Raw genomic sequence first — 1,064,029 nt, 5'->3', positions numbered from 1 at the left:
TGGAGGGCCAAGGTTGAGGAAGCCTGCTCTACCTCTTACGTCAACCCCAGCCAAAGAGCCCTGATTTGGGCTCTTTGGCTGGGATTCCTGCAAGTGATGCCCTCGCTCCAAAGGGTTTGTCTGCCTCAAGCAACAGCCTCTCCAACCTCTTGAATATGGAGAGCTTCCAATTGCTGTTTGTGATATGGCTAAGAGTCTGCTGCAAACACTACCTGATGTTATGTTCTAAGGCGAGATTCTGCTATGGAGCTCCGAAACACGTTGTTGAGCCACAATCCAACATTGCGCTAAGCGTAGTTCAAGCCCATTGAAATCAGTGGGGCTGAAGCATGTTTCACTCTGTGTTGGAATTGTGACCTTGGAAGTTTGTATTTAATGTAATCGTCACTCTTGACATGGAGCAACCTGAATTTTACGTTGGGTATGCTTAACCAAAACAGTTCCCCAGAAAAGGTTTAACTGAAGTGCATAATGCTTCCACTCTGAACGGACACAATGTACCAGGAGGTTTCAACAAAATAAAATAAATACTTACAGTGTGGGTATTATTACAGAGGGTAATATGATGTGAAGTTTATTATCATTTAGCAGAATCTCTGGCATCATCTGTGAGCAAGTTTGATTATTCACTTAGATGAAGTCCAGTGATTCAATTATTTACACACACAAATGCTTGTAGTTTTTTTCCTATGCTGACTTGATTTTTCCCCTCTGCTTTTATTTTCCTGTCTTGACATTCTGATACTTATTTATTTTTAAAATGACAGTAATGGGAGTCCCTTAGAAAGAGAAGAGGTGCAGGTTGTCATTTCCAGCATTTGTTTAACACTCTTATCTGCCTGTTGTGTCTGATAACTTGCTCTGTGACAGAAACCACTGAACCAAATTCAAAACAGTCTGCGAGAAGTGGAATCTAAGCTTCTTTTGATTAGTAGCTTGTTCCAGAGAGAGTCTGTCCCACATGAGAAAGCATTTGGAGGGAAGTAATTATAACTACCTTTTCAAGCCGATGCTATAATAACTTTGATATATAACTGAACTTTGATGAGGCTTATTATTTACAATCAGCAAAAGAATTAACTATCACAACAGCCTTGCAAGTAATTCTTTTCTGCTAACCCGCAAACACTGTTCGTTTTCACTTAACTGTGTGCCCAGACATTATCTATGTTACAGTCTTAGCTCCACAGTAATGCTGAAATTTTGGCCATTCTCCATCAATTAAAGTGAAAAGGAGATTGCATTTTACAATTCTCAAAGGGCAGAGAACATTACAGTGAAATCCCAGCGAGTACAGTGCAGGTTATTTGTTGCATTTAACTTTCCTTTCACGGGGTGTTTGTGAGTGCCTCTTTCTTTTTCTTTGCTACTATAAACCATCTCTCTAATGATCTGCCCTCTGCAGCCTCCTCAGGTGGTTCTGCTTCAATTAAAGCCCAGGAGATGATGCCACAAGGCAGTGGCTCCCAAGCTTTACTCCCCATGGACCACTTGAAAACCACTGTCGGTCTGGGTGGACCACCTAAATGATTGTTCTTCTGCCCCTCGTGGCCATTGTAATGTGCTGTGTTAGATGCCATATGGGGTTTTTTAACCATATCTTTCTTGCTTCTTATATATTGCATTTTATTGTATTGCAATCTGAACTCTATAGAATTAACATCAGAATACAGATGTGGTGTTTGCCCGTTCTTTTGAAAATGTCTGTACAGGAGGAGAGAAAGAGTTAATAGGTAGACCAAGAGAAAAGCCAGAGGTGGAGTCTACCTGTTTATAAAAGGGCTTAGCCCGAGGTTTGGACTGTTGGTTGGTTGGGAAGAAGCAGTTGGGAAAGCAGTTGGCAGACAGATGGAAAGAGAAAGACAGTTAGTACAGTTGGTTCTTTTGTGAGGGGAGGTAGAAGAGTTAAAAAGGTAAAAGTAAAGGGATCCCTGACCATTAGGTCCAGTCATGACCAACTGTGGGGTTGTGGCGCTCATTTCGCTTTATTGGTCGAGGGAGCCGGCGTACAGCTTCTGGGTCATGTGGCCAGCATGACTAAGCCACTTCTGGCGAGCCAGAGCAGCACACTGAAACGCAGTTTGCCTTCCCGCTGGAGCAGTACCTATTTATCTACTTGCATTTGAGGTACTTTCGAACTGCTAGGTTGGCAGGAGCAGGGACCAAGCAATGGGAGCTCACCCCGTCACGGGGATTTGAACCGCTGACCTTCTGATTGGCAAGTCCTAGGCTCTGTGATTTAACCCACAGCGCCACCCGTGTCCCTATGGTAGAAGAGTTAGAGACAGAATAAAATAAGACTAAGAGGGTAAAGGGTAACAGTGTTTCGAATGCATTTAAAGTTTATTTGTGTTTGCAATAAACTACAATCTTCATTGTTAACTTGAGAAGCTGACTGAAACTAAGTGATTTACCAGGGAGAACCTGGTTGGTGGCAGCGGATTAGTGGTGTACAGGTCAATAGTCCGTGAGACGACCAGGGGCTCCGTACAAACGCCACAAAAGGCAACTCCCGTTTTGTGCATTTTGATGCATACGTGGGGGGAGGTGCAATGGGGGGGTGGGACAGGCTCATGCATGCTCTGCCAATGCTCACGATGACCTGGAATGTAACTCCCACCTAAACTCCCCTGTAAAAAAATACAACACAAGAAATAGAAGAAGCATTAAAGATACAATTACAAATAGATGTGACTAATGCAGTGTTTCCCAACCTTGGGCCCCCAGATGTTTTTGGCCTACAACTCCCATCATCCCTAGCTAGCAAGACCAGTGGTCAGGGATGATGGGAATTGTAGTTCAAAAACAGCTGGAGGCCCAAGGTTGGGAAACACTGGACTAATGAATGGATGTGCTGTCTCCTGTCCTCAGTGGCAAATCCACAAGCCTGCTACAGATGAATGAAGTTTGTGGGGCACTGGTTGTCCACAGTTTGGGACCCAGGGGTGTCAATTTGAATAAAATATTGAGGGGCAGGTAAGTCTCACCCCACATAACTGATCACAAGATGTGGTGCACGCACACCATTTGAATGGCAATGCCAATCAACTCTGGGGGCCCTGGCCCCAGCAAATATTTTATTGTGGAGGGCCAAAGGGACCTTGGCCCCTAGGAGTTGGTTCCTATGTTGGGAGCCCCTGTCACCAGATAACTCTACACATGAAGCTTGTGGGCAGCTGGAGGGTTCATAATGAATGCTGGAGAAATTGAAGGGGGGGAGGAGAGAAAGAGTCTTGACTACCCTTGACCATCTTACAATAATAAGCTCAAAACCACACAAACATCCAAATTCTCAAGCGGCTCTGTGGACAAGGATAAAAATCTGAAACTTTATTATTATTATTATTATTATTATTATTATTATTATTATTATTATTATCAGGGAAAGAAAACTTATGAGAAATTGGAGGACCAGACTCAGCGCTAATGCTGACAGCCTGATACCGGATGAAGAAACACAGTCTTCCAGTTTGCAGAAGCTTCCCCACCTGGGCAGCTGGTAGAGGTTCTTTCCTATTACAAGTAACCCAGAGACTAGCATGTCATAAACTGTGTGTTGAAACACTTGTTTCCTGGAGGTTTTCAGCTCGTTTGAGGCAGATACAGGACTCATTGTCAACCTGAGCACCATTGCTAGCCAAGGGTAATGGACACTGTAGAAGTGTTCTGGGCTTCATTTGTGATTTCTTATGAAGGGAGATGATTCTGTAGTTGGGGGATTTGGCTTGAAGCAAATCTGACTGGCTGGTTGTTAATTTGGTTTGGCTTTGTAGGTGGATGGGGCATGGGGAAAAGGGAGCTTGAGGAATTGTACCTCAAAGGCTGGTGGAGCTCTAAGGAGTCACCAGAGAAAACGCTGGAAGCAGGTGTGCATAAAAAAGTACCTGGCCTTTCTCTAAGCTACTGTTGGCATTTGACCGAAGGAAGTGAAATGTTAGTGCTATGGGATGCGGTCCAGAGGCATTTTCCTACTGATGGAACTACTCTGAGTGCTTGAAACACCATGTTCCATCAGAAGAAACTTTTATATTGGACATCAGTGGGTAACAGGTGATCATTGCCTTGTTTCTTGGGGTGTGAACCCCTCCATCATAGGCTCTGGTTGTATATATGATATATGGTTTATAAACACATTCTCTGCTGTGCCTCACTTCCAAAGGAAACACAAACTTCAGGAAAGTGACTGGAAACTCTGGAATCTTACACCACTTGGAGATTGTTTTGGTGTGTGCAATATACCCTGTGATTGGAATTAAAGCTTACTTGCATACTGTATTATGTATATATACAGCTATATAAACAGCTTTTTACCTTAACTCTGTTTTTTGCATAAAAAAACCTGACAATACATGAGACTCAAAAAGAAGAGTTGGATCCAGTCTAAGTAAATTAGTTTTGATTCCTAAGTCATTAAAGTTTCCTCTAAGATTGCAGGAGATGATAGTTCATTGGCTTATGTTATTTTCTTGACTCAAGAAAAAAGGGTTTGATGCTAATTTAATTTTACTCTGGAGACAGGAGACATACTGGAAGAGAAAAATAAGGCAAGAGAGGAATCTCTATTTGCCAAGAGACACATTGTCTGAATACCAGTCCTTTGGCTTTCTCTTGGTGTGAACTGAATATCATTTCTGTTTACAACTTTTGCTTTTGTATTCACCAGATCATCTCTTTTATATCTCATGCAGACATCAAGCTAGGCATTTTCTCTTCCCACTCCCTGACATCAGGCTGGGAAATATTCACATTTTATTACCATCTTCATTATAAGTTTAGATTCCACTGGACTGAGATTTGCCTTGCGCTTCAGTGACACCATCTTTTCTGGGCTGCTGATCCCAAATCATTTCTAAAATAACCAAATTGTGCAACTAAAACATGAATTGCCTGCTCAATGGAAGTAAACAGAAGAAGCACAGGCACCGCCAATAAGTCATGCAAATGTGAATTTGTCAGAGGCTGATCACCTGGAGGAGAAAATAGCTAGCTGGTGACCAGATCAGCTGAATCAAATTAAGCCTCCCCCCCCCCTGTTTTTTTTAAAGGGGCACATTTGATAATCGTATATAGGTTGATAACCGTAGAAACGTTACCTCATCTTTGTGTGTGTGTGTGTGTGTTCCTGAAATAATTCAGGGCACAGACCTAAATAAATACAAGAACTCCTATTTCCTTGCCTCTAGCCAAATTTGAGTTCATATATTTTACATGCTTTTGGTTATGAAGGGTATCCATTCATATTAAAATGAAAATTCAGCCCTTCTCTTGTTGGCTTAGCAAAAACTGTTGTTTGCCAGCTTGATACCCTGTTCATGTGACATCCCAAAAAGCTGTTATTTGTCTAGTGGTGAAGAAAACTTATAAATCAGTAACCCTGACAGTACACAGACTGAAACTCTTTTCCTTAATATGTCCTGAACAGTGGTTCATGGTATGGTGTATATTTTTCCTTCTCTCTTTTTCTTCTGCAGCAAGTGTATTCAAGAATAGCTCATATACCAACTCAGTCATCTGCAGCTGTAGGATCCGTAGGATATTGTGCAGAACTTTTCTGCTCTCCAGACAGACTAATACATTTATACTTGAAAGCAAGCAACAAGGCGTTGGAACTTATGAATAGCCTTAGAGCGCGCTCCTGCTTCTCAACAACCAATTTCATTTTTCTGTAATTCAAGCCACTGGACAATGAACGTAGTAATTGCTAGGAAATTGGGCTGGTAAATTTGCACAGAAGGGTTTGTAATAATTCCTGCTTGCACAAAGGTTAAAGCATTTTGAGCACAGCTTATGACTGGAACATTAATGTGCTTTTGAGTCTGTAACAGCAAAGGGGGCCTGTAGGTATTTGAAATGTAGGCATCAACTAAAGCTTAACCATCCTGCTTATACTGGGATATAATATGATTTCCTGAAGCAGGGTTGCTTTGTCGTGATTTCTGCACCATGGTGGGAAAATTACTTCACTCGAGTCCGTATATCATCATTACCTGCCTGATTCCTAGAGGCTGGTAAATGGAAGCACCAAAGAGCAAGGAATGAAAATGAAGGGGGGGGGGTTCTCTCTGTGTGTGCCTCCTCATAAATAAATCATGTTCATTTCCTTGGAGAACTTCATTCCTCCTACTCTCAGTCTCGTAGCATACACAAACTGGATGATGTCTGTTTAACGGGGAATCTCAAGTCTGAGGCCCAAATACATACCTTCCAATATTTCTCCCATGAAAATGGGGATGTACTATTCAATGGTGACTATGATAATTTTATTATTCATACCCCACCCACCTGACTGGGTTGCCCCAGCCACTCTGGGTGACTTCCGACATATATCAGAACATAATAAAACATTAAAAACTTCCCTATTTACGGTTGCCTTCAGATGGTTGTATAGTGACTTATCTCTTTGGCTTGGTGTCCTTTAGTCCCTCAGTAACTTCATAGGCAAGAATCACAAGCAGTTTGTCTTTGATAGCCCTTTCCATTCAGTCATCTGGTTGCAAAGCAAGAATCTATATCTCACCACAAAGAGAGGCGTTGGCTACTCTGAACCCTTCCACTTCCGTCCCCAGCAACATCCTAGGTGCCAACAGGACGTTCCAGCCCTCTGCATTCTCTGTTCTTTAATATGGCTGGACCTGTGAGTCTGAGGGGAGAGGGGATTGCCCAGGCTCTCTTGGGAGGAATCTGCTGGCTGTTCCTTCCCTTCCCCCTCTTCTCCAGTATCTCATAGCTACGTAACTCCTGCGGAAGCTGTGCAGCATTCTCCTCTCTCTCTCTCTCTCTCTCTCTCTCTCCCTCCCTCCCCTACTGAAACTGCTTGGGAGAGGGTGGGGCAAATTGTTCACCTCCTCCTCCTCTTCAGAGAGAAGCTGATCTGGCTGAGGATACACTTCCTAACCCTCCTGTTCAGACCATTCCCTGACAGTGAGGGATCATATAACCCTCCAACATTTCTCTGATGAAGGTAAAGGGACCCCTAACCATTAAGTCCAGTCACAGACGACTCCGGGGTTGTGGCGCTCATCTCGCTTTATTGGTTGAGGGAGCCAGCGTACTGCTTCCGGGTCATGAGACCAGCATGACTAAGCTGCTTCTGGTGAACCAGAGCAGCGCACGGAAACACCGTTTACCTTCCCACAGTACCTATTTATCTACTTGCACTTTGAGGTGCTTTTGAACTGCTAGGTTGGCAGGAGCAGGGACCGAGCAACAGGAGCTCACCCCGTCGTGGGGATTCAAACTGCCAACCTTCTGATCGGCAAGCCCTAGGCTCTGTGGTTTAACCCACAGTGCCACCTGCGTCCCACTGATGAAGATAGAGACACCCTAAAGAAAAGCGTGGTATTCCAGGATCAAATCAGAAATTGAAACAGCTTCTGTAAATCCAGGACTAACCCTGGAAAACAGGAACACTTTCAGACTTGGAAAGTCTGCAAATACAGCCCTCTAGGACTCTCTATCCAGCCCTTGGGATTCTGTCAGGACACATAAACCACTCCAGCCTTCACTGACTGACCCCTCCTCTATGTCTTCTTCAAATGCTGTTGCCTGGCTGGAGTGTGTCCACTTGAACTGTGATATTGCCCCTGGCTTGCTTGGATGGAGAATGTTGAGAGGGATTAAGTATGGCTGAATGTAGCCTTCTGAGGTCGAGCTCCTGGTCTCGCACCCTGGAGCAGCAGCATTCTTACTCACCCTCCATATCCCTTCCCCACCTCTGCTCTCTCGGCACTGGGAGTCAAGGAGGTTCCACATTCCCTTCACAAGCAAGGCTTTGGTTGTGACTACCTGGTTGATGAGCCAATAGCAAAGGCTTGTCTCAAAGATTAAGCCATGTAAGTCTAAGTACACATGGGTGTTACAGTTATATTACAGCAGTTACAGTTCCTTTAGTTGTTCCAACCATTACTTGGATAAGTGACCATTGTGCTGCTACTTAATTTACATGGGGAAACCTGTCCATCTTTGCTTTTATTCACAGCTTCACAAGTTAAAAACCCTCACTAGCAGGAAATAAAATTGGTTTCTGAGTAAGCAAACCACTTCCCTACTTTGAAAAGGGTTTTTTGTTTTTGTTTTTGAAAAACACCCCATGTTCCTCTGCACTAGAATTATTTTTATCATTTAATAGGAGAAATCAAATAAGGAGCCAACTCCTTATGCGTTTGTTTGCTTATTTGCATCTTCCTTTGATGCAAGCATTTCAAAGCATTCAAGTAGGAGCTTAGTTTATCCCCTTCCTTTGTTAATGGCTCTAGTTGCCTCTCTTTTCCTTTCAGAACAAACAGGTACAGTTTTATTATTCTTTTGCTAAATTTCTGTCAGCTGATGGGAGATTTATAGTAAATGTAAAACCAGATGTTCACTTGGGCCTTGGTTTCAGGCAAGGTTTGTATTCTTTTAACAAATGGGTGATATGCAGAAATTTAACACTGAAGCTTTCCCAGTAATGGATTAATGCGCCAATGGTGAAAGCTTGGCAGTGTAACTGTTATTCATTTATTTAAAGTTTTATATCCACAGTGTGGTTTATGATAGAACTGTGATGCAATACTGTTTGTTCAACTTGTGCTTTAATGAGTATTGTGCAATGTATTCTGCCATTTGTATTGTAGTGTGCACTGCAATGTAACTGATGGGGGAAGTCTTCCATCTGGTCAGGTGAAAGTTGAAAACTGTCACTGGAGAACTTTAACTGACACAGATGAGGAGGGGTTGGAGATAGAACTCTCAGTATGCAAATGAAGGATAGAATATGTGCATATTCTGATTGGTGGGTACAGGTTTAGAATTTTCAGTTATGCCATTTGATTGGCTGGGGCTGGACTAGAAGGGTCAGGAGAAGTGTATATATAGCTGAGTACTAGTCAATTTGGGTTAGTCTGTAGTGGCCAGAAGGAGGCAGCAGAGGAAGAAGGAAGAAAACCTGGAAGGAAGCCAGAGTTGCTTTGTTGTTTGAAGACTTGCCGGGGTAGCTGAATCACTTGGCTTAGGATGAAGAGATGAGGGGAAGAATCACAGAGAGAGAAATTGAGAGGCAGTTTGGAATACCAAGCTCTGGTGTCTGGTAGGAGATCCAAAGGAAGATTACACAACAGGGCAGCAAAATCAGAGCTGTGCTTCAGAAGGTGAGTAGAGGCAAAACAGAGGCCTCAGAAAAAGCCAGGCGTAACTGGGGTGCAGTAGCTACTACACCAATATGGCAAAAAAGTTTTAATAATGTATCTAAGTGCTTCTTCAAAGTTGTCTTGGTGTACTGAAATAAGCTTTCGGTATTTAAAGCGACAGTAACAAGTTAACAAAGTGCACACCCATTTCCAGAGTCTCCTATTTCAAGTACTCCCATAAACTTGTACAATACATAATCACAAAATAAATCCATGTAAAAAAATTGTTGCTTATATCTGATCTTTTAGCATGATTTTAGTTTACAGTTACCAGGGGTTGGGGTTAGTTAAGGGTGCAAAGTGTATAAATGATATTAAATGGTGGCAGTGGTGTGGATTTAGGAAAATCACTGGAGAAGAGGTTGGGGGAAATATCCCCTTCCTTCCACAATCCAGGCACTCTTTGAGGAAACTGATTTTCTAGATCCACTTCAATCTGAGTTTAGGGTCAGTTTTGACAAAGAAACTGCTTTGTTCTCCCTGTATGACGAGGTCTGTCAGGAGAGAGAGACAGGTGAAATGTGTTGATGTTATTTCTCCACAACCTCTCAATGACTTTCAATACCATCAACCCTGGTATCCTTCTGGAGTGGTTGTCTCAGCTGGAGGTGGGTGGCACTGCTTTGTGGTGGTTCCAGTCCTACTTGAATGGTTGTTCCATCCAACCTTGCCTGGCTCTGCCAGGCAGAAGAGACCTACTGAAGAGTGTCCTTATGTGGCTGGAAGCTACCACTGACAGCATCCAGCAGTAGCCAGTGTAACTCTTCCCCCACCCCCCAAAAAAACCCAAACCCAAGATGTTTCAGGAGCAGGGATGGTGTGTGGTTGAGTCAGCACTGCATCCACTCCTGAGCTAGCACTGTTCCATCACTTGTTGGGTAATGGCATCTTTGCTGAACCAGCCAGGGAGCTGGCATTGTGAAAGAGATTTTTTTCTTTGCTGGCATGATTGGTGGAGATGTAGATTTGGTTCCAGCTACACCATTTCATCAAGCCCTGCTGCTGTCAGCGAGGAGCTAGGATTGCAGGATAAAACATCAATCCTGAAGGCAGTGGTGGGGAGAACTGAATATGGTTGAACTCATCTCATCTAACACATGCTAGTTAAGGTAAATCGGCACTCTTGCACTCCTCTGCCCTTTTCTGTTTATTTTCCTCCCCTCTTTTCCATTTTACATTTTCCCTCTGCGATAAACTTCGGAGGTAGCATGACCAGCTCTGGGTGATTTAAACCTTGTCACTGCCTGTCAGAAACAACTGTGAATTCAGGGATTTTATGTAAATGGTTAATTATATTCAGAAGCAAGGGCACTTTCTATTGTAGTGGGATTCATGTGGCCACTTATTCCTTGAAAAAGGAATAAATTAAAGATGAGGCATGATGGAAACAAAACTGGAATTTTATTAACAAGCACTCTTTGAGGGATAAAGCTTAATAGTTACACTAGAAAAGGCAGAATACTTATTTTTAGTCAAAACACTATTACAGATTCAGCTAAGAACTCTACTTAAAACTTTCCTCTAGAAGACTGTTTTTATTAAATCCTATTTCTCCTAGAATGGCTATCAAGTGTACCCTGACAGTAAAACGTCTCTAGCCCCTTTCTGGGATTTCTTCATTTCCCTATGGAAATTAAACCAGTTTGTCCTTCCTAACAATCCCTTAATCATCCAGCTACTTCCCTAGCCAGGCCCTATTTGTCAATTAAATGGTCAGATTCTACCTTTTCACGCTCCACTCCCTCCTGATTGGTGGTTGTTATGCCATCTTGATTCCTCCATCCTGCCAGGATTGGCTAGTGGGTCTCCAGGAGGATGACCAAAGGTCTGTCCATCACACCCTTGCCATTAGCATATTATTCTCCCATGTTTGAAAGGCTCTGCTTTCCTTGCATCCATGACCTCCCCACTCCAGCCATGGCAGAATCCCTTTGGAGTTCCGCTGACACCAGAAATCCAACTTTGGTAGGGCAAGGGCTGCAGATGTTTTCAAGGATAGGGAGTGGATGTCCAACATCCCTCTCTAAGGGTAGATCTCTCTTCCTGCCCTTGGAGACAGAGATTTGATGCTGCCAATGACCCTCCCAAGGATCATAGCATTGGAACACAAATAAGATAGCAGCATAAAAGCATCCCAATCCAGACTGACAGTAATAATAAAACAGAGAGTAACAGCCATTTTAAAACTCCAGACCAGCTTCTGCAATGAAAAGAAAATTCCAACACAAAGGAATTTAAGGCCCATTTAAAAGCATCAGAATGGTTGGTGGGGAGGGAAGTAGACCCTTTGGGAGGGACGGTGCTTTTTTTCTGGGGGGATGCATACCCCTAAATATTTTGTGATTCTAATAGGAGAAGAAACTAATTTTTTTTTATAAATTAGTTTCTTCTCTAGCACGGTGAATTGTCAGTTCCATTGCTACCCCCGCTGGCAGCCTCATTTCCTGTCACAGTGTTTCCTGAGTCTCAGACGGAAGCGAGCGTTTAATATGTGAAGTAGGAGTTGGAATCTAGCATGGTGATTGGTCACTTTCCTTGTTACCACCTCCAATGGTGGCTTCCTTTCCTTTCCCAGTGTAATGCATGTTCTTTGTACTTTTGTCCATTTACTGTATTTATTTTCCCTGCTTTGAACTATAAAACGGTGATTTTCTTGAGTCAAAATGAGAGTACCCCTACACATTTTATTTTTTTTGTAGAAAAAAATCACTGGGAAGGGGGATTTCACAGCATCGGAATACATGGGAAATGCCAGGACCTCAGTTTTCACTACATTGAAAAACACATCACTCTTTTTCTTGTTACTCATGGAGACCTAGCCTTGTTTTCTCCAGCAGGATTGCAGGTTTAGAAAATAAAAGAACTGAGCAAATCTATCTTTTTTTCATCTGATGGTGCGGACAAAAGTGCTTTGGGGTACATTGAAGCAGTATTGCAGCAAAAGAAGAATTTGTAGGAACTTCCATCCTGGCAGGGCCTCTTCCACTGTCTAAGTTCCACCTGCCTCTTGTTTTCTCTGCATCAGTGGCCTGATATCACTTATCCCAACACAGCCCATCAAAGTGACAGAAACTCTGCAAGACATATGATAACAACCTGGTGGAAAAGTGTCAGGAAATGACTTTCACCCTCCACCTCTCCTTATGCCGTGTGGGAGTGATGAGAACTGGAACGGATAAAAGGGCCATTTTCTTGCAGAACAAAAAGGGCTCACGTTTGTCATCTTGTCCAGACACATGCAAGCAACACACAGAGCTTCCTTTGACGTCACAGTCATTTGTGCTTGGGATAAGATGACCCAGAAGCCCAATAGCACACACCTATTGAAAGGATAGGAAGGAAGCCGGTTCTCTTTTGCAGCTGGTCAGTCAGTGCTGCAAACTGGGAGAAGGGATGAGTTTGGGTGCTGGATGTAAGCTACATGTAAGAGATTCAATGTTCCCTATCTCCTAACCATGGTTAAAGGAGAGGCTCCTGTAGCTTCACACAGGCTTGGCATGACAATTTAGTATCCTCAGGCAGCTACCTACCTACTGGATGCTCACCAATGATGTCTGCTACAGCTTAGCATAATAATAATTGTTATTTTATTAAAGCTTTTTCATAATACAATAAGATAAAAGAAATTAATATAAATAAAAAGAAAAACAGATAAAGAAAAAGAAAAAAGAAAACACAGAAAATAAAGGGGCGGAGAAGAAAAAATTTAAAGGACTTCCAATTTTCTGTCTGCCATTTACATAAAAGAAATTATTCTGCTTTCTGTTAAGCAATAATTCCACAATCTTCAGACCCAAATGTCTCCAATACAATTTGCTTTTCACGCAAGAAGTCCAAATGAACAGATGATTAATGGGAAGGTACACCGCTCAGGATGAATACACAATGTCACATAACAGCCCTTCAAACACATCAGAATAAATGCTCAATAAAGACCATAGTCTAACCTCTGCATAAGCTTTGTGTGAGCAACTCAGGATAGGTGCTCCATAAAAAGTCATCTGGAGAAGCCCTTTATGTCTTTTCGTGGGCCAATTTACACCATATATTTAAAACAAATTCGTTGTCCAATTAAAGCAGACTGCTTCTCCCAAAGAATCCTGGGAACTGCAGCTTGTTAAGGATGCTGTGAATTGCAGCTGTGGTGGGAAACTACAGTTTCCAGCATTCTTTAGGGGGAAGCCATGAACTTTAAATGTCCATTGAATGTCCTTTAAATGTATGATGCACATCTGTGCTCACCTCTATCTTTATACATATACACCCATATAGACAGACCCATATCTGTAAATGTATATTTTTTCCATAGATGTATGCTGATAGAGTTGTCTATACACAGAGATGATCCATTTTCACAAAGTCACAGGTGAAGCAGACAAGCGAGTCAAACTAATAATCTAATCTGCTGTGAGTGCCTCATCCTGGCAGCCAAATGTTTCTTGGACAAAACGATGGCGCCACAGCTGTTGTTTTCCAGGCCAATTATTGCACAGTTTAGCACATTTAAAGAAATATCTTCTGAATGTTTCACATATTGATTGTCGGGACAGGCGAGGCGGCATGCCTCCCTGTTGGCAATGAAGTGACAAGCGGAGAGAAATTCTCAGCTCTCCGGAGTTTTATCAGACTTTCAGCTAAACATTTGATTGGGATATTTACACAGTAGGTAACGATTTAAGCAGTTCACACTGTGCATAAATACACAGCCCCAGTGACACCTCGGAGACAAGGGCAATGCCAGCGGGGGGACTTCACTGGCACTGATCTCAATCATTTAAAGGTACTTTTTTTGCCATGAAGGGCTGAGTCAATTCCTAATAGGATTTCAAGGCTCCTTGCATCTCCTAAGAAACTTCAGTGGCTCAAAAGTTCAAAGTCTTCTGCGTCACGGAGATTTGCTAGCAATTTTCAGTTGACTTTCGAAAAGCCCGCAGTTCCATAGGGTGCCATGATTAACCTTTAACTAACCTTGAACATGCCTGGTTTATGTTATTTGCTCTCTCCTTTTGTTATACCGATGGCATGGATTCAGGGCCAAAGAAGGTAATTTGTCACGCAACGCATAAGTTGTGGAATGCGCTCCACAAGTCATGATGGCCACCAAGCTGGATGGCGTCAAAAGAGGATAAGAGAATTCATAGAGGTTATCAATAGCTATTAGCTAATTGGTGTCCTGCTCTACCTGGCAGCAAGTCAGGAAGTCAAGTCCCAAGTTCAACAGGTAAGAAACACGGTCAGAGGTAAGTCCAAAGTCCTGTAGCTTCCCAGCCCAAGGTCCATCAAGATGAGCAGTTGAGCAGGCACAGAACCTCAGCTCTGCTGCCCTTTTGTACTTTTACTTTTATTATTTATTAATTGAATTTATATACTGCCCTATACCCAGAGGTCTCATACTTTGCATGCTGATTGCAGCATCTGGGCTTGCTGAGTCATGTGCCCCTCACCAGTTCCCAGCCTTCTCCAGCTGAGGAATCACACCCCTCCTCTCAGAGCTAGAGAGCTGTGGACCCATGGCTGTCTCAGCCTCCTGGAGCGCCCCTTCCGCTGCTCACTATACCTCAGAGCCCATAGACAGAGGCCCCTCTGACTCTGGTGATGAGTCCTGCTGCTCTGGTTTCTTGGCACTGATCCCCTTGCCATCGTCCATCACCCTTTGAGTACTTCCGTCCCCATCCCTAGCTTGCCCCGGTGTGCCCCATTCATGGCTGGGCTGCACCAATTGCCAGGACTCCTTCCTGTCGCCCTGCCAGTTCATGACAATTGGCTGTGTTCTGCCTCTGAATGACAGTTGCTGGAAGCATCTTCCCATTTGTATCCAGTTGCTGTGCCATGAGTTATTGCCAACAGATTTACATGCATGTGCATGCAGAGGCTTCAGTCCAAATACACAGTACCAGACCCAGGAAAGCATCCCTGCCAGTAGGTCTACAATGTCTGTACAGTCATGTTTCCATTGAAGCCTGATCACACCACTGGACTCTCCTAAGGTCCTGGATAATGTCAAATAGCTCTTTATTAGCATTTTAAAATTAAATACACCATGCCACAGTTTGCAAAGCAATAATAGAAATGGAAAGAGGCAAAATGCTAAAAAAGGAGGCTGAATAGAGATTGTCAGCCTTTGCAAAATCACACTATGATTACTCACGATATTAGAAGACTTGTCATTTCAAAGATCCCTGTGAAAGAAGGTCTACTCTAAATGACTGGCTGCAATGATGAGACAACTAAAATGTGACAAAATATTGAGACTGTCTGTATTCCACAGCTGCTAACTGTACGTTCCCAGCTGCTGGAACTAGGATGTGAGTGTGTGTAATTACTGTATTTACTCAAATCTAATGCTCACCGTTTTTGGCCAAATTATGTTGCGAAAATTAAGGTGTGCATTAGATTCGATGGAACATTAGACTCAAGTGAATATGGTAGGTACTGCTGTCATTACAAGAAAGCCAAAAGCAGCAATGATTTAAAACAACCATGAGAGTAATAGCCTTCTCTATTGGTGAAGAAATGATGGGAGATGGGAGAAAGGGCAGAGAGAGGTCAATTCTACTGCAGGGACTCCTGGCTCCCTGTTGCTCCCTGCCAGCAGAACCCAGGCTGCTTTCTGTAGGGTCTGCAGCTACTTTTCCCATGAAAAGTCAATGACAGTGAAATGACCTCAAATAAAAGGAAATTCATCTGGGGACAGAACAGGCAGCAAACATGGCCCCTGATCCTAAAGTAAGGATAATGGGGTGAGGAAGCTTTGTCTGTAGCTGAATGGAGGACAGTGAATGGCTACCATGTACTTGAATGACAAAGTGCACAGCAAGGATCTTAACCATACCAACCACAAGGAAGCAGAACCTGTCCCTTGTCTATGATGTCTAGGCTTTGGTCCCAGCTCAGGGATGTCCCTGAGAGTCACAGTTTGCATTCTGACACAGAAATCAATTGGCCCCATTTACTTCTTTTCTTTCCCCACCTGTATTATCTACCCATCTGTTCTGGTGCTAGCGACACAGGCTAGTTACAGCTCACCTGGTCTACTACAGTACCCTCTGCATGGGGCTGGCCATATTGACTTGGGATCAGATGGTCTGGAAAACTGTTTTCTTCCACATGAAGGCTTAAGAGCTCCAGGGGAAGTACTGTTGCTGTCCTGCAGGCATATGATGTGTTTTTGGCAGGTAAAGCACAATCTGTACATGGTACCCAGAGCTGAAGTGGTGATTCCCCCAAAGTGCCTCTTGGCACCTCTTTGACTCGGACACCAAAAAAGTGCCATGGACAAGTGTCTACTAGAAGTGAAACTGATCTCCCTCTCTCTGACCTTGCCATGGAAGGAAAATATCAGGGTGGGGGATCAGGGGGAAGGTAGAGGGAACACCAGCTTGAGGAGAGTGCAAGCTTGTAATCAGAGGGAATGATTGTGCTAGAACACTGCAATCCCAGTGCTTCAGAGCACAAAAGGAAATACCGTATTTTTTGCTCTATAAGACTCACTTTTTCCCTCCTAAAAAGTAAGGGGAAATGTGTGTGCACCTTATGGAGTGAATGCAGGCTGGCAGCTATCCCAGAAGCCAGAACAGCAAGAGGGATTGCTGCTTCCACTGCACAGCGATCCCTCTTGCTGTTCTGGCTTCTGAGATTCAGAATATTTTTTTTTCTTGTTTTCCTCCTCCAAAAACTAGGCACATCTTGTGGTCTGGTGCATCTTATAGAGCAAAAAACATGGTACCTTTTAGTTCTCCCTAACTCCAAATCAACATGGTAGGAATGGTGAGCTTTGCTGAGGAATGCCGGCTGCCACCTCTGCCCATCCCAGAGGTATGCTTTGCAAGCATGAGAAGTAGGTGGCCTCAAACTGCTAAATGGGAAGGCCAAGCTCTGGAATGGTCATGCACATAAAGTGTGCAGGGTAACGCTGAAAGCATTAACCAGAAAGCATTGTCACAAATGTGAGATGCTCAGTAGTTTGCCACTAGGACAATGGGTAAAAAAGAGAGGCTGCCATGAGGGCTCCCTCATCACAGGGAAATAGCTGAGTCATAGGAATAGAAGCACTTCACTGGCGCCCTTGCCTCATGTTTAATATTCAGCCACAGAAGTGTGCAAAATAACTTAGAATTCCTCCATTATCTGAATATGAAGCCTGTATCCAGAATAGCCAAGTGATCTAGCAATGAGTTTCCTTGGGTCATTAAAGTAAGCAGTCAAACCCCAGAGTCCAATTGAGAATTCACACAGGTTGCACTGCAAATAAATAAAAGCAAAACACTTTAAATAATCTTCTCCTACATAAACTTATAGGGAAGCAATGGTAGAATGTGTTTCTTGCAAAACGCCAACTTGCAAACTTATTGCACAATGTGATTGTTAATGACATCAGGTGCACTTTTGGGTAGGAAGAAAGACCCCCAGACAGAAGTAACAGTAAATACAGAAGCACCAGACGGAGGAGAAGCCAGCCGGCATAATATCCCAAAGAGCATTTAAACCTGATTTTTTTTAAGCATCTCTATGAGCTTCAGCTGAAAAGTAATTAGAAAAATCAAATCAAATGCATTGAGCTACTCCATTAGACCAAAAGTTATCAAAAACACCACAAATAGTTGACAGAAAACAGAGCAGAGTGAATGCTTGCAGGGAAAGTACTGTGTTAGCATGAACATTAACTCAGCAGAGAGTGACCTACTTGGATATCCTAGACACCATCTGTTCCCACAGATTTTCTGTTCTCTTAGGATAAAAGTTGGGGGATTGTTCACAATCGTACACCACCTGGTCCGATAAGAGTTGGAGAGACCACTTTTGTGGTTGCTTTCATTTGCTTTCAGAAGCCTCCGGCAAACTGAATGTGAAGCAGCAGTTAACATCTTAAAGGGGAAATCTTATGACTCAGGATGACCAGAGAAAGAGAGAGTCACTGGCCACTTGGGCGAGAAGCATCATTCAGAGCAGATCTGTGCAGACTGGCTGTGGTTACCTAGCAGTCAGGTTGCTTACACTCAGAGCATGATGTGACAACATGAAGGATCCTCTGATTTATTCTAAGCAAAGGAGGAGGAGGTTGCATGTATGACCTTAAGCAAACTACTTGAATGGTGGTTAGGAGCTGCCAGCAAAACATTAGAAACTAAACAAAAAGAGAAAATAAATTGCAGTGTAATAAGAGAAGGGGGGAGGGTCCACCTCTCCCGGAATCTGAATAGCCTGCTTTGTCTCCTAGTCCTTGACACACGCAGGGACACACACAACCCTCCTGACAGCATTTTGGAGCTGTTGCAACTGACTGCATGTAGCTGATCTGGCTTGAGCTCAGCTGTGGCTTGGTTTTGCCTGATGTTTGAGCACGAGGCAGCACAGGCTCATTGAAAAAAGAGAGGCCACTACAGCAGGATCAAAAGGTCATGACCTCATCCTGATAGCATTTTGTGAATGGGGTGGCCACCATTGCACACATGCCTCTTTCCACCTGCACAGTGCCCTGGCCTCTCCACTTTCTCTTTCCTGCCATGACCTGGTCACTCTGCTATCCCCTCCCCCAGGTTGCTCCCCTCCCCTCCCTCCTCCCCTCCCAGCAGCTCAACAGGCAGGATGAGGTCCATCTTATCTTTCACCCCCCCCTTTTTTTTACAAGGCAAAGTGATGCCCTGGCTGGGGCGCTACCCACCCTCTTCACCCACAGCCCAGAGGCATTCTGGGAAAAAGCATGGCTAATGGAATGGTCTGGGAGATGCTTTAGTCCAGCAACATCTGGGCAGTCACAAGTTTCCCATCTCAGATCACTTGAAATAAGGGATTTTTTCCCAGTCTAACCAGATGGAAAACCTTTTTATTATTATTATTTTCTAGAATCTGTTATGACTGCAGGTGTCAGTATAACATTGTGAATGTACTTTGGGGTAGCCCTCATGACAACTGCAGGTGGTGCTATGGGACATTGAGAAAAAGAGGAATCCCACAGTGGGAAGTGACATGGAAAATCTCCAGTGGATTGGCTCTGAAAATCCGCAACTGGGTTGATGTCTTTTCAGGTTCTGACAAGTGTTAGAGATGTTTTTGGAGCTGTGAAGGTGTAAGAAGAATGGAGCAACAGGAATAGCTTATTCCAGTGGATGTGTGCCCACAAGGGGTCTCTTTCAATGTAAATTCAAACCGTATGTTCTTGTTTATCATGCAACCATTAAGCACCCGAGAGCTCCTCTTCTTCTCAGTCCTCTTAGCATGTCACTGTCATTAATGAGGAATCACATATCCGATCAGCTGCTTATCATTTTTAAAGCTGTGTTGGCCTTGTGGTTTTCATTCTGGGAGTTCTAGATGATCTGATTGAACAACATTGCCTCTGGTTCTCAGCATCTTGTCAGCATTGCAACCATCTGAATCCCAAAGATTTAAGAACTCCAATCTATTCTATAGCTGCTGTGCTGCCACAGATGGTCCCCCCCCCCTGCAAGCACTGTGTCTCAATGTGATGCACTTAATAGCAGATAGATAGATAGAACAGAAGGCAATGCTGATACTGAAGGCAAGTGTGCATATGCTACCCATTCACATTTTGTCACATGGATTTGCACACTCTTTGTTAAAAAGGTAACATAAGTTGTACATAGCTCATGAAGTTTTATTTTGTGTGTGTTCTCCACCCTTCTATCTGCTAACATCTTCATTAAGTTGCTTGCTTTGGGGTTTACATGACCAAATAAAATCAGCCATGCAGAGATAACAGCGCACAAGCAATGCTGCAGTATCAGGTGAACACAACAAGGGCGAAGCAATGACTAATGAGCACTGATAGTTAGCCAGGGTTGAGAGCAAGGAGTTGAGGCAGTAATAGCCTTAGGACTTCTTGTGCATCAAGAGAAATGAGAGTTGAGGGTTTTCCTCATGAGAATCAAGATTGTGTTAGTGAACAAGATGTTACTAGCCAATTGTAAAATGCCCCTCGCACTGCCAAGTTATTTAATAATCTTTTTGAAGCATGTTGTTTTGGTACAAAGGTAGTGAGAGGGCTGTAGCTCGTGCCTAAAAGAAGATCCCAGGTTCATTCCCTGGTACACAATGTTTTTTCAGTACTGGCACCTCTTTTTTTCATTAAAAAGTGTGGCACTTAGTATAACTTCATGGTGAGTACCAGCACCTATTTTTCTAGGGGGGAAAGCACTGCTGGAACCTTCTGGTAGGGCTGAGTCTCCCTGTGAGAAACTCTGGAGAGCTACTTCCAGTCATTGCAGGCAATACTAATGGACCAATGGTGTGACTCAGGAGGGGCAGCTTCCTATGTTATATCAATAGCATATGATAAAATGATGGATTATAGCCCAGTTCTGACTTCCAACATTTGCCCTTACTTGGGGAGAACAGATAATGGGACACAGGGCCAGATTCTGCTGACTGTGACAATCCACTCTGCCATTTCTTAGCCTGCATGCAACAGGTGGTGGTGGAAGACAGAACAGAAAAGGACCCACTAGGATTCTTTTATCCCATCTACTACTGTTCTTTCCTTGCAGGGGGACACCGGCTAAGGAGGACTGTGCTTCCATCCACTTGAAAATCTGAGAACTGGATGAAGTTTTCCTTCTTCTCCAGTAATGTCCTCTCCCACAGGTAGGCATTTCCCCATGTCTTTCTGAAAGCGACACATAGTTTTTCTCACATCAACCTGAGTGGCTGAGTGCCAACAGGATTGGAGCCAAGAGAGAGCCACTAAGAAACAAGAGTGAGGTACCACACACTTTGGTGACCTTTTCAATCTCACTGGTAAGCAACTGGACCAGACTGCATTTTTTTACTGGAACAATGGCACTGCAGAAGGACATATTTAATCTTTCCCTTGCACTCCTATAGCACTCTTCTGGAAATGCTCTCTTTGGGCACTGCTACTCCAATCAAGTGGGACGCGGGTGGCGCTGTGGGTTAAAGCCTCAGCGCCTAGGGCTTGCCGATCGAAAGGTCGGTGGTTCGAATCCCCGCGGCGGGGTGCGCTCCTGTTGCTCGGTCCCAGCGCCTGCCAACCTAGCAGTTCGAAAGCACCCCCAGGTGCAAGTAGATAAATAGGGACCGCTTACTGGAGGGAAGGTAAACGGTGTTTCCGTGTGCTGTGCTGGCTCACCAGATGCAGCTTTGTCACGCTGGCCATGTGACCTGGAAGTGTCTCCGGACAGCGCTGGCCCCTGGCCTCTTAAGTGAGATGGGCGCACAACCCCAGAGTCTGTCAAGACTGGCCCGTACGGGCAGGGGTACCTTTACCTTTACCTTTACTCCTATCAAAGTCTGTGACTGCTTTAAAATGGGGAGGGGAGAGTTAGGTGACCCAATTACAGATGCCCTAAATTACATCTATTTTACTATTGGTAAATGTCTAGTGCTCTGTAAGACATGATTAGTCTTTAAGTGGCTTTTAAGCTGTAGTCTAGAGACTTTCCAGGAGTTCCATGGATCATCATAATAATGAAGGAAAGTGCTGAAGAATCAGAGCTTTCATTGACATTTCCATCACATGCTGAAGAGGCAGCACCATTTCCAGTTTAATGTCAAATGAAGAGCATCTTGTCTCTTCAGTAGTACACTTGCTTGGACCACAAATGTTAAAGAAACCCTGCTGGGACAATGATCCAATCTGTACTTATTCAAAATTATTGCAAATTTATTTCCTGTCACACAGGGAAAAAATGTCTTTTATGGGCCAAGGGCTGCATTGATAGTCAGGCAGCTCTTCAGCTGTCACATACCAATGAAGGGCATGGCCAACATATGTGCACAGACACACAAGATATTCTCACTATAGATGCACATTCATCACACATATCTGTACCCAGACATATGCAGCACACCCACCTACTTCACAAGTAGTCTCATAATACTGCTAAACACTCATACACTGTCATACCCAGACACACAAAACCAGCATTCCCAGCTCTCTCCACCCCATTACATGGGTCGGGTTAGCTGGAAACATCGCTCTTGTATTTTCCACAGGATTTGTGCAAAGTTAAAAATGTGGTTTCCACTCGATCCACCCCACTTCAGTGCTGATGTGAGATGGGGGGGGGAGAGAGAGAATGCTGCCATATACTCTTAAAGCCCACCCCTGCTCTTTATCTCTCTTATCTCAGTGCTGTGATGCTTAGTGCTAAGACCAGACATAAAATATCCTTCTAGCTGTCTTTCAGACAGCAGCCAGAGGGATCTTTTATCTCAGCACTGAGTACCACAGCGCTGAGATAACTCCCATCAGGACATAAAAGACCCATTTAGCTGCTCTTTAGAAAGGATGTCTGAAGAATAGTCAGAAAGATCTCTCATGTCCATTCTCACTGCTAAGCACCACAGTGCTGAGACCAGAGATAAGCCCTTTGCCTGTTCTTTTTTAAAAAAACAACCATTCATTCATTGGAGGGAAGGTGAGAGAAGATGCTGCTTTTTATCTCCATCTCAGTGCTGTGGTGTATGGAGAGCAGATCCTCTCTAAAAAAAGAAGACTTGTGTGTTTTACTTGATCCCTCTGGCTGCCCTTTAGAGACCACACTCTATGGAACACAGAGCTTTATCACTATATCAGATCAGGAGATAGTGCTGTGGGTGTTCACAGGCCACAACCAGCCGTCTGTCAGGCTGGATTTGGCCTGCAGGATACCACCCTGGCTGTGAAGCAAAACCATGCGGTGAACTGCAAAGAGCAAAGAAGAAGAGGAGTTTGGATTTGATATCCCGCTTTATCACTACCCAAAGGAGTCTCAAAGCGGCTAGCATTCTCCTTCCCTTCCTCCCCCACAACAAACACTCGGTGAGGTGAGTGGGGCTGAGAGACTTTAAAGAAGTGCGACTAGCCCAAGGTCACCCAGCAGCTGCATGTGGAGGAGCGGAGACGCGAACCCGGTTCACCAGATTACAAGTCTACAGCTCTTAACTACTCTTAACCACTCTTAACTGCTCTTAACCACTACACCACACTGGCTCTCAAACACAATACAAACAAATGGAAGGAGCACTTCTTGAAGTCTTTGCTGAAGCTGTGCTAAAATGCAAAGCACAGCCCCGCCTCCTTCAACACTGTACATTTTATTAATGGGTCTTGACTGCAAATGCATGGAAAGTAAGAACATTTTTCTTAAGAAACTGTGCAAGCTTTTCATCTTCCTCTTCAGTACACAGCACGGGTAGCATGAAGATATGAATGACTGAAGCTGCCTTATGATAAATGGGACTATTGATCCACCCCTAAATTAGACTCTTGTTCATTCTAACTGGCCTCAGCTTTCCAAGATCCCAGGCAGGATCTTTCCCCAGCATTTCTATTGAAAATCCTTTCCCTTGCGGGTAGTAGGGTTTGATCTACAAAGCATGTGGCTCCAGATGTTCACTTCAGATATCTTAGTTTAATTTCATGTCTTCTTTGTTCCATATTTGTGTGCATAGTGGTTCGTGGTCGAGAGCTATCACAAGTTCTTGGTGGGTTCCCACAGAGGGTGAAAATTGGCACCTGGGGAGGAATAATTCAAAGAGAGAGAAATTTTCAAGGGGGAACACCTCCTGGTAGGAAATGGCTGACAAGCGGCACAGAGATTGTCAAGGGTTGTGGCTGACATATGTCTATTTTGTTATGTTTCCATCAGACAGGAAGCCACAGTTGGGTGCATGGGAGACACTCACAAAGAAAGTACAGTGGTACCTCGGGTTATATACGCTTCAGGTTATATACGGTTCAGGTTATAGACTCCGCTAACGCTAACCCAGAAATAGTACTTCGGGTTAAGAACTTTGCTTCAGGATGAAAACAGAAATCGTGCTCCGACGGTGCGGCAGCAGCAGGAGGCCCCATTAGCTAAAGTGGTGCTTCAGGTTAAGAACAGTTTCAGGTTAAGAACGGACCTCCGGAACGAATTAAGTACTTAACCCAAGGTACCACTGTAGTGGTGGGCTGAATGTGATCTTTGGGCTGAAAACCCCCCCCCCCATTCCTGCCATAAAAGATGCCATCCTTTTTAATGACCCTTATAATTTCCTTGTCCCTGTTACCCAGCAGCCAATCCCTTATTTATGGATGATAGCCCCTGAGTTCCCTACAGAAATTCATTAGGTTACTTTTCTGGAACATCCAGCATGAGAAAGATTTCTGTGAAACTCAAAATCCCCTGTGACATCTTTCAGACTGACCAAAACCAGCTACAGTGGTACCTCGGGTTAAGAACTTAATTTGTTCTGGAGGTCCATTCTTAACCTGAAACTGTTCTTAACCTGAGGTACCACTTGAGCTAATGGGGCTTCCCTCTGCCACCACATGATTTCTGTTCTCATTCTGAAGCAAAGTGCTTAACCCGAGGTACTATTTCTGGGTTAGCGGAGTCTGTAACCTGAAGCGTCTGTACCCTGAAGCGTCTGTAACCCGAGGTACCACTGTATATTGTTTTGCTCATGGAATCACAGATTTGGAAAGGACCTTAAGGATCATCTAGTCCAGCCCCCTACAATGCAGGAATATGCAGTTGTCCCATAAGGGGCTTGAACCTTCAACCTTGGTGTTAACCACACTCTAACCATCTTATTCCTATTTGAAGCACCCTTTAAAGCAGCTGTAGTGTGACTCTTCATGCTCTTCCTGAGGTTCTGCTGGAGAAATGCTTAGATGAGAGATACATGCTTGCTCTTTTGCCATCATAAGGACTAGATACTTTCTTTTTTTAAAAAAACAAACCAGAAAGCTGTGTTTCTCGAGAATATCACAATTTTGAGGAAGCTTTCTGGTGAAACCACTTAGATAAATCAATCCAGAAGAATAGGTATTTGAAATCAAGCCTGAATCGATGTGGCACTTAGGAAAGCTGCTAGGTTCTTTCTCTGTTTTAATTTTCCAAAGGTTGGTTTAAAATAGCTTTGTTTTCTCCCAGTGCTAGACTGTCTGAGGATGGGTAATTCCGTCTCAGTGCAGTGATATACTTAGAAGCCCTTCAGTTTCCTTCTCATCATGCACTCCTATGACTATGTGATGAATACAAATAATGGAAAACTTTCCTTCTAGCATAGGGCACATGTTAGAGCACTGGCTGCTATTTTTAGCATAGCTGCTTCTTCTTCTTTTTTGAACGAGTGGTGTGCCAACACTATGGCAAATAGAATGCTACTGCATCTTCTTAGATCCTGCTTATTTTAATGCCAATCACTCCCAACATTTTTTTTTATTGTTATTCAGCTTGTTAAGCAGCTCTCTGGTTCATAATTATCTGATTCCCCTTCTTTATTCTTCCTTTACTGTTCATAATAGGTTTCAAAATGCCATTGTAATAACAAAACGGTAAGGATCACATTGTTCAGCCCAGAAGATTTTGTGCCATTTAAGAGATGGCAAGGGTGTCCTTAATTGGCTAAAATGTTGCTATTTAAAACAGTGCTCTGTTAAACACTGTATGCCGTGCTCTGTATAAGACTTTCCTCTTCGTTTTCTCAAACAGACTTGAAACAGGAGAGAAAAGAGAATTGACTCCTTGCTTATTGGCTATCAGTTGTTAGGGCTGTATGAATAACGTGAGGAGGGGGAGAATATGAATTACTGCAGTATTTAACAACACACACCTCTGGCAAACACAGCTGGCATTCTCCTTGAGTAGGGGGAAAACCCGTATTTCCACGACGTATTAATGTCAACCAGTCTTTTTTATAATTCCCACTTAGCAATATACGAAGTGCGCCCATCTTTTCTACTATGTAAGAACCCCTATTTTACATTACACCCCCCACCCGCTCTGTCCCGTTGCTATTCTGGGTGGTGGTCAGAAAGCGGGAGGGGTAGCCTCTTTTCTAAGTTTCAGCAATGGAATCCTATTTTCCTTCGGAAATCTGGGGGGAACTGATATTAGAGAGGAAATGCCCCCAATATTATCTCCGACTTTGGGAAGTAGATGAGGTTGCTTTCCAAAAGGAGGAGAGAGAAAAAGTCCGCCTTTCTCATATATTGTCGAGTCCAAAGGGGAGGGGGAGATGTAGAACGAGGCAGTCTTTTCTTGTCCTCCCCCTGCTGTTTTCCTCCTCCCCTCCCTCCCCTCCTCTGTGAGGCGAATGCACGTGCTGCTCTGGGGGATTCGGGTCCCGAGGTACCTCCTTCCCACCCCCCATGCTGAGCAAATAACTGTACGAGGAGCTTTTAATAGCACAGCCTGATCAGAACTGACTGCCGCTCTCCTCGCTTCCAGACAGCCCGTGCTTCCTTCTGTAAAGCTTCCACCGTCGAGATCCCATCCGGAAAGTGTTTAATTAAAGTGATATTTATCCAAAGTATTATTATTTTTAAAAAGCAAAAAAAAAGCAGCCAGGCAAACTTCTTCCTTCCTTCGTCTTCTTGACGCCACCCCTCCCAGTCCCGTGCACAAAAAGTCGTTTAAAATGCTATAAAGCACCGTCACATCTTCAGGTGGCAACGGTCCCTCAGCGACCTGCAGCCTCCAATCCGTGAATGAACCTGGCTGGCTTTCTGAATGAGCGAAAGAATGAATGAGTGGACGCGCGAATGCATGAATGAATGGGGAAAGCGGGGAAAGAATGAATGGGGCTGCGCTGGAGGCGCGCGCGCGCTCACCCTCCCTCCTCCCCAACGTTCCAGCTTTACAACTCTGCCATGAATGGAGGCGCCAGTTCCGGCGAGCGCCTGGTGGAGGAGCTGTGGCTACGTCGCCCGCTTCGGCGGCAGCTGGAATCCCCTCGCAGCGCACGTGTCCGGGGAGGGGGAGGCCAGGCGCCAACGCTAGATGTCACCTGGAGGCAACAGTGGTGGCGGCGCGGGGGGGGGGGCTGCCGCTGTTTGGGGAGGGGGGCTGGCTATGTGGATGGCGGCTGCAGCTGCAGCAGCGGCGACGGGGCGGGCGATCCGCGCGGAGAGTAAAGGAGGAGGAGGTGGTGGAGGAGGAGGAAGCGGGGGATGCTATAAAAGTAACTCGCCGTGGCACATGCACACTTGGGCGAAACTTCCCCGTCCGGGCAAAGAGGCGATGGCAGGAGCTCGGGAGAGGAGAGGATCGACGGCAGCAGCGGCGGGCTGGCCGCTTGGCATCGCGGCGGAGCCCGAGGGGGGGAAGGAGGCGCTTTAGCATCCTGCTGCCTCCCCTGTGCCCCCCCTCCAAGCAGCCCCTCTCTCATGCCGGCTAGGGCACAGCCAAGGTGACGCTCCCTGCCAGCTGGCGGCGGGCGCCCCGTCCTGCCCCGCACCACACCTTCCCTCCCCAAACTTCGCAGCCCCCGGGACGTGCGCGGCTCTCTCCAGGCAGCATGCGAGGCAATGGGAGCGCGCTGAACGGCTCTTCCCCGCCGCGGGACGGGCTCACCTTGGACAGGCCCCCCTGGGTGGCTTCCACCTTGGCCGCCATCCTCATCTTCACCATCGTGGTAGATATCCTGGGCAACTTGCTGGTGATCCTGTCCGTGTACAGGAACAAGAAGCTGAGGAACGCGGGTGAGAATCGGGAGGCGAAGGCGGGGTGGCCAGGAGGACAGAAGCCAGGAAAAAAGAGGGAAGGAAGACCAGGAGAATCGCCTCGGACGTGCCTACGAGCAGCAGTTGGGGAGGGGGCTGTGCTGGAGCGGAAAGGGGAGGGGGCAAAGCGGGCAAGAATGGCAAATCCCTCCTTTCTTGGTGTATGTTTGGGGGGGCGTTGATGCACGACCCCCCCTTCCTTCGTTTGCTGTGATTGGAACGGCGAGTTTCTCCGGCGCGCCAGGAGGAGCCGTGCGTGCGCTTTGCTCGCCAGGCTCAATCGAATAGTGCGGGGCAGGCGGCGAGGGGCATTCTGGGAAAGCAGCGCTGTCGGGCAAAGGCAGAGAGCGAGCGAGAGCGCGAAGCTATCCTTGCCGGGAGATTATATCAGAATGGGCGCGCGAATGTTGTGTGGGGGGGGGGGGGACGATATTGCCTTTCCTCTTTTGCCCATCCTCCCGGCTCCTCCTTTCCTCGGCGATGCGCCTTAGAACTTTGACGCGGCTTTGCATTCCTTAAAGAGTGACCCCCGCTGCTCCCCGGTTCACTGCAAGGCAACGATTCCAGCTTGTGACAGATGCCGAAAGCGGTGCATGTGATGGTTTCACCTCAGATCAGTGATCAAGAGGCAGCGTGTATTTTTAGTGACAGCCACACAAAAAATAACACACCACAACCCCAGCTGCTATTTAAAGTTCCGGCTCAATATATGATCTAGCATAGAGCAAGACAAGAATTGTTTTTCCCCCAACGATGCCAGAGGTGGGGTGGGGGGAATACTTATGTTGTCCGGAGTGGTGGAGTCTACGTTATTGTTTTTCTTTGGTAGATGCTTTTTAATAGATCTGTATTGAACGTATTTGTGCAGAATGAAGGCGTGATGGTTGTGAGATAACTCTGCAAACTCGAGGAACGTAAAGCTGGTGCTGAGGTAAACTCAGTGGCGATAAGCTCATTTTGCCCTCTATCCACTTGTTATTTACTCCTTTTAACGACTGAAACCATCTGATAACCACAGATTTTAGGCGGGGGGTGGGCAGGAGAAGATCAGTGATGGTCTCTTGAACAAATCTGCCTTAGTTTATGGATTATTGGTTAGACAGACAGGGAAATTCTCCTTCAGAGTCATTCTGCTTTATCATGTCAGACCAGCTGGTGTGCACATATACTAAATCTATGCACTCAAGCCCGCTTTTAAACTTTCATTGAGGGAGGGGGGAAACAACCCACAGAGAGGCGAAACACGTGCAAGGATTTGCGTCAGCAGACCGGGCAGAAAATTTGCTTCCACATTTCTCCACCCACCTTTCCGATATTGCAAAGCACTGGTTTGTAGTCTTTAATGGAATGGCAGGATTTTGTTGGACGGTAGCACCCGGAGACCTTCGTTTGGGAGTGTTTGTGCTGTTTTTGAAATCTGGTAAGACAAGATAATTAGATCCTGAGGACAACTTTGCAAAGCTCTCCTATTCGCCTGAAGTTTTTGTGATGGCCATAGGGCTAATTTCAGGACTCTCTGGTCTTCTAGAATAATTCTAACTTCAATGGTTACTGAATGAGTTTGTGGGCACTTTTTGCTGTGAAAATAATAAAGGGTTTTATTTATAATTCCCCCTGCACATATATGTTCTTTAATTATGACATAGCCAGAATTTTGTTGGTTGAATAAAGGAGAATATATAATGTTGGATTCAGACATGATCATGCTTAGATTTCTGTGAGTCTATTCTAATCATAACTAAGTTTGGATATAGTAACCCATAGCATTAAAAGTGTTGTCCTTTTGAGATCTGCTGGAGCTGTTCATTCAAGTTAGAGGGATTTCTGCACTTGGAAGTTGATGTACATGAAGGATGATAAACAATGTATTGTATTATATATATGAAATAAGAACAACAAAAGTGTTTGCTTTTCTCAGCGTTTGAACATTAATTTTAGATTTCATTGGGGTTGCTGCATACATTACATTATTTTCTACATGGAAAACACTTCCATGTTGCAAATAACACATGAACCATGTATGGATTCTTATGTGGGACAATGCAGTCTGTGCATTCCACACTAAGTGTGTATATGCATATCGAGAAACCATGGTTGGCTGCAGCTTCTCAGGGCATGCAAACCATATGTGAATGTGGGAAACATTAAACCTATGGGATCATTATGCATGGCAATTTATGTATATCTTGCAAATTACTTCCTAAATGAATGTTCTTTTATTCTAAGGCAGATGACATATGAAATACTGTTGTAAGAAATCGATAGGCACATACACAAATGGATCACAGGTTTGAATCATTTGCTGCTTCTAATGTCTTGTTGAGTTTTTCTCTAGAACCCACCAAATCAAGCTTTCCCTAAGTGGGAGGGCCATAAATGAGTTGTAGTCAAATTATCTGAGGGATGACCTCCCCTGATTGTGATTCAATAGACGATCATAGCTCAGTTGGACCAATGGCATGGCTCAGTTTATAGAATAGTATTTAGGTATCGGGACACAGGTGGCGCTGTGGGTTAAAGCCTCAGCGCCTAGGACTGCCGATCGCATGGTCGGCGGTTCGAATCCCCCGGCGGGGTGCACTCCCGCTGCTCGGTCCCAGCGCCTGCCAACCTAGCAGTTCGAAAGCACCTCCGGGTGCAAGTAGATAAATAGGGACCGCTTACCAGCGGGAAGGTAAACGGCGTTTCCGTGTGCGGCTCTGGCTCGCCAGAGCAGCGATGTCACGCTGGCCACGTGACCCGGAAGTGTCTTCGGACAGCGCTGGCCCCTGGCCTCTTAAGTGAGATGGGCGCACAACCCCAGAGTCTGGCAAGACTGGCCCGTACGGGCAGGGGTACCTTTACCTTTACCTTTACCTTATTTAGGTATCATGGTTCCTTGGGTGTTCTTTCCTAGAACTGAAATAGTCTTGATTATGTTGTGGCAACATAATCCTGGACACAGGGTGGTTTGACCCAAGAGGTTAATTCCTGCTGCTTCCTGTAATGCAATTGCAAAAGTTGCAAGGGCTAGAATGTGCAATAGTATTCTCTCCCTCATTTACATGTCAGGGCCACTTCACACATTATGCTTTTCAAATTAAGATGATTTATATCTACATCTAACACAGGCATGTGTACTCTTTGGGAAACTCTTGTCTGGGAAATGTGATGGACTACTGTTCTGTTAACTGCTTTTAGCCAGCAGATCGTATCAATCTTTTGCCTTTGACCCAGTGGGCAAGGCCACTCTGCCTAAGGTGTGAACTGGCATCCTTGTGTGACACAGAGATTACAAGGGAAACTTGAGTGCTCTCGAGTAAATATATATACCCATATATATTTCTTCTAATTAAATGCTGGAACCTGTGGGGTCAGGAGTGGGGTGTCATGGATGGGAGATGGTCAATTGGACTTCAGGGTTTCCTAGAAAAAAGCTACCACTGTTCAAGGAACAGCTCCCCCATTTTAAGAGACATGTTGCTCTCACCAATGACAATCACACACCTGTCTACTTGCTCGATAGCATCGTGTTTCTTTTTTCTTTTCTTTTGCAATATTGCAAACTACTAAAAGTGTAATAGTACACAACTGTGAGATACAAAGTTCTTGGGATCTTCAACCACAATTTAGTAGGTCTTGGGAAAGTGACAACCATAATTAACTTAATAAGCAGAACAGGTCTGTCTTCCTCTCCTCTAATATAGCAATTTTAACTTTTTATGTAAGTTCCAGTAAAATGACATTTAAAAGACTTTCAATTAATTAAGCTTTCTGAAAGAATAAAGATGTTCCCTTTTATTAAGACACTTTTGGTTTGTAGATTATTGAAAAGAGGGAAGTATTTAAAAGCAAATATCCACCAAACGGCTTAGAGCTTTTGTTACAATCAAGTGGTATATACATTTTGTTAAATAAATAAGCTATTCTTATCATGTGGGAGATTTGCTGTCACATTCTGAAATATAGTATTAGGCTGTAACTGTTATAAATTCTGTGATTTTGAAGTCTTCAGTCACACATGCATATCTGTGCAACTTTACACACTATTAAAAGATAATACACACTATTAACAGCAAAGCAAGTTAGGATTACCAATGTTAGTGAAATTGCACACCAGCTGAAGAGTATATTATCATTTTGTGGGTGTATGAGCAAGGATTTTCATTTGGTTCTGTTGGTGCTACTTAATGCTTTGAATAATCATAATTTTATTATATACAACATACATCTATCCTTTTATTTTTATTTGCTAACAACAAAGAAAATGCAACTATTTGCAGAGTCAAAATGGAGCTTTGTATATTAACCTGGCATTACCGTTGTGAAAAACTGGACATTGGCTGGACTGGCCCACATGGATCAGGTGAGGGAGGAACAGAAGATGCCTCTTGAAGAAAATGTAACTCAGTGAAGATTGCATTTGCTCCTCTGCCAAGGAAACACAGATTAAGACAACTTGGAGATGGTAGTGGTCAGTGGGGGATCCTTTTGTGTCTCTGTTGTTTCTATCTCATTGCCAAATGGTTGAAGAAAACGTCACAGTGGATATCTGGACTTCTTTTATTGACTTTGGATTAACAAAACAGAGAGACAGACAGGACTATGCACAGTAGAAAGGCCGTAAAAACACCTTGACAAGAATTGGTCTCTCCTGCCCGGCAGTCAGAACATTAGTAAGAGCCAAAATGTGCTCAAAACAGAGGAGTCAGTATTCCTAAGAAGTTATGTCCCAGCAAGCGAGGCGCCTCTTGATACAAAGAGCTCCTTCATAGTCACAGGCATGGCTTCAGTAGATGCTCTTCTAGACAAAGGAGCTGATGATGCTACTGGTAGGATCCTCTTTTATTTAATGTACTTGACTGTCAATAAGTTTCATCTGATCTCTTTTTGGATTTAACAGAACCCAGGAGAAAAGTCCAGTCCCTTTTGCTTGCAAGTGCTCTCCACGCTGTAGTTGCTTACACCAGAAGCCTGTTATTGATGTGTTCAATGAGGTCTTGCATGTATGGGTTGCACCCCTTCATTTCAAATGGGGACAAGCAGATTTGCATGCGCACACACAAGATCTGCTGCCTCTGTTTACATGTATGGGATAGGAAGGGTTTTGTGGGTACATGGGCTTCCAATTTGATCTGATTTACCAGGTTGAAGAACTCATTTCCCCCCTCCATGTCTGTTGGATTGTAACTTTTCTACAACTTGCAGCGGATACATAGAAGGCATAAGGATTTTGATGTGTGAACAAAACTGAGCCTAGAGGTCTTCAATTGATTTTCCATTATTGATCCATGGGTATCTGTGGTTAGGTGTCTCTTTATCGGGCATATTTGCAAAATGGCATAACCCCATAGAACACAACACTTTCCTGTTATGCCAGAATGGAACATTTCTTTTGAATTCAATGGCTAGTTTTTGTTTCACAATTACTGTTAATCATTTGGGCAATGCTGGTTGAAGGAAAGGAGGGAAGGGCAAAACCATATTAGTGTTCTTGAACGTGTCTTTCAATTTTTTCTCTACTCCTTAGCCCAACACCAGAGAGAGAACCTGCAGTTACTTCATACCCCAAACCAGGGTTGGCTATCTCATGAAACAATCTGAGGCCTGGCCAGACATGTGAAATTATAATCAGTAATAAGAAAGTGAAAAATTTATTGTTTTTCAAGTGTGTGTGTGTGTGTGTGTGTGTGTGAGAGAGAGAGAGAGAGAGAGAGAGAGAGAGAGAGAGAGAGAGAGAGAGAGAGAGAAATTCCACTCTTGTAGTTCCATGTATAGAGTTCTGGGTGTATCCTGACACATGTACTGTGTGAAGTTCTCACAGTTAGTTGATGCGCAGTCTTTTTATTATACAGCTTACTGCCCAGGAAAGGGATTGGTTGCACTGAAGAATGTACTATGTCCTACATGGGCCACCATCTTCAGATTGGAGTGATCTGCGAGTATTGGACCACCATATTGGCCTTTCTGCAGCTCCATGAGCTTTTCCTTAGAATCAGGACAGACGTGACACCCAGACATGGCTGCTTCCTCCCAGAATGCATCTGGGAACTGTTTGCTTGGGCAGATCCAGGTCACGGGAGTAGTTAAAGAACAATAGGGTGGTCTGTGTAGCTCAGTAGAGACTCTGCTTTGCTTGCAGAATGTCTCTTGTTCAATCCCTAGTAACTCTATTATGGGGAAAATATGCCCTGCCTGAAACCTTGGAGAGCTATTGCAAGTCAGTGTAGATCCAGTATCTTTAAGCCTTTCTGACCTGGGACCCACCTTTAACTCAAATATGCAGTTGGGGACCCAAATTCTCCATTTTTACCATACATTTCTATGGTGGCTGAAGACCAGTGGTGCAGGCAATACTGAGTGAGATGGACCAGTGATATTAGGCAACTTCCAATGTTTCTAATTAGCAGTGACGTAATCCTGTGCATGTGATAGTCCCTCCTTTCTTCCCTGCCAAAAAAGGGGACAATGGGAATGACTTTCAGATTGTCTGCCAGTCGGAGGGAAGAAACCACAATTCAGCACATGCTAGCTTCATCTTTGCTTCTTTTGATTTGGCATTCACTCTATTATGGAGATTCACTACTATGCAGATATCAGGCTGACAGGTTAAAATTAGATCCCTGGAGTTGAGAAAAAGAAAAGAGCAAATGAAAAAGAGCTAGGACAAGTGTGCACAACTTGTGGCACATCAACCTTAACAGCTGGCCCAACAATGTGTGGTGGCCTGAATCATAGAATTGTAGGGTTGGAAAGGACCACAAGGATCATCTAAGTCAGGCTTCCTCAAACTCGGTCCTCCAGATGTTTTTGGCCTACAACTCCCATGATCCCTAGCTAGCAGGACCTGTGGTCAGGGATGATGGGAACTGTAGTCTCAAAACAACTGGACAACCAAGTCTGAGGAAACCTGATCTAAGTCCATACGCCCAGCCCCAGCAATGCAGGAATATTTAGCCCAACATGGGGCTCAAACCCACAACCCTGAGATTAAGTGTCTCATGCTCTACTGACTGAGCTATCTCAGTTGAGGGCTAAGAAGTCTTTCCCAACAGCTTGGAATTGCAGAATTGAGGGAGGAGTCTCACTTTCAGGCTGTGGAGGGAAAGTGGGCTCTAGTATGGCCTGTGAAGATGTGTTCACCCTGGCGGGTTTTGTGTTATACGCCCATTAAGGAGTATTATCCCATGTATCTGAATGTTAGATGTCTGTCAGTACACTCCTATGCAGGCATACTTGGAAGTAAGTATCACTGCGTTCTGCGACTTTTGCTCCCAGGTAAGTCTGTATAGGACTGCAGGTTCCAGAAAGCAGGAATGATGTCAGATATGCTTAAACACTGTTCATATTCTCCTCTGAATATTAATATCCTTATGCCTTCATTGTTATTCATGCAAAGTAAGCAAAACCTCAAGAACAAAGGAATGGAGCAAATGTACACCACATTCTATAGAATGATTATTCAATTATTATCATTATTTTTAAAAAACATATTTGAACTATTAGTGACTAGACCTGCACACCTTGCACACCCAAAATACCCTCGTTTGGGTGAACAGGGTTCAGTCATTTGGCATTTTATTACAGTGAATGGACTTGCTGCTTTCAGTCATAATGTCCCCTTTTGCAATATCTTGTGTCTTTTTCCTGTTGCTCCCATTTGGCACAGGCTGGGGGTGGGTGGCACTGGGCTGCTGTAATCTGCTGTTGCTAAATACAAAAACAAACACTCATCCACAGTACACACAAGATTGGGGAAATCCCTCTTTTTATATAATATCCAGATTAATTTTTGTCACACTAGAATCCTTCCATAAAGAGAATGCATGCTTTAAACCCATTCACAGAAAAGCTTTGACATACAGCAAAAAGGTTTATTCCAGGCTCAATCAGAAAAAAAGAAAATATATTTATTTGAAATATGTTAATTTAATGTAGGGTTGCTGGGGATTTTTTCTCCCCAGTTTGGAGGGACTAAGCTCATTCTTTTCGCACACTCTTGATATGAAGCACAAAGCAACCCAAAATAGGTTTGTCCCATTCTCAGTTCCCAGTTCCCTTGCACCTTTTGATTGATACACAGCAGCCCAGTTACACAACGTTGATTGCTTTAAACCTTCTCCTTAACTATTGTCATTTGGAATGTCAATTGGACCAACTTTGTAGCCTATGACTCCATGTTCTTTTGAATGGGCATCACTTTAAGGTTCCCTTGTAAGTATATGGCAGATTAACCTCTCTGTGCAAGTCCCCCCCCCCCATCTTCACTTCCCTCAACCACCTTAACCTTGGTTTAGCATTGTATCTGCACCATTACTAACCATGGGTAATTCAAATCAAGGTTCCTTCCTTCTTCTTTTGAGGATTGGCTATGATTTCTTGGCCGTGATTTCTAAGGGCAGCATTAAATGCAGTGCTAAATGTAGTTAAGGCTGACAGAGGAATGGGAGAAATTCATGCCAGAAAGTGGAAGAAATTCTCAAGGCCTACCCTCAGTTTGCATGGCTTGCCTTTGGGCCTTTGTTTACAACAGAAACAGGCAAAGTGTACCCAAACTATAAGATCAGCAGGATCATGTAATACAGCAGGGCTGGGGACTCTGGGAACTTCCAAATATATCCAAATATATTGAAGCTCTCACCTTCAATGGCCATTGGCCATGCTGGTTGGGGCTGATGCAAGTTGGGAGTCCAAGGAGGACCACAGATTCTTCATCCCTGCAAAGCAACTTTGCTGGATGGGACATTTTTCAGGAAGGAGATTGCATAATTGAATGTTCTCCTATCTAATATACTTCTATCTCCTTTTTCGTTAACATGGAAGGGCATTTGAGTCTCCAACCTTCCATCTCCAACAGAAGGATAGTCTTAAGAGCTGCACTATGTGATTCTGTTGATTGTGGAGCTTGGCTTTCAGTTTATTCTAATGAACTGTTTAAAGATGTAATAAGATGCCCATGATGGATAGCTCAGGCGATAGAGCATGAGATCCTTAATTTCAGGGTCATGGGTCTGAGTCTCACATTGGGCAAAAGATTTCTGCATTGCAGGGGGTTGAACCAGATGACCTCTGTGGTTCCTTCCAACTCTATGATTCTAAGTACATGCAATATCCTGATTTTAAAATTAAAGACAAGCCTCTTGATTTTCTGGGCTTGTAGAATTGGACCTGGGTTTCTCTCTCTCTCTCTTTCTAAAATAGGTGTGATATTTTGAATACCAGCATAATTAACTATTCCTCTGCATAGGTATTTGTTGAAAGACCAATGCCAGGCACAGAGTTGAAATGCTATTGAAAGGAAAAACCACAAGCTGCCACTTTCAACCACATTATTTCTTGATGGTCTATGAGTACAAATTGAATTCTGTTTCTAGTCTTATATATAATATGTCTTATTTTTCATAAGAAACAGATTTATTTATTTATTTTGCTATTGTTGTCTTGCATTTTGGAGTAAGTACATCCTTGTCATTACAGGTGCCTTTTGAACTGCTTCTGGAGATCCTCAACAAATATGGAGGATTCAAGAAACACCTGGATCATCAGAAACACCATTTTACTTATAGAGCACCAACTCCTAACATACGGACTCAGGATCTGAAGAGAAGCAAATGAACAGTGGATGGCAATGAGCATTTGTGTTTCAAACTTGCCTACCACCCAGTAGCATAAATGGTAAGAACATTGTGTATGTTTCCAAGGGGGTGGGTTGACGCTCTGAGAGGTTGAATTTTGTCTGCGGGTAGACAAAACCAAGAATAATAATTTTTTATTTATTTTTACAAGTTTCTATTCTACATGTTTTTCCAAGAAAGACTCAAGGTGGCTAACAAATAGTAATAAAAACAGAACAATTGTAATCCCACTAACCTATGCATATGCTTTGAAATTTAATAAGTTATCAAACCTGTTTGACAAGCTTCAGTAGCACAAAAATGACAGAGTCAAGGAATTCCAACAACCACCAGAAGCGTTAGAATTATGAGGCCTGATGGACTTTTCTTGGCAAGGGTGGCCTGAGACATTTTTGCACCTGATATGAAATGCCCTTGATGGGGGCAGCATGAGGCACCACAAGGACTTCCTCTCAAGGCAAAACCCTTGTAAAGCCTCACTGCTGGGTGGGTGGGTGGACAAAGCTGGGTGGTGGAACACCACCTCTCTTGCTGACTCTGCAAGAGGGGAGACATTCTGCAGAGCTTTGTTGCCAGCCTCTCTCCACCCCTAGGGATGGCAGGAGAGCAGCGGCAAAGCATAGCTTCTCCACTGGTGGTGGAAATGTTGGATGCCACCTCTTGCGCTTCTGCTGCCTGAGGTACCTGCTTCACACCTCCATATTTGTGGGTCGGTTGCGCTACTTGGTATGGCATCCCACAACAGAAAAGGCTGTACCCTTTGACAAGATTGGCAGATTTTCAGCATGGCCCCAGATGATGACTGGAACGTGCAGGGAGGTGCATACATAAAAAGGCAGATATAATTTATAAAGTGTGCCTGCTATTCAATTCTGAAACTCAAAGTCTTGTACTCTATAAAAAGCTCCCAACGCACAAGCGGTTAAATGTAGCATAAGATGTGCGTGAAATTAGGCTGCACTTCCTTACGTCTAACAGTTTCTTTGTTTCTGAACTGAAGGTTAGATGAAATTGTTGACATCAAAGGGAGCCAACCATTCTTCCTTCCTTCCCCAGCTGTCACTTCATGATCTCTTTCTTTGATGCTCAACACTTCCGAAATCCTTTAGCTCTTTACTATTATCCATTTCTCTTTCCATTGGACAATATTAACCATGGCATTTTGTTTATTTATTTGAAATATTCCATTCCCGCCTTTCTCCCAAGCTGGGATTCAAGGGGGCTGACAACATTTGAAAACAACATTATGAAATGCACAGTAATAAAAACAAATATACCAGAACACCTTTAAGACCAGTAATTTTCCCTGACTGCAGCCATGTGATTAGCATCCCCTGAACCTAAATTTTTGAAGACCTGTCTGAATAAGAAGGTCTTAGCCAGCCAGTGGAAGGATGACAGCAATACACATATGTTTGTTGGGCAGTACTTTGGCTTTTATTAGATTTTGTTTGATGCAAGCATCATTTCTTTTAGTACCAATTCAAATCTTCATGTTCTTACACCTGTTCAGCCAGAACTGTGCCAACCACACAGAGGAGGATGGTTAATCCCATGGTATGCTCAAAACTAATAAAAAATCCACAGTGGCAAAAAAACAAGCCATAAGTGGAAGAAGCCCCCAAAGTGAATTAAATTGCTTAGTAGCATGGAATGTTGAGAGACTGGGGACAGGGGGGCAGGTAGTTACTGTTCAGGTAAAATCCAAGGTAGATGGACTTCATTGTCCCTCAATTGCAGGATGGAGGGAAATGCTCTTGGAAAATAGTGGCTTTTGACAGCCCTACAGTGGCACACTAAGTCAGGGGTGGGGAGCCTGTGGTCTTTCTGATGTTTTTGGATTACAGCTCCCATCATCCCTCATCTTTGGCCATGCTGGCTGGACTGGAGCTAAGGGGAGTTGGGAGTCCACCAACCATCTGCAGAACCTCAAGTTTCTCCATTACTGCTAAAGGCATTTTACAAACCTGCAGTGATTCCTAGAGGTATTATAGATTTGGGGTGCAAGTGAAAGCTGAGAGGCTACCAACAATGCTGCCATGTTATCCATTGTTCTCATCTGCTACATTTCAGGTTGGGCTAAAAGAGGACAGCTTATAGTAGTCCTCACAATGTAGTCAACTGTGAATATTTCAAACAAGAGGACTACTTAAACTTTTCTTGCAGACATTTTCTGAGGCCCAATCACTGAAACTAGTTCAGATGAGTTTTACTCTTTTAAAATATTCAAAAACATTTTTGGAAGGGTGGAGTATAAATTTGATTGATTAATTAATTGAATAAACTTTAAAAAAAATATATTGCAAGACTCAAGTTGGAGCAGGGAATCCAGTGTCCCTCTCTCTTCCCAACTGTCCTTGCTGTCAGCTGCAGGCCCAAATAATGTGCACACACACCAGGGATATAGTGCAGTGTCTTGTTGCAATGCCCCAACTTTACATTGTGTATTGCTAAAATGCAATTTTCCACTTGTAAAAACCCCAATAATTTTTGTTTTTGGCAGGGTTGCTCAGCCTCCCCCTTAATGGTTTCAATTCAGTGTTGGTACTGACTGACGTATCAAATTTAATCTTTTACTCCCAAGTGCTTTAAACTAAATCCTCAGTGTTATTTCACACACACAAGCTAGTGATATATTTTTCTGATCTTTTAAAAAAGCAGCTTCTTGTTCCTATGTATGTATTTGTCATTAACATTCTGTCCTTCTGTTTGCAGTCTGTAAAAGTAAGTGTGTATATGATTGCAATCTTTGGGTGGTTTTCAACTAAGTACACCCATTGAAATGAATGAACATGACCCACTGGCCTCAAACCTATGCTCACTTAGCTGGGAAAAAACCCTATTGAACTCATTGGGACTTCCTTCTGAGTAGATATAATTAGGCTTGTGTTTTTGGTCACTTGAGCCACATGGAAATGAAGACCTTCCTCTTTAAAGTTTCTGGAGACCTTTCAAAGTCTCCTGGAGGAGGATGTTAGCAAAACAGTTTTGGGGAATGTATCACTGGTGGGCTCAACACATGCTATCTGATATATTAATTCTCCAAGTACAACAGAGGCCTCCCTCTGAGTGTCTCTGCCTTATAGAGTAGCTATAGATGCATCAGCAGAAAGAGAAGAAATGTATCTCCACAAAAGTGGATGAAAAAAGACAGAATTGCATAAAATGTGCATACGCTAAAATAATAATATACATCGGAATGCAATAAATTTCACAATCATGGGCTGCAATCGTATAACCTATGTGCTTGCTGCTCAGAGGACTGATGGTCAGATTCAAGGTTATTCATCTTTAAACTAGACAGTAGAGGACTCTCTGAAGGTAGTAAAGTGTCCTTATGTCCCAAATAGAGAATAGTTCTATATTTGAAGAGCCAATAGAAGATGGTCCTTTATTTGAAGAGCTATCAAAGGACTGTTGTCTGTAAAGTAGGACACATGGCCACCCTAACCGCCTTCAGGGTGGCTTCCAGAGACAGGGTCTTTTTCCTGGTGGCACCAGCTATAGAGCTTCCTCCCTGGGCAGGTGTTTCCTTTGGTGCTGTCTTTGAGGCCCCAGACAAAATCAGTCCTGTTACATTCTATCTTTGTAAATACATTTAAACAGTATGGGGTGCCCTTTTCATGAGCTTTCTGCTGTTCAACTGTCATTTAATTGGGATCTATATGTGCTGATTCTATCATTTTTATTAGATGCCTTCTATCCTATGGTTTTTATCTTTGTATTTTTGTTAGGGTTTGTTTAAGCTTCATTGTAAGTCACATCGAGGCCATTTGGCAATAAAGTGAGACATGCATTTGGATTTGTGGAGTGACATTTTAATGCCTACATTGTGATGCTTCCCTCTATGAATGTAAACATTTGTAAACATGTTTATTTTTTAATGTTAACGTGTTTTTTGATGTTAACGTGTTAACCTTTTTAAAAAAACTTTTGAGAGTTACACTTTGCACAAGTGAGTACAATCTTCAAAGTCTAGTTGTCATTTGAGTCTGTTGCAATCAATAGACCTTAGCAGGAATGATGTTTCACTCCCTTGCTTTCAATAGCAGTTAGTCACAATTAGCCTGAAGTGAATCATGCCCTTGATCTCTTTCCTACTTTTTATCCGCATTTATGTTACCCTTTCTGCTTTTCTTTTCCGTGTTTTGTTGTTTAGGGAAGTTTTTAATGTTTGATGTTTTCACGTGTTTTTAATATTCTGTTGGAAGCCGCCCAGAGTGGCTGGGGAGACCCAGCCAGATGGGCAGGGTATAAGTAATAAATTATTTTATTCATTCATTCATTCATTCATTCATTCATACATTCATTCATTTTATCAGTCCCTGTTTTTGTAACCCCACTATGCCATATGCTAGTAAGTGGTCTTTAAGCCTTGTAGAAGAACAGCAATCTCTTTGTTTACTATTTCCTAACCTACTAAACGACTCAGGGGGCAAGGGTGAGACACATTTTATTTTCAATAAATTTTCAAGGTGGGAACTTGCTCAGAGTAGCTTGTGGCTGCCTCTGTTCTGCTAGCAATAGTTCAAACAGAGTGCTCACCACCAGTGGGTGACATGGTGGGGTGACAATACTTACCTGACCTTCTGGCAGATGAGTGATGGCCATTTATCAAGAGGGTGATGACAAGGTGGCGGGGAGATCAGTGCAGTGCAATCATATTGGCAGGAGTGCCAGCTTGACTCCACCAGTGTGTTTGCACCATACCAGCCTCCTTGATGCCTCTCCCCTCGCACTATGTAGCAGTGATTCAGCTGTCGGGAGGTCAGGTATGCCCTGCCACCCTATCCTACCATCTGGTACTGGTGCTCACCTAGTTGAGTAACACACTTTTTGAATTCTTCACCCTTCAGTTCAAAATATTTGTATCCCTCACACCATTGTAAACTTTTATTTTTAAAAAATGTTGCAGTTCATACGACCTTCTCATTAAAGAAATGTTGTGTATATTTCCAGGCCCTGAATGGCATTAGAATCAATAAGGGGTTTCAAAATTTGATTAGCATAGCAAAGTTCCTTTAACTCTCTTATCTCTCAGTTGGTGGCGGTGGTTTTTCCCATTCCAAACACTTAACTTGTTTTCAAATGCTTAAAATCATTTTTAACAACTCAGAGTCCAAAAGGTTATCTTGGGCATAAAAATTTGTTTGAAGCGCTTCTGTATATGTATGAAATGTATTACAGATGCAACTGATGCAACATCAGACATTAAAGACAATCTTTTCAAAGGTAGAAATCATTGTGACATGACTCTTTCTCTTTGACCCGTCCTCGTTTAACTAGAAGCAAAGTTACTTGGAAATGGATTTTCCCGTTCTAGCTGTGTTCATAGTGTCTTGAATTGTGTGTCTCTCGTGAGGTAATTGCTCTGCATGTGCAGTTTGTTATGATAAATCTCTAAGTCAAGAAGACACTTAATGATGAGCTCATAAACGTTGGCCAAAGGGCCTGTGATGAGCCCAGATTGGGGCAGCTTGTTCTTTTGTAGTCTTCTGTCAAAGGACAAGGGGATTTCACCACACATCAGGTGCAGCTATGTGCTAAAATGTACATCTGTATCCGTCTCCGCAGTCAGTGCGGCCCATTTTACATAATGTATTTGTGGTGTAGGTTTACCTTGGTAAACAGATTGTGTGAGAACTTTCCATGTTGTTATCAGTGGTCCTGATGGCATTGGCACGAGAGTGCGTATGTGATGAAGGAAATCCATGGATATAGTTCCACATTATGGAAAAGATATGTGTAGATGTAGTTTATTAATGCTTGGGCCATCGGCTATTCACATATAAGACAAATAAGTAAAGTACAAAACCCAACAGGATAAAATACTGCAAAAAAAAAAAAAATTGCTGGGAGTGGCCACAGTTGTTTTTTGTGGCAACGAAGGATACGTAAACTTTCATCCCAAGACCATGCTCGGTCCTGTCAAAAGTTGAAGATAAAGGAATAAAGAAGGGCAATCTAAGTTTACCACATTCTTTAAGGCTTGGAGATTGCAAAAGTTTATGAAGGACAGTTGTGGTCCGCATTGTTCAAAATGGCAGCCAAACCAACCAACTCAAAAGATCATGCCGGTGACACGGGTGCTCAGTCATATTGCAATGACTGGAAAAGGAAGCAGCGTGGGAATGTACAATAAAGGGGATGGGGAATTTGAGGCAAGTGCTCCCGTCTTCCCTATCTGCCTTTGGGGCTTGCTTGAGGTAGATTGATCTATGCACTTTGAGAGCTACAGTGGTACCTCGAGTTACAAACACCTCAGGTTACAAACGCTTCAGGTTACAATCTCCACTAACCTGGAAAAGTTACCTCAAGTTGAGAACTTTGCCCCAGGATGAGCATGGAAATCATGTGCTGGTGGCGCAGCAGCAGCAAGAGGCCCCATTAGCAAAAGCACGTCTCTAGTTAAGAACAGTTTCAGGTTAAGAATGGACCTCTGGAATGAATTAAGTTCGTTACTAGAGGTACCATTGTATTCTGTCTGGAGTACATGGTTATATGGTAAGCCATGCTTTAATTCTGATTTTTTTGGGTACAGTATTATAGTTAATTTACTCATACACTCTTAGAATGAGGAGATGCATTTAATAAGTTAATGAGCTGTTAGAAACTTTTGGATAAATCCTATTGCTCCTATGCTGTATGAAAAATGAAGGGTGTGATTGAAGCTTCAGAATTTATCATTATCACTGCACAATGGAATTTGGGAACACAAAATTCATCTAATTCTTACAAATGGCAAATCATTGTCTGTATGTCTTCTCTGCTTTTGCTGCTACTACTAAATAATAGTAGTAATAATAATAATAATAATAATAATAATAATAATAATAATCCTGTACTATGTGCTTTAGTATGTGAAGCATGCTGAACATTCATTAGATTGGCATAATCCTTACAGCAGCCCAATGTGTCAGTATAATTTTCACTATATTATAAATGAGAAGCAGAATAGTTTAAGGCCCCCTCGTGGGTTTACAGCAGAGTTGAAATATGAATGGAGGGTTCCCCAAATCATAGCTGAGTCTCTTAACTAAGGAACCATGTACCACTGAAAAATAACAGAAAGGTTTCTATGAATAAGATAATAAAAGGGAGTCTGTGGGTTGGATCTGAAGGTTTTCTTCCTCTATTAGAAGAGGTTTTCTTCAATGGAAAGAGTCTTCCATTGAGAGAAGGAGTCATCATGCTAAGAGAATGAGACCTTTTATCAGAGGGAAGACTCCTTCCACTTGAGGAATGGAAGGATGTATGCTATGAAGAGGGGTAGGAATGGTTGTTTGGGATCTCCTCTGTTTCTTGCAGACTTAGTAGTTATTTTAATTTCTGAATGAATAACTGCCAAATAAATCAGCCATCCTCAGGACTTGGCACAGTTTTTTTTCCTTCTTGCTCACTGATGTTCAGTTTAGCTGATCAATACCATCCTTTTTGTTAGCAAGACATGTCAGCTGCATTCGAATTTTAGCTCTATTAGAGTAGGTATGGGAAATTTTTAGGTCCCCAGATCTTGCTGAACCAGAACTCCCATTTTCCCTGGCCATTGTCTGCGTTTGTGGAGGGACAAAGTTTCCTCACACCTGGGTTAGAGTGTCACGATACGAAATTCTGTGAAATGAGCAGGTATCTATCAATCAATCAATCCAATCAATCAATTAAATATCTTTATTGGCATCACAGTTTCAAGTAACTGGAATATTAAAAAGACAAGGGTGAAGCTATCAAGGGTTATATGGTCACAAATGAGCAGGTATTTATTTGTACAGTTAGTATAGGATCGCATGCCTGCGGGTTTTCCTCAGCACTGTGTTGCTGTTTTAATGATGCAATGATGAAATTGTCTGACTGAATATTCCCAGTTCTTGAAATCAGTGGAAGTCACTGATTCCTCATTATCATTGCCAATGGCAAGATTTCACTAGTTTATTGGTCCTTTTATTTTTATGGGCATTTTTGCAGGTAAAGTTGACTGTGACTGATATCAAGCATGTATCCAACCTGTTTCCTGGCTGAATAACCAACCAAGAGGCATCTTGTCACAGGAGTAGCAGGCACTAGGCTCAGTTATTCGCTAGCTCTGAATTGGACCACTGCAAATGAATAAGGTAGTCAATTCCTTGAGTCCGCTAGCCATTTCCAGGTAGATTTAATCCTGTGCTTCACAAATCCATTATAATTCTTTTAAGGAGAGGTAACAGAAGCTTGTAGGATGTGGGTAGCTCTGTGGGTTAAACCACAGAGCCTAGGACTTGCCGATCAGAAGGTTGGCGGTGCAGTCCCCGCGACGGGGTGAGCTCCAATTGCTTGGTCCCTGCTCCTGCCAACCTAGCAGTTCAAAAGGACGTCAAAGTGCAAGTAGATAAATAGGTACCACTCCGGCGGGAAGGCAAACGGCATTTCCATGCGCTGCTCTGCTTCGCCAGAAGCGGCTTAGTCATGCTGGCCACATGACCCGGAAGCTGTATGCCGGCTCCCTCGGCCAATAAAGCAAGATGAGCACCGCAACCCCAGAGTTGGCCACGACTGGACCTAATGGTCAGGGGTCCCTTTACCTTTACCTTTAACAGAAGTTTGGCGAGTGAGTTGGACACAATCTGTGTTCAGTGCTCCAGGATCTTCTCACAGCTTCAGCTAAGGTATATTTATTAAGGCTTGTGCCAGAAAGATATGGAAATGAGACCTTGATTTTAAAAGGGGGGGGGAACACAAAATTACTTGTTTAACAGAAAGCCTAAAGTAGCTGTTTCACCTTATACAGCAGGGCATTTTTGCAGGCTGAGCCTGGATTCCATGAGTGGGAGAGGACAGAGTCCCTTTGGGACAACAAAGGTGGATACAAGACATTTCCCGAATCATGTTCTGTGCCAGGAGGGAAGGGTTGGTGGGACAGTGGCTGGATTCAAGAGATGTTAAACCATGTTTGGGATAACACTTGCATAGGGCAGGGATGGGGAACTTTTGGCCCTCCAGATGCTGCTGAACTAGAACTCCCATCATTCCTGGCTATGGGACATGCCCTCCGGGGTTGTAATTCAGTAACATTTGGAGGGACAAGGTTCCTCACACCTGACACAGGGAACCAGCTATTAGCTCCTGCAAATTTTACTAATCCAGGCAAAACAAAAGGAAAGAATCAGAGTATCTATTTCTGGGCTTCTTGCTAGTCAAGAGAAATATCTCTGTATATTTGAAAGAGACACACACACATTGTCTGTGTGTCTGCTCGCTTGAGAAATTATGGCTGAGGGTGTTTCTACCAGTTTTGGTTAAGAAAAGCTGGTTTGTTCTCCCCATACTGCATGAAAAAAATGGCAAAGCCATCAACATCTCTTACAGGTTTACCTGAATAGATCAGGCCCTGAATGAATAAACCAAAGGCAGATGTAAAGTATGAGTCTTAAAATCCCTTAATGCTGAGTATTTAACTAATAACATCTTTAAGGACTCTGTTGTACTCATAGAAGGATTAAAGAGTTAAGAAGGAAATAATGCATAATTATGGGTGAAATGAGTCTGTGTTTGATGATTGAGTGGGAAAATAGAGGCAGTTATTCTGGATTAAGTAACGTGCACAAATATGTACAGTTATGATAGAATCCTGTGAGTGGAATTTTTCTCACAGTATGTTTATTTGAGTGATGGAGTTGTGACACACATCATTAAACAATGCTGTTCAAGATGAGAAAGAGATTTCTTAAGAAAGAAGTCACATCATCAAACACATAGCTTTCAGCAGCTCCAGCCTGGCCAGCTAGTTTTCTTCTCACCAGCTCTATAAATAACCCAATTGGAAATCAAATGTGCCATCAGAAACAAGACTTCCACAAAGCTTGGTCTTTGTGTTAAAAGGTTGTATCTGATTGAGTCCTTTGTGGTAGAGGTCGCCCCCAGGAGAGTGCCTGCACCACTGCTGCTGTGCTGCCATGCCAGCAAGGACTGTTGAAAGTAACTTTAAATATTGCAGATCACTTCATAATGCTTAAGTATTTGCTTCACTGAGATTGCAGCAAAGCATTGAGATCACCAATGTTGCTCCTGAGAAAGAAAGCCAGGGGCCAAGGATGCAATACGGTGGCCTCCTGTCAGGGACAGTTTGGAAGCAGGGTCAGAAAGAGAAGAGTGAGAAGACTGGAAAGAGGAGGTGTTGGAAGCTGAATAGATAACAGGGCTTATTGTGCTGGGAGAGTTGGTGGGAGGCCAAGAGGCAGAGATGAGACTTGCTGGTGAAGAGTCACAATGTCTCCCCCTCCTGCTGCAACAGGCTCCCCTTCCCCGCTGTCTCCCAGAACCAGAGGAGGTCCAGAGACTTTCCTTTCCTTGCTTGACTCCATTGACTGAGACAGATAGACTCCAACTATAGATTCAGTCTATGCTCCCCACAGGGATGTCAGATACCAACTTTGCTGTCATTTCAGTGCCAAGTGACTATGTACTTGTTCACTTAGATACTTCAGATTTTCTGATGAGTGACTAGTTTTAGCTTCCCTTTGTTTCTTGATACGTTTAGAACAGGCATAAGCAAACTCCGGCCCTCCAGATGTTTAGAGACTACAATTCCCATCATCCCACCCTGACCACTGGTCCTGTTAGCTAGGGATGATGGGAACTGTAGTTCCAAAACATCTGGAGGGCCGGAGTTTGCCTATGCCTGTTGTAAAAACTTGCTTTTTGTTTCATTAATGGTTATTATTACTGTTTCCATTCCACTGGTATCAGTATTGAGCAGTGTGGCCTCTTGTTTATGTTTTAAAGAAATTAAATAGATGTTAATTGCAAAGATCAAATAGCTTAATTCAGTCAGGAAATCCATTTTTTGTTTCAAGGTTGTGTTATGTATGTCTCCTTTCAAAGTTTAATATATATTTTTATTTCTGTAACTGTATATTCCATTGTGCATTCTGAATCACTTGACATCTTTATAGAGAAAACGTCTCCGGAGTATTTTCATTGGAATTATATCTGTTACACTCTTGGAATCCTACAATTCTATTAATCTGATACAGCAAAGTTGATCATTTTAGGAATGTAATGGTTAACAATAAGGCGTTTCAGATAATTGCTGCAAGCTACCCACTCATAATGTGATTACATTTCCAAATTGTTGGTGCTGATGAATACAAATACCACACGGGTAGTGATTTTGTAGCAGCACACCTCCAAGGATTTTTGTGTGTGCCAATTCTAACTATGTCATCCTTTCTGTTATTGGCACCTAAACATATTTCTGCACAAAAATAATTAAATAAAATGTTTTAATAGTATTCTGTTTTCGAGTATGAGATTTTCATTAATCTGCTTCTTTAAAAATGAATGGCTCTGGCTGACTTTTAAGATTATCAAATCTGAATACTTTGACTGCAAGCGAAATTAGTCTTATAAGAGCTTTGCTTGAATCATAATAAATTAAGTCTACTAGGGTGGGAGTGGAAGTTCTTTAATATGCTTTCCTTAGCACATGTTTAGATTCTTCTCTCAATCCTGTTTTATCCTTTTCCCTTCTCCCACACCTACTGCCCTCACTTCAAGAATTTGTATACCCCAGTTACTTTGCTAAGTAGTACTGTGTTTTTACAATGCAGACATAATGTTTGTTAAGATGTTAAAAGAAGGCCACAGGCTCTATCTTCTCTTCTCTTCTCTTCTCTTCTCTTCTCTTCTCTTCTCTTCTCTTCTCTTCTCTTCTCTTCTCTCTGAACAAACATCCTTCTCGTTGGTTTAAACCATAGTTTAGCATTGCCTCTTCACTAGTATTTACCTAAAAAATATTGACGTAAGAGATCTTTCCTTAACCAGTGTTGGGACAACTTTTGACCATTTTGTGATATGCCATGCTTGCTCGGCAGCCATTTTGTGACTGGTGCTCAGGGCACTTTTTTAAAATTCCCAGATGTACCCATTCACCCAAAAAGGTTGGTGATCCCTGTTCTAAATTATGATTCAAGTATGCCACGAAAGGAAAAAAGATTTTGAATCAGAAGAGATGGAGCCAGTGAATCTGAACCCCCACCAATCTCTTAACGATGGTGAGAGATTACTAGCATTCCATTGGAACCTGACGTGCCCCCTCCCGTCTCAAGCAATTTAGACATTGTGACTTGATGTCAGTGCTTGTGGGGGCTGGGCAGTAACAAATCATTGGCATTTCTCTCCTTTACATTCTTGAGGCAATTATTTCTCTGCAAAGGACACAGAATTACACATTATTAACTGTGACTGGAGTCGGGAGGGGGTTGTCTTTCAAAATTGCATCTGTAAGCTTCACATATATTTCCCCCAAATGGCTTATGTGTCAAATTGCTATATCAAATTGTGTAGGTCAAAACATAATCCCTAGCAATGATTAACTGTTTCCCTCAGTCTCTTCAGTGGTAATATTTCTAATAAGTGTTACCCTTAAGAATTAAACAAATGACTGTAAAAGAAATAAAGCAGGGGTAGTATTTTGCCTGAACAAAATGTTGTCAGAGAAAAAGTGTTTCTGGCCATAAACATAGAAACAAATTCAATTTACCTGCAATATAGTGTTATTATGACAGGACCTTAATAAAAGTGCTTATTGCTTTCTTTCAGTGAGAGGGAAAATCTGCTATAGCTAAGCTCTTTGGATATAGTAAATAAATAAATCTCATTGTGTTTAATGTGATTTACTGCATTTCCCTGAGAGTAAGTACCATTGAATTAAATGAGGACTTTATTCTGAGTAGGCAAGTATAGGGTTGTTCTGTTAATTTTGCTTTAAGACTTCCCTTGTCACTGGAAAAGGGTCAGAGTGTGAAGGTGAAATATTTATTTAAAAATAACCAGTTCAGCTGACAGTGAAATATAGTACCAGCCTTGGTGCTGTGCCAATTCCTTTTTATTTAATAGTGACAGAGTGATGGCAATATGCATAATGATATTCCATGATCTGACGTGTTGGGATTTTTCCTATACCAAAGCTTGACAGAAAGCCATGTGTGGGCATGAAACTATTATCTGTCAAAATGTCACTGGTATTTTATCAGAAAGAAGAAAAACAGGTAGCTCCCATTACTTTTATATTTCTTTTCTGTGCTCCAGACTTTTGATCTGTAGTTCTATTATTTTGTAGTTGCTGTTTTTTAATTATGGTATGTTGCAGCAACCTGCCTTCAACATTATTTTTAAAAATGGAAAAGCACTTTCCATAAACACTTTTAATGACTAATACAGTTTTAAAAGGCCAAAAAAGAAGAAAAGTTGTCAGCTAGATAGAGGACCATCAGTTGTGATAGTGGGGCTGCTGGACAACTAGAAAGGTCCAACCTACCAACTGGTTCCTCTCCTCCCATCTTCCACTTCTGCTAGCAGGGCTAAATGGTATCATAAAGGCAAATATAATTTGCCCTAGAGCCTTGACACAAGTGCTGTTAATGTATAGGAGAGATCAGGACTGTGGAAGGTATTTAAGCTGGTTTGCTGACAATTTGTAATCATCTCCCGACTCTCCATAGTGCTTTCATTCCTGACGTGTTACTGAAGAGTTTTCAGCTGCTTTTAGGATTTGTGACCCCAGCGGAATGTTCTTTCATTGCTCATATTGGCAGGGAATTTCAGAATTCTCTTCACTACAGCGGTACCTTGGTTCTCAAACAGCTTGGTACTCAAACAACTTGGAACCCAAACACTGCAAACTTGGAAGTAAGTGTTCCAGTCTGCGAACTTTTTTTGGAAGCTGAACATGCTCCATTTTGAGTGTTATGCTTCTGATTTGAGCAGCTGGGGCGACCCGGTCAGATAGGTGGGGTATGATGATGATGATGATGATGGAATAGGACATCCCTATTTTCATCAGAGAAATGTTGGAAGTATGAAGTCTACAAATATTCATCACTAGTCTGCTATATATAGGATGCATTTAGCACAATAGTAAGAGATATAGTGGCATAATGAAAAATACTTCCAAACATGCTGTGTCTGTTATATTTCCGCAGTCTGTAAGGAATATTTATACTGTCTCTTGAGATAGATGAAGCCTGAAAGGATTCAAGAGCCCAGATGGAGTGCTTCAGACTGAAATATTAAATGCAGCAGAACTCTAAATCTATCAGTCAATCAGAGTGATGTTTTATTTACATGAACTCAGGTCCTTTCTAGATCATCATTTTATGATGCAATGAATACATAGTTGTGAGTCAGTTGTTGTGAGAGATAATGCCTTTCCCTTGACTAATGCATTTGTTGGAGGGAAATCACATTTTCCCCAGCACTCAAGCTGCAATGAACTGTAATATTTGGGGAAAGGAAAAAATAGAGCATAGATCATCTATTTAGCCCTCTTCCTTGGCCAATTTATTGCAAGAAGTTGGGATATTATAAATTCCTACTAGGTCCAAGTGAACACTGCTTTAGCACTCAGTAAAATCTCTATCTGTGTGGCTAAAGGGGCAAAGCAGATATGACTCCCCCCCCAATCCCTTTTTATTTCTTAGCTGTTGTGAATTCTTAATCACTGGTTTCACATCTAGAACAATAGCTTTTGATAGCACCACTGTCTTCAGCTGACAATTATGGAGCTTCTCCAAGCACAAATAAAAAATGTTCCTTTGTGCATCAAAGAGATGATGGGGGAAGAGGAGGAATACAAAGAAAATGAAATCTAGGGAATGTGGAAAAGACATCTTTCAGAACCTTCTACTAGTCATCAACATGATTATAATTCTGTGTGATTACATTGAAGTTGAAGAAAAGGAAGTTGACATGCTCCTTTTTATACTTGGTGTAGTATAGCTTTGAAAAATGAACAAGTTTTGAGCTGTAATCGGTTCGAATCCCCAAGATGGGGTGAGCTCCAGTTGCTCTGTCCCAGCTTCTGCCAACCTAGCAGTGCGAAAGCACATCAAAGTGCAAGTACATTAATAGGTACCACTCCGGCGGGAAGGTAAACAGCATTTCTGTGTGCTGCTCTGGTTCACCAGAAGCAGCTTAATCATGCTGGCCACATGACCCAGAAGCTGTACACCGGCTCCCTCGGCCAATAAAGCAAGATGAGCGCCGCAACCCCAGAGTCGGTCACGACTGGACCTAATGGTCAGGGGTCGCTTTACCCTTTACCTTTAAGGTTGCCATTTTATTTCTGACTATAGGGCTTTTTAAAAAAACCATTTCCTAAGCTGTAGTGTTTATATATTTTAATTTTAGTTAAAAAATATTACACTAAAACTACAAATGTATAAACCAACATGTACATGCAGATCCTGCTGTCAGAACCTTTGGAGGTTAAGTTGTCATCCACTTTTCCATAGAAATGCTGTTATCTCCATTCACACAGCTATGAGGAGATGGGTGATTAGTGATTTACAGAGAATACATATATTTGTCCTGCCCCCAATGAGAGATAATATAGCCAGATCCAGTTAAACTTTGAAATGTAAAATATCAAAAATTACTCTGAAGGCCTCATCCCCAAACTTATGAATATTAAGCTTTAATGCATTGCCCTGTTAACAAGAACTCAGAATGCGGCTTTCCCCACTGTCATGGGAAATAATACTTGTCACTGGAAAAGGAAATGTGAATTGAACGAGGTCATTGACACATTAGTAGAAATAAGGAAAACGTTTTAGTATTGTTCATTTACAAAAGAAGGCCTGAGTTCGTCTTGGATATCTTTTGGGTCACAGCCTGCTCCAGCCTGAATTTGACACAAGTAGAAAGGATCTATTTCTCTGTTGTCATAAGAATTTTCTGCCCATAAGCAAGTTTGTCAAACTACCCTCAATAGTCATTAACTGGGTCTTTTAAGATAGATGTTATCTCTCTTAAAGCCAGTTATCTCTACATCTTCAGTTGAATGTCTGTTGTGTAAAGGTCCAGTGGCTTAAAAAGTAAAGTATTTCTTCCGTACCTCTCTGCGCAATATGTGTTTATGGCTTCTTCTTTTTTAAATGAACATTGTTTAAAAAAACATGGTGAGGTCACTATGGGAATAGTACAGTTCCAGCTGACAGTCATGCACTGCCCTCAGTCTGGTATGTGAAAATCTTGCTCATGGCAAGCAAACTATGCCAGGGATTCAGGGAATGCTCTGATTCTGCCATGTAAGATAATGCCGCTCTAATTCTCATTCTACTTACACATTCCAAGCATAATCGAACCACCCAAAAAGAAACATGATTATTTCGTGTGTGTGTGTGTGTGTGTTATACCCCACTTTTCCATGAGAAAGCCTATTCCACTCCAGCCTATAGGCTGAGCTCTGAGAAAATTAACACAACCCAGTTCTGCAAATTTCAGCTTGTTTCTGATGGATCAGCCTGTGTGATACCACCAAGAAACCTCCTTCTCTGTTCTTGCATTTCCTTTAAAAAAAAAAGCAAGTTTCCTTTAATAAAAGGCAACCCAACAACAAGCAGGCAAAAAGAATGAACGAAAATTCACATGCCACTTTTAAGACTGGAAAAGGAAGGCAGTCCTCCTGAAGAATAGTGGGCACAAGCAGGTGGCTGTGTCAGCACTTTGATTCACCGCTTTGTGTGTCTGTTATTACCATTGTGATTTGAAGCTTGAGCTTTTGATGCGAACTCTGTTTCTCTCTTGTATGTCTTCATTCTTTGTCGATTTAAACCCAAGGGGAGTCTCTTATGTTGTTCAAGGTGGGGTTACCTTGACAACATCATGGTACAGTTCAGCGTTGCACTCCAAGTTTCTAAAGGCTGATTTGGTCAAAGCTGCAGTTAACTTTTATTTTCTTGTATCTTTCTTCATAAAGACTCATTTCCCCCACTTATGTACATACTAATTTGCATTAATATGGTGTGTGCTATATTTGCACATCAGTAGCACCAGGAAAAAAAAACAAACCTTCATCATTTTCCACTGGTTTAAATGATTTGCATACCCTTCAGCTAAATTTAATTCCAAAGTTGTACAAAAAGAAAACAACAAGGTTTGTTTTATGTTTGATAAACAAGAGGCTTGCAGGGCTGAAAAGTGCTAGCCAAATCTGCAAACCCTTTCTAAAGAGACTGGAGGTATTCCATCACAACAAATGTTAGCAATGTTGACTTTGTCCCTCAACCCAGAAAACACATTTTCACATTTATATGTTTCTAAACAGTGCGTGCACACACAAAAATAGAGTTGAAATGCTCTTTCTCCTAATCCAGGGGTTGCCAGTGTGGTGACTGTGGGTATAATTTTGTGGTTTTATGTTGTGGTTTTATGTTGTGAACCGCCCTGAGACCTGTGGGTATAGGGCAGCATTAATAAATAATGTTTTTATCAAGGCTCAGACTGATTCTACACTATCAGACTTTTTATGCAGATCCCTTTGAAAAGCTAAGTGTCTCTGTGTGTTCATATGTGTTCTGTGTTTGTGGGTGGGAAAAAATAATCCAGGGGAGTGTGGAATGAAGTTACCAGAATAAATGGCACCCACAGCACTCATTCAAAAATCCAAATGTTCCCATGGGTCAAAAGAGCCACTAATCTGTAGTTGCCATGAGCCAGTTTGATCAGAAATGGACATAAGCGTATCAATGTCACATGTGCAAGAAACTGGGCTACCGTATTTTTCGCTCTATAGGACACACCAGACCAGAGGACGCACTGGACCATAGGAGGGGGAGAACAGGGGGGGGGAATCTCCCCCTCTCTGTTCAGCACCCCTTCAGCGAAGCGGCAGGAGAAACGGAGCCCCTTACATTTCTCCTCCCGCTTCCCTGAAGGGGCACTGTGCAGCTCTTCCTCTCTGCTAAAGCCAGGAGAGTCTTGCTCTCCCAGCTTCGGCAAAAGGAACCCAAAGCCTTCGGAGTGTAGCGCGAGTTCCCGCTGTGTTCCAAAGGCTTCAGGCAGCTATCCCTGAAGCCTGGAGAGTGAGAGGGGTCAGTGCTCACCGACCCCTCTCGCTCTCCAGGCGAAAGCAACGCGAAGCCTCCAGAGCACGGAGAGAGCACTCCCTCTGCGCTTCAGAGGCTTTGCGTTGCTATCGCTGAAGCCAAGGAGCCTGCATTCGCTCCATAGGACGCGCACACATTTCCCCTTAATTTTTGGAGGGGGAAAAGTGCGTCCTATAGAGCGAAAAATATGATACATTTTACATGAAAAGAAAGCTGATCTTTGCGATAGTCTACTACTGTATTTCAGGCTTGTATTTACAAATCTGTAGGTCTTAGCTATACTGTGTTTCAGTTATGGTTGGAAGATGGCAGAGCTGCATGGCAGGAGGTTTTCAGAAAAGTGTTTATCGTTATTGAAGCAAACCTTCCCAAAATAGACATGTGATATTTAATTAACACATGCACACTTTAATTATGGATTTTTCCACTGAACACATTCACAATATGTGCAGTCCTGCTGGTATATTTATCTTCAGACAGGATTTTGAAGGGATCCCCACCAAGCGCCTCAATCTGTTCTTCCTCTTTGGTGCCTTTTTCTTTTTCCTAAAAAAAAAGAATCTATATGATTGAAATTAACAACAGCCTGCCAAAACTCTCCTTGAGTCTTTTCAATTTTTCTTCATTTAAATGATAGATTTGTCTCATTTAACTGTGTAATAATGGGTATTCAAAAAATAATGGTGCAGTGCGTTGGAGGTGAGCTCTTCTGTTGAATGTTTCGTCATAGTCTCTATTCAGATCTGGCTTTAGATTGGGGTTTGTGTGTTTAGAAGTGTTGTGGCCCTATTTATTGGTGAGGATTCACGCATAATAATAATAATAATAATAATAATAATAATAATAATAATAATTTATTATTTGTAACCCGCCCATCTGGCTGGGTTTCCCCAGCCACTCTGGGCGGCTTCCACAAAGACCAAAAATACACTAAGATGTCACACATTAAAAACTTCCCTGAGCAGGGCTACCTTAAGATGTCTTCTGAATGTCAGGTAGTTGTTTATCTCTTTGACATCTGATCTCTCTTTGTAAAGGGAGAGACCCATGTGGATATAAAATTGGGCAGTGTTGCTGCTGACCTTTGGTTTTAAAAATATTGAGACTTCCTGGGTTGGGCTAGAGGCAGAGTCTAGGCAAGCTATCAAATGTAGTCAGGTCAATGAAGGGATGGATATGGCAAGTCATGAAACCTACTGGCCACAGTTCCATCATAGAGCACACATTTTTCAGGCAAAACATCCTAGGTTTAATCCCCAGCATCTCCAGGTAGGACTGGGGAAGACCCAAGGAAGTTTCCATCAGTCAGTGCAGATCAGCCCTGCTCAAGCATTTGCTTTTTAGATGTTGATGGCTTACATTTCCCATCGTCCCTGACCATTAGCAATGCTGACAGGGCTGACGGGAATCACAGTAGAATAGAATTTTAGAGTTGGAAGGGACTGAAGTGCCATCTAGTCCCATCCCCAGCAATGCAGAAATCTCAGCTAAAGCATCCATGACAGGTGACTATCCAACCTCTACTTTAAAAACCCCAGTGAAGATACCTCACACTTCCCGAGGGAGTCCGTTTCACTGCCAAATAACTCTTAATATCAGAAAGTTCTTCCTAATGTTTCGTCGGAATGTCCTTTCATGTAACTTAAGTCCATTGGTTCAAGTCCTACTCTTTGGAGCAGGAGAAAACAAGCTCGCTTCCTATTCCATGTGACAGCCATTTAGATATTTCAAGATGACTATCCTATCTCCTCTCAATCTTCTCTTTTCCAGTCTAAACATACCCAGCTCCCTCAACTGTTTCTCATATGGTTTGGTTTCCAGACCCTTGAACAACCCAGTTGTCCTCCTGCACACTTTCTAGCTTGTCAATATCCTTCTTAAATTGTGATGACCAGCACTAGACACAGCACTCCAAGTGTGGTCTGACTGAGGCAGAATAGAGTGGGCTATTACTTCCCTTGATCTGGATACCACCGTATTTTTCGCTCTATAAGTCGCACCAGACCATAAGACGCACCTAGTTTTTGGAGGAGGAAAACAAGAAAAAAAAAATCTGAATTTCAGAAGCCAGAGCAACAAGAGGGATCACTGTGCAGCGAAAGCAGCAATCCCTCTTGCTGTTCTGGCTTCTGGGATAGCTGCGCAACCTGCATTCGCTCCATAAGACACACACATATTTCCCCTTACTTTTTAGGAGGGGAAATGTGAGTCTTATAGAGCAAAGAATACAGTATATTTCTGTTGATGCAGCCTAGAATAGCATTAGCTTTTTCTTTTTCTTTCTTTTTTGCTGTTGTATCACATTGTTGTAGTCTAAATCATTTGGAGGGCACAACACTGAGGGAGTCTGGTGTAGTTGCACCATTGGTCAAATATGATATACAGTGATACCTCGGGTTACAAACTTAATTCGTTCTGGAGGTCCGTTCTTAACCCGAAACCGTTCTTAACCTGAGGCATGTTTTCGCTAATGGGGTCTGCTGCTGCCGCTGCACTGCTGGCACGCAATTTCCATTCTCATCCTGGGGCAACGTACTGAGGTACTACTTCCAGGTTAGTGGGGTTTGTAACCTGAAGTGTTTGTAACCGGAAGCATTTGTAACCCGAGGTACCACTGTAAAGGGAATCACCTGTGTCCAGAATGTGGATTTTACTGGGTTTCAGAAAACTGTAGCAGGGTGTGTGGTTTGCTAACCTAGTGGGCAGGCTACAAGCAACTGTAGGTACCTGGCTAAAGACCGAAGGATTAGGGAGACCCTGGCTCTGTAAGCAGAGTGCACTCTGGATATAATGGTTAGTTTTTATCTTCTTATTTTATTTTCTGATTGAGTTCCGTAAGCCCAGCAACTGAGGCCTTGTCCTGTACTTGCAGTTCTCTGAACTGGCATGCCCATATAGAAGCACATTTCTTTACATTGCAAAAAATAAAATAATAAAATAAAAGCCACTTGATACAGCTTCTGTTTTACAGTCACTGGACAGCTGAGGCCATTATTTTTGCACCATTCAACCTGTCAGATTTCATTAGCTTACTGTCTACAGAGAACTCCCTCTACAACCAATTGCTTGTTAATTCATCTACAGCAAACTCTAAGGGAGTTCCCTAAAAAGCAATTTTAGGCAAAGTATTTGATTTATACATCCTTTGGCAGCACTTAGCCAAAGTTCAGCAAGCGCCAGATGTTTGCACTTGCTCACAAGAGCATTGTGAGATTATTTTCAAAATCTTAAACTGGGGTGTGGGGGAATCTGTTTATGGTCATTTGGAGTGGAGGATACCATGTTAGAATCTGTGCTTGCTTATGGTATTGTGCAAGATACTCCACAGAAATCCTCTTTGTCCTCCTAGAGTACTCATCTTCTGAAAATTGTTCTTGATGTAATGCGACACAGTTAACTTTTTGTTTGAAAATTGTATGTCAGACCCAGAAGTGATTCATACAGAGTGTATTATTTTGGATTGTTACAGAGAATCCAAATACATTTCTATTAAATAGGGCATTGTTTGGGGTTTTTTAAAGCTTTATTATATCCGTCACAGCTGTCTTCTACAAAGTATACTGAATATAATGATAACAGATAGCAATTGGATTCTGTAATGGAAAGTTGAATACCAGAAATTGTTTGTGGCACAGAATCTATTAGTTTCATATTGTTCCTCAGAGTTCTGACTAGTTCCCAGGTTCTTGTTGTTTTTAAATTGAAATCCCACCAATCAGCTGCTGGGCAGGGAAACAGAAGTGGGGAGTGAATGATGTCCAGCCCTTCTGCAATCCCTACCAAACAGCTGATTGTAGTTTGCTTCTTTTAAAGTGATAGATGACCAGGAGGTTTCTTGGACTTGGCTGAACTCTGTGCACACAGCATCCAGGATGTGATGAGCCCTCATCCTGCTAGGGATATATGTGTGGACACAAATTTGTAGTGAATGTACAAATGCTAAGATATATGTATGGATGTATATTTAGATATAACAACTATAATTTAAATAGAAATAATACAATACAATAATACCTCTTGCCTTAGCAAAGAAGACTGTAACCAGCTGATCTGTGTACTGTATCTGCTTAGTCGGCTGTCCACCCCCTGGCTACTGAAGGGCCAGTTGAAAGCCCCTGCTGTTTTCTCCTCTGATTTTTTTAACTGAATTTGGATTGGACAACTCTTCAAACAGAGTATGCTTCCAGGCAGATGACCCTAATAAAGTTGAATACACAATCACCACAAGCTAAATAGGATTGCAACCTAATTCTGCCACTGAAATAAATAGCACTCCAGTTCATGTGGATTGTGCATTTATATTTTGCTTTTTAATAGTTCAACAAGTGCTTAAAGGTAAAGGTAAAGGGACCCCTGACCATTAGGTCCAGTCGTGGCCGACTCTGGGGTTGCGGCACTCATCTCGCTTTATTGGCCGAGGGAGCCGGCATACAGCTTCATGGTCATGTGGCCAGCATGACTAAGCCACTTCTGGCGAACCAGAGTAGCGCACGGAAACGCTTACTTGACACTAAATACTTATCAATATCTTTGTATTTTCAATAGAAACTTTACAAAAGGGTATGTGCATCTGTCTGCTATAAAATGAAATGAAATACTGTACACAGAATTAAGCCTTTCCAAGAACATTAATATTAACAGGAATATAACTGGAACAGTTCTAAATAATAATTTTAGGACAATTATCTCTCACTGATGTTCCCAGATTCCTGTTGAAAAAAATGCAAGTCTTCACTGGCAGAAAGGGTGACCTAAAAAGATAGTTCACTATATAGTACTTATTTAGACACATCACATGTTTGATATTGTTCATTGATCTACGGCTGTAGGGATCATTGAAAGAATTAAAACTCTGGAAATAATTTGTAAATGCTTGAGAAAATTCGACAAATAACTATAGGATTGTCATATATTAGGCTCTGATCCAGTAAATGTTTTCTACATTTTGCTTTTCTTGTTGTTTGATGGGTTTTGAAGATTAATGAGTGAGATATGACGGAACTGAATTCCCAGTATTATAATGATCAACACAACACTTTAGCTTTCAAACAGTTTCAGGGTAGCAGGTGAGGGTCAACAAGAATAGCATGGATCTGAAGTTGTTGAAAAGCATCCGGCTAATTATTGTTTGTATTCTTCGAGTGCTGGTATATTAATGGTTTACTTTCCACCTGAGTGGATGTTGTTGCCTCAATCACCTCAGAACATTAGAGGCTTATCTGAACTTTGCAATGATGTGTTGTTTAATTAGGTATTTCCATGTATATTATGCCCTCATCTGAACATCCAAGGGGGGAAAGGATCAAAACATACACAAACATTCACTTACAAAAAGCCTGGAGGGAATACACACTTTATTAATCTTAGAAACATAGTGTGTGAGAAAAATGACATAGACTCTCTGAAACAGCAAACAGGTAATCTGACCCATTTGTCAGGCTGCAATAGCAAACAGATGTTTAGGTTCATATAGGCTTTTTGAGACCCCCACGCTCTCCATAACCATCCAGGGGTTCTTTACCCATAGCAACCCCACCTTCCTCATAGCAGCTGTTTTCTGACCGGTACCCCCAGCAGTCTCTCAAAATCTGAAATGTGCTCACTGGTCCAAAAGGTTTGGCGACCCCTGCTTTAAGCCACAATAGATATTTTTAAAATCTTGGTTTCTTTGAGGCCAGTGGCTGCACATTTGGGGCCCTCAGGAAGAAGATAGTTGGGGCTTAGCTTGTAGTTAAATCTGCCTTCTGACCTTTTCACAAAATTTCAGTCTTTAGAAAATCATTAAAATAATTGCTTAGAAATGCATTCAAGCAGCTGTAATTTACAGTATCAGTCACTAGAGGGGAAAATGGTCCACAGTTTTGGAATGAAGAACAATGCCAATACAGTGCTTTCCACCTTCCCCACTATTTCTATGAATAGCAAACTAGGTATTTTAAATAGGACTTTCAAATGTTTTGAGACAAGGATGTCAAGCGATTGTTTAAATGCTTCATAACGTCATAATAACGATGCAAACCTTCGACCGCTGAATATGAAGCCGTGTTGGTGCAGTGAGATTTTGTGTAGTTAAGCAATGGGAAGTGTGCTGTGGGGGTTCTTGTGGTCTTTCCCTGTTCCACTACAAATCCCCCACTTCTCCTATTGGCTTTACTATAGTATTATGTCTGCCCCAGTGCTGACCATGGTTAACACTAAGCAGATACACTCTTAAGTATAGTTTGCCAGCTTGCTTCACACCCTAGTTTGGAATTCTGCCAGGTCAGAGGTATGTGCCACAGCTTAGGCACTGGCAGATAATCCTTGGCGACCTCCCCACTGCTACACTGCTGATAAGCAGCCGAGGTCTCGGCGATTCTTCTCAGATGTGTGAGAGGAACACACCGTTCTTCCTCTCTCCCCTTTGGTGTCCCCCAGGGAGGGGAAAGAAGCAGACAGAAATCTATTTACATCTTTATTTCTGTCTTTCATATCAGTACAGAGAAAACATGTCTGCACTCCATAGCAGTTAGAATAAACTCCACCCATGTACTTCCAGTACGGGTCATATGACACACACACTGAGCTAACATCCGGTGCTCAGTACAGATTGGACTGCCCCTTTGTTCCCATGGCAACAGTCACAAACATCCTGTCTGGCTTTCCAGCCACAAGCAGCTGCCTTAGCTACTAGAGCCTTTGCTTGCAGCAGCTTTGGTGCTTTAGAATAACAGTTTGCCAGCTTGCTTCACACCCTAGTTTCAAACTTTTTAAAAAAACAGCAACAACATGGGAACCATGGTGAACTTTATTATTGCTCACACCAGTGCAGACATGAAACCATAGCAAAACCCAACAAAGGAAAGGAGAGAGGAATGCATACCAGAGAGAGGAGGAGCAGGCAGTGAGGCCATTCATGAATGCAAAATGAACTGTCATTTCAGCCTCTTTGTATATGCTGTGAATGAGCGCTCATCAATTTCTGCCTCAAAGCTTGCATAGCCTAAGTTTGAACAAACGGAATTTGGTTCAGTAAAAGGTGTGGTGTGAAATGGAACAGTATCAAAAGGACATCACCCTCCAAAACCTCCCAACGTTCCAGTTTTGTGTGTCCAATGCATTTCAGTGTTTTGACTTCTGTGTGGGTAAGATCATATTCCATTATCTTGGCCTAGCAGCTTCCAGAGGATATGTTCTTTCAAAAACTAAATGTTGATGAAAGACAACAGGAGTAGCTGGGCACAAGATATGGGCTGACTCTTACTCGGTGCTATCAGATGGGTTTTCCCATACCCACCAACTGTCCTGGAAAAAACAGGACATCCCATTTTTTTCTCATGAGAGGATGGTGGCAAAAATGGCCGCTGTGATCTCACACAATTTTGGGCCTGACTCTTGCCCCCCAAGAAAATGCTGCAGGGGGGGGGGGCAGCGATCTCATGTGGGTCATGTGACCCATGCTGGTGTGTGGCCCTGGAAGATGGCATCCCAGTTTGTGGACACTTTGTATTGGATGGTATGGTTTGCTCTATTTCATGGCTGATTTGCCCCCATATGAAGCAATGAATCACTCAGGTCCATGTACTACATGGTTTAAAAAGATGGTATGCATCAAGGTTGTTTTCTCAATAGATAGGAAAGATTTCTTTTTACACCAAATTCCATTATAATGGTTGGAATGATCCCCTTTACCGGTCCTTCCTTTTTCTGTTTGATCTCACTTTTTGAGGTGTCTTGTGCCAATAGGATCACTGTCCAGTGCTAGATATCACCCTTATGTGGCCAATATTGCCATGTGGGCATTATCAGCCGTTAGTTACTGACGTATTTTTTGCTTCTTTGCAAAAGGGCCACTTTTCTTATGAAAAATCTTAGCTATCTTTATGGTATAATGCTAGAGCAATGCGTGGTACAGTTTCTGTATTGTTGCTGGTTGTGGTGTGCACTTAGTTTATTGTTAAGCATAGAAATAGTGGTGTTCAAAAATGGGTTCATCCCACTCAAAGACTTCCTGTAGCAGTTAGTGGTTTTTGTTCAGCGCACACATTAGGAGATTTTGATAAGGAGCTCTATTCTATTCCAGCAAATTATGTCCATGTAATCTGTAAGAAACTGGGAACATACATTTTGTTAATCTAGTAATAAAGATTAAGGGCAATTTAAAATGGATTAACCCGCATCCCACAAAATTGAACTCTTCAGCATGCGGTGTTGAGCTAGCAGCTTTATAGCACTGAAAGTAATCCTCAATCAGCAAAAATGTCATTAAAAGAACTAGAGAATCTGCTTTTATAGAAAAAATGAATATAACATTATTTGCAAAAATCTGCACTTTAATTCTAATTTTCCTTAATTCACAAATTAATACTCAGCCTTCCCCCTTTTTGGGTGATATGAGCTGCTAGATCTTGAACAGAAATCTTCAATTAATTGCCCAGACCAAAATAGACTGTGACCTCAATGAAAGCTACGGGGTTTTTTATAACATACACACCAATTCAGGACACAATGATGATTGAAAACACCATTGGGGATCCCCAGTATCCATGGCTGAGATTCTCACCTGCTCACCCATGGCAGAGACCCTCAATTGCAGCTTGAGAACATGGAGGAGAGCAAACAGGCAGTTTCCCATTCAATGTGATTGTGTATGAATTGGGAGCATGGTTTGTAGGTGCAAATGCTGGTGTAGAAAGGAAGTAAGGAAAAAGCTTTGGTGTAGGTCACCGGGAGCCAATGTGGTACCCTATGTGATACCCATCATCCTCTACCATTAGCCATGATGGCTGGAACTGAAACGTGTTGTACTGCAAAACATCTGCAGAGCACCATGTTGACAATCCCTGACCAAAGCTTCTTCCTTCCTTCCTTCCTTCCTTCCTTCCTTCCTTCCTTCCTTCTTTTCTACTCTAGCATTTAGACCTGCCAACTATTGGTATGACTTTCATTATATAGATAGGGAAAGTGCAGTGCAACCCTACCTATGTTTACTCAGAAGTAAGTCTTGTTGGGTTCAATGGGATTTACTTCCAGGTCAGTGTGCACAGAATCGTAGTCTCAATAATCACCAATATATCCTAGATTCATATACGGTAGGTAGCCGTGTTGGTCTGACACAGTTGAAATATATATATAAATAAATAAATTGTCCAGTAGCACCTTAGAGACCAACTAAGTTTGTTCTTGGTATAAGCTTTTGTGTGCATGCACACTACTTCAGATACCAATACATACCTATATATGCTGTGAACCTGGGCCCAACTCAGCACACCTGTCCAACAGTGGGAGGGGGGCTGTTGTGTGTGCATAACATCACATGCACAATGCCCGACCCTCCATCAGGCCACATCTGCCGGGACGTGCTGGTGCCTGCCAGGATACTCTGGCGATCGCAGCGGGGGGTACAGAGGGTTAAAATTGCCCTCCAAGCCTCCCTCCTGGTGGGCTGGCACTCTGGTGATTGCAGCAGGGGAAGAAAATCACTCTCCGAGCCTCCCACCCGGCGTGGTGGCACTCACCCGGGGGGCGAGATGGCAACCCCCTCAATATTGGGGGGGGGGCTTAGACCCCTGCCTCAAAATATTGAGAGGGCTGAAGCCACTAAGAACCAATGTCTGGCTATGCTTATGTAGGATTGCACTGTGATGCAACTTCATGGGCCTTAGTTCTGAATACACGTGCATAGGATGATGCTATAACAATGCAATCCTATGTACACTTAACCATGGATTAGTCTTATTTGACTTAAAGGGACTTGCTTCTGATGAAAGATTGGACTGCAGCTATCTGTAGTTCTAAATGTCCTCTAGTTTCTAAGATTTCAGCAAAGCCCTATTACGTGAAGGCCATTTATCTGAAAATATTATATGTTCCCCCCTGCCGCTGCCCTTTTTGAGTGTTCCACACACTGCCTATTGCACATGCTCACTAGTTTAATGTTTTTCCATATCATTTTTGGATAACAACATTAGTTAATTAAGATGATCAATTATATAAGCAGCACCTACCAAAAATACATCAGAAACGTTATACTGTTCCAGCAGACTCACTCTCTCTCTCTCTCTCTCTCTCTCTCTCTCTCTCTCTCTCTTCACACACACACAAACACACACACACAGCTGAGAAATAGCCTTTGTACAAAATTGCTGAGGCCACATCACAGATTGAAAACCCATTTTAACAGCACCCAGAAGTAGCTTCCAAATCCAATTAGCCCACTATGACCTAGCTAATCCAACACAGTTCTTTAAAAAGGAGTTGTGTACTTTTCATTATAACTTCTTATTTCTTCTATAATAATATATCACATTTCTGCAAGTCTGCCTGGTTTCTACTCCTGAACTGCTTTGCTGGTGTAGCTGGACGAATGCAGATTACAGCAGGAGGTGGATGCAAAGCTGATAGACTCCGTTCAGGGAACCTGTATCTTTTTGCCTGCAAAAACAAAACTCCCATTAGATCCTTTGATGTTATGCTAAGAACTACCTAGAGGAATATCACAGCCCTCCCCTACTATAAGGAGCCAGTAGGACTTTGACCTAAGTAGCCGTTATATTCACCCCAAATTCATCCCAGACTTCAGATTTATTCTAAAGACAAGTATCAAATTATCAAGCATCAAATCTATAGTGTCTAACAGGCAAGGAAATAAATGGTCTAGAATGAATGTGGATATATGAAGGCAATGGAAAAAAATATGTAGTTTCCTATCCATTCAGCTACTGTCTATCTTTGTATCTGCCAACATCTCAAGAACACTTGCAGTACGATATTCTGCTCCTCACTTAATCCAAAAATACCGCCTGAGCTTTTTGACAAACAGCCGAGTATCTGTGAGATTCTTTGTGCTTTTCAATTTCTGTAGCCTTTCAAGAGATGGTAGTTGCTTTCAGCTATGGAAGATTTTTTAAAATAAATAAATAAATCACAGTTTAATATGTTGTTTACCAATTAGTCTCAAATTCAGTCTGAAAACCGCAAGCATCTTTGATTTAAATCAGGAGTAGGGAACCTCTTTTAGCCTGGCAAATCTTCCAAGGTCACATTCTGATGATGGGTGGGGCCAGAGACAAGAGGCAAGGCAAAAGTAGGTGGGATAATTTTTCGTATTCTAAGGTATTTTATGTAATTTTATGTATTTTCCATACATTTTATGTGTTTTATATTGACTGCTCCCTTAGTCTTAATGAGAATTGTCTGTAAAATATGTTAAATGCCCATAAAATACATAAAAGCCTAAGGAAGTGTGGAAAGTGTTGGAATGATAAAAATGATCAGTTGTGATTGGTGGATGGGTGGAATTTGCTAGAAATAGCCTTATGGACTGCTTGAAGGAATCTGGCAGGTCCATGAACTGGAGTTCCCCAACACTGATTTAAATAACAACAAAAGCCTGTCTGGGATCATATAATTTCAGCTTGTATAGTCAATGAGGATCAATAAGATGGATATGTTAAAATCTTGTCAACTGTTATCTTGACCCTGGTTTTTCTTACCTTACGGCATGCACAACTTGCTTCTGGCTCTCTATTTACCACCTCCAGTTTTGACATACATTGGTACCTCGGGTTAAGAACTTATTTTGTTCTGGAGGTCTGTTCTTAACCTGAAACTATTCTTAACCTGAAGCACCACTTTAGCTACTGGGGCCTCTCACTGCCGCCACTGCACAATTTCTGTTCTCATCCTGAAGCAAGGTTCTTAACCTGAGGTACTATTTCTGGGTTAGCGGAGTCTGTAACCTGAAGCATCTGTAACCTGAAGCGTCTGTAACCTGAAGCGTCTGTAACCCAAGATCCCACTGTATGAGCAAGGGAGTGTGGGGTGGCTACACCCACTCTTGACTGGCCAAGGGTAAATGCAGTCCTCAGGCCAAAAATATTGACTTGAGTTATAACTATTTCCAGTTTCTGATGAATTTTAAGAACATAATTATGACATCTCAAAGCATTCAGTGTGGTGGAAAGCCTATAATCTGTATCTGGCTTACTACAGATCTCAACGTTTTGTCCTAATGCTAATTCAATCTGTCCTCACATCACCTCCTCAATCTTCCTGCTCAGAATTTTTCTCCACAATGTCCAATTAAGACTCATTCCTTGTATATTATTAGAAAACTATCCTGTGGCATTAGTGTCAAAGCTCGTAGAATGCCAACAAATTCCTTTGGTCATTGCATGTAGAGGCAGGACAGCTATTGAGCTCTATCCTGAACAGTTGCTAGTGCATTGATTCATATAATCTTAGAGTTGGAAGAGTCCTTGGAGTCACCTGGTTCAGCCTCCTGCTCAGAGCAGGACTTACAGTGCCAGATACAACTACAGTAAATCTGGCAGATGATCATCTGACCACTGCTTAACTTCTGCAAAGGTGAGACCACCATCTTCGGAGACAGTCTGTTCCACTATTGAACAGCTGATACATTCAAAGGATTATCTTGCCAGAGAGAAGGAATAAACATATCATACAAACCTTGTCCTATCAAAACTTGTTGCATAGCATGGTAATGCAATCCTGTGACTCTCCTACCTGATGTTGATTCTTCCTGTACTGAGTTTCTCCAAGGCTCACTAGCCATCATTGAGAGAATGTGTTGGTCCAGATGAACTGGGTACCAGTTGTCCACCTGAGCCCATCTTAATTATTTGTTTTGGTTCTTTTTCATTAGCACTTTTTGTTATAGCTTCTGCCTGTGGGGAATAAGACAGAGAAGAACATTTTGCCACTTCTGGGTTCTGTTTTATTTTCTCAACAGAGAAAAGGTAGACCGGTCTATTACTCTCATTTCATTCCTTGTGTTAGTGGGACATATTCCTTTCTGTCCCACTAACACCAGGTTTACATCATTAAAGAGAATACTTGTAACCATTCAACTAATAGTTTTATAGCCTACCCATCTTTCCTCCCCCCCTTCCTTCCCCTTTTGGTCATGAACCCTTGCTATTAAAGGAGTAGGTTATTGCTTATTTGGAAGAAGGATCGTAGACGTAACCTTGAATGGCTTTGAAGCTCTGTGTTATATATCTATATCTTTATACCTTGTCTTTTGCCAGTTGACTATAATTATTGCTAATAACAATAAAAAATAAATAAAAAGAATGCAGCTGACAAGTGAGGATGAATTAAAGTAGCCAACAACTTAACTGAAACAACCTTCAAGTTCAACCCAATAATTTTCTTTGAAAGCCATAATTAAAGAGACTTTAATACCACAATTGAGAAAATCCTCTCATGTACCTCTGCCCACCATACTTCAGATGACCATTGCAGAGTGGTGTGTGGAGAGTGATTTATGCCATGCTGAGCTTCTTGGGTGAAAGCATGAGATATCAATGCCACACTTCAGATCATTACCATGGCAACTGGTAAGCCCTGATGTGGCTAAATCTAAGACAGCCTAAGATATTGTAAACTGACCTGTGATCTTTGTATGAAGGGTGGTATAAAATTTAATGCATAATTGTAATAATAATTGAACTCCAAAGAACACTTGGAAAAAGATAAGCAAAGCCACTTAGACTGCAATTTTAAATAGACTTGCTTGGAACTGAACTCAATGGGGCTTAAGAGTAAATCTGGATAGGTCTGGGTAAAAATGGATAATCTGATTTAAGTTATATTGTTGCTTTCAAATAGCAGTTTACCAAACTTTGGGCTGACTAGAAGAACATCTCTATCTCTTCCAAATTTTGGCACCTGTCCCTTGACTTCGTACCTGTGGAACATATCCAGCAACCTAATTTAGCAACATTATTGCTTGTAGCAATTAAAAACTGCAGTTAGCCAAATTATTATATATACTTTTTCATGCACCAGTCAGCATGGCAGTGCTAGCTTTGAAATGACTGTGTTTAAACTCCTTCCCTACTGTGCAGACTTTAATTTGTTCCTATGGCTAAGATGATTATGTTTTATTTGTATTGCTACAACTGGAAATGTGTTCCTGTAATTAGGTGGTTGATATATTCATCAGTTTCACTGGAAGTTAATTTATTCAAAGCAGTCTCATTTTTTATTGCCCAGAAAAATCTATGTACCATATATTCAAATCCACACCCAATGTAAAGACCTATTTCTTTGTGGGCAGCTTGTGCACTAGAAAAATGAGCCAAAAGTGACTTTTCAGAAGTCAGTCACAGCCAGAGCCCCCCACATCCCTGGACCACTTCCAATATTATTTTGGAGGGTTCCTCCAATCCCCTGGAGCATCTTGTCCTTCTTCTTTCAGTTGGTAGAGTAAAGGTAAAGGGACCCTTGACCATTAGGTCCAGACACAGACGACTCTGGGGTTGCAGCGCTCATCTGGCTTTACTGGCCGAGGGAGCCAGCGTATAGCTGGTCATGTGGCCAGCATGACTAAGCCACTTTTGGCGAACCAGAGCAGCACACGGAAACACTATTTACCTTCCCGCCAGAGCAGTACCTATTTATCTACTTGCACTTTGACATGCTTTCGTACTGGTAGGTTGGTAGGAGCTGGGACTGAGCAACAGGAGCTCACCCTGTCGCGGAGATTTGAACCACCGACCTTCTGATCGGCAAGTCCTAGGCTCTGTGGTTTAACCCACAGTGCCACCCGTGTCCCTAGTTGGTAGAGTATGAGACTCTTAATCTCAGACTCATGGGTTTGAGCCCCACGTTGGGTGAAAGATTCCTGCATTTCAGGCTGTTGGATCCTCCGTACTGAGGAAGTTTAGTTTTCATTGGATACAAAAAATCCCACCTCTGCTTATGAATAGTGTATGTGTGACATTATTAACCCCCCACCCATCTGCAGCCCTGTGCCCTAAACATTGTCTCCGGGGAATCAGGATACTGTCTAGTCTCTAGAGAAGCTTTCTTTCATTTTTGCAGTGTGTGTGTGTGTGTTAAGGGCAGCAGGAGCAGAAAATACTTCTGCTTCCACAACATAATGTTCTGGTCCAAGGCCAAGCCACTGAGAAAGCAAAGCAAAGAAATTTTTAGTGTATGAGTGGCTCTGACTGCTTCTCAGTGATTTCCCATAGTTTATTGACACCACCTTTGTATTTATCTGAGGCTTTGAGTGGCTTCTTTGTCAATGATACCACACAGAAGGTGAATTCAATAAAAGCATATAACAAGAGGTTAGCACAGCTGAAAAATGTTCAGGTCAGTTGGTGAAACAGGCTATTGTTGCCATGCATAGAGTGAGTGTTATTAAATGGATGAACCTGTTGAGCTATGCTTTAGAACAAAGGTTATACTGAAATCTAAATACAAAGCTATTTTCCATTCGGGAGGGGGTTGTTTAAAAAGTGTGTCAGTACTGCTTTAAATTTTGAGAGCATGCCAGCTATTAGTCTCACTTCAAATGCATGTCTTGGCAGGTACGTAAATATTGCGTGTAATTTATTGCATGAAGAAATAAGTGCCTGGAAGAACAGTCTGCCTTGGCTTTTAACTCCTGGCTCAAAGCTGTTTAGGATTTTGTAAAAAAATATATTACAGATGTAAATTAAAACTTCATGAAGCAGTCAGAATCTGTTTCGGAGAAAGTTATTCATTGAATTAATGACTGGTGAAGTAACTGTATCTATTCCTAGCAGTAGTCACTGTATCTATTCCTAACAGTAGCAGTGGTTGGTTGTGGGAAGAACCTTTTCCAAACCAATTCGGAGTTTCACACATTTCCCATGCAAATTCTACCTTCAGATGTGCAAATTAATTTCTCCAAATGTGACTTCAACATTTTAACTCACTGCTGCAGAATAGAATCTGATTGTTTTAAACTATTTGGTCATCAAAACAAACCAACCCAGTACCAAACAGCATTTGTAATGATCATTAAAATTACATTCTCCCACACAACTGGTGGGATTTTTTTTTTTTTTGACCCAGTGCACTGCAGATGGATTCAGCCCTCCAGTGCGCTTATGAAAGAGGAAACAAATTTGCTGGTGCTTTGTAGCTAAAAAAAATTGCAGGTAGGATGGAGGGTCCAAAAATAAATCAGTGGTCCCACATAAATAATAAGATGTCCGACAGACAGAATGCCAACTGGTTAAGCTTTCAACATAATAGTATTTACATACTAGGCAAGCTTGATGTTCAATTTCTGCCTGTCACAAAGCTGTTAGTCACAAGACCCCTGCTTTCCCCAAAGCCAGTCCTAAACCATGCAAAGAACTTGCAGCTGTAAACCAGATATGTTACCGTAGGTCTTTCATCAACCAATTTTAGTTCTTGATGCAAAACCAGATGTGGTATTTCAGATGGTTGTGTGTGTACTTTTCACAGCTTAACTGCATCCCTCCCTCCCCCCCCCCAAATGCACACGCACCACCACACCAAGAGGCTGGATAACAACAGTGGATTATATTGTGGGGTTTTCATACACTGCAGCATGATCAATGTCATGCATTATGGGTGCTGTAGTCCAACATCTGGAGGCTACCACACTGGCTACTTGTAGCATAGACAATTCTGAACCGGTTGGAGCAAAAGTCCAACTCAGTGTAAAGTTGCACCCTATGTTCCTTTTGGGCTGAGTAGACATGTATAGGATTGCATTTGTCCAGCATACCAAAAAGGAAAGGAAGTCAATGATTTTGAATTACAGTACTAATCAGCCCTAAGAACAAGTTATTCTAGGTTGTATCACCATCTCTGTATTCAGTTGTCCAAAAGCTCTTATATTCAAGTGATTACTTTCCTTCTCTGCTGCATTTGCAACTACTTCAGAGTGAGATCTTTGTAGAACTGGGTCATCCACAGGGGTTTAACACATGAAAGACCCCACTGCTAGTTACCTACTGTACTATAGCCACCACATGGGGATCTTTAGAGCACTTTTATCTGTGTTAGCTTGCAGACAGGAGGGAAAAGTATCTGTTTTCATCCACTGAGTGTCATGAATAGAATGGTTAGCTGCCTGGGAGACACATGGTGTCTTAAAGCTTACTGTGTGGTCCTTATGTGGAGGAACGTGCCTCTGGCCTTTTGCCTCAGGATTAAGCCCTGTTTTTCCACCCACCCCTTTACAGCAATGTGGCTGCCAGTTGTCTGACTCTATCCTGCATAGATTCCAACTCCTAGGGGCCAAGGCAGTTCCAGCCTCCCCCAATGTATTTTTTGAGAGTTTTGGGCCCTCTCAGTTTTCAGAGGCTGTTCAGCTCTGCCCCTGGTTCCTTGCGGCATCATGCGCATGACACTAGGACTTTGCACTATGTCGCATTGTGCTTCCTCAATCCTCTGGAGAAGCTGGCGCCTCTGCTATCCTGAGTGGTTGTTACCCTGTGTTGGAATTCACATCTTCTGCAAGTTGGATCTTTGTGGGAAATGAATTAATATAAATAGTTGGAAGCACACTAATGGTTTGTGGTATTATGAGACCGTACTTATAGCTGCTAGCTCAAGATTTGTATTATCTTCATAACAAACTGACCTAAAAGTATCAAACCAAATCTGAATTTTAAGCAAGAGTTTTAAGGAGCAAAGCACATGAAAATAAACTGATAAGTTCTCACTTTTGTTGGGATATCTAGAACAAATAACATTTATGGGTGGAAGTAGATGTTATAAGAAAAATAGCAATCTTGTCAAATTCTCCCATTCTTTCACTCTTTCTCCTGCATTATATTCTGCAACTTACCCTGTATCTTAATATTGTTGGAATGTGCTCTACTATAGCCCTGTTCAGTTTTATACCTGTGAGCATCAAATGCAAGAAAGTGTCATCAAGAATATACGAGATAGGCCTTTCTCCTATATGTGCAGACCAGCCATGCCCTTCAAACAATCTGTGATTGGCATCAGCCTGAAGGCGAATATAGAAATATATGTAGGGCTCTCTCAACAGAGACAATCATATTGATTGATCAGGATTTATGTTGACATGTAAGGAGACCTACATCTGTGCTCATGCCCCCTCAGATTGCTGCCAATTACACATTGACTGGGCCCGGGTCTGGCATGTCCAGTCTACATTTCAGAGTCTGGGAGGGTCACATGATCTGGATAGTCCTTTCACATATCTGGAAACTATGGGTGTCACTTACATATAGGACATCTATATACAGAGCACATGTACGACAGCATGTATGAGGAGTGCACTTGTATCTGTTTTGCCATGCATATGAGTGCTAGGAATCGGAGACATGCTACATACTGTCTGATGCAGACATGTGCATAAGTGTGACAGTGGACATGCACTTTGTCACAAATTTTTAAATATGAGTAACATCCTTGAAGGTGATTGTAAAGTATGATACAATCTGTATTCTGCTTTTCCCCAGGGAATTCTCAGCTCTCATAGGCTGTTCCATCATTTTGTTTCGCATGGGATTGATGACCAACTGTCCTGTGTGTTAGCTCCACAGACATCCCACTCCAGTTGTTAGTATTAATCTTTCCTCTGAGCATCTTGTGTCAGTTTTCATAATAGAAGCTGGACATGACGATTCTGGTAAACGTAATAGCCAGGGAGATGCCATGTAAAAGCAACAATAACTAGCTTCTGATTTCCATGATATGCTTTGCCTATACACATTTGTAAAAGTCCCCACCTCATATCCATTTGTGTTAATACTCTGCATCTTCTATCTTCATCAGAAGAACATAATGGCTTCTGTTGACCATTACTGTGTAGTGGCCGGCGGAGTTCTAGTCATCAGCTGACTAGCCCACACAAGGAAGTTGACTTATTACACCTTTTCTCCTCCCATATTTTTCGCACAGGAAGATATATCCTATGCTAGTAGACTACTCCCTGACTTCCTCCAAGGCCCAACAAAGGAACCAGACAGGGGCAAGGGTGCCGACTTGCCCCACACATTGTTGGGGCACATCACGTGATGCATCACGTTACGTGTCATGTGACACATCCCGCCCCCACCTAGTGCAACATCATTAGGGAGGCAAAGTGGGGCTGCCGGGGTCCACGCGCTGCCTCCTCCTCCCCACGTGACATTGGCAGGGAGGAGGTAAAAATGGGGTGGGGGCTGAAGACCCCTCAGCCCCCACCACTTGGCACACCTGCGCAGGGGCTGTTCACAGACACCCATGCTGCCTGCCCCACTGGTTTCATTCCTGATATCCATGAGGATTCTATGTGCCTAGACAAACCTATAGAATGGGCATATCACTGGTTTCTATAATTATTTATTCATCTTATTGGTAGCTGTACCATTTATTGCAGCTCTGCAACTATGCCACTTTAAAATGATAACAGTTCAAGCTTCGTTCCAAATGAACTAAAAGGGATATAGTTTTCTCTGTATTTTGAGTTTTAAAAGTTGGCGAGGAGAAAATAACCCAGAGCTACTGTCCATAAATACATTTCAAATAGCCCTCAAGAAGATGAATGATATACTGGAACAAAATGGTATCATTTTAATTCAGTTTGCTTCCAGACATTCTGTTTTAATGAGAGGATCAGAGTTCAGCCTGACTGCTTTGGTATTGAAAAGGAACAGATTAAAAAGGGAATCAGGAAAATATACAAAATTGCAAGTTTTCTCATCCCCTGCCAGAGCTAAGAAATTCACAATTTGATTATGTGTGAGAAGAAAAAGGAAGAATAAATGTTTTAAAAGTGATATAAGCTTCACAACAGCCTGCATTTCTATTCCTCTTGGTACTATTTTGTGATTATAGATGCAACACACTGTACATTACTTCTACAGTAATAGCAGGACTATTAAAAACATGCATACTGCAGTATGCAGTAGGAGTCTGCCTTTGTGTCCTTTAATTCTGTCTTATAACCCTGAAGGGCATTGTTCCTTTTAAAGAAGCTTCTTGCACCGCGCCCCGTTTTCTGTTGCAAGGGTACAGTGCCAAATCAAAGCTGCCTATTCCCATTGCCAATGGAGCAATTGCAATTATGCTGATAAGGAGCAAAAGCCCAAGTGCAAGAACTGTCAAACATAATTTAGTGTAACCAGTATGTGGCTGGAAGCAAACCAGGGACAGAAAAGCAAAGTGTCTGACATTATTTTTTCTCTGCAGAAGACATTGGAAGAAGCACTAGCAACAAATGTCGGAGGGATAATACTGGGAAGGCAATGGAGAGCACAGAAAGTCTCAGCTGAGGCATCAGCTACTTCTTGCAAACTTTGAAAATCTGTTTTACTCCATCAACTTTTTTGTTGCACCCATATCATCCCACTTGCCTAATCTCTGACAACATTTCCCAAAGAAATGACATTGCCTCTTTGAGCTTTCAGAATGCGTGACAGCTGCAGGACTTAAACCCTTGGTACGTGTGTGCACTTAATATTCCAAGTATTGTGCTGAGCTTAAAGAGATGAGATTCTTGCTCCTGGTTCACCTTTCCTTCATGATGGGATAACTAGTCAGTGCATCATCTTTACCCATATTGACAGAATGTGTAGTTCTGTAAAGAATCACAGTAACCTATGAATGACCCATAGTGCCTCAAACATTCCCAACTGGTTGTTGTTGTTGTTGTGACATGGATTGATATCCCAGAATAGCAATCTAAATCATATAGATCTTATCACATGCATAAATAAATCTTTAAAATTACACATGCAAACTTAAACACATATAACTCATATATGTGTTTCATTAGTAATGAAGTCTATAATTCATTAGGAATGAAGTCTGAGTTGGTTTTCTAGTATCAGAGAAACACAAAACAACTTAAATAAAATTTATTGCATGCTTAAACACCTTAAACAAAACATATTCTAGTAACATACTCAATACAACTCCACCTTAAGTACAAATAAGAGCAGCAATATTAATAAGAAAGGAAGGCTGAGTAATCAAGGTCCATCCACCAGAGGAAACAAAAGGAGAGAGTTGGCAGATCTTTCTCTAAAGCATAATATTCCAGCAAGTGTCAAGTATGCATAGTATTTGGCAGTTTTCAGAAAGCAGGAGTTCCATGTCCCATTTCCCACCACAGGGAAAACTGTCTGCTGGTGAGGTACAGTCAATAAAGTCACTTGAGTGTTGTTGTTCTATCTACCATTTGGATTAGATGTCAAAAGTGGGAAGAAAAACAAAAAAATCCTCTGAAGAAGAACCTTTGAGATAAACATGCTCAGGACTTATAACAGCACAGCCTCACTTTCTCATATATATGCACCACACTGTAATGTTGTTGAGGCCATCGGTGCTATTTATTGTATATTGATATTTTGGATTAGCTGGAAGGTTTCCTCCCCGTAGAGGTGAGATATTTGCTTTCGTAGATTTTCACGGGTACAGGAATGCAGGGATTATATTTTGGATACTAAATACTAATATTTAGTACAATACAAAATACTAATATTTTGGATTAGTATATATGTATAGTTTCTTAAATTATTACTTATTACATCACATCATATTTTATAAACATTTTTGCCTTCTTTGTTCATGTGGTTTGGTTCGTGGTTAATTAAGATGTGTTTTTTTATTTTCTGGAAAAACAGAGTGCAAAATGTTTCTTGGTGTAATACTACTCTCTACACCCACACACATACTTGCAATTTGGAAGATGACTGCAATTAGCCAGTTTGTTCTAACAAGCAATGCAAAAGGAAGTGGATTGTATGAGAGCCTCTGTCCCATTCAGTTAAAGAATATTTTTGTCACTTCAGTATGCCTTAACAGCTGCTTATGCCTTAATGTTATATTGGAACGAATCTCTGCAATCTATTGTTTAGCCTGTTTTAAAAAAGAAACCTGGCATATTGTTTTGAGAAGTTGAGATAGTGATTCATGCAATGGTTTCATGTCCAGAGCGGAAAAAGCCAACAAATCACTATGGTATTCCCTCCTCAATATACACCTGGGCAGGAGGTAGCCTATACCATGTGAAGTTTGTTATTTCTCTCACACACCATCATTAATTCTGATTCTTAAGATCCTGTGTGGTGTAGTGGTTAAGAGTGATAGACTCGTAATCTGGTGAACCGGGTTTGCGTCCCCGCTCCTCCACATGCAGCTAGACTTTGGGCTAGTCACACTTCTTTAAAGTCTCTGAGCCCCACTCACCTCACAGAGTGTTTGTTGTGGGGGAGGAAGGGAAAGGAGATTGTTAGCTGCTTTGAAATGCCCTAGGGTAGTGATAAAGTGGGATATCAAATCCAAACTCCTCCTCCTCTTCCTCCTCCTCCTCCTCCTCTTCCGGATGCTCATTTGCATTCTGTTCCCACCCAAAATGTGAACGGTTTTATTTCTCATATTACAGCTCAAATATCTCTGATGCACAGTGTACGATGATCTTCTCAGTGCTAACCTTAGCCAGGTCCATAGAGCAAACTCCCTAAAAGGACTCACTTATATAGAAACATTGGATGATGCCTAATATCAAAGCAGCCCGTTGGTTCATCTAGCTCAGCATTGTTGACAGTGACTTGCGGCAGCGTGCTAAGATTTCAGACCAGAGTCTTTTCCCAGACCTATGTGGAGATGTCAGGGACTGAACCTGACATCTACCACCGAGCAACATCCCTTCCTTCTTCACCCATATGAGCCTCCTTGTAAAGATCTTCAGCTTTAATGTTTCACTTCCATCAGAGATGTGGACAGTGACACAGGACAGCACTTTCTTGGCAGTAGCATCTAGGTTGTGGAACCTCCTTTCTTTGTGAACTCCATGCTATGGGCCTTCTAATGCTCTTAAAGACCTTTGGTTTTGAATGATTTGTTGCTGCTCTGCCTTATTGTTGTATTTGTTGTTGGAGGCTGATTTCCTGATTCTTTGCTATATTTTACACCTATTTTGCTTTGTTCAGACTTCATCTGTTTTTATCTTGCAATTCACTTTGAAGGTCTCCAGGTGGAGAATCAGCCTAAAATGTATATAAGCAAACAAATACCTGCAACATGAGTATTCACCAGTGTTTTTTTTCCTTAAGTGTTTTCAGTCTAAGCTAGGCTTGTCACCTAAGTATGACAAAAAAAAAAGAAAGAAAAAGGAGGACGATATGGAAGCTGAGGGCTAGCTCAGTCGGTAAAGCAAGAGACCTTTAATCTCAGCCACATGTTGGGTGAAAGATTAGGTGAACCTCGTGGTCCCTTCCAACTCTACAATTCTATGAGTCTATGAAAGTGTGTATCTAAATCAAATTGGCATAATTCTATGTTGGAAGCCGTGGAAGCCCTGTTGGACGTTCAGCTTCCAAAGCAACGTTCGAAAACAGGAACAGTCACTTCCAGGTTTCGATCGTTCAGGAACCAAAATGTTCGATAACTAGGGTGTTTGAAAACCAAGGTACGACTGTACCTTGTTCACCCTTCTTAAGGTTTTCATCTTCAAACTGACCTTGATAGCTCCTCAAAAGGAGGACTGAAGACTGACAACCCTTCTCATAGTGAACTATCCTCTGTAAAGTAGGACACTTGGGCATCCCAGATGAAGCTTTGAGATCCATGTGATTTGTCCCTTCCAGAGACCAGTACTTGCAATTATCCAACTCTACACATTCAAGTGCTGTTTCTATCCTCTGCTTAACCTGTTTAGGTTCTCTATAGCCTAATCTTTTGTGAAGAAAAAGCTGGTAATTTTGAGCCCTTATTCTGAATCAGCTAGCTGAATTTAATATTTGAATCCAACTTTTCCAACAACAAATATTGAGCTCAATAGCATTAAAAAACCCAAACAAAACATTGCAATCACTATAACCCAAACCTGTTGCAGTTCTTGGCAGCACAGCCTGCAAAAGCAGCAACTTTATATCTTTTAGGTTTTATTTTTTATGTCACAGTCATAGAACCAGTCCAGTTCCTGCTCCTAAGACTTATTGAATGGACTGGCCTTCATGCATCGTTCCTGGAAATGCTGCCAACTACTATGTGGAAACTGTTTTAGATTTGCATATCCTTAGGGATTGCTCTTTGAAATAAGTATTAAATCTTCACTGGTAACAAACATATTTACCAACAATGCAAACAAAGGAGAACCAGCATAAAAAGAGCATTGAAAGTTCCCGCCTCAGACAAATTGCTTTTGTCTTCCAAATGGAAATAGATGACTAGAATAAGCTACTGCAACATTCTCCATGTTCTTTAAAAGCAACAAACTATCAAATAGCAAAGACATGGTGAATTATCATTAAAATAATTTTAAAAAGCAGAGAACCATTGCATATTATGGCAACTGTGCCGAATCTACATTAAAGTGCTCCACAACTATTATCACGTGATGATGAGACTCCATTGTGGTGGCTCAATATGCAGTTGAGGCAATTTCCTCTATGCCACCACATAATTTTTAAGACTCTATGTGGTACATGGCGTGTATAGCCTTAAAAATTTGGTGGCAGCACACTAAGTGTCCGTATGATGGCCTAACATGTATACTGTTAAGAAGCTGGTGTTTTACACAAAGAGATATATGGAAAAAAACATTGTCCACTTACATCAGGGCTGGGAAATGCATGGCCCTTCTTGTTTCATCCACCCAAGTCAACATGGCCAAGGACCAGAGATGATGGGAGTTGTTCCCCAGCAACATATAAAGTGCCACAGATTCCACAACCCTGATTTACATGGAGGAGACTGTCTTCCTAACCTAGAAGGCCACTCAAGCTGCTGCTGGAGAAATGTCTGATATAATTCTGGATGGTTTCCTTTTCCTGAATCTTTCTCGAGGAAGAATCTCATTGCCCCTCTGCTGTTATAAAGATGTTTAAAGATAAAATATTCTTGCAGCCCTGAGGCAATTACTGTGGAGGAGTCAAAGAGTGTTTGTTGAACTGAAGAAAAATAAAAGTACCTAGGAGACTAGCTGTCCATAAATCTTCTCCCCATAACCATCATATCAGATAGATGCCGACAAGAAATGCATTTATCAAATAATATTTGATGCCACATTGTTGTTATTATGTGCCCTTGGGTTACCTCCAGCACATTTAAAGTGGCTAAATGTCAGAATAATGCACTCACTGAGGTGAAACTCGCAGGGAGAATTATCTTATCCAGTTGTTTTCCATTTGATATCTTATGACTGTGTTGTTTGAAGAGAAAATTGAGAGCACTAGGGCTCCAAAAGAGAAAACCCTCAGCAACGGATTCTGTGCTGAAGGAAATTGGAGGGTGTATATGTATGTTTGTGGAGTCCAGTGGCCTTGATGGATGCCACAAAAAGGGCCTGGAGAAAAAACAACCACATCCTGTGTCTTTGAAATTAGCTATAAATGCAGTGGTATATTTTAAAATGTTCCTGTTTGTCATGACAACCTCCATAACCATGTGCCAGAGAGCAGGCCAGCAGTGAATCACACCATTCAAATTTGGAGTTAACTCTTTTATTAGCACACTTGACTGTCAGGTCTAATGAGCACAGCAGCTCATCCATGGTAGGCCTTTTCCCATGAATGAGTTGCTGATGTTAAAAGTCCTCACCTCCCCACAGCCATCTAAGTCGCCTCCTCTCCAGGGCTTTTCCCAAGCAATTGGAGACTACACCTGGTGAAGCCTGTCGCTGCTCCACATATTTCAGCCCTCTTCTGGTTCTGGGAGATGGGGGGAAGGGGAGCATGTCACAACAGGAGGAGGAGACACCCATGACTCTTTACTTACTCATCTCTGTCTCTTGGCCCCCTCCTCCCACTCTCCTGCTTCAGCTTCTGCCTCTAATTCTGGAGCTTTTTTCTGCCTCAGACTCTCCCAGAAAAAACTCACAGCTCTGGCCTAGCTACTTTGCCCACCTCAGCAGCTGCCACTTGAGGCAACTGCCTCACTCTGCCTCATGATAGGGCTGGAACTGGATCCTCGTGCTCACTCTTATAGACCTGTTGCCTCAGCAGAGACAATTGGATCATTAGCCTACATTTAAAAAAAATCCAATTCCATAATTGAACATTGATTCCAACACTTATATAAATCATAGTTAAAACTTCACAGTGAAACTCTAGGCATGTCTACTCAGAAGTAAGTTCCATTGAGTTTAACAGGGCTTCCTCCTAGGTATGTGTGATTACAGCCTCAGGAAAATTAAAAATGAGATTGTAAGTGACATGTTGCGGATATAATGTCTCTGAGATGTATTTTACTTGCTTCCTTGTTTATGAACCTCTCTGACATTTTGCTATCCCACTTTAAAATGTTCTTCTGTCAGTGATCTGTTCTTGCTTGATTGTAGGCACATCACCCCATAGAACACCAGCCAGTTCACTGATTCATATCCATTATCAGGTGTCTTGTATGTGCAAATGAGCTATTAAACAAAGCAAGCCATAATGGGGAGTTGGTTCAATAGAGCTAAGCTGACAGCAATACTGTAAATCTCACAGAAACACACCAGACATTAAGGGATGGATACAAGAACTCCTATAATTGGCAGCTCACTAACAGGCCCTATTTAACACACCGCAAAGGGAAAATAAATTTCAGAAAATCTAGAAAAGAACTGTTTGAGGAATCATACCCACTGCTCAATTCATCACCCTGAGTGTGGTATCATTATTTTCTCGGTGACTGTTTCTTTGTTGTATTTTCATACTCTGTATGTGCATTGCTATTTTTTATTCTATTTTGGTTTATTTAATTATTTGTTATTAAAGGGAGGCAGCATCTTTGGTTGGTGGAGGCAAGAAGGGAAACTTTTGGAAGTTAAAATAACGTGTGAAAATTTGGAATATAACTAATGATGAATGAAAAAAACAGAAGCAAACAGCATAGACACAAGTTGTGTTATCACCTCTCATACCAAACCTTTCAACTGAGTCAGTTCACATGTTTAGCTTGTGAGGAATCTACTGGTGCACATGCAAAGCACCCGCATCTCGACTAGCACAGCAACAGCATGGAAGTTCACACAACCTCTTCCATGCATAGAAGGGACCTGTGGAGAGGGCCATGTGGCTGTGTGGACATGTGTTCAGCCCAGTCCTTGGCTGTGTTCTGATGCTATGCTTTCATAAGTTCTGCACATTTAATGTACACGAGGAGTTATATGTGCATATAGAGTTCCTCCACTTGACCCTGGCCCAGTCAGGGTCTGTTGTCACAGAGAGGAGCTGTATGCTCATACATTTGGTATGCACAATTCTTCTCAGTGTGTATCCAACTCGTGCACATTGAGGGAGCATTGCTGCAGTTGTGACAGTGGCAGAGAGGGAGGCCTGTGACTGTCTCTTTCTCTGTGTAGAGAGAGGTTGTGAAGCACTTTAGAATATCTATTGTGCAGTTGTTGTTTTTAATAGAGAAGCAGCTCCTACGTTTATAACTAATTTCAAACAGCTTGGAAGATATGAATGCAGCCTTTAGGAAGCAAGTTGTACCTGGCCACACTGCCCTTGGGCTTAGATGGTGTGATGAGTTATGTTCAAATGATGTGTATTTCAAACAAAACATAACAAAATGCATTGCCAGTCGATAGTAGCAAGTGGAACTTTGGAACTATTGTCCCACATGTCACAATTACTTACAGATTTCAATTACATAAAAAGTTCAGACCTAGATTGTCTTCAATTTATACACAGAGTTAATTATCCCATATTTTTTTCCTGTTGGTGCGTTCTTTCTATTTTTAGCTCCTTAAGTGGAGAATTTCCTTGTTGTTTTTCTGCTTTGTTAGATCTTCTTAAATAATAAAGCAGGTCTGGAGACTCTACATGTGTATCTAAAAAAAGGATGGTGAACTTAAAGCGAAGGTTCAGAGGGAGAACAACTGTGTTCTTACTGAATATTTAAAATGAAACTATCTTTAGCTGTCTATATATAGCCCTTTGGTTTATGTTCAAAGGCATTCTCCCCCTTGCATTTTTCTACTTGTATTTATTTTGAGAGACAAACTGGCTGATCCTGCTTTGCTTATTGAAGCAGGGGCAATAAAATTCATGGTTTGCTGCACACAGCCTTAACTAAAGGTGCACAGTGTATTTTGTGGCCACCACCAGCTCAGAGTTGGGTTGACTTCTATAGTCATTAACTCCATTGCCGTACTGCACTTACCATCAATAGGTTTCTCCTAAAGTTTAGCCAGAATTCACCCCCATGTAACTTTAACCCTTTAGATTTAATCTTGCTTTTCATGGTTGCAGAGAATAAATCTTTGCCCTCTTGGATGTGACAGCCCTTGCACATGTCCCTTCAGTTAACTCGTATCCAGGCTATGCATATCCAGTTCCATCAACCTTTTTCTGGTAAGACAAATTTTCCATAACACTGACCACCGTATATAGAAAGCATTTTCAGAGCACTATGGACAGCAGTTTCTAATACAAGAAACTAGAGAGGTGTACAGATCATGCTAGCAACTATTGTTGTTATTAATAACAATCACAAGAACAATTAATATAGGCATTCGCACAGGCACGGTTGACTACTATCATGCATAATGATAGTAGTACTCTACTTCACAAAATCCACATGAAAATGTGTCAGGATAGAATTAGTCAAATTCTGATGCAGAACTGTGATTGACTGGGAATGGGTCTGTCTATTCCTGGTAGGGGGCTGGAAAGAGGGGTGCTTGGCAAGCAAAACTCTCCTTGCTGAGCAATAGTAAAGGTAAAGGGACCCCTGACCATTAGGTCCAGTCGTGACCGACTGTGGGGTTGCAGCACTCATCTCATTTTATTGGCCGAGGGAGCTGGTGTACAGCTTTCGGGTCATGTGGCCAGCATGACTAAGCCGCTTCTGGCGAACCAGAGCAGTGCATGGAAACTCCATTTACCTTCCCGCTGGAGCAGTACCTGTTTATCTACTTGCACTTTGACGTGCTTTCGAACTGCTAGGTTGGCAGGAGAAGGGACCGAGCAACGGGAGCTCACCCCGTCGCAGGGATTCGAACCGCCTACCTTCTGATCGGCAAGTCCTAGGCTCTGTGGTTTAACCCACAGCTCCACCTGCAATGCAGGCTATTTTTCTCCAAGTTACTGAGTTACTCCATCACTGAGGCAAAACCAATGCCATGATTTAGCTGATGGAAACCATTTTTTCATGGCTAGGAATGGTGGTAGTGGTTTTTGTCTGGGCAGTTCCAATGCTTACACAAGGGGATTGTTCAAGGGGAATGCTTACCTGATCTCTCAAGTCTTTCCTCTCCACTGTATAGAGAATTGCCTTGTTATATTGTGTGTGGATTATGGCTTTGTTTGAGTTGTGTTTAATAGGAATGATGATACAGTTAGCAGAATCACTTAATTAAAGCAAATGGACCCCAGAGAGGAATTCTGGCAACATTTCACAGAGCAAACTAAACAAAACAGTATTTGACTTGAAGAGAAAGAAACAGAAGGGTTTAGTCTTTTAGGGGCAGGCCTTGTTGAGAACTGGGTTAGAATCAACTAAATATTCAGAGTAAAGCTCCCAGACACATACACAAGCACTCACAGCTACCTCACTAAGAATCATGCTACCTCCCTGGTTGCTAAGAAACACCTCCACCCCACCTCCTTTTGACCAGTTTGCTCACTGACAACCAGATTAACCCTTAAGCTGCAAACTGAATGATCCCTGAAGTTCCACTTCCAACAGATACATCAGTTATAAGATTTTTTGATATTTCTGCAGTATCATCAAATGTACAGAATGCATTATTCAGTTATGCAAACAAGCACTGGCCTTACCCCTTGAGGGGTTACAAACTAAAACTGTCACTGAGCAAGAGAGCGAGGGAGGAATGCTGAAGATAATAATGTGAATGTGAGGAAACGCACCTTGTGCGCCTTGACTTAGAACAATATGTTCACCTTGACTTCGAATAATATCAGATTTGTCTAATGGGAAATGGAAATATACTGCTCTTGAGTACTGGAACAATTGTACACTGAAACAGCAACCTTTTGAGAGTTCTTTAGGCTTTCCTATAAAGAAGTATTCACAAAGTAGGAGAAGTTTCTATGGAATAAAGGAAGGCTCTCAGCTTTTTCCAGTTCCCAAGCTGGGCATGGAGAACCTCTGTGCATACATTTAGTAGTGCACAAGATTTATTCACAAGCACTGTTGAATGCATGTAGGCGAGAAGAGAATTGCAAGTGCATACTCTTCCAGGGATTCCAAAGCATGCCATGTTTTGTAAACTTGTCTATTGCAGAATATCTACTATCTATCTTTATCTTTTGCTGTGAGTGGGGAAACACCTGAAGGAGTATTTTTGTTGGACAAATGGCAGAAAAATAAAGCTATAATGTACTCTTCTTACTCAGCCTAACTGTGATCTTAAAGTATATGGTGTGTATTATCTACCACATATTTTAGTAAGTTGTCTGTTTGCCTTGCATTTGGGTACCTTAAGATATCATAACCACATTTTTCATGGTGGATCTTGAGAACAAGGAGCAAGTTGTCCTCTATGGTTGGATGTAAGAAGGCAGACTGAACCTTTCACAACTTCACTGATTTAAGCTGCTTATTTCAAAACTGCACTGATTTCTTTGGTTTTTAGAATTCCTGAGCAATATAGGTATGAGGATGGTGTGTGTATGTGTGTGTGAACATCACATGTTTTAAGCCGTACTGAGAACAAACACAATGTTGACTTCTTAGCATTGGATGCTCCATATTGGTGACAAAAATGAAAATCTACACGGCTGTGAAATTCTCAGCACACTTCCAAAATGATTAGCTGAGATAAACTGAGAAAGACAAGAAACTATTCATCTTAAATATCATAACAGATTAAAGTTTACACAGCACACAGTACTTCAAATACCTACCAGAATGCAATTACATTGTGCTGTTCGTCAGTGATTATTGAAGATATTGAAATGAGTGGTAATATATTGCCAGCAGTTCCTGGCATCTGAAGCCTTCACAAGGCACCAGAGAATTCAAAATGCATTTTAGCCCATAGTTTCTTCCCAACCTAACATTCTGGACCTTATTCAACTTAAGATGCAATATATTTTTCCCTAGGAAGAATGGTGGTCAACACTTTGCAAAATTACAAGAGTCTTTGTAGGAAAACGATCAGACGTGTGGCTTTGATTTAACTCATGTTTATAAAGTTTTCCCATAATTAGACTTGCATAATCAACTTCCTTTCCAACCCTAATATTTACTCCCAACAGCACACTAAATAAATCCTCAGCAAAGTCTCTAAAACCCAACACCTGCATGATTGTGCAGCATCTAATCCCTTTTTACTCAAGGGGACTCAAGGGGATCATGCTTTGCTCAAGACTGGCACTCCCTGTAATCTGTTCACAATCCCAGTCTAACGTTTCAAAAAGAGAAGGAAGGGAATATCTTCAATGTGTACCAGTATATAAGGGTGGGCTGGGTTGGGATGTGTGGGGAGGACTCTTAGGATTCTAGGGATCTTGAATATTGGGGTATCTCATGAGCAGCTCTTCTGGCCTCATTTTTAGCTTGATGGTCAGGCTTTAGCAGCTAGTCAAGTCTTGTTAGAAGGCTTTTGTCTGGAGCAGTCTGCCCTCAAGGCTATCTGGGTGCCTTCCTACATGACTGGCAAGTTCCACTTGTACCTTCTGCCAAGCAGTCACTCTGCTGCCCACTAACGTGACTGCTGTATAACTCTCCCAGCTGAGCAACAAAAATAGAGCCTTGTGAAAATTGCTAAATAATGTAACATGTAAGACCTATTTTTAGATGGGGAGATATGTTGGAAGACACGTGCTTGAATGCTTGAGTTTGAAGCCATTCACATTCTCTTGCAAGGCCACCTGCAGCGCCAGATTTAATTTGTTAATCAGAAGTCAATCCCACAGGCCCCTGTCCCATAATTAAAATTTAATGTGCACATGGAATTTTTGATACAAGTCAGGTTTATATATAGAACCTGGATTCTAAAATAGGCATTCCACATCTGAGGGAGAGGTTATCAACTGTAAAATGAATAAAACTTCCCTAGAGTAGGTGTGGAGTTCATACAGTGTTTCCTTATCTCTTCATGGCTGGAGTGGCATTTCAGAGGGTGAGCTTGAAGGCTGGTGCCCTGACCAAGCTCCAGTCATGCAGAGCTGTGTGCAACCAGCTGAGCCAGAGGCTGGCTGGCAATGTGGATACTGGGGGCCTTGCAATTGCTGACATCTCTCTGCATTGCATTGCTTTTCATTGGATGCACACCTGAGAGAGCAGTCCTTTGCATGCTTGCTCAGAAGTAAAGCCCATTATGTTCAGTGGAGCTTACTCCCGGGTTTAGATTGCATTCTGATATAACTAGCTATGCACAGCTATGCACAACTAGTTAGGAATAGCTACTTGCAGCTAGAGATGAATTTTGGTGTGTGATAGAGACTGGCTGGTTGATGAAGAGTGGTGGGAGTTGCCTGTACAAGAGACCCCCCCCCCTCACTTCCCTGTGATTTTTCTTCCTCATCCTACTACTGTGGATTTAGACACCAGCATAGAAAACACATCCTGTGAGGAAAGGTCAAAGGTATTGGATATGTTTAGCCTGGAGGAGTAAGGAAGACATGATAGCACCCTTCACATACCTGAAGGGCTGTCAATAGAAGAGGACAAGAACTTGTTTCCTACCGCATCAAAGTGCAGGGCTAGATCTAATGAGCTTAAATAAGGTTGAAGAGTCTTGTTGGTTGTCAGCATAGTTCAGTAATGGGACTAGTTACCTAGAGGGATGGTGTGGGTTCTCCCTTGCTTGGGTGTTTTCAAGCTGAAGTTGGTGCAGAAGCTCTATAACTGGATTCCTTGCATTGAGCAGTGGGGTTGGCTAGATGGCCTACAAGACCGCTTCTAGCAATATGATTCTCTGGTTCTATGAACTTCTTCTATTCTTAGAAATTGAACATCTCAGGCTGGATCTACACATATATCAGAACAGGGTGGTACAAATATTTTATGACTTCAGACCTGTAGTTGTTGGCAGGGCAGAGCAGACAGTGTGCCATAGCTAACCTGACATTGGTTGCCAGTTACCAAGAGGGAGGGGGCAAAGTGGTGGGGAACGTGGTATGGGCATGGTGGCTTCAGACTGCAGCAAAGGTGGTGGTGAGGATTTTTTAAATGCACTTCTTTGTAAAAACAACCACATCCAAAAAAGTAAAAGGAAGAAACACCAAATTCCTTGCAAATAGCAAACTAGCACAGCAAGGAGTGAACTATTCCCCCTGCCCCGCAGTGAGTTTATAATATATGTGAACATTCAGAATGATACCCCACCCTCTCACCTGCAGTCCAAAGTGGAACAGCCCACTGTATCCCTTTCAGATTTTAACCCCTGACTTATTTATGTATGTAGGCAATGTGTTACTTCTGTCGTGTACAAAAGCTGTTAGATAGATGTATGAAGTTGGGAGGTCAACTGGAATGTGCTTCGGTTAAAACAAACCCTACTGTTGTTAATTTATCAATTTCTGTATGCTTCATTTTCAGGCAATGTCTTCGTTGTCAGCCTAGCCATCGCTGACCTGGTTGTGGCAATCTACCCATACCCTCTGGTCCTGACATCTATCTTTCACAACGGATGGAACCTGGGATACATCCACTGCCAGATCAGTGGGTTTCTTATGGGCCTGAGTGTTATTGGATCCATATTCAACATTACTGGAATTGCAATTAACCGATATTGCTACATCTGCCACAGCCTCAAGTATGACAAGCTGTACAGTGACAAGAACTCTTTGTGCTATGTCATCCTTATTTGGGTCCTGACATTTGTTGCCATTGTGCCCAATCTTTTTGTTGGGTCGCTTCAGTATGATGCCAGGATCTTCTCATGCACCTTCTCCCAGTCGGTGAGCTCAGCATACACAATAGCTGTTGTGTTTTTCCATTTCATGCTCCCAATAGCCATAGTTACATTTTGCTACTTGAGGATATGGATCCTGGTCATTCAGGTACGGAGGAGAGTTAAACCCGACAACAAACCCAAACTAAAGCCACATGACTTTAGGAACTTTGTCACCATGTTTGTGGTGTTTGTACTCTTTGCTGTCTGCTGGGCTCCTTTGAATTTTATAGGCCTTGCAGTGGCTGTCAACCCTGAAACAATAATTCCCCGAATTCCAGAGTGGTTGTTTGTTTCCAGTTACTACATGGCATACTTCAACAGCTGCCTTAATGCTATCATCTATGGACTTTTGAACCAGAATTTTAGACGAGAATACAAACGAATTATTGTGACAATTTGTACAGCAAGAGTTTTCTTCCAGGACAGCTCAAATGATGCAGTCGACAGGATGAAAAGCAAGCCCTCGCCACTGATCACAAACAACAATTTAGTCAAGGTTGACTCGGTGTGAAAAGAGAAACCTTGTTAACTGACAATTTATAGACACTCTGATGTACTCAAATGTCAAATCTATTAGCCTCATGGTTCAAGCTCTGCAATGAGACACTGGTCCTCTAATGTACAATTGCACTCAGATGAGATTATATATATAGTATTTTTGAGCCAAAGTAACAGTTTTTAAGGTAAATTTCCTCCTATTGCACTACATGCTATGTTTCAATACAGTGGACATGATCCAGCCAAAGTTAAGCACCTCAGACCCATCAATGCCAGAGGGATAGTTAAGCATGCAATTAATATCTGAAATTATTCTTTTCTTTCGGTTGAGTAATTCCTAGTGATTCGCTGATACACAACTGTAGGCTATTATGGAATTAAAGAGCAAATCATTGTAAATCTTTTGTTTAATTTAAGTAAGCACTAGCGATGGATTGGAACTAACAAAGAAATGTTACTTGGATTTTTAAAAAAACAAACAAACCAAGCACCACCCCAATCTTTGTAAACTATAATCTAATGCTGCAAAGCATAAGCCTAAGTACATGTAACTAGAAATAATAATTTTTAAAAAGATACAAGGAACTGCTGGTAAATTATCAGAGTATATACATCGCTGAACTATAGGATGAAAAGTTGTCGAAAAGAGTTCTGTATGACAGGGAAACTTAATTTGATGGAGGAACAAAGCCTCCAGAATCACTCAGGTGTGTGTATGTGTGTATAATCTGGACAATGAGTACCAAGGATGAAAGGCCTTTCAGGCGGGTCACTGAGTCTCACTTCAAAGAAGAAACCGAGGAGCATCTTCTCGGTCATAATATGGCTGTTGCCTGTTCAAATGATCTTTTGAAATATTGAGATTAGAGAGATGCATACTAAACTGAATTCCCATGCTATAAAACCTAGAGGACAGTCAAAAAACTAAATGAGCGTACGTGGATGAAAAACTAATATTTTCAATTTCGCATCTTGCAATATTTCCAAACCTAAACATACTCCTAACAGAAGGGGTAGAATATGAAAGAGAGTGCTGTTGCCCTTGCATCCTGGTTGCAGGTGTCACAGAGGAATCTGGTTGGCCACTGTGAGTACAGGATGCTAAATGGGTCTTTGGTTCAGATCCAGCAGGGCTTTTCTTTTGTTCTTAGGACTTGGCTCTTCCTTTCATCAATGAACCTCTCTTTTATCAAAGTGCCAAAAACTGGCAATGATCTGTTAGCGTACCTCGATGTTCCATATAGCACCTGTCGTTATCAGCCTAGAGGGAAACAGACATTTCTGGGAAAGGATAAACCTGTGATCATCATCAGCATTTGTAATTTGCATGGCAAAATAACCAAACAAAAATGACCCCTAAGAAACTAGTGGGAGCTTCTCTTGCAGTGCAAACTGCAGGCAGAAGGACCTTGATCCAGATACAGACAGCAGTGGGCGAGAAAGGGTTAAATCGCATGCTATGGTCTGGATCGGGGCCTCCATGCTGACAAGTGGTGTATTTGTTTGGGGGAGCTGCATTCAGGGCAGAACTGTGCAGTTCAGGTTACATGAAGTTTGTCCCTTCGTCACCCACTAACCTGTATCTTCAAGCATGGTCCATGATGCTGCATATAAGTTCAAACAACCTCTTAAGTCAAGAGGGGTGGGGGAATAGTTTGATTTTTTTTAATTGTAAGTTATAATTGTAAAGTATAGCTAAACGGATTTATCAAATCACTTCTATATAATATATTCTCAATTATTTTGTTTCCATCACTAGATACAATGCCTTTTCAAGCACTAAATATTCATCGTACTCTATAGAGCTCTGTAAGATCTAGGCATACGATAAAAAAAAAAATCTATTTCCTGAGGCATAATATTACTGCGCAATTTAATGTAGCTCATGCGGCAAATGAATATACGTTCGTACATACTTGAAACTGCCACGTGCAACAAAATAGGTGTTTTTATCTTAAAAACAAGAGCCTTGTGTGTTGTTCTTAGCTCACTTTAAGTCTGCAACAAGAATTAACAACAACTTTTCTAGGTAAGAACAAGCTGGTCAATGCATTTCTCAAGGCACTTGACTCACCATTGTTTACACTCAAACCATTCTTGCCAATCAAACCACTGTGTAAATAGTCAGTGCTCTCCTATTGTGATATCATGTGGTATGATTGACCAAGTAAATTCTAGATCACAGCTTCCTCCAGTGTGATTCCATCCTTAGAGGATGTTTTGTTGTGTATTGACATTGCTTTGTATGTAGTGATATCAGAACAATAAGGTGGCCAGACCATCTGATTTTAATCATATAAGAGAAATACACTATTTAAATTCTTTCAAAACTCTTGCCTTACTTAAACAATATTATGATTAATAATATAGTAATGTTTTATGATGCATCTGACAAAGTAGCATAAATGTAGTTTCAGTAGCCTGATTAGTATTTAGAATCTTTTCTGAAGAGCTGGTTTCTTTTTCATTTCCCCTGTAGAAACTGGTAGATCAAATTGAAAATGAAAATGTAAATGCCCTAAAATAATTGCTAGGAGTAATCAGTGTAGAATATTGGAGGAATTAACAGTTTTGTTTTGTCCCTTTATATTTTGTCGGAAGCCGCAAAGAGTGGTTGAGGTAATCCAGTCAGATGGGCGAGGTATAAGAAACAAATTATTATTAATGTCTACGCAGAAGTAAGTCCCATGGAGTTCAATGGAACTTGCTCCCAGATAAAGAAGTATAGGATGGCAGCCTAAAATATGTATTTATTATAATTCTGAAAATATTGTTTGCTATGCCAAAGGACTATATTTTGGGGAAAAGGTCAGTTATTAAAATGGTTAGCATTTTCAGATTCTAAAATATTTGTATTAAATATGAATTCACAGAAAATATGCATGTTGGTGATGTTAACAACCTGCTAAATATAGCAATAATTTTAAAGATGTATTCTGTTTTCTTTGCTTGGTTGTGTGTTAAAAAATGCCTCCAATTTAATGCATATGACCTGCTGAATGGAATCTTTAAAAATGTTTTTCCTGGCTTCTTTTAAACTACTTTCCCATTTGAAGGTTTATTTTTTTCATTTTTAAAAAAGCAATACATTAACGAAAACTTCATTAACCATTCATTTCACCACAATTTTCCTCATAATTATTAATTTTATTGAGTGACCAGAGATGAAACTTTTGAAAGTGTTGTACACAATATATTACAAATTATGTGTTGGCTTTCTGAACATGTTTTAAACTTGGCTTATGTTTTTTGTGAGTGTCATTGTAAACACCGGAAGGAATCTACCATCCTTTAACACAGTGTTTCCCAACCTTGGGCCTCCAGCTGTTTTTGGACTACAATTCCCATCATCCCTTGCCACTGGTCTTGCTAGTCAGGGATGATGGGAGTTGTAGTTCAAAAACAGCTGGAGGCCCAAGGTTGGGAAACACTGCTTTAACACATCCCCTTCCCGAGTTCAACATATACTTGAAATGGGAAACCTAGAACTCACCCTTAAATCTGAGTACAAACGAACTCTAAATGGCACAAATCATTTGGCTACACTGTCTGGCAGCAGTTCTCTGGGGTTTCAGACAGGGAGTATATTCCCTATTGTGCCTGGAGTTGTCAGGGATTGAATCTGGTATCGTCTGCATGAAAGGATGTGTTCTGCCCCTTCCCCTGAAGGTCTACGATGTCCTTTGGTGCACTTGAAACTTCTCTTTCTCCAAGTAACCCAACAAATCCACAAATGGGTTCAAGAGAATTGTATATTCATTATTGAACTTTGTAACAAACAATGCAATCCTAACCATGTCTACTCAAAAGTAGGTGCCACTGAATTAAATGGGCCTACTCCCAGGTAGGTGGTGTTATGACTGGAGGCTCAAGCTGCTGGGTCTAAGTCCCATTGAACTTAATGAATAGACTTGTATAGGATTAAACTCAAGATCTACCCCAATATCTGATTACTTTCGAGCATGGCCACTACTGATGTAAACACGTTCCTCTCTCACCACAACTCTTCTAACATTTAGTAGAATGTTAATGTAGTAGAATGTTAATATACTGTAATGTGTTTCTTTCATGGCATTATACCCTTGTGTGATCACTGACAGTGAAACAAGAGGGGATTACTTCCAAACCTTTGCTCATATCTCCTGATTTCCTGCCCCCCTATCATTCCTCATCATGGTTCTTTATCCCAGCTATTTGTACAAAGAATAGACAGCAACTTTGGAATAATATAAAACTTTTGAAACACACACAGCTCCTGCAGACCAATGCAATAACTCCCTTTTCAGTGGTAAGACATGAAAAGAAATGTTAATTAATTCCTACCCTCTTGAATTCAAATGCCCGTATCAGATTGCATTTTACAAACCGTACCAAAAACTAGCACCCAAAGCCAACTTATTTGGCAATAAGCCATACACATTTATGGCATTTTCTCTGGGACACTGTTTTAAATTCTGTAGGATCAAAAGTTATCCTAACCATAGGTGACCTTTCTTAATAACATGGAAACAAGGATGGAGGTGGTTGATGGCTAACTTTGCCATCAAGAGAGTCTGAAAAGATGAGCTCATGTCTTGTAGTTAACCTTGGATTGGTGAAGTATTCTGAGCCTGTTTAGGACAATTAGAAACACAAGTGTTATGAAGCTCCAACAAACCAGCTAAATAGTGTCTCTTTCTCCTCCTTGCAAGGTGTGTCCATATTCTTCCTGTTCTGCACAATTGCATTTGACCATAAATACAGCACATGCCACTGGGAAAGGAAGGCGTTTCGGGGTGGGGGGAGAACTCATCCCTGACATCAGCACACACTGTTCAAGAAAAGCACATGGTACAGTTTCCCTAGGACTTGCCCTCTTCTAGCTGCAAGGGTTGACTGCATATTGGAACACTCCATGCTGTGTTCTTAAAGCACCCAACCTCTTGTATCAGCATTGCACTTGCAGGGAGTATCTGAGTTGGGCAAGCATGAAAACATTGCATGGCTCACCTGCTACCTGAACCGATACACTCCTCCTAGGATGGTGTTTCTCCTATATGTATTAATTGGTTCTGAGTGACTGAAGTTAACATGTCTTAGGGGGTTTCCAAGATCTAGGGCTTTTATTAAGAGCCAGGACAGCTGAATGCCTACACCTGACATGTGTGAACCCCAAGGGGTCTTGCGCTAGTCCAAGTATTCACTGCTGGTAGTTCAAACACATATTTGAGATGCTATGAATATCTAGCTTCAGTACACAGCTTTGCTGATGTGTTTGTGTGTGTGTGTGTGTGTCTGTGTATGTGAAATGTGACTACTTTTGCATGGATGGCACACTGTACCAAAGTTACACCCACATGAAATGAACTCCTTCAGATCAGAAAAGCTTCCAAAGAGCATTGGAGCATTCTGAATGACTCCAAATGCATTCCACTCCCATTTCCTCTGTTTGCACTCAGTATGCTCTTACCAGATTTCCTCGCTCATTAGCTGAGCACAGCAGGCATTGAGCCGGCGCTATTATAATGGGTCAGGGCGTTCAGGAAAACACCTTTGACTTTGTCATGATATTCAGCATGATGAAGTCATAGCTTGCTGATTCAAGATGTCCTGACAACAGGAGGTAATTGTGAGGGTTGCTGCTTTTCATTTTGGCATGTGAGATGTTCCGTGATGGCTCCTTTTAAGGGAGTGCATATTTTAATATAAAAAGAACAAATAGCAACAAGGCTTCATCACAACAACACTCAAATGCTGCCCGGAACTTCTGTAACATGTTTGAAAGTAGCCTCATCTATTTCATTGATTATGTATTATTACTATTATTGATTGCCCACACTTCACCCCAAGGGTGGGTTGCAACAATTAAAACATAGCATTAAAAGCAGTTTAAAGCACATTACAAGCACAACAGAAGGAGGGTCCTGAAACTGTACACCACAAGTGTCAAAAGCCAAGGTACATAGATGTGTCTTCAGCATTCACCGGAAACTGTATAATGAAGGAGCCGGGCACGACTCTGTAAAGTTTTGCCCAAGTTTTTAAATGTTTTCCCTCCCAGTGTTTCTAAGGAGAGGAAAGGAGATGGAAAGGTTTAGCCACACTCCTGAATGTCTCTAAATATTCCTTGCCTGCCCTGTCCCTTATCTGCCCTGAAACAACCTCTTTTTCACCATACCAGTACTGGAGCTTTGGCAGCAGTGGAGTAGGAGAGTGCAATATCGGATCTCCCTCTCCAACATCAGAGTGGAACAGAAGAGCTATCCTATAGCCTCTGAGATGCCCTCTGAGGAAGCATACTACTGCAGCATTAATGAATTTTATCCCCAAGTATCAATCGTGAGTGCCTTTTAGTTCATACTTTGAGCCAAGAAGCAGATCATGAGATTCAGAGAACTGAGACATTTGAAGGATAATTTCTTTCTGAGCCACATATTTGTCTGGGAGATAAGGATCAATGGCATTTGCATTGGAATTTACAGAAGTTGAATTTCTCAAGCATCTCTGTTAGGAACTTGGCGCTGAGGATTTATTTTCAGCCTAGAGTTCAGCAAAATTTATGAACTAGTGAGACGCTCCCCTTTCTAAGCCAAAAGAGTCACATGAGGGTAATTAGTCATCTGAGGAGTGTAATGAGTCTGAATTACACCATTAGTTTATTGTGAGAGCTTACCATTTAGCTACTCAGCACCACCATGAAACTAGAAATTCAGTTACGAGATAAATACTGGCAAGTCAGAAGAGGCGATAAATCTGAAGACAACAAGGAGAGCAATATGAGCCAAGAATATGAAGCAGGAAGATTTGCGTCTCCACCCAGACACTCTCAGGATGCAAAAAAAAGAAGTCTAACTTCAAAACATTCAACTATGGAGTGTTCATCAATCATCTCTCTGTTTAGCACAGCATCTGTTACTCCTTCCTTTTTTTACTTAGCATTTTCAAACAATTTATTGTGGGCCCCAGCAGAGTGAACAAATCAGAAATTTGTCAGACAAATCAGTTGCCTGCTGTGTAAATCGCACTGAGTTATGAGAGCGCAAGGGCTAAATAGGATCTCTATAAAAATGAATATAGCACATTGCGAAAAACTGTTCTTGCAGATTTACACCCATGAAACACAGTGCTACGCTTCTTTTAGATGCCTTGCTTAGATTCAGGACATATAATTCTTAAAGATTCAAAACAGTGCTGGAATGTAATAGCAGTGTGTTAATGGACAATTTTGTCATTTGCTATTTGCCCCTCCCTCTCTATATCTGACCTGTATACTGATGGGTTCCAATCCTATACCCACTTACATTGAAGAAATCCACTGTGATAGATAAATGATGCTCTCTTAATACTCCGAAATCTTGCTTTCAGGGAAGAGAAAATGCTGGCATTGTCAGTTTGACAACTAATGGCTTCTATTTGCCTCAGGATTTCAGAGACCCAAGATTAATATGGCCCCATGAGCTCTTCCTTTAAGGAAACAAAACTTCAGATTGGATTTTGTGGAATGTGTTCTCTCACTCTAATTCTGAGATGATGCAAACAACACACAATCAGTGACATTACATTTATTGGACGGTTTTGCAATGCAGTCCATTTACACCTGCTGGAGAAGTGTGCGATATTGATTTACAGTGGATCATGTGCATGTCTGCTCATGAAGTTAGGTCCTCCTTCATGAGTTAACTTGCACAAAGGGGAAGAGAATGTACAAAGGGCTCCTGGAGCTGCATATCTGGCCCCACCTCTGGTGTCCCATGACTCCACCCAGCCTTGGACATCTAATGCTAAGAAGCCTTTGCACGTTGACCTCTATGCACATAGATTCTTTTGGCTGGTGACTGACCTGTTTGTTCTGTGTAAAATGCAGATGGGTACAGTATTTTCTGGCAGACAATGGCGTATATCCCACTCCAGAAATGTGATACTATATCCAATTGGGGGAAATGGCAAATATTAATTAGCTTTTCCATGCCAGGATGTTTTTTTGTTACCATCCACAGTGCTTGGGGTCTGATCACTGTAATTATCATTCATACACCAAAGCTGGGATGCAATTTTCACGGTCTTAGATGTGTGCGCACGCTCACATTTCATTTCCTCTGAACTCACTGCTTCCACCCTGACGCCGTCCTCTGCAAACTCACACATGTGTGTTAACATACCCCTGCCAACTTAGGATATCATTTAAAGCTTCCAGTGAAGGATACTGTAGTCCTCAAAAGCTTGTGCTATAATAAACGTGTGACAGAGCGATCCAAACCCCAACTCACTGCACAGGGGGGATTTTAGAAGAGGTGAAGGTGCTTCTCTGCTTAGCTCTCCTTGGCTATATTGGGCTCTCCAGTGGGAAGGCTCTGCTAGAATGGAGGGCCTGATGCTGTGGAAATCCACATTCTGCCCAATGGAATCCCTAATGGGCAAAGCTGGTGGTGGTGTTAGGTAGCCTAAAGCCTTGAAGTGGGGCATTTGGGAGACAGGAAGGGATGGAGCTGTGGTGGTGAAAGATACTGGATTAGCCCAGTATGCTGAAAGTTAGGGAAGGGGAACCCAATCTAGGTTCCTTTGACCTGGAGGGGGGATGACAAGTGGTGGTGCTGTGGGTGTGGCAATAGCTGTGCAGTTTCACTAAGCTTCTCTGCTTTCCAGGTTAGGATTGTATCTTTAGTCCTTTGAGGTACCACATGCCTTATTGTTTTGCAGAAGCAGACTAAGAAACCCTTCAGACATCCTTTTCATCTTGCACTCATGATAATCTATGCTTGTGGTGGTATTGGGGCAGTTTTAATATTGTTGGAGATTGCAAAAATTTCAGGGCAGATGCATCCTTTCATTTCGAACGAGTGCACATTCCTTAACTTCCTGCTGAAGTGTGGTAACCTTTCATACCACAAACGTTCTGAGCAGTTGCTGTTTTAATCCCACTTCTGTTGCATTATAGTGCAAGAGTGCCCTGTCCCACAGAAATAATGTTGATCAACACTGGGGAAACATTGCAGAACAACTAATAAACTGGAATGATGTGTGGGCAGTCCAGTGTCAATCCACCACTAATGCACTATTATTATGGCAATGACACGTTGCAGTTAACACACACAAATAAGCCCATCAGTCTGCTGGGCTTCTAAGAGGGCTGTCTAAATAATAATAATAATAATAATAATAATAATAATAATAATAATAATAATTTTATATCCTGCTCATCTGGCTAGGTTGTCCCAGCCACTCTAGGTAACACATATAAAACATAATAAAAGTTTCCAGATACAGGTTGCCTTCAGATGTCTTCTAAAAGTTGTGTAGTTGTTTAGCTCCTTGGCATCTGATGGGAAGGCATTCCACAGGGAGGGCATCAATGCTAAAAAAGCCCTCTGCCTGGTTCCCTGTAACTTAACTTCTCACAGTAAAGGAACCATCAGAAGGCCCTCAGAGCTGGACAATTCTTAATGTAGTGTCACCCCATGTTCTGAGAGAGGCATAAATGGCACGGGGAACATCAACATCAGAGCTTCCTCCCAGGTAACCTTGAGGTTTCCATATTACTCGACCATCATAGAGTACGATCAGATACAGTCTTACCTCGGGTTACAGATGCTTCAGGTTGCGTTTTTTCGGGTTGCAGACCACCAAAACCCGGAAGTACCAGAATGGGTTACATCCGGGTTTCGGCAATCATGCGCTTTGCACATGCGCAGAAGTGCCGGATTGCAACCCGCACGTGTGCAGATGCGCCGCTGCCGGTTGCTAATGCTGCAGGTTGTGAACGTGCATCCCACACGGATCACGTTCGCAACCCGAGTGTCCACTGTATAGTCCTTAAAACATATTTGATCTGAGGGACACATCAGGACAGGTGATGTGAAAGTCACGAGATTAGTCATATTTCCTCATTTAGATTGGATGTTTACTTCAGCCAGCTTTAAAAGCTTCCTGAATGACTTACACTTACTCCATGACATGACAAAACAAAAAACAAAAAACAAAACCCAGCACCCTTTAGTGTTTACAAATTAGTACGGTAATTCTGCCTCTCATAGGGAGAATTAATGAATCGCCCAGCTTCCTGGAAGTCATTGCTATAGCAACGGAAAGAATATATTGAGCACGTCACCCAGTCAAAATGATTCCAGGCATGTGACTCCACTCTCACATTCTCTCCTTTGCCTTAGTTTTTAGCCACAACAACCAATGGAACTCATTGTCTCGGCTGAGGGTACTTACAATTCTCATTCAGAAAAACGGAAATTACATCCCACAGGGAAATAATTGGCTAGTGTATTCAAAGTGATATTTAAAATTTCTTACTTTGTTTATTTCGTTGCCAGCTTTGTCCCTCTTGGTTTAGCACCACCACCAGCCATCTCTTGGCAACATCTCTTGGCAACGTCAAGCATATTTTTATATCCAGACCCACCATTTCACACACTCCCTTCTAACCTTATGCATTGATATCAGTGGCCTCAGTTCCCTGTCTCCCTTGCCATTGCCCTAAAAAAAAAATCTCTATCACCTTCACTTCATCCCAGTTCCTCTAGCCCAGCTAAATGCCAAATCCAGTCATGGGAAACCTGTAACTTCCCTGGTGCTATCAGAATTATGGGCTTCCCAATGGGGCATCTGGTTGGCTTCTGTGAGAACAGGATGCTGGACTAGATGGATCCCACTGGTCTTATGCTGTATGCTCTTCTTATGTTCTTGTGACTCCAACAACCATCAGCCTGAGCTAGCACAGCCAACAGTTATGAGAATTTTCATCCTGCTACATCTGAAGAACCACAGGTTCATCACCCCCTGGTCTACTCTATGCTATTCCTCCACCAAACCTTGCCTGTAGGTCCCCTGCCCATGTAAGGGTCACCAGTGGTTAGTTCCTTCCCTCTGTCTCCATCCACATTGCCTGCTGGTGTTCTCCCTTCTGTGGGCTTTCAGAGACAGGCAGAGGAGTGGGTGGATGAAGTCGGAGGGCCAGAGGCTGATCTAGGAAAAAGGGGTAACCATTTATGGGGTTTCGTTCCTCCCAAGAAGCTGGAGTCAGAGTTGGAGGATGGTGAGGGGTCTGAACACTCGGATACAGGGGAGGAGGGGCAGGATATGGGAAGGAGCCAGAGCTAGAGGAAGAACAGGACATGCCTGGGGTGGAGGGTGAGATTGTGCCTGAAGGGAGGATGGTGGCATCAGGGCTCTGATGAGTGTGTGGCAGAGCCAAGGGGCCAGGAAATTGGTCCAGGAGAGGGGACCAGCAATTTGGGGGGTTTGGTGCCACCTACAAGACAGGGCAGAGGGAGGTTCAGAGCAGTTTGAGTTGGAGGGAGCCTTGCTGGTTGTGTGGGAGGCAGAGGAAGAGACTGTTCAGGTGAGGGATGAGCCAGTTGAATCCCTGCCATTCCCCCCCCTCCGATTGTCTCCTAGAACCTGGAGGGGTTGAAGGGGGAAGAGCAACAGCTGCTTTCATGTAGGAGATGCTTCAGGTTGTGTGCATGTGCCTCGTCAGACGAGGGTACATAAACCGGTGAGGGGGTCATGGTCTCACTGTTGCTGCAACTGCTCTGCAGGGCAAAGACCTGGGAACAGCTGACTAAAGGCTAGAATTGTTTGTGTGTTTGGGTATCCGGAGCACCATGGAAGTTGCTTTATTTTCTCCATAAGGATTAACTATCAGACATATACCTTCATTGGCTGGTGTTGCTCAAGACAGTGGGCAGCATCCCACCATCCTCACTCTCTTCCAGCACCAGGTTGGGTTGGCAAGCACAGCAGCAACTTTCATGTAGGAGAAGTTGCAAGGTGCTTGTGCTCATGCCATCAGACTAAGGTACTTAAGTTTGTAGCATGGCCACACTGTTGCTCCAACAGTCCAGCTCAGAGCACAAGCCTGGGGAGGGGTGCCAGTTGCCTAGCCACTATGTGGCCAGCTTAGCGCACTTCAGCACTGTAAGTTCATGCTTTGTCAATAAACAAACTGATGGATGCTTGTCCTCATGGATCTGGGTGTGCTTAGGACATGGGCTCCCTACTCAGACGTGGACTTAAGGAAGTACAGCCAGTTTGCGGTGTTGCAGGTCTTGGTGATGGTGCCAAGGTATGTCATGAGGTCCACATCATTGCATTGATCATAGAAATCTGTTTTGAACTTGTCAGTGCTCAGCATAGGCAGGCAATGGCAGAGAGCATAGGCCTCGCACAAGATCTCGTGGCTGAAGGGCACCACCCCTGCTTCCGAAGCTTTAACATACTCCAAGATGAGCTTGACAAGGCTGTGAAGCATCTTTATGGCACTGTGTTGGGCAATGAGATGCTCAGCCATTGTGGAGTTCTCGCCACTGCCCGTCGCTGTCATCCGTGCCACATGATCAACCCCAATGTGCTCGGCCTCCTCTGTGGCCAGAGTGTACATCAGTTCAGCAAACAGCATTGTAGCCTCTCCATTGATGATGAGACACTGATAGGCAGATCCGTGTGTTTCGTCATGGGGTTCAGCTTGAGGAAGAGGGGGCTTTCAATAATCTCACACATCTGCACAGCGGTGGAATGGAATAATAACATCAGGCACCATGACTATGATGTGGAATGAAAGGCAATTGCTGGGGGGCACCTAATTTTGGCATCTCACAAGGCACTGCTGAAATTTGAGACCCCATGTTCCACCACTGCTCTGCTCCTCCCTCCCTTTTTATGTATAATCCATGCCATCATGCTAACAGTATGCAGTAGCTCCCCTCCATACGTTCACTGAATGCACATAAGAAGGAACAGAACAGTGACCCCAATCCTACCTCCATCTCGTTACAACCATTGGATCAACCCCCAACCTACAAGGGTTTGGCAGAAGATCTGATAGGACAACTAGCCCATGTCACATCCAGATTCTATGCATGTGCATAAATGCACGAGACCGTTCCTTATATTTTCCTGAAGACATGGAAGTTGGTGCACTTTCCCCCATGCTGTGAACATTTGTGGGAATAATGTCTAAACAGGGCTACTGTGTCAGCCAGTCAGTTTCACTGCCATCCTTTCCATAGCTTCAATACAATAGAGATCTTCTTTTTAATTAAACACCTTCTGTTAGAGGGCTGTCTTTCAGAATTCCCATGCTGTAAAAAAACAAAAACAAAAAAACCCAACACAAAACACACACCAAACCCATCCACACCACAACACTCAAGCCATTACCAATAAACACACAGTATATGTTTGGAATAAGGCTCCTTGTTCCGTTTGACATGCACTTCAGTTACAAGCTTGTGTTATGAATGATAGGAAATGCGTAAGATGCCACCATCACTAATTTACACCTACAACTTAGTGTAAAGCAAATGTGTTCTCATTTAGATTCCTGCCATCTTCTCAGGCTCTAAACTATTTCAGGGAATACAAAATGCAGGATCATAAGTGGAGAGCTTTCCAACAACTGACGAAATAATATGTTCTTCAGTTGCTATGGTTACTATCCATAGCTATGGTAACTACTGTATTCCAGGAAAAGTTGACATTTGGTAGATCTCGTCTGAAGTGCAGAGTTTACAGAAAGCCATTGCCTTCCAAATGTGATCCCTTACCAGTGGATCTGACTTGCTGGAGATCTTGTTGTGGGCATTCCTCTCCAGAGCTCAGATACTTAACAGGTTTCAGGTAGCCCTCAGTGGTGGGAAGCCTTAGGCGTGCAGGGCCAAAGGCTAGCTAGAAATGCTCTTGGATTGCAAGAATCCCCTTTTCTTGATAGGATGGAGGGTGTGTCTGTGTGTGTGTGTGTGTGTGTGTGTGTGTGTGTGTAGGATGGAAGGATGGAAGGTAGTCTACTGTACAAAGGTCAGAGTCTCATCCATCACTTGACCCACCTGTTACTGTGCCCATTTTGGGCTTCTGACCACACCCAACACTGGTGTGTGGCCCCAGGGAGGCTGCACACAGAGGAATGTGGCCCTCAATGTAAAAAGGAGTCTCCACTCCTGCTCTTAACAGGAGCTCTGGTTAAATATGCCTGCCTTCCAGGTGCAACATATCCTAATTCATTAAGAGGAGGGAAGGAAAACTAGCAGCCTCTCCCTCTATGGGCTTCAGACCACATGGGTGCCTCTATTTCTGTCCAATTCACTTATTCTGCCCTCTGTGTGACTATTTTTATAAACAATTTAAAGATGCAATCCTATGTCTGTGTGAGTAGAGATGGGGGAGAAATTTGATTCAGGTCTTGTTTAAAGCTGAATTTATCAAGTCAGCCCTTTCTGAAACAATATGTGAATAAAATCAAAGGTAGCCTTTGAAATTCGCACTTCTCTGAATTTTGTGATGCACTTCGCCACCCAAGCCATTTTTTTAAAAAAAATGCATATATTAGGGGAAAGTTTGCATAAATATAGGAGAAAATGAACTCAGAATGAGTCTGAAGCCCCACATAGGTCTGAAGGTGACATTTTATTGCAGAAAGGATCTACAAAGTGGTCAAATCTCAGCATTGGAACGGCAGCGGCGAAACAATCTGAGATGCCCTGCTGAGGCAAACAAATCAAGGAAAAAGTACCTCAAACACTGTCATTTTCAAAATGATTCTGTGGAATTAAATTAAAATCTACTTTAAGTTGCACAGTCAAAACTGAAGAGAGTTGTTTGTTTTGCTTAGCAAAATACTAAGGAAAAAAGTAAAGAAAAAGGTCAGGGACTCTGGAATGTTTACTTTGTCTTGATTTTGGTGGTGAAATTAGGGAGGTGACAAATTAATTGTATTATATAGTGGCCGAATCTTTGTGTCTAGCTGACTATGAAATGATTGTTTCAGATGAACCAGATAACTAACTGTTTGTGAAGAAGCCCCCAAGGAATTTGACAGCTGGGGGAACGAACACATAGTGAGAAACCTATGACTGATGGAGGTACCACCAGATTGGGACCAGTTTGGTGCCAATGTGTCAATACTGCTGAGCGAGACACTCCAGGTGTGAAAAGGGGGCAAATCATTACATAACATGCTGTCACCATGTTGTTGTTGTTCCTTTATTACAGCGTCTCAGATTTTTACAGGTATTAAGTTTGGTGTGCTGAAATGTGCTGGGCTTTCTATTCCATATTTGTTCCTGACAAACCCACATTATTGTTGCTTTTAAAAAAATAATCTTATTATATAATAGATTTTTGTATACAAAACTGAACAGATGTGTGTTCATCAAGAAGAAGTAAGGTATAAAAAGCCCAGCACACTTCAGAGTAGCAAACATGTAACGATAAACTTCTGAGACACTTTAATAAAGGAACAGTGACTTACAGTTTTTTTAAAAAGAATACCTTTGTTCTACTTTGCTTTTTCTTGACTTGCTCCCACATTTTTCTGGAATATGTACGGCTTCCTTCTGTTCCCCTTCATTATATGTATGAACCTTCTGTATGATTTTGACACTTTTTATGTTTGATGGTACACTTAAATTTCTCTTTAATCTGTTTTGGAAACAGGAGTTCTTTCCACACATTTATTTTTAACACACTATTTACCCAATCCACTTCTGTAGGCGTTTCTATAGATTTCCATTTCTAATCTGTGCATCTATCTCATAATGCACACTTTCTTTCTCATCACAACAGGGATCCCCCACTCTCAATATTTTTTGTATCTTTAAAAAAAAAAAAAACCCCAATAACATAAGGAATGTGCACATTAAGGACAGCCGAATGTTAAATTGACAAAACTGTGCAGTGTCTTTCTTTTATATCCATTGTCTTTCAACTATATCCCAGCTCTGTGATTTCATGGAGTCAACCTTCTGCCAACAGACCTTCTCTAGAGTTGCAGCTGAGTGAGGCGTATGCACAGATTGAAACAAGACTGCCGGTCCTTTTTTAAAATGAAAGTTTTCTGAATCAAGAAGAGCTTAGCATGATAAATGTGCAAAAGCGTGTCCGGATTACAGCTGTTTGAGGGTGGCTAAGCCTATTTCCCCACACCCGAGGTTTAAAATAGCTACCTAGCATTCCCTCTCAAGTTTCTAGCTGAACGCTGCCTGTCAAAAGTTTGGGGGGTGGGGAAGGGTTAGTCATCCTTATAGGAAACCAGAGAAAGTAATTAAATCTGTAACATTCAGCATGAAATCTTTAATTGCAATTAAATAGGATTTCCGCCCCCTTCCCCCAACACTACTCAAAGAAAGGGCCTAAAAGCTGATGAGGGAAGAACAGAAATTATGCACATTTGCTAATGCAGAATATGTTGCACCCAGTCCTACAAAGCAGGGGATTAACTTCTAAATCGTCTCCTTTCGCACAATAAACAACTTCCATGGAACCAAGCAAAAGCAGCTAATGTCCCATCTTGCAGGAAACATTTCGCATTCGCCACTCCTGCTTCATTTGAAAGTCAAGATTTCACAAGATTCATATCCCTCAAGTGGAAGAGCATTAACGCAAGGCTCCTTCACCTCTCAGAAGATAAGTGCTCCTCAACAGCTGCGAAAGTGTACAGAAGTATCTGATATCAACAGAGGCTTGTTGGAAGGACTTGTTTCTTATTTTGTGTGTGGAGTTCAATGTGTACTAGCAAATTCAAGTTGCACAAGTAAAGCGGATTTGGTGCTCTTCAACAACAAACCCACTAACATTGCCCTCAAATTGGACTTTTTGTAGTATGAAAAGTGATGGGGAAATGCAACGGAAAGTGGAGGATGATAATTGATTTTGTAGCACCTCCTCATGACCAAATCACAATGAATGCTCAGTAAACAGTTGGCGGTATATAACTTCCTTACAACACTGTAGATACAGCTCAGTACGAATTCTATATAAACATGTTGTCTGGGATCTACATTCTACTGCTTCTCCAAAGCTAGGCATGTTTAGGTAGGATCATGATAGGGAATTCCAGGTGAAACAGGAGGCCAAAAAAACAAAAAACAAGATTAGGTAGGCAAGTGGGATCTGCAACAAAATGTTGCAACACAGTGTGGCCATGCTCAGGGTTCTAGCCAGTCAACCAGCCATGCCTTTTTCAGGATGTTTCTTTCCAGTTCCCAGGATTTAAATTTTTTGGTGGTGGGGAGGCCATAACTGTTAAATGGTATAAGAGTGCTTTAAATGTATGGTGTGCATGGGACCTTAGCTTTTCCCCTCTAAATGTTTTTATGTGTATGCAAAATTTAGGTTTCGCCCATTTGTGCTGATACACACATTTTCACTGCATTGTTAACATTAGTCAGCACCAGAATTCATAATTAATATATGATACCTGGGGAGAGATGGTAAGAGAAAGGGCAGGGTAAGTTACCCTGAGTTCAAAGATGCAGGTAATATTTTTTAACTTCTGAGTTTGACAGGAGTTGTGAAAAACATCTCGGTAAAGTTTTCGCTAGCCTTCCAAGTTTTGAAATGAGCTTGCTTTGCGACAGCAAATCAATATCCCCTGCTAAGGATGTTCATGTTTTTGAGCTCCATCTTTCAAGCAGGGTCAATTGAGTCGGGCTGCCAAAGCCCTGCTGTTAGTATGAGTCCTGGCCCACTTCAAGACAGACAAATACCACCTGCCAACAATTGAGCTTACACATTTTCAACATGTCTCTTCCCCCACCCCTCAGATTTGAACTTTGAAATAGTCAAGGGGAACTGCCTGGATCTACCTGAACATTCAGATTCTTCCAAGAAAGGGGAAAAAATAGTTTCTCTTTTCTACTGCCAAAATGTTGTTTCAAAAGTTGGAAGCCACCCACACTCCGCTGAGCGGTAGCAAGATGACAGGGGGCTCCGAGCGCTCACCCAGGGGTTGTGCTCCTTTGGAGAATTTAAGACATGGCAGACTGTCATAGCTTTAAGAAATATGGTTTATTCACCTTCAGTCTGCATGGAGGGAGTCCAGATCTTATGGTGTGGTCATTTCAGGAATTGCTTTTCCCCACAGCACTGCAGCACTGGAGGCAAAGGCATCTCTCCCAGCCAGCCTTCAGCCAACCTGCCCAAGATGCAGCTCTCTCTTGGTTCTCCTCCTCTTCTTCCCAGCACACCTTGCTAAAGACATTCTTGGCAACCTCTGTCTGCACAGGCTCAATATTCCTCTTAGACCAACCATCAACACCTTTTGTCATGTTAATGCTTCTATCCTAGGTGAGGCCATGGTTTGGAAAAGAAGCTTTGCCTGTATTTTTCCATTGGGCTGCAATCTTCCCTTCAATACTTCAAACAATCAAAATTATACCACTTACCAACTTCTAGGGTTTACCCCCCCCCCGCAAAAAAAATACCTATAACAATATTTCTATAGTATGATGGGTTTGACCAAGGGGTTTTACAGGGGAAAATATACTTCAAATATTTTCTAAAGAAGCGTGTGTTTGTGAGGCAGGGGACTTCAGTGCTGGTCAGTGTGTGAAGTGTTTGCTGTGGGATGGGATGTGTACAATGCTGCATTTTTAAATCTGCTTTCACCCAAACTGGAAATAAATATATAGAATGAGATTTTTTTAAATTAATTGGAAAAAAGAGATTAAAGTGTTGATTTCCAGCACTTTTTAACTTGCTGTATTTGTGGAATTTTTTATTGGATTTGTTTGAAACTTGGCACTTCCATAGACCACATCACATAGATCATGCGCACCACATTTTAGATTATTAGTCCAACAGATACCTTTTTTAAAAAACACACAAGCAATTGTGTTTATAAATTAAGGAACCTTGGTTTTGCTATTTACCTTAACTCTAGCTGCAGTCCTTTAATTTCTAATTAGCCACAAAGACCACTGACATCAGAGGTGCTGTGTATCTCATGAATGGGCCAAGCAATCATTTGACTGAGCTGAGGAGCCAGTTTCTGTTGGCCTCAGATTCCCATAAAAATGCAATGCTTCACTCTCAGTCTTTGTCTGTTGGAGCCATCTGGCCAGAGGACCAAATATGTGCTCTCTCAGAACCTCTTTTCTGTAAGGAACTCCGTACATGATCTAAAACCCAAGACTCAAGCAGGCAACATGTAACAAGCTTTTTGCGTTTTTTATTTCACTGTTCACCTGTGTGTGATTCTTCTGTTCCCCTTCCCTCTTCTTTTTTCTTAAATAAACATATCCTTTTTTTTAACGTGCACATTTGATTTTCTTAATTTAAAAATGGTTTTCTCATGCTAAATTTCACAGTTGTTAAGCTATCATTCTCCCCCTGCCCAGCCCATTATTATTTTTTACAATAGTTCACAAGATTTTGTGACCACTGGGTTTTGAGGGAAGAAAACAGAAGCTCTCTCTATTTCCCCCCAGAGTCAAGCTGAGCTGGAGCTGAGTCAGGCTCAGAAACTTTTCAAGCAATCTGTACAGCCAGGAGAATCTCAATATGTTCATCTTGACTGGTAGTAGTCTATCATAGTTTTATTGTGTGGTGTAGAATACTTGCCAGGTGTGTGAGGGGATGGAAATAAGGAAAAATCTTTCCTTCTAGAGCTGCCACAGGTTGTTAATGTTCTGACCAGTTGCCGTACATACCAGATGGGCTTAATTCTACCTGATGGGCCAGAAGTTGTACAGGCGTGACTGAGCTTACCTGTACATAGTTTTGCCGCTTGTTTGTTATCTGGGCCATAGCCAAAATGTTTAATGTAGTGTATGTGTAGGGTGAGTAACTAATTGTAAATTAATTGTAAAGAGCAGGACTACTCACCTTCGGTTTCTAATGCCAGCTATTTTCCCCCCTAAGGAGCTATGTGAGATATATTGTGAAAGTGACATGGTACCCAAATCATTCTTCATCTCCCTTCTTCTTCTGTGCCCCAATGCAGAAACTCAAGAGAAAGCTCAAAGACAGCATGCCAACTGTCCCTTCCCCACCAATAGCTTTTGCTCTCATAATGGTCACTGCCCTTTGATGTTGCTCAAAGGCTCAAGCCTAGATCTGTTTCCTCTGAATATCTGCTGACCTAGTGTCTGCTCGAGCATGAAACAGCAGAACATGATGATCTGGCTCCAGTACCCGTCTGCCCTGTTCTAAGCTGTTTATCAGTCAGTAGCTGAGCCAAAAGAAGATCGAATTCCTTATTGCATGGGTTGGCAAACTAAGGGGCCCACTTGCCTCCTGGATCTGGCCTGTGGACAGTCTGGGAATCGCTGCGTGGATCGCCAGCACACATTCTTTCCCTCTCCCTCACATGGCGGTGGCGCCACCTCCCTCCCTCCTCCTGGCTTCTCCCTGCCCTTCCTAGAAGAGGAAGGGGGCTGGGCTTTGTTGGTATCAGCAGCAGCAGCGCTTGAGCAGCCGCCATTTTAAGCAGCCCCTCTCCGGAGCCCTTTCGTGCACTGCTCATCATCTCTCCTCTGCCGCCAGCCCCTGCCACTGGCAAGACACAGCTAAGCAGCCACTGGGGTTCATCTGGTGTTGTGGAGAAGGGAGGGGAGTCATGGGGGGGTGGCTTATAGTCTGGCCCCCCACAAGTTCTGAGGGACAATGGATTTGGCCCCTGCTGAAAAAGTTTGCTGACCACGGCCTTATTGCCTCTTCCAGCATTTCAATAGGAACAGTCTGATCAACAAATTCATCCACCTGCTCCTCTGATCTCTCCTTAGTACATTTCCATTTCTCCGCCTAGGTTCAGAAAACCTCTCTCTCAGCTTTCTCACCTATCTGGCAACCCCCGAGAATTCTTACACAATATCTATTGACCTTGCCAGTGTGCTTCTTTGTAATTTATGCTGGCATACTGACACTCGATTCAGTTTTTCTCTTTTCCATTGTTCATTAGCTATTAACTTTCTGGCTACATTCATGTTAATGAACCAGAAAATGAAAAGGGAAATAGCTTGCTTTAACTTTATTGCTCTACCTATGATCCCTGAAGAGGTTTATGTTGTTATTGTTTAATAACATCAGTTGCTTTCCTGAAGGATTTATGAATTATTTCCTTTGACACATACTTAAACTGCAATGAAAATATGACATTTAATTCTATCCTTTTGTTGAATCTTAGGTATGGCATGGCATGGAGAGAGGAGCCCCACATTCATGCTGAATGATTAAGGTGGACACTGCCATTTCCCATGCAGGAAAACAAAAGATATGTGGCCATTAGACACACTCACTACTACCACTACCACTTATCCATCCATCCATCCATCCATCCATCCATCCATCCATCCATCTCTCTTTCCAACCTTCTGTTCTGTTCTAATTTGTTACTTTCCCCCTTCCCCACCCCAAAATCCCAAGGTATGCAGTGAAAATATAGCATAAAAACACATAGGCAGCACATGATATGCTTAAAAATAGAGCAACCAAAATCTCTGGATATTTGCTAAAGCTGAAGATTATTTTAATAATAATAATAATAAATTTTATTTATATCCCGCCCTCCCCAGCCGGAGCTGGGCTCAGGGCGGCTAACAATCAAATAATCCGACATTCTAAAAACATTCATTATAAAAATTAAGTAAATCAAATTAAAAACAAATTAATGGCAACCATCCAGCAAATTCTGTGTAGATTGCCGATTGCCAGAGGAGGGGGGTCAGGCTGCGCCCTGACCGAAGGCCTGATGGAACAGCTCTGTCTTGCAGGCCCTGCGGAAAGATGTCAGGTCCCGCAGGGCCCTAGTCTCTTGTGACAGAGCGTTCCACCAGATTGGAGCCGCGGCCGAGAAGGCCCTGGCTCTGGTTGAGGCCAGCCTAACCTCTCTGTGGCCTGGGATCTTTAGGATGTTTTTATTTGCGGACCGTAAATTTCTCTGTGGGACATACCAGGAGGGGCGGTCCCGTAGGTACGAGGGTCCTAGGCCGTATAGGGCTTTAAAGGTGAGAACCAGCACCTTAAACCTGATCCTGTACTCCACCGGGAGCCAGTGCAGCTGGTATAATACTGGATGGATATGATCTCGCAGCGAAGACCCCGTAAGGAGTCTCGCCGCGGCATTCTGCACCCGCTGGAGTTTCTGGGTCAGTCTCAAGGGCAGCCCCACGTAGAGCGAGTTACAATAATCCAGTCTGGAGGTGACCGTCGCGTGGATCACAGTGGCTAGGTCAGGGCGAGAGAGATAAGGAGCCAACTGCTTAGCTTGGCGGAGATGGAAAAATGCCACCTTTGTTATAGCTGTAATCTGCGCCTCCATAGAGAGGGAGTTATCGAAGATTATACCCAAACTCTTAACGGACGATGTTGGCACTAATTGCACCCCCGCAAGAGATGGGAGTTGCCCCCTCAGTCCCATATCGCTCCGTCCCAGCCAGAGGACCTCTGTCTTAGAAGGATTTAACTTCAACCGGCTCCCACGTAACCATCCAGCCACAGCTTCCAGACATCTGGTCAGTGTATCTGGGGCCGAGTCAGGATGGCCGTCCATCAACAGATAGAGTTGGGTGTCATCGGCATACTGATGGCAACCCAGCCCAAAACTCCGGACAAGCTGGGCGAGGGGGCGCATAAAGATGTTAAAAAGCATCGGGGAGAGAACCGCACCCTGAGGCACTCCACACACCAAGGAGTGGCGCGATGACAATTCCCCCCCAAGTGCCACCCTCTGTCCCCGACCAGAGAGAAACGAGCGCAGCCATTGAAGGACTGTGCCCTGGATTCCCACGTCGGCAAGGCGGTGGTCCAGGAGTTCATGATCGACCATGTCGAAGGCTGCTGACAGGTCCAGAAGAATCAGCAGCCCCGACCCGCCTCGATCCAGCTGCCTGCGGAGATCGTCTGTTAGGGCGACCAGAGCCGTCTCGGTCCCATGACCAGCACGGAAGCCGGACTGGAATGGATCGAGAGCCGATGTTTCATCCAGAAACCTACCAAGCTGTTCAGCAACCGCTCTCTCAATCACCTTACCCAGGAATGGGAGATTCGAAACCGGGCGGTAATTGGATAGATCTAAAGGGTCTAATGATGTTTTCTTTAAGAGCGGACGCACCACTGCCTCCTTCAGTTCCCCTGGGAATATCCCAGTGCCAAGGGACAAATTGATGATATCCCCCAGGGGGGCCCGCACCTCGTCTGGACACGCTCTAATCAGCCAAGACGGGCACGGGTCAAGGGGACAGGTGGTGGGCTTTCCAGCTTGGAGGAGTCTGTCCACATCGGCTGGGGATATCCGGTCAAAGTGGTCCAATACTGGACCCGAGGACAGTCGAGGGGCCTCCAGTTCCTTTATTGTATCCAAATTGGCAGGGAGGTCATGGCGGAGCAACAGGACCTTCTCCGCAAAAAAGCTCGCAAATGCCTCACAGCTGTGTGCCGAATTGTTATTTAAATTTGGCTGTCCTTCAAGGGACGTTAAAGACCTAATTATACTAAATAATTGCGCCGGGCGAGAGCTAGCGGAGGCAATGGAGGCCGAGAAGTAGGACTTCTTAGCGGCCTTCACTGCCATCTCGTAGGTTTTCATAAAAACCCTATAAGATGTTCTTGAGGCTCCGTCACGGGCACCCCGCCATACTCGCTCTAGCCGTCTGAGGTCCCGCTTCATTTTCCGAAGCTCCTCGGTAAACCAGGGAGCCCGGTTTCTGCGGGGTCGCAGAGGGCGCCTAGGTGCGATCTCATCGATGGCTGCTAGGAGTTGGATATTCCAGCTCTCAACCAGCTCAGTCAATGAGTCGCCAGGGGGAGCAAGGTCCCGCAAGGCCTGACGGAATCTATCAGGGTCCATCAGCCTCTGCGGGCGAGCCCAGATTGGCTCACCACCTAAGCAGGGTGGGGGTGGAAAATCAATCCTGGCTTTCAGTGCGTAGTGATCAGACCATGGCACCTTCATTGGAGGAGACATGATCACATCTATACCGGCGCCAAAGATCAAATCCAGCGTGTGGCCTGCTTGATGTGTGGGGCCCGACACAAACTGGGAGAGCCCTAGTGTCGCCATGGAAGACACCAGGTCCAGTGCCTGTGAGGAGGGAATGGCATCAGCATGGGTGTTGAAGTCCCCCAATACCAATAGGTTAGGGAACTCCAAGGCCCAGCCGGCCACCGCCTCCAGCAGGCCTGACAGGGTGGCTGCTGGTGCGCTAGGTGGCCGGTACACCAGCCAGACAGCCAAGCTCTCCTCGGAGCCCCACACTAGGCCAACACATTCAATGCCGGGGATCGATGGCGACGGTAGAGCCCTGAAAGAACAATCTCCTCGGATTAATAATGCCACCCCTCCCCCCCGGCCCACAGTCCGCGACTGGTGGAGGACAGAGAAACTTGGGGGTGCCATCTCTCGTAATGGAACAGTTTCCCCTTCGCGCACCCAGGTCTCCGTCACACAAGCCAGGTCAACCCCGTGCGAGGTGAAGAAGTCTCGCAGGGTGGCGGTTTTGTTGCCTATAGACCTGGCATTGCACAACACCAGTGTCGGAGGTGAGTAATCCTTGTTCACCCTACCTTCGTCCCTCGGGATGGGGCGCAGATTGGAAGGGGTACGAGCATATCCGTATCTCAATCCCCTTCGCCTATGACATCTGCCCCCACCGCCATACCTCCCTCGCCCCACTACGGTAGCAATCCCAAGCCTCAAACCAACCTCCATTTACAAAATAAAAATGAAACAGACCAAAAACAATTATACCAACAAAACAAATCCCCACCCCACTCAATATCCCACCCCAAACCAAAATACAACGGAACAAATAAAAATACATCAATAAAAACCACCGTTCACGGTGGTACAACAAAGTAAAAAAGTAAAATCCCCTATAAAACATTTTAAAATATATAAAACATTTTAAACATCTGCTGTGACCACACCGGTGTCCTTAAAAGAGGAGCGGTGGCGAGTATGGGCCCCGCCCTCTAAGCCTGGTGGGGTGGGCCAACAGGAGGGAGCGGCCTTCCTCAACCCCCACGGTGCAGCAGCAGCAGTGGTGGTGTCCCAGTGCCTCATGAGGCCTCTTAAGCTGTTGCGATGGTGAGTGAGTCTGGGCCCCGCCCCCTGGGCCAGGTGGAAACAGCCTAAGGAGGGAGCGGCCTTCCCAACTCACAGTGCAGCAGCAGCAGTGGTGTCCCGGTGCCTCTTGCGGCCTCTTAAGCTGTTGCGATGGTGAGTGAGTCTGGGCCCCGCCCCCTGGGCCAGGTGGAAACAGCCTAAGGAGGGAGCGGCCTTCCCAACTCACAGTGCAGCAGCAGCAGTGGTGTCCCGGTGCCTCTTGCGGCCTCTTAAGCTGTTGCGATGGTGAGTGAGTCTGGGCCCCGCCCCCTGGGCCAGGTGGAAACAGCCTAAGGAGGGAGCGGCCTTCCCAACTCACAGTGCAGCAGCAGCAGCGGTGTCCCGGTGCCTCTTGCGGCCTCTTAAGCTGTTGCGATGGTGAGTGAGTCTGGGCCCCGCCCCCTGGGCCAGGTGGAAACAGCCTAAGGAGGGAGCGGCCTTCCCAACTCACAGTGTAATCAATAAAGTGTACCAGTCAGTTGTAAATGAGTCTTTGTATCTCTGTCCTTTAGCTAGTCATATTTTGGTCGATTTCTCTATTAGGGCCAAATACCAAACTCTTATTTGAATTAAAGCAATTCAATAAGAATGCCCCTTTCAGGTCATTCCCAAAACCCAGCTATAACAAGCCTAACTACTAACAATAAATAACCAACAAGAGACTTAAATGAAATATCTACATTATGAACCTGAAATATATTTAATAAAGCTACTGCAGGGGCTGAATGGCTTGTTGACCAGTCATATTGTGTATCTCTAGAAACTCTGTCTGTTAAGCCCAACACCTTAACACAACGCTACCACTTCTGCTGTCAACATCCTCACCACATCTTCGCCAACAGAGCGAGCAAGATAAAGAGATGGGAGGTGCCATTTTTGCAATCTTTTCAAGGAGAGTTCCTTTGTAGACACTGGTGTAGATTTGAACAGAAATTTATCCTATATTGCTGCCCAGCTGTCCTCATCAATATGTATATTCTAGTCCATCATTCCATTGCAGAACTGACTCTTATAACATTAATTCCTGCTTCAGTACCCCTTTGGAGAAATGGGTTACTCTAAAAGTATTATGGCTGCAAGCCTTCGGCCAATGATATGCTCCAACTTCTGCACTTAGAACCAATCAAAAGCAAGCCGGAGTATCCAGGCCAAGTGAAGGCGGGCAACTTAATTTCCATGACTCACACCACACTTCCATGCAAACTAACTCAGAGGCACATATGCTTTCCTTTTAAACCCAATTCATGCAAGCCATTGTTCACTCACATCTCTAAATATAAAAACATTGGTTGCAAATATAAAAAGACTGGCTGCGGTCCAAACACAGCTTGCACCCATCACTACTCCATTTTAAAAATAAAAATAAAAAGAGGTTTGGAAGGATAGCAAGCTTTTCCAAACTTCTCTTAGGCAAATGTGAAGTGACTCTTCTCTAAATATCTGATTCAAAGAGCAAGGAGAAGGAGAAAAATTGAGCAGTGATGAGCTATGTAAGAAATTGATAAACTCCATTCCCTAATCTGCCTTAATTTTAGCTGGATCTTGCTCTACCACAAACGTCTATAAACATCAGTTCAGTGGACCCTATATAAAGGTAAGAATGCTAGGGTTCTCTCATATCTTTTTAATTTGAGCACTGGGACTGACTGCACCTGCCTTTCTGAATCTGAAATAATTAAAAGATTAAATTAAAAGGTCTGTTAAGGTGAATGGGGCACTGCCCTAGCAACATCAGTCTGCTCTCAGCCAGCTGCTACCCCCTGCCTTCTCACAACAAATCCAAGAGACAGCTCTGGCTATTAGCTTCCCTTTCCACAGTCTCAGTGTTATCATTGTCGAATTCAGTAGGGAAGAGCAGAAGGGCAAAATCAGGATTAGTTGGTTCTGTTTACCGTTAGCTTTAAAATTATAGCACTAGCAACATTGCATTTCCCCCCCTATCAGTAACTACATGTCATGTACAGCTGTGCAAGAAGAAAGCCCAGTGGCGTAGCGTGGGTTGTCAGCACCCGGGGCAAGGCAAGTAATTTGCGCCCCCTAACCCCCAGATGTTGTGCCCGGTGCGGCCGGCCCCCCCTGCACCCCCCACGCTACGCCACTGAGAAAGCCCATTGTGTGGATTCCTGCTCTTGAGCAATAGCTCTGTGGGGTCACAACACCCAAAGAACCACGGGTCCTATTCATGCGGTGCTCCAGCTCATGTGCAGGAAACCTGTCAGGTTTTCTTCGGGCATAACATGCTGTTACTGAAAGCAAAGTGTGAGTTCAGCTCTCTAACCATGTGCCAATGCAATGTGTGAATTGGGCTTATGTGTGTTAGAAACTGGGGTTGTATCCAGCAAAGTTATACTCAGAATAGACCCACTGAAATGAATGGACCCAAGTCATGTCTGTTATTTTTAATGGGTGTATTCTGAGTAGGACTTAGATTAGATACAGCCCATGGCACCTTTGAATGGGATTCCCACTTAGGGTTTGATTGATATATTGGAAGCCCAGGATCAAGGTGAGTCTACTCATATCTATGTTATTCTCTCCTATTCGCAGAAGGCAATAATCTCATGATGAACAGCAGGCCAAAGTATTAGCTTGCAAAGCTCCAACAATTGGAGAGGGGAACCACATACAGGATCTGTTGGGGCACACAGTTTCTCAACCACCTGGAGATAATCATGCAGAATCTTCCTTCCGTACAGTCTGTGCTCCCCAGCTGGATTGGGTTGATAATATAAAGTGAGAAACCTCTCTTCTGCCACATCCTTCTGTGCCATTTGAAGATCTATTGCTGTGATATAATTATGCTATCAATACAAGGCCACAGATGACTGCAGCCAACTTGTTCATTACTGCAGAAATGGGCAATAATAGGGGGATTATGCAGATATAGATGAGGTACTGTACCATTTTTTAAATTATTATTGCATGCAAAGTTTGTGCAGTAGACTGTGATGGATGTGTTATATGCAGGAATGGAAGATAAATAGATGGTTGTTTTTTTAATCTGGGTTTTGATGAACATCATCTGTTTTAGATAATAATCATGTTTTCACTGGGGTTTATATTCATCTTTTCCCTTTTCCATATCTAATTTCTCTGTAATTGCTCTTTATCATTTTTTTTGGGGGGGGGCACTGAAATGTTTTCCAGTAGTAAATCAAACAAAAATATTTGCTTTGTTAAATATCCAGCGTGGAAGAAAATAATGCCTTTTCCCCCAAGTCATGTATATGATCATTCTGTATATTAACCGAAATGCATTTGTTACAAAAGTCTTCTCCATCTCTCTTACAAGCCTCCTACTTTTCATGCTTTTTGGAATTGTGTGCCTTTGTGTCTTCTGCATTTCACCTTTAAGCACCTCCCATTCATTTTGAACTACCTTCTGTTTGGGGATTTCTGACCTTGAGATCTCACCCGGTTGATGAGGACCACGTCCAATATAAATGATCTCCTTGTTGCTTCTTCTGAAATTTGTCAGCAAGGCAATTGCCAACAGGAATCTGTTGGACTTTACATTCTTGGCAGTTTGAGTTACAGCAGATATTAGGGCAGTTGAAGTCTCCCATGGCTACAATATTTGTCCTTTTTGAATGTTTGGTAATCTGCTGTAGGAAGGCATTATCCAAGTCTTCAGTCTGGCTTGAAGGTCTCTAGCAGACACCCATAGTAAGGTCGCTGTTGTTTCCCTCTCCTACAATTTTTACGCATATACTCTCAATCTGCCTTCCATGTTCCACGCCATGAATCTCTTCACAAATGTACATATTCTTTACCTATAATGCTGCTACTCCTCCTTTCCTGTTTGGTCTATTCCTTTTGAATAGGTTACACCCCTCAATTTCTATATTCGTGTCATAAATCTCATCCTACCAGGTTTCAGTAATGCCTGTTAGATCATATTTGCCATCCTGTATTAAGAGTTCAAATTTGTCTTGTTTGTTTCCCATACTCTGCGCATTGGTATAGAGATAACTGAAACCACGAGTCATTCCTTCCAGTTGCTTCCTTCTTGCAGCTTCCTGCCTTTTAACATTGCTGCCTCCTGTGCAGCAATGAAGCTATTACCCCCAGGACCAGGTGTTTCCCTGTCTTCTGTAATACTGTCTCTCTCACCCTCATGATTTAGTATAAAACTCTCCTGAACAGGTTCACAAGACTCTTAGCAAACATACTCTTGCCAACCACTGTGAGGTGCAATCCATCTCTTGCCATAAGTCTTTCCTCAAGGAAGTGGGAACCATGATCCAAGAAGCCAAACCTTTCCTGCACAGCCAGTGTATATTCCTTTCTTCTTGGGCCACGACATTTAACAGGAAGGAATGATGAAAAAAAGCAAAGTCAACAATGCTTGAAGCTTCAAAAGGCCAACAAACAGTGGGCTGCTTTAATGCCTAGAGTTCCATACATTCATACAGCAAAAATGCCCCCTAGTTTCCCCCTACCAGCCTCAATCAACCTCTCTTATTAGTGAATTCTGGAAATGGTAGTTCTGCATCAGGGGAATAAGGATCACGAACCTATTCTCAGCACCCTTAACAATATACAGTTCCCAGGATTCTTTTGGGGAAGCCATGACTGTTAAAGTGACATTAAATGTAAGGATGGGATCTGGCCAGAGTGCTGGAGATTTATGTTCACTGTGACTCAGCCAAAGCTACATCACAGGTTGTTGTGAGGATATAATGGGAGTATGGAGAGCAGCATATGTTGCCTTGAGATTCTTAGAGAAAAGGCCAGATAAATAAATGCAATAAATAAATATATCACTGTATGCAATAAATGCAATAAATAAATAAATATATCACTGTATGGTAAACTGGGTAAACTGGCTAAGCTGGTGACCCTACAGTTGTTGCTGAATTACAACTTCCACCAGCCCCAGCCAGCAGAACCAGTGGGCAGTGATGGTGGGAGGTGTAGTCCTGCAACATCTAGAGGGCCACAAAATTTCCACCTGTGTGTTACACTTTGGCTATTGCACTTGTTCCCATGATACCACCATGCATTGCTGTGTTGGGTTGGGCCAGAATGAATATAACACTCTTTAAACTAGGGAGAAAGGAAAACTGCATTTCTTGTCTCTTGCTGTGAACCAAGATCAGCTCTACGAAATATCTGAAACACAATCCCAATCTTAACTAGGTCAAAGGCCTCTCAGGATCAAAGCTTAGTAGGCATGACTCCCACACTGAATTTCCAGAGCACAATGTATAATGCTTAATATTAGCACCAGCATTATGAAGTAGGCCTGTTTGATCTGAACGGACATGATAAGGGGAAAGCTATTGTGAAACCTTTTAGCCATATTTTATTAAAGGTAAATGTAAAGGTACCCCTGCCCGTACGGGCCAGTCTTGCCAGACTCTGGGGTTGTGCACCCATCTCACTCAAGAGGCCAGGGGCCAGCGCTGTCCGAAGACACTTCCGGGTCACGTGGCCAGCGTGACATCGCTGCTCTGGCGAGCCAGAGCTGCACACGGAAACGCCGTTTACCTTCCCGCTGGTAAGCGGTCCCTATTTATCTACTTGCCCCGGAGGTGCTTTCGAACTGCTAGGTTGGCAGGTGCTGGGACCGAGCAGCGGGAGCGCACCCCACCGCAGGGATTCGAACCGCCGACCTTTCGATCGGCAAGTCCTAGGCACTGAGGCTTTAACCCACAGCAGTGCTTAATAAAAGAAGAGGTTGATAAGAAGTCTAGACTCCAATTTTTACACTTTCAAAGGGGAGGCACCATTGAGGGTACGTGAAAGAGGTCTTTCAGAGCAGACAACTCTGATAAATTAGGGCATTGGGATATAGTTAACAGTTTCTCAGGGGTGAAGAAATGTACCTAACCAAATAAGGACTAATAACAGGATGCACATATATTTTCAGGTGCCTTGGCTCTTGTTTAGATAGAATGGTGTAACATAAATCTCCATAATGAATATATATCCTAAACACTTTGGGATGGTAATATTCTCAGCTTGTAATGTTAAGACCTTCCAAAGAATATAATTTTAGATTTATGCCTATTTTAATTTCAGTGAACTGCATCATGCTGAACTTTAATATTTTACTCATTATTTTCATTTTAAAAAATATTCTCCCAATACTTGTTCTTATGCCAGTTCAATTATACACAAATAATCAAGGTTCATTTAAATGTAATTGGTCAGTTAATTAGATAAAAAGAAAGAAACTCATCAGCTACATTAAAAAAATTCAAATTCTTATGTGTGCAACACCACACATATTGTGCTCATATTCCCGTGAGAATCCTAGCTGCTGTGTTTTGAACCAATCAAATCTTTCCCCAAAGCAAATAAATAAAGCTTTGATAGCAGCTCCCATGTACAGCATATTTCAGTAGTCCAGTCTCAATGCAAACTAAAGCATGCCGCACTGTGGCTAGCTCCAACATCTCTAGAAAAGGTGCAATATTTGGTATGCCAGTCTAAACCGGGCGTCGGATTTAATAACAACAAGGGGAGGGGAAATATCCATTGCTGAAAACAAAGGATGGTCTGCAAATGTTAGATAATCATAATAATAATTAATAATAATTTCTTATTTATACCCTGCCCATCTGGCTGGGTTTCCCCAGCCACTCTGGGCGGCTCCCAACAAAATTAATGATAATAATAATAATAAAGTGATAAATATAAGACATTAAAAACTTCCCTAAACAGGGCTACCTTCAGATGTCTTCTAAAGGTCAGATAGTTATTTATTTCCTTGACATCGGATGGGTGGGCGTTCCACAGGGCGGGCGCCACTACCAAGAAGGCCCTCTGCCTGGTTCCCTGTAACCTCACTTCTTGCAGTGAGGGAACTGCCAGAAGGCCCTTGGAACTGGATCTCTGTGTCCAGGCTGAACTATGGGGTGAAGACGCTTCTTCAGGTATACTGGGCCAAGGCTGTTAGAGCTTTAAAGGTCAGCACCAACACTTTGAATTGTGCTCGGAAACATACTGGGCGTTTATAACTACCGTTCCATGAAGCGGAGATCCATACTGCTGACTTCTTTCTTAATTTTTGCAGAGAACTAATGAAGCCCATTAATACCAGATGGAAGGAACTTTGCCTGGGGAAGGAAATTCTGGCATAACATTTTTTGGGGGGTTAGTGAGAAAGGGAAGTTAAAGTGTTGATCATGTATTCCAGGTCTTCGAAGTGTGCTTTAATGTAAGAACAGGTGCAGAGAGGGCACACCCTGGGAGAAGAGGGTGATGGTAGATGAAAAGTAAAAGAACCAGCCAAACCCCAGGGTGTGACTGCTCGAAACTGACAAAAAAATTTGGATCAACAGCTTTGATGCACAGTGCCTGGATTTGACTTTCCTTTGTGCTGTCTGCTTCTTCGACCATTCATGTGCAGAGAAGTGTGCACCTACCTCTCTCCCAACTGTTCAAACCCCACAGGCCTCAACGAGCCTTCCAATACTCTTTGCAACATCCCTGAACTGGCCAGGGAGCCTGCTTATGAAAAAAGGAAGGGCTGGCATGGAACATTCACTATCTCTCCTGAAATCTGAGCACTGATTCAAAGTTCTTATTTGACCCTGGGTTGTTATTTAACCAGAAGTTAACCTTGAAACTATCGTTTAGCTTTTGGTGTGAAACCAATTGCTCAAATAATAGGGGCAATTGATGAAGACTGAACCACATTGCTATCCAATAGCAAAATGCTGCCAGCTTGCATGCTCTATATCAGAAAAACAATGCACAGGCAATACAAATGCATCAGGTAATGTGGGGATTATTCTGTGCACTTCACATGAAAATTTGTGGATTTGATGGACTTTCGTATGTAGAACCCTGGTTCCCAATGGAGGCACTACCACACCCGAGGGTGGGGGTAGGATTACCTAGGGGTGCTAAGAGGCAATGAGGCAGCAGTGGGGGCACTGGGGGTGTAAATGACTATCTGAAAATTGAACTAAACGGTTTTAACAGGATTGTGAATAAATGTGCAATTGATTGGTACTGTTTTGAATTTTATTGTGTCGTTATCTTCCATCATGGCTTGTGCAAATTGCTATTCTGAATAATGCTTTTATAGGGTGAGGGACACTGGGGGTGAGCTCATGGAACCAAGAATGTGGTGGGCCCAGAAACTTTGGGAACCACTGGGGGAGGCGATTTGCCCCTCACGCTGAGGGGGTACGCTCACCTGATGCATCACATGATGTGTCAAATGATGCTGCCTGGGTCGGGATGTGTGGAGGGTGATCTCCATGCCTGCTCGTCCCAGTCGCAGCTCAGCAACCTGGCAGCCCAGGAGCTGGGCTTCAGCTGGGACGAGCGCAGGTGATCGTTGCTTGTCCTAGCTGCTGCCTGGGTCCTGGGCTGCCGGTAGAGGGTGCCCAGCAGCAGGAGGGGGTGGCAGTCCCCTCAATATTAGGGTGGCCATTGCCCTTGTCCAAAAATATTGGAAGAGCTGAAGCCCCCTTTGTCCCATATACCTGGCACCACTGGGAACCACAGATCTAGAATTATCAAGATAGCAACAGAACATGAATCAGGACTTCCAATGTCCACTTTACATTAACAGCCTGGAGATACTCTGGAAGAGAGATGGGGAACCTTTTTGAAGGCTCTAGTCCCTTTCTGGGCAACCTTCCAGGCACTCATGCCAATGGAGGGTGGGACTTGAGGTGAAAGTGGGTGGAGCAATGAATGCAGATTTTACCTTTGCACTGTAGGTTAGCTTTTTTCACACACCCTTTTCTGTCCTTCAACCAGACAAGCAAGAGGCGTGATCAAAGTCCAGGGATACATCCCAGCCAAGGGAAAGAACCTGGGGTATGAATGAGGACCAGTGATGGGTGTGGTCCAGGAAGAGTTTTGAGGGTTAGACAGAAAGACCTGGAAGTCCACATTCAAAGCTTGCACCTGACGTTATCCAGCCCTGATGTAGAACTCATTGTGAGATCCCACCCTATGATGACATTTAGGATTCCTAAAAGATTCCCTTGCTTTGCTGATTCCAGGCCCTGGTTCAGCACTAAAACCTCAAAGAAAGAGTGAGGTCATGTTTATCAAGCTGGAAGCATTAAAGGAAGGCTCTGATATATTTTAATGCTGATTTCTCTCCCTCAGGCAGAAAATATTCACTTAAGCCATTGATTGTGTTCCTTAGCATTGTGGCATTCTCATTAATATCAGCTACTGTACTGTGCTCGTATTGATATATTATGAGGAACCATTTAAACCTAATAAGTTTAATCAAATATGCCATTTTAAAAATAAAAGAAAATAATGTTTGTTTGGAAATCTAATGCTTTTGGCAATGGAAGGGGGAAAATGAGGCCATACCTCATCTTAAATTCAAAAATGTATATAGCAGTGATTTCAAAGCCCTCAGCAATAACTGTGGAAATGAAAATGTTCAAAATGCAGTGAGCTCGACATTATGCAAAACTAGAGAGGCAAACAAAGAATGCTGCTTGGAAATATATTTATTTGTGCAGTGTTTTAAACTGACACTTGTAGGTCTGTCACAGGTAATTGAGTTATCTGCCATGAGACGGCAATTGCTTTAGGGACATGAAAGAACAGCAACAAAATACAGTATAAGGTTCACCAGTCTAAGGGCCTTCTTTCAGGTGGGCTGCAGGTCTGGTGTGGGGAATCTCTGACTCAGAAGCAGGAATGGAGGAGAGTGTCAGTGATTCCACCTCTGTAAGCAAATTTGCACCTCTCAGACAAATAGATGGACTGGAACATAATTATCGTTCAGATTTTGTATTTCTCCAAATTTTACTCTACTGTACTCAGCTCAGAAAATATACCAAGGTGACCTGCAAATTCATGGAATGTTCCATATTTTAAAGAAAGAAGGAAAGAAAAATGTACCAAAATACCTGTGAACTTCTAGCTCATGTGTCTTAAAGCGATTTCATCAATTCACTGAATAATGAATGGAAAAACCTGGTGTAAATAGACAGGTGAAGTTAAGCTTTCCTTGATGTGTTTACGTATTTCAAAACACATCTGATTGAACATATATTCACTGCCTTTTATGTACTGATTTTACACAACAGCACAACTTCTGAGCGCCTTTGATTAGGTGACAATTAACTAGTACCAGCAAACTCACACTTGCAGCCTTTCTACTCCCCAAGAAAGAAATATCTCCTTGTATAACCATTAGCGTTTGATGTGGATGTCATGCAATGCAGACTTCTCAGTACAATTAAGCACCCACTTTTCAAAGTTCAAATGGTGGCAAAAGCTCTACAAACTCAAATTGGGTTAGAAATAATCTAATAATCTTTATATCCTTCTATCCACCCACTTCCACAGAAAGTGACTTTTGCTTCTACCAGTTCAGAAACGGTGTCCCTATTTGTTGCTCAGCACAATGCAGCTGTCACCTTTGGTTTCTACATATGCCAAAGGATGCAGATGCCAGCAGTAGCAATGTATCAAAGGGCATGACATGGCACTGGGTAAGAAAAGAATTCTGGGCCACATCTGACAGTCAAAAGAAACCAGCTGCATGAGAATGAATGCTTGCAGCTGCAATGAGTAGGCTTCATAGCCAACAGATATGGAAGGGAGCTGACGGGAAGGCGATTCTTATAAAGATGGTGGCCTGGCTTCATTATTGTAGCTAGGAACAAAGACTTCGGCAGTGGGCAAAATAAGTGACTTACCTTTCTGTGTATTTTTGCTGCAATCAACAACAACAAAAAAGAAATTTGTTTTTTCTCCCTTTTATCTGGCTTGTGGAAATATTAAAACATGGTAACTGAGAGATTAATATATATATAGTGTCTGAAATTCAGACTTCTAATCTAATCACAAAATTATGTATATATTTACTAATAAATTTTAATGATCGGTTTTTGGAGAAGCACATTGTTGCAAAATTGTGCAAGTTTTTGGTTCTCACATTTTTCCTATATAAAATGTAAATCCAATATATGTATTAATTGATCCTTAATTTGACAGTATGCAAGAAATATGCCTTTGCATATTGCATCTCTTATAGGAGCCAGATTCCGTGGCAGATTCTGTTTTGCTTCTGTGCTGTCTGTGAAATATAGGCCTTGTGCAAATTTAATGTGCCTTATAGTAGTGCCTAGGCTGCATATTTCTTTCCAGCACAAAGGTTTTCCATATATGGAAGCAAGTATCCTAGACAATTTACTAGCTGTGGACCAGCATGCTCCACAGCTATACCAATAATAAAGACATTATATTAATTAAATGCAAATGCAAATATTAAGGCAAGCTGCTGCCCTCCAGCATATGATAATTTTTCCATCTTCGTTATTCAGGAATTAAAAGGAAACCTTCAGAATGCAAACTGAAACTGGTGTAATTTTGTTCTTTTTAAAAATGAGTTGATTAGCTCAGACTCAGTGGGGAACCCTGCTATTTTCCCTGCTGTCAGACTTCTTACATTTAGGGAAGAAGGCATCTCCCCAGAGTTTAAGAAAATACAGTCTGCTCATGCTCAAAATTTTATTTTTGTTCAAACTGTTCCTTGTACTGAAACAAATTTCTGGACTTGCACATAGGGACCCTGAAATCAACCAGCAGTGGAATCATGTTTATTTGTAAGTAAGTCCCATTGCATTTGATGAATTTACTCCCAGGGGAGCTGTTACGTTGTGGGTGAACATATCAGACGACACAGTGATTCTTCAAACAGCTCTTGTTTATTCACAGGCCAGAGCAGAACAGAACTGAGGGGTTCAGCCAGCCTGCTTATATAGAGCTCCACTAGAACACAACAGTAACCATTTTCTGTAACTATCCAATCACTGAACGTCACTTTCGATCCCTTATTTGCATATGTGAACCTGAACTATCTACAGTATCCCCCTGCTGGCCCACTTCAGTACATAATAGGAGTGTGCCTAGGAAAGATTGCAGTCTCATCTCAATATGCTGAAAGTATTTTTTGTCAACAGGCAGGTTGCAATTTAATCTGAAGTGGGCTGCAGCACAACTAGTGTTGTTCCTTTAAGAAACAAGAAGCCTCTCCTTTTAGAAAAAAATTAAAACCTCTCCTGGATGTTGACATTCTGACTGCATTCTCTGTGACCACACTGATGGTGGTGGGAAGCGTATTTTAGATCCCAGCAGCAATGAATGTGCACTCAGCCAGAGAGGTGTGTCTCCACTGGGGTCACAGGTAGTCCTGGCATATATGGACAACTGGGGTCCCTGATGCAGTCAAAGTTGTGGAAGTTGAAATGCGTCTTAGTATTATATCTAGCTGACCCATTTTCTAGACTGTCCTTCAACTGATCTTCACAGAGTGGTGTGCAGATTTTGTTAATACACAGAATAAAATCTCAGTGATAAAACTGCAAAACCACAATAATGTGGAAATGCTCACAAGCAGCCCAACACTCAACTATCAGCAACCATTTAGTCCTATTATAAGCCGCCAAAGACAAGGAAGAACAAATAAAATCTCCAGTTGGTAATGGAAATATATCAATGAGGAAGACATGCAAATCTCCACTGAGAAGGAATTCCACAACCATGACACCAGAACTGTGTCACACTCGTGGTGCAGGGCTACATCTTTATTACTTGTGCTATTATAAACATTAATCCCTCATCCTTCATTTGCCATAACAATATGCAAGGCCAGTGCTATTTTTCTAGGAAAAGAGGTGCTGGAACTCACCATGAACACCTCCCTCGTTTCTTTTAGAATGGCAGTGGTGCCACCTGAGAAGTGCTGGAACTACGTTTTGGGGAGTTCCAGCTGAAAAAAAAGAGTCCTGTGCAGGGCATCTCTCTCTCTCTCTCTCTCTCTCTCTCTCTCTCTCTCTCTCACACACACACACACACACACACACACACACATACACACACACAACAACAACAACCTAAAGTGCCTAGTTGGGTCTGCAACAGGTAAAAAAGCACGTTGAATGCCTGCCAGAATAATAATGACTTAACGGTGTGCCAAAAAGCCCACAGAGAAATGGCCCACCTCTGGCAGGAGGTTCCATAGCCTGGGTAAAGCCATGTAGAAAGCCTCCTCCTCCTCCTTTTTTGGGTTTACACAATGGAACCCATGGTGGAAGCAGCACACTCCAGGAGCCTCTGCAGCAACACAGGGGATGCTGGAGATTATGACTGGGACCAGAAGCTGGGAAAGAGGAGCACGTACCAGCATTCTGATATTGCCCATTCTTTGACTAAGAAGTCCTGTAGATACAGGGGAGGAGGAACATTCATTTGAAGGCATCATTAAATACTCTTTCTGAGCTGGGTTATGCTAGAAAAAAAACTATTTTTGATTCTTTTGCCCTCACCTGCAGAAATTACACTAATCTTAAGGGCCCCATTACAGTTGTAGTTAGAGTTAGTGTATTTTTGGTCTTTGTGGAAGCCACCCAGAGTGGCTGGGGAATCCCAGCCAGATGGGTGGGGTACAAATAAATTATTATTATTATTATTATTATTATTATTATTATTATTATTAGTTTCACCAAGATGGATTTAACCAATAATCCAATCAAGATTATAATAATGTGGCTGGACAATATGAATATATTTGTTACTTAGAAGAGAATTCCTCAGTTTGGAACAATCCTAGACTTAAAACTACAGATAGATCTTGCTTGAACTTCTATCCCCCTCCCCACCATAAAATAACCAAGATGTTCTTGCCATCCTTTCCCCTTCTATAATATTTAGATCACTTCCATGGGGATGTGGAAAAACGTATTTTGGATCTGAAGTTCAAACTTTCACTTTTCCCAAAATAATATGTGAACCAAAACACAGCTTTTCTTCAAAATCCACACTGCTCTGAATTTTTTGATGCAACTCTCCAAACAAATAGTGTTTAACAGTATGCATATATTATGGCATTGTGTGCATATAAATGCAGCTATTAGTGAAGCAAGGATCGCAAGTGGGTACTTGTTTGGTGTCAAAATAAGGATCAGGCAGACTCAGCAATGGAGAATAAGAAGGTGAAGTTTATTGCCAGGCAATAAGGACCCAGTTTGGAATCTCTTCCAAAAGGAACTGGGACCCCGATTGACAGAAATCCAGAGGTCTTATACCTGAGCAGATCACAGCAAATCATAGATCATGAGACAATCATGAGGGACTCACAATATTGTCAGCGAGAATCAGCCAATCAGCAAGCTCTTGTCACGCCACCCGACCCTGGTCAAGCACTGGCCAAGCACAGGGTTCTAGCTCTGCTTTCCAATGCTTCCAGTGACGCTCTGTCTAACCTTTCCCCTAGTTATGACAGGACAGGGAGCTTGGACATTTTGCGGTTTTGCTCTTCCTGTTCTGTGGATTAATTTAGCCTGTATCTGAGGGGATTTTGTACCAGAATCTCTGATTCATGTCTTCCCCTTGTCCAGGGTACACAGATGTTTGTGGGGGAAAGGTCGGCTCCTAACTTGCTGTTTCAAGCAGTTTGCAATTAGCTAAGGCACAGCTTCCCTTTGATTCAAAATGGATTATAAAATACTGTAAGCCCTGATTATGTGCAAACATATATGGATATATATTGAATATATTGATTGCTGATAACTGATTATATGGATAGCATAGGGGTAGCCCTTCTTCCTTGCCTCATTAGTGAAATGCATTATATTCGGAGGAATTGCTTGCAAAATGTGTACACTGTATTAGGAAAAACAGCATACAATAATGTGTCTATTAGGAGAAATTTGCGCTAAAATGCTAGTGAATTTTCAAGAGGACTTTAAAGAATTAATAAATCCCAAACTGATGTAGAAACGTGAAGAATTTAAGAACTGAAACTGAGAGAAATCTAAATTGACAGATTTGTCCATCTTTGCTGCTCAATCACACATTTAGCTGGAGACTTAAGCTACTCCTATAACCTCACAATAGCTGCATCACACTGTAAATGCATTTAGTTAGTATGGAATATTGGCTTCAGTATATTGCAAGTTATTGTGAGAAAATTCCTAACCCCCACTTGATTCTCTCAGGCTAAGCAGTATTCTCGAGGCACAAATTACCATCCAGACTAAATAATGGCAGAAAATTCTGGCCTCTGTTCAAACATCCAATATTGGCTGCAAGCTAAAATTAATTCAAATTAATCTGCTCCACAGAATTTATTGGGCCTCTCCACATCACCTAATGTATTAGATTGCCAAACACATACTCTCTGGCAATGCAATTTCCCGTTGGGGAGAAGAGGATGCAAGATATGTAATCTTGTCCTAAGGTCTAATTATACCTTAGCTAAAACAGGTGCATGTGTGTTTTTGTGTGGGATATGATGAAGGTTTTCATCAACGGAAATGTGAACTTCTGCTTCCATACTAATGTGGATAATGGATAAAGGAGGAAAAATATTTGGTGGGGGTGGGCATGCAGCAACTATCATTCTACACTCCAGAAAGTAGCACCTCTTTACTATAAATGCCTCCCCACCACCGCCAAGATGAGAGATCCTGAATAAAGGCCACGTAGCAATGGAAAGGCATAATGCATGCCTAGTGATCCTTGAAAAGCTTTCGGAGCTGTAGCTGCTTCTTACTGTCCCCTTTTGCTAGTGGCAATGTAGAACTGCAAGATTATTTTTAATACGTCTCCTTTCAAGAGCAGCTGAGTTTAGGCTGCATGTTTCTTTTTGTATTCTCTCTGAACGCAATGGCAACAGCAATACAGTCAGGGCTGCAGTACTCTTCTGAGCAGACTCTGCAAGTCCTGAAAAGTACTGCTAACCATGCAACAAACCAAAGAATTGCCAAGCATGCAGACATTAGAAAGCAAGCATACTACAGCACTGAGCAGGCTTCAAAAGTGTAGATGAATACAGACATTATGCTGTGTTTGCCTTTGCCTCACAACATGCTATTGAACCTCATCCATTCTTGGACTACCTCACAGGGCTATACCCCAGTTTCTCCTAAAGACCCTACATAGCTAGATCGTTTTGATACCTGACTTCTACCACACCAGCCTAGACCTTGCCAGGTGGCACTGTGGTCTAAACCACCAAACCTATTGGGCTTGTAGACCATAAGATTGGTGGTTTGAATCCACGTGAAGGGGTGAGCTCCCGTTGATTTTCCCCAACTCCTGCCAACCTAGCAGTTCAAAAGTATACGAGTGTAAATAGATAAATAGGTACTGCTGTGATGGGAAGGTAAATGGTGTTTCCGCACACTCTGGCTTCCATCACAGTGTTCCATTGTGCCAGAAGCGGGTTAGTCCTGCTGGCCACATGACCTGCCAAGCTGTCTGTGGACAAACATCAGCTCCCTCGGCCTGAAAGCGGAGATGAGCGCCACACCCCATAGTTGAATTTGACTGGACTTAACCGTCCAGGGGCCCCTTACCAACCTTTTACCTTTATATACATAAAAATGTATATAAATTGTGCAGCCCCTATTGGGGAATTAGTAGCGCACATCACAATCCTGGATTTGCATCATCAGAGTGCAGCCCCAGTTTGAGGATTGGAGTTGATTTAATATTTGTACTCTTCTTTTCCAATGACAAATGTTGACCTCAGAGTGGCTCACAGTAATCGCAACAGCATTTAAAAAACAACAAACATTGCAATCACTATACTATCAACCACATTAGCATATAAAGCAAATGGCAACATTAATCAAAACAATTAATACAATTCAATCAAGTCATAGTGCCTTATGGCAATCCTGGATGTGCATGAAGTCAGGATGAGGGAGGGGATCAAGAGAGAAGGCAGGTTGCACAACAGCAGAGGAAAGGTGGGGTTGGGAAGGTGAAAAATGAATTTAGTGGTTGTATGGGATGGGGAGAAAAAGCTGTAGAGGGTTAATTTGCGGGTGGCAGGGGAGTTGGCTAGTGGAGCGAGCAGGGGTGCAGCCGTACGTATGTATGTTTTGGTGTGTGTGTGCATTTATAGTGAAAACCCACCTTATGAAAGAGCTGGGCTTCAAATGTAGTGAAGGACTCACTGTTCTGTGCTTCCCCCTCGCCCCATGCTTTCATAAATATTTTCATATAATTGAAAACTCAAATCTATTTCATTTCCCGATTTTAGTGAAATATAATTTACAACCAAAGATTGCATTTCTCGTGAAGTTCCTATCGATCCAGCGCTGCTGGTCTATTGGTGACTCACTTCACATTTATAAGAAGATACTATTCTTATATTACTCATATCCTCAACTGAGGTGTGAGCTCATAACAAATAACAACAAGGAACCTAGCCAGCTTTTCCAGGGAGGCTAGCATACTTCAGTCCTGACCAGCCTACATAAGGTTTCAGTTAGCTCTAGCTGCTCACAGAGACAAGATAACTTGTGGCTGCCTTAGCATAACCCTTTGGAGCTGTCCAAGGTCCTGTATTCTCTCTGCTTGACTCAGACTGGGGACTGGACAGTGCTTGTTTTCCCCATGAGTCTCAAGTGCCCACAGAACTGGTAACTCTTAGAATCACAGAATCATAAATTGTAAAATTGGGAGGGACCACCAGGGTCATATAGTTTAACCCCCTGCAATGCAGACCACCATCTTTGTGGCTTGAGAGCACACAGCATGTATGTTGCAGTCCTACATGATTTTGGGCCAGTTCTGGATAACAGTCCACCTTCTTTTTTATTTTAAAAATAATTTTATTTATAATTTTTCAACTAATAAACAGTTCAACAACATTTCAAATTTAGCAAGCAATCATTCCTCCTACAACTTCTCCTCCCTCCCCTCCATGGTTCCCTCAAATTTTCAATTTATGTTGCATATTATAGTTACTCTATTCTATACCTTTGCCTTATCTCACAATAAATACAAAAAATCACCCACACTGCTGCTCTTACTCAAATCCTATTTCAGCAGCCATTCTTCTTGGGTAGGTACCACCTCAACACACCATTTTTGTGTGTATAATATTTGTGCTGCCATGGTTGTGTAAAGAAATAGATTCATCTCTGGGGGGGGGGGGATTTCTGCTTCAGTTATCCCTAGAAAAAAAGCTTCTGGTCCTTTTGGGAAAGTTGCCTTAAATAGCTTTTTCAACTCATTATAAATCATCTCCCCAAAGTCCTTAGCTACTTTGTTACTCATTTGTAACATGAGTCTTCTTTACATTTCCAACAAAGATTTGACGTTGATTTATACAGTTTGGATAATTTACTTGGTGTTAGATACCATCTGTATATCATTTTCATAAAATTCTCCCTCAAGGTATGACATACGGTGAATTTCAACCCAAATTTCCCCAACTTTTCCCATGATTCTAATTCTATGTTGTGCCCCACATGCCTAGCCCAATGGACCACAGTAGATTTAACCTTTTCATCTTTGATTTGCCATTCTAACAATAACTTATACATCCTCGATATCACTATTACTCTATTTTTAATTAGTTTGCATTCAAATTGGAACTTTGCAACACATCAAAGCAACACTTTTTATAGCATTTGAACATTTCATTCAGGTGGTTGTAATGCAACAAGCTCATTACCCAATTTCTAATATCATCAAACTTTTTCAGTTTTACATATTTTTCTGTAAAATCTAATAGATCTCTGTATGTTTTTGCATGTTCAATTTCTTCTGGGAAATTGCTTCTATGGGTGAAAGCCACATCTTTACTGCTGAGATTCTACCCAATAGTGATAATTTCACCCTTCCCCATATTTTCAAGTTCTTTCTAACCTTTTTCCATACTATGACATAATTATCTTGGAATATATTGGGGTTCTTAGCAATCAGCCATACACCAAAGTATTTAATTTTTTTCTCAATCTTTATTCCACTTAACACTCCTAGTTCCACTTTTAACTGTGGTTCTTAACTGCACCACAGTTAAGAACTCCACCTTCTTTTGAAGAAATATTGCTGATACTCTCACCTCTCAAACATCTCCCTAATTTCAACCTGTGCTTTATGGCAACAAGGGTGTAAACTGAAGCTTGATTTTGTTAAGACAAATAAAAGACATAGCTATTTGCAGCCTAAAGACATCTAAAACCACATCTGTTCAAACACAAGTTTCTTGTTCTGCAGTGGGTCTCTTGAATAAAAAGAGAGAGATGTCTTACATTTATTGCAAGCAATGGCTTTATATTGTGTGTCCTTGAAAGCTCTTGGAGTTAAATACCAGTTAGGATCGCAAGATGGCTGCAATTGGTATTGCTGCTTGAGTTCACTACTTTTGCATGTCTCTGTGTGTAACAAAGCAACAAACACTACACCTATTCTTAGCTCACTGAGGGTGCAATCTCATCCATGTCTCTTGAGATGTAGGCCATATTCAGTTCAATGGGAAATACTGCTACGAAAGTGTGTACGGGATTGTAGCCTGAAGCACTTGTTCCAGTTCTCCCTATTAGTAGCACAGAATTCTTATAACACTGTTATCCCACAGCACACATTGCACTTCAGCGCTGAAACAAGCCTTCAAAAATTAATTTAAACCCTTTTCTATGGTGGCACCTGATCTCTGGAATGTTTTCCCCCATCCCAAATTTGAGAGGCTCTATCTATAGTGCGATTAAAATACTGGAAACGTACCTTTTTGTATAGGCATTTCCTGGTTGTTGATTGCTGGGTTGCACAGCTGGACTGAACTACTGTACTATTCTTAGTATTTTTGGTGCTTTTATCTGCTGGTTATTTGTTATATATAGCTTGCACCCTGCAGGGGTCACTTCAGTGCTGCTAACACAGCATTTTGACTTCCTCCCAGAGGCACACTCCATTGTCTCTCAAGACAGATGAATGCCAACAACAGCAACAGGAAGCAGTCCGTAAGTTGACTAAATAAATAATAATAATCACAGTTACTTACATACACCCTTATTGGTTTCCCCATAGCACTGTTATATCTATCAAAAGAGTCATCTATCTATTCATTTAATCAAGAACATCATGCGTTTGCTTTTAAAAAAATTCCCATGGTGGGTAGCCATCATTTCTCTAGAACAAATTCTAACCCTAAACCCTAAAATACTTGCAACAAGAACAGCCATATTACCAATAATGTTAAACAATGAAAACACAAAATTCCTTTCTCTCCATTAATTTCATCCCTGATCTTATGACGGTGCTCCAGTTCTTCATTCTATTTAGTTCTATTCTCAGTTGGCCATAAGCACAAGTAAAACATTTGGCCTACAGTCTTTAACTTTCCAGTGAGGTCAATCCTATTTATAGAGTGTTTTTGTGACAGACAAATGGAAATGTTTTAGGAATCCATTGTTGCTATTGTAAAAAGTTCACAGGAACCGCTCTTCCAATTAGACTAGTAGTTCACCTAATCCAATATCCTGACTGTGACAACTGACCACGCCAGGTGCTCCAAAGGTACATTGAAGGCCATTCTTCACACGAGGCCATTCTTCACATACAGCAAACAGTCTTGTGTGGCAGCCACACAAGTTTGCAGCAACACTGAAAGTCTGGATTTCCAAATCCATATACTAGGGAGTGGGATTTCTTACCCGAGTAAAACTGTTTGAGATTGCACTGCACAGGACTTCAGTGGCTGCGCTTAGAAAACCATGATCTGAAATACCACACAGACATGGCTATCTGTCCTTTCCGATGAAGGGAGCTTGTACATGTTCAGGCGTCCGTATCTCAGGGGTTTCTCATTGTATGTGGCACAAAGTACTTTCTTGATCCTTGAGGCCAACAGCAGGTGCTTAATGGATTGCTCCCATCTTTCTCATTTTTGCTTTTGTGCTGACTAACCAAATTATTTAGTGGATGTTTCCCTTGAAAAAGAACCAGGGAGAAGGAAATCCATGCATTCCTCACACCATATGGCAAAAAAAATAAACTCAAGCAAGGCTCAGTTGTAATCTAGGGAAAGGAAGTCAGTGAATGACACATACATCAACAATAATGAGAATGCTCAGCTAAATGAATCATGAGTATATGGTGTCATATATAATCACTGACAAGGCAGAGCAGCAGGGAGAACAATATTTTATCGGATGCAAAGAGTTTTGCAGAGTATTTAATCATAAAAGCACCAAACAAAGGGGTTTCCCTGTGATCAACAGATCCTTTCATCATTAAGTGACATGTTATTCATAGGTTAAACAGCCAAAGGTAAAATGCTTCCAGATAACTCTCTTTTTTGGGGTCTCAGTGGGCTAGATTCAACTCCATAGTTTTGCTAGCAGGACCCTCTCCTCTCCCCATCCGCCTCCACTGGTCAACTCCCTTGGCAATGCCCCCCCCCCCCAGCTAGGACTGGCTAATTGACGAGGCTAGGTGGGAACCTCCAGGTATCCAGCTTGGGGGGGGGGCAGCGAAGCCAGCTACCTTGCCGGAGGTCTAGTAGTCTCCAAGGGGTTGCTGCGCACAACCATGCAAAAGCCGCCATCCAGTTAATACGGGGAGCGGTCATTCTGTCAGACAAGTGGAGAGAATGTTTGTTTTAGCACTACATTGGAATACAATATTTCAATGTGGTTTTTTTAAATAATTGGTGAATAGCATCTTTCATGCTGGTTTATCTTCTGAAATGACCTGTCCTGATCATTTCAGAAGACACCCCTTTCAATATGACTCATTTGGCTTATGGGTTTGGATGTTCAAGCCCAAACCTCTGTGTGTGTGTGTGTGTGTGTGTGTGTGTGTGTGTGTGTGCTCACAATGAAGAATAATAAAGCTGTAAGATGAAATTTAGGATGAATCTTCTACAGCAGGGACAGATGTAGCCCGTCAGAGGTTATTGGAATCCACTCCTAATAGCACTAGCCACCAGATCCAGTTGTTAGGGATGATGGGAGTTGTGGTCCAACAACATCCAAAGGGTTATATGTTCTTCATCCCTGTTCTTTTGAGTTTATTGAAAATGAAAATCATTTGAGTTTATTGAAAATGAAGTTCTCCCCTCCATTTGCCCAAGTCTACCTACTGTGATTGACAACTGAGTAGGGAGGCGGGAAGATGTGAATCTGAATTTCCCTCACAAATAATCACTATACTTAAACATGGTAGCATATCAGATAACCTGGTTACAGTGGATTATTTTAAGTAGATGTTTACAGAATTATAGCAAGCGTTATATCCATATGGATTAAGGTTTCATGTATTCCAGGGTTTGTGAAGCGTTTGGATTTTTAGTGGGAACCGCCTCAGGGTTCATGTTAGGCCATGGACTGTTTACATTGCAAGAAAGCCTTGAAGATTTTGGTCAGAGTGGAATGATATTACAGTGGTTTTGTGGGTTCTTTGTGTGATGCCTGGAACTTGCTGAACAACAACAGGATTTCAGATTAACAACACATGAACCAGATGGTTGGGCTAATATGCAATCTTAAACATAATGAGAGAGATCTGTTTTATTTGTGATACAGTAATTAGAATGAGGATTTAATGAGTAACTAGGAGTTTTTCTTCTTGTGATTACTTATTATTTTCAAGGAACAAAATAATTTTATGTTGTATTGAGAAAGTACTTAGTTTTGGAGCAGAAATGGTCTGGTCTGAGTATAATTATGTTTTTTATTTTATTTTAAAAAGACATGCAACAAAGAGTTTTCTAATCGCTGCCTCAGTATCTGAAGACAGACATGCCCAACCTGCAGCCCTCCAGATGTTTTCACCTACAACTGCCATGATCCCTAGCTAACAGGACCAATAGTCAGGGATGATGGGAATTGTAGTCTAAAACATCGGGAGGGCCGAAGGTTTGGGGTGCCTGATTTAGGATGAGAAAACATAGGTTCAGTCCTTAAAATGCCAGGCTGATAACTTTCTGCTCACTGGTGACAAACTTCCTTATCCATTTACAGTTCAATCATTTTCAAGTCTACTCGGAAGTAAGCCCCATCCAGTTCAATAGAAGTTAAACTTGAATAGGTGTGTTATAGCCTATACACAGTTATGTAGGAGTGGGGATGGAGAATAAATATAATTCAGTTTGCAAACCGATCTAATTCAAAAATAAATAAATCACACTTTCTGAAACAATACATGAGCTGAAACATAGACATTCTTCAAAATTTGCAATTCTCTGAATTTTGCAGTGGAATTCTCAACAAAGTAATGTGAACGAAAATGCATGTGGTAGGTTAAAGTGTCCATATTTTTTACATACATTTGACAAATACCATAAAAGTGCATTATTTAAGGGGAAAATAATCTGCAAGAATGTGTATATCAGGAGAAATTCACTCTAACATGCTGATGAATTGTCAAGAGGGCTTTAAAACCAAATCACAAACTGATGTGGAAATGTGGAGAAATGAACTTAAGATTGGAAAAGTGAGAAACCAAGCATGACACAGTCACCCATCTCTACCTCAGAGTAAGTCCCATTGAACTCAGTGGGCTTACTTCTGAATAGTCAGGAAGCCTCGTAAGTTCCCAATCCACATTGAAATATGACCTGAATGTCCCATCTTCTCTCTCCAAATACCATTGTGGATTATAGCAATATAAAACTAATAATGTCATGCAATGGGTCTCTGCTTTTCCTATCCCTTACAATCATGGCTTGGATTTAGGAACCCTTTATAGAATTTAGCCACCTGTTCACTGTTCCAAATCCCTAGCAAACAATGGTGCTGGTGCTTCCATACAACACATATGCGAAGCTTAAAGAGTTTACTTGTTGCACAGAAGTTTAGGTGGCAATTTTTGCTTTTTGAATAAACTTCTCTATTTGTGTAAGCAGCTCCTCTCTTTTTCGTAACCAGCATGATAGCACTATTTTCTTTTTGAAACTTGACATGGATCCTATGATATTGTATTTTGAGTGCTATCATTGGCATCTCATTAAAAGGATAGAAACAGCTTTCTCATGTAGCAAAGCAATAATTGATTGATCATCTCAAGTAGAGCATCTGTGGAGGTGTTGTTAGTCTTAATGTTGAACCCCCCCAGCATCCCCAAATCTATCTTGTTAACATGCCCCTGCTGTGGGATCTTTTCTAATAAGTGGTCCTTCACTTTTAGTTTTGAATTGGCTCTGAGCCCTGCTGCACCACAGGTAACAAGTCATTCTCAGATTGCCTCAGCCAGTGCTAAGACAGCCATGATATTATGCTTCATTACAAAAGCACAGCAGGCCTATAAATGAAGGCAAACAGGGCATAAGGGTAAGTTTACAAATGCATGTTTATTCCTTGATGTCTCCAACCTCAAGTGACAATCTTGTCGTGTGCAACAGTTGGTGCAGAAAAGGTTTTCATGTTGTCTCACCTCATTGCTCAAAGCCAGGATTGGAGAGGCAGCTCACAGATTCAGTTGCCAGTCTTCAAGTGATACTCCTATGCATGCATTTCTCCTATACAGTGGTACCTCGAGTTACAAACGCCTCAGGTTACAAACGCTTCAGGTTATAACCTGGAAGAGTTACCTCGAGTTGAGAACTTTGCCCCAGGATGAGAACAGAAATAGTGTGCCTCAGGTTAAAAACAGTTTCAGGTTAAGGATGGACCTACGGAACCAATTAAGTTCATAACTAGAGGTACCACTGTACAAGGGGAATGGCCAAGTGTGCCAACTTGAATAAAATATTGGGGGGCAGATAAGCCCCCTACATAATCAATAACATGGCATGGTGTACACACACCATTTGATTGGCAATGCCCATCAACTTAGGGGGCAGCCCTCTCAAATATTTTATGGGGGGGGGGACAAAGAACCCTCAGCTCCTAAACATTGGCACCTATGAGAATGGCATGGGAATAGAGTGGGGTTATGCTTTTATCCTCATCCCTGACATCACATGTGCTTCTTGGAACAGCAGTATGTTGCATGCAGTTGTTTGTAAGGAAAACTCAGCATTTGAGCGCCTGGTTCTGTGCAGGAACTTAGCACAATCGGGACAACCAGTGTCACAGCTGCAGGAAGGCCCTATCACATGAGCAGGAGGGTGAAGGTTTCCTTACAGACAACAGGCAGTAAGGAAGCATGTATGATTTGGGGTGGGGCTGAAAGCCTACAGCCACTTCCCCAACAACTTGCCATTGCTCTGCATGCAAATAATGCATTCATAGGGCTGGTCCCTGCCCCCATCTCTCTCTCTCTCTCTCTCTCTCACACACACACACACACACACACATTCAGTTAGGTTTTCAGGACAAAAGACACAGGCTGTCTTGATCTGTGTTGCTTTAGCAGGTCTGGCACACACTGCAGATATGTCCCATGGCAGCCAGAGTGAATCACTGGGATAAAACTGCCTTACATAAACTCATCTAGAGGTTTTTCAGAGAAAGCCTGCCAGATATTTGGCCTTTACAGTCAGCCACTGAAAATAAAAAGAGAAGACAAAATTGTCAGGCAGATGGATCTCATTCATTTTTACTCAGAAAATAGTCCCATTGTATTTCTTGGGGATTTCTCATACACACACACACACACACACACACACACACACACACACACAAATATATATAGGGGAAAGGATTCCAGCCTTAATCAGTTCATGTTTTCCTCCCAGAATATTTCATAAATGTCTATTCTAATCCCCCCACTCACATTTTTACATTTTCTCAAAGAAAAGAAAAAGGTGAGCCTAAACCCAACTAAGAATTAACTTAAGTTTTAATTCTAAGGTTTTAAAAGTCACTTTTACATGAGGAAACAAGAAAGGACAGCTGTGCAGTTTTGCCCCATGGTACAGGTAGAATAAGTTAGCATTTATACAGCAATCTAAAGCATGGGTGGGGAACAATGGCCAAATGTCCCTCTATGTCTCTCTAGCTGGCCCTTGGACCTCCCCCAGTCATCCCTACTCTCCTCAGATTGCCAATCCTCAGTAGCCCTGCCTTGTACTTCCCTTGAATGCTTCTGCCCAGCAGAAATGTGTTCTTGAACTCTGTTTGCCTAGATGGAGGGTAGAGAGAGGGGTCTATGCAGAAAGCAGCCTGCTATACAAAGATAAGAGTCTCTCACCCATGATATTACACCAGCTGTCAATAAACTATTCTCTCAGTTCAGACCGTTTTTGGCAGCTCTTTCGTTATTCTGATAAACACTGAAGTTTCATTCAAAACCTCCGCCGAGTTTCGAAGTGTCATGCCACATTTTCTAGAACATTTAACAGCTGCTTATGAAAGCACTTCCTAATGATCACAGCTCATCATTCCTGGTGGTAGCAGCCTCTTCCTCCTCTAAAAACAAAACAAAAACCCAGAAGTGCAAAATTCGTAATACAAGTTCAGCATTTACAAGTCTCTTTGTTATTGTAAGCAAAAAGCAGTATACAACTCTTCTAATTAAAAGAAACAAAGACATAAAGAAACAGATGTACTTAAAGATTCAAGTAGGGCAGCAACCTTCCCCAAACTGATACTCTCCATATTTTTTTAACTACAAATCCTATAATCTCTGACCATTGAATATTCTGTTTTGGGCTCATGGGAATTGTAGTCCAAAACATCAAGCTAGTATCAAGATTATTAACATATTGAGATGTTTTAAAAGTAGAGCAATCTGATATTAAGGCGGATTAAAGAAATACAATAAACATGGGACTTTTCTTACTTGAAGGGCACAAAAACAGAGGCAACTGTTACCCCATACTTTTTCTCTGAAGATTTAAGATCATCTTGGCTTTGAGAAAGTTCTACCTACTCCTTAGATTTCATAGAAGTCAATAGTCAAGCCAACACTGGGAAACAAGGGGCAGATCAAAAAAGTTCAGTGTGCATATGTGTTTGTAAGAATGCACTGATGTCCTTTTCACCCAGTATTCTTCATATGCAACACTGTTCCCATTCTGCTGCAGCCTGCCTTCTGCACCAAACTATGTAACTTGCTTTACTGTCCAGTATTGTAAAATTCCATAATCTACATATTTTACGTTGCCATTATATTATTCTACCACAATAAAATGGGGTGGGAGGAGAGACATAATCAACTACATATCATTTGCAGACTAAATGCAGCAACAATAGCAAAAACTGATCGTATTTATTGGATTGATTTCCATTCCAGACACAGGACAAATAAGCAAAGATCAACAATTTCTGTTTCCATTAGGATTCACCAGCATTCCTAACTTGTGTATGTATGTGTGCATGCTATGTAATATGCCATCGCATTTAGTGTGAGCACAAATTGGGGTACACTCTTTGAGAAATCACTATCCTTATTTATCCAGCTGAATATCTATGGCAACTTTTTATGTTCCTTGCATGATAGTCTCACTGCAAAGTCCTTGCTCCGGATCTCAGCTCGACTATGAGTGCACTGAATAGTCAAAGCTAATATTTCTGATCCCAAGCTCCATATTGATAATGCAAGGCTAATATCGGTCTCTCATACAGGGCTACTGTATGAATCACTTTGAACACCAAGAAACAGGAACTATTATGACAACAATGACTACAACGATGACTCTTACTACTACTTAATAATGATTAATGACCCCTTCTTGTCCTTTAACTACACTCATAAGCAAGTTTATTTTGAATACATGTTTATGGATGAAATGGAGAATCTTATCCATTATAGGGATTGTGAATGCAAAACTAGTATGGGGAAATTCTTCTGAATCCATCAGTTTGCATCTTGTAATAATGCACATGGTGCCTGTGCCATTTAGGAGTTATCTTGTTGGATATCCTAATCCAGTCTAAGCACAGCCTATGGCCTTCTTTAATTTCAGACATAGATCTCTTTCTGCAGCCACCACCTTTCACCTATGATTGCTATTCCTTTGGCTGTTTGTTGATGCTTCTGGGCCTCAATAACCGACAGACTGGAAAAGGAGCAGTTCACAAATAATGGCATATGAATAATTCAGCGCTAGACCATAGTACATGAAAATGCAGCAGAAGCAATTGAGTTGTTTGGGTGCATATAAATTGTCAGCCCTGTGAGGCAAGTAAGCTTAAACTCTGGACATTTTTTCCCCTTGCACTGCCCATAGGTAGAGCTAAATGACTGAAGCATTGAAAGACAAATACACATTTTGAAGTGGAAATGTTGCTGGAGAGTGAAAGGGTTAAACAGCACTCCACATATTTATTTATTTTTGCCAATTAAATTTTATTGATTTTCAAAAATAATAATTCAGAATATTGTTTTCTCATTCCAAAGCAACCTCTTTCTTAAGAACTCCACACACCCCTTTACAAAACCAGCTATCTCAATTTTGTCACCTGCAGTTGTGTGTCACATTTCGTTCTGACTTTCAGTGTGGCATGCCAAAATGCCAAAAGGCTGCATTTGACATACAACTTGTGCCCCTTTGGAAACTGGAATGATTTGATGCAGTATGGTTCCATGTGAATGTTAGAATTCCTGCTCCGTGATTGCAGTCATAGGATTGTTGTCTATCACATGACGGTGTATGTTTTGACTCCACAGAGTGGAAAGTGACGGAGACAGGATGTTCGTGCTACTGTGTTCTGTGAAGTGGGACTATTGTCTTTTGTCCTTTTTCTTTTTGCTGCCTGATGCTAGAGAGAGAGAGGGAGCCATGTTGCAGTGCTCCGTGTGTGTTTATATGTAAATAAAGTAGATTAGCCAAAATGCCGAGTTGCTGAGGTCTGTTACGCAAGCTGCGAAGACTCTGCGGATCCCTAAGTGTGCCGATGTCTGTTGGCATCGGTCGCTGTGATGTTTGGGCTGAAGAAAGCTTTTGAAGCTTCCGAACGATCGACCAGGAGGGAGAGAACATGCCTAACCTTCTCCACTCCTCCACATGCAGCTGCTAACCTTCTCCACTCCTCCACATGAAGCTGCTGGGTGACCTTGGGCTAGTCACACTTCTCTGAAGTCCCTCAGCCCCACTCACCTCACAGAGTGTTTGTTGTGGGGGAGGAAGGGAAAGGAGAAGGTTAGCCGCTTTGAGACTCCTTCAGGTAGTGATAAAGCAGGATATCAAATCCAAACTCCTCCTCCTCCTCTCCTCCTCCTCCTCCTCCTCCTCCTCCATAATTTTCTTTTAAGGCCATCCAAGTTGGTGGCAAATACTGCATCTTCTGGTGGTGAGTTCCATAAGAAGGACTTTATTTTATCTGTCCTCAGTCCTCCAACACTCAGCTACATTGGATGTCCAGAGGTTCTAATGTAATGAGAGAGGGAGGAGAAACTGTTCTCCATCCCCATTCTTCACCCCATGCATAATTTTATAAACTTCTATTGTGTCACCTCTTACTTGTCTTCCCTCTAAACTAAGACGTCCCAAATACTGCAACCTTTCTTTTCATAAGGGCGTCACTCCACCCCCTTGATAATTTCGCTTGCCCTTTTCTGAGACCTTTCCAAACTTCAATATCCATTTTGAGGTGAGGTCACTGCAGTTCAGTTGTGCATCAAGGTAGATCAAGAATAAATGAGCCTCCTGACTCCAAGGGACTTGTGCATCTCCGGCTTAAGATCCCAGTTTCAAAATGCAGGAACCAGCAGAAGCATGTTAGTTAAAGGATACCACAGTCATCATATGTCACTACACCAACACTGTGTTTATTCTCTCATGGCTTTACATAAATATCTTGGGGAGTGGAGGACACAGATGCAAGCTGTAGATGCCCGTGGGGAGAAAAACCTGTCAGCTGTGAATGTGTCACTGCAAAATAGAAAAATACGCCTCCACCCTTCTTTACATATACTCTTCCCCAACCTAAAGTGTTGCATCGTATATGCATATTTTCATCACCAAATGGGAGTAACTTGGATTTTCTTGGCTCACCTTTCTTCAGTCAAAGACATGTTCGCTAGAAGATGGTTCTCTCTCTCTCTCTCTCTCTCTCTCTCTCTCTCTCTCTCTCTCTCTCTCTGAAATCATTTTTATTTGATTTTACAAATATAAATTTATAACCACACCAAATGCGCAGCCATATAAAGAGATTACTCTGAATCTTGATATTTCCCCACCATCCCCTCCATGGGTCCTATTGTCAACAGTTTCAACTGCATATTATTTTGTAATCTATATTTTATATCTGTCCGTAGTATTTGTTACATTACAAGTGAGATTAAAATCCTGCTAATGTTTTCATCGGCATACAGTGGTCTCCTAAATAAATTGTACAGTTTTCCCAATCTTTCTTGAATTTCTTGTCTTCTTGGTCCCTGAGCTTTCCAGTCTGTTTTGCCATTTCAGCATAGTCCAACAGCTTAGTCCACAACTCCACACACACACTTCCTTTATGCTGCTAGGGTCCTCTGACAAAGGAACAGTCATAATGCATATGACTTCACATCTGCTTGATATAGGGAATTTAGCAGCCTATCCATGAGTCCAGAAATCTCATTTCACTCAGTTCTTCTCCACAGTACTTTCCTGTCCCAATTCTCATTTCTGCCCTTCAAATATGATGTCACTTCTCACCCATAAAAATATGGTACTGCTGAACCCGTGGTTATATAGAGTAGGGGTAGGCAACCTTTTAGTACCCATGTTCTCTTCAGGGCAACCTTGTGGGCTCCAAGTATATGGCCCCCATTAGCACCAGGAAGCATATGTTCATGTGATGTTCATGCTTGATTACATTCATTCATGTATGCAGCTGAAATACAAGCCCAAGGTCATGCAAATACAGGTGCCTTTAGCATGTACAGATTTCATAACAACCTTTAATTCCATTCCCAACCTATAATAAGTTTACCATATACATTGTTTCGACCTTTATTTGCACACCCTCCCCTCTCCCGCTCTTTCTCTTTGTCAGTCTGCTTTTTCTTTGCTCAGCTTTCTCTTTCCCTCTTTCTGCTTTTTTCATCTCCGCTTAATAAAAGATATCTGTGATGACTGAAAGGCAGATCAGAACTCAAGTGCAGGTTGCAAAACCATTGTGTGAAGACTACTGATCTGGAAAATCCATGAGCTCGCTTGGAATTGAACATGGAATTCCTAAAGCCAACACCCTTTCCATGAGACTATATGGATTTAATGCTGCATTATAAGGAATTAAGACAACAAATATAAGAACCCGAAATTTTAATCAGGTGCACTACAGTTCACATCATGCTGACTAAGGCTTATGGAAGTTGTAGTCCACAACTGAGGGGGACCATGTTAACTATCCTTGCTCTAAGTTCTAGGAGAGGCTTTAGGATCTTTACAATTACTTCCTACATTCTACTTTTGTTTTTGACATCTTAAAAGTTTAGCATTTTCCTTATCTTCTATTATTTCACACATTTTCCCAGCACATCAGAAGAAAATACTGGATTTCTAAAATATACTGCTTATAGGTTTGCCAAACTAAGATGATCATTGATTAGGTTAAGAGAGAGGTTTATCATCAATTTCATAATTAAATTAAATAGTTGCATTGGGACATTTTATTTGGTTCTGCACAGACTTTTTATATATTAAAGAAAAAGAGGGAGGGACAAATGAACCCAAGACAGATTAGGTTTCTTATCTCTGACACTCAGATGGAAGCAAAGCAGGGAAGATTTTATACGATACAGGAATCCTTTGACAGCCCACCTTGAATGCTCAAGTGAACAAAACAAATCTCCATTATATTATAATATAAAACTCAGATGAGAAATAGTTTATCCCTTACTACAATTTATCCCATTTCCCCTTCTTAGTAGTGTTAGGATGCTAGTCATAATGAACACCTATTTTCCTACCTCTGACATTCTTACAAAAATGTTTGGTCCAGCACATTACTAGCCAGCTTTTTCTTAGGTGTATGTGGGTGCACTGGGTCCATGGAGTGAGCCTATCAATCCTGAAAGAAACAGTACAATATTTCAGACTTTGAAATAATCAGATTGTTTTCCTTCTAAAGCACTCCTTTGGAGGGAGTGTAACCTCATCAAGAGCAAATCACCTCCCTTCCATGCAGTCTAGGGGACCACCAACTAATAGTGCCCCAGTCTTACCTGGATTGAGCTTTAGTTTGTTGGCTCTCATCCAGTCCAATATTGAGACAGTACATCCACTTGCACACCTGCAGATATCAAGGAGAAGTATAGCTATGTGTCAGCAGCATATTGATGACAACATACTCTAAAACTCTGGATAACCCCACACAGAAGTTTCATGTAGATGTTAAACAGCATAGGGCATAAAACGGAATCCTGTGGAACCCCACACTGAAGGCTCCATGAGGCCGAAGAGCACTCCCCAAGCATTACCCTCTGGAAGCAACCTTCCAAGTAGGGAGGAGTGGCAAAGCCCTAACTGAGATAGCTGCTCTAGAAGGATACCCTGGTTGATGGTACCCAAAGCTCCTGAGAAGTTGAGGAGAATCAACAAGGACACATTTCCCCTATCTCTCCCAACAGAGGTCATCATACAGGGTGGCCAGAGTAGTTTCTGTGCCAAAACTGGGCCTAAATCCTGACTGAAGTGAATCTAGAAAATCAGTTTCTTCCAAGAGCTTCTGCATCTGGTTTACAACTACCCACTCAAGAGAGGAAATTAGCAGGTAATTACTTAGATATTCTGAATAATACAGGGGGAGTTTTTTGAGGAGTGGTTTTACCACTGTCTCCTCCAAGCAGGCAGGTGCCACCCCCTCTCACACAGAGACATTAATCACCTCCCTGGCCCAGCCAGCTATTCCCTCCCTGCTCATTTTTATCAGCCAAGAGCAGGGGTCAGCAAACTTACCGCACCTTGGGCCGGTGTCTCCAGCGTCGATTGTGTGGCGGGCTGGAGGGCAGGGGAGTACATGCCCATGCGCACACACTATTTCTGGTGCTCTTCCAGGTCAGAGGAGCACCGTAAATAGCTTGTGCACATGTGCATGGACCTCCTCTGACCCAGATGTGCACCGGAAATAACACTTGCAAATGCGCAAATAACGCTAGCACATGCGCACAAGCTATTTCTGGTGCTCCTCCAACGTGGAAATGGGCAGCTGTGCAGCACAGCACTGGTAAGAGCGGGCGGTGGCAGTGGGCGGTGGGGGTTGCCGCAGGCCAGATAAACGAGCCCCTCGGGCCTTATCTGGCCCACGGGCCTTAGTTTGGGGACCCCTGGCCTAGAGGGAAAGGGTTCAGAGCACAAGTGATTGCCCTGACCAATCATCATCATAATCCCCCATGAAGCCATGTTGGCAACTTTTTTTTGTTTTTGAGAATATCACTAACTTGAACTCAAAAAACTTCTAAAATAATATGAAAAACTATCAAACTCCACAGTGGAGCAGTGAGCATTCTTTTTGCAATTAATTAACTAATTTAAGCACATCTTAGAAACAGTACCATGCTTAGCAGCTGGTGAGAGATTATTATTTTTGAGGTGGAATTGGCTGATTCTACAGTGTTTATAACCATTGATCTTCTCGCTCCCTTCTCTGCCTGTTGGAAGGAGACAAGCGGCCAAGACAGACGGTCTGAGAGACGGTTTTGGAATCTGACATCAGTCACTTCTGACTATCTCTGCTTGGGCTTGGATTAGCTAGCAACTGTCTCCACTTAGGAGCTCAGCCTCTGAACATGAATTGTTTCCCCCACTTCATCCAATTCAGAAACCCTACGGAAATTAAACAACCCCACTGACCACTGTATTTCTTACTGACCACCAGACAGGAAATTACCTCACTGTTGGTCATGAAGATTTAGTGGGAAAAGCACAAGAGCTGGCAAAAACAAAGTCATTTATGCTTGTTGTAGTCAGGGATTCAAATGAGCATCTCGCTTGTGGACCTCTCAGAATTTCAAAAGGATTTTCAAATGTCAAATGCAGAAAACGTGTCTTTAAAAAGCGCCTTTATTATTTTCTCCCTACAATACCACAGCCATAGATGTTTCTTTAATGTCAAGGAGGTATTAAGGCTCTGCACTGTAGAAAATTGCTCACTGGTCGTCTTCCACCCCCATGTACTTCTTTCTGAATTATTGTACCAGAACACAAAGCAGACATTGTATTGGACCACATTTGGTGCCTTTATGACATGTCTGACTTGTTTATTAATAATGGAGATTAAATTAATCCTCCTTGCAATCAGTGGTTTTACTTGAAAGGCTAAAAAAAATGAAACAAATGAAAATGAAATGCCAGCAATGCATTTCACAGTGTCAGCTCGACCTCTGATTCAAATAATTAGGCAAAGCTAACTCTACGTTAATGTCCCTTACTTTAGAAAGCAGAGATGCCACAGTTGCCCGATTGCCTGGCAAGGCTATGGTGACTTTGGGGAGATAATGCCTGTTGTGGTGTAAAGCTCTGTTTTAAAAACAACAACACTTAAATGCACAAAATTGTGACAGGGAAGGTGCTCCGGAAGTAGCAGAGGCTATCACCACACTAGATCAACTCCTCAACAGCTATTAAGTGAGAGGCTCTGTTCCTGTGAAGTGCTGTGTACCATCCAACCTTTTAAAAGGGGTTTTCATAGTTCAGAACCCCCAAAATAGCCCCTTAGTGTCACCTCCAAATTGTTTTGGGGACAGATCTGGGATGCAATGGCCCCTGGGCAGCACAGGGTGGCTCACCCTGAACCAAGGTTCACAAGGTGGATTGGAAGGTCCATTCACAGCCCTAGTAAATACCAAATTATTCTCACGTCTGTTTCCAAGGTGACTGGACATTACAGCTTGCTTACAGAAAAGGCAAAATTGTTGCTTGGGGTATGGCATTTACAGGAGAAAGGACTTTAAACACTTAAAAGGAAAAGCTGAATCAGATAGCATTTTATTCTCATCCTGCTAGCAGGTGTTGTGAAACATAATGTAATATGGAAGAAAAACTATTAACTTTAAAGACTTCTTTTGCAGAATAAATCTGGTTGGTTTTTCATATCACTAAAATGATGTGCACTAAGAGATTACTGTTAGTGATGTATCAGTTTCTTTCTACTGAAGGAAGGGAAAATAATATCATTATTCTTACATTATATACCTACATTTTCAGCCATTGAGCTTCCTCCATTTTTGTTCTTCAGAGGGTAATAAACTCTTTCAGGGAAATAAATGCAAATGTGGTGAAGAAGGCTCCTAAGATTTGGAATAAGGGAATTGTGCTCCCAGTTGCATACATTGTTGAGCCTTGGTAATTCTGGGCGCTTTCAGTATTTGTAGGTTCTAAATGTTCTATCACTCTTCTACTTCTCATGCCAGGAGGACCTTGGCATGTCAAATTTCAGTGGTACCCTGTGCAATACCAAAATTCAGCATGCACACACCCAGTTCTCATGCTCCATTCGAAATCATAGTTGTGGAATCCCCTGTGGCGCTCCCAAGGCTTGGCACCCAGTGCAACTGAACCTGGTCGTGCTTCTCTAAATCTGCTTCTGGGTAGCTCCTGGATATCATTGGGCTCTGGGATGGCTCCAGGCTTCTTGGAGCCCTTGGGCACTGTTGGGATACTGCCAGGGAGACAAAGGCCATCACTGCCTCCACGTCGTCTCCGGACGATCTGTTGATGTCCCGTAGTCACGCAGTATCAGCAATTAGCGGCACCAAGCCTCAGAAACAGATTGCCACATTCCTGGGCTGATGCACACTCTATCAGCAGAATTCACACAGCAAAAGTTGCACTCAGGAGAGTATCATTTAGAATGTTTATTCAGCGTTGGTCAGAACAAAGAAAAACATGACCGACTGCTAGCGTGTTCTGGCGCAGAGAGAGAAAACGAAAGCAATAGCAAACTTAAGCATCCTGAGAAACAGGAAATACGCAGACTCTGTGACTCACAAGCCTGCTCTCTCTTAAGGTGGAACAGAAATATCCTAACAGGGACAAGGTACAAGAGGGCTCCCTGTCCTGTCCCTTTCATCCTCAGACCGAACTGTTTATTCACTCTTGGCTCTACCCTATGCCTTTTCATCTCTGCTTCTTTTCAGTCTCAAAGATTTACTCCAAAAGAAAAATAGGAAGCCTAAGGCTGTGGCTCTTTGGGCTGTAACTGTGGGCTCATGCAACTGAATGATTCATACCATAAAATAAAATAAATCCCTGCATGCAGAAAACTAGAATGAAGGCAAAGCTAGATGAGCTTGCTTCTCCCTGACATTTAGCTTTCTTTATCAAGGGGATTTTATTCTGTGAGGTAGCATTCTGTTATAAGACTCCCCACTGGCAAACTGATGTGATATTACCCAGATACACTTCAAAGGTGAATCTAGGGGAGAATGACCAGTTCAGTCACACTGGGCATGGAGATTCTGGGGTGTCACAGCAGGCGCTGCAACGGAAGGTGAAAGGTGGGGTGTGCATGTCGGATTTTGCCATCACACAGGACGCCACTGTAGTTTGAGATGCCAAGGTCCACTCCTTTACAGCTTTGTCAGCCATGTTCTAATGGGAGCTGCATTTCTGTGGACTATATTTTAGCATGGAACCAAAAGTTATACAGTGGTACCTCGGGTTACAGATGCTTCAGGTTACAGACTCCACTAACCCAGAAATAGTACTTTGGGTTAAGAACTTTGCTTCAGGATGAGAACAGAAATTGAGCAGCGGCAGCAGGAGGCCCCATTAGCTAAAGTGGTACCTCAGGTTAAGAACAGTTTCAGGTTAAGAACGGACCTCCAGAACGAATTAAGTTCTTAACCTGAGGTACCACTGTAATTATATTAAATATCCCCTTATTGCCATGTTTTGATAACATAGGAGCCAACTCCTAGGGGCTGAGAACCCTTTGCCCACCCCAATAAAATATTTGAGGGGTCCGGGCCCCACCAAAGGTGATAAGAATTGTCATTCGAATGCTGTGTGTGCACTGTGTCATGTGATCAATTATGGGGGCGGAGCTTACCTGCCCCCCCATATTTATTCAAGTTTGCCCCCCTCTTTGATAAGGCATATTTCTTTTCTGTTGTAATCTTTAACCCCATCTCCTTTGTGAATGACGATCAAGCATTGCTTCCTTTTCAACAGGTTTTTAAGATTCAGTAGCCAATCAGCACATTCTTCCCCCAACAGATGCAGCGGGGGGGGGGGGGGGCTCCTTGTACTTCACACATGATCCACCAAGTTAGAAGACAACTTCCAAGTGTCACAGTATGTACAAGCCTATCTTCAAGGATGACGTGAGTTGGTTCATAACGCTGGCTGGTGCTGGAGAAAGTTTTAAATCTCTAAATGCCTGGGGAGTAAGTGAAGTCTGAGCTGCACGTTCATGTGAGGGGTCATATTTTATGCATCAATTATGCAGTACAAAGAAACCTAATGGATGCAAAATCACTATGAAAATAAATTGCAAGCTGGTTTAAAAAAAGTGAGTAGGGGAACGTTATCTTCAAGTCACAGTTTTGTATGCAAGAAGAATGCAAATTGGACACTTGTTAGGGAAATTAAGCACTGCTACTACTTATAACTATGTACTTAACAAGAGTTGATTTCCTCTCATTGACTCCACCTCAACTTTTTGGATGGAGACACCCTAATTTTGCAGGACCTCTCTAGGGATACTTGCCTGGTGCCAATATTTTTTTTCTTTCAGTTGCTAGACAAAAGTGTTTTCTCAGGTGTTTAAGGATTCCAAAAGTTTAGCAGATGGTTTTGTTTTATCTGCTGGCTTGTTTTATCACATGTTTATTGTTGTCAAAAACCATCTTGTTAACCAGATTTACCATTTCCATGGAAAAATCTGGGAGATGAGAAATGCACAGAAATGGTAAATCCAGATTCAATGATGCCAGTAATTTGATGAGGACAATATCAAGTATGGACACAGCACAAAACTTGCATACATGATCAGCACCGAGTTTACAGTAAGCTGCCACATGGAAGCACCATTAGCTGAGTGCTTCCACCATTCTAGGAAAACACAGGGGGTAGCTGATGCATTTTTATTTGCCAAAGAGGAACAGGCATCAGGGAAGCCATTGAGGTGAGTTCCAACAGTCAATAGATTACACAGGCTTATATAGACTCATTTCCTTGCCTTTGTTTTACACATGCATAGAAGTTGAGTCATGTATACAGCTACAGCAGAAGAAAGGGGTGCCTGTCTTATCAGGGCTGGATGCCTGGCTCAGTCAGGCTGGGCCTTATTTCTCACTAATATTCCACATACTTGACCCTCTGTTGGCTGTGAGGAAAATGTGTCAGCCTTAGACCAGTTAATATTTATGTGGATAGCTTTAGAAGGAACACAAAAAATGACCCTTGAGTCTGTTTCTCTATTTATTTATGTTGACAGTCCTGGAGCTCATAACCGTAACTTGAATCCCATGCACGAATAAAATCATTTAGGGATTATTATTATTCATTTATTTTGGCGTTTTTAAGCTTTTTTATTGTGTAAAATACTATCATTTTATTCTTTTTGTAAGTAGGTTTGAAGTTTTCTACAACCAAGCAGTACATACATTTTATGAAATAAGATAAATAATAAATAAATCTTGCAGTGGCCCCATTAGGAATGGGCAAATTTCAATGTTTCTTTCTTTTTCTTTCAGTCTTAAGTTCTTGGCTCCACAGCCCCCATGAATCTTCATCAATGAATTTCCCATAATACACAAATTTCTGCAGAGCCATTTCCCCTAATACAATGCATTTTTGTATGCCCCCCCCACCTCACTAACATAAACATTTTTGCACAGACTACAGTATATGCCTTTCTGTAGATGTTACTTGGCTGCAAAATTTGGAAAGATGGTTGCGTTTTGTTTTGTATATTGTTTCAGGAAGTGCAATTAAGGTAGGTTCACCTTTAAGTGCAAAACTGAATTGAATTCTGTCCCCATCCCTAGCATAGCCCATATGGCCAGATTTGCTTTCAGTGAAAACAAGTGATGGAAAAATCACTGATCTATATTTTCTCCTCTCTTTTTTTAGTTTCTAAATAACAAAGAAAGATGTTAATTGCCTTGCTTAATGGCTGCTGCAGCAGCTGCAAGCTACGTACAAACAAGAAGGGGAAAAAGAATAATTAAGACTGCTTCACTGATCAATAAAGGTTGAAGACACAGATGCCTTTAAGGAAATCAGGTTCCTACAGAGGTGTACTAATTACTGTATTCCCGTACATAGGGGAGACTTCAGGCTGAGCTGAAGACAGCTTATTAGATATTCAGTCTTGGGTTGGATCATTACTGCTTTGTACGATTCAGTGTGCTCCAGGCAAATTAAGCCAACCTCTTTTTTTATTAATGGAAGAAAGAAAAGAACACTTGTGTGTGTATGTGTGTGTTTCAAAGCCACTTCAAAGCAAGGAGGAAACAAAAGCAGATCAAAATGGAAATATTGCAAAAATAAACCTCCCACAAATGTGGCCTTAATTCTTAGGAACAGATGTAGGCAAGTGAAGATGTGGGTTTGTGGAGTTCAAAACAGGCAAAGTTAGTTTATGGCCTAAACAGTTGGCCAAGCAATTCCCAAACTGTGTGCTAAGGCACAGTAAGACCACTGTGCTCCAAAAAAGGAACTAATTCAATCATCAAAATATATTATCAATACCCATCCACAGGTAAGGCAGACCACTGTGTCTACCTGATAGATTGCTCCTTGCAATTGACTGCTCCTTCCCTCTATTGGGTGCCATCAGAGCATTTAAACACTCCTTGATACAGATAGTGGTGACAGCAGCACTCCACATCTTTGGGCAGCTGTTAGGAACCCCAAACCTCAATACGGCCATTCCAGTATTGACCCTTCTGGCCCACCCATGTTCTTTGGCCTGATCTTGCCAAACAGCAACAGGAGGAGACTTAAAAATGATCATTTTGATCTTCCCACAAAGTGAGAAAGCTTTCAGAGTGAGAAAGCTGTGGATATATCCAGTGGGGCAGATCGTTATCTCCCACCGCCACCACAAGCCATGTTTGACAAAGACACAACCCACAGAGCTCTGATGATCAGCTGATCATTAGCGCTGGTGAATCCAAGAGTGCAATGGTTTGGTGGTGCTAACTGCAAACAGATGCTTTATCTAGATGGAGATGCTGGACTTCCTTCTTCCAATCAAAAGCCCTGCCTAACAGTGCATCTCATGCAAAAACCACAGTAGCTGATCCCCTCTGAAGGGAGATGGTTCTTACAAAGCAAGCATCTTTGGCTAAAGGTGGAGCAGCCCTCCTCTTTTAGTTCAGAAAAATGTGCTTTAACTTTTAGATATTTTGGAAATACTGAAGCAACCAAAGGAAGGAAAGAGACAAAACTCAACAGGAACTTCTTCTGCTCAAGGTTTGAGGGAATGAATAGCAGCTGAGCATGAATAAAACCGATACTTCAATGGAGCTCACTCAAGAGAATATATTCACATGGGGTGGCAAAGCTACCAAAGTTCATATTTGCTTAGCTTGTCCCCCATATACATTACAAAATAAGCAGCCACTAATCTCTACAGCAGAGCTTTCCAAACTGTGTGTCATGACACATTAGTGTGTCAGCTGCAGTGTGTAGGTGTGTCATGCAAGCGCTGGAAAGGGGTTAGTTTAACCTCCAATTTGCTAGTAAAACTGAATTACTGTGTCGCGAAATAATGCATGTCTAAAAAGTGTGTTGCCAACATGAAAAGTTTGGAAAGCTCTGCTCTAAAGTATTCTCTACTTCTTACTGAATTCCAGATGGAATGCCTGTACCTGTCTCCATCCTGCCTGTAGAACTCTTGCAATCTATCTAATCCATATCCCTTCTGGGCCTGAGCCCTACCCCTTCCCACCAGCTTGTGGAAATCTTACTGGAGCCTTGGTGTAAGACTCCTCCATCATAAGGATAGTGGCATCCCGGGAAAATTAGGTTTCCCAGGGTCCCCACTACCCGTGTTGCTTCTGATGTAGCATTCCAGAAGAAAGGGGTGGAAGTTTCACACAGCAGCCTCCCATGACACCTCCCTGCTGCCTTCAAAGTGGGAGGAGACTTGGGGTGGAGTAAGGAATGTTAAAATTCTGGAGATGGGCTTCGAATTCATATTGGGAACAGCAAGCTGTCTTCTGATTTTTTAAAAAAGGAGGCACTGCTTTATTGTACTAGGGGAAGACAGGACCATAGGGAGCTGCGTTATAACAGGTCCAACTATGTCTCCATACAGAACAGTATTATCTACTCAAGGGTGCCAACAGAGAGGTATTTCCCATCACCTGTTGCCTGACCTATTTAACAGGAGATGCCTAGGACTGGCCATGAGACCTTCAGAATGCAAAGCGTAAGCTCTGCCATTGACTTGCGGACCAGGAGGGCACAAGTCCAGATGTGAATATGGAGCCCAAGCCAAATGCCTCCGTAGCTAGTCATCTCTCCGCTGCTGCAGATCATTCTCCCTCTAGTGGGTGGGAAGCTGTCTCCCCCACCACCCAAACTTTATTGCTGGGGTTGTGCATACTGTGTGCATGTGCTGTAACTGTAGTTTGTAGAGGGGTGGCCACACACCCTTCCCTCTTCCACATGCCCACTCTTGATGAAGGCTTCTTGCTCCTGCTGTAAGCCTTGATGCAATCAGAGTGAGAAAGCCTGGCAGCAAACTTCAGCAGACACTTTCAAATTAACTTTTTTCTCGCGGCCTGGTTTCTTATGCACTTGCTTTCTCTGCTGGGGAAACCCTGCTTTTTGCCTCGTGCTGGCAACGAGTTCAGCGATGATTTGATATGCACGCCGTCTTCCCCCGCATTCTATTTTTGAAACCTCTCTCTTTCTCCTTCTCCTCTCTGCTGATGAGAAGCTTTGATCCCCTACTTACTATATTCTGGGAGTGCTTAGCAGTTTTTGCCCGTCAAAGAGGCGCTGAGCCGGCTGAAGCAGCCAAGAGTCACCAGGGTATCGTGAGCCTTTGGGCCTTGTTAGAGGGCGCTGGAAGAATCTCCTCGCCTTATTTACTACCTGCTGCAGTAAGCACTCTTCTGCAGACCAAATATTGATCAAAACCTTTTTAGAAGAGCACTATTTTACACCAGGATTTTGATAATATTTATCCTCCGGTAATTAATTCCTTGGAAGGAAGGAGGAAGCAAATCATGGTATTCAGTCACAATCCTATGCCGTGTATAGTATACCTGTTTAGACTGATGTAAGTCCCATTGGGAGAAGTTTACTACCCAGGTAAATGGGTATGGGATTGCACCTAAAACAGATTAAATAATAAACTGCAGATTAAGCAATGCTACTTTTCTAGAAAAAGAGGCGCCGGAACTCATCACAAACACCTCCCTTTTTCTCTTAGAACAGCAATGACATCCACCTGAGAGATGCCGAAATTGAGTTCCGGTGAGTTCCGGCTTTAAAAAAAGCTCTGAGGTTAAGTACAGTGGCACCTCTGGTTATGAACGTAATTCGTTCTGGAGGTCTGTTCTTAACCTGAAACCATTCTTAACTTGAGGTACCACTTTAGCAAATGGGGCCTCCTGCTGCCGCCAGTGCACAATTTCTGTTCTCACCCTGAGGTAAAGTTCTTAACCCGAGGTACTACTAGCAGAGTCTGTAACTCGAGGTGTTTGTAACCTGAGGTACCACTGTATTTGAAAGAAGGGGTGAGGTTTTGCTAGTGTGCATCGCTTAACAGTTGCCGCCAAAGAGTAGAAGCTACCACTGATGGCATCTCTGCTGACAGTAAAGGGCTGGACCTACACTGACTTGTTTCCTGTTATTAGAACGATATTAGATATATCGTTCTAAAACATCACAGGGCATACATGTACAGTGGTACCTTGGGTTAAGTACTTAATTCGTTTTGGAGGTCCATTCTTAACCTGAAACTGTTCTTAACCTGAAGCATCACTTTAGCTAATGGGGTTTGCTGCTGCTGCCGCGCTGCCAGAACACAATTTCTGTTCTCATCCTGAAGCAAAGTTCTTAACCCAAGGTACTGTTTCAGGGTTAGCGGAGTCTGTAACCTGAAGCATATGTAACCTGAAGCATATGTAAACCGAGGTACCACTGTAAAATGAACCATTTCTTACCTTGCTAAAATGCTGTTTCGCTACTGCCAGTTGCTGGTTATTCTGCAGCACCTTTGTAGCACCCTGCTTGTGGTTAACGCTTAGCTGGAATGAAATATTCAACGCAGCAACAGAGAAATTAAAATAATAATTTATTTGTCAGACAAATAAATGAGAGGCTCAGTGGTATATGGTTACCAAGCTCTGGCCTGCCTCCTGCCATTATGGCCAGCACTTATATTCCCTTAATCCAGCCCCCTTTGCTCCTCCTGGGGCTGCCTCTGTTCAATCAGCCTGGTTGGATTTCCTATTGGCTGATTGCTATAACTAATCACAAAAAGATACACCCATATCCTCCTATCCTTATAAGGGAGACAAAGAGCTATATATTTGACATATAAGTAATAATATATCTTACATGGAATCTTAATTACCAGCTCACCTCTTGCCCTATTGCCTTCTAAAACAAATGTTTAATCTTACATTTTTATGTTCAACAGATGTCAAGGATCTTGAGTTCACATCAACATTGAAAGATTTCCTTCATTTAAGGTTTCTAAACAAATGCCTGACAACTATATATCAGAAGTGTTCGATGGCGTCTCCTGTCTGGCAAGGGGGGCTAGGCTCATTTGCCCCTCTGGTCTCCTATTGCAATATGACTCTATGAATCTAGCATTTCTTAAATCCTTTGCATAATTACATTTAAGCCAATATATTTAAGCTATTATATTTCATACATTATCATAGGTAGCCTTTTAAAAGAATAAAGCTTCTCAAAGTAAAAAGGAAGGAACTCAGTAAAAAACAGCTTTTAAAAAGAAACCTCTTCTGTGTACACCCCTCCTTTCACCCCCCTTTCCAGCCTAAAAATAAAGTAAAAAGAAGCTTCTTCTCCAGCCAAGTCAGTTGTCTTTTTCACTGCTCTTGGCCTTTCAACCTTAGGAAGAAGATATGGCTCATTTTACTGGGAGGCACATTGGTATTATTTTACTATTTACCCATTCTTAATTGTGTTTTTTCAGCCTTGGGGCAGCATATGTAATTTCCCATCAATGGGGCCCTCTTGTCTTAGGAGAAAACCTCTTGCCAAGGTTTTTTCTGCCTGGCATGAAACCTTTGAAAATCTAAGCCCATTTAATTTAGGAACCTGATCAAGATATAAGCCAATATAAGTCTTGATTAAAAATGCAGTCTATATTCAGATGCCACATTCCCCCCTTTCAAGCTCAAGGACCTTGCTTACCAAGCGTCCTTGATAGCTTGATCTTCATCATATTCCTGAGGTAAAGCTCTGTATAGGGCCATGATATGAGGTAGAGTTTCATTCGAAATCATCTTGCTAATTGTACTTCTAAAACATGAGATGATACATGGCACCATACATAAAACCATTATTACTACCGTCAAGAAAAACAAGCAAGACAATAATATCCCTTTGAGTCCCGCAACATTAGGTAACCAATTGGTGAGCCATCCCATATCCCATCCTTCCCATGTTTATACTTGGACATGTGCTATATTCTCCATCTTTGTAGCCAACACACGGATTGCCTCACCATTATCAGAAATGTTAAAGCAACAGGCATTCCCTGTCAAGTTCAAGACTCCACATAGGCCTCCCTGCCTGGCAAGTACATAATCCATTCCCATTTTCAGCTGCATAATGGCGGCTCTACTTTCATCCAACTGTTGTGCAATAAGTCTCAAACTCTGGGCCGTTGCATTGGTTACAAGTTCCACTACTGCTTGCAATCGAATTATTCTGTTTAGATTATAAATAGGATCCCGTGCCCCTTGTATGAGCTCACCAGGATTCCAGGAGGCAGGATCATAATAGGCTATAATGCGCTCTGGTGGCCAATCATCAGTACCGCTCCAACTTTGGGTACTTCCTCCTGCTATACGAGAAATATCAGCATTCCTTCGTGTTCGCTTAGCTGAACTAGTGGGCATAATCCACATTGGTGGTAATACCCATCCCAGGAAACAAGTCCCACTCCATTTGGAAGGGAGTTTCTTGTATGCCCATTCTCCACATATCCACCACAACCATCGGGTCTGAGGTTTTTGGTACGTGGAGTACAGAAGGCGAAAATATCAAAAGAGGTAGAGAGTTCACAGTGCAGTATGTTAGATTGCCTTTTTCTGTCACAGTTATGTTCCACACCACTTTCCATGCATAAATAAAAGGAGGTGCACAGGGCAAGGTATTCCGAGTTCGATACGTAGTACCGTTTGCCCAGGTTTGACTATTCTTAATATAATCCCAAGTATAGTGGCAATGAGAAGAGCCTATCATGGTAGGGTCAGCTGCATCTGATGATTTATGCACACAGATTTCCCCTTGCACAGGTATAACTCGTATTGGTTTAGTTGAGTTCCAACCGGGGAAATTCTGTACTTCTGTTTGGTGTGGCATTTCGCTTACCATACCAATGGCACTTAATGGTATTGGTAATAAGGGCATACCTCCCTCTGAATCATCTGGCCCAAGAGAGCAAACAAGGCAATTAGTCCTATTTGCAACATTGGCTATCATCTCAGCTAAGCCTACCCACATATTGTGGTCATGGCGGAATCCATATTTAGCAAATTTGGTCAGATTCATGGACCCTTCCCCTTCCCAAGGGATCAGGATTAATAATAAAATCATGTTGATGTCTAGCATATGCATTCCTTCCACAAAAGATTACCTTATTGTGATAGCAAATAATTATTAGTCCCAATATAATTCCCCCAGTGACAGAAATGGGGAACCACCAAGACCAAAACATATATCCCAAGGATCCCCAATGTGTAATATCACTTATAATTGTTCCACAAGGGGGCAGTCAATCAATTGTATAAGAGAATCTTCCCGTTCACAATTGCTGGTTTAGACGCTCCTCAAGCTTCAGGCGTGCGCAGGTCAGCCAGCTTCCAGGTTGTGGCTGCAGCAGGCCGGTCGTCAAATGTTGCCCGTGACCTAACCCGCTCCCGGTAGGGCTAGATACAGGGGTTTTTGGAGAGAGTCAGTTTTAAAGGATTAGAGGGGTCACCTTTGCATGTCCAACTGCCTTCAGACTTCTTTAAACGAGAGTGATGAATCCAGGGGGTCACCTCAGCTACCTTCACCGCTGTTAGAATAGAGAGCAGGACGGTGTAAGGTCCACGCCACTTAGGTGCAAGTGGATCACGTTTCCACTCTTTCACCCATATGCTATGCCAGCCTGGAGCTGATGAATCGGCTTGGCAATGCTGCACGGCGTGTGCTTGAGGGCCCACCTGTTAAGATAAAAAAAACAAACAAACACGGGAGAGAGACAAAAACACGGGAGAGATTGCACTTGTCCCTGTGTCACATGGTCTCCTATTTGTTTGAGGTCAGTTGGAATATCCTGAACAAAGGAGGGCGGCCTCCCATACAGGAGCTCAAAAGGTGACAACTTAAGTCTTTTTGTGGGTGCGCACCGAACACGAAACAGTGTTATGGGTCAGCAAGCACATGGGGATATTAAAGCAGCCTGTGCTTTTCCTTTGCAGGCTTGGCACAGCCCGGCCTGGTCCCTGGGGTGCAGGGCCGTAAGAGATGGAGGCAGGCTGGGCCCTCTCCCTCCTGGGTGAAGCACCTGCCGGAAGCCTCGTGGCAATCATCCCCCCCCCCGGGGGCACACGCAACAGACACTGGGGCCAACGGAGCGTGGTGGGTTAGGGTGGCAAATGCCTCTCTGAGCTCCGCAGAAAAGCTGAACTTGCACCAGAGCCGCCTCTGACCCACATAATGGGCTATTGCCAGCTTGTATTTTAGGGAGCTGGTTTCTTGTTTTCAGCCTTGCAGCAGCAGTACCCGACTGCACACACTTAATGTGATCTCACAACAATCCTAGGAGGTAGGCCATGGTTATTCCCATTGTAGAAGAGAGGAGAAACGGAGTGATATAATGCCAGCAGTAGTATAAATATGTCCCCATACATGCACCATACAAATAAAGAGTGGACACATAGTCCTACAGATACAACCGGCCCTTTGAGGGTGACCAAACTGTTGATGCGGCCCCCGATGAATTTGAGTTTGACACCCCTGCTTTAGACATATTAGTGGGCTTCTGGCATGCCCTGCAGATGCCTTGCACAAGTGTCTGGCGGTAGGTAGTAAGCCTGGCCAGGTGAATTGCATTGTTTGGATCCCAATTAGGATCTTCCAAGGGAAAGTTGTCCTGGAGATGATGGTCAATATTATAAATATTTCCCACTCTGGCCTGCTCACGCAAATATATCTGTGCCTTTTCAATTATGTCTCTCCTTTCCTCAGTGGTGAAAAGAGTATTCAGGAGCTGGCGACAATCTGTCCAAATAGGACTATTACTATTGAGGTCACCAAGTCCATCATAGCCTGAGGTTTTTCTGCGAAAGATGGGGTGTTTTCCAATTCATCAGATCTGTAGTTGTGAATGGAATACATTGCAGGGTCGAAGTTCGAGGTGGCCGTGGTCCAGGTTGCCCATTAACCAGCACAGGCTCCTCAAGTGCATCAAATACTCTTCTAAGAGGGGCTACTACGTGACCTTTTTCTTCACTTTGCTCTAGGGGCCTCAAATCATAGGGGATGGTATTTGTCCCAAGGCGTTCTTTTAGCAGCTTTATACGCCTGGCTGTATTGCTTGCTGACCGATTAAGGTCTCCCTGTAACTTCTGTAATAATTCTCTAGGACTTGGATGTACAGGGGTTTGGGGTAGGCAATCAGTTGTTCCACTAAAAGAGACTGTAGATGGAGTTCTACTGGGACTCACAGGTGGAATAACCACTTCTGCTTGGGCTTCATTATAGGACTCCAATGCCTCCTGAAGATATTTATCATAATCTATCAAGGAATCAAGCTCTGTGACTCCACCCCCATTATTCATTCCAGTTTCTTGCCTTGGGGTTACAACTGGTGGAGTGTTTGGATTAGGCTCCCTTCGTTGTGGAGCATAGGGTGGAGGTGGAAGCACCTCTTCCTCTGGTCCCTCAAAATGGGTTTGAGTTTATTTGGCAAGATTCCTTTCCTAGCTTCGGCTTTTACAGCCAATAATTTGCATCGTTGGACTTTGCATTCCCTTATCCATGGAGGATTTTTTTTTTTTTTTTAATGTGCTCAGCCAGGAATCTATATATGAAAATTGTTCTGGGCACCCTCCAGTTTCTTTGGTGATGTTAGACCAAAGTTTGCTTACTAAATTTATATCAAAGGTTCCCTGGGATGGCCATCCAGTACTTTGTTTTGGCTACCCTAATTCACATAACGTTCTCAAGCGCTCTGGCGTCATTTTGACTCCATATGCCCCTGAGAAGGCTTTCTTAAAATTATTTAACATACATTCAAGAGGTGTATTTCCCCCTTTGAACCCCCAACTCCCATTGTATGGCCCTGTGAAGTATCCACTCAGTCACTCACACACACGCCTTACTGGGAAACGAAGTAGTACTCACTCCACACTTAGGTCAGCTACACATTGTACTTTCTCACACATGCAATGCGCTAGATACTTCAACCACACTCTACCTCCCAATCTTCCCTTTGCCCTACACCAGATCACCATCTGATGTACCCAGCCACCTAGCGTACTCAGTTCCCCTTTACTGAGACGCAGAAGTTTGATCAGGACTTCTCTTCCTCCCAATTAATTGGAGGGCCAAAACCCCTTAGTGCACTTACCCTTAGCTGGTTGCCTGTTTATTTCTCTGGTCCCCCCCGGTCCGTCGCCGTCAGTGGGCAGGGTATCAGACAGACGAGACTTCTGCGTTCCCCCTGGAAAAATTTACCAGTGCGCGCTGGGAAGCAGTTTAGAGATCCTCTCTCTTGTACCCTGTCCAATAGGGCGAAGGGGCTGCGTTCCAGCAGACCACTTATCCGAGTCGCAGGCACCATAAAATGTAGCACCCTGCTTGTGGTTAACGCTTAGCTGGAATGAAATATTCAACGCAGCAACAGAGAAATTAAAATAATAATTTATTTGTCAGACAAATAAATGAGAGGCTCAGTGGTATATGGTTACCAAGCTCTGGCCTGCCTCCTGCCATTATGGCCAGCACTTATATTCCCTTAATCCAGCCCCCTTTGCTCCTCCTGGGGCTGCCTCTGTTCAATCAGCCTGGTTGGATTTCCTATTGGCTGATTGCTATAACTAATCACAAAAAGATACACCCATATCCTCCTATCCTTATAAGGGAGACAAAGAGCTATATATTTGACATATAAGTAATAATATATCTTACATGGAATCTTAATTACCAGCTCACCTCTTGCCCTATTGCCTTCTAAAACAAATGTTTAATCTTACATTTTTATGTTCAACAGATGTCAAGGATCTTGAGTTCACATCAACATTGAAAGATTTCCTTCATTTAAGGTTTCTAAACAAATGCCTGACAACTATATATCAGAAGTGTTCGATGGCGTCTCCTGTCTGGCAAGGGGGGCTAGGCTCATTTGCCCCTCTGGTCTCCTATTGCAATATGACTCTATGAATCTAGCATTTCTTAAATCCTTTGCATAATTACATTTAAGCCAATATATTTAAGCTATTATATTTCATACATTATCATAGGTAGCCTTTTAAAAGAATAAAGCTTCTCAAAGTAAAAAGGAAGGAACTCAGTAAAAAACAGCTTTTAAAAAGAAACCTCTTCTGTGTACACCCCTCCTTTCACCCCCCTTTCCAGCCTAAAAATAAAGTAAAAAGAAGCTTCTTCTCCAGCCAAGTCAGTTGTCTTTTTCACTGCTCTTGGCCTTTCAACCTTAGGAAGAAGATATGGCTCATTTTACTGGAAGGCACATTGGTATTATTTTACTATTTACCCATTCTTAATTGTGTTTTTTCAGCCTTGGGGCAGCATATGTAATTTCCCATCAATGGGGCCCTCTTGTCTTAGGAGAAAACCTCTTGCCAAGGTTTTTTCTGCCTGGCATGAAACCTTTGAAAATCTAAGCCCATTTAATTTAGGAACCTGATCAAGATATAAGCCAATATAAGTCTTGATTAAAAATGCAGTCTATATTCAGATGCCACACCTTCTGGTGTCACATTTTAATAACGCACTATGAATGTGTAAAGTTGGACATCATGTGTTCATGTGGTTATCAAAACTCTTCCTTAACGTTAAAAACCATTAATGTAGATCACTCCCCCAGGGCAGAGATCAGCTAGCAAAGGGTTTTCAGTAGGCCTCCTCTGGGTCTCTATAATAATGGGTGCTGACTACTGAGCTACATTTTGTACAGAATGACTGAAAACTGAATTACAAATTGAAGTGGACAGAACAGAGATTGACACAGAAACAGATTGTATTTAAAACAAAAAACCACAGATACAAAGCAAAACTAGAGGCCCATACACATCTGTAGCATATGGTGGTTAAAAAAGGAAGACATTTTCCTCAAATCTTTAGGGCTTGGGAGATTACCCATTTAATTTTGCTACCTTTAGGCATGGAAGCAGAGAGCAGTCAATGGTAGACATTCTCACAAATTGTACATTCTTGCAAACTTAGTATGGGTCAGTGAAGTGTGAACATCTCTTTTAAAAATATGTATTCATTTAAACCATGTATATAGTACCCTTCATCCTATTTATGACTGTAGAACACAACCAGCTTCCAGTTTCAGTGAATCAGGCTAGAGCAAAACTAAAAACAAAATCATAGGTCTCCACTCAGGGAAAACACCTGAGAAATTCTGAGGGAAGCAAAACTCTCTTCAATCAGCCTAGAGGAATTATTCATAGACATTCCAGCCATCCCTAACTGCAGCTGTGGTTTTCAGCCTTTGAAAGGAAACTAGGCTGGGGGGAATCTACTCAGAAAAAAATAGTGACAGCGGTAGAAAAATGTTCACAGAAAAAGGAACTCTCAGAACCAAGAACTCCAGCAACATTTTCCCTGTGCTGTAATACCAATTGCTTCCATGAAAAAATAATCAGTTCTCTTCTTCATAATGAAAAAGTCTCACACACCAAGAATCGTTCATTTCTTTGAGCATATTCTACTCATACCTTTTATAGCTGACTTCTTAAAACCCAGAGTCTTGCAGGCTTCCTACTGAAATGAAGCATGAAACTTGAATAAAGATGGCAGAATCCCAAGACTCTATTAGCTGGACCACAATCACCCTCCCTTTGTGCAACAGACACAGAGAACAAAGTTGTGTGTGTTTTGGTGATGGGCTAAGATTACATCAATTGTGGTGCATTGTGGGAGGGGTGTCCTGTAATGTAGTTCCTAGCTGTTGACCAACAAAAATAAAATAGATCTCATCTAGTGAGGAAGACTCCGGCTGCTCACACACCATGTTCCCCTCCCCCAAGGAATCCTGAGAATTGCATTTTGTTAAGAGTGCTGCGAATTTACTCTTTGAGGAGTAAATGTATTTTTTGCACCATAACACTCACTTTTTTCCTCCCAGAAAGTAAGGGGAAATGTCTGCGTGTGTTAGGGAGCGAATGCCTGCGGGTGGCGGGGGGGATCAGCTGCAGTCGTGAGCAGAGGATCCATGGTTCCCCTTCCTTCCATCCTCCGTGGTTACAAAGCATGGATCCACATGGATCCTCGGGATTTTTGCATTGGGCTACTCCAAACTCAATGTCAGATCACATGTCTGTGGCCACAGCATGAACCACAAAAATCATATATCCACTATTTCATTTAGAATTTTTTTCTCTTGTTTTCCTCCTCTAAAAACTATGTGCGTGTTATGGTCTGGTGCGTGTTATAGAGCGAAAAATACGGTAGTTCTCAGGATTTGTTGAGTGGGTTTAAATGTATGGTGATCTGTGTGCTTGCCCAGCCTGTTGTCCAGGAGCTATTGGTTAATGGGCAACTTCAACACTGCTACTCACACTTCTCATGGCTGCTGATCTTTATGTCAAAGCTGAATTCAACAGTCCTTCAGGTAGAGGACTCCTTCAAACAGACGACTGGACACACACCACTCTTTTTTTAAAAAAATTTATTTGTACTTTTTGAATTTATACATTTCATTAATTTTACAATCATTTTAACATTTCAAAGTCTGACTTCCTTCCTCCTCTTTCTGCGGATCCTTACATTTATTTTTTAATATCTTCTGCTTATCCAAATTCATTTAATTTGCTCATTTAATTATCTACTTTAAATATAAACTCTTTTGAAACTGCAGGTTATTACAATAATCCTGCCAGTGTTTTTATCTCTTTGCAATTTATCTGTAAATATTCAATAAACCATTTCCATTATTTTATAAAAAGTTTGTTATCTTGATTTCTTATTCTTCCAGTGGGTTTTGCCATTTCTGCATATTCCATAAGTTTTTGTATCCAGTCTTCCTTTGCTGGGACTTCTGCTTCTTTCCATTTTGGGGCGAGCAGCATTCTTGCTGCTGTAGTAGCATACACAAATAAATTTCTATACAATTTAGGTAGTTCTGTCCCTATAATTCCCAAAACACATGCCACTCTTTATCAGGGAGAAGCTTGGACTGCCTTGGCTGAAATAACAACAACAACAACAACAACAACAACAACAACAACAACTCTAAATAATCTCACTTTATATGTATAGTTTGTAGGGGATTTGGGGGGGAAACCACACTGCAGTATTTTGTCTGAAACAAAACTGATATACGAAGCATTTTGCTTGAAATAGTGCAAAGAAGCAACCAGGAAGATATATAAAAGCCTCAATAAGACACATAAAGTTCTATTTATTGAAAAACTGGGGTAAAATATTAGTGCTGAGAGCAGGTCAAGAAGGACTGAGATAATGCACAGCAGAAATTGCTCTGTGTTCAGGGAACTAAAAGAAGGCTTAATACAAAATATTGCATGCATTCTAAATATAAGCTTCTGGAACTGTGAGCCATGGGGTAGCTTGCATGTGGGCAAATGATAATGAAAATGAGAAAGCTGGGGTGTATGGCATGATTCTGCCCTAAAATTAACTTCCCTCTGAACCGCTGGAAATGTTTCATCCGTCAGACAATGTTCCCCACTGCCAAAGTTGGATGTCAAGTTCCATCCCTAGGAACTAGCTTTAAAAGAGCAGGGGGGGGGGAACAGATCCAGAAATAGTAAAGAGAATTTGATAATGATTTAGGGCATGAGAGGGAGAAGCAAGGAGGGCATTGCGATTAAAGGGGGGTGGATAATGCAGGGCCCTGGTAAGAGCTGTAGCTGGGTGTCCAGCAGCATGTGTTGAAATTCCCTGGTGCAGAAAAGCAGAGAGCCGTCTTCCTTTCTGGGTCACATTCCATAGGGCGTACTGAGAAGAATACTGGGTAGTCGGGGTCACTGTGGAACTGGATGCAAGGTTATGTAAGTTATGAGGCCAACAAACAAGCACCCTGTTCAGAAAACGGCTTCAGCACTGGTCTAGAGCCAACGGAGAGCTTAAAAGCAGGGATAGTGAACCAGATGTTGGACTCCAACCCCCCATCAGCCCCTAACAACATGGTGGCCGATGGTAAAGACAATGCGAGTTGGATTTAAACAACGTCTTGAGGGCCATACCGGTTTTCTCCCCTGACTTAAAGCATCCTGCAGGGTGGAGTACATTCGAAGCCTCATCTCTTCAGGGAAAATCTGCTCAGGAATAGAACCACGCTCTATTCTGCAGGTGGCTGCTCTGCTGCCTTTAGTCATGGAGCATGACCCGAAAGGTGCTCTTAAGTTGTAGGTGTGTTGGCCATGTCTTCTAGGGCCGATGGAAGTTGAAACAGGTGGGAGAAGCCATGTCTGTCTCCCACTGCATCAGGATATTTTATAAGAAAGCATCTGGTGTCTACATTGTGATGTGGAACCAAAACTGGATGTAGAAAATCAGCTTTTAAGTTACTTGTAATCTATTCTTGCCCAAAGGTATATTTAGGTTTTTTTTAAAAAAAAAAAAACAACAACACAACACCCTACTTTCATGATGATGGGATGCTCTTTTAAATTGTTTTAAGGGCTTGCAGTGGGGAGGGAGGGTGTAACTATTAAAAATAAAAAGTTCCCAAGTGATATGAGTGTATGACACTACTGGTTTTGGCCCCACTGTGGTCTCCTTGGTAAAAATTCTGTACTGTTTCAAAAGCCAGCAAAGCCATGATCAGAGATCATAGCAGGCAAGAAACCCTTCACATAATTTACTCTCACTACTTCCACTAGTTTAGAACCTTTGTTTTTAATGATCCCTTCCCGCATGGTTCTGAAGCATATTTAATACTAACAGTCCATCTCACCATCATAAAAAGAATATGGGTGATGCCCAGCATAGGGTGAATGGGCTCAGCTTGTACAGTGGGGCTCCTTGCCACTGCAGCACAATGTGCAACCCGAAATCTGCTCTAGAGGGTTCAGGGGCGCCCTTGAGCAGATTGGGGGGCACACTGAGAGCAGGAGGGGAAGAACAGAAACCAGAAGTCCCATTGCCTGAATTGATTTCCATAGTGGACACCTTGGATATGCTGCTTTTTAAAAACAACCCCCCCAAATAGTCCCAACAGCAAAAAGACCACAGCATTTGTTCTTGAACCAATTAGAATAATTTTTTGTTTAATGCTAGCACACTGAGCAACAGCAGGCTAGCTCACAAACATCCAGTAGCAAGAAAATAGCCCATATTTTACAGCAGAAATCAAAACACTATAATAAAATGCACCTACGGAATTGATGCCTCATGATCAGAGCTAGAGAAGGGGGCGGGGGCAGGAGAAAGACATGGCTTCACGCCAACATTTGTCCAAATGTTTATCTTATGACAGTGTTCTGTTCTTTTGACATTATCTCTGAAGTACTGCAGTCTCTCCACTATGGTAATCTGTATAAGATTCCTGGTGCACATTTACAGTCTTCATTTTCTGGCCAGGTTTGTGATGTCCAGTAACTCTATGCAGATACAGAAAACCACTCTTCTCACCATAACGCTTTCTTGTATTTCACCGTGACAGCTAACTATGCTTTCTGTTAGGCTGCATATAGCAATGAGGTCCACCTACCGCATGCTTTTTGGACGATAGCTCCCAATCATCGCATAGGTTGCACATGCTCTCAATTTCAAAGCTTGTTGGGATTTGTAGTTCCTAGTGGCCTAGGGTTTCTGTGTTGACCTACAAGATGGCAGAGTTCTTTCTTGGAGTATGTAGAAATTATAAGCGGAATATTCAAAATATTTTCTATTAAGGGTGGGGACAGCTCTGCTGGTGAAGGCCAATGCCTCATCTAGTCCAACATCCTCTTCTCACAGTGGTCAACCATATGCCCAAGATAACCCTTCTGTCCCCTCTTCCTTAAACAAGAAGTTTAGGACTGACATTCTTTTGAGGGAAACCAATGGGGTTTTTGCAGTTCTTTGTTCTTCCTGGAAACACCACTTAAATTACAAGTTTTGAACCAGTCAAATGTAGAAGTTAGGTGGCAGCCATATCTGAAATGTTGAACTACTACGGGTTTGCATTGAATTGTATTAATTGCTTGATGAATTTGTTTGTTTTTAAAGCCTTATTCAAATGCTACTGTGTTTTTGATACTATTACAGTCATTGTAAGTTTGCTAATTTTCAATGCTGCTATTATTGTGAGCTACCTTGAGCTCCACATAGCGGTTGGCACAGTGGGATACAAATAATAAATCAAATCATAGCAAATGGCAGAAATCTGTTTAACCAAACTATGGCAGCAGATTTCACAAAAATAGGGCTTGCTTCTCCTTCAGCAACCTTTCTTTATTCACAGAACTCTGGTCTCTGCAAAGTGCTACGTGCTCTGCTACATGTTCAGAGCATTTCCCAGCCTGCACTTATTCACCCAGAAAGCTCTATTTTCTCATACGTGTCAAAGGCATGAATCTAAGCGAAACCGAATGCAAGTAATACATCAGAACACAAGAAGACCTCCTGAATCAAGGCAGTTTCCCATTTAGTTCTGCTCTCTCTTCTCACACTGGCCAACAAGAAGCCTGTGGGAAGCCTGAAAGCAGGACCTGAGAGCAACCCAAATTTCCCATTCTGTGGTTTCCAGCAACTGGCATTCAGAGGCATAAGGACTCTAGCCATGAAGGCAGAGCAAGCCATTATGGCCAATAGTTACTGATTGCATGGTTTATTGAATATTTGCAAATAAACTGTAAACAGAGAAGAACATTGGCAGGATTATTGTATTAACCTGCAGCTTTATAAGAGCATATATTTAAAGTAGATGAATAAATGAGTAAATCAGATGTTTTTAGATGTTCTGAATTGTTTAAAATATGTTTTTATTTCACTTTAATTGCATTATTCTTTGTTGTTTGCCATGCTGAACTTCTTTGGGGGGAAGGCAGGATAGAAATTTAATAAATAAACCAGTAAATAGAATAAGTCGCCCTTCCACCATTTCCTGCATGCTGAATCCAAGCCATTTATTTCAAGGACCCCACCTTCTCCTCTTGGATAGTGAAACTGATAAGGTACAGTGAAAGCCGTGTCAGGTTCACTCGTTCCCACCACAATCACACCAGGTTCTTTAATTAAAGTATGATGTGTTCAAGGAAAATGTAGAATTTGCATATATCAGGACAAGTGACAGCAATGTATTCTTTTTCTATCCCTGCATACAAGGTAGGATGAGTAAAGGAAAAAAGGACAAGGCATGTACTTTGCATTGCAATGAATTTTCATTAAACGTCTAAGGCCCTTTCAATGTGCTTCTATTCTGAAACATGTCCTCTGTTTCTTTCCATGTGACTGAATTCAAAAGCCCACATTCTTGTGTAGTCCTTGCACTCTCTCTTTAACTAGGTCAAAATGCACATGTAACATTATACATTTTTTATCAACCTAGCTTTCTGACCTAAATGGCTTATAGTTGTTCTTGGCTTTGAGGCAATCAGCTGGGGTGTGCAAAAGAATCCTTCTTATAATTCACTAAGTTGCTGTTATTGAATGATGTCACAAGCATATGGCAAGGCTTCAATGAATGCCTGTGCTCCATGGTGACAAAACAAAAGCGTAGCAAATACCCAAAAGGAATGTCAATAAATGTGTATATTGCAATATATAAGGAACACTATCCAGATATGCATTTCCACCTACCTAAAAAGAAAAAGAAAAATTAGCATAGGAATAGACAGAATTACATTCAATAGCTTTTATGGATTATTGGAGCACTAACCCAGTGCAGATAACCACCATTCTACAACCGTTGCCATAGGCTATGGTTGCCATACGTACAGCATTTCCCAGACATTGCTGGGATGCAGCCATCGGAAACAATGTCCAGGCAGAAATCTCTGGAATGTCTGGGAAAATCTGGATGTCTGGCAACCCATGTCATAGCCTAAAAACTCCTCAACGAAACTAAAAAAAAACCTAAAGAAAACTCAATAACCTTGGCAAAAACGAAAGCTCAGTAACTTTGCCCAAAAAAGCTCAACAACCTTTGTGTCTGGATTTTCACTTTTCAAAATATCGCAACCCTACCATGGCCTAAAGCCCAAAGGAGGTGTCAATAATTTGCCCATGATAACATACAGTGGTACCTCGGGTTACATATGCTTCAGGTTACAGGCTCCGCTAACCCAGAAATATTAACTCAGGTTAAGAACTTTGCTTCAGGCTGAGAACAGAAATCATGTTCTGGCAGCACGGCAGCAGGCCCCATTAGCTAAAGTGGTCTTCAGGTTAAGAACAGTTTCAGGTTAAGAACAAACCTCCAGAACGAATTAAGTATTTAACCCGAGGTACCACTGTACTTTAGCTAGGGGATCCTCGCAAGATCACCTAATTAGAGACGTGAGGCTGTAACAGGAGTCCTTCCTGCAAGCAGAGCTGAGGCCTGGCTCAAAGCATGGAAGACACACAAAACATTGATCCTTTTCAAGGACTGAGCCCCGCTTCAGGGTGACAGAAAGGAAGGAATCCCTAAATCAAATTCTAACATTGATCAAATCAGGCTGCAGAGTTAAAAAGAGATAAAACACAGGGGAATAAAAATCCTGCTAAGCCAGCGTGTTACTAGAGCTGCAGATACTGAGAATCAAGTCATACTGCTTGTCAGTTGGAGAGACCATGCATTCTCAAGTAACAAATGCCAGGCAGAGCAGAAATGCAGAATCCACTGAGCTCTGCAGGAAAGTGCAGTACTTGCTCTGGAGCAACAGGTTTCTCAGGTGTGTAGCCCAGATAACAACATAGTTCCAGGTGCCTAGCTTCAGAATCGCTGCATATTTGCTGCTCCGGAGCAGAAAGTTCTGGCAAGGTTGAACAGATTCTTTCTCGCTCTCTTCAATTTCCTTTAGAGACAGTGTGATATTTATCCCAGCTATTGCACAGAAGCAATCCGATGACTGGTGGCATTTTCGTTTGGTTGTTTAGATGGCTAACCTTTTTGCATTAGCCCTGGATCATAAGAATCAAATGAGTCGGGGGGCCAGTAGGGATGTCAGAGAATTACAATCAAAACACAAACAGGTGGGAATTGTTGGTGTTCTCTCATCTGTCCCGTATCTGGAATGGAAATCATGTCTGGATGTGTGATTGGGATTTGCTGTTGCTTTTTTAAACAGTGGTGAGTTTCTCCCCATTTAAATTGCGTTTTCTGTGTGTTGAACTGAATGAATGGTGTGGAAATAATGACTTCATAAATTACATTAAATTTGCCACTTACGCAGCTAATTATATAAATTTAATTAAATGGTAGACGGTGAGACAAATAACATAGTGTTTGCTGGAAACTGAACTGCAGTGGGATGGAAACAGCGCTGACTGTGGCAAAGAAAGGCTGGAATAAAAACCACAGCCTTCTTGCATCCCTACTAGTAGCTTCTAAAAGTACCCCTTGATATCCATTTGTTTTGTGTATTCCATATCTTCCCAGCCCAGATACTTTTACCATTACTACTTGCACTTGCTAGCATACCCAAGCAGCTCCCGAATGCAACCATCTAAGCCCCTTGGCAAATTTTTACCTTTCAGAAACCTCTCATGTTATAAAAGCTGCCAGACCAAACATTTCCATTACCCAGTGTTGTGCCTTTGGACACATGCTAACAGAAGCAAATGCTGTGGGCACCAGCCACAAAATGGCTCTGTGGAGACATGACATAATGTTTGCCACATCTTAAAAAAAAAAACCCACAACCCAATAAAAACAGAAAAAGAGGCAGGGCCACAAAATGGTGCAGGTATCCCCACCCATCAACCACCCTATCAAAGGGTGAAATGGTATCTATGTCTGCCACCACACGATCACTTAAAGAGGGAAGGACTTTGCACCTTTCGTTTGTAAAGAACCAAGGGAAGGGTAGGCATTGATTAAATGTGAACAGGTTTAAGGGGGCATGTTCAATTTAGGAGAGGCCGAACCATTGCCAATAGGAACTGGGCAGGAAGAGCAAACAGTCTTTCATGTATAGCGGATTTTTAAAGAAGATATTTACTGAGATTTTTCATGGTCGCCATAGAAGTTCCTGGCAGACACACTGGTGCCCATTGGTACAATGTTGGCAACCCCTAAGACCAAAGACTGATGCCACCACTATGACCTATCCCGTATGCTTCCCTGTTGGTTGTAACTGAAGTGTCATTTGCATTAACTAGCAGTGGCTTTCAAGCATTTCACATAGAGCCTTCAGCCTGGAAAAGCATGTGCACTAGCCCTAAGCTATGTTCTCATCCCATCCAACCCCTGGAATAGAATTGTAAACATTCAGCTTGAGACTTTCTGCATTTAAAACATGTGCTGCTGCTGTTCCCACTTAGAGATGGAATAAAAATGCTGAAATAATCGGTTAGCTGTGTTTTTGCAGGGACCACCAGTGGCAGTTCCTTTGCCACCAACTACTGATGTGAGTCTGCGGCATGTGAGGTCTTGTGTCCTGAAAGCATCTGTGCAGCAAATAAAAGAGCAAAATAAAACCAGATGGACTAAATAGTGATGACACTTTTCTCTTGGGGTTCACTTATTCACCTCCCAGGAGTGTTGAAGGGTGTTAATTAATCAGCAAATGTTTATTCAGCACTTTCGATGTAGACATTCTAAATATTTTTATTTCTGCCTAATCTCGGCAACCTACATAATGACTCATCATGGAAGCCCCCAATGATAGAATGAAGAATTGAATATTTACTATGTCTGCAGGAATGGAAGAATCTCTTCGGTTTCATTCCTACATGCAAGTAAAGTATCTTCTGTTAGGATACTTTAGCTTGGTCATTGCTAATCTAACAAGCCCAATCCTTTGTGACTCTGCTTAAAATTTGTTTTCTAGATCGCAGAGTAATTTAACTTCCATCCTAATATTATAAATGTATCCAAATGGTTTGTGCTTTGAAATGGAAGATTATTTTATTAAAAACATAGCAGAAATTTGTAATGAGGTACAAATATAGGTTTTTGAAAAGGTAGATTTACAATGACAGTGCTGGTGATGGGGCTTCCTTGCTGCTTTGGGAGCCATTTTGTCCTTCCCTTGTGGGGTGTGACAGCTGCCCATCAAAAAGCATGAAGAAATGCTGGCCATCAGTGTACCTGACCCCCTTTAAATAAAACTAAAAGGAAGAATTTGTCCTTCAGCAATCTAACAAGAGAAACCCTTCAGGGACCAGGTTGGGGGGAAAATAGATAAATACATACACAATTTTGTATATATGTGCGTGTGTGAAAAATTGGAAGTAAAGTGTGAATAGTTTCAGCTCAGCCCTAAAATAATCAGTGGTACATTTGAAGAGAGGTCATGGTTTTCGCAGCATGGCTCCGTAAACTTTAACAGTTTCTGGACAAAAACTACATCTTCTTTGTGTGTGCTGTGCTATAGACAGGCTCTCTGCTGTAGAAAGCCACTGTAGTACATATATTCATACAACTTGATTTCCTCTCCCTTTTGCAGAACAGAAGGGCCACTGCTTTTTTTGGAGAAATAGTGCAAACAGCTCTGACACCAGTCCTTTCCCCTATTAAATGAGTTCTACTCAATGACTATTTGTTATCCAAAAGAACAGTTATTTTAATTAGACCCAACATGAGAGCAACCTGTGCCACTATTGAACAGTGTAATTTAGACATGAGGCAGAGCTACTGGCTTCTGAAAAGTGCAAATTAACAATTACACATAATAGTACACACTTCAACACACAAGATTTAAGGAACAGAGTATAATTATATGTGCCTAACATACTTAGGAACCAATATATCATTTGTTCCACTTCTGGTATTCAGGAGGCCTGAGCTATTGCTTATGAAGCCAAAATGACGCCACACAAAGGCAGGTTTCAGCAGACTTTAGAAAACCCTAAATGGAAAAGAACCCTCAAAATAATGTAATGAGAACTGAGCTTCTAAAGTGACTATGACTGCTGATTATCTACATGGATGGCAAGGCAGGGGGGAGGACAGGAACTGTGTAGGAAGAGGAATCGAATGGAGTGTCATAGAGAAGGGAACAGCTGACTGACAGGAACAGTGACCAGGTCACTCTGGACTGCAACGTTTTGTTGCAGGCCCTGCTAGTGTTCTTCTCAGGTTGGCCAAGCCCAGAGCATTCAACCATAGTCCAAAATTGCCAAGGGGGTATAATTTTAGACATTTCCTAGAGTTTTCCAGAGGAGCAGGAACTTGGTTATCGGGTTGATGCAAACAGGTAAGATTAATGGAACAGTGAATTATGAAGGTGAGCAAAAATACTCCTACCATTGAGCAATGGGTCCAAGGGACCTGAAAAAAGGAAATTTGAGATATTGCAACAAACAGAAAAAAATGTGCTCAACCTGTATTTGGTCTACCGCTTCAGACTACTAGTATGGATTTGCATGAATGAATTCTCCTCTGTTTAAAATAATTCCTTGCATGCAGGAAGCTAGCTGGTCAGGGGAAAAGCTAGAGCTCAAGGGAAATCTACAAGTTAAAAAAAATTAGAAGGAGTTTGTTTTTCGTTTGTACAGAGGAATCGTGCAAATCCTCACTGGCAGTCTGATGTGGAACTGTCCAGGAACAGTCTTGCCTCTTCAGAAGCTCTTTCTTAGAACTAGCTCTCAAATAAGACTAGGAATTGAAAGTGCAAGAACTTCAACCTCTTTGCTTTCTGTTGCTGTTGTTTGTTTATATTAAATTTGTGTAGCGAGTAATGTGCTGAGATTAAGGATTTCTCAGTTCCTTCCTCACATTTGCAGTCAACAGTTTCAGTGAGGAAATCATGTGGATATATCCTTGCAGTGTGGAATGAAGCACTTCAGTGATGTGAATAATTATATATTGTCTCCCTGTATTCCAGTTTATAAGGCTGGATGCAAGGGAGCACAATCATACGAGTGGAACCTTGCTTGTGAACATAGATAATAAAGAGGGATTGTTAAAAATGTTTAGCATCAGGGATGCTTTGTTTGTTTTAGAATTAAAATGCTCCCCTTTACACATAGAGGCGCATGATCCTCTCTCTTTTTTTGCATGCATAATGAAATAATATTTATCGGAGTAATATAACAACAACAACAATAAGCTCAGCTATAAAGTAACAGCCTAATGCTAGAGAAAGCATTGTGAATGCACGTGTTTCATCGACTTGTATGACTATTATTTAGATTTTAGATAAATGATTTTATGGGATGCATGTGTGTATATGTGTGTGCATATTGTTAACTGCATATTTTAATAATTACGTATTTTAAAATTTGTTGCAATTTATATTTGAAAACAAATGCATGGAACATCCCTTTCTACCCAATTAAAATATATATTTTGCATACCTGTTTAAAAGGCTTACTTGCCATTTTTTATCATACCAGATAAAGAATATTTCCACGTAATACTTTTAAAGTGATGGATATCAATATAGTGGTACCTCGGGTTACAGACACTTCAGGTTACATAAGTTTCAGGTTACAGACTCCGCTAACTCATAAATAGTACCTCAGGTTAAGAACTTTGCTTCAGGATGAGAACAGAAATCGTGCTCAGGTGGCGCGGTGGTAGTGGGAGGCCCCATTAGCTAATGGGAGGCCCCATTAGCTAAAGACTCCGCTAACTCATAAATAGTACCTCAGGTTAAGAACAGTTTCAGGTTAAGAACAGACCTCCAGAATGAATTAAGTTCTTAACCCGAGGTACCACTGTATATTCAAGGCCAGATTCAACACCCAGTGACTTTTGCTGTAAAAGACAGTATCAACCTGTAAATTGTCAGAGAGAACAATAGAGAATGCTTTCGCACACTCAGGCTGCTGTTGCTGGTGGCTGACTCGCAAAAAGGTCTGGGTCATTCATGGCCAAAAGGAGTGAGTGAGATGATGAGCTCAGAAAGAGCATGGTGTGAGCCTGAGCTTGCTGGCTTTGCGCTGTTTATAAATGAGGATATGAGAAGAACTTTAGGTGATAAAGCGACTTGCCTTATTAAGAATGTATAGCCCACAGGTATTTAACATGAAGCTAGTTCCTTGGCAGCTGCAATACTAGGCAGATTAAAAGAACTATGAGGAAATGAATTGATCCGACGAAATCCAAGTGGAACCAACTTTGCAAGTAAGAAAGTAATAAATTTCCGCATGTATGCCTCTCTTGCCTAAAGGTGATGAGAGGTACATGAGCAGCTGATGATAATATGACATTAATAAGGCAAAAAGCTTTCATGAGGGATGATTGGACTCTACTTATAAACAGCATATCAGCAACCCTGAATAAATGCTTACACCCTGAGCAGGAAAAGGCAGACCAAAAAATACCAGTGGGGCAAAAGAGCCTAGTTCTAATAGGCACATTAAAGAAGGTCACTGCAAATTAAATGCAGCTCTACAGCTATGCAGTACCTCAGTTGCTGATGATGTTGATCCTATCATGTTCCATCTCCAAAGGTACTGGGGAAAAGTGAATGGAAACTCTCTCTTTTCTCAACTAGATGATTATGTAGAGACAATAGCAGCAGCATCTAAGCCAAGCCAATTCCAGACATATTTCCAGAAACTTTGTTGTCGGAACAGAAATACATTAGCTATGTTAGTCACATATCCAATCCATGGGATCTGTTGGTGGTGGTAGCAGCTGATGTTGTGGAGTGGAGCCATGAAGCTGCCTTCCAGACACTGGTATGATTGCTGTTGACCTGGAGGGGCCTGAGAGTGGGGCAATGATCAGGCTGCACACATACACTGGTGGGACCAATTTGACATTCCTTCTGGGGCACCCATGCCGCCCCAACTTTGCCATTGCCCTGCTCCAGCACCAGTCCTGTCCAGGTAAGCTACAATGATGTTAGCGGTGGGAGAGAAGCTACTGTCTGTCACACCACAGAATTGCTTAATTTCACAGCAACCACTTTGGGTATGCATCAGGCTAGATGTCTTTAAACCTTCTTTTCCCCACCAATAATCTATTGTGTTGAGTCTATTTATAAAAATTAGCCTGCCTTTTTTCGAGTTTCCAATTTGCTGGATATACCTTTGTTGATATTTTGGGATGGGACTTTCACTCCATGATGTGCTCTACTGGCAAAATTGTTTACATATTAATTTACCGGTACCCACATAAGGAAAACACAAAGGCTATGAGAGCTTCTAAAATGGCCTCAGTTTGGGGTTTGAATTTCTAGCTTTTGTCAAGCCTTGGTGGTACCTGATCATCTTGCATCCTCCCTCTTTTGAGATTACTGATGAATTCACCTTGAAATCTGATTTTCTGCATGTGATTCTCACATTGAATAAGTCTGGCTTATATTTTTTTTAAGAAACCTTTTGCACGCAGCTAGATAACATTCCTTTATCTCACCTTTCTCATTCTTTCAAGGTTTTCTTTAATCATTTTATTAGCATACCTATCACGTGAATGCTCAAAAACAGATAAGCTTTTGCGACACTGCATTCTACATATTTTGAAGAGTGATACATTTTAATTTTTATTCTGAAAACACACCTCCAAACATTACAAAGCTGATTAAAATGCACACACAACCCTACTCAGGAATGGCAGCTTCAATAAAATATTGGGGGAGGGAACCAGACACCATTTGAATGGCAATGTTTATTAACTTTGGTGGGGCCCAGCCCCCTCAAATATTTTAGGGGGGGCAAAGGGACCTAAGCCCCTAGGAATTGACTCCTATGACCCCACCACCACCACCACCATTTGATAATACAGTAAGAACAAATAAATTATCATTTTATATTGATGGTGAACACACACATACACAAACACACAAAGCTATATTGCTTGGAGTCCTCTTGGAAAAGTTTATATTGCCAGTTCTGTTTCCTTAACAAGCTTGATATCAACTGTATGTATCTGACCTCCCAGGGGTGCCAACTTGAATAAAATATTGGGGGGGGGGGAGCTCAGGTAAGTCCTGCCCCACTTACATGACAAGGTGCATGCACACCATTTGAATGGCAATGCCCATTAACTTTTGGGGAGGGGTAGTCCCCTCCAATATTTTATATTGAAGCCCCTTCAGCCCCAAGGAGTTGGCTTCTATGTGGCCTACTTAGGGTGAAGTTGGCTATTTTAAAACAAAACAAAAAACAGATTCTTACCCTGCTTCTGTTTCCAGCTGTACCAAAAAGCATGTGCGCTCACAGTTAATTCCTCTTCTGCTCAATTCCTGAGATACTCATAACATTTAGTTTAATCAGCCGATTAGTGGCCAGTGAAATCTCACTCCTTTCAGCAGCATGCTAGGCCCTGAGATAAATTTAATTAAAGATGCTCATAAGTGTTCAAAGGTTCAGGACCTTAACGGGATATTTACTGAACAGTTACTATTTATTTTCAGAGTGTAATTTCAAAGCAGTTGCTTGTGGTTTTTCCTTTTTATTTCTCTTCTAATCCCTGAATCGACAAGTTCAGTACAGCAGAGTTGGACGTTTCACTACTCCCAGATGTGTAAGTCCCAAGTGTAAATAGAGTTTGAATCCTCTGGTACCAAATCTGGCCAGATATTTTCTACCACATTCTACAGATGCACAGTATGTGGACATGATTCTCCCACCAGTTGCCTCAGAAGCACTCTACAACTGCAGAAGGGAGCTAATGAAAAAGATATTTGATAATAATCTTTATCTCCCTTTATCTAAATTATAGTAAAAATATTCCAAAAAAAAGCATCAGAAACTAGGAGGGTGATTTGATTTCTATCTGTATCCACAGCTTTGGGAAACCTACAAAGGTTTCAGGGACATCCTGTGTCCTTCCACTTCAGCTTGTTATTTGAGAGTGAATTAGATCTGTTACAAACTAAATTCTATTTTTCCTGCATTCAGTATAATGTGGAATCTAAAAAAAACATTGTAACTTTTTTGAATAGAAGTGGATAAAATTTTCAGGAATATCAACCATTCCAGCCTGCCAAATGCAGATTCTTTTGTGCAAGGCACCTTAAAAAAAAACTTCTAATGGAAACGTCTATAACATTCTCATTTTATACCCAAATTGGATGTAATTTGCAGTCGTAGTCATCCCTTCTGAGGGCTTGAAGCCTGTCAAATTTCTGAATGGTATCCACAATGATTCTTCGGCATGGGTGGGTGAGTATAATGGGAATATAGGGTGGGGGGAAATAGCAAGGATTTTAAGAAAATACAGGGTGGGTAAAATGTTGCTCCCAGAAAGGACCCTTTTACCACAAGGATTGGTGGTAGTTTTTTCTCCTCTATGGATTGTTGGGGCTAGATTCTTTTCTCCTTGGGGAGAGAAATAGCTTTCCTTTGACTTGCTCAGGAACTCTGAGAACTGTAGCTATGTGAGGGAAATAAGTGTCTCCAACAACACTAAGCACCAGGGCTTTTTTCCTCGGCTGGAACGTTCCAGAACAGCATTCTGGCACCTTTCAGGTGGTCCCCAGAAGTGCGGGGGGGGGGGGAGAGATCTGAGCAGCCTCAGCAAAGCTGAGAACTTTATATAGAAAAGAAGAAGCAATGTGCATATGGAGGGCATTTTCTAGTTTTGCAATGCACTTACTTAGCTAGTCACAGTCACACCATATATTTAAAGTGCATGGTTCCTGTAATGAATGGACCTTGGGTCACTCCCCTGGAGTCCCTGCAGCCAATCAGGGCTGGGTGGAGTGCCAATCATTCAGGAGGGAGTGCAAAGTTGAAAGATACAGTTTACAGTTAGATGAGGCTTGGAAACCATTTAGATGGGACTGGAAAGGGCTTGGCTAAGGGGTTAGCTGGGTAGTCAGGGGTTTAAAAGGCAGGGCAAACTAGATTGTTTCCTTCAAGGTAAGGAAAAGATCCTAGAAGAGGGCTTTACTTGGTTAGCAGAAAAAATAGCCATTCCAAGAGGAATCAGATTATTTAGAAACAAGTTTAAAGTGAAAGTCTTAAACAGTTTTTAAAAAACTAAAAATAAAATCATGACATATGTAAAAGTGATTCTGACTGAAACAAAGTGCTGTCCCTAATCAGAACAACCATTAAGCTTTCACTTTCATTGTGTGTGCATAAATAAATATCCAGTTTTGTTTCCAAATTGCCTCAGTTTTATTATCAGTTTAAGGGATAAGTGGTCACAGGCTTACCTTTTACATCAATTAAAGTCTTTGTTGTGGAATATTAGTCAATGCTACTACATGCAGAGAATCCCAGACCTCTCACATCTCACTGGAAGGCACTGCCTAATTTTAAAACACCACAAACCTGGTACTGTTACTATACTCCGAACTTTATTGAAGAGGTTTGCCATATTCTCCCAGAATCCTAAGAACTGTAGTTTAACCCTCATAGAGCAACTACTCCCAACACCCTTAAGAAACTTCCTGATCCCGTGTCCATTTTCTTGACAGCAAGCCTCACTTGCTGCTTCTCTGCAAAGTGTGCAAAAGTTTGTCGTTTTAGCCTGCTTTGTAGATCTCTCTTGTCCTTCCAAAATGCCCTTCAGCCTAAAGAAAACTTGATGTGCTGTCCCTGCTTTGGGGATTATGCTAGGGGTTGCCATTTCTCTGCCAGACTATTAGGCGGTGAAGAGAATGCCCTCAGGTCCAATTCAGGAACCTTTCTCTCTCTCTCTTTCTCTCTCTCCCCCCCCCCCCACCTTACCTCAGCAGCTGAGGAACCTTGAAGGAAGGCTCATTTAATGCAAGACTGCTTTTGCATGCTAATACAAATTCTGCAAGACAGTCCGAATTCTTCTCTGAATCTCAAAACTTCACTACTTCAGCTGTGGCCGTGCAAACAGAAACTGCATGAGGCATAGCAAAGGTCGCATCCTATGGACTAGAGCCATGTACAGTGGTACCTCAGGTTAAGTACTTAATTCGTTCTGGAGGTCCGCTCTTAACCTGAAACTGTTCTTAACCTGAAGCACCACTTTAGCTAGTGGGGCCTCCTGCTGCTGCCACACCGCCGGAGCACAATTTCTGTTCCTATCCTGAAGCAAAGTTCTTAAACTGAAGCACTATTTCTGGGTTAGCGGAGTCTGTAACCTGAAGCGTATGTAACCTGAAGCGTATGTAACCCGCAGTAAAGGTAAAAGTACCCCTGCCCGTACAGGCCAGTCGGGTCCGACTCTAGGGTTGTGCGCTCATCTCACTTAAGAGGCCGGGAACCAGCGCTGTCCAAAGACACTTCCGGGTCACGTGGCCAGCGTGACGAAGCTGCTCTGGCGAGCCAGCACCAGTGCAGCACACGGAAACGCCGTTTACCTTCCTGCTATAAAGCGGTACTTATTTATCTACTTGCACTTAGGGGTGCTTTCAAACTGCTAGGTGGGCAGGAGCTGGGACCGAAAGACGGGAGCTCACCCCGCCGTGGGGATTCGAACCGCCCGACCATACAATTGGCAAGTCCTAGGCACTGAGGTTTTACCCACAGCGCCACCCGCGTCCTTGTAACCCGCAGTACCACTGTACTAATCTATTGCTTGATACTGCACACACCTAACTGCACCCCTGTCCTATTACAGGGATTTGTTGGGGTGGCCTTATGGAGGCATTAGAGCATGGCTGGGCTTCTTATAAGCCAAGGGTCTTTCGCATGCAGATGAAGTGGGGAAACAAGAGGGAAGCGTAATTGAAGGAGGTTTGTGTGGTGGACAATACCAAAAGACTCACTTGCTGGTCAGGAATTTGTGTTCAAACCCCATGCTGGGGGTGGAAAGCCTCTCAGAGTAGCTGGGGTAACCCAGTCAGATGGGCGGGATAGAAATAGTAAAATGATGGTGATGGTGGAATGAAATGTTAGACAGTATGACAACCTGACATTGGAAATTAAGATAATGATGATAAACGATTATGTCTACAAGAATGGCTAAGTTTGATCTCTGACTTAACCCGCAACAGATTTCCAGATGCACATGGCCCTTTCAGGTTTGTCCATGAGTTGCAAATAACTCATTTAACGTGTCACTAGAAAGGTCTCAGGGAACCAGGGAATGATTAGGATGGATGAAATGCAGTAAACAACTAGCTTGCCAAGTCAATCATACAATAGAAGGGGCATCAATTCCCCATTAAGGTGTGGAAGTTATTCCACCTCTTAAAAGAAAGGAAGAACCTTCGCTGAATTGTAACTGGGTCACCAGTCCTTTCATGTGACTTGCGCCACAATAGCTTCTTATAATTCTAAATAAAAGCAGTGACAGTTGTAAAATGTTAGCACTTACACATTTAAATTTGTTTGTTCCCTCTCACTCCCACATACAGTTCTTTTTATTTAAAGATTAAAAAAAAACCTAGGCCCAAATATGCTTGAGATATTTAACCTTTAAAATGCTGTTGCTCTACTTTTTGAGTTCTGCATGGTTTTTATTTCATGCTGCTCCCCTTTTTAAGGTGGGAAATACTTTCATTTTGCCTTCTAGTCCTTTCCCAAGATTCCTACTGTGCTTGTGCAGTTGAAAGCTCTTGCGCTGAGCAGGAGACAGCAGGGCTCTTAAAAGCAAACTTGGGTGGTGACTGCCGACAGAAGTGAAGCCAAAATGGGGCCATTGAGAAACGAGATTGTTGAGTGTCACTTGGAAGAGATAATCAGAAAACTGATTATGTGGATCCATGTTGAAAAGCTTTCCTAGTGTTTACAGGGAGGGATGTTGTGGTATAAATAGCATTGCTCTTGGCTTCTTTCTGTTCTTTGCTAATTCTGTCTTTTAAGCACAGTGAACATGAAACAGCGATTGCCCCGAATGAAGGTAGAGGCTCTGCATGCCCAGAAAAGCAGCAAAGCATGGCCTGGGTTCACTCTGAGTTGCGTGTGGAGGTCCCCAAGCCACCCCTCAAAATAATTCACAAATCACACATAATTTTTGTTTAAGGTTTTTGGCATAATTTTGGCCACAACTTTATTAAATACATAATCTGTGAGTGGTTGCTTAGGCATTGGTTATGACTATCTGTCCCCCCGCCTGGGACAGAACTGACTTTCCGAACTCCCTCGAAAGCCAGTGAAGGGAAAACAATATTGGGGATCAGTTGAGCTGAGTTACAGCCCCTCACCGCTCACCCAAACTGCTCCCCAAGGCTTGCCGGCCCTGGTCCCATTTCAGGGATTGGACGAAATCGTGGCAAATTCCAGGATTCCTTTAATGGAATTCCCTTCCACACCACCATTGGAGGGGCAGGTCCAGCCTATCCTTACCCCTCCTCCACCAATTTTTTTAACCAATGCCTAACCGCAACCTTACAAGTTGTGACAAATTGCTAAGTAGTAGGCAAAAAACAAATGGCACCAGCCAATCAGCCAAATGGACAAAATTCCTACTAGGCCCCTGCCCCAACGGCAGACGACCCCATGACAGGCATAGCAAGGTCAACCAGAACTCAGGGCGGGGGGCAGGTGATCCGATGCACTCAGCGAAAGAGAAAGCAAAAGCTGAGTGCCCCAATATTCAAGGCCTTTGGTCCCACCCCCCAAATTGCTACATGCAATTTGCCCCAGCAACCCGGCCAGCCCAGGCCCTCACAATTTAACCTGCCTGGCAACAGAGGGTTGGCCTGGCAGACCCCACCACAACACGTGCTCTCATTTCAGGGAGAACACGCTTTGGCTGAGGATCACATATATGCAACGTGTCTACATTGCAGGAAACAGCTGGACAAGGGGGATGGTTCCAGGGCAGTATACCACCAGCAGTTTTCTAATGCACTTAAAAAGGCAGCCCCAGTCCCTCTTGCCCAAGGAGGAGCCAGAGTCAGAAAAGTCAAGCAAGAGGAGAACAGGGCAGAGCAAGAATCAGAAGTTCCCATCTTACTCTCAAGATACACACACACTCACATACATGCAGTGGCAGAAGAAGAGGGTGCGGAGGGTGCAGTCATCACTGGCAGGGGTGACAAAATCAGTTTTAAAATAAAAATTAAAAATTGGGCTCATGAAACTTTTTAGGAGTGATGTGGTGACTTAGGCACCTGCAGGTTCTGCACTGCCTGAAATGGCAGCATGGGACTTGTGTCTGCCTATTGCCTCTCCCCCAGCCACCCTACAGCTGAGGGGGAGGCAGTGGAGAGGCTCCAAGCATCAGAGAGGCTTGCCCCACCTCCATGGGAAGATCGCCCCACCCTCATGGGCACAGGTCACCCTGCCACCATGGGTGGATCGCCCTGCCCCCAGCTGCAGGACATGCCCCGCACCAGGCACCTGAGCGAATAGCTTCACCGCTGCGTACACAAAGCAGCTTCGGCATTACACTATGTGGGATTTGGGATGGGGGAAAATATGGGTCCACAAATGGGACATTTCCAGTCCCAACTCATCAATAGCACTGGGAAGTGTACTATCTTATGACAAAGTGCCTCTAGGAAGGCTGTTTCTGTGGGGGGGGGGGAATATTCCTTGCCCAGTCCAGCCTCAAGTTGCTTCATCGGTGTGCAGTACCATGCCTAGAGGCCCTGCTATTGAATCAGTGCCTGCAAACTTCCGGGGGGGGGATCACTTTTAGTTCCTCCCCCAAATCAGCTTTAAACGAGCCATTGAACTAAACCTTTGGGGACAATTTGAAAAATGGTAGCTTTCTTACCAAAAGGCATCTTCCTCCGCTCTGTTATTTTCAGACCAATTTCCTTCAAAACTCTAGAGATTAAGTGAATCTTCTTTTGACCCCCAAACCTGTAAATGTTGCCCTTACAGCCTATAGGAAACCCTCTGAAGTGATCTTTCTGAAATTTGGCAGGATTCAGCCTTTCAGGAGGCACTAATATGCCTACTCATTCCATCCAATTCTGCCAAAGATCACAAAGTGATAAATGCTCCCCACCCAGTCTTACGGTTTTTAAACATTGACTATCAATCCCAGCTTCCAGAATGACTAATAATGAATGTTTCTAATCATGAAAGTTTGTTTCATGACTTTCAGTTTTTAATGACAGTTCAAGAAGACAAAGCACTTGTTTTGCATTCATAACGTCCCTCGTTCAATGCTTGACATCTCTAAATCTGGCTGAGGAAGACCTGTCATACTGGACTACATCAACCAGGGATCAGATCTGGTACTATGTAGAATAGGATGTTCCAGTAAGTTGCCAGATGAAATGCTGGAAAGTTGTTCATAGAGGAGGAGTGCTGGAAGTTAATACAGTGGTACCTCGGGTTACAGACGCTTCAGGTTATAGACACTTCAGGTTACAGACTCCACTAACCCAGACATAGTACCTCGGGTTAAGAACTTTGCTTCAGGATGAGAACAGAAATTGTGCGGCAGCAGCAGCAGGAGGCCCCATTAGCTAAAGTGGTACCTCAGGTTAAGAACAGTTTCAGGTTAAGAACAGACCTCCAGAAAGAATTAAGTTCTTAATCCAAGGTACTACTGTACACAAAAGTGGGAGCCTATAGTTTAAAGGTAAAGGGACCCCTGACCATTAGGTCCAGTCGTGGCCGACTCTGGGGTTGCGGCGCTCATCTCTCTTTATTGGCTGAGGGAGCTGACATACAGCTTCCAGGTCATGTAGCCAGCATGACTAAGCCACTTCTGGCGAATGAGAGCAACGCACAGAAATGCTGTTTACCTTCCCACTGGAATGGTACCTATTTATCTACTTGCACTTTGACCTGCTTTCAAACTGCTAGGTTGGCAGGAGCAGGGACCGAGCAACAGGAGCTCACCCCGTCGCAGGGATTCGAACCACCGACCTTCTGATCAGCAAGTCCTAGGCTCTGTGGTTTAACCCACAGCGCCACCCGCGTCCTCAGCCTATAGTTTAAGACCCCTCATTTTGGCAAATGCTTCCTGCTGCTTCTGGAGCTCTCACAAACTATCTATGGCACTTGTCAGTCAGCAGAAAACTGTGGTCTTTGATCAATAAAAACTGAGAAAACAGAGAGAACTAAACATTTTTGAATTTGTCTCTGATAAGTATAGTTTGCTAACAGGAAAGCCGCCAAACTGAAACACCAGGTGTGAGCTCTGTAGCAGTTTTTAACAGGACCCTAGCAGCAATCTAAAATAAATGCAGAGTCACCTAGAATGCCTCAGGGAAGTGTCAAAAGGGGAGTTGTGACTGTCTTGTTCTTCTCCCCACATTTTCTAGGTTTGTCAAGCAGAAAGATATACATTTCCCTGTGGCTACAGAACGGACTCATCCCATTTTTGCAAACACTGTGAGGTTTCTTTGCTTTTTAAAAAAATAATAATAATCAAACGGTATATAAATTTTATGATTTTTTTTTTTAAAAAAAACAACACTTTGGGTAAGATCCAGAAAAGTAAAAAATGTCTTGGACAGCACTTTAAAAACTATGAAAAAGTGACTCTATAATGAAAAATATTAGGAAGAAAGGTTTGGAAAACTAAAAATGGCTAAGTCTATATACATTTTAGGACATGGTAATTTATGAAAGGTGGCGCCACATTCAAACTAACCATGCTCCAACTATTTGGTTGCCCTTTGTGGCAGCTTCCCAATGTCATCTCTAGAGTAGTAAAAACTAGAAAGTATTCTTAATGCGATTTATAGTCTGCAGTTCTATTTTTACATTCCTAAATGTATTTATAGCCAATAATCTCTGCAAATGCTGTTAGTATTCTATCCACAACATTAGAACTGCTTTTCCCCTTGGTCTATGCCCTGTTGTAACTTCTGGTATATAGTTCAGATAGTTCTTAAAGTGAAAAATCTAATTTAATCACAGGTTCAGGGCAGATTTGGACATTATGTTGTTAGGAAACTGCAAACTTGGGTGAAAATCAGTTGCATTTCAACTCTTAGGGTAACTTACAGATAACCAGTAAAAGAGTTTTCTTGTCTCTAACCTACTAACCATAAAGCTGGCATCATAAATGCTCTTACTTGAGAGTAAGCCTAACTGAAGTCAGAAGGATTCACGTCCAAATATGTGCATACTTAAGATCAGATGCATCCTCAAAACTTGGAAGATTTCCTTATGTGCCAACTGGAAGGGAATTTTGATGGAATTTTAATAAAACGGCACATTTTCCTGCTTTTTCTGTAGACCGCTAAAAGTGACTGCTTATTTTCTTGGATGAAAACCTAGACTGACCACACATACTTGTGTGTTTGCTATTGTGACATGTACCTTTTTAAAACTACATGCAGATGCAAACAGGAGGTAATTTCGATCAGCACCACAATACATAGGGAGGTGAGAGATTAAATCATCCCTTGCAAGCTGTTATCTAAGTCTAAAATCCCCAACCCCACCTCAATGCAGCAGTTACATACCCCCAACATGGGACATCCTATTCCATTATTATTATTATTATTATTATTATTATTATTATTATTAAATTAATTTATTATTATTATTATTATTTTATCTCCTTGGCTTGGGGGCTGGCTTAAGGGGGCTGCAAATAGATTTTTTTCTGGAATCAAACAAAATGGAAACAAGGGCTAAACATCAACTATACAGTGGTACCTCAGTTCTCGAACGAAATCCGTTCCGGAAGCCTGTTCCTCTTCTGAAATGTTTGAAAACTGAGACGCGGCTTCTCATTGGTTGCAAGAGCGTCTTGCACTCAGTGGAAGCCGCGTCACATGTTCTGCAAAATATTCAAAAAAGGAAGCATTTACTACCAGGTCTTTGGCGTTCAAGAACCAAAACGTATGACAACGGAGGCATTCGGGAACCGAGGTTCCACTGTATTCCATTAGCTTTCTGGAACTGGCTTTAACTCGATGCAAAAGCTCAAATATAATGTGGAAATTAACCATTAGGGCAGTGGAATAAACTGCCATGTGAATGCAGCCTACGCCTAAGCTGTGGCGGTTTAGGCAACAGGATGATGGGGTCTGGAATGAGATTGCCTCTTTATCGGCTCCCATATAGCTGAAGTTGTCTTTTTGTTGTCTTTTAGCACCACAATTTCACTCTCAACATGGGGGAGAAATGAAAACAGCAAAGTGTACTCAGCGGGGAATACTGTGTGTCATCTTCCTAGTGCAGAGATTAAATAGAGTGAAGTGAGAGAGACTGCAGAATCAGCATAGCTTTCTGATTGTCACCACTTCAAGTCACCTGGGATATGGTATTATGTGTGGGACCTGCTTGAAAACAACCGTTTGTGCTAGAACACTTCAGAAAGAAGGTGTTAGACGGATTTATTGTAGCACACAGTGAAAATGAGTACTTAGCTCTTGGGATGCTAGATTTCAAAGCAATTTATTGCAGCATTATTTTCCTTTCAATTGATATTAGGGACATTTAGTATTGACATACACAACACTTAAAGGTGACATCAAGTCACATAAAAGCCAGTAACATTATCACAGAAAAAGACATCCCTCTCCCCAACTCATCATTCTCAATTTCCATCTTTTATACAGTCATTCTAAAAGTTGCTGTTTTCATACAACCCTTTCTTTAGTAAGTGCTGGCAATTTACATAGACAACACTGATTGCAGAAAATACTTCCCAGAAAAATCAACTGCACCTGTTTGTAGCATGTGTTTTCTTTTGTTTTCTTTCCAATTCAGTTTCCAGGGTTGGAATAAGCAGAGCGGCAGCTCACATATCATGAGCAAATTCTTCCTGCCTCTACTGATCTGTCCCATCAGGACTATGGGGAGAGCCCACCATTTAGTAGAAGGGTGTGTGATTTGTGGGTACAAGGTTCCATTTTGACTCGCATGCATTTCCAGTCAAAGGAGATCAGGTTGCAAGGTGGCAAAAAGTCTCTCTCTACTTTGGAGAGCTGATTTGTATATCGCCCTATACTCATAGGTCTCAGGGTTGATCACAAAAGAAAACCACAATACAAAAACATAAAATACATAATAAAAACAACCCAATAACCCCCCCTCCCCAACACATTTTTAAAGGGCATAACATTGCATATGCTAATTTGATTTCTTGAACCAAGTTTATAAGCAGCAATTACTATAATTTGAATAGAAATCCTTCCCATATTGGGAATACTGGACCTATGAGTGTTGGGTTGAAATAACGACAGACGAGTGGTGAGCGTCATATGGGAGGCATCTCTCGAGCATGTCTCGGGGAGTCCCTTTTATTTAATATTACAGCATTGCCACGTATGTGCTTATTGCTGATTGGTCAACACAAGTACAAAGCAAAGGTTGCATATAGGCATTAATAACCAATAGATTGAAGGCTGGGAAAGGGAACACAGAATTGGACAGGCGTGAAAACCTCATTATTAAACTTTTACTAGTGATTGATATAGTATTCATCCGTAGATGTGGTCAACTATGCATTAGGAGCAGGTCAGGTACGAACTCAATGTGAACTGAACATTCTAGGAATGTTTCAGCTTAGAACGGTTTGCACAGCATCATATGCAGAAGTGAAGCTTTCCTTCATATGAGCCTGCTCAGTCTGCTACTGAGATGATAAATTGACAAGCTACTCTGTGAAGCACCTCTCAGTAAATGTGGCTGCAGCAGGGTTTAATAGGGGAGAGAGGTGCTTCACACAGTGGTTTAGCAAGCTGCTCTGCGAAGCACTTTAAAGCACCATTGCTTTAAAGGCTGTGAGGTGCGGGGCATGGGGTGAGCTGTGAGGGAGAGATGCAGGAGAAGCAAAGGGAGGGGGTCAAGTGGGAGGGGAAAGCAGTTGGTAAAGGGGTTGGCAGGCAGGTGGGGTTGGCAAGCAGAGTGAACAGGGGCAGCAGCCCCCAGTTTTCCCATTTAAATGTAACATGTTTGAAAAAGCTTATAACGGGGGGGGGGCATTTTACAGGGACCCAATCTACTCCTGTTTTGCATATAAGAAGATGTACAGGTCAGCTTCAATGATTGGAGGGATGCCTTCTTTTCACACAGGTCATTAGTGATGTGTGAGCGACTGATAGCTTCTGTTTTCCAACTTAAAAATGTGTGATGCTTTCCGTTTGGACACATTCCAGGCCAAATGTGAAAGCGTCGGGACATTGTGTCCATGACAACATTAGGCTGACAATGAATAATGCCTCTGTACTTTCCTTTTCTTGCTTTCTTTCCCTCTGAGGTACCCCTTCTTGATTATATTTCAGCAATAGATTAATGAATGACAAAATACATTCACGAGAAAAGAAAAATTCGTAGCTGAAGGAAAGGGTGTCATAAAAGTGAACGAGAAATGGGCGCGCCTCCTCAGGAGATGAAAGCATTACCAGAATACCTGAACAGTTTGGATATGGAGAACTCAACCCCATAGGCACCATAAAGTGACACAACATGGGGGGGAAATATACAGTGGTACCTCTAGTTACGAACTTAATTTGTTCCGGAGGTCTGTCCTTAACCTGAAACTGTTCTTGACCTGAGGCGTGCTTTTCGCCTCTGCGCTGCCGGCACACAATTTCCATTCTCATCCTGGGGCAAAGTTCTCAACTCGAGGTAACTCTTCCAGGTTAGCAGTTTGTAACCTGAAGCATTTGTAATGTGAGGCGTTTGTAATTTGAGGTACCACTGTATGAATACTGAGAAGCAGAGTGCTTCATTAGAATTGCAAAGGAAATGAAAATATTATATTTTACTCATTTCACTTGTGGAAATGAAGACTTGCCATAAATAGCAGGTGAGCAGTAGCAGCCGGCGATGTAGTGTGGATAGGGCTGCTTTGCTCTTCTGGTTTTCTGTCACCGCGGGTCACTACCAGTTACCAACAAGAGAAGGAGCAAAACAGCAGGGAGATCAGCCTGGGCACAGCATTGGGTGTGTCAGATTGGCTTAGCCCCTCACCCTGTGGCCTCACTCCATCCCCTCCCAGGAACCATCGGACATGCGGGGCATTAGGAAGCCAGGAGATCAAGACAGCCCCATCCACAGTCTCCTGCCAGCCGCTACTGTGCAATAACTGTCCCGAGAGCTAGAGAAGTGACAGGTGGGGGTTGACACAAGAAAGAGAAATGGCAATTGTGAGGAAAAGGTCAGTGTAGGAGAGTTTGTGTGGCATTTACGAGTGTTGGATTGGGACCTGGGAGACTTGGGCCAGTCATTTTCTCAGCCTAACCGACGTCACAGGTTTGTTGTGACGATATAATAGAGAGGGTGAGAACCATACAGTCATACCTTGGCTCCCGAACGCCGCAAACCCAGGAGTGAGTTTTCCGGTTTGCAAACATTCTTTTGGAGCTTCCTGCAGCCAATCAGAAGTGACAAATTGGTTTTCGAATGTTTTGGAAGTCGAAAGGACTTCCAGAACTGGTTCCATTTGACTTCCAAGGTATGGCTGTATATGCTTGAACTCAGAGGAAAGGTCGGGTATAACTGTAATAATATTAGCATCCAACGGTCTTGGGAGACACTGGAAGTGTGTGCCTTCACTGAGAGCCAGTGTGGTGTAGTGGTTAAGAGTGGTAGATTCGTAATCTGGGGAACCGAGTTCGTGTCCCCGCTCCTCCACATGCAGCTGCTGGGTGACCTTGGGCCAGTCACACTTCTCTGAAGTCTCTCAGCCCCACTCACCTCACAGAGTGTTTGTTGTGGGGGAGGAAGGGAAAAGAGAATGTTAGCCGCTTTGAGACTCCTTCGGGTAGTGATAAAGCGGGATATCAAATCCAAACTCTTCTTCTCTTCTTCAAGGGTAAAGCCAAACCATTGGAGAGCTACAGCGCCTGCTGTGGCTGTAGAGACTGATATGGCAGAGACATATTTTATTGCAGGTGGGGCAGGTGAAGACATCCAGTTTTGCTGCTACAGGTGCATCAGGGTGAGTCTTCTTTCTGCTCTCCTCCCAGCGGTCATTTCTCCTATAGTCACATAACCTGACTGTGTGTCTCCAGACACTCCAATCGTCTGCAAGGGATTCCCACACCACAGGATTAATGTTTCCAGCCTTAGTGTCACATTAGCAGACATCTTTGTAATGCAGAGTTGGTCTGCCAATGGCCTAGTTAGAATTGAGGGAATGGGGAGGTGGGGAAGTGTGAGAGATTACCTCATTCCATCGGTGAGGTAGCCAAGGGGTTGGGAAGCGTTGTGTGTGCTAGACTTTACCAGCCAAAATGTGGCTACAGGCTTCTAGGAAAGATAAACAGTAACTAACAACTGGAAGCATTCAAAGTTCTTTACATATTAATAGGGTATTTCCTTCATTGCTTGAGAAGGCCACAAGGCTTTACCGGCTATTCTCCCTTAGGAAATACAAGACATTAATCCTCAAAGCACATATTGGCTCTTACTTGCTGCCAGGCACAACCTACAGAATGCATTTAGCATAATAACAGAAATGGTTGCCATAGTTACATGCAATCTGCACTGTGTACAGTATTATTTTTTTTACTGCGTTTTGATAAACATTGCCAATTTTTAGGCCATCCTTCTGCACTCACTGCGTTTTCAGCTGCAGACATGTAAGCATGCATATAATTTCCCCTTCACCAAGGACTACATCAGAAAATACATGTACAACACTTGATTTCTCTGCAGAACAAAGAGCAGCACGAAACACTGGACCCACACACTTCGCCCTCCTTCTGCCAGTTATCTACCTTGCCACCCACAGCCTCATTCATTTTTAGTGACAGAGGTGACCCCACTTGACCAAATAGTGAAGAAAGAACATTGCTTCATCAGTGGTAGTCAACCCCCATTTCTTAGGACAGGGGTGCAGAACCATTTACCAGCTTGAGGGCTACATCTTAGTCCATAGCTGTCAACATTTCCCTTTTTTTTAAGGGAAATTACCTTATTCCAAATAGGATTCCTCACAAGAAAAGGGAAAAGTTGACAGCTATGTCTTAATCTGAACAACCCTCCAGGAGCCACCTGGGGCCAAAGCCACACATTGGTGGAACAACAAATGTACATCTTTCCCTTGTACAGTAGGCCACACCCTACATGCACACCCTATCATTGAAATTCTACTCAATATTGATCCAGAGTAGATTCCAATGTATAGTTAGCAGAGTAAAAACTTAAAACATGTTGCAGGATTCCCAGAAAATAGACCAGAGGCAACCGTATTTTATCCAGCTGAGCTTTTCTGCTATTGAAGGCAAATGAGCATAATGGTCACAAATCCAATACATTCAGGATTGGCACTGACCATAAGAAATCCCGTTGCAGCAGACTTACCTTAAACTTACAATAACTTGTAATAAGTCTAAACCTTAACACTAAGCATACTATGTACAGAACACCACACCTGAAGGAAAAGAGATAGAAAGAGAAAGTGAAACCCAGCCTCCTTCTGGCCTTACTTTTATAGTCAGCATGACCTTGACAGAAGAGAGATAAGAGAACCTGTTTAAATCAGCTATACTCAGCTTCTCTGAAGATATAACCCAAACATCATTAAGCTTTTGCTTGTTTCTCTCACACAGAGAACCCTCTTAAATTATTCAGAATAGGCAAGATCTCTACACATCAGATCAATACTTTCTGTACTGAGAAATGCAAACTGACACACACCCCTCTCCATCTACCATCCAGAGTTCAAGAATACTTCTAGCCAAACATAAATGCCTGGGATGCACAGCAAGGCCAGAGAAGGGTTGTGTCCTGTGGAGAGCTGTAAAAGCCTGACCAAAAGTCCTGAAGGGCTGTATTCAGTCCCTGGGTCTGAGGTGCCTCTCTCCTGCCTGTGGCTCAGTGGAGAGAGCAGATATAGTGCATTCAGAATGTAATTGCAAAACTAAGGCTCTTAGGCTGGGTGTGAGCATCACGTAAGGACATGGTGTGGAACCTCCAGCCCTCAGACTTAATTCAGCCCATCAGCTCCCCTCCCAATTCGGACTGTGAGGCCATTTTGACCAAGCCGCACTCACTTGCCCTCCATCCAGCAACCCATGTCACATCATGTGTGGGGCAGGAAAAGATGTGGCTGGGTCAAAAGGGGATTTGCAAAGCCTCTGGAATTTGTCCGGCCCTGTGCATGACTTGCCAACCACTTTCCAAGCCTGGCCATCTGCTGATCACTGGTTGGATCCAGTTCCCCACCCCTGATGCAAGTGATTGGAGAGCATCCATCAGTCAGGGTATGAATACTTGCCTAAGCAGACCAAGGTCACATCTGCACTGCACACTTAAAAGCACATATCACACATTTAAAGCACATGGTTTATCCCAAGGAATGCTGGGAGCTGTAGTTTGCGATGCGCAGAGTCGCAATAAACCAGCACCCTTAACAAACTTAATTCCAAGATTCTTTTGGTGAAGGCGTGTTATTCAGAGGTGTATTGAGTGTCCCTTAAACGTGGCTCAGCACTGTCTCAGTGTAAGGCAGCTTTATTTGAATAACGCCGGCACTGAACACTGTTAAGTACTTTTAACTCCTACCCATTTCAGTGGAAGAATTATACAGATCGTTAGCTTCTGCACTGTAATCAAAGGCAGGCTGAAATAATGGGGTTTCCTAATATAAAAATGCCACTGGGATTATTCCCACCTACTTAAGATCAAGCAAGAGCAGCCACATTTCTTTGTATCTCTGGAGAGATGTGTTCAGCATGCATAATTTTCTCCAATTGACTACAGTTTCGAAATGAGAGCAGCGCATTGCATTCTTCTCCGTGGAAGATGGACAATGAAATGTCTGAAAATCCTGATGCAGCAAGGACGACTATTCTGTCAAGTACCTGGCTTGTCCGTTATAGATTGGAAAACTGCTCAGCAATCTTGTCAGGCTGCTTGTACAAACATATTGATTGCTGTAAGTGGTGTTGAAGGTCCATGAGAATTATTTGCTTTGGCGGTCTTGGGTCAGCTTTGCTTGCTGTACGCATTATGCCCAACCATGACAGCTGAATATTTTCAGTCTCTGCTGTCAGAGATCTTTCTGAAAGATAATTCTCAGAAAGGAACGATATTGGTCTTCAGCAGAAAGAAAGTAATGGCATTGAGCAACAAACTGATATATTGTGGCATGAGCCTTCTTGCATCTGCTTGCATGATTAATATGTGCTAATTAGATGCTGCTGTTTAATTAAAGGAGCAGGCGCACAGTTTGGGATACTTCTGGATCCACCATTGTCATTGGAGGCACAAGTGGCCTTACTGGCACTCAGGGCTTTTTTTTCAGCCAGAGTTCACGGGAGCTCAGCTCCGCCACCTTTCAGGTGGGCGCCATTGGCATTCTAAGAGAACAAGGGAGAAGTTCATCGTGCGATCTGGCACTTCCTTTTCTAGAAAAAAATAGCACTGGTGGCACTGAGTACCTTCCATCAGCTTTGGCTGGTGGCCCAGTTCAACTTGATTGGACAAAGAACCTAGCTTGTCTACAGAGGGCCTTCTCGGTAGTGATGCCCACCCCATGGAACGCCCTCCCATCAGATGTCAAGGAAATAAACAACTATCTGACTTTTAGAAGACATCTGAAGGCAGCCGTGTTTAGGGAAGTTTTTAATGTCTGTCTAACTATATATGAACCTGACTTCATTGCAAAACATTACCTCAAAAGTGCATATATTGTCCATCTACCTAGTGCATATATTGCCCTCCAAGTTTTTCTACCTAGTGATGAGTGAGTTTCACCAACTAGATTAGTAATGGGCCTTTCTAAACCAAACTTGAGTATCTGCAACACTGTGGACTGGAATTAACAAGAAAATTCGGGAGCAGGGAGCCTGTTCTACAAGAAGCTATGCAGAAAGAAACTCCTGAAAAAGCAATACATATATTTACTGGCAAAGTATCTATTCACATGGAGTGGGATTCAGGGAACACATCAGGTAGAGATAGTTGTAAGAGAATGATGTACCAGGTAGGTACGACTTACATTATACAGCTTCCCATGCAAAGACCAAGGTCTGATCTGGAAGCATTTGTAGCTAGGCTAGGTCTAGAAAAAGCAAAGGTTTATCTGCAGATGTGGCCACATTGGGCCCTTAAGAGGATAGTTGTGAGCAGCTCTGCAAGGGGCTGAACTCATGCAGATCTTGAGAACAAATGCTTGGTTTTCAGGTCATTCGGCTTATTATGTATCTAGCTTCTGTTAAAAATGAAAAATAAAAGTCACAGAAGGATATTTCATTACCTTCCAGTGCAACTGTGCTATAAGCCTGAGAGATGAAGGCCTGAGTAGGAGAAAGGAGAATGAATCAGACTTTAATGTAATTTAAACAATTTCAAAGTCATTATGAGTGATGGGGATATGATGGAGAAAATCCATACAGTACGAAAATGTCAGCTCTAGCTGTAACTGTAAAATATCAGGCTGAAAATTAAAACGAAGATGTTTGTGTTTTTGTCAACTGTCCATTATTGAACAGCTCTATTTAAAACAAAACAAAACTGGCCCATAAAAATTAAATAAATGTTTTTTGAGTTTTGACTAATTTTTGCCTTTGGGAAGAAATTTACTATAGCTAGATTTTTGCAGAAACAGCGAGTGTGTTACATTTGAAGATGTCATTTAACATTTAATAATGAATAAAGTGCTGGGAGCTAACTTACAAGGTCAATTATATCCTTTGGGATAAATATTGCTTAAAACAATAACCTTTAAAAGTTTTTTAGGGTTTAGAATGGGAGTCGGACACAACTAAACGACTAAACAACAACAACAACTGAAGTCTGTCTTTTGCAAAAAAAAAAAAATCTCTGTGAGAGAAAGGTTTGCATTTGAATTTAGTACTGAAGAATGGAGATTTATCTGAATTAGATACCTTACGTAATTGAATTTTAATTGTATTAAATGTGCTATTGATATATGTTGATTTGATTGTAAACCACTTTGAGAGTCAGTGGCAAAAATAAATAGCAAAAAATAAAAAATAAATAGATAATAAACTCCATTCCAGTGGTTCTCAAACTTTTTTCTCTGGTCCTGAATAAAAATTTGCTCACTCCACACCATTATTTTTTTTTAATTGATAAGAAATACTTTGGAAAACAAAAAGAAACAACTTCTAGCAGTGCTTGATTTATAACATAAAACTTTATAACATAGAACAAGTACTTTATAATATGATCATGAGAAATCCAGAAAGTATAAAACAATGCAGCTACATAAGATATATAATGCTGATTGTCCTTGAATTTCCCCCCCACATTTACCATCCTAACTTGCCACATGACACCAGTGTGGCATACCACACCCTTTCAGAACCACTGATTTATACCAGAGCAGTTTTGCAGGACATTCTTATCAATATGAATTTATCCAGTTTTGATGCGTTACAAATTGAGGACCGTTCCTCTGAAGCTCCTTCCCGGCTTCAAGCAAGATTCTGCATTTATACTATCAGGATTGTCATGAAATTCTACTCAATATTGATCCAGAGTAGATTCCAATATATAGTTAACAGAGTAAAAACTTAAACACGTTGCAGCATTCCCCCCAAAAATAGACCAAAGGCAACTGTATTTCATCCAGCAGAGTTTTACTGCTACTGAAGGCAAATGAAGATAATGGTCACAAATCCAATACATTCAGGATTGGCACTGCAGATTTAACTTAAACTTACAATAACTTGTAATAAGTCTAAACCTTAACACTATATACAGAACACCACACCAGAAGGAAAAGATATAGAAAGAGAAGTGAAACCCAGGTTCCTTCTAGCTTTTCTTTTATAGTCAGCATGACCGTGACAGAAAAGATAAGAGAACCCGTTTAAGCCAGCTGTACTCAGCTTCTCTGAAGGAATAACCCAAACATCATGAACCTTCTGCTTGTTTCTTTCACACAAAGATTCCAGAACCCTCTTGAATTAATTAGAATAGGAAAGATCTTTACACATCAATACTTTCTGTACTAAGAAATGCAAACTGACAAGGAATCTGCTTCAAAGGCCATTTTTTGCAGGTTCCAGGAGATGATGGAGTCCCTGAGCTATGACACCAGACCACACCTCATTGAAACTCTTGAGCCCTGGGAGTTTCATACTAGGCCCCCAATGAATAAACAGGGCAGGGCCATAGCTCAGTGGCAGAGCATCTGCTTTGCATGGAAAAGGTTGCTGGTTCAATCCCCCGCATCTCCAAGGAGGGCTGAGAATGTATCCATTCTGGAGTAGTGGAGAGCCTGTGCCAATCAGTGTAAGCAATATTGAGCTAAATGAGCTAACAGTCTGACTCAGAATAAGGCAACTTTCCTCTGTTCACAGGCTCCTTTACTTTCTGTAAGCCATTTCCTTAAGGCCATGTGACTGATGGCAAGAGCTTTGCCCTAACCCCAAAGCTAGGAGTGTCTGAATGGATCCTGTGTGTATCCGCAACTCACCGAGCCCCCCATACAACCACCTCCTAGAGAAGAACTAAATCTTTTTTCTTCTGTAAAGGCAATGCACACTGTTCTAAATGTGCACAAGTGAAGTGTGACCCCAAATGACACGTCCAAACCAAGATTTGGAAAAGGGAACTTTCATCTATTGCAACTAAGTAAAAAAAGCAGATCAATCATGGTGCAGTTACAGTGGTACCTTGGTTCTCAAACTTAATCCGTTCCAGAACCAAAGCGTTCCAAAACCAAGATACACTTTCACATAGAAAATAATACAAAATGGATTAATCCATTCCAGACTTCTAAAAACAACCTCGAAAACAGCAATTTAACATGAATTCTACTATCTAACGAGACCATTGATCCATAAAATGAAAGCAATAATCAATGTAGTATAAAAAAATAAGACAGTATTATTATTTTCTTATCTGCACTGATGATAGTCATTGTTTGGATGGGGGGCTTTTATCTATTTCTGCAGTCACAAAATCAATCAATCAGTAGTTGAAATGGGTTCCACACAGTCACAAAAACAAATTAACAAAAAAATGCAAAATAAATAGCCATACGTAGCTTAATCATATACAGTGGTACCTTGGTTCAGGACTTGGTTCCTGAAGTCCGTTTGACTTCCGAAATGTTCGAAAACCAAGGTGCAGCTTCTGATTGGTGCAGGTGCCCTGGAAACGATAGCCAACAGCCGCATCAGATGTCCGGCTTCCAAAAAATGTTTGAAAACTGGAACACTTACTTCTGGGTTTTTGGCGTTTGAGAACCAAGGTGTTTGAGAACTAAGGCATTTGAGAACCAAGGTACAGTCATACCTCCAGTTGCGAACGTGATCTGTGTGGGAGGCACTTTCACAACCCACAGCATTCTCAGCCTGAAGTGCCGCATCTGTTCGTGCACGTGACGCAATTCGGCACTTCTGCGCATGCGCATGATGTCATTTTGTACTTCTGCACATGCGGGAGCTCCGAAACCCAGGAGTAACCCATTCCGGTACTTCTGGGTTTGGAGCGGTCTATAACCCGAAAACACACAACCCACAGCATTCATAACCCAGGGTATGACTGTACCACTGTATATGATTAATCTACGTATGGCAGCAGAGGCATATATAACATTACAGGTGCATTTCATTGTAGTACTAACACATTCATAACTCCACACTAAAGAATTTGAGATTCCCTATAGTAAACAAAGGGAAAGGAGTACAACAGGCTGTCCTACAAATTCCCAAAGATAGAAATAGATTGTTAAATAATACATTTTTCTGGCTCAGATTGAGGAACTCCTTGTCCCTGGAGGGATGCAAATGTGTGCAAGAGCTCTTAACCAGAAGCAGCCAGATCTTTTTGCCTCCAAGGTTTTCTCCCCCCCCACACACACTTTTTCAGCTCCAGCTCAAACATGCTGGAACCGCTCTAGAAAGCTTCATGACCTAAAATCTAACAAAAGCTTTCCTCACATGAGTGTAGAGTGAAAAAGATGCAGTGGAGCTCAAAAAATGGCAACCATTTCAAAAGCTAACTTCAGAAGTACAACATTGCATTTTACATTCAGGTATGTTACTGCTATGGGACGCCGGTGGCACTGTGGGTTAAACCACTGTGGCACTTGGGCTTGCTGATCGAAAGGTCGGCAGTTCGAATCCCCATGATGGGTTGTTCTGTCCCAGCTCCAGCCAACCTAGCAGTTTGAAAGCACACAGTGCAAGTAGATAAATAGGTACCTCTCCGGTGGGAAGGTAAACGGCGTTTCCATGCGCTGCTGGTTCGCCAGAAACGGCTTAGTCATGCTGGCCACATGACCTGGAAAAACTGTCTGTGGAAGCGGACAAATGCCGGCTCCCTCGGCCAGTAAAGGGAGATGAGTGCCACAACCCCAGAGTCGTTCACGACTGGACTTAATTGTCAGGGGTCCCTTTACCTTTACCTTTACATTTACCTTTACCTTTACCTTTACATTTACCTTTACCTTTATGTTACCGCTATTAAAGTTTAAATAGCATTTATTTATTTTTACCACTGTAGCAAACCAGCAGTAAACCAAGCACTCTTTGGGGGCAACCTCGCCCACAATGCCCTACTCTCAAAGGACCGTATGTTTTGTATGTTCCTTCATCAGAGCAAACCATTGCTGGGTATGAGGCCTACAAAGACTCAGTATGCCTATGCTGTTGCAGCAGGACAAAGAAAGGAAAAGGAGCAGGAGGGAGGAGGCAGTGGCTCAGCCTCAGGCAGAAGAACATCTTGTGTTAAGCTTGATTTTTTTCTTTTCTTTTTTGCTTTTGGAGAACAAAACGGAAATGTGTGCTTCTCCTGCTCCCTTCATTTCCATCTCCATGGCATTGCTTATGCATAGAGAGTTATTTGTATCTTGCAACGTTCCTGCAGCTGCTACCTACCCATTACCTTTCGCTGCATCATTACTATCCTTTTGCCAAAGGAATAATGAGAAATTCACTAAAATCTTTGCTAAGTATGTAAGTCGAACATTTATCTATCAAAAAGTATTTTTTTTAATCCCAGTAGGGATGGAAGGAATTTTTTAGATTTCTACTGTCCCATCTGCTCTGCATGTAAATTGTAGAAAACAGGTGCAACACTAGCTAAACAAATAAATAACCTTACAGTGTAGTAGTAATGAAGCACATTAACTCTTGATTTAGGGTAACAAGTAAAAGGTAAAGGTACCCCTGCCTGTACGGGCCAGTCGTGTCTGACTCTAGGGTTGTGCGCCCATTTCACTTAAGAGGCCGGGGGCCAGTGCTGTCCGGAGACACTTCCGGGTCACGTGGCCAGCGTGACGAAGCTGCTCTGGAAAGCCAGCGCAGCACACGGAAACGCTGTTTACCTTCCCGCTATAAAGCGGTACCTATTTATCTACTTGCACTTAAGGGTGCTTTCGAACTGCTAGGTGGGCAGGAGCTGGGACCGAAAGACGGGAGCTCACCCCGCCACGGGGATTCGAACAGCCGACCATGCGATCGGCAAGCCCTATGCACTGAGGTTTTACCCACAGCGCCACCCGCGTCCCCCAAGGGTAACAAGAGTCCTCTATAAATGGTTACACTTAGACTGAAATCCTGTATTTGCCTACCCAGAAGTAAGTTTAGAGATGGGGAGGTTTTCAATATGGGGCGGAGGATACAATCAAAATACCTGAGGGAACAGAAGGATTTTAACCTGGCAAGTAAAAGACAGGTGCCATAGGAGGCTCTCTGGAGAAGGCATTCCATAGATGGGGCACCACCACTGAAAAGGCTGTCTTCCTGGTAGTGACCCATATTAACCCACTGGGCAGATGAATATCTTAAGGCCCAGGCAGAAATATGTCAGAGAAAGGTTCCAAATCACATGTATGACTTTGCATATGCAGCTGAACACACAAAGGCCTCCTTGCTGCAGATATTCACCCTATACATGTGGACATCAATGGGCAGAGCAGATCAGCATGTGGGACGTCAGAGGCAGGGCCAATCGGTGCGGCGTGGCTCATACATCGATTCAGTGTGTGAGCCTTTTGTGTGAATATGGCTTGCGTTAGGCAACTAGTGCTAAGGAGCAAGCGACTGAACAAAGTGAGACACCGTAGCATGAGGTCCTGTTGGTACGCATTGGGTTCTTTTGCACGTTTGATCATGAAGAAAAGCTCGTCCTCGTAATAATCTTGAGGAGTTCCGCTGAGCGCCACCAAGATGTTGGCTCCTTCCGTGTAATGAATTTGACACAATTGTTAGGCACAGCATGTGCCTGGCACACCCTCGTAGTTGCTGATAACCTGTCTAGACACCTTTTCAGCATGATTGATGGAGGGAAGCATGAACTGCCGACGAAATTACCGTATTTTTCGCTCTATAAGATGCACCAGACCACAAGACGCACCTAGTTTTTGGAGGAGGAAAACAAGAAAAAAAATATTCTGAATCTCAAAAGCCAGAACAGCAAGAGGGATCGCTGCACAGTGGAAGTTATAAGAATTTTCTATAATGACATCAGATATTGATTTTAGTGTAGTGCCTAAAATTTTTAATTGTAATCTTAAACTTTTCTTATGAATGGCTAATATCTGTCCATGTAAGTTGTGAACTGTGTTATACTACTTGTGGTTTGTACGAGTCCGCAGTTTTATTTGATTTGTTTTGTTGTGTTGTGTTTCATGATGGGCGTAAAGCCGAATAAACATTTTGATTTGAAGCAGCAATCCCTTTTGCTGTTCTGGCTTCTGGGATAGCTGTGCAGCCTGCATTTGCTCCATAAGACGCACACACATTTCCCCTTACTTTTTAGGAGGGAAAAAAGTGAGTCTTATAGAGCAAAAAATACGGTAAATCTTAAAGAACTCTGAAAACCTTTTGATGTTCAGCTCATTGTTACAATAAATCAGGTGGTTCCCAAGATTCTGGAACAATTTCTGTGGCATTGACTGGGCTTAACCATTCAAGCTAGGCAGTGCTATGTGAAACCAAGTTACAACTAGTTAACCACAAGGCTGTTATCCCAGTTAGATGTTCTCTTTTCACTACCTGAAAACAGTCGGCCCTTATTTCAAGCATACTATGGATGTGACATCTATCAAGCTGCCTGTCAAGTGGGCAGCCAAGAAGCAGATAACAAGAAGGGTTCTTACTAAGTTGCCTGGCCAGGACGCAGGCCAGGACGGTCTTTCTGTTATATGCTTTACGAGGCACCTGACCCTCACCTGAGGCCTACTGAGGCATCACATACCTATTTCCCAAGCTACCAAGCCCCACCTGGGCTATTTCACTTTTCAGGTCAACTTTACAGGGTTTCATTTCTGTTCCTCTCACCAAACCTTTCTTTTATGGCAAGTCTATAATCCTGATTCTGGAGGAAAGCACACAACACCCCCCCCCCATCCATTATTTTCAAAATTTTGTCCATACAAAACACCATGCAATTTGTTGTGATTCAAACTGACCTAAAATCTCTGAGCTTTCTGTTCTACTACTCTCAATGCACTCCAGGTCCTAGGAGAAGGGGGGCCAGGAATGCTTTCTAATGATAACGTGTTTCAAGCTTCTCACAGGCATCTGGTTGGCCACAATGAGAACAGGATGCTGAGGCTAGGTGGGCCACTAACCTGGTCCAACAGACTCTCCTCCTCTGAAGCTGGGGTTTTCAAAATAAGGGGTGGGTGGGAGTTGGCACTGGATAAGCTTAGACCAGAGTTTCCCAAACTTGGGTCTCCAGCTGTTGTTGGACTACAACTCCCACCATCCCTAGCTAGCAGGACCGGTGTTTAGGGATGATGGAAAATGTATTCCAAAAAACAGTTGGAGAACCAAGTTTGAGAAACCCTGGCTCAAACAATGATATTTTCACTTGGAAAATAGAAAGCAGAGAATATTCGGTCTACCTCTGTAGTGGTTTAATCCGCCTTGACATTTGATTTCAAAAGTGTAATGCTGATAATATATTTGGAGAGTAGCTCTTATCCTTTCATCACTTTAGTCTTGAGACCAGTCACATTCCCTTCTTATTAGAAGTACTTTTCCATGCCTATTAATAGGAATATGAGCATGGATGAGAATCACTAATTATATAGTTACCTTTTTTAGCATATAATGAAAAAGAGTGGCACAATTTTAAGCTTGTTATGAGTTTGTAGGTGCCAGACCCATTCTAACCTCTGAACCCAGCAAGTGTTAAAATGTAAGCCAGGCCTAGCTTCCTGTGTTTAGGTAAATTGCCTGGGTGATGGGCCATTTTAAATGTGTTTTTGGGAGAGAGTGAGAGGAGGAGTTATTGTTTTGTTTTCTTGTTCTTTTTTCATTATGTATTTTGTGGTTTTATTTTCAAGCTGTGAACCATGCTAAGATATACAGATGAAGGATGTTGTTGTTGTTGTTACAAAGGAATGGTGCTGGGCCATTAATAGAAAACAAAGGAAAGGTAATGGATCATTACATAAGGAAAGGAAAGGTGGCTCTGTGTGAGACAGCAAATGAGGGAGGCTGGTGGGGCCCCTCCTTCAACTCCCTCCCGCAGATAGTGAGAAGGACAAAAGCCAGATCTTATAGTTGAAAGTTAGTAATGTGACCTAGAAGTAAAGCTGCAGACTGGAAGACCAGAGAGGCAGAGCACAATATTTGATTTCTGATTGAATCCAAGAATGCAGCTGTGTCCTGTTGCACCAGAAGTGGTTTAGTCATGCTGACCACATGCAGTGGCATCTTCCTGATGAAACGCAGTGCGCACTAGTGACACATATCAAAAGACATGTGCACGCTCAATCAGCAGAGTATAGCAGAAACAATCGTGGAGCATGAGTGTGTGCATTCTAAGTATTTCTTAAGCAACATATGCAGGACAAAGCAATCATGGCATCCTCTCACTTCTCCTCCAAGAGAAAGTGGGAAAGAAAAGTACAAAAGTACAGTACAGCGGAAAAGATAAGACTGGCTTCTGTTCTCACACTTTCCAAGCCTAGAAAGTAAACACTGACATGTGATGTAACATTCACACATCCAGCAACAGAGGAGTGAAATGTTGACAGAAGGGGGGTGCGGTAGGGGTGGTCTGCCCCAGGTGTCATCCCTGAGGGGGTGACATTTGGCGCACCGCCAGACCATGCACGGGCAGTGTGCTGTTGCCCCGCGCTCCCGGCTGGAGGAGGCAGGCAGGCAGAGGAGAGGACAGGAAGGAGGCAGGCGAGCAAACAATGGAGGAGGTCGGGAAGGGGAGAGGAAGGAATCAGGATTGGTGGGTGCACCTTTCATTTTGCCTGGAAGACGAGTGCCTACAGCTCCGTACGCAGGCTCTGTGCTGCCCAAATGGTTCGCCCACCACCTCCCCCTCAGCTTTAGGGCAGCTGAGTGGGAGGAGACAGGCAGACTCCTTGGATGCCCCACAGAGCATCCTGCTCCAGTTTGCCCCTCCCCCGCGGGTGTCTGGCCCTGCCCCTGGGAGCAGGGCACGTGTGCAGCCCTAGGTGCCTGATCGACTTGCTCCACCGCTGGCCACATGACCTGGAAAGCTGTCTGCATACAGACGCCGGCTCCCTTGGCCTGAAAGTGGAGGTGAGTGCTGCACCCCACAGTCAGATTTGACTGGGCTTAACCATCCAGGGGGTCCTACCCTCCCTTGTAGGCTCAGGTTGTATATATGTGTAAGCAAACCATGTATCATAAAGACACCACAGTCTCTGCTTTGCCTCATTTTCAAAAGGAAACACGAACCCAGGGAAAGTGCCTGGAATGCCTGGAACTTCACAGCACTTAGAGATTGGGGTGGCATGCAACAAGCTGTTACAATGGCATCATCCACTGGGTTAGGTATCTAGGAAAGGATTTCCGCAGGGTTAATCTACCAAGCTTTTAAGCCTTCCTTTGTCTTGTTAACTCACTCCGTATGCCACCGAGCTGATATATGCAATGACACATTTTGATAGATCTTCTGTGCCAGCTGCTGATTTTCTCTTAACGCAAGAACTAGCATCGCAATTGGGAACAGTCAGTCAAGTTTGAGTTTATTAAACACTGCCCCCCTGTGCCTTACTGAGGAATATGTTCTGTTTTAATTTAAATGTTTAACTTGTTAATGAACTTAAGTCAATACATTTGCAGTCGATAATGCACTAGTCCAGCACACGTGACTACTTCCATTGACCTAATCATCATTAAGCTGGTTAAGGGACGCCTACTGCATATCTGTGTAACCCCCAAGGATGGATGTTCTTTGTAATGCAAAATAAGAAAAGTCTACACTGTTGCAGTTAGATCCTGCTGTTAGCCTGCCCAACTGGCATCTGATTGGCCACTGTGATGCTGGCCTAGATGGGCCATTGGCCTGCTGCAGGAGTGTGTGTTTGTGTGTGTGTGTGGTGTGTTTAGACTAAGAAAAATACAATATCACTTTGGAAGGGGAAGTATTTCCACAAGACAGCTTTTTGGTGGATTCTCTAGTGGTGAAGATATCCCCTGAATTCCATCTCCAGGTGATGAAATAGATTTTTAATCACATCCTAGAATATGTTTCATTTTTCCATGGAACAGTCAGATATTGATGTCATGCAGTGGGTACATATTTCTTTTTTAAAAAATAAAAATCCTCATGAGTAAATGATGGAGAAGATTCTTAATATTTCTCTATGAAGCATTACCATGTAACTTCACCCTAAATGCCAGTATATGAAGCCCATATTGTTTCTATCTGAAATGCCCAAGGTTATGGCAGCTGGGAAACAGCAACTCACAACACCGACAGAACAGTAGAGCAAAGGGACAGAAACCAGAAGTAGGAATAGTAGAGTCAAAGTTCTTGAACTCAAGTTATGCTATGTCCATATTAGCACTTCTGCTGTCTCATCTTCAGATCAGCCATTGGCTGAAGTGTAACAAGAGCATGAGATTTGCAATGCAGCCCCACACTGGTTTCTCTTTGGGGGGGGGGTACATTACTTTAGCACTGGCTTGTCACTCACCAGGCTGTGTTTGGTATTAGAGACAGAAAGTGTTCATTATTTCCTGTTGAATCAGATGGAGTGGTACTGGAATTGTTTGACGCAGAGAACTTGTCTGTGAACTTGACAATTAAGAATTAATATTCTGGCTTCATAGAAGTAAAGTCAGAATGCAAGAGCAGTTATTGTAAGAAGTGTCACTATTCTGAATTCTCAAATCTGCAGTACTGAATTAGTTCCTTATGAATGCAAGTAATTCACTGCATTTCTAATTCCCTCGTTACTTCAGCATTATGGGAGACAGGCAGAGCAGGAGGCAATGAAGTTCTTGACTAAAGTTGAAATTTCTCGTAATAATTCAAGGGGACTTCAAAAAATATATTTTGCGGCCTCCACAAAATATCTTTCAGCCATACCCAAAATTACACTTCCTAGCAGTAATCAGCCATGAAGCATTAATTGAAGTGCAAATAATTGTTATTGATATTTGGGGGGCCTTTCTGCACTTATCATTTATAGTGGTGCAATTGCTGGGGGTTGGGGAGGTATTCTGCCATGTGGCATCATTACAGTGGTACCTCAGGTTAAGTACTTAATTTGTTCTGGAGATACGTTCTTAACCTGAAATTGTTCTTAACCTGAGGTACCACTTTAGCTAATGGGGCCTCCCACTGCTGCCACAACGCCGGAGCACGATTTCTGTTCTCACCCTGAAGCAAAGTTGTTAACCCGAGGTACTATTTCTGGGTTAGCGGAGTCTGTAACCTGAAGCGTCTGTAACCCTAGGTACCACTGTATTCAGCTTGTATTTCAGAATAATGTACTCAAAAAACTTTTTTCCCCTACCTCAAAAAAGCTGACTTTTATGAAAGATCCAGAAGGGATTCTTGATATTTTCATTTGTGTGGCATGTGTACAAGCATTGTCTTGGTTGCTGTGTGGAGGGGCTTGGTGTTAGTGGGCATGGTTTGGGAGATGGTCTGTTTCGGGCCACTTGCATCTGACTGGTGCGAGCTGTCAGTCTGAGAGCATAGTTCAGAGGAGAGATGTGCCATTAAGGGATGATGGTATTGGGTTAAATTACTGCCCAGTCTCTATCTGCAGACAAACTCTCATCATAATAACCAAGTTTGCCATTTCTCAGTCAGACATATAGTTTCTCTTCTAAACTCTCATACTCCCACAAAATTAGAATTTTGTAATACTAGGCATTAAGAGCCACAAAAAGTCTTATAACTCCAAAACTTACTGGCTGGAGGAATGTGAGGGTACGTAAGGAGTGTGACTACAGCCACACACTCATCCTCTAATGACAATGACATGTGACTGAAAGTGGAGACAATCAGCTACAAATTGTATCAAACAACAAGTATAAATGGAAGGTGTGGAAAGGCTCTAATACTGATGTGTTGATGCTAACATGTATTGGAGCAAACTCCAGATTCTTCAGGCAAATGTTGACAACCAAAGAATTCCAGAATCCCATAAAACTGTTGGTTTCTGCTTCCCTCACTGAGCAGCAGAAGTGCTTGTCACGAGACAGGTTGTTTACATTCCACAGAGTCTGTACTGTTGGGTTCCCACGGGAATGGGAGACTGGATGTGACGTACACTGGTTTCCTGTTTTTCACTGTTCTTTGCAGTTTCAGTTTGTGATTCTCTCCGTGCTTTAGAGGAGAGATGACGCTTTCTCTGCTCCGGCAGAGGGAAAATGTTTTTCTGTAACTTACCAGCTTTGAACTGTAAATAAAGTAGTATAGAGCATGTTGGCTCATACTTCTCATCATTCCGCTGTGCACTGGACACTGCTTATCAACAACATTTGGTTATGGGCCCAGAAAAATGCAGTGTTTTGAGATTGGTCTTCAGAAGTCGTGCTCCTGGCAAAGGAATAGAGGAGCTAGAGACGAAGTGCCGGCAAAGAGGATCGGAACAGCGGCAGAGGCACGGATCGCAAGGTATCTGCTCTGCGCGTCAAAATGATTGATGAAGGTATGTGCTACTGCTCCGGGCAGCCTGCCAGCTTCTAATTAATGGCTTTATGGCTGGACTTTGAACTTTTAAAGCCGTTTTCCACGGCACAAGCGTAGTGGCTTGGATGGCTGGGAAAGTGAAAGTAACTTTTACAAATGCTGTTGAAGTACAGCAGCTGCAGATGTGACGCAGCAAGAATTAAAGGGCAGTAGAGAAAGCACTTGGGGACTTTCACTTTTGAGCTTGCTTGTAGAATGTAGTTTGAAACAGCTGCAGATAAGCAACGCAGCATACAGAAAGGCGCAGGCTCAAAGGCAGAGGCTGTTTTGAAATTGCTTTTGGATTGAAGCAGCTGTACACAGAAGCAGCATGTATACAGCAGCTTGATTTAAAGCAGCAGTGATGATGCAGGAGGCAATTGCCACAGTAATGATGGCTAGCTGCAGAAGGCTGGATGTAGCAAGTGGGGAATTTGATACCACTGATCAGCCAAATGCTCAACTCACAGTAGCTTGTGATACTGCCATGCTTCAGAATGAAGCAGATCGCCGAGGTGCTGGCTGCATGGGAAAGGGGGAGTCTTCACAGACGTCATCCCGTAGTGCAGTGGAACCACCAGATGGCGCCAAAGCTTTGAAGGCAGTGAAATGCTACTCGTGTGGACGTCTAGGCCATATGAAGAGGGAATGCAAATATCCCAGGGCCAAGACAGAGCAGCGCAGCGAAAGCTCATCGCGTGGAAAAGGTCAGAGCAAAGGCAAAGGTCCGGTGTCCAGGACAACGCAGCACAAGGCAATGGTCTCACGCTACGCTCCAAAGGTTACAGAGGTTGCAGAGGTCCAGAAGACGTCTAGATCTTTCTTCGTTGTTGATTCAGCTGCAACGCATCACATGTGCAACGATAAGCGACTGTTCGTGTCTTTTACACCGCAGGAAGGTGCAATTCACCAGGCGGATGACCACACAATCCCCAGTAAAGGCTACGGAACTGTTGTTCTTCACAGTTTGGACTTATCGATACAGGACGTGCTTTATGTGCCGGACGCGAAACATAATCTGCTCAGCGTTGGACAGCTGATTGAGAAGAAAATTGACGTTTCCTTTAAAAACAATAGATGCATCATCACAAAGAAAAATGATTATCAATTGTATGCTGAATTTGTTGATCGTTTGTTTCTTTTGTATTATGATGATGTTGTGCAGGATGACACTTGTTGCATTGCAGGTTCTAACAAAAGTTTGCATGCAGAATGTATTCACGATTTTCACAGGAAATTTGGACATTTGCATTTTGAGGCAGTATCTAAAATGCCTGCCTTGGTTGAAGGTATGACTATTAAACCCTGCAGGTACCACATGAAGTGCAAGGCATGCGCAGCAAACAAGGTGAAAATGGCTGTGAAAGGTAAGGTGTCTAGTAGGCAAGCTACAGAACCATACCAGGTTGTTCATGCTGATTTGGTTGGACCACTAGCGCCCTCTTTGGGTGGGAATAGGTACTTCATGGTTCTTATTGATGCATTTTCCAGATATATTTTTGTGTACAATCTCAAGCAGAAATCAGAGGCTTTTCCTAGGTTCAAGGAATTCTGTGCTTGGTTGGAAAATGTGCATGGTAAGAAGATAATGACTCTTTTCACTGACCGGGGGGGAGAATTCACTTCTCAGCAGTTTGAAGCTTTTCTGGCTGAGAAAGGAATTCAACACGATTTGTCTAGTCCTTGCTCGCCATGGCAGAATGGACTTGCGGAACGGGCAAATCAGACTTTGCTTCAAGGGTTAAAAACCTTGCTGCATGATGCAAATCTTCCAGAGAGTTATTGGGCCGAAGCTCTCTCATGTTTCACTTACAGTTATAATCGCAGGTTATCTTCAGCGATTGGTTGTACCCCCTATGAGAAGATGTTTGGCAAGAAGCCATACATCAAACACATGAAAATTTTTGGTTCTGACATGTGGGTTCACTCACCACAAAACTCCAAGTTAGACAAGCGTGGATTGCATGGTATCTTTCTAGGTTATCAGAAAGGGTCTTACAGAATAATGATGACTGACTCTAAGGAAATTAAGCTCACAAGAAGTGTTGAGTACAATGCCAAGTGGGGGGAGAATGTGGGAATTTTCCAATGTTATCCTGATGACAGTGATGAGACTGAGGATAGTCAAAAGCAACCACAACAACCCACACCCACTGATGAAGGTTCTGATTCTGAGTCTGAAACTGAATCGGATGATTCAGAGGATTTCAAGAGTGCGAAAGCCTCTATGCGACCCTCTGAAAGCTCTGATCAAGAATTGGAGGAACCATTGTTCACAATAGGTCGTTTTTCTCCTAAGAAGGAAGAGGAGAGTGTTGAAGACTTAAGGCTAATTCGTAGGTCACAGAGAGCCACAAAAGGCAGACCTCCAAAGAGATTTGCTGATGAGTTTGCTAAGATAGCAGTAACAGCTGTTAAAAGCTCCAAGAAGGTATTTGAACCTTCAAGTTTCCAAGAAATCCAGGATTTGGATTCAAAGGAAGCTGAGCCATGGTTAAATGCCATGAAGGCTGAGCTTGATTCCTTGGAAAGGAACAAAACATGGGAGCTAGTTCCAGTAGTTCCAGGAATGAAATTGCTTGGAAGCAAATGGGTCTTCAAAGCGAAGACTGATCAAAATGGCAAGATAGTCAGACACAAAGCCAGATTGGTAGCCAGAGGATTTGCACAGGTACCAGGTGAAGACTATCACGAGACCTACTCACCCACAGTGAGGTATGAGAGCATTAGGCTTATGCTCAAGCTAGCTGCAGAGGAAAATCTACACATTAGTCACCATGATGTGAATACAGCTTTTCTGTACGGATCTCTAAATGAATCACTTTATATGCTTCCACCTGATGGCATACAGGTAAAACAGGGATATGTTTGTGCTCTGAAAAAGTCCCTTTATGGTCTCAAACAAAGTGCACGGTGTTGGCACACAAAACTCACTGAAGTATTGTTTTCTCTAGGTTTTAAGCAAGGGAAAGCTGATCCATGTGTATTTGTCAAAGAGGAGGGGCAAAAGAAACTGTATTGTTTGTTTTATGTTGATGATCTTTTATTCTTTTGGAAAGATGTCACAATGTACAATAACACCCTAGCTCAACTGAAAGAGCACTTTGACATGAAAGATCTTGGTGAGGTAAACAACTACCTATCTCTGGAAATAGAGAGAGATCAAGATGGTAACATTCTAGTACACCAGTCACGGAAAATTGCTGATGTGTTAAGCAAACTAAACCTGATGGATGCTAACCCTGTAGACACACCGATGATAACAGGTTATCAGGTAGATGACACTGAAGAAGCATTTTCTGACACTACACTGTACAGAAGTGTGCTAGGCAAGCTAAACTTCATTGCCAGATGTTCAAGACCAGACATTGCTGTTAGCTGTAATTTGCTAAGCAGACAAGTCAACAATCCTACTGTTAAGGATTGGAAAGCTCTGAAACGTATAGCGCGGTATTTGAAAGGCACTATGCATTACAGACTGAGATTTAACAATCAGAAGTCTGGTGGTCTTGAGATATTTGCAGATGCAAGTTTTGGAAGTGACACTACAGACAGGAAAAGTACGTCTGGAGTTTGCTATAAGTACAATCAGGGTCTATTTGATTGGTCATGCAAGAAGCAAACAACAGTTAGCTTAAGTACTTGTGAAGCTGAACTGAATGCACTGTCTTATTCACTTAAAGATTGTGAATGGTTGTTACAATTGTGCAAAGACATGAAAATTCCTGTCAAATGTCCAATCCAGGTTTACCAGGACAACAAAGCATGTTTGGCTTTGATGAATTCTGAAGGTTGTAAGCAAAGCACGAAGCACTTGCAATTGAAGGTGCAACATGCTAGGGAACGTATTCAGAAGGGACTCGTAACGGTGTCCTATATGCCAGGTAATGAAATTCCTGCTGATGTATTGTCCAAGATTGTATCAAGGGATCAACACTGTACCTATGTGCAGAAGTTGGGTTTGTACTGATATTGTACGAACACGCTGCCCAGTGATGTTCACAGAAAGGGGGAGGATGTTGGTTTCTGCTTCCCTCACTGAGCAGCAGAAGTGCTTGTCACGAGACAGGTTGTTTACATTCCACAGAGTCTGTACTGTTGGGTTCCCACGGGAATGGGAGACTGGATGTGACGTACACTGGTTTCCTGTTTTTCACTGTTCTTTGCAGTTTCAGTTTGTGATTCTCTCCGTGCTTTAGAGGAGAGATGACGCTTTCTCTGCTCCGGCAGAGGGAAAATGTTTTTCTGTAACTTACCAGCTTTGAACTGTAAATAAAGTAGTATAGAGCATGTTGGCTCATACTTCTCATCATTCCGCTGTGCACTGGACACTGCTTATCACTGCTCCGGGCAGTAACATCCTCTGCTACCAGCGAGTACCTGCTGGAGCTTCCGCTGCGCTGCTCTGCTCAGCAGGTACTCGCTGGTAGCAGAGGGTGGTTCCGATTAAAACTACCCAACATTTCAAATCAGCATCATATTACTATGAAAGGATATAAAACATCCTGGCATCCTAGTTAGTCATAAAGTTCCTAAGTCAGATTAAAGTCCAGCCACGTAGATTCTGGTTGTGACTCCAGGTTTGTCTCAGAACAACACAGAGAGATATGACTGTTTCATTTGTGGATATGGTTAAACTGTAGTTCTAGAGATGAAAATAGACCAATTTCTAGCAGCTTCTTCCTTCTGCTATCAATCTGCGCCATATATGTAGATAAACGGGGCTGGAGGAAGCAACTTCATATCATAATGTTTCTGTTCCTCTGTCCATCTGTTTTACAGTTCACAATCACGGGAGTTGGGGGAGTTTCCTCGAAAGGAAACACAGTATATAAAACAGCATGGATAATGAAGACTTCTAGTTTCCCTTGACTTAATATTATCTGTTGTCTTTTGCTATACACCAACCTAAGGTCTATGACATCGATTATCATCTATATTTAAAACCATATCGCAAAAAAGATAATCCCAAAGTCATCACCCAGATGGCTGTCACTGTTCTGTCACATCTGTCTCTGAGAGAAATGTGTCCTGAAATAACACTTTCCAAAGTATTTGAGATGTGATGGAAACAAAACCCCCAAAATGAAAAGCTATCTGCAGTTATGTTACTAATAATTGTGATCCTTTGACTGTTTTGCTAGTGGTTCTGTTGAAGTTGTAAGAGTGGCAGCGGAACAATGCACAAAGCCTATGTAGCAGTATAGAAAATAACACCATTGCAAAGACAGAAGCACATTTTAAGATCAAGAAACTAGGCCTCAAGCAATGGGAATCTGGCACTTAAAAAAAAAATGAAATGGGAAAGCAGAACCTTTACCCACAATTCTGACTTCTTTAACCAAACTCTTGTGAGGTTATCATGGTAATGCATATCTACCAGGGCTCTGAATTATGAAGGGAGTCAGGTTGATTTGGAGATGTTTGTAATATTTCCTAGTCACAGCATGCTGTTAACAAAGTTTCTTGAGGCGTATCGGGACCTCTCTAAGCTCCTGAGCAGGGGTCAGGAAGGGTCGACTTCGCCTGGGTCGGTTCACTGCAGCAGAGATCCCTCCGTGGGTTGGATTGCGATTTCTGGTGCTGCGGAAGTGAGTTCCCGCACCACGCTGTGCTGGTTTAGCGCAGTGCGCAGGGACTTGCCGAGTGGGCGGCTCGGTTCAGGGGTGGCTCATGGGCTGGTTAAATGACCCCCATGGGTCGCTTGTGGTTCATGGGCCTTAGGTTGTCGACCCCTCCTTCTGAGGCTTTCTGTATCTTTGGGTTTTAAAAAATGCACCATTGTCCGCCACCACCCCACTTCCTGAGAAATAAGACCAAGACAACCAGGGAAATGCTCAGCTCTTGAAAGGAGAGGACATGAAGAGGGGAGAAACGAATAAGGATAAGGAAGGAGGTCAATTGCATGAGAAACAGCAAAGGTGTGAACAAAAAGGCACCAGTCAAACACCACTGAAATGACATGAAAGTTCAGGGTGGGGAGTGACTATTTTAAAGTATTTTTTCAGATGCTTTGAATGTGTTACCTTTGAGCAGAGTATCGTAAGAGTTTTCTGCTCAGCCCAATAATTTTCTTTTCTACTATTTTTAATACATTTGTCACTCCATAATACACTCCATGGCTTACCTCTATGTAGCAGCTCCCCGCCTCCAAATGTTTAACAAATATATATAACTATATATAAGGGTCGGGTGACTTCTGTTTCAGTGTATCTGAAGAAGTGTGCATGCACATGGAAGCTTATGCCCAGAATAAACTTAGTTGGTCTCTAAGGTGCTACTGGACAATTTTATTATTATTATTATTTTGATTGTGTCAGACAAACATGGCTACCTACCTGAATCTAAATATATTTATGAACACACAAATGGTGATGACCCAAAGGAAATGATATAATCACAAAGTCAATGCGGTTGGTTAAAGACCATTCAGCATATTCATGCTGCTCTTTAACTGAGTAACTTGATGGGTAGCAAAGCCACCATTATATAAGATCTAATTCAGAAGCCATCCCAGCAATAATTTCTCTTTTGTCTGGCTGAAAGGAGACCTCAGCTTTAATTCTACTATCAGCCTCCAGGAGCAAAGTGCAAATTGCACAATTTTGCTGCATTTCTCCCCCAAATCAACAGTAATGATACTTATTAGGAAAATTACAAGCTGGTAGCAGGATATCAGTTGAGCCTTCTAGAAGTAGAGCGGCAAACCTTCTGAGTCAACATCCATAGGATAGGGCTGCCTGACTGAGAAAGGATCCGCTTGGGATAAGGCGGACAATATGTCCAATTTATTGAATGAAATTTAACCCAGAATAACATTATTTGCATGACACAGAGATGAAAATGGCAAGAGTTTGGACAAAGAAGAACAATTGAGGAGTATGTGAGATTGCCTGTAAAACAAATAAGAGAAACCCAAAGCTCATTCTGAAAGGCAAGGAGGGCGAATTTCACCCACAGCTTCACCCTCTGCAAAAATGTGTCCCGCTTTTCTGCTGGTTTTCAAGGGGAAGAGGGAACATTCTCCCATTGCAATGTAGCCGGATCAAAACATCCTAGTCATACTAGTTCACTGGCTGGGGCCAAATATGGAGACGAATTCATATTTTAGGCTTCAGTTCTGTACACACTGATGCAAGGAACTCAGAAGTTGATATGTAAGTTGTGCTGTGTTTTCAATATGCATCCCACTATAAGTAATAATGTGATGGTATATGCCATCGGTGAGCAAACTAAGGCCCGGGGGCCAGATACAGCCCAATTGTCTTCTGGATCCAGCCCGCCAACGGTCCGAGAATCGCCATGTGGATTGGCATGGATCTGATTCTGATCGTTTGGGCTACGCCATTCCCCCACACACACACACACCGCGGTGGTGCCTCCTCCCTGGCCGTGTGGTGTAGTGGTTAAGAGCAGTGGACTCGTAATCTGGGGAACTGAGTTCGCGTCTCCGCTCCTCCACATGCAGCTGCTGGGTGACCTTGGGCTAGTCACACTTCTCTGAAGTCTCTCAGCCTCACTCACCTCCCAGAGTGTTTGTTGTGGAGGAGGAAGGGAAAGGGGAATGTTAGCCGCTTTAAGACTCCTTCGGGTAGTGATAAAGCGGGATATCAAATCCAAACTCCTCCTCCTCCCTCTTCTTCTTCTTCTTCTTCTTCTTCTTCTTCTTCTTCCTCTTCCTCTTCCTCTTCCTCTTCCTCTTCCTCTTCCTCTTCTTCTTCCCTCCTCCAGGCTTCTCCCTGCCAGCAGCAGCAGTGTGGTCGCTCAAGCGGCCACCATTTAAAGCAGCCCCTCTCCGGAGCCCTCTGCTCCCACCACTGCCATCTGCTCCCCGCCCACAAGGTCTGAGGGACAGTGGAACCAGCCCCCTGCTGAAACATTTTGCTGACCCCTGGTATATGCCATCTCTCTTTGGATGTGAATCCAGGCAGAAACAGATTTAGGGGCGCACAACCAGTTCAGTTGCACTGGGCACAAATCCTTGGGGGTGTTAAGTATTGTTGATTTAATTCACACTGAAATGGGAATTGTCTGTGTTTTGGTGAAAAGGTTTAACATGGGGATTTTCCATGGGGCTATATTAAAGCAAGAAGAGCTCTCTCTGAATTTCTTTTACAGGTTGATAATTAACTGATTGTTGTTCTCTAGCATCTAACACTTGACAAAGGTATTGAATCACCATTTTGAAGGGAGTTGCCTGTTTAGTCTTTATCTGAGCACCACAGAGAACAGAAGGAGGTGACAATGGCTCTTTCACTCCAAGAAGCTGCATAGCCTTAGGCAGGCTAAGGCAGAATGGGATGGAGGAAGAGAGTCACTGTTTTGATTTTTGGAGGTATCATATATTTCTAAGATGCTGAGCCTGTGTGGGACAGCACAAGACATTGTATGGATGTTTGGGATGTATCAATGTGTTTTGTTATGTTGTTGAAGAAATTTCTGCAAGTAAACTTTGAATAATATTTTTATGGGTCTAGATAATGATTTATTCCAAAACGAGCCAGTTCTTATGCTTTTAAACATTCATTTTAACTGTTTTTAATTGAGAATTGCAATGTTTCACGTTGTATTTTTGTAAACTGCTTAGAGATTTTCTCACAGTGAAGCAGTATGTAGATTTTGTTAAATGAAATAAAGGAAAATAAAGGAAATAGGCTCCATTCCTAACCATGCACATCAAAGATGGGAAACCACCACACACACACCCCAGGAACTGGAAGCAGAAGTAAGAAAAACTTGCTATAAAGTGTTTTTATGATCCGTATTCTGTTCTCTACTCTATTGCTGCAACACTGCTCAGGTATTCTCCAAAATATAGAATAGTTTATTCATTCTGAAATAAATGAATAAATGTTTACACAGAAGCAAGTCCCACTTCATTCAAAGGAACAAGCTTCCATTTAAGCATGCACAAGATTGCAGCCTCTTAAAACAAATATACAGTGGTACCTAGGGTTACATACTCTTCAGGTTACATACGCTTCAGGTTACAGACTCTGCTAACCCAGAAATAGTACCTCGGGTTAAGAACTTTGCTCCAGGATGAGAACAGAAATTGTGCCCTGGTGGCGCAGCAGCAGCAGGAGGCCCCATTAGCTAAAGTGGTGCTTCAGGTTAAGAACAGTTTCAGGTTAAGAACGGACCTCCGGGAGGAATTAAGTACTTAACCTGAGGTACCACTGTACTCTGATTTTTTTTTGTGTGTGTCTAAGAATCTGCCCCCCCCCAAAAAAAAACGGTTTGTAAAATGTCATTGAATAAAGTAATCCATCAGTTAAGGAGCTCTTGGGTAAAGTGAATCTAAATTGTGTGAGACAAATTGCTATATTCCTTCTGCAGATGGAATGTGGTGGTATTTGAAGGAGCCTCGAGGATTTCAGCATATTGCTCTCATAGGAATGCTGGATATGTAGGGAAAAGGATGTGGGAAAACAATTGCTTAAATCTGAAAGCCAAGGTGTGATAGTTTGCATTTGGGGCCCTTTCACATTAGCTCCCTGGAAACGTTCATTGTTTGCCTAGTATGAATACACTATGAGAAGCAAATGGGATATTTAATTTACTCATATCCTATATTCATCTGGAAATGTCAGGTGCGCTGTGTTTCTCAGGTACACACTTTAGAGGAAAACAATGTCTCATTTATTGAACTAAACTGTTTACCTGTTTACAAAAGAGCCACAAATCAGCCCAGACGATATGCTGAAAAGCTGATTAATAATAATAATAAGCAATGTAACACTGGTATGTGTTCATTAGGCTATTTATTGCATTTATATCCCATTCATTTCTCCAAGGAGCTCAAGGTGGCATATATGGTTCTCCATGTCCTCATTTAATCCTCACAACAACCCTGTGAGGTGGGTTAAGCTGAGATGCAGTGTCTGGCCCAAGGTCACCCAGTGAGCTTCATGGCCAGGTGGTGGATTATGAACCCTGGTTTCCCATCATTGTTGTCCAACTCTCTACTGCACTGGATGTTAGGCAGTGATAACAGAACCCATCTTCAATAGCTTCTTAATGGCTATGCTGATGAAAGCACAGAGTAAATGAGCCTCCTCAGCTGTTCATTTTATGTTTGTCATGCAGGGATGGGTGAATCTGTCCATTTAGGTTTCTCTCTGTTTTTCATTTGTCCAGTTTTAGGTTCATTTCTCCCCATTTCCACAACTGTTTGTGGTTTAAAAACAATAGCAGTCCTCATCAGGGTGTTAGTGCGAATTTCTCCTAATATACACATTGCTGTATGTGATGCTCTGTTTTCCCTAATGTGGTGTGTTTTTTGTATATTTGCAAATATATGCAATTTTATGCTTACTTTATCTTAGCGCATGCATGTTTGTACACATTACTTGGCAGGAGAACTGCATTGCAAGGTTCACAGAAGTGTGGATTTCAAAGTGTTACATTGTGTATTATTATTATCTCCATTCTACTGTTCACACACTCTTCTGTGTGGAAGGTAGCCTCATGTTTTTCCAAGCAAATAATATTCATCCCCCCCCCCCATATTACTCAGTCCTATACTTCGTTGACATTTGATGATAAGTATTATTTGAAATATATCACAAAACAGGACTGTACTAGCAAGCTTTCCAGCCTATACAGCTCTCCCACCCTGGCCTCAGTCCCTTTCCAGTCACCTCTTCCTGCCATTCTCTTTGGGCACACCAAGTACATGCCCATTATTTATGTATTTATTTCCTTGAATTATATCCCAGCTTGCCCCAAAGGAGCTCAAGGTGACAGACATGGTTCCTCCCCTCCTTATTTTACCATCACAACAACGCTGTGAGGTACGTCAGTCCAAAAAACCATGACTGGCCCAAGGCCACCCAATGAGCTTCATGGATTTGAACTCTGTTCTCCCAGTTTTGAGTCCAACACTCTAAACCAGTGCGCTCGTTAATATCAGCATCAACATAATATTGATATACTGTAATATTTTTAATCAAACCATTAATATTAATACATACCAATTTTCATTAATGTTCTGGAGATGAAGCCTAGGTGTACCATAGAAACCTGCCTTGTTTCTTTTCTTTTTTAATAATTTTTTATTAATTTTCCAGCAGTTATACATTTGAACCCGAATACAACAAATTATGTCTGTTTTGGACTTCCTTCAGCGTCTTTGCAAGTCATCCATTTTTCTATCTTTATTACGCATTCCCTTTTTTTATATTGTCATTGTTACTCCTTAGTCCCCTTATTTTCCATAAACAATACTTGTTTGGCTTTTTACAGTGCCTCTTGAAAACCCACTAACGTTGTGTTCATATCACAATTATTCTTCAGATAAGAAACCTGTCTTGTTTCAGTAAGCCTTTGAACTCTGTAACCTGAAGTGTCTGTAACCTGAAGGGTAGGTAAGCTGAAGCGTATGTAACCCGAGGTACCACTGTAATCACAGAGAGAGAACAAAGAACACAGAGCAAGAGGTAATTTGAGGCTGATTATGGGGAGTAAATTAGTCTCCCTCGTCTCTCCAGGGAATGGAAAGACGCAGTTTTCACCCGCGGATGCCATAAATCACCCCTGAGTTCGGAAGAAGGAGGGAGTGCAAGGCACTGGGTGCACAACCCTCGGCGGGTCTCGGCACTCCTCCGAAGCTGCTTCCAGGAGCGAAACTAGTTGCGTTTCTTAAAAGGAAAAATTTGGAGAAAGCTAACGCACATGCTTCGAGAGAGGCAGGAGGTTTTATCTGCTAATAATTTGGCCACTGAAAGGAAGAAGATTGAGACGGAAGATTACATCAAAGTACTACAGACATGCTGGTATGTGTAAGGAAACGGAACGGAAAGGGGGGGATGACTTTTTATTTCTTGTTTCATGTGATTACCTAATAACCCTCCCCCTCAGAAGATCCGTCACAATAACTAATTGGCAAATGGGGTTAAAAATGAGCTGTGTGGGGATAAGTAATATGAATTTAAAGGTTTTATTCTGTGAAGGACTTGGAAAAACAAAGGCTCCCTTTGTGACGCAGCAAGAATTGAGATTTGATACAGAAGGACAGACATCTGTTGTAGGGAGTTTGGTCTTAGGGAGGGCGAGCCGAAGATTTGTTATTTGGATGGAAATGTGAACTAGAAGGGGCAGCCCTCCTGGAAAAGACTAATTTACGATGCGACAGGTCTGGAAAGTTAACGAACGGACTTTTAGACTGTATTTCACTGGAACGGCAAGATGGCGATTGCCCGCTCAAGTGGAAACACCTGGACTATTGGATGAGAGTGATTCACGAGAGAGCAATACAGAATCCACACAGGAAAATAAATAACTGTTTTTTAAACCCACTTGCGGAGATAACTCAGAGGTGAATGAAAAGGAAAATGAGTAATGACAAGGACTGAGAAGAGGGACTAAAAATATCATTGTAAATATGAAAGCAGCAGAAATATTCGAGGATTGGACTCCTGCCGATCAAGAAGCATGGGTACCCCCCCACAAAAAATTTACAATTGGGAAATAATTGGATTATATGATGTGTATTGTTATAATTTGGATTAATTGGTTTGATATGTTTAATTTGGTAAATGGAAACTTAATTTAAAAAAAAAATTAAAAAGAGAGAGAACAAAGAACACATCTCCTATAATGGTGGTACTCCCAATTAAGGCTCCCACCCCCTTCTGTCCCTATTAATCTATGCCACTTCTACGTTTTGTAATCTGAGCTCTCTACTTTCTGTTCTGCCACTTTCTGAGCTCTCCATGACTTTGGAGGGGGGGTGAAATAGTACCTCAGGTTAAGAACTTTGCTTCAGGATGAGAACAGAAATCGTGCTCCAGCAGCGCGGCAGCAGCAGGAGGCTGCATTAGCTAAAGTGGTCCTTCAGGTTAAAAACAGTTTCAGGTCAAGAACGGACCTCCCGAACGAATTAAGTACTTAACCCAAGGTATCACTGTATTGAAGTTTCTAACTGGTAAGAAGACTCCTTTTCCGTTGTTCTGCTTATCTACTGCCACGGAGGAGGAAGCCGATTTCCTGAAGCCTGACAGTTGCCAGCCCATAATTGTGTCCACCTGAGAGGTGCCAGAACTGTGCTCTGGCTGAAGAAAAGCACTAGTCTGAGCGCAACAGTACTCCTCCCACCTGTGATTCCCAACAACTAATATTCAAATACATACTGCACCCAACAACTTTACAGCTATATCCCATAGTAACGTTACACAAAGTGGTCATGTTTTTCAAATGTTTAGTGTTAGAGATTTTTTTTTAAGCACTCTGGACATGCTCAGAACAAGACAGACCTAGAACTTTCCAAAACAAAATATAGCCATTTTTATTTTCCCTTCTCTTATAAGATAATAGTTGGCCTTTCACCCTTTCCCCCAGTTTTCTTTCTGATGCTGAGGGGGTTGCTAGTCTCTCCTCTCCATTACTCTAGTTAGAATTTACTCTTTAAAAATGGCAGCACCTCTCGAGTACCAAGTGCTATCATGTTCAGGGACACATCTATTTTCCAGGGGAATTTTGGATGTGAGTGTTTCTGCTGCTTTCTGACAAAGCAAGACATCCCAAAGTGTAACTCCGAGAAGCTGGAGAAATGGGTGACAGTTTTATATTCTAAAGTTAGCCAATTTTGCCTGCAGGCACTTCTACTGCAGCTTTGTTTTTGCTGTGTGAAATTCACGGATACACATTTTCCTATCTGAGTAAGTCATTTTGGCACAGCGGTAGCAACATTAAACAGCACATTTCTGTACAGTGGCTCGGAGGCGCTAGTTTGGGGGGAGGTTTTTCTTTTAACAGCTTAACAAAACAAGCATAGAAGTGTAAAGGTTTCGGAAGAAGGCAAAAGTCTCAATGAGTTGAAAATATGGCTGCACTGAAATGTATTTCAGAGCCCAGTGATATCTATTTAGCTGTGGAGAAGATAGTAAATCCTTTAGGTCTACTCAACATACAATTAACATTAAAACCCAATAGAAATTACTCAGTTAGGATTTTATTACAGCATAGATAAATTTCAGTGAATAATACTTCATGATACATTTTAAACAGAAGAAATCATATCTACACAGACCCAAGAAAGCTGGTATATTTAGGGTCAGATTTTTTTTCCCCCTGTGGAAATGCCAAAACATCCCTGAGAACCATTTGTTGGTTTTCAGCTGGGATTTTCAGCAAAGGCATAAAAGTATCTGGAGGGCAGTGGAATAGGATTTTATGTTGGTGTCTTCAGAAATTATTGAGATAACACTGTCAGTTTTATAATTAGAAGGAAAAAAACCTGCGTATTGCTGCTTGCCAGATAGGCAGAAGAAAAATACCACGGTCACCCTCAGGAGAGAGTGAGGGAATCAATGTACCACTTAATTCAAGTTCTTGGGCTATTGTGTGCCAAGAACACTTAATGTAAGAGCTGATTATTTCCATAGAAAGCATTTTTTTTCCCAGGCATCAAGCTGCAGCCTTCTCTTTATCAGGAGAAAAACACACATCAGCATTCATCACCCATTTGTGTGTACAGAAAATGCCATGTTGTCTGAGGCCGCATTACACCATATGTTAAAGAGCTACCATCCCACATGAAATAAGAATGGCTTCTCCAAGTTTCTGGGAGCTGTGGTTTGTTATAAGGTTGCTAAGAGTTGTTTGGAGGTCCCTCTTCCCCTCACAGAGCTACAATTCCCAGAGCTCCCTTGGAAGGGGGATTGATTGTTAAACCAGCTCTTTAATCTTAGTGGGTCGCTTTGGAATTTGTTCAAAGGATGTTATAATTCTGATCTCATTACAGTGGTACCTCGGGTTAAGTACTTAATTCATTCTGGAGGTCTGTTCTTAACCTGAAACTGTTCTTAACCTGAAGTACCACTTTAGCTAATGGGGCCTCCTGCTGCTGCTGTGCCGCCGGAGCATGATTTCTTTTCTCATCCTGAAGCAAAGTTCTTAACCTGAGTTACTATTTCTGGGTTAGCGGAGTCTGTAACCTGAAGCGTATGTAACCTGAAGCGTATGTAACCCGAGGTACCACTGTATTGTTACAAAGAAATGCACCTGTTATTCATGGACCTTATTATGAAACACGGAGTAGTTCTCCAGAATTTATTGTTATTTCATGAAACAAAATCACCTTAACCTAGTCAAGCCATTTTTATTCCAAGAAGAGCCATGGTTTAATTTCCTTATTAAATTACAGTACTCAAAATGAGGTACACCAAACACATTTCCTTCCTTACATTTATCCCACTCTTTCATTATATCTTAAATACTTGTTATTATTTTTTTTAAAAAAGTGACTGTTGGGGGCAGAGAAGTACTGATTGACTTTTTGGGGTTGCTCCAATGTGTTGCTGAGAAATGAATGGATGATAAGGTAATCAGTGGCTAGATGGTTGTTTTCTTCCTCCCCTGTCAGAGGCAGTATCCTTATGGAGACCAGTTGCTTGGAATCACAAAGGTCTTGCTTGTGGGCTGCCCATGGGCTTCTGGTTGGTCACTGTGAGAATAGGATGCTGAACTAGATGAAACAGACTCCATGTGAATTTTGTCCAATACAGTCATATCTCATGTTATGTTTGCTTCAGGTTGTGCGTTTTCAGGTTGCGTCCCGCGGTGACCTGGAAGTACCGGAAAGGGTTACTTCTGGGTTTCGCTGCTCACACATGCACAGACACGCAAGATGACATCATGCACATGCGCAGATGTGCAGATGCGTTCTTTTCAGGTTGTGAACGGGCCTCCAGAACGGATCCCGTTCGCAATCAGAGGTACCACTGTATTGTTAAAATAAGGCTTTCTCACAGTTATAAACCAACTGACTGAGATAATGTACCTTTAAATGTGTCTGAAGTGACCTCTTTACATCACAAGTGAAGGTGGGTGAAGGAAACTGGCTGAAGTTAAATGAGGGAAAATTCCAGTGCAGATTTCAAAAGGTTATTGGTTGTTTACTTGATTCGTGCATATTTGGGCTCTTATCTGCGTGTCATGCCATTTGCTCAATATAGAAAAAATAATGACTCACTTCCTTTCATATCTGGAGGGCCAATGTGGGAGGGGGAAAAAACCCACACTGAGCAAACAAAAGGCTGAGCTATTACAGTGCAAGGTGATGTGAGAAGAAAGGGAAATCAGCCTTTGGGATCAGTGCATCTCATCAACCACTGAAATAATCCTTTCTGCAATTTGTGGCTCATTGGAAAGACCAGCGCAAACCAGTGCTTTGGTACAAAATAGGAGAGTAAGGTTTGGTCATCTCAACTACCATTTCGTTACTCAGTTTCCAAGATATGCTTCTCGACTAACAGCGTTTCTCGATGAATTTCTGAATGAGTCTTGATGCTAAAATGGTAGGGGGGAAATATTATTTCTCTCTGTTGGCTGTCTATGCTTTTTTAAAAAAAAACAAAAAACAAAAAAACCAGAAGCCATTTGACCATATTAGGCTAATTTTGCTTGACAGATTCAGTTCATGCTTCAGCTGCCTGAGCAACTGCTGCCTTCATACAGTTAGCACATTCCTCTGACATTCCTTTGAGCAACTGAAATATCACAGATTCAAGGTAGCCTACATAATCGGAGTGCTTTATTTTTTGAATGAATTTTAATGTGGAATTATCATATAAATAAACATCTGTACTGGGAACTGTTTTGCTTGTTCTGGGAGACACCTGTGACTAAAGTCAAATCAAATGACAAAACCCAAATAAATGTTAAAGGAAATCAGTATCAGATCGTCTGACATGTTGTATCTTGTTCATATTTGATATTTCTTCACAGCATCACTGAACTAATTTTCCAGGGTTCAGGCAAATGAAACCAATGAATAGAGGGAAGGAGGGGACAGGAGGGAGGAATACACACCACGTAAAGAACAAAATCAGAAATGTTCCATTTTGCTTGTGCACCAAATTTAAAATAGGATTTCTCTCACTGAGCTACTTTTTAGTGGTGGTGTTGTTTATCAAATTTATTAGTCACTATTAATGCCATGGCAACTCAAAGTGACTTACAATAAGCACATATGAACACATACATACATTAAAACCAGCATTAGAACAACCGAAAGGACAATTCAGGTTTTTCTAAATATAAAAAACGAATATCCCACCCATGAAAAAAGCCAAAGGCCTGATAAAAGGCTTAGAGTTTTAAATGAATACATTGTTCTTTTCTAAGCCGGGGAAGCCAATGTGATAGTTCACACTTGCTGTTGGACTCTGGCTTTCATCAACCACAGCCTCAGTGGCTAATGGTGAGGAATAACGGGAACTGTAGTCCAACAACATCTGGAAGGAACTACAGTGGTACCTCGGGTTAAGAACTTAATTCGTTCTGGAGGTCTGTTCTTAACCTGAAACTGTTCTTAACCTGAGGTACCACTTTAGCTAATGGGTCTTCTTGCTGCCGCCGCACAATTTCTGTTCTCATCCTGAAGCAAAGTTCTTAACCTGAGGTACTATTTCTGGGTTAGCGGAGTCTGTAACCTGAAGTGTCTGTAATCTGAAGCGTCTGTAACCCGAGGTACCACTGTACATTGATTACCCATATATTTCTGGGCTCCCCAACATGGTGCCTGGAGGCATCCATGTGCCTGCAGACACACACACTCCATTAGTACTTCCCAGTTTTGTTATATGAAGGGTTTTTTTTTATTAATTTGGTTTTAGCAGCCTGCTGTGCAAATGTAAAATTTACACCCACTGCTCTGCCCACATTTGCCTCTGGCCTTTGCAAAGTTGCCCGGAAGAAAGTACAGCTCCCCAGTCTCCATTGAGATCTCATACAGTATAATCCTTATTTTAAAACAGCTGTGTGGGTTGGTAGTTCATTTCTGGACACAGCTCAATGTTGGTGTTTAAAGCTGTAAATAGCTTAGGCCCCAAATATCTAAAAGACCACCTCCTTCCCTACACACACTCTTGGGTGTTGAGATCAGCAGTGGGTGGCCTTCTCAATAGTCTGACCGCCCTTAGAAGCTTGGGGGCATGTATTTGTTTGCTGGATGGGGAAGACACGCCTCTTTAGCTTGACCTTTGATACTTGCATAATCATCTATGGCCCCAGAAAAACTGGGACATCCCCTCCTCCCCCCATGAGAGCACAGTGGCTATTGGGGGCGCCTTTGTTGTTGTTTAGTCGTTTAGTCGTGTCTGATTCTTTGTGACCCCATGGACCAGAGCACGCCAGGCACTCCTGTCTTCCACTGCCTCCCGCAGTGGTCAAACTCATGCTGGTAGCTTCGAGAACACTGTCCAACCATCTTGTCCTCTGTCGTCCCCTTCTCCTTGTGCCCTCCATCTTTCCCAGCATCAGCGTCTTTTCCAGTGAGTATTCTCTTCTCATGAGGTAGCCAAAGTATTGGAGTCTCAGCTTCAGGATCTGTCCTTTCAGTGAGCTGAGGGCGCCTTGCTCTCATGCAGTTGCAAGTTGAGATCTCGCTGTTGCTAGTGTTGAATGGTACAAGGCACGTGAGGAACAGAAGTTGGAGTAATGTGATGATGTGGTTAACAACCTCATCTATGAAAGAAGAAGATTTACTTTCATAGATCTATATATGAAAATGGCAGATAAAAGTTGGTATATATCTCAAGGGGGGAGTTGCCTTTGTGTCTGCCCTTTCACTAGTTCTTTTAATGAATTCTAGGTTCCCTATAGGTGTGTTACTTGCACGCTGTGTGTGAATATGTAATAAAGTGAATCTGAACTTAGCCATGCTGTTCACGCCTTTAACTACAGACCAGAACAGAGGGAGGAAATTGAATCAAATAGCTTTTTAGGGTTTATTTTTAGCATTTTAAGAAGACTTTCTATATGTGCTGGAGCACCATGGATTTTCTTCCAAAGGACATTTTGTTAATTTCATGTACTCTGAAATGAATATCAGCAGAGACACATCTGTACCAAATAACCTTGCTTCACTCAAAATTTAACTTTTAATTCGCTGCTCTCTACAGCAGGGACTTTATTTTTTCTCCTTCAAGAAATCTGTCTCAAAGAGCTTTTCCTCCAGGAAGAGAAAAAAAATAGATGAAGGTGAATATGTTCAATTTGATATATTTCACTCCTGCCCTTGAACTAGGAGATGGTGCTTCAATTTGTAGCACAGGATAAAGTATATTTGGGAAGGCAGGAGTAGAAATCCAGCTGGGTTCTACTTCCCATCTGACCTCTTTTTCTTTTTCTTCTTCTTCTTTTCTTTGTGCCATTGTATTAGAACTTTCTAACACAAATTCCTCTGAGCCCTGAATTCTCGATGCTCAGAGGACCCTCAGATCAGAAGGGGAGAAATTGATTATTTTGTAAAAACTCTGCAATATTTATTTATTTATTTATTATACAAATAGAGGAAACCATGTTTAAAACCAGGCTTGCAAGCACAATTGCTTAAAAATAAACTCCACTGAAATCTGTGGGAAGAAGGTTTCCAGGTTGCAACTGGGGAAGAGTTTGTATACCTTAGATCCCCTGATCAAACAGAAACAAGGGACATTCATTGACTGTTCCACCTGTTCCCTCCCAGTGTCGTATCCTGCTTCCTTCCCCACATGCTCTGATAGGGTAGACAGCCTCAGGCCCAGGGGCTGGATGTGGCCCTCCGGATCTCTCTACCTTGCCCTCAAAACTCTCCCTGGGCCACTGGCCTGCTCCTCAGGCCACACCCTTGCCTGGTTGGAAGGTGTCCTTGAACTTCAATAATGCCTCTTGCTTGTCTGGATACAGGATGCAGAGGGGCACATGAGCAAGCATAGAAACTAGGGGGAAATTTGCATGCATTGCTGTGCCCATTGTTTCTCTGGCTCTGCCCACAACTGGCATGAAAGCTGGCCAGAAGGTTGGCCAGAAAGAAAGGTGGTCCTCAGACTGAACACTGTTTTCCCAACCCAATGCTATGGTGAGCCAGACTCTAGGTAGGAACAGACACAAAAGTCAGCACCCAAGAGGGCACGCACAGGAAAAGTCACAGCTGCCTTGGCTCCCACAACATTGGAAGATTTACATTTTTTTGAAAATCGCCTATATATCAGCCTACTGGCTGGGCACAGAAGAGCAGGAAGGTGGATCATTGTGGCTGTGAACATCCATGGAAGAAGGGAACAAAGGAACATTCATGAAGGGATTTCAGCAGAGCATTTAACATCCCGTCAACCATCCTTTTAGCCCCTATTTTTATGTATGGAAGAGCCACCTTGGCCCAGTCAACTTCAAGGTTGCATGAACTGATCTGCTTTTAGAATGCAGGTTAAAACATTCTAGTCTCAATGACATACCAAACCTTGAACATTGGGCATTCAGGAACAAGTTCAAATGTTTCCTGAGCAACACTTTCATGAAAGTCAATCCTAAATGGTCTGCAACCATTAGTGAAAAGAAAAAAGAAAAGGCACACTACACAATACAGTAGTATATTTGCTTAAAGTCACCCTCAGTTTAAAAATACGTGTAACCCTTTTCTCCATTCTTCTTCTTGGGACACTAGTGTTATTCCTTGTTCCTCAAAGATACTGATCTCTAACTTCCTCTTGAATTATCAGTGGAGAGGAGTAGAGAGGATGAACTACCGGTATTTTAAAAAGCAGAGAGGTGCATTCAACAGCACACTCTTCCCAGACAGATTACTAGTGTCAGTATGCACATGGATCCATAATCGTGGAATGGAACTGGCACCAAAAACCTTGTGGCCCAAAGGCAAGACTCCTACTAACTTAACAATACTGACATATGACGTCAATGCACATGCTATTATGCAACATTGCATGCCATTCAGCTTGGCTGTACATTTATCTAGGAACAGCTCTCAGAATGAAATTCACCAGAAAAGGAACGTTTAAAAATCACAGCTAGACATCTGTATTGGACATGAGCCAGAGAGTTCAGTGCATGTGAAATATCTAATCAGCTTATTCGTTTCTTAAAAATGAAATTGAGGGTTTAGGAGCATGTTTCTCTTTGAAATACAGCATGCTCCATATATAATATGCAAGCTTATGGGCAGCTACCCACACTGATTACTCTACAATAACTCTCTTATGGTAATTTTATTTTTTGCTTTGTGCCCAAGTAAAAAAAATAAAGGGCATATGGATTTATTGTTCATCACATGTGAAAAATTAGATTCAGACCCCATTGTGTCTTATAAAGAGGAACACAAAAGAAAAATTAATGCATGTGCCCTCCACACTTCTGTGAATTTTAAAGCCAGGTATGCATGCCTGGACACAAGTTTATACCCCAAGATAAGCAACTGCTTCCTAGAGTCGAGACCTGCTGGAGATGAGTTGCTGTTCTCATTAGGCCTGATTCTCCTGTTCAGATCCTGTTTTTGCTGGCTCGCTCCTGTCACACACTTGTCAGAGCCCTGCCTGTCCTTGACACACTCAGTCCCAATGGGGCACCAGCCTCCATTGAGTAGGATCTAAGCATCTGTAATAAATATATAGAAACACTCTGAAGTGTCATAATATACAGTAAATTGGGCACTTGGACCATTTCCAATCTCCATCAGCTGGAAAGAAGAAGAGGGAAATACCTGCAGGTCATTTGCCAAAGCTACAGGTGCAATTGCCACATGTGCTGAGCGTGTGAATCAGGCTGCTCAAACTAGAATGAGCCACAGCACTCCTATAAACTCCTATCTGTGCCCCATTTCGGTCAATAGTGTTCGTGAAGGATGAATTCAAATTGGAACAAAAGCAGGGGGCAAAACTCAACAAAATTGTGTTGACAGTAGCTTATTATGGGTTGCTGTGTTCTCTGCAATGTGTTCACTATTTAAATAGTCCCTTAAATAGCTGGTAGGGGGTTGCTCATTGCATAAGGGAACGTGTAAGGAAGCTGAGCAGCCAAACTTCAGCCAAACTTCTTCATTCTGTGAAATGTTATGCAGCAAGCAAAGCTAAGCCTGTCCATTTGAAGACAAAATCAGTGGGAGGTCAGCAAAGCACTGTATCCTAATTGCCTTATATTTGTGACAGAATTATTAAACAGAATGAAAGGTCTCTCAAGTCCAGATTGCCAAGTGGGTACAAAGTAGCAAGGAAACTTTCTTGCTGAGCAGCTGGAGGAATGAGGGTGAATACCAATAGCAAAAAGAATGAAGTGAGATGAAAGCAGATTCCAGATACACATTTGAGCTCTGCAGAAGGAAATGTCACTGGTAGTGAGGAGCCAACTTAGAGCAAGAAAATGTCAGGCAGAGGGTTAAATGCCCCTTCCCAGCCCCCAATTTCCCCACCCCAGAAAAGAGCCATTAAGCTGAAATTGCACATGTTTCCATGTAATCTGTAGTCTGGCCCTTATAAAGACAGAAATATTATTCTTATTCTTATTTATCAAATTTGTATAGTGCCTAACTCTGTCTTCCACAAACACTTTTAAAAGGGCATAGAATGTTAATCAGACAAAGGCCTGGTAGAAGAGGAATGTTTTTGCCTGGTGCCTAAAGATGCTTATTGACAGTTCCAGGCAAGTCTCCCTAGGGAGAGCATTCCCAAAATGGAGGGTCACTGCAGAAAAGGGCCATTCCCATGTTGTCACCCTCTGGATCTCTCGTGGAGGAGGCACACAAATATATCTCAATAATTTAAAAAAACAAAACAATAAAATTTCCACATTCAGCCCTGCTGCTCACGATAATAATAAATGTCAACGGTTTACACAGTATAAAAAAGAAACATCTTGAAACTTTATGTCTTAAATGCAGTACATGCATAAGGCAAATGAAAACCAAATATCAAAATATATCAATAGCAGCAGCCATATGCAATATAATCACAGAATATATCTTAAAATCTCTGTAATATTAAAAGGTCTCAGCATGTAATAATACAATCAGATGTAATGTCAAAAAACAACAAATAACTTGTTCTTTCCACTCCATCTCTCACCTAAAAGTAAATGACCCCTGGATTGTTAAGTCCAGGTTATGTGAATACAACTGTCCTCATCTCTGACCAAGGGGCATTAAGTCCTTCCCCATCACCAGGCTATCATTTCATGGGAGTTGGGCACTGCCACCAACTCATCTGGCTGCTACTCCACCTTCCTATGTGGGAGGGCTCAGACTTAATGTTGATTTTCCACCATGATGTCATCATTGGAGGGATGCTAAAGCTACAAGGGATGGGGGGAAAGGCTGATATCAAACTACAAGCAATTCTGATGAAGGTTATCCTAAAAAGCTTTTGAAGTTGTTATAGGTATGGGAAGGGGCTGATTGACTTAAGGGGAATTTGGATCAGCCCCTGTATGAGTCAATGAATCACGATGTTTTTCCAAATCAATGTGTCACAAAAGACTTCTAATAAAGGCTCGGGGGGGGGGGTAATCTCTTTCTTCTTCCCATGAGAAGGCACTGCATAGTTTGTTATTTGGTGGAGGGGTTAAAAGTGATGGAGATTTTTTCACTGTCCACTTCCTCATAATACATTACATTTTTAAAAAAACAAAAACATTGTCCTTGTTATATACTGCATTGTAAAAATGCATTGTATTGTGAATCCCCCATCTAAAGGACACCATTCAGGATGCAATATTCAGAGTGTGAATTTGAAACAGAATTTGGAAATGATGGACGAACTTCCTGAAAGCAGCTTAGCCAGTTTAGTTCTATCTTCCAGTCTGCTTTCAGCAAGGTTTGCCCAGGGTGGCAAACATGGAGAGAGAGAAAACCCAACCATTTAAGGTATCTAAAAACTTTTTAAAAAGAAGAAATTGAATGCAGATGCAGAGTTGTAGTCAAGCAACACCTGGAAAGCCACAGGTCTTCCTGGCATATGATACATTTTGATTACCACCCTCATATCATTCTAAGGATAGCCATGTATGTGCATAAATAACTCCAACAGGCTGCAGCAGGAAAAGAGGAGTCAGAATGAGGCCCTCACCACTGGATTATCTGAGAGTCTAGGTTTCACTTGGCTTATCTCCTTGTTCATCCATCACCTCTTATTCTATGAGAAGGAGAGGTGGAACATCAGGGATCATTCCACTGCCTCAGGAACACTGAGAGGCCAGCTGTCATTTGGCTCCTCCCCTGTCTGAACTGTTTCCTTTGAAGCTAGTCTTTATAGAAACATCTATAAAACTGGTATAACATCTGAAGAAGTGTGCATGCATATGAAAGCTTGTACCAAGAACAAAATTAGTTGGTCTCTAAGGTGCTACTGGACAATTTTTATGTTAATAAACAAATAATAATGCAATGCAACATAAGAATACTGAAGCTGCATACAAAGCTTTAAAATGTATCTCTGCAGCCACAATATGGTTGCTGAAATGAGCATAGTCAGAAGAAATGCTGCATTATTTTGACTTTTCCATTATCCCCTCTGGGCTGGCATGCTGTTCCTGACTGCTCTGTTTGCTCAGCTCATTCAGTCGGACGACATGAGCCCTTGTCCGCATTACATGAGTCCAACAGTGCAAGCTGAAAGCACAGTACAAGCCTTGCAGAAATCAAGAGCAGCTTCTCCATAGGCATAACTGGCTCAATTCAGCTACGATGTAAATAGATGCAAGGCCATGGGAGGTAACTTCATACAGCAGGCCAAAATTAGAATCATTACACAGTTTTGGTGTGAACAGTGAAAGCACAACCAGTCCAACCAAGTCTTTGAACTTTTCAGAGATGTCCAAGGAAGTCGATAAAAATGTTCTTCTGCTATTAGCCCAAAGCCAGATAAGACATGACAGCTTGCAATGATCTATGTATTATGAGAAGCCTTTTAGCTAGCTAGGTCATACAAGACTTTCATAAAATGAAATGCAACATTACTATTTGAAAATGGATTAGTAAGGATTGATGTTGTTGATATATTTTTCAGTTCACACACACACAAACACACAGAGAGATTCTTATATATGCTAATACATATATGATTGTTAATAACCTACTATATTCTGTATAGACACATTCCAAATATCAATATATTTACCCAAACAAAGTCTCTGCACCTATAAGCAAGCCATTCCTATGTTGCGAGTGCCGTCATGTCTTCGACCCATTGATTAAAGGGGACCATATATTAGTTCTTCCAGTTCATTAGTACCAGTCTTTGGGCCATAGTTAGGGCACATAGAATCCATTTTTTGTTGTCCAGGTGTCAACTTCCATATAATAGATATATAATTCAAAATAATGTTTTCCTCGGAGAATTTTAAGTCTTTCTGTACAGTCATATTTATACAGTCCAACACCTTCTTCCAAAACTTATTGAGAATAGGACACTGTAAAAACATATGTTTCAAAGAGGCGTTATCCTTATTATATCTCCAGCAAAAGGCTGCATTAGACAGTACTTTTCTATACAAAGGTAATGGAGTCCAATAAATTCTAAATATTATTTTCTGTTATTTAAATCTTAGTTTAAGATCCACCGATACCTTTGCTACAGAAGCTAATACATGGTCCCACTGTCTAGCTGGTATAGGCACATCCAGTTCTTTATTTCAATAATTTCTTAAAGTCTGCATATCAAACTTATTAACAACATTTATGGAGCATATCCCTCTATTTGAAAAGCAGCTGGTGGAGTCCTCTATGTGAGTGTAGCACTGAATCCTTTGATAGGCAGCACAAACATTCTGGAATGGCCAGTTTGGGTATAAATACCAAAAACCTGATCTGTACTTGCCTTGCCAACAGTACTGTACAGTGGTACCTCGGGTTAAGTACTTAATTCATTCCGCAGGTCCGTACTTAACCTGAAACTGTTCTTAACCTGAAGCACCACTTTAGCTAATAGGGCCTCCAACCTGCCGGAGCACAATTTCTATTCTTATCCTGAAGCAAAGTTCTTAACCTGAAGCACTTTTTCTAGGTTAGCGGAGTGTGTAACCTGAAGCGTATGTAATCTGAAGCGTATGTAACCCGAGGTACCACTGTATTATCAGCAGTGTACTATTATCTGTTGACCAACAGTGATCCATAGTATAATATCTAGTACAGAGTTCTTCAACATTAGGTCCCCAGATTTTCTAGCACCACACCTTCCTTCATTCCCGAGCACCTTAGAGGAGAGAGGAGTGAATAATAGAATAATAGAATTGTTGAGTTGGAAGGGACCCTGAGGATCATCTAGTCCATCCCTCTGCAATGCAGGAATATGCAGCTGTCTCATATGGGGATCGAACCTTCAGCCTTGGTGTTATCAGCACCATGTTCTAACCAATTGAGCTATCCAAAAGGGTAGTGGCATGGTGTTAGAGCTTGCCCATAAATCTTGATCACAATGAGTCCAAAGTTTGCCTTTTTTCAAAACAATCTTTCTGATCTTGTAAAAAGATTATGTAGTTTTCCTGGATGTGGGGGGTGGGGGCATATGCTGTACAATATGAGACATATGCATGAACTTCAAAGTTCTGTTCCCCCGCCCCTTAAACCGTACCCATGTGACAGTGCACAAACCTGAATATAACCTTCTAGTCACTGTTTTCACATACAGCCATTCTGTGGCATCGTTATGAGAAATCAGATCTTTTGCTAAAACTATGTTGAAGAAAATAATTTGTTTAAGATGTTTAAGATTTTTATTTGTTATTGTCAGGGAACTGCCATTGGAGCCAGAGGGAGAGGGAGGGCTCCAGAGGGATTCCGGAGAGTGTTCTGGGAGGGAGAGAAGCAGCACATCTTCTGGGGAAGGAAATCGGAGTAGCACCAGTGGAGAAGGGGGGCAGATGGGGGAATCGGCAAGGTGGCTCCATGACTCCTTGCCAGGGACCAGCGGGGAGAGCATGGGTCCTCCGCTGCCCACACCCTCCCTGCGCAGAAGGCTTCTGCGCAGGGAGAGTAGGCGGAGACTAGGCGTCAAAGAGCTTCTTTGCTGGAAGAAGTTCAAGAAACGCCCACTGACGGATTCTGCCAAAGATTGAGACAGCCACGGGCGAGTGGCTGTCCGGACAGAAAGGGTTCACTCAGGCAACCCAGCCAGGTGTGGCGCCGATTTACGCACGAGCAACCCCTAGAACCATTACAGTTATATATACTGTAGCTTTTTAATTTGGAAAAGAATACTTGTATGTATTTGACATTGAGGCACTTTAAGCCATTTTGACCCTGGTTTTTCTGTTTCCAGACAGCATACTTTACTTTAGCAAGCTTTTTAAATTGTAACTCAGTCTCATAACTGTTTTTTCTCTAAATGAGGATGCTTTTAAAATGATGTTGCAACTTGATAAGCTTTCATTATTTCTCCTCCTCTTTTTAACTTTCATATAAATTCTTCCCTCACCTCATCAAGCCAGAGAAATCTAGCATATTTTAATGTCTGGTTAAGGAGCTCCTCCACAGAGGCTGTTTTTGTGTTAAGCTGTTTCTAAATATGTAAAATGAATGAATGAATGAAAAAGCTTCCCCATTATTGCCAAGAGGTACAGGAACTCAACATGTGGATCCCCTATAATATTCCCAACCCCCCTCCATTTAAATGAATGAAAAAACTATTTGGTGGACTGGAGAGTTTTATGTCTGCCCAGAAGCCCTTACGTGATGCAAAATCATTAAAAAAAACAACCACCAGTTTGCATGATAAGTATTACCTTCCTTGCCCATTTCATGTAGAGATTCAAAACTGGAAGAAATGATGCAGTAAATTAGCTCAGTTTTGTGTGGGTGGGAGTGGGTGTGTGAATACTAAGACAATTTATATGGCAAATATTTTGGGCCCATGAAGTATAAGCATATCAAAGGCAAGAAAGGGATGGGCTAGGGTGAATGTATCTGAGCTGTAATGATCTCAGGGAGGCAAGCAAGACTTGATAAGAATTAATGACCCTTTGGCAGTTTTATGGTACATTTATTTACAAATTACATCCAGAGCATGGCTCCCAGCTTGCTGCCATTGCCATGAGTTGGTCACTCTGAGTCTCCTTCACAGCAGGAAGGACGCCAAAGTCCAGCCCTCCCCGCCTGCACTTCTGTTGCATTCTGACTTTCTCAGCTCTCCAAGAACTGCCCACTGTCTCTCTGCTGGTTGCCTAGCAACCCTCCCACTGCCGTCTATCTCTCCCTCTTCTTGCAAGCTGCCTGTGTCACTCTGAGTCAGGGAACTCTTGGTAAAGGGGGGTCAAGCCCATTTCCTCCTGCTCTGTCTGCAATCTTTTGTCTCCAGAGCCAGACTTTCTCTCTCTTTGTACTGGCAATCTTTCATCTCCTGAGTCTGATTCTTTGCTGGCACTCGATTTAGCCATGTCCCTGACATGAATCCTGCTTGAAAGGGTATGTTCACTAGCTCAAGTAGTTAGTGGAATTGGAGCAAGAACCAGGCTGCCAGGCAGCCAAGCAGGAGTATGGGATCTTTACACCAAAGGCTGAAGCCAATGGCAGAGACTGGTGTTGCCAGTGCTGGCTGGTGCTCATTGGGACTAGCGGGATGGAAGGTAGGAAACCAACAGTAGGTGGAGCATCACTTGCTCTCTTGATGCACATAGAATTGCCAGCCTCTTGTCCTGAAAAGGGCCTCAGCTTGTAAGCTATTAGTGAAAGATGCCACACATTTAGCATTTGGTTCTGATGTGCAGACAAAACATTTTCACAACAGCAGCAAGAAGTTATTTTGCCACTGGCTTTCTGCACTTATGATCATCACCATCTGTACCTCCTGATAATTTCACAAAAAAGTCTCTCTCCCCCCCAACCATGTCTTAAAATTAGAACAGGTTAGAACTGTTGTTGTTTTCTATAAAGATAGATACAACCCACACAAATTTATCTCTGCTACTCATATCCCTCCACAATAACAGCACTACACTGGCAAAAGAAAGCCATAGTGTGGCTCTAGAAGAGTGTTTAAATTGCACCCACCACAGCACATAGTAGATCTGTATATATGCACCTTAAAACTAAGGATTTTCCTACCAGTCATACCTGGATTCTGAAACGTTAATCACTGCATCGAAAATGGAAATAATATATTCAGCAGGTTTGGCTGCTGTGCTAAAATCACACCATTGTCCATTTTTGTGTTACTAAAGAGCTGCTGGAAAGGTAGGAGGGGAGAAGGACTGGAAAGGGGAAATTTAATTCAGTTTGTATTTAAAGGTGAACTTACTAAATTCACATTTTCTGAATAAATGTCCCTACTGAAACACATCTATCCTTTGAAATCCATAGTTCTCTGGATTTTGCAATGCAGTTCTTCAGCTATTGAATGTGTACAGTGGTACCTCAGTTTTTGAATGTCCCGGAACCCGAACATTTCGGAACCCAAACGTCAGAACCCCGGAAGTAAATGCTTCTGTTTTCAAATGCACCTCAGAAGTCTAATGGCTTCTGCAGCATGTACATGCTATTTTTCCTCCAGTTTTCTGCAGACCTCCCTTTGCACCTCAGTTTTAAAATGTTTTGGAAGTCAAATGGTCTTCTGGAACAGATTATGTTAGAAAACCAAGGTACCACTGTACAAAAATGCATATACTAGGGCACAATGTGCTTATAGATGCATATATGAGTGAAAATAACATACCAAAATATCTACGAAAAATTGCATTTGTAAAAAAAAATGTGTATATTAGCAAAACCTATCACTAAAATGCTGAATTTTCATGGAGATTTAACAAACAAACAAAAATCACAAATTCTGAGATCTGTCAGAGTGATAGATCAGTGACAGCTAGACTGGGTATCAACAGTGAAGATTGATCTCTATGACAGCAGGTGATGGAAAGGTTTTACCTCTGGGGAAATGTTTTTAAATTATTTTCAGGTTGAGTTGCTGACTCATAACCCACCAAAATTTCAGCCAGTTGATGCCCTTTACTCAGTTACATATGTTTTGAAACCACAGTGCTTCCATACAAGGCAGTATAGCTTTTTCTCTCCATGTAAACATGATCTTTCTCTCTGTAGGAAGAAAAAAAGTGATGTAGTGCTCACAGATTCATTACCTGGGTGGCTTTTAGTCAAGAATATTTCCTGAGTAAGGTCACAGATAAGTGAGCAGAATATTAATGGAGCCAACACTGTTTGTCTAGAATATTATATGCACTAATTAAGGGTCACGTTGATGTCTGATGCAATGGTTGCATAGCTTGTAGCAATTTAGAACAGTGGCATTAGGGTAATGGATACTTACTGTACCAACTTTGCCTTTATTAGCAATTAGGCTACTTGGGGAGGAGGAAACCATTAATTCAAACTTTTACAGTGTGCCTATTATCTGCTAGCCCAACACTCTGAAATGTTATTTAAAATGCTCTAACTGGCATAGAAAAGCATTGGGCTTTTGACACTAGGCCTGAAAGTCCCAATTCTGAAGGTCATTCTGTCTATCTCTCTCTTCACATCATATCAATCCCTACCTCATGTATATGTATATCCATAGGGCTGCCATACATCTGGAATTTTCTGGACATATCCAGGATTCGTCTGTTGAAAATAGCACCTGGGTGAAATTTTAGGGGAAATGTCCTGGAAAATGTGAGTGTATGGATTTTCACTTATTGAAATATGGCATTTCTTCCATTATATTATTCAAGGTGGCAGTTTCTACCCAGGCACTGACCAGAATCAGACATTTTCAGCAAGGCAGCTGCATCATGTGCCCCTGCGACAATTTTTCTATCTTCATAGAGAATTCATCTCAGGCTTCTGTGCAACACTAAATTGAACAAAATGTTCATAAGTTGGAAATGGACATATATTTGCCACAGATATTTGGCCTGATACAGCTCAACTCTTTTACTCTGTTATGTGATCTTCTGAAGGGTTTTGTTGTTGTTGTTTTTAGTGAAGAGTGACATAGAAATGTGATAGATAGATTAGATAGATAGATAGATAGATAGATAGATAGATATAGACAGACAGACAACATAATGACTTGCACCCTGATTCACTGATCAATGGACCAATGTGTGGCAAAAGTTTCACACTAATTTCCTTTGACATTTCATTTCCATTTAATGTTGGGTGTCACACAGTTGATGTCTGTTCTTATTATGTTCCAAACAATTTACCCAAACCCAAGTGTAAAACTTACCTCTTTGTATCAAATATAATTGGCTCATTCGCACTGACAAATGACGGTCGTATCTTGTGTGCTAAGCACACAAGAAATAACGCGTACACATAGGCCATAGGGAACCAAAGAGAACACTTCAGAGTTGGAAGTTGTAGATAATGAGTGTGCAAAAAGAGAAAAAGAAAAACTAAGAAAAACAAATCCTAATGGTATTCCACAAATCTAACTCATCTCTGTGAAATATTCTCTCTACCTGTGTTTCAAAGCTATAATCTGAGATTTGAAGCTATTAGGAAAGAAAGGTGTTGACATTGACTGCACTGCAGAGGATTTTTGTGTACAAAAGCCCATTGGAACAAGTACCAGGATGATAGGCAAAGGAATACAACAGTTTAAGAAATCCCATTGATTTCATTGAGAAGTAACCTTAGCAGAAAATGTAAATCTGACCTCTGTAGGGGGAAAGTGAGCGATCCAACTGCTCTTGATATCAGGAGCTGAAAATAAGCTTACATAAAAGGAAGTGATTGCATTCCAAGCTAGAGAAGATTCCTTGGGGAATGACACATCATTTGCAATATAACTGAGTATTAGGAGTGGGAGAAGTTTGTATTTCAAGCTGGGTAATTGTGGATTTCAGCAACATCTCTGCATAAAATGCCAGTGTGGTATAATGGGCAGCGTATTATACTAGGTGTACTGTGATAAAATCCCCACTCAACCATGCTTCATGGAGTGCGCAGTTTTGTAATTGCCTCTTCCATTGCTACCCCCAGCATGAAAGATCAGGGTAGGAATGTCTCTTCACTCCTGCTTGCTATGCTGTGGCTGCTGTGGGATTCACCTGCTGAGTAACCACACTGGACATCCATGATTCCAAGATGGAATTCCTGGCATTTCAATCAACCAATCAGGGAAGAGCTGCCGTGTTCAAAGCTTAGCATGACAGGCTCGTTACAGCACCTGCTTGCTTGCTTTCCTTGGGCATGCAAACTGTAACCTCAGTACTGCTATAGAAAAAACCATTCATTTGATTTATGACCACATTAGACACTGATAAAGCTGGCTAATGAGTAGCATGTCCATTTAAATCTGGGTGAGAGCTCCTTGCAGTGAGAATAAGCCTCTATAGACTGGTTGGTATCACAGCAGCATCAGCACATATTACTTCATCCCATAGAAATGATAAGAGCATGTTTCGAGCAGTCCTTGTCACCCACATATTGTAAAGTACACCGGTGATAATAAGATCTGTGGTATTAGCTTGTAAGGCTTTTGTTTTCTGTTCTCTCGGCATCAAAAGCAATGTCAATACAAATCTGGGGAATCAATTGGTATACAAGCAAAGGCTGTGTTCAGGCTACCAGTTCTTGTAGAGATCATTATGGCTCAATAATAGCCAAGTGTCATCTGGATGTCTAAAAAAAGGGCAGAAAGAGAGAAAATGAATATAAAACTGCATATAATTACAAGCAGTAATATGTAGCTTGTAAAAGCTTTTTTTCTGAGTTCAGTGTTTATATCACAAGAAATTAACAGAATGACTACAATAGTGAATGCCGCAAGATGGATTGCCTTAAATATATCCCTAGGATATTTTGCTGTTCTCAAAAAGAGTCTCTGCAAATACAGGGCAGAACAGATACGTTCCATTCTTAAACTTTCTAACACATACTTGGTCTGTTCCTGTTTAGGAAGAAATCATGTTTCTTCCCAACAAGAGATTTAAAAAACCAAACTCCTGCAACAATAAATACACATATTATATTTCCAATGTCCTGGTTGTATCTCCAGAAAACTCAGCACTAAAGTATTTAATTATAGTACTATGTGGGCTTTCTGTTTGTGTTGTGTGAAAAACGAATTCAAAGAACAGAATCCATTATCTCTAACAGCGAGGAAATATTTACCACTTCAAATCTTCCATTTTTGCCCAGTTTAGACATACTCTTTTATCCCTGAAAATAACCAGGGGAGAAAAAACTCTTGAGCAGAGTGAGTTTGTCATGTCTAAGGCTCACTGGAAGGTTTTATGTATTTATCTTTTAAAACCATAATTGACTTTTTTTTATTTAGTATATTGTGTGAACTGGGGACTCAGGTGGCACTGTGATCTAAACCACTGAGCCACTTGGGCTTACCAATTGGAAAGTTGGTGGTTCAAATCTCCACAACGGGGTGAGCTCCCATTGCTTTGTCCCAGCTCCTGTCAACCTAGCAGTTCGAAAGCACAACAGTTCAAGTAGATAAGTAGGTACCACTGTGGCAGGAAGGTAAATGGCGTTTCCATGCAGTCTGGTTTCTATATGTGCCAGAAAATACACATATCATGTGACTATATAAGAAACATATATATAGAACCAGTTTGGCGTAGTGGTTAGCATGGACTAGCACCAAGGGGACCAGGGGTCAAATTCCCACTCAGCCATGAAACTTTGGGCCAGTCACTGTCACTCAGCCTAACCCACCTTGCAGGGTTGCGGTGAGGATAAAATGGAGAAAGGGAGAAGCATTCTTGAGGTCTTGGAGCAAAGGTGGAATAGTAGTAGTAGTAGTAATACAAAACAATACACTGTATAATAAAAAAAGCAAAATCAGAACAAATTGGACAACAGAAAACAGACAACCCAAAACGATGGGAAATTAAACAAAGAGAGCTGCAATGTACACTTCTCTACATGTATGAAGGAAATTGCAAGGCAACCCCTCACTTGGGTTTTACTTCCTTTCAGGTCTTGAAATGTTTATTCAGTCCAAAAAGTTGGAAGGGAAGGAATCATAATGTCACTGTATAAAATAATCCCCCACAAGTCTCCTCTCATAAATTCCAGGCAAAGTCTGACCTGAAGATGCTACTGTACATTAATCTCTCTTTTGGCCCATTTCCAGCTAGCAAATGACCCTGGCAAAATGCACCAGCTAGGATTGATTTTGTAATTCAATTAATTTCCGAAACACATTCATTCTGTTTGGGATTTACATTCAAGTGGACTATAATCCACAGCACTAAATCAAGTAATTTCCCTCAGGTCTTAGAGAGTTAATGCCCCAAACAATTTGGGCATGTCAATGAATGCAGAAGGCTAGGAATGAACCATCACTTAATGAGCTGTCTCTTGGCTATCTGGCTGTCTCTCAGGTTTTTTCATCAAGTGGTCTGCTTCCTGGACACTGTCACTTACAACTATTGTTATTATACAGTACCAAAGCATGGCTAAAGCAAGAGGCTTTTACATGAATCTAAGGCTTCATAGGCACCATACATCTCAAGCACATCCTCCCGACACTCAGGAATCCAGGGAGCTGTCCTTTCCCCCAGTCCCAGCACCATTTTAGAAATATATATATTTCAGACATTCAAAAACAACAACAAAATATATGAATGCAGGAAACACATTGACATAACACGAATGACAAAAATACAGGAAAATAAAAATCATAAAGAAAACTACTCAACTGCTATATACAGCTCACCTCTGTTGGGTCGTACACTTAAAGACAAGCTAATCTCACGTATGCAGTTCATGAAAAATACTGAACTATCTATTGCTTGGACCCTGTTAAGATTATTTAAAATTAAATAAAATCCATCTGGCTTCAAAGCGCTTCCAACAGCAAATCTGGATTTGCATTTTCCTGTACAGTGGTACCTCAGGTTAAGTACTTAATTCATTCCGGAGGTCCGTTCTTAACCTGAAATTGTTCTTAACCTGAAGCACCACTTTAGCTAATGCAGCCTCCTGCTGCCGCCGCGCCACCAGAGCATGATTTCTGTCCTCATCCTGAAGCAAAGTTCTTAACCCGAGGTACTATTTCTAGGTTAGCGGAGTCTGTAACCTGAAGCATATGTAACCTGAAACATATGTAACCTGAGGTACCACTGTACTTTATTTGCCTAGGAAACAATATAGGTATCCATTTTTCAACAAAATGGTCCTAGTCCCTTCAGCCGTGTCTCACCCATATCATATGTAGGCTACATCCCATGCCTTATTTAGTCAGTTATCTAATGTTGAAGACCGGGAGTTCTCCAAATTGTAACCAATTGCCATAAAAACTGTGTTCAACAAATGTAGAACCTGTTGTCTGTTAAAATTGAGTCCTAACCCATAATTCCAAGAATGCTTAACAAACTACAGCTCTCAAGATTCTTGGTGGGGGGTGCCATGCATTTAGACGAGGGGATATGACCCTGATGTTGGGCAGTCTATAATGCACACCCCTTCACAGGCTTCCTGCCACACACTTCTGATGTAACTGTAGGCATTTCTTTAGCTTGCATATAAATGCCATGGCACACTCATTCTCTGTTCCAGTGAGCTTCTTATAATAACATAACCACCATCAAAGTGTCTTGCGCTTTCACACTGACAGAGGGGAAAATCTTCAAATACAGAAGGTAGCAGCGAGCTGGACTTCTGCAAAATCCTTTTAGACAGTGAATAATATTGTATACACACAAATAGGGAAAGAGAAGAAAAGCTCAGTGTTATGCATACAAACTTTGACTTTGATCTCTTTGCTACCAAAGCACCTGGAGACTTTAAGTAGGTTTTTTATTTTTGTATTTAAAAAAAAAATCTAAAAAGAAAAGAAAAAAGTATTACACTGCCAGGCAGACTTCGAAACATTCTGTCTCCCAAGCGAGAATCTTGTGGGTTACCACAGAGGCTAAAGGGACTGATTATAGAATGAAGTACAAATGTACCTAAAAATAGATAGGTTGCGGGGATTTAAAAACAAAACAAAACACAAAACACCCAACAGCTCTTTTTGAGTATATTTAAAGCTTGTAGCTTGTGCTTCATTGACAAGCTTTGAGATCAAAACCTATTTAAGAGCCAAATGAGATGAGTCTGTTGAGACAAGTGTCTCTTTCCATGTGTTTGCTCTGTTTGCATGTAAAAGGATCAGTGCAGGGAGCATTGATGAACACATGGCAGAGGGATGGTGAACCTGCCCTTCTAAACCATCTCTTCCCTCATGCTAAAAAGTGTTTAGACCAGGAGTCAGCAACCTTTTTCAGCCATGGGCCAGTCCACCGTCCCTCAGACCATGTGGTGGGCCGGACTATTTTTTTTTGGGGGGGGGAATGAACCAATTCCTATGCCCCACAAATAACCCAGAGATGTATTTAAAATAAAAGCACATGTTCTACTCATGTAAAAACATGCTGATTCCCGGACCGTCCATGGGCCGGATTGAGAAGGCGATTGGGCCGCATTCGGCCCACGGGCCTTAGGTTGCCTACCCCTGGTTTAGACAGATTCATGGAGGAGATGGCTATCAATCAGTAGCAGAATCTGTAGTGGGGCTGAGATGGTTACCTGACCTCCCAGCAGGTGAGTCATTGCTGCATAGCAGGAGGGGCGAGGTGGCGGGCGGGGGTCACAGTGCGGGCACCAGGAGAAGTGCCAGATTGGATCAGCCAGTGGTATTTGCATTACTCCAAATTCACTGGCACTTTGCACACCCCCAAAGCACCAGCAACTAACCTGCCAGGAGCTCATGTAAGCATCTCCATCCCACTAAACCATCTGAGCCACAGTGAGTCTTTTTTCACTGCTTACCTACATGTCTAGAAAAGATTTGGCTGCTTAATGCCTGTGTCAAAAACACAAGAGCAAAGACAGGGGAAAGGTGGCAACCCTCCTATCAAGGAAAAAGGTTATGCCCAAGCATATGACATTCTAATGGTGGCGTGTGACATATGCTAATTTATCTGTCAAAATTCAACTTGCTAGCGAGTTTTCAGGAAGGACTTCACTCTGAGTTATAGAGACTTTTAGAAATCATGACCTTACGTTCTTCCTTTTTATCTATTGTCTTTTGTGCCATTTGAGCCACAGCAACAGTTGAGGGTTCTTCACAAGTAAACATTTAAAATATCAAGCCTGATCTGATAAATTCAACCATTTATCTACACTTCAGCCATCTCACTGGCTGTCAGTTCTTCCGTTCTCTCTTGGGTAATCCACAGGTATAATACAAAGCAGCCTTCAGTAACTGACTGACAGATTAAAATATTAACAGTCATACTTCATACAGTATGTCGATACCTTACAATTTAGCCTTTAATATATGCATGCTTCCTGTAATTCTTTCTCATGTATTTTTATACAATAGTTTCATTGCCTACATTGACCTTTGATGCTGAAGGTCATTTGTTTTTAGAGTCAAATGCAGAAATGGAGCCAGCTCAGCATGAAACCATATGTGATGTTTATCATAGAAATTGGCATCTTTTGTCTCCCAGAATGGTTCTGATCCAGATTGTGGGCCACTTGCCCCTCAACTTTCATTGGAGTTCACAGAAGCTCTAGTTGAGAAACTTGTTGCCCAGTACAAACTGAAGGCATGCTCATGACTGCAATTAAAGTCCCCTCCCTTCACAACAGGGTCTCAATCTGGATCAGGCCCCATTCCTCACAACTGGAAGGGAAAAGCTTGCATGCATGCATAAGCTATGCGAACAATTTCATATGTGGTTTGATCCTCAGTTAATAAATCAATTGAGGCAATGACTTCATCTTAATGTACAAGTCCCTCACTCTTCTGCAACATGCCATAATGATTTTAGTGGCTTTAGCATCCATCCAACAAGCAGGTGTAAAATCAGTGCTGGGCAAACACAGACATGCTGAGCTTGAAATGCTTTTGTGCTCCTTGAATGTTGGAGTCGCATCCTCTGTTGTGTGCAGATCCCAATGGCCTAACCTCAATGTTCAGTGACTGCAGTGCTAGGTTTCGTCTTCCTACATCCCTCATGTTCATCACCTGAGGTCCTTCTGGTGCTTCCTCTGAGGGAGGGGTGAAGGGTAGCAAAGAGAAGACAGGAGAAATTCAATTCAGTTAACATTTAAAGGTGAGTCGACTTAATCTGCACTTTTCTAAGCTATATGAGAAATGGAACACAGCCATCTTTGGACATTCACACTTCTCCCTATTTTGCAATGCAGTTCTCCAGACAAGTAATGTGTACAAAAATGCACATACTTGAAGTAATGTGCACATAAATGAATATATGATTGAAAACAACATGCAAAAATTCATTATAGTAGGGGCAACACTTTGCAAAAATGTGCATATTAGGCAAATTACATGCATACACTTGTCAAATAGGTGAAAATTGCAGATAAATTTTCATGAGGACCTTTAAAAAAAAACAACCCAATGCAAACTGGATTCCACATTTCCCCAATGTGGAAATGTAAAGAACTGAATTAAAGATTAGGAAAATGGGAAAAGGAGAGAAACTGAAATTGACAATTTCACCCATCCCTAGTAAGAAACCAGTGCTGGGGGTGGGGGGAGATGACACAGTCCTTCATCCTGTTCCTCAGCTGAACTCCTAACAATGGCTTGAATCCAACACTGCCATTTCACTGGCACAATAGAACTTCCCCATCTCCCCTCTCCTGCAGCCTTTTGTGGAACTTCAAGATCTGCTCCAGAGAGTTAGTGGGCATCAAGATTGGGATAAGGCATAGGGAAAAGATCAATATGCCATTTATGAAGAATGCATACTAACCACTGTGTTGGAATTCTGTGCTGTACTAGTAATTCTATTGTCGTGATAATCCATTAATTAATCTATCAATCCACCCATTAAGTGTTTATTATGGTTGACTAAACAAAAAGTGAAATGTGAAATATAAAATATAAATCAAAGCCTAAGAAGAAACAATTATTAACCACAGTAGCAAGTCTAAGAGATATAACAAAAGTTATATATTCTGCCATCTGTTCAGTAATAGACTTATTAGCCACCTTAAGGAAGATACTCAAAAGCCTTTCTGAGGACCAACTGGAAAAACTCCTGAATAAGAGGATAAACATTCTACACCCCCTTGTTAAAATGTAGAACAGGAGAGTGTTTCAATCTTTGACAGCATATATCCTTCAATGAAACTTTGACACATTTACCAACTAGGGTCTTAGAGGGTAAACCATTAAAATGTGCCAATGAAATGTCACTTCTGTACTTAAGTTCACAGGTCCCTGTCTACCTTACCAAGAAGTGATTACAAGTCATGTTAACAGCAAAAAGCTCAAATGTTATAATGATGCAGCATGCAGCAACAGACCCAGAAGGACTGGATTATACTGATACTTATTAATATGCCAAATGAGAAATAGGGGGAATATTCAATATCCTTGAATATCTCATAACCATAAATACATTATTCATTAATGGAGATATTCTTTGTTGTGTTTCATATTGAGCAGACATTTCTCAATGCTATTCCCCCACCCCCACCTTCCTCTCTTAAGGTGCAAAAGCTAAGAACTTTGCCAAAATCTCAACATCTTTGAAAAGCAGAACATCTTCAACTGCACAGGGCAGATGAGTTGGTGACAGAAGCTCCCATTCCTCTATTAGCAGTGCCGGATTTACGTATAAGCTAAACAAGCTAAACAAGCACTCTCTTGGGGGGGCCCAAAAATGTGAAGAAAAAATGTACATTTCCAAAATATAAGATAAAAAAAAACCTACATACAGCAACAGTGTTTTGTGTTGTGTAGGCTCCTATGATTACTATATAGCATATATTCAACACAAAAAAACAGAGAAAACTTGTTATTGACAAAGGACAGCTGGACATATAAAGGGCCCCATTACCTTCAGTAGCTTAGGGCCTCATCAAACCTAAATCCAGCCCTGTCTATTAGCAGCTACATGAGTATTCCTGGCTGGATGTAAAGGGTTGCTGTACATGTGATTCATCCATTTGATCCAGCAAGCCCAGTCAAATTCCCTGAACAGCATACAGTAGATGGCTTTTCAGGATGGGAAGAAAGGGGTTGTATTTCAAACCATTAATACATTCTATGCAGAAGAGCTGGTCACTGCTTTTCAAATTATCTAATTTCAAGCTGAACCAAAGCAGAGGGGCTTCTTTCCTTGAAACATTTTGCCTTTTGCAGGGTGGGAGAAGCGCCCTTCCCCATTTTGGAAAAGTTTTGAGGTCACACAAAGAGGAGCCAAAATATTTGTCTCCTTTAAAGTGGCACTTGCAACGTGTGCTGTGATCTTCACCCCCTTCTGGCAAGTGAGAGCGGGGTGGCTGAACACCACTCAACACTGTAGGTGGCATTCTCTGAAATGGCTCTTGCCACTATTTTCAGTCTGGAAAGAGAGGGGAAGAATTGCACTGTGTGTTGCACCTTGCTTGGCGGAGCTGACTCACAGATGAGACAGGGTGGTAACGCAACCGGCAGCACTCCATCTATCCCACCACCACCTGAAAATCCCTCTCTCACTAAGTTTTGGCAAGAGGGGGGCATTCCACTGGTGGCAGGGCAGGTGGGGCATGTTGTTGGGTGACAGGACTTGGCAACCGCGGGGCAAAAGGTGGCACATTCCTGTTTTGCATCAGGTGGCAAAATGGGATAGGCCACCCCTGATGGTTGGCTTCCTTTGGCAGCCAACTGTTGATTTCTAGAAGTGAACATTTTCTTCTGCAATGAGCCCAGCTTCATCCAAAGGAAACACAATAGGAGGTGATGTGAGGTTCGAAATGCAGCTCCTATAATTCTTATACCTTATTACTAGGTTTGTCTGCTTTTGACTCTGGCTTCACTTAGCTATGCTTCTGGCCCCTATTTGGTTCTTTGCCACCCCTCCAGGGGATCAATGGCCCTTTAGAGAAAAAGGTTTTCTTTTTCTTATATTGAATTTTTATTAAATTTCGGAATTTTTAACAAATTAAATTCAACTTTAATACATATTTCCATCAATAGTTTGCCTTCCCACCTTTGCCTCCATGATGTTTTTATTCTCACTCTTTTTTCCTGCTGCATTATGTAACACATTTATGTCTCATAATTATTTCCTCTGTTACAATTGCCATCCTTTCCCTTCCGCTGCTTAAATTTTAAATCCTGCTCACAGCTTCATTTGACTAGAATACTTCCTAAAATAGTCCAAAAGGAGTCTCCACAACGAAAAAGTTCATCATTTTGCTCTCTGATTCTTGCTGTCAATTTTGCCATTTCCAAATAGTCCATTACTTTTAAGATCCATTCTCCCTTGGTTGGAACTTCTCCTTCCTTCCATTTCTGTGCATATAGGATTCTGGCTGGAGAAAAGAAGTTTTCTGACCCCACTACATTGGATACTTGGACAGAAGTAGGCTGCTGGATCATATTCTGTGTGAAATAGCTAGCCATGCTGCAGTTTGCCTCACAGAGCATCAACACACTCAGCCAAGGGGCAGTGATGGAAGGACAGTTCTTAGTGGCCCACTCATTGGAATACCATTTGTGCCTGCAGAACTATGTGGTTGAAAAGCCATGTGTCACTATTCCCATTTAAAAGAGAGTCATTTCTATCTCAAGGAGCTGTCTTAAATTTACCACCAGCAGTCAGTGAAAGTCCATTGTATTTCTACATTTTAATCTCTCTGTTAAACAAAAATAGATTGTTTCAACAAAGAAATAATAGAGCGCATGCCTATTTTAGAAGGACAATGTTTCCCCACATCAAAGAAATTGTGATATAAAAATGATTAATGCAGATATAGCTTCATCTGCTTATTATAGTTTAGAAAGGTTAACTTTTTAGATCTCAGTTTTGTTGCTTCCCAGTACCTTTTGCAATGCTTTACCACACTTTTCCCCATAGTGATTGATATGAGAAAGTAGCCATTTATAGCAACTGCTATTATTGCAACCTGCATCAGGCCCAGTGCCATCACATGGTGACAGTAGGGCCAGCTCAGGGTCCTGGGTTGATCCTAGGCTGGCTCAGCCCCCGACCCCCGACTCCACATCTTATTTGGGGGCATGCTGCTGGCAGGAAATCAGTGGCACATCTTCAAGTCCATCTTCAAGAAGGTGGAAAGAGCAGCTCTGTACCAGCAAAGTGATGCTGATGTTCTCCACCTAGTGTAGTGGTTAAGAGCGGTAGACTCATAATCTGGTGAACCGGGTTCGTGTCTCCACTTCTCCACATGCAGCTGCTGGGTGACCTTGGGCTAGTCACACTTCTTTGAAGTCTCTCAGCCACACTCCCCTCACAGAATGTTTGTTGTGGGGGAGGAAGGGAAAGGAGAATGTTAGTTGCTTTGAGACTCCTTAGGGTAGTGATACAGTGGGATATCAAATCCGAACTCTTATTCTTCTTCTTCTCCACCTAATGCAAGCCTCCTCTTCAGCCCCAAAGGAATTGCTCTGTTAGTCCTCTGGCTGATAAATGGGGCAACATTCAGAACATCTGAATGGTTCAGATCATTGACCAAATGAGCACCCCCTCCCACTTCATGTCCCAGAGCTCAAGGCAATTAAACAAGCTAGGAGATGGTTTGAACACAAGTGGAGGACAACTCCAGATGAATGCCACTGAACACTGATGAGAGCTCATTATCAGACCTACTTAGTGGGTGTGAAGACAACAAAGAAGGCATACCTTGGTATCCTTCTGAGTTGTGAGTTGGTGTCATTGCTTTCTCTTGGTTCCAGTCCTACTTGGATGGTCATTTCCAGAGGGTGGTACTTTATTTTGAGGAAATGTGACTAGTCAGTAGGTTTCTGCAGCAAGCAAAAATTATTTTCCTTTAACCCAGGCAGAGTTCTGATGAGTTAAAGCAGTGATTCATGTAATTTCAGCAAGCCAATTTAAAAGAGGATTTCAAAATACTGTCTATAACTGCCTCTTTAACATTTTATCAATCAGTCAAGCACATTATTGCAGGGCTCTGTAATAATACTTCAGCTTTATTAAGCAAAGGAGAATGGGATAGAAACTTTGCTCCAAAAATGCATTTGACACCCTGGGAATAAAGCAAAGTTGTCTTAAGTGAAATGTACCATAGTATAATGATAAGTGTGAAATTCCCAAACCCTTCCAAACAGGGTTGATAGTAGTTTTTCATTGCCATTCCTGGCTTTTTCTTCTGGAACACAAACATGTTTATAATTTTTTACCAATTTCTAATTACCCAGATGAAGGGAGATTAGGAGTACCTGAAAAAGACTCAAGAACTTGGGGAATACCATCATCTGTGTTGTTGCAATCCTTCCTAACGTGGAAAAATGAAGTTTATTCCACTTACATAAATCATATTTAACATCTTTAAGCAATGGGATGTAATTTAATGAGTACAAGTTAAAATGAGTTAATTAAGTTGAACTTCCAAATATCTGAACTCTGTATTAGAGATTGTGATATTAACAACATTCTTTAACTTCAGTTGACTTCTATTTTAAAATTGATATATTGAAAATGGGAGCATTGTCTAAATTAGTTTGAAATCCTACTTCTACTTTTGAGACGGGGAGTTGAGAAGCAATGAGAGATTTTTAAAAGCAAGTATGGTTCCAAGGGAGAGTAGAGCAATTTGAAAATGTGGATTTGCTTGATCGGTGAAGTGCAGAGAGAGAAAGCAGTGGAGGAACTGACTGTTTTGTTTGGTGGTGACAATGGCAGTGGCATCAGGGCTGTGGCTGGCTGCAGGTAGCAGAGAAAAACATGGAGAGAGGGGGAAATGTAGAGAGGGAAATAGGGTGGCAGAGAAAGAAAGAGCAAGATATTAAGACGATGAGAGAGAGGCAGATGGTGGCTTGAACCATTCTGGATTCTGGCTCCACCCAGCACTAAAGGTCATGCCATGCGTGTGAAGGTCCCCCATCCCTGGTTTAGGGAGTGAGATATTAATAGATTGTGTGCATTCATACTACTGTATGTTTTACAGGAGGCATATGACTTTTCATACTCCCTTCATAGTGTTGCTACCAAGTATTAAAGTATGTAGCTGATGGAGTTACACTGTACTGTGTGTTTTACATTAAATTGTGTTTAAATGAAATACTGTTTTATTGCATATGAATGTTGTTCTTCACTCTGGGATTGTGTGAGCAAAGAAGAATGGATGATAAGTAATGTTTATGAAGTAAGGAATCAGATTTAAAATTCCAAAGGAACTGTATACAGATGCATGCAAATTACTATTTGCATCAAATGTCCAGGGAGATTGATGGAATTTCAAGTGCTAAAAACTGATGTTGATATTGTTATTTAATTGGTTGCATGTAAAATATAGCCTGAATTCACTCTCTCTCTGTTGCTACCATTGCCTCTTCACTTTTCAGATTCTGTTTAAAAATAATCCCATTATATCAACATTTATTTGTAAAAAAAAAAAGTAATTATCTTGATATTTTCAGGTTGGTAAAGATATCCCAAATCAAAACAGAATTTAAAGTAGTTCGATATATTTATATAGGAAGGATGTGTAACCTCATCTCTTAGGAAATTGATTGCTCTGACAAACATTTAAAGAAAAATAAATTATAATTTGTGTGAGATGATGACACACAATGAACCGTCCAGTTAGAAAAGATGGTAAATAATTTTTAATCTGCCCGGAATTTTGACTGTCATCCATTGCTGCTCATTAATACTGCCATCCTTTGCTATACAAAAATACTGCAATTTTTCTACTCTCTCTATGTTGCAGTGGTGACTAAGACTCAAAGACAGGTACAATGCCATGATCTCCAGGAGGGCATCCCAAGGACCATGAGATATTGTATGCATGCACAGAAGACGTTTTGCAGGCAGAGGACATCCACCCCCACAGACCTCTTCACTTTGGTTGTGGAGACTTCTGTAGCTCTCCCTCCTCTGTCATCTGGGTTCCAATGCCAATAAGAAGGAGGAAAGAGCATGTAAGAGAGATTAAGAGAATGCTTCCCCACCCCCAAAAATGGAGTGGATGCATGCCAGCCCTAGAGCTGACACATGTGTTATTTCCCCCTCCATCTGCCCTCTCTAAGAGTTGGTGCTGAGCTTTAAAGCCCTAAATGGCCTCAGCCTAGTATACCTGAAGGAGCGGCTCCACCCCCATTGTTCAGCCTGGACAACGAGGTCCAGCTCCAAGGGCCTCTTGCCAGTTCCCTCATTGCGAGAAGTGAGGTTACAGGGAACCAGGCAGAGTGCCTTCTCAGTAATGGCACCCGTCCTATGGAACACCCTCACATCAGATGTCAAGGAAATAAACAACTATCTGCCTTTTAGAAGACATCTGAAGGCAGCCCTCTTTAGGGAAGTTTTTAATGTTTGATGTTTTATAGTGTTTATAATGTTCTGTTGGGAGCCACCCAAAGTGGCTGAGGAAAAAATAAATTATTATTATTATTATTATTATTATTATTATTATTATTATTATACCTACATGCTTCTGCTTCTGACCTGGCAGGCATAAAACCATTGATAACATTTTTAGCAAAAGGCAGTCTTAGGCTACAGCCCTATCCACATTCATCTCAGAACAGTAAGTCGCAGTGAAAAATGGAGAACTAAAGGGATGAGAATATAACAGCTGTCTGAAACCCTCAACAGAATTGCACCTGTTTGAAAGTGAAGATATGGGGACTTCCGGGATAGCGCGATCCGGTAATGGCGGATTCCCTCCGAGCTCCGGAGGGAATCGGCTCCGCTGAGGACGGGTCTTGCCGTGCCGGCGACACGGGGACCCTTAAAAACCGCAGGCGCTGAAGCCTGCGGACTTGGTGACTCGGTGGGCACCTTAAACGCCCTCCCCGACCCGCGAAGAGCCTTTTTAAAGGCTGCGGAGTGGACTGGGGTGCGGCGCGGTGCTGAGAGTCCATCGCTACCTCGGCGGAGCGAAGCCGCGAGCCATGGCCGGAGAGCGCTGTCTTCCTTCCTGAAATTCGGACTGAAATAAAGAACCCGTGAGTAAAATGGAAATTTGATATTAAAATTTTACCTTGGATTGGAGTACGACCGGGGGATGTGCTAAAAGGAAGTCCACACTCCCCCCCCCCCACAAAAAGATTTAAGCAAGGAGAAGAGCACTGAGGTGGAAAGACTTTTGTGCTTAGAAAGACAACCTGCACGAATTGGATTAAAAGGCTATTGTGCTGGAGAGGAGAGAGGAACTTTAGAAGTTTTTGTGTAATTCCCCCCCCCCATTCTGGACCCGGGAGGGTCCTGTGTGTGAGCCCGAGGAAAAGGAGAAAGAAAGTTTGACAGCTGTCAAAAGAGCTGTCAAACGGGCAACTAAAGGCTGGAATTGAGAGACTTAGAAAATTTCTTTTGGATTAAAGGGGACATATTGTATCTGAACTGATTGGAAACAAAGTATTTGTGAATAACAAAGTAACGAACTGTTGGAAAGGAACGATTGGACTGGCAATCCCCCTGGAGGGAACAAAAGATACTGCAATGGCTGCAGAAGGAAAATTACTGGCAGAGATTGAAAGGATGTTTTTTCTCTTGGGAATTCTACAAGAACAGACCGCAGATATGAGCAAACAACTTGTGACCTTGAATCTGAAATTGTGTAACTCTGCTGATGACAAAAAGCTGGAAAATAACCCGGCAGCCGGAACAGAAGAGATAGTTTTGGAAATAGGGGGAAAGGAAGAAGAAGAAGGAGAGGACGTTCAGATGGAAAGTATCAACCAAAAGCCTGCAGCTTCAGAAAATAAAGGACTTGATGAACAGGACCAGTGTACCGTAAATTTGCAAAAGGAGAGAAGGACAAAGGAAGAAGCCCCTGGAACATCTGAAATACTGGAATATAAAAGAATAAACAAGCATGATTGGGACTTCTTCCTCAAATTTGAGTATGGGAGACTGGCAGACCCTTGGCAGCAATTGCTATGGACTGATTCGGTGGAAGGAAAGAACAAGTATGACTGGGACCCTTTCTTTAAGTTTGAGCATGGGAGATTGGCAGATCCTTGGCAGCAATTGCTATCGACTTTGGCGGAAGGAAAGAAGAGGGAGCTTGGGATGCAACTCCTTCGAGAATTGAAGGCCAACAAGCAACAAAATAGACGGAGAGAGACTAACTGGGGCTTGAGGGCCTCGGATGTGAGAAATCCGGGCTGAAACTGATTTTCAGAATAGAAATGTGGAAAGGGACAGAAACTGGGCCAGGGAGGGAGGGGGAGAGTAGAATAGTAAGAATTTTTGAGTTATGATTTTTTAATTTGGAAATGTTTTGTTGAAAATGGGAGGATTCGTGTGAGAGAAGATAGGTCGACCTTAGAGAAAGGAGTTAATGTGTAAAAACTTATAAGTAAATTTGAGTCTAACAAGAGATGTTAAATATTAAGAACAGAGGATAACAATATAATAGAGAGAAGAGGAAATAACTTGCTGAATTAACTACTGAAATTGGAATGTGGGAAGGAGAGATGTGGGGAAGTCAAGGAAAGAGGGTAATGGAAATTATATATGTATTGTTTTGTGTTTGGTGTTTGTGTGTGTGTGTTTGTTTATAAAAAATTTGAAAACTCAATAAAAATTTATTAAAAAAAAATGAAAGTGAAGATATGTGGCAACAATTTGTTGCAGATCCCACTTGGGCTTCAGAACACCACATGCTGGGGACAGTCAACAAGCAATGGTCATTGTCACCATGTTAGATGACCCTGGGTTTCTTCCAGCAAAGCAACTTTTCTGTTCTAATGCTAGATGCAGACTCATAAAGTCTGACTCATAAAGTGACCTTTTCAAGGTATTTTCTCATATCATTTCAAGAGTTTGTGACTGAAGAATTACATTTCTCTTAGGTGATACTTGGAAATCAAAGTAACTGAATTTGACTAACGAACTGTAGAAATGTTTGGCTATCAAGAGCCCTCCAGTATAATAATAATAAATATATGTCAACACATCATACACATAAAATTATCAGGGCTTCACCTCAATAGTCAATGAACATATCAATGTGTGTTGGGGGGTTTTATTACAAAAAGAAAAGAAATGTAAGTGCAATAAGCTTTGAAGGTTAACCTCAATGGAAGGAAAAGGCAAAGTGTTAAGCTTCCCTCCCCTTTTCTTTAACATTTGTTATGCTGTAAACAGCTTTTCCTGTATGATCATCCAGACCCATGGGGGTTTCTTGCCTGATCTAGGAGATCAAAATGTACTGCAGAGAAAGTATGCTGAAGGCAGCTAGTTTGGCTATTCAAATATAATTATTATGATTTTAAATTGCACATAGCTATGTGTAAAAATATATCCTCAGATCATGCCCTTGGCTGATGATACTAAACAGTCCAACAAAAGCAGTCATATATTTGGGAGCAATCCCCCCTCCCATCCTTGTTTAACATATTTTGCTTGGTATTTTACTGTTTTTGTAATCACACCCACCCACACACTATTCCCAGACCACCCACTCTCACTGTCACTTTGTCAGATGTTGTTCTCTACCATGTGTGCTGCCATGTGCCTGGCAGCCTTTCTTATCAGAGATGTCCTGTTTCTTGATTCATTGCCCTTGAGAGCAGCATTGGAGAGATTTTCTGGTGGGGCATTTCTGCCTTTGTCTAGGACCTCAAATACATAGCAACACATCTGCAGGTGCTGCTTACTGGCTTAACAGATGCAGCAAAGACTGATTTTTTTTCCTAGCCAGAACTCACCTGAACTCATTTCTAGCATTTCCTAGGTGGGCGCCTGTCAGAGCCACCCGTCTGGTCCCAGCTCACAAGAGACCCAATTCCAATCCGGTTTATTTACAGAAAGTCTTTATTGAAGATCATGGTTGCGTTTACATTCCATCTTTGTGACTCTACGTCTGTACCGTTAGATCGCTGAAGTACCCTCTGAATCTGTCCCGCCTCGGCACCAATTTAAGAGGCTTGTGCTGGACCACCTCTTCCTCTCCTTCCTTTTCCGCAGGGTCTTTCTGCCCCCCTGGGTTCCCCCTCGCCGGGACTCGCCCGAGGCTGAATCCTCTGACGCCTCCGCCCCCCTCCTTCTCGCTTTGGGGCCGGGCTCCTCCCCAGGGCTCTCCTCACTTCCGCGCGCCTCTACATTTGAACTTGGCGCGCGTACGTTGCTTCTGACCTTTCTCTCGACCGCTACACTGCTCCTGGTGCTACTCTCCACCCCTTCTGGCTGAGCGTCCTGCTCCGATTTTCTCCCCCTGTCTCCTTCACGCTCTGCTCCCTCTGACACCCTGGTAACTCCACCCCCTTCACTCCGTTCCGGCTGAGAAGCTGGCTCCTGTGTCCTACTCCTACTGAGGCTTCTCCCTTCGCTCCCCTGTTCCTCCCTGCTTCCCCCTTGGTCCCCCTTTGGTCTGACCAGGGGGGCTCCCTTCTGGGAGTCTTCTGACTCACTGGACAAACTCATGGACGACCTTTGGTCATCGTCATCCTCCTCCTCATCTCTCTGGGATTCTTCCCCCTCGCTCTCTGTCTCCTCCCCCATCTGCTCTTCTCTCCCTGAAACCCTGACATCCATCCCCCCCTCGAAGCCCCCCCTTCCCCCCTCCCGCTCGTCGGGTGCAGGTCGTGGGAGCTGCGGCTCTTCTGGTGTAGATTCGGGATACAGGTCGTCTACTTCAATGTCCTCTGCTGGCAGTTCTGTGTATGTGTATTCGAACCCGGGTTCTTCACCCAACGCGGTCTCAGTCTCTTCACCCTTTGCTACTTCGTCTGGTGCTGCCCGCCAAGGACCCATCATCCACCTCTTACGCCATTCCTCCTCTGGTTGCTCCTCCCACCAATAAGGGGTTTCCGTGTCCACCCCCGAGCACGATCCCCTGGGCGGGCTTGAATCTGGTGTTCCCTCCTCGGCGGAAGAAAAGCCCCTGAACGTGGCATCTGACAATGTGGGCGTGAAAAGCCAGTCATCAAAGTACTCAGCTGGCATGGGTCTATGTGGGAAAAGTGCATGGAACTCATCTTTCAAAAGGGGTTCGTCTAACGCGTAGCCTGGCACCCAACTATTGGCAGTGGCTGGGGTGCCCTCTCTGGCGAGAAAGTATTCAACTCCCTCTTCCCCCCATCTCGAGTCCAGTATCTCTGTGACCTCGTTGAGTGGTTCGGCCCTAGGCGACCCCCCCCTCTTGGGCGACTCTTTGCGCGGGTCTGGTACTGTTCCTGACTCTTGAAACCTGTGTGGGGCTTTGTAGGGAGTGAGCACCGACCTATGAAAGACCGGGTGCACTCTGGAGCCTTCTGGAAGGGCCAGGCGAAATGCTACAGGATTGATCCTAGCCTCAACCTGGTAGGGTCCTAGCTGCCTGTGTTCTAGCTTCTTCTTGGCTAACGATCTGGCTGGCATCGCTTGGGCCGCTAACCATACCCAATCCCCCACCTGGATGTCCTCTCCCTCCCTTCTGTGCTTGTCCGCCTGCACCTTATAGGCCTGTTTGGCCAGCTCCAAATGTCTCCGCAGCTCCTCGTGCACCTCTTGCAACTCTGCTGCGAACTGGTCGGCCTCTTGAGGCACCTCCCCTCCCGGTGCCATAAGTCTCGGAAAGGTTCTGGGATGACGGCCATTGTTCGCGAAGAACGGTGTCACCCCGGTCGATGCGTGCTTCGTGTTGTTGTAGGCAAACTCAGCCATCGGCAGGTAGTCCACCCACGCTGCGGGTCGCTGATTGGCGTAACACCTCAGGTACTGCTGCATGATCGCGTTGACCCTCTCTGCTTGGCCGTTGGTCTGCGGATGTCTCGCCGACGCTAGGTTGATCTTGACATGCAGGATACCCAGAAGCTTCTGCCAGAAGTTGGAAACAAATTGGCGCCCCCTGTCGGACAGGACGGACTGCGGTAGTCCATGCACTCTGAACACGTGGTCGATGAAGAGTTTGGCGGTCTGTTCTGCCGTCGCCACCTTGGCACAAGGAATGAAGTGCGCCATCTTGGTGAACAAGTCCACAACCACCAGTACCGCCGTCTTGCCCCTGGAGCTGGGTAGGTCAGTAACAAAGTCCAGTGCTACCCTCTCCCACGGCTGCTGTGGCGTTTCCAGCGGTTCCAACAATCCCGCCGGCTTCTGGTGTACTGGTTTGGACCTCTGACAGGTGTCACACCTGGCGACGTAATCCGCCACCTCTCCCCGCATCTGGGGCCACCAAAAGTCCCTGGCCACTAATTCTAGTGTCTTCTCCTTGCCGAAGTGGCCCGCACTGGGAGCGTCGTGCAATTGCTGCAGAACCTTTGCGCGCAGTTCGTCGTTAGGCACATAAAGGGCACCCTTGCGAGTTAAGAGTCCGTCCCGCAACTGGAACTCATCGCCGCTTTGCGACCCCCTGCGCAGCTCCTCCATCTTGGATTGTGCAAATTGATCCGCTTGCAACGCGCGTCGCACTGCGTCCAGGTCGACTGTGATGGCAGCGCACGCCCACGCCTGCGGTGCGAAAATGTGCTTCACTGCAATTGGTGTCGTCTCCTCCAGGTATTGCGGTTTCCTGGATAGTGCGTCTGCTATAACATTTGAGTCCCCCGGGATGTATTCTATTTTAAAGTCGAAATCCGCAAAGAATTCTGCCCAGCGCATGTGTCTTTGGGTCTGCAGCTTTGCCGTTCGCCAATACTCTAAGTTCTTGTGATCCGTGCGGACCTGCACTGTGTGCTTGGCTCCTATGAGGAAGTGCCGCCACGCTTTGAAAGCTGCATGAATGGCCAACAGCTCCCTGTCCCATATGGTGTAGTTCCGCTCCGTCTTGCTGAGCTTCCGGGAGTAGAAGGCGCCCGGCCTCCAATTGCCTTGCGGATCCTCCTGCAGAAGGACGGCTCCCACCGCTCTGTCTGACGCGTCGGTTTCCACCCTCATGGGCCTGCCGGGATTCACGTGTAGTAGCTGCTCCTCGGAGGCGAAGAGGCTTTTAAGCTTCCGAAATGAGCGCTCTGCCTGTTCCATCCAAGCGAACTTCTTCTTCTTGGAACTGAGGGTGTCCGTGATTGCTGCCGTCTCCTTTGCAAAACCTCTGATGAATTTGCGATAAAAATTGGCAAATCCGATGAATCTCTGGACCTCCTTCCGATTGCGTGGGCTTTTCCAGTCCAACACCGCTTGGACCTTGACTCTGTCCATAGCCAGCCCTTCGTCGGACAGCTTGTAGCCAAGGAAGTCCACCTCCGTCACATCAAACTGGCATTTCTCCAACTTGGCGTACAGCCTGTGCTCTTTCAACCTCTGTAGGACTTCCTTTACATCCTTCTCGTGAGCTTCCGGCGATTCCGAGAAGATCAGGATGTCGTCGAGAAAACATACACACTTCTTGTAGAGGAGTCCTGCCAACACGTGATGCATAAATGCTTGGAAAACGTGGCTGCCATTTTGGAGACCGAACGGCATAACTCTGTATTCATACGTGCCTAGAGGCGTGAACATGGCAGTCTTCCACTCATCGCCCTTCCGGATGCGGATGAGATTGTACGCTCCACGCAAATCCAACTTGGTGAAGATCTTACCCTTTCTAACGGTCGCTAGGAGGTCGTCAATCCTGGGCATGGGGAAGGCCTTGGGCTTAGTCAGCCTGTTGATGAACCGGTAGTCCACAACCAGTCTTTTTTGGGGCGTGTCCTTCTTCTTCACAAAGAAAACAGGACTGCCTCCCACTGCTTTGGATTCCCGGATGAACCCACGCTGCAGATTATGCTCTATGAAGTCCCTGAGCTCTTGCATCTCGTCCTCAGACATGGAATACAGCTTTGCAGTTGGCAGCTGCGCCCCCGGCACCAGGTCGATCGCACAGTCGTAAGGCCTGTGAGGCGGCAACTGGTCAGCTTCTTTCTCGCAGAAAACCTCCAAGAATCCTTTGTACTTGTGAGGCACTGCCTGCACCATGCCCAGTTGCAGCTGCTGCTCGGCCCCCTCCTCCTGATTGGTTTGGATGCAATGCTAAGCACAATACGATGAGCAGAAGGTGATTTGCCGCTGGTACCACGCTACAGCGGGACTATGCCTCTCCAGCCAACTCATGCCCAACACAATGGGCGTGTCTGACAGGTGGGTGACATTGAAGCTAATGACTTCTCGATGATTTCCAATTTGCATCACCATGGGAGGCGTCTGCTGCACAACTTGCCCTCCCAGCAATTTTCTGCCGTCCACTGTGACCACATTCAGAGGCGTCGTTGCAGGCAGGAGTGCTATGCTATGCTGCTTGACAAATTGTATTCCCACAAAATCCGCATTGCTTCCCGAATCGATCGTGATGGGAACCTCCAGGGATTGTCCATTTGGCAGCTGAAGGGTTGCAGTGAGTTGCACTGCTGGCTTGGGTGGTAAAGGGTCTGTGCGTTGCAAGGATGCTGGGGACTGTTCTACAGATCCGCCTGGCTGAGCCCCAGTAGCTCCGCTTCCAGCCAGGCACTGTCGTTTCCCTGAGGCTGCTCTCTGTGCACCACTTCCGCTGCCACTGTTGCTAGAGCTGCAGTGTGCTTTTGGAGCCTCTGGGGGCACTCTTTGGCCATATGCTGTGCACTGTCACAGATGTAACATTTCCTGGTCCCTCTAGGAGGCTTCGCCTTCACTGCACCGGAAACAGGGGCTCTGGATGGTGTCTGAGCCCTAGCACCACCAATTTCCATCGGCTCTTCTCCTTGCCTCCCCAAGGGCGAAGGGTGCGTCCGGCTGAAGTCCCTGGGGACAAAAGGGGGGGTTCTCGCTGGTGCACGCGCCTGGGGTCCCTCCCCCTCGTGCCACGGACGCCCCTCATGTCGTATTCCACTAGCCAAAGCCCGTTGCACTAGGTCTTCTAGGGTTTGGGGTCTATCTCCCCTGGCGATCTCATCCTTGACGGGGGGGCTAAGACCTTCCCAGAAAAGATCTCTGGCGGGTTTACTATCCTTCTCCCAGCCCAATGCAGTCAGTAATGCAAAGAATTTAGAATGATATTGACGTACAGTGGCTTTGCCTTGCCGCAGTCCGTGCATCTGCTTGCGAGCAATATCCACATCCACAGAGGACTGGAAACAAGCATCCATCGCTTTAATAAACTCATCAGAATCGCGGCGGGCAGGGCCATCTTCGCGCCACAAATTGCGCAGCCAAGTCCTGGCCTCCCCATGCAGATGCGAAATTATGAACCCCACTCTCTCCTCCTCATCTTTAAAATCATGACGGAGCAAATGCAGTGCATACACGATGTCTGCCCTGAAGTTAGGGTAGTCTTCTAGGTTGCCATTAAAGTGCGTAACTAGGGCGCCCCCCCGCCGTCCAAGTGCAACGCCCTCCGATCTGGACCCCGGAACCCCTGCCCTGCTTGCCTGCTCCCACCTTGTTCGCAGGTCCTGGCAAGTCTTGTCCAGTTCGTCATTCTTCTTCTGCGATGCAATGACTGCAGCTGTGAGTTCGGTAACCTGATTCCTCAGCGTAAGCAGCTGTTCCTCCGCGCTCATGGCTGCTCCCGTTGGTGAGCTTTGCAAAAAAAAAATTTTGCGTTCTGTGGAGGGTACTTACTGTCAGAGCCACCCGTCTGGTCCCAGCTCACAAGAGACCCAATTCCAATCCGGTTTATTTACAGAAAGTCTTTATTGAAGATCATGGTTGCGTTTACATTCCATCTTTGTGACTCTACGTCTGTACCGTTAGATCGCTGAAGTACCCTCTGAATCTGTCCCGCCTCGGCACCAATTTAAGAGGCTTGTGCTGGACCACCTCTTCCTCTCCTTCCTTTTCCGCAGGGTCTTTCTGCCCCCCTGGGTTCCCCCTCGCCGGGACTCGCCCGAGGCTGAATCCTCTGACGCCTCCGCCCCCCTCCTTCTCGCTTTGGGGCCAGGCTCCTCCCCAGGGCTCTCCTCACTTCCGCGCGCCTCTACATTTGAACTTGGCGCGCGTACGTTGCTTCTGACCTTTCTCTCGACCGCTACACTGCTCCCGGTGCTACTCTCCACCCCTTCCGGCTGAGCGTCCTGCTCCGATTTTCTCCCCGTCTCCTTCACGCTCTGCTCCCTCTGACACCCTGGTAACTCCACCCCCTTCACTCCGTTCCGGCTGAGAAGCTGGCTCCTGTGTCCTACTCCTACTGAGGCTTCTCCCTTCGCTCCCCTGTTCCTCCCTGCTTCCCCCTTGGTCCCCCTTTGGTCTGACCAGGGGGGCTCCCTTCTGGGAGTCTTCTGACTCACTGGACAAACTCATGGACGACCTTTGGTCATCGTCATCCTCCTCCTCATCTCTCTGGGATTCTTCCCCCTCGCTCTCTGTCTCCTCCCCCATCTGCTCTTCTCTCCCTGAAACCCTGACAGCGCCATTGCCATGCTAAGAGAAAAAGGGAAGTGTTCAAGGTGAGTTCCAGCACCTCTTTTTCTAGAAAAAGAGAACTGCAAAGACCTATTCAACAAGTTGGGGGGTAGAGTTTGGTTTACACCGCTCACACAATTTAGGGTTGTGATCTGGCAAACCAATTTTGCCTACTATGACTGTCATGTTAATCACTGTATACTGGATATTGTTTGGTTTAGTTCTATGTTGATAACTGCCCTGGGAACCCTTTGAGGAGGATGAATATAAATGTCACCAGTAATACATGAATAGAAACTAGTGACATTCCATCATGACATCCAGCCAATTCCAGAATTTAATTCACATTAAAATTGTTGCCTCCCCCGCAATCTTGTAACCATTAACACTCCTTGACTTCAATAGCACTTCTGCTGTACGATCACAAAATAACTGAAACATTTTGTATGTTTTCAGGGACACATTTTAACAGCCAAGTTCTGTCTCGGTAATCTTTATATTTGCTTATCTTTTCCCCAGCCACTTCCACCTTTGACTCCTCCACTACTCTGAGGTTTTGCCAGTTTAATTCCACTGCTTGACATAACAGCATAGCTCTACTCAATGTCAAGTCAGTCAAGAAACATCTTCACCATCCAAAATTATTTCTACCCATGTCAATCCGATCTCTTATTTACAATTTCGTCAGCTCTCCAAAATACCAAATTTTTAAATCTGAGAGAAACATTCTCAAAGTTTCTCTATCTTGCCAATACAGTCAAACCTCAGTTGTCGAATGTAATCCGTACCAGAAGCCCGTTCGGGAACAAAATCACTGCTTCCGATTGGTTGCAGGAGCTTCCTGCACTCAAGCAAAAGCCACATTGGACATTTGGCTTCTGGAAAGCATTCGAAAACCAGAGCATTTCCTTCCGGGTTTTCGGCATTTGGGAGCCGAATCGTTCAAAAACGGAGCTGTTCAAGAGCCGAGGTTTCACTGTACCTTGATTTAAATGTATATATTTTCATTGTTACATTACTTTTAAGAAGACAGTACTTCTCAAACTTTTCCTTATAATTATTTCTCTCTTCAGCAGACAAGTCAAAGGAGTTACAAAAGGAGCACTATTTTAATAAAAATAGCAATTTTCTGCACATGTGGCTCATCATCTAACTGCATTGTCAATAAGGAACTTTGAAACTGTCATTGTTGTTCTGGATGTCTAACTAGCACCAGCCAGGTGGGTCCTACAAAGAAACAGAATCCACCAGAAGGAGCATCGACAAAAAGTGCAATTTATATCAGTGCATGATTCGGACAAGCTTAGGAATTCCTAGATAATAATAATAAAATATTTGGTTCCTATTGTTATTTATTTAATAACATATAAATATTATTGTTTGTTTGTTTGTTTGATTGATTGATTTATATACCACCCTTCATCCAAAGATCTCAGGGTGGTTCACAGAATAAAGTACAAGATAAAACACAAGCCAAAACAAGAACACCTCCTTTCCACAGACACACCTAGTTATTCATTGGCACCTCCTCCCACCACCACTCTTAACTGTGTAATTTATGATACTTTCAGTAAGCAGGGAAATTATATCCTATCCTGAAGACAGTCAAGGTGAGTAACAAGCAGGGAAGTTGTTAGTTATTAGCTTCGCAGAGCTCTCTTATTAATATATGGCATTACTTAGACTTGTCCTTCAGAGGACACCCTTACTTTTTTATTCTGCCATGTTTTCTTTTCCTGCAGATTGTATTAGGGTGATCCCTAATGGACTTCAAGTAAAGCAATCGGAGAAGAGGAGCAGAGCAAATATCACAGTAACCTTAATAATCAAAGTACACATCAGGAGGGAACTTTGCTGAGTCATACTGTGATGAAAAGCAAGAGGTCACACAAAAGCCAGCATTTTTTGTTAAGAAAAAAAAAGGTCATAAGTAAATAAAAGATTTCAACAAAGCTTTTTTCTTACTGTGCTCGTAATTGCGCCGTAGCCCCCATCACACCCCTGGCTTATGGCATCCTAAGTCAGACTACGCAAGAAAGTGGGTTCCAATTATGTCTTCCTCTTCTTCATGAGCTCAGTCACCATATCTCAGCCACTGTGAGTTCTTAGATGAGTCATCCGCCTCAGTGGTACTGCTTCACCAGTGGTGCTATTTTCCTGTCTCCTTAACCAAGGTAACAGTCCTTAGATTCTCAGTCCTTATGCAAACAATCCAATGAGGAAGTGAACCAACCCTACAAAACTGCTCACATACCCTATTCTGCTGTCCGGGTGATTGTGTGCAGAGCTAAAGCAGGGATGGGAATATATGCAAGCCCCACTCCTGATAGCCCTGCAAGTCCTGACTGTCATTAGCAGGAGGTGGGAGAAAACCAAAGGGGGAGATGACTGGTGGGAACTAGACCCAGAGGAAGGGGCTCTCCCCAGTGTGCCTCAACTTCAGCTACTTCAGAACAGGCAATAGGATTGCTGTCTCCTCCCCCTGGCCTCCTGGCAGAGAAGAGAGTGTTAGTGTATGCTGGGGAAAACTTTGAACAGCCAAGGGTGCATTGAAGAAGGAGGAGGAGGAGGAAGAGGAGGAGGAGGAGGCATCTGGAGCCTGAATAGGAAGGTGCAGTATTTTCACCCACCCCATAGGGGTGCTCATTTACAAACCTGACATTCTCACAGAGCAAATGAGTCATGCAAATGAGTGCATCAGGCCTCATCTTTGAAGGTGGAGCATGGAAACTGGACTGTTTTCAAGGGCAGTCCCTTGTAAAGCACATTGCAATGGTCTAACCATGAGGTTACTAGAGCATGAAATTCTGTGGCCAGGCTAGTCCTATCCTGCAACAGCCATAACTAGCAAACCTGGCAGAGCTAGAACTAGGCATGTGGTGTCATTAAAACCATTTGGATTTCCAGTGACAAGGCAAAGTCTAGGGATATTTGAAATCTAGAAGCACAGCCCTAGCCAAAGCAGGCCACAGAACCAATTCCCGGATCTCAAACCTACACTCTACCTATTTAGAGTTAGGTGCAAGTTCAGGTTCTGGGCAAATCACCCTTGATCAAATAGTACCCTTTATTTGTATTATAATGTATTGGTATCTCCCATGAATTAAGCAAATCAATACAAATAACACAAAACAAACCATGCCTTGGGGATTTTTTTGGGGGGAGGGGGTTAAAGGTTTTGTAACTCTAGGAAGGCAGATTTATCTTTGACAGACCCTTCCCCCCTTCTGTTTCCCTCTCCTTCAATTATACATTTCCTATCACAGCCGTGATGTTAACTACAAATAAACTAGGCTGTCAGATATCATAAAATCAGTGCATCTTAAAATACCAAATCTGACTATTAGTGGGACAATGGCCACCTTAGGCTACTTGCAAGAAAACACTTGCGCTGAGTCACAATCAGGCTAACACTCGCTTGGCTAATTTGGTATAGTTATGAAAAATCAAGTCTATGAAACGATGAAGGATGTCTTAATTTATAACCTTGACAAGTTATTGTGGGGAAACAAGTCAATTTATACTATATATTATTCCCTTCTTTTAAGAGCAGCAGCCTAAGAAAAGAAAGGAAAAAGAGAAAGGAAGCAAGCTAACTAGCTAGCTAGCTATAAACATATATTTTCTCTTTCGTTTTTTGAAACATATATTTGGATCTTGGGGTCAAGTCAGCATTCTGACCTTCTGATAGAAATTATTTCATGACTGAAATAGCTGTAGGTCATATACATTATGCATCAAGTTGCCTAGGAATATATCCAATGCCTGTGCAGAAAATCCATGATGGCTCCTTCATGCTACAGAGAAAGAAAATATCAATATCCACTGGTGTGGTGTAATGGAGTACAGGATTGACCATGAATTTCTCCATATCTGGGAAGGGAGTATAGTGAATTTACCCAGTTCCTCAACAATGAGATTCAGTGCTAATTGCAAGTAATTGCCTGAGGGCCCCCTTGCCCTCAGAGAAGGGAAGAACAAAGATGCTTATGAAACTGTCACCATCCAGGTCCCAATGTGACTTCTCCGTCTCCCAACTGTCACCACAAAGATGTCTGAAGGACCCTCTTGCCCCGAGGGAAGGGGAGAAGAAGAAGAAGCAACAGCTTTTTCTAAACCAACCACTTGTCTTTTTCCATTCTTTTGGAACTGTTAAAACAATTTCATGCTTATTCTTGTAATAATATTATTATGCGAACCATTTTCTGAAGTCTGCCCAGAAACATGGTATATAAATACTACAAATGAACAAAACATGAGTGTTCCAACACACTTCTTATAGTTTGCCTAGTAGTCTTATATAACAGATATGTAAGGTGGGACAATATTATTATTTCCGTTGTGCAGCATTGACCATACCCTTAGGTTATTGGACTTATTCACTACTCACAATGGGAGGCATCTTGGCTTTCTTATGCTCAGATTTAGTGACCTCTCTCTTTTCTGGGGCAGATGTGCCAATTCTTTGTGTGCAGGATAGCCTAGTCTGCTTGTGAGCCTTTGAGGAGTCCCAAATATCACAAGGGGAGAACATCAACATTGTTAGTAATGGTGTCATGAGCTGCATTGTGTCAGCAAACTTATATGTGCCTAAGGGTCTGGGAATGTTAAAGGGCACACTCAAAGCCTATGGCAATCCCCATGTGAGGAGTAGGATCATATAAAAAAGAATTTCTGCACAGGAAAGTAACTCTGAAGCTTAATTTCTCAATAGGTTTGCAGCAAAAGAGGAGTGTTAAGTTTATTTTCTTTGGAGAGTGGGAAGTCTTCTAGCTGTGTGATGTGTTAATTTGCTGGTGTGAAATAAGATTCCAAAGTTCATTCAACAAATCCATCCCTACCTATTGTTTACTGTGGCCCTGTGTGACATGACACACAGAAAATAGATTTGCTTCTGTCTGCTCATTAAAAATGAGGAAGATCTGCTGTGGGCAGTAACCATGATTAGAGGCTAAAGGAGAAGAGTAATACTGAATGTGTTAAATATGTTTCATTTGGATACAAAAGGGCACATATCACCCACAATACATGAATACATGAACGGAAGAAGGGAAAGCGTTGGAATTAAACCAAGGAAGAAAAATGCAAGGAGTGGCTTCAATGTATTGCACTTTGGAGAAACTACAATTGAGGAAAGTGGGCACAAGTGTATCAGGAAATTTTTAATGCCTGATGTTTTCCCATTTTTATATGCACTGTAAGCCACCCAGAATGGCTGGGGAAACCCAACCAGATTGACAGGGGGTGGTGGTGGTGGTGGCAGGAACACTGGATTAGCTCCACTGGTGAGTGCTGGCCTCACCTCCCAGTGAGTAGTAGAAACTCAATTGCCAGGAGGTCAGATAAGCATCTCTGTCCCACCAAGCCTTCCACTACTGGTGGTGGGTGTCTTTATTTTTATCAAGTGATGAGGGAAGGTGCAGAGCTGACTCTACATCATGTAATGAAGGAAACAAGCTACATTGCTAATAGAATAAAAACTGGAGTGTTAAAGGGTTTACAGGTTGTGACACACAGAGACAGATTCCTTATCACAAGAAAATGTCCCCTCTTCCAAACAATATTGGCTGAGCTGCTGTGATATCACAAATGCTCAAGACGTTTTTGCTGCTGATGGGGGAAAGGATTGATTCACATATGCAGTCACCCACCTTATAAGAGAACCATGTTTGGGCTGCTCATTGCTGTTATTAAAAGCAGCTTCCAACTTGGTTTCAGTGAATCGATGCCCATTCTCTCTCTCTCTCTCTCTCTCTCTCTCTCTCTCTCTCTCTCTCTGTGTGTGTGTGTGTGTGTCATAGTTGGAATCTCCTAATCGAAATGAGGAGCCACACAAACAATCAACTTGCCAGATGGAGTGCCTCCTTCACCCCCAGAACCCCTGTGATTCCTTGTGTGGCAGATGATGCATGTACGCTCATGCTTTGTGATGAGATGTTTCAGGTTTTTCTGTTTTGGTTTTAATAGATTTCATAAGGCTAGTTGCCTGGGGAAAACAGGGGATAAGCAAAAACATAATTAGTTGTGGGGTGAGACAGTTCTGGGCAGTCTTGGCAACTGTTACCAAGGGAAAGCAAAAGGGTCTGGCAGCCTGCAACACTAAGGAACAGCATGAGAGCATCACCTCCCAGGAAAACCCAGGCAACACCACGGCAACATAAAGGACTCAACCACAGTGTTGGAATGTTGGTTTATTGTACAAGAAAAGGTACATACTTCTAATATGATGAAGAAAAGTTATTCCTACCCTCCTTTGTAATCAAAGTTGCTTCAACTAAGGGATTTGTATAGGCTTCCAACTTTCCTTCCTGAAGTATGACCTTGGAGCACTTGTCACAAAGGTTAAGTGACAAACCACTGAGATGGCAATAACGTGTGTGTATTATGAATTAGCCAATACATGAACCATCATGGGTAATGCATACTTCCTATCTGGTCAAAGCAGCAAGGTGGCGGCACAGCTCCACTCCTCCTAATTTGGTTGTTGCTGCTGCTGCTGTTACTACTGCTACTACTACTACTTCTACTACAATGACTCTTTAGGGAGCACAGTCAGCTGGTCTGGGGAGGCAGGGCCTGCAGCAGAACAGACCTTGTCATTCTTTTGCTGATACAACAGTGATGGCCAAACTTGGCCATCCACCTGTTTTGGGACTACAACTCCCATCATCCCTAGCTAACAGGACCAGTGGTCAGGGATGAAGGGAATTGTAGTCCCAAAACAGCTGGAGGGCCAAGTTTGGCCATCACTGCGATACAATATCCTTCATTTGCTTGTAATAGGACTGGGAACTCTCCATGGTCCTGAAACCCACTACAGTGGTACCTCTGGTTACGTACTTCATTATGGTAGTTCCGGAGGTCCGTTCTTAACCTGAAACTGTTCTTAACCTGAAGCACCACTTTAGCTAATGGGGCCTCCTGCTGCTGCCATGCCGCCAGAGCACAATTTATGTTCTTATCCTGAAGCAAAGTTCTTAACCCTAGGTACTATTTCTGGGTTAGCGGAGTCTGTAACCTGAAGCGTATGTAACCCAAGGTACCACTGTATAAGGTGACCTTAAGAGGTTGGATAAATTTCATGCATCCCTTCTGAGGTCATTATTAGGACTTGCAAACTCTGTAAAATATGAATCAATATGTTGTGAGCTGGGAATACATTGGTACCTCGGGTTACATATGCTTCAGGTTACAGACTACAGGTTACAGATTATTTATGCAAATTGATTTCCTCTGGAGTTAAAGATCTGACTGGGACAAACCTTGTTATGCTGAGCTCATATTTTGCACAATTTGTATATGGTGTCTGTTTGATAATGTGTGGTTTGTTATGCCTAATAAAGGATATTTGTTTGAGAAACCCACTATATTATGACCTGCTCAAGATACATTTTTGGGAACCTCTCTTCATGTCACACCTGTTAAGGCCTTCTTTACTAAGACTTTACCTAGGTTGCATTCACACTAATTTCCCACCACAGGGAACCAGCAGAGGGCCTTCTCGGTTGTGGCGCCCGCCCTGTGGAGTGCCCTCCCATCAGATGTCAAAGAGATAAACAACTACCTGACATTCAGAAGACATCTGAAGGCAGCCCTGTTCAGGGAAGTTTTTAATGTGTGATATTTTAAAGTATTTTTAATCTTTGTTGGAAGCCGCCCAGAGTGGCTGGGGAAACCCAGCCAGATGGGCGGGGTACAAATAAATTGTTGTTGTTGTTGTTGTTTCCCTCATTGCTAATGTCCACATTATATCAGAGCTTTCACATGACGTAAAAGCTGTTTCCAGAAATCCAGTGAAATAAAGTGCAAGTTTAGTGCCCATTTCCAAAGTATTTGCTTCCAGAAAAATATATATGTTTCTTAAGGCTGAAAACCCATAGTAACTTGCAAGTTCTCCATTATAGCTTTCCCTGGTGCCTGCTCTGAAGCAGCCCTTCTGTAGAAGGTCTTTCTTGACACCTTTTCCCCACTCCCTAGTTGGGGCAAGCTTTACCTTTGCTTTGTAGACTGCTGCTGCCAGAGGCCATGACCACGATGAAAGTGAGAGGGGAAAGGCAGGTCAAGCAGAAAAGGCGTTCTTTCCTCCCCCCCCCCCAATTTAAGAGTTGGAGGCAAGTAACAAACTGTGGTAACTAGGAAGGAGTGGGGGGGAGACCTAGATGGCAGGAAAATGAGGAGGGGAAGCATTTGGGGGCAGAGTCCAAGGAGAAAATGAAAGGGGATGAGGAGGGACCATCAATCTGTACCAGCAGAGCAAAAGAAGGAAACAGGGCAGCTAGAAGGCAAATGCTGAAAGAAGGGGGGTGGGACTAATTGAGGTAAAACTTGAAGGGAGGACAGAAAAACAGGAGCTCAGAAGCACCATGACTGTGAGTGACATTTAGCACAACATGGTGCTCTAGTGGTTAAAAAACGCAGTGTGAAAGGGACATCATAAATCAGAACAGAAGCCCTTCATTATAATCAGTGGAACTAATTCAATAAACCCCATGGGCGAACACACCCTTAATGTGACCTTACCAAACTACTGTAATTATACTACCAATTCCTCTGCGGTTTTAAAACCCCAGAAGAATACCGTCCTGGGAAACAAAAGGAGTCTGGTAAAGAAACTCTAAAGGGACAAGAAGAGAACAAGATGAGGCACATTAAAAACCTACACCTGAAGCAAATTAGGCTGGCCACTAGCAACAATTAGTCAGGCCCAAGTAACCTAGACTCTGGTGCTAACCATCTGCTGATCCCGCCCTTCCCTGGCAAGGATTAACTTTTAACTTCAAATAACAAAAGGCTACAGCGAGGGGGGAAATCAAACTAATTTGCTATGCTGCCTGTGACAGTTTTGCTGCTTTATTATAAATATATAGTTATAAACCATTCCGCTGTTGGAACACAGACCAATGCGTCCAGTGAACAATAGGAACAATGGAAAGCTAATCCATTGCAAATAGTGAATACTAACGCAATGTTTAATGTTCCAAAAGCAGAGAAAATGTGCATCTTCAAACATAAAATGCTGAATACTCGTGTGTGTGTTCTGCCCGCTTTTATCAATTTAGAAGAAATAGCTTATTTTTGGCAGGCAGCCAGCCATGATTACTACACAGCAGCGCTCTGGGTCCCAACTGAGATCCTGGTAATGACAATCCTTGTACAGAAGTGCTTACAGTTTGCCTGAATAATACACAGAGAGGATGTAAACATTGCCGCCAATTTTATCTCAGGTGATGCAAGCCGTCCAAAATTATTGCAGAAGCGCATGCCAGAATGGAGCACAGTGTCACAGAAGGGTTAGAGGACACACCGGACAGGAATCTGGACAAGAACATCTCTCTCTCTCCCTGCTGTAGAGAATGTGGAACACTCAGGTTTATTGTGTCCCCTGAGATCCTCCCCCATTGTTTTTTTAAGCTGACTATTCCTTTGGTTCCCTAGTGTGGTGCTAGGATATAACTCTATGTGGCCCCTGAGCCCACTCCCCACTGCACATCTTTAATTTAAAAATAATAAAAATTTCAGTAAACAAACAAAACAAATCTGTCTGCTTCTGCAGATCCCTTGCTCTGATGTTGTGATGCCAAATGCTTTTTTGTGATTCCCCCAACACCTCTCAATTTGTCTTTTTAAATTTAAATTGTTCAAAACTGATCTTCAGAAGATCAGAAATGATAAAAATTATGTAAGTAGTGCATTTGGCAAGTGCTACATGCACATTCTTCTCAGGAATGTCATGGGCCTGGGCAGAATCTCATAGCTTGGGGAAAATAATTAGCGTCACACGTCATGTGCATGGAAGTTGCCAAACCAATTAACCAACTAGAAGGATTACTGTTAATAGCACCAGTTTTCCTACATCTTGATATTGCTGGATAGTTTTGATGAACTGCAAAAGCATTTTTAGTTTGTTTTCTGTTGCCACCCTGGAACTTTTCTTTATTAGTGCCACTTTGTTTTTTACGATTCCTTGCAAATGAAGGAAAGCAACTTTTCTGCTTGTATATGTTGATAATATAATTTTGGTTACTGAGGACAAACAAGATTGTACAACAACAAGACTGGGTGCAGGCCTGGCCAGGACATACATGTCCTGACTGTGACAAACGTGGCCTGCTTGCTTGATTGATTGATTAACAGCTGTTGGGAACTTCAAGGTCCCTGCTCTCCCTTCTTATGGTCTTTGTACTGGACCTGGAGACTCCAATAGAGAGCATTCCATTTCAAGAAGGAGGGCAAGTGGGCACGCTATCAAATGACAGGGCAGGAATTACATGGAGCAGGGCCTTTTCACTGGTGGTGCCCATTGTATGCCTTGCTCTTCCCAGACCTGCTCTCTTTTGGCCTGTATTTCAGAGCTTTATAATTTAGGAAGACTTTGGAAGAACTGGTTGACAAGTCTTTTCAGTTGCTGATGTATGAGCAGATTTTATTTGCTGCTATTCTGGGCTTCTGGTGCACCAGGGTTTACACCAGTGTAATAGAGTTGGCCAGGATGCCAGAAGGGATACAATTTACAAGCTTCCTCCATTTTCTGCACAGCAGAGGGTGTTCAGTCAACAGTGCAAAGGCTGAGCTGAAGCATTCCCTGCTGGTTACCTGCTTTCAGCAATAGGCATCACTGTTTGGTAGTACCCAATTAGTTAGCTGTCAGATTCTAGAGCTCCCTATTGGTGGCTCTTAGGTAAGTCACAAAATACAGAGTCCATTCATAAAACACAGTGTTCATTCATAAAGCAGTAACATAAATCTCCATTGCTACATATTGGGTGTATATTTTAGCAGTTGAACATACGAGTTTATGGCCATGTTGTAGTGTAGTGCTTATGCGACTGTGAATAAAAGGTGGTTGGGCTCATTGTCTCGGGGTTTGGGGGGGAAGAGGTGACAAAACTGATTTCCAATAAGTGCCCCGCCCTTATTTCCTTAACAAGCCCTTGAGTCTGTACTCTGAATGGTGACACCACAGACCTAGAAGGTGCAGGGCTTGTCAGTCCAACCCTTGCACAGTCTCATCAGGGCTGACCTTAAGACAATTGGAGGAATTGTGGTCAAATTGGGCCCCGTGGGCCGCTCCTAAGGGAACCCCTGCACCAGGTCAATCTAGATGGATTTTATTTATATCTATAAGATTTTGCAGGCTTTGGCTGTGAACTGGGGCCCTACCAAAAAAAAAAAAAAAAACAAGTTGCGCCCCACTGCTTCAAATTGGGCCCCACTGGCTAGCACTGAGTCTAACAGTTGCTGGGCCTGAATTACCCTGCCCTTGCATGAAGTCTTGGGTTTGCAACTTTGGGAGAGGGGAGACTGTGGCACTGGGGAGAGGATGGGCTGGTGAGGTTCCCTAGATTTAGTGTCCTGAGTTGCCCTGCCTTTGCATGAAGTCTTGGGTTTGCAATTTTGGGAAAGGGGAGACTATGGCACTGGGGAGAGGGTGGGCTGGTGAGGCCCCCTAGATTTAGAGGCCGTAGGCATCAGCCTACTTAGCCTATACATAAATCTGGCACTGGTCATAAATTTCTTTTAAGGAGTCCACTTTCAGGACCATCAGAATATGATTTGGATTGCTTTATTTTTCCTTGTACTGGAGTCTTACATGTCTTTTCACCATTAACCTTAATATAAACTTTCCATCTTTCTCCTGGTTCAAAATGTAGGCATTGTCACACTGAATTGCACTGACTATAGAACCACTAATGGTTTTTTTTAGGTTGGTAATCTGAAGAGGCATTTTTTCCATGTCAAGCTTACTTTGGAATGAGATTCGTCTCTAAAGTAGGAATGGATGATTTGGTTTATGTTCCCATTAGCAACTCTGCTGGACTGTATCCAGTAGCAATCAGCAGCATTGACTTGTAGCTCAAAATACCAATTTATGGGTCATTGTGTCTCAAGATTTCCTTTATTATAGTCACAATATTCATCATCTACATTTTTTATGTTATTTTATGTTATATATATATATATATATATATATATATATATATATATATATATCTTAGTGAAAATAACATAAAAATGGAAATGGCTTATTAAAAATATTGGAAACTACTTGTAAAAACATATATATTAGGCAAAATTGTGTTCAAAACTTGTATTAGGAGAAATGCACATAAAATCAGGTACAATTTTTTGTGAACCTTTTTAAAAACATAAATCTAGAACTGAAGTTAAGTATACTAGAATGAGAAATGGAGAGAAACCAAGATTGAGAGACCCATCCATTCCTAAACCATTGCTAGTGAACCATATCATCATGGTTTACAACAAAACACACAAATCCATTAAAAATACTCATAAATAAAATACTGGGAAACCAGCAACTGATGAAACAGGCAGCCCATCCAAAATTACTTAAATTATATTTAAACCCAACAGCAAAAGCAGAACATTTTTTTTAACCCTTCAAGTGAAAGCCAATGGAAAGAAAGTTACAGTAATTCTAAAGATCTTTACAAGAAGCCTGTTTGCTTTTCAATTTGAGCAGATGAATAGCTATGTAATATGCTATAGAGTTCTCTGTCCTTCTGTGAACTCCAAATGTGCACACTCAAGATTTCCACCAGCCTAATGAAATGTACAATGATCAGTAAAATATGGTACTCATGCAGTATAAGCTGCATGCCATAACTCTGAGGAAGAGAGTTCTTAACAATCGTTGCCTCCTAAAATCTCAGCAAGCATTTTGTTACATTGAATACGGCTCCTTGTGCCCATATTCCTCACAATTAAAGATGTTCCTACCTAGGCCCTTGTGAAATATCTAAGGCTGAGGCAGCTAACCTGTGGCCCTCCCTATGTTGCTGGGCGAAACTCTCGTATCAGGTCAGGGATCATGAGAGCTTCAGCCCAGCAATAGCAAGAGTGCCACAGGTTTCCCACCCTCCCCACCATGTTCTGTGACCTGCAAGAAGCCAGTTTTCCATAATTTGTTGAGCTCAACATCTCATCTGTCACAGCTCACTTACCTTCTTCGCAAGTTAGCATTCCACCCCTGCCTTTATTAAAATTAAAGTATTTTAAATCACCAAAGCCTATCAAATTAAATCAGCTCCTCTACCTTTTGAGCACAGTTCTAGCCAATGGCCATGATAAACTTGCAGCAATAGTATTGATAAAATAATACACAACATACATCCATAATATAAGTCTTCTCAATTGGTTACTGACTGAAAGAAATAAACACAATATCCATGACGTAAGATCCATTGATTTCAGATTAAACCTCTGAAACATCAAAACAACTTACAGCTATTGTCTCTAACTCCCTTTTTCTGATCCTTTTTTTCCCCCAGCCAATACACAGAGGGCTACTCCTAAACTTATGTTAGATTCAACCCATTAATGGCTTGGGACTGGTTTACTTGCTGTGTTTTCATGATGATGATTTCATGTATATCTGGGAGTGTGTGTGTGTGTGTTATCTACCATTGATTAAGCAGTTTATTCATCTTCCCTATAAGGGGCCAATTGGTAAAAGATAAATATGCATTTGTGGGGAGCCACCTAGAGGCTCACTTTGTAGCAAGGAAATTGTGACCAAGGAAAAAGTTACACGTTCCTTCCTCCCTGTCCACCACTTCTCTGCTCCAGCCTGACCCTTCCTATAGAGGGTCCCCTCTTTTAAAAGAGTCGTCACAATGCATGTGCACAGAATGTGTAGTTTGGCCCTTAACTCAGTCAACTAACTCCCAAAGAATATGATTAGAAATTGGAATAACAATAATAAAAATGAAGATAAACAGAATCTATGAGGAATTCTTTGCAATTAATAATTGCAAGCTGTTTCCTAGAATATATTATTAAAATCAGGTTGCCAGAAATGTGTTGCTTAGAACAGACTTTTACAGAAAGGCTGTCAAAAAATGTCTGAAATTTTCTTTATTGGTATAGTTGGTGGCAGAGAAACACAACAAAAACCATACTTTTAAATATTTAGCTGCATGCATGCAGATTCTTGCAACCCACAACAATATTTGCACTTATTTTAAAATCACTTGCAGCTTTATAAGAATGATTTAAGCACATCCCCATCTGCCCAACACCTTCCTTACTTTACAAAGAAACACCAGTCCTTGGAAGGTTGCTCAGCCTCATTGTAATCCTCTCCCTGTCCATCGCCACAATCTTGCCCAACATAAAGATATGTTAAATATGTGTATTTTAACCTCTTTAGCCTTTAAAAGCTCGTGTGCACAATGCTGCTTTTTTCTGTTTTGCATCTTTAGAAAAACTGCTTTGCAGATGGCTGGGGGAGGAGGAGGCAGCTTGGAAAAGGGATGGAAAAACACCCCTTTCTCTCAAGCCATAAGACAATGATGCAAAAATAAAACCATCAGCTTTCTTCAACACGGGTGCATTTGGGGGCAAACTTTTTTTTTGTACTAGTCAGCCTTCTCTCCACCCCAGTCCCACATTTTGCTTTGAAGTCAGAGCCTGATGCCTACTTAGGTAGGTGCTTAATGTATCTGTTAGAGTAAATGTAGAGCTGTGGGCAAGGGACCCTGGGTACAAAAAGGTGACCAATTGTGCTTTACTATTATTTGTTCTGGATATAACTTGGGCGTATCTGGGGGTAATTTGTTGCTGCAAACCAAGAAAGGGGTTCAGACAAAACCCCTTGGAAGAGGCCCGACTTCCCACTCACTGGAAAGTTCAACCAGTGGAGAAAGGGAGAGGCAGCAGTGATGCTCTGCTGCCTCCATTAAGCAATGCGGCACTTATCATCGTCTCAAATGGGAGAAGACTTAAAGGGTGGAACCATATGAGGGTGAGCCCAAACTGAGCAGCTAATGTTGTTTTTTTAAAAAAAGGCTGGATGGCTTCCTTTCCAGGCAGAAGCAACCATGAAGAGAGATGCTGCCTATTAATTAGCATCTGACTCTCCTGGAGAAGATGAGTAGCAAAACCTCAAGGCATCAGCAGCTCCCACCTCCTCCTTTTCTTTTGCATGTTGGGCAATGTTGGTGATTCCTGATGTTTGGAAACAACCTGCCACCGGAGTCTTCTTTTGCTTCTCCTTACCCAGCCGATCAGAAGGTCAGTGGTTCAAATCCCCACGACAGGGTAAGCTCCTGTCACTCGGTCCCAGCTCCTGCCAACCTAGCAGTTCGAAAGCACGTCAAAGTGCAAGCAGATAAATAGGTACCGCTCCGGCGGGAAGGTAAATAGCGATTCTGTGCACTGCTCTGGTTTGCCAGAAGCAGCTTAGTCATGCTGGCCACATGACCCAGAAGCTGTACGCCGGCTCCCTCAGCCAATAAAGCTCCCTCAGCCAATAAAGCGAGATGAGCGCCACAATCCCAGAGTCGTCCATGACTGGACCTAACAGTCGGGGGTACCTTTACCTTTTTACCCAACAAAAGCAGGGATCTGGGTCTAAAGGAGTTCAGGCAAGACCTAATTAAGCTTTGTTCCAGTGAAGGAACTGGAGAAGGCTCTATTTTTTTCCTTTAGTTAACCCAGTATTGCATGTGTCACTTATATCTAGGTTACTTCTCCTGTGCTATATATACCTGCTCCTTATATAATACTGGGTCTGTGTTAATTACATCTGCTGTTTACATAAAGTTTCATTTGGGGCATATACTTTAAGTCAGCATTACAGGAAAGCAGAGGGAAGCTTCTGCAAAGTCCATCTCTTTCAGAATGTGTGTTTCTTAAAAAAGCTTGATGTGCCCATAAGGTGACATGGGCTAGCCCTTCACCCACTACTGAAGCTTCTGTCAGCCATGGGCTTGGTAACAATAAGAAGGAGACCTACATGCATTCCAATGTATGTGTGGAGTGTTCCTCCATGTCCCAGGATGCCCCATCATTTGGTCAGTACCCATGGAAACAGAGGACCACAGTCTCTACCAATCCTACCTAGAGATGCTGCAGTTTGAACCTGGGAGCTTCTGCGTGCAAAGCAGATGTTCTACCACTGAGCTATATAGTCCTTCCCCTAAGCTCCAGTCCTTACCTTTCTCAAAATAACAAAAATAAATGGTTTGGATGGTGTGGATGGCCAGTGGGCCCTCTGGTCAATGTGTCCTCTGGTAATAGGGAGTTAGAGCCAGTCCACACAACCCTGTGACCCCTTCACACATACTTTTGACATGTCAGGGCTTTCATCTGAATCTCCCAAAGGTGTTGAATGGGAAGAGAACAGGGTTCAATTTTTTGTTCTCCTACCAGCAGAAGCTGGTGTGCTCTTTCACCAAGGAAGCTTGGGTTGAGCTTGTCAGCTAGGATAGCCAGGCCCAGCCAATGTCCAGTATACAAAATGAGATCTCCATGGGCTCTTACATGAACTGTGAGCTCTGTTCTGTTGTGATAAACACATTGAGGACCAGAATCAAAGAATCATAGAATTGGAAGGGATCCCAAGGGTCTTCTAGTCCAAATCTCTGCAATGTAGGAATCTCAGCTAAAGCACACAAGACAGCATACTTGATGCAGGCAAGTTACTGACATGGTTAAAGAACTACATTTTCTATGTACGTAAAAGGCCAAAATGCTGGCCAATTGAATTTCATTTTGAGACAAAGGAATCCATTGATGTTAAAGATCCACAATGGCCCCTCACCACTGCAGTTGCTGCCCCTTGCTCTCTGCCTTCATCCCTGGCAGTAAGAGCATGCTTGCTTGCCTGCCATTGGTCGGGAATGTCCCCACAGTCAGTGGGATTGAGGGGTGGACTTCTTGCCAATCAGAGGCACCTCTCAGAGGGCAGAGCCTCGCTGACTGATGGGGCAAACCATTAATGTTAAAGAGCCATAATATGCATTTATCATTTTTAAGTGAAATACTGAGCTCATACATTTTTATCACAGCAGTAAAAACGATGAATAATGTAGTCATTTAATTTAGTCCTTTTTGCGTTTGTGGGATGCTTTCTAGCAGATCATTTTTTAATTTTTTTATTAAAAAAAAACCAGTTACTTGATTGAGTTGTTGCTGTTTTTTAACCCAGGGTTTTGATGGATTTTTACCATTCTGATACTATTCACACTGATAACAGCTTACTTATCACAATGAAATATTAAATAATCAGGTCATCTGGGTGAATATAGTTTGAACGACACAGAGTGGTTTGGAATGAATGTGAATCTTCTTTTTTTTATGCAGACCTCCAGGCTGCCACATTAAACTAAAGTGACTCTACAAAGAAACTTCGGAAGCTGCCTTATACAGTGGTACCTCGGGTTACAGACGCTTCAGGTTACAGACTCCGCTAACCCAGAAATAGTACCTTGGGCTAAGAACTTTGCTTCAGGATAAGAACAGAAATTGCACGACAGCGGCATGGCAGCAGCAGAAGGCCCCATTAGCTAAAGTGGTACCTCACGTTAAGAACAGTTTCAGGATAAGAACGGACCTCCGGAATGAATTAAGTTCTTAACCTGAGGTACCACTGTACAGAATAAGACAATTGTTCCATCTCTAACTCAGCATGGTCTGTACTGAATGGCAGAGGCTCTTCAGGATTCCAGGCAGAAAATTCTCCCTGCCCTACCTGGAGATGCTATGGACTGAGCCTGGGGACATTTATATTCAAGGAAGAAGCTCAGTCACTGAGCTGTAACCCTTCCTCTAGAGAAGGAATAGACCCTAGGGCAAAATGTGGCCCAAGGGTTACATACGGCTATCAGCCTAATATCAGGCTTCAGAAAGGAGCAAAGTACCCTTCTCCTGACAACCTGCTGGGCATGAAGGGTGGGGAAAGGTTTCATAAAGAGAAAGAAGAGAAGGAAGTGGAATGAGTAAGGGGAAAGTGATAGCTCCACCCACTATGGACTCTGTCCCCCCCCCCATCAGCAGGCAACTCCTGAAGGAATCCAGCCCTTGAGAGACGAAAGGTTGTCCATCTATTCCATAGGAAAAGAAAGCTTGTGTTCTGCTCTACTTCCCATCTCTTGTGGCATGATTTCTGATCTGTTAAAAAGGTAAAGGCCCAAATCTGAAATAGTCAAGGGCAGGGATGCCAACTTGAATAAAATATGACCAGGGGCGGGGCTTAGGTAAGTCCCGCCCCTGCATAATCGATCACAAAATGCAGCGCATGCACGCCATTTGAATGGCAATGCCCATCAGCTGGGTGGGGGGAGCTGACCCTCTCAAATATTTTATTGTGAGGGTGAAGGGACCTCAGACCCTAGGAGTTGGCTCATACGGTCAAAGGCAATAATTAGTTTTGTGCCGCACAAGTAGCCCAAGAGAGTGAGTGGGGATGCTCATTCACATCTCCACTGCAATGTACAGTTGTACCTGGGGTTAAGTACTTAATTCGTTCCGGAGATCTGTTCTTAACCTGAAACTGTTCTTAACCTGAAGCACCACTTTAGCTAATGGGGCCTCCTGCTGCCGCCACACCACCAGGGCCCAATTTCTGTTCTCATCCTGAAGCAAAGTTCTTAGCCTGAAGCACTCTTTCTGGGTTAGGGGAGTGTGTAACCTGAAGCGTATGTAACCTGAAGCGTACGTAACCTGAGGTACCACTGTAGTTGGCAACAAGAGCCCTGTAATGCAGATGGAGATTACAGAGGCTGAGTCACAGCCAGACGTGCACTTCAGTATGGAGACATACTCAAACTGTGTCTGTGGGTCACTCCCAGTCTGGTAAGAGAATCCGCATGCTGCTTCCCTCACCATGATGCTTCCCTCACTGGATCAGGACTTCAGGGGTCCTTTGCAAAGACACTCCCGGCTTTAATAACTGCAGTGAAGCCATCAGTGTGACAGTAAGGGGCCTACTATGATTGTTCTCTCTTCCCTACAACCATAACAATCTACATTAGTTATGACTTTCCTTTTTTGGTCTAACCATTCGTGGTTGTCTGTCAGATTTTTTGTGATGATAGGTAAAGATTGCCGGTGTGGAAAGCTAAGGATCCTGGCTACTATATGACTCCGCGTTGATGAACCTGGATTTGCTTGTGAAAGCAAAAATGCCATTGTGCTTCTGGTTGCCTGGAAACAATGCAGGTGAGCCAAGGCAGGTAACTTCTGATAGACGGATGCACCGTGAGAGCAGCACATTTAAATGGCCATCCTTGGAATCATCGTATCAGGTTGTCATGCAGCTCAGCTGGAATCTGATCATAATGGTTTCGAGGGAGATATTTGAAAGGACACTTTTTGCAGAGTTATACAAATTTTGGAACTGAATGATAAGATGTTTGTTGGTGAGGTGGAATCATACTCCCCCTGAGATCAGTTTTTCCACACATGCACAAATCCATCAGAGTTTTATCTGACCATTTTTCACTGAACTAATTTTGTTTTATTTAAATCTACAGCGCTATTGCCACATCAAGGTCAGGACACCCTTCTCCAACACTTCCTCCTCCTCTCCCATCTAATACGATGAACACAAAGGCCAGCAAACAAAGATGAGTCATTTTTGGCATTGTTCTGTTTTCGTGAAACAAGGAGATATCTTTGCTGAGGGTATGTGTACTTGTGCATGAGAGAAAGAGGGATGACCCCAGAAAAAAAAGGAGGAGGAAGATGAAAAAAAGCCATTTCGCAATGGAATAATGACAATAGCTACTCACAAGACCCCTCTCCACCTTCAAATGTGGATTGCAATCTATCGGTCATTTTCTTTCAAGCATCATCTCCCATTATATAGCAGCACATGCCACAGAAATTAGCTGGAAAGCAGAACCATTGAAACAATTCTTTCATACTATTCCCTGCTTTATGGTAAATTCTAAATAAACTATGAATCATTATTAAATAAATGCAAACTCTGCTGTGGAACATGAGGGCTGTGTGAAAAGCGGCCCGCATTTCTTCTTCATTCTTGTGGAAATTGCTAGTTGATGGGGGGGGAATGTGTTTTCTTAAGACTTCTAATGCTCTGACATGACACATAGCCATTGTAGAAGATACATTAAGCCATAGCTATCTACACATTGTTATCTAAAAGGAATGTTTCGTGTACTATGAATTTGAGCAGATAGGAAAAACTTGGTGTTTTCCCAAATGGCAAATTGTGTGAGCTTAGCTTTGAGGAACTGACACAGCTTCAGAACTCACATGGCCAACCTATTCCATTCCACAAATTCAACCTCTTCATTTGTAAATAAACAGATATTGCAAGATACCAAAAATCTTCAGTATTCCTCAGAAGGAAATATCCTGGAACTGCCTACTGCTTCTCAAAAGTGGGGAATGTGAAGGCTGAAACAGCAGAAGATATCAAATAGCTATAAAAGGATTGGTGAGCAGGGTACTAACTCTTGAATGACAGTGTGTGGATAATGTCATTATATAGTTCAGTCATTAGGTGGAGTCAGGCATTTCCTGTACTGAGAGATTCAGTAAAGCAGTTGTCTAACTTTCTGACAAGGATGCCCTCTACATCTTCCATAACAAAGAGAAGTGAGTAGAGGTTTTATCAGTATTTTTATATGATCTTTAAAACTCTGAACAGTTTGGGTCCCAAGTACCACTGGGATTGTTTCCTCCCTTTATGAGCCTCCTCCATAGCTTAGACTTTCTGGCGGGGTACTTCCACTCGTCATCATGAAATTAGATTGATATCTATAAACAGCAGGGCATCTACAGTGGTGGCACACAAGTGTGGAACTTTCCCCCTACTAGGTCTGTGTCACTAGCTTCCTTCTGGTTTTTGAGACTAGTTTAAGAGCTTCTTATTCACTCAGGCTTCTGGGGAATAAAATTTTGTACTTCTACAGTTTTGATACAAAATAAGAAAAATGATTCTTCTATCAAGTCTGTGCTGGATTGCTTTATGAATTCTATGGTGATTAACTGCCTTGTAGATACCATTAAAAGAAAATAAGGTACAAGTATGTCAAGCAAACCAAGTGGTTAAATTGGAATGTTCTGGGCCCTTCTAAAAGAGATATTTTTTCCTTTTCTTTCAAAGGCGAAATTGTATGTACTATATTCTCAAAACTTTCCCTGACCTTTGAATAAGTCATGTCAGAAAACTAGCTAAAAATCAGAGCCGACAGGTTGCATTTGACAAAGTCATACTAACAGCAGATGCACTGAAATCAATCAACTTGATTAAGTTAGTCCATGGATGTATCTACTCGGAGTATGGTTGGATAGATATAATCAAACATTTTCACATTAAATGCAATGAAACAACTATAAAAGTTTTCACACTCATTCATGTGGATATATCTCAGCTAATTTAATTTATAAATCTACTTAAGACACAGAAGAATAAATAGTTAATATATGGGAGGTTTTTTTAAAAAAAAAGAAAAAGAAAAATACATGTACCCTAGGACAAAGTGCTTCAGAATTGCAACAAAATCCTATTGATTATTGCACACAGTCATGTGGCAAATATTTACAGGTTCCTCAAGATAGGAGTATATGAAAAGTGTTTCCTAATCCTAAAAACACTGCTATGGGTGTTATTTCTGGGCCTATGTATTGATATGTAGTCATTTTATGTGGACAAGTCAACCTATGCCATAGCCCTGCAAATGAAACTTCAGCTGTTAGAACCAGTAGCTTTTAGCACTTTTTCATGCAAGATGTTAACATTTGTACATAGATGTAGGAGGCGACATCTGAAATGTGAAAGACAAAGGCAGTGATGAATTTGGAGTTTTAGAACTGCGGTTGGTATATATACACATCAATACGTTTTGTATGCAATGACAGTGCAGTCACTTATTTGAAACCTTGAAAATCCAAAATGGGATTTCCCTTTTGATTCCCTTTTAATTTTTTTATATAAATATTTTTATTTCAGAATTTCCAAGACTGTCTGTACAGAAATGGCTTATCAGTTGGGGCAGAGCTGCTATGCTGGCTTCCTGGCAGGTGAGTCTCTTGCCTACTAGGAGAAAGGAAGGAAGAGGCGAGGTGGCAAGGAGGTCAGCGTGGTGCAAACACACTAGCAATGCTGCTGAATTGGTTCCTGCTGGAGCATTCACACCTTGACCACCTCCCTACCCCCTTGTCCCCTCTTTCCCAGTAAACAATAGTGACCTACCTGCCAGGAAGTTGGAGGAATGGCTCCAATCCACATGTATTGCTTTTTAGGATCTTTTTTTTATTTTAAGATTGATTTCTACACAATACAGTACAAAGCCCAAAGAAATAAATCCCAAGAGAAAAGTCTAGCAGGAATAACTTGGCAATGTTAATATTCTTTCTTATTTTTATAGCCCACTTTTCCTCCAAGGAGCTCAAGGTAGCATCCATGGCTCTCCTCCTCACCACGTTATCATCACAATGACCCTGCAAAGCAGGTTAGGCTGAGAAATAGTGACTGGCCCAAGGTCACCCAGGTGACTGGCTGCATGGGGATTTGAACCCTGGTTTCCCAGGTCCTAGTCCAATATCCTAACCACTGCACTACACTGGCTCTAAATTAATATCCACCATCAGTATGCTGATGACCCTCAGCTCTAGTTGTCCATGGAAGGCCAAAGGTATTTGTGACAAACAGATGCAATAGTATTTGGACCGGCATCACCACCAGTTGGTAGGAATAGTTACAAGAAATATTCATGATGGTGAATGGATTTCTGGAAGAGGAAAGTTTTACCTACTGGATGGCATCTGCCAAGCTGGAGTTCAGAACTGCAGGGAAACCAGGCATTCTTTTAGCTACAGGATACATTCGACATTCATTATTTTTGGCATTCCCCTCAGTTCTTGTCCTTTTCAAAGTACTCAGAAGAATTTGTATTAGTAATGATCGCCTGCACAGTCCCACAATATGAGGAAATAAGGACACAGATGAAGCCAGAATGATATCATGCTTTCCACGAACCAGAATTTTGCACTACATCTTTTTATAATTCAGCACAACGTCTTAACTTCTTGAAATCAACACAACCCAAAGAAAATCTCTTTAACCCTGAAGTGGGTTAAAATTAAGTACTGGCATTTTCAGTTTCAATAGCTCTGAAATATGACATCCTTTGGTTAAAACTGCAAAATGTTCCAATAAATATGTTCAGCTAGGATAGAATATAAATTAGATGAACATGCCTGACATATAAAAAAGTTTATACATTTTCTTTTAAAAAACTTCAATCCCTTTATTTATTTTTTCCTCAGAAAGAAACCCAAATTAGTTTACAACCAGAACCAGCTAGAACCCAATTGCTCCACCCCAAATTTATTGCAAAACTGATCCATCTCTAAGGGCATAACTGCAGCAGGTCATTTGCATATGATCTGTTGCTTGTCATAGCATCTCAGCAATTTATTGAGGGGTGGAGGGAGGCTATCATAGAGCCTTACAACCCCCAAGCTGTTTCATAATACATGGAGACATCTCAAGGTTACCCTCCATTAACTGATCAGGCCATCAGTGTTATTGGTTTCTAAAACTGATTGGTTTATAAAGGGGACATTTCTGGGAAGGTAGGTACCACTACTAATGAATCCTGAAGGAAGTTCCATGAACATATATTGAGCCAAGATGAGCAGGCTGGAGTTACTGGGTGTAATGAAACCTGGTAGGAGGGGAAGAACTAGTGGGACACTTATCTCCAGATGCAAACTCTATGGGAAGGAAAAAGAAGGGTCATAGAATCATAGAATTGTAGAGTTGGAAGGGAGTCTGAGGAGCATCTAGTCCAGCCTTTCTCAAACTGTGGGTCCCCAGATGTTGTTGGACTACAACTCCCATAATCCCTAGCTAGCAAGGCCAGAGCTCAGGAATGATGGGAGTTGTAGCCCAACAATATCTGGAGACCCACAGGTTGAGAACCGCTGATCTAGTCCAACGCAATGCAGGAATATGCAGCTGTCCCAAACAGGGATCGAACTTGCAACTTGGGCATTATCAGCACCAGCTGAGCTATTCAGGGTGTATGAGAGGTGGTGTTACTCTGTACGAAAGAGTCCAACGAGCTATAAATACCAAAAGGTTCAGCCTCCTCCACAGAAGTGATGTAGATAATGAGACAGCAGACACAAAGAGTAATTTAGTACTGGAGAAAAACAGTTGTTCCCTTGGCCAAAGTACCCAGGGTGACCTTGAAATGGAGAATGAAATCAAGGAGGTATCTATGAGAAAGAAGTAAACAATTCTAGATACTCTAAATGATTATGCCCTAGAACTGACCAAAGGAATGGCAGCTCTGGATTTAAGTGGTGTCCAAGATCTGGTTTAAGATGCAAGCTTCGTTGAACCAACTGGGAACAGTGATTAGAGTGCTATCAAATTCAACATATATGTAAGCAGACAATTGCCAAGGAACTCCAACTCAGTCACATTTGACTTCAAAGAGGGTACTTTTAAAAAAAACGAGTGAATTGGTTTTTTTAAAAAAACAGCTGAAAGGGAAAACCAGCTTCTCAAGATGATTGAGGGGGGCCGATGTGATGTTGTGAGGAGCCTCTGAACATTGAGGGGGCCCGGCACCCCTCAAAAATACATCTCAAAACCACATGTATCTCAAAACCATGATAGTAGAAGCCCATATAGAATGTATCCTGCAGACCAGGGCCATGAAGACTCCAGCGTGGTTAATGGGCAGAGTCAAGGAAGATATTAGAAGCAAGAAGGTTTCTGTCAGAAAACAGAATTCATGTCCAAAAGAGGAGAACAAAAGAGGATACAAATCTTGGCATAAAAGATGCAAGCATTGGGTGCACACGCACACACACACACACACACACACACACACACGAATACAAGGAGCAGATTGCTTAAATCCATAAAAGGCTAGCCTTCAAATACATTAGTAGTAGGAGACCAGCTAGGGAAGGAGGTTGGGCCTTTGGGTGACAAGGGAGGGTGTGCTAAAGAAGGAAAAGGAGTGTTATTTTAATCAAACTGCAGTCCAACTTGGGATCACATGGTGAAGGGTAGGCTAAAAATTTCCTATATAAATAAATGCCAGGGTATAATTGCATCCTCCGAAATTACTCTTAAATGGATTGAAATGTGTATATAATGTATTGGCTTTTATTATTATGTTTAAGCATCACTCGTCCTGGAATCTTAAGGGACAAATAAATAAATAATATAGAAACCAACTTTAATTAATCTCCAGCCAAAAAAAAAAAAAACGAGCCCAAGAAATAATGCCTTGCTTCTGAAGGCTTACAATGAGGAAAGAATATTGTTGCAAAATATTTATTTAGTTCCACAAATCACATTTGGCAACCGCTGGTTAATAATAAATAAGGCCACTGACCTTCACATTGGACTTAGACCTCAGGACATCTTTTCAGTATGTTTGCTTTGTATGCATCAGCCCCAACCACCGCGAACGAGCAACTCGCTCACCACGGAAGGATCAGAGTCAGTACAAAACAGACTACATTATTATCAGCTGCATGGAAATGTAGAAATACTCCGTATTAACATTTCACAAAAAATACATCATGCAGAGGGGAAAAGACTAAGAGTGCAATTTGAGGCATGTCTACTCAGAAGTAACTTCTACTGAATTCAGTGGAACTCACTCCAAAATAAGCATGTATAGGATTATTGACCAAGGAAGTAAGTGCTGGATCAGGAAGGGAGGAAGAAAGAGGTGGTTTTGTTCTAATTCCAAATCATTCTACCCATTCTGTAGTATGCAGTGCTGCAGGTATTAGAATTTGGGGCTGTACCACTTCAGGTTGAAGGTGTGGAAGGTGTCATGGTCATATTCAACCACATAAAAAGCTCTTGATAAGTAGCAATAGGGATAACTCAAAACAGTATTAGGGCAAAATGAAAACAAAAATGTGCACACTAATGAAAATCTCATACAAAAATGCATTACATTCTCGGAAAAATTCTTGCAAAAATGCACAATAAAGAAAATTGCATCGAATAACGTGTGTATTGGGAGACATGCATCTACATGTTCTAAAAAATTGCAGACTGATAGAGAAATTACTGAACTTCAGACTGGGGAAAAAACGATAAACGGAGAGAAACTGAAATTGACAGCTTTCCTCCAGTGTATTCTCCTATAATATTTTTGGCACAGAAGTTGATTTTTCATAGACAAGCAATGGAAGTTTATTACACAGATGATGAGGCTCAAAGCACATTTTACAATGTGCAAAGCTAAAAGAATTTTTGTTTGTTGTTGCAGTGTTCTCACCTCAGTGTCTATTATGCTGCCTCTGCTAAAGAAAGCAGAACGAGATTAGTAAAAACATTTTTCTTATTTAGTTGTACTTTAACTCTTCCTCCTTTAAAAAGAAAGAAAGAAAAATAGCTTTCATCTTTCTACAGAGTTCTTTGTAAACTGCTGTAATAGCAGACAGGCTGTATTCCCCCCCCAAATATAATAAAAATGTACTAAACATGAACAATGTCTTAAAAGACCCAAGTACACCCCCCTCAGCAACTCTGACTCACCTAAGAAGTGTTCCTTGGGGATAGCAAAGTCTGTGGATTTCACTTCCCCCCCCCCCCATATATTTATACTGCCACTCATTCTTGATGCTACAGGGAGTAGGGATTATAAGAAATTAGAACAATAGCCAAAATAGCAATCAAAAGACCAATAAACAACATCTGAAACAAATCCAGGAGACCAAATCTACAGAGTAGGCTTCTGGAGAACTGGAACCTAAAATACTGCTTTGACAGAGTGAAGCCCTTGGTCCATCTCTGTCGGAAATGGGGAGCTGGTGGCCTCCCAGGTAATGTGAGAGTCTAACTTCCATCGGTCCCCAGACAGTACCCTCAACCATCATGGGTGTTGCAGTTCAACAACGTCTGTGGGATCACCAGCTCCATGCTTTGTGGAAACTGCCCTGGGAAACTTGATTGATGGGTGGTACGTAAATACTTTTAATAAACAGAGCCATGGTTTTCAGTCTCAACTGAACATGCCCACACTCTGATCACCACCTAAATCACCTCTGACAGTAAAGAGACCCCAGGAAGACAGCAATAGCAGATGCCTGCAGTGTACAGGCAAGCCAATATGGCAGCATGTCTTTCTTGAAGCATATATTATATCCCCTGCAAGCAGAAGCCAATGTAGTGGGGCAGTGGAAAAGGTCACAATGCAGTGGCGTTGTGTCATGTATTTTGTACTCCTTGACATTACTGGAGAAGAGATAAGAAGGCTCAGAGCTGCTGCTTGCTACTGAAAAGGGGGAATCACACCAGGGAGTTGAACTTAATAGATTTGATAAATGTGCTATGGATTTTTTCCCCCTTGCAGCTTAGTGGGGTTTTCTTTCTGCTGAGTAGGACTGATCTGCTGCTCTTTTTTTGAGAATTTAGGTTTCTTTCTTTTTTTATTGTCGCATTATGCTTTCAAGTTTGCTGGTTGCCTAAAAGTGTCTTGAGTAGATTCTAAACAATGCTTCCCAACCTCCTGGGGTCACATTTGAAAATTCGAGAAATAGTCCAAGAGCACTACCAAAAGGATCATTTTGTAAAAGGAAAGCTGGTGGTGCTCAGACCTCTCCCTCCCCCCCCCCAAAAAAAATAAAATAAACCCACACAGGCAAAACATCTGCACACACCCCAAAATAAGTAAAACACTGACCAAAAGTAGGCAACACTCCTCAAACAACAAAATTCAAAGAACCACAAATTTCTTTAAACAGTAAAAGGATGGAAGGGCAGAGATCTTGGGTGTCACCAAGGGGATGTCTGAGGATACTGCAGAATGTTATGGACCAGATACAAAATATTTTCATAACTCAAACCCAAATAAGTCATACTGAATAAATAACACTAACCCATATTTTATCATTGCTGTCTTGCATCAGTAAGAGACTTATTAGCCAATACCATGGCTTGCCCAGATTCAGCTAGCCATATTTGCTACAGAAATGTGAGTCATGCTGTCCAGAATACTCTGGCTTATCCCTTATCTCAGTGAACACACTGTCTTGTGGGAAATCCTCTTTCGAATGAGCCAGCAGCAGTATGCAACTCATAAGAAGATATACACCTTGAACAAACCCTTTTTGGAAGCAACTAGGATATATTTATTCTCTCTCTCTCTCAATGTGTGTGTATTATGAGAAATAAAACACTTCTGAGTTCCAATAAAAGGGTTATATAAATTAGGAAGTGTCTTGCCCTGTTGTGTTCCCTTTACAAGGCTGAAATTTGGGCATACGCATTCCAAATATGTTTCTGATTTGAACTGAAACGCTCTTTAAGCAAGAGATTATGCCAATGGTGCAGTATCTTAATGCACAGAAAATGTGCCAGCGGCATTATGCAAGTCATAAGAAGATATACACCTTGAACAAGTCATTTTGGAAAGTGACCAATATGGGTGGGGGGAGAGAGAGCATTACTCTTGCACATCTGTCTAACTCAGTGTTCAATGGAGCCCTTTCACACATTCAGCCACAATAAGAGCCAACTCCAAGAGGCTGTGGGGGCTTCGACCCCCACAATAAAATATTTGAGGGGGCCAGGCTCGCACAAAATTGATGGCTATTCCCATTCAAATGGTATGTGTGCACTGCGTCATATGATCGATTATGCAGGGTGAGGCTTACCTGGGCACCCACAATATTTTATTCAAGTTGGCACCCCTGTCAGCCACTATTATTAACTGCAGAGAAATTGAATGTGACAAAATTATTTGGGAAGGCTAAGCAGAAGAAGCTGGTTGCCCTTCAAGGAAGACGCTCAGATTACTTGGAAAGCAAAAGAAAAAGGGGGGGGGAGCGAACCTTGTTTGAGTTTCTTAGCTATTTAGGTGAAAGTCCAACATAAAATATATTAAACCCCATGGAAATCAATAATCTTAGAAATGCAATCCGATCATCCGTAAATTCTCAGAAGTAATTTCAATTTGTTTCAATCAGGCATACTCGTGAGTAATTGGGGTATAGGATTTCAGCCTGTGGGCTTTGGTTTTGGCTGTCTGAGGTGAAGGACAAGATGCTGCCCCATTGAATTCCATGTCTTGGACTGGCAGCTGAATTGTCCTTCAACACTGATGAAAGGATAGCATCCTCAACCACACCTGAAGCAGAAGACCAGATGAGGGAACCCAGGAGAGGCCATGTGGCAACAGAGAGGAGTGTCTGGGGGCTCAGAAGATATAGCCAGGAACTGCTACTGCCACCCCCTGGACATCAGCCTCCTGATGTGATTATCTGACTCTGTCAAATGATAGAACTGCTCCCGATGTATCAACAATTTTAAAGCAAACAAGCAAAAGCACCACAAAAGACCTGATGCTTAATCCCACGTACATGAACCATTGTATACCAATTACAATTCTCTTTTTCATGATGGGTCACGAGTTATATTGGAAAGAATTATTTCTGCTTTTGATACCCCCCAACCCCTGCCCTCACAGATACAGAAACAATGTGCCCCAGTGAGATGGTGTTTTTACAATAAATAGCCTACAGACTTTGTCAGTGGTTTTTAATCTTTCTTAATGTTACCCTTCTGCCTGTTGCTAAACCTTTTCAACCTTTTCTTCCTCGTTCTGAAGTTTGCTCTTTTAAAGTTCAGTGCCATTGAGAGGCTCCTCAGAGATTCATTCATTGTTATCTTATTTAATCTAATTGTGCGCAGAACGTTATTGGCCTCATATTACCTCTTGTTTATATTGTTGCACGCCATCCCAGTCTCCGAGCAGCGCGATATTCCAGTGGATTCCAGGTGCTAATGCAGGGTTTGTGTTTCCTTTGGAATGAGGTACAGCGGAAACTGTGGTGGCTTAATGATATATGGTTTATTTGCACATACCTACAACCTGAGTCTGCAATGGAGGGATTCACAGCATTAACCACTCATCCTCCCAATTACCCCATGGGATAGGTTGGGCCAAGAGGTGGTGATTAACTCAATGTCACTCAAGGAAATTTATGCCAGAAAAATATATATATGAATATGAGTCTTTCTATTACAATTCCAAGTTCACTACATTACGTGGGTTCTCATACACTGAGTAGAACAAAACAACAACAACAACAACCATTTATTATTTATACCCCACCCATCTGGCTGAGTTTCCCCAGCCACTCTGGGCGGCTTCCAATCAAGTGTTAAAAACAATACAGCATTAAGTATTAAAAACTTCCCTAAACAGTGCTGCCTTAAGATGTATTTTAAAAAGAATATCTGCTTATATCCTTATATCCTTCACATCTGAAGGGAGGGCATTCCACAGGGTGGGCACCACTACTGAGAAGGCCCTCTGCCTGGTTCCCTGTAGCTTTGCTTCTCGCAATGAGGAAACCTCCAGAAGGCCCTCGGTGCTGGATCTCAGTGTCCGGGCTGAACGATGGGGGTGAAGACGCTCCTTCAGGTATACAGGACCGAGGCCGTTTAGGGCTTTAAAGGTTAGCACCAACACCAAGAAGACAAATACAAGGATTCTAACCCCTGTGTTGGCTTCATAACATCATATGAAGTATTTGCATTTACAAGAGACAATAAGAGTATGGGGTTGGGACTGGATAATAGACTAACTCTTTGCTCCCACTGATTTTCCCCTGCAAATAACTCGCAGACTGTTATTAGCCAGTTTCCTCCCAAAAACCAAAAGCAAACCAAGTTGGGAGAAAAACTTGAGATATTCTTAAGGGAACCTCAAGCACATGGAAAAGATTAAGAACATACTCCTCTAATCCTCTACTTTCCGCATACTAATGCCCTCCAGCCCCCCAATTCTCTGACTTCAGGGAACATGCTCTGCAAAGGCATTGTGTAGCTTAACCCTGTGTTCAACATGGATGATACTATACCAGCCTTGCACATACCAGCCTTTGTCATGCTAAGCCAATTGCAGCCATTCATTCATTCATGTATGGTGGCCCACTAGGGACTCCTCTTGTTTTGGTCATCATCCTTAACTGCAAGCACTTGGCACTCCACACTAAGCTTGATGGGCTGGACTATTCAGATTGGTGGGTAACAACCAGTCATGCAAGCTTTCCCTGTACATTGCAACATAACTGCAGTGCTATGCTTGGACTCATTCTTGTTGAACCATACCAGCCAGCTAGCCAAGAATGCTTTGAAAACCAAGCACAAAATCCGTAAGGAGGAAGGAGTGAAACTGTTACACATCACAGTCTGCATGCTATGCCTAACATCTAACAGTGGTTCACACATTCAGCTGTGACTCATCAAGTGCTTAAGTCATCGACTGACAATATATAAAGCTATGAGCATGTTTGCGTGTATCAGCAAAAAACAAAAAGACTTCATCAGAATCTGTTTGCATATTCGCAAGCTGGAAGAAGTAGCATAGAAGCTTCCTTTACAGCAGCCAAACCTCACAACACATTAAACATCTCTGACTCTGCTTCTGAGAAACAAAACAATCACCAAGTTCAAAATATAAAGGATGGATCAACTGCACCCCACAATTCTGGTGGGAATAAGAATACTCCTGGCTCTTGTCCAAATGGGAAGGCCAGGTTGTAACATACATTCAGGTTATTTTGAACACTTGTTTATCTGAAACCACAATATGGACCTGTCTGTCTCTGTATTTTATAAATAATAAAATAATAAATAATAAATAATAAATATTTATAAATAATAAATAATAAAATACACTGAAAAATTATACTTTATAGCCACAGCAATGTTTGTGTAGCAATACTAATATACAAAAATCAGAACTGCAAAATCAGAATGTCAACAGTTATGATCGCATCCTATTTCATACCAGAATGTATCCCGCCCCCCCCCCAAAAAAAAGAAACCTCTTAGTTTTGTGCTTACCTTGTTGCTTAAATGGCAGTTTGAGGTCCTCTTAAAACCTCGGTCTACCTTTAAACCCCTCCAGTAAAGCAATGACTCATAAGCATGAGTCAGATAAGGAATTCAGTTTTATTTCCAGTAAATTTCAGCTTGCATCTTCTTCATGGCAGTCACCTATGGCTGACAGCATTTATTCTTTCTGTCGCATGTTACATGACTTTTGGACTCATCTGAAATGTCAGTTCACTCAACAGTGCTTCAGATGCACTTGTAAAATTTATCCTCTTTCAAAAACAAGCCAAAAGGCTATATTGTACATTGCAACCAAAGAACATTAGAAAGGAATGTATTTTGGACCCATTGGAAGTGTATCCTGAGGGAGTTCCAGTTCACCTTCAGGAGCACATGATTTTTCACTTGCTCAGTAGTGCCTACATGCTGTGTGTCTTTGTGTACCTGTCAACTTGTCTGCCGCATGCATTTTTCTTCCAGAGCAGGGGTGGGGAACAACTTGTGGCGCACCAAATGTTTTTGGAGTCTGACTCCTTGCACCCTTACCATTGGCCATGCAGACTGGAACTGAGGTGGGTTGAAGCCCAACATTTCCTAACACCTGGAATAAAGAAATGCTGTGTGAGTTTTTCCATCTTGACCAGCCAGGTCCTGCTCCCTGCCTTGTAGGCCTTTTCCACCTGGCCTGGGAGGGCAGGGACCTGACCACCTCTAGCTACAGAAAGCTGAGGCTATTGGGCTGGGGTATTGTTTAGCAAGAGTTGTTGTTGTTAGTTTTCTGCATCTTTATTTTAGATCTTCTTGTTATTTGTGGGGAAATTATTTAGTTTGGTTGTGTATTTTTTATGTTTTACTTATTGTTCATGACTCCTTTTGATATGCCGTAGTTAAGTATTTTTTTCATGTTGTAAGCTGCCTTGAGCATGGTTCGAACTGTGGAAAGGAGGCATGCAAATACAATTATGTATTTATCGATAGACTGTTTGGGAAATTAGTCTCCTCCACCCAGAACTGGTCAGCAGAAATGCAAGAGGCTGTGCTCCACCACCTGCTTCACCAGCTCTGCCTCTGCTGGTGAGAGGAAGGCGTTCCAGTGTATGGCATTGCCCCCAGGCAGAGAAGCCGAGTAGCCAAGCTTTACAAAATGCCCTGGTTCCTGTCATAGGCACCAACTCCTAGGGGCCAAGGCAGTTTTGGCCCTCTCCCATTGTATTTTTTGAGGGGACTGAGCCCCCTCAATTTTCAGAGGCCATTGGGCTCCACCCGCTGTCTCCTCACGACATCAGACACGCAAAATCAGGATGTCACACAATGTCACCTCAGACCCCATCAATGCTCTGGAGAAGCTGGTACAGTAGACTTACTATGGATTTTTAGCTTCTTAAAGGGGTTGCTTGTGAATGGTCCTGCTAGTTCCATGTTCTCTCTGTTGGATTAGAGTGCATACATTTGATTTTGGAGTACAGCACAACAGGACAGAAATATTCCTTTTTACCACACTAGAGATGTCAATTCTAGCAAGTTTTAATTTACAATTATTTATTGAAAGTTCCAAGTTCCAATTATTACAGGGAGGGGAGTTCATAAGGACAACAGAATGGAAATTATGTTCTGACACAATAATACTTTTTATTGCTTGCTTTCCCAATCAAAGAAATGTACTGTTGTTCTATTAGCCTTAACTAATGGCACCCATGAATAATATAAAGTACACTGAAAAACAAATGAGCCATTTTGGATAGATTATTTTGCTTGGGCTTATTGATTAATGGCAGGCATCCAAGCAGGCAGTCTGGTGAAGTATTGCTAATTATTTTTTGGAGTTCAACTCTTTATTGATTTGATCCTATTAAGTGATATTAATTTTGTTAAACCTTTGTAAAAACTGCATTGTTGCAGAAGATATTAGGAAATGAAAACATTATGCAGGGCTTAAAGTTGGATCGCACAAAGTAGAGTACAAAGACATGAAATTTTCTTTTTAAATATTGTGGAGAGGAATTGGTATGTATTGATGTGAATAGCAACGCTGCATAGCTGGATTAAACCAGTAGGTTCCCTGGTCTCATCCTATGTAATTACACAGGATCCTTTCTGTCCAAATAACCTAACAGAGTAATTCATAAAAGAGAGGTAATCAGCCTCAGACATGCTCTGTATACAACAATGTGCATACTCTGTATGCAACAATGTTAGCATAAGAAATACCTTACAGACAACATATATACATGAACAGAGACCTGGTGCCAGCTTCATTGTAGAACTTAATCCATTCCAGGAGTCCTTTCCACTTCTGAAACAGTTCAAAAACCAAGACGTGGTTTCTGATTGGCTGCAGGAGCTTCCTGCATTCAATTGGAAGCCATGGAAGTCATGTCGGAAGTTTGGCATCTGAGAAACGATACTGCTCGCCAGTTAAACTGGCCAAAATGTATAAAACATGCAATAAGTGTTGGAAATGTAAAGAAAAAGAAGGTACTTTCTATCATATGTGGTGGGAGTGTAAAAGGGTGAAAGACTTCTGGGAAATGATATACAATGAATTGAAAAAGATGTTGAAATATACGTTCGTTAAAAAACCAGAGGCCTTTCTATTAGGAATGGTAGGAAACGAAATTAATAAGAGAGACTGTAAACTGTTTCAATATGCAGTGACTGCCGCAAGGATACTTCTGGCCCAAAGATGGAAACAGGAAGAAATTCCAACAGTGGAAGAATGAAGAAGGAAATTGACTGAATATACAGAATTGGACAAATTGACTGGGAAGATTCGATATCAGAAAGACCAAAAGTTTATCGAGGACTGGGGAAAATTTACAGAATATCTGAAAAATATATGTGATGTACAGACAACACTTGTTGGTTTTGAAGAGACTCTGTAAGAAATACTGCAAAAAAGAGAGTAAGAGGAAAAGGAGTTGGGAAAGGCAATATCATGTTTAGAAATGCGTCAACAAATAGAAATTTTACGAAAGATTGACAGAGAAACTGAGGGAAGTCAAAAATTGAATAATGAGTGCAAAATAATTTGTTGACTGTATAAAATTTGTTTGGAAAATGAATAAAAATTATTTAAAAAGAAAAAAGAAAAAAAAGAGAGAAATGATACTGCTCAGCTGGATGGCTGCAGTTGTCTTGGGAGACAGCCTATCCAGCTCTGCATGCCTTAGCCCACTGGAGACACCAGGTTATTCATGCTGGCTCTGCTATTAGTGTTCATGTACCATGCGTGGACAGTATCAGTGTAATTAACACGGTGGTGTCACCATGTAGAGGTGTGCAGGGTCATATTGCCCAGCAGGGCTGGGTGGTACAATCTGGCAGTGATGCTGAGCTCCTAGCCAGCTCCACCATGTTAATTATACCAGTACAACCTCTGACAAATGTACATTGGGGAATGCCAGTAAGTGTCAGGAGCTCGTCCTACTCTCAAGTAGGACCCTGGCAGAGACACATGCCTGACTGGCATGTTCCCTCCCTCCTGGTCAATTGTTCGGGAGCTTCAAAAGCCTTCTTCATCCCGAACATCACAGCGACCGATGCCAACCAACATCAGCACACTTCCACAGAGTTTGTGCAGCTTGCGTAACAGACCTCAGAAACTCAGCATTTTGGCTAATCTGCTTTATTTATATATAAACACACACGGAGCACTGCAATATGGCTCCCTCTCTCTTTAGCATCAGACAGCAAAGAGAAAAAGAAACAAAGAACAATAGTCCCACTTCACAGAACACAGTAGCACAAGCATCCTGTCTCCATCACTTCCCACTTTGTGGAGTCAAAACATACACCATCATGTGATAGACAAAAATCCCATGACTGCAATCACAGAGTAGGAATTCTAACAGTAAGTATAGGTGGAACATGGGTGTCTGGAATACAGGTACAACATGATCACTGCTACCACTGATGGGTAGTCAGGTAGTCAACAACAAAAAAATTTCAGGAGCAATTGCCACTAAGGAGGGCATGGTTCTGCCAGGCTAACCTCCTGAGGGCAGCTTGCTCAATGTCCCCCATAACCTGTAGCCAGACGTCCATGTGTGGTGAGCATTAGTATAACTGAGAAACATTCCCAATCTAATCCTCCATCCACTGTTCCACACTCACTCTTTATGACATCTGACAGCAGTTAGCCCTTGATAAGCATTATTTATTGTTCATTTACTGTTTCAAATTTATAACCCGTCCTTCGGAGGAAGTGCAGGGCAGCTCCTAATAACATAATTATATACAAATGATTTTTAGGCAAGCCTATAACATATTGCAGGAAACAGTTAAAACCAGCAATATAAAAATGTCGTAAAACTATTGGATGTGCACAGCTGGGGATGTCGCTCCAGGAAAGTCAGTGAAATAAGTTTTTCATGCTGCATCGATTTGGGCAACATTTACAATCGGCAATATCCTTAGTTCTCAGTAGTCCTGAAAATTTGGAGCAGGGCAAAAAGCATTGCCTCTCCACAATTGTCACCTGCCAATGTCAGGTGAGAAGGCTTACTCCTTCCCATCTGCTGTCTAGTGGAACTGAGTTATGGATACTATGTGACTTGACTGGTCTACCCATTCCTTTTACTGTTTTGATGCAGTTGAAATGTCATTCCTCATGACATTTCCAGCGCCCACACATTTTCCACATATTAGTCTGCAAAATGTGACAGTAAACAAACATCCAACATAAACATGGCACTCTCCTTGAGTGGGAAGGTTGGCTGAGAAGGGTAAGAATGATGCATACTGAACATATGCTTTGCCATCTACATGCGCCAAGCAGCAACTTCAGAGTTTTGTCATTGATAACAAAGGCAGTGAGAAAGACATCAGGAGACTAACATGAATGTGGCCCTTCCTTCGCTGTGCCTCCTGATGTCTTTCTTCATTTTTGGTCTCCCTCACATCTGTAAAACTGTAGCTTGCGGTACACATATCGCAAGGGCTACCAACCTTTTGGAGCTCACAGACACCTCTGGAAACAGGGAAACAGTTGTGGACACATCGCAGGCTTTGCAACCAAACACGTACTGGGACTTATTCTACTGACTATAATAAAATGCTTAACTCAAGCCTAATTTTAGTTGGTGCCAGGGAAAACCTGTGAGGCAGCATGTCCCATGGGTGCTGCAATGCACACACTTGCATACAGCATCTTTGTGGCTGCCTCCATCATCATGCCATGTCACCACATTGTCAATCAATTAAAAATATAAGAACACCTCCTCATCTCTCTCTCTCTCACACACACACACACTTAATATTTATCTGGTTTTGTTGACCTTTTCAGTTCAGGTTTTCAGTCATGAAGTCAATGAGTGGATAAGATGGCAAGCCTACCAATATAAGGAATCCCAAAACTTTCTTCAAAAAAGGCAAAAGACCCAAATCTTCCATTGGAAATGCCTAAGGTCTTAGGCTTTCCTAAAATAGGATCTGTTGCACATTCTGGTCATGCGAAGCACTGTAACTTCTAATGCTCGCTAGCTGACCTGATTATTATCTGGTTTATTTCATGCCTCTTCCTTTCTTCTCTTCTTCATGCAGAATGAGTATGAGTTCTTAATACAGATTCATTTGCAGATCACACCAGATGCTGGGCTTTTCCTTATTAAATGTAAAACACTGAAAAGCCCAATGACGCAGAGTGGCAGCTTTCACTGGTATCTATCATGATTAGGAGGTAAGTTTGATAGCCATAATAATAAGCTCATTAGCAGAAGAGTTCGTGATAGGTTGCCATTTATGACTGCTTGACCTGCCAGTCAAAAATCTGATTAGCAGTAAAATAAATCCTACTATTTTCCCTCCCACCCAAAGTCGTGTTGGACAAGGGAGATTTATATTGACCTTAAAACAGATGTGAACTTATCTTAGGTTAATCATTGTACAGGGCCATTTATCAAGATGCAAGTATAACCCATGAAAATTCATGGAGCGGAACTGATGTTTTCTCTAACTGTACCTTGACTTTTTAGAGGACATGTTCTAAAATGCTTCAGTTGGGCTGGAAACAAACTAAGCAACAGTTCTTTCATTCGGATTCACACAGGCATGTACATGAGGTGATGACAGGTGCAAATGTGTTAGACCATCGCAAACATCACAACACTGATGAAACTTTATTCTCATTAACTTTAATGCCTTTCAGTGGGATCAGTTCACATATTCAGCTGACCATCATCAAATCTACAGCACACAAGTGTAGGAAAGCCATATATGTACACCTGTAACCTAGCCCTTTGCCCAGTGCTATTTTTCTAGAAAAAGAGGTGCCAGAACCACCATTAATGTCTCCCTTGTTCTCTGATAATGGCAATGGTGTCTACCTGAGAGGTGCCAGAACTGAGTTCCAGGGAGTTCTGGCTGCAAAAAAGCCCTGCCTTTGCCAAATTTAAGAGAAGGAAAAATAGTCTTAAGTCCCCTCCCAAAGGCTTTGAATCCACTGGTTCCTTTGCCCCAGGATACATTTCTATAGCGAAGGGATGAGGGATCTGCAGCACTTTAGAGCTTTGTTGGACTCCCAAATCCAATCAACCACAGCCAGTATGGCCAACAATTAGGGATGATGGAAGCTGTCATCCAACAGCATCTGGAGGGCAACAGATTCCCCATGCCAGCTATAGCAAATCCAGCACTTGACCATACAACAAGTTTAACAGGATTTGAAGTCCAATCCTCTTCCTGTCTTCTCAGAAGTAAGGCTTCCTAAGATCTCCAAGATTCAGTGTGTCAAAGTAGCATTCATGCCTTGTGAAACTTGGGACTTAAGTTTAGCAACATTTTTGGGGCGGAACTTATTGTAGACTCTGGTAACCCATTGGCACCTGTGTGCATTGTTGTTGGGGTTTTGGATACCTACCTGTTACTATTTTAAAACATAAATAATTAGAAGCCAAGTGCTTTAAGATTGCCATCAGAAAAACCTTGCTTTTATGCCATGTGTTTTGTTTTCATTCCTATTGCCAAGTGTTCTTGTATGATTAGATGTACAGATCTGAGAGAAGAAAGGTATGTGATTTTGATAACTGGTGTGTGAAAACAAGAAGATTGTTTCTGCAGGTGTTGCCTGAAGCATGCTCCTTGTCATTCAGTGGCACTAAAGGTACTTCAGTACAATCAATTGTCCCTAGAAGAACTCAGCTGATCTGTATTTCTTCCTGCACAGCTTGTTGAATGGTAGGGTCAAGTCATTTGGCATCACTTCTAGTTCAAAATGCTGGCAGTTTTAAAGAGCTAAAATATTGATGGGAACACTTCAGCACATAAAGTTGTTCCAGAAAATGCTGGTGTGGCAAGACTTCTGTAAACCTCATTTTTTTCCCTCAATGTTTGGGAAGAGTTGTGTTTCCAAGAGCAGACTGCATACAGTCCTGCAAACAGTACAGAGGCCCAGTCTGGGTAATTATCACCATTTGAAATTAAGGAGCTCACACTATGCACAAAGTCCCTACTCTAATGTGACATCCAAGGTGAAAAAGTGAAAACCTCACCCTCCATCCATGTGGGGACATTTACAGTCTCCCCTGAGTAGAGTTTGATTCATGCTCACACCCGCTGAAATAAGTGCACTCAGGGGGTACCCTAGTGAAAGCTCAGTACATTTATATTTTGCCTTTCATCAAATGATGCCAGGGTAGGTAAACAATGTTAATTAAAACACCCATTAAAATTCAATGAAACAACGCATCAATAATAAAACAGGTAAAATAGCAGTAAAGCCAAACATATCTAATGCATTAAAAGGTAAAGGGACCCCTGACCATTAGGTCCAGTCGTGACCGACTCTGGGGTTGCGGCCCTCACCTCGCTTTATTGGCCGAGGGAGCCGGCGTACAGCTTCCGGGTCATGTGGCCAGCATGACTAAGCCACTTCTGGCGAACCAGAGCAGCGCACGGAATCACCGTTTACCTTCCCCGCCAGAGCAGTACCTATTTATCTACTTGCACTTTGGCGTGCTTTCGAACTGCTAGGTTGGCAGGAGCAGGGTCCAAGCAATGGGAGCTCACCCCTTCGCGGGGATTCGAACCACCAACATTCTGATCAGCAAGTCCCAGGCTCTGTGGTTTAACCCACAGCGCCACCCGTGTCCCGTATCTAATGCATTAGGGATTAGCTATTCATGGAAGCCCAGGCAAAGAGATAGGATTTTACCTGGTACTGAAAAGCGAGTAAAATGGTGTCTGAGGGGGGGATAAAAGGAATACAGTTGACTTAGGAAATCTTGGGATGGTTGCTAGATATGTAAAATAACCACCAACGAAACTCATTGGGTGCTTCCAAAACCAGTTTGCTAGCATCAGCTTTGATTATGTGGTCACATGCTGATTAGCTGAGTGTGATAAAACTTCAGTAGCCAACTGAAACGGCCAGCAATCTGTTATTTGCAGCACATTTGGGAATCAAACAGCAACAAAAATGGTGTGAAAAGGGAAATGAACAACTCAGGAGGCAACTCTTTTGGTGTCTGGGCTCATTTCAGCTTTTACCAAATGGAGGAGAAACTGATAACGTTTAAGAATGGCGAAGTATACCATGAAAACACAATAATTTATTTTATGGGGAAATGCTTCCCCCTCAGCTCTGTACTGATAGCAGTCAAAGTCACACATGAAAAGACAGTCACAATTTTTCCAAGGCTTGTAATGAGAAAATCAATAAGGTTAAATCTTATAGTGGTCCCAGTTGATGCACTTATCTGCCCTCAAAACATTAATTAATCAGGCTGTATGTCACTATGGTACTAGTTCACAATAATTAAGCCAATGCATCAAGTGCCACTTTGTGACATTGTAAACTTCACAATGTAGCAGCACCTGAGAGATGATTTTACCAAATCTATTTCAGTCAATGAATGCCAGTCTTCACCTTTCTTTTTCTCCCTTTTGGTTGCAGAATAATGTGCATATGCATGGAAATACTCCAGATGAAGATATTGTAGGATTTAGGTCATCTCTCCAGCTGTCCCTGCTTCACAGGGTAAGTTCTTTTATTTTTGTACATGTCACTAAAATATCTCTGGTCCTACTTGGTCTTTATTTTCATTAAATGTACACATACATCTTGGGGTTCCTTGCTAACATCATCCCAGAGTTTCAGACAGGCGTCTTTCCTATTCCTACCTGCTGATGCCAGGGCCTGATCCTTTTGTATGCTCTACCCAATGAGCAACAGTCTACTTCTGTCACATTCAATCCACCAGACAAGGGGCCATTTCCTGCAAATGAACCGCTCCCATTTATTCCACTACAATGTAGAACAAGACACAGGGAGCAGTCTAATGGTTCAGGGAAGGCTTTGTGGAGCTTTGAAGGACTATTGTGGCTCAGGAACAAAGTGTGGGGGGATATTGGCATGGAAGTAATATCTGTAAAACATAGTATAGATGTGAGGTTAAAAGAAAGGGGAAAGGAAGATAAGCAATAAATGATCTTATGAGCTGTGGAGAAAGTAGGATGTGATTAAAGAGAGATAAGCTAGAAGCTGAGGGCTTCAAATGCCAAAACTTACTTGGGATGCAATAATTTGAACTCTCCACAAAAGCTGCCCTAGTGTGGTGCTAACCAGGAAAAGACACCGAAAGCCATAACAAAGGATCATCTCATGTTTAGTACAGTATCTTTGATGCAGGGGTATGAGGAATTTTATTTGTAAACTGTAGTAAAGATAAGATCAGGTAGTTAAGTGTGGACCCCAAACATAAAAATACATTTTTATCATTTCAAGTATGCACATAGAAGCATATAATTACAGTGGTACCTCAGGTTAAGTACTTAATTCGTTCCGGAGGTCCATGCTTAACCTGAAACTGTTCTTAACCTGAAGCACCACTTTAGCTAATGGGGCCTCCTGCTGCTGCCACGCTGCCGGAGCACCATTTCTGTTCTAAACCTGAAGCAAAGTTCTTAACCTGAAGCACTATTTCTGGGTTAGCAGAGTATGTAACCTGAAGCATATGTAACCTGAAGCGTATGTAATCTGAGGTACCACTGTATACAGTTGGAAGGGACCCAGAGTGTCATTTCAAGCATGCACATAGGTAAAGGTAAAGGTACCCCTGCCCGTACGGGCCAGTCTTGACAGACTCTGGGGTTGTGCGCCCATCTCACTCAAGAGGCCAGGGGCCAGCGCTGTCCGGAGACACTTCCGGGTCACGTGGCCAGCGTGACATCGCTGCTCTGGCGAGCCAGAGCCGCACACGGAAACGCCGTTTACCTTCCCGCTGGTAAGCGGTCCCTATTTATCTACTTGCACCCGGAGGTGCTTTCGAACTGCTAGGTTGGCAGGCGCTGGGACCGAGCAGCGGGAGCGCACCCCACCGCAGGGATTCGAACCGCCGACCTTTCGATCGGCAAGTCCTAGGCGCTGAGGCTTTAACCCACAGCGCCAGCATGCACATAGAAGCATATAATTACAGTGGTACCTCGGGTTAAGTACTTAATTCCTTCCAGAGGTCCGTGCTTAACCTGAAACTGTTCTTAACCTGAAGCACCACTTTAGCTAATGGGGCCTCCTGCTGCTGCCACGCTGCCGGAGCACCATTTCTGTTCTCAACCTGAAGCAAAGTTCTTAACCTGAAGCACTATTTATGGGTTAGCGGAGTATGTAACCTGAAGCATATGTAACCTGAAGCGTATGTAACCTGAGGTACCACTGTATACAGTTGGAAGGGACCCACAGTGTCATCTAGTCCAATCCCCTGCAATACAGGAATGTCAACATGAGAACCCATGCTCACAAAACCAGCTGTGCTTGCTCTTTCTACTATAAGAAAAGTTTGATTTTCTCAATAAGGGTGGGGGACCTGTGGTCCCCTCCTGATATTGCTAGGAAACCACTCCCTTCATCGCTAACCATTGGGTATTTTGGCTGGGACAGATGGGAGTTGAACATTTTCAGGGCCACAAATTGTCCTGCTCTATTAACATAAGGAAAATCTCTCTCTTTTATGGCTGAAACTTCTAGACTTGTGTTAGACTGATGTGCATTGCTAGGAGTGGAGAAAGATGCTTTACACTGAGTTGCATTAAAAGTTAATCATCATTTAACCTTTCAATTATACAAATCTAATGAACCATAACATTTTGATTAAAAGGCTTCCATTTAGCAGCCCCATTTGCAATATGTTCATGATCCCAAAGCAAACTAGTTGAATAAGCATTTGCTTGAGTTGCTCTTCATCATGAAAATCAAATTTAGAACATTCTCCATCAATTAAACCATTTGTTTTGCAGGGGTTCTGCAATACACCAGCAATTAGCTATGACATGAACTGATGTACTAGTTATGAAGATAGTCGATACATGTTATAAATGTCATACTAAGGATCAAGAAGATAAAATGATCAAACAGGAAAACTGGAACATTGTACTCAGGACAAAGTAACATATAGAGTATTTTTAATTATTTATCCGAGCCCTGTAGAGAAAATAGTCTTTTTTAAAGTATTATTTACTGAGGTAAAAATAGTTTATTTGAATTGCATGGGAGTTTCAGTGTGTACAATGCAATATAAAGAGTTTACTTTGAAACACTAGTAAACACAGCTGGTGGCTGTCTGACTGGTTGTTGACAGGTACAGAACACCTGGCGAAAGCTATAAGAAAGGAGGGCCTGGATGTTTACACTGTGTCAGAGGACTGAAATTCAGTACTTTTGATTAGTCAATTCAGTAAATGTTCTGCCTCACCTTCATTGGATGTTAGGGCAGAGATGGAAATGGTGGAACGCCACTGGTTTGGTTACACTGGGTGCAGAGCCTCAGGAGCTCCACAGAGGGTGCCACAACTATGATATAGAATGGAAGGCAAAAGGCAGGGAGCACCAAATTTTGGGGTCACACAGGGTGCCACCGAAATTTCAGACTCCAAGATCCTCCGCTGGTTAGAATAATAGAATCACAGAAATGGTATGATAGGGGGCAAATACTAGTCCTCTTTAAACTGATTGGCTGGAGGGAGAGAAAAACTGGAGCATAAATAGCTGCTCTCTGTGTGAAGAGAGCTTGGTGTTGCTGGTCAGTTAGTCGGGGGGGGGGACTGAAGAAAAGCCAGTAGAAGCTTCAGCAAGGTGAGAGATAGCAGGCATTTGAAGAAGCCCAAAGAAATGTCTTGAAGTACTGGAATCACTGGCTTAGAATGAAAAGGAGCTAAGGGAATAGGGAGATTTACTGAAGAAAGTCTTCAAAGGAACAGGAGGGCAGGAGGCCAGCAATGAATGTTGAGTTCCTGGAGCAGCTGAACTAGGGAAGTCCTGAAGGGAAAGGCTGTGCCTCTAGTAGCAACAGGTCACCCTGAAGACATCCAGCAAAGCCCTCAAACCTTTGCTATGGTGAAATTAATTGGGGAGGAGTGGCTCAGGGTTAATGGCAGTTTGGTTTTGGTGAGGGACTGAACGTCTCAAAGTCATCTTTGTAAAACTGCAGTAGTGTGATGCCACAGTAATTTCAAGCAACAGCTACCTCAGCAAACATCAGTATCTGAAGGAACAGCAACTTATTTAAGCGCTCATCCACATTTCCATAGCTGTCAACTGTACGGCTTTGAATGGGACGTTCTGGAATTACAGAAGCCATCCTGGCTTCTGATTGGACCCTGGGATGTCCTGGTTTGGCTCCAGTGAGAGTGTGGCCCCCAAAGACACACTTTTGGTGGGCATGCTCTTACATGAGTCATGTGACTCGCTCAGGAGCATGGCTCATGTAAGAACATGTCCTGCTTTTCCTCTGCGGCCTGTTGGAGGGTATGCCCATCTACTTGTTCTGTGCTTGAAAAGCATGGGTCCAAGCAGTTTTCCACTTTCCTGTGTTTTCTAGGCATGGGTCCAAGGGATTTTGCCTTGGCCTGTTCTGGGAGGGTTCACGCTCCCCTTCAAGGAACAGGGTCATAGTTTGGGTGTACTCCTGGATTCCAACCTGTCACCGGAGTCCCAAGTAGCTTCTGTAGCTAAGAGTGCTTTGCTTAGCTACTGCACTGAGGAAAAAGAATTGAGAAGGAGCAAAGCAGCTAGCATTATGTGAGACCATGGCCAGCAAGGAAGTTGGCTCATCTAGGAATCAAGAGGTTGATGGGGCAGGTACTGAGTGGTCTTATAATACCGTGAAGGTGTGTGGGGGGGACATTTGCTCACCTTTATCCAGAAGTTGCACCAACCTTAATTTGGTCCAGAAAACTTTGTACAAAACTAAGCTAAACTGGGATTGATCTTATTTCTTTCCTTTTTAAGGTAGTTATTATGTAAATAAACTATCCATCAGGAGGTCATTTATGTCTGTCTTTGTGAATTCATAAATATCACAAGTAGCAGACCTTAAATGTAAGGATTGACCTGAAAAGGTTTTAAAGTATGATTTTAGTTCTCACGGGAAAATCACTTCTTCAGAAGCTTAGCTTAAAACTCATCTGTACAAAATAATGGTAGCTCCTAATGCATTTTTCTTTTCCAGAAGTTGTTACTTTGTGCATTAACCTTTTGCTCCCCCATGTTCCTTGATCATGATGTGAGAATATATTTCCGTAATAAAATAGGATTACAAATTATTATTACATGTTATCAGTTCCCACAAACCCTGCAGCATGAGTAACCGAGAAAGGAATAAAGTCAAAAATTAATAGCAAAATCATTGAAATATTTAAAAAGCTCTTGCCCTAAATTCTATCACAATTACAGTAATGTTAAGGATAATTGTTTAATTGTACATTGAAATGAAAAATAACTCTGTAATGTCTCTATATGTGTACTGTGAAACATGGCATGGAAATCTCCATTGAAGCTAAAGGAGAGCTGAGAAGAGAACCTAACAGGTAATCATTAAATGGGACTGTATCTTTGTGGCTAAGTCACAAGGGTGTTTAAATCAAAGATATGGTTTTACAAGTCTATGCATATGCTAATCTGTAGGTCTCCATTTTGGGTGTGTAAGTCTTTGTTTCTCAAGCTACTGGAGTTAATGGATGTGCTAATTTCTCCAATCTAGGAAATCTAGTTGAGAGACTTGGGTATGTTTAGACTGGAAAAGAGGAGAGTGAGAGGAAATTGATAGCCATCTTCAAATCTCTTAAGGGCTGTCACATGGAAGATGGAGCAAGCTTGTTTTTTTCCTACTCCAGAGGCTAGGACCCAAACAATTCCAGCTTAACACCAGAAAGAACTTTCTGGCAGTTAGAGCCATTGGACAGTGAAACAGATTCCCACAAGAGGTGGGGGGAGTCTCCTTCCTCAGAGGTTTTTAAGCAGAGCTTGGACAGTCACCTGTCATGTATAATGTAGTTGAGACTCCTGCATTGCAGGGATTTGTAATTCATGACCCTCCAGGTCCCTTCCAACTCTACAGTTTTATGATTCTATGCATTTTAGCCTCATTGCTAGAAATCCTGAAATCAACGAGGGACAACAGTGCAATAACAGATATTGTTTTCAATATATCATGTCACTTACGGTGATGTGAAGAATTAGGCTACAGGGAAATCATTTTTAGAAACTGCTTATGCCTCATCATGAAGGACTTCAGCAATCAATATTCTTCTCTATAACCCAAAATCCATGCATCCTCTGCTCACACAACCTCAGGTTACAGCAGAGGCAGAAATCAATATTCACTAAGCTTGGTTGAGGAATGCTCTTGATGAATGGCTGCAAGACAAGAGAGAGCTGTGTCGCTGAATAATCATGAAGAATAATAATTAGCATTTGTGTAGCAATCTCAAGGGTTCAAAGAATTTCGTAAGAATTATATCTCAATCCTTACAACAGCCATGTCTGGGAAGTCAATATGTTATCCTCCATATTAAAGATATGGAGAATCACTTAAAGCACATTGATGCTACTTTAACAGTAATGGATCTCCACAGCAAGGATCTCGGGAACTGTAGTTTAAGGGTGTTGGGAATTATAGCTATAGGGAGAAAACTATAGTTTTCATGGTTCTTTTAGGGAAGCCATGACTGCTAAAATACCATAAATGTGCTTTAAATGAATGGTTTGGATGAATGGATCATGCTTTGCCCTCTAGCAATGTTCAACAGGTTCTAGGTAGGTATACTAGCATACTAGGCAAGTAGCTATGAACAGCCTGGAGTCCTGGGAAATTTAGTGAGTGGGTTCACCTGAGGACCTGAGGTGCTCATTCAATTGGTCTGCATTTTTGAGGTCAGAACTGGGGGTCTATCAATAGGTCGTCATCTGCCAAAAAGCCCGTCCTTCAAAGTGAGCTACTCCATCTTCTGTAATGTACACTATCTCCCTGGTCTTTGTGGCTGTGTCACAACCCAAAGTTGGTATCATGTCCCTCCCAAACTGCCATGCTCAGAAATGCTAAAATATGGCCCTGCCACTGTGTGGTATTCATTCCTCGCCAGCCCCACATTAATAGGAAGTGGGCTGTGTTTAAAACAGTTCTGTAATGTAGTTTGATCTTCTGACGGAACAGTGTGTCCTTGCCTTTTTGCTCATCCTTCTAGCAAAATCTGCTCTGTGACATGTGACCCAGAAAAGCTCAGCGCACATCAAATCGACACAGTAAGAAGAGAAGATGCAAGCTGTGAAGGTTTAAAGATAAAACCTCAAGTGCATCTGCATGCATCCCTTCTCCTTTGTGCAACCTGATCAATGTGGCTTTGTGGTCTTAGTGGTCAAAAAGAGAAAGGAAGGACTTCACTCAGATCCAAGCAATCCCAATGTATGTCCATAATGAAGCAATGACCCTCTTCAGTGGAGTCTTAATTAGCTTCTAAGATGTGGGAAAATAAAGACCTCCCGCCTCTTTCTCTCACCTCCAGCATGAATTTGAGCTTGAAAGGTTGGTACCCAACATCTGTTTAGAAATTAGAAAGGTGTTTTCTGACATATGATTAGCACACTTGTGTACCCTCAAGTCACCCTTTGTGCTTTTAGCTTTTCAAGAGGAAGATTGGATGGGGGAGGTAATACAGAAGTAAACAGAGGAAAATGTGGTGATGGGCAAAGTAGCCTTGTGTTGTGCAGAAACCCGTCTTCCAATTTCTTTTTTCCTCCCCAACTTCAAACAATGTTTTGACTTGAAAGGGGGAGGGAATAGATCCAAATTTAAGTAGAACATCATCAGAATTAGAATAACAAAATATCTGTCAAATGCAATGCAATTATCTTTCAAAATGAATTAACAATAAAAGAGGGTAAGAAGGAGCAATAATCTATATCATAACCTTTCTCAATCGATAAAAACAATAATTTAACCATTCTTGCCAAGCCCGGCTTCAAAGCAGTATAAAACCACAATCTATTACTGTTTGATCTTTACTCTATTTAATAAATGGCTGCAAATTTGTTTCAGGGTTTTCTTTGCATTTCTTCTGTCCAGGGCATTAACGGAAACATAGAGAGATGTCTGCTTTTTGCCAGATGCAAAGCTGGTCATGGGATTCACCTGGAATTCACCTGGAAATCTAAAGGGGAAGCAAGATCTGTTGTGTTAATGCTGTGAGTCCCTCCCCCGCAATCCTATGCTCAGGTTGTGTGTATGTATATGTGTGTGTGTGTGTGTGTGTACGCGCGCGCGTGTGTGTGTGTGTGTCATGGACTGGCTGGACACAGAGGAATGGTGGGAGGCACCAGCTGGGAAATCCCCAAGGGAAGAAAGTTCAAATGTTGGAAATTGGTGGTGGGACATTGATGAGTGGTTAGAGGGAGAAGATTGGGAGGAAGAAGAGGAATCAGAAGCTGAAGAGGTAACAGGGTTTAGTGAGAAGGGAGAGTCCATGACAGGGAGAAGAGCAGAAGCAGATGTGGAAGCATGAGAGCATGGATGCCAAGCAGCAGAGATCAGTCAGGCTGGTAAAGAAGTAAGGGCATTTCCCCCTCTGGTCTCTCAGGACCAAGAGAGGTATGAAGTGGGAGGAGGAAAGGCAGGCATGCCGGCATAGTCTCAGATTGCTTGCGAAAGACCCCGGAGATAAGGAGACTTAGGCAGCTGTGGTATGAGGATGACCTTCGGTCACCACAACTGCCTCATAGGGGCAAGGTCTACAAAAGAAGAGTTACTGTGCTCCCTAGGCCTGTTTCTTCTAATAAAGAGTTAACTTAACTGACCTTCAATACAAGGAAACCAAATCCTGGGGAAGTGCTTGGAATCCCTGGAGCCTATTGCTGCTCCAAGATTGGCATAGCATTCCAATTTTCCTTTTTGCTTTCCTTTAAAAATATTTACAAAGATGTTAATGAAAAGCACTAAACCAAAAAGAAGAAGGCAGATTTGCACCCCACTGAAAGTGCTTTCATTTTTTTTATGACATTCAAATGAATAGCACCTACATAAATATGCACTGAGGGCAAGGATAAAATTTAAGACTGCTTGGCTGAATATTGGCTAACGGAGCTGGACTTTTCGTGATAAGGGATGCAATCCCCCAATCACTTTCGAAGAGACCAGTTGGTAAGGTAAGTCAGTTAATAAGGATTGCAGGTGTTAGCTATATGAAAGATGAGAAAACCATTCAGAAACACCCCAAGTAGGATTTGAAGAAGAAAATGAAGAAGGTGCGAACAGGTGAAAAATGCAGATACCATTCTGATATTTGCAGACTACCTGCTTTTATGCAAATAATGAGCCGCTGGGAGGACAGTTGGTGACACACACACAACAATAACAGTCTTCTGTTTTGTTTCGGGGGAGAGAGCTCATAGGTGGTGCCGTACAGATCCTGTTTGCCATCTTGCTTAAGCCTCCAGTGAAATATGACATTGTTAAAAAGTGCCACTGGCTTGTATAGGCCATTGTCTCTGTGTTCAGTTGTCCCTTCCATTTCAATGCACAGGCAACTGACAATGGCCCAAGTCTCCTGCTTTAATTACTGTGCTATTTTAATGGGATTGTTTGATGGCATACTTTAATTATGGATATTTATATTTTAATGTTTAACTGGTTTCTATACTTTACAAAATGCCTAGAAGCCTGTTTTAGCATTAATCAGTACAGTGGTACCTCGGGTTACATACGCTTCAGGGTACATACGCTTCAGGTTTCAGACTCCGCTAACCCAGAAATAGTACCTCGGGTTAAGAACTTTGCTTCAGGATGAGAACAGAAATCATGCTCTGGTGGTGCGGCGGCAGCAGGAGGCTCCATTAGCTAAAGTGGTGCTTCAGGTTAAGAACAGTTTCAGGTTAAGAACGAACCCCCAGAATGAATTAAGTACTTAACCCGAGGTATATAAATCAAATACTAATAATCACAGTGAAGCCCCCACCCCACCGAAGGAAAGTCCTCTTGTTATTAAGGCATTGACAGCCCAAGAAAGTCAACGTGATTTAGAACTAGAGTGGTACCACAGTAGTCGAACAGAATCCATTCAAGAAGTCCATTCGACTTCTAAAATGTTCAGAAACCAAGGCACAGCTTCCAACTGGCTGCAGGAGCTTCCTGCAGCCAATCAGAAACTGTGGAAGCCCTATCAGACATTTGGGTTCCAAAGAACGTTCACATACCGGAAAACTCACTTCCAGGTTTGCAGTGTTTGGGAGCCAAAATGTTCGACTCACAAGGCGTTCAAGATCCAAGGTACGACTGTATATATTTCTTATTTATAGAAGTATTTGCATGCCATTATCTCATTAAATATCAGGGAAGCAGAACAATAAAATATAAAACACCATTTTAAAAATACAAATGATCAGTAAAGAGATTGGCTTAATAATATTGATTTTAATTCACAGACTGTAAATCACTTACAAAAGACTGTCATCTGATGTACCACACACCTCTTCAGGAACTCCCAACTAAAAGTACATAGGAGGTTTATTTGCATGAGTACTGTGTTGATGGATAATGACAGAATTAAATGCTGTCTCCAGTTATTATGGGCTGGAACTAAAACTCCACCCTTTACCTTGTTCTTGTGATTAATTCCATTTTCCTATCAAGTTCATCTTGTTCTGGGCCTACAAAATGACTAGCCATGTCTGGCAGCATTGGTAAGGGATGATCATTCTGGTCACACTGTGGATGGAAGGATCTCACAACTGAAAATGTTGATGCTTCCATAGTTTTTCAGTAACGTATTTTCATCTTCCGTCAGCCAGGACAAAGGAATTTAGAGGCTGACTAGATTCCTATATTCCAGTGTGGTTGATGCCTACCACTTCTCTTCCCTTCACTCAGGAGTGCCAACTTGCCCCCAAAATTGAGGGGGCCTGGTGTTGCGTGATGCGCCCCCTCCTCATCTGGCACCTGGTGGCAGGAACTGGGATGCAGAGAGGGTGATCTTTGCCTTCCACACATCCCACCTGGTGCACAAGAGCTTGTCTGGCAGTGATGGGGGATAGCCGCCCCCTCAATATTTTTGCACTCCCTGCCCAAAAATATTGAGGAGGCCAAAGCCCCCTTTCGCCCCCTATAGTTGGCACCCCTGCTTCCCCTTGAGAAAGAGGTTCTTGTACATCCTTGAGTTCCACCACATTTTGCACCGGATATGGAAAAAGACAACAATGCCTTTTAAATTGATATCATCTAACACTGCATAAACCACAGCCAGTGTCAAAGCACTATGGGGTGGGGCTTAACAGCAAGACTGGTTACTTCCAAGCAGAAGCAACTGTAATCTCACACTTTTATTTATTTATTCATCTCAAATATTTTATATGTGAACTCTATGACTGTAAATCACACCAAAGATGTCGGCACTTAGTATGCATGAGAGACCATGTTCCGCATATCTGTAGCAGCAGGGAGGATGGGGGTAGGTCCCAATACTCCTCATGGACCCCTGAACTCTGATCTCCATTTTCCCATGTTATAATCATTCCTGGAGTCAGTAATGGATAAACTGAAACTCAATGTAAATAAACCAAAATGCAATATAAGTAATTGCTTGTTTTTGAGGGGCGGAGGAACAAGGAACCAATCGAATGGTGGATCTACCAGTCTGCAGGAAGTTACACTCAACTTGAAAGAAAAGCTTTGCCAGGCTAGAACATCCCTCAGTCCATTGTTGCTCCTGAACTGTCAAGTGTTAGGCATAGCCTTGATTTTGTTGCTGTCTATTTCACCTTTTTGTTCAGTTATTCAGTCATTGTTTTATTTATTGAATAATGTGTTGTTCAGTTCTTTAAAATTTCTAAGAAACACCTTTATACTGAGTCAGGAGGCTGATCAATCTAGCTCAGAATTGTCTACACTGATTGGTAGGTTTTTTAGACAGGATTCTTTCCCAGATCTTTCTAGAGATGTCAGAGATTGAAAGAGGGACCCATTGCAGGCAAAATACATGCTCTACCAACCATTAGGCTTCAGTCTTTCTGACACTTGATGAATAGTTTCCTTCCATCAACAGAACATAGTGATCCTCTTACAAATGCTGTGATTCCGCCCCCCCCCCCCAGCTACTACTTTTAGGGGAGAATGAATCCTAGCATTAAATACAAGGTAGACCTTTTTAGGATATATTTTCATACTGAAATATATATATTAAATTTTAAAATATGCCACATTAACACAGCTCTACTTAAAATAAGAAATATCCATATTTTTCCGCCTTAGTGGTGGGTTTTTTTTGGTTGGTCATGCTGACAAGCATTTACTTAAGCAAGAAATTGATTCTCCGTAATGGAACTAGGTCACAGTCAAGCATATTTTTAGCAGTTTTAATTTTCTGTCTCTAATAGGCATGCAGCCTTTTAAAAAAAAGTATGCATAGTATGCACATATAAATGTTTAAGCACTCATTTGATTTATGGCTAATGTTCAATGCTTCAAGCATGAAGATAGCAAACCCAAAACAAGAAGTCCCTTCTAAAATGAATTGCTAATTCAGAGAGTGAAAAGGAAAATCAAGTTCCAAGCACAATCCAGTTTGTAGTTGGTCAGAGAACGAGTAGCTGATGGGATCTTGCAACTTCTCCCACCAAATGAGAACTCTTTTGTACTGTTATGAGTTTGGGGGATCAGTCTAGGGGATGCCCTGAGTCTCAGTTCTTCTTCAAGCATACTACAGGCGCCTGTAGGTGTTATTGTTGAGGCAGGATTTAAATGGGGAAATAGTATAAGGGAAAAGATTGTTCTTAAAAAACAGGTGATCCTAATCACATCTCGTTTGGCCTTAGGCATGTGGCTTCCACCATATATAAAAACATAATAAAAGATTAAACATTAAGAAACTTCCCTATACAGGGGTGCTTTCATGTGTCTTCTAAAAGTTGTAAAGTTACTTATTTCCTTGGCTCAGGGGTCGCATAACTCCCTACCCTCCAACATTTCTCCAATGAAAATAGGGACTTCCTAAGAAAAAGTGAGACATTCTGGGATCATTTATAGAGAGAGAATGACAAAACTAAAAAATGTTAATGCTAGGAATTGATCCATGTTTCCATTGCATGCAACAGTAATTATGTCCTCCAAAACTTCCTTGTCTGTATCTGTATTCTTGGCTGCATTTGGATCTAAGGCACTGTATGTTTATCTTTTTAGATTCCAATCCTATACACATTTACCCAGGTGCAAGTCTCGTTGAACTCAGTACAACTCCATGGGCTCACACTTCATATCCTTAATGTCAGAGGCTATGGCTTCCCTACAGCACAGTTCTCTATGTGTTTATTCAGAAGTGTTCAATGGAGGATACTCAAAGGTAAGTGTGCAGAAGATTGCAGCCTTAATTGCTTTTCTTTGTAAAAATATTTTGTATTTGATGTGCAACAAATCATTGCCCCCATATCTATCTATCTATCTATCTATCTAGTACATATGTTCCATGTCCAAAGAAATCATATTTCTCCCAGGCAGAAGAGGAGCTTCTGACTGCTGGTTGCCATGGGAGAAATGGTGAAATCACAAAGTAAATAACAAATGATAATCCTGTGCAAGGATTGCTCCCCTGTGTGTGATTGTCCTTTGCCATTTTCTTTTTGTTTTCTTCTCCTTATATCCCCTTCCATTGTTTGTTGGTATTCCTATTACTTTGCCTGCCTGTCCAAATCAGACTAAAAGGTTGCTTGGGCTGTAGATCTCACATCTTATCATTTTTAATTGTAAAGTACCAGAAAGAGCTTCTTAATCATGGTAGCGATCTCTCCCTCTCTTACACCTTCCATCTCTTTCTCATAGTCAGAAAGTGTAATCATGCATACATAGGACTACCAGATTTTTAACTGGTCAAGACACAGGTTTTTACTGGTCAACGGTCAACTGGCAATCCTGATACTATATACCAAAGCCTAACACAAGAATGGGTGCATCTGTCAATTTCAGGTTCCATCAGAGCCTCATATTTCCATACTCGATGTTTCCACATGACTTTGAATTTTTTTTGAAAAATAAAAAAGTCTTCATGAAAATGCTTCAGCGGTTTATTGAGAATTTCTCCTTATAATTTCTCCTACACATTTAAGTATGCATTTTTGCTCAATTTACATATTTTTGTACATATTTCTTGGCTGGAAGAGTGCATGGCAGAATTTAAGGAATCGTGACCAACTCTGCTGAATAATGTGGCAATATTATTAAGAGCAATAATTGGTCTAGTTATTGGATTTCTTACCCATCCTTCACCATAAGGTCCCCAGGCAGGCTACAGGAAGGAAAAAAATACAATATTGAAATTTCCTAAAATAATCAGAAGAATAGAGTGGATCCTAAAAATTTGTCCCTCAGGTGTCAAAGGGCAGGGTAAAGAGGTGCCTCTCAAGCATACAATGAAAGTCATATGTTTAAAGTGCCACAGGCATGTTAGTGGAAAGGGAATGCCACAGCTTAGCGGCTGCCACAGTGGGTATTTTTATCCCACTGCTAGACCTCAACAAGAGTCAGACTCTGGGATGTATGACGTCCATTTGGACCATCTGCGCATGTGCGAGCAGCGAAACCCGGGTGTAACGTGCTCCATTTCTTCCGGGTCACCTCAGCACGCAACCCAAAAATACTCATCCCAAAGCTACTTCAACCCGAGGTATGACTGTATAGATTTAGAACAGTGGTTTGCAGAAGGGCATAGTTCAGGGGCTGTAGAGCAGAGAAGCTGGGAAATATTGGAAGAGGAACAGCAAGAAGAAGAAGCAGCAGGGGAGAGACAGCTGACAGACTCAGGGTCTTTGGAAAGCATTCCTGACCCCCCCTCCCAGGACCAGGTGTGCATTGGGGGTAGTAGAACAGAGAGCTCAAAGGCAGAAAGCCAATGCAGGGGTGATGTAGAATAGGAGAGATGTAGGGGGGCAGGACTTTACTTTGAGCAACACCATTATTTAGGGAAGACTGCAATCCTTCGTCTATCTTTGTGAATAGTAATAAATAAAGTGTTGAGAATTTTGACTGTTTCTCTGCTTCTTGGCTGCTATCATGGGAAGAATCAGATTCCATGAAGCCTGACACATACACTCTCTTCACTGAGCTATGGTCCTTCTGGGTGAGTCTCATGAGAAAGGGTCTCATGTAGCTTGTCCAGAACTGTGACGGAATCCATTGGCCAGATTAGCAGCCTGCTTCCAAATGCTGTAGCCTTGGTCTGTACAATTCCGTAAGACTCCATTCTCTTTCCTGCCTTCTCTTTTAGTACGGTAATGGAACCATACCTGGCTTTCAAGGTGAACAACAATGATGCAGTGTACTAGCTAGTGAAACAACAAGCTCGGAAGAAATTCAGCTTGGTACCAAAAATAGACCATGGCTGTCTTTCTACATTTCAATATCATTCAGGGCTGGGCATCATTCCTATGTGGCCAACATCCAATCTTGCATCTGTTTGCACAGCGCCTGCAAATCTCCCTTGCTAGAGAAGAGCCAATGGAAGCAACTTTGTTTTAAAATCGTGTTCAGTTTGACAAAGGGAGGAAGAAGAGATTGACAATAAGTAAATCAAGTCCATCAGTGCTTTAAAAAAAAAAATAAACGAGAGAAGCTAAAGATACAGTGAAAAGCTTCAGAAAGCAATCTGAACTGTATATGGAAGTCACGGGAGCTAAAAATAGCAGGATTTTCAATGTTGGCTACAATACACCAAGGCACAATGTGAATCCTACCGAAAAAGAAGGATGCTCTGAATGCAAAGGTTATGGGAGCTTTTCTGCAGCAGAATTAAGTGTTTAAAATATGCAGCCCATGCAGAAAAATGTGTGAGTTAAAAATAGGCAACACACATGATTCCTCGAGTGAAATGAAAAGGCCTCTTTATAGAGCAATAATGAAAAAGCTACAGACCAAAAGAATTGTTCACATAAATTTGCATTAATAGCCTTTTTGTGATATGAAATAGATACAGCGAGACAAGAACAGAGAATGTACCAAGGGAGCTGTGGCTGTCAAAGGTTTGAAATGTTAGACTGGAAATGGCAAGAAGAGGCAGAGAAATCCCAACCTGAGCTCATTATGAACTCTCTTAGGGGTAAGTAACCTGGGGTCTCCATATGATTTTGCACTCCAACTGCTATCAACCCCAGCCAGTGTGGCCAATTGCCAAGGATTATGGGAAACGTAGCCCAACGTCATTCAGGGCTGGGCAGCATTCCTAAGAGGCTGGCCACCCTAGCAATCTTGCATCTGATTGTAGAGGGTCTGAAAATCTCCCCTGCCAGCGAAGAGCCAGTGGAAGTAACTTTGTTAGAATGGCCAGCTCACAACCTGGAAATGTTGCATAAATCTAATTCTTTTAGCTCATCTTTCCATCCACACAGAGGCGGATTTAGAACAGTGCAACTGGTTTCAACACACTGGGTGCTGAGCCTAGGGTGTCACAACTATGACCTAGTAAATTGAGCAGATCGGAAGGCAAGAGGTGCAGGGTACCAAATTTTGGCTTTGCACAGGGTGCCATTGAAATTTGAAAGACCAAAGTCTGCCCCTAATCCAGAGGAACCTCAAGGTCATTGAATGGTAAAACACAGTGCAACAGCATAAAGTTAAAGGTAAAGGTGCCCCTGACCATTAGGTCCAGTCATGGACGACTCTGGGGTTGCGGCGCTCATCTCGCTTTACTGGCCGAGGGAACCGGCGTACAGCTTCTGGGTCATGTGGCCAGCATGACTAAGCCGCTTCTGGCAAACCAAAGCAGCACACGGAAATGCCATTTACCTTCCCTCCAGAGCTGTACCTGTTTATCTCCTTGCACTTTGACGTGCTTTTGAACTGCTAGGTTGGCAGAAGCTGGGACCGAACAACAGGAACTCCCCCCATCGCGGGGATTCGAACCACCAACCTTCTGATCGGCAAGCCCTAGGCTCTGTGGTTTAGCACAGCGCCACCCACGCCACCTGCGCCCAGAGGAACCTCAAGGTCATTGAATGGTAAAACACAGTGCAACAGAATATCAACCATTTTAAATAAACAGCAGAATCATCAGCAATACATGGAGACCAATATGATGCTCTAATGCAAACACTTGGCAAAATGTGGCACAAAAAACCCAACCTCATAGCATCGGCAACATACAAGTCCTGTTGACTTTCACAAGACAACAGAGGGTAGCTGCCACTGCAGAAAAGGCCCTGCTCCTGGTAGATATCAGCTCGACTTAAGATGTGCAAAGTGTCTGAATCTAGAACCAGCTGAAGATGGAATATGGTGCTCACTGAAGCATCCTGGTGAACAGTGGCCCTCGTGGTACGAAATCTGTCTGGGCATTGTTTAGAGATGTTGCAAGTATTCCGCCCGAGACATCTGTGTAAATGAGCAGAGTGAAGGAGCAGGACCCAAAACGCTTCCCCATATCTAATAGCACTTCTCAGAACTGCAGAATTTGTTTGTTCCCCCCGCCCAAGGCATGTGAATGAAAAGGGCTTTGCAGGATTGCGAATCCTATTCCTTATCTATTGTCGCTGTAATAATCTTCAAGCTGAACTATTAGAGCTGAGAGAGGAAGCAGAATTGTAGCAGCAAAAACTGTGGGGCTTAATAAAAAACCAACAAAGCTCTCCTTCAATTGACTAACATCTTAATATCGCAACTCTGCGAAAAAAGGCTAAAGCAATTCATGTGCAGAAAAAAGTGATCATTCCTTATCTTTTCAAAGCTAGCTTGCACATGCAGGCACATCATTTGATTTCTTACTGCTTGCTTACTCATAACTAATAACGTAAGCTCTTCTCAGCTCAAACTTGAAGGGGCTTGTTAACTATGAGCATTTTTCTTATTATTATTACTATGTATTTGTTAAATTTCAATACCGCCTTTCATCCGAAGATCACGGGATGGTTTTGAGCATTCAGAAAAAAAGTTCATCTGTTTGTGAAATTTCCACCGAGGCTCACAGTGTCAATAATGACACACAGATGTTGCCAAATCAAATTTACCTGTTCATGTTGTCCCTGGGAACTGGAATTCCCAGTAGCAACCATGGGGGTGGAAATTCATCTGCCCTCATCATCACCACCAAAATAAAGCTTGATTTGTAAAACAACTGAGCATTAAGAGCTGGACACATTCATATTCCAAATTATGAACTTCTATGTTGAAATATACTCGGAGTCGAGAGTGGATTTCATGCTCTTTATTCAGCTCATAGTGGTGAGGAGGAATGGAAGTTCCCCCAGAATGTCTGCTTTATAAACATTATTTACACAATGGGCCCCACGTGATTGGCTAATTCCAGGATTCACCTGATCAAAGATACCAAAATAACTGGAGTAAATTTATTGAATATTTAAAGAAGAATTGTGGAGAGGTGAAGACACTAGCAGGATTGACATAATACCTCCAATGTATAATAGTACTAATATGAGAATGATGTGCGTGATGGAAAGGAGTCAAATATACTGGTTGTGGGGAGGGAGGGGGGTCGCGACTCAGCAGAGTCAAAGGGAATGTATGGTGTTATTACAATTTGTTGGAAAAGAATATGTAAGGAAAACAATAAAAATTCACTTGGGGGGAAAAATTCCGGGATTCACCTGCAAGCCAATCAGGTTGCGGATTCACTTCCACCTGGAGCTGGATTGGGTGGCTCCTGTGGACCAATCAGACTGCTGCATTCTGGACCCTATTGTTCTAGGACCAATCTGACTGCTGCAATCTGAATCCTGTTGTTCTAGGACCAATCAGACTGCTGCCTTTTGGATCCTATTCAACTGAGTACATAACATATGTGATCTCTCCTCAGAACACCTGACCACCTACAGCTGAAAATTTGAATAAAGCATTTGGAGAAAGTGTTGTGTTTGAAGTTGTACACAAAATAACTGCTTGTAGAAAATAGCTTATTAATGCACGCAATCCATCACCTGATGCAGATATAAACTGGTCCACTTCTGCCACTAGATGTTTCTACCTTTTTCTGGGGACTGGAGAGCACACTTATCAGGGATGGTGCCAAAACTGGTCTCCCCATGGTTGCTAGTCACCTTCCCCATACTCGCCACATATATTCAAACATCATGTTTTAAATCACCTTAATTTTCCTGGCAGCTTCTTGGGCATGGCAACTCACAATGTGTCATTCTATGTGGCGAGTGCATCTATATAGGAATCTTTCTGCAACCAAAGGCCATTTTAAGCAGCATCTCCATGGGAAAAGGCCTTAAATGTATCTACTTATTGTATTTTTTGTTGCTGTTGCCATTTCCTAAGTGAAATGTGATTCTCAAATTTTAAGCAAAGGGCAGGAATTAGCAATGCAGATCTAAGATTCTCTGGAAACAATCCAGCTAGTTCTAGACTGAGGAATGAATGGAAATAATTATGGACTCTATTCTTCCTGTACCTTTAATGCATGCTCTCCTCCTTTTTATTATTCTAAATTTGGTTTAAAGCTTGTAGAAATTAATAATGAGCTCATTTACATTCCAATAGGCTCATTATCGTTTGGGCTACTGCTAATTTGTAATCCACTGCAAATAAAGGACTCCTTAGAAGCAAGGCCCTCTTTTCCCTGTCTGTGTAGCCCATAATATTCATTTTAAAACTCTATTTTCATTATTCACTCGTTTATTTTTGCTGTCACATTGCATTTGCACTCAAAATATCCCATTTGGCTCCCAAGCTATATAATAAAAAAGAGCCTTGCATTATTATTATTATTATTATTATTATTATTATTATTATTATTATTTGAGACATGCTTTGTGTCCAGCTGCTAGCTTAAATGCCAGTGTGCCTTAAACACCCCACTATCAGTTTAAATAATCTAGGATATCCTGTGGATACAGCAGGTGGGGACCATCAGCTATTCAATGGAAGGAGGAAGGGCTTTGATGTTCTACAATGTGTGTGAACTATAGGGACAATGAAATCAATAGTAATACTTTTCAGTCCCATTCATTTTGATGGGTCTTCTCTAAGCAAGACAAAATCTGGATCTAAATTTTCAGTACAGTGCAACTCTATATTGGGAAATGCCACATGACATTTCCTCCTGATCTCTGCCCAGTGTGGCCTAGGGAAAATAAAGGGGGGGGAGAGTTGATAATACCACATTAAAATATCCAAAATTTGAGTCAGATTGTTTTCCCCTAGAGCAGAGGTGGGGAACCTCTGTCCCATAGGCCTGTTTAGGCCCAGCAGTTTCCATGTGGTCCATGAAGCCAATTCAGCCAAGCTACAGAGCATATCCAAAAATAGAATAAAAACATCAAAAAGCTCCCGATACAGGGCTGCCTTCATATGTCTTCCAGATGTGATATATGATGTCAGGTGTGGGTCACTTAAAGACGGGGCTTAGACAAAAGTGGTGTTGCAGGAACCACTGATCCCCCTTGTGTTGCTCTTCTCAAATGCCAACTATCAGCTGATTGTCGGCATTTGGGTAGCTCTGTGTGCATGGCTTCGCCAGTGGCAACAATCAGCTGACTCTTGTTGCTTGGGGAGTGCTGCACACACTGCTTTGCCTGTCATTGTTGTTATGATGTCACTGTGCCATGATGTCCTTGTGATGTCAGCTGATTGACCACCCACCTGTCGAACTTGGCCCCTGCAGGTTTGCAAAAATGGTGCCAGTGGGCCAGATCCCATTTCCCGCCCATGCCCTGGTCTAAGAGAAAGAAAGAGGAATAAGCAAAAGCTTGCTACCACCTTCTATAAACTTGAAATGATAGGTTGGGTCCAGCCAGATTCTGTGCCTTGTCCCTGAGTTACGGCATAAGACAAACAGGGTGACTAAATATATAAAAATTCAAACTACTTCAACACTTATTCTTGTCTTAATGTTTTTACAAGATAATAAGCAAAAATCCAATAAAAGAAAGGTTACTGGGCAGGTTGATTAGACAGTAAGAATTAACCAATGGTCCTTTTTAACTAAGTAAAATTATGCTTTCAGCACTAATGCAGAAACTTCTAGCATCACCCTCAGTCTAGTTTTGTCCTAATTTCCAGGGCTGTGGGTTTAAAATATTGGCCACTACAGGAAGGCAGTTTCAAAAAAGACAAAGTGTGCTATTGTTATAGAGGGTCGTGAACCCAGCAACAATTGTTTTGGATTTATGTCTCTGTCTAGGTTGTTCTTACACTCACTAGCAAATTGTAGGTAATTTTTAAATGCTGGAATTAGAAGAAGCTGGGTACTTCATTAAAATGAACAAAGTCAAGCAATTATTCTACAACCATTTGGAACATCTGCATTAGATTTTGCCTCTCTCCTTGTGGATTTGCAGCCCAAGCTCGAGAGCCCTTCAACTGCATCTTCAAATATTTGAAGGGCAGCCACAGATGATGGAGCGCTGGAGCAAATTTGTTTGCTGTCACTTCAAGCATAGGTTAAAGGAACTTATACCAAGTCAGACCATTGGTCTATCTCCCTCAGGACTGCCTGAGAGTTGCTCTCCAGAGTTTTCAGACATGGTTTGTCTTCCAACTCTACCTAGAAATGCCAGAAATTGAACCTGGACGCTTTTGGTTGAAATTACCAAAACAAAAACTCAGGGCAGGAATAGGTCACCAGTGCTGTTTCTATTCACAGACACATATAGGAGATTGGAGACAGGGATGACAAAGAGAAGAAATGGGCAGGAAATTGGTGCAGGTACAAGAAGGTAATGGTACTAGGAACAATCCTGTGCAGAGCAGGAACCACAAGAGAAGATTCATAGTTCAGTGACAGAGCACACATTTTGCATGTATAATATACATAGGGATGAAACATTAACTGGTCTTATTTCTTGGTTTCACTGTATATTTTTTTCCATCTGCCAACCACCTTGGAACCAGTCCCCAAAATACAGGCCTAGAGCATGTTCAGTTCCAACTTTTCTACTTTTGCCGCTGGGGCATAAGGTGGCAGCCCCATAAACGTACCTTAGGGGTCCCAGGTTGAATCCCTGCCATTTCTCTAGGGTCCAGAGGAAGGTGATGAGGAAGACGTCTGCCCTAGAGGGTCTTGCCAGGGCTGGGCTTAATGGACAAATAACCTGCCCTGTTAAAAGGCAGAAAGCTAACATGAAATCTGCTTCCATTATCTGGGGCTCCTTTAAATTTCCCATTTCCCTCTGGATTTCATCAGACTGTGTACACATCTGGATGATACAACCTGATCTCTGTCCAAAAGAATAGAACCTAGCACTGTAAACACTAGGTCAGCTGCCATCAATATCCTTCAGTAAATTAGGTAGCAGAAGTGATACTTCATTCAAATGATTTTCTTCACTGTCTGTTAACCAGATGATATGTCATTTCATGGTATTTGACTCTGGGAAGCATTCCCACATCATGGCTGTCTACCTCCACCTAGTGCTAGAAAATATGTATAAGCCTTAGGAAAGTGTCAAAATTGATGACTCAATCAGCCCTTTAAATTAAACTCTGTCGGGCCCTTTGCACAGATATACTTCTCCACCAATTGCAGTACGATGCTCCAGCCAAGTAATCCATATGAAAATGCACAAACTAGGGCAACACATGCATCAAAATGAACAAAAATAACATTCATGGCAGCACTGTAGTATGGAACACTGCTTTGCAAAAATGTGTATCTTAGGCAAAATTATATATGAAACATTGTGTCTATGGGGAGAAATTTTCACTAAACTGCTGAAGAATTTCCATGAGGACTTTATAAAAAAATTAAGGATCATAAACAAATGTGGAAATGTGAAGAACTGAATTTAAGATTGGGAAAATGAGAAACCAAAATGGACAGATTGCCCTTCTCTCATCATCTCCAATGTATTTCCCCCATGTAGTTCAGGTACTAGCTGCTACAGCATCTCCAAGCATTGTTATGAGTTTGAGGGAGAGGGTTTAGGCTGTATCCCTGAGCTGTCTTCTAATTCCTGGACCCACACAGATTTGATTCCTGGAATAGCCAGGCTAGCTTCCTGAGGGTAAGGGCCTTCAAAGTATGGGCCGCTAAGGCAACAAAGGAAGTGGTTCTGTGCTCAATGTCTCCTTTCCCCCTCACTCTCTCAACTCGCTGGTAGTTAGAAGGACAAAGGCCAGGGTTGGGAAGCTGGAAGAAAGAAGCAGGCTGGGAAGCCAGGGAGTCAGAGCCATGCCTGATTTCTGCTTGAATCCAAGGCAGCAGCTATGGGAGAAGAAAGACCATGTTGGGGTGGTACAGTTGCAAACCCCTCCATTGCAGGCTTAGGTTGTACATATGGGTAAATAAACCACCTATCATACAGACAGTTTCTGCTGTCTCTCATTTTGAAGGAAACTGAACCCTGGGTAAGCACCTGGAACCCCTGAAATCTCACACCGCTCAGAAATTGAGGTGGTGTGCCACAGTATGACAGGTTGCGAGGGGCCTTGTCTCACTAGCTCTCTAGGCTAGATGCTTCGAAAGGCCTCATCATTTGCTGCTGACCATCTGTGCTGGAAGGCATTACTGGAACGAGTGCAAAACTCTTTTCTCCTTTCAGTACATTCTCCCAGTGCCTTTGAAATACAAAGCAGGAAAGGCAGGAAGAGAGTGCTTTGACAACCACTAATGCAATGGAAGCAGTCCTAATAATTGCACAGGCATCGCCCATCCCAGCAATTGAATGACTGCTGATGTTTCCAGTAGCATCCATTTCTTTTCCATTTAGTTCCTCAATTGCCTCCGCATTCATCTGGGGGGGGGGGGGAGAGAGAGAATAACAATGGTCAACTCTTTTGCGTTCTGTTTTTAAGGGGCCATCTTCAGGCACATGTTGCCACACATGCTGTAACTTGAGCTTAGCAGAAACCGCACATGCCTTTCAAATCCTGTTCTGTTCTTTCACTGAGTGATGAGAGAGAAGGAACATAGTGAGCTCCTTAAAGAGAAATGTTGGTTGCAAAAAAATAAAATAAAAAATCTAACACGAGCAGAGGGAACTCAGTATTATCTGCACTGACTGGAGATGCTAAAGATGTTTAAAACTGGGGCTCAACCACTGAGCTATGGGCCATCGCTTAATGTTATGTGGACATCAGGAGGTCCTTTTCTGTGTGTATCTATCATCTATCATCTATCATGGGGACATGGGTGGTGCTGTGGGTTAAACCACTCAGCCTAGGACTTGCCGATCAGAAGGTCGGTGGTTCGAATCCCTGCGACGGAGTGAGCTCCCGTTGCTTGATCCCTGCTCCTGCCAACCTAGCAGGTTTAAAAGCACGTCAAAGTGCAAGTAGATAAATAGGTACCACTCTGGCGGGAAGGTAAACGGCATTTTCATTTTTTTTTATAAATTTTTATTAAGTTTTCAAATTTTTATAAACAGACGCACACAAACACCAAACACAAAAGCAATACATATATAATTTTCATTACCCTCTTTCCTTGACTTCCCCACATCTCTCCTTCCCACATTCCAATTTTAATAGTTAATTCAGCAAGTTATTTCCTCTTCTCTCTATTATATTGTTATCCTCTGTTCTTAATATTTAACATCTCTTATTAGACTCAAATTTTACTTATAAGTTTTTACACATTAACTCCTTTCTCTGAGGTCGAACTTTCTTCTCTCACACGAATCCTCCCATTTTAAACAAAACATTTCCAAATTAAAAAATATAACTCAAAAATTCTTACTATTCTACTCTCCCCCTCCCTCCCTGGCCCAGTTTCTGTCCCTTTCCACATTTCTATTCTGTAAATCTGTTTCAGCCCGGATTTCTCACATCCGAGGCCCTCAAGCCCCAGTTAGTCCCTCTCCGTCTATTTTGTTGCTTGTTGGCCTTCAATTCTCGAAGGAGTTGTATCCCAAACTCCGTCTTTTTTCCTTCCACCAAAGTCAATAGCAGTTGCTGCCAAGGATCTGCCAATCTCCCATGTTCAAACTCAAAGAAAAGGTCCCAGTCATACTTGTTCTTTCCTTCCACCGAGTCAGTCCATAGCAATTGCTGCCAAGGATCTGCCAGTCTCCCATACTCAAACTTGAGGAAGAAGTCCCAATCATGCTTGTTTATTCTTTTATATTCCAGTATTTCAGATATTCCAGGGGCTTCTTCCTTTGTCCTTCTCTCCTTTTGCAAATTTACGGTACACTGGTCCTGTTCATCAAATCCTTTATTTTCTGAAGCTGCAGGCTTTTGGTTGGTACTTTCCATCTGAACGTCCTCTCCTTCTTCTTCTTCCTTTCCCCCTATTTCCAAAACTATCTCTTCTGTTCCGGCTGCCGGGTTATTTTCCAGCTTGTTGTCGTCAGCAGAGTTACACAGTTTCTGATTCAAGGTCACAAGTTGTTTACTCATATCTGCAGTCTTTTCTTGTAGAATTCCCACGAGAAAAAACATCCTTTCAATCTCTGCCAGTAATTTTCCTTCTGCAGCCATTGCAATATCTTTTGTTCCCTCTAGGGGGATTACCAGTCCGATCATTCCTTTCCAACAGTTCGTTATTTTGTTATTCACAAATACTTTGTTTCCAATCAGTTCAGATACAATATGTCCCCTTTAATCCAAAAAAGCTTTTCTAAGTCTCTCAATTCCAGCCTTTAGTTACCCGTTTGACAGCTCTTTTGACAGCTGTCAAACTTTCTTTCTCCTTTTCCTCGGGCTCACACACAGGACCCTCCCGGGTCCAGAATGGGGGGGGGGGGGAAATTACACAAAAAAAAACTTCTAAAGTTCCTCTCTCCTCTCCAGCACAATAGCTTTTTAATCCAATTCGTGCAAGTTGTTTTTCTAAGCACAAAAGTCTTTCCACCTCAGTGCTCTTCTCCTTGCTTAATCCTTTTTGTGGGGGGGGGGAGTGTGGACTTCCTTTTAGCACATCCCCCGGTCGTACTCCAATCCAAGGTAAAATTTTGATATCAAATTTCCATTCTACTCACGGGTTCTTTGTTTCAGTCCGAATTTCAGGAAGGAAGACAGCGCTCTCCGGCCATGGCTCGCGGCTTCGCTCCGCCGAGGTAGCGATGGACTCTCAGCACCGCGCCGCACCCCAGTCCACTCCGCAGCCTTTAAAAAGGCTCTTCGCGGGTCGGGGAGGGCGTTTAAGGTGCCCACCGAGTCACCAGGTCCGCAGGCTTCAGCGCCTGCGGTTTTTAAGGGTCCCCGTGTCGCCGGCACGGCAAGACCCGTCCTCAGCGGGGCCGATTCCCTCCGGAGCTCGGAGGGAATCCGCCATTACCGGATCGCGCTATCCCGGAAGTCCCCGGTAAACGGCATTTTCATGTGCTGGCCTGGTTTGCCAGAAGTGGCTTAGTCATGCTGACCACATGACCCGGAAGTTGTACGCTGGCTCCCTCGGCCAATAAAGTGAGATGAGCGCTGCAACCCCAAAGTCGGCCATGACTGGACCTAATGGGCCCTTTACCTTTACCTTTACCTTTATCATCTATCTATCTAGGCGGGCAGAAAATCAGCCTTTCCACACCACATTTCCTTCAGGGGACAAAATCTGGGACACCAACTTCCCAGACACCATCTCCCCCCCTTTTTTTTTAATCATGAGAGCACGGTGGCTATTTTGGTTGCTGTGATCATGCATGATTTCTTGCTGCTGTCCCCCTACCCCCCCAAAAAGCAGTTAGGGACATGGAGCCCAAAAGCATAGCTTTGGGAGCACCACGTGACATCACAACCTCCCCAAAGCATTTTTTCAGGGGGGAATCACACAGTAGAATTGTGCAAGATCACGGCAACCAAAATGACCACTATTTTCTCATGGTAAGAAACAGAATGTCCCTGTCGGATATGCTGTACCTTTCATTAACATAGCATTTGGGGTGGCAAATTAATGAAAAAATTGTGAGAGATTTCAACCTGGTACTGAAATTCCAAGCCATGTTTTTCAAAGGTGTTGCATATGTGTTTCATTTTTAAGACAAGGCCCTTTAAACTGTTCATTCCAGTGACATTGCCCATATTACCCTTATCTGACATTTACATAATTCCAATTTTAAAATCTGAATCCCATATCTGTAGATTTGATTTTTACCAGCTTGATTAATAGCAATCTCAAGAGTGACATTAGTTGCTGCCTGCTTAGGTTCTTAATATTTAAGGAGTATTTCCCCAACATTCACTCATACGTCTGCTGTTTGTGAAAAACTTGACAGCTAGTATTATACTGTAATTATATGTCTGATTTGGGAGTCTATGAACATTTTCCTTTCCTTGACTGCTGCTGTTCTGATTCATAGCTTTGTTTGCTTTTGGAGGGATCAACACAGAGAAGGAATTAGACATTTACTAATCAATGAAGGAGCTTCTGGTGGAGTTAGAATGATGAGTGTCAACACTTCCAGCCACACAGAGTTCAAAAATACTACCATGCCTTGAATGCTAGCTGTATAGGAATAAAATTAGAGCTGCAGAATAACTGCTCTCCATGGGGAGAATTATAATGGCATCCAAACATGTCTTTGGCATATTGGGCACCCTTCCAGTTTCATTTACACCTTGTATTTGTGCAAAGATTAGGTTAATTTCTTACACACCTTCCAAGAAATAATGGTATTCCTTTGGTCAATGCTAGTTTGACAAGTTCAGCAAACTAACCTCTCAGCTGTCATAAAAATAACTAACAATTTAATTAAATGCCATTTTAATAGACTGCTGTATTATGTAGTCCTCTGTATTGACATGTCTGAGTTTGGCATCGTCTAGAGAGGGAGGTATTTTCTTACCTACGCTATTAACACACCCCAACTTGCACTCTAATAATAGTTTTCCTGCACCACTGCCAGCACATCATATCACTTACACCCTTAGCTTGCCAATAGCCCTGGTAATGGGGGGAAGAGCCAAGAAATGAGCAAAAACGTTACCCATGGCTAGGAGCCAAAAAAGACTGTAAATGTAGCCCATGAAACAAGCCTTTGAAAAGAGAGCAAAAATGTGACCCACAGGTCAGGAGCCCCAAAATCAATGAAAACGTGACAGGCAGGAAAAGTGACCCAAATCATAACCCATGAGTCAGGACTCCAAAAAATGACTGAGAAACATATCATAAAGGTCAGGATTCAGAAAAATGAGTGGAATTATGACCCAAAGTTCAGGAAACAAAAAAAATATATATATGAGTGAACCAATTGACCTGAAGGTCAAGAGAACAAAAAAATGAGTGAAAAGGTAACCCTCTATTATAGAGCTGAAAATTAAGCAAAGAGCTGACTCAAGGGTCAGGATGGGGGGAAATGAGTAAAAATGCAACCCCATAGGTCAGCAACCCGAAATGTGACCTTGGGTCAGTAGTCAAAAAATGGGCAAAACCTTCATGTGCAGTTAGGGAGTGAAAATGACACCCCAAAGTGCCTGGCGGGTCAGTAGCCCCAAAATTAGAGATAATGTGAACTGTAGGTAAGGACTCCAAAAAAGGGTGAAAATGGGGCTTGTGGCCTGGGTCTTGAAAAATGTGTGAAGATGTCAGAACTATAAAAAAAATGAGCAAAGAAGTGGCGTTTAGTCACGATTCAAAAAACGAGCATGACATTAATGTGCAGTAAAGGAGCTGAAAAATTAGAAGGAACCAAAGGTCAGCAGAAGTTTACGCTCATTTTTCAGAGTCCTGATTTGCAGGTCACCATTGTACTCACCTTTTGGAGACCTGGCCCACAGGTCACATTTTTCCTTATTTTTCAGAGTCCTGATGCACAGGTCATGTTTTTGCTCCCCTTTTGGACTACTGGCTCTGGCCAGCTGCACAAGGAAGTGCTACATCCTTTTCTAAGTGAACACTCAGAGTCCAACAGAGGTTCTCCTTTTCAGAAGCCCTATCTATATTTTACAAACATGTGAAGGCATTCTCAAGGGTCATCAGGACAGCCTTGCTCCTAGATACAAATGTGCACGCTAGCTATGCTCCTGGGCAATGTGTGCCTGGTATCAGTTTGAAGCAGGCCTGCATATGTATGTAAGGACAGGAAGCGTTGTCAATCAGTCAGGGGCCCAGGACCCTTTCAGGTTGGGGGAGCCCTACACACACATAGGCACTCTGCAAACTGATGCCAATCGTACCCCAGCAGGAGTGGAACGGTACTTGCTCACTCGCCGTTGAGAGCCTCTTCACACATCTGTAATGAGTGCCTCCACTGGCGCTTAATTCTCAAATATGTAAAGACTTCTCATACTTGATGAGGAAAAAGTGGAGGGTGTTGCCTTGGTAGTAGCAGGAGTGGAAATTGTAGAAAAAGAAGAGTATAGTACTACAGTGTTAAAGGTATAACAATAGTTTAATGTTGTGAATTAAGCCGAATCTCTAAACTTCGTGTTTTAAAGATCACATTTGCCATACAAAATGTTTTAGATTTTCAAATTATAGAGTTCTCTCCATAATTAATTTGTCCTTTCCAAGCAGTGGAAGTGGAAGAGAAAGGAAAAACACTTATTAGCAACCTCTTAAGTGGATGAATCTATGGTGACAAAATGCTCTAGCAGTGTTTCCCCCCTCACAAATGCACAATGAGAGGCATCACCTCATCTGCCAGCTGTGGGGAAAATGAGATGCAATTAAGAACATTAATCACAGCTCTGGAAAAGGGACTCTCTTCATAATGCACACTGCTCTTGCAGATGTGCATCTGCTGGTTACAATATTTCCCCACAAGACGCTGCATATTAAGCTTGCGAAGTGTTTACACCCCACTGACATCACAAAGGCATATAAAGGAGGGTGGGTGTTTTCTCTATTGCCTCTCTATAATAAAAATGTAAAGATGACGTTGCACAGCAATGGAGGATTTGCATTGCCTCATCATAATCCTGGATTTGCACGAAGTCGGGGGGGCGTAGAGGAGCAAAAGAGAAGGCAGGTTTCACAATAGCAATGACCGTGGCATGGGAGCAAGAAGGGAGGAACACAGAGAGGGGAAAGTGGTGGTTGAGGAGTGTATTATGAGTCTGTGGCCAGGTCTATAGCTTTTAAAAGTCGAAATAGTTTCTAAAATACCCTATCATTATTTTCTGAAATCTCCCACATTTCATAATGCCTGTGGCTGCACACACACCTTTCAGAAGCCTTCAAAGCATATGGCTTTCCCCAAAGAATGCTGGGAAGTACAGATTACCCCTCACAGAGCTACAGTTCCCAGCACCCTCAACAAACTACATCATTGGTGGAAGTCCTTTGTTTTAAAGATGCTTTAAATGTATAGTGTGTGTGCTGTCTCTGTCTCAAAAACAGAGGAATGCGAGGCTTAAACTTATGAATGCATTAAAATTTTGAGAAAGGCTGTTACTACCCATACTGTTTAATTGCACTCTTTCCACATGAAGAAAAGGGTTCATGCAGCTGTTTCAGCAATTTTTGTGCCAAAAGAAAATTGCTCAAAAGGCATTTTAATGACTTTTAAGATTTGATCTCTCTTAAAGAAAAGATCTTTTGATGGCAAGGAAAGGTAAGCTTCTTTATTGGGAGAGAAACAATTTTGCTAGATTGGAAGAGACAAGCTAATTTAAAAGCCAAAATACTTTGAACAAAGGTTTGTTTTAGGCATGGATAGATTGTGGGGGGGGGGGGATGTGAAATGTAAAACAGTATTTTAGCACTCTCCATGGTACAGGTGTCAGACAAAATGTGCCTTTAAAGTCTAGTCAGTATCCTGTTATAAATCTGATTTCCTACACCACAATAATATATTCTCACTTGCCAGTATTAGAATATTTGGTTTTATTTTTTGAAGTCTTTCTAGACTTTTAGGTTTGGTCCAAAGAACTGCACAAGTATGTCTGCACTCCAAAGTGAGCGTTGGACTTCCTTTCTTGAATGGCAGCCTACCTTAATGGGTGGTATTTGATATGCGGGAAAGGGGCAAAAGCAGTTTCCAAAATGGCAAGGTGGTCTTTCATTCAGAGCTCACCCCAACTAGAAAGTGTGAGTCTGAGCAGTTTTCCCCTTGCCCTACTCCTTTCCAAGGAAATCCCGCTCTTCAGCAATAGATTGGAACAAATGACAATCCAGGGGAAACCCGAATTGCTGTTTGCTCCAACTGAGCACTAGATAGAAGTTTTCCCCAGGAGAAAGCAGCAGCAGAATACAAAGTGTGGATAAGCCCTCAGAGGAAAAAGTCATCAATTCTGCTTGGCATGCCCAAGCACTTGGGGGCTCCTGAAGTCAATTTTGTGTACCTAAAAATAGCTCTTTGCATCTCAGATAGAAAACAAGATTACAAATGCAAAATAATTAAAACAGTGACAGCCATTTAAGGCTGCAATCCTATGGCCCCTGGGAAAGTATCCTATGGACCAAGGGATACGTTGGAGCTCCCACACTGATGTAGAAGATGGAGATTCACTGTCAGATCTCTCCATCCTGCAGCTGTGGAAACATTTGATGCCCTAAAGCTCTACCCTATAACAGGTATAAAACACATTTTCTTTACTAATGTACCTGAGTCCCAAGTTTCGTCATGTGTTTAGATTTTCTGGATGACTTTGTTGGTCGTAGTACTGGCTGGCAATGAACTATATCTCTCATCTGCTGCCTCCATTATGAAATACTTTTGAAGAATAGAGACAAAAAAATAGGCTTCTTCTCAGAACAGTGATCAAGCAAAGGTCCACACAAGGCAACAGGCTGCATACAAGCAAAACTGCAGGGGATGTGTCTGAAAGCGACAGACAGCTCAATCAGCTTTCGAGTTATAGTATCACCAGAAGCAAGCGACCTCACATCTCATCACAAAATGTGCCAGATAAATCCCCATAATGGGGAAACGAGGGCATTGTTAGTCCGTATCTGTAGTCTGCTACTAGCAGACTTGTTCAGAATACAGGTTTCTTTCATATAAAGGTAAAGGGACCCCTGACCATTAGGTCCAGTCGTGGCCAACTCTGGGGTTGCAACACTCATCTCGCTTTACTGGCCAAGGGAGCCAGCGTACAGCTTCCGGGTCATGTGGCCAGCATGACTAAGCCGCTTCTGGCGAACTAGAGCAGCACACAGAAATGCCGTTTACCTTCCCACCTGTTTATCTACTTGCACTTTGACGTGCTTTCAAACTGGTAGGTTGGCAGGAGCAGGGACCAAGTCGTGGCTCACCCCGTCGTGGGGATTCGAACCGCTGACCTTCTGATCGGCAAGCCCTAGGCTCTGTGGTTTAGACCACAGCACCACCCACATCCCTTTCATATACTCAACACCAATTCCTTGTGCCTTTCTACATGATCATTCCCCCCCCCCCTTATTTATACTATTTATTTTTTGAATGGGATCTGAACAACTTTCCTCAAGATCAGGTGGGATGCAATACTTTTCCAATACCACCATATTTTATAACTGGAAAAATAGAATTTTTCACCTGCCAGTTTTTCCATTTCTGCAGCGTAGAAGTACTTCAGTAAGTATTGTTCACACCCCAGTCATCCACCAATAAAACCACCCTCCTCTCATCACAGGCTCAGTTTAGATTTTTCCCTCTTTAAATTTATTTGTAGGATTTCTCACCTGCTAGTCAAAGCTGGTTATTATTATTTATTTTCATTTGATTTCTTACCTGCCTTCACCATAAGGTTTGAGAGCAGGTTACAGCAATGTAAAAATACAATTCTAAAAGCAACGAAAACAATTTACAATCAAAAGAATAGCATGAGCCCTAAAAACATATATCTCAGGTGTCAAAGGCCTGGGTAAAAAGTTGTGTCTTCAGCGTAGGACAAGAACTATGCAATGGAGAGGGAATTTCATAACTTAGGGGCTGCCACAGAGATTGCCCTTTTCTGGGACACCAACACCACCCCTAAACATATGAGGGTGTGGAACTACCCAAAGTGGTCTTTTACATACTAATGAAAAGCAACAGCTTCAGGAAGGAAGAAAGAGGAGACCTATTGCTTGGCATACATTTCCCCCCTCCCATGAAAGTTCTGAACAAAACAAAGCTCAGTCTCATGCAAAATCTGATGGCCCACCTTTTGGTTAGTTATTTATTATAGAAATCATTGCTTGACTGTTGTCCCCCCCCCCCCCCCTGTAACTGCAGTTAACAAGAGACAGTTTAGCTTGGAAAGGTAATTTAACGGTATCAAGAAAAATGAGTGGTTGCAGTGGATAATTTTTTAGGAATCTAGTGCAGTCCAGAGGAAATGAAATGCACCTATGGAACAGCTTCCCCAATGAAACTCACAGAGCACCTTTTGTGTGTGTTCCTTATTGGCACCAGGCAAATAACTTTTAATTCAACCAGGCTTTTAAATTGTGCCTTAAATCCAGGCTGTAGGTTGTTTTATGCTGCCTCGATGTAAGAACTTTTCTGTATTTTGTCACTGATTTGATTCTCATCCTATATTGTGTGTTTAGGATTTTGTTGCAAACCACGCAGGAGCAATGAGGCGGCGATATAGATCCACATGAGCAGTCAACATCAGCATCATGGTGAAATCCATGAATCTTAAATATTGCATTTATGGCTGAAAACGTACTCTACTTTGTAGAGTTATGCTTGCCAAAACTCACTGAAATTTTTCATGCTTAGGTGTGGACAATATCCACGTAGGATATGACCCATTAGAACAGTGGGACATGCATTTGTCAAGCAGTGATTGGCTCAAGTACATTCATTCCCCTTTGTAATTTGAATACGCATCAGTCAGTTTCAATATGAGCACCAGGGTGAAAGGCGTTTGCCACTTTGGGGTTATTATTTTTATTGCATGCAACAGGTCAAATGAGTTCAGTCTTTGTTTCAACCCTGCTAACTAGCCTTTTCAAAAACCACAAGGTCACCGAACCTCTCAGAGATTTCTCAGAGAATTGCAGAGCTTCTTGTCTGACATCATCTTCTGTCATCTTCCTTACGTTTAGGTCACTGGACATTTTTTGTTGAGGTTTTTTCATGAATCCAGTCTACAAACCCAGTCACATTAGTGTAAACTCCCGGTTGACCTGGACGAGCGCATCCCTCACCCCAGCTGGTAATACCAACCAAATACCAGGTTCTCTGATGTAAACATGAGAGAGGACCACCTGAATCTCCCTAGAGAGAGAGAGATAAGAAACACATATATTGTCAGTACTTTGGCCATGTGAGAGTCCTGGTCTTGAATGGGACATCCAAATTAACAACTGCAATAGCATCTCTTTTCCTGAGTAGAAACAAACCGCAACAGGGGCAGAAACATATTCTTCATTAGAGTAGCGTCACCAGAACTCAAAAATAATCCATTCAAAATCTGTTTAAATGTAAAATGGTGGTAAATCTCAAATGCATTACAAGCGCTGATCTCAATCCTATAAACTTTAATATCTTTGCAATTCAAACCAAGGGTAAATAAGAGTTAATTTATGTGTGGTCTGCAGAACTGGCATTAACTAAGCACCCAAACCAATGTCATTTCTTCACATGTTCATTGTTTGATGCTACCTTTAATTTTTCAAAGGAAATTTAAATGGCCTTCTTGCCAGGCAAAGGCACATGGAATGATTTTACTTTAACCCTTTAGTCAGTGCCAGCAAGTCTGCTCACTGTGCCATATGTGTAATGGAACCTTTTTGTCTCGGCCCATCTACAGAGAACAATATAAAGCAGGACACACCATATTTGATCGTTACACTGATTTCCTGAAAAGTGGGACAGAAATGGCCGGTTCCACTTACACTGCTACAAGCCAAAGCAGATGTTAAAAATTAGATTTCTCAAGTCATAAGTTAGCTTGAAAAGTAAATGGAGAGAGAATACATGGTGCAGATTGTCCCATGCTTATTTCTTTAACTATTCCCAGGGAACCATGGGAGAAGAAGAAGAGAAGAAGAAGAGAAGAGTTTGGATTTGATATCCCGCTTTATCACTACCCGAAGGAGTCTCAAAGCAGCTAACAATCTCCTTTCCCTTCCTCCCCCACAACAAACACTCTGTGAGGTGAGTGGGGCTGAGAGACTTCACAGAAGTGTGACTAGCCCAAGGTCACCCAGCAGCTGTGTGTGGAGGAGCAGGGAATCGAACCCGGTTCACCAGATTACGATTCCACCGCTCTTAACCACTACACCATGCTGGGAGCTGTAGTAGGAGAAACAGCAAGGGATTTCTAGCAGGATTCTCATCACCTTCATTCACCAAACTACAATTCCCAGGATACTTTGGCAATTAAACTGGTCAACATTTGTAAATTACGTAAATCCTAGGTAACACGAAGGAGGCTGTTACCTTACAGGCGTCCCTGCCACCTTCTCTGTAGCCAGCGCACATCATCTTGTCAGTTATCCTGTGTTCTTGGTATCGTGACTGGCATTCTAAATTGGATATTAGGGGGATGCGGACTTTTTGCAGGGTATCTTGTATCTCACCTACAGTGTTACAAATGATGGAAACAGGACACGAAGCAGGAAGGGGAGAGAGATGTCAACAATGTTGCCAATTCCTCCTAGCTCAGTAATTTCCAGACTGTGTGTCGGGACTCACTAAATTGTCACAAGAAACTAGAAGCTCCCAGGAGTCTGAAATATCCACCCACCCATTATGTAGGCTGTCTGCTTTATCTGTGCACATGCAGAGAATGACCGTAGATCAAGGATGCTGCATTGGCAAATGGTTGCCTTAGATGACCTTTGAGGTCCCTTCCATATCTATGGTTCTATGCACTGCTCTCACATGTTTCTTTTCATGCAACTTCCACTGGTTACAGAACTGCCCAGCCTGCACATCACTGGTGTGACTCCTTTGGGGAAATCAATTTGAAAACACTAAGCGCATCATTTCTAATATCAAATTAAGGCCCCACGTATATTACACATTTAAAAGATTTATATATTTGTAGGCAGTGCAAAATTGAAAGCATTCTAGATTGTGTATCAGTGCAATTGCTACGCTATTGGTCACAGGAAACCCTCCCCTCCAGAGCATGTGAGCTTTTCCCTGGCATGACTTCATCTTTTCTGGATTCAGCATGATCAATTCCATAAGTATTTCACATTTCTTAGTTTTATTTTTTCAATACCTCTCTCTTTTGTGTAACCCCATCCAGTCACCCAGCAGTTGGTGAATTCTGTATTCATTCTATCTTCAGATGGTAAGCATATAGGTTGCTGTAAAGCTGAATTTCCATTTAAAGGAAAAGTAGATAGTTAAATGTGGAGGAAAGAGAATTCATTTAAAACTACATCACATTCCTGTAAGAATGCCAATCGTAATTTTTACTTGGTTGGAACAATAGCTGGTTAAAAGCTACAGCAGTCAAGTTACTTTAGCTTTAGTGGTAGCAATGCTGAGTTCCTTAAGATAACATTTAGGATTTTGCAGTAAACTTAAAGGTTTCACGTACCACTGAAGTTCATCGGCCTGTCCAGTTTCATTAAAGCGATGTCATATCCTGTCTCTGAATACTCATACTTAGGGTGGACAATAATCTCTTGAACTCTGAAGAAGGGGGTATCTTCCTTTATTTCTGACTGCTTCCAAATGCCCGCATAAACACGCCAAACATCTGTTACCAGAAGGCTAAGCAGAGAAACAATTTTAGAAGATCAGGCTTATTTAAAGCTTTGAATATGAGGCTGTTTTCCATTAATTTAGAGAGGCTAACCTAAGATCCATGCCACACAGAAATCCAGCTATTTCTTTGTGTTTTAAAGCACTGTATTGTATTGCATTCTTTTCATTTCTATTCTTGTAGCAGCTAATTCTCCCCCAATACTCTTGCTTTTTTTTTTTTTTTGGTGCCTCATAACATCTGGAAGCCATTTATAACATGCCCATGCCTTTCTTGAAGCCTTAGTAGTCTTTCCCTTCTTCTCATAACACATAAGAGCATGGCAGCACATAGCTCTGCTGGATCAGCCCAAGGATCCATCTAATCTAATCTTTATAGTGGGGTAGCAGAGCTGAAAATACCGTATTATTTGCTCTATAAGACTCACTTTTTTCCTCCTAAAAAGTAAGGGGAAATGTGTGTGCGTCTTATGGAGGAAATGCAGGCTGCGCAGCTATCCCAGAAGCCAGAACAGCAAGAGGGATTGCTGCTTTCACTACGCAGTGATCCCTCTTGCTGTTCTGGCTTCTGAGATTCAGAATATATATATTTTTTCTTGTTTTCCTCCTCCAAAAACTAGGTGCGTATTGTGGTCTGGTGCGTCTTATACAGTGAAAAATACGGTAATGCCTATATCACATCTGGTAACCAATGCACTTATGGAAGTGCATACTCAATGCTGACCAAACTAAGCCTCCTAGAGCACAATATACACCAGGTAGGATAGTTTGGTCAGAATTAAGTATACACTTCGAGAGTTAACACTAAATACCAAGGGTTAGCAAACTTATTCAGCAGGGGGCTGGTCCACTGTCTCTCAGACCTTGTGGGCAGCCGGACTACTTTTTTGGAGGGGGAACGAATTCCAATGCCCCACAACTAACCCAGAGATGCATTTTAAAATAAAAGAACACATTCTACTCAAGTAAAAACACACTGATTCCGGGACCGTCTGTGGGCCAGATTTAGAAGGCATTGGGCCGGATCCGGTCCCTGGGCCTTAGTTTGCCTACCCATGCTAATTAGATTACTTCTGGTAAATGAGACAACCATAGCTGCTAGAGGACCATGTGTCCCAGATTTTTTAGACTTGTCTACCCATGTACTATCTGAAACCAAAGGGGTGCATCGGTTGCCAGGAGTGATCCCCCCCCCCAGCCCTCCTACCCTACTATTAAGTTTCCCCACTAGCAGTCCAGTAATTTCATGTACAGTCATCTCTCTAGTGAGATACACAGTTTTCACCAATACTCCTGGGCAGGGATGGTCCAAGATATTTTGCCATGTGAGGCAAACTATAGAATGATGCTCCACTGTCATGTTTTACTCCTATAAAAAGAGGGTTTTATCTCACATGCATTCAAGCTCATGGGAAGAAAAGCCAGGCCTACTGTGCATGCACTTACGTGGCTTGTTCATTTGCAGTTTAGGAGAAGGTGCCACCAGCTCCACACATCCATAGCCAAAAATACCCTCACAGTTTACTAACCTAAGTGCAACACCCCACACAATGGTGAGAGAGGGAAAGCAAGCAAGCAAGCACAAGAGCAAGGCTAACACACACAAAGGGAAACAGTTCACCTCACTCCTTGCATCCTGGATCAATGGGGAGGCACTCACTCAAACTACATGAGAGCAAGACTAACGGCAGAAAGTGAGGGAAGCCACTCATTCCCACTTTTTCTGGAACAAGCAGCCAGAGAGCGGTGGGAGTGCAGGGCAGCAACTCCATGCCATTCAGCGGGTGAGGAAGGAGGAGGAAGGAGGCTGGAGGCAAAGGTAAAGGCTCAGACAAAAGCGCCACCTCAGCTGGGTTGGAGGAAGCCAGGTGGGGGTGGGGCAGGGAAGGAGGGCAGGCAGCATCGCTAGGGGTTCGTGAGGCGTTGCTAGGGGTGCGCAATGGACACTCTATGGCCTCAGCTGTTTCTAGACTTGCTGCTGCTGTTGCTACCACCCATTCCTGGGTCTCTTCACATGGTTTTCCCCAGGCATCAGATGCCTGCAGAATTTAGCACAGAGCCGCTATTTGTGGGAAATGTGCTTTGTTGCTAGGCCACCGGTGCTACTGAGAAACATCAAACATAGCATGAGGGGGCATCCATTAGCATAATGGGACTTCTCCATCTTCCCCTCACAAACATGCATGCAGCAAACCTACTCCAGGGGGTTGGGGAACCTTCCGGAACAGATGGAGGGGTGGAAGGAAGAAACCAGAAGTCCCACTGGACTAGAGAAGTTCCTCTTGCATTGGACATAACTGGATCTCACCCACTGTTTTCAAGGCTCATCCCTTGCAACTTAGAAACATTTAAACAATTCGGTTTTGCTTACTTCACAGAGGTTCTACTCACTCTTCTGTACAGTGGGCTGCAGTCACTATCCATTGGTCACTGATGATTGCACCACCACACAGATGACTCTGAAGAGATAACTTTGCGTGCAAACTGACTTGCCAGGGCCATTCTCCAGAAGACGAATTTGTTCCTCCAACAATCCGTCCCTTTGTCACAGATTGCTTCACACATTCTAAGAAAATACTTAAATCTCAACAATGTTTTTCTAGCACAAATAGTTTTTACCTCATAGTTTTTGTTTATTGCAACAGCTCACATAGGTTGATTAAAATGATAAAACTTTGAAGTTTTTTAAAATAAATTTAATGATTTTTTTAAAAAATAAAAACTTTCTTTTATGCCCTCTCTCAAGGACTATATGTGGGATTTTACCACAACAGGCATGCAAGTTCAGTTACACTGAGGCAAATGAATTGACCCAAACCTCCCAATGGTCTTCTAGAATTTTGTCACCACTATATTTCATCACTGATACTCTGAATTAAGATTATCCAAACTCCTAACGATTCTAGTTCTCCTTGTATCCACTAGGTGCAATCTTGTGTATTTCTCAGGCCTTTGTGGGATACATTATTAAGACAAAAGGACTCTGTGGCCTGTAACTTACAGGCAGAAGACCAATTCAATCCACCATGGAGTCCTTTCCCTTGTTTTCAAAGTCAAACTGGATGTGACTTTAGGAAATCAAATGCTAACCAGACATGACTTGGGACAGCCGGTCACTGACATCCTGATGCTTTCATTTTAACCAAGCAGCAGGTGTGGGACTGCCCCTTCCCACAAGGATCGGAGCAGTAGTGCAAAAGCAGAGGAGTTTTAGTTCTTTCCCTGTTTTGTTTTTCCCCAATCCAAACTTAAACAAAGCTGCTGTCAACTCCAGTAAGGAAAGTGATACATTTTCGAAGGTGGCATGGAACTCATGATATCTAACCATTCTCAGTCTCCCTCACCAAACAGTAAGCTTCCCTATCAGAGCTAAGAGTTAAATGAAGAAACTGGAAAGGGTGAAATTTCTACTCCAGTGCAGGTATTCTCAATCAAGTTCACATATATTAGTGAAAATAAGTTATGAACGTGCATTGTGTTAGGAAAACTGCTTGCAAAAAAAATGTGCATTTGAATCAAAACTGAATGCAAAATTCATATATTAGGAGAAATCTCACCTAAATGTTGATGAATTTCTATGAGGGGTTATAAATAAATAAGTGGCAAAACTGCTTTGGAAATGTGAAGAACTAAATTTCAAAACAGAAAAATAAGAAACTAAGAGAAATGGAAATTGAAAGATTTGTCCAAGCACAAATTAAGCTCTAAGAGGCCTTTTCTATGCAATCCCTTTTAAGAAGAAGAGTAAACACAAACTAGCAAACAGAAGCTGATGGGCACTTGATAGCTAGACAGAACTACCCCAGAAATGTTTGTACAGAAATGTTTGTGCAGAATGACCACAGAAGGTTCAGGGACATGAGCAGCATTTTGAACAGACAGACTCTGGTACATTAAACAAAGGAAGTATGCTTTACAAAGTTAGAAGAGATATCAGGGTATCTATCAAAAGTTGTTAATTCTGGATTATAGGCAGCTTTTGTTCCTGAACTGGGCCACACAGTCTGTTTATATAGCCTTAGGTTATTCTATATTGCTGTATATAAACTTACAGCAGAGCCTTGCAGATTAGAGACCTCAGAGGAGACAATATTGGGCAGATAAACAAAAATTCGTAGTGTTGTAGACTTGGTTGTCTCACTGGTTACTTCAGTTGGCACCAAATAGGGATTATTATGTTATGATTACCTGTCAAATTTGCTCATATGATAAACCATTGTATGTCAACCATCTGTTATAATGAAATGCTAAGCACTACTCCATGAAAGCCCTTATCAAATACTATGGAGAATTGCGAATATACGATAACGGAGAAGATAATTTTACGGCGGCATTTTGAAAGCAAATTTGTTTTGCCTCTGGTGCGCACCCAATAACTATGCAATGTGCCTAGACTAAAATTTAATTAATTAACTGGGAACTTTAATGGCTCTTATATAGGACAAAACCTTCAACAAAGCACATAAGAGGCCTGGTGGAAAATACCAAAGATATCCTAAGAGAAGTGGCTGGCAGGGTGGAATAGTGCTGCACTGCTATCATCCCAACAGCAGTGCTGCCAAAATTTAGCTGGATGGTGTGGGGGATAGGGCAGGGTGGCAGCAAGGCTGGGTGTGCATGGGCACACTGGCAGATGTGCTTGGTTGGTTCCACCAGAGCACCCACACAGGTCTGCCTCAGCACCACCCTCAGCACCATTCTGCTAAGCAGCAGCCATGCCACTGCAACACTTTGCCACCAGACCGCCTGCCCCGCTAACCTGTCTAGCATCTGGACACCCGTCTAGCTTCCACAGCCAGCCAGCCAGATGCTTTAAGAAACATACAGAAACGTTAACCACATACTTCCAACTGTGACTCACCAAGTCTGTCTTTAACCTGACACAATCTTAAAGAATAGCCAGAAACCTTTCCCGTCTCAGTCACAATTTTATTCGGTGCCCCATCGGCAGTCATTCTTAGGTAGCATTTACATTTGCTATCAAGAAAAGAAACGAAGGCGGATTCAATTTTCGAATATTGCTCAGCAAGGAAAAGTTTATGGGTAACTCTTAATATTGTGGGATGTTTGTTTGTTGATTTATTTCAGAAACTTACCCTTCTCGGTTGCACAATGTTGGGTCTGAATCGTAGGTAAAAAACTGGCAGCGGACCGTGTCTGTACAAAGCTGTTGGCATTCCTTGATTCCTTTGACATAGTCTGCCTTCACTTGCTCCCCCAGAAAGTTTAAATTGTTGTGAGCCATAACATGACAGGCTGCCATTTTGTTCATAACCATTGTAAACAAAATAAAAAATAAAAACAGTGCGTTATCATGATAAGGGCAAGGAATTCATCAATCATGAAATTGTTTTGTGGACAGCATACTGGTAATTTATGCATTACCTGGTGTAGCTGTCCGGCAGCTTAGGAGACTGAAACCTGACTTAACTCGTCTTTCTACAAAACTCTCCGGTGTGCCATTTCTCGATTTCATCATTTGGCAAGTAAATCTAAAGCACAAACACAAACACAAACTCATCAGTGATAGTATTGACCACATACTGAAAGTGCTTCTAGGCCTCTTCAGCTGCATTCTGAATATCCTCTGATTCTGTAAACCAGAGTTTCCCAAACATGGGTTTCCAGCTGTTTTTGTACTACAATTCCCATCATCCCCAGCTAACACAGTCAGAGGTCAGGAATGATGGGAGTTGTAGTGCTCAACAATCAGGTGAGTGGAGAAACAGGAGGCAGGCTGCCACATGCACACACTCCATATATTCATTGGCTCATCCACAAGGGCTAAGGATATTATTTCAAAGAGATTGTTACAATTTTAAACATGTTATTAGGAAACATGATGTCTTCAGACTACTTGATAGTAATACTCACTTTGGGTGTTTTACATCTCCATCACTATCATAAAACGTAAAGAATAAGCAGACTGGGTTGTAAGTGCAAATTGTTCTGCATACAAAGGCATCAGGTGTCAGAACTCTTGAAACCGTAACACCAGAAAATTCCTCCTGAAAAATTTCCATCCGACAGTCTGCACAGAAAATGAATGTGTATAGTCAAACTCATCCATGAAATCAAGAAATACACATACATATAATATCACTTTGGTCTGAGAGTTGTGGAATCAAATTCTCCAGAATTTGTGTATTATGACACTGTTTGACCCTTCATTCCCTGAATCCATATTCTCAACTCAGCAACAAAGCTCATTCAATGGCTTGTGCAAGTCATTATCTCTTAGCATAACTACTTCACAAGATTGTTGTGAGAATAAATTAGCAAAACAGGATAAGATATGACTATATTATAACTCAAATATGTTATTGGCACAATGGATAATAACCTTTACTATAACCATTCTCTTTCATAGTCACATCCACGTCATCATCTTGTGCGTGTCAGAGCCCTGCAATATTTGGGGCTCAAACTGGTGCCCTCCCAATATTTTTGGACTACAACTCCCATCATCTATGACCATTGGCCATGTTGGTTGAGGCTGATGAAAGCTTGAGCCCAGCAACATCTAGAGGTCACCAGGTTGAAAATGGCTACTGTATGGAATATATATTAATTTACACCTATGACATTGTATCAAAACACCCTACAATTTACTCTCCCTACTGTTTTCTTTTAATATATACATATTTATTTACCTGTATCGGCACCTTGACATGCCTTTAATGAGAATCCTGACATAACGCCACTTAGATACCTTATACTGGTTGGTGTTCCCTTGGCACTATACTTCAAGTAGCATTTATTGCTGAATGAGAAAGGAGATTTAAACTGTTAGCATGAAATAGGAACCCAGTCAAAGGAAAGGAAATAATTATCTAGCCTCAGATTGATTGTTTTCCAAATTTGTTGCCTTCCTCTATGTCAGGCATAGGGACCCTTTTTCAGCCTGAGGGCCATGTCCCCTCAAGAACAAACTTTAGGAGTCTGTATGCCAATGGTGGGTGGGACCAGAGAAAAAGGCATTCAGCGCAATTGATGTGACTCTTACCTTTGTACAATCAGCTACATACCAACCAAACAAAAGATGAGATTTTTCTACACAGAGAGACACAGACACATCTCTCAGTCCTCAATCCAGACAAACAAAAGGCATAGTTCAGGGATATAGTCTAGTCAGGGGGAAACAGACCAGGAAGCTATAGAATGAAGCCAAGAGGGGCATGGTCAAGGGAGAGGGGCAAGCCCTGAGGAGAGCGCCAGATAGAGAGGCCTGCATTAGAGAAGCAAAACCCAGATAGTTGTATATTTTGTTTGGTTAAATGCTTTACCAAAGGAAATGATTCAGAACCTGATCCATCTCCTGAAGTGTGGAAAATAGAGGGCAACTTTAAAAAAGACCAAAGCAGGTACTAATTTTGATTGTGTGCTTCTGGATTTTAATTCTTATTAGAATAGCAATCCACAAGCATCATCCAATTAATCACAGTGACAGTGCTCTGAAGGTAGATAGGTATCAGAATAATGCTGCTATAAAATATTTCAGCATGTGAAGTCACTAATAATGCTATACTCATATGCATTCTGCTTGAAAAATGATTGCAATAGAATGTTGATATATGTGCATCAAATTATACCAGCATAAAGGTAAAGGTAAAGGTATCCCTGCCCGTACGGGCCAGTCATGTCCGACTCTAGGGTTGCGTGCTCATCTCGCTCAAGAGGCCGTGAGCCGGCGCCGTCCGAAGACACTTCCGGGTCACGTGGCCAGCGTGACGAAGCTGCAGCTGGCAATTCAGCACCAGCGCAGCACACGGAAACGCCGTTTACCTTCCCGCTATAAAGCGGTACCTATTTATCTACTTGCACTTAAGGGTGCTTTCGAACTGCTAGGTGGGCAGGAGCTGGGACCAAACGACAGGAGCTCACCCCGCCGCAGGGATTCGAACCGCCGACCATGCGATCAGCAAGTCCTAGGCACTGAGGTTTTACCCACAGTGCCACCCGCGTTCCTATACCAGCATACTGCTTGTCATTTTTAAGGAAATAAAAGAAATAGAAATAAATAAATGTACAAAATAAATGTATGAAGGTTCATTGTTAAGTTTTGAACGAGGAGGAGAAAAAGCACAAGGACTTGCCATTCTCTGTAAGGTAACTTGCAAACCGATTTGAGCAAGATTTTTTTTCATTTCATTAAGATTAGTGAGTAATGCAATTCCACTGCAAACAATCTGTATTTGACTCCCAAAGTGCTGGGTCATTAGCACATTTAAATCCACAGCAGAGAATACTGAAACTGACTGTTCTGAAATAGATTAATTCAGCTTGTGCTATTGCAGACAATTTAATACCATTTTATGACTACAGAAAGTACTGTTAGCTACTGCAAGAAGGATGGATTTAGGCAGCAAACACTACTGCTAATGCAATCCTATGCATGTCTACCCAGTAGTAAGTCCAAATGAGGTCAAAGGGGCTTGTTCCCAGGTATATGGGTAGAGGATTGCAGCCTTAGGGTCTATACACCATGAGCCAAAGACCATAACTAATTTATATAATCTCAACATGGCCAGCACAATTTTATAAAAACTGACAAAAATACATGATCTGTACAGGAGAGCTTGAGGGATTTTGAGCAGATATCTAAACTCTGAGTGCAGAAATGTGAGAATTGTCTTTAAATACTTCCTTTTATTGAAGCATGGAAATTTTCTGGTTCGTTGTGTTTTATCTGGATTGAATAGTATGCCATTCTCTGGTGTGATGGTTGGCAAGCCAACAACAGGTAGGCCATTGATCATAGCTTGTTAAGGAGCAACAAACCCACAATCCCTGGTTCCATTGGAACCTGAGAACTAATTCAAGTCATAGCAGTTTCAGAACCAACTTTAACTAGATGGGGGCAGAGGGCATGAATATTACAGCCTAATGACCACATTTATTACCCCAGAAGTAACATAAGAAACAGTATTTATACCCTCACACTAGTACAGGGACCTGAATCCAGGCCAAGGGCTGGCATAGCAGAAGGCTTTGATGCCATTATGTGGGGTGGGAAAATTTATGCAGCCTAAAAGCCACATTGCATGGTGGCCAAATGCCAGGGGTGGGTAAGTGACAATTTGTTACCTTTAATTCTATGGGCAGATGATTGATCCTGGAGCAAACAGCCTGTGGTCCCTGTTTTCCTGCCTGGCAAAGGCATCAGAGTCATTGTAGTCCACTTGCCATATACAGAAAAATGAACTATCTGATCCATAGTACTGAGAAGTCCATTGGGTCCAATTAAAAAGCATATTGGCATTATTTACCGGAATTGTGCATCGTGAAATGAAGCTGTGGTGTATGTGAAAAAATGACAGTGATTCTCATTGGTGCATCTTTTTTGGCAGTGGTCATAGCTTTCTTCAGTGGTTATATTGTAGTTTTCTCCTCGCATATCCAACCCTTCATGGACTTCCTTGCTGCAAGCTGGAGAGGGGCAGAAGGACAACAGCAATCTGCAAATGCAGATGAACACCAATATCAAGGCATCTAGAGGCATCTCTCTCTCCCAGCAACCAGGCTTCAGTGCCGTACCCCAAGGCCTACACTGCTCTGTTTCAACAGTAAGCTTGAGAGGCAGAGGTCCAGACTTCAAGGGCAACTCCTAGATGCCAGTACTAGTCCCAAGGGCCAATCCCAATGGATCACACCTTCTAAAGCCCAGGACCCAGATCCAACTTCTTAGTTACGTGGGCTTCCATTGAGCTGACAGCCTCTTCCCCCTAGATCTCAGAACTTGACCGCCTGGGAAGCAGATCCTACTCAGGCAGGGCAGCAATTCACATGTATAGCAGTAGTAGTAGTATTTCACAGTGGGATTTCCTTCTGAGTAAAGATGCATAGGAGCAGATCCTTATTTCCCCCACCCCTCCAGGGACCAAGGTTGAGAAGTAGGTGGTCCTAGCTATTTGTCAATCACCTGATGTCTCATTGATGTCAAGATTTTGCTTGCATGGTTTGAAATCATACCATGAAAGCAAAGGCACGGTGCTTTGCAAGCCCATTCGTCTGGTCATTGGCACTTGCATGGGCCAGTGCATAGTGCTTTGCAAGCCCAGGGATCAAATGATTGTTGACACTTACAGACCCCAGTGCACAGGACTTTGCAGGCACCACTGATTAGCTGACTGCCACTGCCTGAAAAACCCCTTTCAGCCAAGCCATATCCCTACCTGCCCCATGTCTGACATCAGATATAGGGTACCAGGTGTAGGGCAGATGGGGAGGCCTGGAGGGGAGAACTGGGTCTTCAAGCTGGAGGTTCCCCACCACTGATGTAGACAACACTGAGCTTGATGGCTCAATAGTCTGACTTGGTATAAGGCTGCTTCCTATGTCCCTTTGGCTGCTTTGTAGGGTCTCCGAACCAGCAGACCTTACCAGTGACTCCAGGGCATTGTTTCCGGGAATGTCCAGAGATCACCCCTTTGGTGGGTATCATTGGCAACGCTTGAGTATCAGTCTCTTTCAGGAAGCATGCAAACCTGACATTAAGGAAAGGAGAAGAGAAATAGATTATAGAATCATAGAATCAAAGAATTGGAAAGGACCCCTTCATTTATAGCATGCATTTATTTTTCTTCCCCTTTATCTAGCTATTTATTTATAGTGTGGATTTCTGAACTATGCAAAAAGAAAAAAAGAAACCCCCTCCCTGTGTAAAAACAAACAAAATGAACCACCAACCGTCCCCTCCTAAAACTGTCCCCTGCCGTTGAAATTCAATTACACCCAGCTTGGGATAGGAGGTACCTGTCTTGTTCGAGTATATTATTTCATTTTATAATGTGTACAAATCAGAAAGAGCAATTATAAAAGCAGACAAAGGTTAATGTCACTTGTATATAGATGCCACTAAATGAATGAACAAATAAACAAACAAATCAGAGATGTAATGTGAATGTTACCTTCCAATATCTTTCACCCAGTCTCCTGGAAAGTAGGAAAATAATAGACACTTTGGGTGATACGTGCACACCATCTGGCAGTAGTCTGCATTGGGAGCATAAACCTTAGAGATATCTCCTCCTTGAAAATATGTGTTTTCGTAGATTTCAGACACGCATTCTGAGGCACAAAAATGCAAAGTGTTAGCCTATGTTCATGGTACATAGTTGTTGCTGTTTTCCAAAGCAGGGGTAGATAGGCAGAAGATGGCTGATGTTAGGCTTCTAGTTGCTATTAAAAGCTTTTGCCATAGTCCTTTTTGCAATATTTTGCTTATTTCTGGTTGCATTTTATGTGTGTGTTTTTTAAAAACGAGTGAGGGTATTTTGCACATTTTGTGCATTTTCTGAGCTCATTTTCAAATTGCAAGGTTTGGAGAATGGCAAAATCCAGAAGACTGTTTTGTTACGTTTCTGTACAGTGGGTCAGGGAATGCAAACCGGTTTTGTCAGCATCAAAGTGTGGAACAAATGAAATCCGCAAGCATCCCTACTTCAGCCACCCAGCCACTTTCAACCCCTGCACTTCAAGTTCTTTCCGTCCCATCGACCCTTTTCATTTATAAACCAGCTTTATGTTCATGAGATCCTATGAAGAATACAGGAAGTTAAAAACCATAGTCCCACTTAGCAAACAGAAACCCTTGCACCAATGGGATGCATCACACTGTGCTATTTTTAACACAACCCTATTTGTTAACCTCTACAAAACTACAGTTCCTGTTGCTCCTTTCTGAGTTTTTATATCAGGAAAAGTAGCCATGCCTTTATAGGTGGCCAGAGCAGGTGTAAGTAGACCATTATGTTATGGCTGGAGTAGATGGAAGCTCATTGCTCCACCTCATTATTTATGAGTTGTAACAAATCCCCACCCCCAATCAGCTCCAAGGCTAGCCCAAGACATTTTGCTGCCTGATACAAAAATAATATTTTTTTAAAAATGGCACCCTCCTCTATTTCATGCACAAAGACCTACTGAACTGGCAGTTAAATTTTATTTCAATGCTGGCAACAGAACAGCATCTGCCCCCACAGTTGACAAGTTAACTTACTGGTGCGTACCCTCCAAGTGTCCAGACTTTCCTGGGGCATTCCTACAATTGCCAAAACCATTCCAGCTTCTGATTTGATCCTGGAATGTCCCATTTCCCCCTCCAGCACTGTCACTGTTGGAAACTTTCCTAATCACAAAAGGCCTGCTTCTTTTTTTTCTTTTTTAAGTAGAGGGCAATTGAGTGTTTTAATCTACTGTAATTGCTCAAACCTAAATTCTCCAGTACAGTGGTACCTCGGGTTACATATGCTTCAGATTACAGACTCCGCTAACCCAGAAATAGTACCTCAGGTTAAGGACTTTGCTTCAGGATGAGAACAGAAATCATGCTCTGGCTGTGCGGCAGCAGCGGGAAGCTCCATTAGCTAAAGTGGTGCTTCAGGTTAAGAACAGTTTCAGGTTAAGAACAAACCTCCGGAACGAATTAAGTACCTAACCCAAGGTACCACTGTATAAATTTAACACTGTCCAGCAAAATTGTGAGAGAGGCACCATTAGTCACCACTGAAACCCCCAGCTTCCTCTGGAAAAAAGCATTGGAGGATGCAAAATATTTTGAAATTTGGCTACCCTAGAATTAATAATTCAGAGTATTTGGATTTCCTCCAGTATTATTTGTTAGATAAACTATTACCGTTCCACATTTTATTTTCTGAGCTTGGTCCAATGAAGTCATTTAGGTATATCTTTACAAATATTCACATACAAGAAGCAATCTAGAGGTACTTACCGCTAGAGACTGAAGAAATTAACAGAATGAAAGAACATGTTTGTGAAATCCATGCCATCCTAAAAAATAAATGCAATAAAATATTCAATGCCCATTTTAAAAGTGTGCTATAAGGAGGGATTTCTCAAAAGCTCACATTTCCAAGGTCTCAGAAGGAGTTTAACCAAATGGGCATCAAAAGTTGTCATTAACATTGCTCAGTAATTTCAAAAAGTATAGTGCTTTTATTATATAAAGATGAATAATTTTTGTTCCCATCTGTTTAAACTATCAGCTGAGATTTATTATAATGAGCTACTGCAGTTAGTGCTGTACTTTTATATCAGCCCATTGGTTGATTAAATACCGCAGCTTTAGTTAATTTTTTTTAAGCATGCTTCTAACATTAACAAAGCCTGATTTCTGACAATTTTTTAAAACAATTTTTAATATATGTTGTAAGCTATCGAGACTGCCTAGGGAAACCCAGCCAGAGGTATGGGGTTTGTTTTTATTATTATTATTACTACTATTACTACTACTACTACTACTTTTGATTTACTCCCAGCTATCTAATATAAGCCCTGCAGTAGATGTATATTTTAATTGAAAGCAATAAAGGAAATTCATTACCTGGAGATAGTTGCTGCACTTGTAACTTTTCTTTCTGAACAAATGCAATTTGCAGTACCCAAAAATGGGGTGGAGAGGGGGAAATGTACACATTCCACTTGTGATAAGTCGTGCTGCCTCTGCCAATGTTTATCTGCCTGTGATATTTACTTTTGAGGAAAGCTCACACAGTAAATACTGCTTCTGCCTTCTTGAAAGTGATTCTCAGCTGACGTAAGCTGACCGGTGACACCGGAGGGTTTTTTTTTCTTTTCTGAAAAATGTCATTTTCTCTCATTTATATGAGCTAAGCCATCTGGTGTTTACTATGGGTACTACATTGCATTGGAGCAGGAACCGGCAAGCCACTCTAGTATCCCTGCCAAGAAAACTCCATGGACAAAGACAACAGGCATATGAGTGCCTGGCGTGCTCTGGTCCATGGGGTCACGAAGAGTCGGACACGACTAAACGATTAAACAACAACTACGTTGCATAGAAAAGGAATGTATCAAAATCTACAACATGGCTAGGCAAACTAAGGCCGGATCCGGCCCAATCACCTTCTAAATCCGGCCCGTGGATGGTCCAGGAATCAGTGTGTTTTTACATGAGTAGAATGTGTCCTTTTATTTAAAATGCATCTCTGGGTTATTTGTGGGGCATAGGAATTCATTCATTTATTTTTTCCAAAATATAGTCCGGCCCCAACAAGGTCTGAGGGACAGTGGACCAGCCCCCCTGTTGAAAAAGTTTGCTGACCTACAAGAACATTCAATATACATTCCTCACATATCCTCCTAATGGCACCTGCCTCAGGCCTGCCAGTTTTGGCTCTCATGAAAGGGCAGCACAATTTCAGTTATTTAATTTATTGTTGGGGGTGGTTTTGCCAGGAGAGGCACTTGTGGGATTTTCTGCCTAAAGTGCCGAAACAAGTAGGTCCACCTTCCGTTCTAGGTACCTTGACTTTTCTGTCAGGAAGCAGCAGGTCCTGATCCAGTCCACTGGCGGAAGAAGAGTGTGGGAGTCATAAAGCCATGGCAGAGGTTTGTAAATACTGCAGGGTACCTCCGGACCTCGTGACCAGCACTCTGAGCTTTACAATGTATTGGAATGTAATGACCCTATATGGCGATGGGTGCAATAAAAGCTTGACCGGATGAGGTAACATGAGATTGGCAAACGGCCATGCGGCTGGACAGAACAAAGGAGAATAAATCGGAGAAGGGCAGACAGAGGGGCTGCTCTCTCCATCATGAAAATATAGCTGGCTTTCTGTGTCATTTTTCTATGCTAATCACCATCTCATGACGGCTGGATTTCCATCAGAAGAGGAGTGCAGGGGGAGCCGACCACCCCCAGCAGCGTGATCCTGGTGTGGTGCCATCGTGGCTGCCCCCCCCCACCTGTGTTGTCCCCCCCCCCGCTCCCGGGAAGCATGCCACACGCCTGCGGGCGGTGCATCACGCCTCCAGGACTCGTGTCATGCCCCTGCGGGCGACGCACCACGCCCCCGGGACGGGCGCCAGCCCTGCCCCCACCTGCTCTCCGCCCCCAGGTGCCAGAACATGAAGCTCCAGTCCACAAGCACACACACGTGAGCATGTGCCCACACAGGAACATGTCCTGTTCTCTCCAGATTGATCAATACATTGGCACCTCTGGTTGTGAACGGGATCCGTTCCGGAGGCCCGTTCGCAACATGAAAAGAGCGCAACCCGCAGTGGCATGTCTGCACATATGCAGGTTGCGATTCGCTGCTTCTGCACATGTGCGTGATGTCATTTTGCGCTTCTGTGAATGCACAAGTACTTCTGGGTCGCCGCGAGACATAACCTGAAAGAACGTAACATGAAGCGGACATAGCATGAGGTATGACTGTATTTATCTGTATTCTGTTTAAGTTCCATAGGTCTGCATTTTCCAATAATAATAATAATTTAATATTCATACCCCACCCATCTGGTTGCACTTTCCCAGCCACTCTGGGCAGCTTCCAACAAAATATTAAAATACAGTAATTCATCAAACATTAAAAGCTTCCCTAAACAGGGCTGCCTTCAGATGTCTTCTAAAAGTCAGATAGTTGTTTATTTCCTTGACATCTGATGAGAGGGCGTTCCACAGGGTGGGTGCCGCTACCAAGAAGGCCCTCTGCCTGGTTCCCTGTGACTTGGCTTCTCGCAATGAGGGAACCGCCAGAAGGCCCTCAGTGCTGGACCTCAGTGTCCAGGTAGAATGATGGAGGTGGAGATGCTCCTTCAGCTGTCCTCATGTTTTTCATGGGCAGATTTATGATTGATTAAATTTTTGCTCAGTTATTTGAAGAATCACCTCCCTCCACATCAGCCTGCTTATGCACCAAGGCTTTTTTTCAGCTGAAATTTAGTTCTGGCACCTTTGAGGTGGGAGCCTTTTGAGAAACAGAAATAGAGGCTATGAGCAGAGATGCCAAGGAGGAAGAAACTGAGTGACTCTTCTCCATTGGTATTTTTTTAAAAAAAATGCATAAATGTGTCGCTCATCTATTTCAGGGATGGCCAGCTTCTTTATCCTCAGGGACCACTTTTATCTCCAGACATAGGAGTCTGAACAACACAACCCCTGTCACAGAATAGTCTTGTAAAGCTAGCCATCTTCTACAACAAAGATGGAGAGACTGTGGCCCTCCAAATGCTGCTCCCATCATCCATGACCAGCAGTGATGGTATCTAGGACAGATGGGAGTTAGGAGTCCAATGGCATCCATGTGGTCCAGAGTTCCTCAACCCATTCTAGAAGAAAAGTCTTGGAAGTAGGGATGTAAGAAGGCATCACTTTCCATTCAACCGTCTTTGTCAAATGCAAGACCGTTTCCATTCTACTGCAGTTTGCCTTCTGCCAAAACCTGTTATTCACTGTGCTATCTGCTGTGGCAAAATTATCTAACAAGCATAATTTATGTGACTATGTAATGTACATAAATTACGCTGTCATGATGTTATTCCATCCCCTTCATTGCAGTGCAAATGACACAATGCAAATGGGTGTGTGTGTGTGTAATGAATTCTGTATTGTTTGCAGACTGAAAGCAACAAGAACAACAAAACCGATCATATTCACTAGATGATTTCCATAATTTAACACTGGCAATTTCCACTGTTTCCATCAGAATTTATTTATTTTTTAGTGTCATGTTCAGTTGAAATGTTCAGGGGGTAGGCAGCAAAGCAGTTGAATTTACACAGGTAACAAACAGCAATAAAACGAGTAATGGGTAAGAAATGGAAGCAGACACACAATGTAAACTTGTAAACAACTGTTAACTAGAGCTGGGTAATAGCTGTATAATGCAGCATGTATATGTGTATACATTTATGAACACTTTAGCCTACTGGCCATTTCTACCTTAGTTCCCTTAGCATTAAAGGTTCAGTCTCTTTTCTGGAACACTCCATGTTTCTGACATTCTTGGTCAGGTCACTTGCACTAAAATAAAAGTGTTTCTGTGTGTGTGTGTGTGTGTGTGTGTGAGAGAGAGAGAGAGAGAGAGAGAGAGAGAGAGAGAGAGAGAGAGAGAGAGAGAGAGAGAGAGTGGACAACAGACCACCATGTATAACGATGCATGTCTGTAAAATCCATTAACATTCACTTGGAAACATTGCTCAAGTAAAGTCTTGTGTGCTTTTTGAACAATTTACTTAGATACCATCCTCAGGCAAAATCACCATAGGATATAACACTTGATCTAGACTGTAAGGGACCTTATAACGTAATTGGGCAGGGGCAAACCAGAGGCTAAGCAGGAGCAAATCCTCCATCCTGTCTGTATGCTTACAAAACATAGGTCTAATTTTTCTCATATATTCAAGGTCTTTAAATATTGAAATGAATGAGTTTTTTTTAAAAAAAATAAGCATACAGTGGTACCTCAGGTTAAGTACTTAATTCGTTCTGGAGGTCTGTTCTTAACCTGAAACTGAGCTTAACCTGAAGCACCACTTTAGCTAATGGGCCCTCCTGCTGCTGCCACGCCACCGGAGCCCAATTTCTGTTCTCATCCTGAAGCAAAGTTCTTAACCCTAGGTACTATTTCTGGCTTAGCGGAGTCTTTAACCTGAAGTGTATGTAACCTGAAGCGTATATAACACGAGGTAGCACTGTACTGCTAATCTTCTTTAGGATTAAGGAAAGTCAGCTAGTGGCAACCTAGGCTGAAGCCTACAAATTGCAAAGACAATTGGAATAACCCATCATTGGAATAATCATCTGCTTCTAAAATGCAGCTGTTGGCCTGTAATAAGCAACAACACAATCTTGGTTAAAAAAATGAAGTCCAGGAAGGGTTAGGCAGTCTGAAACAGTTCTAATGCAAGGGGGTAAGGAATTTCCCTGAGGGTTCTTATTTTAACTTATTTTAACTTATTTTCTCTTTTTCAACTGAATCCAGATGCCTTTATCAGGACGAAGAATCAGTTCTCCTACAAGGTCAAGTTGATCACGTCGCTGTGCACTTTCAACAGAGAAGCGCCGTAGGATGGTGGCTAAAATAGTCTTTTCTTCCATCTGTGCAAAGCGCTGACCTGCAGAGGAATTGGAAAGCAATGACAATATACAATTAACTAGAGCAATAATACATATTTATTATTATTCAACATGAGTCATGTGATGTTGAGGTCAGGTTCTCAGATTCATTTTTAAATCCTTAAACACTTTTCTGTAATTATACAAAACCACCAAACAAACACAGAGAGGGTGAGGCAGCGGAATTGCAGTAAGTGAAAAACTGGAAGGGAAGGACTGACAATATTGATGTAGAAATAACTTTAGACTGAGGTGCATTCACACTATACATTTAAAGCACTATGATACTGTTAACAAGTCATGGCACACAGCCCCCCCCCCAAAGAATCCTGGGAACTGTAGTTTGTTAAGGATGCTGAGAGTTATTGGGAGATGTTGATTCCCCTCACAGAACTACAATTCCCAGAATTCTCTAAACAACTCGTAGCACCCTTAAACTACAGCTCCTAGGATGCTTTGGAGGAAGCCAGACTGTTTAAATGGATATGACACTGCTTTAAATGCCTAATGCCAATGTCTAAATAATCTTCCCCTTTAAACACTCCCTGCCACTGACTGATTGCCCTTTTTTTTCCTTTCCAGATACAGATTTTTGACTCTCATATGTACCAATACAGTTCCTAGGCCCAGCGGAGAAAGGCACGTATGCATATGGGTGCCGTCCAGCCGCGTTCTCAGGGAAAAACCTCTCGGGTCTGAATTCCTCAGGCTCTGGGAAGACATCAGGGTCTCTGTGCAGCGCAAAAGGCAGAATTAGGGCATCTACCCCCTTTGGTACCCTGAATCCTCCTGCGAAAAAAGAGCAGATATTGATTAAATTAGCCTTGAGCTTATGGCTATAGCTCATCAAGCCAGAAACCCACTTGGACTACTTACTAATATAACATTCTTCACTCAGTTTGCGAGCAAAAAGTGGAACAGAAGGGAAAAGGCGAAGAGCTTCTTTAATAACACAATCCAGATACCGTAGTTGCTTCATGTCGTCCATTGTGACATGACGATCAGAGTTCCCTTATAAAACCAGTGGCAGCGAGACAAACATGTGTTATTTATAACCAGCAAAACATGCATCCTAACACTGAAGTTCTTACAGCTATTTTACATGGTGATGGACCAGGGGGCAAGTTTAGGTCTAGATCAGTTACTTCTATAATTCATTTCTGTGCTTATTCTCAGGAAGTTAGCCTGGATAGTTTTAAGTCAGCACACGTTCCTAAGCCATGAGTTATGATAAAACAATACACTGACTCATCAAGACTTCCTTTTTGCTAACAGACACTGAAGCTGTGAAGACCACAGCACATCTTATATAGGAATCATAGAATTAAAAGGGACCCTGAGGATCATCTAGTTCAAACCCCTGCATTGCAGGAATATGCAGCTGTCCCATACAGGGATCAAACCTGCAATCTTGGCATTACCAGTGTCATGCTAAACAACTGAGCTAACCAAGGCTGGGCTAACTGAGCTGCCCAAGGAGATCTGGTTAAGAGAGCTACACCAATGGATGGTCATTACTGGGTGAATAGACAGGATCATATGCATCATGGATTCTATCTGCAGAATGATGAGTAAGCCGAGTCAGTGTAGGCCCCACCAGAGAGGTTTCTTGTTTAAAGCTGTCCTCTGAGAGCTGGAATGAGGAGACTGTGGCCCTCCAGAAGAAGTTAGTGGAGTATATATCCCACCTTTCCTAAGCACTGGCCATTCTGGCTAAGGCTAAAGCAAGTTGGGGTTCCAGGAATGTCTGCAGGACCATAGGTTCCCCACCTGATTTAGAGCAGTGGTGGGGAACAGGAACTGACCAGGGGACCAGACCCTTACTCTTCTCAGTACAGATCAATTTTGAAAGTTGGTGGGGCTGCCCACCATTCAAAGTTCACTGGATCTTGCTGTAACCCCCAACCAACCAATTGGCAATTACAGAAATCTCCTTTGATGCCTGTTTGCAGACGCTGCATAGTTTCAAAAACTACATCTGCAAGCAGACATTTCCCCCCTGTAGACAGCATTGCTCTCTAGGAACTTCTTGGGGCAACCAATCCCAGCAGTCATTCTCACTTTAAGCTCCCTCTGTAACCACAGCCTTACCTATTCCAGACTCTAAGTCACATATTTTTTTTTATTTTTTTTAATATTTTTTATTAAGGATTTTCTTGTTTTACAGAAGTGTAGTGCCTCGTATTTTTTTTTCTTCTTCTTCCACGTAGCGTTTTTACAAATCTGTTTCATTTGTTGAGGCATTAGGGGGAGAAGAAAAAAGAAAGAAAAAAGAAAGGGGGTGGAGAGAGGGAAGCTGGATGGGGGTGGGGTCGGGTGGCGGTGTTTCTATTATGTTTAATGTATGTAGAGTTTGGTGTCAGCGTTGCTTGTGTTGTTCACTTGTGTTCCTTTGGTGGTGAGAGAGGTTGGGGTTGGCCTAGGGTGTGATTGTTTGCTTGTGATTGGCTGTGGTGATCTTTGTTTTCGTGTGTGAGTGAGGTGGGTGGGTGTTTTGGATCAGGTTAGCCATATTGATTTGTATGCTGTTGGTGGATTATTGTCATTGTCCTGTTGGGCTGTGTATGTGATAAAGGGGAGCCATACCGGGGTGAAGGCGTCTTCTTCTGTTTGTCCCCGTGTCAGTTTCAGTTTATTAGTTAATTTTTCTAGTAGGGCTGTTTCCCATACTATTTGGAACCATTGGTCCATGCTTACTCCTGACAGGTCTCTCCAGTGTCTGGTTATGATGTTTCTGGCTGCTGAGAGCAGGTGGGTTATGAGTTCTTTGTGGTGTAAATGGGCATTGTTGTCTTGGAAGATGTTTAGTAGGGCCAATTCTGGGGTGATGTCTATTACTTGCTTAGTTATTTTACATATTTCTTGTATGGCTGTTGTCCAGAATAGTTGGATTTTGGGACACTCCCACCACATGTGGAGGTATGTGCCTGTGGAGGTGCACCCTCTCCAGCATTTTGGTGAGGTTCCTGGGTGCATTAGCGCTAGTTTCCTTGGTGTTAGGTACCACCTGTAGGTGAGTTTCAGTGTGAGTTCTTTTCTTTTCGTTGATATGGATTTAAAGGGGGGTTTAGACCACATTCTGGTCCATTGAGTGGGGTTAATCTCATAGCCTATGTCATTCTCCCATTGTTTTTTGATTGCATCTAGGGCATTTGCGGGATTTTGGAGTAGTATTTTGTATATTGCGGATACCGTCCCTTTACCGTTTCCCTTTGTTGTTAGGAGGAGGTTTTCGAAGGTTGTCAGGGGCCTAGTTGCTGCTGATTTTACTGTTGGGTTGTTTAAGAGGGCATGTAGTTGGTGTTGTGTTAACCAGGTCATTTGGGTGTCTTTTAGTTTGTCTTGTATTTCTTGTGTTGACAAGGGTTTGTTATTTTTATAAAAGTCTATTAGGCGATATAAGCCTTTGGTTCACCAGGTTTTTGTCTGGAGGTTTTGTGCTGCATGGTAGAATAATGGGTGGTGCGCCAGGGGAATTAGTGGGGATGGGCTTGGGGATAGTTTGCCTATTTGTGTTTTCCATGCTTTGAGCATGGTCTGTGTGTACCTGTTAAGCGTTGTGGGAATTTTCTTTAGTTTGTTTGGGAGGAGTGGGTATGTTGTGGTGCAGGTGTTTTCAATTGTGTCCCTCTCTAGGTGTACCCATTGTTTTGTCTCATCTTCTAGTATATATGGGATTATATGGCGTATTTGGTTGCCATTGTAATATGCTTCTATGTTGGGGATTCCCCATCCTCCTTCTGAGGTGGGGAGGTGCAGGTATTTGGAGCTTATTCTTGGTTTTTTATGTGAGAAGATGAAAGAGTGTAGTTTTCTCTGCCAACTGCGAAGTTGGGTTGAGGGGATCCAGATTGGGAGGGTTTGGAATAGGTAGGTTAGTTTTGGGAGTGTGATCATTTTGATCATGGCTATTTTGTCTGAGAGAGTGAAATTCATGTTATTCCATCTCTTTAGGTCTTTGTTAATTTGTCGCCACAGGCGCTTGTAGTTGTGGAGGTACAATTTACTGAGGTTTCTGGTTATTTGTACCCCTAGGTATCTGAACTTGGTGTGGCAAAATTTTATTTTGGTGACCTTCGTGAGTTCTTTTTGGGTGTGAGGAGGGGTGTTAAAGCACATAGCTTCTGACTTTGTAAAATTTACCTGTAGGCCCGACACCATTGCAAATGTGTTGAGTTCTCTGATTAGGGAGGTTGCTGTGCTTATGGGGTCTGGTGTTGTGACCATTAGGTCATCTGCAAAGAGCCCTAATTTATAGGTTCTGCCTTTTATTTCCACTCCCTTGATGTCTGTGGCTGCTCGGATGCGGATTGCTAAGGGCTCTAAGTCACATATGACATCAAGTGTGCAGCAGGTGGGTGTGGTTTGAGGAAAAACAGCCTCCTGGGCCTAACTGGGGTCTGTGCTGGGCCAAATTAGGCCCACAGGCCAGAGAGTCCCCATCTCTGCATTAGAGGAGTCAGGTGATACTCATGAGCACTTACCTAGAAGTAGCCCTGCATTCTAAACTTACCCAGGCTTATACCCACAGGAAAGAAAGACTCACCAAAAATTTCATCTAATTCATGGTGAACTTTTCTTTGGGCTTCTGGATGACGAGCAAGCAAGTAAATACACCAGTTCATGGCAGCAGTGGTAGTATCATGACCCTTGGAAGAAAGAATTTAAGAGGTCTAACATGTTCTCACAAAAAACAGAATTCTTAACCATTATAATGGTGGTCCAGTCTAGGGCCCAAACAAGCTAGTTCAAATCCAAAATTGAAAGACACCAGTCCCATACACAATAGTAAGTCTTTCAAAATTTAGAGTATATTGGGAATACCAGCTGCCAGGGAATCTGCCAGGCCTGTTCACTTCCCAAGTGCCAAAGGCAAAATGACACTCCTGAGTCACTCCCGTAATCTGAAAAGATCTTGTTTGAACAGCTAATAATCCTATCTAGCAATAAGACAGACATATAAACTGAAGCTTTGCTTCTAAGGTGCTACTTCATTCTATTTATATCCTGCCTTTCCGGCTCTCACACAATTCCAGAAAATGTCATAAAAATTAACAATAGAAAATTTCATACAAAAACAATTTGTTGTATAAAAGCATGCTTCCTTTGTTGCTGATTACTCCATTGTAACTCACCCCAACAACAAATCCCTTCGGAGCTGCCTCCCACAAGACAACAGGCAGATCCCTCTTGTCTTGTGGGTGCCCAGTGAAGACCTTCCTTTCTCAACAAGCATTTTAAGTGGGGATCATTGATCCTGGTCTACATATGGATTTGTAACTGTTTTATATGTGATGTTTTTAAATTGCTTGCATTGTTAAACAGTTCCAAGATATTTTAAAGGAAGGACTTCATAAATGGAATTGAATAATTAGTAAATAAGCAAGCATGCTTCAGTGCCTTTATAACCACCAGAGGGCAAATACACAACAATACTGCTAATTTTTTACCAGTGGATAAAGTCACAGTTTAATTATATTCAATGAACTACCATTAACAATCTGTCTGGCAACTGTGTGAGAGTTGCAACCAAACCAGCCACGCTCCCCTAAATCTGCCTCTGCGTTGGCAGACCAACTCTGCACAACAAAGACGTCTGCAAACATGGCATGAAGGCTGGCAATATCTGCTCTTGCAGATGACTGCAGTGCCTGGAGACATAATAATAATAATAATAATAATAATAATAATTTATTATTTGTACCCCGCCCATCTGGCTGGGTTTCCCCAGCCACTCTGGGCGGCTTCCATAGAAACCAAAAATACACTAAAATATCACACATTAAAAATTTCCCTGAACAAGGCTGCCTTAAGATGTCTTCTGAATGTCAGGTAGTTGTTTATCGCTTTGACATCTGATGGGAGGGCGTACCACAGGGCGGGCACCACTACCGAGAAGGTCCTCTGCCTGGTTCCTTGTAGCTTTGCTTCTCGCAATGAGGGAACCGCCAGAAGGCCCTCGGCGCTGGACCTCAGCGTCCGGGCAGAACGATGGGGGTGGAGACGCTCCTTCAGGTATACTGGGCTGAGGCCGTTTAGGGCTTTAAAGGTCAACACCAGCACTTTGAATTGTGCTTGGAAACGTACTGGGAGCCAATGTAGGTCTTTCAAGACCGGTGTTATGTGGTCTCGGCGGCCGCCCCCAGTCACCAGTCTAGCTGCCACATTCTGGATTAGTTGTAGTTTCCGAGTCACCTTCAAAGGTAGCCCCACGTAGAGCGCATTGCAGTAGTCCAAGCAGGAGATGGAGCATGCACCACTCTGGCGAGACAGTCCGCGGGCAGTAGGGTCTCAGCCTGCATACCAGGTGGAGTTGGTAGACAGCTGCCCTGGATACAGAATTGACCTGCACCTCCATGGACAGCTGTGAGTCCAAAATGACTCCCAGGCTGCGCACCTGGTCCTTCAGGGGCACAGTTACCCTATTCAGGACCAGGGAGTCCCCCACACCAGCCTTCCACCTGTCCCCCAAAAACAGTACTTCTGTCTTGTCAGGATTCAACTTTAATCCATTAGCCTCCATCCATCCTCCAACCGCCTCCAGGCACTCACACAGGACCTTCATCACCTTCACTGGTTCTGATTTGAAAGAGAGGTAGAGCTAGGTATCATCTGCATATTGATGGACACCCAGTCCAAACCCCCTGATTATCTCTCCCAGCGGCTTCATATAGATGTTAAAAAGCATGGGGGAGAGGACATAACCCTGAGGCACCCCACAAGTGAGGGCCCAGGGGTCTGAACACTCATCCCCCACCACCACTTTCTGAACACGGCCCAGGAGGAAGGAGCGAAACCACTGTATAACAGTGCCCCCAGCTCCCAGCCCCTCTAGACGGTCCAGAAGGATGTTATGGTCAATTGTATCAAAGGCCACTGAGAGATCCAGTAGAACTAGGAAACAACTCTCACCTTTGTCCCTAGCTCGCCGGAGATCATCAACCAGCACGACCAAGGCAGTTTCAGTCCCATGATGAGGCCTGAATCCTGATTGGAAGGGATCCAAATGGTCCGCATCCTCCAGGCGTGCCTGGAGTTGTTCAGCAACCACGCGCTCAATCACCTTGCCCAAGAATGGAAGATTTGAGACTGGGCGATAGTTGGCCATACTGGCCGGGTCTAAAGATGGTTTTTTAAGAAGCAGTTTAATGACCGCCTCTTTCAGCGGATCTGGGAATGTTCCCTCACAGAGGGAAGCATTCACCACCCTGCAGAGCCCATCGCCCAGCCCTTCCCGGCTTGCTTTTATTAGCCAGGATGGGCAAGGATCAAGGAGACAGGTGGTTGGTTTCACGCGTCCAAGACAGACAGGTTGTGCAACCACAGCAGTGACCAGAGGAGGAATGACCACTGGGAGAAGCATAGAGAGAAGAAACACCATGGTGCATCTGCAGCAGTGCAACCAGATGCTTTCATGTGCCCCAGCTGCAACAAAACATGTCTCTCCCGTATCAGTCTCTACAGCCACCACAGGCTCTGCAACCTTCCAACAGTTTGACTTCACCCCCAAAGGGACACACCTCCAATGTCTCCCAAGACAGATGGATGACCACCAAACTACCAAGTCATCTGATAGAAAGACCCTTAACGTCTTGTCTTTGTTCAAAGACCTTCACATACATTAGTTTGTTGTGATCCTTTAAATAGGGGAGAACAACCACCACTCTTATACAGGGCATTCTGTACCTCAAACATGAATGTATCCACTTCCTCTCGAATGTCCAGGTAGTTCATCTTATTCCCATCATCATCAGTGGCATTCAGAAGCATATCGAGAAAAGCTCTCCTGACTTTGCGCCTGCTTTGCTCACCAGTGCTGACAGCATCGCTTCTATGCTTCTCCTGGTTTTTTAGTTCTTGAGCTTTTTCTGCAATAACCTTAGACAGTCAAAACAAAAGAAAACTCATTCATTTCTCAGGTTGCATAATCCAATGTGTGTACTCCCTGCAGTGTCATATAAAGTGATAAGCTATCTCTGTTGCACCCTGGACCTAGCGAAGTGCACTGCGCTGACAAGGAAAAAGAGGAATATATCCAATTGCACCCAACTTGTCTAAAGCGCCCTATGGACACTGCCATGGGCAAAAACCTACTTCTGGGTAATAAAATCAGGATACAAGGCATTTCAAATATCTCTGTAAAACCTGTCTGGATGTAAATGCACTGCATGAAAATGGATGCCTGACTGAGTAAATCTAATGAAGGTCATCTAATCCCTTGTATCAAAAGAATTCTAAGTGACAACTCCTCACAGAGACAGTGATTTTAAGCTGAAATCTTACCTGCATTCTGAATTGGGGAAAAAACCCACTAGGGAGAAATTGGTTTCTTAGCAGAGCCTACCTTACAGGCATGTGGTGAAGATAAAATGGGAGGCCTCACATACACCCTGTGAACAGGCCCTGAACAGGACTCTTGAGCTGGGAGAGCCACAATTGTGAATATTAGCAGAAATCACTTTGATATTGGTGTCTATAAAACATCATGCATGAAGAGAAAATGCAACAGCTTACATTATCAGTAAAGTTATGAAGTATCTTCAGGGTCCTGTGATGTTCTCTTCCTTGTGGGAACATGAGGTACAAAAGGTCAGACCAGAACCAAGGAGATCTCTGCCTTTTATGAATCAGATCAGTCATCCTAGGGTAACAAGCAACAATACTTTCTAGAAAAGTGCTGCAAAGTACAGCAAAGAGCCCAGATTTCTTGCAACTAGGCTGTCATGTAAAGAGGCAGAGAAAAATAGTTTAAATGTGAAACAGATATGCCATGGCATACAGCTATTGCGCCTATCACCTGCAGGGCTAATGTGGCTTCTACATCAGCATTCAACCCACAGAGAGGCCCAGTTTCTGCTACCCAGATCCAGAAAAGAGGTGCAGAGAGGAAGCTCATACAAAGCAGACAACAACAACAACAACAACAACAACAACAACAACAACAACAATAATAATAATAATTTATTTATATCCCGCCCTCCCCAGCCGAAGCCAAGCTCAGAGCGGCTAACAACAGTAAAAAAATAATACAACATTCTAAAATCATTTCCTTTGAAGGCTTATCATGCAGACAGTCAAGTTAAAGCTGAAGGTTGTCTGCACCATGGAAGGGAAAGAGACTTTTTCTCCTAGTATTTGCCTCCATTGAAGGAGGGCAGGACCTGCAGCCCTCGAAATGTGGCTAGAGTCCAACTACCATCTCTATTTCCTGCTGCTGGAATAGATCATCACATTGACACCTACCTGTAGACAGCTTGGACATACTCGGAATCCTTATTGTGTTGTGCTCCTATGTTCTTGCCCATAGCTGTTTCTAGGAGCAGGAGAGAAAGAAATCAATTAGAGAATCATTTGCCTACAAACCAAAGAGTGAGACATAAAATGAACACAGGGAGCAACCCTATATCAAGTCATACTGACTTCCAATGGTTTTCCAAGTTTCAGAGCCAGGATGTTTCCCAGCCAGGATTTGAACCCAAGACCTGCTGCACTCTACCACTGGTCAGTTCATAGTCAACTGTGTCTTGTACTAACACAGCACCACTACTACAGTAACTGTATCCAGAACTTCTCATTTCCTCCCATAGTATTGTGTGTTTGTGTCCCAATCATGACCTGTATTCAGGCTGATGGCAAATCAACAATTATTCAAACTGATCACAGTCTGTTATTTTATTTTCCAACTCCATCAGTGTATATTTTAAATCCCTGTTCTCTACTGGATTATTCAATCAGCATTTAAATGGATAACAAGCTATTTGTATTATGTAAATGTGCCCAATTTAGGAAGCGAAATGTAAGTAATATTACTGCAAGGTGAACAACTCTTCTGGTCAGATCTCACAAAAATGTCCATTCGCCCAACAAATGAGCAAGCATCGTTAAACCTCATTCACTGCAAAACTTTGACAGCAGCAACTGCATTTACCACAGATTACATCAAGGGCACACAATGTGATGTATAAAAAACAATCAAATGGCTCCTTGTCCACATGCTTTTCAAGTTTCTGAACAAGGATATTGGCTTGTTCATTCATCACTTCAAGAAAATCATCTAAGATGGTGAAATGGAAAGTGGGCGTTAACATTTTCCTTCGGGACCGCCATTTGCTTCCAGTGCTGCAAAACAAAGACTTAAATATTATTTTTCTCTACACAAACAAATTTCAAAACAAAATGCATGTAATGTCTTCAAGCAAAATCAGCCATACAATATTGCAGTGCTCTTGTTCAGGTTTCCAGTCACTTCATTCTGCCTTGCCTCCAACTGGTCATTTCTTTCTCTAACATTCAGCCAACATTCCACAGTCACTGAGCATGCTCAGTCCTCAATGAGCTGTTTTCCCTTGGTTTTTTTCTCTGTTCCATCCAACACAAAAAGATTTGCTCTTGCGAACCCTGGGGTTCCCCTGAACCTGCTGAGACCACCCTTGTTTGGGCTACATAAAGGTGTCATTTTGACCACATAAGGACCAGTGCTCGGTGAAATGAGATCACTAGTATGATATATGATGATGTTCATGCACTAAAACACTTTTTCAAACCCCCAAGTCATGGCTCTAAAATGCCAATTCTGGTTTTATCAGTTAAGAAGAGTCCCCTCTTAAGGCTTTTTCCTCCCACACTCTTATCTCTTTCCCGTTCCAGATACCAGGCAGAACTTCCAGTTCACTACCTCAGTGCCATGGAAGACTTACATTTCCAGACTTAATACAGTCCTGAACTTTACTGTTTTGGAAATTCCTTCCTGTCAAAACATCTATTTCCAACTTGCAACATTGCCTATTTCTCAGCAATTGGTATTTTAGACAGATAAAATTACCTCAAACCATCTACTGCTTCAGGAAGCATGTGCAGATTCCCTCAACCAGTTTTATGCTCCTTAACACAGGGGTGAGGTTCCAGTTTTGCCCATGAGGCCATTTCTCAAAAACCAGGCTCACTTTCCCCTCACATGATGTTGGACAGCTAGAGACATGGCTGTAAATGAACCATCAGCAGCCTAAAAGTCAGTATTAATCAGCTGCTTGGTCCTGTCTTCAAGCCCACTATAATAAGCTACACTACTGTGTTCTCAGTGAGGAACTCCACAGGGCAGGTGACCTCTGCCAAAAGCAGGTCTTGAAGTCAGCACCAATTGGCTCTTCAATACTTCTTTTCATGATTAAAAATTAGTTAGCACAGGTACTGAAAAGGAGGGAAATGGAGCAGGACTGCACCTGAAGCCCCATCTCCAAAGTCCACACAATCAGCAAAGCATCTGAAAGGGGCCTCCCATCTGCAATAAACACCTCTGTGCACAAGAAGAGATCCTTTTCACACAATCAGTGGGATGTTGGTGGTATGGTCTATGATCTCAGTCTGGCTTCCACCTTCATACATTCATTAAATGTGTGGGGCAGGCCTTGAGAACAGGACTAATAGCTCAACCAGTGCCACACACTCCACCTACACAAGGCGTGACAAAAGGGTACACTGCCTCACCCATGTTCTGGGTTGTTTTTGATTTACCTTGTTAGAAGTCCTGTGCCCAGCCAAGGATGCAAAAACTTGTAGGGATCAGATTTTGTAATATGCTTAGAGCTACTCAATACAACCTGCCAACAGAAGAGAAGGGCATAAATTACAGTACTGACTTTGCCCTTCTATGCTATCTGTTCAATTTGTCCTTCAAAGTAAGTCAACTATCTGAAACAGATTCTATTTGAGTTCAAAGTCACTTAGTGATTTAGTGGGCTTGACTAAAGTGGTTTGCAAGGCAGGTTTGTTTTATCTTTATATTCCAATGTTGATTATGCCCCAAGGTATGACAAATCCTGAAATCAGAAACTATATTCTCTAATCTGCATGCAAGTTAGGTTCGTTAGAGACTAATGGAGCTTTCTCCCAGATAAGTGTGCATAGATTTGCAAAACACACACTAGCAATAAAGCCCCATGAGACTCAATGGAACCTATTTCTAAGGAAATTTTCACAGGATTGCATTGATAGTACCAGGCTGAAAATGAACTTTACTTGGATACACTGAGCAATGTGTACAGCTCCATCTATCACCATTTTGATGTCTGCTCAGATTATACCAGGTCACCAGATGAATGTCAACATTCTTTCCCTATTTTCTCTCTCTCCGTGCAATAATCCAAGGCATGCATATGACAGATTTAGGATTTTTCTCACAAAAGTCTTTCATGACATAATAATGCCAAGGGTCAACCTAGAAAACCACTACACAACTTGCAGTCCACTAAGGTAAGGTAGCAAGGTGATGGATGATGTGTGTGAGGAAATGTGAGGGTGGGTGTTTCTACAGTTTTAGCAGGCACTCTGGCCCTATTCACCACCCATTCCAGCAGAGGAAGGGGGTGCGGTGGGTGTAGTCTGCCCCGAGTGTCACCACTGAGGGGGTAACAAAATGCCAGGCGGCACTCACCGTGGGGCCTGCAGTTCACCCGAGCCACACGTCTCTCCTGGGAGAGACACGGTGGCTTGGCGCGTGCAGGCTCCACACTGCCCAAACAGTCCGCCCGCTGCCTCCCCCTCGCCCCCCCAGCTGTAGGGCAGCTGAGTGGGATAAGACAGGCAGACTCCAGATCCCCCATGGTGCTCCTCACCCCTATGGATGGCTTGTCCTGCCCCTGGGTGCGCCTCCCCAGGAGCCCGAGCACAGTGGCGGAGCTACATGCTGCAGCCCCCAGAGTGGAGAACGGGTGGGGGCATGGCTGGTGCGTGTCCCAGGGGCGTGGTGCACTGCCTGAGGGGCGTGGCGCATGTCCCGGGGGCATGGCGCACCACCCACGGGGGCATGGCACACAGCACAGGGGTGTGGCACACCGCCCGCGGAGGTACAGCATGCGTCCCGGGGTTGCACGGCATGCGGTGTGCATCCAGGGAGGGTGTGGTGCGCATCCTGGGGAGCGGCCCCGATGGCACCCCTTCCCTTAATGGCACCTGGTTGGACCACTCCCCCACCCCCACCTTCATCCACCAGCGCCTGAGCGGCTTCCTCCACCACTGGCCCCACCCACTGCTGACATGTACCCATTGACAGTTTAATCCCCACGAATGCAACCCTGGGTGGAGGGGAGCGGGAGAGATTTCTCCTGCCCTGCTATGAAGAGTAACAATGGGAGACTCACCTCTACAGTATCTGGATGATATAATATTAGAAAGGGCAATGGCCCTACCCAAAGGAGTAACAGTGGGATATTCCGCAACATTTCAGTGGAACGTATCACCTGAGAAAAGGCACCTGGAAAAAACATGCATGCAGTTTGAAAATGAGAAAGTGAATGATCCCACATCCATGCTACTTGTTCTCATGAGAACAGCAACCACTCTAAGCTAAGATTAATAGTTACATAGCAGGAGACCCTTCTACCCAAATTAAGATTGCAAGAGATGAGGGGCAGATTCCAGCCTCCCACCTCCTGATGTTCAAAGAGAACAATTATGTGAAAGTCTAAGACTATAGTTTACATTTGCTTAGAATTCATTTTGACCATATAAATGATCCCCATTTATGAGTGGTTCCATACAAAGGGATGATTCCACATGATTAATGGGTAGTGGGCCCCATTCTAACATTGCACCGGGTTGCTTGGCTCTGTCCTCCAACCTTGTAACATATTGGGAGAACATTTGAGGGGAGAGCCCAAAGGCTTCCAGTTACATTGCAAAGCCAACTTTGCTCTTGATACAAGGCAAGGTGTTGCAGTCTTGGGAGCAGGCAGAGCAGCACAAACGTGTTTCCCTTGACTTAACCCTTGACTTAGCATTGTTGATAAAAAGCTTCCTGACAATGACACCTTGTGTTGGAAATACCTGAAGATCCTGTTCAAATGTTCTTCTTAACTAATTCATTCCTGTTTGTTTGGTTTTTTTAAAAAATAAAAAGTAATCATGTGTAGAAAATCTAAGTAGGACAGGAAACTGCTGTCGTTTCTTGCTGCAATTATGTTTACTGTCCCTTTTGCGGAGTTTTAATTATGCCATTGTGTTTTGTCATAGTTTCATATTGTGACTGCCCTGGGGATATACAGTTTCATGAAGGGCATGCAAATGACATAAACCTATGGCATGCAAATGCCATAAACTGATTGTTCAAGAGATATCTAAAAGTTTTGCAGTTCAACTCCTATGGGTCATGCCACACTATCTTGCAGCTTGCCTGTAGCTCGGCCCAAACGTGCAGCTGTGAATACAAATGAACAGGGAGGGCAGAGGTTGTCAATGTGGTGCCTGTGGGTGGCCATGTACCCACAAAGCCCTTCCTGGTACCACAAGGTCCCCTTCTCTCTCCCCCCCCCCCCGAAATTTGAAAGGATTCTGCTGTAGCCGATAAAATAGGGGTTGGCACGGAGGTGGTGCCCACAATAACCTCTCCATTCGGCAAATGGGTCCATGGGTCCAAAAAGGTTGGCAACCACTGACATAGTGGCATGAAAATGCAGTACCCCCACCCCACTCACAGTTCATTATCTACACAGGGCTTGTGTTCAGTACTGTAATGGAGAAGGGGCAACCTTTTGAGATATTTCCAACATGCCTTAAACAGGTTTCAGGCAGCCTATTAGATTTGGTTGGGATGTGGAGGATAATTACTTCCAATATCACCAGAGCTGATTATACATGCTACAAAATATGGACTTCATACTACAAAAGATAATTGGCTCCAGTATGATTTGCCTTCATATAATGGAGTTCTGAGTACTTCCTCATTACCATGTTTGCTTTAGGCTTCAGGATTTCTTTAAATCTAACATTTTAGCTCTTTGGGGAACCACCAAGGATCCTAAACAGAGCATTCAGAAAAACTTGCAAACTCATTTTATGCCACCCACAACACTTCCTGATGCTGCCTCATTCTTCAATCACATGAGAGTTTCATCCTTCTCTTTTATTTCCTCCTTATTTTTTGAGATTTTTTTTCCTTGGGTGTGACCTGTCCCCTCTCCCCCCCCCCCCCCGCTTTTCTGTATAGTTTCATCTGGAACAACTGAAGATACAGTATCGATTTATTCGATAATCAATTAATTGACAGTTGTGCTTTGAAAAAATAAAAATCAACCTGCTTGCTTGCCTTTTTTAATTCGCGTAATACACTCACACAACTGCGGTAAACAGACATTGCACAAAAGAAAATGACTGAAGTACGTGTCGGTCGGAAATCCTTATTGAAATAAAGAGCAGAAGAAAAGGCAGAAGTGGGAGATGAAGTGTAGCGCGGCGCGGGTTTGCTGGTTCACAGAGCTGCCTTTCTGCGCTGCTTGCGCGCATCAGCTGCCCGGAGGAGAGGGAGGAAGAGGGCGCCTTTACCTTTCCGATCGCGGTCAAGGAGCAGCGCATTGCCCAGCAGCGGGTACCAGGGACGGATCCCCGGGATGTGCTTCAGCTCCCTGTATTTCCAGTACTGGTCGAGCACCAAGCGGGCGAGCAAGACAGCCAGCAGCGTGGCGAGCGCGGCGAGCAGAGCGAGAGCCCAGGAGAAGAGCCGCGCGCCCTCCGGAGCCATCGCCCAAAAGCCCATTGTCGCCCAGCGCGGACGGCGTCGCTCTGCTCCGGGAAGCGGAACGTTTTGCTGAGAAAAGAAGCCCCGGGGCGAGAGGAGGAGGCGGAGCCGGCGAGGGGCAGGACTGCAAGAGGGGAGAAGGTCACGGGAGGGAGAAGCGGGCAGGGCAGAGAAGGACGGGGTGCGCTCTTTCTCCGTCGAAACAGGATAGTGGCATGGAGGTGATAGGCGAGGATAAAAGGAGCGGGCATTTCTCAGTACAGTGGTACCTCGGGTTACATATGCTTCAGGTTACATACACTTCAGGTTACATACTCCGCTAACCCAGAAATAGTACCTCGGGTTAAGAACTTTGTTTCAGGATGAGAACAGAAATCGTGCTCCAGCGGCGCAGCAGCAGCAGGAGGCCCCATTAGCTAAAGTGATGCTTTAGGTTAAGAACAGTTTCAGGTTAAGAACAGACCTCTGGAACAAATTAAGTTCTTAACCCAAGGTACCACTGTACAGTTCTGGAGGTGAGGTCCGTTCTTAACCTGAAACTGTTCTTAACCTGAGGCACCACTTTAGCTAATGGGGCCCCTCGCTGCCGCTGCACCATTTCTGTTTTCATTCTGAAGCAAAGTTCTTAACCTGAGGTACTATTTCTGGGTTAGCAGAGTCTGTAACCTGAAGTGTATGTAACCTTAAGCGTCTGTAACCCGAGGTGTTGGAAGTTCTTGTGGCCTCTTGCGAACCAAGATCTCAACACTGATAAAGGTGATTCCTTCACATATGAGTGTCATCTGTTGGTCTTTGTTTTCTCTTTACATTTGATAATGCCTAAACAGTTGAATAAATTAAAACTGGACAAGTCTTGGCATACATGAGTACCATAATAGCCATGGGCGTTGCCAGGATTTATGTTGGGGGGGCAGCTGCCATGGGCGTAGCCAAGATTATTATTTTTTGGAGGGGCAGGACTTTTGTTGGAGGGCAGAACCGATGTGAATAGTCAGTTAAGTATTTCTGTTGTTTTCCTTGATGGGGAGCTGCCCACCTCCCGCTATGCCCATGATAGTAGCTTAAAACTCTGCACTGTCTTGGGTCTGCCAAATAGCACAGACGTCTGGTCCATCTGGCTCCATATCATCTAAACAGACTGGCTGCAATTACCCAAGGTTTGGGGCAGGAACCTTTTCCAGACCTATCTGGAGATGCCAGGATTGAACCTGGGACTCTCCCATTGAGCTACAGCCCTTCCTCAAGTTCCACATAGCTGATAGCCGGGTATTGCCCTCATTTTGCAGAAGTCCTAATCCCTTTACTACCTCACATAGATGCTGAGGCAGAAGATCTGTGGAGCAGTATGACCACATCCACTTCTACACCTTCTCCTTGCACTTACACACCCATATACACAAGTCCAGTGTGTCAGAGCACTTTTATTCACAATTTAATGCAAAAAAACCTAAATTTCTGGTGTGCACTTGAACCCCTCTCATCATATATAGTAACTGTCTGGGAGCAGCCTTTATCTTCATCCTAGAAAAAGAAAATGTTTCAGATGGAGCTTTTGCTCATATAAAGGTCAAGAGATGGGGAAGGCGCCGTCTGTTAAATTTCCACCTGTCAGGCTGTTACTATGCAGAGAATCAGGCATAAAAGAAAAAAGAAAACATAGCAATGCTATTATTGCCATAGTTTTCTCACCTCATCTGTCGAAAAGACAGCTGTGTAACTTTAAAAATCTCTACTTACGCAAGCAGTTGGGACAGATTGTAATCTTCACCCTAGATCCAAAAAGCCAGCAGAGTATTTACCCAGTGCCAGGAAATCTTGGATACATCCATGCTTCGGAACCTATTTAATCCTTATCTCTCCCCCTCTCTCCATGTATTAAAAGTTACATAGGGTAGCCATAAGATGGTATTATCCCCATTTTCAGCTGCTATGTGTCATTGGTGGTGTGGCACCAACTAGGACAGCACAGGAGTGGCATGTGTGGTCAGAAAAGGACAACAACTCCAAGGTGGGGAGCAGAGGCAGACTGGGCAGTGACTCAGATGAGCAACCCATCCCAGCAATCCGAAGCATCCCAGAAGGGAAGGGAGAACCAGCAGTGCCCATTGCCACATCACCTCCAGAGCAAAATATTTCTATGGTAGTTGAGGAGCTGACCAGCCAATCAGTGGAGCTAGCTGGGTCAAAGGTGGGGAGATAGTTTGGGGGTTGGATTAGAGTCCTGCCCAGTGTCAGGAATGCTTGGACACAAACATCATGCTCTGGAATCAATTTAATGGATGATTCGTGATTTCTACCTTAATCTCTTAACTTTAAAAAGTAAACTAAAAATATTGGCATACCTGCATTTAAGTGAGAGGGTTGATTATAGTCTGCAAACTTCTTCTTGATTGGATACTGCCACTCCTTTATCCAAAGCAATGAATCATAGAGCAGACAAAAGGTGGCTTCTCAACACCACATAGTGTTGGATGATACTGAGGTCTTCTTTAATAAGCATTCATCCTGATTTGTTTGCAGAGAGAATTCTGGCGAGACATTGAGAATTCATCCTGATTTGTTTTAAGGGACATAACACAACATTGGGTGAAGCAAGTGTTATTCCAGGCTTTCCAGTGTGCTTTCACCTTCCTTGTTGTAAAAAAAAAACCTGATCTTTTGAGGACGCAGGGCTGTTTTACAAGAGCTCCAAATCAGCTTTAATTGTTCAACCTGAATTTGCTGGTATGAGATTGAATTCCAATTCAAAATGCAGACAGTCTGGCAGCACCCTGATGATTTAGATCCATTCCAAATTTCTCTCCATCAGGACAGAGGGGTTCCCAAATTAATTTTTTTAGTCTGTAAAGACAGATTTCCACTACATGCTAAGAACAGGATTCCCAGAAACAAAAGCAGCCCTCTCTCACTCCTGAAGTCTTGAAGTCTCCCTCTTGAGAAGGGAAAGGCAAACCTGGATTGCAGCTGTTTGCTTTTTAAAAGAAACACCACCACCTTGGTTAATAATAATAATAACTTTATTATTTGTACCCTGCCCATCTGACTGGGTTGCCCCAGCCACCCTGGGCAGTTTAAAAAATAAGTCATAGTCGCATCAGGTACTCTGAAAAGTCCTGCTATGAAAATTGAAAGTTTTTACTGAAGTAGTCCTAATGCAGTGTGGTAAGGAATTTCCCTGAGGTTTCTTATTTTAAGAGCAGGAAGTTGATCTCCTTTTCAACTTAATCCAGATGCCCTTATTTGGACGAAGAATCAGTTCTCCTACAGGGCAGAGTTGATCACGTCGCTGTGTACTTTCAATAAAGAAGTGCCTCAGGATGGTAGCTAGAATTGCCATTTCTTCCATCTTTGCAAAGCGCTGACCTGCAGAGCAGTTAAAAAGCAATTACAAGATGCAATTAACCATAGCAGTAATGCATATTTATTGTTATTCAACACATCACACTGTGGTCAGGGTCCCAAAACTCAATTTTAAATTCTTAAACAATTAAACGTTTTTCGATACAGATGTATAATCAAATCCACACAAACAAACAGTGTGTGGGGAGGGGCAAGCCAATGGAAGGAATGAAAACGTGGGGAAAGTAGAAGGCAGGGGCTCATAGTATTGGTGCAGAAATGACCTTTAGACTTAGGTGTGTTTGCACTGTCCATTATAAAACTAACCGCCATGGCTTTCCTAAAGAATTCTGGGGACTATGATTTGTTAAGGATGCTGAGAATTGTTTTGAAAGATCAGTGATAGAAGCATACTGTGCTCTGGAGTTCTGACTTTTGACTCTCACACATACCGATACAGTTCCTTGGCCCAGCGGAGAAAGGCACATATGCATACGGGTGCCGTCCAGCTGCGTTCTCAGGGGAAAATCGCTCAGGTCTGAATTCCTCAGGCTCCGGGAAGACAACATGGTCTCTGTGCAGCATGAAAGACCCAATTATGACATCCGTTCCTTTGGGTATCCTGAATCCTCCTGCCAAAGAACAATGGATAGTCGTGAAAACTTCTCCTTGTAAAACCAGCCATGATAGCACTAAGCTTATAGCCACAGTATATCAAGGCATCAAGTTGCGATGGTTCCATATTTGTGGAATGCTCTCCCCAAGGAGATTCAGCTGGCGCCTTCATTATACATCTTTAGGCACCAGGCAAAAATGTTCCTCTTTAACCAGCCCTTTGGCTGATTGACATCAGATGCCCCTTTAAATGTGTTGTGGAAGGAGGGGCGGATTATTGGGTTGCTTTCATTTTTATTATGTATTTTTTATTTTTTTTATATTGTAGTTTTATGCTGTGAATCTTCCCTGAGATCTACAGGGTATAGGGCGGTATACAGATTTAATAAATAAAGTAAATAAATAAATAAACCCACTTGAAATACTTACTAATATAACATTCCTCACTCATTGTACGGCCAAAAAATGGAACAGAAGGGAAAAGGCGAAGAGCTTCTTTAACAGCACAATCCAGATACCGTAGTTGCTTCAAATCGTCCATTGTGATGTTACGATCCGAGTCCCCTGATAAGATAACAAGAGGCGGTTAGAGAAACATGTGTTATTGATTACCAGCAGACATGCATCCTAACTTTGAAGTTCGGGCACCTATTTTTAAAGGATGGTGGAACAGGGAACATTTGAGGGACTAGTTCAGTCACTGTCATAATACATTTCTGGGCTTAGGATGCAAGTCAGCATGCCTTCCTAAGCCAGAGGTTGAGATAAAGCATAAAAAGCATTAGGCCAGCTACCTGACTCCAGAACGGTGTTTTGTCAGCAGGAGTTGCCAGTTGCTGAGGCTACTAAAGGACAGAGCTTCCAAGCACTCATAGCTCCACTCTGCCAGCAAAATAACTAACTAAATAACTAACTTCTATCTCTTTTGTTTTAGGTATGAGACTAGCTGCAATCCTTTTATAGGTGGTCCCTCTTAAGAGAGCTAAACCAGCGGAGCATCATTGCCTGGCGAAGGGAAAGGATGCTATGCATCATTGATTGTATCTGCAGAATGTTATCTGGGAGCCTTTGAGAAATATGCCAAGCCAGAGTAGACCCCACCTACAGAGTTTATTATTTAAATGTTTCCTGTTAGACATGGAGGGCCAAGTGGGTATGATTTGGTGAAAACAGCTTCATGAGCCAAACTGGGACTCATGCTGGGCCAAAGATACTGGACTTATATGAGTGTTTCAAAGTTTTACTGCAAGGTGTCTTTAAACCTGTTACAATATACATTGTAAATACAAATCAACACATCACTCTTAAGCAACAGGCGATTTGCTACAATTCTCTGCAAACGGAAATCTCCACAAAATATTTTATGCCATTAAGCCTCAATATTTTACAAGAGCTTCTCCGTCTCTGCATTAGAAGAATCAACAAATACTGTATTCATGAGTACCCAGAAGTATTCCTGCATACCATACTGTTAAGTTTCCAAGGGGTTGCTCGTGCGCAAGCAGGCAAATCTCTCCCTGGCTGGCTGCTAATGTAAACTTTATCTGTCCGGAGAGCCACTCACCCGTGGCTGACTCAATCGCTGGCGGAATCCGTGAGTGGGCGTTTCTTAAACGTCTTCCAGCAAAGAAGCTCCTTGACACCCAGTCTCCGCCTTCCCTCTCTGCGCAAAAGCCTTCTGCGCAGAGAGGGCGTGGGCAGCAGAGGACCCCTTCCTTCCCCGCTTGTCCCAGGCAAGGAGTCGTGGGACTGCCTCCCCACTTCCGACTCCTGCAACCCCTCTCCACTGGAGCTGCGTTTATTCTCTTCCCCAGAAGAGGAGCTGCTTCTCCCGATCCCTGGAGGCTCTCTATAATGTGGGAGTCATAAAGCCATGGCAGAGGTTTGTAAATACTGCAGGGTACCTCCGGACCTCGTGACCAGCACTCTGAGCTTTACAATGTATTGGAATGTAATGATGGGGGCAATAAAAGCTTGACCGGATGAGGTAACATGAGATTGGCAAACGGCCATGCGGCTGGACAGAACAAAGAACAATAAAAAGTGATCGGAGAGGAGAAGAAGTCTGAATGAGCTGCTCTCTCTTACTATGGAAATATTGCTGGCTTCTGTGTCTTTATTTTATGCTAAACAACTGCCACTTGTGACGGCTGGCTCCAACACTATAATCCCTCTGGCTTTTGCTCTCTCCCTCCGGCACTGATGGCAGTTCCCTGACACATACTTACCCAGGTGTATACCCACAGAAAAGAAAAAGGAACTTACCAAAAACCTCATCAAGTTCATGGTGAACTTTTCTTTGGGCTTCTGGATGACTTGCAAGCAAGTAAATACACCACTTTATGGCAGAAGCAGAAGTATCATGACCCTTGAAGGAAAAAATGAAAGAGGCCTGATGTTTATCAGGAAAATAGGATCCTCAGCCATTACAATGATGTCCTAATCCAAGGCCAAAAGTATTTCACACCCTCTGAAACTCACAGCAGTTTTTCTTAGCACAAATCCAAAATTTGAAGGCACCAGCCACATACACAAGAGTAAGTCTTGTAAGTGTTTGGGGGGAAATTAAGGAAGACCAGGTGCTAGGGTTTCTTCCAGGCCTGGTCACTTTCCATGTGCTAAAGACAAACTGACATTCCTGAGTCACTCTCATATCTGAAAAGATCTTGGTAGGATGGTGAACACACCTATCTAAATATGAAACAAACATATACACTGAAGCTTGGCTTTTAGGTACCTTCATTTTATTTTATATGATATATGACATGTGACATGTGACATTTTTATCCCACCTTTCCTGCTTTCACACAATCCCAAATGTGTCATGTATAAAACAATTGCACATTTCATAGAAAAACAATCTCTTGTATAAAAACATGCTTTCCTTTGTTTTTGCTCATTGCATTGTAACTGACCCCCACTTCCCATGTCTCAGTCAATTGAAAACAAGCGTTCCTTTGGAACTGCCTCCACTAGAGAGCAGGCAGATAGATCCCTCTTGCCTCTTTGGAGCCCACCGAAGACCTTCCTTTCTCAACAAGCATTTAAGTGGGGATTTTTTTTTATCCCCATCTATATCTGGATTGGGATGCGGGTGGTGCTGTGGGTTAAACCACAGAGCCTAGGACTTGCTGATCGAAAGGTCGGCGGTTCGAATCCCCACGCCGGGGTGAGCTCCCATTGCTCGGTCCCAGCTCCTGCCCACCTAGCAGTTCAAAAGCACCTCAAAGTGCGAGTAGATAAATAGGGACTGCTCTCCAGCGGGAAGGTAAACAGCGTTTCTGTGTGCTGCGCTGGGGCTGGCTTGCCAGCCACGGCTTAGTCACGCTGGCCACGTGACCCGGAAGCTGTCTTCGGACAAGCGCCAGCTCCCTGCCTCTTGAGCGAGATGAGCACGCAACCCCAGAGTCGGTCACGACTGGACCTGTTGGTCAGGGGTACCTTTACCTTTATATCTGGATTTCTTTGTATTGTTAAAGCACTTCTGAGATATTTAAAAAGGAAGGAATTCATAAATGGAATTAAATGATTAATAAATAAAAAACCATGCCTCAGTACCGCTATAACCACCAGAGGGCAAACACATACAACAAAGTTATTGGTGAATCAAGTCAGGTTTTAATTATACTTACTGAACTACCATTAAGCAATCTGTCTGGCAGCTGTTTGTGTGCAAGTAGTTCTTTGTTTTCTTTATTAAAGCAAATTAATATCAGGCAATGATTTATTCCATGCCCATGTATTGTTAATGAAATAAGATGCATCACTGAGAATTTATTTAGGCTCCGCTGGAAGAGAATACCAGACTAATCGGGTATGGCAAATGCAAGCTTACCATCTAGCTAAGGGCAGCTTCAGATACATATTTTCTACAGCAAAGTTTTACATGTGTTAAATTAGCAAACACATATCTGAAACAATTATTTTCAATTATTTTCTCTTAACAAGCTCAAACCAAGCCTAGGTACTTTTTTTCAGCACTAAGCTGAAGTATGCTATGGCAGGTCTCATGTGTAGACATTTGCCTATAGCCAGAGATTTCTTGACTTGTAGAATAGCCTCTTAACACTTACACCTCTCTATTTGCAAGTAAACACTATTGAGTTCAATGGGGCTTACTCCCAGATATATGGGTACAGGATAGCATCCTTAACCACCATGCTATGCCAGCACTCTTGTGCTCGAGTAGGGACCACTCCCACTACTGAAACTTATAGTAGCCAGAGTTCTTGGTGTGCTTTTTTCTTAGCACTCTTGTACTGGGCATTCTATACCTCAAACATGAAAGTATCCACTTCCTCTCGAATGTCCAGGTAGCTCAACTTCTTCCCATCATCATCTGTGGCATTCAGAAGCATATCAAGAAAAGCTCTCCTGACTTTGTGCCCACTTTGTTCACCGTTGCTGACAGCATTGCTTCTATGCTGCTCCTGGTTTTTTAGTTCTTGAGCTTTTTCTGCAATGACCTTAGATAATAAAAAGAAAAAAAGCCATTCATTTCTCAGATTGCAGGATCCAGTGTGTGCACTCACTGCAGTACCAAATAACACGACTAGCTGTTGTCCCCTGAACCTGTGCTAGGTCTGTATACCCAGTTATGAAGATGCATTTGTTGTCTTGGCAATAACAAACTGTTGCTGGTGAGGCACAGTGGATAGTGTTGAACTGAAGCTTGAGTTTGAATCTCAACTCAGCCATTAACTCCAATAGGTAGCCTGAAGGTTGAGTCATTCTCTCATAGCACAGCCTGCCTTGCAGGCATGTGGTGAAGATAAAATGGGAATTACCACATGCACACTGTTACCACAGGGAAAAATATAACTATGATGGATGGATGGATGGATGGAATGAATCACATAAACTCCAGAAAATAGTGCTCTTCATGGCATGTCATCCTGGACATTCAGGAGCCAAGGGGTATAGAAGAAAATGGGTGTCACTTTGGTCCTGCCCCTCAATGTCTCTAAGCTAACCTTCGTTCATTGAATGCAAACATGTGAAGGGAGCTTGGGAGCACAATTGCCTGAATACACAACACTCTTTGCAATCTGGAACACTGATAATGTGGGGATCCAGATTTCAGAAGCCTTGTAAGCAAGTTCAGGGAAAAACACCCTCAAGCCGTCATTAGATGTTTCCCCTAAACACACAAAGGCTGGGAGTGGAGAGAGCAAACTTTTGCCCACACATGCCCAGCCTGACATACTCTGAGCAGGGCTCCAAAGTCTGGGAGGGTCACAATTGTGAATACCTTTTGGTATCTGTGCCTATGAAATAGCAAATGCAGCGGCTTACATTATCAGTAAAGCTGTGAAGTATCTTCAGACTTCTGTAATGTTCTCTTCCATCTTGAAACATGAGGTACAGAAGGTCAAGCCAGAGCCAGGGAGACTTCTGTCTTTGTTGAATCAGAACACTCATCCTAGGGAAACAAGCAACAAAGCTGGGTATATCCCTAAGAAAATGACGAGAAGTACAGGAAAGAGCCCAGATGTATTGCTACTAATCTGAGCAAATTAGTGTCAGAGAAATATGGTGTACATGTGAAACAGATACACAGAGCCCCAGCTCAGGACATACAGCTTGGGCCATTTTCAGCCCCTCCACTGCGCAGGTCACCTCCAGTGTTAATGGGGCTTCTACATAATCATTCAACCCGGTTCGCACAATCCACCTCCAAAAGGAAGGGTAGGAGGAAGATTGTACAAAGTAGGCCTTTGCAAGTTTTTCATGCAGACAGTCAAGTTCAGGTTAAAGACTGAAGGAGCATTTCCACCCCCATCATTCAGCCCGGACACTGAAGTCCAGCTCCGAGGTTACAGGGAACCAGGTAGAGGGCCTTCTCAGTAGTGGTGCCCACCCTGTGCAACGCTCTCCCATCAGCTGTCAAGGAAATAAACAACTATCTGACTTTCAGAAGACATCTGAAGGCAGCCCTGTTTAGGGAAGTTTTTAATGTTTGATCTTTTATCGCTTATTATTATTATTATTATTATTATTATTATTATTATTATTCTGTTGGGAGCCACCCAGAGTGGCTGGGGAAACCCAGCCAGATGGGCAGGGTATAAATAAATTGTTGTTGTTGTTACAGTGGTACCTCAGGTTAAGAACTTAATTGGTTCCAGAGGTCCGTTCTTAACCTGAAACGGTTCTTAACCTGAGGCGTGCTTTCACTAATGGGGCCTCCTGCTGCTGCTGTGCCGCTGGCCTATGATTTCCATTCTTATCCTGGGGCAAAGTTCTTAACCTAGAGCAACCACTTCCTGGTTAGCGGAGTTTGTAACCCAAAGCGTCTGTAACCCGAGGTACCACCATATTAATATTAATATTATATCTGCATGGTAGAAGGGAAAGGGGCCTTTTTCCCATGTAACCCCCCAATAAAACACTGCAGATCAAGGCTCTGCTTCAAAGATGGAAACCTGTGGCCCTCCAGATGCTATTGAGACCCCAACTATCAGCATCCCTGACCATTGACAGGCCACAGGTTCCAAATCCTTGCTGCTGGAATGCGTCATCCCACTAAAAACTACCTGTAGACAGCTTGGACATATTCGGAATCCTTATTATGTTGTGCTCCTATGTTCTTGCCCATAGCTGTTTCTAGGAACCGAAGAGAGAGAGAAATCAAACAAAGAATCATTCTCCTAGAAACCAAGAATGGGACATAATCGGAGCAGAGGGCCCATCGATGTTGACAGAATTTAAATGAACAACAAGCCATTTACGTTATTTTTTAAATGGCATGTGTCTAATTTAGATAAATTGTTACAAGAAGAACAACTCTTCTGGTCAGATCTCACAAAAATGTCCATTCGTCCAACAAATGAGCAGGGATGTTTAAACCTCATTTACTGCAACACTTTGACAGCAGCAACTGCACTTACCACAAATTACATCAAGGGCACACAGAGTAATGTATAAAGTGCAATCGAACGGCTCCTTGTCCACATGCTTTTCAAGTTTCTGAACAAGGACATTGGCTTGTTCATTCATCACTTCGAGGAAATCTTCTAAGATGGTAAAATGGAAGGTGGGTGTTAACATTTTCCTTCGGGACCGCCATTTGCCTCCAGTGCTGCAAAACAAAGACTGAAACATGAATGCCTTCAAGCAGGACCCGGAACAAAACATTGCAGTGTGCAGTGCTCCTGTTCAGGTTTCCAGACACTCTCTTCTTCCTCACCTCCAAGTGACCATTTTTTTCTCTAACATTCAACAGCCCATAGTCACTGATCATGCTCAGTCTCCAATGTGTTTTTTACTGGTTCTTTCCACATTGTCTCCCCATCCCTGCAATAAAGATTTGGCACTGGAAAATTTGGGGTTTCCCTGAACCTGCCGGTGCCCCCTTCCCTAGGCTACATAAAAGGATGATTGAGCACATAAAGAACCGGAACCTAGCAGACTGAGGTCATTAGTATGGTGATGTTCAAGCAATACACCACTTTTCAAATCTCATGGATCTCAATGCCAATTCTGGATTGGCAATGAGTGGTCACCTCCTAAGGCTTTTTCTTCATAAACTATTATCTCTTTCCTGCTCCAGCCAGCAGCTGAAAACTTCCAGCTCACTGCAGATTCTCCCAACTAGTTTTATGTTAATACAGGGGTGAGGTTTCAGTTTTGCCCATTAGGCCATTTCATTTTTGCCCTCACATCAAATCATAGAATTGTAGAGCTGGAAGAGACCCTGAGTATCATCTAGTCCAGCTCCCTGCAATGCAGGAATATGCGGCTGCCCCATATAGGGATCAAACCTGAGACCTTGGTGTTATCAGCACTGTGCTCTAACCAACTGAGCTATGCAAGGATACATGATGCCATCTGTGTGTGACAGATAGAGATGTGGCTGCAAATAAACCATCAGGAGCCTTAAAGTCAGTATCAATCAGCTGCTTGACGCTGCCTTCAAAGCCCAACCAGTGGAGAACTCCATAGAGAGCAGCTGACCTCTGCTAAAAGCAGGTCCTGAAGTCAGCACCAATCAGCTCTTCAGTACTTTTCTTGAGAATTGAGCAAGGCTACACCCACCAGCCCACCTCCAATGTCCACACACTCAATAGGACATGTGCAGGTGTTGTGTGGCCAGTGGGCTATCATGGGTGTGGCCTGTAACCCCAGTCCCACTTCCTCCTTCACACATTCATTATACAGTGGTACCTCAGGTTACATACGCTTCAGGTTACAGACGCTTCAGGTTACAGACTCTGCTAACCCAGAAATAGTACCTCGGGTTAAGAACTTTGCTTCAGGATGAGAACATAAATCGTGCTCAGGCAGCGCAGCAGCAGCAGGAGGCCCCATTAGCTAAAGTGGTGCTTCAGGCTAAGAACAGTTTCAGGTTAAGAACGAACCTCCGGAACGAATTAAGCACTTAACCCGAGGTACCACTGTACATGTATGGCAGGACTGATAACCCAACCTGCTCTGAACACACCAGCTACATGTATTCCAAAGGGTAGGACAAAAGGGTACAATTCCCACTTATGTTCTGGGTCCGTTTACCTCGTTAGGAGTCCTGTGCCCAGCCAAGGATGCAAAAACGTGTAGATAAAGGGTTTTGCAAGATGCTTAGAGCTTCTCAACACTACCTGACAACAGAAGCAAGGAAAAATGTAACTTCTTGACTTTGCCTTTCTATGAATCTAACTTGAATCCCACACTCTTTCTCCTGATTGCCTGATGGACTCACTAGCTCCCACTGGTTGCTGGGTCACCAGGAGGCAGACCCAGAGCCTGTCCGCCATAGGGCTCCCTTCTACAACTTGCGCTTTCATTCTTTTACTTTTTAGACTACAGAGTAAGGATGTGAGGACCCGTGAGTGCACAGCTCACGCACACATCTGTTCTGAAAGCTCAATCAATGTGTGGAGGTCAAAAGGACATCCCAGGTCACCTGAACTTGGCTCAGCTCATTCCCCATCTAGTGTATACCGGGAATTACTCATGTACTTTCAAATGTTCTTTGATATTTGCAAAAGCAGTTGAGGTTCTCAGAAAGGTGCATGTTGCACTGAAAACCACCTTTGGCATCTGTTCTTGGCTCCTGCTGCATGACAGGCAGCCAGGGGCATCGTGTCATTTTCCAAGTGGAAGGCCTGCCTCCATAGGGAGCTGCAGACAGCAACACAATCTGTCTCCAACATGATTGTCAGATGCTTCTTTCCCTGTGTCAACTCTGTTTCCCTATCACCATGTCCACCTTTATTTGTAAGACTAGTTTTAGCAGGTTAATGACTGTGCTATTAAGCAAAAGGGGCCTGATTCCAGCCTGCCTGGGGGCCCTTCCTTCTGCCAGGAGAACCTAGTCTGTAAGTAGGTTGGCTAGTTGCAAAATATGGCAGAACTCCAGCACTTTTAATAGCTGTGTTGAAGAAGGAACTTCAACAGGTGTCCTGCTGGAATTTTCTCTTCTGTCTCACTCTTGCAAGTGCTGGAGATCTGCCCGCCCACCCATGAGGGCTGCTGTGAACCCATCTTCAAGGAACGGCTCTCAACACACGTACCCCCTCTTTATTATTTCTTCATGTATTCCAGAATGTGGATTATAGGGCTAAAGCCTAGAATTCCAAGGAACACAGCAGCCATATTTCTTGCTCCCACCCATTCAGCCCATCTGCTTCAATCTACCTCCTTTGTTTGCTGTGGCTGGTAGGGTGTCAGCTGTGCTTCAGAGAAAATGAGGTGGGGGGGGGGACAGATGATGGGACTGGGAGAGCAAATGTGGTTGCTCTTGCTTTTGCTGCACTGCATCATTTAAATCGGGAGTGGAGAGAACCTGTAGCCTTCTGGACTTTGTTGACCCCAACTCCCATCAGCCCCATTCAACATGGCCTATAGTCAGGAATGGAGGGAGGAGGATCCAAAAACATCTGGAGGACCATCTGCTTTAAAGCTCTTTGTCCAGCATAAGTGGCAGCAACCCTAGACCTGTTCCATGCGACTGGCAGTTGCAAGTGATTTAAGATCCTGCCAAAGGAAGGGGGGAGGGACTTCGCCCAGTTTTAAAATAAATAAATAAATAGATAGATAGATAAATAAATCAGAGCAGATATTATGGCATTTGCTTTTGAAAAACACCACCTCCACACTGTTGATGAATAGCACTCAGCTAAGATCTTCAGACAGAATATCTGCATTAAGCATAATCCTCATGCTCATCCTACAAAATGAAGTGCAAGGTTTTCTTGAGTGCATGCACTGGAAAAACTATTTCTCTCTCTCTCATGTTCTTGGATTACAGTAATATTTTTCAGAAGGATCGCAAATCTGATCTGGCACCTTTCTTTATATTTCTTAGAAATTAAGCCCTAGCGGCTTCCACAGGACTTATTCCCAGGAGTCTTTAGACTGCAATCCCCTCTGAGTCTATACAGAAATAAGTTCCAATGAATCTAATGGAGCTTGCTCCTGGTCCTATTCATCATCCTCTCCAGGCATGCACTGTTTGGCAGATTATACTCGGGGGGGGGGGGTGGTAGTGCTGCAGGGGAGCTCCCCAGCCATGCAGTAAAGTCTAAGAATGACAACCTCACCTCTACAGTTTCTGGACGATATAAGAGCACAACGGGATGTGGTCCTATCCAAAGTTGCATCAGTGGGACATTCCGGAAGGGTTCCATGGAAATTATCATTTGCTGAAAGAAAGCTGGGAAAACATGCATCCAGTTTGAAATTGAGGAATTCAATGACACCACCTCTACACTACTTGTTCTCATTTCACGTACTCTAAGCTAAGATCAACAGCCACACAGTAAGAGAACCCTCTTCCCAAATTCAGATTGCGAGAGACAAGGAGCTGATTCCAACCTCCCACTTTCACATAAAGTTCTAATTTATATAGCATGCTCAGCCATTCCCATCAAAGGGCATATTCAGATTTGCTTAGAAATCAATTTGACCATATAAAATGAGGCTCTTTTATGGGTGATTCCATACAAAGGGGCACTGTGTGATTGATGGGTAGTGTGCCCCACTATGACATTGCATACAAAATAATCCATATTTGATTATTGTGACCATATAAATGGAGAAAGGGAGCCAGAAGTAACTGTAAAGCAGATGGATCAAGAAGCAATAGGTATGTCCTGAACAGACAGCCTCGGTCCTAAGTGATTTAAGTACAGAAGGTGAGGCACAAAGAAGTCCTGCTATATATACTTCTAATGAAAGTCTATCTAACTGGTCAGTCAATGTAGCCATGATAGAAGAAACATCTTCACCTAAGCAAATACATTCCTATCATAAAACTTTGCATTTCATGAATTCCTGGAAAACCCTGGCTTAGCTAAGTAAGATTCTAGAAAGGAATTGCAGCTAATTAAGAATTCTAAATTTTCTCTTTTCTAAAACAAGCATTTTAGAGCCAGTTATTTAACCAAAGCCTGTTACCCTACTAAAAGCTTTTATTCAAGTGATGCCAACTGCAATAGGTGCTATAACAGGGGTAGGCAACCTAAGGCCCATGGGCCACAAGCGGCCCACAGGGGTCATTTAACTGGCCCACAAGCCACCCCCAAACTGAGCTGCCGACTCGGCAAGTTCCCACGTGCTGCACTAAACCGGTGTAGCGTGGTATGAAGACTCGCTTCTGTGGCACTGGAAATCACCTTGGCGCATGCGCAGATGCCAGAAATCATATCTGCACACATGCAGACACTGGAAATAGCAGGCGCACACGCTCACACACACACATGATCCAGCCCACGGAGGGATTTCCGCTGGAGTGAACCAGCCCAGGCGAGGTAAACCTTGCCAACCCCTGTGCTATAACAAGGTCTATTATGAAGGCAGATTCTGTATCTGTGGCCACTATTAGGTGTAATTGTTAACCTGCCCTTTATATACTGATTCAAGAGAGATTTCTGAATATAACATATGGAAGTAGGAACACTGAGGGCCCATTGTGTAAATAATGTATATAAAGCAGACATTCTGGGGGGACTTCAATTCCTCCTCACCACTGTGAGCTGAATAAAGAGCATGAAATCCACTCTCGACTCCGAGTACAGTATATGTCAGTTGGTGGCTTCCTTTCTCGAGGACAAAGCGGCGCAGCGAAACAGAGGCTGCAAACGCGGTGGGGAGGCAAGGAGGAGGAACCCCGAGAGGTTCCTGGGGAGACACTTTCTGACGAGCAGCTCAACCCAGGCAGAGCTTAACGTGGAGGCCTCATTTTCTGAGCCGGGCGAGGGATGGTGAAGGCGAGCTGCTGGAGGAAAGCTGACGTGTTGGCTCGAGGGAGGAGAGCAAGAAAGCCGGGCAGGGAGGGCGTCTGAGGCGGAGCTTGAGAGAGTGCTAGTGGGCTCACACTGGAAACCTAAATGGGTCTACTCCGAAGTAAGCCCTACCGATTTGCCGTGTTGAGGGCGTTTGTTTTATTATTCATTAAATTCCTGCGGCAGAAGAGCGTGTGCAAGCTCACTGTTGCAAGCCAAGCTATGTCTACAGGCATTTTGGCACCTGAAACAAAACCCATAAATAAATTGATTCCCTTCCTTTAATGTTTTGAAATCTTTTCTACAAATATTACAGTATCCCTTTTAAAAAACTGCTAAGTCTTTAATCATGTATCACGGGACTTTTTTCATTTTTGTTTTCTGCTATAGCATAACACTGCTACCCTATGGGATAATAAACGGATAATAATGATGATGATAATTATAAGGGTAGGTGCGCTGGATTTTAGCAATACAGTGGTACCTCAGGTTACATACGCTTCAGGTTACATACGCTTCAGGTTACATACGCTTCAGGTTACAGACTTCGCTAACCCAGAAATAGTGCTTCAGGTTAAGAACTTTGCTTCAGGATGAGAAGAGAAATCGTGCTCCGGCAGCGCAGCAGCAGCAGCGGGAGGCCCCATTAACTAAAGTGGTGCTTCAGGTTAAGAACAGTTTCAGGTTAAGTACGGACCTCCGGAACGAATTAAGTACTTAGCCTGAGGTGCCACTGTAAATTGCACGCTACAGTAAATCTATAAATCATACCTGTGATTCTTACATTAAAGGAGTGTTGGACTAGGTGGCCCTTGGGTCGCTTCCAAATCTACAATTCTGTGAAGAGGAGGAAATAAAATGTGCATTTCCCAGTGGGGAAAACTTGCTACTTTCTGTTATCCAACTCTGGACATCTAGCATCTGGATGATGATGATGATGATGATGCTTCTAGATAAGCAGGGTATATACAGAAATTACCTACGACCCTATTTATGAATTTCCATTTTTTCCCAAATTATGCTGCACACACAAGATCACACCCTGGAATCAATATTCTCAACTGATCTGGAGTCCGGACTTTCTGGCACTGGCGGGATGAGGAAAAAGCTCTTTCAAAAGTGCAATGTGGAATATAAGAGTACGTAGTTCAGAGAATATTAAAGGAAAAATTACTCACACATCTGCAGTAAAAAAAAAAAAGAGGGATCGCTACATCAAAATCATCCCGATATTGCATACATGGAAATGGTTAAGGTGCGTTTCCGAGCAGAGACGGGGCATCTCACCTTACTGAAATTAAGGTACATGGAAAGGCAGAATTTCAGCCACCTCCAGGGAGAAGATGCGTTTGGAGGAGGCGCAGGGAGGCTATTTCGCAATGCCTCCTATCTGTACCTTTCCAGAATGTGTCACAGTGGACAGGTGAAGATTGCCAAAACCTAGTAGCCTATTCGATTTCTTTCGCCCCAGCTGCCTGGGAAAACTCCGTGCGCGCTTTCTCTGCCTGCCTGCCTTTTACCTTCCGCATCGCGTTCAAAGAGCAGCGCGTTGCCCAGCAGCGGGTACCAAGGACTGATCCCCGGGATGGGCTTCAGCTGCACGTATTTCCAACACTGGTCCAGCAGGAAGCGGGCGACCCAGACGGCCAGGAGCAGGGCGAGCGCCGCAGCCGCCCAGGAAAAGAGTCGTTCGCCCTCCGGAGCCATCCTTGGCGAGAGCAGCCGAGCAGGGATGGCCTCCCTCGGCTCCAGGGAAGCGAGTTGCTTGGAGAAGAGGCTCCAAGGTAAGGCGAGGCGGAGTCCGGGGAGGGGAAGGACTGGGAGAGCGAAGGCATCGCCTCCATCTCTCTTAAACAGTGAAGACTTGGGGGAGGTGGAGCCAAATTGTCAAGGGGATGAAGCAACCCCTCTTTGGGAAAAATGGTGTCTGCCCTGGGGGCTTGTTAGCTTAAGAGAAAAGGCGAGCAACAGGAGAAAAGGGTATGAAATCAGGCCAGGGCCAGACCTGGCGGAAAGTGGACCTAGAGAAAACGTTTTTCTTCTTCTTATGCAGCACTAGAGCACATCAAGGGAAGCTGAATGATGCAGGATTTTGGAGGAAAGAAAGAAAGTACTTCATACAGCACACAATTTATAAACTATGGCCATTGCTCCACCAGGAGCCAAGGCTGACCACCAACCTAGGCGGCTCTGCTCAGCAGATAATCAGGTTGCGAACCACCCTGAGATGTATGGGTGTATGGCGGTATACAAATATTAACAACAACAACCACCACCACCAGGGACAGTGCCAGATTTACATACAGGCTGAGCAGCATAATTGCCGGGGGGGGGGGGGCTGGGCCTTGTGCCAACATTTTTGAAAAGAAAAAATATTCGAGGTTATAAATTTATAAATACTTTCTGTATCAATGCCAAAATTTCAGCAATGTTCTACTTTCATTGAGTAGAAAAAGGAGAGAGATGTTTTGTTTCTCATGATCAGATGCTATTAAGTTTGGGCCTCCCCAGGTCCCCTATTCCAGGGACTCCAGCTGCTTTAATCCAGGGTGCTGGGCTCCTGTTCGCCTGCCTCCCCCACCCGCCACACCGCACCATGTCTTCTTTAAATGTACTGTACAGTCATACCTCAGGTTACAGATGCTTCAGGTTGCGTTTTTTCAGGTTACGGACCTCCGAAACCCGGAAGTACCAGAATGGGTTACTCCCAGGTTTCGGCAGTCTCGCATGCACAGAAGGGCTCAATCACACTTTGGGCATGCGCAGAAGCTCCGAATCACAACCCACCCGTGCGCAGACACGCAGACACGGGTTGCGAACGTTCATCCTGCATGGATTGCCAGCCGACCGTCCACTGTATTGTCCTTTACTGCTGCCACCAAAAGCAGAAAAAATTGGGAGTGGGAGCTGTATCAGGTCCCTGCACTAGGGAGGCAGACACTCTAATATAAGATAATAAAGCCGGAAAGGATTTTGGAGGAATCGGTGGGTGGATTAAATAAATTGGCATTTCTTTATTCTGGGAATTACCCGGTATTGTGGCCGCTTGTGAATGAAGAATATAAGATACAATAAGGTAATGCCTTGGCATATGAGTGTCATCTGTTGGTCTTTAGCTTACTACTATACTACATTTCGCAGTGCCTCAACAGTTAACAAAATACAGTGGTACCTCGGGTTACATATGCTTCAGGTTACATACGCTTCAGGTTACATACGCTTCAGGTTACAGACTCCGCTAACCCAGAAATAGTGCTTCAGGTTAAGAACTTTGCTTCAGGATGAGAACAGAAATGGTGCTCCGGCGGCATGGCAGCAGCAGGAGGCCCCATTAGCTAAAGTGGTGCTTCAGGTTAAGAACAGTTTCAGGTTAAGTACAGACCTCCAGAACGAATTTAGTACTTAACCTGAGGTACCACTGTATAGAACTGGACAAGTCTTGACCTGCATGGTTTCCATAGTAGCTTTTAACTCTGCATTGTGGCCTGGGACAGCCAAGGAACAAAGAAATCCACAGGCAGCCTCACTTAATGTGCACCATGTCCAAAGGTTCTGAAATGTATGAATAAAACAGTGAAAAGTATACATCTGCTCATCCACTTCCCTACAGATTTCTCTTGGTGAATGCTTTAGCTGAGATTCCTCCATTGCAGGGAGTTGCACTTGATGACCCTTGGAGTCCCTTTCAGCTCCACGATTCTATGAATGGACTTGAGTTTCAGAAAGAATTCTTGCTTTATCTTCATGTTTTCATCACAACATGTCAAAAAAAACTACCTTGCACCAAGTCAGGGTACTGTTCCATCTAGGTCAATATTGTCTACACTGACTGCCAGCAACTCACCGGAGTTTCAGGCAGGAATATTTCCCAGGCATATCTGGGGATGATGGACATTGAACCTGGGGTGTCATGCATGCAACGCGGATGCTCTCCCACTAAGGTACAGCTCTTCCTCATTATTCACATGGCTGATAGCCAGGTGACCTCTTCATCTTGCAGAAGCCCTTGAATCCCTTCATTACCCTACATTGGTGCTCAGGCAGAAGATTTGCGATATAGCGCAACCACATGCACTTGTATTGCTTCTCCTTGCACGCCCACGCCCACATGCACACAGATATTTTAGTCCACTGCGACAAGAGCTCCTTAATTCACGTAACTGCACAAACCTGAATTTCTGGTACACACTTGAATCCTTTCCATAAAATAGCAACAGTCTGGAGGTAGCCTTTATCTTCATACCGAAAAATAAATCACTACAGGTGACGCTTTGGCTCACACAAAGATCAAGAGATAGGGAAAGCTTCATCTATTGAATTTCCACGTTCCGGGCTACTGCTACGCACAGAATCAGGCCCAGTGAAAGAAAACACAGCCATGCTATTGTGATCTTATTTAGGAAAACTTATCTGTCCAAAGGTTTCATAGGAATGCATAATTTAGGAATGTCTACTTACATGAACAGTTGGGACAAGTTGTAATATTCACCCTAGCTCCAAGAAGCAAGCGGAGTGTGCTCAGTGCTGGGAACTCTTGGATACACACACCATGTTTTAGAATCCATTTAATGGATGATTTGCAATCTCTACCTCACTTTCTCAACATTTAAAATTAAACCTAAAATATTGACTTACCTCAGTTAAAGTGAGAGGATTAAAAAAATATAATCTGCAGAACTTTCTCTTGATTGCATACTGCCACTCCTTTATCCAAAGCAAACAAGCACAGAGCAGACAAAAGGTGGCTTCTCAAATCCCCGTAGACATATTGTTGGATGACAGAGGACCTCTTTAGTGAGCATTCATCCTGATTTGTTTGCAGAGAGATTAGATGAGATAGTCAGAATTCATCTTGAATTTGTCCACAAAGAGATTCAGAGACAAAATGAGAATGCATCCTGATTTGTTGTGGGGAGATACAACAATTGTATCAAGCAAGTGGTAGTGGAAGACAGGAGTGCCTGGCATGCTCTGGTCCATGGGGTCACGAAGAGTCGGACATGACTAAACGGCTAAACAACAACAAGCAAGCAAGAGTTAACCCAGACTTCCTAGTGCATTTTCCTGTCATTTTCTTATTGCAAAAAGGCTGATCTCTGGGGGTTTTCTTTTGCAATAGCTCCAAAACAGCGATAATTGTACCACCTGAATTTGATGGGATTGTATTCTGCCCCAAAATAGGAAGCACTCTATTTAGATCCATTCCAAATTTCTCCCCCAAATTGCAATGTGGTATTATTCACGATTATTTCTCTGGTTTCCCAAACCAGATCAAGCAAACACAGTGATCAAGTCCATCAAATCATTATCAGCGGCCTGTGATGACACATAGGAATTTGCATATGATGCCTATAAAAGTCAGAAGTAAAATGGCACATGCAGCCCTTCACACAGAAAAGCGCAATGAGAGCTCTGTGATGCGGGTGACTTGTTAAATGTTCCTGTGAAGCAACTATAGTTCCTGTCTTCATGCACTAGGTGGTGCTAATTTGCCCTGGGTCCAGGACAGGCGGCCCTGAGATTGCTGAGGTGCTCATGTCTAATCTCTACTTCCAAGGTCTTTTATTATATTCATACATCATTAAAATATATTATATATATTATCAATATTTTTTATGTGCATACATTTCAAAATACAGGAGTTTTTAAAATTAAAACACACTGTTTTTTTTTTTTTTTAGGATTAAGAAAAGTCATATAGTGGCAACCTAGATTGAAGCCTACAAATCCCATAGCCATTTGCAATATCCCATCAATTGAACAAGCATCAGATTTTGGATTGCAGCTGCTGGCTTTTAAAAAGCAAAAACACAGGTTTGGTTAAGAAAGAAGTCCTAGTAGCATTGGGCAGTCTGAAATGTCCTGCACTGAAAACCAACAGTTTTTACCCAATAAAAAAAAGTCCTAATGTGGTGTGGTAAGGAATTTCCCTGAAGTTTCTTGTTTTAAGAGCCAGAAGACGATCTGTTTTTCAACTGAATCCAGATGCCTTTATTTGGACGAAGAATCAGTTCTCCTACAGTGCCGAGTTGATCGCGTTGCTGCGTACTTTCAACACGAAAGCGCCGTAGAATGGTGGCTAAAATGGCCTTTTCTTCCATCTGTGCAAAGCGCTGGCCTGCAGAGGGGTTGGAAAGCAATGACAAGATACAATTAACCAGAGCGATAATACATATTTATTATTATTCAGTATGAGCCATGTGACACAGAGGTCAGGTTCTCAGGTTCATTTTTAAATTCTTAAACACTTTTATAGATATACAGATAGTGGTGGACTTACAGCCACTGGTAGGATTGAGTGAAAAACTGGAAGGGATGGATAAATGGTGTACAAATAACATTTAGTTCTAGGTACATCTGCACTATACATTTAAAACACTATAATATTGCTAACAGTCATGGCTTCCTCAAAGAATCCTGTGAACTGTGGTTCGTTAAGGGTGCCGAGAGTTGATGTTTTTACTCTTTTTAATCCTTTTTTTGCTCTCTTTTTTATTCTTTATTTATTCTTGTACGTACCAATACAGTTCCTAGGCCCAGCAGAAAAAGGCACATATGCATATGGGTGTCTCCCAGCTGTGTTCTCAGGGAAAAATCGCTCAGGTCTGAATTCCTCAGGCTCTGGGAAGACATCAGGGTCTCTGTGCAGTACATAGGGCACAATGATGGCCTCAACCCCTTTTGGTATCCGAAATCCTCCTGCCAAAGAACAGATAGCCATGAAAGTTTCTTCTTGTAGAGCCACCCAACACTGAGCTGACAGCCACAGCGGATCAGGCCATCAAGCCACTTGGGCTACTTACTAATATAACATTCCTCAAGCAGTGTACGGGCAAAAAATGGAACAGAAGGGAAAAGGCGAAGAGCTTCTTTAATAGCACAATCCAGATACCGTAGTTGCTTCAAATCGTCCATTGTGATGTTACGATCCGAGTCCCCTGATAAGATAACAAGAGGCGGTTAGAGAAACACAACTTATTTATAAATAGCAAAATATGCATCCTTAACCTTGATGGTCTAACAACTATTTTATATGTTGATGGAGCTGGGAACTGTTTGGGTCCACTAATTCATTTCTGTGCTTTAGGCTTAGGGTGTAAGTCAGCAAGTCTTCCTTTCTGCTAGCACATGGTCTGAACACATTGGAGCTGCAAAGATCCAAACTGGGATCTGTATTTGTGGACCTGAGGTTCCCCAACTCAGTGTTAGAAAGGCTATGTGATATTTATGAGCACTTACCTAGAAATAAACCTGCATCCCACACTTGTCCAAGTTTAGACCCATGGGAAAGGGAAACTCACCAAAAACACCATCCAGTTCATGGTGAACTTTTCTTTGGGCTTCTGGATGACGAGCAAGCAAGTAAATACACCAGTTCATTGCAGCAGCAGTGGTATCATGACCCTTGGAAGAAAGAATTAAAGAGACATAATGTTTTCTCAACAACAACAAATTCTGGGCCATTATATTAATGACCCATTCAAGGGCCTGAAAAAAAGTAGTTCCAATCCTCTGGCACCTGCAACTGTTTTTCATAGCTGAATTCCAAAATTCAAAGGCACCAGCCTCATACACAAGAATGAATACTTCAAAATTTTAAGTGCATTGGCACGACTAGGTGCCCGGGTCACTTCCTCTATGCCAAATGCAAACTGACACTCCTGAGTCACTCCCATATCTGAAAAGGTCTTAGTAGAATGGTTCTCATCAAAACATTATATACTGACACATCAATACAAGTAAAGGTGGATCTGGCTGGCCATCTCACCACTAGAATTAAGACCATTACTGGAGTCAAACAGGGATGCATTTTGGCACCTTTCCTGTTTAATTTTTATATTAATGACATGGTTAAAGAACTGGAGGGCCTACAGTTTGCCCCTGTCACAATTCCCAACCAAAATCTCTCAGTTTTAATGTATGCTGATGACCTAGTACTTGTATCTAGAACCCAGGTGGGCCTGAGACGGCTGCTTGCAAAATTAAGTTCATATTGCATGAGGAATGCTTTATCTATAAACTATGATAAGACGCAGGTCATTGTATTTGGGAAGCGTTCTAAAAAGCATGTTTGGCACCTGGATGAACACATCATAAACCAAGTAAATACGCTTAAACATCTGGGATTGATTTATTCAGAAACGGCATCTTGGAATACATAGCTATCCAATATTAAATTGCAAGCCTTTAAATCAGCAAAAGCTATTCTGAAATTCGCTGCCTGTAAAGGTGGAAATTTGGTCAACCCAGCTCTATCTGTCTATAAAGCAAAAACAATGGCCCAGATTTTATATGGTGCAGAGGTTTAGGGTACCTCAAAGGTCTCAGGTTTGGAACCCCCACAGAATTATTTTTTAAAAGAGTTCTTTTAGGTTTACCCAAAGACGTGCAATCTGCTATGGTCAGGTTGGAAACTCGCATGTTGAGCATAGAGAGCCAAATAGATAAAAGAATTCTCTGTTACTGGTTTAGAGTTCAACAGATGGACAACACTAGGCTACCAAAAAAAGCCTGATTGAGCTCTTGAATGGATTACCCCTTAAAAACTGGGTACATCACGCTGCCCAACTGATGGGCAAATATGACCTCTCAGTGACTGAGATTAAAGAACTTCCCTTATATTCCCAGAAAAATATCTTAAAACGAACCATAAGGGCAGTGGCAACTAAAAACAATCTAAACTCTGTGTGCACTTCTACATGCGCCCCATTGTATTTTAAACTTAGAGAGGCCAATGAACACATATCTTATTTTAATGAACTGACTTTTGCACAACTTCGAAAAGCTTTTACAGAGCTACGACTAAATACAATAAGCTCTGCTTATAGAGATGGGAGACACAGAGGCATACCAAAAAATGAACATGTTTGCATTAGGGGATGTTCTGAAGTAGAGGACCTTATGCAATATATCTTGCACTGTCCTTTATATAATGGTGCAAGGAAAAGATTTTTAGTACCTATACTGACAGGGTCCCCTGGCCAGAACCCCTTTGACATGATTTTATATCTCCTCCCAGACACAGATAAGTATGTGACCTGGCGTGTAGCACTTTTTGCAACTGCTGTTAGGAAAATTAGAGCAAATTATATAGCCAAGGTAGCCATTAACTGTAAAGGAGATGAATTAATTTGATCCTATCTATCTACCTCAGACTATGCTCTATCTTTGTCACCAAACTCTGAGTATAAATTGCACACTGTATTAATTGATATTGTTTTTAACATTAGTGATCATGTGATGATTTTAGCTTATGAATTTCATTGTTTAATGTTTTTATTTGTACATTGGGGCACTTTTATAGCTCTGTTTAGCGTACGTAATGTTTTAATAATATAAATGTTTTAAGTCTTTTTTATCAATTCAGTATATTTTCTTTTAATTGTCAAATAATTCTGTGTACATTGCGGCAGCCTTTGGCTATGTCCAATAAAACTGACTGAGACTGAGACTAGTAGAATGGTTAGCACACCTATCTAGCTATGAGACAGATTTTCCCTAGCTTTGCTTCCAGGATACCACTTTAATTTATTTTGTAACCTACCACTGCTTCCCATTACTTAGCTGATGAAAAGCAAGAGTCTTTTTGGAAGTGCCTCCCTCTAGGCAACAGGAAGTCTTGCCTTTGAGGCACCCATTGTAGACCTTCCTTACTCTTACAATGGGATCCTTCTAACGTGTCTACTTGGAAATAAGGCTCATTCAGTTCAATGGGATTGCATCTTTAACCACCACTCTCCTCCAGCACTATTGTCTACCTCAAACATGAATGTATCCACTTCTTCTCGGATGTCCAGGTAGCTCAACTTCTTCCCATCATCATCAGTGGCATTCAGAAGCATATCGAGAAAAGCTCTCCTGACTTTGCGCCTGCTTTGCTCACCATTGCTGACAGCATCGCTTCTATGCTGCTCCTGGTTTTTTAGTTCTTGAGCTTTTTCTGCAATGACCTTAGATAATAAAAACAAAAAAAGCCTTTCATTTCTCAGGTTGCATAATCCAATGTGTGCAGTCCCTGCAGTGCCAAATAAAACAATCAGCTATCTTTGTTGGACTTAGCTATGTCCCTGGCTATGAAGACACACTTGATGTACCAGCAATAACAAAATGGTGACAGTGAGGCATTGTAGTTAGTGTTGGACTCAGGCTTGAGTTTGAATCCTGACTCAGCCATGAGATCCATTAGGTAGCCTGAATGTGGGATTCCAAATTCCAGGAGTCTTGAAAGTGAGTTTGGGAAAATACACCTGCAAGCCTTCATTAGATCTTGGCTCTAAATACACGAAGGTTGGGAATGGAGGGGGTACTGTCAGCAATGTTGGGGGCTGGCCCAACGTGTCCCTTTGCAAACTTTTGCCCACACATGCCCAGGCTAACAAGCCCTGAACAGGGCTCTGGAGTCCGGGGCAGGGGGCACCATTGTGAATCTTAGCAGAACACACTTTAGTATCTGTGTCTACGAAATATAATGCAAAAAGAGAAAACTCAGCAGCTTACATTATCAGTAAAGCTGTGGAGTATCTTCAGGTTCCTGTAATGTTCTCTTCCATCTCTGGACATATGATACAGAAAGTCAGGCCAGAGCCAAGGAGACTTCTGTCTTTCTTGAATCAGAACACTCATCCTAGGGTAACAAGCAACAAGGCTGGGTATATCTCCAGGAAAGCGATGAGAAGTACAGCAAAGAGCCCAGATTTCTTGCTACTAGGCTGAGCAAAGTTGAGTGCCGTGTAGAAAGGCAGAGAAATATGGATGACACGTGAAACAGATAATCAGACTTCCAGTTCATGACATAGAGCTGGGGCAGTGCTCAGCTCCTCCACTGAGCAGGGCAGCTACATAAGCCCATATAGAGGTCCGATTGTGCAATCTGCTTCCAAAAAGGTGGGTGGGGATGAAGATCATGCAAAGCAGGCCTTTGCAAATTTATCATGCAGACAGTCAAGTTCAAGCTAAAGGCTATCTGCATTGTGGAGGGAAAGAGTCTTTTTCTCCATCCAGCCCCCTGCAAAAGTATTTGCGGATCAAGGCTCTGCTGCAGAGATGGGGAACCTGTGGCTCTCCTAATGCTGTTTGACTCCGGCCACCAGCATCTCTGACCTATGGCAGGCTACAGGTTCCCCGTCCCTGGTGCTAGAATAATCACATTGACACCTACCTGTAGACAGCTCTGACATACTCCGAATCCTTATTGTGTTGTGCTCCTATCCTCTTGCCCATAGTTGTTTCTAGGAACGAAGGAAATAAAAATCAGTTAAAGAATCCTGCTCCTGCAATCCATGAAAGGTTGTGGACTTCGTTGGAGGTTGGGTGACCATCTGTCAATGATTCTTTAGCTGTGATTCCTGCATTGCAGGGGATTGGACTAGATGACAGTTGGGGTATCTTCCAACTCTCCAATTCTATCAATTTATGATTTTTAAAAAAATAAAAAATGGAATGTGCTCAATATAGATGACAAACAACTCTTCTCTTCAGGCCTCACAAAAAAGTAAATTATTCCAGAAATTGAGAGGGATGTTTAAACCTCATTTATTGCAACACTTTAACAGCAACCGCAGCACTTACCACAGATTACATCAAGGGCACACAATGTGATGTAGAAAAAGCAATTAAACGGCTCCTTGTCCACATGCTTTTCAAGTTTCTGAACAAGGATATTGGCTTGTTCATTCATCACCTCGAGGAAATCTTCTAAAATGGTGAAATGGAAGGTGGGCGTTAACATTTTCCTTCGGGACCGCCATTTGCCCCCAGTGCTGCGGAAGAAAAACTTAAACATTATCTTTCTCTACACAAACAAATCTCAAAGCAAAAAATGCAATGCCTTAAGGCAGGACCTGGAACAAAACATTGCAGTGTGCAGTGTTCCTGTTCAGCTTTCCAGACACTCCATCCTATCCCCACCCCCACTTGCCCCCAGGTGGCCATTTTATGAGGTTGCAGAGGTACTGAACAGGAGGAAAATAGAGCAGGACTGCACCCAAAGTCCACACACACGGCTGAGTATCTGAAAGGGGCCACCCATCTACAATAGACACCTCTGTACACAAGGAATGGTTCTTTTCAATAGCACACATGCAGGTAGAGAGTGGGCAGTGGGATGGATTTCAGGTGTGCCTGACTTGGGACGCGGGTGGCGCTGTAGCTTAAACCACAGAGCCTAGGATTTGCCAATCAGAAGGTCGGTGGTTCGAATCCCCATGACGGGGTGAGCTGCCATTGCTCGGTCCCTGCTCCTGCCAACCTAGCAGTTCGAAAGCACGTCAAAGTGCAAGTAGATAAATACTTCCAGCGGGAAGGTAAACAGTGTTTCTGTGCGCTGCTCTGGTTCGCCAGAAGCGGCTTAGTCATGCTGGCCACATGACCTGGAAGCTGTATGCCGGCTCCCTTGGCCAATAAAGCAAGATGAGCGCCGCAACCCCAGAGTCAGCCATGACTGGACCTAATGGTCAGGGGTCCCTTTACCTATGACTTCATCTCCACTTCCTCCTTCACTCATTCATTATACATACATGGTGAGACTTGTGAACAAGATTCATTGTTCATCCAGTACTGGACATGCCACCTATGCTGTGTTCCAAAAGGGTACACTGCCCAACCACATTCCAGGGGTGCTTTTTCCTTTACCTCGTTAAAAGTCCTTTGCCTAGCCAAGGATGCAGAAACTTGTAAGGACGGGATTTAGTAATATGCTTAGAGCTACTCAAAATAACCTGCCAAAGAGAGAGAATATTTAAAATATATTTGAGTTCAAAGTGATGGCTAGTGTTTTAGCAGACTTGACCACAAATCCCCCTAAGCTGTTTGCAATGTAAGTAGCAGCTCATTTGCTTTCTGATTAGTTTCCCCGAGTTTGATTATGCCCCAAGTTATGCCAGATCCTGACATCAAAATGGTAAGGACCTCTACAGGGCCCTGACCATGGGAAATCATATTGACCAAAGCACTGTGCACCACACACACAAAATAGCAGGAAGGGGAATGACTCCCACTGTGACCCCACCTCTTGATCGCCACACATTGATTCAAAACTACGACCCATATTTTTCGTTGGCTCTGCTCCTCCTACATTTTTGACTTACACTTTACCCCTGTCCGCCACCTGCTACAGCACCACCCACTAGGCATTCTAAACCCAGGAGAACGGGGCCTTTGGTGGTGGTGGTGAGTTCTCCAGCCCTGCAGAGAAAACTAAGCATGAGAGACTCACCTCTATAGTGTCTGGATGATATAAGATGACATAGGGCAGTGGTCCTACCCAAAGCTGTAGCAGTGGGACATTCCGGAAGTCTTCAAAGTAATTCATCATCTGCCGAAAGAAGGCTGAGAAGACATGCATCTGGTTTGAACAGGATAAATTCAGTGATCCCACCTCTAGGCTACTTGTTCTAATAAATTTATTGCATAGTCTAAACTAAGATCAAAAGCCACACCACAATAGACCCCTCTTCCAAAATTCAGTCAAGGAGCTGGTTTCAGCCTCCCACTTTCAAGTAAAGTTTTAATTTATGCAGCATGCTCAACCATTCCCATCTAAGAGTATATTTAGATTTGCTTAGAACTCAGTCTGACCATATAAATGAGCCCCTTTAATGGGTGATTCCATACAAAGGGGCTTCACATGACTGATGGGTAGTGAGAGATTGATTATTAGATTAACCTTTTATTGGGGGCACAGGTCCCGCTACACCTCTGAAAAAGTGGCCAGTTTTGTCTTTAGAGAGGTAGTTTTAGTTTGCCGGGGTGGTAAGTTAAATTCTTCAGGGGAGCAAACTCTTATCTGACAAAATGTCTGTTTCTGACCATCATTTTAACTATGAATATATTTTTGTTAAAAAATGTATTGTACTTATCTTATCTTCTGCAACGTCTCTCGCTAAACAAATAAATAATGTTTGTATTGTACAGTGCTGAAATGAGGCGATAAAACGAAGAGCAAAGTCCCAAAACAACCACCGCAAGCGAGAAGATCCGTCTGGGAGGCGGAGGGCGGCTGCTTCACAACGCCTCCTATTTGTGCCTGTCCCAGATGTGTCGCGTTGGGCAGGTGACGTCTGCCAAATCTCAAGAGAAGGGAACTGGTTGCCCCCCCCCCTCTCTCTCTCGCCACCCGCCTGGGAAAACTGCGCGCGCGCTCTGCGCGCTTGCCTTTGGCAGCAGGAGGGAGAGGGCGCCTGGCCACCTGGCACCAGCCTTTTACCTTCCCCATCGCGTTCAAAGAGCAGCGCGTTGCCCAGCACCGGGTACCAGGGACTGAATCCCGGGATGGATTTCAGCTCCATGTATTTCCAGTACTGGTCGAGCAGCAAGCGGGCGACCAAGACGGCCAGCAGCGTGGCGAGCAGGGCGAACAGGGCGAGCGCCCACGAGAAGAGCCGCGCGCCCTCCGGAGCCATTGCCCAAAGGACCATCGTCGCCCAGCGCGGACGGCGTCGCTCTGATCCGGGAAGCGCTTTGCTCAGAGCAGAAACCTCAAGGCGAGAGGAGGCGGATCCCGGGAGGGGCAGGAGCGCGAGAAGGGAAAAGGAGGTCACGGCAAAGGAGAAACCGGCGGGATGGGTTCATTTTCCATTCACACAGGGCGGAGTGCGCTCTGAAGAAAGGTGGCTGCCTTGGGGGCTTGTTAGCTTAGCGAAAAGGCCACGTGAAGTATAGACTCGTGCGAGGCCTGACACAGAGAAAAGTTTTTCTTCCCCTCTCATATAACAGGAGAACTCGTGAATTTTGGACTGGCAAAAGAAAGGATTTCACACAGCGCGCAATTTAAACTGTGGAATTGGCTCCAACAGGAGCCATGGCTGACCACCAACCTGGATGGCTTTAAAGGAGGACTGTGGGTTAAAACACAGAGCCTAGGGCTTGCTGCTCAGAAGGTCGGCGGTTCGAATTCCTGCGATGGGCTGAGCTCCCGTTGCTCGGTCCCTGCTCCTGCCAACCTAGCAGTTCAAAAGCACATCAAAGTGCAAGTAGATAAATAGGTACCACTCCAGCAGGAAGGTAAACGGCGTTTCCATGTGCTGCTCTGGTTCGGCTTAGTCATGCTGGCCATATGCAGCTTAGTCATGCTGGCCACATGACCCAGAAGCTGTATGCCGGCTCCCTCGGCCAATAAAGCAAGATGAGCGCCGCAACCCCAGAGTCGGCCACGACTGGACCTAATGGTCAGGGGTCCCTTTACCTTAGACAAATTCAAGGTTATCAGTGGCTACTAGCCATGATGGAGGCTTTTGAATATTGTCTGGAGCAGCATGTGCTTTTGGGTCCTGCTTGCAGGTTTCCCACAGCCATCTGGCTGCCCACTGTGACCAGAGGCAGAAGCATAGGCGTAGGCAGGGGGACAGGAGGGCAGTTGCCCCCCAAATAAAGTAAATAAATAAAAACACAGCCAGCTGACCAATTGCATTTCAGATAACTCTCCTCTGCTTCCCTAACATAAAGCCTGCCCCCCCCCAATAAATCCTGGCTATGCCCATGGGCAGGATGTACAGCGGATGCAATCAACCCTGCTTCCTCTCTCTCCCACTGAGGCAGCCTGGTGAAATGGCTGCTTCCCAGGTGATAGTTGGGGGGAGAGGAGGCCTGAAGAAGCTGGCCTGTCGCAGCAGAGCAGATGGAGTGAGCCCTTGTTCCTCTCATTTTCATAAGAACATGTAGAATATTCAGAGTCAGACCACTGGTTCATTCCGCTCAGTGTCTACACTACTGGCAGCAACTCACCAGAGTTTCAGGCAGGAATCTTTATACTATCTGGAGATGACAGGCATTGAAGCTGGGATGTTGCACATGCAATGCAGATTGGAATTGAGCTACAGCCCTTTCTTGTATTTCACATGGCTAACAGCCAGGAGACCTCTTCATCTTGCAGAAGCTCTGAACCCTACCTCAATGCTTAAGCAGATCTGTGGAGCAACCACATCCACTTTTCTTGCTTCTCCTTGCACCCCCACAAACACTCTCCATTGTGACAGAGCTCCTTACTTCATTTACCATAACTGCACAAACCTGAATTTGTGGTATGCAGTTGAATGCCTCCCACAAAGCAGCTACAGTCTGGAGGTAGCCTTTATCTTCATGCTAGGGGAAAAAGTAAACATTGCAGATGAAGCTTTTGCTCACATAAAGATCAAGAGATGGGGAAGGCTATTCAATTTCTACATCCGAGGCAGCGGCCGCACACAGAATCAGGTCCAGTGAAAGAAAACATGCTCATAGTTCAGAAATCTCATCTGTCCAAAGGTTTCATAGGGCTTAAAAGACTGTCGTGTGACTTAGAAATATCTACTTATGTAAACATTTGGGATAGACAGTAACCTTTACCCTAGCTCCAAAAAGCTAGCAGAGTATGCCCAGTGCCAGGAACTATTGGATACACCCATCATGCACCAGAATCCATTTAATCTCCCATGTCTCTACAGATATTAAAAATTACTTAGGTTAGGTATGAAGATGGTATTATCTCCAGTTTCGGCTGCCATGTGTCATGGGTGCTACTGCACTAACTAGGGCAGGGCAGGAGTGGCAGTGGATCATCTCCGACCAAGGAACTCTTGTTCATTGCTCAGCTCTGGAAGGCACTCATACAGCAGTGAGATGTGGAGCTGTGTATGATGAATCATTCCATCTTTGTGCATACAAAAGTCTCACCGCTGTGGTCATGTGTTGAAATAACGTTCCATAGTCCTTTTCTAATTGTATATCCATTCTTCTTAGCAGGAAAAGTTCCGGTTTCAGTTGAATGTTAACTTTTAAAATCTTCTGTATCAATGTATGTATTTGCATCCAATATTTCTTAGGGTGTTTTTTTTTTACACTTCCACCAGGCATGATAAAATGTCCCTTCATATTCTTCCCACAAATAATTGCAACACCTTTGTACATTCTAAATAAATTCACCTGAGTTAGAAAGCGTCAATACATCTATCTATCTATATCTATATCTATGTCTATATCATCTATCTCTATCTCCATCTCTATCATCTCTATATCTATATCATCTATATACCATAGCACAATGTAAATCTTAGCCCTTTCATCCAACTTTGATCTCTCTGCTAGTTGTGAATGAGATAACCACTGGAATCTATAACCTTCCATTGTTAACCATTCCCTTGTTTTAATTTTACAGTCTTATTGACTCCACTCTAATAGCTCTTGATAAGTCAACCCCAAGGGTCAGCAAACTTTTCCAGCAGGGGGCTGGTCCACTGTCCCTCAGACCTTATGGGGGGCCAGACTATATTTTGGGGGGGGGCGAATATGAACTGATTCCTGTGCTCCACAAATACCCCAGAGATGCTTTTTTAACAAAAGCACACATTCATGTAAAAACACGCTGATTCCCGGACCATCTGCTGGCCGGATTTAGAAGGCGATTGGGCCGGATCCAGCCCCTGGGCCTTAGTTTGCCTACCCATGGTCAACCCTTTCCCTATCTCCTCTTTTCTATATTGGCTCTCGATCCATTCCAGTCCGGCTTCCGCTCTGGTCATGGGACCGAGACGGCCCTGGTCGCCCTAAGAGATGATCTCCGCAGGTAGCTGGATCAAGGTGGGTCGGGGCTGCTGATTCTTTTAGTCCTGTCAGCAGCCTTCAACATGGTCGATCACAAACTCCTGGACCACTGTCTTGCTGACATGGAGATCCAGGGCACAGTCCTTTAATGGCTGCACTCATTTCTCTCTGGTCAGGGTCAGAGGTTGGAGCTTGGGGGGAAACTGTCATCGCGCCACTCCTTGGTGTGTGGAGTGCCGCAGGGTGCAATACTCCCCCCGAGGCTTTTCAACATCTTTATGCGCCCCCTCGCCCAGTTTGTCCAGAGTTTTGGTTTGGGTTGCCATCAGTATGCTGATGACACCCAACTCTGTCTGTTGATGGATGACCATCCTGACTCGGCCCCAGACACACTGATCAGATTTTTTGAAGCTGTGACTAGATGGTTATGTGGGAGCCGGTTTAAGTTAAATCCTTTGAAGACAGAGGTCCTTTGGCTGGGTTGGGACAATATGGGATTGGGGGGCAACTCCCATCTCTTGCGGGGGCGCAATTAGTGCCAGCACAATCCGTTAAGAGTTTGGGTGTAATCTTCGACACCTCCCTTTCCATGGAGGTGCAGATTGCAGCTATAACAAAGGCGGCATTTTTCATCTCCGCCAAGCTAAGCAGTTGGCTCTTTACCTCTCTTGCCCTGACCTAGTCAATGTGATCCAAGTGACGGTCACCTCCAGACTTGATTATTGTAATTCACTCTATGTGGGGCTGCCCTTGAGACCCAGAAACTCCAACGGGTGCAGAATGCCGCGGCGAGACTCCTTATGGGGTCCTCGCTGTGGGATCACATTCACCTGGGGCTCTACCAGCTGCACTGGCTCCCGGTGGAGTACAGGATCAGGTTTAAGGTGCTGGTTTTAACCTTCAAAGCCATATACGGCCTAGGACCCTCGTACCTATGGGACTGCGTCTCCTGGTATGTCCCACGGAGGACCTTGCGGTCTTCAAACAAAAATATCTTGGAGGTCCCAGGCCACAGGGAGGTTAGGCTGGCCTCAACCAGAGCCAGGGCTTTTTTGGCTGTGGCCCCGATCTGGTGGAACGCTCTGTCACAAGAGACTAGGGCCCTGCAGGACTTGATATCTTTCTGCAGGGCCTGCAAGACAGAGCTGTTCCACCAGGGCTTTGGCCAAGGCACAGTCTGACCCCCTCCTTTGGTAATCCTCATAGAACTCTAGCCCAAGGGTTGCCATTAATTTGATTCTGAATTGATTTTAGAATGAATTGATTTTAGAATGTATTGCAATTAACAGATTGTGATTTTATGTAAACTGTGTTACTTTTACTGTTGTTAGCCACTCTGAGCCCGGCTTCGGCTGAGGAGGGCAGGATATAAATAAAATTATTATTATTATTATTATTATTATTATTATTATTATTATTATTATTATTATTAGCTTATTGTGGTGAAATACATGAAGGTGTCTTTGTACATAACCTAGGTTCATATCTATTCCAGATTCTTAATACGGCACATTTAATGAAGTGATTTTTGAGCTCCACATTAAGTTTATCATACCAAAAATACCCATGCCAGTCAAACATTAAATCATGTCTTCCCAGTTCCATGTGTGTCTTATTTTTCAGTGTCACCCAATCCTTTATCCACACTAAGCAACAAGCGGCAAAGCACAAATTCAAGTCAGGTATGCCTAATCCTTCCCTTTCCTTTGCATCTTGCAATACAGTCCTACCCTGGTTGAACAACACTTTGCGACTCGAATGTTTTGGCTCCCAAACTTTCTGCACCCAATCGGAAGCTGCGCCGTGGTTTCCAAAGGTTTTGGAAGTCGAACGGACTTCTGAAACAGATTCTGTTCGACTTCCAAGGTACCACTGTACTTTAACATGTAGTTTCTTCCTCTGCCATAAAAACAGATAAAAACTTTTTGCCATTGTTTAAATGATAAATAATTAGTCAAAAAATTTGAAATAAAAACCTCATTCTAGGCAAAACATTCATCTTTATCACTGAGATTCTACTCAATGACAATTTTATCAGCTCCCATCTTGACCTGTCTTTTTTTATTTCAGTCCATGTCTTAACATAATTATTTTGAAACAATGTACAATTCATATTTGTCATAGTAATACCCAAATATTTTACTCCACCCCAATTTGTTTTTTTTTTAAAAATAATTTTTATTCACTTTTTAAACACATAATAAAAACACACAAACAAAACAAAAAAGAAACAAATACATACAAAACATTTAAATCATAATGTTGTTTTCATACACCTTCTTTCCTCCGACTTCCCCATACCTCCCTTTCGCTGCATCCTTGTTTTACAGTTCTTTAGCAACCCATTAGTCAGTTTATCTACTAGTTCCCTTCCATTAATTTTCCCTAAACTTATTAGTTACAGCTGTAATTCTCTAGTTCTTACCCCTTGACATCTTAACACTCCTCAATTTTACAACAATTTTTAAGATATATTTTAAATTTCTTCCAGTCCTCTTCCACTGTCTCTTTCCCCTGGTCGCGGATTCTGCCGGTCATCTCTGCCAATCCCATAAAGTCTGTCACCTTTGTCTGCCATTCTTCCAGAGTAGGTAGTTCTTGCATCTTCCAATACTTTGCCAGAAGAATTCTTGCTGCTGTAGTAGCATACATAAAAAATGTCCTATCCTTCTTTGACACCGTTTGGCCAACCATGCCCAGAAGAAAAGCCTCCGGTTTCTTAGGAAACGTCCACTTAAGGACTTTCTTAATTTCATTATAGATCATTTCCTACTCCACCCCCAATTTGAAACCCTTTCTTCTTCATCAAAACCTTCTGATCTTCTGTTGACATGTTCCTTGTCAATATTTTCATTTTCTGGTGAGTAACCTAAAAGCCTGCTAACATACCAAATTCATTTAGCTCAACCATAAGAATTTCCATTCCCTGTCGCAGATTTTCCAAAACTAACATGACATCTGAAGACATCTGAAGGCAGCCTTGTTTAGGGAAGTTTTTATTGTTTTATTGTGCTTTTAATTCTGTTGGGAGCCACAGAATATTATTAATATTATTACATGAAGTCATCATTATAAGTTTCTTTTCTTATCTTTACTCCCATAATTCTCTCATCTTATCTAATGTCTCTAAGCAAGACTTCCAAGACCAGGATGAAAAGTAGCAAGGGAAATGGACACTCTTGCCTTGTCCCCTTCTGTGTCTCAAAGGGTTTTTATCAGGTCTCTATTAACATTTATCTAGACTATCTGGAAGTATAAATCGATTTTACCCATTTAATAAAGTTATCTCCAAAGTTCATATCTTGCAATAGTCTAAACAAAACAAAAATACCCATTTCAAAGGCTTTCTCTGCATCCAAAAATACCAAAACAGCTTGCCTCTCATTATGAAAATTCAGATATTCCAAAATATCAAACACATTTCTGGCATTATCTTTTAGGCAGAAATCCACATTGATTATGATGATTGAGAACCTGTAAAATCGTTCTTAATATTTTGGACAAAATTAATAACTTATAATCACTGTTCAATAAATAAATAAGTTGATAGTTTTTCACTAATGTCAAAGCTTGAGCTTCTTTAGTTAAATGTTTCTGTGAAGCCTTTGAGTACTAAGACGTCCTAATCACATCTTGGTCCATGATAGCCAATAAGAAAAGATTGCTCTGGAGCTCAGGTGTAATTTCATTCATACTTTTTATTATTATAGTCATACATCCTTAAAATACTTCAGTATCTATATTTCCCTACTTATGTGCATAAATAATGAATAAAGGAGTTTTAAAGAATAAAACAAATTCCTCATTTTCTTTAGGATAAGAAAAATCAGCTAGTGCAACCTAGGGCAAAGCCTAAGAATTACAAAGTCATTTGGAATATCCCATCAACTGAACAAGCATCAGCTTCTGGATTGCAGCTGCTAACTTTTTAAAGGCAACAGCACAATTTTGGTTAACAAAAAGAAGTCCTAGTAGGGTTGGGCAGTCTGAAATGTCCTACTGTGAAAATCAAGTGTTTCTTCTTAAGTAGTCCAAATGAAGTGTTTCTTATTTTAAGAGCTAGAAGACGATCTCCTTTTCAACTGAATCCAGATGCCTTTATTTGGACGAAGAATCAGTTCTCCTACAGGGCCGAGTTGATCGCGTTGCTGCATACTTTTAACACAAAAGCGCCGTAGAATGGTGGCTAAAATAGCCTTTTCTTCCATCTGTGCAAAGCGCTGACCTGCAGAGGGGTTGGAAAGCAATGACAAGATACAATTAACCAGAGCAATACATTGGTACCTCAGGTTACAGCCACTTCAGGTTACAGACTCCGCTAACCCAGAAATAGTACCTCAGGTTAAGAACTTTGCTTCAGGATGAGAAGAGAAATTGCACAGCAGCAGCACAGTGGCAGCAGGAGGCCCCATTAGCTAAAGTGGTGTCTCAGAAGAGTTTCAGGTTAAGAACGGACCTCCAGAACGAATTAAGTTCTTAACCCGAGGTACCACTGTAATACTGTACATATTTATTATTATTCAGTATGAGCCATGTGACACTGAGGTCAGATTCTCAGGTTCATAAAAAAATAATTGAACACTTTTCTATACTTATACAGATGGTGAGGGATTTACAGCCACTGGCGGGAACGAGTGAAAAACTGGAAGGGATGGATTAATAGTGTAGAAATAACTTTTAGATCCAGGTACAACTGCGCTATACATTGGAAAGTGAAGACAAGATAGAGTTAACTAGAGCAATAATATGTATTTTATTATGATGTTTTAGCACATTTTTAATATTCTATTGGAAGCCGCCCAGTGTGGGCCAGGTATAAATAAAATTATTATTATTATTATTATTATTATTATTATTATTATTATTATTATTGCCACATGACACTGAGGTCAGGCTGTCAAATTCATTTAAGAATTATTAAACACTATTCTATTATTATTCAGATGTCTACTCAAAATTACCAAGAAGGTAGTATGGGGGGAGGGGCGATGTATATAAAACCACTGGAAGGAGTGTGTGAAATGCTTGAAGAGGTTTAGCATCATAAAATAATAGAATTGTAGAGTTGGAAGGGACCCTGACGGTCATCGAGTCCAACCCCCGGCAATGCAGGGATGTCAACTAAAGCATCCATGACAGAAGGCCATCCAATCTCTGCTAAAAAACAAAACTCCAAGGAAGAAGATTCCACTCCCTCTTGTGAGGAGTCTATTCCACTGCCAAACAGCTCTTACTGGTCTTCCTTATGGATAGACATAATCTCCATTCATATAACTTAAACTCAGGTGCATTCACTTCTGTCACTTACTGTTCTCAAGAGTGGTTTGACAATCTGTCGTTCTGCCTAGGGAACTTGGAACTATAGCTCTCTGATGGAAATAGAGGTTTCATAACAACTCTTAGACCCCTTAACAAAGTAAAGCTCCCAGGATTCTTCGGGAGAACCCATCACCATTTAAGATGGTGTAATATTGCTTTAGGTGTGCAGTGTTGCTGGGGCTTTAGTAGATTGCATAATCTTCCAGCTTTGCTGTTGGATAATCATCCCCTTTAGACAACTTCTGCTACTGACTCGTTGTTGTTGTTTAGTCATTTAGTCATGTCCGACTCTTTGTGACCCCAAGGACCAGAGCATGCCAGGCACTCCTGTCTTCCACTGCCTCCCGCAGTTTGGTCAAATTCATGCCCCCTTTTCCTTTCTAGAGCAATGGAGAAGGTGGAAGGCCTCACTGGGCAATAGCAGGACCACAGCTGGTCAAAGGGCACCGATTTGCCATCCTCTAGCACTGTCTGCCTGAGGCAATTACCTCAGCTTGCCTAAAACTAGGGCCAGTCCTGACAACAACAATACATTTGTAGGCCTTGCTCTAAGTACAGTGGTATATCAGGTTAAGAACTTAATTCATTCTGGAGGTCCGTTCTTAACCTGAAACTGTTCTTAACCCGAGGTACCACTTCCGGGTTAGCGGAATCTGTAACCTGAAGCATCTGTAACCTGAAGCATCTGTAACCTGAGGTACCACTGTACTATGACAAAAATCTCCCTTTGAAAGATCAGTAATGGAAGCATACTGTGGTCTGGGGTTCTGAAGAGATAGAGATTTTCTTTATCCTCATACATACCAATACAATTCCTGGGCCCAGCAGAGAAAGGTACATATGCATATGGGTGCCTCCCAGCTGTGTTCTCAGGGAAAAATCGCTCAGGTCTGAATTCCTCAGGGTCTGGGAAGACATCAGGGTCTCTATGCAGTGCATAGGGCACAATTATGACATCGACCCCTTTTGGTACCTTGAACCCTCCTGCCAAAGGAGAAGAGATATTTGTTAGTCTCTTCTTCCAGAACCACCCCCAATAGTACTAAGCTTATAGTCACAGTGCATCAAAGCATTAACCAACCTGAATTACTTACTTATATAACATTCCTCACTCAGTGTACGGGCAAAAAATGGAACAGAAGGAAAGAGGCGAAGAGCTTCTTTAATAACACAATCCAGATACCGTAGTTGCTTCAAATCGTCCATGGTAACATAACGATCGGAGTCCCCTGAGAATAAACGTGTGTTATTCAGACACCTATTTTAAATCAGGGTGGAGCAGGAGGCAGTGTGGGGTCTAACCCACTAAACCGCCATAAATCATTTCTGTGCTTATGCTTAGAACCAGCTCATCAGGGCTTCCTTTTCGCTGGCATAAGGTCTGACCACACTAGAGCTGCAAAGACCACAGCACAAAAAAGCATGAGGTCTGGCTCCTGACTCCAGAATAGCATTTTTGTCAGCAGAAGGCATTGCTAGGAAAGCCAGTGTGATGTAGTGGTTAAGAGCGGTAGCCTCGTAATCTGGGGAACCGGGTTCACGTCTCCGCTCCTCCACATGCAGCTGCTGGGTGACCTTGGGCCAGTCACACTTCTTTGAAGTCTCTCAGCCCCACTCACCTCACAGAGTGTTTGTTGTGGGGGAGGAAGGGGAAGGAGATTGTTAGCTGCTTTGAGACTCCTGAAGGGGAGTGAAAGGTGGGATATCAAATCCAAACTCTTCTTCTTCCCATCTGAGAGGTGGCAGAACCAAGTTTCAGCTGAAAAAAAGCCTTGGTGCAAACTCTTCTTCTTCTTCTTCTGCTACCCTCTGAGGCCACTAGGGGACAGCACTTCCAAGCATTCGTAATTCACCTTAGCCAGCAAAATAAAAACCATATTTTTGTTTTAAGCTGCAATTCTTTCCTAGGTGGTCCCTTTTAAGAGAGTTAAAGCAGTGCAGCATCATTGTCTAGTGAAGTGACAGGATGCAATGCATCAAAGATTGAACCTGCAGAATGTTATCTGGGAGCCTTTGATGTGCAGGCCAAGCCACTGCCGCCAATACCTAAAAGGTGTAATGTTTGGAGTTGGAGGGGAGATTGGCCTTCTGGCTGAGGTTAAAGGGAACTGGGAAGGGTTAAAGGTTCTAGGAAAGTCTGCAGGACCATAGTTTCCCGACCTGATTTAGAACAGGGATGGGGAACTGGATCCGACCAGGGGGCCAGACCCTTAATCTTCTCACCATGGGTCAATTTGGGTGGGGCTGCTCACCTTTCAGAAATCACAAGGACTTGCTGTAACCTGCAATCAACTGCAATGGCAGTTGCAGGAATCCCCTTTGAGGTCTACTTGCAAATGTGCTTTGGATCCAAATCACCTTTGCAACCAGACTTTCTTCCTCAGCAGACGTTGTTCAGCTGATGGCCACCGATGGAGAAACCCCTTGCATGCTTTGGAATGCCTTAGGACAGTTAATCCCAGTGGTCGTTCACCCTTTAAGATGCCAATTGTCCTCTTGTAACCACATCCACCTCTGCTCCAGTCTCAAAGTCACAAAGGACATCAGGTGTGGGGCAGGTGGGTGTAGTTTGGTGAAAACAGCCTCATGGGCCAAACTGGGATCTGTACTTGTGGCCCAGAGGTTCCCCATCTCTGTGTTAGAGGAATTTTGCGACATTTATGAGCATTTACTTAGATAAACACCTGTTTACCACATTTGCCCAGGCTCACACCCGGAGGAAAGGAAAACTCACCAAAAATTTCATCCAGTTCACGGTGAACTTTTCTTTGGACTTCTGGATCACACCCAAGCAAGTAAATGCACCAATTCATGGCAGCAGCGGTAGTATCATGACCCTTGGAAGAAAGAATTAAATGTCTAAAGTTTTATCACACACAAAAAAGATATCTCAGCTGCTGGCCCTTTCCAGGACCTGAACAAAATATTTCAAATCCTCTAGCACCCACAACCTTTGGTTTTGCACAAATCTAAACTTCTAAGGCACCAGCCACATACACAAGAATGAATATTTCAAAAATTTAAGTGTATAGGCAACAGCAGATGCCAGGGATTCTTCCAGCTCTGGTCACTACCCATGTGTCAAAGGCAGACTGACACTCCTAAGTCATTCCCATATCTGAAAAGGTCTTCTCAGAATGGTTGATATTCCTATCTAGCTATGTTTTATTGTGTTTTTAATATTTTGTTGGGAGCCGCCTAGAATGGCTGGGGCAACCCAGTCAGATTGGCTAATACAACAACAACAACACATACACTGCAACTTCTAGGGTGTCACCTAATTTTATTTATATCCTGTCCTTCCACTTAAAAAATTAGTCCTCAACATAGCTAGCACTCAAAAAAACAATCAGAACACATAAAATAATTACAAGCCAGAAAACAAAACAAAGCCCAGAAGCAGCATAGCAGAGCCTCCTCTGTCATGGCCCCAAAACTCTCTCTCTGCAGAGGTGCATCAGATGTTTCCATGTGAGGTAGCCACTGAAGATGCACCTCTTGCCTTGGACATTCAACTGATGAGCTATTATCTTTAGGACCCCCCCCCTACATTCCAACTGGAAGGGACGCGGGTGGTGCTGTGGGTTAAACCACAGAGCCTAGGACTTGCCGATCAGAAGGTCGGTGGTTCGAATCCCCGTGACGGGGTAAGCTCCCATTGCTCAGTCCCTGCTCCTGCCAACCTAGCAGTTCGAAAGCACGTCAAAGTGCAAGTAGATAAATAGGTACCGCTGCGGCAGAAAGGTAAACAGCGTTTTTGTGTGCTGCTCTGGTTCACCAGAAGCGGCTTAGTCATGCTGGCCACATGACCCGGAAGCATGGCTCCCTCGGCCAATAAAGTGAGATGAGCGCCGCAACCCGAGAGTCAGTCACGACTGGACCTAATGGTCAGGGGTCCCTTTACCTTTACCTTTACATTCCAACTGGTATACATATAAACTGGTTTGTTTATATGTATCTATTGTGTTGCATGGGATGGGGTTGGCTTATTTGCTGTAATGTGTTGTATTGTCCCTTTTTAGATATAAACTGCCCTGGGACTTTACAGTGAAGGGTGGGTGTAGGAGGAGATGAAGAAGTCAACCAGCCATACCCAAATCAACAGGAAGTCCTCTGTACAAAATTGTCTTCCCCAGGTTGGTGAAAGATGAATAGTCGAAGAGGCATGAACAAATACTCCTAGTGGATAGAGTTCCACAAGTGGGAGAGGGAGCTAAAAAAATTGCTCTTGCAAGCCCCAACTACACTGGCAGCCACAAAAATACTGCAAGAGGGTGCAAAACAGGACTGGTGAGGGGCATTGTTTGGAGAGTGTCATGAACCCCTGACAGAGGGGTCTGCATGGACAAGGTTTGGCCCACAGGCTTGAAGGTCCTCATTTCTGTTTGAAATGACCACCTGTGGTCAGAATTATTATCCCCATACTGTAGTTACTGGCCTAAATGAGACTGAGTTGCCAGCATCCAGCTAGGAAAGAGATTCAAACCGGAGATTTCCTGAGTTCTGGAAGTCACTTACAATGCAAGCCTCATACAAGGTTCATTGAGCTCTATGGGGTTTACTCTTGGGTAAATGAGTAGAGTTCTGCAACCTAAACCAGCACTGGGCATTCTATACCTCAAACATGAATGTATCCACTTCCTCTCGAATGTCCAGGTAGCTCAACTTCTTCCCATCGTCATCGGTGGCATTCAGAAGCATATCGAGAAAAGCTCTCCTGACTTTGCGCTTGCTTTGATCACCGTTGCTGACAGCATTGCTTTTATGCCGCTCCTGGTTTTTTAATTCACGAGCTTTTTCTGCAATAACCTTAGATAGCAAAACAAAAAAGGTGTTTATTTTTCAGGTTGCATAATCCAATGTGTGCACTCCCTGCAATGCCAAATAATGCGACGGTTGTCCCCTGAAATAAGTGATGCGCTGGGTCAGTGCACTGTTAAACTGTGATAGATGGATTAATGAATGAAGGGAATCAAACAAACTACAGGCAATAGTAAGGAAAAACATAGCAGCTTACATTATCAGTAAAGGTGTGAAGTATCTTTAGGCTACTGTAATGTTCTCTCCCTTCTTGGAACATGAGGTACAGAAGGTTAGGCCAGAGCCAGGGGGACTTCTGTCTGCGGTGAATCAGATCGCTCATCCTAGGGTAACAAGCAACAATGCTGGATATATTTCTAGGAAAGTACCATAAAGTGCATGAAAGAGCCCAATTTTTTTGCTAGTAGGCTGAGCAAATCAGAGTGACATGTAGAGATGCAGAGAAAAGTAATTCACATGTAAAACAGAGTCCAGTTTGGGACATACAGCCACAGCAGTGCCCTGCTTCTCCACTGCAAAGATGCAGTGTGAATGCAGCTTCTATATGAGCATTCAACCCACATAGAGGTCCTGAATTGTGCAATTCAGCTCCAATAAGTGGCAGGGAGGAAGGTCACACAAAGCAGGCCTTTGGAAATTTATCATGCAGACAGTCAAGTTCAAGCTAAAGGCTATCTGCATTGCGGAAGGGAAACATCTCCATCTAGCCCCCTGTAAAAGTATTTGTGGATCAAGGCTCTGCTGCAGAGATGGGGAACCTGTGGCTTTCCTGATGCTGTTCGACTCCAGCTACCAGCATCTCTGATTTTTGACAGGCCACTGGTTCACCATCCCTGCTTCTAGAAAGGAGATCACATTGACACCTACCTGTAGACAGCTCGGACATACTCAGAATCCTTATTGTGTTGTGCTCCTATGTTCTTGCCCATGGCTGTTTCTAGGAACAGTAGAGAAAGAACTCAATCAAAGAATCATGTTCCTACAAACCAAGAACAGGACATAAAAGGAAGACCTTACTTCAAGTCACACCACTGAGCTCAATGCTGTCTACACTGACTTCCAATGACTTTCCAGGTTTCAGAGAGAAGTATTTCCTAGACTCATCTGGGGATGCCAAGATATGAACCCAGTGTGCCCGGCATGCAAAGGACTGAGCCATATGGTCAAATTGTAGTAATACTGCACTAATACTACACCTGTGGTCATTGTCTCCTGGGATTCCCTTTTGGTCCCATAGTATGTGTTCTTGTGTCCCAGTCCTGACCTGCATTCAGACTGACTACAAATCAACAGTGATTCAATTTAATTACAATTTGACAATGAATTATTTCCCTTCTCTATCAGTGTGGATCAGAGCTTTCCAACCTTTTTAAGCCCATGGCTCCCTTGGCCAACTACATTCCTTCTGTGGCACCCCTGTGGGGTTCAGGAGCCCAGTTATGTGACCCCTTGCTTGCAGAGCTGACAGCCTCTCACGCTTTTTCAAACCCCCAGCCTTCTCTCTCCTCTCCTGCAGCTGCCGCCCCTGGCCTCTGAGCTGCCCCCCACCCCACTCCAAAGAGAGGTGCCTTCTCACACTGCCCCACAGGGGCCTGGGAAGCATCCCTGGGCAGCCCCAGAGGCACCATTTGCCTGGGGAACTTGTAGCCAGGGCTGCTGTAACCAACAGCCACACAAGCCTTTGGGAGACAGAGACGTGAGAGGGCATCAGAGGCGAAGAAAAGATGGACGGAGGCCAGTGTTGCCTGAAGTACCCCTGACCATCATTCAAGGCACCCCGGGGTGCCATGGCACACAGGTTCAAAACCACTGATGTTCTCCACCATGGATCACTGAATCCGCATTTAAATGAATAACAAGCTATTAACACTGGAAAACAACACTTCTGCTCAATTCTTCCAGAAAATGAGCAGGGATGTTTAAACCTCATTTATTGCAACACTTTGACAGCAACCACAGCACTTACCACAGATTACATCAAGGGCACACAATGTGATGTAGAAAAAGCAATCAAATGGCTCCTTGTCCACATGCTTTTCAAGTTTCTGAACAAGGATATTGGCTTGTTCATTCATCACTTCAAGGAAATCTTCTAAAATGGTGAAATGGAAGGTGGGTGTTAACATTTTCCTTCGGGACCGCCATTTGCCCCCAGTGCTGCAAAACAGAAACTTAAATGTTATTTTTCTCTACACAAACAAGTCTCAAAATGCATTGATGCCTTCAAGCAGGACCCAGAACAAAACATTGCAGCACGCAGTGCTCCAGTTCACTCTATTCCTCCTTGCCCCCAGCTGGCCATTCCCCCCCACTAAAAAACCATTTTGTTAAAATGAGTTAGTACAGGTACGAAACAGGAGGAAAATGGAGCAGGACTGCAGCCGAAGCCCCATCTCCAAAGTCCATTTTCAGCACAGCGTCTGAAAGGGGCCTTCCATCTGCAATGAATACCTCTGTGCACGAGGAGGGGCCCTTTTGACATATTCAATAGGGCATGAGGAACTAGAATGTTGGGGGTGTGACCTATGACCCCAGTCCCATTTCTTCCTTCACACATTCCTTATATATGTGTTGAGGACGACTAACAGCTCAACCAGTATTGGACACACCAGCTACACTGTGTTCCAAGGGTTGCAACAAAGGGGTACACTGTGCACCCATGTTCCAGGGGTGCATTTTCCTTACCTCGTTAGAAGCCCTGTGCCCAGCCAAGGATGCAGAAACTTGTAAGGATCGGATTTTGTAATATGCTTAGAGCTACTCAATACAACCTGCCAACAGAAGAGATTAAAAAAGTAAATTCTTGACTTTGCCCTCCAATGCTGCCTTCACTATCTAAAATATATTCTAGTTGAGTTCAAAGTGACAGCTGTTGATTTAGCAGTCTTAGCAGCTCCTTTGCTTTCTCTTTAGATTCCAGATCTTGATTATGCCCTGAGGGTATGGTAGGTCCTGACATCAGATTGGTAATGACGTATTTAAGATCCTTCTTAACTTCACACTTTAAACCTGTCGCTAGACAGATAAAATCCTTCTAGGATGGGCTGTTGTCTTACACCACCCATAAAACACTCTTAGCCGCTTCTAGAATTCTAAATTTTCCTCTCAGGAAATCAAAACCAGGCTGCCCTGCCTAGTTTAATCCCACTCTAATAGTCCAGCCGTATCTGCCCACAGACAATCCTTTTGTCCAGCATAAGTGGTAGAAACCTTACACCCAGTCATTCCTTGAATCTGGCAGGTGGAATTCTTTTTAATCCCTTTAGCAGCTGCCATTGTCAAAATCCTGCCAAGGAAAAAAGCCTCCACCTGCTTTAAAAAAATACATCCAAACAGATATATTGGAAAATGCATATCACTATAATAGAATTTACTTAAAACAACAACAACTGAACAAAGATAACAGCACTCTGCTGATGTTTTCAGACTAGTGGATCATTAACAGAATATCAACATTAAAAACAATCCTCGCGCTGACAGTGCAAAATGAAGTTCAAGGCTTTGTACAGCTCAAGCTTTACATAAGCAATTTATCTCACTCCTGTTCTTGGGTTGCAGAAGTACTTCCAATTTAGCAGGATCCAAGATTGGATCCAGCTTCACTGATTATATTTATTAAGAATTAAGTCCTAGCAGCTTCCGCAGGACTTACTCCCAGGTAAGAATGCAGAGGACTGGTGCCTTTAATATGCAATTGCATCTGAGTCTTTTCAGAAGTTCCAAAGGGTCTATTGAAGCTTTCTCCCAGGTAAGTGTGCATAGGATAGCAGACGAACCTAAACAGATACCCACTACTGAGCAAGCTCCATTAGAAACAATGGAACTTATTTCTGAGTAAAAGAGGAAGAGGTATATAAAGCACCTGGTAGAATGGGAACGCTATGGCTGTTGGGTTACGTTTATCTTCTTGGGTACATGCTAAGAAAACCCGCCTTGGAAGACAAACAGAGTTTTTAGGTTATCTTCTCCAATTAAAGACAGCTGACTGAGTTCTCATTCAGACTGCTTTATGGAGGGGGTGGTTTATTTAAAAGGTGCAGCAGGATTTCTTTTTTTTACAGGAGGTATTCAAGGGTAAGAGGGACACGGGTGGTGCTGTGGGTTAAACCACAGAGCCTAGGTCTTGCTGATCAGAAGGTTGGCAGTTTGAATCCCCGTGATTCCCATTGCTCGGTCCCTGCTCCTGCCAACCTAGCAGTTCGAAAGCACTTCAAAGTGCAAGTAGATAAATAGGTACCGCTCTGGCGGGAAGGTAAATGGCATTTTCATGAGCTGCTCTGGTTCGCCAGAAGCAGCTTAGTCATACTGGCCACATGACCCGGAAGCAGTATGCCGGCTCCCTTGGCCAATAAAGCGAGATGAGCGCTGCAACCCCAGAGTCAGCCACGACTGGACCTAATGGTCAAGGGTCCCTTTACCTTTATTCAAGGGTAACCAGCACTGCCACCTCTTTGTCATTGCTGTTAAAAAGTATGGCACTTATTGTAACAACTTCATGGTGAGTACCGGCACCTATTTTATTCTAGAATAAAAGCACCATGCAGCAGGATCACATACTGTGATCCACATCCTGTCCCAATGATGGAATTAGGCCTGGGAGGGCTAGCTCCCATCCATACCAAACAATTTTTTCTAAGCCTGATTGCAGTGTGGAAGGCAATTTTCAGAGAGGTACAGCAGCTGTGGCGGAAAGAGTTAATGCTCCCCATGCATCCTTCCCCTACCCTTTTTTTTGGGGGGGGTGAAATTACACACATACACCCTAGGAAAACAAACCTGGGGGGGGGGAGGGAATTGGGGACTAAGGGAAACTTGTTTTCCTAAGTCCAATTGCCCCATGGGGAGAAGAGAGAAAATGGGAAGGGGGTGTGTGTCAGAGAGAGAGAGAGAGAGAGAGAGAGAGAGAGAGAGAGAGAGAGAATGCAAATTAACAAGAGAGTAGAAGGATGGAGTGAGAAGCGTATGCGAGAATAGACCAAGGTACATGCTTGTGCAATGCGTGTGAATGGATGGTAAAGGAGAGAATGAGGTGGCTCTGCTCCCACTTTGGCCCTATTCACCATCTGCTTCAGCTCCACCCACCACAGGCATGCATGCACCCCTTGGCAGATTATTCCCAAGGGAATGTGCCCTTTGGTGGGTAGGAGTTCTCCAGACCTGTAGTAAAGAGTAAGATTGAGAGACTCACCTCTACGGTTTCTGGATGATATAAGATAATAAAGGGCAGTGGTCCTACCCAGAGCTGTAGTAGTGGGGTATTCCATAACAACGCAGTGTAATCCATCAACTGTCTAAAGAAAGCTGGGTTGGGAGGAAGGAAATGCATCAGGTATGAAAATAATAAATTCAATATCCCACCTCTATGCTACTTGTTCTCATGAGAATAGCACCTACTCTAAGCAAAGATCAACAGCCACATAGCAGGAGGCCCCTCTTCCTAAATTCAGATTGCAAAAGACAAGGGACTCCTTCCAACCTCCCATCAAGTTTAAATTCATGTAGCACGCTCAATCAGTTCTGGTAAACATCAGAAAGTATAAGAGCACATTTACATTTGCTTACAACTCATCTTAACCATATAAATAACCCCTCTTCATGGGTGATTCCATATAAAGAGGCTCCCCATTGTTAGTGGGTAGTGGGCCCCACTCTGGCACAGCATATAAAATAACCCATATTTGATCATTGTGACCATGTAATTGAAGAAAGGGACCCAGAAGCAACAGCAAAGCAGGTGGCTCAAGAAGTAATAGATCTGAACAGAACAGACACCCTTAGTCCTTTAAAATGACGTGAGTGCAATAGATGAGGCAGGAGATGTTGTAGCCCAGGAAAGAGGTCCTGTCATATATTCTTCTAATGAAAGTCTATATAACTGGCCGGCTAATCCAGACATGATAGGAGAAGATACATCTGCACCTCTGCAAATACAGTCCCCATCTTATAATGGAGTATTAACCATGCTTGTAAACGATTTTGCTAAAGCTGATTCAGTTGAAACAGAGACTAAAACCCCTTCATTGTGTGGTGTTTTACATTATCAATGTTTTTTGTTTATGCAAACAGCAGATAATTTATTTCACAGAATGTGGGTGTTGCAAAACTAGGTTTCAGGCCCAAGAGCAACAGCTGGCACTCTGGTTGGGTAAGTGGAGAGGGGGATTTTGATTGGCACTTCACAGTCAGGCTAGCCCTTATTAAAGAAACTGGAGAAAGCGAAAATGATGGATTGGCGGACAATCAAGACTGGGCTCAGTGAGTTCTCTTCAGATTCAGCAACCAAACAATTAAATGACATTTTCCAAGGCTGGAAAAAGAATTCATACATTGTGGCAAATGTGACAAAAGAATGCCACATTTTTTATACAAAGAAGAACAGCAGCAGCTCACATTACTAAGTTTGGTAGTTGTCAAAAAAAATATGTCTACTATGGTAGGCAGAATATTCAGCATTGCAGAATTGCTCAGGAGGCAAAGAATGTATAAAAGAACACCTTTTTTGAGAGTTGGATAATAATACTTCTAAAAACTTCTAACCATACCAATTTACTTGATTCCCAAGATAGATACTTAAAGTATCTGATTTCCTGCTCTTAATGTAACATGCTCTTAACACACTTTGTTTGGAAACACTTTGATTCACCTAGGAGATTTCATGTAACTATTTTGGAAACTGCAGTGCTTACTTTTAAGTAAAACAGCATTCAGTTGAACTTGCTCCTAAGCCCTTTGCAGGTTCTATGTTTGAAGAAGGAATCTCAACATGAATAGGGGGCTTGAAGCTCCCTTTCCCAATGCCCCTTTCTATGCACCAGCCTTGTCCACAACATCCCTGACCTCCTCAAAAAAAAAAAAAAAAGCTTCAGGCATGCAGGTTCCTAACCATAGGGAATATTTTTAATGCATTCAACTCACTGTACTGAGAACAAAAAAAATTCCTTCCAGTAGCACCTTAAAGACCAACTAAGTTAGTTCTTGGTATGAGCTTTCATGTGCATGCACACTTCTTCAGATACCAGTGCTACTGGAAGGAATTTTTTTTTTTTTTGACTATGGCAGACCAACACGGCTACCTATCTGTAACTGTACTGAGAACGTCCTTTAAGACATATCCACTCAATTTAGGAAAACCAAGGTGCAAGAATGTTGAGGTGCAGTAAATGAGACCAAAATATAAGAGGGGAAGTCAAACACAGCAGCCCCATTTTCATTGGGGCCAGTACACTGGCGGATGTTGATGATACTTTCTCTCTCTCCTGGCATCTGTCTGTCTTGGGAGACAATGGAACTGTGCGCCTTTGGGGGTAAAGTCAAACCGTTGGAGAATTACAGCACCTGCTGTGGTTGTAGAGACCAGTACAGGAGGGACATGTTTTATTGCAGGCAAGATAGATGAAGGCATCTGGTTTTGCTGCTACAGGTGCACCGTGGCATTTCTCCTCTCTGCGCTCCTCCCAGCAACCATTCCTCCTCTGGTCACTGACTGTCGGTCTCCAGACATTGAAATCATCTACAAGAGATTCCCACACAATGGGGTTGATGCTGCCAGTCTTCATGTCACGTTTGTAGACATCTTTGTAACACAGAGTTGGTCTGCCAATGGGCTGGGTGCCTGTAGAGCACATTCTTGGGGTTCCTGCCATCTTCCATTCTGTGGACATGACCAAGTCAACAGAGACAGGAGTGCAAACATGCTGGGAACGTCGGCTTGGGAAAGCACATCTTTGTTTGTCCTGCCATGTGACTCCCAAAATATTCCTGATGCAGCGCATGTGGAAGGCATTGAGGCATCACTCCTGGCAGCTGTAAGCTGCCTACGACTCCCTTCCACAAAGCAGTGTGCTCAACATGCAAGCCTGGTAGACCTTCATATTGGTCTTAGACATTAGCATCACATTCTCCTGGAACCTTTGGGAGAGGTGTGCCGTTGCCATAGCTGCCTTGCCAATATCCTTGTCCAGCTCAGTGTCAATGGAGAGGTTGCTTGTTATGGTGGAACCCAGGCAAACAAAATCACCTACCACTTCAAGCATGCGGTCTGGAGTGCTGGTGATGTTCTGATCCAGGATGGTGAGGCCAAACTCCATGCACTTTCTTCTCCTGTTGGAATTCTCTGTTCAAGAACAATGCCTGAGAGGCCTCTAAGAAAGCTGCGTTCCAATACACAGTTAGGAGACAGTCAGTGCACTAGGTTAGTTCTCACTAGGGCTGGTGGGGCAGAAGGCGGGGAGCCCAACTGTAGTTGGTAAAGGTAAAGGTAAAGAGACCCCTGACCATTAGGTCCGTCCAGTTGTGACCAACTCTGGGGTTGCGGTGTTCATCTTGCTTTATTGGCCAAGGGCGCGGCGTACAGCTTCTGGGTCATGTGGCCAGCATGACTAAGCCGCTTCTGGCAAACCAGAGCAGCGCACAGAAACACCGTTTACCTTCCTGCCAGAGCAGTACCTATTTATCTACTTGCACTTTGACGTGCTTGCGAACTGCTAGGTTGGCAGGAGCAGGGACTGAACAACAGGAGCTCACCCCGTCGCGGGGATTCGAACCGCTGATCTTCTGATCGGCAAGTCCTAGGCTCTGTGGTTTAACCCACAACACCACCCGCGTCCCTAACTGTATTTGGAGTCAGAGCCAATGACAGGCAGAGGAAACTCCCTCTACTTTTCCCCTTATCCTCATCCTCCCTACCTAGTTTTGGAAGAGCAGCCCGGAGACTTATGAGGATACCCCCAATAAATTATTAGAGGGTAAAGGTTGCCATTCGAATGATGTGTGCACGCCTTATCTTTTGATCAATTATGTGAGTCCGGGCTTACCTGGGCCCTCCCAATATTTTATTCAAGGTGGCCCCCCTGTTCACAAGTGCAATGCAGAATACAAGAGAAAAGTTTAAAGAATATTAAAGTAAAAACCAGCCTTTTCCGGTAAAGCATAAACTCACACATTCGCAGTAAAAAGATGGATGGCTGCATCTCAGCCACACCTCAAACAAGAACAAGACTGTGGGGCATCTCACCATAATGAAATTAAGAGATAGAAGGACAGATACAGTGCCTACTTTCCTGTGCCTATCCTAGGAAGCGCCGCTCCCTTGTGTATTGTTCGCCGCTTTTAGTATACAAGTCACGATCGACAGACGCTTATTTCCAAACCTTGAGAAACGAGGCTACTTTCGTTTCCCCCCTCGGAAAACTCTTGCCAAGCTTTGCAGCCGCTTCCCGCCTCCCCGCCGGCCTTTTACCTTCCCCGCCGCGTTCAAAGAGCAGCGCGTTGCCCAGCACCGGGTACCAGGGACTGATCCCCGGGATGGGCTTCAGCTCCTTGTATTTCCAGTACTGGTCGAGCACCAAGCGGGCGAGCAAGACAGCCAGCAGCGTGGCGAGCGCGGCGAGCAGAGCGAGAGCCCAGGAGAAGAGCCGCGCGCCCTCCGGAGCCATCGCCCAAAAGCCCATCGTCGCCCAGCGCGGACAGCGTCGCTCTGCTCCGGGAAGCGGAACGTTTTGCTGAGAAAAGAAGCCCCGGGGCGAGAGGAGGAGGCGGAGCCGGCGAGGGGCAGGACTGCGAGAGGGAAGAAGGAGGTCACGGGAGGGAGAAGCAGAGCGGGGTGACCTCCGCCTCTAGTCAAAGAGTGCAGGCGGGGGCGGGGAGGAAGAGAGTCACGGGGGTGGAGAAGGGTGGCAGCCTTGGTGCTCAGTAGCCAAGCGAAAACGCGAGCAAGAGGCGACCTGGGGGAGCTCTGAAGTCACGCCAGGCCTGAGGAAATGGATCGAGAGAGAAGTTTTCCTTCCTCTTTCATATAACACTAGAACTCGTGGACACCCAACGAAGCTGCATGTTGGGAGGATTTAGGACCAGCGAAGGAAAACATTTCCCCACCCATGCAGAATTGGCTCCCGCAGCAACCATGGCTGACCACCAACCTGGATGGCAGACACGACTAAACAACTAGACAATAATAAAAAACCACCACAAAAAGGAAATTAGGCAGCCTCTCATTAATTATTTCTGGCATTCTCTGACTTCCTAAGTGAAGGGGTTGCTAACCTTGCTTTTGCCAATGGGCACATTCACACTTGGCCCCAGCCTTCAAGGGCTGCATGCCACCCACAGAGAGAGTGGGGACAGAAACAGAAGTAAGCAGCTTTCTCTTCTGTGGACAGCACCAGGGGAGGGGGGGATCATTCCTCTGCTCATCACATGATTGATCTGATGACCAGGGAGGAGGTGATCTGTATTCCCATCAGGGTGCTGGAGTGTGCATCATCACCAAAGTATTATCCTTTTGCTGCTGCTACAAAAAGCAGTGGGAGTCCAGAAAATTTGCTTAAGGGGGGCTATATCAGGTCTCTGAACTGGAGGGGTTACACACCCCTCCAGGATAATAAAGCTTGACAATATTTAGGAGGATTTGCAGTGGCAGGATTGGGTGGGAGGGAATGAAGAGTGTGCATCTCTTTATACAGTGGTACCTTGCGTTACAGACGCTTAAGGTTACAGACACTTTAGGTTACAGACTCCACTAACCCAGAAATAGTACCTCAGGTTAAGAACTTTGCTTCAGGATGAAAACAGAAATTGTGTGGCGGCAGCGAGGGGCCCCATTAACTAAAGTGGTATCTCAGGTTAAGAACAGTTTCAGGCTAAGAACGGTCCTCACCTCCAGAACGAATTAAGTTCTTAACCCAAGGTACCACTTTACTGGAAATTCTTGAGGCCTCAAGAGTGATTAAAATAATTCATTAGCATATGAGTGCTGTCTGCTAGTCTGCTGTCTCTTATGACATTTCACAGTGCCTTGGTATTCAACAAAACATATAACTGGTCAGAACTTGACCTTTGTGAAAGAAAACATGGCAATGTTGTTATGATCATAGTTAAGAAATCTCATCTGTCCAAAGGTTTCATGGGGCTTAAAACACTGCTGTGTAAACAGCTGGGACAGATTGTAACCTTCACCCTAGATCCAAAAAGCCAGCAGAGTGTGCCCAGTGCCAGGAACTCTTGGATACATCCATGCTTCTGAACCCATTGAATCCTTCTCTCTCCCTCTCCATGTATTAAAAGTTACATTGGGTAGCCATAAGATGGTATTAGCCTCATTTTCAGCTGCTATGTGTCATGGGTGCTGTGGCGCTAACTAGGACAGCGCAGGAGTGGCATGCGTGGTCAGAAGAGGACAACAACTCCAAGGTGGGGAGTAGAGGCAGACTGGGCAGTGACTCAGATGAGGAACCCATCCCAGCACTCCCACGCATCCCAGAGGGGAAGAGAGAACCAGCAGTGCCCATTGCCACATCACCTCCAGAGCCTACCATTCCTATGGTAGTTGAGGAGCTGACCAGCCAATGGGTGGAGCTAGCTGGGTCAAAAGTGGCGAGAGAGTCTGGGGATTGGAGTAGAGTCCTGCCCAGTGCCAGGAAATCTTGGTTACACACATCATGCTGTGGAATCCATTTAATGGATTGTTTATGATCTTTATCTCAGTTTCTCAACAATTAAGATTGAAGTAAAAATATTGACCAACCAGCATTACAGTGAAAGGATTAGTATTAATTATACTCAGCACAATGTCTTGTTGATTGGATACTGCCACACCTTTATCCAAAGCAGGGGTGGGCCTTAGGTGGAGAAACAGGAATTACGGTATGACTTCCTGCTCCTTACCAACTTCCACTGTTGCCATGCCACCACACTGCCACCATCACTGGAATGCCCTGGCTCTTGCCAAATTGCATGCAGTTCTTCTTGTCTTGCCCGCCCATGGGAAGATGAATAGAAACACTGTGTGCAAGAATGCCCCAGATCTCACCGATCTTGGCAAGAGCCAGGGTATTCCTTAAGGTGTCCCTACTCATCTTCTCTGTCCACCCTTGGTGAGAGGGTAGAATACTCTGCAAGGCAGCAGAAGCGGGGGGACGGACCACATCTTGTGCTTCTGCTACTTGAGACAGATGCTTCACCCCACCCCATTGGCGGACCGGTTCTTCCCTGGACACCCAAACTTTGGCAATCCCTGTGTTAGAAGTGGATGCACTGGAAACACCCAGGGAAGAAACCTGAGCAAGCAAGCAAAGTTTGTCAAATCACTATCAGTGACCTGTAAAAGCCAGTGCGTTACATAGTAAATATTGAGATTATGCAGCCCAACAGCTGGAGATGTCAGGTTGTAGGTCAGTTTGCTTTATCTGCATGAGAAAGAGCAGACAGAGAGAGAAACCTACAAGCTTCCTGGATGGCCCTTCTTCTGCTGACTTCTGCTGAATGCAACCTGTTGAGGTTTCATCAACTTTTCATTAGTTAAATGCTTCCTTCCAGCTTAAATGTTTTAGATCCAGCATTCCAGTCCTTTCCTTGACCCACTAAGGTGTGTTTTTGTACACTGCATATATGTAGGAGGGTCTTGAGAAATTCCACTAGGACTTGACTGCTTGCACCTAGATCAGTCTAAGTGTCTGGTTCACTTTCTGGATACTACTGTGCAACCACACAATGACCTCTTAATCACCATCTTATACTGGAAAACAGTGTGCACAACTCCACAGCTCCAGTGACCACCCATAACACAAAACAGAATGGCTAAGTCCTATGATGCAGTTGCATTTGCCCTTATTCTTTGGACAGGAGCCTAAACTATTTGTTGTATGCGTTCTTCAAACCAGCCAGTGAAGTAATGAAAGAGATCAACAAAGCCAAACTGATAGGTGCAGCTGACTACAGACTGATACCCACACACAGCCTAGCACAGCCTCCCCCAACCTGGCTGTTTTGAACCACAACTCCCATTAACCCCACCCAACGTGCCCAACATTGGGTCAGAAATGATGGGAGTTGGAATCCAAAATATTTGGAGGTCACAAGGTTATATATCGTTAATCCTAGACAAGTATACACCCTGGCATGGGACTCAGGTGATAAATTTGTCCTCACACACAGTCCACTAATTTAAAACAGCTGCACATCCAGATTGTTGAGATTTCAATATAAACCTGGTGATTAATTCCTGCACCAGGAATCAGATGCTAGCTCCGTCATGCAAGCACACAAATGAAGCCACACTTTCAGGAATTGTTTCACCTGCTCATCCTCAAAAACAACATCTGCCAAGCAAACATCAGTCTCTATGCAAAAATAATAAATGCACAGAAAACATGTCAAAAATGGTAGCATTCAGAAACCAGTGTTTGAATGTTCCTGTTTTTCAGTACACTCTGTTTCCTACATGAAAGCCACATTCTACAAAAAGATAACTCCCAGGAAAAAATCTGTGGTGTGAACTTGCTGAACAACAATGTATCAGTAAGTTCGAACTACAGTGGTACCTCGGGTTAAGTACTTAATTTGTTCCGGAGGCGGAGGTCCGTCCTTAACCTGAAACTGTTCTTAACCTGAAGCACCACTTTAGCTAATGGGGCCTCCCGCTGCCGGAGCACGATTTCTGTTCTCATCCTGAAGCAAAGTTCTTAACCTGAAGCACTATTTCTGGGTTAGCGGAGTGTGCAACCTGAAGCGTATGTAACCTGAGGTACCAGTATATATGTTTAGGCCTCAATCAAGGGCAAGTTTCTCTCTGCCTGTGTGTGTGTTAAAATTAACATAGCTATAAAGATTGTATCACCCCCAGTTTCTGCTGCCGTGTGGCATGCGTGCTGTGACACCATCTAGGGCAGGGCCGGAGCTGTCATTGCAGAGGCTGGATTAGATGATTCTCGGCTGTAGAAAAAGAGGTGCTGGAGCTCACAATTAATGCCTCCCTTGTTCTCTTATAAAGGCAATGGCACCAACCTGAGAGGTGCTGGAACTCAGTTCTGGCATGTTCCATCCTTAAAAAAAAAAAAGCCCTGATCCTCTGTGTTTCCTCCAGCTCTACAATTCTATGAACAATGGACCCTGCTCTGCACCCGTAAAAGTAGAGCAGGCAAGGCATATCAAATTTGGGGACACGTTATGCCTGTCTATGTATTCTAGTCTCTGCCAATGTACCAGTTGAACTTTGTAACCTGTACCTTGAACTGATGAAATAATCACATTCTGAATTATAAAATAAACTTGGGGAATTTCCCAAGCCGAGAACTCGGGTCTTTGGTCCAAGAGTGGGAGGCAGGAGACCAAAAAATGTTCAATCTACTTACCCTGTTAAACATTTGAAGATACCAAATATTTTTGAAATGCCACAAAATGTTTATGCAGTCATGTTTTTGATAATAGTAAACAAATTACTGGTTATGAAATTCCTAAAATAATCAGTTAAATCTTCTTTTAAAGTAATTGGAAGGAAATGTAGATAATAAAATAGTCCCTTCTACATCTGTATTAACTGCAGCTAGAATGTGCATCTCAACCTATGGGAGGAACCCCTCCACCCTTGTCTGAATATCTTTTGGGGGTGAGATGTAGCTACAATGTATAAGCTTACGAGAAAATAAGTATTGTTTCAAATCAAATGTATAGAAAAATGGACATTTTTTAATTTCCTTAGAAGGAGATAGTACAGAAGCTACGCAAACTATGCAAACCTTTCTTTCTTTATTGTGTCCCAACAATTTCTAATACTCCAGAAGTAAAATAGAAGGAGATTAAGGACAACTCTCCAAATAACTATTTAGAAATGCTTCAGTTATGCAACTCCAAACTAAACAGAAAAACTAATTGAAGAGGCATGCTCAACATCGTAATACATTTCTAACATACCTGGTTTGGCCTTAATTTGCCATAATCCAAGATAAATACTCAATATTTGTATTAGCTAAGTAGCAGCCTAGATCCTTTTCTAATTAAAAAGTTAGCTATTACTCACAGGATCTTCTTTTTCAAAAGCAGCGTAAGCATACCTTAAACATTTTAATATTTCATTTAAAACCCAGTCTCTTATCCATATTGCAAATCATTTGGCTTTACATTTTTATTTGTTTGTTTTTTAAGTATGTCATGGTCTATTTTAGCAGCAGCACGCTCATTCCAACTAGTTGCAATTGGTATCTCTTTATCTGTGCTTGACGATCACCAGCATATCATGTTCCATCGGTTGCTTTCTGCTCCCCTTGAGTGCACTTTTTCTGCTGCTGCTCTCTTATTTTCTAAAATTATTTTAGTAAATAATTATTTCCTTATTATTTCTGTAGTTTGTCCTTCCTTCCTTTCTGGCAACCAGAATGAATTGTTCTTGTGGTTGGTTCATCTGAGATGACATAGAAGTTGCCGTATTTTTCACTCTATAGGACGCACCTGACCATAGGACGCACCTTGTTTTAGAGGGGGAGAACAAGAAAAAAAATTCTCTCCCTCTCTGCGCAGAACCCCTTTAGCAAGCGACAGGAGAAACGGAGCCGCTTTGCTGAAGGGGTGCTGTGCAGAGAGGGAAAGCTGTGCAGCGCCTCTCCAGTGAAGCGAAGCCAGGAGGGCAAGAGGGATCGGTGCACACTGATCCCTCTGGCTCTCCTGGCTTCAGCAAAAGCAACGCGAAGCCTCCAGAGCGTGGAGGGAGTGCTCCCGCTGCACTTTAGAGGCTTCATGTTGCTTTCGCTGAAGCCATGGAGCCTGCATACGCTCCATTAGACGCACACACATTCCCCCTTAATTTTTGGAGGGGAAAAAGTGCGTATTATAGAGCAAAAAATACGGTATTTTCTGCAATAACCTTTGCAAGCACTATTACACAGCAAGTGCCAGAATGACAAATGTGAAATGTGTTGAAGGGAAATTCTGTTCCTGCACATAACTGCGGCATTATGGGAAGTCTTGCTTCTTGCTTCTTTTCTCTGGCATTCTGGGAAGTCTCACTCATAAGCTTTTCTCTGCTTCTGCACACACTGTACGATCCTGTTCCAAACACCAAGACATTCCCTCCTCGCTCAGCTCATTTTAAGTTCATGATGTCCTGTTCTCAATGCATAGCTGACCACATCTATGGAACTCGATTGTTATATTCTTTCATGTTATGATCAATCATTAGTAATTGTTTTAGTCATGCTATATCAATCTTTAGTTATAATTTAATTAGGAGGTTTCATTCCTGTCTAAGTTCCAGGCCCGTTTCCCAACCTTTAATCTATTGGTGATTAATGTTCATATGTAATTCCCGCCTTGTACTTATGTTAACCAATCAGCAACAAGTTGCTTTGTGTTTGTATCAACAGTTGCTTGGTGTTTGTATCAACCAATCAGCCACAAGCACACCTGTGGCAATGTTTGTAATAATCAATAAAAGAGAGTTCCCGGGGCTTGCCCCGGACAGACGCCTCTCACATGACACCTACTACTCGTCTCCCGTGATTTTCATTCCTACAATGTGTAAAGTGCAAAGGCTTAGGTACGTCTCCTGTTGTGCAGCAGCCGATGTTCATGCACTCATTAAGAATTCACCATATAGTTATCCTACAGAACTGTGGTATACATGTCTACTTCAGAAGTCTCTTTGTGTTTAATGGGGTTTATTCTCAGCTAAGTGGGTACAGGCTAGCAGCCTAGGCTTCAGTTGAGAATTGACATTGGGGAAAACAGAGTTCTTGTGCTTTAAACAGCTGGCTCTCCAAGATCAGAAACAGCAACTTATAGCTGACTTGCCACGGTAAACCTGAGGTTTTTGGTTGGGTCGGTCAGAGAACTAGTAATAACTGTACTATCTCACCTTTTGTGTTATGCCATGCAACCCATGGCAGCCATTTTCTGACTGTCTTCCCCCAGCTATCAGAGCATTTGAAATCCCACTTGTCAAAAAAAAAAAAAAGGTTGGTAAGCTCTGGCAGTTTAGCTTGTCCAATTTCCACATAAAGCACACAGAACACTTGTGCCGTCCAAACTCTGGTCTCTCCTATATGAAAGGTATACAGACATAAAATGTATGATGTGCTCAGTGCATGAAGAGTCATTGCTTCACCAAAAAAAAAAAAAAAAAAAGCCTGATATGCTCCATTGACTGAACAAGGTGGGATAAATTATTCTGTCCCACTCCTTCTTCCCCAATAACACTGGTACTTGGGATCAGCTGGTGAAATTAATTAGTAGTGGGTTCAGGACAAACAAACAAAACTCCAAAAATGACCAAGTTAAACTATGGAATTAAATTTCACAAACTCATAATGGACACCAGCACATATGACATTGGATATTAACAGATAATTAGTCCTGTAACAATGGGGACAAATCTGAATTTTTCTGTGGTTTATTGTTGTAGATCATGGCATTAGTGCAGTTGGCAGAACTTTTCATCTTCAGTTGTGACAGTCTTTATCAATGGGGGTGGGGAGAGAGAAGAAAGACCGATGATTCATGACAGCCAAGACATCCTATCAACAATAAGATGACTCCTGATTTTTCCCAGCTGAACTTCAAGGTGAATGAGGTGCTTTTCTTCCATACTTCTGCTGACTAGGGCTTCTTCTGAAAACCCAGGAAAAGATGCAAGCAACCAAGCAGAACTATCAAGGGCAGTGAATGCCTTGCATACATTTCTCTGCATACAGATGGGAAACTGTGAGCCCTTTTAAGTGTTCACACGATGGGAGGGAGAAAAGCAGCTATAGATCTTGTAAGTATAACCAGGATGGGTATCCCACATGGTTGGCCTCTAGATCCTGTAGGACTACAACTTACATCATCCCTAGCCAGCATGGCCAATGTTTAGTCCAAATAACATTTGGAAGGCTGCCCCTGGTGTAACTTTATTCCAGGGATTATCAAGACAGCTTGCCTTGCATTTTAGGAGACAGAAAATTAAAAAAAAGGAGTAGAGTTGGAGTGGCTCTTGTGCACAGTAGCAGCAGAACCCCTCTAATACACTGCCTTGGTCATCTCACTGTTTTGTGCATTTGATATTTCCCTCATTTTTCAAGAGCCTCCCAAAAAAGGCAAAGTATGGGACATATGGGACACGGGTGGCGCTGTGGGTTAAACCACAGAGCCTAGGACTTGCCGATCAGAAGGTTGGTGGTTCAAATCCCCATGACGGGTGGAGCTCCCATTGCTCGGTCCCTTCTCCTGTCAACCTAGCAGCTCGAAAGCACGTCAAAGTGCAAGTAGATAAATAGGTACAGCTCTGGCAGGAAAGTAAACGGCGTTTCCGTGTGCTGCTCTGGTTCTCCAGAAGTGGCTTAGTCATGCTGGCCACATGACCCGGAAGCTGTACACTGACTCCCTCAGCCAATAAAGCGAGATGAGCGCCGCAACCCCAGAGTCAGCCACGGCTGGACCTAATGGTCAGGGGTCCCTTTACCCTTTTATGACTAACATGCAAGTCACAGGCTATTGCTGCTGCAACCAGACTGCTCCCTGAATTTAGAGATAAAGCTGCCTTATCAGCATTTCTAGTTTCTTTCTCAGTTAAGAAAACAGTCTGCAGATAGGCAAACTTTGCCTTCTCCAGTTTTACAGCCACAAATACGTTTTGAATACCCGCCCCGCATCCTGCAAATACATTTCTCATCCATTTCCTTGCCTTTCTATCTCTGACATAGTTTAATGGAGTTGTTATTTTTTCTTCAAATACAGTGGTGCCTTGGGTTAAGTACTTAATTCATTCTGGATATCAGTTCTTAACCTGAAACTGTTCTTAACCTGAAGCACCACTTAAGCTAATGGGGCCTCCTGCTGCTGCTGTGCCACCAGAGCACGATTTCTGTTCTCATCCTGAAGCAAAGTTCTTAACCCGAGGTACTATTTCTGGGTAACCTGAAGCGTATGTAACCTGAAGCGTATGTAACCCGAGGTGCCACTGTACAGCATTTGAAAAAAGCATGCGCTGCAGGTGGAACAGAATGGAAGTTACTTCAGCCCCCTTCAAAATTTCCAGTAAGGATATCAATACCTAAAGTTCCTCCCAGTTTCTGGCTGTTCCCATAGCCAGCCAAGGAGAGTTCATAAAGCACACTTGGCAAGACACTCAATGGAGCACTGAATTACAAGACTCTTCAGAGCTAATGAATTATTGCCCAGTACAGTCCTCTCAGACCAAAAGAAATGGAAGCAATTCACAGAGCTGCTGTTATGTCCTGCCAATTTAAAAATTAAATCACTTCTTATTGGAGGAGCTGGATAAAAGTATTTGACCAAAGTGGCTCTTGTTTTCAAGAACATTTTTAAAATAAATGTGCTGGAGAACAAGACTGATATGCTTAGTTAAACATTTATTTTAAACCAGCATCTGCTACAGGGACAAGTTCTAACTCATACCTTGGAGAGAGTAGCAGGAAAGGACAAAACCACTGCTCAAAAATCTTTCCTTCAATCATGTGACTCAAGCTGTTATAAAAAGCTTTCTTGACCACTAACACAGTTTGAATGCAATCTGGATTTTAATCCTGGGCTCAAAAACGAAGCATTCTGATCTAGTCACATGCATTTCATATACGTAAGACTTTGCGTGGGTGAGTTGGCCAGTCATTTTTAACAAACAATGTTTCTTCCCATGCGTGGGCCTAGTCTTTTGGCTAAATGGCAAGAGTTATCACTACTGTAAGGAAAATAGCAAGCCCTCAAAAAGGGTTCTGTACATTTCCACAGATTCATTGGCTCATGAAGCAAATTTTTAATAGGGTTGCTGAAGTACTAAATAAATCAATTCATTTTACATTAGCAGGTGACATCAAAGAAGTTCAGGAAGGAAAAACTCAATAAACAGAATATCAGTTGCAGCCCAGCAAGTGGGCTAAGTCCATGAGGGTCTATGATATACCGTATTTTTTGCACCATAACACTCACTTTTTTCCTCCTAGAAAGTAAGGGGAAATGTCTGTGCGTGTTATGGAGGGAATGCCTACGGGTGGCATGCCTACAGATTTTCCTCCTCTAAAAACTATGTGTGTGTTATGGTCGGGTGTGTGTTATAGAGCGAAAAATACGGTAATTTTGCTGCTAATTCTTTCTGAGAACAAATCCATCTGAGCTATTTTACAGTGCTTGATGTATTAATTACTGGTAATAAGTGATTATCCTTCTAATTATCTCTAATTATGCCTTCACAGGGTGACCTGCCAAATTAATAACAAAGAGAAGGTAGGAAGATGCAACAATGGTAATCAACAACAAATAACGTATGATTAAAGTAAAGATATAAAGATACATTACATAAAAATAACTTTGCAATTCTTCCATTTTGATTTCCACAGTTAGTTTACACCTCAATAAATGTACTTTACCAATTTTCATATTTTTTATTATTTTACATATTAACTATGTGAATTAGGGTATAAAAAAAGGTAAAGGTACCCCAACCATTAGGTCCAGTCGTGACCAACTCTGGGGTTGCGGCGCTCATCTCGCTCTATGGGCCGAGGGAGCCACCGTTTGTCCGCAGACAACTTCCGGGTCATGTGGCCAGCATGACTAAGCCGCTTCTGGTGAACCAGAGCAGCGCACGGAAATGCCATTTACCTTCCCGCCAGAGCGGTACCTATTTATCTACTAGCACTTTGATGTGCTTTTAAACTGCTAGGTTGGCAGGAGCAGGGACCGAGCAACGGGAGCTCACCCCGTCGCGGGGATTTGAACCACCAACCTTCTGATCAGCAAGTCCTGGGCTCTGTGGGAACTTATTAAAATGATGCAAGACGAAATCAAGGTACCTTTATGCAATGTGATATAGGCTGCATGCACACTAACCCATTTGTTTTTCTCAATCTAGAAGCATTCATGTTTGCCCCCAACATGCTGCTTTCTATCTAGATCAGGCATCCCCAACCTTCGGCCCTCCAGATGTTTTGGACTACAATTCCCATCATCCCTGACCACTGGTCCTGTTAGCTAGGGATCATGGGAGTTGTAGGCCAAAACATCTGGAGGGCCGCAGGTTGGGGATGCCTGATCAATATTAATTCCATATCCTACTGTCCACCAGGGTGGGAGTGGCTACTTGATACACATTTGAAAACCCTCCTCTTGGTTAGGTTATCCATACATTTTCATCCCTTTACATGCCCCCGGTGAATGGAGAAGGAAGAAGTTATTGCTCTCTTGGTATATATGCCCTACCATGTCAATGGACAGGTGTGGGTACATCTGGCTTCAAATGGACACACTGTGGAGTAATGCGCAAGAAATATACAATGACTTCTATTTTCAGAATGAAACTAAGTTTCTCAAAAAGTGCTTTTGTGTGGGGGGGCAAAAATATGCAAACAAGTACTCAAGTCTCCATTGATTTTAGAATAATATATTGTGTCTATGCAACAGTAATATATCACCAAAGGTTCTTGATGCAATTTGCACAAAAAGGATCTTGATGGGATTGCATCAAAATTTATTTTTTCATGGTGTTCAATCAATGTGCATTAGCTAAATTTGTGCATGAAGAAAATAATATTTGAACCCAAACTGCAGCAACTTATGCCTACCTCACTTACAAAATTAATTTTAGAGATTGCCCAAGCTAAACCAGAGAGAAGGGATAGATTTTTCTTATGGAACCATAACAAAAAGAGTCCAGGAATTAAATCTTATTATCATAATATTCAAGGGTTTATAGACTGCATTACTACAGCTGAGCTAAAACCAACTCCAACTGTTTTGGTGTCACTTTCATTCCTGTGGAAACAATTCCTGGTTTTTGCAGTGTTTGCTTCCTCAAAATTTCATTAGAAGGAAATGTGTGAAAGCCCTGCTAAGGTTTGTTTTAATGGCTCTAAGTTGTTTTAATGCCTGTGCAAACCGCCCCCACTCCCCCACCAAACTTATCTGACCAAAAGAACCGAAGCAAAGTCTAGCTCAAATTCCTTAGCATGCTTCTCTGTGAATAGAGTACCCTTCCTCCCAAGGCTTCATAGTTCTGTAGGCTGGCTCAGATAATTAAAGACCAGCCTCTGGGGGCTTTTACACAGTTCTCCCTGAGCCCCAGAACCTTGATGAAAAACAGGGAAACTATTTAAATTTTGTGCAATTTGTTTAGATGCTTTATGAAAGCTTCCCTTGTTCGCAACAGAAAAAGAAAAGGAAAGCTAATGACAATTTGGCTCAGCTCTACTTGTACCTGGTCCACAAACAAACAAACAAACAAACAAACAAAAACAGAACAGAACCAGGAAGGCACTTTCTTTTAAACTTGACTTATGCCTTTAGAAAAAAATTGGCACCAATTCATATTCTGTTTTCCAGATATATGCCACTGTCTTGCTAATGAGTTTTTGGTGAAACAATTTTCAAGCAGGCTGTATGCAGAGACACAGAACACTAAGGCACAAAACTACAATACTGGAACACCATCCCTTCTCATAATAGTTGGGAGTATTGCAGAGTTCCATAAAGTACAGATCAGGTTGGTTGGTTGTTGTTTTTGCCTTCTGCTATATGTTATGAAGCAACTTGAAATCTTCTTCTAGCTACAGGTGGATTTCTCTGGAATGATTTGGCATGGAACTGTGAACCTGCAAGCAAAAACATTAGTAGGTAATATTGTGGGTCAAGTGGATACAGCGCATTTGAAACAAAAGGGTTCATGCTCAAATTCTTTTGATGAATGATCTCTCCTAGCCTTGTTTTCCTATCAGTAAAATGGGGATACAGTGGTACCTCGGGTTACAGACGCTTCAGGTTACAGACTCCGTTAACCCAGAAATAGTACCTCGGGTTAAGAACTTTGCTTCAGAATGAGAACAGAAATCATGCAGCGGTGGCACAGAGGCAGCAGGAGGCCCCATTATCTAAAGTGATGCTTCAGGTTAAGAACAGTTTCAGGTTAAGAATGGACCTCCGGAACGAATTAAGTACTTAACCCGAGCTACCACTGTAGTAGTATCTTACGTCACAGGAAGCTGATCGGAAAATACACAAGTTGAAGCCAATATTATGTTAAGTACAGATCAACTACTTGAGACAGAGCAGGGATATGCTTTTGGTTTTGAACTGACACCCAGTCCTGTGCAAATTAGGGGCAAGAGCATAGGAGGGGTAGGAAGGGACTGCAACCTTATATAAGGCTTGTGAGCAGAGAAGCCAAACTTGCTATTAGGGACCATTGGGATAACGAGTCCTTGATTGAGGTGCGCGAGTTTTCATTTCCCGTCATCTGTTTCTGGGGGTGCATCCTTTCTTTCCCTGCGCATGGTAGTAGTGTAGTGATCAGGTGGGGTTGCTATGAGGAATTATAACAAATATAGAGTAAGCCATCTGTGTCAGCAATGAAAGCATTGCGTTGACTGGGTTTAAACTATTTTGATATGATTCTTGATCAATCCACACCTCTGCATCCCTGTTCCATTTCTCTTTCTTCATGTCATGTACACTGCCAGTTGCTTAGCCAGGCAGGCATCCTGGGCCATAAAGATAGTGGGCAAGTTTCTTTGAAGTAGCCTTTCCAATATGTTAACCTCAGGATGTTGATCTTAGGGCCTGGAAAAAGTTTCACAGAAGGTGATAAAGATGCCTATCTCCTTGCCATCCTTTCATCCTCTCCTGTTTACTCCTGTTTGTGATCTCCAGAGTTTCTCTAGTCCTCTTTTATTTACTCTCAGATTATGTATGCATGCCCAGAGTAGTAGTCTTTGTAGTTAAAAGAATTTCCTTGGATCTAACTTTGTCCCCACGTGGGGTCTGTTGAAATGCTCAGAAGAAATCTGATTGGTTCTTATGAACACTCTGTAAAAAGTTCTTTGGTGAATAAAACGACCTGGGCCGAGGGTAAAAAGACACAGAGAGAGAACACTATACGTACCCTTCCCAGAGTCTTGCTGGCTCAAGCCTCTGTGTGTATTCTTATTAATCAGAGTTCAATCCTTCCTTTACTTTGTGAATGCCTCAGGTAGTAGCAAGAGCAATCTCTCTATTAACCCTCATTGGGGATAAGTCCAGTGTTGCAAAGGGGAGAAAGAAGAGCTTGCCAGCCTGACAAGTAATACCCTAGGTGAGTTCATCAGTCAGGTTGACTTCAATCACCTTGACGAATTCCAGTTTCCTAATGATATCTACCTGATCCACACCCTTCCTGATCCTTGCCAGAGGGATTTCCCTAGTGTTGGCACTGCCCTTCTTCCTAAGCCACTTGTTTTCTCGATTCCACATCTCCTGCAATCCCCAGTCCTTCAAGTTTCTGCCTCATTCACATCATTGCATTTCAGTCTACTGTCAAATTGGTGCTGGATCTTTCAGCCAGGCCAACTCTCTCCTCTTCCCCCTTAGCTTTCTAACCCTAGGGGCCAAACTTCACAATGCATCACGAGAAAGCACACCAGAGGTTGTTTTTTTAAATTGCAGGCATGGGCAATCCTGATTTTCACCAGGACAACATACACAGAGGGGGACTATTCAGGTTTATTTCTTCAGCCCCATGCTGATATGACCCAACGCCCCCCCCATGCTGCTTTTAATTTTAGAGGAAAAGCCCCCATTAGCACAAATGCTGGGAAGGGGAGCAACTGCAAATGGAAGGATTAAATCATGTCTTCCTGAGTGCTGTGGATCCCATTAAAACCATGCTCGTTATTATTTTTTAACACTAAAACCCTTTTTCTAATTTAGCATCACCTGCAGCTCAACTCAGTCTGCCTGCCTAGCCAGAGCACTGTTTCTGCTTCTTGCCAACATGCAGCTACTTCCACTTGCAGTCTCAAGTCCCCCACTTCACCAGACTCCCCCCCCCCATTGCCCTTTCTCACAGGCTTCTGCTGTACCTTAATTCAGGTTCTAGTGAGCCTGCTGCCTATGTCTACCCACTTTCTGTCTCTTAGCATCTTACCCAGTGTCCTTTCTGGTTCTCAGAATTTCTGCCTGTGCACTGAGTTCCCTCTGTCCCTAGACCTTGCTTGAGAGGTTTTATCAAAACTCACTACCCTACAAGGATAATCATGGGCAGCAGGAAGTAGAATACCTCTGGGGATATTTTGTTATTAAAAGTAGTCTGCACAAGTGGGAAAAAAAAACATTAGTTTACATTTAATAGATAGGTAGACAACATGAACTGATGGCGAACTTCAATACAGCAAAAAAAAGTGTGTGTTTTTCTGCAAGCATTGTCACCTTTCACTACATCATCAAAGTTAAAGGATTGTTTTTCAGTTAATTTACTTTTTACACTGAAGAAGAGTCTCCATTTCTTGTGTATTTCACAAACAGAACAGTTCTGGAGAATATGCTTGGGCTAGGAGGTATTGTAACCTGGTATGAACAGTCATGCTACACGTACACATGATGAGTTTATGGGATCTTAAAATAGAAACAACCAATTTCTGTGGCAGGAGAAAGGGGCTGCTTATCATTGGTGCTTTCCAGTGGAAAGGTAGCCCTCTGCTGGCTCTCTGCTAATACTACAGCTGAACCAGTGACTTAGTCTTAGATGAATTAAGTATAGCTACAAACTCTTGAAAAGAGCCACCCTAAACATCTTCACTTGGGGCTCCAACTGAATAATGGAGTTTACTCAGGCTGCAGTAGTGAACACTAAGTGAATAGCTGCTTTGCAAAAACTGACCAATTTATTGAAAGTCTATGGCCAATTTATCAAAAATCCTGGATTATACCAAGGAATAGAAATTAGTATAAATCCAGTAAAGAAGGGACTGGGTCCTTCCAAATGCTATTAGAGTCTAACAACATCTGGAGGGACCACATGTTCCCTGTCCTTTCTTTACTGGATTTATACTAACTCCTATTCCTTGGAATCTCATTCACCCCCAGCCAGCATAGCCAATGGATGAGGATTGTGGGAGTTGTAGTCCAACAATGCCCCTTCCGATCGTCAGGAGGGGGGGGGGTTGCGGGATCACGACCCCGCCCACACCCGCTCCCGCGAGGCTGGCGTCAGCCTCACAGGGGGCAAGGATTCCCCTCAATTAGCATCCCCTGTGGCGCCAGCCAATCGGCTGGCGGCAGGGGCGAGCCTTTGATAGGCCACTTAAGGTCGGGGCAGCCCTTGGGTTGCCCCTTTTCCCTTCGGAGACGTCATGCAGAAGAGGTTGGGGGGGAGGAACGCCATCACCTCCCCCAATGCTTGAAGGGTAGTTTGTTAAAGGACTCCGAGGGGCGACGCCTCGTCCGAAACCTACGGAGGCTAGGGCCTAAAGCGCGCCCCCGAGCGGTAACCCCTCGGGGAGCGCCTAGGGATACGCATCTCGGGTGGCTCCCCCGGTTGGTGTTTAACCCTTCCCGGTTAGACCGGATAGTCGGTTAGGGGCCAATGCCTAAAGCCAATACCTTTCTTTCCTGTAATCAATAAAGTTGTGGCCATATTCGCCCATTAACCAAAAACTCTGTGTCGGCTGTCTTCATTTATTCCACCTGTGGGGGGGAGGGAATAGCCACGCAATGCCCCTTCCGATCGTCAGGAGGAGGGGGGGTTGCGGGATCACGACCCCGCCCACACCCGCTCCCGCGAGGCTGGCGTCAACCTCGCAGGGGACAAGGATTCCCCTCAATTAGCATCCCCTGTGGCGCCAGCCAATTGGCTGGCGGCAGGGGCGGGCCTTTGTAAGGCCACTTAAGGTCGGGGCAGCCCTTGGCTTGCCCCTTTTCCCTTCGGAGACGACGCGGTTTCCCACCCACCCGCCCTTTAGGTTTGCCCCTGACCTTGCTACGGGCTTCGGCTGGTCGCCGCAAGGGGCCTGGTAGGAGTTTTTCCATTTGGCTAATTGGCTGGTTTAGTGAGCCACTTGGTTTTTTCGCCTACCTCGTAGCAAATCGTCACAACTCCTTCGGTTTTTGGCAGTAGGCATTGGCCGGGGTACTGTCATGCAGAAGAGGTTGGGGGGGAGGAACGCCATCACCTCCCCCAATGCTTGAAGGGTAGTTTGTTAAAGGACTCCGAGGGGCGACGCCTCGTCCGAAACCTACGGAGGCTAGGGCCTAAAGCGCGCCCCCGAGCGGTAACCCCTCGGGGAGCGCCTAGGGATACGCATCTTGGGTGGCTCCCCCGGTTGGTGTTTAACCCTTCCCGGTTAGACCGGATAGTCGGTTAGGGGCCAATGCCTAAAGCCAATACCTTTCTTTCCTGTAATCAATAAAGTTGTGGCCATATTCGCCCATTAACCAAAAACTCTGTGTCGGCTGTCTTCATTTATTCCACCTGTGGGGGGGAGGGAATAGCCACGCAACATCCACAGGTTCTCCATCCTTGCTGCTCCTCTAAATTTTGCCTGCTGCTGCACCTCTTTCATACCGAGGCAAACTAGTATAAAATGGTTTACAGCATTTGTTTTTTGGGCTCAACTTGTGATGTAGAATACAATGCTTATTGCTCAATTTACCCCATTCTCCCACAAATGCTAATATGATGAAACTGAGAATTACAGTTCTGAGGGGATTGGCATCTTGTGCTACAATCTTCTTTTCTTTAATAAAACAGAGGTCTTACCTATCAATACCCCATGACCTGTCCACATCTGATTAGCAAAATCCATAGGAGTCAATGATATTTTATGAGGTGTATCTGACTGAAAGAGAAAAACAGATTTTTACCCTTTATAGCATTCGGCCACCCCACCGCCCGCCACAAGTCAAGGGCAAACAGTGACTATGTCTGCATACACGCTTTATTAGAGCTCATTTGGAGTACATTCTTTCCCTCAAAGAATTATGAGCCCTGTTGTATACCGGCACCGAGAAACAATTCCCAACAACCCTTAGCAAACCAGAGAGCCCAGAATTATTTGAGGGGAAATGTGCTTCCAATGTCTGTTAAAGATATAGCATGCATATAGCCCATGACATGAAAAAGAGCTATGAAGATGTAACTATTCCACAAGGAGCATTGAAAAATGTCCAATACTAATTCCACTTTCCTGTTCAGCACTAAAGGCAATAATGTGGTTAAACAGTGAGCAAACATTCAAATCTTTGCAAATGGGATATTCTGGCTTTGGATCATTCTCCCACCCACAACACCACAAAACAGGGTGTTCATTCCACACACATGCACACCACAGCTTCTCAACATCTGGTGTCATTTCTTATGAGGCTGGGGGGGGGGTGTTTTTTTGGGGGGGTGTCCTTTCTTTTTTTCTAAAAAAAAATTAAGCACCTGTAAAACAGGGTTGTCCCAAAGTGTAGAGTAACCGCGAGTCAGCTAAAAACTCTGTTATGCATGGTTAGCATGGTTTGGGCTACAAAGCATGAGAATATGAAGACTTCTAAGGAATGCTATCTGGAAGGCAGGAAATAATTTCTCCCAGAATTGCAAGACTGCATACAACTAAGCACATAGGAATAATCTAATACAGTTTAACAGGGAATAAAAGAGTGGTATTCCCACCCCTACCCCCATTTCAATTCCAGTTTCTTATGAAGAGTCTCAAAAGCTTTCAAATACCTACCCGAAATGTGTGAGTAGTATTGGGTCTTGAAAACTGATCTATTATGACAGTTCGCTCTCTAAGTGGCCGTCGTTCTGCACCATCAGGTACTGCGCTGGAAATTCTGCTATGAGGATACCTTCCTTTATGCTGGAAAATGTTTGGGGTAGGGTTGAGAAAAAGAAGCAAGTCCATCACTGGGAAAAAGTGTAAATTATTATTAGCAGAAGTATGCTTTTGCTTTTCAACTGATTATTTCTTGTCTTCCCAAAAGCTAATTTTCCATTAGTCACAAAACACTGAGAAAAGAGCTTCTAAAACTATTTACTCAGGCTTTTTCAATTGGGTTTCAAATGGATTAGAAGAGACAGATACAAGCAGAATTAAAAAGGCTAGGAAGGATCTGCAGCTCCTGTCTGCATCTATCTCTGGAAGCAGAAGTGGGGTGACTGGCCCCAGAGAAGGTAGCAAGGGTCTTCTCCTTCCCGCAGTTTTTGTTATTTTTTCAATCGGTGGTGAGGTTGAAAAGTAAACCATTCCATCTTTTTTCTGGCCTTAGTTTACCATTCCCAAGGTTGGAACAGCTGTTTGCTTGACTTATGCTAAGGCTGCTATGACTTACTTTGACAATTCATATCCATAGTGCTTAAACCACATTGTAATATTTGGCAATGTAGTTCCAATTCAGGGAATGCAAGCTAGATATTTCCCAGCAGGAAAATGGGTAGCTGTTTAAATAACACTGTTAACTAAGTTGCCAACAAAGAACAAGCATATGGTGCAAAAGTGAAGCAGTTAAAACACAAAACAAACTATCATGCAGTAACTATGTGCAACAAATGAAGCAATATGGATAAGTGTCAGTGGAGCAACAAATTGAATAAAGATCCTTGAAAAGTTACAGAAAAATACATTTTGCTGAAACTATTAAAAGTTATTACGTCATGCTGATTTCATGTAGAAGTTGTAAGTTAGGATGAGAGAGCATGATTTTTACAAGGCCACTCAGCAACCTTCATAGATGGAAGGAGAATGGAACCTAATTTTATCATTTGCAAGCCCAGCAACTAACAATTGTACTTGCTTGATTTTCTCTAGGATTTAAAGTCCTCCAATGACAATACTATTAAATTCTCAACTGAATTGCTAATGGTATAAAACAAAGAATGGCACACACACACACTCTCTTACAAAGCCTAGCTGCGATCCAGGAACGGAAAGATATTGCTCAACGGCATCTGATGTAATCGGTGGCAGCTTGTTCCGGGCTGTAGGCAGAAGTGGAGAGGACAAGCGATCTAAGGCAGTACATCTGTGGGCCAACAATAAGGATACATGAGATTATACGTATTTCACTTCCTTCCGTCACTGCAGGAACTATTCTTAATTATCAAGGGTGATCAAGGGTCTGGAGACCAAGCCTTACGAAGAGAGCTTGAAGGAGCTGGGTATGTTTAGCTTGGAAAAGAGGAGACTGAGAAGAGATATGATAGCCATCTTCAAATATCTTAAGGGCTGTCACATGGAAGAGGGAGCATGCTTGTTTTCTCCTGATCTGGAGGGTAGGACTTGAACCAATGGCTTCAAGTTACTAGAAAGGAGATTCTGACTCAACATATAAAAAAACTTTCTGACAGTAAGAGCTGTTTGACAGTGGAACAGTCTCCCTCAGGGGGTTGTGGACTCTCCTTCCTTGGAGGTTTTTAAGCAGAGGTTGGATGGCCATCTGTCATGGATGCTTTAGCTGAGATTCCTGCGTTGCAGGGGATTGGACTAGAAGACCATTGGGTTCCTTTCCAACTCTACAATTCCAACAACAACAACAGAATTCCTGTTAATTGGAGAGATATAGTATTATGTTCTTTGTGAGAGAGAACACATCCCTTTAAAATATGATGTTCTCCAAAAATGTGTTGATGCCAAAGTCATACCACTGCTCACGTTTCCCATTGACTGTACATGCTATTTCCCCCTTAATTGTCAAATGGAACCATTTCAAAGATCTGGCCATTAGTTTTTAGTGCACACGCAACTGGGCTGCAAGCTTAAAAATAAATTAAAACCTACATCAAGTCAAATTCAAATTCAGTGCCAAGAATGGCTGAATTATGCAACCTGAATGCTGCCTCTCAGACAGACCTGAATCTAGTTTCTGTGGAAATAAAAAAAATATATTGTCCAGTAGCACCTTAGAGACCAACTAAGTTTGTTCTAGGTATAAGCTTTCGTGTGCATGCACACTTCTTCAAAAGTTGGTCTCTAAGGTGCTACTGGGCATTTTTTTTTTTTTTTGTCTGCATCAGACCAACACAGCTATCTACCTGAATCTAGTTTCTGTGGTTTCACCAGCCACTGTTGACAGCTACCCTCAAAATGTGTAGGAGGGAACAGAAATAAAAGAGGGTTGGTCTCAGTGCTTGTTTCTGAGATGCAACCACAGGGTGGTGAAACACACCCTGACTAACGCCCATGCTTGAGCTTAATATGTCACTAAGGTCATGAAAGTGAAGAATACAAATGAAGCCTCACAGTTTTGTCCCCCTAAGGACTTCATCGCTGTAAACATTGGGGGTCTTTGAGCGCAGAGGATCTGTAGCTATTGATGGTAGCCTACGGTGGCCTGCTGCTTTTCTAGAGGATCCAAGCAAAACTCGGGAACATGAGAGAACACTACTGTCAGGAATTCGCCCCAGCCGATTTCGTGCTGAGTTAACACTGGAACCCACTTGCGGCTTGTCTTCCTGCTCATTCCTGAAAAAGAGCAATTTCAGCAAATGTAGTTGCCACTTATATAAGATTCAACCCGTCTGCAGGCTGCCCCAAAAGCCCTTTCGCCCGTGGAAGAGAATATGCACTTTAATTATACTTTATATTTGAAATAAAATAATTTCACCAAGGCCCAAAATTAAAACACATAACATAAAATTGAATGTTGACTTCAGAAAGGCTTCATAGAACCGTATGTTGAGGTATAGATTGAAAAATAAATATAGCATGCACTGCGAGAGTGAAATGTGATCTCATCAGTCTTTGCAACACATACTGTATCTTTTCTGTTAGCCCAGAGTGCCTCTGTTGCAGTGGCTTGGCTTGGATTGTCATGACACCATTTAAATCGCTGTGTAAATTGCTGGGAAACCGGTGGATCTAAAGAAAGCAACAGAAGCAAATCACTTAATGTTTCCAAGGTAATTTATCAATATGTCTGAAGGCCTAAAACATGTGCAACATTGTGGGTGAAGATGTGCAAAGTTACCTAATGCAGATGCTGAAGAACATTTCATCCGATGCAAAAAGCATGTATGAAAACATGAAGAAATGGATGTCAATTCTATACTTATCCCCCTCTCTTTTTACACAGTAACACAGAATTACCCTTCAGGACAGGTCTTATTAGTGTAATTTTGTTGAGACATATCTACAGTAATACCTCTGGTTACGAACCGTCCTCCTTATGCACGCTTCAGGTTACAAGTGCCATTAACCCGGAAGCAGATGCTCCTGGTTGTAACCTTTGCCCCGAGATGTGAGCGGAAGTCACACTCCAGAGGTGAACACACAGCAGGAGGCCCATTGGTGAAAGTGCGCCTCAGGATAAGAACAGTTTCAAGTTGAGAATGGACCTCCAGAACGAATTAAGTTCGTAACCAGAGGTACCACTGTACAGGCCACAAGTAACGCATGAGTTATCTTGCACATGTTGCAATCAATAATACGAATAATGATTAGTAGAAAGAGAGATGTGCACAGGAGTGGGTGTTTAATTAAATATCAACCTGTATAGCAACTGCTGCAAAAAAATTCTTGCATCAGGTTTACATGCTTGCATCGATTACATGAGTACTTTCTGTGCCAGCATCAGTGGCCCTAAATGGAAATATGGGAACTAGCCACGAGCAACAGATGCAATAGGCCTCTTTCATACATGGTCTTGAGAGTTGGCCACAGGCTATGTACAGGCTACGTGGAGAATGTGAAAACTGGAGCCTTCAGCATTACTAAATACATATGATAGGAATTCACTTTTTTTTTTTTTTAGCTCTGTGGCTCAAGGACTGCAATGCATTGTGTCAAGGAAGAGTGCTAAGCAGAACCAGAGGTTTGTCTTGATTGTGTTTACGTATACACACAAAATAAACACATGCACATACACATCTAAAAAGCAGCTGCTGCCTATCAGGAAGCCTAAAGGCTAAAAACAAAAGGCCAGTTGTGGAATGCTGAAAATCAGTACAGTGGTACCTCAGGTTAAGTACTTAATTCGTTCTGGAGGTCCGTTCTTAACCTGAAACTGTTCTTAACCTGAAGCACCACTTTAGCTAATGGGGCCTCCTGCTGCCGCCGTGCCACCGGAGCACAATTTCTGTTCTCATCCTGAAGCAAAGTTCTTAACCTGAAGCACTATTTCTGGGTTAGCGGAGTCTGTAACCTCAAGCGTATGTAACCTCAAGCGTATGTAACCCGAGGTACCACTGTATATGTCATACAACCAGTGCTTTTCTTCTGGGTACACAGTACCAGCACCTTCCCTCCCCCCTGCCCCAAATGTTTAAAGTGTGGTACTTAGTTGTTACTTACTGTAACAACTTCATGGTGAGCGGTGGCACCTTTTTCCTTAAAAAAAAAAAAAAGCAGCACTGCATACAACATCTTAAGGACAGCAGAGAGGTGTGTTGAAGTGTGGCTGGCGTGCTAGAGACCTTGGCTGGGCATGATCACTGGCCACCGGGATAGAAGGAATGGAGAGGAAAACCTCACACAGGGCCTGGGGACTGGAGAAGTTGTGTGCTGCTGATAAAAAAGAAAATAGGATTTCATATGCTGACTAATGACAGCTAGTAGGAAGATAGTTTACCTGTGGTGGGACAAAATGCAAACCAACAGATGTGCCTCGAGCCTCTGACCCTCTTGATGGGGGTACACTTGATGTATCCATTGCAACACGGGAAATGGATAGATGTGGTAACTTGTTTCCAGTAGCTTTCAATTTCTCCATCTGTTTGTCATTCTCTAGTTCATCATTAAAAAAAAAGCACCCAAATTTCAATCAGACATAAATGTAAACGTTTGCTTTAGCATAGTAAACTGGTGAATATGTAACAACTTTATGCACAGATAATGCTGACTGCCTCCAAACCATAGTTTGGAAATCACAGCAAGCCTTGGGAATACATGTTCCTCTTACCATTTTACTCTCATCTCAGGAGTCAGTGCTAACCATAGGCCCATATCACACATGTGCACAAACCATAGTTAACACACTTCATGGCCCCAAGTATTGTATGTGAACTGGGCCATGAAGACCAATACAGAAATATGATACCATACATATGGATATGTTAGCATAGACCATCTCTACTGCTGCAAATCACCCCCAGCCTCTGTGTTTCATTCTCAAAAGAAACAAGAATCCAGGGTAAGCACCTGAGCAGTGTGAGATTCCAGGACTTCCAGGTGCTTACCCTGGATTCTTGTTTCTCTTGAGAATGAGACACAGAGGAGACTGCTATGTGGTTTATTTACAAATACAGTGGTACCTTGGTTTATGAACTTAATCCGTTCCGGAAGTCTGTTCTTAAACCAAAGCGTTCTGAAACCAAGGTGTGCTTTCCCATAGCAGTGGGGGACTCAATTTACAAATGGAACACACTCAACAGGAAGCGGAACACGTTCTGCTTCCAAGGCAAAGTTCACAAACCAAAACACCTACTTCCGGGTTTGCAATCCAAGTTGTTCATAAACTAAGATGTTTTTAAACCAAGGTACCACTGTATATACAACCTGAGTCTACAATGGAGGGTTCACAGCATTAACATCCCCAAGAAGCCTCGCTTCCCCCATATCCACAGCTTCGGATTCAAACGCTTCCTTTCTTCACTTAATGGCCCATCACCCAGGGTATCACTTCAACAAGAAGCTAGCCTGGTTTACATTTTACCACTTTCTGCATCCAGGGGTTATGAGGGTCTCGGCATACAGTCAACTCCCCCAGTCCCTCCCACCACCACAATTCATAACAATACATTTCTAAATCATATTTAGAATGTGTTCGAAGTCCTGGAACCACAGAGATCATATAAAGCATCCATTTTTAAGAATGTTTTCGCAAATGGCTTTTCAGTTACCTATGATAGATGATTCCCAGTGTTTCCTTATTAATTCTTCCAGTACTTGAATTACATTCTTCCAGACGTGATCGAAAACTTCCGCAAGCACAGCATCTTTGATACAGGCATTGGGGGAAATAGGAGGAATGCCATGTTTAACCCTCTTTTGGGCAAGTTGATATATCTTTTGCTCCAACTTTTCATCATCACTAATGATTGAAGCAAATTGAATCTTTATTACCAAGCACTACTAACTATGAATAAAAAACAGTCTACTTCTATTTACACAATCCTGTTATATAAAAAAAGGCGGCACAGTGCTACTTCAAATCTGCCAAACAATGAGCATTAATTATGTAATATTGAAATTCTACAGGGTTTAGGGATGCTTACTACGTTGTATAAAAAATGTCTACGACATGTCTACGACATGTATGTAAAAAAGCATGAATCTATGCACATGTCAAATGTGTTTCTAGCCACTGGGTCATACAGATTAGCCCCAACCCCCCTATCATTTGATCATAAACTACTCATACATTCATAGAATTGTAGAGTTGGAAGAGACTCCCATGGGTCATCTATTCTAGTCAAACCCACTGCGACAGAAGGCACATGTGTGCTTAATGTTTAGGGAGGTTTTTAATTATTGAAGTTTTATTCTGTTTTTAGTGTTCTGTTGGAAGCCGCTCAGAGTGGCTGTGGAAACCCCGCCACATGGGAAGGGAATAAATAATAGAATTATTATTATTATTATTATTATTATTATTATTATTATTAATGTGACTGTTTTTATTTGGAGAAAAAGCAGATTTGGAATGTGCTTCTGATCCAGACTGGGGGCTCCACATGGGTTTTCTCCTGATAATTGCTCTTTCCTGGCTTTTTTTTTTTTTTTTTTTTTTTGCATCTGAAAGTTGTTCATTGCAAACAGCAACTTTGTATTCAACAGCAGCCTGGTAGGGACCATTTACAGCTGCAAATTGGTGCAATGGTACAATCTGGATTGGAAGTCCACAGCAGATTGGAGACCTAGGGATTTCTCTTTTGTAACCAAAATAAACAGCAGGCAGGTTAAGTACACTTGTTTAAACACAGTCTGACATGATAGTATTTGCCATTCTATAATAAATGAAACAGTTCCTAGAGGTAAATCTGGTTCTTTTTAAAGTGCATTATAATCCATTAAAAATCAAACATTTACAGTTCCTTGTTGTCGAATGCAAGATACTCTTCAATTTTTCCTTCTGCATCATAGATTTCTTCTTCCAAGAATGAATATACAGGTGATTTCGCTAAAGAAATTTCTGGTAATTCAGAGCTGAATGCCTTCTGCACTGGAAAAGCTGCAGGAATCAGTTTAGAGCCTGAGATGCATAACCTAAAGACAGAAATTTAAACACAGAAGGGGAAAAAGGTGCAAAAATAAAATGTACAGTAATCTTTTTATAGGAAAGTAAAAGTAAGCAATTAAAGCATTTTTTAAAATGTCACGAAGCAAAAAAATACAGGCTAGAAATACAGCAACTATCTCAGATTTTTCAGAGATGTCTTCCAGTGGCTTTAACCCAGTCAAGAAATCAGAATTTTTCCAGATAGAAGAAAAACAGGAGGATGTTGTAACTGTGAGAAGCCATGGGATTCTTTTGCTAATCACCGACAACAGGCGCCTGAGCACTGCTTTGCAGACCTATATCCAGGACAAATGTCTCATGTTGCCAATAGTTGTCCAATGTATTATTTAACCAAGAAAATGGCATAATACACAGTATGAGATTTGCATTAAAGATCAAAGCTTAAGAAATAATGGCTGTTCATTTTGCTAAGGCAGTTGCATTCATATTCTGGGAATATGTAAAATGTGTACTAGAGCATTTTAATAGAAAATAATGTCAACCAAACAGAAATAGGAATATGTCTGCATTAAAATAAAAACTTACTCTTTCATACTGCTGGTGATTTCACTCAGGGTAGGTAAGGACCTGGAGTAAACAGAGCTGGCAGTTCTGCCCTGGTAATGCTGAAAGCCCTCATCTTTTGGGAAAATAAGCTGTTTTCCCAAAATCCTGAATAAAATAACAAATACAGGGTTGGCTAATGAAGTGAAAAGAAAATGCAGATACAGGCAACACAACTGAACCAATATTCTTTTTTCGAAAAGCACTCTGTAGTATAGGAAGCCAGAACTTTAAATAGTGTAAGTTAATGCCAATCTAATTCCCCCCACCTTTGGGAATAGTAAAGTGTCAATTCTGCTCTATGCCAATGATGGAGTTTTATTATCTCAGAATAAAATCGGACTTAGGAGGATGCTGGTTAAATTTGGACAGCTGTGTAAAAAAAAAAATTACTGGTAACTATGATAAAAACCAAGGTCACTGTATTTGGCAAGAGGACTACCAAGTCCAGGTGGACTCTAGATGGTCACACCCTTGATCAAGTATTCAGATTTAAATATCTAGGATTACTTATCGATGAGAAGTAATCATGGAAACACCATCTGGAAGCAATTAAGCTAATATCTGGCCATTCTACTGGGCAGCTATATAGGTTCTTCCATTCAAAGGGTGGGCAGTTAATCAACTCACAAGATGCTCACTACTCAAGCCAACACATAAGAAGCAAATAAAGTGCATATTTGGGTGAAAATGCTTCTAGAAAGAAATTATTTAATCCACCTGCATAGACTTGCCTTAGGTGAAGTGATCTGTTAGTCCAATCCTTGCATTCTGCCTTTAGGCTCTCCGTTTGGGAACTCACTTTGCCTTCAAACAACATTTCATCCACATCCCAAAACAGCTGATGAACTCTTTGTGTATTAGCTTTATCAAATTCCTGGGGAATTTTAAGTTAATATTTTCAAATAATTTTTCTATACATGTTTGAAGCTGAATAAAATTACATATTTGTCACTATAGTTATTTAGGAAAAGTCGCACATCTTTTAAATAGTGTGTTTTATTCAGAGACTGGAACTCCACCAAAACAGGTGAGGCTATCCTCCTTTGGTCTGGGGTTGGCCAACTTTCCGAGAGCTACGTTTCACCAAACATGTTACCTGCATCACTCTCTCACACACACTGCCCCGTATACAGCAACATACTACACATACATACATACACACACTCACTCACTCACTCACTACAAATGCAAGTGCACAGCACACCCTCTCACACGCACCATACTCATATGGACATCACATGCACATCACACACTCAGGCACACTCACCTCCCCCAATCCCAGCACTGTGATAAGAAGAAAGATGAGGAAGGGTGAACTATTCTTCTTTATCCCCAGCACACTGCTGTGCTGAGGAAGAAATGACTCTGGTTGGTATTCAACTAGGTTTTACTCAGAGAAGACCCAATGAAATGAATGGACCTAATTTAGTCCCGTTCATTCATTTCAGCAGCTCTGCACTGATTAAAATTTAGTTGAATGCCCCACACATCACGGAGCTGGGCTTGCCAGAGAGGTTTGAACCTCTACTCTCTGCCTGGCCCTATGATGTGGTATAAACCACTTCTCCTAGTTCACTGCTGTGATGGGAAGGAAGATGAGGGCTGGCAGGTTAATAACGCAAATGGCCTCACAGGCCTATGAGCCCGCAAGTATGTTACTCCTTCACTATCAAAGAAAATGGGCTCCAAATAGCATGATCTTATGGTCAGAACCTGCATTCTTTATTTGCAAAGGGAGGAAGAATCACCTGGCACTGCCCCGGGCTGTTAAATTCTTCCTGTCAGTGTTGAAAAGGACTAGTTTGCATGGGCAAAACAGCTTCTACAAAAATGCTTTTGACCATATGAGGAGACGCGTGGTGTGGGGGGCAGGTAGCAGCATGGGGAAAGGAAACATCAACTGTTCAGGTAGGTTTGGGGCAGCAACATCTGCTTCAGGATAGAGGTGCTCAGATTTGGAATTTGAAGCTGTGGTCTTAAATTTGCATAGTAGCAAGTTCCTCGAAATGCCCTGAGCAAGGTTTACAAGAACGTTTCAAAGAGAAGGTAAAGGAGAATGTGAGAAACAAAACAGATTCATAGCAAAAAAATAAACAGCAAAGAGGGTGAGGTTAAAGTTGATATAAATGATGTATACTACAGTAAAATATTTTAATTTAGAATATAGAAGAGTACTGAGCAGGGCTTTTTTATGCTGGAATTCAGTTCCGGCACCTCTCAGGTGGGCACCATTGACACTATAAGATAACAAGGGAGGCGTTCACGGTGATTTCCGGCACCTCTTTTTCTAGACAAGTAGTACTGGGACTGAGCATTAAAAAATATTGGTTTAGATCACAGGCCGCTGATCCATGGTATTCAAGACTACAGCTCTCATCTTTTAAGACCACTGACCATGCTGGCTTTGGTTGTCCAACAACATCTGGAGGGTCAGAGATTAGCTACCCCTGATCTAAATCAACCATATTTGCACCTAGCTAATCAAGATGACAGCGCTGAAAGCAGCATGCAAGGCAGAAACAGTGTTCAGTAAGGAAGGTAAACAATAGTTTAGCAAGCCTGGATTATTCCATGCAAAACAACGTTAAGTCTCAGTATAGTCAAGGAAGTCATCAAGCGGAAAACTAGTTTCTAACGTAGCTGAGTATAAAAATTGACCTTGATTTCCAGCTAAGTGCAGTGGAGGACAGGACATAATATAGGCAAATAAAGATTTTTTTTCAGGAGAGGATACACAAAACCTGTTAATAAATGCTAACATACATCATCTCTCCAGGAGTAAACAGAGCTTCTTTCAGTAGATGGGCCAGTGGTGCAACTCTGAATCCCAGACCAAGAATTATTCAAGTCTGTTGGTGTTGTCCGTCTGCTTGATGAAAGTGATGAAACAGAGACACTGTGGATGAAAAGAAATTTCAAAAGTAAGTCACGGCATCATGGCTTATTAAGAAAGAAAGCAATTGTGTTTCATTAAGGACTTTGTGGCACCACAAAGACTAACTCCCCACTCCACCCCAGAAAGCCCTAAAGAGCAGCAATAGTAGCTAGCAAATATAAAATGCCATTGATTGACACATGTAGGCAAAAGGTCACTATCTCATTCAAATATACTGGCAAAATTTAAATATGCAATTCCCCGTATAAAATGAAGCTCTGTTTAGCATTAGGGCATGAATGGAAAAACTGTGGCCCTGCAGACCAGCTTCCAATTTCCATCAGCCTTAGCCAGAATGGCTAATGATTAGGGATGATAAGAACTGCATTCCAACAATCACAAGACTCTTTATGATTCTGTTCGACTTCCGAAACGTTCAACAACTGAAGATCAAAGGTTGGTCAGCAAAGTCAATGAAGAAGAAAACTCCCCGGTTCAGCTTCCTTCATTAAAAACCGGAGCAGTTACTTCTGGGTTTTCAGCATTTGGGAGCCAAAACGTTTCAAAATGGAGGCATTTGGGAACCAAGGTTTGACTGCACTTAGTTTCCTAGGTGGTGGTGGTGGGGGGTTGTTGCAAAACCTTGCTAACAAAATGAACACTTTCATGTGTAGAAGATTTGCACTACTCTCCTTTTAGACCATTGTTCTGGCCCATTCTTCTTCCTTAAAGTAACCTTGAGCATTCTTTCCCCACCACAAAATCTTAAAGAAGAATGATTTCAGCAGAAAATGCAAATCACAATACCAAAAACTAACTAGGATTCAAACATCTACTTGGGCTCATAAAAGGAAATTGCGCTATCCCTAAAGAACTTACAACCTTCCCCCCCCCCCCCTCCACTGAAAGCTGAATGCCACACTACAAAATACTTTTGAAATCCCCCAGTTTCAAATTGCCATGCTATAATGTATATAGGACAGGTGCTGCCCCAGAAATGCTACAATGCTGTGATCTCCAAAATCAATTTCATTCATTCATTCTCATATATATATATATATATACACACACACACACACACACAAAATTTTATATTATTCTTTTAACACGTACTTATGTTGTTATTCAAATAATGTCAGACAAACACATACAATGTATATTTATCAATGGCTTCTTGCACGCTTTTGGTAAAAGGTGCTGGAAGGCCATCCTCACTCTTTCCTTGGAAACAGCGGTCTGCGTCTCCTTTAGATAGTCCTTTTCTGGAAGAAAAGAAGGGGGGGAAAGAGAAGCCAAATTAATTCAATTTTCTCGTATGTAGTTAAGATTTCAGCTCTTGTCCCCTTCTGCCAACACACATTCTTCCTAATGTCAACTTCACTGTGCAGGAGTCAGATCTCAAAATACATTAAAATTTATAGTCGTAGGTGTCTACAAGTTCCACCTTAAATCCACACAGGCGTGTGTCTCACTGGGTACTTACTTACCTATGGCAGTAATAGGAGACTGGGGTTCACATTTGAATTGGACCTTATATATAAGCATTTAGCATACCATGTATTCATGGCTACAGAGTGTTCTGCTAATACTGCCTCTTTGGAAGCTGACCATGTGAAAAGCCATGTATTATAGCCTGCCCTGAATCACTTATAACATAGGACTTGTATTAGGCAGGAATGTCCCTAGTCAGCAAGAGGGTTTTTTTCTGGTGGGCCACTTTGAGAAGTGAGCAAGAGGCTGAGAGACAACACCTTAACCCCCATCTCTACTCCCTAAACAGGCCTACCAGGATGAAAGGTATTCAGTCTGTCAAGGAAATTTTCAGAACACCTTAAACTTTGTGTTTACTGTTAATATGTTACTGCCCTTAGTAGAACTCTGGCAAAAAGAGAGGAAAGAGGCAGGCTTCAGGGAAGCTGTCCTGCGATTGCTAGATTCTGTTTATGCCTCTTTTGAACTGCAGGAGTTGTTCTGCATTGACAAAGGTTTAATTTCTTTACATCACCTCTGACTGGGGAAAAGACACCAGCCAACTCCTGTAGCCAGAGCCACTTTTCTGAAAACCTCTTTTTGTATTTATATTTATTACTAGGGGTCATCAGTGCTATTTTTCTAGAAAAATAGGTGCCGGAACTCACCATGAACACCTTCCTGGTTCTCTTAGAATGCCAATGGCATCCACCTGAGAGGTGACGGAACTGAGTTCCTGGTATCTCCTCCTGAAAAAAAGCCCTGGGGATAGTTATGGCCAGTGAGTTCTGGCTGAAAAAAGCCCTGATTTTACCAAATGAAATGGGCTTGGGAAAGGAAATAGTGTTGTGGGAGAGGGTAGAGGAGAGGGGGTATTATTTGGTTATTTTTTGTTCTTGTTTTTATTATGTATTTTGGTTTTTGTCTTGTATTTTTATGTTGCGAACTTCCCTGAGATCTACGGATGAAGAACAGTACACAAATTTAATAAACTCAATTAATAAATAGTTGAAAATTATAAGTTCTCCTCCCCTCTCCTGCTACGAAGTCACTTCACATATTATAAGAAACAAATCCATGGGTTGGTTTTTTTAAAAGAAAAAAAATCCATGCAATAGGGGAGACAATCACCAGTTTCTTAAGCCATGTAGATATGCCCCTTCCAGTGAATCACTATTTTTTAGCATGCGCACTTCTGAAAAATAAAATCTTGTGACAGTTTAAAAAGAAGTCTCTTTTCTTAAAATACAATAACGTCCAATGTAATACATAATGAGTTTTCACAATGTCACTATTTAGATGAAAATCTAGGCTGTTTTCTTCCGTGAAGTACAAGTTTGACTATTCATTCACTCATAATACAGTTAATGATCGACAAATTCTTCCAATGAACATCTGAAAGGAAAATCTGGGGCCTGCCACTTCCTTATAAAAGGCACATACTGTTGGAGATGGGATAATGATCCTGAAATCATATCCCTGTAATAATATACTTTGTGATAGTAGTACTATATAGGGAGCCCAACAATTTTAAAGTACAGAAAAAGGTATGGAAATACAGCACCAGGAAGCATGCTAAGCTCTTTCATTCAAAATTACTCCTGCGGATAGGCAAGCACATTGCACTTGTTACGCTGAGGTCGTACAGGGTTTTAAATCAGTACTTGGTTGGGATGGCTCACCCTGTAAACATTTCCCCAAACGTAGCATAGCCCCACCTTAGATTCAATTTGAAATAATACTAAAAACAGAGCATTAAGAATACTGTACAAATGCAATGGAGGGAAGATTATTTTTCTATTGCACCATTAAAATATCATATTTACATTTTAGTATTTTCAGTGTGATCATTTTCTTCTGCACTGTATTAGGGCATTTACAACCCTATCTGGAAATGCAGCATTTACAAGGCACTACAACAGAAACATAGGAGGGGCCACACAATGCTTTCCCCCCCTTCCCTTCCCTAATTCTGCATAAGGCTAGTGCATGTTAAGGCCCAGTTTACTGCTCTGCATATGAGTAGGTGGATGAGCAAATGGCCAGAGACCCATGAGCTGAGAATATGGATATACATTTATAGCCATCTTAAGCCTCATCCCTTCTGACTTACCCTATAATAACCAGCTCTGGCTCCGGTTGTTGCTCACGTTGCTGAGGTTTGGAAGCCGCAGACAAATGGCAGGGGCAACGTACCCCGCTAACAAAGCGCATGAAAAAGCACAGTCGGAGAAGGCTCTCTGTCCCTCCCTCCTCAACAAGCTTTGCTCGCTCCCTTTCACAAACACACAGTGTCGTTTCATTTCAGCACATTGTCCTCCATCTCCCTCTAGGAGAGGTGTGTGTGTGTGTGTGTGTGTGTAAGAGGGGAGGAGAAAGAAGGGAGGTCTTGCAGTACTAAGCTGCTCCCAGAGGCTGTTCCAGCTTTGCTTCTGCCTCACGCTCTGTTCCTAGTGCTTTTCAAAGGGCTGCACTTCCCAGATATAAACACATCTTGTGGAGAACAGCGTTCCAAAACAGCTGCATTGAAGGGGAAGGTGGAGTGCAATTATGTACAGATAAGCAAAATCTACCAGTTACGTTTTTTGCTACAGTGTCTGCAATCTGAAAAGGTGTGTCTGACTTGCACAATAATGTACTTCTGTCACAGTGTTAATTCACAATGCATTTGTCTGATGCTGAGAGGACATGGATATCATCTACTACTGTCTAGCTGGAATCATATCCTGCATCTGTCAGCAGGCAGCTTGAGTAAACAAAGGCAGCAAAACATTATTTAGCATTATACCATTATTTAGCATTATGCAATTTCTCCTGGTGTTCATTCCTTTCTGCTCATCCAAAATATTGTGACAGCATCTGGACCATGACACACATGGGAGAGAGAGAGAAGGGGAAGGGGGGTTGGAGATTCATGATGCATCTTCCTGCAGCCCTTTCATTGGAACAGAGGGGAAGGGTTTATAAAGTCCTGTGTCTGAAATGCCAGATTTCCATCTGAACAGTCATACACATCAGAAAATACAGAAGTGGGGAGATTTGGTTCTTTTCAAAATTGTGCAGTTCATACATATTTCCATTCCTTGCAGGTAGGAGAGAGGTAGGGCAGGTAGATGTTACAGTTTAGATGTTAATGATACAGCTTAGATGCACATCACTGGGGCCTAAAATGGGCATTTGCCTGAGATCAAAACATGTATAATTAGTGCATTCATGTACAGTATTCCCTAACCATAGTCTAAAAATGTTAATGTACATACATACCCTATTTTGAACATACAGTGGTACCTCTGGTTATGTACTTAATTCGTTCCAGAGGTCCGTTCTTAATCTGAAACTGTTCTTAACCTGAAGCACCACTTTAGCTAATGTGGCCTCCCACTGCTGCCACACGATTTCTGTTCTCATCCTGAAGCAAAGTTCTTAATCCGAGGTACTATTTCTGGGTTAGCAGAATCTGTAACCTGAAACGTATGTAACCTGAAGCATATGTAACCCGAAGCACCACTGTATTATCACAAATCCACAGAAATGTTGTGGACAACCTGAATGAAATTTAGGCCACAATTTAGGAACCTCTACACTAGGGCAACAGCTATTTGATGCACTTTAAATGCACAGTCCTCAAGTTCTGTTATGCTCTTGAATCCCTCCCACAACATACTGACAGTCTGGAGGCACCATATGCAGAGTTTGCTTGCAACTGACGGAATTATATACCGGTACTATTTTGACAAATGTGGAAGATCACAGTGGGAAACTGGGGAACCTTATTCTAGGCTACTCTAAGGGCAGATGATAGCATTATCGAAAAGAGAGTTCTAGATGTGTAAAAGAATGCTACCTCTGCAGGGGCCCATGTACGGTAGTTGGTGATGTGTGGGGCATGTGAATATACTCAAAACTTTTCCTCTGACTTTTATTTGCCACATGAAAGGAAAAACACATCTACATTTTTGATTGGCAAAATGGCACAGTGGAGAAAAGATTAAATACTTCACCCCTCTGCTGCTACACCAAAGAAACACGCAGTCTTACCACCACCACCACCCGCCACTGCATTTACCGGTAAATTTATTCATTTTTGAAAGGAGCTATAATCCGTGCACTGCTCTGGTTTCACCAGAAGCGGCTTAGTCATGCTGGCCACATGATCCAGAAAAACAGTCTGTGGACAAACGTCGGCTGCCTCGGCCAGTAAAGCGAGATGAGCGCCGCAACCCCAGTCGTTTGTGACTGGACTGTCAGGGGTCCTTTACCTTTTAAAATCACAGTACTTCAACATCATGCATTGTTTACCCCATTCCATTAGTTTCACAATAGAACAAATGTTAGCAGCACATCCAAGTGGTACTATCACCCCTGAAGAATTAGGTCCAATCTTAACTCTTTTATTAGAATGAAATAGAGAATGTTACTAGATGCCCCAAAGCTAGAAACAATTTTTTTTAAAAAAAATAACTAAAACTTTTACTTGTCTTGCCTGGTGGTGCTTAAGCCCATTTCATGAGGAGTGATGCTGGTATATTTTCTATTTCTTCTGCAGAGGACAGTTTAACTCTACTGCAAAGTTTGTTCAGCCTACTTGCGTCCATGTGTTGCATCCTTGTGCCATTCCTTCCCCCCAGCCCTGCAATCCAGGAGGTATTCCATTAACCACTGTTTCCCAGTACATCTGAACCAAGAAATGGAATGTTACCAAGTCTGTAACAAGCCATGAACAAACTTCAGACTGGTTTAAGATCTTGGCTTGCTCCAAGCAAAGTATGCAGGTTGAGCTACAAAAGGGAAACTACAGTTAAACTATACTTAAACTATAAATGCCTGACATATGCACATCCAAACCATGCCATCATGCCTTGAAAATACGTTTGTTTTTTTTCGGCAGTCATGATGAGTTTACACGTCACCACTAGATGTCGCCATTAATTAGATTGTTTATACTATAGTAATTCTAGTTTTCTTCCCTTGTCCTGTCTAATTGAAATGAGCATACATTGTCCCTTATTTGTTAGCCTTTCATATATTATGGGCAATTTAGACATTCAAGCAATCTGTCGGATAAGAAACCTATAGAGAGGGTTCCTGTCACATTTCTTTCTTGTCTCTCTTCCTAGGGTAATATCTCTTTCCACTCCCACCCCCACCCCCCCGTATGCAGTCATGCAATTACACCTTTATATTACACAGTTCCAGATGCCTTTGTACTTAAACAAAACCAACCAACACATACTATATACAAATTCTTAATTCATTCTATAGATTTTAATCCAGTTACGCTACTACAATCAAATTCAAGTTCATCAGATAAATATCATGCATTTAAAAAAATTAATCATAAGCCACTAAATCAAATCCAGAATTCATAAAGAATATAAATATTCATTAATTATGTAGATAGATTCCTTCAGGTCAAAACAAGTCATTCAAGTATTTGTGGCATTGATGTTTTAATTTTTACTTCCAACATGTTGCTTCAATCAGTTCTATGACTAGGGTCATCTAACTCATTACTCATGCAAATAAATCAGTCATTAAAATATATTTTTAAGTTCTTGTAGCTACTTCCCCAATTAAAATAAAACCCAGCAGTAGAATCAAGTTCTCAAGCATCCAAATTCATCTATCTCAAACTTTTATTAATTAGCACATCCATCAGAACTTGTGTGCAATCCAACCCCTCGTCACTGACTTAATGGAGTAGAAGGACCAGCATACCATTCTAGGTGGTGGTGGGAAGCCTTCTTCCCATTTACTCCATATCTTCTGTTGCTGCCTTCAGAGTTCCTCAGCATTTGTTGTTGTTGTTTAGTCATTTAGTCGTGTCTGACTCTTCATGACCCCAAGGACCAGAGCACGCCAGGCACTCCTGTCTTCCACTGCCTCCCGCAGTGGAAGTTTGGTGAAACTCATGTTAGTAGCTTCGAGAACACTGTCAAACCATCTTGTCCTGTCGTCCCCTTCTTCTTGTGCCCTCAATCTTTCCCAACATCAGCAAAGCAGAAGCTTGTGTGTTACTCACATCTGTTCCCCATTCCCCCCTCAGCTGAGATGCTAAATTATGCTACTGCAATGTGGATGGGTTCAAAGCATTACCCCAAGATAATCATAGTTCTCCCAAAGCCACCACTTTGGATTCCAACAGAAATCAAACATACACTTTCTCTGTCTTTCCAGCTTGCAGTTCTTCCAGCTTTTGGCTCACATAACAGGCCTTGTCCTCCATCTGAGTTTATGGAGGGGCAGCCTCACCCAGATCCACTTCCTTTGTTCCTCCCTAATGGCCCATCACTCAGGTGATCACCTCAACAGGAAGCTAGCCTGGCTTATATTTTAACACTTGCAGGTTCCAAGGGTTAGCAAGGTCTCTACATACATCCCGCACCTCAAACTCATAACAAAAGTTAATTATGATTAGCTATACTTCAGTTCTGACAGCAGCATATGTATTAAGAAAGAACAGTGTCAATGGGGAAAAATGACTGCAATGTATTTTGTATATAAATAATTTATAAGTCAAGAAAAATGCAATCAGCTTAATTAACTGTCACAAAAAGGAGACTAATTAGTGTCTTGGTAGAGGTGTTTTATTTCTTTGGGATCAGATAGGAAGCATTTACTATAACAAGATCAAGTGTCCCTGAAACAGAAGGGATGGAAGGTTGAATAAAAATCTTGGAAATGGTCCATGTGCCTCTAAGAATGGTAAGATGGTAAGAATACAATCTTATAACAAGGCACAAGCTGCAGATAGCAATAATCTCTCCATCATATTACTGGTTATATTATATAAGACCTGGTAAACATCGGTCCCTCCATTATGTGAAGTAAGATAGGCTGGAATTAGAAGCAGGATCCTTTTGCTATAGTGCCATTTGAATAAAATCTAACTGATGCAAAAATGTACCACCCTCACTTTTTCTTCATTATTTTAAAATTGCATTTGAGAGTTCTATTTCCTTGATGTGATATTGTCTTCTCCCCAAACATGACTTTTTAGCTATGTGATTCAAAGCAATGCCCTCTTAAGCACTTGTAAATTTTGGTCAGAGTAACAAGTTTTATACGCTTGGCTTGGCTACTGAAAATATTTATCATGGTCTTATTTTATGAAATATGTGCTTTCCCTTGGAAGAAGTTTATTAGAAATGTGTTAGTAAGGATGTCGTTTGCTGATGATCTTTCTAAAACTGTTTATTTATGGTCCAACTATGTCACTTTACATCTAATGTAGAGATGTAGGGATTCTGGAGCTACTTTAAGAGAAAAGGCAAGGAGGAAGTTATTGCCAGCAGTCCTAAAGAGCATCTACCATACTGCTAATCCATACTGGAATGCTGACACTGCTGTTATGTTTTATTTTATTTTATTTTATTAATGCCAGATATCAGGTCAGAAAAAAGACAGAAAAATTGCTGGGATACAGTGAGTTGGCATCAATATCATCTGGATGCTCTGTGAAACCTGAATGAACAAATTTTGTCTATTCCCGGCTAATTGCCTAATATAGAAGCATCTGATATGGTGCTCATCCCCATAAGAACCTTGAAGTACAATTAAAGTGGTTGCTAGACACGAGACTTCAACAGAGGAGTCTGATGCATCTGCTGCTCACTCTTGTAATAATGCAGATATAATGAAAGGCCTTGCTGAGTTTTCTCAAGTGGATTTATTATTCAGTTTCCAATGAATTCCAAGCTGCCCTTGCAAAATAGCACAAGTACATCTCACCACCACTTCCTCCTCCTCTATAATCATTAATAAAAGAAGAATACATTTTAAATCTTCTTGCTGCTGTCAAGAGGATGTGGTTTTTGCCTATATTTTGGAAGCAATATTTTGGAATATTGTGCTGTTTTTGTTTCTGAACAAAAGGTTTCATTCAGTGCTAGCCCCCCTCAGAGTAGAAATAATAGTAGAAATAAATAAATAATAATAATAATAATAATAATAATAATAATAATAATAATAATAGTAATAAATTTATACCCTGCCCATCTAGATGTATTGATGTTAATGGACATGCATAACATAGGTTTCAATATACTCTGAATATAACTTAGTTGAATTACAACCCAGTGCTCATTACTAAGCTATGCTTGAGTCTTAGCGACCAGACTCCAGAAATGCATCAGTGAGTTGCCCTTTCCTCTCTCTGGCAACTACCCTTGGCCTTGACCAGCACAAAGATTCTGAGTTCTTTGTGGCCTTGGGATGTAGGAGAGATGTTTGCCATGTCGTCTTCAACAGCCAGGGGAAGAAGGGAATTACCCCTCCTCCCTCTTATCTGTAATTCACAGAGAACTTGGGGAAAGGTGTTTTTCTGTTATCACTGGGTCTTTTTGGAAGACAGAATCTTACCTCGCTGACATCTGCAAAAGCTCAGCATAAGGAGAGAAATCACACACCCTTCAGGAGGACTGGGTCGATGGCAACCACAAACAAGGGCTGGCAATGAATAAACCATGCCAAAATCTGTGAATCCCTGTTAGCAACCAAATCAACAAGGCAGAGCTGTTTTGTTCATTACCAGGGAGCATTTACAATTGAAAGCAGAAAAGCTGTGCAAAACATGTCTGTTGAATAGAGGAACGAAACCTCAGGAGTAACATTACCGGAAAAAATGCATGCACACAAGCACATTGTAATCACATCAGCTTATTCCCATGATGCTCACAACATTTGCTTGCAACTGACTTTCACTCATCAAAACCAAACTTGCTGCATGTCTAGTGGTCTTTGTTTTGTTTTGTTTTGTTTTGACTTTATATTCCACTTTCCTATAAACACCTAATACTGAAAACAGTACAGTGGTACCTCGCAAGACGAAATTAATTCGTTCTGCGAGTTTTTTCATCTTGCAAATTTTTTGTCTTGCGAAGCACGGATTCCCACGTGGTATTAACGGTTTTAAGAAAAAGGAAACAAACTTGCAAGACGTTTTTGTCTTGCGAAGCAAGCCCATGGGGAAATTCGTCTTGCGAAGCAACTCAAAAAACGAAAAACTCTTTCGTCTTGCGAGTTTTTCGTCTTACGAGGCATTCGTCTTGCGAGGTACCACTGTACTCCATAACTTTTGTCAGCAGTGTTTCCCGTGCTTTTTTACAAGGCCTTCCATGCATATGACGAAACTGTGAATTTGTTCACCAATAGGGTCATCCATATTGGAAACTTGTACATATTGGATAGCAGCAGTCTGTGATCAACCTATAAATCTGGCTAACATGAAGTTATATCTTCCCTTGCATCAGGCACCTGCATCTAATGGCCTACTTCACAAGTGCATGCAGATCCCTTGATGATGGCTGACTGTCTGAACTGGCTCCACTCTGAAACACTAAATCTGAGGTGACACAAGATGGAAATTTTACCTATGGCATTTGACCTGTGTAGGGTCATTTATACATACAAGTCATTACTTGATGCTTTGAGATTTCAGATTATGCATGTGCAAGCATGAACTGGCCCAATGCCTCCAATAGCTATTTAGAATTAATTCACATAATGGCTTTTGTACATATTTTCAAACTAGGTTAACTACTTCTGCATCTTGAACTAACCTACGGTGAGTGGGCAAGCAAATGGGTTCATGCGCCAAGATCACCTGCATACATTAACATCAGCAATTAGAATTTTGCATTTGTCCAATGACACACCAAGAATCAATCTGGGCATATGGCAAACACATTTCCACAAGTAATTGAAAAAAATCGAATTCAAATGAAACTAACTGGCAATATACTTTCAAAACTTTCATGTGAATTTATGGTTAATTACAATATATCTTAAATTTAACTGAAGTGCCTGTTGACAAGCTACATTATTTTTTTCAGCTTCAGTAAATTGCAAAAGGCCTTTCCAGTTGTTTTCTTAACCAGAAAACCCAAACCCTGCATGCGGACTTCTCATCGGCAACTCTTGGCTGCGGTAAGGCCTGGGTGCTGACCAGATGGACATTTGACCTGATCCAACCATGCGTCTCTTATATTCTCATGAGGCAATGCATTCCACACATGGCTGAATAACAATTGAAATAAATAGCATATTCTGGAGTCTAGGTAAACTTGAATTGGAACTCAGGGTAAGGAGGCTGCAATGATCAATATTTTATTAGGGTGTTTCTTCTAAAAGCTTAAGTGGAAATGTCTAATTAAAAAAATGCTAATGTGAAGGTATAGCCTTTCCTCTTCTAAGAGGCATATCTTATTCCCTCTTATGTATCTTTTTCTTTTCTAAAAGGCAGACAATGCAGGTTCACCACATACCTTCCTAATATGAATAAAATATTTGGTTTGCTATTAAACATATGCAAAGAAACTCAGCATCAAGAGAAGCATGTCTGGAGATGTTAAATACACCTTAGCAAACGTCTGGTAAAACATGTATAGTTGTCATCAGGAGACCCAACTTTTAATGTTAATTAGTGTTGTAGCTGTTAACACTTGCTAGATATATTTATAGATTATATAAATCTGCAAAGATATATTTCCAGGGCTCCGAGTGGAGGGCATTTGCCGTACGACATGGTTGAGGCTCATCTGGAGAGCCCATCGTACTCCTGCATGGCCAGGGGATGGGATAGCTATCTGACACCCCCTCTCTGGCCACAATGGACCTTTCAGGTATGAGCAGGCAGCACCCACAATGCCAATTGGGAGCAAGGGCATGAGAGCTGTGCTCAGCCTGCCCCTGGCCTATTTAAGGGAGCGGCCAAGTGCAGGCTGCCATCTTGGTTAACTGTTGAAGGATTTTCTTATTCATCCATCCACCCACCCAGTCTGTTAGGAGCCCGCCCAGTGGAGGAGTGGGTGAGTTGCATATGGACCTTGCTATGGTTTACTCAGATGTCTTATTTGCAGCCAGGGAGAAATTCTCTCCTGCAAGCAAATTAGCTGGCTTGCAGGTTTTCACCTATCTCATAGCAACTGTCACAACTTTAAAGGATAAATAGCCTGTTAGAGGGGTCCTGGAGGGGTGGCTGTCTGGGAATCCGCAGGGAGACCAATGGGCCAATACCCCCCTCCCAATGGTGGCCTATGCAGGTTTGTGACACCTAATCCATGTTGGGGGTGACTCCTCATGGGGCTCCTAAGCTGCCTGATGCTGGATACATGCCCAATGCCTTAGCCAAACCTACTATTTCCCATAATCAATAAAGTTGTGGCCTAATTGAACCCAATATCAGTCTCCTGTGTCCATACATTTAAGCCTCCTTTGCACCAGCCACTAGGGCTGGGTGATATCTGGTTTTCAGCATCGTGATGTATATCAACAGCTAAACATAGTGATATACTGATATATCACAAGGTCTGAAATAAGGATAGAGCTATGTAGCAGCATTGGCTGGCTTCACAGTTTCCCCTGCATTGTGATTTTTACTGGTGCCTGCTCTTGTGATTCATTGCCCATTGCAGGAGGCAGGGGAGAGCTGAGCCGGCAGAGTTAACAGGGGCTGCAGGAATCAAGAGAAGCACTGGCTGGCTTCACGATTTTTCCCACATTGTGATTTTTGCATAGCACACACACAAACATATCATAATTTGTGATATATCTCCAGGTCAAAAAAACTGAAACCAATATCATGATATGGACTTCAAATCTTTTTTGGACTATATATCGATATATTGCCCAGCCCTATTAGCCACAGTCATCATGCACCTTTGGTGACAATGGGTGCCTCCAAATTCATATGAGGAACATAATACCGCAATAACCATCTTGTTAGATCAGAGCAAAGGGCCCACCTAGACACACCTTCTGTTTCTGACACTGGCCTGTCATAGGCTCCTATGAAGCTCTGTAGTGGAACATGAAGGCAACAAGTTTCTCCCATTTGCTCCATGACATGTCAATCAGAAGTCACAGTGCCTCGGGAGAGTGATAGCTCTATGGAGATTGGTCCTGAAACCCAAACACGAGGGTACGCAGGCACAACCTCTAGAGCAATTTCACAAGCAATGTTTTAAAGTATCTAGTGTATCACTTTTGAAGCTATTGATGCAACAATACAAAATGGAAGCAGGTCATTCTTTAATTTACGAAAAGGTCCATTGACTGGCTTTTTTAATCTGTTGAAAATTGACAATAGTAACTGTGGGCATTTTCAGATATGAAATTAAAAGTACTTTTGAGCTTCACTGCCTTTATCTATATACATGTGTTAATGCTAATAACAGTAGAAAGAAAGTGGATGAGAACTCTTTATTCTGAATTTATAGCCTAGCCAATAACTTTTGAAATGTTTTTACATGCGCAGTTAGCACTCATATGTTGGTCAACAGCACACAGAATTTCTCTCCCACATTAAAAGCTTTCATACAGGACACAGGGCAGGAGAGACTGAAAATTGTTTTATATCATATTGCTTCACAGTATGTTGTAGAGCACCTTCAGAGCTATGACTGGCAGGTAGGGTCTATATTTATGTGTAAATGGAAGAAGCTTAAATGCACTGAACATATATAAAAGGAATTCAAAACTCCAAACCAGGAACATACAAAGCACATTTTTTTACAGCTCTATCAATTGCACGTTTACTTGGAAGTAAGCCCCATTGAGTTAAATAGGCCTTACTCCCAAGTAAGTGAACATAGAATGGTATCCATGGGAACTGTGTAGGAAAATATCCTGCAAGTTGGGAACTAGAGTATGAGGTTTATTCAAGATGAACTGGACCACCAGAAAAAATGAGATCTTGCATTTGCAATCTTAGAAATAACTTAAAACCTTTCTCCAATTAACAAAGCTAGCAAATCCCTCACCACCCCAGAAATACAAAGCTGTCTCTCTCAAAATAAAAAGGTCTACACAGTCTCATATACACAGAAAAGCATTTTGCAAAGTGCGCCCGCCCGCCCGCCCCCTTGTAACCTGTGATATTAATATTAATACCATTAACCAATTTTATTATGATTATTAATTCACGACGTGGCATATACAGTGCTGTATTCTCTTCCCAAACGATGAAGAAGTTACCACCGTCTGTACCTGATCAGAAACGCAGGGAAGCGGAGTTAGCGTCTCCTCGCCCCTTAAGGAGAAAATGTATCCCTTGGGAAGGCAACCAGTTGGCCAAGTAGCTACATCCACCCGGAGATTATGTTACCGAGGGTAAAAGGGTCTGCATTTCCCACCTCGCGGGGTCCCCACGACTCCCACTTGCCTGGGCTCCGCTGCCTCTTCTGGGGGGTCGGCGTCGGGCGCGCCCTCCTCGCCGATGTCGGGCAGAGTGACGAAGAGCAGCTGCTTGCCCGCGGGCGCTGCCCAAGCCCCGGGCTCCCTCGGCAGGGACGGCGCCGCCGCCGCCGAGCGCGGAGAGCTGTTGCCTCCGGGGGACTTCGCCGCCGCCGCCCCGCCGGGAGCGCTTCGACTGGCTGCCGCTATGCTAGACGAGCCCCCTGCGGGTTGCAAGGCGGCGGGGCGAGCGGGCAGAGACCCCAGCGGAGGCGGAGGAAGGGGCAGCAGCGCCTTGGGCGGAGGCGCGCTGCTGGAAGGGGCGGCGGAGGCGGCGGTTGGCGAGTAAGGCGGAGACGAAGAGGAAGAGGGCTTGAAGAGTTTGGCAAACACGGTGCCCAAGTCGAGCACCGCCACCTTCATGGTGCCGCCTCCGCCCGGCCCGAGGAGCTTCTCAGCGTCTCCGCGGCAAGAGCAGCGCCGCCGCCGCTTCCCTCAGGGACTCGGGGAGCGAAGGAGCGCCTTCTTTCACTCAGCCGCACGCTCGAGCGACGAGGCGCGAGACTCCGCCGTCGGAAGGCGGGAGAGTCTCCTAGTCTTGCGGCTGCCTGGGGCCTGCCTCGCTCGCTGGTGCCGCCGACGGAGGGCGGGAGCGCCCGTTGCTAAGCTAAACAAAAAAGCGAGCGAGGCGCCGGCAATTGGGCACTTAGGAGTAGCAGCAGCTGCTTCTGCAGCCGCGCGCGCCCTGGCAGAGCTCGAGGCGTCGGGAAGGGGGCGAGCAGGGAAGGGGCGTGCGCACGTCGGCGCCACAGCTCTGCCCAAACAGAAACCTGCAGGCTTGGGCGGGAAGCCCTGTGGTCCCGCTCTTCATTGTTTCTTTGGAGGTACTACTTCCCATATATTTTAAAGTATATTCCACATAGTTTCGGCCCGGTGCTGTGTAGACATTTCCTTATTAGTATGTAAAGCTTGGTAAAAGGCCTAAGTCTCACAAGAAGCAAGTGACGAGGGTCAACTGTTTCTCCCTTCGGACTGCAGGTGAAGGGCTGGGATGTCTGAATATGTTCTTCCCCTTTACAACAAATAACTCCCTGCCTCTAGAAAGCCATATGCCTCTGCAAAGGATCCCAGCCAAGTCTTCTCATTCATTAGCAGACTTGTAAGGAATGTGCTTGGAGAAATATTGTAAGAATGTGAGGCCTCATCCTGAGGCGGTACAGTGGAGTCTGCCTGTTTACAGTGGTACCTCGGGTTACATACGCTTCAGGTTACATACGCTTCAGGTTACAGACTCCGCTAACCCAGAAATAGTGCTTCAGGTTAAGAACTTTGCTTCAGGATGAGAACAGAAATGGGGCTCCGGCGGCGCGGCAGCAGCAGGAGGCCCCATTAGCTAAAGTGGTGCTTCAGGTTAAGAACAGTTTTAGGTTAAGTACGGACCTCTGGAACAAATTAAGTACTTAAGCCGAGCTACCACTGTAGCTTAAATCTGCTTAAATCCACTGCTTAAATCTGTGAGATGTTCCCATTCTAAGTGTGCCACGAGCTTCCAACCCTTCAAATATATTTTATCGGATGAATTTGGCAAGAGTAGGTTTGAAAGTCTGTCGTTTCGGGATTGGGTGTGAGTTTTCAGGAAGCCCACTTTTTTTTGCTTCAGCTTCCTTCCCTGGGTACATGGATCTGTAGCAAACTTTGTTGACCCATCATGTGTGAAGAAGCCACGGGAGTTGTTTACACGTTAAAAAATAATATTCTTATTCAATATCTATGAAGAAAAAAAATCTTTTATGTAAGTTGCATATTATTTAGTATATCAGTGAATAATTGTGTATGATGTGAAACCAACGACCTAGATTAAAACACATCCGGCTGTATTTAAGTGCCATAGGAATAGAAAACTGCTAAGCATTTCGCTCAGAAGTAAATCTGAGTTCAGCAGAATTCATTTCCCTAAGAAATGTGTTTAATAGCACAGTTCTGTGCATTTTTACTCAGAAGTACGGCCCACTGTATTTAAAGGTAAGACAGTGGTTTAAGAGTGGACCAGTGGGCAATTTCTGTTAGACCACATAATACCAACTGGTTGCCTGGATTATTGAAAAGGATGCTGAACAAGTTAGACTTTGGTCTGATTCAGGTGGTGCTTACATTCTTAAATTATAATTTACAATAATACTCAATAATAATACAATACAATAATACAATACAATACAATAATACAATAATACAATACAATACAATAATACAATAATACAATAATACAATAATACAATAATAATACAACACCTTAATTCTGAATAGAACCAGATCATGTATTTTTGGTTTATAAACTTAAAACACGTACCGGTAATTGGATTTTGGTTTTTAAAAAGAGTAAAATACGCAAGAATGATCAGCAGAGTATTGTTAAGAACTGCATAATGCATTTATAGCACGTCTTGACAACTAAACTGTGACACAAAAAATGTGATTACCATTATCTAACAAGCTTTATTTTTCAAGAAAACTATTTCTTGTGCTGTGAAGAGAGCAAAGCAAACTCAAATTCCCAGAAAAGCTTTCTCTTTCTTTTTTAATAGCAGGAGTCTGGTCTTAGAAAAAAACCGCCTTAGAGAAACATATTAGGGAAACAAGATTTGACTGATCTGTATAATCAGTTTATTGTGCAATAAAGATTCAGTGGGCCCAGGGCAAAGTTAGATGTGACATTTGTGCTATTACCAATTAACATGCAAGATTTGTTTCTTTGTAAATTGCCACTAGGAGATGGGGATAGACAACTAGAGACACAAATACCTCCCATTCTGGCATCTAGTGGTACTGATCTCTGTAAATGTGAGAGAGCATCCCATTTCTGGCTTTCAGTATTAAAGCTGCATAGGAGTGTACCTAGGGGTTGGTTAGGTTCGCCCCTGCCAAGGGCATAGTCCCAGAGGAATGCAAAAACCACATGTCTCTGCTGTGGCTCGGAGTCTGCCCACCTGCTCTCTGGGCCACTCCTCCATTGCTGTGGCTGCCTCAACAGAGCAGTGCAAGGGACATACAGCTCCTTGCCAGAGAATGGCGGAAGGGAGCCTAGGTATGCCACTGAATGTGCAAATAGTGAACTGATAGTGTGAATTACAGTGCACTTCTAAGTATGTTTCCTAAGAAATAAGTCCCACAGTATTCAGTGGACATACTTCAAAGTATACACACCCAGGACTGCAGCATTGGCCATCATACATGCGTACAGTATGTTTGCAATGTGGCATGTGAAAACTCCACACAGTTGATCACAAATACGCTGCGAATTTGTGGTTGATATAGCCCACCGTTTCTGTCTTTCCTTCCCACAGTCTCAAGATATTGTTGCCTTTAGTAGCCACGGCCATTAGCTGTGTGCCTCTGTGCAACCAAATGCAGATATTGTCTGTGCTGCAGCTGGCTGCGCATTCAGATGCTATCTTTCTTCCTACTGCTGATTTTGATGGAAGGTGTATTTCATTCATTGTGGCATTCTGAAATCCCTAGCTGGCTGGCAGCATTTACTTTTACTCTCCAAGCAGTTTTCACAATAATTCACACATCCATAAGGAATGTTTGGGAGTGTAGTTGTAGGAAATTTACCATGGTATCAATATTTAAAACTAACTGCCTGAAACAAAAATAAGCCAGTTAGCCCTTCTACATGACAGCGTCCAGGTTTTTGACACATTTCTTTAAAGTTCAAAAACCCAGGAACCGTATAAATACAATACTCTATTTATCAGGCTAAACTAGCCAAATGTTTATGAAAACATTTTTCACTGCATTAGTTCAGTGTGTTCAGAATTCATGGATACATTTACTTTTGTTTTCTAACTAATAGAACTATTTTATTGCAATTTATACTCAATGTGCAAGTTCAACCTTACTGGCCAGCTGGAATTTTAAAAAAATGCACCCCAACCATAGGAAATATTGGAAACAGTTACTTTTGACCTTGGGGTGCCCAGCAGATTCTCCCTGCTCAGTGGATCTCTATGTTTTAACACATATTGCTCATAAAGCTCCTCTAAGTTTCCCAAAACAGCTTTGTTAAGTGGCATCAGAGAGGCCTCTTTTCAAGTACTTCACTTGGGTGCCTAAAACTGGTGACATGATTCTCTTGAGTACATGCTGTTTGTTTTATTCTACCAGAGGAATTTAGATCTTTATGAGCTCCTCTTTAAATAGGAGAAAGTATAATCTACCTGGAAAGAAACCAGGCATTACCACCTTGAAGCCTCCTCAGCTTTCATGGCTTAAACTAGACAAGAGAACTTGTCACTTCAAGTGAAAAGAGGATCAGAAAGATGAGATGAGCGCATCACAATGGCGATAATCCAATTACTGTAATTAAGGAATCGTCACATACCAGTTCATCTGTAAACAGGATCCTTTATTTTCAACTTTAGATCTTCTGAAAGCGTCCCTTCAGACACAATTTTTATATATACAAAAACTATTATTGTTTCTTTAAAATTTACCCTTTCCCCTAAATTTCATAACAATTTAATTACCAAAACTGCATATTTTTAAAAATCAAGTTTATTCAAATAGAATATTTACAACCTGTCACTATGTACCAAAGCTGGGGGAGTTTATTCAAGTAAGTATAAAACATTATATATTTTTAATATATGTGCATGTAGTTACTGTATGGTTTGAAATATGTGTCTTCTTAATCAGGTCATACACATGTCTTCTTGATTAGCATATATTTAACACTGAATCTGAACAGAAAGGAGAAAAATATAGTGAAAATATATAGACTTGACGCTGTCCTAATGAGAGTCCATAGATGCTCCCAAAATTGTGGCTTCTAATACTGAAAGAAATATACAAAATATATTGAAATGAATATACAAAAATGAGTTTCTTTAGTAACAAAATAAGAGACCCTGTGTGGTAGTGCCTGTTTCCCCCAAAAAATTTTACACTGCATTTACTAAGGGACCATAGTGATAAAGTAATTGAACTTATCTCTTTCTTTTTGGTTGCCCTATTTTGTATGTGCCAAAGCCAAAGAGATTGAGAAGGAATCCCCTTAGTCCTACACACACACGGACACTTTGATAACCTGTACAGTCATAAATCCCTCCTCTGTTGAGTGAGCTGATCACTCACACCTTTTGTCTATTCCAGGTGCTTTACTAGATGAAGCATGAATCAAAATGTAGAGTAGGTACTCATGCCTATTTCCCAGAGAATATAAGCAGTAAACAACTAAGTTTCACACAGAGTAGACCCACTGAAACCAATGAACGTGAGGTTGGATCCATTAATTTCAGCTCTATTCTGAGTAAAATAGGGAGGGGAAGGGATGAGAAGAAATGAGGTGAGTCAGCACTGAAAACTCAGAATGAAAAACTACATAACATTTTTTTAAACAAACTTTTTTTTCAACAATACAGAAACATTATTATAAACCTGTTAACTCTATATGCCTATTAACTATCACAAGAGACAGCCAATCCACCATATATTATTTAACTGTCATACCATTATCTACCCTAGGCATCAAGCCTTATCTACATTTTCTGCCTCCAAGCCCTGTATTTTCCAGCAAGAGGTATCAAGACTGCCTGCTGTAGAACAACTTTCCTCCTGTGGGAAGAAGACACAGCAGAGGGCGTTAAACAGAGCTCTCATCTGGCTGGGTAAATGATTTTCCCTGTCAAGTCTCTGTCTCCTCCTATGGGGTGTTGAGGAGGAATGTTGAGGCTACTATCTCTATCCTCTAGAACAGTGTTTCCCAACCTTGTGCCTCCAGATGTTTTTGGCCTACAACTCCCATCATCCCTAGCTAGCAAGACCAGTGGTCAGGGATGATGGGAATTGTAGTTCAAAAACAGCTGGAGGCCCAAGGTTGGGAAACACTGCTCTAGAACACTTTGGAAAGTTCTACATTCATTAGGTAACAATTTATATTTTTTCCTGCATTCGTATTATATATTTTGGGTAGCATTTTGACTGCTAATTCAAGCATACAAAATAATTTACTGTAATCCTTTTAAAAATGTCATAGTACCCTGCTACTAGTTTTAAGTGCCAATTTTAACTGCTGGTAAAATGCACCATGACGGTCTTTCTGTACTGGCCACTCCAAGATGCAGCGAGATTTGAACATCGCTCTTCGTAAGCAGAGTGCGTTTTTCAATTTGTAATCAGGAATGTCATGCCGAAAAACTAGAATGATGGAATCCCGACTCTGTTCAATGGCTTGCTGTATGGCATGATACACTTTGAACCTGGACAGAAGACAAAGGGGATGAGAGCTAATTTGGGACATGACAATATTTCACTTACAAATGTATGCAATTGTTCATTTTCTCTTACGATGTAGTGACTCTGAGTCAATGGCAAAATGCTAACAAAAACAATCAATGTTCACAGAATAGGGCATGGGTAGGCAAACTAAGGCCCCGGGGCCGGACCTGGCCCAATCGGCTTCTAAATCCAGCCCGCGGACGGTCCTGGAATCAGCATGTTTTTACATGAGTAGAATGTGCCCTTTTATTTAAAATGCATCTCTGGGTTATTTGTGGGGCATAGGAATCCGTTCATTCCCCCCCCCTCTAAAATATAGTCCAGCCCTCCACAAGGTCTGAGGGGCAGTGGACTGGCCCCCTGCTGAAAACGTTTGCTGACCCCTGGAATAGGGTATTCAGGTGGTCTTGTTTTTAGCTGAGGGTGTGATTATAATTGCACTCTACTTATGGTGCCCATGGTTCTACCCCATTGCAGCCCTGTGAGGTAGAGGTTAGGCTGAGAGGCAGTGATCATTTTTTCCATAAAAACTGTTTCCAGAAGTGTTGAGATTCTGCCATGAACCGCATGCAAGCAATTATGAAAGAGAAGTCAAGGACAGCTTGGGAACAACCTGCAACTGCTTTGAAGCCACATTTGTTTTAAGCCACAGCTTCTTCATGCCACAGCCAGTCAAGGAAGGATCTTGCAACAATCATGCAAATGTTATGATGCCCTGTAGCTAATACGTTTTGGCTATGTGACAAGATCAAATAATTTGGACTGAACGCCAGAAGCATTGCCCTTACTCTAAATGCACGAACACTGCCACCTCTGTTTGCAACCTTCCCTAAATATATGAGAGTGGTCCCACCCCCAGCTTGTGACCTCTCAAACCCTAGTTGCAAGAGCAAATAGTTATTATCATCTATTCCTGCTCACAAAAGGAAGAATGGATTTAAGGCATTTGAGACACCAAGAAAATACATCAATTCAAATCATTATTTGAATCGTCGTGCTTCCAGTTTTGAGTTTGCAACAATTTAACCATTTATTTCCAATTTTATAATTCACTTTTTCCTGTACAAGTGTGCATGCAAAAGTACAGCCCAGAAGGGGTCAAGCCTTTGTGAGTGTCCTAATAAAATTTCCCAAAAGCTCAAAGACCTTGTAAGATTTGCACCACCTTATAAGACTTCCACCACTATCTTCTCCTTTCCCAGCCTCTTAGGGCCCTTACAGAACATCTTTTCCACCTGGGGACTGGGACAGAAGCTACAAGTCCCAGAAACTGTGGCAGGAAACTGACACTGCATTCCTCGTTTCCCCCAAAGAGACAGCCCCAAAGATTCTTTGACTGAGAATCACACCAATTTAAAGGTTGGAAGTTAGTTTAAGATGGTAGTGAAGACATGCTCTAAAAACAACAACAAACAAATGGAATGTCAGTTATTAAAATAATTTTAGCTTACCTTTTGCACCATGGATCTTTTAAGAGATGTTCAGTTACAACAAATATAATTTTCCTGCTCCTTTTTATACTGTCGATGATTGCTTCGAATTCAGATATCCCAGCTTCAAAATCTCGTTCTTCCAAGCAAAACCTAATTTCTGGTCGACTGTTTTCTTCAAGAGGAATAAAGTTTTTGGATACCCAGTTCCTGTCTTTTTTGGCATGAATGATATAGGCATCATAATCAAACTGTAGCAGTGGCCTGTTTAATTCTCTGTGTCCAAAGACTCTGTTTACAGTCACACTCCAGAGAAATTTGATTCTCCACCCTTCAAAGTGGACGAGTAGGACTACAAAGATGAGGAGCAGTACCAAAGAAGTGCTCACAATGTAGACCAATTTAAAGGGTGCACTATCACATGGTGAGGTATCAAACTGTGTAATCCTGTTAGCATGATATTTAGAAGGGGTGTTGCAGATATAATTATTTAATCCTTGGAAATATGTTATGCTTCCATTGAGCCAATTAACAAACCAAGCTATACTGTCACAAGTGCAGTCGAAAGGATTGCCCTCCATATTTATTTCCTTCAGATTTGTGAAAATTCGCCCAAACACTTTTTCGTCAACAGCCGTGATAAGGTTCTTCTCTAGGAAGAGTGAGCTCAGAGATGCCAGTTCATCGAAGACAAACTTTGGAAACAAATTAAAGTTATTTTTTCCGAAATTCAAGCTTCTTAATTGAGATAAGCCACTGAAAGCCTTTCCTGGAATCTCATCAAAGCCATTGGATTCTAAATCAAGTAAACGCAGGTTTCTAAGACCTTTTAAGAACAGAACAGGGCCATCTGGGTTGGCATGCTTCCACAGTCGATCCAGATTATTATGCTGCAAATCCAGAATTTCAAGCTGGTGGAGTCCATCAAATATCTCCTCTCTCATATTAGCTATGTTGTTGTTACCAAGATCTAGGATAGTCAAATTGCTTAACTTATGGAATGGTGAGGGAGAGATGGCAAGATTACTGCAACCAACCTTTCTGAGTCTCAGCTTTCTAAGGGTTGGAGTGAAAGTGAATGATTCACTTGTCAAATTCAGATGACTATTGTAAGAAAGATAGAGAGTCTCAATATTACTGAGACCTTGAAATTCATGGCCAGTGAGGTCCTGCTTAATATTATTTAAACCTAGATCCAGAGATGTTAATTGTCCCAACCAAGAAAAGGCCCCAGCCTTCATATAAGTGATTCCACATTTTGTTAGGTTGAGAAACTGCAATGAAGAATTAGCAAGAGATGAAAAGGTTTTCTCTGTTACTACAGTCAGATTGCACTCGCTTAAACTCAAGTTTTTCAAATTTTCTAAACCTTTAAATGTATTAGGGGTAATTTCCAGAAGTTTGTTGCCATCCATAATAAGGCACTGTAAATGTTTTAACCACTGGAAAGCAGAATCATTAATTTTTTTAATATTAGAGTTTTTCAAATTCAGATAATTTACATTGTGCAACCCATAGAGGGAATGAGAATATATATATCTAATATTATTATTCATTAGATTCAAACTCTCTAAATTTTCAAAATAGACAAAAGAACCATTTTCAATGTGAGACAAATCATTTTTAGATAGGTCTAAAATTGTGAGGTTTGTTTCTTTCATTCCACTGAAAGTTGAGTTGGAAATCTGTGAAAGCTGCACATGGCTCAGTGAAAGATTCTGAATTCTTGTTCCTGATAATTCGGAACTAAGATTCTTTGTGCGATCAGGTCCCAATGGAACATTGTCAAGGAGAAGACCATAGAGATTACCAATAGCACGGAAACATCCTGGATGAAACTAGAAAGATACAAAACAATGGGGTTACAAAAACAGTGGCTGCATGAAATTAGCCCTGGACTGAAATATTCAGCTTATTCTTTTTCAGGATGTGTGTGACTGGTTAATGGCAGAATTTTGTTGGGGAAAAACAGTATTTGTCATAATGTAGCATTGTTCCCATTGGGCCTTTCTGCAAGGGTGCACAGTTTACAGGCACCATGCCACCTTGGGGGCCCCATTCTTTCTTCCCATATCACATCCAGCCTGCAGGAACCCAGCCCTCAGATGAAGAGAGACAAGCAGGTTTGCAGGCACATGCACAAGACCACAACCACAGGTGTTCTTCTGGAAAGATGTTCTAGCCATTGTGGCCTGTGGTTGGGCCTCTGAGCTAACTGTCTTCCAGTCTTCTCTCTTGCTCTTGCAGTAGCAACAGCTGAATCACTGTGGGCTGGATGAAAACAGTCCAGCCACCATGGCCACAAGGAAAATGAAAGAGAAAACTGGGAGGCAGGGCTCTTTACAGACATTGTCCAAAAATTCATAGTAATTCTAATTCATTGCTTATCTTCAACCTGTTCATACAGTGGTACCTCGGGTTACATACGCTTCAGGTTACATATGCTTCAGGTTACAGACTCCGCTAACCCAGAAATAGTACCTTGGGTTAAGAACTTTGCTTCAGGATGAGAACAGAAATCGCGTTCCAGCGGCAACAGGAGGCCCTATTAGCTAAAGTGGTTCTTCAGGTTAAGAACAGTTTCAGGTTAAGAACAGACCTCCAGAACGAATTAAGTACTTAACCCGAGGTACCACTGTATTTAGTTTCAACTCTATGTAAGCTGTGTTCCCTCTTATGCAACAGGACATGCTAATCAAAATTATTTAAGCTGCCAATCATATAAAGAAAACAGCAAATATATTAGTATTTTTACCTATAAGGTATTTAAACTACTCATTTATCAAATTCATTTTTAAATAACACAAACCAGTATTATAGCCTGCTAAGGTTATCCTAACTGAATACAACTAACATCTGTACAACTAACATCAATAAAACAAGCCCAGTTGTATGACATTTACCTGCATTGGGGGGTTTGATGACAAGTCCAGTTTTTTTAATGAAGAGTTTCTAAGAAAGTCTAGGTCTTCTTTCCTCAAATCAGCAATTTTATTCTGAGACATCACAAGTTCCTGAAGACTCTCCAGCTGTTGCTGGGAGCCTAGTCTGGGAGTACTTAAATGATTGTGAGAGACATCGAGCAAACTCAATTTCTGAGGAAGACAAAGGAGGAAAAAGTTATGTCTTTTCCCTCATCTCACAACTGACTGCATAGCTTTTAAACTCAGTTTTACACTGTCTGCTTAGAACATGTCAAACGATGACTACAGCATGTTTGAAACGCTGTTTCAGATTGCATCAAGTTTTATCAGTCAATGCTATCACTCGGCCATCATCCAAGTTCATGTGCAAAATCACAGGTGAAAGTTGCTTCTTACCTTCAGATTGATGAAAGGCTCATTTTTTATTTCCAGTATATTGAATCCCAAATTAAGTTCTTTCAGATTGCCACAGTGAATAAAAACATCGTCAGGAAATTTATGCAGCTGATTATGTCCCAGCTTCAAAACTTTTAACAAAGGCAAATTCAAACACAGTTCTTGGTGCAGTTTAGAGATGGTGTTGAATCCTACATCTAAGTAAACAAGCTGTCCATACTTTGTAAGGTTTGCAGGTGGAAGTGTTTTTAGCTGGTTATGGGAAAGATCCAAAACTGTTATGTTGGTTGGGAGATCAGAGGGAATCTGAGTCAACTTTAAATGACTACAGTCTGCTGTACTATCTGTAATTTTGCAAACGCTCCCAGCTGATTCACAGTGAACCCCGATGGTCAAGAAGGTGAAAGACAAGCATATCCAATAAATAATAGGCTTCCTCATTTTCCTGAAAAAGAAGGTGCACATTTAACATTAATGTTTGCTTTTCAATAGATAAAATAAAATACAGGCTGAAGAAATGCAAGTAAGGCTCAATAATTTATATTTCTGAGATACAGTGGTACCTCAGGTTAAGTACTTAATTCATTCCGGAGGTCCGTACTTAACCTGAAACTGTTCTTAACCTGAAGCACCACTTTAGCTAATGGGGCCTCCTGCTGCTGCCGTGCTGCCGGAGCCCGATTTCTGTTCTCATCCTGAAGCAAAGTTCTTAACCTGAAGCACTATTTCTGGGTTAGCGGAGTCTGTAACCTGAAGCGTATGTAACCCGAGGTACCACTGTACATCATCTAACCTACAGCTGACAACCCTAACACTACCATCCTTTGTATCTTAAATGATCACATATGGAGAAAGTTGAATACTGGATATATAAATGAGAGGTAAGGAATGTTTCCTCTCCCTCATCCATCTCCATGGTATGCTCAAATCTGTCTCTTCCCAAGCATTTCCTCCAGGTGAGATGACAGGTAGGAAAGCTGAGTAAGGTCAGGCCATACCAAGGAAATGTGTTCTCTCCCTTGAGCAGTTTGCCTTCTAGAGGAGGTCAGTAGGAAACACTGGCTAGATGTGTACCAAAGAACAGAAACGTAAGTGGTGACTTAGGTTTAGCTTTTAGGAAAGCATGTATGGAAAATAGAGAGAAATTGTGAAGAAGCAAAGGAAGGGCCTCCCCCCCCCTACTTCTTTGGTATCTCTTCTTACCCCTCAGGTAGCACAAATTAAATAAGATTGGCTAGGTAGAAAGTGGCCAATGTTTTTGGCAGGGCCCACAGTTGTGTGTACAAAGCCTTGGTTCACCTGCAGTGCTGAACAAAAGGAAAGGAAGTATCTTAGGACATTTAAGCAAATCAATTGCTGACTTTGATTTTCTCTCTCACACACCAGATCCCACTGGTGCCTTGCTGGGTATTTTGACTAGCAGGCTTAAGCACTGGCACTGGCATAGCCAGTGTGGCTTACAGGGGTTGAGTGTGTTGAATATGTGTGCCTGATACTGAAAGAAGGGGGGGGGGATTCTATACAAAAGTGCCTTTAACAGTTTGACATCTGCTTTTAAGTTCCTCTCCTTGTTTCATGGCCACAAGTTTCAAAGTTCTGTTTATTAAAAAAAAATCCTAGTGTTAACCTTGATGCAATATTCTTATACCCCAAATGCTTATCATGCTGTTTTCTGCGTACACTTTATACCTTTGAAGCACATTCAAAGCAATTTCCCTGCTCAAAGCACTGTAGTTTGTTAAGCGTTGCTGGGAATTCCAGCTCTGTGAGAGGTAAACCACAGTGCCCAGAATTATTTGAGGGGGGAAATGTATTTTAATAGCTTGGAGCCTAAATGGCTTCCTTTGCATTGGGTATGATCATGGAGTTCTGCTTACCTGAATTAGAATTTATGTCATTCTAAAAGACCATCAGCACCTTACTGGAAAACAGGCTTGCAAGCTACCAAGCATGTTCACTCATCATTTCGTCATGGAAAGCCAGGACCATGTCCCCAGGGCCACTTCTGTACACAATGGAGGAAGCAACAGGTCCTGGTTTTGCACTAATCTTTTGTCATTCACATCATGGACCAGTCTGGGGGAGAGGGGTTAGGAAGTGCAGAATACAGGACCCCAAAAGGGTAGAGTAGCTGTCATGAATCCAGTAAGATGCAGCAAGCTAATGAGTGCAAAGAGGATCTAAGTATAGCAGGAGCTTAGGCTAAAAGGCTGTTCAGTATGGTTTAGAACAGTGGCTCTCAAACACTTTTTCTCATGAAGCACTTGAAAATTGCTGTGGGTCTTGGGTTTTCTGCCATAGAATTCAAACTGTGATCTAATTGTGGCTGGGATAACCCAGCCAGATGGGCAGGGTTTTAATAATAATAATAATATTCAATATACAATATACAATATAAAAATAAAATATGCAATAAAATACCATTAAAAATCAACATGGACATTTAACATGACGGGTGTGCTATCTCCTGTCTTCAGCCACAAATCCACAGATATAATGCAAACCACCTGAGTGAAGCTCATGGATCACAATTTTGGAAACCCTAGTATAAAAATCTGAGAAATGAAGTAGGGGGCTAATTGAAACAAATCCTATGTAAACTGGAAGGGTAGGGTGGGACCTACCACTACTTTTCATTGGTACCTTATCAGTCTGTAAGGCACACTTCCTGCTTTCTGGTGCTTGTCTTTGGTAAATCACAGTTCCTAATTTGCCTTTAAAAAACAACCACAACCCAGGACTACCCTTCCACTATGTTAGTAAGCTGACCATAAAAAGGAAACTGTTGGGACTAGCAATCCTGCTTCAGAAGCCAGTGGCTTTTGCAACCTAAAGGCTGATCCAGAGCACCTTGCTTATTCAGCATTCACCCTGATTTGCTTGCTCAAAGCTGGGGAGACTATGACCAGTCTACACTGAACCCTCACCTTGATTTGCTTATTGGAGCAGTTATATAACAATGCACATTTGTACAGATTTGCTTGAGGGGTGTTGACATGTCTCTGCTAATCATTCACTCAACCCACACTTTTCAGTGCAATTCCCCCATCACTTTCCTAACAACAAGTCCATTAAATAAAAAAGTGGGTTTGTGGCACTGGGCCAAACATAGGACTTTAGTTGTGCAAACCTAAATTTCCAATGTCTTCCTCAAAATAGTGTGCAATTCCCCTTGAACAATTCCTCTTAACAAGAGGGGCCACCAGTTTTTCAAGCCTCCAGCAAGCACTTGGGACCGTTTAACCACAATTGTGATCTGCAGGAAGCCACAACTGAAGCACAGTAGCAAAGGATTGGTTAGTAAGCTGGCAACACTCCACCAGCAGGCAGAAATGTGCTTTCAGCAGTTTGTTACACTGAAAATAGAAGGAAGGATGGCCATGGAGTCTCTGCTGTATACCACTTGTCACCTGCAAAATACTGAAGGATCTAACAAGTGAACAAACCTGGATTGAACTTCTCCAGCTGCAGCTATGAACCCTGAAATTTGGAACCTCCTCAGCTGAAGTCTTTGCATGTTTTTATTCAGCAGTAAACATCCCAGAAGCAAACACTGATTTTAAGAGGAGTTATGCACTACACTAGATTTCACTACCACAGATCATGGGAACAAGACCCTTGAAACAGGTTAATATAAATATTGCAGATTACAATGTGGCTAGGATTTTCATGTTACACCTTCGGGGGAACTCTCCTCTTCTTTAACGATCTACTTCTTGGGACCTGGGAAGGGGCTGCCTCTTCTTGATTTTAAGCTCTTTTTCTTGTTTTTAATCAAAAGACCTTGATTTCTGGCAAGGGTGGGCTCAAACTGTATATCCACACCGCTGCCCAAACTGGAGAAAGTTTGAGCAACACCAGACTATACAGAATATACCTTCCTAAACTCTCAAAACAAATACTTGTTTCTTTTCTGTGGAGATACTGCAGAGAAAAAGTGTATTGCTTCCTCTTCTATTTTTATTCCAGCTTAGTTTCATTTGAGGTCTGCCAAAATTGCTACAACGTTCTAAACATCCCTCTTTGAATGCCGGTTTTTTTGTTTGTTTTGTTTGTTTTTCCACTCCAACTAGAATGCAATGCTTTTTTAAAAAATTGCAAGACTGAAACTGAGTTCAGGCATGAATGAAGGGCCTGCGGGAGGCTGGAAGGAATGAAGGAATTCTGTTCTGAAAGCTGGCCCACAAAAAATAACTACAATGATAATTATACTTACTTTATATTTCTTTGCAGCCTGATTGTTCTCCACTCTGTTCAAGCAACTTCAGAAGCTGATCAACACATTCCTGGCACTGCAGTTCTTTGCTAACTATCTCCAAAACTTTCTCTTAAATATACCAGGAACTCAAAGAAGCCTGCACAATCTGACTCATCTGGAACAAAGGAAAGAAGGCAGGACACTGCAGTGGCAAGAAAAGCAGGAAGAAAGGAGCAAGCCTCCTACTTTCGTTTTCCCACCTCCTGCACTGCAAACTTCAAGCACAGCCCATCTGTTTGGCTCACTTCCTTGTTCTCCTCTGCACTTTAGAACTTTCAGATAGCACATGTTAAGTGACCCACAACAAAAATTTCACCCTTGAAGATTTGCTTTTCTTGGTAAAACACACTTGCACACACAAATGGAGCATGTTTTTAAAGCATGCTGAGGATTCTTATTATTATTTAGATTTCTTACCTGCCCTTCACTACAAGATTCCACGCTGGGCTCTGGCCATTTAAAATTCATTATTAAAAACAGTTTGAAACAAATTACAACCACAGGAATAAGATACATATATCTGTTGTCAAAGGCCAGGGTAAACAGGATTGAAAATACCCTTACTTTAGCACTTAGGGAGTTTGAGAGCAGTTTCCTTTATGCTGCATGCAGCCAAAGAAAACAAATCTTTAATCATGCTTTATTCAGCCCATTGAATTGACCTGATCTATATAACAGGGAATGGACACGGGTGGCACTGTGGGTTAAACCACAGAGCCTAGGACTTGCCGATCAGAAGGTCAGCGGTTCGAATCCCCACGACGGGGTGAGCTCCCGTCGCTCGGTCCCTCCTCCTGTCAACCTAGCAGTTCGAAAGCACATCAAAATGCAAGTAGATAAATAGGTACCGCTCCAGCGGAAAGGTAAACGGTGTTTCCATGCGCTGCTCTGGTTCACCAGAAGCGGCTTAGTCATGCTGGCCACATGACCTGGAAGCTGTACGCCGGCTCCCTCGGCCAATAAAGCGAGATGAGCGCCTCAACCCCAGAGTCAGTCACGACTGGACCTAGTGGTCAGGGGTCCCTTTACCTTTTATATAACAGGGAGGAACCTCTCCCTCTACCATATGCATTCCTTGCTTAGGGTAGAGCACCACTCAGGCTATGAAGAATGCCACAGAAGAATGTTCTCTACTGCCCTATAATTGGCAATGGACTTGTTGCTGCTCATGCATGCATTTATTTATTTTTAATTTTGCTGCTCATGCATGCATTCTCCTCAAAATGCCATCCAATCCCCACCCCAAAGTAACCTGGATTTAATGGGAAGATATATGGAATTAGGACTGGTTTTTAAAAAAACCTTCTTCACAGGGCTGCTGATGCTAATCATGATGTCCTCACTGTGGAACTCCAGAGTAAAAATATATATAAAAAAATTAAAACCAGAAAATAATACCAAACTATATAAATATATCTGCACTTACCCCAGCAGGCAAAACATCAAGGGAAACCAAGGGAAAGGCAACCATCCCATCAAGACAGTAAGAGCTGTTCAACAGTGGGACGGTCTCCCTTCTTTGGAGGTTTTTAAGCAGAGGTTGGATGGCCATCTGCCATGGATGCTTTAGCTGAGATCCTTGCATTGCACGGGGTTGGACTAGATGACCCTTGGAGTCCTTTCCAGCTCTACAAGTCTTTGGTTCTATGGCATAGGCATTACAACCTTTGTACTATACCTATCAATTTTAGGGGACCCCGGGTCCCTCAAATATTTTATTGAAGTGGCCCCTAGGAGTTGCCAAGTACCACATGAACAGGGCTATCATTTAACCTGGTGGCCTCACCTGTGTGCGCTGCAGAAGCCCACCAAGGAATCCATAGTGCAGTTGAGAATACACAATATCAGGCTTAAGATTCCATTTGTAGGAGTGTCCTGTTTAAATAAGGAATCGGCAGGTGCAGCGCCACACGGTTCCATTCTTCCTTATTTCCCAGGATCATGTTTAAATGAGACTAGAGCCAATGTGGTGTAGTGGTTAAGAGCTGTAGACTTGTAATCTGGTGAACCGGGTTCGTGTCCCCGCTCCTCCACATGCAGCTGCTGGGTGACCTTGGGCTAGTCACACTTCTTTGAAGTCTCTGAGCCTCACTCACCTCACAGAGTGTTTGTTGTGGGGGAGGAAGGCAAAGGAGAATGTTAGCTGCTTTGAGACTCCAGGTAGTGATAAAGCGGGATATCAAATCCAAACTCCTCCTCCTCCTTTTTCTACGACTTTGCAGGGCCATTGCAGCAAAGTGAGGTTTGTCGGATGGACTCAGAATCCATATTAATCCACACAATGGCTTGATAGGAATAAGAAAAGCAAGTTGTTGACTGGATACCTTGATTCCACACCAGTTTAGGAAAACCTAGGAGGCACGGTATGCAATTGTATTTGTACCATGAATTCCCCATTAGAATGTGTGCCACATAACTGTGGCCTTCACCCCACACTGTTCTGCAGCCCTAAACTGAATCACTTCACCCAAGGTGGGGGTTGTTTGTTTGTTTGTTTGTTTATTACAAAAAATGAGAAAATACAGGAGATCACAGCTCTCTGTTCTCTTGGCCAGCCTGACTCAATTTTGCTGGCTAATTGGAGGGGGAAGAGAGATTTTACTCCGATACTAAAGCTGTAACTGATTAATCTACCACACATACCTGTAATGGATAGAGATGATTAGGCCATGATTATTCCTTAAGAGACAACATACTACGGCTATTTTGATTGGGACTAAAATTGTAACAGGGGTGAGTATATTATGTACTTTTTTGTGATTTTATATTGTGATTTTATGTTGTGAACCACCCTGAGACCTGTGGGCATAGGGTGGTATACTACTATTACTATTGCTACTAATAATAATTCATTCCAAAATATGAATGTTTAATATACAGTAGAAGGTAAAAGCTGTAGTTATTTTAAGCTATTAATAATAATAATAATAATAAAGTGGAATAAGTTCTTTCGTTTCCTTGCCTTGCCACTCGAGGCAGAAAATGAAAGAAGTGGCATTTCATGTGTAAGGAAGTATCTTTTTGTATGCATGATACTGTCTGAATGTTGTCCTACACACTCATAAAGAGCTTCCCACTTTTGTCTGGTTTACCAGTTTGCGGTGGGCTTTTTTAAAAAGCATTAAACAACAGTATCAGGATCACTTCCCATTTGAGGCTGCATGTACACCAATGGTTTGTATTCATGCACTGGGATCCACATGAAGTGCTACATAATCGGTTCCAACATTTAACTGTCATTTTTCTGAGTGTATTCATCTCATGCTTGGGGGAAATGTGGCTATCCCAGCAAGTGACCTCATGGTGGGGGAAAGCAGGGGCAATTATTCGGCATATATGGCACTTGTCATCTAATTGAGATTTCAAGGCTGCATATCCCTGCATTGCAAGCGGTTGGACGAGATGATCTTCAGGGTCCCTTCCAACTCTATGATTCTATGAGATGCCTTTGAGACAGCACTGTGCCTAAGAAGGCTCTCAAATTATACAGCCCTCTAGTTTTTCCTTTCATGTCGAGAAGTTGTCTTCAACTGCTGAAGGGTCCTCCATGGCCATGTTTCTTGAGGTTGCAATGATATTATTAGAAGGGATATGGTATCAGCAGTGCCCACTAGACCTGGCTGAGGTCATGAGGGCATTGCCAATGGGGCCACTGAGCGTGGCCAAGGTGTACTAGTTTTCTCCCTGTCTTGCAAAGATACTGTGAAAATTTAAGAACTGCATTGTTACAAATACTTAGTACCTTACTAAACTATGTGTCAGGAGTGTGTGCGGGAGCCAGGCCCTGTGACCAGTAGGACTTTGCAGGACTGGGGCCTTCCTAAGTTTGTTCTGAAGAGGCAAGGCACGGCCGCACAGGTGAGGCTGATTGGTAACTCACAGCACCTGGTGGCAAGAGCCAGGAAGGAATATAAGGTCAGCATTTCCCTTCAGCTCTTTACCACAGCAATGTGTTCCCTGCCTTGTGTTTGGCTCCTTGCTTCTTGATCCTCAGACCCCTGGCTTCATGACTCCTTGCTTCCTGACTCCTGGCTTCTGGACTCCTGTTCCTGCTCCCACCCCGCCATATTGTCCCCAGTCCTGACGTCCCCAGCCAGGACTTTGATCGCCCGTGAACCGGACCATGACACTATATGCTATATTGGTAAGCTGTGAGATGCCCCCCCCCCCAAGTCTGCACACACTTTGGTATTCAAATGAATTTTGCTCAGAGTAGACCCGCTTTTAATAACCATGACTGAGTTAGAACTATTAATTTCAATAGGCCACCTATAGTGTGTTGTGATCAGAATACTAATGATAATGAGATAACAAAAGCATCCAGCAGCGCACACAGGCTGCAGTCCTAACCCCAGTACTGCTATAATGATGCCAGTGATAACATTGGTTAAAAACATCTCCTCCAAAGTAAATGGAAAACTTAGGAACACACACACACACACACACACACACACTCTTAGGATGCAATTCTAACTTCACTACTATGGTGATGCCAATGTGATATTGCTAAAAAACATCTCTTTCGAAGGAAATGGGATATTGTGCAAAGAGTACAGGAGAACAACGGAAACATTGAGCCATACACACACTGATTTCAACAGAAGCCTCCGGAATTATCTCTTCCCTTCCACCATACCAGTTTTTCCTCACCCCACACATGTATTCTGACATAAGAGTATGATATGCAATCCTACTCATAGCAGACCCATTGAAGTAAATAGACATGATTGATTTAGGTTCATTAATTTCAAAAGGTTTTCTCTGAGAAGAACATAGTTGAGTACTGCAATGAATGCTCCAAACACAAATGCAACGCTCCAAACGTACGTGCAAAGAAAGTTGTACAGGATTACTTTCAAATTCAAGAGAAATCTCCAGAATTCTTTCTCCTCATTCCCATTCCCCTACTTGGGGGCGGGGGGCAGAGATAGGTTTTCTATGCAAGCAAGTGCCCACCTTTTCTCAGAACCATCTTGGCATAGGAGGAAAGATGTGCTATTGCATAAATGGATTAGCCACTATTTCTGCCTCCTTAAGTTTTACAATAAAAGCAATGGGCTTTACAGTAATCCCTGCATAAATGAGAAATCCCCTGTGCTATGTGTAGAAAAGTCTGTTCATTGTGTGTTCTGATACCTTTTCTTCTAGAGAGAAAAAAAGCCCTGTTTGCCAATATGTCTGATTCTAATGTGGTGTCAGTGTCATTCTCTTGATTGTGGTGAGAAAAGTGTACAAAAGAAAACAAATTATTAAAAGGTGACTCCCAAATCTGCTGAAAATGGGGGGGGGGGAGAGAGAGAGAGAACAGAAAAGAGATTTGCAGGAATGAGTACCAGAAAATGGGGTAGATAGAATGTACCGTAGGTAAATATACATAGGTAGTTGCTTCTGGATGTTGTCTGAAATCCTGTGCAATACCTCCATCTAGTGGTTTGCAAACAGTGCTATGTGTCAACATAATGTTTACATGGGTGGAAATAACAGCAACCAATTACTGTGCAAGTACAAACTTGTTTATGTCTGCTTAAGAGCTTAACTGAAATTTCTCAGAAGAGGTTTTCCTGAGCAGTTTTGTTTTGTCCCTGCCCCTCAAAAAAGGCAGTTCTGCACAATGATATTCTCTAAATATCTGCCACCTTTTTTGTGGAAGGAACTATTTCCTCCCTCCTACTTGTTCCTCCCTCCATACCCTGGAATGATAGTAGGGCAACATTAACCTCTCCGTATGGGAAGCCCCTGCAGACAGACAGTTGAGTTGTGTATCCACAGCAGCGACCAGAGGAGGAATGTGCAGAAAGAAGAAACACACAACTGGACACCTTCCTCTGCCTCAGCTGTAACAAAATATGTCTCTCCCGTATCAGTCTCTACAGCCACAGCAGATGCTGTAACTCTACAACAGTTTGACTTCACCCCTGAAGATACACTTTTTCGTTATATCTTGGGATAGATGGATGATAACAATAGTAGGTCAGGGGCATTGTGGTAAATGCAAAGTGGAGGCCAGACTACCAGCACAGCTACCAACAACACACACACACCCAAGAAAAACTTAGGAAAAAACAAAAATGTACTGTTGTTGATGGTATTGCATAGAATCAAACTGACAACCATTGTATCTACTCTAATGAGCTTCTGTGCTGTCAGTGAGAAAACATACCACAAATAGATTTCTAGGAATTCAGTATAAGCACAGGGCCTTCAGATGTGCACCTAATTTCTCACTGACCATGCAGCCCAGCCTTTGCCTCACAGAGGAAGAAAGAGAAATGGTAACAGGAAAATTAATGGCACTTTCACAACATGCTTAAAGAGGCTCCTGCTTCAATCAGTCTTGAAAGGAGAATGTAAACATCTATATTGGCCTAAAGGCTCATTGACAGTACAAGTGCCCCAACTCTACTTGTGCATTACTATGCTCAAGGATTTATTTCTGCCCATATTTTTAAGCAAAGTGACCTGATTTGCACTTCCCGTACACATTTCACAATTCTCCCATGTATTGCGATACAGTGTTTGTCTCAAAATAACAAAAAATGTGTGCAAGAGTGTGTGCTTTAGATTAAAATGCATATAAAATGCCCATTTTAGGATAAAATGCATAGAAACATGTTTATTTGGGGCTAAATTGTGCAGATCCTCTGGAGCAGATATAAAAAGCTCCATGCACAGAAGCAGCCTTGAGAGCATGGTTTGTGCTCCAAACAAATGTTGAAGCTCAGGAATAAAGAAGCCTGTATTGACAGGGAAAACAAACTCAATCTGTATTCAGTCTGGAACCCACTAACTCTGGGTCTGCAGAGGTAAGCACCTTTGCTGCGCTGTATTTCATTTCATCTCATCTCCTTGTTGTCCCTTGAGCTCTTGGTACAAAAGAATTTGCAACCCACTGTTCTAATCTAGAACCACTAGATGGCAACCTTAACTTTGCACAGAATTTAAGCATGCTAGCACGCACACACACACACACACACACCCAAACAAACCTGAGGATTTTGTGAATACAGTCGTACCTTGGATCTCGAACACCTTTGCTCCGGAACGATTGAAACCCAGAAGTGAGCGTTCCGGTTTATCAAACAATTTTCAGAAGCCAAACATCCAGCACGGCTTCTGCGGCTTCCAATTTGCTGCAGGAGCTTTCTGCAGCCGATCAGAAGCCGTGCTTTGGTTTCCAAATGTTTTGGAAGTTGAATGGACTTCCAGAACAGATTTCGTTCGACTTCTAAGGTACGATTTTACAAGCAGTAATTCTTCAGGCCAAATAAATTCCATGTTCAGAGTCATACTGAATGGAAGTTTGGCATTAATTTCACCAGAAGAAGAGCTAATACTTAAGAACTGTAGCAACACAAATATAATCCACAGATGAAGTTTGTTGAGAGCGATTTCTTGACCTCAACCTTCTCCTACCAGGTGCAATCTTTTTCTTCCTTCCTTCCTTCCTTCCTTCCTTCCTTCCTTTCTTTCTTTCTTTCTTTCTTTCTTTCTGACTAAAACCACCATCATCCCCAGAAAATGTGGTCCCAATGGCTGGGAGAAACTGATAAAATACCCCTTCTGCCCCAGAATCTGATGTGGTCAGTTTGCATAAGCCTTTGCACGGTGCCCTTTTCAGAAACAAGATAGGATATTTCAGACAGCCAGGAGCTTAAAAACAGTAGTCTCTCAACAAGGGACCAAATGTTCAATCTTTCTGTGTCTTTTACATACACACACACACACACACACACACACACACACACCTATACTGCAGCACTTTAGCTCTAAAAAGCCCGCTGTATTGTATGTTGTTAATTTGAAAACAAAATGGTGGCTGGGCAAAGAGACTGGGAGGCAAAGGTGGCCAGGTCCAAAGCTAGAAGGTGCCAGCACTCAGGAGTAAAAATAAGTTAATGGCCTTAGAATAAAGTCTTAACTCCTTTAATTTGATGCTACTCAAGGTATCCTTGAGAGCCAGTGTGCTGCAATGGTTTAGATGAGTGTTCCCCTAGGATCTTGGAGACCAGAATTTCAATCCCTTCTCAGCCATGAAGCTCACTGGGCCAGTCACTGCCTCTTAGCCTAACCTATCTTACATGGTTGCTGTGACAGCAAAATGGAGAGAGGGGAGAACAGTGTATGCCACCTTGATCTCTCTGGAGGAAAATTGGGGTGGAAATGCAATAATTTTAAAAATCCAAGGAACATCTACATAACGGTATAACATGAACTACTACATTCAAGCCACATGAAGAGCATCACAAAAAGCAACAGATGTTATACAGCCACTAACTGCTTCAAGTGTACTATACAAATGAGTGGCAGCTATCTAAGCTCTTAAAATGTTTCCTTTAAAAAATAAATAAATTTTATTAAGGGTTCTAGAAAAAATATATACAAAACTTGATATATTTTCCCATTTTTTAACCAAACCAAGACTTTTCGATATATACAATAAAAACACAGTAGGTGGGGAGAATAAAGAAGGGGGGGGGGAGAAAGAAATATAAAGAACAGAAAAGAGGTTAAAGAGAAAGATAGAAAATAAGAGTCAGAAAGTAAAGAACTTCTAATTCTTCATCTGTCCACTATATTAAAAAAGTAAATAAATCACTTCATCCAATCCATTATAACACCCCACAAGCTCTTAAAATGTTTCCAATAGGAGCATGGAGGGAGAGCATTTTGTCTAATTCTGATAAAGTCTCAATGCTTTATATTTATCTATTTATAGAAATTTGTTTTATTTAGCAGTAAAAAACCAGAAACCTTCCCAAAGTGTTTTGCAAAAAGATGCATACAAAATATAACAGTATATTAAAACCACTAAAACAACAATACTTCTGTTAATTTAAACATTGCTGAAACCAGCACAAAGCCCACAATAAACTGCTATCAACAGACCACACCAAAACCACAAAACAGTACAATTTCTAATGGTGAATTATTTTGTGTATTATTAACAACAGAAAGAGCCACACTTCTGAATAAGTTCAGTGTCAGTCTTGACATCTAGGGGGACCCAATCCTTGTCTATAAATTCATTTAAAACACTAGACTATTTCGTCTAAGATGCCATCAGAACTGCACACATAAGTAGATCATTCTTATCTATGAATACAGCAGTGAAGTGAAATGTTGCCTCTGTGTATGTGTGGTTGCACTGTGCATGCTGTCAAATGGAATAGCTGTCAGAGCAAAGTCATTTGAGAGCTTCAAGCCTCGAAAGCCTCCATTTACAACACAATGCATCCCATTTTTGCTGACACTCTTATGGTTGTCATTCCGCCCCACCCTTCCCCATTACTGCTAATACAACCCTATTTTCCCCTGTCTAAATTAAACTGTAGCAAACTGATTGCCAAGAGAACAGGCCAAGGTCAATGCCCAGAATATTAAAACAGGAGGAAACTAATCTCAGCCCTCACTCTAAAATAAAATGTTATAAGAAGCCTGTGGGTGTTTATTCAAAGCTAAATTCCACTATGCTCAGTACACCTTCCCTCAAGAACATTTTGATAGGGTTGCAGCCTTGCAGTGCAATCACATGCATGTCCATCAGAGGTAAGCCTCAATGGGCTCTATGTGGCTTACTTCCAAGTTAGGGGTTGAAGCATTGCAGCCATTGTTTCTAGACTGCCATACTAGAGTTAGAAACACAATTTCTACCTGAATCTTCCCAGCTCCTATTCTGTGAAGAACTTTGGTTTACTACAAAACCACAACAAATGTGTCTTTGTAAATGGGCATGGCACCATGCACTTAAATCGGCAGGTTTTTTTCTTGCTACATCCACTCCAGCATGGTTATAAACTGAGTATTGGTACCACATTTTTCTACATGTGTCCATGGTAACCCCAGTAATGCTATCCCGCCTCACAACATATGAGCAAACCCAAATATTAGTCACAGAAAGCAGGGGACAGACAACGCCCCCTCCATCCCATATCACTTATGTTTCTACTTAATGATAGTTGCTATAAGGCTTATAACAATAATCTATTAAATTGAGTTAGGTGTTGAACACAAAAGCATTTATCCCCTGTAAAAGCAGCAAATATTTGTCATGTGCTTACAATAATGCAAGAGTTGCAGTTGTACCTTGGAAGTTGAACAGAATCCGTTCTGAAAGTCCATTCAACTTCCAAAAAGTTTGGAAACCAAAGCATGGCTTCTGATTGGCTGCAGGAAGCTCCTGCAACCAATCAGAAGCTACGGAAGCCCCATAAGACATTCGGCTTCCAAAAATAGTTTGCAAACCGGAACAGTCACTGCAGCGTTTGGGAGCCAAACCAAGAACTAAGCTGTTCGAAAACCAAGGTACAACTGTATTAGGAAGTATAAAGAGTAGTCATAGCAAATGCTTATAAAACACACTGCATTGTTATTTATTTGTTTATTATTATTATTATTATTGTTGTTGTTGTTGTTGTTGTTAATTTGTTTATTATTATTATCTACAGTCAAATCCTGTTTTGAAGTAAATCCCACTTAAAAGCCAATGGGACTAATTCCCAAATGAGTGCATTATGGGCCAGGCCTGCTACTCAGAAGTAAACCCAATTAAATTCAGTTTAAACGCACATAGGCTTGCACTCTTGGAGTTTATCTGAGAATGGGTCACTTTGCCCCTCCTGGCAATCTGAAATGGCACCTCTGACAGAAAAGGAATCCTCCTTTTGCACATTAGCCTTGCCATCTCTTGCTTGCTAGAGAAATACTGAAGTGAAATGTCTCTGTGTGAATCAATAACCCCCATGGTATGGTCAAGGTCAGCAAGACCAACACTGGAGTGGATTTGCTGAGCTAGCGCTGGGTGTGCAATTTTCAGTTGCATGGCTAAACAGTTTTCCTGACATCCCCAGTTTTCTTCTTCTGAGTTGTCAACACTTTCGGGGTTGGAGAAAATGCATAGAATATGCTTCTTTGAACCAGCCCTGCTTTTTCCACTTCATTTTCTGACACCCATAAATGTGTGCACCTCAACAGATTGATGAATTATGCACCAGGGAAAAATAATACTAAAGGAAGTGAAGTCTTCTTCATTTGCATCATTCCAGTAAGTTACACAGTGCTGTACTTTATCATTCGGGTCACATAAAAATGAGAATTTCAATGTCACAAGTAAAGACCACCAGTATAGTAGCTGATGGGACTATCAAGAATGTCTGAGCATCAAGATTTTCTGAAATGACTGAGAATGACAGTACTGTGACTTTTTATAAATAGGTTTCCATGATAATTCTATATAAGACCAGGAAAGGATTCTTTCTCTAACTCCCCCCCCCCTGTGGAGTTGGTGTCTTCTTGCCTTTCTCTGCAAGATGTGGCTTGGATCTCCTGCTTAAATCACCTTAAGCTATTTAATAGTAGTTCAGTTTCCTGCTTGTGACAACCTTAATCTGAACTGCAGTTGCACAGGTTGCCCTGCTGGGCAGCTATTGTATTGGGTGAGCCTGCCTTTGGGCAGAGGTTGGACCAGATGTCCCCTGCTAAACTCTCAGATCCTGGGTAGCGTGTCACCATACCCCAGCTAGAGTTAAGATATTTTTAAGAGTGTTCTGGAATACTTCCAGAAAAAAAATATATCCATGGCATCTCAAGTCAAACTGACCCAGCCTCCAGCTGAACACCGGTTACTGTGAAAACTGTCTGTAGATTTGAAATCACTTTGAAGTGCTCTTAGAAACATGTTCAGTCTTAGAATATTAGACTTTTAATCATTCTGAACTACACCATTATACTGTTGAAATGCTGGCATGATATCATGCTGTGTGATGTCATAATGAAATATGTATCAGTGAGCAAGCTCCTATGTGCTTCTCAAAAACTTCTAGGTGTCAGGGACTGGTTGGATGCAGATGAATGGGAGAGGAACCAACTGGGGAGCCCCCAAGGGAAGAAGGCTCAGAGCCTGGGTTGGTGGTGGTGCGAAAACGATGAGTGGTCATAGGGAGAAGACTGGGAGGAGGAGGTGGTGTTGGAAGCTCAAGAAGTAACAGGACTTAGTGAGCTGGGAGAGTCTGTGTCAGAGAGAAGTTCAGAATTAGAGGCAGAGGCAGAAGCTGAAGCAGGAGAGTGGGAAGAGGGAGGCCAAGAGAGAGAGAGAGATGAGTCAGGCTGGTGCAGAGTCACAAGTGTCTCTCCCTCCTGTTGTGACAAGTTCCCCTCCCCACCCCTTGTCTCCTGGAACCAGAAGAGGCATGAACAGAGCAGAGGAGAGGAGAGGTTGGGTTCACACAGGCACAGTTTCTGATTGCTTGGAAACAACCCTGAAGACGAGGGAACTTAGACAGATCCAGTCTCAGCAACTGATCCATGGGGCAAGACCTACTAGGAATGAGCTGCTGTGCTCATTAGGCCCGACACTCCACCAAGTCTGTGCAGATCGTGTTCTTGCTAATAAAAAGTTAAATCTAACTTTGAACAGTGTGATTTAGTGCCGACTCTCCTGACAGAAGGTTAAATGTAGCACATTGATACCAAAACATGTTGACGCTGATGGAAATGCTTTAGATCAGGTTTGAGGAAGCTTTTTTTCAGCCTGAGGGTCACACTCCCTTCTGGACAACCTTATGATGATCACACACAAGTAGTGGGTGGAGCCAGAGGCAAAAATGGGTGGAGCAACATATGTAAATTTTACCTTTGTATACAGTAGGCCAGTTTCTACACACAGCCCTCTATTCTCCATCCAGACCCACATGAAGCATTGTCAGAGCCCAAGGACACTTATCAGCCAGGCAGATACATTTGAGTTACTGTGTGTGGCCAGTGATGGTGGTGGTCAAGGAGTGTGGCCTGGGAAGAATTCCAAGGGCCAGAAAGAGAAGCCTAGAAGATGTCGTCCTCTGCAGTGTAAGGCGAAATTCAGCCAGGATGTAGGGCAGGGCAAGGCAGTGTTGCTGCTGTGAAACACAGAGCTCTACATTTGCTTCAGCAAAGAACAAGCTGAAACCGAACACTTACATAGTGATAGAGTCAGTTACAGCCTGATTATTAGCACCACCTGTACTGCAAGTTTGGCTTAAAAGGACCCAGCCTTCTCTAGTAACCTCTTGCAATGGAGCAGGGGAAGCTTAGGTCTCCGAGGGTCTTGTACAGTGTAGTCCACAGTCAGTGGATCACAGTGCCACCTCCTTGGGACATGGATGTTCTTCCCTTTAAGGTTCAGAGCCCTCTTCTATACCACCCAACCATGAAGGATCCAACTCCTGGTCATTGACAGTGGGTCATATCTGGCCTCTGGTCCTAAGGATTCCTACTCCTGCTTTACACATTCTATAAATATTAGTGCATGAACAAGAATATTAGGCAAAAGAAAAGCAATTTGAATACAGTTAAATTAGGGAGAAAACAAGAGACTTAAAACACAACATTCCTGTTGGCTGGAGAACTGACAGAACTCAAGAGGTTGCAGCTAGCACAGAATGCAGCTGCTGGATTGGTGAGATGGGACCATGCCATCACCAGTCTTGGAAGTTTTGTACTGGCTGCCGGTGAGCTACCAAGTACAATTTGAGGTGTTAATACTAGCCTACAAAGCTGTGAATGGCTTGGGGCCCAAGTACCTCAAAGGGCAACTCTGCCAATATCAGCCAGCTTCACAGCTCTCCCACTGAGTCAGTCTTCAGGCCCCATGCAGCTGCTTTCAAAGTAAACAAATTTTACAAGTTGGTCTGGCTTCACTCCTGGGAGCCACAGCAACAACCAGGTTACTCCAGCATACTTGAGGGTACGTGCTAACATAGGGAAATACTTCAGGAGGTAGCAGCAGGCTAGTAAATCAAAAACTAAATGACTTTCTTTCTCTTTCTTTTTTCTTTCTTTCTTTCTTCAGATGTCTCACAGTAAGTCAAGTCAAATTCCACAGAATTTCCAAATAAAGGTGCTTAGAATCACTGAGCTGGCATTAAACTGTAAGTAAAAGTCTGAAGGACAAGAGTTTAAAAGTTATAACATCTATTGGTTAAATGAAACCCAGCACTTGTGAATAACATACCTAAAACTGGAAAACAAATCTCACCTGGTCATCTTTTTTCATCAAAATTAGCTCTGTATGGTATGGCCTCCTACACTTGCTTTGCAGTAACTGAAGGCTCAGACTCACAGTGGAAGGCTTGTGACCTGCCCTTGAGCCATGCAATCAAAATTCCTTCCTTTTGTAACAGGCTGGAACACAAAACTACCGTTGCATAATTAAGCCATTGAGCTAAGATTCATGTCAAAAGGATGGAATTTGGATACTGTTCCCAAAGTGTCTGGCTTTGAGGTGTTTTGCATAGCCCTTTACATGGCATAGCAACTATGCTCCAGTAACTTAGAGACAACATTTTCCAGGCCTCCCCCGCCCCTGCCCGCCTCCACAGATGCACCTGCATAGAGGACTCTGGAAGTAAGAAAGTAAGACTGCCAAACAGCTGCACTGCAATATCTCCTTGATTTATGAACAAAATGTTTGCTGATGTGTGCCTCACATTCACACCAACACCATCCTGTACAATCTTAATACCTATGTTGTCAGTGTTGCAGCAGCTTTAAATTGTTCCTTGACACCAAGGCTTTTGGCGCAGATCCCTGTTCCTAGGCCCTTCTGCAACTGAGCTTATAACTTAGCATGTGTACTAGAAAGAATTGCTTCCCTGTTTAGCCCTGCCTCCATTTCCTTCCTCCTTTTCTGCTTTCCCTCTGTGGAATTTAAAATGTAATCTCCTTGGGACAGAGACTTGTTCTCTTATAAGCTGTAAAGCAGGGGTGGGGAACCTCAAGCCCAGGGGCAAATGCAGCCTTCCGGGACTCTCTGTTCCACTCTTAGGACTTTCCTTTGTTGTGCCCACTTCCCAGGCCACACCTCTTAGCAGCCCTGCTCTGTGCCCTCCTCAGATGCTATCTCCAACTGGAATGACAATGTCTTTTGCTTTCTTTGATAGAAAATGAAATGATGGGGGCGGGGGTGAGTGAAAATGTCTCAGGCTTTTGGGTAGCTGGGATGTAGGGACATCCATTGTGCTGACCACTCTTGACTTTGACCCTGTCTACCCCTGGAATTAGGGACGCAGGTGGCGCTGTGGGTTAAACCACAGAGCCTAGGACTTGCCGATCAGAAAGTCAGCGGTTCGAATCCCCGCAACGGGGTGAGCTCCTGTTGCTCAGTCCTAGCTCCTGCCCACCTAGCAGTTCGAAAGCACGTCAAAGTGCAAGTAGATAAATAGGTACTGCTCTGGTGGGAAGGTAAACAGCGTTTCCGTGCACTGCTCTGGTTCGCCAGAAGTGGCATAGTCATGCTGGCCACATGACCCAGGAGCTGTACGCCGGCTCCCTCAGCCAATAAAGCGAGATGAGCGCCGCAACCCCAGAGTCAGTCACGATTGGACCTAATGGTCAGGGGTCCCTTTACCTTTACTTTACCCCTGGAATTGGGCCCCCGGAAGGTTCTCCATGAAGAAATACAACCCTTGGGTTGGAAAAGGCTCCCCCCCCCCCCCCCCCCGTGAAGCACAATGGAAGAAGAGGTGCTAATGAGCTGGTGATGGGGGAAGAACCAAAAAGCCTCCTCTGTGTTTATCAAGTTTTTTCTCTCCTGTGTGTTGCCAAACCCTGCTTTCCTGCTTTTACAGTGTACAAGAGGGCAAGTCTTTGCCCCAAGGAGCTCACGCTATAAAATTCCACAGAGGGAAAACAGAAAAGGACAAAGGAAATGGAGGCAGGGCTAAAGAGGCTCAGTCTTCAGCAATTACAGTTTGGAAAAGTCATATCCCTCTGTACATTGTGGGAGAGCCACTGCAGCTTCCCGCACTACACACAACTGGTTCCCATGTGCAAGTTAATGATTTGATAACTGCAAGCAGTGACATGGCTGAGAGAGTGACCAATGACAAATAAAAAGCAGGCACTGTGTTTTTCCATGGAGACTGCTCTCCTATTCAGCTATGAGTCATCCAGTGTTGAATAACCCGGTGAATAGAATCCTTGTGATGCAGATGCAGATGCGTACCTGCTTTTACTCTTTGCTTTGGATAATTACTTACTACTATAAGCCAGTGATTAGGTTTGGGCAGTCTCACAGAATACGCAGGAGAACCTGTGCCCTGCCAGACATTGTTGGGCTCCAGTTCCAATCAGGCCCAGCGCCCACGTCCAATGGTAAGAGATGATGGGAGTTAGAACCCAACAATATTTCTAAAGCTGCAGGTTCCCCATCGTCCCTGGCAAAGCAGAACAGTGCAAGTGAGAGGACTGCAATTCACTTAACATGTGGTTGCACACAACATTCCCATAATACAAAAGCTGCTTGTGCACAGAAGGTGCTAGGCTAAGGTCAACAGACTCATGTTGTCCCACCACAAGGCCTTACCTCATGTGCAACTATTTTTCATTGTTAGGGAACATCACAAATGCATCTTTATGAGAAAAGAGCATGAGAGAAAATAGGCAGTACAAATAAGGTTTGGAAATGGGCAGCAGGCAAAAAGAAGCATGCCAAAACTTAAGACTGCAAATGGAAATGTACACTAACATTCTGACAGGCAGCTACACGAAAAGAAAATGGAAATAAAAACACTGCCATGTTCAGGAGAGTTCCCAGGGAAAGAGATTAATTTTGGAATAACAAAATGTTGCTTCTTGGTCTTTTGAAGGAATGACATCTTGATTTATATTATGCTGGCATCTGTGTATGAAGCACAGGGAGGGGGGGTGAGAGAGAAATTAATGGGGGAAAGGTATCTTAAGAAATTCCTGAATAATGCAGTACTGCTTGGTAAAAGCTTTCTTTTTCTTTGCGATGCATAAATATTGATTTAGTATTATGCACAATTATTCTAGTTATTCTAAGCTCAGTTTTCTTAAAATTAGTGCCATGAATATGACTTACATAGATCAGCCAAGACATCCATATTCAAAAAGTGTACAGACTTCAAGTAGCTATTTAGCCTTCAAAAACAATTGCAGGTTGGCCCGTTAGAAAGGAAATGGAAAAGTAACAAATCCCAATAAAATTATTACTATGATACTTTTTTAAAAAAATAAACAAAATTAAACCTGTCAAATATTGTCAAGTGGCAAACAAGGCTGTCAAATATCCTGTTTAGATGTTATCCCGATGCCCTGACATCTTGGTGGAATCTACACGCACATAAAAAACGCTGTGAAAATGCTTTTTTAAAAAGTGTTTTGAAAAATACATTGAATTTTCCATAGTTCACTTTCGCTATCTAGTGTCACATTTGTATATTACACTTTACAACACATTTTAAATGTTTTATTTACAGCTATATAGCTGAGTCCCTTATAATAACAATAATATATTATTTAGACCCCACCCATTTGGCTGGGTTTCCCAAGCTACTCTAGGCGGCTCCCGATAGATTAAAAACAAAATAAAACATTAGACATTAAAAACTTCCCTAAACAGGACTGCCTTCAGATGTCTTCTAAAAGTCAGATAGTTGTTTATTTCCTTGACGTCTGATGGGAGGGTGTTCCACAGGGCGAGCACCACCACCGAGAAAGCCCTCTGCCTGGTTCCCTGTAACCTCACATCTCGCAGTGAGGGAACCGTCAGAAGGCCCTTAGTGCTGGACCTCAGTGTCCGGGTAGAATGATGGGGGTGGAAACATTCCTTTAGAGATACTGGGCTGAGGTCGTTTAAAGGTCAGCACCAACAAGAGCAGTAGGAAATATTTTGAAAGCTATCTAATCACAGTGGGCGAGACCCACTATCAGTCATACTCAGAGAAGGCCTACTGAAACTATGAGTATGATTTCCAATTAGATAACTCTAGATTGTTGAGGTATTGTGGGGGAGCCCTAGGTGACTTAAATATCTAGGCAGAGGCTGTCACTGGGCTGCCTCAAAACTCCATGGCTACCACAAATGGGTTTCTCTTGAATAGTCATCAGTCCAACACACTGGACAGGGTACACCCTTTGTAGCATTTACCCCAAGTGATATGAGGGATAGACCAAAGGTGGTGTTGGTGGTATGCATTCATTGGACCTGTTGAACCTTGCACTGGAAGCAGCAATTCCCGGTGGGCCCATTGGAATGGCCTGCCTTTGGAAACTGATGGAAAATGAGGTGTTCTTGACTGCTCTGGGGGATTTTCCATTGGCGAAAGCTGAGGATTCTGTTGAAACCCAGGTCTTGCTATTGAATGGCAAAATGAGACAGGCTGCTAACTTGGTCACTCCCAAGAGTCCTCTCCAGAGTTGGGGAGCCTGAGTGGCTTCTTGGTATTCTGGCAACCATCTGAAGCAAGCTGAAAATGAGCAAAAATGGTGTAAGTCTCACATTGAAGTTGGCCAAATATTGGTTATTGCTCATAATCAAGCAAAGCATGTGGCGGCAGCAGGAGCTACAAGGAAGTCCCATTTTGCAGCTTGCGTTGCATTCTCTTGTGATGAGCTGGCGAAATTATTCTGGACACTCTGGAGCAGTCATAGGCAAACTCAGTCCTCCAGATGTTTGGGGACTACAACTCCCATCATCCCTGACCACTGGTCCTGTTAGCTAGGGATGATAGGAGTTGTAGTCCTAAAACATCTGGAGGGCCGAGTCTGCCTATGCCTGCTCTGGAGGTTACCCATTCCTACCAGTGCCATCCTACCCCTGAAGCAAAGTAAGGTGACCACGTCAGACAGCAGGATCTACAGAGGCAGCAAAACCCAATACATATATTTACTCCCCCCTAGTTCCTGATGTAGATCTTCACTCACCCCTTCCCTGGTGGGGAGGGTGGGGTGCCATTTTGTGGTTTGCCTCAAGCGCCAAAATGTCTTGAACTGGCCCTGCTCCCACTGTGGGGGAGGGCCCTCTGGAGCATCTGAGGGCCCATTGTGATCAACTGGCTTTGAAGATAAAGGCACTCAGCTTCGGACTGATCTTGATTCTGCAGTGGCTGCAGCTTGGACTGAAGTAGCTAGTGCCAGAATCAATGATGCGTTATGGGATCAGTTCCAGCTTATACATTCAGCTGACATTAACAAGGTGGTGGTGCTGGTGGCAACAGATCTATCCACATGCCCTCTTGACACCTGTCCCTCCTGACTTATTAACTCTAGCAGAGGACTTAGACTGCTGGGTCCAGAATGTATGTGTATATGTGTAAAATCATTCGTGTGATCTCCATAGTTAGGCCCAGCAGGACTTAGCCAATTTCCCATGGTAAACATAAGGAGGTTTGTGAACCCACAGCACTCTCTCAAAATTTGAAATATACCACTGGGCCAAAAAGGATGACGACCCCCTCTGTATGTTATCCACTATATTAACATATAGTACTCTGTATTGGAGATATGGTCCATCCCTGATTCATGCACATGTATGATCCCTGCATGTCCAACTGTACACATGGAGAGTTCTCCTCCATGCTTTCAAGAACTCTGGAAAAGCAGGGTTCTCTAACACACAAACAGTTCCCCCACCTGTATAATTGAACATAGAAACAATAGTGAGGAGGTCTTTTTATAAAGTCCAGTGCTCATGCATAAGTTTAGGGGGCAGAGCCCCCTAATGGGGTGTACAATCAAAACAGTTACCACTATATTGTCAGCACATAAATAATGGGAAAGGATTGTGGTTGATTAACTTTTGGGGCATAGCAATTCTCACAGAAATGTCTGCTGCAACAGCAATAGAGTTTATAAGCTTTTTAGTACAACTACAATTCTAAAGAGTCCCAGTAAAAACAAGATGGCCTAGTCCCAAGTCAAGGTATCTAAGATTGCCAGTCTGTTACACTCTCTCTCTCTCTCTCTCTCTCTCTCTCTCTCTCTCTCTCTCTCTCTCTCTCTCTCTCTCTCTGTGTGTGTGTGTATATATTAAACAACCATATATTAAACAACCATATTATATATTAAACAACCATATACTAAACAACCATAGAAAGATTAGACCAGCAAAACTGTTGCCCAGTGAGATTTGATCAGAGAGGTAGCTTAGCGAGAGAGCTCTTAACTGTGGCATGAAAAGGTCAGTCTGAAAGTGATACAGGTCTATTTCAGGACACTCTTTCTTTTTAGCCAGGATCACTAGAGCACTTGTATTATGCAACACATGATAAACCTGTAAAAACACAAAGGGCACAATCCACCAGGGACTTCTCCTGTGCAAGCTTCACTAAAATGAATGGCTACGGTGCACCATCCCTACCATGAACTGCAGCCCCCATGCTCTTTCTGTACATTGTCAGTGGAAATTACTGCAGACACAGAATGCTACCCACAAATGATAATTGATAGAGAAATTTCCCGTCCTCCCCACTTCCCAGTATCATCTTCTTTTTACTCTTGACAATGTAAAGGAAAGCACTGGGTGGAAACCGGATCAGATTGATTTCAGTGACTAAAATATGTCTATTTGCCAGTAGTGTTCTAGCGGGTTAGCCATGCAGCTAAAAAAACAGTCTCATGGCAGGTGAAAAACTAACAATGCAGTCCTGTATACCCAGGTATCAGCCCTGTTGACTTTGATGGGACTCATTCCCAGGGAAGTATGCATAGGATTCCAGCCTAAAGCAATATATTGTAGCATAAGCTTTCCTGGTCATGGAGCCTATCTGTCAAAGTAGTCTCTGGTCCACAAAAGCATACTCTGCAATCCATCTGTTAGCTTGTTAGACAGTACAAACATGGAATGCTTTGGTTTAGCCTGCCACTCACACTTTATTACTTTCCTTGCCTTCTCACCCCATTCCCAGCCCTGCCACACTCGAGCATTTGCAACATCTGCACTAAAACAGCAGAAATAGAGTTGTCAAAATTCACCCCAAGGAATGATCAGAAAGTTGCTGGACGTTAATATCCCGGGTTTAAAAGATAAGCAGCGATGATTCATTTTTTGAATCTCTGCTGCTGAACGGTGATTAACACGTCGTTAATGAGCAAGAGGCTCTGACAGGGACAGCTCTCTAAGGATGAAGCTGGGGTATCTCCTTTCACTCAGCTGTACACTTTGCTCTGTGGTTCCGTGGAGTCTTACACTTTGAGTCCCATCTTCATGCCAGTGACAGGCTCCCTCTATGGACTTGGCCATATAAGGCCCACCTTCTCTGCACCTGTCTCACTCAAGCCCTTGTGGTTTGGAACATAAAGGAGACAGGCTGCCTTGGGCTTTTAGCCTGTGGACTTGCGAGGTTGGCTGGGAGCTGGGGAGAAGCAGTTCATCCCACCCAGGAGATCCAGTCATATTTGCACCACCCCAACATAGCCTGTCTAACCAGTATCCCCACACTGGAACATTACATAGGCAACTAATGGAGGGCTGCATGAAACAGCAGAGAATCTATTATTAGGTAAAAGGGTTTAGCAAATTCATTCCATAAATCAGCTGAAACCACCAAGGCATTGAAGTCAAATTCTGAAACAAGTTCTAAAAACAGTGTATATGAGAAATAGACTAAAATAAACACATCTGTCCCCAGTCTCTGACTATGCAGCCAAATAAAAATATCTTACATAATTTCAGGGGTAAGCAGGCACCCGGAATGCCTTTTGAGTGCCCAGTCCGTCTGCCACACTCAGGATAATATTCAGAAGCTGCTCTTGGCTATAGTACACAGAGTTCAGAGTAGGATACGGGGAGAGTCATTAAGGTATATGGGGACCAAACCCAACTTCCACATCCCTGAAAATATGTTTATTTTAATTTAACACATCACTCTCTCATTCTGCCCTATGCCAAGTCTTTGCGATCTAGCAAAAATAATATAACATAAAATCCATACCAATCCAGTTAACACATGGAATCTTTTGAAATGAACAGCTGTGCAGTAAGCAGTCAAGCACATCAACATCACTCACCAAGGAAAGGTTAGAGTTAAAAAAAGAGTCATCATTCTTTCTATGAGGGTTTTTATTTCTTTTTGCCACAATCCCCTATGAAACTGCATTATATGCACCTGAAATCATTGCATAATCCTCCATTTTCCTCCCATACTCTGTTGTTTCCCTTGGGTTGTGTCTAATGGTAATGCTCAGCTATTTTCAGCGATTTCCCCCCTCTTCACTGCAGCCTCACACACTCCCATTAAATTTGCTCCAGGGGGTTAGGGAACCATCCAGCATAGATTTGGGAGACAAGTGGTGGACCTAAACATGGGGGGGGGGGGATGCTATAAATAAGTCAGAAATTAGATCGTTATAACAAAAGAAAAAAATCTGTATGGAAAATCATGTTTTAAAAATCCCTGCTCTCTGGCGCCATCTGGTGTTGCATGTTTATAGCACGTTCAAAACGCTGTTTCTTTACCAATGTAGCTGAGTCCATGGAGTGCTGTAGGGTGAAGGAGGAATCACCAAAAGCAGCTTCCCTGTTTGGCTGATGGATGCAGCTTGATCCCGCCATGGTTCTTGATGCTGATCTTCACTCACCCCTTCTTTCCTGGTGAAGGTGTCATTTTGTAGCGCACCTCAGGTGCTGAAATGTGTTTGGCTAGCCCTACTTCTGAAGTGAGCCCTTCATGTCCTTCGGCTTTGAAGTCTTCTGCTTCATCTCCTGAAGAGGATTCTGGTTCCTGACTCAAGGAACTTCCTATACGCAGAACTTTAGCTCTGTGTGTCTTTTGTACCTGGCTCTGGTTGGAGATCTTGAGGTTCTAGTAAAACACAAGTATTTAATGTTTTGTATATTCTGGAAGCCACCCGGAGTGGCTGGGGCAATCCAACCAGATGGGTGGCGTACAAATAAATTATTATTATTATTATTATTATTATTATTATTATTATTATTATTATTATTATTATACAAATCTAAAGTCTGCCCACCCATAACTTTGCTTAAGTTATTGTACATGTGCATCGTGGTTAAGATGAGAACTGAGACTCCAAAGACCTATGGGATAAACGGAACAGGAGTGTACACTGTGGAGATGGGAGGCAAGAAGAAAAAGCAGATGTTTGATGGATCTAGTGCAGAGCTACACATTTTTCCCTGCCAGAATGCACAGCAGCATCCCAAAGCAGTTTGAGTCAATATGTGTATATGCATAAAACACAGTGCAAAGGTTTACAGATACATAAAAGCATCTATGTACTACCATGCGAAATGTTTTGCTTTACAGTCATCAGAATGCCTATCAAAGGATAAACACGAGAAACAGTTTCCCTTCAAAATTATAAAATGCAGAGCAGATTCAACTGAATAACAGCTTCATGACTCATTGCCCAAGTGGGTAAAGACAACAAGGAAAAAGTACACGATTTGCCTATTTAATATTGAGGACCAGTTACCAGAAGCATGCAAAAGAAAACAATAGCAGCGATTTGCTGGCTTGTGATCAGTCAAGAGTGTTTGCTCAGAAGTGGGCAAATTTGTGGAGAATTTAACACATGCAATTGCTGGAGAGCATTCCACGTTGTTTTTAAAGCATGTGTATATTCAAAATGTTTAGCGGTAATATATAATAATAATAATAATTTATTATTTATACCCCGCCCATCTGGCTGAGTTTCCCCAGCCACTCTGGGTGGCTCCCAATCAAGTATTAAAAACAATACAGTGTTAAATATTAAAAACTTCCTTGAACAGGGCTGCCTTCAGATGTCTTTTAAAGATAGGATAGCTACTTATTTCCTTCACATCTGAAGGGAGGGTGTTCCACAGGGTGGGTGCCACTACCTAGAAGTCTGGTTCCCTGTAACCTTACTTCTCGCATTGAGGGAACCGTCAGAAGGCCCTCAGCGCTGGATCTCAGTGTCCGGGCTGAACGATGGGGGTGGATTAAAAATTAATAGTTAATTTTTAGAAGTGAGATCTTGAAAGCCCTTCCTACAGTCCCAGATGTATGGAAGACGGTTACTCAGCAATGCCAATGAGGAAATGCAGTATCCTCATATACACATCAAAGGTGCTTTCTCATTATTATTTCACCTGTTCCAGAACAAAGAATTGGCACTAAAATTAGGTTGCGGACCTCTTGAAGCTGGATATATCACTCCTTGCAAGTGGATATACTGTGTGTGTGTGCTGGGTGCAAAAGGAAGCAGAATGAAAGAGACAGCAGTGAGTTCCAGTGTGGCATAATGGGGGGAAACGGGTACAGCAAGTGAAAACTGAACACAGCCTGCAAGTGTGAGGGCAAACACAAGAGTAATTGTGAATAAATCTACTGAAGTGAATGGCTTAGCTGTACATATTTCTGGACTGCATATGCCCAAACATGCATACAAAGAAAAATGATGATAGGAAATGTCAGAGAAAGATTAGGCCTTTGGGACTATGTATGGCAACTGAAATTGAAAAAAATGCAACTAATAATTTACAACCACCAGAGACACAATGACAGAAAAGACAGAGTATGAAAGAAAGACCAGCGTTGGGCACCGAGAAGGAAAAAAGATGAAAGTATGTTACAGTGGAAAATCGATAGGGAATGGGGGGGGGGAGGATGTACGAAGAAGAGATGGAGAAAAACAGAAGAGAAATAAATACAGGCAGAAAAAATGAACACAGAATTTTTTTTGACATAGAAAAAGTTATGTAAACACAGCTACTTCGTCCAGTAAGGATACAGTAGCTCGGTGAATATAGTACCCATGTCAGGATGTGAGGTAACAACATCAACAATAATATACAACATCAATAATATCTAAGGTGTGACCACACTTGGAATATTGTGCACAGCTGTAGACCACATTCACAGCACACATTTAAAGCATCATAATACCACTTCAAACATCCCCCAGAGAATTCTGGTAAATGTGGTTTGTTCAGGGCCCCTTTTCCCCTCACAAAGCTGCTGTTTTCAGAGTGATTCTCTTCACAGGGAACTCTGGAAATTGTAGTTCTGAAAGGGCGAAAGGGGCCTCCAAACTACTTTCAAACAAAATATTATTCCCATAATTCTTTGGGGGAAGCCATGACTGTTTAAAGTGGCATCAGTGTGCTCTAAATGTATGCTGTGAATGTGGCCCTCATCATCCTACCACAAAAAAGATACTGCAAAGGTGGGAAATGTTGAGAAAAGGACAACCAATTATCAAAGCAATTCTCTTGTGAGGAAAATGGCAACATCTGGAGATTTTTTGTTTACAGAAAAGGTGAGCAAGAAGGGATGTTATAATGGTGTATAAAATTATGTGGTGAAAGCAGACAGAAAAGTTTGTCTCTCTCCACACAAAGCAAAACTCAGTGATATCCAGTGACTCATAATGTTGGAAGATTTAGGGCAGACAATAAGGGATTTCCCCAGACAGTGTATAGCAAACTACAAAATTTGCTCCCACAAGGTAGTCACAATCACTCAAAACTACCTCATAAGTATATGCATAACAATTTTCTAATGGTTTAAAAAGTAATAATTGATGGCTATGATCATTCTCTTTTTTATAATTTTATTTATAGTTTTCATTTATATTCATTTTAATAGTTTAACAATAGTGCTAACATTTCAAACCTCAAATTCCTTCCTCCCCTTTCTATGGTTCCTTAAATTTTATCGTTTCCTGTGTAAATTAACTTATTTGTTTATTCATCTATTTTGATTATATATTCTTTTGAAACTGCAGGTTATTACAGTAATCCTGCCAATGTCTTTATCTGTTTAAAATTTGTTTGTAAATATTCAATAAACCATTTCCACTTTTTTTAAATAAAAAGTTTTTTATCTTGATTTCTTATTCTTCTGGTAACTTTTGCCATTTCTGCATAATCCATAAGTTTATGTATCTGTTCATCTCTTGTCGGGACTTCCTTTTCTTTCCATTTTTGGGCAAATAACATTCTTGCAGCTGTAGTTGCATACATAAATAAATTTCTATACTGTTTGGGTATAATTCCCAGGAGAAAAGCTTCTTTCTAAAAAAAGTTAGTCCATAATCATTCTCAGTCACTTTTTAAAGTGGTACCTCGGGTTACGAACTTAATTCGTTCTGGAGGTCCGTTCTTAACCTGAGGTACCACTTTAGCTAATGGGGGCCCCACTGCTGCCGGTGCACGATTTCTGTTCTCATCCTGAGGTAAAGTTCTTTTTTTAAAAAAGAGATATGTATTCAAAAGATTATATAAAATAGAAAAAAAAACAGAAAAAGCAATAAGACATACATACAAAACACATACAATAACAAATATAATTTCAATCCCTTATATTCATAAAACTTACTTTTCCGACCTCCTCATACCTCCCCTTTCTGTATTCCAAGCTCTAATTAAATCAATTCAGCAAATCCTTCCCCTAATTTCTATTTAATTTTTAATCTTTCTTTTCTTAATTACATAATCATTACAGCTAGAAACCCCTTAATTTCTAAATCAACATCGTTCTAACATTCAATAATCTTACAATATTTCTTAAGCCAGTCCTTAAATTCCTTCCAATCTTCTTCCGCCGTCTCTTTTCCCTGGTCTCGGATTCTGCCGGTCATTTCTGCCAGTCCCATATAGTCTATAACCTTCATCTGCCATTCTTCCACGGTGGGTAAATCTTCTGTCTTCCAATACTTTGCGATGAGTATTCTTGCTGCTGTTGTAGCATACATAAAAAAAGTTCTATCCTTCTTTAACACCAATTGGCCAACCATACCGAGGAGAAAGGCCTCTGGTTTCTTCAAAAAGGTATATTTAAGTACCTTTTTCATTTCGTTATAAATCATTTCCCAGAAAGCCTTAATCTTTGGGCATGTCCACCAAAGGTGAAAGAATGTACCTTCATTCTCTTTACATTTCCAGCACTTATTATCAGACAAGTGGTAAATTTTTGCAAGCTTGACTGGAGTCATGTACCACCTATAAATCATTTTCATAATATTTTCTTTTAGGGCATTACATGCCGTAAATTTAATACCGGTGGTCCACAACCGTTCCCAGTCCTCAACCATAATGTTATGACCAATATCTTGTGCCCACTTGATCATAGCTGATTTAACTATTTCATCCTGTGTATTCCATTCCAACAGCAAGTTATACATTTTTGACAAATTCTTAGTTTTGGGTTCTAACAGTTCTGTTTCCAATTTTGATTTTTCCACCTGGAAACCAATTTTCCTGTCTAACTTATAAATCTCCATTATTTGATAATAATGAAGCCAGTCTCGCACTTTATCTTTCAATTTCTCATAACTCTGCAATTTCAATTTATCCCCTTCTTGTTCCAAAATCTCCCAGTATTTCGGCCATTTAGATTCCATATTAAGTTTTTTTACAGCCTTTGCCTCCATTGGGGACAACCACCTTGGAGTTTTGTTTTCCAGCAAATCTTTATACTTGACCCAGACATTGTACAATGCTTTCCTGACAATATGGTTTTTAAAAGCTTTATGAGCTTTAACCTTGTCGTACCACAGATATGCATGCCACCCAAAAGTATTATTAAAACCTTCTAGGTCCAAAATGTCTGTATTCTCCAGAAGTAGCCAGTCTTTCAACCAGCAGAAAGCTGCTGATTCATAATATAATTTAAGGTCTGGCAGGGCAAATCCACCCCTTTCCTTTGCGTCAGTTAATATCTTAAATTTTATTCTGGGCTTCTTGCCCTGCCAGACAAATCTAGAAATATCTTTCTGCCACTTCTTGAAACAGTCCATCTTATCAACTATTTGCAATGTTTGGAATAAGAATAGCATTCTAGGCAATACATTCATCTTTATAACTGCAATTCGCCCCAACAAGGAAAGCTTCAAATTTGACCAAATTTCCAAATCTTTTTTCACTTCTGTCCAACATTTCTCGTAATTGTCTTTAAACAAATTCACATTTTTAGCTGTCATATTAATCCCCAAATATTAAAGTTCTTAACCCAAGATACTACTTCCAGGTTAACGGAGGCTGTAACCCAAAGTGTTTGTAACCCAAGGTACCACTGTACTTTACAAGGCTTCTGGGCTTTTCATATTCCATCCCTTCTCACCCTGCCAGCTTTTTAAACCTGGATTTCCACAGATTAAGGCAATTCAAATATAATGGACTAGATCACCACAGTACAAAAGGTATCGCTATCAAGTGTGGAATAGAAAGCATTGCACAGGGCAAGATTAAGCTCTCAGTGAATATTTTGAACAGATCATATCATTGTAATCAATCAAGGGAATTGCTGAAAGTGAAGGCTGCCACCTCCTTGTGACAAACCAGGCACTTCAACTGGTGTTAACCTCGATTTCTTATCTGTAAAGAGAACAGCAATTATTTGGTTTAGCCAACCTTCACCTAAGAGGAGAGGAAGAAGAAAGAAGAAAGGTACATAGGCCTGCTAATTCAGGACTAGTTCTCAACTTAGTTTTAAGGTGGAGTTTTCTTATAAGACCCAGGACTTATGTTACCACAACAACATTGGTTGTTGACAACTGTTTCTTTTTATGTTGATGGCATAATATAAAATTTTTAAAAATAATGAGAAAGAAAAAGAGAGAGAGAGAGAGATAATGGGGTTATAATTATTAATAAAAACACTCCTAGGCCAGAAGGATAAGCAGCTATCTTATCTTTAAAAGACATCTGAAGTTTTAAATATTTAATGCTGTACTGTATGGTTTTTAACACTCGATTGGGAGCCACCCAGAGTGGCTGGGGAAACTCAGCCAGATGGGTGGGGTATAAATAACAATAAATTGTTGTTGTTGTTTGTTTGTTTGTTTGTTTGTTTCTGACAGATAAATGTCCACCCAGAACACACTGGTAAATGACCATAATAAAAAGACTTGACTTGACTTATAAGACTCTAGTTAGATGCCTGATGCTTTTTGAGCAACTTATGTTCTCCAATAGCAAATGCAATCCGCCCCCACAAAACCCCCATTAAATCAATACAATTTAACCTTTAGAAAAAAAATACCCTATTTTAACTCTAAAAACATGGTAGAAAAAAATTGGAAATAAATTATCACTATGATTTTAAAATGTGTACAGTATTAAAATAATTTTCATATATTTATCTATTCAGGTTCAATCCTGGAAAACAGCATTGCAAAAACCAGAGAAGTGAATGTTTTCGTTTGTGCACTGCTTCAGAAAATGTGAATGAGGTAGGTTCACCTTTGAATGCAATCTGACTCTAACTTCTCCCCAAATTTATCCATACCTCAGAGTAACTCCTATTGAACCCAATGGGGTTCTTACTTTCTTTGGCATGGATGGTATTCTGATTTTCTAGTCACATGTTTGTAAGACTGAATCCGTTCAATTGTTGCTAGGTGGCAGCACACTCATGGAATAGGATATAAACCAATGGGTATTTCTACACTTCCACAGGCATATACACCTGTGCACTTCTGCTTTTTTTGTGTGTGTGGAAACTGGGAGTCTGGTAACTTCAGCAGAGAGACATTGATCGACTGTGGGAGATCTTAAAACAGTCACCTTAGAGAAATGCTAAGGTGTACCAAAGCCATATTATGACGATTTCATTTTAAATGGATTGTGTGCAAACACAAAAGTATAGGGAAAACCTATTGAGGCAGACAAATGTGGACCATTTACCAGCATAAACCAAGGTTACACAATTTTTGCACAAACAAATATGTGAAAATGAGTATACAGGCACCAGATGACGAGGAAAGAGAAGCCCTTGGAAGGATGAGCGTGTGAGTCACTAAAGGGCCTGGAGCCTATTTAATTCTGATCTGGCTTTCCAAGTGCAAGGCAGCTCAGATTCTATGCAGGACGAAGAATAAAATCACCAGCTATTGCTCATTTGCATATGTCCTTGTTTAAGTGCATCTGCCACAGCTAAGGCTGCCAGGTCACAACCTAGAAATCCTGCCTGTCTCATTAACAGCTCAGCAGCTGCAGAAGAATATGTAACCACAGCTTCTCCTGTCCTGCTCCTCCAATATCCAGGTATCATTGCTGACCCTGCTTGTCTATCTGCTCTGGGATTAAGAAGATAGCGGGAGGGAACTCCAGCTTGCACCTTATTATTGCATATTTATACTGCCCTTCATCACAAAAAAGGAGGCGCACCTGGGTGAGGTGGTGGTGAAAAGAGGGGACAAATAAGGACAGAGGATACCTTGCTCAATCATGGTTTGCAATTTGCAATATTCATGCAATGAGGTTATTTAAATCAGGAAAATAACTTTTGAAGCAGAAAAGCTACACCTCTGAATAATACTACAGTGGTAGCTCGGGTTAAGAACTTAATTCGTTCTGGAAGTCTGTTCTTAACCTGAAACGGTTCTTAACCTGAGGTACCACTTTAGCTAATGGGGCCTCCCACTGTCGCCACGCCGCTGCTGTGCGATTTCTGTTCTCATCCTGAAGCAAAGTTCTTAACCCGAGGTACTATTTCTGGGTTAGCGGAGTCTGTAACCTGAAGCGTCTGTAACCTGAGGTACCACTGTAGTAGCTGGAGAAAGGGCTATTGCTTAAACATTGCGTGGACCCTTGGTCTGATCCAGCAGAACTCTTTGTTCAGCTGCTGGGACATGGTGCAGAGTAGGAGAAAAACAGCCGTGGGAGAAGAAGCAGGACTTGAGTGTGTGTGTGCAGGTACTGGAGAGACAGGAGATGAGCAGGACCTGGGCCTGCTGAACCAAACTCTCAAGACCGGTTGTTCAGACTCTGGGTCAGAGAAGAAGAATGCTGATCCAGAATTAGGGATAGGTGAATCTGTCGTTTTTGGCTTTCTTTCAGTTTTGGTTCTCTCCATTTCTCATTTCCCCATCCTCAAGTTCAGTTCTCCACCTCCGTTCACAAAAACTCAGCAGCAGTTTAGTGCAAATTTCTTCTAGTATTCCTGCCTTCATATGCAATTTTGCAAATTTACACATTTTCACAAAGCAGTTTTCCCACATATGTCTTTTGTATGCTGTTTTCAAATGCGTTTATGAGCACTCTGTCTTAGCACATGCATTTTTGCACGCATTCCTTGGCTGCAGAAGTGCCTTGCAAATTTAGAGAAGTGCAAATTCCAAAGAATGGCTAAGCATATTGGTTGACATATTTGGTTGCCATATTGTTATAGAAAATGTGAATGTGGCAGGACTGCCTTTAAATGTGAACTGAATCAAATCCTCCCCACCCCCATTCCTAACCCCTATTTCCACCCACCACAGGGTGGGTTAGGTAGATTTCACCAATAAATGCAGTCTTTGTCTCCCCCATCCCTGTATATAATGTAATGCATTAATTTGCTCTGTGACACGTGATATTCAAGAATCCAAATGAGAGTATTAATTACACAAGTCTGTTACCAATTCACATAAATAGATTCATGTAGAAAAGGAATGACTTTGACCCTCAGCTGCAGAATAGTTATATAAAGTAATTTCTTATTAAGAGCTTAATCTGTAAGAATTTATGAGGAGTCCTGCTAGGTTCACCTAATCTAGACTCCCTTTTCTAAGACTGGCCAGTCTGGTGTCATGCCCACAAGGAAGACAAGCCTTTACTTAATGCTTGCTCCCACCACCTGGAACTTAGAGGTTTACTCTGAACATGGAGACTTCACTAGACTCATGTAATGTGCTTTATATGGGGCTGCCTTGGAAGATGTCTCAGGCACTCCATTTAGTTTAAAGCAGATTACTAATTGGGACTGTCATTAACTCTGACCATATCATACCAGTACTTTGACAGCTGCACTGTCTCCTGGTTTATTTCCAGGGTCAGTTCAAAGAGCTAGTTTTGACCTTTAAATCTCTTTCACAGCTTGTAACCATGATAGCCATGTGAGTGACTATACATTAAGTTTTCCTCCTCCTAGTCCCTTTGCTATTGGAGGTGTGTCCAATAGGTGACTATTGGAGAGAGGCTCTTTTCAGCGGTAGTTCCCCAACTTTGGAATGCTCTCTCCAAAGAGGCTTGCCTGATGCCTATCTTTGGCATGAGGTGAATATCCTTTTCCCCTCTCCCTCCCCCGCCCCCCCGACACTCACTTAAATGGCACCTTTTTGGTTTGTGGTCTATGCTTCCTGTTTTAGAACTACTGCTTTTAGCTTGTGGACACAACAATTGAAATTCATCTTTGATCTCAAATCTTGAAGGGTGGGATAGAGATGTTCATAAGAAGCTGTCAGGACTGGTCGTTGTCCTCTTCAGATCTCCACACAAACGCTTCTTGTTCTTTTATAACTTTTTATTGCGTATTAACAAAACAATCTTATAAACGGCTCTTAACTATTATTCCTCAGAATCACTTACTTCAGATACCTTCTGAGCTCTGCTTCTCCATGACCAGCCACTCTCAAAATGTCAAACACGCCCTTCCTTTCGCTTTACCGCTCTTTTTTCTAACCTCCTGGCTAGAGCTGGCTTGTATCTCCCCTCCTCCGAATCTGAGCTAGAACTGAACCCTTGCCTTTCCTGGGAACATCCTGTCCCTCCCTGTTGTTCTTGTTGCTCTCTTCTATTAGATTCACTGCTCTCCTCCCCCCCTTGGGGAATGCTTTCTCCCTCTGAGAAACTAGAAACTTCTAACTCTTCCCTGACAGGAAGCATAGCTCTCATGGCTCATAGTAGCTGTTGAGAGGTATCTGTGGACGTGTTGAATTCTTTCATAAAAGCATCAGCACTCTAGATCATTGCATCTTGGAAAAATGCACAAATTCTATGCTCTGTGAGGCACTGCAAAGTGGCTGCAGTCCCCAACCATATATGGGATCCAAAGACTGCTAGTTCTGGCTACAGTTGGGAGGCGCTAGATTTCTAAAAACCATCCTTTTACCAGCAGCATCTCTGGATGTAGGCCTCTTGTGGGTGGGTGTTTTAAAGTTTTATCAGCTAACTGTATAAAAGGATTGAAATTCTACTGACAAACCTGGAAGATTTCTAAGTACAGTAGTCTGAACTTACTCCTCCACAGTACCAAGAAAACTACTGAATTTAAACCTAGTTTCTAAGGAAACTCCCATATCCTGCTTCTCTAACATTTCACAAGATGATCAAATATTCCACCTTTAACTCTGGAGGCAGCAGAAGTCAGGTAGAGTAGAATTTGTGCACCCAGAAAGAGCTGACGCTTTAGATTACTGGCCTAACATTTTCCCAAGGCTTTCCTAAAGGAGCAAAAGCCAAATGTATGGTGTATTTCAAGCATATTGACTTTATCAGGCAGGCAATCTGTTTTGCTGCTACTGTCTGTCTGCCAGGGCTAAGCCAGCAGATCTGCAAATACATATTAGTGTTGGCTGGTGTTTCAATCTGACGGCAAACATCACAACTCAGTTCCTCTTCATTTAGGCCAGTTCTAAGTATGTGAGCAGATTGGAAAGGGCTAGATATGCAGCTGCTAAGATCCATGCCGTTTCCTTTCCTTACCTCCAGTCATTTTCTATCACCCAGACTCAAATTGCACTGCCTCCAACTTCATAGTCCTCCACTGACCTTCTCTCACTGTCCCTCTGCATCCTGGCTCTCTATATTTCTTTGGACACAATGCAATTCAACCATTCTCCTACAATAGCATCTGACTCATTCAACTCTTTCCTCTATACTATATAGTATACCACTTCCTTATAAACGTTATAATACTATACTATATGTATGAATTGCTAAACAATACTATACTACAGTGGTACTTCGGGTTAGGTACTTAATTCGTTCCGGAGGTCCGTTCTTAACCTGAAACTGTTCTTAACCTGAAGCACCACTTTAGCTAATGGGGCCTCCTGCTGCTGCCACGCCACCGGAGCACGATTTCTGTTCTCATCCTGAAGCAAAGTTCTTAACCTGAAGCACTATTTCTGGGCTAACGGAGTCTATAACCTGAAGCATATGTAACCTGAAGCATATGTAACCCGAGGTACTACTGTATACATTATACTAATGTCAGTAATGACTTTTTTTATGCAGTACCACAAAACATTACCTTGTGTGATACTGCAACAAATATCCTGGTAAGAACCAATTCAGACACATGTAAATTGTGATTCATCTAACCAACCACAGCCTATCAACCATATATTGTGGCCCACTAGGTGTTCAGTAAATCTTGACTTTTTACAGTCTGCCTAGCTAGGACTGCAAAAATGGGGGATTGTTAGCCACCAGGGAGGTGACCTGTGTTTTGCTTGATGAGTCTGAAGTTGCACAAATCTGTTCCAAACAGATCAGCTCATTTGCACTTGCCCAGAAAAGAATTTGTCTCTCAGATGATGACATAAAAAATAGGTTAGTCCGGTGTGATCTGTCTTGGACAGACCTGCATAATTTGTGATCTATTAAGTCAGCTACAGCCCAACAGTCACGTATTGTGCTGTGGTGAGTGGTTAAGTTCTCTGTTTTCATAGTTCCAAACAGACAACAAAAATAGGAGATTTACGCAGGCACTGGTAGGCCATCATATACAGCAAGCTACATTTGGCTTGGGAAAAATCACAGCGCAGGCCTGTTCTAGATGTTTTTCTTCAACTGGTATTCAGAAGCTTTACATACTAGTAAAGCAAACCAACACACTCAGGGTGGCCAGGATAGCTTCAATGTGTTTATTGTGCAACATAAGCTATTATCTATTATTATCAAAGGTTTAACACCATAGTATTTTCCAGATGAGATATCAGAACTTAGAGCACAAGTCAAATAAGATCCAAAACACAGAACACTGAAAAATATACTAGGAGTTTATAGAACCAGACACTGGCATGACAAGAAACAGTTAATATTTTTTCTGTAGCTCAGATACACTAATACAGTAGAAAGTCTTGCCCCTGACCAACAACCAGAAGATAGCAATCTTAATCAAATTGGAAATAGGGCATATTCAGTGCAGTTCTCTTGCTGCATTGAAAGCATTTGAGGTTGCAGTAACATAACAATCGATTCAATGTGTATTTACTCAAATACCACTCTTTTTAGTGGGGCTTGCTCCCAAGTTGCTGTGCATAAAATTGCACCCTTAGTGAAATCTTAGTGTATTTTAAACTTATGTCAACCACTTTTGTGTGTTCACATATACTAGTATGTATTAACATTTCAGAAAGCTAGTGACAAAATAAATGAAATGCTGACTTTTTGGGGCATTCTAACGTTATCTTACACTTTTGCTTTGCCTAATTAATAAATTTTGACTTATCTCATGGGATATTGGAATATATTATTTACCAATCAGGCCATGTGACATACATTGCTGACATTTACTGGTAAGTCTCAAGGCCTGCCAGATAACATTACCTTTAGCCAATGCCTGAATTTGCCTTCCAGTGAATGTGGTTCCTAGGTAAGCTCCGGCTGTTCTAAAAGCTTCTTACTAAAGGAATGGGCAAGCTCTTTTGTAACATTTTAATAAAAAGGCACTACTGTTGGGAATTAAGAAACAGATGTTTGATAATTAAAATTATGCCAGCTAAGATAATTTGGAAGTAAACACATGTTAGGTTGATGAAGCCATCTAGGAAGGGGAACGCGTGTTTGCTAACATATGTTGAAATCTTTCCTTTTTTTCTTGAGGCTCATCTAGCATGAATAAGAAGGAAAAATTAAAGAGACATGCAGCTGCCAGTATTATCATTCCCCCACTGTTTTTAAACTTTAAAGCCATTTTCTTACCTCTTTAGTCATCTTCATTTGTAAAATGTGAGGTGCTGTTTATTAAATTTTCTGGACAAACTAGGGACTTGATGTGGGCCTCTGGTTGATCCAATCAGCTGCAGCATGTGCATATTTAAAATGTTGAGATTTCATTAGATACAGAGCAAGTGAAGATGGGTAGCAAACAGAGAGTTTTACATGCAATTTTATTGGGGAAGTATTGCCAGGGATCCAGGAAGGTAACAGAAACATCTACTGTACAAGCAAGCAACCAACAGGTCTACTGAGAGACTGGTGACCTGCAAGATCAGTGCTATGTTTGTTTTTCCGCCTGGGGACATATAGAAGTAAACCTGCAGCAAGTACAAGCTGACATCCCAGCTGGAAGAGAATATACAAGGGCTTAACACACACCTATCTATCAGCAGAGATGCAGAATTTCTAGATATAGCACAGTGTTTTTAGAAGGACATGGGGAATCTTGAAGGAAAAGGAAGAAAGCACAGGGAAGAGCACCCCACACAGGAGCAAAATAACCAGATTCTGTGTGGCTGATTGCAGGGCCTTCCAATAGACAATGTTTTTGCACCACTGGATCAATAACAGTTACTGTAGACTGCACAGAGCACCAAGGAGAACTCAGAGGACTCTGAATAGAAGGAACCATGCAGTTGCTCCAAAGAGGAGATGTGTGGTGGCAACTGGTGACTCCCAAGTGCCCTATCTAAAAAAACTCAGTTGGATGAATAAAGACTTCTCTGCTGAGCTCAGATTTAAAAGGGATGCTTAAAGAAAATGGAACGAGGAGCAAACCAGCAAGGACAAATATATAGCCAGAGCTTGTATAGAAAATGTCAACAGAAGGGCTAAGCTCAGAAAGGTCTTAGGCTTGTAAGAGACATTGAAAACAACAAAAAGGGGGGGTTGTATTTTGAGCAGTAAGAGGAAAAAGGCACACTTATTTATATTAATTCAAGTTGCTTGGCTTTTTTCTTTTTGGTTTTCAATAGTTTTATTATGTAATTCAATATCATGAACAATAAACTCAACGGCATGTAAATATGATAAAATTCAGTGCAACCTTCAGCTTATCGAAACAAAGAAGTAGATAGGCAAGTGGGTGTGTTGTAGGGTACGACTGCATATTTTAGGTAATGAACAGCAAAGAATAAAGGTCTTATTGCTCCGTATTGCCAGGGACCAACAGTATGCTTTCATTTGTTAGGTTACAAAAGGGCAGACAGAAAGCTTATAGATTCCAAAAAGGGGGCAGTCCAGTCTGGCCCTTGTGCATCTACATCATCATTATCGAAATAAACGAAGTCTTGCCAAGTGTTCTGAAAGGAGTCTGTGGCTTTGTGATTTCTTAAGGTCGTTAGATGGTTTTTAGTTGTCCTGTAACAGCTAGGTTCCAGGGCTTTCCATTCAAATGTTGGATGGTAACTCCGACTGCATCTTCCCAGTGTTGGGTGATAGTGAGATGTTCTGCCACCAACATGCATGTCTTTCGAGAGATCCTCTCAACCCCACCCTCCAAGAAAGCAGCAAAAAGACAAAGATGTGGATCTTTTAAGTCATTTTGATTCTTGCAACAGGAAACAAGAAGGTAAATATGAAAGATAGCCTTTCTAACAATGTGTGGCAGCTTGGGTTTGTTAATTGATATACCCTCTCACATTACAAATTTTATATAAACCACTTACAGGATTTTGCTGATTAAACAGTATATAAATCTTGTCAAATAAATAAATAGATTCAAAAGTCATATCCTGAGGTTTAATAGTATTTATTTCTCAGATAAACAAAACAAGCATATTTTATTTAAACTACAATTAATATATCTGTTAGAAGGAAGTGGATTGATCCAGTAAAGTTTTCTTAACTAGTTGGCAGATAGCATTTTTTTCATGTTATTTTTCCGATTGTTTTTATTTTTATCATGCTTCCCAATTTTTAGTAAATAAACTAAAAAAAAATCATTTTCTTTCATGATGGCTTGTTCATTTAAAAACAACAACAATGCCTCAAACCAATACAGTAATAGGCAAGGCTATTTTTGCTTAAGCAATGCTCTGTACAACACCTGCTGAAATGGATTAGCTCCCCTTATTTAACAGTTTCCACTAGTGTTTTTAAAATAGCCTTCTTAATATAGTCTGTTCTCTGTTTTTCATTTAAGGGTGATTATACTAACTCTCCTTAAAACGGATCACTTCAGCAGTGTGGCTAATCCTGTTCAGTCGAGTTATTTTCCAGAATGCAAATACAAAGCTTTCTATTGTGAAGTTATCAATACTGTTGGTTTGTCACCGTTCCGTTTCCCCACAACCTTGGAAAATTAAATATTAGTCTTGTCCGCTGAAGTCTGTTTCGGAGAGTGGGGGGGATGGGAGGAAACGGTATTTTTAACCATCTCCTCCTAACCTGCCAACGTTCCCTTAGCTGCTAATTCTCTCTGACACAGACAGACAGATATCCCTCGGGAAGCATGTTGAACACACTGAAGGTTAAGGCCAGAGAAGTACAATGAGCTCGGGGGGCAGCCAATCACATTCGAGGAAGCTCTAAAGATCTGATGCCTCTGGACAAATAGTACAGCATGGAACTGACTGCGCATGAATAGAACATACATGTTGCTGCAAGTGCCTTGACTACTGGCAGAGGCTACAGGTGGATCAGATAGACGAGAAGGGGCAGTACAACCTCTGTATACAAGCAGGTGGCACATTAACTTGTTTCATGCCAGCCAGCATCGAGTGAGCTGTCTGACTGCAACGTTTCTCAGCAGCTGGAATGCTGACATTTCAAGGTACTGGCACCTTTTTATTTGTTAAACCAAAACCTTGTTCTCATTCAAGGGCTGATTTGATATATATATATATATGAGACTGCATGAAGCTGAAAGGGGAAATCACACACTCCCTCCCCAAGCATGCTTTTTCTCCTGTGCTAACTGCTAAGTTGTAACAGGTTTGTTTTCCATCTGTGGCTACAGCCAGGGTAGGATTGTCCAACAAGAGAAACACACACACACACAAACAAACTATTCTGTTTCTGTTGATTAGCAGAAAGACTTCTTTTCAGCCATATCAGATACAGAATAGGTTGCATACGTCAGCTTGGTTTATTGTTCCTGTTGCTTCTGTTATAACTTGGTTTTATTTGCTGCACCGAAATGGGTATTTGTTACTGTTAGATGAGCAACAAAAAGGAGAGAACTAAAAGCTAATCTTCCAGCCGTGTGTCTAAATTCTTTTCATGAGAAGAAGGGAATGACGGCTGTGCTGGGGACTCTCTTCCAACAATGAAGCTTAAAGTTGTGGCATGGTACTAACCCAGCCCCCCACCCCACGCCCCCCACGCCTTCCAGATGCTTTGGACTACAACTCCCACCAGTCCTATCCAGCACAGCCATAGTGCTACTAAACAGTTCTGTTTATCAGTACAGCGCTGCTCCTCCAGGACATTAATGTTTTATCCAATCATGTGACCAGCTGGTGTAAAACATGAAACAATGTCCTTCAGTTTTCCCGAAGGATAGTAAAAGATGGCATAGTGATTAGGTTGATAAAATGAAAACTCTTTCCCTGCTTTTTTCAAAAAAGAAAGGCTCCGTGGATGTGAACCGTAGAAAGTGCTTATTCTTTTGCTCCCTGTTTTCCTCCTGTTGTCCATCAAGAGCAATTAACAGTGCAGCAAGTTAGAATTTATCCAGTGCCCTCAGGGGCTATTGTTGGCTGCTCTAGAGTTTTGAGCCTAATGAATCCAGATGCAATTCGGCTATTAATGTAATGAGTTCTCAATAGTATGTTGTCTCATAAATTAAAATGCCATTGGGTTCTCAATAAATAATTACAGCCACTGTGTTGAAGGGCACATTTGCATGACAGCGGTCTGCACTCTGGGTTCAGGCCCTTTTAACACACCATCTGAAACAAGGACACGTAAAAGGTAAAGGTAAAGGTACCCCTGCCCGTACGGGCCAGTCTTGACAGACTCTGGGGTTGTGCGCCCATCTCACTTAAGAGGCCAGGGGCCAGCGCTGTCCGGAGACACTTCCGGGTCACGTGGCCAGCGTGACATTGCTGCTCTGGTGAGCCAGAGCCGCACACGGAAACGCCGTTTACCTTCCCGCTGGTAAGCGGTCCCTATTTATCTACTTGCACCCGGAGGTGCTTTCGAACTGCTAGGTTGGCAGGCGCTGGGACCGAGCAGCGGGAGCGCACCCTGCCGCAGGGATTCGAACCGCCGACCTTTCGATCGGCAAGTCCTAGGCACTGAGGCTTTAACCCACAGCGCCACCTGCGTCCCTACAAGGACACGTACCTAGGAGGAAAAACCTGAGTAGTTTCTCCATTCTGGGCACCTTTCTTAATATATATGGGAAACCAGCCTTGCATACTGCATAGCCAGAGTTTTATTCCTATCAACCTTGGATGGTGGGTTAAGCATTAGCATGTATATATATTAACAATGAGTGCAACAAGCCCTGAAATAAGCAATGCAGGAGGTAACATGTTAGTCCTCCTGAAACCAACTATCACTACAGCAGCTTAAGGCTGCAATCCTGGGCTCACTTTCCTGTGTGTAAGTCCTACTCAGTCAAATGGGATGTACTTCTGAGTCGAGTTACATAGGACTTCAGGGTATGTGGTGTGTTTAACACTCCCAGATTTGTCTAGGATCCACACATCACTTAAGCTACTATTTCTTGCTTCTCATACAGAAGGAGTTTTCAGGCCATAGCTAAAAGGTACAGTTTACAAAGATCCTTTTTTCCTATGTGCAGATATATATTTGTAACAATAGCTGGCAACAGGTTTTCAAGGACTCAGATAAGGATCTCTCCAAATCCAGTACCTGAGATCGTGTTGAGTAGAGATCTGGTGAATTGAATGTGAACGTTTCCATGTGCAAAACACTACTGAAAAACAGTTCCAATGCCAGGGGGATGAAAATAAATATGCATAGGACCAGGGTGTAAATTACCTTATATGCATTTGCAAGGATTAATTGAAAGCCCACCATTTTACAGTACAGTTTATAAACTTCCTAAGGCTGCAGTCCTAAACAGGCTTAACAAGGCTTCTTTAAGCACCATGGGGTTTACTTCCTTCAGGCATGTGATTCTTAAACAGTGTGTTTTGCCTTCACATATACAGAGCATCTGAGAGATGCCAGAACTGAGTTCCAGTGAGTTCTGGCTGAAAAAAGCCCTGCAAGTAACTGGTATGTTATATTACAACTATACAAAGCCATTGGTAAAAGGAGAGAAAGTGATAACTATCTCCCTCAGTGGCCATTTCACCTGGATACAAAAGAGGGACAGGTGAGACTAGTTGGCCAAACGGCCTCCTCTATTGGCTCTGTTGGAACCAATCACCATCAGCAACAATTCCACCTGACTGCAAAAGTGGAAGTGGTCATATAGTGAGGCCTCCTCCATTAGATCAGCTGGGACCAGATCACATTTCTCCCCTTCCAACCCAGAACTGTCTCATGTAGCAGCCATGGAAGCAAGGTATGCTTATTTTTTTCTCCCATCCTTGTTCCTTTCCCTTGTTGTATGGCACTATTGAATTCTAAGCTGCTGCTATAAACTTTGGGTGCATTGGCATAAAATTGATACATAAGTGTTTATCATACACAAGAAACAAACTACTGAAGGAGGTTGCAAGAAAGAAAGAAAAGATGGAAAATTAAGGTATTTGTGACATAAACATAATGCAGTGACATGGACCCTGCAACACACTCAATTATATTAGTTATATATCGTTAGATTGACAATTATATATAAGATTAGCATCTATATTATCCAGGGGAATGGATATTCATAGTTGCATGGAGATATATATACATAGTGTGGGAGAGAAGTAGATCGAGACATTGTTGGAAAGGTTCTGTGGATCACAGACCTTGAATGGTGTAGGCACCAACCTATGGATCTACTCCTAGAGTCCTGATATGACAGATCTTCCTGCTCACATGTAAGTTTCCTCCAAGCAGACATCTGTGCTGGTGTCCATGAGGCAGAGCCAGTGGTACATCCTAATGCAGGGGTGTGGCCCCACTCCTTGATCAACTCATGAGGAACACTTCATATGCATAATGTATGAAGGCGGCAGATGTCTCAAAGTAGGTATATATTTGGCCCTGAATCTCTGGTCTTCTGGTCTTACTTCTAGAATAAGCTATATTTTACAGTCTGTAGTCTATTTATTCTATGAGATTGTTGCTGTAGAATATAGGTAACCAATGTGGTGCCTTCCTGGTGTTGTGGGACCCCAGCTCCTGTCAACACCAGTAAGCATGGCTAATGGTCAGGGATGGTGGGAGTTGAGTCCAGTAACATTTGGAGAGTACCACATTAGCTACACCTGTTATAGAAAGATTTTAGCATTGCACAGGGCACCACTGAAATTTGGGAGCCTAAAGTCCACTACTGCCACATGGAATAGGCAAAGGGGTGGATACGGTGTCAAAGGAGTGGGGTGGGTCAGGTGTGGGCAAGTTGGCAAAGGGTTAGGTGGGGTTGGCAAGCAAATTGTACAAGCCCATAGTAGCAGCCCATAGTGTGTGTGATGGTTTGTTAGTGTGCGCACCTTATAAGGAAACGAATATTTTATATGTGTTAATGATTTGATTGCTAGATTTCATGGATTTGTATTGTCAATAGTGGAAAACTGCTCTGGGGTGCATTTTGCGACACACACACCCCAAAGTAAACTGGTTGTCTGTTTGTTTATATAACACATAAATGAAAGAACGTGGGCACAGAATCCCAGCTTTGACATTTCTGTGGAACAAGTGGTCTAGCTCAGAGGTGAAGAAGAATTTCAGCTTGCTTTTGATTCGTTGTCTCTCCCTCCCCCCCCCCCAAGTTTCATTTCCTAATAAAGAAAGTATTCCCTGGCGAAGTTGTACAAGTCGGTAAATGTCCGCTCTAAATCGACAGTGCTGCATTTGTGGTTCGCTTGCTTACATAAATCCCTATCTCTCCCCATCCCCGTTTTCAGTAGTGTAAAACCGAAACCATGGTAACAATTCTCACCTAGCTTGGGAACAGATATCTATCTATCTACACACATATATACATAGACTAACAAAAGTGGTAGCTATATACCCCACTGTGTTCAGTGGAACTTTTTTCTGCTTCTATCCTCCCTTTAGTGGACGCTTAGCTTGTAAGCCTTTGACATGTAGTGTTTTCCCCATCAACGCATGACAGCTAGTATTGCCACATTTTTTGTTGATGCTCCTCAGTTTAAAAGACAAATGAGAAGCAGATATCTGGAGGTTACTACCCTCCCCACATTCAGCCCTGCAGCTATTCAAGATTTTAGGGCAGGGAGCAGTTATCACTAATAATAGAGGGTTCCTAGCCCCTATTTTCCTCAGACATATCCACCATAACAATAACCGCACTTTTATTTATTTCACAAGATACATATACTGCTGGAGTGTAAGCTCAAAGCAGTTTATAAAAATAACACAATAAAAATATCAGTAAAAAGAGTTAAAAAAAACCACACAATTTGAAAGGATTAAAAAAACAACCAGTAAGCAAATAAAAATCATTTTAAAACACATGTCCACATTCTACATGTCCGTGTTTGCTTACACAAAATGTGGGGGGGGGGGGTTCAGTCCTGTCAACGGTGGACTTTGAACTTTCAGATTTCAGCAGTGCCCCTTGAGAAGCCAAAATTCAGTGCCACCTGCCTATCACCTCCCATTCTAAGTCATTGTTGGAGCACCCTCTCGACTTGGCACCCAGTGTGGGCGAACTGGTCGTGCTTCCCTAAATCCACCTCTGTTCCTATTGCATGAGCAGAGCAGACCTCTTTCTGTGCACGCAACAGCTTAGTTCAATCCAGCCCTATATGCTGTGTTGCTCTGAGTGAAAAACTTCCTGCCTGTAGAAGTTTAGCAAGCCAGGGAGAAAGTATCAGCCTAGACCTCCCTGACATGCCATTTTGGTATGTTCAGGGTGGTTTTTCACACAAAACCATTCAAATATGCAGGCCCCCTACCTGGAGTGGTACAGGCCAGCTAATCGTTTGATTCTGCTGGGTCTACAGCCCCTTTCAGGCATAAAAACACAGAACTGTGGTGACTTCTTCTGTGTGTTTGGAGCTCTGGTTTTCCCAGGTTCCAAAACATAGGGATCCCCTCCATATATACAAGGCTCCCCACTGCAAAGAGTTGCTTTCCAAAAAATGGACATGGGGGGGTGAGCTAGCACATGGGGAGAGCTTATGTAAACTGGTCTTTATGTGGTAAGCTGGAAAAAGAGTAGTGTGTGATTCTCAGGATAGACTACAGACTATTACTTTCAGAGCAAAATAATTTTCAGCCGCAAAGTAAGGAATTTGGAGGGGATTTGTGATGAAATGGCCTGTGTTAGCAGACACAGAGAAAAAGAAGATATGGAACTGTTGCACAGCACAGTACAGTGGTACCTCGGGTTACAGACGCTTCAGGTTACAGACTCCGCTAACCCGGAATTAGTACCTCGGGTTAAGAACTTTGCTTCAGGATGAGAACATAAATTGTGTGGCGGTGGCAGCGGGAGGCCTCATTAGCTAAAGTGGTACCTCAGGCTATGAACCATTTCAGGTTAAGAATGGACCTCCAGAACGAATTAAGTTCTTAACCCGCGGTACCACTGTATTTAGTAGTTGAGGTAACCCTGCATTATTTCTGGAGACAAATGGCAGTGACCCACTGGGTACCAGCTGCCTCTGATTTCCTTGAAACTATGCTACATTTTCAAATAATCACTCTCGTGTTTCCCCAGGGGACTGCTGAAGTTTATTCATTGCCTGCTTAGGACACTCTAATTGCTTATCACAGTTTCTCCCATTCTGCCAGTTTCTGCTGGACACTCTTGCTACAGCACAACCATCAATAAATCCCTCTATTAAAAGTCTGCTTATCCCTTTGTGGGGGGGAAATTGTAACCATGGCAACGTTCTAATACCTCTGTAACAGTCAGAGGCTCCTCACAGCAGTTGTCATCGTGTCCTTGAATTTATTTTATTTTTTTCCTCCCATTGCTATAACTTCATCTCTCCCCCCCCCTTCCCCCCTTTCTTTTTGCCAGCTCTGTTTCTAAGTTCTGCCTGGACTTATTCCAACCACCAAGACATTGCCATGGGGGGGGGGGTCAGCTATGCCCTTTTGTTTTCTCCATTCTGTATGCCAGCAGGCACATCAAGTGATATACGTAGAAGGGCAGGGAGGAATTGCACTGTGAGAGATGCACATTCCAAGGCAGGGAGAGGAGTCTGAAATGGCAGGTGTAAGCCCAGCCCCTACCATTAGGCCAAGTAAGGTGGCTGGCACAGGTGATGGGAATCTATGAGAGGAAACAATTGTGTGGTTTTGGAGGACAGAGCTGTATGTACCATAATGACTTGCCTTGCACTTTGCAAGCTAGTCTGCCGTCCTCAGGTGCAGCAAAGGACACAGTCCTATTGCCAGTGTTGCTGCTCTGGTATGTGGAAGAAAGCCTATATTACATACACACACACACACACACACACACACACACACAGCCACAATCTGCATGGTAGTTTGTGTTTGTGGTGGGGTCTAAAATCAATGTATCCAGTCAAAATGTCTGCTTAGGGCTTAGGGCAATATTATCCACATCATACAATCATGACCGCTCAATCCCTACAGGAAAACCACATTTTCTTGAAAGGCTCTAGATCAATTGCCTATTGGAGGAGGAAACTCATGTTTCTAACACAAGACATGCCACTGAGCCTGAGGGTAGCTGCTCATGCCAGCCAAACTCTAGCAGCTTTTCTTACAAAGACTGATGACCCAAACACTATGAAATTGTGCACTTTATGCCAGTGTAAAGTTCCTCCCACAGCATGAAGGGGGACCTCACCACCATCTGGCGCTAGCGCTAGAACCTATCACTAATCCATTGCAAGAGCTTCCTTCAGGACTGCTGCCCTGGTTCTCTGCTCCAGCATCTGTATGGCCCAGCCTTGCCGGGTATGGACTATTATGCTGCTTTTCTGGAAATCAGGAAGGAAAGGGGTCCATGTTGTGCTATCCCACCAGATAACAGCTTTTGCAGCTCCTGCAAGCCATGTGTGAGCTGGTTCTTTAATATTCCTAGTAATTAGCAGAAGCTTTCATGGAGCTGCTTCGACACATACATATTTATTAGTTGTTTATTCATAAGGATGGAATTCCCCATCTCAGATCAAACACCAGAGATGGAATTTCCATATCATCCTACACTAGCTGAACCATGATAATTTCAAGCAGAATCAGTTCACACACATTCCTTGTTGAGTTACTGTATTGAGTAATGAATGGAGTATGTGCATTTATAAACTAGCCTGTAGATGTTCTGAGGAGGTGTTTCACGGTACCTGTTTGCTGCTTAAAATATATCTGTAGTGTGGCTCATTTCATAGAACCGTAGTCCTGTAGGGCCTTGTGTACCTCCTACTCAGACAATCTATTACTATATATCATGGAAAGACTAAGGAAGTCTTCAGAGTACACAAGCCAATAAAACAAAAGGGAGGAAGATGTGCAATTGCCTTACTAATGAGAATTACAAAAGGCAGCTGATATTGCTGAAGAGTAGAAGCACCATGCAGCTGTCCCTTAAAAAGGTCAAGGATGTAGTTTGTAGCTAGGCTATGACTTCTTAAAGCACCTTCCAATATAAAGGCTAGGGACATATATCTACTTGTGCAAGTTGACTCGCAATCTGATGGCTCAGACATGTAGATACACAACTGCTACAGGCTTACAGAACATATTTATGAGGACTATACATCTGAAGGTTTTCTGCAGCTATTGACATCAGTTCTTCATTGGCATACAGATGGCTTATTGCATAATAGGCCTTATTCATTTCTAAGCAATATATTATGGTGACCTTCCCCAACACCTGCAGAAGAAAGAGTAATTATCTTGTTTCTGCATAAGCCAGTAGTTGTTGAGCAACTGTACAATGAACCTCACAGCAGTTTAACAAAGTATCTGACTTGCATTGGGGTGGTGTACTAATTATTTACAATGTAGATCCATGATATGACTCAAGGAGCCAAGACAAAAAGTGGGAGAAAAGCTTTGGTACACAATCACAGGATCTTGTCATGGGTTTAGGTTAAGTGCATAGCAGGCCACATACTTCACAGGCAGAAGATATGCTAAAAGGAGTCTTCCCTTTGAGGGCAGAGGTCATCTGAACACATTCTCCTGTGGCCAAACCAATCTACAGCAAATATTGTACAGTATGCTGGACAGAGCTCAGGCAAAGCTTGTCTTGAATGACTATGGGGAATTGAAGCCCGAACTCAGGCTGAGCCTGAGCCTGAGCCTTGTGAGCTGTCCACAATGGGAACATTTAGAGTCACTTCCATGTGAATGTACTTGATATCACTATGTAAGTCATGCACTAGAATTTCTCTTGTGGTGGGAAGTGCAACTCCAAGTGACATTTTTTAAAATCAATGCTTAGATTTCTTACAGCAAAAATGAGCAGTTCGTGGCACATTAATGATACAGGAATGCTTAAAACCCTGATTTTTTAAATTATAGATTTTAAAAATCAATTCTGGATGACACAAGAATAGAAGTCTTAAGGGCCCATTTAAACAGCAAAATGCCAGATCAATAATGTTATTTTTAAATGAGGCATTCAAAAACTAGAGGATAAACACCAGTTTTACATTTATTAGATTCCTGCAAGCAATGCCACCAGACTCCTTCCATCAGTACAGTGGCATCAAGCTTGCTGCTGTGCCTCTTGTTTCCATAGGTAAAAGGAAATAAGGCCTCTCATAACAGAATTCTCCTCTTCCAGGGTTTGGCTTATCATTGGCTGCTTGGTTAGAAGGGTAGCACATAAACTATTTGACCATTTTGGGGTACATATTAGTGGGGGTTAGATCATTAGGTTGGTTGAAAGGGAATTCAGTAGCCATGGAATCAGACTTTGGTTTAGGCATATGGATAAATAATGACAAAAATGTAGGAATTGAATTGAATGGGGTGGGGGATTTATGTTGGAAGGCCTGTGGGGTGTAGTGAAGGCATAGATAAAAGGACATGGGTGGGCTGTGATTTCGGAATTTTAATCAATTATAAAATGTATATCCTAAGGCTCAAGGAGAATCAGAAGATATGGGAGAAGGTAGTCACAGAGAGGAGAAATTAATTTTTGCACAGGTGTCTTTTCCTCAAATATCAGCATCTTTTGGTCTCTGTCCTTTCTGTGTAAGGTAGCATATAGCTCTGTATTCAGCCACTTATCATAGCAAAAAAGAGTAAGTTATTGTAGCAACTTGAGCATTAATTTCTACACCACTATTAATTTGTTTTATTCCACACTCTAAGCTAATTTCTTTTTTGAAAATTCCCATCTTGCCTTTAGTACGTTTTAGTGCACAATTTATAGGTTACCCAAATAACAAGGTTCTTTCCAGAAGGGTTACAGTCTAAGGCAGGGACAACAAAGATGGGAAGAGACAATATGGCCAGATGGAAGTATTACACAAATTGGATGTGCAAGGATTAAGTGCTAACAAATTGCAGAGAAAGTAAATCTAAAGTGAGTGGGTCAATAAAAGGTTTAAGAGGAAGTTGACTATGATAATGGGTTGGCAGGCAGAGAGGAAAGTGGACAGAGGAGGGGAGGCTATGTAGAAATGAGAAGTGGAATGCTAGAAGACTGGAGAAGAAATGGTGAAGGGAATGGCAGATTCAACTGAAGGGGATAGAGGAAAATAAATTATTGTTGGGAAGCAGAAAGTGAGGAAGAAATTTACATAGTCAGAAGGTAAACTGGAGATCCTTAAGTGGAATTAGAGGAGCGTTGAAACTGATGTGGAAAATGACAGGGATAGAGTATTTTTAAATAACTGGGTACTTGAACTAGGACCTCTGTTGTCCAAAGAGCCTACACTACTCAAGGAACAGACCCCTTTGCACCAGGGTTGAAATCCCCATTTCAACCCATCAGCCTAGGCAATAAGACTGCAGGGAATTGTCAAGTCAGGAGGAGGAGTGCTAACATCCAAGGCAGAGACTTGCCCCTTTAAGGTCTTCCGCTGCTCAAGGATGAAATGGCTAATCAGGCTGCAGATGTATAAAAGGCTTCATTTCACCCTTAGACTTTCTTTTTGGAGCAAGTTGTTCACCCGGAGCTTTCCATGGTGCTGAAGCTAGTGGGCTGCCTTGCCCAACGATCCACTGTAGGTTTCTTGTTAAGGTCAGGCCAGCAAGATGGTATTGGGAAAATTATGAAATACAAATTAATTTTTTATCCCCTTCACTATGTTGTTGGCTCATAGATGAATACACTTTTATAGAATACATCGGTTAGAAATTAATTCAGAGTTTGTTACCAGCTGCCTGTTTAGTGATAGTTTTCCATTTTTATGCTATTGAAACACCTGCCAAAGATGACTTGGTTTAACATGTTCTGAGCTTATTAATAATGAAAGTGGATGCTGCAAATTCAGACTTAATGAAGGAGGCAGATATTAGATCACTTTATGGAAGTCTTGTGGCCAGTAATCACATCAAGCCCATGTGAGCTGGAGGAAGTGCAAAAATATAGGTATGTTGTATTAACTGCCTTCAAAATGTAATGCTGCCTGTATCTATGCTAAGTGAGCTGAAATAAAAGTGAGTAGGTAGTGGTAGAAATAATTGTAATTAATTTTATTTTATTTTATTTTTTTCATAAAGGATGGGTTTGTATCTAAGTTGCTGGCTCTGTCTTTGGCAAGTGGTTCATTTTTACTTAAGGACTCCAGCTTGTTTGGCAGTCATTGACTCCAACAGAGTGGGGTCCACTATGGGTCCACTACGGCTTCTGAGTTAGAGGAGGGCAACGTGACAACTTCAGACCAGAGCAGTAGTGGCATAATGGAATTCTCTTGCACATGTGCTTCTGGTTGATTAAGTACATCTGGTGCTGGCCCTGAGGGCAATTCTCTTTCCCACTCTGAATGCCCAGCCCTCATGCTCAGATACCCCCTCTTCAGATCCCGGAGTTATGAAACGATGGGAATTTTAGGCCAGCAACATTTGGAGAGCTACAGATCCCCATCACTGCAATAAATGAAACTTGTGAATGTTTCTATGGTACATGTGCACACATGTGCGTGCAGACACCAAAACAGTGAACCTGTCTCATATGGGAGTCTGGTCAAGAGAAAAACATATGGACAGGACCTAGGACAGCTCCAAGGGGTCATGCTAAGGCAGATATAGCAGATGTTCTCTGTGCAGGGAGCTAGAGTCAATGGAAGCCTTATGGAGGCTGACCAAGCCTAAAATATGGTATGCTCCATCTGGCTGGCTGCTTAAGGCACTTGCCTTATTTGGTAGCCTTTGATTTCTGTGAAGCTGGGGAGACAGAGATTTTTGCAGAAGAATCATCCTCCAAGTCTGGATGGTGAAAAAGCTGTGTCCTTTAGCTGGGAAGGCACTGAATAAGGTACTGGTGGTTATTCCCCCTTGGAAGTAGTATGAACCTCCTCCTCTTCGGTCCTTCACCACAATCTGCAAGGTCGACAGGTATGGTCATGACAGCCAGTGGCAAGACCAATAGAAAGAAGATGTATCAATTGACTTAAGTATGTAGTCTTCTGCCAACCCCCCTCTGTAGCAGAGGAACTCCCTGCACGTCTGCCATTTCAATTACGTCTTTATTTGCTCAAAGCTGATAGGGCCATTGCATCCCTAGTTATAGTTTTTCTCTGTGAATTAAACATCCAAGTGTAACTGACTGTAGCAACATTTTCATGACATTTAAAAAATGTCAAGGGGGAGCTGTTCACTTGATGGGAATGGTATTCATTTGCATTGTTTTTCCTTAATTACTGTTGTACTCCGACAAGGAAATGTGAAAAATAATGAGCAGAGACTCTCTATAAAATAAATGATATACTATTATATAAACTGCCTAATCTGTTATTATCATCATCTATTTAAATAAAAAGAAATTGGTGAGAAGGCAAAATTTTAATTTTCAGTAAAATGTGGATACTTCTACATGGATGAAATCAATCCAAAAATGGGACTGAGCTTTTTACTTGTGAGCACTGGTCAACTTCTGGTGGTAGAGACACTGAATAAACAAAGAGAGAGAAACTGGCTTCAGGCTACTGCTAGTTATAGCTGTGTACCAAACCTGGTCAGATCCTGAACTGAATCTAGCTGATTTGGGTTGACCTGGTATTTAGTCAGATAGGATTGTGGCAACCCTGGATTACCCCAAGTTGGATGGGGTCCACCCAAAGCAATCTGTGGGTGTCAAAAGCAGAAGGGGAGGTGATATAACAGAGAAGATGGGGGAGATGCACAGACATCTCCTTCCTTTCTCCTAACTGCATTTTAATTAGGGTTTAAAATCCAATTAAACATGAGGTTGGGAGGGGGAAGAATGAGATGTACACAACAGTCTCTGTGTGCCTCCTCTCCCCCCTCCCTGGACTACATCTTTAATTAAGGTTTTGAACCCTAATTAAACACCGTGGAAGGCCCCTGAATCTGCTCAGAGCACAGATCTGGGTTGAATCAGCTCAGGTTAGATCAGAGCCACTCTGAAGCACTGGATCTGCTCTGATATAGGATTGGATGGTTGTGCACAGCCCTAGAATTTTTGCATGACTATTGTGATTTTGGATAGACCACTGAATTCTTGCTACTTGCTAGGATTGCTGAGACGAACGCTAAACAATGTAGATTTTGATCAGATCTAGCCAGGAACTTAATCCAATCCTTAAGCAAAATGGCATACTCTGGATCCCTTAAAATTTATTAGTTGTGCCCTGAGGACATCCTGAATAAGCACCATTATTTTATAAATGTAAAAGACATCAGTGGACTACTACTGTATTCAGTGAACTTTTTACAAGGTTAGTGCTAGTGCAAGGATTCTTTGCAAGGATTAGTGCCCCTACACTATCCCCAGACCTGTTCCATAGGGTTGGGGAGGAAATCCTGAACAAGTTTAAGGAGCACAGATGGGGAGGTAGGGAGAATGTTCTATCCTGCAGGGCAGGAAATCATTGCATTGACAGAAGGTTTACCTTAGCATTATGTTGGAAATAATATTGGGATTCTAATTTTCTGTTGTAGAGCACACAAGATGCTGGTCTTCAGAAACCCTAGCCTAGGAAACCACAGTGAAAGTGAGCAGAATTATAAGAGAACCCCTTCTTCAAACTGGGAAAGTGTAAAATTCTGGCTTAGCTAACTTTGACCCCTTGATTTGCAGCCCTGTTCAGAGGCGATGAAAGGGGATCCCTTTTGACAGCTTGGGTGGACAAATGAGAAGAATCTGGAGAACAATGAGACAAGAAAGAAGTTTTGGGTAGGGAAGTACCTGCACTGTCTGTTCCTTATGATAGTGTGGGCAGCTTATCCCTTTCCTCCACAAAATGTATTCAAGACCAGATGTGCTCCCCCAACCCAGCTAGAAAGCCATGTTCTCACTCTGTATTGGCTTTCTTTATCCTCCACTATGGCATTTTCCATTATGTCGTCAGGATGCCAAGCCTGATTGGCTACATGGCCATCTGAAATCTTTACATTCAGAGTATGATCCCCAATTGGCTGTGATTGTGTTGTGAGGAAGGAGATCCCCAGTGATAGGAAGAAGTGACTGGTGCAAGCAACAGCCAACTGGCATACACAAGATAAGCATTTGGCAGTCTTTGGAGAAAATGTATACGTAACTTCCCCCAAAAAAACCTCCTTTGCATACTGAAAGAGTTTCCTGAGGACTTTCAGTGCAGCTGTACTTGAAATTAGCTGTGTCTCATCGAAAGAAGATGAGCTGAAAGGTCTGGGAGTTCAGTGAATCAATGCAAAACAGTAGATGACACACAGTGATCCCTGAACAGGGTGCACTTCTGATGGCAAAGAACTCTCTGTGATCCGCAAAAGCACTCAGGCTGTGAGAGCCTCTTTGACCCTAACTATTGTGTAACTGTTTTACTGAGTGTATCCTTTCAGAACACATGCTGCTTCACGTTTGCTTCCTTGCCATGGAATACCTGGGATACTTTACAAAGGTAGAAATGGCAATATTTTGAATGGAGGTGTGTGTGGTTTTTCGTTTCTTTTTTTAAAAAAGCCCATTGAACAACGTTGGATCAGTTACAAAGCTCATTGACTGAATAGTACACTCCTTTCACAGCAATTGTGCACCATTTGACTCCAATTACATCCCAAAGAGGTGTGTAAGGTATGGCAAAAGTTTTTGTCCTGGGGAAGTTACCCAGGGTTCAGGGATAGTAGTGCCTCTGTGCTGCAGTAAATTGATCTTCCTTTGCTTCCATTAACTCCACCAATGAACAGGATTTGATTCTCCTCACAAATGGTGGGAACTGGCTTGACTTCAGATTTTTATCTGACCCGCTTTGTATTTTTAAAATATGCTGATGGGGGGGGGGGGACCACTGAGAGAGATAGGAGGGACTCTTTTTTTCAAAATCCTGTCTCGAATGCAGAATCATTTGTATTTAACTGGGATAGAAAATGACTGGTTACCCAGTCTCCAGGTGGGCAGCATTTGTGGCCCATCATAGCAGGCCTCCGGCTCCATGGATAAAAGTCCTCACCATTGGAGCCTGACTGTTGAGGAATTTTCTCTGCCCCCCTCTGCAAGGGAGGATGAGATGGCCCACTATCCTCAATATTTAAATTGGCCAATTAGGTGGCCAGAGGGGGGGGGGTGCTTCGGTGATGGACCAGAGTGCAGTAGTCTTCACTCTGATCCACTACCCACCTATATAGGCCTGCTGCGCTCAAGTTCAGGATTGCAGTGGACCGAAGGACAAAAAGGAAGCAAGTTTTTTGAAGATCCAAAGAACAAAGAAGCAAGTTTTTGAAGTTTTTGAAGATCGAGCCACAAGAATGTCAAGGTAGAAGGCATAGTCTCGTAGTGGAGGTGCGGCGTCCACATGACCAGGAAGAAGCAGAGAACCTTGTGGGGCAGAAAAGAAAAATTCCACTTTAACGTGGATAGAAAATAAGTAAAGGGCTGAAGACATCCTGCCCACTTCACGTAGTAAACCATTGCCAGTAGTTTACTATGAATGTGGAGATTGCTCCCACTTGATTCTTGCCCTAGTAGAAGTGAGAGCCAGAAATTAGGATCCCTGGCTCAGCATTGCAGCTGAACCAGAGTTTGTGGTTTGTTTTGTTTCACAAGAATAAACACTGGCTTAACATCATGGTTTGTTTGCATAGGCAGTTTGCATGGAGCAGACATTTTCCAAGTTGGGGTGTCATTCTGCTAGATAATTGGTTAGTCAACACATCCACCATATCACTACCTTTACTTCTCCCAGGAAATGGGCCATCACCCCAACCCCATTCCGGCCTTTGCTTTGGAAACATTAATTGTGGGGGAGTGGAAATGGACCAATTTACTATTTTGCTCAAATGTCATCTTCGTATTCATTCCCTGATGACATTCCAGCCTATTATGTTTAGCACTACCTCCTTTCTTCTACCTTCTGAATAAGGGTGAAAGACTCCTCAAAAAAAGAGGACTTTTTATCTAGGACCCCTTCAAATATGACTTACTTACCATTTGTGTGCTAAGCTAGTTTACTTCATTTCCTTCCAGAATAACCATCCTGCTATCTCAGTCTGCGAAGCAGTTGAGACCTGGACTGGACTGGGGTGAAAAGGGGACATTTGCTTGAGAAGCTAAAATAAGTCATGGCAGGTGGGGAGGATGCTGACTGTGTGGAGTTTCAGCCTGCCTGCTGGGTTGCCAGAGTAACCAGAGATGTTGCTGCTGCAGAAGCAGTAGGTAAACCAACTGATATCAAGGCCTCGGAGGCAGGGATGGCAAAGAAAAGGAGGTAGATAGATGGAGGAGAGGAAGCATAGCAGATGGGAGATGGCACTAGATACATCCGGGCTGGGAGAAACCAACTGTAACTCAATGAGGGATAGCCAAATCTGTCAATTTTGGTTTCATTCCATATCTCATTTTTCCAGCCTTAAGTTGAGTTCTCCCTATTTCCACACCAGTGTGTGATTTCCCTCCACCCCTATGAAAATCCATCAGCATTTTAGTGTACATTTTAAAATGCAGTGTTGCCAAATATACACATCCTTGCAAAAGAATTTTGCCAAATACAATACGTGTATATTTTCACTGCTATGTGCATTTTCATGCACACAATCCCTGGTATATGCATTTTGTATACACATCACTTGGCTGGAGAATTGCCCTGCAAAATTGAGAGAAAACTGAGTTCTGGCGAGTTCCAGCTGAAGAAAAAAAGCCATGACCATCCTTAATATGCTTCCCAATGCCATGACTCAGGTCAGAGAGGGAAAGGGAGCAATTACTGAAAAATATGACAGTTAAAAAATGCCTTCTCTTTGTCTGTGAAAGGCAATTGCTGCTGTGTATTTTATTAAAGAATTGATTGAAGGTGGAGCCGTTTTCCACTAGGACTGTGATACTTGTGGCAAGGTTAGCCCTTTCCTCCTCTCGCCATGGTACCACCAAAAATCATCCCATTGCTGCTGTCATCCTCAGAAGTGAAACTTCCATTTGCACCAATGGAAGGTTCCCTCCTGGCATTGCTCAGAGTCAGACTCTCGTATTCAGGAGATGAAGCACTGCAGTCCAAGGAGAACAATTTCCTTCAGCACTGATGAACCCACTCCTTTATGCAAGGGGTGGGATCCTGGTCCAGTCATCATCATCATTTATTCAATTTATACACCTCCCTATACCTGGAGGTCTCAGGGTGGTTCACAAACAAGAGCACAACATATAAAATCAAACTAAAAACAATAACCCCCAAAACACACACACACAAAAGAACCACATTCTAATAGGGTGTTGGATGTCAATAAGATCAACCAAAGGATGTCAATAAGATCATCATCATCATCTATTATTTATACCCCACCCATGACTAACTATACTTGGAAAAGGGCTGTTGTTCTACTGCTAGGCACATAGAGTCCAAAACATGCAGAATAGGGTTGATCATGGTTGTTGGGTGTATTAGTAGTGGCAAGTGGTTAGCTCATGCAACCTACCTCACATATTCTTTGAACATGTGGAGGGCTGTGAGGCTCCCCTGTGGTGTGGCAAGAAAGATAGTCTGTTGCTAATATATTCACTACAAAAGAAGAAATCCACCTCAACTGCTGCTTTGGATTTCAATAGCTGTGATTCACTTACAAACAATAACTGTTTTCCTCTGCAAAATCCTCTTTCTCATTAAAGAGGTACAAGCTTTTGTTTGATTAGCCTAAAGTCTTGTGATGTCCCTCACCATGTCTAATTCCCCTTTTCATTAACAATGGGAGCATTTTGCTACCCCAGTCCATTTTTGTTACATGCATCTGCCCTGCTTTCCTTAAGGACCTTGTTGATTTCATTTGTTCATAAAGTTATAGATGGCAGAAACTAAATCTGGATGTTTTGTTGTTCTGTCTCAGGACTCCTGCAGGATCAAAATGGATTTAAGTTACCCTGTAGATACAGTTGTGCAAATTCAGCATAGTGAGAGAGGATGAGAATACATGAAAGCCAACAGTTCGGGGGGGGGGGTATTTGAATGGGAAACACACATCTTTGTTCTTAGACAGTGTTAGATAAAACTAAGATGAAATGCTGCTATAATTGAACATGGTTTTGGGGTGAAAGCACATTCTAAGGGAAATGTACTGGCACATGTTGGTTAATACAACAGTACTGTAGCTTTGGACTTTATTAAAACATGACTAATTCCAGCTCAGCTGGGCTGTTCTCAGTCTTCTCTGTGTTTTGGCAATCAAAGCCCCCATATTTTCCCTAGATGAGTCTGAACTGAAATGCATTCATCATAAAGGCTTAGCTTCTGTTGTTTGCAAATGAACACTTCAAATAATAGTTGTGGGCAGAATCCTTCCTTGTATTTGAAAATAAATTACTTACTATTGAGTTGAGCAGTTTGTGATATCATTTTCACAATATCTCTGTTTTTCTAACTGATCAAAACACAGCGTTGACTAATCTTTTAACTTCTGAGTCCTTCCTCATTTAGCACCAGGACCCACCCTCAGGTTTGAGTAAATTATAATTAGAGCATAGTTGGAAAACAGAGGGTGGTATTCAACTAAGATTTACTCAGAGAAGACCCACTGAAATTAATGAACTGGGATAGCACAGTCGATAGAGCATGAGACTCAATCTCAGGGTTCTGGGTTTGAGCCCCACATTGGGCAAAAGATTGCAGGGGGTTGGACTAGATGACCCTTATGGTCCCTTCCAACTCTATAATTCTATGATTCATTACATGACTAAGTTCGTACCATTAATTTCAATTGGTCTACTCTGACTAAAACAATACCACCTAGAGAGTTTAACTGTCCATGATGTTTCTGAGTTATGGCATTTCATTTAGTGGCATATATAGGACACAAGCAGGTATACAGCTATAGTTAATAATCTTTGAATGCATGAAACAGATCAGGTCTGGAAGCAAACTAACAGACCAGCAATTCAAGAGCAACTTTGACTGAGCAGAGACCAGAGTAAGCATCCTCATAAGACTAGGTAACACTTGCTTGTGTCGCATGATTCCTTCTCATCTAGTAGTGTTCCACCAACCTCTGGTGAATGACTGGTTACCCAACCTTATGGCGTAGGGATATTTTAAATAAATGACGGGTGAATTCTGAAGCCTATGTTCCACCATAACATGTTCTGCTGTACTCTTCCACGTGGACCATCAATGTGCTTGAGACTCGTACATTTTGTAGTTTTGCTTTCAGTCCAGATGTATGTATGTATTGCAAGGCATTGGTGTTGAACCCTAACATTTCTGTATAGCCAACATCCATCTCCTATAATATAGCTTTTATTCCCTGAGACTAGATAGTTGTCTGACAGAAAGATGGAGGTTTTTAAAGCAAAAAACCAACCAATCAGCCTGTCATCTATTTGCCTTTGAGCTCAGAAAATTAGCTCATTGTTAACTGGCATTACCCATTCCAGCATTCTGTTCTCACAGTGGCCAACTAGATGCCTATGGAAGTTGTGAAATGTCATACAGCTTTCTCCTTTGTTCAAAAGGATTGCATCTACTTTCACTCCATTTAGCACCTTGTCTGTAGCAATTCTGAGTCAAAGTGTTCAGGTTTTGCGTGGACAGTTACAGTGGTACCTCGGGTTAAGAACTTAATTCATCCCAGAGCTCCATTCTTAACCTGAAACAGTTCTTAACCTGAAGCGTGCTTTCACTAATGGGGCCTCCTGCTGTCGCTGCGCCGCTGGCACACGATTTCCAATCTTATCCTAACCACTTCCTGGTTAGCAAAGTTTGTAACCCGAAGCGTCTGTAACCCAAGGTACCACTGTACTGATGAATACTATTTGGCATTAATAAAACCAGTGGGTTAGCCACATTGTCCCACAGTTATTACTCTGCCGTTGTGGTTATTTACATGTAGATGCCACCATGTGCACCTGAGTTCCCATCTGATTATGTTGGTATCCTGTGGAAGGCGAATCAAAGAGCCTTCTGCCAGGTTCAGCGCAAGTGTAAATGGAGGGAAAGACTCTCGGGGATCGGCTGACTTACTTAACTCTCTCAGCCAGTAAGGAGGAGGAGCAGAAACTGCTCTTTCTTGCACAGATTACCCAATTGTCATTCTGTTCTGGCTGACAGCCATAGCACCTGGCTCTTTGGAAATCATGCAACACAGTATTGCTCAGTCTTGGAACAGCTGCTTTTGCCTCCTAGGACAAAGGTAATCTGGAAACTCTTTTAATTATACCAAAACATCAGTAGGTAGACTATTGAATGCTGTACTGCATCCCTGGTCCTTTCCAGTCCAATGAAAATAATAAGATTGCAAGACTAGCCCTTATCTTTAACACCACTCTAACCTGGAGGGTAACATTTGCATAGGATTGCCCACTATTATGGATAATTTATAGCTTGCTTCCTGTCATCACTATAAAATATGGGCTTTTTAATGCTGATCAAATGTCTCTTTTCATCAAGAGAAGGATGTATTTTGAGTTATAAATTGATTCATGTTGTAAATATATCATGATATCAGCACTGTAGGCCTGCATTTACATATTTTTATGTAAGAAAAATATGTGATCTTAAATCTTCTATGGAAGGCCACAAATGTAGATGTCAGAAAGTTGGCAAAATCTTGTGAAGGTCAGTTTGGATGGGAGAAAATAAATTTTTAAGGAAACTTGGTTCTCTTGGCAGGAAAGGAGTAGACAGGCTAAGGACTGCTGCTGGCTGGGAGACTAAGAGTCAAGGGTAGAAGCAAGGCAAGAAGAACTGCAATGAGATATGTAAATTGTTAGTCTGAATTAACTTGACAAGCCTTTGTCCACATCTTTCTGGTGATGCTCAGTGTATGATGGCTCTGTGTCTTTCCTGCTGAGCTGTCACACTAAATCATATATGGGGAATATATTGCTGGCCCGGATGTTGTAGAACTCCCATTCCCATCTGCCCCAGCTAGCTTGTTCAATCATCAGGGATGATGTGAGTTATAGTCCTACAACATCTGAAAAGGTACAGGTTCTCTATACCTATTGTAAAAGCAAGTACCGTACTTTTCCATGTATAAGACTAGGGTTTGTTTTTTTACTGAAAAAGAAGGTTTAAAAACTGGGGGTGTCTTATACACGGGTAGTGGGTATGGTAGACGGGTGATTGGTTGCAGCTGTGAACTGCAGACTGTCATTGGTGATTTGTAGTGTGATTGGCGGCTGTGGGAAATGGGTGTGTGATTGTTTGCTGTATCAAGTGCTGCTGAGGATTGGCTGCTGCTGCGGCAATTGTGCTTGCTATTTACTTCTGCTGTAGGCGATTGGGCAGACACTTGTAGCAGATGTGAGCAATTGTTAGCAAGCGGGGCGAGCAATTGCAACCATCGGGTTAGTGATTTAATGCATTTCCCCCCCCAAAAAAAGCTCACCCCGCCATTTTATGAAATTGGAGTCCTCCAAAATAGGGGGTGTGTTATACATGGAAAAGTACAGTAGATAAAATGATCTCAGTGGAAAATGAAAGACTCCTCAATGAAGCCACAGTCTATAAACTCTTCTCATTCTTGTGAGCTACACAAAATCCTCTGCGCCAAAGCTCCACTAAGTTGCACCTTTCCCCTTTAACACATTTGTAGAAGGCATGGATTACAGATCTGCCTTTAAAAACTATGCTATTAAAAGACAATGCTTTCAAGAACTAATTTTTACTGTGAGTTTCAAATAGTACAAGTTTCTGTTCAATGAAATCTGTAGAATTTGCATGCATTTACTATTACAGTAGTTAATTTATTAAAACTTTAGTTAAACCACTCAGAAACCAAGCACTATTACAAAAGTGTGTGTATATTTTGAAAATTCTTCTGTGATGTTCAGATATTTTATGAAAAGTATAAGCATAAGATCCACATGCTTAGTAAGAGATATGAATCAGTTCCGATCATTAGACAGAATACATAATTGTTGGAAGTCTGTCATACTTCCAACAGATGGTGCAGTTGTGCACATGGACAGTATAAGAATGAGATTAGAAATTAATCCAATTCAAGAAATAAGTGTGCCTAGTGGCATATGAACAACAAAACTGCTTCTAACATTTTGCAAACAGGAGAAAGGCTTCAACATCGGAGATGAAGAATGTTTGGAATACAAAGACAAATTCAGTTTATTTTTTTAAAAAACAGTCCAATTAACAGCTGAATTTGCAATTATTCATCTAAAAGGGAGACGGTTCTAATGGTGATGGTTGAAGGAAAGCACAATAGGAAAGGATTAGACATTTGTCTAAACATGAGCAAAGCAAGAATGGAAAAGTTATTACCTCTTGAATGTGGATGAGAAGAAATAGAGGCAAATGGTGAGAGGCACAGACTTAGCACTCTCCTGAATCTTATTTTCAGTGATGGGTTTTATGAAAATAAGGTGGTGCAGACAACCTAACCATGGCACATCAGTGCATTTGCACTTTATTCTGAAAGTGTGCCAAATGCATTTACAGTAAAAAGCATGGTGTAAACACCACCATAAAACTCTTTGATTAATATAGGATTTCATAAACTATGCTCCTCAGGTAAGGCCCTGGTGGACTGTAATTCAGCACCTGCCAAAGTGATTTATTCATCCCCGGTCTTGTTTAAGTCCTTTGTTTTCCACTGTGTAAAAATCAACAGCACTCGGTTATTGTTGTATGTCCATACTCCCTTCCCAATGAAATGCCTGCCCCATTTTTCTTAGTGCTGAGATGAGTTCTTAAGGACATATGGACTTAACAGTAAACAAGAAGGTCAGGGTGCATCCCCTGGTTTCTGCTTCAGTAACAGAAGCTCCAGGGCAAAAAGCTGACAATATAGGTTTCTTCTCTGCTGCTTTGTTCTTGGAATATGTCTGCAGTTCTGCACTGTTTTCCATATGGAGCTGGTGATGGCACTGGAGTTCAATGGAGAAGGCTGCAATTTGCTTTCATATGCTGGATATAAAGCAAGAGGATAGCTGCTCATCTGTGGTAGTTGCTTATTGATTCACCATCATCTGACCTTGTCACGGAGAGGGATCTAGTGAGAGAAAACTGCCTTTGGGGAACTGTCATCTTGAAAGTATACTCCTTGTTTGATGCAAAATGCTCTAGATTTGTTGACCTTCATGGCACACTGTTAATCTTTATTTGGGGACTTTTATGGCAATGGGACATAAACAGTGTTTTTTTGCGAAGAGAGTTATTGTGTTTTTATTATGTTTTAACTGGCATGGTTATGTCACAGGGAGAAATTAAATGTAACTAGGCAAACATGGTGTTCCCTGCCCTGAACTGAATCCAGAAAGAGTGGACCCACTGAAATTAATTGGATTTAAGTTAGTCCTAACTTGAATCCCAGTGACTTCATCTGGCTTACTCTAAACATGACAAAGGGGACAAAAACCTACCTATCCAAGAGTAGGTCCCATTGAATTCAATAGGGCTTATTTATCATTATTTCTTATTTCTCTGCTGGCTCAGCTCTCCCCTGCCTCCTGCAAAAAGCAAGGGATAGTATGCAGATGACCAAAAATAGCTTTAGCATATGTAATGAGACAAGAATCCAATATCTTAGTTTTAGTTCCAAAAAGGTTTGCTGTAGATCTGCCAGCAGTGCCCTTCAGCTCTCTGTACTGGACAAACAGGCCAAACCCTACGCCAAAGGATAAATGGACCTAAATCTGACATCAGGAATCACAAGACAGAGAAGCCAGTAGGGGAAAACTTCAATCTCCCAGGATATTCAATACAGGATCTCAAAGCAGCTGTCTTATTACAAAAAAACAAATAAATCAGAAATAGACTTGAAAGAGGAGTTGCTGAATTACAACTTATTACTAAACTGAAAAGTATGGAGAGACCTGGTCTGAACAGAGATATTGGATTCTTGTCTCATTACATATGCTAAAGCTATTTTTGGTCATCTGCATACTATCCCTTGCTTTTTCCTGTAGGACTATTTGCAATCATTGACAGTCGCCAGTTTACCATACCCGTTGAGCCAATCACCCATCTCCCACTACTCTTCTGAGAAAAACCCCACCCTCCCACTATATATAAGGGTCTGGTGACTTCTGTTTCAGTGTATCTGAAGAAGTGTGCATGCACACAAAAGCTTATACCGAGAACAAATTTAGTCGGTCTCTAAGGTGCTACTGGATAATTTTTTTATTTTCTCATGTAAAGGTAAAGGGACCCCTGAGCATTAGGTCCAGTTGTGGCCGACTCTTGGGTTGCGGCGCTCATCTCATTTTATTGGCCGAGGAAGGCAGCGTACAGCTTCTGGGTCATGTGGCCAGCATGACTAAGCCGCTTCTGGCGAACCAGAGCAGTGCATGGAAACGCCGTTTACCTTCCTGCCGGAAGCAGTACCTATTTATCTACTTGCACTTTGATGTGCTTTCGAGCTGCTAGGTTGGCAGGAGCAGGGACCGAGCAACAGGAGCTCACCCTGTTGCGGGGATTCGAACCACCAACCTTCAGATCGGCAAGCCCAAGAGACTGAGTGGTCTAGACCACAGCACCACCCGCGTCCCTCCTAATTTTCTCATGTAGAGAGTTACTATGATACCATAAATACACTGTCAGATAAGGCCTACCTATTTTCTCCTGATTCTGCATTTGCATTACCTTGGCAAAGTCAGGCTGGGGAAGCAATGAGTTCAGAATAGTTGTCCTCTTTTCATAACACACAAAGAAGCCTCATGCAAATGTTCATTCAGGATGATTCACTTTCAACAAATCCTGGTGGCAGCTTTTATGCAGAAGTCTAACCGGTTACTTGCCAATTACTTGGGTATGTCCATCAAAAAACTACAGGGGAATGCACAAATTATCTGTTGGGGATCAAATTCCCCCGCCCAAAAAAAAGCTAGGAGTTCTATGGAAAACTAGGAATGCAGAAGCTATAACAAAAGAATGAAAATGAGCGCTCTCTGAGGCATAGTGACAGCTTTTGTTTTCTTCACTTGTAGTATGGAGATGCTATATAGATTTATGAACAAAAGCCGCACTGGACCTTACCCATTAGGCACAGGGCTAAACAAAAACAACATACTGGATTGGACTGATTTCAAATGTTTTGTGCCTAAGGCATGTTTATGAGCAATATTGTATTTGGCAGAAAAGCAATTAGGCTAGGGAGGCACGGTCTCTATGTGTAAGTTGGTGAATTGGACCTTTCTGTTATTTAAGCTTACTGCCCCCCCCCATCCAGGTATAGCCATGGTGCATTTAGATAGTAAGCTATAAGGCTTCTCTTAACTATACCAAATGCCCATCTAGTCTTCAGTATAATGTTCCCATAGTGGCCATCTAGATGCTTATGGGAAGCCTCCAAGAAGGGCATGAGTGGAATAGCAACCCCGCCCTTCCTAGCAATTCCTATTCAAAGGCATACTGGTTTTGATATGGGAGATTTTAGCCACCATGACTAGTAACTGTTGATAACCATATCCTCCATTATTTTTTTCGAGCAGTGTGATAACAGTGTTGGAAATGAGCCTTGCCATACAGGTGGGAACGTGTGCATCCTTGTCAGCAATGTTTATTTTATTATTTTAATTTTTACATCCTGCCTTCTCCATATGCTCAAGATGACTCAATTTTGAAGAAGAAAAATGTATACCAGAAAATAATATGCAAAAACTGGTATCTGACTCAGCAGCAGGAAATAGCAACTTTAGCTAGTGTTCCTTCTTTGAACAGATGCATTTTGCAGTGTGTGTGTGTGTGTGTGTGTGTGTGTGTGTGTGTGTGTGTTTGAAGGAAGAAAGTCTACAACTGAATCTCCATCAGGAGGTAGGTTAATAGTGTTAGGCCTTTGAGCCTGACAGAAATAGTCAGATAGGCCAGATGGATTGGCTGGAGGTCGATAGTGGGTAACACATGACACAGTGGATGGTGCTGTTGCTGAAGCAATGAGGTAGCCAGAAGACTGAGAAGCCGACTTGGGAGGATAGTTTCTTTAGATGCTGGTGTGTCTTCATTAGCTTGTGAAGTCAGCTGACCATTTCCAGGTGAGTCAGCTGACCAAACTCAGATCGGTTTAGCGGCCTAGAGGGTTTCCTTCAATCACAGAGCTTAGACGGCCAGTCTGACTGAGTGCAGAGTGAGAGTGTAGAGGCTATATCTCTAGTCTTATTCAAAGAAATAGAATTCCTTGGTCAGAGCAGAGGGAATGACTGTTAAATGAGTTTAAGATTCTAAAGTAAATACATCTGCAATGTGACTCCAAAAAGTAAAGTGTGGTTGGTTGGCTTGTTTACTGTTTGGGAAAGCCTCCAGAGAAGAAGCCAGGATAAATGTTGAAAGGGGGAAAGCTTTCGACAAACCATCAGTTTAAAACCAATTGTTTGAGAAACCACAAAACAGAGGCCTTGTTTTAAAGATTTCTATTTTTAAAACTTCCACTCCTCAAAGTGTTTCATCACATAATTTCAATGAGGCTCACCCTGCAGAATTATTTGAGACCAGCCGACTTTGTTTATGCCATTCCAGGCTATGATGTGCTTAGAAGCCGAGTTTGCAAAAAGCTGTAAATCAAGCATGTTAGCTGTTCTTTTTCCCCCAACTCACTTTTCCTGTACAGTACCCACATTCGAGACAAGACTCCCTTTGTAGCAGTTTAAACCTCCATTTGGTAAATATTTGATGCCATGAACATAGGTTTTAGAGGGAGCAGTTAGTCAAAAGAGGTTTTTAAAGAGTGTAAAGCATGTATTTCCTTTCTTGTTCTTTTCTGGGGCTTTTAAAACCTCAGGCCTAGTTTCATTCTCCAGCTCTGTCAAAACAGCAGGATTTTAAAAAGGGAGCTGTTTTCAGCCATTAAACTTAATATACCAAGTTAATCTGACACTCAATGGAGTTGAATTAATGTTGAATAATTTCCTAAAGAAACAGCAGCCTTCTCATTGAAACTGTCCTGCAATGAACTTGGACTACATGATCTAAAGTGATTTTTCCAGCCAGTTCCACCTATGCAATTGGTTGTGAAGGGGAGGGGATAGATGTGCAGGATTGTACAAATGCAGCCCTCTTTCAAGTTGATTTAGGGCCCATCACACCCTCCCTCCATTTCCACTATGCCTCTTCTACAACCGTGGAATGGTGGTTGTGGGAACAGAGGTTCCTCAACTTGATGGACCACAAAACTGAACAGTTGGTTTCGTGGTCCTCTGAATGAAAAGATAGGGCATAGCCATTATATGTAGACATGTTGTTGACACCACTAAAATGCTAGGACTAGGGCTACTTCATAGAGTACAACACACAGTTCAAAGCAGCAATGCATCTGAATACCAGTTGTTGGAAACCACAGGAGCGAAGAGTTATCTTGTGTTTGAATCCTGCTTGTCAGTTTCCCACAGGCATCTGGTTGGCTTCTGTGAGAACAGGATGCTGGACTAGATAGGCCCTGATCCATCAGATTTTTCTTATGTTCTTATGTGAGCATTCCTAGCTATTATCAGGAATGTTCTTATGTGCATATGGGGTGTTAGGGGAGGGGTAGTACTTCTGGTGGAGGACACATTGTGCTCCTCCTGGGGTAGTTTGTCCACCTTTGGTCCCCACCCTGCACTCAACTCTCACCTGTGGCTCCTAGATGCTGTCAGCATATGACAGTGACCACACCCTAGGAACGGCTTTGACTGGATGACTGAACCAGGTGAGGCTGGCTGAGAGGTCTCAAACCTTCAGTGAGTTAGGGACTTCCCCTGCATGTGAAGACAGGCTCTAGTGCATGGAGCAGAGGAGACCAATAGTGGGTTCAAAGGTCAAGAAGGCAGTTTCTGTGTGTGCTGTTTAGGAAAGTGAGGGGCAGATGGGGCTTGTCAACCTGGGAAGGTAGCCCATCTAGGAGAAGGAAAACTCTGAACCTGAACCTAAACCTCTGCTGCCTTGTGGGACACCTTTGGGAGACGGAAAGGCTAAGGAATAAATCCTACACATATCCGGAGTGAAGTCCCTAAGAGGGTTGCATGGAGCCTTGTATGCCTCCTTCCTTCAGCCAAGCTGGTGTCAAACATAGTGTTCTGCTTTCCTTTAGACTACATCTGTGAGACCAGTAGTGGGGTCTTGTCATCTAGGTGGCCCAGGACCTCCATACACACTGTCTCTTGAGACAGATGGATGTCAACAACTTGCGTGCAAAGTGATGCACACACGAATATACCAAGATTGTAGTGACTGGGTGTGAAACTGCTACTTTGATCATGGACATTAATTACTACTCACTATATTAGTCATCAGCCAGTTCACAAGTTACATTTTGCAACATGAAAATGTACCCAGACTGCTGGCATGTACAGAAACAGACTGTTATTATAAGCAGCCCTTAGAACACTTTACTTTAGCATTTTCTCAAAGTTAGTAACAGAAATGCTGACTGTATATGAATTTTTCCATTAGAGTCCTACTTTTGTGAGAAGACAAAACATAGCAATCATTTAAACACAGAGAAATGCTGAAAAATAAAACGAGTGTATAAGCAATTAGGCATAGGAGCATAATCATACCTATGTGCTGGAGCAATTCAGAGGTGGTAAATTAGTTCTGTGTACATCAATCATAAAAGTTGTCTCCTTAATTATACATGGACTCATTCATACTTAATTATTCCCAAGGATGCTTAATTAAGTGCATCATCATATTAAAAGTTTGAGGCATTTAGCTCTTTGAGTTTATACTTGCTGATCAGACTGTGGCTTTATTTACTGATGTTAATGGGCAAAGAATCATAACACACCAGTTCCCCAAACTTGTAGAGTAGCAAGCATTCAAAAACAAATTTGGTAAGTATTTGAAAAAATACTACAAAATCCAAACATTATGCAAGAGAGGAAATGTGCTACAAATATTTAAACACAGAGTATGAAAGAAATAATTATAAAGTGGGTGAGTACATAAAACAGTCCATACATAGGAGAGTACCATTGCAGAAGTCAATACAAAATTCATGCTCTCTAGGATTTAATAAAAAATAATCAGTCCTCACAATGAATCCTCTATCTGGTCCACTGTCTGGCACTGGCCCTTTTTGAAAAGCTCATTCATGAGCCTGTGATATGAGATGAAGAATTCTCTTTCAGGTTGCATTCACATGGCAGTTTATTCCAGCTTCCCAACATTTCCCTACCTGTTAATTTCCACATTTTGTTCGATCTTTCACACAGTGTAAAAGCTACTACTGGCAGTGGCGTAACGTGAGTTGCTGGCACCCGGGACAAGCAAGCTGCTGCCGCCACCGGAGCTAGGCGGAGCTGCGCTGCACAACTTTCTATGTTGCTTGCTAGCAGAAAAAAATCCTCTGACACTGTAAATTGTGGCAGACATTGGGCACTGCATTTTAAAAATCAAGATGGTGGCCACTCAGGGCCAGTTGGAGCCAATCAGCCAATTGGCACCCCTCCAAAAAGGCCGCCACAGCCTGACCTCCACAGTTGACAGGGGTTGGGTTTAATGATTGGGGGTTTCAAGGAGACAAGGCATCAGACCTCGTGGACTCAGCCAGGACATATGGGTCCCAGCAGAAACCCAGGTTTGCTGGGTGCTGACATAAGGGCTGGCTACCATTTTAACTGGAGATGCTCTGCCACTGTGTGATAGTCTCTGCTGGCTCCTATCATGGGAGAACTCACACCCCTATAGATACTAGCTGGGGTAATTATAATTGCTAAAGCACAGTCACTGGTTAACGGTCAATTAAACAGGTTTTTCATTATCCTAATGTGTAAAGAGGAGGAAAATGCTGAAGAATTTCTTCATATATTTTACATTTTTATAGATGAGAGAGGCCAAAGTCATCCTATTTCTAAAGTCCAATGAGGAACACTTTCTTTATTCCAAGCCCCTTGATACAGTTTTGCTCATGCATTTGGTCTCATTCATCACAGGAAGTCTGGCACAACTGCAAAAGCTACAAAAGGGATATTCTTTCCCCCAGAGCACTCTACAAATATAAAATATTGAGCTTACTTGTCTTTATGAGATAGCATGTGGATCAGTTAGTTTTCCTTTCCTTCATGCAATCCTGTAACAATAGTCGTCAAGCCATTTAGCAAGCCAAAATGCTTTAATCCATAGCAAATTTGTACAGCTGTTGTTTCAAAACATGCTAAAAGAAAAAAAAGCAGGCAGAGGGTTAGAGAAATTTGCCTGCATCTTTATGAGGAGTAAATCAAAGGGGTTTTGCACATATTTTTAAACTGCCAGACATGAGTCTTTGCTTAGAACTGTTAGCAACTCTCCCTCTTTTCGAAACAAAATTATACTTTTAAATGATTTACACACACTCTTAAGTGAAAATCGCACCTTGATCTGATAACAGTGCACAAAAATGATTTACATTCATTTAACACATGCTTCCTCAGAAAAATTTAATTGAGGCATCTGTTTATGGATAGGCTACAGAGATAGATAGATAGATAGATGATAGATAGATAGAGATAGATAGATAGATAGATAGATAGATAGATAGATAGATAGATAGATAGATAGATGATAGATAGATAGATAGATAGATAGATATAATTTAAGTAGTTGCTATACTTTAAAAAAAAACAAACCACCATAAAATTATAGTTGGAAGGGCCATCTAGTCCAAACCTCTGCAATGTATACAAAGTACAGTAATGCAAAACATCATCATTATTAGGTATTTATATATATACTGAACCACTTAATGCCAGAATAGACTTGTGAGTGGTTTACAAGGCATTATGAATATGAATCCATATTCAGGCTTTATATCAGTATTGCAAGTGAAGGCAATTGTGTTATTTATATAATCCCTCTTCATACACTTGCCTGAATTCATGAGGGTCTTGGGAGGGTAGAGGGGCAGATACATAGGCACAAGCCCCATACCCAGTGTCCACACAGGCTCCTCTTAGACCATTGTACAAAGATCTGAAATGGTCTTGTATCTGTGTTCAGGCTTCCATGTTTATCAAGGTTATCAAGCCTTATTGAGGTTCCCAATTGCATGGTGATATATAAATACCTAAAGAAGGCTGATCGCCGAAGAATTGATGCTTTTGAATTATGGTGCTGGAGGAGACTCTTGAGAGTCCCATGGACTTCAAGAAGATCAAACCTATCCATTCTGAAGGAAACCAGCCCTGAGTGCTCACAGGAAGGACAGATCCTGAAGCTGAGACTCCAATACTTTGGCCACCTCATGAGAAGAGAAGACTCCCTGGAAAAGACCCTGATGTTGGGAAAGATTGAGGGCACAAGGAGAAGGGGACGACAGAGGATGAGATGGTTGGACAGTGTTCTTGAAGCTATGAACATGAGTTTGACTAAACCGCGGGAGGCAATGGAAGACAGGAGTGCCTGGAGTGCTCTGGTCCATGGGGTCACGAAGAGTCGGACACGACTAAACAACAACAACAACATATAAATACCTTCAGCAGAACACACATAAATGCTTGAAGGTCTGAGAGGCAGAATGCCTGAGGCCAGCGAGGTGGGGCTTTGGGACATGCTTCTACAGCAGCACTAGATTTAGGGCAGTGCAGGCAATTCCCCTACACAGGGTGCCACTTGAGAGCATGCACAGAACAGAAAACAGGGGAGGGACGCCAAATTTTGTCCTCAGTCTGCCCCTGCCTACAGCTAGTTAAACCTTTTCATGTTCCAGGTGACTGTCTGGAGATGGCTACTGTAGACTCTCTTCCACTACAGACATCCTACAATGCAATTCTAGAGTTATATCAATCAGACTTAGGATTCTTACTGTAAATTGCAATTACTGTATATTTCTCGAATGTCAATAACATTGTGGTATGTCCCATTCATAAATCAGTATCCTGATCTTCCCATCCCCTTCTACCAAATGAAACCACTTTTTTCCTAGGGAGTATTGTTACAATGTTAAATGTCCTGTTCTCCCTCTGCAACACACTATTTCCTTTCTGGTATGTTGTTAGGTAAAAGACAACACTTTTACCTTAATAGGCTAGTTTACAGTAATTAGACCAAATCTCTTGAGTAGCTGAGTCACCAGTGTGGTTTAGCTGCCATCCTTAAGCATGCTCGAGAAGGGAGGAGGTTCTCCTGGAGAGCCAGCTACGATACAGATTTACTATTAATCGTAATCCCTTGGGAGCAATTGCTGGCATCCTAGCAGCTGTTGGTTGCTTGTAAACATACTGCAGAAGCACGAGGAGGGAGGGAGGAAATAAAAATGGAATAGCTAGACTACATTAGTCCAGCAGATTGCATTCTTCCACTGGAGAGTCATGCAAGTTAGATTTGGAATAGGGCTATGTCAGATCAACTTCCACGATTCCCTCCCTCCCTCTCTGCACTGCAATTACAGACAAGTGCAATGCTTGCACGAGTATGATATTCCTGGTTTCTGCCTGCTGTAATGAATATGATGCAATTGCTGAACCGCTGAACTTGTTCCGAGGATGTCTCTAAGGGATTTTTTCCCAAGTGACCCTCTGCATACCTTTTGACTGGAGTGTGCCACTTGTAGATATTATCTATGTGGCCTAGAAGTGTATGAATCCCACTTATACTGAGTAAGACTATTGGTTTGCCTATTCAATCTGCTCTCGTTTGCAGGGATTTCCAAAGGTCGGTCTGAGATCCTTTTCAAAAGAAATGCCAGGGGTTAAATTGAGACTGTCTGCAGTACATAAACAAAACTGTATTAATTTGGAAATAATTGGTATTAATTGGGTTAAAATGGGAAAATCAATAAAAAATAATTGGCAAAGAGACTGTCTGCTGTACCACTGAGCTAAGGCTTCTCCCAAAGTCAATTTCAACTGAATCAACCTCCAGGTCAAAGTAGGGCTTCAATTTTATCTACGGAGGTAGGAAATGCTTGTGAAGATGGCATGATGTGTACATAAACCTGTTGACTACAGTTTGCTGGTAAACTCTCTGCATTGCTAATACTTGTTGACAGCAAGTCTTGATTGCCTTACAGACCCGGCTCAGATTCTAGTAAACAGGGTGCTATTTTCCTTTACTAGCAAAATCTGTCCCGTCAGGGTGAAATGATAATGCAATGCTATGCTTGTTTCCTCAGAAGGAAGTCTCTCCACTGAAATGTGAGGGACCACAGCTTTCAAAAGAAGCAGGGAAAGCAGGCATGCAAGTAGGATGAACATATGAAATGTATTCAGTTTTACAGAGGAAAGGAAATTTGGAGGGATGTGGCCAGAGTCCAAGTCCAGTTTAAAGAGAGAGCACAACGAGAAGGGATAAATAGTATTTCCATTAAAATAATAGTAATTAAGTTTGAATCACAATATTCAAACCAGCACATGCTAATTTATGTAAATCTATATATATATTTAATGTTCTCTTTTTTTGTGGATGTAACTACAAAGGACACAGAGCTATTTCTCCCCTACGCTTCCAGGTCTTGTCTGGAGCAAGGAGATGTGTATCACTCCCTTGGAGAAAACAGATGTAAAACTGAACAATGTGTTCAGTGAATTTGTAGTCCAAATATGTCGCAAATCCCACCAGGTTCTTCCTCAAGGGAAATATAAAATACTAGTAAGCTGGAAATGGCTGCATTTTCACCTTGCACTCTTTTGGGGAAAGATTGACTGCTGCAAGCAAGTATAAAGGGAAGGAAGCAGTTTCCAGCTTACTGGGTTTGTCAGATTTCCCCTGAGAAAGAACCTGGTGTGATTCAAATTTGTTGGGACTACCGTGTTACATAATAAGTTCATTCACATCTGTTGGCTTTACCTCCAACCTCTTTTGTTAACAGCAATGCAAAGGTGTAAAGATATAAATGTCAGCAGGCATGGCAATGTTCTAACACAAGTTCTGCTTCTTTTAGAATAATGCAAGAACAGCCCTGCTGGACTGGACTGGACTGGACTTGGATTGGACTAAAGGCCCATCTAGTCCAGCATTTTCTTCTGAGTTTTGTGAAAGGATATGTACAAAATGCATGCACCTGGGTAAAGTGTGCATATACTAAATGCATATATTAGTGAAGATAATATACAAAAATGCATTATATTTGGGGAAATTGGTTTGCAAGAATATATACTGTATATTTGCATGTATATATTAGGAGAGATTCACACTGAAATCCTGTAGAAGTTTCTTGAGGACTTTTTTTATATACAATGTAGAAATATAGAGAAATGTAGAAATGCAGAGAAATATAGAGAAGTCAACTTCAGACCAGAAAAGTGAGAAACTGGAAAAACCCAAAAGGAACAGTTTCACACATCCCTAGTTAGAACCTTGATTATGCAGGAATCCAAATAGTATGGAGAGCTTCCATGAGTGCAGGAGACTTGCAACTTCGGATCTTTATCCTCTAATGCATGAAGGGTTGTAAAGAAGGCAAAGCGATGCACTGACAGAGGCATGGCCTGGCAGTGTGCCACCTCTCTCCTTTGTGTGGTTTTCATCACGTGTTGTAAACTGAGTGCCTATCTAGTGTTAAAGATTTTTGAAATCTGCTCCCATTCCCTTACTCTTTCACCTGCTCAATCTCCTCAGTCCCTTTCCCAGATGCACACACACACACCATTTTGTTGTGGGGCCCCACTTAAATACTTGTAAAGATACACAGAAATAGATATAGAGGCATCTTCCTAGTCCCTCATTCTCTCACCTGCACAATCTGGGAAGGTGCCTGCTTGAGAAGGGAGTGTTTTAAAGACCTTCCTTCCCAGAAACACACCCTACGTTGTCATTTTCCGCAGAGCCTCACTTGTCACTTGAATTTCTGAAATGCATTAACATACGAAGACATATCATGGGCAACGAGCTACTGAAAGCAATATCATTTAGCAGCAGTCATGCCTGCATTTTAATTATTGTAAGGCTTGGTCATATAAATGATGTCCAATAAATTAAATGCTGGCAGTGGGCCGCTTCATGCTATTAGGAGCAGATCTTGTCAATGCAGGGTGATGTATTTAATGAAACTGGGAGCTCGGGCATATTAGCAATAGCAATAAAAGTCCTATGAAGTGACAATACATTTAACCATGCTTTATAAGGTAGGCTTTAAATACTTGCTCTTGGAGGCTGCCAATTAACAAAAGCAATATTTTCTGTCCCTTTATTTAAAATATGTATATCCCACCTTTCAAAGTGATAGATTAATAGCTAGCTAGGTTTTTGCAGCATTTTGTGCAACTTCTCATTTTCATATAAAAAAGCCCGAAACGATCCTGGATGGGTCATAAATTAGATTGCCCTGGCCTCGAAACTGATGGTCATAATCCTGCATACCTGACTATCCAGGTTGAAAGGTATGTGGAAAGTCTTGCCCTGTGAAGGCAACATCATCATCTTTTCAGAAAAGACCGATCAGCTAATGAATAAGTTCACATGTCATACTTATGCTTAGCTTTTGTACCTTTAAAAATGCTTAGTAGAGAGCATGATTTGAAACTAGGTATGGGTGAATTGGTCAATTCTGGGTTTTCTCAGTTTCTAATTTTTCCAAACTTACTTCAGTTCTCCACATTTCCACATCAGTTTGCTATTTTTCTTATGTCCTCATGAAAATTCAGCAGCTTTTTGGTGTTAATTTCTACTAATACTGTACATATGTCATTTTACCCAATACATTACTGCAAAACAATTTCCCCTAATAATTCAATTTTGTTTGGTGTATTCCTTAATGCATGTGTTTCTTATGCACTTTACTATAGTATATGGATTTTGCACACATTACTTGGCTGGAGAACTGCATTGGAAAATTTGAGAAGTGCACATTTTTAAGGATGGATGTGCTTTCTTCACTGCCTGAGTCAGCAAACCCATGCTGTGAAATATGGCTTGGTTCTTAACTTGTTCTTTTCTTATTATGGCTGCTTCTGAACCTATCCACCAGTGCAATTGGTTTGGCCCCCTAAGTTGTGAACAGTCTCTGAAATTCTGTCAGGAATTACCACAGAGTAAAACACCTTCAGATTGTGGTCTTTTAAAACAATGTTGGTATGGGGAGACCTGGAGATGCCAGCAGATGACTGCATGTAAATAATATCCTAGCACCATTTCTCTCTCTCTCTCTCTCTCTCTCTCTCTCTCTCTCTCTCTGTGTGTGTGTGTGTGTGTGAGAGAGAGAGAGAGAGAGAGAGAGAATATACATATTTGTATATACACACACAGTTTCTTAGCATCACTGTACCTTCAGTCATAAGTTCTTCCTATATCTACAGACATCCCTGATGGAGTAACATCCTTAAGCAAATTTCTTCCATAGCCCCAACTCTGTTTAAAGATGCAAAGTTTAGCCTGCACCTATTCTTCAGCAAGGTAGGTTCATTAGTAATGCAATCCGTCATTCCTGCCCCTCCCCTTCTGCTTTATGGTGACCTTTTCAGTGTTTGAAGCCTTCCTCTGTCGTGCATTAACATTTGGGTAGGCGAACAGGCATGTCTGAATCAATTTAGAAAATCAAGAATGGTGGGAATCTTCCCTTTGCTGCTGCCTATACTTGACACACCCTGCATTTATCAAAAGAAAAATAGTTTCAGTGAATATGAAAATCACAGAATGGTGGAGGTGGAAGGGACTTTGGAGGTCACCTCACCCAACCCAGTAGCAAGATTTCTGACAACATATTTATCTAGTCTCTGCTTAAATACCTCCAGTGAAGAAGAGCTCAAGTGTCAGTTCCGAGCCGTGGCCAAATAGTGTGCCCAGGCAAACAAACACAGGTATTCATCCATTGGAGAAGGAAATAGTGATGACGCACATAATTATTTGTAGAAGGTTGCAGGTTAAAGACTTAGTATCTTCACTTAAAGGATCTCATGTGGTGCAGGTGGGAAGGACCTTGACTTGATATCTTAGGAAGTTGCCTTATACTGAAGCAAACAATTGGTCCATCTCACTCTGTACTGTCTACAGAGAGACAAGCCAACCTCACCACCCCCACATGACTGAGGAACATGTGGCCTTCTAGATGTTCTTGGGCTCCAGTTCCCATAATCTTTGACCATTGCACATGATGGCTGGTGCTGATGGGAACTAGAATTAGACTCCAACAATATCTGGAGGAACACAGATTCCTTACCTGTGGTCTATATATTTGACAATGATTCTCCAGAATTTCAGACAAGGGGCTTTTCAAGCTTCACCTGGAGATGCCAGATACCCCACCTCAATCTGCATGCAAAGCTTGTACTGTACCACTGAGCTACCATGGAGAACAACTGCTTGCTGGAGTAAATTGGACATATGGCCAAATTAAGTATAATGCAACTCATATGTACAGAGAGTATTAAGAGCAAGGCCTATAAGAATATAGCTAGGGAAACATCAGTAATTTGCCTGTTACCCGTCTGGCCAGGCAGTAAAAAGGGACAGAATGGAAGAAGAAGAGTCATAGTGAGTAATGACCCTCATGCAGATTTATGGAAACAGTAACAGTCTGTCCCAAATCATGTTGTCTACTGTGTGTGTGGACACTCTTTCCTGTGCCAAAGTGACTTCATTTCTTCTATATACTCCTCCGCATGACAGAAAAATTCTTCAGTAAGGGAGAAGACATGACTAACAACAGCATGCTGGATTTCTTCAACTGGATTCTTAATATTTGAAGAGCCTCTACTTCTAATCTGCCTGCCTGTACAGTGATAACGTCATTCCTGGGTTTTTCAAGCTTGCGTCAGTTTCCAGCTATGCCTTCCCTTTTTATAGCTGTACTAGTACAAATGATATCAAGCCGCCTTGCTTCATGATAACAATGGAATACTTTTTGCAGCAGTGTATTGATAGGGAGGTTAAAATTAACTGTCACACTAGAGGTTGTCACCCAGCTTATCTTGTAGAACCAAATAAATGGAATAGAATGGAAACTCTGCAAGGTTTTGTTATTGCATAAGGTCATCTGTCTGAACTGACATTGTAAGTTTCAGGTAGCTGATCTGCATTGCCTTGCAGTAGGGTCACTACAGTGAGCTTCCAAGTATGGCAATTTCTTAGCTGTGCATGCAAGCCTTTAGTATCAAGACTTGGGCTCCAAACCATTGGTCTGAAGGATGTCAGGCCAGAGAATTTTCAACAAGCTCTGTAAGGAAAGAAAACTGTACATTAGCCATGGAAGCTTTCTTCCACCAAAGCTTTCTTCTTGCACCAAAAGGCAAGAGGAGGTCAAGTGATGCCTCCCAATCGAAGGGAGAAAAGACCCAGTGTCAGCAACTGTGAAAGATGTGAAATTCATGCACGGGATCATTAGGAAATGGATAGAAAAGAATACTGTTAAGTTTGTTGTTAAATTTCATTGGGCACATACAAACATATGGCCTGCTCCACTAAGGTATAGAAAATACTAGGCTCTTTTCACTTTGCTTCCAGTAGGCATACAGGCTGTCAAACAATTACATTGGCTTGTGCCTTCAGGCTCACACTATCAAATGCAATGCCACAGAACAATAGAAGCCAATTTCTTTATATGATTCTATTTAACACTCCCCGAGCTAGTTCACTTGTGCTGTTATTAAAATCAGTTCAGAAGCAAACTTAGAGAGAGCCCATGGCACACAATCTCACCAAAGGGAGGGACGTTAAGATCCCACTAATGTCAACAGAAGAGACATAAGGTTGTGCTTCGGTATCACCTATTAAAATCAACAGGACATTAAAAGTGTTTAACCATGGCCTCATGGTTCGCAGTGGGCTATGGCCTGATCCACACCTCAGCCTGTGCAGTTATCTAAGAGGCTCAGGTTTATTGCTGTAACCTCCTTTGGAACAGCTCTCTTTGGGGCAATATAACTATGTTACATAAGCCAATAGTTGATGAAGTTTTCCTTTGAAGTCTCTCTATACTAAATAGGCTTTCTTAAATAGGTTCACCCACATTGCACTCTTCTTCCCAATCCCAAACTTCTGTGGTTAAATGAAAGACCCAGTGATTTTCCCAAAACTTGCTTTCAAATACCATGTCAGTATTTTTCACAAAAAAGTGACCCAGAGTCACTTGCAAAGTGAAACAAAGATTAAAACCAAGTATAAAACCAATAGATAAAATAAATAAAAAGTACATCTATAATATATATAAAAGGGGAGATCTAACCCCCAACCCACTAAACAGATGAGCAGAAAAGAGGTCACAAATATATCTAATATCCCATAGATTAAGAACCAAAAACTTGGGTCAATAGAAACTTTTTTGCCTGGTGTCTAAAAACTAATACTTTTATTTTAAGAACTCCTTATGAAATTTGAGAATACAGGAATAAGCAGTGCATTCTGAAGCAAAATGTTTCTATATCCAGTTAAATAATCACAATTCTCCAGGATTATTCATTGCACTCATAATGACTATACTGTTTGAGTAGAAAAAACACATGTTCCAGAATTGTTAAGGGGAGAAAGTTAATAGGAGAACTTAAAGGTAAAAGTAAAATTAGATCATTGATTGGTACTGTTCATCCAGTGCTGAGAGAGAGAAATTATATATGAGGTTAATGGAGCTCCACCAATTAGGTAGAGTTCTCTGTTAAATAAGACACAATAAGAGCTGGTAAATGCAATTAACAGTGGAAACAGAAGGGATCTGTGGCTCTTAGGCCTCCCAAGTTGATGCAATCAAATTAAAAATGGCAGTCATTTTAATTTTCAGTCTGAAATTCTACCCCCTGCTAAAATACTTTGCTTCAAATTCTGGTTTTCTCCTTAGATAAGGTAACTGTATTTGCCAATTTTGGAAGACTGAAAATGAGGCATTTCTTCCACTTTAAGGCTGCAGTCCTATACATGCTTATCTAGGAGTAAATCTTACTGTATTCAATGGGGCTTACATATAAGTAGACACGTCTAGGATTCTGATGCTGGTTTCTGTTTAGTTGTATATTTTCATTCATTGGCCTCCCCACTCCTCTCCAGTGTGGGCAAAAACATGTATGACTCCTTTGACAATGAGCTGATGGTGCTCAACAAATTATATCAATGCCAAACCCTTTACAGTTATTTAATCTTATTTGCTCAAGATATGAAAACTGTGTGCTATGGATGTTAAAAATGGTTCTGGTTCACACAATGTCATCAAAGGGATGATGGTGGTGTGATGACCTTGCCAAATTGTTGTTGTAATTGGCTAGCAAATACTAGTGATTTTTTTATTTAGTTGACAATTTAGACAGTAGTGGGGGAAAGTATTTGTACACTTGCCAAGTTTCTCCTTCAGTCAGGAAAGTGGTGGCAATATTATTTGTAGGTGTTGCTTTTTCTTACCTTCTCCTTGTCATTTTTGGTGTACAAAAGTGATGTGTTGTAGATCTATGTCTTCCTACCTGTGTTGTTGCTCTTCAGTAGAGTTGCTCAGATAGCTACCATTTGCGCACACAGCGTAATAATCACTGCCATCTTCACACAAGGACAAATGATGATGTTCCCTGAATATACTCGCCCTGGGATCTGCGTCCTAATTCTGAATTGCAATGAGAGAGCTATAACATTTAGAAGCTGCTGTGACGAGTTGGGACTATCACATTGAGAGTGTTTCCCCCCCTATCCACCAATCATGGCAAATTTTATGAGCAGGCTGACTCATACTGTGAGTTGCTCTGAGCCATGTGGCCAGGATGTGTGCTGTCTCCATGGCAAGGATAAAATCTAGACAAGCTCAGACTCTGAGCCACTAAAGTTGATGGGCAATTATGTAAAGTGAATGCTGGTTATGGATCTTCATCAAGAAGGATTAATAGACTGCCTCTCCTGGAGAGAAAGATGTGCAGGTGAACAAGTGTATTACCATTCCTCAAATTCCTGTGCACAACTGAAGCTTTGAAAGTGAATACTGATAAGTGACTCAATAACAAAAGTTAGTCTTAACTGTCTGTGCTTTCGTATTCAAAGAGCTGCTTCCCAGGACTTGAATGTTCCCATATCACCTTCCCTAATACAAAATCCTGTTAATACCTAGCACTGGGAGGGATCAGATGAGCTGCTGAGAATGAGTGCTTTGCACAGCAAATGGCACTCAGTGAATTACTGGAGGCTAATATTTATACAGAATCCATTGCACCACAAAAAACCATAAAAAATATGCTGCTTGCTTCTCCTCTAACTGCCATTCCACCCCTAGACTGTGCAACTTTTGAAAACTGGTTATTATACTAATCTGCTTGTAGTATATCAGAATACATTGGGCTGAACCATTCACCTTATTCATGTACTGGTAGTGTCCTGAAAGTTACATTTTCTCCATCAATTAATGAGGAAAGAAACTGAACATAAAGGTTATCAGAGGGGAGGGAAATGAGTGGGGTACAGAGCTCTTGTGCTCAGTATGCTTTCAAGGAGGCCAAATGGTTTTTTGTGACTACCCTTTCTTTCGTTCTGCAAATCACCTCTTTTCTGATCTGTACTCTGAAGCCTTCCTGAAAATCCCATGATGCCATTGGCCAGGCTCTCCTCTAAGTGCAGAGGGCAGGTGTGATCTCTACTCTGTGGCTGGCTGCTGTTCATTATTATTATTTTAAGTGATAAAGAAAATCACCTTTCTGCACTAATTCCCTTATTTTAAAAAGGAAAAACCTCCCTTAAAAACAAGCATAGCCAGTGTGCTGGTTTCAGGTTCTCAATATCAACTCTCCCCAACTATCTATCATCTATCTTTCTTTATTTATTTAAATGTATATACTACTTGATTGTGAAACACACACACACACACACACGTTTACAAAAAGAAAGAGAGAGAGTTTACAAAAAGATATGGAAATCAAGGGGGGAACCCACAACTATACTTTAAAACATACAAAAGTTTGAAATACTAAAAATTACAAAAGTTAAAATACTTCCCACACTTCATTTAAAATCCAGGGGAAGGTGTTATAAAGAAACTCCTCCCCTGGGGCTTTCTGAGATCAGCAACCACAGGCAGTGGGGAAGCTGCAGAGTGCAGGGCAAATGTTTAATGGGAAGAAAAACACACATACCCTCCATGACCACCTTGTAATATTACCCCAGCCTTGCACCCACTGAAAGCATAAAGGAGTTCTAACGTGCCCTGCAAAAGAGGCAGAAAGGTGGAAACTTCTTTTGCAGCTGAAGAAAACTTTCAAGAAATTGGAGAACAGTTTTTAACACAGCACTAGTTGTAATTATTCAAGACACAAGAGCATGCTCATGTGCTTTCCTCAGAGGGCAATTAGGAGCTTGCAGGGGTGATTTTAATTGGGTTAAACCACACACACCCCACCAGCACCACAGCCCTCAATGGATTAGTCCCCTCCCACAGATCTCCTAACATCCCATTTGCTTTGACCTGATACAGGAGCACCCCACTGTTGCCAAAATAACATCTAATGAGAGAAGCAGCCTTATATCTGCTATCCAAGATGAAAACATAGTGAAATAAAACCTAGGCAACAAATATGGATTAAAACATTGAAACATCTAGAAAAGTTCTTGGTTTTCATCTATATACATTGGTTGAGGCTGTAGTCTGCAGGACCTAGTGTTAGGATCTTAATATGTACCCAGGGAAAAATTGCACCCTTGCATATGCATATGTCTAACTCAAACTGATGTCTCAGAGTTGTTAGAGATGTAACTTTTCAGTACTGCTTGCAGGTTTCCTGCATGCATTTGGCTGGCCACTGAGAACAGGATGCTGGACTAGATGGGCCATTGGCCTGATCCAGTAGGCTGTTCTTAGGTAAGTGCTGCCTCCATGTGCCCTATGTAGATTAACATAAGTACTTTTGTGTAGGATCACTCCAACCCCAACACCATGTTTTATGGCTGGACTTGCATTGGACAGAAACTGGGAGAAACTAGAAAGGTCTAAGAGTGGAATCTTGCTCCAAGCTATAATACTAATACAGTGGTACCTCGGGTTAAGAACTTAATTCATTCCGGAGGTCCGTTCTTAACCTGAAACTGTTCTTAACCTGAAGCACCACTTTAGCTAATGGGGCCTCCCTCTGCCGTGCGATTTCTGTTCTCATCCTGAAGCAAAGTTCTTAACCCGAGGTAATATTTCTGGGTTAGCGGAGTCTGTAACCTGAAGTGTATGTAACCTGAAGCGTATGTAACCTGAGGTACTACTGTATATAACCCAATAATGTCCAGACTACTATGCATTCTTTTAGAGAAACCTCAGTCTGTGTTCCTACTCTGGCCAAGAGTACTTATCCTTAGGACAATCCTAAGAGTAGAGATGATTAAGAGTCCACTTATTGTTTTAGAGTGCCCTGGAGTTCCTATTATAAACTTTCAGTCTTTTTTCCCTTGCAGTACATAACTGTTTTGTAAACTCTCCAGCATTATTCTGCATTGCTTTCAATATATTTTTATTACCTTCCATCCATCTTCTCAAGCTGAGCAAGCAATGTTTCTTGACACTTGGATGGTGACTTTTGAAAAGCTCAACTTATCCCCAGAACCCTGACACCATGAATAGAATGAGATTGAACTAACATGAAATAAATTTTGAGACATTATATCAAAAGGAAATGGATGTTTTGTCTCTTGAAGTGATAGGAGGACAATTTAGAGTGAAAAGAGTTGAAGAATGCAATCTGATAAATTGGATAGGAGAAGGAGGCAGAAGGAAAGAGCAAGAGGTGAAAGGAAAGTTCCAAGGAAGGGGATTCTTCATTGCATCATTATTTCATTTATAGACCTTTCCTACCACTGGTACACAAGTACACAGGAAGTCTTTTCAGTTACAGTACGCAGTATGGCAGGAGTGGAGAATCTTAGACCAGGGACTAAATCTGTCTCCTGCACCACACCCCAGGCCTCTCTCTCTAGGTCAAATCCCTCACTGGGCCGTGTTTGCATCCAAATTATTTTTGCCTGGCTGGAGTGTCTCCTGGAAATCTGACAATGTATTTTGCTTGTCTAGATACAAGCTAGGCAGGGTTGGTGTGTGTATAGCAAGGAGCTTAGTGAACAGTGGTAAAATTTACATTTGTTGCTTTGCCTCTGGCACTGCCCACCATGTAACCTCCAGAAGGTTGCCTCAGGCTGAAACATTTTCCACATTCCTGCAGTATGTCACAGAGGCAACCAAGAAAGAGCCTCAGATGTATACTCATGTATCCTTTGTGGTGTTCTCTACACAACCAGCACTTAACTGGCAAGATATGCTTGGTGCAGCATAACCCCGACCAGAGGAAATCTTAGAAAGAGTTATTTCTCCTGCGGAATGAAAAACTAAATACTCATATGCCAATGCTCATATAACCAATGGGGGGGCACCGTAGCATAGCTACGTCTACCATTAGGCATCATGAACCACCTTGTTCATAGTGGCAGACCTCAGGTTGCCATTAGCGGGCATTATTGTTTGTTTGTTTGTTTGTTTGTTTGTTTAAGATTTTATCACCCTGGGGGTGCCATTGGAATTTTCTTCCAATGGCACCCCCAAATGCCTTGGGCTATTTCTGCAACTGAATGCAGTGTTCTTATTTATGATAGATAGATAGATGATAGATAGATTAGATAGATAGATAGATAGATAGATAGATAGATAGATAGATAGATCCCACTTTTCACCACTGAGTTCTCAAAGCAGCTTGCAACAAGAAAAATATCCAAAATAACAAAATTTAAAATATAAATTAAACTTCAGATATTTAAAATCTCAGAAATTTTAGAAAGAGCATTGGGAAACTGCTAACACATCAGAGAAGCATTCATTATCCAAGGCCCTCCTGAAATGAAACTCTTTTAACAAGGCATCTGAAGCTCTGCAAAGATTATGCCTATTTGACAGGAGGAAGTTCCATAGAGTTGCACCCACAACACTGAAGGCATGACTTCATGTTGGCATGAGTCATGCTTTTAAGTCCATGGGGGACCACTAATAGTGCTTCCCCCAGACAATCTCAGCAATTGACTTGGGCCATACAGAGTAAGGTGGTCCTTAAGGTATTCTAGACCTAAGTTATTCAGGGCTTTGTGCATTGGTCTAATAATCTCGAACCTAGTGCAGTAGTAAATGGGAAGCCAGTGCAGGGCTTTTTTTTTTCTTTCTCTTAACACATGTCATATCTCATGTTGGTGGTCTGTTCTCATTACCAGTCTAGCCACAGCATTCTGCACCAGCTGCAACTCCCAGACCTTAAAAGCAGCATGCAGCCTTTATGTGTCCAATGGATCTGTCCAATACAGCACTTTGAGAGGTTTCCTAAATGAATCAATTTTAGTTTCCTTTCTTTTTCTGAAAGAATCTGTAATGTATCCGTGTGGTTTTTAAGAATCCGAAATCCTCAACTATCAGGCAAATAACAAAGATGCTGCACTTACATTAGATGCTGATGAAGGATGGAAAATAAATTACTTTCTGACACCTACAGAAACATACTTCTTAGAAATGCCTCAGACTGCCCACACATTGTATCTGATGCACCTACAGCTGCTTGTTATGTAACTAACTGTCCCCTTTCTTTGGATGTGATAATCTATCAGTTTAAACTTTCAGATCAGAACATAGAATCCTTACCTCCCCCACACAGCTTTGAAAGGACGGAAATTCAGTTATTATCAAACATTTTGAAAATTAGCTCTCTGGATTGTGAGTCATGCTGTTCATCTCTTATTACCGTTTGGTGATGTGACTATTCCAGTTTCTTTCATATATGCCTTCACATTTACTACAAAGGTACACAACTCCCTCTCCTCCCCACACCCAAATACCTCCACTTTCTTCTGTAATTGAGTTTAGATTAAAAGCAATGCTCTGTCTCGGTTGCTTGTTGTGGGTAAATGTATTACAGTAGGAAGGCGTAGCTGAAGGCCAAGTACAAATAGCTGTAACTTTGATTGTTAAGAGAGGAAAACAACTTACTGCAGACTTCAGTATACCAATTTAGGCCATGGAACCCACATACTTGGAAGCAAGTTTCATTGAACTCAGTGGGATTTTAACCAGAGCAGCCATATCCATCCAGAACATTCACTTCTGCCTCTGTTTACAGAGGTTGCTACTATGGAAGATGGGTTGGGTTCCTCAAAAGCTCAGGTAAAACCCTACTGAAGTAAACCAAAGGACTTTTTGCAGATGCTCTAACTACTGAGTTGTAGTTCTCATGCTTAATAGCTCTTAGCAGACAAATTAATGGAAGCTACCTGTACGTTGGTGGCCATCATTGCAACAACATCCTGTGGCCATCAGCAGCAGACAGCATAGTGCTGCTGCACTGCTCATTTGACCTCCCTCTGGCTGTATCACTGCTGGTCACTGGGATGGACAGAGGAGGAGGTAGAGGAAAGATCAGTGCAGTGCAAACATGCCAGCAGGAGCAGCAGAATGGCTCTTCCAGGGCTTTTGCACCATGCTGACTTCCCCTTGTCCCCTCTCTATCCCTATATTCAGCAGCAATGTGGCCGGAGGGAGATCAGGTGCATGGTGCAATTCTATCACATGGTCCACTGCTGGGAGCAAAGAATTCTACAGGTTAATTATGAGTTTTGTAAAGGACAGCCCCTTCTGTCCTGTAACTTTGTTCTTTAATTTCCTCACTATTTTTAATATATTTTTTTAAAAAAACTCTTAACATTTTGAAATGCTCATTTAGGAGTGCTGATACCCCTATGAGCACTTGGCATGCCTTACTTCACCACATCCAAAATTGAATCAGGCCATGTTACCAGCAGCACTTGGGGGCCACTGCAATCCTGTTCATCTATTATGTGCCTTTACCTTGGATGCATCCAATATGTAACAACTGGCATGTGCATGAAAAAACTACAATGCCTATGCCACTTGGCTTACATGTATTTGGGCTTGTTGACAGAATAGTTACAAGATGGCACAGAGCAGGAGGAATGTGGGAGTATTTTGGAGGAAGAAGATTAATAGCTAAATATTTTTACTAGAAATTGCTTCGGGGTTTATGCTTATGCCACCAGCTCTGCATTTGTGAAGAATCTGTTGAAATACTTGCTGCAGGGAGGGAAACTAGTATTGCATTGCAACCTTACCTATACCCCATTTCATCTTCTCCACCAAAAACAGAAACACACACTGTTATTTGCTTGAGTTGCAAAAGTTTTCATGTGCTTGTTGTTGTTGTTTAGTCGTTTAGTCGTGTCCGACTCTTCGTGACCCCATGGACCAGCGCACGCCAGGCACTTCTGTCTTCATGTGCTAAATGGTGCTTAATATGGGACCTGAGATTGAAAAGCGAAAAAGGTCTGCAGTGCAACCCCCCCACCCTTCTTTGTATGCTCCTGTTTCTTGTTCTACAAGTCCTGCAATTTGGGTGGTTTGGTTTTCTCAAGTGTTTGATCAATATGATCTTTGAGTGGATTTTTGAGATTCAAGGTTAAGCAGGAAAAGGAACTGTAATCTAATTCAATTCAGATTAATACCAAATCATAGTGATCTCACAGACCCATGTACTCCCCAACTTCATCCCTCCACACCTGTTGCACGTTTCTCCCTCCATTTCTGGTTTTTACTAACCATACTTTATCATGCCATTTAAACTTGGAAACTTTGGTTAGAATCTTGCCTTGAAACTATGGTTTGAAGTGTATTTGTGGAGTCACCACTTACAGCTTGGAAAGCTAGTTAAAACCATTGGCTAGCAAAGCAGCTGCCATACTTGGAGGGGAGGAGTGGCCTTCTCATAAGATGTCAGTGGGTATTTCATCTCATGGGACCTTTGAAGGGGGCTGGCCACCATCCCACCTAGCCTTCTTCCTCCCTCCTTGTATGGAGTGGCAAATCCAGTAGGCTGAGCAACATAGTAATACCAGTAAGCCAGACCTGTTGTCACCAAGGCTGTGTATACCCTGTACTTTTAAAGCACATTCATAGCACATTCCCCACCCTCTCAAATAATTATGGGCACTATGGTTTGGTAAAGGTTCCTTGGAATTGTAACTCTGTGAGGGGTAAACTACAGTGCCTAGAATTCTTTGAGGGAAATAATGTGTTTGAATGTGCCTTATAGTGTGTAGAAACAGCATAAAATTGAGGTTCTTAGGCTGCTTCCTAATTATCTGTTTCTTGAACATTCATTCTAATTTGTTTACGCAAAGTTTAAGGGGAGGTTTGATGACGCCACCTAATTATTGAGGAATCATTCTGTGTTGTTTGCAGGAAGGTTATATGAGAATGAAGCCATTCTCGTCCCACACTTTTCCAGTGTGCTTTCCTTATTCAGGAAATGTGGGGAAGATGCAAATTTATGGTGCAAGAACACCAAAACATCTTCCATCATGGAATCTGAATTTGATGGATGTGACGGAATCCCAACTAAAATAGAGACAGCCTTATAAATATCAAGCTATTCCACATGAGTTACTTGCCCTATTAGTGGTTCGGAGAACATTTGCATTTGCATCATGGTGAAATAGCCAAAAACCTTGCTTGACACTCACAAGGGAGTGGAAAAAAAGACCTTTTGCAAACTTGATTTCTGGTGGGGAAAGGACATACATACACTACTGCTGTTTTATAGCAAATTGATTCCAGGATGGGAGTGAGGATCAAGCTGCTTTCAGATCTTTGCACAGATTAATAAAAAAAGATAGGGATCTACTTCCCATTAGGCAGTTTACCATTTTATTTTTTTGTCAAAGCTGTTTCCAAGAAATACAGCTTTGTGAAATGGAGATACTAAGCAGCTCTTCAAAACCCAGGATATAACATCACCCCGAATGTTCTGTAGTGAAAAGAAATCAGCAATATTGATGAAATGCTGTCAGACTGAAACTGTTGCTTAAATAGTCCATTCGATGGTGTAGTATTCATAGACCACATTTTGCCTGCATGCTGTTAGAACAGATTTTTAAGATATTCGTTTTCATTATACAGTAGATTTCTTCACTATAGGTGCTTTATATAAAGAATGTAAGAGGAACTGCCTCCAGGTATGTTCTCACACATAATGCAACACACTGGCAAGGGGAAGAAGACAAGTTGTCCTGGAGACAGCTTCCCATAGTGCCTTGCTGAAAAAATATTCCACTCTTTTTTCTTCTTCTTTCAAATATTCCCCATCAATTTATTATCAAAAGGGAGAGAAATACTCATGAAAAGAATGCACTGACCTTTCTTTAGCAGTGGCCAATAGATTTTGTTGGGTATCCTTTCTTTCATTCTATAAGTCATCTCTCCAAGTAATCTGCATTCTGCAGCCTCCCAGCTGCCCACCCAGCTTCAGGGCTGCTGCTAAACTTCAGGGAGGACATAGTCATGTCCTGATCAATGGCCTCACCATGACCCCCCCACACACACACTTTCTGCCACCCTTACTTTTGTTTTAAAATATTCTTTGCTGCTGTGATAGCCGCCTTGAGTCTCGTCGGGGGGAAAGGTGGGGTATAGCTATATAATAAAGTGGTTCCTCAGGTTACATATGCTTCAGGTTACATACGCTTCAGGTTACAGACTCCGCTAACCCAGAAATAGTGCTTCAGGTTAAGAACTTTGCTTCAGGATGAGATCAGAAATCGTGCTCTAGCGGTGCAGCGGCAGCAGGAGGCCCCATTAGCTAAAGTGGTGCTTCAGGTTAAGAACAGTTTCAGGTTAAGAACAGACCTCCGGAACGAATTAAGTACTTAATCCAAGGTACCACTGTAATAGTAATCGCACCTACACTGGAGGCTTCTCTGCCACCTCCCTTGGCACCTGGACTTTGAGAAAGGGCATCTTCAGAGACAAGGAGGCCAGAAGAATGCCTGTGCTGCTATTGCAGTTTGTCACAGCAGCTAGAAAGACATATATAGCTCTCCAAGTCTTTCTAGTTGCTGTGGCACACTGCAGAGGTGGCACAGCCAATGCCTCTTCACCTTGCTCAGAATGCCAGGGGATATGAAGGACCCCCATGGTCCTTTCTCAAAGCCCGGACAAGGCAGGGCAGTGGAGGGAGGCAGCCAGCTAGTATAGCTGAGAGCTGGGCCCAGTAGGGAGTGAATGGACAGCAGACTGAGCTGGTAAGAGGCCCTTCTGAGTGCTGAGTCCATCAGCCAGTGCTCAAGGTGTATAAAAAAGAAAAAGTGAAATGATTTTACATTTAGTGGGGTCTTTTAAAAAAGGGGGGAGGGAAGGAAGAAAGAAATTCCCTTAAACAACACCAGTGAGCACTCTCAGATGCTCAATAACCAGCCTTGCCATTTAGTTAAATCCTAGGGGAACATGCCTCCTGTAGAGTAGATGTTGTTTCCATATACTAATGTGATCCCACATCTGACCAGGCTTGGTAGAATGCTTATTAAACAAAACAGACACGTCTGCCCTCTATTGCTTCTTGTAATGCGGAAAAAAACCCCAACTTGCACTCCAGATTTACGCATCCTTCCAGAGAAGATCCACAAATGTCTGCTTTGTATGTGGAACTATATGATAGAAGAGGAGCCATGGCCCCCTGTGTCACTGAGGGTGGGATTCTATGCTTGTCCACTCATACATATGCCCCATTTAGACCGATGGGACTTACTTTAAGCTTTGTGTGCATAGTCAAGTTGTTTTTGATATGTGCCTCTATGTAGAGAACCTGGCCGCCGCCTCCTCATATTTCATTAAGCCCCAGCTGCAACACTTAACCACTCACTTGATAACATCTGGGTTGGGAGCCCTCAATTCCTCCCAGGTTGAGCCATGAGAGTTGTCAATTAAGCATTGTCTGGAAATAGATGGGGTGGGAAGAGTCCAACATGCACCAGTTTTCAGCTGTCACTGGTGAATTCAGGCCTCTGTCTCTCCTTTTAACCAGACTCATATATGACGATGACAATTGCACTTCTCATTTTACAATGCAAAGCACAATTTTCAAGTAATATTGTTGAGTAGTTTAGGAGATACAATGTCTCATGTTCTGTAGTTAAGGTTTTGCAGATTTGTTTAAGGGCAGGCATGCAAAAATCTCCAAGAGGCCACAGCAGAACAAGAACATAACTTATTACAAAACGCCTCTTCATAATACTCCCTCCATCCCCCAAATAGCTAGTGTTTGTAGAGATGGGGCAGATTTAGCCACTGAAGAGCCAAGAAAGATGAGAAAGCAATAGGGTGGCTGATTTTCTCTTCTGTATACAGTGGTACCTCAGGTTGCATACGCTTCAGGTTACAGACTCCGCTAACCCAGAAATAGTGCTTCAGGTTAAGAACTTTGCTTCAGGATGAGATCAGAAATTGTGCTCCGGCGGCACAGCAGCAGCAGGAGGCCCCATTAGCTAAAGTGGTGCTTCAGGTTAAGAACGGACCTCCAGAACGAATTAAGTACTTAACCCGAGGTACCACTGTATTTGAAACTAGGTTCTCATTGGTTTGTAGTCTATATAGCAGAGCAGAACAGAACCCATGCTGTTAATTTCAGCTTGTATTAATTAAAGCCAGAATTGTCTAGCTTTAATCTGCAATAGGTCCAGGTGTTTCTCTAAAGTTAGCTTTGTCTCTGTTTCTCAAACTCTGGTGCAGGGGAAAAAAATCTGTCTTCAAAATGCCATCATTGTACTGTGGGACAGGGAAACAGACAGACAGGCATATAAAGAGCCTCTCTAGCAATGCTACTCCATCCCATTCTGTAGCTGTGGTCAGATGGACCTTATACCTGTGTGCTGTGCAGTGCTGCTTCAAAAATCACAAAGTGCCACAAAAGCACAAGGTACCAAAAAAGAAAAAAGAGCAAGGTCAGTGGTTCTATAAATATTTTGATTAAGACATTTTTGGAATGATTGTGAATTGTTGCACTTCAGGGACCTAAAAGAACACCGACCTCTTTGTGAAAAGAATGTTACCGATAAGCTGATCTGCTCCTTATCAAGTTGGCTGTTAGAGCCGTGTTGTCAACCAGACATTTTAACATTACTCAAGCATGATGTCCAATAGTATTTATACCTTACCAAGAATGACTGAAGTTAAACACTGCCTCTTCTCAAAACTGACCATTATATTCTAACGCCCACAAACAAAGTTTCCATGTTTTAGAATGTCTGAACCATGAAATAAGGTTTGATGTCAGGATTAGACTTGAAAGCTCTCATAATCATGTTACTTTTCTACTTTAAGAGAAAGATACGTAATGAATATGTTTTATATACCTTTTAAATATTTCTCTCTCCATTCCTCCTCCTCCTCTGCTTACATTCATTTTGGGCAAGCTAATGATTAATAGTGAGATCCATCCAAGTTGATACTATTTTCACAGTGCTTTTGAACTTTGGTATGAAGCGTTGGTTAATATTTTCCAAAAATGCTACCTTGGAAGTCTGAACAAAACTTGTTCTCACTGCTAGGTAAAACTGCGGTGGGCCAATCTTTTAAGTTGTAAATAATTAAAGTGCCCTCAAATTCACTCACAAATGGCTGAAAGAGGGTGGTGGAAGTAACCCAGAAAGACACCTGCTGTTTCATTAGGAAATCCAGGTTTACAAGCCAATGAAAGTGTGGAGACAGTGAAATACACTCCATAATGTGTTAATGCACTCTTTTCTCTGGTTTTCCTGGCTCATGAGTTTGAAGAAAATAGAAAAAAGTAAGCATGATGCTCTATTATAATTATTATTATTATTATTATTATTATTATTATTATTATTATTTTATTATTTTATGTATACGCCACCCATCTGGCCAGGTTTCCCCAGCCACTATGGGTGGCTCCCAAAAGAACACTAAAAACAGAATAAAACATCAAACATTAAAAGCTTCCATAAACAGGGCTGCCTTCAGATGTCTTCTAAAAGTCAGATAGCTGTTTACATGCTTGATATCTGGTGGGAGGGCGTTCCACAGGACGGGCACCACTACCAAGAAGGCCCTCTGCCTGGTTCCCTGTAACCTCACTTCTCGCAGTGAAGGAACTGCCAGAAGGCCCTTGGAGCTGGACCTCAGTGTCCGGGCTGAACGATGGGGTTGGAGACGTTCCTTCAGCTTTGCTCTTTGTTGATTCTCCACATCTCCCTCTGAATTTACATGAGTGAAATAGGAAGATAGGCAAGAATACAACTATGAACATAGTGTTACAGGTTTTTTTGCCAGAAGGAAATAATCCACTAAGCTCCTGATTGCTATATCCCCTCCAGAATTCCTTTATTTAGTAAAACATCAGACTGAATCAAAGTATCAAACACTGTTGGATTCAACTTATGCTAACAAGCCAGCCCAGCCTGGCATAACTAGCTGGGTGTGACTCATAAGAGGGACAAACTCAGGGCCAACTTTACCCGGGGTTGCAAGGGGTGTGGGACATATGCTAACGACAGCCCTGGACACACTCATAGGAATGTGGCTCATAGGGGGCCCAGCTCCTTCACTGAAAATTTCAAAGGGAGGGTCCATCCTCCACAGCCCCACAGAGATGGCGCCCCTGTATGGAGCCTACATACTTGGAGCATGTCTGAGAGCAGGCTTGAAAATGCAATTTGTTTTCAGTGGGGTTTACCTCTGGGCGTACAATATTTATCCTGAATGCTGAACAGTGTGGCATTAAAGAAATCTGGTGATGAATAAAACATATAAAGGTATGTGTGTGTCTTCAGAAGTAAATAACACTTTCCTCATTCTTTGTGGATCCGTCTTTTTACATCACGGTCCCAAGGTTACAACCTTTCCGCCGCAACAAAAGCCTGCCAATACCCATCCTACCCAGGCCTTTAGGAAACTTGGATGGATTTGCTAAGATACTGGGCTTTCTCCTTTGCGGTATTTAATTGCTTAAATTATTTTACGCATGATTGTATTGATTAAATTGCTCTTAGCTGTGCGGGCATTATTGAGCAAAACACCACAACCAAACTGGTATATAAATATTTGAGAAAGAATAGCATGCTTAATAAATTGTTGCACAGACTTCAGTTGACACATGGACACAATCCTCTGGGAAGCTATGTTGTGAAAGCCCTGGCACTGAAATGCTTAGGAACCACTCAAGAGGACTGTCTATTACTGAAGCAAGCTATGCAGGCCTAACCCTGTCAGCTTGAATGAAGGTCCCCTTGGAGGCCATATTTAAGCCACTGTGAAATCACTGGAGGGAAATGCAGGGTACCTCTTAAATAATAAGCTCTTACCATTCATTTAACTGGAACTTGCACAGCACAGCTTCCCGGAGAGCTTTACCCATGATCCTTCTTCACAGGACTTTTCAAAAGTATAATGTCTGTGAGCTAGAAGTAACGTATTACATACAATAGTTCTCACTTTCACAGAGGACATTGGGGAAACTTAAGAGTGGGTCATCTTTCCTGAGCGACCCATATCTTCTTGGGCATATTATATATGCCGGACTCTAGGAATTAACAAAGCTATCAAATATTTCTGTGCCTGGCACTGATTTTCATTGCTGAAACAACATATGAAATTCTGTAGCAATGCACAGCTGCGGCACTGCAGCAAATGAACTGAATATGCTATACAGTGGTAACTAGGTCTACGAACAGTCCTGTTAACCAACTATTCAGTGAACAAATTCTGCAAAACCAGAAGTAGGTGTTCTGGTTAGCAAACTTTGCCCCGGAAAACGAATGGAAGCCGAATGGTAGAAGGGCACTGGTGGCGGGAGGCCTCAGTAGGGAAAGCGTACCTCAGTTTAAAAAATCTTTGGTTTAATAATGGACTTCTGGAACAAATGAAGTTCGTAAACCGAGGTATCACTGTATTTGAAATGCAAATATGGACAGAATCTTAAATAGGTGAAGACAGCTCATCTACCTGTTTTAACCCTAATCTGGACAATGGGATCCAGTTTGTGTGTGTGTGTTTTAAGGGGAAAAAATCTTTGTGCCTCTCTTTCCCCTTTTTAAAATCTCTCTACCTCGCACAAATCATTAAATCAGTGACATACTGGCTTGACAGACTTTCCTTATGCCAAAGGAACCTTGGGATTTGTGCACCGTACATACTAATACACTTGCATGGAGCAGATTAAGAGATCTCTTACAGCTTTATTAGCATTTGTACTAAACTATTATCTTTTGTGGGGAAACAATGACAGCTTAATTAGCATAGATAGAACTGGCAGATGTAGTAAGCGACTGGATTTTAATGCAAACTTACCTTTCCAAAACATGGTGCCAAATTTGCACTTCTCCAGATTTTGAAATGCAGTTCTCCCCACCCCCACCCCTGCTGCCCAAGTAATGTGTACCAAAATAGCCGTGTACAGTAGGGGAATATATGCATAAAAAATGCTTGTGTTGGTGAAAATAACATTAAAACGCATTATATTGAGGGGAAATACATTTGCAAAGTTGTGTATATTAGGCAATATTGCATACAGAAATACGTTAACTTAAAATGCACGTGAATTTTCATGAGGGCTTTTTTAATTAAAAAAAATCAGACCAATGGAAAAGCGTGGAGAACTGATCTCTGTGAAATATGAAAAACGGAGAGAAACAAAAAATGACAGATTTGCCCACCCCTTTTTGTAGCATAGATGTACTTTGCCCCTCTTCTTCCTTCTCCCCTACAATGCCTTTCCCCTTTTTCATTTTTTAATGGAAATGTTGTAGTGCCATTGTTGCAATCCAGTTTAAGGGCTCATCTACACTTACCTTTTTGCCCCAAGCTTTCTAGGCACAGGTCTGTATTTTAAAGCTATATACATGCTCCACCACCCCCAAAAGCACTTTCCCCATGAAAACTTGCTCTTTAACATTGAATTGGAACAAATGGCAATTTGGGGTTTCTGCAAATTGCTGTTAGCTCCAATTCAGCAGTAAATAGTGGGTTTTCATGGGCAAAGTGCTGGGGGGGGGGACCTGCATAGAGCTTTAAACTGCAGACCTGTGCTTAGAAACACAGCACAAAAGGAAGTCTGGCTGAGCCCTAATTTAGACCGCTTTAGACTCACCCACTGAGAACCAATGGCTTATGGTTATATTATACAGAGGCTCATGACCCACTGGTTAGGCTGGCAATACAATCACCTTATATGGCCAAACTATTTCTCCTCAGATAACTAAATGTGCCAGGAACTCTATTACCAGTTGACACACAGAGAACAGGGCTTCCTCTGTAAAGCCGCACACATGCAAAGGAGGCATACTGGAGAAAGGTGCCATTATATGAAGGGGAGTAAATTTCCCTCTCGTGCATATTACCATAGTTTTCATGTAGAGATGTGTTTATTTTAGGTACTACCATATCAAAACAGTGGTTCGCGTCAAAACTTACCACCTCAGAGAGATGGCTAGCTTCCTTTGAAATTACACAACACCTCAAAGGGCTTCAATATGTAACTAAAACCACGAGCCATATTTAGAATAGGAGAAACAAGCTATAAGGATGCATATTATCATTAAAGGAGTTCCAGTGATGTGTAGTTCACTGTCACTTTCTGACATTTGATTCCTTTCTCTGACTTGTATATAACTAATGACTTGTCATTTCTGTCACACTCAAAATTCTAGTAAAATGTGGAGGGGGGAGAGATTCTTATCCAGTTAGTAACCGTAGTTTATCCTACAGGTACATACACAACACCAAATTCTTAATTCACAATTTTCACCTTTTGCTATCAAATTACACAAGAACTTGATTACAGCGTCAGAAAAAAGCTCATAAAAATACCTTCTAGAACAGAGGTTCCCAAACTGTGGTCCATGAGCTTCAGGCTGGTAGCCAACGACCTAAGCCTGGGCTTTAAGAAATATATTGTTTCAGTCACGTTTAGTGAAGCAATCAGCATTTCCCTTGTCTCTTTCATCATCTTTTACCCAGCCTTAGCTGCAGTAGCCACAGAAGGCAGGTAGCTGGCATACACATCAGGATTTATGTCTATTCCCGCACTTTCTCTCATTTGGTGTTGGTTGGTTGTGTGCCAAGGGCCCTGATTTGAAAGTGGCTGATCTCTAGGCGCTTTTGCCTCTGCAGGTCAGAACAGACACAGTACAGAGTATCTGCTAGATGAGGTCCTAGCCTCATAGCCTGATGTTCCAAGGAGGACCAAGGTTCCTGACACTATGTGTAAACAAGATTTTCCTTCAGTGGGGAATCAGGACTCACCAACAGCTCTTTCCCAGCTCCTCTCTGAACATTCTGTTTTACAGCATGTTGAATGCTTTTCCCTAGCCCAACTGAATTTGTCCCAACTATTTATGCATATAAATCCACAGATTAAAAATTTTTAAAATGCCCAAGGTGAGTTCACTTGCCATGATAACATGTCCATCCCTTCGTATTTGTTCATGGGTCTCTTTGAAAAGCTATCCTAGAAATCTTAAAATGGAACACTAACCTAGTACTCAACTCTCATTGGCGAGGTATGCATGGAATATAATAAAACATGAGACACTTGGTTAGGATTATTGACTTCACTGCAGCGATGACAAGACAGATCAGCTCCCCTAGTAAATCCCTAGTTTGTAAACAAGATTCACAACCAGTGAAGGATCCCTTTCCTCTAAAATCATTTTGACATGTTAGTTTTTGCAATCTGCTTTTTAAAAAATTAAAATGTGGGTTTATGTTAAGTAGTTTGAGGTATTATGCATGATGGGCATTAATAAAAAAAGACTAATTTATAGCCATCTATAGCCATCATTTTACACCTTGTATTTTACTAATTGCAACTCTATGTTGTCTATGTGATAACGTATTCAAAACTAAATATTGATCAGCCATTAGCCCTCTTAAATTGAGAATAACAGCATAAATCCAAGATTCATATTCAAAATCTAGAAGCTCCATTCACAATACATTTTCTGGATTTTTTTGTAAAATTGCATTAGAAAGAATGGCCAGGAAGTAGAATTGCAGAGAATAGTTCAACAGTAGTCATGTGATACTAAGAGCCAGTATAGTTTCACCAGGCTCCATAAAACTACTGAGTCTGTCCTGAACAACACTGTCTGCCACCCAGGCTAGCAGCAAAGCTGCTGTGCACTTGCCTTCTCAGTACAGTTCTCCAAAATGGGAGCCATTTTGTATGTGTCAGGTAAAGCATCATTAAGTTGTCTTAAATGACTACGATTTATTCTTTTAGAATCAGGCAGGACCTTAATGTAGCAGAGGAAAGACTTATGCCAGGCTTCCTCAAACTTGGTCCTCCAGATGTTTTGAGACTATAATTCCCATCATCCCTGACCACTGGTCCTGCTAGCTAGGGATCATGGGAGTTGTAGGCCAAAAAATATGGAGGGCCAAGTCTAAGGAAGCCTGACTTATGCCAAGGAGGCATAAGATTGTACAGGGGTACCTCGGGTTAAGTACTTAATTCGTTCTGGAGGTCCATACTTATCCTGAAACTGTTCTTAACTTGAAGCACCACTTTAGCTAATGGGGCCTCCTGCTGCTGTCGCGCCACCGGAGCCCCATTTCTGTTCTCATCCTGAAGCAAAGTTCTTAACCTGAAGCACTATTTCTGGGTTAGCGGAGTCTGTAACCTGAAGCGTATGTAACCTGAAGTGTATGTAACCCGAGGTACCACTGTAATTCAGGCTCAGCTTTAGCCTCTGCTTTTGTGTGAGTGAGGTTAAGGACCACAACCCTTAGAATTTAACTGATATCAGTGCTGTCCTCCCAATTGTCAACATCCTCATGGATGCATGAGTGAGAAGTCATCCACAGTACATTATTCTTGGCTCTGCTTATCTTCAAGACCTCCTCTTACAGTACTTCCCCCTACTTGCATTCTTAAAATGTTTGTGAAGATTCAGTCTGGTCTTTGCAGCAGGTAAAAAGACACACAAGACTGAGACATGCCATCTCAAGTTGTTTGTGGCTGTTTGCACATTACCACATACATCTTTCTCTAGTTTCAGGTTAAGCAGCAGAGCCTTTTATCAGGGAAATGGCATGGAAACATGAGAGGAACTTAATTTTTAAAGCCATTGATTGATACTTGCTTGACAACCGTAAACCACTGTTACAAAGATGTTGAAAACACAATCTCTTTGAAATTGCTACAAAAACCTAGAATACAAATATGCATTCATGAATGGCCCATTTGGAATTCAGATAAATAAATGAAAGTACAGTATGGGGAACCACCATAAACTAAGCTCAGACTGCATTATCTGAACCACATTTTTTTCATGGACCTGGTTTTTAGTTTGGATTAGGATGGCAAAAATTCTGTAACTCAGTGAATGTTGTTCAGGCATGGTCAAACACTAAGGGGCTGAGCCAGTTGCCTGCTGCATCCTCCCCACCCTTTTCTGCCAGTGGGAGGTCCCCCTCCCCTTTGGCAGCTCTCCCATGAACAGATTAGCTGTGCTTGCCGCATAGCACACACCAGGAACCAACTGGATCAGCCTTTAACTTTCTTCCCAGTTTGGATATTCAATTACCCTCAAGAATAATTATAGCAATCCTATATCTAGAAGGGTAATTTTATTTCCTGTAATTGCTACTTCACTAGGAGGATTTGCTCTTCTGGCATTTGTTGTGTAGCGATGCCAGTTGCATGCAAGGGCAGATAGTCATATCAAAAAGCAATGCGATTTGCAGTGCTTCCATATATATATATAATATTCATAGAAGCTGTTCTAATTTTTCTATTAATTTCACATGCCCCAATTTCCCCAGGGTAGGAGAATAATAGCACAAGAATGTGTTTTGAAAAGTGCACCCGCCTGTAACCCTTCTGCGGGTATTGAAAGGTACTGCCAATTTTACTGAAGTGGAATTTGGACGCTTCTTGCATGGGGCAAATAGCAACTGGAAGCAATAACATGTAATCATGCACGATGTGAGGATAAAAGCATCTGTCTGGACTGGAGACAAGCTGTGTGGAATGTCTGCCACTCTTGTCCTCAAAGTGAGGAGTGATAGACATGATTGTCATTATGAGTAAAGCTCCAAGCAGAGAGACCGACAGCATTAGTTCATGGAACAAGCTAACATCCATGCCTCTCTGTTTAAATGTAGACTAGCAAGTATGGCAAATGGTGATTTTAAACATAGCTGACTATAACTGAAGCCTGGATTGTGAACACATGCCAGATCTTGAAACTCTGCAACTTGTGGGGTGAACATGCAGCAATAATGTTTGGGTTACGCAGGCCAAACCAATATAACATAGTCTCTGGGTGGGAATGTCACTGCCAATTCCTATGGCTATTCAGGGCTAATATGGAGAGAAAAAGAAATCACGTGGTTCCTTAGAAATTTCCTCAAGCTTTCTTATCTACCATTTTTTAGTTATGCAGAAACAGAAGTCTGTGGTGGTTGCCATCCTCTTTACTTCATTTAATACATTCACTCCTGCAAGAAAATACATGTCCATTATGGGTCTTAGCTTCCACAGAGTGGAAATAGTGCAAATAGAAGGTAATGAAATTATTTTGTCTTGCTTAGCCCTGGCTAACTTTGAGAAGGGGTTTGTATGTGTACATGTGTGAAATGCTGTGTACCAAATCAGGCCCAGAACATATTCAGGCATGAGGTTTACTAGGCAGCCTTTCTGTGTGTGGTTTGCTTTCCTTGTCTCTCTACAGCATGGTCTCCTTTTTATGACACTGTGGGTTTCTGAATAGGCCATCATGAGCAGAACCTACAATTCTGTGTAGCTCACAACCCAAATTGATAAGATTGGCAAAGTGTGAAAAATTATAGTTACTGTGCATTGTAAATGCAGAGGTGATTCCAAAAAATGGTGGAGGAAATAAAGCAGAAGTTAGAGTAATGCCCTGCCCTGCATATTTTGCAAACTACTCAGGATTTTGATAGTATAATGGCTAACAAGCACCTCCAATGATGCAGAATCACAGCCTCCCTAAATAGGAAGACATCTGTATTGCTGCAATGTGTTTTATGTGGGGCTGCCTCTGAAGATGGTTCAGAAACTTCAGCAGGTGCAAAAGATGATAATGCCTTGTCTTGCCTCAGTAATGGGACTGGATGGGAGCCAATAAACTGAAGCTCAAGTTAGTGGGTGGTTCCCTAGACTAGGTGGATGGGAGGTTGCCTGCTCTTGATGGAGTTACACTCCCACTGAAGGAGTGTGCACACAGCTTCTGGATCCATTGCTATTCACTGAGGCTCAGGTGGCCTCGGAGGCATGGAGTGCCTTCCATCAGCTTCAGCTAGCGGCCCAACTGTGTCCCTTTTTGGACAGGGATAGCCTAACAAGATATTGAGTGTATGGTGGCTCCATAACTTTGTACAATTCTGCTTAAGGTTAGTACAAACCACTGAGAGGTGAATAGGGATTTGCAGTACCATCTCTCTATTTGCTGTACACTTTACAGTCGAGGAGTTCCTAAACTAATTGCAGCGAAGTGGTATTTGTAAGTGATGCAAAGTAATTACATGTCAGTAATAAATTGTAGAAATTGCTATGTGCGCATCTGCCAGCAGCTTTTGAGTCAGCAGCAAAATCAGCAAATTGGTACTAAAAAAGCGACCATACTGGTCAGTGCCCATGGGCCATGGTTCAGGAAAGAGAATTTGAGTCATAGTAGCTGGCAGTGTTCTCTGTCTGGAGCTCCTGAGGCTCTTAAAATCAGCTAGCTCTCCCCTCCCAAAATACTTGATTATTTGCTGCTAATAATAATTATCCCACATTAGAAAATCAAGCAATTGGAGTAAGGCCCAAGAAAAGCAAAACACCAAGACTTGCATCCTAAGATATTGCTACATGCAACCCCAGTCTCTGAACAGCAAGAGACTCCGGGGGTTCCTGCACTTTCCCAGGGTTCACTTTCCTAGGAATGAGGGTCAATGGAGACCATGGTGTTCTTAGGATATATGGTTTTAACTACACATATACAAGCTGAGCACAGGGTGAAGAAGCTCACACCCCAACAGATCTTGCTTCCCTATTAGGTTCCAGCCGAGCCCCAAGTCCCGAACAGAACAGACAAGCTCATAACAACAACATGCATAGGAATCTGATGCATATTTACTCAGAAGTAAGCCTTATTGTGTTCAGTGAGACTTGCTGCCAAGTACCTGTACATATATCATTGACCTTAAGGAAGTTCATGGATGGAAAGAGTCCCTTCCCCAACAAAGACCCTGTGAAAATCTTTCTGGAGGGTTGGGAGACCTCCTGGACAATGTGGGGTGCTGCATGTTAACTTCCATGAACTTCTTCACTCCTTCAAGCCTGATTTGGGGGTTCCCACAGCAGTTTCTAAGCCTAGCTCCTCATTGTTCAGGAAGGCCTTCGACCCTCCAGAGGGGCTTTTCAGAGGAGCACAGGGATACAGGGAAGGCCAGTCCACCTATGCAGTCAGATGGAGAAACTGCCTCAGGTGACGGGATCCACTGTGGCAAGACATCCCAATGTTGATCTCCCCCCTGCCACACCTTGTTCCTGATAAACATCTTCCCACATCTCTTCTTCCCTCAAAGGGAGGGGTGCAGCATTTTGTGGTCCGCCTCAGGTGCCAAAATACGTTGGGCTGGCCCTGGCTTGTTTGCTGGTTATTGTAATTCTGCAAGTGGTAAACTGCAGCACCCACAATAATTTGAGACAAAGAATGTGCTTTATAGGTATTGTGTGTACACAGCCTTAGTCATAGGAGCCAACTCCTAGGGGCCGAGGTCCCTTCAACCACCACCCCCCCATAAGATATATGAAGGGGCTCACTCCCAAGTTGATGTATTACCATTCAAATGGTGTGTGTGTGTGTGTGTGTGTGTGTGTGTGTGTTGCCTCATGTGATCCATTATGCAGGGTGGGGCTTTCCTGGTCCCTCCAATATTTTATTCAAGTTGACAATCTGACCTTAGCAGAGGGGTATGGGAAGCCACCTCTTGGAACCCTTGTCATTTGGGCTATTTTGGTTGCAGTCCTGTGCATGCTTCTTTGAGAATGCATCCCAGTGGAACTTCCAAGTAACCATGCATGGGTATGAACTGCTTGTATTGAGAAAAATCTACAAATGCTTAACACAACTATAAAAATATGTCTACTCAGCACCTCTTTCTATGCTGCCTATGGCAGCCACTTCTTGATAAAAATGCATTTTTATCAATATATGAGCACTGACACCTCCGTTTTACCAAAACGAAAAAAGAGAAGGAAAGCACTATGTGTCTACCATTTTTAAAACGAAAATGTTGTGGTGTCGTAATGTAGCATTGCTGCAACCATACAAAGTGAAAGTGTCCACAGCTCTTCAGACTGCTACAAGTCAGAAGGAACATCTAACTGGGAGATAAAGTACGTACAACTGCAGAATAAGGCACTATATGGCAGGATGTAAGCTCTGAGAAGAGATGTGCAATAGCCACTAGGCATGTCAATAAGTTTTATGCAAACTCACATAATATCCTTCAGTATCCCCACAGATCTCTCAGCTGTGCAGAACTCACCAAATATTTGAGAAATACTTATGTGAGCTAACACAGAAATTCTAAAGGTTCCATTTCCATCTCTGCATCTCTGTCCCAAGATAAAAAAGCTTCATTTGTTGAATGCATTGGAGACCAGCCATTAAAGGCCTTGCTGGAAAAACAGTGGTGGAACTCTGAAATAACAGTGCTTGTAACATTCTGTCTACATTCCACATTGAAGGCAACAAATGTTAAGATCTCTAGATTTACACTTTTAGGATGAATACTGGATACTATTGATTCCCTCCCCCTTGCCCCACCACCCCACATTTATGGAAGACCATTCAAAGAGTGGTCACAGCGAAGTTGCTCTGGAAAGAGTATTATTGTTGATAATATTTAGATAGGCATTTCAATCAGCAAGGGGATTCCAACAGATAAAGAGGGCGCTTCAGAATAAGCAGGTGATCGCCTTATAAACATTTTACAAGCCTCAGACCAATTTTCTACACTTGCCACTTCATACAATAATGAAAGAGAAAGAGGGAGGAGAGGAGGGAGGAAGAAGAGAAAGGGACGAGGAAGACAAAAAGAGAAAGAGAGAAAGCTAGTTTCGGAGTGTGTGTTAACACTGGCATTTATTATTTTATGCTGCCCATAGGATAGGGCTCTAACATTGCCCAACTCCACCTAGGTTTGGAGCAAACGACCCAAAATCTCCGTCGCGTCTAATTAATGGGAGATTGGCAATATATGCGTGAACACCCACCCCCTTTCCCGGTACTTATAAGACAAACAGCAATTAACCTCCTGTGTTGGGGGGGGGGGAGAGAGGATGAGATCCGCACATGATCAACCATGCTTGGTGGATAAGTCTGTTGGTTGTTGCCATGGCTACAGAAAGCTAGTGGAACCCAATGAGCTGTCTGCAGCAGTGCTGAAAGGACCAGCCATTTTGCGGGCGGGGGGGGGGGAGGGGAGTAAAGAGTGTGTTAGCATATTATGCTGGGCTTTAGCGTGGAGTACACAAAGCGCGGGGGGGGGCGTAATTTATTGCGAGGAAACTGAAGAAACGAGCCCATTATGGGTCTAATTAATAGAGCCGGGAATGCCTCCCAGCTGCCATTTTGACAAGCTGCCTATCGCCGCTGCTCTCCTCCCCCCCCCCCCCTCACCACCCCCAGCTGAGAAAAGGTGGAATGCAGCGTGATAAAGGGTACATATCTCAGTCTCGCGCGCGGGCAGGGGCTGCTTTTTGTGTGTGTGTGTGTGCGTGCGCGCGCGTGTGCGCGTCTTGTTGGGGTGGGGGCTGGGTGGGAAGCGAGGCTCTTCTGCAGTTATCTCCACAGCTCGCCGGCTGGGCTCTCAGAGCGCGAGCTGGTGACCCAAAAGAAGGGTGTTGCCCTCTCCTCACAACATTGATCCTGCACGCTGCCTGCCTGCCTGCCTGCTGCTGCTGCTGCTGCCGTCGCTTCATGCAAAACACACACCCCTAGCTGAGAGCAAGCAAGCAGGTGTGCAGCTCAAGACGAGCTCTGTCTTGTGGTGTGTGTGTGTGTGTGTGTGTGTGTGTGTGTGTAAGTGTAAAAAAAAAAGCCCTTTCAGGTTTGTATGCACTTCCTATTAACAGATTGCTGTCTTGGGAGCATCTGGCTGTGGATTTAGTCGGGGAAGGAGGTTGCTGCTGCTGCTGCTTGCGCGCGCCTGAGCTGCTCGGCGAGAAAGGTAAGCTTTTGTTCGCCTGCTTCCAGTTCGTAGCCCTGAAGACCCTAGTGGTATATGTCTCTGTGTTATATTTCGCTTGCATTAAGTTGCTTCAAAAAAGAAAAAAAAAAGCCGTCCATGTTGATTTTACATTCAGTTGCCCGGGCAATTATTTACTTTGATGTGTAACGTGGAGAGAGCCTTTCTTTCAATAAAACAGATAATCGAACTGTCAGTCTTGGGTTGCTGCTGCAAGCGAGCAGTTGCTGTTGGGATCTGTGTTAACTCCCCCCTCTCTCACTTCGTTTCCACATTCAGAGATGATGATGTGCATTGGGGGGGGGGGTTCTTCTTTTGTACCACCACTGTCCCAACTCTAGGAAATCATCAGTATGCCCCAGGACTTGGGGAGAGTTTTTAAAAGTATAACCATCTGAAGCCCTTGAAACCCCTCCATATTGCGGTGTTGACATTCTGCCCGGCGTGAATGTTGCTATATAACTAGATTGGAAGAGCACCGGCCACCCCTTGCCCTCTCCACCACGGCTCTTGCATTGCATTGCATTGTTGTAGTATGTAGGTCATAAGGGAAAAGAGGCGTTTGCACTCGTCTTGTGGGCTGCACGCCCCGTTGCTGTGTTTGATTAGTTTCTCATGGCTGTGCTGTTAAGAGGCAAGTAAGGTAGGAGAGAAACAGTTCACACCTCCTTTTCAAAGAGCTCCCACAGACCCACACTCAGGCACACACACGGAGCACAACACACCCATTGTGCGCCTGAGTTGGGGGCTGGCTTGATAGAAAGGAAGCCAGTTCTCCACATGGACCACAAATGCAGCTATACTGGGGTGGAGAGCAAAACTCCTTTGAAACACAACCTCGGTGGCAAGCTGCATGTTAAGAGCAATATTGGGGACAAAGGAAATGAAAGATACACACATGGAATGTCTATAGACCTTACTGAAGCAGAGTGGTTCTGGCATATGTCTAGGTGCTAAACGTATAGGCTTTTGGTTTCTTGAAATAACTCGTAAAACTGATCAATAAAACCGCAATCTGTTGACATAGCGTAAGGCAGATAATGTTTAAATTATGGTAAAGGAGAGAATTGTACTCACTCCAGGTTACTAGTAATAGGTGGCTGTTGTTTTGCCAGAATGCCATCATTTTTGGCTGCTTAGAACGTTGTTGAAAACCTAGAGTGCCTTTCATGTTTTTATAAAATTCCATGCTTTCTCAAAGCACTACTGGATAATCTTTAGAATATACTTAACATAATAGAATCGCTGCTAGATTAAACATTGCAGACGGCTGCGCCGAAGTCAATAGGTAAATTAGTAACAAAGGTAAGTATTATGTGCTGGTGAAGCAATAAAGATGCCAAAGTCCAATACATTTTCAGATGTCTTTTCCGTATATATATATATATATATATATATATATATATATGAGCATTTATTAAATGCGATTGGGAAATGCTGTACTCAGGTGTGCACAGAATTACACATGCACATTTAGAGTCGCTTGTCTACCAAGTCCTTTGCAAAGCATCTTCTTTGTTTTGTGTTGTTTTTTAGTTTCATCTCCAAGCACTTAAGTTACTTGAACTGGCCTGTTTTATATTTCTTGTCTTTTGTTACACTTCAAGATCTTTCAGATATAGGACCTGACTGCCCCCCCCATCCCTTTCGCTATGATGTGTCATTCATTCATAGTATCACACAGATTCAATTTAACAGGTATTTATTGATTCTGCTCTGTGTCAAGTCCATTGTTAAACACTGAGTGCAGCTTCACACAATCCTTTTTTTATTTTTAAGGATGGCATTTTTAACAGGGACTAATGTAAGTATTCTGTGCAGATCATAATGAATGAAGTTTGTACACACAAGTTGCTCTGTGTGTGTACACAGTGTACACGTGCTGGGGTGTGTTGACATTTAATTTTGTCATAGAATTCCCTTTTCCTTGCAACTTCATAATGTATGGAGTGCCTTGTGTTAAAGAGTTTTCCCACAGGATTCCAGAAATGGTATTTGAATGGAGCTGTGCTCATTGAAACATACCTTCAATTTAAACATGGATTTCTTCTTGCTTTTAATAGCACGTTGACCTCGGTCATAAGTAATACACTGGAGCCTTAAGAGCTGTCTGCACATTCAGAAAAATCTAGTCACATAATCCTGGAGGACCCTAACAACTCCAGAGACAAATGTGGTTTAATGAGGGAAAGATATGCCAGGAGAGATGGGGGAGAGACTCCCCTCTGCTAAATTCTCAAACATGTACAGAGGGCTTCAGAAAGAGTAATGTCATTTCTTCACTTCGCACTGGATTTACAGACACTTGGAAGTAATGGAGAATATCATTCTTGCTCATTTTTTTTGAGTGCCTTCAAAAGCATGGCACAAAAGGAACCAAGTAATTAATTGCATAGTGGGGAGAGCAGAACTGTGCCCAGAGGCTGCACCCACTCTGTGTTGCTTCATCTTATGAATTGGAAAGGGAGATGTCTGCAGAAGGTAGCTTGCTATATGCACCTAGGCTTCCCCTGCTCATAGTGTGGAATTAGGGTTCTGTGTTGTGGAGTGGAGCCTAGGCACAAACGGGCGACTTACCTTGTACAAACATTTCTTTTGCCCAACTCATGGATTTCAAGGGCTGGTGGGTGCGGCAGGCAGGCAGAGCTCCACTCATCCCTTCACACAATTGTTAATCTTGTGGCGGGAACACCCAAATAGGGCTCTAGCCGCTCAAAATAGAGCTCTAGCCTCTGTTCATCAAATAACTTGGGGCAGTGGCACAGGTGACCAAAAGCAATGTGGTTAGGCCCTTAGTCTAGCTCAGCTGTAGTATCCAAGCTGGACTGGAGTAAAATAGCCACAGGTTTATGGGGCACAAGCGCAACAAGGCAGAGCAGGGAGGCAGTGATTTCATTCCATTCCCTTGTTTGCTCTGTTTCATGTAGAAAAACAGATGGTGCTACCTGCTTTTCTGTGCCAGTGCACCAACCTTTAAATAAATATATGCCTCATCACATCTAGTTCTTTTCTTAAGGCAGTTGGATTGAAAGGCAGACTTGTTTTTGGGAGGCCAGATGTTGGCAAGCTGATCAAGACTTATTCTGGAGATGACAAAAAAATGGTGGTCAGTACACCTTATTGTTACTTTTATATTTTGTCTTCCTTCGAAGGAGCTCAAGGCAGTATGGAAGGTCCTTCACACATCTGGGGGAAATAGTTTCTCTGGGCACTCAGGAGTGTACTTCAGGAGTGGGGGAACCTGTGGTTCTCCAGATGTTGCCTGGTTGGTAGTCAGGAATGATAGGGGTTTCAGTCCTAATAGTATCTGGAGGGCCACATGTTCACCATCCCTATGGTACTTAGTTTTTGTGATTGTACCTAGAAATCTAAGTTGTGCTAGGTGCACTCTTTGCTCTTGGCTACTCTTTGTGTCAGCCTTCACCATAGCTCTGACTTTACAGTGGTACCTCGGGTTATGTACTTAATTCGTTCCAGAGGTTCATTCTTAACCTGAATGTTCTTAACCTGAATGTTCTTAACCTGAAGCACCACTTTAGCTAATGGGGCCTCCTGCTGCTGCCGCACCGCCAGAGCCCAATTTCTGTTCTTATCCTGAAGCAAAGTTCTTAACCTGAAGCACTATTTCTAGGTTAGCAGAGTCTGTAACCTGAAGCGTATGTAACCTGAAGCGTACGTAACCCAAGGTACCACTGTATTTATGACACTATAGGCAATCCACAGGGGTTACTTTCTGGACCCCCATGCATTTTGGTGGGGTCCACGTAAAGTGTTTTGCCCACCCCCATTCTGCCCCTTCCCTCCCTGCCCCCGTTCTATCCCCATTCTGCTATTTTAGTGATGTTTTGGGGTTACTTGGTTTGGCGCCGGGCGTATGTGTGCGATCGCACATCCATCGGTCGTTGCTTGTATTTGTAGGCCACCCAATCACCAAGTTCTCTGGAAGCATTTAAAATAACAATAAACACATTTTAATACAACCATAAAGCACTGAAACAAAAGATATTTAATGCAGTGTTAGCAAGATGATACAGGTGACCAGTTTATCACGCAGCTGCATGGAGAGCTTGGTAAACTGCCTCTTGGTAAATAGTCATATGCATTAATTAATTCACTTGATGTTCCCTATTGTCCAGCACTTGTTGTGAGAGGGCATTAAACTGACATTTAATGGAATGCCATTCATGTCCAGCTTTCGTATACCTGTAAGTTACAGAAAGGCAGAACCTACAGGAGCTGTTCTTTACTGACAAGTATATGGATCTTATAATCTATATTTGTTTGTCAATATGCTCATTTTAATGGACAGTAATTTACAGGCATTTGTCTAAGGCCTATTTTTCACTGAGATTGTAAATCTGTCTTGGCTGTAAGCTATCAGAATGCAGGTGGGATCTTCACATGCACCTCCCTAACAACAGCAAAAAAATTAAAAAGAGCCCACATGCAAAGGCTGAGAAGGCTATGCTAGAACTCTACATCTCCCTGACATGCCAGTTCTCAAGGTGGAGGAAATTTATGTGCATTGGAGGAGCATTCAATCATGTTGAGCCCCCCTTCCACCCCTGCAATCTTGAAGTAGTAACACAGGTTTACCACCTGCAGTGAAAACTGGATGTGTGTCTCTAGCAGCTGAATATACAGAGCTCTGAAAGCAAAAATAAGACAAATGATCACGTGAAAAATCCCAGCTTTGGCAGTATGGCGCTGTTTTGTAGCAAGTTCAAGTCACACAATGTGCAGGAAAGAAAGTATTTGGATCTCAGGATATGGTGTAAGATCCAGTGTTAGTCATACTAACATTGATCCATTGAAAGAAAGGGATTTGACTGATGTTCATTGATTTCACTCTTGAGTATGACTTGGTTGGGTATCACCTATGGTCTGGAGGCTCATGAGGTCATCATCTGGTTGGTGACTGAATGATTGGCTGCCTAGGAACCACTTTATATGCCAGTCTTTCCAATTGCTCTTTTGTGTGAGGATGGCTGTTGTGTTTTGTAATACTTTGTTCTGCCGCTTGGTGCTCCTGCTTTGCTAGGGTTTATGAGCAAGACAAGCTGTGCTCTAAGTTAAGGCAGTAAATGGAATGAAATAAAAACATAAACATATTCCCGTTCAAAAAGTACACAGATTTAAAGCTAACATGTTTAGTGTTTTGCTACCAGGCCACAGAAAGAGAACACTGTCTCTATTTATGATTACAAATTTACTTTTGGCTTCTGTACTTAGAACCAAACTGCACATGACATTAAATGTGTGAAAGCATTTACTTTGCATGTTCTGTATTCACTAAATATTGGCTGCGTGGTGAGAAGAAAGAGCAGAAGTGGGGGACACAGCTTGACTTGTCATTCCATCAGGTCTCAAATGCAAATGAAGAAGTTGGCTTATGTTATCACTGTTGTGGTTTCTTTTCTGTCTCTGTTGACTTTCCTGCTCATCTAAGTGGATTTGCCATTTGCGCAGACTCTCATACAACTGATTATGGGAATGCATACAATAAGTCAAGGATGGGGAATCTGTGACCCACCACATACTGTTGGGGCATAATTCCTGCCATCTCTGTCCATTTGCCATGCTGGCTGGGATTAATGAGAGTTGGGAGTCAATCAACACCTGAAGGGTCACAGGTTCCCCATCCCTGTGATATGGGCATGCAAGATGTCCCACTCATTGCCATGCTCAAATTCTGACTCTGTTGACAGACAGGTGTCAAAGCCATATCTTTGGATCATGTGGATCATACTAAGTCTGCCTGTATTTTTACAGTAATCACAAAAGTGTGTTGAGAAATCAAGTAAACAGCACTGGAAAATATGTTTAAACACTACTATATTATCTCTGTAAACATGAGCATTTTAAATTTATGTTGGAGACATTCCCATAATTCACTCGAGGGTATGATTCAGGGTTTTTGTCATCAACCAATGTCTCCTAATAGTGCAAAATCTTACTGTAATTATGTATACTAATAGCAAACTCCTTTGAATGTGGATTCTTAGGTAGCAAAAATTGCACATATTTCCAATCCACAAATGAGATATCAGCAGGCTGGGGGAAATGGGGGAATTCCAAAGCTTGCAGAAATACAAATACATAAACAAAACAAAACCCAATATCTTGGAGGGGAGACAAAATATTTGATGGAGTACATTTTCCAGTATGTCCCAACATGGCCTTTGAGAACAGCGTGGGAGGCCTCTTGGTGGTGATGCCAATAAGCCTTACCTGTTTGGTGGTAACACCTGGAAGTCCCCTAATTATGGAACTCCCTCCCATGGAGATATGATTGACAGTTGGAGAATCTGCCTTCTCGTAGAACTGCTACTGCTTATTGAATTGCTTGTGCCCTGACAGGTAATATGTCACATTCAACAAAGCTACAAATCAAGAAAACCCAAAACAAATATGTTTTTTCCTGTTCATGCTGAACTTCTTACTGTTGAATTTTTTCTTTCATTTGAAAAACAACTTGTTTCTGAACAGTGTTCTTATGTACACCTTTTAACAAGAAAGAAGCACTGATTTGGGTGCAACTGTGGATTTGATGTTTTCAAGTCAAATGTTAGACGTTTCATCTGATAGGAAAAGAAATTCTATTTGAAAAAGCTGGAGCATATTCTTTTTATTTCAGTATTGCTTTGCTGAAAGATCTTCCCCAAGACTTTATGCAAAATTATGAACACAAATTATTTTTGTATGTGTACAGTTGTCGTTTACCTTTCAGGTTTAAAAGAAAAGCATTGTGTTAATATGACACTTCAATGGCCAAGTTGTCAAAGATGTGGGATATACTGCATTCACCCTATTATTGCAATAAAAACCCTGTGATTGTTAATCTGCTATCAAGATTCCTTTAAATCACAACTGCTTAAAATTTATTTTGTATCCCTATAAATGAGTTCTTAAGACCAAAATGCTTGAGTGAAGGAGGACAGCAAAAAAAGAGTGTGTTGTAGAGAATAAACAGAATCAATATCAGCAGTGCTCATACTAGAGTGGGGGAAATGGAACAAAGCCCTGCAGGCATATAAAAGCAGTAAAAGCAATCGATGGCCTGTTAATTTATAGAAGCTATAGCTTGCTATGAGAAAATAACAGCTATGACTGAAGGTCAGAATAGATGATTGAGTCCTTGGAGTTTAAAACGGGATCAGTTTTAAATATTTCGAGGAATGAAAATCCAAAACAATTCTAAATTCTTGCTAAACAGAGGAAGGGTGTGTTTACAGAGTCTGAAAGAAATACTATATATTGAGGTGGAAGCATCAGCATATGACTACGTTGATCATTATCTGGTTTTAATATTCCAGGAATATGGTCTTATGTGGAGAATCATTCAAGTGGGATATGTGTAAGAATAGGTAAGGATAGAAACACTGTGGTTAGATTTGGGTTTTAGGGTTATCACAGAACAAATACTGGGAGGCCCAGTATACATATAGGATGGGAAAGTGAACCCTTTAGGAGAGAGGAATAATTCCCAGTATGAAGCCATGTAGTCTACAGACTGGTTCTCCGCCTTCATCATTTGAAAGGGTTGCTGAAGTCTTGGCAAAAGTTGTGATAGTGTGTATATTTCTCCTTTTGTAAGCCTTTGCGGGGGTCTTACATCTGGGACTTTAGGGCCCAGTGTGCCACAGTCCCTGCACCACTTGGGCTAATTGCATGCAAAAGGAATAGTGAACCAAATCTTTTGCTCTACAGTTCAACTTCTGCAAATGGCTGGGCGGTGTGCTTCAGCTTTCAAGCCCAACAGGGTTAGGTGTCCTGATGAGCCAATAATGGCCCACCTGGCTTGGCCTTCACTCCTTGGTCTTGAGACTGAGCTGCTGTATTCTGTTTTGGAGCCCTACATCCTCGCTGCCCTGACATGCCTTTAGGAAAGCTAATTGTCTCCATCCTCCTCAAAAGAGTGAAAAATATTGTACAGTGGTACCTCGGGTTACATACGCTTCAGGTTACATACGCTTCAGGTTACAGACTCCGCTAACCCAGAAATATTACCTTGGGTTAAGAACTTTGCTTCAGGATGAGAACAGAAATCGTGCTCCGGTGGCGTGGCGGCAGCAGGAGGCCCATTAGCTAAAGTGGTGCTTCAGGTTAAGAACGGACCTCCGGAACGAATTAAGTACTTAACTCAAGGTACCACTGTATAGGCTGCACCTTTCATTTCTCCACTGATAGCAGAAACTATTCCCCCTCATCAGCTGTATGATTACATTTTATTGTCAATCCATGGTATAACAGTTTTAAAAGAGTGTAATGATAACTGTGTGAATTCATGGGGCATAGTGGGAGGAAAGCACCCAAAAGAAGTGTGCCTCTGTTGACCTACAAAATGAATGAATGACAATTTGAGCATAAATAAGTCAGTCTTCTAAGACCATAGCTTTGACATACTTTGGCGCACACAGTTCTTTGGAAGAGCTGTTTTCTTTAGGAGTCAGTTTACAGATAGGGTATCATGTAACTTGACCTGCAATGGAGATTTCTATCCCATCTTTAAACAAGCACAAGAGAGAGTTTTAATTCCCGTTTTGCATAGCTGTACGGTTGCACGTGTTTCGAACCGACACAACATCTGATTCACAGAGACGTCTGGTAGCTGATTTATGGTTTTGCTTACACACAATTCCAAGATTCAAGACACATACAGTATTCTCAGGACTACTAGCCCTAGGAGAAATTTCTGTTGAAGTCTGCACCTGTTCAAGCAGCACATGTCAGCATGAAATACAGTCTAGTTGTATGGTGAAGCATAGGGGGGGAGCATAGTAAGTTAACTGCTGTAAAATACAATATTGCATTCTTATGACAGTAAGACTTGGATGTCTAGAGAGCTTAAAATTAACTCCTGATTTAAATGAAGCAGATGCTGCTTTGAAGCCATTTAAATATATTTTAGAAAGTTTCCTAAAAAGTGAGTGCATTGATATACCTCATCTAAAGACTGGTGTGTGTGTTTACAAAATCAGCTAGTTGGCTTTAACAGTTGCCTCCATCAGGAATTATTTCTTAAATCGATGTGCAGGTCAAATTCAGTGGTAATAGGACACTGTAGTTAAATATTTCACTTTTTTAACATATATACTTCTTGCATTTGGTTTTCTTCACAGTATGATCTTTTTCCTTTTTTAAAAATACGCCCCAGCCCTTGGTGGCATTTGCTCAATTGATGTGGCTTTCAATAAAACCAGCACTTTTCCCCCCAGGGGGTACTCAAGAATATGCAGTACCAGCACCTTGTTGTTGTTGTTGTTGAAAAGTGTTGCACTCACTGTAACAACTTCATGGTGAGTACTGGCACCTATTTTTCTAGATAAAAAAGCAGTGAATAAAACAATCAAATAAAATACATAAAGCAGCAACATATGGTGGATGCAAGTTCAGCAGCAAAAAATATTCTAAAATGAGGGTCTACCAAATTTGTAAAAAGCTTCTGTCCTGCAGACAAATGCCTGCTGAAAGTTTTAACTGGGTGGTAAACAATTAGAAGGCTGAAGGGGCTCTAGCTACTATTCAATAATCTGGATGAAACCACAGAAATAGCCTCTTGCCCCCAACCAATGGTGCCTCAGCCATGAGCAGGAGGGGGATTGCAGTCAATTACAGTGGTACCTCGGGTTAAGTACTTAATTTGTTCCGCAGCTCCGTTCTTAACCAGAAACTGTTCTTCACCTGAAGTACCACTTTAGCTAATGGGGCCTCCTGCTGCTGCCGCACCACCAGAGCACAATTTCTGTTCTCATCCTGAAGCAAAGTTCTTAACTCGAGGTACTATTCTGGGTTAGTGGAGTCTGTAACCTGAAGCGTATGTAACCTGAAGCGTATGTAACCCAAGGTACCACTGTATTCCAAATCTAAGGCATTAAAGGCTTAAAAAGTAATCACCCATTCTGAATTGTGCCCCCAACAGTGCAACTGTTGTGGAACAGGTATGCATGCAGGTCTCACTAGCTGAGCTCAAAGCCTTATCCAGAAAATCACTTGTTAGGCAAGCATTCGCATTATGAGTCAAAAATTTCCATTGATACCTCTGGGGAAATTTCCCAGCTAAAGAATTTTTGTCCCCAAAGTGATGAAAATACCCATGAAAACCCTTTGAAACATTGCAAAAAGGCCAACAAAGAAAGAACAAATGCCTGCCTTATCCTCTGCCCCTTTGCAATGGGAGATAGAGAGAGAAAATTGGCCATAGTGAATATGGAGACCCAGCCATTGAGTGCAGTGGCTGGAACTTATTTCAGCTATTTAAAATGGTCACTTGAGGATTTGGAAATGATTCAATGCCATTTAAACTAGTTTTGAATCTCTGAGCAAAAGTGCAGGTTTCCATTTATTGTTTGTTAGTGGGTGGGGCACGCTTGTCATTGCAGGTTAAAATTTTGAGGGGGTAAATAAACATGTCATGAAAGTCATCCTTGAACATCTTCAAGTTGTGCTATTTCAGAACTTTGCTACGTAGGATAAACTCTTCCTTAAATGAAGAGATCTGCAGGCTGTGTTGCTCTTTGGTAGGTAAAATTCTCAGTTAATTATAAGTCTGAACCCAGGTTAAAAAAGCACATCTAAACAAAAACACAACAGATTTTAACCTATTTACCATTTCATGTGTTTTGGGCAAGCATTTGCTGTGTGGTCATTTCATATGAATTCTCCCATGGCAACTGCAGCAGAGCCACATATCAGTTTCTTCTTATATGTGCACCTGCAAAATGCAACACTGAGTTGTGATAGTGACATGACAAAATGCAGACTTTTTTCTTAAAGTGTACGAAGTGGGAGTGAGCGGAAGAAACCTCAGCCTTGTCCCCTTACAGTTAGATAAACTGAAATTAACAGAAATCTCTCTTCCTCAGGCTCTCAAAAAAGCAAATGAAAACCTTCCCCTTGTGGAGAGGAGTGTGGAGATAACAAACGAGACTGAAAAAATGGGAAGAGAGTTTCAGTTCACTGTTAAATTTCATACCAGTTGTGAGGGGGTGTGGATGCATTGAAAGGACACAAGTCACAGTGCTTTTTTCAGGAGGTACTCAAAGGTATGCAGTACCCAGACCTCTTTTTTGTTGTTAAAAAGTGTGGCATTTACTGTTACAATTTCATGGTGAGTAGAGCACCTATTTTGCTAGGGGGGAAAGCAGTGACAGGTCACATTCCCAGAAGGAATACAAAAAAAGATGGTTGGAAGTGATAATCTCCACTAAACTCAGGTGAAATGTTTTAAATCCAAGGGATTGTTTTCTTTCCCTGTCTGATGATGCTCTGTAACTCTGTCCTGCTGATCTATGCTGCCAATTTACCATTCTTCTCCCTAGCCATAACAGAGACTTCCGCTGCGCTAACACTAAACCAAAAATTCTATCTTAATAAGCCAGAACATGCTCTAACAGCATCTGCCCACTGGTGGCCCATTTCCTAATGTTTTGTTCCTTTACACGTTGTTGTTGTTGTTGTTGTTGTTGTTGTTGTTGTTGTTGTTGCTGCTGTTGCTGCTGCTGCTGCTGCTGCTGCTGCTGCTGCTGCTGCTGCTGCTGCTGTTAATTCAATTCATTTCACACCTTTCAACATCCCGTCCCAGGGCAGGTTACAACAATTTAAAATTCAATATTGAAACTATTGAAACAAATGGTGTGGGTGACTGAAATAGTAGATCAGAAACATTTGAACAGGAAAACACTTTCCCTTTAGTTAAGGTGAGAATTGTCTTCTCTGGTTGTACAACTAAGTACCATTGTTAAATGGTGCTGTAACAAAGACAAGCACCGTATGCCATAAAACGGTTTTTTTTTTAACGGGCAAAAAAATTATGTGCTTGTAATAATGGGTGAACCTCCCCCCTCCAGGCTGAATTTGGAATGGGCTGGCCTAATTAGTCTTATTTATGGGAAATAATTCATTTCATTTTTTAACACAATACAGACTCTGCCATGACCCACACAATGTAGTGTAGTGCAGCAGGGCCAAAACACCAAATCCCATTCTGCTGAGCTGTTCTCTGCCACCCTTCTCCAAAGCCACCCAGGCAGCACTGATAGGGTTGTTTTGCAAGAGGACTTTTGGTGAAACCTCCATTTCTACCTGCTACCTTGAGCACCAAAACAATAGTGTTGAAAGGCACCAAGGACCATGGGCAATGTAGTTTCCCATCAGTGCACCTGAGCTCCTCATGCCCATTGTAAATATTTAGAGGTTCTGGCAAGTTACATTTCCCAGGGCTCCAGATACCTGGGAAGCTGATGTTTCAGTGTTCAATATTCTAGGGAGGAATGGAGGCTTTCTGCAAAGGCTCCCCGTTATTGTGCAAGGTAGGCTTTGCATAAGGGAAGGGGCTGGCTGAGTGCTGGTTTTCATGAACTCATATAGCAAATTGTGCTGGTCTAATGGTGTTGTTCCCGACAACCTAGCGGTTCAAAAGCACGTCAAAGTGCAAGTAGATAAATAGGTACTGCTCCAGCGGGGAGGTAAACAGCGTTTCCATGCGCTGCTCTGGTTTCACCAGAAGCGGCTTAGTCATGCTGGCCACATGACCCGGAAAAACTGTCTGCGGACAAACGTCGGCTCCCTTGGCCAGTAAAGCGAGATGAGCACCGCAACCCCAGTGGTTCACAACTGGACTTAACTGTCAGGGGTCCTTTACCTTTTTAAAAAATGGTGTTGTGGGGTGGAGGCGCTTATCTTCCTAGCAACTGAGTTGTTGCTTGATACCAAGAAGCGGGCAAGGCAGCAGAGAGGCCACCAGTTTAGCCTTCCTGCTGCTGCATTTACACTATGCTGACTTGCCTTCCAGGAGATCAGAAAAGCACCTCTGCCCCATCATGCTATCCACTTCTGGTGTTATGCTTACAATTTGCCATTCAGCATCTTCACAAGTCATCAAAAAAGGTTCCTCTCTTTTATTGAATCACACCAAGTATCTAACTAAGTAATTTTGTTACGCTTTCTAAGGGTGGAACTAGACACTTGTATTTTCACTGCTTAAATGCTTATATTTAGTAAGAACAAATCATCTTCTACTGCCTATGTAGCAGAATTCCAGCTATATAGAGAACAGGTTATTTGTAAGTTCTGGCCATGCAGTGAGTCTAGCATAGTTTACCTGCACTCTTTCAGAAATGTGTGGAAATGTAGGGTGCTAGCTGATGCTGCCTTTAGCAGAAAGGGAGCCATGGCAGTATGTCTCCTCCTAATGAATTGCGATAATGTTGGAAGTCCAGTTCAGTAGGTGTTCATTGTTGATTTGGCCATCATTGCTCTAGTGTCCCAAGAATATCTGTTCTGATATGGGAAGGAATTTAATAATGGACACCTCCCCACAGGATTACAGGCTTCCAGTGTACCAAATGGTGCAGGCAAAAACTGCCAGTTGCACTCCCAATTACTCAGAAAAGAGCTCCAATGTCCTGTCCAGATTATTCACATTAGACTTTTCTAAGCACTGACCGTGCAGGCAGTCATCACCTCCTTCCACCCAATGTTGGCTCCCCAGAGTTTCCGAAAAGTAATTTGGTCTTGCAAATCAGTGGACAGAGTGTGATTTATTAGCAGTACAAGCATAGAATCGCTAATCTCCTCTTGTGGTCTCAACATCCACTTATCTTTCCTCAGCCACAAAAAAAGCACAATATACTTCCCACAAATGCTTGAAACTAACACAACCTGCACTCCCATTAGTGGTACTCTGAGGAGAACTTCAGTGGCAAACAATATCCATCTCCTCTCTTTCTATTTTGCCTGCAAAAAGCTGAAGTAGCACATGATAACATACCAAATATTAAATATGTTTATTTGCCAACAAAAAGCGACCTCAGCATTTGAATTATTGTATTGTTTCTTTACACCTCTCCCATGTTATTTGTTAAGTTAAAGGGCTACATGTGAGTACAGGTGCATATGGATGAGTCTCTCTCATATATACTATACCTCAGTGCCAGATGAGAGAATCTAGGTTCAAACAAAGAGTGAAATTACACAACCTTATTCTTGTCAAGTGGGGGGGGGGTCGTGTCCCACACAACAGTTTTCAGCTTTCTTAATTATGTAGCTGCATAATTTGCTTTCACCATACCATGTGCTGTTTTCTAAATCTGGATTAAACACTCAAAATACAATCCTCCCCCTCCCCCTCTTGCAGTATTTGATTGGACTTCAAGTCAAGGTACCTTTCATTGAAATTCTTGCTCAGTTTAGAGTAAATTTTTCTGTGTCACATACACATATATACATACTGTGCATATTTATACATGTGTATTATATACTTGCAATTTGCATATGTGTGTGTCTTTCTATATCATATTTATTGTATAGGATTTATTACATCATTGTTATACCCTATCCTTCCTCCAAATGGCAGCTAATATCTTAAAAATTTACGTAACAATACTATTAAAAACATAAAATAACAACAAAACCAAAAAAGGATTCATCAACCAGCTTCATCTAAATCCGTAAAACCTGGGCAAAAGTTTTTATAATTCGACTGAATATTCCTAATATGAGGGCATCAACCAAAGCTCACCTGGCAGGGATTTTCATATGTGACACGTGTGTCTGTCTGGTTGGCAGTCCTCAAAGCTGGCATCCAAAGCTGTGGTGAAACAGATAATTTAATTCCAGGTAAGAGATTACAATTATCATCGATTAATTATGCTCCTATTTTAAATATTCAGCGTTTTGGGGACTTGTTTTTTAAAATAACAACAACTTATGCTCTTGGCTCTTGGGCAGTCAGTTAGCTCGGGAACATCCTGTACCGTCTGTATTTGGCTAAGGCAAGGGATAAGTCTTTACTCCCCCTCAGTCCAGATAAGCTCCATTAGTTCAGTTGCAGAGTCAGGTTTACCACTTGACTGAAGAAGGCACTGACTTTTCTTTTTATGGTGCATCTGTCTTCATCCCAAGTGCAGCTTCTTAAATATATGTAATGGCTTGTCCTTTCTGAGTTCCCAAAGCCCAAAATAATTTGGAGTTGAGTTTTGGTAGAAGTAGGGTTGTACTCCCATAAACTCTGACCACCACAGGAGGGCCACAGGTTCTCTAAATCTGGGCTAGAGCTGTGCTGAAATGTTAGCCATACAATCACCTTCCTGAAGCCAAAAAACAAGAAGAGAAGACTGGCAGGCAGCCCTCAGACCAAATCATATACAAATACAGGAAATACAGGGATGTGTATTTAACCCCACTGTTAAAATTGGGTTTACATTCTGGGGGGCCCTGTGCATAAGCAAAAACCACATATTTGGAGAGCACCCTCTAAATGCTTATTTTTCCCCTTGCTCTCCAGTGTTCTCTCCCATTCTCTCTCTAGTTCAGAGCAAAATAACTAGAGTTGAAACTCTGGGGTCTGCTGGAGGTCGGAAGATGCTCCTCATGCATCAGCTGATAGGTGGGAAAGCTGAGCAGCCTTAAAAAAAGCCCTGCTGTGCCTCCTGTCTTTGGGGCTTCTTCCTCCCTCACTGACATATCCAGAGAGGTCTCCTTGTGAGCCACGAGGACACTCTAGCTCTCTCCTGCCATTTCTCGGTGTGGTTCTATTTATTTCCCAGCGCCATGCGTATATGTGGTTGTGTGCAAATGTTGGGATACCTGTATGGGATGGGAATAGGAAAAAGGATAAATTGCCGATTCCAGAGTGTGCTCCTGCCCCAACCCCAACATTAACCTGGAGTGGTCAGATGTGTCCACTTCGTAGAATCATAGAATTGTCGAGTTGGAAGGGTCCTCAAACCCCTTACAATGCAGGGATCTTTTTGCCCAACGTGGGGCTCAAAACCTTGACCCTAAGCTTAAGAGACTCATGTGTTTACCACTTGAGCTAAGATCACGCCTCACTGAATTCCTCCTGCATTCCCATGTTGTGCATGATCCTGCAGGTCCTGAGGAAGTGTGGAGGGTGGGAAACAGTGCAAGGGTGTTTTCTTCAGCTTTCCACTGGCTATGCTTGCTGATGAGAGGTCTCGTTAGGGCTCATTGAGACCTAGTAAGGAAAGTGGTAACTTCCCACCCACCGAAAAGTTTTAAAGAGCAGCAAAAAATTCAGGGGGGAATGTTTTTTCGAGAACTGTAGGGTGGGACAGGAACAGCCTCAGGTTTGGCACTGATACATTTTCTGCCGTTTCAACACCCTAAACTGTCACTTGGAATATATCAGTGATACTGTGATACTGTTATCGCTTGCTCTTCTTACTGTGATGTGTGTTATGATTCCTTTTGCTGCTTCATAAGTTCCTCAAGACTGGAGCATCTTTATGTTGTACCATCTGCAAGGCTTCACATTGTCCATGTGTAATAACAAAGCATAATTCATTACTTTGGATCTTCACAACAGCCCTCATAATAGTCAGCAAATGCATTCTGTAGCAATTGCCTTCTTTTGACAACTGTGTCATCCCTTAGTGAAGATTGGTATATAGAGTTAATTCACTGCTGTTTCCTAATCCACTAATTAGAATAGATGTGACAGGTTCTCCTGCCTCGGTACTTTAAGGAATCCCTACAGCCTGATCTCTTCCAATCTGATTTTGCTTAAGCTCATTTTCCAGGTTGCCAGTTCAATTTCTAACAGACTGGCAGTGTGTGATATTTCTAGTTAAAAGAATGCTGTTTCTCTCCTGGTCTTAATTGTAAAGGCTTCCATTTTGTGTTTAATTCTCTGGATGATGCATTGAGACTTTCCCCCTGATTCATTATCTCTGATACTTGCAAACTGATACTTCCCACTTTTTTTTTTAAACTTCCCTTTTTTAAAAGGTTTAACTTGGCTGGACCACATTCATCCATTAGAAATGCGCAAGTAACACTGAACTTTCCTTAGCAGAATTGTTGGGCTATTTGTAGAAAAAGGAGCAGTTTTACTAGTGGCCTTTATTGGTTTCTAAAGAATAAATCCAGCAGAGCCATTTAGTTAACAGCAAAATTATGTTTATGAGAGACTATAAGCAGTGCCTTTCTGGATGAGACAGAGGTCTAACTCAGCCAGTATTCTGATTTCTTAGCAGCCATCCAGATGCTTCAAGATGCTCTTGAGTCAGCCATGAAGCAAAGTAATTCCTGGCTGTCTAGTTCTGAGGCCTGTAAGTTAAGAATGCATTCTTATAATGACCCAAGGCCAAAGAGAGGGTTTGCCTATTGCAGTGATCTCATAGCAGAACTGTAGCAGGGGCAGAGAACCTCTGGCCCTCTAGATGTTGTTTGACTACAACTCCCATCAGTCTGCATGGCCCCAATGGTCAGGGGTGATGGGTGCTGAAAAATATCTGGAGGGTCACAGGTTCCCTGTGCCTGCTTTTGCAATTGCTTTCCCTGGAGTTTCTGAGGCTAATTTGTTCCCATTAAGATGGACTGGTATCTCCCAGTATAGCATTTCACCATAACTATGAATGGCAGCCTTTAGGTTATATGTGAGAATGTTAGAATCAGGGCATAATCTAAGGATAAAGTTGCTCCTTGAATACAGAACACATTATCTTAGCATACTACAAAATTAATTGTTGACTGTGGGTTAACTGAGGAAACCAGAAGCATATATGTGGAGCTATGCTCAAATGAAGACATTTGATGGGATCTGTGCATGTTCCTGTCCAGAATTAATCAGTTGCAGCTAGATTGGTGTTAGCTGTAATTGTTTTGGAATTAATCAAAATGGTGTATTAATGATTAACCAGTGCCATTGAGGTAGGACCAAAATATTTCACCCCTTTCTGTTGACTACCTATTGCAGATAGAAGTTTATACATATGGAAGTGTGATGGGACGATGAGCTGCTTGTGCGTAAAATGCAAGTCCCTCAGAGTTTGATCAGGCTTTCAAACCTCTGCCTGTGACGGAGCCCCTCCAGCATGGCTGCGTCAATCACTAGTAGTATCCGAAAGTGGCTGCTTTCGGAAACGTTTCCAACATAAAAGCTCCTTAACGGAAACACGTCGTCTGGCCTCTCGGCGTGACAGTTTCCGTCGAGGTGTGGGTGTCCCTATAGGAGGTCCTGAGACCTCCCCACTGGTTTCGCTTGAAGCGTCTCTGAGCCATCCCTCCGACTCACTTTCCCTTGGAGTTCTTGCTCGCCCTCTACTGGTTCCCTCTTCCGCTGCTACTGCTCTCTCACCCTCAGTGAGCCTTTGCGCCTCCGGCGCTTTAGATGTCAGTTCCCTGACATCCACCTCCCCTCCAGGGCCCCCTTCACCCCCTCCCGTCTCCTCTCCTACTGGCGGTGAGGAGGTAAAACCCTTGAAAGAACCTCCCTCATCTTCCGACGTCGCGAACACTTCCTTCCACTTGTTGCTGTTCCTACTCTCTAGGTACTCTTCGTCATCAGAGTCCACTCCCTCTTCCAACTCCGACTCCGCGAACCCTTCCATTTCCTCTTCCTCATCGGTGGTGCCGAAATACTCCCTCCTAAACCTTGCTATCGGCTGAGGTTTCCTCGGGAACCTTTGATGGAACGTTTCTGTTAAAACCTCGTCATTGACTTCCTGCGCACTTACCCAGGTGTTTTCTGACTCCGGTTCCCCTTCCCACGCCACTAAATACTCCACCTGATTTCCCTTCCACCTGGAATCGAGGATTTCCGCTACATGGTTGCGGCGTTCCCTCTCTTCCAAGGCTGGTCCCCTGACGTGCTCCCCTTCACCTCCTCCCCTGTATGGTGACAGTAACGACCTGTGGAACACTGGGTGCAATTTCATGTGATTGGGTAATCGGAGTTTGAAAGCTACCGGGTTGACCTGCTGAATCACCTCAAAGGGTCCCAATCTTCTGGGCCTCAGTTTCTTACAACCCCCTTTGAACGGCAACCCTTGGGTTGACAACCACACTTGATCCCCCACCCTTATGGTTTCACCTTCCCTTCTGTTCTTGTCTGCCTGCTTCTTATATTGTGCCTTAGCCCTTTCTAAGTTGAGCTGGAGCTGCTGATGGATGGCTTCCATCTCTTCTACAAAATGTTCAGCCGCTGGGACGCTCCATCTCTCCCCTCCTTCCCCTGGAAATGCCCTGGGGTGACACCCGTAATTAGCCAAAAAGGGACTCATCCCTGTGGACACATTCTCCGCATTATTGTAGGCAAATTCTGCCAACGCCAACTTTTCGACCCAATCGTTCTCTCTGTCATTGACATAACACCTAAGATATTGTTGAAGAATGCCATTTGCCCTTTCCGCCTGCCCGTTGGTTTCAGGGTGCCAGGCAGTTGAAAAATTGACTTCCACGTGTAACAAGCTCATGAGCTTCCTCCAGAACCTGGAAGTAAATTGTTTGCCTCGATCTGAGATCACCCTCGAGGGAGCCCCGTGCAACCTAAAGATATGTTCCACAAACAACTTCGCCGTTTCTTCCGCTGTGACTGCATGTGAGCATGCTACAAAGTGGCACATCTTAGTTAACAGGTCTACTACTACCATGATGGCTGTTTTCCCCTTGGACCTTGGCAGATCCGTCATAAAATCTATTGATATCGCTTCCCAAGGCCGTTCTGGTGTGGGTAAAGGTTCTAATAACCCTGCCGGCGCCCTTCTTTCCCCTTTGGCTCGCTGACATTGGTCACACCCTCTTACATACTCCCTTACATCTTCCCTCACCTTAGGCCACCAAAATTCCCTGGTAACCAACCACATGGTCTTGTGTTGCCCAAAATGTCCCGCCGTGGGGCTATCATGCAACTGCTTGAGTACTCTCCCCCTCAATTCACCTTCGGGTATATACAGTGCCCCTTTGTAATACAATGCCCCATTTCTTTCCTCAAAACCTCCGGGGCTCTCGCCCTCCCCCCTGAGACCTCTGAGCTTATCCTGGGCATATTCATCATTTTCCGTTTCCTCCACCAGTTCTCGTTGCCCCGCCATCGCCGCCCCACACACCCAGCGGTCCTCCGGGATGACATGTCTCTCTTCGATCACCCCCTCCCCTTCCCAATATTCTGGTTTGCGTGAGAGCGCGTCCGCCCTGACGTTTTCTGGGCCTGGCACATAATAAATCTCAAAGTTAAATTTGGAGAATTCCTGTGCCCATCTCACTTGTCGTTGGTTGAGCACTCGAGCTGTTCTCCAATACTCTAAATTTTTGTGGTCGGTGCACACTTGCACCTTGTGTTGTGCCCCAATTAATAAATGTCTCCACCTCCGGAATGCTTCGTGAATGGCAAGTAGTTCCCTGTCATACACCGTGTAATTCCTCTCGGACTTATTCAGCTTCCGCGAGAAGAAGGCACACGGTCTCCACTCCGACGCACTCCTCCCCGGTTGAAGAAGGACCGCCCCTACCGCCCGGTCGGATGCATCTGTTTCCACTCTCATGGGTTTTCGTAAATCCACATGCAGAAGTTGTTCTTCCGAGGCGAAAGCCCTTTTCAGTTCTTCAAAGGCTCGATCCGCCTCTGCCGTCCAAACAAATTTCTTCTTGCTGCTGAGACAGTCGGTGATGGGCGCCGTCAAGTGGGCAAAGTTCTTGATGAACTTCCGATAAAAGTTCCCAAATCCCAAGAATCTTTGCACGTCCTTCTTGGTCTTCGGTGTCTTCCATTCCAGTACCGCTTGGACCTTGCCTGGATCCATGGCCAATCCCTTGTCTGACAAGCGGTACCCCAGGAATTCCACCTCCTTGGTATGAAACTGGCACTTCTCCAGTTTCACCCACAGCTGGTTGGCTTGCAGCCTGCCCAACACTTCTCGAACGTCCCTCACATGCTGTTCCTCATTTTCCGAATACACCAACACGTCGTCTAAAAAGGCCACACAATTCTTGTAGAGCAAAGGTCCCAGAACGTGGTTTATAAAAGCTTGAAAACACGCGGAGCCCCCTTGTAGACCGAAGGGCATAACGAGGTATTCAAAGGCTCCCAACGGGGTAAACATGGTGGTTTTCCATTCATCTCCCTTCCTTATGCGTATCAGATTGTACGCCCCCCGCAGGTCCAGTTTTGTAAAAATCTTTCCCTTCCTTACTCTGGTCAAAATGTCATCAATTCGGGGCATAGGGAAAGCCAGGGGCTCCGACACTGCATTGAGGGCCCTGAAGTCACACACCAGTCTCGGTTTGTCTGTGTTCTTTTTGTCCACAAAGAACACTGGGCTGCCCCCCACCGCTCGGGACTCTCTGATGAAACCTCGCTTCAAGTTTTTGTCAATGAACTCCCTCAGCTCCTGCATCTCCCTGTCTGACATGGCGTACAGCTTGCCTACTGGGAGTTGGGCCCCTGGGAGTAGGTTGATTTGACAGTCAAAGGGTCTATGCGGTGGCAGTTTGTCTGCTTCCCTTTCGCTGAATACGTTGCTCAGATCTGCGTATTGCGGGGGCACCTTCCCTTTGTCCATCACTTCCATCCCCGCTAGGGTGACTCTGTCTCCTCCCGAAACCTTCCCCTCCTTGCAGTGTTCTAGGCAATGCGCTGACCCAAAGGAGACCACCCTCTGATGCCAGCCCACTAGCGGATCGTGTAGCGCCAGCCAGCTCATCCCCAAAATGATGGGCGCTCCTCCCAGGATGGCCACATTAAACGCTATCTGTTCGGTGTGCCTTGCCACTCTCATTATCATCGGGACAGTCTGTTGGCTAACTTCTCCCCCCAACAGCTCTCTGCCGTCAATCGTAGTCACCTGCAAGGGGTTACTTAAAGGGATAGTCTGTATCTGGTGCTCAGCTGCAAACTCCTTACTCATGAAATTACAGGAGCTGCCTGAATCCAAAAGCGCCTTGACCTTTAGTGGGTGTCCGTTTGGCAGTTCTAGTAACACCTCTATCACTAAAGCGGGTCTGGGGGGTTCTGGCATGGGCACTTTCATTGCTCTTTGGCCTGGCTGCTGTGCCCCAACGGTGGCAGCCAGGCGTTGGCTTTTACTTGCTCCTTGCCTTCCTCTTCCTTTCCCCCAACAGCTCCTGCCGTCCCTTGCCATTCCTTTCTTTGTGGGCAAACTCTGGCAAAGTGCCCTGGCTGTTGGCAGAGATAACATCTCTTGGCGCTCTTTCCCTCCTTTTTCCGCCCTTCACTGGGATTTGAAACTGCGCGCGCCCGCGCTGTTCCAACTTCCATCGGCTCTGCCGGCGGGAAAGGTGGCTCTGGAATGTCTGGAATGCGGAACTCCCTCCAACGGTCTCCTTTCCCTTCCCGCTTTTCCATAGCCCTCGCCTCCTGGCGCGCTCCTATGGCCAGCGCAGATTTGGTTAACTGGTCCATAGACTCCGCCCTGGGGCCCCGGGAAAGCTCATCTTTGACGGTTGAAGAAAGCCCCTCTTCGAAAAGCATTTGGATGGGCTCCGCCGATAGGTCCCACCCCAATTTGTGAATCAACATGGTAAATTCAGTCCAGTACTCACGGACAGATCTGCTTCCTTGCTGGCAAGCCATTAACTGCCTTCGCACCACCCCCTGCTCAATATCGCTGGAAAACATCAGGTCCATGGCACGAAAAAACTTCCTCGTGTCCTTTAAGATCTCATTATTCGCTGCCATCAGGGGTCTAACCCAATCTTTCGCCCCGGATTCGAGATGGCCAATCACATACGCCACTCGCGATTCCTCATCGGGGAAGTCATCAAACTGCAAGTTTAGAGCGTATTGCATCTCTGTTCTAAAGGCATGATAGTTCCTGGGATCCCCCCCGAATTTCTGCACCAATCCTGGCACCTTTCTGGCGAGCGGGGTGGTTTTCTCCTTTCCCTTTTCTGCATCCTGAGCCCTCCTCTCCTCAAGCCTCGCCGTTTGCAGCGCCAACTGGATCTCCAACGCCCTGTACCTTTCTTCCAGGCTTGGACCTCCTCCAGCTGCTCCTGCTTCCCCGGTTCCGGCTGGATTGCTCATGATGCTTCTCCCTGCACAAGCTGGCTTTCGGTGACTTTCGGATTGCTGTGATGGGACGATGAGCTGCTTGTGCGTAAAATGCAAGTCCCTCAGAGTTTGATCAGGCTTTCAAACCTCTGCCTGTGACGGAGCCCCTCCAGCATGGCTGCGTCAATCACTAGTAGTATCCGAAAGTGGCTGCTTTCGGAAACGTTTCCAACATAAAAGCTCCTTAACGGAAACACGTCGTCTGGCCTTTCGGCGTGACAGTTTCCGTCGAGGTGTGGGTGTCCCTATAGGAGGTCCTGAGACCTCCCCACTGGTTTCGCTTGAAGCGTCTCTGAGCCATCCCTCCGACTCACTTTCCCTTGGAGTTCTTGCTCGCCCTCTACTGGTTCCCTCTTCCGCTGCTACTGCTCTCTCACCCTCAGTGAGCCTTTGCGCCTCCGGCGCTTTAGATGTCAGTTCCCTGACAGGAAGTTTGCAAAGCACAAACAACATAGACCAGGCAGTGCAGGTAAGATTAACTACTTTCAAGGGTCTACTAAAATATATCCTATGAAAATAATGACCTAAGTAATGGGATCTTGTCTAGCCTATACAGCAAAGATTCCTTAGAAAGATATGTGTGAAGAATGCCCCAAGTTTGATAGGCCTTTCAACATAAAGATACAACTGTATAGATATACTCATCAGTAGTCCCACTGACTTCATTGAGCTTTAAATGTTCCTTATGGACTGTTTTCAGATGACTTGCATGCTTCCACATGCATGAAAATTCCACCTGCTATATTCAGCACCTAGCCAGAAGAGAAATTGTTTTGAACTAAGGTTCTGCATTATGATAGTTCCTTATACATATTATAAGCCCACTGATAACAACGGTCCTGCCTGGCTTTGGACTGGAGACATTACAGCCTCAGGTTAGCTGACAGTAAAACTGCATAAAATTGCATATCTGTGGATACATACCAATTAAAAATATATATAAAGCTTTGGGCTTTTAAAGGCTAGAGAACACAGAAAGTTTGTTGACTTTCCCCCAGTAGAACTCCAGATCTTCCTAGTGTTCCTATTTTCCAGGGCTATCCCTGATTTAGCGAAGCCATCCCAGTTTCTGATTTGATCCCATTTTTCCTTAGGATGTCCCTATTTTAATTGGAGAAATGTTGGAGGGTATGGAGTTATCCGACCCCTGAGCCATTGGAAGCCAATCTTGTATAGGGAAGTGTTTTTTTAATGCTTAATGTTTTATTATGTTTTTATATATGTTGGAAGCTGCCCAGAGTGGCTGGAGCAGCTCAGTAGGATGTGTGGAGTGTAAATAGTAAAATTATCATTATGGAATGGGACATCCCTATTTTAATAGAGAACTATTGGAGGGTATGGAATTTTCTTAATTTTGCAGTGGTGTGGTCACTGACTTAACAGCTGAATATACATTAAGAAGAGATAACACATCTTTCCTTTATCAGGAAAGAGTATTGCTTCTGAGTGATGAGTTTCTCCAGTTTAGATGATAACTTACAACACTTTACGTTAACACGAAGAAAGCATTCATTTGAATTTCATTCCATCTAATTTACAAGAAGAAAAGTCCCATCGCCACATTGTTTGTCTGTGCTCTGGAAGTCCAATTTTTGTTTTGGCCCATTTCTCCCCGAAAGCAGTAACTCTGCTCATGAAGAATGCCTCCATATATATCAGTGGCATTGTTAACCGAATGGTAGCATGTAGAACTTAACGATAAAAATGTACTGCTGCTTCCTGTGAGAGGGAGGCGTTCCAGATACGCTTGAAGCATTTGTTGTTGGAAGCACTGATAGGGTTGTTTTGCAAGAGGACTTTTGGTGAAACCTCCATTTCTACCTGCTACCTTGAGCACCAAAACAATAGTGTTGAAAGGCACCAAGGACCATGGGCAATGTAGTTTCCCATCAGTGCAACTGAGCTCCTCATGCCCATTGTAAATATTTAGAGGTTCTGGCAAGTTACATTTCCCAGGGCTCCAGATACCTGGGAAGCTGATGTGTTCAATATTCTAGGGAGGAATGGAGGCTTTCTGCAAAGGCTCCCCGTTATTGTGCAAGGTAGGCTTTGCATAAGGGAAGGGGCTGGCTGAGTGCTGGTTTTCATGAACTCATATAGCAAATTGTGCTGGTCTAATGGTGTTGTTCCCGACAACCTAGCGGTTCAAAAGCATGTCAAAGTGCAAGTAGATAAATAGGTACTGCTCCGGCGGGGAGATAAACAGCGTTTCCATGCGCTGCTCTGGTTTCACCAGAAGCGGCTTTTGTCATGCTGACCACATGACCCGGAAAAACAGTCTGCGGACAAACGTCGGCTCCCTTGGCCAGTAAAGCGAGATGAGCACCGCAACCCCAGTCGTCACGACTGGACTTAACTGTCAGGGGTCCTTTACCTTTTTAAAAAATGGTGTTGTGCCTCCATATATATCAGTGGCATTGTTAACCGAATGGTAGCATGTAGAACTTGACGATAAAAATGTACTGCTGCTTCCTGTGAGAGGGAGGCGTTCCAGATACGCTTGAAGCATTTGTTGTTGAGATGAAGTCCTTGCAGGGCTGTCAGTGGGATATTTGGCCTCAGCATTCAAAATGTCTCAGGCCACCTTGGGGCTGTTTGACTTACAGGAAACTGTTGGTGGGGACTACCTGGACTGCAAGCATGATTTTAAGCATGATCTCCTCTGCTCAGTGTGAATAATGTAATGTGCAGTTTGGCCCTAAGCGGGTTGTGGCTAGGGCACATGTGCACACATAAACAACATAAAGCCGCCCCTCAATTGTAAAATAGCCGCAGTGATTTAGAAGGGATGGGTATCAGAAAAATGAGGACAGCGTGGATGTATGAGTTTGTAGCCCAGCAGAGCTTGATTTCTAAAATTCACCCTGAACACACTTGGATGTCTACCCTTCTGAAATTTGACAGCCTAGGTGATTTCTTTTCATTGGCAGCACACACTGCAGCACACAGAACATTTTGTAGTTCTGAATGGCTCGTATATAATCCTTGTCACCTCGCACCTATCTTTTCTTCTCTCCTTTGTCCTTTTTGGGTCACTAGCAGCACTAGCCAGTCATCTCTTACTTTGATCCATCTTTCTGAATTGCCTCTAAGGCAGACCTGGGATCCACCAGGGGACTAAATGATACATGGCATTGTTAGCCTGGCGCTGCCTTCAGGGTTTATAATAAAGGCTCATTTTTAGGTGTCCCATGCCACGTTTATAGCCTGAACACGGTTGCTTGCAGTTAGATGACTTTTCTAGACTTCCTGATTTCACATTTAAGATCCAAATGTGCAAATACTGACTTAAGACAATATTACCAGGCATTCTACACAGCCCTGATCCTCTAGCCGGACTTTGACATTCCTTTTCAGAGGGAACAATGGATTCTTTTCTGCAGGATGGCAAAATGATCTCCCTTTTACTCCGAGGCCTAGTTCTCACAAATAGTAGACAATGCAACTGACCTGTTTTCTGAACTGTTCTACTTAGATGGGGGAATTTATTTATTGATTGGTATGTTTTCCCTGCACATAGAAAACTGGTATGTCAAGACAGATGGCTTCACTAGAATCCTCCCTGGTATCTACTTTTCTGTGTGCAAGGATTTTATATATAGAGAGGAGCATTTGATCTTGTGAGCTATCATTTGCAGTCTGAAGTAATGCATTTGAGAATCAGGTTGGCCACCTTATTGTTCATTGTGCCTTAGGTATGGTAACAAAGGTCCAGATTCCTTGAATATGTCCTTTGAAACAAATCGCCCTTCCCATTGCTAAGTAAAATAAGCTTTTGTGATTTCCCGACATCTGCTCCTTTTCTTATCACCCACAGCTTTGAGTGTGAAGCCAAATAAGTGGTTGCAGAAGGTACTTAATAGAGCATTCAGCATTCCCTCCTAATAGGGAAAACCTCTGTTGTGCTTGTCTGGATGAGAGACAGAGGACAGGAGAAAGGGAGCCAGAGTGCTAAACTATAGGTGGGGTACCTGTGGTGCCTCTACTATGTGCTATCCTCTACTATGACAGCATAATCAGTTGGGCAGCCTTCTGTCTAAGGAAGGATGCCTTTGAAAGTGGGGATCAGTCCACCTGTCAGCAACCTAATCTGCAACTTCAAAGCTTCCCACAGCTTAGCACCTTCCCATCTGAGAAGAGAAATGAAAGTGTTCATTGGGCCAGCTGCCAGCTAACCTGATCTCAGCTATCAAAGCTGTCCCTACAGAAAACATCTATTGGGTCCCCTGATTGTTACCCCACCCTCAGACATGTATTCAAGGAAATTACAGGAGTGAAAACATGCTATAGATGACTGCTTTGGTAAACGGTTCCCATGGCATCTGTGGATACCCACCAATATTTTTTTTTCTCAGGGGGAAATAGTTATTATTGGTCAAATTCTTTAATTCAGTGCTTCCATGCAATTTAATATATCATGCAAGGGGGAGAAGGTGTTGGGGAAAATATATTAAGAAATGAAGGTTGTCATGGAAGGCTCAGAGGACACCAGTCTGAAAGCTAGAAAATAACATTATTATTTTTCTTAAACAAGAATGTATCAGGATGTTACGGAAGTTGGGTCCCAGCCCAACTCTCTGCCAAGTGGTAGCAAGACTCCAGGGGGCTCCTGGCACTCACCCAAAGCAATCTGTGTTTCTTTGGAGAATGGAGAAACGGCAGAGACTATCATAGCTTTAAGAAATATGATTTATTAATATATTTACACCTTCAGTCTGCATGGAGGGAGTCTGAATCTTACAGCAAGAGGGGCTTCTTCCTCACAGCAGTGCAGCACTGGAGTTAAAGGTATCTCTCCCAGCCTTCAGCCAGCCTGCTCAAGATGGATCCCAGTCTTTTTTTCCATCTCTCTTCTCAGCACACCTTGCTCTAAAGACTCTTTTTTCCTGTCACTTGAAATACACACCCCACCACCATGACAACCTCTATCTGCCCAGGCCCAAGATTCTTCCTAGATGGGCCATCAAACCTTTTGTCATGTTAATGCCTCTATCCCACGTGAGGCACTGGCTTAGAAAGGAATCTTAGCCTGTATTTTTTTCCACTGGCCTGCAATCTTCCCTTCAGTATTGCAAATAATCAAAATCTTACCATATATTAATTTGTAGAGTTTAGCCCCCCACCCCCAATAGATAACAAGGAAACTCCTTGACACCATCCAGATATAGCTAAGTCCATTGCCACCAGGTGACTAAGCTATATGATGGATGCTATCCATACAGGTGATTTAGGAATAGTCAAGTACATCCAGAAGTTCTGTGGTTGCCTTAAAAAGGTCTGTGTTTCTTTCTTACTGCTCTGGAACACTACCTTCAGGTAGTTAAACTTTACAGTCATAGCCTACCAGTGTCATTCATATAACCAAGGGCTTTGAACTTGTTCCTAACAAAATTATATTTCTATTCATGATTACATCATATGATAGGGATGGGGAGCCTGTGACCCTCCAGATGATGAGGCACTTACATCATAAATAACCATTGGCCTTGCTGGTTGAGATTGATGGGAGTTTCAGTTCAAGAACATCTGAAGGGTCACCGCTTCCCCGTTCCTGGTACGTTGTTTTCTCAGTAGCGCTACGGAAATGGTGGTTGCAGAGAAAAGCAGGTGTGTCTAAGCCCCACTGACAATTCACAGCACTTACAATCCAATCCTAAAAGTGTGCAACTTCAAGAGGATTTCTTTGTTTTATCGCAGACTTAAACACAAAATTAAAACCTGTGTTCTATTGATTAAGCAGGCCTCATAATTTGTAGACCACACCCAATAACACAGCCTTCACAAACCTGATTCCATCCAAATGTTTCAAGTTGCAGCTTCCATCAGCCCCAGCCACCAGAGCTGAGGCTGATGAGAATTGTAGTCCAAAACTTGAAGGACACTATGTTGGCAAACACTGCAATGATGGATGGGATCCGGAGATGACTTCTATGGGTGTAAAGGCCTTTCCATGTGTGCAAGACAACCTCACTGATTTCCACTAATTTCCCCATTCCACTGCAGTCTCTTTAGTCCCTCTGGAGTGGCTTTTTGGGTGCTATGGGGAGCTGGGGGTGGGGGGAGGAAAGCCTTCTTCAGCAAGCAGAATTCTACTTGTGTGGCTGCAGATCAAAAACCATATTATTTACCATTTGCTTTGAAGCAGAGCTGTGAAGATCCCAAATGCCTGATTATTCAGAAAACTAAACAATTTGATTGCTGACTCTTAAGCATTTCAATTCACTCCTAGGATTTTCAAATGTGTTTCTGCTTATGACAGTATGCAAGGAGTTGCTTGTTTTAGCTGTTGTCTGCAGTAGGCAGTCATGAAGTAGGTCAGTTTTACTGGACTTAAGGACTAGAATTTGGCATTCAAATGTCTCCAATTTTATTTTCCATTTGCTTTTAACTGTTAATGGGAATAGTTATAACACCCTTTCAGTAAGTGGTCTGTTGCCCAGAACAGTCCAGCCAACCCTTCTTTATTTACTAGAGAATATTTACCACCACCCCTCTGATGTATACACCATTCAAGATGACTTAGATGAGTTAAAAGCTGCAATTTGATAGTAAAACCATAACATAATTAAAATACAATAGAGATCAGACATGACAGATTAAAGTAGTCTCCCAAGCATTGCAGAAGCTTGCTGGAATACAAAAAAAGTTCACTAGTTGTTGGAGAACAGCAAAAGTGGGGACCACTGAAACTCATGATGTGACGTGTTACACAGCTTCCACAAGGAAGTCTTCTCTGATCACCGCAGCCACCCTCCCACCATATGTGTAACACAGGGAAGGACATCTCCACCAGATCTTGGGCAGGGGACATGTTGAAAACACCTTTCTTACCTTCTTGCAGGAGAGGCCCATATTCCACTCATAGTCATACGTGCTTTCACAGAAAGAGAAACAAGTGCAAAGGACCAGCAGTTGGTCTGTGGTGTGGCAAGCTCAGGAAGTGGCCTTTCCAAAGGTCTAATTTTAGTATAAAACTGACAAGGGAGTGCAAATATGTGGGAGGATCTAGAACAGTGTTTCCCATACTTGGGACTCCAGCTGTTTTTAGACTACAACTCCCATCATCCCTAGCTAGCAGGGCCCAGCGGTCAAGGAAGATGGGAACTGTAGTCCAAATACAGCTTGAGACCCAGTTTTTGGTAACCCTGCTCTAGGTTCAGAAGCAGCAGGGGCACCAATCTGAATAAAATGTTGGGGAACCCAGGTAAGCCCTGCCCTGCATAATCGATCACAAGATGCGGTGCACACACATGATCTAGAAGCTAATGGAAAAATGATTGCCCATAAGTGGCCAGCCTGATGTATCTCGGTGTTCTCAAGCAGACTGTGGAGGTGATAGCTTCTCCCTGTTTCTCCCCAGCATCTGGCATTGCAAGGTATGTTGTCTGTGAATATGGTTCTATTTTGCTATTATGGCTAACAGCTGATGGGCAAATGCATGTACGGCTGACTTAATACTTTCCCAAAAGCTTTCATATCTTTGCTAAAATATTAGTATTATCAAAAATGGCAAGCAACATCAATAACATTGCCTAAAACAGGAGTGGAGAACCTTTGGTCTTAAACGTTGTTGGACTACAAATCCAGCTAGCCCTGACTAGTGACCATGCTGGCTGGGGTTTATGGGAGTTGTTAAGCAGCAACATCTAGGGGGCCAAAGGTTCCCCATCCCCATTTTAAAATGTAGGGTGTAGCAAAATATTTGGCAAGCAGTTGTCTAGATTTAAGGGTGATGTTTCTGGACTTCTTTTTTGGCATGGCTGTTTTCAGAGTTATGGAAATCTGTCATGTCCTGGAGACAGACAGGCTGGCTGCAAAAATTTTACTAATATTTGCGACCTATAAAACATTTCTTGAAATCGAGCAAAAACGAAGAATTATTGTGGGCAGTTGCTGCAAATGATTAACTCACCCCAAAAGTGGTGCTACTTAACAAGCTTAGTAAATGCTATCAAAGTGACAGGTAAGATAGATTTACAGCAAAACAATTAAGTTGCAAGATTGAATTTTGTGCGGCTGGTAAATGAGGGGATCTGAAGGTGGATGGAAGCTGTCTGCTTGAGGAGACTGTTTCAGGAAAAGGAAAGAAATACAGCTCTGCAGAGCATCATACATTTGTTTTTTCTTGCATCTTGCTGGCTGGGACAAGTGTAGCTGTATCTCCTTAGTGTGGAAAAACCCCAAAACAGCAGTGTTGAAGGAGAAGTGGAGCAAGCAGCCCAGTGTAGTATTTAGGGCTGGAATGAACAGGAGTAGTTCTTTGAAAAGCAGCTAGAACTGGAACTTATTCCTTGGTGAAAGATAGAACAGGGAATTGCTGTCTTGTCCAGGCAAGAACCAGGTGCCAGTGGTATCTCGGGCTACAAACACCTTGGGTTACAAACACTTCAGGTTACAGACTCTGCTAACCCAGAAGTAGTACCTTGGGTTAAGAACTTTACCTCAGGATGAGAACAGAAATCGCGCTGCCGCAGCAGCGGGAGGCCCCATTATCTAAAGTGATACCTCAGGTTAAGAACAGTTTCAGGTTAAGAATGGACCTCCGGAACAAATTAAGTTCTTAATCAGATGTACCACTGTATTTAATCCAGGACTCATTCAGTCCTGAGCTCTTTTACTGGATATCTTTTATGAATGTTGATTTTACAACTCCTGTAACAAGCACATATATTTGAATGATCCTTTGCTCAACTGAGGTTCTCCTATAGTGTCCTGTATTTTTATTTTATGTACAGTATTTATTTTTACATTTATATCCCACCTTTCCCTTTTTAGAGTTCAAGGAGACACATCGTTTTCTCATTTTCCCCATTTTATCCTCACAGCAACCCAGTGAGGTATGTTAAGCTGAGAGTAAATGGTTGGCCCAGAGTCACCCAGTGAGTTTCAAGATTGAGTAGGGATCTGAATCCTGGTCTCCTAGATCTTGGTCTGACACACTAACCAATACTGGCTCCTGAGGCATTTCCTAGAACAGATGTAGCCAAAATGGTGCCCTCCCAGAAGTTACAGACTGCAAGTCCCATCATCCCTCACTATTGGCCATGCTGGTTGGCACTGATGAGAACTGTAGCCCAAAACATCTGTAGGGCACTATGTTGGTTACCCCTGTTCTATAAGGTTTGCCTGTACTTTTAAGAGAAGTTGTCAGTCACATGCAGCAAGTGAGGACAGGAAGTTGCAAGATTATTGCATGGGTTGTTTAATAAAGCGCTGTTTGTGTTTGCTTTTGAAACAAAGCTTTTGAGCACCACTTTGCAAACAACAATAATGTTGCAGAACCACTCCAAAATAGGCAACATTCGATTTTCATTTGTGGTCTTGGTGATATTGATCCTTCTGTTGCCATTCTGAGTGTATTAGATGAGGAATATCTGAACCAGGGGAAAAATCTCATCACCCAGTTTTTTATTTTTCCAGTCTTAAGTTTTGTATGTCCCACATATGTTAGTTAATTTTCATTTGCATTCTTGTGCACACTTCTCCAAATACACACATTTTTGTAAGCTATTTCCCCTAATACAATCAGTGCTTTGCACATTATTTTCAGCAATATCTGCATTTTTTGCATGCATTTTCCTCTAATATACACATTTTGTATGCGCTCTTTGGTTGGAGAGCTGCATCACAAATGTTGGAGAAGTGTGAATTTTGAAGGGTTCATTCATTGGTTCATAAAGTGCAAATTTGATGGGTTTGCATTAAAATGTGGACCGAGTAAATTTCTCCCCATCCCTTGATACGAGGATCAATGAACTAATTTTCCAATCTAGTGGAAATAAAAGTGCTGTGAAGGGCACTGCAAGATAAACTGTTAGAGATGAGGGTTGTTTCTTGGTGATGAAGGGTTTCCCAGTTAGGAAAGATGCTTGTAGAGGACATCCAGAAAAGTTCTCTGGCACAATGGCATATAAGAAGGCAGCAATTTCTGTTCCAACCTGTATTTGCCCCACAACCATTGCTGTTTCTGTTCCACAGCAGTTTGAGTGAAGGTAAAGGGACCCCTGACCGTTAAGTCCAGTCGCAGATGACTCTGGGGTTGTGGCGCTCATCTTGCTTTATTGGCCGAGGGAGCTGGCATTTGTCCGCAGACAGCTTCCGGGTCATATGGCCTCCATGACTAAGCCGCTTCTGGCGAACCAGAGCAGCGCACAGAAACGCCTTTTACCTTCCCGCTGGAGCGGTTCCTATTTATCTACTTGTACTTGATGTGCTTTTGAACTGCTAGATTGGCAGGAGCAGGGACTGAGCAACGGGAGCTCACCCCGTCGCAGGAATTCGAACTGCCGACCTTCTGATCGGCAAGCCCTACGCTCTGTGGTTTAGACCACAGCGCCACCCGTGTCCCTTGCTGTTTGATTAATACTACGTTATTCATCTTGTTATCTTCTACTTAATGTAAGTTGCAAAGTATTTACCTAACTTACATATATTTTGATGCAAGGGACATGTCAAACCATTTTTTTTCATTAATTACATGTCATTTGTGGACATTAAAAAAACAACCACAATGGTAATTTAAAAAAAATATTGATTGCATTCGCCTGACTCATTTCCATTCCTGGCCATGCAAACGGCAGCAATTTCTTCTTCCTTTTCCGTTTTAAATCTCCCACATCTATAATGATGCAAGATTTGGGGGGGGGGGGCTAATTAATAAGTTAGTGTTCTTTATTCCCCAGTGTGAAAATGGTGTCTGGACTGATCCTCTGGAATCAGGAAGTTGAGGGTTTGAATCTCATCTTTTCCATAAACTTACATAAGCTGCCCCCCACCTCAGCTTCAGTCACCCCATTTACAAAATAAGTAATATTGATTTTTTTTACAGGGTTCTTTCAGGATAATGTACACTAACCATTTTGAACAGTTGAAAGTGATATATATAGACGCAGATATTAAAGTTGTTCTTGTTGTAATGTACCTGATGAGCAGTCCTTTGAAATGCTTACCATAGTATCCCAACATGAAGAAACCTTCGGCAGTTGTTCCTTCTCTGCAGTAGTGAATAGGTGGGCAATTGCAATACCAACTGGCTCCTCATTTCCCTTGTCACATAAACGCTATAGAGTCAACAATCATTCTTAGGTCACTAAGCATTCAAAAATAGAAGGGTTGCAGATTCCAAACATTTTGTTGCAAACAGGAAATAAACTTCTGGTTTCCCTTTTAGGAAGCCAAGTGAGCCAGTGAGATCTAAAAGCCTTGGAAGCAAAATAAAGCATATAAGAGAAAGCTCCTCATTCAAAGAATCTAGGTTGATGCTATTAAAAGGAGGCACAATATTTACAGTATTTTCCAGGCTGGTCACCCGATCCAAGAAAAATGAAGTCAATCAGGGTTTATTTCTTGTGCAGCATGCTGCTTTAAATTGTCTGAAAACTGATTTTGCTCAGCATTGCAAGTTTGGATGTGGAATCTGAACAGTGAACAAAGTTGTTGTGAGTTTCCTGCCTGTGTACTTTTCTGGTTTCTCTTATTGCAGACAAACCCGTCCGGTGCTGAAAATAGCTCAAATGCTCCTAGAACAGTAGCTGCAGCCAGCAGCTGAAATTCTTTCATGCTCTTATCGCCCTCTCTTTTCCTCTCTATTGCAGATTCTTGTTCTTCAGTTAAACTTAGACCTTTACAGAAGCTAAACATTAAGAAAGGACTGAGTTAACAAGATCTTGATGTACAAGAACAAAAATATTAAAATCTCCTACATCTGAAAAACAAGAAGACTCGTCTGACCGGTAATTTTCTCTTTGTGTGTGTGCTTGTGTGTGTGTGTTAGGGATTTACAATTTCATTCTGCATTCATAGCTGGCATTCCTTGGTCATTAATTAACATACTGTAAGAACCTGCCATAGAGAGTTGGTATTTCTTAGAGAGAGAGAGTCTCTTTGAAATCTCAGCAAACTAAGGGTGTGCAGAGGCATGTGAGATTTATGCTGTGTATTGCTAAATAAATAGTAATTCAGGAAATTTAATGAAATGCTAATTTTGTTTTTAAGAAAAGAATTTAGTTTTCCTATTAATTTCTTTGGTCTGGTAATTGCCTTTGAAAAGGTCTGAAGCAAACTAGTCAGTGACTTTCTTTTTAAATTGTTTGCTGGCTTTCAAGTACTTGAAACTCGGAATACTATAATTTGCTGCCATACTCCATTTCTCCTGGAAAAAAGGGAGGGAAATAAGGGAATGTAATTGTATATTTCTGAGTTGATCTGTATTTCCTTAGTCCTTGGTATTCTGATACAGTAAATGTTCAGAATTCATTTCAGTATCTGCAGTGACAGCCATCGCCAGCCTTCCAATGACAGCCTGAAGTGGGTACAGGAAAAGCTTTATCTCTTCATTTTGCTGAAAATATACTTGCTATGGGTTGCCGCCGCCTTCTTCTGCCTTCAGTTTATTAATCTCTTCTCAACTTTGCCTTGCAACTTGCTTCTTGAATAGCAAAAGTATATAAGTAGGTCCACTTGCCTTCCTGAAATACTTCGGTTGTGACCTGTCCCTTTTTTTCTGTCAGATTCCTTGGTCTGACCACTGTCCAGCAATGAGGTGCAATAATGAAGGGTTAAAGCTTCCTTATGCAAATGTTCTGTTGGCTTTGAAAAAGGCACCCACCTTAGCTGAAAGGTTGGTGGGTAGACTGCCAATTCCCAGGAAAATGTGGATGAAGGGAAGGAAATTGTTGCTAGTTATTTATATCCTGCTTTTCAAACTAGTTTTCTAAAAGAGCTTCACAATAAGAGCATAACAATAAAGCACAGTATGAAGATAAAAGCATAACAGCATTTAAAAACCAGAACACAGAAATAAAAACAGCAGAAATCAATCATAAAGCCCTTTATGGAATTAAAATGTTTTACGAATTCATCTAAGAATAGGAAGGGTGGGCTTATTAACCTCCACCCCTTAGAGAGGGAACATCATATCAACAATGACATCACCACTCATCCCTGCAATCTTTGACTCATCTTGTTGCTAATGATAAGCCAGAGGGTGAATCTAATGTTGATTTTAATTAAGGCTTTGGTCATTTTATATGATAAGGGGCATAACGTGCAAATCCAGAAGGGGTGTGATCTCTAGTGAAACCATTCAAAAGAAGATGACTGTTTTTCAGAAGAAGGTACCATTGAGAAAGAGCTGAAAAGGCTTAAAGATACCTTGTGTCCACCCTACAAATAGTAGTAGTCTTGTAGGTACTTCCTCTTGTTTTTGTTACTTTCACAGTTGGACAGACCTATGGCAGGGGGAGGAGAAACTGGTAAGTGCTTTGCACACCCTACTGCAGAAATATGATTATTACTTACAGGGGCAGAGCAAGGTGAGGGCAGGCCGCCCCAGGTGACATCACCAAGGGGGGTGATATTCAGTGTGCCACCCGCCCGTGACTCCCACCTACCTGGAGCCGTCAGGGGAAGGGGGTAGTTGCACCGCTTTGTGCTGCTTCGTTTTGACAGCCCTGCGCTCCCGGGCTGCTGGAGGAGGCAGGCAGAGGATGGGAAGGAGGCAGGCAAACAAAGAAGAGGAGGGTGGAGGGAAGGAGAGAAGCAGAAGCTCTCTCAACTCAGGGCCCAAACCCTGCAGCCCCCAAAAAAGCTTAACAATTTTGGTCAATCCTTCCCTTAAAAACCTCAACAACTTCTGGCAATGATGATGGGTATATCACAGCCAGTCTTTTTATACTGTGAGTAGATCACAGTCTCTTGGGAGTCCAACTAGATTTCAATGGGGGGGGGGTGGAGAGAGAGAGACAAGAAATTTTCCACACCGGGTACCACCTTGCTACGCCACTGATTACTCATTCAATTTCCTACCTGCTTTCCACCATAAACTCCTTGTTACAGCAATTTAAAAATACGATATTAAAATCAGTTTAAAAGAAATTGCAGTCAAGTGAATAGGGTGGGTCCTACAAACATATATCTCAGGTGTCAAAGACCAAAGTGAAAAAGTGGCAGGAAGCACATAATGAAGGTGCCAGATGAACCTCTGTGGAGAGGGAATTCCACAACTTTAGGTGCTACCACAAAGAATGCCCTATCCAAGCCCCTGAACTTATGAAGGTGGTGGAACTGCTAAGTGGGCCTCTGCTGCTGATCTTAATATCCAAAGGGTGGGGGTGGGGGGCTTTAAACACTAATGTGAGCACCTGGTTGCTGCATTTTGGAGCAAACTGAAATTTTTAGGTCATCATCATGGGCAGCCCATGTAAAGTACATAACAATAATCCAGTCTGGAAGTTACCAAAGCATGGAGTATTAGTTTTCTTGAAAATAAAATTTGAATTAAAGGATTTATGTGCCGAACAATGTCTTCTACATTATTATTTTCTGTTTAATATTTAAGTGACCTCACTTAGTTCACAAAAGCCAAATTACATACACTTAAAATTCTTCTCCAATTGGAACCAAGCAATGCCAAATTGAAGTCTAAGGTTGCATTTTTTAAATATATCAAACTAATATTGCTCCTGCAAACAGGGGTCTGTAGCTGAAATGTTGATGTAACCTGGAATCCAAACACTATGAACACAGCACTGTAGTTCTTCTGAATGAAGGAGAAATCTCTGGAGAGGAATGGAATGTCTTTCTTTTAGTAAATATACCTCTGCATTCATAGAAAACAAGTGGTAACATTCTGTGCAGGTTTCGTCTTTGACAGTGTGTTCTTTGTTCACTCTCCAATGGTGGTGTCAAGTATGTTAGTGAAAAAGTAATACGAAATTTCCCCATTTGCATTTTTTGTTTAACTTACCTGTTTCACTCCCAGGGAACACTGTAAGCCTTCAAAAGCTCAGTGCTATGAGTAAAAGGAGTACTTGGCATAATTGACTTTGACCCATTTTGGACAATTATTCTCTGCTTCATAAACCACGGTTTATTAAGCCAGGAATGAGTGTTGAGTTGAGCACTCCTGGCTTATTTTTCTGGTTTGTTAACCAACTTTAAGACAGATTTCCCTGATTCAACCATAGCAAGGAACTCTGACTCAATACAAGCTGGATCTTTTCACTGGCATCTGATGTGAAGGGTGGGAAGAGGCAATTCCTGGCTTAATAAACTAAGGCTTTATGAAGCTGGTAATAATTGTCCATACTGGGCCATTAGCTGAATAAGACTACAATGCTATGTACTTAACCTGAACACAGAATGTACTTTTGAGTAACCGTGCAGAGGATTGTAAAATGAACTGCCTCCTGTGTTTTTATAAATATTCAAATGAGAAAATGCACACATGTGTGTTTTATTAGGCTATTGACAATGAAAATGCCACCTCATCTTGGAATGTTTCTGAATTTAGTTTCCAGTATAAAATTAATACAGCACGTTGTAGAAATATTGCTTTCAAAAATGTACTGCTTCTTGAAAATCCCACCCCACTGATCTGTCCAAACCATCTAACATACGTATGGAGCTCTCTTCAATAGAAAATGCAGGTTCATATTAGGTACATATTAGGTACAAGCAGATTTGCTTCTTTCATTGACATGAATGGAGTTGCTTGTGGCTACTAGAGCCTTGTGTGCACAGTGGAGTCTGCCCTGGTCTCTGGATTTGGGTGCATGGATGGAATCCAGTTTCATAGGACTATGTCAGCATTTCCCAAACTTTGGTCTCCAGCTGCTATTTGACTACAACTCCCATCATCCCTAGCTAACAGGACCAGTGGTCAGGGATGATGGGAATTGTAGCCCATCAGCTACAGCTAGAGACCCAGGTTTAGGAAACCCTGGACTACATGATTGATAAGATAGTTTGGATGGACATGGGAAGGATAGATAAAGGTCCAATGAAACCTAACAGTAGCTAGGACTCACAAGGCTTAGGGATTTGCCACACCTTTTGCCCCACTCTTTCCAGACATGGGTCCGTGAATTGCCATTTGCTCTGATTCAGCTTTAAAGAGTAGAGTTTGTGGGGGAGGGAGCTAAAAAAAATGTATTTAGGCAAGGAGCTTAAAGCACTAGCTATGCCTAGAAAGCATGGAGGACAGGTAAGTGTGGATAAGCCCTTAGTTATGAAATATAAGTGTTAAGGGGATTAATACTGGAGCATGTGCATGAATAATGAAGGATAAAATGTCTTTGAATTCAAGCATAGTGCATTTTCCTTAGTTTAAGAAAGCACAACCAGCTTCTTTCACATAATTTGGGGAAAAGAGCTCCCATGTAAGTGGCTGCAACATTGAGGAAGCTTGAAACTTAGGGGGGGGGGAATTAACACAAATAAAGCATTGAGGTCAAATCAATAGTTGGAAATTTACTGCTCATTCCTTTGTATAAGTTAATAGTTAATAGAAGAGAAAATAAATGTCAGAGAGAGGAGTAGCATTTGCTTACATTGAGGAATACATTGTAGGGTTCAAAATTGTGTAGAAAGAAGGGAAATCTCTTGGTTTTAAGGGGTAAGCTATATGTTACAGATCAAATGTGTGTTATGAATTCACTGGAGTGACTTTCTTAAAATGCATACAAGGAAAGCACATTCCCCAGCTGGGTTGGAGTTGAAAACAAATATTATTTCTGTTTTTATTTATTGTAAACTGCTCTGGGTGTTTTTTATATAGAATGGATTAAATTAATAAACTAAACGAATGGCACTAAACTTGGAAATGGAGAAGCTGGGAATTAATAAACAAAGCTAATGAAACATGTTTGGAGTGCCATAAGGGAAAAGCAATTGTGTGTTTTGGAGCTGTGGGATTTGGAGCCGGTAAGCAGTGAGGGAATAGTTTACACAACTCCATCTCTTTGCTGGTGCTTCATTTAAAATAGTCACTCACTTTGCTTCTTGCTTGCTTGCTTATCTATCTACCTATCTATCTGAAACACCTCTTGGGGCTTCACACCTGTGCGTTTTATAAATCACAAAGTAGGGATGGGGGAGATGTTTGATTCATTTTGTCTTTAAAGATTAAGCTAGCCAAATCTGCACTATCTAAAACAATACATGAACCAAAACAGAAGCAGCCTAGAAAACTGCACACCTCCAAATTTTGCAAGGCACTTTTCTAGCCAAATGACATGTACAAAAATGCATATACTTGGATAAAATGTATATATTGGTGAAGATAACGTACATTCATACATTGTATTGGGGAAAATTCTTGGCAAAATAAATGTATATTTGGCAAAATTGTATACAAAATGTGTCTATTAGGAGAAATTTGCACTCAACTGTTGTTAATTTTTTGTGAGATATGGAAATTTGGAAAACAGAACTCAAGAATGGAAAAGTGAGAAACCGAGAGAAGCCAAAATTGACATATTCACTTACTTAGAGCTTGAAGTTTTTAGTAATTTGGAGTAAGTGCTTGCATAGGACTGACTTCTGATTACACTTGTTTAGGATCAAGGTATGAGTGCGTTTCAGTTTTGTAGGCATCCTACAGCCTCAGCTGGTTTTTCTTTTAGTCTGACAAGTTCCTTATTATTAATGAATTTATTTAGTGAATTTGTGTGTTGTTTTATTGAGCCCTGGATATCTCTTCCTTAAAAAAATATATATATTCTATCCTCCTCTTTGGTTCAATGGGGCTAAAGACAAAGAAATGACTGCTTGAGCCCTCATGCTACCTTTAAAACCTTTAGGCAGCTTATCCACCTTCAAGAATCGGGGTGAGTGGGTAATGCCCTCTGTCGCCAGGACAGGTTTAGAAATTCCTAGGTCCATGCTCTATGGAGCAGGAGACCACTCCCCCTCCACCAGTTTATGTACCTTCCCCCAACAGGCTGTTTATAACTGGAAACTACACCTACATGAAAGCTTCCCCTGCTTATCCCTTTTAAATCCCCTCCTGGTTCTTGGAACCAGTGGTTCAAGAGAAGGTGAGGAAGCACCTGGTCTTTCACTTGCCTGACTTGCCTCTTCGTCCTCCTCTTCTTCTCACCCATTCTTTGTTCCACGCTCAAGCTCTGAAACTTCCTACCCTCTGACTCTTGTCTCCTGGCCAGTCCAGTTCCTCACAAATCACTGACTCCCTCTCCCAAGTCACACTCCAGCCTCCCTCCCCCTAGTGCACACTCATCATCCTGCCACTCCCTGACAGCTGGTATGGAAGAGAGAATGAGAATGAGAATGAATGAATATGAATTGGTATTGTGACAGGCGTATTGTAAGAGAGTATTGTTTTTCTCTTCATCTAGGGTTATTGAGGAATTGCTTTTCAGCTCATTAGTTAGGCACTTTCTTGTACATTTGTCAACACGCACACCCTCCTCATTTCTTAATTCTTTCTGCGGCATATCTAGAAATAACACAGAGAGAAAGAATGCAGAGGGATGGTGTTCAGCTGAATCACTCTCTGGGTTTTCAGTGATGGAAATAATGTCTAGACCACACCCTATTTGTCTGGGCTTCTGACTTCTTGTTTCTGGGTAGTCGGTTGCTGTACATATCCTACTTTTGGCCCCACTTTTTGAGACTTAGCCTCGCCACCTACCCAGGTTCAGAAGAAGACATGAGCATAATCCCAGTTCCCCTCTGCACAGAGCAGAACCGCCTCTTGTCTACATTGATTCTAGCATAGCAGGTCTGAAATATTTTTATTTGCATATCCTCATTAGTAGATACTCAAGTGTATGATTCACACTACGCTGAATCAGTAGCAGAGCTACAGTTCGTTTTGAAACCAGAGTGCGCCCACAGTTTATTCCTACTCATTCACCTCCTATGCAAAGTCTTTTAAACAGCAGTGAAAATTACATAGTTGTGAGAGCTAGGCTGTATATTTGTAGTAAATGAGGAGCAAAATAGATTGAGTTACAAAAGTAAAAAGGGGGGGGGATCTTCTTAAGAAAACAGTTTCCAGTCCACAGATGTTCAGATGAAGCCTTCTGTTGGAGCTCTGTTTTTTCTCTTAATGTTGTTTTCAGGAAGCCATGTGTGTTTAACTAAGGGTGTGTTCAGGCTTTTGCCTCAGCATATGAATGCTATATCTGTGGATGGGGCATAGGTGCTGCCCCCAACATCCCCTTGCTTCTTGTCCCACACCCTCAGTCCTGGACTTTCCCTACATTGAGTGGGGAAGGTCTGCAAATAGTGGGTAGAACACCTTACATTATCAGGGATCTTACTTTACCAGGGTCCCTGATCACATAGATGGTTCTACTTGCACTCAGGCAGGAACTGAGAGGGAAGCAGTACACACATTGATGTGGGCAGCAGCTTTGCATGCATTCTCCTGTCCACCCTTTGAACATTCATGTGAACACCTGAAGACATCTTTAAGGCTTCAGGCCTATACCTACTACTCTGGGAGTACCTTTACCTTTAGTAGAGAGATGTGGCTGGTGCTGTGATCTAAACCACTGAGCCTCTTGGGCTTGCCGATCGGAAGGTCGGCGGTTCGAATCCCCATGGTGGAGTGAGCTCCCGTTGCTCTGCCCCAGCTCCTGCCAACCTAGCAGTTTGAAAGCATACCAGTTCAAGTAGGTAAATAGGTACTGCTGTGGCAGGAAGGTAAACGGCGTTTCCTTATGCTCTGGTTTCCGTCCCGGTGTTCCGTTGCACCAGAAGCGTTTTGGTCATGCTGGCCACATGACCTGGAAAGCTGTCTCTGGACGAACACCGACTCCCTCGGCCTGAAAAGCGAGATGAGTGCCACACCCCATAGTCGCCTTTGACTAGACATAACCATCAGGGGTCCTTTATCTTTACCTTACTCTGGGAGTAAGCCCGTTGCATTCACTGGGGTTTACTATTGAGTAGGCATGTAAAGGATTGCACTGTAAAACTCATTTTAAAGGTTAACATACAGTAGTTCTCTGTGGATGCTGTTGTGCTGTTTCACAGCAAGTGCTAAGCTTGTTCATGCCTCACTGTGCAAAGGTTATATCCAGCACTTCTAAAAATCACTCCCTGAAAGCACAGTGCTAATTGTCTCTCCAAGGTTTGTAGGTCTTCAAATGTTAGCCTCTCATTAAATCATTAAATTATCATTCATATTTGTCTAAACGAAGTAGCTGAGCATTAAAAATACATTTGTTCTGGTAGAACCATTTCAATTTCCCATAGACTGGCCAATGGACTTAACTTTAAATTTGGTGCATACAATTGTTCTTGCAAAATGATGGTGAACACATAGCAATGCATTAATATAATAACATATATTTGGAAATATTTTATATAATTTCTTTTTTTTAAGTGCTGAATTGTGGAAACAGGAGTGCTCATTTGTTTAATGAACAAAATTGCCTGGCAGACAAATCATGTTGCTAAATACGGTCAAAATGATATTTGTTTCTCCTTTAAACAGAGCGAGAGATCTCTCACACCAGCATAAGTCTTACGCCGTAAGAGTCTCTTCCCAGAAACTTCCTTCTATGCCATTTCCATGCTGGTTTGGAAGCCAGAACCACTAGTGTGTGTGGCCAGTCACACAGTCCTTCCCATCTAGTCACTGCCCTCTCTTACAAAAGAGTCTTACACAACTGGAACACACCCACACCCTATGTGAGTCTGAGCTTCCAAATGTTAAAAAGGTGGGGGAAAGAGCTGTGGAGATATGATTCCTGCACTGCTTCAATATTGTAAAAAAGGGCCTTAGATTACCTACAAATGTGAGTTGTACACATTGCCTTATGTCAATATCGTCGACCACTGGGCCACGCTGGGCATGTTATCCTCCATGAAACATCACTGTGGTTATTGGTGCATTAACGCCAGGGACGCGGACTTATAAAAAATATTGGGGGGGCCCGGGAAAGCTCATGAATAATAAATAAGCTCATGAATATGCAAATAAAGTGGCGCCGCCTCCTCGTGAGCGAATAGGGGAGAGCGTGCTGCGCCTATTAATCAGCTCCAAAGGAAATTGGGTGGAGCTTTTGCTCGGGAGGGAGGGCAGGAGGCATGCAGCCCGCCCCTCCCTGTGCATTTTGGGCTGGGGGAGGGGCGGCGATGGCGCTCTGCTGGAGGGGCGCCGGAGATTATTGGGGGGGCGGAGCCCCCCCAAACGAATTTTTGAGGGGGCTCGGGCCCCCTCAAGCCCCATGGAGTCGGCGCCTATGATTAACGCAGCTGTCTGAATGGCCCTGTTTTCCCTTAAATATTTCCTTATTCATGAAACAGCTGCCATTTCGCCTTAAACAGTGAATAACCCCATAAATAATTTTGAACCCTCTAAGGTTAATACAAAATTGGGAAAACCCCGCTTTCTGGGGATCATAAAATAGGTAAAAGCACACCTGTTAAAACAGAACCTTGTGCTTTGAACCTCCTTATACTGCCTACCACCTGATTCCACAAAGAGTCAATTGATTTAGCTGACATTAAGAATGACAGAACTGGGTTCATTTAAAAAAAACAACACACCACCTAGATACTCTCTGAAAGTATCCTGTTTCCACACGTATAAATACAAGGTCTCACCCAACAGTAGTTCTTAAGCAGTTTTTTTATTATTAATAATCTTGTCAGAATATCTGTCTCCAAAGTGTGCTGTGGTTTGTAGATAGTTTTACAGGATTTTTAAATTTTTTATTTTTAATTCTCATACATGTGAAAGATTTGTACAGCAAACCCTTAATAAACACACACACACACACACACACACCATAGACGTCTCACAAGAAACAATGGAATGTCAGGGAAGGCTGGTAAATCTCTGAGCCATTATTCATGGCGTTGCATTATGGTATGTGTGCATCAGCATGGGCAAAGCTTGTTGAAAATGATCCATACTGCATCTAAATCACCCTGTTCAATACTGTGTGTGCTTTCGGCAACACTGGCACTACTTTTAGCAGCACCTACATAGTACAATGTTAGTGCTGCTGTCTGGTCAGCACTGGATAGTTTCTTTCTAAGATACGGATAGGACTTAGCTGAGTTGTTTGCACCACTTAACAGTGGGAGCCACAAAATTCAAAATATGAAACCCACTTGTCATCTAAAGGATCTTCAGCTTCCCACACCTTATCGTAGCTGCCTTCAGGCATTCAGGGTGAATGCAAGAGGGGACCTCGTATGTAAAAGCAACCAAGCCCCGTCCCACAGACACCTGTGTGCACATTGGCTATGCCCCCCACCAGCCAAAGGGGAAATTTGTGTCTGACTGTGTGGATGTATGAGGGCAATGCCCCTTACACAGGGCCATGAATGCTGATCAGCGTGGGTTTCTTTCCTCATGGAGTGAGCCCTGCTTACATCTGCATGCACATAGACCCTCCTAAGACTGACTGTGACAGCATGTCGGTCAGGGGGTGTGACTGGTGTAGTTGTCTAGAGGGTAGGTAAGGGTGTAGACTAAGAGTTAAAGCTCTCACCAAGCCCTGATCCAACTTCAGTTCCTGCTGCTATTATTATTTTTAAATAATTAAATGGAGTATTAAGTGGGATATGCACAGGTGAAATGAGGTCTACTTGCACAATGGAGTTTTCCCCATCCTCCCCCCCCCCATACACACACCATGCCCCCAAACCTGGGTTTTCCCCCAACCCTCCTGTCAGGGAACTGCCATCGGAGCCAGAGGCGGAGGGAAGGCTCCAGAGGGATGCCGGAGAGGGTCCCAGTAGGGAGAGAGGCAGCCCATCTGCTGGGGAAGGAAATCAGCGTAGCACCAGTGGAGAAGGGGGGCAGATGGGGGAATCGGCGAGGGGGCTCCAGGACTCCTCACCAGAGACCAGTGGGGAGAGCACTGGTCCTCCGCTGCCCACACCCTCCCTGCGCAGAAGACTTCCGCGCAGGGAGAGTAGGAGGAGACTCGGCGTCAAATAACTTCTTTGCTGGAAGAAGTTCAAGAAACGCCCACTGACGGATTCTGCCAGCGATTGAGACAGCCACGGATGGGTGGCTGTCCAGACAGAAAGGGTTCACCCAGGTAACCCAGCCAGGTGTGGTGACAACATACGCACAAGCAACCCCTAGAACCATTACACCTCCATAGCAGGCTTAGAGGGCACAAGGAGAGGAGAGAGGGGAATCTCATTGCACAAGTGGCCCTTGTTCCACTTGTACAACAACTTAGTTGAATCCAGCCTAATGGCTCATCCATGAACTTTCATTCTTAATTGCCACCCTGCGCACACACAAACACACAGATACAGTATTGAGATAAACTTATTAATCTATCTCACAGATGTATTGTAAGAATTACTGATATGTGTATGTGTGAATGTTGAAAAGCACTATGTAAGCCCTGTGCATGATTTGCTGTCAAATACCTAAAGATCTGAAACGGTTGTACCTGCTGCATCAATGCAGTGTAAACTTTTAAGGAATTGACTTAATGCAGTTGTATATATAAAAAGCCTCATCTGTTCCTGATATTTAATAAACATTCAGTCTGTTAGGAAAGTAAGCCTCTTCTTGTGACAGCCATAGGTTTCTGTTAGCCTTAAAGTAGAAGAATGTGTACTTAACAATTATACAACTCAGTACTTTCAGATCTGACAAAGTGTGGCAGTTTCTTCTCATTTAGCTAAAATGCATGCTGTGCTGTAGAGAGCTCTTCCCAGTGATAAGCCTCACAGCTTGGTGACTGAAACTGACAAGAGGGAGTGAAAGTAGAATATTCAAGCAGTATTTTTAGTACCTTATGCTGGGTTTGTATTATATTGGTACGTGACCCCATGCGCATCCAGTCATTGCATTTCATTTACCTAAGGGCAAACAGATGTTCCGAAAGTCTGTTGGCAGCTAAGCCACTTCTTGTCTATCGACATAACATTGTAAATGATAGCAGGTTGTGCAATTTATGGCCTGGCAAATCTCTGTCTGTAGCCATGAACAACCATATTGTTTAACTTCAACCATAGGCACCCCTTGGTCCATGGCAGCTGGTGATCATGGACCTACAAATGCAGAAGCAACACTGGCTTGTCAAAATAGGCATAACTTGAAAGTGGGAGGCCCACAACAGAAAGAACAATGCAGAGACATCCAGCATAAAAATATGAAATAATTATATGGAGATCTTATACTGAAAGGGAGTGCAGCACTAGGTTGAAGGGCATCAAGTTGAGGAAGGCTGATGTGTACAATTAATTGAGACACTACAAGAGCACTACTATTCTCTGAGAAGCACGTGGTTTTAATTTTGTGAGTTTGAAGCTGGCTTTATGAAGCTTGATCACTGGTTCATCAAGTTGAGAACTGTTTACTTCAACTGTCAGGCTCTCCATAGCAACCTTTCCCAGTTTAGTGCCCTCCACATCTTTTGGACTATGGACGAATCTACACTGATTGGTTATAATGTTAAAATGTGTTATTAAAATGTGACACCAGAGGGCACTGTACACCAGAGGGCACTGTACAGCAGCAATCTGTCAGCAACGGAAGACTGCATTGAGTGCTATATTACATTTTTACAGCGTTTTTACAGATCAGTGTAGATCCAGCTTATAAATCCCATCATCCCTGACCATTGCCAATGCTGGTAGGCATCGATGGGAGTTTTAGTTTTAAACATTTGAAGGGCACCAGGTTGAGGGGACCTGCTTTAGGGTATTAGGCATTGCTGATTCTGAGCTCTGTTTCCCAACATCCTTTACCTTGAGATTCAGGGAACATGGGACCTTTTCCGTGCAAAGACATGCGTTTTTTCAATTCTGAGCTATAGCTCTGAGTTTTAGGTCATCAGATGTAATAGTGATAATTTTATATGGTATTACTAAGTTTATTTCACTTATAGAATGTAGGAGGCCCACAAATTCCTCAAATCAAATGCTGTAAATTTTAAATTTGACTGGTGTAGATTTCAAGTTGCACAGTAAAGATCATGGAAAAAATTGGATGTTGAAAGGGCATGCCTTCATGTTCCTTTGATATTAAGTAAATATACTCTCCTTGGGAAAAAAGTGCATTACTTCTATAAAACCATCTTTCCTACTTTATATTACTAAAGTCACCAGTGGATAAAGTTCAAAGTAATAGCACTATCCTCACTACAAGATGCTGTTTCAAGCAGCAGTATTCATCAATATTTTATAGTGCTGACTAAGCCAAGCTAGAAGCAAATTGCTCGTGTTCTCTTTGCCTGATGGGTTTCCTTGTCTTATCTAGTAATCTTTTTGTTTCTGATGAAAATTAATCAATCTTCACAAGGCCACAGCTAACTCTTGCTTTTCAAATCATGCAAGTGTTACTTCTCCTCCTCTTTTCCTAAATGCTTCTTTCTGGCACATTGCAAAACAGTGGTTTTTCCTTCTGTGCAGATATGTGAGGCCAAGAGCCAAAATGGATGTAATGCAGGATTTGTTAATAGGATGTTCCATATTGTTGTTGCTGCTACAGTGTGTGATACTTACATCAGGACTGAAGTGCTGGTGGAAGTGAATTTTAACCTCTTTGCCTGTGCTGTATTTCTGGTTAAATTCTCATGCCACCCAAAAGAACTTCTATTTGTCATGTTGTCAAAAATATTCAAGTATTATGTGGGTATTTGAATTATCAAAAGATTAGCTGGTAACTAACTTCTTCTTACTAATTGATTTCCACCAGAACATAAGATGAGCTTTGCTGTAGCAGACCAAGCATCATCTAGTCTGATATCTTTTTCAGCCCCATAATAACCAGCCAGATGTTTCTCAGAAGCCAGTGGGGTGTTTTTTTTTAGCAATATACTTTTTAAAGGAATAATTCTTGCTATTGTTATTTTATACCACTTACACACAAAAATTACAGTCCACTTTTCCCCTCCAAAAATGAGTTACTCAAAGAAGCTTACAAAACACATTAACAGCAATAACATTCCTTCCTTGACTTCGCTCATTTACCATTCTGGCATCTTCTTGTACTTGGTGTGTAACTTTCCTGATCTGCGGTACACGATTTATCTGAACTTCTTTCAAAATGATTTTACGTAACTTCCAAATGTCCTAAAGGAGCTTGGCCCTTATAACTTTCCTGCTTAACTCATTTCTTCATTTTTGAGGTTCTCTCTTCTTCTTCTTTCAAGTAATTGTGAGCGTGTCAGACTTTCTTCTTACTTACATGTTGAATTTCACTGCAGTCTGGTCACTGTTCCTGACCCATTCAACAATGCTTACACCCCACATCAGGTCCTCAGGATTAACTCAAAGGTTGCCTCTGCAAAATCACAGGCGGAGAGAAACAAACATGATCATTAGGTCTAATTAGGATCAAATATTTAGTAAGCTCTGGTAGCTGAACCTCATGTACTCACGGAGGCTGAGAAATTGTTTGGGGGTAATGTGCTGTAGAAGTAACAACTGAAGTATGCATGGTTGAATAAACCTCTTCAGAGATTTTTCACCCCTTGCGGAATGTCTTTTAGCTAACTAGAATTTTTTCAGACTCAATATATTACTTTCCCACCGTTCTTGACTATCTACATCAAAATGCATTTGCAATATAAATACATACAGAAGAAAGTGTGGATTCTGTTGTCGTTTGTAAGTATAAGTATATAGCCACCCCAAATGTCAGAAAACAGGAAAATTAAATAATTACTACTTACATTTTTCCTTTAAAATGTTCATTTTCATCAAGCTGCATAAAAGTGGTAAAGAATTTAAAATAATTACTCACACATGCAAAAATTAGTATCTCCCTGCTTATATGTAATTTATGTGACATGGGACAAGAGCTGGGCTGATACACAAAACAGCCAAGTGCTAAACTAATTTGGGCTCATCTGGAATTGCAAAAATCTCTGGAACTTTAAATTAGTTTTGTGAAAGCATGGTCTTGGGTCCAACAAATGTACTTGAAATTAATGCCTCTTTGGGACAATGCATAGGGTTTTGTTGTTGTTGTTGTTGTTAAACTGCAGTACCTTCACTGCCCCTCTTCCCGTATGTAAAGTGAACTACAAAAAAGCAGTTTATTTTGTTTAAAGAGTTGATGCAGGTAATGATGTACCAAAACTACAAATAATTTATTTGAATGAGACTCAAACAGTAATAGTTTCTACATATTAGTCCTTCAAACACTGCATTGTTATAAGGTCATAATTGATTGATGGTACCCAGGTGGCGCTGTGGTGTAACCACTGAGCCTCTTGGGCTTGCTGATCAGAAGGTTAGCAGTTCAAGTCGCTGTGAAGGAGTGATCTTCCCATTGCTCTGACCCAGCTTCTACCGACCTAGCAGTTCGAAAGCATGCCAGTGCAAGTAGATAAATAGGTACTGCTGCAGTGGTAAATGGCATTTCCATGCTATCTGGCTTGCCTCATGGTGTCCCGTTATGCCCGAAGTGGTTTAGTCATGCTGGTCACATAACCCAGAAAGCTGTCTGCAGACAAATGCTGGTTCCTTCGGCCTGAAAGCGAGATGAATGCCGCACCCCAGAGTCACCTTTGACTGGACTTAACCATCCAGGGGTCCTTTACCTTTACCTTTTTACCTATAATTGATTGCTTTGTGGGCTATTAGTCTGGTCTGTATGTTTTGGCAGCCTATTGTGTTTTCTTATTATATGTCTGCCACATAGGGGCTGGGGTGTTAAGAAAGAGAGGATGGAATTTTGTGTTCCTTCTCTCATCAGCATAACCCATGTTTAAGTGTTGTCTCAGCAGTTATCCCAGCCAATGCTAAATAACTAAGCCAGGGATTGGTAGAGAGGGTCCTCCAGGTATTTTGGACTAGATTTCTCAGCAGCCCTAGCCATGATGTTAAATAGTTAGGTGCAATGAGATTTCTAGTCCAGAAATCTGGAGGGCATCACCATGTTGGTTATCCCTAGTTAAGAGTTCCATTGCTATGTCTGCATCAGCACTGGGAGAACTGTGAAAGATTTCGACATCAATTCACTCAGATTAAGTTCTACTGAACACAAGAGCACCTGGAAAAGTAAAGTGTTGCTACTCCTGTCCAACAATTGGATGTTTCTTGAAACACTGCGATGAGATAGCTGCATATCCCTGTATTCCACCTCTACAATTCTGTGATTCTGATTCATTGTCAGCCACATAATAAGAGAATATGGTGATTAACAGAGAACAAGCAAAGAAACACGGTGTTCTGCAGTACAGCAAAGTTTAGCAATCAGTGTTCTAGTTTTCCCTGAACTCAGCTGACACTGTTCATACCTTCAAAGAAACTGTGAAAGGAGGAATGGCTTTTGGTATCTCACAAGAAGTAGAATTCATGGGTTTCCTTCAGGACTACTAGAAGCCACTGATGTTCTCTACAGGGGAATGCCATGAGTTCAACTTGTCACAAGTAGTAGGGGAGGGAGAAGAATATTAAACTTATCAAGTTTCTTCTTTTACGGAAGTATGAATCAGTTCTTAGATTCTGATATTGATTCTTCTAGACTTTGTTGTGTGGTGTTCTGACTCGCTTATGTATATTCAATATAAGCAGCTGGCAGCTGGAACTGAATGTTAAATATATAATCAGCAGTCCAGACAAAGCAGAATACTAAAAGGGACAAAAAAATAAAAAAGGAAACCAAATCTATTTGACACTCTTCCAGATATAATAAAGAATATTGGCCCAGGCTGCCTCTGTAAGCCTCTCAGCTACTGGGTTTTTAAGATCAATGTCACTGAGCAAGCAAACCTCTCAGGGTGAAAGGGGGAGAGAGAGAGAGAGAGAGAGAGAGAGAGAGAGAGAGAGAGAGAGAGAAGCGCACAAAGTTTGAGAATCGGGGATCTACATCTTCCCCAAATTGCATCTAAAATTGGGCTCAAAGGGAGTCGACTTCCATGACATGATCAAATCCCCAAACCACAAAAGAAATTATCTTTGCAACCTAATGATGATAAAATTTAGCAGCTGAGCCAGCGGCATCCACTTGAGATGCTTGAATGTAAATTATATGGGGTGGAAGTAGGTCAGCGATTTTCTCTAACTATCCTTTAAACTAAAACGGGGGGGGGGAGTCTGGAGGTAATTCATACAGCTTGGAGAACCGTGAGCACTCTCAGAGCTGTTTTGGATGATGAGTGGGGTAAAGGCGCTTTAAATAAGTACATGGCAGAAATTGAGCCACAGAAACAGAACAAGGGGACCCTATAACCAGCGACAGAGCAAACTGATCAGGCGCCTGGGGCTACATGCATGTCCTGCGCCCAGGGGCGGGGCCAGCCACCTGCAGGGGTGGAGTCAGCCAGGGCAGGACACTCCACGGGACTTCCGAGGAGTCTGCTTGCCTCGTCCCTCTCAGCCGCCTTACAGCTGAGGGGGAGGCAGCGGGCAGACCGTTTGGGGCAGCAAGGAGCCTATGGGCGCCCAAGCCACCGCGTCACTCCCAGGAGAGATGCGTGGCTCGGGTGTGCTGCAGGCCCCACAGTGGGTGCCACCTGGCATTTTGTCACCCCCCTCAGAGGTGACACCCGGGGCAGACCGCCCCCACCGCCCCGCTTCCTCCGCCCCTGCCCATAATGTGTGCTGTATCACTAAGTGCTTCTGTTCCGATCAGTCAGCTGTAAAGCTCAGCTGGTAGAACATGAGACTCTTAATCTCATGGTCATGGCTTTTAGCCCCATGTTGGGCAAAAAGATTCCTGCACTGCAGAAGGTTTGATTAAATGGCCCTTGTGGTCCCTTCCAATTCTGCAGTTCTATGATTCTCCACAGTACTTGTCTAATCCATCTAGCCTGGTCTCTCCCCCCTCCCAAACTAAAAGAATCAAGCAGCATTTCATGGGGCCACCAAGTATGCTCTGTCCTCCTTGCAAAGTTTTGAGGGTTCTCTTCTCCTTCCTTAGTGTTTTCTTCTTCTTAACCTGAAGTCACAAAGATATCTCCCTCTTGTGCATTGGTGATGAAGGCAGAATTTGGTTTGCTTGGTATTTTAAGGTGAGGCTAGCTCACCTTGCACTTCCCAAAGCAATGTGCAAACCAAAACACAGCTGTCCTTTAAAATCCACACTTCTCTGAAGTGTGTGTGAAAATGTACATATTGGTGAAAGTAATACACAAAGATGAATTATATTAAGGCAGGGGTTGGGGACTTTCAGCTTTTCAGATGTTGCTGACACTACAACCCAGCCTGTGTGGCTGATAGTCAAGGCAAATGGGAGTTGTAGTTCAGCAACATCTGGGGGGGGAGGTTCCCCACTCCTATATTAGGTGGAATTGCTTGCAAAAATGAGTATATTGGAGGGAGTTGCAAAAAAAAAAAGTATGTTAGGAGAAATGCACGCTTAGATCCTGGTGAACATTTCTGAAGACTTGTGTGGCAAACTGAGGATAAGGTTTGCAAAAATGAGACCTTGTGCATGAGTGATGCCATTTTGACTACATAAGTAACAACACTCATGCCTGAACACTGGGAAAAGGGGGAAATACTATGAGAATTGAACACATACTGTTAGATGTGGATTGAGAGAATGTTAATGGACTGGGTCTTTTGCTCAATGCTGCTCAACATTGCACTGCTAATTGTCATTAAAGAGGCAATGAGGAGTAACATAAATCACTTATCATCGATGTGATGAGGTGGAACAAGATGAAGGGGGCAGTATGAAGAACATAAAGCAGATGCCTATCTTGTATTAAGCTAATAGCTAGCATTGCAGTTAATTAATGCTAATGCAAGCAAAGCCATTGTTCGCTAGTGCCTCTCAGATGGGTGTGTGTGTAAAGAGAGCATCCAGTCCTTATAAAACAAACTGATGATGTTCAGAAACAGAATTCAGAATAGGAAAATATGGATAGGTGCATGCTTGAATCTCAGTGATTTGTGTCACTGGAGAACAGGCGTAGCCTTCACCAACCAGTTTCTATCTTATTTCCAGAGATGGATGAATCACTCTGTTCACATCATTTCTACATGTGTTCATCCTTAAGCCCATTCCACTCTGCTTCTGCACTACTTTACAAAAGAATGTTATTAATTGATCCTTGAAAGCAAAATAAGAGCATGGCATTAATGACCATACTTGGTTTCATGTTGTTGTTGTTTATATTCATACTAAATTTATTTTTTGCAAAAGAAATGGTTACCCATAATATTCAATGATTGGATCAATAAATGCAAATGCTTTCCCCAAATCACATTTAAATAGATACTTAAATTAATCATTCTAAAGCATTTTGCCTCCAGCTATGCATTTCAAAGTGCATTCTCTCCTAAAAGGCACATGCTAAAGAAAATTATTTATACTTTTTGGAACCACGAATTGTGAAAGTAAATTGGAAAGTATGAAAGCCAGTAAATACCAAATCCTAACCATGGCCACTGCCTGCAGCGGCTAATGGAGCAGTGGGCCCACTGCTGCAACTGCAGTCCTGCAGTCCACACAGATCAGGGGGGAAGGTGGCATGCAGGCAAACTGCTGTAGCAGCCTGGAACTGGTGCAGCAATCAAGCCCAAATCTGGGCTGATGCCATCACATGGTAGCAGTGCCTGGACCAGGATCCAATGACTTAGCACTTCACCACCCCCAAAGTCCTCATCTTGGAGCTTTGCACCAATTGTTCTGTGAGAGCCAGTGTGGTGTAGTGGTTAAGAGCAGTGGACTCGTAATCTAGTGAACTGGGTTCACGTCTCCACTCCTCTACATGCAGCTGCTGGGTGACCTTGGGCTAGTCACACTTCTTTGAAGTCTCTCAGCCTCACTCACCTCACAGAGTGTTTGTTGTGGAGGAGGAAGGGAAAGGAGAATGTTAGCCACTTTGAGACTCCTTCAGGTAGTGATAAAGTGGGATATCAAATCCAAACTCTTCTTCTTCTTCTGTAGATATCTGGGCAGAAGCACTTTCAGTTGCCCGCATGTTCGGCGGGTAGAATACGGCAGAGCTCTGTACTGACAGAAAATTATTCTAGTGTCACTCAGTTATAGGGTATAGCAGGTCTCAGCAGAGAAACACCTCTGCCGAATTGACAGTCCCCCCTCCCCAGCCCGATACAAAGTGGGGTTGTTAGTTCTGGTCCAATCAGAATTTGCAAATATTGCATTTCTTAAGGGATCCCTATCTATTTGCTGTTGAAAGCTAATCTAGGAGCTGTTTTCATCTTGTGAAAGTTTCAGTGATCCAAAATGTTACCCAAGGTAGACATGCAAGAGCTGCTTGGAAGGCGGTAAGAAAGAGTGGGTGGACCAAGGCTAGAGAGAAGATTGCAGTAGTCAAGGCAAGAGGTGATGGAGGAATTCTTATTCTTATTATTTTTTGCCAAGGGGACTGGCAGGGAGGCTGGAAAGTTGTAAAACTGGTTTGGTGACAGACTGGGTGGCAAGGGAATGAGAGAGTGAAATCAAGGAGAAAGCCAAGCTTCTATACTGCTACAGTTGTACCTTGGATCCTGAACACCTTGCAAGTTGAACGTTTTGGCTCCCGAATGCCGCAGACCTGAAAGTGAGTGTTCCAGTTTGCGAACATTCTTTGGAATCTGAATGTCTGACATGGCTTCTGATTGGCTGCAGGAGCTTCCTGAAGCCAGGCAGAAGCCATGACTTGGTTTCCGAATGCTTTGGAAGTCAAGCAGACTTCCAGAATGGATTCCATTCAACTTCCGAGGTATCACTGTGTTGCAATATATATAAGGATACAGAAGGATTTAATGCAGTGAAGCCTAGGACCAAGTTGAAACTGTTCAAACTCCCTTGTTATTTTTGTTGCTGTCAAGAGGTACAAAGTTGCTAAACTTATTTGGAAATGTTGCCTTTAGTATACTGTTAGCTATACGCTGCTGTTTATTACTGCTATTACTATGAAATTATTCCTACACGTGTAAATTGCTTTTTGGGCATATTTTTGTGTGGAAAGGCAGCATGCAAATAGAGAAATGATAGATTTTAAAGGTCTTTATGTGTGTTAGAGTGGGACCCATAGAGAGGGAGAGAGAATAAAATATTATATGTATTGGGCATGGATATGACTGTTTATATGCATTTAATGCTATGTTTGTTGAGGAATCTGGAAGCATGACAGGCAGATCCAGGATTTGAATGCACAAAGTTTTCCAAGTGTATGAATAGGCCACAATATATAATCGCATACAGCTTTCCAAAGAATCATTGGCATCATAGTGTTACTTTATAGTGCCTGCCTACTAACAGCTGTAGAAAATTCTCAGCCATGTATTCCTTAATATGTATTCTGCAGGCTTCTTTCTCGCTCATAACCGTATCTAACAAGAGTAATGTTCCTCTTTGGGCAACTAAAGGTGATGGATCTAATAAATATTAACACTTGCCTAGCTATAAAAACAGCATGTTAGAATCAATCGGCACTTTACGCTACCCTTCTGTTAAAAGATTATATCACAAGAAATGTAGTTAGTTTGAGGGGGGGGGGGACCAAGATTTTTGTACGGTGCTCAGCTTCTACTGGCTGTAAACAACATATCAGTTACATTTCTCAATTGTAATAAATTCCACACAGTGAAATAACTCAACCTGATATCCTGCCAGCACATAGGGAACCTTATAGCTGAATGTGGTGTTATACATGAAATCTAGAAAATAGATTTCCATGTAATAATAATAATAATAATAATAATAATAATTTATTTATTTATACCCCACCCATCTCGCTGGGTTTCCCCAGCTACTCTGGGCAGCAACGGAGGAAGCTGCTCAGGCGCCTGGGGCAGGGCACCAGGGGCAGGGCAAGCCACCCATAGGGGTGGGGTGAGGGCGGAGCAAACCATCTATAGGGATTTGCCTGTCTCCTCACACACAGCCACCCTACAGCTGGATGTCGAGGCAGCGGGCGGACCGTTTGGGCAGCGTCAAGCCTGCGGACGCCCCAGCCACCACGTCTTTCCCAGGAGAGATGTGTGGCTCAGGCACGCTGCAGGCCCCGCAATGAGTGCCACCCAGCGTTTTGTCACACACACCCCGGTGGTGACACATGGGGCGGACCACAGCCACCGCACCCCCTTCCTCCGCCCCTGGCTCTGGGCAGCTCCCAACAGAATATTAATAATAAAAAGCGACAACATCAAACATTAAAAACTTCCCTAAACAATATCATTATTATTGGATTATTGGCTGTGTAGCAGGAAGATGGTCCCTTGCATCAGTGATTAAAAAATGGTTCTTAGGTAGACCCAAGACCTTTGCTTGTTGCCTTAGAGAGCCACTGCCAGTGGAAGTGAACCAGTTGGGGGTGGCTCTGTGCTACATAAAATTCCTGACCAGGCACATCTAACCATCCATTTGTTCTATTTTTCAGTTGCCTTTGTAGTCAATTTCAAGATTTTGATTCTTTATTTGCCTGCATGATTCCTCTCTCTCTCTCATGGGTGTATGCGGATGGATGGATATGTTCATGATAATGACCACAGTCATGATTCAGTGTTATAAATTGTCCTGCTGTAAAAAGTAAAACAAAACCTGGACCAGTAGATTGTCCAGTAACCCTCAAGCCTGACACCCCAGATTGGGTCATCTGCACCAAATTTGGCCCTGTAACCCATTTATTCCCAAACTGTTGGCCAGGACAGACCAGTGTGTAGTGAGAGGAGCTGAAATGTGTCATGAAAACTAATTCACCACTTGTGGATGCATGTACTCTATATTCGCTTTGGAGCAATAAAAGAAAAGCCCCATGTAGTGCTAGTTGTTTTTCCTCTATGTCAGTAATAGTCTCCTGCTAGCCCTATGAATAGAGAAGGCAGTAGCACTTTGAGCTGTACATGATCAGGGAAGGTTTTGCTGTTTTCAAAAAGGTTCTAGGTGTCTTCTTCCTCTCACAGTGAACAGGCCTAGCTGGGAAGAATTGACTCTCTAGCCACTTTCTTCACACCAGGCATAACTTTATAATTTTCTGTCACATCATCCCTCTAGCCATCTTCTTTCTTAACACCCCCCCCCAAAAAAAAACCCACAACATTTTTGCCTTTCCTCTCAGGGAAGGTGCTCCATTACCAAGAATTGTTTTGAACAGAAATTGAAAAATCTCTCCATTTTTCAGCTTTTCGCAGTTCATCAACTTTCCCCCCAATTTTAAGTTCAGTTCTCTACAATTGCATATCGGTTTGTGGTTTGATTATTTGTTTACTTTGAAAATGAAAACCCACCAGTACTTTAGTGTGAATTTATCCTAATGTACACATTTTTATGTGCAATTACATACAAGGATGTATAAGGAGAAATGTGCCGTTTGATGTAGGAAGGCGGAGAACTAAATTTAAGCCTGGAAAGACGAGGAACTGATACAAACCAAAATGGACACATTTGCCTGTCTCTATAGCAGGAGGGGAAAATTGGCCTTGGCAGGAACGCACCAGAGATTTTGAGACATATTAATGTTTTCTCGGTTGCAAGCACTGTTGACTCTTGGGGCCAATGTCACATTTCTAATAGTTTCACCCGCTCCCTAACCAGATGGTATGATGAAGAGCTTCATTAGGTTCACTAGAAGGAGGGAATTAATCCTTACATGCATGCACATTCACACTCACATACACAACCCTTTCTCGACATTAAGTACTTTTGACTGTAAAACTCATAGCAACTTTGGGCAGTGGTGGGGCTTGATTGTAGAATGGAACCTCAAAATGGTTTTTGGAAAACCTTCCAGGGAGAAAGGTTTCCCTCTTTTTCCACATCAGTAGCCTGGTGAAGGGATGCAGGTGGCGCTGTAGGTTAAACCACAGAGCCTAGGACTTGCTGATCAGAAGGTCGGCGGTTCGAATCCCCGCAATGGGGTGAGCTCCGGTTACTCGGTCCCTGCTCCTGCCAACCTAGCAGTTCAAAAGCACATCAAAGTGCAAGTAGATAAATAGGTACCACTCCGGCAGGAAAGTAAACGGCATTTCCGTGTGCTGCTCTGGTTCACCAGAAGCGGCTTAGTCATGCTGGCCACATGACCCGGAAGCTGTACACCGGCTCCCTCGGCCAATAAAGCGAGATGAGCACCGCAACCCCAGAGTCAGCCATGACTGGATCTAATCTTACCTTTACCTAGCCTGGTGAAAATTGGGGTGCTCATGCCCGCACCCCTAAAAAGCGCCAGCTTTTTAGGTAAGAATGAAAACACTGGGAGATTGATCCTGGATCTCCAACTCCTCTTTGGTTTTGTCACTAAATTAAACGTTTTGTTTTCCATTTCATCTATTTGATGGTTTGTTTGTTTTTTTGCAAGGGCTAACTTTTGCTCCCCCCCCCCTTCCCTCTGCCCCCCCACCCCCACATCATCATGGCCTTCATGCTTATCAGTCTTACGTTAGAAAATGGATTCTACTAAAAAAACAAAAAAACTACTTTTGATTACATCCAACATGCAGAAAATATTTGCACACCATGTGCTCACAGATGGGGCTTTAAAATTGCTTGATGTGCATAATTACTAGAAATCTGAAAAAAGTTTATTATCACTGATATTGCTGATGCTAAGAGTGGTGGGTGTTTTTGTGGGGGTTTTTGGTAGCTGCTTGGAAACGTTTAACATTTTGTTTGTGAAACGAATTATGTTCTGCACATGTCAGCTCTTTCTCAGGAGGTCTAGCAAGTCACTTCATCTACATATGCAGGACGTTTCTAATTACCATAAGTTTGTTCTCTTTATGTTCCGTGCAGTGAGGAAAGAAGATTAGATTCCCCCCCCCCCACACATTTTTTTACATATATATCCTGCCTTTCCTCCCAGGAGCTCAAAATGGCATGTGTGGTTCTCCCTATCCTTATTTTATCCTTGCAACAACCTTGAGAAGGTAGTGAGCTTTATGGCTGAGTGTTGATTTTAACCCTTGTCCCACACTCTAACCTCAATACTACATGGCCCAAGTAGAAGAATGATTGTGCATCGTTATGGAAGCCTTTCAGCCCCACTAATATATGAAACACTATGTGCTGGTATTTGTCAAGAATTGACAGGCATTTCCCTCTTCCAATTACCATGGCAGGCTAACATTGATTCCAGCCCACTTCTTCTAAGAGGAAGCGAGGCGGAAGATTTACTCACTGCAGGAACTGCCCAGGATGGAGAGGCTCTGTCTCCTCCAGCAACAGTGGAAGCTCTCTGCATCTGACAGTGTGCAGGACTTTGTTTTGTGCCCTGACGGTCATATCACAAAGGCCTGGTCCAAGTAGACAGCAGAATGAACTGCCACAGTCCAAGGGTGTGTGCTCCTTCAGGATTGTTCTGGTTGGGGAAATAATCTTCTGGATTTATGGCCAAGTCAAGCTTCAGAATTGTTATTGTCTCTTAATAACAGGAGGCTTCTTGCTTCTTCTCACAGGCCCTAGTAGAGGTAGCTTGATCGGAGCCTGCCTTAGAATGAATGAAACAGCTCCTTTCCTCCCAGGTGAACCCTGACAGAACTACATCTATGTCAAAAACAAAAGGACAAATAGGAACCTACAATTACAGTGGTACCTCGGGTTAAGAACTTAATTTGTTCTGGAGGTCCGTTCTTAACTGAAACTGTTCTTAACCTGAGGTACCGCTTTAGCTAATGGGGCCTTCCGTTGCTGCCGCACGATTTCTGTTCTCATCCTGAAGCAAAGTTCTTAACCTGAGGTACTATTTCTGGGTTAGCAGAGTCTGTAACCTGAAGCGTCTGTAACCCAAGGTACCACTGTAATAAAAAAAAGACACTGAATACAGTGGGACTTCCTTATGAGTAAATGTGCATAGGATTGTGCTGTAAATAAGTCTATCACTATAAGCTGGTCCCTTTCTATAACACCGACTTGAGCAATTGCTTTGGATGCTTTTACTATATAAAGATATGTTCAGTTCATGTTGGGTGACTGACATTTTGGTAAGCCGAATAATTTGTTTTAGTTTAGGATGGGGCGGGGGAGAACACCAGAATAACGTTAGGCATGGGAAAAATATCTGGAATGGGCATCTTAGAGAGGCTTTAGGAAAAATAAAACAGTAACAGTCTGGCAAAACATAAAGAAGTAAAAATATCTACAAATGTGCCCAGTTGCAAATTGCTGGGATTGAAGTGTCCTTTACACTTTGTGGAACAGTTAGTGAAATTGTGCGGAGTCAAGCCTTGTCAGATGAACTGTAACTCTGTATCATATTTTGTGGTCAAGAAAGAAGAAAAAGTCAAGTTGCATCTGAAATGCACTTCTGTAGTGTGGCAGAATATCACTTGTGTTTTATCAGTGGTAACATATACTGTAGCTTTCAATGTCACCACTAATGTAGTCAAACTAGGCATTGAGATATTTGTCTTTAATCTACTAATAATATAGTAGGAGTTTGCCATGAGTGAGATGTCTTCATATGGTTCTGAAATAAGAAGCATAGCGTGCGTGTGTTTGTGCAACATGAAAGGCTGAATTTCCTAAACTTCTTTTTGAAATGCTTCACATATGTTCTGTATGGCACATGGAGAGGGTAACCAAACAGCTCTGTTTGCTTTAGTTGTGCACATGTAAAAATGAATGGTCCTCATTGGGAAAGTGCAGTACCATTTATATCAATGGCCATCTCACCAGCTTCATGGGTTTTGGATGAAGATATGGTACAGATGAAACATCTGGATACATATCTGCATCGACTGCACACAGAGGAGCCTATTGTCATCTGTATGTTGGTCTGGGGCAATGGAAACTAAAAACCTATTGTAATTCTACTCTGTTGAAATAATTCAGATAAATGTATCTATTAACTGGATGCAATGTGTTGCCTCCAGTGCTGCTACCAGCAGAGAGTGTGACTCATATGAATTAAAAACAATTGGATAAATATAGGCTTGCAGGTTCCACTTAGAGTCAATTGACGATATACATTTCTAACCCATTAACTAAGTGTCCAAATTCTTTGCCAAATTAGTTCTAATATTTTAGGAAGTCAAAGTGTGTATTTATCATAACTGGTAGCCTGTTTAATCCTGCAGGAAAAATACTTAAGCCTATCAAACAGGGATCAAACCCCAGCTCATTATGAACTCCAAACAACCTTGAGTAAGTTGCTATCTTTTTGTGCTTGCAAAAAGGTGGCAATCCCACTCAGGTGTGTAGGTCTGTCTATCAGTCTGATGAGAGGTTCCCCTATTCTGCCCAGCAATTTTCCCTTGGGCTGATTGCAACCCTGGGCTTGAAAAAGGGTTCCCCTTCTCTACAAAGAGCATGCTGAAGCACAGGTTGAAAAAAGCCTTTTTGTGCTGACGTGATTTAAGAGTTTGGTGTATTGGAGAATCAAGGAAAATCTGAAAGACACCAAACAAAAACCAGCCCATAATAAATGTTAAGCTCAGAATTACTTTAAAGGGCTCAGCATTCGTACACACACACACACACACACACACACACACACTTCTAGTATCTTGTGAAGTTGTATGTCTGCCAACCTGATACCATTATTAATGTAGGTGTATGGAATGTCATGAAATTTATTCTTAAACGTTTGCAGGAAGGAATATTTATTTATTTATTTATTTATTTATTTATTTATTTATTTATTTATTTATTTATTTATTTATTTATATGCTCAGTTGTAAAAAACAACAACTCAGAGTGGTTTATAAAAAGATGAAACAAGAAAACCAAGGGGAAATTCACAATTAAGCTTTAAAAACATACTTTTTGTGGGGGGAAAGAAATGAATGATTCTGAGAAACTTTGACCTAAAAGAAAAACTCTTCAACAGAAAGTGGGAAAGATGGATGTTATCATGGACTGAATATCTTAAATAATCTCCCCTAGCTCTGCCCCCCCTTTTAAAATGTAGCCAGCAGATGGAAAATTGGAGATTTTTCTCTGTTTCTTTTCCTTTTGTCTTTCATTTTCTGTTGCTTCTTTCTCTCTCTTAATCTCTCTCTTTCTCTCTCTCTCTCTCTCTCTCTCTCTCTCTCTCTCTCTTGTCCTTGTTTCTTTTGTCACTTCTTCTTCTTCTTCTTTTGGAATCCTATGTTTGGGGCCTGGGTTAAGATCCAGGGATTGCGTAGGCCCTGGATCAGAGACAGGGTAAGGCCAGTCTCCCCAGAGTGAGCGGCTGGAAGGAGAAAGGAAGGATTTCAGCTGAGAGCTGGGACGGGCTGCTGCTACCTTCTGAGGGTGCCAGGGGCTGAGAATTGCTTTTAGGAGAGGTTTCCGTACTCTGTATTTTTTCAGTTGTTATCTTACTCTGTTGTGAAGAACTTTAATAAAAATCTCATAACGAAACAAAACATACAAAAGTTGAAATACTGAAACAGATTAAAATTAACCCCCCCCCCCATTTACAGTTGCATTTCTTCCCTCAGAATTTGCTTCCCCAAGTTGCTATAAGGATCAGCAGGTACAGCAGACAGAATGGATGCCTGTTTCCGGGTATTCTCTCCATATGAAATGCAACCACAGTGTACCACTGTGGTGATGAGAAGAGTAGTGTGTGTGTAATTAAATAGGGAAATGAATGTGCACATAAACCTCAGCAGTTTTATTACAGCTTGTCTTGCCAGCTGGCTGCTTTTGCCCTTTCTTGCTCAGTAGTTTGACTCATCTATTCTTATATATATATAAATGTTACAGGTTTTTTTGTTGGGGGGGAGGGCCATAGCTCAGTGATAGAGCATCTGCTTTGCATGGAAAAGGTTTCAATCTCCTGCATCTTTAGGTAAACTCTAGGAATGTACCCTTTCCTGAAACCCTGGAGAGTTGCTGCCAGTCCGTGTAGGTAGTACACACCGGGATGAACCAACAGCCTGACTCAGTATAAGGCAGCTTCCCATCCTCCTAAAAGTGGAACTTCAAAAACAAAACCTTGGCTGGTCTCTCTTAAAACATATTTAGAACATACTCAAATGTAGAATTCTTGCACTGTTTAACTTGTCTTTTCCTTATAATGTATAAAAGCTATCGGTCAGGGATGGAGAACCTTCCAGTTATTGGACTCCACCTTCCTTAGTTCCAGGCAGCATGGCCAACAGTCATGGTTTTCTTTATTAAATTTCTTTCTTTATTAAATTTATACACCACCCTTCATCATAAAATATCAAGGCAGTTCGTAGAATAATGAGAGCTATAGCACTGGGAAATCTTCAGGTGTCTTATCCCTGATATATGAGTTATAAGTGACCCAATAAATGTGCTTTAAGAAACAAAGGTTGCCTCCAAGGCTGTCAGTATTTTGTGGGAGGGATTCGAGTGTATACCAGAACTTTAGGTTTATAAAGTGTTCTGTTGCTTGCCCCCCCCCCAAAAAAAAACACTTAAAAAAAAACATGCTCAGAATTTTGTGGTTAGGAAGTGACAGAGAAATAAGTGGAAAGACATGTAAGCACAACACAAGGGAATTAGGATAAATTTAGGACAAATGTTCATTGTCATATAACCTCCCCATGAACAAATCAGAATAAATGCTCATTAAAGACAGGATATAGTCTAGCATCTGCGTACGTTTTGTGCAAGCAAAGCAGGATGAGTATTGGAAGAAACAAGTCTGAATGGGCCCTTAAGTTTTCTGTCTGTAAAAATATAGTTGGATATCTCATCAATTAAGGGATTTTTTCTTTTAGTTAATAGAGTTTAATCTTACAGCAACATAGTTTTTGTAATTTTGGATGGTAGTCCTGAGACATTAATTTTCATAGATCTGTAAAGCAGTTTGAGAACCTTATTGATTTTTTTCATTCATTCATTCATAAATAAATAGTTACAGTGATACCCCAGGTTACATACGCTTCAGGTTACATACGCTTCAGGTTACAGACTCAGCTAACCCTGAAATAGTACCTCGGGTTAAGAACTTTGCTTCAGGATGAGAACAAAAATCGCGCAGCCATGCGGCAGCAACAAGAGACCCCATTAGCTTAAGTGATACTTCAGGTTAAGAACAGTTTCAGGTTAAGAACAGACCTCCAGAATGAATTAAGTACTTAACCAGAGGTACCACTGTACATAAAAACTTTTGTAAAGAAGCAGATTAGAAAAGTTTATAAATGGGGCCAGACCATCTAAATAGGCATGTGACATTGAGATAGCAGTAGTGATTATTGCAAAACCAGGAAAAGGGATAACAGGTTTAAAAGGCTGTGCAATTATTTTGGATTGTTTTCGGGTTTTGAAATGCATAGTAAAGCCTTTTCTCAAAGCCTTTCCTAAAACTGCTTTTGGAGAGAGTTTTAAAAAAGGGGAAAGTGCAGTTCAAAGAAAGTAAAATACTTTTCAGAACTAACAGCTTAAATTGGAGAGTTATAAATATATTCTTAATCTGTCCCTTTGAGACCGATGGTGCTTGAAAGTGTTTTGGCTTTGGCTGATCATACCTCAAGCTTTCTTCCCTGAACACGAAGGCCCATTCCAGATTCTTGGATGGAAAAACACATACATTTAATCACTGTGTGTTCTGTGCTAGCCCCGATGCAGTGCCACCATTTAAATATCTTATTGCCTTAATGATTTAGGGGGGAACTTGTTTGGAAGGGGGGAGTAAGCCTTGCTATGGGGCATGAAGCAAAGTATGAGTTGGTGGTGTGAGAACTCCAACCCTGCCTTTGCACAGGAGAAACAGCCAGGTAGGGAAATTTAAAAACAACACCCAAACAACTCTAAGTTCAAATCCCCAAAATGCCATAGTAATGTATGAGAGAGTGGTAGTGTCTGCTTTTCATACTTCTCAAAGCCTAGATTAAAACCTAGTTTTGAATTAGGCTTGGCAATATCTCAGAAAATGCCTCCACAACCAAGGACCACATAGCAACTATTATAGCAATGGACATTCTAGTTTAATGAATCACTGAATCTCCCAGATGTAGGCTATTGTGCATCCAGTGCTTGAAGTGCAACCAGAAGCACAATTGTGTGTAGAGGATATCTGGACTCTGGTAACAGTTCAGTATTTTCCGTATGAATTTATATGTGAGCTGCCTTATCGGTTCTGGGACCAAAAGGTGAGGAAGTGAATAAATAAAATGTTGATTTCACAATAATAAATGATACCACTCTGTACTGCTTTGGTCAGACCTCACCTGCAGAACTGGGTCCAGTTCTGGGTGCCAGAGTTTAAAAAGGATATTCACAAACTGGGACCATCCAAAGGAATGATGATGATGAAGGGCCTGGATAACTAATCTCATGAAGGAAAGATGGAAGAAGCAAGTGTGTATTTATCCTGGAAGAGAGAAGATTGTTAAGAGGCAATGTACTAGCAATTCTCAAATATGTGAAGTGCTATTACATAGATGATGGGACAAAGTTGTTTTCTGATGCTGCAGAGGGTGGTATCTGAACCAACATGTTCAAATTACAAAGAGGGTGATTTTGACTAAACATTGGGAAGAACTTTCTGGTGGCACACCTTGTGCCATAATGGAACAGACTGCCTTCTTTGGATAATGCTTAACTCTCCATCACAAGGGGTTTCTAAGCAGCAGTTGGATGGTAACCTATCAGGGATACTGTAGCAGTAGGTTTTCTGCATCAGCAGGGTTCTGATGATTTTTTAGGTCCATCTGTATGAGTCCATGAATCAATTTCAGTATGTGTGTGTACACATGCATGAAGGAGAGGAGAATTGGTTTTGAAATATTATCAGATAATGGAAAACAAGATTTGGATAAAGCCTATCTATGCGAGAGAGTACAGTCAGAAATATTCCATAGATTACAGGTCTCTGTGTGATGAATGGGAATGGTTGAGAGAGAAAGAGAGGTTTTAAGCATGCCTGGTAATGAGAGGCCTCTTGAAGCAGTATAGCTTCAAAGAAAATGAGTGCCTTGTGGTGTTCAGTATTCTGAGATGAAATTACAGGCGAATAGGCTGGAAGCATGGAACTTTGACAGATATTGCAGGCGTGGGGAGAGCTTAACTGGAATGCTTAATAATAGATATTTAATAGGTTCAGCGGTATCTATTTTCCCTCTGTGTCTACTAGCTGCTTGAGTGTTCTGATGTCATACCCGCTGCTACTACTGCTTAAAGCTGAGTTCTGCCTGCTTTTATACACCCTTCAAGTGCAGTATTCTATCAGACCTCATAGAATGGTCTTGTTCATAACTTGCTTACTTCCATGTTATAAAGACTTTGCTAGTGGCAGCTTCGCACAGTATAAATTTCACTCCTAGGGCTGTTCATGCTAGGAATTCCACAATAAATAACTAAGTTAAATTTCTGACATAGATATTGCTGTCCTGCTTGTACAAACAATTACCCCTCACCTTCTTTACATCTGATGCACTCTAATTTGCTTTCTACTACATGCACAGAGAGGGGAATGCTGGCTGATGTACAAACTGTTGGCAAACTGCACAGGGAACTAGGATGAGAGAGAAAGTGAAAATGTATCAGAATGCACATCCAATGTCTGTCAGTACTGCCTTATTCTCACTGATGTGCCTTTGTTTCAATGGCGCTCTTAATGCATAACTATGCATGGCCAAAGCTGTATTAGGGTGTACATTGGCAGAGCCTAAAGTGCTATCTAAACAAAAGAATGTTGAACACTTTCCAGATTAAATTTGGCTCCACTTACCTTCTCAAGTTGTGTTAGGGCATCAAGGCAGGGCAGCAAAAATGAATGAAAACTATAGTGTGACAAGCAATATCATGCATACATTTGAGCATGTCAAATGTCAACACATACTAGTCTGCCACTGTCTCAGAATGTAACCTAAAGGCACAGGAGGTCACCATCTTCTGAAGCTAAGGAGGTCTGGGTCTGGTCAGTTCGTGGATGAGTGACCACCTGGTAACCACATGTGTATTTCCTTAGGTTCCATGACAGAAAAGGGCAGGATACAAATATCAGAAGACTGCTGGGGTCTGCCCTGCCAACACTGCTAGCATCATCATGACCTTTACTTGTGGGGACACCACTGAAACTGAAGGCTTGGGTGATAAGTGGTGCCAGGCACTGTACCCTTCTGAGAACGCACCAAGATGTCATCAAGAGGCTATACCCAACTGAAGAGAGAGTGTGTGCTGTGTGGCTGTCTCCTAGTGTGGTGTAGTGGTTAAGAGCGGTAGTCTCGTAATCTGGTGAGCCGGGTTCGCGTCTCCGCTCCTCCAGATGCAGCTGCTGGGTGACCTTGGGCTAGTCACACTTCTCTGAAGTCTCTCAGCCCCACTCACCTCACAGTGTTTGTTGTGGGGGAGGAAGGGAAAGGAGAATGTTAGCCGCTTTGAGACTCCTTCGGGTAGTGATAAAGTAGGATATCAAATCCAAACTCTTCTTCTTCCCACATCAGCTCAACAAGCTGGAGATCTACACACCACAGTCTCCCTTTCCAGTTGCCCCACATGTTGGGAGGAAATGTAGCTGTTCATAAACCCCAGCAAGGCAAGATGTAGCAGGTAGAAAGCTTAGGAGACATTGAGAGTTGGATACATGGACATGATAATGGAGAAGAGGTCCTGGGAGAAAGGCAGGAAGATAGAACACAAATAGAAGGGAAAGAGAGGTAGATTTCTGAGAAATTACAGAGAGAGGTCAGAGTCTCAGGGGTAGAGGTAGCACCCCACCCCTTACCATTCCAAGCACATACAGGATCTTTGAAGTTGAAGATGGACCTGTCTTAACTGAGGATTCAACAGGCAGCTCTTCCTGTTGGAATTCTGCCTGGGTCAGAGGAATGTGCCACAACGTAGGCACTGGCAGATATTCCTTGTCGACCTCCCCGCTGCTACTCCCGGCAGATAAGCAGGCGAGGTCTAGGGGATTGTTCCCAGATGTGTGAGAAGAACACACCATTTCTTCTCTCTCCCCTTTGGTATCCCCAGGGAGGGGAAAGAAGCAGACAGAAATCTATTTACATCCTTTATTTCTGTCTCTTACATCAGTACAGAGAAACATTACTGCACTCAACAGCAGTAAGAATAAACTCCACCCATGTACTTCCAGTACGGGTCACATGACATACACACACTGAGCTAACATCCGGTGCTCAGTACAGAATGGACTACCCCTATGTTCCCATGGCAACAGTCACAAACATCCTGTTTGGCTTTCCAGCCACAAGCAGCTGACGAAGCTGCTAGAGCCTTTGCTTGCTGCTGCATTGGTGCTTTATGGTAACACTTCCCCCCCCCCCCATGAAGGGACATTTCCTTAATATTAACCAGCAATAAATAATACTGCTTTGTCTGATTCCTTTGTTCATTATATCTTGAAACCAATGGACCAAGGGGTGTTTGGTACATCCCTCCCTGATATACCCCTCAACAAAAACAAAAGGCACATCAGCTTGAGTTTTACAAAAGCAACACCAAGAGACTAAAGAAAAGGAAGTTGAAAGGCAGCACTGCCACCCCCTGGACTGGTTGCAAGTAAGAAGGCAGGCAAGGCAAGGGATGGCTGAGGGCAAATGGATGGACCCATGGAGGCCATGCTCTTTCTCCCTGGCTGGGGGTGATTACCAGTTGCTGCAAACCGCAGGAAGGGAGTGTGATCTGGTCCTGCTTGTGGGCTTCTCACAGGCATCTGGTTGTCCACTGAGAGTATAGAAAACTGGACTAGATGGGCCATTTGTCTGACCCAGCAGGCTGTTCTTACATTCTCGTGGTTGATGGGGCAGTCCTCCATAATGGGCCAGCCTGCACTGTGTGTGTGTGTGTGTGTGTGTGTGTGTGTGTGTGTGTAAGTAAGTAAGTAAGTAAGTAAGTATGCTTTTGGATTCTCTGTATATGGTTCTGATTAGGTACTAAGCTTGAAAGCTTTTCCTTAGGGATGGGAGAAAGAATATCTTAATATAAAGGACACCCCTCTGGGCTGTTCTCTATCCACTCTACTTTTACTTCCTTGCAGTTGTTCTGAGCTGCTCTCTCTGTGACCTTCAGCATGTTTATATGAAGCCTTCCCAGGTTACAATTTTAGTCATTTTAATGACTTGTAATAGTAATCCTCTGGCTAAGAATTAATTGTAACTTGGAGAGCAGCCTTCAGTATAAAAGCTAGGTATATTTACCTTTGTCAAGTACTGGAAGATCTAGGAGAATGTTAAGGAATTGGAGCTCCTGCTTTTATCTATGCCTGCATGTTTACAAAGCACAGGATAAAGGAAGGTATAATTATTCACATGAGGCCTTGGCTATGGCCCAATGTGTTTCTTTAAAAAAGAAACAAAAAAACCTTTCAAATCAATGTTAAACAATCAATTTTTTTTTCATTAGTGCGCTGTATACCATTGTTGTGATGATATGTGCCAAAAGAGCATCCAATTGCTCTAGCTTGTTACATCAATATCAGAATGTGTTCCCTGACCTGCATGCTCACACATACCCTTGGAGAAGCTCTAAAAGACAACCCAATAGCTGCTTTCAAAGTATGACAACAGAATAACACCAGAAAAGTGTCAAGTTAATTATCTCTAGCCAAAGGACTGAATCAAAATAAAACCTATTGTACAATCTTTCTTTTGATTTTTCAACATGACCTGAAAGGGGCAACTTCATGAGTGTTCACTGTTCAGGGTTTTTTTTCTCATCAGCTTAGCATTCAAAAGGTTTTGGCTGTGATTTTTTTAATGTTAGTGATACTGTAGTAAAAGGAGCTGTTGTTCTCTAATGAAAATGGGAAGCAGGCTTCCAGTACAGTAGAGGTTTTTCAAAGGCTAAAGTATGATCCTATTAGGGTCAGAACTCTTCTTTTCCTTGGCTGAACTGCATCCATGTTGTTTGACTCCAGCTAACAGCTGGGAAAAATGCCTTCAACTTTGCTTTTTTCCTTTAAGCATAGCACATTTGAGACTAAGCATATTTAAGGGATGCTAACTTTTTCTTATACAGTGGTACCTCGGGTTACATACGCTTCAGGTTACAGACTCTGCTAGCCCAGAAATAGTACCTCGGGTTAAGAACTTTGCTTCAGGATGAGAACAGAAATCGTGCTCTGGCGGCTCAGCAGCAGCAGGAGGCCCCCTTAGCTAAAGTGGTGCTTCAGGTTAAGAACAGTTTCAGGTTAAGTACGGACCTCTGGAACGAATTAAGTACTTAATCCGAGGTACCACTGTATTATCCAGTAATAAAATCTACCTCTCTGTTGGCTGGATATGCTTTTACCTCACAATCTTCATCAGTAGGTTGTGCATATACATCTGCATTGGGTTATCTGCTCTCATACAGTAATTCTAGTATAAACACCTGAGAGCATCAATGCACCGATAATTTGTGAAGACACCGCAGACGTGACTGTGTGATTTAAACAGCAGCCAATCAAGTGAACAGCCTGAATTCCAGGCTTAACAGCTGCTCAGATAGGATCACACTTCAAACTGAATGCTGGAGCAACTCCTGGTGAATGATGGCCCTTTAAGGACTTTAAGGCCACATACATAACTCTTCTACTAGTAGATGGGTATGAGCTTTGGCTGAGGTCCTCAAACCACTGACTTCAGAGTAGTGCACTGGCAGTCACCTGCTACTTCTTCTTTTTTTGCAGTCCTTTTAGCCATAATTAGAGGCCCTAAGGAGGTCTGGTTGGATTCAAAGAAGCTTCTGTTTAGGGATCTTGGTTCGTTTTGCCCACAGCAGACTGGGAGTTCCTGCCAAAATCTGCTTGTTTACATTAAAATTACCTTGTGATGTAAAAAAGAAAAAGAAAAAGATCATCTGCAGCACACGTTTTTCACAGACTGGAAGGTGCTGTGATAGGGAGCTATCATTGCTTGTGGTACATCTATTCAATTCCCTTCCCGCTTCACCCAGGGTGCTCCTGGACTGTTGCTGTTTTCAGGATTCAGTTGCATACTGGCAAATTCAGGCAGCACAATTATAGTTTATTGGGAGATCTGGCGGAACAAACCTGTTTCCTCAAAAGATCTGACTTTTTGCTAAAAAGGAAAGTGACTGGAAAGTATGGAGTTGCTTTGACACAACATCATGTAACCGCCCTGCAAACACATCAGAATGAATGCTAAATAGCCAGATTGTCTGCAGGCACCCACAGTCCCTGGTCAAACAGATTCTGCAGATTTTACAAAATTATAAAACCTTTTTGATGAGATAGACTGGTGTGGAATAAAAGCATGAATTCTGTGAGATTTTGTGAGTACTTCATTTGAGCACTCGCTCATTTAGCTCCCCCTTCACTGTTTCCTGCTCCAGTCCCTTTCTTTTGGAGTAAGGGAAGGCAGTAGTGGCAAGTGGTATGGAAGCTTCAGTAGACTTTGGTTTTGTGCCAGGTATGGGACTGAGATTGTCACTTCCATAATTCCTATTGGGGGAACTATTTACATCAAAGAGGAAGCTCTTCTACCTTGTAGAAATGATGCCAGTAGTGTTAGTTTCCCAATGTGGATTCCCTGGTGGGATGAGCACAAGCACTGTTGTGGCCCCTGATTGCTTGCTGCCACCTTCCCCTAGCCTAGGTTGAACAACTGGGTCCTTGATTGATTGATTGGTTTATTACGGCCATTGGCCCATATCTAAAAACAATACATCAAAATTTATCCATAAACAATACAATTTAAACAGTTCCAAGTTAAAACACCCCTATAAAACCAATTTTACTTCAATTAAGTAAACTATACACAATAAGCTCCCTCTATGTCGACCGCAATTCAAATCCCTCAGATTTTGGGGGATATGCGTCTTAGTTCTGACACTTATTGATGGTTCTTAAGTTTGGCTAAGCTGTCAGAGTCATACAGTGATCCATTTCTCCTCTTATGAAATAAGACATTAATCAGGTATCTAGCGACTGCAAGGGATCTACTTGAGTCTTCGTCGTTTAATAAGTATATTATTTGGGCTTCCTGAGGTCTGTCAGCTATTCTCGATAAATATGGGGCCAGAAACTTGGACCGTGAAGCCGAATGTATAGGACAACAGAAGATTATATGATATAACGATTCTGTAGATCCACTTTTACAGTCACAGAGGAGTGAGATCTGTCCGTTGGAGAGTCTGTTACCCAACACATTTGATGGGAAAACATTGAATCTAGCCTTTATAAAGGCGTACCTGTGCATCACCACAGATAAGGTAGTTAAATAAGATGGAAGCTTCGTTGGTGGTGTTAAGCCAAGGTTTATCGGCGAACAGGTGCCACCACCTGTCGCAATATTAAATTGTAAATCAATCTCCTCTAATTTGTGAGTTATAATTCTCTTGGCAGAAATTAAATCCAATTTTAGTAGTTCAGATGGAGATAGCCCTAAGGACACAAGTTTCCCATGTATTATTTTTGCCCAAGGGCTAGGGAAGTCGTCTCTCCAGAGACACTGTATCAAGTGGAGATTTGGAAGTTTGTGCCATAATGCCAACCAGTAACAGAGGATGCATTTCCATAATGAGGTTTCTAGAGATGTAACATTTAGTTCGAGGCGTATAGCAGTATTGCCTACACACCTGGGTAATTTTAGCAACCTTCTTAGCAGCTGGTTTTGGATTACCTCCAATTGGGTTAGATTAACAAAGGACCCCCATATTGGGATTGCATATGCTATTGTTGCAATCACCTTTGCCTTGAAAACTTTTAACACTGATGGAATATGGAAAGCCCCATCTGAAAAGAAAAAACGCAGTAGCGCAAAGGAAAGGGCTTTAGCTCTATTTACTACATATGCCAGATGGACCTTCCAGCCCATGTTGTGTTGGAGAAGGACTCCCAAGTATTGAAATTTAAAGACTTGGTCGATGGCTTTTCCGTCTATTCTCCAATTATAGGTTTTTCGACTCTTGGTGAAAATTAAAACTTTGGACTTGGCATGATTAATTGTAAGAAAATTTGATTTGCAGTAAGCATCAAAAATTTTCAGTGCCCTCCTAAGGCCTACTCTTGAGAAAGATAGGATCACTGCGTCGTCTGCGTAGAGTAGAAGGGGGCAACGATATTGGGCAAGGCGAGGGGCATGGATCGTTTCTTGAGAATCTATCAGAGGCGCCCTCATATCACTTATAAATAAATTAAAAAGGGTCGGAGCAAGGATACATCCTTGACGGACACCTCTATTGATGGTTACTGAATTTGAGAGGTCACCGGCCGGAGTGATTCTCACCCTTGCGGCTGATCCGTCATGCAATTTAGTTATTAGCCACAAAAGTCTTTTGTCTATTCCCCATCGTGCTAATTTTCCCCAAAGTAATCCCCTGGGGATGCTGTCAAAAGCGGCCTTTAAATCAATAAAGGCTGCACAAAGTTGGCCTCTATTTGGGGCGGAATATTTCCGGGCAAGGTGGTATAAAACTAAGACATGCTCAACCGCTGACTGATTGGGTCTAAAACCAGCCTGTTCAGGCCCAATCAGGTTGTTCTCTTCGGCCCACTTAGTAAGCTTAGTTAACAAGAACCGTGCATATATTTTCCCAATTATTGACAATAAGCTGATATTCCTGTAATTTCCCGGGTCATCTGTTGAGCCCTTTTTATGGATTGGAATAATAATCGCATCCTTCCATATTCTTGGAACCTTCCCACTGTTGTTTACGGCATCAAAAGTAACGGCCAGGATTTTCGCCCACCAGTGTGCATGAAGTTTTATAGCTTCCGCCGGGACTAGGTCAGGACCGGGGGCTTTTCCAACTTTGAGATTGGAAATGAGTCCGTGGATTTCTTCCGGGTCAGTGGGTGGCCAAAGAGGGAGCTGCTCATAGAATCCATCGATTGTATTAATATTAAGGTCTGGTAAGGCAAAATAGTTCCTTAGAAATGATTCCCAAACTGGGGCAGGGATAACGGTTGAACTGGGTCCTTGGTATAGAGGAATGTGATTGTTCTCATCTTGAAGACTTATAAAGCCCTTTTGCCTCAAATTTGCTTTATTGAATCCTTGCGGCACCCCTAGTAATGATCGTTCTATCACAGTTCTTCACAACTTGTGACCTGCGAAACTGAACTCAGCCCTCCATCCTTTGTATTTCTAACCTGGAATACCCTTGGTTTCAGTGTCTCTGGCCAGCACCAAAAAACAGGAGATTTCTCAAGCTCTATTGTGGACTACGTTAGGGTTGCCATATTTCAAGCAGTGAAAATCCGAACAGAAAGGTTGTTGCACTTCTTTTGCCTGAAGTTGATGAGCTTTTTTCGGAGCAAGACCACACCGGGCACTGCTGATGAATGCGGTATTCCAAATATGTCCAGAAGTATGGTAATCCTAGACTACGATAAAGGATTTGGCTTAGTGGACCAGTCATAAGTGGTGCTAGAAGTTGTGGGGAAGAACAAGACAATGAAGAGGGTGTGATACAATGACTACTGCAATTGACACAAGATTGTGTTGCAATTGTTTAAAACCTTTTTTGGAAAGAAACTACTTTTGCCATTTTTATGGACATTTATTGTTTATTTACAGATAGTTGCCTTGGTGATATTGTGATGATTGCAAAAGCTCTAGGGGCAGCCATTGTACCAAATGCACTGTTTTGAGAATCATAGAATTGTAGAGCTGGAAGGGACCATGAGGGTCATCAGGATTCTGGCAAGACTGTCACCAGTTCCCTTTGTGCCATCTATATTCTCTAGTAGTTCAGTACAGTAGTAGACTTCTGTCACCATCCATCTTAATGACATAAAACTGGCAAACTGGTGATTTTCTGAGCTAGCAGATTTGAACAAGACTTTTGCAAGGCTGACTACATATTTCCATTAGCATTCCAAAACAGCTAAATTTGCAAAGTTTGTGTGCCATTTTAGATTTCTGTTGCCACAGCTGTCAAATGAGGTTTCATGTCAAATGTATCCCTGATTGTTCCCTATTTTCTTGCACCTTAGGGTTTTTTTTAGAAGTCTTGATTCAACTCATAAACATCTATCTGTATCATCAGCAAACCTACATCAGCAACAAAGGGTCATTTGGAAGCTCATAGCATCCAGGTACCAATGTATCAGTTTAACAAATGTCGTTCAGTTAACTCGCCAATTAAGTTGTCCCCAAACCTAACACTCAGCTCCCCCTCCACAAACTGACTATCCATTTTATGTAAACAGCTATTTAAGCTTTGCCACATGGTCTGCATGGGGCTACAATGTCAGGCGAGACCAGCAGTTTGTTGGTTCACAAGATATGAGGTTTTTAGGTGTCAATTTAGCTGGGAAAACATCTCTTAAGATCCCTGACAGAAAAAAATATAGTGGCTGAAGACTGGAAATAAGTATTTAACTTGTGTTTGGTCCACAGAAAACAGATATTTGGAAAATTAACTTTAAAATTATATGTTAATTTTTCTTTTCATCAAAAGATTTACGCACACTATTAACCATATTATGGCTCCAGAAAGCCCCTTCCTTTTTTGGCATATGTTTGGTTGTCCTGGGTGCTTAAAGCTGAATGATGGTCACAATTTGACATAATGTGCTTAGTGTCTCATATGATCTGTGGAGACCTACCTTCTTCCTGGATTAAAATTCCACCCTTGAGACAGGATTACTGGAAACCTTGAAGCTTAAAGTTCACAGGGAAGCAGGCAGAGACCAGCTTACAGCACCTTGAACAGCTACAAGAGAAGTTGTATTGGCAGGGAGTGAGAGCTACCTGAAGTCTTATGTAGGATGCCCAGGCTTGAAGCATGGTAGGCTCCACAATATAACATGTTAAAGGACTCTTATTTTGATTAGTGATGATGACTGAACTGTTTGGAGGACCTTGAATGAAGCCCCAACAGTTCTCCCCTTACCACCACCAAGGAAGTGTCCTGAAACTTAGCCTCATTCAAGGCTTCCGCCAAGCATTGGGATCATTGCACAGTGTAAATAGTTAGAACATAGTTAGAATAGTTAGAGAGCCAGTGTGGTGTAGTGGTTAAGAACGGTAGACTCGTAATTTGGTGAACCGAGTTCGCGTCTCAGCTCCTCCACATGCAGCTGCTGGGTGACCTTGGGCTAGTCACACTTCTCTGAAGTCTCTCAGCCCCACTCACCTCACAGAGTGTTTGTTGTGGGGGAGGAAGGGAAAGGAGAATGTTAGCCGCTTTGAGACTCCTTCGGGTAGTGATAAAGTGGGATATCAAATCCAAACTCTAAATGAAGGGCTGGTGAAACAGGGGGAATGAGTTTCCAATGCTGGGTAGAAGGCCCGAGAAAAAAATTATACAGAAACTAGGGGCAGTAGTGATTTATGCTGCGGGCAACATTGTTTAGCATAGAAAAATAGGTGGCATGCTGGAAGGCCAAGTGAGAACAGATCCAATAATTCAGGTGGCCAAAGGAAGCAGGACAGAATTGACGTTGGGCTGAAAAGTAGGAAATGGATGAGGAAAGAGATTGAGGAAGCAAGAGAGAGTGGCTAGGAAGAGAGTATCAAAATCCCATAAAGACAGGATGGGGAGTGTGTGCTTGTCAGTGTGTAGGCAGGCAAGGGGAGCCCTTAAGGGCTTTTAGCCAGAGAGGCCAAACAGGCAATGGAGATTGCAGATGAATTTCATATATTGATTGAACTTGCTAAGCAAATGTTTGCTGCAGATCTCTAGGAATGCATTATTTCAGCAGGGTGAGGGACAAAATCTTTATTGTTCAAGGTCAGCTGGAACCAAATCCTTTGTCTGTTGAGGAATAAGCTGATTTTGCTAGCTATTGGTGCTTGACCCAAATAGATGTTTTTCCCCAGAACAGAGGCTGTTCTGGAAGAGATGTTTTTCCCCAGAACAGTTATGACCAAAATGAAGGCTTACCAAGCTACTTTAATAAACTCCTGTTAGGAAATTGGAAGATGGCCAAAACTACACCCTAGAATAATCAGAACATTCATCTTGAGCTGAAGCTTAACATGATCTGCTAAGGTCTTTTTTAAAGGAAGTTATTTAAATGTATGGATATGATGAATTCTGAAGGAATTACGGTACTTTAAAATCAAAAGTGAGTTTAGCAGTTTTCCTGTACCCTAACCACTCTTTCCAAAATAAATATTCTTGCTAAAGCTGGCTATCCTCTGGTTTAATAACACGCGCTATTATTTATTCATTAAACAAGGAAAATGCAGTCAGAGCTGCTATGCAAAAACACAGAAATAAGATGGTTCCTTGTTCTGAGGAATGCAGAATCTAAGAGAGTTTAGACTACATACTGTGGCCACGTGCCATTTGCTCTTCTGCAAAATAGCCAGCATACACAATTTAGACTATTTAGACATTATGCTAATAAACTGAAAAAGCTATCCCCTGCCTTTAAGCCTGAGTAGTCTCAGTAATAAATTGGGAACCATAGCAATTCACATGATACATTTCATGGCTGTATGTTTGTGCTACGAGGAAAATTGGTGAATATGATTGTGTGATTGCAAGAATATTTGCACTCAGTTTTAGTTGTTGCCCCACAAAATAATGTAATGGATGTCTTGCCCCTGTAGGAGGCAAGAAAGATAAAGAAGGAATGATTTCTTGATTAAGTTTCAGTGAGGCAGAAAAGCAGTAAGTTCTGGACATAAGTTCTGCACGCACACCATTTGAATGGCAATGCCCATGAACTTTGGGGGACGGTCCCCTCAAATATTTTATTGGGGGGGTGAAGATCCCTTGGCTCCTATGAATTGGCTCCTATGCTCAGCAGCTGGTATGCAGATTCACACTGCCTCTGGCACTAGTAAGCAATGAATAGTAGGTATCAATAGCCCTGCCCTCTCCAAATTTTCCTAATTCCCTTTTTAGGCTATACGAGTGGTAATGAGTTCCGTAGTATGAGCACATGAAGCATAGAACATTTATTCTTGCTTTTTCAATCTGCACCATTGAGTGGATGATTCAGTGGAACTTTGGCTAATGAATGGTTGTTGGTGTGTGTGTGTGTGGAACTGGAGCAATAAAATCTCTTGACCATGTTCTCCTGTACTGTAACCTGTACAGTGAGTACAGAAAACAGTTGATTATCTTTCTAAGAATTCTCTTGGGAAGATCACCTGACGATTCTGAATGGCACTGCTTCACAAATGCTTCCTTCGACATTAGTTGAGGGGGTTGCAGAAAAAACAAAAACTGACTTCAGTGCAGATCAGGATAAAATTTCTATAGGCTTGAGGGACAGAGAGAGAGAGAGAGAGAGAGAGAGAGAGAGAGAGAGAGAGAGAGAGAGAAAGAGAGAGAGAAGGACGAAATGTGTGTTTATATCTATCTGATTTTAATTGCTTTAATGACCTGTATGCTTTATTTCTGTACCTGCTTTCATTCATAGTAGGAGCACAGGACTGTCAGGTTTGGAATGGGTGCAAGGCAGCAGTGGCGTAGCGTGGGTTGTCAGCACCCGGGGCAAGGCAAGTAATTTGCGCCCCCTAACCCGTGGATTTGCGCCCCCTAACCCTAACCCCCAGATGTTGCGCCCGGTGCGGCCGGCCCCCCCCTGCACCCCCCACGCTACGCCACTGCAAGGCAGCAGGGCCAGTCAAAGAGCTGATAGCCTTATTTTTTTCAAAATGTGACAAGGGTGGAATGGGTACTTTTAGTTTCTTTCCTGCAAGTACCCAGCACACAAAGGTAATTATGGATTACAGTTTGATAGTCAATTAGAGTTCAAAGGTGCAGCAAGGGTTGTTAGCCAAAACTCTCAGGGCAACAACATTTCCAACCCCCCAAAGACAATTCCATAGTTTTGGCAACATTCCATTGTTACTTTTGGAAAATGCTTTTTGACATTCATTCTTAGCATGTAGCAAACCATTTTCACCTTATTTCATAGCCACATATCTCTGCATTTATATCTCTGGGAATGAGATGAAGGATGGTGGCACTTAACCTGTTCAAAAATCCTGCATCCTGTGGAAGCTGGAAACAATGGAAAGCTTCTTGCTACACCCAGGGTGGTTTCCTGTAGTCACACTTGAGACACAAAACGTAAAATCTCCCCTTGCAAAGAGGCTAGCAGCCAGACATCTGAAAGCATCACAAGTTGAAATATTAAAGGGAGATGCATCTTGTGTGTGAGTCATCCAAACAAAACAGTGTGAAACCAAATAGTTACTAAACATACTGAGCCAAGAGGCAACTGACTGCTGCTGTGGATCAATATAGTTCAGTTTGTGTTGCCTCTACTGCTACATTCGTCAAAGTGAAAGCAAACGCTTCCGTGGAGTTTTTCAGTACTTTGATTCTGGAACATAGACGGAAAATGATGTGGTGCCGTCTTTGCAAGAGTTTGGCAGTGATGATTTATATGGACACGGTGGCTTTTCTATGATAACCTGTGCACCTAGATTGTTATGGGTGAGTACTGCATAGCGATGCAGCCGTGACTTGTTTATGTTTTGTGCTTCCTTCGTTTTACTACTCTTTCCCCCATACCTGCCTTTTTAAAAAGGGTCTGTTCAGGTTTATAATTTTCTTTCTCTGTTTCATATGAAGATCTGTAATGTTGATTACTTGAGTAGCATAGTCAAATATATGCAGATGTAAATCCACAATTATTTAGAACTATAGTTCATATTCCTCAATCTTCATTTAGATGTGATTAAAGGAGATTCATGTTTATTTTTGAATACAGTACTGCAAAATAGGGCAGGCAAAGATTCTGGTAGGAACACCACCATAGGATTTTTGCAGTTCTGAAGGCTGGTGATGGAATTATCAAAATATAATGGTCAGTCTGTTTTTTCAGGTGGCTATATGTATCGCCACATTGAGTGCCTGGAATATAATAAAACACAGTTGTCCTGAAATGGAGAGTGCAGTCCCCCTCCCCGCAAAAAGCAGGATTTATTGCATCTTTATGAATGCAGTCTTTGCTGTACAGTTGTATTTTAAAGCTGTGTGGACTGAAGTCTTTAGTTTCTCACAATTAGAACACATTAAAGATATGCAGTTCAAAATTCACTATGTATCACTGGCTTGCTTTTTACCAAAATAATTTGTTGTGGCATAACTGGGAAAAGGCCATAGCAGTGGGTATTCAGCTGAATCCAAATCCTATGCATAAGTAGCAAGCCCCACTGATTCCAATGAAGTTTACTCCAAAGTAAGTGTGCATAGGATTGCAGCTTCAATGGCTTATCCAAATGATAATTCCAAATTTATACAACAGACTTCCACCACCCTGTAAGCTACAGCATCATAATATTAAGCAGTTCTTGGGAAATGCTGCCATTTTCACCAGTGCTACAGAAAGTAGCATATATCACTCTGACATACTTAAGGAAATACTGGTCTTTGACAGTTGTTGTTGGTTGATATGTTTGAGAGCGCCAGACATACACTTCATAAACAGAGCATTCTGATCACCCCATAAATCATTAAATCTGCTCCCCAGAAAAGGAATGAAGAAGCATGCCAGTCTTTCATTAACTGCCCCTGCTGCACAAATCAAAATGGTACATTTATTGGGCTGACGAGATCAAAGAATTGCTTCTGAGCCAATGAATAGCAAGTCCTCCATATCTTAGTACTTAACTTGATTAATCAAGCAAAGTTCTCGTATTCCACCAGCCTTCAGACTGTAATACAAATGTCCTGCCTCAGCCTTCTCTGGGTACAAAGATATAACTTCTACACAATCACAGCTGTTCTGTCGCCTCCCGTCTGCCACCCTGTAATGTAATAGTATAATCTCCTCACCCCCTTCATTTTAATGCTGACAGGCCATTACAGTTCGTGATTTACCCAAGCATATTAACCATAACCATGTTATGCTGTGGGTGCCTGCATATGATTTATTATCAGATAGTAGTCATTTCTATTTACATAGTCACTTAAGTTTTTTGAATTACTACCTGCGGAGAACCGGGCCCTCTTCCCTTTATACCCACCTTTCTGAGCTATAAGGAAAAAAGATCTCTACTGTTTAGAGGGGGAAATGCTTATATCACAGGAAGGGATATTTGATCACTTGCAAAAAATGTCCTGATGACCTACAGATCCTTGAAGAATATCAAAGGAAGGCTGTGTCTTTCATGGCATTTAGCCATGTACAGAGGTAAGGAAGTATACTTAAGTTCTACTGATTTCAGTGGGGTTTTAAGCATATTAACTGTATTCTGGTTTGTATCCATTGAGCAAAATCCAAAGCTCTGTCAGCTTAGTTGCTCTCACAGAGCATTGCATCCTTATTTCCCAATTCTTGTAAACAACTTTCGCATATTTTGCCCTAGCAGTGCCTTTTTCACGGGATTGTTTTCATGTAATCTAAACAAAGGCTATATCACGCATCTGGGAAAATCCAGAATGCATCAATAGGTTTTGTAATTTCAGAATGGATTGAGGTTGTGCAGGTGTCACTGACATTTTAAGGGTATTAGATCCATGGCTCTGTCAGTGCGTGGTGTAACACTTTACAGGGCAAGAAGTGCAAGTAGGTAGATACGTCTTTTGTAATGTGACATTATTTTGTGACCTGGTTTCTGACAGAGATCAATAAACACAACACAGACACAAAACTCCAATACATATACATTAGTTCTATATTGTACTCACAAATATGAGCATATACTATTATTAAAACAGGAAAAAACTCCAACACCAAACGCTTTCCTCAAGAAATTAAAAACTACCTGCATATGAACTTGAAAAAGATATCGTATTGACATGGTTGATTACTGATATTCCAGTGTTAATGACTATTTTATGGTTTACTGTAATAAACACATAAGTTGTATTTTTCAGGATAAGTCTGCATGCACACACACACACACAGAGAGAGAGAGAGAGAGAGAGAGGGAGGGAGGGAGGGAAACCTTTAGCAGGGAAAGTCCCGATTGGTGACTTCATAGTGCTAACTGGTTCCTGCTTTCCCCATAATTAGTTTAGAAGAAGAAGAAATGCTATGTATTTCACATCTAGTTTGACTGTCAGATGCTCAGTATGGTTTTGCCTGTGACTGCATACAAAGTAATGTCTTTCTTCTTCTCTGGCAATCACTTGTAGCCTAGTAAGATTGTCTTCCATAAACACGGTTTTAGCAATGAGTCCGTGACTGTGGAGGCCAATTCTGGATCCACACATCCTTCCACAGTGGGGAGGAACGTTGGTTTCTGGGCAGGAGTTGATCATGGTGTGGATTTGCCAAGTGTGCCTTCCTCTTAGCATGTTTCTCCCATGCGTCCTGAGTTCGAGTGTCTTAAAAGTCCATGACACCTTTGGTAAAGGCTGTTCTCCAACTGGAGCGCTCGCAGGCCAGTGTTTCCCAGTTGTCAGTGTTTATACTACATTTTTTTAGATTTGCCTTGAGACAGTCTTTAAACCTCTTTTATTGACCACCAGCATTACGCTTTCCTTTTTTAAGTTCGGAATAGAGTAGTTGCTTTGGAAGACGATCATCAGGCATCCGCACAACATGACCAGTCCAATGAAGTTGATGTTGAAGAATCATAGCTTCAACACTGGTGATCTTTGTATGTGTAGCACAAAAAATGTAGGGTTGTGTTTTTTCTCAGTCCAGAATCATTCACACTCATCCTCAACATGCTGATTCCAGATCCTGCCATGCCAAAGGGTAGCTATGGTTACTTGCTGCACATTTGAAAACCCACCACTTGGATGAAGAAGGAAGTGGTGATTGCAATATTGGTAAATGCTTACCCACAACTTCGTTGGGCAGGTGTGGAGACCCACAGACAGACCATTACTGTGACTGCCCATTGCCAGGGCTCTGTCTGCTCCCAGCCATACCTGTGCTCCTTGTTTTTGGCTTGCCCCTCCCTGTGTTTCCAGCTGCTGGCTGGCCCCATCAGCAACTTGCCTTCCAACCCATCTTACCACACCAGGCTTGACTGTGTAGCCGCCTCCTGCCCAAGCCAGCCCCTCTTCCATACAGGTGCAGCCCAAGTGTCAACTCTGTTTGTTACTATGTCATTAGATGCAGGGTAAAAAAGAATCAATCTGCAATGCAACAAGCTTTTGTTTTGGGAATGAACCACTTTCTCCAGAAGTGCTTTTTGGGTGCAATAAAATATGCAGCAGAACTAGATTATATGTGGACTGTGTAGAAAAAACAAACACTCAGTCTCAATTGTTTCTAGAATAAAACACTGTGTGTACACAGCCTAAGAGACGGGGATTAAATACAACAGTTTTCTTAATTAGTGAAGATGCTTTCCTGAATGGACTATTTATCTGCAGGATGGAGTCTGAGACTGGTGCTTTTTAAGGGTGTATATGAGAAAACAGCCTTTTCCCGGCTGATGAAGGAAACATGCAGTTTTTGAGATGATTAGACAGAGAAGAGAGAGAGCTGTACATTGGTCCAAGCTGAAGGCTCTTTTGGATACAGTTGCTGTTTGGGGATCTAGTGTAGGACTTGTGGCTGTGCTGTGTGATGAGGGACTTTGTATACCTCAGCTATGGTCCTCCTGTATATATTTGTGAATAAAACATAACAAAAGTAATAAAAGACACTGTAAGTCTCTATTGCATGTGTTCTCTTATCCTTTGGTGGCTGAATGCCGTAGCACTGCCCACAGACTTCCCCTTATTGAGGAAGTAGAGAGCATTAAGAATAGACAAGCGTTTCCTCTTGCGTGTCTGACTGCATTCTTTCCCTGTTCTGATTCAGCCAAATATTTCATCTATACTGCTTAACTCTGCATTTCTATAGGGACCCCAACTTCTTGTGGGCATTTTCAGTTTCAGATTGCTCTCTGTTCTTTTAAATAACATGCCATTGAATAAGCAGTTATCAAAATCTCTGGAGGTTGTGGTTCAGTTCTTCTTGCTGATTGGATTGCTGTTTTCATCTTGGACAGCTCCTTCTTGTCCTTTCCCCTTATTTTCCCTCAGAAGATTCCCCCTCTCTGTGTTTTTTCCTTTAATGCTAATGGTGCTTTGAGCTTCTTCTGCCACAGTAGCACCAACATAGAAAGTGGAACAGGGAGTATATAAAAATGGGCCTTCCTAAATGGCTTTTGCCCTGTATACCTGAAAGAGAGTCTCCACCCCCATCATTCAGCCTGGACACTGAGATCTAGCTCTGAGGGCCTTCTGGCAGTTCCCTCATCACAAGAAGTGAGGTTACAGGGAACCAAGGTCTTCTTGGTAGTGGTGCCCTCCCTCTGGAACACCCTTCTGTCAAGAAAATAAACAACTACCTGACTTTTAGAAGACATCTGAAGAAAGCCCTGTATAGGGTCGTTTTACTGTGTTTGATGTTTTAATTTGCTGTAAGCCACCCAGAGTGGCTGGGGCAGCTCAGTGAGATGGGTAGCATATAAATTATATTATGATGATGATGTGGGAGTTTGGAAAATGTGCATAAGAGGCAACGTGAGAGAAGTGTATAACGTTATGCATTTTGTGGAGAAAGTGGTTAGAGAAATCTTTTTCTTCCTCTCTTATAACCTTAGAACTTGTGGGCGTCCAGTGATGCTGAATGTTGGCAGATTCAAGGCTGACCAAAGAAAATGCTTGTTCACACAGCGCATAGTTAAACTCTGGAATTTGCTTCCAGAAGAGGCCGTGATGGCTACCAACTTGGATAGCTTTAAAAAGACGAATAGACAAATTCATAGAGGATGTGCATGCACACGAAAGCTCATACCAAGAACTAACTTAGTTGGTCTTTAAGGTGCTACTGGAAGGAATTTTTTTTGTTTTGACTATGGCAGACCAACACGGCTACCTATCTGTACCTGATGGCTATGTTCTACCTCCCCAGTAGGAGGTGATAATACTTCTAAATACTAGTTGCTGGAAGCCTCAGGTGGGGAGAGTGTTGTTGTGCTGAGGTCTTGCTCGCAGGCTTCCCATTTGCATCTGGTTGGCCACTGTGAGAAAAGGATACTGCACTAGATGGGTCACTGGCCTGGTCCAGAAGGCTGTTCTTAGGTTCTTACTACACTTGTTGGTGTGATACTACGCTCATGTTCTGTGATTTTCCAAAGTGCAGTAACCAGCGTGGGGATCGGCACAGTCACCACTGTAGGTCTTTCAGGTATCGACTCAACGCTCAATGCTCAATGCTCAACGCTCACCAAGGCCTTCATCTGGAAGTGTCCTTAGATTATGAGTGTCCACCATGCTTTATGAATATCTGCCCCACTTTTATTGACCGCTGCTTTTAATGAGGTGTTAGCTATGATGTCACATTTTTCTGCCTTGTGATAAATTCTGAAGCAATGTTGCCACTTGCAGGATCTATTAGGTGCCTCGGTTCTCTGCTTTTAGTATTCTTTTTTGTCTCTCAGCAGTTTTCCAGTGCATTAATTCACAGTTAGGCTCCACTGGTTTACAGGATTCTGTTTGGAGATTGGGCTGTCACACTCTGCAGAGAATCAATTTATTTTTCAAATCCATGTACTTAAGACGCAGATTAAGCTATTAAGAAGCATGAGAAGATCATTTAGCAAAATACCTTTTCTTGACAATATTGCCTCAAACAGAAGAAACCCTCACTCTAATTATGCTAAGGATCACAAATAGCATGGTCCTTGAAATGGAAGAGCATTTCTATTTTGGCTAATCATTCAATGCCAATATATGTACTGCTTTTGAAAGAGTGCAGCTAGAGGAGCATAGATGGAGAGATGAGCCCACTGCAGATCTACATCCATACTTTTGGGGCCACACACCTGTTGGAAGTGCAACAGCAGTGATCATTCAGTTTGTCACTTAAGAGTTAATTCTGTCCATGTTAAAGGCAGCTAACCAAGAGGGTGTGGTAGTGCTGCTGGGGCTGGCTGGGGCTGCCAACTTGGCCCCACAACCATGGGTGCCCAGGACTGTGGGTGCTATGCAGTGTGCATGGCCCTGGCACTGAAATTTGTGGGTGCCCGACCCCTTCATGGGGAATTTTGTGGGTGCTCGGGCACCCAGGGCCCCAGGAAGTTGGCACCTATGGTGCTGGCAGTGCTTACCAGCCAGGCAGACTGCTGTGATGTTTACTTGTTGTGCTGTTCTGAGGGAGTTTTTGCTCTGTCTGTTTGGTTGAATGTCTCTGCTGAAGTAAGGAAGACAAAGGCTCTGTGTTCCTTTCCCCTCAAATTATACACTCCTTTTGTTCAATAATGTCATCAAAAAGCAGCACTCAAGAATAGGGATGGCAGAGAAACAAAATAAAAAACTAATCCATCATTAGTTTCTACACTGCCCAAATTAGGTGGTCAATCTTTTTACGAACATTCATGGTTTTCTTCCACACCAAATAATTTGTGAAAATAATTGTCAAAAACAACTTACATGGTTTTCGAAACTTAGTCCTACTTAATTTTCATTTGTCACACCTTACCATAACCTTTCACCGTTGTTGTTTTTCTTTCTTTCATTGCATCTGATTTGACGTGCTGAAATGTATATTCCTTCCTTGTCACTGAGGTGCTGATGGGAACCATTATCCAACCCATTCAACCACTGTTATGTTTCTTAAGCTGTCACCGCTTGATATCCCTCTCATTTTATCTCTGTAGCTCTACTGCATGCAGTGGGCAGGGGTGAGAGAGGCTGCCCAATGAGCTTTTCCATCCTCCTGCGCTATAAGACTTTGGTAGCAGGGCTAGGCCAAGTTTTCTTTGACCTCAGAAGACTTTTGGTTTCCTGCCCATCACCTCCAGGGTGGGGATCGGGTGGGGGAATGGGCAGTGAGATTCACTGCAATCCTTTCAATGAAATGGGTCACTCATTGGCTTCACTCTCAATGTTGTCTAGAGGTCCATTGCTTCAGGCAGTGCAATGCTGAGGTTAAGAACAGCACCACTAAACAAACAAACAAACCCCACTGTGCTGTGGTGACAGAAGAAAAGGGAAAGAGGAGAGATTCAAGAATAGCCATGTAGCACAATGTGGGCTTTCTTGGTTGGCCAAATAGCTGAGCTATAGCAGTGTACAGAGAGTGTACAGTGGTACCCCGGGTTAAGAACTTAATTCATTCTGGAGGTCTGTTCTTAACCTGAAACTGTTCTTAATCTGAAGCACCACTTTAGCTAACGGGGCCTCCTGCTGCCGCTGCACCGCCAGAGCACGATTTCTGTTCTCATCCTGAAGCAAAGTTCTTAACCCGAGGTACTATTTCTGGGTTAGTGGAGTCTGTAACCTGAAGCATATGTAACCTGAAGCGTATGTAACCTGAGGTACCACTGTATATGTGAGTGGCAAGATACACATACATACTCTCCAACATTTATCCGATGAAAATAGGGACATTCCATTGCATAACAATAATTTTACTATTTATACCCCACCCATCTAACTGGCTTGCCCCAGCCATTCTGGGCAGCTTCCAACATATATAAAAACACAATAAAACATTAAACATTAAAAAAAATCCCTACATAGGATTGGCTTCTGATGGCTCAGGGATAGGATAACTCCATACCCTCCAACCTTTCTCTAATGAAAATAGGGACATCCCAAGGAAAAGTGGGACATTCCAGGATCAAATTAGAAACCAGGATGGCTTCTCTAAATCATGGACGTCCTTGGAAAATAGAGACACTTGGAGGGTCTGCACATATGAGGGAAGAAAAAATGGTCAGGGCAGAAGTATTTACAGACTTCAGAGACCATGGAAATTGTCTGTAAGCCCAGCAGAAGGCTGTTCTGTAGCCACTTTTGGCAAGCCCACAGCAAGCGTGTGACAAGATTCAGTGGAGCAAACATGTCCAAGTGCCTATTCTGGGATGTAATGATTAAGTACTCTTATATTGAGCCAACCCTACCCCATGAAAATACCTTTAGAGACAAATACAGTGGTACCTCAGGTTAAGTACTTAATTCGTTCCGGAGGTCCGTTCTTTACCTGAAACTGTTCCTAACCTGAAGCACTACTTTAGCTAATGGGGCTCCTGCTGCCACCGCACCGCTAGAGCCCGATTTCTGTTCTCATCCTGAAGCAAAGTTCTTAACCTGAAGCACTATTTCTGGGTTAGTGGAGTCTGTAACCTGAAGCGTATGTAAACCGAGGTACCACTGTACAGGTGGGACTTAGAAACAGCTTTATTCAATGAGGCCCTACGTTTCATGTGTTCAAAATCATGTAACAGAACACTGATTTTTAAAATGAAAAAGTAGAGCACTGATTTGCTAGCTTCCCCCAAAGTACCAGCATGGCCTTGGAGAAGAATTAACAAACTCTTGGGCAAGTGATCACTTAGAGGGCATAAAAAAGTGCAGAAAGCAGGATGTACATCTTTGTTGCTAGAATTCATGTTCTAAAGGTGTCAAGATGTCTTCATTTGCAAATTGATGTAGCGCACTGTAGTTCATATAATATTAATCTCACTGTATGCAATATTTAACAGAGAAATGCTTAAAGGCCCCTTCAAAAGTTGGCTATTCTAGCATACTTGAATTTAATCCGATTTAGTTTTCTCAAGGCTAATTGGAATATTGATTGGGCATTGCATCTTGCCTTTAAGTAACTGAGAACCTTTAAAACAATCTATTTTGGTATATGTAATTGTTTTCTATGATTTACTATAATTTATATATTCCAAAAGTGGTGAACCTTTATATTCTCTGAAGAACTAAACTGGAGTTTTCAGTGTGTGAATGCAGTTTCTTTGTGAGGAAGGCGTTCTATTTTCAGTTTATTGGGTGCGTACAAATGTCATGGTAGACCATGGCTTATTGTGATGGGGCTGAACTTAACCTCACATGCTGCCCACCCCTTCAGGCTTTTTCTTCCAGTTTTCTATTACTCCTGGCTAGCGGTGTCACCCAAACTTCACAAGCCATAGTTTATGAAACTGGCTTGTTTTTGTTAACCGTAGTTAAAATTTACAACAGTTTAGGGTTCAGACAACATGCTGAACTGCAATTAATCTAAAACAGAAGCAGAGGCTTCAGGTATCCTCCTTTGAGCTGCAGCAAAGGAGAAAAGAGAGAACAACTTCAAAGGCGACTGATTCCCTATACTTCATTGTAGGGAGAAAAACATGAAAACCTCTTGGAGGTTTACTACAAAGGAGAATGAGATCGTTTTTGTGAACTGTATGCTGATCCAGAAAGGTACTGAAGAGACATTTCAGGAAGCTGAAATAAACTCTTCATGAGTGGGTAGCAAGGACAAAACAAAAAGTGGGGGGAAGGCAGAAAAGTAGCAGGAGTTGTGTGGGGCTGGACAATAATTACTGAACAGTCAGAAGAAAGACATAGGACATTTACCAATCAGTAGGTTTCAGTTTTCATTTTAATGACTATATTGAAAATGGTTCTGAATTGCCTTCTGTTTCAAAACCAATAGGGAGAACATGTCACCTGCTTGATTAGTTGCTTGAGGCTGATCTTTATATAAAAGAGAGAACATTTTTTGAAGGCCAGTCAGAGGTAATTATAAACTGGTAGCTTGGTCTTGCCACCACAATAGGCTGCCAGTGTCAAAGTGACATGGTTGCAAATTTTGTTCAGTTACTACAGAAATGAGTAAAAGCAAGCTGGCTCACTTAATACCTTTGATGGCATGCCTATCAGCTTAGCTGTGTAAGTACATGTCCATTATGATACATGCTAACCATCCAACACACTATCCTCCAGAATGGTTTTTAGGGGGACAATACCATAAAATTGCACATGTGGTTCATGTAAATGCTTTAAAACATTTTTTTAAAGGGTAAATCAAAATTTAAATTTCCAGGTGTTCATTCAGGAATGCCAACAATCTAGGGTCTGGTTTCTTTTTAGAAGAGATAGTTTTGCTTCTTTTAGTATATAAGCATAGAAAATGTATGTTTTCATTCTTTTGTGGTAGGAAACTGAATCAAATGGAAAAGCTTCAGGGTTGTTTTAACTGCATATAAATAATTCCACATACCTCTTGCGTAGAGCCTTCCCATAGAATTTTTAGTATGGCAGTTGTGCAATTGTTACATGTACAAGGTCCAGGTGTTTTTCCTGATTGCTAGATTTGTCTTGCAGATAACCCATTTCCCCAGCACTCGAAAGCACAACATTGTCTCACTGGGCAAATATAATTTGCTGATCATTGGTTCCTGCAAAGCGGATTTTCAGAGCCTGCAAAGCATGGGCGCAAAGGAAAATGGCTCACCTGATATCATTGTGTCCTGCCCACCTGCCAAAGAGTTTCAAATACCTGCAGTGCTGCCCAATTCCCCCCCCCCAGTTTTATGGACATTTTGTTTTCTAGTTCAATGTAGGCTGTATGAGACATCTCTCTAATTATGGAGCTCACATCTACCCCTTAGACAAACTACACTGTGATTATTCCATCATAAGAAGACAGTCTCCATTCTTGCTTCTGTTCTGGGGCAGAATTACAGTACATGCACCTAAGACAGAATCCTCCATGGCCCAAGTATGTTGCTATCAAATGGAGGGGGAATAGTTTGTTTTTATGGTTTAGAAACTAAGCCCCTTCAATGCACAGCAATTTCAAAAAGAGGCTATGAAGTACATGGATATGCTGAATATTAGTATTCATTCTGAAAATGCTGCTTAACATTTTATCAAGAGAGATGATTTCATATTGATGTGGAATTTATTTATGATTTGGTATAATCCAACAATAAGTTGCCGCAGAAATATTTTTTGAAGCAGCAATTTAGGAAGAACACATGTATTTGTAAGCAGGTTGTAACAATGTTCAAATTCCGTGGAACAGCACATATAACGCAGCTAGGCATTTGTGGGATTGTATCATTGGCTTGAATTTTTGGATGGACCCAATTGGGAAGACTGCTGGGGGGTGGGATACTTCCCCAACTTCTTAGTCCCCAGAGCCTGTGGAGCAAGGGTCCATAACAGTGTTTTTTTCCTAATTGCAACTCCCCTTTCAAATGAGTAAAGAGATTTGGGCAGCAGCAGCAAAGATGCCTACCAGTCCCAGCATACCAGCAGGAATTTGTATTATTTCTGGCAAGGAGAGGGTACTCCAGTTGTTCCAAGCACCTGTATTCAAATGTGAGCATTGCTGCAATATATCCCCATAGAATAAAATTTGCCATGACTTTCAGATGAAAAATGAACTTTCAGAATTGCAGCTTTCTCTCTCTATCTTTTTGTAACAGAGCTGGAAGCAAAGCCTGAGTTCCAGATCTACCCAACACTAATTTAAACACAGACATTGCAATAAGTAGACAACTTTGGATGAAAGATGGTCTTACAGCTATGGCGATGATATGGGGTTCTATTTCTGTTTTGCCATGGCCCTCCTGTGTGACCTTGGCAAGCCACTCCAGGTTTAGAAAAAAACAACTCTGCTACGCAAGATTGGCACCTAAATAATTGGCCTGAGATTCAGAAGTGCTAAGCATTTAACAGCCTCCATTGATTCTCTGTGGCCTTGAGTCTATTAGGAGCCATAAATAGTCAGCATCTCTTTCAAGGTAGCTGCTTGCTCATTTCAGAATCCAAAAGCAGAAGAAAGGGTGCCAGTTCCTCAAGGTTCTCTCACACCTGCAGTGGTCCATTCATGGGGAACTGGCCTTTGAAAAGGATGCTCTTCATCCATCTGTGTTCTGTTGCTCATTTCTATAAAGCAAGCTTGGCTAACCTGTGGGCCTCCAAATGTTGCTGGACTCCAACTCCCATAACCCCTTGCTGGTGGGAGCTGATGGGAGTTGTAGTCCAATAACTTCTGGATGGCCATAGTTTAGGCACTCTTGCCATTAATATATATATAAATAATGTTCAACTCTTGAAATGAAATTCTTTGTAGGTTTTTTCTGGTTTGGGTTTTTAAGAAATACATTAATACCATTAGGTCCAGTCATGACCAACTCTGGGGTTGCTGCGCTCATCTCGCTTTATTGGCCGAGGGAGCCGGTGTACAGCTTCTGGGTCATGTGGCCAGCATGACTAAGCCGCTTCTGGCAAACCAGAGCAGCACACGGAAACGCCGTTTACCTTCCCGCCGGAGCGGTACCTATTTATCTACTTGCACTTTGACATGCTTTCAAATTGCTAGGTTGGCAGGAGCAGGGACTGAGCAACGGGAGCTCACCCCGTCGCGGGGATTCGTACCGCCGACCTTCTGATCTGCAAGCCCTAGGCTCTGTGGTTTAACCCACAGCGCCACCCGCGTCCCTAAAATAGCTTTTACCTCATGGCAAATACAAGTGCTACCTTATTGCTTTGCTATGTTTAGCAGCTCTTTCCTAGATAGATTTTTCCCCCTTGAAAAACAGCAGGGCCATGAACAACTCTTAGGTCTTTTGTGCTCTCTTGCTCTGTGTGTGTTTGTGTGACTGCAATCGTATCTTTTTTTAAAAAAAGAGACCTCCCTGATGCAAACCAGTGGATTTGGTGGAAACCTTGCTATAGATTCTAGTAGACTTGCAAATGGTTCTGGGCTGGTTTTCATATCACTGAGACAGCAAAGCTATCCTAATATTAATTCCTTTCCTGCTTTATCAGAGTGCCCTCCTGCTAAAATGGGCAGAATGGGAACAAGAAAGAGTGGGCCTTCTTGGCAGTGGCCCCCTACCCTTGGAATGCTCACCCCAAGAGATGTACACCTTCTAGCCATTTGCAATCCTTCTTTCCCCCTTGCAAGACTCCCCCACCCTTTTAGTATTTTGATAGTTTAAGCTACAGTAGCGAGTATTTGGTGTTTTGAAGTACCATCTTTCTCAGCCGTTGGCTTTAATATTCCAAACAGGGATTTTGTGTTTGTTTAGTTTTCTGTTTAAGTTGGAATTTTGTCAGTGAAGTTGATTACATGTATTTTGAAAATTAGTAGCTTGTAGGGTTGTATGCTCTGTTTTAACTGTTAGTCGCCTAGAGGCATTTTGCAGTAGGTTAACATATATATTTAATTAACAGTAACAGTAATGAGCTATCATCTTTGTTATGAAGATTTTCAAATGAGTGAAGTGACAGCAGTATAAACTGTAAAAAACAAACAAACACCAAAATGTATTTTCTTTCCTGCTTATATCCAGCACCAGACAGTCACTTTGAGCATATGTTTGTTTATTTTTTCCCCACAAAGGAATAGACTGATAAATAATATCTAGATATTTAGAAGGACGCGGGTGGCGCTGTGGGTTAAAGCCTCAGCGCCTAGGGCTTGCCGATCGAAAGGTCGGTGGTTCGAATCCCCGCGGCGGGATGCGCTCCCGTTGCTCAGTCCCAGCGCCTGCCAACCTAGCAGTTCGAAAGCACCCCCAGGTGCAAGTAGATAAATAGGGACCGCTTACTGGCAGGAAGGTAAACGGCGTTTCCGTGTGCTGCGCTGGCTCACCAGATGCAGCTTTGTCACGCTGGCCACGTGACCCGGAAGTGTCCGCGGACAGCGCTGGCTCCCGGCCTATAGAGTGAGATGAGTGCACAACCCTAGAGTCTGTCAAGACTGGCCCGTACGGGCAGGGGTACCTTTACCTTTACCTAGATATTTAGAATTAGACTTAAATAAGAAAAATTACAAACATTATCCAACTATTGTTTTATAAAGGCAAGTTAGCTCATTCAAATTAAATTGAGGCTCTAATAAACATCCCAATTTAACAAAATGACATAAGAACAATTTATTAACAGGTAAATTTGAGCCAAAATTATTTTAACTAAATATATTTTACACATATAAATGTTTTTAATATTTCAAAATAATGCCCATGTGACATTAATAAAACTATTACTTACAGTTTATGACAATTTTACGAATTCCATGTGGATAATTTTGAGCCATGCAGTCTGCGCTGGAGCAATCAGTTCTAACCTCTTCACACAGTGAGTTACTCAGGTACCTAGTTCCTTCCAAGGTGAGAGGAACTGGACATACTAAACCTGACAGGACAGCTTGCTCTATAGTATTAACCCCTTCGTGCATTAATTAGACTTAAGCATGTTGGTTATATGAGACTGATTATCCTGCATCTTGCACATAGTTTGGGACATTCCTCACACCACTCTAGTTATGCAACTATTTGCTGAACCCTTCCTTGTTTGTATTTTTGAGTTAGCCACATTAGGCTAAATCACAACTGTTGTAAAGTTCATCACACATTTGAAAGTGCTGTAATATAAGCTGATAATGAGGATTGGTGGGTTTTTAACTTTCAGACAGTAGCTCTAGTTCTTCCATATAGTCATGTTGCTAAGTAGAAAGTGGGAAATAAGAGTCTGTGATTGTTTGTCATCGATTCTGACAGCCAGCTCCAGAATCTGTCTATACTGGATGCTACAAAAGGGAAATGAAGAGGTTTTCCAGATTGGTCCAGTACCAAAATATATATGACTTTTAATAATCATCAGGTATTAGAAATAGATGCAGACTGAATGTCCTTGTTTTTAGATAGCAGAACAGAGAAATACAACTGAAGCAGGTTGAGCAGGGACAGCAATTTAAAGCTCAGAATTAGAATTAATCTCTTGTTTCATGCCCATAATGATTATAGATATAGATATTGCTGCCCTACCCGTTTCATAACCTGCTGTTAAAATGCATGTTTAGAGGGAGGCATCCACTAAATGGTGTCATAAAATTGTGTTAGAGATGTAGTTTTACTTACCTAACAAAACTATTAAGTCCAGAGAAAAAAATGAAAGTGGATTTCTTAAAATGCATGCCACTGTGCACAAATGTACGCAATAGAAAAGAACGACATAATCATATAAAAAGGCAATTTATATTTCTTGTTCATTTTTGCTTCCCTTAGTAGGCAGCCATGTCATTTAGTTTGTACCAGATTAAACGAGATATAAAGGAGATACTGATCAGCACTAGAAGGAAGTATGCCTTTAAAAAACGTATCATTTTTTATACCTGTAACACACTAAGGGCTTTTACAGTGGTTTTGTTAAAGCCTCTCGCAATAACTGGCTGAGCTGTCCGAATGTCAAAGAAGGCTGGGGTATGGAAAGGTATCTGGCTGTCAGGGCCAAGCCAAGGCTGTGGGTAGCCATATCCAAATATAGGCTTGGAGGCCCTTGAGTTCAGTGACCGCCTTGAATTGGAAAGTGGCAAATATAGAGCCTGAAGTTCAGCGAACAGAACACATTGCCTTGTTGACTAGGCAGTGGCAAAAGGCCAGGATTCTGGTATGTTTATCAGGCCTGGTCAACCAAAACACAGCCATCCTTCAAGATTCACACTTCTCCAGCCAAGAAAAGTGTACAAAAAAGCATATACTATGGTGAAGTGTGTTTGCGTGTTTGTGTGTGTGTGTGTTCATGCATATATTACTCAAAATAATATACAAGAATGCATTCTATTAGGAGAGATTGCTTTGCAAAAGTATTAAAGAAGGTTTGCACAAAAATGCTAGTGGACTTTAAAAAATTCAGGAGGACTTTAAAAACAAACAAACCGCAAACTGATATGGAAATGCAGAAAACTGAACTGGGATGCTCACATTTTCTCTCTCCACATCAGGCTATGGGCCTTCATCCATCTTATCTCCACCCTACCTGCCTGAAACATGCATTTGGTTTGCCCACCTGAAAAATGGTCTGCTCTCAGGCCTGAGCATCTGCTCGTGTGAGCCTTATTTGCAAAGCCATGCATGCAAAAGTCAAATGAAAAGTGTGCTTGGAAAATTGGCAGCTTTTCCACCATTGTGGAACTCTTAATTCCCTGCAGGAACTTTCATATCTTCAAAAAGAGAGAGAGAAAGTTGCAATATCATCCTATTCAAGCTGGTTTCTGGGGACTAGGATGAAGCTGGTACTGGATGCTGTGGAGAGGATTGCACTCTCCTTTTCAACAGTTTTAACTGCTGGTGTTTTGGGCATGTATTATTATATTAATGCATGCTATTATTGTTGGGCTTTGTTTCAAATGCATAATGCCCTATGCAGAGTCTTCTAGGCAGGACAAGACAATAATCTAAACAAATTAAAGATAGAAGCAGCCTTGCATATGAATGCAATAGAGGTCAGTCAGTAGTTAGCATACACACTGTGGTAATAGCTTCTATCATCTGGGATAAAAGGCATTAATAAATGTAATAGCGCAGACAGAATTTCTCCAGAGTCATATTAATGGGAAACATTATTAATTGCCTTCAACCTCCAACTCCCATTCTGCTTCTCTCTCTTTTTTTTCTACTAACTTCTCCAGATAAATTTCCATTCTCCTGAAGACCTCTTTCAGAATGATGCCTTCTTTAATTTTTCACACATGGCTTCTAGCTCCAGACCTAATTCGGCTGGTAAATCACATTTTATTGAAGGCTTTCTATCTCAACAGATCTCTATGAATTAGTGTTCTTAACAGTATTAGCAGATTTCCTTTGTTTTAATTCATTCTGCTTTTTCAGCAACTAAATGCTGATGCAACTTATTCCTGGTCACTAATTAAGATGTTAACTGGAATAAAATCTTTACAACATTCCTGATCATTAATTAATTAGAAGAAAATTGAAAGGGTAGCTATGGATAAATGTTGAATCTGAACAATGGTAGAAGAAACAAGTAGATAACTGGTTCAGTTCAGGCTCGAAATGAAGTAAATCTCCAAGGTTTTTAGGCTTAACTGCTAGCAATTGTTAAAGCCAAGCAGTTATTTTAACTGTTCACAATCATGTGAGTTTTTCAGCCCTGCCAAGTTTAATTTTCGTGGTCATGTTTACTTTGGCTATTTATAGGGGGGCAGAATAGCAGATATTTTGCTTTTAATAGTGACAAGACTTGCAGGACTATATTAGGTATAAAACAGGAGGCAGCATTGTATGTACAAGTTGAGTTAACAGTAGAAGTAAGGTCTGTAAGTTTTGGGGGTCTTCATGTAGCTGAAAATTGCAAGTGCTGTCAAAATTGCCATTGGATTGATATGGTCAGTGCTGCAAGTGTGTGAGGGCACTGCAGTCATACTTGGGAGGACAGACTGCCCTGACATCTTGTGTGATTCTAATAATAATGCATGCAGCTTTTAGTTTTTGATAGCATAAATAGGCCTAGCTCCATCTTGAGGGTCACACGCACACACTGTGTCCACAACATAGACAGTATTGTGTTACTGCTTCTAAATTCTTGAGGGTTTTTTTCAGGCAGCACTTAAGGTGACCTCACATAAGTTGAGTGCCACTGCCACAATCATTTTGCTAAACCACTAGATTCTTCAAAGTCGGGACAACAAACTTGGTTTGAGAGCCTCACTAGGGCAAAGCAACATTTTGTGGAATTGCTTGTGTCTAATTCAGAGACTGAAAGAGGCTGGCATGCTTGAATTACTCTTTAAACAGCTGATTATACAATCTGCTTTCTTTTTGTTTCAAGCACAGCAGGGTAAAGGAGCTAACTTTTCTAAACCAGGGTGGGGAACCAGAAGATGCTGTCTAGCATCATCCTGACCACCAGCTGTGCTGAGTATGCTGGCGGGAGTAGGAGCCCAACAACATCTGAATGGCCAAGAGGTCACCACCCCATTCTAAAAGTGAACTTGACCATTCTTACTTGGCAAGCGTTCTAAGTTGGATCTTAAAAATTTCATCACTTAAATATTCAGAGTGAGATGTAGACTTTCCTAAGGGAAAGTGCTGGGGAGGGGAGGGAATTGTTCCTCTTGGACACATCCACAAAATAGATCAACAAGTGGAGAACCAGAGTCAGTCCCACTTCCCAACTATAGGAAATGACTGGCTATGTTTTCCCCATCTCTGCCGGTTGACAGTATTGAGAGCAAAGAGTCAATCCTTGATTTCCACGAGCTTTCTCTTAATAACTCATTGGCTTTGCATGGTTCATTTCTTCCTTGCAGAAGACACCAGCTGCCTTTACACTCCAGTGAGTAGAAAATGAGCACCTGGTCTCCTGCTCCAAACCTTCTGGCAATCACCAGAGTAGCAGGACCAAGCCATGTTAGTGCACCAATTCATCTTCCTGAGTTGGCTTTCAAATCTGGCATGATGGTACAGATTACAAGCTGTTATGGCTGTTATTAAATTCATTTTTGCTGCAGGAGCATCTGTGGATTGGACTTTAAGCTAACTATTTGTAATGTCTAGGGAAGGCAGTGTCTAATGTCTGAGAAGCAGCTACTTGATTCTTTGATATTTTGATGGGGGAGAAAGAAGAAAAATGTCTAAATAAACGCATGAAACCAGAAAGGACTCTCAGTCTGTTCCCCATGTTTTAGAGAGCTTGTGCCTGGCCACTTTTTAATTGACAGTGCACATCTATATGTGCCAGAACCTTTTGACATAATGTAGACAAAAAAAAGAAGAAGCAATGCCCAAGGATTACCACTGTCCAATTAATTTTGGGTAATGAAAGAATGCATGGGAGCATGAAGAAGCCAGATAATATAAAGCAAATTTCAGGCTGTGAATGTGAAGTAGGTGTTTATTCAAAAGTTGTTTTCTTCCTGTTTAATTTTGAAGCCAAAAAAATTGCATGCACCATCTGAATGGCTAAATAAACCCTAATTTGTTGGAGATACTTAGAATCTAAAAAGAACTCTTTATTATTTGCTTCACTGTAAAGACCTATTTTTGCAGCTATAAAAACCACCCATGAAATGTGCATATTGTGCTGTCAATTTGTGTCACTTCCTTGACATTTTTGGTCTGACACACATGGTTTGGTTTTCAGAAAAACGGCTTAAATATCTTGGGCATGAGTGGTGGGGAATCCATATAAAGAGACAGGACTTAGCACATTTCAGCACTAAAGGTCAAGGATCAAATTGCCACCTTTCAGCACACAGCTTGTCAAATGCCTTTATGCTCTGTTGCTTTGTTTTCACTTAAAAGGGATAGTGTAATGGCGCAAAGTCTGCCCAGCATTGCTACTCAGTCCAGTGGCTTGAGGCATACTCAGTGAACACAAACACATCCTTTAAGTACAACAGTCTGTCTTACCTTGAATTCTTTCCATCAGATCACCTGGTGTCACTCGATGGTGGTATGGGTGGCAGACTTGTTTCTTCATTCAGTGCGCAAAATTCTGGATGTTTATGTAGAGTAATAAATATAACGGTATGTCTCAGATGCAGGGCACATCTGATATTTCGTGATGTCCCATCTCCTCCAGTGCCCATATAGAGACCGTGTGTCATGTCTGAAATGCTTGTAAGCTGCTTAGAACTGTTTTTCTAAACTGTGAGGCAGTATATAAATTACCACAGTTAATAGATTCCCCCCTTAGTTTATATTTGCCTGTTGTTGTTGTTGTTTGTTGTTGTTGTTGTTGTTGTTGTTGTTTCCAAACTGCCCTTTGTCTGAAGAACACAGGGCGCCTTAGAATATTAAAAAAACAAAAATGCATACCATAATAACTTTTTCTTTCTTTCTTTTTATTTTTTAAATTATTTATAACCCACCCATCTGGCTGGGTTTCCCCAGCCACTCTGGGCAGCTCCCAGCTGAATATTAAAACACAATACAGCATTAAACATTATATAAAGAACGAATAACAATAATGAACAAAAAGAAGGCTCTGCCTACACACAGTTTAAAAGGACAGGCTCGGGAGTTGCGGCCGGCCAGCCGTTGCCCAGTTTTTTTAAAAAAAACTCTGTGCATTTATGTTTCACAGGGTGCGAAAGAAGGGCTTTGCACCTTTATACAATATGCATGATACTTGGGCCCAGGGTCTTTTGCCTCACCATCCCCACTACTGACTCCCTGTTGCTACTCAGCTTCAAAAAAAAAAAAAGTGCCCCCGGATTCATTGCAAAAAATCTGGTAACCATAAGTTATATTCTGAAACCATCATGCCCTGATGAGCCACCTGGCCGCTGAATTCTGCACCAGCTGAACTTTCTGAATCATATTCAGAAGCAGTCAGACCTATATTGAGGTGCAGAAATCTAACTTAGAGGTTACCAGAGCATGTTAGGCTATCTCTGTTCAGATAGGTGCACAGCTAGGCTACCAGCCAAAGCTGATGGAAGGCACTCTGTGCCACCAAGGCCACCTGAGCCTCAAGCCACAGCAATAGATCCAGAATTACCCCCAAGCTGTGTAGCTGCTCCTTCAGAGGAAATGTAAGCTCATCAAGAGCAGGCAACCTCCCATCCATCCAGTTTTATCTGGATTCAGCTTCCGTTTGTTGGCTCTCATCCAGTCGATTACTGAGGCAAGACAAGACAGCATCATCTTCACCACAGAACACAACATGTCCACTATACATTTTTGCACTATAATAATGCTAAATAGCGAAAATGTATATAACTTCAGCTGAGCTAAATACAGTTTATGTAAACGAATCAAAGCTCTCAGTAAAAATCATGTTGACATCCTCCTGTACAAAGAGTTCTGTACTCAGTGTGTCTTTGCTGAAGCTTGGTGTGTAGCATTGCATTTTATAGCCTGTTTTCATGGTGCTACTGTTTGTTCAGTTCCCAGCTAACAGGACATTTTAAAATGCTGTCTCCCCAGCAGCGAGGAAACACTCCAGGAATCTGATGCTTTCAGGAATAATTTGTGGCTGTTAAGGAAACCAGCATTGCAATCAAAGACTGTTGATTGAAATAGAACAAAACAGGCTGGACTCTCATTTTAATCTTTGAATAATTGGAGAGAATTTGATGGGCTAACTTGAGTCTCGTTTCTCTCCAAATTGAATGACAAGAAATTTTATTAGACATTCCATGAATTCCTGCAATTGTCCTTTTCTTTATTATTCACCTCGGTCTGCGCTAAAGCTTTTATATAGATGGCAGCTATTTTACTCTAAATATGATGAAGGAGATTATGCTTTTTGTCTTGTTGTGGACAATATTTTTCATGGCCATTGAGAAATGATTTGAATTGTCAGATTTCCCTATTTGTTAGACAAATTGATTTATTTTATTTTAAATATATTCAGCATTTCTTACATGAGTGTTACTGTAGAAAAACCAAGTGATTGGCAGTTCAGTGGAAGTTGTGGAGTTTCCACCATCTAAAAAACTGAGCACTGGACACAGTCCTTTAAAAGTGCAGTCCTAATACATGTCTTCCAGAAGCAAATGAGTATGGGGCTGCAGCCCAGATCTCCTGAACCTCAGAGAAAGAGACATGTCTGCTGCTGCTCTTCCCAACCATTCTCTTCCCAGACTTGCCATCTACCTCACCTCATCTGCTGTTGTTTTTACTTCTTCAGTAAAGAACAGTTGGTGTGGAAGGAGGCGGGCAGCAGGACCATGGCAAGATGATGCAACCCTGCCTTTTTGCCTGCATTAGGGAGAGATTCAAAGGGCTGCATCCAGTGTGCATTTTGCAGGCTGACAACCCAAGGAGTTTACTACCAGAATCCCTGTTCATGTCAGCTGGCATTCTGCAGAGTCGTAGGTTTCTAGAATGGAGTGCTTCTTTCCTGTTATTCATTTTTATTTACTTAATCAAATTTATAAACTGCTTAATCATCAAAGCCTCAAAGTGGCTTGCATAAAACATACATTAAAATTACTGTGAAAATCAGATATTAAAAAGAAGTTAACCTTCTTTGTTTTTTGAAAATGGAAATGAAATCAGTTTTTAAAACACACATTCAAAATAAATAACATAGAATTGCATGTCAGATCTACATGGCTAGATAGGCCTGAACCAATTCCCTCTTTTTTGTAATAGGCATTGAAAACAGAACAATGAAGAGGCCCTGCCTAATATCAATCAACAGGTTCAAAATGAACACTAGGGACTCAGCTACATTTGTAAAGATAAAACACTTTATATGTGTTATAACACTGTGACACCAGATGGCACTGTGGAGTCCAGTCTTTTGCCAACGGGATTCCCCTGTATAATGTTTACAACACATTTAACTGAATCACTTCTTGGATGTGTCTAGATCCAGCCTAGGTAGCATCTATAAAAGTTCCAGTTGCACAGATAGAAACGGTCCAGTGGTCATGTATAATAGTTCAGTGGAGGCCAGTCCATTCGAAGCACTGCACCCAACCACCTCAATCTTAGCCACCATAAGTCCTTTGCTGGCTTCTTACCTACAAGTTCAGAGGGTGGTACTGACTGTCAGCCTCCTCCTCCTCAAGGGCAACTCAGTGTTGCCCTTGTAGAACTCATCAAAGGGAGAAATGGGAACAAAACTACAATTAGTTGGTTCCAGCCATCACTGGTCCTGGCTCCACCTGTCCCTAAGTGCCTGGATGCTAATAGGCTGTGGTAACCCAAAAGCAACATGTTTCTTACAAATCCCAAAATTCTATTCAAGGGGATGGGGGAGAATCTTTGATGGATGTAACATCACCGGTAGCACCTACCTGTGTTCCTGACACAGTTTTGCTTACTTCAGCACTATATGCAATAAACAGAGTCACAACATCACCCGTAGTTAAAAGCAATTTTATCAGCCTTTAGATAACATTGCTCTGGCTCCTTTTTAGTTGCTATTTTATGTCTTGTTTCCTGTTTGTTTGTGTATTCGTTTGTGTTTTGAATGCCATGGAGCATCAAGTCCCCAAACGGAATACCACAGCTGCTGAAACCCTTCCAACTTCTTGGATTAATGTATTTATAATTTGCTTTCAGTGCATGTTAAGTATCTGGCAGGCTCGGTTAGGACCTGATTCAGCATTCCTTGCACTCAGTGATTTTTACTGTGTTGAATCAATGTCTTCAGAAGCAGTAATTCATACACAGCCAATAGAAAGAACTGCCTCAGACTAACCACATTCAAAATGCAACATTAGCGCTTGAAACGCAATGTACACCTTGTAAAAACCAACATATGACCTCATGGTCCTTTTTACAAAAGTACAAAACAGAGCCTTGGTCTCTGCTGTTTCTCCCCTCAATACAGTCACCTGATTGAGGGCTGCAGTGAGCAACAAAGACCCTGCTGATTGTCCCACCCGCAGCAGAAGCTAGGAGGGTGGTAACTTGAGAGAGGGCCTTACTGGTGGGGCACCCTAGTTATGGAACTTTCTCCTGGTGGGGGGCACCACATCTTCCCTTACAGTTGACATTTTTAAGTGTAAGTGAAGACTTTCCTATTCGTCCAGGCATTTGGATCATGAAAGCTGTACTGTTTTGTTGGAGTGACTACGGGGGTTGGTGTTGCTGTTGTTCATTTTATCAAAATTCTTTGGGTTTTAGTTGATACTTACATGTTGCAATGGTGGTTTTGGTCTTTTATGTTATGCCACCCAGGCTGAAGCATTGCATATATTAAAAATTAAGTAAAAACTGTTCTAATAAATAAATATCTTTAAGTTACGGACAATTTTGGAAGTGTGAATTTAGACAACATGCAGTGCCGTTCTAGGAATGTTTCCTCATAAATGCCACGCTATGTTCTAGGGAATATTCTCCTTTTGGGATTGCAGCCCAAATAGGGTATCCTTTCCAGTTCCGGACAAAGTTTGTAATCAATTAATACGCATGTGATTAGAACCCAACAGAGGATGAAACATCACAATTACATTTGTATAGAAGCATATTGGGGGCCTACCACCACACAATGAAAGCCAAATACAGCAATCATTGACAAGATGTAGACTTACCAGTAACTCTCCTTTATCACCTCCACCACCACCTCAAAAACATTTTATGCCCTTGTGATAAATTAATAGATTGCTTTTGTGTTTGACAGGAAAACTGAAGAATTCAACAGCAAATCATCCAGAGTCAAAATGAATACAGGTATGCAATTCCTATAGTGGGGCAGGGGATATTAAGTTTAAACTCTTTCATTAAGCATATTGTTCAAATGCAAGTAGAACTATCCTAATTTGCTTCAAATAATAACTGTAAAAAATATAGATGACTTATCTATGTGTATCTACTTATATGTCCTGCTATGTATAAATATATGGATTTATACATGCATATGCATGTGTGTTCCATTTCAATATATTTTCTGGTATTTAGTAAAATATATTGGGGCACAATGCACATGTACATAGTTCAACACAGTGGCATAAATCAAGACACTTGTGTTTATGGTGTGCTGTTTAATTCTAAAATGATTGCGCTGTGACTTACTTACAGTGCAATCCCAGACATCAGAAGTAAGCTCCATTGAATTAAATGGGACTTACTCTCAGGCAAGTTTGTATAGGATCACAGTCATACTTTGCTGAAAATTCGTGTTTTTATTGGTGCATTTCTAAACACCTATTCATATTCCTAAAATTCAGTTTAGGATACATTGCATACTTGCCTTTTGAGACCACTATGTTTAACGTTAATCATGGGTCAGAAAATGTGGTAGTTAGCGATGGTCATGAATCCTGTTTGGATTACCATATGTATTTAGAAAAAATATACTGTGTTGCTCCCCCCCCCCCCCACTGGGTGGGAACTCAAATCAACTAACAATAGGGTGATAGAAATAATCAAGACACTATCAAAGGACATGATAAAATAAAATTATGATAGAATCATCCTAGATAACAGGTTACCAGTTAAGCTTCTTGGGGGGGGGGCTTTTTATAGAGCCAAATTTTCAGCAGATTCCGGAAGCCATTGATGGAGTATTTCAGTGTTGATGGAGTATTTCAGAGCATTGGCACCTTAACCAAAAAGCTTGTGTTCCTTCTACCCTTCCTCTGAACTTAAGTCAGCAGTGAACTGGAAACAAGGCCTCAAATATTGAACAGCATGTTTTCTTCTTTCTACATCAGCCTTACTCAACCTTGGGTCTCCACATGTTTGTTGGAGTACAACTTCCACTATCCCTAACTAACAGGACCAGTGGTCAGGGATGATGGGAGTTGTAGCCCAACAACAAACACCTGAGGAACCAAGGTTGAGAAAGCCTGTCCTACATCACACACACACACACACACACACAATGGTGCAGTTTCTGCAATCCTACATCACGTGGGGAGTGGCAACCATGTTGTAGCTGTAACATAAGAACTGGCCCAAATCCTATTAATTTCAATGACAGAATCTAAGTATATCCTTAACACTGACGAATTGCTTCTATTAGTGGTGCTGCTATCTCCAGTGTGACTAACAGCACAATTCTAACCATGTCTATTTAGAGGTAAGTCCCATTGAATCCAATGTGCCTTACTCAATGGGGCTTACTCCCAGGTAAGTGGGGTTAGTGTTGCACCCAAAATTGGCTAAAATCCAAGCATTTAAACTTAAAGTGGGTTGTTGTCCAAGCTGTGCGTAAATCCTGGTGGCTTCTAAGCAGACAAAATTTCAAAGAATTTATATAGTGGTAGGACTGTTCACCACAAAATGTCTGGGCAATCTGCAGACTCACTGCCTTTTCCCCCCACAGATGGATAATGAATGGGTCAAACTTAATTTGCTAAACTATATCTTTAGTGTCCTCCAATAAATATTTTAGGCAGGAATGTACGAGGATAATATGTGTGATAAATGCATCTAATTTAAAAATGATTAAAGAAGCCAACTGTTATATAATAAATGAAAGACATAAATACAAACCACAGCAAACTCACACAGCCCTCAGAGATTGCAAAAATCTGTGAGGCTTAACTTTGTTACTGTTAAACTATGATGATGCAAACTTCTTGCAATTTATCCAATATGTTTCTGTAACGCAGCAGCAGGCAAAGGAAGACCACCCACAGTTTTGAAGAGCATTTTCTAAACTTAAAAATAGCATGCACTCTAGAGGCTTCCTTCTGCCACCATCACTGCTCCATATTCCAGCTACTTTCGATAGGAAGCCCACTCTTCAATGCACTGAATAATCATATTAATGAATTTGCATGGATTCTTTCCCCTTTAAAGTTACCTGCTGAAGAAACTTTGATGCTGAAGAAACGTTGGCTTGCAGCTGCTGAGAATTTGTGATCGAATGAAACTGAGTTTCCCTTTAGCTTTAGCAGACATGCTCTGTGTAGACAGGTTCCTTGTCCTCGCATAGGATTAGGATTGATCACCACAACTCTTAAACTTCGTATAATTATGCAGTGAGAGATTGTGCCATGTAGTATGTGGGATGTATAGTAGCCATGTGTTTAAGACACCCAATATGATCTTCCTGTTAGTGGCAGCTTTATTCTAAATTTGGGCTCACAATAGATGCTCTCCTTCAGCTGACTACAAAGAGCATACATTCCCCGAGCTGGCAATTTTAAACGTGGCCCAACATCATGATGCTGACTTGGCTGTTCCCTTGCAAAGAACGGGCCACATAAATTACACCTGATTGAGCAGCTAGAAATTGCTGAGATGGGATTTTGATTGGATCCAATGCACCCAAAGGATGGTTGAGTTTTCTGCCATCCCTTCAGCTATATTCTGCTTTGCAAGGACCATCCAACCTTAGGAGCAAACTTACCCAGGATTGCCTGTTTCAGCAATGTGCATATACCTTGGGGGAAGAGAGCATGCAGGCAACTTTGCAGCTCATGATGCCCCCAGTATTTCAGAGAACAAAATGAATTCAAGATCTTTGTATTCATCATTGTCCATCCAGGGTATAGCCACAGATATAAATGGGAAGATACAAAGAACTGCCAGACATTAAAAATGCGGCATTCTAGAGGATTGGAGTCTTCTCCCCATTCTGTACTACCTTTAAATGAACTATAAATGTTCTCCTTTATCTATCTAGCTTATCTGGAAGGCACTTAGAAGGAGAGGGTCCTGTAACAACATAATTTAGTTTCTTCCTAGATATCTCCTGTTACACATAGGGGGAAGACACCCATTTTAGCAATCTGTATCAAAGTATTCCATGAATGAACATACCAAATCACACAACAAATCCTACTTTATGACTCAGATCTTTTTTAGGGCCACACAGTGTGTTCTTTATTGAAATAGTAATGTTGTGTCAATTTTAATCTTCCGTTTTAGTCTTTTTGTGGTGAGTTAGGTACACACAACAAGTGGTCTTTCCAGTACTGGAAAGCACATGATAAATCTATCTTGGCTTGGGTATTCTTTGGAATGGCAGTAATAATTAACTACAGCTTCCCCAGCCCTTCGGTATGTATGTACAAAACCCAGAAGATCAACAGCAATTTCTAACCGCATGAGTTCTATGTCCACATTTACATAGTTCACTTAACTCCACTTGATCTGTGTTGCATGTGCTTGCTCTCTCTATGTTGTGGGCCTGTGTCATTTTGTGCTTTCAGATAGTGGTGGGTGTGCTCGCAAACGTGCTGCCATGTCTGTCAAATTAACAGCCGTGAAGAGAGTTCAGAGTTCTCCAAACCTATTGACAGCAGGTATTAAATATTAACCATGGAATGTCCCACTTGGGTGCCATTGTGGCATGGTTTCTGTACAGTGTTGGAGCTGAATATCATGGTTGATAATGAATGTGGCTGCAGCTGCTGCTCACAACCGTTATTACGAAATGTTTCTGTCCTGCTGATGTAATCTTAAGCTATGTCCTTGTGGGAACTTCTCAGGCATTCTGGGCTGTGTCCACTGAGAACTAGACCAGCAGTGCACATGCCTTAATTTGAACGAGAGCTTATCTGGCCTCAGCCCCAGAACTTATTTTCCACACCAGAGCTCATATGAAATAATAGCTTTTGAGTAGTGTGCAACCAAGTCAGAGTAGACCCATTGGAATCAATGGGCTTCCCTCCCCCACTCCCATTTGAGGGAGAGTGATCATGTGAGCTGGAGCCATAATCAAGCAGAGGTGTTCTTTAAAGAACAGAGGGGAGATATGGGGTATCCATCCACACTTCTATGCACTGATGTCTCTGGCAGTGGACGACCAATGGCACATAATTTTTTAAGTGGGACTAAGTTAGTAGTACTAATTCATTTTTTCCCTATTTTATCTCTGTGGTTGCTTAGCTAGAAACTGATTGAAATCCCTTGGGGATGGAAGAAGGAAAGTACCATAATATTCTCTATAAAATGACAGCGCAAGTGTCCTGTAACGCCAGTCAGTATATATTACAAGATATATGAATGCCAGGCCAAATTTTTATAGGAAGACGTTTTCATGCATCATCGCCAAATTGGAAGCAATGTAGCATTTACAATATTCTCAGTACTCTTCAGAATACTGGGTTGAAATCCTTCCCTTTGGCTGTTAGAAACCATAAACCAGGTTTCAGAAATTAATGTGAGTTTGGCCATTGAATTTTACCCTTGGATAAGTTTTGCTAAATCAGTGCAGCTTACAGTTTTTAAAGGTTTCCAATGCCAAAGTAATAGAAACCATGTTGGACTTAAAGGTTTGTGGCCATTTTGCTATAAACATTTAAGAGCAGCTTTTTAAAGATTTGCATTTGGCAGTAGCCCAAGAAAATGAAGAATGTTAAAGTGACAACTCTAGCTTCATTGTCCTGGCCTTTCATCGTAAACAGATTAATTATGCAATATAATGTAACATACCTAGACGAATATTCATCAACAGAAACAGATCTCAGTAAAATTTCCAGCTACAAATCATTAGTGTTGTTAATAGTCACTTTAATTGTAAAGTTGAGAAAAGTCTTCTTACAATTTTATATTAATTACAATAGCTCTGGAAAGCAACTAGAGAATGACATGGACTGAAAAAGAAGAATAGTATCATTTAATTTCTATCTAATAAAACAGCAATAAAACTAATACAAAATAAAGCAGAACCACAGTAGCCCTGAAGTGTAGCCTTCAGAAAGTGTGAATTAATGGAGCCATAAGCACTGATTTATTTACCTGTGTTCCACTCGCCCAAGTTGTGCATAGGTTCAGAAGAGAAGTGGAATTTCAGTTAATCAATGCATGTTTTGTAGATCCTTACTAAGCTGACATAAGGAAATTTGCAAAGGGTAAATTGGACATGAAGAACATGCCCTTTTCAGCCTACAACTATTGTCATATAGCTGTTTTAAAGAGATTGATTCCATAGAGCAGGCATAGGCAACCTCAGCCCTCCAGATGTTTCTGGACTACAATTCCTATCATCCCTGACCACTGGTCCTGTTAGCTAGGGATCATGGGAGTTGTAGCCCCAAAACATCTAGAGAGCCAAGGTTGTCTATGCCTGCCATAGAGCAAATCCTCTGCAATTGTCTATAAAATTTTCTCTAATGCATCTTAAAGCACCCTCACATAATTAATCAAAGACTAACAATGGAGCAGGGATTTCAATCAGTTTCTATGAAGAAGGGCACCATGGCAGAGGTTCATACATTGTCTATCACAGACAATGTTGCTGACAATAGTAACGTTAGAATGCCCTGCCTTAGTTTAGTTTCCCCCTATCTTGTCCCAAAATGCTTTTAGCTACCTTGAGATTTGAATGGTTTTTCTATTGCTGGCATCTCTTAAAACAAATTGACCTGGCAAGGTCAAATGGGTCCAATTCCCCTGGCCTGCACATAGGTTTATGATATTGGATTGTTAATAATAGCATAATAGGTTATGCTAGGTTAAGGAGGCACTGTGCTCATTATATGCTTCTGAACATAGAGGAGAAAGGAGTATATGTGTTTGATGCTCACTTGTGTAGTGCTAAACTATGGTTTAATGTCTCATCCAAACTGAACCAGTGTGAAATTGAAGCAAAAGTGCTGTTGTGTTATGCTTGTTCACTCTTGTTTTGGGCCACATAACTTTAATGAAGGTTAGAGGGCTCTTTGACCAAGCAAAAATGGCATAATGAGCCATTCAGTCTGATGCTGTGCATATTTACTTGGCAAAATTTACTTCAGAGCTCAGCAGTGCTTATGCCCAACTTAAATATGCTTAAGATTGTGGTCTTTAGAAAAAAAAGATCCTTGGCTACATATGCCGGTATAGTAAGAGTCATTAAAGTATGTGTGCCAATAATTTTCGGTAAGTGAATTACCCCTTGTCTACCACAGTGGTATCAAAGCATAAAGTAGGAATGCTAACTGTACTTTCCACATATTAACTTTGACGTTCTCTTTCTTTAGGACTTGATTCTCAGTCACCAGATTCAGGTAAATGGGTTGCTGTTATTTTAAGCTGAATATAACAACACTGTGAGTGGAATAAATAAGGCATGCATTTAAACCACCTCCCCACTGTTTCTCTAGCCAAACTGTACTAATTTTGAGATTCTAAATCTTGAACTAAAGACTTTTGATACGTGTGAAAGGCTTTCTTTTACATTTGCTGGCCTTTATATAACGGATGATAACCTAATTTTTTGCTTTCTTAATGGCTTTTTTAAATGCAGACCACTCATCCAAAAAGACCCTACATTACATACCAACATTTCTATGTAATTTAGAGCAGAAAGCACTCATTATCTTCAATTACGAAGTGGTAGCGAAACAGAAGAAATCTGTTCTTGCAGGTGTATAACTGGATGTTTTTAAGGTGCCAGTGGGCATAGAATGGGTAATTCTGTAACCTTACACCAGAAAGACTGTACTGCTGCATGAGATATAATTTGGAACAGCTTTCAGTTAATAAGGGCTTTACTGGTCCTTTTAGCCAACAATAAAGCTGCTAGCTGCAGCGATCAATCTAATCCTACAGCATCTCTTTTGGGTAGCTTATAGTTCTGAATTTTTCCATCTTCCTAAACGAAGCCTTCTACTGCGTATACGCTTTGCATTTCTTCACCTCTCCAAGTCAGTGTTTGCCAAGCATCTGAGTCAAAGGCAAACTATACCCTTACACCCAAATCACTGTTTGGAGGTAGAACACAGGCTCTGCATGCAAAAGGTCCTAAATTCAAACTTAAAGCACTACAAATATGACTGGGGAAGATTCCTGTCTGACACCCTGGATTGCTGCTGCCAGTTGGTATGCCCACTGCTGAGCTGGGTGGACTAATGCTTTGATTCAGCAGAAAGCACCTTCCTATGACAAAAATTAAATTTAGAAATAAAAGCTTTGCTCCAGCTTATACCTGTTGTTCAAGGACAGGACTGAGCGTCATGAATGCCATGAAAAATACCAGCCCCATGACTTTTACCTAGGAATGTTCAACATATGACATATCATTATGCTGCAAGTTTTCCTCAACCCCTCCATGCCACTGACTGCTGCTTCTGCAACACAAGGAATCCATAGATCTCTTGAGTATCATTTAGTGGCAAAACAAGTTCATGGTGGCAGCCATTTTTGCTGGAAGCTACATCTAGGAGGCTTGTACAAATGGAGTGCCCATGCATTCTCCTGAAGTGACTGAGGGCAGATGCATGTAAAAACCAGACCAAGTGTGGCAAATAAGTAAACGACATAAGCAAAAGCTGAAGGATTGGAGCATCTGGGAATGCTGTTCTGATTTGAGCTTTCATTTGTTTTTTAGTGTTATCTGAATAATCAAGAACTAGCCTTTCCTCTCCCAACAGTTATAATCCATGTCTGGGATTTATCTCATTTTATCCACATAGCTACTTTAAGGCATAGATTTGGCTGAAGGGTACTGATTTGCCCAGGTCCCCCTAGTTAAGCTTCATAATCCAGAGGCAATTGCAACCTAGACTCCTCACCTGCCAGGCATATACAGCTACACTATATTTACGGTGCAATCCCATACATAGATCCTCATTTCAAGTCCCCTTGAATTCAGTAGGTAAATTGGGTAAAAGACTTTGGGGTTAAGAGACTGATATAAAGAAAAACAATAGAAAGCAACACCATCATGAAATCCTGACCTAGTCAGGAGCTCAGCAGAACTGCTTCTGGCTTCCCATGATGTTGTCATGTCTAGTATTTTCTAGGCATTTTATACATATTCATTATAAAAACAACATAGCCTGTGCCTGTAGGCCTATAGTCCTATTAGGGGTTTTTCCCCCCAGCCATAATGCACCAGAACTCAGTTCCAGCACCTCACAGGTGGGTGCCATTGCAATTAAAAATGAACAAGGGAGGGGAGTTCTGGGACCTCTTTTTCTAGAAAAATAGCACAGGGCATCATTTAAAGCAGGACAGGATAGAGAGGGAACAGCAAAACAAGCAAAAACAGGCACTTTCCCCCCATAAAGTCACATTAATGACCATACTGCCTAACCACTTAGGAAGATAGTTATAGGAGAGGAAGATCCAAATGGCAATTGGTTCCAACTGAGCCAATGGAATGGACCAGCACTTGTCTGCCATCTTCCTCTACTGTAATCTGGCAGACTGGCTGCAAATAGTAAGAATGTACCCTTTGTTATTGACGTATTTGCATTATATCCCTTAGATTTATTTCACGTTTGTGCCACATCATCTATATTATGTTGATTCCAGTCATTGTAGAGCTCATTTCAGTTACTTGACATAATCAAAGCAAATCTTTTGTCAGAAATAAATTTGCTTGGATTTCTTTTCATATAAAAGCTTGGAGATCATTTAACAGTGGGAGTAGAGAAACACTGAATGGCGACACTAGCAGCTCCTCTCTTGCAGCAAAAGGCTTTCGAAGTGTCCGGCCAAACCTACAAGAAAAGAGATCGCCAGTTCAGGTAAAATGGCAGATATGCAGTCTCACACTCTGAGATTATGTGAAATTCTAAAGTTTAATACTGTGATTTCATGAAGTAAGGAGAGGCAGTTTCCATTTGATTATTGCTTTTGGGGTGCTCTCCTGACATTATTGCATTGGTTTGTACTATGATCTCTGTTTTGGCTGTGCATACAAATACTGGTTTGGATGCACAGCTGCTGCTTCACTCATGCACTGAATTCCTTTCAAGGAGTAAAGCACAGCTATGCAGTGTTCATCAGGTTGAAACATATGCCTGGTGTTGGAACAACAGCACAGTTATTTTTTTGTAGCCCAAAGTATAGAGTTTGACATAAATTTGAAACATTCACCCATTCTACAAATTACTTAAGATACTCCCCCCCCCACTCACCCACACATGCACGCATGCGCGCGCGCACACACACACACACACTGTTTCTATTACTGTAGACCAGAAAATTTAAGGGGCTATACATCAATTTCCATCAGAACAGTCTGTTGGTTCCAGTGATCTATCTTGTTAATTTTCATCTCTTATAATTTAAAGGTGATAACTAGCAATATTGATCCCAAGAGGGGGATGCTTCATATTAATGGGTCAGTATTGACATCACAATGAATTTGCAATTAATATATGCATCCTGGCTTTCCAAACATCAAAATAAAATGTTTACAATCTGGAATGATGAAGAATGTGGAGGCCTGATTCAAAACCATTGGCTGGATTTGTGTCGGTATCTCTGTTTAAGAAGTGACACGTTTTATCTCTGTTTACTTTCCTGCTAATGTTTTGCTTTCTCTCTTTCTCCTGTAATATTTATTTTGTTGCGTGGATGCTTTTGGCACACAAGGCCCCTCCACTTCCTCCTAGGAAAGAAAGTTTGAGTAGATCTGGAATAACTAGCCACAAGAAGAGCAAAATTAACTCCTGGTCCGTAACAACCAAACAAACTAAGAAATCTCCTGATGCTGACCACTGTACTAACAAGGAGTTTATACGGAGGGCAGTTTATTCTAAAAAATCTAACAGCAGTGTGTCCTACACACACAAAACCACTAAGCCACTGGCCTCTGTTTACAGCACAAAAACAATAGCTGGAATTAGAACAAGTTTCCGCCAAGGCCACAAACAACCAGGTCAAAAACGTAGAGTTTCTGCCCTGAAATTAACTAGGGCACGAAATGCATCTAGTAGTATTCCTTCTTGTGTACAGCAGCAGCCTGTGCCTGTTGAAGCACCAGCAACTCCACGGAGGCCTGTCTCACCTGCTTGTAACCCAGTACCTGAGATACACAAAGCATCTCTTTCCATTCAGATAGCTCCCATCCCTGATAATAAAGCGGCGCCTGAAAGCCAACAACATCCACCTAGGCTTTCTCCAGACACTTCAGAGACGCCTCCAAACAATATGCAACAAATGTCTACAGTTCCTTCCGCACAGTCCACAGAATGCAATGTGGTATATTATGTTTCTCTCTTGTTTATTTTAGATCTTTCCTGTGTCACCTAACCTTTTTCTCTTTAGTCTACTCACCTGGCTCTGAGTAGTGGTTTACACTTCCTGGGTAAAACTACCTGAGACACCGTATTGAAAACAGTGTTGCTGTTTGTTTATTTTTTATTGGTTTTGAAAGATGTTTATGGGCTGCCTTAGTACACGGAGAGAGGGAAGGAACAAGTGATGTTTAGGTACCTGCTAAGTGCGCACCTTATTGCCTGTATCCTAGGTATTGCAAAATTCAGTTCTGTAGGGAAGGCAGTCTGAGTGACACCTGAATGACACTGCTTGGAGGTATTGAAATCCTAAAAGGAAGTGTCTGGGATCCAGAGGGGCATGTTTTCTCTTCTATGCGTGCATGGCTTTTCTCCCCACTTACCCCCGCCTTCCTCCTACAGACCCACACATCCTTAAAAAAAACAAAAAACCTGTCTCCAAAGGTTAGGAAACACACCAGCATAGCATTCCATTAAGTACAAGGGGCTGAACAAAAAAATAAATAAATCAGGAAACCCTTCAACCCTGCCCACCTCTGTGCACACAAAAGTCCTTTGCACATCTACCTGGATTCCAGCTGTTGTGCTTGTTTTGCCATGGTGAGAATTCTGTGGTCGTTCTTCACAGATGAAATTCTTCTTTAATTACACCAAAAGCGCATAAAGTGGCTGTACAAGATGCATCTAAATCCAGCCCTTAGTGCTGCACAGATTACAAGGCTTCCACAACAAAGGCAGAAGACTGAGCTGTTAATTTATGTAGGTGCTTGAATTGCTAGGGATATTGGCATTAATTACATTGTGAGTGAGTGTGTTCACACTTCACACAAGGCTGCTCTGATGGCCATGCTCCTTAGAGGCTCTGCTGTTTAAAGCACATGTTTGAAAAAAGCACCCCTATGTTAATCAGAGGGGTTATCTCTGCCCCTGCACACACACCCCAGTCACCCATAAGATACGCCTCACTAGAAACAGGATCATTGAACAAGGCCAACCGTTCTGATGTCTTCAGCAATTATTATTATTTTTGAGAGCACTCTTTGGTATACTAAATGCAAGCAACGGAACGGTATAGCTAACAGAAAAGTATTTCATAAAGAGTCCAGTTCCAAAAGGATAAAATACTCTGACATCAGAGGAGGAGGAGTAACAGTGTGGTGTTGTTGTTTCTTTCTGGTCTAATGACTTGCCATATGGCAGTGCTCGATTGTGATGATATGGAGAGGGTGCTATTTAATGTTTGAGCCAGGAAATGCAACTGCCTCAGAGCCGATATGAGGATTCATAATATAATTGCATTAGGATCTGCAAATGCTGGAATCTGATCTTATCAAGGTTGCTATAGAACTGTTTTATTTATATATTTTAAAAATGAGTTACCATAAATCATTATACAGACAGAGCTATGGGAAAGCTAAACCATTGTTACAACTGTATTAATATTAGTACAGATGTTGCTTTTATTAATCAGAATAAAAGCGGATAGTTTGGTTGTCATGATGTTCGTGTCCTGAATCCCTAGAATCAAAATGTGAAAGCCCAGGATCCAAAATGGTCCCAACTAATTTTGTGTGCCATGGTGCGGGGAGCATAAAACTGGCATTTGCCCAAGGAGGGGGGGAGACCTGGCTCAACATGGGAAACAACTTTTGAAGCTGACCAGTTTCAAAAATAAACTCCAAATCCCATAGGACAGTTTGGACCCCAGCCAAGATGGAAGATGGAGGCAAGCAAAACATATGTGCCAATCTGAAGAGGGGCTTTTAAACGAGCAAGAGGGTGATTAGTTTGGGCAGCAGACAGAGCTGAGCATTCTTTGCCATTCTGCCTCTGCTCTGAGAAACTGGAATGAGTAAAAATGGCACATTGGGGGGCCCACACAATTGAAAAAGCAAGCGGGGATGTTATTACTTGAATCGCCTGGAGACTTGCATTCCAGTAAGGAGCTACTTTTAGTAGCCTCCAAATGTTACCAGCTTTTGTAAAAACATTTCTTTTGGCAATCTCTTGGTAAAACATAAACCAAGGCCCAGCTTACGTTTCTCCAGGAAACCGGGAAAGAAGCACTTGTGACTGGGGAAGGGGGGCTTTTTTGCTTTCCTGCTTTTATTATGTGGTGGATGGCCTGTGGATTTCACTGCGGGCTCTCTTTATGGAAGCGGTATGAGCCACTCACATTTATTTCTTCCATTTTTAGTATGAATCCGCCTTTTTGGTAGAAAGCTGGGTTGGGATTTTCAACACTGAGCCAAAGCGTTCAGGAAATGCATATCATATATATATCACGTCTTCATGAAATAAAGGCACCTTGCAATTTCTGATAAAAAATATGGTTTTAGTAGTACATTAAGGGCAAAATCCACTAAGGAATTCTTAGTAAAGCTCTCACTTATTTTGGTGGGGAGCTCATAGGAGAAATTACTAGTGAATTCCATATCAGTAAAATAAAATGAGTCTGTCAGGTTCATCCGTCCAATCATTTACTTTGCCACAATTAAACCTTAGGTATCCCATTTAAAGCTCTCATTGGCATGCAGATCATAATATCTACCAGGTATCTGGAATTTTTACATATTGGTTTGGGTCAAAGTTATTGTAATGGCAGTCAGGGCCAGTCCTACTGTTAGGAAGAGTGAAACATCTGCCCAAGGCAACTGGTTTGGGGTGTCATGAAAGGGAAGCAATTTGTTATTTTCATTTATTATTGTATTGTTACTGAAAACGTAAGGTACTGTGGCAATTCCTGTCTCTATGATCTGACTAGTCTTGAATATAGTGCACCCTGACTGAGAGTGGGTTGCCATTTTCTGTACTGCCTCAGGCACAGAAATGTTCACAGGTGTTATGAGTAGGTATGCAATAATTGGATAGGGAAATGTGGATTTATTTCAGCAACGAGGTTAGACACTTTACAGAAAGTTTGAAGTGTTCAGTAGAAGAAAAATATGGAATTGAATTAATTAGTTTCCTTATAGGGAAAGGGCGGATATAAGACCTGTTGTATACGTCTCAGTAAAAAGCAAAATGTATTTCAAACTTCCAGTTTTGAAGTTTTGAGAGAAGTTATAGGACATGTAAACTGAATCCTAATGACAAGTATGTTCATGGTTCTAGGTGAGTGCCCAGACAAAGGTGAGAGAGCATGTGGAAAGGGCCCTGTGTAGTCATTCCTGCACTAAGAATGTGTGCTTACTGCTGCACTAAGAAGTGTGTGAACAGCATGAAGATTCCTGGTGAATATGCATATGTTAGAGTGCCATTGTAACTATCCACAAGAATTTAAGGTGTGCTTATGTTTAAGGGAAACCACTAGTGCAGATGCTGCAGTATACTTGCATGTAGAGGTGTGCAGTTGAGACAAGTGTTGTTTCTTTTAGATTATAAAACATGTATTGTTGTTTTGACGCAAGATGCCTGGATTTGTATTTATGTATTTTGGAAACTAGATCCCTTTCTCATCTGTGGGAGGGTGGAAAATACACATAATCTTCACAGTGCGTAGGAAGAGCTCACCATAGCCACCAATATTGTAGTGCAATGTATTGGAAAGATGAGCCAAGTAGGTTCGTATTAGCATTAAGATGTAAACATTCCATAGTTAAAGATTATTGTGAAATTCTGTGTTACCAATTACTAGATCATGGATGATTGCCCTACATGTCCAAAAGAGGATGTGCTTGGGAAAGCGCAGAAGATTGAATATTTTTTAAAAAGAAAAGGGGGGCTTGGTTTTTCAAAACACAGCATATTTTCATGCAGCTGTTGGTGCTGTTCTTTTGTATTATCAGAAGTTTACAGACATAAACAAGGGACCCAAAGGAATACAGGTGTTCATAAAACTAGACTAGTTCTGTGAATTGAAGACTGAAAATTGGAAAAAACTTTTACACCTAACTTTAAGCAATCAAATTTTAAAATATTGAGCATGACCCTCTTAACAATTAAAGCAAGAGGTATTTTTACCCAAGTGTGTGTGTTTGTGTGTGTGTGTGTTAAAATCTGAGTTTTGTGTGCTATCCTTTCTTATGTGTTAATTAACAACAATCAGTTCACTTTTTCATCTTAGAATCTTAATCGTGTCTTGTTCCTTTGAAGCAAGGCCAGCAATTTGGTGTCATTATCATGCACCCATTCACAAACCTCTTATTAAAATCTGAAATTGTCCACAGTGCTTATAATATACCTGTATCTACATACTTAATGTTAATTGCCTATATAAGCAATCTGGGAAAATATCTCGGTGCAGAGATTTGTAATAAGCATACTGTGCTTATCCAAGGCCACTGTCCAAAAGACTAAGGGTAGCCAAGTCACAACATGTTTGGATTCAAGTTTTTTGGGGGGAATTTCCATTTCACAAATAGTGGCCTCATGAACATGTTTTTTGACATGGAAAAATCACAGCAAAGTGACTTTTATCTTCCATACTTACATGGTGATAATTCCTTATGAATATGCCCCTCGTTCCCTATATCCTAGAAAACGTTAAAGAGGTGTAGGGTATCAGTTTTCACCATGTTATGAGGAATTGAGAATGAATTTTTACAACAGATAAATTCTTGTGGTGCTTTACAACTACTTTTCTAAAAAAATGTAGCATGTGAGGGAACACTTCTTATCAGACTAATATTTTTTATTGGAGAATGATTACAAATCAATACACAGTGTATATATACTTCCTGTGGAATTCAGGTGCATGCAGAAGACGTTTAAACAAGTGATGGTAGGAAACAGCCTATAATAAGGCATGAAAGACCTTTCTGGGAAGGATCAGCAGCAGGTCAAGGTCAGGTCAAAGTCTGAGCAATGAATATCTAGAAAGGAAGATTGGGGCAAAATCAGTCTTGCCTTGCATGGGGCCAGTGTGTTGGACCAGTTGTCTTCCACCAATTGCAGCCTCCAGTCATGGGTCCTTGGCCATGGGAGTGCAATGATATGGTTTTAATCATATTCTTTTATCACTTATATGTTTGCCAGCCTGCCTATAGTACATTAAAAGAAAAGGAAGTATGAAGAAACCTAAGCTTATGTGTTGTATCCAATACTACTGTTCCACAAGCAGAACTGTTCCCCCCTCTCATCCCCCCTACTGTCCCTGCAAACCCTCAATATTTGTCAACTTCACATTTACCTGTTTCCATTGTAAGATATTTCTAATTTGAGAGTGTGCTATCTGGAATTCCATGACTTCCATATACATTGCTCTCAGTTCCCGGGCCTCATACTCACAAGTGAATGTGCTGTTGTTTTCTAAACTCTGCATATTCAGTGGACAATTTCTCAGCTTGAAAAATAAATTTCACTTCATAGAGGAACCATGGCTTTAGGTCATGCTCACTGTTCATTCATTCACTCACTCATTTTATTTCTATGCTGCTTTTTCACACACACACACACACACACACACACACACACACAAGCCATGCTCAAAGTGGCTTGCAACAAAGTAAACAGGGATGTATTTCAAACACTACAAAAACTGTTTCGTAATAGCACAGCGAAACAATAGCAACTATTATAACATACCCCCCCAAATTCAGAGCTATAAATATAACAAGATTACTTAAACAACATGCAGCATCCAAAATAAAAAATAAATAACAGTTTCACCTTAATCCAAGAAACACCATTCCCATGATGTTCTTCAGCCCCTTCCCTGCAGAAGCTTCTTATAGTGGGGAAGCTGGAAACACCCCTCCCATTATGTTCCTGTTGACACTGTTACAGATTTTATAAATTAGACCTGGAAGTTACATACATATATACATACATACATACATATTTATTTATTTATAAAATATTTTGCTATATTAACTGCTTAGGAACATCAAGTTTCCTCTTAATTGTCTACCCTGCTGCCTTCAAGGTTGTATATTAACTTTCTGTGTACCTTTTGAGTAGCAATGGTGATTACATCAGTCTTGGGTTTTTACCTAGTGAGCATTTTCCATGGTAGCTTCACTTCCCAACCCCACTCACTCTTTTTGTTTTCTAGGACTATCTGTGCTATTTAAGAACCATTATTTTGCCTTCATTCTTAAAAAGAAGTTTCCTCATTTTTAGTCAACCAGTTCAGGGTCAGTCTACTGACTTGTGAATTTTAGACTTTACATTTAAAAAAAAAAAGTTCAACCTGCAGCACAGACATTTGCAAATTTGAAGTTTTGATTTCTTTTAATTGTAAAATTTTTTTACAAAAACTTACTTTGTACAAGAGAACTTTCTGTTAAAGTGTACTGAGGTCCAGGTTTTAGGTCAATTCAGATGATTGGTTTATTGAGTGCTACTGAGTGATGATCCCAATTTGTTTATAGGGAAAACAAAGAATGCTGCCTATCTATGCTTTCTAATTTGTTTTTTTTTGGGGGGGGAGGGCTACATATTGTTGCCTTAAGCAAACGTTACCCCACACTTTCAAGTGCATTTCTCTATCACTTCCCTTATTGGAAAAAGTCAGACTTTGACGTAAAATGGGTTTGTTGCACGTGGTGCATGGATATTTGAGCAGGTGGGCAGGGATACTTATGAAATGGGGCATAACCAGGATTCAGTCCTGCTTTAGCTTCATTGTGTAGAGCCCCCTTCTTATGCATAGTGTGTGAAAGCGGCTATTATTGTGATACATTTTACCATTGGCTGAGAAGGTCAGCTGCCTAGTCCTAAAATGAGACACTTTGGTTACTACTATGGAATTAGTGATATGGCTGAGAATCAAGCTTACTATTGGTCCAAAGGGAAATTCCAATTTTGTATATGGGAAGAAAAACCTTTTAAGGTTTGTGGCAGATAAACAGGCGGAACACTATTTGAATTAAACGTCAAACAATTAAAATCTTGGAAATGAACATCAGGCTTACTCCAACACACTGTAGTTTCTGGCATTGCTTCCCATTAATACTTGACAAATTCACTTACTGTGTTTTCTTTTGTAATACAGAGTTTGTTTATTTCCTAATCTATTTGACTGTGTACTTCCTAAGACTGCTAGAAAACACATGGTGTGTGGGGTTTTTTGATTTCTGAGAACTCTTGTACACAACAAAAGGGTAAGGAAAAGAGTAAAAAATAAATAAATTTAGTAATATGTTTATTTGTTCTTTTGTTTCTCAAAACTCAGCTTGGAAACCAGAAAGTAACTGCCAATGTGATGGAGGTAAATGCTTCACAGACACACAGACAAACTTCAGCAGAAGCTTCGCCACTGCCTCCTTCACCACCTCCTTCATTGGTATCGATTAACAGACCCTCTCTCTCACCCGACAGTGGCACCCACCCCGTAACATCATATATTTTGCCAACACGGGATGATTTTTGGCCGTCACGCTTGTATAGAACCCTGGCCCTTTCACGTTTTTCATACGCATACCCTTTCCTAGCTCCTGACAGTACTATCCACAGGACTGAAACGGCCTCTGTTATGACCGACTCAGCCATGAGTGAGTACTCCTCTCGCCCGGTGAGCGAGTCCTCCACTGCCATTCTAGATGATCTCCAGAGCTGTAACTATGATACTACTGACTGTTCTGAAACACCTTCCCCAACCTTGAGCCAGATGTCTGCTGTGTCAGATGCCACCACCTTAACCACCACTGCTGCCAGAGCTCATGTAATTATCCTTCCTCTTTCCTCCTCCCATTTTGTTCAACCAGGCTGTCAAAGTGGAAAAGAGATAATCCTTGTTCTTGTCCCTTTTACTCGATGAGCATGCTAGAAATGGCCTACTCAGGTTCTATAACGTTCCTTAATGGGAACCCAATCTAAATTTGCTGGTCAATAATCCCAATACTCTGGAGGAGTGATGCTTCCTGTGATAGATGTGATGGTAGCTTCCTTGGATAATTAGTCAGAAGCCTGAAGTGCTCCCGAATCACTCGCTACATATAAAGTAGTATTTGGAATACTCTTCCCCAGGGACGTATCAGCTCTTAGATAAATATTTATTATCCTCATTTTCCCAGGCCTTAAAAAAGCTGAACTTTATTTTATCTGCTGCACTGCTTTTTAATTATATTGTGTTTAATAATTATAGTTTTATTCTGGATTTTTAAAAATACATGACAGTATTATTTTATTTTTTAAAATTTGTAACAGTACAGATAATTAAAGTATTCATAGTTAAGGTTGAGGTATAATAGTATTTTTTACGATACCTGTTTTAATTTTAACCTTCTATCTAGAAGTTCTGATCCATCAATTTAGAGGCATGTTGTGGAGACAGGTAGGTTTGTGCGTGGTGGTGTGGTGAACAAGAAGCACAAGTCACCTGTGTTCCTTGTTTCTCCACAACATCCTCTCACCCCATTTGGATCTTTCCTACCTAAGAAATGCACATGCAGTCTATCGGGGAGCATGGATCCCACTGAAGTGTGAGAATTGTAGAAGTTGTCTTTTGGTTGTAATGGTGGTGCAATGAAACAAGAAGCACAAGACACACACAGTTCATGTTGGAACAGTGCCACAGTCAAAGCAGCTCATAGTAGCGAGGGGAAAGTACTTTGCACATTCTTGGAGATGCTGTCTCATTTATCTCTGCTCCTTATGTTCCAGTGCCAAGCATTGGCAGTGCAACAGACTCTTCTCTTTGGGGATTTGCTCTGGAAAACTCTTGCTCAAATTAAGCCCTGAACAAATCTTGTAATGGTTATTCTTCAGTCTCACTGTGCTAAAAAGGAAGTGACATTTGGAATATAGGCAGAACTATCTTAAGATGTTAGATAAATGCACATGCAGATAGAATGCTCAAACAGAATGTTAGTATGACTACAAACCTGTCAGAAACTACTGAGCGACCAATATGATGTATGATGTATGCCTCAAAAATGGATTTTAAGGTGTTTGATTAGTACAGCACTTAACCCAACCTTATCTTCCATTAGCAGTGATCACTGACTGCATGAGTTTGCTTCTGATTTTCGCTTTTTCTCCAACTAACATTTCCCCTCTTAAGCATTCTTGTCTTCCAGGAATAAAACTATGGATATTCTGACATTCACTTGCTACAAAATGTATTGTTTCTTTTCTTTTCCAGGAATGCATTTTCTTTATTCTTAAGTCACTTCCCTCCAACTGTTTAAATACACATGTCCTTATGTATAACTCAAAAGTCTAATACATGTGATATATACATACATCAGTTAAAATCAGCAACTTGCTTAGTTAATTTCAAATGAAGCATCCTATAGATACAGGTCACACTCTTAAAACAAGCTGGAACATGCCTAATATTTTATAGGTCACTGTATTGCAAGATAATAAAACAGTAGATTCTAAAAGACTTTTCTGAATGAAAAGCCGTTATAATCTAGTATCATGCCGTAAGGGTTAACTTGACAAATGTAAATGGAATCTTTGGTATACTTAACCAGAATGCTTGAACTCAGTGGGATTTTAATCCAAGAAAATGGGTACAAGGTTAGAAAGCTTGCATGACTTCAGGCATGTGACCTCCTTGCTATACGTAAGGTTACAAGTCAACCAGAAGTGCTAAGGAAAAGAAAGTTGATGCATCACACAAAGTAAGGTTTCTTCATCTATAGCCATTGGTTTCTAAAGCTGCAATCCCCTACACACTTACACATGAGTCAAACCCCATTGATTTCTGAGTAGACATGCACTGAAAAAAAGCTTCAGTGCTACTCATTATTCTGATTATATAAAGCAGCATGTTAAGTGGTTTAAAATACAGCACCTGTGTGATCTTAATAAATCAAAGCATGCCTCAATATTGGCAGTGACTTATCCCCCCCCCCAAAAAAAAGGCAAGATGTGTGACAAAATTCATTGCCTAGAATGTTAACCACATAACAATGGATAACTTTGGCCATGTATTATATTTTTAGAACATGCTGTGGGTTAAACTTGACCATCACATCTAGTTTGCATCCAGATTCTGGCCACAATATTTGAAGGAGATTTCAGCTCTTCTTGCTGGCATCTTTTTTCTTTGTCTTCAAGTGAATGGCAATAAGATTTAAGCACTTGGAAATGGAAGAGAAAATTGCCTTCAAGAGAAAATTGGAAGTGCAAGTTTTACTGTCTCTTTCATTTTGTACTGCTTTGACCTAGGACTTTCTTGATGCCTTCCCATAATTCCAGCATGCTGTTTTTTGTAGGGGGAATAGAACAGGGTTGCATAGGGAACATAATCCTGAACACAGACTGTTATAGCTAAGAATCTGACAGCTGTATCTTTGCTAGAGGGATAGCAATTCATTCTTCACCTTTTGTACATGGATGGTAGGATTTGGACAGTTCTACGAATAGTTTACTGGGATCTGATTTTTGCTTTGTTTCTTTTCTACCTCTCAGGCTCAGATAACAGTGAATGGGAACTCTAGTTCAGCAACCAGTCCCATGAGCCACTTTCAAAGGCCTTTTTCCCCTTCAGGATATTCCCCACCAGTCTCGCTCAATTCAAGCCTGGTTCTCCTGCAACAGAGCAGAACAATGGGTGAGTTCCCACATAAACAAACAACATGCATTTATTTTAAAAAATTAAATGGTGTACACTGAATAATGAAATGTCCCTCTGAATGACACTGCTCCCTTTGTAAGCCATGAATCTGGAGGATATTGCTCTGATTTCTGCAGGGGATAAAGTGTGCAACATAAAAACATTTTCTTAAGCTATGGTGGCAGGGGTGTGTGTGTGTATGTGTCACTTTTATATTGCTGGCAGCAGCAGTAGAAGCATCATAGCTTTGCTGGCAGCAGAGGTGCTGATTTGGGTCCCAGCCCGTGGGTACTTAGCACTGTGTGCCGCAACGTGAAGCTGTCACATTGCTCTGTGTGCCACAGCTGCCTTCTGGTGCCGCTTCTGTGCTTCCGCAGTGGCGGCAGAGCGTGTGCATGTCCACGCCCACAGCAGGCCCCGACAGAAGCCCTGCAACAGAGGGCGAGACCCTGGCCCTGTCAGTGCCGCAGGCCAGGCACCCACAGTGAAAAGTTTGCAGGTGTCCAGGCACCCAGGGCCCCCTGGAGTTGGTGCCAGTGGCTGTCAGTGACCCAGCCACCATTTTCTTAACCCCTAAATTACCCAGAATCATTGTCATCCCAGGGCATTTTATGGGGGCATGTGAGGGACACTGCAAAAATATAGGTGCTGCCTCTTGTTATCATCTGAACAATAAGTTCCCAATAATTGAACTCATAATATAGCAGAAATAAATGTTTGCCCCTTTTAAAATAGCAGGGGAAAGGAAAGGGTGGAATGAGGTTGGTCAAAAAGTAATTTGTTTCTAAAGATTCTAAAAAAATAACTAGGCACTACACAGCTGGAACCTTCTAGAAAGAAATAGAGTGTGTGGTGTGCTACAGAGTTTGAGTCCCCCTGAGCACAGAGGCCCAACTCCAATTCATCCAATATCTAGTATCATGAAACATCTTCCTAATCCTGTGTCAGTTTGCCACATTTAAAGTGCCTAGTCTGATAATGGAGGTGAAGCATGTTAATTAAATGGTTATACAGCGCTGTGTTAACATTATCTTTGTAGAATCCGCAGAGACATACTCACAGCATGCTCATTCTGTTGGCGGCAGCAGTACCACCAGCACAATACCAATCTGCAGAACTTCGGAGGAAGAGAAGAAAGTCACAGTCATTAAAGCACCACATTATGCAGGGATTGGCCCAGTCGATGAATCAGGAATCCCAACTGCAATTAGAACGGTAGGAAATGTTGAGTGAGTGTGGCTCTGTGTGTGTGAGTGCATGAACACGTCGTACAATGAATTGATTGTTGGTAATGGCTTTTTCACATTCTTCTAGGCTTATATAATGTGTAATAGAATGTGCATAATCAGGGGACTCGTGATTATAATTCTGTGAGTAGTGGGGAAAGGGGGAGGCTGGTGGTGTATAATTGGAGAGCCTTGACTTTTTTTTTACTTTTCATTGTAAAGTTGTCAGAAGATCTGCCGCTTTCTCTGTGTTTTGTTTTCCTTTCCTTTGCTCCACCTTTCCTTCTTTTGTTTATTTTGCCTTTGAAAAGTTTCCTAAAGTTTGGTGCATTTTGTAACTTTTATCAAGATGTCCATGCATGCCTAATCCTTCCTTGAATTCATGAGTTAACAGTTATAAGATGAATGAATTAATGTACACGTACACACACACACACACACACACACACACACACATCATTTATTTAACCATTATCACCAGGAAGCCTAGTGCAGAACTAGCTCTCCTTTACTGAGCGGGTGGAAAAAGCTCTTGGGTCAGCTTTGACAGCTTGCCACTAGTTAGTGCTTGAGTGCTTTCAGGATGCCACACTGAAGTGTTTTGTTTTTAGCTATGCTGAAGCATTCTTTCCACGCTGCTGCCCCGGCATCCCCTTCTGGCCGGTCCAGGCGGCAGCAGTAGCAGCTGCAGCTCTTGTAGGGAAGGAACTGTTTGCCGGTCTGAAGGAGTTCTTGCTGCTGCTGCTGCTCTGGCTGAATGAAACGACTAGGAGCCAGGATGAAGGCAGCAGAGCCCTTGCAGGTGAACTCTTTGGGAGGTGCAAGGATATAGCAGCTGTGGGTATACTTTGCCAGCCAAGACCAACATACGGGGATGTGGTGTTGCCAGGAACAGATTCAGTGGAGAGGGGAACAGGGTGGGGTGAGAGAGAGAAATGGAATTGATGGAGAAAAAGTGATAGGGAAAGATTTTGCTCTGACTAAGTGGTAAGACTGTGGCTTTTTTTTAAAAAAAAGGGAGGGGAGAAGCTCAATCAGTTCTTGCTTCCTTTTACTATGGTTGAGATCTAGCTAAGTCATGTAAAGTTTTTTTTTTTTTAATGACTAACTCTCACTATAACAATTCTGAAGATATTTCCATCCCATTTCACAGAGGCAGATCCCTCTGTGTGTGTCTTTTTAAAAGAATCACAGACTAATCAAATAAGATGGCTATTAGTTATATAAGAGCATGAATTAAAATCCTCCCAACTGTACTTAATGGGCCTGGCCCATTGCCAGCTATATATTTAAGCCTCCAGATTCTCTTGATCTCTTTAAGATTGGCTATGAAATTCCTCCCATTTTTGGATAGCTGTTTCTATATAAAAACATGTTTTTAGCTTGTAGAACTATTATTGCATAAAATGTTATAAGCTGATGTGATTTAAGACATGCACAATGCCGTCCTAGGTATGCTCATTCAGAAGTAAGTCCTACTGACCTCAATAGGACCTATTCCCAATTAGGCATGTATAGAATAGCAGCAACATAGTTTGCTCAGAATGTCATATAAACAAAGAGGCATGTGTTAAGTGACCACAGGAACACAAACTAGATAAGGTGGAGTGCTTAATGCTCTGCAGCATCAGACTGTTTAGAGTTACTTTTTTAATTTTTCTGATTGCATATTCATCTTAAGATCCATGCAAAACAGCACAAGTGTTTCAGATGCAATTGTATTGGATCATATATCACTGTACTTGTCCATACATCTTGCTGAGTTCAACAGGGCTTGGTACTGTTGTTGTTGCTGTGTTCTGTAATTTAGTACAGAGAAAAGTGTGCATTATCATGCACATCTTTTTAGGAGGGATGGTAAATAATCAAGTGTACACCACATTTCTGCCTGAGTTACCAATCCAGCCAGAGTTAGTCTGCAATTCTAGGTACACTTACCAAGGAGTAAGTACTGCTGATCTCAATTGAAGCTTACTTCTTTGTAGCTGTGCATAAGATCACACTGCCAGTCACTGTCTCGCTTTCATTGAAGCCAGCAGAGCATATTAGTTATTGTGATTAACTTAAATTTCATATTTTGCTTGTCAATTAGAATGGAAATTAGGGGATTTGATTTTTAAAGGAAATTTGGCTAATCAATTTGGCTCATCTATTCAGTGTAAATATGCCCTAAATCAGGCACCAGTTGTCTAGTTGATATACTTTCTCCTTTTCAAGTGGTTTGCTGAGCTTGCACCTTCGCTGGGAAATTGGTATGCTTGTTAACATTCCAGCAATGTGTCTGAATGAATCATAGAATACCAATGTGCACAGATGTCAGATGTGCCTTTACAAAGTAGCATTGAAAGCCACCCATAATTGACAATGGTGGATCAGTTTTCTAGCTGTTCAAGTGGATATAATCGCTTCTGTCTTATCTGGATTCATCTGCAGTTCTCCTTCATCCAGCCCGTAACATTTGCACAAGCACCTAACTTCAGCTCCCAGATCCAGTTTGAAAGAAAAATAAAGCTGAGAGTGCTCAGCATATTGTTGACACTGCACTCCATATTGTCTAATGATCCCTCCCAGCAGCTGTATATGCGTATTATAAAAAAAGTATTGTAGATAAGGTAACATTTAAGTAGTGGACACTTAACAATTGGAGGATCAAATGCATTGCCCACTAGAAATAATTTGGTTGCAATCCATTAACTACTTTCAGATTCTGTAGACATTCTTTTTTAAAAAAATGATTTACAACAGGAACACACATATGCACACAATATGTTGGAAGGGATGCAGAGATCTTCCCAGCGGATTGTGTGCCTATTTGGCAGAACTCGGTACTCCAACCACAGCGGAAGATTGCTTTGAACACCATCAAGCTGTTCCTTTATTGACATTAAGATTGCCATTTGTAAAACTGTTTTGCAACAGCCTCAGATTCCTACTGGAGAGTGTCCATGGCATCACTGATGGGGGGAAATGACTTTCCCAATTTTTTATTCTGCCTTTTAATTTTGCATTGGCAGTGTATTCATTGGTCTCTGTTCATTCATTCTAAGCTGAGTACAGATTGGCATAGACCAAGAAGCCGAGCTGTTGGGTAGTGTAGATTGCAGCAAGGAAGCAATTCCTACTCAGTGGCATCCAGGAGTGTCAACTTGAATATAATATTGGGGGGGGGCAGGGAAGCCCCACTCCGCGTAATTGATCACAAGTCATGGAGCGCACACAGATACCATTTGAATGGTAAAGCCCATCAACTTTGCAGGGGGGCCCCAAATGGACCTCAGCCCCTAAGAGTTGGCTCCTATGGTGGCACCATGGAAGGCATCTTGGCCAAGGGAAACCTATAAACTGGAGATGGGTCTTCCTTCCATATATTTTAAAGGTGGCAGCTGCAGAAGATGCACTTGTGCACACTTCAGATGCAAAATGCCAACTACCAAAAATTGTTTAAAGGTATCCTTAGGAAAACCAGAATGTGGAATTTGCTCTTTATTGGGAAGGACAGTGTCTATTCAGATATTAAGCTTTTCCTTAGATTTCATTCTGTCCATTTGTAGGAACATAAATATTGTAAGCTTGCTTGTCTCTGTAGTAAAGTGTGAAGTGAGAAATCTAGCTTCTTTGTAAAGCAAAGCTCAGCTGCAGTAAAGGGAGGTTTCGGCAGTATAGTAAAGATGTCTACTGTATACTGAGCCAGTTTTTGAACAAAGATATCTTTCAGCCAAGAGTTTGGAAATGCATATTTTTGCAGCATGTAATGCCTGCCCATTTAAGAACCCTGGTCACTTTCCAAGAGCTTACAGCAATTAAGCTCACTGTCAGCCTCTGACATAGAAAACCAAATTTTCAACCTTGAGTAACTAGTTCTTCAAGGTAAATCTACAAGGTGCAGCTTAGACAGCTATCGGTGCCCTATAGTGCATTACATCATTGTCGTTTTTATTCTCTGTGTTAACTGTTGGTCATTTTACAATACTCCAAAGAGCTGGAGTGCTAAGTAAATTGAAAATTAAGATAAAGATATCTACATTCATGTTATACACCCAGTTTCAGATACTGAGTCATCTTAGAAAGACTCCAGAATTTTGGCTATGTAAATTTTTATGTTTCGTTTCTTTAAAAAAATCCATATCATATATGAGAATGTGTATTATGTCATTTCTTTAGTTTTTGGCCAACGACTCATTAAAATGTATTCCAAGTATAGTTACAGATACTCAATTATTTTAATGTAATACATGATAGTTTTCTGCATATTGAGCAAGATAGACAAGCAAACTTTGCAGCGTTCAGTTAGCTGCAATGTACTAAAATAATGGGAACCAAAAATTTATGCAAGTCAATCATTTCGGATTTAGAAGCAGCTTTTGTATGTAGAGGTCTTTGGAAAGTATAGAACACTGAATGTGAAATATTAGGATATGATGTGCGGATAATAGAGGGATACATGACTTCAGATCAAAATAGAACTGTGTTGTCTGACATTTTATCAAGATCATAGGATTATGCATTACAGGGAAGGAATGAGTGTACAAATTTGTAATCTTTGCAGCTTGCATGCGTCACTGTTTAAGGTGGTTTTGCAACTGGCTTTTGGTGTGCACTGTTTCATTTTTTTACTGGCACTACTCTGTATTTTTAGAAGTTGTGATCCTTTAGGATGCCATGAATGACCATGCAAAAAGCGTCCTTGTGCAGCAGAAATGCAACCTGAGTTTCTAATCCACTTGTTCCCCAAAATGGGCAGTTTTGTAGCTAGCTTGCACTGTATGATTTCTTAAAGCTGTGTCTGTAGGTGGCAGACTTCAAGATTAACTGTTTTTCTTGTAAATAGGTCTTATTTTGCTTCGTCCATGCTACTTGTACAGACAGATGATGAATTTTCAGGAATAGAAAAGGCTTACTGTCAGTTGAACATAGTGGACATAAAAAAAATATGAATGCTACTGTTAACATAATTGATGTCATTTCTTGTTGTCTTATGATTTTCCCCCACTGACCCATTGAATATTTAAATGCTGTCACCCAATTTATGAGCAACCCAATTTCTCTTTCCAAAATAAACTTAACTTTTGCCAGGGCTTGGTATGAGTGTTTGCAAAAGGTGCTTGTTAAACACTTACTTGTAGGACTGCAGAGCTCAGGTCAGCTAGAACCCCAGATATAAGGGCTCATTCAAACCTTATCAAAATAGAGAGGTTAATGCCCTCATCCCACACAGGTCTTCCTGCAGTTTCCCCCATGGAAACTTCCACAGAAAAGCCATTAATATTTGAAGTTCGTCAAAGTTACCAACATGTCCCTTAGACGCATTGACAGTGAAGGAATTCTGGCAAGTGATAAATAACACCCCACCTCTTCAGCAGCCAGTAACGTGGTGCTAAGATGGGGAGAAGCACAATGTGATGCTAAGCACTATGGAAAGATAAAGAATTGAATGCAGTATTGCCACACATGCACATATACTGATGGCAAACTAGAATCCACTATTGTGTCCAGCTTCAACATTGGTTCTAAGCATTGCCTGTTTCCCTACGTTTTAAGCTGATGGATTTAAGATTATTTTCTTCCATATTGTTTTCAGTGGAACAAAATAAGCTTACATCCATGCACAGCTTAGTTGTCTGCCTAGCATTTACAAGATTCCCAGGATATGGTAATAAGAATTTTTTTAATACCCTACACTGTATCCAATTATAATGCTTTTTTTTTTTAAAAAAAAAAAAAGAGTAAATGGTGAGTATATTGGCTGCGCCTACAAAGAGAATAAAAGATGCTTGCTGTCAATGGATTTGACTACCACTACAAAGGATCTTATCTAGAAAAGAATCGAGCTGCAAGAAGTTTTGTGTAGCTACTGGATTGTGTGTGTTTTACTTTTAACCAACAATCCATTATAATTGCTTCACGGTCAACCTTCTGATTATTTGTACGACAAAGAGGCCTTTCATTTATGTGTGAATAACTAAATCCGGTCCATCCGGATTTGTTTGACTTAAGCAGTGTTGGAATACTGTAGCTAGCTTTTCTGTTTTTTAAGTGGGCTTTTGCCCAGAGAAAATTAGAAGCCTGTTTGCACAAAGCATTGCTTGATTATGGATTGTTACAAAGGCTAAACAGAATGTAGGGCAAAGAGGAGACTCTCCACTGAGAAGAATAAATGCCTCCGTTAGCTGTGCATTTCCTCATTGATCATCACTCCACGGCATTTATTTCTTCAAGCCTCTCAAACAATACTTGCATCTCTACCTTTTTTTACATCGTTGCTACAGTCTGATTTTATAATTGTGGTGCTTAATTCTTTTACATCAAAGGAATATGTCCAGCAATTGAATACATTTCAGTGCAACTGAAACTGCATGCATTGGTGGATAACGCTAACGCCTAATTTAATTACTTGCCTTTGTAGTAATGATGAATCTTCATGTAGAGCATTCTCACCATCCCTCCTTTATTTAGCCCCAATAAAAGGTGGCTATTCCTCCATGTGCTTAGTCTGTGTGTGGAGGGATGGCAGGACTATTCCTGTTGACCATTGGAGCACCCCACTGACCCTTCCCTCAGAACATGCATGTTCACAGCTGATGCATCCCCAGATGATCAGGGATCCCTGTAGCACCAGGCTGATAATCACATAAGCACCAATTTTGACTTGATATATGTTGAGGTAGGAGCAGTCATCCAGTCCTGCGCTTCCCCCTACCCTTCTCTATGTAATCACATGAAATAGCACCTACAATGACCTGTTGTGCTAGATCATTTGTACTATATTTAGCCCTTCTTGCTGAAAACAAAGGAAAGGACTAATGCTTCACAAAGACAGTTATCTATAAAGATGGGTTATCCCCCCCCTCCAGCTGATCCTGAAAGCACTTGAGGAACTTACTCGTTTTCCAGTTGGAACACTTGGTAAGGCTTGGTTTGGCCATTACTGTTCCCCATTCTCCCAAGACAAGAAACCTTTCCTTGGAATAAAGCAGGGGTGAGCCGAGTTGCTTTCTCAACAACCCATGGAGTAGATTACTGTTCAGAACCTGAAACATGGATATTTGGATCCTTTCCAACCTTGTTTACACTTCTGCCAAAGGGGAAATGTAACTCTACTAGTCCTCCTGGACCTCTTGGCAGTCATCGTCCTCATCAACCATAGTCTCCTTCTCAGGTCATCTGGCCAGAGTGAGACCTGAGGATGCAGTGCTATGGTAGAGCCAGTCCTTTCCAAAGGGATGAGGACAAAAAGCAGAACTGGGGGACTTCACTCTATGGTCTTTGGCCTGCGAGGTGCCACAGGATTCCATTCAGTCCCACACTGACATGAAGCCCTGGGGAGAAATCATATGGAGGTTAGAGTTAAGTAGTCGTTGGTATGCTGATGACCTCTCATTGTAGAGAGTCTGTAGAAATCCTGAACAGAGGTTTGGAGTCAGTTTGGGGGTGAATGAAGGCAAATGAGTTGAACATAAAGGTCCTGTAAGTCCTGTAAATCTGCTGATCTGGATAGAGTTATATGGCTAATGCTGGATAGGATTGTACTCCCACCCACCCACCCACCCCCTACACAACCAGGTGCACAGTTTAGAGGTTATCCTGGACTCAGCTCAAGGTTGGCTATGTTATGCTCCCAGTCATTTGAGTATTCAAGCAACCCAGCTTCAAATGCTCATTCAATCCCTAGTTTTCTAGTCCATTATTTTCCACAGAATTATTTCTTTGGAGCAGTTCTGAAGGTTATCCAATCCAGTGCCTTGAAGTACTGAGATACCAATCATATCCAAACATTCCTAATGAAGGAGACATTAAACAGTACTGTAAAAGACAGAGCTATATCATCTATGACCCATTAAGCCAAACACAATCTGAGAGTTGGTCTTGCTCCCTATATGCTGATAAAGTCGTTGCAGTCACCAGGAGAACCATGTCTTATGGAGTCATGTCCCCAGGGTGGTGACATGGGCCTGGACTTTTAGTATGGAACTCCCTTCGGGAGGCTAACAGACAAGTACTTTTGAAATTTTGGTGCCTATTGGAGAGGTTTTTATTCTAGAAGGCATGCAGAGAAGGTCATTATCAACTCTGGAGCAGTTTAATGATGATTTAATAGGTTTACATACTGAATTGAGATTTTATTATTGTTTGTTCCTTGCTTTTGAGGTTCTTTTCTACAAATAAGGTGATTTTAAAAATCACTTTATTATTTTTGTATTATTAATACACCTATCAGCTAAGTATGAGGACCCATCAAAGGAGTAAACGACCCTCCTAGTTACCTCTATTGTACATTAATTCAACCTATTGTGTAACCAATTTAACCAATTTGTGTAACCAATTTAATCTTTGTTGTTGTTTTCTTGCTAATTGTTTAAACTTTGTCATTTTTAGACAGTTGACAGGCCGAAGGATTGGTATAAGACGATGTTCAAGCAAATACACATGGTTCACAAGCCTGGTATGTCCAACTTCCTCTCCTTGCTGTATTTTCATACATCTTGCTGTTTTGCTGTCAGATAATAATATGTGCCATTCAATAATAAAATACCAAGGTCCAGTGGGCACTTTAAGCCAAATAACTATATTCAATACAGCTGGTGCATTTTTCAGTGGGGAAAACTTAAGGAATTCTCTAACAGAAATTAACATTTTAAAGAAGTACAGAAAAATAAGAGAGGTTACAATGAGTGTGTTAGGGAAACGAAGTAGCTCGGGGTTTTGTGTTCATCCCTTAGAATTAGCTTGGGAAGATTTTCATTGCTGTAATCCTGCCAAGGCAACAAATCAAATAAAGAGCTCTTCCTTTTTTTCTTTCTTTTATAAATTCGACAAAGTTAATGACAAAATGATCCTAGCCTAGGTATGGAATCATTTGGTTCTCCTCTTGGTTTAGTTATTGTAAAAGGAGTCGCTTTGCGTAGTAAGTACTAAGAATAACATTTAATCCAAGAATAAAAGACAGTGACTGGTCCAGGGTTATGAAGTGAGTTTCATGGCTGAGCAGGGAACTGATCAAATAACTGATCAAATAACTGATCAAATAAATTTATTGATTAACCGAGCAATCCTGGAGGAGCAAAGGGGAGAGAGAGCTAAATGATGGACATGGCAGCCAAAATGGAAGCTGAGGGGAGCACTTTTGCTGGGCTTTTCAGCGCAGTGGATCACTATATTTTGTATCTATGCCCTCCCCACCATCACCAAAAGCACTGGAGAAATTAGCTTCATCTGCTCCAGGTTAGCATAGATGAAGAGCCTAAATTCAGTCCCTCACAGGGAAACAAAACATCCTTGGATCCAGCAGATCCATAGTTGATTCTGTTCCATTCTCATAATGCTCCACACACTGTGGCCATAGGTTTGCTATCACAAGCAAGAACACCAAATGGGGGTAGCTTTCTATCCACCAAGCTTTCTGAGGGTATAGTAGGGAGCCTCCACAGTCTCAGTCTATCCATCTCCACTAGCAAAGGACAGATACCTAGGCCTTTTCCTAATTACACCCCCTCTGCAAACAGGCAATACCAGGAGGTCAGGATTGCCCTCTTAATCTACATATATATTACAATGGAACCATCTTCAAAAAAGCCTTTCCGGATGTGTTTGAAAGGTGATGCTGCCACCTGTTGCATTTGTAAATTCCTGTTTTAAAATAATTAACATAAAATCCCCACTGCCAATAAATCAGGGCCGTATTTAAGTTGATTAAATATTTGTTGTAGATTAACTAACGAATCAGCTAAATATTCCATACCTAACTGGAAGGGCCATAGCTCAGTGATAGAGCATATTGCTGTATTTCCCTCTCAAGTGACAGAACAGCTGTATGCAATCCAGGATTGGTAGCATTTGAGATAGACTCCTGAAGTATAAAGCTGGCTACAATTTGCTGCTTGTTTTACAGTATTTGGGATAGTAGAGCTGCCTTGCTGTTCTAAGCGGACCAGTGTTGCACCACTATAACATTTATCTTTCTTTTTGTAGATGATGACACAGACATGTATAATACTGCCTATGCATATAATACTGGTAGGAATTATTCCTTCCCTTCATGAGTCTGTTCTCGTTAATTTTGGCAATTACCTAACCTTGTAGCCCATCCTTCTTGTGCTTGTGTAACTGCAGTTTTTATTGTTGTGTTGTGGGATCTCAGTGTATTGTTGTCATTTCGATATTTTCCTGACACCTGAATGATTGCGTGTGAATTCTTTTTCCAGCCAAATAACCCAAAATGTATTTTCAATGGTGACCTTCCAGTGCTTTGATTTTGTACTAATTTGGACAGATTCTGGCTTTGTGAACAGTTTCAAAGCAGAGCTTGATTACTAGCATAACCTCCATCAACATGCATTGGGGATGATAAAGGTAGTAGCTGAGTAGAATACTGCATTGTATGCATAAAACATGGGAACAATCCAAAGTCATATATTTTTGTGTCTCATTAATTTTAATATGAGAGAGTTAACACTGAAATAAATAAATTCTGCTCAGGGCTAAACTATACATTATGCTAAAGGAGCAGGTGGGCAATTGTTATTTGGGCAATTGTTATATAACAACACACTGTCACATTTGGGACAAAAATTGCCTGCTTTCTGGCCATGTAGCTGGGAAGCATAGGAAAAGCCCCCTGCACCTGTAATTAATTAAAATAAATCCAGAGCTGTATCTGCATGCTCTTCATTAAGTGTAATGTGTAGTTTGGCTCTCTGTTTCGTTTAATTTTCACTAGATCATCCCCTTTACCATGGGACAAAACATGAATCCAAAACTCAAGCTTCCACACTGTGCATTCCATTAAAGCTGTCAGCACGTTGCTTTTGCAACTGCTGGAAATTAAAATGAAATTGTCAATATAACATAGAAAGTGACAGAACAGCGGTCGAAGGCTGCAAATTTCTGTAAAAATGTACATCAAGCCAAATAATTGTGAAAATATATCAGATGTACTTATTGATTAGAAAAGCCCTTTAAAAATGTGTTATACATATTTGCAAAAATATGCAAAATGGTAATGCACCATAGGAAAAAATGCATTTTTAAAAATGCAACTTCCAATTTAAGTTCACATCACAATCTGCATAGATTCAATCTTCACTTGCAAAAAAACTACATTTATGTGATCTGCTTGGGTGACTGTCCAGAACTAATGCTGATAAATATTATATTGCTAACCAGAAAGGCATTGTTACAAAATTAACAAAGGCTTGCTTAAATTCAAGCATGTGTGTATTTCTTTTTCAGTTTTCTGCTAGCAAACAACCACCAAGATAACAATGGCAGCCAGCAGTAAATTATCCCAACTGTGGCTATGCCTCAAGGCACTTCCAGATTTTAGAGAAATGGGAACAGAACCCTTTATCCATGTATCAAGTCCACCTAAGGCATGATAAACCACTTGCTTTGGACTGCAGAAATAGGGGTCCTGTCAAGCCATTGATATGGCCCTATACCCAGGTGGTGTGCTGCATTTCACTTGATGGTTTACAAGTTGTGCAAGCCATGCTTACCATGAATCAATATGGGACTTCTGGTACCAAAAACACTTCTTTTGATTGAACAATTGCCCAGAGGCACCCTTTTTCTTAAATTTTAGGAGTATGTTGTTTGCCTCAACTTGATCTACTCTTTTGAACCTGGCTCCAGTTGATAGAGCTCAGGGTTCTAGTAAAAATCAAAGTAGATCCGTCAAGCCTGAAGTCTGCCCACTCCAGTCAAGACCAGTCATTGCAAGTTCCATTGAATTTAGTGGGATCTACTTCCAATAAATGTGTTTAGGGACTGAAATGTGTATCGTTACATACCCTTCTCAAAGATAGGTCCACAAGTATCCTCTGTGTTGGGGATATGATGTGGAATCCAAGGTGACAGCGTACAAGTGGATGACTCTTTTGTTCTCATCCTGGGAGCCATGGTCTTTGGAAATCTGCCCTTCTTGCTGCAGCCTTCCACACCACATGCTAGTCTGTTCTAGAGGAGGCCCTAGTCTCTAGGAGCCGATGTTTAGGGGCACAGGCTGCTGCCGAGGAAAAGAAGAAGCAGGAAAATTCCATTCTGTAAACTCTATGCCATTCATGGAACTGAGGATATAAGCCAAGAAGAACTACCATTAAATTCACATTAATTTTTTAAAACCCATAATTGAATGTGGCATGTATGTATTGTATCAAGTGATGTTAATAGTTATATTATGGCTTTTTTCTGTTTTGTCATTTTATTAGGTAACTTTAGCCCATCCTTTTCTGCTCAAGCACACCCTGCTGCAAGAACACAGACATACAGACCGCTGACGAAAAGTACTTCTGACAATGGCACGGAGGCCTTTAAGGTCTCGTCCCCTGTACCTCCACCACCCCCAGCACCACCAATTCGCCCACGGCAACGATCTGCACCAGAGAAGTAAGCCTTGCAACCGTTTTGTAGCAGTCAATCTAGAAGCAGCAAATTCCATGAGGCATAATTTGAGAGGCATTATTTCAGGCTCTTTTAATGTTTAAAGCACATAAGAAGTATTTTTATACTCGCTGCAAGTGCTTTTACATAGAGTGTGCCTTGCTTCACCATAAATAACTTAACAATCTAAACTGCTCCACTCACACCACAAAGAGCTCATAACCCACCTACTCTCAGTAGCCAGAAACATCATAGCTAGACACTGGTGAGCCCTGTCAGGAGTAAGCATGGACCAAGGGTATCAAATAGTATGGGAAGCAGCCTTATTGGAAAAACTAACCAATAAACTTAAACTCACACAGGGACAAATAGAAGACGCCGCCTTCACCTCGGTATGGCTCCTTTATCACATACACAGCCCAACAAGACAACAACAAGAATCCCCCGACAGCATACAAATCAATCTGGCTAGCATGATTCAAAAATACACACTCACCCCTGGCTCACACATAAAAACAATTCTCACTACAGCCAACCAAAGACAACCAACTACACCCTACGCCACACCCAACCTCTCTTACCACCAAGGAAATACAAGTGAATAGTAAGAGAATCCATGCAAGTAATGCTGACACAACCCCTCACACACACTAAGTAGAATAATGGAAGCATAACCACCCCACCCCACTCGTCACTCCCCTCTCCCTTTCTTCTTCTTCCTAATTGTTTAAACCAATTCATAAACCAAGAATTTATACAATGACCACTAATAATGAAACATATGCTGTAGATATTTTTCCACATTTATTACGCTATTTTTGTGATACACAAACAACATGAGGAAACTTGGTATACTTGTTTGTATAACATTTTTCATGTTTATAAAAGCCAGTTTAAAAAAAATATCTAAACTGCTGCATTGCCTCTTGACTTTCAAATACCATAATGTCACTAATTATGCTATTGCGAAGCATGGTTTTCCTTTCTATGAAATCTCTGCTTTTAGTGTCAGTTTTATTGTGATTTTACAAATGGCACATGGAGAAAGTAGGCTTGCAGTACCCACAAGACATTTTTTATATATGAATAGAGCTTGGTGGGAAAGATGATTTAATTCAGTTGTCAATTTTATTTTATCTTAGAAATGAGTGGGACCCTCCGGATAGAAAAGTAGACACACGCAAATTCCGTTCAGAACCAAGGAGTATTTTTGAATACGAGCCAGGGAAGTCTTCTATCCTCGAACACGAGAGACCGGTAAGTGAAGTCGGTTTGTATTTAAACATGACAAATAGTTTAATGAGTTCATTTCTAGTCATAAAAGCTGACATAGTTTTAACGGATATCATTAGATGCTTTGAAAAGAAATGAAAAGTACTGAACTCTTCTTAAAGAGATTTGTTGTGGTGGTTGAAGGGTTCACGTTTTTTGGCTGAAATGTCGCAATTTTGGTTTGCTTGCCACATTTGACTACTTTGGATTTTTTTAAATGTTGGACTCAATCTGAAAAATGTTCTCGTTTAACTTGTCACATAGGTAAGCAGTGGGGAGTTAGTCACCTTTGTAGCAATTTTACCAGCACATGTATAACACGAAAGTTGTTACACATTGGGGGGGGGGGATCCTTGTTCCTAGGCACTCCAGAAAAATTGAATCCACAAATGTGTTTTCATTATTTATGCTTAATGAGGTCTTCACAAATGATGGCTCAATGCACACTAACTTGTGGCTAAATGTCTCTGTTGCATTTTTTAAGCTAGGGTTCATATAAAATTATTTTTAAAAGCATGTTTAATAAGGCTGATACTTGCAAAATTACCACTAATGTTCCTAGTAACTCTGCTCATTGACTTTTATTACATATGCGTAGTCTTGGGGGAAGTGTGCTTTGCTCAAACGTACTAAAACACAATACTGTCCTTGCAAAAGTAACATCTTTTATACCTTTAGTGGACACAAAAGCAGTATCTTTCTTCATTACCCAGAAGGTGGTCTAGCTGAGCTGGCTTTAACCAGACCAGTACAATTTATGTTGCCTAACTTGGATACAGCCATTGTCTTTAAATACTCAGCATTTTTAGGGTTGATCTTTAGCATTCTAATATATCATTTTAGAAGCTGTAAATGATTTTATATTTCCACTGTTCAGGAATTAAAATACTGATTGATGTAGGCACCCAAATGCTGAATTTTACTTATGACATGTTACTTTGTGGCCATTGCTTTTGAAGCCAAATTTTACCATAGCAGTTATATAGTATATAAACTGCAGTGAATGGGTATGTCAATATTTCCCTGTCTTATCGGTTAAACCAGTTAGGGGGTAGTTTCCAGTTTTTATTTCTCAAGTATGATTAATAATGAAGGTTTCAGTGGGAATGTAGATTATTTGTCACAAATGCGATAACTTGTATCAGCATATCATGCATGATGAAATTTTATCTACATGCGGGATAAGTGTAACTTAATATTTGGGAATAATTAAAGTTAACATTGGCCAATTCCGACCAGCCAATGTTCACAATAATAGTGTGCCATTCTTTTTTTTTTTAAGTGATGAATTAACTGTAATCATCACATCTATGGAAACTTCTGAAGGCCAAGCATAAAAACCTGACCCTATATTGATTTAAGAAAATGTCTGTGCTTTGCCTCCTATCAAGGACAGGCACATTGTGCAATCTGAAGGAAGTTGGGGTGAAAATATATGTTATGAGAAATACAAGATCGCTGCTGAAAATTACCATACTTCTGCTCTCTACAGTAACATGGAGAAATCAGTCAATTTCTAGTCTGTGTCAGTATTACATGTGCGCATTCATAAGTTCCATTTCTGCATTAATCCCTGCACCCCAAACAGCCCATTTGGGGAGTTTCTGCTGGTAATGGCAGAGCTCCCCCACTGGCAGAGCTGAGTGAAGGGAGCCTTCTGCCCTATCCAAATCCTCTCTAGGACAGCAGATTGGGGGTTTGGATTCCTCTCCTCTGCACCACTTCAGAAACATTTATAATTAAAACATTCTCAAATTACTATCCTCGTCTGGTATTCAACTTCTGCAATAGAAATATTGCAGAAGGAAGCTGCTGCAGCCAACCAGAAGCCGTGCCTTGGTCCCTGAACTGTTTTGGGAATCGAACAGACTCCCAGAACAGATTAAGTTCGGGAACCAAGGTTTCACTGTAATGCCTAGCAAATCCTAAATTAATTCACTTTATTTTTTACCAGATTTCCCCCTTGGAATAAAGCTTTAGTTATGTGAGATTCATCATTGATGTAATCTAAATATAACCATCTCCCCAAACCCTGCTTGCACTTGTAGCTGGCACTGATTGCCGAGGACTCCATTTCACATTGTGACAAATTGAGTAAGTTTGTTTCTAAATGTTCAAAGGGAGCTGTAAAACGCTAAATGTTTCAAAGAACTTTGGAGGTCTGGATCTTAAACGGTAGCTGTGGTGTTCTGACAATCGCTTCCTTTTGAACAGACTCTAAATCAATTAGCACAGAGCCAAGTTGTTAATGTAACATTAATTTTGAAGTCTTCACTGTACAACTGATGTTAATTGTAAAACAGTTCATTTGCATAAAGTAATAGGCAATGCCTTTTTGTGTCAGAGCTGCAAAATTTGTGGACAAAAGAAATGCAATCTACAGAGTGCACTATAATTGGGACTTTGCCTTTTTATAGCATGTTCATGAAGTGGGAAATTAATTCCCATTACCTGAGGCTGTAACGCGAATTGAAATCTAATATGGAGAGAATGGGCATAAATATATATATGTGTATGTGTGTGTGTGTGTGTGTGTATACAGAGAGAGAGAGAGAGAGAGAGAGAGAGAGAGAGAGAGACAGACAGACAGACAGACAGACAGACAGACACTATTTTCTGGCCTAGAAAGCAAAAGAATGTGGTTTTGCACTTTAGGGATATCACTTGTGTTTGCATCATGAATTCACCCACATTGCTTTCACAACTGGATCTTAGAATCATAGCGTTAAAGGTTCCAGATTTGATTCCTTGGTGTATGGTAGGCACCTCTTTCTCTAGAAAGCCTCCTGTGCTTTTAACTGCTTATGACAGGAAGACATTTAGCTGGTGCAACTTCTAGCATAGCAGAAGTTTTGTGTGTTGAATTCTTTTGGTCACACAGCTGTTAAAGTTGCCCGAACCTTGCTAGAAAAGAAAATGGGAGCATACCCTGCTTTTTGGTGGTAATAATAATAAGTACTAATAATGTTGACTAGAGGAAAAAAATGCAGTTGTTCTTAGCTATGATTAGTAACAACAAGCCAACTTCAAGCAATCATTTGTGAAGATGGCTTGTTTTCACTAACCATAGTCAAATTTAAGCATGTTTAGGATTCAGACAACATGCTAAACTGTGGTTAAGTGGGGGAGGGAGGAGGAGGAGGAGAGCACAAGCCAGAGGGAGGCCACATTCATTCTCATAAGGGCCGATTTTCACCAGTTTCACCATTTTGCTACATCAAATATCAGTGCTTTCTGCAAAACACATGGCCCCTGTAGGCACAGGTTATAGAGGTTTTGCTTCAAGGGCCTGTTGAATGCTAGCTATTTGGAAACCACATAACTGCCCATGATGCCAATGTAACATTAGCAGCCCTGGATACTTAAATGCATCACAGACTTGCTTTTTCAATTGCTGAGTTCCTCCAAAAAGATAACAGAAGAGGGAAAGAAAGGCACCAAACACAGGATCAAAAGGGGAGGAGACTTCAAAAGCATACAGAAAATAGTGCGGTGCTCAATGCATTTATTCCTCTCTTTCAGAAAGGGACCAAAACTGCATTTTGAAGTATCTCAAAAAGCAGGGGAAGGCATGGTGTGGAATAGTTTGAAATCAGGGTTGACCCTGAGAAAGAATAGTTATACTAAAAATGTGTTGGGTAATAAATTATCTTCTGCACAGCTTTTGAGAGCTCCTGCCTTATCATTCCTCTAGCAAGCTAAACCCCAATTCCTCCACTTTCCAAGAGCTCTGCTGCTTTCCTCTGTTTATGGAGAAAAATGTAAAGAAGTTAGCAGTCAAAGCCAGGAGGTACACAGAATTCCTTGTGCTCATATGTTTTTACTCTTCAGAATGTATATTATTTTTAGCAGTAGCTTTAGAAATCTGTACTTAGAAATAATACCAAAAAATATGTATTTGATCCTAAAAGGCGCTTTGTATCAAACAGGTGTGCTATTTCAAACGTCTCAAAACAGAAGTTGAACGTTCTACATTTTAGTATGCCATGTGTCAAAATCTATAGGTATTTATTTTGCAAAATTTATACATTGCCTGTTTGTAAAACCAACAGTGACCTCAAAGCAGTTTACCAAATAACATCAAATAAAAAATACAATACTTTAAAACATATAAAAAGTAAAATACCAAAACAGGTTTAAAACTCACACCAACATATTTAAGGCTTGCCTAGACAAGAATGCTTTTACCAGGCAGCATAGGTATGATGATGCTTATCCTTCATCTTGAGTTAGAAGCTCTTAAGCCAACTCAGAGTTTGACTATTATAGAAAGCCCCTCCCCTCCAAAACAAACAAACCCTGCAGCCATCCGTGCTGGGGTTGTGGCACAGGAAGAAGAGGCAACACCAACTGCCTTCCTCTCTACTTCCTAGCTACTGTCAACAGCAGTGCATGATGCCTGGGAAACTGGAACACCACAACAAGATGGGAAGTCATGGGAGAGCCACTTTGAGAGTAGAGAGGCACAGAATCTCTTTACTCGGGATCCCCTGTATCTTGTGAGATTTGGAGGCGAAAATACAGGGAGGCCTATATAAGGCCTTATCACATGTGGCTTGGCCTCAGTTGACCAGAGATTCCAGGCAAGCAGTCTGCAAACATAGATAGGTGCACTGCTCACCAGAACAAGCTGAAGCTGCTATTTACCACATAACCATATTGATGGTACTCCCCAATGCTTGCTTTTAACTTTAAATAATATGTGGGAGATCCAGTTGAGGACCTCTCTCAGTGCCCAGTCTAGTTTGGCCCCAAGTCCAGGGTAAAAAAGAGGAGCAAATACATTTTTAAAGATGTCATATTGATACCTTGACAAAGTGCTATTCCTCAATTAGCATTACAGCTTTGCTTTATTCAGTATGTCAGAAAGCAGCATGGATATCTGTCATTTCATCAAAGGAAGGCTATCAAATGTTGCTTGTTACAAGGAACTGCCCACCCAAGAGGCCCATATTGCACAGGGTTGGGTGTGCAATTCATAATTGACAGACATTTTTCTATGTTGGGTTTGTCACATCATTGATTGAAAAGTATCAATTACTTGGAGGGGAAATAGAGCTGTTTTGGGGGGCACCCCTTGTTTTGTTGAGCCCTTTCAGTTATTTCTGAGTCTGTTTTTGGCTCTCAAGGTGATTATATTCCATGTTCTCTGTCAAAATAACTCTCAGTAAGGCTTACAACTAGTGCAGTTTTATGAAATTCTGCAAGAAAAAATAAAATCTAAAATGAGACATCACTGAAACAGCTGAGCAACATGAGTGCTGCATCAAAAACAACTCTAAATTTCAGTAATGAATGTTAGCTCATACATGTCCATCCCTGAAATATATTTAGAACACTTTTTCCTTTAAAACAAATTATGATTTTTCCCAACATCTGTTTGTATGCATGTTGCATGCATGAGTACAGTTGCGCAAATTCTGTGTTTTTAAAGAAGAAACCCCCATACCTTCAGCTGACAGTTTGTAGTCCTCCCCCAAAAGCATATAAAGAGAGGAGGCATGTGTAAATTAGTACCAGGACAAAAAGTGGAGATATGTATCCAGGGTTCTATTTTTGATTGAGACCTCAGTTGCCTCTTTATTTATGCACACACAACCTATTACATTTTGACAGTGCAGATCAAGTAACACAATTTTTTACTGTCCTGCTTACACACATAGCTGTATGGAGTTGCTGTATTACTTTTTGGGGGGACAGCTTTTAAAATATGTATCGTGTATAGCAGGGGTGGGCAACCTAAGGTCCGTGGGCCGGATGCGGCCCAATCGCCTTCTAAATCCGGCCTGCGTACAGTCCGGGAATCAGCATGTTTTTACATGAATAGAATATGTCCTTTTATTTAAAATGCATCTCTGGGTTATTTGGGGGGCATAGGAATTTGTTCATTTTTTTTTTTTCAAAATATAGTCCGGCCCACCACATGGTCAGAGGGAAGGTGGACCAGCCCACAGCTGAAAAAGGTTGCTGACCCCTAGTGTATGGGCTTACCTTATTACAAAAATCAGAAAGGCAACATTGGCTCACCAGCCTGTTATCAGGCTCTGGTGGGTTACCAGGATTCTGCACAGATGTTGTGCCAGTTGGCAAGTTAACAAACTAGTTGAACGAACCTGTTTCACAGAATCAGAATTATAGAGTTGGAAGGGATCCCAATGGCATCTAGTTCAACCCCCTGCAGTGCATCAACAGCAGCTAAGGAATCCCTGACAGATGACCATCCAACCTCTATTTAAAAACCTCCAATGGAGAGTCCCCCACCTTTTGAAGTAGTCCATTCCCCTGTCAAACAGCTCTTACTGTCAAAGTTATTCCTTAATGTTTAGTCAGAATCTCCATTCTTCTAATTTGAATTCAGTGATCCAGATTCTATGCTCTGGAGCAGCAGAAACAAGCTTGCTCCATCATCCATATGATGGCCATTCAGATATATTTGAAGATGGCTATCATATCACATCGCAGTCATCTCTTCTTCAGTCCCTTTGGGTTCCATCAGTCAACCAGCTGCAGTTGTACACAATGTTAAGGTAAAGGTAAAGGTACCCCTGCCTGTACGGGCCAGTCTTGACAGACTCTGGGGTTGTGCGCCCATCTCACTTAAGAGGCCAGGGGCCAGCGCTGTCCGGAGACACTTCTGGGTCACGTGGCCAGCGTGACATCGCTGCTCTGGCGAGCCAGAGCTGCACACGGAAACGCCGTTTACCTTCCCGCTGGTAAGCGGTCCCTATTTATCTACTTGCACCCGGAGGTGCTTTCGAACTGCTAGGTTGGCAGGCGCTGGGACCGAGCAGCGGGAGCGCACCCCGCCGCAGGGATTCGAACTGCCGACCTTTCGATCGGCAAGTCCTAGGCGCTGAGGCTTTAACCCACAGCGCCACCTGCGTCCCTGTACACAATGTTAGATTGTGTCAAAAGCTTATATACATGTAAGTCTAGACATAGGACATTCTCCACAAATTTCTGTAGCAGTTCCTTTTAGTCATAATAACTAAATGGAGTCTCCATATTCAGAGACACCTTTGAGCTAGATGCCTTCCTACATCCATGCCCTCTCCCCCCCCCCAAAAAAAATACATTTGACTCAATTCAGATGGAATGATCTCAATCTGATAAATTATGGTTTGTTGAACTAAAAATGAGGGTTATACCACAGTGCTTCCTTCCTACCTTAGTGCAAGACTTCCAGAGTTTCCTGTTATATCCAGTTTCCTATATGCATATAAACAGTGCTTTATACACAGGCTGCAGTCCTCTTGTTTGTGAACTGGTGCAATCTGTGGTTAGCAATTTTTGCTAGCCTTAACCACAGTTCTCTGATTTTTATGTAAGGAGTTCTGGAAACCTTGCATCAAATCATTCAGGAGAGAGAGAGAGAGAGAGAGAGAGAGAGAGAGAGAGAGAGAGAGAGAGAGAGAGAGAGAGGGAGGGAGGGAGGGAGGGAGGGAGGGAGGGAGGGAGGGAGGGAGGGAGGAAGGAAGGGAGGAAGGAAGGAAGGAAGGAAGGAAGGAAGGAAGGAAGGACACTTCTCTTTCTCAGACTGATAAACCACATTTTATCTGACCAAGAATATTGTACTTGAACCAAGCTTTTCAATTAATCATGGAACAAAAATTGGAGACAGAAAGTAATAAGCTTTGTGCATGGTTGTTATCCATCATCTTTATGAGTAAACACAGAAAAAATAAACACAGAAAAGTGCTACAAAGCCAGAAATGTTAGCATTTGACTACTGAAGTGGATGGTATGGTATGGTGAATGAAAGAGGGGAATCATGGGGATGCTTACTCTAACACTAATGCATTTACTGTTGCACAGTTAACACAAATTGTGATGTTCAGCTGGTGGAAACTGATAGCATCTGAGCTTACAAGCTGGCACTCTGAGCAGTATGTAAGTTCAGGGCATTTGTTCTGTGGATCTGAAAAATACCTAAAGCAATGTCAGGAATGGCAATTTCTGAATTTGTGTGTAAGAAATTTATTTTAAATATTTTATCTCATCTTTGATTCCATACTGTCTCATGGTGACTAATTTAAAAATGTAACTCATAAAGAAATTATAACTAACAAAAAACAGCAGCTACCAAAGTAGAAGATAAAAAGAATTGTGCCATGGCAAAAAGGAAGATGCTCAGCAGTGGTGTCAAATGGAAAATCACTTGTTCTTCTAGTGTTCACCTAATTCCACTTGGAATATGGGATGTAAGATGTTATTTGAGACTCCTGCCGCTTCTGATGAGAATAATTTTGCTAGAAACTTGTCCTGAAAGGTGAAGCTGGGGGTGTACAATTGCAAAAAGCTCTGAGCAGAAATTCTTGTTTGTTGCTGCCCTCTACAGCACAATAAGTGAATCAAAAGGATGTGTCCCATGATGACTGTGGGGAAAGGGCTGCTTTATTTGACTATGTATTGATGATGCTCTAAAAAGTTGTTCATCACTTTAAAGAGTTGCACACTAAAGACAGACCCTCAGTGGAAGCACCCAATCAGCTGTAGCTGCCTTCTTCACAAACCATCACCACTGGGGGTAAATCAGTGTGCTGAATGAATATCAAATTGCCAGAAAAATAAATATGAGTAACATATATTTTATTATTTCATTCATGTACTGCCCTTCCTCCAAGGAGCTAGAGCAGTCCATCCTTCCTTTAATTTTTTTATTCTCAAAACAACAACATAGGAAATTAGTTGAAAGGAAGTGATTGAAGGTCACTCGGTGAACTTTATGGGTTAAAGGGGGTTTGAACTAGGTCATCTCACTCCAAATTCAACACTCTCTAACTACTTCATCATGATTATTCAGACACCTGATTATTTATTGAAAGGGGACATGGGAATGGGTGGCTACATTTATTCTTCCATCCCTGAAAAGTCATACATGCTGTCCAAAATTGACAGCACTAGCTGCCTGTCTGGCCAAGTACCATGAACTCACCCTAGATGCTGTATATGGCTCCCATCTCTCCAAATAACATTTTTCTTCAAGTGTCAGGTAGTGATGCAGAACTTTTCACACAGAGAGATGCACCTGTCAGTACTATATGAGTAGCTTATTTTATAATGGCTGAAGGAGGTGGTTGGGCTGTCATCATCCTGCATACTACTTCAGAATGCTTGACTTCAAAATGCAAAATTAACATGCTTTCCTTGGGTGGTCCAAATTCTGCCCCAAATCGTGCATTTACCTATCATTGAGAGTTACATAGATCCTGAAAAAGAAAGCATATATACTGCATCCCCGAATGCAACCAAACATGCTTCTATTTGTTGTATAATAGTGCTTTTTAAAAAAAGAAACAGCAGCACAAAGTAATCTGATGTAATCTTCTTAAAAACCCATCATATTTTCTGTATTGTGTGTACACAACAATCCTTTGGAGGACAAGCTGAAAAGGAGGAGTTCAAACAACCACAGTGTGACAACTCTCAAATCAAATCTCACTTCACCATGAAGTCCCCTCCATCCCTTTGTTTTTGTTTCACTCTTTCTTTCCTATTATTTGTGTTAATGTCTGTGTGTCATCAGTGTGCCATGTCATTTCCAACACTTTGATCAGTATGTGCCTTTTCCTCCCCTTTCCCCTTCACAATTCTTCCAGACGGGTCGCATAAACCCAGATGACATAGATTTAGAAAATGAACCCTGGTATAAATTCTTTTCTGAGCTGGAGTTTGGACGCCCGGTAAGTGAGGCTAGAATATTAATAGATAAACTTTAGGAAATAAGATGCAGTTTATACTTTTCTAGATCAAATTGCCTAGATTCCAGACATGCTTCAGTGACTTAAAAAAGGAATAATTGATGCACACCGTCAAAGGTCTCGTGTGTTAGATATTGTGGTTGTGGTATATACATTTGGAATGTTTGAAGAAAATCCACTAAAGCTCAGAGAATGTTTCATAATAATGGCTCACCAAACTGAACTTCCTTTAATAGTTTTTCCTGAGCCCTTTACTATTGAAAACAGAGATGATCACTAATTTGGAGTACTGATTCCTGAGACTAATATCTAGATGACAAGAAAAACATAGTATGTTACACTTTTTATTAAAGTTTTACTATGCTTGTTTAGATTTAATAATGAAATTGATCATTACTCTAATTAGACCCTAAGAGATCTTCTGTCATAGTTGCAGAAACACAAAATCAGTGATAATGAAATAAGTAGAGAAAGAGACCACCATCTTCCACACTGCACCACAATGTTAACAGAAATGCCAAATACAGAGGATGAGTATGTCTGGGTCTGTACCTTAGTCTGGTAGGTGATGATCAGTGTAGTTTGTATCAGAATTCAAAGAGCAAATTACCGAAGCATCCCTAGCTGTTCATTCAAGTCCAACAAAATGAATGAAGGTGGAAGGGAGAGAAGCAGAACTTTGCACTCCAGAACACTTTTTCCTCACCCTAAAAATCAGCAGAGATCTAAATAGGAGCTGGTGATATATTTGAATGGTTTTTCTTGACATTTGTTTGTCTTGTAAGAATTAAGGCGGCTGATTTTAAACTAGGCAAGGGTTTAATAAGATGGTTGTATACTTTCTGTTGCACATTCTCCACATTCACTATTCCCCACATTTTTGTTATGTTTGTGCCACTCTTGTAATCTGTCCACACTCAGTTTCTAACTATGTTCACCTTCTCCACATGTTCCATTCCTTGCTGCCATTGATTCTCCTCCATTTCATCTCGCAATTCTGCTAAAATGATGCAGCCTCCTAAAAAGCTTTTGGATTATGTTCAAGACAATCCTCAAGGTCTTTCCAATGAGGTAAATTAAGCATGTTTCTTCTTTCAATGATTAAAACTCGGGAACGGCATACATCATGAGTTCTCTTTCGCTTGGTTTCTATGTAGTGCTCACAGACACAACACCCTATAAACAGCCCTTCTAATTAAGTACAATTATAACTCGGTTTCTTTCTAGCATCAGTGGAGGGTCCCTCATACGGGCAATGGGGCAGCACACTGCACTCTCTTGTCCTGACTTGTGCATACAAGACATACTTGCTTCTCCACAAAGGTCCATTCTGACTGCTGCACATGCTCATTGCTCTTCTTCTGACCTGTTCTGTGTCTTGCCGCCGCCTCTGTGCCTTCCCCTCTTTCTCTCAAGGGAAAGAACTAGGTGGTGTTGTTCTTCAGTGTGAAATTGCCTTAAGCAGGATGTCCAAGTCCAGTGCTCTGCTTATTTACCCTGGAATTTCTGGGATTTGCACAGTGGACACAAATCAGGACACAGGGGTTGGAGTTTTGGTGGAATGTTGTTGCTGGTGGCTGCTCCCAGCAAGTCATGTTGCCTAAGAGTACAGCTAGGCAGCAGCAAGAGAGGGAGAGGTTGGTAGCTGGCATCTCTCAGCAGACCAGTGGCACATGTGAGAGGAATGGATTGGAGGAATCAAGACAAGGAAAAGCAGAGACTAGGCAACTTGGCAGTGGCCCCTCTCTCTAATCCAGCAGCATAGAAAGTAGAAGGCAGTTCTTGTCATCTAGAGTAGACAATATGCACATCCTCCAATTTGAGAGCCTTGGTATCCTTCGTGTATCAGAATGTAACAGAGTGTAGCAGTATGAATATTTTAGAGTTTAGCAGGACCAGAAAACGAGCCTTCAAAATGAAACAAACAGGACTGTTTTGGTAATATTCAAATACCTCGATGATGTTCTCCAGGTACCGTTAACTTGCACTATTGTATATCTCCTTTTCACTTTTAAAAATAAAATTTGGTGATGATTTGGTGATGCATTTTGCAGCTGCAAATGACAGCTGCAAATCAGTTAGTACCTGCCCCCGAACAGGCAATTTATGAGTAAATTAGTTTGCTCAATGTCACAAAGATTGTGAAAACAGTTTTCCCTTGAGACATTAAATTCAGCAGGAAATGTATTTCCACCTTGCTTAAAGGAAAACGAGGCCTATTTATTTTAGAAAATGCAAAGTTAAACAGTTCTGACGTTTTCTCTCTCTTTTGTTGTCAGTTTAAAACAAGGCAGTGGTTTAAGATTTCCATGAGACAGCAAGAAAAGATAGGGACAGCATCGAGGGGGTGGAATGGGAAGCAATTTGAAGAAACATTTAAAATGCTGAATCATTTCCTGAAGTGATTCTAAATAGAGTAGCCACCATATTTTGCCCCTATCAAAATACAAGACAGATATGGAGGTTTCTGTATGTCTGAGGAAATATTGAGGGAAACTTAGTACCCTGCATTGCAGAAAGTTGGACTAGATGACCCTCGAGCTCTGCAATTCTATGATTAGCCAAATTTCTTGGAGATGTGTGGTTTACATATCTCTTCATTGTTCATGAAATGCAGTATAAGCATCATTTGAAATTATTTGGGCGGTCGTATGTAGGCAATTCAGGCAAGAATCTTGGCTTAAGGAAATGTTTTGTGCATGAGATGGATGCAGGCTGGCCCTACCTTTAGGCAGAGTGAGGCATAGGGAATAGCCACAAGGTTCTAAAGAATAGAGCAGTGCATACCATACAGCTTGCCATTTCCCCCAGGTGGGGTAGACCATACTGTCCTACTGCAAGTGTTAACGTAAGATTCAGCTGCCTGTCAAATGAGCTTCAGGAGATAGAATCTTAGCCTTCACTCCCAGCAGTAAAATGGAATTGGTCAGCCCTGGCTGCATGCTGATGCACAAGCAGTTAAACAAAACAGGAAAGGTATCACTTAATATTCATTTAAACCCAGAAGGATGGTTTATTTCTCTTAACAAATCAACCTTAAATCAAGGTTTGTTCTTGGTTTATGAATCCTGGCTTGTTAGGGAGAAACAAACCACTATTCTATATTGTTAAGTAAGCTATCACCTTCATTATTTGTTTATTCATTTCCATGAAGCAATGAAATTGGTGACTAAACTCAAATAAGTTTTTCACATCTCCAATTCTAAAGCTTTTTTCCCTGCAAACTCCACTGGAATAATTCTCATTTCATCATATGCTGAAGACACATTTCTTTACCTTGGTCTTTGATACCTGAGAGATGTTTTAGGACTTACCCTATTCTTTTTTGATAGACATTTGCTTAAACTGATTTTAATATTATGTTTTTATATTTTTTAAAACTTGCCCTGGGACCATATGGTGGAGGGTGGGTAAGAAATCTAAATACCATATTTACTAGAGTCTAATGTGCCATCGAATCAAATGCACACCTCAATTTTCAGAACCTTGAAACCAAAAAAAGTATTTGCTGACAAATGTAAATGTGCTATTGAATCCAATGCAAACCTTAATTTTTGCAACATAATTTGGCAGAAAAAGGTGATCATTAGATTTGAGTAAATACGCTAATAATAAATAATAATAATAATACACATAGTGTCTCGTCTCATCAGCATCTATTTCCTGCTCAAATTGCTGTGTGTGAACTTTCTTAAAATGTTACACTTTTAAAGTGCATACTAAATTAATGTTGATCATTTTCTAGGTTTCAACTGCATTTCTATTATGTTCAAAGATACTACTTCTCTGCCTTTAAAATATGATCTTGGATACTTGTTGATAACGACTTCTGCATAACTTGGTTTCCAAGGGAAAAATTTTGAGATGTTGAAAATGTGTATGCTGCTTTGGTATTTTAGCTCCCACAGGAGGCAGTGATGGCCACCAACTTGGATGGCTTTAAAAGAGGGTTATAATAATAATAATTTTATTATTTATACCCCGCCTATCTGGCTGGGTTTCCCCAGTCACTCTGGGCGGCTACCAAGAGAACACTAAAAACAGAATAAGACTTCAAACATTAAAAACTTCCCTAAACAGGGAAATTCGTGGAGGAAATGGCTATTGATGGCTACTAGTCACAGTGACTATGGTCTACCTCCACAGTTGGAGGCAGTAGGTCTCTGAATACCAGTTTCTGAGATCTGAAGGAGAGGAGGTACACTTAGGTCTTGCTTGTGGGCTTCCCACAGACCTCTGTGAAAAATGGATGCTGGACTAGATGGGTCACTGGCCTGATCCAGCAGTCTCTTCTTATGTACTTAAATATCTCTGATAGATCTTGTTCTCGGGTAACAGATTACTTTTATGTCTTGTTACTGAGGAGGGGCTGTAGCTCAGTAGTGGAGCTCATGCTCCACATTCAGAAGGTGCCAGGTTTAATTCCTAGCTTCTCCAGGTAGCAGGTGATGGGAAAGGCCTGATACCCTGGAGGTCCATTGTCTGTCAGAATGGACAAAACTGGGTTAGGTGGCAGCTAGCACATAACAACTTCCTTTGTTTCTGTGTTCTACTATACAATGCATTTGTAATGAATGACAGTTGTGGTAAAAGACCTTGATGTCGGTAGTCAGCATGTTTAGGGATCTGGCAAGTGCCTGCAGATTGGCAGAGGCTCACTGCTGACTGGATCCCCCAGAATAGCTACTAACACTATAAGAGGCAGAGCAGATTCAGCAGTCCACTGGCCTTGTGTCCTGCTGGGCTCCCAGTCCCCACTGTTAGGGTGGTGCACAGCAACAAGGAGGAGGACGGAACACAGGAATAGTCTGGTGCTCAGGCTCAATAAATTCTGGAGTTCATTCTGGGTGGGTGGTGATGCAAAATCTCTTTTGCCGTCTCTCTCGGCACAGCAAAAAAAGAAATTACCGAAGTGATATATAAGAAAATTAAAACGTAAATACGAATACAAGCTCTGCTGTCATTCGCCGAAAGTAAATGAGTTCACCCAGATGCAATGCAATAGCAGATTGCTTCCTATAATACATTTTGTGTGTGATTTCAGCCTGACCTCCTGCTTTTCCACAAAGAACAGTAGCACACAGTGTGAAAATTCTATTTTCAGTTCCTTGGGTCATCTCTGAAATTACATAGCCTGAATGTAAAATATGCTTAATATGTGAATGCATAGTTTTGTGCCCATGAAAAGATGTCCCTGGGATAACATGATTCTTTTTCTAGCTCCCACAAACTGTAGTACGATGTGTGTCTAATTCCAGCGCAAGCTTTCACACCAGTTAAGTGACTAGATTAAAAATAGTGTGTCACTAAGGACTGAACATATATTGACAAGTTTTAAGTATTTGCATTCCCAAAGGTCATTCGGCTGTCACTTCTTAAGCAACGGAAAAAGTCTTTAGGTTGGTGGGACCAACTCTGCTCTTAACATGAAGTTAAGAAGGTCACCAAGTGGCCGTGCAAGTTATAGATGTGTAAGCTATGTATACAGAGAATTTCAAGCTTTCTTTGACATTAATACTTTGGTAAGTAATTATAGGATATCTCAAGTCTCTCATTTACTGATTGATTGATTGATTGATTGATGTATTTATCTGAGGTTTTATAGCTTCCACCTTTTAGCCAATGTAAATCATAGCACCTATCATTTTGGGAACAAGCTTAAAAAGGAACAGTTTGCTGCTTGACCTTTCAAGTATTAAATGAGGGACATAAAATTAACTTTGAAAGCTGCCTCACTTCTAATTTTTCAAGCTTCTCTTGGTGTGATAAATTATGGTGTTCCTATAGTCATTGCATAGTGATTTCTTATGAATTATACCAGTGAAACCCCATATAAAAGGCTAACTGTCTTGCTTGTTTGTGCCTCCAGACTTCCTTATATTACAGTCCAACAGATAGAGGCTTGGGCAGACCTTCTAGGTAAGAATAACTTTGATCAATGAAAGTAGGGGGGGGCTGTACAGAGACTTCAAGCTCATCTATAGAGCAGCTTGCATTTGAAAGTAACTGGACTTGGTCTTCCTCCTACAGGAAGACATTTCCATATAGCCTTTTGGGGTAAAGCACAGACTCCACCCCTCCCTATTTTTGCTATGCCCAGACTGATATGCATGTTTCTGGCTGGGACTCCTTACCTCAGTACAAATCTAATAATCTGTTCTTGTCCCTTTCTGTTTGAATATGAAGCATAATTTGTCCTGATGCTCCACACACCATCAAATTTTCCTCCTCTCTGTTTTCAGCATCTCCATTGTTTGCATTCTCATTTTGTGTTGTTTTTCAAGTGCCAAACCCATGAAGTGAAAGGATGTATGTTGCTGCTAGCCATGTTTATCGTGCTTTCAGATTAAGAATAATGTAATCACCAGCTCTCCATTAGGCTTATGTCTGTAAATTATATAGCAGCAGTAGAAGCCTTCCTTCTTCCCTGGAAACCATGGTTTTGGAAAATGCTTTGAATTTATTAAGGTACCCCCTAATTGGAAGTGAAAAACAGTCAGGTTACACTGTCACTATCACTGGACTTGTTGCTGTTAGTGTCATGCAGTGCTTCAGGAAGCATTCTGTTCTTCAACAAAATCATAGTTTGGTCATTATGTTTCACATTTTCCATTCAGTTGCTAAACTGCAAAAGAGATGCTGTAGGGAACTGGAACTTGTGTTGTATTGTTTTGTGTTCTGTCAAAAAGAAGAGTCAAGGCCACAGAGTTGTCAACCAACAGACCCCAGCTCTGATTCTTGCCAACTTAAAAGAGCTTGAGACATGTAAACAAATAAATCGGGATCAAAATGAGATTGTTGTCACACTATTTGGGCTAATCATCTTGTTGTTTGGTTTTTATTAGTAGTACGTAATTAAGTCAGCACTGGCTGATGAGTACATCACTTAAGTTTTTTTAACACGTCCTGTGCAGTGACACTCATACTGCTTATTTCCTTAGTTCAACAAGTACGGCAAGTGACTACAGGAAAAGAAGGAAGTCTGAGCCAGCAGTACCTCATCAGAAGGCACAGAGTGATCAAAATGCAAATCGGGCTAGTGTGGGCCATACAAATACGCAGAGCACATATTCTACACTTAGGAAGCCTGTTACAACCTCTTCTCCATCGTCTCCATCAAAAGCAAAAGGTAAGAAATTAGCACAGTTGTAAACAGGCTACGATGTAATTATACAAACATTCCTTATAAACTGCAAAATATTGTTGAGCTGTTGATGGATGCTGAATGCTATTAGATGGTTAAGCATTCACTGATCTCTCAAATGTCTACAAGCAAGAAGTCAAAATTCTGTGCTTATATTTATATTCATCCTCTGGGATTTGGGTATTTTAAAAAGTTCTCTATATGAAGATTATTGTGTTTTTTGTTTTTTTAAAATGCAGTCAGCATTTGTGACTGTAATGTATGACATGCCATTTAATTGCATTTCTTCTGTTGTCTGGACAGAAAAGAATGTTCTATTTTTGAAGATATAAAGAATGTTATACCTTCTGTCATACACAAGAGTTTGAATGAGGATATGGATCTCAAAAATAAATGGGGGCACACATTCCCCCCCTACATACAATAGAAACCTCCTAGTAGGCTATGGCTGTGGCTACTAGAGCATTATAACAACCAACTCTCATTTGTTAACTGTTAAACTGAATCCATCATAAATCTTACCAAGGGTGCAGCCTCTTAAGGAAAGGGAAAGATAGTTTAGATGTGTCTAGGTTAGAAGTCGTCTCTACATTTCTTGCTATGCCTTGCTATCAGTTTCTGAACAGGATGTGTGGTTCGACTTGTCTGCTTTGATTGCCCTAAAGAGGTGACATGATCACTGCGTATAAACCCATGGATTTCCATACGGTCAGAAATGAGACAGTCATGGTAGACATGCTGGAAACAGGTGCTCTGTCCTCCCACCGCAACCTATAAAAATATTTAACTGTTATTAGAAGCATGAGATTCTATTTGCTGAACCTTTAGATTTTAACAGTGCAATCCTATACCTGTCTACTCAATCAAAAGTAAGTACCATTGATTTCAATGAGGCTTACACCCAGTAAGTGTGTAAAGGATTGCAGCCCAGGGTCTAATAAATGCTTAGATCTGTTTTTCATCCCCTATGCTTTGGTAATGTGTATCTTACATTAGTGCTTAATGCTAGGTTAGGAAGACTAACTGCCTTCTCTCTGTTCTTTCTGGCATGTGCTGATTGTCTTATTTCCTATCTGCTTTTGAATCTGTTAATTTCTGGCAATGTCTCTTTTTCACCATGCTGCTCTGTGGATTATAAAGGTGGGGATATTAGCAAAGTGTGTTCACCCCTTTCCAGTTACTCAGTGCCCAACTACAGCAGCTCAAATGAATTAGATTACTGTAGAACCTATGGACAACGCTTGGCTGTGCCAAGTGACTCAAGAAGGGCAATCAGCTACAAGAATGGCTGGCAAATGTCCCGTCAGAATGCAGAAATCTGGAGCAGCACGGAAGAGACTTCCTCTCCCAAGCGGAAATCTCGCAGTTGTGATGACCTGCTAGCAGATGATCGTTGTAGCTTTCCTGACCCACAGAATAAATCGGAAAGCATGGTGTCTCTGTTATGTGAGGAAGATTTGAAAGGTGGCTCCACACTTACCTGGGCTTCCCCATACGCTTCTGAAAGCCGTGGCTCCAGTCACTCACGGGCACGTCATAGATCAGCACATGATGCTCCTGGCTTCCTGAAAATGTATAAGAGGATGCACCGTATCAATCGGAAAGACTTGCTGAATTCTGAGGTAATCTGTTCTGTAAAGTCCAGGGTATTGCAGTATGAAAAGGAACAGCATAAAGACCTGCTGCAGGGCTGGAAAGACTCCTCTGCTGAGGAAGTGCCCAGAGACATGGTGCCCAATAGAATATCTGAATTTGAAAAGCTGATTCAGAAGTCAAAATCAATGCCAAACTTAGCTGAAGAAGCACTGTCAGCAGTAACCCTCCTCGAACCCCCTAAAAATGGCTTCTGTACAAAGAGACGGTTTTCCATCGAGTCCTTGCTGGAGGAGGAAAACCAAGGCAGACATGCTACTCAGGTACAACGGAATTACAAATCTAAAACTCTGGTGCCAATTCACATTGAAGTGACTAGTGAGGAACCGCAAAGATCTAATCTGGACTTTTCAGACAGTGACCAAGATGGGGTGGTCTCTGACCTCAGTGACTTTATACAGATAGAAGGCTCTTCCTTTTGTAGTGAAAGTGATTTTGACCACTTTTCCTTTACGTCGTCGGAAAGCTTTTATGGATCGGGCCACCACCACCACCACCATCACAAGCATCTCATCAGCTCCTGCAAAGGGAGGTGCCCAGCATCGTACACCCGCTTCACCACCATGCGAAAGCATGAAAGGGCTAAACAGGAAACTACCCCAGAAGACCCTAGAAGACAAGACTCGGACTCTGGCCTCTCTAAGATAGCATTCCTAGTCAGCCCAGTGCCTTTCCGGAGGAAAAAAACGGCAGCCCCCAAAAAGCAGGCTGAAAAGACTAAATGCAAATCAGCTGTCTTTGACGCTCTGGACTCTGCGCTTAAAGATATCTGTGACCAAATCAAAGCAGAAAGAAGAAGGGGAAGCTTGCCTGACAACAGCATCTTGCACAGACTTATTTCTGAGCTGCTTCCAGACATTCCCGAGAGGAATTCCTCCCTTAAAGCTCTTAGGAAGAGTCCCATGCTCCAGCCTTTTCATCCACTGCCTCAAGATGGTGCTATTCATTGCCCTTTGTACCAGAACGAATGTGGAAGATTACCACTTAGTGCCTCTTACCAAGACATGGAAACAACCAACAGCAGCAGCCAAGAAAATGATAGTGCACTATGTTTCCAAGGTTGATTATCTCCTTTTCTTTATGCTTGTGATTGAGTCATCCACCCCCTATCCTTTCACTTCCAGCCCATTGTCATTGCGTTTATATTGTGTTTTTAGAAACAAATTGATTGTTGTGCAAAAAGTCGTAGGAGTGAAAGGCTCATTGCTGAGTGTAAAATTAAAGCTACCTGTGCATAGAGATGCAATTATCAGATCTTCATAAGCTTCTAAAATAGTAAAGTTGTGGTTTATAATGGAAATGAAGGTCACACCCTTGAAAATCTGCTCCCAAGGAAGTGATGTAATTTCCTCACCCAGAGTTTTTAAAGGTAGGAAGATGCCTATGATCAGGACAAAAATATCCCAATAAAATGCATAAGCAGTAGACCATGGGAAGCTATTAGAGAAGCTACCGTATTTTTCGCACCATAGGGCGCACCGGACCATAGGGCGCACCCATTTTTGGGGGGGGAAATAAAGGGAAAAAAATTATTTTCCCCCCCCAGGCGTGGGGCTGGGGCGGGGGAAGCTCGAGCTTCCCCCGACCCCAGCCCGCAAACAGGCAGCTCTCTGCAAGCCGTGGGAGCACTCCCGCTGCTTGTGGAGAGGTCCGCGAAGCCTGGGCGCGCTGAGCTCAGCGCGCGCAGGCTTCGGCATGCTGGCAACTCCCCGCAAGGAGCCGGAGCGCTCCGGCTCCTTGCGGAGAGGTCCGCGAAGCCTGGGCGCGCTGAGCTCAGCGCGCGCAGGCTTCGGCATGCTGGCAACTCCCCGCAAGGAGCCGGAGCGCTCCGGCTCCTTGCGGAGAGGTCCGCGAAGCCTGGGCGCGCTGAGCTCAGCACGCGCATGCTGGCAACTCTCCGCAAGGAGCCGGAGCGCTCCCGCTCCTTGCGAAGAGGTCCGCGAAGCCTGGAGAGCGTGAGGGGTCGGTGCGCACCGACCCCTCTCACTCTCCAGGCTTCAGCGAAAGCCTGCATTTGCACCATAGGACGCACACACATTTCCCCTTCATTTTTGGAGGGGAAAAAGTGCGTCCTATGGTGCGAAAAATACGGTATGTTGTGCAATAATAGCATTAAACAATGCAAGAAAAGCTGCTTTTTTAATTGGTTCTAACTAGGCTCACAAAGAGTATGCACAGTTATAGCTGAAACGTATTTTTACGTTGCTCAGTTAACCCTCCCTTTTTAGGTAAATAGAATGTTAGACCCTTTAAGAGAAGTGTCCATTGTACAACTATTCATTTCTGAGGGTGGCAAAACTAGATCTCTTTAACTATTTTAAATGCCTCCATTCAGATTTGAGAGGCACAAAGGCCAGAAGACAAGGAGTATTGATAGCCATTTCTAACAGTTCCATCTTGCATAACTTAGCTTAACTTCCCATTTTAACAACAACAAAAAGATGTTGGTATATATTAATTGAGGGACGCGGGTGGCACTGTGGGTAAAACCTCAGCGCCTAGGACTTGCCGATCGTCAGGTCAGCGGTTCAAATCCCCGCGGCGGGGTGCGTTCCCGTTGCTCAGTCCCAGCGCCTGCCAACCTAGCAGTTCGAAAGCACCCCTGGGTGCAAGTAGATAAATAGGGACCGCTTACTAGCAGGAAGGTAAACGGCATTTCCGTGTGCTGCGCTGGCTCGCCAGATGCAGCTTGTCACGCTGGCCACGTGACCCGGAAGTGTCTTCGGACAGCGCTGGCCCCCGGCCTCTTAAGCGAGATGGGCGTGCAACCCCAGAGTCGGACACGACTGGCCCGTACAGGCAGGGGTACTTTTACCTTTACCTTTATATATTAATTACACAGAATACTATTCTGAGACATTCAACTCTGCAATGGCCTGTTTTACACATAACACTAATCTATAATTTAACACTATGTGCACAAGCAGCAGCAAGCCTCAGGCTTGTGCACTCGCCCTCCCTTTCTCCAAGGAAGAATTTGGAAACATCCATTTTTAACTAACTAGTTTTCTCTTGGATCCACACTCAGTGTGTGCTCTGGTTAGTTTAAACTACGGGTTGCTGAAACAACTGTAAGCTGTTAGGTGAGGAGGCTGAGCAGCCTCAACAGAGCTCCACTGCCCCTCCAGATCACAAGAAGACCCTCCCTGGAGCCCAAAGAGCACACCCTCTTTAGGCTGTGGGCAGGGTCTCCTCACAAGCCACTAGGACTTTCCGAGTGCTCTCCACTTATGTGCATATTCATTCCGTAAGCATCTATCCTGGGGGTTTTCTTTCTAGAAATAAAAGTAAGGGTAGGGATGATCTGAGTTTTAATTGTGCAGTTCAGGGAGGACTTTTACTCCTCCTCATAGGGACGTGGGTGGCGCTTTGGTCTAAACCACTGAGCCTCTTGGGCTTGCTGATCAGAAGGTTGGCAGCTTGAATCCACACGATTGGGTGAGCTCCCTTTGCTCTGTCCTAGCTTCTGCCAACCTAGCAGTTTGAAAGCATACCAGTGCAAGTAGATAAATAGGTACCGCTGCGGTGGGAAGGTAAATGGCATTTCCGTGCGCTCTGGTTTCCGTCCCGGTGTTTCCGTTGTGCCAGAAGCGGTTTAGTCATGCTGGCCAAATGACCCGGAAAGCTGTCTGTGGACAAACACCGGCTCCCTTGGCCTGAAAGCAAGATGAGTTCCACACCCCACAGTCGCCTTTGACTGGACTTAACCATCCAGAGGCCTTTACCTTTTACCCTACCTTTTACTCTTCCTCATCTGTTCTACCACTGTAAATTGCCCCCAAATATGCTCTTTTGGGAAATGGCACCTTCCTCGGGGAACAGGAGCTGTGGGAGTGATTTTCAGTGAGAAAGTTGCTCAGAGATAGATGTTGCAGTTGCGATCCTAGTTGTCTAGTTCTGGACTTATATAAAAGAGGAATGCATACTTATTGATAATCTGAAAAATGTCATGTAGTTCACCTTTCTGTGATTGTGGCATGTATCCGATACATTCCCTTGCATGTGGTTCCATATTTAAAATCTTATGATTCATTGCTATGCTTTTCTTACCCTTCGCATCCTTAATATCTCATACTTCTGTTCCTTTAGTTGCTCAAATCGCTGTTGTACAAGTTAGAATTAGGGTGCTCTGGTTCTGCTTTTGCTCTTTAATTGCTCAAGTTCAGTTTTAAAGCATAAAGTATTAGTGGAAGAATTTCCCACAGTTCAGTTTTTAGCTTCTGTTTGTCCTTGTCATTTGTTGGTTTCTATTTTTTTAGCCCCAACTTGCATTTTGCATATAATTTAGATGTAGTGCCCCTTCAAATAGAGCCCAACGGCTTTATTTTTAATTAAACTGAATTTCACAAAGTGGCATCTTATTTTCAGTAGACCAGGAGTCTCCTGGGAACTATTCTGCTTTCACGGATGTGGGTCGATGTGCTCCAAAGGAAAGAAGAGGAACTCCAGAGAGAGAGGTATTTAAAAGAAAATGAATAATTTAAAAGAGTTTGAAGCCAAAAAAGGCATTCTCTGTAGTTGTCACTGACATTTATAAAAGTCCACTGTTTATCAATGGTACCTTTTCTTGCCCAGGTGCTACAAAACAGGTACCATATATACTCATGTATAAGCCGACCCGAATAAGCCTGCTTTCAGGCTGCTCGTTCCGCTGATGACAACAGCGACAAAGGCGGAGGAGGAGGAAGGAGCAGCCCAAAAGGACCCTCACTCGAGTATAAGCCAAGGGGGGCTTTTTCCGCATAAAAAATGTGCTAAAAAAGTTGGCTTATACTCGAGTGTACATGGTAATTTATTTGCCAACACAATGGAACTAGGATGGAAAAAGGAAAGCTAGAAGATAGCGAGATTCTGGTCCCCAGCAGTCTTGATGTTGTCTCTGAAGGCCTAACAACCTATAATGAATTGTGTCTCCATTGAGGGGGCTCCATTGATATATACATATATGTGAGATTGATGATTATTTGTCAATCTCAACAGTGGCTGGCATGGCACGCTAGCATTTATGGAGTAAGGCTCACCCTCAGGTTCCCATTGCACATTTGATACTCACAGGTACCAAATTAAATAGGTGCCATACCATGTTGCCAAACATCCCAATTTGAGCAGGGCAGTTCAAATTGGGAAGCTTTGGAAGGGAGGTGGGCAAGGGCAGGCAGGTGTGAAAGGAGAGGCAGACAATGGAGAATGGATTGGTGGGGCGAGAAAGACTAAAAAGGATTGACACGTGGTCCAGAGATTGACAATTGGGGGGATCTTCTAATCTGGCGTATATATAGGCCACAATCATCGGACTCAGGCCTATCTGTGACTCCTGATTCCTTAACACTCTTTAATCATCCTGTTAAAAAAAAGTTCATCCTGATTTTCATCCCCCAGATGTTGGAAAGTATGCCATGCAGTTAAAAAGCAATATAAAAGTCGCTTAAATAAGTTAACTGAATAATAGACAGATCATTTATAGCATAAATGCTAATAAGAGACATTGGAGACACTATTATTTTAAAATGTTAGGCCTTTTACTTAAGGGTTTACATAAAAAAGATTTTTAAATGGTTTCCTTCTTTGCAAAGTTTTCGACATAACATTTAAATATTTATATTAATGTAGACTCAATTCTTTCCCTCCATTTCAGAGACTGCCAGCGAGAGCAGTATATGATTTTAAGGCTCAAACCCCTAAGTAAGTATTAGTGACTGCTGTTTTTCCTTTAAAAAATATTATGTATGTTGGAGCTGTTTGCAGAGAAAACAAGAGCTATATGTAGGACTTTTAATTGCTCTAGATGAGTCTGTATATTAGATGTAGTTAAACTATTGTGGGCTAATTGTGGGATATTTAAGCATTCTACAATATGCAAATGTTCAGTCATTTAACTTGAATGAGTCTCTGCAGAGTTTAACTGCAAAATAATGCATGGAATCATTCTCATGAAGTATTCAGCTATATCAAAGGCATAATAAATTTTAGGAAACATAAAATGTTACTGGTTTTTAAAGCTGAAGGGTGATATATATTGTTAGTAACTTAAAAGTCATTAATTTCAATGGAAAACTCTTAGTTGGATAGCAACTGATAACTCTCCGTCACAATACAGGAAACAGTTTTAAAGTGAACTATGAATGGATGCTGCTAATGCAAATACAGTGGTACCTCGTTCTACGAACAGTCCTTTTAACAAACTATTCACACAATGAACTCCGCAAAACCGGAAGCAGGTGTTGCGATTAACGAACTTTGCCCTGGAAGACGAACGGTGGAAGGGCACCGGCGGTGGGAGGGAAAGCGTGCCTTGGTTTAAGAACACTTTGGTTTAAGAATGGACTTCCAGAACGAATTAAGTTAGTAGACCGAGGTACCACTGTATGGTGTGTTTTCCTGCTTGCTTGTACATTGTAACCAATATTGTTCTTTTACATTCCTGTTCAGCAAGAGAAATACAAAAATTGAGGAGGGAACCAGAACTAAAGAATGACTTGCCTTTTCATAATAGAAGGGTATTTCTGTTGCATAAGAAAATTTGTGGTTTTTGTTTGTTTTTTAAAGGCTGACGTTTTCAATAGCACAGTACCAGGATTCAAAGCAAAAAGTTTCCTGCTGAATATTTGTACAAAACGTTTTGAATTTAGGCTCTGTTAATTATTCAAAACATGACTTGAGTTAACCATAGTTAGATGTTGTATATACACCATGCAAACCATAGTTAAAGCTGTTTCTATATCTCCTTCCTTGCAAGGGTTGAGCATGTCTTGCTGGTTATTCGCTAAACATGCCTTGCAAACTAAACCATGTTTGAGAACTTAAAGCAAGTTCTCACAGAAAAAAGCATCATAATTGTTTTTATGTTTGCACTAGGCCAATAACATCAAGTAGGGTTTATGTGCTCATGACTCTCCTTCCACAGACATGGAGGAGGAGGAGTAATAATAATAATAATAATAATAATAATAAACATTCAAATTAGATCTCAATATAAAGATCATTTGAAGTACAACAAATCCAAACAGCTAGCTTAACATTACTGTTTATAAATATCTGTTACAGGGAGTTATCCTTTAAGAAAGGCGATACTGTCTATATCCTCAGGAAAGTGGATCAAAACTGGTATGAGGGCGAACACTATGGAAGAGTTGGGATTTTTCCAATTTCTTACGTTGAGGTTTGTGTGTATTGCCATCTTTCCCCCCCCTTCTGTGTTAGCTTTACAGAGTGCTTGCACAAACTGAATAGACTGATTTAAAGCAACCACCATTCTCTTTCCAGAAACTTCTTCCCCCCGAAAAAGCACAGCCAGCAAGGCCACCACCCCCAGCACACATTGCAGAGATTGGAGAAGCTGTTGCAAAATACAATTTCAATGCAGATACAAATGTGGAACTGTCACTGAGAAAGGTAAGCAATGACTAACAGCTTCTTTGTCAAGTAAGCATTTAAACAGTATTGTTATTCAGAACTAAAATTACCTGAAGTGATGGAACGGAACGCTACTGTTTCACGCTGTGGCTGGTGAGATTTGTGGCTCGTTGAATAAGGAAACAGGTGAAAAACAAGAGACTAGCCAACTTTTAATAGTACCTAGTGTTTCACACATATTTGAAGTGTTCGAAATAATTCACATACGCTGTCTTGCTAATCTCTTTAAAAGGGTCCTATAAGTTAAGACAATATATTGTTTGAAATAAGTGCTGTTGTGCTCAGGTCCTTCCTGCTTGGAGACCTTTCATAGGCGCCTGGTTGGCCAATATGAGAACAGGACTCTGGACTAAATAGGCCTTTGGCCTTATCTAGCAGACTCTTCTTATGTTTTTACATGTGTCTCACTTTTCCAGTGTGTTACAGCAACAGTGGAAAATTAAAAATACAATCATATAAATTGAATGAAATAAATAACTAGAAACTGTCTCCACTAGTAAGAAAAGTTGCTATAGAGAGCAATGGGGGGGAAAGGAATCATTTTTAAAATTATCCTTCTGGAATAAAAATCAGGAGGAACAATTCCTCAATTCCACATTATTCTCATTTTGTGGTTGTGGGCCATTCTGAAAGTACCAAAACCCACCTGGTTGAGGTGAGCTTTGGGGTTGGAGTTTTCAGGCTCGCAACTCTCGCTCTTTGTTACTACACTACCCTGAAAGACCTGAAAGATTGGGTGGTAATGAACATGTGATGCATTGTAGAGGATTATCACATCTAAGCTTCCAAGTTTTGCTTTCCAGGGAGACAGAGTAATTCTCCTTAGACGGGTTGATCAAAATTGGTATGAAGGCAAACTACCAGGAACCAACCGACAAGGAATCTTCCCTGTGTCCTATGTGGAAATCATAAAAAAGAATGCCACCAAAGGAGCAGATGTTTCTCCTGTTCCTCCAATACCCCAGAGTTATTCCAGCGACAGAATACATCATTTAAGTTCAACTAAGGTAAGGAGAACTTTGATCTTTTCAAACCTGTCTAGAATATTCCTATGCACAGACCTCGAGCCAAATTAACCAGAGGAATCGGTACATATTTATTGAAACGATCAAGCACACAGCACTACTACACTTACAACACTTTCCTCTATGAAAACACAAATGCATAGTTTTTTGTTTGCAGTATTTATATCAAAAAAAGTTCTCCCTGTTGTGTTACCTTTATGTTTTAAAAAATGTTTCCTTTTTGTTTTTTTAAAAAATGATTCTCAGAGTTTGTTAGCACTAACCGTATTAAAGCCAATGGAAATCCACTTCATTTGCTACCGTTTATTGTAAGCTGCTTCCACTTCGTCCAGTTTCTTGCTCCCGTAAATGCAATGTGGATTGGTCAAATTGAAGGTTCCTCTTTTCACGTGTATAAACCTGTGATGGGAAAGAAGTTTGATTGAGTTTTCAGGTTAAGGTGAACTTACCGGTACTTAATTTGCACTTCCCAAAACAATGCCTAAACAAAAACTAAAATGAAGCTATCCTTCAAAATTCACACTTCTCTGAATTTTGCCTTCTAGTTTGCCAACCAACTGATGTGTATAAAAATATGTATAACGGGAGGAGATGTGCGTAGTAATGCAACAGGCAATAATTATACTATCGCTTAGTAGAAGTGGCAGCAACCCACAGGTAGCTTTGAATAGACTGCCTTGGTGCTACAGAGGCATGGGCATCCTTATACAGAAATGTATGGTGCCAGTGCTGTGTGCATTTCACTGTCCTTTTTGTTGAGGACCTGCATGGGCAGCAGCAACAGTTCATCAGAAATTATTCTGCAGTCCACTGATGGATCACAATCTACATCCTGTCCATCAAGCTATGTTTCTGTCCTAAAATCATATCTCAAATCTCCAGCTCTTGTAATGTCAGATGTTGAACAAAAGAGGATTAACACTATGATAAACTATTTGAATGTAAGGTGTTACTGTCATTGTGATGTACTATTAATTGCAGTTTCTCCAACATTTTAATATGTGCAGGTGTCAGTAGGGTATTTTGCTAGTATACAGTTGCAGCTAGCAATTGATGGACCTAAATGTTTCATAACAAAAGAGAGAATAGACTCTCTTACTACTACCACCACCACCCACCATAAAATCTCTTCAATCCATGAATATATTGGATTTTAGTGGAGAACTATCACTTTATGTCTCATTGTTCATAATATTTTCTATGTATAGATGATTACTAGAGGGGTGCTAATTGAAAAAGCTTTAACAATTTGCAAACAGAATTCATTTTCTCCCTCTCTATGTGTCCAAAACATATGTCGACTAGCAGTTGAGCTCTTTCCATCCCCACTTCTCTTCTTCTCTTCTGAGCACCAAAAATGTAGTTGATGAACTCTTTTAATGTTTACCATGTAATCAGTTCAAATCATCCTCAAACCCAGAGGTTCTCATATTGTGGCCTACAGATCACTAGTGGTCAGCAAGCTCCATTTGTGTGGTCTACACAAAGGTTATATTTCAGTAGAGATCGCCTGTACTTGGCCCTGCACCTGATTTTTCCTAATGACTGAGGTCAAGTCTCTTTTGACCAGGGACAGATGTCTCAAAATAGCAAGGCTCTGGCCTATGACTCATGACCTTCATTTTTTTTAAATGCTGTTTACTTATTTTCCCCTAAAAATTACCAGTTAAAAGGACTTTTCTCAACCTCAGACACCTCATTTCCACAATACTGCACTGGTGGTGCTGAAGAGCTAAAAGGTTGTAGTAAGTAGTCGTCTGAGGCCCCCAGCAATCAAGTGGTCCCTAATAATGATAAAATTGAGGACCAATTGCTCTAACTGAGAAAATTATGAAACTATTTCCTCTCCTTGCTCACTTGCCCTTTGTCAGAAGAGCACAGAGAAGTGTGCACAGGCCTGCACACACCCTCCCATAGATCCAAATGCCCTACTTGTCCCCACAACCATACATACCAACTGGTCCAAGCAGGAGTAGCCTGTATCATGGAAAGAGAAGAGTGGGCCTATGGGATCTATATATGGCTGGTGCCCATAGTGGCTGGGTATTTTTCACTGAGACCTGGCTGAGAGCAAGCCTGGAAGAGAAAAAGAGAATAAAGATCTCTGTCAAGGCTCCTGCTCAAGGGTCGCTGAATCAAGGGTCGCTGAATCCTCTTCCCTGCAAGACTGTTCCTCAGAGTGGCATCCTGATACTGTGTCACCCCAGCTGTGGCAGCAGGGTTGAAAAGAATGGCAGTTGGCTACCAGCTATCGCAAGGAGCTCTGTCTCTCTCTTGCTGTGCAGAGAGGGAGAGGGAGGGGGAAAGGCTAGTGTGAGGTAGATAAAACCCTAGAGAGCTGCTGCCTATCAGTATGGAAAATACCACGCTAGATAGACCAGTGGTCTGATGCTGTATAAGGTGCCACCCTTTACCCCTAGAGTTGATTTCAATCATTCCAAGAATTATCTCAAAAGTTTTTCTTTTCTTTTCAAATGAAGGATTAATTTTGAGTTTTAATAACAAAAACTACATTTTCAGTATTTACTGAAGCAATGGATATCTACCGATGCAATATACGTATGAATCCCAACTCTTCCCGTTGTTACAAAAAGGACCTTTATTTTGCCAGAAGGAAACTTCAATCAATATTTAATTTTACAATATGATTCAGCCAATAAGGATATTCAAAATATATGGCTGTGTGTGTTTACAATAATTGTCTATGATGTGCAATAAGTAGCATCGGAATGCTGTATACTTTCGAAAGACATGTAATTATACGTCAAATGCAGTATGCAGTTGTATTTAAAATGTTTCTGCAAAGTTTCCATGTCAAGTGATGATTTTCTTTTAATGCTTGCACAACCTGAGATTGCCCAGTTGGTGTTAATATTCACTAGTATTTAATAGTACCCCAATCTGAGCTGCATTAATGTTTTTTTGACAGCACCACTCTGCTCTAAAAATAAGAATAGCCATGGTTTGGGGAATTCTGGCAATAACATTTGGACCGTTAGTCATAGGCTTACTAAAGGACAGTAGAGAGAACATAACTCTCATGGATCAAATTCACTTCATGAACTCAGTGATTCAGATCTGTCTTGATGTTTGACATTTAAGCTCTGGGCATGAACCTGATACAGTTTCACTTTTCAGATATGCTTTCTGCTCTTCTGATTCATGTGATAATGATTTCAGACATTTATGCTCAATGAAATAATATCCTATGGCCAGGAGATGTCATAGGTTGTGTGAGTGTGTGAGTGTGTGTGTGTGTGTGTGTGTGTGTGTGTGTACACACACACACCTGAGCCCATTGCCTTTTTTTTACTTTGTTTTAATTTCTATGCTTTCCCTTATTTCTCAAGTTGGATTCCAAAGCATCATCCCCTCCTCTCAGGTACCGATCCTCTCCTTGTCCAGATTCTAATAAAGGGAATCTTCAGGCTGTCACCGATGAATGGTTGTCACTGACTCTTGCCGTCACACCTTCAAGTACACCTTCCCCAACTCCTCCACCTTTTCCCAAACTCTTTCTTTCTGATTTAGAGGAACTTGGCGCTCTAGCTTTGACAGGTCCGCAGAGCGTGCTGGGGCATTCAGATCATATCACTCCTCAAGTAAAGCATGACCATTTTGTTCCAATTACCTCACCAAAGGCTTCCCACTCCTTCCCTGAATCTCCAACTTCACCTCAGCCATTTTCTTCATCTGCCTGTAAATCACCTCCTCCAGCAACCTGGTTTCATGACAGCGTGTGTAAGCCTGTTACCAATAGTGTAAATCTGCGCGAAAGTAAATGTAGCAATTTCAGAGAGCTGAGAGGAAGCCCCACCACCAAGGAAAGGAAAAATTTCTCACAAACAACTCCGGAAGTTCAAGGAATAGCAGGCCCTGCTCTTGTTCTCTCCAAAGAAGACCCATTATTCAGAACCCTGACGGAGACTGACGAACCAGAAGAAGAAATCTGTGAAGAGCTGCTAGCGATAATCCAAGGGGGCCGGTCAAAATGTAAAGATTCAGGTTTCTACAGGCGTGCCCCTGATGTAACAGAACAACTGGCAAGGCTTCACATAGAGGAAGAGCTGAGCCATGACAATTTAGAGTCAGTCATATCAGTTAAGAGAGAACCTATGATACCTTGCGAAGGGGACAGTTCACCAGATACTAAAAAAGAGGTATTTAAACTTCTTAAGATAAACTCCTACATTCTCATCATGAATTCAAGTCTTAACTTTCCGTTGTGTGTGTTTCTGCCTGCATGTGCCTTTCTAGTATAAACTGCAATATTTTGAGAACAGTAGAATGCACATTAACACACAAGCCCTCTCTCCAGTTCTTTTATTTTGGAGATGGGAAGAAATGTCACATTGTAATTTAGTTTACCCTAGCTGAATAAAGTCTCTCCTTCCTTCCTTCTGGAGCTAGCCGCCATTAGTTGCGGCTGTCATCAGGAATGAAAAACCATTGGTTGCTTTGATGGGCACTAAGTAGTTTGGCACAACTCCTGGTCAAACTAGAAGACATGCCAATGTGATCATACTTTCCTAGGGAGGAAGGAGTGTAAAATCTGTCACCCCCATGCAATTTCCCCAATACAAATGCTCCACCACCAGACCACAGCGGCCAATTTGCCCCAGAAGGGGAGATGCTATTTGTAGCTATACCATCTCTTCTCCTATGGCAAACAGAAACTTCTGGCTTTTAATAGATAATTAACACCTCTCCTTCTACACACGGCACTGATTCAAGTCCCACCACCGTGGGATGCTACTTATTCAGACACACACCTTTAACATGCCATCTAGTTTTGTCTCGAAAACTTTACAGTAAGTCATTCAGGAAATACCCATTTATTTATAGGTCACTCTCTTGTTCAGAAGTGACCAACATGTCCTCCGGATGTCATTGAACTAAAATTCCTGACAGCCTCAGCAAGCATTGCCAGTAGTCAGGTAACAGTAATCCAACAGCATTTGGAAGGTACTGCATTGGCTACCCTGATCTAGTTAACTTGAACAATTCCCCATAGGTTTCTGATATAAAGGAAGCATTACCCAGAATACCCATTAAAGTTAATGCTGTTTTATACTTTATACCTACACATGGTGTGTATAACACTGAATTCCTTGAAATGTGAGCAAGCCACAAACAACTTCTGCTTACCCCACCACATGAAGGGTGAGGGTAGCCAGTTTACACAATCATTGAGCACAGAGCTTTGCTTGATAACAAAAAAAGAACCATCTAGCTTTAAAAACTGCCAACTGGCAGCGGTTGAGTCTGGCCCCAGCGCCATTTTAATTAGTCCCTGGTGGTTCTACTGAATTTTAATCAAGTTGTCATAAAATGTTTCCTACAGTTTTACTCATAAGAAAAGGGGGGAGGATTTTTGGCTTGTAAGATTGTCTTCCATCTAATGTTACATCTCTCTCAAGAATTTGTATGTAGCATCCCAGCTGTGGAACTAGCCATTTATAATGGCCTGTCCAGTGTTTGTTTTCCAGCATCACCACTGTGCGCACACACAAGCAGCAAAAATAGTGTGTCTGTTGTGGTCCCTGGTCACTTGCATTCCGCTTGAAGGTTTAGACTTGCTCCCAACGGTGTTAAAGCCTGAACCTGCATGGAGTGATCAGTTTGCTGACAAAACATGCTTCAGGCCCTTTTCTGAGAAGCAGAATATGCCTTCACCACCTGAAAGAATACAAGCATTGGCTATCCTTGTCCAAGAGAGACAAGGGCTGCAATCCAGCAAACATTTTCCAGGCATACTTGTTAACTCTACATGCACAAGTCTTTTCTTTTCCTCCCTGACCTTCACTGTAGAATGCTTTCTAAATGTGGGAGCATTTAAGAAGCAGCTTGCTGCACTGTGAGGTGCAGGAGCAGGGACCCACTATGCCAGGAACAGGGAGCTGCTATTCAAGTAAGCAGATAGGAAACAGTCCTGCTGAGCACAGAGATCGATCCATGTATTTCCAATAATTGCATTGTCCTATATGTACTCAATTAACCCTACTGAACACAGCAATGGGTGGGAAGGTTGGGGGTGTCTCATTTCCTTTCACTGGGGGTGGTGCAGTATTCCTCTCTCTGCTTTATTGCTCCCTTTGTAATTGCTCTTCTGCTCAATTACTGTCTTTCTTTAAATGTTTAAGCCAGCTTCACTTCCCTATGAGACGCAAGCACCTTCTACCTCTCCTTCTTGCCTTGCTTCCAGTCCTCCATTTCACTCAGCCAAAACATCTTTCTCTGAATGCGTTTCTACATCTTCCAAGCCTGCTGTCACCCACTCACCCCCTCTCCTTTCCAAACTGTCATACAGACAGGAGAAACATTCGCCAAAATTAAAGGTAACAACAATATCTGTTATAATATGAAATGCTGCATGCCTTCTCAAATGCCTGACATTCGAGAAGCCTGGAGGTTAACCTAATAATTTAAAATCAGATTTGATGGTGACTAACATTTAATGGCATAAGCATGCAGTCAGATCAAAACGTTGCAGCACCAAGTATTTAAATGTACACCATTCACCAAATACTCCAATCTTCAATACACTGGTGCAACTGAGCAAAAGTTATGTCACTACTGAAACCAGTGCATCAGAATTATGACATGCCAAACAATATATATATAAATCAGCAGAGATAAAATTTTGGCACACAGAATCATTCATAGTCCTTACTTCCTACATTTTTTCTTGTATATATCTAGATTTATTCCTCCTTAATACTATTAAGACATTTGCTATACAAACTTTTATCAGTAAGGACTTCATCCAAAGCCCTTCATCCAATCTGCTGGAAAATCACTATTGACTTTTATGGTGTGGACTTTTATCTACTCAGCTGGTATGAACATAAATAACTCATTAAAATCCTGAACAAGCTACCTAGCATGCATATGTATTTCTTATTCTTATAGCAAGCATATTCATTCCTATTCTTGAGAGCCAAATTACACTTGCCTGCCTGGCTTCCCAGCCAGTTCTAGGAGTACACAAAGCCAGGCTAGAATTGAGACACCAGCATAGCTGGGATCCCCATACACATGACAACTTACTAACTAGGGAGAACCATGGTCTTGGAAGTCCCAATGGGAATGGACAAGTGGAAGAGGCTATCACAGGCCTCAGATACCTTACCATTCCTACCAGCAAACAGATAATTAGACGGCTCTCTTTTTGATAACACACCTAGTCTCATAGGAAAGGACTCAGGAGGCCCAGGGCTTCTTGCCAGGTTGGTGTTGTGTCTCATCATGGAGCACCTGGTTAGACCCGGCCTAGGTTGATACCACTTCCATATTGCTCAGTTATAAAGCATGCATAGCAACCCTTCTGAAATCACATACAGACATTTTAGATCAAAAGCATACCACACATCTGGAATCATGTGGGGGGGAAGGTGTAGCCAATCTGAACTGAAATCTCATTATTCCCTTTCATTGAATTATGCTATTCCTACCAACACTGGTCAGCCACTCACAGTAGCACAGTCTATTCACAGATATCCAATCCACCATTCCAGGAATTCCTGCAAGAGAATATTATTCATGCACTGCTTATGCTGCTACGAATCCAGTTAGCATTTTAGCCTGTTCTATCATTAGCAGGTACTACAACTGAAACAAGAACTAGTGTAATGGCACTGAGAAATAATAAATCATTGCTTTTTGACTCAACAAAAAAAAATTACTTTGTAAGAGTGCTTTTGAATTTTGCAGGAGTATGTGACCCACACTGTCTGCTTCAACACTTATTGGAATGTGCAAAGGCACTCTTAGAATCCTGTAATTGTTTTTTTTTCCACACCCATCTTCTCAGTCAAGCTTTGGAATCTACAGTAATTTAAGGAGGCATCAGCTTCCTCTCCCTTTCATATATCACTTCCTCTCTACTTACATTCACTCATGCAAAAGACACATTGAGATGCTTAGAATGCAGGTCAGATTTTCGCAATGAGCTCCTTTTAATCTCTCGAGAGTTATAATGCCTCAGCTACTAATATTTTCCTCCTAGCTATGAGTGCTGTTTGCTTTTGAGGTTGCTCCATTATTAAACTTGAAAATGTACAGTGCTGCATTTTGTGATAGGATCTTCTGCCCCAGGTAGACTGGTAGGCATTGCAATTTTTAAGTGCTTGAGGACGGGGGTGGGGTGGGGGGAGTGTGGCATTAAGGAAAATGATCATCATAGCTTTGCGACACAGTGGATTAACAGATGTGCATGTCTTTTTGCACAAGGGCATTTTGGAGATTTGAAAGCTGGTTTGTGCAGCTTGCAAGTGAGAATGATATGACAACAGTAAAATTGCCCGTCTAGACTTTTAGATGAATTGACCCCCATGTTTATGGTTTTTCCAGGCCGATTTAAAAAGAGAGATATTTGTCACCGGCAAACCTCCTCGTAGCCCTGTAATGACAAGGAGATCTTGCAGCTCGCCAGTCAGAGGGCACAGCTATTTACATAGGGTATGGTACCATATGGCCCTGATATTGCCAGGTTTCCCCTAGCATAAGGAATTTGGTTTCTCATTGTGAAGTCTGGGGCTCACATGCTTAAGTAAATTCTCTTTAAAATGGAAAAAGCTTAAAATGGAAAATGGAAAAAATTCTCTTTAAAATGGAAAAAGCTTGAGTGATAAAAGTGTGGAGGCCACAGGAAGCTGTGCTTGATTTGGACCGTTCTGCTGGGGAATTGTAAATTGCAAGTATGTGTGAAACAGCCCTAAAAAGAAGCAATTTCTCTAACCAATCTGTGTTTAACTCTCCCTTCCTTCTTAAGTAGTTCCTCTCATTTCTAAGTATCTTACTTATGAGACCATTTGCAAAGGCTAAATAAGAAGACCTCATTCGTAATGTCTGTGTTGCTGTTCCTTGTTGTTTCCAAATGCATGATCGCACACACACACACCAAAATATTTTGCTGCTATGGCAACATGTGTTGCACTCACTTGACGCCATGCCTTTTCATCGCACTGATTCTCTGAGCTGCCATCTGCATCAGCTTTTTCTTGCTTATTCACATTAAGCTGCATCCTCTATACAGTACAATCTCTTATTATAATTTCCCATACTCTGTCTTTGAAAGTAATGTGTGTGATTTCTGCATTTTATGTACAAACCAAATGTTATACATATTTGAATCTAATCGTTTTTGTATACATTACAAACTTCATTTATCTGAACTACAAGAGAAGGAGTCAGGGATGATGATGTTTGCATTAAGAAGTTTATGTTTGAAAAAATGTAAGTGTTCTTATAGTGTTACAATCATGTACAGTTACACGGAAAAACTATTGGATACTTATTTATGAGGCTTAATTGTAAGTAGCAAGGGCCTTTTACCAAGAAAGCTATATTCTTTTCTCATCAACCATTTGTTGACCATATGATCCCGAGACTTGATTACTTTACTGTACTCTTGATAGACCCATCTTGAAGACTAGTTAGCGTCTATAATTGGTACAAATCATTGCAAGTCCAGTCCTGCAAGTCCAAGGACTACCTTTCTCTCACATTTAAGATGGAATTGGGTTATACTGATCTGAAAAAGCTCAGACTACATTGTTCACTTCATGTCCATCATTTGTGGTCCATTCATAAAATCAGGATCAACATAAAATCAAACTATGAGACAGTTACATAAATATACCCTAATAGCTGTTCTTTTGAACTGTGAACTTCAAGTCATGAATCCTAAACCATGGATTCCCTTTTATATTTTGAAAACATCCATATTTATTTTGTTACACTAAGTCTGCTGGGTATTTATGTATGTTTACTTACCTTTCTGTTCAATAAAGGCAGTTTCTTTTATGTTAAAAATATTCAGTTTGTTTTTCAGAACTTAAATTAATGCCAATCCGTGGTGGGAAATGAAAATTGCTTTTCAGCTTTTTATACTGGCATTGGTTACCATTTTCCCCTTAAAAGGCTACATGTTGATAATTTATCTGCATTCTTTTAATAATTTGTTTTTCTCTTTTCTCATTTCCTATGGGATAGTTTATTTTTGTTTTTTTAAAAAAAAAACCTTCCACAGTCCTCTCAGAACTAGGCAGTATCATTAACAAACATAGCATGTGGTAGTTGCCAATTAGATATCTGAGAGTACTTTTGCAAGAATGTGGTATTGAGCAATCATAAGGAATGGCTGCTTGTTCGGTCAGTGTTATTCACACTGATTTGCTTTCTGCTTGTCTGAGGCTCCTTGTTTGGATTAAAATTGTATATTCATTTGTGCATTTTATAGACTAGCAGTATATATGACACTTAACAGCTTTCTTTGGCATGGTGATATTTATGCTGATGATAATTAGGGTTGCAAAAGGTGTTAAAGAAATCCTAGCATCTCCTCTTTTCTTTTACGCTTTGGGGGTTGGTTTGCTTTGCTTTTAGTTGTTTAATTTATTTGTGAAGCAGACAGCCAGTAAATGAGGCCTGCATCAAAAATATCCTACTTGGCTCTATGTGCTTCTGCATTGTGACCTTTAGCTATTTGTTAAACTGTTTTTATATGCAGCCTCAGGACCAGTAATATGGGGAGCATTGTTGTTGTTGAGCACTTGGTGAGCTGTGCATGGTGGTCCTAGGGGTGCAAATTATATAGGACTGTGGAAAGCTATACCTGGATTTGTAACCATTTATACTCTTATTACATTTCAACTCATTTCATTTCAGCCACAGCGCCCTGTGTTTGCTCATGAAAATATACACAGTGGGGGGGAACCGTAAGTATTTTAATCTACTAAAATTTTTATCTAAATGACATTGGTAAATTTCTAGTGTGGTTGAGTAGGGAGTATTTGCCATCCCAGAAGCTGTCTACTGAGGCAGCTTGCATCCCATGGCACAGCAGTGCATGGACAACATATGTGTAATGATATGGGCGGTGTTGGCTGTCCCTTCAAAACATGCTATCTGCCTCTGACTCTCACCATTGACTCATACATAGACCCATGACCCATACTGCCATTCATTAAATGCTCCTAAAACTCAAGAGCTCCTGTTCATGCACAAGAGGCATAACATCAGGAGCATCCCTTTCAAAGTGAGTTGAAGTTGGGTTGTGCACGTTGGTCATGAACATATTAGAGAGATTTTTCAAAACTCTATGGCAAGGAACAACTCTATGTTGTTATCTTCAGTCAAAGTGATATTGGGTATTAGGCAGAAGTGGGGAGCATCGCTGCTGGTTACTGAGAGGCAAAGGGATGAAGTACAGGCTGCTCAGTGCAGTGTGAGCACAATGGCAAAGCCAATCTGCCACTGCATCTACACCACACTGAGCTTCCCCTGCCCTCCCCATCTCAATAACCAGCAGCAACACCTGGCACTGGGAACCTAGGTGAGCAATGCACCACCTCACTAGTACTGTTAGCAGGGTTGGAAAAACTCTCTGAATGAGACCTTGGAAAGCTGCTCTGCCAGTCAGGAGAAACTGTACTGGCTAGATGGCCCATTGGTCCAGCTAAGTAGAAGGCAACTTCATTTTTTGTGAAAATCTAGACAGACTTCATTTGCACATAACAATGCCAGTGGAAGTTGTGCAAGTTGTGTAGCTGGTGTATTGCATCATTTTATTCAGTTGCCGAAAGCTTTCCTTTTATAGCTCCTTTGGAGTGTTAAAATCTGAACATGTATCACCATTACTGAAAACAATTTAACAGTTGTAGTTGAAATTCAAGCACACACAAGTAAATGTCATGCTAATTAAGTTGTTACACTGAATATTCTGGCACCTCTTAGTGGTGACAGGCAACTTACAAATTACTGATCAAATTCACTTTTGGCACTTAATGCAATTTTAATCTCAGAAATGAGTTATATTTCCAATTATGATGGGAAGTGAATTAGGTTATGAGATTTATACATAAATACCTCCTTTGTTAATGTGTTGGACCATAGTACTTAAAGTAGGAAAAAGTCAAGAGTAAGTCTGCAAATGGTGTAGAGAGGGGAAGCTTTTGTATACCAACTGCTTAGAACCACAAATGGGGAGAGTGCTGTTGCACTCAGATGCTTCTTGCAGGCTCCCTATAGGTTTCTGGTTGACCACTGTGAGAACAGAATGAGCCTTTGTTCTGACTTGGCAGGGCTCTTCTTATATTCTGGAAAGAAGACATGACTGGTTGTTCCTGTTCAACATTCTCGCTAGTCAGTCAATAATTTCTAACAGTGAAGCAAAAGATCTGAACACTCAGTATATTAGATCTATTTTACTTAGTTACTGCACAACCCTGTAACTCTTCTTACAGCATAGTAATAACAGCAGACAATAAAAAGAATGCCAGTGCACAATCCATCACAGTTGGGCACATTTCAGTCCATTAAAATTTAAATTATCCAGAATCCCAGGATGGGACAGCCTTACTAGGGCTCCTTCCTATATACACATGCACCTTTATCTTTTAAGGACTGCATGAGCTCTCCATCACTTGTGTGATGCAGCAAGAGAGGACTCAGTGGACATAGGTCTGGTGCTGTCACAGGCACAAACCAATAGGTGCCTTGCCCAGTTCACATTTCATCTGGCATTGGCAGATTGCTGAGATGAACTAAGGAGGAGGTGGTAGGGAGAATACATTTGTTTTCCCTAAGGAACAAAGTATTACGAGTTTATCTTTAAGAAATGTAGTATCCACACAATAGATACTATGGCTTGGCCCTAAGGAAGTTAATTTAAGTAACTTCATGGAAGGAAACATTCCCTATCCTCATTTTCGCCATGCAGTCAATTATGCCCCCTGAAAGGATGGGCTAGGGAGTGTCAGGAGTCAGAATTAAGCGCAGGTCAGCAATAAAAAACATGGTGTCAGTGCAGTTAAGTCTTTATTCAAAGGAACCAAAACAGTGCAGGCCTAATGATCCCAGCAACTCTTCCCTAGGCTTGGGCAATATATGACCCAGGACCGATATGAGGGTAAGACTGTGATGGTGGTTTCACTCAGCGGTATATTGCTAGTGAAACCACCACAGTTCCTGAGTCCCTCTGCTACCAGCACAGCAAGGTAGCAGGCAGGACAGCTTGTTCCTCCCTCCTTTTCTTTAAACTGCTTGGCTGAGGAGCACATGGCTGCCCTCACCTCAGCCAAGCAGTTTTATGGAGCCCCCAACCAGCCACCAGCTGGCACGAGCCAGTGGTGGGGTGGGGGCTCCGTTAAACTGCTCCTGCTCCCCAGCTGAGGAAGCATTCTTCTACTTGCACACAAGTAGGAGGATTAGGGATCTCAGGCTGATGTGTGCAAATAAGACCCCATCATTCTAGCATGTGCATGCGCTGGATGAACAGAGATTCTGCTTCATGCTGCCTGGCTGAAAGGGCTGTGCCAGCAAAGGCAAAGGGAGCCCTGATGACGGAGCCTGTCAGGTTCAGTCTCAGCACTCCTTCCATCTTCAGGCAAGGAAGGGGGAGAGCAAGCAGCCTCTTTCTCTGAGGAAAAGGAAGCCACTTCCCTTCCCCCCCCCCACTCCTTGCCAGCAAAGCTGAAGGAGCCCTGCAAACGGAGCCTGTCAGGCTGTGTTTGCAGGGCTCTCTCCATCTTGGGGAGTTGAGGGCTAGCTCAGCTGGGGGGTGGGAGCCTTCGTGCCAAGCAGCGGGCTGGGGCCAGCTGCATTCGCCCCAGCCTGCAAAGCCCTGGGGTAAAAGCAGCTTAGTCCCTGCACAGTGAGAGCTGAAGCGGTTTCACCCAGGGTCTCACAGGCTGGGGCAAACGCAGCTCTTTCAACATAGCGATATATCACCAAACAGTGATGTTTGGCTGGTGATACAGTGCAATGTTGAAAATCTAATACTGCCCAGCCCTAGTCTTGCCCCAATCAAACAGCTATGAGGACTGAAGGTCCCCACCTTTCCACCACTTTCTAAGGCTCCACCTCTGCAGGGTCTTCCCCAAGCAGTCGCAAACTGTGTCTGCACAAAACCAATCTCCGTTCTTTTCATTTCTCTGCATGTTCTAGGATACTAGGGGGAGGGGAGCTGGTCACAAGAGGAGAGGTGTCTCCCTCAACTCTGCCTCTTGCCCAACCTCTTCTCCAGCCTCAGAGTCAGAACTTCTCTCTGCCACAGCCTCTTCCTGCTCACTAAACTCTGTTTTCTGCTTCGAACACCACCTCCCCCCAGTCTGCTCCTCCTCCTCCCTTGGACCATTCATTGTTGTCCCACCACCAATCCCCTGGCTCTGGGGGTTCCCCAGGTGGTGCCTCCCACCACTCCTCTGCATCCAGCCAGTCCATGAGAGGGAGCTACTGGGGGAGGGGTGGGAAGCATCCCTTCCATGAACTAACTTATATTCAAATCCAAGACTAGTTTTGGATAACTCTTCCTCCTTCGGTAGGCCTCCCCCCCCACACACACACATATACAAACTACTCGTCCCACATTGTTCAAGAGAGTCCCCTGATTCTCCAGATAGACTTTGGTGGGTGCAGGTAGTCACAGAGATTAAGGGACAGGGAACTTCTGTGACCTTGGTGAAGTTAACTTACCTTAGGATCCAACCTCTGTGGAAAGATGTCTAGATTCCTTTGGCAAATTAGTAAACAACTGCCTGGTTATTATATGAAAATACAGTCATGTAGAAGAGAATGGGAAGGAAGATATAGGGAAATGATCAGAGCTTAACTGTAGCTGATTGACAAGCTAACCAAATAAATAGTAAGTTAGAATAATTTGCATTTCTATAGAATATTCAAGTGCTCAAAGTACTCCATATGCATAATGAGTTGTAGTCTCTACATCAACCTGTAAGCAACCTATTTATAACTTCAAAGGACTATTATTTAACAAGCTTTTCCAGCTAAGTAAAAATGAAAGCTGCTCAATTTTTTTTCTTTAAATGCATCCATTTGTCCTGTTTAAGGTTTCAGGTTCTGTATAACTATACTCCTAGGAACGAAGATGAATTGGAGCTCAGAGAGGGAGATGTCATTGATGTGATGGAAAAATGTGATGATGGATGGTTTGTGGGTATGTTAATTTTAAATTTAGTAGTGCTCTAGGATATATGTGCTACCTCAGAGATTGCATAGCAGGATACTCTCAGTACTTTGTGGCTGGCAAATCAGACTTCATGAGATACCTGCAGTGACACTAAACCTGTTAGAATCTTTTCAAAAACCTTTGGTATGAATTGTATTACACTGTTTAGAAAGAATGTGGCAAGCATTAATTCCTTCACACACACAATGCATATCATCCCCTTACCCAGAGTTCTGCAGATGCTGTAAAGCACGCATGGAGCTTGCACAAAGGGCCAGCTCCAAAAAATGTTTTGAGCTTCCCAAATCCCATAACCGTTTGTATCTGAGTCACTGATAATAAAGCAGTATGCCAACCAGTGTAGGATGTTTGGGCTCTTGCATCCCAAGCATGAGCTGTTGACTGGCAAGGTTTACAGATGACCACTATATGAGACCTGGCCAAGTCAGAGGCAGTGTGTATTCATCTTCCTGCTTCTAACTGGCGGGATTGCTTGCTTGACATGAGAGCACACCCTCAGAATTCTCTTGCACCACTGAGATTGCAATATTCAGAGCTCAGTGGCTCCCTCCATTTACACCTCAGCAAATGCCTGGCATTGACACATGCTAAGCATTGGTCATAGAAGACTTCCCCATCAACTTTGATGGAATAAGCATTTGAGTAACACTTGTTCCCTGTTAAGAAAGCACTGTCCAACAAAACTGAATATAGGACTTGGGAAGAACCATGGATGATATCAGAGGTTTCTTCGAAGTTTCAACTGCATCTACCTGTACTGCTGAAGAGTCAAGCTGCATTTTAAAAACATCTTGCCTCCTCATCAATGTGAGCTGCTGTAATTAAAACTTCCAAGAGTTCTATGTTTTTCCTGTTTTGCACCTGCAGCTTAGGTGTAGGCAACTTTGACTCTCCAGATATTGCTGAACTACAGCTCCCATTATCTCTTACCACTAGCCATGCTGGCTGGGGTTGAAGGGAATTGTAGCTCAGTGACACCTGGAGGGCTAAAGGTTCCCCAAACCTACCATGGCTTTATTGAATGTGATATTTAATTCCCTTTTGCAATGTATTATTCCATGTTTTCCAAATTACATAGCTGAATATACTAATGAAGGATGCTAAAATGAAACGTAACTATTTTCTCTAGAGAACAATAAGTTACCACTACTGCCATGTTTCACTTATTACTTCTACTTTCAGGAACCTCCAGAAGAACAAAATTCTTTGGTACTTTCCCTGGAAACTATGTCAAGAGGCTGTGAAATGTTGCTTATTTTTTTCCTACTTATTTATGCTGCATTTCTGCAACACATCTGCATATAAAGCTGCTAGAAAACATGCTCCACCAGTCTTCTGTTATGCTGCTTTGCAATTCCAGGTAGAAGTCATCTAGTTCATCCTCACCATTCCCATCCTCATCCGCCAGCCAGCAGTATTACCGTTAACAGCTACAATGGGATAACACAGCTTTTATGAAACAAGAAGAATTAGTTCAACCTTTAGTACATCTTTTTCTGTGTGCATTAAATATTTGCCTGCCCCTACCAATCTGAAATATGCCAAGAAGAAAAAGCTTAATGGAAGGTACTTTGTGACACTCCAAGTGGTTATCCATATCATTTGAGGGAAATTGCAGTACTGTCCTTAAGAAAAATGTTTTATCTTCTTTCACCTCATATATAGAACAGGTTGTGGTTTACTACTTTTCAACCATTGTTTTGAATTTTCACATTCTTTTTAAGCTCAGCAGCATATGTTGCTTTTACGTTGCTGTGTCACACATTTGCCTGTTTTTAACTCATTTGCAATATAGAATAATCACTCAGACATATAGCTTCCATGGCCTTGTATGTTGCAACATATGCAGAGTGGTTATAAAATTTTGAGCAGGAATAATTCAAAAGGGGAATTGCTCTTAATAGTTGACAAGCCATGACTTCTGGTTGGATCTCAAAGATTTCATGAGGCTTGAGTGAATGGAGGTCATACATTGGTTAAATCCCCCGTTTCCACAGCTAAGAGCAGCTTCATGCATGAAGCTATTTGCAAATACAGTAAGCACAACTTGCACTTCCTGCATCTGTACACATTAATGTCCGGGAGGGCATGCAGATGTTCCTAAAGCAGTGTTCTCTCTCCATAGAGAAAATATGTGAGTTATACATCTTCTGTATTTGCATATGTTAATACCCTAAGTCAGGAGAGAAGTATGCATGTCTTTGCAAGAAGAAGTAGATCTTCCTATTGCAAGTGCAGCATACACCTCTGTCTCTCTCTACAGGGAAAATGTTTAAAGGCCCCACTTCCAACATCAGCTATATGGGCAAACTTATCCCAAAGGAATCCATGTTTACTGCTTAATATTAAAGAAGTGTACAAAACAAAAATACTGGGAAACAATTAAGCAAACTAATAATGAAATTGTTGATGTTGTATGCTTCTCTACTACATCAAAAATAACCTGAGTTCAACAGAATATCTGAAAGTCTAGTACAGTATTCAACATTCATTTATCATACAAAGTTTCTACAACAAAAAAACCAATATCCAGTCACAATTATACTGCAACACCGAGTTGGGGGAATTCTGCAGAAAGTATCACACAATGCTTTTATTTTTTCCTACATACGTATACACATACATTAATAAACCTGAACAATATTTCCTTCCTGGCCCTCCAGCATTAAAAGAAAGAAACAGAAAGGCACAAAAATGAACACAGGTACATTTGGGTGGATGTAATGAAATAGTATCAAATATTTGAATTTAGTATTTGTTTTCCTTATGCAAAGAGAGGCATCAATAGTGTATGAAGGAAAACACATGATTTCCCGCATCAATGGCTTTATGTAAGAGTCCAGATTTGGTTTTGCTGGCACCATATAGAAGGCAAAAACAAAACAAAATCCTTTTCTGGGTAAAGGACAGATCTTCTCACAAATATTTGTAGTCTTGTAGCATTTTGTACATATGTTTGGTTTTTTTGTACAGAGCCATTTTATTGTTGGGGTTTTTTTGAAGAAGAAGAAAACCTACCCCCTTCCACTAATAAATATCAACATTTCCTCGTCTTCTTTACCCTGTTCCTCCTCCCAAAGTATAAGCACATTTGGATAGTGCAATTCTGTAAAATAGCATTTGCTGCAAAAGTTTTATGAAGTATAATATGGTTTTACCAGCCAAATCTTTAAAAAATGTACATATGTCTTTATTATGGAGAAATGTCAGTAAGACAGACAATAAATCATATTTGTGCAGCATACCTTTATTACTGCAAATTTCATGGCAAAAGCTTTATATTTCAAAGGCTTTCCATTATAAACTAGATGTGCATGCAGCTTTGCTGTGAAATCAATACCTATCTTTGATGCCATTTATGATGGAAGACTTAAATGTCTGTTGCCTGTGATATTTTAAAAAAGCACTGTTTCTATTCTCTATCTGATTTTAATAGAACATTTTTCATACCTGGCTTTCAGGTAATTGACTTTGAATTATTACATGCAAAGGGTCTCTGTGTTTTTTCCCTTGAATAGACTTCTAATAAAATTTGCTTGGAGTACACTGGTATGCCTTTTTGATTAGCATCCTTACTGAAAAGCATCACACATTTAAGTTGAATATGCTGGAATTAAAATCCTGAACAGCAAGGTTCATTATCCTATAAACAACAGAGGCACCAGAGAAAGCAACGACACAGTGCCTTTTCTGCTTCTGCTGCTGCTGCTGCTGCTGCTTCTACAACAAATAGGATATCATTTACCCAGTGTGGTTCCTCTTTATCACATAAACAGGACAATGGCCTATATCCACCAACAGCATACAAATAAATATGCCTAACTTGACCCAAAAACCTATCCCACCGCACAAACATGCAAACAAGTCACACTGCAACCAACTGAACGCAACCAACCGAATTCTGAACCCTCCAACCTCTCACAATGGCAATATCTAAACAAAGGACCTATCCACGTGTCACACTAGGCAACAGAATGAAAGAGCAACACCCCCATCTTTCTCCTTTCTTATTTCTCCCCTTCTCATTTCCCCCAACTGTAATTTTCTCTGTTTATTTGCCTGTTTTGTAACACAAGAAAAACTTTAATTAAAAACAAATTTTAAAAACTAGGATATCATGACCCCAGGCAATGATTTAATCTGGGGAAATAAAGAGACTGTAAGAATATAGGCATTATGCTGAAGCTAAGCACAGCACACATGCACAGCTAGCAGGAAAACGGTCACACTTTATGGTTGATCTGTGTGTTCAGGAAAAACAAAGTATAGTTCTTATACCACACATCAGTCTACAAAGCTCAGAGTATTTTAAATGCAAAGAAAGAAACCTACAGCAAATGTTTCATTCATTTTTATCAGGAATAATCACAGAGAGAAAAATGGGTGGAGATAGTATATGGCATCATTGTGTCATACAAAAGTGTTGAATGGCAAATGCTGATGATAGCCATACTGTATGCAGCAATTGTTTCCCATCCATTAAACATGACTCATCTTCAAGCATGGGGAATAAGAAAGGGAGTAATAATAAACAACAAAGTGTTAAGCTGCTCTACAAATACAGTATATTTTCTTGGCCATAGAATCCTGGACTCTGAAGCATTGCAGCGAATCTGTGTCCCACATTTTAATATTGGCATGTCCCAACAGCCCTGCATAGCATTCAAAGGAGCATCATGCATACTTTGCTAAAAGGTTTATTCCTAAAATGACCACTCCACAATAATTAATTTTGTGCACAAAGTGCTACTGTCTGGCTTTTAAAGTGCTAGAAAGTCCCTGTAGAAAGTGGAGCTTTAAGTCAGGCTTGCCCACCTGTCAAAATAGTCCTCCACCACTCTAGCCTCTTCTTAATTCTTTTGCACATTTTCTGACTTTCCCTATGCTAATCTGTCACAAACAATGCTAATCTGTTAACCGCTTCATTATCACCTCTTACCTGCAGAGCAAGTAAGGTTTGCCAATTACTGTGATGCATCAGCAGGTTTCCTAATTGTTGCTCCTTTAAAAAAGGTCCTGGAGCTGTGCTCCCCTCCATTCTCCCTCCACTATACAGTCTGTGTTAGTTAGAGCATGGTGCTATTAACACCAAGGTTGCAGGTTAAAGTAAAGTGAATAATTTAAATCCTGGAAATGGCTAGATTCTAAATAAAAAAATTCTTCGGGACTCTTAAGTATGATGGCATACAAGGTACAACATTTGAGACCTTCAAATTAGCTCAGTTGGTTAGAGTGTGATGCTGATAAGGGTTTAATCCCCATACAGAAGAGCTGCATTGCAGGGGGCTGGACTAGATAAGCTTTGGGGATCTCTTCCAACTCTGTAATTCTATGATTAAACTATTTTACTTGGCTTAAAAATCTAATTTTTATTTGACCCCTCAGCTTTTGTTACATCCCAAGCAATGCCTGCAAATAAATACGGTTTAGTTATTTGGTGGGAAATCAGTTATTATGGTGTAAGTATTACAATTTAAGCAATAGTGTGGGAAGATGTCAAGGCAAGCAAAACCTGTATCTCAGCAATGACAATTTAAAAACAATCTGATATTTCACAAAAGAGTGGAGGAAAGCACCAGCTGGAGCATTATGCTGTCCTTGTTTGTATGTTTTATCCTTCATTCCACAATCTAGACCCTATCTTTATCTAGAAATAATTTTTAAATTCATGTATTGTGCCTACACTCCACACATTTAAAGCACCTCTTTTGCCCCGAAGAATCCTCATAACTGTAGTTTGCTACAGGTGCTGGGAACTGTAGCTCTGCGAGGGGTAAGCTCTAGCTCCCAGGATCCTCTGAGACAAATAATATGTTCTAAAGTTTGCATTGTTCTCTCCTCCACCTGCAATATGTTCCTTACTAACAACCTTGTGAGGTAGGTTAAGCATGGGGAAAGTGACTACTCCAAGGTCAGCCAGTGAATTTCATGAATGGATGAGGAATTTGAACTTCAGTCTACCTAACAGCAGTCTAACACATTAACCATTATACTACACTGGCTTCAACAAAGGGAAGGAACTGCAGAGAAATCACACCAGCCAAGAATACATCAATAGGCCAAAGAAACTGGAGTAATAACTCCTTATACTGTATAACCTTTTCTGGCCAAGTTTGTACAGTAATCTCTGCAAATCAGAGACATATCCTTGTTGGCTATAGATTCCTCCAATAACCCTCAACAGCCTGGCAGTGTCTCCATTCACTACACAAAAGTTGGTGGGAAGTTTTTACAGTTCTTATATAATGCAGTGGGAATTCTTTAATGCCTGCAATGGGTTAACAGGAACATGGGGTGCACATTTAAAAAACAAAATGATCTGTCACCAAACATGAAATAGCACAGAGCTATCTGAAGAAGCATTAAGTAAGCATCTTTCCAACAGGGTTTTAGGTCACTGCTATTTTTATTCCCTTGGAAGAGCTGCAGGTATGTTAGTGGGGTAGCCTTGAAACTGGCAGAGTTGTGTCAACAGACAAAATATAAGCATTTAGCTACTGAACTGTCCTTCAGACAATGCCTTATTCTTAAATGTGCAAGGCAAAATGTGATCATTTGGCAATACCCCCAAAAACATCAATTCAAACTCCTTGAAATACTAAGTCTGTTTCAAGTTCCTGCCAAACTAACCGTCAACTACATGTGGTTTAAATACATTCAAAGTAACACTAAAATGCTGCAAAGCCTCTCAAAGTGAGAACCAGTTCAAATTTATTCTTGTATTTTTATAATAATATAGCTATAAAACTTGTGACAAGCTCATCATCTAATATGAACAAATTAAGTGGACAAAAGGAACTAAGATGCAAAACACTCCTCTTACAGGGAAGCACTGTACAATTGCCTTAAGGAAAAGTCACCTCTCCTCAAAATGATAATTTAGAGCCAGAAAAAGCCAACCAAAAGAATCAAATCACATATACCCAAAGAAGCTTTTTGATTTTGGAAAAAAGGCAAGAAAGGGGAGGGCATGACAGAGGTGTACAAAACTATGCCTCGTGTGCAGAAAGCGGATACAGTGAAGTTTTGCCTTCCTCTCTCCAAGGTCATCTAACAAAGCTGAATGTTGGAAGACTCAGGCCAGATAAAAGGAAGTACTTCTTCACTCAGTGCATAGTTAATAGTATGGAATTCACCTTCAGAAAATGTAGTGGTCACCAACTTGTGTGGCTTTAAAAGGATAAATCTATCAATGACTACTAGTCATGATGGCTGAGTACTACTTCCAGTATCAAATGCATTACACCTGAACACTAGTTGCTGAGGAACACAAGTGGGGAGAGTGCTGTTGAACTCATGTCCTGTTTCTGGGCTTCACACCGACATCTGGTTGGCCACTGTGAGAACAGGATGCGGGACTAGATATGTCCTTGGTTTGAGCCAACAGAACTATTCTTTTTGTTCTTAGGGATTTTTTTTCACAGCTGCCATAAATTTTTATCTGTTTAAAATCAAATTTAAGTGGCTTTTGGAATACTCTTAAGCCAGTTTAAATCAACAGATAGGCAGATGGTTAATGAGGTAAACATGGGTCATCTGGAGGCAATTACCCCAAAGCTGTAATTTGGCCTGTAAGCCACTAGCTGCTGTCCACTGGCACAATGCACAACCACATTATTGGCAACCTCTTATTTCCACCAAGAGAGAAAGGTTGTAAGATATTTGGAGGTGTGCATAATTATTTCCAAACATGTGATTTGCCACCCTTCCACAATCCACAAATACATACAAAATGAAAACACTGCACCGTGTCAAACAATAAAATCTAAACTGCGGATAAAAGCAGTAAAGTGTAAAGGTACAGTTGTTAAAAATGGTTAAAAAGCTCTAGAAAACAAGATAAAAAGAGTTTTGCCTGGTGCCTACCAAAAGAATGTTTTTCCCACTCCCTAATCACTTCAAATGGCAGGGGCACCCAGATAAAAGACTCTGATTTTGATCTTTGTGTACAGGCAGGCTAACGTAATCCTTCAGGTATCCAGACATCAATCCATTTGGGGCTTTAAATGCAAGCACCAGCACTTGAATTGTTCTTGGAAACATACCAGGAGTCAGCACAGTTGTTTTGGGCATTGGAAAAGCACAGGCTAATAGCTGTATTTTGTATTAACAACAGTTTCTAAATAGTCTACAAGGGCAGCCATGCATACAACACATTACAAAAGCCAGCTCTACCATTAGGCAGATTGAGACAGACATCATTAGGTCAAGTGCTGAGGGCCAGGGAATGACAGAGCAGTGTGTGCCCCACATGGCCTGCTCTGTGCCACCAAAGCTAGCCTGTTGCATTCAGGTACAATGGAGGATGTTGTCTCATTGCTAGTGCCAAAAAAAATTTGACTACCACTCTGGCTGGAATATGGTGAGGCACCACCATCTTGCGCTTCTCCTGAGTCAGCAAAATGTCTTTGGTCACTCCTGCATTGCAGCAGTGAAATCTGGAGATTATGTTGCATGGTTGACAGCCTTCCTCAACCTCAGGTCCCCACATGCTGTTGCACTACAGCCCCATCGTCTCTCATCATTTGCCATGCTGGCTGTGGATAACAGGAGCTGTAGTCCAACTGGAGACCCAAGTCTAGGAAAGGCTGCTCTACTGACAACACTCTTACCTCACTTTTGTTGTTGTTGTTGTAGTAGTAGGGATGGAGAGTCTCTTCGAAAGGATGACACTTTGCACTAACAAGATACTGTCAGCGCAACAGAAAGCAGTTGCCCATCTTTGACAATGTATCAGGGAAGCGGGGAGCTATGCTGAAGCTCTATTTGAGGTATTCACTGGGGGGAAATGGATATTCATTTCAATTATACTATCTCAAGCTAAACACAAGTGTCACTACTTAATGCTACCATTTAACCTAACTCCCCTTCAGAGAAACACACACAGCTTCCTGGTCTGGCTCCCCTTCATTACATACACAAACCCTACAAAACAACAAGAACCCACCGACAGCATACCCATCAATATGGCTAACTTGACCCAACAACCCTCTGCCTCACACATGCAAACAAAACACACTGTAGTCACCTGAAGGCAACCAACCATGCCCTGGGCCCTCCAACCTCTTTCACCACCAATGAAAACTAATAAATTAATAGAAAGAGAACCTACTCATGTGACGCTGACATAAAAACCTTGCACATACGCTATGTAAAAGAATGAAAGTTCACTACCCCCCTTCTCTTTCCCCCCTCACTCCCCACCTCTCTTCTCTCCCAACCTTATACTGTCTGTAACATTAGTGCCTCACACTGAATATAACTGATCTGTATAAAGGATTATATGAACAGAAAGCAGAGACGCTGTATGTACTTTCCTAACCCAATAAAATATTTAATAAAAACATTTTTTTTAAAAAAAAAAAGAAACCTACACAGCTTCTGAGAGTTCACCAAGCATTGCTGTCATGTTTTCAGTCTTCTCACTCTATCTTTAAAGCCTACAAAACTCTATCCTTAAAGACAATAAAACTCACTTTATATCAGTGGAGAAGAAATAAGATAAAGATTTGCTGCTGGTTAATTGTGTTTGGAAATGATAGTGTTTCCTACTTTGAGTCTTCAAGAATGAGGTGAGGTAAAAGGTCTAAATACATAAATAAAATACTTTTATAAAATGCAATTGCTGAATCTCTGTGTGTGTGTGTGTGTCTGCCCACCCTACATGTCATGCAAAATGTTTGAAACCAATAAGAAACTCAAGGAGAGAAAATGAAACTGCAGTGCCAAAGCACATAGGCAGCTCCAGGAAAGGGCTATTTATGCTCTGCAGTTCTGCACAACTTAGCTCTGTAGCAAGCGCTGATTCCGGGATCTTGTGTACAATGTGGAATTCTGGGAATGTAGTCTGTGATAATCCATGGTTGGGTGATGTCATATCTAATCTAGGTTCTGGTACACAGAGGTTTCCCCTGGAGCAAAATAGCATTCACTTGCTGAGTGGCACTGCAGAACTGCTCCTGAGTGACAACGTGGAACGTGTTAAGTTTCTTTTTTGCTCTGCACACTTCGTTGGTCAGCTCAGCAGTACATTTTGTCCCAGAATAGTTACATGGTGACACAGATGCCAACTATTGGTTCCTTTTCTGGACTCCCAAAAATCCTCTCTTAAAAAAGAAAAGAAAAAAGAACTACAACAAGAGAGCTGTTGTGATTGTAGCACAGTGGTACTTCGGGTTACATACGCTTCAGGTTACAGACGCTTCATGTTACAGACTCTGCTAACCCAGAAATAGTACCTCAGGTTAAGAACTTTGGTTCAGGATGAGAACAGAAATCGGGCTCCAGCGGCATGGCAACAGCAGGAGGCTCCATTAGCTAAAGTGGTGCTTCAGGTTAAGAACAGTTTCAGGTTAAGAACAGACCTCCGGAACGAATTAAGTACTTAACCCAAGGTACCACTGTAGTTATGAGACTGAGGTACAAACCAGTAAAGGTCTGCTTTGAATCTCTGTCACAAAATCACTAAGTGGTTTAAGTAAAGCAAACCCAATCCTCACCCATTGTCTCCCATCTTAAATAGGGGGCTAATAATACTGACCAGCTTTACAGGATTGGGGAAATACAAGACAATCCAAGGATATATCTTCAAACATTTTAGGACAATTCTTAGGGGGAAACCATAACTGTTGAAAGGAATATAATACTGCTTTAAATATATAGTGCCGATAAGGTCTTTGAAAAGGGCTATCACATAATAGTCCAAATGTATTTTCTTCTGCTCCAGCACATACAACCCAAACCAATGGATTCAAATTACAAGAATAAGGATTTAGACTAAACTTTAGAAAAAACTTACTGATGAGGTGTGAACTGTTTGACCTTGGAACAGACTGACTCAGAAGGTGGAGGACTCTCCATTAGAGGAGTTTAAGCAGTGGCTTGGGAGCCACCTCTCAGGCATGCTGTAGAGGTAGGTTTGTTGAACTGTAAGGGGATTGGACTAAATGACCTTCACTGACCCAAATCCAGGATTCTATGATCTGATGAAGTGGACACTAGTGTCTACAAAAGCTTATGCCATCATAAATGTGTTATTATTTAAGGTGCTGCAGGCCTGTTTCTTGTTAATAAAGCCTAAGTGAATGAAAAATGTTCTGCCCTGGTCTTATTTGAAATTTCAGAGAAGCTAACAGAGGTTTCTATGGGCTTCTAATCCACATCTGGGCAGCTGCTTAGCTTCAAGAATGCTACAGCATTAGGTGTTCTCAGACCATTTACTGGGCCTAGTTCCTGTGTTAATTTGCTTTTCTGCAAAGCAGATGGCTTTGAGTACTTTCCTGAGGATGTACCATTATTGCTCATTATAAATCTATAGCCCTGCTTTTAAACTGCACAGATTTCACTGAGACAGATTAATGAAGGTGGTTATTTGGGTGACTGGACAAATAACAACTGTGGCAATTTCAGGAAGATCACAGGGGGTGCAGCAGTCTTGCTCCATTAAAGTCAAACATTGTTTTTTTGCCAGCTGGTTTTCATTTTTCATTTTCTTGGTTAAAATACGGATTGCCTTCTATGTTAGCTATTAGTCACCTATTTTTGGCTGCCCTTGCCCCAGAATAATTTCATATCAGAGATATTGTGGTAAATTAAAATGACAGCAACCAAACACAGTTGCTTATTGGAGCATTGTTTAAAGGGGGGCCAGGGCTAGCATCTGTGGTGTGCCCTTTGAAGGCTCTGTGGGGCTGCCCAAGAATCAGGGCTGGCCTAAGGCATTTTGGCACCTGAGGCAAACCATAAAATGGTTTCCCACCCCAGGCAATAAGGACTGAAGGAACAATGGGAGAATAAATACCTACTTCAGAAACAAGGGTGGGAGGAGACCAGCAGTGCCTCCTATTTGCCAAGAGCAGCAGCGGGCAATGCACTTGTCCCCCTGCAGATCCAGCCACCTGAGGTGGTCACCTCACCTTGCCTCATGGGTGGGTTGGCCCTGTCAAGAATGCTGCACATTGATCTACACTTGGTTATGAGCCCAGCCTGGAAGAATCCAGTGGGTCAAAGGTGTGGCCAACAGAATCTGGAGCTTACTTGCTTTTCAGTCAGTTAATATGACTCACTAAAAGAATCCAGAGCAAATGCTCCATCATTCAAACTAGAATTTCCTTCCAGGGATAGGCTATGTCCCAAGAACAGGAGGCTGTAATGTGAAACAGAAAAGAATACATGAAGTGCCCCAAGACGCTTCAGGATTCCAGGTACTATAAGACTTATTAAGGACTTATTTTGCCAGTTTGTTTCATTGACACTGATTCATTTGTTGTCTTCTTCTTCTGACTTTCAAACTGACAAAGTTTGATATCTTTGAGCAGGTAAATTTAGCCTCTTCTCACATTCTCACACCTCTGTTAAATGCCACAAGACACGAATAACAGCTATTTAAGAACTCTGTGGACTTTATGCATTCTACATTCTCTCAAAATTCTGACAGTGCAAACAGAGACTGTAGTATTGATCCAGGTAGCTTATGGAACTGTACATGATTTTAGTTCGCCAAGGATGTGGATAAACTAACCATCTTTAGTACAGTAATGACAGGTGTCTCCAAAAACAGTCAAAGATCAGAAAGCAATAAGGTAATTTTGCATTCCTGGAGGGTTTAGCATGCAAAACCCAATACAATCATGAAAACTGAGCTCTTGTACATCCCATTAACTTCATTTGGAGGGTTAAGAAGAAGTGCTTAACTTTGGCGAGAATGTGCCATAAGTGTTTGCAAAGGTAATATCACACAGACAAGTTCAAGCACAGTGTGAATTCCTCCTCCTATTTTACTGCATTTTTCGTGATGTGGCAACAGCCTTCTCAATTTCTAAAGACTGAACTTTGAGAACAACAACTAAAGACACTAGGCAAGACACATTAGGATTTTGTCCTCTTCTTACCATCTCATATTTTTTGAATTGGTCCTGCCTATATTTCTCACATGTACTTCTCCAAAGTAGTTCATCTGTAGAGCCAATCCCTGTTTACTCTAGAAACTATTTTATCTGGCAACTCTATTTATGAAACACACAGACCCCCTACCCTAAGATTCAAGTTACATTCTGCCTTGTGTGAGTGGGCATGTTTGCTTATGATTTCAAGCAACAAGCTGGAGCAGCTCCCTCTATTTACTCACAAGTGGGTGCACCAGGTGGCCTTTTCAAGGTCCATGTTTGTTTTCCTTGTTCGTCTTTGCCCTGTGACCGCTTCCTACATGTACATAGTATGCTCACAATCTCATGAAAGATGGCGCAGGGACAGACAAGAGGCAATGAAACAACGAGAAGAGAGGAGAGGAGAGGAGAGGAAGGACTGATGCAGATCCCTGGTTAGCCTCATACAACACTATGTTGAAAGAAGAGAGGGGTGGAACCTTATATCTTATCTACAGCAATCTCTGAATGACTACATATGTCAACTCACTGAAAAGCCTGAGTATGACTAACTAGATTCTGTATCTGCCAAACTGCTGGCTTGTGTCCCATCCCCAGACTGAAAACATGTCACCATATTTGTCTTGCAGCTGTTGCTGTTTGTTAAAAGCCAATAAACAAGGCCAATTTTTCTATGGCAACCATGGCTAAAACATTAGCCATGTCCCCAATCAAAGCTGTGAAAAAATGTCACCAAGACTCAAATGTTATCAACTGATTTATCCCAGCTGTAAAAATGTAAGAGAACCTACATCCCTACTGACCAGAGTCAGTCCTACTGCCTCAGGTGTCACAATACTAAGCTGTCATAGTAGGTTCCAGAACACACACTGGCACTTCAGCAGGCTGGTGTTAGTTTCAAAAGAATTTTTATATTTAATACCACTTAACAAAAACATAAACAAAAAAATTGGAAAATGTCTCCTTAAGATTTTCAGTTATGAAGAAAGCAGATATTAACAAACTGGCTCAACCAATTTCATTCAGATCATCTCCAAACTGTCAGTAAAAGGTAAAGGTAAAGGTACCCCTGACCGTTAGGTCCAGTTGTGGCTGACTCTGGGGTTGCGGCACTCATCTCGCTTTATTGGCTGAGGGAGCCGGCGTGCAGCTTCTGGGTCATGTGGCCAGCATGACTAAGCTGCTTCTGGCGAATCAGAGCAGCGCATGGAAATGCCGTTTACCTTCCCACCGGAGCGGTACCTATTCATCTACTTGCACTTTGACGTGCTTTCAAACTGCTAGGTGGGCAGGAGCTGGGACCGAGCAACGGGAGCTCACCCTGTGGTGGGGATTTGAACCGCTGACCTTCTGATCGGCAAGCCCTAGGTTCTGTGATTTAGACCACAGCGCCAGTACTGGATTCAAATACATACCAGGAAATTTAGATTTGCTCAATTAAAGTGGATTAAAGCAGTCTGTCACCCCAACACAACAAAGGCATTTTTGTAAAAGTGGGGGTTTTGTGCTTAGGACAGTGACAGGGAAATGCACTAACAATGAATGGGATGAACGAACGATTAACAGGAAGGCATACAAACGTTGAAGCAGCAATTTAGACTAAATGCTCAATGTCATAGCAAACAAATCTGAGCAGCGTAAAGCAAACAACGAATGAATATTCAATAAAGACTCGCCTAAGGCTGAACACTCACCCTATATTTCCTCCAAAGAATCCCGGGAGCCACAGTTTACACCTCACAGAGCTACAATTCCCAGCAGCCTTAACAAACCACAGTTCCCAGGATTCTTTGGGGAAAGTCATGTGCTTTAAAGGTGTATACAGCTATATTCTAACCTCCATGCAAGTAAATCAGGCTGAAAGCTCAAAGAGGTAATCTGGAGGAGCCTTGCAACAAACAACTATGTAAATTTTAAAAATGGATTCAAAATACTTTTGAGAAACCAAACTCTGGTCTGTCTGCACACAGATTCTGATGCTATGTGCTGGGAAGGTAAATTATAATCAAATCAAACCAAGCAATCGTTTAGCCCAATAGTTTCTATAGGTACCATCAAGCCTAATTCCAAAGTCATATGATCATGTCTCACTTCAGGGATTAAACGTGATACCTCCCTCCAAGTAACACAAGTAATTAACTACTAATTTACAGCCCTACCCATCATGAACTGTAATTCATTAACTCCCAAAAGTAACAGATCCTCATCAAGTGCTTCAGGCAGCTCATCTTGGATGTCATGGAAGGATAGCATATTGTTAGTTATTTCATCTATTATTGTTGTATTTTTATTTCCATCAAGAAGCACATGTGGGATTTTCTGTTTCAAGTGCCAAAATAACCTGGCCAGCCTTGGATATGATTCGGGTTGCCCTGGGCAAGATAAAGACACCAACAAATGTAATCAATAATAAATAATAATATTCTGCACCTTGATTTAGGGTATGTCTGCATCACTACATATTCCACATCCAGGATGCTCCTACTGCTAGTTTTTGAAGCCATGTTAGCCACAATCCATATCAATCCTGTGGTTTCCTGTCAAATACTGCTGATTCATGTGTTACTTCTAAGAGACCACCTTCCATCCAAGCAGAAAACTAACAGCATTCACTTAGTACTTCAGAATGGTGTGAACAGCTTCATTAATTGGGAATTCAAGCAGGTTGCAAGGGAAAACTTAAAAGATTGTGCATGCTTGGTGAAGACATTCCTGCCCCATCTCTGATGCGAACACCATGCAAATATGGCTTGAAACACAGGGGGGCGGAATATATTTGCTACATTTAAAACTGCTAATGTGAACATACCCTTAGGGAGAGCATTATTTGCTATTCTGCCTTGGGCTGCAAAATGTCTTGAGCAGGCCATGAGTGCTTCATTGTAAATGCCTTCCTCACCTGCTTTGCAATTTTGTTCTGTGATGGTAACCATGTTGGCAAAAAAAAACCTTCATCATGAAGGGGGGGGGGGAATCAAACCTTTACATTACACAAATCACGTCAACAGCATCTAGAGCATGAATTGGGGACGCCTGAATTCAAATCCCTTTGCAGCTCTGAAGGTCACTGCATGGCCTTGGGCACTCTTGTCATACAATCCACCTCACAGGGTTGTTGTGAAAACAGAATATGATACCCTGAGTTCTTTGGGGGAAAAACAGAATGCAAACTGTGTGAAATTCAGCCTTTTCTCTTGGCCAAAAGGCAGGACAAACACACTAAGAAATAAAATGAATTCATGAATAAATCTTATAGTAGCAATTTTAAATATTAATATGAAGAAAAGAGATGATGTGGGAAGTGAATAGAAGGGAAATGAGTGCTTGGCAAACTGTCTCTTTTGCAAACCAATTATTTATATAAAATAAATATATTGCCATTTTAAATTATTATAAAGTGCCATCAATATGCATGATGAATTTACAAGGGAACAGGAACTTTTCCTGAATAACTTAACCAAAATGCAGCACATAGGAATCAAGGGAGAAGAGTGGAGGGGAGGCAGAGGCAGAGACAAACTAAGGAAGACTATGTATTTATTTATTCTGAGGTGCGTATTAATTGACCGGCAGGACAGCCAGAGAGTTAGAGAGCACAGATTCGGTGGTCAAGAGATGCACAATTCAATCACCACATCATCAAAAAGGAAGCCGGCCAGTTTTAAGAGGCCAACGGGAGGCTGTAACCCGAAGCGCCACTGAGTGCAGGCTTGGGAGACTCCTGGGAAACAGCTAATAAGCTGCTTGGGAGTTGTAAAGTCCACAGAGCAGTGTCCAGGTTTTAGTTTACCAAAGTTGGTACTGCTCCCCCCTCTGAGTGGAGGCAGCCTGGGACTGCTGACGTCACTGAGGAGCAGAGATAAAGGGGTGATATACAGCAGCTGGAAAGCAAAAACTTCTGAGGCGTGCTGGAGAGAGGCTCTACTGCTCAGTCCAGGGAACCACCGCTAAGCTGACAGGAACCCTTTCTTACAGAGATCTAGGGAGGAGGAAGAAGAAAAGGGAACCATTAAAGATACCCTCAGAAAATTGCTGAAAAATGCCACAGAACGTTGTCCTCCCAGGACCGGCGCCTTGGGGCTTCAGGCTGACAGGAGGGATAGATTTTAAGCAGCCGTTAATCATATCCAGGGTATGTCCTTTTCCCTTTTCTTTTCTTTTTCTTACAATGGCATCCTTGAAGTTGTAGAAGTGTGGAGTCTGCAGGAGGTGATGGTGTCTTGCTCATCCTCAGACAAGACATGCTTTGCTGAATGCTTTGTATTTTTAAAGAACACAACACAGGTGGTTGTTAATTTTGCACTGTGCAATCAATGGTTGAAGGGTTTCTTTTAATATGCTTGTCAAGAAGAGTGAGCAGACTTGACACTGCTATTTCTTCCCATGCACCCCTTACTCTGATGTAGTATTCATCTACCCAACCACATGAATGGTTACCAGTGCAATCCTAGATATGTCTCTTTAGAAGAAGAAAACCACTCAATTCAATGGAATCACTCTCAGGTAAGGGGACACAGGATATACTGGACTGCAGTCCTGTAATCCACTTACCTGTGACCCCATTGAATCCAGTGGGATTTGGAATAGGGCCAAATTTGCAACACAATTTTGCAGTGCAGTGACCCCACCCCCCACCGCTTAGCTTCAGACAACCTGGAACAGGGCATTTATAGAACTGCTTAGGAGAAGGTGGGAGTACACCTTTTCCACCCCTGCCCCCTCCCCATAAATTCTGCTAGAGAGCTTAAGCTTGGGTCTCACTGCCAGCCCCAAACTTGAGCATTTTGTTTCTACATGAAGGGGAGTCAGGGTTTGGAGACTAAGAAACTGGAGAATGTGTCTTCTTTTCCTTTGCTTCCTCCTGTAATATCTTGATTATTCACCCCTCCACTGCTTTCAGAGCCTTCCTCCCACCTCCCCTGTGGACAGAAATGAGAGAAACCTGTAGAAAGCAATGGATAAATTCAATTTTTTGCATACTTGAATTTCCTCCTCAAAAAAAGCAAAATGTAGCAGCAAATACAGGAGTTCCTAACCATAGCATTAATGTGAACCTAGAACTTCCATCTCTGATGAAATAAGATGTGTCTGTTCTTGTTTTCTCCATATAGGCTCAACTAGTATTATATTCTGTATGTCCTGGAAACTCACAGGTTCTTCTTGGACCATTTTGGGGGGGTTTCTTTTAATTTACAAACTTGCATACTTCAATCTACCCAGGGCTCCCTCAAGTTTATAGAAACCACCTCCTTATTTTTGGTTGTGCTGTTTTGCTTTCAAACTGAGAGGTACACAGCCACCCACTTCACTTCACCTAACTGGAACTCTAATGTGCATATGATAACTTGAAAATTAAAAAGGATGTTGTCTTCCCTGTTCAAGCACTAAGATGGCATATATAAAGAACGGAACATCATGCAAACTCTTCGACTGAAACCCTTATGCTACTTATTCTAGTGAAAAGAAACTCAAGGAGTCAGAAATTTGAGGTAGAGAAGCAAGGGGGCAGAATCCTTTTCTAGCCCACTGCTTTTCCATTTCATCACCTCCTCAAGCCACTCCCGATGTGCCTCTCCATACAACAACACAGCTGGGTGTCAGTTAACTAGTTTAACTAAGTTGTACAAAAGGAATTTGCAGGATACCTTCTTGGGGAAAGGAGCTATACATATTCATTTTCACATTTAGGGTAAGTTCACACAAAATCAGCATAATGAGAGTTCACGGGGAGAGTGGGGTAATGATGTAATTAGTTGTGCCTAATAAGGGGACAACTGAAGGATCAAATGTAGACATTTCTGAGTGCTAACTTCAGATATTTTCAAAATGATTACACACTCACCCTGTTGGTTTGTAACTGGGAACTTGTTGACAAGTGGGATATACTTCCCTAAAGCAAATCAGGTTAGTAATTTTATTGAGTTCATCTAGGAGCAACTTAACATGTATATTAGAATGCTAACTCAGAGAGTCTTCATACTGAATCAGTTGAGGTTACTTTGCTGACCTCAAAAATCAGCAAAGAGGTGATATAGTTTTAGGATTGATTCATTAGCAACAAACTATTTCAAGGCCATGCCATCTGTACACAACGTCCTTTACAGGAGCATAAATCCTTGTTGAGCCATCCAGACTGATATACATTTTTGCCCAAACATGCACAGCCACTCCATATATTTATCCTGAGGCAGCATGCACAAGGATGTGGAATGTTGCCATTGTGGACAAAAACTGTGAGACCTAATTTTGGAATTCACATTTCTGCATTTTCCATTACTTTATAATGCTGATCAAATAAAGTCAGTGCCAATGCCTTATGCAAGAACTGTGATTTCAACACCTCTCTCATTTATTTCATTTTACTGCATGCATTTTACTGCATGCGCAAGTAGAATTAATTGGCCACAACCTTGACGACCTCTACGGACTGAAAGATAGGATAAATATTTGAAATAAATAACAAAAATAAAAATGCTCCTGCTAAAACAAAGTAGTTTAAATCTCACTGAGGTCAATTGAAATGACAGGCACATCCTTAACTGACATCAATAGATCTTTGAAAAGTGATTAACAGTACAGCCCTTTGTTGGCTTACTCATAATAGATTCCCATTGCATTCAGTGGTGATTACTCACAAATAACTACGCACTGGATCGTAGCCTTACAGAGCAGATCGTGCCCTTTAAGTGTTAAAAATTCCATGATATATACTTTCAATATCACTATTTTACAAACAACTTCAGTTTCACTAGATGCTACAGATACAGCTAGTATTCCTTGCAGAATGAGAATATCTAAACGTATTATCATCTCAAATTTGTTGTCTGATTGAAAAAGTACAACTACACAAATAAAAAATGCCAGTGTAAGGAGTTGAAGAATTATTGCTGACTTAACAGTATTTCAAATGAGAACTCTTGTTAGAGTTAAGGTACTAAATTTAGGCACTTAAAGAAAAACCAACACAGCTAGCTAGTACCGTAAACAAAGAGTAGTTTGTTTCACCAAAACTCCATGCACTCTGAGTGTTTAACCTTCCTAAAATGCACAAAGCACATGTAAGCTGACGTGGTGCATGCTTATGGCATCTGACATGGACACACTGGAGAAAGGGAAACAATGTCTGAGCTTAAAAACAATAGAAGACACTGTGGAGTTTTTGGACTCCTATTGCCTTTTATGGCATTATAAGAGGGAAGGACTTTCCATTATCTCTCAAGAAAAGTATTTTAGTAACGCTAGGCTTCTTGCCTGCATTTGTTTACAATAAGCTCAGTCAAGTTTAAAGTTCTATTAACAAAAGAGGAGCTGCATTTATACCTAATTACTGAGAAGTAAATTGTTTGGTATTATCTGAGTCACTATGAGACAAGTAGCTTTGGGAGCTGCTGAACAAGACTCATTAACTGTCTGTTTCAAGGCCTACTGCTCTGCACTGCAAGGCGTGTTTACATAAAAAGACAAATGTGAAGACGGATGCCTTGAGTTTTACTGGTACATCTGTTTGATGTTAACATATGTCAACTACTTTGATTCTTTTTCTCATTTATATGTAACAGTTCAGTATTTAGAAATGGGTCTCTAAAGTGCGGGCCCAAGCCCCGGAATACTTTAAATCAGTTCAATAAAACATTAACTCCTTGATCCAAAAGATATGGATTTATCAGAGCAAGTTCTAAAATCAATGGCCCTAAAGCAGCTTAGGTTAACCATTTTTAAGGTAACTGGCTTGAGGGTATCTTGAACTATCCACGTGCAAACCATAGGAAATATACATGGGAGTCAAATTATTTTGTTTGAGAAACAAAACACCAAACCGTAGCATTTTATAACAAAGTACAGGATACATATGCATTTTTGATAACACTGTGTGAACACAAATTTAAATCTGAACAGTGGAAACACAGTAAGTGCACAGTAAATGGAAGTGTGAACACAGCCACAGTTACAGTTTTAAGAATACATTTATCTCAGGTTGAATGTCTGCATGCACTCCAAATACCGGTAAATGAAGTTGAGCTCCTGGATAATCAGACTTTCCCTATACACTTCAATGGAAGGAACAAGCTCTGTGTGAGCATCCCTTTGCACATCCAGAACTGAACCCTTATTTGAAGTGAGTGCTGGAACACCTGAAGATTGAGTGGGATCCATGTATACCATGGACAAGGAACCTGCAGCCCTTCAGAAGATGCAGTTCCTGTCATTCCAGGTCTTTGGCTACATGGTGGGACTGACTGAAGTTATAGCTCAACAACATCTGGAGGGCTGCAGGTTCCCCATGTTGTACACATTAAAGGGAGCCACACCTTCAAAGAATAATTGCATCAAGGCAATAGTGTCTACCATACATTGTATAGTTTTAACTTTTCACTATCGGGAGCTTTTAATGACAACTTTTTGGACTTTTCTAAGTAAAGGTATTTACGGATGAGGGACTTATTTCCTAATGGCTCAGGCTATCATTTTAAGAGAATTGTACTGAATCCTTAGGAAAATGATACAGGACAAATCTATGTTTTTCATGATGAAGATGTACATATTTTTTTTAAAAAAATCTTTAGCTATGCCAATTTCCCATCAATTTGTGACAAGACAGCATGATCATTCAAAAATAGCTTTCAAATTAAGCAATAAATCTTTTTGGAATTGATTTTCTAGTAGCGTAGAGTTTTAAACGGACCATAGCAAAACAGAGTAGCCTAGTCAATCAGGTAAAGACTTCACAAGGGAGAGACAGAAGGGGCTACTACCACCTGTTTATCTAGAGAAGTGATGTCATAATCAAAAAGCTATCTGTGGTTACCCAAACCAAATACAGTAAGACAACCCTCTGGAAGGTTTCAAGCAAATGTAAAACCTCAGGGCAGATAATCCAGACAAGCTAAGTATAGAAGTGGATTGAACTGCAGCCCAATCGTCAACATACTGCACTGCTTGCTTGAAGGCCACCAAAATAAATGCAACTAAGGCAAAAAGAGCAGCTTGTGGATTAATCAAAGCATGCTAAGAGACACTTAAGCACATCAATGCAAGAAGCAAAATATTTCCTTGTCTAATAACTGTGAGAAGCTGGATTTACAGATTAGGCAATTGACAAGTAGATTACAATATTGTCATGTTTCACACAAAAAACTTTATCAAGCAATGATGCTTCTAAGCAATAGCTCTCTCTCTCTCTCTTTTGAGAACCAGGATACACACACCAGTAAGAACCACACATTAGTAAGGCAGACAACTTTTATTCCCTAGTAGGGCTGGTGAGCACTAATGGCATGACAGGTAGAAATCCAACATGGGTATGCATAAAAAATTTTAGCACATCAGAAGCTTTTTCAGTCACACTAGCTTTTCACATACGAGGGGCGAATTATGTAGACAAGGAATCTCCTATCTGAAGTGTTAACTGGTACATTAAAGGGAAGGCTGCACCAGATGAGATTTCTAAATGCTGTGCTGTGCACGGCATTGTAATGAAACTGCAACATACCAGAAATTACCCCTAAGTGTTCTCAATGGCAAAATTATAATTTAAAAAAATAAATCCCCAAAGTGAGACTATATTCTCTGTTTGGTCACTTTGTGACAATGCAACAAAAGTTTGGAAACCATTTCAGTTGTCTGAAATCTTTATTTCTTGCTACAATTAGAATCCCACCTTTCCACCAAGGAGTTCAAGGTGGTGTACATGCTTCTCCTCCTCTCCATTTTATCCTCACAACAGCCCTGTGTGGTAGGTAAGACTGAGAAATAGTGATTGGCTCAAGGTCACCCAGTGGACTCCATGGCTAAGTGGAGATTTAAATCCTGGACTCCCAGCTTCTAGCCTGACATTCTTACCACTGTGCAACACTGGAATGTGCTGAGGAGGAGATCAGGTCTGGAACTTCCAAAACCCTTAGCATTTGCTCAAGCCAATATATCACTTGCTAAACTCTGTATCAGACATACTTCATGTCTGGTATTTTTTGAAGAGAGAAATATTTCTGGAATTCTTCAGCCTTCTAGAAAAGGCTTGTGCAGTTTAACATTCTCTTTCACAAGGAGAGGTGTAGAAACCAATAGGAAGGAGTGGTTCATGGAAGAAACTAGTCCCAAGATTGCCAGGCCGCAACCATCACCCACACCAGACTTGAGTGAGCAAAGTTTGCTATTTCCTCTATTTTGTAATTATGACAAATTTCAAAAGTATTAAGCCAACCACAAAACCTGTTACATGCATAAAACTGGATAAAGCATAACAAATTATATAACCTGTGTGCCAACCATCATCACCCCATCCATATGCAAAGCAAATAATGAAAATATTAGAGAGCAAGTTTCTGTTTTATACAGCCATACTGCTAAACAATGGCATTATAATTCCTATGAGAAATCTACCGTATATTACCATTGAAGATAGACTTGTTGACTCATGGTCCCTTGCTGCACATTCCATGTCATGCAACATAATGTAGATGACAGTTGTCTGTCCTCACTGGCAGCGCCAAAACTCTTCTGAACATAAGCTTTTTTTAGTATTTTAACTCTTGACATGTTTTAAACTATTGCCATATAATTTTATTGAGTTTTTTTTGTAAACAGCTTTGTTTTTTCTATAGTCAACAGTGTATAAATTTTATGAAATAAATAAATAAATGCTAAAATATCAGCTAGCACCAAAATAATAATAAAAAATAGAAGCTAATGCTTACATGCCTGTCACAATCAACTACAGCTCATACTTGAAATTAAGTGAAGTTCCACCACCTCCCTTATTTGTGTCAAAATAAGTTGCGCTGAAATCAATACAACTTCTTAGGTGGAAACAGGTCTACTTATCATTTAAAAGAAACATCTTGTGTTTCTTTCAGATCACTCCAGGAAGCAAAGCTTCACAAGCCAATTTGTGCCCTGGTGACATCATTATAGCTATTGATGGCTATGGCACAGAGAACATGACTCACAATGATGCACAAGAGAGAATTAAAGCAGCGTCACACCAGCTCTGTCTGAAAATTGAGAGGTAAGATTTCGCCATAAGCTTGGAGTACAATACAGTGGTACCTTGGGTTACAGACACTTCAGCTTACGGACTCCACTAACCCAGAAATAGTACCTCGGGTTAAGAACTTTGCTTCAGGATGAGAACAGAAATCATGCAGTGGTGGCGCAGCGGCAGTGGAAGGCCCCATTAGCTAAAGTGGTACCTCAGGTTAAGAACAGTTTCAGGTTAAGAACGGACCTCCAGAACGAATTAAGTTCTTAACCCGAGGTACCACTGTAATGGATTCAATGTTTCCCATCTAAATTAAAGTTTGCCATTATCTGATGATTACAAACATTTATAGCCATGGATCCAATAGATTTCTGGGCCCAACATCCTAGATTTAGATGTTCTTGGCATGATAATGTGGCAAGATTGCCATGACAATTCCTAGTCCTGTTTACCTTGGTGTAATATATCTTATGCAGCTTCTCAGACTATTTCTAACTAAATAGTCCCACTGATAAACAGCACTGCTCCTTACAGGTTCGAAACAAAATAGTACTTAGTTTGGCCTTGAAGGGAAGGCACACAATGGAATGAGGCTGCCTCCCAGGCCACCCATCAGTGGGTGATTTGAGAGCAATAAATGCTAGTCAAGGGGCCAATCAGGCAGAAGCAAGCAAAGTAAGGACAGGGAGAAAGCATGAGCACAGAATAACCTGCTGCTCAAGAGTGAGCTGGAATTGGATTGGGCAATGTTTAGTCAGTCAGGGCCCTGCAGGACTCAACAAGAGGAGTGTGAGACTGCAGAAGCTGGAGACAGTAGCTGGATAAGATAACAAGGAATTCAGCAAAGGAGTATGACTCTGAGGTATAAGGAAAGTTGTCTCCAGGCCCAAGGCTGCTGGTTCAAATTCCAGTATGCTATTGTCCATGAAAACTTGGGGCATTGCTTCTTGCGTGTCAAAACCCCTCCCACCAGAAAGAAAGACACAGGACACGATGTTTAAGTTTAATGGGCATGAAATGGCCACAACTTTATTGATTAGAGAATTGAAGGTATTGGCCCTAGGCATTGGCTCCTATCCGCTACCCGGCATGATGTCCGAGAAGGCTTAACACAAACCGTGGGAGGCCCCTGTTGAAGTACGCCAACTAGGATCCCACGGGTGTCACCGCTTGGGGCGTGCCGGGGGCCCTTACCTAGCTAGGTTTCGGACAAGACAACGCCCCTCGGAGTCCTCTACCGGACTACCCAATTTCCTGGGGGAAGGTGATGGCGTTCCTTCCCCCCCATCCATTTGCATAACAATAGAACCCCAGCCAATGCCTAACCGCCAATACAGGGAAAGTTGTGACGTTTGCTATGAGGTAGGCGAAAAAACCAACTGGCCGAAGATTGGCAACTTGGAAAAATTCCTACCAGGCCCCTTGCGGCGACCAACCGAAGTCCATAGCAAGGTCATGACGACCTACGGCTGCCTAAGCGTCTAAGGGTGGGTGGGATGGGAAAACCTCTCAGCTGGTCGGGAGTGAAGAGGGCGGACCCTGGGCGTGCCCGGCTTAAAATACCTTAAGCCATGCCTTCCCCCGGCCCGCCGATAGGCGGGCAGGGTCGCGAGCACGCCCAGGGATTCCCCCAATTCTCGCGGGGGCCAAGGTCAGCCCCCGCGCTTGGGGGGAGGGGCTAGACCGCAACCCCCTCTCCTCTCCAAGGGTCGGAAATGGCTTTCTCACAGACACCAAAACAACCAAATTCTAAATCCCAGCTCAATTTGAAGTAAAGGGCAAAAGTTTGCATTTCACCTAATTGCATTGTAAGATATAGCCCACCCATTCTATTCTTGGTGTTACCATTGTCCTTACATGCTTCAGCTTTTCCACTGTACACATTCTTACCAAGCACAACCTTTTCTTTTTTTAAAAAAAAACCAAAACAGGTTGATTGTATCCATTTTATGTTTTGTTTAAAACCAAACACTTTGGATTCAGAAGTGGCTCGCCAGTTGGGACGCAGCCACTTTGCTAGCTTCCTGGTAGGTGTGTTGCTGTTGCTTACTGGGAGGGACAAGGAAGTGGGGAGGTTGGTGTGGTGCAAACACACCAGCAGATTAGTGCCAACATCCCCACTGCCTCTCCCCTCCTCTCCCTCTGAGTAAGCAACAGCAGTCCATCTGCTAGGAAGCTGGTATAGTGGCTCCACCCCACCCAGAAAGTCACTCCTGCCTGTATTGCTATGGGGTGCTCCCAGATAGGTATTTATTGGGGGATCAGTGCCGCTTAGGCAAAGTTTTTCACAGCATCCATGCACATTGACTTCAAAATGCCAGCTTGCATCCCACCCACATTTAATTTAGATTTACCCTGTCTGAGATAATTCGGTTAAGTTGACATAACTTGTTGCCAATGACGCATTTGCAATACAGTGGTACCTCGAGTTACATACGCTTCAGGTTACAGACTCCACTAACCCAGAAATAGTACCTCGGGTTAAGAACTTTGCTTCAGCATGAGAACAGAAATTGTGCTCCAACGGCACAGCAGCAGCAGGAGGCCCCATTAGCTAAAGTGGTGCTTCAGGTTAAGAACAGTTTCAGGTTAAGTACGGACCTCTGGAACGAATTACGTATTTAACCCGAGGTACCACTGTATTAAACCGCCATTTGGAAGCATCCTTAGACTTTCACAATTCCTCTTATCTTTCTTTTGCCACAAGTAAGCTTACAAGCATTATCTGAAATTTTCCCTACTCAACAAAAACTAAAGGACCACTGTCCTATTTTTCTTTAGTTACCAATTCAGTATTGTCTACTTTTCATGTAATATTTAATATACAAATAAACAGTTAACTTATTTAAAAGATAGGTTTTCATGTTGTGATAAAAGGGAGACAAAAGCTTTGGGGGCTTTGGGATTGCATAGCACATTGAATGCAGATGTGCTATATTAAGGATTCTTCATTTTTCACCCTACAGGGCAGAAACAAGAATGTGGTCTCCACAAATAACAGAAGATGGTAGTCCACATCCATTCAAAGTAAACTTGGAAGCTGAACCACAGGTAGCAAATCACTTTAAATCAGCAGCATTCCCATTGTATTTTGCAGCAGCTTACTTACATCTTTATTATGTTTCCCAACGTCTAGTTAACCTCCTGTTAAACATAAGATATCTTAAAGCAGTACATCCCTATACTTTTGTATGAAAAACCATTGGAAGCTGTAAGATTCTTACATCTGTTCTGGACATGATCTTGAGCCATTCAATTCTTAATACCTCAGATGTTCCAGAGCCAAGTCCTGACACTGAAAACAGCTTCTAGGGAAAGGCCCCAAGGACTCCTGGTTAAATTTACCCATCCTCACTCACCTGAGTATCACACCTAATCCAAATAAGTCTACTGTCTTAACCCAGGCCACATCCGCACCATATATTTAAAGCACTATTACTGTATATCACTTGAACAGCCATGGCTTCTCCCAGAGAATTCTATGAATTGTAGTTTGTTAAGGGAGCTGAGAATTGTTTGGTGAGCCCCTGCCCTCACAGGGCTACAATTCCCAGAGTTTCCTGGGAAGAGGGACTTATTGTTAAACCACACTGGGAATTGTAGCTCTGTGGGGAGAACAGGGGTCTCCTAGCAATTCTCCGCAGCCTTAACAAGCTACAATTGCCAGAATTATTTGGGAGAAGCCATGACTGTTAGTGGTATAGCAGTACTTTAAATGTATAATGTGGGTGTGTCCCCAAATTGAAATTTTTAAGTCTCAGAATTCTGAGGGAGTCTTATCTTCCTTGGTCAGGCAGAAACCCTCTACTGTATTCTCAGCCTAGTTGATTTACAGCCATCCTGGATGTAACACTGGTGTAACTTTCTTAACAATGCATGCTTATGGTTAGTTAGTGTGTGACACTAAACGGATTACCCATTCGGGTAGCCATTATTCTAGATGAACTGATCTGAAGTAACTTGTGATATATGTTAGGGGCACACCACACTGTGAGCTTGAATAGTAATAATATTTGGAAACTAAAGCACACATAATAGAAATACTGCATTGTTTGAAATCTCAGTAAAAAAATAATATGTCAAAATCAAAAATACTGAATTCATTTTACAATGCTGAAAATGGTCTTTTCAAACCACACATTTTAACCTATACAATGCCATCCTGATAAATAGGCCAACTGGTTTGTTTGAAAATACTCTTCTGATGCTTGTAAAATTCAAAAGATGTCCACCATTTAGAGCTATCTGTGTGATTATGCCCCTAACAGCTTTGTTGGGACTCATAAATTATGTGCAGTGATTACTATTTAAATTTGGTCTTGAATTCTCAGTGAATTTATCAGACAAATCAGACAAATTTTAGAGGTTTATTCATATGACAAATGCAAAAGCTGGACTGTTATTTTTTCTGTTGCTTGCTTTGCCATTTACACTTTGTGCACATGGTGATATTTCTAGAAACTAAAATTAACTCAAACTCATTGCTGCAATGATATACTTTTACAGTAAGACATTACAAACATGATGTTGTTATAATATGTACTCTTTATGCACTTCCATCTGTAAACTAATCCCAGTCAAAAACTAGTTGATGATATATTTATCAAAGCTAATTTACATATACAGTAACATGGTTTCTGACTATATTGGATTTACTTGCATTCTTAGAAATGCACCTTGATTCCACAAGCACATTTACTTGGAAGTAAGCCCCACTGATAGTATAAACCTTTGCATTTATCAACCATCCCATTAGGTTGATATACCAAACAAGTGGAAATCTTGCTCAACCTGTCTGGCTTTTGAGATATTAACAAGTATTTCCCACATATTTTTAAGCATATTTTCTCAGCTATATGGACAAAGGGTGGGTGTTTGGATAAAAAAATACAACTGCAGATGTTATTGTTAGGATGCTGTTGTGCTAAATATGGCATGCTATGGGTTTGCTGCATTTGCTTCTAGCTACAGAATGTGCACAGCTGAAACACGTGGCTGAGTTTACAATATATTTCAATGCCAGGTGTGCCCACACTATTTAAAGATTAGTTTACTAAATCAACCAAAATGACTCAAGCAAGTGAATAGCCTCACTTAAGTAGGCTTTAGATCTGGGTTTTTGGTTTCAGTGGCACTTTTGTCCTTTGACTTCAGTGATATTGGAATACTTCTATTTAGAACTCCACACTAGGGTGTTTGCTTATATGCTGGGTCTTTTTCAGCTTAGTCTTGTCTACTTTTAGAACACTGATCTAGCACGCGCACACATACATACATACATATATATATATATATATATATATGCTTTCGTAGATTTTCACGGGTACAGGAATGCAGGTTTTGGTGTCCTCGGGTGTCTTCCCGTGTAAAAGTTGGGGTGTCTAGGCGACGTTTCGACGAGGTCTCACTCGTCATCTTCAGGCTGGTGCTTTCGGCTTCTTGTTACTGGAACAGAGCAGGATCTCAGTGTTTGAGTTCCTATAAATACTGTTGAGGGGGTGTGGTGTATAGCCTCCAATGTTCTGGGCAGAGAGGAAGTTCCCAGGCTAGTGTGCCTTTTCTTCTTTTGTTCCTTAATTACTTGAGGGATATCCTGAGTGATTTCTTGAGTGATATCCTGAGTACCACTTAGGTGGGTCATTAGGTGTGGATTAGTTGCTAAAGTCTTTGTGTCTTGACCTCTTGAACTTTGTGAAGAGTTTTTCTGAGAAGATGGCTGTACTGCACTTAGTTGTGCTCTGGCTTGGCTTCGTGTATAGGGGCGAGCTGTGGTTTTGTGGCTTGTGTCAGCCAGATCTGTGTAGGGATTGCAGGGGGGTGCAGCATCCGGAGGTGCCTCCATGGTTTGGCTACTGGATGGTGTCTGTAATTTATCTGTGGAGAGGGTCTGGGTTTGGGTCTGGTGTGGTTGATTGGTGATGGCGTTCTGTGTGCCTCTGGATCTGGTATATATATATATATATATATATATATATATATATATATATGTTTTCGTAGATTTTCACGGGTACAGGAATGCAGGTTTTGGTGTCCTCGGGTGTCTTCCCGTGTAAAAGTTGGGGTGTCTAGGCGACGTTTCGACGAGGTCTCACTCGTCATCTTCAGGCTGGTGCTTTCGGCTTCTTGTTACAAGAAGCCGAAAGCACCAGCCTGAAGATGACGAGTGAGACCTCGTCGAAACGTCGCCTAGACACCCCAACTTTTACACGGGAAGACACCCGAGGACACCAAAACCTGCATATATATATATATATATATACCTATTATGTGTCCATGTCTTTTTTACTGAAGGTTAAGCTGATTTGTGGCTGTGAGACTTTTCAAGCAAATATGCCTAGACGTTAGTACATGTGGAAAATAGATGCATTTAAAAAAATTTAAATGGTTATTTAGCCTTTTCATTTCAAAAATTGCTGTGGGCTCTGCCAGACAGCTTATTTATTTAGCATAAATCTTGATTTGCTTGCACAAAGCTTATGCAGAAATTAGATTATTTCTGGTCTTTATAGAGCATTTGTTCTGATGCGTTTGTGGGAGGATATACAACAGGGGTCAGCAAACTTTTTCAGCAGGAGGCCGGTCCACTGTCCCTCAGCGCTTGTGGGGGGGATGGATTATATTTTGGGGGAAAACATATGAATTCCAATGCCCCACAAATAACCCAGAGATGCATTTTAAATAAAAGGACACATTCTACCCATGTAAAAACACGCTGATTCCCAGACCGTCTGCGGGCCAGATTTAGAAGGCGGTTGAGCCAGATCCGGACCCAGACCTAAGTTTGCCTACCCACGATATACAACAAGGAGAATTCATCTTGATTTGCTTACAGTGTGTTTATACATCTTCCTGTGAATCATTTGCTTATTCCATGCTATTTACCTATCACTTTCCAAACTGAAAAAGTCAGATTTTTTTTTAATGGCTATGTTGTGCTAGAGTACTTTGATCCACACTAATTGCACAAACCTAAATTTCCTGAAATGTGCTTGAATCCCACCTGCAAATTATTATTAGGATTGTCTCAACAGTAGCCTCTAAGTGGTAAACAATAAGGTTACAAAAAATTCAATAAGCACAAATCTGGTTAAAACATAAAATCAGAAAATCTTAGCATTAAAATGCCTGCTAAAATAAGAAGTACCAGAAGTTAAACAGAGGCGGACTGTTTGATCCCAGCGAGGAGCATATTCCAAAGAATTGGACCCACAATACTGAATGCATAGCTATGAACTGGGCATGTGAGCTATGGGGGATCACTAACAGTGACTCCCCCAAATATCTCAGCAATTAGGCAGGGATATAAGGAATCAGTGGTCCTTAAAATATCTGACCCCAATTGTTGTCTTGCAATTGTTGAGATTTGATTTGAGGCTAGGAGAGGATATGTTTAGTAGATTTTATCCTTCCTCACATTGTTGAGTTCAGCAGAGTGCCATTCCTTTGCCACTTAAAAGGGAGCTTGTATAAGCTAGTTTTAGCCTTATAACATTAATAAACCAGGGTGCTTTAAGGCAGGCTGGATTTTCCTGATATTACCCACCTTTTCCTCCCCCTCAAATAATAACCACACAATAGGTTTACTGGAAAAGTTAAAATAACATTTACTCACTCAGTCTACATCTTCAAGAACAGCAGTTACAGCAGCAAAATGTAGGCAGGCTTAAAATGCTATTTAAGTTACTAAGAGACATTAAAGTCTAGCTTAGAGATAGAGTCTGAGCTGGAGGTTACAGGTATTATAAGAAAAAAAGGTGTGCCCAGGAAGGGAGGAGCATACTATGTTATACCTCTTCCTGTCAGGACACAAAAGGGAAGGGATATCACAGTCCTCTCTAGTAAGAACCGAAGGAAAACTCTATGAGCTTCAGCCCCTATTATGTGCCTAGCTAGAAAAACATGATTTTTTGATTTGACAGCTATAAATATCCTGCAGTAATTAATACAAGAACCTTGAACCTGGCCCAGTAATATATGGATAGCCAGTGCAAGCTTTTAAGCACTAGAGTCATGTGCTGGTGGTAGTTTGGCCCTACTAGCAATCCAGCTGCAGCATTTTGCACCAGCTGGAGTGTGATGGGACGATGAGCTGCTTGTGCGTAAAATGCAAGTCCCTCAGAGTTTGATCAGGTTTTCAAACCTCTGCCTGTGACGGAGCCCCTCCAGCATGGCTGCGTCAATCACTAGTAGAATCCGAAAGTGGCTGCTTTCGGAAACGTTTCCAACATAAAAGCTCCTTAACGGAAACACGTCGTCTGGCCTCTCGGCGTGACAGTTTCCGTCGAGGTGTGGGTGTCCCTATAGGAGGTCCTGAGACCTCCCCACTGGTTTCGCTTGAAGCGTCTCTGAGCCATCCCTCCGACTCACTTTCCCTTGGAGTTCTTGCTCGCCCTCTACTGGTTCCCTCTTCCGCTGCTACTGCTCTCTCAACCTCAGGGAGCCTTTGCACCTGCGGCGCTTTAGATGTCAGTTCCCTGACATCCACCTCCCCTCCAGGGCCCCCTTCACCCCCTCCCGTCTCCTCTCCTACTGGCGGTGAGGAGGTAAAACCCCTGAAAGAACCTCCCTCATCTTCCGACGTCGCGAACACTTCCTTCCACTTGTTGCTGTTCCTACTCTCTAGGTACTCTTCGTCATCAGAGTCCCCTCCATCTTCCAACTCCGACTCCGCGAACCCTTCCATTTCCTCTTCCTCATCGGTGGTGCCGAAATACTCCCTCCTAAACCTTGCTATAGGCTGAGGTTTCCTCGGGAACCTTTGGTGGAACGTTTCTGTTAAAACCTCGTCATTGACTTCCTCTGCACTTACCCAGGTGTTTTCTGACTCCGGTTCCCCTTCCCACGCCACCAAATACTCCACCTGATTACCCTTCCACCTGGAATCGAGGATTTCCGCTACATGGTTGCGGCGTTCCCTCTCTTCCAAGGCTGGTCCCCTGACGTGCTCCCCTTCACGTCCCCCCCTGTATGGTGACAGTAACGACCTGTGGAACACTGGGTGCAATTTCATGTGGTTGGGTAATCGGAGTTTGAAAGCTACCGGGTTGACCTGCTGAATCACCTCAAAGGGTCCCAATCTTCTGGGCCTCAGTTTCTTACAACCCCCTTTGAACGGCAACCCTTGGGTTGACAACCACACTTGATTCCCCACCCTTATGGTTTCACCTTCCCTTCTGTTCTTGTCTGCCTGCTTCTTATATTGTGCCTTGGCCCTTTCTAAGTTGAGCTGGAGCTGCTGATGGATGGCTTCCATCTCTTCTACAAAATGTTCAGCCGCTGGAACGCTCCATCTCTCCCCTCCTTCCCCTGGAAATGCCCTGGGGTGACACCCGTAATTAGCCAAAAAGGGACTCATCCCTGTGGACACATTCTCCGCATTATTGTAGGCAAATTCTGCCAACGCCAACTTTTCGACCCAATCGTTCTCTCTGTCATTGACATAACACCTAAGATATTGTTGAAGAATGCCATTTGCCCTTTCCGCCTGCCCGTTGGTTTCAGGGTGCCGGGCAGTTGAAAAATTAACTTCCACGTGTAGCAAGCTCATGAGCTTCCTCCAGAACCTGGAAGTAAATTGTTTGCCTCGATCTGAGATCACCCTCGAGGGAGCCCCGTGCAACCTAAAGATATGTTCCACAAACAACTTCGCCGTTTCTTCCGCTGTGACTGCATGTGAGCATGCTACAAAATGGCACATCTTAGTTAACAGGTCTACTACTACCATGATGGCTGTTTTCCCCTTGGACCTTGGCAGATCCGTCATAAAATCTATTGATATCGCTTCCCAAGGCCGTTCTGGTGTGGGTAAAGGTTCTAATAACCCTGCCGGCGCCCTTCTTTCCCCTTTGGCTCGCTGACATTGGTCACACCCTCTTACATACTCCCTTACATCTTCCCTCACCTTAGGCCACCAAAATTCCCTGGTAACCAACCACATGGTTTTGTGTTGCCCAAAATGTCCCGCCGTGGGGCTATCATGCAACTGCTTGAGTACTCTCCCCCTCAATTCACCTTCGGGTATATACAGTGCCCCTTTGTAATACAATGCCCCATTTCTTTCCTCAAAACCTCCGGGGCTCTCGCCCTCCCCCCTGAGACCTCTGAGCTTATCCTGGGCATATTCATCATTTTCCGTTTCCTCCACCAGTTCCCGTTGCCCCACCAGCGCCGCCCCACACACCCAGCGGTCCTCCGGGATGACATGTCTCTCTTCGATCACCTCCTCCCCTTCCCAATATTCTGGTTTGCGTGAGAGCGCATCCGCCCTGACGTTTTCTGGGCCTGGCACATAACAAATCTCAAAGTTAAATTTGGAGAATTCCTGTGCCCATCTCACTTGTCGTTGGTTGAGCACTCGAGCTGTTCTCCAATACTCTAAATTTTTGTGGTCGGTGCACACTTGCACCTTGTGTTGTGCCCCAATTAATAAATGTCTCCACCTCCGGAATGCTTCGTGAATGGCAAGTAGTTCCCTGTCATACACCGTGTAATTCCTCTCGGACTTATTCAGTTTCCGCGAGAAGAATGCACACGGTCTCCACTCCGACGCACTCCTCCCCGGTTGAAGAAGGACCGCCCCTATAGCCCGGTCGGATGCATCTGTTTCCACTCTCATGGGTTTTTGTAAATCCACATGCAGAAGTTGTTCTTCCGAGGCGAAAGCCCTTTTCAGTTCTTCAAAGGCTCGATCCGCCTCCACCGTCCAAACAAATTTCTTCTTGCTGCTGAGGCAGTCGGTGATGGGCGCCGTCAAGTGGGCAAAGTTCTTGATGAACTTCCGATAAAAGTTCCCAAACCCCAAGAATCTTTGCACGTCCTTCTTGGTCTTCGGTGTCTTCCATTCCAGTACCGCTTGAACCTTGCCTGGATCCATGGCCAATCCCTTGTCTGACAAGCGGTACCCCAGGAATTCCACCTCCTTGGTATGAAACTGGCACTTCTCCAGTTTCACCCACAGCTGGTTGGCTTGCAGCCTGCCCAACACTTCTCGAACGTCCCTCACATGCTGTTCCTCATCTTCCGAATACACCAACACGTCGTCTAAAAAGGCCACACAGTTCTTGTAGAGCAAAGGTCCCAGAACGTGGTTTATAAAAGCTTGAAAACAGGCGGAGCCCCCTTGTAGACCGAAGGGCATAACGAGGTATTCAAAGGCTCCCAAAGGGGTAAACATGGTGGTCTTCCATTCATCTCCCTTCCTTATGCGTATCAGATTGTACGCCCCCCGCAGGTCCAGTTTTGTAAAAATCTTTCCCTTCCTTACTCTGGTCAAAATGTCGTCAATTCGGGGCATAGGGAAAGCCAGGGGCTCCGACACTGCATTGAGGGCCCTGAAGTCACACACCAGTCTCGGTTTGTCTGTGTTCTTTTTGTCCACAAAAAACACTGGGCTGCCCCCCACCGCTCGGGACTCTCTGATGAAACCTCGCTTCAAGTTTTTGTCAATGAACTCCCTCAGCTCCTGCATCTCCCTGTCTGACATGGCGTACAGCTTGCCTACTGGGAGTTGGGCCCCTGGGAGTAGGTTGATTTGACAGTCAAAGGGTCTATGCGGTGGCAGTTTGTCTGCTTCCCTTTCGCTGAATACGTTGCTCAGATCTGCGTATTGCGGGGGCACCTTCCCTTTGCCCATCACTTCCATCCCCGCTAGGGTGACTCTGTCTCCTCCCGAGACCTTCCCCTCCTTGCAGTGTTCTAGGCAATGCGCTGACCCAAAGGAGACCACCCTCTGATGCCAGCCCACTAGCGGATCGTGTAGCGCCAGCCAGCTCATCCCCAAAATGATGGGCGCTCCTCCCAGGATGGCCACATTAAACGCTATCTGTTCGGTGTGCCTTGCCACTCTCATTATCATCGGGACAGTCTGTTGGCTAACTTCTCCCCCCAACAGCTCTCTGCCGTCAATCGTAGTCACCTGCAAGGGGTTACTTAAAGGGATGGTCTGTATCTGGTGCTCAGCTGCAAACTCCTTACTCATGAAATTACAGGAGCTGCCTGAATCCAAAAGCGCCTTGACCTTTAGTGGGTGTCCGTTTGGCAGTTCTAGTAACACCTCTATCACTAAAGCAGGTCTGGGAGGTTCTGGCATGGGCACTTTCATTGCTCTTTGGCCTGGCTGCTGTGCCCCGATGGTGGCAGCCAGGCGTTGGCTTTTACTTGCTCCTTGCTTTCCTCTTCCTTTCCCCCAACAGCTCCTGCCATCCCTTGCCATTCCTTTCTTTGTGGGCAGACTCTGGCAAAGTGCCCTGGCTGTTGGCAGAGATAACATCTCTTGGCGCTCTTTCCCTCCTTCTTCCGCCCTTCACTGGGATTTGAAACTGCGCGCGCCCGCGCTGTTCCAACTTCCATCGGCTCTGCCGGCGGGAAAGATGGCTCTGGAATGTCTGGAATGCGGAACTCCCTCCAACGGTCTCCTTTCCCTTCCCGCCTTTCCAAAGCCCTCGCCTCCTGGCGCGCTCCTATGGCCAGCGCAGATTTGGTTAATTGGTCCATAGACTCCGCCCTGGGCCCCCGGGAAAGCTCATCTTTGACGGTTGAAGAAAGCCCCTCTTCGAAAAGCATTTGGATGGGCTCCGCCGATAGGTCCCACCCCAATTTATGAATCAGCATAGTAAATTCAGTCCAGTACTCACGGACAGATCTGCTTCCTTGCTGGCAAGCCATTAACTGCCTTCGCACCACCCCCTGCTCAATATCGCTGGAAAACATCAGGTCCATGGCACGAAAAAACTTCCTCGTGTCCTTTAAGATCTCATTATTCGCTGCCATCAGGGGTCTAACCCAATCTTTCGCCCCGGATTCGAGATGGCCAATCACATACGCCACTCGCGATTCCTCGTCGGGGAAGTCATCAAACTGCAAGTTTAGAGCGTATTGCATCTCTGTTCTAAAGGCATGATAGTTCCTGGGATCCCCCCCGAATTTCTGCACCAATCCTGGTACCTTTCTGGCGAGCGGGGTGGTTTTCTCCTTTCCCTTTTCTGCATCCTGAGCCCTCCTCTCCTCAAGCCTCGCCGTTTGCAGCGCCAACTGGATCTCCAACGCTCTGTACCTTTCTTCCAGGCTTGGACCCCCTCCAGCTGCTCCTGCACCCCCGGTTCCGGCTGGGTTGCTCATGATGCTTCTCTCTGCACAAGCTGGCTTTCGGTGACTTTCGGATTGCTGTGATGGGACGATGAGCTGCTTGTGCGTAAAATGCAAGTCCCTCAGAGTTTGATCAGGTTTTCAAACCTCTGCCTGTGACGGAGCCCCTCCAGCATGGCTGCGTCAATCACTAGTAGAATCCGAAAGTGGCTGCTTTCGGAAACGTTTCCAACATAAAAGCTCCTTAACGGAAACACGTCGTCTGGCCTCTCGGCGTGACAGTTTCCGTCGAGGTGTGGGTGTCCCTATAGGAGGTCCTGAGACCTCCCCACTGGTTTCGCTTGAAGCGTCTCTGAGCCATCCCTCCGACTCACTTTCCCTTGGAGTTCTTGCTTGCCCTCTACTGGTTCCCTCTTCCGCTGCTACTGCTCTCTCAACCTCAGGGAGCCTTTGCACCTGCGGCGCTTTAGATGTCAGTTCCCTGACATGGAGCTTCCAGACTGGGCCCAATGTTGACTCCACAGAGAGCATTGCAATAATCGAAGTCTTAAAGTTACCAATGCCTTGTGGCCAGGGCAAGCTATCCATGTCCAAGACTGACTGAAAGTATTTCACAGTTTAATCTGAAACATGTTTACTCTGACATAAATCCTACTGATTTAAAGGGGACCGACTCCCAAATTAAATATGCATAGGATTGCAGGTTTCTGTTATTTAATCTGAGACAGAGAACCCCCTCCCCAATCCCTGATAACGTCTAGCAATCCAAACTATGTCATTACATGTGTAATGCAGAGTTTTGCCAATACCATGTCCCTTTATTGGATGCAATTTGCAGGGACAAATAAACTTCAATGACAATGTGAGTTGACTCATATTGGGATTACTAGAAGTTACTGGGGAAGACAGAGGGCACAGTGGCTGCTAATACTGACTGCACCTCTTATGTAATATCTAATTACAGCCATACTTAGCTGCACAGCCAAATTTACAGTTTCTTCTACAGAAATTAGCAATGACATGTTATTGTCTATAAGTATATATCCTCCCTATACTCCTCCATATATTTCCTATGGTGAAACACAGGATGCTTGCTTAGTGGTTTGCAGCGAGTGCATTTTATTAATAAGTAGCAGCATTGCCAATTGTGCTTGTTATTGGCTTTAATGTGCATTGTAGCTTTGTGTATTTTGTCTGCCTGTTGTGCACAGGAATTCAAGCCCATTGGTACAGCTCACAACAGAAGGGCCCAGCCTTTTGTTGCAGCAGCAAATCTCGATAACAAAAGACAGGTGGTGAGCTCTGCCTATAACTCTCCCATTGGGCTGTATTCATCTGGCAATATACATGATGCTCTTCATGGACAGCTGCGGGGCCTTATCCCTAATTCACCTGCAAAGTAAGTAAGATACTCTAAGATGGTCTTTTGCTGCAACATCTTTTTAACTGGCTTCATGGTCTCAAGTCCAGCTCTTGCTATTCTTTTTTCTTTCTTTCCTGATGCTCAAAATATACAAAATGTTATTCAAAAATTTACCTCTAAAATGAATCTTCAAATAAGCAAGACCAATATTATAGACATTTCTCTTTCAGGGGGTTGGCTACACAAGACATTATTATTATTATGCACATTCCAGCCAAAGCTAAATACTGAAGGCACATCCTATGTGCATGCACACACAAGATGCACACAGGGGCAAGCCCCATTGGTTTGACTTACTTCTGAGTAAAGATGGATAGGATCAGGCTGCAAGTCTTATTGATTGCAACAGGCAATATATATAAAAATGGTGTGCAGTCTCATCCTATGTGTACACGTATGTAAGTCCCACTGTGTTCAATGGGACATATTCCAAAGTACGTGAGCTAAGGCTTGTAGCCTAAAAAGTTAACTTTGGCTTGATTGTTCCTATTGTTCTCTTTTTCTCACAATAACATCAGATGTATTAATGTTACTACTATATAACTTACAACTCAATAATTTACAACATGTATGTTAACTAATCTTTTCTGGAAGCAAATATGCTTGCTTAAGTTAAAAACAACAACCCTGTATTTCCTTTTCTTCTTCTTCTTCTCCAGGACTTGGGCTACTTTGAACACAAGCATAACATTCGGCCCAAACCTTTCATAGTCTCAGGCCCGAGCAGGTTATAACTTCTCTGTGTAATCTGTAACTGGGTGCATGGTGTTTTGTTTTTTAATGAAAACAGTAACAATGCTATTTCAGTATGTTGTAAAGCCTTCTAATGAATAAACGCTTGCTTTGCAGCACCTATAAATCTGAGATCAAATGCCATCAAATGCCAAAAGAAACGCCTGTTTCATTTGTCATGGAGAATAGTAGTGAAAGGGCACATTTTTTGTGCAATTATTGATCAAAGTCACAACAATCTGCCAAGCAGTAATGTGCCTGCAATCAGGTTAATTTCAGCTGAACCTACATCAGAGAATTGTTTGGTTCATTACAGAGATCAAAACTGAAATATCACACGTAACATTACTTACAGGGCTTTAAAATATTTAGTAACATACATACAAACATACTACAACAACACTATGATGTTGGGCTAGAAGGGGGAATGAGAAAGGAGGGAAGGACCTCGTATGGAACCTCCACAGGCTAAGGCTACCCAGTGTACATCCAAGGACGCCAGTGGATAAGAACAAGATGGCACTCTGATGAAACAGAGCAGGGATAGTTTGATAGGGATGTTTCTGTCCTTTATGGAATGCTTAATGATGATTCTTATACAATTCTTCAATGGAGGATGTGACTTGAGGGTTGGAAATGGAGAGCTACATATGTTTATGTCCTGCAGGGAGCTGACCATTCTGCAGCTAATGTGTCATTAACAAATTACACATCGATACTCTCATTTTCTATTTCATAGGCAAATTATACTATTTTGTTTATTTGGTTAAACTGTTTCACACATAGCCTTTCATCTGAAAATCTTAGGGGTGGGTAGCAGTTAAATTCAGTAAAATACAGTTCACATCCATACATACCATTAAAAACACAATAAAAGCAAAATAAGTTACTAAATGTCAGTGACCATTCCCCCAAGTCTAGATAAAAAAGCTACGTTTTGAGCTTTTTAGAGTAAGTGCCAACTGAATTTCAAGAGACAGGGAGTTTCAAAGCCAGGGTGCCACCACAGAAGCTGGCATGCACATCACCACTCCTAGTGCTGAAGCACTAATTGCGGGGCAGGGGCTGGTGCACAATTGGACTGCTGGGCAGAAGTCCAGAAGACCAACATCAGGTGGAGCGAGATATGACGACAGGTGGAACCACCTTCTGACTTTTTGTAGGCAAGAAGGCAGGCAGAGTGCCTCACTTACAGTTTTATAAAACATTTAATGTGTCAACATGAATAGAAGTTATTAATATTGCAGTTGCTGTATAAGGGATTATTATTATGACCAGAATGTAATTGAAATTAATAAGATTTTGGAATGCAGAAATAAAGAAAATCATCAAACCATCAATTCTAGCATGCGGGGGGCCACCTTATCTCAATTATATAATTCGGTATTTGAACGATTGGTATTGGTAAGTGTAGTATAAATTGGTATTGTTATAATGAGGCTATTATTGGATTGTAATTGAAAACTAATAAAATTTATTATCAAGGCAGGCAGATCAGTCTGAGGTTGTTGGGGCAGTACCTCGTATGCCCTAGGACCAGCGCCAACAGGCAATAGCTAAGGCCTCCCTCGCCAATCTCCCGAGTTGTGTTGTAAGAATAAGTTGTGTTGTGTTGCAGAGTATAGTTCCATGCTGAGCATAATTTCTGAGTTTACATAGCAACATAAAATATCAGCTGGTGGTCATCTGAAATACTTTGCTAAATGCACTCCTCCTCTTTCTGCAGCACTCGTGAGCAGTGCCCTATTGCTTCTAACAATACCTGGCTGTTAACAATGCACTTCAGCTTCTGGAGTTAACAGCATCATTATTGACAAGCTTTGCTCATGCTTTCCAAACATGGATCCTGGTTTTATTTCTGAGTAACGATGTGTGGCTGTATGGCTATCCCCTTGTATGGATATTTAGCTTGAGTGATCTGGCAATTGTAAAGTTTCTTACTTGCTTTGGCACATGTGCAGCTCTTCTGGAATTCTTTGTCTTGCCTTTGATGGTAAGGAATGCACTTTTCTTAAGGCAGTTGACAACATGGTCCTACTTAAATTCCACATGGCATCCCTGAGGGAAGTTAGTTCAATGAAAAAGGATCCATGATGTAGACAAAGCTGCCATTTAGCTGTGGGTGATATTTCCCTCTTTAAAATATTTGTGACAGTAAACACCTGAAATTCAGTGAAAGATGACAAATAATGAATATCGTGAATGTCTGAAAACTCAAAGAGCTATCAGTAGATGCAGCAAATAATCTACATGTGATTGCCATCAGTCACTAAAAGTGGTGAATCAGAAATCTGGTTTCAATGTTCCCAAAATTTGGCATTGTGAATGTTCACCAAATTTGGGACATTAAGGTTCCAGTCCAATAATTTTACACCCTAACAGTCTGGAAGGCAGTCATATGCACTGAAATCAGTGGGGCTTACTTTTGAAAGAGGCATGGGATTGTTCTGTAAGGCTGCAGTCTTGCACACATGCAGAGTATAATTTCTTTCTGACGTAGTATGTTTAGTAGGATTATGCTGCTGTAGTATTTACATATTAGTCCTACAGCATGTTTATCCAGAATTAAAACTTTATTATTTTTGTTATATTTCTGCTAAATAAGTCCACATCCTTAGAGTAGTTTCACATATCTTAAGAAACGTTAGTGTTGGCAATAGAGGATGTGCAGGTGAACTGTTTGTTTACTCCCCACAGTTTCCGTCTAACAACTAAAAAGGGAACTTACACACCTCTCGTTCCCTACTATGGACACCCCATGGGCATCTCACCATGGGAGAAATGTACAAGTTGCCCATTTATTTCTTGCCAATTGCCTCCTGCAATATTCAAAGTTACCCCTAAGCTCCCATTTTAAATTAACTGTAGGTGATCAAGGGGGGTTTCTATCTGTCTTAGTAAACCATGCTTAGGAGGCAGATCATGCCATATAACTATTATAGGTCTTGTCCACAACTGAGCATTACCGGGTATTTAGCTAGTAATCCACTCCCCATCCCATTCGAATTAGACTCAAGTAGTCCACCCCACATATATCTGAATTTGTGCATAGAAATTTATAAAATAATAATATATAATAAATACATTAGGAGCAACTTGAGTCTTTCCTGTTCATACTACTAGGCATTCCCTTATAATAATAATAATAATAATTTATTATTTATACCCCGCCCATCTGGCTGGGCCTCCCCAGCCACTCTGGGCGGCTTCCTTAAAAACCAAAAATACAGTAAAATATCACACGTTAAAAACTTCCCTGAACAGGGCTGCCTTAAGATGTCTTCTGAATGTCAGGTAGTTGTTTATCGCTTTGACATCTGCTGGAAGGGCGTTCCACAGGGTGGGCGCCACTACCGAGAAGGCCCTCTGCCTGGTTCCCTGTAGCTTCGCTTCTCGCAATGAGGGAACTGCCAGAAGGCCCTCGGCGCTGGACCTCAGCGTCCGGGCAGAATGATGGGGGTGGAGACGCTCCTTCAGGTAAACTGGACCGAGGCTGTTTAGGGCTTTAAAGGTCAGCACCAACACTTTGAATTGTGCTCGGAAACATACTGGGAGCCAATGTAGGTCTTTCAAGACCGGTGTTATATGGTCTCGGCGGCCGCTCCCAGTCACCAGTCTAGCTGCCGCATTCTGGATTAGTTGTAGTTTCCGAGTCACCTTCAAAGGTAGCCCCACGTAGAGTGCATTGCAGTAGTCCAAGCGGGAGATAACCAGAGCATGCACCACTCTGGCGAGACAGTCTGCAGGCAGATAGGGTCTCAGCCTACGTACCAGATGGAGCTGGTAAACAGCTGTCCTGGACACAGATTTGACCTGTGCCTCCATGGACAGCTGTGAGTCCAAAATGACTCCCAGGCTGCGCACCTGGTCCTTCAGGGGCACAGTTACCCCATTCAGGACCAGGGAATCCTCCACACCTGCCCGCCTCCTGTCCCCCAGAAACAGTACTTCTGTCTTGTCAGGATTCAACCTCAATCTGTTAGCCGCCATCCATCCTCCAACCGCCTCCAGACACTCACACAGGACCTTCACTGCCCTCACTGGTTCTGATTTAAAAGAGAGGTAGAGCTGGGTATCATCCGCATACTGATGAACACCCAGCCCAAACCTCCTGATGATCTCTCCCAGCGGCTGCATGTAAATATTGAAAAGCATGGGGGAGAGGACAGAACCCTGAGGCACCCCACAAGTGAGAGCCCCGGGGTCTGAACACTCATCCCCCACCACCACTTTCTGAACACGGCCCAGGAGGAAGGAGCGGAACCACTGTAGGACAGTGCCCCCAGCTCCCAGCCCCTCAAGACGGTCCAGAAGGATGTTATGGTCGATGGTATCAAACGCCGCTGAGAGATCCAGCAGAACTAGGAAACAGCTCTAACCTTTGTCCTTAGCCCGCCGGAGATCATCAACCAGTGCGACCAAGGCAGTTTCAGTCCCATGATTGTGTTTTGCCTCAGATTCTCATTTGTTGATTCTATTGGTAATGTTCCAATGGCTTTTAAATGGGTAAAGAAGGCACAGCTTTTCCTACCACAGTGAGATTTGTGTCACATAGCAATTCTGAACCAAGAAAAAAATATGTGGTCAACTGCTAATACAGTCCTAGTCTATGTAGTTTGTGTCTTGGACCATTGAATATTTAAAATTGAGGACTCTAAATTAAAAACTGACAAAGAATGCATGCTTTTGTAATCCAAAACGAATGCAAGAAGAAAATCTGACACATCTGATTATTTCTGTGGCATCAAAGACTAAATAATTAACAGATCTTCAGACCTGCTGTATTAGCATACTGGTACTTGGGATGACTTGTGGTGCCATTACCTCAATGTGTTCTTAGGAAACAGATTCCACTAGTGCTGTCGCAATGCTGTGAAAGCATCATAGTTATGCATTGGCACAGTACTGGAAATATCAGTATTATCTCACAAAGTTGTTATTTTATACATACGATTGGCAAGAGAAGTTTTAACTTCCAAAATTTCTTCTGATTCTGATTTGCTGTTCGAATCTGGCCATTAACCTGTGCCATCCTTGATGTAATTATGTGCTGAAGGAGGTAGTATGAGACAAACAAACATTTGATGAACTATAAAACTTCTAAGTTTTGCATAATAGTTGTGATCTCTTTAAAATTATGGCAGATTATACTCAGTTGAAAAACACACAAAAGTTGTGTTTCATAAAATGTGTTTTTCTTGCATTTGATTATTCTGGGTGCTTTTGTCACTCTGGAGAATACTTCTGCTCCCTGTTATTCATCTTCTTTTCCTCTCTGGTTTGCATCACGTATTTTTGTGTACTGGTTTTTGGCACAGTGTTTGCAGTACTCCTTCCGGTATTGACGGCGGCAGCGGACGTAGCACACCCTCTTCAGTTAGCACTGTTAGCACTATCTGTCCCACCGAATTGAAAGCTGCAGCTAAGATGGCCCCCAACATTCCTTTAGAAATGGAACTGCCTGGTGTCAAGATTGTACATGCTCAGTTTAACACACCTATGCAATTGTATTCAGATGACAATATTATGGAAACACTGCAGGGGCAGGTTTCTACAGCACTGGGGGAAGCCACCCCGATAAGGTAATCCAAGCCACAATGTATGGTTAGCTTATTTCTAAGGCATGAATAGTGCTGCCATTATTGTTGCTTCATTAGTCGTTAAGGCTTTTAAATATATCGAAACCATGCCAATTTGAAAGTCAATGTGAAATTCTGAAAGTCAATGCCTATTTAGTCATCAATTTCAGTGGGATAAAGACTGCCACCTTGGTGAAAATGTTCTATGGAAGATGTGCAGATGGACAAAATGTAGCCTAAATTGAGAATTATTAGAACCACTGTCATGCCAGGGAGATTAAAAATGAAGTTTGGTTAGGTTTCATATAAATGTTTTTAGGTTTGTGAAAATTTTATGCATTCTAACTTGTGTTTAAATTAGGGACAAATGCTTGAAAGAAAAGATTGTGACATCCTAGGGAAATGAAGAGTTTTAAGTTTGGTTAAGTTTTTATATAACTGTATGCAATTTGTGTAAATGTTACTTTGATATGGGTATGTAGCTCCCCTTATGTGTCCAGCTCCTACTTTGTGATAGTTTGACAACTAGAGACTTGATAACAAATCTCAATCTATATGCACTCAGCTTGTAAACAGTCACAAGAGTCCCATAATTGATGTCAACAGGAAATGAGACATTCAGATAAATTGCCCTATGTATAAATTACATTTACATTAAAGTATATAAGCAATTGTCCTGCTAATCTGCTGGAAACTGGGCATCTCTAAACTTTTAGAATTTTGTGTGCACTCACAAAGTAGCTACATTTTCTGGACAGTGATTCCCTGGGGTGTTCATTAAGTGAACTGACTTTACCCATACTGCACTCCTGGACTAAATATTTATTTATCATATTACAAGTAGTGGCAAGCATGCTTTTGGGAACCATTCCAGTAAAAAAAAAGCTTTGAGTTGTTTTTGTTGATGGGGTTCATTTTCACCAAGTATGAACTTGGAAATGCCATATTATTCCCTAGGGGTAACTAATAGAAGCTTTAACCCTTCTTGTGGGATGCTCTAGTTGCCTATAAGATGATTATTAAAAATCAAGAGTTAAATCTAAAGTGATTAAGCTTTAATTTCCTTTGGAAACTGGTAAACTTCATTTTCTGAGCTTTATATTTGTTCTCTGTGTAGATTTTATTTTGCACATTGCTAGAATGGAACATTATCTGACTTCGTTCAGTTCTGTGCCTTCCACTTTTGTTTTAAACAATGCAATTATAGTGAACATTTACTGGTTAACTATCTCATACAGCTCATTGATTTTTCAGTGACCCAGTACCAGCTGCAGTGCCCCAGTCTGATGTGTATAGGCTGCTACATGATGATCAGCAAGGATCGAGTAAGCCACGTCAGTCCGGTTCCTTTAAGATTCTCCAAGACATGGTCTCTGATGAATCTGGTTAGTTGCCATTTTTGGCATCTCTCTTCACTTACATTTCATTACCTTTCTATGATGCAGCCAGGCACGTCACCTCCTAGGGGCAGAGGTTTCTTCGGCCGCCTTAATATATGCTGGCAGGGGGCCAGGCCCCCTCGATATTGAGAGGGCGGAGGAGGCTGAGCACGACACAGTTCAGTCCCTGCCTCCTCCTGAGCTTGAGAAAGGAAGCTGCACGATGCAACTACCTCTCCTATGCTCAGGAGGAGCCAAGCACTAAACTGTGCTGCACTCGGCCTCCTCCTGCTGGTGCAACATTGCACATGCATCATGTGCCAGGGACATGACATCACTCACACATGATGTATGCCAGCCCCCAATCTTGCATGCAAGACAGCGCCTCTGGATGCAGCCACTGTGCTGAAGCTAAGCAGGTTTTGGGCTTGTTAATTACTTAACAGGAGGCAACTCAGGACATCACTTACACATTGTCAAAAAAGAAGGAAGACATCACCAAAAAAGGGCACAAGCTTGCATAAAATGTGCGTGCCATGATTAACATATACAGATGTGAATTAAGAAAGAATTACAATAATTTAGCTAGACGTAAGATACTTCTCATTATTGTGGGGAACACTGTGACCAGGTGACCTGTGTGCCTACTCAACCTGTTGATAGGAAACTTCAAGGTTGCTGTTCTCTCTTCTTACAGAGATGGGAGACTTGGATTGGAGTGCACTTCAAATAAAATATTCCTTCAATGAGTGGGCTATCCCCTGATAGCCATTCAAATAGAGAACTGTAAACCTTGAGTTCCATAATGGAAGAAAGGCACTAAATAAAGTAAAGCCTAACTGAAACATGCACAGTAATACCAATATCAAATGTTAACCAAGAGAGTTAAACATATGCAGACCATGTGTTCACAGTAAAAATGAGAGGGAGATAAAAGTAGCAGCATATATCTATTGCTTAATTAAATGGAATCCCCTAACTTACTGAGCAGTCCCATAACTCAGAAGTAAATCCAATTGTGTTGAATGAGGATTGCCCCCTAGTGTTTATTGGAATGTGCCTAAGGGAGAGAGGCTATAGACATGGCACCTGCATATAATTAGTGAACTTCTTTTTTAGAAACAGCTTAAAAATTGAGGAAATCACCAATATTATGCCAGAGAATTTGGGTGGTTAAAATAATAATCAAGCTTCATGTGTTTTGTTAGGCAATCCCTTGGGGGTTTTTTGGTTTATTTTTTGTTTTAATACTAATTAGCAATCTCATCTAGTAACTTTGCAGATGAGAATGTGACACTAAGGGAGTATTTTTAATAATTTTTCTCCTATGCCATTTTCTCCGTCTAAATTGCATTTAACCCAAGACACTTAGAAGAAGCCTTGAGCTCTGTCCTGTCCTGTAAACAAAAGTGGCATCTTTTTCTTTTTCTCCAGATGGTCGGGCCCCTGCTATAAGGAGTGTGAAAGCACCAGTAACGAAGGTACCTGCTGCTGGGGGAAGTGTGCCAAAGGTGCCCTTGTGTGACAAGTGTGGAAATGGAATTGTGTAAGATATTTTATTTTAGTTCTAATTGATTCATGGCATAGGTCTTTGGAAAAGTTCACATCAATCTAGTGTTGGGTGGGTATCTGTGATTTCTCTTTCATGAAGTTAAACAAAATTCAAGGCATTCATACCTCTTTATAGAGCTAATTTTTTTATTACACATTTTTATGCATTTTGTTTTATTTTGTTGGTGCAGCATATATTTTTAAAAGGTTACATAAGGTTTGGGACAATGCTATAAATAAAGTCTGCATAGCCTGTGTTGCTCTAAAAGAAATGTTGGCGAAGCTTCTTGATTTTACATGCTCTTCTTAGCTCCCACTGAAATTCAACCTCAGCAGGGTGCTTAACAGATGCTGTACAGATTGGCTATAACAGCATATGATCAGGAGCTGCAGAGGTGAGGGTATCTGAAATTTACTTAGTGGTTTTCATCAGTCAAATTTTGGCTTGCAGGCATCTAGGTATATTTTATTTTTATTTTTTATTTTTAAGAAACCTGATTTTGTATATTCATAATTGAACTTTAACTTCTTTTATTTTTACCCCCCCCCCTTCTTTGATCTACAGTGGCACAGTGGTGAAGGCACGTGATAAGTACAGGCATCCTGAATGTTTCGTGTGCTCTGACTGCAACCTCAACCTGAAGCAGAAAGGCTACTTCTTTGTGGAGGGGCAATTATACTGTGAAGCTCATGCACGAGCTCGTATGAGGCCCCCAGAGGGATATGAAGCCGTCACTGTTTATCCCAAGGCTTAGCTGTCCGGAGAGACACAAATACCTGCATGCTCACATAAGGCACTATCCGCTTACAGCAGCAATACGACTGAAGGCAATCCAGCATTCTGCTTTTTAAAACAGGGAGGGAGACAGGATGGAGAAGTTGAGAGAAGGATGATCACTCTTGTAGCCCATGTTGGTATCTATGGGATTATTTCCCAAAACATTATCACTATGGCTGCCAGTGTAATCCAATGAGTTATAAATCTGACATGCTATATTAAGATTCTTTGCAAATTGAGTTCATGTATAATACTATGAGTAATCTGCAGTGAGAGAACCATACTGTATTTTTAAAATGTACCTCTGTTTCTCTGTACAAGTGCAATTAAATGGCTTTTTAAAAAAATACATGTTCTGCAGCAGCATTTACTCCCCAGGTGTTTGTTACCTTCATATCCAGTGGAAGTGGGAAGACACATTCAGGAATATAATGTCTGAAGAAATATGACTTGTGGTGGTAGAAGCAGTGGTGGCAAATATCACAAGTTTTTAAAGAGGAATGAAACAGAGGCAGATGTCTCAAATTAGCAGTTGTTGCATCTGCATAGGGCAAAATAACTTCAACCTCATACATTTTTGGAAGAAAACTCTGTGATAAAATAAATTTAAGCTCGTGTCTAGAGAAGTCAAGTGCAAGACTGTTGACAGGTGATGGCTAGTATGAAAATTGTATATATACCTTAATGTTAAGACTGTAGCCTACTTTATCTCCCTAAGGCATTGTTATTGCAATGTTCTGATGTAACCTATATCTTCACCTGAAGGAAAAACATCAGTCCTCAGACCCTTTCTAAACTTCCTAATCCAGGCCCCCATCTAGCCTCTGGCGCTATCCCCAGGCCACATCCCCCACCTGAAAATATGCCCCTTGTCTGGGAGACACCAAAATGATTTTTGTTGGGGAAAGAGTAGTAGTTGGGAGTACATTGAAAACAAATACATGAGAAGAGATTCCAAAAAGTAGTTGTGAATTGAGTTCTCAGAGGAAAGGAAAGAGCTGGAGAATAAAGCTATCAGAGGGCACGATGCATATCGTTTTCCCAACAGAGACACAAGTAGCATAAGATATGTGAACCATGTTTGGTTGTGTGCCAGAGGTTTCTGCCAGCACACGGCACTTACTGTGGGGTCATTCGGCAAGTTAAATACAGGCTAGCTGTAGATGTTGGGGGAGAGATTAACTCTGGTGAGTTACCTTACAAGGACAGGTGTTTGGTCTTCCCAATAATAAAAAATCTACATTGTCAGGGTGGCAATCCTCACAAAGAGAGCCCACACAGATGACCAAACTATCCTATGGTACCTTGGTTATCTGTATCAACCTGCAGTGGAGTCCAGGGCCCCAAAGGCAACAGCAATGGCTTACTATATTTTGAAGTCAGTGAAGTAAAACATTATCATCTATAGATGCCTCCCTGCCTTAAATCCAAAGTCTAAAATGACTGAATTGTACAACTGTCAACCTGCCAACTGCAGTGGTCAACTGAAAAGTTGCTGCTATCTGGGCCAAACTACGTCCATCAGCTCCCTTATGCTATGTGGGGAAAAATAAAAGCACAGTTGCCACAGCAACTAATAAATTTCCTAAGACAGGCCCTACCATGTCAATGTACCATTTCTTCAGCTGGAGGCTTAAGCAGTAGGGAGTGCACATAGAAACATAAGAAACTGCCTTATATTAAGTCAGCCCATCAATCCATCTACCTCAGTATTGTCTACACTGACTGGCAACAGCTCACCAGGGTTTCAACCAGGGACCTTTCCCAGCCCTATCTGGAGATGGCTTGGGGTTCATCCTGGAACCTTCTGTAAGCAAAGCAAGTTATAAAATTTGCTTTCACCCATGGGTTACAGGAGGGATAGGTCTCACTGTGAACACAGAAAATCTTTCTTCTCCAATGAAATACAGTAGATATTGAGCCTGCAGTCACAAAACACTGACATATAAGACTCAAATCCTGCTATATTAAAATAAATGAGACAGAATCTTTTTGTTCTCTATAAGAATCTACTGGAATGGAAAGGAGAAGTGTTGCTGCTGCTACCACACGACAATGTGTTGCTGCTGCTACCACACGACAATGGCGACATCATGCCAGGTCTAATTTTATATGCTAGTCAAAACCATTATAACAAACAAAGGTACCAGCAAAATCACAATGCAGATTAAACTTTTAAATATAGCAGTAACATATTCGCTGTTGTATAATATTGTTGGGATCGAGCCCAGTTGGTTGGACTTCTCAGCTGCTGTGGAACAGGTGTAGGAAGGGTTTTGCTAACCGTGTTCTAAATGCTAGAACTATTTGGAGACCCTTAATAGTGGGGCTACATCACAATATTTCCTGTAGTTTAAGAGACCTGAACTTAAAACAACCAAGAAATAGTGTCCCTAGTTTTCAGATCTTTATAATTTTAGGAACTCTCTCACCACCCCCTCAGCTTTGGTTTCCTTTTTTTGAAGTTTTCAAACAGATAAAACTTTTAAAAAAATTCCTTCCAGTAGCACCTTAAAGACCAACTAAGTTAGTTCTTGGTATGAGCTTTCGTGTGCATGCACACTTCTTCAGATACACCTAACTTAGTTGGTCTTTAAGGTGCTACTGGAAGGAATTTTTTTTGAGATAAAACTTTATTATTATTATTATTATTATTATTACTATTTTTCTAGAAAAAAAGGTGCCGGAACTCACCATGAACTTCTCCCTCGTTCTCTTATAATGGCAATGACACCCACCTGAGAGGTGCCAGATCTGAGCTCCATCAAGTTCTGACTAAAAAAAAAAAGCCATTATTATTATTATTATTACATACTGGTTTAATGGCTGGCAGAATTTCAATCTGATTCTGTTCTACGGATTCTTCTATACTTATTGCATTAATGTTTCAATCTGCGATTTCTTATTTTGCAGTGCCACCAGCCATGAGAAGACTTGGATCTTAAAAGGCAAAATAAAACAAGAATAAGAACCACCTTTTCGGACAAATGAATCTGGCACAATTAACCTACCGTAGAAACTCATAATACTGTGTGTCCTTCCCCCCTGGGTGCTCAGGTGCTTTGCTCTACAACTCCCCAGGTGACAGAATCCGTTTAACGAACTTCTAAAATGACGGTTATTTCAACTTTTCGAATCTACCTCAGAATTTACCTCAGAATCATGCAGGGGTAGCGCGCGGCCTCCAGGGGGCGTAGCGAAACGACGCGTGACGTAGAGAACGCTGCACAAGCAACCTTCCCTCGCGCGCGCGCCCCCCCCCGTCTCTATGGAAACACGTTCCTTAGCAACCCCAGGTAGCCGAGTGGCGGTTAGAAAGCCTGAGAGGCTCAGTTTGAATGGGACGAAGCGCACGCGAGGAGGAATGATGAGAGCCGGTGTTGGCTATAGTGAGTCAGGCGGGAGAGGGGAGGGGTTTAAAGTTAGCCAGGCGGGCGGGGAAAGTTTCCGGCAGGAGACATCTATATTAACAGTATTAACGCAAACTGCGTTGCAGGAACCCAGGAGTGCGGCAGGACGGGCGCCCCCAGTTTCGGGAGGCTGCGGGAGGAAGAGAAAGGCTCTCCCCTGGGGCGCCAAGACGCCTCAGCTGCAGGTGAGCCGACTCCTCTCACCTGAACGTCGACAGGCCTATGATGACACTTTTATTATTGTTGAAAATGCTGCCCTGTCCTCCTCCCTGGTTGGTGTAGCAATGCTGCGATGGGCAATGATGTAATTTCCTGCAACAGCACAGCGCCGTGGTGGGTTATTGTACCCACCCTCTGTGAGATGTTTCCCTGCACCCTCCCTCCATCATAATGTGAAAATAACAGTTTTAAAAATAATCATTACTAACAGACTTCAGCACCCGGATGCGCCGTTGCACTTCTCTCCCCAAACTGCTTACTCCAGCAGTAACTTCAGCGGTAAAGTACTTCACTTCCGCAGCTGTTCCTAACCTCCAGAGCTAAGGTGCTACTGAGTGCCAATTTTCTTTTTCCTGTGGTCAGCAGGGCAATGTCACTTATTTATTTATACCCCTACACTTTAGGTTAAAACAGTGTCTCCCAAATGTGGGTCTCCAGTGGTTTGGGGACTACAATTCCCATCATTCCTGGCCAGGGGTCCTGCTAGCTATAGGGATGATGGGAGTTGTGGTGCAAAAAACCAGCTGGAGATCCAAGTTTGGGAAACACTGGTTTAAAAGGCTGTTGGAGGGGCTTACCAAAATCATTACTAAGATGGCCCACAAAGACATGACACATGGGGAGAAATGAATGGGAGGGAGGGAGAGGGCTGTCGGTTTCACCCTCCATGGGCAAAAGCCAAGTGGGGGAGGAGGGTTTAAGTCAGCCACAGCAACAAAGGCTAAACTGGCAGGAGAACACATCTTCTTTGACCCTGTTGAATACTATTAAACAAAAGCAACAAGCTGTGCACCATAAATGATTCCTTATGGCTGTGGAACATTTGACATATAGGCACATGGACTCAGTTGAGAGAATCATAGAATTGTAGAGTTACAAGCCCCAGCACAGCAGGAATCTTTTTGCCCAATGTGGGGCTGGAACCCACAACCCTGAGATTAAGAGTCTCAAGCTCTACTGCCTGAGCTATCCAGTGGCAGGTCTGTTCATATATTTTTCTCTTATTTCTCAGGAATAAAATATTCTGGCATATCTTCTAGTATCAACCAGATTATACGATGGCAAATTTACTGCTGGATATAGTGTTTCAAACAGGCTTAGGACCTTTAATATGTAAATTTCCAAGCCTTAGAAATTATGACTTTTATGGAGGTAACAAAAAAGTAACATATTTGTTCCCACTTTGGCATGAATACTGAATATGCTTACTAAGAACGAAACAGGCACATAAAAATACAGAATGTCGGAAGGAACAAGTGTAAATATGCATTAAGATGTTCTTGATTTAGGGAACACACTCTTGGTGTAGGTCAGGAATAGTGATTACGTCATCTTCCAAAAGCTGTTGAGCTCCTACCATTGCTGACCACTGACCATGCTAGCTGGGGCTGATGGGGTTGGAGTCCAATAGCATCTTAGGGGTCATAGATTCTCCACTCCTGGTCAAAGTATTAAAGTTTAAAGCCTCCAGACGTTCCAACATTATATTCTTCAGGGCTTATTGCACTGATTTTTCAGATAAATCTGCTTCAGGAAGAGATGGGCAAGTCCAGCCACCATCAGCATTAAAAGTAAGTTTATCTGTTTTGGATTTTGGGGGGCAGGCTGAGGGATAATATCCTTGCTAAAATACATACATAATGGCTAGAAGAGGTGGTGGTTCAGTATGGATTTTAACCATACTAAAGTTCTTTAGGCTGTTCCCTTGTTCTTACATAATATGTTGTTAGGATTGTCCAACCTGTGCTCCTGCAGCTGTCTACCAGCTCCATCAGGTACACCAGCTGGGACCCTACTTGCCTGCACACTGGATCGCCATAATTTTACATGCTCTGGTTACCTCCCGCTTGGACTACTACAATGCACTCTACATGGGGCTACCTTTGAAGGTGACTCAGAAACTACAACTAATCCAGAATGCGGCTGCCACACTGGTGACAGGGTGTAGCCGCCTGGACAATATAACATCAGTCCTAAAAGATCTACATTGGCTCCCAGTACATTTCTGAGCACAATTAAAAGTATTGGTGCTAACTTTTAAAGCCCTAAATGGCTTTGGCCCTGTATACCTGAAGGAGCGTCTCTACCCCCATTGTTCAGTCTGGACACTGAGATCCAGTCCAAGGGCCTTCTGGGGGTTTCCTCATTGCAAGGTTACAGGGAACAAGGCAGAGGGCCTTCTCAGTAGTGGTGCCCGCCCTGTGGAACATCCTTCCATCAGATGTCAAGGAATTAAATATTTATCTGACTTTTCGAAGACATCTGAAGGCAGCCCTGTACAGGTAGGTTTTTAATGTTTGCGTTTCTTTAAGATAAAGAGAGAACAGGGGCTTGCCTCATTATCCTGAAACATTTGAATAACCTGATCCAAAGATAAGACTTTTCTTTTGGCAGCAATGTTGTGAACATAGTACAGAATTCAACATGCACAATACAGATATCAAATATACCTAGATCAACTGTTTTCAAAACTGTACATGGCCTAAAGAGAGATCACTGTCTAGCAGAGCAATCGAATTCCTTCTCTGTCCAGTTTAGCCAGCCAGCAAAGAGGATTCCCACCAGCAGGAGTCAGTGGAAAAACTCAAAATGTGTTCTGGGGGCAGAGATGAGCTGGCATGGGATCGATAGGATTCTGAGCAGCTCTCAGTACTGTTGTGAAGTGGCATGAGACCTGATCTGGGCCTGATGGCTGCGCCAGCTTGGAGTTAGATCAGTGATCAGGCCTGGATTTGGCTCTGCCATTATGCCTTGCCATACCTTCAACAATTTCCTCCTGCTACTATGGTATGCAGTTTATATCTGGTAAGATAATAAATAGCAAGTAAAGATCACAATCTAGGCATAGGAAGAAAAAGTGCAGACTATTGCAGAATATATAGAATATGTCTAATTAATTAATTTTACAATATAGATCTTACAACAGCAGTTGGATTCATTTCAAGCCCTTCGACAACAAACTTTGCAGAATGTCAGCATGGTAAGACCAAGCCCTAAACAAGGTTTAATTCCTCATTCAATGCACAACCTTTCTAAAGGCCTCTAATATTCTCATGTTGCTTTTACATGTCAACTTTTTCTTGTTGTTCTCCTGCTCTGGATCACCTCATCCTCTCAAAATTCCTTGCAATGATCATCTGCCACTTGGTTCCCCAATTCCAGATAGTAGATAAACTGCAGCTGGCTGGCTACTGTACACTTTGTATAAATGCCTGTGGTGAAGAAGGCCATTTCAAGTGTCAAATCACCTTCCCTTTACTTTTTCCAACAATTCCCACTCCTACAAGATATGGTTATACGTATATATCAAAGTTCTGATAAACTTTGGGGTGTTCCCATTGTGGAAGCAAGAAGGGACTGGTCATGCTTGCCAACAATATATGCATATATAAATATTATTGTTAAGTTTTTTTCAGAGGTTCCACAGTAAATAGTATAGTCAAAGATACCATGGTTTGCTATCCAGCAACACATCCGATAATAAGTAATACTAAATATTTAAATTCTGCAAATGCTGTAGGGTGGGGTGGTGGTGGTAATTCCCACTGAACTCAGTGGAACTTACTTCTGAGTAAGTGACATGCATGCAGTTGTACTCAAGTATTTTTAAGAATAATAATAAGTTGCTACCAGGCTTAAAACATCGGTGTGGTTCTCCCATTATTAGCGGGCTAATACAATTCCCACCATCCTTGACTATTGGCCATGCTTCTTGGAGATGATACAAACTGGAGTCCAAAAATGTCTTGAGGGCCACAGCTTCCCACCTCTGCCTTTAAACCAATATAAAAAGGATGAAAGCAGGAGAAGGATAACTAACTCATTTCCTGTTTCTTCAGGTTCAGTCTGAAATCAACCATATACTTAATAAAAATATAACTGATATGAAGAGTCCAGAATTTATTCCAGACAATTTACTTTTGACCAGCTCACCTATCAACACTACTATGGTATGTGGGGTTGTTTTGCTTTGTTTGTTTTGCTGACATTAATTATATAATGGCATTTTACGGTTCAAAGGAACTAATCCCTTAGCTGAATTTACCATCATTTCTGATCCAGAGAGCAGTCCATGTAATAGGCACCACAGCGCTCCATAAAGTAGAGAGCAAGTGTACCGCCACTTAGGATGTAATTAATTCTCCTTGACTTTGTGACATTATAATCTTGGACATAAATGCCCCAGTTTTCTGAGGTCAGGAGCTGGAGTCAGGCGTAGGTCAGCAATAAAACAAAAACATGGTGACAATGAAGATAGCTTTTCATTCAAAGAAACCAAACAGGCCTAGTATCCAAGCAACTCTTCCCAGTAGGTCTTGCCCCAATGAAACAGTTGCAAGGACTGAAGGTCCCCATCTTCCCACCACTCTCTATGGCTCCTTCTCTCCAGGGTCTTTCCCAAGCAGTCGCAAACTGCATCTGTGCACAACCCAATTCCTTGTTGAATCACTCTTTGCTTCTCCCTACTATTAATGATTTTTAAAATGCCTTAAAAGCTAGTGTACAATTATTATATTCAAACAAACCAACCCTGCCCACAGCCCTACCATCTTAAAAACAAGCACCCACACACAAGAACTCAAGATGGAAAGGAGAGGAGAAGGGACACAAAAGGAAGGGGAGGCAGTAACTGGAGGTCATAAATTGGGGAGGACTAGCATACTTTCAAATGCTGTCCAGACAGTTGCAAAGAGAGAAAGGTGCAGGTGTCAGGAGGCAGTGATTCTGTATCAAAACCTATATTCCCTTTTGAAAACAGCCACTCTATGCAACTCATTGGTGGTTCCTAGCTATGTTTCCTCGGTTGTTAAATACTGTTAAATACTCGGTTGTTAAATACTGTTAAATACTGATCTGACTGTTATCCCCTTCTCCCTCTCTCAGCCAAGAGGGCATCAAGAAGCGCTTCCGTTGAAGAAAAAACTTCATCTTGGTAACAGACCAGGTGCCAGTAATTGTCTACAAACCAATTTCAACACTGTATTTGGAAAGCCGGTCACAGGTGAATGCATTCCAGATCAGGTTCTATCAAAATATATAGAAGTTGAAAACCATGCCCCAACGTGTAGAAATAAAGGTATTCTGCCTTGGAATACTGACCAAATATTGAAGAGGTCTGCCAACAACTTTTCCTCCCCATCTTTTGTTGGTTTGGAAGCAGAAGAGAGGACTCTTCGAAGGGAGAAGAAAAATCAGGATGAACCTAAAGTGTGTGTGGCATTTCGTAAGTATGAGGAGGAAGAGGAAGAGGAGTCCTTGACTGAGAGTGTGAGTTCTTCTTTCAAGGTTACGAAAGAGGACGGCAAAAAGACTTGTAAGCATTTTGAACGTCAAAACTCTCCTAATGTTATGAGTGGTAAAGATAATGATTCTGGTTATCTGTCAGAACAGGATCTAATAGAAAAGGGAATGTCATATGAGGATTTTAAATCTAGGGGGATTTCAGAACTAGAGGATTCCGATGAGTTGCATATTAAAGAAAATATTTCACAAGCAGCATATGATAGAAAGCAGCAGATGAATTTCCTGTCCAAATACAGACCAACAAAGATAGACCAACCAAGGCAGCAGCTTAGCACAAACCAAGAGCTCAGAAAGCATCAGGAATTCTGTGGTGCTGTGTCTGGTGAATATGCTAAAAAAGTTAGATGGTTAGAGACATCTGACAGAGAATCTGAACATGTCTGTAATAAGGTGATGAGCCATGAAGATGAAAATGAATTGAAACCTCTTACTGACGTTATACAGTCACTGACAGAGCAAAATTCAAAATATCAGAAGCAAATCAAGGATTTGCATGATGAGAAGAATAGCCTTCAAGAAAGGCTAGTTAAATCTGAAGAAGATTGCAAGGAATGCCTTAAAGAAGTGAAAAGACTCCTGAAGAAATGCAAGGAGTTTCAACAGCAAAAGTCAGCTCTGGAAGAAAAGCAGGAGCAGCTTTATTCTGAGAATCAACGTATGATGTCTGAGATAAATGATTTACAACAAAAAGACCAGAAAACACAGGAAACCTTGGCTTTTTCCACACATGAAAAAAGCGATCTGATTGTGTCCTTAAAAAATTTGGAAAAACAAGTTTCAACTCTTCAAGAAGAAAATAAGAAGCTAGGTGGGGAAGTACTTCAGCTAACAGACAACAAGGGTTTGTTAGAAAAGGTGGTTGGAGAAAACCAGAATGAAATGCAACAACTGAAGATAAATGAGAAAACTACACTATCGAATCTGGAGGCTCTTATTAGGATGACACAGTCGCTTAAAGATGAAAAACAGAGTCTTGAAAAGGCTTTGCAGGAGGTGCTCACTGTGAAAGAAGTCCTGCAGAAGGGGCTTGAAGAGGCCCAGTCAGGCAGAACTAATACTGAGGAAAAACTTCTGATGGAACGTAAAAGTACAAAAATAGAAATTGGAGTTTTGAAAACTAACTTGTCAAACATGGAACGAGAGTGTGAGAGGATGAGAATGGTCGTAGCAGACATGACAGACGAAAACCACGTTCTTAAAAAGGAGCTGAATGCATATAAACAGGAGGCTTCTGATTGCAGAAATAAAACAAGACTACTGAGCGAGCAGCTCCTGCTGATGGAAAATGAAATACGCTCTACAGAAAACGAGAGAGATGTGTTGCAGTTTGAAGCACGCCGTCTCCAAAAGAATAATGCTAGCCTCAGGGACCAAGTTACGGCTTTGGTCGATCAACAATTTAAGCAAAGGCATAATTCCAGAAGCCAAAAGCAAAACGACCAATTTGCAGATCCCAGTGAAATCTGTGAAGAAATATCTAGCTATCAGCATATTTCTTTAATACATAACTCACCAGGTATGTTTTGCTTTCTGATATGTGAAATTCAACTCAGTTCTAAGTCTTTATTATTCTGAGGAAAATGACAGTTGGTATCATCCTTAGGGTTAATGTAAAATAAAGGAATAAATGCTTAGATTAAAAACAACAAGAAATCACTGGCAATGCCTGAAATTTTAGGGTGCAATTCATCAGGCCTTTCCCCTCCCTCTCAGGCAAGACCCTTGGGCATGTGCAAGCCAGTCATTTCTTGAAGTGCACCCAGGTATATAACTCATATAGTCATTAGTGGTCCCCCTTCTCAATATGCCCTTGGCCCAGAAGTATTACAGTCCTGAGCATGAGGTCTGGACACAGCTGGACTTGTGTGGGAGAAATATTGTGCACTCAATCTATAGATATTTTCAGCCACAATCAGTACTGAGAGAAATTGCTAGGTATAGCTGATTTTTAAAACACATTTGATTTTGTCTGTGTTACATATAAAAAAATTCAATGAATTCAGCTTTTTATAAATTTATAGTTCTGGCAAGATAAGAGTTTTTAAAGTGACTTTTCCTCTGAAATGTGTGTAGAATATGATCCTGACAGATGCTTTTTACTCATTTAAGTAATAAACAAACTGGGAGAAATTTATTTAATGTTGATAAAGAGCTGATCATAAGAATTATTAGCTTTGATTGCTTTTGGAATTGGTTTAAACTAACCTACCATCAGTGAAATATTAGCATGAACTTCAGTGACTTATTTGATTGATTCCTGAGACATCATGGTTATATAGGTTTGTAGATACCACAGTCTCCAACAGTGAATTGCTCAGGGGGTTTTTTCTTAAAGAAAGCTGTCTTTTTTTCCAGGCAGTTCCAGACAAACTCCAACAATCTGTCCTTCAAAGAAAGCATAATAAAATTTTCTTCTTTGAAACCTGTTTTTAAACTCTCCTATCCATTTACTACCATTTCCCCTTAAGTCTTTGAATAAAAAATTGGGATGATGTTTTACAGGTAACCAATGATAATGAAGTTTTATATCTCTTTTTTCACATATTGTTGCCTAATCCAGTATAGTATATACATACCTGATGGCTAAACAAGCAATAATGTAGCCTGTAGCAGAAGCTACAGAATTATAACATCAAGTTCTAACAATACCTGGAAACAAAACCACTACATTGAGACAACTATATAGGGAAGAGTGCATCAGTCAAATATGTTTCATATCCTACACGCATCAAAGTAGTTTGTATTGCTTCCAAAGAGCCGGCCATATGAGAAGATAAAAATATTTCCTTTTGACATTAAATCCTGTTAGCTCAATCCAGTTAATCATTGTAAATGTTGGTAGTAGCTATGCACAATATACACACATTTTAAAATGCTTTACACCACAAGCCTATGCCTGCCTGCTCAGAAGTAAGATGAAATGTATGTAAAACACAATCTTATATATTTCTATATGAACGCCATAGTGAAGTTGCACTAATACAGTGGTACCTCTGGTTGCGAACGGAATCCGTTCCAGAGGCCCGTTCGCAACATGAAAAGAGAGCAACCCGCAGTGGCATGTCTGCGCATGTGCGGGTTGTGATTTGCCACTTCTGTGCATGCACGAGCGGCAAAACCTGCAAGTAACCCTTTCCGGTACTTCTGGGTCGCCGCAGGACGTAACCTGAAAGAATGTAACATGAAGCGGACATAACATGAGGTATGACTGTATTGACTTACTTAATCATTTCTAGGACAACCTGTTACCCTCCAAATGTTGTGAATATATTTCTATAGTCTATTTCTATGAAGCATGGTATACAACCCAGCATGTTCCTTTGACAGCAGTAGTCAGATTTTGAAAAACTGCAAATCTTTGGGCTGTTCCTTGTGTTTCTTTTGTGATTTGTTGGCCACACCTTCAGGTTTGGCCAACCTTATATGCATGTATAGTATAATTGGTACTGAAGCTGAAGCAAATCCAAACCACTGGTGTCTAGGACTTTCTACATAGTTACACCAAGCATTTGATATGCTATTTTTTCCATAGAATGGCACATCAACCAAATATATGCAGTCACTGTCAGTGGCACCAGTCTCTTCAATAGACCTGCTGCTATGTGGAGTCCATATAAACTATTTTACCACACATTATGTTCAGACTGAATGCCACATCTGTGCAAATAGTGTCCATGCCAGGGGGTCATAAACATACCCACTGCAAAATACAGAGATACTATTTCAGACAGACTGCTGAAATAGCCTCTGCAGTATTTACATATAAACAAAAAGGCCATAAAAGTTTATGAGTGACTGAATATTAATGTTACTTCAGTAGAAAGAGTGATAGCTTGTAAAAAATTCATACCCTTTGGTGTCTGCCCATAAGAATTAATATGTGAACCCATTACACCTCTTCTGACACAATGCAACAATTTCATTTTTTTATGCAACGGTGTATATATCTGTATTCTGACAATTGCATTATATTGCAGATAAGCAATCAATTCATGTCTATATTTGCAAATCTTGCGGAGGGTGGATTTATGTCTGTCATAAAAGTATAAGAGCATGAATATTTTAGGGCCTTTCTGTTTACAATGTGAATTCTAATTTCATTCATTTGCTTTTTGAAAATTGAATTAATATCTTGATGGTGTCAGAACACACCTAAAACAAGCTTCCCTCTAATTGTAATTTTACCTAATGCAATTTCCTGTGCTCTGTGCACACAGGATTGGGCATCACCTTCCCAACTCCAATGTAAGAGCACAAGTAAGTCCCTATGTAGTACAGGTGGTTCCCCCTGCCTACTGCCATGGCATAAAAGTGAAGTGTGACAGTGACAGCATCCTCTAGTCCCTTCACAGAACATTCTGAGTCTTCCAAATCTTTAGGGGTTACAGAGGGTGGCAACAATCTCACTGTAGGGTTCAAAGGTAGGGACTTTCATGCCAAGTAAATTGTAGCCAAACAACTCTGTTCCATCCTTTTGTAACTGAAATGGAGCAAGCCTCTGCTTAGGTAGATTAACAGACTTAGGTAATTTAGTTGCTCTGCATTTATGAATACAGAGAAAAATCCACATGAAAAAAATCATACAAGAAGAAAGCTTTCAGTTGTGGTTACAATTACTGCAATAATCAGGATGATTATTCCACATTTAAATGTGAAACAGATTAAGTATATAAACTTGCTTGTGTAACATGCACTTACCATGTTGTCCTTTACTGGAAGATGATAGCTGTTGCTGAAATATCTCTTTCCTAGACATCTACTATCTCCACAGAACTTTCCTATACACTAAGGGCATAGGTCAAGGTTTAAAAGGTCTTGCAAAGGCAGGGATGTTGTTTGTCAACAGATTACACCCTCTGTCCTCATCTTTGGCAGAATCATTGAGCTCCTGTAAGGCTAACGTTTGAGTACATTGAGCGCCCCACTAACTCACCTAGGAAGAAGAGAAGGTTAAACTACCCTCTCTCAAGACTGCATAGTATATTATTTGTTCCTAAACATCTAAGGGAGAGATATATACTTATCAAACAGGGAAGGAAAGTTTGTTTTACGTCCTATCAGCTGTGGGAATTCCACTGCAAATAATTAAGTTGGTTAGTTCATTAGATCTTAAAGCTATCTTGTCTTCTTTCCTAACATTTCCAATTTGGTAGAGTGTGGAAAGATTTCTGAAATCCGAAAGAAACTGGAAGAGGAGGAACTGTATACAGAAAAGAAGCGCAACACCACCAAGAAGCTCTACAGTGCTTTTTCAGTCAGCTGCACCACATCCGTCATAAAAGAGTCAGGTTTTCCAACTGCTGTGCGGAAGAAATATAGCACTATTTGCTCTGCTACTTAGTGCTTTAAGGGTTATGCCCACAGAAGTTAAGCACTACTCTATTTTCTAATTGTTGTGCCTGAGAAGCATAACAAAGAGCAGAGCAATCAGAAATCCAAGTACTATGAAAGAAACAAACTTGAGGTTGTAGATGAGAAAGAGATTTGAGCTGCACACACATAATACATATTTATGGTTACTTTTATACTATTCCCATTCGTTTCAGCTGGAGCTTTTTCCTCAAAGAATGAAACACCTGACAATGTTTTGAATGATATTTTATGCTATTTCAATTCCAAGAAAGGAGGTAATCATCTGAGCTTTGTCATAATTGTTCACTGAATATAAAAGGAGGCAAACTGGAAATAAAGACAATTTCTGGTGAAATGTAAAATCTGAGTATTGTACCCAAACCAGTCTTCATTTAAAAATCTTTGCATTTAAAACACTTGAAAGAGTTTTATTATTGCTGTGCTTTATATCAGTGTTTCTTTGTACACTATTTGTAGTTGGTAGAGAAAAACAAAACTAAAGTAGAAGTTAAGGATACCTTGCAGGAAACCATAATACTAGGTCATCCCATTAAGGACATCTTAGCTAATTATTCATATGAGTTATTGAACATAATAAAAGAGGCAAACACTTTTTTTTTTAGATCATGCATTTAGGAAATGGACTACTTAGAAAATTCATTTCCTCTTCTCTTTTTCATAGGAACAAATGCTCCTTCTAAGATAGTGTCTGCCATTTATAGTTCTTCCAGTAAACCAATAATGTTTTTAAATAATAATAATAAAAACCCTGCTACCCAGAGTAGCAGAATCATATTTTAAAGTTGACCAAAAGCATTTTAAACGGATCTGTTGATTAATCACCCACTGCATTCCTATCAAAGCAATAATAGCATTGTGTCTAGATTATGGTTACCAGATGTCCCCATTTCCCAGGGACAGTTCTCAGATTTACAAATCTGTCCCCGGACAAAATCTTTCCCCGGAATGTCCCCGGATTTCATTTAATGTCCCGGGATTTATATTTTAAGTGTTGTAGATTTATTAGTAGAGAATGAATGTTACGTGGTTGGTTCAACGGCACAAGACACATCATATAGGGACTTCTGGCGAGGCAAAATGGCGGGCACCACAGCAGCGAGCAGCTCCTGAAGACAGCCTAAGCCAACTGCACTACCAGGCTGGCTCTGGGCTGCTGAGACTGCTGCTGCCACCACCGCCACTGTTGAGGGGGAACCGGGGACGCCCAGCGCATCAACGGGGAACCGCTCACACACACACCATGACCCAAATTGAGCTGGGAGCAAGAACACCCGTCCGACTGCCCAGCAGCGCTCCGGGGCCAGGAAAACCCCGGAGCCAACGCAGGGAGGAGGAGGAGAGGGAAGAGAAAAAGAGGAAGGAGGAAAAAAGAGAGGAGCCCTGACCTTGCCACACCGCTGCCACTGCTGAGGAATAGAGGTAGGAGAGCACCGGGAGGACAAGGACACATCGCCAAGCCCAAGCCCAAGCCAAGCCTACTCTAGAACGGCAGCTAGCGCTTCAAGAGAGCAGGCCAGGGCCCAGAGGAAGGCTGCGTGACAGAGGAGACCACAGAAGAGAAGATATTACTACTTAATTTTCTTTAAAAATAACTTTTTAATAACTTTTCTCTTTTTTTAAAAAAAGTGTTACTGGATTCTTTGAAAAAATCTGGTAACCTTAGTCTAGATTGGAATAGGGGGTAAGGAAGAGAGATCTGCAGACTTTAAAGGTTCACCATGATAGCAAAAGAAGGGAGGAAATGGAACACTTGGAATAGTCTCTCACCATGGAGCTTTTGGAGTTGCAACCATGGGAAGGGGGCTTTGGGGATCTGGATTCCCAGATATTCCTTAAATCTTCAACTTTCATTTTAGAAACTCTTAATTTTTTGGAAAAAAATGAGAACGTGATATCTAGTGTTAGACACACTCAGAGTAGACCCACTAAAATCAATTAACTTGTGTTCATTGTTTTCAATTGGTCTACTCTGAGAATGACTCACAGTGGATATCACCCTTTGTCTCACAGCACAGAACCAGCCCTTATCTGCATGCCTATACCCTAGATTCCATTCTTGTAGCCATACTAGAGTGTTTAGGAACCCAGCGAAATAGCTTTTAGTAGATCAATGTCTATTAACTAGGACCAGACTAGATGTCCATAACAAGATTTTGTAAATGGTTGGACATAAGCTTGAGGTTCATCAAGTGCAAGTATTTATTTTTGCTAGTGCTACATACAATCAAAATAACATTTATACCAAAATATACTTCACATTTTATATACATTATTTGTAAATATATTATCTATTTCTTTATATGTATAAAGAATATATTCATAAAACATCGTCCTGTGTGGTAAACAGTTTTGGCAAAAGATAGCCATATTTGACATATTTCCCACATTTTTTTTATTTGCTTCAGATACCCTTGAGCTGTTAAAATGCTACTGTTTGCAGAATCTAAAAAGTTCATTCACCTTGCTTTGGGTGCAGCTAATATGACATCACTTGCGGATTTGTGTAGTTGGTTGCATTTAATGATCTGAAATTCAAATTTGAAAGAAAAGTGTCAGAGCATTTAACTGAATTGTGACTTTTTGCTAAGATAAATAGCCATTTCTTCACCCTGGCTTTCCCACATAAGCTCTTCATTGTCAAACAAGATCTTAACCCATCAAACTAGAGCTTATACAGTAGTCAGTAACATATTCTATTCTTCATTTTAAAACCTATGGAGTTTTTTAAAATAATAATACTATGGGAAAATAGTATTATATCAAAAGTTGCATAATACTCTATATTATTATACTAATAATAATATAATTATATGCAACTTTTGATATAATACTATTTTCCCATAGTTGGTGAAATTGTCTTAAACAATGAACCTCTCCATAGCTGTATTCCAGGCCACTGAAATAAACCCTGGATTAGAGGTGAATTAATGGATGGATGGATGGATGGATGGATGGGAAGGAAGGAAGGAAGGAAGGAAGGAAGGAGGGAAGGAAACTACAGTTTCAGCCAGTTGCACAATGCTAATAATACCTTCCTTTCACTTACATTTATCTGTTGAGAAGGTAAACTGGCAACCTGCTCATTCCTCCACCCCACCTAAAAAGGGTCATCATATTCCTTGCAGTACTAGGGGCACAAATTCATTAGATTTGTATCCCACTTTTTAAGGCCTATATGGACGTTGGGCTCCAAAACACATGAAGTGGCATATCTGGCAAACAGACCTAAAGGAATCATCACAACCACTCTTCATATTACAGCCAATATATTAAAATCAGTTTAAATCAAGCCATATTTTATGAAGCAAATCATTAATGTGCAGGCATCTGGTGATGCCTTCCAATTGTTAGGATTCTATGATTCTATGACTCCTGGGAGCCAGACAGAGAAACCTACAGGGGTGCATTCAGCTTTAAGAGATTGAGGCTCCCCATTCCTGATCTAGAATGTAAGGAGAGAAAATAGATCAAAGTGTCCATGAGTATGTTTGGAGTATATTACCCACAGCAATGAGTAAGTAGTAAGAAAATTCCCACAAATATGAAGAATGGATTCCAGACCAGAGAATGTTGTTGAAATATACTCGGAGTTGAGAGTGGATTTTCATGCTCTTTATACAATGCTAATAATACCTTCCTTTCACTTACATTTATCTGTTGAGAAGGTAAACTGGCAACCTGCTCATTCCTCCACCCCACCTAAAAAGGGTCATCATATTCCTTGCAGTACTAGGGGCACAAATTCATTAGATTTGTATCCCACTTTTTAAGGCCTATATGGACGTTGGGCTCCAAAACACATGAAGTGGCATATCTGGCAAACAGACCTAAAGGAATCATCACAACCACTCTTCATATTACAGCCAATATATTAAAATCAGTTTAAATCAAGCCATATTTTATGAAGCAAATCATTAATGTGCAGGCATCTGGTGATGCCTTCCAATTGTTAGGATTCTATGATTCTATGACTCCTGGGAGCCAGACAGAGAAACCTACAGGGGTGCATTCAGCTTTAAGAGATTGAGGCTCCCCATTCCTGATCTAGAATGTAAGGAGAGAAAATAGATCAAAGTGTCCATGAGTATGTTTGGAGTATATTACCCACAGCAATGAGTAAGTAGTAAGAAAATTCCCACAAATATGAAGAATGGATTCCAGACCAGAGAATGTTGTTGAAATATACTCGGAGTTGAGAGTGGATTTCATGCTCTTTATTCAGCTCATAGTGGTGAGGAGGAATGGTTCCCCCAGAATGTCTACTTTATATACATTAATTACACAACGGGCCCCACGTGATTGGCTAATTCCGGGATTCTCCTGTAGGCCAATCAGGTTGAGGATTCACTTCCACCTGGAGCTGGATTGGGTGGCTCCTGTGGACCAATCAGACTGCTGCATTCTGGGTCCTATTGTTCTAGGACCAATCAGACAGCTGCATTCTGAATCCTATTCAACTCAATACATAACAGTTATGTCCCGACAGAAGGAAGCCAGTGGCAGAAAAAGCCTCTTGGGCACCTGGGGTGGTGCGCACAGGGACGGGCAAATACCCATAGGGGCGAGGGGCACCGCACCACACGGTGCCCATAGGGACAGGCAGAGGTGGAGCATGTGGCGGCAGCGTGCATTCCAGGGATGGTGCATAATAATAATAATTGTTATTTTTATTTTTATTTATACCCCGCCCTCCCCAGCCAAGGCTGGGCTCAGGGCAGCTAACAAGCAATAATAAAAACAAGTTGAATGAATACAGCTTAAAAACAAGATTAAAATACAACATTAGGGGGTACGCCACGGCAGAGCGCGTTGCAGGGGGTGCTGCCCATGGTGATGTCACCCCCCCTCAGGGATGATACTCGAGGCAGACCACCCCCACCTTGCTCCACCTCTCAAAGAAGCCCCAGCAAATCTTATCGCAAATATTAAGTAATTAAAGGTATGTCATACTTACTTTTCAACATTTAATGACATAATACTTCTTACTGGTCTGCTCTTCGGTCCAGGAGAAGGATGAAATACCCGCCCTTGTTTATTGGTTGTGACAGGCTTTGCCTGTTTAACGATGTAAGGGTCTACGGAATGGGTTGGATAAGGATCAAATGTGCCTGCTTTCATGCCCCCAGGCTGGAAAGCAAGGATAAAGAATTTTGATAAGTTGGTAACAAAAGTACTTCACACAAAAATACAGAGACTGAAGCAGCAGTTCAGAAATATTATTTCACGAAACACAGTGTATTATGTAAATAACCAGGCAGCCAAAACCCAAATGCTTACACAGGAAACTTACTTATCACAGCCCCAAGCAGCACAGAATGATGTACATTTATGCTATTTCATCCACAAAAGTTGTGCACAAGAGTGAATTTCAGCAGGTGTAATGGCTACCTAGAAGTAGGTCCCATTCTGTTAGGTGGAGCTAACTCCTGGGGAAGTGTACATTTAATTGCATCTTTACTCCACTACAATGAACTCCACTACATTTTACAGGTGTCACCAAAAAAATCTTAGTCAATTGTGTAACTTTTAGTTGATTAATTAAATTAGCACATAAGTAAAACAAATAGTTATGAAGCAAGAAAATACTTTTTTTTACACTGATGCACAAGTGTGTCATTATGGCATCTTAGAAAAGGCATTACAACCAATGTAAGAGATAAGGAGGAATGCCTCATAAAATTATGCGGCATTTTTTTAAAAAAAACTATTCTGTTTAAAAAATTAGCATTGGTATCTTTTTTTTAAATAGTTATTCAATTTACTGGGAGCACCATTTTAATCAATTTCAATCAATTTCCATTGATTAATGTATCAAACTTTGGAGCCCTAATAAGTTTACTTTGTATATTAGCACCTTCAAGAAAGAGCTGAAGAAATTAGAAACATGTCAGATAAGACCTAAGAATAACAACAAATCACTTCAGGACTTGTAGATATTTCCCACTTACTTTTAGCACTATCTTTAAACAAAGAAGAAGAAGAAGAAGAAGAAGAAGAAGAAGAAGAAGAAGAAGAAGAAGAAGAAGAAGAAGATGATGATTTTGGATTTGATATCCCGCCTTCCACTCCCTTTAAGGAGTCTCAAAGCGGCTAACATTCTCCTTTCCCTTCCTCCCCCACAACAAACACTCTGTGAGGTGAGTGGGGCTGAGAGACTTCAGAGAAGTGTGACTGGCCCAAGGTCACCCAGCAGCTGCATGTGGAGGAGCGGAGACGCGAACCCGGTTCCCCATATTACGAGACTACCGCTCTTAACCATTACACCACACTGGCTCTAAACAAAATGCTATTTGATTAAATAATTGTAAAATCCATTTTTCAAACTTATTTATGTTTCCACCATTCAAAATAGCTCTCTAAACTGCAACAAAAGTAATCACACCCATCTTCTCTTTGTAGCTAAATGAAAATGTCTGCAATAAAAATTAAAAGACAAAGAAGAAATGTTTTTAGAGAACAACTGCACCTTCTTTGCAGGAGAAGTTGGCTTAAATGGATGGGTAACTGGTGCTGGCGGGGGTTGTTTCTTTGGTGGTGGCAATGGTTTGTCATCATGGTAAGGATTTACATCAAAATATTCTCGTGGGTAAAGATTCAACTTGAAAGCTCCACCTTTCATCAAACGGTGGTGTTCTTCACTCATTTTCTGTGTAAACCAGAGAGGAAAGATATCACATTGAGTACTTCTAGTTAAGATTATTTTCAATAGGGAATGACTAGGAAATAATTTATGGCTGGAATCCTATGTTTACTTATCTGATAGTAAGCCTTACTAAACTGAACAAACGCATGCACAGGACTGCACTGTTTGAGATGATAATGCAATAAATGCTACAAAGTAGATGCAGATGTGTAACAACATTAGCGATCTGAACATGCCAGGAGTGGGACACCTGTAGTTCACCATCCCAAACCACTAGCCAACAACATCCATCCATCCATCCATTGATTTTAAAGCCACCCTTCATCAATCAGATATCAAGGTGGTATACAGAATAAGCCCAGAACAAAATAAGCCCAGGTAAGACCTCTGGAGGGGTAGAGTCCCAATCCATGGTATATGTCAAAGGCTTATATCGGAAGGCTAACACATGATTTGTACCAAATGTGTACCGTGGCAGAGCTGCAGAATGGAGGAAATGATATCTTTCCTTCTTGATCCAAATAATGAATGCTTATAGGAAAAAGAATAATCAGCCTAGCTTTGGACTGCCTCAGATTAATCATTGGGGTTAATCATTGGGGTTGCTGGAACAGTATCATATTCCTCAAAAGCTTCACACAGGTACCATGCAAACTAGATACAGAGGTGCCTCGCAAGACGAAATTAATTCGTTCCGCGAGTTGCTTCATCTTGCGATTTTTTCGTTCATAGTAGACTAATTTCAAACATATTGTGGTTGGCTCAGACTATGAGTTCAAGTTACAATGTTAGGTCTAAGAGGGCTCTAATGGGGTGTATCCCCCCCAAACACCCCCCCCAAGACAGTAATCCAGCAAAATGATCAGGTCAGTCTCAGTACGGGGCAGAGAGGGCTGTATACCTTGCTACCTAGCACATTGCTGATACTAAATAATAAACTATGCACATTTAGAAAGTACTAATAAAAATTCTTATAAAACAGAAAGAATGCTACAGTGGAACAATTCCCATTTTTTTAATCAGCAAGCTGAAACAACAAAGAGCTAACAGTCTTAACTAGTTCATTTTACAAAAGAAATATGAATTAGGTACAGTCTCATTAGAACAGAGCAAACTAAGATCTGGTCATGTCAAACAGGGTAATGTTCTCTATTCACAGACATTAATTAAATGGAAATCCAACAGAAATTTACCTTAAAGTTTATCCTTCCTGTGTCATACAATTCCACTGAGTGTGGGTATGGTTTACCTATGGTAAGATTTGCATACCTGGGTAAAGAAAAGAAAAGAATGGTGACACCAACATTCAAAAGCCTCTAAAATTCAAGAAAACATATCAGAGACTATTACAACTCTAGAAAGTTGATGTCATGTTTTACCCGTAGCCAGTCCCCTTCTTCCCTGGATTGGTATACAGATTCTTCCCAGGTGCAACATATGGCACTTTGTCTTTTGCTTGCGCACTGAAGTAAGCACATGGGCCACCGATTGTTCCATAGTAGGTTCCGATACCACAACTGAAATAATAAGTAAAAAAAACAAATAAGCAAATATTTATCCATTAAATTTGCAACTTAGGAACCTGTGGCCCTCCAAATGTTGTTGGAGTGAAACACTGCTAACTTTAATATTGCCTTAAGTATTGTGTCCCTCCAGGGTTTTCCCTCCAGGGACAAAAGGTTCTTTGATTCAGTAGCGGCTCTCATCAGTGGAGTGGGATGCTATTTTCAATGAAACACACCCACCCACACACACACACACAGAGGCAAGCACTCTGTGCCACCTCCTGTGCTGATCTAAAGGGTCCCTCAATCCTCTAGAGCAACTGGGGAGGTGATGGGAGTTTCAGGGTAAGAAAATGAGCATACATAAGCTGTCTTTCTTCCCCAGTGACCACGACTGAACTCAGCTGGACTTTCTGAGTAGTATAGGATAGCACTGGATGCTCAAAACCTTATTCAAACATCTGTATTTGCCAGTGGTTGGCTGCTTATTTTTATTTAGTGCTGCATTTTAATATTAATATTTGGTTTGGTTAGCAATGAAAGAATTAACGTACTATATCAGACCAGAAGCCCCATCATGCTCAGAATCCCTTTTTCCCCCTGACAAGGGCTAATGCCTGGGTTATCCTGTGGGAATAGAGGACAACAGACAGCCATCTCCAAATGATTCCCCTTCATCTCTCTGCACGTGCCTTCGGCTGCCATAGCTGCATTCTCATATTGTATCCTAGAAATGGCTCCTGGGAAGTTTGAGAAAGTTTGTAGAAATTAAAATAAGCAGCCCCAGAGGGGGGAAGGCATTTGTGGCACATGTGTCAGTGGAGTAAAAGACATTGGTCATTTCTTCTTCTATATTCCTCTCCAAGCCACATTAATCCACTGATTACCAACTCTGTCGAGAACTGCTTCATTTTCAGGGTCACTAAATGAAAGACCTAAGGTCTTCCCACAAGACCCTGGCCTGTAATTTAGAGCCCAAGGCATGCAAGCTTCCCTGGTTCCTCTATGAGAAATAACTAATCTGTGTGCTCATGAACACTGAACATTTTCCATTCCACTAGCTGTTTATTCTCCTTTCATAGAAAAGAAAAAATTGTGATGCACAGTGGTGGTGGGTGACATAGAAACTGTGGGACTATAGGTATATACAGTGGTACCTCAGGTTACATATGCTTCAGGTTACATACGCTTCAGGTTACACACTCCGCTAACCCAGAAATAGTGCTTCAGGCTAAGAACTTTGCTTCAGGATAAGAACAGAAATCGGGCTCCAGCAGTGCGGCAGCAGCAGGAGGCCCCATTAGCTAAAGTGGTGCTTCAGGTTAAGAACAGTTTCAGGTTAAGAACAGACCTCCGGAACGAATTAAATACTTAACCTGAGGTACCACTGTATAAAATTCAGAAGTAAATACATTTATTTTAGCAAGAAATAAAAGCCTAATGAAAGAATCTTTCAAGGTTTCTAAAGTTACTTTAATTTAACATGTAAAAATAAATAGAACCCATATGAGGACCAAAATTAACGCCTTTCCCCAGCACTTACGGATATTTCTCTCCATTACTAGGAAGGAAGGGTTTGCTCAGGTTTTTCTTTGACTCTGCCATTCGGTATCTTCTCCTTAGCTGAACAGGATTCAAATAGCTTTCACCTTCAAAAATTCTTGCATATACAGGGTCAAAGTAACCTGCCTGCGTAGCTGCCTTCTCTTTGTTACCCCCTGGTAACATTTGCTTGTTCTTGCTTGCAGCTTCATTAAAGGGGCCTTTAAAACAAGTTAGTGCTGTCAGTTTTGGTTTAATGGGTGTGGCTTTACTTAGTTTTAATTTTTAGATATTTACATCTTGTGCCAGATTTTCAGACTCTTGAACTATGTAGAAGCAATCTAGGGCATGAACTGCTACTACATCTATGCCAATATGGCATTACAATAAGCTATATATCTTCAAGATGCGCTGAAAAGTAATAACCGTGAACATTTGTTCTAAACTAAAGACCCTGACCCTGCCTCCAAGTAGAGGGTAGTAATATGACCATACGGAATCTCTAGTTAGAGATTTTTGGCCCTTTTCCCCTGTAAGAACATAATTTGTTTCTGAGGAATAGACGCCAGGAATAGATTTTAACACAATCTAAAGATCTACTACTACACCAAAATAATGAATGCTGTTGCAAAAATATTCTCAGGGCCCCTTAGTTTGACAATTATTGAGCCTAGAATTTGGTTAACCATACAGAAGTTTAACTGAAGGATGATGGGGCAGAAAGTCCAGTCAGATCTGGACAAAACCACAGATTGCCTCATTCAGACATAACAAGAAACCATAATTATCACAAACTAGGAAGTGAGAAAGGTCAACTGTGTCCTGGTTCCATTTGAACAGGGCGTTTCTCCAAGCAATAGCAGAAAAAGACTGTCTTCAAAACACATTTCCCAGTATATATAAAATAATTTTAATTACATGGGAGAATAACATCATGTAGGGCTAAAAGAATTGGGGATTAAACTGCCCAGGAACTGGTAAAGAAAGAAAAGTTCCTCTCCGATAATCAGGACCCTGATGGAAGTTATTATTGTTTTATGAAATATTCTAATTGCAAAGAAGTATGCGTGAATTGCTTTCAATCCAAGTACTTTTGTAAGAAAAGTCCCCAATTGTTGTGGGTGAAGTTTAGAGAGGCTACTTTCTCAATTCTATGTGGTGGCATACAGTGCAGAACTCGAGTGGCACCCTTTGTAAAGCATTGGGACATCTCTATCCTGCCTAATAGCCACAAACCCACTGCCATTTCCTATTACAATATATAGACATATGTTGCTGTTGTTGTTTAGTCGTGTCCAACTCTTCATGACCCCATGGACCAGAGCACGCCAGGCACTCCTGTCTTCCACTGCTTCCCGCAGTTTGGTCAGACTCATGCTGGTAGCTTCGAGAACACTGTCCAGCCATCTCATCCTCTGCCGTCCCCTTCTCCTTGTACCCTCCATCTTTCCCAACATCAGGGTCCTTTCCAGGGAGTCTTCTCTTCTCATGAGGTGGCCAAAGAATTAGAGCCTCAGCTTCAGGATCTGTCCTTCTAGTGAGCACTCAGGGCTGATTTCCTTCAGAATGGATATGTTTGATCTTCTTGCAGTCCATGGGACTCTCAAGAGTCTCCTCACCACCATAATTCAAAAGCATCTATTCTTCAGCATATAGGCTGCACTAATGTAATTGGCCAACAGCACGATGTAATTGGCCAACAGTGCCTTCTTCACTGCAGTTTTACCCAAGTTCCCATGCTGCAAACTGGATTGGTTAAATAAAGCAAATAAACTAACAAATACTACTAGCTACTACCAAAGCAGTGCTTCCAACTCATGCTGCTATACATATGCAGTGTCCTGGAAACATTGGCACAATTTTAAAAATTATGTTGCCTTTATTAATTTGAGGCTTACACAGTGAAAGATTCATCAAAGCAATTTTTAAACATTTCTCATGTTTAATGAGGAGTTAATTTCAAACATACCTGTTTTATTTTCCTTGCTATAACCCGTTCATAGTTTTGAAGTTTTTTTCCCCAGAAAGAAAAACCACAGTATTGTAAAATGAGAAAAAATATACTTACGGTTAAATGGTGAGACATATTTATCCCCAATAGTAACATATTCCATTTCACTAAAGAGGCCAATCCTCTCCATGTCTGATTTTCCTGTTTCTGAAGGCATGTTTACTTTTGTGTGATAACCCCACTACTCTAGAATATGTGCAGATGCCTTACAATGCCTAGAGAAAAAGAGATGGATTCATACATGTCAGTTTTCAAGACATTTACAAAACAATCACTGTCAATTTACTGCTGAAAATACTGGTTTAAACAGACAGCAGAACTCAGTAGCAAATTTAAAATTAAGATACAGAATTTTTAGTTTCTCTTTGGCACAGCGGATGAAGCAGCAGTAAATTCATTTGAACCTATTTTATCAGACTCTCTGATCCAACTGATGTATTGCTCTCCCTCAGGCTCACACACCTAGAATTATACCACCAATCTGGCATGTACATAGCTGATCGTACTTTTTGTCTCAATAAGTAATTCAGGAAATATACCAAGCTCGGATTGGGCAAATTGAAGTACAGAAATGGCTCAAGCCTCACCTCAAACACAAATTCACTGCATAGCCTTAGGCTGTTCCAATGCTTGCTTTCCTCTCCCCCCACCCCATTCATTGTTGTTTTTTAATCCATCTTATATATTAATATGTGCAAATATTAGTATTTTTATGTGATTTATGAGCGTTAATACAGTACTGGATTTCAAAAACCCATTTATTATGATCTGTTTCATTATGCTGGCAGTTTAAGCAGATAAAAATTGTTGATTTTTATGTTGTGGATATAAAAGTCTTCCAAATATTGATCAGCAACAAGCTACTAGGGATGTGCATCATATTCAGAAATCTGGTAGGATCTGGATGAGGCAACACAAATCAAAATAGGGACCACTGAAGCACTTTGTAGCACCTCAGCAATGCAGACTTTTAAAAAACCATGCAGACAAGCATCTGCTAAAAGCAGTGCAGTCTTGAGACACCAAATCAAAAGTTCAACAGCCTCTTTGCAATAAGCAGATGGAAAAGTATGGGAGAGCAATACATCTGCATATTGATGACACTTCTACCCAAACCTCCCAGCAGGTTTATATAGATCATTAATAAAGCATAGGAGAACGGAATCCTTAGGGAACCTCCAGGCTTAGGAAAACTTAAGCTTGCAAAGAATTGCACCACCTGCTGAGAAAGAACTGTAGAAGAAAAAGAACGTCTGCCACAATCCTAAATGCCTATGGATAAAATACTAGTCGTACCTTATTAGGCATAAAGCAATAAAAGCAACATGTAAAAAAAAGAAGCACAAATTCAATTGTGAGCCCTTGGAAGAATAGCAAGGGCAAAATGGCAAAATGACTGCAGTCCACCTGGTGCCCCGGGAAAGGCTTAAGCGCACACGTGTAATGCTGTATCCATACACATGACACGCATTTATCGTTGCACGTTAAAGTTTCTCTTCACAAGGCACACACACACTATTAGGGAGGAAACTGCATTACATTTAGGCTAATTATTCCTTCAGTTTGCACCATTTATGCCACACAGCTGTCGGAAACAGGGCTTGGAGCCCTTGACTTTTTGTTGTTTATTAAATTTGTATACCGCTCCTCATCCGAAAATACCAGGTTGGTTCGCAACAGAAAAAAATACAAATTTAAGGATACGAAAAAGATTTTTAAAAACTGTCGTCACCCACCTTCTTTCTCTCTCTCCCTCCCTTTCCCCCCACCAAGATGGGCTACTCTGGCTCAGCAGCAGAAACTTCCTCGGTCTCCCTCTTCCATCCACAATGAGCGCCAATTTCTCCTTTGCGCAGAAGCGTCCCTTTGTTGATGCGCGGTTGCCATGGATTCGGGTAAGCACCATCATTAAATATTTCACTTCCTTCCTTCCCCCCCCCCGCCCGCAGCTCTCGTATGGCACAACCCGAAAGGATGACGGGAAATGTAGTTCAAGAGCCCGGATGACGGCATACGCAAGCCCGTCGGTGGCTTTTTAAAAAACAACAACGCAGAGGGGTGTCTTTGCTTTGCCCTGGAGAGGCAGCGAGAGGGTGACGTGTCAGCTCGTTAGGGGCGTGTGCAGAGGAGCAGCTCTAACCTTGCCTCAGGTTGAGTGGGAGGAGCCATGCAGCCGCCCCTGAGCGTGCCGTTGACGGACGTGGTAAGTGACGCGGGTAACCGCCACTCTCCCCGCGCGAGGAAGGGGTCGCTGTGAGGGGAGAAGCAAGAGGAGGAGAGGGGGCTGGGGGACGGTCGCGATGCTGCCATGGGGCTCCTCTGCCAACAAAACAGTGCCCCCTTCCTGGGGCATAAATTTAACTCTGCCCTGAAGCCGGTGGGCACTGGTGTTGGCGTGGCCAATGAGAGGATTCCCCCTAGTTTATTAACCCCTCCATCTCCCCCACCACCAAGAATATGGAGTAAGGCGGAGGAATGTAATAAGTGAACCAAGACCTGGAAGACAAAAGTTCAAATGCCTACAGGGCCATAAAGTTCATATTGGGCCAGGCATCGTCTTCCAACCTAACCTACCTCACAGGGTCGTTGTGAGGATGAAATGAGAAACCGTGACTGCCATTTTTCTTTTTTCCTCCTTTGGGGATTCGTGGGGTGGGATATAAACGTGATGGTGAAGAAAAAATCCAGCCTGTCCACGCCCAGTTCTGAGCTGGGGTAATACAAAAAGAACACCAGCCCTAAAGTAGGTACAGAGTAGGTACCACTCTGGCGGGAAGGTAAACGGTGCTTCCGTGCACTGCTCTGGTTTCGCCAGAAGCGGCTTAGTCATGCTGGCCACATGACTTGGAAAACCTGTCTGCGGACAAACGTTGGCTCCCTTGGTCAGTAAAGTGAGATGAGTGCCAGAACCCCAGAGCCGTTCGCGATTGGACTTAACTGTCAGGGGTCCTTTACTTTTTACTCGGGTTGCAATAAACAAGATGGCATGTAATACATATAAGATGCAAACTTAAATAATGATCAAATAAAGCAGTTATGGATTACATGTTAATAGGAGCCAACAGAAGAGGCCTGTTGTGGCTATGGCCAGCATTTGTTGCCCACTTCCCGCACATAGATACTAAATGAGCTTCCCTTAGCAGATGGGAAACTGGAGAATTTGGACATTAATATATAAACATGGTGTCTAGCACAATTTTCCTTGAGCACAGTTGCACCTTTTTTTATTCAGTCTTAAGATTAACAAAATGTCAACTGGCTTTTTGTGATTGCTGTCATGGCCTTCTCATGAGACTGGATCTGAGCATTCCTGAGCACTCAAATCTCAGTTTGAGTCCAGTCCTGCATCATATTTCAATTCCATTGTGAAGTAGAGGTGTACTGTATTAGTTTCATCTTACAAATGAGGTTCAGCACATTAACAACATACCGTTTTGATGCATGGAGAGTAGAATTGAGTGTTAGGCATGGGCCACACTCCAATCACAACTTGTGAAAATTTACAACCAAAGCAGCAGCACTTAATACTAATTCAACTTTTTCTTACCCTCCAAATAGGTCATCTTAGAGACTATGGACATACTTTTTAGAATAAGAGGAGGTCTTGATCTGGCATTTCAACTTGCCACTACTGATGGTGAGTCTTCATATCAAACACTGTGTTACAATATTATTACTGAAACCAATGTAAGGAAAATATTTCATTTTAACCAGATTGGCATGGGCAATAAGTTTTTGGTGGGTCTAGGTAGGAATATTTTTTAAGGATCCAGATACAGTTGCAATGCTTTGTTAGCACAACAGCAGCAGTGGGTCGTTTTGCACTATAACTTTCTCTGGTTTTGCATCAGCATATAAACATAATACAAAGCAGCAGAAAGTGAATGAGCCAATGTTGGTTTTATGGGCAGCATCCAAAGTTGCTTCTGTAAGACATAAACCAGAAAATCAGCACAAGCACTTGTGCCTCTGATTTGTTAAGTGGTTTGCTTGAAAAATTAGTTGAAGCTGAGTGATTCCATCCTCCTTCAGAACAGAAGGCAGAGCACATGCTTTGCATGCCAGAGGTTCCACATTCAGTCCCTGGACTATTTCCCTTTAAAAAGGTGAGATAGCAGATGATGGGGAAAACTTCTACCTAAGATACTGGAGAGTGATTACCAGTCAGACAATAATGAGGTAGATGGGCAAGTAGGTCTGAGGCAGTTTTATGCTTTCACTTTAGCAAATAGTTTTGACAACTAAAGGAGATTGAATTTCTGTGGAAATAATGAAGCTTCAAATGAATGTGTTTTAAGAATATGATGGCTAAAGCTGAAGTGGCTGTCTATAGGGTACTTTTCATATACTAGTTTACTGGGCTCATTTCATTACTGTGCACTGCTAATTTTAAAAGCAGAATTGAAATGTTTATCCTGTTTTGTATACATCAAGCAAAAGTTTGCAACATATTGCTCAATAATAGCAAGTGATTCCTGAGTCACTTTTAGGAAGCATATGGGCTGTTGTTAGTTGGTCATAAGCCTATATTTCAATTTGTACTGCTTGTGTAAAAAATCTACATTAAAAAAAAACTTCTTATAAGTCGTGTGTGTGTGTGTGTGTGTGTTGGACAGGCCAACATGAGTGACTAGGCTGCAGAAGTGACAGTGACTCCTCTGCTCTATGCTTTGCTGCTATATGACTGGGGATGGAATTGTCCTGTAGGAGAATTGTAGAATAAGTGCAACATTCTTTGGCATGACATCAGATGTATTAATGAAAATCATATATAAAAGTTAGGTCACATGTATGCCAAAAGGGGCAGGTTTCCAAAGTTCCCCAAGCAGCTTACGCCATTGTTTTTTTGCTCCTTTTGTGAGGAAGTTCTTTAATTTTAAACCTTTACTTTTATTGAAAAATCACAGCTTCTTGTCATACACAGTGAGAGAGTGAAGAATTACTATTTCTTTTTGTTCCATCATGCTTCAGAATATTTAAAGTGTGCAACTATCTCCCCAATTCCTTTCATCTTCTTTGTTTTCTCTGTGTGTTTTAGATTCGTCAACAAAAGAGGCACTGAAGTTTGTTTTCAGTGATCTTTCAGCCAAACTGGCTTCAGATGTGCTGGTATTCAGAATCTGTCACAGCTCGGTGTATCTGTGGCCAAATAGTGGGAAAAATTCAGTTGCAACAGAGCTTACAGATGATTCCGCATGTAAGGAGATACTACGATTTATTCAGTGAGTATAGCTCAACAAAAATAAGAATGATTTTTGAGGGTTCTGATAGTATATTCATTTCTCAGTATAAGTTGATTTTATTACTGTTTTTCAGATTTGAGCAGGAAGATGATAACAAACGCAGGTTTTCAAAAAAGAAAGATAAAAAGTTACAAGAACTGGTATGTTTACCTTTCCTTGCTATGGCTTTGTAGAACTGAGTGAGTGAAACCACTGTGACATTTTTATAGCCAAATCATGCATTTGGTGTAAATGCAGAAGTTTACACATTCAGATAAAATTTTAAAATCACATCTGTGATTGTTGACTTGCAGATCCTAACATGTTCCCAGCAGATCTGCCTGCAACAGATCATAGCAGTCCTGCTGTTTTGATATAATACTGCACTAGTGGATTGATCAGTCAACTCAACCCCCTACCCCACCTCCTTGCAAGTCTGTGGGCCAAATTAGAGGAGATGGTAGATATCTTTGTCTCTTAATTTCTTTTAAATGCAGTTACAGGGCACCTAATTTGGATTGGAACTGTGATGCTTGGAGGAAAAAGGTGTTTAACCCTTTTAACATGGTCAATTTTAAGAATGATATTTTCCTCCACAAAAAATATTTTGTGCTTTGTTAAGGAAAACAAGGGCAGTAAACTGCACAGCTTGCACATTTAAATTTTTATTATTTACAGCAACCTATAGTAAATATAGATCTTATGCTGGAAATGACAACTTCGTTAGATCCTCTTTCTCCAATCATTGAAAAGGAGAGCAGGGGGCATCACTACATAAGCATGACCTTGCCAGTTGATGCTGTTGTCTCCGTGTCTCCAGAAGAAGTGTGGCGGAAGTAAGTAGATTATGTATAAATGATGTGCTTGAGTTTTTCTATTGTATGATCTTTGCATATTTATCATGCGAAGGTGGATATATCTCTGCTGAATCTTATAACATCCTTAAATCTACAGTTGTAATAATTAGGGCGAAAAGAAGTGTGCTGAATTGTTATCTTGTTACTCAGAAAAGTAGATGCCCAAGAAGCAGATTGTTCAGAAAGACTGAAATACCTAAAGGTGTGCATTACATAACCCAATGTTATAACTAGAGGTTATGCACTTGGAAATAAATTAAAATCTTCTGGCAGGGAATAGTTATCTTCATTGGGCTTGAGAGAAGTATTATTTCAGCTACACCATGATACGAGAAGAAAAAGGCACAGTGTTGGTAAACTTTGGGTAGTGCTACTTTATATTTATGCATACAAAATGTTATAAACCCTTTAAAAAGTTTCTTCAAGCCTAAGCAAGGAAGAGATAGTATGCAGTACAATGTAATCCTGCCATGTATTGCAATGGAGCATGCATCCTCTGTTTTCAATATATAGACTGCCATTTATAGAAATATTAAACTGACTAGGTGCCAATAAGCAGGCTCATTTTACTCTTATATATGTGCCAGTATGTCATTATTGAATTAAAACGAGTAGTCCTCAATCTGTATTGGTTTCTTTCAGTTGATTCCTGATACGGTCTCTGTCTGCCATATCAAAAGCTGCTGATAAATCTAAAAAGGCTACAAAAAGCTGTTTAGATGTATCCTAAGTTTTTTATTAGACTCTCTAATCTAAAACATTGACCAATGTGCAAAATCCCCTGTCAATTCTGTCATCTTGAGCACATGCTCCATGCCTTCTTTCGCATATGCACACTCACTGGTCAATTCTTATTAACCCCAGTATTTATGTATAAAGTGTAGCAAAGCAGCTTATTAAAGGACTTTCTCTCCATCTCTTGAAGAATACACATAGTTTGAGAGTAAGAAAGTAATTCTGATTTTCTGGTGTTCTTAAATAGTTTCATCAATATCTTGCAGTGTACGAAGTCTCCTGGTGAATGCGATTCATACACAGCTAACTGATATGGAAAAGTGCATTTTGAAATATATGAGAGGAACAACTGTTGTGGTGCCTGAACAATTTCATTTCATGCTACCAGGAAAAAAACACCTTGTAACAGTCTCATATCCTACAGGCATTTCTGATCAGCAATTGGAGACTTACAGACAGGTACCTTATGTTGAAAGATTGTTTGGATGGTGATGACCAAAACACGGCATAGTTAATAGTTTTACTTTATATAATTATTAATAAAAGTAATCTATAGTTCTCTTTATTAGTTTAATAAAGGTTTAGTTTAAACTGGCCTTTAAAAAGTTATGTTAGGTTCTATGTACTGAAGTTCATTACTATCAAGTGGCCTATGTACTGCCATACAGATTATGATGTATACTGTTTTTCCGACTATGATATTTTTAAAATAGCACAAGAATGGGGGACTGTTTTCAGCTTGAAGGTCACATCCCTCCATAGGAAACCTTCCTTGGGCTGCATGTTGATGCTGGGTGTGTCCAAAGTGAGTGGATCAAGTGGATATAACTCAGGTGCTTACCTTTGTAAAATAGGCTACCTCACAGCCATGCAGAAATCAGTTTTCTTCATTCACTTTTGCTTCTCCAACCTCCATCCAGTTAAGCAAGAGGAATTATGCAGGAGACCTTCCAGCCAGGCAAAAGTCTTCAAGAAATGTATGGAGCACATCTGGTGGGGGTGTGGCCTGAGGAGAGTGGGTGTGTCTTTTCTATATACAAAGTGCTCTGTATTTGCACAGGGATTCCTTATAGTGTGTGCTGGACACTCAGTACAAATAAAGGCAGACATTGCAATATATGTGTGTGGCTACTGCCAAAAGCTGTAGTGCAGCATTGCTCCCTCCTCTGGTAACATGCACAGAAATGAAGGATGTAATGTGATGTCATCAAATTCCAAGCTTTCCCTTTTCCTGCGCTATTTCATGGGTTGCTTTTGGGGGGTGAGAGAAAGTTGGAGCGTGATGCTGCCACATGTTTTTTCCTCTACATATTATCCAGGCAAAGAGAAAGAAGAAATGCTAGGTTACTGGATTCCGTGTCGTCCGCACATCTCTCACACCATCTGATTCTTCCTTCAGAGAATCTGGGTGGCTTGAAATCTGCAAAGGCTTTTCTGTTCCCTATGGATACACTCTCACTCATTTTTACCTTGCTTTTAGGAATTACATAGACGGTTTAATCTACCGTTTGACAGACCTTATTTCCGAAGGGCTAATGCCTATCATTTTCCAGATGAACCATTCAAAGATGGGTATCTCAGGAACCCACATGTACATCTCAACCCACCTGGTATAGAGTCTGGGATGGTGAGTTTCATTTGTACTTGCTCTCATCTAATGGCCCAATAAGGAAACAGGTACATATGCTGACCTCATTGCAAGAGAACTGGGAGGCTCTTCTTGGGAATTTCAGTTAACATTTTGTCATTGATGGTTCTTCCTAGTGCATGCATACTTAGCGGTATCCTAGTTCCTGTCCCCTAATTTGCAAACAAATTGACTGTCTTCTACTGGGAAATATACTGGCAGTATTGAAAGGAGAGGGGAGACAGCACAGAACACACGATGGGACTAGCTGCTCTTAGACAGCTCTCCCTGGACTTCTTTCTCAATGACTGTTCCACATGGTTATTAAACACTTTATGACAAATTATGAAGAATTACTACCTGATTCTGCTTGCTTTCCTGTTGGCTCTCCATCCTTTTTTCCCTTTAGTAGCATATTGTTGTTGGTTTTTATGGCCCCCAGAAATCTTTAATAAAAATACTTTTAATAAAATTAGTAACAGCAGTAATAAAAATACCAATTTGAAATACAAAATTACTATCATAATAATATTCTGAACCTGACATGCAGGACTACAATGTGCTTTTTCTTTCCTACCCAGGTGTATGTGGTATATGGCACATATAGTTACCATCATTACATGCAGGATCGTATTGATGATAATGGCTGGGGCTGTGCCTATCGGTCTCTACAGACTATATGCTCATGGTTCAGGCATCAGGGATACATGGACCGATCAATACCAACACACAAGGAAATCCAACAGGTACTGAAGACTTCCAGGTTTGGGTTCCTTGAAAAACAACAGCTCACAGTGGAATTGTATGTTTGGGATAGCTCACCTACACTTACCAGACTGTATGCAGTTTGACATTTCTGAAGCTTTCATTTTGAATGATTGGGTGCTCCACTTTTTGTTTGTGCCCCATCACTGCAGCACTGAGCTGGCAAACCTGTGTCTGCATTCCACTTTAGGTTGGAAATGGACACTCGCGTGATAAAAGGCTCCTGCATACACCATGTTGGGCAGAAGGATCCTAGCCTAAAATTACAGTTATATACATTTTCTATTTTGATATTTATCATATACTGGCTAAAAGCAAACTTTATTATGGCAGGGACAGTTTTGGTGTCAGATGTAACATCTTAAGTCAATTTTAGCCTAAGAAGCTTTTCCACAGCACACCTTATGTTAATAAAATTGCATATCAATTGTGATGAATAATTATTTAATTTTGTAAAGATATTTCCCCCTCCTTACCCCGTTTCTAATAAACCAGATTTAAAATAGTAGTAGACAGGTAAATATTATTATTATTATTATTATTATTATTATTATTATTACAGTTATGGTACAAATGACTTGTTACTTTTGTATTTTCGTTTGTGGTGGTTCCAAAGGCTCTAGTTGATGTTGGAGACAAGCAACCAGGATTTGTTGGATCACGCCAATGGATTGGTTCTATCGAAGTGCAGCTTGTACTGAATCAACTCCTAGGGATAACTTCAAAAATACTCTTTGTCAGGTAAGAATGCTCATGGGGAAAACTGAGGAAGGGCTGCAGCTTAGTGGCAGAACACATGATTTGCATGCAAAATGTTCCAGCTTTAATCCCCAGCATCTCTTGGTAAAGCTGGGAATTAACTGCTTCTTGAAACCCTGAAGAGCTGCTACCAGGAAGTGTAAACAATACTGAACTGGATGGATCAGTGGTCTGACTCAGTGTATGGTAGCTTCCTCTGTTCCTAATTTCTAACAAAACCAAGATGGCTCAAGAATTGGGTGAAGAAACAAGTGCCTCAGAGGATGAGCCACAATACCAAAGCACAATACCAAAGCACAAATCATAGAATACACCATTCAATGACAGATAAGGCACCAGATTACATGTTAACAAAAAGAACAGTCAGCACCTGAGTGGATAGCGATTGGATATTTTGTCATTTAATGACCATTATGTTCATTATCAAGAGACTGTAAAAATATATTGATTCTGGATTATTTTGTTTATGGTGGTCAACTCTAAAATGGAATTAAAGACAGGACATATTATTCAATAGTAATTTCATTCTGGACCAAACACAACATTTTTACCACTGATATAATACTATAACCTTTGTAAAATTGATTCCAGTTTCGAGGTAAAAAAATATCCTAATGTTATATCCTAATCGTGAAGCTGAGGCTCTAATGGCCACCTCATGAGAAGAGAAGACTCCCTGGAAAATACCCTGATGTTGGGAAAGATGGAGGGCACAAGGAGAAGAGGACGACAGAGGACAAGATGGTTGGACAGTGTTTTCGAAGCTACCAACATGAGTCTGACCAAACTGCGGGAGGCAGTGGAAGACAGAAGTGCCTAGCGTGCTCTGGTCCATGGGGTCACGAAGAGTTGGACACGACTAAACAACAACAACAAACTATTTGTCATAGGTGGCAATGCCAATATCATTCCTTCCAATATTTCTCTAATGAAAATAGGAAAGTCCAGTATACCATTTATCTGTTGAAGTACTTAAAGTGAGGTGTTTTTTTTCAACCGAGAATACTACAACTTACACATTACCAGTAGTTCTGACTACCGTGTTTTCAGGGGAATGCATTGCAACACACCTTAGGTGGGTACTGCTGAAAGCAATGCTCAAAACACAGGTCAGGGGGGAGGCAGAGGGGGCTCAGTCTTTTGTGATGTTACTGCTTTTAGCAGGCTGTTGTGTGCATGATTGTGAGGAATATAATGGACTGGAACTTGGGCTTTTATGAACCCCCCACCCACAATTTAAGCACTAGTTGAAAACGATGACATTTTTTTCTTCTAGCCAAGGGTCTGAGCTGGCTTCTCAGGGAAGAGAACTTGCTAATCATTTCAAGACTGAGGGAACACCAGTGATGATTGGTAAGATTTTAAATACCACCCAATCCACATTATCCCAACTTTTCTATTCTAAATATGCTACTGACCCTTTAAAAGTAGTGTGTTGGCTTTGGAGATTCAGGTTACTTTCTTAACCCCTATCTTGGGACTGTGCTACTTTAGCACACAGATAAGGGATTGCTTGTTAAATGTTTGAACGTTCTGCAACTATTTTTCCTGGGAGAAAATAGCACATCCAGGAAAAGCTGCTTCTACCAACATTTTCCTTTTTATAAATGGACACCTTTCAGTCATGTGATCCTCTATTTGCATTTGGAGGTGATGCAGTCTTGGGAAGAGCTGTATCATGTGAGAATTTGGAACACACGGCTCAGAATGTAAAGCTATGTCTGTGGCAACTTTTTTCACTACTGACAATGTTGAGTCTATTAGTTCAATGGTCCATTTCCAAAGAACATCTAAGCTGACCTTCATCCACTAGTTGTTTCTGTCCCATCTTACTTTGGAAAGTAAGTCTAATTAAGTCCCACCTTAAGAAATAAGATGGGGCTTAATTAAACTTACTTTTCAAGAGACCTTGTAATTATCCATACAATTTGAATGTCTTCCTTGCCCTCTGTTTTCACAAATGGCACCTGTGGCAAAGATGTACTGCACCCAGGCATGTTTTCAGATGATTTCCACATCAACTGCCAAAGGTGTCTCCTGTAATTTTAGACATTCTATTCAGTTTCCAAGGTCCAAGTTTGTAGAAGAGGGAGTGGGAGCAAAATGATTCAGTTATCTCAGCCCCAATTTGAACATCACAAGAGTGGTGCTCTTCACATGGTGGAACAACACAACTTCCATTCCCACTAATGGGATAACACAACTTATGAGCTGGATAGTGTACGTCAACATCCAATAAGATAAAGGACCTACTTTTACAATTTTATGCTTTAGCCTATGTTTGCCCACTTGATGTGCTCTTATGTCAACCTCCAGAGACAGAAAATGCAGTGTTCACTTGTTCCTTTTTTCATCTGTTCAGCACATTGTTCTCAACTTGCTGTTGACACTAAAAAAAACACCCTGTTTTATGCAGATGTTTCATACTGTTTGGGCATTTTTTTTTAGACTTCCTAACCTCTAGAAAAGACTTTTTTTAAAGGATCATACATGATGTTTTCTTATCAGTTGTTTTGAGTGGTTATATTGCTGAAAACAAAACAGAGTGCAATTCTAAATATACTTACTAAGGAGTAAGCCCCATTGAACACAATTGGAATTCCTTCTCAGTTAACTTATTTTATTTTCAGTCCTGTGCATGTTTCTCTATAATAGCTTATTTCCTGCACAGTTCCATTTTGGCTTCTTTCAGCCTTTGTCCAGTTTTCTTCTACCATGCATTTCCACGAAAGGCTTTTAGAATTGACTTTTAGATGTTCAGAAATGAAAATTCCCTGCTTGACTTCAGAGGATCATTTAAAAGTATGATTAGCAAATGATAATTTTGTCTTTGAATGTACTGTCTTACCTCTCCATCTTCTTTCTCTCCTCTTCTCTATTCAGGTGGTGGAGTCTTGGCTCACACAATATTAGGAGTAGCATGGAATGAGATCACAGGGCACATAAGATTTCTGATCCTGGACCCACATTATACCGGAGCAGAGGATCTGCATATTATATTAGAAAAGGTGAGACTCTGCCTTCACATTCCAAATGCATATGTTAATACTGAAAGCAAATATTTTGTGACATGTTTTAAAAAGTCTGTGATTCACTTCTCTATCATTAACCATGACTTTTTTCTTAATCTTTACCTGACAAATGGTGATGTAACTGTATCTTGTTTGGAAACAAGCTATCTTCAAACCATTGTTTATGAAGCTGGTTTGTTGCAATAAGCCATGCTTAAGATTAATTACAATTTAGGCTTCAGACATAATTTTAAACAATAGTTAATCAAAAGTGGGTGCAAAAGTTTCCAATCTGGCCATGATGGGGAGAGAAGAGGAATTGCAAGCCTAGGTTTCCTGCTGCACATTCCCAACAGAGCTGAATAAACCAAGAGGTGTTTCGTTATCCTTTGTGTGTATGAATTAGTAGAACAAAACCTCTGGCATTCATATCAATTTTACTAAAATGCCAGCTATTTTATTAGAAGCAACAGACTTAATAGTGTATTGTTTTTCTTCTGTACAGGGCTGGTGTGGATGGAAGGGTCCAGATTTCTGGAACAAAGATGCTTATTATAACCTGTGTCTTCCTCAACGACCAAAAACTATTTAAATGGCTATTTAGATGATCAGGGTGAACTACCGGAAGTTCTGTAAATACATATAGGTACACAAACACACTTAAGCAGTGATTATTTATTTTACCTTAACATAGTATTATGTTGCTCCACCTGTTAAAATAAATATGCTAATCCAATATAAAGGTAAAGGTAAAGGTACCCCTGCCCGTACGGGCCAGTCTTGACAGACTCTGGGGTTGTGCGCCCATCTCACTTAAGAGGCCAGGGGCCAGCGCTGTCCGGAGACACTTCCGGGTCACATGGCCAGTGTGACATCGCTGCTCTGGCGAGCCAGAGCTGCACACGGAAACGCCGTTTACCTTCCCGCTGGTAAGCGGTCCCTATTTATCTACTTGCACCCGGAGGTGCTTTCGAACTGCTAGGTTGGCAGGCGCTGGGACCGAGCAGCGGGAGCGCACCCCGCAGCAGGGATTCGAACCGCCGACCTTTCGATCAGCAAGTCCTAGGCGCTGAGGCTTTAACCCACAGCGCCACCTGTGTCCCTAATCCAATATATTAGAGTCCAAATAATGGGAGGGGGGTTCAAATAAAACCTGACTATTAAACATTGTTATTTCCTAATAGCTGGCTTTCCTGCATTTATAATCTGATCCTAACAGTGCAATCCTATACATATCTGTTCAGAGTATACACTGTTCAACAAAATCATGTACATTTTAATCCTCTGTTTGAACACTGGTTAAAGGTGATTGTAAAGTGGATCTTGGGACCTCATAACAATGCTAATTTTTAATAGACCATCTTTGTTCCTCTGCACTCCTTGAGTGTGTTTGTGTGTATATATGTGGAGCATTTGTTGTGGAAGGAACAAAATACCAATCACAAAATCAGTGCTAGATGTCACATAGTTACTTGGGGCATAGATGGTAGAAAGAGAGGGCACAGTTTATACATATATATATTTTATTGTGTGAATACAGGAATTAATATTTTTTAAAATCTTCTTCAAGAAGCAACCCATTCTCCTTCTTAGAAGGCACTGTTCAAAATATTTGGTTCTGAGATGCAGACTTATTTCTTTGTAAAGTTCTTGGTGTTCACACGTCTTCTTGCAGTAATTGGCTTTCAAGTGACATTGAAGACTTCATCTTTATTCTATTTAAATGCAAAGAGAATATTTGTATTTCATATATAAATCGTGCATCTGAATTAAGCATTTGCTAACCTATACATAGCATTCGGTTTCATCTTGGCATATATCAGTCTTAGAAATCAGTTTTGTGGGAGGTAGTTGCTTACTCCCACTCCCTTTGGCAGCTTAGATGCTCTCCCCCCACCCCTTGCATACAGATTCACCATGGCAAGGTTGTTACAGCTTTCTTTTCTGTTTAGAACATTTTATGTCATTTTTCCAACTTATATAAGCAGCATAATGACCATAGAGAGTTTTTAAACAAAAAAAACCCCTTTAGAACTTTAACAAAACAAAACAAAAGCAACGGTTGAACACACAGAACAAATCATCCAATTAAAATGAGTGGAGATGACCAGCTATACAGTAGCAGCATAAGAACACAATAATATGGCTATGAACTGTAAACATTTTTAAAAATTGTTTGGGGCTGTGTTCTCAAAATGTCAAGAGAGGCTGCGGTAGCCTTTAAAAGAGTTGAGAAGGTATGGGCAGGGGTACCTTTACCTTTACCTTTACCTTTTGAGAAGGCCTAGGCAGATACATGAAATACCTGTTACCTGTCCTGGAAGGAGCCCTTATCCTTAATTCTAAGTGCATATTGCTGTGTGGTGAGGAAATGACACTTGGTATATAATGTTATATAAGTGTGCAATCTGTATTCCTCACATTGGAGGAGGTAATATTAAATGGGTGCTGATTAAGGAGGACGGATAGGGTTCCTAGACTGGGACAGTAATACTAAACACTCTTACTAGGAATTTCCACTAAAATCGAGTGGGCTTACTTCTGAGTAAGCCTGTTCAGGATTAGGTTGCATAACTAACAGTATCTGAAATACAGTGGTGCCTCGCTAGACGAAAAGAATTCGTTCCGCGATTCTCTTCGTCTAGCGGTTTTTTCGTCTTGCGAAGCAAGCCCATTGACAGCTTAGCGGATTAGCGCTACAGCTGTCAAGCGGCTTCCAGCGATCAGCTGTTAAGCGGCTTATCAGCGGAACAGCTGATAAGCGGCTTAGCGGCTTAAGAAAAGGGTGAAAAAAGCGAAAAAAACCCACGGGGGGATGCAATATTTTTTTCGCCTTGCGAAGCAACCCCATAAGGTAATTCGTTTTGCGAAGCGCCTCCAAAATGGAAAACCCTTTCGTCTAGCGGGTTTTTCGTCTTGCGAGGCGTTCGTCTTGCGGGGCACCACTGTATATTTTGTACTTGCACTACTGTGATTGAAGTGTCCTAGGGCAGGGGTGAGAAACCTTGGGCTCAGGGGTCAAATGTGGCTTTCCAGGCCTTCCCGTCTGGTCCTGGGGCTCTCTCCAGGCCACACATCACACCAGTTGTGCTTCATCTCCACCCCACCCTCCACCTGAGTGTTTTTGCATGGCTGGAACATGCCCTTGAACTCTGGTTTCTTGCTTGCCAGGTTAGAGGGGTGTGGGTGTGTAAGCTAGCCTACTATACAAATGAATATGTCCATTTTCACTGTACCTGTTTGATACATCTTTTATCAGATAGAAGTTGTGTCAGATAAAACATTGTGCTTTGAAGAAGCTGCCTTGTATCTGTTGTCTAGTGAAAGCTAAATGCCATACCATTTGATCTCCTTCTCTTCTTGCTTATGGATCCCTTGCTTTCATATGCTCGTTTCTGTCTTGCCTCTGTGTCTTTAAGCAAGCTGTCACCATGCAGAGAGTAACTAAGCTGTGTTATTGCTTTCCTGTTTTGAATGTGTTTCATTTTCCTGAGGAACTGTGCACAGTCCAAAAATCCAAAAGCCCATGCAAGGTCTTCTGCTGTTTCACCATTCTTATTGCACAAGCTAAGAAAAGAGAATTAAAACAAAATCAATACATTTGACTGAATGATTATTATTGATAAAGTAAAGTGAAATAACAAGTGTTAAGTGAACTATTATGAATTTTAAAAACACTTTTAAGAGTGCAATTCTCTAAATACCCAAAAGTGGGTCTCAATAAGTTTAGTTGGGAATCCTTTGCATTGTTTTGGGGGGAATAAATTACATTGAATCCAATAGGACCTACTTCTGGCTAAATGTGTAAGATAGAGCTACATGGCTCTGATCTAACTAAGGGTCATGATTGTTATGTTGAAATCAACATGACAATTTAGGCATAGCTAATTTTAAGCCCCCTTGATTTCAGTAAAACTTAAGTATATCTAACTAAAGTATATCGGGACCTAAATTTCCATCCTTTACCAAACTTGCCTCAAAGGCCATTGTAAAAGTTGTGTGCAAGTGATTATTCGTAAATTAAACTGCAATTCAAACTTGTACAGCATATTTTATTTAATCAAAATAACTCCACTGTAATAATCCCCCTCCCCTTGCATTGTTTCCCAAAACTAAAGAGATCAGTAATAGCTATTTTTGTTGTTGTTGCTAACTTTAGGATTCATATTCAAATCTCCATTCACATTTCCTCAATATAAACACCATAGCTTTGTTTGGATACATTATGTGATTAGTAATTGAATTTGTACACTTACTCAATGTCAGCATGACTGGCAACCAGCAAAGTGAGACACTCCAAACTCCCAACTTTAGCTGCCTTGTGAATTGGAGCTTCCCCAATCCAGTCCTGAATAAATAGAGAGGTTTCCTTTTGTAAGCACAGCCATACATAATGTTTGTAATCAGTTACTATAAAAGTGGTGGGGATCTCTAGCGTAGTGCTGTACTACTTAAAATTGCCACAATCTCCAATCCAAAAATCCTTATCTTTAAGGGCACAATTCACAAACCAAGACCAACTCCTGCAACAGAATTAGACATACAGCCCACAGTTCTCTGGATTGGGCCCCACTGGGAAAATATGTGCATTGTAACCAAACTTACTCTCTCCCCAAATAGTGATTTTTTACATTTTGCTATACAATGGCACCTAGTATATGCTAAACCGGAGTACTATCAAAACTATTCTAGCATATCTAGCTTTGCATCAACCTTGTTCGTAGTGTTAAGTGTTACACTAGAATGGACAGCTATTGTTTAAGAGGATGGGGTCTGTTAGAACCGGACTGCCTTCCTGAAAAATAGAAAACATAATTTATACCTGTTGGTTCAGATTGGCTCCTGTCTGCTGTTGCCAAAGTAGGAAGAAAGCATGTCCTCCACAAGCAGCCAGATGAGCTGGGGACTGACAAAATCCATCAGCAGCTAAATTCACTTCAGTCCCAGCTTCCAGAAGGTGGCTCTGCCCATCAGCCTACAAGTCAGATAAATGTTTGAAACATTTATTGTTCCTAAATGTGATTTACCACCCCCTCAGTAGCAAAAGCCAAGTTTCCCAATAAATTATGATGAAAATGATGAAGCATTTGCTGCATTGCAGAAGTATGACTTCTCATTGATCTTAAAAGTCTGCGTTTAACCAGCAATGTTAACATCTAGAAATCTAAAAACACATTAAAAAGAAAGGCTTTCCAAGCATTACCTCTGTGTTGCAATCCAACAGTAACATTATTTCTTCTTGCCTTCTTGCCTCCAGTACACTTGTGGCAAAAGTTGTGGCTGGATTGGTTGACTTCCAGCACAGCTTTACTCTATCCAGTGAATCTAACCCAAGACTGGCAGTGCCAGCTAAAGAACAGAGACACACTCTGGCTGCAATCCCGCCCTCTCTGCTGGGAGCTGTCTTTTGCACGTACACAAACAAGAGCACATGCCACTCGACCCGCCTTGCTGTGTCCTGATTGGCTCCTGCTGTTGCTTTCCCCATGCATCCTGTGTTTGCTATGCTTATGAGATGGGAGGGAACAGGAAAGACGTATGGCAGGTGGGGCAGCCATGGAGCACAGTACAGCTGGACACGTATCACACACCCACACACTCAGCCACCCGCAGTCTGCCCCCCTCCCCTTGCAGCATCCTCCAGAGAAGAAGGCAGGAAGCAAAACAATCCCTCTGTAATAAGCATTGACATTTCCTTCTGAAGTGGGTCTTGGACAAAATGCATTTGAGATACTTAAGCAAAGAAATAAGGCCAGAAACCAGAAAAGATAATGCTGCAAAGCATTAAAACAGTCAACTACCCATAAAGGCACTAAAAAAATTAATAAGCAGCACCATAATCGCTCACCTGGATATAGGGAAGGAGGTAGCCAGCTGAGCCTCTCTTAGCAAGGTGCTTCAAAAGAGTGGATGCTATCACAAAGAAGTCTGGCTGGCTGGCTGTCACTGCTCACAAAAGCTCGGAATGAAGGGGCATCCATAGCAGTTCCTCTCTTATTTAAGGTATGAGAAAGCCTATTGGGTAGTGCTTCTTCAGATATCCTGGACCCAGATCATTTCAGCCTTCATAGCTCAATGTTATAGGCATGTTTCTTTAAAGAGCGTTCAGTGGGGCTTAGCATTTATTAGCAAGTGTGTTTAGGATTGCAGCATCAAAGGTTAAAGATTAATACTGAATTGGACTCAGGACCTCATAGTAAGCAGTTCAATGGTTTGAGAGCTGGGAGTTATACCTGCTAGAACCAGTTAGCCAAGGATAAAGCTATGCTGGGCAGCCTAATGGGAATCTTAAGTTCTATGATCAGCCACAGGCTCTATATTTAAATGCCTTTAAACTGCAGCCTGTTTCTATAATAGGTGAAGCAAGAAGTCTTACAATGTGATTGGTCATGAAAACACTTGAACCAAAGAATTCCATATGCAGCAGATACTAAAGTGGTTCACTACTTCAGCACTGGTGTCTTAAATATTTGAGAGGATCTAGGTGGAAGTAATGAGCAAGAAAATAATTTGGATTGATATTTGTCCATGTTCCAGGAAAATAATAATTAAAAACTAATTGCTTCATATATGTTATCTCTAGTAATCCTTACAACAGCCCAGTGACATAGTTGAGTGCTGTTATTTTCATAGTACATATAGGAAACAAAGAAATAGTGGCTTGCCTAAGGCTGCAAACTGGTTAATGGCTAAGAACCAAACTATAGATGTGGCTAAGATCAGTAAACAGGAACTCAGTCGGCTGAGAAGCTGGGGTTTTCTTCACCCCCATCATTTTCCTGGTTTTAAATTACTGCTTCCTCAAGTTACTATTTGTGTCCCATGTGGAGGAAATGCATACATAGGTTCATTCTGAATTAGTAAGGGGGAGGGCTTCCTGACCCCCAGAGACAGTCAATGGTTGCCAAGCACAGGATCTTTCATCCACGCAAGCCAACTCATTAGTTTGGGATAATAGTTGCTCTTGGTACCCTTTGTGTTTCTTATGCCGGACTTGGCTAAAGTATGTTATTATATATCTCCATACAAGTAAACAATAGAACTGGAAACATCTAGAACCACATACCATCTAAATGGAAACCATCTAGCACACTGTACTGACTTAAAGGCAATAGAAGGCATAAAGAGTTTATTCAGATAAGGGAGTTAAGCAAAGAAATATCTAACAATTAGCAACTAAGATAGTAAACGGAGATTATTCTTACATCACAATCCCTCACATTTTATTATGGGTGTGTGTGCCAATCTCCTGCAGGGACCACTGTAGTATAATCAACACATTAAGTTAAGAGAATAGATTCATGTAGACTGCCCACAGGACTTAGTTTTTTAAATTTATAAAAGTTTATCTGGCCTATGATAAAAACTAATTCTAAACCTAGCAAATACATTCACTAAAGTTGTTTGTCCTCAGAAATATTTCCTGTCCCATGCACACATGCAGCATCTTAGTTTGACGGCTTCTTGATGAAACAGAATCAAGAGCTAATTCAGTCTGGTTTTAATCCTGATTTTTCGACAGAATCGTTAAGATGCTACATAATGAAGCAAGAAGAAAGCTTTGAATCTTGCTTCTTCTCTTGTCTGGGTCTTGTGTAAAGGGAAAGATGCGTGCATCTCCCCGCTGCCAATTTACAGAACAGCTAGAAATGTAAGAGAGAACAATTTACACTTTGTCACTGCCGCTGTGCCACCAGCAGTGAGTCCTAAATATTTTAGCACATATCTGTAACTCAGGTTTCCCAGCACCTGACACTCTCTACCTTTTATGAGTAGGTAGCGCTTTTCTGTAAAACACTATAGTTGTAATTTTAAACTAGAAGTCTTAACTGTCACAGACATGGAAGGATGCAGTTTGCATACCGCTGCATTTCCTCTCAAATTGACCATCTTGCACGGAATCACTGCAGTGTCCCACCTAGACAGGAAGGACAGAATTAAAACATCAAATTTGTGCACCTCCCTCCGGAGATGCAATTTGGGGTAAATTAGCATTAGCCACAAGCACAGCAACATAACAGAATAAAATTACTTCGGTAACAACAAAACTCCCGCAGTCAAAGCCATGCAGCGAAATGCTTCAGGAGAGCTGGTACTGTGAGCAAACCATAAGGCATATATATCAATTGGAATTAGCTATTACAAGCCAGATTATTCCAGTAGCTTCCTGCCTCACGTGCTTGCATATGCTCAGAGGCACTCTTCTTTTTATCATCACTTTCCCAGAAGCCCCTCTTGACTTTGGCTAGGTTGCAATGTTGTAAATTATGTATTTATTTGTTTGTTTATTGTGATGGACTGCCCTGTTTTGCTGCTGAGGAGACAACGAAATGCTCCCTCGTCGCAGGCAGCTTCTGGAGTGCGCGCACATTACCCTGTCATCCCGCCTCCTTACCGGCACTGAGGAGGATGAGGAGAAGCGGGGCGGGGCTGTCTGTGACCCGACCGCGCGCGCGCGCCCCTCGTTTGCCCCGCCCTCAGCAGAGCGAACAAAGGATTCCCGCTCCCTCAGCGCCTCCTTCCCACAATCCGCTCCCCGCCAAGCGCTCGCGCCCGCCGCAGCACTCGAAGAGGCGGGGCACTGGGAGAGGGCGGGTCTTCCTGGGGGGCTCATAGGCGGCGTTGCCAAGCAACGCGAAGCTGGCAGGAGGCGGACGCTGAGAAGCGGGAGAGAGAGTGAGCGCGCGCGCGCGCGCGCAGTTCGCCATGGGAACCGGTGGTCAATTCAGTGAGTCGCGCGCGCGGGGGAACCGAATCGGGCGGGTTCATTTTCTCTTTCCATGCACTTCTCTCCCTCTTTCTCTCTCCCGCCCCCCCCCCCCGCACACAAGAAAGCGCCTGGTTTTGCCCCCTCGCAAATGTTACAGTGGTATATTTTTAAGTACTGGGTTTCGAACGCCACTTGAAGTCACACACGCATCAGAGCCCGCGGCTAAATCACAGGTGCACGGGTTAATTTTGGTGGCGCTAGTGCACTCTGCGCATGGTCAGAGGGCACACCGCAGTCTCGGCGACCACCTGAGCACCATCCCCTGGCACGGAAAGTGTTCTGAGCTCTAGAAGCTCCGGTTCGAATTAAGACACACCCGCCTTTCCCTGTTTCGCTCAGCTGTTGGGGGCAATTCCTCCGACGAGACGTGGGGAAGGAAAGGGACACCCTCGCCCTCCAGATTTCCGAAGGAGGGGCGAGAGGCAGCCATGGTCACAGAATCGTCGTCATCATCATCATCATCACATCACTGACCACCATCATAATAAGCTGAGAGGGTCCATATAGTGATGAGGAAGTTCACTCAGGATCGGGGACCTTCTAAAACACAGGATAAGTCACCAGTGCGCCTAGTTTTTCTTCTTCATGTCCTACATGTGTGAGAATCTCCCCTTGTAAACAAAACGTTTCTCCAGACTTAGAGGTTAATCCCTTTTGGTCTGTGAACAAGGCATTTATTTCCACAGTAATAGGGTCAGGAAAGTCCTTTTGACCTTAGCAGGACTCTTTGCTAGGATCCTGGCAACAGACTGTTGGCACAGATTGATATTGGAGTAAGTTTTAGGCGCTTCTTGTTGGCCTTTGTCTGTCTCGAGAGACAATGGAGTGCGCCTCCGGGGGTGAAGTCAAACGGCTGCGTTAGGACTGAAGTGACGCCCCCAGGGCGCAAGTCTGGGCAGTGTGTATGGAGGTCCTGGATGTGGGTGGCACTGTGGTCTAAACCACTGAGCCTCTTGGGCTTGTCGATCAGAAGGTCGGCAGTTCGAATCCCCACTACGGGGTGAAGTCCTGTTGCTCTGTCCCAGCTCCTGCCAACCTAGCAGTTCGAAAGCATGCTATATACATAGGTATCTGCGGCGGGAAGGTAAGTGGTGTTTCCGTGCACTGTTTTCCGTCACGGTGTTCTGTTGCGCCGAAAGCGGTTTAGTCGTGCTGGCCACATGACCCGGAAAGCTGTCTGCAGACAAACTCTGGCTCCCTCGGCCTGAAAGCAAGATGAGCACTGCAACCCCATGGTTGCCTCTGACTGGACTTAACCATCCAGGGGTCCTTTACCTTTACCTGGGATGTCCAGATGGTAAGACCCCTGCCCCACTCTCGGCCTTGCTGATGTGGTCCAAACAAAGGCTGTTAAAGGCATTTGTGGAACCAGGTTGGCTGCAGGAGTTGCCAGGAGGTGTACAAGATGCTATCCAGCAGTCTTAGGGACTCCACACTGGAATTGTATAGGGTTTACTCCTGAGCCTTTTCTTCTCCCAAAGATATCCCACAGGGCAGTGGAGGTTCAGGATTAGAGTTTTCTTTCTTCTAGATTCCCAGGTTGACAAGTCTCACATGCCCATCACTTCCCTCTCTACAGCATGTGCCGAAACCACCTTGTTGACTGTTGGGCCCAGTAGCGGTCTTGTCCTCTCAATCTGTCAGAGCCTGTCTTCACATGCAGGGGAAGTCCCTAACTCAACAAGGGTTTGAGAGCCGTTGTGTGGCCACTGTTGCATGCTGACAGCTTCTAGGAACCCCCAATGAGAGTTGAGTGCAAGGAGTGTGCTGCCTTGAGCTTCTTGGGGAAAGCGCAGGTTAAAAACATACAAAATAAATGTCATTATGTTGCAGGGAAGACTTGCCAAAGGATTTGTTGCTACCATAACACAATGGAGGAAAGCAAAACTATGGAACCTCATAAGATTTTGCGCCGGGCCCTGTCACACTGAGAATGTTTGTGCTGTTCTGGATTTAGGATGTGTTTTATAAAAACCAGATGACAGAACGGAGGGAAGTCGATGACTCGGTAGAGCTAAAAATTTATAAAGGGAGATATGATGTTATTATAACGTTAAAAATGGAAAAGCAATAAAAATATTATGAAAAAGAGAGAATGTTTGTGCTGTTCTGCAGAGCCCAAGGCAGGGCAGAGCAAACTTTTTAAAAAAAGTATACAAGATGACCCCCCCCCCAAGTTTGCTTTCTCTTATCCTATTTTGAGCCCTTGTTAGTAAAAGTTTTCAATTGCCTGGAAATGTGTATGTATGTAGCCAACAGCATATCTGCTTGTTTTCAAATGTTGGATTAGTGGTATGTGTAGACATCAGGCATCTCTTTTTTTTTTTTTTTTTTTTGGCCTCCTGTTTCAAATCAAGCCTCTCAACTGTTTGGAGCCTGGCCAAGATCAGGCAAAGTGTAGAAGGTGCCCTTCATATAAGAGGCCTTTGAAAGTTTCTGGCACTGTGCGTTCCCATAAAGGTAAATGTAGGTAGTATTAAAAATCAGCATGAGATGTTCCTCTTAAGAAGAGAACCTTAGAGGATTAGATTGTAGCTTCTGAATCTCTTATTTTTGATGGCTGAATGAGGCGCAAGTAGTAATTATTCTGTGGTCCTCACAATCTCCCAAGCCTGGGCATTTACTCCTAATTTATTCATTTATTCCAGAAAGAAAGTGTTTGAAAGAAAGAAATGGAGCTGACCAGTGAGCCTCTGCCTCAAGAAAGTAGAAGCGAGACCATTCTCCAAACCATCTCAAAGCTCCAGGTTTCTGAATCAGGAGAGTTCAAACCTGACCCAAGTAATTATTATTCATTAAATTTGTATACTGCCCTTGATCTGTAGATCTCAGGGTGATTTACAGCATACAAATACACTACAAAAACACTGAATACATAATAAGAACAAGAACAAAACAAACCAGTAACACACACCCCAACCTCCCACAAACACATTTAAAAGGACCTAGGATGTTAGTCAACCAAAGTCCTGGTTGAAGAGGAACATTTTTTCAACTAGCACCTAAAGGTGTACAGTCATCCCTCGGGTTACAGACGCTTCAGGTTGCGTTTTTTGGGGGTTATGGACCCGCCGAAACCCGGAAGTACCAGAACGGGTTATTTCCGGGTTTCGGCGATCACGCTTTGCGCAGAAGCGCTAAATTGCAACCCGTGCGTGCGCAGATGTGGTGCTGCAGGTTGCGAACGTGCCTCCCACACGGATCACGTTCGCAACCCAAGCATCCACTGTATAATGAAGACTCTGGTGCCTAGGCTGTTCGATTTTTCATTCCATATCCCATGGATGGTATCATTAAAAAAAAAATCTGTTGACAGTAGTTGACTGGGGCTGATGAGAGCTGGAGTCTCACAACATCTGGAGAACACACATTCCCATCTCTGCTGTGAAGTAACACTCCTGCGCACTGCAGCTTCTGAGCTGAATGAAAGCATATTCTTTAGTAGAGAGGTGCTGCTTCTTTACTTCATCCGTTGTGGTGTATAAGCAATGTATATAGCCACACACATCCTTTTTTGTTGCAGCCTCTAGCCCACACCCAGGGTGAGGATGAATGAAGGGAAGAGATGGTGCTTGTGTGTTTGTGTGAATGGATGTTTGTGTGTGTGTGTGTGTGTGTGTGTGTGTGTGTGTGTAGGGGGCATGGATGAGAGGGAGTGTCCCACACCCACCTACTTCTTGCTTTGGTCCCACCTATCGCCACCAGTATTGCAGTCCTTAGCTCTGAAAAGATTGTCTTCCTCTGGCTTGTGGGATCTGCTACCACTTTCCTAAACACAGGGAAGAAAAGAACCTCCGGTTAACAAGGAGCTTTGTTCCTTGATCTTAATTTTGCTTCAAGGTCAGATTTATTTTCCAGGAACATTTTGAAATCATTCGGGCACATTGACACAAAGAGGGCAATCTGTGCAATGTGTGCATGGGCCTGCTTTCAGGATTGGGCCCCTCAGGTGCCAAGGAGTGTTGTAGATTTTTTTAAATAAAAAGAATACACATACAGTGAATGGTGGGTTTGTTCCGCAAGCATATTTCCTGGCAGATGGTGTGGTCAGCTTTGATATTCCTGTGGATATGGCTGTTGAAGGTAAGGGGGCTGAATTTTGGCTCTCCTTCTCCCCAGATTAATCAGGCACTGTAAAAATTGACTGTGCCATCTGTATAGCTGGTACACACAGGCAGATATTGTTGTGTACGGTGATCTTTGGATTGGGGCCACTTACTTTGGCTGCAAGCCCCAAGTTGTATTTCGCAGGATGCATGCAGACAATATCAAAAGTCCGAAGACTGTTTAATGCAGCTTCTAGTGTAGCAAAACAAGAACTACGTCATCTCATAGGTGATGATAATGCAATGAATATTGTTTTAAAGTTTCAGGATCAAATACTATTTTTGTTTTTTGCTTTTTAAACAGAGATTTACAGTCACGAGTATCTGCTTTCAAGGGCTGAATTGTTACTGGAAAAGCGGATTAAAAATGGAGATCCTTTGGCCTCTTTTCTCAGAGGGCAGATGTATTTTGAAGAGGTGGGACTTTGCGCACAGACCATATACATACATGAAGAAGTTTGAAATTGTGTTGAAAAAGTATCAGTGTCAAAATGTGGGATTAAGAATTCAGATGCCAATATGTTAGGAAAATTCACAACCATTTACCAGGTCAGATTGGTGTAATATGCTCAAACTGGCTCATTTTCTATCTGCTGTAAGGGGAGAAATTTTAAGGGGAATCTTCCTGTCCTGCCAGGAAGATGCAGAATTTCAAGTTTATTCATCCTTTTATAGTGCTCAGGACTTATATTATTCTATTCAGGCTTTACATCTTTACTTTTATTTTACTGATTTCAATATGTGCTGAAATTGGGCCCAACAATTTAAGGGGCAATCCAGTGATTTGCCAGAGATTCAGAATTTTATGTTGTTGTATGTAGTTTTATTTGGGTATGGGTCAGTTTTATGTAAACTTAAGTCATTTTTATGCAGATCTGTAGTTTGCTAACATTCATGCTTTGTGATGTCCAATGGCTAGATACAAATGAAGAAAATGAAATCCATTTAGAACTCCACCCATTTCTCCAGTGATCCTTTGTGGCTCAGTGGGAACCCCGATATCAACTCAGACTTGTCCAGTGACCTCAGTGAAGGAAACTGCTCTCTGTACACAGCCCATCACAAAAGCACACACAAAGCTTTGGGTTCGTGTGACTTGTTCTTTCCAGTGGTTTCTTCCCAAGAACCTCTCTTCTGTAGTCTTTGCATTTCTGTTTTGGGGAGCAGGCAGAGAACCTGGCCTGTTTAACAGGATAACAAAAACAGCTAGTTCTTATTCCAAGGTTATCTGCTGAAAGTGACATGCATCTCTCATGGCTTGGATCCAGGCATTTCAACGTGTTTTATTAAATAGTTCGCATAATTTCCATATTCCAGGATGTCTAGTTGCAGTTTCTGGGTTGGATTTTATATTTTCTTTACAATATTTTACGTTAAAATGGCACAATTGTATCCCAAAGGCTTCAGTAGCTAGATTTAATCCTGAGTATTTGATCTCTCGTTGTTTCTTGCACAGGGATGGTATGAAGAGGCATTGCAGCAGTTTGAACAAAACACAGATTTTCAGTCCATGTATCAACTAGGTGTAATGTACTATGATGGACTGGGGACCCCACCAGATCCTGTAAGTTGCAACCAGATTGGTCCCCCCCCTTTGGTTATTCATTAGGTAACAACTTTTCTTACTTAACAGCATGAATTTCAAAGGTGCAGATTAATAAGCAAATGTCTGAAGCATAACATCATTGGGCAGAGCAAATCTGTGGAGCCAGAAAGCAGAGGATGCTTCTAGACTGTTAGCCTTTTCAGTTGGCAAATTCAGTCACTGATAAAGTCAGGTTGTGCAATCATAGTTTATTGGGGGGCCTTTGCCCCCCCAAACACGCAATTCTGAGAGCGCTGTGCTTTTTATTTATTAAATTTCTATACCGTCCTTCATCTGAGGATCAGAGGACAACTTACAATATAAAAAACACAAAAATTCATACCATAGTAACAAACAAAAGCAATAACCCAGCCCCACAATTTAAAAGGCCATAGATTGTTTCGCCAAAGGCCTGAGAGTGAAAAGGAGGTCTATCCATGGAAAAGGTGGTCTAAAATATTCTATGGCCTCTGAGAGGCCCTACAGAGAATCATAGGAATGTGCCCTAAATATGGTAGGCAGAGTCCAATATTTTCACAGAGAGACTTTCTTAGTGCTTTTATTATGATCTTTTGGGTGCTAAGTAAAAATTTTTTTAAAAAAATCTGTACAAGCCTTTTTTTTAAATCAGGCTGTCAAAGTCAGATCTGTAATTTGCTGTACATTTGTGCTGCTGTCTTGGTTTTTCCCCACTCTACTGGTAAAAATAAATTTATGCAGCAAATAATTGTTTTAGACTTTTTGTGAGCAGCCTGGAGAACATGTACCAGGTGGCCTACATAGATGCTGGGTAGTATGCAATGCTACTACAGTGGTACCTTGGTTCTCAAACTTAATCCATTCCGGGAGTCCGTTCAAAAACCAAGGTGCGGCTTCTGATTGGCTGCAGGAGCTTCCTGCAGTCAGGTGGAAGCTGTGTTGGACATTCGGCTTCTGAAAAACGTTCGCAAAATGGAACACTTACTTCCGGGTTTCAGGCGTTCAGGAGCCAAAACAAACGAGTACCAAGGCGTTCGAGAACCAAGGTACGACTGTAGTTCTGCCCCTGAGTGCTGCATTCATGCTAGAGCTAGAATGTATGCATATGTGAATTCTGATACAAGGTTTTTTTTTAAAAAAAAATGAAAATGAAGAAATTTATATGCTGCCCAGTTAAATTAAGTTTTAAAAGCCAATTACTGTATTAAGTTTCTGATTGCCGGTCCATCTTAATCATATGAAATATTTCCTAATGTCACTAGAGGGCAATATATTTGTTACATTGCGGGGTGGGGGTCATTGTAATTTCCAAAGGAAATACTGCACGTGAAACCAAATGAAAAAAGCAGATAAAATTGTGAGGAAATCAGGCACACTATGCATCTGGCTACAATTTACCAAACCCTTTCTGTTTTACTCAGATTGGTACTTGTAAAAAAAAAGAAGAAAAAAGAAAGATCACTACAGAGCATGCTCTAGCACATCCTGGGGAACTGGGCTGTTCTCCAAGTCTGTTGGCAGGTATAGAGAGGCAGGATTTTCCAGATGTGTTTCTGGGTTCCCATAGAAGGTGAAAGTAAGACCAAGTGGGTTTTCACACAACTGCTTGCGGGAAAGGACGACGACAATCAGCAAACCACTACTCTCTGATTTGATGCCACAGAAGAGAGTCTCAGGAGTATGCCTGCCTTAACACAGGCATTCACCACCTAAAAAGAAATCACTGTTTCTATACTGCAAGCGTCTCCCAGAGCAGTGCCAGCAAACCAATAGAGCACAGTATTTAATCATGTATATGTTAAAAACATAAGCCATAAAACCATCTGAAATCAAACAGGCAGGAAAACCAATCTCTGGTCAGGTCCTAGCATGTTGATGGCTATATTTGGAGATAGATACGATCACTCAGGCAAACATCCTTGTGTATCACATACCTTACTTGTGGATCCAATGAAATACGTGTAACCCAAGATTCCATCCATGTAGACAATCCTGTTTCCAGCCATTCTGACTGGCTGCTGCGAGCCACACAATGATTGTGCCTCAAGCTTGCCAGAGAAGCCTCCCCAACTGGAATACATTTCTGCCTCCTTAGAATGGCAGAAGTATCATTTCCCAAAACTTTACCTTGATCCTAATAGTCCTATACTAATAATAAATAATAATAAATAATAATAATAATTTATTGTTTCTACTCCACCCATCTGGCTAGGTTTCCTGATACACAAACCTTTCTTCCCACAAACTTTCCCCCTGGTAACAAACAGTTACCCCCTTGGTAACTGCTACATTTAGTGGAATGTTAATGTTTTTGTTAAGTTTGCCAATATGGATTTCATATGCTGTGTTTGGTCGTTTTGCTATGCTGTGTATTTTTGCTGTTTTTGTCACCTACAGCAAAAGGGAATTGAATATATGGAGAAGATTATCAACTCTGGTTCCCCTAAAGCAAGGCATTTGAAGTTTGCCGCTGCCTACAACCTTGGAAGAGCTTGCTATGAAGGATGTGGAATTGAGATTTCAGAGAAAGATGCTGAACGGTAACCTTCACGAGACATCTGTGCTATGTGGATGCACTTTTGAGAAAGGTCACATGCGTTAATGCCTCTTTCACGCACACACACAGTCTTTGCCTCGTCACACCACATAGCTATTTTACTGGTAGGAAATGTGCATTTTCTCAGCATGGAGACGAGGGGCTCAGTCTGCCATTTTTCCACTTCATTGTAATTGCATCTGGACACTGCAATATAGAACAGCCCTAAAGCAGGAGTGGGGAACCTTTGTTGTTGTTTTTCACTTGTCAAAGCCAGTATTCACTTAGGAGTAATCTGTCAGGTGTCATTGGTGGGCAGGGACAGAGCCACTTTGTCCGTGCATGCTATCACCTTTTAAAATACATTTCATTCCCTTCTCCATCACCTCCACATAATGGGTTTGGCTGCCAGGAGATGGAACAACAGATTAATTTTGCCAGAGGTCTGAGCGATAACTTACAGAGGGCTTTTTAACTCTCCACCTTCCATTGCTTCATCTGTCTTGGGCTGGATCTAGACACATCAAAGAAGCATTTCAGTTTAAAGCATTGCAAATTTAAACAGGGAAAACAGGTAGAGAAAAATGGGATTCCACATCGCCATCTGGTGACACAATGTTATATTGCACATAAAGGTAAAGGGACCCCTGACCATTAGGTCCAGCCGTGGACTACTCTGGGGTTGCGCTGCTCATCTCGCTTTATTGGCCGAGGGAGCCTGTGTACAGCTTCCAGGTCATGTGGCCGGCGTACAACTTCCGGGTCATGTGGCCAGCATGACTAAGCCGCTTCTGACGAACCAGAGCTGTGCCCGTAAACGCCATTTACCTTCCCGCCGGAGCGGTACCTATTTATCTACTTGCACTTTGATGTGCTTTCGAAATGCTAGGTTGCAGGAGCAGGGACCAAACAATGGGAGCTCACCCCGTTGCGGGGACTCGAACCGCCGACCTTCTGCTCAGCAAGCCCTAGGATGTGGTTTAACCCACAGCGCCACCCGCGTCCCATATCGCACGTGCAACACACATAAATCGCTTTTTCTTTACCAGTGTAGCTCTGTCCATTGCTTCTCCCCATATAAAATCAGTCAGTGAGCCACAGGTTACCTATGCCTGTTTTAAGAGGAACGGGCCAACCATGCCACTCATGTTTTTCTATGTCTTCCAGTTTATGGTTTATTGCTGCAGACCACGGGAACCCAAAAGCAAGTGTAAAGGCTCAAACAGCCCTTGGGATGCTGTATTCAGCAAAGCATCGAAAGGATCTGAAAAAGGTATGTGTCCTGCTTTGGCTTACATCACAAAGCTTGGTTCAGGTGTGCTGTCCAGTTAAATGAGGCTCTTGTGATTTAGTTGTGGCAAGAATCAAGTGAGTAGTACAAAATACTTGTGTATCCACAACTGGTTTGCAATGAAAGGTTGCCAAGCAATTTAAGGTGTTTCTTAAGTACCTGGTGCCTTTTAACATGCAGCACTTTTTGCCAGGGGAAGAAAGTTTTACAGCAGCACTGCCCCTGATCCGCTTGTAGCTGTAGGCAACTAGGTATGTGTAAGAGCTATTTCAGGGGTCAGCAAACTTTTCAGCAGGGAACCAGTCCACTGTCCCTCAGACCTTGTGCGGTCTCTCTCTCTCTCTCTCTCTCTCTCTCTCTCTCTCTCTCTCTCTCTCTCTCTCTCTCTCTCTCTCTGTATATATATTTGGGGGGATGAACAAATTCCTATGCCCCACAAATAACTAAGAGATGCATTTTAAATAAAAGCACACATTCTGCTCATGTAAAAACACCAGGCAGGCCCCACAAATAACCCACAGATTCATTTTAAATAAAAGGACACATTCTACTCATTTAAAAAAATGCTGATTCCCAGACTATCTGTGGGCCAGATTTAGAAGATGATTGGGCCGGATTCGTCCCCCGGGCCTTAGTTTGCCTACCCATGAGCTAGTGGCTCTTTGTGAAGCTACATCCCCATTTGCATCAAAAGATGATCCAGCCATTCTGACACTTATGAGAACTTATGAGTATCCAGCTGCACATTGGCAGTGCATGTAGAAGCCTGGTTATACAGGCAAATCCTTCTTCCTTGATTGAGGGAAAAATACCTATTATTTTTTCTCTATGTGAATAGGGTCTCCCCTCAAACATGCTTGGTATATTAAACCATTTAGAAGAGCTAGCTTTTACTACCTTTCAGAATAAACTAAGAGGCACACTAGCCTTTCACCTTATCTGAATTTAGGGTACCGGATACCCATCTCACTTAGGATCGTTGCCAGAGCAAGAAGTGAAATGTGTGGTTTACCCCTCAAGCCATTTGCTTCCCTGAGTTTTCAAGCAAAACACACTTCCCCCATTTCAGCCATTTTTGCCTTAGCTTTCAAATACCTAGGAGAAAGAAGGATCCAACTTGCACCAATATAAACTCAAATCATTCCCCCCTGCCCCAGAAACTGAGCCACAGCAATTATGAGAATAGTTTAATGTACTGTTGTATACTACCCTGCAATCGGCAGATGAAGGGCAGTGTAGAAATAAAATGAAGATGATAGCAGCACTACAAAGAAAAAGAATGAAGTTGTACGTTGGCAAAAGCAAAATTCACTTTCGACCCTTTGACATTTGTGGCCAGGTTTGCGTAATGAAACACTAATGAGCTGCGTGGGTTGGCACATCAGACTTGAATCTCATGATAACAGCATTAGTCATTTGAAGGAAGGCTTGAACATCCTGGGGTAATTTAACAACCAGTCTTTTCTTAATGCCATGAGCTCAACATTTCAAAAAACAAGAAGGCATTAAATATCAGAGAAGTTCTGCATTTATAACTAAGCAAAACATCTGGCAGGCTGTAAATAGAAACATTGGCTTGCTCTTTTTAAAAGACTGTGTTCTAAGATTAAGTGCTCAAACACACTTCCACTTGTCCCACTGCTTTCCCCCAGGAAAACGTGCTGTTTACCGCTGAATCAGAACAAAATGTCAATTGGGTTTTCTGCGGATCAACGTTTGTTCTAATTCAACAGCAATTGGGAATTGCCAACATTTTTGGGACCGTGAACAAGCAGGAGAAACTGTGACCAAGGCCACACTACAACCTGTTCTATGGGCTGCAACAGAATGTTTCTTTCAAGCCTGATTTCAGCCAGGGCAGGGGACCCCGTAGGCGTCAGCAAAAGCCCCTGTGGGAACCACATTGGTACCCCCTAGTCTATGTAATCCTGCCAACCTAGCAGTTCGAAAGCACGTTAAAGTGCAAGTAGATAAATAGGTACCGCTCCGGTGGGAAGGTAAACAGCGCTTCCATGCGCTGCTCTGGTTTCGCCAGGAGCAGCTTAGTCATGCTGGCCACATGACCCGGAAAAACTGTCTGCGGACAAACGGTCAGCTCCCTCGGCCAGTAAAGCGAGATGAGCGCCACAACCCCAGTCGTTTGCGACTGGACTTAACTGTCAGGCGTCCTTTACCTTTACTTTTTTTAGTCTATGTAATAAGAGAGCCCTCAAATCAGTTGGCTAAAGTGCCAATGACATGTAATTTAATGGCCGTTATGTTATGGTGATTACAAGTCTACATCTCTGCCTAGCCAGTGAGGCTGCTCGTAAGTGTATTTTGTACAGTACACATTCAACCATGTTGCCACTATATATGTGTCAAAACTCCATTCTTATCCTACAGGCCTTCTTTTGGCATTCAGAAGCTTGTGGGAATGGGAGCCTGGAATCACAGGGCATCCTTGGTCTTATGTATTTTTATGGGCACGGTGTACGTCCAAATTTAAAAGCTGCTCTGGAGTGCCTGACTGCAGCCTCAGATCGTGGGAACGTCTATGCTAAAGGTCACTTGGTGGAATATTACTACAAAAGGAAATTTTTTACAAAAGCAGCTGACTTTGCCAAAAGGTAAATTAATTCATTAGTAATTCAAGTGGATGCTGATGATGAAAACAAAGGCATTATTAGATCAGTTCCTAAAGAACAGATACATAGAAATATGGTACCTTTTAATTTTTGTGTTGCTGATCTTAAAAAAACAATTCTGCTTGTTGCAACTAAATTTCCTCTCTGCTTGACTCGCCTTGCTTTCTCCAGCAAAAGGGAAAGATTGGGGGGGGGAGAGAAGATGGACAATCAGTTTTATGTTTTGCCCTTAATATCCACTAAATTCAGGATACTAGAATTTAAGTGGGAGGAACACATGAGTTTACCCAGGAAAGGCATAATTATCTAGATCATATCTGGTGAAGCATGGTGGTAGGACAATTTTCTTCATGTCACTATTCAATAAAGAATTATTTTACTTTCCAGATCGCATGTTCAAGTGCTAAAGTAATCTTCTTCTAGCTCAAGGGTTTTTTCAGCAATACATCCAGCTTCAGTTTTAAAGCACTTGGATGTCATTTGAGAATGGAGAAATGATTCAGCACTCTCATTTTTGCCTTAATGGTTTTGCTAAATGATGTCCTAGAACTTTGGGAAATAGCTACCATTCCACTTGTTCCTACCTGGTTTGTGACAAGACTGATACATCTAACCTTTTGCCTAATGGTGCCTGTCTAAGCATGCTCATTCAGAAGCAAGGCTCACTATGTTCAGTGGGGCTTACATCTAGGAAAGTGTACATGGGTTTGCAGCCTATATCTGACATTTCTGGCAAGAGTCTGACTCTGGAGACGAGGGAATGCAGTCACAGACAGAGCAGGAGTGGGTTAGTCCAGCCCCCCTTCACCAAGAGTTCCCAGACTCAGATAGAGCAGCAGACTCAGAAGGCTTGCAGGCAGAGAGTAGGGAGGAGTAGATGACATCGAGGGGATTGCTATGCAACCAGGAGGAAGGCAGCATTTAGAGGACTCTTCTTTTGACGGGGGGGGGGGGAGGAGTCCACCCTCCTTGTCCCCGAACCAGAAGAGCTGAAAGGGAAGTATAAGAGACAAAGGACTGGACTTTGGCATCCTTTGTGCTGCGAAAGAGTGACCAACTTGTAGCTAAGAGCAGCAGGCTCGGAGCTGCTCTCTGGATGTTAATTGTAAATAAACATACCGTCAAACTGCCAGAAACTCGTTAATTCTTATCGGAGCTTACTTGCCTGCCTGAGATCATTACAAGTCACTATACTACTGTGAAATCTTTGGGCCAAACTCAACATTACATTATTCACATTGCCTGGCCTTGTACAGCTGATTTCATTTTTTGTTTAACCCAGTAGGGGCTGTGTCCCTTCTTGCTCTGCTCACCATTCCTCCACATTTACTCCAAAGTGGTTGCCCCTTCCCACCCATGCAACTACTAAGCTTGGTTTTCACCACCACAACCCCATTTCTGAAGCCACTTCTCTATTCCTTTCCTCAGCCCTGCTGTGCACCTGGTTTTGCCTTCACTGCCATGTCCATTTGTGGGCTCTGCGTCCTTTTTCTCTCACACAGGAGACGGCTGAAGAATGGAAGAGGGAGATGTTTGAGTACAATGAGAAGGGAGGGACCCTGAGAAGAGAGAACATGCTGGTGTTCTGGGAAGGGAGAGCAGGGAGGAAGCCCCCAATTAGGACTGGTACCATAGTAGGGGGAAAGCCCTATTTCCTCCCAACCCCCAGCATGCTCTCAGTCTGGATCACCACCTTCCCATGTCAGTTATTTGTTTAACACACAGCCAAACAATTTGAACATCATTATGTCTGTAAGTTGCCTTGAGTCCCATCAGGGAAAAAGGTGGGGTATAGAAAAATGTATAATAATAATAATAATAATAATAATAATAATAATATAGTCTGGCCCTTAATTCTCCCAACCTGTAATGATTAGCTTGCTTTGCTATGAGATCACAACGAAATTCTAATCTCCCACCAACTCCTTCTGACAGCAGCAGCAATGCCAGCTTTTGCAGACCCTTCTCGTTCTAATGCTGTTTTGACCAGAGCGAAAGGCTCTTAGTATTTAACGTCCCCTCCATTTTTTTCCTGAAAACAGAAACAAAAGCCCTATCAACATGCTTTTCATGTTCAGGCAAATGAGCATGAGAAGACAAGATGCGTGGGGGCAGGGACTATGACACAAGCCTGTCTCTGTTGCTGTTTCACAAGGAATATGGCTTTAACAACCCTTTGCTTGTCTCTTGGTTCATTTGCAAAAAGTGGAGAAGGGGCACGAGGATTTTAGCACAAAAATGCACCAATTATACAAGTTATTCCTGCTTCTTCCCTTAAACATCAACATGTAAGGATGTTGTCATGCTGAAGTTTGCGTGGCTGCTGGTAGGCCGCCACACCAACTCCAGTATTTAATGAATAAAAATAAAAACAAGTCAACAGGGCAAATGACAGGCAGGCAGGTGAGCAAACAAGCAGTGCAGTGGCAGGCAGCTCTGATAAATTTATTTAATGGCGGGGGGGGGGGGGAGGCACATCAGAGAGCTGTTTAGCAAGGCACTCTGAAGTACCTCCCTCCAGCTGTGTTAGCATTCCAGAAAACTGCTCTTTAAAGCACCTCCCCATTGCTTTAAAAGGGGTTAGCAGAAGGTGTGAGGAGAAGAGGGATAGCAAAGGGGTGGGTGAGGTGTAAAGTGAGACGTTTGATCAGATGTGGAAGAAGAACAGTTGGCAAAGTCCTAATGGCGGCCCCCAAGTGTTCTGAGAATAACTAAACTTGTATTGTGTACGTTGTATTGTGAATCCAAACAGGACTGCAGAAAATGATGACGTTGAAAAGTTAGCAAAGGCAACAGACTGCATTCCTTTTTATATAAAGAGAGGGCTTGCTATGGCTTCCTTCTACTTGGCTAGATGTCTCCAGTTTGGCCTAGGAACACAACAAGATTTAGCAGCAGCTAAAAATTATTATTCTAAGGTACGTTGCTTTAACTCTGTTAGTTCTTTGAGGCGATATTATTTGGATTTTCATTCGAAATACTTTTTTTTTAAAGTGTGTGTCCTTGTAGCTTTGTAATGTAAGTTTTATATAATACAATGAAGGTATAAAGTTCATTTGCAATTATGGTCACTCTAATTCATCTTTGTGTTTATAGGCATGCAGGCTGGATCCCGATCTGGCTTCTGAACTTGAGCTACTGGCTAATCATGGGAGAATTTAGAACATCATTTTGATGAATCTGAGCAAGTTCCGGCAGTTTGTCTTTATAACGACAAATGTCAGTTGTCGTTCAGCTTTTGATAAATCATGGTTATTATTTCAAGCATTTTAGGCACATAATGTTCTGATTATCTTCATCTAAAAGTAAAGCATTGTATGACTTATTTTCAGTGTTACAAAACCATCCAGTTTTGGTTAACATGCATTAAGTTCAGAACTGTAGCTCTGTTACCTGGTATCAGGGTCTCTCACCATTTCTGACAATTTGCCATGCTGACTGGGGCTGATGGAATCCAACAGCATTAGGAAGGCTGTCCAACCCTAGTTTACTTAATAAAAAGTGCATCGTTAAATGCATCTTTCATTACCTACAAATACTTAAAAGTTTTCAAGGCCAGCTTATTAAATACCCCTCGATTCTTAGATAATTTTTCTTATTTCAATCATCAGTTGCAGCAAAAGAATACTGGAATTAAACAACTGAACCATCCTTTACATATAAAACTTAGTTGAAAAGTCCCATATCAGACCTTTCTAGTATTGCTGAACAGCAGCACACCCTGTAGATGCTGAAGCTTTACAATTTGGTCACCGTCTGTTTGTCAAGACATGCCTCTTGGGCAGCTGCATGAAACTGGTGAGCACTAAACCCTCTGCCCTGTGTAGGTTGGTGTATTGCAGAATCAAAGTAAACCGTGAGCTCAGGCATGTGGAGTTGATTACTGACACACTGTGACACATTGTGTGCATTTGAAATTGTACCGTAAAAGTCCCTTACTACTCACAAAGCTATTGGGCATTTTTTCAAGGCAGTAGTGGCTATGTTTTGAGCTGGCAAAGGACTGAGGCATCCACTCATGGAAAAGCAAAGTGGCTGTACTGCGGCATTTTTCTTTAGGAACAAGGAACTGAAAAGGGATTTTTTTCTCCATCTGTTAAGGTGTGGGAGACCCAAAAGGCTTTTGGGCCCATTCAGGCTTTGGAATACCATCACATTTCCTAGCTGGACTAAATTAAGTTTCAGAAAATTCAAAAAGCAGGAGTCTCCAGCAGTGAATTGGCAACCTTCGTGTTAAATCCAGATGTTCTTTTACCAGTGCTTTAAAAAGAGCCATGTTTAGGAAAATAGCCATATAGATGATATCAAGAGGGGATGAAAGGTTTAAATGAACAGGTTATTAGTATAATTGTTTATGCAATGAATGCCAAGTCATTCATTCATGTGATTTATGACATTAAATCTATGTTCTGCATCTTGCAGAATCAGTGCAATTCTCTCTGAAAGCAGCACTTTGACCCACTGAAAGTGTAGCTTGATTATGAAACACTACAGTTCTTTTTGTTATTTATTGCTTACAAAGGCTCCAAACTATGGGAAATCTTTGGTAAAAATAAAAACAATAAAATTTACACAATATCTTTACATATATTGCACAACAAGGCTCTTCAATACAACAAGAAAATAGAGGAATGTTCATTATCCTCAGCAAGGAAATTAACTGTACAACATTCATTGGTATACCACTAAAGCAAAATGCCTTTCATAAATGTTTTAAAATACTCTATAGTTCTTATACCTTATATTAACATTTACATTTCAATCTGCATCTTAAACAGAATTATTCATGTAACAAGTTAAATAAAAGCCAGAAACTACGCAGTGCTGGCATTCTACCGTATCGTCAGTTCTTTCAAGTCTTGTTTGCTCCATGTAGAATTTAAAAAGAAAAGAAAAAATACAAATTTGCAGTAGTCCTCAGCCAGCCCTCTGTGGAAAAGAGGGAAATAAGTTACATGTCTGCTATTAAGAACAGACATGTCTCTAGTAATTCACTTGTGCAGATTCAAACCTGAGCTGCTTTAAGCTGCTCTAAATGAGTTCGCAACTCAGGACACAGTTCAATTAGCAGCAATTCCAATAACACCTGGAAAAGAAGAGAGATTAAAAGCGTTTCCCCCCTCTTTCTGAACCGGTAATTACAAACTTGGATAGCAAGTCATTAATAGGTGCAGAGATCAAGCCCACACACCCTGCCCCCAAGGGCTACCACATGGATCCCACAGTGGTCAATTCAGGGACAAGAGGCATACATGGAAGGAAGCAGTTACTGTAAAGTCCACAGATTATTGTGGGGCCCTTTACGCAGAGTGGCCGTCCAGTAAAAGCCTTTTCTAAGGTATTATACCTGGTTCCACAAGATCTCGCTGGAAGCTGCCACGCAACTCTGGCGGTGGGCAGGGCACGGCCCCATGGGATTCCACCACCCCAGGCGGCTGCTTCAGACTGCCTCATGGGCAGGCTTGGCCCTGTCTGGAAGGCTACAGGTTGTCCACTATGTACTATGGTTCATTGGCTGTTTTTTAAAAAAACAATTTGCACATCTGGCACTTGTAGAACCACACATGGAAAAATGCTCTTGGTAGCCCTCTGGGGAGGACCAAATCCTTATTATTCATCAGTGTTTACTGGCACCTACAGGGCTCTGCACAGATTTTCGCATACCTACGAAGACCTCAAGCATTAGTAAATTTATCAGGTTTAGATTATCCCTCTTCCTCCCAGTCTAAAACAAAATCTCAAAGGGCACAGACCTTCAAGGGGATTTTATCTCCCAAATTCCACATTTCCCTCAGTGGATCTCGCCCATCCCTGGTTAAAACAAATTCTGCAAGTTAATTCTAAAAGGTTAGAGGATAAAACAGCTACTGTTGCAGGCCAAAGGGTAAATGCCAGAAACTAACACCAAGAATCCGAGTTCTGAGGTCTGAAGGAAGAGTAATTTTAAGTAACAAACCCATGCAATAATGTGCTGGTAACTCACATAAAGAAGATGCTTATTGGCCTTGGTTTCTTGAAGTGCATTGAAGACTTTGATTACACCATGGCGAGCATTTTGCTGACCAACAAGACTCTGTAGTGTATCTGAAAGAAAAGATATTGAATTTTGGTGACGCATCTGCTAATGTGTTTTAAGAAATTCAAATGAATCAAAAATATATATACAATGAGCAATGTAAGCTGTGTATTGAGATACTGATTCAAAAGCCTGCACATCCAAAATGTTAAAATAGATTCCTGTTATTTATCTTTTAAAAACAAATCAGAGATTTTAACATCAAGAAGAATATACTATGGAGTAATACACATGTAAAGTGCCTTTTTATTTTTAGTATTTGGGAGCAGTAGATTTAGTTCCCTATTACCTAAATGCCACCCTGACTTTTTTTTAAAAGAAACAGTTCTTCTACCCACAGAGTAACATCTGACAGATGTCAGGGATCTGTATTAATCTCATAGAATCTCATAGATTTGCTTATTAAAGTGGGCAGAGTTTAATTCTGCCTGTGGAGCGTTTTGAACATTCTAAGGGCTAAACAAATGGTAAATATTGTTTATTACCATAATCTCCTTTGATTCATTACATTCTGAACGTTAACTTGACACATGATTTGATATGCTCACCTGGAATGTTTTCAAGTAATTTTTGCTGTGCTTTCTGTTTCGTCTCCCGGCTTTGCTCTTCACTTCTGGGCTTTGAGCTGGACGCCAGTTTTCCATTTGGCCAAAAAGCATCTCGGAACACATTGATGTAGTAAACAAGCATTGGTTCACTGAAGATCCAATTTACAGTGTCACGAATTTGCCTTGAGGGAGAGGCGTCAAGAAGAAATGGTCATAATATTATAGCCAGAGTAGACATGCTTTTAACCCACTTCAAAACTTCCTAGAGACAACTTGCACATCAAGCAACAAAAACAGTGTTTCCACGAGGCAAATATCCACCTAGATACAATATGTTGCTTAGCCTTAGACAATACAGCAACTTGTACTAATCTAAATGTTACTCTTACAACTGCAATACCTAAAATTTGGAAAATAAAAAGGGGGAAGAGAGGGAGAGAGAGCTAGGAACAGGATAGCAGCAAGCAGTGAAAACTAGGTTTGAGTAAAACAATAATTGGCAGTAATAATAAAATTATACATAAATGCAGCTATAATAATATTAACTATAAAACACAAACTTTTTAAGTTTTAACTTAAAATGTGATACTACTGTATTGTTGTGGAGGGGGAAGCAGTGGTTTATTTTTATTTTTTTTAAAAAGGTAGAGGTGAATCCCACTTCAAAATGTTTGAGAAGCACTGTTCTATGGAAACATGCAAATAGCTAGAAATCCTCCATTCTCATGCCCCCTCTGGTGGCTTCTAGTCACATTATATTTCAATGCAACCACTGTGTGTCTACATCTGATACTGGGTGAAGAATTCAGCATCCTGAAACTCTTATGCTTTCATTTAAAGGGGGGGGGGGCAGGCAAGTTTCTAATCCCCAAAGCTTCAAGGACAGGTTTGGGAATTTGTAGGGCATGCCTGATGAAGTCTCAGAAGCTTGGCAATGTGCTGTGTAACTCTCATCTCCCCCATGCCTAACATAATTAGAATTATGCAAAGTAAGCAAATATATACAAATTGATGCAGATCACAAATTCGAATTTCCTTGGCACCAAATTTTGGGTAGGCCTGGCTCTCTCCCCCACCCTGCTTTCTGGTTCAGCCCTGAGTACATAAGGATTTGTGACATACAAGGCGCATGGGGAAAGTTAAGAAAGATTTGTCTGGAATTCTGAAACGAAGCTTGTGAAATTTTAACTTTCCTTTTCTACATACAAAGAAACATGCAGAAGCCAGTTTCTGAACAAACATGCTAGCCATGTCAGTGCTGTTGTCAGCTGTTCCTGCATCAAGCAGCTGATTCAGAGTACAATTCTAGAAGCAGAGAAATCGTAATGCACTCACTTGTTGATGGTTCTTCCAAAAGTGATTTGAACTAGTGCAATTAGCGTCTTCCTCACCCACTTAAACACTAAAACAAACAAAAGCAAGCAGCACACAGAGGTCAACTCCAAGCATGCAGTTAGGGTCTACTCAAATACTCTTAAGTATATGTTCACGTTATGCTGTTTACTACGTATAAATCCGCCCCCTTTTAATTACTACAAGTGATTATGTGACTTTTCCTACTCAGCAGCCTTCATAGGGAGCCCAGACAATTTTAAAAAATGGCCAGTCTTTCTAGTGAACAATTCTTTCCTAGTGCTTCCATTTGCACACAGATGGTTTAAATGTATCAGGATACAAAACTCATTTATTTATTGCTACCTATTTTCAGTGCTTTTTTTCCCCTAGAAAAAATAGGCGTCGGTACTCACCACAAAGTTGTTACAGTAAGTGTCATACTTTTTAACAACAAAAAGAGGTGCTGGTACAGTGTACCCTTGAGTACCCCCTAAAAAAAGCACTGCCTATTTTACATTGAGGATTTTAACATATAGCATGCAACACTAATACACGTTTTTCCATGTGGAAATTAGCTAAAGAGTTACACTGCTCAACATGCTCAACTTCAGAATGTTTCTTTACAGAGTTATTTCTGCAACACAGGGGCTGCGCGTTAACACTAAACCATGACTAAGACATATGCAAACGAGGTGCAGGAAACCTGATTTATGTGGGCCACGGGTAGAACAATTTTACCTGCGTAAATGTTGCAAGTGCACCTACCCAGGTCACAACCATGCTAATGCTACATGCAAAAAGCACACGTCTATGCAATGAGGTGCATGTAGAACATTTTACATACGCAAGTGCTTGATTTATGGCTCAAGTCATGTTTCCGACGGAAAACCACCTTCCCATATTAAAACCAAGCATGAAAATGTGGTGCATTTCTCTCATCCTGATGAGTGCACTCACGGAATCATAGAATTGTAGAGTTGGAAGGAACATCACCACGGTCATCTAGTCCAACCCAACAATGAACAAGACCACTGCTTACTTCCTCGCAGCTCAAATATCTCTCCTATCAGCATGAAGCAAGGCTCAGCAAGGGCATCCCGTTTCCCATCCACATCTTCTCCATAGTCAGACAGGTCGTCGTCGTCTTCAGCCTCCTCCTGGACAAACCAAACAAGCACAGGGTGGCAAAGGTGGTTCCAAATGTTATGGCGGCCATTTTTGCTCCCCATCTAAGATAGCAATCTGAGGCTGCTCCATCCGCCTAATGGTGGAGCCACCCACACTCTCCAAGTCTGTACCTCCAGCAAAAATTTATATGCCTGAGTCAGGCATCACAAATTATTTCAAATTAAACATTTAAGTAAGACGGTACTATGTAATGCCCCTGCATATATAAATCAGCTGTCAGATCCAGATTTACGCCTCTACATCTTGTAGCCGTTCAAAGGCTGACCACTTGTTTTATGCTAATGCCAATTCTTCACCTCCATAGTCCATTATCTCTTACTCTTTCTTGCCAATGAATTAGTGAGGACAGCCATAGTAGTAAAGGTTGAGCAGAAGGGGCCACCTTGATTTGTTAAGACCAATGGTGCTTCTACAGTGGTACCTCGGGTTACAGGCGCTTCAGGTTACAGGCGCTTCAGGTTACAGACTCCGTTAATCCAGAAATAGTGCTTCAGGTTAAGAACTTTGCTTCAGGATAAGAACAGAAATCGTGCTCCGGTGGCACGGTGGCAGCAGGAGGCCCCATTTAGCTAAAGTGGTGCTTCAGGTTAAGAACGGACTTCCAGAATGAATTAAGTTCTTAACCAGAGGTACCACTGTATATTGACAGACGGTTTCTAGAATACTGCCTAGGCTTTGCTGCCCAGGATTCTTGAACTGGGCGAGGCATGGCTTAGACTTGGGTCTCATGCATGCCATTGTATGTGCTTCAATCACCAAGATTTGTGTACCTGGGCACAAGCCGCAATGGATTTCACAATAGCTTTCAATGGAGCTTGAACAGTTGGTGCCAGTGAAATGTGGAGATGGCACAAACATTCATTGGCAACCTGCACTACAACTGGCAGAGCACTTTAATATGCCGTCCATTAGTTCATGTATTTAAATTAATTCTGCAGATAGTTCCATGTGAGACGCTTCCTATTTATTCTGGGTGCTCATCTACCGTAAATATTGCTCTTTGCCCACTCACCTCTTGATGAGAAAAGAAATCACCGGGAAGCCTCTCCAAAAAAGAAGCGAGTGAAAAAGAAGATTTCTTTCCCTGGACATCGATAACCTTGAGGTGTTCTGGAGAAGGGCTTAAAAAGGCATAAAGTGCTTCACTCTGACAGAGCCTTTCATCAGAAAGCAATTTCTGTGGAAAAGAAAAGCCACCACAATTGTAATTTTCTTTTTTAAGCAGAGCAGATGAAGACTCTGCATGAGGGCAAGCAGTGCTAATCAGCACTGCCGATGTCAGCCAGTCTTAAGGGTTTACAAAATCAGCAGTGATTTCTGGAATCAATACACTTCAGTAGCTCCTAGGCACATTCCTGGCAAGTATGTTAATTAAAAACAGCACAGGGGAAGCATCCTGTTTATGCTTTTCACACTGGTGCCGTCTACGTGGGAAGTGGACCTACCTAACAATGGCCTCAGAGAGTTGCTAAGGGACAATCTGTAGGCTTTGCCACCAGTGTGGTCAGTAGCTAACTGGACTTCCCCCAGTAGCTGCATGTCAATGGCATGGGTAGCTGGGTGCAGGCTGCACACCCTCTCTCTCCTTGCATATTGGTCAATTTGGGGCCATCAAATAAAGCAAATCCCATCGCCCCCTCAACAGTACTTAAAAGAAATTACTAAGATGTTTTACGTATTATTTGATCCTGAAAAAGAGTTACTTAAGCATTGGGGGACGCGGGTGGCGCTGTGGGTTAAACCACAGAGCCTAGGACTTGCCGATCAGAAGGTTGGCGGTTCAAATCCCCGCAATGGGGTGAGCTCCCATTGCTCGGTCCCTGCTCCTGCCAACCTAGCAGTTCGAAAGCACGTCAAAGTGCAAGTAGATAAATAGGTACCGCTCCGGCGGGAAGGTAAACGGCGTTTCTGTGTGCTGCTCTGGTTCGCCAGAAGCGGCTTAGTCATACTGGCCACATGACCCGGAAGCTGTACACCGGCTCCCTCGGCCAGTAAAGCGAGATGAGTGCCACAACCCCAGAGTCAGCCACGACTGGACATAATGGTCAGGGGTCCCTTAAACATTGGGGGAGGAGCTATAGGGCCAAGAGAACTCTAAAAGGATTTCCTAAGCATTTTTCTAAGGATTTCTTAGCATGGAACCCCTTGACTGCTTTCAACAGCAGTTTTGGAACTTCAATGAACTGCTCAGCAGACCAACCTATAGAAAATTTTCAGCTGCATCACTATTTGGTGTTGGAGAAAAGGGTTGATTAATGAAGTCTGGTCACGGTTGATGGTATGAGTAAGACGCAAGAATGTGGTAGGATTCTGAAACACCACAAAATCCATCGAAAGGTGAAGTGGGAGATGTGGAGCCCATGTGAGAGAGTACCTAATTTGTCCCAGAGAACGCAACAGAAAAGTAGGAGCTGTTATTGGCTACAGGCGCAGCCAACCAGAAGAAGTGTAAAGAGCTGAAACAAAAAAAATTCCTTCCAGTAGCACCTTAAAGACCAACTAAGTTAGTTCTTGGTATGAGCTTTCATGTGCATACACACTTCTTCAGATACACATGCAGATACACAAGTGTGCATGCACATGAAAGCTCATACCAAGAACTAACTTAGTTGGTCTTTAAGGTGCTACTGGAAGGAATTTTTTTTGTTTTGACTATGGCAGACCAACACGGCTACCTATCTGTAACTGTGTCAAGAGCTGTTCACTGCATTGGGTTGTATGCTAGAAAAGCTGCGTTTGACACCACCAGCCAGTTCTGTGTATCTGACAAGTGTACTTCTTTGATACGTTAAACATATATAAACATAAGTTGCACATTTAAACAGATCCAAACATATGCATCATACCTTACTATATGCCTAGGCTTGCACTCAAAATACCCTGAGTTATACATTTAAATAACATAGGCCCAAATCCAGAGCAATTTGGTCATACTAAAGTCACATAAACATCAACAATTAGTTGTAAGTAATGCCCAATTGAAATGAATAGGATTTCAAATTCAGCTCGCTCTGGATTTGGATTGCAGTATGTGAAAAGGCCAATAAACATTGGGCGGAAATGTGAGAATATGCAATCAAGAAATTGAATTCCTTACTCTAAAGCCCATGCAAAAAAGGACAATGCACCATTCTGAGTTGGTAAAATAAAACAGATATATATATATTGTGATTGCTGCTTCTTTGATATCTTACCTGTAAGAAGTTATTTAACTGGTTCTTTGACTTCTCCATAAATTTCTGGTCTACTGATTTAAAGGGCAGTTTGCTGAGTGAAGGCAACTGAGCTTTTTTTAATGATGGGAAGCACTAGGTGGGAGGACGGGGAAAGAAAGCAAATCACAATTATTTCTCCATTTTAATTTACACACTGTCTTTATTTTTGTCCTGTTCTATTTAGTCAGAAAGGGAAGAACTAGTTTTCGGCTCCTCTGCCTGTACCCTTGATCACCTGCAGGAACTCTTCCATCAATCAGCCAAAAAGAGTAGCTCTAAGTGCAGTATTAGGCTGCAGAAATAAGCCAATGCCAGCTTAAGGCTCATTGGAACTAACATCTTGCAAAAAATGCAGAGTGCAATAGGTTATAAAAGGGTCAGGTCAGTGCAATTAAGCAAGTAGAAGAAAGCTGTAAAGCCTTCATACAGCGAGAATAAAAATGGCAAAATAAGAATGAACCAACAAACAGTTGGAAGGAAAAAGAATGAGCTATTGTGAAAATAATTTACTTTAGGTGTATATGAAAAGACAGAACAAAGCCTATGTTCACATTTGCCTTTCAGTGTCAGTTTAACATGTCATGATGCCTTCCAACCGCTGGCTGCTGTCACTCACACTCACATGCGCACATAGTATGCCTTGCATGCTATGCCTCTTTGACTCTTGATGTGCTTAAGCCAACTCTCCGAACTAACATGAACACAGGATAAAAAGTTTTAGATACAGCATATAAGCTTATACTCTTCTAGGATTTTGAGAGCCAGTGAGGACTATGCTCTAACAAAACCAGATTAAAAGAACGGTGGGGGGGGCACATGAACATAAAGGTGTTTGGTGCTGCTCTGGGCTCCTTTGGGAGGAAGGGTGGGATATGAATTTAGTGAATAAATAATAAACACACAGAAGGCACCCTGTGGTTGGAATACTCCCCGTGAAAGTACCAGCAGCAAAAACACAAGACAACAAAGAGAAAATTGCCAGAAAAATGTTGCTGATAAGAATCAGTAAATGTAGTGAACAGGAGGGAGACAAAACACCAAGAGAGTGAAAACAAAACAGCCCAATTTTCTGCCTCACAAGAGCAGAAAAGGGGAAAGAGGAAGGAAAGGGGGCAAAAAAAAAAGGCTTATGATCAGTGGAGTGATACGTTCTGAACGGCAGGAGCTCATGAAGACGACCCCCAACTTGATTCTGACCAAACTAAGCCACCTGATATATATTTTGCTCTAGGAAGGTTTAGCGTGGTCAGAATCGAGTACATGTATACGCTTTCAGAGTTATTGCTAAATACATTACTTCTGGTAAATGAGCTAGAGGAGAATAAAAATTTGTGCTCCCAGGCTTTTTAGACTCGTCTACCCATGTACTACCTGAAACCCAAGGGGTGCATTGGTTGCCAGATCTGACCCCCCCCCCCACAGCTCTCCTACCCCACTATTATGGAATCTGACTGCCTGGTACTGGATAGAAGGTTGTTGTTTTTGTCGACAGACATGTCTGGCTCCTTCCCTACAATATGGGGGACAGAGGATACAGAAGTTGGCCATACAGAATATTAAAACTAAGCAAGAGCAACTTCCACATGTTCTCCATACCTCACTGAGTTTCCTATGTAGGCATTGAAACTCGCTGAGCTTTCGGAGTACCGTCCATTCCTTAGCTTCAACGCTGCCAATCTCTTGTAAACTCACCATGACAGAGTAACAGGGCACTTGTTCACCATTTTCTTCTATGACCTAAAACAGAGAAAGGGTTGTTTTTTGTTTTTTTTATTATTATTATTACAACATCATCATCATCATCATACTAGAAAAGGATATGCATGCACACCTACACAGTTTTACACAAGAATTCCAAGAGCACATTCTCACTGCTGCACACAAATGGTTCTGTAACAAACTTTATTTCATGGTCCAAGAGAAAGCTTTAAGATATAAAGTCTCATATTTGATCACAGATTCCAATAGACTTAGGGTGGATGACACATATTACACAGAACATGGTACAAGATGCATGGTGAACCTCTACCCATGCTCCCAATCACAAAATACTGGCTTTGTTCAATTCGAGAAGCAAAGCGAGCATTTTGCAGGTCACTCAATTGCACCAAGTGGATTCATACACACCAGGGATGAGGAGTGGGTGACCTGCTGCTGGACTTCAATTTCACCCATACCTAGTCATTCAATGTCCATACTTGATGAGGGTGGTGGGAGTTGCAAGTAAATAATCTGCAGGGTCACAGATTTCCCATATACACATTGAACAGGAATGCAGTCAAGGTGGATCCTTGTAAGACACTGCTTGTCATCCAGACTTGTCCTGCAGTCAGCTGTCTTTACTGTGATCACAAGAAGCACTAGAAAAGCAGCCTTGTGAACTTTCACCAGGTTGCAGCCATGTCATCAACACCTCAAGATGAATATTGCCTCCTATTAACCTGCATCATCTACCAAAGCTAAAAGTACAGTACTGTAAATATTTTCCATACATGCCACATTTCTTAGCGCATTTGGACTGCTGTTACCCTCACAGAAAAGGGAGGCTGGTGCACATTAGTCCTCACTTGCCTTGCAAGTGTCTCCAGACTATGCAGGCTGCAGCAAAGGCCGCAGTTAGGAAACCCTCATACTGGGGCTGTCAGCGGCTCTCATCTGGTAGCCCAGGAATTATAAAGACAAGGAAAAGTTTCTTAACAGTCCTTTTTTCATTTCAATCTTTACAGACAGAGGCTATAGAACCCAGTCTCTTGGATAATGGCATTGTCTCGAGTGAATCTCCACCTCCCCATCTCTCCCACTTCCTCATTCGTCATTCTCATCACCTCTTCTCTACGGGTGCTGCTACGTGCCCTCTGTCTTTGAGCTCTTTGCTCTCCTACTTCTAAGGCTCTCCGGGTTCTGGGAGATGGAGAGTCTGGAATGCTTTCTAATGACAATGTGTCACCCGGGTGTTCTGGCTCTCCCATGATTTCTCAACTTTCCCCCTCATCTGCCTCTGAGCTGTGACCTCCCTCCAACCCCTGTTGTATATCTATACTGTCTTCCTCTTACTCCTCCCTGGAAGGGTCAGGATGGGACATGGTTGTATCAGGGGTCAGCAAACATTTTCAGCAGGGGGGTGGTACACTGTCCCTCAGACCTTGGGGGGGCGGGGGCGGGGGAATGAACAAATTCCTATGCCCCACAAATAACCCAGAGATGCATTTTAAATAAAAGGACACACACATTCTACTCATGTAAAAACACACTGATTCCCGGGCCATCTGCGGGCCAGATTTAGAAGGCGACTGGGCTGGATTTGGCCCCCTGGCCTTAGTTTGCTTAACCATGCTCTGTATGAACCATGTGGACTGTATATATAACAGCCATGGTTTGCAGCTCTGTTTTTGAACATGGGTAAATCATAGAGGACAAGCATACATGCTACTTCATATACGTTACATGGTCATTAAAATGCTGCCTCTGCTGTGAGCCCCACAACATGCCTTGAGCTGCTCTCACAAAAGGAAGGTTGGGGCCAGGCATTAAAAGTCTGCAAAAGTGGATCTTTCCATATGATGTATATGCATTAAGGAAGCCACATTTCTCAATGTCATTCTGTTTGACATCTACTTCCAATAATTCAGCAATAATATTTTTAGTGGGGAGTAAAGGGAAATGTATCAGTAATTATTTTTTGGACAACAGAGAAAAAAATGTGCTCATGTAAACTTTTGACAGAAAGGTTCCACTTATTTATATATATATTTTTAAAAATTAAACAGAAGGAAAAATCCATACTTCGCTGGAATTTATGAAGGCTTTCCACATGCCGAAATTCTCACACCACCAATCTGTCCTTTCAATGTGCAATTGAAGGTCACCATGTTCTCGCTCCATCAAAGTGATTTCATCCTTCAGTTTAGAAACAATCTGCCAAGGAGGGGGGAAACCACTTGTTATTACCAGTTATCATATTTCTTTCTTTCTTTCAAGAAAATCTACACAACTATTGCAACAGATCACCCTGGTGCATGTACTGGAGGAAATAGATTAAAATGTGTAGCAATAAAGAAGAGAAATAAAAAATTGTCAGGGAGTGGAAGGGAAAGAGGCAAGGAATTTAGTAAAAGCTCCCAGCTAAATGACTCTGCCTTGACATAGAAGTACTGCTTAAAAGGTCATGCATAATTTGCTTAAGGTCACGTATAGTTCAGAAATGAAAAGTAAATTAAGCCCTGAAACATAATGATAAATGAAGATTTAGTGCTGAGTTCATGAAAGATAGGGGGAAGGGGGAAATCACTACAGGAAAGTTTTTAAAAGATGCTGTGAACTAAAAAATAATAATACTTAAGATATTGTACAGCACTAATTCACTTAGATTTTTTTTGGGGGGGACACAGTAGGCTGTCAGACAGCTGGGGGGAAATGCACATTCAGCAACCTAATAGATAATCTATGCAGAGAGGTCCAACATCATGGTGCAGAACTAGATTGTAAAGAGGCTTTGGAATCTTTGGAAAAGCTTGGTCATGCTACACACTATTTTTATGGGTACACACAGAATATTGTGTTTATCTATAAAACTGTAACAAAGGCCAAGTGGCAATTGCATGACTTCAGATGAATGCATCACATAAGATGCATGAACCCAGGAATCTGACTTAGCCATGCCTTAGTTGTTATATCGCAGCAACATTGCTTTTGATGCTTTTGATGCTAATGTATGAAGCCCAAGGATGCTCTGAAAGTGCTGAGCTGGTACTGTGGTTGATTTTATTGAATCATGTGAGCAGGAAAAGTGAAATAGAATAGAAGAGGCTTATACTTGATCAAAAAATACACGAGTAACCAACTACCAACAATTTTTGATAAGCAACTCCCATAAAGGCAGTTATTGCTAAAAAAAAATGTTTTTATTGATTCTCCATTGTTCATGGTAAGAACAATAAAACAACAACAATAAAAATTTTTAAAAAACTTCGGGGTCATTTGACAACGTCTTACTCCAGAGGTTAGTTTAGTAGAACTCTCCACAGATTGCCATGTGTCAAAGGCAGGTTATGAACATGGTCCTCTTGCTGTATGAAGTCATGGAACGGTTGCCAAGTATTTTAAAATTAAAGAGGTTTGATTTCCCCTTGATTGCTCGTATCAGCACAAAAAACTGTTCTTACTGTTATACCAGTAAACACGTCAGATTAATTCCATGTGGCAACTTTTCTCAACACAGCTGCGAAGCAGCCGAATAATATTTTCCTGTGATACTGCAATCAACCCACATGGCAGGACCTTCCATGCCAACATCTAGGACTTGGTATTATTTTGTGTCTCATTTACCAAACCAAAGAGCAAGCACTGGTGCAGAACTGGAGACGGAGGCAGGAATGCAGGTTTGATACTATGCCATCAAAAAGGCCCATAAGACCCTCATGCAGCATTTCAGAAATGCTAGAAAGCCCCACTGTCTATTCCAAATTGTCACTAAAGTTCATAGTTCAGCAGTGGAGCACCAGCTTTACATGCAGAATGTCCAGAGCTCAATTTCTGCCATCTCCAGTTAAAGAATATCAGGTACTAGATTTGAGAAAGATCTATGCTTGAGTCCTTGGAGAAGAACCAGTGTCAGCTGGAACTGACAATTACTGGGTTATAAGCAATGAAAGATCTGATTCTGTCTCAGACAGCTACATATGTACTTATATTCACTGACAGAACAACACTGCAACCCGCATAAACTGCTAAGATCAGATTTTCAGGGTGCTGAGAAGGAAACAATATTAAAGATTGTATATCAATGCCTTTGTAGAACAATCAGTGGCTAATGAGAAACCTGGAAAACAGCACCTTCCAATTTATTTTTTGAAGTGAAAGCTCTCTAGAGTCTATCTATATGCCTACTCTGAAACACAGTCTGCCAGTATAATGCATATAAATAACAAAGCCACATACCTTTTTGTCAGGTTTTGGTGAACTGCAGAGAGAATTTAGAGCTTGTCTCTTATATTCAAGTCTGTCATTTAGCTGGCGTAGCTTATTCACAGCATAACTGGCCTGCTCATTAATTCCGGAGCTTCCTTCATCAATAACTTCTTCACAAACTTGGTTCTAGAAGAGAAAGCCAACAGTGATCAATATATGTTAAAGTATAATCCATTAACTTGACTACCTGGTTTAACACACACGGTCTAAGCAGAAGTAAATAACTGTGCCAACTAGAATGAGATCTGGGGTTTGAATCCCTCCTCAAATCACAAAGCTCACAGGTTTACCTTGAGCCAGCCACTATCTCACAGCCTAAATTACATCACGGTTGTTGTGAAAGTTAACATGATGCAGGAAAAGGACCATGAATGCTGCCCTAAAAGGGGTTTGATGGAAGACGTGTCTATCACTTACTCTTAGCCACAATAATTAAATGGAAGCTCCAGGATCAGAGACAACACACCCAGTTGTTGGGGCAATAGTAGGAAGAGCTATTGCTGCCTGGCCACTGTTGGAAACAATGATAGACTAAGATGGACCTTTGGTCTGATCCACCAGCGCTTATGATCCATGTCCCCCAATATTATTATGCTATCAAATATTCTAGTTTTTTACCTGGTTCATCTTCCATGGAAACTACAATGCATCTGTAGGCATCACTCACCACTTCATCTTTGTCGTCAGATGTCATCTGAACGGTACTCCTCTCTTCTTCCTTCTTGATCAGCCTCTCATACAAATCGCTGACAAGGAACGATGGGTAGTACCTGTCCTTCAGTGTTTCATAAACATCAGTCTGGATTTTGTAAAACACCTCAATGCCTTTGTTGCCTACAAGGCTCTGCTGTATCTCTTTATACAGTGACTTTTCCACAGTAATCTCTCTGCCCTCTACAAAGAAATCCTGATATATTTGACTCACAAGTTGAGGTATTTCAGCCTAAGGAGGAAGAAAAACCAACATGAAGAGATGCATCCATCATAATCAAGAGCCATGCAGTTAAATATATGTTTGTTTATCCTATTCAGTTCTCTGAAGAATGACCCTTGGTTTTAAATGTTTGTAAGCATACAGCAAATAATTATAATCATAATCCAGAGTACAGCATACTCAAAGCAAGAAGGATCACACCCCATGCAGGTTTTTTCTTTATTCCTTTTCATATTGCTGATCCTCAGCAACACATGGTAGGGAGATCACAGCAGCAGACTTCTTCTGCGTGTGAACACTAAAAACATTATTAAAAAAATACCAGTGATCTGAAAGATTAAGTTTTAACTGTTTATGTTTTCGAACAGTCCATTTTCTTCACTCATTTCATGAAATAGGGAATTGGTTTTTAAATTTGGCCTGATTTTTGCCACGCCAGCACAACTGACTGGACTGATAAAATATCTAGGAGCAGTATATATGCAATTTGAATACTAAAGCCAATGCCAACTTCTTATACAACACTGGTTTACAATTAAAAGTCTTGCCAAAAATTATTTCCAATAACAAGGTATGATATATGTTTATCTACTTTGTACCTTGTTAGCATTCTTCAAGTATTCCACGGATTCCCAATAGCTGATCAAAGATCTCTTATCCACTCTTTCCATGTATGTTCGGAAGTGCTCTCTGTAGGATGGGTTGCACAAAATATCCTCAAATTGAAGAATCTGGAGGGGGGAGGGGGACAATTAATGACATTATTTCAATTAAGTAATCTAGTTCACAGGTTACAAACCTCATTAAGCGCACTTATTATTGACAAAGTGGATTAAGGCTGGAATGATCAGCGGAGATAATCCAAGATTCTGGATTCATTGTTTTTTATACCTTACCATTTTCCCAGCACTCTGATAAAAATCTCAGGAGACATTAAAAATGTTTCATGGATGCAGAGATCATCAGTGCCATCTCCACAAGGGCCCCTCTTAGCACATGCAAGAATGTTTTTGTGTATACTTGGTTCAGCAGTAGCAACTCCTTGTACTGTGTTGGAAGCCGTTTTAATTTATTACTTATTAATTACATTTATAACCTACCCTTCTCTATATGTTCCCTGGGAGGAGTTGATACATAACTGCACAAAACATTTTTTTTAAAAAAGGTCTTTCTGAGCACCTCCGTTTTAAACCATTTCAAACTCCTTCAAAGGGCTGGACAAACATGAGTTTTGAATCCCCCCACCCCCCAGTTCCAAGGAAAAGTGTTGAGCAGTAAGGAATTGTATCCAGAAATTGGGGAGAATAACTCAGCAGCTCATCACACAGCTCTCTGAATAGACAACCAAATACTAAAAACATAATAAGCAATTGTTTATTCCAAAGAAGCAGACAGAGTATTCTGCTGTTAACCTCTTAAAAAATGGTGCGAAGGTACGCTATGTTGCACAGCCTTAAAGACAATTTTCATGAGTGTTCATGACACAACTGCTAAGACAATGGCCTACCTGATCACACACCAATTATTTACACAAGGAATTAAGGAACACACTATATTAATTTTCCTTTGTGTATCTTCAGAAAGAGCGACTCATTCACCCAATCCAGAAGTTCTATGAATTTTGCAGAACTCCTCCATATAGTAGAGCCCCGAGGTGTGCAAAGTTTATTCCATTCTCTTCTGTGTCACTGATGGCTCCATATGCAAGAGTAGCCCCCAACTCCACTTCTAATCTATACAATTTCCTGGTTGAAGAGCGTTTCCTCACCTCACCTTTAGTTTTGCAATCTGGGGCCGTAGCAGTTATGTGTAAAACGGCCAGCAGGACAATCTTAGGCATGCTTACCTTTAAATAAGTCCCAAATAAATAGACAGGACTTGCTCCCAGCAAACACGTCTGAAACTAGAGCATTAACAGCTTAAGCACTAGCTCATATAGCTTCACGCTGAGCTGCAAATGAGACACTGGAATCCACTGCTGTGCTGCAATTGTTACGATACAGAAACAATGAACCTTGGGATGCTCTAACCAAGAACATGCTCTAACCAAGAACTCAAGAAGCAACTTAACTGGAGTGGAGGGAAATAAATGTTCTAAAGTGTTCCTTATCAGCACAGTTATATGCCTGCTGATTTGCTATCTGTAACCAAAATCTAGTGGCTGGAAGGGCAAGCAAAATGTTCAGCATGAAAAGAATACATCTATTTTGGAGGCTCGAAGTATTTCCTGAAAGACCCCAGAAAAACATGGTTGTTCCTGTTCATTTCACCACCCGAATCAGCTATAGCTTCAGTGTTGATTAAAAGAAACTGAACTCCTCCTTCCTGCTAACAGCAATGCTGTCAGGTAGCTGGTAAGATTTGGCTGAGAGATGGTGGTTGATTTTTAGCCAGCAACAACGAATGCGGAACTGCAGCTGCAGAGACTGCATACAAGAGCGCCACCTTGTTAGTAGAAGGGGAGCCCTGCAGGGGTGTCCTATAATAAATAATAATAATAATGTTGGTTGTTGTTTTAATTTATTTACCTACCCTACACCCTAAGTTCCCAAGGAGGGTTGCCACAATTTAAAAATATGACATTAAAACCAGTTTAAAACAACTTACTATCACAAAAATAGGATGCATCCTTAAAGTATACATCTCAGGGTTATGTTTTAGAGGCCAGGGTAAAGAGAGCATTCAATGAGAAGGGCCATTCAATAGTGAAGGTGCCAGATGAAGGTTCCACAACTTAGGTGCTGCCACAGAGAATGTCCTCCTGCAGGCCACCACCATGAACTTCTGAATGCAATGGTACTACCGAGAAAGCCCCCTCTGCTGTTCTTAGCACCTGAGAGGGTCTGTAGGGAAGCAGATGGTCTTTCCAAAATTCGGCACCTGAGTCATTTAGGGCTTCAGACATTAACGTGAGCACCTTGAATTAGCTCTGGAAACAGGGTGGCAACCAATGCTCCTGCTTTAAAACAGGGGTTATGAGGGATCTAAATGAAACCCCAGAAAGTAACATGGCCATTGCATTTTGGACACAGCAGGAGCGGGATTTTAGTCGCTGCACATTTCCTGGGTCTTCTCTCTCCCACAAAATTATTAAAATCTTGCTCTGGGCACTCGTGTACCCAATTCTTCCTGACCTGGCCTTTTTTTCTATGCACGAAAGGTGCACAGTGGGAAACAGGTGCCACTCGTGTGCACCGGAGGTCCCACCACAAACATTTTAGACTCCTTTTGCACAGCCCCAAGCCACCACAAGGGGGACACGTTGTACCTGGTGGGTAGGGAATTCATAGCAAAATGTACCCTACCTCATTGAACCTAGCCTTGGAGAAGCCCAACAACCAGTTCTCAGACTGGCAGGGTCCTGAAAAGGCATGGAAATCTTTGGCAATGTCTGGCTCTCCAAAGCTAAAATGGAACAAGAGGGGCTAAAAATCTTGTTCTGGCCACTCCAGAACATCTACTTGACTCTTCTTGCCCTTCCCTTTTTCTCTATACGTTCAATTTACTATTAAAAATGTCAACGTCTCTGTAAACTGGACTCTTTGAAGAGGAATTTGTTATGCGTACCAGACAAACAGATTTGACAGCTATTGACAGGATTTTTTCCCCCTTTAAATGGAAGGAAGTAGAAGGCTACTCTCCCTCCGGTGATTCTTACTGCTAACCATCTTAAAACTAAATTCAGCTGCTATATATTTCATCCGCTTGTTTAAATAGCTCATTCCCTCTAAACCTATTTAGATGCTTCTAAATCCCCAAGGCAGGGGGAGTCAAATCCAAGGGCATATAAAAAAATGCCACAGGATAATAAAAGCAAAAACACAACTCAGTCTGAAATATTATCGCAATGCAATCACTGGCGCTCTCGTTGTACTTTATTAATTCAGTACTGTCAGGAGTGGTACTCGTTTGCAAATATTTCTTCACAGATTGACTTGCTTTAAAGTAAGAAAGGAATAAAAAAATGAATTAGATGTATCATTATCATGGTAGAAGAGGCTGCGGTTTTTATGCTCTGGCTGCAAGCATTCATGCCAGTTTTACCAAATTTTTGCACAATCCTAATTGCATTTACTCAGAAACAAGACCCACTGTTGTCAGTAGAAGCTGCATCCAAGGAAGATGCTTTGAACTGCAGTCAACACAGATACAGTTTTTAAAATGCCTTCTCTTCCAAGCATGTGAAATTTGTATAGTCCTTGAACAAGGCTGAAATGTTCTCACAAGGTCTTGGAAATTCCAGTACCCTTGGTGCCCTGCAATAAACTGAAAGCAGACAGCTATGCTGGGACACAGGCAAGAATCCTGTCACGTGATTGGCTATGAACTAGAAGATCTAATTTTAGAGCTAGTCCACAGCTACGGTGTGTCCCTTTAAGCTTTTTAAAGTCAAGTAGCTTCAAACTCAGGGATGAAAATTCAACAGGTGCCCTTTAACTCTGCCGCATCTCAGGAGGAGTTGAGAGTTGAGATAATGAACCTTTCAGTCTTGGTCCTGTGTATATTTACTCAGAATTAGTCCCACTGAATCCAAGGAGACTTAATTCTAAATGCATGCACACAGAATTGCAGCCATGTGGTCCAATCATGTCCACATTTACATGGAAGCACAACAATTTGTGTTGACTGGGGTAGTATCCTTATTGTTACCTGTGAAGTCAACATAGGACAACCTTCGCTGCTCAAATATTCTGCCAAAGCACAGCTGGAACATATAAATTGTTTTATTTTTTTATGAAATGTGGAGTTTCTTCCCCATGCCAACCGTGTGCCCAAATATATGATTCACATATATGTCATGACAAAATATTTGACAAACTGACTTAGGTAAGCTACTAAAATTATGTACTGCATTTCAATATAGCACAATTTTTATAAGAAAGAGGGCCATTCTGGCCTGTAGTATGAGAACCATTATGTTGACTATTGAACAGGAGTCCTAGCTTTTAAAGGCTTTCCAAAGAAATTGACAATTTCCACTAAAACTGCAGGAGGGGGGGGGGAGAATACCATACAAAAACAGCCACATGAAAAATATAATTCTGGACGGGTATATGTTTTTAGGGACTTGCACCCTTGTTTGCAAGTTCTGCAACACTTGAAGAACACAGAACAAGGGTATCTTCTGGATCTCATGCTGAGCTTTAGAATCAGTGAGACTCCACGCTGCTTTCCATAGTCAGTGTGGTGACTGGAAGTTTCTCTCTATTCTTCCAAACTTTGACAATGCCTGGGGAATCCCCTGACCTCGTGCTTAGCCTTGGGAAGCAGAAATAGAAGCACTGGCAAGGTCACAGTCCCTACAAATTTAATGTGATGAGGACAAATCCCTGCACGGTTGCACTGGGCTTCAAGAGGTGCTCCCGGCTCCTCTGAAACTCAAGAGCAGCACTGCAGCGAAGACCTCCGTGCTCCCACTTTATGGAGAGCAAAGGTCAACAGCAAGCAAAAAATTCCGGCTGGCTCTTGAAGCTAGTCAATATTTGTGAACGGTGCTAGAGTCATCAGAGAGAGTCAGGTGCAGGCCTTGCCAATGTCCCTGATAGCAGGCTCACATAAGATATTTTGAACTTTCCAAAGGAAGTGAAAGATAACAAGTACAGAATGCTTGGGGGGGAGAGATAAATCTCTGCATTGTTTACAAAAGCCACAACCTTTCCTTCGTGCAAACAGGTAGCCGCTGAAGTACTGAGGCTCCTCCAGTTTGCCTGCATTTACTTCCAGTCAGGTCCTATAACATGATGCAGAAAAAGCTGCACCAACGCCACTCAGAGAGAGAGAGAGAGAGAGAGGGAGAAGAAAGAAAGAAAGAAAGAAAGAAAGAAAGAAAGAAAGAAAGAAAGAAAGAAAGAAAGAAAGAAAGAAAGAAACACACAAACAGAGCCAGCATGCCTACCTTCTGGTTCTGTGGGCCATCACTATCATCAAAGATGCCATCTTCTTGCTGGTCATAATCAGGACCTCCCAGAAGCCGTATTCGCTTTTCGCACTGCTTTTTTGCTACAGTTAGTTGGTTAATATACCTCTTCATGTTCCGGGCTCTCAGATGGTCAGCTTTCATTGCAGCCGTCTCTTTACCTTTACTCTCTATCAAAAACAATTGTTAAAAAATTAACTTTTTGAACTTAAAAAGGTCAGCATGTCAACAAATTTTGAAGAATGGACCCATATAGCAGTCTTGGTTTCAAAAAACCAAAAAGACCTTGTGGTAAAAGTCGGGACTGTCTCCTAGTGCCAAGGTATTACAAGGTTCACAAAAGTAGCTTTTCGTTTCTTTCCTTTATGCCACAAACAGCTAACAGAGATACAAATTGTGCAAGCTGACTAATAAACTTTATTGGTCCACAACACTTTTTATTATCATAGAAATGCATTGTTCATAAACGGTTTACATGTTAGCTTTTTATTATTATTTTCACCCCTGAAACATCTAAGAGTCTTGTGGCACCTTAAAAATCAACAAACATATTACAGCACAAGGTTTTCTAGGCTACAGTCGACTTCATCAGATGTTGTGGGAGGAGAATTGTTAAGGCCGCTCCACTTCCGGGTGGGGCGGTGTTGCGGGCAGGCCACGTGGCCTCCTACACACAGCAGGGGCTGGGCTAAGCCCCTGCATCATTGGGGAGACCCTGGCCGCATCACACACCCCTTCCCATTCAACATTTTGGCCTTGCTATGGATCTTGGCTGGTTGCCTGTTGAGGGGGCCTGGTAGGAATTTTCCCACTTGGCAAATTGGCACTGGCCATTTGGTTTTCACCTAACTCGTAGCAACCGTCACAACTTTTGTAAGGTTTGGCAGTTAGGCATTGGTAAAACCTGGTTCGGGGGAGGGGAGGTATGGCCATCACCTGCCCTTCCATTTTTAAGGGTATTCCATTAAAGGGATCCGGGATGTATGGATCTTGTCCAAAGCCCAGGTAGGGGCTAGGGCCATGCCACGACCCCATCAGGGACCCTGGGGGAGCTCTAGTTGATGTACAACAACAGGGCTCCCCCTATTGGTGGTTGACCCTTACTGGACTACCTGCATGGCGGGCAGGAGTCAGATACAGTCAATTCAATTTCATTGCCTAAGCCAATACCACTCACATTCTGTAACCAATAAAGTTGTGGCCCAAATTTGCCCATTTAACCTAATATACTGTGTCCAGGTTCAACATGAGGGAGAGGCCTCAGGGTTTTGACATGAAACAGTGAGGTCAAAGAGGCATCTTTAAAACAAAACCGATAAAATGCACATCCATATAAGTTGGCCACAGTCTTTGTCCCACCAAAAAAGAAAATGCTACATTCTCAGTAATCACTTATCTCTTCATAGTTAGCAATTTTCAAAAGATCAGTTGTATGTAAATCTTAGGTGAAAATAAGGAAGGAGTCAAGGGTGGGGGATGTGCTCTTGCTTCCTTGTACATGAAACACTGAAATCAATAGTGAAGGATATTGATTAATTGTTTAATTGTAAGTGATGTTTCTACAGCACGTTTAAAAAAAAAAGATTAATTGTAAGTGATGTTTCTACAGCAACCATCCCAAACTGATGAGGGCACTTGCTAGAATCTAAAATTACTAAAATAACCCCTCCTTAACAGGAATATTCCAAGATCTCATGGATAGCTTTCTTAATTACAGTGGAACCGTGGTTCTCTAATAGCTTAGTTGGCGAACAAATTGGCTCCCGAACGCCAAAAACCCAGAAGTAAGTGTTACGGTTTTCGAACGTTTTTCAGAAGCCAAACGTCTGATGTGGCTGTTGGCTATTGTTTCCAGGGTGCCTGCACCAATCGGAAGCTGTGCCTTGGTTTTCGAATGTTTCGGAAGTTGAATGGACTTCCGGAACGGATTATGTTCGAGAACCAAGGTACCACTGTATAATCAAATTTAACCTAGGTAACAAAGCTATGAGTTTGAACAAACTGTGGGAGGCAGTGGAAGACAGGAGTGCCTGGTGTGCTCTGGTCTATGGGGTCACAAAGAGTCGGACACGACTAAACGACAACAACAAAGCTATGAAATATAAGTTTGCCAACTATTATTGATCTTGCTGGATGAAAACATGCCTCAAACATTCAGATCAGTTCTGGCGGCCATGAACAGATGGGAGAGTTATACTGTTTTTATAATACAACAGTTCTGATCAACCAGGAAACCATTTGAGCAGGTTTTAATTGTTCTTTGAGGCAAAATTCAGGAAGTCTCTTTGTCCTACAGTTTAAATTTTGTTTATACAAATGTCTAAAAATATGAGGATGAACTTTCAGAACAACCAGTGACACATGTGTTTTAAGATGAAAGAAAACAGGTGTTTCCTTCAGGGAGCCTAACATGGTTCTCAAGGCTAGTTTTGCTCCATTTAGCTCAGTAACAGAACAGAGTATTAATTGAAGATGTTTAAATAAACCCTCTGTTAACTACAAGAAAGAGATTACAAAATTAGCAAAAGAATATAAATGCCTGATCACAACCAGAACCAAAAAAATCTGCATTTGCGGAAACACATCTGCCATAATAAAAAGTGAACCACTGCAAAGCACTAATTACAGAATAGTAAGTGATGAATTAATTAGCCTCCTTTATACGCGTCAGGTACTTTACGTACATTAGGAGCTCTCCTCGGGCACACAAGAGGTGCTTCTCGCAAAATGACTGCTAACCAACTTCAAGTCCATGAGATACAAGTTACAAATACAGTGGTACTGAAGCCTTGGAAGTCAAACAGAATCCGTTCCGGAAGTCCGTCCCGGAAGTCCGTCCAACTTCCAAAACGGTTCGTAAACTAAGGTGTGGGCTTCCGATTGGCTGCAGGAAGCTCCTGCAGCCAACCAGAAGCCGCAGAAGTCCCATCGGATGTTTGGCTTCCAAAAATAGTTCGCAAACCGGAACAGTCACTTCCAGGTCTGCGATGTTCGGGAGCCAAAACGTTAAAGAACTAAACTGTTCGAAAACCAAGGGAGCGTACATGGTTCATCTCTCTCTCTCGCCAAGACATTTTGCTGCCTGAGGAGAAGGGGAAGGTGGCAGTTCAGATACAGATGTCAAATACAGTAGCAATTTAATCTGAGACAAAAGTCTAGTTTAGGGGGTCCAGGACAGGTTATGTGGTGCACACAGTTCTCATGTTATTCTGCCTGGTGCAGAATATTCTGCCTGGCACATCCTCACAACAACCTGTAAAGCTGGGACAGAAAATAACTGGCCCAAGATTAGCCAGTTAACTTTATTTTAAAGATTTGAGCCTAGGCCTTCCCAGTTCTATGGCTTGTCCACAAATGTGGAATCACACCAGCCTGACTTCCGCCATAAAAGTAGAGGCGTCCTGTTATTCTGGACCTTTCCCTTTTTAAATAATCAAATCAAATACCCAAATCACAAAAAAATCTGCATGTAAAGTGGAAAAGGCCCCGGACAACTGGCTATAAAAGAACAACAACCTATAAGCCTATCTCCCCCAAACATTCAAAATGAATGAAAGAGAAATACTTTGATGGCCATAATACATCATTGCAGCACCTTTGAGGACTAACAAATTTATTACAGCATCAGCTTTCATGGATTCTAGTTCATGTCTTAATCACAGGATTCAAACATTTCGAACAGCCCCTATTCTACCGAGTATATTTACAAAAGTGGATATATGCAACGTTTTTTGTATTTTTTATTATCCATCAGAAATGTTTTTCTCATAGGTATAAATGCAAAAATGAAGAGTAGCATATTTATGCCTGCTCAAAATACTAAAAAATTGAAATTCCTTCACCACCCACACCTAAATGATTAAGCTGTACAAATTGGTTCCTGTACACACAGAAGTGCACTTTTTCGCATCGACTTAAAAAGCTAGTACAAATTGTACCTACTTACACTCAAACATTCAAGTGGAAGAAACTGCGTAGCCTCCTACAGTTACTGATTCTGAATCTCTTAAGCTCTGAGGGAGCAAGATCTTTTGAAGAAGAAATGACCCCAGGTGGAGTATTTGTCCAAATTTTGAAAGTAAAGCCTATTCTCATACAGAAAAGTACAACTAACAAGGATCTTTTTCTGGCCCATAACCAAGTGGGTAAAAGAACAAGTAATTCAAGACTGTGAATCAGATCTTCTCTTGAAAACACTTGGTTGGCTGAAATTTGAGAATACCACCTTCCCCTATGCCACCTTCCCATTCTTCCAAAACTCTCCAGTCTGCCACAAGTCCACAGCTAACTTTTTCCACAACAGCTGAGTAGAAATGAGTATTCCATAAAGATTTTTTGCATTCTACAAAAATGCATAAGAAAAGTCAAGAAACAGAATATACACAGATATCAAGATCTTGATCAATAAGCTTGATATTTAAATCACAGTTGTGACTCAGATGGGAAACTGTGGTTTGAAGAGACAGAGAGAAAGCCAACAAACAAGAGGCGTGTGTGTGTGTGTGGCTCCAGCATGCTTTTCCAGCTTAACAACACCCTAACAAATTCCATATCCCTTTGGTTCATCCTCAGCAGCCTCCACTATTGCCTGGTATCAATGAACTGGAAAATCAAGGATATGGTAAACAAATATCTGGAAAAATTCAAAATAAAATGCAATCCTATATATGTCTACTTTGAAGCAAGTCTCTGTGAGGTATAAAGAACTTATACAGAGTTGCAGCCTGGAATGCTGATCTGCAGGAACTTATTATTTTTTATTGAATTTATATACCTTCCATTTTTCCTTCTAAGCCAAATAGAACACTATAAAAATTAATACTATAAATACTATAAAATTTACATACAGAATCAGAAGTGGTTTGAAAAATACACAGTTCTCAGTTGCTGCACTCCCCTGAACATGGGACAGTAGCACTGTAAGCTCAGGGTCTGCCACAAAATTAAGTAAATATTTATTGATTTGATTTCCATACCGCCTTTCTCCCAAGGCACTCAATATGGTTTACAATTTGAAACACTAAAACAAACACATTATATAAAACATAGAGTGGCAAAGTGATATCGGGCCAACTGGTAGCCAATGGTATGTGCCTGGGCTGCAGATACACTAAGCAGAGAAGACCTTTTTAAAAAACTATTATTACTTTGTTATATAAACTTTTTAAAAGTATTTTTATTCTTTAGAAGACACAGGGAGAATTATTTCAACAGCAGCCCATAGTAATTTCACAGGATGATGGAAATTGGAGAGAGCTCCATTTTCTTTCAAGGAAGGAAGGGAGATGTGCAATCAATTCTAAAAGCTGCACGGAAAGGCTTTGTGACACACATTCAGTGTTCTTTGCAGCAATCTTTCTAATCATGCTGAGGGGGTACTTAAAAAGGACGTAATGAGAGAGATTAGTTGTCAGCTTGTCATCCTAATGGCCATTTGCTGCAAACCTCAAGCAAGCTGCTATGAAGAGAGAACACTGACGCATTTTTGAGGTAAGGGATTCTTACCTGCAGCTCAGGGAGAGGGGATTTCAGAGGGGTCCACATTCTAGTGGACCAAGTAGCAAAAAAAGCAACAACTTGGCTTGCAGCAACCCTTTTTTTAAATGAAGAAGTAGTAGTACATTGGTACCTCAGGTTAAGTACTTAATTAGTTCCGGAGGTCCATACTTAACCTGAAACTGTTCTTAACCTGAAGCACCACTTTAGCTAATGGGGCCTCCTGCTGCTGCCGCGCCGCCGGAGCACGATTTCTGTCCTCATCCTGAAGCAAGGTTCTTAACCTGAAGCACTATTTCTGGGTTAGCGGAGTCTGTAACCTGAAGCGTATGTAACCTGAAGCGTATGTAACCTGAGGTACCACTGTACAGTCATACCTCGGCTCCTGAACGCCTTGGAAGTCAAAGATTCCAGCCCCCGAACAATCGAAAACCGGAAGTGAGCGTTCCAGTTTTTGAATGTTCTTTTGGAAACCGAACGTTCGACTGGGCTTCCATGGCTTCCGATTGGCTGCAGGAGCTTCCTGTAGCCAATCAGAAGCCGTGCTTTGGAAGTCAAATGTTTCAGAAGTCGAACAGACTTCCGGAATGTATTCTATTCAACTTCCGAAGTACGACTGTAGTTAAAATGTTATTAGCGACACTAAAAACATCCAAGGGCACCATTTACTATCTCAGCACAGACCCATTGAGTCTTTAATAACTCTATTCCTCAATACGAATTCTAGAAACCTGATTCCTGGACCTGGAGAGCTAAACCACAGTAGTTTGAGTACTGGTGATTATAAGGCTGGATTACTGCAATGCACTCTATGTGGCGCTTCCCTTGCATTTGGCCTCTAAAATGCAGTTAAGTGCGGAATGCTGCAGTATAGTTGCTGGTACAGTGAGCTTATAACACCTCTGCTCATTTGTTACCAGGTCATGGTCAAGGTGTTACTATTGGCTTGTTTGTTCCGATTCAGCTGTAAACAATGCATTTTCCCAGGAAAAGTGGCAGGGACAAACTCTGCTTGGACCTGTGCCTACAAATCACAGCACAAACGGAAGTCTGCATGAGCCCGAGCCCAAACTGTTTGGACATGTATTTAAAAATCAATAGCCCAGTGTATGTATTTTCTGCTTGCTAGCAGAAATGGATTCTTGTTGGGTACTATTTCTTTATTTTATTTAATGAAACGTATATACTGCTCAACTGCAATAAAACCTCCAAGTGGTTTGCAAGAAATATTAAAATTATCAGAAACCTTTAAACAAGAAATGGAAAAAAATAAAATACAGTTGTACCTTGGTTTTCGAACAGCTTAGTTCTCGAATGTTTTGGCTCCCGAACACCGCAAACCAAGAAGTGAATGTTCCGGTTTGCGAACTATTTTTGGAAGTCGAACGTCCGAAGTGGCTTCTGTGGCTTCCGATTGGCTGCAGGAGCTTCCTGCAGCCAATTAGAAGCTGCACTTTGATTTCCAAACGTTTCAGAAATCAAATGGATTTCCAGAATGGATTCTGTTCGACTTCCAAGGTACGACAGTAAAAGATAATTAAAATTAACAGTACAGTAAAAAGAGATTAAAATACATCAACATCTTGCCTAAGCAAATGTTATAAGCAAATGCTGAAAAAAGTACATTGAGGGTGCCTCCCTGATTGGTAGAGCTTAAAAGACTGATTTCTTATAAGAACAAATTGAGTATTATGTGGGAATTGTAACAGTCCATGCCAATTCCACAGATCAAAGCAGCTGAGTGGGCACATATGGGATAAGACGATACTGCAAGTAAATAGTGGGTTTTCCGAGGGAAAGTGGCGGGACAAAAGAAAAACGTCCGGACCCATGCCTGGAACTCATCGATCTGAACCTACAAATCACAGCACAAACAGAAGTCTCATGCCTATTGTGTAGCCTCTCCACTCAGTATCTTATGAAATGGTCTTTCCAGTAAATGAATATATTCATAAATATCTCGCTCTTTGCAAAGGGAAGTTAACAACAAATACTGTTTATATTTTGCCTTTAGTACTATTTCAACATTAGGCTTTTTATGCAATAAATAACCTATTTCAAGTAACCCATTTCAAAGCATGCCTTTAGAAACAGGAACAAAAGAAAGATAACTAGAGTATGTAACAAAAATGGAACAGAAAATTACGCACTTAAAATGAAACTGAAGTAAAATGAAGCATGTCAGAAACCCATGTAAGGGCACACAAAAACATTCAAATGATTTTGGGGGATGAGCATGCTATTCTGGGATTCTCACTATCCCATTTATTTATCATTATTCATTAATCTTCTATTATGTTATTTATTTGCCAGTAGTGATATTGGCAGTGCATTGTGCTTATCACAATGGATTGCCAGAGGGCAAAACCCCACAACATAAAAGTCTGCCCTTTCGTCCCCAAATAACTAAAGTGGACAGATGTGAGAAGTGAACCAAAAAGCAAGTAAAATGTACCAGTCTTGAACAAAGGAACAGTCATCTCAGTAAAATAAAAATGATGTACGTGAAGCAAAACTGAAATGGATCAACCAACATTTAGAATGATGGAAAAGTTTTGAATGTGGTTCCATTGTTGTTGTAGAAAGCTGAAGGCTAAGAGAGGCATGTTTTCAACCAGCCTTCATTTTTCATCAAACGAAAATACTTTGCTTAGACTCTCTCTGCATGTAGACAAATTTGGCATAAAAAAAAATGGCCATATAGGATATACATCATTTCAAGATGGTAAAAGAGGGCATGCAATATTACACAGTGGTATCCCCCTCGCATTTTGCAATGTAGCCTCCCCGCTATGTTTGCTTTCCTTATAAACAAAGTAAGAACTGTATTCTCATTTTACAGATGGGATAGCTCAGTTGGTACAGCATGAAACTCTTAATCTCAGATGGCCATGTAAAGAATTAGTTATAAGTTTTCTAGTTTTAAACACCTCCCGAAAAGACACAACTTACCTTTTTGCCTTTTCAACTGTGGAAAGCTGCCGATAGTGGTTGCTTGAACTATTTCCACTAAAATCTGATACCTAGTTACAAAGAGAAGAATACAATCAGATCTTTTTGGCTTCGTGGCTAATAGTACCTATAAGCAACAATGAAAGGAAAGACTTTTGAGTGAGGAGTGGAAGGGCTGAGCAGAGTTTTTGGTTTTATGCAGTACAGAGGATAGGACATTTTGGATTGGTTTAATGTTTACACCGACATCTCTACTACCAAAATTTAACATGCATCCCTCCGAAGTTATTATCACCATAACGGATTATAACAGTTATAACTCTCAGGGCTGTCAGACTGTAGCAGTTTTCAGAATATTTTTGTAGTCATGTATACAATAATTAAAGGATTAAAAATATTACTAAGATCAGAAATCGTATGTTATCTAAATGTGTGGCTTACAGAAAGACTATAATCTTGCAATTTTGATTCCTGCCCCTCAGCTGAATAAGGAAGACGCCCCCCCCAACTCATGCAAACCAGAGGAAGGGGGTGTTGATCAACTGAGGGACATGGGAAGCTGCCCACCCCTCAGCTGATCAAGCTCCCATGCTGCTCGAGCCAGTGCAGTATGGGGCTGAGCGATGTATCTCATCTGCTTCTGAAGAAGAAGTCCAGATACATTTCACACATCGTGATATATCAGTAGATTGCAGGATATAGCTGCTGATGTATCACGATGTTAAAATCCAGATATCACCCAGACCTAGATTATATATCTGAGCCTCCCCCTTGGTCTCCCAGAACACACAGAGAAATGAAGTGGGCGGAGCAATGAGAGAAGACAATGGAGCCTTCGGCTGCTGGGGAAGGACTCCGGGGAGGAGAAGGGACCTTCAGTCCTCACAACTGATTCATTGGGCCAAGACATACTGGGAAGGGTTGTGGTGACCACTAGGACAGAGCTGTTTTGTTTCTTTCAATAAACAGTTAACTTCACTGACATCGAGTGCTTTATTGCTGACCTACGCCTGCCTCCAGCTCCTGTCAAGGGTGAAATGAAAAAAAAAACCCCAACAATATGCACAGAGGAAGAAATAAGGCCATGCATGCAATCTGACTCCTGTGAGAAGCCTCAGGAACTCTATAAGCCATCTGGATTGGCCATGCCTGGTATAAATCCTATGAGTGTGGCCTATTCCTGTGAGTTGAATAAAGCAAAAACACCTGCCTCCAGAAACACTGGGCTGGAGAATACGCACTTTGGATATGGGTCATAGCATAGCTACCCACGGCCTCAATTACCTGCATGCCATAAGTACTAACTAGAACATGCCTGTTCTCTCTCTGATACAGACTTTGCCCCCAATTCAATGAATGCCAATGAACCTATTTTGTGTCGAGTTTCCTATAAACAAACATGGAATACCTTAGTTGTTTGAGGAACTCAACATCCGAGTTGCTGTTAATAAGCTTGATGAACTCTTCGTAAGAAGGAGCATATGTGTAGGCTCTTTTGTGATGCTCGTTCACCTGTTCCCGGTACTCCATCTGGACAAGCAACATTTGGTTGATGTAGTTGGGATCACTCAGGAGCTCTACCATGGGTTTCAGTACTGAAGTTTTAAAAAAGAAGAACGCGGCACACATGTAATGCTGCAGACATCTTCATCGAGGGGAAAAAACCCTGTACATTTTGCACTAAACAATATTAGCCTGAATTTATGGATACCAATGAACCACTTCTAAATGCTGGTGTTACGTCTATTTCTAAAATTCTTAACAGCTTGATCTTATTTACTTGGACACAAATCCCAGTGCCCAGTGGGAAAACTGTTCCCAAGAAGTGTGCATCCCATTGTAGCCTTAAATAACGTTTCCTAAAAATAGCTGGAGGTGACACACAACCTTAGAAGTTTATAATCACAGGAGTTTGGAAATTCAGTCTGTTAAAATACTGTTGCTTCATGCTTATGAAGTATTTCCTAGAACCCTGAAAAAAAATAGGAGAGCAAGCTTTAAATCTTTAATTCAATCCATTATAGCTGTAGTTGACTGATCAGCAAGTGCAAATTTTAGATCAGAAGAGCTGCAAATTAAGAGAATACTTGTTTTTATGGGACTCTTTTGGATTGATACTTATCCTGACACCATGGAGAGCCCCTGACAGTCACTGTAGACCACTGGTCTTCAACTAGTGGGTTGGGTGTGATCCAATGTGGGTCACAACAGGAGAACTAGCACCATGCAAATATATGGTAAAATGTTAAGAAATAAGTTCCCAAATGCATGCTTGTGTTAAAAGTAGAGCCTAGATCTGAAAAGTTTAGATAGCTGCCATAGACAATATTGGCCAAAATGAACCAATGATATAAGACAGCTTCCTTTGTTCCTATGAGTAAAAGAATGAAAACAAAAATATAAAAATTTGCCTCTTTTTCTAAGAATTAATGGTGGTTTTTATTTATTGTAAATCACGTAAATTTGTTTAATGTCTCAAAGAGACAGTTATACTGGGGTTTCAGTAATATACTGAAAATACAGTGGTACCTCTAGTTACAAACTTAATTTGTTCCAGAGGTCCGTTCTTAACTTGAAACTGTTCTTAACTAGAGGCATGCTTTCGCTAATGGGGCGTCTTGCTGCCACTGTGCCACCGGCACACGATTTTTGAATTCATCCTGGGGCAAAGTTCTCAGCTTGAGGTAACTCTTCAAGGTTAGCAGAGTTTGTAACCTGAACCGTTTGTAACCTGAGGCGTTGGTAACTCGAGGTACCACTGTACGATGTTTTTATATATGCTGGAAGCCACCCAGAGTGGCTGGGGCAACGCAGTCATATGGGCGGGGTAGAAATAATAAATTATTATTATTTTACAAATATAACCATTGGAAGGGTAGGTGATTAACCAACTAATCAGGGTTGGTTACCTGATTAGGGTAAGCTGATAGCCCTACTTAAAATTAAGTCACCTTTATTTCTAAATGAAATAGACATTTCCATTTATGAGTTCCAGAAAAAAATGCCATATTAGATTGTAGCAGCAAAAAGCCTGTGACGCCCTGGAGACTGACAGGTTTATTGTGGTACGGGCCTTCGTATGCAACATTCATCTCATGCACCTGATGAGTCAGGCTGCCTTCAGTCTAATTGTATGCCTGCCCTCATTGCATGAAAGCCTTCACTGTGGTACACATCAAGAAAAACGTGCGGCTTTTCCAGTGGCTAAAATCTGTAGATCCAAAGAGAGATCTCCTGGGCTCCTCTAAAAAGCTATCAGAACAAGCAAGATGCAATAAAGTCAATGCATGCACAGGAAGGGTTGCCAAAGCGGCTCCCACAGGTTCCACTCCCCTTGCTAAAACCAGGCTTCAAAAAAACATCCCATTGGTGTTGTGATGCTTGCTGAGTCGCAGTACAGCTGTACCTAGGCTCCCAAACGCCTTGGGGGTCGAATGTTCTGGCTCCTGAACGATCGAAAAACTTTCGGAAGCCGAATGTCCAACGGGGCTTCCACAGTTTCCGAAGCTCCACAGCCAATCAGAAGCCACGCTATGGTTTCCGAACGTTTTGGAAGTCTAATGGACTTGCAGAACAGATTCCGTTTGACTTCCAAGATGTACGACTGTATCTCCATGGTGCCCACAACAGTTGCTGCAATTTGCAAATGTGCCCACAGGCCCCAAAAGACCAATAACCCTTGTTGAGGAAATTTTAATCTGTTTCTACTATTTTAACTTTTGTATGTTTTGACATAGGGATGCAATTTTTTCTTGCTTTTCTTGCTTTTTTGTGAACTGCATTGAGGTTTCTTAAGACTCAAGCGGTGTATAAATTTTATGAAATAAATAAATAAATGTGCAGGCTGATTTTCTAATCGTGAGCAAACGCTTGACCTGGCCTATAATTACCTTTTGATGCAAGTATTTCGGCAAGGACTATGCGCAAGCTCAGCGACCGGGCATCCTTTGAGGGCAGAAGACAATACACCAAAATTTGAGAACATGCTTGCAGGAATCTTGCTTCTTCATCAGAGTTCCTCAAGCACGGATGCAATAAAAATGGCCGTGGCTGCTCTTCCAGTCTAAAGAGGAGCAGCAGAAAGTTAATCATCCTCTAGTCATCACTGCTTGAAGATTCCCGAACCATAAAAGAAGAAAGCCAGCTACCTATAAAAACCACTGCCCTTGTTGAATGTTACATGCAATATATATATATATATATATATATATATATATATATATATATATAGTTACAGTATGACTTAGTTGTACATTTCCCCACAGGAAGCCCCTCCCTTCTTCTTTATTCGTTATAGAAAGAAAAGAAAAACAGCAATTTAAATCACTTGGACTTTGCAATGTTAACAAAGTTATGAACATTTCTGAATTTCCTACACACACACACACACACACACACACACACACCTGTGGTTTCACAACACTATGCCATGGTGAGGTTTAGTAGTTTGTGGGGACAAGGTTTATGGGGACAAGCATCAGATCTCACGTCCCTGTGTTCCCTCCTCTAACATGTCTGTGGAGGAATTTGAAAGGCTTCACTTCAGCTTTATGCAATCTATTGCTTTGAATAAACCAGACAAACTTTAAAAAGCTCAATGAATTGGTTCAAACAAACATATGCAAATGTATTTTTCAACAGCTCCAATGTCTATTTTACAGAATTTCCATACAAAGCATTTATCACAGATTTTCAATTTGGTCCATCTTGTTATTGAAAAGCCGTCAGCTTGCGAGGGAGCTTGCAATTGTCAGTTTGAGGCCTGCTTTGCAAATGCCGTATAAAAAGGCCCAGACCAGGGCTTCATTTCCATTTCCAATCAGCCAGTAAAATACTTCCAGCGTATGCTTGCATAAGAGGGCAAGTATGCAAACATGTACTGGATAAGTTTATCTTAGCAGGTGTTTCAAAATCCTTGACGCAGCTCTTGCAATAAAATGCATGCAAGAAAGTATTCCATAAAGCTCTAGCATTTTCAGGCAGCAGGTGATGAGTAAAAGGAGAGACCTACCAGGCACAAAGTACAGCATTCACAACAAAGACAGAACAAAATCAAACATCACCTAAAATAAAAATCATTTACAGTTCATGAAACACACCAGCCTAGTTGAGATGCAACACCAAACCATGGTTTAAATCCAGTTTATTGGGAAAAGCAGACCTAAGTCCTGGGTTCACACACTTCCCCTCTGTCTCAGTCTTTGATGCGTGAAGGGAGGAAGTTCCAAGTTTCTATTTGCAGTTCAAAACAACCCGCAGTCCTTATTCAAAGGAAAGCTATAGTTTGTGCAAACCACAGTTAGATCAAACTGTAGAGTAAAAGACATTGAATTATACATTCAGTTTCCTTTCCCCTAAATAAACCCTGATAGGTAAAGAAGGCTGTCCGTTCCTCTGAGCCCACCCACAGTTGTTTTCATAGCAAAAAGAGACCATGTAACTTCCCAATCACTGGGACAATCAGTAGGGTAGGAACTGAGCTCAGGAAAAGCACAGTGTAGGGGACACTTAGTCCAAACCCCTGACAAATTATTCAGAGCTGGCTAAGCATTCTCAATCAACCAAGGCTTTCTAGCCAGTCTCTGGAGGAACAATCCTGGACCAAGGAGAAGTAAGAAGCAGGCTACTTGTCTTCCCTCATCCTGCAAATTGCTCTGACTTTGCACATTGCACTCCATTGTCAAAAATATATTTCCTGAATGCACAAGGACAGCCTTGCAACCTCGGGCCACCATGGCTTGGAAAGAAGGATGGTGGGGCCATTTTGATACCTTTATCCAGTTTTGCAAAGGAAATGGGTCTCTTACCATTGGCTGAGACAAGCATGCTGAGAGTGGCATTTTAAAAGGCATTAAACGCCAAAAATCTGTTTAGAAAGTAGGGTAATTGATCAAGGTGTGCAAGTGAGAGTCTTTTCCATGGAAACCTGAGACCACATTCATGTTAGCCTCCTATTAACTCTAATTGCAACTTTAAAAAAATAAAAATAAATCCTGAAACCATTTTGGTTCTTCATCATCTTGACAGTGTTAAAGGGGCTCCCCAACAGGCAGGAGATAAATCTGAAAGATGTTTACGCTGCAGTAAATCTAAAAAGACATTTTTCACAGGACTGTACTGTATATCTACCAGGGCTTCCACACAAGTCTGCAGCAAACTGCTAAGTAATTCACAAGGGAGCAGAAGTGGCTGTACATCTCTTTATCTGCATTGCCTCGGCTTCTTAAGAGATTGGCAGAATTAAAGCAAGTTTGATCTGCTAGAACCCTTTTCCGGGGGAAAAGGTATAATTTAGGGCACTAGCAAGAAAACACAAATCCTATAGATATGGATGTTTCCGTTTTGTTTCATTTGCTAAGAGAGAGACCATCTAGCTACCAAGTCAGATATTTCAGCTTTTATTTCTTAATTGCTTTAATATTTCTGGCTGGCCTTAAGACTGCTATTTGCAAAGAAAAACCCTCTCATGTTTCCCATGTCTACCACATGCATTAAAATGATTACTGGAAAAGCTGTTAACAGAAGAGGAGAAAGAAAAGGGCAACAGCAGTAGTCTTACCTATCCTTCAACCTAGTTTGCAAGGTATGTTTGTTCTCTGCATTTTCCTGCAATAGTAGTAGTAGTAATAATAATAATGATAATGATAATTTATTCCCTGCCCATCTGGCTGGGTTTCCCCAGCCACTCTGGGTGGCTTCCAACAAAATATTAAAATACAGTACTTTACCAGGCTATCAACGGCAAGTTAGCAACTTGCAAGTGATCCCTCCTGAGAGTGTAAGCAAGAGCAAAGAGTGTGCCCAAGTCACATAAGCTAGAATGAATGTGCAACTGGAACAAACTCATGTCTTGATTCATTACCTGAGTCTGTCAGAAAGTTAAAACTAACTGCAATTCAACAAAGTGAGTAGCAAGTGTTAGGTTCTCATAGGTAAAACCGGGAACCATGGCAGGCAGAATCAGACTGGCAAGCCAGATGTTCCCCACCACTGCACTAAACATTTGCATGGATTTTAAAACACAATGAAATCCTGTTAAGTCTCCATGTTTTAATTCCCAACTGGGCATTCAATTGTAAATATCTAAAAGGGCACATATGTAATATTACTGTGCTATACTGGTATCCCAGCAAGAAAGCTCAAAGCAGCTGCCCCATTTTTAAACACAGAACATCCTTAAGAAGTAGGTTATGCAAAAGAAACATCTAGTGCCTACTTTGGCGACATTTTTATTTGCGCATACTATAGTTTTAGTCCTGCTTATCCTTTTTACCTGGCTTTTAAGATCCTGCTGCCTTTTAATAACTGTATTTTTGATTATTCAGTTTTGTTTTATTTATATTTTAATTGGGTTTTTAAATTTGCATTTTCCTCTTATGTGAATCACTCTGGGAATTCATACTGAAGGCTGGAATAAAAATAGGTCAAGGAGCTTTCTTTCTCTGCTAGAGAAAGCCACATAGCAACCTGGTTCTTAATCTATTGCATCAAGAGCATCTCCAAGATAAACAAACAAACTGAACAGGAGGTCATGCAGTGAGCTTCAATGCCACATGGAGATCTGCCGCATCCCAAGGACTCATATATACCAGCTACACAGCTATTAACTGGCCACATTCAATGTGCAACAGGTGTGTGTGGGGGGGAATACACAGTTATGTTCCAAAAGGATGTAGTTCAAGAGATTCCAAGCAGTCGCCTAGCTAGCCCATGGGTCCAACCACACAAATATACTTTAATTTGGATTGTGTGGGGGGGGGGGTTTAAGATGCTGCTGCTGCTTCCCTGTTTGTTGTGGTTTCTGTTAATCACCTTTGCCAACTAGGTACTGCCAATGACAAGGCCAACCGAAACTACAAGAACAAAGAGGAGATTCCCTTTGCAAGAACATCAGCTTTCACAATATACTTCCCATGCCTATGTAGTGAACACACCCAAGTCAAAGGGATTCAGTTCCTAGTGCAAGAGAAGTGGGCAACAAATATACAACTGCAATCCATGTCTGATAACACATCAGTGGCATTATTCTCTCTTTAAATAAATAAATAAATACTCTTGCCAAGTTTTGCTTTCTGGCAACCTCCATAGCCCATCTTTAACTGAGATAAAAAAAGGTCTTAAATGACCCCACCCCAAATGCTGAATAATAATAATAATAATAATAATAATAATAATAATTTATGTATACCCCACCCATCTGGCCAGGTCTCCCCAGCCACTCTTTGGGTGGCTCCCAACAGAATAATTGGTGAAGTTTATCATTTTTAATACAGGACAGAAAATATTTATGAGTTTGGCCACAATTCTAACCTTGATGGGAACAATGCCTTGCCGTGCACACGGCATAGAAGGTAAACCTGTAACATATGCACCAAAACAATAGAAGTTCATTATACATTTAGGTAGGAAAAGGAGGGTCCATATGCCTGCCAGAAAAGTAGGATCAGGCCTACACTTCCCATTGCCTTTCTGCTACTGACCAGGGCCTGTTCAGCTCAGTAGACTAGACACAGGCCAACCACAATGTATGAGGGAGCAAGTGGCACATATAGTCTCTGAGAGGTTTGACGTGTATTGTGACATACAAGCCAAAAAAGTTAGTTATCATTGCTGTTTATCGTTGTTTCTGTTGGTGTTGCCTCAAAGGAGGCTTCACTATTCTTCTTCTTCTTCATCATCATCATCATCATTTGTATTTATAGCCCATCTTTTTCTCAAAGCAGCTCAAAGTGGCTCCCTCTCCTTGTTTAATCTCCACAACAACCTTGTGAGGAAGGTTAGGCTGAGAGGCAGTGACCGGCCCAAGGCCACCCAGTGAGCTTCACGGCCGAGTGGGTCCTGGTCCAGCACTTTAACCACTACATCACACGAGGTCTCTCAATACAGTTCAAACACAAGCAAAAGGGGAAGGGGAGAATAGCTAAACTAAAATGGAATCAGGGTGTTGTGGGGAATATGTTTTTACCTGGAACTGGCTGCTTTAAGGTCACAAAAGTGGGTTAACAAAGCTTTCACTACATCGCTGCAGACGACTTTAACTACATCAATGTGACTGAGCCTCTGTCGCAGCTGCTTGGCAACTTCCCAGAAGTCTTCGGATAGCAGGTGGTACAGCTGTCCCTCGTCTCTGCTGAGGTGACCATACCAAGATAAAATGTAATCTCTGTAGCTGTAGTCAAACACTGAAACCAAAGCAACACCAAAGATGAAGCAGAATTCAGTCAGGAGCCATGGGAAAGTGGGTTGGGGGGGGGGAGTACTGTTATGAACAACTGGTGCTTGAAAACATTGGCTGCTTGCACCTTCAGCGTATAGCATTCTCCCAACTTTCAGAAAATATGAAAGGGATGATATAAGAAAAAACGGCCTTGAAAAAGCTTGCTGGAGGTTCACAGAGTAAGACTGCAACTGCCATTTGCCAGTCACCTTACTAGAAATCCTAAATAGCTGCCTATAACTATAAGTAAAAATAAAATACGGTAATTTCCCACAGATTAATTTAATTAAGTACAACTGATAAAACACACTGTGTCACATGAAAACTAAGCTTTATTTTATTAAACTATTAACTACCTAGCTCTATCATACCTTTTTGGTTCGTCATGCCTAACTGCTTTATAGTCACATGTAAGTAGACACATCTTACTGAGTTACAGTAAAAAGCCTCATGCTGTTCACTAAGACAGCTGGGTTGGTTCACCTCCCACTTTTTTTTACATCTGTTACTTCCACTTTCACAGGAATGGCAGTTTGCAGATTTAGATGCAGCAGCAAATTAACAGACTTTGCCAGAGCAGTTACCTGATTAAGAAGAGCATGTGAAGCGGGGACAAGAGGCCACACAGGTGCAACACTTGTTCATGTAACAAACCTTACATAACATTAGAGGTGACTGAACCCACTATCAACTGTAGATGGGCATGCAATACAAAGTGTTGGCTGGTTTTGGCTCCAATGTAAATCCATGCACTTCTACCCACAGCTCCTTAGCACCGAGCCTCCTATCTCTGGTTCACTGTAGATCTCAACCCATGCATAGCAACCACACCAATTGCCAACATTGCATGGCTGACTCTTCCTGCCTCCACAATTAGAATGCTCATGGTTAAGCCCCATGCAAGGCTACTCCCTAGCACTGCAACACAGCCTTTGCAATTCAGCATTCGTTTACAGACAGAAGCTCTCTAAGAGACAACAAGAAAATACTATCCTTTATCTGCTGGCAACTCAACCTAAGCCGTGTCTTCACTCTTTTTAATTAAATTATTTGGATACTGCCTTTAGAATATCATTCCTAGGCTGCACAATACATTTTATAAAACAGAGACACACTTGGGATATATCAGCATTCTATATTCTTTTGATGACAGGTTCCTGAGTTTTAAAAGCCAGCTATTACAGACTTTGCTTGATTGAATCACATCTCTTACCCGCAGTGTTTGTCCTAACTGCCTGCCTACTCCAAGAAGAAACTAATGCAAGAGAAGTGGATCCTTGATCATTTTCAAAGCCAGCAGCACGGTTCTCCAGTACTGAATAGGTGATAATTTTAAAAAGGAAAAAAGGAGGGGGGAAATAGACCATCTTGGCTGTGAGTCCTAGAAGACCTGCTCCTTGTCTTGCAGGACGTTTCCGCCTGGCCTGGGAGGGCAGGGCTCACTTCAACTACAAAAACTGAGGCTGCTTTGTTTGAGGTTTTTTGTTGATGTTGATTTTTTTGTATATTTATTTTAGAACTTCTTACAATTTATTTATTGGAAATTTATTGGAAATTGTTCATTTTGGTTGCGTATTTTTTAATGCTTTCTTTATTGTTTATGACTACTTTTGTTATGTTACAGTTCTGTATTTTTTCGCATTGTAAGGCACCTTGAGCAAGATTTGAACTGTGGAAAGTTATGTATGTATGTATGTATGTATGTATGTATGTAATCAGTGCTATTTTTCTAGCAAAAGAGGTGTCGGTGAACTTCTCCCTTGTTCTCTTAGAATAGCAATAGCATCCACCTGAGACATGCAGGAGCTGAACTCCGGTGAGCTTTGGCTGGAAAAAAGCCCTGCATGTAATATAAACCTCCAAATGTAGAAAGGAAGGAGCCAGGTGTGCTCACTATGAAGACTACTGTTCATGTTTATTCGAGTAGTCATATTCTGCCTTGTCCAATGAAGCTTCAATTTGTTAGCCAGCGTCCAGCCTGTTGTGTGTTTCCAACTGCAGTCCCCCATGCCACCTCCAACTCTATTCCATAGGATCCCCTGATCTTTCACAGCTGAAAGGGAGAGTTGAGACCAAAGAGCACTCCATTCTGTTAGGGGAAGCCCATTAATGGATCCAACCACAACCATACATCTCCTTTAAACAATGACAGCACAGTTACTGACATTCAGATTCCATGCTACTAGTTGTGCAACCTGAATGTATCCCAAAGTACTGTGGGTGGGTGTGAGGGAGGGTCTTAAATTTTTATTTTACAAAATCCCATGGTGTGAAATATTTTTTTCATCAAATAACTGATTATCTTTGAGTCCTACCTTCTTTCAGAGCTTTATCCATGTTATGAGAAATCATCAGTCTCCTTGACTGGACAGATTCATGTGCGTTTCCAGATAAAAGAGTCTGAAAGAAAGCAAACATGCACACACCTAAGACATGGATGAATGCAATATTTAAATAATGACATTTGATTGTTAAATCCAGCAAAGCACACACTACGTTCGAGACATCTTGCCCAGCCTTACGAACTAACAGTGGTTTAAAAAGTAAAATTATTTCCAAATCTGGGGTTTGCCAAAACTCCGAGCCAGTCTCCTGACTCCAAAAGTTGCTCAGTTTCTTAAATGACCAATCTGAAGCGAGAAAATTAAGTTATCATTTGCAAATAAGGACATGTAAACTAATAAGGGAAGAGAACCATTCATCTCCTAGAAATGTCAACCCACAGCAGATTTGACGGCCACAGTATGCAAGATAAGAATACAACCATATAAATGAAGTCACAAGGAGTCAACATTCAACATTTGCTGCCAACACGAAAGGGGGACAAACATGATCGGAATCAACACCTCACCTAGGAGGACTTCTTATACAGCTGAATGTGTCCAATAAATGTGAAACTCCACAGATAAAACCATCTCCCTCAAAGCTTCTCCATCTCCAGTGACTCTAAAAGCAACACTATGCAAAAAGGGTGATTTAGTTGTTCACCCAAGTTAGCAGCAGTATTGTCTTTGAAGTGCAAGATGACCAGCAACACCTTTAATCACAACAACCCTCAGAATAGGTATTTGCAGCTTCGTTTAGATGGTGTGAGGCAAGCCACCATGTCATAAATCACATTACATACACATACAAAAATGCAACATATATAGTATAAAAAAAATTCATCTGTCAAAATATTACAGATACTAAAAGCACCACTCCCATCCTACCTTGTTTCCTGAAAAACTACCAGATGTGAGGTAATGTGCAAAATCTGTGATCAGGATCTCCCTTTTTGTTTTGTTCTAAAAGTAGCAGCTTGGGGAAGGACTCGAATTCGGCTGGGACCACTATAGTGGGGAAGGGGGGGTGAGTGTCATATATGGTAGCAGGTGTAGGGCAGGGCTTGGCCAAAATGCCCTAGTGAGCCAAATGGGGAGTCTTGACAGGTCAAATTTGGCCCATGGGCTGGAGGTTTCCCACCCCTGTGCAATATGGAATGAAAGTGCTCTACATGGAAAGTACGGCCTCTCATTTCATGGGCATGATGTATACGCTGCTAACTGTATACTCAGCGTACAGTACTTTCTTCTTATGTACACTTCTGAATCACACTCAAGGGTTATGAACATATGAAACCACTTTATACTCTCATGCCATTGGCCCATCTACCCCCATACTGTCTAGTCCAACTGGAAGCTCTCCAAAGGCTCTTAAAACCAAAACATTAAACGCCACAATATAAAAAAAGCAATTACGAAAAGCAGCAGAAATAAGCACACACAGCATAGCCTACAAGAGAGGTTTTACTAAGAGCATTTGCTTGGCTTTGAAATGCCAAGCAAAGCACCATTCCCCATTTGGGCTGGACCATCAAGTAGGGAAGGTCCTTTCTCCTGCGGCCACCTGCCATGCCACAAATGTAAAGGGCACTGAAAGAAGGGCCTCATATGCTACAGTGCTAACCCTACTTTCCTAAGTCCCATTGAATACAATAGGACTTACTTCCAGGACGACATGGTTGATCTGTACTGTTATTGTATGGCAGGTACGTGTGGAAATGAACAGTTCTACTGGCTTCAAAAAAGGTCTAAACTAGGTCAACAAAGGAGCTATGGCCCTCTCCGCAAAGCGTTCTCAGATATTCAGTTCAAGCAACCAAACACAGTTCTGTGCATATTTATCTCTCCCTCTTGGCTATCTTCAGTCAATGAAAAGAAACAGAAAAACCAGCACCACCAAGAAGCCCATCAACTATTTCTAGGAAATTATGAGGAGGAACAAAAACAGGCATAGCGCCAGGAACATAAAAATAATGGACTGTCCACAAAAGAAACATCTTATTTCACTCTAGGGCCCAAATGAAAAACTCAGGTTGTGAAGGAGCAATACTAGATGAGTCACACATGCTTAATGTTAAATATTGAGGCAATTAATATTTCTCAGTGGATCCTGCCCTCTCACTCTGGGTGTCAATTACTGCCAGATTTAAGTTTTATAATGAAGAGTTGCTGCTTCTAATAACATTTTGGTATTAGTTCTCGGGCCTGTTTTGGATAATGATCCTCTTGGCCAAATAAGCGGACATATGAACAAAGATTTTGCCTGTGCCCACAGCCCTTCTGTTGTAGAAGCAATCAACCCAATAAGACTCTAAATAACTAGTATTTCCCATTTTGTACAAACTGGAAAACTACGGGTTACTAGTTTTCAAAGAAGCCAGGATGTAAAGCCAACTTCAACTATGGAAAAAGGCTTCTATGTTGATTACTAATGCTACAAAGGAAGGACTGAAGGGGGTATATATGGTGGGCAAAGGTTTGTTCCTATCCAGGGCTTTTTTTCCCAGCCAGAGCTCACAGGAGCTCAGCTCCAGCACCTCTCAGGTGGGTGCCATTGCCATTCTAAGAGAGAAACAGAGAAGTTCATAGTAAGTTCTGGCACCTCTTTTTCTAGAAAAACAGCACTGCTCCCATCTCAGCTTATTAAACTGAAATATATGGCCTATTCTCAGATTCACATACACAGGAAGGCCACTTTTGTGTTGCTTTAAGTACACATGTCTTAACTGCTTCCTAATCATTATTATAAAATGTATTATTATGATTATTAATTAAATTTGCATACCACCCTTCCCCCAAAGGCAGTCCCGTTGCTCTGTCCCAGCTCCTGCCAACCTAGCAGTTCGAAAACATGACAGTGCAAGTAGATACATAGGTACCACTGTGGTGGGAAGGTAAACAATGTTTCTGTGTGCTCTGGTTTCTGTCATGATGTCCTGTTGTGCCAGAAGTGGTATAGTAATGCTGGCTGTATGACCAAGAAAGTTGTCTGTGGACAAACGCCGGCTCCCTCAGCCTGAAAGTGAGACGAGCACTACACCCCATAGTCGCCTTTGACTGGACATAACCGTCCAGGGGTCCTTTACTTTTTTCTTTTAGCTCACAACATAAGCATAAAATGTAGAGTACACATATCTTCTATTTGGACTGGGATCTAAAAAGCTAATGTAGGGATATTTTATGCTACTTTAGGGATACTCAAGAGATTTCTGTTGTTGTTTTTAACACCCTCAGATCACCCTCTTCCAAATGCTGTATCACAAAAGTCCCCTCATTCAAAAACGATTTACTATGATCACACGGAGTTGGATGTTCGGATCAAATGAGCCCACAGCATCTGGGAATTAGTTACACAATTATCTGAATCTCAGGCTTGAATGACAAGTAAGCTAATATTGGATAACTTCCCCCTGAACCAAATAGCGGAGAAGCCAGGGTGTGGGTGGGTGTTACTTATTAGAATGAATGAACTCTGAATCCTTAAATAACATTTTTTAAAAAAAAATCATGACAAGAAATACCTCACTAGAAAGAGTACAGGCTTGCTGGGAAAGGATTTAAGCAATACAAAACAAATCTTATCGCATGGAACTGCTTCTCACTGACCTACAAGAGTGCTCTATTTAAAATGTGTTTACAGCAACAGAACTCACACCAATGTTGAAAAATTAGAACAAAAGGGGGGGGGCGTGGGAAATCTCAAGCCTGAAGGTCAAATGCTTCCCAGCTCTCAGGGCTCTCTCAAGGCCATAACTTTTCTCGGGCTCTGTTGTCTATCCTCAAGTGCTTTTGCCTGGCTGAAATGTAAAACAGAACTGTGGCAATGCCTCTTGCCTGTCTGGATAGAAAGATGTGTTTATGTGGCTGCACCCACCACTAGCATGCAATATTGCTCATGAAGGAATGTGTTCCTTTGGCTGAATAATGTTCATCCCCAACAAACTAGAGTGACGTTCTGAGTTCTGACTACAGATACTTCCATTACATTTTATGGATAATATTTATCTACTTGGATTATTTATATCCCACCCAGAACGAGATTCGCTAGGCTGCCTATGGTAGCAATAAATAAATAAAAGTTACAATACAATTAACCATAAAGACAAAATATAGTACCCTGCAGATAATAATTTCCGGTCTACGAAACACCCACAATTTGAAATGTTATTAAAATGTCTACAAATCAATCATTACACACACACAAAAACCCAGATTAATTACCCCTTCATACTTTACCCATTTGTGCTGTCAATAGTTCAAGAGTAGAAAACAGGTGGATTTTTCCATTGCCACTGAAGTTCCAAAGCATGTCCTGACCAGAGTATCAAGCATCCACCATGAGAAAACTAAGAAAATCCAGGTCTGGTCAACGCCTGGAACCTGTTGTGGGAACCTTAGAGTTCCAGGCATAGCTGTCAACGTTTTCCCTTTTTTAAGGGAAATTCCCTTATTCCGAATAGGATTCCTCGCAAGAAAAGGGAAAAGTTGACAGCTATAATAATAATAATAATAATAATAATAATAATAATAATAATAATTTATTATTTGTACCCCACCCATTTGGCGGGGTTTCCATAACACAGCTATAGTTCCAGGATGTAAGAAAAGTAGGAGAAACAACCGTAAGAAAAGAAATAAAAACCAATATTGGTCTGGTTGCCTGTAACAAATAAGAATCTGAACCAGGTAGAACATATTGTATACAAGTTACTTCCACTCTACACACATCCAGAGTGGAGTCCCCTTGATCTTAGCTAAAATGCCGAGAAGCGATGCGGAGTCCCTAAGATGGCTGGATGATGCCTTGAATGCCTCCTTCTGGCAACTCTTGGTGCCAAACAAATTGCTCTCCTTTCCTTTGGACCACATGTGAGGCCGGGGGGGCGTGTCTTGTCATCTGGGCATCCCAGGATAGGGTTGCCATATTTTGAAGAGCAAAAAAGACGATGCTAAGCAAATACAGTGGATGCTCAGGATGCACGTTCGCAACCCACAGCATCCGCAACCTGCAGCGTCGCGTCTGCGCATGGGCGGGTTGCGATTCAGCGCATCTGTGCATGCGCAAAGCACGATTTAGCACTTCTGCGCATGCACGACCGCTGAAGCCCAGAAGTAACCCGTTCCACTACTTCCGGGTTTCGACGGTCCGCAACCCAAAAAAACGCAACCTGCCTGAAGCGTCTGTAACCTGAGGTATGACTGTAAATGCAATTTGTCCCAAATTTTACCCCTGAAAAAGAGGACATGTCCAGGAAAAAGAGGGCACATGGCAACCCTAGCAGGACCTCCATGCAAACTGCCCAGGCTTGTGCTACAGAAATGTCACTTCAGTTATTTCACCCCCGGAGGCACACTCCATTGTCTCTCAAGATAGATGGATACCAATACCTGTAACAACAAATATGGATTTTGGAATTTCTCTTAAACACAGAGCATTCGCAACAAGTAAAATACCCTACTCTTTCGTGGTGTAAAATATCCTACTCTAAACAGCTTTTATAAAATGTTATCCATTTTCAGGGAACCTACTTCAGCATGCCACCAATGAAGAGCAAGCAAGCAAACAAACAAACAAATAAAACAGAACAGGAAAGGAAAGGAAAGAAAAGAAAAGAAAAGAAAAGAAACTAAGTGCTGCAATTATAGAGCCTTGGTCTGAGGGACTTTGTGATTTCCTTAGGATTTTCAACACTAGCTGTGTTTGAGAGCCACTCCTTGCCCTGACTTACTCAAATGGCAAAAAGGAAGGATGCTCCCTATTTCCCAGTCAGGAAACCAACCTTGTGCATTTTGCTAGTTACAAGATTGGCCTTTAACAAAATATCTGAAAATAAATGGGATATTGTTAAGGCCACCTATAAAACTGCACCGTAAATGTGTTGTTGTTGTTTAAAAAACCCACCAACAAAAGCATACCTGCCTGTGTCAGATAAAGATGGACAGATAGAAAGGTAAAGGAAAGGGGGAAGGATGCTTGAAAAGACTAGTAAAAAGGTAAAGGGACCCCTGACCATTAGGTCCAGTCGTGGCCGACGCTGGGGTTGCGGTGCTCATCTTGCTTTATTGGCTGAGGGAGCCGGCGTACAGCTTCTGGGTCATGTGGCCAGCATGACTAAGCCGCTTCTGGCAAACCAGCACCGTTTACCTTCCTGCCGGAGCGGTACCTATTTATCTACTTGCACTTTGACGTGCTTTCAAACCGCTAGGTTGGCAGGAGCAAGGACCAAGCAACGGGAGCTCACCCCGTCACGGGGATTCGAACTGCCGACCTTCTGATCGGCAAGTCCTAGGCTCTGTGGTTTAACCCACAGGACCACCCGCGGCGTCCCCAGAAAAGACTAGAGGTGCGTATAAAAGACCAGAGGTGCTTATAAAAGAGTGCAACCATAAAGGAGAAAAGCAGCATTTATAAGGGAAGCTCCACCCCTCAAAAAATGACAGCTAGCAGAGGCACATAAAAAGTGAAAGGGCTGTGAAGGATTTAATTCTACTGCCTACAAATGCAGGAGAATTTGCAATTGCAAGGTTACATTTCCGCAAGTAATCAAGAGGCTGCTCTCATCTAAGAATGTTATCTAGAGACAGAATCCAAGCAACAAGGACAAGGAACACCCACTCTTCAAAACTGGAAGGCAAAAGATAGCTGTTATCAATAAACTGCACATTAGGTCACACTTCAGAATGAAACCGATTCTAGTGCTAAAGGCCAATTAGCAGTCTAAGTATACAAACCACTAAGGATCCAAAAGTTTATTATATTCTATGACTATTACTTCACAAAGCCAAACAATAGTATATCCAATTAGCTCTTGCAAAAAGACAAGCAGATTAAAAAGTATTTTATGGGTCAGTAACTTCACCGGACTTTTTTTGCAATACCTTTCCTACATAGCTAGGACATGGACTGGAGTAATTTCATGGGGATTTTTTGAGTGTACTTCCAGTTAAGCTACGTTAGCAGATAAAGAACTAGCAGTTTGGTCTGTAATGATCCGGGGAGTAACAGCAGCTACCTGTGGATCAGCCCTCACATCCCATGCGGCATGCTTTTGGTGGCACCTTCTCCATTTTTACAAGGGTAAAACAAACAGCCTGCCATTTATTCCACCCTTGCTAAACAAGCAAGTATATTAAAGCCAAATAAAATAGTCTCAGTGGTTTGCAAGTGACGAGCCAAATCAATTCCAGTCTTGCAGCACAACAAAATCCATTGAGTTTGGAGGCCGATACCATTAGTGGATGGTTTAATAAATTGCCCAGATTAACGATAAGACAGCTCTCATTCAAAGAAGTTCCCAATTAAAACTGCAGGCTAAGGCAGGTTCTATGGAAGAATTTTTCCAATTACACACACACACACACACACAGAGAGAGAGAGAGAGAGAGAGAGAGAGAGAGAGAGAGAGAGAGAGAGAATAGATATACACATGGAAATCCCATTAATGGGGGAGATAAATCCAACTATATGCCTAGTTCCATTGCCAACAATGCAAAATAATTTTGTCTGATATGCAAGGCAGATGATATAATTAGTAGGTTTCAAATCAGTGTACATTACTACTATGCTTATCAAATCATTTTTCTGTGATTATAGTAGCTGGCTTGTGGTGGCCAACAAATCAGTTGACCCAAATCATAGACACATAAAATTCAAGGCACTTTCTGTCCAATTACAGAATAAGTAAAAAAATATTACAAGTTTAGCTTCTATTTATATGTGAGCTCTCAACCAAACGTTCATCTACCGTGCTTCACACTGATTATTCGCCTCTGGATATAATTTGTAAGAGTATACTATGATGTGCAACAAACACATCTGTCTATTCTGGTCCTAGGATACTACATGCAATCACAGGGTGGGGTACATTTTCCTTGAGAAAAGTAATATAGGAAAATTGTCGTGTATGAAGCAGGCTTAAACTCCTGTGTGATCAACATTATGAATTGTTTTCAGTAGATCTGACACTCTACAATCAAAATTAGCTGTGGCAATTCAAACACTGTTTCCCACCTATCCTCACAGCAAAAAAGGAATGACGGTTCTTCAGTACCGTATTTACTCGAATGTAATGCACATTTTTTTTAGCCAAATTACGTCACGAAAATTAGGGGTGCGCGTTCGATTTGATGGCACATATACATTCGCCAGCAAATACTTTTCTGGTTTCAAGGTTTTGGAAATTGAGGTGTGCATTAGATTTGATGACGAATTAGATTTGCGTACATACAAATCTGTGTGGGCTGCACCACTTCAGCTGGCATGGGTGTCTCAATGTAGAAAACTAGATATTCCGGAGCTGGTGAACATCTAACTTTCTACATTTAGGGAGCACAGGTGTGTGCGTGTTTTGGTATAGAGAAGAAATCCACTCTGCAAGCTCCCCTTTGTAGTGGTAAACAAAAGCTTACCAAAAGTAAGAATGAAGTGCAGATTCTTCAATGTCATCAAAATCCTGTACAATATGGTGCCTTCATCCTCATCTGCTGCTTCTCATAATTGGGCCTCCCTTTAATGGCACCCCCAAAAAACCACTGCCATATAAGCGGGCTGTGTCACCCTGCCTGTTCAGCCAGCTATAATATAAAAGCCAAATGGACAAAAGAACACCTCAAATTAAACAACTGAATAGGGAGATATGTTTGTCTGCTTTTTATTCATAAGCACGTAGTATTTAGGAACACACATTTGAAATTGGCCAGCTTCGCCTACTGAACCAGTTCTATTTATTTACTGTATTTCTGCATTGCTCCAAAGGGTTATCTGAGTGACACGTGGTTTAAATGAATAAAAACAGTGAGAAAGCAGTAACCCAAACGAAATACAACCATTGCAGGGCAGCATTAAAACCTATCAACAGCACACACTTCCTAGTGTTGCTTGTTGTTAATCCTACTTTGAACAAGTTTACCAGTATTAAGCTTGCAGGCCTGAAATAATCCTCTGCTACTTCGGGCACTGCAGCCAAAATAACTGGAGCAGCTGCACTGTCACTGCACAGGTGAATAATAGGAGACAGTCATCTTTCAGCAGGGAAGCGGGAGATGAAATTAGGTTTCAGGCCGCTAAGCAGGCACACGGGCAGTCCAGGCACACAGATTCCCCCCTTATTCCTATTTTGGTATGAGATATTGAGGTGGGGGCAGGAATCAAGCCTAGACCATCTTACACTTACTTGCTAAATAATAATAAAAAGACGCCTGGACTCCAGTCTACCTGAACATACTATCCCGGGAGGCCTACAGTTGAACCCCAGATGTCTGGGGAAGGCTGAACATCTCTGCGATTCCCAAGTCGGGAAGAAAAGATACTCTGTATGGGCTCAGAGGCACTGTCCACCCCACGGAGCTGAGAACCCAAGGAGAGAGCACAGTACACGGGCAACTCTGGGTTGAATGCACTCTGAAAAGAGTCTGGAAAACTTAATTCGGCGCAAGGCAAGGGGTCCGTGGCAGGGGCACTTGCTTACCACGGCAGCTTGCAGTAAGGGAGCGGCGTTTTCCCTGCCCGGGTAGCGGCAGTTCCAGGCAGCGCGGAAATCCGGCGGGGGTCTGAGACGGCCGCGGCTCCGGCTGACGAGAGCCAGCAAGGTGCCGACTACGAAGGCGCTGGCGGCGCAGGCCAGGTAAAGGGCCAGCTGGAGCAGCAGCAAGGCCAGGCTGGGCTGCCCGCCAGCCTCGGCCGCCTCCTCGCCGTCGTCGCCCTCCTTCTGCCGGCCCAGGTGGAAGAGGGACACCGCCAGCAGCAGCACCCCCAGTCCGGCGGCCAGCATGGAGCAGGGCAAGCCGCGACCAGTCGCCGCCGCCGCCGCCTCGTCGTCCTCTTCGGCGGCGGCGGCCGGGACGCTGCCGCTCCCGCACGACTCGCCGGGACTTTGAGCTGCAGGGGAGCCGGTGGCGGCCGAATCGAGCTGCCCGCTGCTGCTGGAGGGCACGTTAGCGGCGTCGGCATCGGGGAACATGCTGCTCCAGGCGTCTCCGGGAACCAGCGCATCTCCCGCCGCGGGGGCCCCCTCGCAAGGTCGCGTCCCCCCCGTCAACAAGACTCAAAGCCCCGCATGGGCGCAGGCAGCCGGCCGGGCTCATGCCCGGGATCCCCGAAGGGACGCGCAGCTACAGCGACGCAGCCGGGCCGCGAACAAAAGAAGCTGCTGCTGCCGCCGCTGCGAGCGGCTCTCTAGTTCATCGCATCTCGCGCAGCAGCCGGCGGAGGCCCCGCTGAGCCTGTTTGCGCGCCGCGGCGGCGAGAGGAGGAGGCGGAGGAGGAGGGAGCGCCTGAATGACAGCAACTGCTGGAAAGCGAGCCATGTGTGCTCCAGCGGGCAAGGCGGGGCCAGCCGCGTAAAGGCAGCGGCTCCGGGCCAGCGCTTACCTTCCTCCCCTTGGCTGGTTGCGGTGTCAATCTTAGCGCTGAGATTCGCGCAGCGGCTCCGTCCTGTGGGTTTTCGCTTCTCAGGAAAAGAAAAAGAAGTGCTCCCTCCAGCGGAAGTCTGCAAATCCTCCTGCGTTTTGCAATGCCTGGTTGTGATTTGAGAAGCATGCAAAATGCGCGTTTCCAGCTGCATCCTGCAACCCAGCTACAAGATAAAGGGTGATAGCAGGGCGCTTTCAGCACCAAGAGTTATGCAGCCCAACCCTATGCATGGCCGTGAGTTCACAGGGTTGTATTATTGGAAGGGGTACCGTGGGTCATCTAGTCCAACCCGCTGTGTTGCATGAATCTCAGCTAAAGCATCCATGGCAACCTCTGCTTTAATATCTCCAGTGAAGGAGAGTTCACCACCTCTCCTGGGAGTCAGTTCCACTGTTGAACAGTTCTTACTGTTCAACCCCCAAAAGGGTCTCTGGCACTGCCTCCTGCAGTAAAGCCAATTGAGGAGATGATGGATGGAAAAGTTATTCAGTTTGAGAGATGCATCAATCTAGACAGGGTGAATAAGATCACAAAGGCTGTGTACCTCATGTTGGTGGAAGCAGATACTTATACATATTGCAAAAATGCCTGAGCTCCCGCCCGATGCCTATAAAAGTAAAGGTAAAGGGACCCCTGACCATTAGGTCCAGTCGTGCCCGACTCTGGGGTTGTGGCGCTCATCTCGCTTTATTGGCCGAGGGAGCCGGCGTACAGCTTCCGGGTCATGTGGCCAGCATGACTAAGCCGCTTCTGGCGAACCAGAGCAGCACACAGAAACACCATTTACCTTCCTGCCGGAGTGGTACCTATTTATCTACTTGCATTTTGACATGCTTTCAAACTGCTAGGTTGGCAGGAGCAGGGACCGAGCAACGGGAGCTCACCCCATTGCGGGGATTCAAACCGACGACCTTCTGGTCGGCAAGTCCTAGACTCTGTGGTTTAACCCACAGTGCCACCCGCGTCCCTAAAAGCTTACTAAGTGGCTAAAGTTCTGCACAGACAAGCGCATGCTAAGCTCTGATCTTCTCGCCACTTGTGGGGGCTCTCATGTTTGTTCCGTGCTTGCATTAGCAGTTTCATATATGGTTTTGGAAAGCCACCTAGCTTCCTGTCATGCTCTGTTGTTACAGTACCTATGTACTTTCCAAACCCTAAAAGGTCACATTTCCTGTAATTTGCTAAACTGGTAGATTCTTATCTCTATTACCGTAGCAGTCTGCAAATTCATGCAAGCATAGCAAGGCTTCTGCTATACCATGGTGGGGGGGGGGGCAGTTAACGTTTAATGTTAGAAACATCCTGGAGATAATGATTGTCCACTCGTCCACCTAGCCCTGTATCCCTTGTGGGTTGGCTACCATTGCCGTCAGAAAGTTCTTCCTGATCTTTAGCTGGCATCTCATTTCTTTCAAGTTGGGTCTTCTGTTGATGTAATCTAGAATAGCATTAGGGTTTTTTTATTTTGCTTTTTTTTGGGGGGGTGCTGCTGCATCACACTGTTGTCCCATGTTAAGCTTGTGGTCTACTAAGAACCACATTTACTACTGGCAGGCCAGAGTGTCGCCCATTTTATATTTGTGCAGCTGCTTATTCCTGCCTAAGTGTGGGACCTTACATTTGATAATTATTGCTAATTATTTTATATAACCAATGAATATAATGTGGACCTTATTCTCAAGTAAATATGCCTAGATCCTGCTTCAGGCTGTAACCCTAACGGCTGTTAAATTAAATGAGACTTGCACCATGATCCTACGCATTTCCTCAGAAATCAAAACAATGGGATTGAGTGATAAGCGTGTATTGAGCAGTAGCCTTGCAACACAGGGGTTTGCACGTTTAATCGGAAGATTCCACTTCTTAATGAGACTTAACCCCAAATTAGTGACCATATTAAGACTACTCCTTAACGCTTTTGGAATGCAACTTACGGTAAACACTCAGTCAGCCATAACTCACTTGAAAGGGAAGTTTAAGGCAACGGTTGTGTAGATGCCACGAGGAATTTGAGAACCAAGAGATCGCATTATTTACACTGATTGTAGCAGATCTTATTTACAAAACCCTTTGAGCAGCCTCGTGAAGGAGCCATCGAAGGAGGAGGAAGCTCTTAATGTTTATAGCACACCTTTAAGGGGCTCTCTTGACGCCGGGTGATGGCGACAGAAAAGGCAAAAAGATCCGAGATCCCCGTCTAATCTGCGGGGATTACATGCTCTATTTGCGGCATTGCCAGTCGCTACCATTTATCAGACAAAGATTTGACCTTAGCTAGAGAGTAAGCGGCTACGGCCGCCTAGCTAGCCTGCCGGCATATCCAAGATTAGCCGAGGAGTCTGCTGGCAGCCTAAGGGGCCACCTTGGCAAGCGCCTCTAAAACGGCGGCCCCCGAGGCAAAGCGAGCGAGCTCAAGGCTTCCACCTGCTGCATTGGAAAGGGAACTATTATACATGCCCACGCGGAGACGGAAGCAGCCTATTTTCCCTCCTCTCCCCAATCCCGCCCTTCCCGTGGTTACGCAAACACAAGGCCGGGCGGGAGAAGCCGGGCTTGGTGGAGAGCGCGAGGCGAGAAGCGCTCTCCGAAGGGGCCTCCAAGCGCCGGAGCGCTAGCGACGCCTTCTGCCCGCCCGGCCCGCGGTGAGTCCCCGAGCCTTGCCTGCCCCAGGCTGCTCGCCCTCCCGCCTCCTCTGCAGGGAGGTGGGAGTCGGCGGAGCCGCTGCTGCAGAGCGCCGACCCGCCGCCCTCCGACGCCTCGCCGCGGGCTGTGTAACCACAACAAAGCGGGAAGGTGGCGGGCGTGTGCCGGCCTTTCCTCCGACGTATCGGAGGAGCATTGGCCGTAGTGGCGGGGAGGGGGGGGTCCTGGCTTTTTCCAATCGAGGAGAGGAAGGGGTTTGCCCTCCGCCCGACCCCGCCTGCATGCAACCAGTTTTCTGCGCGTGGCTAGCCTACATGCAGCCTCCTCCGCCTTTTCGAGGAGCTCCTTAGTTAATCCTCCGTGCAATGTCGCTGCAATAATTATCATTAGGCTTCGGCTTGACGGGCGGGCGGGCTTTTGTCGCCAGCAAAGGTCGTTGCGGGAGGGGGGCGAGTTGCGCGCGATTATAGTCGCTCCCATTGCGCCCTGACGCATCGCGGTCACGACTCAGGAGGGAGGAAACCGCGCTCTTGACAGATGTCTTCCCAGGCAGCCGGAGCCTGTTTGGCTGTGACTGGGGAGGGCACGTGGCGTTTGAGATCTACCACGAATAGGGAATGCTTATGCCTTTTAGAAGAGTGAGCCTGAAGCCATCTCCCAGTGTTAAACTTCGCTTTGTGCAGGCAGAGGAGCGGTGGGCTTCCTGCATTCTGGGGTGGACCTGGTCTAGATAGGTAGCAGAATACTCAGATCTGGGTAGGTTGGGCTGTACTGCTTCAGATGCAAGTGATGGTGGGGAGGAAGTCTGTTTTGAATCCTTCATAATGTTAAACATACAAATGCCTCCCTGCAAGTAGAAGTGAGGCAGGGAAGCACATAGGAGACAATGATTCTAGCCCAGGCTTCTCTTTACTGTGCTAGCTTTCTACATGTAGGGAGATTTAATTTTTTTAAAAAAAATTAAAAAGCAATGCACCCACCTCACCAACAGTCTGAAGTGGTATAGATCATTCTACCACCTTCTTCATTTTTCTTTGCCATGGGCCAGGGAGTCCAGATCAAATAAAGCGGTATCCAGGCAGGCTGGAGCCTGCTTCCTTTTGTTTACCTCAATACATAGATACCTGTAGTGGTAAGATAAGAGAGTGGCAGAGCTTTACAGCATCTGTTAATATGGATCCTTTCTTTCTGTAAAGCAGGATTAGACAACCTGTGAGGGACGCGGGTGGCGCTGTGGGTTAAACCACAGAGCCTAGGATTTGCCGATCAGAAGGTTGGCGGTTCAAATCCCTGTGGCGGGGTGAGCTCCCATTGCTTGGTCCCTTCTCCTGCCAACCTAGCAGTTCGAAAGCACGTCAAAGTGCAAGTAGATAAATAGGTACCGCTCCAGCAGGAAGGTAAACGGTGTTTCCGTGCGCTGCTCTGGTTCGCCAGAAGTGGCGTAGTCATGCTGGCCACATGACCCGGAAGCTGTACACCGGCTCCCTCGGCCAATAAAGTGAGATGAGCACCGCAACCCCAGAGTCGGTCACGACTGGACCTAATGGTCAGGGTCCCTTTACCTTTACCTAGCCTTTCATATTGTTACAAAAACCTGGTGCCTGCCCCTCCCACTGCCGAGCAGCGGGAAGTTTGTGTCTTAATCCGTATCCCAATTAATCAAAATCCTAACATTTATTCATTCCTAAGGTTTAGGGGGAATACCCCTTAGTCTATAACAATATGCCGTATTTACTCAAATCTAATACTCACCTATTTTGGCCAAATTATGTTGTGAAAATTGAGGTGGGCATTAGATTTGATGGCGCATTAGACTCGAGTAAATACGATATTTGTTGGACTCTACCACCCATCAGCCCCATCCACCATTGCCAGTGGTCAGGGGTGATGGGAATTGTAGTCCAACAAAATTGGGAGCACAGGTACCGCACTCTCACTGTAAAACATACTTCCCATGACTAGAATAGTCCGGATCAGTGTTGCATGCCTGCCAGCGTGCTTGCCTTCTGCGTACACACAGTCGGCATCACATGCATCTGTGAAATGTTCTCTGCATCCTCCCTCGCTTTCAACAATGATACACAGGAAGCAACGGTGGCAATTATCAGACATTTTAAAAATTGTATTTTTCTATGTTGCATTTCCTTGAGCTTCCTATGGAAGCATTTTAGTGGCTTTCTATGTGAGACTTTGCCAGAAGCTGTCAATTCAGCGTGGTAAGGTTTTGTGCACCTTTAGATTATATGAAAATGTTAAGCTCAGAACAGAAACAAGCAATTCCATGCAATATCAATTTCCTTATGAAATGGTGGGAAAAGAAGCAACAAAATCCCCTCTAGGATCATTATTGTCTTTTTAAAAAAGATAAATGATTAACAGTCTGCATAGACTTAAAGTTGGGCAGAGATAAAGGTAAAGGTACCCCTGCCCGTACGGGCCAGTCGTGTCCGACTCTAGGGTTGTGCGCCCATCTCACTTAAGAGGCCGGGGGCCAGCACTGTCCGGAGACACTTCCGGGTCACGTGGCCAGCGTGACGAAGCTGCTCTGGCGAGCCAGCACCAGCGCAGCACACGGAAACGCAGTTTACCTTCCCACTATAAAGCGGTACCTATTTATCTACTTGCACTTAGGAGTGCTTTCGAACTGCTAGGTGGGCAGGAGCTGGGACCGAAAGACGGGAGCTCACCCCGCCGTGGGGATTCGAACCGCTGACCATACGATTGGCAAGTCCTAGGCACTGAGGTTTTACCCACAGCGCCACCTGCGTCCCTGGGCAGAGATACAGGGATGCAAACTTAAGCAGCTCTATAAGACCTCTAGCTCCACCTACGTTTCATATCCAATCCTCCTTCTTTAACTTTCCACATGCTGGCAGAATCCCACCACTCCAAATGGTTAGGTCACATTGAAAGCGAAATCAGAACCTGTGGTCTATCACTTGAGTTGCTGCTTATGCTTCCACAATTGGAAGCATTCTAGACAATCAAGCGCAGAATCCTGGAGATGGAATTCCAAACCCTTCGTTGCACAGCCAATAAACCCTGTTCCCCATTGGGGTTGGGAATTCCACCCTCTTTGGCCAGGACATTTCATATTTACACCAGCTTTACGATCCCCACCTACTCAAAGCTCTTTCCCTCGCAAGATTTAATGTCTTATCATCTACAGTTTTGCAAGGTAGATTTTTGAAAATCCCATACTCTGATACTGCCCTTGTGGCACAAAACAGGTTGAATGCATCACACACGTTTTGTTTTATTGGCCATTTTATGCAAAAATATATGATAAGTATTTTGCCCCCTCATTGAAGGAGGGGATTTATCACACTGGCTCTTCTAGGGTTTTCTATCTGCTGAACGATTGTAGTAATGACGTTCTGGAGTATGTGGCAAAATGTTTGAGTGACGCCATGAAATTACATCACCATAGGTCCTAAGAGCCATTTTCATACCTCACAATGTTTGGACAGCTTTATCCTAAAGTATCTCCTACTATGTTTTGTTAACTGTATTGTGTTCTGATCCGTGTATAGAATGCACTTTTTCTATGCCAATAAAGGAGATTGACTGATTGACTTGTAGTTGTGGAGTGGGTTTTGAACCTATATTTTTTTTAATTTCTCAGTTAGTAATTCTGGTGTTCCATTTGCAGGAACCGCATTTCAGCACCTTTTTTTTTTATCATGGACCGTATGTATGAAGATGTGTCAGACTGTGAAGTGGATCACTCTTTCTTCGATAGTGACTTTGAAGAAGATGCGGCGAGGAGAGGAGCAACAACAAAAACAGATGAGAAGGGAAGTGGTGAGCACACACAAACGGAAGATACGATTACAGGCAAACCTGGCTTGAACACGGAAACCAAAGTGGTGGAGGATAACTGTACTGAGGAAGAGGACAAAGCAAATAAAGATACAGAATCTCAGGAAGGGGAGGAATTAATCAATGGCGCTTGTGATCCTGAAAATGCTGTGTCGTCGTTAGCTTCTCTAAATTCAGAAAAGGCAAGTACATCTGGTAGGATTTCAGCACAAGGTAAAGGAACGCATGGAAAAAATATTTCCTCTCAAGTTGACCAAATAGTTAAAGCACCTGAGGAAAACTACTATACAGATGAAGAAGACAGTAGCGATGACAGCAGAAACCAGAGGGTTAGACTTAAGTTGTCTAAGCAGTCTAATAGTGCAAAGGTTAGCAAGAATATTGCAGTCAGTTCCTCCTCGTCTTCCTCCTCCTCACATTGCCTATCCTGTAGTTCTGATACAGACTGCTCAGATTCAGACAGTTGCTTGTCAGACTCATCCTGCTCTTCTTCAAAAAAGAAAAGCAAATGTAGCTTGGCGCTTCTTTCTCTGAGACAAAAACCCAGCCCAGGAATTAAATCGGTGGAAGTAAAACCCAAGCTCGGTGACTATGCAGAAGACTCTGAAGATACTGTGACTGATGTGACTCCTCTGTCAACTCCAGACATCAGCCCCATCCAGTCTTTTGAACTTGCAGCATCTAATGATAAGAAACTAAAGGTTAAAAGACAAGAAAATGTGAGCCAGGAGTTATATGGTAAGCATGAGGTGCAAAAAGCTTTACACTTTTGAGGAGAACAATTACAAGCCCTGACTGAATTTCTGTTTCTCCTTAGAACCCGACTTGGATCACAAATGTCATCAAAAGGTCCTGCAGGAGGCTGTGGACTTGAATCATCTTTTGAAAGGTGACATTTTCTTAACTTTAAAAATATGGGATTTGCTCTCAAAATAATAACATTCTGATATAATATGTATGTCTCTGCTGTTCTTTCAGATCTGGATAAACATTTTCCGTTTTTCCCTTGAGTTCTATGGAACAGCAATTGTTAACAAAAATATTTGTTTGGTAAAGTTATTATTTAGATAGACTGCACTCTATACACGATAAATGTCTTTTCAATTTATTTCTGTTTATTACATTTATATTGTGCCTTCTCTCCAATGAACTCTAGGAAGGACACAGAGTTTTCCCTGTCCATTTTATACTTCCATCAACGCATATAAGTTGCTATGGAGGTTTGGCTGATAAATAATTACAGGACCAAGGTTTCCCATTCAAGGGGGACTGGGGAAACTTGGTTATCTCCTGAAAGATAAACCTGGTGTGGTGATCCTAGTTCACCAAGGCCCTCCCAACCCAATTTTCCTTCTACTCACTTTCGCCCCACAGCAACAACCAGATCTCATGGTTCATCATAACAATGGATACTTGTATATTTATAGTAAAATAAGTTATTATTTTCAAGTGGCAGTTTCATGTCCTCAGTTGCACATAAGTTCACACATGCCTTTCCTCTGCAGGAACTATCCAGGTGTCAGTCTTGGGGAAATAGTGTCTGATATTAGCAACACAAAATTACATACTTCAGTCGTAAACTGAATGTTACATTTTTCAGGCACTTTTGAAAGAGGGTGATAAATCAAAAGAGCGAGGGGAGGGTATTCCAATTAATTCTTGAAAATATATGATATATAAAAAGAAACTCAACATCACCCAAAAAATAAATATGGATTATTAACCGTTTAAGTCACTTTGATGTAGAATGGGAGTACACATTAGCTTAATCATGGTTTTTGAATGTTTAAAGATATTTAATCAGATCAAGACTGAAAGGATCTCAGATCATCATTGCTTTAAAATGTGATGCTAGAACACTATTCATATCCTTTGATAATGATAAATACTTATTCATCCTCTTGCACTTGAATTCTGGATAGACTTATTTTCAAGGTAATATTTCTTCTGTTCTTGCATCACTGGTAATTTGGTTTATGAAAGCGTATGTTCTTTAACTGTTAACACTCCAGAAGAGCCTTGATAATGTATGCATCTTTTCTCAGGTGAAGAGAATTTTATTTTCTTTCTTGCCAGCAGCCCCAGAGACAACCTGAAACCTCATTTTAATGTCTGCTTTCTTCTCTCACATTGCATCTTGAGATTGTGATCAGATGCAGACTCCATCTGTCATCCAACTTTTCCCTTCTCTGCCTCCCCCCTTGCTCTGTTTGCCATCTAGCCTAATATAGAGTTCCTGCCTTCTAATTTGTGGCATTTGGGTTGACCTAATAAAGGTATTGCCCAAATACAGACTTTGGATTTTTTTTCCTTGCAGCCCAACTTCTCCTTTTGCGTACCTTTTTTCATGTCACATATTTACACAATGCAAAGACCACGCTGTTTTAGCCTCCTGTTTAGCCTCCAGTTTTTGTAATGCAAATATAAAAATGTTCTGTAGATGAAGGGAGCCATTTGTCTGTCTCTGAGCATAAGTGAGTTAGAATAGGACTCTTAGAACAGGCTTCCTCAACATCGGCCTTCCAGATGTTTTTGGCCTACAACTCCCATGATCCCTAGCTAGCATGACCAGTGGTCAGGTATGATGGGAATTGTAGTCTCAAAACATCTGGAGGGCCGAGGTTGAGGAAGCCTGTCTTAGAATGCAATTGGAGCTCTCTAAACACAGCTCTGGGTCAATTAGCGGAAGAGGCTGCTTTACTTCTCAGTAGCTCATTAGAGTTTCTTGACAACTTGTATTGACTCAATTGGACATGCACGTCAATGCATGATAGGGAACGGAAGTCTTCCTTGTACACAAAACAATAAACGATAGAAATTAGCACGATAAACCACAGATTTCAGTCCACCCAGAGAGGACATTTTCCACATTATGACTCATTCGGAAGAGCAAGTACAGCCCAGTTTTGCAAAAGAATGGGATAAATTATGTGTCCTGCGCTCTCTTTACCAGTTAAATGCAGCTAAGCTGCAGAATTTAGCATAAATAAATAAATAGATTATTAGCTATTAATTTTTTAATGGGAGGAATTATGTGTCCTGCGCTCTCTTTACAAGTTAAAGGCAGCTAAGCTGCAGAATTTAGCATAAATAAATAATTAGCTATTAATTATTTTTTTTACCGAACTTCATCTAAAGATCATAGGATGATTTACAATATAAAAACAAAAAAACTACATACCTAGAACATAAATAAGAACAATAACACCCCACCTACATGCACAGTTTAAAAGGCCATAGATTGCTTAATTAGCCAAAAGCCTGGGAGCGGAGGGTTGTTTTTGCCTGGAACCTGAATATAGGTAATGAAGGCTGCAGGTGAGCCTCCCTGGGGAGAACATTCCACAAGAGGGGCGCCACCACAGAAAAGGCCTGTTCTCACATTGCTGCCCTCCAGACCTTTTGCGGAGGAGACACACAAAGAAGGGCCTCAGGTGATGATCGCATAGGCATATCCTTTTGTTTTAGAAAAGTTTTTAAAAAGTTAAGAATGTAACCAATCTAGAGATAACACCAGTATGACTTCAAATGTTGTGGAATGGTTATTGGCTGGAGTTGACAGTTCTGGAATTAGTACAAATATATGTAGTTTGTTGAATGCTTTCTATCATTTGATTACACTGCTCTGATATGAGATGTCCAGTGCCAATCTATTATGACGCACTGCTGATGTCATGTAAGCAGATTCTGTATTATGACATCCTGGCAGTAATCATTGCAGCATCAGAAGTGTTTCAAGAGTTGAACAGCAGGAAAGAGGATTTCTCCATACAATTAGACTTGATATAGATCAATGTGATGAAACATCCCAGGTTTCAGGAATTTGCTGGCAGAAAATAGGTGAGTGCTGTAGGCAGAAATTAGAGAGATGAATTTAAACTTTAAGGGGGAGCATCAAAGAGAGGTTACTTTAATGGGCAAAATGTTAAACATGACTTGGAATATGTAACTAAACATTTCTGTAGTCAAAATCAATCTACATTTATTTTGTACAGCACCTAGCACATAGTTTCATCCTAATCCTGGAAACAGTCTGGGTGCTGCCATAGACCACCTATTTAATAAAAATATGTATACTGTACACATGTTATATGTAAGCTCTGGTTTTAAGCCAGGATTGTCTCCAGAAGGATTTTGCAGTCCATGGATAGGTGCAATATTCTAAGGATATGTGAAGTTGTTCATGGTAGTCTGTTGTCATAGTCTTGGTTCCAGTGTCTTACCTGCAGAAGCGGATAGGGCAGGAAGAACTGTAGATTGGTTTTGGCTTATAGATAGGTAGATTGGCTTATAGTTGAGACACATAGATGTATTTATCCTGGGCGGGCATAGCTAATATCGATGGCATCAATTGTCATTTTATAGTGATCACAGCTTTCCAGTACAATTTGTAAGACATCTTTGTTTTGATTATCTCACAATTGTACATAAAATATATTTGATAATGAAGTCCCTTTTAAGTTCAACATGATCACCCTTACAAAGTTTTAACAGATTACATTAAGTACTGTATATCCCAAACTGCCAAACCAACTGGTATTGGTTTACAAATACCACCCAAAATATTTACTTATTTGTGACCATTTTGCAAAAGTTGCCAAAGAACATGCCTGGGGCTTGACTCCTTGGTGCAGCTGAATCAGACAAGTCTTGAATACAGCTATTAAGCTCTGTGTTGATGTTCATGCAGATTATTTGTTGCTGGACGAGTCTCCTTTATTCCTAACCATCATCCCTGGTAAGCTAATATCGTAAGGGATGATGAGAGCTATAGCCAAAAAACATCTGGAGGACCATAGTTTCCTTATCCCTGTTCCAGATTGTTAACTTCTACCCATGGTGAAAGGAGAAAACCTGGTGCCAGGTAACAAATCAACAATCTCTTAATCAGGGCTTTTTTCAGCCGGAACTAACTTCCACCTCTCATGTGGGCGCCATAAGCATTCTAAGAGAAGGAGGGAAGTGTTTGTGATGAATTCCAGCACCTCTTTTTCTAGAAAATTAGCACTTCTCTGAATGAATCTATAGTAATTGTGGTGACAGAGTATTCTTGAGCACATTTTTGGCTATATGAAAACACTCCTATATTATTTGTAGGAGGGGGGCCAGAAGTGGAAAACTCCCTTCTTGTGCCTTAGGACTTTTGTTTTACCTTTGTTTATGATGGCATTGCTTATGAAGCAGAAGCCAAATGTTCACGGTATGCACATTTTTAACTGTTCTCAGTGAGGTGTAGGAAAGATTAGTCTTGCACAACTTCACTGTATATTAAATCTAGCAACAATCATTTTAATCTACTAATCTAGGAGTTTTAAGATTTCACTTCGTTTCCTAAGGTGACCTTGTGTTTCGGTATTAAACAATACATTTTTAACTGTCCTCCATAGGGACTGTATGATAGAGCAAGACTGGGGTGCTTTATCCATTGCAGAGAACTAAAGCACTCTAATTTAGAAGAAATTATCTATGTAGAAGCTTCAAGCAATGAAGGGTTGAGATGTGTAAGTGACTCTTTAATATGCAATATTTAATAGTTGTTTTGCCACATTCCAATATGTAAAGCATTAGAACAGAACATGTAAAGGTTGTCACTGGCTAAATAACCACACAGCTGGTCCTCTGTGCACAAAGGTTCTTTGGACTTGTTTGTTTCATCCACATCTTTTTGTTGGCCAGGTCACAAACTATCATGCAGGCATAAATGTAATCTTTTGATGTAATTTCACTTACCTCACCTAGCACTCCACTGCCAGATACAAAACAGTTTTCTGTGAGTAGAAGGGCACCTTTGAATCAAACCTGTTGTATTTAACTGAAGTACAGGTGGAGTAGTGCTAACTTAGAATTGTATACTGATATATTGGGAGAAACTGAGCACATGGAAGAATAACACTTTTAATTGAGTTTAATTTCACACTGGCGTGAAATTCAGTACTAAGTAGTGTGAGAGCACCTTTTATTAATTTTGGGGAAACTTATCAGTTTTTGTGATTTTGCTGGAAATAAACCATTCCCTTTCTTCACTGTATGCACCTCATGACACTGTTCCCCTAGCTGCAACTCTTCTACCAGTTCTTGGTATTTCGCCCCTAGCGAAGATGGGTATTAGGATGGAACAACTAGCTCTCTTCTCTGTATGCATTGGCTTTTCCTGTTAGGTTTCTTTCTTAATCCTGGCTTATAATTACTTATCAACCTAGCAGTTTGAAAGCATGCCAGTGCAAGTAGATAAATAGGTACCACTGTGGCAGGAAGGTAAATGGTGTCTCCGTGTGCTCTGGTTTCCATCATGGTGTTCCGTTGCCCCAGAAGCGATTTAGTCATGCTGGCCACATGACCAAGAAAGCTGTCCGTGGACAAATGCCAGCTCGGCCTGAAGCAAGATGAGTTCCACACCCCTTAGTCGTCTTTGACTAGACATAACTATCCAGGGGTCATTTACCTTTACCCTTTTTACCTTATCATCATTATTTATTATGTTTCTGTTCCACCTTTCCTCTCAACATAGCCCAACATAGCAATCAACTAAGCAGCAAAACAGTGCAACATAAAATAAATTATATTTAAAACCTCTTAAAACATCAAGAATAGCTAAATGTTTTGTTAAATAGTTGCATACCCCTACAGCTAAAATCTCTCTCTCTTTCCATGAACTGTGTAGCCCTTTCCCAAAACTTATTTTCCTACTGTTTGAAGTTTATCATACTGCTTATTATTTCAATCTTGGTCACTAGTGTAAGGGTTTGGAGAGTCACCTAGAAGCTTATCTAAGAGTAGTGGAGGTCCCTATCCATGCAGAGTTTCTGAACACACCATTCAACAGACCATATGTTCCCTTGATTTCTGTAGGGTTTGAACCTAATTAAGATTTAAAATTTATGTACCACCTTCTGTCTGCTTTTACTCTTGCCATTTAAGTCCCTAAAGACAAATCAAACTTGTTCAACAATTTCAGGCTCTCTAACATCACTGTGGGTTTTTGTTACACTTACAAGGGAGTTGCCTGCCCAAGACTCACACCTTAAGGCTACCATCAATTGCATAGTTGTCTGCTTTGCTGCAAATTGGGAAGCATTTGATTTTAAATTCCAGTCCATGGTTTACTTTTGATAAACTAAACAGCAAAAAGTTACTAGAGGATATGTATCTGTGCCAGAGGCCTCTGAAATAAACTGCCTACTGTAAACAAATCAGTTGAACAGTCTCATATCCATTCAGCAGAAAGCAACAGTTTCTTTTCTTCATGTGTGGTAGAATCATAGGTTAGAAGTAGGCAAGATACTTCCTTGAAGATGACCTAAGCACTCCTGAAATCATCAGTAATCAAGGCTTTTGCTCAGAGACGGTATACTTCCTACAATGCTAGAAGCTGAATCATGGAAATGAAATCCTACAATTCCCAGAATGAAAAAATGCAAGGCAAATGTCGAGAAATGTTTGTTTAAATATTTTGTGCTATTTGTAGGCCCTTTGCCATGTCACTTTGGGTTGCTTAACCACACCTCTGTGCCTAACTCAATAGCACACAAGGTTGAAGAACAGAGTATCTGGTGTTTGAAACTCTAAAACATACTGACCTTGGCTAATGCTCATGTTTCTTTCAGCAGTGTACATATTGCCAATGATGAGAAATGTAAGTTGATATAGTGTGGTTCTCCAAGTATGGAGAGACTCTTCCATAGCAACTGCCAGTGTAGGACATCTTAACTCAGGGATCACCAATATGGTACTTGTGGGTAGACTACATGTGACTACAGGGTCTCTTCCTGCATCCCTCTGCCTGCTGAAATTAGACTTGAAGCATTTTGCTATAGCTAATAAAATAGGTTGTGATAAGCACCCACAATAGTATCTCCAGTTTGCAAGTGTGCCTCTGGTTTTAGAACTTTATCTTAACTGCATGTACATTTTCAAAATTATCTATATTATCAGCTCACCATGTATTTCTAGATGTGGCCAAGTGCTCACATTGCCCAGTCCTCGCTCATGTTTAAGAATTATAATGCACATCAGGTCTTCATAGACCCAGCTTCACATATGTGTTGGATTCCTCCTTAAGTATACTTCTGTGCTATGTCATGACTTTTTATGGCTTACATGCATTCTGTTTCTTTTGTTTGGAAACAAATGAGAGTTGGTGTGCCTCTTACGCTTGGAGCCTAATATTGCAACCTTACGCACAATTTTCTAGAACCAAGTGCCATTGAACACACTGGGATAAATAACCTTGCAAAAGAGTGCACTGCAAGTATTCTCCAGTGCCATGGTAGTGGCAGTATTGTGTTCTCTCTAGGCTAGCCTTTCCCAGTCTGGGGCCCTCTGAGTATTTGGGCTACAACTCTCAGCAACATAAGCCAGCATAGTCAATGGTTTGGAGCATTATGGGAGTCATAGTGCAGCAATTCCCACAGGACACCAGGCTGGCAAAAGCTGCTGTAAGCTTTTGCTACGGCTGAAAATGAGGTGACCCACTCACTTAAGTTAACTGGTTAAATCTGAACTCAGATATTTCTGGATTTCAAGTGAAGATATACAACCCCCTTCATCTATGTTGGCTTCTCAAAGGTTTACTTGTTTTTAAAGCTTTTCTGCAGCTGGAGAAAAAAGAACAACAGAAGCTGGTCTTGGATCAGTCCTCTATAGGGTCAAGGAAAAACTACTCTTTCACAAATGAGGAAGTTCGGCAAATTGATCGGGAGAACCAAAGGCTCTTAAAGGAATTGACAAAGCACTCTGCAAAGCCCAGGAGCAAAAGTGCCTCGCTGAAGAAGCCTCCAGGCCCAGCACCGAAGATGTACCACAGTGCCATCAACAGGCAGAGAGAGCAGCAAAGGATTGACAGAGAGAATCTGGTTAGTTGAAGTTTCTTTCGTTTATTAAGCGGAGTTTTGTACCTACTAAGTGCATCTATTACAATCTTCAATATGTCATTGAGCAGTGTCATTGTACTATTCCTATGATTTGGAGAGATGTGTCATTGTAACATCCGCCACATTCTGTCCATGTTCAACCCAAGAGGGAAGAGGGGGAACCAGCCAACCAGAAAATAAAAAGCAGTATAAAAATGGCATGCCCCCAGCATCCCTGGAAACACAACCGCACTCCACCATTGTGTGAACTATGAAGTCCACATGCCACCCACATGGAGAAGGAAGGAGTGAACCCCCAGCAATGATACAGCCCCCAACTGCAATACACACTACCATGGTGCAGCACACCCAGTCTTATCGGCTGCAGTGCGATAGTCACATCTCCCTCCTCATTGACCCTGTTCCATGCCCTTCTTGAGTACTTTCCCCTGGCTGGAATGTGTTCCTAAATTTTGATAATTTCTCTTGGGCTGCGTACACACTGTACCTTTAAAGCACATTCTTTCCCTCAAAGAATTCTGGGCACTGTGGTTTCTTAAGGGTTGTTGGGAACTGTAACACAGTGAGGGGTAAATGGCGCCCAGAATTCTTTGAGGGAAATAATGTGCTTCATATACGCTTTAAAGGGATAGTGTGCATGCTGCCTTATTTGTCTGGATGCACAGTTGTGTGTAAACCTTTTGACTCTTTTGCATGGTTGAGATGCGGCCTACTATATACAAGGGCTCCACACCTCCGATAAGGAGTGGGTTGGAGGGATCCCTATCTACCACACCCTAGGAAAAAAGAAAGTTGACTTGAGGAGTTCTTGAACTGTCATCTTGGTAGCAGAAGAAAAGAAGAAAAACACATTATGTAGTACCAAGAGAGTACATTAATAGTGTGTCAATAGCACGAAGAATGTAGCCCACAACATAAAATGAAATGGAAATAATTGAGGCGATAGCTAGCAGTCAGTTTCATTATCTGTATCTTTGCTTGTTCCATTACCATTGAACCATTGTTGTAACCATAGTAACACATATTGAGGCAAATGGAAACTCGCATTTCCATGTAATAGGTCTTTATCTAGAGCTGATCAAATAGTAATATAATGTAATTTGGCAAAGTATTATTACATGCAGGAACAGAGAGAGTTTGATTCATGGTCTGTCTGCTTTTTGCATAAGAATTCTGATCTCTGCTAAGGGTTTATGAATCCTAAATTTGCAGTAAATTACATAATGTACTCTGTCTCTCCAATACTCAGGATTTTATTTTAAAAATTCCTATACTAAGACGTCTAAGCACTTGATGCCTTTCATTGTGTATCCCCACCCTGCAATCCCATTGCTCTGTTGGTCTCTTTCTGAACCTTCACAGGTTCAATTATATTCTTTTGAGGTGCAGCAACCACAAATGCATACAAATATTCTGGATGTAAATTCATTGCAGAATGGTTTGATGACAGTATGATACTGTAATTCCCACACACACCCTCTTAACACATCTGCAGTTGCATTATTCTTCATAGCATCAGATATATTGACTTATACACATACTTGGTGAATTTTGTGCCATGAGGTTGGTCCATGTACGTTTTCTTTATCAGGGCTTAAATTATCTGCTAAGAGCTGTAGACAGAAATATCTGTCCATGTTTTCACCAAGAGGCAAATGTATTTGTTCTTTGCTTGTTGGTTCTTTTGATATAATGTAATTGCATTGAGCTCATATTTCCCAGTTTTAGCAACCACATCCCTCGTGCTCTAAATGAAATAGATTGACCACACTTGTTCAAAAAACTAGTGATCTTTCAGAAGATTGACCTAAAAGGTTCTTTTTGGGTGAACTCTAACTACCGAGTGTTCAATTTCTGTTTTGGTTATTTAGCATTTCATTATAATTACCCAGGTTGCATTTATACTTCATTTAGTTATTGGTACATAGTTAGCTTGTCTTTAGTCATGGGTCCCATTCTAAAGTCAATTATCCTTTTAAATCTTTTTTTCCTTTGTATCATATTTTTCTATATGCATTCCTACGTAGGGGAGCAGATCTTCCATGTTGTTTTCTGCTACCCTTCCTAGATAGAAACACATTTACAGGTTAAAACAAAGTTTATAGCTTATTTTGAAGTTTTCATTTTTCCTCACTTGGCAGGTGTCCTTTCAATGTGACTGTTCAGCATCAATGTAATTTGCTGGACTTGTTCAGATATAACACTAAGCCATGGTTTAGTGTTATGATAACAGCCCACAGAATGCCTCAGGCCTGCATCCTTCTTTCATTAGAGCCATGAGGAGAGGTTCAGAAGTTTTCACTTCCATTTTAGATTAACTGCAGTTTGTCATGTCATCCAAACTCTGACAAACTAATTAATTTTAATGATGGGGTTTTTTTCTGAAAAAAGCCAAATAGTGGTTGATAAAGCTGGCCTGTTTCAGTTAATCATAAGGAAGATTAACCACAGTTTAGGGATCGGGCGATGAGCTAAACTGCAGTTAATTTGAAGTGGAAGTGGAAGCTTCTGACTTTGCCATAAGAAGGAACCCACAATCTCAAAAGTTACTGGGGTTTGCTCTTGTAATGCTAACCTATGGTTTAGACTGAGTTATATCTGAAAACAGCCTTTCTGACAATTGATACGTAATAGCCTCAGGACGCTCTTTCCTGACCATTGTGAAATAACTAGTTATATATAATTTACCTTATAGCATAAATTTTTGTATGAGTAAGATTTCCACTTGCATTTTAAAGTAACCTTTTATTTTTACATTCCCCACTGCTCTAGATTATAGTCAAAGCCCTTTCTTTGCCATTTCTCTCTATTTTCCCCTTAATACATTGTTAAAGTAAGTCTTTGTTCAGTTAGTGCAAGAACATTTTCCTGGGCTCTCTCCAAGCACCACATCGATAGCAATGTAAGTTTAAATAAATTTTGAAGTCCTCAGTCTAAATTGATTATCTCCCCTGCCCTTGGTTTTATGAAGACAACTTTTTAAGCACCTTAATCCAAAATTTCCTTTACTATGCTTCTGTTACTTCTCAGAACCAAATATCAGACTGCAAATTTATTTATTTATTTTTTTGTTGAATGACAGTGGAACTTGTCCTTATAGTAAGGAATATTTCAGTGCAACTGTTAGTAGTAGCAGTGATACAGGGTAGTATTTAGCTAAGTTTACTAAACAGGAGTAAAATGCTAACTTGCTAAATTGAGTTGAAATCCAATGCAAATTACCTCTGCAAATTAACCTTATTTGTTTATGGAAATGTTCCAGTTCATTTTTTTCTGGAAAGTTCACAACAGCACTTATTTTTTATCTGTATTGGGGGAAATGAACCAGTGCCAAGTAATACAGGATATTCTGTGTGTTCTGGACATTTTTATATAGACAGCTGTTTATACTGGACAAAAACCAGTTTCCTGTTTTTCCTGTGACTGTTACATGTAAACAGAATTGGCAACGTGAAGTACGTTGCTGTAGCTGAAGAGATTTTTCTTCTAGAAAAGCATTTCCTCTTTTTTATTATTACATTTTTATCTTGCCTTTCCCCCTTCTTCTGTGAGGTAATCCTGACTGCAAGATTTTGACTGGCCCAAGATCACTCAGATGTCTTTTAGGCAGGGAAGGAATTTGAACTTGGACTCTCCCTAATCCAAGGCAGACATCCTTTCCACAACACCACACTGAGACACAAACACACTATCTCCTTGCATACTTGCCCATACTAAATATTTAGATTTTATACGACCCACCAGTCGCATCAAGCAAAATGATTGCATTGATGTGTCTGATAGTTTTGGGTTTTCTGTTAGAGAAGCAGGGATAAAAACCTGAAAATGTGGAGTTAAGGTACGAGATAGAAATTTTATTTCTAGTTCAACTAGCTAAAGAAGCTAAATTTAGATTTGAAATGTACTCTTCTGCCTCTGCTGTGATAAATAATTCTGGTTTCTGTTGCAAATTAAATTAGAGGAGACATCATATAAACAAAGCCAAACACCTGTCCAAGAGTCCAGTGGCCAGTTGTTTCATAATTCATGTGTAGCTGGTAGCTTCAGTGTGTGGTCTCCCTCACATTTGACTTCCATTTTGAATATAGCACTGTTGCGGGGAGTAAGTTTGAGCTTTTAAAAAAACAACCGCATTTATTTAAGTGCCAAATATAAGAAAGAAGAAGGGAAAAACAAAGAAAGATCAGGGGGCAGGGAGATGGAGGCAGAGAGTGACAGTACACGCTGTCAACACAAATCAAGAATATAATAGCTATCAGTACTTCCTTCAAAAACTAAATACAAAAGTCAGTATAAGCTATCGAGATAGGTATCCTCGTGAAATTGGTGTTTATTAAAAAATATGTTGAAGTGTAGCAAGGGTGGCGAGGCCCTCAGGCAGTTGTTCAATGGATAGTGTGTGTTTATTCTTTCAAGTTCAAAATACCTTGGCAACAAGAAGGGCTCACAGCTTCTGTTTTCCTTCCATTAATCCCTATGCTTATAGGAATATTGTTTAAGAGTATCTGAACATAAATTACAACAGGAGTGGTAACTGCAGCGATTAGATTACTATTTGGCCCTCGCCAGTAAACGATACTTAAGCCACAATACAGAAAACAACAAAATTCACAACCTGACCCTATTAGCTGATCTTATATATAAACCCAACAATCACACTAAAGTTTGACACTGCCTTTTTGTTGGTGTTTGAATTAGGCTGGTAGGAAACATAATGTGCTACTTTACCATTTAATTGTTTTATCAACAACATGGCTTGGTTTAGTTCTTTAAAAGTAAGCTTTTCTGCTGCCCATGATTCCCTAACACAAATTACCGGTATATCATAGCAAAGAAACGGCTTTTAGCTTTAACTAGTTATGATAACTGCTATGGGTTTTCTCTAAACAAAAAGTAATATTTTTAACAAATTTAATTTAAGGCTTTTTTGAAGAGGCTTGAAGCAGTGAAACCGACGGCTGGAATGAGGCGCTCTGAACAGCTCATGGACTATCAGCGGCAGATGAGTTACCTCAGTTCTGCTCCCTCTCCAAGGCGAGGGAAGTCTGCCTTAAGCCACCACAGCCCTTCTCGTAAGCAGAGTTTGCGCTTTTTCATTATGTATTTTTTGTAATAGTGAATCATGCTTTCAAGTATACATGCATAATCCTGGATGTCTTCATCCCCCAGTCTCAACATGATTCAAATGTGTGAAAAGAAAAGAAAATTACTAAAGCCCAGTATTTACTCCCATATGCAACTTGCATTGCTCTGTGTGTGTCGCCCTTCATGTCCAGCTAAGCTTTGAGAGTTATATGGTGAGATGAACAATCCCATTCTCAGATTTTTCTTGCAAACAAAATGTTTTGGGCAACATGACTACCAAATTACAGCCTTCTAGCGAATGTTGATTATTTGTAGAGCTCATGTTCCCCCTTTTAAAGGAAGTCCGCATTACTTTTCATCATCTTCTAGTCCCCTGGAGTGTTTTGGGTTAGGGTTACTTGTGCACTAAATTTCAGATTATTATTTTTTGTGTTAATATTTTATGGAAAAGTTTTCCATTATAAAGAAATAAATTGACACAAAGAAAAAGAGAAGAAGAAAACAAAAAGAAAAAACAATATATGAACATTTACGGAGTGGAAAATCAGATTTCTTGATTCTGTGGGGGTACATTTCAAGAGCGAAATACACGTTACGGGTTGGATCCAAAGTGTTGCTCCAAATGTCCTAGATCCTCAGAAGTGGCTTTTTGAGGGTTCAGAAGACAGCAGCAGAGAGCAGGCATGGAGAAAGCCCCTTCCCATGAGCTGAGCCCCATTTGCAATTGTTAAGACCCTAAACCAATATTTCTGATCATAAAATGTGGAGTTGCTTGCATAGATTTTAGATGGCTTTGTTTTTCAAAATGGTAGAGTTATGCAAGCACCTTAACACTGTCCTCCCTTTTCTGTGTCCTTCCCCACAGGTGGTGCTTCGCGAGCATCCAGCCACAGTGCATCTAGTACCGTGAGTCGGAGAAGTGAAAGACCCGTTTATGACTCATCCAGTGGTGCCCTGCAGCGAATGAAACCCACTAGTATCCGTGCTGCCTGGCTCTAAGTTATTTGCACTTTGCCACCAGATTTTTAATTCTGATGTATTTGCAGATTGCTGTAAAGGCTGTGCAAGAGTATTGTAATATTCACTGTTGGTGATTAAAGGACACTGGAAAGTGATATTAACTACAAACAGATACAACACTGATTATTATTATTGTTGTTGTTTTTTGAGCAAGCAAGATCTTTACTATATGTGTTGGATAATATCTTCCCAATCAGTATTTCTGCTAATGATATATTTGTATAAGAAAAGTGGCACTGTAAATCTTATTTATGTTCTTCAGTCACAACTGAAGTTCAGATGTGAAGAGTAGAGGGTGGACTTCTAGCACTTTTGGACCAGTGTAAAAGTGTAAAAAAAATGCATTTCATTTTTCATTGTACAATAAACATTTGCATTGGATTAGTTGCTCAATCTTTTGTTTCTTACAGTGTAGCTGCTGTTTTTAATTTAGCAGAGTCAATTTATTTAGTCTTCAAGGAGAATTACATCGCTGGTGTTCAGTATAATTATTTATGAGGTCTTGTGGAAATGATAGAGTGACGATATGCAGTACAATTCAACTCCGTTTCTTTCTGGTGATTCTTAAAATGGTTCTCTTTGGCTGAGTGCTTTCAGATGAGCTTATGCTTTGCTGCTGCTTCCGTGCCACATTCCAAGAATGATTTTTGATCAGGTCTCCATGCTCAATACTGATATATGTTATCTTTAAATGTTTTAATATTACATGTATCCAGTAGCAGTCAGAATGGAGGGGTGGAGGTGCTTATGTGACCCTCCCCTTGTGTTGCTGTGCCCTTACCAGGAGGGGCAAGACAAAGGCGTACCTCATGCGGTGTGAACACGCTGGCAGGAGCACCAGATGTGTTTGCACCCCATAGGTCATCTTGCTTCTCTGCCTCTTCGTAAGGTGCAACCATGCTGGTGACGTGAGGTTAGCACCACCAACCTTCTATGCTGACCCTTACTACTTGTAACTTAAGCAGTACATTTGGTTTTATCCATTGTCTCCCGTTAAAGCTTGGCAAACCTTTTGTTAATTGAAGCTCTCCTTTCTGTGGATTAAACTCAATTTTGACAGCGATTTTAATGTCTTAAGCATTAAACATTTAGACAGTGGTGTGTAAAAGAGTAGCCTCTGTGAACTAAAGCTCTCTTATTGACCTTGCAATGTAACTAACGTTTCAGTAGCTCTGCCAGTTTGAAGTATATGCACAATTATGCTGATTGAATGGTTCTTTATGTAGAGTTTCACTGTTTCTTGAATGAAGTACAAATGAGCAAGCCATCTTCTGGTTGCACTGTTTTTTTTAAAAAAACTACTAAGCACTTTTAAACCTTTCCGTGACTTTTTTCTCTTCATAGAAAGCACAGCGTGTGCTAGCTTTAAACTATATCATCTTAAATGTTTTACTTGATTGATTATGGAAGACATGAAACTTGTATGTCACTCTTTTTAAAGCTTTAAGTAAATGATTAATTGAATTACATCTGTGTTCAGCGTTGTACTTCCTTTCTGTGAATATTTTATCCAGATATAAACAAAATGAGGTAAATTTGGAGCTTAAGTTTAGTAAGTCTGTCATAGAGTCAAATTCCCTTCCTTCTTCTAATTAAAGTTCTCTCTGTACTGATTACCAACTCTAGCACTCTGTTGTGATTCCACATTATTCTTTGATATAGGAAATAATGTTTCCACCTGAAACACAAGTTCTATTGATGGTGTATTTTCTGGGTAGCTTTCTGGTTTGTTTGGAGTATGGTAAGCCTACAACTTGCACACATTTAACTTAACATGCAGATTTATGCTCATGGCAAAAAATTGAAAGGTTGCAGGGTTCCAGGAAAAATGACTTTGTTAATCCCCACCTGCCACTGAACCCAGTGACTTTTGATGTGATTTTGGCTTTAGTTGTGATCCCCGGAACTTAAACCCCATGTATTTTTCAGGCCTACTGTAGATTCTTACTAGTATCAGAGAGTTGCCTCGCACAGTGTGAAGGAGCAAACACTACATTAACCACACAATATGTATGTGCTACAGAGAACTATAGCCTATCTCAGCTCTTTAGTATAAAGCAAGCTGTGTCAGTTATACACAACCTTTTTACGTGTGTGCAGAAAACACTTGAAAACTCAGCCCCCCTGAGAAACTATAGTTGTTATCCTATGCAGATTTTGGAGCTTCACAGAAGAGTTAAACATGATTTGATGTATAAGCAGGAAAGGTTTAAACAAGGATTCAGAGGTAAGTTAGGTTAGTGTACAGAGATACAGCACACGTTCATTTTCACAAATACCTCCTTGCTGGATTTGACTGAATAGCTAGCTAGTTTGCCATACTGTGAGCTACTTATTGGGAAAGACCACTTGCAGGGCATAGCTGTAATAATACTATCCTGCTGATTATGTCAAGCATCTGCTAAGATGAGAGAGTCTCATATATTGAGTATTAACGAGAGGGGCCCAAAGTCCTGGTATAAGGCACCTTTTTATGTTCTTAAAAGTGTATTGTTCTGTGTATATTGGCTGCTTTCTGTTCTGTTAGCTTGAAGCAAGCGGTGATCAGCTTGGAGGCAGAAACTGGTGTCTGTGTGTTCTTCTCCTTTTGCCCACAAAGCAAGTTCTGTTTACATGTCTCACATAATATATGAGATGTCATTTACTTGCACAGCATCCAAGAGTGTAGTCTTGACATTCTCCCATCACTTCATTGGCTTGTTTGCTGTTCATTTCTGCAGTACCGGTACAGTATAGACATTTCCCCTGAAGTTCTGGTTAGTATCTTCTGCTAATTAAGGGCATCAGCAGTTTCCATGAAGAGGGTTAGAAATAATTGCCTGTTTGATGTATTTGCAGTCTAAAGTGCTTTGTCTGTAACTTTAGCTGGAAGCGAGATAATTATATTTTGCTTCTGGTAAGACACCCAATAACACTGTCTCCTTTTTGGAAGGAACAATAATAGTGATAAACATTTGCAGAGATAAAAGCTGATAACAGTTTGCTCAGGGAAAGCAATGGCTACCTGTTATATGACCCATATGTATGTGTGTATGTTTTACAGTTCTACCCCCACTCTTCTTCTTCTAAAGAGCTCAGAGCAGCTTAATGTGGTTCCTTGACAGCTTCTCATTCATGTGGCTTAAGGGTCAAACTAGCTTCAAAAGTTGTAACCGTGTCCTTCTCATTTTCAGACCATTTGCTGGCAGGCTGTGCAACAAAACGAGTACGTAATACTGCTTTTAGCTAGATTCCCCCCCCCCAACTTTAAGCTGCAGAATTTAAAGGGTAGATAGATATGTTCATTCTAAAATAGGCCTTGTGCTAGATTTATGCATGTAGTAGAATCCCAACCTTCGGTTGCTAGTACTAGTTTTCTTATTGTAAGGTTTTTTTAAAAAAAATAGGAAGCACAGAAAGACAGCCTCACCTAACTACTATCCGATGGTAATGCAGTCACTATGACTTCAAAATTCTAGCTTTACATACATCAGCTTTGCAAAACTCTGTTTGCATCCATCAGTAACTAACTCCTAGTGTCTTGTACAAATTTTTATTAATGACACAATTTAGCAGCTGGCCATAGTTAAGCATGTTTAAGGCCCATTGACATTTGTAGGTTAGTCAAATGTGTCTTGTTCTTGCTGACTGGTTCTCATAAGTGCTTAACTTTGACAATTGGGTCCATGAGATGAGGTGAAGCGACCGCCACCAGGGCAGCAGATCTTGATGTGAATCTTTTTCCCCACCACCCTCGTTCCTGATGCGGATCTTCCTGACCCCCTTCTTCACAGGCAAGGATGGTGGGGTGGCTCCATTTTGGGGTCTGACTCTGGTGCCAAAATGTATTGGGCCAGCCCTGAGCCAAATAACAAACCTGTGTTAAAATGAGAACAGTATCCACATTTTTCTTACCAAGGTAATGCCTGGGCCACAATGACTTGGAAAAATGAAGGCTCACTTTCATTCAGAAGTTTTCAATGCTGGGTTGCAGATTTGAAATCTCCCTTCTAATAATGTCCACAGCTCCTAATTAGCAGAGAGTCTTTCTAATTTGAAATCAGGGAAGGATTGCCAGAAACTAGGACAGCTGAAAGCTGTGCATCAGCATAATAGGGTGCTTCATAATTTGCTCTTTTCTTGTTTTTGGCTAAAGTGTGCTGTGCATGGCTATTATGAGGCCTCTGGGGGCACTTAATTTAGCAGAATGCTCTTAACCTTGTCTTCAATCAGTGTATCACTCAGAATTAACAAACATCTTGATGATTATGATGCTGGAAAATGCACCAAAGATGCCAAGGATTGAGGATGGTGGCATTTCAAGAGATTTAGTGGACTCAACCTAGAAATCTTATTTGGATAAAATACTCAAATGTCAGATAGCAAAAAAGGCACAGGGAACTTTGATTATTATTTTTTAACTTGAATGGCAATTCTCTATACTGTACAAGAACTTTCTGAATTATGCCTAGAGTTGTTGGCTACTGTGAGGTGTCATTTTTTTGCTTTCAAGCACATATAATGTCTGTGGCTTACAGTGACAGTAGAAAACCTCTAATAATTTGTGAAGAAGGCAGCTGAGGGTTGAAATGGAGGTGGATGGTTGGCATGTTCTTCCATTTCTAACAAAGGATTTCTTGATACTTTTGCCTGTGTAGGAAACAAACAACAGCTGTAGCAGCCCTTTCTTAAATATGAGATTTAACTGCCTCAGTTCCAAGCTAATCTCCATGTAGCAAATGCAATTACTGCATTTACTACAGGAAGCACACTGCTCTGTTAACTTACACATTGCCAAATGGCAACACATCATTTGTACAACTCTCATGATAGGATTGTTTTGCCGTCGTTTGGATGCATGATTAGCAGTCTGCCTTTGTGATTTTAAGACTTTCTCTGAAAGAGGAAACATTCCCTCTTATCCCAGCACCTGCAAGATGGCAGCCTTCAGAGGCCTCTGTCTGGAAGCAGAGCAAGCAAGGGTAGGAGCAAAATCAACCCCAACTGGGCTGTCCAATTCATGATGCAATGCTGCTTCTAAATTCTCATGCCATGTCTTTTTAGAGATCTCCCAGCTGTCGTTTGGTATGGAACCAATAACCGTTTGTCAGGACCACCAAAAATATCCTAGGATAACTGCTTATAAGCATAAAACATATTTATAATAGGCTGGTACAAGTAAAGCTGCTTTTGAATTATGGTGCTGGAGGAGACTCTTGAGAGTCCCATGGACTGCAAGAAGATCAAACGTATCCATTCTTAAGGAAATAAGCCCTGAGTGCTCACTGGAAGGACAGATCGTGAAGCTGAGGCTCCAATACTTTGGTCACCTCATGAGAAGAGAAGACTCCCTGGAAAAGACATGTTGGGAAAGATGGAGAGCACAAGGAGAAGGGGACAGCAGAGGACGAGATGGTTGGACAGTGTTCTCGAAGCTACCAGTATGAGTTTGACCAAACTGCGGGAGGCAGTGGAAGATGGGAGTGCCTGGCGTGCTCTGGTCCATGGGGTCACGAAGAGTCAGACACAACTAAACGACTAGGCAACAACAACAACAAGTAAAGCTCCGCTTGTGTATTGTGGGAGCCTTTGAAGCTGCCCAGGGTGGGGTGGAGTGACACTCCTAAACATGGGAACTCTGAAGGCATGGATTGGGCTAGTACAGAGAATACGTGCTATCTCACATCAAATTTGGCCAAAAAGGCCTTTGGAAGAGCATCGTGTAAGCCCTGGTACCGTTTTTAATCGCAGAATATGTGGGTGAATTAGGCATGTGCTGCATGTATAAACTGTTGTGTTTAATATTTTTGTAAAAAAAAGGAGGGTCTTCTTTAAAAAGGTTGGGGGTTATTTTTGGCACTTTTATATACCTTGGGGCTTGGACAAGCCTGCTGAGACCTTTTTCTTGTGTACGGATGGAGCTCCTCTTGCTATATAATTATCAAGGTTCTAGCCTGAATCACAGGCATAGAGGGAATGACAAGAAACAGATCCCAATACATTTATGCTAAGCAATTTGAACCAGAACTGCAGACCACAAAGTGCTAATCTATAATCCACTGTGGCAGGAGTTAAAAATAGTCTATTGCTGATTAATTTTCCATCAGCTTCAAGATGCTGCTTCCGCTTCCTATAATTACAAAAGCAAAATAAAATAAAATAAAATAAAAACAACACTTGACAACAGTGCCAATGACCTTACAGGGCACTGCACCAAAAGTGTCACAGGCATTTGTAGGCAAACTAAGGCCCGGGGGCCGGATCTGGCCCAATTGCCTTCTAAATCCGGCCCGCAGATGGTCCAGGAATCAGTGTGTTTTTACATGAGTAGAATGTGTGCTTTTGTTTAAAATGCATCTCTGGGTTATTTGTGGGGCATAGGAATTCATTAGTGGGCTGGCCCCCTGCTGAAAAAGTTTGATCGCTAGATTGTTACATGTATCATGGTAGGCAAGTATAATAAATGGCCCGTCGTATTTGATGATAGTATGCTGCCACATATTCAACAAATACATTAAAAACGCAAGACGAATTTGTTCTTAGTGCAGAAATAAATGGAATTGCAGTGTTTATCTGGTTCATTATAGCATGTGTAAAAGTGGTTGGGGGGAGTTTCTAGCTTGCATTTTGTGCAAGGGCCACATTCACCTTTGGCCCAACCCTCTACTGGGCCACATGCCATTTTGGGTGTGTTATGGAGTGGTATCCCATTACCTCAACACATACTCTCACGTGTGTATATGCAGATTATAGGAGACAGCGAACTGCCCTATTCATAACTGACCTAAGATCTTTCGCCATTGGTTTCTATGTGTCTAATCTGAATAAGAAGGATATCACAAGTGCTTTAGGCTGCAATCCTATAGCTAGTAACTGTTGAATGAATCCACTAAATTCAGTGGGACTTACTTCAGACAAGGCATGTATAGAATTATCCTGCAAGTCTCTTTTTTTAAAGAAAGTTATTTTCCTTTGCTTTCCAGTAATTATTTGATCAGGGCATTTAAGATCAGGTTGTTGTTTTTTAAAAATAATTCTTCCTCACTTCCCCCATTTTCTTGTTCTTCATATATTAAATTTCAGATAAGTCTATAGCTGCCTGTTATGGTTTTCATGCACTTTCCCCTTAAAGTAGTTGAAAGTTGTTTCCAAAATATTTTTATTTATTTGAAGTCTATCTTGTTCTTACATGCATTCCCTCTCTTCTCCCTATACCTTCTTCTCAGAATTGTTGATTATTTTCCAGCTTCATAAAAAGTACCTACTGGGATTCTCATATTCCTGCCTGCCCTCATTTGAGCCTGTCTGGTTTTCTTGTGAGAACATGTCCGTTCTAGCTATACAGGTACGACAACACCTGCCCACACTTAATCTTCACCCACAAACTTCCAGTAAGTGCAAAGGGAGGACAGAAGCTAAAACTAAAACCTTTTTTAAAAAAAAAATATGTATATATGCTATATTCTGCAGCAATTACACCAATGATTAAGCACAAGAGATAAAACTTGAATAATTCATGTTACACAATTTTAAACCGCAAAAAGTGATTGCCTGATTTTAATCCAGAGAAATCACACACAGAAATCCATTAAAATTATGCTTCACTTTCTGTAGGTTGTTTACTTAAAGCACTTGGGCTTCAACCCTGTATGACTGTATTTCCCATGACATATTTTTTGGCAGTGTTTGACATACGCAGGTCAGAACCATTCACATGGCTGCAGTTTTGTGGGTGGCACAAATACAAGGTAACATGCCCATGTTTTCCACAGTCTTTGAAGCTACCTTTATTTAGTGTGTGCCATGCAGGAAAAGAAAATTGGCGGAGCTTTGATTTAAATAGTATTTATTGAATTCACATTTCTAGTTATCTGAATACTGTGTAACTTGCCGCCTTCAGGAAACACACTTAAATATAGGAATATATTAATGGATCTTTGTCAAATATATTTATATATACAGGTGCCTCTTTAGTTTTTCCATACAAAAGAGTTTGGCTGTAATCTAATGAACCAACCATTGATCTATCTTACAATGCTGCAACCTGGTCTCTGAATTGGATTTAACCCACGAAAGCCATCTCTATTTCCCTAGGAAATATTTTGTTGCCCGTTAAACCACATGTAGGTACCTTACAAAAGAGAACTTTCATTTGAATCAAGCCATTTGAGTCTTAGACGTATTTCTTGATCTCATCATACAAGACCAATACAAAAGCACCGCCCATGCCTCTCAGCACGTTGGACCAGGCGCCTTTGAAGAAAGCCTTGCCCCCTTCATCTTTAGCTATCTTCTTCCAGCAGTCGATTGTGCCTTTGTACATGATATCAGCTGTGGAAGACAAAGATGGACAGGTAAAACATAGTTACATTACCTGGAGAAAAAGACCACCGCAATACTACCATAATTCCCCACCCCTCCCAAGACCTGGAATGCAGTTCTCTGCTTCAGAAGGAGGACAATGAAACTATAATTTCACCAGCAGCACCACAAAGAAACCACATTCAAATTTGTCACCAGATTCTGGGAGTGAAAGAACCTTCCTCCCTTTGGTTTGTATACACGCATACTAAAACTCAGTACTTTAAAACAGGGCAAATGTAGATAAATATAACTTGCCCAAAGACTGCAGAACAGAAATAGCACTGTACTATTAATGCACTTTACTACAAAATGTAAACATACACCAAACAGAAAAGCTGTAATATAAAATCAAATGGCATTGCTCAAGGAAACTGCGGCAATAATAATAATTATTACGGTCAATTGCACCTGTGTCTCTGTTTCAATCTGACCTCTTAAGAAGGAAAAGTACTTGATTTTTAAGGCTTCTACGTTCCCTTGAGAATTTAAAATGGAGGAATTTTTTTGGCAACATTACAAAAATGTAGGGTTATTTTCTTACCTCCTTTCCTGCCAGACTGCATCATCATCCTACGTCGGACAGTGTCAAAGGGGTAAGACACCAGCCCAGCTACTGCAGTAACGGTCTGTGCTATCATCCAGCTTACTATGATGTGTACATTCTTTGGATCAGGCAGCATACCTACCATTGGGAGTAGATTACCCGAAGACAGGAGAAGGAAGAGGAAGAGAGAGGGGTGGGGAGAGGGTGTTATCAGTACCACTTTATCAATTCTACCTCAAGCAAGACCAATCATGCCAGTTAAGTTTTGTTTTATACCCAATCAATCCAAGTCACATGATAGAGATTCCTGCATTGCAGGGGGTTGGACTAGATGACCCTTGGGTCCCTTACAACTCTAAGATTCTATTATTCTGGACGTCAGCAGCTGCAACAGAATTCCAAGGCGAGTCATTTTGCATGCTGCTTTGGGAAGATGTACATATACGCAGATGCTGTTGTGTTTTCAGTGCCTAGAATGTATAGCTTTACCAGATAGCAAGTGCATTCGTACAATCCTTAGTTACAGGAAAGTTTGGAGTTGTCAACCAAACAGTTAAGCCACCCTCAGATATACGTAGACGCTGAGTAGTCCACTCAGTTAGCATCCTAGCCTTCCTCCAACCGGCTTAGGTGGCAAACATGGAGCTATCTCACTTTATCCTAACAGACCCATGAAATTAGGCTACTCCCAAAGTCTCCCTCTGTATACTTCAGGAATTTAAGCCCATATATTCACAGTTCAAATCCAGCACTCAAACTATTGCACGACAATGACACTTTCTGGGAATTGCTTCTACTGCCAGGACTTAACAACAGAGTAGGAACCTAAGGAGGGTGGGACGCAGGTGGCGCTGTGGGTTAAAGCCTCAGCGCCTAGGACTTGCCGATCAAAAGGTCGGTGGTTCAAATCCCTGCGGCGGGGTGTGCTCCCGCTGCTCGGTCCCAGCGCCTGCCAACCTAGCAGTTCGAAAGCACCTCCGGGTGCAAGTAGATAAATAGGGACCGCTTACCAGCGGGAAGGTAAACGGCGTTTCCGTGTGCGGCTCTGGCTCGCCAGAGCAGCGATGTCACGCTGGCCACGTGACCCGGAAGTGTCTCCGGACAGCGCTGGCCCCTGGCCTCTTAAGTGAGATGGGCGCACAACCCCAGAGTCTGTCAAGACTGGCCCGTACGGGCAGGGGTACCTTTACCTTTACTTTAGGAACCTAAGGAAAGGTATTTTTTTACTAGGTGGGAATATTTAGCTTTATGTCTAGAATATCCATATGTACTCTCTTGGCCAGTTGGTTGAAGGAGACTAAGAAGCTTGTATGATGAGAGTCACAACAAGGGTAGGATAGGGTATCTGAGTAATGGGGCATGGGAAGGGCTGCCTGATTCCCTATGATGGCAATTAAAAGAGCCTTACTAATCAGGGCATGGCCCTATGAAGTTAACTCATAACTAGATATAATACAAATTATACCTATTATAAATCTTTGAAAATACTTGGATGAGGAGGTAGACATTTAAGAACTGTTCTGTTTTCTTTCTTTCTAAGAAAAGGGAGAAAGATGAAGCACACTCCAGACCTGTCTTAACTAGAAATACTTACCAACCTATTGAAGCAAGAAGAACCCTATTTTGGGAGCATGTTTAAATATTTCATATTCTACATTCAGGGAAAACGCTATAACTCACAGAATCTGGGCTGTGTTTTGCTACTCGGCTAATATCCAGTGGCTTCCCTTTCTTACCCTTAGCTGTATCATAGACGCCAAAATACGCTGCTCTGTAGATGATGATGCCCTGGACTGAAACATTGAATCCCAAGTAGAGACCCTTCAGGCCATCAGATTTGTAGATTTTGGCAATACAGTTGCCCAGCCCAGTGAACTGCCTTTCGCTCGCCCCTTTGCCCACATCAGCAGCTAGCCTGGTCCTGGCAAAATCCAGCGGGTAAACGAAACAGAGAGAAGTTGCTCCTGCAGCACCCCCAGAGGCCAAGTTGCCGGCAAAGTAACGCCAGAACTGCTTGTGCCTGTCCACACCCCCAAGGAAGATCTGCTTGTACTTGTCCTTGAAGGCAAAGTTGAGGGCCTGGGTGGGGAAGTACCGGATGACATTGGCCAAGTTGCCTCTCCAGAAGGAAATGATGCCCTGCTCCTTGGGGATCCGTACTACACAGTCCATGATCCCCTTGTACTGCTTATCAGCTGTGATCTGTTGGCTGGCATGCTGGACCTGTGAAAGGAAGAAAAGGGATGGGAAGAAAGAGAGAGGGAGAGAGGGAGGTGGGAAGGAAGGAAGGAAGGAAGGAAGGAAGGAAGGAAGGAAGGAAGGAAGGAAGGAAGGAAGGAAGGAAAATCATTGTGGCACATTATACACAACTTCTCAATTGGAAGAAATAGCCAATCCTATCTTTGCACCTGCAGCTTTATCTTTGATTACTGTTTGGTGCCAAAGTTGCCCATCCGCTTGAAATTAGCATCACTTGCTACAACACCAGGGCATAACAGCTGCACATAATGTGCAACTATATTAACTTGCTTGACCATTAGAAATGGAAAGTGGAAGAACTGTAGTTGCTCCTCCTTCCGATCAAACAATTAATCCCCCCCCTCACATATGAAGTTCTTGATAGGCTATGGACTAGCTTGATTTTCTCTATTATACACACACTTTCTTTTTTAAAAACCATGGTGATTCGGTAGCATATGCAGTATTAAAGGGAGACAGGCTACATATGCAAGACGTCATTCTTCCATTTATATGGCCCTCCCAAGAACTCATGTCCTTCAGTTGACCTCCAGTTAGCTATCAGGCCACTGATCCTAGTAGCAAATAGCACTTCCCCCCCCCCCCCCCAGTTTAGTTCAAATGAAGGAAGCTTCCCTGATACATATATGGTACAAAACACCGTTCCTTTCACAATAGTTTTTTAGTGTATTTTTTTTACAAGTTATTGGACTTAATGGCCACCTGTCATATACGTGCAAGCACACACTGAAAAGAAAAGAAAAAAACACCCAAGATTTCAAGGCATTTTCCCCAATGCTCAGCACACTTGCAGACCTGTGCTATAAACAGAGCCAAGGAAAAAAGAGCTGCGCTGGTCTTGTGTAATCAGAACTGCACAACTGGAGTTTCCATATTTAGTCACTTCAAGCTCTAGCCCATCTGACAGTAGAATTCCTGCTCCACTCCTCAGTCACAGGAAGATCCTTTCCGTTGAGATACAGCCGAGCAACAGCTCTTGAGGGCAGGAAACTTAAGGCATCGCCATCACCAAACCTTCACCACTTCTAACAAAGGACATATGAATTTCTAAGCCAAAAAAACCAACTTGTTGCCCTTGTTAATCTGGAAAGAACGTCCCTGCCAATTACTTTTAGGTCCACAGAACGATGCAACCTTTCCAGGAACAGGTGCGGGTTGACTTTTTGGGCAGCTTATTTTGTGCACGCGCAAGCACACCACTTTAGAAAACCAACCTCCTTACCTGTAGCAGCAGTTTCACTCTTTCAATAGGTGCTACGGCAGTTTTGGAAATGGCAGCAGCAATCCCACCAGCCAAGAAGTCCTTAAGGAAACTGAGAGCTTGGTCAGACATGATGGAGGCAAGTCAGAGCGACACACCAATCGCCCCCTCCTCTTTTCTTCCTTTTATTATTTGTTTTCTTTTTTTGCTAATGGAGGAGCTGTCCACAGGCACCTCCCCACCCAGCTGGGCCCCCCCAACCTAAAGCACCCGCGTTCCAAATGGACGGACCCTTACCCCCTTTTCAACTATTTATAGCTCCCCCCTGGGTCTCGCGATAGCCGGAGGGGGCCGGCCGGGGGCCGTTCCGCGCGCACATTGGCTGGGACCCCCCGTAAGGCGAGGGCACCGGGGCAAAGCCGCCATGCTGCTCTCCCCTGAAGGGGCAGCCCTGGCGAGGGGGACGTCCCGGCAAGGGCAAAGTAAAGTTATCTGCTGCTCCCTGTTGGAGAGCGCAATGTCACGGCATGTGCTCGCGCTATTATTAATAGCACACGGGGGTGGGTGAGGGGGCGAAACTGACACTCTCTGGGCGGAAGAGTTAACCCTTCCACGGGGCGACCGAAGTTCTGGCGAGGAGGAGCGCAAGCGGCGCCGCGGGAAATGCGGAAGGGCACGAAGATGCGCGCTGCGCCCTCGCGCTGGTGGCGCGCGCGCCTGTGCGCGCAGTTGCAACATATGAAATAAAAGAAACCCGCCCTTCTTCCTCCAAAGAGCTCAGCAGGTGGGGTTCCATTTTTTAGCCTGCACAGCAGCCTTATGAGGTAGGCTAGGGAAGCCGAGATACAGTGATTGGCTGAAGATGTATCTGCCCGGGGATGGATTCAGGATCTTCCCGGTTCGTTTCCTTCCTACTGGGTCACACTCGTTGCACCCAAACATTATTATTTTCAGTTTGTAAGGCCACTGCACTCTGCCTCGCAGTTCTATATCTACCTATATCTATATCTATATATCTATATCTATATATATATCTATCTATCATCTATCTATCTATCATCTATCTATCTATCATCTATCTATCTATCTATCTATCTATCTATCTATCTATCTATCTATCTATCTATCGAAGTAGAACACAGACATTGTGGCTAATAGCCAGATCAGATCAGGTTCTTTATTATGCACTCCCTAGACCTGAACAAGCTAGTGGCCACTGACAGCCCTGTCTTCCATTCACCTGCTTTTATTTCCTATTTAGTATAATTAGGATTGTGTTTTCATATGCCCTTTGCTTTGTCTTTCTAATTCTCTATTGCCTACTCTGGCTGGCAGCAGCCCACCAGTGTCTAGGGCAGAGGCCTGTCTCAGCTCATCTGCAGAGATCTTTTGTACCCTTGCCCATGAGAAGCAAGTGCTGAGCCATTTAGCCATGACCTTCCTCATGTACACATATCCTTCATAAATTTACTTAATGTGCATGGTGAACTCTGAAAAGTAATGAAGTAAGGAGTGTGCGTCCATATTTAAGATGCTGATTAGAATATGAAGGGAGACCAATGAGTTTTCTTGCAAAGCGCAGAGCTGCAGCTTTAAAGTTCCACTGAGAGAGAGTCTTTCTCATGCCAGCAGTTCCTCTCCATTCATGGATGTAGTGAGGAGGAGTTATTGCTCTTTTCCTAGTAGTGCCTTGAAAGGAGAACCACTGCATGTGATCAGAAGGCAGGTGTCACTCTTTAGGTGGAAAGGAGGCTGGTGGGAGGTTCCAGGAGCATATGACTAGGAAATGGAAAGTTCGTAACCCAAAATATGAACTATAAGTCCAGGAGGTGCTTGTATACAGTATAATCCGGTCACTGCCTGACATCATGGATCTTGTGGATGTAGGCATTTCAATCTGGGAAGGCAGCCCATTTAGGAGAAGGAAAACTCTGACCCTAAACCTTGCAGAATATATTCAGAAGAAAAGGCTAAGGAGTTAACCTTACACAAATCCAGAGTGGAGTTCCTAAGATGGTTGGATGGTGCTTTGTGCACCTTCCGGCAACTTCTGCAACAAAGCTGGTGCCAAACATATTGCTCTGCTTTCCTTTGGACCATATCAGTGAGGCTGATGTCATCTGGGCAGCCCAGGACCTCTATGCACACTGCCCCGGCTTGCACCCTGGGGAGGTCACTTCAGTGCCGCTAACACAGTGGTTTGACTTCACCTCCCAGAGGGGCACTCCATTGTCTCTTGAGACAGACAGATGGCAACAACCATAAAATATTATCATACTGTGTATACAGCATACATTTAAAGCACAATTCTCTAGCCCCTTCCAAAAACATCCTTGAAAGCACAGTCGTACCTTGGAAACTGAACAGAATCCATTCCGGAAGTCCGTTCAACTTCCAAAACATTCGGAAACCAAAGCGCGGCTTCTGATTGGCTTCAGGAAGTTCCTGCAGCAAATCGGAAGCTGCAGATGCCCCATCAGACTTTTGGGCTCCAAAGAACGCTCGCAAACCAGAACACTCACTTCTGGGTTTGCGGCGTTTGGGAGTCAAAACATCCAAGTACTAAGGCGTTTGGGATCCAAGGTATGACTGTATTTTGTTACGGGTGGTGGGAACTGTAACTCTTAGCTCTGTGAGGGGCAACTACAGTTCTCATGATTCTTTGGGAGGAAATGCATTTTAAATGTGTTTTAAATTTATGATGTGTATGCAGCTTCACATCCTTTGTATTATTTGCTGGACAGGCATTTTCACAAAAGAGGCTCAGGCTGTGTGCGCACAACATTTTATTCTAGAATCAATGTTGACTACATTTTTTCTATGTAGTCCACACAGAATCTAACATATTTTTTGCCCCTGAAAGTTGGGGGGTTGGGGGGGAGCTCGTTGCAGATTGGTTCTGCATTACTCCATTGTGTGTCCATTTGAAAATGGATGTAGGAGATTCTGGCAATGGGTGGCATATACAAGAAGCACAATCACCACTTCACCTGCGGCATATGCAGGGAGGAAAAGGCATGGAAACCAAAGTGTATCAAGCAAACACCTTTGTGGATGGTGCAAAGGAAAGGAATAGGAAAAGTTTAGGCACCCTTGTTGTCAACTTCTGCTCTGCTTGTGAACCAGTTTTCCACTTTAGCTTCCAGTGCAAAGTATGTAACATAGACACCACTGCTATGTAAAGTAGTGGTGCAACTATAGAGAAAAATGGCCAAAGGAAGTTCTTCATGTTTATCAGGCATGTGTCGCTCTGATTTCCTATCTCTGCATTATAAAGCCCTTTTCTTTATTGCATAGAGCTACTTTAAATACGTTGGGCATCTCTTACAGATAATCACAGCCAACTTTTCTTGCATGAGAGTTCTTGTACTTTAAGCAGCTGTACAGAAGTGGGAACAGTTTGCCATTCTAAGGTGGCAAAAGCTCTCCCATGCAATCTTTAAAGGTACAGGAGTTCTGCCATTCATTACATTTTGTCACCCCAGATCAATGCGGTTTCAGTGATGGGAAGGATAGGGTTAATTAAGGGGAGTTTTGTTGTGAAGAGGCAAGGGACCTTATTTACCTGGGACTACTTCCCCTGAGTTGACCTGTAGATCTCTCAGTAAACTGGCTTATTTTAGCACTGGCCTTCTGAGGTCAGATGACTTTTCACCTGAATAATAAGGTACAAAGCCAAAACTCAAGGACTTCTGCTGCTTGGAAAGCAGACTGCTGTAGCAACTGGATTCTCTCTCTGTTCTAAGACAAGTGACCTGAAATAACCTTATAACATATTCACTGTAATATTATCCCTGCCATGCATCTCCAGAGAGACCGATTTCCATCTTAGCCATGCTAAAATCACTATTATCTACCTTAGCTCTGGAAGATATGAATAAGGAAAAACAATTTTTAAAACTTCCACACAATTCTGTTTCAAAATGTACATTCATTCCTCAGTGACATTCATCTTCTATTTTGTACCTGCAGCTAAAATGTTAATAGTTTCAGATTATGCTGGTATTTGCCATCTCTTCTGAAGTTCTAGCATTGGGACTGTGGCAGGAGTGAAATTGTCCAAGTGTCTAAAACACCTAATTCACTTATTGTAACTGCATTTATTGGGAGATAAGACCTACCATTGTCAAAGTAAGGTTTGCTTAACCGACAAGCAAAAGAAAGCCAACATGTTCTTTGATAGTTCATGATCACATCAAGAAATAAACTTTTGGGATGTTCAGCTTTTCTTATTCTGGTAATGTCCTCAATTGCATCTTGTTGCCCTAGTCCCAATGCAATATATACAAGCACCAGAAGGTTAAAAAAAGGTAAGGTAAAGGACCCCTGGAGAGTAAGTCTAGTCAAAGGCAACTATGGGGGTGCAGCGCTCATCTCACTTTCAGACCAAGGGAGCCGGCATTTGTCCACAGACAGCTTTCCCAGTCATGTGGCCAGCATGACTACTGGTGCAACAGAACACTGTGACAGAAACCAGAGCACATGGAAACGCCATTTACCTTCCTGCCACAGTGGTACCTATTTATCTGTTTGCACTGGTATGCTTTCAAACTGCCAGGTTGGCAGGAGCTGGGACAGAGCTACGGGAGCTCACCCCATCACAGGTATTCTAACCACTGACCTTCTGATTGGCAAGCCCGAGAGTCTCAGTGATTTAGAACACAGCGCCACCCGCATCAGAAATGGCACCTGGAAGCTCTGAGCCACATACTCACTGGTTGCTTACATAGCGAAGCAGTGACATGGCCCTTTCTCCTAACTCACATATGTAATATGCTCCAAGCAGACACATGATTGTGGTGATGCTTGATTTGCTTAATTCTTCCCCACAGACAGAAGTGATAGTGTGGCAGTGGGGAGATGTCCCCATGGTTGTATAGCAATGTAGACTACCAGCATCATATGTGATGGTTTGCAAGTGAGATAAAAAGAAGCAGGAAAGGGATGCAATGTGAAGGACTCCTAAGCAGTGTCTGGATCATAATTTTATGCATTATGGATATTCTGCAAAAGGTGATGCTTCATGTGAACTGCTCATACATTGGAAAGTTCATACAACCAATCTGATGTGCTGAAATGCATTGCATAAGGGAATTGGTGCTGGTGTCAGTATTTAAAACATAGCCATGCATGTGACTTCAGGAACAGAGCCAAGATCCCGGGTGTCTATAACGTCACCTGCTCTGTGTCAAGCTGTCACACAGAATGGTGAGCATAAATAGAACAGAACTTCTGCATGTGATTTCTGAGCAGTAACCTTTCCCTTTTTCATTTCTCCCCTTCCACATTTTGTCCAAAGGCTGCATAGGCTGCTGCTGAAGCAAATTAGCAACCTAGTGCCATTTTGTGTTCCTGTCTCTGTTGGCAACTTTCTAGCAAGCCTATAATGAAGTCAAGCAAGTTTGGAATCAGTAAAATTACAAGCTGGTAAATAAGCTAAACTAAACTCTGGAAATAGTTAGCAAGGCTATAATGAAGTTGAGTAGGTTAAGAATAAATTACAAGCTGGCTAAAACAATGAATAAATCACAAGTATCAAAATTTGGAAATTTATGTTGCACATATGGGGACAAATTCACACAAAAATGCTAGTGAATTTTCATGAGGATTTAAAAAAAGAATGGAAACTGACATGGAAATGTGTAGAACTTAATTTAAGAATTAACTAAAATGAATATAGTCACCAATCCCTGGGAGGGATCTGCCTACATTGTAAGATTTTTAGGATCAGTAGGTATCCTAAGTTACATTTCAACCGAGCTTTGCTACAGCTGAATATTTTTCTGCCACTAGATGGCAGAGTACCCATTGCTTAGATCTGATAAAGTGGGCTCTAGTATAAGAAAGTTTACGCCTCAAGCTCAGCTACGGGCGGGTGTACATTTGAGGGGCTTGAAGCTTGAACTGTTTTGGAGGCACTTTCACAACAAGCACCGAGATCTGGGTAGCCACTGTTATATTCTTTAGTGGGGTTGTTCCATGCCAGATTACCACAATGAAAACAAAAAACTACTGCATCTCGGATTTTGCTTAAAATTGCTGTACCGCAACCCTCCACTTTTACAACAGCTGACTCTCAAACTTCGGGATTGTTGAAATATATACAACAAATAATGGGTCTATTAGACTCCATTTTTATGGACTAAAATAGCTTCTGGTGCCCCTCTGGGATTAGGTGCCCTGAAGCTTAAGCTTCATTAGTCTCATAGTGGATCTGGCCCTGTTCAGCATTTGGGCAGGTCCCACCCACCACCCAGATCACTTCTGCCACTTCAGCCTTCTGACCCTTATTGCAATGGGTAGGTGTGGGGGTGCTAGTAATGGCACACGGGTGGCGGTGTGGTCTAAACCACAGAGCCTCTTGGGCTTGCCAGTCAGAAGGTCAGCGGTTCAAATCCCTGCAACGGGGTGAGCTCCCGTTGCTCTGTCCCAGCTCCAGCCAACCTAGCAGTCCAAAAGCACACCAGTGCAAGTAGATAAATAGGTACTGCTGCGGTTGGAAGGTAAATGGCGTTTCTGTGCACTCTGGTTTCTCTCACAGGGTCTGGTTGTGCCAGAAGCGGTTTGGTCCTGCTGGCCACATGACCCGGAAAGCTGTCTGCAGATAAACACCGGCTCCCTCATCCTGAAAGTGAGATGAGCGCTGCAACCCCATAGTCACCTTTGACTGGACTTAACCGTCCAGGAGTCCTTTACCTTTACCTTTACCTAGTAAGGGTAGAGGGGATTAGAGAAGGGTGCCAGCAAAGGTTGGAATATTCAAATTATTGCTTCAATCAATTGCACTTATTGCATCGTATAATAAAAAGACTGCAACTTTTATTATTAATAATAGTCTTCATAATCATTGATTGGCTACAGAACTAAGTTACTTGTACTTATGTCCCATTGATTTCAGTGAGAACTTACAGTGTAATTGTATACGTCTATTTAGAAGTAAGACCATTGAGTTCAATAGGATGTATGTACGGCCATGGCCCTGTATACCTGAAGGAGTGTCTCCACCACCTAGACACTAAGGTCCAACTCTGAAGGCTTTCTGGTGTGCCCCTCACTTTGAGAGGTGAAGCTACAGGCAGAGGGCTTTCTTGACAGTGGTGTCAACCCTGTGGAACACCCTCCTATCAAATGTCAAGCAGATAAGTAACTCTACAACCTTTAGAAGACATCTGAAGGGAAGTTTTTAAAAGTTTAATTTTGTGTTATGTTTTTATAAATGTTGGAAGCCACGCATCTGACTAACCCAGTCAGATGGGTGGGGTACAAACAAATAAAAACAATAACAATAACAATAATTAGGTATTTGCCTAGCAGGAGTGGCTAATCCTCAAACCCCACCAAGTGTTTCTGGGTGGCTAATCCACAGACCTCTCCCAACAATTCTGCATCATCTTTAAAAAAGGTGAACCAAAAACTCAGATACAAAGGCATTACAGTGGTCCCTCGGGTTACATACACTTCAGGTTACAGACTCCGCTAACCCAGAAATAGTACCTCGGGTTAAGAACTTTGCTTCAGGATGAGAACAGAAATTGTGCTCCGGTGGCGCAGCAGCAGCAAGAGGCCCCATTAGCTAAAGTGGTGCTTCAGGTTAAGAACAGTTTCAGGTTAAGTACGGACCTCCGGAACGAATTAAGTACTTAACCCGAGGTACCATTGTATATAAATACACCAACAACATTGGTTTGTACAATTGTACAAATTTTAGAAATGGGTTTTTATTGATTTTATAGTCTGTATCTTTTTTATCTTGTGTTTTTTTTAAGTCTATGGGACCCCCAAGCCACTGCTTCTGCAGTTTTGCATCAATGCAATAATAGTGCATGGGTGGTGTCCACACATAGTTTCACCCTATTAGTTTTTCTGCAATGCTCCCTCAATGTTATTTGTGTTACAACAACTTACATGATTTCCGCAAGGAAGTTAAGGGACATGTACTGATTAGAAACAAAGCAGTATGCACACCCTAAAACCTTTGCAAGCTGAAACAGCATTAATAGCAGGGTCATGTATAATTGCTCTGATACCATCATGATCACAAATCATTAATAAAATGGCCAACTGGAAAGGTCCTGCATCTTTTGTGTGTTATCTCATTTCATCTCATTGTACAACAGTTTGAGAGTTTAGAAGCAGTTTAGAAATCTGTGAAACCAATCAAATAAATAAGCATAGCCAATTCGTGGAAGCAGCACATAGATGAAGCAACTGTTTATCTCCTCTAACTGTTTAATAGACTTGATGGGGGGGGGGAAGCATAGCTGTCAACTTTTCCATTTTCTTGCGAGGAATCCTATTGGGAAAAGTTGACAGCTATGGGGGGAAGCAATCTGGGCAGATGGTTGTAAACAAGGACGAACAAAAAATAAAGAAGTTCCTTCTGTGACTTCACTTTAAAAAAAAAGTTTTAAATGTCATGCATATGAAAGGAAGTTTATTCCGGTTGTTGATTTATACGGAGCAGCAGGGAAAGGGGAATGGTGGGACCAAAACGACAAATCCACATTGCACAAGTAAACCCTTTCATTGGCTTTCCCCTAAGGAAGCCTGTCTTCCCCAGCTCTCCAGAAGTCAGCCCTGCCTTATCAGCTCTGCAAAATGGAGAATGAATGCCTTGTTCATTATTATCGCTGAAGTCATTCCTATTTATGCCGGTATTTCATGGATTATGTTTTTATGAAAACACTTTCTTGCCTGTGAATAAACACAGGCGCTTTAAAAATATTTGTATGCAAAATGTATCGAAGGCCATTATGAAAATGCTTTGCAAAAAGGCAGTAAGAGGCTTTTTGCAACCTCGAAAAAAAGAAGAAGAAAAAAGAAACCCTCTCACATTTTCTCTACATTTTCTTTCATGCTAAACAGTCCAAAGAAAAGGCCTTTTCAGAGTTAACTAGTTTCAGCGATACCAGTGTTTTAGTGTAATGAATAACTTTTCAAAGGGGACAATCACACATCGCTCAGTATGCCGGTATTTCTATTTCTGTGCACCACCAATGGAGGGATTTCTGTGGCAGAATTTCTTTCTCAGAGAAAGCTGAAGCGATCAAAACCCTGATTAACCTCTGATATTCACGTGCTGCTCTTGATCTTGGGGACCGAAGCTGTAACAAAGAGTTAATGGCAGCCATATGCTTGGGGTATTGTAGGTTCCGCTGACCCAAATGTGAACTCCATGAGTGACTGCAGCGAACTGCTGTTTGTTCCAAGTTTGGCGTGCAGATTACTGATGAAGAGTTTGAGCTTCTACTTGACAGAATCCCTCTTGATGAAGATGGAAATGTCAAATTTCCCCAGCTCATACCCATGTTTGATTCACAATTTACAGCCTCGACTTTTTGAATTTGTCATATGTCAATCAATTTCTGTTTGCTAGAGAAGCTTTGCAATAATCCACGAGAGCAGGTTCAGGCTAACTGGCCGTGTTGCATTTTATAGCATTTAATATTTTCAGGAAATGCAATTTGCCTCATTCAGTGACAGCTTAATTGGTGTTTAAGTACTGAACAAAGTTTGACATTCAGGGCATTTTCACACACAAGAGCTCAAGCGTTTTCTCACTTGAGAGTTGAATCAACCTAGGCTTAAATTTGGTCCTTACCATGGAGGTAAAACCTATACGGGCTACAAGGCACTTGCAATTTTTATTCCAACTTGTCATGTTTTGAAAATACTCACAGATGGCAGAAAGAATGTGAAAGTGGCTCAAATGTGGTGGCTCTTAGTCTCATGTGTGAAAACGTTCTTGTTTGAACTGGGAATATGTTTGCAAGTGTGACAAGTGAACAACTTTTTCAAAAGGTTTGTAAGACATACTTTTTTAGTGCAGCTTTTTTTTATTGAAGATGTTTCTGTGTCAGACTGTTTAAATCTGCATTCCTAGTGTTGGTTCTGTTATAATGGGCAGGTTATATGTTGGGGAAGGGTGTGCATATTGAGTCTTCCCTAGGAGATAAGTCCAGAGTTCTGAGTGAATGAGAATTCATTCTTTCTCGATTTCCCTTGAAGCTTTTAAATGCTTGTAAAAACAAGAGTGGTGGATATTGTGTCTGCACACATACAAACCCATAATGTTTGCAATGGGTTAGGTTTATGTTCCACTCCCCATTTGATAAGACTTATCCATCATAGCTCTATCACAAACTACTAGTGATTGCATGTGTCTTAACCTTTTATGGGGACGAAACTAACTTGAGGATTCTTCTGGTATCCATACACCATTAGATTTTTGTGTTTTTTTTCAAAAGTTTTACTTTTCAAAATAAAATAGCCAACATTATTGGTTTAACATGGAACTTAAAAGCCAAATAAAGCATTCCATTACTGTATTTATCATTAGGATGCAGAGGCTGTGACTGTAAATGCCAAAACTTGGATTCATATGGCAGAACTGAAACACTGACTTAGCAATCGAGAAATCAATTGCGCAGCCTGTCCCAATGTTATCTTGGTACAGGTCATCATATGGTTCCCAGGCAGCCTTCTCTCATTTTTCTTCATTTATTTAAGGAACACTGAATATTCCTAGTTGCATGCAGACACTCACATTGATGCCACATTTAGAAAGTGTGGGACTGAAATGCTTCTGTGGAATTGTGGCAAAGCTGGTTTCTACAAGGGCAGATTTAACTCTCTCCACAAAAATATTTTTTCTCTCCAAATATTTTAGTTTTGAGAATGGGTGGAGCGGCACAAATTCAAAAGCAGCAACACATTTAAATTATATTAGTATCACAATACAAGCAGAAAGCAACAAAAAAAGTCAAAAGCTCTGGCCAAAGAAAACTCTCTTTACCTGGAGTCTAAGGTTGTAATCCTATATGCATTTATCTGGGACCAAGATCACATTGAACTCAGCAGGGTTTACTTCTGGGTAGAAAGGTATAGGATGACACTGCAAAATTCAAAGGAGTAGCAATAAGCAATATAGGCCAAAGGAGGACATTCCAAATATGGGTGTCACCTGATCTCTGGTCCCCACTCTTCTACCTCAGCATGCAGGAGTATCTGTAAGAGGTACTCTCCAGATAACTTTAAACTCCAGAAGGGGATCACTGGGATTGGAGTCTCAGAAAAAGAGAATGTATTTGGGTGGGAGGAGAATTGATACTGTAGTAGCAACCAAGAGGGGCTTCAAATTGGTTATGAACAGGTGCAAAAAAATGCAAACAATGGGTCCAGAAACATATTGGCTGTAGCCTCCTGAAGTCCTTCATTTCATGTCAAAAAATATTTGCTGGAGAATATTGGGTGCAGCACTACAGTGAACACCAGACTTGTCTAATTCCGGCTGTGTTATCTCAAAGAGAGAGAGAGAGAGAGAGGATTTACAAGTCAAATGATCCACTGTGCCTTTTGTCAGCCAATTAAAACATCTTCACTGGGACCTACAGAACTAACCTTTGTGTGGTCTTTGGTCTCAGATGGAAATGATCGCTTGACGCGTTTGGCAGTGTGAATTTTGAGACGGTACAAAATGTGTGTGGGAACTTGGGGGGGGGAGAAAAAAAGCCCATCTTAAAAATAAGTAGGATCAGGGTGGTGATGGTGAGGGGGGGGGGGAGAGAAAGGTGACGTTAGAGATGCTGGTAAAAGTTAGTCGTGGTCAAGCTTGGGGCGAACAATAGCGCAGTGTTGTTATGGGCTGCTTTTACGACTTAGATATTCTTCCCATGTCAGTATAATCACTACTGGGAGGTAGCTCGATTAAGGATTACCATATCATTAATAGTATCTATGACTTTTGTTCAAAGGCTACTTGTGTAATGTTGCCTTGTGGATGAAGCTTCCTAATCCGCTGAGCTGCAGCTGTAGAGGAGGGCCTTCCTTAGAGGCGCCCACACTGACTTCCCTGTCCCTTGGATCAGTTCTCAAAAACAGACAGAAACAACAGTCAACTCAAAGCCAGAAAAAAGAAACATCCATTCTACATTTCCACATTCATCCGCAAGCTCCAATCCCTGCCAATGTCTCCCATTCATCTCTTCTCTAACATCCAGATCACCACTCGGATGGTGGCCAGATTAAAAGGGGAACAATGCAGTTTTAAATGTAAAGTTTGCATCTAATTTTTTTTTATCCTTTTGCATGAGAAAAAGCACATTTATTCTGTCTGTCTGTCTAATGCTCAGCCTTTTCTTATTTTCTTTGGCAACGCAAAGCATGCTTGCTGCTGGGTGCCCAAGCTCGATGTGCTCCTATGCTGCCTTGGCTAGTTTCTCGCTACACATAACTGCCTTGAAATTGAAAATGTGTATGTTCAGACAACACTCTTGGAGGCTGAAATGCTATTAACAGTTTTGCCTAGTAAACCATGGTTAGAAAACAACCTACTTTAACAACAGCTATGGTGCAAATATTGGGTGCAGATACATAGCCAGTAAAAGAAATTACTGTAGTGGGAAATAAATGTGCCAGGTGGGAATAAAACCATAGACTTAGGACAGAAAGTACTTCTATGTAGGCTTTATGACAATCATCCACTTTTAAAAATAACAAACAAACAATGAAGTGCCTGCTGTCATCCGAGTCCAACATTTGGAAAAGGAAATGTCAGGTCTGTGAATAAACAGCAGTTTTGCAGTTAAGAAACCAGGTCCTGTTCACAGTTGCCTAAGCATGTGCTTGAGTAGACCCTGCAATAAACTTAAAGAACGTCTCTATCCTAGGTATTTCTGATCTATGAAAAACAGACAATTATTCATGTTTGCCACTTAGGTAACAGTTTAAAAGTTAGTTTGGTCCAAGTCATACAAGCTGCTTCTCATAGGACACTCTTGAAAAGATTTGGAATGCTGCCTTTGGGGTCAAAATGTGTCAAATGCTTTCTGGTCTCCATGGAATTGTTGGTTTCTCAAGCAACATATATTGCAAAAGGCTTCACCCGTTAATTGTCTATACATTTTATTTGCCTTTCTTTTACTGTGCAAGTTATTTTTCTGATATGGGTGCTTTTACACATTTGTCTTATATCTTTCTTTGTCTATATTTATTATCTAATATTTATATCTATATGTTTCGCTAAGAATGGTTACTGGTTAGTCCTGATTCCAATGGAGCCATAACGACTCTGAAATTTTCAGTCCAACATTTCCCCAATGAAGATCTTGTTACTTTAGTGCTATTATAAACTTTTGCTTTGTGATGACATTGACTCCTTTGATCATTAATTAATTTTATCTACAGCCAGCCCTATCCCCCAAACTCAGTGAAGATAAAAAACATTTCCCTGTCATTTCCTCAATATCCCATATGAGACAGAGTGTTACTATTCCCACTTTATCAATGGGATTATTGTGACTGAGAGATAGGACCCTATCTAAAGCACCCAATGAATCAATGTGATACATAGAAAGGAATATATGCATCAAAACACAAGTACCAGCTTCAGTTTTTCTATGGCAGGCTACACAACAATTAAGCAAATGTAACATCACTCAATGGCTACATGTTACATCACTCAATGGTTTCCTTGTGCAAAAAACTGATCACGGTTGAAACTTCATATCATGTGACATCACCTCAAAGGCCCTGATCCAGTGAGATGCACCCAGCAATCAGATGCCAACACTGATCATGCCTTCCAGCAAAAGAAAGGAGGGGATCTGGGGAGTTTCTAGCTGGATTTTGTCACTGGGTGTGAGAATGTTTTCAAAAGACACACCCAAAAACTAATTTGAATCTCTCTAACACTTTTACATGACTGCTGTAAATGCAGAATTTAGAATTCAGGAGATAAACTGAATGTACACTGCAGGCAATGAAGTTTTTATGTTCCCATGAGCGCTGATTTAAAACAAAGATTACTTAAGCCTCTTTAATGAAATGCTAGGAGTCTCTCCTTTGGGCTAATTGTGACTCTCATAGTATACTTAATCTTGTGCTCATTTAGCACATTCTGGTGAATCTGGTATAGGAATCGCTTGTGGATGATACCAGGCTCTCCAAGTGTCCCTATTTTCCAGGGACAGTCCTGGATTTACAGAAGCCCGGTTTCTGATTTGATCCCAGAATGTCCCGCTTTTCCTTAGGACGTCCCTTTTTTATCAGAGAAATGTTGGAGGGTATGGAGTTATCTGACCCCCCAAGCCATCTGAAGGGAGCCCTGTATACGGGAAATGTTTAATGTTTAATTATATTTTTATATATGTTGGAAGCTGCCCAGAGTGGCTGGGGTAACCCAGTCAGGTGGGCAGGGTGATGATGATGAAATAGGGCATCCCTGTTTTCATCTGAGGAATGTTGGAGGCTATGTGATACTAATAAAAAGAATAGTAATCATTGCAGTAAATGGCAGGTATGTGGCACTTTAGAGTAGGCCACATTCACACCATACAATTAAAACACCATTATACTATAGAAGTCCTATCTTCCCCCAAAGACTCCTGGGAACTGTACTTTTCTAAGGGTGCTGAAAGTTATTAGAAAACCCCTATTTCCCTCACAGAGCTACAATTTCCAGAGTTCCTTGGGAAGGGAGATTGATTGTTAAATCACTTTGGAAATTGTAGCTTTGTCCCCTTAACCAGCAACGGTTCCCACAGTTCTGTGGGGGAAGCCATGACTGTTAAAGTCGTATAATGGTGCTTTAGACGTAGGGTATGGATATGGGCACAGGCAGCTAGAGGCCTAAGGGCCTAATCTGCTCTCTCTCTGGCCCTCATAATAGCCCCATTTTTGTGTATCTTGCTTTCTCTGGATGCAAGCAGAGACAGCTTGCGAGATGCTAGCTGATGTCTCTTTCACTAATTCTTTCCTGGTATGAACAGAAATAGAGGCTGTGACAGAATTCATCCCACCCCAATGTGCTTCAGTTGCCCACTCCTATGTGTGAACCACACGAGACCCAAGCTTCATGTGACAGAAATAGAATTTTATTATTACGGTCACAGTCCAGTTCCAGCTCACTTACACTATCCAGAAAATCATAAAACACAACAGGAATACACTGAATTGCAATTGGGTATAACAGAGACAATTCAGATATAGCGGCAGTTAAAAATATATATTAAATCTTGATCACTAAAATATAACCTAAAATTATCATTTAAAACCTTAATCACATGTGACAGAAATATAAGCCAAGCAAAAAAAAAAAAAGATGATGATGATGATGAAGATGATGACAACTGCACTTGCACTTTAGCACTGAAACAAAAATTGGTTTGTTTTTTAAGGTAAGGGTACAGGTACCCCTGACTGCTAGGTCCAGTCGTGGACGACTCTGGGGTTGCGGCGCTCATCTCACTCTATAGGCCAAGGGAGCCAGCGTTTGTCCACAGACAGCTTCCAGGTCATGTGGCCAGCATGTTGTTTTTTAAAGCTACACAAATTCCAAAGACAAAAGAAAAGGAATGGGTGGAAATAACCACACTGCAGATCATGTAATGGTGGAGGGGGGAGTAGCCAACACATAGTGCACTCCCACTGATCAGGGAGAGAAGGAACCGAAGAAGGACAAATCCAGTCTCTTGATCCCTCTCACAAACTGCTAATTTGTGGAATTTGTTAAGGGTTCCAGGTATGCAGGGCAGGTGATGGTAGCAGTTCAAGCAAGAAATTCAAGGGGGGGGGACAGGGATAGGGCTTCACCTTCCATGTCACAGTTGCCTCACAGACCATCATTGTTTCTTACCAGGCAAGTCAAAATCACTTTGCCAGTTCACATGCAAATCACCACAAACCAAGCCTTTTAAAAAAGAGAAGGACAGTGAAACTATTGGAAAATAGCAGTCATTTTGGATCAGGCCAATGACCTATTCTGGTTCAGTATCCTGTTTTCACAGTGGGCAACCAGATGTCTCTGAGGAGCCTCCTAGCTGGACCTGAGCTGGACTCTCCCCAGTAATCCTTTTGACAGCTCTGTAAAGTAAGTCAGTATTTATCATCTTCATTTTGCAGAAATAAGACTGCCAAAGCTGGACCTCCTGCTGGCGGTGAGTTTTGAGCCATGGGCTTCCTAGACTTGTAGCCCCTTCACTATTTCTAGGTGTGGAGTTTTTGTAAGACACCATAATTAACGGATGTCCGAAGGAATAAGAAACCTAGCGTTGTATACAATAAAATGGGGTGGAGGTGGATATGGGGAGTTGTACCACGATGACAAAAGGTTGGAGAAGCAAATCTGGATTCGGTTATAATGCCACATCATATCTACCTGCTTATAAGACAAAACTGTTACTGCAAAGGTGACATATCTGAGCTCATTAGCAACAGACGTTTTGGTGCTTGTGGACCAGTATAAAATTGAACTCATATTTCCATAGTATAGCTTTTATTACCCAGTTTAATTATCGAAGATCACAAGTCTGGCTCTCTCCTATGCAGGTCCCACAGTTAAGAATTTACACGCTTTGTCCCCATATTTACAATACCTTTTGACTGAGATGTCTAAAACCTTTTAGCATAAGGTTTAAGCAGTGGACAGTCAGCTCTGGCACTTCTTAGAAATCTTTTCAGAGGGGCCATGTGGCTGAGTTCTAATCCGGGAAGAGCCACTGCCTCTCTGTGTGATCTGACAGAGTGACATATCACTTGACCCCGGTCACAGCAGCTGTAGACCTAGGTTAGAAAGTCAGGCCTGAACAGAAAAGCGGGCCATGCTATCTGTCCAGTCCTTTCCCTGCTAATAAATGAGAAGTGCTGTTTTTTTCCTTGTCCATTCCCTCCACAATTCAAATATATATTTATGAGGGGCAGGCGAGAATTTGAGCCCCCCTTTCAATGCACACGTTTTCATGGGAAATTAAAAACCTATACACTGGCTGTCTAACAACTCAAAACAATAGATACTCCATGTGCATACCTGAATCTTTAATTTATACATTTAACTCTGACAATTTATCAACTTCAACTCAGTGTCCTTGCAGAGGGGTGTGGGGGGGGGGGACAAAAGAACTGTTTAAATGCATAGCTAGAGCTCTGCCTAGCCAGAAATATTTTAATATATAAGGGGCATTTTTACGTATGAACACCTGGTTTTTAATCTCAATTTTGTTGAAATACCTGTTCAGATATTTGGATAGTGCACATTACTTTATACACTGAAATCAGGATTGATGGAATATTCTCATTTTTAATGTCAGCTGGTGATGGTTTATTGTTGTTGTTGCTGCTGTTTTAAAATTATAGTTATTATTACCATTTTACATTTAAATTTAAATTGCTTTTTTCTGTTGCATTCATAATATTTTTTTAAAAATCAGAATAAATAAACAAATAATGGGAGCTTTGAGGAAAAGAGGCATATTTTTAACAAAGGAAACTAAAATAGCACTTTTAAAGCCAAGTTCGTTTATAAGCATGATAAAATATTGATGAAAAGAAACCAGTTCTTTGTCTAAGCCTGCAGAGGGCGCAGTGCTTCTTCTTTAACCCTCTCGGGCATACAATTCTGTGGAATTCTTAAGTTGTCTGTTTAAAGTCTATCAAGGAGGCTGCACTCAAATTCTGCTTGTGTGTTTCTCACAGGCATTTGGCTGGCTCACGTGAGAACATGATGCTAGACCATTGGCTTGGTCCAGCAGGCTCTCCTCATGTTATTATGTTCACATATAGGAAAGTTGAATCCATATTGCGCGAGGGTGTGATGTGTTTTGTGGGTGGGTGTATCGATCAGTGTCCTACACTTGGCTTTTCAAAAAGGGTACAAGATGTCAAATTAATGTGCATTGCAAAATGAATATAGGCATTTATTGTAACGATGGCCATGTTTTCTGAGCGACCACAGAAACCCAAAACAATATCCGGGGTAATGAATTCAGTTTAGCAAAATCTTGTTTAGACACAAAACATGATTCCCATCCCCTCAGTTTTGAAGTGGTTATTCTATGCTGCTAGGAAATTATTTTACTTCTTTGGGCAGCCTAATTGACTCATACATATGTCACAGTGAGTCCTGTGGGGCTTACACCCAAGCAAATGTGCAAAGAATGGCACATTTTGATATTTCCATCCCAAATAAATGGGGGAATCTAGCTCTTTTAGCATACGTTTTCTCAGCTTGATTCTTTAGAGTTCTCCCAAAGTGTAAGGACCTTCAGACAATATGGAATATATTTCTTACCGTCGGCTTATTACAGAGTAATCTGAGCTACAGAAATTTCAGCCTGCCCAACAAGTCTCCAAATATAGTAGGTCTATTAAAAGTGCTGCAGTTGGGAGCTGGCCTTCTCTCATGCCAAATCATTTGACCTTAACATTAGCAAAGATTTTGATTCCTGCTAGTGTATGTTTAAGCCATCAAAAGGAATCCATATTGCAAGCTGTCCAGGGAGCCTGTCAGTCCCATGTTAGCAGCCCCCGGTCAATGAGGTCATCATCTTTGCTCACATTTTGCTTCTTTGAAACATATGTTTATGCAATGTCCAGCACTTACACATTTTTGGATAAAAGCATTAGGATGTATAAATACTATTTTGGGGGGAGGGGAATTAAAATTGTCAAATGATAATATTATCCTAAACTACATACCAGTTATGTGGGTCATCATAGAGAGACTTTCCGTGCCCTTACATCTGCCAAAAGATTGATATTGACTCACTGGAAAGAGAACACTACCCCCCCCTTGATCAATGAATAGAAGATATGACAACTCTTGCAACATGTGAACGGGTTGTTTTTAGACGCATGGATAGATATAACAATCCTTGGAATGCATTTATAAGAATTTAAATGACTCGTTAATAATTGTATGCTTGCGGGAATAATAGCATTACTTATATACCTATATATTTTGTTCAGTTTCTGTCACCTTTTTCTCCCCCCACCCTTCCATTTCTTTCACTTTATTTGTCTGCTGATATTTTTTAATTAATAGAAACTTTGCCCACCCTGAGTGCCACTGTCCACTTATAGCATGTGACATAGCAAAGCACGGAAGCAGCTGCGCTTCTGCTTCTGTCAAGGCAACCAGGCCCAGCCCACGCCATGGTTCAGCATCGCTTAGCGGTGAAAGCTCATAGGCTGTCAGTAAGCCACGAAACAAGCCTCCACCTGAATATGTGAAAAGTTACACTTGTCAGAGTTTGAGGGTGGCGGGGAAAGGGCCAGCCCTCCCATTAGGTAGAGGAGCAGCTGGCCCAGTGGAGGGAGCCACATCGGCCGCCTCCTTGCATTCTTTTTTACTGCAGTGGCCAGCCACAACATACCCTTCTGCTTCCTATACTGTGGTACCTCGGGTTACAAACACCAGGTTACAAACACTTTGGGTTACAGACTCCGCTAACCCGGAAGTAGTACCTCGGGTTGAGAACTTTACCTCAGGATGAGAACAGAAATCACACGCTGGCAGCAGTGGGAGGCCCCATTAGCTAATGTGGTACCTCAGGTTAAGAACGGTTTCAGGTTAAGAACAGACCTCCGGAACGAATTAAGTTTGTAACCAGAGGTACCACTGTATTATATTTAATAGTTAAAATGAAACAGCTATGTTGGAATGGCAGCCTGTGCTTAGGTGCATGCGTTCCTATGTATATGCACTACAGTCGAGGTGCGTTTGCCCCGCAATCGGTAACGTGCCTTCGAGAGACCCGAGGAAGGAGGGCTGAACACCAAAGATTGGCAGATGCAGTGCGGTAAGAGAGGCCTGCACAAACTCTGCCTCCCTGAGAAAAATTGAGGCAGTGTTTTGCCAAGAACAGGTAGCAGAAAAATTGGATCGTTGTTTCTAAATAGGAATCATTGTAAATGTGTGGGTATTTTGGTCAGGTTTTTGAGAAAACGGACGCCATTGCCCTAGCACTCACCTGCAATACCAAAATAATACCAGAAGGTGGCCGACTTGCTGGAACTTCTATGGCAAAGCATAAGGAAGGGGGTCCATATAATAAGCTATAGCTCAGCTGTATATTTTGTGGTTGCACGCTGTTTCTGGACTGGGATAGCTTGAACACATGCTGGTAACCTCAAGACTGGATTTCTGCAATGCTCTGTTTCTGGAAATAGCCTTGTTTGTTTGTTTGTTTGTTTGTTTGTTTGTTTGTTTGGTATACTGCCCTTCATCTTAAGATCTCGGGGCATTTCACATAAATAAAATACAGGATAAAAACAAGCAAATAATTAAAACAAAGCAGCAAAACAATACACCCTCCCCCTTCCAACAAACACATTTAAAATGCTGTAGAATATTAATCAGCCAAGGGCCTGGTTGAAGAGGAACTTTTCCACCTGGCACCTAAAATATATATAATGAAGGCGCCAGGCAAACCTCCCTGGGGAGAGCATTCCGCAAATGGGGAGCCACTACAGAGCAGGCCTGTTCTTGTGTTGCCACCCTCCAGACCTCACAAGGAGGAGGCACATGAAGAAGGTGATGAACACAGAGTATGGGATGGTTTATATGGGGAGAGGCAGTCCTTGAGGTCCTGAACCACTTAAGGCTTTATAGGTCAACACTAGCGCTTTGAATTGGGCCCAGAAGCTGATTAGCAGCCAGTGCTGTCAGGCCAGGATCGGTGTAATATGCTCAAACAGTTTTGGCCCAGTGAGCAACCTGGCCGCTGAACTCTGACCAGCTAAACCATCTTCAGAGGGGCCCTGCATTTAACGTGTTGCAGTAATCCAACCTAGAGCTTACTGGATAATAAACTACAGAAATTGGGCTATCTGTCCCTATCCCTATCTGTAGATAGGAGTGTAGCTGGGCCATCAGCTGAAGCTGATGGAAGGCACTCCATGCCACTGAGGCCACCTGAGCCTCAAGCGACAGTAGAGGATCCAGGAGCATAGGAGCCAACTCCTAGGGGCTGAGGACCCTTTGGCCCCCGCCCATAAAATATTTGAGGGGCCTGCCCACAAAAACATTAATGGGCATTGCCATTCAAATGGTGTGCATGTGTCGCATCATGTGATCAATTATGCAGGGCGGGGCTTACCTGTCCCCCGCCCCCATATTTTATTCAAGTTGGCACCCCTGTCCAGGAGTACCCACAAGCTATGTCCTTCAGAGGGAGTGTAACGCCATCATTAGCAGGCAACCTCCCAGCCTTGTTGGTTTCGCCCTGGCTAGGTGAGGGCAAGCTACTGCCAGCATATAACTCCTTGTGTTATACCAGTAACTGTCAACATTAACCACGTTCCGTACACTTTACCTTTTTAGTACCTTTCTTCAGTGGTTGGCAATGTGGGTCCCAGGGCCTGCAAAGGCTTTTATCTGTATTGCTTCATTCTCTCCCCGCTGCCATATGATCGGTAAAGGTACCCCTGACTGTTAGGTCCAGTTGTGGATGACTCTGGGGTTGTGTGCTCATCTCGCTTTATAGGCCGAGGGAGCCAGCGTTTGTCCGCAGACAGCTTCTGGGTCATGTGGCCAGCATGACAAGCCGCTTTTGGTGAACCAGAGCAGCGCACAGAAACGCCTTTTACCTTCCTGACGGAGCAGTACTTGTTTATCTACTTGCACTTTGATGTGCTTTTAAACAGTGCTTTCTGTGGTTTAGACCACAGCGCCACCCGCATCCCATATGATAACACACCACTATTACCTCAGAGAAAGTGGTAGGGGTGGCCATTTTACAAGGGGGCTGGAAAAACCACCTGAAATCAACCCACGGTCCTTAGGTTTCTTACATCTGCGGTTCCTTTTAACTGTTGAAGCAGGCAGTTGTCTAGGAAAGCTTGTGCCACTTTAAGCCAATTAGTCCCTGAGGTACAATAGCAGTTTTCCTTGCCCTGCTGCTACAGAACACAACAGCACTGGTTTCCCAGCTTTGCTTTGGTGAGGCATATCTAATTAGCACCTCCTTATTCAGCAATATCCTGTTCTGCTGCTTAATTAAAAGTCTCTTGTGGCACATAATTCTCTGGGCTTCCTGTCTTTCTTTAGAGAAGTACACAAAAGCAGCAGGATCCCCTCCTCACCAGGCATTAACTTGATGCGATGATGCTTTTTCTGAGAGACTTGACTTCTTGCCTTGTGCCTCCTCTCCCCTTCCATGCTGAGATGCCTTGTTCCTCTCCCTCCCAGGGTCATGTCCTACACAGCATCCCCACTGCGGCATGCTCTGCTGGGTCACAGAAACATGAGATGACACTTTGAAATACCATAAACATAGCAGGAAAACAAAATAGCTGCACTCTGCACCCACATATCTAGATCCTTCTGGAAATACGATGGGGCGCTAATGGCAGGGCCGCTTTAGGCTTCTGGTCCTCTTGCACCTTTAGGTGGGTACAGGATGGGACCTGTTGTTAACTTGTTGGATTCAGCCTCTTAAATAGCAAGCATGTTCCCAAGAACAGCCAGTGGATGCTTCTTAGGTTTCAGCCCTGGAAATATGTCATCTATGTTCAAGATCACATGAGGACAAGCGTCTTAAGTGAAAACTGTAGCTGTTCTTTACTAAAGAATAGGAAGAAAAGCAGCAGCAACAACACATTTTCTGCATATTGCCAAGACGCTTTCTTTTAATAGTTTAAACAAACTAGTGGTTCTTCCCCCCCCCTTTTTTCTTTTGCTTATTGACATAAGCATTCATTTGCTAATTTGCAGGACATTAAACTCCACCACTGAGCCTCCACTCTCTTTCCCGCCTCCCTACCCTGCAGTTCCTGAATGCGAGATAAATGCTTTCCTTCTTAAGGTTGCTTAGACCCTGCATGAGTCCCGGCACACATGTGTCCCCACCCACCCCAACCCAGTCTCTATCTTCTATATAAAAGTCAATGTTTTGATCGCCTTAAAGGAAATAATGAGTTAAATGGACCAATATTCTCTCCTTGGCTCTCAAACTGGGCCTTTTCATAAACGCCTCTGAGCACCTGCAGCAGCTAAGTCGTTTACACATACATAAATAAATAAATTAACAATGAATAAATAATTTAATCCTCCCGCCCTCCCCATTTGCACAATGACACCTTGCGGATTTGCTCCAAGTGAGTTTTCTTTCTTTCTTTCCCCATTTCTTTTTCCCCCCCATTTTCTTTCTTTTTTCCTGATAAAGTCCTCTCAGATACTTGCTGACTGTCAGGCTAATTTTATTATTGTTTTCGCTTGATTAGTTCTGTATGACCTGGGTCGCCCTTAAAACCCACATCTCTCGTGGAGGCTCCCCAAAGGCTGCCTTTTTCCCCCCTTCCACCCCTTCCTCAAAAGGGATGGAAAGTGCCTGCCATTGCTCCGGACAAAAGCCCTGGAAGGTTTTTCAGTTATTAGTCTTCTGAAGCAGCCCCTTCCGCTCACCCAACCGCAAAAAAACCTCATTAGGGGGGCACCTTTATTTTCTGGCTTCTATACCCAATGCATGTAAGGGTTACATATGTCAAGTTTCTCAGGTCTTGGATGAATCTGAACATTCTCCCCTTTAACCCTGCAAGACTCTTTAAGTTGAGCCCACCACAGGGACACTGCTGCATCTTTTCACTTCTACATTGTCTTGGCTCAAGGGCCACGGATCCTTTAAAAATAAAAAGGAAAACACACACACCCAGAAACAAAAACCTAAGATGAACTTGTGCACAACGGCATAGGTATTATATTGCTGCACAGAAGTGAACTTTGACAGGCGTGCATCAACAAGCAGCAACAGATAAGCAGTGTTACCACAGTCTCATAAAAGTTCCTCCCAAAAAGCAAACCAAAAACCCACACCCCACTAAAAGCAACAAAATAATATTTGTTTCAACATGAAAGCTAACATGAGCACCTGTCTGACAAGAGGATGAAATGCTCTTCAAATAAATTTACCCTTTCCAAAATATATGGAATATAGAATACTATGAAAATACTATGAGAATACTAGAAGGGTGAGAAGCTCATTTAAAAACAAAACATTTCCAGAGGGTTTGCTGTGTTAGGCTGCAGTCCTAGCCCATTTACCTGGGAATTAGACACACTGCACTAAATAAGACTTAACATTGTTAAGTAGACATTGTTAGGAGGACTGTGTTTTTAGTCTGTTGCAGGAAGCAGGAAAAATGAGCCTTGTGGCATTTTTATGACTAAAAAATTCTTCTGGCATAAGCTTTTGAAATGGACTCATGCCTGCAAAAAGGTCTACTATAATAAGGTGTCGTCCCCCCCCCCATCTTTGCTGTTTTTGCCTCAACAGAAGACTAACACAGCTACCTGGTTGGGTTTTTTTTTAAAAAAAACCCCAAACCCACAGAGCAGCTTTTCAGTCTTTCTGTGAAAACTGCCTATCATTTTGAAGAGGGTACATGTATTGGGAGGGGTGTGCCTTAGTTGTCTATATGCAGGAGTCAACCGCAACGCAGTCCTGTGCACAGCTGTGCAAGTGCTTGTGTAAATTATAATAAATTGTTATTTCCTGCTATGAAAGAATAAGCAAGCTGTGTTCAGTGGCAGATTTGGGGACCTCAAATTTCCGTGGCGCCTTGGGCGACACTAAAATCCAGCTCCCTCCCTGCCTCTTGTGCTCTGTCCTACATCACTGGTTGCAGCGCCGTCCCCCCACCCCACTGTGCCAGTGCACAGTGTGGCCACACCAGTTGTACTACCCTAAAACCACCTCTGCCCTGAGTAATGAGAATGCTATTGTGTTATATCAAGTGAAGGCGTACCTAGCTCTCTGGGGTTTTGTGCAGCTAGGGACCTGCTTGATGCCATTTCATGACTTGCAGCTCGTATTGGACAGAACATGTTTTTGACTGCTGAAAGAAGACATTTGGGAGTATGGGGAGAGTGTGCAAAGCCGTGTGTCCATATTGCATGGTTGTTATTATTATTATTATTAGTCTTTGAATCCTGCCTGCCACCTTCCCATTGGCTCTTGACTGGTCTCTGTCTCTCACTTCACCCTGTTGCATGATCCTGGGGCAGTCCAGGCTGAAGGGTTTCTAGCCATGAGGGGTTTGTTTGTTCAATAACGCTTGAAAGCACAAGTGACCTCTGTATTAAGAAGGCTGCCGGTCACTGGGTAGACCCATGCTGACTGTAAGGCTCCTCCAGCAGTTAAGGCAAATTCAAGGAGACTGAGGCCTGGTCCTAGCAAGCAGCTTTGTTCCTTACTCCCATGGGCAGAGAGAACCTTTGATTTCATGGGGATGATTATTTTTATTCTTGCCCAATCAAGGATGAAGCCCAAGGAACAAGAGATTGCCCCTTTCAGAGACGCAACAATGGATCACCTCCAGCCCAAACCACTGGGAAGCCAGCACTATACAACTTACTTAAAAGGAGAGCGCATGAGAAGGGGAGGCGGCATGAATCGACACATTGTGGGAAGACAAGATGGGAGGGAGACACACTGAACTCTTAACTCTGCCTCCAGATACTTCTCTGGCCAAGACTAACATTATTGTCCTTAATGGAAGGAAATTGAAACTACTTCCAAAGTAATTCTCAGTCTTTATCGCAGAAGGCTGAAATGAGCGGAGGCATTTCAGGGCTAGAGATGGAGACAGGAGGTTCAGAGAGTCAGGGAAATATCTGAGGGGTGTGTGTGTGTGTGTGTGTGTGTGTGTGTGTGAAACAAGGGGACAAGACTTTTATCCCAAAGCCATTGTAAATCTAAAGCAGGGTTTATCCTCCTCTGTGAAATGAAAATTGGGGCAGGGGGTGTTGAGATCAAGAACAACATTTGAGCCACAAAGACTGTCATGGGCCACTGCAAGTTTGCAGAATTATATGTAAATGACCTAAGTTTTGAATGTGGTGGCCTTGTGCTAATCCCAGAGAGAATATCTACTTAGCAAAAGAAAGTGAGGGAGGGTGGTGTGGTGGTTTTTGTCTAATTTGGTTAACAGTGGCGAAAAGTTGAATAAATTAATAATAATTTATATTTCCAGGGTAACACTATCTCTGTAATGCTTCTATGCTGCAGGAGTTTCTGAATGGCTTTGCGCCAGGAGAGAGAGAAAGAAATAGTCAAAGTTTTTTTTCCTTCTTCTTTCTCTCTCCATATTCTATCTCAAGGGATGAAGAAAATGAGTGTAAGACATGTTTTCCAATAATGGGCGCCAGCCACTCAATTTCTGCCGCTTCTATATTATCCCTGTGGACATTTAACAAGCGCTATTTTCCTACAGCACTCATTTGGATTTGGAGCCACAAGTGTGTCTTGACAAAACAGACAGTTATTTCTTCCCTGTCCTCAAATTGTCCACCAATATGACCTCTTTTTAAGTCAATCTGTCACACCCGGTTTTTCTGTGTTTACAGTTTAAATGGAAGAAATACACTATGCTTTATACTCATTGTAATGAGGATTTTTTTTGTCTGTCTCAGGATAATGGAGCTGATGGCTCACAAATTGTGGGTCAGCCTCTTCCATGACCTTAGTAAACAATCCAGCTCAGATCTCCCTAAAGCCTGCAGAATGAAATGGAATAAGTTAATTTACCTTCCGTCAACTGATCCGGAAGCCCAAAACACACTGAACAATGTAAAATACTGATTGACACACACGTAGGGAAATATTTTCCCCCATAGCACATGAACGAATGCTGGTCTGGAACACAGCAAAGGTAAGTGCAACCTGAGGTAATAATAGGACATTAAAATACAGGAATATTTGTGGGGTGAGAGAGAACTACACTGCGGCATGATTAATACATCTGAATTTAGAAAGTAACCTTTAGAATCATTGGATTGCCAAAACCTATACTTTTTGTTAGTTTGGCAAATTTAAAATCATTTTTTTAAAACGTAACAACATTTTCCTGGTGTTAACTCTTTTGAAGTTTTAGTCAATGACACTTCTGTGAACTGCTGAAAATGAAGTCTGTTTGTCCTTTACATGGTTTTAAGATCAAATATCTGTTTATACATAAGAATGAAAAAATGCTGTATGATGATATTACTTCAGTATGGCATGAATGATTTTTTTTTTCCATGGGGGAAAGCATGAACTGTGAGCTCATTGGACAAAAGGAGGTATGTTAATGCAGTTTAAAAATAAATAGTTTATATGGAAAGAGAGAAACAGCTCAGATCTAGCATCAGCTGCCATATGCAAGGCAAACAGTGCTGGATCAGCAAATAGGCAGAGTAGCCTATGGGCCCCACAACTTTTAGAGGCCCCACGACAATGGATCAAAATAGTATTGATTTGATCTTGAGAGAAAAGTACAAAAATGTATTAGGAGATAATCTGCAAGCCTAAATGAGAGACAGTGACCTGGGAGACTAGGGTTCAGATCTTCATTCATTCATGAAGTTTGCCTTGTGAACTTGGGCCAGTCACTGTCTCTCCACCTAACCTACCTTACAGGGTTGTTCAGTTGATAAATGGAAAAGAGGAAAACCATGTATGCAGTTTTTGAAGGGAAGGCAGGATATAAATGTAACAACAACAACATGGGAGTTTTGGTCAGTGCGTACTTGGATTTTCTTTTTTCCTTATATTGAGATCTTATATGGAGTTTACCTTCATGGCAGCTATGCCTATTTACCTCAGCAAGATTTTGTTACCATCGTTCTGAACAATTATAGAACCAAACTGTCAAAAGCCCTGGCAGTAAGTATTTTTCTTCCTTATTTGCTCTGTGTTTTACACTCCCTTTTTGGTTTTCATTTTATATATGGTAACATTCCATTCAGCCTGCAAAAGGTGACTGAGAAAAGGCATGGGGATTTGTCTTTCAGGATTTGAGTACTTCAACTTCGTCATCTTTTAAAAAAAAGCTTACCCTCATTATGTAAGACGTCACCTTACTGTACAATGAAAATTGGAGCCTTTTAATTTCCCTACAGGGCTGCCTTGCATGTTTTGCATAAAGGCAGGAAGTGTATGATCTGAAAGCAAGTTAAAATCTCACTTCTTGCAGCCTCAGTGTATCTCTGTTGAATTGTAGCATTACTTGGTTGAGATGCATATATAAACAGAAGCACAAACTATGCTGGAAAGAGCTCTCACACCTCAAGTAGGCTTTGTCATCATTTTCTTTATGGATTCACTGAGTCAATGTGCTTTGTTTTGCTTATTTAAATATGTATACTCGTGTTTTGAGGAGCTTTCTCCAAAAAGCTGCTTATAATGTCTGTTGAAAACCAACTCCATCAGACAATACAATACAGTGGTACCCCTAGTTAAGAACTTAATTCGTTCTGGAGATCCGTTCTTAACTTGAAACTGTTCTTAACCTGAGGTACCACTTTAGCTAATGGGGCCTCCCACTGCTGCCGCGCCACCACCGCACAATTTCTGTTCTCATCCTGAAGCAAAGTTCTTAACCTGAAGCACTATTTCTGGGTTAGCGGAGTCTGTAACCTGAAGCATTTGTAACCCGAAGCGTTTGTAACCCAAGGCACCACTGTATAAAAATATGAAATGCAGTATAACTAAACAATAAACCAGAATAGAAAGTAAAGTACAGTAATAGAATATTCAAAAGATTAAAAAAAACCAACAAGAATTTTAAAATACAGTAATAAACAAATGCTGGGATAATCCGAGCTGAAATCCCTCTGCTAGGAAATCATGAGACATATTTGGACATACTGTAATTATAACCAGCCCTAAGTTCCCCACCTGCAATTAATAGTCACTTAAATCAAATGTGGATGAATAAAAATTCACAAACTTTGTATGTTTGCTCAGAAGTATGTTAATCTACAGCTATCTGAATGAGAGCAATTGTTCCAGAGTCAGTGGGTTCTGTTTTCAATCCTCCACTAGAATCAGATCAAGTAACATGACTGAATCTAGCATGTTAAGATGTGGAAGTCACATCAGGAATCATCTGAGGGTGACAGAATCATGTAATTGGTCATCACTGCCAAGCTTCCCAAAGTGTATTGAATTATGCAGCAAACACCCAGGTCTCATTCAAACACTTGTTGTCTTCCATGGGATCACTGTTGGTGTGTGTGAGTGAAATTCAACTAGGATCACATGGAAACTCTAGCTAGCTATTTGAACTTTCACCTCTGCATGAGGTTGGAGGACTGGACACACACACAGCCATTGTGGTATGTACAGTATTGTAGATCTTTTACCTGCTTCTGCAGTCACACAGGTTATATGACTGCTGCATGTTGATCACCCACATGTGAACACCTTCCCCACACAAGCAATGGGACATGACCATAGTTTAATGGTAGAGTATATATGTTTTAGGGATGCGGGTGGCACTGTGGGTTAAACCACAGAGCCTAGGACTTGCTGATCAGAAGGTCGGCGGTTCGAATCCCTGTGACGGGGTAAGCTCCTGTTGTTTGGTCCCTGCTCCTGCTAACCTAGCAGTTCGAAAGCACATCAAAGTGCAAGTAGATAAATAGATACCGCTCCAGCGGGAAGGTAAATGGCGTTTCCGTGCACTGATCTGGTTTCGCCAGAAGCGGCTTAGTCATTCTGGCCACATGACCCGGAAGCTGTACGCCGGCTCCCTTGGCCAATAAAGCGAGATGAGCACCACAACCCCAGAGTCGTCCATGACTAGACCTAATGGTCAGGGGTCCCATTACCTTTATATATGTTTTGCAGGTAGAAGGTCCAAGGGCTGCTGAATGGACCAATGGTCTGGTTCAGTATAAGGCAGCTTGAAGAAATGTTCCAACCGTGGGCCCCAGGTGGACCTGGAGTCCAGCTGGTACCTAGTGCATTCCCATGTGCAATGGTGTGAGACCTCCATGGGTGCCTTAATGGGGCAGTAGTAAAACAGCTCCATGGTGAGATCTGCAATGATCCATTCAACAGAACCCTTTCTCTGTCATGGATGCCTTGGCTGAGATTCCTGCATAACTTGGGGTCCCTTCCAACTCTACAATTCTGTGATTCTATGATTCCATGACATGCTAATATGATTGCGTGAATTGGCTCCAGAGCCCTTGAGATTAAATCCTATAAGGTTTGCTTCCAAGGAAGCATGGAGATCTCAAGGCCAGATTGCAACAACAAACAACACCATATATACACCAGGGTATTCCCATCCCGCATCAAAGGACACATCTGCTTAAGTTAAAGTCTTGTGGTGCAACCTGGCTCCTATCAAACCAATAGCAAAATAACCTACTAATTTTCTTGGTGTACGATACCATCCTTAGCCATTTGGCACAGGCATCTCCCCCATCGCTTAAATACAGTTTCCATTCCCCTTAGCTGTGTTTGTTTCTTCTAAAAATGCGTTCTTTAAAAAGGTAAAACAAAACAAACCTAATGTGCACCTAACCTTACTCCATTTGTGCCAAAATCAGAGCAAACATTTAGAAGAACTGGCTGGCAGAAGGATGAATAAATAAACACAGCAAACATATCTCAGGCTGAACCTTTTTCCAGAAGTATATCTTTATTTCACTCCACCGTTAATTTCATATCTATTTACAGTTGTGGAAGGAGGCCAGATAATTTATTCTCTTGAAATAATATAAATAGGTAATATGCGCAGGTGAGCTCGGCACTGCCTGGCCTTGGAAGGCATTTGGGGCCTTTAGGAACTGCAAGACGCGGAGAAGGTCGATGGCATGGCAACACTGGGAAGGCAAAAGCCATACACTTCTCTCTCTCTGGCAGCTCTTTAAGACACAGGGACCCTTTTGGACAACCAGCTGGCAACGCCAGACGTAGGCTATAGCACCGAAGGATGCTGGCCAGAAGGCAGGCTGAATGTGTTGGGGTGGGAATGGCCAATTAGGTTGAGGTAGTGGCGGTCCAGACTTTGCACGGATGACAAGAAGGTGCTGCGCTGCTGCCCGGGGCCAGTGAGGGGCACAGGAGCGTTGGGGAGGTAAGGGAGAGTGGGACTCCTAGCGGAGCTGTGCCAGGAAAAGGGGCCGTGTCCAGATCCCTGCTGGAACACAGGGTCATTGGGGCTGTGGCCCAAGCAGTCTGGAGCTGGTGGGAGCTGATAGGAGAAGTCTGGCTCTGGGAGAGATCCCAGTGAGGAAAAGATGGGTTCGGTGACAAAGCGAGCTTTGGACTGCAGGAAAGCCAGGATCCGGGCGTACTTGGTGTCCTTGGTCTCCATTCTCTCCACTGTGGTCAGGTAGTGAACTAGGTTCTTCATGCACTCATGGTAGCCATAGTGAAAGTAGTTGGCAAATTCAGCTAGAAGCTCTGTTGGAAAGAAAGAAAAATTGAGTTAGAGCAGTGGTTCCTATTCACATGGAGGAAGCCTAAAAGGCCATTAACTGTTAATAACTCATTCTTGAACTGCCCCCCTTCAAAATCAAATTGCCCCCTGTGGGGCGTGTGGTTGGAAACCATGGCTTGCCTACATGGGGCAGGAAGAAACTCAAACACCCCACCCTACAATCGACACCCAGTTTTTCCTGCCTCTTGCAGCAAATTAATGGGAACCTGTTTTGCCTAATTTAGTACGTAGAGTTTGGAAACTAGTGCTTCCCAAGTGGGGAGTCCCAGTGGAGTGGCTAAGTAAAAAATTAGGGAAAACTCCTGTACCTTTGCAGGTATTCACCTGTATCTTCTTCACCTGACCATTTTACACATGGGAAAATGTGCATTGGTTAACATGGGCATCCCGTGGAAGGCAATGCAACATGACAAAGGATGCTTCAAGAATGTTGCTGTTTTTGGAAAGGATTCAGCCATATACTGGCAAATTAAAGTTGCACAATTAGAGTTAGTTTGGTGCTCTCATGTAACAAAGGGCTCATCCACACATTTGTATCATGATTTCTAGGCAGGGGGTCAAGAGATATTCCTTTTGTCCTGCCACTTCCCCTGGGAAAACCTGTGGTTTACTACTGCACCAGAACAAACGTCAAATGAGTTTTCTCCAGATTTATGTATGTACTGATTCAGCAGTAAACTGTGGGTTTTCCAGGGGGAGGCAGAGGGACAGAAGAAAAACCTCTCAGACCCATGCCTAGAAATCATGGGGCAAATGGAATAAATTGCAGGACAAAAGGGAGTGTGAATGAGCTCACTCCCTACCCCAGTGATGGGAAAACACACTGGAAAGTGTGAGATAACAATCGCTTGATGTGACATCACATAACCTCCCCACAATAACTCAAAATGAATGCTCAGTACACATCCCATGAAGCCTAACAAATCAGGGGTAGATCAGCAAATACAGCATGAGAACAGAGCAACCCATGCTCTGCAGTCTTGCTAGTTAAGGTGGGAAAAGCAGCTATGTTTAAAGCACATTTAAAGCACATGTTCCCACTCAAAGAATTCTGAGCACTTTTGTTTCTTAAGGGTTGCTGGGAATTGCAACTCTGTGATGAGTAAACTACAGTGCCCAGGGATATTTGATGGAAATAATGTGCTTTAAAGTTATGGTGCGTACACAGCCTCAGAGTGTACTGATAAATTCTCAGCCAACAATTTTGCACTGGACTTCCCCCCTATGTAGCCAGGTATATACAAAAAATATACACCTATTTGAGTATATGTTCACATCATATACATCTGCTGAGTTTTAATGATTCATCTAGCTGATGAAGTGGGCTGTTGGTCACAGAAGATTGTGTCATAATAAATGCATTATTTCTTCATTATTCTACATCTCACAAGTCTGTAAAATCCTTCCTTATCAGGGAATGAAGTTACTTTGCTGGATCAAACGAAATGTTGTTTGAGTCCTGCACTCTTGTCTCCAAAACCATCCAGGTTTGGAAAGCTCAAAGCAACGCCTAAGCTACTGTAATGCACTGTCTCTAATCACAGAGAGCTCCACCTTCCATTAATTTGCTTACTCCTTTTTTGGGGGGGGGATTTAATTAATGTAAAGGATTGTTTATTTATGTTCCATGGAATCCATTCACTGTGAGGTAGAATCACTGATTCCCAAATTACATACTGAAAACTGAGGCCACCACCCCACACCCATTTATCAGGGAGCAGGCCCCATTGTAATCAATGGGACTTACTTCTGAGAAGATTTATAGAGGATTGCACTGGGGGTCTGAGTCTAAGAGCTAGTGGGTTGCCCTTAGCGATTTAACTCCTGGACCACTAATCTGGTCGTGAAAACGTTTGTGTCCAAAATCCCTCCCAGTGTCGCCAGCTGGGATTTCTTTTCCTCTCCACCCGTGTCGCCAGGATCCCCCAATTTCACTAATGGGATTTCCCACAGCAAAGTGTGATCCATTCCCAAGGCTTCTCAGAGCTCAGCCAGCAGTTCCCGGTCAAGGGTCTTCTCCCTGCGCGCCTGCGTGGCCAGAAACGCACCGCCACGGAAGAAGAGCGCGCCTACCCTTTTCTCTCCCCCGAGGGAAATCTGCAGAGTGAAGGGCCCGCAGGTACTGGACGGTCATCTCCAGGATCTCCGCTTTCTCCAGCTTGCCGGAACTCTGAAATGCACAAAGCAGACAGGACTTCAGGGAGCTGTTTTCCAACCCCGTGCACCCGCAGCTTTGAATCCAGTGAGTTAACCTAACGACAAAAAGGCTTGCAAATGAGCAGGAGTAAGCCACACACTTGTTTCATTCACAAAGCTATGATCACGATCCCCTTACAGTATTTTGCAAAATGCCACACACACACACCCCTCTCCATGCAAAAAGAACAGCAGCAGCAACCACTCCTAAGTAACCCCACGTACGCAAATTGCTTCCCCTCTGTTCGAAAAGACGCAAAACGCAACTTTGGGATGCGCACCTGTTTTGCCAAAGCCATTGGCACCGTCTTCCCGAGTTCGTTCAGACAGCGGTTGATCCGGTCCCTTCTCCTTTTCTCGATCACCTTATGGGAGACCGGGATCCTCTGGAAAATGCATGAGAACGACAGGCTTAGGCTAGACACACGTGTGGTATGGCAAGATGGAAGGGAGCATCGCATCAGAACGCGAAGTCGCTCCATCACCTTTAATTTTTCTTGACGTCTCCAGACTCTTCTCTGCCCTTCAACAACCTACTTCTGTACAGCTTGGAGCAACTCTTTAAGAGCCAGGCACTTGTGAGCTCCTCCTATCCAACTCTCCAAGCTTTTGACATACTGGAGACAAAAAAGAAACAAAAACCTCCCCAAAACTTAGCAATGCAGCATCCTTACTGCTGGAGACGATGGTGGGCCCATCATCTGCTGATGGTACCATAATCCCAAGAAGGCAAACTGGGGTGGGGGGCGGCAAAGCCTCAAAACTGAGATATTGGAAACTTTCATACGAGATTTGAAACGTCCAGATATATGAAGCGCCAAATACTGCAAGGTTCCTATATCTCAGGAGTTTCGAGACTTCGCCTCTTTCTTTCTATTTCCTGAGTTCTGGTACTGCCCCCCCCCCATCCCACACATAACCACAAGCCTCAAAACCGATGTCTAAGCCTGTGCAGCGAAGGGCCGCCAGTTCCTTGAGGAAAGGTCGAGCCCGGTGGCAGCGCGCAGGGCACCTTCCCTTCTCCAACTCACTTTCCGTTCCTTCAATTTGGAGGCCATCGTGACAAGAAGCCGCTGCTGGGGGAGAAGCTCGCAGAAGGCACCCGATGTCCTCCTTCAAGTGGCCCAGGTGGATTGCAGAGCCCTAACTTCCAAGGGGCGGTTTATAAAGCGATCATTTCTGAGGGAGGGTGGGGGGATATATTCATGGCCTGCCTGATTCCCCAGGATTAGGGAAAGCAGCGTTAGGAGGAGGAGGAGGCATGCATTAAAGATCAGTTTTTTAAAATGTGTGTATGTTCGGGTCTTCCCCCACCCACCCCACACCCCCAGCCTAAGGGGCGTGTAAGGGTGGGGGGACGTCAGATCAGCTTTGTCACTCCACGTGGCCCTTCAAAGGACACGTGATCGGCCCCCGAAGGGCATTTGCATGGCAACGACCCGCGCAGGGCTGAGGGAGCTGAGCGCAGTGGCGCGCCTGCAGGCTGCGAAACACTGGTCGTCTTCTTTCACTGGGCCGCCAAGCGCCTGGTCGGTCTCTCACACGACGGCCGCCTGTTTACAAATCCCAGGCACCCCACACTCTCCCCCCAGCCCAAGACACACATGACACACCCTGCCGCCGCCCCCCTTCCCTGTCCAAGCGCTGACTGCATTTTAAAGCCTGTCCAGAGTCATTAAAGTAATTAAGTAAGCCCTTAATAGGCTGTTCCGCCCAGTTCAAGGAAGAGCCCTTGGAGACGGAGTGGGCCCGTTTGTTCTCAGGCTTTTCTCACACGACTTGGTGACACGTCCATCTTTATGAGAGATGGCAGCCAGGCCTTTTTGTTTCTCCCGCTTTATGTGGCGGGGACACCCCGGCAGGTGTGGGGACTGGAGGCTGGCACGAGATTCTCTCCCCCCACCCCGTCCTTTAAATTTTTCTCTCCTCCCCTCTGCAGACCTTAGGAGCCTCCCTCAAACCTTTGGCACACGACGGTCGTTTCTGTAGTGTGTGTGTGTCTCTCGAGGTTGTTATTTTTCCCCTCCTTCTCGCCGCTTTGGAGAGGCTCAATTTGTAGCCTATTATCCTATAGGAAAATATCCCATTGAAAAGTGTGAATGGTTTCATTGGGCCTAAATCTTAATAATGCGGGTCAAAGAAAAGAGGGGCAAAATAAAGAGGGGATCGCAGCTGGTCTGAGAGTGCATTATGTGGTGTCACCTGCGAGAAGGGTCGCCTACAGACCCCCTATTCATTTGCCTAATTTTGGTCAATTTAACAAACTTCAGGAGAAATTATTGTGGCATTGTTAGGGAGGGTAAAGCTTTCTGATCGAATTAACAGCATGTTTTGATCCGGTAAATGTCATTAGAAAGAAAGAAACAATCGCGTTTAAAGGGGCTGGGAGTGAAATGCGCCAAGTGGAGACGCCAAAGCGCAACGCTCACAAAGGGAGCAAGTAACTGCCACAGGGAACTTTTGTACACGCACATTGCTGAAGTTTTTACACAAAAAGGCATTATTTCATACTTGAATACGTCTAATCCAACAATTGTCTATTTTCTGCAAACATATTTTCACAGCATTGTTAACTTTTTTCCTAGGGCCTCTGTTCTGGCAGCCGCGCTTCTCGCCTTGAGAGCGCAAAGGGCTGTCTTTTTGGGGGGCAACAAGTTTGTCCGAGGGGGGGCCGGAGAGGGAATAATGGAGCTTGGGGAAGTTGCTTGCTTTCTTTTGAAAGGCTTGAAGAGGAAAATATCGAAAACACACAAACAGGAACTTGAGGAAATTAGCTAAAAAAGAGGGTGTATCCTTTTCCTCTCCAAAGCTTCGGAGCGCATTTTCGTGCCTCTTTCAACTTTCATTGGCACCTTCTTATTTAGTTGTATAGGGACACCCCCGCCCCTCAAACAAGCCCAATTTACACATCGACTAAATGAATAACAAATTCAACTCAGAATGTGACTATAGTTTGCACGTCCAAATAAAAACATCACCTAGACTTTGGAGATGTGTGCCAGTGTATCCAAACTTTAGTCCGTTCCATCGTGGAAACGGTGTATTCTCCAAAGCAATATTATGAACGTGTTTTTTAAAAAAGAGTCAGAAATATAGTTTCAGAGAGACGTTCTGCAAACTGTTTTAAGAAATAGGTTACTGTTCTCCTCCCTGATTTTTATAATTTTATTTTTAGATGAAGAAAACTGTGCCATTTAATATCTCCTAGAAGTGTAGTTTTGGTGTCCTTTTGGTTATTTTGTATTTCTTTTTTTGATTGCTGCAAAATGCAAATTCAGATTGTTGTCTGTTTAAAGAGCTTTCGCTTCTTGATGCTTTGTCTGTAACCTGTTTTGTCTGCAACCTGATGGGTGACTAAACAAACCCCTACAAAATGTTATCCAAAACTGTGCGTGTCTTGCACGGTTCAGTCTGGGGGGGGGGAGACGCTCCTGATTGTTGTCCTGTTTGCAAGATACACTCTTTCAGAAGGCTTGTAGGTTTCAGTATATTCAATTCTGCACAATGGGATTAGAAACTAACCGTTATCATCCAAATTAACTAAACTGTGAATAGTAAATGTGGGAGCTTTATTTCTCTCCCTCTCTTTCCAGCCAGTGGAGATGGAGTTGATCCTCTTACTGTCTGTGTTAACCGCCAGCTGCAGGCACCTGCAAGGCAACCCCCTTTTTTTACACCACTCAACTTGTTTATTTGCTTCTTTTTCCCTGCCGGAGAATTGTGTCTCGGTCCGGACAGGCTTGGATGAGGTGCAGGTTCAGGCTGACAATGGAAGCTAGAAAGGACACATGCAAAGTGGATATGACAGGGGTGATGGAGCTGGAGTGCTGGAAACGTTATGGCATATTAAGGGGAGATGTTTGCTTTTACTTCTGATTTCTAACGTTACATCTCTGCTCAGACTAACAATGAGGGCTCCAGACAGACATTATGAGCTGCTTTGGAAAGCTCTTGACACATTTCTAGTTGGAGACTTCCAGAAGTATAAGAGCATTTATCGTTTAACTCTCCAGAAAAACACAAAACCCTCATCACACCACTCTTTTAGTCATCATAAACAGTAGAGTGCACATGTTTCATACATTTAGAAATGGGTACTCCCTATGGCCATGATTTCATGTATATACATAGAAAAAGCTCCCTTGGTTTGCGATTTATTTTTAAGCACTTTAGCAATGAGGATTCGAGATAGACATAAATCTGGAAAACACTCATTTTTCTTTACACACAAAAACAAGGCAGTTTGAATGCAAAGCAGTTCTTTCCATCGATTTATTTAAAGGCTGCAATCCTCTGTGTATTTTACTTGGGAACAATCTCCATTGAATAGAATGGGACTTACTGTGTAAACACACAACGGATTGGACTTAATGCCTCACGCTAGCATACACCTGTTAAAACGCTGCCGCAAATTGACACTGAATACCATACAGCTATTAATATATAATATTAATTATTTCTTAATTATGCAGTAATTGCATACATTAATGTTAAGAATGTATATGATACAGAAACATGACATAAACACATAAAAGCACTGACACCTGCATTTGAGCACAGTTGGCATACTTGGAAGCCCCCCCCCTCCCCCCAATTCAAAACCTTATTGGGAAATTATGCTGTAACCTGCACTTGTTTTAATAGGCTAATATCTGGCAAGAGACATACCACACAAAAGCAAGAACTGGTTTTCGCTTTTACTTCAGCATTGCCTCTCTGCGCAATCCTTCTTCCATAATAGCCATTTGCTTCATTTAAAGAAGGATCTTTGATGATGGGGATAAAGTTATAGAGGGTCATTCACAGACATAAATGCAAGTTGGGGCTGGCAGCGAAACAATAATTTCAAATGGTTTGGGATCTTTGTTGAGCTTCGCGCAACCTGATTTCAGGGCCAGTTCAACTGTTTTTGTTTTGTGTTGTCATGGAAAGAAATTGAATTGAGGTTCTAACACCCCAATCCTAGAAATTTTTACCAAGAAGTAAGTCCCACTGTAATCAATATGCACTTAATGTAGAGACAGTGTTGTGCAGTGGTTAGAGTGCTGAGTTAGGAATCTGGGAGAGCAGAGTTCAAATCCCTACTTGGCCATGATGCTCACTGGGGTGACCTTGGGTTAGTAACTTTCTCTCAGCCTAGCCTACTCCACAAGGTTGTTGTGGGGGGAAATGGGGGAGGGGACTGTGTATGTCACCCAGAATTCCTTGGCGGAATGGTTGCATGGAAAAATAATTGTAATCATGGCAAAATATAAAAACGGAACTTATTCCCACATAAATGTGTAAAGAATTGCAACCTATATTTCCTCCTTTGTTGTGTATGTGTATATGTAGTTATATAAGTTAACTGTAACAATACAGTGAACTGCCAACCTTCTGATCTGTAAGCCCAAGAGGCTCAGTGGTTTAGACCACAGCGCTGCAACTCCTTTGACTGGAGCATCCAGGGGTCCTTTACCTTTACTCTCCAGTAATTGGATGTTTTATTTCTGGAGAATTCTGCAATCTCAGTCCAGAATCTGCTGCAGTCTTCCCACCTCCCACACCTCTGCTTGGGACCTTTGTAAGGATGAAATACCCCTTAAGGATTTACTCCTGCTCTCCCTGGTGACTTTCTGGGGGCTGCCGTTTCCCATTTGGGCAAAGGAACATGAATATATTTTGCTTTTGGTCTTTTCTGAAATATTAAGCTTTTGCTGTCTAATTTTTTGTGTAAGTTGTAATTTTTAAATGTATTTTTGGTTGAGTTTTGTATTTGGGAATTATTGTGTGTGAACAGTCTTGGGGGCTTTTTCGGGGGGGGTTGAAAGGCAGCATAGAAATAAACTTTAACTATAGCACTAACCATCGAAGGAAATTATTAATAACTGCAAATTCAGTATGAAGTTATTTATGGGAGCTGCAGCTAAATACAACAACCAGTGCCAAATCCTAGGGATGTTGACATTGTAGATTTGACTTGTTCTGGTGCACACAATGCTTTTTTGTTCTGTTTTGCAGCTGTGCAATTTGTGTTCATATTTCTAGTTACAGGTAGGTAGCCGTGTTGGTCTGCCGTAGTCGAAACAAACAAAAATTCCTTCCAGTAGCACCTTAGAGACCAACTAAGTTTGTTATTGGTATGAGCTTTCGTGTGCATGCATATCTGAAGAAGTGTGCATGCACACGAAAGCTCATACCAATAACAAACTTAGTTGGTCTCTAAGGTGCTACTGGAAGGAATTTTTTGTGTGTGTGTGTGTTCATATTGTAATAGCCATTGGCTACAAACAATCAAATTGATTGGGGGGAAACCCACCAGCTAGACTTAAAAGCAGATCTGTTAGAGTCACTGGATTCTAGCAAGAATAAAAAGGTCTTACAAACTTTTGGGGGAATGTGGGAAGAAGGGGAACAAATGTTAACTTTGATAAGAATATCATCTTATCATTTCCGGCCTTTAAAGGACTTACTCCTAGCAGTTGTGAGGAGTTTGTGCAGGAGTGTCTGGTCTGGGGGCGGGGACAACAATAGTAATAGTAAGGGGAGTGGGAGAGTGAGAGAAAGTGATGAAGTGGCTTAATGGTTAAACCAGCACCTTGAGTTGTGCTCAGAAGGAAACAGATAAGCAATGTTATTTGCAGAACAGTAGTCAGATATGCACATGCCACCCTGTATCCTTTTTGGACGGCATTTCCCACCCACTGAAACTTCTGAGTCATCTTCAAGGGCAGCACCACCTACAGTGAATTACAGAGGTCAATTTTAATGGGCTTTTAGAAATTTATTCCCTTGATTTTCTTACACACACAAAAATCAAAGCAGCTAACAATCCAAACATTAAAAAACAAAGAACACCCATGCAAAAGAAAAACAGCAGAGCAGATTGTCAAGATGGGAGAGGAGAAGCAGATGGTGCCGTTGAGCAGAAAACTCCACATCTCTGTCATCCCAAACTGTCTCTGAGCTTTAAAAAATACAAATCCATGTCTGAATGAACACCAGGAAAAACTGCCCAATGTAATATAATATATTTGCCTGCTTACAGTGGCATGTAGTTATCGTTGTCTAATGATTGCTCATCTATCAAAGAGGTGATATGTGGCATATATAACAAAAAAAGAAATTTAATAATAATTGCAGTTATGCTGCTAGTAAACAAACCCTTTCATAGTAATCTGTTGCTGTAGCCAGTTTCCAATGCCTGCCTGCAGAAAAGTACCTTCCATTGGCTTCAAAAAATGCTCAAGTTCAGATTTGGGTGGAGGTCCAGAAGGAGGCTGTTCTAAAAGCACATCCTTTCTACACAACTAGAGGCATGACCCTGGTAATGTGCTTGGCAATAAAGCTTTCATCATGAACCTGCTGAAGGCTTTTTCTATATGCCAGGCCACCTGCAAATATTTTCTTCTAGGGCCAGTTTTTTGAAATGCGCCAAGACAGAGATGGCTACAAGCCCCAATAATCTCCCTCTTTGTCTCCCCGCAATAATCTCCCTCCTTGGATGACCTACACATGTATGTTCTGTGGGCATGAGGGTGAGGCAGCCACAGTCCTGTCCTGTCTAAAAAAACCTGATCTGAATTTGCTCCTATCATGCAACTATTAGAGAACAGGAGCCCTGCAAAAAAACAGCTTGGCAATTCAACCAGAGCAAACCAGTATTAGGGGCCCGGGGTAGACAGGGTGTTCTTGTTCTCCTAGCTGTGTTTAGGAAATCAAGCAAGACTCCACAGGCTTGTACATTTCTTCTTCATCGTCCTCTCACATGCAAACTCGGCTAGTGTTGCCAATCCTTCTCATAACCCTGGTTCCAGCCTCTGCCTGAAAACTAGCCATGGTTAGCATTAATATTGGCGGAAATGGAGCTGTGCGGGTTGATTACCTCTGAAAAGAGAAAGGAAGGGAGTTTGCATAGCAGAGGAAGCGGAGGAAAAGGGGAAGTACACAGGTTCTCTTGCTTTCTTAAAGGCAAAGGTAAAGGGACCCCTGACCATTAGGTCCAGTTGTGGCCGACTCTGGGGTTGCGGCGCTCATCTCGCTTTACTGGCTGAGGGAGCCGGCGTTTGTCTGCAGACAGTTTGTCTGTGGCCAGCATGACTAAGCCGCGTCTGGCGAACCAGAGCAGTGCACGGAAACACTGTTTACCTTCCCGCCGGAGTGGTACCTATTTATCTACTTGCACTTTGACATGCTTTCAAACTGCTAGGTTGGCAGGAGCAGGGACTGAGCAACGGGAGCTCACCCCATCGTGGGGATTCGAACCACCAACCTTCTGATCAGCAAGTCCTAGGCTCTGTGGTTTAACCCACTGCGCCACCCACGTCCCTGGTTAGGAAGTCAGAAATCATAAACGTGCAATAGGTCAATGTCAAGGTGCTAAGGATGAGTGCAGAACCCTTGAAATATTCCAGGCATTTGATATTTTATGATCCCTGAATGGCTCACATTTAGTTAGAACTGCCTGATGCAAAATTTAACATGGCTGTGTGTGCATTCCCTGTCCTGTAAATCATATGCCATTCCAGCAGATAAACTAGATATGTCTGGAACCTGAATGGCTCCTATATGTTTAAGAGCAGCTTGAGCTACAGTAGCCTTCCCTGGCTTGGTGCCCTGCAGATGCTTTGAAGTACAACTATAAACTGCCCTGAAATCTACAGATGAAGGGCAGTATACAAATTTAATAAATAATAATAATAACCATGCAGGCTGCAGTAGATGGAAATTGCAGTCCAAGATGTGGGGAGGGCAGCAGGTTGGGGGAAGGCTGACCTATAGAAATCAGCAGGTGAAACGTTTCAAGGCAATGAGAAGCATTATTCTCCGCTAATGACGGCAGAAAGGCACCAGAGCAGAACCCAGTTAAAAGTTGGCAACCTTATAGTTCCTGCGGATTTGACCAACTATCCAAGGCAGAAATACATTTTTAAATCCAATTTTGGTAAATTTCTACCCAGTTTCTATAAGAATCTAGCTTCAAACCCAGGCATACAGGGATGCTCTGGTCATACTGCCACCAAGTGGACAATGCTAGACCCTAATTAACAGTGGTAGACATTAGGCAGCCTTCCCTCTTCCTAGCGATGAGGCCAGGTTAACATAGAAGGGGAAACAGCGAACAAAGTGCAGTCTGAGCACTATTATCCATGCTGTGATTCCGCAACCGTCTTCCGAGTGTTGTTATTCATTTGCTGTGCCTTCTCTGGTTTCGTTTTTGTATCACTACTACTGATGCAAAACAATAAACGATAAGTGCAAATGATAACTTGACAACTCTACCAATCTCCACCACCCTCCAAGAGAAACAGAAATGTATCATCTTGTTTTACTGCCAGAATTTCAACCCCTCCCCGACCTTTAATTTTTAATAATCACATTTATCCACAAAAAAGACTGATAAAACAAGGAGAAATTTGGTAAATGCGGCTTTTTCTATCTGTACTGGCAAAAATCCACCCTTCAGAATTTCTGCTACTCATATAGTTGTAAAAGATAAAGGAAAACATATGCAGTACCAATTACCCTATTTAAAAATATTAATTACTCTCCCGGATCTCTGATGGTGAGGCACAAATTCTAACAATAGCATTTACAGACTTTTAAAAGAGTCCAGTACAAGGGGCAGGATGTATACACACTCCCCATTAGGAATGCCGATTACCGTATATTATTACGGTAACCTATGCTCTTGTGCTTTTTACAGCATCTTGATTTGCAGACATTAGCAGGCGATAATGCTAACTTTGAAATCTTCTACTGAAATCTTCTACAGAAGGGTCAAGTTATATTCTGCAGGGGGACAGCCTAACTAGATTAAGAACAGGGACGGTAGCTGGTTAACATCTGTAACCCTGGTAGGGCTGTTCTGGTGCAAAATGCTAGATCAGTCCAAAATAAGAACGAACTCATCAATTCTTTGATTGTGCATGAGTGGGGCTGGCCTGGCATGCATTACTCATAGCACATATACAAACAGTGTGCATGCACATGAAACCTCATACCAAGAACAAACTTAGTTGGTCTCTAAGGTGCTACTGGACATTTTATATATTTACAGATGTACAGTACAAAAGCAGTGACTAACCTAGATAGCATCTTAAAAAGTAGAGACATCACCTTGCCAACAAAGGTCCGTATAGTTAAAGCCATGGTTTTCCCAGTAGTGATGTATGGAAATGAAAGCTGGACTATAAAGAAGGCTGATCGCCGAAGAATTGATGCTTTTGAATTATGGTGCTGGAGGAGACTCTTGAGAGTCCCATGGACTGCAAGAAGATCAAACCTATCAATTCTTAAGGAAATCAGCCCTGAGTGCTCACTGGAAGGACAGATCCTGAAGCTGAGACTCCAATTCTTTGGCCACCTCATAAGAAGAGAAGACTCCCTGGAAAAGACCCTGATGATGGGAAAGATGGAGGGCACAAGGAGAAGGGGACGACAGAGGACGAGATGGTTGGACAGTGTTCTCGAAGCTACCAGCATGAGTTTGACCAAACTGGGAGGCAGTGGAAGACAGGAGTGCCTGGCATGCTCTGGTCCATGGGGTCACAAAGAGTCGGACACGACTAAATGACTAAACAAGAAGTACAGCACCAGTTCCTTTAAGCATTTAGGCACAGGCTATAGCTCAGTGCCAGAGAACGTGCTTTGTATGCAAAGGGCCTCAGGTTCAATCTCTGGCATTTCCAGGTAGGGATAGGAAGGATTTTATCCTGAAACCCTGGGCTGCTGCCAATCAGTGTTAATCATCCTGGGCTAAATATATATATAAATAAAAAAATTGTCCAGTAGCACCTTAGAGACCAACTAAGTTTGTTCTTGGTATAAGCTTTCGTGTGAATGCACACTTCTTCAGATACCTGTCCGTGCACATGAAAGCTTATACCAGGGGTCAGCAAACTTTTTCAGCAGGGGGCCAGTCCACTGTCCCTCAGACCTTGTGGGGGGCTGGACTATATTTTTGGGGGGGAAATGAAAGAATTCCTATGCCCCACAAATAACTCAGAGATGCATTTTAAATAAAAGGACACATTCTACTCATGTAAAAATACGCTGATTCTCGGACTGTCCACTGGCCGGATTGAGAAGGCGATTGGGCCGGATCCAGCCCCTGGGCCTTAGTTTGCCTACCCATGGCTTATACCAAGAACAAACTTAGTTGGTCTCTAAGGTGCTACCGGACAATTTTATATTTTTATATATATTGCATCTGCATCAGACCAACACGGCTACCTACCTGAATCTAGATTCCTGGGCTAGATAGTCTGAATTGGTAATATACAGTTTCCTGTATTCCTATGTAGGTAGTGGGGTTTGGTTTTGTTGTTTTTAACCACAGCCTTTAACTGTTGCAATGTTCAGAATTTGCACTAGCGGATAAGATGCTGACTAATGTCACAACTGCCATTCCTTGACTTAAGACCACGTGTCATATATCATATCCTTGCAGCTGCATCGCTGCAGATGGATCATCATTTAGGTCCTTTGTGCTGATGCCACATCAGGACTGCAGAGCTGTCAATAATGCAAAGTGATGCCGTATCAGCCAGCTCAAGAACGATGAGCTAGAGATTCTCTCCCACTTGCATATCCCACATCAGAGGATAAGACTGGCCTGTAAGAAGATTCTCTAAATAACAAATGGTTGCATCAAGTGGAAGCTGTTACGATCCTAAATTCAGTTCCGTTTAAATTCCATTGAAGTTACTGGGGTTAGGGGCTGCGATCCAATGCCCTCTTATCTGGGAGTAAGCCCCACTGAACTCAATAAGACTTCTGGATAAACACAAATAAGATTGTACTACTGAGAAATTATAATTATAACAGTATTGCAGTCATATTAAATATAAGGTAAAGGCAAATCCCCCCATGACAGTTAAGTCCAGTCAAAGCTGACTATGGGGTACAGCTCTCACCTCGCTTTTCAGGCTGAGGGAGCTGGCATTTGTCCACAGACAGCTTTCAGGGTCATGTAGCCAGCATGACTGAACCACTTCTGGTGCAATGGGACACCATGATGAGTGCCAGAGCACACAGAAACACCATTTACCTTCCCATCACAGTGGTACCTATTTAGCTACTTGTGCTGGTATGCTTTCGATCTGCTAGGCTGGCAGAAGCTGGGACAGAGCAACGGGAGCTCATCCCGTTGCACGGATTCGAACTGTCAACCTCCTTATCGGAAGCCCAAGAGGCTCAGTGGTTTACACCACAGCGCCACCTGCATTTAATTAAATATAATCTGCATTCCAATATTGCATTGTTTAGCTGATTAATTAATTGGTTAAAAAGCAACAAACATTTAGTACAGTGGTGCCTCAGGTTAAGTACTTAATTCATTCTGGAGGTCCGTTCTTAACTTGAAACTGTTCTTAACCTGAAGCACCACTGAAGCCACTGTTCTTAACCTGAAGCAGAGTGGTATACAGTGGTACCTCAGGTTACATACACTTCAGGTTACAAACTCCGCAGCAGGTTACAGACTCTGCTAACCCAGAAATAGTACCTCGGGTTAAAAACTTTGCTTCAGGATGAGAACAGAAACCATGCTCCAGCGGCGCGGCGGCAGCAGGAGGCCCCCCATTAGCTAAAGTAGTGCTTCAGGTTAAGAACAGTTTCAGGTTAAGAGCAGACCTCCGGAACGAATTAAGTACTTAACCTGAGGTACCACTGTATATCAGTACTATTATGCACTTACCTCTGTGTGTGTGTGCACGCACACACACACATCTAGTATAACTATTTGTATGAAATGTGTGCGGTCTAACATACTTTCCCCTGTTGAACTCAGATATTTAATGCATAACAAAAAAAGAAAAGTCCTGCAAATACAAAGAGAGGTTAATTTGCCTTTCCTTTTGTAAAAAGGAAACATACAGTTTTGAGCATCACAGGCAAGTTACAGGAAGTATATCTGATGGTGAAACTTTATATTTGGCGTTGGCTGCTGCCCCCAAGTGGTGAGAGAACATACTGAATTATTATTAATAGCGTTTTAAACAGTTGCCTTCAGTGGAATGCAGCTGGCTTTATAACCGAGAGAATATGGATTGCATCCAGCAAGGCAATCTGTATTATAAACAGATTCTTGTTTATGCATATGAGCCTCTCTTCCTGGGAGAAAGGACAGAAGTAATAAATAATTTAAAATCCTCTAGGAAAGCTTTTATTGTTGATTTTTATATACTAACTCAAACATATTTTTGTAGAAAAGATGACACACAAATATTTTGCATAAAAGTAAACATTTCAGTGGAACTATCAAATAGTCTATCTAGGATGATAAGCCACAAAAAGTACTACCGGCACCCTTGTATTCTTCCCAAATTCTTTTGCAATGCAATTTTCAGTTGCAGCAAACAACTCATTTTTTCAGTATGTATACTCCCACCTTCCAGCATGCCAATGAATGTAGAAGCACCACGGAATAACTGAGAACAATTTGAGAACTTGACACTTAAATTGTCATCAAATTAGATGCTATAGGACTTTTAAAAGTTATGGAGAAATCCTAGATACATCTATTCAAAAGTAAGCCCCAAAAAGTTCAAGGCTACTTCCTCTCAGGTAAGGAGACATAGGAATGGATCAAATGGTAATGGAAAAGTTTTAAGCATATTAGGTAGTTGTTGTTTTTGCTGTTTCACACTTGTCAGGGGTTCAGGAGCAGAGACACAGGAGAGGGAGCAAATGGAGAGCGAGGAGGAGGAATCCGAGGGGGGAGTAGGCAGTGACAGTGGTCACAGAGATTTTGGACTCCAGATGGGGGGTAGAGGGGGTTGAATATCTCCTCGCCAGGGAAGGTACCCCGGCCAGCGCCAACAGCTGGGTACCGTATTTTGCAGTGGAGGAGCACTACCTCAAGGACGAGTTCCACGCACTTTTCCCACACAGGCCCATGCCGGCAGATTATTTCGACGAATATCTTTTCACTCCCACACTCTCAGACAGCACGTTTCAGGGGTTCTCTTCAGCTGAGGACAAGGCGCCAGAGACTAGCTCCCCAGAGGGATCACTCTCAGGGTTCGGCACAGGGGGCTCCTATTGGTGGGAGGATCAACCTGAGGTGGGGTGGCGCAGAGGGATGCCGAGAGGGCCACTGCACGCAGCATCACCCCAGGAGACGGGGGATGAGGGGGTCATGGGCGAGTTGGGGGAAGATCCCGGGTTCGAACACGCCGACCAGGAGATGGAAGCCGAGGAGATCGCCGTCAATGAGCCCGTACAGGACTTCCCGGACTTATCCCAATGGCTGCACGCCACGGGGGACGAACTGTATCCTGCACTCACCCCCACAACACTGGAGCCACCGGAACCCGCACCTGAAGAGGGGGAGGGGGGAAGGGGGGCTTCGAGGGGGGGATGGATGTCAGGGGTTCAGGAGCAGAGACACAGGAGAGGGAGCAAATGGAGAGCGAGGAGGAGGAATCCGAGGGGGGAGTAGGCAGTGACAGTGGTCAGAGAGATTCCACGAGTCTCACCAGCGAATCGGAAGACTCACAGAAGGGAGCGCCCATGGCCAGGGCGAGGGGGGTGCCAAAGGGGAAGCCCCAGAAGGAAGGGGCCAGCGGGGACTCCTTGAGCAGCAGCTGGAAATCAGGACCAGCTTCCCCACCAGAGCACAGTAGGGGGGAGGAGTCCCAGGAATCGGGAACAGTGTTCTCGCCACCAGCGAGAGGAGATGAGTCAGGGTTGACCATGCCCACATCGGAGAGCGGGGGAACGGTCAGGAGGAAGGTTACCGGCTGGGCGCGCGCGCCAAGTTCAAATGTACAGGCGAGCGGCACAGCAGGTAGCCCGGATGGGGAGCCAGGTCCTAAAGCCCGCCGGAAGGAAGGGCAAGACTCAGGAGGGTCAGCGTCAGAAGAGTCCAGAAGGGAGGAAACTCCAGGGGGCAGAAGGACCCAGAGGAGGAAAGAACTGCGGAGGAGGTGGAGCCGGGCCAGGATCTTAAACTGGTGCGGAAGGGGTAGTGATTCAGAGGGGACTTCGCCGATCTGAAGTCAAGACGTAGGGCTGCACGCTCTGGGGTTTGAAATGGAAACTAAACTTCAATAAAGACTTTTGTACATTAAATCAACTGAGCGTTGGTCCTCTGTGAGCTGGGACCTGGAGGCAGTCCTGACCACACTGATATATAATCTTGCCTCAAACAGAATTGCACACATTCAGTGTAGCATTAGCACCACCTCCACACAAAAAACCCTCAAAATAAAAAGGACCACAGGCTCAAAGCTATCAATCCTGTTCCTGTTAATGAATTTGATTTCAAACATGCTTCCTTTAGAATGGCTGCTAACACTTAGAGTGGCCTTAAGTGCTCTACAAAGACATCTGCCAGGACGGAAATGGATGGATATATAACATTTAGCAAGAGGCATTATTTTGGCATTATTTCCTCCGTGTTGCTTTAGGAAAGGAACCTTTCTTCTGGAGCAAAGGACAAGTGCTCCAGACAATTTGCAAAACGACTTGTAGCTTGGATTGTGTAAGCAACTGGTCAAGAAATGTACAACGTGGACAATCTCCTGAGATATATCCAAATGCCCTTTAACTTGCCTGACCCGGGACACAATAGGGATTACAAAACCACATTTTGAAAAGCTCTACCGCAGATGTAATAAAAAGAAGAAGCTTCAAACTTACAAAGATATGAGCAAAGTAGACAGGTCTTTCTTTAATTCACAAGGGAGAATTACAGTGAGAAGGAAGGATAGGATGAAAATGGCATTACCAGTCTTGTTTTTTAAAACTATTTGAGTATAATATAGTGATCTGTTGTATACCTTTGTTTCTTCTTCTTTTCCCTTTTTGAAATACAGCAATTTACTCCTACCTTAATTCTGCAAGTAAAGTGCTCTTCCTCTGTGCAATTTGCGAAACAATTTCAGTGTGGATTGCATAGTTGCGCTCTGTCTATGCTTCTTTCTCAGGTTGCCACAAAAGTAATGTCAAAAACTTTTTTTAAGTACCCAAAGTCTCTTCCACACATCCTAAGGGAAACAGAAGCAAGCTGCATTTCAATTTTGTGAGTGGATTGCTGCTGTGTATCATTATTATTACTATTATTATTAATTAAATTTGTATGCCCCCCTTCATCTGAAGATCACGGAGCGATTCACAACATAAAAATACAAAATGAGAACACAGAATGTATTTTAAAAATAAGAAATAAAATTAAATCAATACACCAGCACCAGATTCCTTCACACACACAAAAGAAAAGAATACAGTAATGACAACAGGTGCTTAAGGAAGTCCTCTCTTATGGACTGAAAGGACGTTTTAAAGAAATTGGAACACAGGTAATCAACAAGACATTCTTCAGGCGACAATGGACTACAACTCTTAGGACTGGTGCTATCTCCTCCCTCGGTGGGATGGCGGGCGTTGTTTTGTGAGCGTGTGGTTCTTGGTGTGTCTTATCCACATGGTTAGCTGCTTGGAGGACTCCAGTGGAAAAGCGGGATATGTTTTTGAGACCCAATTTAATTATGTAAGTTGTTCTAAACTTAAAAAAATATATATATTGCATTTTGATGTTGTAACTTATGAGAGCGGGGCACCTTAGACATTTTGGTACATGAGGCGAACCAGAAGACGGCGGGAAGAAGGGGTGAATGAAGATCCACATCAGGAACAAGTGGGGAATAAAGATCTGTATTGGGAACAAGGAGGGGAATCAAATCAACCTTACCCAATGGTTGACGTGGGAATCAAGGGTTGTTGCGGGGTGTGTGTGTGTGCTCTGACTCATGCCAGATGGGTGCAGAGCCCAGGGCAGCCCCTGCCATTTGCTTCCTAGGGTTGGAAGGAGACCAGCAGTGCCTCCTATTCACAGAGAGGCTGCTGAGGGGGCAGTATTGAGGGGGGCTGCTGAGGAGCAGGCATATCTGGCCTCCAAGGAGCACACTCCAGCAGCGGCCAATGCATTCCTTAAAAGCCAGATATCCTGTCCCTGTGGATCCTGCCACCTGAAGTGCTCACCTCACCTTGCCTCATAGATGAGCCGGCCCTGAAACCTCCTTTGTGAACCTAGGGTGAAGAGTGGGTAATAAAATAACAATTACTAGCCGTTGTAGTAGTAGTTGTACTACTGCTACTACTAGTAGTAGCAGCAGTAGCAGCAGCAGCAGTTTAATACAATATAAAGCAACTCAGCACAGAAAATAAATGAGAGCTTCAAATGTTCATTTTTAAGAGGAACTGGTTCTACTTCAAGTTCAGCGTATCCCAGAAGGAACTAATTACAGTTCACAGCCAACCCTTTACGAAGCAGACTAATTTGGATCACATTCAGTTCAAGTTCAGCCAAATGATCTTTGGCAATGTTTTTTCAGCATTCAGAATGTTACAAGCAGCTGTGCTGAAGTATAAAATACAGTTACAAAGGCTAAGGGAGCATCAAAAAATGAACACAGTGGAATGTGAACCACTTCATTTATTTTTCCCAACAATTGTGAAGAAACTTGAAGATGATGAACTAGAAATCTACCCCAAAATAAACTTATTGCATGTTCACTTCACTCATAAATTATGGGAACTACTTTCAGTAAGTGTTTGGAGACTTTTAGACTAATTCAGTGACCTTTGTGAAACTGAGCTATTTCACTCCAAGGCCTGAAATAAATACATAAAAGAATGTGAAGTGAATAGTATGCATATAAATGGTTTTTAATTGGGGTGGTGGCAGCTGTTTTTGTTCTCAGTAACTGGCAACTCTCCACTGCAAGCCTGTGTAAGAAAGGTAAATTCCTGCACTAATGGGTCTAGTAATTTACTCAGCTAGACTTTTACAAAAGTACATTAACACTTTACTTTACCCAACCAAAAGCAAACAACCATTCAAACAGAGTACATCAGGTGATACCGTATTTTTCGCTCTATAAGACACACCAGACCACAAGTTTTTGGAGGAAGAAAACAAGAAAAAAAATATTCTGAATCTCAGAAGCCAGAACAGCAAGAGGGATCGCTACGCAGTGAAAGCAGCGATCCCTCTTGCTGTTCTGGCTTCTGGTATAGCTGCGCAGCCTCCATTCGCTCCATAAGACGCACACACATTTCCACTTACTTTTTAGGTGGGGAAAAGTGAATCTTATAGAGCAAAAAAATGGTAAATCATAGCTCTTTTTCCACTGCTGTGGTGAAGAATCAAGTGTAGTTCTACGTAACATTGAAATGTTATGACTTACCCATTAACTCTTGGAGTGAATTAAGGAGGAAATCAACTTGATTTTACCATGCAGTTGTTTGCAAAGCCATTAACCCTCTTTACCCTGGCCTTTGATCCTTGAGATTATCTTTTTAGGACCCTCCATGTTTGTGATTGTAATTTGTTTTAAGCTGTTTTTAAGGTAAAAATACCTTAAAAAGTGACCTGCCCTGTGACTTTAGGATGAAGGGTGGAGTAAGAGGAGTGAGCTTCCCCATAGTTAAAATACCTCATTCATGAACCACATAGGCCTTTGTATGTTTCAGAACCGGTGTTGCCAACATGATGCCTGTAGGTACCCACAGAGGTCTTCCCTGGTGCCCACAGTGTACTGTGTACCCATGAATACCCCCAGGAAAAAAATCACTCCACACAACTATTCACACTGTCACCAGTAAGATTCATCTGCCCGTCCACTCAGCTTCTGAACAAAGAATAGGGTGTGAGAGAGAGAACAAATAGGCATTTGCCTCAGGCAGGAAAATGCTCTTCACTGCAGCCTGTAGCACTAAACAAGATATGAAAAGAACATCTCGAGGAGGTACCAACTAGCATAGGAAGATGAGTCCACACCACAGCCCTTGTACTAGTCTCCAGTTTATAGTCCACACTAGTGGTTATCAGTACATGCTGAATCAGCATGCTTGACAGTTGAAAACACCTCCATCTGGAAGCCTGTGTTGCAAAAAAACACTGCTTTTCAAATTACTGAAGGTGTTATCCTAAGCAGTCGGCTGGGGAAATGACTTCCTAGGTGTTCCTGATAGCTTGTGACAAGACAAAACTAATTTCTCTTTCCAAAAGAGGTGACTCATCCTGACAGTGTGCCTGTTTTAATTTGCCTTCCAGTTTATCTGAATTCCTGTCAGCAAAGGGATAATTAGCAATACTGAACTGTCACTAGATGAAATGCTTGGGCCATATTTTTAGGTGGATAGACAGAGCATTGCTTCTGGTCAATAAATGCTTCTGGCCCACCTTACCCAACGTGCAAGATCAGGAATTTCTGCGACACAGCAGGACCATTTGTTATTCTGCGTAGTATTAACAGAAAGCTACCGGTATTTTCAAACCATGTTCAGATGGAATGTAAACTCAGGCTATGTTTGTTTTGAAGAACTGTCACCATAGTTTTCAGATGGGTACTCTAAACCATAAGCTTAACTATGGTTTAATGATACACTATTATATAATGATACAACACTATGTGTTGGTGCACAGGGAGAAAATTGTGGCTGTCCAGCTTCTCCCCTGGTCCAGCTGCTGCTGTACTGCCAGGAGCTAAGCTATAGACAAAATCTGGTGCGCCCCCTCCCAATATTTCTCATTTTCACAATAATTCCTTTTGGCACAGTTGCATTTTTATGGGTTTTCTCAATAGGCTCACTGAAACTTTACATTTATTACAAAAATATAAATTGTTGTTATTTTGTTCCCACACCCAGTGCTTTTTTTCTGGAGGGGGGACACATGGGTACGTATACCCCTAAACATTGTGTGAATCAATGTTTGGCCTCATTGAGGGGCAGTATTTCAATATGAGTGGGAAAATGAGAGTACCCCTAAACATTTTTTTAGAGAGAAAAAAAGCATTGCCTGCTGTGGATACTTCTTCCAAATTTGATGTCCCCAAATACTCCATTTGTTTGTTTGTTTGTTTTGGTCTTTGGAAGCAGGGGATAATAGTCCTAAAAGGAATGTGTGTGGTTTGAATACCTGCCAGCTGCTGTGAAATGTTTCCTGCTGATATTTCTCAATGTGTGAATGTGGGTATTGATAATACTTTCTCGGCTTGCCTTTAGAAAACAACACATCTGCAATGAAGGTGTGCAGTCTGTTCCCAATCTATGGGAACTAGGTTATGACCAGGAAGAAAAGAAATCCTGATTGGTAAACACAGTTGAAAGATTTCTGGGACCCATAGCAAGTGTGACATAATCACCTTTCTTGGAACTTGAGAATGAAGTTTAAAAGACTGGCTCTAGTTACTTCTCTAATTACTGATAGCACAACCTGGTTATTTAGTACTCTTTGTTAAGGTCATCGTACTGTTGTTTTCACTACTAGCTGTAGAGGGAGTGTTGATACTGATGTTTTTATATCCGAAGCTAAGGACTTATCCACACTTAACTTTTGCCTGCTTTTTCTAGGCACAAGTCTGTGTTTTCAAGCACTCTTTTTAAAAATTTGCCCCAGAGCTTTTCTTGCAAAAAACCCCGCTCTTTAAAGCTGAATCACAACAAACAGCAATGGCAGGGATTGGCTTGATTTCCCATTTGCCCTGCTGTGGATTTCTTAAGTTTTGGAAGTAACTTTCTGAGGGAAAATGGAGGCTATATGCTCAAAGAGTGGGACCTCAGATGTCCTGAAGGGCATGCAAAGTGCCTCCTTGAATCCTATCCATAGATTAAATCTAGAAATAATTAGGGGGGGGGGAATTATTTTCTTTTTTTTCTTACATTCTCCTGGCCTGCAGCAGGTTCCTTGACCTAATGCAAGACACATCCCTTTCTTTGGCTTCCAAATACTCTCTGCTATTAGCCTTCTTAATTTTTGTACTGCAGCTATATTTTTAAAACATATGAATCAATGCCTCTCCTGCAATTTAAAATAATTTATGATCCAATATATTTGTCTGTTATGAACCACTCTGGCTGTGGCCCTGTACAGAGTATAAATGCTTTTATGCACATAATCCCTGTTGAATACATTGGGACTGGCTTTCGAGTAAACATAAATAGGATTGCATAAATAGGGGTTCAGTGAGATTTATCTCATCCAGATTTTAGCTGCTGTCATCTCCTAGAGACTTCTAACTGGGCTTCTGCTAGATATACAAAAATGCTTTTGTAAATTTCCCCACGGGCACTTCAATGAGATGGGATGTGTTGACTTTTCTTTTTCCAGTCTGGTGAATGTTAGATCCTTGGAACAGAATATGTGCAAAAGGTGAAAACTTGACTGGTAAACACTGTGCTAAGAGCTCCTGTTTATTTTGGTTATCTTGGCAGGCAGTCCAAAGTCAAAGCAATCTTTGCAGACTACAAAGATCCCCTCAAGGCGTTCAATTATTGTTGATCGTAAAATAATGATGATTTTGCTCTTGTCAGCTTGTCTGTCTTGGCCTGTTCTTCACCTCAGCCTGCAGGCTCAGGGTATCTCACAAGAGAAATGAGTATATAAAAAAGAAATAAAGAAATGAATTTGGTTTTATAGCATCCTGTGGGTTTGGAAAGAGAACATGCTCTGTGAGGAAACACTGTAGCAGATGTACCTTAATACCAGAAAGCGGCAGGAATCAGAGGAACTTATATAGTTCTATTTATTTATGAATTACAGAGCAGCAGCTCATCATAGCAGCTAAGACTTGCTACCCAAGCAAAACTAAGACCACATACACCCTGTACATTTAAAGTACTATGATACCACTTTGAACTGTCACGGCTTCCTGCAAAGTATATTGGGAACTGTACTTTGTTAATGGTGCTGAGAGTTGTTAGGAGACTTCAATTCCCCTCATGAAACTTGTTTCCAGAGTTTTTTAACAGTTAATTCCTCTTCACAGGGAACTCTGGGAACTGTAGCTCTTTGAGGGTTTTTTTTTCCCCAGTGGAGAAACTGGTGATCCTGTCAAAAGCCAAGTTCTTGCTATGGAATGGTGAGATAAAACAGGCAGTTGACACGGTCACACCTTACCATCCTTCTCCAAAGTTTTGGAGCCTGAGCAGCTCCTAGATCAGACAAAGACTGGAGTGCAACTGGCACAAGTATCACTCTGAAGCAGACTGGACACTTTTAAGAACATAAAATCATGCCTACTATTTGGCAGTCTAGGCCGCAAAAAGGGCTCAGTTTGCATTGCATCCTGTAGTAGCCTGCTAGCAGGATGTCCGTATTTTCATTGGAGAAATGTTGGAGGGTATGCAGATGGTCTAGAGGTTACTGACTTCCAGTGTGGAGGAGGGACCTCTGGAGCCCTCAAAGACCAGATGTGACCAACAGGCTACACACTTTGAGGTTAAGTTTGCTTGATTTCAGAGTAATCCTGAACTTGTTGCAACTCCAACTAAGTACCCAGTGCTGCTACTGAGGATATTTTGTGGGGTCAGTTTCACCTTATGCAATCAGCTGATGTGGACAAGGTGATGGTGACATGCCCCCTTGACCCCATCCCTCCTGGCTTATCAGACCTAGCAGAGGAGGGCTGAGTGGTTGAGTCCAGAGTTTGGTTAACACTTCTCTGGGAGACTGGGTGGTTCCTGCTGCACTGAAAGAGGCACTGGTATGACCACTCTGAAAGAAACCAGCTCTGGACCCTTTTGATTGGAACAGCTACCAACCAGTTGCCAATGCCCCCTTTTGAGGGGGAAAGTGGTGCAAAGGGCCATGGTAGGGCAGCTGAAAGCATTCTTGGAGGACACAGATTATAGATCCATTCCAATCTGGGTTCACACCTGGCCACAGAACTGAGCCAGTGTCGGTCTCCCTGGTGGATGACCTCCACAAAGAGTGAGGCAGAGGGAGTGCAAGTTTGCCCCCTGCTTCTTGATCTCTCGTTGGCTTTGATACCACTGATTATGTTATGCTCATGGGGAAGAGGAATTGAGGGCACTGTATTTCATTGGTTCTAATTCTACCTTTAATGGGACGCGGGTGGCACTGTGGTCTAAACCACAGAGCCTAGGGCGTTGGATCCAGCTCTGACTTGGAAGGCTCAGGTAGCCTCAGGGGCTGGGGGTGCCTTTTATCAACTGCAATTGCTTTGACAGCTACAGCCATTCCAAGAACCAGAAAGCCTTGTTGCAATAGTTCATGTGTTGTTTACTCCAGGACTGGATTACTGCGATTTGATTTATGTGGGGATTTTCCTTGTGCAAAGGCTGCAGTTAATGCAGAATGCTGCTGCACAGTTGCTGACAGGAGTGAGGCCTTGTCAGCATATAATCAGTGCTCAGAGTTCTGCACTGGTTGCTGATCTGCTACTGGGCTAGGTCCTCTCTCTCTCTCTCTCTCTCTCTCTCTCTCTCTCTCTCTCTCTCTCTCTCTGTGTGTGTGTGTGTGTGTAATATTAGTTACTGTATTTTTTAATGTATTTTAATTAAATATTAGTTACCGTATTGCTCTCTCTCTGTGTGTGTGTGTAATATTAGTTACTGCACAGCGCTCCCTCTAGCTGTTCTGGCGTCTGGGGTAGCCCCCGAAGCCTCCGCAGGGCAGCGGGGAGCCTGCATCCCGCTGCCCTGCGGAGGCTTCGCTGGCTACCCCAGAGCTGCTCGGGAGTGCAGGGCATCTGCACGCAGCCTGCCCGCTGCTCCCAGGGCTGGAGGGGGAAGCCCGGGTTTCCCCCGCCAGCCCCAAGGAGCGGCTCAGGAGCGTGCCGCACTCCGGCAATTTAGCTCCAGGGACCACACATTTGCTGCATAAGATGCACAGACATTTCCCCTTAGTTTTTAAGAGGAAAAAAGTGTGTCTTATGGAGCGAAAAATACAGTGATAACTTGGGGCCAGTTTACCTATGAGATCACCTTACACCATATGTGCCTACTTGTCTTCAATCCATAGAATTGGCACTACTACAGGTGCCACAAAATGCCAGTTCCACATTTGTAATAAATCAGTCATTCAGTGTGGTAGCACCTTTGGAACTCCCTGCCTAATGATATCAATCGGGTGCATTCAGTGTATTCTTTTCAGCACCTGCTAAAAACTTTATTGTTTAGGCAAGCCTACCCAGATGCTTAGATATGCTGCTGTGAATTCTAATCTGTTTTAGTATTCTATTTGTATGTTTCAAAGTATTGTAAATTTCATTGATTTAACTGCTTAGCTTTTTTGTAACCCACTTTGAGGTTTGTTTGTTTGTTTTACAATCAAGCAGTGTATAAATTTTTACGAAATAAATGAATAAAAACAAGATGCTCACCTTAGCGCTTAAAGCCCCAATTTCATGAAAACATAGCAAATGATATTCTAAGTCTTAATGTTCTCAACAATGACAGAATTAATAATTAACTTCAAAACTAAAAGGGAAATCCAATCCGCAATAGCTCCATTGGAATATCACAGTTGTGAGACACTGGGAGGTAAATGGCTGACATGTGGGCTATAATGGTTCGGAAATGTTTGAAAGGGCTTAACAGCTACTTTTTGGTCATGTCACAGTGAGAAGATGATACTTCCTTATTGATCTTGGTGGGTTTGGGCAATGCTGACTCCATATTTTGGGAGAGCCCTTGGGGAAGATGCCTTTAGTTGGCTGCCTCCCTTATTGGGTCCACCTCTTGTTTGCTTCCGCTGACCTTTCACATACTCCCTTCCTCTGGATCCAAACCACACAAGCCCCCAGAGGGAAAGCAGGCAAGTGGAATATCTTGCTCTATCTCCTGACCCCTCAATGATTTGCATGCTTAGGGAGGGCAGGTGATTGCAGGCACCAGATGGGCAAGAAGGCTCTGGAGCAGCGGTTCTCAACCTGTGGGTCCCCAGATGTTGTTGGACTGCAACTCCCATCATCCCTGAGCTCTGGCCTTGCTAGCTGGGGTGATGGGAGTTGTAGTCCAACAACATCTGGGGACCCACAGGTTGAGAAAGGCTGCCTGGAGGTTGACAGTGTCGCCCCCTTGCAGGGGTGTGGGCCGCAACATGTTCCCAACAGCGCCTGACCCTGACACTGGCTTACACATCTTTGCCAGTGTCAATGTAACCCAACAGTCCATGGTTTGGCAAGGATCTGTCTAATCCTTCAGCTATGGACAGCTGTAAAGTGCTATCAGCTACAGGCTTCTTATACAGGTAAAATGGCAAACGGTCTTAAAGCTTTCTGCTCCTCTTTGTATAGGCATTGCTTTCTTAACTTAGTTCTTTAATGCAGTACTAAATGGGTTAATTGATGGATAGAAGAAGCTGGTAAGAGTGGAATGTCCTAGTTGAGCAGTTGCAGTGTTGCATGCTAAATCTCAAACTGAACAGTCTTATATTTTATAAATGGGGAAAACAATCACATCTTTCTACCCAATTGATGGAAGAAAAATAGTGCTTTGTGCATTTTGATATTTGACCTTTTTCCACAATGTAACTATTTTGACACAGTTTGGTTTATCATTATCATGGTTCATAGACATTGGATTGCTAAATGATACTGTGTTAAGTTTGTGTTGCAAGAATGAATGGAATAAACTTGAATTGTGCTATAGAAAAAAAAATGGCAAAGAAATCCCGCCAGTTTAAAAGACAAATAGCCTTAAAAAAACCAATAACCTTTCCGCATCTTCTGCTGGTCAGCCCTAGGGAAGGAGGGAGACAAATGGAGGTTTAATAAGAATGGTTGGAACAAAATGTTATCTAGGGAAAAGGTTACTATAGTTATAACTGTCTTGGGTTTCCTAAATGGACGTTAATAGTTATCAGGGATCATGGTTAACCATTCACAGATGACGGTGTGCCTGGAGGGGTAAAATACCACTTGATGTCTTTTGACTGGTAATTTGGGGTTAGAGCTGACAGAGAGGCAGAAGCTAACAGGAGACATTTTAGAAAACAAAGTTGCCTCACCAGTTTTGATCTTTGGTCAGCTTCACCTCAGAGAGCTAGCTCCAAATGTTAAGAAAGACTCTGTCTGAACAATTCCTAATAGAAATGCTTCTGGGTTTTTTCGAAGGGTTGTTTTGAACTCCCCCCCCCCCATCTCATTATGTATCTTTTTCCAATATTCTTTAACTTTTTTGCTTGCCCAGCACTACCACTTTTTTATTGTCATTGGGAAAACATGTGCTGTGATTAGTGAATAAGTAACTGGCAAAATACTGGAAAAAATAATTTATAGTAATCTGGGTATATTGCAATCTCAATATTGCAAATAATAAATAAATAAATGTGTATATTTCAATGTCATTTATTTATTTCATAAAATTTATATACTGCTTGATTGTAAAAGACCTCAGAGTGGTTTACAAAAAGACAAAACCATAAAATTGGAGGGTGGGGGTGGAATACAATGCATTAAGACATACAAACAGTTTGAATATTAAACAGATTAAAATTCACACCTGCATTTCTAAGCATCTTGGTAGGCTTGCCTAAACAAGAATGGTTTTTAGCAGGCGTCGAAAAGAAGACAGTGAAGGTGAATGGTTGATACCAATAGGCAGGGGGTTCCAACATGTAGGTGCTACCACACTAAACGATTGAGATCTTACAAATGTGGAACGGGTATTATGTGGCACCTGTAGCAGTGTCAATTCCGCTGATCGAAGCAGTCGAGTGGGCACATGCGGTGCAGGTAAACTGGTCCCAAGTTATTAATGGCTTTGTATACTAATAGTATGACCTTGAACCTAGCCCAGTACAGTGGTACCTCAGGTTAAGTACTTAATTCGTTCCGGAGGTCCATTCTTCAGTGGCGTAGCGTGGGTTGTCAGCACCCGGGGCAAGGCAAGTAATTTGCACCCCCTAACCCATGGATTTGCGCCCCCTAACCCCCAGATGTTGCGCCCGGTGCGGCCGGCCCCCCTTCACCCCCCACGCTACGCCACTGCCGTTCTTAACCTGAAACTGTTCTTAACCTGAAGCACCAATTTAGCTAATGGGGCCTCCCGCTGCTGCCATGCCGCCGGAGCACGATTTCTGTTCTCATCCTGAAGCAAAGTTCTTAACCCGAGGTACTATTTCTGGGATAGCGGAGTCTGTAACCTGAAGCGTATGTAACCTGAGGTACCACTGTAGTACATCGGCAACTAGTGCAGATCTCTGAGCTCAGCCAGTTGTTCAGAGCAGCTCTTTGAGGGCTGCACATGGGGAGTCAGTAACCTCTGGACTGTCTGAAATAACTCCGCTGGCTGGCTGCTAGAGGAAGCAATGATGTTCTGTGCCATACACACATAGCATAAATCATTGAGTGTCACCATTAGCCAGCAACTACCTCTCCCAGTTTCTGACTGCAGAACTTTCCTGAAATCATTCTGTGCCAGACTCAGAAGGGCATAGAGCATGAAGTGGGTATGCAACAACATCTGTCTAATCTTTCAGGACAGCTCACTTCCTTTCCTTACCTATATATTTTCTGCTACTTTCCTATAGGTTGTCCTATAGGTTGCTCCCATTTGTATCAGAACAGTGTGGAACTCTCTTCCTTCCACCGCCATCGTATGACATTCTGTGACAGCTGCATGCCGGTTGCAGACAGAGGGTGCCGTGCTTTTGCACTAATATTGCAATCTGATGCTTCTCCTTCTGTGTCAGATGTTCATCTGCACAGAAGTGTGGAGACTCTCACTCCAACATTTTCCTCTTGTTGTTATGACTATGTTGCTGTAGCAGTGTTCCCATGAAAGCATGATGAAAGTGTGAAAAGGCAAGTGCCAACCTTGACCACCTCTATAGAGTTCTTAAGTTTCCAGCACTTATTGACAAGGGCATTGTGTGAATGCACTCTTAACAGACATTGAGATTATAATATAGACTTCAGTATAGACTATACTATAGTATAAACTATAGTATACAACAGAAAATATAGTAAAGCCGAATTATATTGCTTTAAGTTATACCATTCTAAGGGTTGATTCACACAAGTCAAATATTTCTGCACAGAAACCAGTTTGGTGTATGAATTTTCCTGAGTCCTGCATGCAGTTCGACCATATATTAATGTGTATGTTGTGGGTAAAAGGTAAAGGGACCCCTGACCGTTAGGTCCAGTCGCATATGACTCTGGGATTGCGGCGCTCATCTCGCTTTACTGGCCGAGAGAGCCGGCGTACAGCTTCCGGGTCATGTGGCCAGCAAGGCTAAGCTGCTTCTGGCGAACCAGAGCAGGGCACGGAAATGCTGTTGACCTTCCCGCCAGAGCTGTACCTATTTATCTACTTGCACTTTGATGTGCTTTCGAACTGCTAGGTTGGCAGGAGCAGGGACTGAGCAACAGGAGCTCACCCCATCACGGGGATTGGTAGAATAATTTCTCAGGCAAACCTTGTATCCTGGCTTAAGTTTTAGAAGTGTGGGGCCTATAGGTCAAAATAAGATTTTTGTTTCATCTTTTGAATTTCTTTTACTCTTTTGGGACTTTCAGTGGTGTTAGGCTGTAGTAAATCATCAGATATAGGCAATTTAGCTCTGATACCCCTTCCCATTCAAAGTTGTGCAGGAGATCAACCATTCTCCAGTGGGGTGCTCCTGTAAAAGTTAGGGCTTGATCGTGTGTGTTGAAAATCCCAGTCTTTGGCAAACAGCCTGAATTCTGCACATGAGAATGGTGGAACATTATCACTGAACACTTCATCTGGAATACAATGTCTGTTGAATATCCCATTTCAGGCTGGCAATCACTGCTCTACTGCTGGTACATTGAATTGTGTGTATTTCTGGAAAGAGAGAATAATAATCTGTAACTATTAAGTAGTTCTTGGAATGCCATGTGAATAAGTCAGGTTTTTTTCTTCTGGTAGGGCCTTTGAGGAACTGGATTCAATGGCTCTGATTGTTGATGTGACTTGTATTTTAAGCAGGTGAAACAACCTTCTACCTTAGCTATTATATCCTGATTAATTTTAGGCCAATATATCACATTTCGTGCATCCCCCCCCCCCAATTTCTCAATGGCAAGATGATCCTCGTAGATTTTATGTAGTATTTGTTTATAAGGGCTAGGCGGTACCACCAATTTGCTTCCTTTGAAGACGATGTCATCTATCTCTGTGAGTTCATGCCTGAAATTCTAGTAATCTCTGAAACTTACATCACATATGCCCTTAGTCTCATGCCAGCTTCTAATTACTACTTCATTCAGGATTTGCATAGATCTTTATCACATTCATCTTTGATCTGTTGTAGTTTCTCATTTGCCATTTTCATTTGCCACAGGAAAGGAAGCAACAAGCATATCCACATAAATATGTCTCTGAAAGCTTTTCCACTACTGTAGTGGGGGAAACAATTCTTGAAAGCGCATCTGCAGTGAACAAACATTTCCCTGTTGTGTTTAAGTCACCTACAGATGATACTTCTGCAGTTTGAGGATCGTTCATTTGATCTGTAATGTAATTCAGTGGTTCGTGGAATAAAGTTCTGAGAGGCTTATGATCAGTTTCCATAGCCACTGTGTTGCCATAAATATATTGAGTAAATCTTTCACAAGCCAATAATATACTAAGTAACTCTTTCTCAATCTGTGCATATCTCGTTTCAGCATCAGTGAAGGACTGATAAGGACTTTGTAAGACCGCAGCACTCAATTAGATGTTGAGGAATCTTCTGAAATCAGGATTTGGCAAAGCCACTGATTTTTGCTCTCCCTTAATTATAAAGTAAGGTATTATAAAGTATAAAGTAATTGAGATATCTAGCTCAGTGATGTGCACATAGAGCATATGTATGGTTTTATGATAGATTTTGGGAGCAGATGCAATACCAAATGATAGGTGCAAACATCTATAATGTCAAAATGGAGTACTCAATGCAGAGGTGTACCTAGGCTGCCTTGTGCCCTTGGCAAGGAGATGTATTGGCAGCAGCGCCGCCACCACCCATTTCCAGAAAAAAATGTGACATTATTCAATAATCACAAATGACTGCTAAACTGGGTGTTTAACAGCACAATCCTACTCAAAAGTAAATCCCAAAAGTAAAAGTAAATTTACTCAAAAGTAAATGGGGCTTCCTTCCAGGAAATTGGCTATATAGGACTACAGCCTAAATCTGGCAAGCCCGAGGCAGGAACTTCTGACAATATCCCACCTACCTTTTTGTTATTTCTAACAAGGTACCAGCAGAAAGGCACTTTCAAACTGTGCCATTATCTCCTCTCTGGCTGGTAATTTGAAGTGTTCTTTTTTTTTAATTCCCTTGTTGAGATCTCTCGGATCTAGGCATATGCACAACTGACCATTATGTTTCTCCCCAAGTACCAGTGAACTCACCCAGTCAGCTGGTTCACCTGTTTTCTTAATTACTTCTAAGCCCTCCATCCTGTCTAGCTCAGTTTGTAGGAGAGCAAATGGCGCTTTCCTGCATCGCTGAATAACGGGAGGCACTGTATTATTAATCTGGATGGAGTCTTCACCTGGTAAAGCAGGCTAATCCAACAAACAAGTCCTGGTATTCTGCTATGAGTGGCCCTTACCCTTGGACAGTATGGCCCTGCAATGCAAAGATGCGTTTTACCAGATTTAATTTTTCACAGGTTGCGACCCAAGATGGGTGTCATATTCTTGGGTACAATAATAAACAACAGGCTGCTGTTCTCTGTTTTGGCCTTATTGACAGACTGGGAGAATCTTTTTCAGATGAGTTCCGTTCCCGTTTAAATGGGATACATGTCTCATTCACCTGCACAGAGAGACTCCAGTCCCTTTCACTAGTCTTTATTACTTCGACTACCATCAACATACAACTTGCCATACTTTTCGGTGTATAAAATGAGCTTGTCAGCGGCGATTTTGTGAGTGATTGGCGGTTGCATCAAGTGCTGGTTTGGATTGGCTGCTGCTGCTGCAGTAATTGGGTGGGTGATTGGTTGCTGCGGCAATGGTTGCTGTGGATTGGCTGTCACTTTGGGAATTGGGCATGCAGTTGCCCTCTGCTGTTGGTGTGTGGGCAGGTGCACGTTGTCTTTGGCAAAGCGAACGATTGTCAGCGTATGTCATTCGGGTTAGTCATTTTCTGCATTTGCCACCCAAAAAAGCTCAACAACTCTAGGCCATCTCCCTCCATTTTCTTAAATTTGAGTGCCCCCCCCTTCTTATACACGGAAAAATACGGTATCATCTAAAGTATCTTCAACAGTCTGCACCTGATTTCTATTTCTTTCTCTGGTTTAGCTACATCTTTTGAAATTATTATGCTTCCCACAGTTCAAATGTTATTTTCCAAATGCTCTACAGTGTTTGGGACCTACCTGCATTCCACACTTTCCCCATGCTTATTTCTTTTGAATTCCTCCTTTCGAATTCCTCCTTTCGCAGCTGCTTGTGAGAAAGGCATTTCGCCCTTTTGAACTGGCTTCCTTATACTCTGTTCCTTAATATGCAGAGTAGGGACAACATATTCACGTGTTTTCAGAGCTGTGTTCTGTGCTTTCACAGTTTCTGGATTCAAGTCCAATGGCAAAGGAATTATATCACTTCTTCCTTGCTAGCTGTAGTGAAGGGGGATAGAAAAAGAAGGCACGTTCAAAAAATGCCAATTGTTTGATTGAATCACTATTTCTCCCCAGACCAAGGACTCAGCAACATTGGCAAAGAAAGAGCGCTTTATACACATTATATATACAGTGGTACCTCGGGTTACATATGCTTCAGGTTACATACGCTTCAGGTTACAGACTCCGCTAACCCAGAAATATTACCTCGGGTTAAGAACTTTGCTTCAGGATGAGAACAGAAATCGTGCAGTGGTGGCGCGGCAGCAGCAGGAGGCCCCATTAGCTAAAGTGGTACTTCAGGTTAAGAACAGTTTCAGGTTAAGAACGGACCTCCAGAACAAATTACGGTAAGTTCTTAACCCGAGGTACCACTATACATTATAGCACTTTGATACCAGATGGTGCTGTGGAGTTCTGTTTTTGCCAATCTGGTTTTTCATGCAAAGTTTACGACACGTTTAACTGAAACGCTTCTTTGATGTGTCTAGCTCCAGCCCTAGCGCAGGTTACAGAAACTGTAAAGGGCAATCCTTGCTGGTGTCTTTTTTGTTTTTCAAAACATTACTGGAGTGCTCTTTTTCACACATGCGGTTGTCTTTAGGGCGGGTGGGGCATGGTGTATAAAATACAACACTATCTCTTTTTTTAAAATAAAATGTGGAAAGTTCTTACATCATGTGAATTTCACCCTTGTTGTTTCTCACACTGCTTTGTGGCAAACATCCCTGTAACTAATTGAAACTACCTGGGAAGAGGGCAGGGTTTGAGAGGTCACTGTGGTTTGGGTTTGGTTTTTCGTTAGGTAGAGGCATGTGCACCTACACAGACAGCTAATGCAAGCTGGGGCAGCTCCACATTATACATTCAAAGCATATTCAACACATATGACTCCCCACAAGAAATAATGGGAACTGTAGTTTTCCCTCGAGACATCCAATTTTCAGTGATCTTAACAAACTATAGTTCAGGCTTCCTCAACCTCAGCCCTCCATATGTTTTGAGACTACAGTTCCCATCATCCCTGACCACTGCTCCTAGGGATCATGGGAGTTGTAGGCCAAAAACATCTGGAGGGCCAAGGCTGAGGAAGCCTGCTATAGTTCCCAGGATTTGCTTCAAATGTGCATTGAATGTGCTTTAAAAGTGAGCTCTCAATTAACCTGCATAGACAGAAAGAAGATTCTGCATCCCCAGAAGATGTGGGAGTCTGTTTGGGGGAATTTCATCACACCCCAACAAGGATCAACTGGAAAACAGAATACTTGCTGAGATTTCCACCATCATTACCTATTTCTGGAGATTCAGACTCCTTTTCCAATTATGCAAGTCAATTGGCAGGGATTGCTCTCTTGGTTTGTTTGCATGGGGGTGGGGAGGAGGCTTCACCCCCAGAAATAGCGCCTGAGAAGGACACAGGTAGAGATCACCACAATCACAATCCTTCCATGACTGCAAATATTCCTCCCACTCCATGGAAAGTGAAGGCTTGGAGAAAAGTGCACATTGAGAAGTCACTACCAAAATAATAGTACGTGGCTGATTCACATGGAAATCCATGGTGAAGAAACAATGCAATAAATAAAACCAAACTATTATAAAAGCAATCTGAAAATCATTGAATGAAGGGTCTGAAATGGTGGCATTACTAGAAGGTGGAGCATGTGTTGTGTGCCTCCTGAAGCAAGAAAGAAGAAGCAGTACGTAATTTGGATTGGACCAAAGATTTGGATCTTTGTGCACTACACTTTAAAATCAGCTTTAAACAAGTTTAATTACAATACCTTCCTAGCTAAAGGACCATAGGAAATACTGTTCTAGTTCTATTTACAAACACTTATAAAGGTTCCCACAAACTATAATTCCCTGGGTTCTTTGGGGGCAGAACAAAAACTGTTTAACTGGTTCAAACAGTGCTTTTTTTCTTTAAAAATGTGTAGGGGTACTCTCATTAACCTACTCATTGAAATACTGTGCCTCAATGAAGCCCAATGTAGATTCACAAAATGTTTAGGGGTATGCATACCCCTGCGTCCCCCCCGAGAAAAGCACTGGGTTCAAGCCCATGTAAGTCTTTAGTGCACAGTTACCTTTAGCCAAGGGATGCGGGTGGCGCTGTGAGTTAAACCACAGAGTCTAGGACTTCCATTTTGGGTAGTGGCACTTGCTCACCATTAAATCTTGGCATAGTGCCCTCACAGCAGATACCATCTTATTTGACTTCTTTGTCTGTAGTGGCCCACAGATATGCCTTTATTAAGGCAAGATTTAACGCCTTTCCTTCCAATGTCTTGAATAATAGATTCTCCAATGGTCAGATCTCAGCGGTGTGTGTATGTGATAATAGATCTATAGAATCTTTACAACATATACTATTCTGTTGTTCACTACATTCAGTTTCTCGGATCAGATTTTTGTCCCCTTTATTATTGGAAATTTCAGGTGACTTCTTGGAAACACAGCTAATACATTTATTGCAAGATTCTGATCCGAGTAGGTCCCTTTCTGTTGCCAGATTTCTGATAACAGTATTAGCTTATAAGAGGAAAAATGGATTACTCTATGATTATTGATTTTGCCTAAATAATATTGATTTATACTGATAATTTGATATTTTAAGCGCTATATTGTTCTTATTTTAATGGAATTTAGAAACTTACGGTTTGTGATGTACTTGATTTAAACGTATTTTAATTAATTAATTTTATCTTGTTATACCTGTTTTACCTGTTTTGCTGTATGATGTATTGAATATGGGCCTATGGCCGTAATAAACTATCTATCTATCAGTCTAGGACTTGCTGATCAGAAGGTGGTACATGACCCCAGTCAAGCTTGCAAAGATATATCACCTGTCCGATAATAAATGTTGGAAATGTAAGGAAGAGGAAGGGACATTTTTACACCTCTGGTGGACCTGCCCGAAAGTGAAGGCCTTCTGGGAAATGATACATAATGAACTAAAAAAGGTGCTGAGATTCACCTTACCTAAGAAACCGGAGGCCTTCCTTCTGGGCATGGTAGACCAGAGGATGGTCAAGAAAGATAGAACTTTCTTTATGTACGCTACTACAGCAGCGAGGATTTTGTTGGCAAAGCACTGGAAGACACAAAATCTACCCACATTGGAAGAATGGCAGACGCAGCTGATGGACTATATGGAGCTGGCTGAAATGACTGGCAGAATTCGAGACTCGGGAGAAGAAGAAACGGAGGAAGTTTGGGAAAATTTTAAGGACTATTTGAAAAAGCATTATAAGTTGTATGAATGTTAAAAAATGCTCCTTTCTAGGAAGGTATAGCTTCAGTATCGGCAAATTTCTGAATTGATAAATAAGACACTATAAGACAGAAGTGAGATAATGAAATATTTTTATTGTGTGGAAATTAAAAATTAATGCAATTGTACTGAAATGTTTACATCAGATAACACGATAAAATGGATGATATATTGTTATGTATAAAATAAGTTAACAAATTGCTGAGGTTTTGGCTACACAGGGAATGCAGTGCTCGGGAGATGGGGGGAGTCCATTGGATCTATGGAAGTATGTATTTGAAAGTGGAAATTTGTTTATTAAAAACATAATAAAATATTTATAAAAAAAAAAAAAAGAAGGTCAGCAGTTCAAATCCCCGCGATGGGGTGAGCTCCCGTTGCTCAGTCCCTGCTCCTGCCAACCTAGCAGTTCGAAAGCACGTCAAAGTGCAAGTAGATAAATAGGTACCGCCCCGGCGGAAAGGTAAACGGCGTTTCCATGCACTGCTCTGGTTCACCAGAAGCGGCTTAGTCATGCTGGCCACATGACCCAGAAGCTGTATGCCAGCTCCCTCAGCCAATAAAGCGAAATGAACGCTGCAACCCCAGAGTCGGTCACAACCTTTACCTTTAGCCAACTAGTTCTGAGCCACTGTCGATCAATATGGGACTATACCACAAAGAGTTGCAAATGTCAAGCAAACCTCAATGATATGGAAGGTCGAGGATTTCAGCATCTTTTTCAAAGCTTAATAGTACTGTAGATATTGCTTCTGATTGTTTCCCAATGGGTACACTTTATAGATGAGTAAACAGAGGGAAGGGACGTGGGTTAAACCACAGAGCCTAGGACTTGCCAATCAGAAGGTTGGCAATTCGAATCCCCGTGACGGGGTGAGCTCCCGTTGCTCGGTCCCTGCTCCAGTTTGAAAGCATGTCAAAGTGCAAGTAGATAAATAGGTACCGCTCCGGTGGGAAGGTAAATGGCATTTCCGTGTGCTGCTCTGGTTCGCCAGAAGCGGCTTAGTCATGCTGGCCACATGACCCGGAAGCTGTACACCGGCTCCCTCGGCCAATAAAGCAAGATGAGCGCCGCAACCCCAGAGTCGGTCATAATAGGGAAACCATAGGCAAATAGATATGAAGAGCAATTAAAACTATTAAAATTATCCAATACCTAAAAACGCTCCCCAAGTGACTTTTCCAGTTTCCATAGCACATTATTGGCTCGTCTAGAAATATAGCTGTCAAGTGCGCATTTCTCCCAAAGTAATAGTGAAGCTACCTTGTTGTTGCTGTCATATATAGTTTATTCTCAAGGCGATCAAAATTTGCACATATTTTCTGCTTTTACAAAGCCGAATAATCCTGTTATTCAACTTAATGCACTAAGAATTTGCTGATTATGACATGTAGGCTCCCATCTGATAATAGTTTTGCAACCTCTGAATCAATCATTCTAAATAGCAATGTACATGACATGTTGTAGTCCTTTATCTTTAGGCAGTATTTGACATGAAAAATAAAACTGGCTTAAACTGAAAGGCCCATAATTTGATCTGGAAACCCCTGTACTGTTCCCACTTCAGACCACATGGCTGGCTGTACTCTCTCATCAGAAACAGAGAAAATCACTTTGTAGATGGTCAGAAGTGTCATTCTAGCACACAGAAGCTGACGTACTGGACTATTCTGTGGCATCGGGTCTTAAGACACATTGATCAAAACACTAGTGGATATCTATTGCCTTGCAGAGGCTAGATATAGTAGTGGCCATTAGGAGTCATTGTCATCATCAGATCCCAAAAAGAAATGTGTATACTGCCCTTCAACATTAGCTTTGAGGGCAACTTACAAATTAAAACCAATCAAAACATCAACAGAAGTTGAAAGCAACTTAAAAATGTTAGTTTCTGTTTCCACTGTGCAGCTGCTTAGAGTCACAAGACTCTGTTTACATTCCAGAGACATTCCAGACTGTTGGAAGTCTCATGGAAGACAGGAGACGGATGTGACGTTACTGGTTTCCTGTCCCTTTGTTTGTTTCAGTTGCTCTCTGCTCTCACAGAGAGAGGATGATTTATTTTCTGTCTGCGTAGCTTAGTAATAAAACTCATAGCGATGTAGCCATAAATCTCATCACTTCCACGTGCTGTTTTGATTCTCTGCCGAATGGGAATGTGCCTGGAGCCTCATCAAAGGCTCAGGTCGTTAATCACGTTGGAGGGCGATTCCGGAAGTGGGGCTTTATCAGCTCAGCCGAGCGCAGGTTCCGACAAATAAACAGGCCTAAGTTGGAAAAAATAAAAAGGTACCAGAAAGATCAAATTGATGTGTGCACAAGTGAGCTTCCCTAGGGAAAGGGTATCAGAGATAAGAGCAAAAACCAAAAGTATCCTCTCTCCCAGCTGCTAGTTGCCTTACTTCTGACACAAAGAGCACTCAGAGGAGACCATCAACCAGAGACCATAGTATATGGGCAGATTCATGTAGGAGCAAGCGTTCCTTCAGGGACCTGAGGCCCCAGCTGTGTAGAATATCATAGGTACTGAACTGAGCAATTATTTCCCACATATTCAATAAACGTTTTCCAATCTTCTTTAAACGTTTAAACAAGTGGCCAATTTTTCGTTAGGAGTTCTAGCATAAGAAGGTTTCCTAATATGTCAGAAATTCAACATGATATTGGCAGCTATACCAGTGGAGGGTGGTGGGACCAGTGGGGCCTATTCCCCCCTTTTTCTTACTATCACTGCTGCGTGTTGGGCAAGTTTCAACTGCCAGCCCAGTTGGCTTCTGTGCAAGGAATAGGGAGGGACGGCCATCTTGTTCCTCACCTCAGTCAGCAAAAAGTCTTGGCTTCAGAAAGGTCACAAGACGGCAGTCAGTGAAATACAAGGGTTGTGAGCACTCACGCTCCAGTAGAATCTTTCACCCAGAGAGACTGAAATGTTGTAACTTGTCTGGAAAAGAATATTACAGTGCTTGATCTTGAGAAACACATGAATGAAAGAGAAAGAGACCCATGATTCCAGGGAAGGGAGAGAACTGCAGAATCAATTAATTGAGAATTGAGAAAAATAAGCAAACACAAGGAAAGCTTCTGTGATGTATGGCCATCCAACCTCTGTCTAAAAATCACCAGTGAAGGAGAGTTCACCACCTTCCAAGGGAGACAGGGAATTCTGGGAAGAATCCACCACCTTGAAGGCCATAGGTGAACAGCTGAACAAATGCAACTCTCTTTGTTCCTAACCTTGAACCAATATATTGGGGGCCCTCATCTTTGTGGGGTATATAGTGGAAGGCTGAAAAGAAGGTGGAGTTCTTGTTTATTTTTTAAAGCTGAACAATCGATAAATTTAATTTTTTATATAGTGTCCCACCAAATAACCTGCACACTACCACCTCTGTTTTCTTTCCTGTGGGGAATGAGCACAGAGCTTTCAGTCTCACATCTATATTTGCTCCAGGCACAATTGGACAACTGCACCAGAATAATATATTTTTGCCCGGCCACCATAGAAATGTCTCTGTTTATTATCTTGTCGGTTGTTTATCTGAACAATTCCTCAAAACCTTTCTGTTTGGTTTCCTCCAATCAGATGTTTATTGGAATTTAAGGATTCTAACCACATGCATCCCTATCAGGTCTCCTTGCACCTGCTCCTAATATGTTGTTGTTTGCTGAGTTTTTGTTGCAAGTGATAAGTACTGGCAGGTTTTCTGACCACATACAGCCGGCTTTAGAGTGGCATTCCACTGCCATTCTTTCGCGTTCCTGGACAGCCTTATTTATTTATACCTTGCCTTAGTTTCCACTTGCCAAGGTAGTTCTCAGGGTAGCTAACAACGTTCAAAATACACTGAAACAACCAACCATAGAACAACTAAAATAATTTAAAAGCCAAACACACAACAACAACAAACCGAGAAGCAGAAAATTTAAAGTAGTGTCACGTTAAAATACCAAAATTAATGGAAAGGCCACGAGCCCACCCATGGTCTCTAGTGAAGGATGGGCTGTAAATATAAATAACAAAATAAACAATAAGCTAACTAAATTGTGGACGGTAAAAGCTAAGGAGAGGGACAAACACCAGCAGAAAGTTACAGAAAAGGCCCTCACATCCAGTAGAGGTTGTTCCACCATTAGGGTAAATGGGGCACCCAGTTTGGCTTCAGCCAGCGCGCCCCCCCCCCCCCCGCTACCTGCCCTCTTACTAACAACCAGCACTGACTTTCACTTCTTTCCTTATTCCCTGCAGAACGCAGCAAGGAAGAGGAAAGGGACAAAACTAGAATGAGTTGACTCTGTTTGTCATTGGTTCTGGCTTAGGGATGCCAGACCTCCAGGCCTGACATAGAGTCTCCTGGCTTGCCTACCTCCCCCACCAGGTTACGGATGGAGGGCTTGACTCTCCAGGTAGGCAAGAGTAGTTGACGATGCTCATTGGCAGAATTGTCCAGCATTAATGAATAAGTGCATGGTATACACAAAGTTGGGGACGTGGGTGGCGCTGTGGGTTAAACCACTGAGCCTAGGGCTTGCCGATGAGAAGGTTGGCGGTTCGAATCCCCACAATGGAGTGAGCTCCCGTTGCTTGGTCCCAGCTCCTGCCAACCTAGCAGTTCGAAAGCATGTCAAAGTGCAAGTAGATAAATGGGTACTGCTCCGGCGGGAAGGTAAACAGCGTTTCCGTGTGCTGCTCTGGTTCACCAGAAGCAGCTTAGTCATGCTGGCCACATGACCCAGAAGCTGTACGCCGGTTCCCTCGGCCAATAAAGCGAGATGAGCGCCGCAACCCCAGGCCACGACTGGACCTAATGGTCAGGGGTCCCTTTACCTTTACTATACACAAAGTTACAGGTTTTTCTCTTGTTGACAGCTGACAAAAAATAGTGATGGCCCATATGATCCTAGTGAAAATGAGCAGTTACCAAAAGAAAGCCTGTGTCATTCACCACAAACGTCAGAGCAGGGCAACCACAGCTTCTGTGTTGCTCAGGAAGACCTTCCATTCACTACAGAAGATAGTTCCCCTCAGCTTTAACAGAGTACCTCACAACTTACATAAGAGTCAGTTAAAGTCAAGCTGTTAAATACCAATAATGCTCCAACTGTCTGCCCGCCATACATTTAAATCACATGACTTGCCCCAAAGAATCATGGGAACTATAGTTTGTTCAGAGTGCTGGGAATGTACCTCTAGGAGGTGCGAATTATAGTTCCTAGGATTTTTTAGGGAAACTATGGCTTTAAATGCTTCTGAACGTATGGTGTGCACTCAGCATCAGTATAAAGAAAGAAAAGTTGCTGTAGGAAGTAGTTTGTCATAAACAGAGCCGACCCAGCCGTTAGGTGGTGTAAGGCCTCCACCTCAGGTTCCGGAAGCCCCCAAGACGGCATTCCCACTGGCGCCCTGCCTGCCCTGCCACCTCTGGTGGTGGTGAAGTGGACCAAAGTGACCCCTCTGGTGGGCCAAATTTGGTGACAGGGATTTTTAACCTGCTTCAGCAGTGGAAACTTAAAGTTCTGAAGTAGAATTAGTGACATGGGAGGTTGACATCTCTGCCAGCATCCTGGCCCAAATCTGCTTCCCTTCACTAAGTTTTAACCTTAAAAGGAAAATAAGAAAGATGCAATAGATCCTGATTATGGATCTGTCCCATCTACTTAGTTATACAGTATACTGCTTTCTGAGCACACAAAGTACTCACACATCTCAATAATCTCCCAGTGGTGATCAGGGCTCGAGGGAAAAGTGAGCAGAGCAAGGAATGTAATGTTTACCTTTGTACAGCAGGTACACACCCTCTGCACACACCCACTCCATCCTTCATCTAGACAAGCACCAGGCAGCCCTAAAAAAACCCCACAAAGTAGTTCCCATGAGGAGCGTGGCCTAGGGAGAGCCCCAAGGGACAGATGGAGAGGTCAAGAAGGTCACAATTGTCCCCCAGACCCGAGGTTCCCCACCCATGGGCTGCAGTACACCAGCTCGATCAGGGCAAGTGTTTTTCTTAACCTGTTCTGTGTCAACAAAGCATTATACAATAGGCAAAAATGCAAGCTACATAGCCACAAATAATTCTTTAAATTCCGTGTATTATTTTCATAATACTAGAAAGGACAGCCAGGAATTTATGACTACTGATAATCATCATTAGCTCGGGGATTGGAAAGACTAATTAAAGACTATAAATGGCACATTCCCTCTAAGCACCCTTAGGAGAATTGCACGGATCGAGTAAGTCTGCATTGCTCTGGGGACCTGCTGTCTCCTGGCAGAGGTGGATTTAGGGGAGCATGACCAGTTCAGGTATAGAGCCTTGAGAGCGCTGCAGGGAGACCTCAACTATGATGTAGAATGGAAGGCAAGAGGCAGAAAGTGCTGAATTTTGGGGTTGCACAGGACACCCATTTAAATTTGAGACTCCAAGGTCCACTATTGCTCTTGAGCACGCAGGGGAAAGTAACTTTCTGCTGGACTATTTGCAGAATTCATACTATGCTTACAATTGTATCTTGCTTTTTTGCAAGGAGCCAGACTGGAGAAGGAGGTAGAGACCGCCTAAGTATACCCGTAGTAAGAAGGGTCCTGTTTTCATTGGTACATTCTGAGCTTTTCTCAGGACATGCAGTGCCTTCATTTCAGGCAGTACTTAACTGAGAGATAACTCAAGCGTGCATAGAAGCCATAAACCTCAACAATGCAGACACCAGTTGCCAAAGCCCAGTGCTTCAGGCACTCGGAGGAGTAAGCCAGCAGCTCATGTGGCACAGAATCATAGAAATATAGAGTTGGGAGAGACCATGAGGGCCATCAAGTCCAACCCTCTGCAATGCAGGAATCTTTTGCTCAATGTGGGTCTTGAAATTAAGAGGTTCATGCCCTACCAACTGGCAGTTCTCTGGAAGGCAACCAGCTTCCCCTGGTGTGTACTGCTGCACCGGGAAGGGGGATCCCAACACTCTTACCCAAGGGTGATGTGAGGTGGCAGTGGAGATCAGGGAACTCTTATCTCTACACTATGCAGGCATATAGCACCACCTAGTATAGGCCACTCCATAACTGCTCACACTCATACAAAGTATTGCCACCCACCCAGGAACTGTGTCCTCCCAAAGTGCTGAAGTAATAGCTCTTGTACCTACTGTACCACCTTGCAAAAACTTCTGGTAAGGCAATCTTTAGCCCAAAACATCTGGAGGGCACCGGGATCTTGTTTCAGGCCAGGCCCTGGCTAGAGAGGGTCCACAACAATAAATGAATGTTGCTCTGTTGGACATACAACCCTAAACCTCCCCACACACATTCTTGCTTTCTCGGTCCTAGGATAATGAACATTGTGTGAAATTGACTAGCCAAAGAGGCACAGAGACAAATGGATTATTTCCACAATGAACTGGAGAGTTTATAAATTGTCCTATGCTACATGTCACCAGGACTCATGCAGTGCGTGCTCAAAAGCTGTTTTGTTTACTGTAGCGTTGTGGGAGGAAATTGACAACATGGAAATGCTCAAGTCAGTTTAGCAAATGCTCTTGCCGAGTTCAGTAACCCTTACTGTAACCCCCTGTGTAACAAGCATGGAATGCTGATGCATGTCTGAGGATTCAAAAATAGATCTGTGTGCGCATACAGTTCTGGGAGGCAGGTTAAGGAGAAAGGAATTCGAGGAACAAAAAGAGAGAGGAAGAGTTGCAGAAGTCCTGTCCACTTCTGAGCCGTTGTGCTTCATTAAAGCAAGGAAGGCTAATTCTGAAGGTCTGCTTTGTGTCTTGTTATTAAAAGCAAACCTGAAGCATTTGTGAAACCATTGTGCTTGGGATTTTTTGTTGCGGTTCCTTTTAAACTCAAGGTCATTTCCAGTGTCCTTGTGAAATATTGCCTGTGGCTTATTTGAAAAACTTCCCCCACATTCCTTTCAAAAAGATACTGCATTTTGTTTTGAGCTTCTCTATTAAAAAAAACTTAATAGAAACAAGTGGTTGAATTGAGGATACTTAAGAAGTTACTAAGGAACTGGTTGTTTGAACTGAAATATTTGTGGCAGTGCATTCACCTGCAACACCAGAGTAGCATCCTCCTACAAGGCCGCTGTCCCAGTAGAATTTGTAGAGCTCAGTGTGGAACAATTGAACATGCGAAGGAAAAAGACGTCTTTCACCTATAGAGTGCATTCCCATCAGTGAGCAAAGCCAGAGGTAAAAGTGGGTGGAGTTTGCAGCATTGCATAGACTGGGCCCCTCCATTCAGGTGTGTCATTGAAGGTGTATCCTTCAACATGGGGTATAAAAAGTTAATGGGATTTAAGCAGGAATTTACAGGATATGCACTGATTGGAAATGAAGTGGTGCGACTGCCTCAGCTTTTGCAGGCATAAACAATTATTGAAAGCAGGATCACATGTGACTACCCTGAAAGCATCGTTTGCACAAATAATCAGGAATGTGCAAGAAGAAGAGTTTCCAGAGGGGCCCTTACTGAGCTAACCCCATCTCTCTGCCTCTTCCTTCCTTTCCTCATTAGTCACACATAGGAGATGGCAGGCAGGATATATGGGGTGCTACCCTCCCTGAAGGGATGCGGGTGACGCTGTGGGTTAAACCACAGAGCCTATGACTTGCTGATCACAAGGTCAGAGGTTCGAATCCCCGCCGCAGGGTGAGCTCCTGTTGCTTGGTTCCTGCTCCTGCCCACCTAGGAATTTGAAAGCACGTCAAAATGCAAGTAGATAAATAGGTACCACTCCGGCGGGAAGGTAAATGGCGTTTCCATGCACTGCTCTGGTTCGTCAGAAGTGGCTTAGTCACGCTGGCCACATGACCCGGAAGCTGTACACCGGCTCCCTTAGCCAATAAAGCGAGATGACTGCCACAACTCCAGAGTCGGCCATGACTGGACCTAATGGTCAGGGGTCCCTTTACCTTTACTACCCTCCCTGAATGGAAATGAATGAGGATAAAGTAATCTCTCGCTCCATTTCACTGCATAGGGAGGGAAGCATGTGGCTTTTTGGAAGAGAGGAGCTCTTATGGATGCTTCTCTAGAGATCAGCAGTTATTTATTTATTTCGTTCCTGCCACCTGGGTTCCACTTGCTGTTTTGCTTCAGCACTCCCCCATGCTCCAGATAAAGAATGGGCAAGGGGATCCTCTTCCACTGCCATACAAAGTAGCTTATTTCTTAATAAATATATGCTGCAGAAAGTCTTGCAACCAATTTCCAGGTTTGTGTTTCTTTCCTCTGTAGTAGGTTTGTGAGATAAAGAATGCCAGCCAGCTGGTCTCTCAGCCAGCAGCAGAAGCTGACTGGCTCTGGACTCTCTGCACTGAGGGATGAGTCGCACTTAGAGATAGGCTAGCTGGGAGCGCTCAGGTGGAAGGAAGCGCTGAAGCTCAGTGGTAGAGAATATGTTTTCTTTTTATGCAGAAGGTCCCAGGTTCCACTGCCAGGCATCTCTAGATAGGACTGGGAATGCCCCCTTTCTGAACCCTGGAGAACTTCCTGTCAGTGCAGGCAATGCTGAGCTAGATAGATGAATGATCTGATTCGGTAGAATACATCTTCCAATGTTCCTATGATCTCATGAGGTGAGTGCATTCACAGTATTCAGAGACTCCACAGTAGGGATGGGCAAATAGGTCAGTTTCTGTTTCTCATTTTCCAGCCTTAAATTTGCTTCCCCACACTTCCACATCTGTTTGTGAATTTTTGAAAACTAGTTCTCATAAATAAAGTATCATCGTATTGTGAATTTCTCCTAATATACTTTTTTTTGGGGGGGGGTATGCAATATTGCCTAATACAGTGGTACCTCGGGTTACATACACTTCAGGTTACATACGCTTCAGGTTACAGGCTCCGCTAACCCAGAAATATTACCTCAGGTTAAGAACTTTGCTTCAGGATGAGAACAGAAATTGTGCTTTGGCGGCGCGGCAGCAGCGGGAGGCCCCATTAGCTAAAGTGGTGCTTCAGGTTAAGAACAGTTTCAGGTTAAGAACGGACCTCCAGAATGAATTAAGTACTTAACCCGAGGTACCACTGTATCCAGAGTTAGATCCTGCATTTAAATTAACAAATAGAAGTGATAATAGGCATAGGCGTAAGTACTGATTTAAGACTTTCTTGCCACGGGATATTGTTTAATCTTGGACCTTGGTAGGTATCCTTTTAGAAATGAGGCACTGGTTGTTGTTGTTTGGAACGTGGAATTGTCGTAGTTATTGGCGTGCATTTATTTTCACTTAGGAAGGCATGCCATGAGTTGCTATACAAGAAAAGCGAAATCCGAAGTAACCTCAATTGTTCTGGGACAACAACGACAACAAAAGATTGTGCCACAAATTGTATAATAAAAAAAAGTTAATGTTTTAAACAGAAAATCTCATTAAAAATAAATAAATTATTCCTGGGTCATCCAAAGTTCATAGCAGCCTTGCTGATTGTGAATATTCAGTGAAACATTGAACTGACGTCAAGGGAGGCTAAGGCTAGATGCCACCTGTGATAGCTCTGCTTCTAATTAGTGCAGCTTTTGCCAACCTGGTGCCCTCTAGGTGTTTGGGGCTCAAGCTCCCATCGACATTAATGCATGCACAAGGTTTTTATTAAAGGTTTAGAACTCTGACTGCTTCTCAGATTGCAGTTTTGCTGTGTAACTTGAGCTGACGTACGTAGGAAATGGAAAAATGTTCCGTTGTAAACAGAGGCTAGACAAACAACAAAAACTCCTGCTGACATGATTTCATTCCATTTGCTCCCGCTATTATCTTATCAGTTTTAAAATGAAACATAAGCTAAATAAATGAAATGCCACTGTTTTTATAAACAGATCTCTTCCATGTAAACTCATGCCTCAGGTGCTTTATAGAAACATAGCAAGGCATGCATCTATCCTAATATGCACGGTGACATACAAGTTTTGAAAATGGGAACCTGAGGCATAGGATTCTTGAATAAGGATAAACGTGAGCATTGTGTGATGAGACTGTTATAGGTGAATGTTAAGGGGAATGTAAGTTGAATGGTAAATGTGCATAGCAACCAGCCATTGTGTACATTCACCAGGCCTCAGTAGGCACTTTAAAAATCCATACATGCCCAGGTTGTGGCAAACATTTCAAGGATAGGAAACGTTTTGTTAGTTCAGCAGCAATTTTAGTGCAAAGTTCTCCCAATGTACATGCAGTTTTGCCATATATTCACATTTTTGCAAGGCAATGTTTCCTAATACAATCCATTTTCTAAACTATTTTCACAAATATATGTATTTATATACATTTCCTCTAGTATGTGCATTTTTACCCAGATTATTGGGCTGAACAACAGCCATCCTATGATGTTGTGCACTTTCCCCAAATTTTGCAAAATTCAGAGAAGCGCAAATTTCAAAGGCTGGCTGGGTTTCTGTTTGTGCATTGTTTCATCTTTCCATGTGACCTCATCAAAGGTGTCCCTTATCCCTGGCTGCAGGTGGTTGGTTGCCCACTGGCTCTCTTGCTGCAAGGCAGCAGGCTCCTTTAGTGGGCTGCCAGGTACAGAGGTCACTAAAGGTGAGGCAGCTGGTGACTCATTTCCCCACCCCGTTCTCAGTTTCACAGCAGTGACCACTGGCTTATACAGCTTGCTTGTTAACTGACCCATGGGAAACTGAGACCCAGTGAAACTGAAAGTAAATGCTGCCAAAGCCCTAGGGTTGCAAGCGTGCAAGCCTGATTCTTCACTTGTGACTACACAATTGAGGCCTTTCTCTAGCATGGGAAGTTTTTACTGACTCCCACGTTATTCATCCATGTGTTAATCACATATTTAAAATGTGTTGTTGATGAGACTCTAGTTGAAGTTCAACGCTTCATCGATTGAGGCATTGCTGTAAACAAAATTCAAGCAATGTTCACGTAGGTTTCCAAACAATACTTGAATTGTCTCGTCGTTGTGCAGAATGGCCTTGTCTGAAAATTTTTGTACGAGTTCATTTGCTTAATGCCTTTCGATGACTGTTGGTTACTAGCTATCCAGCACATTCAATCTGGGTAAGGTCTCAGGGAAAGTGCCTGAGAATTGGAATGTACTGTAGTCAGTGGAAGAGAAGAATCCTAAGGTGTGGGGTTGGCAGCCAGCTGGCAAAATGCAACTCCGCGAAACAAATGTTGCTTTAAAGGAGAAACACACTGTTTGCCTAAGGGTCTTCTCCTCTGTGCTCAACTTGAATATTTTATAAACATGTTTTACACAAAGCACTATAAGATTCTCATCCTCTCTTCTCAACCAAATGCCTACCGGCTGCTGAACCATCAAGAGTTGCTAAGTTCAAGTTTTGGTGTCTCATCCCAGGAAATGTGACGGAACAAGAGAGATCTTTCAAATAGTTTAGCCCTGAGCTTGTCCACAGTCGCCAAGCAGCGAAAGCTTTTAGCACTGCTATGCTGATGCTTGCGCTCTGCCTAGGAAACAAGCATCCATGTATCAGTAGGTACATCAAGGAGGTATTAGGGCTAGGTGTGTCAAAGGAGGGCTTGGATACTGGCTGAGGGGGGGATACGTTTTGTGAAATATCGTATTTTTCGCTCTATAAGACGCCCCAGACCACAAGACACACCTAGTTTTTAGAGGAGGAAAACAAGAAAAAAAATATTCTGAATCTCAGAAGCCAGAACAGCAAGAGGAATCGCTGCAGCAATTCTTCTTGCTGTTCTGGCTTCTGGGATAGCTGCGCAACCTGCATTCGCTCCATAAGACGCACACACATTTCCCCTTACTTTTTAGGAGGGAAAAAATGAGTCTTATAGAGCAAAAAATACGGTACTTTTTTCCGGAGGGTCCCGTGTGTGTGTGCGCGCAGGATAATGTAACATAATAATTCATATAAACAATAAAAAAATTCCACCAATCCTAACTTAAACATATTTATTTACATATGTGTATATTTATATTCATATGTACAAATGAATATCCAAACGAGACTGATAATCATATGATAAAAATTCAAACATAGAAAAGGCAGTGAGATCTTCAAACTACTGAGTAATGGAGTTAGAGTGCTTCTCCTTCCAGTCTTGAAGCAGAAGCCTCTTTGCCACCATAATGTCTCATAGGATCCGCTTTCATTGTGCCCACAAAAAAGGAATGTAATTTAGAAGTATCTGAACACCTGAAAATATAATATTTTTTTTCAAAAAGGAAATTAATAGAAGCAATAATTTCTGATCCAAAAGAAGACACTGCATCATATGCCTCAAAGTGTATCAGCATTACATTGCCAACATCTTTCTAAACTAGCCAATTAATTCCTATAAAGTTGCTGTGGAGTGCAATACACCTGCAACATCATTTTGGGCCTATGGACAAATAACGTTATTAGTTTTGGTGGGTGGGTGGGGAGTAGGATGTATACCAAGAACCTTCTAACTCCTGGATACAGCAAGTGTTAAAATATAAGCTAGGCTACCTTTCAGTTGAGGCGATAGCCTGGGCAACGAGCCATTAACAGAAACAAAGGAAGTGAATCTGTGTGATGTGGCAAATGGGTGGGCCTCCGTCCCTCAACTCATGAGTAGTTAGAAGGAGAGTTTTGCAGTGATGTGAGCTAGAAGCAAAGCGGCAAACTGGGGATAGAGAGAGCAGTGTTTGATTTCTGTTCGAATCCAAGCCTGTGGCTATGGGAGAAGCAAGACCCTTTTGGGGTGTTGATGCTGTGAGCCCCTCCATCATAGGCTCAGGTGGTTTATATATATAAACCATATATTATAAAGACACCACAGCCTTCACTGTGCCTCGTTTAGTAGTAGTAGTAATAATAATGATAACAATAATAATAATAATAATAATAATAATAATAATAATAATGTATTATTTGTAATCCACTCATCAGACTGGGTTCCCAGCCACTCTGGGTGGCTTCCAGCATATATAAAAACATTGTAAAACATTACACCTTAAAAAGCTTCCATATATTAGGCTACTATCAGATGTCTCCTAAAATATATATATAATTACTCATCACCTTGACATCTGATAGGAGGGCGTTCCACAGGGTGGGTGCCACTACCGAGAAGACCTCTGCCTGGTTCCCTGTAGCTTTACTTCTCAAAGTGTGGGGACCACCAGAAGGCCCTTGGTGCTGGATCTCAGTGTCCGGGCTGAATGATGGGGAGGTGCTCCTTTAGGTACCGTATTTTTCGCCCCATAGGACGCACTTTTCCCCCTCCAAAAATGAAGGGGAAATGTGTGTGCATCCTATGGGGCAAATGCAGGTTTTCGCTGAAGCCTGGAGAGCGAGAGAGGTTGGTTGCCTGCATGCCTGAGCTCAGCGCACCCAGACTTCGCGCAGCTCATCGCAAGGCGCGGGAGCCCAGCACTGGGCTCCCGCGGCTTGCAGAGAGTTGCCTGTTCTGGGGGCTGGGGTCGGGTGAAGCTCGGGCTTCCCCCACCCCAGCCCCGCGGCTGGGGAAAAAAATACCCCCCTTTATTTCCCCCCCAAAAAACTAGGTGCGCCTTATGGGACGGTGTGTCCTATAGGGCGAAAAATACGGTATATAGGGCCCAGGCTGTTTAGGGCTTCCCCCCCCCTTTCCTTTTTTTATAATAGTTAGCTTTTATTTCATTTTAATACAACACATACATAAAGAAAATATGAGGCTTTTGGGGGCTTTAAAGGTTAGCACCAACACTTTGAATTGTGCTCAGAAATGTACTGGGAGCCAATGGAGGTCTTCCAGGACCAGTGTTATATGGTCTCAGTGGCTGCTCCCAGTCACCAGTCTAGCTGCTGCATTCTGGATTAGTTGTAGTTACCAGATCACCTTGAAAGGAAGGCCCATGTAGAGCGCATTGCAGTAGTCCAAGTGGGAGAGAACCAGCACATGTACCACTCTGGCAACACAGTGCGCAGGCAGGTAGGGTCTCAGCCTGTGTACCAGATGGAGCTGGTAGACAGACACAGAATTAACCTGTGACTCCATGGACAGCTGTGAGTTCAAAATGACTCCCAGGCTGCGCTCCTGGTCTTTCAGGGGCACAGTTTCCCCATTCAGGAAACATGAACTTTGGAAACATGAACTGTGCGAATGACCAAGAGCCCCTGGAATCATGCACTGCTCAGAGACTGGGGTGGTGTGCAATAATAACAAATCATCTGCATAAATAGCTATTTTAAATTCCACTTCATGTAAAAAACAACCACCATGAATTTTCCTATTCTGCTCCAAATGCAAATAAAATATCAACGGAGAAAGGACAGCACTGCCTCATACTTCTCCAAACCAAGCACACTTGAAAGAATTCCATTTGTTCACACCTGTGATTGCTGAGAAAGCTGTAAGATTCTATTCCAATTCTTAAATTCCCAATGGTGAGAAATTCCCTGGTGAGAGCATGGCAAGGTTGTGGGATTGTTATGCAATAAAATAAGAGCCCTCAGGTGATACTAAGCCAGTTAATTCAGTTTATTTGATCTACCTTCTTTTAGCTATACAGCTGCAACATTACTCATGACATCACCAGCTACAATCAAAGCACCAGAACACATTCCACTTTCATTGCCAGCATTAGCTAAAGGAGAATGAAGTTCTAAGCTGCCTAGCACAGGCTCTCATGGTCCTCTCCTTTCAAAGTAAACATTGACTGGTATATCTTTGCTTGATTTAAAAAAAGGCCTATTGCCAGCTCTATGTTGTTGGCATCCATCTGTCTCGAGGGACAATGGAGTGCGTCTCTGGGGGTAAAATCAAACTGCTGCATTAGCCTGGTGGTCCTAAGCTGCCCAGATGACAAGGTCCCCTCTTGGCCACACTGATATGGTTTCAAAGGACAACAGAGCAATACATTAGGCACCAGCTTAGGAGCAGGGATTGCTGGAAAGAGGCGTACAAGGCGCCCTCCAACCATCTCAGGGACTCCAGATTTGTATATGGTTTACTTCTTAGTCTTTTCTTCTCCCGAAGTTATCCCACAAGGTAGCAGAGGTGTAGGATCAGAGTTTTCCTTCTCCTAGATGGGCTACCTTCCCAGGTTGAAGAGCCCCATCTGCCCCCTCTACAGCATGTGCAGAAACTGCTTTCTTGACCATTGGATCCACTATTGGTCTTAACCACTCAATCCGCCGGAGCCTGTCTTCACATGCAAGGGAAGTCTCTAACTCACTGAGGATTTGAGACCCATCGACTATCTCACCTGGTTTAGTTGGCCCGTTGAAGCTGTTTCCTGGGGTGTGGCCTCTGTCACATACTGACAGCTCCTAGGAGCCACAGGTAAGAGCTGAATGCAGGATGGAGACCAAAGGTGGACAAACTACCCCAGAAGGAGTACAACATGTCCCCCACCAGAGGCACTACCCCTTCCCTAACACCCCATATACCCATGGTATTTTTAAATATATATACAGTGATACCTCGGGTGGTGCTGTGGTCTAAACCACTGAGCCTAGGGCTTGCTGATCAGAAGGTCGACGGTTCAAATCCCCGCAACGTGGTGAGCTCCTGTTGTTTGGTCCCAGCTCCTGCCCACCTAGCTGTTTGAAAGCTCATCAAAGTGCAAGTAGATGAATAGGTACCGCTCCGGCGGGAAGGTAAATGGCGTTTCCATGTGCTGCTCTGATTCGCCAGAAGTGGCTTAGTCATGCTGGCCACATAACCCAGAAGCTGTCTGCAGACAAATGCCGGCTCCCTCAGCCAGTAAAGCGAGATGACCTCTGCAACCCCAGAGTTGTCCACAACTGGACCTAATGGTCAGGGGTACCTTCACCTCGGTTTACGAATTGAATCCGTTCCAGAAGTCCATTCTTAAACCGAAACTGTTCTTAAACTGAGGCTCACTTTCCCTAATGAGGCTTCCCACCGCCGGTGCCCTTCCACCGTTCGGATTCTATTCTTAGACCGAGGTAAAGTTCTCAATCTGGGACACTATTTCTGGTTTTGTGAAGTTCGTAAACCGAATCATTCTTAAACAGGACTGTTCTTAAACCGAGGTACCACTGTACTGGGTTAAACCGAGGTACCATTGTACTGGGGGTTATCACATAGGTGAGTTGCTAGAGTGCCAGTGTGGTGTAGTGGTTAAAAGTGGTGGACTCGTAATCTGGTGAACCGGGTTCGTGTCTCCGCTCTTCCACATGCAGCTGCTGGGTGACCTTGGGCCAGTCACACTTCTCTGAAGTCTCTCAGCCTCACTCACCTCACAGAGTGTTTGTTGTCGGGGAGGAAGGGAAAGGAGAATGTTAGCCGCTTTGAGACTCCTTAGGGTAGTGATAAAGTGGGATATCAAATCCAAACTCTTCTTCTTGCAACTTCTGGTTGCCCAAGTCATCTGGACTGCAGGATAAGTATTACTCCAGAAACTTAGGACTAACATCACACCTGTTCATTTAGTAAGCCTCAGTAAGCAAGAGCTAGAACTGGCACATGGCTCCATCTCTTCTCCAGAGAGATGCAGGAAGGACACAGTTTAATCCTCCTGCTCTGTAGTATTGAGACAACTTGTCTGCCAAACAAGTGTTCTTTCACTGCTGCTGTCCCCATTCGCTATCCTTTAGCAAGGACGTTTGGATGGGGCTTTGCCAATTCAAGTGTTCTCAGGATTGCATTCCTCCCTTACAGATTGGTCCATTAAATATAGCACATGCTCTTGGCATCAAATGTGGGGCAAGGGGAACGACCTGTAAACACTCATTGCACATGTTTCTTTAGCAAGTTATTAAGTTATGAGGGGGGACTGGGGCAAATGGACAGAGCAGAGCTTGATGAAGAGAAGACGGGAGAACCATATTTGTAAAGTGCCTCATTTTATTTCCTGTATTTTCCCTGATCTTCAATACCCAGTGATTTTTGCCTGCCATAGAAGTGATCCCAAATCCAGCTAATCAGAACAGAACAGAAGCTGGTACAACTTGAAAATGCAAGGAAGGAAGATGGCTTGTCTTGTTGATTTTGCTAATTTGCTCTGTGGCTTTGAATTGTTTTACGCACTGTTTAATGTTTGCCTGTTTTCAGCTTGCGGAACTTTTATTGTATTTGCATTGGGTTTTTTTGTATGCCACCTTAAGAGCCCTCTGGGAAAGTGGCTCATACATTTCAAGCCAGACAGGTCAATCCTGGGCATATATGACTGAAACTGCTTTTATTTATTCAAGAGTAGAGCAAACCACCTGATCATTTTGTTGATCACGCAATATATCTGCTGATTTTACATGTCATGCAGTGCAACCCTGTCTATGTTTACTCAGAAGTATGACTTGCTGTTTTAGTGGTTCTTACTCCCTAGAAAATGTACTTAGGATTGCAGCCATTGAAACTGTGTATACATCATACATTAAAAGCACATAGCTTTCCCCTCCCCCCAAAATTCCCTTTTTTTAAAAAAAACAACTACAATTCCTATGATTATTCCCCCCCCCCGGAAGTCCTGAACTTTAAATGTGTGGTGTATATGCTGGGGGAGCCAATGCAGTGCCGTATAGATATTTTGTAGGGCTGCCATACATCTGGATTTTCCCGGACATTACTGGAATTTCAAAGTCACAATTGACATCCGGGGGGGGATTTCTGAAAGGTGGCGTTTTGTCCTGGATCTTAGGCAAGTCAATCAAAAAATCATGTTTATTTTGCGATTTTGTAAAAAAAATAATCTCAGCAACTTAGGGGTTTTCCTTAAAAAAAGGTCCACAGCTCTTTCGGGGTGTCCTGGTTTTTTACTTTTTGAAATATGGCAACCCTCTCTTTTTGACTACAATTTCCATCATCCTGACCACTGACCATGTTTGCTAGGGCTAATAGGAGTTGTAGTCCAGAATATATGGAGAGCACCACATTGGCTTGCCTTGCATGTGCTACATCTGCATATTCTCGTGTAGGAAAAAGCATATAAACAATCAGCTATGATGACTGCACTTGCATCTGTTTTGCTGCAGCTCTCCAGCAGAAAGGGCTTTACCCAGGTTTTGCACAACTGAATTTGAAGGAAGGGCTGAGAACTGGAATGTGTGCAAGCCTATGATGGAGCTGCCCCAGCACACAGAAGTCAGTAGTACTTTACTTTGCCTAACCCTAGGAAGGATTAGAAGGCAAACCTGCTAGGCTCCAACAAATTGGCAATCCATATTTAAGGCGGAGGCACCCAATTTTGTCCTCACTTAGGGTGCCATCTTACCAAAGTCTGCCCTTGCATGTAGCTGATCAAATGTGAGTAAAGAAGAGTTCAACAACAGTGTCAGGGTGTTGTGACATCATCAGAGCCTGAAGCTGTAAAAGCCTGTTGAGTAGCTAAACATCCTGTTTATGCTTCTTATTTCTTGTACTTCTAGTATTGTATGGCAAGCTGCCATTCTGGCAAATGGGGCAATTATGGAGAAGAGAGCCAGCATTGAGACGGAGAGAGGAAATACATATACCTCCTATAGGCGTCTTTTGCCTCCTATTAGGGTGCCCTCTAAATATCCAGTCTATGACCTTCTTAAAATGTGTACCTATCCAAATCACGAGTGTTTAACATAGTAGAAAAAGGAAGTGACAAATGATGAACAGCTGGTGCAGTTAGTTCATTAAGAATACAATCCTATGCATCTCTACTCAGAAGTAAATCCGATTAGGAGTGTAACTCCAGTTAAGGGTATGCAAACTCCCATCCATTCAGTTCATGGAATGCCGTGAGGCTGGGGCTTCATCCCCCCCGTTGCCAGAGCCAATAGGATAACCCTTTTCTGAAACATACAGGTGACTCCCCACTTACTGGGCTATGTTCCAGTGCCCTGCATGCATAAATGAAAATCGCGTGAGGATTTTCATTTAAATGCCCTCTCTGCCACTCCCTCTCCAACCCAGATCAAAACTACTGTACAAAGAATATCCACAACTGGAATTGAAGCAATGGGGCGAGCTGGAGGACATGTGGAAAAGCAGCTGCTTCTGCTACGCTATTACGCACATTAGCTGTTAGGTGGGGAGGCTGAGCAGCCTAAACAAAGCCCCGCTGTGCCTCCAGTCTCTTCTCTGCCCTCACTGAAGTCCTTGTCAGGCTCTGAGGGTCTCCAGCTATCTCCCTTCATTTCCTGGTATGAATCAAATTATTAAATTATTTTCCAGTGCCGCACATATACAAGTTGATTGTGCACAAGTAGAGTGTCATGGGCTTTGAAGGCGCTCGAACACAGAACAAAAGGGAGAAACAAGCTAAGAGGAAGGCACACTTGGCAAACCCTCATTGTGATCAGCTCCTCCCCACTGTGGAAGGATGTGTGGATCCAGAATTGGCCTCCACAGTCACTTACGGACTCACTGTTAAGACCATGGAAGACAATCTTACTTGGCTACAAGTGATTGCCAAAGAAGAAGAAAAACTTGTACTCAAAACACTTTTCAGTGATTAAAGTCGTCGTACAATCAGATTCTTACAAAATAGATGAGGGCACCTTTAAATCAGGAAGAGATAGTAAGCTGTTATCCTTATTTATATTCATGTATGCATTAACAGTAGGGACGCAGGTGGCGCTGTGGGTTAAAGCCTCAGCGCCTAGGACTTGCCGATCGAAAGGTCGGCGGTTCGAATCCCTGCGGCGGGGTGCGCTCCCGCTACTCGGTCCCAGCGCCTGCCAACCTAGCAGTTCAAAAGCACCTCCGGGTGCAAGTAGATAAATAGGGACCGCTTACCAGCGGGAAGGTAAACGGCGTTTCCGTGTGCGGCTCTGGCTCGCCAGAGCAGCGATGTCACGCTGGCCACGTGACCCGGAAGTGTCTTCGGACAGCGCTGGCCCCTGGCCTCTTAAGTGAGATGGGCGCACAACCCCAGAGTCTGTCAAGACTGGCCCGTACGGGCAGGGGTACCTTTACCTTTACCTTTATGCATTAACAGTGCTTCTGTTGAATATCTATTGTACAGTGGTACCTCGGGTTACAGTCGCTTCAGGTTACAGATGCCTCAGGTTACAGACTCCACTAACCCAGAAATAGTACCTCGGGTTAAGAACTTTGCTTCAGAATAAGAACAGAAATTCGCGCGGCGGCAGCGGGAGAACCCCATTAGCTAAAGTGGTACCTCAGGTTAAGAAGTTTCAGGTTAAGAACAGACCTCCAGAATGAATTAAGTTCTTAACCTGAGGTACCACTGTAGTATTAATTGCCAGTGTGATGTAGTTGCCACAGTAGGACAAGGGAGACCAAGTATGAAATGACCACACAGCCATGAAGCTTTCATTGGGTAACCAGGTGGGTCAGGATTACTCTCTGCCTAACCTACCTCACAGAGTTGCTCTGAGGGTACGACAGGAAAGGGAACCACTTATATCCCCTTGGTTTGTGCAGACTTAGGAGGAAGTCCCATTGAATATAGCAGTTGTGATACAGCCCAACAGATTACTGTGCTCAAACACCATTAACTGAGCTTTTGAAAAAAAGGAACCTTTTGAGAGCTAATGAGCATCAACAAACATCCATTCTTTCTCTTTAGAAACAGCATTTACAAACATTAGGTTGTGCCCAGAATGTTTGCTTTCTTTCTGGCATGTGCCTCCTTCTTTCTGAACTCTTTGTGATCAGTATTTCAGAAACTACTTTCCTGTTTGGTTTGGCAAGGAGATGTAGGCTTTGAAAAGGCATGTCGTAACTATTCAGGTGAAGGGAGGCCCTAATGTCACCCCGAGGTTAGGGAAAGGGACTCTCTTTGCAGGGATGGACTTTGGTAATATGGCGCCCTGAGCGAGCAAAACATTTGGTGGCCTCCCTTTCAATATTTCTTATTTTCACAATAATTCCTTTATTATTTATAATTCTTTGCCCCCCACCTCAGCTCAGCACCCTGAGCGGATGAACTACCTGCACCACCCTAAATATAGTGCTGCTCTTTGTTAGATATTGAGATAAAAAGCATGCTTTTTGGTAATTCTATAGGGGAAATGGCAAAAGGGAGAGAAAAATACAATCACTTGTGTGGGGCTGAACTACATGTGATGCATGCACCTGCAAGCGACCCAAATCAGCATGCATAAATAATAAAATTCACATTGCAACCAAAAAAGATAGCCCCACCCAGTGCTTGTTTTCCGGGGGTACGCAGGGGTATGCATACCCCTGAACATTTTGTGAATCTTTGTACTTTTGTCCATTTACTGTATTTATTTTTCCTGATTTGAACTATATAAAATGGTGGTTTTCTTCTGTCAAAATGAGAGTACCCCTAAACATATTTTTTTAAGGAAAAAAGCACTGGCCCCACCAATTCAAATACGGTAGGATAGAAGGCTATTAATCAGATCAAGGAAGTAGTTATTTACTGCGACAGCATTAAGTGAAATCCAATGCCATTCTTTTTAAAAATAAAATCAAAACTAAAGGATGTTTAAGTGCACACTTTAAAATGTAATGTATGAATTGATTTTGAGAGGAACTTGATAGCAAGCAGGTTGTTTGGCATAGCTGGATGGTTGCAACAGGCTGGAAAACAGGTTGACAGATCTTCCGAATGCAGGGAGAAGCAGTGGAGAGTATGCATAATGCAGATCAGAAGGTATTTCTACAGAGGCAGTGGTGGGACACAAGCAGGAAGTGTTTTAACTCCTGCAGGAGCGGCAAATAGGATGGAGTCTGCAAGTAGCCCACTGGCCTTGCGTTATGCAGGCCTATTTCAAAATGAATTCTCACTCTCTCTCTCCCTACCCCCCTCTTGTGAGCAGTGTTCTCAAGCCAGGCATTTAAATCGGTATTTCCCTGGTGAAGAGGCCTTTCAGCTCACAATTCATTCAGTTTCACTGAATGCAATTTCAACAGGGAACCATGTCCTGCAACTGGCTGCACCTGTCTCAATAGCATTATGTTATATATATTTGGGGTTTGTGGATTTAGGGTTTGAAACAAATGTATATCAGACAATGAGAGCTTAATGCAGCTTTCTCCAGCCTGCTGCTTGGGCAATAACTTCCCTCATCCATGACCAATGCCCATGCTGACTACAGCTGATGGGAGTTATAATCCATGAACATTTGGTGGGAACTAGGACGCGGGTGGCGCTGTGGTCTAAACCACAGAGCCTAGGGCTTGCCGATCAGAAGGTCCGTGGTTCGAATCCCTGTGATGGAGTGAGCTCCCGTTGATCGGTCCCAGCTCCTGCCACCTAGCAGTTCGAAAGCACGTCAAAGTGCAAGTAGATAAATAGGCACCACTCTGGCGGGAAGGTAAACAGTGTTCCGTGCGCTGCTCTGGTTTGCCAGAAGCAGCTTAGCCACATGACCTGGAAGCTGTACGCCAACTTCCTCGGCCAATAAAGCGAGATGAGCCCCAGAGTCGTCTGCAACTGGACCTGACGGTCAGGGATCCCTTTACCCTTAGGCTTGGGAAAGGTGGCATCAGAAATCTATTATGGCCAGATTTTGAAAGCCACAGCTATATTAGTCAAAACTCATAGAGAACGTCTCTCGCGCTGCACCCTTCGAATGTGTTCATACCTTTTCCCAGATGAGTATAACCTGTCTGAGGCTCCTGCTGCAGAACACTTAGGATCACTTATCCCATTTTGGTTAGATGTATAGCCTTCTCCTATGCATCCACCTCAGGGAAAACTCATTTTATAGGTGAAGGTACTCTGTACAGTGCTTGATTTGCCGGCCCAATCTTAAGTCACTCCCATTGATAGAGCCGTTCTTCAAGGTTTTCTTTTTCCAATAATAAAAAATGAGCCTATCCATTTTGGTTTTTTTTTTTATAAACACCCTGAACAAATCTCTAATTGGATAAACCCACAAGGGATGCAGAATGGAAAGTCGTAGTCTCCCTGAAGCATGAGGGAGCACCAAAGAAGTCAGCGTTGGATCTGGAGGCAAGCACATTTATCACTTGTGGAATAAAGGACCAGAGAGACAAGCTTACCAGTGGCAGAAATACACACCAACCCAGTGGAAACTAGCCCATAAGGGCAGGGTGGGGGTTCTGCTCCCACCAACCTCAGGCTGCCCTCAGCCTCCACCTGCCTGCTTTCTTCTTACTCCCAGTCTGGAGGGTGATGTTGATTGTCTGCTTCCTCTGTCTATGTTAGGGCTGCCATATGTCTGAGTTTTCTTGGACACGCCTGAGAATCAGATTGTCAACATTGCAACTAGGGCGATTTTTAAAAAAAGAAAATTGCTGTTAAAAAGAAAAAAACAAACCCAAAAACTTCACCCCCCACAAAAAAGGTCAACAACTTTCTCCGGATTTTCACTTTCGGGAGTATGACATCCCTATGTTGCCCTTGTACAATCCAGCAGGGAAGAGGATGGGGACAAAACTATAAACAGGTGGCCTTGCCTCTCATTGGCCCTAACCCCACCTACTGTTGGTCTCCATGCCTCTCGCCCTCCCATTCCCAATAGGCACCAGCCACCACTGCACTAACCTGTTTGTAGGGATGTTTGTAGGCCGCACCCCAAATTTTCCTATAACTTGAGCTGTTATTCTCAAATAATTTACCTCAAAGCAACTTGATTCCCCTCAGTAGATTATTTCATGTTTGGGGGGGAGGGGCTTTGAGCAGCAATACTTTTGATTCCTTACCGATTTCCAATGTCACTTTTATGATGTTCTTGTTAATACGTCATCATATTTTTATGCAATTGTTAATTCATGGTGAGAAGCACTTTAGTTTTTTGTCAGTGAGTACTGGGGAGGACTTTGCAAGTTGCAGTAGGAGTCCGTGCTGTGACTGAGGGACTTAACAAGGAAGAGAGTCTGGTAAAGATAATGGTGTAGGATGCATCATTAGGCCCTGGCTGCAGATCCACCTTTAGTGGATCGAACAGATGGGGATGGAACTAGCTGGCAACAAAAAGACTGCTGCTGTTAATGGAACACAGTGGCTAAGGGCCAAAATATGTTAGCTAAACATCTGTGTTTTGAAGTGCAGCAATTTAAATTGTGTTACCCAAACTGTTAGCCCTGGCTGCTCAGTCTGGATTGGGAACCTGGGGTGGGGGACTGGGGGAGCTGTATCCCTTTAACCCCTGCTGTGGTCCTGATCCAGATCAGTACCTCCTCCACCATGCCTTCAATTTGCACTGAGGGGTAATAGAAGTCCCATTCATTTCAACTGAATCTGGGGCTAGAGGGCAGCTAATAATAGTAGTAGTAGTAGTAGTAGTAGTTTATTATTTATACCCTGCCCATCTGGCTGGGCTTCCCCAGCCACTCTGGGCGGCTTCTAAAAAAAATATTAAAATACTGTAATACATTCTATCTTTGTTCTCCTGCAATTCCCAGCCACATTGACACACACCAGATAGAATATGGTTCTAACAGAAAGGAGGCAGGATTGAGCAGGTCTGGCAACGATGCAAGGGCTACAGTCCTAAGTGCTGCTACTAAAGGCTCATCCATGATGCTGTTTAATGTGAATTGTAAGCTTCCTGTGCCTCCATTAATTCTCCGTTGTCCATATGATGGTCACCTCTAAATCACTGCCTTCCCATACTTCCTTCTCCCTCAATCCAGATTTTCTCATACCAGGGATACTCCAAAAAAAGGAAGAATATGAGAAAATGTAGATAGAGGGAGGGGGAAGTATGATTTAGAGGATAATGTCAAACGAACAACGGGGAATTAGAGGGGGAACAGGAAGCTTACTATTAAACAGTGGTGTGGATGAGCCCCCAAGTCCCAATGAGATTCTCCATGATTTACATACATGTTGAAGACTGGGCTGTAGATCTCAAAATGTGTGCCCTCAATATTCAATGGCTTCACCATTTCAAGCCTTTCCATGGGGGGCAGGAAGGGGGCAGCTGCTCCCCTAAATCAGGAAAAATCAGTACAAATCAATACAAATATGAGGTTCTGCTTTCCCTAACAAAAGCCTGTCCCTCCAAGAGAAAGGTCCTGGCTATGCCCACACAGCCTTTCCATTCTGTTCCTTTTTTGAAGAAGCTTATGCATTCATCAGTATAGCATTGCACATCTTCCTGAATGGGAGGGGCAGGGGTGGAGAGAAACACAGTCTACTCGTTTTCACATCTACCTTTTGAAAGACAAATGAAATGGAGAAGTTTGCAAAGGGAGGCATTCCCACCAGCAGCTCTGTTTCATTCCACAGCACCGTGACTGAGGGCTTGGTGTGGATATTGCAAAGGAATGCATGGAGTTGAGTGGATAAGCTTTAATCCATTTATGGTTTTGGTACATTAGAATGGTGGGCATTAGCACCTAGAAAGGGCAGAATACTTCTCTCAGATTTCCGTGTAAATAGACTCTGGGGAAGGTGAATGACAGAGTGGACTATCCTGTTTTTTGGGTTTTTTTGTAAGGATGAACGGATTAGTTTTAACCCAGAGAAAGGCAATCCTTCCTTGCAGTACTATAAGCCTTTAAGAACAAAATGACTATTTGAAAAAAAAAAATCTAAGAACAAACAAGTATTACCACACAGGTATTTACATGTTGTTCTGGCATCAGTGTACAGACCACATGAAATCCAGTTCTTTGAGTATCCACCCACTGGAGATATATTACCAAGGTCATAAATTTCCCATCTAGCTTTCTATCTTCCCTTGTGTCAGAGTACCCTGATTAAAATATACAATCAAATTGGATTAAATAATGCATATGTATAGTAGCAATTATATATAGGCATGCATCTAATACTTAAAACTATACAATTTTTTTAAAAAAGAAATAGAAATCATAAATGGACAGGTCTCTCATTTTTATTTCCTCCTCCTCCTGTTATATCACTCTTCAGAAAATGCCCCAATATTCTTCATTTGTTTCCCTTCCCCCTCCCTTTTTGGCAAATAATTTAAACGTCTCACTCAAAAAAAAGCACCCAAAGGTATATGATGATGGGAACTGGTTTCCACTTCCTAACTCACAGCCCCTAGTTGCTTATTTAATCCAGGAGTGAAGATGCAGTTAAGCAACCTCATGGGTTATTGTGACATATTTGCCAAACATTTCCCCAGAAATACAGGAATTGACTTTGATATGCAAAACAGGTTTTTATTTAATCAGATCCACACTGCGTAACTTACCATAACTTTAATGTAGTCCTCTATAAGCAACAGTGAACTCTTCTGTTAAACTATAATTTACTGTGCATAAAAGGGGTATTTAAAAGCACACACAGAACCCTATACAGATGGAGTACTGAAATATTTTGTTTGTTACCTTTTGCTCTATCATCTATATCAGGGGTCAGCAACCTTTTTCAGCTGTGGACCGGTCCACCGTCCCTCAGACCATGTGGTGGGCTGAACTATATTGGGGGGGGGGGAATGAACGAATTCCTATGCCCCACAAATAACCCAGAGATGCATTTTAAATAAAAGGGCCTTAGTTTGCCTACCCCTGATCTACATTAATAAGTAGAAAGGTTTTTTTCTGCTGAAATGTTTTCCTCGTCCATCAACAGCAACATACTGGTAGTTCCTTTTCAATTTAAAGAGGAAGTCAGTGAACCCCAAAAAAGAGAAAGCGTATTGATACCAATGCAAAATCATTATTATGTGAATACACAAAAGTGCATAAATTATATATATCTGTTTGGGTTATATACAGGTATAAATCTAGTATCAGACTTCAGCAATTTATAGGTAAGATAACATAAGTTAGTGGCATCAGTAGATATGACACAGCTCATTAAAATATGGTGTTGTAGTAGCTGGTGTGCAAGAGCTATGATGACCCTATGTGGAATCAATGCACTTCAGTGACTGGAGTGTTAAGAACATAAAGTTACAGATCCCTGCCTTTAAATACACACACACACATGCCACCCAACCACCCTTAATTTTCTGGCCAATGAATGGGGACAGGATATGCTTCCCTTCAGTTTTGCAAC

The 1,064,029-nt window shown here is 42.2% G+C and overlaps 20 protein-coding genes and 9 long non-coding RNA genes across 74 annotated transcripts; 10 read left to right on the top strand and 19 right to left on the bottom strand.

The window, feature by feature from the left end:
* Positions 1 to 8,809: 8,809 nt before the first annotated feature.
* MTNR1A (melatonin receptor 1A) lies at positions 8,810 to 89,358 on the top strand. Of its 2 annotated transcripts, XM_081926553.1 has the most exons (3): positions 8,810 to 9,125; positions 20,669 to 20,765; positions 88,298 to 89,358. In XM_081926553.1, exons 2-3 carry the CDS (start codon positions 20,750 to 20,752, stop codon positions 89,164 to 89,166), a joined length of 885 nt encoding a protein of 294 aa, XP_081782679.1. In that variant the 5' UTR covers positions 8,810 to 9,125; positions 20,669 to 20,749; the 3' UTR covers positions 89,167 to 89,358. The 2 variants fall into 2 exon arrangements, with proteins under 2 accessions (XP_081782679.1, XP_081782678.1); XM_081926552.1 differs by lacking the exons at positions 8,810 to 9,125; positions 20,669 to 20,765 and adding an exon at positions 26,968 to 27,597.
* On the bottom strand, positions 24,846 to 27,572 carry LOC309378444. The gene is made up of 2 exons (XR_014172080.1): positions 27,470 to 27,572; positions 24,846 to 26,622 (listed from the first exon to the last, which is right to left on the bottom strand). It is a non-coding gene; the product is annotated as an uncharacterized lncRNA (long non-coding RNA).
* Positions 65,462 to 133,467, bottom strand: LOC309378447. Its single transcript, XR_014172083.1, has 3 exons — positions 133,432 to 133,467; positions 67,601 to 67,761; positions 65,462 to 65,506 (listed from the first exon to the last, which is right to left on the bottom strand). It is a non-coding gene; the product is annotated as an uncharacterized lncRNA (long non-coding RNA).
* Positions 133,468 to 337,111: 203,644 nt separating this feature from the next.
* KLKB1 (kallikrein B1) lies at positions 337,112 to 353,986 on the bottom strand. The gene is made up of 15 exons (XM_081926549.1): positions 353,918 to 353,986; positions 353,306 to 353,364; positions 351,483 to 351,642; positions 350,956 to 351,059; positions 349,842 to 350,001; positions 347,226 to 347,335; positions 346,447 to 346,603; positions 345,958 to 346,064; positions 345,669 to 345,828; positions 345,434 to 345,549; positions 342,964 to 343,138; positions 340,406 to 340,581; positions 340,082 to 340,177; positions 339,292 to 339,431; positions 337,112 to 338,124 (listed from the first exon to the last, which is right to left on the bottom strand). The coding sequence occupies exons 2-15, from the start codon at positions 353,361 to 353,363 to the stop codon at positions 337,954 to 337,956; spliced, it is 1,890 nt and encodes a 629-aa protein (XP_081782675.1). The 5' UTR covers position 353,364; positions 353,918 to 353,986; the 3' UTR covers positions 337,112 to 337,953.
* A 3,094-nt stretch (positions 353,987 to 357,080) lies between these two features.
* LOC309378420 (cytochrome P450 4V2-like) lies at positions 357,081 to 374,033 on the bottom strand. Its single transcript, XM_081926544.1, has 11 exons — positions 373,778 to 374,033; positions 371,599 to 371,711; positions 369,974 to 370,059; positions 368,391 to 368,581; positions 367,706 to 367,775; positions 366,977 to 367,103; positions 366,149 to 366,340; positions 363,009 to 363,111; positions 359,339 to 359,473; positions 359,072 to 359,251; positions 357,081 to 358,461 (listed from the first exon to the last, which is right to left on the bottom strand). Exons 1-11 carry the CDS (start codon positions 373,986 to 373,988, stop codon positions 358,301 to 358,303), a joined length of 1,569 nt encoding a protein of 522 aa, XP_081782670.1. The 5' UTR covers positions 373,989 to 374,033; the 3' UTR covers positions 357,081 to 358,300.
* Positions 374,034 to 376,969: 2,936 nt separating this feature from the next.
* On the bottom strand, positions 376,970 to 392,424 carry LOC309378421 (cytochrome P450 4V2-like). The gene is made up of 11 exons (XM_081926545.1): positions 391,669 to 392,424; positions 388,466 to 388,578; positions 386,436 to 386,521; positions 384,815 to 385,005; positions 384,461 to 384,530; positions 383,220 to 383,346; positions 382,199 to 382,390; positions 380,190 to 380,292; positions 378,354 to 378,488; positions 377,762 to 377,941; positions 376,970 to 377,333 (listed from the first exon to the last, which is right to left on the bottom strand). Exons 1-11 carry the CDS (start codon positions 391,853 to 391,855, stop codon positions 377,161 to 377,163), a joined length of 1,557 nt encoding a protein of 518 aa, XP_081782671.1. The 5' UTR covers positions 391,856 to 392,424; the 3' UTR covers positions 376,970 to 377,160.
* A 3,269-nt stretch (positions 392,425 to 395,693) lies between these two features.
* Positions 395,694 to 404,588, bottom strand: LOC309378417 (cytochrome P450 4V2-like). Its single transcript, XM_081926535.1, has 11 exons — positions 404,352 to 404,588; positions 403,362 to 403,474; positions 402,779 to 402,864; positions 401,717 to 401,907; positions 401,307 to 401,376; positions 400,646 to 400,772; positions 399,907 to 400,098; positions 397,450 to 397,552; positions 396,952 to 397,086; positions 396,668 to 396,847; positions 395,694 to 396,266 (listed from the first exon to the last, which is right to left on the bottom strand). Exons 1-11 carry the CDS (start codon positions 404,560 to 404,562, stop codon positions 396,094 to 396,096), a joined length of 1,581 nt encoding a protein of 526 aa, XP_081782661.1. The 5' UTR covers positions 404,563 to 404,588; the 3' UTR covers positions 395,694 to 396,093.
* A 6,747-nt stretch (positions 404,589 to 411,335) lies between these two features.
* Positions 411,336 to 427,319, bottom strand: LOC309378418 (cytochrome P450 4V2-like). Its single transcript, XM_081926536.1, has 11 exons — positions 427,041 to 427,319; positions 422,991 to 423,103; positions 420,488 to 420,573; positions 419,769 to 419,959; positions 418,670 to 418,739; positions 417,999 to 418,125; positions 417,599 to 417,790; positions 415,716 to 415,818; positions 414,076 to 414,210; positions 413,786 to 413,965; positions 411,336 to 411,887 (listed from the first exon to the last, which is right to left on the bottom strand). The coding sequence occupies exons 1-11, from the start codon at positions 427,249 to 427,251 to the stop codon at positions 411,715 to 411,717; spliced, it is 1,581 nt and encodes a 526-aa protein (XP_081782662.1). The 5' UTR covers positions 427,252 to 427,319; the 3' UTR covers positions 411,336 to 411,714.
* An 11,590-nt stretch (positions 427,320 to 438,909) lies between these two features.
* On the bottom strand, positions 438,910 to 472,453 carry FAM149A (family with sequence similarity 149 member A). 3 transcript variants are annotated; one of them, XM_081926527.1, is made up of 14 exons: positions 471,577 to 472,453; positions 458,096 to 458,206; positions 456,833 to 456,965; positions 454,801 to 454,943; positions 454,049 to 454,174; positions 453,313 to 453,489; positions 452,127 to 452,317; positions 450,857 to 451,011; positions 449,045 to 449,148; positions 448,531 to 448,752; positions 447,193 to 447,313; positions 446,023 to 446,151; positions 445,065 to 445,143; positions 438,910 to 440,148 (listed from the first exon to the last, which is right to left on the bottom strand). In XM_081926527.1, exons 1-14 carry the CDS (start codon positions 472,008 to 472,010, stop codon positions 440,075 to 440,077), a joined length of 2,199 nt encoding a protein of 732 aa, XP_081782653.1. In that variant the 5' UTR covers positions 472,011 to 472,453; the 3' UTR covers positions 438,910 to 440,074. The 3 variants fall into 3 exon arrangements, with proteins under 3 accessions (XP_081782653.1, XP_081782655.1, XP_081782654.1); XM_081926529.1 differs by lacking the exon at positions 471,577 to 472,453 and adding an exon at positions 460,528 to 461,073; XM_081926528.1 differs by lacking the exon at positions 448,531 to 448,752.
* A 5,022-nt stretch (positions 472,454 to 477,475) lies between these two features.
* On the top strand, positions 477,476 to 562,380 carry LOC309378430 (uncharacterized protein). Of its 8 annotated transcripts, XR_014172057.1 has the most exons (6): positions 492,955 to 493,674; positions 497,843 to 497,912; positions 500,694 to 500,772; positions 515,725 to 515,806; positions 520,728 to 520,892; positions 522,168 to 523,835. XR_014172057.1 is itself a non-coding variant. In XM_081926559.1 (5 exons), exons 1-4 carry the CDS (start codon positions 493,580 to 493,582, stop codon positions 515,799 to 515,801), a joined length of 321 nt encoding a protein of 106 aa, XP_081782685.1. In that variant the 5' UTR covers positions 492,955 to 493,579; the 3' UTR covers positions 515,802 to 515,806; positions 562,289 to 562,380. The 8 variants fall into 8 exon arrangements, 3 of the variants coding, with proteins under 3 accessions (XP_081782685.1, XP_081782683.1, XP_081782684.1); XR_014172060.1 differs by lacking the exons at positions 492,955 to 493,674; positions 500,694 to 500,772; positions 515,725 to 515,806; positions 520,728 to 520,892; positions 522,168 to 523,835 and adding exons at positions 477,476 to 477,510; positions 486,955 to 487,209; positions 489,094 to 489,234; positions 499,552 to 499,631; XM_081926559.1 differs by lacking the exons at positions 520,728 to 520,892; positions 522,168 to 523,835 and adding an exon at positions 562,289 to 562,380.
* TLR3 (toll like receptor 3) lies at positions 477,482 to 486,969 on the bottom strand. 2 transcript variants are annotated; one of them, XM_081926512.1, is made up of 5 exons: positions 486,830 to 486,969; positions 482,614 to 483,058; positions 482,197 to 482,388; positions 479,315 to 481,131; positions 477,482 to 477,844 (listed from the first exon to the last, which is right to left on the bottom strand). In XM_081926512.1, the coding sequence occupies exons 2-5, from the start codon at positions 483,052 to 483,054 to the stop codon at positions 477,616 to 477,618; spliced, it is 2,679 nt and encodes an 892-aa protein (XP_081782638.1). In that variant the 5' UTR covers positions 483,055 to 483,058; positions 486,830 to 486,969; the 3' UTR covers positions 477,482 to 477,615. The 2 variants fall into 2 exon arrangements, with proteins under 2 accessions (XP_081782638.1, XP_081782637.1); XM_081926511.1 differs by lacking the exon at positions 486,830 to 486,969 and having other exon boundaries at positions 482,614 to 483,093.
* Positions 508,971 to 588,735, bottom strand: LOC309378438. Of its 3 annotated transcripts, none has more exons than XR_014172070.1 (5): positions 588,714 to 588,735; positions 584,813 to 584,885; positions 559,419 to 559,532; positions 554,786 to 554,924; positions 508,971 to 509,448 (listed from the first exon to the last, which is right to left on the bottom strand). It is a non-coding gene; the product is annotated as an uncharacterized lncRNA (long non-coding RNA). The 3 variants fall into 3 exon arrangements; XR_014172071.1 differs by lacking the exon at positions 508,971 to 509,448 and adding an exon at positions 547,422 to 547,762; XR_014172072.1 differs by lacking the exon at positions 508,971 to 509,448 and adding an exon at positions 552,293 to 554,149.
* Positions 532,810 to 538,759, bottom strand: LOC309377893. Its single transcript, XR_014171771.1, has 3 exons — positions 538,633 to 538,759; positions 536,619 to 536,804; positions 532,810 to 533,178 (listed from the first exon to the last, which is right to left on the bottom strand). It is a non-coding gene; the product is annotated as an uncharacterized lncRNA (long non-coding RNA).
* Positions 588,736 to 588,887: 152 nt separating the features above from the next.
* On the top strand, positions 588,888 to 772,309 carry SORBS2 (sorbin and SH3 domain containing 2; the record flags this gene model as incomplete). Of its 17 annotated transcripts, XM_081926490.1 has the most annotated exons (31): positions 588,888 to 589,122; positions 589,537 to 589,631; positions 624,060 to 624,197; positions 693,350 to 693,399; positions 696,834 to 696,926; positions 699,588 to 699,614; positions 701,956 to 702,080; positions 702,934 to 703,542; positions 710,695 to 711,183; positions 713,886 to 714,027; positions 715,070 to 715,245; positions 723,630 to 723,696; positions 725,223 to 725,267; positions 727,460 to 727,637; positions 728,774 to 728,888; positions 738,503 to 738,586; positions 739,619 to 739,675; positions 744,474 to 744,523; positions 745,546 to 745,733; positions 746,889 to 748,460; positions 751,770 to 751,858; positions 753,037 to 753,083; positions 754,446 to 754,560; positions 754,665 to 754,793; positions 755,618 to 755,821; positions 759,190 to 759,999; positions 761,983 to 762,177; positions 764,192 to 764,299; positions 766,511 to 766,560; positions 770,692 to 770,798; positions 772,014 to 772,309. In XM_081926490.1, exons 4-31 carry the CDS (start codon positions 693,390 to 693,392, stop codon positions 772,073 to 772,075), a joined length of 5,943 nt encoding a protein of 1,980 aa, XP_081782616.1. In that variant the 5' UTR covers positions 588,888 to 589,122; positions 589,537 to 589,631; positions 624,060 to 624,197; positions 693,350 to 693,389. The 17 variants fall into 17 exon arrangements, 13 of the variants coding, with proteins under 13 accessions (XP_081782616.1, XP_081782628.1, XP_081782627.1 ...); XM_081926497.1 differs by lacking the exons at positions 588,888 to 589,122; positions 589,537 to 589,631; positions 624,060 to 624,197 and adding exons at positions 664,938 to 664,955; positions 669,143 to 669,265; XM_081926502.1 differs by lacking the exons at positions 588,888 to 589,122; positions 761,983 to 762,177; positions 764,192 to 764,299 and adding an exon at positions 589,217 to 589,420 and having other exon boundaries at positions 759,190 to 759,221; positions 770,722 to 770,798.
* On the bottom strand, positions 598,875 to 604,363 carry LOC309378445. The gene is made up of 3 exons (XR_014172081.1): positions 604,171 to 604,363; positions 602,752 to 602,930; positions 598,875 to 598,970 (listed from the first exon to the last, which is right to left on the bottom strand). It is a non-coding gene; the product is annotated as an uncharacterized lncRNA (long non-coding RNA).
* Positions 727,085 to 822,439, bottom strand: LOC309378434. Of its 4 annotated transcripts, XR_014172064.1 has the most exons (9): positions 822,230 to 822,358; positions 821,913 to 821,993; positions 757,794 to 757,915; positions 756,103 to 756,238; positions 747,229 to 747,313; positions 746,271 to 746,519; positions 738,819 to 738,913; positions 737,932 to 738,112; positions 727,085 to 727,257 (listed from the first exon to the last, which is right to left on the bottom strand). It is a non-coding gene; the product is annotated as an uncharacterized lncRNA (long non-coding RNA). The 4 variants fall into 4 exon arrangements; XR_014172063.1 differs by lacking the exons at positions 737,932 to 738,112; positions 738,819 to 738,913; positions 746,271 to 746,519; positions 821,913 to 821,993; positions 822,230 to 822,358 and adding exons at positions 811,873 to 812,093; positions 822,372 to 822,439; XR_014172065.1 differs by lacking the exons at positions 737,932 to 738,112; positions 738,819 to 738,913; positions 746,271 to 746,519; positions 821,913 to 821,993 and adding an exon at positions 811,873 to 812,093.
* Positions 787,432 to 819,574, top strand: PDLIM3 (PDZ and LIM domain 3). Of its 2 annotated transcripts, XM_081926550.1 has the most exons (8): positions 787,437 to 787,847; positions 794,569 to 794,720; positions 797,660 to 797,744; positions 809,859 to 809,926; positions 815,250 to 815,513; positions 816,765 to 816,895; positions 818,324 to 818,435; positions 819,006 to 819,572. In XM_081926550.1, the coding sequence occupies exons 1-8, from the start codon at positions 787,755 to 787,757 to the stop codon at positions 819,193 to 819,195; spliced, it is 1,095 nt and encodes a 364-aa protein (XP_081782676.1). In that variant the 5' UTR covers positions 787,437 to 787,754; the 3' UTR covers positions 819,196 to 819,572. The 2 variants fall into 2 exon arrangements, with proteins under 2 accessions (XP_081782677.1, XP_081782676.1); XM_081926551.1 differs by lacking the exons at positions 809,859 to 809,926; positions 815,250 to 815,513 and adding an exon at positions 808,988 to 809,175 and having other exon boundaries at positions 787,432 to 787,847; positions 819,006 to 819,574.
* CCDC110 (coiled-coil domain containing 110) lies at positions 822,428 to 833,865 on the top strand. 6 transcript variants are annotated; one of them, XM_081926515.1, is made up of 7 exons: positions 822,428 to 822,514; positions 822,715 to 822,813; positions 824,366 to 824,418; positions 825,762 to 825,827; positions 826,687 to 826,797; positions 827,732 to 829,667; positions 833,305 to 833,865. In XM_081926515.1, exons 1-7 carry the CDS (start codon positions 822,487 to 822,489, stop codon positions 833,490 to 833,492), a joined length of 2,481 nt encoding a protein of 826 aa, XP_081782641.1. In that variant the 5' UTR covers positions 822,428 to 822,486; the 3' UTR covers positions 833,493 to 833,865. The 6 variants fall into 6 exon arrangements, with proteins under 6 accessions (XP_081782641.1, XP_081782640.1, XP_081782643.1 ...); XM_081926514.1 differs by having other exon boundaries at positions 822,463 to 822,607; XM_081926517.1 differs by lacking the exon at positions 833,305 to 833,865 and adding an exon at positions 830,507 to 830,577 and having other exon boundaries at positions 822,463 to 822,607.
* Positions 833,866 to 835,892: 2,027 nt separating this feature from the next.
* Positions 835,893 to 847,130, bottom strand: CFAP96 (cilia and flagella associated protein 96). Of its 2 annotated transcripts, none has more exons than XM_081926375.1 (8): positions 846,958 to 847,130; positions 845,283 to 845,440; positions 843,216 to 843,435; positions 841,547 to 841,684; positions 841,361 to 841,436; positions 839,991 to 840,170; positions 838,479 to 838,651; positions 835,893 to 836,049 (listed from the first exon to the last, which is right to left on the bottom strand). In XM_081926375.1, exons 2-8 carry the CDS (start codon positions 845,380 to 845,382, stop codon positions 836,001 to 836,003), a joined length of 936 nt encoding a protein of 311 aa, XP_081782501.1. In that variant the 5' UTR covers positions 845,383 to 845,440; positions 846,958 to 847,130; the 3' UTR covers positions 835,893 to 836,000. The 2 variants fall into 2 exon arrangements, with proteins under 2 accessions (XP_081782501.1, XP_081782500.1); XM_081926374.1 differs by lacking the exon at positions 846,958 to 847,130 and adding an exon at positions 845,813 to 845,854.
* A 75-nt stretch (positions 847,131 to 847,205) lies between these two features.
* On the top strand, positions 847,206 to 858,856 carry UFSP2 (UFM1 specific peptidase 2). 3 transcript variants are annotated; one of them, XM_081926362.1, is made up of 12 exons: positions 847,206 to 847,428; positions 848,784 to 848,862; positions 850,264 to 850,447; positions 850,542 to 850,608; positions 851,126 to 851,283; positions 852,306 to 852,498; positions 853,520 to 853,666; positions 854,248 to 854,412; positions 855,048 to 855,172; positions 856,467 to 856,543; positions 858,074 to 858,198; positions 858,707 to 858,856. In XM_081926362.1, exons 1-12 carry the CDS (start codon positions 847,393 to 847,395, stop codon positions 858,791 to 858,793), a joined length of 1,443 nt encoding a protein of 480 aa, XP_081782488.1. In that variant the 5' UTR covers positions 847,206 to 847,392; the 3' UTR covers positions 858,794 to 858,856. The 3 variants fall into 3 exon arrangements, with proteins under 3 accessions (XP_081782488.1, XP_081782487.1, XP_081782489.1); XM_081926361.1 differs by lacking the exon at positions 847,206 to 847,428 and adding an exon at positions 847,460 to 847,602; XM_081926363.1 differs by lacking the exon at positions 847,206 to 847,428 and adding an exon at positions 847,618 to 847,940.
* Positions 858,857 to 859,706: 850 nt separating this feature from the next.
* ANKRD37 (ankyrin repeat domain 37) lies at positions 859,707 to 864,032 on the bottom strand. Of its 2 annotated transcripts, XM_081926388.1 has the most exons (5): positions 863,405 to 864,032; positions 863,024 to 863,176; positions 862,458 to 862,549; positions 861,542 to 861,768; positions 859,707 to 859,916 (listed from the first exon to the last, which is right to left on the bottom strand). In XM_081926388.1, the coding sequence occupies exons 1-5, from the start codon at positions 863,687 to 863,689 to the stop codon at positions 859,912 to 859,914; spliced, it is 762 nt and encodes a 253-aa protein (XP_081782514.1). In that variant the 5' UTR covers positions 863,690 to 864,032; the 3' UTR covers positions 859,707 to 859,911. The 2 variants fall into 2 exon arrangements, with proteins under 2 accessions (XP_081782514.1, XP_081782513.1); XM_081926387.1 differs by lacking the exon at positions 859,707 to 859,916 and having other exon boundaries at positions 861,156 to 861,768.
* Positions 864,033 to 866,605: 2,573 nt separating this feature from the next.
* LRP2BP (LRP2 binding protein) lies at positions 866,606 to 882,362 on the top strand. 2 transcript variants are annotated; one of them, XM_081926372.1, is made up of 9 exons: positions 866,606 to 866,929; positions 869,620 to 869,752; positions 871,382 to 871,494; positions 872,534 to 872,641; positions 875,039 to 875,181; positions 876,345 to 876,450; positions 878,854 to 879,077; positions 881,848 to 882,013; positions 882,192 to 882,362. In XM_081926372.1, the coding sequence occupies exons 2-9, from the start codon at positions 869,644 to 869,646 to the stop codon at positions 882,255 to 882,257; spliced, it is 1,035 nt and encodes a 344-aa protein (XP_081782498.1). In that variant the 5' UTR covers positions 866,606 to 866,929; positions 869,620 to 869,643; the 3' UTR covers positions 882,258 to 882,362. The 2 variants fall into 2 exon arrangements, with proteins under 2 accessions (XP_081782498.1, XP_081782499.1); XM_081926373.1 differs by lacking the exon at positions 866,606 to 866,929 and adding an exon at positions 867,557 to 867,744.
* On the bottom strand, positions 875,350 to 881,914 carry LOC309378356. Its single transcript, XR_014172028.1, has 4 exons — positions 881,826 to 881,914; positions 880,537 to 880,604; positions 879,176 to 879,256; positions 875,350 to 875,691 (listed from the first exon to the last, which is right to left on the bottom strand). It is a non-coding gene; the product is annotated as an uncharacterized lncRNA (long non-coding RNA).
* Positions 882,363 to 883,592: 1,230 nt separating the features above from the next.
* SNX25 (sorting nexin 25) lies at positions 883,593 to 934,625 on the bottom strand. The gene is made up of 19 exons (XM_081926347.1): positions 933,732 to 934,625; positions 924,256 to 924,340; positions 921,689 to 921,905; positions 916,614 to 916,786; positions 914,132 to 914,318; positions 912,724 to 912,794; positions 904,255 to 904,445; positions 898,958 to 899,089; positions 898,092 to 898,367; positions 897,395 to 897,550; positions 895,241 to 895,372; positions 893,054 to 893,194; positions 891,437 to 891,550; positions 889,255 to 889,419; positions 888,094 to 888,211; positions 887,055 to 887,121; positions 885,720 to 885,901; positions 885,079 to 885,179; positions 883,593 to 884,181 (listed from the first exon to the last, which is right to left on the bottom strand). The coding sequence occupies exons 1-19, from the start codon at positions 934,221 to 934,223 to the stop codon at positions 884,101 to 884,103; spliced, it is 3,081 nt and encodes a 1,026-aa protein (XP_081782473.1). The 5' UTR covers positions 934,224 to 934,625; the 3' UTR covers positions 883,593 to 884,100.
* A 2,542-nt stretch (positions 934,626 to 937,167) lies between these two features.
* Positions 937,168 to 956,496, top strand: CFAP97 (cilia and flagella associated protein 97). The gene is made up of 6 exons (XM_081926359.1): positions 937,168 to 937,317; positions 940,971 to 941,878; positions 941,958 to 942,029; positions 949,724 to 949,992; positions 954,932 to 955,082; positions 955,961 to 956,496. Exons 2-6 carry the CDS (start codon positions 941,002 to 941,004, stop codon positions 956,092 to 956,094), a joined length of 1,503 nt encoding a protein of 500 aa, XP_081782485.1. The 5' UTR covers positions 937,168 to 937,317; positions 940,971 to 941,001; the 3' UTR covers positions 956,095 to 956,496.
* A 7,427-nt stretch (positions 956,497 to 963,923) lies between these two features.
* SLC25A4 (solute carrier family 25 member 4) lies at positions 963,924 to 968,751 on the bottom strand. Its single transcript, XM_081926380.1, has 4 exons — positions 968,484 to 968,751; positions 966,739 to 967,225; positions 965,000 to 965,140; positions 963,924 to 964,425 (listed from the first exon to the last, which is right to left on the bottom strand). Exons 1-4 carry the CDS (start codon positions 968,592 to 968,594, stop codon positions 964,268 to 964,270), a joined length of 897 nt encoding a protein of 298 aa, XP_081782506.1. The 5' UTR covers positions 968,595 to 968,751; the 3' UTR covers positions 963,924 to 964,267.
* A 142-nt stretch (positions 968,752 to 968,893) lies between these two features.
* On the top strand, positions 968,894 to 993,571 carry LOC309378360. The gene is made up of 3 exons (XR_014172033.1): positions 968,894 to 969,246; positions 984,248 to 984,330; positions 993,494 to 993,571. It is a non-coding gene; the product is annotated as an uncharacterized lncRNA (long non-coding RNA).
* A 5,046-nt stretch (positions 993,572 to 998,617) lies between these two features.
* On the bottom strand, positions 998,618 to 1,014,698 carry HELT (helt bHLH transcription factor). 3 transcript variants are annotated; one of them, XM_081926386.1, is made up of 4 exons: positions 1,014,604 to 1,014,698; positions 1,001,930 to 1,002,034; positions 1,001,526 to 1,001,622; positions 998,618 to 999,415 (listed from the first exon to the last, which is right to left on the bottom strand). In XM_081926386.1, the coding sequence occupies exons 2-4, from the start codon at positions 1,001,945 to 1,001,947 to the stop codon at positions 998,928 to 998,930; spliced, it is 603 nt and encodes a 200-aa protein (XP_081782512.1). In that variant the 5' UTR covers positions 1,001,948 to 1,002,034; positions 1,014,604 to 1,014,698; the 3' UTR covers positions 998,618 to 998,927. The 3 variants fall into 3 exon arrangements, with proteins under 3 accessions (XP_081782512.1, XP_081782511.1, XP_081782510.1); XM_081926385.1 differs by lacking the exon at positions 1,014,604 to 1,014,698 and adding an exon at positions 1,002,680 to 1,003,048; XM_081926384.1 differs by lacking the exon at positions 1,014,604 to 1,014,698 and having other exon boundaries at positions 1,001,930 to 1,002,280.
* Positions 1,014,699 to 1,017,989: 3,291 nt separating this feature from the next.
* On the top strand, positions 1,017,990 to 1,046,624 carry LOC309378361. The gene is made up of 3 exons (XR_014172034.1): positions 1,017,990 to 1,018,125; positions 1,021,647 to 1,021,771; positions 1,046,502 to 1,046,624. It is a non-coding gene; the product is annotated as an uncharacterized lncRNA (long non-coding RNA).
* Positions 1,046,625 to 1,064,029: the final 17,405 nt, after the last annotated feature.

The sequence above is a fragment of the Podarcis melisellensis genome (genome assembly GCF_964234715.1).
Source record: "Podarcis melisellensis genome assembly, chromosome: 9".
NCBI classification, from domain to species: Eukaryota; Metazoa; Chordata; class Lepidosauria; order Squamata; family Lacertidae; genus Podarcis; species Podarcis melisellensis.
The sequence above is the reverse complement of the archived record's forward strand: the minus strand, read 5'-3'. Positions and strand labels throughout refer to the sequence as shown.

Excerpts from the sequence above, each read along its gene's own strand:
- MTNR1A (XM_081926552.1), top strand. The coding sequence starts at position 27,414 with ATGCGAGGCAATGGGAGCGCGCTGAACGGCTCTTCCCCGCCGCGGGAC. Across the intron at positions 27,598-88,297 it reads CAAGAAGCTGAGGAACGCGG|GCAATGTCTTCGTTGTCAGC; the intron begins GTGAGAATCGGG and ends CTTCATTTTCAG.
- KLKB1 (XM_081926549.1), bottom strand. The coding sequence starts at position 353,363 with ATGGCATGGATTTCACAAACATGTTCTTTCATTCTGTTAATTTCTTCA. Across the intron at positions 351,643-353,305 it reads AATTTCTTCAGTCTCTAGCG|AATGCGTGTCTGAAATCTAC; the intron begins GTAAGTACCTCT and ends TTTGTGCCTCAG. Across the intron at positions 339,432-340,081 it reads GGGTTACACAAAAGAGAGAG|GTGAGATACAAGATACCCTG; the intron begins GTATTGAAAAAA and ends GTAACACTGTAG.
- LOC309378420 (XM_081926544.1), bottom strand. The coding sequence starts at position 373,988 with ATGGGCTTTTGGGCGATGGCTCCGGAGGGCGCGCGGCTCTTCTCCTGG. Across the intron at positions 368,582-369,973 it reads GGCACAGGACTTCTAACAAG|CACTGGAAGCAAATGGCGGT; the intron begins GTAAATCAAAAA and ends TTTGTTTTGCAG. Across the intron at positions 366,341-366,976 it reads TTCATAACTTTACTGATAAT|GTTATTGCAGAAAAAGCTCA; the intron begins GTAAGCTGTTGC and ends TGACTGTCTAAG.
- LOC309378421 (XM_081926545.1), bottom strand. The coding sequence starts at position 391,855 with ATGGCTCCGGAGGGCGAACGACTCTTTTCCTGGGCGGCTGCGGCGCTC. Across the intron at positions 386,522-388,465 it reads ATCGTCCAGAAACTGTAGAG|GTAGTGTTGAGAAGCTCTAA; the intron begins GTGAGGTTGTCA and ends TTCTGTTGTCAG. Across the intron at positions 382,391-383,219 it reads TTCACAGCTTTACTGATAAT|GTCATTGCAGAAAAAGCTCA; the intron begins GTAAGCCGCTGC and ends TTATTATCTAAG.
- LOC309378417 (XM_081926535.1), bottom strand. The coding sequence starts at position 404,562 with ATGGTCCTTTGGGCAATGGCTCCGGAGGGCGCGCGGCTCTTCTCGTGG. Across the intron at positions 397,553-399,906 it reads TGGATACATTCATGTTTGAG|GGTCATGATACCACTGCTGC; the intron begins GTAGACAATAGT and ends CTTTCTTCCAAG. Across the intron at positions 396,267-396,667 it reads TGGGCCTAGGAACTGTATTG|GCCAGCGCTTTGCACAGATG; the intron begins GTACGTACAAGA and ends ACCCCTCTGCAG.
- LOC309378418 (XM_081926536.1), bottom strand. The coding sequence starts at position 427,251 with ATGGGCTTTTGGGCGATGGCTCCGGAGGGCGCGCGGCTCTTCTCCTGG. Across the intron at positions 419,960-420,487 it reads GGCACAGGGCTTCTAACGAG|CACTGGGGGCAAATGGCGGT; the intron begins GTAAGGAAAATG and ends TCTGTTTTGCAG. Across the intron at positions 413,966-414,075 it reads GAGTGAGGAATGTTATATAA|GAGGGTTCAAGGTACCAAAA; the intron begins GTAAGTAATTCA and ends CTCCTTTGGCAG.
- FAM149A (XM_081926527.1), bottom strand. The coding sequence starts at position 472,010 with ATGAAGGTGGCGGTGCTCGACTTGGGCACCGTGTTTGCCAAACTCTTC. Across the intron at positions 454,944-456,832 it reads TTTACTCCTGGAGAGATGAT|GAATTTGATAAAGCTAATAC; the intron begins GTATGTTAGCAT and ends AAAATTCCCCAG. Across the intron at positions 452,318-453,312 it reads GCATTCGACAACAAGGAACT|TGATGATGAAAAGTTGGAGC; the intron begins GTAAATGTTTGA and ends TTCAATCATTAG.
- TLR3 (XM_081926511.1), bottom strand. The coding sequence starts at position 483,078 with ATGTGCACCTTCTTTTTCAGGAAAATGAGGAAGCCTATTATTTATTGG. Across the intron at positions 481,132-482,196 it reads CATCAAACCCCCCAATGCAG|TTTCATCCAGGATGTTTCCG; the intron begins GTAAATGTCATA and ends GTATCTTTCTAG. Across the intron at positions 477,845-479,314 it reads AAAGATCCATGGTGCAAAAG|GTTCAAAGTGTATCATGCCA; the intron begins GTAAGCTAAAAT and ends TCTTCTGTCCAG.
- LOC309378430 (XM_081926559.1), top strand. The coding sequence starts at position 493,580 with ATGTTGAAGCTCAGGAATAAAGAAGCCTGTATTGACAGGGAAAACAAA. Across the intron at positions 497,913-500,693 it reads TCTTCATTTGCATCATTCCA|ATGTCTCACAGTAAGTCAAG; the intron begins GTAAGTTACACA and ends TTCTTTCTTCAG. Across the intron at positions 500,773-515,724 it reads CACTGAGCTGGCATTAAACT|GTTCAATCCTGGAAAACAGC; the intron begins GTAAGTAAAAGT and ends TTATCTATTCAG.
- PDLIM3 (XM_081926550.1), top strand. The coding sequence starts at position 787,755 with ATGCCACAGAACGTTGTCCTCCCAGGACCGGCGCCTTGGGGCTTCAGG. Across the intron at positions 787,848-794,568 it reads AGCCGTTAATCATATCCAGG|ATCACTCCAGGAAGCAAAGC; the intron begins GTATGTCCTTTT and ends TGTTTCTTTCAG. Across the intron at positions 809,927-815,249 it reads ATAGTCTCAGGCCCGAGCAG|TGTTTGCAGTACTCCTTCCG; the intron begins GTTATAACTTCT and ends TTTTTGGCACAG.
- CCDC110 (XM_081926514.1), top strand. The coding sequence starts at position 822,487 with ATGGAAACACGTTCCTTAGCAACCCCAGGTAGCCGAGTGGCGGTTAGA. Across the intron at positions 825,828-826,686 it reads CTTTGCAGAATGTCAGCATG|GTTCAGTCTGAAATCAACCA; the intron begins GTAAGACCAAGC and ends CTGTTTCTTCAG. Across the intron at positions 826,798-827,731 it reads CACCTATCAACACTACTATG|CCAAGAGGGCATCAAGAAGC; the intron begins GTATGTGGGGTT and ends TCCCTCTCTCAG.
- CFAP96 (XM_081926375.1), bottom strand. The coding sequence starts at position 845,382 with ATGCCTTCAGAAACAGGAAAATCAGACATGGAGAGGATTGGCCTCTTT. Across the intron at positions 840,171-841,360 it reads CAGGAAGGATAAACTTTAAG|AAAATGAGTGAAGAACACCA; the intron begins GTAAATTTCTGT and ends TGGTTTACACAG. Across the intron at positions 836,050-838,478 it reads ATGTCATTAAATGTTGAAAA|ATCATTAAATGCAACCAACT; the intron begins GTAAGTATGACA and ends TTTGAATTTCAG.
- UFSP2 (XM_081926361.1), top strand. The coding sequence starts at position 847,534 with ATGGGGCTCCTCTGCCAACAAAACAGTGCCCCCTTCCTGGGGCATAAA. Across the intron at positions 847,603-848,783 it reads TTAACTCTGCCCTGAAGCCG|GTCATCTTAGAGACTATGGA; the intron begins GTGGGCACTGGT and ends CCCTCCAAATAG. Across the intron at positions 850,609-851,125 it reads ATAAAAAGTTACAAGAACTG|CAACCTATAGTAAATATAGA; the intron begins GTATGTTTACCT and ends TATTATTTACAG.
- ANKRD37 (XM_081926387.1), bottom strand. The coding sequence starts at position 863,689 with ATGGGGAAAGCAACAGCAGGAGCCAATCAGGACACAGCAAGGCGGGTC. Across the intron at positions 863,177-863,404 it reads TGTTGGATTGCAACACAGAG|GCTGATGGGCAGAGCCACCT; the intron begins GTAATGCTTGGA and ends TCTGACTTGTAG. Across the intron at positions 861,769-862,457 it reads GCCAGTCATGCTGACATTGA|CTTGTGCAATAAGAATGGTG; the intron begins GTAAGTGTACAA and ends CTCTTTTCTTAG.
- LRP2BP (XM_081926372.1), top strand. The coding sequence starts at position 869,644 with ATGGAGCTGACCAGTGAGCCTCTGCCTCAAGAAAGTAGAAGCGAGACC. Across the intron at positions 869,753-871,381 it reads AGAGTTCAAACCTGACCCAA|AGATTTACAGTCACGAGTAT; the intron begins GTAATTATTATT and ends CTTTTTAAACAG. Across the intron at positions 871,495-872,533 it reads GGCAGATGTATTTTGAAGAG|GGATGGTATGAAGAGGCATT; the intron begins GTGGGACTTTGC and ends TTTCTTGCACAG.
- SNX25 (XM_081926347.1), bottom strand. The coding sequence starts at position 934,223 with ATGTTCCCCGATGCCGACGCCGCTAACGTGCCCTCCAGCAGCAGCGGG. Across the intron at positions 895,373-897,394 it reads CACCAAAACCTGACAAAAAG|ATTGTTTCTAAACTGAAGGA; the intron begins GTATGTGGCTTT and ends CCTCCTTGGCAG. Across the intron at positions 888,212-889,254 it reads ATTTCTTTTCTCATCAAGAG|GAGGAGGCTGAAGACGACGA; the intron begins GTGAGTGGGCAA and ends TGGTTTGTCCAG.
- CFAP97 (XM_081926359.1), top strand. The coding sequence starts at position 941,002 with ATGGACCGTATGTATGAAGATGTGTCAGACTGTGAAGTGGATCACTCT. Across the intron at positions 942,030-949,723 it reads CTTGAATCATCTTTTGAAAG|CTTTTCTGCAGCTGGAGAAA; the intron begins GTGACATTTTCT and ends TTGTTTTTAAAG. Across the intron at positions 949,993-954,931 it reads GGATTGACAGAGAGAATCTG|GCTTTTTTGAAGAGGCTTGA; the intron begins GTTAGTTGAAGT and ends ATTTAATTTAAG.
- SLC25A4 (XM_081926380.1), bottom strand. The coding sequence starts at position 968,594 with ATGTCTGACCAAGCTCTCAGTTTCCTTAAGGACTTCTTGGCTGGTGGG. Across the intron at positions 965,141-966,738 it reads CGTCTATGATACAGCTAAGG|GTATGCTGCCTGATCCAAAG; the intron begins GTAAGAAAGGGA and ends TCCCAATGGTAG. Across the intron at positions 964,426-964,999 it reads GCAGTCTGGCAGGAAAGGAG|CTGATATCATGTACAAAGGC; the intron begins GTAAGAAAATAA and ends TGTCTTCCACAG.
- HELT (XM_081926384.1), bottom strand. The coding sequence starts at position 1,002,130 with ATGGAGCGACTTCGCGTTCTGATGCGATGCTCCCTTCCATCTTGCCAT. Across the intron at positions 1,001,623-1,001,929 it reads CAATGGCTTTGGCAAAACAG|AGTTCCGGCAAGCTGGAGAA; the intron begins GTGCGCATCCCA and ends TGTGCATTTCAG. Across the intron at positions 999,416-1,001,525 it reads CCCTCGGGGGAGAGAAAAGG|AGCTTCTAGCTGAATTTGCC; the intron begins GTAGGCGCGCTC and ends TCTTTCCAACAG.